Source organism: Crinia signifera, chromosome 6, assembly GCF_055691185.1.
Source record: "Crinia signifera chromosome 6, ASM5569118v1, whole genome shotgun sequence".
NCBI classification, from domain to species: domain Eukaryota; kingdom Metazoa; phylum Chordata; class Amphibia; order Anura; family Myobatrachidae; genus Crinia; species Crinia signifera.
Window position 1 is genome coordinate 175,867,328 of NC_139222.1, and position 1,057,491 is coordinate 176,924,818.

General features: G+C 43.6%; 5 protein-coding genes across 12 annotated transcripts; 3 read left to right on the forward strand and 2 right to left on the reverse strand.

Moving 5' to 3' along the window:
- Window positions 1-7,495: 7,495 nt before the first annotated feature.
- Window positions 7,496-326,349, reverse strand: PRKCA (protein kinase C alpha). Of its 2 annotated transcripts, XM_083148198.1 has the most exons (17): window positions 326,076-326,349; window positions 312,272-312,303; window positions 202,131-202,213; window positions 97,224-97,335; window positions 93,026-93,154; window positions 68,245-68,401; window positions 66,586-66,720; window positions 65,513-65,606; window positions 47,021-47,164; window positions 46,214-46,387; window positions 45,976-46,067; window positions 38,381-38,443; window positions 37,049-37,187; window positions 26,107-26,187; window positions 25,602-25,709; window positions 21,707-21,847; window positions 7,496-14,268 (listed from the first exon to the last, which is right to left on the reverse strand). In XM_083148198.1, exons 1-17 carry the CDS (start codon window positions 326,246-326,248, stop codon window positions 14,104-14,106), a joined length of 2,022 nt encoding a protein of 673 aa, XP_083004324.1. In that variant the 5' UTR covers window positions 326,249-326,349; the 3' UTR covers window positions 7,496-14,103. The 2 variants fall into 2 exon arrangements, with proteins under 2 accessions (XP_083004324.1, XP_083004325.1); XM_083148199.1 differs by lacking the exon at window positions 202,131-202,213 and having other exon boundaries at window positions 326,076-326,155.
- Window positions 326,350-367,410: 41,061 nt separating this feature from the next.
- APOH (apolipoprotein H) lies at window positions 367,411-422,625 on the forward strand. The gene is made up of 8 exons (XM_083148200.1): window positions 367,411-367,526; window positions 382,441-382,617; window positions 383,800-383,896; window positions 404,476-404,552; window positions 416,134-416,322; window positions 418,286-418,465; window positions 418,582-418,779; window positions 422,507-422,625. The coding sequence occupies exons 1-8, from the start codon at window positions 367,463-367,465 to the stop codon at window positions 422,572-422,574; spliced, it is 1,050 nt and encodes a 349-aa protein (XP_083004326.1). The 5' UTR covers window positions 367,411-367,462; the 3' UTR covers window positions 422,575-422,625.
- A 9,635-nt stretch (window positions 422,626-432,260) lies between these two features.
- Window positions 432,261-434,021, reverse strand: LOC146008672 (uncharacterized). The gene is made up of 2 exons (XM_083148201.1): window positions 433,362-434,021; window positions 432,261-433,277 (listed from the first exon to the last, which is right to left on the reverse strand). Exons 1-2 carry the CDS (start codon window positions 433,764-433,766, stop codon window positions 432,687-432,689), a joined length of 996 nt encoding a protein of 331 aa, XP_083004327.1. The 5' UTR covers window positions 433,767-434,021; the 3' UTR covers window positions 432,261-432,686.
- Window positions 434,022-441,991: 7,970 nt separating this feature from the next.
- Window positions 441,992-846,477, forward strand: CEP112 (centrosomal protein 112). Of its 5 annotated transcripts, XR_014444546.1 has the most exons (28): window positions 442,387-442,409; window positions 443,989-444,095; window positions 451,254-451,444; window positions 456,255-456,418; window positions 473,083-473,173; window positions 480,271-480,348; window positions 497,164-497,211; window positions 500,374-500,451; window positions 511,650-511,736; window positions 516,553-516,652; window positions 518,952-519,070; window positions 520,195-520,338; window positions 528,034-528,188; window positions 548,141-548,270; window positions 550,079-550,171; window positions 553,968-554,027; window positions 576,240-576,319; window positions 608,952-609,087; window positions 626,672-626,779; window positions 635,627-635,809; window positions 686,632-686,862; window positions 723,135-723,197; window positions 737,562-737,711; window positions 770,226-770,315; window positions 786,150-786,251; window positions 791,806-791,864; window positions 793,264-793,320; window positions 846,398-846,477. XR_014444546.1 is itself a non-coding variant. In XM_083148204.1 (27 exons), exons 2-27 carry the CDS (start codon window positions 443,996-443,998, stop codon window positions 793,268-793,270), a joined length of 2,847 nt encoding a protein of 948 aa, XP_083004330.1. In that variant the 5' UTR covers window positions 441,992-442,115; window positions 443,992-443,995; the 3' UTR covers window positions 793,271-793,591. The 5 variants fall into 5 exon arrangements, 4 of the variants coding, with proteins under 4 accessions (XP_083004330.1, XP_083004329.1, XP_083004328.1 ...); XM_083148204.1 differs by lacking the exons at window positions 442,387-442,409; window positions 846,398-846,477 and adding an exon at window positions 441,992-442,115 and having other exon boundaries at window positions 443,992-444,095; window positions 793,264-793,591; XM_083148203.1 differs by lacking the exons at window positions 442,387-442,409; window positions 846,398-846,477 and adding an exon at window positions 442,006-442,115 and having other exon boundaries at window positions 793,264-793,591.
- A 10-nt stretch (window positions 846,478-846,487) lies between these two features.
- AXIN2 (axin 2) lies at window positions 846,488-863,956 on the forward strand. Of its 3 annotated transcripts, none has more exons than XM_083148206.1 (10): window positions 846,488-847,296; window positions 850,859-850,999; window positions 852,667-852,769; window positions 854,952-855,092; window positions 855,716-856,194; window positions 856,519-856,632; window positions 857,208-857,441; window positions 858,600-858,674; window positions 859,588-859,737; window positions 861,720-863,956. In XM_083148206.1, exons 1-10 carry the CDS (start codon window positions 846,488-846,490, stop codon window positions 861,844-861,846), a joined length of 2,373 nt encoding a protein of 790 aa, XP_083004332.1. In that variant the 3' UTR covers window positions 861,847-863,956. The 3 variants fall into 3 exon arrangements, with proteins under 3 accessions (XP_083004332.1, XP_083004333.1, XP_083004334.1); XM_083148207.1 differs by having other exon boundaries at window positions 856,522-856,632; XM_083148208.1 differs by having other exon boundaries at window positions 859,588-859,783; window positions 861,720-861,856.
- The last annotated feature ends 193,535 nt before the right edge of the window (window positions 863,957-1,057,491 follow it).

The window sequence follows — 1,057,491 nt, forward strand, 5'->3', positions numbered from 1 at the left end:
GGAGCCAGGGCCCCATGTGCTCTGCAAACTCTGCACCCGTTATTGAGACCCCCATGGGTAAGGCTGAAGTTTGTTGTGACTTAAAAAAAGAATGAGCTAATGTATCCAAGGCAACGGGATTAAACGGAGATGCTTTGTCCCCTGAAAATGTTCTGCACTATAGAAATACCCAAATTAAGTGATTGCAAAATATGGGACCGAATGAGATTGAGAGATTCATTTTAAAATTCATGTTTCATCACCAATCAGCCCAGGAGTGTATGAAATCAGCAAGAAAAGCTTCCGACTGGCAGGAGTGCTCTGTAAATACAAATTGCTTGCTCGGCGCTATGCCTTGGAATAGAGATACGGTCTGTTAATTACCGGAGCAGCCAGAACTGTTATTACTTGATAAAATGAGTCATTTCAATTCTAATACAAAAGAGAAATCCACTTGCCGGACACCTCTGTGATGGAGCTGTAGAAATTCTTCAAATAACACTGATAGTGTACTGTAATTATAATATTCCGCAACATGAAGGTACAGCACTGTTTTCTATCATCAGACATTTTCTATAGTATATTCCTGGCTATAACATTAATGAATAGCCCTGGCTAAATTAAACAAATATGACGCTGCCTGGAAGCTTTGTTCTAAAAACAAAGCGAAGCATCAGAATGGTGCCAGAAACCACCAGCTATGGCTTCTCTCTCCCTATTCCTAATTTATTCTGACACCATTCCAAGAACAGTGGCCACATTCCCAGTGAGAGAACAAATTGGGACTTGATTAAGCAATAACATTAGAAAAATAGATGAGCAGGTACAGCCAAGCACTGAACCATACATAGTGCAGGCAGAAAACTGCCTTTAGTGGGATTGTAAATCCAACATTTCAAATATCACTGAGGGCCTTATTCTATATCACTCTTTCTGACAAAATCCTTCTTAGATGGACAAAACCATGTGCACTGCAGGTGGGGCAGATGTAACTTGTGCAGAGAGAATTAGATTTGGGTGGGGTTTTACTTCAAAGTGAGATCTATTTTGCAGTGTAAAAATAAAGCGGTCAGTATTTACCCTGCACAGAAACAAAATAACTCACCCAAATCTAATTTTTTTTTGCACATGTTACATCTTCCCCCCCCCCCCCCTGCAGTGCACATGGTTTTGTCCATCTAAGAAGGATTTTGTCAGAAAGAGTGAACTAGAATAAGGCCCTGAGACACAAAGGACCAATGGTATTTCCCAACAGTAGTAAGCAGGCAGCCTGGCCCTCCCTCTGCAATTGTGCTTATATTAAGTTAATGTCCATTTTTATCAGCAGATTTGCCTAACCAAGTATGGATGGAAGCCTAGCAATAAAATGGTCAGGGGAGACTAAATAAAGCAGTTAACAAGCTCAGGGACCACAATATATACTGTATGCTCTCCACAATAAAAGCTCTCTCTCAGCTGAAAGAGCTGGCTAAGCCATGCAGCAGGCAAAAGCCATCTGGCAAAAGAGAACTCCTGACCTGGCAAATTTTTATCCACCATGGCTATTATAATCACCAACTTTGGGTCACAGCAATGAAGATTTAAGTTAATCCAAGGACCCCTAAAGCAAATAGTGGGTTATGTGACTTGAAACAAATATTTAATCAACTCCAGTTCTCTATCTTAAGAGGCCTACACACGAGAAGATGCTGAGCGATCTGAGCAATGTAGATCATTCAGTACACAGCGATGTGTGCTGAGCAATCTGTCAGGGCCAGTGTTCTCCGGTGAGAACACTGGCCTTGATCAGCGATGAACTAGAATTATCCAGCATGCTGGATCTTAATTGCCAGGGGATAGGGATACACTTCGCTATGGCCCCACATACGGCACAATGCAGGGGTGTTTTCTAAGCAAACTAGTGAGAAAATGTCCTGAAAGTGGGAGCCAACTGATTTTGTCTCTATAATAAAAGATATAGCTGTATACACATCAATACATCAGGACCCAAATGGTGATAACAGAGGTTAATCTGGGTGAGTTAAACTGTGCTGCACATTTTTTTGCTTATTGTGTTCAATCAGATCACGGACTTCACACCCCATCAATGTGCTAGTTAATAGTAATTACTCAACATGTAACTGGAATGGATACATTCTGAAAAGAGGCCACAATTATCTACTGTATCTTTACAACATGAACCAGTATGGATTTTAGTCTCATTGTAATTTGTGTTCTGATTAATTGAATTGTTCATGAATATTTCAAAGGTCCTAGAAAAACTAATGTGAGTAATGCCCTACAACCAAACTAAAGGAGGGGACAGGTTTTTAAACAAATATAACCTTTAGCAAAGTTACATTGTTCAAAACACTTGCCATTCATTTCAGAACTGTGGGGCAGATGTACAGCGTTAAGCCTGGTGAAGTGATTAAGTGGAAGGGGATAACACAGCAGCCAATAAAGTTCCTAACTGTGAAGTTACTGGCTGGGTTTGAAAATGACAGTTAGGAGCTGATTAGCTGCTGCACTATTACGAGCCACTTTATCACTTTACCAGACTTATTATTACCCCTTTCACACTGCCTCCTTGACCTGGGTAATTGTTGGGTTGATGATGTATCAACGGCTCAAGGTGTGGTGTGAAAGCACCAACACTTATAACCCCGGTTGAGCAACCCAAATTTTTAACCTGGGTTATAAGAAGGGTTAAACCCAGGTCGCCCTATTTATAATGGGAGATCTGAGTTTAGTCTGAAAGCGACGAATCCCTGATCCGACCCAGCATTGCAATCTGAAAGGGGTATAAATGTGCCCCTATGTTCCTGATGAAAACTAAAGGAATATTTCTTATGTAGAATTAAAGTTCAAGCATGTTGATGGCAGATACAGATTAATTGGACAAATATTTTGGACATTACAGAATATTCATGACAGATCCCTTATTTATCCAGTGTATTTAACGTTCTTCACATTTGTCACTGAACTATTGTGACTGCATCTTTAATACCAAACCACAGATGGTGGTGTCTCCAGTCTTATCAGTGCTATATAAATAACAATCTCTTTGTCTGTGATCGCTGCAATTCCTTCTTTAAAGGTGCCATTAAAATAAATAATCCATGATTATAAGAAATATGGAAATAACAGCAATGGAAAAGAATTAAGTCTCAAATCCAAAACCATTAATCCATATCCATGTTTTTCTTTTGACTATAGATCACATGCAATGAAGAAATAAAAATAAATTTAAAAGGTAGAAAAGTGAGAAAAGTATCTTAAAAAATTTGCAATAAAAAGTTAGGGCATGTTTCCTTATTTCTTTTCAAGTTTAACTTATCTAAATAAGTATAATTGAACGATGTTTATGTGTGTGTGGATGGATGTTCAACGATAACTCTCGAACACTTTAACTTCAAACTTTATACACTACCTTATCTTAAGGGACGATCTAAGTTTGAAGATATGTTTAATCCGACGATCTCTTAAGGATCCATGCTATTTCTGTTGTTTTCATGCATTGTTATAGGACATTGGAAAGCTTATGACTTTCTGAATACAACACAATAGAACAGACTCCCTTAAGTGGGGATGCGGTCATTAGGTCTACAGCATGATGGTCGACAGTCATTAGGTCAACATGGGTCTAGGTTAAAAGGTCATTAGTTAGACAGTCAAAAGGTCGAAATGGGGTTTTCACTGTTTTTTGAGCCGACATGTGCTGACAGGCGGTATTTCATGCCCTACGATCCACTAGGGTGTGGTGGGAGAATAAAATAGTGCCCAACGCTTTGCGAGCGCAGCGAGGGGATGCGGTGCACTTTAAACTGTGTCCATGTCGACTGTGTTGACATTCAGGTAAAAAAAAAAGTGAAAAACCCCATGTCAACCTTTTGACTGTCCACCTAGACATTGTCGAACTAATGACCTTTCGACCTATAACCAGGTCGACCTAGACCCATGTCGACCTAATGACTGTCGACCTAATGATCCCAACCCCTTAAGTGGACCCTTAAAGGCCTATAAGGTTACATTACATGCAAAAATGTTCAATTTTTTGAGAAACTGAAATTAATAAGCAACTCATCGGCAGACTAAGAGGATGTGTGACCCTGGGGTCACCTAGGAGCGCTGGTAGGATAGAAGGAATAGGTACTTTTATCATCTTAATAGTAAACAATAAAAACCTGAAAGCTATTGCAGCTCCTTGGAAACAGAGGTTGTGTGCCTCTGTACAGATACAGCAATTCAAAGAGATTGCATGCTGCCTAAGCTGCATGCATAACCAAGGAGCGCAGTCGCACTCAGGAAAGGTGTGTGAGTGCGACTGCGCTCCTTGGTTATGCATGCAGCTCATCGGCAGACTGGTCTGTGAATCGAACACTTTAGATATTGTTGTGAAATCCATGTAAGATCGATCCTCAGTTATTTTTTCTCTTGTTTGCTTATTTATTGAGGGTTTCCGGGATCTTCTGTACCTGCTGCAGCAGCTCCTGTCCTGCTGTAGTTGGTAAGGGTAGGTGTATAGCTGGAGACTTGCTCTGGTGGCTGCAACAGCTTGTGCCAAGCTGTGGTTGGGAAGGAAAGGGGGAGAGTTGGAGACTTGCTCTGGCTGCTGCCATGCTGTGGTTGGAAAGGTGGAACAAGAGTTGCATACACATAAACTTTCGCCCGCCCATCAGATGGGCCTTAAGACTAGTTGAGAATAATATATGATCTCTATAGAGAGTACTCTCTTTTTCAAATTGCAATTGATGGGGAGCAACATGGGTCAATTGTATTTTTTCTCTGAAAAGGTACTCTTTACAAAGGACTAGGCTTTGGGTTATTTATCAAAGCTTGAAAAGAGATAACATTGCGAGAGACCAAGTACAAGCCAATCAGCTTCTGTCTGTATTTGAAAAATGACAGGAGCCGATTGGATGGTACTTTACCCAAGTTTTGATAAATACCCCTCTAAAAGTTGTAGAATTTTTCAAAATTTTTAAAAATAATTATGGAAAATCCTCAACCATTACCACAGAATTATCACACAATTAATGGTCATATAACATCTACTACTGCAAAGTTTCCAAAAATAACATACTGTAAGTTCTCTTAATCACTCTGGTAAGTTAGATGTTGCCCCCACCTCCTCTCTGCTTAACACCTGAAAACTTGTCTTCACTTTACATCTGACATGGTGGTCATTATATGTAGTTATGCTACAATAGGTATGAATAGCACAAGTGGTACCTCATGCAGATTCAAAGGGCAATTCCCCCATTAATAGTTTAACATACTAGTAAGAATAATGTTTATGACAGCTTTAAAATCATTTATTTCTTGACTGAACATTGCATGGTTCTTAGCAACTATTTGCCAGTAAATTATATGATTAAAATGGTTTAAAGAAATAATAATAAATAAACAAATAAGAAAGCGTAAAAAAAACACTGACAGAAAATCCAGTGTTTGTCCTGTGTTGGAGGTCCCAAGGGGGACTCAAAGTGAGATCAAGACGTTCTAATGCTATTTTTAAACATGTCCAGTCACATCTGCTGTGCTAAATCCTCACCTCTGCACTATATTATGAGAGCTGGTAAGAAAGGGGAGCGATGAGCAGAAACTGTTTGGAAGAAAATTTTGTTACCCTTAGCAACCAAGAGAAAAGATCTCCATCACTTACATCCTCATCGTCACTTGTTAAAATACTGCTTTTTTCATTCACAGCCCCTGCAGGGTGCAACAATGAAAGCTGTCAGTCCTGAAGCCGGAAGAGAACACCGCTCGATACAGCAGCATTACGGTCTGCAAACTAGCTTATCCAATGCCAGAAATGCCCCCTTCCATGCTTATTAAACAGGACTAGTTCATGCTGTGAGATTACACAGTGGAAGAAACAGACTAGACTCCTGTGATGTCCCCAGAATGCATTATTGATAAGCTTCCCAATCATACAGATGGAGCCTAGTTTATTGTAGTCAATGGTGCTCTACAGTAGGTGACACTTAGGGGTCAAATTAGTAAGATGGGAGTTTTCTTGGAGATGGGATCTTGTCCATAGCAACCAACACATTCCATCAAGCAAGGCATTTTAATTAAAACATCACATTGGGACAGGGCTGTTTTTTTATTTGTAAGTCTTTTTTTTTGGGGGGGGGGGGGGGGGGGGGGCGCGGACTACACACCCTAATGCTAAATCTAATGAAAGGTGCTATGAATAAATGTAGACATTTTGTCGGTATTAGGGAGGAGATCAGGGCATGGGGGCTCCTGGGTTGGTGTGGCCTGCCTGCTGTGGGGCATCAATATAACAACACAATCTAGCACTTTCTTCAGCATCTAATTGTTTTTCCTTTTTTTTTTATATGGATATATGAACAATACTGTACATTTGCTTTGTGCAATGTTGTCAGTTGAATAAATCAAGAATGTTTCCATGTATGTGAGATAGTTTATCCTAAGATGGATTGTTTACAAAAGATACGATTTCATGATAATGCAGCAAGCAAGAGTGATATTCTGTGGATTTTATAACGATCAGACATAATGGTGGAAAAAAGCATTCAGTACTAAAAGGGACCTTTAAAATGATACAGCTGTATTTGTTAGCGAGTTGGAAACCACAATCTTCAACATTACTTTGTGCAACTGGAGGACCATGCTCATTTTGTTGTCAACCAACTTCAAGGCTGCAGGTTCCAGTTCCTCCACCCCCCCTACTCACATTATGACACTGCCTTGTACTCATTTACACAAACAAACAAGTAGACTGCCGCTTGTGTCTGGCCTGTCCTCCTTGTGCAGCACCAGGGGGTATCCCTGTGTGTGGAGGGGGCGTGGCCCAAGGCAGTCACAGGTGCTGGGGGTCATCAGCATAAGAGGGTGCACTATAAAACTCCTTTCACTGCCTGATCAAATAAAAACTAAAAATAATGTAAATAAAATGAAGGGTCACATAAAATCAGCCCCTCCAAAACCATGAGGGAAAAAAACGGAAGTGAGTTGCCTTTGCCTGGGTTATAGAAGAGAGGAAGTGATGGGGCTCCTGGGAAATAAATATGAACTATTTGGTCCGCAGACTCTTTCCTCTCTAGGCTATACCCCAGCATTATCCCTGTTCTCCTAGTAAAGGAAGAAGAAATATACATGTGTTTTTATAAAAAAGTGAAACATTTTACATGGTCATCGTTCTTCTACATTTCACAGCCAGCTAAGCTCAATGAGATACAGAAAGTGCGCAGTTGCATGCCAGGAAATGGCCAGAGCATTCGCACACCACCTGCTGCATTGTATGATATTCGCACTGGTGAGGTCATAAGCCAAAGTGGAAGTAATGGTGTCAGCGTCCAAGGAGGAATATATAAACATTAGAGAGAGTTCATGACCGACTTAACATTTTTGGGGGTTTCAATATTTCTTGTACTGAATCACATCACGACTTGGTTAGTATGGCAGCACACCCATTATTTGCCACCCCATGAGCATTGCAAATAGTTTTAATGACCGATCCACAAAGGAGACATCTTACGGAACAGTGCACACTTCACACAAATACCAACAAAAGAATTTATTGAATAGAAATTGCTTGGGGTTACATGGATGTATTGGAAGCGAATGTAATAGGTGCAATTAACATTGTGGTAAAACAATTACAAAAATCCCCACCATCTAGCATACCACTGTATTATCATGCCAAAGCTGATCTACAGAGCTGTAAACGGAAAATGCAATGTATTGTGCTACAGAAATCATCAATTATCAACGTCTTCCATGTTTCCCTCTAAAATGACTCAAGTCAACATAAATGGTGGTATCTGTTTTATGGGTAGATTCAAAACTAAAGTCAATGAAGTGTATTGATTTCCAGTGAAATTAGGGAGGCTTGAGGCACACTGCTTTATGCCTCAGTGATAGCACTAGCCTCTAGTAAATGGATCTGTTCAATACTGATAAAATGGCTGCATCTACCATGAATAGTTTTGCTTCACCTGCCATGCAAATTCCATGTACAGTAGGGACAAAGTTGGCTCTGTATACTGACCATGTCTATACCCTTTGTTTTTCCTTCTAGTATAACAAATTATTAAAAACAAAAACATCATAAATTTATTAGCGAGTATGAATAACTGGAACATTGCAGAAAAGTGGGAATAGCAGAATTGTAAAAATAAATGCAGTCTCTAATTCTGCTTTACATTCACAGTAAACATTGTTAAAAGATTTACAACACAAACGTAATATTCTTTCTCCTCTTTAATTTAACACCCAGACAGGACAGGTTGACAATCTGCTAGACCAGCCCTTCATACAGTCGTCATGTGCATAGAACCATTAAACAATTAACAGAAAGAGAACACATTGGGGAAAAAAAAACACTTTAAATCTCCACAGACAACTGTCTGAACAGTGTTAATACATCAGTCACATATAATATATTATCCTGCTTTATAATTTAATGCAATGGCATTAGTTTGTGTTATATTTCATGATACAAATGTTTCTTCTAAGACTTTCAGTGCTGGACATGTAATGAGGGCCCCGTATGCAGTACAAAGATTAATAATGGTAAAAAGATTTTGAAAGCATTCGTATAAATAATGTGAGTCCTATAGTAAGTACACTTAGCACCGTGCGTGTATGTGTGTATATTTTATCATAGTTTATTTTGTAATTATTACCTTTATAATAAGTCCCAATCATAATTTTCTACACATAAAGCTGTTTTTTTTTTTTCTAATCAGTGGGAATTATTTCTGGCACCTTAAGTACCGTACATTTTAATGCATCTGTTCAGTGCCACATAACCAGAAAGTTTTACTGTAAAAGGAATATTTATATATTTAGCCCATAATAAAACACCACTTTACCTCAAAATTTAAATGTTCAGATTTGAAGCAAGAATATAGTGTTCAGTGGGGATGCGGTTGACCACAGCGCTGGAAAAATAGGTTAAGAAATTTTGTATGGGACGTGCAAGGTGGATTCTTCCAATCTGGATCACAAAAAAATATAACTGTCATGGATTTCTTTATAAATAACACAGTCTCTTTATTTTAAAAAACAAACCAATAAAAATAGAAAAAAAAGAATGAAAAAATGGATTCATATATATGTAAAAAAAAATGAATAAAACAGTTCCTTGTTTCACAGAAATAAAAAATAATTTATAAATGTATACATTTTTTTCATTCATTTTTTCTATTTTTATTGGTTTGTTTTTTTAGAATAAAGAGACTGTGGGGCAGATGTATTAAGCCTTAACAAGAGATAAATGCAAGGGTGATAAAGAGAGATAAATGTCCAGCCAATCACCTGCCAACTGCCATGTTACAGGCTGTGTTTGAAAAAAGTCAGTAAGGAGCTGATTGTCTGCCCCTGTGTTATTAATAAAGAAATCCGTGACCGTTATATATTTTTGTGATCCAGATTGGAAGAATCCACCTTGCACGTCCCATACAAAATTTCTTAACCTATTTTTCCAGCGCTGTGGTCAATCCTTAGGTGTACTTTGTAGATGATTTTTTTGTAAAAAAGATTGAATTTTTCCTATTATTATTAAACAGCAGCAGGAAGAAAGAGCGCTCGAGACAGTTTGGATTAATTGTTTGGTATATAGACACCTGAAATAGGTTGATATGGCTAAAGTTGACAGGGTTGGAAGGTCGACATATGCCAACAGGTGGTATTTCATACCCTACCATCCACTACGGTGTGGTGGGAGGGTAAAAAAAAGGTGCGCAGAGCACAGAAAGGCACCGCATCTGAAGCATGGTGAGTGCAGCGAGCCATGCAAGGGGACACTGTACACTTTGACGACATTTGAGGCAAAAAAAACAAAAACTAACATTGACCTTTTGACTGTCGACCTTGCCATTGTTGAACTAATTATTTTGTATCGACCTTTCATAGGCCCTTATTCTGATCGGTGCGGATATTCCCGCATTCTTACGGTGCGGTCCGCACGCCACGGTGTTTTGCCGCGTGCGGCCATCGTCCGTAGAAACGCCCACGTGTCCTCCGCATTCGGACGGACTCACTCTTTAAGAACAGGGCGTGTTTACGGACGACATACAAAGCATGCGTGTGCGGGAGAAACACTCCGATTCGGCACGGTATTACAGAGTATTACAGAGTATGCTCGGGAATACCGCATCCGAACGGGAGCCAAGCGGTGCTACCGCCCGTAAGCGGAGTATTTACGCCAAACAACCCACTATGAAGTATCTTCTGCTATACATCACATGACCCACTTATTCAATTACCTATCCTCATAAAAAACTGCTTATTTGGAACATGTCGAATACACATGTGTATTGCTAGTATTAATATTCTGTCATGTCCATTGTTAGCAGTTTTAAAGTGTCTGACAAGTACAGCATATGTGGGGGACTAGTAAGGTTTCCTTGAAGCAGCAATGGTTTCAATTAAAGCACTGACAAGCGTCCTATTAGTGAGTAATGAGTAAAGGAGTAGATTCTATTGGGTTCAGGTGTTAATGGTTGTAGTCATTAGGCGTACGTTCGCCTAGCGCATGAACGAGTGGTGTCCGCAAAGCAATAGTACACTTGTGGACACCGCACATTTCTGCCCTTTTTGATCGCGTGCATTCGGAGTGGTTTCCGAATGTACGCCCCCCCAACATAAGTGTACTCCCCCGTGTCCGCCCATGTTTCCGCCCCGTTTTGCCCACTTTGAAACTACGCCCATGTGTCATTCCGCATGACGCCCATAATACGCCCCTATTTCCCGAATGATAGCGGTGAACAGTTCTGGACGAGATCTGGCCGAACTGGTACCGAGTCAAAGCGTGGCACATGCGCGTTGCGTTCTCCACGCATGCGCAGACGCCGTAAACACGCGATCCGAAAGTATGCGGTAAAGTCCGCGTCAATCAGAATAAGGGCCATAGTCGTGTCGACCTATTTCAGGTGTCAACCTAAGCCCTATCAATGATCAGAGGTTGTCTCAATGCATGTCGACCTAAATTGCGTTGACCCAATGACCCATACCCGTTCAGTATTACCAGGACCATCCACTTTCAGCTCTACTTCCCTCTCCATTGCAGTGACCCATACCTATAGTCCAGTGTTTTGACTGGATCACTTTTAGGTTACTAAGTACAGACTGGCAGTGGCATTGACACCATTGTCCCTGCCGATAACATAAACCAAGAAATCCATGGTGTAAATTTCTGCTAAGTAAACTAGATGCCAGGCTGTCAGTCACACAGTGTCTGCTCTATTAGAGAAACTCCTATATCCCGATATGGCAATTGCTGCAGAGGAGCGCAAGGGCATTGGGACCGATTTATTCAAATGTAAATATGCAATTAGGCATAGTCATTTATAAATAGCAAATAAAGTACAAAATGTAGAAATTAAGAGAAAATACATAGTGGGTCTATACTTTGAGTTCAAGTCATCTCTGTACACTTAAGATACTAGGTGTATGTGCGAGGCATTCATATTTTATTTCTGCGTTCCTGCTTATCTTCATGGAGCTCAACATGGGTACATAGTCTGATGTCCCTGGTGAGTTACATTGCTGGCAGATGACTGTTATAGCTGCCACAAATAAAATGCTGTACCCTGTCACAGACTTCAATCTCTGTTGTGGTCCTCCTTTGCATGTGTATTTGCTTAGTAACCACAAGGTCTATCAACCACTAGAGGTACAATTAGGATAAGAGGAGCTAATGACAAAAGGAATTGTGTACCTATTAAACTGCTGAACCCCACCCCTGACAAAAAAAATCTCTGGTGGATATGCCCCTAAAACAATGAGGAGACGCTTTGACAGATACAAAGCGGGAGGGAAACCTTGCTAATTTCTGCCTGCTCCTCAAGGCCCTGTGAGCAAAAATACAAAAGGTTTCCTTTTTTGGAGTACCTTGTTTTATATCAACGAGCAAAGTTCAGACAAAATCTTGGGCTAATTAAATCTCTGGCCTTTTCTGTAGAATAATAGCAACAAAAAGATACAAAACTGATTTACTGTAATATTTTGCCTCCTTTTTCATCTGGTACGGTATGTGACATGGCCCAGTCATCTGACACAGAATTTGTGCTCCCCTAATACATTCTTTCTTTGCTCTGCAGGTCCATTGTTTTAAGAGGTTATATAACAAGAAGAAGCTCGTAGGAACATAGCTGTGTGATAGAGAGCCGTCATTTTGGAGATATGTCACATATTACTGTAATCTTGGCATATTTATACTAACACTAGATAAGGCAGATCATACCACTTCTATTTAATCTGAACAAAACTCCTACAGTTTGATACAATTTTGAGCTCTGCTAATTTATAGTCACATAGGGGGTGGGAGGTTGGGTGGCAAGGTCTTGAGGGGTACCAAAATATAAGAGAAAACATGACATCACATTAACAAAGAAAGATTATATTCAGGGTTAGCAAACCTATGGCATGTAAACATTTGAGCAAGTATCTACGTAAAGCTGGCCGGGTATGCTGGGACTTGTAATCACACTACAGCTGAAAGCCACAGATTGGCAACCTCGCTCTAAAATGTATTTTCTGGTCCAGAAGCTTTGAATACTATTGTGCCTTTTTGGCAGCCATTTTGTATAATGAACCAAGTGATGGCTTGATTAAGTAATATATTTACTAATATATCTAAAAATGAAACTGAAGGTGTTGGCAATAGCAACCAGATTTTAATTATAATAGTGTTTGGGGTTATGGGACATGTATGAAAAACTAATAAAGTTAGCTGTAAACTTCTTGTTAATATCAGTAATATGGTGTGTAGGGCTAAAACAGCATTTTCAAGCAATGCCAGATAAGAATTTCATTTTGGCACAAATCTCAACATATACATTTTTGTCAAACAAAATATTGTAAAATAAGTAACTAAAACACTTAATATATGAATTCTGTATCATATGGAATATAGCCAGAGTTTCCATGAGACTGTGTACATGCAAAGCCAAACCACAATCCGTTCTGCATGCATTAGCTAATCGCATGCACTCGACCTTACATGCATCTTCAGGAAAACGAATAGCAGATTTGAATCGACATGGAACAAGGCAAAAATAAAAACATTTTTTGTTAACCATTTTTGATGTTTACAGTGAAAAAGATCTTTATACAAATATATTCTTCTAGTACATTTGGAGTACAGGGACAAGATCTGTATTTGAATGTGGACAAAAACAGACAAAATGGAGACTGAGGTGCCAAGAGGGCTATACTCATTCAGAGCTAAAAGGCTCAGAATTCTTGAGAGATTAAGTGTAGAAAATACATAAATCCTATTCCACAAATAATATGACAAATTAAAATGCGATGAGCCTCATCCTAAAACTAAATTAACTGCTCAAAATGAGCAAAGACTAAAATAAAAACCTTCACAAATATAGCCTGATTCTTTACATTTTTATAAAAATTATCAGTAATACTCATAATGGAGATTCAGCTAATTCCTATCACAGAATCAATTGAGATTAAATACAGTATATAAACATGCAAAAAAATCATTGCATGATGCATATGCAAAAAAAAAAATAAAAAAAAAAAATAACAAATTCTGCGGTCAACAAATCGTTTTACTTTAAACCTCTTGGATTTAGTTGTTCTGTAAAATGTTGACACTAACAATTTTTTTTAACTACGAACTCTGTTGTATACATGTGTGATTTGAATGGCAACGGTTGATTTGGCCGCTCTATAAATTATGTAAAAAAATTATACTAGGGAGAGTTTAAGAACACATCAGGTACCTTCAACTGCGTACTCATAAAGCGTCAATACATATGTCACTTCTATGCATCTTTATAATATAACCCACTGCTCCAGGAATAGAAGGAAGACCACTGAGTAAATAACTATTTTTGGGGGGGTCTTACTCAACTTCCCTTTTCTACATCTTGACAGACTTGAAATTCTAACCTAGTGTTGTCTGTTTGTCCACTAATATGGTGGCACAGAAAGAGTGTTAGATTATTAAAAGACCGTACCCAGAAATGATGGTGGTTCTTATAATTTTCATTAAAAAGAACAATCGTTGTTATCCTTCAAGATATTTATTTTTAACCCTAGAATTTTCAGGTTATTTTTGTAATTATTTTTAACATTGCAGCCTTAAAATTGTAGGGTTAATATGTGCACTCCCAAATGTACTATACTCTGACTCTGTATTCATGCCACACTATATAAACTGGGATGTACAAACTGGTAGTTAATAAAAGAAAACCCTTCAAAGTCAGCTTGATCGATGTTGGCGATGACTAACTGGTCAGGAGGGGTCAGCACAGGTTGTCCTCTTGTGAAGAACTTGTCAAAGTTTTCGGCTCCCTTGCCACACTGCAAAAGTTTATAAGAGCAGAAATTAAAGTCTATTATTAAACAATCAATTTATAGATTTGGTTTATACAATAGTAAAAATTAGTTCAGAATAAAGACAAATAAAAGCTCTTCTACCTTGAATTGAGTGTGCAAGTATAGCTATTGTTTTCTTACCAGCTTCACTGACAGTGACACACAGTGGCGTAGCTAGCGTAAGGCAGCCCCCGCTGCCGCTTGGGGGAGCGGGCGGCAGCAGGGGCGCCGGGCTCTGGCACCCACTAATACCCCTTTTACACCGCCGAAAAATCCGGGTCAGCGGCGGGTCAGACCCGGATCCGCGGCGGTGTAAATGGGGGGTATCCGTTTCCATTTACACGGGTCCTCTACCCAGGTCCTGACCTGGGTAGAACACGGATAGGACCCGTGTAAATGTCGGTGTAAATGGTCCCGCTGCGGGTGCAGGCACCCGCAGCGGGTCCACAGCGTGCAGCGCTGGGGAAGATGTTCCCAGCTGCTGCGGGAGGAGGGGGGTCCCTGCGGCTGCTGAGGAGAGGGGGGTACCTGTCAGCCTGCTGTGCTGGGGGTACGGGGGTGCTAGGGGTGCTGGGGGTACCTGTCCTGCCTGCGGTCGGATCTCAGCGGAGAAGAAGATGTGCGCCGCTGCTGTATCACCCCCCCCCCCCCCCCCCCCCCCCGCATCCGGCAGCCGGTCCCTGCGGCGTATGGAGTGTCAGTATCGGCGGTCCCTCCAGCGCATAGGAACTAGTACTAGTTCCCATGCGCCAGAGGGACCCCCGCCACTGACACTCCATACGCCGCACGCCGCAGGGACCGTCTGCCGGGGAGGGGGGGGGGGTGGTACAGCAACGGCGCACATCATCTTCTCCGCTGAGATCCGACCGCAGACAGGACAGGTACCTTTAGCACCCCTTGCACCCCCCAGCACCCCCAGGTACACCAAGCACAGCAGGCAGGACAGGTACCCTCCGGCACCCCCAGCACCTTAAAAAAAAAAAAAAAAAAACACTTAACCTGGGTCAGCCCTGATATATATATATATATATATATATATATATATATATATTTCTATATATTATATATATTTCTATATATTATATATTTCTATATATTATATATTTCTATATATTATATATTTCTATATATATATATATATATATATATATATATATATATATAGATATATATATATATATATATATATATATATATATCTATATATATATATATATTTTTCTATAAATATATATATAAAATATTATTTAAGGCAGGGCTGACCCAGGTTCAGTGTAAATGGTGCAGACCCAGGTCCGACCCAGGTCAAAGTGCTGTGTAAATGGGGTATAAAGCAGGGTCAGACCCTGGATACTCCAGCATTCAAAGACCAGGGTCCGACCAGGGTTTTTGGTGTAAAAGGGGTATAACCCTGCGGGGTCTGCAGTATACAGGGACTAGGCAATGGCGCACTCAGGGTTTTTTTTTTAAGCAGGGTGGCTGCTGACCTACTGCCGCTGCTGCTTCTGAATGCCCGGCGGCTCCTCAGCGCTGAAGGCATTTGGAAGCAGCAGCAGCAAGAGGTCTGCAGCGGAGGGAGAGGTGGGAGAGAGCGATGCGCAGCGTGACAGCAGATCATGAGACCTGATGCTGCGGCCGGTGCTGGAGATCAATTGACCTGGAGTTTCCGGCGCCGGTCAGTGAGGGACACAGCGCGTCACGTGATTGATGCACCTGAAGATGCCAGCGCTGCGGGAGATCCGGATCTGCAGGGCTGATGAGACCCGACAGAAGTGCCGCTATTGCTAATGGGAGACTGGGTACTTACCCAGGATGGGGGGATAAGGAGGTACTTTACAAGTTATTTCTGTCGCCACCCTACTCTCTGTCCTCAGTCCCCTTTCTCTGTCTGCTTACCTTCCCGTCCTCGTCTCCCTAGCCCCCTCCGCAGTTCCCCTCCCTCACTCCCTGTCTCCTCAGCCCTCTCTTCCACTCCATCTCCTTTGCCCCCTCTTCCACTCCATCTCCTTTGCCCCCTCTTCCACTCCATCTCCTTTGCCCCCTCTTCCACTCCATCTCCTTTGCCCCCTCTCTCGCCACTCCGTCTCCACAGCCCCTTCTCTCCCCCCACCACAACTCCCATCTCCCCCTTCCCTGTCTCTCCAGCCCCCTCTCTCCCCACTCCATATGCCCAGCCCACTGTATATCCCCCATCACAGTCCCCTATCTCCACAACCCCCCTTCTTTCATACTCCTTGCCTCCGCAGCCCCCTCTTTTTCTCTTTCCCGTGCTGTCTTCCCCCACCCCTCTCTCTCCTTTCCCTACCTGGCAATGTCTCAGGGACACCCTCTTTTTCTCCCTGTCTATACAACTTTCTGTCCCTAACACTCACTCTTGCTCCCCTCTTTCTCTATCTCTCACTTCTGAGCAGTGTATATGTACAGTATCTAAAAATAGGGGAATAGCCCCAAGTGCATTATGGGGGGGGGCGCCAGATAGTTTTTTGGCAGGGGGGAGCTAAATTTGTAGTTACGCCCCTGGTGACACAAACATAATAACCAGTTTGCAATGCTTGTATTGCTAACTTCACTAATAAACAAACTCATGCATAGCAATGGGGAGTGCAGATTATTATACAGGAACAGAAGCAAATGGGATTACAAATACAGAAATGACGCTTGACTAATTCTGGTCTAGGTTTGGTCCATGCAAGACTTTTTTGGGGAAGTATATCAATATTTTTAAAACCTTAAAAAGGGAAAATTTATTAAAAATAATAATAATATAGCACAGTAGAATTGAGCATTCGAAAATGTAAGCGATAAAAATGTGTTGCCTAGTACCAAAACTAGCCTCCTGATTGTCCTGCTTTACATATGTTGGTCTACAAGCACCGTTATGCTGAAATACTGTTTTGGTAAGCGCTTTAAAACTGAACTACTGTAGAACGTTACCATTTGCAATATTTTGATAACAAGTACAGTACAACTTTCCACACCAGATTCGGGAACCTCCCAGCTGTTCCAGGAGATACAGTATGGAGTACTTTGTAAGATGCCAATCCATAATACAGTATTTAGCAATAGCCTGTGAATCATTTTCCAGTGTTGAGTATGCTGAAACAGTCCATTCTAACCATATAGTATTTATAGAAACTGGTACATGATGGATCAGTAATGTCCATTTGAAGTTGTATAAAGGTGGTGGCACAGTGTTATGTTTGGGCTATAAGGTATCTTAGCTAGTTTAGCTGCATACATATCTATGGTATATGAATACCCACCCAGGTGTGTACACATGCAGGTCAAAGAGTGGCATTTTTCTCTATTTCTCTCAGAGCATTTAAAGAGTATCTGTTTCCTACGGGCAGCAGAAGGTTTAAGGCAGGCATGTCTAAACTATGGCCCTCCAGCTTTTGTGTAACTACAAGCCCCAACATGCCTTGCCACTATTAGGGAATGCTTAAACTATGGCAAGGCATACTGAGATGTGTAGTTTCACAACAGCTGGAAGACTATAGTTTGGACATGCCTGGTTTAAGGCCTGGATGTAACTAGAGGTTGCCTATGGAGCCCAGAGGCAGAGGGGAGCCTGGACCAAGGATATAAATTGGCATACAATTTTACCAGATATGACTAAAAAGCAAATGGGTCTGATCCATTTCCCAGCCTGAAGTGTGTGACATTAAATTCTCAGAAAAGGGCCTCTGTAGTGGATATAATGGTAGCACTGTCATATGGCATCATTTGAATTGGAGGCCATTGTAAGGTGTCATAATCTAATCTGCTCATTATAATGTGGAGGACACTATAATGTTACATAATAGGAACTGGGGCATTCTAATGTGGTACAATATGAAATGGAGGCACTATAGTGTGGCATAATATAAATTGAGAGCATTGTATCTCAGAATGTGAATTGGGGATATGGTGTGGCATAATGTGTACTGGCAGTACTATTGTGACTTCATGTAAACTAAGGAACTACAATAATTAGGGCACTACTATGGGTCAAAATATGAACTAAGGCACTATTATGGGGCATAACATCACTAACTGCTGTAGAGATGTGTCTCTCAAGAATCATGGGGACCACAAAGTTCTAGTTACGCCCCTGCATGTACAGTAGGTTAGGAAAATGTTAAAATGATAGTGTGGTATGACTATTTGTTTTTCCATGTAATGCGTGGTAAGTGGCGAGATTTTAGGGGGTGTGTTATTGTTATTCCCTGTAGGGAACTGCCGAATCATATGTTTTTGTAAATGTGTGCTGGCAGGTTGTAGTCTAAGCCTTGCTGTGGCAGTACGAACGGCTGTGTTTGTTCTTTTTTTTTAGTCTTGCTAAAGGAGTGCACCTCCTTTGGTTTGGCAATTACTGTCTCTGTATATATGACCATTCGGTTATTTATACTTTATAGTTCCAAATTTGATTTGGTATCATATGGGCATGACTGGTGGCGAGTCACAGGCGATTAGGAAGTTTATTGCTTTGAAGGTCAACATTTTCTATTTGCTTTTATACAGTAAAGCAAGGACACTGTGAGATGAGATATATCTACCAATACTAGACGCTTTGGAAATTCTTAGAAAAGTGGCCTTGTATAGAGTATTATAGCCTATTATTCAACAGTATATAGACCCTGTTCTCTACAAGATCTACTGTATTTGTAACATCTTATTCCTGGAGAAATGTTGTTACAGAGTATAAATATACAGTTAGCTCTGATGCTAACTGACATAACAATTATCTAATCGCAAAGGACATGGCTGATGTCTCACACTATTAGCCTATTTTCACAACAATTTAAAACACAAGGTCAGAGTGCTGCTGCTGTAAATGAGGAATCTGGTCACAAATGTATATCTAACACAAAGCAGTGTAATCTTTCATTTAATTCATTTTATCCTGTTTTTCGAGCTGACATGTGCCGACAGGCAGTATTTCATGCCCTACCATCTACTAGGGCTTGGTGGGAGAATAAGTTAGTGTGCCGAGCGTACAGTGCCCAAAGCATGGAGAGCACAGCGAGCCATGCGAGGGTACACAGTGCTGCGCTTCAGTGTCCATGTCGACTGTGTCAACACTCAAGTAAAAAAACAGCAGAAAACACCATGTCCATGTTTTGACTGTCGACCTTGCCCATGTAGACCTAATGCTTGTGTCGACCTAATGGCATGTCAACCCAATGGCATGTCCACCTAATGGCATGTCGACCTAACTGGTGGAGACCTAATGATCCATACCCCTCTATATAGCTTCCAGAGTACATACTGTATGGGGAGGTACACTGAGCATGCTGTAACACACCAATGAGGTTTGGTGGTTTAGTCCCATCAAGAATAGGTCAAACTCATACCAAAAGCAATACTTATTGTATGTTCTCCCTGTATTTTTGTGTGGGTGCTCCAGCTTCCTACTTCAATCCAAAAACATACTGGCAGGTTAAACTGGTCCTGACAAATGAATCCTAGTTTATATTAATGTGCGTTCATGTGGTAGGGAACAGTGGCGTAACTAGATACATGTGGGCCCCATAGCAAAAGTTTGTAAGGGCCCCTATTTATCACCTAATGCTGAAAAATGTGTACAGCATATGATACTTTGACAGGCAAAGTGGGCCCCTCTCAGCTCTGGGCCCCATAGCAGCTGCAGCCCCTGCACCAATGGTAGTTACGCCCTTGGTAGGGAATATAGATAGTAAGGTCTACTGGCAAGCAACGGTTGTGAATGTTCTGTGTAAAGGGCTGTGGAATATGTGTAACCTATATAAATAACTGGTAATAATGCTGCAGAGTTGTTGCTTAAAATTATTTAGTGACAGGAAGGAACTAGATCTCCGCAGCATATAAGGCTATTCTTATTTAAGAATGTGTCACCAAGTTATGCTTGCATCATGGAACACATACTGACAGCGATGCAGATGACAATTTGTTGTGTTGTCAATGACTATTCCTCTGCATCAGGCTTTTTGGTACTTACTAGTTGCACAGAAAAAAAAAAAGATCTGCCAGCCTCTATGGTGTGCTTTGTGTAATTTTCATACCTCTATATAGAGCTGAGGTGTGATCACACCACTGTGAGATCAGCAAGATGTCTCTGCGCCACACAATGCACGGGACATCTTATTCCTGTTAGTTCATGGTAAACTTACTTATTTTTTTGAAGACTCCATTGAGAGTACTAGATAGATTTTTAAATACATCTCTATTCCTGAAAGACTTTAGGCAAAAGACATGGGCCATATGTATTATAGCCGTGCCATAACACTTCCTGCTTCGCCTCCTTAATGAGGCAGGTAGGGACATTGAAAAGATGTTTTAACATCTTGTCCACCGAAGTGGGGGAGCGCAAACTCCCCCCTCCGGTGATGTCCCCTTGAGGAGTCCCCTCACACAGAAGCGCTGTCTCCTTCCCCCCCGGCTGGCTGTACTGGGTATGAACGAGATCTCGCTACACATGCGAGATCTCCAGTACGGCCCAGGGAAGTGCTGTTAGCCTTGTGGGGATAGGGCTTTGCCACTCTGCAGCTGTCGAAGCCGATAGCGGCAGGGAGCGGAAAGGTCAATGCTGCTGTCCGTTCATACATTTGCCCTGCATATCATTTAGATAGCAGTACCGACATGGACAGGGGCGCATGGCGTCCCTGTCATTTGCTGAACGGCAGCTCCATCATACATGGGGGAGAAGTGGAATTAGAGCACATTACATGCGCTGATACCCTTTCTCCCCCCATAGCACACTTTCATACATCTGACCCACGGTTTTAATTTAAAAGACTTTTAGGGGTATATTAACTAAATTGCTGGTTTACAGAAGTGGAGATGTTGGCCACTGCAACCAATAAATCAGATTCTACTTATTTATCTAGCACTTTCTAGAACATAATAGCTAGAATGTGATTGGTTGCTATGGGCAACATATCCACTTCCTTAAACCCGAACTTTAGTAAATATACCAAGTAGTCTTTTGCTCAGAGAGAAGATGAACGAGAAAACTAAACATCTACATAAAGATGTGTCCTCATACACCTAGGGCCAAATGTAATAGGGTGTGAGAATATTAAAGCAAGAGATATTGGGGGAGTTTTCCCATTTTGTTTAAAGCTGCAATCAATTACATGGCAAAATGTATCTGTTTTCTTTTCAGTGTAAATGATTGCTGCAAAGTTCCCACAGTCTTCGCAGTTGGAACATTGTACAATGACATCCCTCTCTCACTTTACTTAAAAAGTTAAAATACATAAATACACTTATTAAGTACTTATTAGTCCAGTTCGCTTCATGATTTGAACTACAGTAGCTCTCCAATACTACATTTAATTTGCCTTCTCTGTGTACTGCATTAAATAGTACCATACGTAGATTAACTATGCTTATTAACACCACGGACTAGATCATGCAGACAGACAACCCAAAAACACAAAGCATAAGAGTAAGGGCTCACCCCTTTGGGCTTGAATGGCGGCTGGATCTCTCTGTTCTCTAGCTTCTCCCAGTCAATCCTTCGGAAGAAGGCATGTTCTCTCACGTCCCTTTCTCCCTCTGGCCCACACCCCAGCCGCTTGACTGGATGTTTTGTCATCAACTGTAAACCAAAAGTATTTTTTTTTTTTTTTTAAAAGAACACAATTAATGCATTAAAAAAATAAAGTTTGCAATTTAATAAAATACAGAGTTTGGATTCTATATATTGTATATACATCTCCCTGTGCAGTACCATCATTTGGCTGCAGCTGTCACCATAACAATTTCTGTCCACAGAAAATTCAGCACTTCATTTACAAACTTATGACATGATTTAGTAATGATTTCATTCAAAGAATCAAAGATTGATAAAGGCCCTTTAAATGAAATGGGTGGTAGAAAAGGACTTGGAAAATAAAATGAAGTAATTCAAAAGACCTGGAAGAAGCGCTTTTGGGAAACAGAACGCATCAGGTTACGTGTAATGGTGTGCTATATGAATGGCTGGTGTGATGCACCAAATGTAGATTGGGATGCCAATTATAAACCAACACACCAATAACAAATGTAACCTTTTAAATCATCATTAAAGATGCAGACATTCATTAATATCATGTATTTTATATATGACATCATTTTCATCATTTAGTAAGGTGTGAAAATAAAATGCTAGAATTTCCTAGGATTTTAAGTGTTATGGAGCCCACACACGCACCGATGCCGGCGTGCGTTGTGGGCTTAACTAGCACACATAGCATCGCATCGTATGCCTTGTGCATACGATGTGCATGCGATGCGATGCTGTGCTAGAAAAAGCTAGTACAAAAGTATGTGCAGCACATACATTTTGTACTGTACGATGAGGTGCCGCGGGAGCGCGCACCCCATCGTACAGCATCGCACCGCCCGCATCGGTGCGTGTGTGGCCTCCTTTACAGAGAAATGTTCCTAATGGATGCTTCAAGTCTGTGAATGTCTCCTTGTAGTCTGGGTATTTATGGGGGAGCCCTTCCCTTTCAGTGGAAGATAAATAAGGGTAATTAGCAGCAAGGCATTCACTCTGAGACTATAAAAGTGACACGTATTGGCTCAGTGTGAACAGGAGTCACATCATCGCCTCACATTATTTAAATCTTACATTATTTCCTTTTTTTTGTATGAGACAGATTTCTTCAGCATATTAATGAAAGGTGGTAATTTATAAGCCGGTGAACAGCACTTAATTAGCGCGCGAGTGTCGGGGTCACAAGCGTAACCTCTCACCAATGTACAACCTTGTCTTTACTGGCTGCAAATGAGGATATGCCAAAATAGATTCAGCATGAGAGGGGTTACATTTCTCTCTGAGGATGGAAGGTCTGTGCAAGAACATTGAGATGAAATGTAAATCATGTCCTGCATAGACATTCCCAGCCACTGTATGCTAATGCAATTCAATGGCAAATTGGGGTCTAAGGTCTGTCTGATTACTGAAAACTGGTATGGGTCATTAGGTCGACAGTGTATAGGTTGACAGTCTATATGTCGACAGACAATAGGTCAACAATTGGAAAAATGTCGACATGCTTTAGGTCGACATGGACAAAATGTCAACATGGGAAAGGTCGACAAATTTTCATATATAGTTTAGCTGTGTATGTCGACATATGTCAACACAGACACCGTATAAGTGAGCTGCACTTGCCATGCTTCAGACACTATTATATTCTCCCTCTATGCCCACTGGGATGGTGAATTATAAAAAAACTCATGTCAACCTTTTTCCATGTCGACGATTCACATGTTGAACTTTTACTTGTGTTGACCCTATATTTAGGTCTGTCAACCAGTATTGATTGACCTATGGACTGTTGACCTAGACCTAGTAGTGTGCACTGATCCATAGTGTGCTGCTGCTGTTGTTAGTGAGCTGTAAATTAAGGTCTCCACTACAATAGGCCTAAGAGCAAGTCGGACCTGATTTACCTGGCAGCTCCCCGGGAGGGTGCACATATGATTTGGCATTTGATGTGCCATTTTAACATGTGATTTATCGGATGTAAATCCAAGGGAGCTGCAGGCGGAGGAAGCCAGAAGCAGGGAGCCGAGAGCAAAGCAGAGGGAGATTGGATGCAGAAGAATAAAAAAAAAAACATACAAATAAATGCGCAGCCACCGATTGGTTGAGAGAGCTCTCTCAGACAATCAGCAGCCACCTAATTATTTGTACGATTTATTTTTAATTCACCTTTCACCCAGCTCACGGCTCCCCCCACCCAGCTCTTGGCAGCCCCCAGATTGGATGCGATACATCACAGGTACTAAAAAGCATCCGCGATGTGCCGCTGACGGTTGCACATAAGATTTCTCTATGTGCAGCACATATGATGTCATATACATGCCTTTTGGGATACTTTCACCCAATTTCTCGGCCTGATGCGCCGGAATCAGGTGAAATTGGGACAAAAGTGTATGGTGGGCTTTAAGATTACATTTGTTTGTTAGAAATTATTTTTAGAATACCAGGGGTGAAGTGTAATAGGGAGAGATTTGGTAAGAAATCTCCAGTTTTCACATGTAACATGTATAGTTTGCTCAGTGAGAATAAAATAAATATCAGTTAAATAAATATAAAGTTGCAAACAAGAAACCCCTTATTTGCAGATCGCAATGCTAGTATTAATACTTGAAAAACTTCCCAAAATATATTTAAACTAAGGTTATATAGCACACAAGCATTTAAGCATAGACAAGCCAATATGTGAAGCTAGACACGCCCTTTGGGCAGAGCGATATACCTCTACTCAGCACACAGGGGCATCTAACTTAAATCTCCCCGATGCTAGTTTTCAAATGTAGGCGTGTAGGCTTTCATTACCTTCGGGCCTCATCACTACTATCTGCTATCTTTTCCACTACTGCCAACCCAATCTCCTTCTGTTACCTTCACTAATGCCCCCCCATTTTTACTATCCCCTAGTTTGTGCCCCTTCTAATAAACCCTGCATTTGCCTCCTATATCCATCTCTCTCTATCCCCCTACTATCTCACATTTCTTGTGTGTCAATGTGTTTATGGTGTAGTACTACATGGTGAAAAGTGTATAAGGGACAGTACTGTGTGACCAAATGTGTATAGAGGGCTCTACTGTGCAGTGGAATGTGAACAAGCTTGCACTACTGTGTGATGGAATTGAGATTATATCAATATTATATTCCTTTGAGGTGCACCAATGCTTTTTCTGGCAAAGGGCACCAAAATATCTAGTTAAGGCTCTAGTCCAATGTTTTAAGGAGAAATGTGCTAAACACCATAACAAGTAAACATAACAACCACAACAACCAAGTCGCAACAGTCTGAGGGCTGCATTTTGGTTATTATGGGTAATAGCACAGACATGTGTTACATTTGATTAGTCAAGTATAAGGCAGACTAATACCGCTTTCACATCGCAAATGGCGGGTCGCACCTGCGATGTGAACACGGGTCCATCTCGGGAGCGACCTCACATTTGTGAGGTGAAGCTCCCCTCAGATAAGCCGAGTCACTCACGTCACACAGGGGCAGGGTGGAGCTGTAGCGTATCATCGGGGGAGGCACTTGGAGCTGCCGCTGTTTCTTTCCTATAGTGTAAACGGAATGCCGGGTTGCAGGACCCGGGTTTTTCCTGTTGGCACTTTCACACTGCACAGTGACCTGAGTCAACCCAGCAAGAACCTGGGTCGGACGCGGGTTATTTGTGTGGTGTGAAAGGGGTATTAGGGACATTGAAATCTGATAGATTGTTTTAGGTTACAGCTAAGTTATTCTGTATATATAGGTATGATGTATACATATACATATACATGATGTTCAGGCAATGTAATATGAACCAAATACAGTTTGTAACATCTTACTCCTTTGCATATTGATACTGCTTCCTTGGACATGGATTTTGGATAGGAGACATTATGTTCCATAATTGACTGGAAGAGCTCATCTTCATCCTCCCCATCAAATGGAGGCTACAACAAGAGACACATGATGGAGAATGTTATCAGTCCCAACAAAAAGGTTATTTCAAAAAAAGAAAAAGAAAAAAGATGCACTTCACTGTGTGGAATATTGGTACATTGACACTTAAAAGGCTTAAAGTGTCATGTGTATACATTAATATCCAATGATTCAATGGAACAATGCAATGTGTACGCTAGGCAAGGGTGTGTGGTACAACATGAAATATAGATTTCCTGAGACTATAATACACATAGAAAGACATGGCATGTCAGGACTAAGCTGTAATTATGTGGTCTGAAGTAGGCTGCACATATGTCCATGTTCACCAGCCACAGAGCTTTTACCCTTGGTGTACCCATGTGACCACGCTCTCTACTAACAGGTAGCTCTCATTAGGGTAATTACCTGTCCTGCCAGCATCTCATATAGCAGCACTCCATATGCCCACCAGTCCACAGATCTCCCATAAGGTTGATAAGCGATAATCTATTGTAGAAGGAGACAAGGTTTATATTCATGTATACATGCACATAACCTACATATATACTTAATACATATACATGATCAAGAGGAAGGCGGAGCTACACACATTTCTGATAACTGCCAGACAATAAAAACTCTTAATTTACAGAGATCTCATGGACGAGTATCATATCAGATTGTTATTATTTAACCGAAACTGAAATGAAGGCCTGATTCATAGTTGCATGCGATGCTGATGATTTTCTTCTGCGAATGTGCGACTATCCAATATGCAAATACATAAGAAGACCACTGCAAATCTCGTTGGAAACTGACAGGTAACCAAATTTCGACGCAATAAAAAGTTGTGTTGTAGGCATGCTATGGGAGTGTTGTGCATGCAGATTTCTCTCTCGCACTACCAAGCCACAGTTACCGTATATGTAGAAGTTACACAGGGGCAGATGTATTAAGCCTGGTGAAGAGATAATAAGTGGAGATAAAGTAGCAAGCGATACTGCACCAGCCAATCAACTTCTAACTGTCATTATTCAAACAAAGCTGATTGGCTGGTGCATTCTCACTTTCTACTTTATCTCCACTTATTATCTCTTCACCAGACTTACAGATTTTCTGTCTGATCTATCTGGTGGGAACAAAAACCTGGAAATTTATGGGAGCAAATGACAATCAAAAATTTCCACCCAAAAGCAGGAAAACAGAAAAAATATATATGCTTTGATAAATTTGATATATCAGGATGATTTAAACAATTTGTCTGACTGATTTCACTGTCTGTTTTCAAGTGTTTGGGAACAATTGTTTGATTGTCATTTGCTCCTATACATTTCCAGGTTTTTGTTCCCACCAGATAGATCAGACAGAAAATCTGTATGTGTGTACGCACCTTTACAGTAATACATCTGCCCAACAGTTCCATCTGCATGAACCAGGACTTACTATGTTGTACAGAAAAGTTATCTGGTGTTGGAAGCGATCACTTTCTTCTCTACACTGATCACTACTGTATAAGACAGCTAGGCAGTTGTGGTATTTCTGCAGTAGTCAATCCAACAGTTCAATAAATACTGCTCAAATAGAATCTCTCATTAAAAAAACATACTTTTTCTGTGAACAATAGCAGTAATAAGAATAATTTAAAAACAAAAATCAGAAAATGAATTGCTGAACTGATGGAAAAAATAATATAGAGTAGCTTCAGGGTGATTTCTGCCATCTAGATCAGCTAATGAGTCTTCTGGAAACAAAATTTTGTGAGGAGGGAACACATTACACCCAATGCATTCTCTGCATTTATCCTAGATAAAGCCAGAAAAATGTGGAATTGAGGAAATTAGGCATTAGAAAACAGAAGATTTGTCAGGTGCTTTTTAGATCTATAATGGTATCAATGTGCAAGAATGACTAATTATTCCCCTATGTGCGATGTGCTAAATTTAGAATCTGAAGTCAGGAGCTCAGCTCACCCAATCACATCATTACGGAAGACTGTAAGTAAGTGATGCATGTACATTTGCTGCTGACTTAGGTATTGTGCATGATTCCACCATATTATATAGTTGCTTTTTGTGCACCCCTGTGCAAAATGTGTAATTAGTCAATACCAAAGAATAATAGTATGACATTAATATGCAGACATTCTAGAAAGACATGCATGAGACTTTGTGGGCATCTCCTTAGTTATATAGTAAATACAGAATTGCCTTGGTCACTCTCCGTTATCCGAAATGTGTATCATAAGTTGCTACAGTATGAACACATAAAGAAGACTACACACAAACACATACACAAATATAGTTCTATACTGCCATATAAAATTCCTTATTATTAAGGTGATAAAACACACTTTAGCTCAAACCAAACTTCTAGGGACATTAAAATCTTATCAGATCTCTCACCTTTGACCATGGTTACAGAAAACCATTAACTAAGATCATCAAGCACAGTATTTCTTATGGATGGGAGATTCCCATGCAAACTTCTGGTCTAGTGCAACAGAGCAGATGTAATAACTCGAGAAGGCAGACTCTACAAAAGACTGGAATATAAGTAGAACATCTTCGCTTCTTCAGAATGGACCCCTCAATTCAAGCTAACTATATTTAAAATAACTATGTCCAACTGTTTGCGACTTTCTAAAACTGGGCCAAAATGGCCATGTTCTCATCCCACTCACATACCAACCCCCTATGTGACACAATACTGTTTATTCTCTTATGAGTTTCATTTAAGTTTGACCCACTTACTCTCTCCACTGGATGTCTTGTCCTAACTCCCCAACCTATTTTATACTATGTCAATTCTATTCTGAATACATATTTAATAATTTATGATCAGGGCTTCCATCAATTTAGATACTTAAATTTGTGACTTAATTCCCTTAAGAATTATTATTTTAGGCTACACATCCAACACTACTGTACAGTATATATACAGCATATACAGTACAGTATCCAGGAGGCATAGAATAAAAGATGCTAGAAACGAGATGAATGCACTTGGTGCTGGAGCATGTGTAGTGCTAAAAGCCACAAGATTCATCTGCAAAACAATGAGCTGCAAGTCATGTTAATGATGCAAGAGCTATCTGATAACACAATCTCTGCATACCCACAAATCGGCATACAGTAGGCTGTGATTTTGTCCACACCCCCTCACTAATCTACGCCTTTGAAGTATTTACTTTGTGCAGGTATCTTTTGCTTAATATACGTCCAATTTACTTTCTATTATGCATCTACACCCATTATTGGTGTTGACTGCTCTAGTTGTGAATGCATTGCCTTAACATCAGTACTGTTTGATAAGTCAGAAAGCAAACTGTAAGCTAAGGCCTATGCAGATATATGGTATTATAGGGCAGAATAAAGTACCTACTGATAATAATCATTAGTAGCAAATTAGACTGATATGTTACATACACAGTAGGTGGCACATATAGAGTTACTTACAGATCTGATTCTATGCATTTATTCAGAGTAGACATATTTTGAGCAATGTAATTCTGATTTACTTCCTTCTCTGCCTTCAACCCAGTGTCTGGCACATATGATCACAATTGTTGTTGACTGCTCCAGTTGTGAATGCATTGCCCTAACATCAGCACATTTATAAGTGTAACCCTTATATGACAAAGGTGTACACTAAAACATCAAATGCGTTTTGTTGATTCCATCAGTCGGATGCAGCAAATACAGCACCATTAATGCTGCTTTATGCCCAACCATCATTCCTGCAGATATTTATAGTTCTTAAAAAGTGAAAAACCAAGTAAACATATACAATAGCCTGGTCATATCAATAACTGCAAGGGTTCAAACCCTCCATTACTTAATTGACAGTGCTGGGCAGTCTGTAAAGTGACCAAGATGGTAGAAAAGATGAAAACAACCTGCTTTTTCTCCATAATTTCTTCAGCACATGGACCTGTCTGCCAGTTATTAGCAATCTTGATGTCTCATTACCAGTTTTATGCCGCATAGAAGACTCCTATGGGAGAGTCTCTTAGAAATGTAACACAGGAAACAGAACCATTGGAAAATAAGGGGGTTATTCAATCTGGGATTCACAGATCGGAATCCCAGGCTGCTTATGCTCTGTTCGACAGAAATTCAACAGGCGGAATTCAATCCTGTCGGAAATAGCGATCAAGATTGAATACCCCCTAATTTGTGAAGATGGGAGTTATATTGAAGATGGGATGTTGTCCATAGCAACCAATCAGTTTCTATCTATTATCTTCTAGAACTGGGGTTCTCAAACTCGGTCCTCAGGACCCCACACAGTTCACGTTTTACAGGTCACCCAGCAGCTGCATTCATTACTCATTGACACATTTAAAAAAAAATCCTCAGGTGGAGCTAATTATTTGCCGTGTGATTCTGTGAGGAGACCTGCAAAACATGCACTGTGTGGGGTCCTGAGGACAGAGTTTGAGAACCTGTGTTCTAGAAGGTGCTAAATGAATAAGATTAATCTGATTAGTTCCTATGGCAATATCCCATCTTTAATAGAACTTCCATCTTATTAAATGTACCCTTAATTGTTCAATAATAGACTATTTGGAGACTAAAAAATACATTCCACATTGGTAACCCAAGGCTCTGTCCACAATGATGTTTTTTTTATGATCCAGCAAATTACAAATCTACCAGTGCTACTTAGACCAGAGATTTCTACCACACCATTCTCGCTTACATTTGTAGATATATACAGTATCTACAGTACATGGGCACATCTATATACAGCCAAAGACGTTATTTACCAAGCCTGGAAAACTCCAGATCCCTATGGTGACTAAAATGAAAGCCAAAGGTTAGGGGATAACCAACAATTCATAAATCAAGTCCCCTCCTCCCCTTAATTAAAATGAACCAATGGCAGAGGTACAATTCTGAGAAATACTCTACCTACACCAATGTATCATGTATAATTCTTACCTTAATATGTTCCATCATTCATACTCATGCATGGTACTTGTTTTATATAGTACTTTAGTAGAAAGAAAAATGCCCTTCATTTTTCTTTCTACTAAAGTACCATTTCGAAAGGGTTGGTGATCCCTTTTCTGCTCATTATCACCTTATCCTAGCTGCTTGCGCTACAGAAACACCACCTATCCTTCTTTTTCATTGTATTTGTTTTATATAGTGTTTGCAAATATTACAAATATCTATTTTTGACCTGTTCCCTACCTCCTATCCTCCTATTTTTCCCTCAAAGTTATATATTTTCTGCCACCCTTTACCATGCAACAATAAAAATGTGAAAAGCACTGATACTGTATGTAAACCAGATTTGTGCTAGAAACACCACAGCAGACAGCGACACCCCAGACAGGGAAGATGAACTGCATGGATTTTCAAAGATAGCAGGTGCTAGAATGAACACTAAATGTAATTTACTCCAACCTATATTTATACGATTGTGATTGTGTAAAGGGAAAGCTATGTTCACAGCATTTAATTCATACAGTAACAGTAGCAAATACATGCATTGACCTGAAATGGTTATAACATAATGTAGCTATGACCTATTCTATCTCATAGCTGAAGGTACTTTTTAATACACTAAAACGAAGAAAAAAAAGGCTTCAAACGTATGTAAATGTTGTGGGAATTGTGCCTTCTGGACTATGAATGGGTGCCCTTTCAACAGTAAATTGCTCTGGGGCCCTGCTGTGAGAGGCACACAAAATGGTCCCTTAAGTCACAGCAATTTAGAGAAAGGTCACAAATTGATCTTCAGTTCGCCCACTGTGCTCCTGTGATCCGCTAACCTCTCTTCTGCCAGCAAAAGACTACTGCAGTTGCTCTTTACCTTGGCCTCACCTGTGTTCCTACTCCCTCTATATAAATAGCTGCACACCGCTTTCAGCTTTAAAGCTCAGTAGTTCTCTCACGCTGCCTAGGTGTTCCTGCTGTGTTGCTTTATACACAACAACCAAAGTGATTTTTACCCAGTGTAACATACAATTTCACACATCAGACTGAATATGAGTATTCGGTTTTTGTGTAGATATAAAGGTAGGAGCTGCATCAATAAAAAAAATGCTGTGTGACAGCCTAAGTGCAGAATTGCAGGTCCGAATCCATTGGCCATGGTTGAAAAATAAAAACGTCACTTCAAAGTATCACAAACTATCACTGTATTAGGGGCAAACCATATTTGTGTAGTTATATGCATGTTTGAAAGTGTATATTTTGCACATGGCATAGTGCAGATGCAAGGGCACATTGATAAAAGATGATTAGGTGCATACTCTATGATACATACACAGTAAAAGGGGTGTGGTATATTTCACCGACAGTCGGGATTCCGACAGTCATTACTCAGACATCGGAAATCCGACTGCACAGCGGGGGGAGCGCAATGAAGCCCCTTGCGGGCCTGCTGCGCTCACCACGCTGCGGGCACCTATTTTATTCTCCCTTTATGGGGGTCGTGGACCCCCACGAGAGAGCAGTCGGGATTCCGACGTCGGAGTAATGAATGTCGGAATCCCGACTGTCGGGGAGACGTCCGGCACCCCAGTAAGAGATATGAAAAAACAAAGTATGCAGCTTTGAACAGTACTGGTTGCTAGTAAATACGCTGTAAGAGGTGCATCTGGAGATGCGCACAGCTCTGCGTATGTGTAAATCTATCTGCATTGATTCTGTGGAGGCGTTTAAGAAGAAATGTGCATCCAATTTATGTCAAAGGTATTTTGTTGAATCCTTCGATCTCTTACAGCCGATACAATTAGCACTGCTTTATGCTAAACCTTCATTTATGCAGCTACTCTCAGTGCGTACAAAAGCAGTACACAGGCACAATAACAAGGTCATTTTAATAACTGCAGGAGTTCAGTACATTGCACTGCAAGAAATCATTTTCTTGTATAATACATGAAAAGCAGATTCCAAATGACCAATGTGTTACATGGGGAAACATGATAAGTAGGAACCATTATTTAGGGTTCACTTCATGCCACGAGGAAGAGATATCAGAAGGCCACAGCTAGTGGTTTCCTGGATTTGAGGTATAGATGTCTCCGGACCTGTAACTGGAGTAAGGCTTTGCTGGAAGCTTAAAGGTTTAATGTAGTTCCTCCTCATAAAAAATATGAATAATATATGGACTGGAAGACAGATTAGCCAGGTTCTAATGCTACTGTAGCATCAGGTAGTTGACTAGATCCAGAAAAGGGAAGTGGAGTATTACCCCAACGGTGGTCTTCTCAAGGGAATCCCACAAGGGCTTTGCTGCACCTGGCAGACCAGTTGTGGCCCCCTGACTAGGTCACCTGGGCTGATGCAAGAGACCGCGATTACTGATATCAGGAGGAGTGGTAGACTGGAACAGTTATAGAACTGGAACTGATAGTGTATTATTGGACTGGAACGGATGGTGAAGTATTATTCTACTGGAATGGGTGGCGAAGAATTATGGACTGGAACTGTTGGTAATCTGCAATGGGAAAGCAGTGCTAACTGAGCTGTAGCCGGAGTGATAACACTGTATTGCTGACCGGGCTGAATCCAGAATGATGACACTGGAGTGCTGACCGGACTGCATCTGGAATAATGACACTAAGGGGTAAATTTACTAAGATGAGAGTAATATCGATCAGGTTCTATCTATCATCTTCTACAAGGTGCTAAACAAATAAGAAGAAAAATGTGATTGGTTGATATGGGCAACATTCAGTCTTCAATAAAACTCCCAACTTAGTAAATTTACCCCTAAATGATACCCATGAAGTGTAGATTGTGTTGCAAGAAAAATGAGAGAACTCAAAGGACACAGTTTCAACCTGACACAGGGAGAGCTGGGAGCTTTATGCCCTCAGGTAACACATGATTGACTGGAGGCGTGAGCTGACACTCAGGCTGCATGGGATTGGTCTGAGATTGAGCAGCTGACACCAAGAAAAATGAAGAATGAAGATGCCCATGCTACCGGACCCAGGCCCAACCGTCGCAACCACGGGGTCTGTGAACATAGCATGCTGCCGTACCGTCACAAGCTGCTTAACAGGTAAAAAACAGAGCTTCTACTGAGCAGCAACCCCTGGGCCAATGACATCTGTCATGCTTTACAGTGACTGTGACTGGTGCATTATTCCATTTCTATGCTAGAACCACTCTAAAAATTTTTTGTAAAACATTAATCTAGTTGCTGCCTATGCCACAGTTCTTACCCAATAAATAAGGTGCATATTGGTTTTACTCACAAAATGCTCAGGATAAGCCCATTTTAACGGAGGGTAACATAACTGCTCCGCAAACCGGAAACTGGCATGCATTAAAAAGGGATATGGATTCAAGGGATGCCAATGTGATAGTGCCTCTTTACAAGGCGTTGCTGAGACCACACTTGGAATATTGTGTTCAGTTCTGGGCACCACACCTTAATCAGGACATAAATGAATTGGAACAGGTACAGAGAAGGGCAACTAAGCTAGTAAAAGGTATCGAATCACTAGAATATAAAGTTAGGTTAACCAGGATGAATATGTTTTTACTGGAGAAACAGAGGTTGAGAGGTGATATGATTAGTATGTTCAAATACAGGATTGGGAATCATATGGAACTGGGACATGATTTGTTCACTTATACCCCTTTCAGACTGAAGTCTGAAAATCCCGGCAAATACACAGCATTTCAAATGCCGGGTCATTTTGCAGAGCAGCAGCCTTTGTTGAAAATGTCTACCCGGTAATTTGCTGAAGAACACGGGTATTTCTTCTTTGTCAAAGGGTCAACCTCGGTCATAAATCCCGTGTCCTCGACCCTGGTCAATTCCAGGGTCGGAGACAAGGATTTATGACCCGGGTGTGCCCTTTCGCACTGAACTGATTTGCCCGGTAATTTAGTTTTCTGTTTGAAAGGGGTATAACAGGCCTCTACTTAGGACACTTGAGCATGTACTGAGCCTCGAGGAAAATAAATTCTGTACTGAATTAAGAGGATTCTTCACCATTAGAGCAGTAACATTTTGGAACTCATTGCTGGTGGGGGTGGTTACAGCAACTACTGTTAATGAATTTAAATCAAAACTGCATGCATTTTTGGCCACTAAGGGAATCCTATAGATATGACTTACTCAAGTCAGTAGTTACAAGTTAGATAGGTTGAACTCGATGGACTAATGTCTTTTTTCAGCCTTAATTACTATGTTACTATGTTACACTTCCTATTAATGGATTTAGTTCAAGCCATTCTAGACTAATGCTTTGTACACACAGTACAATTTGACATTAGATTTTGACTAAATAGTCAAAATTGAATTGGGATCGCACAGAGATAGAACATGTTTTAAGCTTTTTATCTAGATTCGATGCCGATGCGCACTCCTGTTCAGCTCAATTCAAAAAGACAGTGCAGCAATTACTATATATTGCAAATCGAATGTAGTATGAATTGTATGTAAATAGTACAGAGTTAGCAAAGAATGCATATCAATCGAATCTTAAGTCAAATAGCAAAGGAATCTTTCCGTGTGTAAACATCATTAAAGTCGTAGCTGCACATCACCTTGTGAGTGCTTTATTTTTATGTTAATTTTTTTATTGTACAGCCCAAAGTATCCAGTCTACAAAGCCACAAAAGAGATGTAATAACTCTACCCTGCTCTGCAGAATTTTGACTAGCGCCAAGTCCATAAACAAAAGATCCTAGACTGCATGGGTCACCAGGTTCTCCTCTACAAGTACATAATTTAACATTCTTCAGAGATCAAATTATATTTCTTCACCAGTGTTTCCTTACCACCAAGGGATCTATTATACTTTAAAATGACACATGATTAATTAACAGCCATGCAATTCTGCTCCTCAGAGGCAAAATAGTTTGTAAGGAAGAAAAAGAAAAAAGTAATTATGTACTAGTTATATCCATATCTTTTAGAGACGGAAAGTAGTCATAAAAGTTATTTACTACACAATTTGGAGAATACCCAGAATAAATTTGCACATTACATCAGAATATTTTACACAGAAATGCTTGAGACCTCCAGCACAAATAACCACTGCCTTGCAAAGGCACATTGCCATGCCTTATTGTATAAGTCTTGGTGAATTAATAAACACATTCGCCATAATAAAGCCAAATTAGAAATACAATAATAACTGCAGAAATGTTAGCTGTGCCACACTGCTGAAGCCACTTGTCACCCATACATTGAGTTCTCCTAAATTACAGTATGTCCATTCCCACACACAAGTCTATATTTATAACAATGTGTATGTAGGAGCTACATAAACCCCTTAATCTTACTGTATCATTGTAATAGGGGAACATTTCGAAACTCCAGGGAACACTGTTTCTTTCATTATCTTAGTGTTTATTCTAGCACCCGCCATCTTTGAAAACCCATGCAGTTCCTGTTCCCTGCCTGGGGTGTCGCCGGACGCTGTGGTGTTTCTAGCAAAGGACTGGTTTGCATATCAGTGCTGATATACAGACCACACTTCGCTAGAAGCATTACAGCAGACAGCAACACCACAGACAGGGAAGAGGAACTGCATGGTTTTTCAAAGATGGCGGGTGCTAGAATGAACATATCTAATAGTCATTCATTCTTCCCCACAGAAGACACTGCCTTCACCCCTTCCCTCCAAGAAAATACAGCCTACTCTAGTTAACACAGAGCTTGCAAACATACTTTGGGGTCTGCACGTGTGCACGATGGGTTCTGAGTGATCGCTCATATTCCAATCTTGTGAGCAGCATTATTGACATGCTGTGGCATTCGGGGAGGGGATGAGGACAGCGTCAGGAACAGTTCTACAGAATATAAGCGTGTGACCACACTCTGTAGGCATGCCATTGCAGGGTCTGCCCCATCATATGCAGACTTCCTGGTCATGGCTAAGTGACCATTGTGAGCAGGTGATTCAATGTTGCATGTCGGATCGCAGATGCAAGCAGGAGGGGTCAATTTCCTACATACGCCTTCTGCTGTGCTTTGATTTCATTTGCTTTTCAGTTGTTACCATTCTGCTAATCGGAGCAGCTGCAGGTTCAATTGGTGAGAAATGTAAAATGACCTGGAAAGGCAATGAACTGATGACTGAATACAAGGTCCTCTCCCCCTCATAGGAACAGTCATCTATAGGAAAACGAGCAGATACTGTAGATATTGGACAAAATAAAATGTTGTAGCAATTTGCCTGAGAAACCCTTCTGCACCTGGGCCTAAATGTAGTTTTTTAATTTGTGCTTGCATCATAAAAAAAGTAGTAATTAAGCGAATGCTTAATTGTCATCCAAAGTAATTTTTAACCATGATGACAGAGAAGTGTATGACCTGACAGCTCATGTGAAAACAACTATAAATAACTGTAGATAAATCACTGACAGGACAGATGAATTGTTACCTCTGGAGCAATGTAGTCAGGAGTCCCACAGAAAGTCCTGGTTGTAACTCCGTCCACCATATGCTCTTTACACATTCCAAAATCAGCAATCTTTATGTGACCTTCAGCATCTAACATGACATTGTCCAACTTTAAGTCTCTGTATGAAGAAAATAACAGATTAAACCAATTTCAAAAGTAACCCCTATTCCATCACTAGGAAGAGGGACATCAAAAAAGCATGACAAGTCCTACAGAATTTACAGTACATTGTACTGTTCCGAATATTATTTAATTCTACAAATGTCTGCCTCTGTGTGCACTGTAGATGGCAGGAATGTTTTATAAACTGGCCCCCCACACACCAGCAATCTATTGGGGCGTTTGGCAGATAATTGTGTCAATAAATCGCAAATGTACTGTATGGGGTTCACAGATAATAGATTCTGACTGAAAATTGATTGGGATTGGGCAATCAGGTACTTCAACATGTTTCATTTCATAGCTCAATTGGGGCTGTAGATTACTAGTGTACACTTGTTCAACAAGTTGGACCTGATTGACTCGAGATTTATCCTATGTGCAGGAGGATCAATCTTTTACAATCTCTTGGTTATACCCAATGGCACAGGATTGTGCATTGTGTCCTACGCATCAGGCACATAAGATTTTGTCAGATAAATTGACTCAATCCACCTGAATTGGGTCAAATCTCACAAGTGTAAGGGGCCCATTCAGCAATTTGTAAAATGATGAGTCATTCAGGATTGGCAGATTATCGGCAAATCACTGAAGAATATCTGTAATGTATGGACTGAGATTGGTGGATTGGGATATACAGAATATATGAATGGCACATACTGTAACTTGAATTTAACAGCCTGTGTATTCATATCATTATAAAGGATTAGGATATTAGTCTCACTTTACCCATCAATAACTATAATTAGAATAATGCTATCTCAGAGTCAGAATTACAAATGTTTCATTAATTTAGCTAAAGCTGGGTAAACACTAGGATGATGGAAGATTAACGACCCGTGGGAGCGCGTACACACTAGACGATATAGTCAATGATATCGTTATCGTGCATATCAGTAACTTTTATTGGGCAGATTGTACACGCCTTTAGAGTTCCAGTTTTTATTAAGAAAACCGAAAAATGCATACTGTGGTTGTGCTGAATATTAAGTTGTGGTTCTCTTGGATGCTAACAAGCCCCTACCTGCCCCCATCCCCCCATTAAATCTAGCGACCACTGTTTAAATGAAGTTTATACTGCAGGAAAAAGAATAGACATGTCTCCTGGACCATTTACAGGACCCCAGTTCTGCAAAGAAGAGTGGCTCTCACCTGTAAACTATTCCCTTCTTGTGTAAGAAGAACAGACCCACAGAAATCTCTGCTGCATAGAACCTGGGACACAGAATATATCATTAACACATCCTGTGCAGGGAAAATATAATTTCAAACGTGAATAAAAGGTGAAAATCTCTGAAGATTAGAATTTCCTAAATAAATGATTATTACTTTGGATGCGTCATTTATATACTATTCCATGAGTACAACACTGAATGGCTATGAAAGCAACTGTGTGCCGTGACACCCTGGGGTGCCCCAGGACAGTTGCAGGGGTACCTCAGGTTGGTGGTCCAGGACCAACTAAATAATTTATGTCCAGTGTAACAGACCAAATCTGTGCTGGTGGCTACCAATCATAAAATATGTGTACAAACAGAAGTAAATCATTTCCCTCACCACATTACTGAACCCAAGGATGACAGAAACACAACCTACTTAATTTAAAAAAATTGTCTATATTTATTTTGGCCTAGGGGTGCTGTGACAAATTTCTGATACTTTATGGTGCCATGATTCAAAAAAGTTTAGAAATCACTGCACTAGAGCCTAATATTTGGTGTTCACAGCAGCACCAATAAGATAAGACAGGAAAACATTTATGTGCCCTGTTTTTTTTTTTTTTTGGAACGGAAGCAAAATATATGCTTGTTTAATTATACTCATTACACTCCGAGTTTTAATCATGTATTAAAGTCACTTGGGATTGCATGTTCATTCCGGAGATAGTGAAATATGAATACAGCTGTTGAGATTGGTGCTTCAGCTCTTTTAACTGTTGTATTGTAAATTGCATGCAGTGGGTCCATAAGAGACTTATCGGAAGGGGACGGTGGACAGCATGACGACTATGGATTGGCCGTTGCAGGGGTGTGGCTTGAAAGGTCGACCGTGTTTAAGTTGGCAGTTGACATGAAAAGGGTGATGTGCACAAGTTCAACACTGACAAAAGGTTGACATGCAGTAGGGCAAAACGTCAACACAAGCAAAAGGTTTACGTTCGTTTTTCATGTGTTTTTGGTGTCAACATGTGGACACCCAATTAATTCGGCTAATTTCGACATGCTTCAGGCCAGGAGTCTGACTTCACTACCTCTGCGCTCGGCACACTTAACCATTCCCATTCAGAGTCCACGTGGATGTTAAAGTATAAAAAAATCCCCCCAAAATTTTTTCAAAATCATGTAAAACTTATTTCAACCTAGTGCGTGTTGAGCTTTTTCCAATGTTGACCTTGTGCATGGCGACTTTCTGATGTCGACATATCATCCAGATACCCAGTGCAAGATCAGATTGTATTAATTACATCCACTACAATGTTATCTTGGGTTGAAGTTGGGTTAATAAATATTAATGCACATTGCTTTACTATATATCGGTTCCCTTGGGTCAAGGCTCCTATTATCTCCCAATATCTTAAAACATTATCCTTCTCATACTGAAGAAAGAGTCCAACATGAATTTCAGAATGCATACACATAAACAGTGAGCAGAGTACATCTGTGTGACCTTTTGTAAGACAATGGGAAGGGAAAGACGTGTCTAACGCATGATAAATACACTTGACTGTAATGTTGTTCGTGAGAGTTCCTTCACAAAGCAGATTAGGTGCTCTAACTGCTGCATACTAGCCAGAGAACTATTGCTGCTCAGTGATGCCTCCCCCAATACAATCTACAAATCATTTAAACATTTTGAACACACTGTACAGTACAGTCTGTTTTTTATTTAACTGTTGCAGTGCTGCTGGGCAAGAAAATTCTCAACATCCTCACACTATATATGTAAAAACAAATATATATATATATATATATATATATATATATATATATATATATATATATATATATAAAAACCTGTTCCCCACAAAGTAAAGTAACGGAACGACCATCATATTCCAGGCCCAGTGGGCATTCCCATGCTAATGGAGCCATGAGGGACATACGGGCAGCTGACATCACCGGATGTCAGATGCCCGCCCACTTCCCACTTTGCTCAGAGCAACCTTACATATGCGTGCACCTTCCACATCTTTCGATGGTCGTCCTGCAAATGGATGTTTATGTAAAACATTAATTCGCAGTCAGTGCGAATTATTGGGCAGCATACCACCATTCGCAAGGCGGGATCTGGATCACTCGCAATGATGCAAGTTCGCATTCGAGCGAATGAACCAGAATACCCCACCATAAGTAATCATTCACATAAGTTTTTGTCCTATTGCTGCTGTGACCAGATCACTTGAATAGTGATGGAAGGTAGGTATGTTTGCCCAACATTTCTGAGCTATGTGTTTTAAAACCCAAGGAGAATTGAATTGGCTCTGCCGAAATCCTTTGGCTTTTTGCAAAGAGCCAAAAAGGGTCCTGGGGTTGGATGGTAGAAGAGAGTCAGAGTTCTCCATCCATTTAGGCCCAGTCCAGGTCTTTGAGCTATTAGCCTCACAGAACACCAATTAAGGACTTCAGCTGTTTGATCAGCCTGATCAATACTCTCTCACACTGCTTGGGAAGTAGAGACTATGAAATTCCGGAGATATTCCTGCTTGAAAATCCAGGGAGCTGCGCCTGGTAAAAACTGCTTTGAATTGTTGTCCTACAGTATACCGCTTTCACATTGCAAATGCCGTGTCGTACCCGGGATTTGGTCATTTTAAGCCCGCCCGCTGCTCGCACATGCCCTCCTTCGCAGGGCAAATTTGCCCGCACGGCTGCAAATAGATGTTTTGCATAAACATCCATTTGCAGCCTACGGGGCCAGACTGACATCATTCAATGGTTGCCGACCATCACATTATGTGGAAGGTAAACCCAAAACTCTCAGGTGTCTTAGCTTTGCATGTGTCCTGGAGGGAAAAATGGTGGGCAGCTGACTTCCGGTGATGTCAGCTGGCCACCCCCGGCACCCACGTCACTGGGTTATTACCATGGGAACACCCATAATTTTCATGGGAAAACCCATGGCTGATCTCACACTGCACATGCGCAATAAGGAAATGGTGGGCATGGGCCAGATAAAAGGTTTTATGTTACTGACTATACTCAAACAATGGGGAAAATTGAGCATCCTAAAGGGGTGTACACACAGGCTTGGACCAGGAGATTTTGACTAAGCAATTTGCAGCAAAGATGTTAATCAGATCAAGATATAGCTGGCTTCCATCCTCAGCCGCTAACCCATGTTTAGTGCCAAATAAACCAGCCGGGCATCACTATCGCCTGCAGTGTACATACGGGGCAATTCTGGCTAAATTTGTTGGAAATTTTGACTACCTAGTCAAAATCACCTGGCCAAATCGCCCCGTGTGGGCACAGCTTTAGAAAACCCACAAATACATGGAGCGAACATACAAACTCCATACAGGGTGGGCCCTGGTTGGAATGAGCTTACAGTGCTAACAACTGTACCACTGTCCTGCATGCATTTCTAAGGAAGTTACAATTACAGTTAAAAGCAAAATATATTAAACCTTTTATTTTCTACTTTCCAAGACTAGAGTAGTGGTTCTAATAAAAGGCAACTGCCTCTGCTATGAGTGAGCTACTAATGACTTTTTGCCCTTGTAGGTGGACAAGATTACTGCAAATCTACAGTAGTTTGAGATTCAAGCAATTTAAAAGCACTCAGGCCTAATTACATTTAATTGTATATTATTTGCATTTAATGATGCTTCAAAAACTTGACCCTTCATACACTCTGGGGTTGGTTTAATTTTCTGGTGCATTTTCTCCTTCCACCCGTAGATCAGCACAATGAAGTTGGTTACAGTACTTATGTTCTTGAACAAGAGTGATTGAAATCTAAACAACAATCTACAAGATACTGCAACTGTGAATTGTACATCAAGAAAAGACCAATCCATTTAGGTAGATAGTAATTAGGTTGATATGATTAATACTGTAGGTCGATATGAGTTTCTCAATTTTTCCTTAATGTTTAAAAAACTTTTTCACGTTTTAACATCCACATGGACCAAGTGCTGCAGTATTCAAAACGGCACCTTGCCAGAAGGTGTTCCGTGTGCCAAAAGATAAAAATTTACACCCAAAAAAATCCGTAAAAAAGCATATCAACCTTTTCATCCGATGACCATTTTAATGTTGACGGTTTGCTTGTCGGGACCTTTTTTTACATGTTAAGTGGGGCAGGACGGATGGTGTAATGGTTAGCACTACTGCCTCACAGCACTAAGGTCGTGGGTTAAATTCCCACCATGGCATTAACTGTACAGAGTCTGTATATTCTCCTCGTACTTGTGTGGGTTTCCTCCAACATGCCAAAAATATACTGGTAGGATATTTGGCTCCTAACAAAAATTAACCCTAGAATGTCTGTGTGTGCATGTACATGTGGTAGAGAATATAGATTGTGATCTCCACTGGGGCAGGGACTGATGTGGATGTTCAAATTTGCTCTGTAACATGCTGCGGTATATGTGTGCACTAAATAAATAACTGTTAATAAATAAATAATAAATAAAATGTCAACCTTGCGCAGGTTGATCTTTTTTCACTGTCAAACTATTGAACCAAACCCATAGACAGGTATTCAATGCTCTGGCGAGCGCAAGGTAGCGAATCCTGTTTTGGATTCACTGTGCGCTCGCCAGCAAATATCGCTGATCTTGAATTCGTGTGGCTCCCCCAGCCCACACTATTCAATGCGTCAGGGGCTCGCTGCCCCTGACTTCGAATACAGGCGAATGGTAGTGGGGAATGGTAGTGGGGAATGGTAGTGGGGAATGGTAGTGGGGAATGGTAGTGGCGATCCCCCCCCCACCCCCCCCAGCGCGCACAGCCCGCAGCAGCAGTCCTCCAGCTCCGGCAGCCCCAGCGCTGACATCACCGTGCTGTGGCTGCCGGAGCTAAAGGCCTGCTGCTGCTGCGTCCCTGTGGGGGCTCCCGGCATGAGTGAGGGGGGCAGGCGGACGAATCCCTGAGGCGAATCCCCCTTTCCTCCCCCCCCCCCCCCGCACAGCCTGCAGCAGCAGTCCTCCGGCAGCCCCAGCGCTGACATCAAGAGGTCTGCTACTGCTGGAGCCGCATATCTCTCCCCCCTCCCGTCCCCTCTCCTCCCTCCCCTCACCTCACCCCCAGCAGAAGGGCAGGGTGCTGCTGGGGTCGGAGCCGCTGCACTCACTGGTCCCGATTGTGCCTATGTAATGATCGGGACCAGTGTGCAGTGAATATATGAATATTAATGAGCGGCTCCGGCTCCCGGCCCCCTGCTGGCGAATGTGTAAAAAAAAAAAAAAAAAATATTGTTTAAAAAAAAAAAAAAAAAATTGAAAATATATTCATGTGCTGCAAGTATATGAATAAAAATAGCATGCCCTTTCATAGAAAAAATATTCTGATTTTTTAACACCAAAAAAATAAATAAAAACGCTTTAATTTAAAAGAACACATTACAGTTCACCTAAAAAAGATGACGAATGCTAAACGGAGACTCATGGCGAATTTCAATCGACAATGCAGCACTCGAATTGAGCATTGAATACACTGTCTGCGAATTCCACTGAAAACCCCATTGAAAATCACAGGCGAATTGTGGAGAATCATTTTCGGCGAATCGGCAGACATTCGTGGTTCATTTATGGCGAATTGCCTCCATAGAATATGGCGAATTGTTTTTTCTAACAGAAAATTCGCCATTCAACCAGGGAATTGCCAGATTCACTGAAAAAAACGGCGAATCTGAGGCATTGAATACTGGCCATAGTGTATATAGCTCAAACAACCAATGATGATGTCACCATTTTCAGTTTTGTCAGTATTTTCTGAGAATTAGAAATGTAACTGCTTTAGACAAATTACTGACACTAAATACGGAATAAGTATAACTGTAATAATGTACAGTACCATTTACTTCCCCACAGATATATTAAGCCTGTCCTGCACTTCTCTTGTTCCTGACCACGTCAGTGACATACTTGCATGGAGATAGCCTGCGTTACAGAGTATTCTGAGTATTTTGTGATTTTCCAAAAGAAGAAAAAAAAATGTAATTCGTGGAAAAAAGAAAGAATTCACAGAATACAGTACAGGGCTTTGCAATAGTGTTTATAAGTAGTAGGACTCTGTAAATTAGGTGCTTGGACATTGGAATATTGGACAAAATTATATAAATGAATTTTTCCTAAAAATACCTTTTCACAAAATAATACAGATTAATCGTAATCAGATGTAGTGAACATCTACTAATGTAATAATATGTGCTCTGTCACAAGTATCATAGTGAAAGGGTGTGAACTTCTAAATTAACCCTTTCAAACAGAGAGAACACTACAATGGACAGCTGTTCATAAGTCATGCAGGTACAAAAATACATTTAAGGAAAGTAATGTTTGGGGCATAATCATACACTCCCAGAATGGTCAAAAGGCTTCTGGAAAATGGATACCGCTCCCTGACGCCTTTAAAGATGTGCAATACCCCCACAATTCCCCCTCCGTAATGGGATCACATGATTGGTTTACATACAAATCCAGTATTTAGGGGTCTGCGCAGGATCCTGCTCTTGCGATATTAATCAGCACCTATCAGTCACAGCATGACTGACATGCTGCAGTGCTTGGAAGGTGGAACAATGTTAACCAACACAGTTGTTCAAAATGGGGACCTGTTGCCCCTGTTTTGCAGGCAGGTCAGGTCTCTGCAAACATTGCAAATAGTGACAGATGGACTGAATAATAAACATGTGACACAATTAATCACTTAGTCAAAACAAAGCTCTTAATTCAATTAGACGTTAGTCCCCCTAAGAGAAAATTGCCTAATTCATAGATTTTTGTTCAGAGCCTCATAGGGCTGTGTCCGAAATTCTATGAGACCGGGGTGGCGAGGATGGAGGGTTCAGCTGCCATATCCACGCTGTTGCAATTTCCCCCGATTGTGGCTAATTGAATTGAGTGCAAAGAATCAAGTTTTAAGAGATGTAAATATGAAGTTTTACTGTTAAAAATGAAAGAATTCTTATTCTATTTGTTTTTTTTTTAGGAATCCAAACTGCACATCTTCCAAGACCTTGGAAAAAAGATGTTAACTAGGGAATGTTATTTGCGTGTTCATGAACAGAGTTACAAAAGCTGGGGGTTCCCCTTCAAATTGTTGGTGGGTACTGCCGCTGTTTGGTCAACATAATTTCTATGGAGCAAAAATTGTGTCTCAAAGCATGGTGGTGTTTTACTAATTTGCCTTACATTTTCTTAATGTCTTTTTTCTTGCTTATCTGCTTTTCTATCAAGTTATATCAATATAAATTGTGTCCATTTTCTTGGCACCCTTAGAGCCTACAGAATTCACCACCAGAATTCCACTCCAGACATCAACTCCACACAGCACTCTATGAAGATGATAAGGTAAGTACTAATCTTTTCTTTATGAGGTGGACCACACTGTATGCTGTAATACAATAAAACACTGCTTATTTGCTAAGCAATTGTGATATGCAATGTTACAGCTATTTCAAAATATCACCAATGATGACAGGAAGCAGGAGGAGACATTTACAGAAGCTCACAGGACCTAAAGAAGCACACAAACGACAGACAGACTAGTGCACCTCACAGGAAGTAGGAAAATACTTACACTGCTTGAGGTTCTTTGAATTTCCCCACTTGCTGGATATGATACATCAGATCTCCTCCATTCACATACTCCATGACAAAATACAGGCGATCCTAGAATCAAGAATGAAGAAACTTGCTTTATAATGTTCCCCTTTTGTATGCCAACATGCAAATCCTCTTCATACACATCCTGTCAGGCTAGGACAAGCAAGACTCACACAGTTCCTATGGAAATACACAGATATATGGCTTCTTACCTCGGTCTGGAAGCAGGAGTGCAGCTGAGTAAGGAATGGAGGCTTCTCTGAAAGAGCTAGCACCCTCTTCTCCACCATAGTGCATTCTACATCGTCATCTTGGATGACCACATCCTTCTTCAGAATTTTGATGGCATAAAGTTCATCTGATGTTTTTCTTTCTGCTAACATCACCTAAAATGCCACAAATAAAATGTAATTATCACTTTAAATTTGTGCAGAAAGCATGAGCTCACCAGTGCAACATATCCACATGGTTGGTGAATACAGAAGCCGTTAGTTCTAAGGGGAAATGCCAGAAACAATGTCTGTTGTTTTTTTCCCAATGCTTTTAAAAGGACATTCCTTTTCAACTTCCAAAAACAATTACCTATTTTTCCCCAAATGCCAGACTTCTGTACCCCTTTCACAAAATCCAACAACGTTTAACTGGTTCCAGGATTTGTAGGCACTCAACATTTCCAAAACATGCTCATTAAAGTTCCCTGACGATTTTAACCACTCAAAATTGCTTAATGCCATTCACAAAAGAATTCCTTGTCTGTATTGGCACCCTCCGTCATTTTACCACTGCCTGTCATGCAACCTCCTCAACCTGACAAACCAACACCACCTGCCACATTAACATGATAGCCCAGCAACCCGTTCTCTCCTAATGTCATGTCAAAGCATCGAAACCCCAAAATTACTCCAAAGCACCAGACCTCTATAATGCTGGCCATTGTTAGAACTGCTCAACACCAAACCCCCTTCTACCACTGACCTATATGTCCGCAACATAATTTTTTATATTTTGGAGTCAAATACCTTTCCAAAGCTTCCTTTCCCTAAAACTGTGAGGAAGATGAAGTCTGTTAATTTGACACTGTCGATGTTGTTAGATGGGACATAGGCTCTCCGGTCATCTGCGGGGCTGATCACCTTGTTACCAGCAGGGCCCAGTCTGGCTTTCTGTAAAGATTAGCAAAACTTCAGTATACAATTATCATTATCATTATTATTAAACTAAATAAGACATTTTTTACCAGTCATGTGCAAAGTGCAGTCATTTATCATGATTCACTGAGCGGGAGACTTCACGTTTCACACTATTGTCAAAGAAAGGTAACTCCACTACAAAGTGCTGCTGACCTGAACGAAGACACTGCAAACCAGTACTCAGCAAGTGGGAAAGACAAACCTCACCATAGTAATTAGTGCAGAAAACATCAAAATATTTTATTATGCATTTGCGTTTTCCTCCTTTGAACAAAGAGGTCATGCACTGCGGAACCCTTCCATACACATGCAGTTTGCCAACAAGAATTCTGTGCTTAAAGTTGACCTTGCGGAAAAGTTGCTCATTTTTTCATATAAATCATAAGCTGCACTCCCCTGTAGACATTATTTAACCGTTTTACTTCCTGAGAAGATAAGTGTATCGCTGGTAATTGTAGCAGTGATAAAAGCAGAAGAAACAGGCAAAGATTCTCAGAATACGCAGCTCCCTCTAGTGTTGGCAAAATATCTGACAACAGCAGGCAGTGATAGAGTTAAGGCTGGTGGATGTGGATTGCTATGAAAATCCCTCATTATTTCAGAAAAGTAGGTTACGGCAGAGCAGAAGCGTGGATCGCCAGTGTGTTGGTTACTTAATGCTAAATCATGCCCTTGGGAAATACAAGCTTGTAAATTGAGGCAAAGTAATAACCGTACTTCTTCATTATATAAATAACATTCCCTCCTACTGCATTAGCAGACAAGCATATTCATAAGCATAATGTAATACTGTAAACTATGATGATCATGACACAAAGTCATTAATATCTCTCTTGATCAAAGTTATAACAACAATTTTACATATACCTGTATTCTAGCTCTCTGTTTTAGGTCTGATTTTCCCTTTACTTTGCCCACCATCGGTAAACAGATCATGGCTGTGTTTATATTTTGTGTGTATGTGTTTTGTGTGTGTGTGTGTGTGTTAGTATTACTTAACTGATGAGAAGTATGTGGCACTGTCTTAGAGTCATTAATTACTCTTTTTAATCGCACAACTAAATTGCTTTTGCTCTAAGAGTGTAAGATAAAAATCCCGAACAAAACATAGTCACCATTATAAACTCTGACCCTATAAACAACACCCAACCCCCCCCCCCCTTCTGTGTTAGAATACACCAAATACTATAATGCAACAAAATTGTGTAAGAGACATTATTTTCATACTTTTGGGAACCAGAATGACCCTGGTAGTTGACACTAGAAAAGCAATAACAGATCATACTGAGATTACTGGTCTGTCGAATGGTATGTAAAATGTGATTACTGAAACGTGCTTGTATTACTAATGTAGATTAAAAATGGCTATTTTATTGGAATTAAAGTTTCCTTTTTTGGAAGCTGTATAATAGAAGCATTTTAATGAATTGTAACATGATATCTTTCTGCTGCCACCTGGTGGAATAGTGATACATTACATTTTTACTGAAAGATACTTTACCAAATAAAACACAAAATACTGTAAAACACAACATAAAACAGCGCTTCTGAACCAAACCACAGTAAATATGTAAACTCCTTTTATTTTCAATTCACATACATATAGTCTATACTGGTCAATGCGTTGTAAAAACAGAGTAAAATAATAACTTTTGTTGGCCAGGTTGGCCAAACCAGTGAATTTGCGCTCGGTTTCCACTATTTTCTCTTACCGAATAAAAACCAGTGGATAACACAAAACACAATAGGGAACTCAATTCTTCCATATAAGTAAAACCAAAGCAGGCACCCTCAACTCAAAAAAAAAAAAAAAGAAAAAACATTTACCCATAAGTGTTTTCTCTAGAAACCTTGCCCAAAAGTACATCAGGTTTCCAGCATATATCCCACATCCTGGAATCATAGTCATCAAAGAAACCAACTAACTTCAAATAAGAGCATTCTCTATGTTAGAGACTATTCATTCACAAACTGGCAAGCCTTTGGATTCCCAACTACTGAAAACATTACCATCTTATTGGTTTTAAATAATGTATCTGAATCCTCTATAGAGAATGCGCATTCATTTTCTGTTTAAAATTATAAATTAAAATCAACTAGCAGCGGCTGGCTATGAAGCGGGAGCGTGCATCGCCCGCCAAAACACACTAGGCGATTTTGAGCTCAAAGCAGGAAAAGTGGGATACTTTGAGCTCAAAATCGGCTAGCGTGTATTGGCCTTAAATGTGTAATATTTATGAAGAATGGTCTTTAAAGTATATCAGATTTCTAAATACATTCTACGTTGCAGCTGATTTCCAAGTCAGAGGGACAGATTTTTTAAGCCTAAATGATAAAGTAATAGGTGATAACGCAGCAGTCATTCCACCCTAACTGACATTTTTAAACCTAGACTGTAACTTGGTAGTTAGTACTTAGAATATTTAAGGCATCTACAGTATCTAGTACAAACATAGTTAACAAACTAAAGGAAGCAAATGGAAAATGGGGTACATGTTGGAAAACGCAACTGCATGTGAACCGTTGCCATACATATCTATATCTAATGAAATATGACGTGGGATAAAGTTGGTGACATAAGAAGATACAAATTAAACATGGTGGTCTTGTTGGTGTAGTTTCCTATTATTTTCTTGACTTTAATGAAAAAAGAACCCCCATCTTCCATCAATGCATAGCTAATGAGGATGTTACTGTATGCATGATATCAATAGGTGGCACATGCCATGCCTAAGACTGGGAAACAGCAAAGGGGGAAGTTACAGCACAGCAAACTGCCTGCTAACACGCAGCAAAGGTGTTATTTGGAAGGCATGCAAACCATCTTACTTCCATCAGTACGGACGCACCTTATCTTGGGCTCGGCTTTTGCCCTGCAACCATAGGGAGAAAACTTTGAAATCAGCACTAAACTCATGTCTTACAGATGAACTGCAGCTTCCCAATACATTGCCTATACAGCGAAACTTACCGTAGAACAGAAATGTGGAAAGTGCGTAACGGTAATCCATCATTAACCCTTTGAGTGCCAAGTCAAACACTTTTATTCATCATACTGATCTGTAATGTTTACCTTATATAGGAATGAATCTCTTTTTACACATTTTTTATTTGAATGTATATAACAAAGTGAGCGACGCTGGCATTTTTAGCAGATATTTTGCGCTTCTCTCACAGAGATGTTGGCACTCAGAGGGTTAGTCAGTCATCCTTATGTATGGCTGTATAGGGGCCTGTCACACTTCTTGCTGTCTAACAGTGAGAGTCTTGCTGGAAGCTTCCCTCATTTTTACATGGCCAGCTAATACCAGAGAAGCTAGCTGGAAAGAATATTCATTAAAAAGTTATATACTGGTAAGTTCCTTTATAAAGTGCTGGTTTGTATAGTCAAATCCATTAGTTCAGTAAAAAAGAAAGTATACATTGAGATGAATTTAAGAGTTGGGACAAATCCAGACAAATGACTTTCTCCTGGAAACCAGTAATAAAAAATGATGCTGCCGAGGTGAAAATATAAAATAACCAACCTGGTTTAGAGAGGTGGGGCAGCCTAGGGAAGAGCAGACCAGTTATATGTACAGTATACAGTGAGCATTAGCAATAACTGCATGCCCATCATGTTCAGATCAGACTGCAAATGTCAAACAGCTGTAAGAAAACTGTGTAAAGGTCATGTAGAGTATACAGTATCCCCAGCATACACAATGATCAGACAGTACTATTACTGTACTTGCAGGAACACATTTCCACAACAACATGTAATGTGCCATTTCTCACACTCTGGGGGTTGCTAGGAAAATACACAGATGAATACAGTGCTAGCAAGGGTGTCCTCCTCGTGGGGTACTAGAGAACCAACAATAGCTGTGCAGTTACAGACACTGACCACTGCAATGCATGGCATATCTCAGTCCAATGGAGACTGGACTATGCACTTTGCAAAGTTAGTTACTATGGGGTCATGTGCTTTTAAAAGACTTTTAAAATAACCAGAAATATATATAAATTGAGAATTGTAAGGTCTTAAATATGAGTTTTCTTTTATTCTTTGGTTTCTTTAAAAGTCTCTATAATTGACAGATGATTGTAATAGTACTGTAATATAATGCACATAACCGTGTGGTTCTTTATCTCTGTGCATCCTCCAGGCCTGATTCATGGATGTCTATACACATTTTTAAGGAATTAAAAAAATGTGTAGTTTCATTGGCTTGTGCGATCATTCCACGTTCAACATATTACAATAATACTGTATGTACCTTGATATAATCTGGTGCACTCCGGAAACATGTATGAATAGCTACTATTTCATGATATTTAACTCAAAGGATAAAAAATTATTTGGGTAACCTAGAATGCATTCCCTGAAACACCACCTAATCGGAAGTGGTGGCTATGCCTGATAGGAAGCAGCCAGGCACTGAACAACATGATCTGTGTTAAGGAGGGGCAAGACACAGAGGTAGACTTTGTTGTACAGTACAAAACATGAAGTTTCAACACACACACACACACACACACACACACACACACACACACACAGAGATCTATAGATAGACAGATATATTGAAATACAAAATGGTTACGGGATACTATACAAAACAATAAGATATGTTTTTGATTTAAAATGAACAAAATATTAATTATTTCATCAGTAAAACTTGTAATTAGCAAAGTTAAAATCTGTTGCTTCTCATACAAGAATCTTAGGGCCTGATTCTGGTTAACTCGCAAAAGCAAGTTCTCTCTCTCATGCTATGTACACACTTGTACAATCTGCATGAGATCCAGATGATATTTTGACTATATAGTAGTCAAAATCTCATCTGGATCTCATGCAGATTGTATGGGTTTTATCCCTTGTGATCCAGATGCGATCTCGATGCGCGCTCCCGTATCGCAGCCAGAAAGTCTTGGCTGCATAGACTATATAGTGCAGATAAGTACTATATAGTCTAAATTGTATGCAGATAGTCTAAATTGTATATATTGTATGCAGATAGTCTAAATTGTATATATTGTATGCAGATAGTCTAAATTGTAATATAGTCAAATTGTACAAGTGTGTACACACCTTAATGAACAAAACCATGTGCACTGCAGGTGGGGCAGATGTAACTTGTGCAGAGAGCATTTGGGTGGAGTTTTTACTTCAAGCTAATTTCTATATTACAGTGTAAATATAAAGCACCCAGTATTTACTCTGCACAGAAACAAAATAACACCCAAATTTAACTCTTTCTGCACATGTTACATCTGCCCAACCTGCAGTGCACATGGTTTTGTCTATTAGCGAGAGAATTTGCTTTTACGAGTGAACCAGAATCAGGCCCTTAGAGATGAATTTCCTGAATGACATCACACATACAGTATATTTCATGCTGACTGAATCTATACTACACCTACTGCAATATCATTAAGTTCCACCAGAGGCGCTAATTCGTGATCATACAACGCATTTATAAAACAATATGTTGTTTAAAAGTGTGATTATAAATTCACCATAATCAGTCAGAAGAATATAGCAACTAACAGATAATGAGATAATATACATGCAAAATCACATTTTGCAAGACAGAACATGCAGAGATCCTGTTACTGTACTTCCAAATCTCAGAATTCTTAGGATCAGACACTACATATGTCTAAATCATCATGTAGCTGGTGGTACAATAATGTGCACTGTATAGCATGCTGCACTGAAGACCATATATACTCCACACTTCAGGATAATATACTGTACATGAAAGAGTATATATGCCATTTTCATGTATCAGGCAAGATACATAATTTGGGTGTGTCAATTGAAAAAAAAAAATTTTTTAACAATATACTATACAAAGTTGAAATGCCTGGTGTTTTTAAGGACACACCTAAGGAAACATGCAACTTGAAATTTATAAAAAAATACTAATAATAATTTCTTACATTTACACCAATATTTGCACCTATAAAACACACTCAGATTGGTATAGGAATTAAGGGCCTTATTCTAGTTCACTTTTTCTGACAAAATCCTTCTTAGATGGACAAAACCATTTGCACTGCAGGTGGGGCAGATGCTACTTGTGCAGAGAGAATTAGATTTGGGTGGGGTTTTACTTCAAAGTGAAATCTATATTGCAGTGTAAAAATAAAGCAGTCAGTATTTCCCCTGCACAGAAACAAAATAACTCACCCAAATCTAATTCTCTCTGCACATTTTACATCTGCCCCCTGCAGTGCACATGGTTTTGTCTATCTAAGAAGGATTTTTTCCGAAAGAGTGAATTAGAATAAGGCCCACAATGCAAGAAGAAAGAATAAAAATGGTTCACTTTATTATGTCTTCATTTACTTGTATACTTTGCCTAGGATTGGATAAGGTGTTCATATATGCCATTTGCGTATTACTGTAAATTATATTTAATTAAGCAACATTTTGCTATATAAACCATACCTAGTTTACTGAAGATCTCTAAACCACCAGAAGTGTTGCTTTAGTCCAGTGGTCAGGGAACTCGGTCCTCATTACCCCACACAGGGCATGTTTTGCTGGTAACCCAGCAGGTGCACAAATGTACTAATTACGCACAGACACATATTATAAGGTCCGCGGCTGGAGTTAATTATTTCACTTGTGATTCTGTGAGGAGACCTGCAAAACATGCCCTGCATGGGGTTATGAGGACAGAGTTCCCTGACCACTGCTTTAGTCAGTAAAAAGCTTTTGCTTTTAGGGTGTGACAATGTCCCACACATACTTATATCTATCTGTAGACAGACATGTTCAGAGAAATATTGTAGTCAATTTGTGTCTAGGATCAGAGCATGTTATCATAATTAGTCTAAAGCTCATCCATGTGTAATCAATCAGATTCCTAGAACAGTACAGATTATTTCAGGAAGTGCTGGCATAACTATCAACAGCTTTTTGGGGACTGTCCCATCTTCCTATTCACAAACTGGTGTCCCAGGGGAGTGCAGTCACCAAGCAGTGGTCCAATAGACACCTTGCAGTTTAGGGGAGTGCCTGGGAGCAACCCAGCATCTGCTGGACATGCCCTTAGTGTGATGAAAACAGGAGTGTAACACACAGCTATGCTCCCTTCTTTCAAGTTTAATCCTTTTTTGGGGGGCTTGTGCATCTGGCACACGCAAGGAGTCCCCCCTTACAAATCTGGTATATTGTGAAGCAAGTTTTGGCACCTAGTGATGTGTCCATTTGTGTGACTGTGGTGGAGAGTACAGGGCTCTCTGTAAAATGTGAAGGGAGAGAGAGGTTGGTAGAAGCTAAAGAGTGGAAGGCGCAGGTTCCCCAATAGCACTGTAGTAGTGAGGCTCCTGTTAAACAGATAGCAAGGCTACTTTCACATAGATGTGTACTGTAGGAAGAAACTACTGATGTCAAATAAACCTTTATGGGGGGTATTCAATCCCGACCAATATTTCTGCCAAAAACAGGTCCAACTTGACATTGTTCAATGTGGGATTCAAACTTCTAACTGTTGGAATAGATTCCAATGGTCGAGAAGTCCATGCATCGCCGACAACAGCTGCCGATAGTCAAAAACGGATTTGACAATCCAGAAGCCATTTCCGACAATGCAGATTTGCCTTCTTAAGGAGGTGTATTTGAAGCAGATGAATCCCTGCAATTTCTGGACAGGATTGAATACTGATGGCCGAGATTTCCATCTGGAGGAAATCTCGGCCCAGTTCTAATACCCCCCTAAATATGAAACAAAGTTAACACATCCATCTTATTTTAACCCAGCAATGCTTTGTGGCCACTGAGTGTTGATGACACACCAAGTGTTTCCTAAGAACTATTTAAACATGTCTGTTTACAGGATGTGAACTGTCTTTTTAGTATCCACTATAATAAAGCATATAGGTTATATTTCCCTTAATGGTAGAAGCCACGGTGCATACTTAATTTTGTCACAATGAACCTTCGTTCACATTGAAAAAAAAAAAAGAGTGAAAAGTACCACAAGGACAAAACACTTTGTGAGGTATGGTGCATGGGGTGTGAAGAAATAGCCAAGGAGAAAGGGGCTACCTTTAGAAAGTAGATATATTTTTTTTATAGGACAGCCCTGGAAGACAGAAAAACTGCATTGTTAGTTATTGACAAACAATGGTTATAATGTGTTCTCAAGCAAACCCCTTGACATAAAGGAACAAAACAGAACAGATAAAGAAGAACAATAAACGATGGTCCTCAATAACAAGTACATAAGTTGTTTTTAAAGATATTTGTGATATAAAACAAGAATTAATCAATGTGGAAATTACTTTTACTCAAACACTTGAACTGTAGTGTAGAAACACTTAATTTATGGTTTGTTTACACACCTGAAACAGAAAAATATTGATAGCTAATTAAAAAGCTTGGTCACTGGTCTGCCAACAGGTAGCTGGGCATAGGTTAAAACAGGGCTGGGCAACACCGGCCCTCCAGATGTTAATGAACTACACATCCCAGGATGCTTTGCATTAGTTTTGCTATGTGGCCATGCTGAAACTGATGCAAGGCATCCTGGGATGTGTAGTTCATTAACATCTGGAGGACCGGTGTTGCCCAGCCCTGGGTTAAAAGGACTAAAACTTTAGTTCTGGGTGCCATTAACTAAAGTAAGATTAAATAAACAGTTCCAATTAGGCTCAATCATAAGGCCCCCATACACCTGAAAGACATTGCACCCAATCATACAATCTGAAGGGATTGTATGCAGATTGTGTGCATATCATGTGCACACAATTGTGCAATGCCAGCCCCAGATGGTTGGAGGATTGGACCTCTGATCTGATTTCTTGCACATCAGATCAGTTGGTATTGGGAGCAGATTGGATGTGCTTTTAAGCATATGCAATCTGTCATTAGATGGCTCATACAACCTAGGTCTTTTGACACTCCCTCCCTGACTAGCAGAGAAGAGAGGTGCAGCTTCTGGGTGGCCTGTGGCAGTGAAGACGCTGGGAGCCGCAAAAGTTTCCAAGTGGCAGACGGGTGGGCAGCTGAGGTGGACATCCTTTTGCTCAGTTCTGTCACTACACTGAAAAAAGTTTTCAGAGGATTGCTGCATTAGGGCTATTTAATAATGGAGTAGCACAGCAGATATGGGCAGATTGATAGTTGCTGGCAACCTGTAAATTAAAAAAATTAATAACAAAACAGGATTTTTGGTGCTCCTATCATTTTTTCATCCTAGTAGCCAGACCCCTATTTAAATGAAGCTTCAATCATACAATCATCCAGCAGCTGTATTGTATGATGGATTGTATGACGGATTGTGAGAACATTGTGTGTCCAAACACCACCAAGAACTGCCGGGGAGTTGAAGGGAAAGTTGGACACATTCATGATTGTAAGCAGGTCTTTCTGATGTATGGCCACCTTTTTGTGGGGTACACACCACGACGACCCGCTCACAATGCACATTGTGAGCGGGTCGTCAGTGTTTCTTCAGACCCACTCACGATGATGCGGGGGGGCACGACCCGCTTACGATGTGCACCGTGAGCGGGTCCGATCCGATGGCAACCCGCACCCGGCTGTATGGTCATTCTTCAGATCCTACCTGCTGCAGGTAGGATCTGAATGACGACCGACCGACCTGCGGGACCGCGCATCGGATCGGTATCGGTCCACACCAGGACAGAAAAGGGCCCAATCACCACACAATCTACATCCAATTGGTCGGAATTGGATCTAGATTGATGGGATCGGGCCCTAGTCGTCCTGGTGTGTACCAGGCATTAGTTTCAAAATTTCCTTTCAGACTTTTCAAAAGATCAGCATTGCGCCCTACTAAGCAGTTTTATTATACATGTGGATTAGGAGTGGGACTCATCATATGCGGAAGAGGTTTTAAAAGTGCAAAAGAGATGTATTGATTTAGTCCCAATATATAAACAATAATACAGTGTTTCCAGTTTGTAACTATTAAAGAAGACCTGGGGATGGTTGGACACCATCTAGTGGTCATGTGAGTGCATTCTGGCTTTTCTGATAGGGATGTCAAAACTACATAAAAAAATAAATAAATAACTTTCAGGGATCACTACATGAAATGACAACTGGCTGTTTTGAAAACCTAATTACACCGGTACATTATGAGTGTACCCATACTAATAGTAGTATATGCTATACTCTTGGTTACACTATTTTCAACTACTGAAAAGCACCGTGGAGTTTTAGCATTTGGTATGAGCTGTGCAGATCATATTCACTATGCTAACTCCCTGAACAGTCTCTCCCACTTATGGAATTGTAAAGTAACTACCCATACCGACAAATCTGAACAGCACAAATCTAAATTACAAAATCACTACTGTGGACGATAGCAGAGATGAGGAGCAATGTCGAACTACAATTATATCTCAGCACTTCTGCATGTTGCAGTAATTATACAGTACCAAAGAATAACTGAAAGCCATATACACCCTTCACTCTAAGCCCAGAATGCAGAAACAAAATATGAAATTTTCCACTGACATGTTTAATGATCAGAATTGTATTGATTTTCTGCACCGCTTTTAAAAACCATTCTTCAACTCTCTCAAATCCTTTATCCCAGTGTTTCCCATAGTCGTTTCTCAAAGCCCCTATGATGTACTTGTTTTAAGATTAGCCATACTTGAACAAAGGTGGTTTAATTTTTTATATTCCTTTATTTTTACATTTTTCAAATACACTTAACAGTACGACTTCATTTTTGTTATCATAAAATACATGGTTAATTGTTTCTTTTTTTCTTTACTTTTGGGGCCTGTGGTGTGCTCCAATTTCCCATCATATCTATTTAATTATACATTATTTATTAATCTTCAACCCTACCCCAAAACTACACATTTCTTATCGGTCATCTCTTATCTCCTTAATTCTATATTTACTGGTGCTCTTTTGTAACTCAACAAGTCATTCGATTTATCTTCTATGCTCTCAGTGATATTTTTGTAGTGATAGTGCTTTTATCAATTCAACTATATTGATCTTCATTTTTATCCTTAATACTATTTAGTGACGTGAAATCTTTAATTTCTTATCTATCCCCTCTTATCTATATATTTCTATTTTTGTTAATACTCTATTGTGACTCGACAGATCAATTGATTTATCTTTTGTGCTGTCAGTGATATTCTGATAGTGGTAATACTTTTAAACAATTGAATTATCTTAATATTTTTACATATACTCTTATTTGCAGGGTACGGAGCTAACCACATGTCCCTCTCTTCTTCAATCCATATTTATAACTCAATATATAAAACCGAAATGAAAAAAAGATAAGCCGCATACATACAATAACCCCCCCACACCTGTACCCTACCCCTGTTAGGTTAGCATTCTTTACCCAATTTCATTTATCTTCTTTGTCTCGATTCTTTGGGTTATCCCATCCTTAATCGTACTACATGATCTACTTTTCACCCCCCTGGATATCTCCCCGCCTCTTAAAGCCCTGATAGGTTGCCTCAATTACTCCAGGTTTTGTAAAATTTCATATCTGTACCAGTGGCGCACGCAGGGGGGGTTTCTGAGTACCCAGAAACCCCCCAGCAGTCTAAGGGCCCTAGGCTGATAGCTGAGGGCCCCCTCTTTCCATGGGTACAAGAATTTAAAAAATCAGCCATTGGGAACCGGAGATATCTGACTTCAAAACAGTGGTCCCCATCCAAGACTGTTAATTGCTCTTCCCAGTCAGATATTTCAGGCTCTGTCGGACTTAGAGTTTTTCTGGGACTCTCCCCCTTTGATGGACACTAGTAGCTTGTCTTTACTGTTCCCAGAACCAGAGATATCAGCCTTCCAGCAGCTGGTTACTGCTCCAGCTCCACACAACTGGTATGTAGTTTTATATTCTCGTTGGCAGATTGCTCTGCCTCTTGAACTCTGACCCCCTAGTCCCCAATTCCATTTGGTAGGTGGGATTCTATAGTTTTTAATTCCATTAAAATCGAAGAAATCTATTTCCGGGAACTGGAGATATCTGCAGTCAAGCAAGCTGTCCTTCCCACCAGAAAATTATGAATAATAAGCCCACTCCACTATACACCCCTCCTCTGCATATTAAACATCCTCTACCACCCTGGAAGTTATGTATCAGGGCCCCTTCATTTAACCTAATGCCCCCTTCTCCCACACCATCTCCCTCCATCTGTGCAGTAAAGGGGTAATTTGTGGAAATTACTGATCCAGGCTCTACATGCTGAGCGGTTGATATAATACCCCCTACCACCTGTGGGACATCAAAGCTTCCCCTACCGCTGGAGGATCGGTAGGGGCCCCAATACATTGCTATGCCCAGGGGTCTACACTGCTGTTGACGCCCCTGTATGTATATATATATAGAGGAATGGAAGAGGCGGCACTCAAATGGGATTTTTCAAAAGTGTATTGTATACAATACACTTTTGAAAAATCCCATTTGAGTGCCGCCTCTTCCATTCCTCTACCTACCTGTCCTGGAAGGCACCGGGGTATTCGGACCCAGCTGCGGGAGTGCCAGGCCTTCTCCATTTTATATATATATATATATATATATATATATATATATATGGGGAAGAAAAAGATGTATGGCGCCACTTGTGTGTCCAAATGCTCTGATATGCAGTTAGTAAACACTGGTAACCCTTATTAAAAAACAAGGGGATGTCAGCTAACCTCTAAATATGGACACCTTGGTAAGGGGTGTCACGAAAAGGATTTACAAATGGTTGGAATAGAGGAAACAGCGACAATCAATACCTATGTACTACACGAGAAACTCTTTATAATAAAAAAGTTTTATTTTATACAAAAAAGTGCACAATAGCACTAAAAAAGGGGAGAACAGACAATAATACAATATATATAGAAAAAACAGTAGTAAAAAATGCGGTAATGTTACTAAAAAGGCCTACAGGTGATATCGCTAAAAAATGGGAGGAGGGAAATATATACTCTAAAAAATATATATATATTATATATATGCTCTAAAAAGTCTAAAAAGTGGATAACTTATCTCAATGGAGGAGTCAGCAGGCACTACCCAACGCGTTTCGTCTAGGAGACTTCTTCAAGGGTATATATACACACACAAACACACACACATATATATATATATACACGTGTGTGTGTGTGTGTTTGTATATATATATATATATATATATATATATATATATTATATTTATTATTATTATTTATATACATTTGGTCTATCTATAATACTTTAACTTACCCGGCATATACTGAGTCACCTAAGTGTCCATCTCCGTGCTTTGCTCCGGAAACCCCCTTCTGAAAATCCTGCGTTTGCCCCTGTGTACCTCTAGTTAGATGAACATATTTTTCATGTTCGATAGTTGCAACAACAGGGGCTTTCCATGTTTCTATATCTGTTTTTTTTCAATAGATATATTTTTCACCACAGACAAGACACATGCTAGAGGTGAACAGCAACCTCTGGGAATGCCCCTAGCCACCAGTTCCTTGATCACTGCAGACCAAAATGTCGACACCTTTGGGCACGCCCATATCAAATACCAAAATGTTCCTATGCCCGTAATGCTTTTAGGACAATTTATGTTCGCTCTACCTCCAAACCTGTACAAACGCTCTGATGTCATATATATTCTATGTACTATGTACAGTTGAACTTGCTGGAACTTGACCTGGTTCGTAGCCCTCCGAATATCTGCCAAAGCTCTCTTATGCCGTACATTGTCACTTAATACCATCTGAAGTGGTGTATGGAATGGGTATATATGGCCGACTATTTCATGGAGGAGACCATTCTCATTTCCCATTTGTATACAGGTTTTTACATGAGCCAGTTGCGCCGCTAGGTAATACAACCAGAAGTCTGGTAGTGCAAGCGCACCTTCATCCTTCCGTCTAGTTAGGATATCTAATCTCAGCCTAACCCTTTTATTACTCCAGATTAGAGATGAGATTAAACTCTCTATTACCCAGAATTAACTCCGGGGAATGTATACTGGTGAGTGTTATAATACAGTATGCAAAGTATTTTAGGGAGGATGATCATTTTAACCAAGTTAACTCGACCAGTCATTGTTAACGGGAGTCGTCTACCCCATGTAGCTATTTTAGATTTTATATAGTCTATTTGTTGAGTCAGATTAAGAGGTACAAATCTTGAGATATCCCTTGACACCCAGATATTGAAACCCCCTCCACCCATCTCAATCGAGAGGGGGCTGCATTCAAAAGGGGGACAGGGTCCTCTCAACGGAAGAATACAGGACTTGCCCCAGTTAATTCTGAGGCCCGAATATCTCCCAAAACCTTCTACCACCTCCATTACCCCTAGCAAGGCCTCCACGTATTATGTATAAATAGCAGAATATCGTCTGCATATAATGCTATGCTATCCTCCCATGCTCCTGCTCCTAGTCCTTTAATCACTGTGATTTTCCTTATTAGGCATGCCAGGGGCTCTATGGCTATGGCGAACAGTCCCGGGGACATTGGGACACCCTGCCGTGTACCCCTTTCTACTTCAAAAATGGATGATATATAATTGTTGACCGAGACCCTTGCCACAGGGGTCTCAAACAACAATTTTATCCAGCTAATAAATACAGGCCCTATTCCTATCCAATCCATTGCTTCCCATAGGCACCCCCAAAGCTTCAGCAGCATCCGGTGAGATTACCGCTGCCTCTTGTCTATCATCCTGGTGGTTTAATCTTTACCTCAGTCATTTGAGTTAACCATCTGTTAAGGTTATCCAATCATATAAAACCTTCACCAGGGCCAGATAAAGGGTCTCATGGTCCTGGAGCTGATAATATTCAAGGTCCTACTATGAGAAGTAGAGAAGGTGAGGCCAATGCCATGTAGAACCCATACACTGTAAGCCCCCAATGTCTCATTCATTCTAAAAGTACAAAAATTGCATAATGTTGTGTGAAAAATAGATATGCAATTTGAATACTTATTTATGGCCAACTGGTGATCATCATGTTGTCATGATAATGGGTCTATTTTTTGTGGAGACCTGGAGCTGCAGCTTTATCTGCCCCAATGTTAATCTGGCCAACCCCTTAACATCTGGACTGAAAGGAGTCTTTGAAGATCAAAACAGGGAAACACTTCTTTAACCAACTTGACTTGTCAATCAAAACACTGCCTCCCAAGACAAAGGTCCTTCATAAGAAGTATGTTTCTGCCTACTGTACTAACAGCATTTGAACTATACATAACACTATATTAATCTATTACACATTATTGGGCCGATGTAATGTGGAGTGTATTGTGCTTATGCAGTGTGCATGGCTAGGACAGGGGTATGCAAGAATGGGTGATCAAATCTCAACTTGAGCATGTTAGCAAAGCTCAGTGAGGATTTGTAAGTTTAACTACAGACTATTTAGAGTTGTATGAGAGCGTTCATACTGTACATCTAAAAACGTACTAAATGTATGATGGCAGCCCTGGGTAGTACTGTTCAGTATGAGGTTTAGGATATTGGTATAAAGTCATGGTTCTATGGTATACTGTAGGTATACACTCATGGTTCTATGGTATTGGTATACAGACATGGCTCTATGGTATTGGTATACAGACATAGCTCTATGGTATTGTTGCACAGTTACAGGTCTATTATGATTATGGTCAGTCCTGGGATATATGATCGACCATGTTAAGGTTAAAAATACCATGATCGACCATTAGTGGTCGAAGGCGTCTAGTTAGATGCCTAAACTGTATCGACCGTGTCTAGTTAGAAAGTGATGGGAGAGAGACGCCTATGAATGACTGAAGGGAACGTGGTCAACAGTAGCAAGTTTCACATTAGTTTTTCATGTTTTTCTGGTGCCGAATGTCACAGGGCTCCCCATGGATACTGTGTGTGCACAGTGTCCCCTCGCATGGCATTGCTATGCTCGGCACACTATTATAATCTAACTCTGTGTCCAATTGAATAGTAGAGTATGAACAAAGTGGACCTGCACCCAAAAAAAATAAAAACCTTGCTACTGTGGACCACGTACCCGTCGATCATTTACAGGCATTCATCTCCTGTCACTGTCTATCTAGACACCGTTGACCATGTTTAAGCATCTAACTAGATGGTCAATCATGGTATTGTTGACCTTAACATGATCGAACCGCCGTCCGGATACGGTCCTGGAGCACAAGCTGAGAACTGTTAAAATGTGATTCAGACAACTGTTCTACAGCTTTATTCTCCTTTGCACTCACTGTGACCATCATAGAGATCAATGGTTGGAAACTAACCTACAGTATGCCTTTGCTTTGCTGTAAAATAGCAATGCTAACTACACACCACCAAGCAATATCCCAAACTTCATGAGAAAGTATGTGTATAATGTATAATATTACATGGCATTGCAAAATAAATTATATTGTAATATGAGAATGGACTGCATGAGAAATGATGTTTGCAGTATATAAATGATGATCAAAGTGTCATATTACACATGACTGCATATAAAGCAAAGCTTATAGTGCAGATGTTCCCAAACTGGGTGATTTAAACAGGATCAGTACAAGGTTTTTCCGCAAACTAGGCAAAACTGCAGCTTACTGTTCCCACCGTTACCCACATACCAATAATGACTTTCCAGAACCTCAGGTGAAAGTGTGGAGCTGGCGTCTTAGAAGTTCAACACCTACCATTTGCATTTCATTTATAAGGATGCATCTCTGAGTCAGCCTTCAATTTGTAATAGTCAGACTCATTGGCGCCCCCAGAGTCTGCAGCCCCTAGGCAGCTGCCTCATGGTAGAGCCAGCCCTAGTTCCAAGGCACTTTCAAGTAAGACACGGGCTGGTGGACCAGGACCAAATCTAATCTTTATGGTCAATATGGCAGGCAAAAAATCAGTGAAAGTGGCTGCCAATTATAAAATGTATGGACAAACAGAAACACAACCCTGTCCACTATCACATAACAACCTAAGGATGACAGATAAGCACAATTTAATCAATATTATTAACTTTTTCTGTTATCAATAAGATACTTTTGGACGATGGGTGCAGTGAGAAAAAAATACTTTAGTGCACTAGAAATCAAAAAAGTCTGGAAAGCACTGTTATAGTGCAACATTAAATGGGACTTTCAGAGCAAATACCCTTCTAGTGCAGTCTGTGAAATGCGTAAGAACTTATACTTACATTGTAATATGAAATGGGATTGCACAGACATGTGTAAGAAATAACGCTTATGGGGATGATACTGGTTGACACGCAAAGCTGTGAAATTCGCAGCTTTGCATGTCATATATGCGCTGTCCGCACAAACACTTGCCCCACTCGCACGCAAATATCCCTGCATGCATGCAAATTAATGCAGGGACAAAATCATTCATTAACCCCTTCAGTGGCAATCCCGAGAATTTTCCGGCCTGTGCCTCAGTGCCCAGTCTGGCAAGCCCAGAAAAATCTTGGGATTGCCACTGTTTACAGCCGGGCAGCGCTGCTGAGTTCAATCACTGAACTCAGGCAGCTTCAGCGCTGCCAGACTCCCTCCACTCTGTGGCGCCTCCTCCTACCCCCTTCCCTCCGGGTTTTGTATTGTAGTCCCCAGCACCACGGGGCTCGCTGCACTCACCACGCTTCGGGCTCGGTGGCTCGCTGCGCTCGCCACACTATATAAAATCAACTCCACACTGACTTGGATAGTGGGGGTATGAAAACGTCGGGAGGACACGTAACACATACACTCGCCATGCTTCGGGATGCCGTGGATAGTGGGGATTTGAAAAGGAGCCATTTGGTAGTATGACACATGGAACACCCGCGTCTCAAACATATGGCGCGCCTCTCTGCCGGTGCCAGCATGATCACCTCTCCGCCAAAGAGAGGGGATCATGCTGGCACCGGAGGTGTCAGTGAGGCACTGACTAGGCTTGCCGGGGACAGAGATGAAGTTCCCGGCAAGAGTACGGTAGTTACTTGTGTAGTTCCACGGCGCCAAGCTACGCTGATAACGTAGCTTACGCTGCCGCCGTGAAAATACACAAGTAAGGCACATGTTGGCCTACGCTTATAACTTGCTTAGGCTGCCACTGGCAGTCGTTGGACTACGCTATTAGCATAGCTTCAAACACAGCGTAAGCTGGCGCCGTGAAACTACACAAGTACCATATTTCCTATAAACCCTACACTCTGAATTATTTGTTTTGCATCTTGTCCAAATGCTAGATATTAATTTCTCAGGAATTAATTGGACTCACTTTTACCTGATCACTGTAAAAAAAAAAAAAAGTTATAGCCCAAGGTCAATAAATTGTATAAATGCAAGATATATTGTGCTACTGTATAATTACTTATGGAGATTGTAACCGTTGTATGTTATCTCACCTCAAATTTCTGCCGAAGCTCCAGGTTTTCATCATCTTCCTCTGGGATGGGCACATTGTAATACTCTCCTTCCTCCTGATTCAGAAGTTTGTACCTCAAATGAAAAAGAAAAGTGTTAGAAAACCACTAAGTGTATTGTCAATAAATTAAGTTCAATTTACCACACCTAACATAGAATATAATCAAAGCAATAAAACAAACAACTTTGCTGGTTGGTATTTAACTAGTTACTATTGAATATTTCTGTGTTTTAAAAGAACACTAATGGTGTGTACACACGGTAAGATATGGCTTCCGATGTTGCCGATATGGCAGCGCGCTGGCAGCACTCACCAGGATTTTTTTGTACTTGTCTGAACAGATTCGGAACCCCCCCATAACCAGGGGGTTAAAAAAAAGTGCTGCGGAAATTAACACACAAATTAGCGTTTCGGATATGCTGTATGTTAATGCCCATTAACTCGTTTAATTATCTGAACTGAATTGAATTGCCTCAGGCGATAAAGCCACAGGCTACCACCCTTTTTCACACCCGTTAATTTAATAACTGAATTTGTCCCTTGGGGTGCGAAGTACTAGTGGGTCTTTCTAACCCCTATGTAAAGGGAACAAAAAAATGGTGCTTCAGATTAGATGGGAGGGGAAGGCACTATGGATATAAACATGACTGAGTATGTGTGATTAATGTATTGTGCTATCCTTGTATAAATGGGTGTGGTATAGGGTACCGACAGTCGGGATCCCGACAGTCATTAGCCCAACGTCGGGATCCCGATTGCCCGGACTCAGACAGCATGGTGAGCGCAACAAAGCCCCTTGTGGGCTCTCTGCGCTCTCCACGCTGTGGGCATGGTGGCTTGCTACGCTCGCAACCTATTCTGTTCTCCCTCTCCGGGGGTCGTGGACCCCCACCAGGGAGATTAGCCGGTGGCCGTCGGGCAACCGTCTGTCGTGATCCCGACGTCAGGTAAATTACTTTTGGGATACCAACTGTTGGGACCGCGTCCCGCACCCGTATAAATATGGTGGGAATGGAGGGTATAAAACAGTGCAACCCATTTAAAAACACTCACCACCCACATGCTGGCATTTTCATGAGTTCTGAAACCCCAAATGAAAAGGAGCCCATAAAATCATTCCTAGTGGTTCGATCCCAGTCCCAGATCTCTATGGAGAGCCGCCGATCTTTGTCTGAAGGTTTTAATTTGCTGTGACATAAAGATTGAGAAATCAAGGTTACAAGATAAAACATTACACTGCTGACAGCTATGGAAAATACTAAAAAGAATTTGGTGACATTATATGCAATACAACTGTTAGCTGCCTAACTTCTGTTTTTTTAACTATATCCTCAGTTTCCCATCTCTTCAACCATACAAATGCCTCTACCATCAACTGCCATATGTTTCCGTGGCACAGGGTACAGTTCTCTAGCACCTGTCAATTTTCTGTTTAAAGCAATCTCATTTGCTCTTCCTATGTAGTCCCCATGATCACCTGGATGCCCTCATCTTCCCTTCTGATTCATATGCACTCCATTATTTAAGGCACACATTTCATAATGATCTCAGACTTCCCATTCAGTAAGTACCTGACAGCAATATGGACGGTCATGGATTCGAATCCTGGGTATAAAAGAATTATAAAATCTGTGCGCTAAATAAAGGAGGATGTGACTTAAGGTCATGGGTATGACTGCTAAGAAATGTATGATTTAAAACTAAGGATAATGTAACTAGAGCTCTTAAACTAAGTGCATAAATGATAGTATAACAGGATTGGTGTAGAGATCCATTTTTAAGAAGTGTTCAGTAAGTGTTAGGTGTAGCATGTTTTTACTGGGTGCCATGAATTGCCTTGTGTCCCTGCTTAAAAAAAAAGTGTGTGTGTGTGTGGGGGGGGGGGGGGGGGGGGGGGGGGCCTGTCAAAATGTGCAGTTAAAGCTCTGCAAGTCACTCTCCGATATATATTCCCATCTTGCAGAGTAGGGGCCTAACTCAAGGGGGGGGGGGGGGGGGGCACTGTCAATGTCGGGTGCAGTGGAGTGTTTTTTTGTCACTTCACATGGACCAAAGATGCACTGTAAATGCAGAGTGAACTAATAGCGATAACGTACACACCAAGGGTTTATATGCAAAGTGAGTGACAAGTAGTCACGATTTGGGGGGAGGTAACAGGGGTGGGTAGAAAAACACAGGCATTGCCTAGTCAGCCACTGCAAATTTGTTTGCAGCTGGAGAGGCCCCAGCATCTTAGGAGGGGCACTCTGTCTGGGATAGGAGAGGGTTCTCAGAGGTCCGATGTTCCTGCTTATGTACATTAGTGGTGGATGTGAGATGCCAGCATTGTGTACCTCTGTGCACAAGTTAAAAACTGAGAAATATTTTTGAAAGCACACTTCGTATTAAAACTCAGTTGGATGTGTAACTGCGCATACCTCAGACACAATGATTCCAGCCTACCAATAAACATTTGCTATGACCACACCTCAGTCCACCACTAGATTTCCATGCTGCTCAAGTTAACTAGTGGACAACAATGTGCAGCCCTCAACAAGATATTAGTGAAACCTAATCTCCAACCCCATGGCAGATGTTTCTAAACAGCAGAATTACTAAACAGTTTCTAAGCCCAACTCTGAAGCCCACAATCAAGAGACCCTTAGGTTTCACTGTAAAATCCCACACCAGATGTTAATTTGTTCCAACAGTCTTATGAAGAATGGAACATACAAGGTGAATGACTCGTTCCAATGAGGGTTAAGTGAGGAGCGGATGGTTTTGGTTTTCTGCTTGCTTTCATTCTTAGGATCAGGAATTAATTTGAGCTTCACATAAGGGTCTGACAGTCCATTGGGGTCCATAGGGATCAAGTTCTTGGCTTCACGAACTAGAAATAAAACATTTAGTGTTAATGTAGATCATAATCTTTGTGACTAAAAAAAAAAAAAAACATTTATTTTACATCGTCTCGTTTCAGATTACAGAACTGTACATTTAAAGTGGCGGTTGTGATTCCAGGATCCATATATACTCTGTGTAGTGCTCCGGTGGATCTTTAATATATCTTTATACTGTAATGATTGTCTATCTTTGCGGTTTCATAGTACTGTACACCTGTAGGACTAGCCTTAATAATATACCCTCCTTCATTGCACAACACAAGTATTAATTTTTCAGCCATAGATTCTTCGTCATTGTTAGGTTAGTATGCTGTACATATGCATCCTGCGAAATGGATATTTGTATTATAATATACAGAAACTACAACTGTAATATAATTGCAACCAATTTTGCACACCCATTACAAAGATGAATCCTCTCTTCAGAGGCAATCTTGTTCTTCTAAAACTAATTTTTTTTTTTCACAAGATTCACTTGAATTGAATATCGATATCTTTCACTGGTCATAACTTCAGTGATTAAGGTCAGTCAAATAATGTTATTTTTTATTATTTTATCATAGGTGTTCATCTTTGACACCTCTGTACTTATATTTGAATACCAGGATTGAAGCTTCGAAAGCAGGATTTGGGGATTAGTCAGCGCAAGCACTTTTCTTAAACTACAGCAGCAAATTAAATCTTAGCCATCTGCTGCAGGTACCCAGCGCTGCCTGGCTGCCCCCAACGTGATGTCATGCTGCCCAGCCAGTCACAGTTGGCCACATAATGCTTAAGTCTAAACAGAGGACTGTGCTGCAGCCACGTGGCCCCTGTCCCCCAGCAAGCCCAGCCTACACAGCATCAAGATAGAGATAAGCACTGAGGGACAGGAGAAGGATGGTGTGCAGTCCTTCTTCTGTCTACTGCCACCAACTCAATCCCAGTGTCCTGGGAATCCTGCGTTTAAGGCCCGGGATTGTCCTTCCCTATCTTCATTGTTACAAAGCACACATAAGTATACCTCTTTTTCACACTCTAATCAAATCTCTAATGTGAAAAAAACATACAGAACTTGCAAAGCAGTCCCAAAAATGTAGCAAAAAGATGGAAAAATGAGAGAAAAAAAAGGTAGATCATTAGATAAGTAAGGTGCTGTACACTTATGCAGTTCAGAAACCAATACAGTATAGATTGGTTTGCGAAAAGAAGAGAGAAATGTCTGGGCAGGAATCCCATTTGGACCAGGCCATCCAATATGAGATAAAACACATTTTAAATAAAACAAAATGCAATCAGGATATTTTGTTATGCACAGGGATAATGAAGGGCAAGCCGATAATACCAGCAATAGAGAGAGCGCATATCCCTTTCATTCAGAAATTACACTCCACTCATCACCTAGGCTACACGTGTGCTTGTGTGACATGTAGAGAAAGGGCCATTGATACTAACTCTGTAAACAGTGAATATGACAGCACAACGTTACATTATTCTTATTGAGCCAGACATCATGTTACAGATCTCCAATATCTCAACAAAGTTCTGTAGTTAAAAAATGGCATTTATTACGTCTCTAGCACTATCCTGCATGATTTGGTAATAACACATTGCATGATTGCGTGGGAAAATATCATGGGTTTGAGTCCCACCATGGCCCTAACTGTGTGGAGTTTGTATACTCTTCCAGTGCTTGCGTGGGTTTAATATGGGTACTCCGGTTTCCTCCAACAATCCAAAAATATACTGGTACAGTAGGTCAATTGGCTTCCAACAAAATTAACCCTAGTATGTCTGTGTGTGGTGTACATGTGGTAGGGGATATAGATTGTAAACTCCACTGGGGCAGGGACTGATGTGATTGCTCTATATAAACTATACTCTGTAAATTGCCATGAATTATGTATGCGCTATATAAGAAACGGTACTTGTGTAGTTTCACGGCGCCAGCATGGCCGCGCGCTACTTCCGGGTTCTGCACTCGCCAAACTTTCTAAAATAAACTCCATGCCAACTTGGATAGTTCATACCCCTACTATCCACGTTGGCAGGGAGTTGATTTTAGATAGCGTAGCGAGCCACCAAGCCCATAGCGTGGGCGACCGCAGCGAGCCCCACAAGGGGACTCATACGCACGGCCATGCTGGCGCTATGAAACTACACAAGTACCTAAAAAACTGTTAATAAATAATAAAATAGGTGCAAATCTCCAGAGATAATTTTATGCTCTTCACAGTGCAGTGGGGGAATGTACTGAATGAGAGTATCCCGATCTCTTCCATGTGACAGTCTGTACATTACTAAGGAAAAACAAAAACTCTGTCTAACAGCAATGTGACATTTTAAAATAACTGTTATAGTTATAAACTGTCCAAATACATCCACAAAACCTGCATCATACTGCTCACTGTGTACAGTAGAATCAGCAGGAATGACATCTATTAATATTAAATAAAGACAATTTGGTAAAATAGTAGTAAACTGTAGGGTATACAAAGGCATAACTACAGACCCAGCAGCAGGGCAGGAATTCTGGTTAATGGTGGCTAAACTTAAACCGCACACAATTATATTAAATGTCTAAAAATAACTTTTTCACTGGGTTGAGGAAACGCAGGAAATCTACAAAAATAAGTGAAGTTAAATAAGCAGATAATGTATAATAATTTTTCGACTCTGGAGTTTTGTGATGTCCCAGGTGGTGTGCCAGCACATACAGTAGGGTGCTAATTCTGTGATGTCCCAAGTGGTTTTTGCAGGCACATAGGGTGCGATTTCTGTGATGTCCCAAGTGGTTTTTGCAGGCACATAGGGTACGATTTCTGTGATGTTGGAGATGGTGTGCAAGCACAGAGGGTGCAAGTTCTGTGATATCCCAGGTGGTGTGTGTGCCGGCACATAGGGGATAGTTCTGTGAGTTCTGAGGTGGTGTGTAGGCACAGAGGGTGCAAGTTTTGTGATGTCTGAGGTTGTGATAGGCATATAGGGTGCAAAGCATGTCATGTCCGAGGTGGTGTGCAGACACATAGGGTGCTAGTTCTGTGATGTCCCAAGTGGTTTACAGGCACATAGGGTGCGATTTCTGTGATGTCCCAAGTGGTTTGCAGGCACATAGGGTGCTATTTCTGTGAGGTCGGAGATGGTGTGCAAGCACAGAGGGTGCAAGTTCTGTGATATCCCAGGTGGTGTGTCTGCCGGCACATAGGGGATAGTTCTGTGAGTTCTGAGGTGGTGTGTAGGCACAGAGGGTGCAAGTTCTGTGATGTCTGAGGTTGTGATAGGTACATAGGGTGCAAAGCATGTCATGTCCGAGGTGGTGTGCAGACACATGGGGGGCTAGTTCTGTGATGTCAGAGTTAGTGTGTGGGCACAAAGAGTGCTAGTTCTGTGATGTCCTAGATGGTGTGTAGTCACATAGGGTGATAGTTCTGCGACATCTGAGGTCGTGATGGTCACATAGGGGGCTAGTTCTGTGATGTCCGAGATGGTGTGTACATACTTAGGGGGCTATTTCTTTGATGCAAAGGTGGTGTGAAGATACATAGGGGGCTAGAAATTATGTGGAGTATTGGGAGCGATATATGTCAAGAGCTCATAATCTGAAATTGTAGAACAGCAAGAAGACCTCCTCTATCCCCATTGTGGCTTGGACTGCATGGAATGCGTGTCAAGTAAGGACGTATACAGTAGCTTTATAATATTACAATAAAAATCATCTAGATAAAGTGTACTGAGAGGCTATTTGGCCATTTGGTGGCTCTAGTATGAGAGTTTCATAGGATCTAACAAGTGAACATAGTACCTCGACACTTCTTTCTGGATTGCGATAAGGGAAGAGAACATCACATCAGTTCCCTCTGGAATGTAATTACTGGATAACACTTGATGATACAGATAGTTTTTATTAAGAAAAGGTTTAATTTGGATGTTGACTTTGAGACTACATCAACATAAAACAAGTATACCACTATGTTATTGGGGATATGGGCCATAGGGTCTACAGTCAAAAGGTCAACATGTGAAAAATGTTGAGGTGGGGAAAGTTTAATATTACTTTTTTGTGTTTTTATGGTGTCTGTCGACATCGGCGATGGTAAAGCATGAACAACTAATTTTTTAAAACAAACGCCTGTCGACCTTTTGACCATGTGGACCTAAAGCCTGTCAACCATTTGACTGTCGATCAATAGTGGGCGACCTTTTCATTGTCGACCTAATGAATGAATACGGTTATTGGCGCCTCTTGGGAAATTCATGTTAATATATATGCAACACTATAACATGTAACAAACTACAAGTACAAAGTGTGCACAGTAGTTAATAATTATCACATTGTGGATGTTCATCGGCATTCCTAGACCGTACAATCCTGCCAAAAGTCTGCAATTATCGCACGGAACTTAAAGTGCAGCCCAAGGACATAAGGACTCAACACAAAATAATACTAAATAAACAAATATTCTACAATCATATACTGCATAACAAAAAGCTAAAACTGCTCCTAAACTGTACAGGGGGAATGCAAGTAGTTTTTTTTGTTATCGATGGCAGTCACTAAATGGCGTCAATTAAGCAATGTAAGTTTTGCTCCGTTCGAGTGCTGCTGGTGCTGACATAAAGGTTATGTTGTTCTATTAATTTGACAGGCTGGTAACTAGTATCTTATATAAAGTAAAAACTAATAGTGAGATTGGCTTTACGGTACAAAACAAAATGATATTATACATGGAGTTAGTGAAACAGTGCCAAACATGAAATAAGCAAAGCTGGCATCTGGGCAGGTAGGGCTACTGCTTTTGTATTTGTCAGGGTGCATCTCTCTTCTGGGCCCATTGTATAATAATCTATTCATTCCTGCTCACTGCCGATGTGTCATTCTGTCTACCAAACAGGGCAGACTGTCTTGTCTGGTTGTGTGTACACCTACAGATGTGTCCTCTGTTGCTCACACTTCATGCTAATGCATGTTTGCCAGCATGATTATCAGCAGGCTGTAATAAAATGTAAAGTATACTGGGAGGTTTCTTTATATAGTGTTCATGAGAATGACATTTCCATTATTACGTTTTTATGAGAGGCACGGACAATGGATTACCTCTAAACTGAACAATCCAGAAATAATTGTATAAAATGGAAACTGTAAGAACATATCCATTTAGCGCAACTGCACTAAACATTCAATTCTTAAACGGCCCTCAAAAGTGGAACAATCATTAGCTTAAGCCATGAACACTACAATGTATTGTTCCATCTGATTAGAGGTAAAAGAGGCCAAACAGCAATGCGAACATTACAATGCATAAAAGCGTGCAGCACTACACAACGACAAAAGAAATATCTTTAATGCAATTGGCAGCCACTTTCAAAAATATGGCATCAACTTTGCAAACTAGCCAAACTAAAACTTCACTTTCATTAAGGATTTGAGACAACGAGGTGTGAACCCTTTTACAAGTGAAGAAGCGGTGATATCGGAGATAAGGGAAAAGCCTAATCGAGCGAGAAATTTTAAACCCATCAAGTGATGTAACCCCTAACTAATGACAGCAGCCGTGTTGCATGCTTCTCAAGACTGACGTCTGGTTCCAGCTCTTATTTCACAGCAATTAATTTTATGCTTAAATGATAGCACTATAATTAAAAGCAATTAAGATGCAGCACAGAAATGACCTGCCCTGTCAAAGTCGATTTAATGAGACATTATTGAAGTGGTCCTCACAATCACTTCCCCCATCTATTTGGGCCCAACTTGCCTATGCTACATGGAAGTGACTCTCTGTATAAAGACACCATTTACATCAGCAACAGCTAATGCAGGAGCGCTAGCTCAGAGCATCACATATATATCTAATCACTGTTAACTTCAGTATTATGCTTTCATTAGCACTTTCTGGAAACAATTTACAGCCGGGGTGGCCAAACCAGTTCCCGAGATCTACCAACAGTTCATGTTTTTCAACAATTTATGTTTTCCAGACCCCTGTGGATCTATAGAATGCGTCAGTAGGAATGAATGCAGCATGTTTTGAATTGTGACAGTTACTGCAGTAATGACTACACCGGTCCACCAGCTAGGTGGTCTGAAAAACATGAACTGCTGGTAGATCCCGAGGGCCGATTTGGCCAGCCCTGGTTTAGAGTAAAGGCCCAGACACACTGCGCGATTTTGAGCTGAAAGTCGCTCAAAACAGCAGGTTTGAGTGGCTTTCAGCTCAAAGCCACCCAGCATGTATGCCCTGGCGATGAGCGATGACGCGCACTTCCATATCATCACAACGAAATTTGCTGGCTATACCAGCAGATGAGAGGCTTTGAGGATGGCTTTGCTTAGCACTGCGCTACGCAAAGCCATCCTCGCCCCTCTGTCATCGCAGGGCAGGGGGAAAGCCACTCAGTATGTATGCACTGAGTGGCTTCCCCCCAGCGATGAACGCTATCATCACTGTCCATACACGCTGGGCATAGTTGCCCAGTGTGTATAGACCTTAAAACAAATCAGAGAATAACTATGTAATTGTCAAAAAAGGCACAGTCTACTCTTAGGAACTGTAGGTCTTTTAAAGAATACATGTACAGATGTGTCTTCATAAAGCTTCTTGCAAGATGTCTGGTATGAGTGAGCTTCGCTGAGAATTTTAGTGTTTTTTGGGGTCAAATGTGCATCTCAGTTCTAGGTACTTATGTACTATCTGGGCGTCCGATTTAGAATCGGGCACATCGCATCACATCGCATGCGACCATCGGATGCGATGCGATGACCCGATTTTTCCATAGGAATCAATGTTAAAATGGACTGAGTCCATTTTAACATGGAATTCAATAGGAAAAAGGGGTCCTTTTCATACCCCTACTATCCAAGTGGGCATGGAGTTGGATATAAACCTGTGGCGAGCGTAGCGAGCCACCGAGCCCGAAGCGTGGCGAGCCCCGCGAGGGGACACAGAATACCGTCCCCTCGCGGGGCACGCTTCGGGCTCGTTGGCTCGCTACGGTCGCCACAGGTTTATATCCAACTCCATGCCCACTTGGATAGTAGGGGTATGAAAAGGACCCCTTTTTCCCATTGAATTCCATGTTAAAATGGACTCAGTCATTTTAACATTGATTCCCATGGAAAAATCGGGTCATCGCATCGCATCGCATCCGATGGTCGCATGCGATGCGATGCGATATCGCATCTGATTGTATGCCTTAACTTAAGGCATACAATCAAAAAATCGGACGCCCAGATACTACACAAGTACCTAGTTCTATTGGAGAAAGAGCTCTATGTAAATAACAGTATTATTATTATTATTAATAAAAAATATTATAATTATTTTTATTAATAGTGATTCGACTGCACTAATTCATGTTATATATCTGGGTGCAAGTGAAATGGGCAATCATTTAAAAGGCAAATCCCACTTGATTTGTCTTTTAAATGGCTGCCAATTAAAACTTTGGGCAAACTCGCTGGGATCTCGCAATTGCCTGCAAGTCAAAGATATTTACCGTTGCATTTACCCCTAAGGGGGTATTTAATGTGTCCTGATATTTCGAACAGTCGGAGTAGGTTGAATTAACATACATTACAACTTATTCAATCTTTCCGACTGTCGGAAATTTTCTGAAAGTGATGTTACACCACGCAGCAGTAGTGTATGGAAACACGTCTAACTGAATTATACAGCTGCAAAGAAAGTATCAATACCATAACACAGTAATGCAAATAATTTAATTTAGCATATCACACAAGAAAAGTGTTTGTGTGCAGTTGTGCAGTGAGATGCCTGGCACGAGTGAGCTGTAAGGTCCAACGCAACTCTTCATTGTCAGGTGTCTTTTATTTTTTTTTGCTTAAAATGTGTGTTAGGCGCAATGTGACTAGAACGCACCAGGAGACACTGCTGATCAATGTGATATGACACATATATCGTGTGTGACTGAGTGTGCACATGGAGCAGAACAGAACTGCAGCTGAACTGACTCAGTTGAACACAATATACAAGGGTATAGAATTAATCAGAAGAGTCTAACGATGTGACCAAGTCACTTTGCTTTGTGACCAAGATGCACTTTCTGCAAACAAAAGGAGAAAAAATATGTCCAGATGCTCGGAGATTCTCCCTGGACCTGGCGTGCCAAGAGGGCCGTTTGCCGTGACTACAGCAAATAAGTGTGATGACATATCTGTACATCTATTACCTAACATTATATGGTGCCAGTCTAGCACAGATGCAGAGACACCATACATGCATCAGCAAAAGCTCCCTTCCGACAGCGTCTGAAAAACTGCAGGAGACGAGAAGCGATAGGACTGGGTAGCCATGAGGCACAAAGTGTTCAAGGAAAGAGGCAAATTTGTGTTCATCATTGTGGTGAGAAACGAGGTGCAACAAAAGTTCCCTATCACCTATCATCACCTGCTCAGTGGAGGCCCGGGCCAGATTTGGACCTGACCGCTGATCTGCAAAGTTGCAGATGACTGTAAGTAGATAGCCGCTGCCCAGACAGAAAGAAAACCCACCCTGTGTAGATCTGCAAATTAATTGCAAAATTACTGCAGATCATTATCCACTTGCATATCCAAATGCAATTCCTGATTTATCAAATTATTTTTCCAGTATGTGCAAATGTCCAAAACTCTGCGACAAGGACAGGCTGATCGAGGCTATCACTGACGTCTTTGACGCTACCTTGGGCAAGCCTGCGTTTATTCAGACACATCCTGAAAATGAAGCAGCAGATGTCCACCCCCATAATGCCAGATTCCTTTCAGTCAATCTCTGGCCACATTGTGTTTACGATCCATACGCAATTTATGTCATTATTTGGGCCTATGCAATAGGATCTGTACATATGCGCAGTCAATCGATAATCGCTTGATGCGTGAATTCACTGATCAACAATCAGGCCCTCAAAGTGTTCAAGAAAGAACCAAACAGCAGAACAGCCAAGGAGGATACCATGCAGGCAGGAGATAAATGAAGAGTGCAGGTACTGTTCTCCTTCCAGGATCTTGAGGCCATTCACTAGCTTCTGTGCTCAGTGAACACCAGCCCTGCTTGCTCCATTACCCCAAGGAGCTTTCAGGGATGTTGTCTGTGCTCTGCATAGATAATAACCCCTCTGCCCCTGCTTCAGTCAGTGGCTTAACTATAAACTTTACCTACATGCTCATTGCCAGGGGGTTCATGTTCACCGGTGGAGACTGCATTCCAGGAATATCGGCAATTCTATATGCGTGTGCTTCCCTGACAGGCGCTAGACGTCCAGTAGGACCTTTACCATCTGTCTCCTTCTAGCTGGTTGAGATTTTTGGAGGGTCATTTTCTAGTGTTAATTATAGCCGTGCAGTTACTTTTTCCTGCCTGGTGTGTTACTCTCTCTTGTGGTGCTTCTAGTACAGTCTGGTCTGTATGTAAGTACTCTGTATGTCAGTACTGAAAGCAGCAATCAGAAGCAGCAACCGGAGAGTGACACCCCAGGCTGGAAAGATGAACTGCATGGAGTTTGAAATGTGCAGGGTGCTAGAATGAACACTAATTTTCAAAAGATTTCCATGCAGACAGCCAGCGAGCACAGAATCTGCATAACACAGGCGCCAGCGTCCCCCGAGCCACAGCTTTATCTGTGGGGACTATTGCTATGCCACTGGCTACTGTCCAGGGAAAAATGTATCAACCCTTCACAAGAGATAAATTGGAGAAGTTTTCAGAAGTTACCAATAATCTTATAACTGTGGCTTTATAGTTTGTACTAGATAAATAATAGCTACAGGTTGAGTCTCCCGTATCTGGAGATCTCTTATCCGAAATATTCCAAAAAACGTGTTTTCTTTTTAATATTCTGGATTTTTTTTTTACCTGCCCCTTTTTTACATATTTACCAAGTCCCCCGATTTCCAAGTGCATTGAAGTCTGCTGTGGAACCATCGGAGGGACTATAATAATACATCTCCCCTCCAGAGCTAAACAAAGGAGCAGTAGATGCAGTATGAGGGCTTATAAGACACTCTCAAAATGTTCAGATGTGCAGACTAGGGGTAAGGAAGAAAAAAAAAAAACCAGATAAATACATCAACTGCTTGTAAAAAATAAAGTTCCTGCACAGTTGGTATAAATTATATACTGTAGTAGGGAAATTGCTAGCAAATGTTTTGCCCATTTGACAGTTACTTAACTCTATTATGGTGCTAATAAATAAATGATCTATTTATAGAGAGGACTGCTGTATCCAGGATCCACAAGAATGTGCTATAGGATACATAGTATCACAAAAAAATATAAACAGGAAATAATGTCTATACTAACGCATTCCTTTTACATTGTTACCACGGAGACGGATTTTATGAACAAAACCAAGCCAAACCAATCCATAGTGGAAAAACAGATGCAAGCTAAGGAAAACTAGAGCTATTGCCTGCATATACAGCTATGTTTTACTAGTGATGTGCCAAGGATGTTATATATGGGGTGCTTAATCCAATTACTAGAGTTTGTGATGCCTTCCATATACTGTAATCCCAACTAATCTGTACAGTCCGCCACTGTGTGCTTAAAACATATATTTAAATATACACAGGGTGGCACAGCCAGATTTCTGCGCCACAGGCTTTTCATATTGCTTACTGCAGGTATTGGTGTGGTGTAAAATACTGTGTCTTAATGCCTGTCACTTAATATGGGTTTCTTAATTATAGTTTCCATCAATATGACAAAACAAAGCAAGCGCAGCTGCAATTTAAAATGCAGGGTACTTGCAAAAAACATGCTAATAGCTTAGGCATCATATTAGACACCCAAATCTACCTCTCCTCTCCTGATCTGTCCCCCACTGTTCTCTCTCAGGTTTCCAACTGCCTCTCTGTCATCTCCTCCTGGATGTCTGAGCGATTTCTTAAGGTGCCCATACACTAGTAAGATTTGGTCGATTTTCTGACAACCCAGTGGCCAGCTCACCTGCCCATTTCTCAATGGCTTTACTAACCCATGCTCCAGCCAAGGCTGGGCATAATAGAAAACCAGAGGTGGTATAAACAGATTCAAGTGTGGCCTACAATCTGAGATATGGAGTCACTTTTAATGAAATGTTTTATTAAAACACCATGTATTACAATTTGCAGTATAGATTCATGTAAATTATTTTTTGACGAGCAAATACAAAGCTAGAAATCTGACATCATTGCTCAATGTAATAACATTAATATACAGCGTCAATAAAAAAAGATGTATAATGACAAGAACAAAATAATTGTCTTTCATGCCTCTTATTAAATAAATTCATAAGTTCATTCATTATGACCCAGGGCTACCATGGTTCCAAAAAAAAAAAAAAAGAAGCAAGGCACAGAGGTGGAATGGGAAAGAAGGGTTGGGCTCCCTGCAGCTCTCTAATACCCCGTTCTCACTGCCGCAAAAAAACTGGTATTTGCCAGGGCAAGCGGTAATTTCCCATGTCACGTCTCTGTGTGAACAGTTCTTCGTGAAATTCCCATGTGTAATGCCCCGGGAATTACACACAGGTTTTTTGCAGGGTTTATCCTGGGAAATACATGGGTGTACGGCAGTCTGAACAGCACAGACACAGGTTTTTCACACAAGATGTAAAAAACCCAGCTCATTGGGGGATGAAGTCAGGTGACGTCCGTTTAATGCTGCGTAGAGGAGAGCAGAGATGGCGCACTGGAGGGATGAGCAGGTGTTGGAGCTGCTGGCTGTCCCTCTTCTCCACCAACGCATTTCGCCCATATAGTAGCTTTATCAAGGTGTGAACTGGTATAACATTTGCAATTCCCTCTCAGACGTCTAATCTAGCAGCACCTTACTATTTTTTATGATTTATTTTTTAGCAAAAAATTCTTGGTTGTTTTAAAGTTGCATGTTTTAATTTATATTGTCAATACTATTAAATACAATAATCGTTTAACTGAATTTAGATGGCACTTTATATTCATCAATATTGTGTTGAAATTGGTTTTAAGACTGCAGCGCGGTGTACACCCTTTTGTTTTTGCAGTATGAATGAGGTCTGTGAGCTGAGATGCTGTGTGCCCCGCCAAAAAGCAGGGGCGGCAATGAGAACATGGTATAAAACTAATTTTAAAGTTACGCCCCTGCTCTGACACGTGTCCATCCTGGGATACGGAAAACAGGTCAGAGTAGGGGCTTCGGTTATCCTTGACCCTTTCACATTGACACCGAGACCTGGGTCATCGCTGCTCATAAATGATGCTTGGAGATCATATTCAAGCACTCCTTTGCCAGCTAAGTGGTAGCCTTTTAGGAATGATTTGGATCTGCCTTTTACAATGCAGCTGACCTGGGTCTTGCCGTGTACAATCCAACACCAAAGACGTACACAATACGATGCCTGAGCTATTAGCATGTTTTTTTGCAAGTATCCTGCAGGTTAAGTTGCAGCTGCGCTTGCACAACCTGCCCCTCAGAATTCAGCCCTATTTGCCTTTTTCTACAACTATTTGCGTTATCTAGTTACATGTTTAGAGAAAAAGGAGATATGCACATAAATCCAGTTCAGCTGTATAAATATGTCAAGCCCCAGCAATAGGACATAAATAGAGGTTGTCCGTCTATGTGGATGAGGGATACGGTCGGTTAGTCAACCTAAAGATGGTCGACAGTCATTAGATCGACACCACTAGGTCAACATACTGCAAGGTCGACAGGGGTCTAGGTCGACATGGCACAGGTCCTTAGGTTGACACAAGCGTTGGGTCGGCATGGTATAGGTTGACAGTCACAAGGTCGACATGGGGTTTTTAACTGTTTTTTTAGCCGACAGGCAGTATTTCATGCCCAACCATCCACTAGGGCGTGGTCGGAGTACAAAATAGTGTGCCGAGCGCAGCGAGCCACCATGCCCGAAGCATGGCGAGCACAGCGAGCCAAGTGAGGGAATGCAGTGCACTTAAAACGGTGTCCATGTCGACTGTGTCGTCATTCGGGTAAAAAAAAACTGAGAAAAACCCCATGTCGACCTAATGCTTGTGTTGACCTAATGACCTGTCGACCTTGTGCCATGTCGTCCTAGACCGCTGTTGAAATTGCAGTATGTTGACCTAGTGGTGTCGATCATCTTTAGGTCGACCATACAATCCATACCCGCAGATTCACTTACTCCTACTTATGTCCCATCTTGACACATGGAACTTCTGACCCGTTAGTATCTTTACAGATAATACATAGAGTCCTACTGTAGGTATTTAACACTAGAAGTCTTATACCCCTTTCACACATGCCTAAATTCCGGGGTTGGGTCGCGTAACAACCCGGGACTAGAACTGGTGTGAAAGTTTCCCGGGCCAAATTCCGGGGTAAATTATCCAGGATTTCAACCCTGCTAGCCAGCAGGGTTGCTTCCGGGCCCTTCCTGGACTGCTGGCTGGTGTGAAAGGTGCAGGGACATGTCCCTCCTTCCCGTGTTGCCTCTGCTCATGTCTGCTGATATTGATTGGCTAGCAGGGCAGCTTCCTGTTGTTGTGTATGCTCAGACACCCCCAGCCTGGAAGCCTGCAATGTCTTGGACAAATGAGGAGGTGAGGGAGTTTTTATTCACTAAAGTCAGAGGCTGCATCACTTGCGGTGTCAAATAGCAGTAAAGCGCAAACAATCAGGAACACAGGCAAAGGAACACAATCCCCCCTCCCTCTCTCTAGTGACCTCATCTTTGTGTGCCTAAAAAAGTCCATTTGTAATGACATTCTGATAAAAATGCAGGGTAATCCCGGATTCAGTGTGAAAAGTACACTTTTTTTGAGACCATCTAGCTGTTGCACAGGTGTAGTAATTACTAACTGTCACATTTTCAAACATGTGCTGCATTCATTCATAACCGACATATTCTACAGCTCAACAGGTGGTTTCGAAAACATAGGGGCCCATTTATCAAACCATAGTGTTTTCGGGGTTTAGCCGCAAATATTAAGTATCTCCTAAATGTATCAAAGGGGGACCGCAGCAGGAATCTCTGATCCCTGTTGCGATCCTCCCTGCACCACCGCCGGCCGCATCCCCCATAGGTTTCTATGGGTGATGCCAAGCTGCAACAGGCAGCTTGGCTTCGCATCCCTGGGCTATCGCCATTCTGGGATGGCGATAGCCCATTGTAGCCTATGGATGTGGGATCGCACTGCCGAGCGGGGCAGTGCGGTCAGAGGGGTCGGCGGGGGTCAGCGCCCTGTCCCTGCGATGTAAACCACTCTCTGCGATATAAACCTGATCGCAGGGCTCTGCAAAGTAGCAGCCCAGCAATCAGGTCTTAAAAAACCCATAGTTGTGTTTTGTATCCTTAAATAAAAATGTAATTTATTAATTATAGGATGATTGTGGGATATAGGATGTTATTTATTAATTATAGGATGATTGTGATACATTTTCCATGCAACAGGAGGTACTTGCTATAAATGTATGATCATAATAAAATATGAATATACAATAAGTAAAATAATTTATTGCTGGCGGGACTGACGTGTAACATTAGTTATGACCATGGGATGGTAATTTATGAAAACAACACAGATTTACACCACAAAATCAGCACTTCCCAGCAAAGATACACTGTTGCACACTCTCTAATCTGACAACAAGATGCTGATCGATTACAAGCTCTCACCACCGGGCGGCAGTCTGGTTACAAGGCTCCGTTGTACTAGGCCCAGAATAATGACAGTAGTCAGGAAGGTTTTCTGTGTCTAAAAGGGCTGTTACTGCGCAAAATAAAGCTGGCACGAGGTGAAAGTTCAGCACAACTGCCAAGATCAAACATGATCTGTGCAAATAATTGCTAATTGGGATGTTGATTTTGGAACCACAGATAGAACCATCTGTAGACAGTTTGGTCTGATATGACTGAATTGGCTGTTCTCCTCTCTGCATGAACGGTCAGCTTTATTCTACCGATCTCTAGAGAGAGATGGAAACTAATTAAAGTGGAACCGACTTGCAGCTTTGAAAAAAAATCTACCATTTATATTACCGCCTGAGTAAATGGCTAATTGCAATATAGTCATTAAAGTTTCACTGCCACCTATAGTGTCATTAAAGTTTCACTGCCAGCTATAGGGTCATTAAAGTTTCACTGCCACCTACGTAAAATATTTTTACTATGGTACCCATGGGCTGCTACATGCCATCCCTTACTATAAAACAGAGCCTCCTAACCAATTTCATTGATTAACTTTAAATGGCAGTTAAGGGGAAGGGTGTGAGCTGGAGGACCTATCTTAATGGCTGATATCATTTGAAAATTATTTCAGATGACTGTTCCCGAGCCAATATCCCAGAAGCTGGCAGCCTGATGATGGCACAGGAGGTTTATAAGTACAGTAAACTGCTTCCGCTAGTTCATAGTGTGTTTACCTTCACATGAATACTTCTAAACATGCCCACATAATCAGAAGATAGCAGGAATATAAAGTGATAAAAACACAAAAAGTATACAGTTTTAACACAGTAAAGGCAAAAGATGGTAATAAATGTGTGGTCTGTTTAGTGTGCATTGTGCACACTGTCTAACTTAGGGGGCATGGCCAAGGATCACCACACTTCCAATAAAACCACGCCACCATTTTCCACCGCTGTGGGGGCATGGCCAGTGCTCTATGAGCACTGTCCATTTCTCCCACTGAAAAAATGTAAAGCAGCGTCTATTCACTGCTGCTCTGCTAACCAGAGCAGCGACTGACAGGGAGACTCCCAACTGCCCCCACCAGCAGAGGACACTGCTGCCCGTGAGTGGGATGTGGGACAGTTATGAAAATCAGGACAGTTGGCAAGTAGGTTAATGTGCATCTAGGTCATGTAAGTGCACACATTTGTGTACATGACCTTTTCAGTCACTTCACTAGTTAACTCGGAAGTGCAATGGAGTACATGAGGTGAGAAGACTAATATTTTCAAAGCAGCACTGCAACATAGGTAGAGGCTGCCAAGACCAGTTTAAACACTTAGGGTCCTACCTGGCATATGCCAGAACTGCCAGCCTGGGCACGCTCTTCCACATCACAATTCTAAAGGCTGTTTTCTTCCTGAATAAATATTTTGACATATCATTATAAATACTGTGAATTTCTAGTCATAATGCAGTGTACATAAGATGGATAAAGCACACACCCGTGTTCATTGTATCCAGCCTTTAGTAAATATACTCAGGCGACTGTATGCTACACTTAGAATTCTATTCATTCCATATGGCTACAGATAAAACATATTTATATTGTTCTAAACAAAGTGAAATAAAGAAACACCCATAGCCATGCTAAGCGTTATTACATGCAATAAATAAAACAAACACGAAGACGAATATGCTTTAGCTTAATGCAACATGGCTGGTCACGCATATTTCAAATGTTTTGCTAATGGCAACAAATATCTTCATGTGTAATGGTAATTTGATCAAGAGGTGGCACTGTTGTGTTGGCATCAGGAATTGTATTTCACATGCCAGCCAAAATTCATATCCAATCAAACGTGTAAAAGTACGTTCTAGGTAAATATTAGCTTCAAGAAATACTAATTAAAGCACATCCAATTACTGGTGACTGTGTAATCTTATGTTATCTTTCAAGAATGAATCTTTTACAAAACAAAAAATATCTCAGTTACAGTATCAATTAAAATATCTCAGTTATAGTATCAATTACACATTTATCTTCTATCCAACTGGGGGCTAATTCAGCTTGGATCGCTAATCTACAAAGTTGCAGTTGAAAATAGATAGCTGCCACCCAGAGGAAAAAAAAACCCACTCCATGCAAATTTGCGAGTGATTGCAAAGGTATTGTAACAATTCCTGAACCATTGAATGGGTTTTGGAGTCTGTTCAAATGTGAGTAGTTGTGACCCTTCCACTTATCTGGGATGGACACAGGCTGAATGTGGCTGGCGCTGATGTCACAGACCCTCCCTTAAAACACTTGGACACACCTGTGTTTTTTTTAGACACAGGGGAAATGGCAGGTTTCCACCCCCCAAACACCAGCTTACTGCCAGTCAAAGTCTGGCCACATTTTTTTTATGATACATGTTCTTTTGTCAATCGTCCTTGCTCATGCGCAATGCATACAGTTCGCAGTCATTTGATAAACGCTTGATTTGTGAATTAGCTGATTGGTGATGCAAACTGATTAAGCCCCTAGGTGTGATTAAACATTGAGAGTGAAAATCAAGTTTCCATGATTATTCCTTATGTTTCACCGGTATATTTTTACATTAAATCCAATTAGTTCACCCATAAAAACAAAACTTTTTTTTTTGTGCGAAAACACGTCAGCCACCGCTTTCAAGACTGTAGGGGATTTTGCATCCCCGGGCTAAGGCAGGTGAAACTAAATCCCCAATAAGCTGAAGCTCTTGTCGGCGTATTGGAGCTTATAAAATAGTCCCCGGTGAAGCACTCACCCATGATCAATGATCGTGCTTAATATGATACCCCCAAAATCTCACACATGTTAGAAGGAAACATATATGCATTATTTACATTACCAAGATGAAGCTATCTCCGGATCTTCTCAGAGTAATCAGCAAAAATACGGACATTAATTATGCTTTATAGAGAAAGTTCTTGAATTTCCATCAGTGGCTTAACAATGCCACCACAGTCCCAGCAGGGGGCGGCACAGGATATATGGAGATTCCTAATGGAATCTGCTGAATATGGCCCTCCATAAACCTCCGCCACCTTGGACCTCTAGCTTCTCTCAGCTGAGTGCAACGTGTACAGTGTTACCCAGATGTGCCAGATTCCGGGAACACCTGCACACAAGAAACCCATGGTAACAAGCAAGTAACACCTGGCAAGGAGCATGTCGGTAAAAAAAAATATTTAATGTATCGGGGGATGTGGGTCCAGAAACTTTTTGTCAGGGAGGCTCAGTTATGCCACTGATTTCCATGTATTCGACTGAGAGACTATGGTTTTCTGTTCCACTGCCTAAGGCATACTACCCAGAAAGATGGTCTTCACATTTATGTTTGGGTGAAAGGAATGCACCAAAAATGACACACATTTTGGGGGCATGAACCCATTCTTGGGGCAGTACCCAGCTTCTTCTGGCACAGTGCAAATGATAGGCACATCATCCAAAGAAAAGCAGTGGTCACATAGTGCCCTGTCACCGGCATGGGACACTGCAGGCTGCAAGAAAGAAAGCTGGACAGTGCAAAAAATCAGAACTGTCCCACTGAAATCAGGACATAGAGCAAGTTAGCAGAGCTCTTCTGCACTTGCTAGGATCACACAACCTGGCTGCCACCTGCAAATGATAGGTCAGGGCCAACAATAATGTTCTTATGAATTCCACTACACTTGTCAAGGAGGTAACAATGCATAAAGCACAATAATGGAGACCTGAAACAATACACTAGGTTGGAAGAAATAAGGGCTTCCACCCCAAGTTACAAATCATTATAAATAACATGGTAAATATGGAACAATAACTCAAGCTAGTTACAAATATAGGCAGTGGGGGTGCAGGCTGCACCGGGTGTCACCATAGCTTTGAGCTACTTTGCTACTTTGGCATCACCCCCTTTGGTGGTGCCACCGAGCAACAGAAAGACCAAGGAGAAGCTGGAGGCTTCTCCCTGGTCTTGATAACAGGTTGTTGCAAAAATGGACATGACAGGCAGCTATGTCCCCAAAAATGTGCACAAGTGGTATGTCTTTACAGACACAAGGACATGCCCTTTTCGTGGATACCAAAGAAACTCTTGTGACTGGAGCCTAGGAATGGGGGTGACAGGGTGAGTAAGTCACTGAATATAAGAAGCCTATACCCTCAAACTATCTAGTATGCACACAACTCTCATTTCAACAATAAATCAGCAAAGAGAATTTTAATCATTTGGATCAGAAAGACAAAATGTTCCCTGGCCAATCCAGATGATGAGGGATGCAATACCTAGTCAAGGGGTGAAATTGCTTGAAAATGTTAATTTGATGCCAGGTAAAAAGAAGCACAATGTGGGTTTCACCTAGGTGCCCTGGATTCTGCGCACATTGAGTACGTATGAGCTGGGTAGGGAATTTAGGGGGTAATTCGGACCTTCTTAGTAGGCTGCATATAATCGCAGCCAAGCGAGCAGGTTATCCTGCCACCACAGGAATCCCCTCGCTACGCTGCAAGCGGATGTGTACGCTTACACATCTGCTGGCATCCGCCCGCACAGCGGACAAATCCCCATGTAATAACTTTTCCTCTGTTTGCAGACAAATGATTACTTAAGCTGGGTACACATTAGGCGATATGCTCTATGAAAGATATCGTTAACGATTTCCCTTGAACCCGAAGCTCCAGGACAAAAGATATCTTTTGCAAAAACTGAAAGAATTTGCAAAATATATTTTCAAAGATATCTTTAATGGCCACATTAAGGAGTGGTGTAACTGTCGTTGACGATGTAGTCAGGATTACGCTGCACGATGATAGGCGGGTCGCTAACGACCCATTGTTAATGATACAGTGCATACACACTAAAGGATATGCACAAAAATATCTATATAACAATGGTTGTTATCATGCATATCGTTAAATTTGTCATAATGTATAATTAGAATAGCATCTTAATACACACATACAGATGTACCGGGTCTCATCGTTGCCGCCAGGCTCTGGCGCATCGATATTTTCCTGGCGCTGGCGTCCGCCAAGGGGTGTGGGAGCACGCCATGTAATACAATCCGCCACCACTGGGTGGCTAATGCTCCATCAAGCTACAGTCGGAGTGATGTGCCAGTGGTATCCCGCTATTTGCCGTAAAGAGCGCGCTTACAGTATGAGACGCTCGTGCACAATGAGCCGCTCATAGGATATGAGACGCTCGTGGCCGTAGGAGTGAGCAAAAGGGCTACAAGCTGTTCACGCAGCCGTAATGTGTAACAGTAATGTGTAATGTGTACAGTATGCAGCTGAAGGCAACCGCCTACTCCCCTTCCAGACTTGACCTACAGTACACAAAAGTACAATACATTATATTACAGCGCTAATCCATGTAAGGGATGCAGGGATTCGTGTTTCGCTGCTAGGGCTGCAGATGCCACTGATTGTATGAGCAGCACTCCACAGCCTGTACATATCAATGTGCTGCGTAGGTTAGTGGTTAGCTGCGCGGTTCTTCATGCTTGGAGACCAGGGTTTGATTACAGTGACATCCTTTTTTTCCCTTCCATTCCAATATTTTGTAGAGTGATATTTAATAAAACCAGACCATTTAACGTAAAAGTGTTATTATACATTTATAATGTGTCCCTATAGATTGTAAGCTTGCAGCAGGGCCCTCCTACCTCCAAGTCTGTCTGTTGCTACAGTACCCAGTTTGTTTTATCACTGTCTACAATTGTAAAGCGCAATGGAATCTGCTGCGCTATATAAGAAACTGTAAATAAATAAATAAATAAATAAATGTGTCAGTCAGTAACGAGTACACCAGTGTCCCAGCTACTGTACTGTGGGTGTTCATGAAGTGTTGGTATACTGTACAGTAAGAGGACTTGATTTGGCTACAGTACCATTGCACTAGTGTTGTCTCTTGCAAGGAGTGATGTCTATGCAACTGAAGTCAAGCGCCTCCTCCCCTCCCCCCCAGGGGTGTAGGGGGTCGGCTAATACAGGACATTACACCACAACATCTCCTGCAGAGCTAATCCACTGTATTGTGGGTAAAAGTGCAGTGAGTACGCACGTTCGCGACCGATATGCTGCCGTCCTTGCGATTATACTGCCAAAGCTGGAACGCCCATGTGGGCGTTCCATAGCTACATGATCTCTCCTAGCATTCACCTCCCCGCCCCCATGTTTATGGTTCAGCACAAGAAGCACTCACCTCCCCCCACCTCACCTGTTTATGGGGGGAGGTGAATTTATGGGCATATGGACATATACCACAAACTGCTATAAAGATGCGGAAAGTCACTACCCAGTCACTTTGCCGTATCTGTCCCTAGTCACCCTGCCGGCTGCTATAGAGATGCAGAAAGCGACTGGACTACCCAGTCACTTTCCTAGTTACCCTGCCGGCTGCTATAGAGATGCGGAAAGCGACTGGACTACCCAGGCACTTTCCTGCCGGCTGCTATAGAGATGCGGAAAGCGACTGGACTAGGGATGGGTAATCATATGATGTTTCATCGTTAACATCGGATTTATGGTTCCAATGTTCGATGTTTAACCCTGCAATGTTGAGGATCCAATGTTTCATCTACATCGCTAGATTTCTCCCCCGATGTTTTTCTCAATCTTTGTTTTTTCTTTTGTGTGTCAATGTGTGCTGCTTTCAATGCTTTGCAGCCAGCTCACTTCTCTCCTTGATTTATATTCATTAAAACTTAAGAGACTGATAAAAAAAAACATTAACAAACATGACAGTATCACTGCTGGCTGGGCTTTCATATGTGTGTGTGGCTTTGTGCTGCTGCTGTGGGTGGTAGCTGACAGTGAAAGACAGTCTGGCCAGCCATTCAGCAGTAGCACACAGGACAGCCCCATTCCTGCCTCACTGCAACTGGTGCTGTTAGTGAGTCACTGTCGCACAGGTCTGGTTTGCATATCAGTGCTGATATACAGACCACACTGTGCTAGAAGCACTACAGCAGACAGCGACACTCCAGGCAGGGAAGAGGAACCGCATGGGTTTTCAGAGATAGCGGATGCTAGAATGAACAGTATAATACGATAGTCACTAGTAGTGACCTAGTGGTGAACTCCCTTCATATTTATTTTATTTATTGGCACTGTGTTGGCTTTTTTGTTATCTTGCACTGTGGGGGCATATGTGGCTCTCAATATGTCGGGGAACTATACGTACCAGCATGCCCTGCCTCAGATTTGCTATAGTGGATTGCTGAAGCTGTGGCAGGGCATGCTGGGACCTGTAGTTCCACAACAGCTGGAGGGCCATGAGTTTGACACAGCTTGTCAATTATGCTGGCTGTGACATTCTCTGTGTCAGATTGTCAGCACATGATGAAAGTGGTAGAAAACAACGGAACGAATGAACGTACGTGTTCTCTGCACAGCCAGCACTGATGTAAAAAAGAAAATCACTTCTGTTTACGTTCTGTAATCACGCCCCTTTGTTTTGGTATGCCCTTAACCCAGCCCATTATGATAATTATGTTTATATATATCGTGTCAAAAGCCCAAATCCCACGCTCGTGCCGGCGGCATAAAGGCCCCCATACACTAGCCTATTTTGGTCAGATTTAGGCCAGATCAGTCGGATCTGGCCTAAATCAGACCAAAATCGGCTAGTTTTGATGTCCCCTCAGATCCGATGCGCGGTCCCGTGCGCATCGGATCTGCGTCGGGTGGTCGGACCTGCTGCACGTCCGACCACCCGACTTGGGACCTAGTGGGGCGGTGTGGCGGTGGAGGGAGCAGGGGGTGCTGGGGACGCTGCGAGGGACACAGGCGGCATAGAGCTGGGCGGGGGGAGCCGGGAGCTGTCAGCACTGAATAAAAAAAAAAAAGCCCATACAATGAATGGGCGGCCTGTGATTGGCTGAGCGCTCTCTCAGCCAGTCAGCAATTGGCTGAGAGAGCGCTCAGCCAATCACAGGCTGCCCATTCATTGTATACAGTAGGCTTTTTTTTCTAGCACTGACAGCTCCCGGCTCCCTCTGCCCGGCTCTATGCCGCCTGTGTTCCCTGCAGCGTCTGTGTCCCCCGCAGTGTCTGTGTCCCCGCAGTGTCCCCAGCCCCCCTGCTCCCACCAGCAGCCCCCCCCCCCCCCATCCCCTGCTCCCCGGGTTTTTTACTTGTGATAAATCGAGACGATTTATCACATGTATAAAATGGCACATCAAGTGCCAATCTAATCAAGCTCCCCCGGGGAGCAGCCGGGGAAGCTCAGGGGGAAGTCGGGGGCGACTTGTCCTAAGGACAAGTCGCCCTAGTGTATGGGGGCCTTAGAGAGGTAAAGACTAGGCTTGCAAGGGATAATAAAGTTCCTGTACAGTAGTTCCTGCACCTCATGCACGCGCTGCAGCACAAATTTTACGCATGCGCAAATGAGGTTTTCAAAAGTGACATCTGGTGGTTAATCTGTGGTATTGCACGCCACGGCGAATCGCCAAGCTTGTAAAAGATATTGCGAATGCCGAGCGCCACGGCCGCCATGGCGGAAAAATCGCCATAGGCTGCAAAGATGAGACCTGATACATCTGTACACAAGATGGCTGCCTCACCTCCTGCAATAAAGTAGTTTGAGTCGTATTTCGGCCAACCTCAGTGACATACAGTACCGAAACATCCACTCAATGTAATGTTTCAATCTTTGAAATCCTAATTAATAAAATGTCAGTTTCATACCTACAATATTTCACCTGAATCCTTAAAAGGCAGGATACAAGCTCAAGACCACCATTGGTCAGAGGTGAGCAGAAGAGTAGATTTCAGATGAAGCAATATGTAACATTAGAGAAAAGGTAATGCTTCATTGTCCCGTTTTGTGTCAGATGGAGGTTTCCTGGGAAGTCACAAAGGGACGTGAGGTACATTTGAGCCTGCACGTCACTGTTCTATTTAATATAGTAATAACTACCTTTCTGCAAATGCTGTGCGATAAGTCCCCTTGGAGGCTGCTAATATCTTCACAGTGATACAGAAACTCATTACAGTCAGTGCGTTTCCAGGGATTAGCATATTAATTCATCCTAGAGGAATGTTTAAAGGAAAAATGTGTACAAGACGGAGATGTGATTACACATTCACAGCATGCCAGTGGTGATCGGATAACACATGGCGACAAGATCTAGAGCAAGCAGGATTTCTGTGCATATGATAGGAAAGCTAAACCTACGGACAGGTTATTACATCCGTGTGTATCAAACTGTATACATTATAGTCGCATAAGCTTACCAATTAGTTTATGCAGCTTTCTGCTAGAGAGTAGGGAGTAATGTTAGCCAATATTTACATTACACAGCTTTATCTATACCAATGAAGGAAGATATAATGTAGATAAATTGAATAACTTTGGAGGTATTGTAAATCAGCAGTGTTATTCTCAATAAATGAATGTGGTATTCCTTGGAATATCACGCGAGGATCATTAAGACATGGACAGGATGCTTGACGCAAATGTAACCCCTAGATCAAGCTGTAATCACTTCTTACTTAATATTCAAATCCAAGACAGTGATTTATACAGACTACAATAAATTACAATCAACTATAAGGAGATTGCCTACTCTCATTATTAGAATGTATTGACTCTAGTGAAATCCTGACACTAAATGGTAATATCTACTGCATATACTGCCTAGCTTCGGACAATGGGAGAGCCTCCTCAAATTGACCAATGAATCTCATCTGATGAATAATGAAAAAGTCCAATATGCCATGGCTTGGCATGCTGGAAATAAGTAACTCCAGCCGAGGAAAAAAGCCACCGGTCACCTAAATTTGCTGTGTGGCCATATTTAAAATCAAAATCAACTTAAAGACAGCTCACTCACTTTGTGAATGGGTGGCACTTCTGGTAACATTATAAAGCACATGCATGGCTGAATCTGAATATGGCAACTATGATACAGTTTAGTGAGTGCACAGACTACAGTATATTGGTTATCGGCACTACTGTATATAACAGAATATATATGAGAAATCTGAGGAGAGAGGCCTTTCTTACCTGTAACACTTAGTTTATCTACAGTGACCTCCGCTTTCAGCAAAATTCTCCCTCTCTTTTCCGTATGGTCCATTCCACACAAACTGGGGACGTTAACGACACACACTTTATGTACATTCATGTCACATGCTGTGGAGAAAAAAAAAAAGATATAAAGAGTGTGTGTGTGTGTGTATTATAATATATATATATTAAATAAAAGAGTCCCGCAATGAGCAGCACATCCTTGACCCATCAGCATATAGGGGGTGCCATCCAATACCCACGAAGGGTCAATAGATGCGTCCAGTCCTTGGTATCGGCACTCACTCTCAGTCTTTGCAGAAAACAGCTCTGAGTGCCTTCCTAGTTATACTGTAGATTAGGATGTACGGGGGGTGGCAGCACTCACATAAAATTATGAATTGAAACGTTAAGCTCAGCAAGTGGCTCCTGTGCAGTTCTTTATCCATGAGTGCCACTACGCCCGTACATCATATATATATATATATATATATATACACACACACACAGTTGCATTTCTATATATGGGAGTTGGACTGTCATGATTAAGGGCCTGCATAGGTCCGAAACGTCGGCTTATTACCTTTGATTATGATGGAATAAAAAAGCATTTTTTGCTGCTGTCTAATGAGTGCCCTGAATGCATTTTGGACTGTGGATATGGACCGTACACAATGCGTGCCTGATGGGAGCACCACCTCAAAAAATCCTGTAACCGTGAGTGCATTTGACATATATATATATATATATATATATATATATATATACAGTATATGTAAACATAACAAAAGAATGACCCTACGTGCGCCCTTAAATATAAGCAGCTACTCTATAGATCCCCCCTGTTAGTGGGAGGCAAAAAAGGGAAATAGACACAAGAAATATAGAGAGCGCTATCACCACCTTGTACAATTCACACCAATATTACTGGTATATAATACAGTGACCCAATACAATTAAAACCAGAATGCTTTATTAGAAGATCGACATCTGGACATTGTTTTCATTTCGGAATACGACATCAATAACCCGACGCGTTTCATCTTGAAAAAGACTTCATCAGGGGTTTTACACTAAATATAATATAGGAACGTTTCAAATGCGTATGCAATGTCCAAGGCAGACCGCTCTCACCGCCGCACTTGCACGCTTGTATCCAGGGACGTTTCACCGCAGGACCTCGGGACCTCTCACTCGTTGCTGGAAGCAAATAGCCACAGACGTCAACCACGTCAGGAGTCTTAGCCACGCCCAACGCGTTTCGTCACCGTTGGACTTCGTCAGGGGGAGGTCCTGCGGTAAACATCCCTGGATACAAGCGTGCAAGTGCAGCGGTGAGAGCGGTCTGCCTTGGATGCTGGTTCCTGATATAATCTGGCGTTTCCCGACCTGATTCATCTTATCGGTTGATGTACCCCATATTGCTGGCAAGCTGATTGTCCTTTATCTCGATGTAAGTGAGCATATGTACTTGAGTAAATTTTATACCACTATTATATTCACTAGTGCGCTTTTTTCCTTTTTTCCATAAGTACTGTATTGGATCCTGTGGTGAGGATCCCCTAAAAATCTGCACACATCAAGAAATCACCTGATCCATTGATATTATCAGAGGACTTTTGCGCTGGTATTTCTCTGTATCATATAGTTATGGTGGCGGATCGGCACTCTGACGTTCCGATGCAAATACCTGGGTGCCCTCCGTATCAGATAGGTAGCAAGAAAGTGGCAGGCAGGCGGCGGCACTCCAATAGGAATTTTTTTATTTGTGCAAAAATATCCCTTGTAATACTTAAAATTTTCTTGAATTTTGTGTATTGTGATGTGCGATTTACATATATGTTTGATACATGTACCGGTTTGTGCTATTGAAAATATTATATATAAAGCTGGATAGATTACACTGATTATGTTTATACCTATAGCATGTGTGCATAGATCGCCTTTGCTTACGCCTGTCATCTTTGTTTTTATTGACATGTCAGCCGCGGTGACCACGTGGTTTGGTTCTCCATGGTCGGGCTGCGGCGTCATCAGGAGACGTCAGTTGCCATGGTGTGGGAGACGCAGTGTGGATACCTGACTATGGCAACGGACGGCACTGTGACGCGCGCTGATGATGTGAGTGGCCAGACACGGGAAACGTGCGACGGCGTGCACTTGGGTGTAGGGGATATAAGGTGAGCATTGTTTTATTTTTCTTTATGCCTGATGATGATTTGTAAATAAATCGAAATGTTGCAAAAAGATTCCTGTTGGATTTACTTCAATACTACTGTGTGCTTCCTTCGCTGCCGCGGCAGTGTGAGTATATATTTATATATATATATATATATATATATATATATATATACATACACACACAGTATATGTAAACATATGTCCAATGCACTCACGGTTACAGGATTTTTTTATATAATATACAAACAATATTTTCGTAAGCATGTCTGTAGTCATGGTATTTAAAATTACCGACAATATTTTCAGAGCGATCTAGAGTCATAATATTTAGAGGGTGCTAGTTTAGGATAGACAATCCCTAACAAATTCTCAGACGATATAAGATAAATAAAATGAAAATAAATGTAATTGCTAGTGAGTATCCTCTAGGGTTTGATCCAGCGCTGGGAGGTGTGCTCTTGGCACATAACCCATGTCCCAGAGCCATTATGATTGAATGAAACCATTCAGCGATGCCATTTATAAATATTGATGTTTTTTATCTGAAATAACTGTTTCTTCCCTGTATCCAGATTGTCCGGCAATTGCATTCCCTGCTAAAGAGTGCTGCAGCCAGGGCCGACGCCACCACTAGGCAGGTCTAGGCATTTGCCTAGGGCGACGGCCACTGGAGGGCGGTAATGAGCCGCCGAGGAGAGGTACCATAGAGGTACCATAGAAAGCTGGGAGCGAGGAGCAGGTAAGACAGGCTCCCCCCCCCCCATCCCGCCCATCAATCAACGCTGCCCTCCTCCCTCCTTGTACATGGTATAGCCAGCATTATCCACCTGCACCCCCCCCCCCCCGGAGCGCAGGTGCCCGCTGTGGTATCTCCCGCAAAACAGTAAACAGTCACGTCTGTCCGTCCGACCCCCCCCCCCCCCAGGGCGCCCGCCGCAGTATAGCCCGCAAACCCCCCCCCCCCCGGAGCGCGCGCGCGGGGGGTGCATCGGGCGGCGGGCAGAGGATTTGCCTGGGGCGGGGGGGAGGCTTGCACCGCCCTGGCTGCAGCTTTATCTTTCCACACTGCAAGGGATCCCCAGCTGTGCACCCCCTGATACACCGGTGAGTAGTGCACTAAGGAGACTGAACCGGAGGTCTCCGCGGCACACATACACTACATCAAACGATTGCCGCTTGCTGTGTAGCTGCTCGATACACACTGACGACTGGCTCCGGGCCTTATTTCTTTCAGGGGTTTTACACATGCTTCATTAACATCCCCAATAAGGTGCTCCCCCATTTCACAACTGACTACAATCTTTGCTGTATGGATCTTACATGGTAAGAGCAAGGGAACTAACCTTTGTGTGGTACCAAATAACCATCAATAATATCTGATGAGCTATTCTCTCAAATATACAGCCTATTGAATGTGAATGCCAGCAGGGAGACTGAAAATTTAGCACAATTTATAATTGGATATGTGTTGTTATTTTTTTAACAAACCTTAATACCTATATCTAGTGTCGCAGAAGTTAATTTAGAGTGAATATAATATATAAACCTTTCTGATTATTATTTTACTGTGTACGTATTTTCATTATTTGTATCTTTATTCTTATGTATTTGTTTTTATTAAATATATTTTCATATCGACACAGTGCGCTCTCTCAATTAATTTTTTTATCTTTTAATACACTATGCCACAGTTTTTTCAACTAGAATATATCTATCTATCTAGAAGGATAGACCGGCCCTCCGGATATTTCAAAAAAATTAATAGACCAGACTTTGCTGTTATGCCAACGTTTCAAATCTTTTACTCAGATTTTTCGTCAGGTATCCATGACGAAAAATCTGAGTAAAATATTTGAAACGTTGGCATAACAGCAAAGTCTGGTCTATTAATTATTTTGGAAAATCTGGAGAAGTGCCGCCATGCATGTGTATATCTATATCTATACATATATAAACACATACACACAAAAGTTAAAAGGTAGCATGAACAGAAATAGGAAACTTTTCTACTTACTCTCACACTTCATTCCCTGATGTATTAACCCATACAGTAGTGATCCACAGTGGTCACAGAATGTGGGGCTCCCATATGTGTGGATCTTAAACTTGTGCTTACTCCGAGGGTCCTGCAAAAAATAAAGTAATGGGCGTGAGGCAACATTGCTACAAGTACAGTGGATATAACTCATTGGATATTGGCATTGCTGGATTAGTTATAAGGGATCCATAGTATTAGAGGTGGAGTTTATTGTACAGAACTGTCTATATTATCTGCCAATCTCAAGGGTCACAGGAGCATGTGTAAGGTCCTCCGTGCATGGCATAGCACATTCTCCTCAGACTCCTCCTTCTCAGTAGCATGGGACTAAGGTAAGGATGGGAATCAGTGGGTTAACCCATCAATGGTTTCCTCGTGTCTGCAGTGCAATGACTAAAAACACTGGTAAAAATGCCCACAATTCGCCCAAAAGTGAAAATTGCCACTTTATTTAAATAGGTTGAATCAAATTTTAACATGAGAAGCAGTGCAAAGTGAAGATTTTTCCCCTAGGCAAAAAATCAGCAACAACAATTGAATACCCCCATATGTAGCAGTGCCAGAATAACAACATACACTAGGCAACAGTAAAACATTTATTTTGATGTGTGACACATGCAGTGGCCTGTTATATAATGGAGCAATGAAGACAGGAGAGTTGTCCCTTGTAACTCCACCAGGAGGTGGTCAATAATAATAATAATTATTATTAAAATATCGGTAAGACCTGTAAATACTGTAGGTATCAGTGTGTATCAGATGTATTATATCTGTGTGACCTCTGTATGAAGAAGAGTGTATCATCTGTGCAATATCAGTGTATCCCACATATAGTGCTCAAAGTAGATCAGTTGAAATCAGTGTGACTCTTATCGTTAACAGCGGGAATGGGCTTGCATAAGATATATCGTATGCAAAAGGGCCGCATGCAATCCTACTGCCTGCGACCTTCCCATGCATCTTAAAGGGGATCGGCTGCAACTTCTCCCCTCTGATAAGTCGAAGTAATGGCTGGGGGCCTTAAGTTTTGCCATCTTATTCCAGTCATCCAGTTAAAAATGTATACCCAATGACTTCCCCAGCTATATAATGCCCCCCTAGCCCCCTGTACGTACTTATGCTGCTGACAACAGTGGCATAGATGTTTGTGAGGGTTAAGTTTCTCTCCAGAGAAAGTAACACTGCTAAAGTCATGACAATTCCTCAAAGAAATGATGCAATTTTTCTGCTGTTACATATTTAGGGAGATATTAGGGCTGAGAGTGTAGTGTATTTTTGCCTACTCTCTAAAAGACAAGGGGGGTCTCTTGATTTTTTTGCGGAATGAGTGGGTTGATCTACCACTTGCTAGTGAAGTGGGCAGAATGGGGAGAGAATAGCAGGAATCTGGCAACCATAGAGAGGGTTACAGGGTGTGCAGTCTAGGGCCCCCCTCTAACCATAGAGAAGGGAAAGGTAAAAATACAGATCACATAATTTTAGCCGCAGAACCAAAGAAGGACAGCAGAAGAACCTTTATAATACTAGCCTCGTAACAGCTTGATGGCCACTATACGGAAGCAACCCCACAGCATCAGCCAAGTACTCTAGTAACAGAATAAACCTGCCAGACCCAGCATATTTATAGTCGAAGAATTAACACTGAGATGTCCTGAGACCCAGCCACGAATATCCTGATTAAATGACATCAGGCTTCAGCAAAACAAATCCATGTGGAACGAGCTTTGATTCTGCTCTGCTAGAAAATTCATTAGTTAATCAGCTTTCACTTTTTCTATCAAAGGCCTTTCAGAAAAGCCATTAACGAGCTGTGTTATTAGAAATTGCTCATCAAGATTTTCTGTGACATTTGAAGGAAATGAATTGCCTATAAATGCCTTTCTCCAAATTTAGATATTTCAATGCGACCAATGGAGAAGCTGGGGTATTGTATCCCAAACATAAACAGCCAGCTGCACCCACAAAATGCTGCACATTAACCGTCTGCACCAGAGTAACAATTCATAGGCATGTCACAATTATACATATTTCCAAATAATCAGCATCTTTAGTCATGTCTTTATAGCAGAAAGTATTCTGGAGCATAAATAATTAACATTATTGACACTGTTAAATGCGGTCATTCACACCTGTACGTTCTATAGAAATCATTTGTGTTTTAGCGGATATGGCCTTCCACATGTTCATGGAACACACATCTGGTAAGCTCATGGCTGTGCTGTTTGTTTTCACAGTGCTGGTGAGGAGAGGCATGGGTCATTAAGCGGACATTCAAAAAGTTGACTCATGAAAAAGGTTGACATTCATTAGGTTGAGATGGTCAAAAGTCAACATGGAACAGGTCGACACGAGCAAACGGTCAACATGTGCTTTCAATTTTATGAGTCTGTTGACATAGGTCATCATGGACACCGTATAAGTCTACCAAGTCTCCTCGGAAGGCTCACTGCCTTCGTCATGCTTTGGGCACGATGCCTTGGTGCACTCGGCACACTATTATATTCTCCCTCTATGCTCACTTACAAGTCAGTTTAAAAAAAAAATCATGAAAAACTCATGTCAACCTTTTGACCAATAGTGGTTGACCTTTTGACTTTCACTCTAGACACTGTCCACTTAAATGACCACATATCAGTGATGAGCATGTCAGAGTGAGAATCACATGTGTTGAAAACTTACATTTACACACATAGTAAACGCAATTACACAGTACTAAAACTATACAGATCTGGTTACAGCAATGTTACAAATTTCAAGTGACTAGTAAACCATACTCATTTGTAGGTATTCAAGTATATTTAAGTAAAATTACAAACTATTAGGCAACAGCGTAGTAAATCTGAATCAGTTTGCTGATAACTAATTTGGATCATAGCTGCATATCTTTATGTCTCCATTACAGAGTGCCATAAAATACAATACAATACTGCAATTTCTCACAGCAGTGTATGGCCATCCGATCCATTTTGAGCCTTCTTGGGCAGCAGTATCGCATGCAATACATTGCATGCAGTCCTTCTACATGTGATGTATAGCATGAAATCCCACTCTCCATTGCTGGGGGGGGCACCGCACGATGTGGTGGACAGACGTGCAGCAGGTCCGGCTCCGATGCTCACCGGACCACGCATCGGATTGGATGTCAAACACATACAATTTGGCAACTTTTGACCTTAATTCTTGGCCAAATCCATCTGAATAAGGTGAAAAGTGGCCTAATCAGACTAGTGTATGGGGGCCTTTAGATAATTAAAATAAAAACAATATTATGAATTGGATGTTATTGGCACTTGGTAAACATTTTTTTTCTTTTCTTGGAAGAACATGCCATTTCCATCAATCCAGGGATGGCAATGCTTATGTTCCAGCCGTGCCTTGGGGATTTGAATTCATGCTTTTAATCAGGTGTATATTGTGAGTGTATTTTAATATTAAATTAGTTTGTATCCCATTGATTTGCACTTTTGCTGCTTTCTTTGTTGTTGTTTTTTTTTAGGTCTATGAATTGGGCAGTAAGCAATTACCACCTGCAGAGCGATCTTGGATGCTAGCAGTATGGACTCAGATTTTGACTCATGCTTATACACTTAAGGGGTGTACACACGGGCCGATCTGGTGGTCATGGATATGGACGGCCACCACGGCCCAGCGGGGTGCCGGCATTGGCTAGGAGGGAGGGATGGTGCATGCCGGGGGATGCATGACACTGCTTGCTACTATACAGTACATATTGTAAGTGCAAACCTATTATTAATTTTTCATTTGTATCAATTGATCTGCACTATTATTTGCCTCTGATGGGATACTATATCAATATGGGATACTAAAATGGGATTCTATATCAACAGATTATTCTCTAGTACAATGGTCGACTGAAAGTGATGCACGCCACAATATAAAAAGGATAGTATCATTTATTTATATATTCTTCTCACCTATGGTGTAACTGGGAGTGTTGTAAAAGTTTTTGTTACCTATTGTGTTCATGTATTTGTTGGAGTGTATTGGAAGTCACTCTTTTACATAAGCTTGTTACCTGCACTGGATATTATTTTGCGCACTACACACTTAATATTCTTTTATATTGGAAGAACATTAAAAAAAACAGTGGAAACATAACATATCAGATCTTTCATCAGTTACATGAATGAAAGGGAACATATGAATTGCATTAATTCTCTATTAAATTAGCCATAGCAACCATTATTTCATAAAAGAAAATGGACTGCAGGTTAAGTGAAACTGTAATCTGAAATCATCTTTATTCATCAACATTATAAGGCAATAAAGGTATCCAATTAGAGGTCGTTTTTTATTAGAGGACCCACATGGGATCCGGCATAAGTTCCTGATCCTATTTGTTATCGCAAGTCCAATGGCTCAGGCGCACAAACCATAATAATCCAAAAATCCAAAAAAAGGGGGCTGCAATCAGGGGAGGAGTAGTGTTCATTCTAGCACCTGCTAACTTTGAAAACCACTGCAGTTCCTCTTCCCTGCCTGAGGTGTCGCTGTCTGCTGTTATCCTTCTAGCACAGTGGGTCTGTATATCAGCACTGATATGCAAACCAGACCTGTGCTAAAAACACCACAGCAGACAGCGACACCCCAGGCAGGTAACAGGAATTGCAGGGGTTTTGAAAGATAGCCGGTGCTAGAATGAACACTAAATGAGCCGCTATGGTGGTGGGGGAAGGTGTTATTCGTGCACACTATGTGCACTGATGTCACTCCTCTCCCATGTATTCAGTAAATTTAGGGCACTTGTCTATATCCAAAAGATAGCATGTGATAATGGAGCGCAAGGTGTCGAAAGCAGCTGCAGGTATCGATACCCTATATGCCTTGTGCTGAGTGAGGAGATCTAAGGCCTGCCCATTACAGCTGGCCGGGAGACATCAGAACACATTGATGCACTGTTTTCCTCTCAAGGGATATTACCAGAAAGGGGAGTTTTAACTTCCCCACTCCAGAGGACAAGATGTTCATACATCTTGTCGGTGTTCCATTCTGCTTCGCCTCGGTAATGAAATAAAAGCAGGAAGTGCTATAGTGGTCCAAGAAGTGCTGCTATAATCCATCTCTTCCTGTGTAACACACAAAGGAGTGTTTTTAGCTCTAAGCCAAGGAAGAGAATGTGTTATACCTTTATATCAGTGGTTCCCAAAGTGTGTGTCATGGTACTCTGGGGTGCCTCTTGACACTTGCAGAGGTACCTCGGGTTGGTGGTCCATGTAACAGGCAAAACCAGTGCTTGTAGTTGCCAATGTGGACATACAGAAGCAAATCTTGCCCCTTACTACATAAATAAACCTAAAGATGTGATATAAACACAATTTATTTTATTTCTCCATAATAAACTTTTGGCCTAGGGGTGCTGGGGATAAAATTCTGATACTGTCGGGTGCAGGGATTCTAAAATGTTTGGGGACCACTTCTTTACACAGCTGTCTTGGGTTACTAAAATGCAGAAGCATAAATTTCAATTATTTTTCTTAACTGGTGAATGTCACCAATGGATAAATAACTCTAGTGAGATGGAAAGTTATACACTGTTTCAGAGAGAATTTATTTTACAAACAAATAATAACAGATTATGTTCTGTTGAGAGCATAGGATAAACAATAAAATAATGAATCTCCCAACTGTTATTGGGATTATATTTAGTTTAGAATAATACTAACATTTCCAGGACATGAGGCCTTTGTGTACAATTGCTGTGGTTGTCTTGTTATAGAGGGTACACACTGTGAAATATGTATGCACTAGTTTTCTGTTCAATTTTGCTTATAGAAGCCAATGTCTCCAAAGGTGACCCTTGAAAAAGCTAAAGTAGGTAGCGAAACGCGTCAGTGTTTTTGCCTCACTACAAGGACCAGGTTTTTAATATAAAGATCGGATCCTTCTTCCACCATCATTTCGATGTATTGCACATTGGAGACCCCCTCTGCTGCTACTACCAGTTGGTCTTGATTGCTTGGCACCCCCCTCTTTGGATACCTCCGGCGGCCAAAGTTATTTGCAGCCACCCGTGTGAGATGATGTCTAATTCCAACACCAAGGTCACCAGCAAAATTTTCTCCAGCGGATTACAGTTGGATACCGTAACACTAGAGAGGACTCTGGTACCCATGTTGGGGGCTCCAATTACTTTCATCTACCTTCCTCCAGCGGTTATACAAAACGGACACCGTGTCACTAGAGAGGACTTTGTTACCTCCCTGGGGGCTCCAACCACATCATTCTTTAAGTGGAAGCAATTATAGCAAGACATGGTAACATGCACTTACCTATTCTCCTAATAATACTATCCTGCACCTGGATGCTTCCTGAAAATGACATTTGACAGTGAGGCCATATTTTAACGTTTTATTCATGCTATCGTTTATTCAACAATTTTTAATTGGCATGTTTTTTTATAACTCGCCCTGTGTAAATCTGCAATTGAATTGCTAAAATTACGAATTAAATTGCTAAAATATCACTATCCACTATCCTGTCACACATCCATGCACAATTCCTGAACCATCTAATGATTTGTAGAGTCTGTGCAAATGTATGAAAAATGGGGAAAGGGGATGGAGGGAAAACCTACGCACAAGTTGCACCTTACAGTTAAGAGATGGTATGATTATAAAAAATGCATCCAATTTTTGATCCACAATGCGAAAAATTACACAATAAATCACTCATGTGGTGGTGCACCCCTGAGAGTAAAAACGTACAATTCAGGAAAAAAGAAGAAAAAAGTACTTCCTTTGTTTGGGGGCACGCTTATAAAGAAAAAACTTTCTTAGTGATGATTGAAAATTTTAAAACGTAACTTTTAATAATTTTATTCTAAAAGGCTGTTATTGGACAAGAACATAGACAGACTACACAAAACATGAAAGATTTGTTAGAACTACTTAAGGCTCAATGGAGTCTAGCGATAAAACGCTGACGTGAAATTTTAAATTTCTTTGATTTTCAACAGTGTATAGCTGATAGACTACTATATAATTTTGTGTGGTATAAATCCACGATAGATAGGTCTATTACACTTCTTTAGTAATATTCTGCACTGGCAGCGAAATGGATAAATTAATCTGGAAGCACACAGGATGCTGGATACAAGGGCTAAGACCGTTTTCTTTTTTCTTTTTTTTTAAATGCTCTGTTCTCACATACCGCATCCGGTGCCGGCTGATTCTGACGCCGTTACACAGCGCCGACCGGGACACATGCTGAGAGCTCACGGAGGATACGGAGCTCTCCTGCAACAGGTAAGCGGTGATAGCCACGCTGACCTGTTAAGTCACACTGAGGATCACTACCATCTGGCAGAAGTGTCTCCTATCTTTCCTGCCTAGATTATATTTTGAACAATACTGCTTATAATGACACTGTCTAAATTGTATCTTGAACATAACCGTTTATAATTATACCAAGGAGGAGAGTCATAGATATAAGGGGCACACTTATTCCGTCTTCAGAGTGACAGCAATCCCCCTTACTCCATCAATGCTTACAGCAATGGAATGGGGTATCTACTGAGTCACCAGAACATAAAGACGTTTTATCACATAAACTTCTTTTGTCTGCTCTCCCACACAAACTCTGTTTAGGGATACTCTCATCACTTCAGGTGAGATTTGGCAGGACCCTGCACTGACATCTGCGCAACAGGGCACCATATACTCACACGAAGTGACAGCAGACATCCCGCTCTTTAATTTAACACCATCTTGTGGTGAGTACCGCTCACTTCCCACCAATGTCTGGACATATGGAAAGCAGCAGCCTACTAACCCACTTGATATAAGTCGTCTCTTTTATGCACCCTACCTTGGCACTCTCCTAACCTTTCATATTACTAGCACTCTCACCTCTACCTAAAGGATTTCGGCTAGACCCTGCACTGACTTACCATCAACAGGGAACCTTATCCTGGGGTAGGAGACAGCAGATGCTATATTATCTATAAACCTCTACTCCACACATCCAGGCTTTCAACACAGGTCTACTCACTGTCTCGACCCAGAACTAGGACAAGTTGGTCGAGACAGCAGTAGTGACTGTGTTCTCATGGCCTAATTAGTGTCTATTTTCACCCTTTATATATTGTTCATTGCTATCATCGGATCAAGTGGCTACCACCGCATCTCCTGTTTGCTTAGATTTAGTGGAATATTGTACTCAAATTTTCTGACACCAATTATATATTCCCAAATCATGCATGTGTATACACACCATACAAGTTATTGGTTGTGACCGGATATAATTATTAATTTATCCATTTCGCTGCCAGTGCAGTATATTACTAAAGAAGTGTAATAGACCTATCTATCGTGGATTTATACCACACAAAATTATATAGTAGTCTATCAGCTATACACTGTTGAAAATCAAAGAAATTTAAAATTTCACATCAGTGTTTTATCGCTAGACTCCATTGAGCCTTAAGTGGTTCTAACCAATCTTTCATGTTTTGTGTAGTCTGTCTATGTTCTTGTCCAATAACAGCCTTTTAGAATAAAATTATTAAAAGCTACGTTTTAAAATTTTCAATCATCACTAAGAAAAGTTTTTTCTTTATAAGCGTGCCCACAAAGGAGAGTACTTTTTTCTTCTTTTTTTTCCTGAAAAGAATCTGTGCAAATGTAGTCTGACCCTTTCACAATTTTTCGATTGATACAAACTGATCAAGGGCGGCTCTGACATCATATACTCACTTAAACTGCCTGGGCACGCCTGACTTTTTTTCAGAAACTCCCTGTAAACAGGTGTCCACCCCCAAATGCCTCTCAGTGAAATTTGGAGGGGATTGCGATTAGAAATTTTTGCAGCTATGTTGACCCGCGCATTCCAATTACTCACTAGCAGTCATTTAATAATCACACAAATTGTGAATTCGCACATTAGCGATAAACTCTGAATCAGGCCCATACTAATTTGGCAGCAAGAGAACACTCAGTTCTTGAATTTGATGTGTTGGAATCAGGAAAGATGGACAATGAAAAGGATCTGAATGACTTTGACAAGAGCCAAAAGATTGATGGCTTGGTGACAGGGGGCCTTATTCTGGTTCACTCCTTCTGGCAAATTCCTTCTTAGATGTGCACTGCAGGGGCAGATGTAAAATGTGCAGAGAGAATTAGATTTGGGTGAATTATTTTGTTTCTGTGCAGGGTAAATACTGACTGCTTTATTTTTACACTGCAATATAGATCTCACTTTGAAGTAAAACCCCACCCAAATCTAATTCTCTCTGCACAAGTAACATCTGCCCCACCTGCAGTGTACATGGTTTTGCCCAGCTAAGAGGGAATTTGCCAGAAGGAGTGAACCAGAATAAGGCCCAGGGTCAGAGCATCTCCAAAATGAAAGGTATTGCGTGGTATTCCCGGTATGCAGTGGTTAGTATAGTATCTAATAAAACAAATCCAATGGATTAGGTTGACCCGGCGCCAGAATCATTGGTTCTTGTGGAAATACAAAAGATTTACTTTGAGTAGTCACTCACAGTAAATCTTTCGTATTTTCACAAGACCGGGAGTGACATTTATTTTTTGATTGCTGCATATCAGAGGATTTATTCTCTTAAGCGGGCACCTGGGCAACATATAACGCTGACCCTGGGTAGTGCCGGACTTCCACACCTCATATTTATTTATTTTATTACCAGCTTGAATAACATGGAAGACAAATTCAGAGAAAGAGGCTATACACAGAAGATGATCCGGGAAGCCAGAGCCAGGGTAGACAGTACCACCAGAGAAGCCACTTTAAGATCAAAACAAACGAAAGAACAAAAAGAAGTGGTCAGATGGGTGCAGAATTACAACCTAGCACATGGTGCAATTGAACAGCGTACCCAAGAGCTCTGGCCGATAATTCAAAATGAGAAGAAGATGAGAAGCCTCAAAAACAGCAGGATCATGCCATGTTACAAACGTGGGAAAAACATCAGACACTGGGTAGTCAAATCGGACGTCACAGAGCACATGCAGTTAGCAAAGGGAATACAAACCAAAAAGAAAGGATGCTTTACCTGTGTTGGGTGCACAACCTGTAACCACATGCTTACGGGCAAATTTTTTACACACCCACACACAGGAAAGAGATTAGAGATCCGACATGCCTTGTCGTGGATGAGCACGCACGTTATATATTTGATAAAATGCCCCTGTGGTCTCTGCTATGTGGGGAAGACCATTAGAACGGTCAGAGAGAGGATGGCTCTGCATAGGGGGGCGATAAGGGTAGCACTCGGTGGTAAAACATCGGAGCAACCTGTTGCCCGCCATTTTTCAGAAGCCAAACATTCTATGGCAACGTTCAAGCATATGGTAATAGACCACATAGCAGATGACAATAGGGGTGGTGACAGAAATAAAAAACTGCTGATGTTGGAGGCAAAGTGGATCTATTTATTGGACACTGTAAAACCCAGGGGTCTCAATGACCAGTTGAATCTTAATGTGTGTCTATAAAAATAATGCTACAACACTCTATAGAGTACAGAACCTTTAACTATGGACACAGAGCTATGTGACAACCAGCTGCCTGTCATATTTTATACACTTGAGCCTGACAGCATTAATACTAGAGGAAATTGCCACTTTGTATGCTTTTAATATTTTTGTATGGCACTTTTGGTGACTTTATGTTTTTTCAGTATTGTAGACTCTCGCTCCAGGACCTGGACGCCGGGTTTCCATAGCAACCCTGAATAGCTGCACTGGGGAGGGAAGGACTTCCGGTATCTGGACAGGAAGTGCGTGGACGACCCGGCGCGAAGGAGGAATGGACGAGCACAGGGATATAAGGTTAGTTTTATGTATCATTTATTGTCTGTACGCTGCCTGAGGAAGAACTGAATTAAAGTTCGAAACATTGCAAAGCAAGTATGGGTATTTGCCTTTGATTCTAAGTCCGCCGAGTGCCGGTCCCATGTGGATATACTATATATATATATATATATATATATATATATATATATATATATATATATATATATACACACACATACATATACATATACACAAACACACATACATACAATAAATGACTAAAACTTATTGCCCTAGTCATCTCTTCCATATACCCATTACTCTCCTCACTATACTGTTACAGACAGACTGAACATGCATTTTGTAGCAGGTAAGGGTCTCACACTTCTCTTAAGCATGACAAGTTTTGCTTATCTCTCTCTATTACACAGATGATTCAGCCACATTATAAAGGCTGGTGCTGACGTGTGCCTGTGAGGTGGCTGCTGCATCCAGCTGCCTCCTTATATAAAATGAATGCCAATGATAAGAATAGATTAATGTTGCCAAAGTGAGTGACAGTATCGGAGGATTCCCATTGGTTTTACCCGTCTGCTGGATTCTAAAAATAACCTAAATTGGGCTATTTCCAGCTCCTATACATGTGCAGTGTCCGTTCTCTACAGAAAACACCCACTCACGAATCTAGGAGCTGATTGAAAACTACGTTATTTCCTCACACCTACCTACCAGGGGATTAGCTCGCACACACGACTGGCTGTACAAAGGACAAGGAATTCTTCCAGCAATACAGTGTTAATTAACAGTTTCTTATATAACGCAAACATATTCCGCAGCACTTTACAGAGAATATTTGAACATTCACATCAGTCCCGGCCCCAGTGAAGCTTACACTCTATATTCCCTACCACATGTACACGTACAAACATTCATTCTAGGGTTAATTTTGTTATGAGCCAAATAACCTATTTATCATCTACTGTAGTTGCTGTACTAGGAGAGATTTTGTGTTTGTTAGGAATGTTACAAAGTACTTTATAACTAAACATGGCTAACCCTCGGCCTAATTTATAATAGCACATATATTCTCATATACCGTACTGATGCCACTGGAAGAGTACAGAGTACATTGAACAGATGAGGAAGATTGCAATCAACATACAAACACAATACACAAGAAGCTTCACAATAGAAGGACAAGTTCTCAATAGCAGTAAGATACTCAGTGCAACTATTCATTCTCCAACTCTCAGTTCTACTATTATGAACAACTTCTCCCATGCCTGCAGCACTTGTTTCTATACTGTAATTCCTATACATTATTTCCTGATCTGATAGTAGCACATCTTAACCTACACCTTCAACAATGGTGTCAGGATTGGTTCATCTATGGACACTGCTGATAGTGACCACACTGATAACCATCTCTAGCGAAAGTACTGAATCCCATTTTCAGCTACACTATCAGCTACCACTGCTATCACAATATTCAAGACACTGCAAAATAATCGTACCCATGACCTCAGTGCTGTGAGGCAGTAATGCTAACCATTACACCATGCATATTACACCAAGGATAAGAAACTCCTCAATGTATTGTACAGTAGCAAACAAGGGATAAAGGTGACCAAAGTGCAGAAGCCACCAGTTGGGTCAGGGGTCAACCCGATCCTTAGCAGACATCGATTATGAGTGCAAGAAATATACAGGAGTCTGGGAAGTGGAGAGAGTATTAACCAAGTTCTGGAAAGGGTGTACAGCTTTTCAAAAGGTCAAAAGGATTTACAGTTTAGGCGACTGCTCCCCATTGGCCATAGTCAATAAAATGATAGAGTTAAAAATGCCTAATCATTGAAGATATGATGGTGAGCCAGTCCATGTCACTATCTCCCCTATAATTAAACCATGTAACTGCCCATGTAAAACAATAGCAGTAGGCATTTAAGGGGAAGCAGACAAGATTAGGAACACGGTCACCTCTCTTAATAATGAAAACTAACTTATTCCAACAGGAAGGTAGCTAATTTAATCAGAAGGAAACAGATAAGTGGCTTTGTGATGTCCAGACACTAAATGGCACTGTGGGACTTAGCTGCCCTAGAACCAGCTGGAGCCCAAAAATGTAGAAAGCATGTAGAAAGCACTCAATTAGAAATTAAAATGGGTACCTGTCTCTATACTGCAATGTAAAAGTTCAACATGGCAATAGATACTTGGCCAGGGGCCTAACCAGTTGGAGTTGCCTCAAGAGTGAAATCCAATGTACCACAGGGAACCAAAGCAAGTTGGCACGAGGTCACTAGAGCCCAGGACAGACCCTAAACACTAAAAATATAATCCCAAGAACAACAGATCTTCTGCAGACTGATGACTTTGGTTTGCAGTAGGGAGAACATACTGTAATAATATACAACACTGTATAAATGTAAATAATAAATTAAAGAAAAACATTAATAAACATACTTCTGCATTTTGGGTTCGATTTTATATCTGCAGAACCTTCTACAATCCTAATAAAGAATGACCTACAGTATGAAGCCTTGTTGACTATACACATACACCCATTAACATACGATATGTAGTTGGTACAGAGGTCATACGAACATGGCACTATTGTTCAGGAAATACATCCATCACTGGTGCTTCATTCCTTCAATCCTGCTTTTTGAGAATACAGGATTTTGATTTGCATATGGGGGGACACTTCTTTAACAATAGTAGGCCAATAGTCATATCAATAATAATATATGTCCAGTGTCCGTGAGTCTCTGAAACACTGCCATCTGCTGGCAGAGGGTGAAACTACATCTATCTCACACATGAACAAACATAGAAGGTAGCAGACTAGCTTTTGAAGCTTTGGCGGCTTCGAGCGGCTTACTAGTTTATAATAACCCTTTCTCTCCCTGCTTAGGAACAGACATGTGCCGTTTCTGTGATGTTACTGTACAGTAACCATAAGCTAGACCATGCGACATCATGTAAACCAGATTCAATGTACTTAATATCACAGCAGAGCTGCCTGCACAGTAACTTAAGGTCCATATACACTGGGAGACTATGCCCAGCATGTTTGGACAGCAACGATCGCATTCATCGCTGCGGGGAAAGCCGCTCAGTGCATACACACTGAGCGGCTTTCCCCTGACCGGCACCGATGGAGGACTGCGTTGCATGGCAGAGTGCTATGCAAAGCCATCCTGAAAGCCGCTCATCTGCTGGTATAAACAGATGAACGGCTTCCCCGGCGATGTTGCAGGAACGCGCACTAGCGTTCACCACTCCTCGCCAGGGCATACACATTGGGCGGCTTTGAGCTGAAAGCCGCTCAAACCTCCTGTTTTGAGCGACTTTCAGCTCAAAGTCGCCCAGTGTGTATGCCCTGGCGAGGAGTGGTGAATGCTAGTGCGCGCTCCTGCAACATCGCCGGGTAAGCCGTTCATCTGTTTATACCAGCAGATGAGCGGCTTTCAGGATGGCTTTGCATAGCACTCCGCCATGCAACGCAGTCCTCCCCCCCTCCATCGGTGCCGGTCAGGGAAAAGCCGCCCAGTGTGTAGGGCCTTTACATTGCATGTGGACCTTTTATCTTTTCCACTTTGTTTCCCATGTTCTGGTTCTCTACTAGATACACAGCAAACTGTAGTCACCAGAGGCTTGGCTGCTTTGAGTCTTTTAACTAACATGATCACATTATTGTATTTATAACAAGGATGGTTTACACACACGGGAAAAAAACCCAGCAATGCCAAGGTAAATAAATCATATTAATCAATGTAACCACGTTATTAATCAAATTTCAGAGATAAAAAACAATAAATAGAAAACTTTTTGCCAAGAAAGCAGGAATGCTGGAAGCGTCTGATGTTCACAGAACAAGCTTTTTTTGTTTTCTGAAATTTCTTTGAATTGTTTCTTGTGAATCATGAATGATTCAGGGAGTACTGGAAAAGAGCAGCTTTATACTGCTGCAGTGCTCTGCCTGCTGATAAGTACATCTGCAGGGAATGCCCCAGTATGTGTGCATGCCGCTTGACACAGCAACACACATTCCAACTTCCATCAGTTTGGCAGCTTCAAGCCGGCATCAGTAAAAGACAATAGACGCTATATACTGTTCAAATAAAACAATGGAATTTTGGATAAAGGGAATTATGAAATTATTCCCACATAGTAAACACAAGGAATAGAATCTGTACAGCAAACACTATGGGGTGCATTCAATGATTTTTGTGAGCTGTGACAGAGCATTGCTGACTGCTCGCAGGGTCAACTGACCCACCCCCCCCCCCGCACAAGCCATTTCCCCCTCGCTAGGTTTATATAGCGTCAGGGAAATGGCGTGTGCGGCCGTTAAAAACAGCGTGGCTCATGGCAAAATGCAGCGGGCTCCCTGCATTAGCTGCGAACCTCGCTGTTTGGGGGAATCCTCGCTGTCCTGTGACGAGGATTCCCCCCGAACATAGAATAGGGTGAGCCGCCGGCGCCGGGTTTAAACTGCGAAGATCGCTTGTTTTCGGTGATTCCCGGTTAACCCCCTTGCCGGCCACATTAAATACAGCCCTATCTATGTTATAAGCCCAGGGTATGCTTGCCTAGGCCGGTACTTGGTCTGTGTGATGTCACTAGATGGGATTAGTAATATTTTCTCTGCACTTAACCCTTTGATTGCCAACATCTCTGTGAGAGATGATCAAAATATCTGCAAATAAAAAATGTTGTGTAAAAAAAAAGATTATATTTCCTATATAAGGTAAACATTACAGGTCATTGTGGTGAATAAATAATGTTTGCTTGCCAATTTACACACTTATTTTGCCAAATTCACTTGGCAGGCAAAGGGTTACATTTCACATCACAAATAAACCCGTTACACGGTAGCCAGAACTGTAAAGCATACAATGTAAGAAAAGCTTTAACTACAACTATTTATACTATTTCACCAACATACAAAAATATTGGCAACTTCAGAACTGAAATATGGTACGCATTTTTTATAACACAAATGAAGCAAAATCGTCAACGATTTCCACTGAACTGGAGCTCCCTGAGAACCGATCGCTGCTATGCGATTCTGCAGAGACCTGCGATCGGACAGTCACCTCCCTGACAGAGTGAAATCCTGCGCTGAACAAGTCTGCGAATAGCTAGCAAAAATATCGCCGATCAGCTGCAAATCCATGCACATCCCAATTAAAAACAAATTTTCCCAGATTTTCACAGTGTGTGTAGTCTGTGCATAACCCTGACCATTCCGCAGGTGTGTTATAGAAACAGGCTGAACGAGGCCAGAGCTGACATCACACACATTCCCTGAAAACTCTTAAGCACGCCTGCATCTTTTTTAACACATCCAGGCGGCCCTTGTGAGAGGACTGCGATTACAATTTTTGTAGGTTTTTGTCATTGTTTGGCCTTGCATGCTATGATCTGAAAGCATGCACACTTAAAATCGATAATTGATTGGGGGAGTATAGAGGTATGCATGTTTGTAGCTCACCACTGTATACTACACGTGTCAGGCTTCCCACACAGCTCAGTGTCAGTATCTCCCAGCATCAGCCCCATGCTGATGAGCAGGAGGAGTCAGAGCAGAATGTGCTGAGCACTGACTGGAGTTGCTAAGCATGTGCTCCTGTGATTGGCTGAGAGTACAGAGCTCGCTGTGCAGGCAGCACTGCCACTACTAAACTGTAATTTTTGCACAGAACTGTTGGGCTTGCAGCCTGACAGTGCCCCAGTGCTGGCATGGCAAAATTCTGTAATCAAGTCCCAAGAATCTAGGCCCTCAAAGGCATTTTTTTAATAATATTTTTTGCTTAGACACCATGTGGGCCCCCTAAGGCCCATAGGGCCCTAGGCAGCAGCCTATGTTGTTGTTTTATGGAAAATCCATCCTTGCAGGTTATGTAACTTTTGAGAACACAACCACAGGCTGTATGCACCAAATTTCACCATGGGTTAATTTTCTATTCAGTCACTCATATCAGCATTGCAATGCCTAGAATTTGTTGTAGTCTGCCACATTAGCTCAGAAAGTACACTGACTATAGAGGGAACATCAAACATTTATGGTTCAACACCAGGGAAAGAATTGCAGGGGGTAGAAAATGCTTGTCATTTTTGATATAGCACAAGGGAAGAAAAGGGATTCCTGACATAAAAAAATAGCTGTTTTCACAAATGGTAAGTTTCACCTAAACACTGGTGCTCGGCCACACTAAACTAGATTAATATTTACTTTGGATGCAGAAAAGTACTTGAGATGTGGTCTAAACAAAGCTCTGACAGGGACAGGAGAACTGGAAATACAGACAACTGCATCATGCCTGGGACCCGGAATATTTATTCAATCACAGAATCCAAATGAGATTATGAGGATCCAAGAAGTTCAGAAAAATGATTATAAGAAAGTCACATTGGAGTAATGCAGGGGTCCGCAAACTATTTTGCTCTGGGACCCCATCAGACAATAAAAATAATGACAGGGCCCCAGCAAGTAACTGCAGAATGTCATCACATCACATGTGTAGTCAGCAGACAGCACATGTATGGAGCATTGTGGAGGCACAAAATGATGGGAGGAGTCTAAAACAGAGGTTCCCAACCTCGGTCCTCAAGAACCCCCAACAGTGCACGTTTTCCAAGTCTCCACACAGAATCACAGGGGAAATAATTACCTCCACCTGTGATCTTTTAAAATGTGCCAGTGAATAATGAGTGCAGCTGTGCACCTGCCGGGTGACCTGGAAAACATGCACTGTTGAGGATCCTTGAGGACCGAGGTTGAGAACCACTGGTCTAAAATAACAGACCATTCAACAGATTTTTCAGACTCCTTGAATCACTGACTGAAATTAGAAAAGTCATCAGCGCGATGGTCAGCAACATGGAGTAGCGACCCCATGCTGAGAAGGTCGGGACCCACTTTGGGGTCAGGACCCACAATTTGAGAACCGCTGGAGTAATGTATTAAAGCCAAATTCAACTTGTGACATGAGACTATTGATTGTTATGGATTGTCTACCCGTACATAATTGCACGTCAATTAATGTCTTTATACACAATTACAGGGATTGGCTGACAACATTGTATGGAGCACCAATTATTGCTCTGTTGGGCAGGTGGGATCTTTTAGTATGCCAGACAGATGTGATGTTGATGTTCATATAGATAGTAGATACTAAGAGAGACCAATTATCTGACAGTGTATGGCAATGTTAGATAATTGGTTTGTCTGCCTGATGGGGAGGGTTATCTCATAGTAGGGAAGCTTTATTGATGGACAGAGATAAAGGATAGTATTCAATGCGGCCAGCAAGGGGGTTAAACAGCGAGGATTGCAGAAAACCAGTGATCCTCGCTGTTTAACCCCCTCGCCCGATTCAACGTTCTGGGGAAATCCTCGCCGTCACGGGACGGCGAGAATTCACCAAAACAGCGAGACCCACGGCCAATGCAGAAAACCTGCTGTATTTTGCCGCGAGTCTCGCTGCTTCTGGAGCCGCATACGCCAATTCCCCCTCCCTCAAAAAACAGAGTGAGGGGGAATTGGCGTATGAGGGGGGGGTGTTGAACACTGACAGGGTGAGTGGTGACAGCGAGCAGGAAGCCCTGCTCGCTGCCGCTGCTCGCCCACGGCATTGTATACACCCCAAAGTGTAAAAGTTGCCCAAAGCAACCACTCCAATTCTGTCATTTCATAGACTGGTAGACAAAGTACAGAAGCCGGTTGGGTGATTTTTGTACAAGTTCTCCACTTTATCTCTCTCTTATGCTGTGTACACAAGGTGAGATTTGACATTAGATTTTGACTATATAGTCAAATTCGCATGCAGATCGCACAGGTTTTTTACCTTGAGATCCCGATGCATGCTCCGTGGACAGCACAATTCGAAACCCAGATATACAGGGCAGCAATGACTATATTGTGCAAATTGAATGTAGTTTGCATGAATTGTATGTAAATAGTACAGTTATCAAAGATTGCATAGCAATCAAATCTTAGGTTGAATAGCATGGGAATCTCACAGTGTGTACATACCATTATTAGAATCTATACAAGCTGAGGAAAAACATCCCAACACATATTCTGACATTTGGGTTGTAGAAAATTGTAGAAAAACAATTCTGTAAATGTGGCAGAGGGGTGAAAATGTGGGGTGAAAATGTGGAACAAGGGGAAATACAGGTAATAGACCCATAGAGGACTCAGGGGTAGATTTATTGAGCTCGGTGAAGTGATAAAACATCTGGTTTTTATCACCGACCAATCAGCTCCTACCTGTCATTGTTCAAACCAAGCCTGTAACTTCACAGTTAGGAGCTGATTGACCGGTGATAAAAACCAGACACTTTATCACTTCACCGAGCTTAATAAATCTGCCCCTCTATGTCCTAAGGATCTCTATCCCCATACATTACAGAGGGGCCCTGCTAACATGTAAGATAACACAGTGACATTTCTTACATGAAAGAGATTATCAGGATTTAGTGAAATCCAGATTTAGTGAAATCCATATAATGGGGACATTTATCAAATCATGGTGTTAGTTAAAAGCAGATTGGTTAGTACTTTATCTGTCATTTTACAGGTTGTGTTTGACAAATGTCAAATTTAGCTAGATCTTCCCCATTATCTGGATTTCACAAAGCATAGAAGCTTTATAAACGTAAGTAAGCATATGTGGACTCGTATCCGGGTGACCGGTCGATGGTGTCTAGATCGACCATATTATAGTCGACCACGCTTAGTCAAACCAGGCTAGTCAGATGCCTAAAGATAGTCCACCGTGTCTAGATCAACAGTAAGGAACGATAGATGCAAGCGTGGTCGGGGGGAATGTGGTAGACAGTCACAATGCATGTTCATTTGATTCATACTTTACTATCCAAGTGGGCATAGCATTAGATTATGTCAGTGTTCTGAGCATAGCGAGGCACCGTGCGTGAAGCATGAGAGCCATGCGAGGAGACACTGTGTGCTTATTCAGTGTCCATGTTCACCTATGTTGACATAGCCACAAAATATGAGAAACCCTCATGTCGACCGTACTCCCATCAACCTAACGATTGTGTCTTACTTTAAAATGGCCATATATACATATACACACAAATACACAGTATTAGCTATCTTTTTCATTTATATACACCATCGGAGGTGCGGCACTCAGGTATCCAAACACGACAGTACTCTGGTCTACCCGTGGTGTGTATATGTATATGTATATATATATATATACAGTGGTCGAAGTGGAAATTTTGAAGTGGGGGTATGGAAATTTTGAAGTGGGGGTATGGAAAAGTAAAGAGTGAATATAGTGCGCACCTTCGGACACCCCCCTGTCCATCAACGTCCCCTGCCAGACTGCCCCATTGTACAGGGGTATTACAAAAGCACAATATGTGCTGCTGAGTGATCAGAGATCACTGAGGGGGAAAAAAAACTTTTTTTTTTTTATCTTCAGATTAAAGTGGGGGTATGCCATACCCCCGTATACCGCCCCACTTCGACCACTGTATATATATATATATATATATAGATATATATACACATATATATACATATACATATACATATACACACACACACATATATATATATACACACACACAGTTCCTGGGCGGCACTCCAACTGTGGCTAACACTGCTCAATATTCGTGTATAGTGACGAAAGGGTGCCCTCAAATATGCAGCACTGCGTATTCTTCCTTAAACCTTGATAAAGAGGCTGCAATAGCCCAGAAACGTTTGTTTCCTACCTGAGTGTGGACATTTGTTATTTGGAGTGCCGCTATCCCCCAAGACTATATATATATATATATATATCTAGAGTAAAGAGAATAGAAGAGGGCGCTTCATGGTGCATTAAACGAGTAGATTTATTGGATCCAAATAGACAATAAAAATCCTTAGTAAAAGCAATTGCTCGTACCAAATGTTACAACACTGTGGGCTGGTTACCACAAGGCATGAGAATATCACACAAGGCAAAGCTGCTCACTTGTCCGATACACACGAATGGAGAACTCCGGGAGTCTGCTACTGACAGGCGCTGGCTTGCGCTGCTGGAGGCAGGAGAACTGGCGTTTCGTCACTGGGCGACCTCTGACGAAGTCCCAGTGACGAAACGCGTCAGGGCGTGGCTACGTGACGCTCTACCCGACTGTTTGGCTGTCTCCCTTTGATCCTGCCCGACGGTGGTGTCTCCCAGTTCTCCTGCCTCCAGCAGCGCAAGCCAGCGCCTGTCAGTAGCAGACTCCCGGAGTTCTCCATTCGTGTGTATCGGACAAGTGAGCAGCTTTGCCTTGTGTGATATTCTCTTGCCTTGTGGTAACCAGCCCACAGTGTTGTAACATTTGGTACGAGCAATTGCTTTTACTAAGGATTTTTATTGTCTATTTGGATCCAATAAATCTACTCGTTTAATGCACCATGAAGTGCCCTCTTCTATTCTCTTTACTCTAGATCTCTAATTGCCAGTTGGACCCTTGGCACCCGTGTCTTACACGAGTGGAGGAGCAGCAGTCCGATATTTGGGACTTTGGTGACTTTTTAAACCATTTTCATTTTGGTTATTCAGCTGGTTGCTTTATTTAATCAGCGCATTAAGGACAACGCCTCTTTCACCATATATATATATATATATATATATATATATATATATACTGTGACGCTAAAAGGAACACGTGCACAAAATATTTACTATGCCTTTAAACACACCATGCATAAATATAATTTGCCTGGCTTTACATATGGGAAGGAGGCATCTACTTATGTATAAGTGGTCGCTCATTCCCAGTGAGATGAATAGACTGCCTTAGTATGCTCGCAATTTATTTCTCGCAGGATAGTCCCTGCATTTTACATGTCCTCAGTACTCTCTAGCAGATTTATTTCTGTCTTAATCCCGCCAGCTGCTGACATCCTTATAAAGTCAAAATGTCTACTTCTTGTATTCACACCTCAAGCGCTCCAAACCACCACTGCTGAACAGAGCTAGAGCTGCAATAATATTTATACATACCTTTAACTCTTAACCATTTCCATGTTACCTATTTATAGGAAAACCTGAGAAACTGCAGAACTGTGATGGATAACATGTGAAACATACACAATAAATATAGAAGCTAATTTAACAGTGCTCATATTTACATATTCAGTAAAACACCCAGCCATAAGTAATTTTGCCTATTTAAGCTGTCCACACGTCATACTGTATAGATCACAACCTACTGTATAAGAGAACATTTAAAGCTCTGACTCCAATGGGTAAATGAGCAGTTATATATATATATATATCTGCTGGAGGATTCTGATGGCCGCTGTGGACTGCAGAGCACCAGGTAAGTATGACATTTTTTTCCGAAATCACAAAAAATCCCTTACCCAAAATGCACCCGTTTTGGCTGTAAATTTCAATTTGGGGAAGGGCCGATTCATTTCTATGAAGTGAATGGAAATGCCCTCTGCCATTCGAATAAGAGCAATTAGCAACATTTCTTTTTGTTTTGCCAAGTGTCAGTTGATGCCCTTTGAGAAAGGTAGAGGACTACCGAAACGTCCCGTCAGAGCTACTCTGTGCATGCTGCTATGCTGCTGCTGTCTTCAGCCTACTGCCTGTTATAGCTAAGTACTACGCTTCATGGACAGTATGGAATTTGGTCCAATGCTGCATTAAAGTTATGTATTGTTATGCAATTTAGAAGGTGTGCTGGTCTCGTCGTTCAGTTGTTGGTTGCTTAATCTGCATTTGATTGATCTGACTTATCTATTATCTGACATTTGCACCCTGGATGATTATTTAAAGAGGAAGTGTGCGTTTCCCCCTGCTATATGTATATATATATGTATTAAAGAGACTCAAAGGATGATGATAATAGCTGCAATGCATAAAAATGAAGAGATTTCTCCTAGAATGAGCAGATTTATTTTGTACAGCAGAATTGTGTGACTGGTATTTTCTCTGAATGGCAGGCAGCTAATGAGTGCTGAGAAAATCTCTTATACAGTGTACCCATCACTTATACACAGTGGAGGCAGCAATTTTGTAGGTGGCACCATTTGTTAACCTATCAATTTCCTATATCCAAGTGCCTCATGTCTGAGGAGGTCAAAAGTTCCAAACAAATAGATAGTCTGCTTTTTGACACACAGTGGTGAGCATTGCTACCTTACAGTGCCAAGGCCATAGGAACCACACTAGATCTGCACTGAAATTTGTGCTCGGGTGGGTTCCTTCCAGGTGCCTATCTCCTCAAAAGCACACTGCTACTTTATTTGGTTTCCAATGAATCTGGCCCTAGTTTCTTTCTTTTGTTAGCTCTACTTGGGAAGAAAACCATATGAATAATATCATTTTCAATACAGTAAAAACTCTTTTATCATTGATGCGGACATTTAAATTTTAAATTGCCACTGCAATTGTTAGGTCAAGTGAAATAACAGCAACAAACTAATATTAAACATTGGTCAGAAATATAATAGGCTATAACATGAGCTTCATATTGTTCTTTATTCACAGCAATAGAGCTACAACATAAATACTACTGAATAAAACATATTAACAGTAATGATTCTGGAAAAATAATTTTTTTATAAAATGGTAGGGTTAACAATTTAGCCAATACCTGGAAGGTACAGAGGTTCTAAATACCTGGTGAGCCATAAATCTAAAAAACAATGGATGTTAGAAACCTATGTTTGAACCTATTAATATTATTTGGGACATTTATAGCAAAATGCAGAACGGTGGTTTTTCACAATATGTAATGTATTCAAAGTACATCCCAGGTGAGTCAGTCTGCTTGGTGGTGGATTTCCATCTGATATGCAAACAGCGGTTGGTGAATCTGTGCTGCTACCATTCAGATGGAGATGACTCTCTGCAATTTATTTAAAGTCTATTGATCTTGAACGAAATCCAATTGTGCCCTGAACATAAAGCCAGACAGACGTGCAGAGATTTGTACAATGAAAAGGAAAGTGACAAAGAGTATGAGCTCTGGGTGAGAGAAAACCCATAATTTACTGTAGACAACCGTTTGTGGACCAAGTTCTATGCTGATGTACAGGATGTATGGGGAAAACCCACTTTACTGCACTGCCAATGGGCATATAGAAGAAACTGATTTTATTTCATTTATTTTTTTCAATCAACAGGCAGCACATTTACTGACTCTGAATAATAAGTTCAAATGTATATATACCAGGTAACCTTGGTCTGCCTGGTTATCCGCCCCTGCACTGCCCATGGATGTTGGAGACAGTACAGACCTGTAAGAGATTATATATACTACTGTATGTAATACTATACACAAGTGGTTCCCAAACTGTGCGCCGTGGCACCCTGGGGTGCCTTGGAGGACTTGCGGGGGGGGGGGGGGGGAATGATCCATGTCTCATTAAAATTATTTTATGACCAATGTACTTGTAATATGCAAATTGTGGACAAACAGAAGCGAATCCTGTCCCCCATCACATATCTGATGCTAAGGAATAGATATAAACACAATGGGCCAAATGTAATAGGGTGAGAGTTTCAGAAAGTGAGAGATTTTGGGAGAGTTTTCCCATGTTTTTTAAAGCAGCAATCAATGACATGGCAAAATCAACCTGGGTTTGCAGTGTAATTGATTGCTGCTTTAAAAAACATGGGGAAACTCTCCCAAAATCATTCACTTTCTGAAACTCTCACCCTATTACATTTGGCCCAATGTACTTGCTTTAATATTTATTTTTTATTTTCTCAATTAGAAACATTTGGGCTATGGGTGCCGTGAAAGATATTCTAATACTTAAGGGTGCCGTGATTGAAAAAGTTTGGGAACCACTGCTCTACACAGATCACCCATAACATTAAAACCATATGCTTTATATTGTGTAGGTCCTCCCTGGTGTTACTAAATCAGCCCTGAACTGTTAAGACCTGTGAAGGTGTCCTTTGGTATCTGTGATGGTGTCCTGTGGTATCTGTGATGGTGTCCTGTGGTATCTGTGAAGGTGTCCTGTGGTATCTGTGAAGGTGTCCTGTGGTATCTGTGAAGGTGTCCTGTGGTATCTGTGAAGGTGTCCTGTGGTATCTGTGAAGGTGTCCAGTGGTATCTGTGAAGGTGTCCTGTGGTATCTGTGAAGGTGTCCGGTGGTATCTGTGAAGGTGTCCTGTGGTATCTGTGATGGTGTCCTCTGGTATCTGTGATGGTGTCCTCTGGTATCTGTGATGGTGTCCTGTGGTATCTGTGATGGTGTCCTGTGGTATCTGTGATGGTGTCCTGTGGTATCAGGCACCAAGACATTAGAAGCAGACCATTTAAGTTGCAAGGCCGGGCTTCAATGGCTCGGATGTGTTAGTCCAGCACATCCCACAGATGGCGGTGAGGGAATTTGGAGGCCAAGTCATTATACTCTGTCATGCTTCTCAAACCATTCTTGAATGTTTTGCCATGTCGCCTTATCCTAGTGAAAGAGATCACTGCCATCAGAGAATACCACTGAAGTGTTATACTTAGTCTGCAACTAAGGTTGGTATTTGGTTGGTATGTTTAAAATGAACATCCACATGAATGCCAGTCCCCAAGGTATCCCAGCAGAATATTGCCCGGAGCATTACAATACCTCTGAAACCTGCCTTCCTGGTTCTAATCTCTTCTCCAGGTAAATGACGCACCTGGCCAACCAACATTCATTCAATGCTTCATTGGCCATGCTCTATGGTCAGTTCTGATGCTCACGTGCCCATTGTAAGCTATTTTTTGTGGTGGATAGGGGTCAATCAGGCAACATGAGCACGCTGTCACCTTTTTATCATAACCAGCACTAACTTTTGTAGCAATCTGTGCTTCAGTAGCTATTCTGTGGGACCAAACCATATAGACTTTTCTTTGCTCTGAATGTGCATGAATGCGCCCATGCCCCCTGTCAATGGTTCACCTGTGACCCTTCTTTGGATCACATTTGCTAGGTACTAAGCACTGCATTCCAGGAACAGTCCAAAAGACACACTGCTTTGGAGATGCTCTGACCCAGTTGTCTAGCTCCAGCTCATCCTTAACCCTCTGAGTGCCAACATCTCTAAGCAATGTTCAAAATATCCGCTAAGAATGCTAGCGTTGCTCACATTTGATATATAAACTAAAATAAAAAATGTGTAATACAATATATCCTATATAAGGTAACCATTACAGGTCATTATGATTAATAAAATAATCTTTGCTTGCATTTTTTTACACCTACTTTGACAAATTCACTTGGCAATCAAAAGGTTAATGACCCCTCCCTGATGGCTGAACATGCAATATCCCTCTATGGGATCCACGTCCCCCCTTGTCGGGATTTCGGCGGTCGGGATTTTGACCGCCGGGATTCCGACCGCCGGGCTTTAGTACCAATCCACACTGAACAATATTATTTATCAATAAAACTCAATTTGCCTGAATATGGACGAAAACGTTTACTACTGTGGATTGGACGTGGTGCGGGTCGTCTAGTGTGTATATGGCTTTAGGGTATAATGGTTAACTTTGAGGGTTATGGTGAGGTTTGGGGTTACACAGAAACATAGAATTTGACGGTAGATGAGAACCACATTATACCATTTTGTAAAAACAAACAAATAGTCCAGCCCGGCTCACAGTGTCTGGAAATCCTTTTTACACCGCAAGGCAGGAACCAAAGTACTGCCGAGACTTACCTCTGCCAGTGCTTCGAGAGGACATCACCTCCAAGCTACAGTGAACCTGCACTCCTTAGGCTACATGGGTTGAATTGCAAGATCAATCAACCAGGGTTTATTTATTTTTTGCAATGAGGACCTTATTCAAGTCCGTTCACACAGGGGAGCGATGTTTGGTGCGTTATACCAGCAGATGAGCCGCTTTCAGGGCGGCTTTGCATAGCGCTCCGCTATGCAACGCCGTCCTCCCCACTCCGTCGGCACCGGGCCAGGGGAAAGCCGCTCAGTGTGTATGCACTGAGCGGCTTTCATCACAGCGATGAATGCGATCATCGCTGTCCACACACACTGGGCATAGTCGCCCAGTGTGTATGGACCTTAAGACAAAATATGTCACAGTAGATATGGAGCTAATCATCCTCAACTGCTTCACATCAACTGTTCATTACACAACTCACTGGAACATGACAAGTAAAAATAATTGAAATAAATAAATGATAAATAACAAGAGAATGATTAACAGTTTACAGATAAGAGGCAGCATGGGACTGGAGTTTGCCTTTAATATAAGCCCATGTCTGCTTATCAGTGTTTAGACAAGAGGGGCGGTGGACATAGCAAGACCAACAAAAAACAAACACTAATTAAATATCATTAGTACTTGTGTGTCCTGATAAACCTTATCACGCCCCAGCAGCTGGCTTCTCCTGCTTGCCAGATGAATCCAAATAGAGGAAATTCAAAACTCGTCATACCATTAGATAGGAATAGAGAGTGGAGGAGCAGCGGAAGATGAAATTACCTTTGGGTCTATTATTGTTTCTATATAGCAGATATTCTGTGCAGTACATTATGGATCTGTCAGGGGACAAATGGAATTAAGCAATGTTCTGCAGATGTCTTAATAATAATCAGAATGTCAATATGTGCCAGTACGGGGAAGTTGTAAGAGACATAGGTTTAGTATGCTTCAAGATGTACTATAGCCATAGCATTATTTTATTTTAGGTGACAATACAATGGAGAGGCCAAGTTGTGCGCCTCCCAACCAATGAAAAAGAGGGCATGCAACTGACGCGAGCTTCCCGCCCCCAGCACTATTGGCAAATCACCATTGGAACCCCCAGCGTTTTAATTGGAATGCCCAAATAAATGCTGGACGTTCCCATGGGTGCGATGACGGCCTGCCGCCCAACGCTCCCCCACACGCAGTGCTGTGTGCAAGCAGCCGGGGAATAATCAATTCGCCATGGTCGCTCACACCAAGTGGCTGCACATGTGCATAATGTTTATGCGCAGTCTCGAAACATCGCTCACCATTGAAAATGTGCAACGGTGAGTGAGAACCTGAACCACCTTCCATGTGTGGTAGTGAAGCAAAGGTTTTATTCTGTGCTTCACTTGTAGCAGCTGCCTGGCTCTCTAGCAGAATTTTCAGACAGATTGGTTGAGGGCTCAGTGGCTCTCATCTCAGGCCCTGTGCTGATGTGCACGCCCCCTTTCCTCCAACCTGTTTTCCCATCAGGGGGATTGTAAAAGGACAAAGTTATTATGTATTACTGTAAATGTGGCAGACACATTTTGGATAAGCAAATGGGCAAAACTAAGGAGAAGTCTCTGTCGATGAGTGGTAATTCAATCAATTTAAAATCACAAGCAGTGGAGTATAAAGCCTCTAACCTGACATAATGGGGGAGATGAACTAAGCCTCGGAGAGTGTCACCCATAGTGGAGACATAAAGGGGTGAATGTATGAAGCAGTGATAAGAATGTAGAAGTGAGCCAGTGTCAAAGTGGCACATGGCAACCAATCAGCTGCTCTGTATAAATTCATACTATGCAAATTATACAAGTTACTTCAATTGGTTGCTGGGCCACTTATCCACTCTTATCCCTGCTTCATTCCTTTACGTAAATGTACCAGCCAATCTGCACCTGTCATGTTAATGGATGGGTTTGAAAAAATGACAGTTAGGAGCTGGTTGGCTGGTTGATCGTTTATTTCTCTACACACTCTCACCCTTCCAAGGCTCAGTACATCTGCCTCAATATCAATAATGATCAACAGGATATTTGACAAGAAGCAAGATCAGGAAATAGTTGACAATGATCACTAAACAAATTCTGCAACAAACACAATGAGCAGGATTATTAGAACTAAACTTCGTTAAAAAAGCTGAATCACTCACAATTTTCTACAAGAAGATACACCAATACATTTAGTTTAACACTGCACAAACAAATACATTTTCATATGAGGAGGAAAAACTCTCTTGCATCATCTAGAACAAAACTGCAGACATCATGTGCTATGCCATGACATGCAACAAACACGCCTCTATGTTCACTCCCTGTTGACAATATAAGCAGAAACCTTTTTCACGAAAGATGTTTTGGTACTGACCTTTCCCATTATTAAACATGTAAACCCACATATGGAAAATGGATCACCCCTTTGTAAATCGATACCAGGTGGACCAAGCTTCAAAAACTGATACAGTTGAGAGTGATCAACTACCAGACACCCAGCGCATAATAAGGCCAACACAAAGGGATCGAGGCATTTTCTAAGCGATCAAAATAGATTTTTCTGCCAAAAATGTACTCAACCAATGAAACAGAGGTGTAACAAACCATGTGTGGTAGTGAAGCAGGTTTTATACTGTGTTCAATCACACAGGATTGGGGACGACTTCCCATTCCCATGTGTTATCACGGCTCAGAGGGCTGCGTTTTAGGGTTTATGATTCAAGTGTCAGAGGCACCCCATGCATATTTCCCAATAAGTGCAGTGTATATGGGCTAAATATATAACCCCCAGTGAATCCATTAGCTGCTATATAATTGAATAACTATAAGCTTTGTCTTTATGTACTAGAAATAATAATCATAGTTTCCGAAAGCAAGGGATCACATATTGTACTGTAATTTCGGTTTTATATTATTCCTGGAGTCTGTGAGATGCAGAATATCACACTATGTACCTGACAATATTCTTTTAAGATGATAAACTGACATTTTAGAAAATGATTACAAAAATGTGGCTAGGCCTTTCTGTAACAGAGCACCAACCAGTTTCAGTATGATACAAGTTTAATGGCTAAATAAATGTGACTCGTGATGGTGGAAATACGTGAAGGCTTTAAAACAGGGAGAGTTGTTCTAACAATACCAGGCCAAAACATGACCTTACAAAAGAAAGCCAGTTTTAATAGAATGACATCACTGCTGTTGCTAAGCAACCAATACTCTGAGCTACACAGATAATACATAAGAATTACCTTGTTCACTAATTCTTCATTAAACTAGAATTTGCGTGCACAATACACATTATGTGACCGCTGCGATTACAAGACATGCACAGCATTCTGTACAAAATGTCACCTGATCAAACATAACTGTTTACAGACATTGAAATGTTAAAAGCTATGAGTAAGACTACAAACTGCAGCATTAGTGAATAAACACTAGGGGGCAGCAGTGTAAATCATTTAAATGACACACAAAATCATGACACTCCTAGGTTAATATTTTATATAAATCCATGTGATTTTTTATTTATGCACATCATGTCCTTATTTATTTTATTTACAGTTTCTTATATAGTGCAGCAGATTCCGTTGCGCTTTACAAATGTAGACAGTGATAAAACAAACTGGGTAACAACAGACAGACTTGGAGGTAGGAGAGCCCTGCTGCAAGCTTACAATCTATAGGGATATAGGAGGGAAACACAAGGACAGGCATCAGTAATAGCATAGCAGTCCCACCAAGTTACAAGTCCAGAAGGGAAGCTATATAATACATAAGTGCCTCAGAAGGTTATGCATGTAGAACTTAAATATGATAGGCTTGCCTGAAGAGGTGAGTTTTCAGGGAACGCTTGAAAGTTTGGAGACTAGCGGAAAGTCTTCTGTCCTTACACCATACATGACAGAGGGTGTATTGGGAGTGAGAAATTAATATTTTTTAATATATATATTCCCTGAGGACGGGCTTGGCCCAAAACAAGTTGGAGTCACAAGAAACAATTTTTTTATTATATACATATACATTTTTTTTTTTTCACATAATATATTCAAGTAGGTCTAAAAAAACGCATTAAAGGACACCACTGGTTGCTTGCCCCTCCAAAAAAAAAACATTTCTCTCTCTCACACACACACATACATTATATATATATATATATATATATATATATATATATATATATATATATATATATATATATATCCAAGGAGATAAAGAGCGCACTCACCAGACTTGAATTAAAACTTCAAACTTTTATTTGATCCATTAAAAATTCCACAAGGCAAGGTCGACGTTTCGGGTCATCGCATGACCCTTTTTCAAGACAACAGACGCCTTGATCCCTGAAGCAGTGTGACAGACACTATCCCCTCTCCAACTCATATACCATGGGACACCTCCCCCTAAGTTAACATCCACCAATCACAGTTAATAGTCATAAATCAGACTCACCTGTTGCTCATTATATAAGGTGTATTCATGTTATTCACAGCCTTGTTACCTGGCTGCGTTCCATATAGTCGGAAGAAGCTGTTATGCTTACTTCCTATCCTATATATATTTTGAGTTGACCCCACTTTTCTGCAGGTCCTAACACTATTGCTCAAAATGGTTACAATACACATAGCTATCACATTAATGTTTGATTCCAGGCATGCTAGGACCTGTACTTGCAATAAATTTGCACTTTTTTCACTTTGCTAAATCCAAGAGTGCTGCCTTCATTGCCAACAATCTCTATACATGAGGGCTAGTTCCTGGAAGGAGGACACCGGGTGCTAAATTGCGGCTACTGACATCGGGGGAGTGCTGGTCACTGTGGACTGTTTATATATATTAGTAAGCCCGCTCAAAGCAAATGCTTCAAAAGCTACTCAGTGTAGTTTCACTCACTTCCAACAGATGGCAGTGGTTCAGTGCCACTCAGACACATACACACAGATACATTTATACATCACAGAAGCAGTGGTGTAGTTAGGTGCCACGGCGCCCGGAGCAAGGGCATGTTTTGCACCCCCCCAATATGTCATAGGTGAGGCTCCTGCACAGTGAAAAGTTGGCACGGACCAACATTATACCACACACCGTAATACCCATTGCACATTTTTGTGAACTTTGTAGTTCCAATTACACATAAGCCCACACATGATGCCCATAACATACTATATAACACTCCGCAATGCCCATGACATACTATATAACACACCGCAATGCCCATGACATACTATATAACACTACGCAATTCCCATGACATACTAGATAACACTCCGCAATGCCCATGACATACTATATAACACTCCGTAATGCCCATGACATACTATATAACACTCCGCAATGCCCATGACATACTATATAACACTCCGCAATGCCCATGACATACAACAGTATATAACACTCTGCAATGCCCATGACATACTATATAACACACCATAATGCCCGTTACACATTTGACACATAAGTGCCACTTACCTAGATGCTCAATGCCAGAGGCTTCATGCTCAATGCCAAGGGGCTTCATGCTCGATGCGAAGGGGGACTGAATTTGCTCGTTGCCCAGGGGTGCAGAACTGTACAGCGGCCCGCTCCCGGCCGCTGTGCAGCAAGGTGGGAGGATGGGTGCAGCAGGGTGGTAGGGTCGGTGGGTGGGTGCAGCAGGCTGGGAGGGTTGGTGCCGCAGGGTGAGTGTGTGCAGCAGGGTGGAATGGTTGGTGGGTACAGCAGGGTGGGTGGGTGTGTGCTTGCAGCAGGGTGGGTGTGTTAGTGCAGCAGGTTGGGTGGGTACAACAGGGTGGGTGGGTGCAACAGGGTGGGCGGGTTGGTGGGTTGGTGCCGCAGGGTGGGTGGGTGCAGCAGGGTGGGACGGTTGGTGGGTGGGTGCAGCAGGGTGGGTGGGTGTGTGCTTACAGCAGGGTGGGTGGGTTTGTGCAGCAGGGTGGGTGGGTGGGTTTGTGCAGCAGGGTGGGTGGGTGGGTTTGTGCAGCAGGGTGGGTGGGTGGGTTTGTGCAGCATTTGGGTTTGTGCAGCAGGGTGGGTGGGTGGCTGCTTGCAGCAGGGTGGGTGAGTTTGTGCAGCAGGGTGGGGTTGTGCAGCTGGGTGGTTGCAGGTTGGGTGGGTGGGTTTGTGCAGCAGGGTGGGTGGGTGGGTGGGTTTGTGCAGCATTTGGGTTTGTGCAGCAGGGTGGGTGGGTGGTTGGGTTTGTGCAGCAGGGTGGGTTGGTGGCTGCTTTCAGCAGGGTGGGTGGGTTTGTGCAGCAGAGTGGGTTTGTGCGGGTGGGTGGGTGGTTGCAGCAGGGTGGGTGGGTTTGTGCAGCAGGGTGGGTGGGTGCGCGGGTGATGCAGGGTGGATGCAGCAGGGTGGGAGGGTGCACCTTACCTCCCCCCTCCCCCTGCTGTGCTGTGCTGCGTCGCGTCCACCCCTCCCTCCCCTCCTCCTGGCTCCCCGCTCCCCGCTGTGTCCGGGAGAAACTGCAGTGCTGCTATGTAAAATTCATATCTCCCGCTGGACCGCTAGCCAATAGGCGCTCGCGGTCCAGCAGCCACCAGTTGATTGGCTTCTGGACCACAAGCGCCCATTGGCTAGCGGTCCAGCGTGCGGGAGACGTGTTGTGAATTTTACATAGCCGCAGCAGCACGTCTCTCGCGGGGGAGCGGGCAGGGCAACAGCGGAGGCGGGCGAGCGAGCTCGTGGTGCTGGCACAGCTCCGGCGCCAGGCTAGCTTCCTGCGCCCGGAGCGTGTGCTTCGCCGGCTCCGGGCTCGCTACGCCTCTGCACAGAAGACTGGAAATAAGCAAAAATATGTAAATGGCTACTGTACATGTGCTGCATTTAAACACCTACCATTTGCAACTTGAAAACATCCATGTAATTTAGCCACTGTGTAATAACAGTATACATACTGGGCCTCATTCGGACCTGATCACTAATCTGCAAAGTTTCAGACGACTGCAAGTGGAGCTGCCCAGACAGAATGAAAACTCATATGCAGAATTGCGAAATGATCTCAGATCACTATGCACTTGCAAATCCATAAGCAATTCACAAGCATCAAATGATTTTTCCAGTCTATGCAAATGTAAGTCTACGACAAAGACAGGCTGATCAAGGCCGGCTGTGACGTCACAGTCCCTCCCTTAAAATGCCTGGGCGCATGCATTTTTTCAGACACTCCCTGAAAACGGCAGGTGTCCCCCTCCTAGCACCGGCTTCCTGTCACTCCATCTGCAAATTCTCCGATTAGCGATCAACGCTGAATCAGGCGCACGGTGTGGTCTGACTGTATCCAGCTGCTCTAGTGATCTTTCTTCATCTAAAACATATTTATAGTATGCTGCTGTTTGAGTACAAAATAAAAAAATACTGTATTTGATATATATCAGTTTTTGCTGTACCCGTCACAGGGCACTGCTGGACTTGACATGATTACATTATCTGAGCCAGTGTTCTAATTCAAATGAACCACATAAATACAGCCCTGAAGAACAGCTTAGCATCTCGGTGACATGGTAAACAGAGGCAGCCAGGCCTGAAAACATCTGATTTCCAGCATATCTGAAAGCTATACCAGGCCCTTCTCTATCCTGGTAAATTACACAGCAACAAAATAAACAGCCAATGTACTTTAAAAAAGCAGCAGGGACTTATGTTTAATAAATTCCAGCCATCCAATGAACCTTTAATAATTTCCCAAGTTTCCCACAAACCAGGCAAGGCAGAGGATGAACCCTGTGCAGAACTACAGGGTAAAACTGTGTTAGTAGCAGACTGCACTGTAACGCAAAGGTATATTTGATGTCCCATAAACAGGGTGAATATAATGGATTTGGCCATACAATATATACAATGAATTGCTGCGTATTCAAATTAACTGGAAAGAAAATATATTAATACAGATGTGTCCTCATACACTATTGCTGCAATCATGCCAAACCACACTCTTAGCGTGCCAGGCACTGTGCTACTACGCTAGAGTCAAGCATCTCTTTCATCAGAAAATGTGGCTCAATTGTAACGTGATGCAACAGAGACACAACAGCTGCACTGATTAATTTGATATCCAACATCTGTGTGCGACTGAAGTATAAGGGTGGGCTGCTCTAACCTCCACAGCCCCACTTGTCCGTCTACCACATCATCATCTATATGTATGTCTATTGTCCGTTTGTGTGTCTCCGAAACACTGCCATCTGTTGGCAGCGAGTGAAATTACATAGGTTTCAAACTCAATGGACTAACGCAGGGGTGGGCAATAAACGGCCATTCAGCTGTTGATGAACTACATATGCCTGCACGCTATGCCTTCGTATTGCTATATGGCCATGCCGAAACTGATGCAAGACATGCTGGGATGTGTAGTTCATCAACAGCTGGAGTTGCCTACCCCTGGACGAACGTCTTTTTTCAGCCTTAATTACTATGTTACATCTCTTTCTCACACATGCACAAACACAGAGGCAATCACAAGGTAGCAGACTAGCTTTCGAAACGAGCTTGCTATGCGGTGTTGGAGCCCATAGGCTATCACCATCTTTTCTGGTAATACGCTGCCCCCCGACCACCGCCCGTGGGCTTTAGTGCATACAAAAATGAGGTAAAACCCCTGATATCTGGGTACAGCTGTCCCGGGCCCTGTCAGCTCATTTTGCCCGAGCAATCATCTGTGCTGAATGCGCTGCCCTCGGTCCTCAGCAGTTCCTGAAGCACAGCCTGGCTTCTTCAATGCAGGAAGCCGGCGGCCAATTAAAATGCTGCCCCGGCTTTTGAGCCAATTAGAGCTTCTGTACCGTTAGCCAATCAGAACGGCTGCCGATACACAAGCTCTGATTGTGCTGCATATTAATTGGCCAACTACGTCCTGCATTGAAGAAGCTAGGCTGTGCTTTGGGACCTGCCGAGTCGGGCGGTAAGTGACGGGAGGGGGGATCCGCACACGGACAGCTCTTCCAGTGCCGGCAGCGGCGGGGGGGCCCGGACTGGAAATCAGATGTAATTTTTACTTGGAGGCTGTGCAATAATATGCAAATAGACAGGTATGGAAAATTTTTAAAGAGGCACCCACCAGAGCATTCACAGCTACCCACAGCTGTGTACACATTAACAGGCTTCAATGTATATAATGCAAACATTGCGGTTTATTTACCAAGATGGGAGTTCTATTGAAGATGGGCTGTTGCTATGGGCAAACATTTTCTATTTATGTTCTAGGTGCTAAATAAGAAGTTGATTCTGATTGGTTGCTATGGGCAACATCCAACCTTCAATAGAACTCGTATCTTAGTACATCAATCATATTGAATCTGAATAAGTCAATAGTCATTAAGATTGGCCGATGCTACTGAGACACGGAATACATGATTACTGCATACAAGAGCACAGTTGGTGGACGATGCATGCCTTGAAAACAATTCCAGCTCGCCTGCGTTCTTGCCACCACTCCCCATTACCTCCCACAAAATGGCCAATTCCTGCACGAGCAGCAGTGACACATGCACAGGTAAACAATAATGTTTAATTGAGAAAACAGATATTGTACCGTGACAATTTTTTGCCATAGCACATGTGTGGAAGGTGGTGTGAATTTATATCCAAAGAAATTGCCAGTCAGGGAGCATTTCTTGGAGGTAATGGGGCAGTGATGGTAAAAATGCAGGCGTCTTGCGACCGTCATCTTACTTCCTGCTACCTCAGGACTTCCATAAATCGACTGATGATAAATTCGGAAATATATACACCGTTCTAAGGTAGTAGAAATCCGGGATCGAATCAGTATAAGGTGTTGCATAGCATGGCGCGATTTGCACTATGTGCAATGCGATTTTGACTATATATTCAAAATCGACAGTGCAAATCGCACTGTGTGTACATAGCATAAGGGCATCATTCAGGTTTGTTAGCAATGCAAAAAACCACAACTGGGCAAAACCATCTGCACTGCAAGTATGAAGAGATATCTGATTTGGGTGGAGTGTGTTTCAAAATGAAATTTAAATTGCAGTGTAAAAATAAAACGGTATTTACCCTGCACAGAAACAAAATAACCCACCCAGATATAAATTTAGTTTAGATTAGTTGTGTGCTTTTTAGCTTTGCTAATAAAGTTGAATCCGGCACTTCATGTGTAGGAATTGCTGTGTATTCCCAAGAACATGGGTCTTAATTCAGAGTTGTATGCAAACCTGAAGGTCTGCAACCAACTCAGAAGGGGGGCGGACTACATGCACCGGACACATTTTGCATCATCGCGTGCAGCAACCCCTAAGCCACAGACGTTTTGGGGTAGGGATTGGGCGGTATTGAAAACAATGGTTGCGTCTTCCATCGCAGATTTATTGGCCTCCTTACGGTATATGAGACAGCCATTCTAAAAAGCCTAAGGCTGACCTGGACTGCTAGTGGCTTAACTGCTCTGCACATGCGGCTGTGATGCGTATGCTCATGAACTTGGGGTGGAGAAATGTTGGTGTTTTATTTGGAGAACCTACAGTAGTATGGAGGAATTATGTTGATTTTTTTTATAAACTCACATGCAGTAATTGCTATGTATTCTGATGGAACTTATATGGAGGTATTGCTGTATAACTGTAGAAAAGGAATAGGTGTACAATGTAATTAATTTGGGTTAATGGAATTGCTAGGCATTCTCATGCCCTTGGGGGGAAGAACAGATAACTATTAAAAAAACAAGCAATACAAATAAATAACCAAAGTTTAACATATTATCAGGGTTTACTGAAATTTAAAAACAAAGTGAAAGCTGCTCAAACTAGTAATGCCCCTCAGGTACTGAAATTTAGCAACAATCGCCTCATCATGCAAGCTAACCCATAAACTCATTTCTGGACACATTTTGTTGTCACACAGCTCTTCGGCTCCAACTTTAAAGTCACCAGTTATAGAGCGATGAGACAAGGGACTTCTGTGTTCCACTTGGATCTAGTCCAAAGATAGCAATTGAACAAGTGAGTAATCTTTATGCAGGATCTCAACAATGATCCCTTATAGTATGTAGGAACTCTGTGTAAATCACTGTGGTACCTGCCAACAAGTAAAGAAGACACCTCTCAGACGTGAGCCAAAATCAGAGGACCCACTTCTGCAATGTAGTAAAAATGTCCATGGAACAAATTACTAGCCTTTTCGGTACTTGTGTAGTTTCACGGCGCCGCCGCGCGCACACTCTGTCTCTGAAACTTGGCAGCCTGACAGAAGCTCTGTTTAACTGTGCGCGTGCCGCTCTAGCTGTAAGCTACATATTGTAAGCTACGTTATCAGCGTAGCGCCGGGCAGCAGCGTGCTGACAGGTCACTGTGGTACTTGTAGTTCCACAGTGAAATAGGCAGCCTTGCGCACCGCTGACAACGGGGGCATGTAAAAGTGGACACCCCGGGCACACCGCTGACGTGCCAGAGCTTCTAAACTACACACCCGGCACACCGCTATCAAAGGGGGAGTCCCCCATGCAGACGCTAAATTTAGACGCAAAAGCGTCTGAAACCCGGACTATCTGCAAGCCGCTAAGAAGGGGGAGTCAGGATTCAGACGATAAAGCATCTTCAACCCGACTACCTGCTAGCCGCTACGAAGGGGTCGTGTCCCCCATGCAGATGCTGAAACTTAGACGATTTAGCGTCTGAAACCCGGACTACCTGCCAGCCGCTAAGAAGCCGGGGTTTCTGGACTTAGGCACTAAAGCGTCTGATACCCGACTAACTGCTAGCCGCAAAGAAGCCGGGGTTTCTGGACTTAGACGCTAAAGCCTCTGAATTTAGTTGGGTCTAGGGGTACATCTAAATTTAGACGCTAAAGCATCTAAATTTAGTTGGGTCTAGGGGTACACTATTAAAACCGGTCCACAGTGGCACTAGTCGACACAACAGCTGTCGACCTAGTAAATTCCACTATCCACGTCAACCCGAAGCGTGGCGAGCGTAGTGAGCCCCGGGAGAGGCGGCGGTACACGTCCTACGACCTTTTCATACCCCCACTATCCACGTCGGCGTGGAGTTGATTTTATAAAGTGTGGCGAACGCAGCGAGCCACCGAGCCCCGCGAGGGGACGCGGACACCTTCACAGCTATCCGCGTCCCCTTGCGGGCTTCACAGGTGTCCGTGTCCCCTCGCCCCGCTTCGGGCTCGCCACATATTTATAAATAGTGGGGTGGGGGTATGAAAAGGTCGTAGGACGCGTACCGCCGCCCCTCGCCACGCTTCAGGTTGGCGTGGATAGTGGTGCTGTTTCAGAAACACATTCACACCTGCACACTCATACACCTGAGACAGTAATGACGAAATTTTTGGTAACTGTTAACTGGTTTTTAGTTAAAATTTAACTTGTGAGAACTGAGGATAAAAATGATTCAAAGAACATGTAGGTAATCAACGTAAAGAACAGTCCAATATTAGTTAAAAAGTCATGATTGGTGAGAGGAACAGGAAGGAGCTTGTGTGTCATCACCGCCACCACTTGCAGAGGAGTCGGCCGGCTCGGCGCTGTCATCATCCTTCTCAATCAGGGGGAGCAGGGTCAGAGCATGAAGGATGCGTTTCAAGGGGTCCTTGTCGCCTAAACTCTGCCTCCATATGAACTCCTGGAGCAGCTTACAGCTGCCCCACAGGCGCTCTATGTTTTGGGTGTGCACCCCAGTGTCCGGGTCAACGAAATTATACTTGTGGTTGACCTTCCCATGCAGGTAACCGGCCTGCTCGAGCTGCTGGGTGTTGTACGCCCTCCAACAGTCTGTGTAGACGGTGGTGCCCGGTTCAACATGGGCCTCAATGGCAGCCATCAGGGTGGCCGCATCCCGCCGCTCCACCGCAGTCATGAAGCACTGCCCGGTCTTCCTGGAGATGCCCCCGAACACCCACTGCTGGGGCAGGAGCCATACCACGTTACTCTTCCTCTTCACATAGAGGCTCTCGTCCACCTCCACGATGTGACCCGGGCCTCCGATGCGCCAGCAGGTCCACCGTGCAGGCCTCCCTCATGAGGTTGCTATACTGGACGGCAGTTTTTTGGGAGATGTTGAGCTGGCGATCTCAAAACTTCAGCTCTTCCGCCCAGCAATAGAGGAACCGGATCAGGGACCTCACGCTCACCTTCTTGCGGCAGCTGCGAATGTGGCAGCGCCACATGCGCTCTTTGACACTCATTGGGGCAGGTCTGGGTCTGCGGCAGGAACTGGCGGGCCTGCAGAAAAGCAACCGCCTCCTCTTCTGTCTGCGGCAGACTAAACAGCGTCAGACGCTCCATCGTCATAGTCAGGTTCGCCACTGCCATCATACACCTCCGTCTCTCTCACAGTGCTACTACTGACTGACTACGCTAACTGCGTAGCGCTCTGACTGACTACGTTACGCTGTCCGCGCGGGGCTAAGCAGCAGACTGTGCGCGCAAAGTGCCGGGAGTGTGAATTCAGACGCTAAAAGCGTCTAAAAGCGCCTAAAATGTTAGCGTCTACATTGGGGACACCCCCTTTGGTAGCGGTGTGCCGGGGTGTGTAGTTTAGAAGCCCCGTTTGTGTCCTGTTTACACGCTACATTTCATTACATTACAGCTAGAGTGGCACGCGCAGCTCTAGGTTACATTACATTATAGCTAGAGTGGCACGCGAGCCTCTGGCAGGCTGGCAAGTTTCAGAGACAGAGTGTGCGCGCGGCGGCGCCGTGAAACTACACAAGTACCACCTTTTCTTTCCTTCTCTCTTAATATGTGTGTCAAAAAAAAATACATAAACATAAGATTATATTTATATATATATATATATATATATTGACCTTTCCTTATCAGCCTTTATAAAGTCAGTAACCCAGTGCTTGCTAGTGTACTACAGCTACATAAAGTACTGCATGTGCCATTGTTCACATACAGATTTCACATCTGCCAGAGAACAGAACAGATCTGATTGCATCTCTGATACAGTACATGCGTATTTCTTTCAGGAACAAGGGAGGGGAAATTGTCCTGCAATCAGAAACCACCTTGCAGGGCAACTGTCAGACAGGCATTTTCACGGTCAGTTTATCATACTTGCTTACTTTTGAAAACTAGTTTCAGGGAGATTATAGTTGGAAACAGATATTGCACAGCGCCCCATTGAGGGGGCATCTCATGCTCCACTTAAAGGGTGTGTCTAGTTCCATATATGGAGAGATTGTAAAAGAGATTGTGAACGTGGCACCTATAAGGTGTGCACTGCTACATCTGAGAGTAATCGTTTAAAATGATTTGTATCAAAATGTAGATGAGCCCCAAAGCAGTTAGTAAGAGTTAGTATACTTTCTAAAGTGCTGGGAAATAGTGCTGATGATTCAATGTAAATGTATCTATTTCTCATCCCCCCCCCCCCCCCCCAATGCAGGAGGGGGGGGGGGGGGGACAAAACAAAAAAAAAAACGTTTTTAAAGCTTATAGCTGTGCAGAAAATACTGTTAAAGTATTACTGTTGCAGATGTTTTGGTGCTCCACCAGTGTATAAGGCCAGAAAAAAACCTACATTTGCTTTAAAAAGATATAAGCACCTAGAAACAAAACATGAAAGGGAAAACCACATGTTAAACTACATAGAGTATAAACACTTAACTGTTCAGACTGGATATGGTCATTAGGTCTACACCAACTAGGTCGACAAGCATTGGGTCGACATCACTAGGTTGACAGGCAGCAAAGTCGACATGGGTCATGGTAGACACAAGCATTAGGTCAACATGGGCTAGGTCGACAGTCAAAAGGTGGGAGAACAAAATAGTGTGCCCGAAGCATTGTGAGCGAATCGATACAATTCAAATGGTGTCCATGTCAACTGTGTCGACATGCGTGTAATACATAAAAAAAACGTGAAAACCCCCATGTCGACCTAATGTTTGTGTGGACCTAGACCCATGTCGACCTTGCTGCCTGTGGACCTAGTGGTGTCAACCCAATGCTTGTGGACCTAGTTGGTGTAGACCTAGCAACCCACACCCAATCAGACAATATGGTTTACTGGTAGTGTATATGCAGTGGCCTTTTGGTGTTTGTGACATGCAGATTTGTACCAATTAATGTTGCCGCATGGATCTAATCATGGATCTAATCAGGTACAATAACTTTCACAAGCAGGGTGCAACTGCATTTGAATTAATAGGTAGTAAGAATTATAATAAAATGCCCATATGTGGTGACGTCCGCCAATTGGCGGCTGCATTCTTTGCGGTAGTCCTGTAGACTTTGTACCACCACCGCCGGCCCTTATCCACCCCTCTCACTATTATATCCCTTCGGGATGAAAGGGATTTCAGGGCTTGACGTTCTTCTAAATTGAAATTATAATCCCTATGTGTTAAACCTTTAGTTCCATGGGTAAACAAATTTAGCCCTGAGAGTAAATACACGACCAAGAAGGTCAAACAGTGGTGGCCAATAGTATCCACTGATGGAGATTTACCTTTTTTACATGACGCCAGATTGCTTCCTAGTTATACTAGGTCAAGGAATATCAAAGACACCGTAGTGAAGTTGGATATCACAGAGTGGAATAGCCAAAAACCTGCCCACTTTGACTAAGAAAAATGGTTGTCACCGCTGTTCAGGCTGCACAACGTGCAGAACAATGACCATCGGTGACAAATTCAAACATTCACAGTTGGAAAAGTTTTTTTAAATAAATTTTCCATTAACCTGTTCTTCCACCTACATTATATATCTTCTCACGTGTCCCTGTGGGCTGTCCTATGTGGGGAAGATCCAGCGTCAATTCAAGGAACGCATGGCCCTACATAGGACAGCTATCACACAAGCATTCACCAAGGGGCATAGTGACCAGCCTATGGACAGACACTGCTTACAGAATAATCACGGTGTGGCCCACATTAGGTCCATGATCATTGACCACATACCCCCCTCTTTACGTGGGGGAAATAGGAATAAAATTTGTATGCAGTGAGAGTCTCGCTGGATCTATCACCTAAATACACTGTCCCCAGGCGGCCTTAATGAAACACTTGGCCTCCATTGTTACCTATAAACTACTTTTACAATTAAATTGGTATCCTTAGCTCCCCTTGGTAGATTGAGCCTGATTGTGTGGCTCTACCTATGTTTTGAATGAATGTTGATATATTTTTCGAGATTCAGATCTATTTTGTTTGGTATGAGGTATTTGTATGTCTGGTGGTTTTCCATCAGTGTCATACACCAATAGATAATTTAACTGTACTTGTTCGTCTTCCTCCAAAATCAATCCATATGTTTTGTATGTTATGTCTGTTTTTCATGTTTTTTTGCACTTTTGCAAAATCGTTTTTAATCATTGATTTTTTCATAGGCTGTAATGTTTTCCATGTATTATGTTAATCTTTGGCATTATAATATTGCAAGCTTTACTATTTTGTATCAAATCGGGTAATATAGCGGTGCAGTTTAAATAGCCATCACTAATGTGAAATTAGTTTAATTCCCTCAGTGCTATATAGCAAGGTACTTATTAAGTAACAATAATTTATTGACACACGCTATAACCCTTTTTGATTACAATCGCTGTTTTTATCTTTTGTTTTGTTTACTCATGGTTGCTATGAAGTGCAACCTCTGACTCAGCGTGCAGCTCCCCGGCCAGCGTGTGACCACTTCCGCCTTCGGTTGGCGGCGTGTGCATACCCGGCTGGCGGAAGTTATAGCAAACCTGGCTGACGCTTGTGTATACAGCCTGACCCGTAGCTCGGGAGACTTCCGGCAACGGCGTGGTAAGACATGGCGCTTTGGCAGGTGAGTCCTCTGTGCGTAATTAATGTGCTATGGGGGCGGGGGGGATTTGCGGAGGGTATTCAAATGTTTGTTTGTATGAGCACTGGTGTGCTACTGTCCCTGACGAAGGGGGGAACCCCGAAACTGTCAGACCATTAAAGGACTTATTTTACCAAAGCCTGTGTTAGTGCCGCCTACAGGTTGTTGCACTTTGAATTGTCTTCTGATCCTGACGAAGGGTTAATACCCGAAACGGCGTAGACCGTTAAGAAGCATTACACTTCACTTTTTCTTTATTCACAAGCCCCGGAGTGACACCTGTTATTTGGAGGCTGTATTGGTGGCATCAGTGCCCTACATACAAGCATTAAGCAGGGAGTGCCAGACATACAAAGGATCTATATATAAATCAGTCAGTAAAAATTATAAAATTTGCAGACGACAACGGTTATCGGCCTAATCATGGATGGAAACGAGTCAGCATACAGACGGGAGGTGGATCGGCTAACTAAATGGTGTAGCGGAAACAACCTTGACCTCAAACCCCTCAAAACGGTGGAGATGGTGGTGGACTTCAGAAGGAAACCAAATGCCATGCACCCACACATAATATCTGACAGAGTAGTGTCGAGGGTCGACTCCTTCAAATTCCTAGGAACAAAGATTTCCTGCGACCTCAAATGGGGTCCCAACATCATTACAACCGTCAAGAAGGCTCAGCAGCGGTTGTTCTTCCTGAGGCAACTCGAAATTCAACATCCCGCAGGAGCTGCTGCTCATCTTCTACACTGCCATAGTAGAGTCTGTCCTTTGCTCCTCGATCACAATCTGGTTCGGAGGAGCAAACGAGAATGACAGACGAAGGTTGCAAAGAGTGGTGAGGATGGCAGAAAAGATCATTGGGGCGGAGCTCCCCACTGTCCAAGAACTATACCTAGCCAGGGTCAATAAGCGTGCAGGAAAGATCTTGGCGGACAAGCTACACCCTGGCCACAACCTGTTTGAACCCCTTCCGTCAGGCAGACGTTTTAGGATCATCCCAGCAAAGACGACAAGAACTACAAAAGGCTTCTTCCCAATAGCTGTCTACCAACTAAACCGTATTGAACATACCAAATACTAACTCTAACTTTTCTAGATACATGTGAAATGTATGTGATGTATGTGATGTATGTTTATGCCTCTCTTCCCACACCCTTTGTGTTTCCTGATTGATGCTGCACTGTTACCACAAAAAATTCCAAGCATTCGCAAGTATACCTGGCCAATAAAGATATAAATATATATATGATTCTGATTTTTATATATATACATACATACATACATACATACATACATATATATATATATATATATATATATATATACATACATACATACATACATACATACATATATATACATACCTCCCAACTTTTGAAGTTCTGCATTCGGGACGATGCTCCTGCGTCGAAAATTAGGCGTGACCTAATTTGGGGGCGTGGCCTATACTTGCGGCTCTTCCGCGAGGCCACGCCCCCATTTTGCCGCTATGGGGGCATGACCCAGAGGCTCTGTGAGCCTCTAGCCATGCCCCCAGTCCCCTGGCTGCGGGAATAGACGCTGTGCGCATGCGCACAGCGTTTATTCCCCGCGGCTTAGCAGCTGACAGGGGGGACTCCCAACAGCCCCCCCCACACCGCAGGACACTGCCGCCCGCGGGTGGGACATCGGGACAGGCCCTGACAATCGGGACTGTCCCGATAAAATCGGGACTGGTGGGAGGTATGCATATATACACATACACACACACACACACACACACACACCTTTCAATACCAGTCTGCCAGGTCAGCATCGCTTATTTCAAGTTTTATAATGGGAAAGAGTGTAATATTTACATGGTTAGAGGTTTGTGGTATAAATTTCATAAGACTTTTACAGAAAAATTACGTTTACCAGGAAGTGATTAGATGGAAAAAAAAAACCCCCAGAAAAGTCTAAAATGTGTGGAAAGTATTACAAATGTGTGAATGTTATAAAGTGTTCCTTCATAGCAAAAGCTTTCCTCTTAAAGTTCAGTATAGGTACTGTAGTGACTCATACAGAGAAAAAAACCCCACACAATGAAGGCCATTTATCAAGGTTAAAATGAAAAAGTAAAAGGAAGAATTATTTGAAATGTCGGTACTTGTTTCCTAGCACGGTGCCCATCGTATGGCTTTGTGTACCTTATTTAGTGGTGTGTGATGCGTGCGATGCTTGTACACTTTAATATCGCATAGCATGCCAGCAAATGGGATGCGATTTTTAATTGTACAAGCACCCATGCCATGAGATGTGTGCTTACAATGAGATGTAACCCCCAGTATTCATGCCATCCCAAAGCGTGGCGGTACGTGTCCTCCGACCTTTTCATACCCCCACTATCCACGTCGGAGTGGAGTTCATTGTAGATAGTGTGGCGAGCGCAGCGAGCCATCGAGCCCAAAGCGTGGAGAGCGGACGCAGAATACGAGCCGTAGCGTGGCGACCGGACGCGGAATGCATGTAAAGTAATCCGTGTCCCCTCGTGGGGTGCGCTGCGCGCGCCATGCTTCGGGCTCAGTGGCTTGCCACACTCTCTAAAATCAACTCCACGCCGACGTGGATAGTGGTGGTATGAAAAGGTCGGAGGACGCGTACCGCTGCGCTCGCCACGCTTCGGGATGGCGTGGATACTAGGGGTTACATCTCATCGTAAGCACACATCACATCTCATGGCATGGGTGCTTGTACAATTAAAAATCGAATTTCATCGCATCGCATGCCGCAATATTCCAAGGGGATGTGATCCGATGCGATTTCTTGGAGCCCATACAATGGAAATCGTGGGCGCCGTTCTAGGAAACAAGTACCGAAATAGCTATGGCTATGACATTCCATATCGTTTCCATTTTTTAATACACAATATGAACACCCACTAGATTATCTTAATTTTCCAAGTTAATCTTCTGATTTGCATGGAAATTGAGGTTCTGTCGACAAAATAATAATTTCTGGACTGTATCACATTTTTGTAAGGTAATTTTGAATACATGCTAACCAGAAAACAACGACAATAATAATAATAATAATATGGAGCGGAACAAAAATTGCGCATGTGATTTGGTCTAGATTGCAGCGCAAGCAAATGGCATGCAATTTGAATGCGATTTGCATGCAATTTGCATGCAATGCGATGGGGACCTTGTTCAAAAAGTATGTGCAACACATACTTTTTGATCTGTGTGATAGGATGTGCATGGGAGCGCAAATCGCACCATGTATGGACACCTTTAAGGAATGGATGTCCTTATATTATTATTTTTGTATATCATATTACAGAAAGAAGCATACTGTATCAGTCAGAAACACAGAAATATACAAATAGTATATGTTTTTAAATAGCTCAAGTTAATGTGAGGCTGCAATGTTAAACTCTGTGCCACCATGCTGATCAGATATTGAGGAAGTAATACTATAAAGTGCTTTTTGGAGTTATTTCATATACATATGTCCGACATGCAGAATAGTAATGCTCAAGACAGCAGTACAAGGTAAATCTATGGGATTCGGGGCATTGTTTTCCCCACAATTTAGGGGCAGATTTATCAAGCTCGGTGAAGTGATAAAGTGTCTGTTTTTTTTATAACCGGCCAATCAGCTCCAAGCTGTGAAGCTACAGGATTGGTTTTCAAAATGACAGGTTGGAGCTGATTGGCCAGTGATAAAAACCAGACACTTTATCACTTCACCGAGCTTAATAATACTACCCCTTAATTTCTTAATGACATTATGGGGCAGCCACCAGTAATACAGTAATAGAGTGTAGAGATCATATGTTGTGGGAGAGGGAATAAGGGTAGCGTCGTACATTCCAAATGGGAGACTGGGAGTCATACATAAAGAGATCAGGTCCAAAATTCCCAAAAAGAGGACTCCTAAAAGAGAGACTGAAAGCTATCAAGAGAGAGCAGTGATAGAAGAAAGAATTATATTACCTTATAGAGAACTAGGCAAAACAATTTGATAGAACAGAAGCAAGAGTCTAAATCTGGATACATCACAACTAGGCAGGCAAATCTACACGCACCCACTAAATTGAGCTGACAATCACCGCAGACTGCTGCAGCGGTATCAGGAGTATCGCCTGTACACATAGCTTGATGCAATATGTCTGTGAACAAAGCCTTTCATTGACATATTTTGCTGGTACACACAGGCCGATGGTCTAGTGAGAGATTATATACAGGTTGAGTATCCCGTATCCAAAATGCTCGGGACCAGGAGAATTTTGGAAAACGGATTATTCCGTATTTCAGAATATTTTAATATTTCAATTATGTATTTTGAAGTATCTTGCATGTATGCTGTATAAACACATAAAATACACACAAATATATTTTATTACCACATAAAATACACACAAATATATTTTATTTGTTCAAAAAACAAGGTTTCAAAACATGAAACAAAATTTGTGTACTATCTCAGATATTGAATTTGAATGCCAAGCAATCATTTTCTTGCACATATATAGTGCCAGTTACATGTCATGTCCTCAGTAGTGCTGTTACAAATGTCCCCAGTGAGTTTTTAGCAAAAAAATATATTTTTTATTCACTTTCTGGAATGTATGGTTTTCGGAATAATTCGGAAAACGGATACTCGGATACGGGATACTCAACCTGTATATATAAAATCAATCAAAGTTGTAATCGGCACTCCAGGGATTACACTGAATAGTAATGGCCTGGGTGCCTTCATGTGTATAGTTAATGCTAGATATAGAAGAGGGAGACGGTGGCACTCGCAGGACTTACAGGAGAACAAATAAGAGCAGGAAACCGCAAGTCCGAGGCAACGTTTCATCCTTTATTGACCATTACGGTACTTGTGTAGTTTCACGGCGCCACTAGATAGGATACGATTTAGTATGCGATTTGACATAAGATATCGCATAAGATATAGGGCAGTATTCAATGAGGCTGATTCGCCATGTTTTTATGGCGATTTTGTGCTGTAAGGCGAATTTTTGACTAAGACGGTGAATCACCCAATTCAATGATCAGATGGCGAATACATTTCAAGGTTTTTTTCGCCATGATTCACCGAGTAGCAATCGCTATCTTTTTATGGTGAAGTGGAATGTGAACTTTTAAAATAAAGTGTTTTGTTTTTTACATTTGGTGTCAAAAAATCAGGAATTTTATTCTGAGGAGGGGCATGCTATTTTTATTCATGTGCTGTAAGCACATTAATATATATTTAATTTTAAAAAATATATATATATTTTTTTTATTATTTTTTTTACACAGACCAGCCAGCAGGGGGCCGGAGCCGAGCCGCTCATTAGATATTCATATATTCACTGCACCCGATCATTACATATGCATGATCGGGTGTAGTGAATATACCCAGTCCCCTGCTGGCACCCCCGGGGGGCAGCCTGTGCTGCCTGGCACCCGGGGAGCCCACCTCCCCCCCCACAAACGTTCTGGGGCAGGCAGGGAGACTTCCATCTCCATGCCTGCCGCCATCCTCGGGCTCCCTGCGGCATTGCCGCAGGAGTTAAAATTCGCCAGTCAGGGGCAGCGAGCCCCTGACTCGTTGAATACTGGAGCCGGCGAGGCTCTGGAACGCAGCGAGCAGTGGCAAATGTGCAGCGAATCCTAATCAGGATTCGCTGCACATCGCCAAAATGCTCATTGAATACTGCCCATAGTATAAGATTTACTATCTATTTCATTACCCCACTATCCACTAGGGCGTGGAGTTGATTTTATATAGCGTGGCGAGCGCAGCGAGCCACCGAGCCCGAAGCGTGGCGAGCGCAGCGAGCCCCGCGAGGGGACACGGCTGTTTTAAAGCAAGTCACCAATATCGCATGCAATTCCATAAAATACATTCCATGTACCCTCGCGGGGCTCGCCACGCTATATAAAATCAACTCCACGCCCTAGTGGATAGTGGGGTAATGAAATGGATAGTAAATCTTATACTAGATCTTATGCGATATCTTATGTCAAATCGCATACTAAATCGTATCCTATCTATCCTATCTAGTGGCGCCGTGAAACTACACAAGTACCACCATTTTTAAGCTTTAATATATGGTACTACTTTCCTAGCACGGCGCCCGTCTCATTGATTGTATGCCTTAAGTTTAAGGTACTTAAGGCATACAATAAATGCGATGGACCCGATTTTTTAATCTCTTGGATCTTATGCATCCATAAGATGCATGAGATCCATGAGATAAAAAATCGTGAGCCCCCATAACCCATTGTTAACGCCACCAGCACGATCAACGCCAACCCGAAGCGTGGCGAGCGCAGCGGTAAGCGTCCTCCAACCTTTTCATACCCCCACTATCCACGTTGGCGTGGAGTTGACTTTATATAGTGTGGCGAGCGCAGCGAGCCACCTAGCCCGAAGTGTGGCGAGCGCAGCGAGCCACCGAGCCTGAAGCGTGGCGAGCGCAATACTTTACATGTATTCTGCGTCCGCTCGCCACGCTTCGGGCTCGGTGGCTCGCCACACTATATAATTTCAACTCCACACCGACGTGGATAGTGGAGGTATGAAAAGGTCGGAGGACACGTACCACCGCCCCTCGTGGGCTCGCTGTGCTCGCCACGCTTCGGATTGGCCTCAATAGTGGTGTGGCGTTAACAATGGGGGGGCCATTTCACCCATGAGGGGGGGTAGCAATTAAAATTGGGGTTTTGGGGCCTTTTTACATTGATTACAATGTAAAAATCTCATCGATTACATCAATTGCATCATCTCATGCATCTTATGCCGCACAAACACATAAGATGCATGAGATGCTTTCAATGTAAAAATCTCGTCAATCTCGTCGATTGCATCATCTCATGCATGTTATGCCGCACAAACACATAAGATGCATGAGATGCTTGCAATGTAAAAATCTCATCAATCGCGTCGATTGCATCATCTCATGCATCTTATGCCGCACAAACACATAAGAATATATATATATATATATATATATATATATATATATATATATATATATATATATATATATATATATATATATATATATAGAGAGAGAGAGAGAGAGAGAGAGAGACACACACACACACACACACACACACACAAATATATATATATATATATATATATATATATTGAGAAAAATACACGGAGGGCGCGCCATAAGTGAATAGATATTTATATAAAAATATAGAAACATAAGCTCACATGCATAAAGGTAAAAATGTATTAGGTTGCCAGCATTGGGTATTGGGCCAGTCCGTCACCGGTGCAGCAACTTTCCAAATGAGATCAACAATCAGTGTGCTCTGTAGCCGGACAGGGCTCAAGCAGCAGGTGAACGATATGCAGTGCAGATCTATTCTGATGCACAAAGCAGCAAATGAAATTATGCCCTCATCATTTAAACATAATACCCATAAGAATTTATAACAGAAAAATAAAAATAAAGATTTGTTTAAGTATTTTCAGATCTACCAAGATCTAATGTTCTGCATCAAGAACAAATAATAATAAAACCTTTCAATTAATAAATACACTGTACTAAATCAACGATTCTGTTTTAATTTTTTTTTTTAAATCATCAGGAATATATAATACAAACATCACACAACTTAAATAGCCAACCTACTAATGCTGTGTACACACTTGTACAATCTGCATAAGATCCAGATGAGATTACAATTTAGACTGTCTGCATACAATTTACACTATCTGCATTCAATTTAGACTATATAGTGCAGATCTGCACTATATAGACAGGGCAGCCAAGACTTTCTGGTTAAGATATGGGAGCGCGCATCTTGAACACATCTGGATCGCTTGGGATAAAACCATACAATCTGCATGAGATCCAGATGAGATTTTGACTGTATAGTCAAAATCTCATCTGGATCTTATGTAGATTGTACAAGTGTGTACACAGCATAACACAACATGTCAATCAAGAGCCGCAGCCCATTTCTGGCATGATCATGACGCTTCATTCCAGGGTCCTCCCCTTTTTGTGAAGTCAACAGTCTGGAATTGGGCTTGCTTAGCAACCTATCACCAAGCAAATGAAGAACAGGAAATACATATTGTAATATAAATATATTTGTATTTTATTCAATAAAACTTCATATTAACGCAGTGAGGGGCTGTGAGACATTAATGTTAACCGCTATGCCAACTGTTGCTTCATTCCTTTATGTAATCACATAAATACTCTGAATACTGGCATTGTGAAAATGTGCAGCCTAAAAACCATTCCATAGAATGACAAGACAATGGTTGCGCCATGTATTTGAGCTGAGTTGGCAAGCACTTACTGTACGTGCCTTGGCGGAGAATGGCATCTGCTGAATTTTACCAAATTATTTTAAGCATAATTGTGCTTAATGACATTGTTTCCTGCCCAGAGGAATGTTGCATGTGTGAGTGGAGTATGCCTCCGTACTGTGTCTATTAACTACTTTAAAATAGTTGTGTTTTCTCACTGTCTTCCAAAAGATGGAAATCATTATACTGCCTGACTGTAAACCTCAATTCATGATGGTTAACTACTGCTGGTCTGTGCCAGTGTATAGAGCCTGTCATAGCATGTATATACCATAGAGCCTATTTCATGCTTATAAGTAGAGAAAGGATTATATGCAACAAAAAAAGCTTGAAATATGCATGCATATATGCATGAAAAATACTTACAATATGCATGAAAAGTGTTAAAATATGCTACATTAAATAATAAAAAAAGTAATTTTTAACTTATTTATTTAAAAATCAGCATACAATTAGTTGCAAATAAACCTCAAAAATAGACCCACAGCATCTGCAGATGTCTAGTGCTGTACACGGGATTTTTTTTCTTCCTGGCTGTTACAGCATACTCAGCATCCAATGCTCTTCTTGCATCAACTGCAGGGACCCTCATCTCCAGCGCCGATGGATCAAATGTCAGCATACAGTAGCGTGTGAGGGCGGCGCAGTGGAAGGCTGCCTCCCTGCACGCATACTCACTGTGACACAGCATTTTCTCCACACCGCGCAATGTCACAACCCTTCCGCCCGCCTCCTCTACTGCAGAAGTCTGTCTCTTGGTGTAAAGTCCCAGGCCAGGGGCAGGCAAAGGTTTAGGAGCTTCGTAATGGCATCCGCCCTGACTGACTTTTATCAACATGGATTGGCAGCCTAGAGCAGTGTCAGACATCGCGTACATCCAAGGTTCCCCACTCTGCGCACATATTGCCCCAGCCTGCACACTCTACCACTACCTGGCCAGCAGCAGCAGGGCAAAGCAGTGCTGTGACTCGTGGGTGGGAAGAGGGCGGGGCCTAAAATATGCACCATCACTAGGTTTTAGGTAAAATATGCAATATCTGGTGAGAATAGGCAAAATATGCAAATACATATGCAAAATATGCAAATGCTTATAATCCTGTCTCTACTTATAAGCAAAGCAAAAAAGGAACAACTGAGCAAAAACATGTTGCCTTGCAGGTGAGGCAGATGTAACATGTGCAGAGAGATGCAGATTTGGATGAGTTATTTTTTTTCTGTGCAGAGTAAAATTTGGCATGTAGCCCACAAATGCCACACCTTTACTTTTACACTGTGATTTAGATTTCAGTTTGAACAAACCCCGCCCAAACGTAAATCTCTCTGCACCTTGCATCTGCCCCTCCTGCAGTGCAGCATGGTTTTGCCCAGTTGCTTGCTTTTTTTTTTCTTTACTTACAAACATGAATCAGGCACATAGCATGCATATCCTGAACCCTTTTTTTTACTAGGGAACATTGAGTGAACTGCTGTATATGCACTTGAAGGAGTGTGAATCAAAAGGTGGACACCAAAGGGTCGACAGGCACAATGTCGACATGGCCAAAAGGACAATATAAAAAAGGTCAACACTGTCAAAAGGTCAACACAAGTCAATAGGAAAAAGGTCTCCACATGAATACGACATTAGTTTTCACACTTTTTGGTGTTTCAATCCACCGTTTCCAATAGTAATCCACAAGGATGGTAAAGATTGAAAAATTCCCAATAAATGAAGAAAAAAAGAAAAATAAAGAAAAATCTTTGGCAATCTTTCATGTGTCGAAGATTGCCATGGGGATATTTTGCTTTTGTCGACATTTTGGCAATGTTGTCCTAATGACTGTCCACCTATCAACCGGGTATTGGTTAAAGTTGGTCTAATTTAAAACCATCTTAAGTTAACATTTTCACAGAAAAAAAAAAATTATATATATCTATATGTTTAAAACTGCTGTCTTCTGAGACTTATGCCTGGCACATTTAGAAGTCTATAGAATTACTTGTAGAAAACGTATTTTACTGCGAGGGTGTATTGCTGCTCATTATGTCTGCACTGTAGGGTGTTCATTCTAAATATTCCCAAAGAGAAAAGGACTGATAGCTTCAATAATTAGCCTTATGTTATTACTACATATATCCCTGTCAGCCATTCAGTAATGAATTGTAGGAAGAACTGGAAAATATGACCAGTTAGTATAATTAAACCAGAAATGTTGTTTATAAATAAACCTCAGCGGCACAGTGCTGGGCTGCAGTATGATTTATTCATAGGGATAGTAATGAGTAAGAATAGTGGGCAGAGTAGACTCCGATCTGTGAGCAGCCTATGAGATTCTGTCACTTATTACTGAATGCTGCTGTACAAACACCACACCAGAGTTCATATGATTCCAGTCAGAAGGTGAAAATATGTGTTCTAAAGCTACCACCTATAATACCCCTTTCACATCTCACCCCCAGTTTATTGCCAGGTTGGTGACATATCAACCCAGCAATTAGAGTTATAAGAAGGGTTAAACCCAGGTTTCCTTCTGCATAATGGGCAACTCGGGTTTAATGCGACAGCGATGTATAAAGGCTATTCGCAGGGTGAGGGCATGACAACATTTTCCGTGAAGAAAGATTCATTAACATCTCTGCAGTTAATAGATAAAGTCGGGACAAAATAAGTGGCACGGCTCAGGGTAGGGCTTACTGCAATCTAAACAGCAGCCTCTAGCTATGAAATAACAGGAAAGTACTTTACAGGAACAATAATTTCCTTTATAGATTATGTTATGGTTGCGGCTAGAACCACTTCTGTTTTTTTTTTTTTCTTTACCCATCATGCACTGGGTCCATGTATACCTGGGGGGGGGGGGGGAGGATATAAATCTGTGATGAGTGAAGTGAGCGTGGCAAGCACAGCCAGCCCACAAGGGTACAATCCAGCTGAAATAAAAGAAAATAACCCACACCAACTTAAATTAGATAAAATAAAAAAAAATGCTGTGAAGTCATCTAACAACTTCTCCTGAAACTCTCACCTAGAGCCACGCGTATCAAGCTTTAAGAAGTGATAAAGTGAAGAGTGATAAGCAACCAGCCAATCATTTTGTTATTTTTTTTAGACACAGCCTATAACATGGATGTTACGAGCTGATTGGCTGGCTGTTTATCACTCTCTATTTTATCACTTTTTGAAGTGTGATACATCTGGCTCCTAATGTATCATCCTGGTCAAAAACCGGTAGTGGGCCTAGACACAACCATTATGTTACTACTAGGAAAGTGGCTAACTGATTTTGAAGTTGGCAAGCCAACTGCAACAGACTGCCTGTGACCCATTTTATGCCATGTGTATCATCCTCTGCTTTAGCTTGTCTCTTTGCTACCACTACAAGAGTATTCAACTCTAAACCAGTACTGTGCACACTCCTTAAAATCAGCAGCATGCTCTCATTCTCAGGTGCTGCCACTGAAACCAATCCGAACCATACAGAGCTGATCAGTGCTGAAGAGGACTAGTAAAGCTTTCTGGCTACCTAAAGTATGAGTGTCAGGACCTAGATGTATGGATCAGTGGGGATCAAGAGAGAAAGAAAAAAAACCTCTACAAGTTGTTATGTAGGGAAGATAATTTTTTTTAGATGTTTTTTTTTTTTTATTAATGTCATACACATAATAATTTTGCATATAATACTACATAGCATACTCTAGTAAAACATATCCAGACTAAAGGCCCATACACATCTTTTCTATGCAATCTATCTAGATTACTGAAATAGTTAACACAGATTGCTCCTTGTGTACAGGCCATACATTACATAGTCAAAATCTAGTCAGATCGCCAGTGTTCCCACCAGAGAACACTGGTCAGCACAGACCGCTCAATACAAATCGCTGATGCATTGCATTTGTGTCAGTGATGTGTGCACATCGCTCAGTACGGGGCTCCCGTCGCCGTGTGTACGGGGCTTTAGAGAAGAGATTTAAGAAAAATATATTGTTCAAAGTGTGAAAATTTTTTTCAAACATACTTCTGATTTAAACTACAGCAAACACTTTCAACATATTTTCCATCAATATATAAAATGTGTCCTTTGTGAATTGTCATCTTTCTGTTATGTTTTCATCTCACATACACTCCAGTGCCTCTGGTTATGAATTGGAGGAGCCATCAGATCAGAAGAATAATCACAGCAGCACATTTTGGTCCTCTTACAACACAATCTATGGCCTCATTGTGGTTGTATACAACGTGGATTATGTACACAATGGAGTCATTTTGATACTTGTGTAATATCTGGGCGCCCGATTTTGACATCGGGTCGGAAAAATCGGTCGCAACGCATGCGACCAAATTGCATGTGATGCGATCGATTCGACCCGATTTTTCATTGTACAGCCACACTGATGGCTGATTACAATGTTAAATGCCCCCCCCCAGACCCCGAATTTTAATTGTATACCCACCCTGATGGGTAATTACTAGGTCAAATGCCCCCCATTGTTAACGCCACCCCACAATCACACCCACGAGGGGGCGGTGGTACGCGTCCTCCGACCTTTTAATACCCCCACTATCCAAGTCGGCATGGAGTTGATTTTATATAGTGTGGCGAGCGCAGCGAGCCCCGCGAGGGGATGCGCATTACTTCACACGTATTACGCGTGTGCTCGCCACGCTTCGGGCTCGGTGGCTCGCCACACTATATAAAATTAAATCCACACCGACATGGATAGTGGGGGTATGAAAAGGTCAGAGCACATTGTGTACCGCTGCCCCTCACGGGCTCGCTGCGCTTGCCACGCTTCGGGTTGGTGTTGATCGTGGGGTGGCATTAACAATGGGGGGGCATTTGACCTCATAATTAACCATCAGGGTGGGTATACAATTAAAAATCGGGTCTGGGGGGCATTTAACATTGGGTCCAATGTAAAAATCGGGTCGGTCGCATCGCATTGCATGCCATTATAATGGCGTGCGATGTGACCGATTTTTACATTGTACCAGGAACGTCCAAAAAAACCCAAAATCGGGTCCAGTCGCGTTGCATCGCATGCGATAAAAAAAAATTGGGCGCCCAGATATTACACAAGTACCGTCATTTTTTTTATTTTGCAAGCGTCTAAGTCACAGTGCACATTTGCACTGATGGTTTTGCAACACTGGTCACAGAGAGAATGAATTTGTATAGTGAACGACAGTCGGGGGGAGTTTGGCGAAGGTAACAGGAAGGGGGGACTTGGGGCATGCTGTAATTGTTTTGTTGGAGTTACTGCTTGCAACCATAATGCAGTACACAGCCATGCTGTACTGCCATAGGACTAAGATGGTCAATGTTTGTCTTGTATCCATCTGATGGCAAATTTTAACACAGCTGCTGTTAGCATACATCTCAGATTCAGGCCCAAGTGATGTCAGGTTCCAGTGTGGGAAGACTGGGCTGTTTCTCACACTCTCTGCAGGCCCATCTCCTGGGATATACTATTATTTTGTAAAAAAAAGTATTATAAGCATCATTTGTTAGCTCTTAAATGCCAGTGGACTGTATTTTGCTTGGAACAAGGCCTGCTTATTATAATACAAGCGTATGAGTTTCCTTGGCACAGTAGACTATAGCTATTGGAATAGATGTTGAATAAACTAATAAGCTGTAAACTCCTCACTAAATCATGCCCTTTGGTGTGGTGCAATAAGGGCTCATTAGCCCTTAATCAAACAGCAACTATGTGTGGTATTTAGCTCCCATCATCTGCCCTTGCCCATAGCAGAACAAAAAGTACAGTATACCACCTTAAACAGGACCAAGTCAGCAGCCATCTAGAAAGGAACGGCATGAAACTAGACAGTTCATCATAACTGTCTCATTTATTTTTGAGAGCCAAATATATGTAGAATATTGAAAGGAAGAGCCAGCTGGAAAGAAGCTCCAACATAAAACATTTAGTAAGTAATAATAAGCAGTTATTTCCTTACCTAGCTCAAGTGCTTCGGGCAGCCTGCAAGCATGAAGATATTTTCAGCAGCAATTAGGTAAAGCAGAGAAAAAGCTGATTTTGGCCATTACAGCGTGCACACTACCTATGATACACTCCAAATTTCACTTTAGCACTTTGTCGCCATATGTCACACCCCAAATTTCTCTTCTCTCCTGCTAGGGTGACACCAGTAACTCCCACGCAGCCACTACAGGTTGAGTATCCCCTATCCGAAATGCTCGGGACCACGAGCATTCCAGATAGGGGAATATTTCGGTTTTTGGAATATTTTTTTTAAAGCATACTTACCTGTCCCCGGATGGTGTCCGGTGGTCCCTCGGCGTCCACAGCAGGCCTCCGGCATCTTCTCTGGGTCTCCAGCGGTCCCAGGAATGCATTGCGCGAGTGTGCGCGCGCACCGGTGACGTCACCGGCGCGCGCGCGCACACTCGCGCAATGCATTCCTGGGACCGCTGCAGACCCTGGAGAAGATGCCGGAGGCCTGCTGTGGACGCCCGGGGACTTGGTAAGTATGAAAAGAGGGTTAGGGGGGTTAAAAAAAAAAAAAAAAATTCGAATGATTCCAAAAACCACGGTTTTTGGAATAATTCGGATAAGGGATGTCCGGATACAGGATACTCAACCTTTATTAATGAAGCCATTCATTTTCATCAGATTACGGATGCCAACAGATCACACATTGTTAATATTTATTATAGCAGATTTAGGGTTAAATGTGCTTTTATTATCTACTTTTACATGGAGCAGTAAGTCACAAAACATTATTCAATCTTTGAATCTGTTATTACCTGTAGATGAATTGAATCCAGCCACTGAAATGGCATGCCCTCACTGGCAGGAATCTCTAAACTACGTGTATCATGCCTGCGCCCATCCCTACCTCAACCTATGCACAGGTAGCTCTAACTGCAGGTTAGCATGGTATATTGGAATATGAATGATTATAATCGGCTAGGAGAATTTATACAGGTCCTCTTAGCCATGTGAGAAAGAATACATATAATCAACTTGAAACAAGGAAGGGATGCAGTGGAGTAAAATAGATTTTGGAATTGCCTTAACCATGAACACAACAGTGGCTAAAGGTGTGGCAGTCACTAATTTGCATTTAAAGTATTTACATATTTACCACTAGACCATAAATAATACTAAAATAGTCTAGCAAATACTTTTGGGGCAACATACATTCTTACTGTAGAATCCTTGATAATCGCCCCCCCCCCCCCCCCCCCCCAACACACACACGTACACTTTACTAAGGGGTGTGAGAGCAAGTCTTTCAAAGACAATTTATGGTTCCTGGGGTCAACCATAATACCATTTATACAGTGTATGGGTTGATACAGAGCTCGGCTAGACAAATATTGGATATAGAAGAAGCAATGTGGGAATACCCTTGTCGCACACCATTCTTGATATAATATAAATTAGAGGTAAAGCCATTTGATATGACCAAAGCAGATGATTTAAAACAGGTTATATGGTAAGGGGGACATTGCACTGCAAACTCAAATTACAAACATAATAAGAGGTGCTGTCAGGCTGAGACGTGTAGTTTCACACACAAAAAAATGCAGATGCATACTATATATTACTAAACAATACTAATCCCAATAAAGTCCTATACACATTAAACGAGTCCCCACCGATATTGGCAGTGGTGGGGACTCCGCTTCAGCAAGTGCATACACACTTGCTGATGCCCAGGGGAAAAGAGGGGGAGCGACTGTCATGACCATCAATTACGAGGACTCCCTCGTGCGGGGGTCCTTAACGATGCAGTGTTGACGATATTGAGTGTACACACAAACAATATCATCTAGTGTGTATGGGGCTTAATTATTCTAAACTTTGCAATCTAACATAGAGCGCAGCATAAGATTTCCAAGCTGTGGTATTTGAAACACACATACAGGTCGAGTATCCCGTATCCGAATATCCGTTATCCGAATTATTCCGAAATACGGACATTCCAGAAAGTGAAAAAAAATTTTTTTTTTTGCTAAAAACTCACTGGGGACATATGTAACAGAATCACTGGGGACATGATATGTAACTGGCACTATATATGTGCAAGACAATGATTGCCTGGCATTCAAATTCAGTGCTGAGATATACACACATTTTGTTTCACGTTTTGAAACCTTGTTTTTTGAACAATTAAAATATGTTTGTGTGTATTTTATGTGGTAATAAAATATATTTGTGTGTATATTATGTGTTTATACAGCATAAATGCAAGATACTTCAAAATACATCATTGAAATATTAAAATATTCCGAAATACGGAATAATCCGTTATCCAAAATTCTCCTGGTCCCGAGCATTTTGGATACGGGATACTCAACCTGTATTAAGATCAGTTCATCCTGGTGTCCAAAGCCTCCTCCAGAGACAGAAAGAACAGTTTATTAGTTATATGAATCAGAACAATTGCTTAGTAATATTATCCACTGCCTAACAGGAGGGAACAAATGTGGTCTGTGTGGGCTAAGGTATGGATAGTGGCTAGACAAAAAAGACAAAATACTGTATATATTGCTGATGGAAAAGTGATGAAAAAACCTTAATCCAACATCGAGGTCTATCACTAACTCTCACTCTATTTTTTTAACTTACAATTATACTGGCAAGTTCTGGAAAAAAAGAATAGTTATTGAAATTGAATTTGCTCAAATTCTACACTCAGCAATCAGAGCAGTGGGAAACCCGGAGAGATTGTGTGGGCAATCAGGAATAACACAACTGAATAGAGAAAGTACTTTATACATGCTATGTAGAGCAATGGACGGGAATGGAAGATGGCATGAGGGGGCTGCTTCACTCTCTTATACAAAAGAAAACTAAAGTTTATCTTTTTAAAATAAAGACTTATATAATATGGGACCACACTCTGTTACCGACTGCTGCTGCAGAGTATCATCAGTCCATTTGCAGCCCCTGGTACAGCCATGAGGCAAACTAAAGCAGTGGAACAATAGGTTTCCTTGTGGTCACATAATGGGACGTAGTTGATTTTCCCTTGAATTCCTGGACAAACGGTATTGTGCATAAACAATGTGCCGTCTTGCAAAAGACATAGTCAGCAACCAAATCCTGGCGTTTGTGGGTGTTAACTGTACATACAACAGCATGTAGAACAGCAGTACATACAGTACAAGTGACCAGCAGGACCGCATATCGGCATTGTGATAGAGCATACAAGCTGGATGGTTTACATGATTTGTCAGTCAGAACCCATTGCTATCATCCATATGGTTTAACAAAAGTCATCTAATGTGTACTCAGCTTAACACCTATCAAGATGTATCGTGAAAACAGTAATAATTTCACATCAAAGTCCAATCTCTAGTAACATTGTGTTTATACTGTCACAGGCCCGTCAGAAGATACAGTATTTCAGATAATGATATGGATGCTGTTTACAATACTGCCATATACATTAATATTTTTTTTCCAAATGTCAGGTTATCATGCAACTTCATTTCTTTAAGGCAATTACCTTCTGTAGCTCCAGTCCAATAACTAAAAGTATTTGGTCTTCAAATACTGGTGGATCCAGGCTGGACACACCCCACAGTGGAAACCCTGGTGGGCCCAGCTGCCTGAGGGCCCATCGCCTCCACTAGGTACCAGGTTCCGTAGTGTGCAATTGAATTACAAACATATTATACTGTACAGGACTATGGTTTATTTTTAAACTGGTAATATATCATGTATGAAATATATTTATAAAGGCCATACACTTTATAATGGTTAGCAAAGCCCCTATGTTGGCTGTACACACCCCATCCAGAGGCTGGTCACGTTCCTAAGCGTGGGCCTCTACCACTGCCTTGTGCCCCAATCAGACATGATAGTGATCAAATGTGAAGTCACTGGAAAAGGTGAAACCAAAAGAAAACAGAGGGATGGGTTCCAGAGTTAGGTGATCTGAGTATCGTCAGGTGGTATGTGCTGTTGTATCAAATTGTGTATTGTTATAATGTGTGTTGTCCACTGTGTTTTATGACCTTGCAACTGATATAGGGGCATGTGCTGTAAAATGTATAGTTTGATCTCTACATTGTGGCCACCTATTTCTCAAACTTTGCTCCCCCTCATGTCAAAAGCTTAATTCATAACAACCACTTTCAGAACACTAACTAATCACAGGACTGAACATGCCTAACTGCAAATAAAAGTAATTCTATTAAAATATACAACAAAACCAAAGTTTGAATAAGGGGGATAGGAAGGTAGGTAAGCTCATGCTTGTAATGGGAGGGTGACACATCTTTAGGCTTGGAACTAATATCACAACACAAACATAACTGAGTACAGTATAGAATGTACAAAATTCCTAAATTATAAAATGGAAATGGTGTGGAAAGGTATCCAGGCATAAGCAGAAAGATGACGCGCCTAGGTCTAGAATAGGCTTTCCCCACTGGAATAGATGCACAATTAAGAGATACTGAATGTATAGTTTGCTAGACACATACTGTATGAGTTACATATAATACAACATGCCTATAATAATTGAAAGGCAAAGAGAAAAACAGTTTAGCTGATCAATCCTTGGGGACCCGGGCTTTCAAAATTCTACAGAAAGTCTCTTCATTAGGTAGAAGGAACATAAAAGCCGAGCATGGGAGTAACCGAATCTTTCCAGTTAATTATCCTCTGAGCGATCGGGTCTGAAACTTTTAATGATGACATTTTAAAAATTTATTTAGGAAAGTGCTTTGATGAAGAGAAATGGTCTCTGAATGTCATCTGGTGAGATAACTGCTCGTCGGCGTTGCCAGAACTAGGTTTCTGTCCATTTATTTTTCTGTACTTCTGAGAGCAATGCTATATTCCCGACTGATGAAGAAACCCCACGATTTCTCAACAAGATCAAAAAGACTGCACAAAAACTGCTGTGCCAGATTGTGCCGAATCAGATCTCTGAAAAATACTGTTGCAGGAATATAGCATCCCTTTTCTATGCGATCACTCCCTACAATCTCCCTTTCTAAGTTTTGAACTTTTAAAGTTTATCGAGGACCGTAAAGGCAAACTGATGAGGTGTTGCTGAACCATGTTTAAATACAAGTATTTTAAGCTCTACTTTTATAAAATTGCATTTATCCCTTCAGAAATAAAAAATGCTGCTCCAAGAGGACAGAGCTCTTCCGCCCAGACTTAATCTATGGTGTTAAAATAAGTAAGCCAAGGGAATGGCATAAAGGACTCTCCGCATGTATAGAAGCATTAAGAGATCCTGCCATATAAAGGGAAACGCATTATGACTAGGATGTGATACAATATAAAGAAGCATGTAGGATCTTGTCATGGCATATAAAGTGGCATTTGGGGTTACTGATGGCATAGAAGCTTTATTTTAAGCAGATGGCACATGAAGGAGCATGTGTAGGCTTTAAATTGTAAGAAAGTACAGATTATTACCTGTTAATAGGCTTTCCTCTACTCCACCATGGCAGCATACTTCTGGGTTTCCGCCCCCTTGGGTAGATATCTGAAAGGAACAAAAAAGACACTGCCCCCTATATAAGGGACCGCCCCCCTAGGCTCTGTGTCTTTCATTTTTCAAGCTTAACTCATACAATATTCATATTAAATAACACGCTCAACCCTTTAATTCAGGGCTGGGAAAACGGCTGCCATGGTGGAGTAGAGGAAAGCCTATTAACAGGTAATAATCTGTACTTTCCTCTACCTCCCCATGGCAGCATACTTCTGGGTCTACCCTAGCAGTTTTCTTCACTGGGAGGGCATAATACCATAATGTAAAACAGAAAAGGATACTGGTTTCTTTCACCATATCTAAAAGTGCGGCTTCAAGTCTTTCTTCTGACTATTACCTCTCTTCTCTTCCACTCCTTTTTTTTTTTTTTTTTAAATTACTGCACTAAGAATTCTTCTTCCTAGTTTTGTGTCTTCAGTAGCCGCCACGTCCACCCTATAGTGCTTAGTGAACGTGTGTGACGAGGACCAGCATGCTGCCTTACACACTTCTTCCAGTGACGCCGCCCCTTTTTCTGCCCATGATGCTGCTAGTGCTCTCGTAGAATGGGCTTTTAGTCCTACTGGGGGATCTAACTTCCTAACCTTGTAGGCTTCACATATGCATGCCCTAATCCATCTGGATATCGTCATCTTTGTCGCTCCTAGGCCCTTTTTTATTCCTTCTGTAAGTACAAACAATCTCTTTGACTTCCTCCAGGCTTCTGATCTTTTCAGATATATTTTTAATGCCCTACTTACGTCCAAATTATGCAGTCTTGCCTCTTTGGAGTTTGCTGGGTTCTTACAGAAGGACGGTAATATTATTTCTTGATTTATATGAAACTTTGAAACGACCTTCGGTAAAAAATGCGGGTTCGTCCTTAATACTGCTTTATCTTCGAAAAAGTTGAGGAACGGTTCCTCCACCCATAGCGCCTGCAACTCCGAGACTCTCCTAGCCGAGGTGATTGCGACAAGGAAGACCACCTTGATGGTGAGCATCTTCAAGGATACTTCTTCTAAAGGCTCAAAGGGTGCCTCCGTCAGTACGTTCAGGACCATGTTAAGGTCCCAGGGTGCCAGCGGGTTATGGAACACTGGTCGGATCCTTTTTATTGCCTGCACGAATCTTTGGATATATCTGTTGTCCGCAATTTTTAAATCTAGAATAGCACTTAGTGCCGATATCTGTACTCTCAGAGAGCTCGCTGATAGGTTCTTTTCCAATCCGGCTTGTAGGAACTCAAGAATTGTATTTATTCTCCTTTCATCTTTGCCCCCTGATTTGCAGAAGTATATATACTTCCTCCATGTCCTGTAATACACACTGGATGTTGAATATTTTCTTGCTTTTAAAAGTGTATTTACCACTTTCTCCGAAAATCCTTTCCTTCTCAATGTCCTGGTTTCAACAACCAGGCCGTTAGCCTCCAATTTTCTGGCTGTCTTTGATAATACCGGCCCTGCTGTATTAGGTCTTTGTAATCTGGCAGTATCCATGGTTCTTCTATCGCCATTTGAGTTAGTTTTGCAAACCATGATCTCCTCGGCCAATATGGTAGAATCGCGATCACCCTGGATTTTTCTCTGCTTATCTTGTTGATTAGTCTGTGAATAACCGGAAATGGTGGGAAGACATATGCTAGTTTCACTTCCCACCTTTCTGTCAGGGCATCTACTTTCCATGATCCTGGTTCCCAGTGTCTGGAAATGTAACAAGGCACCTTCGCATTCTTTTCTGTTGCCATAAGATCTACTTGTGGTAGGCCCCATTTCCTCACAATTGCATCGAACACCTTTGGTGACAGCTCCCATTCTCCTGGGGCTATCCTGCTTCTGCTTAGGGTATCGGCTAACCGGTTCTCCTTCCCTGCAATGAATACCGCCTTGAGGTTCACCACGTGACTTTCTGCCCATTGCAGTACCTTTGCTGCCTCCATCATCAGGGCTTTGCTCCTCGTTCCCCCCTGTCTGTTCAAATATGCCACAACAGACTGATTGTCCGATCTTATCACAACCTCCTTGTTGATCAGTAACCTCTGAAATTTTTTGCATGCCATCAGTACCGCCATCATCTCTCTTATATTGGAATGGTTCTGGCTTGCTTCCATATTCCATTCTCCCTGTGCCATATGTTGTTCGCACACGGCCCCCCAGCCTTGCTTGCTGGCATCCGTGGTTACTATGATCTGTGTCTGAGTTGCGAACGACTTCCCTAGATTTAATCTCTCCATGTTGTTCCACCATCTGAGGTCTGTCCTTGCCCCCTTTGATAGTAAGATTTTTTGCCTCTTGTCTTTTTCGTCTCCATTCCATTGTTCTAGGAAGCATCCTTGTAATGCCCGCATGTGGAACCTTGCCCATGGTATAGCCTCTATTGCTGCCGACATAAGGCCTAGCACCCGCATACACTCCTCTGTATGACTTATGTTTTCTTTTAACATTTTCCTTACTTCCTTGATCAGTTTCTGACGTCTGTCTTCTGTCAGCTTCACACGCATGGATTGCGTATCTAAAACCATTCCTAAGTATGTTACCTTTTGTGAGGGTTCCAGGTGGCTTTTTTGATAATTTATCAACCAGCCATGCTTTTTGAGATACTCTAGCACCAATTTTGTGTGCTGAGCTGACAGAACCTCTGATCTTGCCATAATGAGGAGATCGTCGAGGTATGGCCATATCGACACCCCCTGAATTCTTAGGTTGGCTACCAGCACCACTAATACCTTTGTGAAGGTTCTGGGTGACGTTGATAGGCCGAATGGCAGAGACGTGAACTGATAAGTTCTTCCTTTTAATCTGAATCTCAGGTATTTTTGGTGTCCCAGAAATATCGGAATATGCAAGTAAGCATCCTTTAGGTCTATCGTTGTTAGATAGGCTCCTTTTTCTATGTCTGGAAGAATGCTCCTGATCGATTCCATTTTGAATTTTCTTGTGTGGACAAAGGTGTTCAACCTTCTCAGGTCCAGTATTGTCCTGAAGCCCCCTGACGACTTCTTCACCACAAAAAACCTTGAGTGCCATCCCTGGTTTTCTAGATGTTTTGGTACTGTTTTTACCACACCTTGGTCTATCATGACCTGTAAACTGCTTAGTAACGCTGATCTTTCTTCCCAGTTTCTTGGGACAGGTGATTCTTCCATCCAGTCTCCCGGCAGTTTGATAAACTCTATTTTGTAGCCTGAAGAGACGACTTCTAATACCCACCTGTCCTGGGTTGATTGGCACCAGACTTGTTCGTAATGTATCAGTCTGCCGCCAACCCTTTCTCTGGCGTCATTGTGTCTGACGAAAGGCAAAGCGGCCTTCTCTGCCCCTTTGACCACGAAAAGTACCTCTATTCCCAAACCATGGCCTCCTGAAACTACGACCTGGTCTATACGTCTTGGCTTCTTTATAATCTGTTGTAGAGTACCGGAAGTTCTTGTTAAACTGCCCTCTTCTTACCGCCTTATCTTGGGGTAGCCATACGGACTTACCGCCGGATATTTTTGTAATTATTTCGTCCAATTGCTGCCCGAATAGGTATTTGCCTTGGAAGGGAATAGATAATAGTTTATTTTTTGATTGATTATCCGCCGCCCATGGCTTCAGCCAGAGCGCTCTCCTTGTTACTATGTTATTTGCACTGGACCTTGCTGCCAACCGTACTCCATCTAGGGAGGCATCGCACAGGAACTCTACCGCCATCTGAATGTTCTGCACCATTTTCATCAGTTCCGTCCTTTTAATTCCATCTAGCATATCCGACTCAAGGTCCTGGACCCATGACCTTAGGACCCTAGACGTAATGGCCATGGCTGATGATGCTTTGATTGCTGCACCAGACGTCACGTGCTGCTTCCTCAGGTTCATTTCTATTTTGCGTTCCATAGAATCCTTAAATACATTAGCGTCCTCTAACGGTAGTGTTGTCTTCCTTGATATGCGGGCAATTGCTGCATCCACTTTTGGTGGCTCCTCCCATGTCTTAACCTCCTCAGGGTTAAACGGGTACATTTTCTGTACTCCTATAGGTACAGGAACTTTCTTATCGGGATGAAGCCATTCTTCCTCCACTATCTCTTTCAGAGTTAATGATAAAGGAAACTGCTTCCCTTTCTTCTTTTTATCTTTGAACAGTAAATCTTGAAGTTTCCCTTCTTCCTGCGTATCCTCAATATTGAGGGATTTATTAATGAGACACAACAGACTTTCTAACAGATCTGGGTTGAAGTCAATTTCTTCCTTCTCTTGAAACACTTCCCCCTCTTCTGCTTCCTCCTCTGGTCTGGCTGCAGGCCCTTCCTCTGGGTCATCCGAATCAGAAAGCACTATTCTTCTTCTTTTTGTAGAAGCCTTAGTACTTTCCTTTTTTGCCATAAACGTATCAGCTAATGCTGTTTTTAACAGTGAGACCAGCTCCGTCATTTGGGGTAATCCCATCTGTTGTGTCCCCTCACATTTGCTACATGTAGAACCTGAACATTTCTCTGGTAGAATCCTTTTGCATAGTACACACTTTGCTGTATGTAATTTTTTAAACTTGGCTTTCCCTTCTGCTTTTTCTTTACTGGGTCCTGCCCTGTACAAGTAAACGCCAAGTCACTAACTATATGTCAACAATAAAGACAAACCAATTCTCCAATAATGCCTGGCTTACCCTGCATCCGCAGGCTGCTTCCTGTCCTCCTCCATAATAAACTGTCACAGTATGCTGTGCTCTAATAGAGAAATTAATACACCTTCAGTTTAGTAATAATTCCGTCATAACAGCCATTGCCCTAGCAGCGCTGCTGCTTCCACAGGGCCTTACCTCGTCTGCTGGTGTAGGAGTACGTCTGCAGCGACCTCCTGGGCTTGCAGACTGGTTTTTAAACTCCATGCCCGGCGTGCGTGTTTCGCTGTGACGTCAGACGCCACCTCCGCTTCCGGGCGCCGCCTGATGACGCGCCCCGTATACACGCCGCGCTTACCGGCTTCAGACGCCGAACACCTCGCCGGGCACTTTCTCCTCTGGACGCACTGGGCGGCAGAGTGCAATAGCAGATGGACGTCCCAGACCACACTCGGTGGCGGGGGTCCCATACACGATATGCTAAGTTCACAGCTGCACTGGGCAGAGGAACCAGCTCTCCTGATCCCTGCAGGGTAAGCCATCCATCTACCCTGAAAGGAAAAAAAAGACACAGAGCCTAGGGGGGCGGTCCCTTATATAGGGGGCAGTGTCTTTTTTGTTCCTTTCAGATATCTACCCAAGGGGGCGGAAACCCAGAAGTATGCTGCCATGGGGAGGTAGAGGAAATATAATTTTTCCTTTTTAGCTTTAGAATTATTCAGCTATTGGGAAAACTGAATGTAAATGGCATAGAAGCTTCATTTTAAGCAGATGTTTTAAGCATGCGCAATATCTTGGAGAAATGGTCCCATCCAGTGGTACTAGTAACCCCCTGGGGTTACTCTGCAGACAAGTTGGGAGTACTTGAAAATGATATTGTAATGGTATAGGGACACGCCTACCGCTCACTTCCACTCCACTCATAAGTAATGTGGATGTGTCAAATTAAGAGGAGAAAACGCTACAGCGCCAACAAAACTAAAAAAACTTTGGCAACTTTTTGAACCCTTTCTGCTGAGGTACTGGATGCATATTTTGCATGACTTCTTAAAAGGTCCTGCGGATTCCTAAAGTTCAAAAAATAGCTTCAAAATTCAACATTATTTGCCACCCAGGCATTACATTATCAATGTCACCAGGTCACCATTTGAAACACACAGGACGCATTACTCCTGACAATGATTTTAAGTACAGGGCTCTTAAGACAGAAACACTTTCGTTATGACGCAATGATCAATATGAATGCTGCCTATTTCTAGTGCAGAGTGCACAAATATACTAATTAGAAGTGTAAGACAGCAGAGTAAAACAAAGAGAGAGACAAGAATCGGCTGCCACTTATAGAACAAGGAACGCATACCTGCGTCACACATTTTTTTACCCCTCCATTATATAAACAAACATTGGTGGGAATTTAATGGAATGGTTTAATTTTCATTAAAGTAATCTTTTGAATTCAAAACAGTGTTTGGGTTCTTTCTTTCTATTTGTGCTTATTTCACTAAACATTTAAATGCAAGACTTAAATTCCATAGTTTTGAATTTAGCCTTAGCGCATGCAGTACACAAACATACATACATACAGTATGTATTAAGTAGGGAAGATAATCCCGAGGCCTTTTTTCCAATTCCGGGATTAAGGTTTGAAAAATCCTCAATCCTGGGATTCTTGGGATACCGGGATTGGCTTCCCTAATAAAAAAAAATGCCCTGGTTGCCCTGCATATTTACTTACAATATTATGGTGCGGCCGGGAGAAAGGCGGGTGCTGGAGTTGAGTGGACGGGAGCCAGTCAGGTGGTGCGGAGGCCAGGCGGGCAGTGCGGGACCCAGGCGACCAGTACGGGCAGAGCAGCTGGGATCCGAGCAGACGGAAGTGAGGTGTGCAGAGCGGGGGGTGATCTGCGCAGCATGATTTCTAACCGCATTACGCTGCGCACAGCCGGGAACTTTACATCTGTAAAAGGTAGCATCTGAGTGGGTGATGAGATGCTGCCCGGCATTAGACTGCGCATGTGTATTCTAATCCCAAAATCCTGGGATTGGAAACTCCAATCCCGTGAATGAAATCACAGCGTTTTTGTGGCCATATCCCGGGATCCCGCTGGTCCCGATCCCGGTATTGGCCACCCTAGTATTAAGGTGATCTATATTAGAAACAGCCACATACTGAATCTGACCAGTTCATTCATGCACAATAAACAAGCCATGAATATTGCAACAACCTGTGGGCATACTGTAAACTGAGTAAAAACACAGTTTAATTAGAACTGAAGACATTATACAAGCTTAATGTGAATGAATAATTAAGGTTTCTGCTGTTCTACAAGTGTTCGACAAAGCTGGGCAAGGGGGTGTTGTTAATACCAGGAGCTAACATTACATGGATTCCATTTGAGAGCTGTAAACTTTTTCATTGCAGCTGGTGATGGGCCTTCATAATAACACTTCTGCATTTCCTTGCAGGAACAGGAGGAAAACAAAGGAAATCACAGATAAAAATATGGAGCAGCCCACAAGATAGGGTAGGGTAAGCATGATAAATTCAAACATAAATACAAAGGGGAGGGGAGGGCAATGAGAGAGACTACATTATCCTTCTAAAGACAGAACAGCTGAAACAAAAATGGCTCTGGGTGAATATTGGGACAGTGTTGCACTGATGTGGATGATATATTTATTTATTTATTTACTTACAGTTTCTAATGTTGCTTTCCCACTGCCAAACCTGCTTTGACCCGTTTTTTTAAACGGGTCAAAGCAGGTTTAACCCCTTTCCCACTGCATGTAGTAAACGGTATATTACTGGTTAATTACCGTTTTTGTACCTTTCACATTGAACCCCTTGTGAATGCTACAAAACGGTAATTAACCAGTAATATCCCCCCCCCTTCCCTGGTACCTGCCCTGTGCCCACCCTCCCCTGATACTTACCTGCGTGGGGGATCCGGGCAGCGGGGTTCACGCACTGCTGAGGAGACAGCGGGGTCCAGCAAGGGCACAGTACTTTGGGTCCCTCTGCATGCTGGGTAGTGGGGACGCAGCGGGGTCCATCCCGCATGGGCACTGTGCTGGTGGTGCATTCGGGGTCCATTCAGCGTTGGGGCAGTCCCTGCAGCTGATGGGAACTAATAGTTCCCACTATGCGCATGTCTACTGAGAACAATGCATATATCAATGAGCCGCTCATTACATATGCGCATATGTAATGAGAGGCTCTAAAAATGCGAATGAGTGTCATTAGACATGCGCATAGTGGGAACTATTAGTTCCCATCAGCTGCAGGGACTGTCCCAACGCTGAATGGACCCCAAATTGACCCTGCTGCACCACCAGCACCCACAGCACAGTGCCCATGCGGGATGGACCCTGCTGCGTCCCCACTGCCCAGCATGCAGAGGGACCCAAAGTACTGTGCCCATGCCGGACCCCGCTGCCCGTATCCCCCATGCAGGTAAGTATCAGGGGAGGGTGTGCACAGGGCAGGTACCAGGGGAGGGGGAAGTAGTGTGGGATTTTAAATACTGTTTAAGAGGCATTCCCACTGCCTAAAAAACGGTATTTAAACGTGTAGGACTCTGCTTTTTAAACGGGTTGAAATACCGGTTAACTTTAACCGGTAAATCAACTCTGGCGCTTTCCCACTGCAGCCTTAAATGGTAAATAGTGGGGAAAAAATGGCAATTTACCATTTAAGAGCTGCAGTGGGAAAGGGGCATTATATAGCTCGGCAGATTCCGTTGCACTTTACAATTGTAAACAGAGATAAAACAAACTGGGTAACAACAGACAGACTTGGAGGTTAGAGGGCCCTGCTGCAAGCTGACATTTATAGGGATATAGGGGGGAAACAGAAGGACAGGCACCAGTAATAGCATAGTTTATAGGTCCAGAAGGGAAGCTACTGTATATAATACATAAGTGCCTCAGAGGGTTATGCGTATGGAACTTAAATATGATAGGCTTGCCTGAAGAGGAGAGTTTTCAGGGAACGCTTGAAAGTTTGGAGGCTAGTGGAGAGTCTTATTGTGCGTGGAAGGGCATCTCATAGGATGGGAGCAGCCCGATTAAAGTCCTGTAATTGTGAATGGGAGCTGGTGATCTGTGCAGAAGAGAGGCGCAGATCCGCCATTAACAAATATATAGAACCGGGGACGACTATATATTCTGATTGCTGGCGTGCATATACTGTAACACTTAACAGCTGGAGCAGGCAGGGTACCACCATGCACGGGTAAACCACTGGTATAATTTTGTTGATCCGGAGACTGGGGTTCATACCCAAAACATCGAACACCTGTAGGGATCTTGCAAGTGGCGTAACAAAAGGCAAAGGGGCACTGCAAGCCAAAATCTGGACTCCTATCTTCAGGAATTTATTTGGCGAAAAACTGTCGGCGCAGAAAACGCTTTCCAGCAGATTCTATATTCCCTAACTCTGCTCCCAAAGGCTGACAAAGCAGACGACACAGATGCAGACACAACTGCGCCAACTTCAGCTGCAGTTTCCGTGAATGCAGAATCAGAAGAATAACTGTTTTATTATTTTCCGTCTTGTTATTTCACATTATTCTACTTTAAGTGTTTTTTTCTTCTTTATTATTCACTAAAATCCAGTTACCACATGTCGTCATTACTGTCTCCGATACATGATATGGCAGGTGTGAATGTGTTCCTGAAACACCCCCACTACCCACGCCAGCCCAAAGCGTGGCAAGCGCAGTAGGCCCCACATGGGGACGCGTCTCCCCCCCCGACCTGTTCATACCCCCGCTATCCACCTTGGCATGGAGTTGATTTTATAAAGTGTGGCGAGCAGAGCGAGCCCGAAGCATGGCGAGTGCAGTGAGCCCCGCGAGGGGACATGGTTACTTTACATGTATTCCGCTTTATAATATCAACTCCACGCCAACGTGGATAGTGGGGGTATGAACAGGTCAGGGAGACGCATAACAAGTCTGCTCGCCACGCTTCGGGCTGGCGTGGATAGTGATGGTTTGAAAAGGAGGCATTTGCCAGTATGTAACATGGAGCACTGGCAAATGCCTCCTTTATTGTGCATAAGACGCACTTGCACCCATATACCCCCTTTGTGCACGAGACGCACGTGTTACCGAACCACCTAACCCTGTCTCCCTGAAGCGGACAGGGGCAGGGTTGCCGTACCCTGCCGCAATAATTACTGAGACGCAGGAGCGTCTGAGATGAATAGATGGAGTGCCTCTCCTACAGCACCTGCATGATCCCTCTCCGCCGGAATCTGCCACTGAGTCACTACACTATCTACACTAGGCAGCCGTTGGGCTGCCGCAGAGTCACTACGCTAACAAGCTAACAACGCTAAGTAGCGGTTGGGCTACGCTGACAGCGTAGCTTTGCCTAAGCTGAAAACGTAGATATCCGGGCGCCATGCTATTACACAAGTACCTAAACTGTATACAATAGATATTATCGGTTGTCTCCCAAGCGAGTACACCATGGGCGCATTTAAAAAAAAGTCATCAGACAGAGGAGCATTTCTATTTTTCCAATAATGTCTATAGCATGGGTCTTCAAACTGTGGCCATCCAGATGTTGTGAAACTACAAATCCCAGCATGCCTTGCCACAGTTTTAACACTGCCATATAGCAAAACTATGGCAAGGCATGCTGGGATTTGTAGTTTCACAACATCTGGAGGGCCGCAGTTTGAAGACCCATGATCTATAGTCTCACCCTATTACATTTGGCCTCATGAATGGCATGTATAGAACAATGTCTGTTTCCCAGTTAAGATTCTGAGTTAAACAGCACCCAATAATACTAAATTTGGCATGTCCTTTCCATGCATATCTTCTTTAAGTTCAATATGACCATATTAAAATCCACATTGTAAATTTGAAAAATGTTTAATTTTTATTTTTATTTCCTGTGTGATATTCTGAATGAATGATTGATGGATGTTTTGTTTCCCCCTCACCATTGAGAGGAAAGATCCAGTGGTCTCAGAATTACACAGCAAAATATTGTCAATTCTGCATAATCCGTTTCCATGGATACCTCATGGTTTCCATGGTAAACAGGTTTAAATTGTTCTCTTACAACCGAGTTAATCATCCTATTTTATGGCATTACAGTAGGACAGCGAGGGTCAGACTCATTAAATAGCAACTGGAAAGTGTTTGGGTATTATCTGCTGAATATGACAACAAAACATACTGTTGTGATCACTGTACACATACAGACATCTCTGTTACACAATCTGCCAATACACCTATTTTTAGATCGGTCAGACAGGAACAATACTTTTATTCATGCAAATGTACTGTTATATGTACAGTATTAACTATTGGAGTTTGCCATGTTGCTCAACTGTTTACAGGTGAGCTAGGGAATGGATTTTCTAATGGCTACAGTGCCACATAAGTGATCGCAACAGTGATAAACTGGAGCCTCCTTTTCCACATCGTTTTGATTTTTTTTTTTGTCTAAACCATAGAAACACAGAAACATAGAATTTGACGGCAGATAAGAACCACTTGGCCCATCTAGTCTGCTCCTTTTTAAACATGTTACCTCAAACCATATTTGATCCTTATTTTTTTGTAAGGATATCAATATGCCTATCCCAAGCAGGTTTAAATTGTACTACTGTATTTACCTCTACCACCTCTGATGGGAGGCTATTCCACTTATCTACTACTCTTTCTGTGAAGTAATTATTTCCCAAATTTCCCCTGAATCTTCCTCCCTCTAGTTTCAGTGCATGTCCTCTTTTTCTGCTGCTCCTCTTCCTGTGAAGAATGTCTCCCACCTGTACCTTGTTAAAGCCCTTGATATATTTGAAAGTTTCTATCATGTCCCCCTCTTTCCCTTCTCTGCTCCAAAGTATACATATTAAGATCTTTTAGTCTTTCCTGGTACGTTTTGTGATGTAGGCCATGCACCATTTTAGTTGCCCTTCTTTGTACAGTCTCTAATGTATTTATATCCTACTGGAGATATGGGCTCCAGGACTGAACACAATACTCTAGATGAGGTCGTACCAATGACCTATACAGTGGCATTATTACTTCTTCTTTCTACTGCTGATACCTTTCCCTATGCAACCAAGCATCTGACTTGCCTTCTTCATTGCTTTGTTACATTGTCTACCTGCCTTTAAGTCCCCTGAAATAGTGACACCTAGATCCCTCTCTTCCTCAGTAGTTTCCATTATAGTGCCATTTATACTATATTTAGTCTTTGGATTTTTGAGACCCAAGTGCATGATTTTGCATTTTTTGGCATTAAACTGTAGTTGCCATGCTCTTGACCATTCCTCTAATCTACCTAGATCATCAATCATTTATTTTACCCCTCCTGGTGTGTCTGCCATGTTGCATACCTTTGTGTCATCTGCAAAAAGGCACTTCTACCCTCACTTCCATTTGCAATATCACCAATAAAGATATTAAAAAGCACTGGTACAAGTACAGATCCCTGGGGTACCCCACTTGTAACCTTTCCCTCCTTTGACTGTACTCCGTTTACTACAACTATCTGGTTTCTGTCCTGCAATCACGCTCTTATCCATTCATCAATCCTAAAATCCAATCCCAAGCTTTCAAGTTTTTTTTTTAACAGTCTGCGATGTGGGACAGTGTCTTAGCGGGACAAAGCCTTACTAAAGTCTAGATAAGCTACATCTACAGCCCCACCTTGATCTATTACTTTAGTCAACCAGTCAAAAAAGCCAATAAGATTTGTTTGACATGATCTTCCCCCAGTCAAACCAAAGTATGACTGATGGATATCCTTTTATGTGCCAATACAGGACATATAAGGTATTCCAAATTAGCAGATAATCATCATTGTTAATATTCATTTCATACCCAAAAACTTTGATTAATAAAGGCTTCAGGAGAATGTTAAATTGTCAAATGGGTAAAACTTGTTACAACTGTTAGGCCAGACTATGAATTGCTGATGGGGATGGTCCTGGCCAAACACATTTCTTCTCAACTAGGCATTCATTTCTTTCGGTACTTATATGTTAGTTGGGTGCCCACTAAGCTATTTGCTTAGTTTTACGCGCCCGCTCGCCGCGCTTCGGGCTTGGTGGCTCGCTGCGCTCGCCACACTATGTAAACTCAACTCCATGCCGACATGGATAGTGGGGGTATGAGTGTACTTACTATGGTGGGCGCCCAACTAACATATAAGTACCTTTCTTTCTATATGACATAAGGGATATATTTTTTGTATAGTGCTCCCCACCTCTCCAGTCCCACACACTCTCTTCTAAAAAGAGCATGACTGGTGTCTTACAAGCTGCTCATGACAAATGGGATGCCCAGTCGCCTGTTTTTTAACCCTCTGTGCAGTAATAAACCAGATCTACTAAACAAAACAAATGTTGCTGTTTTTAGTGAGCTTTCCATCTGTAGATAAACAAAGTCTCACCTCTGTTATGCCCCTTTCAGACCGCACTTTTAAAACGGTAAATTGCCGTTTTTTTACCGTTTTAAAACGGTAATGTGTGCGGTCTGAAAGGTCCAGTCCCACTTAACCGGTTAGAAAATGCCGTTTTTTCTAACCGGTTAAAATGCAGGGTCCTACCCGTTTCTGAACCGGTATTTTAGCGCAAAAATCGGCTCAGAAACGGTATTTAGGACCCAGCCAATGAGCTGGGTCCTAAATTCAGCACAGTGAATACTTAATGAGCGCTCATTAAGTATTCACAGCACTGGAGCCCCCCCCACGCGTGTCGACGCCCCCCCGCGCGTGTCGACGCCCCCCCGCGTGTCGACCCCCCCCCCCGCGCGTGTCGGCGCCCCCCCCCGTGTCGACTTACCCCGTGCCGGTATCTCCGTTGTGGTTCCCGCACTGCAGCTCAGTATGCTCGGAAAGCACTTATGAAAAAAGTGTCTTTCAGAAAATGGCTGCCCCCTATACGGAAGACAGTTTTTTTAAACAGGGTTTCCTATGGGGCAGCCATTTTCTGGAAGACACTTTTTTCATAAGTGCTTTCCGAGCATACTGAGCTGCAGTCCACAACGGAGGTACCGGCACGGGGTAAGTCGACACGGGGGGGGGGCGCCGACACGCGGGGTGGGGTGGGGGGGGGCGTCGACACACGCGGGGGGCGTCGACATGCGCGGGGGGCGTCGACATGCGCGGGGGGCGTCGACATGCTCTCGGTCGACACGCGAGGGGGGGGGGGAGCTGCACGGAGGGGAGGGCTGAAGGCTGCACTGGCTTTGACCCTGTATTTGGAAAGTTTCCAAAAACGGGTCTGCCAGTGTCAAAAAATCGGCACTTAAACGGTAATATACCGTTTAAGTGCTGCGGTGTGAAAGGGGTTTTATCTGGCAGACCCGTTTTTGGAAACGTTTCCAAATACAGGGTCAAAGCCAGTTATGCGGTCTGAAAGCAGCATTAAACTTGCTAATATCAATGAAATGAATCAACGAGTGTGCATGGAGTGATTATATCTGCTGAGGACACAGTTTATGCTGTACTGAAAACATACTGTAGCATCCTCCCTTGTCCAGTTCTTTGTGACATTCACACTCTGCATGTATGGTCCTGAGCTCAGCTTTGAGGATCTTTTGATCTCCTGGACAATAAACAGACGCATGCATGACAAAGGAAATCATGGCTGTCACCCAGCTATTATGCTATACTCCTGTACATTTCAGTGGGTAGATGATAAAGTAAGAATTGCAGTGTGGTATTGCTGGAAGCAATCTCTTGATAAGCCAGCTCTTGTCAGTATCTCTCCACAGGGCGCACTTGTCCGCTGTGTCAATGCCTTTTACATTGCGTAGTCTGTATTTAGTGCCTATAACCTGCTGCTGTAGACAGCTCAGGGTGGATTCTCTCATATCCAGTAGAGGAACATTTGTGTAGAGAGTATGCAGCAACAATAAATGCTAAGTGATAAAACAATGATGATTGCCCCGTGCAAAAATGTTGACTTCTCAAAAAAAAAAAAAGCAAAAGCTCCTCTGTGTGATGACTTTTAAAATGCTCCCATGGTATACTCGCTTTGGAGGCAACCAACAATATACAGATTATAGTAAGTCGCACATGTAATAAGGTGTGTGCCAGAAAAAGGGTTTAACGTTGCCAAAAAATGACACATATAAACCGTATTCCAGGTGTTTTCCAATGGAAGCTGTAAAAACCGCACATGTAAAAAGGTGCAATTTTTAAAATCACACATGTCTAAACATAAAAAAGGGCCAAAAATAGACCAACCTCTAAAAAAAAAAAAAAACCACACCTTCTTTAAAAATCTACTAAAAAATGGCCACAATTTCTTGTCTACCCTTGTACAAGGCTTTCATACAAGTAGGGGATGGAGGAGGACAGGCAGGTGCCGGAGCAAAGGAACAACCAGTATTTAATGGGCATATAGATGCTGGGTGTTCCTTCTGGATCGCTGGTGGGCCAATGCCTGCCAGGGGTGGACAGCTGATGTATCATAATGTCAGCACCCACCTCCTCTTCGGTGGACACCGACAGAAAAGAAGAGTCAGTTTAGTTTTGAATGAGTTCAGATCCCTTTGGCATCATGCGAGGGGATGTGTTTGCATACATCCCCTCACATGGTACCGAGGGGAATTGGCGGCAGTGGGGGCGTTCGGCTGAACAGCGGGCAGTGTTAAGCTGCGAACGACTACTGCTTAGTGAGCTTTACAGAATCAGGCCTATTATACCTGGTTTTGTGTTTACAGAAAATACCATTTGTCTTTTTACTAATTATAAAAACGTAATCTAAAGCGCCTGCTGACGCTCAGGAATCCCCACCAGAGCGAAGAGTCAGTGTGGAGAATGTAACTTTGCGGTGGGTACATTGCTGCAGATTTCGAGTAGGAGTCATCTTCCACCATTTTAAAAGGTGTGTAAGAATGACTAGCCCCACTTGTGCTTCACAGTAAATTGAGCTCACCATTTTCCACATTGGAATCCCCGGCAGTCCTTGGTGGTTTTTGGACACACAATCTACTCACAATCCATCATACAATCAGTCATACAATCCATCTGCTGTATTATTGTGTGCACAAGATGTGCACACAATCTGCATACAATCCATCATACAATCAGTCATACAATTCATCTGCTGATTGATTGTATACACAATATGTGCACACAATCTGCATACAATCCATTTTACAATCAATTGAGATTGTATGATTGAGTACAATATCTTTCTGATGTATGGCCACCTTTAGGGCAGTAGTCACGGCTGTCGGTCTGGCCGTTTCTAATCACTGATTTCAGATATTAGCGCTGTTGACAGCGATATTACCACATCTTATAGTGATTCAGTGCTTCATTGTTATTAGAAATAGATTTCAGTCTTTAAATAATGTTACATCATGCCAGCAAGAACCATGAGAAGCGGCTGGGCAGGAAGCCATGACTTGGCGATGAACTTTCAAAAAATTACATTACAACAAGTCTTCCGGCTCGCTAATAGCTTCTAGACACACGAACACAAAAGCAACTTAATTACTTCACATAATATTTGATGCAGCCTTTCATACTGACGGGAATATTGACCATCTTCCTTTCTCAACATAACTTGATTTATCAGGCCTGGTTTTTTGATGAATATTAATGGTCTGTGAGTTGTCACGTTCATAGGCCCAGTGGTTAGTGATACGCATTTTTGTTAGCAAGATGCTCCAGGACTGCTTCGTGTAATGTAATAATTACCATCCATTAGTGTTTCTGGAAAAAATACATTTATCACGAACTACTAAAAAACAACCCAGTTACTTAAAGTACGAATAAGTAACCTCATAATATTATTCCTGGAAAAAGAGAATGTTGGTTATGGTCAATAAAAGCCACTCATTAATAAGAACTCTGCAATGATACTAATCTATTAGTTACTGCATATTATCTGTGCAGAAAACAAAATTAGCTCATGAGAGCGTCAACAATGGAAGTGGTCCCACATTTTGATACATGCTAGGTGACAAGTAGGTGCATTTATGCAAATTAAGAGGTAGCGCAAGTTCACAACTTATGTGGTGGTAAATGTAAATAATTTTAAAGGACACCATCAGGTAGATATAGACAGTATTATTAAACAGTATTATGGTGTGTACACACGGTGAGATTCCCTTACTATTAGACTTAAGATTCGAGTGCTACTGTATACAATCTTTGCTATCTCTGTACTTTTTACATACAATTCATACAATCTGCACTATATAATGCCCTGTCTATCTGGGTTTCAATTTGTGCTGTCATGGGAGCGCGCACCAGGATCGCAAGGTAAAAAACCTGTGTGATCTGCGTATGATTTTGACTATATAGTCAAAATCTCATGCTGGATTGTACCGTGTGTACACAGCATTACAGTTATAGTGGTGTTATAGAGTATATGTATGCTGCTAAAAGGACATAAAAACTATAAAATATAAAAATGTTGTGGTCTTATAACTAGAATGAACAATGGATCAAAATTGGCACATTTCTACGTATAAATACAAGTTATGTGGCCCATACATGGGGCAAACCCACACTTTGCGGATGCCTGAATTGAGCAATTAAAAAAAAAAAAAACAACATGAAGGAAATACTTGTTTTGCAGATTATGGGGGTTATCAATCTGGGCCACTATTTACGATGGAGGAAATAGCGGTGAACGCCTATTCAATGCTGCCTTTCCTGACAGCATTGAAGAGGCAGATCGACAGAATGGGCCCGACTTTAAAAGCAGAAGTTGGTCCGTTTTGTGGATTTCGGCAGTGAATTGTCACGATCGCGGCCGAATATCGACAATCCACAGCCGTTTACGCACACGCCCCCTTTTCGCCGATCACAAAGTGGGACATTGAATCGCACCTGGCGATCTGCGGTCGAAAAAAACGAAAACAGGACAGGGTCACGGCTGTCGGGACAGATCGACAGTCGTGACCCTGGATTGAATACCCCCCTATGTCCTAAAAATAATAGTGATCGGTGAGTGGTGGATTTTTACCATAGGATGTTGCCGATCATTGATGTCCCCAACCTAAATTTCTGTTAATGGAAATGTCATTTTTATAAGCTGAATTTCAATTATAACATTGATTATTGGCCAATTACCATTTAGTTTAAAAAAAGTAACAAAATAGCAGCTGTGCTTCATGAATATAGCTACAGTATAGATTGAAGTGCACCCAGGCCTGTATAAAATGCTCAGTGCAAAGATGCTTATGTTTATCTTTCACACAAAATGGACCTGAATTTTTTTCACCAACATTGGCAACCTTGAGATTAATATACAGTGCTATCCACCTGGTTGACTAGCTATTCAATAATTAAATGTGAGAAATTATTATTTAGTTTTTGACAAATCTAGACACCATTATATCAGATATTAAAGGATTCAATAAACTCAGGGATGGTACCAACGGACTGGCGCATAGTTAACGTAGTACCAATATGGAAGACAGGTAGCAACACTAACCCTGAAAATTATAGGCCGGTCAGCCTTACATCCATTGTGGGAAAAATATTAGTGGGAATAATAAGAGCAAGTATCCAATTTCTTAGAACAGGAAAAAGTGATAAGGCTCAACATGGGTTCGTCAAAAATAGATCATGTCAGACTAATTAAATTAGCTTCTATGGGGAAGTCAGTAGGGGGCTGGACTTAGGAAAATCTGTTGATGTAATACTGCTTGATTCCGATAAGCTTTTGATACGGTGCCTCATAAGAGGTTATTAATGAAACTAGGTCATTTAGGGTTAGAAGATAAAATTTGTAATTGGATTAAAAACTGGTTTCACAATCGGGGACAGAGAGTGGTGGTAAATGGCATACATTCAAGCTGGGGTAAGGTCCAAAGTGGAGTCCCGCAAGGTTCAATATTGAGACCCACCTTATTTAAAATATTCATTAATGATATCGGAAGTGAGTAAAAATGCAATGTTTGCAAATGACACAAAATTGAGTAAGGAAATTAACTCAGGAAAGGATGTGGATACACTACAAAGTGACTTAAACAAACTGGAAACGTGGGTGGAAAGGTGGAAAATGCAGTTTAACGTTGAAAAATGTAAAGTAATTCATTATGGGAACCAAAATGAACAAGCTACTTGTAGGCTAAATGGAGTTATTATAGGAAAATCTGTTGTAGAGAAGGACTTAGGGGTCACCATAGATGAAAAAATGGGTAATAGTGCACACTGCTCAAGTGTAGCAGCAAAAGCAAACCTGACCCTGGCTTGCATTAAAAGGGGTATGGATTCAAGAGATGCCAATGTGATATTGCCTCTTTACAAGGCATTGGTGAGACCAAACTTGGAATATTGTGTTCATTTCTGGGCACCGCACCTTAAAAAGGACATAAATGAATTGGAACAGGTACAGAGAAGGGCGACTAAGCTAGTAAAAGGTCTTGAATCACTAGAATACAAAGGCTGAATATGTTTTCACTGGAGAAACGGAGGTTGAGAGGCGACATGATTAGTATGTTCAAATACAGGATTGGGAATCATATGGAACTGGGAGATGATTTATTCCCTAACAGGCCTCTACTTAGGACACGCGGGCGGGTGATTACAGTAACTACTGTTAATGAATTTAAATCGATACTGGATGCATTTTTGGCCGCTAAGGGAATCCTATAGATATGACTTATTCAAGTCAGTAGTTACAAGTTAGATAGTTTGAAATTGATGGACTAACGTCTTTTTTCAGCCTTAATTACTATGTTACTATATTATGAGATGTTAACCTGGCTGTCGAGACACAACAAGCAACGCTTTGATTATCAGGCCTCACAGAAGTACAGAGAGTCATACAGGAAGCTGCATTTCCACCACAAATCACCCAAGACATGGGACAGATTCTTTGGGACAGACCAATGTCAGATGTCTATATGACCGAGTGTGTGATGTAGGATCTATGCCGGGAGCTATGATACGTCCTCTGTCTCACTTAACAAGATGCCAGCCCTACAGCTCCATTCCATAGTTACTCAAGCCATGTCTAAACTGTTCAGTTTAGTAAAACCCAGATAACAGTTGCGGCAGCACAAACAGTGCCTGGAGCCTGATGTTTTCTTAGAATGTGAGCCCAGTATTGTTGAATATTTCAGTCTATGGGAATTTTTTTTTTTTTTAAGAGGGTAAAACTGCAGTTTGCCTGTATTCAAATAGAAGCTTTGACCCAGTTACAATTCTCATGCCCAGGGGATTTTGGAGTACTTTGTAAAGGATTTTCAGCCTTCATAAAGCTGTCAGTATACACTAATGCAAGTAAACAGCATTGCCATGCCTGGAACTGATTATCTGCAGTTACACCAAATCCGACTACAATGGCACGTGTAATAGATCTTATGGAAGGGGGGGGGGGGGGGGGGGGGGGGGGGGAATCAAGAGTCAAAATGAGATACAAATGAAAAATTGTCTATTTTAAGCTGTTTGTAAATGTTAATCATTTACAGTGCAAATAAAACGTGAGTGTGTGTGAGTGTACAATAAATTTGTTTCAACAATTATACAGACTACCTATTTCTCAAATTTGCATATTGATCATTCAAATTTTACGGGAGTACATTAACACACAATTTGTGATTTATACAACGGTCTGAGGAAATAGTATATGAATGTTGGTCATTAGAAATGGTCACTGTGTAAATGGTCAAGGTGGAATAAGAGCAGTTTGACACCAACATGCACTCAGACATAAAGGACTAAAGTCAGAGATAGAGTAAGCAGCTAGAGGGGAAGAAAGCTCACACACTCATAACAAAATGTATTCACCATGAATGTGTAAAAAAAATCTTGTTTATCATCCTCCAGCCATGGGTCCAGAAACAACAAACATCAATCGTTTGATGTTTGTTGTTTCTGGACCCACGGCTGGAGGATGATATCCAAGAATTTTGAAATTGTCTATGCCCATGGAGTGAAAGTTATGGTCCATGGAGGCTGAGTTTGTGACTCTAAAGATACCATTATAGGAGTTATCCAAGTGTATGTTATGTGAGTACGGTACGTCCTTCTAATACCATCTGGTGGCGGGGACTGTTACTAACATCACCAAGTGACCCGGATCAAAGATACCTTTACACACAGGTTCTCACTTCTCTTTATGTGAGTGAGGGTACGCATCTTTCTGGGCTCACTATATAACACCCCCCCCCCCCCCCCCCCCCCGAGTATGATCTGAATTATAGACGTACTAGACATTGCATTGTTCTTCTTTTCTTTCATATATATGATTTTGGTATAAGAACAAACGCCATCGCCGCATGCCTGATTTGCTATGAATATGGCCCTCCAGCTGTTGTGAAACTACAAGTTCCATCATGCCTTGCAACAGTTTTGCTATTAGGGAATGCTAAAACTATGGCAAGGCATGCTGGGATGTTTCGTTTCCCAACAGCTGGGGGGCCACAGTTTGGACATGCCTGCCCTAGAGTATCAGAATTTTCTTCACAGCAGTACTAGGCCAAAAGTTTCTTATTGAGAAAATTAAAAAAAAGATATAATATTAAATTAATTGTGTTTGTAGGTCAGATATGTTAAGTGGGAAAAGATCAGCTTCTGTTTGTCGATATAGGTTATGACTAGAATACACAAGAATTTGCCTATTTCATGGACCATAAATAATTTGAATTGGTTCTGGAGCACCAACCCAGGGCACCCTTGCAAGTGTCCCAAGGTACCCCTGGGTTCCGCGGCACACAGTTTGGGAATTATTGATCTCACCTCTCCCTTATGCCTAGATACTGCTCTTGCAGCCTTACCTTACCCTAACCTCTTCCTTAACAATTACCTCCCTCCCAAAGCCTTACTCTAATCTCTACCCTAACACTACCCTCTCCTCCTGCAGCCTTATTCTAGCCTCTACCCTAAAAACAGCCCCCACTAGCATAGACTTACCCTAACCCAGGGGTAGCCTACTCCAGTCCTCAAGAGCTACCAACAGTTCATGTTTTCCAGACCACCTAGCAGGTGCACTCTGTACTCACTGCCAAATTACAAAAGATCCACAGGTACAGATAGGTAGTGAATTGTGATTCTGTGAGGAGACCTGCAAAATGTTAACTGTTGGTAGCTCTCGAGGACTGGAGTTGGCTATCCCTGCCCTAACCTTTCCCCTAACCTGTCCTCCCTCAAACTTACCATAACCTTTCCCCTAACCTGCCCTCCCACAGCCTTACCATAACCTTTCCCCTAACCTGCCCTCCCACAGCCTTACTATAACTTTTCCCCTAACCTGCCCTCCCACAGCCTTACTCTAACCGCAAACATAACCCTTGTGGTACCTGTGACGCTGGCATCCTTAAATACAAATATGAAGGGCGAAGAGATCAATAATCACTCTTCAATTTAGTTTCTGGCCAAGCATGGTATGCTGGGAGGAGTTCAGTTGCCTGGATGTGAGTGCTGCTTGAGTGATTGCTGTATTCTATCTATCTGCCTATCTATCACATATTTATCTATATCTATCTGTATCTATATCTATCTCTATATCTATCTATTGTGCAGGGCAGCAAGTTTTTTTCTTGCATCCGGCCAACTGGGACGAACTTACACCACTGCCAGGAATGTTATTAGTTTATACCCCGCTTTACTTTGAATTTACATTTCTCAATTCTCATAGAAACATCTCAGTGAAATAAAGATTAAATTAGAGAAGAAATACAATATTCTAAAAACGTATACACCACAATTAGATTTCATAAGACTGTTTAATACAGTAAGTAATCAAATAAATATATTCTCTCATTCACAATCAAGTAAAATCACATCCCGCAGCCCTAACAATGACAAAGCCACTTTGTCAAAAAGAGCTATTTATCAAGTGTTGTTTTCCAGTAGGATATAAAGCATTATAATTATTAATTACAGCAGAACATGCTACTGTACAAATGAACAGATTAATACATTAACCCCAAACTTGTGAATTCTATCCAGCACAACGTGCAACTACGATCTATGATTATGCACATTATGGGCAGTACGAACAGTGTAATGGTTAGCATTACTGCCTCATGGCACTGAGGTCATTGGTTCGATTCCCACCATGGCCCTAACTGTGCAGAGTTCGTATATTCTCCCCGTACTTGGGTGGGGTTCCTCCGGGTACTCCGGTTTCCACCCACAATCCAAAAATATACTGGTAGGTTAATTGGCTTCCAACAAAAAAAATAACCCCAGAATGTCTGTGTGTATGTGTGTGCGCGCGCGCGTGCGTGTGTATACACATGTGGTAGGGAACATAGATTGTAAGCTCCACTGTGGCAGGGACTGATGTGAATGTTCAAATAGTCTCTGTAAAGCGCTGCATAATATGTATGCGCTATATAAGACACTGTTAATAATAATTATAATAATTACTTTAGTAGTTTATTTTCCTGCTAACCTCTAAGAGAAGGGAAGGAAATGTAGTGCTATTACTTGTCCCAAGGCGGATGGACAGCAAAGGAAACCAGAAACAGTGAGCCAGTGGTACATACAAAATCCTTCTGTTTACTGCCCACCCATAAAGTGTGGCCATCCATGTAGCTCCACAAAATACTGTATGTCAATGCAAGTGTTTAACAGCATGCTATATCAGACAAATTATTAAGGTCACAAATATACTGTAGTTTCATTTCATATATAATATTGTTCAATACCAGAAGAACGTATTAATTAATATACAATAGAATTCAACATTCAACTTTTCTAAATGTAAAAAAAAAAAAAAAAAAAACAAGATTTAAAAAAATAGTTCTAGGATTACATAAATGGTGTACATATTATGAAAAGGCACAAATAAGTCATACATTATGGCTTTTAATCAAAGAACATGCCTGGTGGATAAACCTTTAACAAATTATTACCAAAAGCTCCATACCAGGCAAAGGCTCTGAAAACCTGTGAGAAGAATATCCCGTATTACCAGAGCATCTCTTAATTACTAAAACATTACACATCTGTTGCACGCCTGTCCCAGTGTGAACCTCTGCCGCTTTAATCAATGTAATAACTTGTATTTGAGGAAATGGTAGATTACGTGTGAGGCAAGTGATTATGATGTTATCTTCACACTACAATTATAATAATGTAACTACAGTATTTGGGCTGGATCATTAATGGACGAAAACTATTTATACTGTGACGTACAAGATGTACTTACATCTAAAAGATAATAAAACATCCACACAGAAAAAAAAACCCACATAAAACCAGTATTAGTTTTGTGTTAATTTTGTGCCAATTCTGTTATCTCTCTTAAGCTAGGTACATTATTAGTAAAATAATGACAATTGTAATAACCATAATAATACAGAGTTGAATGTGTGTAGCTTTATTAAAATCTGTTGAATGGATTACTTACTAATACTAAATACATATAATGACAAAGACAGTATGGCCAGAAAGGAAGCAATCCAACAATGCACAATAAACTAACAACATGCATTGTAGGCAGATACCATCCAGGGAGCACAAAATCACATCAAACCACACTCAATCCTGTCTACCCACCCGTTACAGTTATACTGCTGCCCCATCTGGATGGATGTGCCAACAAACCAGTCAACAAAGTCAGAAAACCAAAACGATGGTCTTAGACTGATGACCTGATGTTAATTTCCTCAGCAATAGCCAACACCAAAACCAGGAAACACAGAGCAGGGACAGCACAACCAGTGCCTTACATTACTTCACTCAAAAAAATCACATCTAGGGACACAATTAGCCGGAGACAATTGGCACAATTCAGACCCATTCACTTAGCTGTGAATTTGTAGGCCAAGCAATTCTGAAACAAATCGTGCATTTTATGTCGTGTTTTTACATACAATACTGTGCAAACATTTTTTCAAATGTGCGTAAAAAAAAATGCTCCAAAATAAGAATGCTTTTAAAAATACTAGTGATTATAGTTTATTTTTATCAATTAAAATGCAAAGTGAATGAACAGAAGATAAATATAAATCAAACCAATATTTGGTGTGCCAACCCTTCGCCTTCAAAAAGAGCATACATTATTCTAGGTACACTTGTACACAGGTTTTGAAAGAACTCGGCAGGGAGGTTGTTCCAAACATCTAGGCTCATATAACTTCATGTAATCCCAGACAGACACAATGATTTTGAGATGGAAAATGTGGAAGTCATATCATCACTTCCAGGACTCCTTTTCCTCTTTTACGCCAACGTTAGTTCTTAAAGACATTGGCTTTATGTTTGGTGTTGTTGTCCTGCTACAGAATAAATTTGCCAATCAAATGCCTCCCTGATGGTATTGCATGATGGATAAATCCCTGCCTGTATTTCTCAGCATTGAAGACACCATTATTCCTGACCAAATCCCCAACATAATTTGCAGTCCAAAACTTGCAAGGAACCTCAACCATTCTCCAGTGTTGCCTGTAGACACATATTATTGCCCCGCTCTCCAGGGCTTTGGCTGCATCCAATGGGCGTCCTAATGAGATTCCCCACTGGCTACATCATGGACACATCGGTCAACCATTGGATATTAAACTTGCTCTGACTGTCCATGGGTGCTCTTAGTGGAAGCAACTGTACTAACACAAACACACCCACACAGACTCTCTACCCAATTCCTATGCAGAAGTGCACATCGAAATTCCATGGATCATAATGGAATTTTAAACTGTGCCTCTACGAATGCCCAGAGGGAATACAGCAAATTTTTTTGCATACAATGTATGGGCAGTTGTACATTTATGGAATTCTAATAGATCTGTTTATCTTTTTGGGGCAGCAACAATGGTTAAGCACAAACACACCCTGTCTTGTGGGAGGATTATGGGAGTGTTGTATACACGTATCTAAGGCTCTATGTGTATGCAAGTCATGAATATGGGGAAGCAAAGCCGGTTTCTGATGGATCTCTAGCATGTAGCATGATATGGGTGCATGTGCAGATACTAGTATACATCGCTGCAAAAGCTGTAGCAACCTCAATGAGCAGCACGAATTTCTGCTTCCAGACACAAACATCCCTGCATTATCCCTACAGATTTTATCTCAAGATTGTAAATCTGACTTCCGTGGCTGCCCACAACTACAGCTTCTATATGTGCAGTTTAGAATCATCCCCTATATGCAAACATATGGTGAGGCAGCTTTGTTTCTCAAATTTGTAAGAATAGGCACCTTGCTATACATACACTAATAAAATGTAACATTTGTCACAAGATGGCTGTAGCTGCAAAGTGATTGACTAGTATTTTCTGTTAGCAGCATGGTGGCACAGTGGTAAACACTGACTGGGGTTCTATTCTAAATAGGTACTTATTATCCGTGTGTTTACATGTGTTCCCTGTAGAGTCACAGATACATAATTGGTCAGTGCCATAGAAAGGGTAATCATCTGAAAACTTAATTTTATGACATACAGTAAAGCTCATCAGTCTTTCATCCTGGAACAAAATGGTGCTGTAAATACTTTAATAACCAAATTGTGAATATGAATATTTCCAGATGCTGCAATATATGCCTCCACAAGGATAAACCTGCTCCCTGATTAATTAAATTTTATGTTTCAATATAGGGAGGTATGTCAATGCATGAAAGACGTAGCCATGTCTTTTAAGGCAAGACAGCAAACTGTATTTCACCCACGGACGAAGCAACACAATTCAATTTTACAATGTAATTGCTGAAAATATCAGCCAATCAGAAATTTGACGGTAGACACAATATATTTGCCTTCATAAATGATACATAAATATTTGCCTTCATAAATGATACATAAATATTTGGTGATTTTTATGAAAGAACTGTTAAATCTTATACAATGCAGTTCAACCCAACTCATACCCGTCCCTTTCACACCGCAAATGCCAGGTAGCAGCCGGTATTAGGATACAGGTTCATGCCAGGAGCGACACTGCTTTTACAGTCAACTAAGCGTGGTTTCTGATGCGTCTTTTAAAGCAAGACAACAAACTGTATTTGCCCATGGACAAAGCAACACAAGTCAATTTTACACTGTAATTGAACATATAAGCCAATCAGAAATTTGACGGTAGACTACACAATATATTTGCCTTCAGACATTATACAAAAATCTAAAAATACATTTGGTGACCTGGGTTGAAATCCTGGGTTGCTCAAACCGGGGTGGCACTTTCACACCGCACCTCAACCCGGGTTGGTGACATAATGAACCAGCAATAACCTAGGTTGAGAGTACTGTCTAAAAGGGGTATTAGAGAATAGGGGGAGATGTATCAAGCCTGCTAAAGAGTGAATGTATGAAGAAGTTGACCACAACAATCAGCTTCTACCTTCTATTTTATGCTTCTCCATTTCCACCTCCTAAGACTACTAGCACAACATGGTTTTCCTGGAAATTAGCTTCTGTAAACAACAATATAAGGGACCATCTTAAATAAATAATTTTAGGAAAGCTAATTTCAAATTGTTTAGGGACTCTTTCAAATAAATAAAGTGGGATGCTCTAAAGAAAACCACAAAGGAAATGTGGGAAACTTTCAAAAAGTTGCTGTATACGCTAACAAATGAACTAATCCCAAAGGGAAATGAGAGTTATATCAACAGAACAAACATCACGGTTGAAAAAAAAAAAAGTTAGAGAAGAAAAACAATAAAAGAGTAGAGCATTTAAAAATATACAAGGCAAACCGGGATGAGGAGGCAAAGAATTAAATACATTTTGTAAAAGGCATATTAAAGCAGCGAACAAGGTAAAATGAAAAGTTAATAGCCACTGAAAGCAAAACAAATCCCAAAGTTTTTTAAAATACATAAATAGAAAAAGAATAAGAAAAGAAAACATAGGCCCTTTAACCAACGGAAATAGTATTACTGAGGATAAAGTAAAAGTTGGCCCAAATGGGATTCATTCCAGGGTTCTAAAGGAACTGAGGAAGGAGTTAGTAAATCCTCTGTATTACATTTTTTACAAATCATTTTCATATGGTATGCTGCCAAATGACTGAAGAATAGCGTTAATAGTACCAATATTCACAAAAGTGAAAAGATGACCCTGCAAATTTTAGACCTTTGATCTTATCAATTGTGGAGAAATTATTTGAGGGAATTTTAAGGGATGGTTTCCTTAATTATTTAGAGGGGCATAGTATAATCAGTAGAGATCAGCATTGGTTTGCCACATAAGGGGTTGATCAACAAAATGGAGAATTTAGGTCTAAGGGTAAAAATTTGTAGCTGGGTAAGAAACTGGCTGCAGGTTAGAGAAAAGAGTGGTGGTAAACGGTGCATTTTCAAGTTGGATACCTGTCCTAATTGGAACACCACAGGGATCAGTGATCGTGTCTCTTCTAAAGGTGTGCCCAACTGAAAATGAGACTTTTGCTGTAGCAGCATTGTATCGAATTGCAGTGGGTTAATGTATTTGCTGATAGATGGCATGGCTTTTTTTTCCAGTTGTGTAGTGAATGGATTCAGCTCAGTTTCTTCATTCATGGAAAATTGTTTTGCACAGTCGAATGCGTGATAGATTTTGTGCACTAACTTTGCCATAACCGAGCATGTTGTGGATCATGCACAGTTCCTTTGCTTATCGAATCTGACAATGAGATCCTCCACAGCCGATATCGTGGGATAATAGATTACAATGTGAGCCTGCCCAGGCCTTGACAAGTCCTTGATGCTTTCACATCCCGCCTCATAACACTGATACCACCCGAATATGGTGCACCATGCGAGATTGCTCTCCATACACCACCTTCATCCTGCAATACATTTTTGAATCATGCCCGTCTTCTGCTCAAAGAAATTGGACAACAGCTCTTGGCGCTGATCTGGAGGAATGAAACATGTATCCAACCGCACAAAACAACTTTCCATGAATAAAAAACTGAAGCTAAGCCATTAACTACACATGTGCAACCTGTTAAAACACCACGCGATTAATCAGCAAGCACATTAACCCTCTGCAATTAAATACAATGGCGCTACAGCAAAAGTCTCCTTTTCATATTTAACATTTATAAAATTCCATGGAAGAGCTGAAACACAAGATACACAATGGTCAGAGAATGTATCACTCTGAGGGGTATGTTGTACAGACGTCAATGCTGGATGCATCTTGGCTCACTACTATTTCTCTCCATTACCCACAATTTGTCAAACTACCAACTGTGAACCAAGCACGCTTTCCTTCGCTTCGCACTGCTGTTTACATTTTTAATTAATAATTTATAAGTAACTGTGCCGAAGGCATACACCATGTAAGAAGTGAACAACACTAGAACAAAAGCTTCAGAAACAGCTACTCTTGCCAAAACTGCATATTTTTTTAACCTTTACAGTACTGCAAGTAAACTACAGAACAAACAAAAAAAGAAACCTATTCCAAAAACACTAGAATTATATACAAATGTATATATGTTTCCGGATTACCAAATACTTTAAATACACATTGCAATAAAATATATTCCAGCTAGTGTCCTAAGTGCAAGAAACCCTTCTGTGTAGGCATTACGGAGAGGTCTTTGGAGAAAAGAAACAAAATACGGTTCATAGAATAACGCAGAGAGCTGCAACAATCAGACAGGCTATACCAGTTTGTTAGGAAAAGATTGATTCATATAAATGGATAGACAATGGAATTAGAGGTCATTTTTAAGCTCTAATAATTTAGCTTTGTAAATATCGGTTTCTATTAAACGTACTATACGTGTATCACCTTAATCCACTTGCCTCTTCAATTAATTAGCGCAAAAGTGGTATTCCTTATAACCAATCATATAAAGATGCAATGATCTAGCTCAGGGTAGAAATCAAGGTTCATAGCAGGGTGTTAGGGGTTACCACAAATACACCGATCAGCCATAACATTAAATCCACAACAGGTAATGTGAATAACAAACTAATTCCTTACACTGGCACCTCTCATAGGTTGGTATGTTCTAGGCAACAAGTTAACAGAGTACTTGAAGCTAATATGTTAGTCGCATGAATAAGTTAGCAAGAATAACGATCTGCCAAATTGTGATGGATAAACTCTGGTTCAAGTACCTACAAAATGGCAGGTCTTGTGGGGTGTTACTGGTATACAGTGGTAAGTAACAGTCAAAAGTCATCCAAGGAAGGACTACTGTACTAGTGAAATGACAAAATCTCATTGATGCATGTGGAAAGCAAAGATCTGTCTGTGTGGTCCAATCCCACAGAAGAGATAGTGGGGGAAATTTACTAAAGGAAATTTGTAAAAAAAAATAGGTGTATTTGTATCCAGAAATACACTTATTTTTGACATTTACTATCCCGAAAATACGGCAATTCGTATTAGTCTTGATGTGCTATCAATACGAATTGCCGTATTTTCGGCATAGTAAATGTCAAAAATAAGTGTATTTCTGGATACAAATACACCTATTTTTTACAAATTTCCTTTAGTAAATTTCCCCCAATGTAGCAAAAATTTAATAGAAATTCTGCTTATGATAGAAAGGTGTCAGAACACACAGGCATTGCAGCTGTAGACCATTGAGAGTGCCCATGATGCACCCAAAAGTGCATACTATGAAAGTAAGCATCCAAACTGGATTATGAACCAATGGAACAAAGGTGGTCTATCTTGATGATCACCCATTTTTTTTTTACATCATGTGGAAAGCTGTGTGTTTGTGTGTGTCTCATTTACCTGGGGTAGAGATGACACTAGGATGCACTATTTTACGAAGCAAAAGATCTACCAGGAAAACTTTTGTCCTGGCATTTACGTGGATGTTACTTTGTCTGCAGCAATGTTTAGGCATGTGGTTTGTGTCAAAGTATGCTCCTTCTTGGCAAAAGTATTCCCTGATGGCAGTGGCCACTTTCAACAGGATATTGAACCCAGCTATACTGCAAAAATGGTAAAAAATGGTTTTAGGAACATGATAAATAGTTCAAGGTGTTGACTTGGCCTACAAATTTAATAGATCAAACCAATCAAGCATCTGCAGGATCTTCTGGAAAAATAAGTCAGAGCCACAGAGGCCTCACCTCGCAATTTACGTGTATTAAACAATTGGCTTGTAATATCTTGGTGCCAGATACCTCAGAATACCTTTAGAGGTCTTGTGAAAAACATTCCTCGATGGGTCAGAGCTGTTTTGGAGGCCTACACAAAATTAGGCAGGTGATTTTAATATTATGGCTAAATGTTGAATGTGTATGTAAAACAGTGTCCAATTTCAAAGGATAAAAAAATGTGCGGTAATTAAAAAACCACAACTGCTGGTATATCTCTGATCGTATACATCCAACATGTTCGACATGTACAATATAAAATCCCACAAAACAGCTTCTTCAAATACAAAAAACACAATGGATCAGTTATTTTCTTTTTGTACTTTCTATACATGTGTGACGTCTTCAGCAGGAGAGATTTCTCAAACTTCCTACTTAATTCATCTAACTGGATTATTCTGAGAGCTTTCTCAACACCCACGGCAGAACAAAACAGCTGCAGGATGAACGGGATGTTTGAGGAAACAAATAATTGTCACATTTAAGGAATGAGAAAAAGTTGGAAATCCCCAAGCAATAAACTTGTGCTTATAATCGTTTTAATAAGTCATTAATGCTGACATTAAGGAAATCCTATCATAGGTTTTCTGCAGAGGTCAGATGGAAGAACACATCTGCAGGACATGTTTTTTATAATAATAATAATAATGACATCATATGATAATATTACCAGACCACTTTAATCGTGGGACTGTGCACATTACTGGACTACAGCATTAAAAAGACACAGTACTGGGCCACTCAGAGTACACTGTCAGACTACACAGTAACCAGGACACATTACTGTGCCAATCAGAGGGGTTGGGATCATTTGGTCTACAGCATGATGTTCGACGATCATTAGGTCGACAACATTAGGTCGATATGGTAAAAGGTCGACATGGGAAAAGGTAGACATGGTTATAGGTCATTAGTTCGACAATGTCTAGGTCGACAGTGAAGGGGCTTTTCACTGGTTTTTGACCTGAATGTCAACACAGTCGACATAGACACAGTTTAAAATGCACCGCAGCGCTCGCGATGTGTCAGGCACGGTGCCTCGCTACGCTCGTCACACTATTTTATTCTCTCACCACGCCCTAGTGGATGGTAGGGAATGAAATACCACCTGTCGGCAGCACGTCGGCTAAAAAAACCCAGTGAAAAACCCCATATCGACCTAGACATTGTCAAACTAACGACCTGTCAAACTAGCAACCTGTCGACCTAGAACCATGCCGACCTAGAACCATGTCGACCTAAGGGTGTTGACCTAATGACTGTCTACCATCATGCTGTAGACCAAATTACCGCATCCCAATCAGAGTACACTGTCAGACTACACAGTACCCAGGACATATTACTGGATAAATGAATCTCATGATTGTGCACATTAAAAAACTACAGCACAACTAGGACACATTAGTAGACCACTCTAATGCTAGCACAGTGCACACTGCTAGAAAGCTCCATTCACAGGACACATTACAATGCGTCCAATCCAAACATTGGTTACATCCCTGAGTTACACAGCACTAGTGGAACATGTTAATGTATTACTCCAATCCCAAAACAAGCATATTACTGCTTTACTATATTACTCCAACCCCATATTGAGAAATGCAGATAACCAAATTATGAAAATCCCCAAAATGAGATTATTGGACCACTCTAATGCCAGGATTGTGCATATTAATGTATAAAACAATTACCAGACTAATCCAACAACAGGACTATGTATAATACCAAACTACACCATTCACAGCAACAACACTAAACCACTCCTACCCCATATCTGTATGTATTACTTGAGCAGTCTAAAAAACCAGGATAATGTACACTGCCAGACTACATCAGTTCCAGGACATATTACTGTACCACTTCAACCAGAGGTATGCATTAATGTACAGGTTCTCAAACTCACCCCTCAGGACCCTACACAGTGCATGTTTTGCATGTCTAAATGTGAAATAATTAAATTCAACTGTGGATCTTTTAAAATGTTTCAATGAGTAATGAGCGCACCTGTGCACCTGCCGGGTTACCTGGAAAATGTGAACTAGGTGGGGTCCTGAGGACCGAGTTTGAGAACCACTACACTATTGGATTACTCAAGACCTAGGCATACTTCCACTGCCTAACACCATCTGCAGTACATGCTAATAAACCACTCAAATTACACATAGGTCAATAGAAGTGTTTTTGGCGGAAACATTTTGATCTTAATGTAAATTAGAAGAACATGTGCTGTATTGCTAGATTTAAGTATAATAGGGCCTACACACATGCCAATATGAAGGCATTTTCTAAGTGACTTTGCTTAGCTCCGTGTGTGTGGAGGGGCTATAGTGACAGCAATGCACATCTGCGCGCGTCGATGTGCAGAGATTGATGAGCAGTGTCCATCAATATCGGTAACGCCAGTGTTCTCTCACCGGAGAACACTGGCGCAGTCAGCTAGCTCAGCACAGAGAGCTGACCACTCGCGCTGTGTGTGGGCTGTCAGCAATGTGTGCTGAGCGCAGAGCTGCCCGGCCTACAGTAGCACAGCTAGGAAGCCCTACACACATGTGTAGGGCTTCCTACACATGTTTACCTTTCCCCTTGCGCATGCTTTGCAAGTGTTGTTCAGCTATGTCAGATCAAACCTTTAATGCATGTGAAGGTTAAATAACAAATCATAAGAATATAAATCAATCTTATTGTAACAAGTATGTCTCAGTTATACTGTATATTAAAGTTCAGAAATGCACCTATTCATCTGGCACCAAAAAACATTGTAATCGAGACAGATTGTTGTAATCGTGTCTCTTTTCCTCACGAAAAGGAAAAACAACCTGTAGTCAAGGCTGGCATAGACCGGGTCTATTTCCACCTGGATGGCATCATTGATTTCCACAGAAAGCAGACACAGGGGAGAGGCACTCCCTAAAGATCCTTTCAGACCCAAGGACCAATATTTAGCAAATTCCTTGGTTTCTGCTTGGCAGTTGGTGAAAAAGTCTGATAAGAAGAAATGTTGGCATTGTATTCTCCACATTAAGTTTTCACACACAGATTCCTGATTCTGCATGGTGTAATTGGTGCATTTACAAGTACTTGTGGTGTGTGACTGGATAAAACAATGATTCGCTACAGTGAAAGCACAGGCCATATATGTTCAGCATAATAAAGGCTGGGTGAATAATATCTGATGTCTCAGTAATTGGTGGTCAGCTCCAACCACTGAGCCAGTCAGATCCACTGGACAACAAGAAGGAAGATCAACGAGAAACACTGATTCAAGAGGAATCACAGTATTTAAAAGGGGAAATATACTAGGTGTGCAAACAGGGATAATTGTTATTTTAGTATACAGTATTTATGCAAGAATGTTCACATAACTACTTAATTGTCTTAGTAAAATGAAATATGCACTAGTGTAGACTCAATTAGCACACAGTCATGGGACATCATAAAGCACTATCCCTTATGAGATAGAGAGCTGCCACTTACGCCTAAGGCGTGAGTGTTGTAAAGGCTGCTTCTTAATTAGAAGAGCTTTTCCTTTCCCCAATAGATCATCTCCCTGGCTGGCAAATCAACCTCTTGGCTCTCACCCTACAGAAATTCATATTTTTTTATTTTCCAGCTCCCACACAAGCAGCCCTGCCAACCACAAGTAAGTCAATGCAGCAAAGGCTTCAGCTCATTTGTTCCATTCTATGAGGTTTATGACACACAGATGGTATTTTGGATATTCTGGCAAAAAAAAAAAAACCTGTGTGTCTGAAACTCCCTGCTACTCCCTGAGACACATGCCCGGCCTTTACTATTGGCACGAGGTTCCTGAAATAAGGAATTTGGTACTCACCGATAATTCCCTTTCTCCAAGGCAGCAGGGGACACTGCAGTCATAACGTGTGGGATAGCATGGTGTACTGGAGGAGTCGGCACTTTAAGAAAATTTGAATGTGGCTGGCTCCTCCCCCCTTCTATCCCCCCCCAGACCTCAGTCTTAAAAAACTGTGTCCGCGAGAGGAGATGATAGGGCAAGCAACCGACAGGAGGAGGATACTGTCACTCAGAGAAAACAGAGATTAGGCCAACACACATTGAAAAAACAGCAAATATGTATCAACAGACACACTTGTACATATAGAAACATAGAAAAAGAAGAACTTTTAACAAACATACAATTGCATGTTCACCCTTTATGTTAAAGGTAAGTACAATTTCTGTATGGCAGGAAGACTAGCGCTGGGTGGGCGTGCAGTGTCCCCTGCTGCCTTGGAGAAAGGGAATTATCGGTGAGTACCAAATTCCTTATTTCTCCCTCGGCCAGCAGGGGACACTGCAGTCATAACGTGTGGGAATAATACCCAAGCACTACTCCCGGGTGGGAGAGCCCTGGGATTCCTGCAACACCGCCCTTCCAAAAGATGCCTCAGAAGTGGCAAAGGTGTCGAACCTGTAAAACCGAGCGAAGGTATTTGTACCAGCCCAAGTGGCCGCCCTACACACTTGTGCAAGGGAAACCCCCCTAGCCAGGGCCCAGGACGTACTTACCGACCTGGTGGAGTGGGCTGATATGGTAGCCGGTGCCTGTCTTTGAGCCTGCACATAGGCTTCCTTTATGGTCAGGCAAAGCCAGCGGGCCAGCGTTTGTTTCGAGGCTGGCCATCCTCTCTTTTCGGCTCCATACAGAATGAAAAGATTATCAGATTTTCGTACATCTGCCGTACGTTTCAGATAAATTCGTAAGGCCCGAACTACATCCAGCAACTTAGATTCTCCAGATAAGACTGGAATCACGATGGGTTCATTTACATGAAATGCCGAAACTACCTTTGGCAAAAAATCCTTTCGGGTCCTTAGCTCTGCTCTGTCTTTGTGGAAGATTAAGAAAGGAGCTCGGCAAGAAAGAGCCCCAAGCTCTGATACTCGGCGCGCCGAAGCTAAAGCCAGTAACATGACCGTCTTCCATGTGAGATATTTAATGTCTACCGAGGAAAGAGGTTCAAACAGGTCTGACTTAAGGAAGTTCAGTACCAGTGGGAGTTCCCATGGCTCTGTAGGTGATACAAACGGTGGTTGTATTCTCAGTACTCCTTTTAGGAATGTTTGCACCTCCGGGATAAGGGCTAACCTTCGATGGAAAAAGATAGAAAGGGCAGAGACCTGTACCTTTAACGAGCCCAACCGGAGACCGGAGTTTAAACCCACCTGTAGGAATTGTAGTAGTCTGGACAAATGAAATACAGCCCTTGGAAACTTCATGGACTCACACCAACGGATATAGGCCCGCCATATCCTATGATAGTGGGCCGATGTGACCCCCTTCCTGGCCTTTAACATGGTGGGAATAACCGAAGATGGGATTCCCCTCCTTTTTAGCAGATTGGCCTCAATAGCCAGGCCGTTAAATGCAGATGACCTAAGTTTTGGTAACCGAATGGTCCTTGTTGAAGTAGGTCTGGACGCATTGGGAGGCGCCAAGCGTCTACTGACAGGAGCTTGAGGTCGGAGTACCACGATCTCCTCGGCCAATCCGGTGCCACTAAGATGACGGTTGTGTCCTCCCTCTTTATCTTTTTGAGGACTCTTGGCAGAAGAGGAAACGGAGGGAAAATGTAGACAAGTTTGTATGGCCACCGAATGGACAAGGCGTCTACTGCCACCGCCGCTGGATCCAGTGACCTGGCGCAATAGAGAGGCAGCTGATGGTTCAGTCTGGAGGCCATCAGATCTATCTGTGGAGTCCCCCACCGGAGGGTGATCTGATGAAACACCTCCGGATGGAGGGCCCACTCCCCTGGGTGGAAATCTTGTCGACTGAGATAGTCCGCCTGCCAATTTTCCACCCCTGGGATGAAAACTGCCGAGAAATCTGTGGAATGAGCCTCTGCCCATTCTAAAATGGGTCGAACCTCTCTCATGGCGGCACGGCTCCTTGTGCCCCCTTGCCGATTTACATAGGCCACTGCTGTCATGTTGTCGGACTGAATCCTTATTGAACGTCCCCTGAGCAGGTCGTGTCCCTGCAACAGGGTGAGTCTGATGGCTCGCAACTCCAGGATGTTTATGGGGAGTTTGGATTCTTGGAGTGACCATCTTCCCTGAAACCTGTGGTTCAGGGCCACTGCTCCCCAGCCTCGGAGGCTGGCATCCGTCGTCACTATGGTCCACGTACAGGGTCTGAAACTGCGGCCCTGCAACAGATTCGGGGTATGGAGCCACCACCGAAGAGAGGTGCGGGCTTTTTGTGACAGGGTGATTCTCTTGTGGATCTGAAGGTGTGATCCCGACCACTGGGATAACAAATTCCCTTGGAACTCCCGTGAGTGGAAGCGGCCGTATGGGAGAGCCTCGAAGGAGGCCACCATCAACCCCAACAGGCGAGTACAAAGATGTGCAGAGACTCTGCGTAGAAGCAGGATCTGACGTACTCTCGACTGAAGGGTCCTGATTTTGTCCATTGGAAGGAATACCCTTTCCTGGACTGTGTCCAGTATCAGACCTAGGAACTGAAGTCTTTGAGACGGGTTTAGTTGTGACTTTCTGAAGTTTACTATCCACCCGTTTTGTGTTAGGAAATTGCAGGTCAGAAGGGCATCTGCCTCTAACTTCTGTTGACATGGCGACTTTAAGAGGAGATCGTCTAAGTAAGGTATGATGGTCACGCCCTGTAGACGAAGAGCGGTGACCATACAGGCCAGCACCTTTGTAAAAACCCGCGGGGCGGATGAGAGGCCAAAGGGTAAACCTCTGAACTGGTAGTGACTGTCTTGGATGGCGAACCTGAGGAATCTCTGATGTGGTTCCCAAATGGGGATATGTAAGTATGCGTCTTTTATATCCAGGGAAAGAAGATATTCCCCTTTTTCCAAAGATGTTACTACTGAACGAATTGACTCCATTTTGAACTTGTGATAAAACACAAATTCGTTTAGGTTCTTTAAGTTGAGAATAGGACGGACGGAGCCGTCTGGTTTTGGCACGACGAAGATGCTTGAGTAATACCCAGTTCCCCGTTGATGAGGTGGAACCGGGATGATTACTTTTGAGAGAATGAGAGACTGGATGGAGCCGCAGAGAGCTGAGGCTGTTTCCACACAAGATGGAAGGCCTATTGGAAAAAATAAGGTTGGAGGTGGGGCCGTGAACTCCAGTTTGTAACCCTGAGTCACTATCTGGAGTACCCAGGCGTCTTTGCAGTGGGACTTCCAAGTGTCTGCAAACAACAACAGCCTGGCGCCCACCTCGGGATCCCCCAGGTGAGCAGGGAGACCGTCATGCCACCGTTTTTTTAGTGGCCTTCTGGTCTCTAAGGGAGGAAGTGGCTGAGGGTTGTGCTGTTCTAGCACCACGTCCTCGGCGGCCTCTGTAGGATGAGAAACCTCCCCTGGACCTACCTCTAAACCCTGCGTTACCTCGAAAGGACCGAAAAGTAGGAGACACAAATGGCCTTTTTGCAGCCGGAGCAGAAGAAGGAAGGAAAGGCGACTTTCCCCCCCGTTGCCTGTGAGATCAGCCTATCTAGATCTGGACCAAAAAGCATGTCACCCGTGAAAGGAAGGCCTTCCACAGCCTTTTTGATCTCTGGTTCGGCCTGCCATGAACGCAGCCAAACAGAGCGTCTGGCCACCACTGCGGAGGCCGAGGCCTTAGCTCCTAAAACTGAAATATCAGAAGCCGCTTCACCTATGTATGAAGAGGCATCCCTGATGCACTCTGCCAAGGGAAGTAGTTCATCCCGCGGAGTGTTTTGTTCTAAACCAGAGACAAGGTCAGAGGCCCATTTTTCCATTGCTCTGGCTACCCAAGCAGATGCCAAAGCAGGGCGGAGCAGAACTCCTACATTTGAATAAATGTTCTTAAGAGAACTATCCAAGCGTCTATCCTGAGATTCTTTTAGGGACACTGCCCCAGGTATAGGGAGTGTGGTTTTCTTGGATAGGCGGGATAGAGACACATCCGGAGTGGGAGGGGTCTCCCATTTTTCTCTTGAGCTATCTGAGAAGGGGTAAAGGACCTTTAATCTCCTTGACATTTGAAATTTTCTGTCAGGAGATTTCCAGACTTTTAAAAGAGGGTCATCTAACTCCTCTGAGTCTGGGAAGGTTAGGGGGTGTTTTTGAACCCTACCAAAAATAGATACCTGAGGTGGTGCTGAGGTATCAGCAATCTGAAAAGTGTCCCGGATTTCTCTGATCAGGCCTTCCACTCCCTGCACCTCATCTTCTGGAAGGTCATCCCCAATAGGATCCTGAGCCAGATCTGGAGGAAATTCCCCCTCCTCTAAGGGGATACAGTTATCAGTGTCGTCTGCTAGGACTATAGCCGGCACTGCTCTTCTCTTCACTGGAGGTGAAGAGGGTCTAGTTTGGGAGTAGGAAGATACAGACTGTTTTAGGGAGTCAACCGACTGAATAAGGGATGAAGCCCATAGTGGCTCAGTAGTAGCAAGCTGCGACAGGTGAGAGTGAAAAACTTCCCTGTCCTTTCTGGAAGCCTCCATTTTAGCTGTGAAGTTAGAAAGGAGGGTCTGTAACACATCCCCAGAGTTCTGGGTGGTATCCTGAGGCCCAGGGGAACTAGGAGTAACAGCAACCTGCACCCTTGCAGCGGTCTGTATACGTGTATAGCAAGGGCCACAAAGGGAGACACCCTTAATGTGCTGCGTGTACTGCTGCTTGCAGTCCTTGCAAGTGTACACTTTTTGTGCAGCCTTAGAGGAGGTAGCCCTTCCTGCCATATTAGTGTAGACAGAAGACCCCCAAAGCAACTACCCCTGTTAATCAACACACACACACAGTCACAGGCGCTCTAAGCACAGGTAAGGCAGAGGCCTGAGAGAGAACAGGGAGAGAGGAGCCAAGCCTTCCCCCCGATTGTGTTGAACTGGGGATATTCCAGTGCAATTTATAAGATTGGATAGCATTGTAAAACTTTTTTCTCTTTGTTTGAACACTTCATTTGTGCCCCGAAAATAACACAAAATTGTTTCACTTCTAAAATAAAATGCTTATTACATTAGCAAGTAAAATAAGCTTGATAAAAAGCTAAGCCTTGTAGAAAATAGCTAGTTAAATATACATCTTAGAAAATAATAAATGGTTCTAATATAGCATCCACAATATAACCTATTCACCAGGTGGAATGAATCACCCTCTTGCCACAGCCATTGACTTGCTTACACCCCATGTCATCTGTCAATTTTCCAAAAACTTTAGATCCCCAAACCTGGAGTGCAATCCCCTAAAGGCCGGATTATCCTCCCCTCTTGTACGTCCTGAGACAGCCCTCACCAATGCACTGAACGTTTTCTGGCACTCCTCTTAATCGGCTAGTGTTGCCGCCGCTATTGGGAGAAGGTTCCTATGTTTGCCACTAACCTTGCTTACCAGGTTTATTGTGTAATAAGATCTGTGCTGTCAATTATTAGCTGTGTTCCGTTTAAGCTTTGGATACTGTAATGTTATGTTCTATCCAGTTCTCATTTACTGTGGCCCCATATAAAGTGTAGTAATAATAATAATAAAGCATAGGACAAAAAACCTTCCTGGACAAGGAAGACAAAGATATAGAAACAAAGTCAAGGGTAAAAAAAAAATAAAAAAAATAACACCCAACAATAACAAAAAACTATGTAATTGCAAGGTCACTACTATTTTTGTTAATATTATACAACATCTGATATAGCAGGTAAAATACAGGGGTATCCACTAGTTAACACACTTCCCAACGCTAGAACCCTACCTTTATAGTTCAAACTGAAAGGTCAGTAAGGAGCTAACAGCTAGTGAGTTTGTTAAATTATAAAAAAAATGGGTGATCAACATATCACTTCATATGTAACAAAGGGCATTATCCCCCTCAGACAGAATCTTTCACACATTTCCCTAACAGCCAAGTAGAAGCATTTCATTGGTGATGCAATAGAAGAGGACCTATTATTTCTGTACTAGAGGCTCCTTGTGTAAATTTGTTCCCTCTCCTTTACCCTAAAACTGGGCTAGCTCTACCATTAGTCAGCTGCCTAGGGCATCAGGATCTGAGAGGCCATCACAGAGTCTGCTTATCACAAAATTAAGCATGCAAATGAGGAACACATCCTTGTGCAGTGGCTGTGGAACTTCTAAGACGACACCTCTGCACTTTCACCTGAGGGGCAGGAAAGTGGGTACTGGTGTCAGTGTGGGGTTGTGGCATGGCTCTAGATTGAAGTTTCGCCTAGGGTGCTGAGAAGCCTTACACCGGCCCTGCCTAAAATACTGCAAGTTAAATAGGGAATAACAATACTTGTATTTTTGTTTACAAGAAAACAAATTGTTTAAAAACTTTTCTGAAATAATAAGCTGTTAAATGAACAATAACCTGCATTAGGTATTTCAAAGAAATGTTTTTAGCCAAATATTTTCACATTTTAAGGTAGTTTACAATCATGTGGCAACCCCTTCTTTATAATAATAGAAAGCCAGTGTAGGGGCTGGAAACTAAAAGGAGTTGTAAAACTAATCCGAGGAAAGGAAAAAAAACCTTAGGATATACAGTATTATAGCTAGAGCCACAACACTCGTGTAATGTTATTTTGTGTGGCCTCCTGTAAATAATATATACCTAGAAACCATAAATTCCAATGTCATTGTTTTTAATTAGAGCTTGGACATCATCACTTGTGTTATGTACATAAATGTGTATCAAATGGAATAGTACACTCCCTCTGTAAATCAATCTATCCACATTACATTTCTCTGGCCTGTAAAAAAAAAATATATTATAACTGTTTAATATCTTTATGATTGGGCAGCATGGATGGTGTAATGGTTACCATTACTGCCTCACAGCACTGAGGTCATGGGTTCGATCACCACCATGGCTCTAACTGTGCAGAGATTGTATATTCTCCCCGTGCTTGCATGGGTTTACTCTGGGTACTCCGGTTCCCTCCCACATTCCAAAAATATACTAGTAAGTAAATTGGCTTCCAACAAAAAATAATCCAAGAGTGAATGTGTGTCCATGTACATGTGGTAGGGAATATAGAGGGAATATATAAGAAACTGCTTCTAATATTGAAAAATAATAGTGCATGATCTCATATGTAAAACCACAGCAAGCTGGAAGGTCTAATCAGATGCGACAAATCCTGCATGCCACACTTTGTCCATCGCTACTCAGGACTGTTTTGATATGTCTAGTATGCAAGATCAAATCGGTGAAGACATCAAAGCAGAATTAGAGCATTAGTTATGATTGTTACAGTCTTCAGTCCCCATATGAACAGTTTGGTATATGGCAGTGTATACACAAACACATTAAATGAGAGAACACCTTTAACAAACATGACATTAGCAGCTGGACAGTACTTACATCTGTATCCGGCCCTTTGTCTGCCCCAGGGCAGGTAAATGTAACAAACTCATGGCATCGCTTGTGGACCACAAAACAGCAAACTGCAAACAGAAAACAAACAGAAGATGAAGATAATGTACAAGTCGAGGGCTTGCAAAGTATTACAATCTATTCAGGATCTGTCCTACTTTCCATATGAAAACCAAACAACGCAATGTACGAACCATGTAAAAAAATATTAAGCAAATTTGTAAAGCCAGAAGACTTTGCCTACACTAATATTATATTACATCTCATGAAAAGGGCAATCACTCAGGACACACAACTTCAGTCTTGGTGTGATTGATACAAGCAAATCATTATTTTAAACTGATCTGGATGCTAGTTAGGGAGCAACAAAATCCTGCTTTAACAAATGTTCCAAAACGGTTTATCTAGTGCTTCAAGAGAGTTTTAAGATATTGGGCCTGATCGCACAGCTGCGAATTCGCACAGAGGCTGAATAACGGTGGTGAGCAGCTTCTGATTTGGACATAATTGCTCGGATGCGAAAGAATGTGCAGCCATACACATTCATTCGCAAGGCAGGAGTTAACTGGAGTAGGACAAAGGCTAAACTGATCACTGGCTGTGTGAATTTGAGGCTGTGCATTCAGGTTTGAATCAGGCCCATTGAACGGACGCCTACAAAAGCAAGATTTCAGTAAGAAAAGTAAAAAAAAAAAATTGTAAACAAAAGACTTGGGGCCAAATGTAATAGGGTGAGAGTTTCAGAAAGTGAGAGATTTTGGGAGAGTTGTCCCATGTTTTTTAAAGCAGCAATCAATTACATGGCAAAACCAGGTTGATTTTGCCATGTAATTGATTGCTGCTTTAAAAAACATGGGAAATCTCTCCCAAAATCTCTCACTTTCTAAAAAACACTCACCCTATTACATTTGGCCCCTGGTGTAGAATGTAGAGGGTGTGCATGTAGGACAGTAGGTGTTCCAAAATCTCATGCATCATGCGACTGTAGTTGCTATGGTCATCACTGCAATTGTAAGTCATTAATAGCGGATTCAGTAAAAACACTAAGGGGAAAAAAAACTGTGGACTTGCATATTATACATACGGTATATTATATGTATATTTTTTTACTTAAATGCAGCACTGCTTGCCCAAGACATTTTATAAACTTTCTTCAAAAATTATCCATGAGCCAGCAATTTATAGACAGACAACGGATCCGTTTATCACAATATCTTTTGCCAGGGCAGAAAATATCATCTTAAAATATGTGACAGATGGCATTGAAAGGAGTCTAATGAAGAAAACGCCTCTTTCTGTCTGTGAATCATCACCTCCTTGTAGTGTTACTGCCAAATACACTGTAATTAATAAAAGTGACACAGCATTGCTTAAAGTCCCAATGCAAGAGACAGGCAGCCAGTCAGGCAGAAATTCTACATAATGTTGTGTTGAAGTGATGATTGTGTGTGCCAGGAGTGAGACCTTGTTAATAACTCCAGCCATGTAGAACAAACCTACTCTATGTGTATCACGTATCAAAAAATAACAGTATTACTTAGGAGGCTGCTGATATATAACAGAGTGGCTCCCGATGCTGTAAGAAACTGTGAGGAGACCGGTTCAGCCATATTTCAGTAGTGTAAAGGAGTGGAAGAAATATTTAGCGCACATTCTAGTAAAAAAAAAAAAATAGCTATTTTTTGGCCACTAGGGTGGTATTTAATTGTTAAATCGCACCCTATCTCCTTTCACTTTAAACACACATGGTTGGGTTTAGTCACGCATAGCAACAAAAATGTTACTATACTAATGGGTGCGCCACCAAAATTCCCATTTGAGTGATCAAATGGGTGACATTATTGCTAATTTTAGCTCGCCACCCCATCAGAAGCCAATTGCGTCTGAACGGAGTAACACATGAATAGCGCTGTTGGGCACCATCTAGTGGCTGTCTGCAGTGACAAACATAAAATGCCCTGAGAGGCTTTGGTAATAACTTGCGAGTAGCAAATTCATCAGAAATTCTGACTAGGTTGAGTGTATTTTTAAAGTGGCAAGCAGTTATAAACTGGATTTTCCTTTAAAATGATTGTCACGTTAAAAATATGGGCGGACCCGCGGTAAGCCTGTGAGCTGCAGAGCATGCAGCTCACAGGCTTCCATAATCCCCATTAGCTTTCTGGAAAGCATCTACAATGTGCGGAAACACTTGTATTTAAACCACCAGTAGGCACCGACAAGGAATGGCTTTGACATCATAGCTGATTTATACAATTCTCACCACCTTCTAATATCAAACTATAATAAAGGGACAGCTACCCTTTTACTTTAATGCTAGAAGTGAAGGCCTAAATGTATTCGATTAAACTCTAGTTTATTGCATTGTTATGAATGGCACTTCATTCTTATTCCAGACAGATAATGAGTTTCTCCATTCAGTGAAAAACTCTGCCTGGGGACAGCTGATAAAATCAATGCGTATATAAGCCATAAAGAAAAAAAAGTTAAGTTCTGCCACACCTCAGAGCACACCAATTCTCTCATTCCGGCGTACCGTAACAGATTAATGGAGGCGTTTACTGCTTACTGCAACTCCCATGATGAATTTAGATTACACTAAGGAAACCGTACCTAGTAATTATGCATATATCTATTTCTTTATATGTATCGCTCTAGTCTAATGGGACATACACACGTAGCTATGCCTGGGCATTTTCTAAGTGATCTCACTAGATTGCTTAGAAAATGCCCCAACATCACTCAAAGTGTAGGGGCATAGCGATGCACAGCCCTGTGAATTCCTATCGCCCCATTAATTAATATCTAGCATGCTGGATTAATTTATTGCTGGGATTTATTGCTGGGATCAGGGCCAGTGTTCTGGCCCTGGCAGATCGCTCAGCGGCACATCGCTGTATGCTGAGTGTTCTGAGCGATCTAGCATCACTCAGAATGCTCATCGCTACACGTGTAGGCCCCATAAGATTTCTATGTACTAAGCATTGGATAGACACAAAGTACTAGCCATCCATGGCATTTTTCAAATGCAGCCTGTATAATGGCAATTTGGAGCAGATAGGCTGGTACTTTATCTGTTCTCAAGGCTTAGTACATAGACCCCATACATACATATATACACACATACATAGCATGTGCATGAAAATGAATTTAATGAAAGAAAATGTAAACACATTGTAGTACATTAAAGTTTTGGAGGACTTTGCTTGTGAAACTGCTAAAACCGTAAATACATTGAAATTTGTAGTTGCAGGTTCGCAGAGACATGAAAGCTCAAAGGCTTTGGCGAATATGGTAATTATTAGCATGAAAAACTACGACTCAACCCTAACCTAAAGTTGCTGAGAGCCCCATGGCATTTGCACCAGGGGCGGATTGGCCTGCCGGGAAACCGGGTCATTTCCCGGTGGGCCGGTCCAGATTTCTACCTGGCTGGGCCGCCGTCAGTGCTAACCGGGCCGGTACTATCAGGGCTGGTGCTGGCATTGGTCATATTACTATAGTATGCGGCGGCTATATTTGTTTAGGGCTATACTGCCCTTCTTTCTGATCAGTCGCTGGTGGGTGACGTCACCCACGAGTGGACTTCAGCCTGGCTGTACGGCAGCGGCGGGTGACTGGTGCCTGGTAAGAAACCACCCCCCCCCCCCCTGGCAGTAGCATGCGCCCAACCCCCTCCCCTCTGGGCGCATGCTACTGGTAGTGCGCAAAGTTTAAAGACAACAATTAGGTAAAGAGTTCAAGAGTTATCGTGGAACACACACACTCACACAAACATGGTTCAATTATACTTCTGTAGATAGATAACTTTGAATTTATCGCTAGGGACTGCAATTTGATTAACTTTAAAATCCTGCTGTGCTCATTTGAGACACTGATAGGCGACTGGCTCTTACATTAAATCTCCTGGTTAGGTTGCATTGCAGCCTCCAAAATGCCATATACCCAGAATCACTCCTAAAGCTGGGTACAAATATATACAATTGTCGGGCCGTTCTTCCGTTCTGGGTCGGACAGCCGTTCAATTGTATATGTGTGTACGCTGTCCCGTACGAGCGATAAACGGCAAAAAACTGTCTTAACCGTCCATACTCGGTCGGTCGACGGTTCTTTGCTGTTTAATTTTCATCCGACAGGACGGCCCCATATCGGTACAAAAGTGCAGTGTGTAGGCACGTTCAACCGATATGCTGCCGTCCTTGCGACTACACTGCCAAAGCTGACTTTCTCGGCTCCTGATTGGCCAGAAATCATTCTGAGTAGAGACGCCGAGGAAGAAGGATCTCTGCGTCTCTATTGTACAGCGGAGGCGGAGCGGGTACCACTGCACCCGGGAGCAGCGCGACTTCAACAGAAGATGCTGGGGTGGTCGCCACAGGAGCAGGTGAGTAGGATTTCCATCCCTAGGTAACCCTTTGGATTACTACGGATCCAGGACCCCAGACTCTTCAGCCCTGGAGCCCCGGACCCGGACCAGCCCCGGAACCAAGCCACCGGACCGGACCCTGGGACCTACCTACGGGATCAAGATAGCTAAGTATCAGTGTGTTTGTGTAATGTATGTATTAAACTTTTATTTTTCTAATGTGTCAGTGTGTATTTAACTATTTTTTTTATTGTGGAACTACAAGACCCAGCGGGCCCTTTAATGCCCCGCAGGCTGGGACTTGTGGTTCTCCAAGTCCCAGCTTGCGGGGGAGGCTTGCTGGGACTCATAGTTCCACAGTTTAAAACAATAGTTTTTTCATCTATTTTTTTTACACAAAGATCAGCTCGATGCCCACCGCCCAGGGGCATCGAGGACAGCACCAGGCTTCAGCCTGGTCAGGTAAATCCTGGAGGGGGGGGCCCCTTAATTTGGGGAGGTCCCCACTCCCCCAGGACCCCTGGCCAGGCTAACCGGTCAGAGGGCTGAATGCTTTGGCCGGGGGGACTTGTATAAAAAGTCTCCCCCGGCTGTGGCATTACCCTGCTGGCTGGTTTGGCCTGGGGCTGGTTCTTAAAATATGGGGGACCCCTAGTCATTTTGTCCCCCGTATTTTGGGAACCAGCCCCGGACCTGGAGCCTTGGGCTTGTTTTAAAAAAATCAGCGAAGCCCTATCTGGTTGGTTTCCTGATTTTTTAATACCAGCCCCGGCTCTTCAGCCTGGTGCTGGTTACAGCCGTGGGGGGGACCCCACGTCTTTTTTTTTTTAATGAGTAAAAGGGTGACTAAAATGTAGACGCAGTAACCCGTCTATATAGAAGTTTAGTCAGCCGGCAAGGTGACTAAACTTCTATATAGACGGGTTACTGCGTCTACATTTTAGTCACCCTTTTACTCATTTAAAAAAAAAAACGACGTGGGGTCCCCCCCACGGCTGTAATCAGCACCAGGCTGAAGAGCCGGGGCTGGTATTAAAAAAATCAGGAAACCAACCAGATAGGGCTTCGCTGATTTTTTAAAACCAGCCCCAGGCTCCAGGTCCGGGGCTGGTTCCCAAAATATGGGGGACAAAATGACTAGGGGTCCCCTGTATTTTAAGAACCAGCCCCAGGCCAAACCAGACAGCAGCGTAATGCCACAGCCGGGGGGAAACTTTTTATACAAGTCCCCCCGGCCAAAGCATTCAGCCCTCTGACCGGTCAGCCTGGCCAGGGGTCCTGGGGGAGTGGGGACCCCCCCAATTAAGGGATCCCCCCCCCTCCTGGACTTACCTGACCAGGTGACTTTTTCAAGGTGATGGGGGGGCCGCAGGGGATGTTGGTGGACATTCAGTGTGACCACTACAGAGCCTACTATCAACACTGCCTATACCAAGTGACCGAACCAGCCTCTGAAATGGACCTCCTCTACCATTTGAGCACATCCAGTATGCTTTAAAGCGGATTCTACCTACCTACCTGCCAGGCTATACCCCCAGGAGTACCTATCTCAGTGAGGCACAAATAGGAACAGACACCTTCTGACATCAAGTCCGATTGGACCAGTGGGTGGATTAGATCATGATATAAATTGGACTGTAATTTGTCACCAATATCTCAACTGTATTTTATGGTCTTAATTCATATATATATTATTAAATTGTGTAATTTACTTAAAATAAATAAAGCTCTGTATATTTTATTGTACTTTTTCACAATGCAATACTTGTTACTTCACCATTGGGCATTTCTTATCTATAAGAATAGACACCAAACAACACCAGGGCTCTGCTCTGATACAGGACAACTACAAACATCTTACTTTCATAATTCATTTGTAGCAATGAATTATACAGAATAAATCTGTTCATATGTTGTATCCATGACAAAGAACAGCTGTATGCAGAATAGTAAGAGCACTAGTAGCTAGTAACTGCTAGCAAAACAATCCAGAAATCATACTGTGCAGAACATTCCTCCTTGTGATACCACATGACTGAAGACACACACACACACAAAAGCTTCAACTATTATCTGGATACAGAGGATTCTTGTGGACACAGACAAGTATAGGACCTAGAAAGCATTTGATGAGCCATGTTCCAGAGGCAGCTAGCAGGACATACCTTGTGCATGCAGTGCTGTACAATATGCAGGTCAGTACACACTTCTTTAAATCTAGGTCTAGCAGAAGCAATTTAGATAATCTCATGGGTGTCTTATGCGCAAACCTATAGAACTGTCCTGCAGGGACAGATGGCACCAACTGCTGAATGAAATGGCCTTGGATGGAAAAAAGGCAATACATAATGAATTAAAGGGAAATGAACTGAGCCGCATTTTCCTAATCAGCCGAGGCCTGACTAGATACAAATCTTATGATCATCCACATGTCATCAGATTTACAGCACGTGGAACATCTGCAAGTAGGCATGACCTGCCTTGTGCTCGGGACCCTGGAATACTCATTTATGCTAAGAAGTGCAAATCTGTCCCCTTGAGTGAGAAAACAAGCACTATGTTGGACTAGGCATTTTCCCTTACCTCTGGAACTAAAAACGAAAACCACACCAAGCATTAGTGGATCAATGATTAATTATATCTTGCACTGACACTAATTATTTTATATACATTTTTGTTCAATTAATTGTCCTTAATTGGTGCTACTGAGGTTTTTTTTTTTTTACCATAGTCTATATCAGTGGTAGCCAACCCTAGCCCTCGAGAGCTACCAACAGTTCACATTTTCCAGACAACCTAGCTGCTGCACAGCTGCACTCATCAATCACTGACACATTTTAAAAGATCCACAGATGGAGCTAATTAGCTCACTTGTGATTCTGTGAGGAGACCTGCAAAACATGCACTGTTGGTAGCTCTCGAGGACTAGGGTTGGCTACCCCAGGTCTATATAATACTTAAAAATCACAATTCTTGATTTAATACAACATTTATTAAAAACATGTAGTTTTCATCTGTGCAGTATAATTCATACAGAAACATGGAAATACACCCAACGCGTTTCGTCGATACGACTTCCTCAGGGGTAAAATTTCCGTATGTTGGTGGGTAGTGAGAATAATCACTCCCGGTATGTAAACCTTCTAAAAAATGGATCCTATGTGGATAATTAATAAATAGTGCTCAGCTGCATCAAATTCCAACTTTATTTTGGATAGTGGATCAAAAATGTAGAAATCCTTCTAGAGGGTCGAATCCTGTAGAGGATCTTAATATTTAAGATTTAAAGCACCACTGCATCCAAATTCAGTCTGACAACATTTGAGGGTCCTAGGAGGTGAAGAATGAGGACTCCTCTGGGCAAAGGACACAGCAAGCCAATGATGAACCAACTGCAGGTCTTGGCTTGCTGTGTCCTTTGCCCAGAGGAGTCCTCATTCTTCACCTCCTAGGACCCTCAAATGTTGTCAGACTGAATTTGGATGCAGTGGTGCTTTAAATCTTAAATATTAAGATCCTCTACAGGATTCGACCCTCTAGAAGGATTTCTACATTTTTGATCCACTATCCAAAATAAAGTTGGAATTTGATGCAGCTGAGCACTATTTATCAATTATCCACATAGGATCCATTTTTTAGAAGGTTTACATACCGGGAGTGATTATTCTCACTACCCACCAACATACGGAAATTTTACCCCTGAGGAAGTCGTATCGACGAAACGCGTTGGGTGTATTTCCATGTTCCATGTTTCTGTATGAATTATACTGCACAGATGAAAACTGCATGTTTTTAATAAATGTTGTATTAAATCAAGAATTGTGATTTTTATGCTGGAATTACCATTGATATTCTGGTTGTATTCTGGTGGTGGAATTTACATTAGGGGCGCACTCTGTTTTTTCTTTTTCTCCATTTCCTCCACTTCCCCCACTAACAGGGGGGACTAATAGAGCTGCTGCCCCGATAGATAACTTTTAGCGCATTAAAAGGGTATTACTTCTTTTCTATATAATACTTCTTAAACAGATGTAGTCAAATTATGACTACTGTAACTTACTGATCATGCCAAGAGAGTTTACTGCCAGCGAGAGGTTATCAGATGAGACTACACTACTGCACTAGATACTATAACTGGCACGAAGTGTACCCTAAATAGGTGAAACAGGACAACACTAACTTGACATTATGTAAGCTCCAACCTATACTAAAGAGTAAATGTAAAAATGTTGTCTGTACTGTATGCTTGGGTGACTGGATAAAGTCTTTCATTCTGCTTATCCCACTAATCATATACCCAATTGCACAAAGACATGTGCAGATAAAAATCAGCAGTGTGGAAAAGCAGTAATCTCCTTACAGCCAGCATGCTCAAGTGAGAGGTGACTATACAGTAATTATAACAGTATTATGGCATTGCTGATGAGAATTGGATTACACTCCAGACAGATTTACGTTACTAAGAAACAATTGGGTGTATGATCACAATTAAGATGTAATATGCCTACAGCATATAGTCTTAAACATAACAGTCTATCTGGCCCTGGTATTAGAGAGTGGCGCTAATGTATATATCTGCTGAGCATATTACTTGGAATCTCATGAAGCCAGTGAGAGGGAGTCATCGATTAGAACAACTTTATTATAAGGAGCTGGACTGTAGTATTACACCTCAAATTGAAGTAAAGATATCTTGTAGTAAATGCACTATTGCACTTGGGATCAGTGGTGCTGTAACAAATACTGCGGATTGGGTAGAACCCGTAACGGTCTAGATCTCGAAAGGCTGGTCCGGATTCATTCAGCAATCTTAACCAATATGAGGTTAGTAGAGGACTTCCCCCATCCGGGTAGGGGCCGGGGGTGTATGCAACAGTCACTGGGGAGACGAGATAGAGACTCCCTATATGGTCCAGATCATTCCATTTTTTTTTTATCACGTCACCATGTCATACATACACAGTAAGGCTGTAATCGCTGCTTCCCCACCTCGCCAGAGACTGCTATCTCACATTCACCCTTCTGGAAGGAACACTCTCGGAACAGGGAAGCCCTCTACTATCTCCACAGTGGCTATTATTGCTGCAGGACGCTGGTCCGGTTTTCCGGCATCCATACTGTTCCAGTTTTTACCCAATCCCCAAATACTGTTAATATGTCTCTAGATGGAACCAGAAAAAGAACTTCAGAATGATGCTTGTATTTCCCCTCTAACACCAACATTATTTCTGTAGTATAACAGAGTGGCTGCTGCACAGTTACATCAGCAGGAAGATAACTATCCCATAACCTCTTACATTTTAAATCCAATCTAAATTCACCACAGTCACCCGATTCAAAACAGAGATAAAGACAATACATACATAGTATGTAGTCCTGGGCCTGAGGGGTGTCATTGGATCAGTTTTGGAGAAGTCCCTGGGGTTCCCAGAAATCATTCCCATGGTACAAGATAAACCTATAGAAAGCAGAAGCACAACAATCTGCGGCTCTGCGATTTGTCTACTATCTGTTCAGAAGGGGAAATGTTGCCGCTCGCACTTATTTCATAAGGACACAGGACATTTCCAAATAAAACTATTTCTGTGTAGCTATTTCATCATAGGCAGAGCTGTTTGGTAATAAATGGCATGGATCCGGGCTCCTCTTGTGACTCCCATTATATAATCTTTCTACTTTATTTTCTTTCCTGTGTGTTCACTGACTTTATGTGGAATGCTATTGCACGGCGAAAATGTCACGTGTATTATTATTTTATCCTTTTTTTTTTTACCGTTGACAAACACCTTGTTTTAAGTGAACTGTGTTTTTACTTCTGTACACACTGTACCTCTATCATATTGATCTGTAATGCTTCAATAAAAGAAACTTGATTTAAAAAAAAAAAAAAAAAGCCAACTGGTTTTGGATGTTCGCTACAGTTCACTCCTTTGAAAAGATTTTTTGGAGCAATAAACATCTTACCCTTAAGATGACTACATCAGTATCCTGCAATGACAGAAACGCTATTCCATTCTCCAGCTGTTCAGTATTGAGCCTAGTGTCCCTATGCATACACAAAGGTAAGTGGTTCCAAGTGCTAATTGCAGGAGCATATAAAATGCAGCATCACTGCCCAGTGGGTGGAGTTAGAAACAGGCGGTTACTGAAGGCAACAGAGAATCCTCTAATAGCCCAAACCTAGTAGAATCAAATAAATTTGTGATCGTGTGGCGCAACCATTTAAAAAACCTATTAAAATAGTTCATTAAAGTATAATGGTACAAAAAAAAGGGGGGTTTTATTTTGACATTTTTGATTTGTTTGATGATTAAGTAGGGTACACTCAGGTCCGATAAGTCAGTAGACCCACCACTTATTTAAGGATACCATCTTATTGATTAGATGCTCGATATCTTTTTCCTGTAATCTAGCTGTGTCGATATTTAAATGTGCCCACTCAGCTGTCACATCAGCATGGTGACAGCCCATAAGTGCATGGGCAGTTTGTCACACACAGAATCAGGGAAATGGGGCATACATTTCCTGGGCTGTGTTTGTGATTCTGTATCAAATATGGAGAACAAACAATATAGCCATCATTTTAGTGGATCACTTGGTACATATATAGTATTTACAATAGACAGACTTGTGGATCAGGATTATGGAAAATTGGGGTATAGTACAAAATTATATCACGGAAAATCCTACAACATTGAAAGGAGATGGCAGCTACTATTGGCAACAAATACACACTAGGCAAAGTAAAAAAGAAAATAAAAATCTGTAAATTTGTTTTAGGTAATGTGGTGGAAAATAAGGTCCACCAGTAGGATTAGTTGCTGAGAAAGCGTAATTAATGCCATGTGAATGATTAAACTGTTGACGCAACAATTAAGAGCCACCTCTTTCTCAGGAGAACAAGTTGTACATAAACAAAATTTTGAGTGGAGTAAACAAAGAACCTTCCGCTTCATTTCACATCAAGCGTGAATGGTCTATACCACCATATGCCCATTGCCTGTTGCATCTTACCCATCTAGACTGTAAGCAGAAAAATAACTGATAAGGAAGTGCTGGACACACATAATAGAGGCTGAATGGCAGAAGGGAAGCTGGATTCTGCATAATGACATCCATAATGTTTGCATGGGTGTCCCAGGTTCAAAGTGAGAGAATCCAACCAGGGTAGAAAGTGCAGTATGAAAGGGTCTGACCCGAGTTTGCAATGTGAAAGTGGCATCACAGATAGAGCAATACACAAGAGACTATTGGGCCAATATAGACCCATTCGTAGCGGTACAAATTCAGCCCCGTCCCCGATGGCACATGCGCAGACCCAGGGAGCAAATGGCTTTGGGGAGTTTCACACTTGCCAGGACGTTTGCTCCGGGGGGGGGGGGGGGACAGGAAGTGGGTGGTCATGGTGCGGAAGCAGGGGAACATCCAGCATTTTATGGGCATGTCCATAAAAATGCTGGGCGTACCCCTGTATCACTGTTTGGGGTGAGCGGATGATGTCACTAGTCGTCAGCCCCTGATGTCGGATGGTGAGCGACCATTTAATGATTTCTCCTCCTTGCACACGTATGCATACACATCCCCTCGCATGCTGTTGGCGCGGGAGGGGGGATGGTGTTCGGCAGGGTGGCGTTTGCCTGTTTGCTAGCAAACATATCTGAATCAGGCCCTATGTATGTTAGCTTTACTACTCTTGCTGTTGGATTAGAACATATATAGGAAGTGAAACAATGGTAACGCTGCTATAATAAAGTGTAATTTAAAAAAAGTTACAAATGCTATTCTAATGGAAAGAAAGAAAAAATAATGTCAGGTATTACACTTTTTATATAAGTCTATTTAACAGATAAACATGCATTTTAGGACTTTCAACTTTCTCCCTCAGTCATACACCTTTATTTTAATTAACAAGCCCGACCATAGTTTACTGGAAAGTCTCAAGTTTCCTTTGAATGTACAGGAAGAATTAGTGATACAATCATCCTATCCACTACCGGTCTATGCTGTGTGCTGGCTGCCTGCCTACCTGCATGGCCAGTGGTCACCACAGTAAATATTGGGATTGGCTTTTTAGCACAGCAGCTGCTGCATAACTAGCTTTCATAAATGCAGCAAATACTTTTATGTAAAGTAGCATTGAAACCGTTTACAGTGTAAAATGATTATTTGTGTGGTTTAGTATTTTATTAATGTTTGTAATTTAGCTCACAGAATATATGTCCACACACACACACACACACACACACACAGTAGGATTAATACACGTGCAGAATGCAGCCACAGATATGTAGACTGCTAAAACTACAGTATTTTGAGAGATACATTTTAGGACTTTCGGCACAGGTTCTGTAAGCAGCCATCAAGTCCACTTCTCCATCATTGGAGCAGGGAATGAGCCATTTTAGATGTGTGAGAGTATTGTTATTGTCAGTGTTAATGGATGGAATGAGAGCCCCTGGGACACATCTTGTCTCTTCCATCCGGATCTAGTGAAATCAGCCCTTCACCACAAAATACAGAACAGATGAGAATTGACTTGGAAATAGTGATGGACAAACAACCTTTTTCCAAGCGTGAACATAAAAAAGAAATCTCCAGTAAGCACACATGTCAGCGACTCACTATGACAGATCACATGCTATGCGGGAAGAAAATTATCATATAAGGAATACTTTACTGCGGCAACATAAATATAATAGTGATTTACTGTATGAAATCAATGGGCAACACTAACCTGCAATTAAGTCACAGTGTAAATCATTACAATAGTCGAGGCTGGCACGGGTTGGCGCCATGGTAAGTGCCGCGCTTGGGAAGCAGTGTGACCGCGGGTTCGAAGCCCACCCCCACGCCTCATGCGGGAGGAAGCCAAACACAATAGTCGCACCATTCACTGGATCTCAGTGCTGGGCTTCATTGTACGGAATTTTCATTCACACAATGACATAACACTCTAACAACCCGACATCATTTTGATCTTATAATAATGTTCAATAATCAGTTCCTAGTTTTTTTTTATATTTTCTTACAGTAAATTATATATAATCCAATAGTTCCCAAACTGTGTGCCGTGGCACCCTAGGGTGCCTTGGGACACTTGCAGGGGTGCCAATGGTGGCTGGTCCAGGAACAATTCATATTATTTATTGCTAATGTATTATATAATATTAGTGTTTGTAGTTTTTAATCAAAAACTATGTGGACTAACAGAAGTGAATCCTGTATCTCGCCACACAACTGACCCTAAGGATGACAAACACAATTCCCTTAATTGCAGATTATTTAAAACAAAAGCTCAATAAGAAACTTTAGGACTAGGGGTGCCATAAATAAAATTCTGTTACTCTTGGGTGCCGTTATTAGAAAAAGTTTGGAAAACCCTGATAAAATCATCCAATCCAGTCCAGTATAAGACGGTTCAGTAGATTGAATCAATCATAGGAGAACTCAAGTTAATGACACAGGGCACTACACCCCCCTGTTCCCAAATAAACAAATATATATATATATATATAATCTTGCTAAAACAATGTATTACAGTCCTCCAAAAAGTGGCAAATAGTATAGGTCCTAATACCAGAGAATGGCAAGGCGGTTAATGTACAGTGCTTCTCCAGCTAAACAAATGGTGCTTCTGCTGTCTGGATATTACAGCACAGGGTATTCCCTGTTGGTCCCCAGACAGGTACTGACCCGGCCAACCACTGCTTAGCGTCTAAGTTCAGATGGAGTCAGGTGGCCCAGTGATGAATGGCAGTAACTCTCCTTATAGATGAGAGGGCATCAATGTTTTTAGGAGAGCTGAGGCATGCTTCTGTTTTTTGCTGTGGGTATTCTGACCATCCCTGTTACCTGTATGGCATTACAGGGAAGCCAGATACAAATCGGCAAATGAGAGAGCAACGGATGACAGGAACGGCAAATGAGAGAGGAACGGCAAATGAGTGAGGAACGGATGACAGTAAAGTGTGGTGGGTTAGCACAATGGGAACCACCTTCTGCTGTCCACCATTTTAAATGGTATCGAATGGTGGATAAGAGAATAAGGAACGAGTGACTGCCCCTCGAAAAATAGGTAGAGTGGAAGAAAGAATGGTAATAGGCACAACGTTCCTGATTCTGAAAATACCCCTAATGGGCCAAATTTCAATATTCATTTAACATTTGGTAAATGATTAAAAATGATAGGTGGTAGGTAATGGTTGGTAATAATCATGATAACAAATTATAAATAAATAAATGATAATAAATAAGGTGTAGCCAAGGTTCAGTTGTTAAAAAATGCCCACGGTGTCAGTACTGGAATAAACTGTACACCAATAAGCATCCAGGGGTTTGTATACTCAAGTTCTGATTGAATAGTCTCAAATAGAGAAATGGAGGTGTATGGTATATATTTGCCACCTGGGATGCACACCTGTCACACAATCAGTGTATAAACAGCAGCCTTGGGTTGTAAAGTAAGACTGAACTAAAGCAATGCAGGTGGTAATGCGGATGATAGTTATCCTTTAAGTCAGCTGGTTGCTATGCACAATGTTTAGAACAGCTAGCAGCCATACAAAATATAGTATGAGCTATTCACAGCAGGAATAACTGCTGATGCAGCGTGTCCCATATAAATGTAACTGCCTGTGTGGCTGAGCTGTGAACAGGGATGCATGCACAACAATTAGCATATGGCACGAATGGGTAAGCTGAAAGTGGGTATACAGCAGGAGCACAACAGTGGAGGGTGTCCTGGTACGTTACCAAATGATTGGCGCTGGCTGACAATTTTGCTTGGATGCCGCTGCATCCACAACCAGATGTGCGAGAGTAGCTGCTTGGAGGTGCTGGGACAGAGACAGGGTGTGCGTCAGCTGCGTCGCCCCTGACACGTGTTTCGCTGGATGCTTGATCACTGTAAACATTACTTGCTCTTGACTAATTGTGACCTTAAGTTTGCCATTATTTGGTTAAATTGTGTTGCTCAACAGTAATTGTATTTATTTGTGTTATGTCATGTCTTCCGTGTATTTTGTAATTAAATGCACACAAGTTGTTTTTTTAGCTATAAAAAAAGCGAATTCTTAATTCACTCATTGTTCGAATCAGTTTTTCAATTGTGCCCCAAACCCCACTTGTTCTTCCTTAGCCTTTCTTTGACGTATTTTCAGTTGTAGTACTGAACTTTTTTTTGGGAGCACCACCAACCTGGTACCGCAGAGGATTGCCACAAACGTGGCTTCATTTCGGTTTCTTCTGATGATTATTTATCAATCAGCATCTTGTCAGTACTAATCCTTACCCTTATTATACAAGTATAGTATATTTCTATCTTTGCTTCCATTGCTTTACAGTCTTATTTACATTTTCGCATGAGCTACAATGTGAGATAATGCTATTAAAAAAAAATTATGCTTCAGGTTGAATATCTCTGGGACCTTTTTTTTTCTTCCATTATATTTTATATTATTTTTTTAATATAAAGTTCAGGCAATAAATAGTGTAAAGATAAAGTAAAAAAGATGTGAGATGTTGAATGGGAAGAACAGGATAGATCACAAGAGATACACATGAAGGTGAAACAAATAAGTCAGTAACAAGATAGTCTGAAGCTGGGAACACGCTGAAGTGACGGAAATTTGTTCTGACATCGGAACGGATGCTCGTTAGCCGAGATTGTGTGTACCCACTAGAGCAATGTTAATGAAGGATGCGTTCACCATTAGCATACTACAAGACGCAAGCGATATCATCAAGTTTGATGTGCAGCACACCTGATAATGTTGCATGCAACCACAGATCACACATAATGAGCGTACAAAATGAGAGATGTTGGTGATATGCATACTGGCCCGACATGGCTCCAGTGTGTACAAGTCTATACTGAAATAAGCTTTAACAGCGTGGGGAGCGCAATGAAGCGTGGGGAGCGCAATGAAGCCCCTTGCGGGCTTGCTGCGCTCGCCACACTGTGGGCACGGTGGCGAGCTGCGCTCGCCACCTATTTTATTCTCCCTCTATGGGGGTCGTGGACTCTCACGAGGGAGCAGTTGTGATTCCGACGTCGGAGTAATGACTTTCGGAATCTCAACTGTCGGGGAGCTATCCTGCACCCATGCAGTCAATGGATAGCCAATGTCTAGGTCTACCGCTAATGGTCGACCGTGATTAGGTCTACACAAAAAGGGTCGACATACCATAGAGAGACAATCACAAAAGGTCAACATAAGCTTTGTTCAACATAGGCAAGATGCACAGTCAAAAGGTCAACATGATTTATTTTTTAAAGAAAGGTGGTTTTCCATACTATACTATCCAAGGGGGCATAGAGTGAGATTATAAGTGTGCCGAGCACAGTGAGGCACTGTGCCCAAAGCATGGTGAACGAACTACTACAAATATAACGCATCCTTGTTGATGTACCATTACATAGGCACCCAAAAAATCATGAAAAAACGTATGTTGACTGTTGGCCTTGCTTGTGTCGACCATTAGCAGTCCACCTATTGACTGATGATCTAGACATTGTCTATCATCTACACCTGGGGTAGACAACCCTAGTCCTCGAGAGCTACCAACAGTGCATGTTTTGCAGGTCTCCTTACAGAATCACAAGTGAGCTAATTAGCTCCATCTGTGGATCTTTTAAAATGTGTCAGTGATTAATGAGTGCAGCTGTGCAGCAGCTAGGTTGTCTGGAAAATGTGAACTGTTGGTAGCTTTTGAGGGCTAGGGTTGGCTACCACTGATCTTCACCATAACCTTAGGAAGGATGGGGAGGTTCATTAAGGAGTGGTAAAAGGTAATGAGCCTGACTACTCACAGAACACACTGAACATTACATTACAGGATTTGGAAGCAGATGTGATTGCTCATAATGGTTTCTTAATTGTGGATCTGCAATATCATGTTTTAGAGGCAGACAGAATAGGAGCAGCTGGATTTTTCCAACTAGTTGCAATCAGGTGAAGTGCTGTGTTGAGAATATGACCAATATGACTGAGCAATGTTGAGAGTAAGATCAGGGAAAATACAGGATAACAAGGAGTGGGCCAGATGTACTAAGCTAGAAAAGTGATAAAATGGAGAGTGATAAAGTACCAGCCAATCAGCTCCCAACTGCCAAGCCACATACTTTGAAAAATGGTACCTAGGAGCTGATTGGATGGTGGTTTTGCACTCTCCATTGTATCACTTTTCAAGGCTTAGTACATCTGGCCCAGTATGAGAAGTGAGCAAACACATACATGGATACCTGTTTTCGAAATGATGAATTACAAACCCCACATCAAAATTATAAAGAGATAATCCCATCATGATGGAACAAGATATCACAAATGAAAAAAAAAAGCTTGTAAGCCCCTTCTTTGGTCTTCGCACAAAATTGATTTTGAGAATATATGCAGATTTTATCCCACTTCCCTGCATCAAGAGACTCTGTGTTGTACTCCACAAGCTTAAGTTCATATTGGTCTTTTGACCAGTTGATTATAAACTTGTACACTGAGATATAGCATAGAGGTGAGTCTTGTGTGTTCACATTATGGAAGCATAGAAGCTCTAACATGGCATTATGGGACACCAAACAAACAGAATTGATAAAAGTATAGAATTGCCTAGACCTATTGTGTAAATACTGGTAAAAACAAGAAGTAACAAAACGAAAAGGCAGATATCCATTGAAATCTGAGAAATATTTGGTAGGAATTTGATGAAGGAGCTTAAATGCTCAAATACATTATGGGTAAGACCTTGAGGGAATAACATAACATTTCAGTGAGGAAACTGTGGCTACCCATGATATGCAAAGATCCATTTTCAGGCGATAAAACAGCCTCTAATTGGATACAGCGATAATTATCTCTGGTCATCAATCACAACTTCAGGTCGTTTTTATTAGACAAAAATGCATTGGGGCAAATAGGATACTGCCCTTTATCAGAAATGTCAAGTACATAACAATAGCAACAATCAATATGCATAACATGTACAAACAAATGTAGGAGCATATGAGAGCCATTAAGATAAAGAGAGAAGAAGATAAGCTAAACAAGAGCATTGGGAGAAAAGGTGGAGGCAACCCTGCTGGAAGGGTGCCCAAAGGCATTTGATATCAAGAAATCAATAAAAAGAGAGGCAGTGTGGCATAAAAGAGCAAGAATGGTACTCACTAGTATAGATACTCATTAATATGGAAAGAACTGAAGGTCCATAGGAAATTCAAATGTTGAAATTGGTACAACAGATCCCAAACCTGTAGGAATTTGGGAGATCTATTATTACTAAGATAGGCAGTAATTTTCTCCATACCCGTAAATTTATCTCTTTTGATGCGCTCTATGAGTTTTAAGAAATTATCTGCAAAGAAGTATTCATAGGAGGTATCAGTAAATTTCCCAAATATTTCAGGCTTATGTGTTGCCATTTGAATTAAAAAAGGAGAAGTGGGGACATTAAGTAGTAAAAGTACAGTCTTATCAGAGTTGGCATAAAAGTTGGAAAGGGAACCGTGGGATAGAATTTCCTGAAAGACTACAGGGAGTGAGGTGTGTGCAAAGAGCACAACATCCATATACTTTATAATACAAATTTGTGCTTCCTAGATAGAACGAGTGTGGTCCAGAATGATGACAACGAGGAATTGGGTGTAGAAACCGGCACTGAGATGATCAAAAATAAAGCTCCAATTGCACGAAGGGAGGGGATGGAAACAAAAACATACTGTATGATGTAAGGCTTGGCAAAGGAAAGGCTAGCTGACCGTATTTAAGAGCTTGGTCCGGAAGTAGTCATTTGCGAGCCCGGCGGCTGTGCGGAATTCCTGCCAAACTCAGATTTTTTTTAAAGAAGCAATAACTTACTAGGCTTGGTTTTGAATTATAAACGAATGCCCCTTCAAAAAAGAACAGCATCCCGCACGGCCGCTGGATTCGCATCCCATTACATCCGGGCCAGTGTCTGCATACAAGGCTATAACAGTGCTTTTTCCGAATTATTGTGGACTTCCAGGGTTAAATTAATACAGCATAATTTTAAAAGGAATAAAAGTAATTTCGAGGGATAGTCTATCTATTCAAAAGTATTTTGTCAATCAATTTGAGGTCCATATTCGGCAAAGAAATGGGTCTATAGCTATAACATAGAACAGGGTCAATGTTAGCTTTGATGGTGACCTCAGAAAACTGCTTATACTGCTCTCTAATTACAAGCACAGAGGGCCTGTGCTAGGAATTGAAAGCCAAAACAGCTTTACAATGTATGCCTATCCCACACAGCCAAGCTGCATTGGTATGCATCATATTTAAAGGGGACATCAAGAGCGAGAGGTCACTTCATTAGAAACTATTATGAACATTATGAATATAATATACTAATATTTATAGATTTTATTTTGTGGGCACATTTTGTGCTTTTATAAAAATGTTATTTGTATTTTATAATATTTTAATATTCATTGATTTTGGCCGATTCAATTGTTTTGGGGTGTCAACATGGCACCCCAAAACAATTGAATCGGCCAAAATCAATGAATATTAAAATATTATAAAATACAAATAACATTTTTATAAAAGCACAAAATCTAAATCATACAAAGTAGCACACATAAATGTTGTATTTATTGAAGGCAAAAAAAACCTTATAAACAGACACTTTAATTTCTTAATGGGATGCAGCAATATAGGATATTGTCCAATAGATTAAAGTGTTTATGTGTAAACAATGGTTTATACTATATTATAAAGTACAGTGAAAAGAATAAAATGTTCCTGGATGTCAAATCAGATCGATTCACTTTAGTGTCAAATAACAGATTACAGCAGATGCAATGTATGGAAACAGTTTGCAGAACAAACCACGAAACAATATATCTGACACATGATACGATCTTTTAAAGGCTGGATCCATATAGGTTATGAGGATTTCTGTGATTTAAAAAAAAAAAAAAAAAAAATTAAACATTTCTAACAAAAACAACTAACTTACGAAATAAATCCAAGCAATGCTTAAATATTATAGGCATCTCTGTTACCCTCATAATTACTTTGCCATTTCTAGTTCATTCCCTAAAGCAGTGGTTCAGGGGTGCCTCGGGTTGGTGGTCCAGTGGTAATTAAAGTTCAAATTGGTCACCATGCTTCGGGGTGGAATGGATAGAGGGGGGGTGCCTAAATCCCATTGTATATCATACAGGTATATACTACATTAAATGACATCGCACCCTATCAAATCACATGCGATTTTGCGGGAGGTGCGATGCGATCTCATCGCACCGCCCAAGGTCAGAGAGCAGTGAATAAATTACATAGGAAAATCGCATTGCATGCAAAAAAAAGCATGCAATGCGATTTTGTTACGCAGATTAGCTTAGTGGGCGCCCGGTTATTACATAAGTACCCATTTGCAATATGATTTACTTCAAAGCTTAATAGAAAGTCTGACTAGCTGCATGCGCCATGATTGTACAGACAGCCTTTAATCAGAAGTTGAACATTCCGGAGGCCCACACATTAAGCACAGGGTAACACAATAATTACATTGTGCTATAGGCTCCCCCAGGCTGAGTTATTTCACAATGTCTGTCAATGTATTGTTAGAGGTGCTCTGTACCTGACACAGACATACCAGAACCATAGCTCATTTGTAAAATCTATACACCAACGGGATTGAACACACAACGTTACATACAAGTATTCCGTAACTATTAATAAATAGCCAGAGCAAATATACTGTGAATTTACAGAATACAATAGGATATATCCAGTGGAGTACCTGTGAAGTAAGAGGTTCTCTTCTCCAGGACACTGTACACTAGTAACATAAGGGTAGGCAACATTAATTGCTTTGGGTGTCAGATGTACAACATTACAGTTGTGCCACCGCCACTGTAATGCCCGGTACACACCAGGGCGACCCGCTCACAATCACGCGATCACGACCCGCACCCGGTTGTATGGTCGTTTTCAGATCCTACCTGCTGCAGGTAGGATCTGCTAACGACCGACCGGCGGGGCCGCGCATCGTATAGGGATCGGATCAGATCAGAACAGGCAAAAAAGGGCCCCATTTACCTACAATCTACATCCAATCGGTCAGGACAGGATCTAGATTGATAGGGTTGGGCCTTTGTCGTTCTAGTGTGTACCCTGCATTAGACAAAATGTACAATAGTAATATAAAATATAAGTGGCTTCCCAGTATTTCTATTTTAAAGCTAGTTTGCTCATCTGCACTTTGATTTAAAAAAGCAATAGAATAAATAATAAAATGACACCCGAGGTTTTAAGTATATCCATGCCTGACCATAAGTGACTTCATTACCCCAGCCATTTGATTTAACAGTGCTGAGCCATGGATATATTGGGGTGCCTTGAGGACCGAGTTTGTGACCCTCTGATTTAGCTAATGAAGTTTTAAATCCATTGGTCAAAGCCACTAAATCTGTGACTCTCAGGGAGACAGCAAACCAGAACTGCACATAGGTCAGGGAGAGATACAGATTTCCCAAAATACTGCTTAATGTAGACTGTCTATGGCCTACGCAACATAGTTCCTATGCGACCTCTACCATATTTACATGTGGCACTTTGCAAGTGTTAAAGCTTTTTACATTGTGCAAAGGGCACTAGGAAGCCTCTAAAATGCAAGACCCAATTTCGTTTTCAACTTATTTTAGACAGCAAAGGTACACTGTGGGAGGCTCGTACAAAAACCGCTGCTAGAACATATGGAGCACTTAAATATGAAGCTTTAAGACTTCGTGGTGAGAAAAATGTTACCTGTCCTCTAAAATCATCAGATCATATTATAGAAACCAGTAAAAACATGGCTTCATATAGGTTTGTTTAATCAGCACTGTGCAGAGAAAATACCTCACAACACACATATATATAGTACAATACTCCAGATTCTAACAGATCACCATACATTGGTTGTCTAGGTGTTAATTATTTACACATACAATGTACCTAGCAGAAAATTCCCTTGTTGGCAATCTGTAACAGACGGTTAGCTGCAGAGCAAGCAGAACACAGCTGATCTGTAGACACATCTGGGAACTAGGAGAGGTCTCAGTGGGCATTCCCACTGGCACAAGCCATGGTGTCACACTGCAGTGAGTCATGCTCCTGGGACAGCAGGTGAAAGACGCAGGGAGATAAGTCCAAGTGTGCTTCTTACATTCCACAAATAGCTGCATTACTATGCAGAAACCTGCTTCTGCCCAGCGGGCATAATGTCACAGCTCCTGAAAAGCTATCCTCACACTGGTTCCTGATCTCACAACAGAATAGTAAGGACTTGTAGGTAAAGACTATGGACCTTATTCTGGTCCATATGCAAAGCGGCGAATTTCGCAGCTTTGCGTGTGGACTAAACACCTCCCACACTATAGACTGCACCCCCCTTGCACGCCAAATATCCCCGCACGCATGCAAATGGATGTTTTTAATATACATCCATTTGCATGCTTGCGTGCCTGGACAAAATCATTGAATGGTGGCCGACCATCGAGCACCTCTGTGGTCTACGGGCACCCCGTAAGGGAAGCAGGTGGGCAGCTGACACCCGCTAACATCAGCTGTCCACACCCGCGTTACCGGCGCATTTACACGCATTTAAATGTCGACCATTTATATGTGTCAACCTAGTCACTGTCGACCATTAGTGGTTGACCTAGTGACTGTTGTCCTAGACATTGTCGACCCACTATACCATAAATGAGGGTCTATATCATAAATGTAGTCACCTAAGGTGGGGGCTGTGGAGCTACTTGGTTTGATCAAAGAAATGCAATTTGTCACCAACTCTAAAGCTGCACAACTAATAATTCATTCAATAAGATTTATAAAATACATCTTTAATTTGAAGTTAAGAGCTATTACATTTACATTACCGTCAGTGTCAGGAGGCCACTAATCTAACACTTTTCAGAATCTACAGGTCTCCGGCTACATATATACTGTATATAGCAGATGATTCTTCTTTGACCGAGCAGGCCAGTACAGAAACATTAAAGTTGGGTATGTACCTACAGATTTACTGTATCTGTCTGGTGAGAACAAAAATCTGGTACTGTATAGAAGCATATGACAATCAACATTACCAGATTTTTTTCTCCCATCGGCAGACAAATCCTAAGGTGTGTACCCAACCTTATTGGCATCCAACTCAAAAATATTACAAAATTATTGTTTTGTTCTCCGAAATTCTCCTCTGTCCTCTGACACTGCGTGACTTTCCCTATTAACTCTGGAAATTGCCAACAATGCAAAAAAAAAAAGAACATCTGCAACACTTGTTGGTGTGTAAGGACTACTGTAAGACGTGTGCAATGAACAGTCCATATTATCATGTTTACGAATTCTTTTTCCATTCTCAGAAGTGGGAGAGTTAAATATTCTAGCCATTTAGCAATAGGAAAGTGCTTTTTTCTCTTTAGATTATCAGATGTGGTTTCAATCTGATGTCTGGAAAATGATCTAAGTGAAACTAAATTAGTTTTAATGCTAAAAGCACTGAGCTGGCACCCGGACACATCAAGAGGCGCAGAAGAGACATTTAAGACGTCAAGAATGGTTTTACCATAAAGTTCAAAACCTCAAGAGGATCAAATGGGAAAGAGAAACTATAACAACTTTAAACACAGTAAAGAATAAAAAAAAAAAAAAAAACAGTATAGTTTAGCTAAAATTTACAGATGTGAAGACTGAATATTCCATGCAACCCAAAATTGCAAACTTCAATTTGCCCAGCACTTGGGAGGTTAAAAGAAAATCCACTGCAACCAATGGATTTGCTTGTAGTGATGCAGGCCACTCTAGCGGGAAATGTTGATTTTAGGCCTTGCTTTCTCTGGCCACACAGTTCGGCAGTACATTGCAATAGCTTGCATTCAAAAAGCAATCAGAAGACACTCCTCTGTGATTGCAACTGTATATAATTAGAAGAATAAGGCAAGAGACTATCTTTACCTGAATACTGACTGGAAATATGGCATTCATCCTCAGTTAATGGGCCTGTTGTCATATTCATTATCACAGCTGCTAGCAAGCTGGTAAATGGTGCAGGGCAACCACTAATTAAAGTGTTAGGAGTTAGCCACACTCAAATAGGTGGCTAACCTAACTCCTAGGTGGATGGTAGGGCATGAAATACCGCCTGTCGTCACACGTCGGCTCAAAAACCAGTGAAAACCCCCATGTCGACCTTTTGACTGTTGACCTAGACACTGTCGAACTAATGACCTTTGACCTAGAACCATGTCAACCTAATGGTGTCGACCTAATAACTGTCAACCATCATGCTGTAGACCAAATGACCACATCCCATTCTAGGGTATCCAGAGTTGAACACTACTATACAATGTGCATAGGTCACCGGAATGATATATTTAACTACTGTGGAACTTTCCAGAGACAACTGTTCATTCTATTGGGGCCTACACACAAGGTGATTTCAGGTAATTTTCTAAACAATCTCACTAGATCGCTTAGAAAATGTCCCTACATCGCTCTGTGTGTAGATGCCATAGCAATAAGCGATGTGCGGCCCTGGCAATTGCCGGAGAACACTGGTCCTGACCGATCGCTCAGCACATAATCACTGACACATCGTTGTGTAGCACTGTGTGCTGAGCGATCTTGCATCACAGTCAGCAACATCTCCCCATGTGTAGGCCCCTTTAGGCTTCGATTATACAGAAAATGTAGAATTTCAGGTTTCCTCAGAGAAAAACATAGCAGCAAAGGAATTACACTAAAATTTACATGATGATATGTCACATCACTCACCTTCCAAAGACAGCAAGAGATTTAAAAAACACTTCTAACTTTCTGCCTAAGGCTGCAGGATTGTGGGGGGGGGGGGGGGGGGGGTGTCACATACTAACACTTTAACTACTTAGCCTACTCTAATTTGAAACAGAAAACCAAAATTGATACATTGCTGCCAACACCTCTGCCATCTGCAGCGCCTTAAGGCCCATCGAAATTATGTATTTATTTAATTAAAACAACAATGATTTTATTGTTATTAATCGCAGTAGCTTAATTTTAGAGAATTTTTACACCACATGCCAATTTACTACTATGAACACAATGTAATGAACGCAGGGTTTGCTTCCAACATGAAATGGACTGTGGTCAGTTTACTTTTGAGTTATTTAGTTACCCTATGTTCAAGGACATCAAAGTGTTTTATATGTTCAACTAAAAGTAAAACCAGCTGGAAACTTTAACCCAAACAACATTTGATAAGCACCAGTCAATGTACTGGGTGGTGGAGTGCAAAGAGACCACCATCCAGGGTTATTACCATGGGCACTCATTACCTCACCTGTGCTCCTGTCCTGTTCTTCCCTTCCTCTACTTCATCTTCGGTCTCCTTGACTATTTTGACACCTACTTCTGAACTGATGCTGATTTTAGTTCTACCAGCTATACCCCTATTTATACTGTATCTTTCTACACACCCTGTACGTTACCTTGTAATTTTTTTTTTTTTTTTGCTATGTACGGCGCTGCGGACACTTTGTGGCGCCTTATAAATAAACGTACTACTACTACTACTATGGGCAGTGTCAGGACAAAGATAATTACCTCTCTAGCTGATCCATCTCCTCCCTCTCCACAGCCCTCATCCACCTGCACATAGCTCCAGGCTTTAAGCGGCCTACACGCTAGACGATATGTCCCCCAATTCCACAGATTAGAACAACATATCAAGACCGTAGTCTAGGGAGCACTGAAACTGAGAATAGTTGACACTCACAAAGCAGGAGAAGGCTATAAGAAGATAGCTAAAGCTGGCCATACATCAGAAAGATCGATCTTAAGATCGATTGCGCTCATGATTGTGTACAATTTCCCTTGAAATCCCCGGCAGTCCTTGGTGGTTTTTGGACACACAATCTACACACAATCGATCATACAATCAATCATACAATCCATCTACTGCATGATTGTGTACACAAGATGTGCACACAATCTGCATACAATCCATCTTACAATCAGTCATACAATCCATCTTATGATTGATTGTATGATTATGTACATAAGATGTGCACACAATCTGCATACAATCCATCTTACAATCAGTTGAGATTGTATGATTGGGTACAATATCTTTCTGATGTATGGCCACCTTAAGCGTTATCAGATGCCCATATACTCTGTTGGGATGTAATTAAGAAATAGCAGTCATCAGGAACAGTGGAAGTTAAAGCAAGATTGTGAGAAAAGCAAGTCAAAATCCACGTTTGACTGCATGATCCCACCAGGAAGATCTGGCAGACACTGGAGTGTGGGTAAACTATTCCACTATAAAGAGATACTTGTACAAATATTACTTGTACACTATTCCACTATAAAGAGATAAATGGAAGAGTCATCAGAAGAAAACCTCTTCTACGTCCACACCACAAAAATCATCGTTTGAAGTTTGCAAATGAACATATAGACAAGCCTGATGTATTTTGGAATCAAGTTCTGTGGACCGATAGGTTAAAATGGAATGTTTTGGCCGGAATGAGCAAAGGTAAGTTTGGAGAAAGAAAGGCACAGAATTTAATGAAAAGAACCACTGTCCAACTGTTAAGCATGGGAGTGGATCACTCATGCTTTGGGGTTGTATAGCAGCCAGTGGCTCATGGAACATTTCACGAGTAGAAGGAAAAATGGATTCAATAAGATTCCAGCATATTTTGGACGCTAACTTGATGCCATCTGTGAAAAAGCTGAAGTTAAGGAGAGGCTGGCTTCTACAAATGGATAATGATCCTAAACATACCTCAAAGTTCTCTGTGGATTACATCAAGAGGCATAAACTGAAGGTTTTGCCATGGCCTTCACAATCTCCTGACCTCAACATAATTGAAAATCTATGGATAGACCTTAAAAGTGCAGTGCGTCACAGACAGCCCAGGAATCTCAAAGAACTGGAAGACTTCTGTAAGGAAGAATGGGCGAATATACCTCAAACAAGAATTGAAAGACTCTTGGCTGGCTACAAAAGCGTTTACAAGCTGTGATACTTGCCAAAGGGGGCTGTGCGTGCTAGAAACTCTGCAGGGTGCCCAAACTTTTGCAGACGCCATTTTTTGTTTTCTCTTATTTTGAAAGTGGAAATAAAATCAAACTTTTTTGACATGTTATAAGAATGTCTAACCTGTACGGGTGCCTTTTGGGGTTTTTTCCATCTTTCTTTGGCTTCTTTTTGCACATTAAAATGAATTTTTGCCTGGGGTGCCTGAGGGCACAGTGCTGGCTTCTGTTTACACCCCACCTGTTTTCTATGGGTGAAATGGGTTTAATGTGAAAGGTACAAAAATGGTAATTAAACTGTATTATACCGTTTACAACATGCTATGTGAAAGGGGTTTAACTTGCTCTGACCTGTTATAAGAAACATTTTAAATACAGGGTCTAAGCAGGTTTTGAGATGTGAAAGCAGCATTAATGGTCTTATTTGAAAAAATTCAGCGCAGGCCACAGATAACCTGGAAAACGGTAATGTTGGCATCCATGAGCAATACTTTGGCCACCCCATATGTATAGTATTCAGTAGGTATGCTCTGTAACTACCAACATCTAGCATAAGTTAAATGCTAGAACCTTTCAGAGGATGAGATAATACACTACTAGATTGTAAGTACCTTGTAAAATGGGTGTAATTCCTACATCACTAGACTGTAAGCTCCACAGCAAAATTTAATCATTAAAATAATAGATTGGAATAATGAGATCCTCTATCAATAAGCTTATACACAATGATAAGCTCCTTAGTGCAGGGTCTCTTACAATATTATATTGTTAGCTTCTTTGATGTGGCTCTAATGATTACAGCATTTTATTTTAATCACTTTTGGTATATACAGTAAGTTCCCAGACGCATGATCTGATCACTGCTACCTGGTGGCAGAATGATCCAATTCTGTGCCTAACCCTAGCCCTTTCATTCTGCATCCTAATGTAATGTGGATGTCAGGATTTCAGATGTTGACATGTTCCCCATCTACATTTCAACAATGTCAGTTATACAACTACGGACTGAACTATTTACCAGTAATATTCATTCTCAGGCAAGGTACCCACTCAACAAACTAAGATCACCAGTGTGCTAATATAATTACTTTTATGAGTCAAGAGCTACTATCGGTTAAGAAGAAATGAATACACTGATGCAGTGGCTCTCAAACGTTTTCAAATCACAGTACTGCAGAGCATCAAAAAATTTACACAGCACCCCTAGGCTTAATGTTTATTATTAAGAAATTAAGGAAAAAATATTAAATTAAGTAAATTGTGTTTAAATGTCATCCTTAGGGTCAGTTATGCGGTTTGGGACTGGATAGGCTGTTTTAGCGGGACGCTGCGCCCCCTGCCGTATTTTTAAAAGACAAATGTGCCCTGCCCCCCTAGCAGCGCCTCGCTGAAAGAGTCTGCCTCCGACCCTGCCGGGGTGACTGGTGAAGCCCGGCGCCACTGTAGATGGCACTTCCCCGGCAGTGCAGAGACTTCGGAGGGGTCAGGCCCACCCCCTTTAGTAACAGCAGCCCCTTTATGTGACGCCGCTGCCCGAGCATGCCCCTTTTGTGGCGTTGGCGGCCCGGGACCACCCACAATAGGGCCCCTAACCCGTACAGCAGCGTCCTGCCCGCCATGGTTCTTAGTAGGAACACTAAATTATAAATATTATTATCCTTTATTTATATGGTGCCACAAGGGATCCGCAGTGCCCAATTACAGAGTACATAAATGAATAAGCAAAACAGTGACTTACAGTTAAAGACAATAGTTGACACGTACAGGGTACATAACCATAGCTGCAGCAGCAGAGGACACTGGAATAAGTATCAGTGGCAGAAATCTATTTTAAGTTTAAATAAGAGAAGGAAAAGTACACGAGGAATAGTAAAGGGATGGACAGGAGTGACACAGATGGAGTAAATGGTGAGCATGGAACAGAGGGTTAGGATAAGATTTAGCTGGGTTTGGTGAAGAAGTGGGTTTTGAGAGCAATATCAAATGTTACATTCAAGGTAATGTTTTAAGAATACAAAACAATCTATTTTATGTACTGTATGAATGGCAATTTGTCATCATACCGGACTTCCTCTGCACAATGAAGCATACCAGAGATGTAGGAAGGTGTGCACTGTGCTCTCTATCGTTTTTCTCTGTGGAAGAAAGCCGTAGCTACTGTAGTACAATTTGAGGACAGATGTGAGACTCATGGAGAGGGAGGTGTGAGTCTGATGGAGCATGTGGGGAGGTATGAGGCAAGTGGAGACATTTGGAGAACTAGATAGCATATGTCAGAGTAGAATGCAACCAACAGCCAGCGGTGTCTTGCCACAGCCAGGGGACACTTATTATACAAGGTCCCCCGTCCGAACCATGAATATCGTGGCTGGTCAGCCCTGGACGGGGCTTATGCTTTCTAGAAGAAAACTGGATGCGAATTTGAATATGAAATATTTTCAACAAGTCAAAAAGGTGCAAATTTTACTGTAATTCGCACACAACGACATGTGCGATTTTCGAAAACCGTGATTTTGGCCATTTTTGTCCACAAATCACACTTCACCAAAAATTGCATTTTACTACATTCCCCATATTTGATTTCAACTGCATCAAGTCCAACATTGACTAAACCAGGAAATGTGCTTCTGTACCTCATGTCATGTAATCAGCACCTACTGTAAACATAATCCCAAAATCAAAGTTCACCAAGATCCTGCCTTCAATTTGTGCATCATGTAGACATTTGTTAAGAGCAGTTATAAAAATTAAGCACTTCTGCTTTTATGAATTGTGATTGGTCATGACAGCTTTTAAGATAAATAATTTAATTTGCACAAATAAAGCAGCAACATTTTGTAAATAACAAATTTTAAAAATACATGAGAAGCAGATACTTATTACAGCTATAACTAACCAAAGCTCAAACCTGAAATGGACAACTCTAAAATCATTATAAATAATCTATAACCTGAGAATTTGAATTGTTCTTTTAACTTTAACTGGGTGTCACAGTCCCATGAACCGATATATATAGATATAGATATATATATATATATATATATATATATATATATATATATATATATATATATATATATATATATATATATATATATATATATATATATATATATATATATATATATATATATATACATACATACACATACATACACACACACACACACACACACACAGAGTGAATACATCAGGCTTGTAAGATATTAAACACATTCCAGATTTACATTATGGCTGTGGAATATTGAGACAATGTATACATTAAAGCCTCACTAGATCACTTAAATCATGCCCCTACATCGCTCTGTGTTAGGCGAGAAATACTACATAAAGGTTATTGATGCAGATACTGAATGTATACAGGGTGTATATTTGCCAAGCACAATATTAATTTCCTGTATTGTATTTCCCCATTCACAATTATGGAACTAGCTGCAAATGTAATAAGGAACAGGAACCTGCCTATGAACCAGAGTTTACCAGCAATAGCTTCCTATATGAAGGACAATGAACATTGGGAGCATAGGAAAAAGAACATTCAGGTAGTGTATGGTAGATTATATTCTATTTAAAATCCATTATTAACCATATGTTCAAGTTCAGGTAAAAGACAGCACAGATAATTTGTGCTTTACAAAACTAAAAAATCATCATGGCCTAAAAAAATGATGATGCACATATGTAATTAGCGGCTCATTGATATGCACGGCACTCATTAGATATGCGCATAGTGGGAACTATTAGTTCCCATCAGCTGCAGGGACTGCCCCGACGCCGTATGGACCCCAAATGGACCCTGCTGCACCACCAGCACCCACAGCACAGTGCCCATGTGGGATGGACCCCGGGGCGTCCCCACTGCCCAGCATCCAGAGGGACCCAAAATACTGTGCCCATGCCGGACCCGATGCCTCCCCAGCAGTGCGTGAACCCCACTACCCGGATCCCCCACGCAGGTAAGTATAAGGGGAGGGTGGGCACAGGGCAGGTACCAGGGGAGGGGGAAGTAGTGTGGTATTTTAAATACCGTTTAAGAGGCATTCCCACTGCCTTAAAAACGGTATTTAAACGGGTAGGACTCTGCTTTTTAAACGGGTTGAAATACCGGTTAACTTTAACTGGTATTTCAACTCTGGCGCTTTCCCACTGCAGCCTTAAACTGTAAATTGTGGGGGGAAAACGGCAATTTACCGTTTAAGAGCTGCAGTGGGAAAGGGGTATTAGTCTTTTGGCCTTTATGCATAACTCTTTGCTGTTTATAGATGTAGTAAACAAACCTCTTTACAAACGGATGCATTCCCCATTGTTCAGAGTAAAAATTGGCCAGTTAATTATAGACTGGCCATTTGTCATACAGCTTGAAAACACATCCTACACCATGCACATGATACAACATTCAATTTGTTAATATACCCATTTCTATATGAAAGTTAGAAATGGGTACATTTAGCTTTTTTGTAAAAGGGGAACTGCTGGGAAAATATGAGATTTCACAAGTAACCCATTTTTTAAATGAGACCAAGCAGTCACAATTTCTATTACATTTCTGTAGAGTAAAACAACATCTACTGTACATTATATATACTGGATATATTATTATATATAACTAAATTCATAGTTTTGCTAACTAGATTCCATATAATGGAAGTCTCAATGTAACCTTTAGACCTATATTGCCCCCTTGAAATTAGCCAGAAGTTCTACATGACAAAAAATGCATAAAAAAAAAAATTACTTTAAGAGGCGACTGTGGAATTACTCCAGTCACCGACATCTGAAATCAGACCTCAGAAGCTCTCACAGAAACGAGGCGACAATAGGAATTTCTGTGTACTTGTGGTATGAGCTAGGAAGGTCTGTCATAGTGTGACAAAATAAGAGTGGAATATCTTTGTAACATTACCCAGGAGAGGGATGCTCACAAATATCGCTCTTAATGAAGTGCAAAGAACACAGGTCCCGCAAGGATGTACAAATGAGCCAATTCTTAAAGTATGATCGATGATCCATGGCATTGCTTTCCTTGGCAAGTCCCAATGTGACCACTTAGTTTCCTCAAACAGCTCTGCCAATGATTTTGACAACTCTCCACTTTTCCTCCAGCACAGTCTGAGTTAATAAAGTAAAAAATCTATATCTGTGACGGATGAAGCGGATATTCGAATCTTTAAGCACCAGGTGGCAAGCACACATACACCACTACACCCGAACAAGAAAAGGATGTATTGGCTGGGTGCAATGAAAATCTAATAATGACACATAACATATAACTCTTCACTGCACTTGGCCAATACTTACTTTTCTTGCTCGGGTGTTTAGGTCATCATTTAAGTTCTGGGTAACACCTCCATAATTTAATTTTAGAGTATTTTTTCCCTTTGTATTTCATTATGTCGAGATAAGAAAGTCTCTTATATAAAATGCTTCAGCCTGGTGCGGGAGTTCTTTATGTATATGACACACACACACACACACACACACACACACTGACTGTAAGGAAGGTCTCTAGAACTTAAAGTGGGACTTTAACATATGTGTTTTAAGAAAATGAATGATGTTAAAACAGGGATACTACAGTATTTGCCCCTCTATCCCACAAATCATCACCCATTTAATGACATTCACAACAGTAAATTAAAGAGCAGGTGGTAACCATTTTACTATTACTTCAGACATTTTTATACTAAAATTCATATTTTCACATTTATTTTTGGAACACCCCCCACTCATTTACAAAAGTTGTCTCATGCAAACATACAGCAGAAAATGGCGACCAGTGTACCTAGTAATGACAACAAAAATGGCTGGGTTGGATCCAATTCCTCATCTGTTTTACCAAGGATATTTTCATTGTTAAGAAAACATTTCACTATATACTAAGTGAAACCTGTTGTGCATTTGGCCGTAGGAGAGGTGTATTTCTACATGCTACCAGAAGTCAGGTTTTAGATGCACAAACTTCTGTTTTGGCCAATACTTTGTACGGTTTTGACAGCTGCATCTAAACCAGTGCAAAACTAAATGGGTACCATTGGCACTAGTAGAAAACTTGAACATGGCTCAATTACTTACACATGAGCAAAAACAATTAAATTCACCATGAATAATATGCTGGAATGTCTACCATTCCTATTAATTTTCAAGACTCTCCAGTGGAAAAGTAATAGGAGGAGAGATTCAGAGGGCAGTATTCAATGTGTATAAGTGATGTGCAGCGAATCCTGTTTAGGATTCGCTGCACTGTCGCCGTGTTCCGGAGGGCTGGAGCCTTCACTGCCAGCCCTCGCAGACACACTATTCAATGCCGCAGGGGCTCGCTGCCTCTGACGACAAATGTTAACCCCTGCGGCGTCCTGGGGGATGGCGGCAGGCAGGGAGACAGAAGTCACCCTGCCTGCCCCAGAATGTATGTGGAGGGTAGGAGAGCTCCCCGGGACCCAGGCAGCACAAGCTGCCCCCCAGGAGAGCCAGCAGGGGACCGGGTATGCACTGCTGTAAGCACATGAATAAGAATAGAATGCCCCTTCACAGAATAAAATTCCTGATTTTTTTACACCAAAAAAAAAAAACAAAAAAAACATTATTTTAAAAGATCACATTCCACTTCACCATGAAAAGATGGCGATTGCTACACTGTGACACACGGCGAAAATCACTTTCAGAAAGCAATTCGCCATCACATTGAAAAACCACAGCGAATTGCAGAGACTATCAGATGGCGAATTGTCCGTCATTCACTGTTCGCAGACGGTGAAAAGTGCACTTTAAATAGGGTGATTCACTTTCTGACACAAAAAATCACCTTCCAAAGTGAAAATAGCACAAATTCACCATGAAACATGGTGAATTGGCCTCATTGAAAACTGCCCAGAAAGTGAGAGATTTGGTAAGAAATCTCTATGTTTTTTTAAATCCGATCTCACTCTGCATCCCAAAGGTGGCAGCATGTCAACCATGCTGCAGCTGTAAGACCCATTCTGCGCATTGGCAGAATTGGTGTTGTGTCTGCACAGAAACCTAAATATCATATTTGTACTTAAACCATCGAGTTTGTGTATAAATAATGATAACAAGAACACATTACTTTCAAACAAAATCTTAACCTGCAAATTCCTGTAATGCTGAAAAATTAAAAAAAGATTTGTATAGCAGAAAGCAGTGTGGGTTATTGCATGTTAAATTAGAAGAGGGTTTTTCCTCCACAGCTAATTGCCAATGCTGCCAAATTCAATTAGCTGCAGGAACCCGGCATGATAATTACCAGGGACAGGCATTGCAAAGAAAAAAAATATCTGCTTTAAAAAGCAGATTCTTTACAGTTTTAGGGATACCCAATTTGGTTCATCCCAAGAAGAAAAAGGTAACTAAAAACAATAACATACTGTGTTATTTTGTGAGAGATTGCTCTGTGCACTAGTTTCCAAGCCCTGTAGTCAGTATACACTATCATCAATGGAGACAGCCTCTGCATGCCAACTACTGCTATAGCTTCAATATGCAAAACATAGGGAAAGATCATCGTGGTACATGTCCCATTACAACCCTCTGATCATAAACCACATCCTAAGGCTTGTGATATCAAGGTGAGACCCCCCCCCCCCAAAAAAAAAATGATATATATATATATATATATATATATATATATTTATATATTCAGTTCTTTATGAATAGCATCGGGAAACAGGTCTCGGAGCTATTCAATTGAGTGCATGGTTATGCCTGCCCAGAGGATTTCTGCTTTCACCCCTCCTGAAGTGCGAACAGAAATCAGACTAGACGTGTGCCACAATATGGCGTTCAACCTTTAGTGCTGCACAAACAGCATTGTGGCAGGCACTTAAATCAGAGAATGCAGGTTCTCGTGACTTAACACCCAGCTTAAGTTGTGAGTACCAGCATTCTCTGACATCGCAGTCAACTGAATATCTCTAGGAGCTGCTCTCGGCCTGTTACCCATACATGAATTAAATCAACCCACTAAAAAAAGATTAGACTATGCACTGTAAGTGAATGTAGTGGAGTCACACAGTGCAGTGGAACATTAATTAGCCAGTAAAATGGTAAGTCTATGCTTACCTATGCTAGGTTGGAACCGCCGGAGAGGGGAACACTGCTTAGTTTCATAATAATCGTTGGGAAGAAACTATTTTCTGTCAGAATGCAGCATCTTCTTTATACTGGTATTTGACAAACCCTACCCAGTGTCTTAAACACATGTTTAATTGCTCTGAAGAACATGGTGGCCCCTAACATTCAGTTGCTGAGGTCCTCTTACAAAAAAATGTGAAGATGTTGATCTTATTAAGTAGGCTACAATCTCATGGCCAAACCATTTTTTTTGTGCGGAAAATGTCAGATATGAAAGGAGTTTGGGCATATGGGCTGCAGTTAAATAGATATAGGGCGGATGGCGGCCTTTGCATACTACATTTCAGGACTTGCTTATCTCTCCCACCAGAAACAGGAAATTAAATGTTTCTAAAGCCAACACTGGTTGTTATTATAAAACCTTCATCTATGTCAGCTCTCACTGGCCCTGTACACTACATACGATAAAAATACAACCGATATGAGGAGAAAATATACAAAACCTCTAAATTTTGTTAGACACTGTCCACAATTATATAAGGGCAGCTTAAAAAGGAGTTCCGATTTTCCGAAATAACGCTGCTAAGCCTTCACTTTAGCCAAGATAAGTTCTCATCCAAGTCCCATATGAGTGCCTGCTTCTTTTCTTTTTCTACGTTAACAATTTTTTTGTTGTGAACCTGGGCCATTAAATTAAGGAGATATTGGGGTAGATGTATTAAGCCTTAACAAGAGATAAATGCAAGGGTGATAGAGAGATAAACGTCCAGCCAATCACATGATAACTGCCATGTTACAGGCTGTTTGAAAAAAGACAGTAAGGAGCGGATTGGCTGGATGTTTATCTCTCTTTATCACCCTTGCATTTATCTCTTATTAAGGCTCAATAAATCTGCCCCAATGTGCTGCGATACCATACACACCCTGTAAAGTGTAGGCCATTGCTGGCTAAATAGATGCTTATTGACAACTTCTGGAGGAGAGGGAGGGAGGGAGGGAGGGAGGGAGAGGGAGAGGCAGATATATGAGACTTGATTTGGCAGAAAGACCAATTCCAATATCAAGTCATCAAATCCAAATCAACCTTGCAAAATAATTACAGAGGAAAAGATCAATGTCTTAACACCCCCAAACAGTTTGGATCTTACCATAGTAAAATAATTTGTTTTTTTTATTTATTCTCTTAAAACTGCTCTGGACTCCTGTTTATTACTAGGAACCATGCATTGGTTTCTGATTGCACGGTTATTATTAGGTCTGAGAAACACACAGATAAGCCTTTATACTTATTGAAGTACACAGTAGTTATCCTGCATTTTGTATTCCATTTACCCTGAATATACTACACCATTAGTGCTCTCCTTTTGTGTTTTGTATCCAATCTTTTAGATTAATCCTTTGCTGGCTGAGGATTTACAAAAAGAAAAGCAGCTGTGATTCTTCTTTTAAGATACTTTACTTTGCATTTTAAAGCTGTGACAATTATATTTTAGTATACTTTACGCAACATTATTTGGTCATTCGTGTGGCAGGAGCACTTTATATAGTTCTATATACAGCAGATTCTACTGCCTGTAGTTGATAGGTACACTTTAGACACCAGCCAGACTTATATACTATAGGAATGGGATCATTCGTCAGACTGCATTTAGGTCTACAGTCATTAGGTCGACCCCACTAGGTCGACTGGCAGGAAGGTCGACCTGACTTAAGGTCGACATGGGCCAAGGTCGACATGACTTAAGGTCGAATTTGCATAAAGGTCGACATGAGGAAGGTCGACTGGTCATAAGGTCGACATGGGTTTTTCACTGTTTTTTATCCGAATGTCGACACAGTCGACATGGACACAGTTGGCAATGAGAATCGGACCCTCGCATCGCTCGCTTGTAATGCTTCGGGCACGGTGCCTCGCTGCGCTCGGCACACTATTTTATTCTCCCACCACGCCCTAGTGGATGGTAGGGCATGAAATACCGCCTGTCGGCACATGTCGGCTCAAAAAACAGTGAAAAACCCATGTCGACCTTATGACCAGTCGACCTTCCTCATGTCAACCTTTATGCAAATTCGACCTTAAGTCATGTCGACCTTGGCCCATGTCGACCTTAAGTCAGGTCGACCTTCCTGCCAGTCGACCTAGTGGGGTCGACCTAATGACTGTAGACCTAAGTTCATTCTAATAGATGACCGCATCCCATACTATACACTATGAAATCCTAACAGCAGAAAGAGCCACCCTGTCAAATCATCATGAAAGAAGACATGAAATCTACCTCTTCCTAGTAATAAACACAAACACATTGCAGTCTAGGTGCTCCCAATTCTCCTTAGCTGGGGCTCCAGATGTTTTCAGCACAGATTTTAGTAATTTATCAGTATCCAGTTACCCTCCATCTCCTAAATACAGACCAGTAAAATATTGTACATCCATTTGATTTCTCGAATATAGAGCAATGTAGAGTAGTGTATGATCTCATGTACCAGGAACCACATAACTTGCACTTCTGATGACAGTCTGCAGAGAAAAGTTGGCAGCTATTGAAATAATCACAAGAGTAGTGAGAAACTACAGGTGAATATAAATAAAAATCTGCTTTTATAGGACCATGCTTATGACATGATGTGCTCTATCTAGGGGTATCATCCTACTGTTATCCCGGCTGCTGTTACTAATGGGTGCCCAGATGGACCGATTCAATTGTTGCAGGTGTGAATGCTGCAGTCTCCTGAGGTGGTGTGTAAATACCCTAACCAGCCATTATCAACATCAGTATGAAGACTCTGAAGGTACTTTCCTTCATATATGGTGGTGAAGCCCCAAAATATTTAATCTATGGCAGGAAATTTTCAATATCATATTTTTCTTATTGCTGAAGTTTTCTCTTCCAATATCAACTCAGCATAAAACCAGACATTAATACACCACATTGCTACTACTTGTCAGATTGACACTGATTGGAAACAATTTGGTATACACGCTGCATGGAATATATCACCAGTTTAATTATTATAGTTAAGCTGCCTTCTCCACCCTTTAGTAAGTCATTTTCTGAGCTTTCTTTTCTTAAATCCTGGTATGGCAGACTTCCCTTTTCACGGCCTGCCACACTGCCCATTTTGTAAGCAATTTCCTCCTCCTTCCTCCACGTTATCCATTCATCCGGAACCACGTTGTAATCTGTGTTTTGATTATTGCTGGCTATGTCTAAAGGGGCATACACACAGGGTGATTTAAGCTCTATTTCTAAGCAATCGTACTAGACTGCTTAGAGATTAAGCACAGATCGCGCCATGTGTACACCTTATAGCGATGGCGACACACGGGACCCATCGCCCGCAAAGATAGACAGCGCACAGGCAAAACACTGCTCAGCACAGATCGCAGGTGTATCGCATGCATGCAGCAATGTGTGCTGAGCGATCTGTGTTTAATTACCTTGTTCAGCACGGGACTCAAGTCTACCCGTCTGTACGGGGTTTAAATACCTTTTGTGAAGATTTTCTATGTATCATTGCATTTTTTCATTGGGACCATTCAATACATTAAGTATAAACCCAAAAAAATAAAAAGGAGAACATGACCACCTACCAAGATAATTGGGGGGGGGGGGGGGGGGATGCAATAGCTAGGGATGAGCAGGAAAAGCAAGGCTTTGTGCAACGAATAATTTACACGGCAAAACAAAGTTGAAAAATTGTACAATATTGTAAATAGACAAAAAAGCTTTTTTTCATACTTTAATTAAAACTGTTTAAAAAAAAAATAAAGAATTAAGCGTGGATTCATAGATTGCACAGTTGCTCTCCATTACCAGAGTGAAACCGCATATCTGATGTCCAATAATATACAAAGAGAGTTAATCTCTGTGGGCAAATCACAAAAATATTTGTTTAGCCAGGGGATCAGTTTTGTAATTTCTCAGCGAAGGCTATGGACTTAACAAAATTAAAGAAACACATTAAAGGTTTAAATGATTAAATTACAATTCATTAACAAGATGTAATCAATGAAATGTATCCTGGGTTTAATTCTGTCCAGCCACCCGCGACTTTTGGCTCTTAAGGCTCATTGTCCCTGCCGTGTCGATTTAATGGAGCACCCAGCTGAAACTGCCTAAGCCGCCTCTAATCCTGAAGCCATGATACTGTGCATTTAGTCAACACGTGACGATTTCGGATTAGGGCCTGCTAACATCTCCTTGGAAGGTAAAATAGACACAGATATGCCATCCGGCTGCTACGCCCCTCACACTGCATCACACTGGGAATTCTGAGAGGTAAGAAGAAAGAGACATTTACTGGCTAGCAACTTCTAAGTATGTGCATGCTTTCACTTTTCTCTAAACACTTTATCCTTCCGGCTACCTTCCTTTTCCTCCAAATACTTAACAGAATAACCAAACACAACTGCTTTTGAAAAACAAAAACAAGTCTCCTATTCAAATAATACATGTGCACATCATATATGAAGAAAGGTACTATGCTGTCTGGTGACATAGAGCCATTAAAAATAAAAATAAAAAAAAGCACTGCCTAGTTTACATAAAGGCTTTGGAGAAACATACAGATAGAAGCTAGAATTATAATGAATATCTAGCAAATGTTGCAGGAGGGGAAACCAATACAGCTGTATTTCTCATTCATAATCCTCAAGGACTCTTCACAAAGCTGAAGAATCACAGCTGAAATAAATAGGGGGATCTGTAAAGCTGATGCCTTGAGTTAGGAAACCCTGTCGGAAGGCTACCTGAGGGGGAAAAAAAAAAAAAAACAGGCAACTTCCTGCTCTTAACAGTTTATGGCAGAGGATTTCAAGTTCGGGGCCTTATTTTAGTTAGCTCCTTCTGGCAAATGTCTTCTTAGATGGACAAAACCATATGCACTGCAGGGGGGGGGGGGGGGGCGCAGAAGTAAAATGTGCCGAGATAATTAGATTTGGGTGAGTTATTTTGTTTCTGTGCAGGGAAAATACTGGCTGCTTTATTTTTACACTGCATGTTAGATCTCAATTTGAAATAAAACCCCACCCAAATGTATTTCACTTTGAAATAAAACCCCACCACTGCACAAGTAACATCTACCCCACCTGCAGTGCACATGGTTTTGTCCATCTAAGAAGGAATTTGCCAGAAGGAGTGAAACAGAATAAGGTCCTCAATCCTCAAGTACAGATTTTTCAGGCGTTCTGTCTGTGGTAACAGATGGAAAAATAATGATCAAGTAAAACTGATCAACTCCTCTGGGCATGATCAATAAAATACAGAAATCATGAACTGATGGAGTACTTCAGGATTGGAGTTGAAAAGCCCTGGTTACAAAGTATATCCCAAGAGACCTAAAAAAACTGTTAATACAAGGCAATTCTGTCCATAGCACTGTTCTCAGTACTTAGAAATTCACCATCTCCCAAACTGGCAGAGAAGGATTAAAATGTACTTTTCAAAAACCTGTTTTATTAAGATGTTACAATATAAAATACACACACGCAAACACACACAAAAAACCTTTATCGCAGAAAATTCTGGAAATACAGTATATTGATTACGTAGCATAAGGCCAAATAGAGTCCTGGTAATAATCTTGACATAAGGTGCACAGTTATAATACAGAAACCAAAAACGACACAATATTGCAACTTGGTCAAGAAGAGTTCCGAGAGGTCACTCCCTGAAAGAGTGAAACAGTGCATGGAATGAGCAACAAATAAGACGCACAAAAGGAGGTGCAATAGCCACAGTGTTTAGACATAAAATGCGGCCACTGCTGTGTTTATTTGCATTGGTAAATGAATCACAGCTAATAGGATTGACTACAATGTGCAGAACAAACTGTTACCGGAATTCAGATTTGAATACTTCACGTCCGATTATACAGTCACCGGTGAGCACTTTCATTGCCAACAGAACAACAAGCTGCTTGGGTTCGTGGGTGAGGCCAAACTGGTGGTATTGTCCAATATTGCATTAGTAGCCAGCACCAAAACTTTAATCTTTCTTTGAAAGAGATCAACCATCAATGGTCAACAGATAGCCACTAACAAAAACTTGTATAGGTTGTTCCACAGATGCCTACTTTATTATAATGAGGAGACATGCATGGGTTAGGCATATTTATTGCATACAGGTAGGTTATTAAGAGAATTGCCATAAAAAAGTCACTGTGGTGGGTGGAGCCCTTTTATTGAGGTCAGAAAGAATTAGCAACCAAGCTTAACATGGGTAAAAGGTTGATGGTACCCACAGCAGAAGCTCCTTCAAATAAATAATATCCACGTTAGCAACAGGGTATGCTACAGCAGACATTATATATTCACTTAAGGATTCAGAGCAATGTATTGCTGTTATTACAGAATAATATTTAATCTCCATTTATACATGTAAAACAGAGTGGGTTAAGTGGATAGTCAATGCTATTATGTGAGAGGCCCTTGATTAGTTTATTTAAGAATTGCTCAGGATTTGTGCATTCAAATTGAAGAACATTATGTGCCAGTGCGAGTTGTTCACTGGAATAACCTCCATCTGTGCAAGCCCAGTACCGCCCACTTGCAGAAAGGTCATACTGGCACCTCCCACTGTGCAATGGATCAGATTGCAGAAAATATATTAGTCAAAATAATAACATTATGATTTTATATTTTGTGTTTTTTTGTTTCAAGTTTTTTTTTTAACAGAATGTGTCCAGATAATGCTGTAATAAAGATTTATGACAGACTGTTGGGTTAAATTTGTTATATTTTTTATATAACAGCTTGATTTCTAAACTCTATGACCTTCTAGATACCAACCTCTCCCCCGCTCAGGCCCCATGGGTTTGCTTGGGAAGGAGACCTTGGCTCTCCTTTGGATTTTGTGCCCTGGGACAGCATGAGACTGGGAATTGCCAAAATCTCTATCACAACCAAAATCATACCCTTGACCTAATCAAATGTTCCCATCCTCTTCTCATGACTGCTGGCAGGGTTGTGGCTACAGGGGCACTATGTTCCATATATGGCAGAGGGACCTGTATGATTATTGTCCCCTTTTGGGTCTCGGTTCATGGGCTACTGAACTCTGGAAGTTATTCAGGTTGATTCGCAAAGGCTGCAAATTCACAGCCTTGCGAGTCCACCAAACCCACTTTGCGAATGGTGACTGGCCTCCACCCATTCGCAAGGCAAATTTGCACGCAGAGCATGCAAATGAATGTTACATGTAACATCCATTTGCAGCCTGCTGGGATCCGCCCCCATCATTCAATGGTCACTGACCATAGAATGATAGTGAAGGCTCACGCATATGCAAGGTTGCCTCAGAGCAACCTTACAGATGCGTGACTGCTCAGGGGGGAACTAGGCGGGCAGCGGACATCCGGTTATGTCAGCTGCCGCCCCCGCCTGTCCGCCATTCCTCATTACCATGAGAACGCTGCGCCCAGGGTTCTCATGGGAACGCCCATTAAACGCTAGCCACTCCCATATCGTGATGGGGCAGGCCGACGCCACACACCCCTCTCCACCGCCCTGCCCGCAAGGTTGCTTGCGTGCGCCCGGAGAACAATCTGTTTGCCGTGGCTGCATGCACATACATGGAAATGTGCGCAAAACAGTGTGCTTTCACTTTCTATAGTATGGTCCTAAAATAATCATGTCCTCCGACCTTTTCATATCCCCACTATCCACGTCGACGTGGAGTTGATTTTAGATAGGCGAGATCAGCAAGCCCCTGAGCCCGAAGCGTGGCGTTCGCAGCGAGCCCTGCGAGGGGACGCGGAATACGAGCCTGAAGCGTGGCGAGCAGAGCGAGCCCCGCGAGGGGACACCGATTACTTTACATGCATTCCGCGTCCGCTCACCACTCTCCGGGCTCGTATTCCGCGTCCGCTCGCCACACTATCTGAAGACAACTCCACGCCAACGTGGATAGTGGGGGTATGAAAAGGTCGGAGGATGCGTAACGCCGCAGCTCACCACGCTTCGGGATGGCATGGATACTGGGGGTTACATCTCATTGTAAGCACCCATCACATCTCATGGCATGGGTGCTTGTACAATTAAAAAAATCGCATCACATCGCATCCCATTTGCTGGCATGCGATATTTAATTGTACAAGCATCGTATCGCACACCACTAAATAAGGTACACGATGCCATGCGATGGGCACCGTGATGATACACAAGTACCTCAATTGCTGTTGGAACTGCAGGCTTGTTGGAAAGACAGCAGTTTCTGACTTGAATAGCTTGGAAGGGGTTCTGACCCATTCAATAAGCTTTGTATTTTTTCAACAGGTAGGAATGCTCCAACTTGTCAAAAACTAGGTGGATTGGTGGAATAGCTGCCAATCCGCCTGCTTTTGTCTAAAATAGGGCCAGATCCAACAGGTTTTGACCCCATTTCGGACAATTTCAATCAGACTTAAAAAAAAAATAAAAAAAGACTGAGGCAGGGAGGATGGCGCTGAGTGAGCAGCAGCAGCAGCTCACCTCGTGCTGTTGCTCACCTGTCCCGCCAGGGTCGGTGAGTGCGCCATCCCATCTCTCACCTGCCAAATCTGAATAGTCGATTTGGCTGCTAATTGAATAGCCCAAGACGGCTCTATTCCGACAAAAGAGTGTCTGAGTGGATTTGACTTTAATTGAATATACACCTAAACATTTTACTTGTCTATTCATCAGATCGTAAAATAGATTGAGAATAGCAAGACAGGTCAGTAAGCATCCTTTTTAATTCCATTGTTTCACTCAGTTTCTTTGTATGATCCAATGTCGCTGAACATCTAAAATGTCACGACAACAATTCAACTTGTTGCACAGAAATAAAAATATGCACAGGGGACAGCAGTGCCAACAGAATGGTGTTACAGAAATTGGGATCCCACAAATGAAGGTCAGTGCACATGTATGGATACAGCTATACCCCAGGCAAAGTTTTCTGTAAACTTGCTCTCATCTTTCTTCATTGGATGACTTTAATTACCGTAAATACCAATGTCTTCACTTTTTCCTCCAAACTAAAAAAACATAATTTAGTTTTAAAAGAAATTCTGTTTATACCAGAAGCCACTGCATAAAATATTAATTTGAAAATAAATCAAACACCTGAAAGCAATCACACATCTCATTTGTAAAATTAAATCAATCCAGGATTGGATAGAAGTGAGATTTTCCATGCACAGCTCCATGTTATTCCCCTGAACAAGCTCTTTACCATTTAATTAGATGCCACAGCGTTCGGTAAGCTTCAGCTGCACTCTGGGATATGAAAATGAATGTCAACATTTACAACAAGAGCAGGTTAAGTTTAAGGACTCTTAGGAAACGGCAAACTGCTGGATCATTACAGCAAAAACCAAGGAGAAGCAGAGGCGCCTACACTTGTCATATGTGCTGCTAACTCATGTATCGTCAGATGGGAACGCAACATACTACCTAAAAATAAAACTACCAGCAGCCTCTTTAAAACGACAACTTAAGAGGGACTAAACCCAGAAAATACATTTCTCTTCAAAATAAAGATATCTTGGCCATATCATTTTAATTAACTTAATTTATTTTATCTTGTTGTATTATAATGGATGCAAGATGGCTAAACAGTGATTGTAATAATCATTCATTTTGTATAACGAAAAGATTATACAAACTCTTTTGTACAACAATAGTTCTTAAATGTATGTGTTCTTGGTTAAGAGCCACTAAACAAAGTTTTTTTCATACATAGTAGGGGACCTGCTAATAACGAGCATAATTACTTTACAGGAAACAATAAAAGTGGTTTTAAAATCAAATTGTGGGGAGCCATGCTGAGCTCAACGTGCAATCTGAGGACCACAGAAAAGATGCCTGGTGTTAAACAGTAACCCGCACAAGAGACGCAAGACCATAAGACACAAGAATATATACCATATGTGGGGGAAGTTGCTCTCGTTATACAAAAGATATTTAAACCCACGCAAAGCTAAATCCTGCAAGTGAAATCAACTTCAACCTGAGGTTTTGTTTAGCTAAAATTAACCTTCTGTACAGTACGTACTAATGTGCAGTCCTGGGGAATAAGCCCATTTTAGCATCACCTCATGAATGTCTCCCAGCAGCAGTACCTGTGTGGTACAGTTACACAATACTGTTATTAAAACAAGGAACCTCCAACCTCCTCAAGCAAATTGAAAGAAAGTAAATATGTAGTCACTTACCACCAGTGAAAATCTTTACATACCAAATTATATTAATCACAATATTTATTTATCTCACCAATGGCAAGTGTGGCCCTTAATTGGCTCAGAATTGCTCCATCCATTAAATCATCCTAAGAACAGCTTATAAGAGATAGTGTTCATTCTAGCACCAGCCATATTTGAAAACCCATGCAGTTCTTCTTCCCTGCCTGGGGTGTCGCTGTCTGCTGTGGTGTTTCTAGCACAGGTCTGGTTTGCATATCAGTGCTGATATACAGACCACACTGTGCTAGAACCTCTACAGCAGACAGTGACACCCCAGGCAGGGAAGAGAAACTGCATGGGTTTTCAAATATAGTGGGTGCTAGAATGGACACTAAGAGAAGGGACTAAAGGGTACTTGGCAATTGGATCATAGCACCACCATTTCAAAAAGGTATCCGGTCAATAGGTCGGCAGTGTCTAGGTCGAAAGTCAATAGGTCAGCATCATATGGTCTGCATGGACAAGGTCGAAACAAGCAAAAGTGAACATGCTTCTGTTTTTCTTTCATACCTTACCATCTACGTCAGTGGTTCCCAACCTGGGGTACTATGCAAATAGGCTGAGGGTACTTGAAAATAATATTGGTAACGGTGGGAGAAGAAGTCATTTGTCTCCCACTGACAACATTGCGTCACTCTCAGCTCTGTCTGCAGCATCATTAGCTTCACATCCCCTAGTGCTTTTTCTTGACCAGCAATCCAATGGGAGCTTCACAAGCTACCGTCAGACATCTGCGTTCATCTGCCCTGAGCTGACACGGGTGGAGGAAGCAGCAGCATTATTCCTACAGGCATTAGCAGGAACCCCAGAAGACAGTACACAATCAGCGGCCAGACACAGAGGGACCGGATTCCTGACTGCACACTACTGCCCCGCCACTCCTTAATATAAGGACATGCATACCACTCACTTCCACTCCACTCGTAAGTACTGTGGATATTTAAAATTGAGAGGAGGGGGTACTCATACATGGAAAGTCTAATCAAGGGGTATGTGAGAGAAAAGGTTGGGAAACTGCTGATTTATGTGGACACCAATTGGGAATGGCAATGCCTGAAGCATAGCGAGCAAAGCAAGCCATGCCTGGGGACGTGGTACACTGATCTGGGGTGCATGTGATGAAATATACAAACCGGCATAATAAAAAAAACATGTCGACCATTTGGTATTGACCTAGACCCTTTATACCATAACCCATTTCAAAGGGTTCCCAGACAAATTTTGCAAACAAAAAAGCACAGCTAATTCAGCAAAGCCTACAACAAACATTAGGATAAGTTAAATAGAAAGTTTTCAAAATTATAAAAAAAAAAAAAATCAATTATTCACATTCACTATTAACATTTTTACATATGTAAAATGTACACATGGATACTTTCATCTTTATACAGTGAAGATAATTGGCGTAAAGCAGAAATAAGAACATAAGAGAAACTGGACTTGCAGATCACCCATTCTCAACAGTATTTCCTGAACTTTGTGTAGATAAAAGGGAGAGGCTCCATCTACATGACTGACAGTGACAAAGTACAGAAGTCCGCACAGGCTGGGGAGACTCACGTCCACAGGATGGAGACAACACACAACTTTCAAAATACTTCTAAGAAAATGAAAAGTAAAAATGTCAGTACAAAAAAAAAGTGTAGATTGCTTAAATAGCTAAACTGGTTATGCTGGTTAAACGGGACACTTTACTGCTTTGATTTTTCTTGTATGAGCATACACTCACTTAAAAGGTGTAGCCTACACACAAAGTACACCAATGTTGCATGAAAACAATTGACATTTTACACACAAAAAACCACTGCATTCATTAACAGTACTCTTCCAATACTTAAAGTTCACTGCATCACGAAGGTGTTTATATTCTTCGGGCAGTATTCAATGACTATAATCGCGATGTGCAGCGAATCCTGTTTAGGATTCGCTGCACAGTCATCGTGTTCGGGAGGGTTGGAGCCTTCCCTGCCTGCCTTCGCTGATATACTATTCAATGACGCAGGCTCGCTGCCCCCGACGGCGAATGTTAACCCCTGCAGCGGACGCCACAGGGAGCCGGGAGACGGTGGCAGGCAGGGAGATGGAAGTCTCCCTGGCTGCCCCAGAATATATGTGGGGGGTAGGAGAGCTCCCCAGGACCCAGGCAGCAGGGGAGAGCTAGCAGGGGACCTGGTAGGAGCCGCTAACAATGCTCCCGATCGTGCATATGTAATGATCGGGAGCAGTGAATATATGAATATGTAATGAGCGGCTCTCGGCTCCCTGCTGGCTGTTATGTGTAAAAAAAATATATATATTTTTTAAATTAAATATATATTCATGTGCTGTAAGCACATGAATAAAAATAGCACGCCCCTTCACAGAATAAAATTCCTGATTTTTTTACACCAATTAAAAAACAAAAAAAACATTATTTTAAAAGTTCCCATTCCACTTCACCATGAATAGATTACGATTCGCCATCTTCTCATTGAATACACTCGCGGGGGAATCACATTGAAAAACCCATTGAAAAACCACAGCGAGTTGCAGAGACTATCAGACAGCGAATTGTCTGTCATTCACTGTTCGCAGACGGTGAAAAGTGCACGTTGAATAGGGTTATTCACTTTCTGACACATAAAATCACCTTCCAAAGAGAAAATAGCACAAATTTGCCATGAAACATGGCGAATTGGCCTCATTTAATACTGCCCTTCATATTAACTACATTCAGGGCAGAAAAAAAAAAACCAGGGAAGGACTTTGCTGCAACTTACAACCCAAGGGGGGGAGCGTGCACTGGAATGCTGTAACAGCTGAAGAAGATTTCTGACCCAAACCTGAGGGAGATCACAACCCACAGCAGGTGTGTACACAGTGTAAACCCATGGATTGTAAGCCCCCAATTGCCATGGATAGCAACAAGGATGACTGTGGACACATATGTAATGACTGGTTACATGAGTTCAGCCATTAGCACCAGGTAATGAGCGGTACATCTGTGAAATAAGTTGAAATTACAACAGTATCCATTAGTCGACTGATAAAAAGAAGACCATGTGTGGCCCTTCCATAGCTTTAATTGTATGTGTCTACCCTTATAACATTAAGTTTTAGTTACTTACTTTTTGCAAGGTTTTACCAAAGGCTCTCTCGCACACATATCTCGCTCTAGACCAGAGGCGCTTTAGGAGAGCCCCTTCCTCTCTCCCAGACTGCACCACCATAGTGCACAGCACAGTAGAGTGAGCTCTAGAGGGCCCCCTGGGACTCAAGGGCCTGTGTGCAAGGCACACATTGCAACCATTTTAAATATGCCATTGCCCTAGTCATAGGAAAGCAATTCAATCAATCAGAAAAGAAACAGCGCTTATTTTAGTTGATTATGCAGCAATTGTACGGTGCAATGTTTGCTTTTAGTGAAAGACGTTTTTGGTTTGTTGTACTAAATAAATAGGAGTTGCACAAATCTCTATATGGTAAAAAACCCACAACTTTTGCAGTCACAAGTCCAACTAATTTTATCGCCCTTACTGGGGCTGATGCACAGTTTTTATGGACATATTGTGTATTTCCACACTCTACAGGCTTAGTAGTTAATGTTTGCAATTACAGGTGACGGTAACAGTGCATTTGCATTGAGGCAAAGTTTAGCAAAGGAGTGTGGACAGAACTGCAGGTACAAGGCTAATACAAGTGTTCACTGATAATGGTGACTGCTATGAAACCAGATAGGGGAAGGCCGGATGCAGAGATGCATACCACTCAGCGTATGTGCACACAGTCCCGCTGTAATTACAGACTTAAGTTCAGCTCAACATGACACCAATATATTTAAACTGCACCTTAATGTTACTGTGACTTTAAATGTAATGTAGGCTATATGCTTCTGATCTTTATATAAAATTCACTGTATACTGAATACAGGAAAGTCTTTTTTCATACACGATCATCCATTCTTTGCGGGTTATTCCGTCATTCAAAATTAAAAGTTTATAGAGATCTCTAATGAGACTGATTATGCTGAGTACTTAAGGATTCAGGTACACACTAAAATAAGAAACGGGAATATAGCTTATAAATCCCACAAGTCAGATTTGTTAAAGTAATTAAATCCGTTTTCTGTGTCTTACTGTGCATCATGTATGTGGGAATGTACATACCACACACTATGAGGAAAGGCACGGCTTTATGGGTTCCACATTTTTGGCTGTTCTTGGACAAATTTCTGATGCTTAACAAACATGGGCACACCTGCAATGCAAACGCCCACATTCCATAGTGTGCGAGGTTTGTCATACCTCAACCATGTATTATCACACCTTAATTACATTGACAAAAGAGTAATCAGAAGAGATAAAGCGATTACAAGTCAACAACCCGTGCTCAGACTTTAGCAATGAGCACCAGCACTTCAGCAATGTATACTCCGACAGCAGCTGCTACCACAACTTTCATTTTTGCCTCCCCTGTGGCTCCTCATTCCAACCGTACCACCAGATGCTCTACAAAAATGCCAGTGCCCAATGGCTGCTTAATAAAATTGCTTCTGCCTTAAAGACACACACTATAACGGTTATTCTGTGCAAATGTGTGTGTGTGTGTGTGTGTGTGTGTGTGTGTGTGTGTATGCAAACCTTTTTGCCAGTTAAAACTGTTTATCACGCTAAATAAATAAATATCTTCAAGGTAGATACAGCCGGTCAGGTCTAAAGAGGTCACAGATTTGAAGGGATATAATCTCTGTGCATATTTTCTCTAAGACAGCAGTTAATCAGTACGTTTCGCTCAGCTCAGACCCTACTAAATTTAAGTTCATTATCTGTGTTTTCCACAGCTAGACAGAATTTTAAAAATATCCATGGACTCTATGTCCAGAAAATCTGATTAGTGAGATACCTGAATAGTAACATACAGCCAAAATATGTTCATTATGACAATGGCGCAGAGAGAGCTGGGAAAGCAGAGCCACTCGCTGCTCACTGTAAAACACATACAAAGATAGACTGCAGGGCTGTTGCAAGGTAATTGGCACAACTAAGATTCTGCCCACTCCCATGCCAGCAAGTAAAAACTCTATGTCAACACAGGCTGGCAAAGCAGTGCATGTATGTTTGTAGCACACTGCACTTAGCATCTGACAGATGGTGAGGATAGCACTTCAAAGTACTCCATTAGGTAAACAATTCAAAGTACCTTCTCTATGAAGTAGAACACATGGTATAGAATGCATGGAAAACAGGGAGTTGCACTAGAACATGAGCATTTTAGAAGAACACTCGTACTTATCTGTGATATATGTGGAAAGCAGATTTTACCACTGTGGCATTTAATTATATTTCTAAATCCTCTACATTACATGTCAATCCAGTAAAATTATTTGGGACCATGGGATATTCAGGGAGCAGAGTACATAGCGGTTGGGAAGGACCTACTGTGTAGCTGTGTAACCATCAGGAAAATAAAACTTAGCTGCAGAACAGGGACAAAATCATTTTGAGAGGTCTGCCAAGGGCTCCAAGGTTTATCAAATGACTTAGCAGAAACTTTGTGTTTTTGTTCTTTTTTTTATAAAATTTTATTAAATGGATTTAAAATTTGACATAACAATGACATCAGGAAAAAAAAAGACAATTGTCATTTACGAAAAATATAACAAAGAAGAATTGAAAGTATCTATTGACATGGGGTAGAAACCTCACCATATGAAATCCATTAAGTTATCTAACATATAATGAATTACCATAGTAAGAGAATTATTCTGCTATGGTGACAAATAAGAACACCCAAACCAAACTGGTATATAGAAATGACAATAAAAAAGGTAGGGGGGATATCACACTAACCAAGGGGGTATACTGAGCTTATGAGCTTGATAAATAATATTTCTAAAGGTTACATTGAGAGTAGGTGTGGCAAATGCATAAATCAGAATTATCACAATATCTTCAATGCATAAGATTAGTGATAGAACTAAAGAACTAAGACCATAGAGGGTCACTCAGCTGTTTAATCAGGTACCAAGCTGTATTTTCATAAAGTCGTAGAATTTGATATTGAGTGGTGGAGTCTAAACTTTCAATATACAAGCCTCATTTTTTGTAAAAGCGGAGTATACCTTTATCAATATCAGGGAGTGTGGCTTGTCTTTCCATATACAGTATTTTAAGAATCGTAGCCTTGATTTCTGTGACAGAGGGAGCTGAATGCCTAATGATTAAAAATGTATATCTTGACCACCCCTAAGATTACTTTCAATATAGGTAAAAGTACTTTTATTTCCAACCACCTAGGTCCCAACCCTTGAATTTTGACAAAAAAAACCACAGTTGGGTTTTTTGATACATTCAGCTTAAATAATAAATTGAGAACATTTACAATTCTATTCCAATAATTTTTACTGCCAAAAATTAGGAAAGTATGAAGTGGATTTTTTTCCGCATTTTATACTTTTACTCGTCTCTTCTGGGACCATACTGTATGTGCTCTTTGGGCAGGAGCCACATACGCCCTATACAAAACCCTCAAATGGACTTCCTGGAAAGAAGCGGAGTGCAAATGTTTTAACGTGGACTGACAGTGTTTCAGGATATCATCTAAGTTGGACATAGTCGATATATCAGATTTCCAAATACTGAGCTTTGTTTTTATGTCACAGCTTACCTGCTTATTGTTGCTGACCATGTGCTTCCATGTATGCCCAGTCTATCCATCTTCTCCAAGTAGCAAAATGCATCATGTCACAAAGTAAACATCATTGCAATTACACTGAATGAGTTCAGTGTACTCCAATGGCCTTCACAGTGCAAATACAATAGAGCACTTTGGGATGTTGTGGTGGAGCAGATTAGTATTTGTACTGTACTGTATGTCATTGTCTCGTAATTTCAGCATGAGACAATGACATATATACTGATCATTGTACATGGGAGCAGTAGCCATAGCAACCTCCTAAATCCTTTCATATATTGCTACATGACATTCTGATTCAGACTATTTTCCATATTCACTAGATGGATGAGCTTTAGGATTTTGGTGTATTTGGTGAGCAGTGAGAACATACATTGTACCATATTTATTATATGAAGCAGCAAGGGTTGTGCCATAGGGGATACGGTCATTAGGTCTACACCAATTAGGTCAACAAGCATTGGGTCGACACCACTAGGTTGACACGCAGTAAGGACCACATGGGTTTAGGTCAAAAGGTCATTAGGTTGACAGTCAAAAGGTCAACATGGGGTTTTTCACTGTTTTTTGAGCAGACATGTGGTATTTCATGCCCTACCATCCACTAGGGCGTGGTGGGAGAATAAAATAGTGTGCCAAGCATAGAGAAGCACCGTGCCCAAAGCATAGCGAGCAATGCGGTGCACTTCAACCTGTTTCCATGACGATTGTGTTGACATTCGGGTCCAAAAAACCCATGTCGACCTTTTGACTGTCGACCTAGACCCATGTCGACCTTGTTGGTGTAGACCTAACAACCCACACCCGTGCCATCTTGAATAATATGACTATTCGAAACACTGGCATTGCAGATCAGATTTATCATTGTCCAAGTAGAATCCACCCAATATTCTTAAGCAGTTATACTGTATATGCCTATGGTGAACCATTGCATTACAATGCATGTGTGTCACACAGGAGTATGCACAGGCCTTTTCTTCCCAGGAGCATAGCAACCTTTTCAAGCTGAACAAAATCATGGTCTTTCCATGCACAGATGACAGAGGGGTGTTAACGGCCCATGGGAGTGCACATCGTTAACTCCATTAGCCAATATGCATGATAATATCGTTCACATAATCCTGCATATTGGTAATGATTATCGCATAATGGACATTATTCTGGTTGACTCGCAAGGCTGCGAGTTTAACAGCCTTGTGAGTCCACCAGAAGCCGCCCACCACCCACAGTGCCGGCCACCCTCCCCCCCTCATATCCACCGCGAATGCCCGCACGGCTACGAATGGATGATGTGCATAATAATCCATTTGCAGCCGGGGAGAAATCATTAGATGGTCGGCTTGGCATTCCCATGGGCTGTGCCCCCCGCCACTGCCCTACTGCTAGGTGCGAGCAGGAAAGCAAACATGTATTTTCCATGCTCACTCGCACCCTGCATCTGCACATGCGCAGAAGCAAAAGATCGGTCGCACGGGGGGCCGAGGCAATCAGAATAACCCCCAACATGTACGCACCTTACCTCAAAACAAACCAAATCAATTGGCTTATTATGTATTTGTCTGCGCTCTCAGTATACACAGAACAGCCCACTTCCACAGACGCAATCATAGACCTTTTAGTCAAAAATAGAAGATTGTAGATCCGATTTAAGTCAGTACAAGAATCATTTATTACTGTTACATAGAGATTTCTCAAATTACTTTACATAATGCCAATTTCTTAAAAGCTTTAAGGGTTTGATCAAGGGGATCCTTTAGTCACTGCAGTCATATGCGTAGGAGGCATTAGAGAGAGGGAACAAATTACCCTGTAACTTTTTCTGCGTTTTTCCTGGAGAGATTACAGACTGATATTTTTAAAGGGGCAAAAATAGGTTTAAAAGGGTGTGATTTACAGGGAAGGATAGGATACCAAGGTGATTATCTTGGTGCATCCTAGTCACATTGCACTATCATATATATTATGATACACGCAGAGGTCCGTGCACATACTCCTATCTAGTGTTTTTATATATCCTTTTTCTCTATTTTTGACATATTATGGATTATGTACCATCCCAGAGCCCACATATACTGGTGTAGTATTTTTGGATAAAAATTTTATTCATGCATGGCCTGAACCCCAAACATTTTTCTAAAAGAAATTTTTAAAGAAAAGTTTTCTGAAAATATACAAATTTCTGTGCACCAATATAGCCGGAATGCTGTATGACAATCCCCCTGCTCCAATGACTGACTGCCACTAGCCCGATATAGGAGTATTTACCTATTACAGAAATAGGGTGTACAACCCCGGGTCTCAGATCCCGGGAACGGTACGCACCCGGTTAATAGATAAAAATAATATCATACACCCGCAAGTGTCTGCCCTGGGTGAAGCGGTATTATGCTGCTAGCCTCAGGGATTAGTGACTGGTGGGTCCAGCATGTTGAACTACTTGGTTTCTCAATATGCAGACCGGCACTTTGTCAGAGATGGGCGCTGGAGCGCAGCTGACCCGCATACTTCCAGTTCCGGCTGACATCACTACACAGCCGGGCGGTTGACACGGTGTGTAAAACTGTCAGCGGCTCTTATATACCTCACACACACTCCACCCACACCCCTTAAATACTCTAGAGGAATATATGCTTATCACCTCCTAACGGACTTTTATGCTTTATATCGGATCCCCCCCCCCACTCCCCACCCCCCAATCCCCTACCCCACCTCGCCCCCCTTTCTATGACCTAATTTCCCCCCACCCCCTACCTTCTTAAGCTTTCCTACGCTCATATATCCACGCCATTTTGTATACTGTTGGATTATTGTTAAGACTATCTTGCACTCTGTATTCCAGTTTATTGTACCCCCCCCCATAAATTCAATAAACATATTTTGCATTAAAACTGGCAGCGTCACTGGCTATTATTCTTCTATAATCTTAACGTCTTAAGCCGCATTACCAGATGGTAAGTCAGCGATTCCTTATTCACTATATTGGTGGCTCACATCTGCAGACAGATCACATGCACAAATACAGAAAGTAGAAGACTAGCTTTTTGAAGCTTTTGCTTCGAGAGGGCTTACTAATGATTAATATGATTTTTCAGGTAAAACAGACACAACAAAGAAAAAAAAAAAAGTATCTTACAGGACCTGGTGGCTGAATCGTGATGGTGTTTCACATGACATGAAGTATTGAGGCTAACTGTATTAGGACACATCTGTATGATAATATCCTCTGTTACATACTTCACAGTCATCAACACACATATATTCAATAGTGAAGAAGGCAAACAAGACAGGTAAGAGATTGAAAACAAACCTTACAACAATAAAAAGAGGGGGGGAAAACACGGTAGAGCAGAGAATTTAAAGCTCATCATAAACTAGAAGCCCCTATAACAGCATACAAGGCTTGTCAGACACACATCTTTTGAGAGGAGGGCTGATCACACACACACACACACACACACACACACACACACACACACAAAGACTGGCAAGACACAAACATTACAGCCTGCAGCGAAGGTTTGTGTGTATATAAATGTATTCTACTGATCCACACAACCACCTAAATGTTTTGATTAGGTTAATGTGAAGATGCTCTACACACAGCTGTTGCATTACATATTCTCTGAAAGCAGAAAATTAAATCAAATTCGCTCCGGCCAACCATTTTGGCACTAATGTCTGATCTTCTCCATCAAAGTAAGCCTTTTAGGCCGGGATTACAAGGCAATTGTTGAAATGCATCAGGCGGAGAGAGGGGCCGTAGAGCTCCTCTACTACACTGTATATTTTGTCCCTGTTCCAGAAATGGTATAAGGCAAATATTAAAGACCATTTGTATACAAGGATTCATTAATCTTTCACATTTCATCAGCATAGATAGAAATGGCATTTTTACTAAATCTATCATAAACCTGCATTTAGAGCGTGCATTAATTAATCTCCAAGGTAGAAAAAAAAAATTACTTTTGGCTACTGGCCATGATAAAACATGAAAATGTATCAGATGACATTAGATTGTCCAACATGTAACAAAACTCACTACAGCCATTAAAGCTTTTAGCTGAAGTTTAAAATTCTCAGCAATTTTAACCCTGTTCCACATGTTCCGCCCATAAGTATGAACAGCTAAAGCAAAGAATGATCACAATGGTTCCTTCCCAGATGGGAAATACACAATGGACGAATGTTTAAACGATATGCACGATAATGATATTGTTAGTGTGCATATAGAGTAGTGTACGCACTAGGAGTCTTTTTCTAGTTGGCTCGGTAGCTTAACAAGCTCCAGAGAGGCCAGGCCGCCGAACACCCCCCCAACCATCTAGTGATTTCTCCTGCCTTCGCGAATAAAATCCAGTTTTAACTGACTTTTATTTGCATGTGCTGGCCCCAAGATGGGGTGGGTAGCTGATGCCCTGTACTTCTGTGGACCCATGGGAACGCCAGCATTTGGGTACGCACATAAAACGCTGGGCGATCCTCGTCCACGCTGCCATCTGCCCCCGGCCATCCCTACGTGCTGCAAATGAATATGTATCTTGCCGCAGCCTTTAGCTGTTGGAGTTTGGCATGCGCAAAACCCGACCATAGGGGCAGGGGCTCACTGCGTGTAATCCAGAATCAGCCCCTATATAATTAAAGATGCACGTTACCAAGAAGCTTTCTTAGTGATGTCCTCCACTGTCTGTACATGCAGGACAAGAGAGGTACTCGCTAGCAAGAGTCCTGCTGCAGAATGGAATCATCGCCTGCCCCCCTCCAACACACACACACACACACACACACTGGGTCTCATCTCCCCCAACATCCCTGGCTGCACATACTGTATCATGTAATGTGTACCCAGCTTAGAAAGTTTAGCTTCTCAACACAGGAAAATAGGAATTGTCGCTTCCCTAAAAAGAGTACAAATTAAAACTACAAATCCATATGGGAGCCCTTTAAAGTTTTGTTCACTTTTTTTTTTTTTTTTAAGGGTTTTAGCCCTGTACTGAAAAATTACATATTTACTAGGAAGTCACTTGTGTCAATAAAGTCTGGGAAGGCAGCGTAGTAAAGAGTAGTTGAGGACACAAAGCTAAATATAGTTTTCCCAACAAAATAAACGTCCTCCTCCACTCAGTTGCTATAAGGGGATGCGGTCATTTGGTCTACTGCATTATGGTAGAAAGTCATTAGGTCGAATCCATTATGTCGACATGCTAAAAGGTCGACATGACTCTAGGTCGACATGGGAAAAGGTCGACATGATTCTAGGTCGAAAGGTCATTAGTTCGACAGGTCATTAGTTCGACAAGGTCATTAGTTCGACATTGTCTATGTCGACATTCACAAGGTCGACATGGAGTTTTTCACTGTTTTTTGAGCCAACATGTGCCGACAGGCGGTATTTCATGCCCTACCATCCACTAGGGCGTGGTGGGAGAATAAAATAGTGTGCCGAGCGTAGCGAGGCACCGTGCCCGACGCATTGCGAGCGCAGCGAGCGATGCGAGGGGATGCAGTGCACTTTAAACTGTGTCCATGTCGACTGTGTTGACATTCAGGTAAAAAAACAGTGAAAAACCCCATGTCGACCTTGTGAATGTCGACATAGACAATGTCGAACTAATGACCTTGTCGAACTAATGACCTGTCGAACTAATGACCTTTCGACCTAGAATCATGTCGACCTTTTCCCATGTCGACCTAGAATCATGTCGACCTTTTAGCATGTCGACCTAATGGATTCGACCTAATGACTTTCTACCATAATGCAATAGACCAAATGATCCCAACCCGCTATAAGAGTGATGCAAGAAAACTACTCACTTTACATTGATTCAGTTGGGAGCTCACACTCCTTCAGCAGACTAAAAGTCTGACTGCCTGCAGTGTTGGGTTGGGCATATCAGCTAGCATCCCTGGGATTTACTCTCTGCTTGGCTTAGGTCTCATTGCAAAAACCCTTGTAAGCCTTGTTTTCACACGTAGGATTAATTATATGTTGTAAGAGGTTGCATAATAACTTATGTGTGATAATATGCTTCTGATTAACTTGCGGAATCATATTATTTATTTCTAAGTGTCTTATATAGCGCAGCGCTTTACAGAGAATATTAGACCATTCACATCAGCCCCTGCCCCAGCGGAGCTTACAATCTATATTCCCTACCATATATATGGGAGGAAACCAGAATACCTTGAGGAAACCCTCACAAGTACGGGGAGAATATACAAACTCTGCACAGTTAGGGCAGTAATGCTAATATAAAACTATAAAATAGTTTTATTTTCTCCAGAGTAATGTAATGGTGACAAGCACACCATGAGACCTCTGTGCCCTCTCAAACAAGACTATTCCCCCTCTTGCTCTGATCATAACTGCAGTGTCAAAGTGTACTGAGGTCATTGCAGGGCTCGACAAACCCCGGGCGCCAGGTCACCATGGCGACCAGATTCTGATTCCTAGCGACTAGATTTTGAGGGGGAGGAAGCTGAATCTGGTCTTGGCCGGGTTGGGGGTGTGGGGCAGTCCGGTCCTCAACTACCCCCCTCCCGTTAGTATTCACGCTAAAAACTTCCTTAGCAGGGCACCGTGCCTTGCTCCTCCGCTCTGACATGCCGCTGATTAGAGGGGCCTGTGTGTAGTGCAGCAGAGGCGCAGCCGAATATAAGGTGCGCTGGGGACAGTTACTGATGCTATGCTCTGCCGTACTGACAGGCAGCAGCAGCAGCGCTAGGAGTAGGATACCGCTGCCTGCCTGCTCCTCTCCGCCCACATATAACGCTGAGCAGAGTATGCAGTGCAGGGAGGCTCCGAGTTAAAGAGGAGCTCTCCCTGCACTGCTAGGTTGCTGCTGCCATCTGTAATGGCTGTCACACTAGCAACAGCATCATGAGTGCGAAGCAGAGCTTCAACTTAGTAGACCCAGCACTGTCCCAGGCAGGTGGGGATCGGGGCCCTACAGTTTATCGATGGGTCAGCACCCCTTTGGCGTTCAGTGGCTGCACTCCCCCCACACTGGGCTAATTCATTTATATGCAAGCAGAGCAGTGAGGGACCTGTCACACTGCGGCTGCAGAGAGAGCAGAGTGACAGAGAGCCCGCACTCTGCTTTCCTACTTCTATGATGCTCAGTCTGTCCCAGCCAGGTCTGGGGAGCAAGCACCACCCCCTTCCTCCCCTCAGACAGCCTAATCACAACTTTCTTTGTACCCTGTCCTAGCCATATCAGGGTAGCAAGCCCAGCCCTCTTCTTCCCTTCAGGCAGCTCAGTACCCCCCCGCCCCCCCCCCCCCCATTTCCCCACTGGCAGCCCAGTCCCAACTTTCCCTGTACCCTGCTCTGTCCCAGCCAGGTCAGGGTAGCAAGCCTCACCCCTTTCTTCCCCTCAGTCAGCCCAGTCCCAGCTTTCCCTGTACCCTGCCAGGTCAGAGGAGCAAGCCCCACCCCCTTCTGCTCATCCAGTCCCCATTTCCCTTGATAATTAGCACGTGGCAGAGCATGTTAACACCATAGCAACAAGCATATTAACCCCTGGTAGAGCATGTTAACCCCTGGCATCATGCATGGAACCCATTCAACGAAAATGTAGGTAAGCAGAACTTATGTGGCATAATATGTAATAACGGCATGTGGTTTTATATGTATTGAGCATTTTGGCATGTGGTATATGTAATGGACATTACGGCGTGTGGTATATGTAATGGACATTACTGCGTGTGGTATATGTAATGGACATTACTGCGTGTGGTATATGTAATGGACATTACGCTGTGTGGTACTGTATATGTAATGGACATTACGCTGTGTGGTATATGTAATGGACATTATGGCGTGTGTACATTTTTGGGGCGTGCCTTCGACTCACACTGTTTCTATTATTTTATCTGGCTCCTACATTTTCATCCTGGCTCCTAGATTTTAAGAAATTTGTCGAGCCCTGGGTTATTGTGTCAAAGAAATGCAACTGTTCTAAAACAAGGAGGAGGTGATAATAAATGTGTTCAACAAATGTTACGATGGCAAACATATTCTTAATAGTGGATACAAATATTACGTTAATATCCTACTTTGTTTGCCTTATTAAATAAACAAAGGTACACCCATATATGAATGGATAAAAGGCAAGATTTGAAAAGGTCCCCACTAGAAGCACTACTGCACGAAACATACTGACTGAAAACAAACAAAAAAAAGGTTTAAAATAACAGATGTAAATATTTTATTTCTAAAGATAAGCAAACAATGTTAACACTAAAAACTTGCATGGGAACCCAAAGATAATGATATTTCAATAGAAATCAATAGCATACAGGTGAACAGAAAGTGGGATGAGAGCAGAAAAGAAACAAATGGCTGTCCACAATTATATATCATGACACATTTAAGAACCACGTCCAGCATATGTGTTAAAAGCAGTAGGTTTGCACAGCCACTGCACAGGAAATATCAGGTCTTCCACAATAGTAGGTCACAAATATTTTTCTTACAATAAAGCAATCACAGCTGTGGGGTTTCACCTTCAGCCACAACCAATGTACACAGGAATAATTCACCCTCCAGGCCCTGGCACCCCAACACTAAAACCCACTCACACCAGAACGACTTGAACTTTGTTCCAAGCTCTCAGGTACGGATATCAGCCAACTACAAAACCAGGACAAGACCTGCCATATACCAGACACACAGGTAATCAGGAAGTTGGTTTGTCCCAACTCACCCTGAACCTAAAAATAATTTTGGGTCTACATACTCCTGCCACATAATGTACCTCAAACATAGAAAATAGGATTTTGGGTACCTACCGGTAAATCCTTTTCTCGTAGTCCATATGGGATACTGGGCTTCACTACTATGGGGATTGAGACCTCCGCAGGAGAGACAGGCACATAAAAGAACTTTCAGTGTGGGTGCACTGGCTCCTCCCCTCAATCTCCCTCCACTAGTCAGTTAATGCAAAAACTGTGCCGAAGGAGAGCATGTGAGGAGTATGTGATAATGTATTGTGGTGAGATTCATCCAGCACACCCAAACGAACAAAAAACATATAAAAGAGGTGAATCCTAACAACTTAAGAGGACACCTGTAACTAGAACAAATCTATAGTCATATTTATCCTATAGAAAACAAGGCAATAAGCCTAACAATAAAGTAGGTCTGACAGCAGAAAAAGCCGCACTGAGGCGGGCTCCCAGTATCCCATATGGACTACGAGAAAAGGATTTACCGGTAGGTACCCAAAATCCTATTTTCTCTACCGTCCAATGGGATACTGGGCTTCACTACTATGGGGAGGTCCCAAAGCTACCAGAACGGGTGGGAACGTGCGGATTCTGCTGTAGAACCGCATTCCCGAACTGGGAATCCTCCCTGGCCAGGGTGTCAAACTTGTAGAACTTCACAAATGTGTGTTGCCCTGACCAAGTTGCGGCCCTGCATAGCTGCATTGCCGACACCCCTCGAGCAGCCGCCCAAGAGGTACCTACAGACCTGGTTGAATGAGCCTTTACTGAAAAAGGAAGCGACAAACCAGCTGATGCATAAGCCTGCTGGATAGTACATCTTATCCACCTGGCAATGGTACGCGTTGAAGCAGGTAAACCCTTCTTCTGCGCATCATAAAGCACAAACAGGCTGTCCGTCTTACGGATCCTAGCTGTGCGCTTGACATACCCCTTAAGGGTGAGGACCACATCCAAGGTATCTGGTATATCTGGGTGTGTCGCGCTAGAAGGAACCACAATAGGTTGGTTTAGGTGGAACCCTGACACCACCTTTGGAAGGAATTGTGGTCTAGTCCTGAGTTCCGCCCTATCGTTGTGGAACACAAGGTAAGGGCTCCGACAAGATAAGGCCCCGAGCTCGGACACCCTCCTGGCCGAAGCTAGAGCCAGCAAAACAACAGTCTTCCAAGTGAGGTGTCGCAGCTCAGACTCTTCCAATGGAACAAACCGGGCTGATTTTAAGAAAGTAAGAACTACTTCCAAATCCCATGGTGCAGTGGGAGGCACAAAGGGGGGCTGAATCCTCAGCACCCCCTGTAAGAAGGTTTGCACTTCCGGCAAGGCCGCAATCTTTTTCTGAAAAAAACACAGATAGTGCGGAGATTTGGACCTTTAAGGAACCCAATCTGAGTCCCTTATCCAGGCCAGCCTGAAGGAAACGTAGCAGACTGTTTAATCGAAAACTGGCCGGAGGCAAGTCATTCTTCTCACACCCGGCAATATATCTGCTCCATATTACATGATAATGAGCAGCCGTCACCGGCTTCCTGGCTTTTATCATTGTAGTGACGACAGAGGGATGGAGACCCTTGTGGACTAAGATCTGCCGCTCAACCTCCAGGCCGTTAAACGTAGCCGCTGTAAGTCCTGGAAGACGAACGGGCCCTGGAGGAGCAGGTCTTCTCTTAGGGGCAGACGCCACGGGTCTTCCACTAGCATGGCCTGAATGTCCCCGTACCAGGCCCTTCTTGGCCAGTCTGGTGCCACAAGTATGGCCTCCGTCCCCTGATGCCGGAGCCGCTTTAGCACCCGAGCCAACAATGGGAGAGGTAGGAAGAGGTACACCAATTGGAAATCCCAGGTCCAGGTGAGAGCGTCCACTGCTATCGCCCCTGGGTCTCTGGTCCGTGCACAGTACATTGCTACCTTGTGGTTCAATCGTGAAGCCATCAGGTCGATCTGAGGGAGCCCCCACAGATCCACTATGGCATTGAACACTTGAGTGTGAAGGCCCCACTCTCCCGGGTGAAGATCGTGACGACTCAGGAAGTCCGCCTCCCAATTGTCGACCCCCGGGATAAAAATGGCAGACAGGGCCTGGACATTCTGTTCCGCCCAGGACAGAATTTTTGACGCTTCTCTCATGCAAGGCATGCTCTTGGTACCACCCTGCCGATTTATATAGGCCACAGTGGTGGCATTGTCCGACTGGACCTGGATCGCCTTTCCCTGTAACAATGGAGCTGCCTGTAACAGGGCATAGTAGACCGCCCTCAACTCCAGCTTGTTGATATGAAGGCCTGACTCCAGTGGAGACCATCGACCCTGTAGGCGGACTCCCTGTGTCACAGCTCCCCAGCCCCTCAGGCTGGCGTCCGTGGTTACCAGAATCCAGTCCTGGATCTGGAACCGTCTGCCTGCCAACAAATTGGATGAATCTAGCCACCACTGTAGCGAGATCCTGGTTCTTGTTGCAAGGCCAATCCTTCTGCGCATCTGCAGGGGGGAGCCGGACCATTTTGTCAGAATATCCAATTGAAAGGTCCTGGAATGGAAGCGGCCAAATTGTATTGCTTCGAATGAAGCCACCATCTTGCCTAGAAGCCGGAGGCAAAGATGGATCTGTACCAGAGGTGACTGTAGGACCTCCCTGACCAGCTGTTGTATTGCAGTGACCTTTTCCATCGGCAGAAAGACTTTTTGTTCTGATGTATCCAGGATCATGCCCAAGAAAACCATCCTCTGGGTTGGAACCAGCGATGATTTGGGCATGTTTAGGATCCACCCGTGGTCTCTTAGAACCTGTATGGACAGATTGAGAGCACTGCTTAAAGCCTCCGCCGACCCTGCTTTTATTAGCAGGTCGTCCAGGTATGGCACTACATTCACCCTTCGGAGCCTGAGTAGTGACATCATTTCCGCCATTACCTTTGTGAAAACCCGCGGGGCTGTCGACAGGCCGAAAGGTAACGCCCGGAATTGGTAATGGTCGTTCCCCAAGGCAAACCTGAGATAGATTTGGTGTGGGGGCCAGATAGGAATGTGTAGATAGGCGTCTTTAACGTCTATAGAGGCCAGGAACTCCCCTCTTTCTAGGCTGGCGATCACAGAGCGCAAGGACTCCATCCTGAACTTGAACACGCGCAGGAAGGGGTTCAGTGACTTTAGATTCAGGATGGGTCTTACTGAGCCGTCTGGCTTCGGTACCAGGAATAAGTTGGAATAATATCCCTGGCCCTGCTCCGTGTCTGGCACCGGTACAATTACCTGAGACTGAAGCAGCCTGGTAATGGCCCCCTGAAGGAGCACCTGATCTTCCTGGGATGCTGGAAGTGCCGACCTGAAGTATCGTCTGGGAGGGGGTTTGTCGAATTCCAGCTTGTAACCTAGAGAAATGAGACCTCTGGCCCAGGTATCCAGACCCGAGGCGTCCCACACATGGCTGAAATGCAACAATCGCGCTCCCACCGCGAGAGAGTCTCGTGGCGGGAAAACCCCGTCATGCTGCAGGCTTAGAGGAAGTCGCGGCATTTGGACGGTCCTGGGTGTTGGAGGTGTTAAGCTTCCTAAACTTGCCTCTCGTGCCCCTGCTGGCATTGGAGGCGCCCCTAGCCTTGGGGCGAAACCTGTTCCCACGAAAGGACTGCTGGGAAGCACCTGTGAAGGTACGCTTTGCAACCGTGGGGGCTGATGGAAGGAAGGTAGATTTTCCTGCCGTGGCTTTGGAAATCCAACCGTCTAATTCACTGCCAAACAGCCATTCTCCTGTAAAGGGAATACCCTCCACACTCTTCTTTGAGTCTACATCTGCAGACCACTGCCGCAGCCACAAGGCCCGTCTGGCTGAAACCGCCATGGCTGAATTGCGCGCGTTAATTGCGCCCAATTCCTTTTGTGCCTCGCACAGGATTTTTGCGGTATCCTGAATGTGACGCAGGCTGTCCCCTATCTGGGCCACAGTCATGTCACCCAACAACCCTTCCTGAATCTGGGTTGACCAGGTATGAATAGCCTTGGCCATCCAGCAGCTGGCTAAAACTGGACGCTGGGATGCCCCACTAGCCGTATATATGGACTTGAGGGTAGCTTCCAGCCTTCTGTCCGCCCCGTCCTTAAGGGTGGATACCCCTGGGACTGGTAACAACACCTTCTTAGAGAGGCGGGAAACAGAGGAGTCCACTACCGGTGGCTCCTCCCATTTCTTTTTGCCCAAAGGTTCAAAAGGATATGCATTTGTGAACCTTTTTGAAAGAGTAAACCTCTTATCAGGGTTTTGCCATGCAGCCCTGAAAGCAGTTTCTAACTCTGCCTGCTCAGGGAAGTACACTGGCTGTTTCTTCTGAGTCATGAAGAAAGGATCTCCTTCTGTGGATGCCTCTACTGGGAGATCTAAAACATCCCTAATGGCCCTGATAAGGGGCTCGGGACCATGTACTGCCGTCTCAGGAGCTGGTTCCTGCAGACCCTGCTCCTCACCCTCCTCCAATATGTCCTCATCGTCCTCATCTGTGTCAGGATCCATAGCAGTAGCCTGCCTCTTTTGAGGCTGTGCGGGCGGAGGAGGTACATTTTGGGTATGAAGAATATCCACCCTGGCAGCTAACATGGACAATTCCCTCTGAACCCTCTGCGTTTGCTGAGTGTTAGTGGAAAGCTGTGAAGCCACAGAATCCAACAAGGTCTTTATGTTGGAGGCCCACGCAGGCTCCTGCTCGTCTGCCTGCGATTGCCCCGCAAGCTGTGGGGGAACCCCACTGATCTGGGTGTCAGCACTACTGGGCTGTGGTGACATACAAGCCTCACAAGTAACCTGGGACTGTGACTTGGGCACAAACTTGGTGCTACACACCATACAAGTGAACTTTTTCACCATGATGAGATAGTACTACAATGTCTGTAGTAACAAACACAACCCCCACGCAGTCACACACGTGCACACACTGTTGGATGTGTTTCCTCTGAGTGAAAACAGACTATGTGCTTGCTTTATGCTGTGTCTGTAACTAAACAGTGGGGAGAAAACAGAGCAATTGGGGAGCCAAGTGCACCCTTAACCTGAACTCACAGATCTGGGTGAGCTGGTAACGCTAAACACAGTGATATAAACAACACAGTGTCTGACTAAGCTAGATAGCGCAGCAGCGCTAAATCGCTATAAAAACCTGCTGTCTCTGCCGTGCTGCAAGTACCCGGATCCACCACGCCAGTGAGGAGCCCTGTAATGGAGTCTGGCAGCGTGTGAAGAAGCAGGAAGTGACAGCGCGCGCCCAGCAGAGCTTGGTCCCGCTCTGAGTGAAGCCCCGCCCCCTTACACGGAGCTGGCGCTTACATATAATTATACTGACATTATTAAAGGTGTAAAATATATATCATACATTATACCCTGAGGGGTGTCCCTGGTGGTCCAGCGGCAGCACCCCTATGCCAGTTATCAGACGCGGTGTTCACGCGGTCCCTGCTGGAGAGCCGCCATTACTAGCCGTCGTCTTGCCGCACCAGAAATGGCTGCGGGGACCCCTTGTGGGACCCCCAGCCTGTACTCACCACCGATGTCTTCAGACCTGTCAGGGGTGTGCGGCGGCTAGGGGACTTGCTCGCTACAGCGCAATGCTGTGCGGTGACAAGTCCCACGCAGGACTGGATTGTCCTGTAGCAGGGTCAGCTCTGCACCTGAAGAGGTCGGGGACTGACCCTTCCCCTGACACCCACGAAGCAGGACAGCTGTGTGGTCACCACAGCGCCCCAAAATAACAAACTTGAAAATAAATGTGGAAAAAACTCTGGAGCATCCAGAAGCACTGCCTCTCCTGAGGCACATTTTTCAAAACTGACTAGTGGAGGGAGATTGAGGGGAGGAGCCAGTGCACCCACACTGAAAGTTCTTTTATGTGCCTGTCTCTCCTGCGGAGGTCTCAATCCCCATAGTAGTGAAGCCCAGTATCCCATTGGACGGTAGAGAAATATACATGCTCACAGCTTTGTGGGGAGCATGGTCATTAAGGAGAGCAAGGGGGCCGGCTAACCAGCACACAATCCCAGAGGGCCAATCTGCCCCTGCCTTTTACACAGTTTGCCACACTGTAATACCCCTTATACACAGTAGTACACCTTATACACAGTATGCCACACAGTAGTACACTTTATTGTAAGCTACACAGTAGTTTTGACACTAGTCCCGCTTCTAGATGAGACTTAAACAGAGGGGTAGAGGATAGGGCAATAGCAAGTCTCATCTAGCAGCACTGTAGGAGTTTTTGTGTGTAGTGTGTCATTTGTGACAGAGCACCTCCACCACCACAGACTCAGCCCCCAGGGCCGTAACTAGGTGTGTGCCAGTGGTGCCTTGCCCACAGTACAATTGCACTGGGGGCAAACCATCTAGCAGCACCACCCGCGCTGCCGCCCACCACCAATCACCCACCACTAGCTCCCTGATGCTCCTCACAGTTCAGAACCGGATGACAAAAATGTCAAATGTGGTGCCAGCCTCAGAACTTGCAGACTGGAAGCTGCAGATAGCAATTGGCTACTGGACCATGAGCTCGGATTGGCTCACGAGCCTGTGCCATATTGGAAGTATCAACTCAGTTTCTCTTTATGCTCCACTTTTCTCTCCATCTTCTCTCGCTTTCTCTTCCATCTTTAGTAGAAGCGGCGGCGGCGGGATGGACTGGATTACATGGTGAGCAGTACTGGGGGAATACTGCAATAGGCACTACTCTGGGCATTGTGTAAGGGGCACTACTGGTGGCATTGTGTGCAAGGGGCACTACTGGTGGCATTATGTGTAATAGGCACTACTGGTGGCATTATGTGTAATAGGCACTACTGGGGTCCCTGTGTAAGTTGCAATACTGGTGGCATTAGGTGTAAGGGGCACTGTGTATAAGCAGGAGAACTACGGGCATTATGTGTAGCATAATGAAATATGATTATGTGTGGCATTATGTGTAATTGGCATTACAGTGTGTGATGTAAGATGTAATATTCATTATGGTGTGTGGCATAATGTGTAATTGTCATTACAATGTGTGGCATAATGAGTAATATGCATTATGGTATGTGGCATAATACAGTATGTAATAGACAATACATTGTGTGGCCTAATGTGTAATTGCCATTACGGTGTGGCATAATGTGTAATGGACACTGCGGTGTGTGGCATAATGTGTAACTGGCATTAGGGTGTGTAGTAGAATATCTTATAGACATTATGGTGTGTGGTATACTATGTAATGCACATTACGTTGCATTGCATAAAGTGTAATTGATATTACACTGTGTGGCTTTATGGTGTGTGGCATTACAGTGTGTGGTGGAATTGCCAGCACTCAGGAAGCCACTGCCCCACTCCTACAGACCAAGCACCAGGGAGGCACTAACCCTTTTGCTCACATAACCAGCACCCAGTGCAGAATTCCCCACAGCTCCAGCACCTATAGTAGCGGGTGCCGGACGGGTTCCCGACAGTCGGGATTCCGACAGTCATTTACCCGACGTCAGGATCCCAACTGTCAAAATGCCGACAGCCGGGTGCCCGATGGACACCCGCTATTTTCCCTCGTGGGGTCCACGACCCCCATAGTGGGAGAATAGAATAGGTGGCTCGCATAGCGAGCCACCGTGCCCGCAGCGTGGCGAGCGCAGCGTGCCCGCAAGGGGCTTTTTTGCGCTCGCCATGCTGTCTGACTCCGGGCAGTCAGGATCCCGATGTCGGGATAAGGACTGTAGGGATCCCGACTGTCGGAGTCCCATACCACACCCATAGTAGCATCCCCACCACAGGATACGTCACACACACAGATCTGGTACACAGGAGAGACCATCACAAACCCAGCACCCAGGAGAGCACTTCCCCACATACAGAAAGAGCACCTACAGATAGGGCAGGCCTTATGCTTGCTGGCGAATCGCCAGCAGCATGCTGCTGGCGATCCGCCAGCAACACGGCGCGCCATCTGACTGAGACGCGCGTGCGTCCCCCACGCACGTGCGTCTCAGTATCCGGGCGGCCGGCGGGCGAGGCGGACGCAATACTGTCCGCCTCCCGCTCGAGGGGGGCTGGGGGGACCCGAGGAGGCTGTGGGGGGGTGCGGGCGCCCGGTGTGGGCACCGGGCGACCGTCGGAAGGGGACGGCAGCACCGTCGGAAGGGGACGTGCGCGCGCGTCCCCTTCCGACACACAGATGGCGCGGGAGCAGGGAATGGCGATGGCGTCGCCATCGCCATCCCCTGCAAAGATGAGCCCGGCCCCATCTGTATGAGAGCACCCCCCCCCCCCCCTGTTCCCAGCAGCAAGAATAGTACCCACCAGATCCATAAAGGCACCCCTTAACGCGTCGGTGTTGAGGAGGACTACCTGGCATCACTTTTCCTACAAGCTCCTTTTCCATCTTGGGGCAACCATCTTCCCTTAGTAACCCGGGTGAGCGGAGGCATTGTGGATGTAGTGCTGTCTAGGGACCACTCCCTCTTTTCTTCTTTTTATTGATTGTTTTTGCCTAAATAACATTTTTTTTTATGTGCGGTGATTGTTCTTGGAATAAACCTTTCTGTATGACAAAGCCTGGATACATATATCTTACTGATGGTCTGTGGAAATCCAAAAAAAGAAACCTTTCAGTGAAAATAGGGCACCAATTAAAGGTGAGTTTAGAATTCATGGGAACAGGAGTATGTTATGACCTGAAAGATTACTTTATATGCACATAGGGATATTCTCTATTTTTCCTTCGTATGGGTACTTACCTGTGGAGGGACATCCATCTGAAGAAAGTGGAATAGACGTCACTTTTAGAGACAGCGCAACAGCGTCCACTTCTTTGGTTTTGTGTTGGAATGCACCCAGGCATTCCAAACGCTCTAGGGCAGTGGTTCCCAACCTGGGGTACTAGTACCCCTGGGGGTACTCTGCAAACCAGTTGGGGGTACTTGAAAATAATATTGGTAATGGTGGAAGATGACAAAAAGTATTTTGATGACAGAAGAAGACCCATTGCTATGGAGAAGAACCATGTTATGTCACTTATGGTTTGGTTTCCAGCATCATCAGCGGCTCATTGTGCTTTTGCCTGACCAGCAATCCAATGGGAGCTACCCATGCTGCCCTCAGACATCAGCGATCATCTGCCCTGCACTGACACAGGTGGAAGAAGCAGCGGCATTAATCCTACAGGTGTAAGTGGGAACCCTGGAGACATTACACAACCAGCGAGCAGACACGGAAGGGCACGATTCCTGTCTGCTACTCCTTAATATAAGGACATACATAAGGATAGGCATACCGCTTACTTCCACTCCACTCATAAGTACTGTCTATATTTTAAATTGAGAGGAGGGGTACTCATCAATGAAAAGCCTAATCAAGGGGTACGGGAGAGAAAAAAGGTTGGGAACCACTGCTCTAGGCAATAGCCTAGGCTGCTGAAGTCTAGGATCGGCACTGCATAGATTGGTTTGCATAACAAATTAGAGATGTGCTGGTTCGGATTTACTCTGTTCTCAAATCAGCATCGTATTGGCTATCAGCTGTCACATGTTTTGGATAGCCAATACGATCCAGATTTGAGAACGGATTAAAACCTAACCAGCACATCTCTATAATAAAGTCCACCTCATAAATGCTTAGTGGACCAAACAGTCCCAGGTGTAATTCTATCAGTACGAGGTGTTTAAAACAGTCCACTAATATCAGACTGTCCCTACTCTAAACCCTTCTCTCCTGAGTCTGGCATCTTCCCTTTTTCCTCATGAAACCACTACAGATTAACAAGTCTGCAATCTAAAGAACAGGATGCGCCCCATAGTGCAGGAGACTTCTGCCTGACTTTTGGCACCTTTTAGGAGACTCATTTTAGTATGTGCACAAACAATGCAACCTATATATAGGGAATATTCTAATTTCATTAGAACTGCAACTGGACTTTCCACTTTAAACCTACACTGCCCTTATTTAGAGGACTTTTCAGCTTCAAACGGCTTTTATACCACTAAGTATCTCTTTGGATGACACAAATTGCGCTCTGTTGCGAAACCGCATTGCCCATCGAGTGTCACTGACAGAGCCCTGTTTTTGGATGTTAACAAGTAACACAAGCCTCATTTTTTGCTTAAGCTAAGCAAGAATCCATACTTCTTCTGGCCAGCTCTGCCCAAGCCATCCATACACTTCTTCCTCCCTAGTTGTTCTTAGAGAAGCCTCTCTAGAAATCTGCATAACTTTGCTCTAATCCATCTGCCCATTGGCAGATATATAGCAACTAGCAAATGCTTCAAAAGCTAGTAGATGTAGTAACACTTTCTGACAACAGATGGTGACGTAAGCCCACTCTAAGCAAATGCTTTCAAAGCTAGTAGATGTAGTTTCAGTCACTGCCAACAGATGGCAGTGTTTCAGAGCCACGCTGACACTAGACACAATATATATATATATAGACTTCCAGTGGGGTGATGGCACTCTCGGAAATAAGACACACAGACGCAAGTAGTAGTACTACTACTTGCGTCTGTGTGTCTTATTTCCGAGAGTGCCATCACCCCACTGGAAGTCTGCATTTGTGTATATTCGAGTGGCACCCGGAGTTTGTGTATATTTTGGAGAGAAAGCCGATACTCTTTGGACATACATACATATATACACATTATATATATATATATATATATATATATATATATATATATATATATATATATATATATATATATATATATATATATATATATATATATATATATATATATATATATATATTCCTATTGTGGCTGGCGAATCAGCTCCAATAGGCAGGCGGCACTCCAACGGCAGACAGGTACAAAAGTGCAATTTTATTTTCAGTTAGCCATTGCCTACGTTTCAAGACCGAAGTATTTTCATCAGGGCGTGTAGCTGGACACACAGAATGTGCAGTGCAGAAGACTCTTAGTAGGCAATGGCTAACTGAAATTAAAATTGCACTTTTGTACCTGTCTGCCGTTAGAGTGCCGCCTGCTTATTGGAGCTGATTCGCCAGCCACAATAGGACCGTCTACATATTGAAATTGTTCTGGAGGGCACCACGGACTATTATATCCTTCAGCAGCAGTGCCGATCTATACAAGGTCTATATATATATATATATATATATATATATATATATATATATATATATATATATATATATATATATATATATATATATATATATATATATATATATATATATATATATATATATATATATAGATATATATAGAGATAGATAATCTGGCATTAGCATACAGGCATTACATCAGGCTTCTGCCACTCCACAACTACAGCCATTTAGTACGCCACTCAGAATCAGGCTCACAATCTACAGTAGCCAACATTGGTTCCAGAATACCTTAAAAAGGGGGCAGACTAGATGGGCCAAAAGGTTCTTATCTGCCGTCAAATTCTATGTTTCTAAACAGCGAGGATCGCTTGTTTTCTGTGATCCCACCGATTAACCCCTTCGCCGGACGCATTGAATATGGGCCAATATGTCAACAGCAGATATAGCCATGCAAATCTTTGCTACGATACAGCGTGCTGCATCGGGTTGTGACTATTCCCATCCATATGTTGTGACTAATCGCAGCCAGCAATTGATTCCATTAGGAATTAATGTAGCAGTTGCCAAGTCCGAATAGTCACAACCCTGCATGACATGGATTGCAGCAAAGGGGAGCACAGATACAGCTATACTATTCATATATCTGTTTATCCATCTATTTATTCATTTTAAATATCCACATTTTCAATTATGTACTTAAGAGTTAAAATAAAAGGATATACAAATTAATTAAGACTCGGAACTACAATATATGAATGGAGTTAGACATTAGACGTGTTTAATAACTTCGTCCATTCCTTTAGAACATGTTTATAAGGGGGATATAAAAGTATCTCCTTATTAGGGAACACATTGCAGTTTTGTTTGGATTTCTACTTGTTTTACACACACAGTCCTTCCTATAACTGGGGGAATAATATGATAAAGCCACAACATACAACAGCACGAACAGGGCCATCGTCAGGTGCCATGAAACAGGTGCTGTATATGAAATACATGACAAGACTAAAATTCTGCACAGCCTGAAGAAATAAGGAACACTGTGCTCTGCAGCTGAGAGAAGCAAACTTATCTCGTTATCCAGAACTTTGAAACATCAAGCGTACATTCAGGCTGAATATCTTCTGTGTAGATCTGTAAGGTTTACAGTATTCAAACATTCAAGGTTTAATTGGAAAGAGCCAAGATTCTGAAATCTGGCCTGTCATCAAGGAGGAGGCGTGTACCAGTCTTAGCTCATGTCTAGAAATTCTCCATTACCTCAGTTGACTCATTTCCCCCTATAACTGCTACATGAATTGACAGTAACATGATGGACACGGAAGCTCATGAAAAGCCATCTGTTTTATTACAAGCTCCCAAACAGCATTTTCAAGGGGTCCAGAATTTAAAATGTAGATTGTCTAATATGGAGCAGACACGCATACATTACTTCCCCTAATACCACTTTTACACCAGAACTGCCGAGTCACACCCGGGTGTTTAGACCCGGATACGACCAAGCAGTTGTTCCCATTTACACTGATATACCACGCCATTATGCAGGGTTGGCGAAGCTGGGCCCTGAGCCAGCGCTTGGAGATGACATCATCTGACGTATGGCTCCCTTATTGGCGGAAATGGGTCCCCAGGTCGGATGACATGGGTTACCCATTTACACGGCCCCTTACTCTGGTGAAGTCCCGTGTCCGACCGTGAACATTTGCTGGGTCAGACACCTGTTACCCCTTTTACGCCAAGCCCCAGCTCGGAGTGGAGCTGCAATAAACCTGGGTTGAGGCTCTTGTTTATGTGTGTGTCGGACTTGCAACTAGTGGCAGTCTAAATACAGTTTTGGTGAGATTGGTGTGGGTGTGCAATAGCAAACATAGGTGTTTAGGGGGGGTATCTCACTTACGGTTGCTATAACCCTGATGTAAGTTACACACGTTTGCATTGAACACTTGTTTACACAACAACTCATACTGTATAGATTCTAACTTCTGGTTTGCTTCACTACTTCGATGTGCCAGGCCACACTGGGTACTGTCGATGTTCACTATCCGCATAACTGACAGGAAAGCACACATCCAACCGGATTCCAGTAGCATCTGACAAGAGCGCAAAGGGGACAAAGCCGCTGTTGCAGACTTGCATTTCCATTATACTGTGAATAGATTTCACTAAAATGTAACTATCTAAAAAGTAGCATTTTGGAATTGTGTTTACAACTAACTGAAGGCCCAATGTCAACAACATATGGAGACTAAAGATAGTATGCGCTCCAAGTCTATAGAAAAAGCCTACATTTTATGTATTCAGAGCATGCTGTACAAATGTCATAACCTGACCTTGAGACTATATTTTGTGTGTAACTGAGGTGAGGGACTACTTTCCAATTATAGGTACTGGCTGCCAGTGTCGTGTTTCTGTACCACTGCCAGAGAGGGGCTACAAGTGATAGATCCATACAGCTCTGCTTAACCAACGCATCAGAGGTACAATGTAATCACTCCTACACAAATAGCCTACATTTACATGTTCCAAGTACTCCACCACTGCACCACTGAGAGTTTCAAAAGCAAATCAAAATATTCAAACAATTATGGGATACAATTAAACAATTATGGGATGCAGAATTTTGACTACAATAATGGTTAAAATGAATGCAAAATTCTCGAAGCGGACATCAATTGTGGACTAAAGATATTTAACAAATCATGGGTCATCCCAACGTGACATTTAAGGATTAACCCTTTAAGTGCTAATGTTGCTCTGAGAGTCTCAAAATATCCATTAAAAATGCCAGCGACTGTTCTTTTTTTGTGCACAATATTTAAGTAAACTTCAATGAACCGAATTGGCTGTATTTGTATTTATTTATACTAAAAGAACAGTCACTGAGAGCGGCGCTGGCATTTTTAGCAGATAATTTGAGGATCACTCACAGCAATATTGGCACTCAAAGGGTTAAAAAAAACATGTGTAAATGGAAGAAAAGTAGAGCAGTCAGTTTTCCAGGAGGATTTATGTTATCTGAACCTTCTGATATCCTCGCTTCTGAAGCCAAGAAGCCTTATTTATCTATTGGTCAAAAAATATTTGATCTAACCATGTTGTGGTTCTTTTGTTTACTCAGATGGATACGTTTTAGTCTACAGCTCTCTTGGGACAGCTTGTTGACATAGTAATACTGGCTGATTCCAATCAAAACGCTTTGCAAAGCAAATGATCAGCTGGTCCAAATGTTTGCAATGCAGCTCACCCCCACATAACTAGAGATTGGTATAATCTGGATTTGCCAAATTATGGTGCTAGGATTGCTCATATCTGATGTGGTAGAATATATTACCATGAGACTTTGTAGTCCAGTTCATCAGGGTGCTGCCACTTGTCTGTTCTGCTGCAGTTTTCAACAGGGCACAAACATTAAGATGCATCCAGGGTATTAATATAACTTTTCCATGTGTTGAAACATTTCCCAGTAGCTATATCTTTCCTCAGGGATGCTTCTAACCACTCCATTTTAAATACATAATGTAATTTGTTAAGAAAAAGAATAAACGTGAGAGCTATAGGCTGCACCCAATTTTATGAGATGCATTTCTTAGCAATAGCTGATATAATGTTCAAGAGTTTACATACTTTAAAAAATAAATCAGATTTGGAAATGCTTTCGGAATACACTGTGGTACGAAACACTTACGAATGCACAAGACCCACCGATTCTTTTTGGGTGAATATTAAATAATACCAATAGATTAGAATTTAATTTGGGATTATGAAATAATTGAGATATTGATTGGAAATGTATAACCGGACCCCCCATGCCATACAGTGATACTTTATATTCTATTTTAGTTTTGTGTATGAATTTTGTACTGTATGTATAAATTTATTGTAAGGAACTTTTTTCAATGCGCTTCAATAAAAGATTATAAAAAAAAAAAAAAAGAGGATGCATCCAGGGGGATAGTGCAATCAAGTAAATTTGTGCTGTGCCTGTGTGCATGACATCACTATGTTGCACCGCTGGATAGAATTTGAGCAGGCAGTAGAAGGTAAAAAGTGGGCTGGAAATGGAGAGACAAAGGGCAGGAGAGAGGCTGGAGGTGAAGGGACACAGAGGTTGTGCTGGTGTAATGGGGAAGAGCGAGACAGATGCTGGAGAGGCAAAACAGGAACAGTGCATGGCTGGGTGGCAGGAGCAGACAGACATAGGGGTGGGGAGAGGCAGGGGAATGTGGCAGAGAGCCACGAGGAGATGGGTCTGAGGCAGAGAGCCACCAAGGGGATGGGTCTGAGGCAGAGAGCCACCGGAACTTTGCAACACTTATCTTTAACATGGGCGAAGGACAGTTTCACCTACAGTATTTGGGAGTTGAGATTCCTCGCCACTTGTTTGACCTATATTCTTTGAATTATACTCCTGTGGTTGGAAAGAAAATCGGATGAGCTGAATGGCTAGAAAGATTTATCCCTTTCATATCTCTAATGTTTTCCTTTCCCAGATGTATTGGGGGAAATTTACTAAGATGTGAAAAACACTTCACAGGTCATGTTGCTATGGGCAACCAATCACATCCTGTCTACTATCTTCTAGAGGGTGGTAAATAAATAAGAAGTAGCGGTACTTGTGAGTTATACGGGCTGCCGATTTTTTCATCGCGCCCGAAATCGTGGGCATTGCGTCGGTCGTGGCCGTTATAAGGAGCCGCGACGCGATGCCCGCGATTTCCCATAGACAGTAATGTTAAAAGACACGATGGACCCGATTTCCCATAGACAGTAATGTTAAAAGACGCGATGGACCCGATTTCCCATAGACAGCAATGTTAAAATAAAATGACAATGTGAAATTGGCCAATATGGCCATTTCATATTGGATATGTTTGAAAAAAAAATGTTTCATGGCCCCCCACCACCGTTAACGCCACCCCGCTATTGACGCCAACCCGAAGGGTGGCGAGCGCAGCGAGCCCGCGAGGGACGGCGGTACGCGTCCTCCGACCTTTTCATACCCCTACTATCCACGTCGGCGTGGAGTTGAGAATAGAATAGTGTGGCGAGCGCAGCGAGCCACCGAGCCCGAAGCGTGGCGAGCGCAGCGCGCCCCGCGAGGGGACGCGGACACCTGTGAAGCCCGCAAGGGCACGCGGATACCTGTGAAGGTATCCGCTGCGCTCGCCACGCTTCGGGCTCGGTGGCTCGCTGCGCTCGCCACACTATTCTATTCTCAACTCCACGCCGACGTGGATAGTAGGGGTATGAAAAGGTCGGAGGACGCGTACCGCCACGCTTCGGGTTTGCGCCAATAGCGGGGTGGCGTTAACGGTGGTGGGGGGCCATGAAACATTTTTTTTTCAAACATATTGGCCAATTTCACATTGTCATTTTATTTTAACATTGCTGTCTATGGGAAATCGGGTCCATCGTGTCTTTTAACATTACTGTCTATGGGAAATCGCGGGCATCGCGTCGCGGCCCCTTATAACGGCCACGACCGACGCGATGCCCCCGATTCGGGGCTAAATCGCGGGCATCGCGTCGGTCGGGTGTCCTTAAGTTAACTAAACTTAAGGACAAAATCGGCAGCCCGGATAATTCACAAGTACCGAAGTAGCTTCTGATTGGTTGCTTATAGCAACATAACCTGTGAAGTGTATTTCACATCTTAGTAAATTTCACCCATTATCTCATCCAAGCCCTTCCTTTATTTAGAACATTGAGAGATATACAAAATTTGAACAGAATTTTTAGAAAATAAATCCCAAAGTGACGAGACAGAATTAAGCCCCGTACACATGGGGGAGCTGGTGCGGAGAGACGTGCTCAAGCACGGAAAGCTCACCACACATCGCTGCACACGTACGACGCACCCACAAAGTGCACTGAGTGATCTGTGCTAATAGGCAAAATGCTGTGAACTTAACAGGAAAGAGTGTACAAGTACAGTCTTTCCCTGTGGAAACATGCGGGACCGCGCATCACCATCTCTGGTCGGCATACACACAGAGCGATCTAGTCAGATTGCTTAGAAATGGGGCTGAAATCACCCGTATGTATGCCCCTTAAGACTTTTTAAATTGCACCAGCATAGATGGAATGGCTTTCTTGACAAACTCTACAAAAAAGTAGTTATGTTTAGCTATCAGTCTGATTGGATTCATGACCGTGCTAATTGTGCTAGTTTTTGGGATACTCCCACCTGAATTCAAGTAAGTTAGATAGGAAAATGAAAAGCCAGATTCATGATTTTCTGAAAGACGTCTTGGTATCTACAATGTCCAATAGCCATCGATACATCGATTGTGAAGGATGTGGTTTGAGCTAGTTCTGTTTATCAACTAGATCAGACACGGCCAAACTCCAGCTGTTATAAACCAAAAGTCCCATTATGCCTTGCCACAGGTTTGCTATTACTATGCAAGGCATGCTGGGATGTGTAGTTTCACAACAGTTTGGCCATGCCTGAACTAGATGGAAGGGTGGAGGCTGTGAGGGCCCACATTTTATTTTACTTTGGGGGGTGTTCTGTTCAAGATCTAACATTGTGTCTATATTACTGACAATATACAGTACTGTTCTAAATATTAAATATAGTTTGAAATATTATATGTACAAAGTAATCCGTGCACTTCTTATCCACTTTTCAATTGGTGAAATGTACTAGATACTCTGTTGGTTACTTGGATGTCTTTGTATGCAGATATGTATACACTGAATGCTTCAATAAAGCAAAAAAAAAAAAAAACACAGGAACACTGGAAGATCTAAAAATGCCAGCAAGTGTAGTTTTTTACATAGTATTTTGTGAAGTAGGGTGAGAAAATCCACAGTACAGAACATGATCAATGCTCCAGCCATAAACTGAAGAAGGAATGTTGTCCTCTGGAACCAAGTCCAACTACAATTACTTTGTACAATGGATTACAAACTGTAGCCCTCTGTCCTTTATTGTGAAATACATCACACGCTAAGCAGAGACAGGACAAGATGTGATAAGAAAGATGAACTTTCATCCTTAATCTATAAATTGTGTAAATTCTTGGAGAAACCCTGCAAGCTGAACATTGGCACCCAATATATGGCTCTCCCTTACACAAACAAAACCTACATTCTACAGCAAGATTCCTCGATCTGGACAAACGAGATTAAGGGCCCAACCTGATCACAAAGCGGACAAAACCATGTGCGCTGCAGGTGGGGCAAATGTAATATGTGCGGAGAGTTGGATTTGGGTGAGTTATTTTGTTTCTGTGCAGGGTAAATACTGTCTGCTTTAATTTTACACTGCAATTTAGATTTCAGTTTAGACACACCCCACCCAAATATAACACTCTCTGCAAGCTACATCTGCCCCACCTGCTGAGCAACGTGGTATTGTCCATTTTGAGAACAAATTTGTCCTCCACTCAATTAGATCCCAATTACCATTTTTTTTTTTAAATCAGTTTTCCTTGGAGTTAATTCTCCTTAATGTGTACAATTATCTGGAAAATTATGAAAGCGAAAGACTGGCTGATCTTTATCGGTAGCACTACTGTATATGGAGCCTGCATAACACCAACATATCCTGTACTGCAGTACTTAAAAGAGGAACAAAGCAATACAAACTAGTTTAGACATCTGTTACACCAATCCTATAGTTACATTTTGAAAATACATATATGGTTTAGCAAGTACATGGTTGCTGTATGACTCAACATGGTACTAGATATAGAAAGAAATGTGTGTCTTCTAAACAATTGGCATTTTGGACTTTTCCTCCACATCAGCATTTGTGTGTGGTAGGAGGTAGCCAATCACGTAGTACATTTGACACAGTAAATCGCCTGGCCCCAGCAGTAACGAGCCAGTCTTTTGAACAATGAGCCAGTCATTTAAAGAGATTATAATATGGCTCCCCCATGAGCCCCACAATACATCTTTGTGAGCAGAGACTTGTTTTTCTACCGTTTTGTCAAAATGTCCCAGTTTACAACTATACAAAGAAAAAACACACTTCATTTTTAGAACAGTTGCCTGCAAGACTTTAGTAATTCCAATGCTATCTGTGTCCCAAGACATCCCAGCATGGAGAATTAGATTCACAGTAGTAAAAAGCATTATAGGCATATGTATAATGGGGGGTCATTCACATTAAATTTAGTCCCTGGAGAATTTGCAATGTTTATAATAACTTACAGTATGTGCCTGTGCAGGGTCTCTGTGCGAATGGCTAAGGCGACTTGCATAGTAGCCGAGGTGTTTGGTCGGAGCAGTGTGTGCCGGGGGCATGTGGTGACGGAGTCATGAAAACCCATGGGAATGCGGGTGGGCCGATGTTTGCCGGGGGCGGGCGGCTAACCTCATATCACATCTGCTGCCCGCCCTGTCTTTGTCCCGGCACACTGACTTAGTTGCGAGCCCAGAAGAAATCATTCGATGGTCGCCGACCTCGCAGCTACCCAAGTACACCAGAATTAGCCCCAAAATGCACACATACTACTTGTAACAGAGTAAGGGGTCATATGGCGATTTTCTAAGCGATCTGTCTAGATCTCTTATAAATTAAGCACAAATTGCCCCGTGTGTACATCCCATAACGCTGAGGATGCACGGTCCTGCGCATCACCGGCTCAGATATTTATTGTACGCAGGCAAAATCTAGTTAGATTGCCTAGCAAATGCATACAAAACATCAGTTTGCACAGATGGCTTAGCACACATTGCAACGTGTGTGCATAGAATCTAAACAGGAAGTTCAAGGGAAATCGCCTACCCTAGATAGTTCAGCACAAAAGGATAGCATACACCTCAGCGTGTATATGCACTATGAAATGTGCAGACATTACACAGTGCCTATATTCCCTTGTAGAAACAGACAGAGCAAAATATATATGGTTAGCAAAATTATATAGCACTGAAAACACAATACATGTAATTACACAGATACTGTCTGAATGTTAATGCTGGGGGAAAAAAAGAAACAGACAGAAAAGAAATGCGAGAACTAACATGGTTTATACAAGCAAAACAAAATATCTAGCTGCACTGATTGATCTAGTCTGTTATTTATCAGTCTACACTCTGAGTCGCCATAAGCTCAAGTGTTCAAATGTGTCTAATGACACAGCTCTGCAAACATAGATATATTTTATAGAGCCATGTTTTCATCTAGAGACCATCCCCAGCCCCAACCCATACAGTATATGTGACTGGGTCACAGAGTTCTCCACACAATCTAGGTAATGACAATGACAGGTGTATTTTTATAAACAGGGCTAAACATGATGGAATTAGCCTTAAAACTCTCCAAGACAAGAGTGTTCTATGACCGTCACCTGCAATAGTCTGACACACATGTAAACTTGCTGTTAGACATTATACTGCAACTTATTCTGGAAAAAAAAAAAATATATATATATATATATATATATATATATATATATATATATATATATATATATATATATATATATATATATATATATATATACACACACACACACACACACACACACACACACACACACACACACACCATGGAAAAATTAGTTAGCAATGGTTTCCCAAGCCACACTGGTCATATTCTCAGAAGTGCAGTGTGAAGTATCTGAACAGAAGGGCAATTACACAATATAGAAGAGGAGGTGTGATTGCCCAGAAGTCAGGAAAAGCCAGGCATAACAAAACAGGGCCGTAAACTCCAGCGGTTTGTGTTAGGGAACATGTAAGCACAGGCATAACCAGTGATCCGATCACATACACAAAAGTAACCACTTGAAATGTAACATATGCAAAGCAGTGCACAATAGCTGGACATTCACAAAATACACCGGCTAAGAGAAGAACTGACCAATAAGTGTAAATATTACATCTCATTTTGGTTTAGATACATTTTGATAACATACTACTATAGTATGTAGGTAATAACTAGATTATTAGATTGTAAACTCCTCAGAGCAGGGTCTTCTTCCCTCCTGTTGTCAAAGCCTTCTTCTCTTCACATTTCACTCACAGCTCTCCTATACTCAAACACTCAGTGACCATCTTCGTCCGCATACTCATCTCCATCATTGGCCTCAAGCCTCTAGTTGTATGTTGATTGAGTCCTCACTTCTTATATTTAAGCTGTAATGTGTATTGAACTGTGGCGCTCTTTATTTGTACTCTATTTTTGTTATTTATTCAATGTTATGCCAAGTTTTGTCTCCCTGTACTGTTCCTTTGTACGGCGCTGCGAAACACTTGTGGCGCCTTATAAATAAAATAATAATAATAATAATAATAATAATAAATGTGGTCCAGAAATGAGCAGAGTAGCAGTGAGTTTAGAACGATGCTTCTTGTCACACAATACTCACCTCCTACAGTGCAGCTTCCTATTATAAACTTAATACCACTAAAACAGACGCTCTACAGATAAACCTCACCAGATCCCTACACCACCTACAAGCATCCTACAAATATAATTGGCAGACTGATTCTATAAAATACTTGGGCATTCATATTCCCCTGAACACAGCTAACGTATTCAACGTCAATCTCTCCCCTCTACTTAATACTTTGGCCACCCTTTCCAAATCCTGGTTATCATACGACATCTTCTGGATGGGACGTATGGCTGCATTTAAAATGTCCCTGCTCCCTAAGCTGATGTATTTATTTCGCACCATCCCCTACACTTTCCCCAAGAGATCTTTACAACTCGCCACTTCCATCTTGACAAGATATGTCTGGTCAGCCAAACCTCCGACCATGGCCCGCTCCAGGATGTCGCTCCCTAGAGCCTATGGCGGACTGGATCTCCCCAACTTATTTCACTATCAATCAGCATGCCTCCTGGCTCCGATTAAATATTATACTAAGTCTTCCACCCCTATAGCCTGGGTAACAATAGAACAAACTTACTCCCCCTGTATCCCACTATCGGATCTAACCAATGTCCCGAAACATGTCAGACCTCTGCAACTAAACATGTTACCATCCACTAAAGCAACTTTACAAGCTTGGGACTACTTAGTGTCCACCTTACCCGCTCAGACAACTAATATCCCTAGCATATCCATTGATACATTGGCAAAACTAATACCTAACCTCAACTTAAAACTCTGGAGGTCCCGAGGTGTGTCCCACCTAAGAGACATTCTAGATGCCCACTCCTTGCTTCCGTTTGCTACCTTACAATGCCAATTCTGACTGCCCCCATCTGAATGCTTCCACTACCTCCAAATAGCACACTGGTGGAGAGCCTACTTTGCTATGTATTCTCCCTCAGATGCCACATCCCAGATAGTCTTCTCTAGACCACTCTCGAAAAACGAGATATTTCCTTCTGGTATAAAAATTTGATAACTCCCACTGTCTTCTCTAAAGTCGTATCCCCCCCCCCCCATGTGAAATGGGAGGTGGATTTGGGTAGAACATTCACTCTCGCCCAGTGATGTCGGATCTTCCTAACCTCCTACACAATGTCCCGGTGCCTGAACCACACAGAGATGCACATCAAGCTCATAAATAGACTGTATCTAACTCCAGACCGCCTCCACACCTTCTGGTCTTCTTGCTCCAACCAATGCTGGAGGCTGTGCGGCTGCATAGGCAATATATTCCATATTTTCTGGTCTTGCCCTTAACTTCAGAACTACTGATCGGATGTGTTTAACTTAATCTCTATGGTTCTTAAAACCACTACCGGTATAACCCCCGACCCAGCCACAGCTCTATTTCATTTATACCCCCAGGAGGTTTCACCAGAGAACAGATTTGTCTTGGGCCATATACTAATTGCTGCCCGGGCGAATTTAGCCCAGCAATGGAAACAAACTGTCCCCCCTTCAGTCCTTCAGGTTATCCTGAAAACAAATCATCACTTTCTCATGGAATCTGGCTATGCCCCATCTTCATCCTTGCCCTCCTCCCCTCATGTACGCTGGCTGCCTTGGCACATCTATGTTACAGAAGGGGGAAGGTGCTAAATTTTTCCCTCCTGCTTCACTCAACGATCTGCCGCAGTTCAGTCTGAATGAACCCCCCTGAAGCCCAACAATAATAGGCCCTCTCATGTGCTTATATGTGACTAGGTAAACTCTTGCAAATATTAAAGTTTATACTGAACCTTGTACACTGTATATGTTTCTTGTGTACAACAAATTGTTCTGCTATTAATTACTTCATATAATGATCATTCTATGTCCTATATGGATAGGTTTTTCTCTGTTTTTTTTTTTTTTTTGGCTAAATCTGTAATTGGTATTATCTCCCCCCCACCTGTCCCTTCTTTCTTTTTGTACCCCATATTATAAAGCTGTCATAATACAAATTTATTGATAGGAAAAAAAAAGAACTATGCTTCTGCAAAGCTAATAAATCCATAACATTGGGGTAGATGTATGAAGCATAAGGGTGGAGAAGTGAGCCAGAGGAGAAGGGGTCCAAGACAACCAATCAGCTACTCTAATTTTATATTTAGCAAATTATAAGATGGTACTTCAGTGCTGATTGGTTGCCATTAGCAACTTCTTCATTGGCTTACTTCTCCTTCCTTATCACTGCTTCATACAGTACATCTGCCCCCTTATTCATTACTTCTCTTGAGACTCACATACACTAGTATGATTTCACCCAATCCCGAGGGATCTGATCAAGAAATCAGCACAAATGGAATGTGTGGGACATCCCATACAACCCAATGCGTGGTCCCGTGTGCATCAGGTTGAACCCGACAGATTGACCCTGCTGCACATAAAATCTATTGGATCGGGCCCATCAGCAGAACATCTATGCACCTATGTGCAGAGGCGAGCAGCAGCGGATGCCACAAGGCGGGCAGCGGCAGGTGCTGAGCATCGGTGAGTGGCAGCAAAATGTAAAAAATATTTTTTTTTTTTAAATTCTGCTGCCGCTTCCCACCCCGCTGTCAGCTGCCCGGAACTCGCTCCACGGCTCTCCTGCCCCCCGCCGCTTTTGCAGCTTCCCGGGGGTTTTAAATGCAATTTATTGCATGTAAAAATGGCACATCAAGTGGTAAAACTAAAGTGAGCCTCAAGGGGAGCTGCCGGGGGAGCTCAAGGGCAATTTGGTATGGCTTGTCTTTAGTCGGACTAGTGCAGAGGTTCTCAAACTGTGGGTCCTGACCCCAGAGTGGGTCCAGACCTTTTCAGAATGGGGTCGCGACTCCATGTTGATGACCATCAGTTGACTTTTCTAATCTCAGTCAGTGATTGTGGAGTCTAAAATATCTTTTGGGAGAGGCGGGGTCACGCTGGCGTGCACGTGAGGGAGGAAGGCTTGTCCCTCCGGAGGAATGGCGCAGAGATGAGAGCCTGAATTCTCTCCCCTGATCTACCCCCCACGGAGTACTGGCGGGCCAAACACAGAGTGGCTGGGATAACTTATTGAGAGAGTTGGTGCGGCGTGGAGCGCCTGAGGAAGGAGACGCAAGGCCCTGCTGACGAGCGTGTGACATCATCTCCCGGTGACGGGGATACAGCGGCGAGGTCTCGTGGACATAGCGGGTGTGCCGGGAGCGTGCAGCTGGGGAGACGCGGTGGTATCCTGAGCGGGAGTTAAGCCGGGATTGATCCTGGTGTTCGCTGCTACCCAGCGACTGTATGGGACTTCAACTCCCGGAGACCGGGATATAGCGGTGGGATCGTGTGCAAGCTGTGGCTGAACCGGGTGCTGGCAGCCGGGTGGACGCGGCAGTGTCCCGCACGAAAACTAAGTTGGATCAGCCCAGACGTTATTAACTAACCCAGCGAGTGTGAATTACAGAGGAAAGCGCAGAGCACCCGGACAGTAAGATATAACTGCCATATTACGCTTCACAAGACTCTGTAAGTAAGATTGCTTTGATATACCACACTATTTGTTCTGATGCCCGCTGCGAAGTCATAGAGCAGGACTTCAGTGCCGACCGTTGTTTGGTCTGCTTACTTAAGACTCTCTAAGTTTATTTGATTATAAATCTAAGATCGCTCCCAGCGTTTGGTCGACATCAGTCCTTAAAACATGGGGAAGTCGACACAGAGTGCAGCGGCCGCCAAATTAGAGAAATTCGCCCGGTCACAGACCAATGCTCCTTCATCCTCTAGAGAAAACACCCCTTTGAGTACTCCTACTAAAACCAGCACAAATCCTCAACCCCAAGAGGTGACGTTGTCACAAGTGTTAGAAGCTATTAATGCATGCGAATCCAGATTGTCGGAGCAAATCCATAGCTTGCAATCAGATGTTATGCTTCTAAGAGACGATGCGCAAAAGACCCGCGATAGAGTCTCAGAAGCTGAAGCCAGGATTTCAAATACGGAAGATGCTATTCTTCCTATGCAAAATCAAATTAAAAGTCTAACGGCCCAAATATCCGAGTTAAACTCAAAAGTAGTAGATATGGAAGGGCGTTCTCGTCGGAATAACATCAGATTTGTGGGATTCGAGGAGAAGATTGAAGGAAATCACCCTGAAAAATTTATTGAGGACTGGGTAACTAAATGTGTTGGCAGAGAAGCGCTGTCCCCATTATTCTCTATTGAAAGAGCCCACCGGGTCCCTGCCAGGCCCCCAATACCAGGTGGTCCCCCGCGAATCTTGATAGTGAGGGTGTTGCTGTCGAAAGATAGAGATACCATTCTGCGTCTCGACAGAAATAATGGGGTACTTTCCTATAATGAAAAAAAGATATCTGCCTTCCCTGATCTCCCACTTGATGTCAGAAAGGAGAGAGCAGAATTCCGTGATGTGAAAGAAAGGCTAAGAATGTTAAACATCAAGTACTCAATGTTATATCCAGCTAAATTGCGGGTGGTGGATAAGGATACCACCAGATTCTTTTCAACCTCCAACGATGCGGCAATATGGATCGACAAATGTTATCCAGGCCCCAGACAACTGGCAAAAAGTTAATATACCTTTAAACAGCTCCTGGCATTATATTTATCAAAAAGGATAACCTGGAAGTAATTGGAAGAGAAGGGGATTTTTTTTTTTTTTTTTTTTTTTTTTTACCTGTATGGTATATACAACGGAAGTTCCTTATATATGACCTGTAAAAGATCGGAGGACTTGTTTATTGTATATCTTCCTTTTATAATGTACATTAATATCCAAATGGATGCATAACTGTGGGACAGGATACACAGGTGATATAAGATCTAAATACTTGATTGGAAATGACTGTGGTACAGAAGCCATACCAGTGAATTTAGTTGACTTTAAATGCTAAGATGATATGTTGGGCTTCTTTTTTTTTTTTTTTTTTTTTTTTTTTTTTTTTTTCTCTCCCCCTCTTTTCCGTCAGATGGGATACCGAAGGGGCAATATCTCTCATATATTCTCTGGAAAATGATAGGAATTATGTTAGATATTATGTGTCTGTATATGTAAATGGATGGTGAGTCAGAAACTTCGCTTTCGGATTCACACAGATATATATATATGATTTTGTTTCCTTCCGAGAAGATTTCTAGAAAGACCAATAATGTGAACATAATCATAGATTGTTCTTAATTCTGTACTGGAATATTATCCGTTTAGATACTATGGCCTAGCCGGGGGTTGGGGGTGGAGAGGAGGGGAGGATTGGGTGGAGGGGTACGACTATACTGAAATCTTGTTTATTCTTTTTTTTTTTTTTTTTTTTTTTTTTTCTTCATTTGGGTTGTACCCCCCCCCCCTTTTCCAACGAGTGCGCTGATGGGTTATTGTTCCGGAGGGACGGGCACGCCGTGATTGTGATTGTAATAATTCGCCTCGGGATAGGTTACTAGATAGGTTATTAGGTGGGATGGGGAGTAAGGTCGGCCTACAGGGGCGGGTCAGACAGGGAGGGTTAGGGAGGGCGGGTATATGTGTGTCTTTATGTGTTGTCTTTTGTGTAGTGCACAGTCAAATGGTGTCACAAAAATGGCCCCCTTAGGTGGCAACACACTAAGGTAGGAAATGTATACTTGTAACCACTATGGTGAAAGTAATATCTTGGAACACACGTGGGCTAAATGATAAGCTAAAGCGTTCCCTAGTTCTTAAACAATGCCAGAATTTGAAGGCGGAGATTATATGCTTACAAGAAACTCACTTAACTCATGAGAAAACACTATCTCTCAAACGACCTTGGGTCGGTTGGTCATACCATTCGGTCTTTACATCTGCATCACGCGGGGTGTCGATATTAATTAAAAAGAGTGTTGCTTTCGAATGTATTTCGATTGAGATTGATGCGTTGGGGCGATATATATTTCTTGACGGAATTTTTAATTCCTTCAGATTGTCTATATTAGTTGTATATGTCCCCCCACCGTTCTCATATGCCACTCTTAATAAAGCGGTGGACTTTGTCTCCTCACGCCCAGACAATATGGTTCTATGTGTGGGGGACTATAATGCTGTTATGGATCCGGCTATAGATAGATGGAGATCAGATCCAGGGGCTTGTAGTAATGAAAGGGGAATGGCAGCCTTTATAACAGAAATTGGATGGTGTGACGTGTGGAGGAATCGAAATCCACATAAACAACAATTCTCATGTTATTCAGCTTCCCATAATACATTCTCACGAATAGATATGGCATTTGCTTCCCTAAACCTTCTAAGATATATATCCCATATAGACTATAAAGCACGAGGGATCTCCGATCACTCCCCGGTTGTTCTACAAATGGATTTTGAGATGGACAAAGGCTTTACATACTGGCGATTGCATCCATCATGGCTGCAGGTGTTTAACCAGAATGATGATCTTACTCTGCAGATAAAGGGTTTTTTTGGGGATAATATAGGATCTGCAAAATCGGCTTGTGTTTGGGAAACCTTTAAGTCTTTCCTTAGAGGCTTACTAATTAAAAAAATATCGGTAGCTAAAAGGAAATGTCACCAAAAAGAGTTGACCCTAGAGGCCCATATGTTAGAACAGGAAGGAATTTATCTTCGGGATAAGGACACCCTTTCAAGATCGAATTGGCTAGAGGCCCAGAAAAAATGGATAGAGCACCTGCAAACCATGGCTATGCTAAGGTTAATAAAACAATCCCATCAGATATATCTTAATCACGATCGAGCAGGCAAATATTTAGCATATCTATCCAAAGTTAATGAATCATCAAAATCAATAACGGCCATTCGGTCTCGCTCGGGTGAGATAGTCACTAAAACGCAGGATATGGTAGCAATTTTCGTGGAACATTTTTCTGAGGTTTACGAAACAAGAACCAAATTTAATGAGGAGGAAATTAATAAATATCTTAATAACATCAATATCCCCAGACTTTCACAGGAAAGTAGTGATTACCTTGAAGCACCTTTTACAATAGAAGAAGTGCAGACAGTGATCAAAGAGCTTCCCTTTGGGAAAGCCACTGGAATAGATGGCTTACCATCAGAAATCTACAAATATTGTACTGAGATTATGTCTCAGAATTTATTACTATCTATACAAGGCATGGAAGAAGACGGTAGCTTATCGGATTCTATGACAGAATCAGTTATCTCTCTTATACTAAAGCCAGATAAAGATCCCACGGCGGTTGATTCCTACCGTCCAATATCGCTAATAACAACTGATGCTAAAATATATGCTAAAATATTGGTGACAAGATTGGGTAAGGTAATAAGAGAAGTTGTTCACAACGATCAAACGGGATTTATGGAAAGATGTTCCACTGCCATAAATATCAGAAGAGTTTTTTCATATATTCAATTGGAAAATTACCTGGGGAGTGAATTCGGGATCGCCTCCTTTGACGCAAACAAAGCGTTTGATTCAATCGAATGGGGATATCTTAGGTGTGTAATGGAAAAAATGGGGTTTGGTCCCAGATATATACGGTGGGTCTTTATGTTATACCGGAACCCCAAAGCGCGGATTCTAGTCAATGGATATGTCTCAGATTCCCTCTATTTGAAACGTGGGACCAGGCAGGGCTGTCCGCTGTCCCCCCTGCTATTTGCATTGGCCATTGAGCCAATTGCCTCTAAATTAAGAACAGAAATGGCAGCGGATGGCGGGGTGGGCGGACTTCAGCCCTGCCTGGTCTCCTTATATGCAGATGATCTTCTGGTAGGGTCGAATAATTGTCAAGAAAAGATACCAGAAGTAATTAAATGCCTGCGGGAGTTTGGTGGTGTATCAGGTCTCACGATTAATTGTAACAAATCCCATTTACTTGTATCTCAAAAGCAGGGGGCTGCAGGGGTTAACCTGGATGTGGGGATTCCGGTTACAGAAAGATTTAAATACTTAGGAATAATAATCTCCAATAAACCAGAAGACTTTATAAGGGACAATATTGAGCCATTAATTGCACAACTAAAAATGAAATGTAAAAATTGGTTGAAATTGTCAATTTCTATGATGGGACGTGTAAACCTCATTAAAATGATAATGCTACCCAAATTCCTATATGTTTTGCAAAGGGCCCCTGTCTATATTCCCAATGAAGTTTTTAATCGGATCGCGTCTGTGATATCTTCATTTATATGGAAAAATAAGGCTCCCCGAATCAAATATAAAACTTTGACTAGAGACAAAAAAGAGGGTGGAGTTTCACTGCCAGATTTTAAACTCTATTATCTGGCTGCCCAAATGACCCAACTGCGATCTTGGATATATACAGAGGATGCCGAGGTAGAACTGTTGGCATTAATCCATAAGACTACACATGGTTTATCACCGCTTCAAGCGGTGTTAACAAGGGGTAGGATTGTTAAAGAACCCCCCATTTTGAAACAAGCTAGGAAAATATGGCAGTTGGGTAATAGGTGTAGGGGGTATGTAGGTATAGATCCCGATACATATATATTCTCCTTAGACTCCTTACAACAAATAGCCAAATCCCAAGGGCAGCGGATATGGGCCCATTATGGCATTAAAACAATAGGGCAGGTTTATTTAGATACCAGGGTTAAACAGTTCGAACAATTACAGTTAGAAAATCAATTACCTCAAACTATGTTTTATAGGTATCTACAATTGAGGAGTGCATTGAATTATTTTTTCCAACAAAACAAGCTAGATCTTGTTGATTCTCCAATAAAAATCTTTTTGAGACAATTGAGTAGAGCGAAAGCCATCTCAAAATCCTATAAGTTTTATCATGACTCAGAGCATGGGGAGTGCTTGGAGGGACTTCGTCTTAAATGGGCGAATAATATTATTGAGTTGACACCTCAATTATGGACGAAGGCACTGTCAATTAGTTGTCTTGCTACCCAATCTATTAAAGTACAACAAATACAATTCAACATAATCCATCGTATATATTTGACGCCAGTTAAACTAAGTAAATTTTCATCGGATCATAGTACGATATGTCCAAAGTGTAGGCTCCCAGGGGAAAACAATTTAGGTGACTTTTGGCATCTGTTATGGCAATGCTGTAACCTGCAGAAATTCTGGCGGGAGGTTATTGAGGTATTGGAAGTATTGGGAACACCTAAGCGGAACATGAATGAACTGGGCCTCTTGTTGGGAGTTTGGCCGGAACAGTTTTTGACCTTAGCACAGAGACAACTTCTAATTAATTTATGTGGACTTGCAAAAGTCATAATCGCACGTTCATGGATGGCCAAAGAGGGCCCAAACACTCAAGAATGGATAAGTTTAATTAAAAGCACGGTTCAACACGAAAAGAATATATATATTGCTAGAAAACAAGTTTCGAAATTTTATGATATTTGGGGGGGATGGTTAGTTTCACGATATAACACTTAGGATTCTTCAACTTTAAACCTTATTTGAAAGAAAAAAGAAAGGAAAAAAAAAAAAAAAGGGAAAAAAAAAAGGGAAAAAAAAAAAAAAAAAAAAAATGCTAACACTGACACGTACACAAGTAGGTTGAAATAATGATCTATATGGTGATGGCATAACGGTTAAACAGAAATAGTAAAGTTTGGCATTAGAGTCACGTTTTAAAGCACTCTCTCTGAGCTGGGGTCAAAGGGTTCCCAATTAGGAGTAATATAGATAGTAAAATAACTATTTCAATACTGAAAACACTCGAAAGCTCAAATGTATAACAGAACAGAACATAGTAGAAATTTAAGAATTAGGGGGTACTTAAAGTACATAGATCATGGGTAGATTAGATTATATGATAGCGTTTGATGTGCACTTGTAATGTCTTTGTTAAGGATGTCCTAGGAATACAGTGAATATAATGGATAACCTATATTGAAATGTGGGACAATGTCTGTATTGTCATTTGTTGGTGAATTTGTTGTAATGTCGTTTTTATAATAAGAAAAATCTCAATAAAGATAAATTAAAAAAAAAAATAAAATATCTTTTGAGTTTTCTGTTACTTCAGACTCCTCACATCATTCACTGCTGCCATGTACAGTATGTGCTGTCTGCTAACTACACATGTGATGACCTTTTGCAGTAACTTTCTGGGGTCCTGTAATTATTTTTATTGCTTGATGGGGTCCCAGAGCAAAATAGTTTGAGGACCGCTGGACTAGTGCATGGATGATTTCCATGCACAGATCTCAAGATGCTTTTTCCCTCATTTCTTAAAATCAGTAAAGGGATAAATATCAGTAAACAACAGCTAAGTGAGACATTTATGCATTTAAATGCTCTACAACCGGAGGGGCGGGATCACGGACGTCTCCACGTAGGACGGGAGTCTGAGATCTCCCTGACATGTAGTTGCACAGGAGAACGCTGCGTGCAAATGTGAAGCGGTATCGATAAGGCAAGGGAAAGAAAAGGAATCCCCAGAATATTGCAAAAACCCCGTGAAGAGCAGACCTGAGGTCCGGAGGTCGTGCAGGCGGTCCCGAGACTGGGAGGATCCGGCTGGTTCGACTCGAGGAAACAGGCAGAGACACGGCGGCGCGGACCTGTGACGTGCACGGGTGCCTCGGCGTCAGAGGAGGAAAAGCCGGAGGTGACTGGGGAAGCCGGCGGCGCAGTGTGAGAGGCTGTGTCCGGCGCCGGTTTAACCCCCCCTCCCTTCCATAGTAGAAGGAAGCCGTCCGGTGTGGGTGGCATGCGACGCAGCGTGGAGGTCGGAGACACAGTGTGAGAGGCTGTGTCCCGCTGTGCCCGGCTGCGAACCGTAAATCTCCTCTGAAACAGCCTGGGGATATAGATCAAAGGACTGGTGTGGGGGACACACGATGCAGCGTGGAAGCCGGAGACACAGTGTGAGAGGCTGTGTCCCGCTGTGCTCCGCTGCACTGCAAACCTTTCCCCTGAAGCAAAGTGGGGTGTTTGTCTAAAAGGACTGGTGTGGGGCGCTAAGGAGACGCAGAGTGTACCGAATATAACCGAATATACAGTGCGAGAAGTGGTGTTTGGTTCTCTTTCAAACTTTCCCTGTGAGGTGGGGGACGCAGGCGGGTGAGGACTTTTGCAGCGTGAGAGACTGTATGGTCTATGTCCCAGCCCCCCACGCAGCTGACCGGGAACTGTGGGGACACTGCAAGCGCTGCCAGTTGGCCGGGTATCGTGAGGGCACTCCAACATATTGCCAAGCTGAAGAGACGGCCTAAAGTCAGCAGGAACCTGTGAAACCTGATACAGAGGGACCCCAGTCCGGGGAGGTAGGCTGGAAGAACGGGCTGTGAAATCAAGGCCTCCAAGGTAATACAGCAAGAATCCAGTGGAGAAACAGGTGGACACCAGGTACCGGGGTCAGGGGCAAAGTGGGTATAGTGTACTGAACACTGTAACGATTTATATATCTGTGTACAAGGTTGAATATAGTTGTCCCTGCAACGTCCCCCTATAAAAACATAAGTAGAAACAGTGGATGAGGCAAGTGTGTTGTGTACACCAAAGAATAAATATAATGGGGAAAACAGGGCAAACAGCTACGGCTGCAAAGCTGGAGAAATTTTCAAGGACAACTGGCCAGACAAGGTCTGCAAGTAATGAGCCCCGTGAATCTGTGTCGCCCAATAAATCCATTAATGTAAAGAGTGCCACACCTGAACCAGTGCCAGAGGCCACACTCCAAAAACTTCTGGAAGCAATCAGTGGCAGCGAAGCCAGGCTGGGGGAGAAAATTGAGCAGACTCAAACTGAGATTGTGCTAATGAGACAAGTAGTTGAAAAAATACAAGACCGTGTGACAGAAGCTGAGACAAGAATCTCGCAAATAGAGGATAAGCAAATTCCACTGGCCAAACAAGTTAAAGAGCTAACTGAAGCCGTCTCTAATGTTAAAAATCAGCTTGCAGAAATGGAAGGGCGCCTTCGCCGAAACAACATTAGGCTAATAGGTATACCCGAAAGAACAGAGGGGGAGCACCCCGAAAAATGGCTGGAGAAGTGGTTACTGACCCAGGTTGGAAAAGAGTCATTGACGGCACAATTCAGTGTGGAGAGAGCCCACAGAGTACCAGCAAGACCTCAGGCCCCAGGTACCCCACCAAGGACTATGATAGCCAAAATATTAAACTTTAGGGACCGGGACACTATAATAAGAGCATCCAGAAGCCAGAACCAAATGAAGGTAGATGGCACAAATATCATGATCTTCCCAGACTATGCCAGGGATGTTCAAAAGGAGAGACTCAAGTTTGTTAGTGTGAAAAGAAGGCTAAGGGAGAAGAATTTGCAGTATTCGATGATGTTCCCAGCTAAGTTAAGAATCATTGCCAACGGACAGACAAAGTTCTTTACCAACCCTGAGGAAGCGTCCGAATGGATAGATGGATACAAAGACCTCGGGACATGAAGGACTAATCCTTAAATTGAAGAATACCGCTGAACCCCTTTTTCGCTTTTTTTTTTTTTTTCTCATTACTATTCTTGTGTTTGGGTGGGTCACCCTCCCCCGGGTGCCAAACCCATACCCGACTCCAGTACAAGTGGTTAAAGATACTGTAGAAGTGGTTAAGAGACTGGGAGTATGGTTTGGGTGGGGGGCACGGTGGGAATAGGTGGGGAATGTCTCTGTTGATATGTGGTTGTTATTTCTTGGGTTCAATTTTTTTTTTTTTTTTTTTTTTTTTTTTTATGAAAAAATATATAATGCACGTGAAGATAAATTGTTCGAGTATGTCAGGGAGATCACATGTGAGAAGTGATCTTTACAAAGGTTTCCTTTGTGTTCTTTTCGCCCCTAGAAAAGTAGGAACGGAGGTGAAGGAGTTCAGAGGGAGGTAATTTTAATTTTAGGGAAACAAGGTATGCTGCAATGGGGGTGGTATACAGGGAGGGGGAGGGACGGGAACAAATGGAGACTGCGAAAAAAGGTAGGGGGACTTAATCTCTGTGGAAAGAAGGAAGTGAGTGCTCAGAGTAAAATTAAATAAAATTATATTTATATGGTAAAAATATTATATTGGAACACACGTGGTTTAAATGATAAAATAAAACGGGCTACTGTAATGAACCAAGTAAAGCACTATGGGGCACAGGTGGTGTGTCTGGGGGAAACCCATCTGATAGGGGAGAGAACAAATGCTCTGAAACGGGCGTGGGTTGGGAAGATGTTCCATTCTAGTTTTACAAATGGATCTAGAGGTGTGTCAATCCTAATACACAAGAATCTACCATTTACCTGTAATCGGCAGGAAATAGATGATCGGGGTAGATATATCTTTTTGCAATGCCAAATACAAAATATACAGGTCTGTCTGATGGCTGTGTATATTCCTCCTCCCTTCCAGTACGAGGTTTTGCAAAAGGCGGTTGAGTTCGTTGCCGGATCCAATGGAACGGCAGTACTGTGTATGGGCGATTTTAATAATGTCCTGGAACCCGGGTTAGATAGGTGGTCCAGAGGTGGGAATACAAGACCAGTGGGGAACAGAGGATTTGATAAATTTATCGGTGATATAGGATGGAAAGATTGGTGGAGGGATACCCATCCTGGGACACATACATATTCGTGCTATTCCCACTCCCACCAATCTCTGTCACGGATAGACATGGCCCTTATGGATGAAAAGCTTGTACCCCAGGTGGAAGGGGTAGAATATCTCCCCAGGGGTATCTCAGATCACGCCCCTATATTGGTCTGTATCAAACAGGAAATAGAGAAGGGATGTAAAATGTGGAAGTGTCACCCGGCATGGTTGGAGCAGATGGGGGATGGATTAGATGTACAAACAGAGTGGGAGATGTACTTTATTAAGAATAGGGGGTCTGCCCCACAGGAGGTGGTATGGGATGCGGGAAAGGCAAACATCAGGGGGTTGCTAATTAAAAGAATCGCCCAAATAAAAAAGTACACTAGAAAGAAAAGGGTAGAGTTAGAAAGGGAAAATAAAAATCTAGAACTGAAGTACTGGCAAGATAGGACGGAACAAAGTAGAGCTGACTGGTTAAAAACTAACGAAGCATGGGTAGATGAGTTACAGGAAGGGGCCATTAGACAAGAGGAATTTTTGTCCCATAATAAGTACATATTATATGATAGGCCGGGTAGTTTCCTTGCCAATCTAGCCAGAGGTGATAGAACAACGTATAATATAACACAAATAGAAGATGGACAGGGTAAGATGGTGATGACAACGCCAGAAATTGCACAGGTATTCCTACAATATTTTAAAAACTTATACTCCTCCACGGCAGAGAGCGAACATACAGGAACGGAGAAATATCTAAATGATATAGACATGCCATCACTGACTAAGGTGCAAAAAGAAAGCTTAGAAACACCTATAGAACTGGAAGAAGTAAAACAAGTTATAAATGCATCCCCAAATGGTAAAGCACCAGGAGGTGACGGATTACCACTGGAATTGTACAAAAAATTCATTGAGATGATTGCCCCTAGCTTAACAGAAACCTTCAACAGGAGTATACAGGAAGGTAGACTTCCTGACTCAATGAATGAGGCAATATTAGTGGTAATCCCCAAGGAGGGAAAGGACCCCAGCAAGCCAGATTCATATAGGCCAATCTCGCTTATGAACACGGATGCCAAAATCCTGGCCAGAATTCTTGCAAATAGGTTAGAGAAGGTATCCCAAAGTATTATTCATGTGGACCAAACTGGCTTCCGGAAAAATAGTAGTACAGCACTTAACATCAGGCGGTTCCAGGTGAATGTTCAAATAGAACAACAGCATGGGGAGAGGGCGGCCATTCTATCTCTGGACGCAGCCAAAGCTTACGACAGCCTGGAATGGGAATATCTATGGCGGGTCCTTAAAAAATTTGGCATAGGAAATAAATTTATAGATTGCATAAAATTACTATACCAAGCCCCCAGAGCAAGGGTTCAGACCAATGGGTATATTACAGAAGTGTTTGAGTTAAAAAGGGGGACAAGACAGGGGTGTCCACTGTCACCGGTGCTATTTAACCTGGCGATGGAACCCCTGGCATGGGATTTAAGACAAACCCCAGAACTGAAGGGTATATGTGAAAGAGTGGCTGGAAACAAACAGCTAATTTCATTATACGCGGATGACATGTTGGTTTATCTCGCAAACTACCAAATCGAGATCCCAGTAGTCCTGAGAAAATTAGAGCATTTCGGGAAACCGTCAGGAATAAGAATAAATTGGTCCAAATCAAACATTATACCCTATAGGGGGGAGTGCCCAGATGATAGAGCAGAACCAATAGCAGTAAAATGGAGAGATAACATGAAGTACCTAGGGATCCACGTTTCAAATAGTCCAGCTGAATTCGAGAAACTGAATCTGGAGCCATGGATAAAGTGGTACCAGAGTAAGATAATATCTTGGGGAAGATTGCCACTAACAATAACAGGGAGAGTAAACCTGGTTAAGATGGTTGTCCTCCCCAAGATATTATATATCCTTCTACAATCCCCCACATACATACCTAACCGAGTGTTCAAAGCCATAGATAGTATTACATCCTCATTTATATGGGGGAAGAAGAGGGCTAGGATAGGAGTAGGGACTCTAATAAGGAACAAAAAGCAAGGCGGATTAGGACTCCCTCATTTCAAACTATATTACGTGGCCGCACAGCTATGGCAAGTAAGGGGATGGATAAAGGGGGATTGTGAGGACAATATTAAAAGTATGGTGAACCAAGAAAAAAAAGGGTACACTCCCAAACAAATACTCGTAGAACCAGGAGGTAGTAGGATTAAGGTCCCATTAATAAAACAAGCTAAAAAATGCTGGGATTATGGTAACAAAATAATGGAGTACAAGGGCGTGGATCCAGAAGTCCCAATATGGGCAAGTAAAAACAGGAGGGAATGTGGTATGAGAAACACCGAGATTGGGGCATGTTGGGGAAAATTTGGCATAATAAATATAGGGCAGATGTACGAAGGGGGATTTATTAAATCATTTGAGCAAATCATAGCAGAATTTCATGTAGATAATAAAATGTTTTTTCGATACCTCCAATTAAGACATAGCCTAATCGCAACATATGGGAAGGAGGAAATTAATATACAGGACTCCCCAATTAAACAAGTGCTGGGTAAAGAAAGAGAAGTAAGGGTATCAACTATTTATAAGGTATTAGTAAATCAATTGGAGAATAAACAAGTAGGAAAAAGTATGCATGAGTGGGGGCTAGATATAGGGGAATTATCGGAAGAGGAATGGTCTAGAGCGCTGTCAGCGCCATCCAGGGCAACGGCATCTATAAGGTACCAACAAATACAACTGTTCATACTGCATAGGGTATACGTGACGCCGGTAAAATTAAAACAGTACGATGCAACAAAAAGTGACGTGTGCCCGAAGTGCAGGGGTGCAACCGGTACATTTATCCACATGATATGGCTATGCCCCAGGGTACAACAGCTATGGGAGAAGGCGGGACAAGTGATAGAGCAGCTGGGGGTCTTGAATATTGAAGTAAATGGGAAAATTGGCCTACTGAATATAATGCCCCAACAGGGAATAAGTAAAGACGACCGGTTACTCGTGGAAAAATTATTGACGTTAGTGAAAGTCTTAATAGCTCAAAAATGGATGGCAAAGGAGAGCCCCAGCTTTAAACAATGGGTGAACCTAGTAAACAAAACAATAAGCCATGAAAGATACATGTACTGTAAACGGAACAATATAGGAAAGTTTCATTTAGTATGGGATAGGTGGGTGACCTCAAAGCACTATCAGATTGGAAAATAGCACCCAAAAGTATAATTAGCACACAAATAGTAAGGATGGTACGAAATATAAGGACCCAACAAACCCTCAGTAAAGGAGGGATAGAAGGGGGACCTGTATGAAAGGAAAACAAATATGGTGGGGAGTAACACACAAAAAAAAAAGCCACATATACACTGTAAATAAAGTAGTGAGTAGTTGTAATAGCTAACAAAAGAATTTGTAAGGCCGGGTTGCCTCTTAAACAAATAAAGAAAGCACATACACAAAAATAGTAACACTTGTAAAACGAGGAAACCAGCACAGGGTAATATACTGAGCATAAGAGATATAGAAGGAAGAAGAACAAGGACGGAGAACAATAAGTAAAAGAGTGATATCGCAGAATAAAATCCATTTGGGGGGGGGAAGAGGGGAGGGGGAGGGATCGGTAAACAAGTAAGGCAGATAGTATACGTAGATGAAATGCATAGTAGAGAAGAAGGGAGATATTGGTGTTGATGAAAAATGATGTATATGGAATATGAAATGGTGTCTTTTCTTTTATATATGTATAATGTTTACCGTTTTATAAAGCACTGGGTGTAAAATTGATATAAACAAATAAAATAAAAACTTTATTAAAAAAAAAATGCTCTACAACCACTAGTGTCAGTTTCAAAAGTTCAAAATTGCATTATACCATTTACTTGACCCAATACCCATTTACAAAGTCACTCCCTTTCTGGATCATTGCATTTTTCCTAAACTATTTAATGTAATCTAAATGCATTAAGATCAATGGAGAGACCTCCCAAAGGAAAGCAAAAAAAAATCTTAATAACTACAGGTCAAAAGCATTTGAACCTCCATTTGTAAACACAAATTGAATGCATGTGGATGTTTGTATTAAGGCAGAGAATAAAGGCAAGCAGGCAAACATCTGAGGCACATACTTTATACAAGAAAGAAATTATTTTTGTGGGAAACATATCTGTGTTTGGGGGTGGAATTCTGTTGGCACTACAGCAATGCTATACAAGTAGACCCCATTGCCCACACACTTCTCTTCAACACTGCATAAAGCATCCTCTATGAGGACTGGAGCCGAGACATTTTCAAATGCCAAAATACAAGCGCTGCAAAGTCACCCAGACAAGTTTGGGGGCAAATTCATAGTTTCACTTTTATAGGACTACACATATACACCCCATCCTCCCCATGTGGGAGAGTCTGAAGTTTTCTAAACTTCTCAAAGCCAGGCTAAATATAAAGAACGTGGAAAGGCAAATAGTTGTTAAAGGTCAGAATTTACACAAATCTGCACTGCTGCCAAGCAGAAAAAATGATTCCAGGATTCCAGGAGCTTGATGTGCACAACACGTGGGCCGATGACATAGTAATGTGAGACACAGGACTGCTCAGTAGAACAGTACCATGCACTCCTGTATATACAGTAACTAGGGGGGTTTCCTGTCATGCCTATGTGCCAGTTTATGATGGTTCTAATGGCCCAAGCTAGCCCGGCACATGAAAGGAAGAGTACAATACAAACACATAATACAGTGCTCCCTCTTTACAACACAAGTCTAATAAAAAAAAAAGGAATTCTAGGGAGTGTGGCATTATAAACAGTGACATATTTTACACACTTTTATGCAGAGAAAATACCTAGTGTGAGTGATGTTATACAGAGGTTACAGTGTCATAATACCTGCAAGTTAAAAGACAAATAAACATACAGTATTTGAGCTTTGTATTACAAGTCAGGATGCAGTCACTTATTACTGTAAATGGTAAATAACCGGCCTCGCTCGAGACATTTTATTTAGAGTCACACAAAGCTTCTTTTGATTTTTTTTCCCATTCTTTAAGATGTATAAAGAAGCAGGTGTAGCTTACCATACTATCCCTTTAAAGCAGGACATCTGAATTACACAGGTTCTGTGCCTGAAATTCAGACATGAAGTCAGCCAGCCACAGAACCCGTGTTATACAGGAGCATTCCAGTTTAAAGATAATATGGTAAGCCTAAGTATGTGGTACTAAGGAACCCTATCATTATTCACACTTGCATTTACTAAATGGGAATTTCACTAAAACATTATACAATCACAGCCTTCTCTACAGGCAGAACAGATCAGTAAAATGAAGGCACTGAAAATCCATTAGTGTAGGTAATCAGACAAGCTGCTACACTCCTACCTTGGTATTACACCAACAATAATAAATACTGCACAGTGTAATGTGGGAATATGCACAAAGACAGGTAATGAAGCTGCCCACAACAAGCATTTAGCTTTTATAGAAGGTGTTAGATATGTGTGATACCGATTGGTTTTCAAAAAAAAATGTATCCACTTATCCTCCTTTTTAGATAGGTTTATAAAGAAAAATTCTTGGTCATTTAAAATTGCTATTTTTCTAAATCAAGGCACTTTGGGGGGTATCCATTTATCCCCAAAGCAATTCTAATGGTTTAAAAAAAATATCAAAGGGTAGATATTGCAATTTATGTCCAATGGTCATTATCGCAGTGCCCAATTAGAGGCCATTTTAAACAATCCAAAATGGACCAGCAATTGCGTGAAAAGACATGGGATGAGGGAGAAGTCTCCGATACAAAGTGTTATTGCAGGGCTGGTGGCTGCTTTTCGGTGATTATGCTTTGTGTGCCTGAAGAACATGAAGCATAATCATTGATAAGTGCAGGTATCAGGAGATAGACGGCGGTGCTGGGGCTAATTGGATAGCCCCTTTAAGTGTTTATTGTGCTCCACATTGATAATATCAATTTTAAAAGAATTCTAGAAACTCACTTTTTCCTTAAAATCTACATCTCCTTTTTAAAGGGGCATTTCTTTTGTTTTTCGGTGGCGATAATTTATGAGTGCACGACTGAGCTATATAAACCATTTTTGGCATTCATTAATTATCGTAAGGTTATAAGGTTCTGCGCTAACCCAGTTCAGCTGCTCTTATAATAGGGATTAGTATAGGTCAAGAAAAAGATAGCTAATGGTACAGTATACGTATTATATAAATAATGAAAAGAATGCCACTAATATGTAAATAATAGCTTGCTTAAAAAATTTGGTGCTAATGGTTATTTGTGAATTATTTGTAAAAAAAGGAACTTTGTTAAAATAATGTTTACACCCTTTTGGGTAAAAGATATATATATTTTTTTCCATCAATAAGTTTTTATTGGTGCAGAAAGTTTATATGGGGTACAAAAGGAAAGAGGGGACATTCAAGGGGGGGGGGGCACGGATAGCAAACACAAGGGGGATACAAATTTGTAAGTAACCCGTAACACGTCACTACGCAGAGTGACCAATTAAGGCAGCATAAACATGAACAATGTAAAACTTCATGAAATACAATAATTCCGACGTGCAAAAAAGTCTCTAAAGCCCCATTTTGGTGGCACTTAATAGTCATACGAGGTGGAAGGACCTGCGACATTGAGCTTGGGGTGGGGAGGCATCGGGAGGTTCATTCAGACTGAACTGTGGTGAACGTGGAGTAGCTCTGAAGGGGAGGAATTTGGCACCGTCTCCTTCTGTGGTGTATATGTGCCAAGGCAACCAACGAGGGTGTGGGGGGGGGGGGGGGAGGGTCTAGGTGAGAAAGGCAGGACATTGGTTTCCATAAGGTAGTGGTGGTTAGTTTTTCAGAAAAACCTTAAGGAGGGATGGGGGGGGGGGGGGTTGTTTCCATTGCTGAGCCAAATTAGCTTGTGCAGCGATGAGAATATGTCCGAGGACATATGTCTTCTGTGTTGGGACATCCTGGGGGTATATATGGAACAAAGCTATGCTCGGCGAGGGGGTGATAGCAATCTGGAGGACCGTAGAGATTAAGTTAAAGACCCCCTCCCAGTACTCCTGGAGTTTTGGGCAGGACCAAAAGATGTGGTATATGTTATCCACACATCCACACTGCCTCCAGCACTGGTTAGAGCATGACGGCCAAAAGGTGTGGAGGCGGTCAGGGGTTAAGTAGAGTCTGTTAATGAGTTTGATGTGCATCTCAGTGTGGTTTAGGCAGCGGGACATTGTGTAGGAAGATAAAAATATCTGGTGCCACTGGGCAGATGACAATGGTCCGCCCAGGTCCGACTCCCATTTTCTATGGGCTGAGGTCTTGAAAAACTCAGGGGGGGGGGGGGGGGGGTCACCAAGGTTTTGTACAGAATCGAGATGTCCCTTTAGAGTGCACCATGTTGGGTCTAGCGAGAACTACCTGAGAGGGGGCATTTGGGGAGGAGTAATTATGGAAATGGGTTTTCCACCAGTGAGCGAGTTGCAGATAATGGAAGTGTTCCGATTTGGGGAGTTAGTATTGATGTTGGAGGGAGATGAAGGGGATCATGGAGTGGGCGTCCAGAACGTCGCCTAGGGAGATAATCCCGCAGGCTCTCCACGTCGTCAGTCGGAGGTTGGGTATTAAGTTCACCACTGTGGTGATAGGCAGGGTGGTAATGAGGGAGTTCGGAGGAGGGAGCATAGTAGTAAGTTGGTCCCATATGTGGAGAGATGCTTTAGTGGATGGGAGTAGATTTGGGAGGGTGGGCCTAACCTGTTTCGGGATCTTGAGGAGGTCCGAAAATGGGATGTGGGGAGAGCGGGTTTGTTCGATGGTAAAATATATTTTTAAGAACAATTTGCAGCCACTGCACTGAGCAAATGAACAGCTTTATATGATTTATCTCATAAAGACACTCTATGGTACAATTAATTAATGATACGATTAAAACTAATTTTCTTTAAACAGTGACTGTTCCAGAAGTATCAAACATTTCTAAACACTCATTAAAATTCTATGATGAAGACCCACTTTCAATCATACATTCCTGGAGGAGTATTCAGTACTTGCCATAAAATCCAGCTTAGCCACTCATACACAGCTCATGTGAACAGATCTCTTTAAATTCTTTAGTGACTCAGACACAGAGCTTCTTAAGAATTACCAAGTAGTGAGTCCCACAATGTCTTTTACCCTAAGTAAAGGACTATCATTAAAATAATCCAATTGTAAAGTGCAATATTCTGTAACTTACTGGTGCTATACAAGTAAATGTTAATAAAAGTAACACTTCTACATATACATATCTCTTTAGGCCTGAGAGATCACTGGCTATATGACAACACCCACAGCGGCAATTATTTATAAGGCATTATATAGGTCGCAGAGTTTCTATACTTGGCTAACAAGTGTTTGCATGTGAGTACTTGGGGTGTAGCATCCAAGTGTAAAAACAAAAAACCACACCAGCAAAATCATAGTGAGATCCATCTTGTGGCTGCCACATAGATCATAAAAAGCTATCAAGGACTGAGGGGATGCAGACAAATACTGAGGGGGATATTTAATGCCGCAGCGAGCGGCCGGCGAGGGGGTTAAACAGCGAGGATTGATGAAAACCAGCGATCCTCGCTGTTTAACCCCCGCGCTGGCCGCTCGCTCTATTCAACGTTCTGGGGAAATCCTCGCCGTCACAGGACCGCAAGAATTCTCCAAAACAGTGATACCCGCGGCTGCTGCAGAAAACTCGCAGTTTTTAGCCCCGGTTTTCGCTGCTTCTGGAGCCGCATCCGCCAATTACCCCTCGCTCAAAAAACGGAGCGAGGGTGTGTTGAATACTGTCAGGGTGAGTGGTGACAGCGAGCAGGAAGCTCTGCTCGCTGTCACCACTCGCAAACAGCATTGAATACCTGCCTGAGAGTCAGAAATCCAACAGCAGGATGGCCGGAATCCTGACACATTTCGGAGGTACTGTAAGTCCAAACATTAGGGTCCGGCTGTGGGAAGGGAGAGGGCGGTTAGGATGATGGGTAGGAGTTGGGTAAAAATGCTTAATTGAATGTGTCGGGATTCTGCAATCAGTAATATTACAGGAATTACACCTGCAAGTATTTTGTACCTACCCCAGACTCAGGGATACAGGACCTTATTTTGGTATGCATAATCATCCATTAGAAGCTTGGGTGTGGGGGAGAAATCATTTGACGGTCGGCGACCATCGAAATGATCTCTCCAGCACTTGCAGATCAGAGACATCTCTATGGTGACAGCTGACATCAGCTACCCGCACAACCGGGTGAATTGCATGGGAATGCCCATCGCTTGGCGTTCCTATGGGCTGTTCTCCCCCCCGTCAACCCACGCCCCCCTGCCCACACTGCTAGTTGCGAGAGGGACGCCGAACATGAAGTTCACCGCGTCCACTCGCACCCTGCATATACACATGCACATAGGATAAAAAGACTTATGCCATATACACACTACACATTGTTGGCCACAGGTGATATAGTTAACAATATCAGTCACGTGTGCCACACTGAACGATATTGGTAAACTACTTCGTTCAGTGACATCACCAGGACCTGTTGAACAGGCAGATCTTTGGCTATATAGCCAAAATCACCTGCAGGTTCAGAAGACAGCAGGGGTCGTTAACAATGCGTGGGAGCGCAGAATGTTAATAACATGTGTACACACTAGAAAATATTGTACAAGATAGAAAGCTCTTCCTGAGTGATATCTTTTACTATATCCTCTAGTGTATTGGGGCTTAATTCAGTACATTTATTTGCAGAGATTGAGGGTAACACAGCTCCTTTGACGTTTAGAGGAACAACCATTTCATCCCCTTATACCTGTTGAAGTCCTTTAGAAGCTCCAGTCAGGACTTCAAAAGGGATCTGTGCACTTGAACTCTAGATTTGAGTGAACAAGCTAAAATGTACGACACGTTACTGAATACAGCACTTCTCCATTGCTCTATCATGAATATTCTAATGGAAAGGTGTCTTGAATATGTCAATTAAATGCTTTAATTAATGTTTAAGAAGTTCTGAGATAGCCATTTCAGTCATGGTTTTGATCAAATTAGTTTTAAGGATATCATTTATTCAGTCAGTTCTGTCAGAGTGTTTTCATACATAAGGGAAACCAGATAGCGCTGTGCAAATAGTGGTACTTCTTTTGTTTAGAACTGTCCTCCAGTAGTGAAATCCAGGCTGGTCTGGTTCCCACAGCTCTTCTGAAAAATGGGAAATGATTATAGCAGCACATAGCGGATGGGATGAAGGAACAATCTTATTCTGCAGTCATGAGTATCTAAATGTTTTCCATAATGTGTGGGAGCAGAGAAAGGGTTCCATCATGGACCTTCTGTTATCAAGTGTTATGATGATACAGTGACACCACAATACTAATCCAGCATAACAGGGTACAATGCTGCAGCTTATATCTAGTACCATGCTGTATCCTATGGAAGGCTGCATAGTAGTCACAAGCCCAAATACTGTATGTTGCTATGTATTGCATGAAAAGCAAAATGCTAATCTGTGAAACCATGTGCTTACTATTTTTGGAGTCCAAAATGTGGCCCTTGATGGTCCGTTAAAGGTCAGGTATAGTTTATCATCTATCTATGTCTGGTGTCCGTGTGACTCCGAAACACTGCTATCTGTTGGCAGCAAGTGAAACTACATCTACTAGCTTTTGAATCATTAGCTTTGAGCGGGCTTACTACTTCTAAAATTAGATTTAATTAACCACTTAAGAAACTTTACTAACAGAGCTTTTATTAGCTCTGTCCGTAAAGTTACTTAAGTGGTTAATTAAACCTTAGTTTTGCATAATATAAATTTGTAAGTTTAATAGGTGTCATAAATGTTTCCACAGGGAAACATTACATTGCACTTCCAGTAACTTTCCTCACATAAACCCTTCGATAATTAAGGCTCCACTTATTACAACATATAAGAAATAAAATATTTTTATTTAGATACAGTGGCGAAAAGCGCCTTGCTGCGAGGCCAAACCCCCAAAATGTATCCAGCGCGCAAAGTGTCCCTCTTCACTCCCGTTTAATGTTGGGAGGTAAGAACTACTATGTAACCATGTTAAAAAGCCTTTTGATGCCACTTTTACCATCTGTCACACACACACACACACACACACACACACACACACACACACACATTAGAACTTACACCACACTTCTAGATCCTCGTCTGAGTCTCTATCAGACAGAAGTGAGGACACCTACAGATTCTTGTAACATGTGATTAAGGAGGAAATGCAGGGACAGGCCCCAACACTACTCTGTCTAACTGAAACTCCAAATGAAGGTTTCAGGTAAGTTTTGAAAGAATGATACTCAAATTAAGGAGCTAGAGAACACCCTAACAGTATTATCTATTTTAAAACATTTGTAGAGTGCACAGTATAAGGGCCATTGGTTCATACATTTATAGAAATGGAAAGCCTGGCCCAAAATGAAAGCCTCACATCTACTAATAATGTTTGGGAAGGCAGCCAGCTCTGGCACGATTCGCTGTTTGATATGGTAAGCATTCATATTTATGTACACATTGATATACATTTGGGAAAGCCCAGATCAAATGAATATACATTTTAATCAATATACAGCTTGGACACAGGAAGCAGAGTAACCCATTCACTGTCTGAAATGACTGCAACACTATATTAAAAAAGTGTGCAGGCAAATATAGTGTGCACTGGAATATAAACCTCTGGCCTGTGCTTTATTTTTTTGAGGGCATTATTAGACATTTTTTGCCCATGAGTCAAATTCTTTTTTTCTGTTAAATGCACTAATTAGAATGAATGCATCATCATCATTATATATACCAATGAGATGCTTAAAATTAGGGGAAGTGTGTGGGTGGAATATATTTCATTCTTTGCAAAATCTAAACTGCCTGAACAATTAGGCTAATCTACTCAGTTTTAAGGATCGTACTGCACACAAAGCGCCATGCATGAAATAGAAACTGGTTACAGGGAGTGGGCTTCACAGGTAGCTCAACTGCTGCAACCCAGAATTATGTCACATGTCCGGGAAGGGAAACACTATTCAAAGTCTACAGTTCTCCATGTGCACAACTCAGGGGCAGATTTATTAAGCTTGGTAAAGTGATATAACACTTCAATAATAATGTCTGTTTTTTTTATCACCGACCAATCAGCTCCTACCTGTGAAGTTACAGGCTTGGTTTGAAAAATGACAGGTAGGAGCTGATTGGCCGGTGATAAAAAAAAAAAAAAAAAACAGACACTTTATCACTTCACGAGCTTAATAAATCTGCCCCACAGAACATACTCCAATCCACTTTCTGGTGAGTTACTACATGGATCTTCTGGATACTCTGCATATGAGATGTCATTCCCTAGCTAAAGGCCCCCATACACCAGTCAAATATGTGAAGATTTGGCCCAATCTGATGAGAAATTGCTCCAAATCAGATGTGTTTGACATCTGCTCCGATCCCATGCGCATCAAATGGAATCGGGAGGTCAGACCTGCACGGAAAAATGTGTGGAAATGCTGTTTAAAATTATAGTGTCGTATGTGCACTCTCTAAACAGGTTGTTGGAGTGACAGGAAATGTATACTCCTCAGGGCAGTCACTCACATCAAGCTACACTGGAAGTTTCCCATTTTCCAGAAAAAAAAACACCTAAATAGATTTGTGCATTACAGAAATATTTGAATTCATAAATGTATCATATCTGTCAGAACAGCAGATTTGGTAGTGAAGCTGTTTGACAGGACAAGCCATGTTACACTGCATGCGGAGCAGATTTTTTTGTACACAGGGTAAATACTGTCTGCTTTTGCCTGTAGCCACAAATCACTAGCATTCTCACTCCCTCAAGGTTCTAGCAATCTACCTGATAGTACCCGGTTTCTATTATTTAGCAGTTTCGTACTAAAACCGAAAGAGATAGATAGATATTTATTCAATGTCATCTTGTTTGCTTTGATTAGAAGGTACAATGATCCGTAAAATGAGAATTCAATTAGCTACAAATATTGAACAGGTGAAAAGGGAGATAGCCTTGAGCTTTAATTTTCAGGGCTATTCAATTACAGACCCCTTTAAACTAATTTATTTTCTGACATTTGCACACAGAATCCAGGATAAGTTTGTGGACCCATTTGTTTTATTGCACTTGGCTAATTGAATTCCTCCTTATGGCTGCATGCATTTTCAAATAAGGTTCCTCATGTCCAATATATGTGCCAAATTCTGTAACTGCTGCAGAGCTTGTTTACATTTCTATACAAGTCAATTTTCGGACACATCTCTCAGACAGAGCAGTACACATCTACTTTAAAACTGCACTCAGGTGCTTTCACAATTTGACCAAAATGTTTTTTTCCATAAGTAGGCATGTATGCAACAAATGCTGGAAAGCGCAACTTAACACAGCAATTTACATTGGAGTTTGGACACGTCCCTTCCACATTGAAGGGGTTAATTTACAAAGATTCATTTAGTTAAACCCGACACTTGTGAGCATGTTTATGATGGAATTTTAAAAGGGCAATGTTTTTACTAGTTGCATGTTGCTAATAAAAGCATTGCACTTTTAAAATTTGTTCATAAACACGCTTGGTTTTGCCTAAGTGCAGTTACTTTCTCGTTTGTTTTACTCCCACCTCAAAATCAGGCTTATTTTATTTCTAAAGAACAAAAAGTGATTAAAAATACTTTAAATCACCAGAATGGAACTTGGGTCATAGCTGGATACAAACAGCAGCCTCAACCCAACATATGGATAAATTATGAACTCAGGGGGAACACAAAGCGACCGCAAAGCAAAGTCCTTATAAAAATAGAATAATTTACAGTCATTCTCTCTCTGCCCACTTACAGTCAGCAGAAGTCAGTAAAGAGTACAGTAGAACATTACACAATAAATCAATACAGATTTACCCTTACTGGGTAGGGTTACCACCTAGCTCCTTTAATTCCGGACACATATTAATTACACAGGTTCTGTGGCTGGCTGACTTCAAGACTCCATTTCACCTGATTTTAAACTGCCACAAAACCTGTATAATTAACATGTGTCCGGAATTAAAGGGACTAGGTGGTAACCCTATTACTGGGTCATGTTAGACAACAGCCTTTACATGAATGCCAGACAAATTTCTCACGCAAGTGGGTTAAAATAAATAAAATTAAATGAACAGATGTTTTTAAATGATCTTACCTTGACACTGAAAGCCTTGTTTGCCAAAACCCCTGCAAAGAAAATGAGATACTGTTAGTTTGATGACAAATATTTGATTCACAAATCATCACACAACCATTACACAGTGGAAACCAATTTTGGCCATTCACCTTAATCTTCACCAGAGCTCACCGTTTCTCGGGAAGCAGACGTTTCCTTAGGTGAGGATTCAGAGTGAGTTAGGATATTGCCAGGAAAACTTACAAATGGGTCTAAAAACATTACATACATTTATGGAGAAAGATCAGCAAAATTATATAGATGGGTAGAAAGTGTGCATATTTAGAAGTGTTGCTGACTGTGTTGAAAGGCACAACACTATTTCAACTTTGCAAAAGGATTATATTTTAATCATCCTATACTTTAAATGAGCAATTGGCAAAAAAGTGCAATTCTAAAGCAGGGTACACACTGACCACTGTTCAAATGAGCAAATCAATTGCATCGACTTACAGCCTTGTAGATAGATTGGCACAGCATGCTTTGCTTGCAGGTGGTCTCCCACCTGTATTCTTGCTACAGTGACCTCCGGTGACTCCCCTGCACAACTGGGCGATCACATGTAAATGCCCACCCACTTGTGACATCATGAAGGGACAATCAGTAAAGCTGGCCATACATTACAAAGATATCAGAACCGAACGCAGTTTCAATGGGTTGTGTGGTCGACTGTGTGCACATCGTGAGGTATATCGGTGGAATGCCCGGCCCCATGGGTCAAGAGGTTGCTCACCTGATCATCGTATGATCAGTCGGAATGGCTTGCAGACGTTAGCAGATCATCGCTTGTTCGATCGATTATACGACCTATATCATATGCAGGTTGTTCTAAAGCAGTGGTAGCCAACCCTAGCCCTCGAGAGCTACCAACAGTTCACATTTTCCAGACAACCTAGCTGCTGCACAGCTGCACTCATTAATCACTGACACATTTTAAAAGATCCACAGGTGGAGTTAATTAGCTCACTTGTGATTCTGTGAGGAGACCTGCAAAACATGCACTGTTGGTAGCTCTCGAGGACTAGGGTTGGCTACCCCAGTTCTAAAGTATGGTCAGCTTAAGTGTGTATGAACTTACTGAACTTCAGATAGGTCTGCAGATCTGCATAGTGTGTTCGCAGCAAATGAGTAACCTTTGTAATGTAATACATAAAAGTGCAGCCCTTCTACACAAAGACATCCCTGCACTTACTCAAGTTAAACTATAAATAAACTAAGCAATATGCTACAACAAAAACAAAAATATTGAATACAAAAAGTACTTTTAAAGTGGTAGGGGTAGGGTAGGTACAGTATATTCTCCCCATATTTGTGAATTTTTTAGGTGAACTCCATTGTATACTAGGTGTAATGGTATAAAGGGTGGACAGTGCCGTGGCAACGATTTGTAGATTTTATCAAATGGAATTCAAGTTAGTGTACCGCTTCACTCGCTATGCTTTGGGCAAGATGCCTTGCTCCGCTACTACTGTGCTCTACTGTTCCCCCCAAAAAAGTCACGTCAACTTTTTACATTTGTTTAGCATTGTCATGTCGACCTTTTGCAGGTGTCAACATTTTGTCTACATAGACTATGTTCATGTCAACACAGACACTGTCGACTATCATAATAAGTTGGTATCAAGTTAGCAGCCGCAAGTATCTAACGTCAGATGAAAAATGATGATTTTTGTAAAATGACAGCAATACTATTATTTACTGCTTACTGTCAGGGCTGCAAATGTTTCCCACGCAATAGCATCTTAAACATCTGGTAGATTTTTATGTCCCAGATTCACAGAAAACATTCAGAAAGCAGCTGGATACGGAGAGGCATTAGCACAGACAGAGTAATCAGCTGGCTCAGGGCATGTGGCTCCACTGATTAACAAGCTGGGTAATATACTGTAGATTGTTCATGCTACAAACAACTTATGTTTTGTTGCTAGCTATGAGTTACATTGGTGGTTTATTAGCCTTGTACCACTTTAAATGCCTGTAAAACTTATCTTTGCCTGCAGGGGGCATTGGATCAGACACAGAGGGGCAGATGTACTAAGCCTTGGAGAGTAATAAAGTGCAGATCAAGTAGCAAATAATAAGCTCCTGTCATATTTCAAACGCAACCTATGACATGGCAGTTTGAAGCCAATTGGCTGGTACTGTACTTTGGGCCTAACTCATCGGATTGGAAGGGGCCATATTTGGTCACAATGATTGTGACCAGCTCTTGACAATGGCCTGTGATTGGCTGTTCGGGAATGCAAAACTGCTACTTTATTTTCTATTGCTTGGGAACATACAATATTATACTTGACTGTGTGTATTGTAGCAAATGTTTGATTTGTTTTTATTTAATTTTTTCTTGGACATGAAACAGGGAACTTTAATGTATAAAAAGGTACTTAAAGTATTTAAAAAGTTTTATTTTGTAGACAAAACAAATGGCCGTAAACATGGGTGTAATAGTAAAGCTGGCCATACACATACATTTGGTATACATGACATGCGCCACATGCAAACCAGAGGTTTGCACCTGAAACCGATCGGTACACGTCTTGCAATAGCTGTATACATGCTTATATAGTTACTAATGAACAGTTATTACGCCCAAGTGCGACCAATGCTGCACCAGTCCCACCATAAATGCAGAATAACCAGTCTTTACAGTAGTGGAATAAAAAATGTTTAAAAAGTTGAACTGTATGCAAATGAGAGAGAGGAGTGTAGCCTTAAGCTACATTCCAGTACAGTAATGACAGATTGCTCCTGCCAGTGGACATTGGTGGCAAAATAGTGACATATGGTGATTACAGATGTATATGTATGACAGGTCTCCCAGACAAATATTTAAGGTATTTAAAACAGCATAATAATTTAGTTTAAGTATGCCTCAGCAATTCATACAGATGCAAGCAAATGTAATTGTCTCCCTTTAAGAAACATCTGCATAAAAATATTGAGATTCAAGATCAGTGGTGAGTTCTTGGACTATCAGCAAGAAGTTGAAGTCGCCAGCCAGGAAAGCCAGTCAAACAACCTAAAGGGACGGATTCAATAGTTGTTTCCCAGAGCTAAAAGTAAAGGGGAGGGGAGAAGAAATGTCTGAAAAGTCTCTAACCAGAACTTTACTATAGATGGGAGACAGGGAGCAATTCAATTGTTTTTACGTGCCCGAAGAGTGAAATATCTGAGTGTTGTCAACATGGACTATGTGTGCGTACTGTTTTCTGGGTGTGTTTGAAAAAATGCAGGCATGCCCTGGAATTTTTGAAGAGTGTCTCTCTGGAGCCAGCACTGACCACTTCCAGCCGGTCTCAGTCACAGATTACTGGAAGCCCTCATGTTTGCACAAACATTCTCTTCAATGTTTTGAGAATTGCATATGGATAGTGGTCAGCAATTCAGTTGTCAGTTTGCAAGGGGAATGTTTTCTCTATACCTGGGCTGCGGCTTTTTGCTCGCAGTCCACTGCAAATTATCTGATTAGCGATCTATGCTGAATTAGGCCCCAAATCACACACAACATAACATTGTTAAACAAGCAACATATGATGTGGGACAAAATCAAAAGTTACAAAAGAACTAACCTTTAAGAAAAAACAACATTAGGCCTTAATATTACCGGAGTTTATATCCAATATAAAATATTAAGTAATTGTACACATGACAGTGTACAAAATTCAACACTATGTTTAATGTAATTTTCGGACATGTGACACGGGAATTTGCTGAGTCTCGCAAACTAGCAATTTCCTGGGTCATGGCTCCATGATTTCCTTTCAAGCATGCAGAAAACCCGTGTTAATGCGCATCAACGTGCAAAAACTAGGGGTACAGCTGCATGTGTGAGAGGAATAAGAACTCTCCTAAATAAGGGTGTTCCAAGTGTTTGCTTTAAGAATGTTGTAAGGAAAGCTACACTGTAATGGCAACAAAGCTGTCAGTCAGACTTCCTCTACACAAAACCGTTTATATACAAGTTTATGTAACAAGCATTTCAGATACTCTCCAAAATACCTTCCTCCCTAAATAAAAAATAGCACTGTGCAAAGAATATCTCAGTGGCAGAGTTCTCAGAATGCCTGCTGGCACTTGCATGGTTAAAGAAACAAACAACTGCCAACTTCCTACAGGAACTAATCAAGCAGCAATAAAGTAGGAAATGTAAAACACACCCGCTGCTCACTAGAACGCACGCTTTCACCGAGCACCCACCGCAAGCAGCATGCTTCTGTTCTACTTCAAAACAAAGCGCCTATTGCTGAGCAGAGCTCTTTACACAGGAACATGTATAACAGTACACAGGAGGTAGCGTCTACTCACAAGTCTGACCCATCTGGATTAAGTAGAAACTTTCCTTATTAACCCCGTCTTTTACCAACATCCCTTACTACTCGGCAGGGAAACCGCAAACTGTTTAACAAGAAGGAGAAGAAAAATAAACAGTTCCCAAGAAGAAATGATATAAACCTGGTATTAATGGAGATTACACTGTGCTTACAATGCTGCCTGCTGGACAGAAGGGAGGGGGATGAGAAATCATAGGTAAACCCCAAAATACTGTCAATGACAGCTTTGCGGTTTTCTTCCTGTTGAGGAAAGTCCACAGTTCTAAAAACTCCCCCTACTGGCCAGGTACATGGCAGGCCAAATATACTTAAGCTGGCCATACATCAGAATGATTTCAGGCCTGAATGCACGATTTTGTCGGTTTGCACGGTGCATTGCGTGTGTTTTTGTGCACATTGGGAGGTGTATTGGTAAGTCTGCGATCCGTTGTGTGGGCCCGCGGGTCGTGAGGTGAATCTTATGATCTTATGTACTGCACACGTGATCGGAAGATGCTGCTAGCGATCAGTATGCTGGGAGGTACGCAGGTGTGATATGCGGAGAAGTGTCACATCCTTTCCTAGTCACAAACATATGAACCAGCTATTTAGGGTGCATAAGTAAAACAAATAATTGTGCTACCTATATTTTAGTCATGTTGGAGGGAGGGAAAGTTGTGGCCGGAACACACCATACATTAATATTGCTAGCTATATCGGCGGTGCCGTGAAATGAATAACCCGCCTGGTAAACACTGAACGATATTCAGTTGACGTCACCGGGACTCCTGCCGTACATGAAGAGCCAGATTTCACTGCATATTAAGGCAGTAGGGATTATCGTTAACAATCCACGGGAGTGCATATCGTTTACTATATAGTGGGCTCACACTGTATAATTTGCATGATTATATCATTAACATTACCATGCATATAGTTATTGAAAATCGGATAGCATGTACCCACCTTTAAGCTGCATACACGCCTATTTTCCAGTGTTTGGGAATGATTGTCATTTTCACTTTTTTATTTTTTAATTCAGAGAGGCATTATAGAAAAATGCATCAAAAATCATTGAATACAGCCGCAATTTCGCCAAAAAACACTTGGTTCTGCAACTTTGGTGTTTTTTGACACTAAAGAATTTTGCGCCTAAGCAAAAATTATCCGTCAAATAGAATCAGTCAAACCGACATTTCACCTAGGCGAGAAACCGTCACTAACGGAATACCCCCATAGTCATTGGCATTTTACCTGCATTCTTCAATGTTAGTAATATTACAAGCCTACATTCCCATTGGCTTTGAGGTTTTACTAAGAAAGAGAACCTACAGTATATAACTGGAACAAGCTGTATTCTGAACAAGACAACCGCAGCATAATTCATACATCAATAGTTGTTACATGATCATAGCATTTCTAATGTACGATCATGTACATGTGTTACAAACATTAAAATATGCATGTAAAACATAGTTACACCACACCAGTGGTTCTGTGACCTTATCACATTAATTGTTAGTAGCACAGAGCAAACAAGTAAATGAGTCACAGATATAAAAAATGTCCAACCTGTTAATCTTGTAATCAATACACTTGCTATGTGGGCTAACACAAAACAAACACATACAACACAAGATGAACACATGCTATTATAAAGTCACTGAAAAATGCAGAGTAAAAATATAGCAATGTTATGGTTACTTACGCTACAGACATGTAGGAAAGAATGGACCTTATGTAATCCACAGAGAAATCCCCTTTTAAACATACACACAGATGACTAACAAAAACAACACTCATTGAGCAACAAGACCATGTGTATATAAGGGCTGGGGAAACACTTCCCAAGTACAAGTCATTAATCACTGACACCATGAGGAGTTATACATGCCAGGTAATTTCATACACAGAATCAAAGTGAAACAGGAGAAAACTATATAATATACATGAACTTTCCAAAGCAGAGGAAGACCACACACAAACGTTGTAGAAGCTGTGAGTTAGGGTGCCCATATACGTACCAATTACCTGGTACTTTTTGTGCTAAAATAGCATCGTTTTGCATGTGTTGTGCATGCGATTTGATGCTATGTTAGCACAAAAAGTACCGGATAATTGGTACGTGTATGGGGCACCTTAGACCTGCATGCGTTATACTGTATACACATGTTGCTCAGTAGTCAGACTCCTGCTGACAGGACATTGCATGCTTTTCGAAGACAAGTTGCAGAAAAGGTTACATTAATGTTATGGTCCCCAACACATTCATTTACATGTATCTTGGAATCCTATACAGGCTTCCTGGCCTACACTGCTCCTCGACTCTATGGGGGGGGATTCAATTGTGTTGTGCGCCGGCAGCCAATAGAGAACACCAAGTGCTTCTCCGTACAGACGCACACAGCCGCTAGTGCTGAGATTACTGTTCTGTCATTTTGACCAGCCAGTAACTAGTACAGTAGATAATAAAACAAGTATCTACAACTGAACATACCTTAAGCTGGGTACATATTATGCTGGCCACACAGACCAACTTTCCTCAAAATATCCAACTAGTTGCTTGGATGGAATAAAAATATGGTACTGGATGGAAGCAAAGGACAATCAGAAATGTGCTCACAAACCCAGGAAAACAGACAAAAACATTCAGTAAAATGGTTTAAATCAAACAGGTTCAACTACAGGACCGTGTCTGAGCGGCAGTTTTGGTCCTTTTCCAAATTGTTGAAGTAAATATTACATTTGCTCCCATCCAGTACCATATTTTTATTCCATCCAAGCAACTAGTTGGATGGTTGGAGGAAAGTTGGTCTGATGTGTGGCCAGCATACAGTTGTAGCGCTGCTCAACATTGCAGGGGCTGGCGGTGGATTCGCCACGCGCCAGCCGCCGGAAGGGGACGCGCATGCATGAGACGTGGGGCACCCCCTGGGTCCCCTCCACCTCACCGCAAGTCGTCGCCGCTTTCCCCCACCTCCCTGCTCCCCCCCTAACCCTGCCCATCTCACTGAAACGGGCAGGGTTCCGGTCCCCCCGACGGGAAACTGGGACACGGGTGCGTGTGGAACGCTCATGCGTCCCAGTCAGATGTAGTGCCGCTCGCCAGTGGGGGTGGTCTGGCGTGCCCCGGCACTGGGTGAGCGGTGCTACAACTGATTCACTTTTGCCCCAGACATCATATGGTAGTGTGTACAAATTAGACAATTTAGTGAATGGTGACTGTCATTTGTACTTTCATTAATATGCTGACTATGTTGTCAGATTGAGCGACATCTAAAGCCAATCTAACGATGGTATTAGCAACCCACAGAAGACCTCAATAGTGCGTACAGGATAGACTATTAGAATGATATCATCTGGTGGGTACCCAGCTTTACTGTCAGTATAGTATATATGTATGTCACATATGACATGTAACATGAAGATGCCCGATGAATTTGTGGAATGGAACAACATGTTGCATAAATTGTATTATACATGCTGGATGTGTTAAGGAGCCCATACACGCTCCGTTGTGTCAGGCTCCGTTCTATACTATGTGATGCGTGCTCCTGCGCATCACATAGTACGGTACAAAAAGTATGTGCTGCACATACGATGTGTAGCTAGTACAAAAAGTATCGGATCGCAGTGCATGCACAATGCATGCACAAGGCACTCGTCATCAAGAAAGTTTGGGAAGGACTGCTCTAGGACATAAAACAAATGGAGACAAAAGACACATGTGTGGTACATGTAGCATTACACAACACATATTGTTGGTGAAGTGGAAACAGTAGATAGATAGATAGATAGATAGATCAGTGGTCAGGGAACTCGGTCCTCATTACCCCACACAGTGCATGTGTTTGCTGGTAACCCAGCAGGTGCACAGGTGTACTAATTACTCAGACATATTTTATAAGGTCCGCAGGTGGAGTAAATTATTTCACTTGTGATTCTGGGGTGAATTTATGAAGCTTGGAGAAGTGTTATCTATCCCCATAAAGAACGTTATGAGCAAGGTGATAATGGTTCAGCCAATCAGCTCTTGCCTGTCAATTTACATATTGTAGCTGATTGGCTGAACCATTATCACCTTGCTCATAACGTTCTTTATGGGGATAGATAACACTTCTCCAAGCTTCATAAATTCACCCCTCTGTGAGGAGACCTGCAAAACATGCACTGCGTGGGGTAATGAGGACAGAGTTCCCTGACCACTGGTATAGATGGTGAAAACATGCATAAAGCAATACCTCGTATGTAGTATGCCACATATCAGATGCAGTGTGAGAAAAAGGTCTATGTGGGTTATATGTGGCATGCAGTAAAGCATATACCAGATGAACTCAGTGGGAATCAAAATTAATGTGTTTCATGTTCTATTACAGAAACCAGACCAGACTAAAGGTCCGTACACACTGGGTGGTATTCAATTGTTTTTCACCAGCATTTCACACCGGGGGTGGTGAGCTAAAATTAGCAAATGCATTTCTAAACCTGACCATAATGATTGCTATATGCGCCAAAAAATGGATCAATTGAAAATTGCCCTACGACCTCCCGTGATCTTAGATGGGTGATAAGGTGCAATATAACAATTGAATATCACATACTATGTAATATCGGCAGTAGCAGGGTGCTGGCACCGGAAAGTGTGCAGACACTTGTTGATGGTGGTATGCACTGAGTGATGGCGGGAGGGAGCATGGCTGTTGACATCAATCTGAACCTTCTTCTGTACATGCAAAGACAATGGTGGGAGTCTATAAAGACCCACGGAAGCACATCGACTGTCGATGGAGGCATACACCCTGGGCAATAGAATGAGCATTATTGCTCAGGACTAAAATGAGTGATGTCGCTTATTAAAGTGCCCAGTGTGTATGGGGCTTTAGATGGTTCAAAGGGAACAGAACATAAGTGTGTGTTACATGACACTCCAGATGAAATCTCAGCAGTGGCAATGCAAAGTGCTGGTATGTTACATGAGTCAGTACAATGGAAACAGAATGTTAGATTAAGTATTTGAAGTCCATGCAGTGGGAGCAAAAAGTGCATCCAAGTTGCATGTAGTATGACACACACAATATTACATCATTGCAGTGCGCACAATAGGTGTATGTTACAGGATATAATACAGTAACAAAACACATACCAGATAACATGGATGAAAGTTGGAACAGAAGGTGCATATATGTTACCTATATAACATTAGGTATGACTCATACCAGATGAAGAAAGTGAAGGGGGTAACAGAAGGTGCATGCATGGTACATATAGCATGTAGTATGACACATACCAGACAAAGTTAGCACAGTGGGAACAGAAGGTGCATGCATGGTACATATAGTATGATGCATACAGTATCAGATGAAGTTGTTGCAGTTGGGGAAGATGGTGCATGTATGGTACATATAGCATGTAACCTGACACATACCAGATGAAGTAAGTGAAGGGGGTAACAGAAGGTGCTTGCATGGTACATATAGCATGTAGTATGACACATACCAGACAAAGTTAGCACAGTTGGGGAAGATGGTGCATGTATGGTACATATAGCATGTAACCGGACACATACCAGCCGCCGGAAGGGGACGCGCATGCATGAGACGTGGGGCACCCCCTGGGTCCCCTCCACCTCACCGCAAGTCGTCGCCGCTTTCCCCCACCTCCCTGCTCCCCCCCTAACCCTGCCCATCTCACTGAAACGGGCAGGGTTCCGGTCCCCCCGACGGGAAACTGGGACACGGGTGCGTGTGGAACGCTCATGCGTCCCAGTCAGATGTAGTGCCGCTCGCCAGTGGGGGTGGTCTGGCGTGCCCCGGCACTGGGTGAGCGGTGCTACAACTGATTCACTTTTGCCCCAGACATCATATGGTAGTGTGTACAAATTAGACAATTTAGTGAATGGTGACTGTCATTTGTACTTTCATTAATATGCTGACTATGTTGTCAGATTGAGCGACATCTAAAGCCAATCTAACGATGGTATTAGCAACCCACAGAAGACCTCAATAGTGCGTACAGGATAGACTATTAGAATGATATCATCTGGTGGGTACCCAGCTTTACTGTCAGTATAGTATATATGTATGTCACATATGACATGTAACATGAAGATGCCCGATGAATTTGTGGAATGGAACAACATGTTGCATAAATTGTATTATACATGCTGGATGTGTTAAGGAGCCCATACACGCTCCGTTGTGTCAGGCTCCGTTCTATACTATGTGATGCGTGCTCCTGCGCATCACATAGTACGGTACAAAAAGTATGTGCTGCACATACGATGTGTAGCTAGTACAAAAAGTATCGGATCGCAGTGCATGCACAATGCATGCACAAGGCATGCGATCCGATACGATGTGTACTAATTAAGTCCCGAACGGATCCGTTAAACGGACCGTGTATGGGCACCTTTAGTGTGGTCAAAATGAGTATATGTAGTATATATTAGGACATGCTACATTTAAAACCAACTTGTTACTGTGGGAACAACAACCATTTACATTGCTGCCTGACTACATAGGAAGTAGATATACTGAGAAAAGATGATGTATTTGGTACAGTACATGTAGCATGTGAAATATACAAGGTTAAAATGGTGACATGACAGGCAGATCTGCAGGTTTGTTACATGTACAGTAGTATACTCTAGGACAGTGGTTCCCAAACTGTGTGCCTCGGGATGCTTGCAGGGGTGCCTCAGGTTGGGTCTATGACCAAAACAAATTATTATGCTCAAAGTGATAGGCAAAACCAGAGCTGGTGGCTGCATAGCATAAAAGGTATGGGCAATTAGAACCACAGCTACTGTAAGTTCCCCACCACATAATTGAACCTGGGGGGTGACAGTTAAGCACAATTTACTTTATCTTTTTATTTATCCACAAGAAACTTTTTGACTAGGGGTGTCTGGAACAAATGCTGATATTCTAGGGCGCACTCGTCATCAAGAAAGTTTGGGAAGGACTGCTCTAGGACATAAAACAAATGGAGACAAAAGACACATGTGTGGTACATGTAGCATTACACAACACATATTGTTGGTGAAGTGGAAACAGTAGATAGATAGATAGATAGATCAGTGGTCAGGGAACTCGGTCCTCATTACCCCACACAGTGCATGTGTTTGCTGGTAACCCAGCAGGTGCACAGGTGTACTAATTACTCAGACATATTTTATAAGGTCCGCAGGTGGAGTAAATTATTTCACTTGTGATTCTGGGGTGAATTTATGAAGCTTGGAGAAGTGTTATCTATCCCCATAAAGAACGTTATGAGCAAGGTGATAATGGTTCAGCCAATCAGCTCTTGCCTGTCAATTTACATATTGTAGCTGATTGGCTGAACCATTATCACCTTGCTCATAACGTTCTTTATGGGGATAGATAACACTTCTCCAAGCTTCATAAATTCACCCCTCTGTGAGGAGACCTGCAAAACATGCACTGCGTGGGGTAATGAGGACAGAGTTCCCTGACCACTGGTATAGATGGTGAAAACATGCATAAAGCAATACCTCGTATGTAGTATGCCACATATCAGATGCAGTGTGAGAAAAAGGTCTATGTGGGTTATATGTGGCATGCAGTAAAGCATATACCAGATGAACTCAGTGGGAATCAAAATTAATGTGTTTCATGTTCTATTACAGAAACCAGACCAGACTAAAGGTCCGTACACACTGGGTGGTATTCAATTGTTTTTCACCAGCATTTCACACCGGGGGTGGTGAGCTAAAATTAGCAAATGCATTTCTAAACCTGACCATAATGATTGCTATATGCGCCAAAAAATGGATCAATTGAAAATTGCCCTACGACCTCCCGTGATCTTAGATGGGTGATAAGGTGCAATATAACAATTGAATATCACATACTATGTAATATCGGCAGTAGCAGGGTGCTGGCACCGGAAAGTGTGCAGACACTTGTTGATGGTGGTATGCACTGAGTGATGGCGGGAGGGAGCATGGCTGTTGACATCAATCTGAACCTTCTTCTGTACATGCAAAGACAATGGTGGGAGTCTATAAAGACCCACGGAAGCACATCGACTGTCGATGGAGGCATACACCCTGGGCAATAGAATGAGCATTATTGCTCAGGACTAAAATGAGTGATGTCGCTTATTAAAGTGCCCAGTGTGTATGGGGCTTTAGATGGTTCAAAGGGAACAGAACATAAGTGTGTGTTACATGACACTCCAGATGAAATCTCAGCAGTGGCAATGCAAAGTGCTGGTATGTTACATGAGTCAGTACAATGGAAACAGAATGTTAGATTAAGTATTTGAAGTCCATGCAGTGGGAGCAAAAAGTGCATCCAAGTTGCATGTAGTATGACACACACAATATTACATCATTGCAGTGCGCACAATAGGTGTATGTTACAGGATATAATACAGTAACAAAACACATACCAGATAACATGGATGAAAGTTGGAACAGAAGGTGCATATATGTTACCTATATAACATTAGGTATGACTCATACCAGATGAAGAAAGTGAAGGGGGTAACAGAAGGTGCATGCATGGTACATATAGCATGTAGTATGACACATACCAGACAAAGTTAGCACAGTGGGAACAGAAGGTGCATGCATGGTACATATAGTATGATGCATACAGTATCAGATGAAGTTGTTGCAGTTGGGGAAGATGGTGCATGTATGGTACATATAGCATGTAACCTGACACATACCAGATGAAGTAAGTGAAGGGGGTAACAGAAGGTGCTTGCATGGTACATATAGCATGTAGTATGACACATACCAGACAAAGTTAGCACAGTTGGGGAAGATGGTGCATGTATGGTACATATAGCATGTAACCGGACACATACCAGATGAAGTTGGTGCAGTGGGAGCAGAAGGTGCATGCATCATGGTACATATAGCATGTAGTATGACTCAGTACCAGATGAAGTTGAGGCAGTGGAAGCAGGTGTATACATGGTACATATATTGTGGCATGTAGTATAACACATGCCAGAAGAAGTCTATGCAGTGGGAGCAGAAGATGCCTGCATGTTACATATAACATGTACTGTAGTATGACACATACCAGATGAAGTTGGCACAGTGGGAGCAGAAGGTGCATGCATGGTACATATAGTATGGTGTGACACATACCAGATGAAGTCGATACAGTGGGAGCAGAAGGTGCATGCATGGTACATAGATCATGTAGTACAGTATGACACATACCAAATAAAGTGGGAGAAGGAGATGCATGCATTGTATATAAAGCATGTATCGTGACACAAACCAGAAGTCAGTGCTGTTGGAGCAGAAGGTGCATGCACGGTACATACAGTATAGCATGTAGTATTACACATACCAGATGAAGTCAGTGCAGTGGGAGCATAAGGTGCATGCATCATGGTACATATATCATGTAGTATGACACATACAGATGAAGTGGGAGCAGAAGATGCATGCATGGTACAAATACAGTAGCATGTAGTGTGACACATACCAGATGAAGTCGGTGCAGTGGGAGCAGAAGGTAGGTTGTTTGAAGAACCGGGCGATGAATTTGTGGTTCTTCACCTCATGGACGTTCTTCTGTCTCAGGGCGCCTTTCCGGGCGAAGCGGTTGGCCACGTCCTGGGACGAGGTGGAGTCGTTGTGCTGGAAGACGTCGGCCATGTCCGGGCTGTGTGCTTGAACTGTGCTGCCCGGAGAGCTCTCACTGACAGCGGCGACTCCACCAGCTCCGCTCCGAGCGAACCGCCCCTCCCCTGTTAAACGTCACCGGGATCCCCCACCCAGCCTGAGCCGCCCCCTCACACACGTCTACCTGGGAGGGACCTCTGCCGGACAGACCTGGAACTGCCGCACGTCTACACAAAGGCTGAAGGACTGGGAATGAAAACGCCCTCTGCCGGCAGAGACCGTTATTGATGCATATTAATATAGGCATCGTTTGAGAGTGAGAGCGCCACCTGCCGGGCTGAGCCCTGTACTGCTACACCTTACACCTGTGCAGCTGCCCTCTTTCGTCCAAATGTGCTACCCAGCGGTGTAGCTAGGTGCCATGGTGCCCGGAGCAAGGGCATATTTCGTATGAGGGCGTGGCTAACATGTGTTGGCATGTTACATTTGAAAAGAAAAAAGTAAAAAATAAGACACTATATAAGACACTGTGACGGAATCTGCTGCACTATATAAGACACTATGACGGAATCTGCTGCACTATATAAGACACTGTAACGGAATCTGCTGCGCTATATAAGACACTGTAACGGAATCTGCTGCGCTATATAAGACACTGTAACGGAATCTGCTGCGCTATATAAGACACTGTAACGGAATCTGCTGCATTATATAAGACGCTGTAACGGAATCTGCTGCGCTATATAAGACACTGTAACGGAATCTGCTGCGCTATATAAGACACTAACGGAATCTGCTGCGCTATATAGGACGCTGTAAAGGAATCTGCTGCACTGTATAACATGCTGTAAAGGAATCTGCTGAGCTATAGAAGACGCTGTAACGTAATCTGCTGCGCTTTATAAGACACTGTAACGGAATCTGCGGTGCTATATCAGACACTGTAACGGAATCTGCGGCGCTATATAAGACACTGTAACGGAATCTGTAGCGCTATATAAAACACTGTGACGTAATCGCTGCGCTATATAAGACACTGTGACGTAATCTGCTGTGCTATATAAGACACTGTAACGGAATCTGCGGCGCTATATAAGACACTAACGGAATCTGCGGCGCTATATAAGACACTGTAACGGAATCTGCTGTGCTATATAAGACGCTGTAACGGAATCTGCTGCGCTATATAAGACGCTATGACGGAATCTGCTGCACTATATAAGACGCTATAACGGAATCTGCTGCGCTATATAAGACACTGTAATGGAATCTGCTGCGCTATATAAGACACTGTAACATAATCTGGTGCACTATATAACATGCTGACAGCTGTAAATATATATATATATATATATATATATATAAATATACATATAAAGATATATACAGCACAGCAGGCCAGGGCAGCAGCAGAAAACATTCTTTAGCTGTAAAAAAAAATAATAATCAATCCACCTTGAATAATGGGATAAGTTACAGGGTGGCACGGGCAGCAGCAAAACACCTTCTCCTCCAGGCTACAGCCAGCACTTGGGAAGGCTGATGACGCTGCTGTAGCCAGGGAGGAGGGAGGGAGTCAGAGACAGGTGACTCTGGCTGGGAGGAGTCAAAACAGTGTCACTGCTGCTACGCTGCGCTGCCCGGAAGCTGGACCGGGCAGCAGCAGCACTTCAGAGAGAGGAGGAGGACATAGGTCAGCGTGACTGTCAGCCCGCCGCCCATGACGCTTGGCGGCAGGGACCGGGCGAGCAGGGCAGGCGCCAGACAGGGAAGCCGCCAGCGCTGAGCACGCTGATGCTTGTTTCAGACACGCTGCGTGTGATGATTGTGTTATTTGCGGAGGGGGGGCAGGCCGGCGGCGCCATTCGACCAATCGCCGCCGCTCCGCCCTCCCTACGCCTCTGAGGTCAGCGTGACTGTCAGCCTGCCGCCCGGCCTCACCGCCCATGACGCTTGGCGGCAGGGACCGGGCGAGCAGGGCAGGCGCCGGACAAGGAAGCCGCCGGCGCTGAGCACGCTGATGCTTGTTTCAGACACGCTGCGTGTGATGATTGTGTCATTTGCGGAGGGGGGGCGGGCCGGCGGCGCCATTCGACCAATCGCCGCCCGGAGCATGAGCTCCGGTGGCTCCGCCCTCCCTACGCCTCTGGTGCTACCTACCGTTACACACGATTCCGTCCTAAATCCCGGCGGTCAGAATCCCGGCGTTCAAAATACCAACGCATGTGGCCACGGCACCCAAGATTGTGGGTGCGGGGCAGCGGCGGATAGTCACACCCATGGGAATGCCCTGTGTTTCATGGGCATTACCATGGAAATCTCCCGGTGATGTCAGCTGCCCACCCACTTCCTTCCAAATGTCCACGCAGATCTAAGGTTACCTCAGAGAATCCTTAGATGTGCATGAGCCTTCCACATCATTCGATTGTCGGCAACCATCAAATAATGTGGGTATTCCCCTTACAGTCTGCAAATGGATGTCTATGTTCAACATCCATTCGTAGCCCATGCATACGAACATGGCGTGTGAGGGGAGCGTGCATATTGGCATTCACAGGGTGGCATCTGGTGGACTTGCAAGGCTGCGAGAACCATCTTCATCTGCATACCCATCTCCATCATTGGCCTCAAGCCTCTAGTTGTATGTTGATGGAGCCCTCACTACTTACATTTAAGCTGTAATGTGTATTGATCTGTGGTGCTCTTTATTTGTACTCTACTTTTATTATTTATTCAATGTTACGCCAAGTTTTGTCTCCCTGTATTGTTCCTTTGTACGGCGCTGCGAAACACTTGTGGCACTTATAAATAAAATTATAATAATAACCAGAATGAACCCCATAAACCAACTCATTCCTCATCATCTGGTATATTAACTCCTATTATACTGATATATCTATTCCATTACATCTGTTCCATTACATTCACTCATCATTTTTTTTAAATAATAAAATCTAATAATAATGCTGGCACTTTGTTGTTCTCTTGTTATAGTGACCAGGGTCCATTGGGGAATATTTACTAAAATGGGAGTTCTATTAACAATGAGATTTTTCTATGGACAGCCAATCAGATTCTATCATTTATGTTCTAACAAAATCTGATTGGTTGCTATGGACAACATCCCATCTTCAATAGAAGTCCCATCTGAGGGGCAGATTTTTTAAGCTTGGAGAAGAGATAAACTGGAGATAAACTGGAGATAAGGCAAAAGGAGATAAAGTGCCAGCCAATGAACTGTGTTTGAAAATGACAGTTGGGAGTTGATTGGCTGGTGCTTTTTCTCCTTTTACCTTATCTCCAGTTTATCTGTACTTCAGGCTTAATAAATCTGTCCCGATAGTTATTTAACTTTTATAAAACAAGGCCTAAGTACAAATAATTATTTTAATTACAGTATTTCTGTGTTATTCATGTAATCATATAATTGTATTATAAGACTATAAGACTATAAAAGTGTCAGAGCTCTTATGTCAAATATTTGTGAATGTCAGAACTCGGTGGTTAATTTAAATATGAGGTATAATTTGGAAGGATTTTAATCTTTTTTTAGTCAGACCAAATGACTTTGTTTTGAATATCCCTTTCACACTCACATTTCACAAATGCTCAGATGGAACTTTCCATGATGAAGCCTAAAACGCTTAAGTTTAAAACTTTGAAGCAGTGGCGTAAGTTCGTTCCAGGTGCCCGGAGGCAAGATATTTATTGGTGCACCCCCCCCCCCCCCCCCCCCACATACACACACACACACACACACAACCCTATATAACCTTGTATAAAATATATATTTCTGTTCAGAAATATAGATAGATAACAATATATATATATATATATAACCTCCAAGAAAGCAGGCGTCACTCCGGGGCTTGGTGAGACCAAGCCCCGGAGTGACGCCTGCTTTCTTGGAGGTTGTATTGGTGGCAGCATAGCCACAGGGGAAGGCACCCGGGCCCCTACCATCTCCTAGCGAGGAGTGCCGGACATACCACACGCATTATATATATATATATATATATTTCAGAACTCAGCCACAGAAGCAATATCTTTGGCTTTTAAATACCTGATTTAAACTTCAAGGGGGAGGAGAGGTACCCCCTCGGGAGCAGGAGCCTGGCAGCAGAAAACTCCATTGCCCCCCAGAGTTCTGCCCCTGAGCACACTGCAGTAGCCAGCACACTTCAGTATAAAGGGTTGGGATCATTTGGTCTATTGCATTATGGTCGAAAGTCATTAGGTCGAATCCATTAGGTCGACATGCTAAAAGGTCGACATGACTCTAGGTCGACATGGGAAAAGGTCGACATGATTCTAGGTCGAAAGGTCATTAGTTCGACAGGTCATTAGTTCGACAAGGTCATTAGTTCGACATTGTCTATGTCGACATTCACAAGGTCGACATGGGGTTTTTCACTGTTTTTTTACCTGAATGTCAACACAGTCGACATGGACACAGTTTAAAGTGCACTGCATCCCCTCGCATCGCTCGCTATGCGTCGGGCACGGTGCCTCGCTACGCTCGGCACACTATTTTATTCTCCCACCACGCCCTAGTGGATAGTAGGGCATGAAATACCGCCTGTCGGCACATGTTGGCTCAAAAAACAGTGAAAAACTCCATGTCGACCTTGTGAATGTCGACATAGACAATGTCGAACTAATGACCTTGTCGAACTAATGACCTGTCGAACGAATGACCTTTCGAACTAGAATCATGTCGACCTTTTCCCATGTCGACCTAGAGTCATGTCGACCTTTTAGCATGTCGACCTAATGGATTCGACCTAATGACTGTCGACCATAATGCAGTAGACCAAATGACCGCATCCCATATATATATATATATATATATATATATATATATATGGCACAATATTTTGCGGCACTCATCAACGTAACAGCTGGACAACGCAAATAAATAAGCCAACAGGCAATGCAGTAAGTCGACGTTTCGGGTACTGAAACCCTTTATCAAGACTTGTCTTGATAAAGGGTTTCAGTACCCGAAACGTCGACTTACTGCATTGCCTGTTGGCTTATTTATTTGAGCCATATGTGCCATATGTGTTTCTCTATCTGAGATTGCGGGCACCATACAAGCTGCATCAGGTCCGGGAGAGTGCTGGGCGTATTGGCTATATATATATATATATATATATATATATATATATATATATAAATATATATATATATATATATATATATGTACTTTGGATGAGTGGAGCCACCTGTGCTAGTATGAGATTTGGGTGGCCACAGCAATCTTCCCTTATTATATAGAGGGTGTCAGCCAGTTCTTTAAAGATGAGTGATGGTATATCACTTAAAAAATGTGGGTAGATAGATAAAGATATCGGCGACTAATTACTGGGCTAGGTAAATTGATTAATAAATAAAAATATATTTATTTAGATGACAAAAAAGTATATCTATAAAGATGGACAATTAAAAATACAAGGATAAAAAATGCAAATGGCTATACACATTTGCATTTTTTATCCTTGTATTTTTAATTGTCCATCTTTATATATATACTTTTTTGTCATCTAAATAAATATATTTTTATTTATTAATCAATTTACCTAGCCCAGTAATTAGTCGCCGATATCTTTATCTATCTACCCATATATATATATATATATATATATATATATATATATATATAATATAAATATAAAATCTCTTTTCCAACAGTATATTTATACTGAAGTGTGTTGGCTACTGCAATGTGCTGGCCAGGCTTTCTCACCCATTTCTTACCCTCACAGGGCCAGCGTCTACTAGCCAGCTTCTTCTTCAGGTACTGCTGTCACTCACCAGACGGCAGCGGATCCGTCTCTTCAGTGAGTCTCCCTCCCGGCTGTTCGTACTGGGACTGCTGCTGGCTTGCTCACTCACAGGTCGCCGGCGGATGTCAGGCGATTTCGGCAGAGAAGTGAGCAGCCAGCAGCCAGGTGACAGGGGGGAGCGGTGCCGTGGTCGTCGCGCACCGAGTGTGTGTGTGTGTGTGGGGGGGGGGGGGGGGGAACTGTGGCCCAATTAAGCATCGGAACACCGGAGGCAATGGAGCCAGAGCCCCCTTTAAGCCTGGCGCCTGGCGGCAGATTACTCCATTGCCTCCAGGAGTTCCGCCACTGCTTTGAAGAGAGACCAAGGGCCAGATATAGTAAGCTTGAAAAGTGATAAAATGGAGAGTGATAAACCAACAGCCAATCAGCCCCCAAATGCTGTGTTTGAAAAATGGCAGGCAGGAGCTGATTGGCTGGTGGTTTATCGCTCTCCATTTGATCACTTTTTAAGCTTAGTACATCTGGACCAAAGAGAGAATTCTTGCCCAAAGAAGCCAATCAGCAGTGGCGTAACTACCGTGTGTGCAGGGGGTGCAGCTGCTATGGGGCCCGAGCTGTTTCCAGGGCCCGCAGCTCCCCTGCACACACTGTAGTCTGCCCTCAAAGCTTAACACTTGGTCCTCCCTGCCGGAGCAGAGCCAGCACCTCCCGGCTACTGTAAGCAGCAGCAGCCGTGGAGGATGTAGCAGCGGCGCCCTACCCTGACCCCCCACAAAGTTTTCACTAGCCTGTCACTGTCAGGTGGCAGGCCTCGCTTCGGGCTTCTGTCCGAGATGCAATTCGCGGACATTTAGGGGGCGGGGCTTAATGCCGGGAACTAGGCCCCGCCCCCATCGGAGACCTCTCTGGCTGACTTGCTCAGGGCTGCTGTTATAAGGTAACTTTCTCTCAACTCCCTTCCTAGTTCTTCCTTCTCTCTAGTCTACACCTTCACTTAATTAATCTCTCTCAATCCAAGTGAAGCAAGCAGTGTGTTCATGTCACTGACACTAATAGGATTTTTAAATGTTTATAATCTGGACATACTTTAGCACCTTGATTTTATCTGAGCTAGGATAGAGGGGCTTCCTGTGTGTGTACTTTCCCCACAAGTAATAGCTGACTGCCCCTACTACTGTAAGCATGCTGGTGGTCTGCCAAATGACTATAGGTGTATAACTGCTACCTCATTTGTGTGTGTGTGTGTGTGTGTGTGTGTGTGTGTGTGTGTGTGTGTGTGTGACACCCAGAAACCACCTCCCAGCTGTGTAACCCCTTCCCTTTTGTGTGACACCCTGTGCTTCCCCCCTGTCCCCACCTTGTGTGACACTGTACACCCCCTATCCATGTGTGTGTTACACCCTATAACCTCCTCCTCACTGTATGTGACACTGTACACCCCCTTCCCCGTGTGTGTGTGTGTGTGTGTGTGTGACACCCTATAACCCCCTCCTCACTGTATGTGACACTGTACACCCCCTACCCGTGTGTGTGACACCATGTACCCTCTTATCCCTATGTTTTGTGATGCCTTGTGCCCCCAATCAACCTGTGCATGTGTCACCCTATACCCGCACTATACCTGTGTACCTCCGCTCCCTGTAGAAGGGGGGCCCCTTCAAAATTTTGCTATGGGGCCCACCAAGTCCTAGTTCCGCCCCTGCCAATCAGTCTATGTCATTAATAACCCTTTAAAATCATAACTGCCTGGTTGTACCCGGGATTTGGACACCGGTCCATCCCGGGAGCGACCTGGCATTTGCAAGGTGACACTCCCCACAGCGACTCAGCATTTACCGGGTCACTGACATCATGGAGGGTGGAGGTGTGGAGGGGCAGGGTAGGTGGCAGCATTTGGAGCTGACGCTGTATCCTTCTTATAGTGTGAATGTGATTAACACTTCTTTTAACCAGGGTCGGAATGCCAGGTTGCTGGACCCAGTAAACATGAAAAGGCTCATTCACACAACATAAAGACTTGGGTTAACTCAGCAACAACCCGGGATAGACTTGGGTTATTTTTGCGATGTGTAAGGGGTATTATGCATCACAGGACTTACAGGGACCTAAACACTGAAAAGCAGATTTGGTATTGAAACCTAAAAGTCATCAATAGCCCAGCTACTAGATACAGTTACCTAGGGGTAAATTTACTAAGTTCAAATGGGTACAAATGCATCCATTCTTACCCATTTGTTCTACAATATGGCCGGGACCCGGGAACGAATTTGGCTGTATGAATAAGGACACCATCAGATCAGTTAAATCTATTATGACTTCTCTGTGTAAAAAAAAAACAGGTGTTCCCCTCCCCAAACCCCACCCACACACACACATGCATAACCAGCCCTGGGCTCTTTGAGCTGGTCTTGGTTTCCCAAAATAACGGGGGAAATCAAAGAGGGTATAACATAGGGCTCTTGAACCGGACCTGGTTACAAAATTACAGGGGACAAAAAAATAGGGTTCCACATATCATGCCATGGGAAGCGGTCAATATGCCAGCAGTCGGAATCCCGGCGGTCGAAATACTGACGCTGAAATCTCGACTGCCGCAATGCCGGCACTTTGTCTCTCTATGGGTGTCCATAAAATAGTGTGCCGAGCGTAGCGATCCATGCCCCCCCCTTGTCGGCATTGCAGTGTTCGGGATTCCAGCATCGGTATTTCGACCGCCGGGATTCCAACCGCCAGCATATCATACTGGACCCCATAGCCGAGAGAAAATTTGGGTAACTTTGAAAAAAAAATTATACTTAACATCTCTCTGTCATCCCGGGGTTAAAAAATAACAAATCGTCAAAAAACGATATCAAGTGAACTGAGGAGCTTTAAGCATGTTGAGATTTATAAAAGAAAAGGTAGGAACCCGTGCTTCCTATTGGGGTGGATAATGATTGAACTAAATAGGTCTTTTCAATATTGAACAGTCCTTCTTTGAATTTGCTCCTCCAAATTTATACCTCAAAGAATAGTACTGTTCAATATTGAAAAGACATATTTAGTTCAATCATTATATACCCCAATAGAAAGCGCAGGTTCCTACCTTTTCTTTTATCCTTTTGACCTATCTTTTAGTAAGTGGTACTACTAGTTATCCAGCAGCATCTGAGTGGGAGCACAGATTTTTATTTTATTTTTTTACATGTTGACATTTATACCTGCTTCCTGAGAATGGAGGAAAACCTGTGACATCACTCACGGGGATTCCCTTAGCCTATCCGGAGCGGGCTCTAGGGGAGCTCCGCACCTGATTGGCTGTGCGCTGCTCCATTGATGCACGTTATCCTTTGTCCTATAGATTGTAAGCTTTTGAGCAGGACCCTCCAGACTGTTACTACCCAGTTTGTTTTATCACCGCAATGGAATCTGCTGCGCTATATAAGAAACTGTAAATAAATAAATAAATAAATAATGTTATAAATTAATGTGCGTCTATGGCCGGTGGTATGATTCTCTCTGGGTCTAAGTGTGCAGAAGACAGAAAGAGAGACTCCAGAGAAGAACTGAATCCCATTGGCCACGGGTAGTGAGGTAGAAGCCGGCTAGGGCTGCATGGAGAGGTAGAGAGCAGCTTCCTACAGAAACCCAGCTCTCTGCCTGTCGCAGCCCGGACTGGCAGTATCCGAGGGAGGGGACACAATCTGAGGAAGCCGCTGAGAAGTTAGGTGGAGAAATGCATAAATGAACCTTGTAAAAGTGGAGTACTCCATTCCCATGTGGCCTATTATATCATGAGCAGATCTACCAACTGAAGTAAGAGAGTGCATTTCCGGACATTCTGCTAAACCACAAGGAAGCAACCAGCAACTGGAAGTGGTATGCAACAACAAATCCAGCAGGTGATAATTATTTATTTATTAACAGTTTCTTATATAGCACATACATATTCCACAGCACTTTACAGAGGATATTTGAACATTCACATCAGTCCCTGTCCCAGGGGAGCTTACAATTTATATTCCCTACCACATGTACACGCACACACATATACAAACTCCGCACAGTTAGGGCCATGGTAGGAATCGAACCCATAACCTCAGCTCTGTGAGGCAGTAATGCTAACCATTAAACCATCCGTACTGCCCATGTACTATCATAAGGTCTGTCTGCTCCCTATGAGAACAGCTTGGAGCATCAATACTGTTCATTAAATTCTTTACAAGGCCATATTTTCAGGATTGTGTCATAAAAGCCTCATAATAATGAAAGGGATATGGTCGAATGTTCGAAAACGTTGACACGTTTGGGTCGACATACAGGAAGGTTGACAGGGGTCTAGTTCTACAAGGGACTAGGTTGACATGGGTCTAGGTCGACAAGTTACTAGGATTGACATGGGTCTAGGTCGACACATGTGTTAGGTCGAAAGTCAAGTCAGTTACTGTTTTTTTGAGCCGACATGTGCCGACAGGTGGTATTTCATGCCCTACCATCCATTAGGGTGTGGTGGGAGAATAAAATAGTGCCCGGAGCATCGCGAGCACAGTGAGCGATGCGAGGGGATTCGGTACACTTAAAATTGTGTCCACGATGACTGTGTGCACATGTGGGTCCAAAAAAACTGTCAAAAAAAGAGATGTGCGGACTCGGATTCCGGAGATCCGAGCCCCCATGAACGTCATCAATTTAAGCCCGGTTCCGAGCAGCGCTCGGAGATTCCCGCCTGACTCGGATCCGGGCGCGCGGGCAAAACGTCATCGCCTGGCGATGGATTTCGCAAAGCTTTAAATAGCGGCTTCCGTGCCATCTTCACTCCAGTCTAGGAGCGGGTTGGGAGAGAGTGTGTTGGTGCTGCTGCTGGGGCTTGAACTGAATTTGTCGCTGGGGCTGTCTGCTGGGGCCTGTCTCCCTAAGTGCTGCTGTGTACTCTCTGCTTAGGGTGGGATCACCCCAGCAAGGACAGTCAGCTTTGTAACAGGGATAATAACTGATTCTGCTGTGTGTGGAACTGTGTACTTGTAGTACTACTGTCTCCTCTGTGCTGGGGCCTACCTCTGGTTCTGTGCTGTACATAATAATATTTTATATATATATTATACTTGTGCCTTTGTGTCCTGACGACGGGGGCTTGACCCCCGAAACGTAGACAGGCTATGGAATAAAAATTCCTCCAGTTTCTTCACCAGCATCAAGCCTCTGAGTGCCTTTGTCCATTTGGAGTATTGTGTAGGGATATCTGTGTGTCGACACAGGTCATCGACTCATGGCAACAGAGCAAGCCAACGGAAATGCAGCTTATTTCAGTCCTGAGTGACAGGTCCTTCTCTTGGTATATATATATATATATATATATATATATATATATATATATATATATATATATATATATATAGTCCACTGGTGCTGCCTGCTAGTGCCTGCACTAAATAGAGGCTGCCAGTCCACTAGTGCCACTACCAGTGCTACTGCCTACCTAGTAGTACCTACGTAGGCTATTATATTTAATTAATAAATAATACCTGTCCTGCAGTGCTGTAACTGTAATAAATTACAGGCTGCTGGTGCCCTGCCAACCAGTACCTACTGCAATAGGTGCCTAGTATTGCCGTATCTACCGGCTGGTGCCTATTACTGCTGTATCTACCTGTCTGGTGTCTAGTACTGCCGTATCTCATTCTCTATATATACTACCTCTCTTCTGGTGCCTAGTAGTGCCGTATCAGTCCAAGGGTGCCCCCATGTGTGCTGTATCAGTCCAGGGGTGCCTCCATGTGTATCAGACCAGGGGAGCTGCCCTTTTTTTTAATGAACAAGAAAAAAAGTGGGTTTTTTTTTTACATTTTTACTGCAAGGGCTATTAAATGTGCTGTATCAGTCCACGGGTGAGCCAAGAGTGCTGTATAATTCAAGGGGTGTTGCTAAGTCTGATGTATAATTCCAGGTGTGCTGCTCTTTTTTTTTAATTAAAAGGAATGTTGCCATGTCTGCTGTAAAATTCCATATCTTCCGCCATATGTGCCGTATCAATCCAGGGGTGGATGCATGTGTGCGGTGTAATTCCATGGGTGCCCCCATGTGTCCCGTATCAGTCCAAAGGTGCCCGCATGTGTGCCATTTAATTCCAGGGGTGAGCCTAGTCTGCCGTATAAATCATGGGGCGCTGTCAAGTGTGCTGTATTAGTCCAGGGGTGATGCTAAGAGTTCCGTATCAGTCCAGCGGTGACGCTAAGTGTTCCGTATCTGTCCAGGGGTGATCCCAAGTGTTCAGTATCAGACCAGGGGTGATGCTAAGTGTGCCATATCAGTCTAGTGTTTGTGTGGTACTTGTGTGGCTTAGCATAGTTATCCAGCTACCTTGGTGCAACCTGTTGGCCTAAAAATAATATTGAGAGGTGTGAGGTGTTCAGAATAGACGGGAAATGAGTGGAAATTAATGTTATTGAGGTTAATAATAGCGTAGGAGCAACCCCCCCCCCCCCCAAATTATGCGATTTTAGCAGTTTTTAGGTATTTAAAAAAAAAATCAGAACCCAAAACGTTTAGGTTTTTTTTTGGCAAAACCCATTAGAACCCAAAACCTGAAGCTAATCAGAACCCAAAACGTGAAAAGTCGCCGATGCACATCCCTAAAAAAAAACATTTCGCCCTTTGACTATCGACCTAACCCATGTCGACCTAATGCTTGTGTCGACCTAGACCCATGCCGACCTAGTCCCTTGCCGACCTAGACCCCTGTCGACCTCGACCCATTTCGACCTAGACCACTGTCGACCTACCTGGATGTCGATCCAACGGTGTTGACCTAATGACTGTCGACCATCTTATGGTCGACCAAACAATCCCATTCCTAATGGACATATAGTTAATATCAAGCCTTAGCCTCATTTTAGTCCCTTAAACCGATACATTAAAATGGGACTGATAACCTAAACAATTTTTTTGCATTATAAATTGTTCTGTGGATTATCTACAGTATACAAGTTATTTTTTATATATATAACACTGACTTGGCACCTGTACACCTCACCTTGCAGCCCACATCCTGACGAAATGGCCGGGATGGCCATGAAACGTTGATAACGCTGGAGCACCTTGTAATGTAACTTTTTATTGAATACAAATCTTTTTCATCTTCGTGGAGTGCAGACTCACTTTGTTATTTGGACAAAGAACTGTTTAAGGGTGAGATTTAATAGGATGAGAGATTCAGAAAGTGAGAGATTTGGGAAGAAATCTCCAGTTTTTTTAAAGCGGCAATCATTTACACAGAAAAATCAAACTGGTTTTGCAGTGTAAATGATTGCAGCTTTAAAAAACCTGGAGATTTCTTCCCAAATCTCTCACTTTCTGAATCTCTCATCCTATTAAATCTCACCCTTTGTATTTATTGTGCCAGTAAGTTGCCTTTATTTCTCCAGAGAGCCAAAGTATTACATTATATATATATATATATATATATATATATATATATATATATATATATATATATATATATATATATATATATATATATATATATATATATATATATAGACACACACACACATTTTTGTTTTAATGTAATTTTATATAGTATAATATGTTTTGGAGGATAGCTATGACATAAATAATATATGTTTAATGATTAAAATCATTTTATTTATTTCAATTATACAGTGCTTTCTATAAAATATTTCTTTCAGGCCTCATTTGTTCTGTTTAAGAGACCCCTCTTTTTCTGTTTTCTTGTTTTTCATACAGTATATGAGAAGGTACACTCACTTCTTTTAGAAAGTAGCAGTCTGGTCAAATTGTTAGTACACATCATCCTTAGTAGTAGAGACCAGCGCTTAATCGAATTGGTTTGGGTTGTTTTTATCCCAATGGGACTGCCGGTCATGCCTTCCAATAGGAAGCCACTGGCAGTCACAGAGAAGCCACTGGCTTCACTAACCTACACTAACCCCTGACTCTGCTGGTTCCCAGAGTTCCACTAGGCACCTGGGATACTAGGCAGTTACGTTTGAAGGGTCAAATTGGGTCCACTCCAACTCTGGTGCTGCCAGGTCTCAAGAGGTGAGAGAGTACCCGTGGAACTAAAGGGAAAACCTAAGTAAACCTAACTAAGGCTAATAAACAAAAGCTAAAGTGACAAAAGAAGAATAATAAAAGATACCAGTGTTCATGTCCCTAATAATACCAAACTTATGCGACCTAGTGGGTGACTTAGTCGGCAGGACCAAGTGACAATTTCTGCTAGGCCGGATACAGCTTAAATAGTGTTGGTACAACCTACAAATGACACACCTGCAACCTTAACTAATTGCACATGACACCATATAAAGACTTATAGCTAAAACCCTAGACATGGCAAGATTCATAATTATAACCATGGAAATCCTGCTTGGTCATGTAGGGGCCACATGTCAGAGAGAATCCACCATCCATCATTCTACATGTTCCTGACCTCCACATGACCATTCTATTCAAAGATACATTTGTTAAAGCACATGCAGCTGGGAAAGATAATACTTTTAACCTAGGGGAAAGCATATATGCTGGGCTATAGTTAATTCTAACAAACATTGTTAACCCTTAATACATTCAGCTCCATGTGAGGGATCCATATTTCTATGACATTTCTCCCTCTGACAATTCCATTGTCACAACTTACAGATGGGGCCAGGCTCTTCTTTGGGGCCAGAACGTCACCGCTGGCGATCCGCCAGCAGCCCGGCTCGCCACCTGACTGAGACGCGCATGCATCTTACGTGCACGCGCGTCTCAATCTCCGTCAGCAGGATGATGGGAACCCTGTCCGTCTCCGCTTCAGGGAGATGGACAGGGTTAGGGGGGGTGCGGGCAGGCGGTGTGGACCCCGGGTGACCGCTGACAAGCCGGTGGTGACCCGGGGGAAGCGCTGGAAGCGGGACGCATGCGCCTCTCGTGCGCGCGCGTCCCCTTCTCGCTATACAGATGGTGGCTGGTGGGGGATGGCGGCTGGCATCGCCATTGCCATCCCCTGCAAAGATGAGCTATGCCCCATCTGTACAACCCACTTTATCATACATTTCTGCTGGGTTGGTATCAGTGATGGGCTTAAAGGTTACCGCAGAGAGGGCAAACATTGTTGGAGGGTCCTGCGGTAGGAAACTATGATGGGGGCTATTACTCCTCGATACATTGGAACATAGTCAGAGGGCGGAAAAGTCAAAGAAGAAGGGAGCTCCTCGCTTCTAACCTTTGTCTGACATATTGCATCAATTACTTTCGGTATGCACTTCATTCCTATATATATAAACAATAATATCATGCCTAAAAACACACTGTACTGTATTATCCCTCCTATCAAGGTGGATACTTGTCTTCCTAGGAATCCAAAGGGATCCCATCCTTCTCCTCCTATCTTCGATATCTCCGTCTGCATATTCTCTACCTCTTTAATGTGTCCTTCTATCATATCCTCATTATCTGAGATAAAGGTGCAACATTCCTGTCCTATCAGAGCACAGGTTCCTCCCTCTGAGGCTAACACCTGATCTAAAGCAAATCTGTTCTGCAGAGGTACCTTCCATACCTGGGCTAATTCCTCATTTATGTCTCGCATGGCATGGCTTGTCTCATTCACTATCTTGTCCATGTATTGCGTGTATTCTTCCAATCTTTCTGATAATATGCCTACTCCTACTTGTGGGAAAAGAGAGCAAAAGAACTGTTTCCATCTATTCTTGTACACTAGACCTCGGACTACTCTGTAAAACACCTGTCTCTCATCGATGTTTCGTGGGATCCCGTGGAGATCCTGAGTAATTCTCACCATGGGGGCTATTTTTGCTAAAACACAATTACCTAGTCCCCCTATTGCCAACCAGGAATATGCATTGTTCCCACAGAACCAGTAATAGCCTCTAGGTAGGGCCATTCCTCCCGATCTTATGTTCATCAGTAGTGTGGATAGGAATGAATGTGTATTGTTACTGTCCTCACTATATGGATTGCGACCATGGACGTCTAAATTATTTTCCATAATTCTTAACATTGAACCATTTACTTTCCCATAGTGATCTTGAAAGGAAAACAACATTCCCAGTTTCCCATTTAGTATTAGGAACCCTTGTGGGCAGTCAGTATTACCCATCTGTTGTCTGTAAGATGTTCGGATAGCTTTTCCCCTCTTATCATGGCTAACGTCTACAAATGGGGTGTCATTGTGTACTACGCATATGGTTGGTGTCCCTACTCGGGCCACTACTGCTAATGGGGGTGAGTTGAGTGCTCCATCTTTGCTAATTTTGTCATACTTCTGGTACTTCTTTACTTTCACGGTGCCATGCTGGCGAAAGTAAAGAAGTACCATACTTCTCAGCTAGATAGATGTTATGTTCCCAGTTCCTCCAATCATATCTCATCGCTTCTTCCCAAGTTACTGGAATGGCCACTAAGGGTATCCCTGATTCCGCTGTCATATTCAAATGCGTACACACCCAACAATCAGTTTTGTTATTGACCCTAGCAACAGCTTTATGTATAGTCAGTATGGCATTTCTTTCCTTAATTTTATTTCCATAGTCTGTAATTTGTGTGTCCAATATGACTGGGGCAATCAGCATCCACAGTATACAAATCTTCTCCATTTCTTCATGGGTAGAGGAGAGTTTTACTCCTTTCCGACTTGGGGGGCAACACACCGCAGGCTTTATTATGTCCTACCTGGTGGTCCTGTAAGCAAAACAGGTGAGGTGGTCAGCAGGATGTCCTCAGGCTGATCTTTGGGCAGGTCCGAGCGAACCTTTTTACAATGGAAAGCGTGTATCCAAGTGGACTTTTTCTCCAACTTTTACTGCTGTAAGAGTCATCAGCAACACCCGGCAAGGTCCTTCCCACTGATCTGTCAAGGAGCTGGAACGCAAAAAGTTTTTAATCATCACAAACTCAGCAGGCTCTATATCATGGCATGTCTCAGGGTGACTGGGCTGTTGGGAAATAACAGCATTGTGTATTTGCTTGATCTGTTTACTCATGTTGATTAAGTACTTGACAGTCACATCATGAGCTGTGGAGAGGTCGGGGGCAGGGGTCATCATCAGATTTGGCAGTCTTCCAAACAGGATTTCATAGGGGGAAAGGCGTAAAAGTCCAGTTGGGGTGGTGCGGATTGATTGCAAAACAAGGGGCAGGGCTTCGGGCCATGCAAGTCCAGTTTGTTTAATACATTTTTGTAATTTATTTTTTATAGTCTGATTAACTCTTTCAATACGGCCACTAGATTAGGGATGATACAGCACATGAAGGTTTTGTTTACTGCCAATCATTTCACACATTTCTCGAAATACCCTTCCAGTGAAGTGAGTACCTTGGTCAGAGGAGATTACCTGGGGAAGCCCATACTTACAAACTAACTCCTGCACTATCTTCTTAGCAGTTATGCTAGCAGTTGCCGTGGCAACAGGCCATGCCTCTACCTATCCACTAAATAAGCATACACATGTCAGAATGTATTGCACTTGTCTTACCTTAGGGAGCTGAATCAATTTGTACCACCTGAAATGGTCCTTCTGTGGCAGGAAGTTGTGATGGAATCGTGGGCACTGCTCTTCCTGGATTGTTTTGGAGACAAATTAGACAGTTTTGACAAAATTTGGAAGCCAATGTGGAGAATCCAGGGGCATACCAGTAGGTTCTGACCAAATTGGTCATGGCAGTTTTAGATGCATGAGTCAGACCATGAGTGACCTGAGCCAATGCAGGTAAAAGGGATTTGGGTGCTACTGGCTTGCCTTCTTTATCGCGCCACAAACCATCAACATCTGGCTGACAGCCTTCCCGCTCCCAGGTGGAGATTTCCTGTGGACAAGAAGCTAATTGCATAGAAATTAGTGCTGGTGCATCAGGTATACATGTTACAGACATCAAATGCATTTCTTTATTTGACATTGCAGCTTGTTTAGCCATTTTGTCTGTTCTGGCATTGCCTCTGGAAATCTCATCTTTTCCAGTAGTGTGTGCTTTGCATTTCATGACAGCAATTTGTTTTGGTTTCAATATTGCCTCTAACAATTCTTGTACAAGTTTAGCATGTGCAATAGGTGTACCATTGGATGTTAGGAAATTTCTCATTTTCCACAGTATGCCAAAGTCTTGTGCCACTCCGTACGCGTAGCGCGAGTCAGTGTAGATGTTTACAGTTTTGTCTTGTGCCAGTACACAGGCTCTTATCAAAGCTATAAGTTCAGCAGCTTAGGCTGAGTGTGGGGATGGCAGAGCTTTGGCTTCTAAAGTGTCAGTCAGTGTACAGACAGCATAAGCAGACCCAAGGCGGCCGTCCTCTCGTCTTAAGCAACTTCCATCTAAAAACAGAGTCAAGTCAGGGTTTATTATTGGCTCATCAGTGAGGTCAGGGCGGGGGGAGAAGTTTTGTGATACTATTGTAAGACAGTCGTGTGTGTCCTCCTCCTGCCTCTGAGTCTGTAAAGACTCATCCCCTAATGGCAAAAGGGTTGCTGGGTTTAGGATATTACAGCACTGGATGATGAGATTGCTGGGGGCAAGCAAGGCCAATTCCCACTTGGTGAGTCGTTGCCCGCAATGACCAGGAGCTGCAGTGTCCTTCTCCCAACAGCCAGTTCACAATAGTCATAGACACACAGGTTAATTCATAACACGCGCAACAATGGAGCCGCACACAGGTGCAGAGCTCCTGCAGCGCCCACTCCTCATAGGCTGAGGGAATCCCCATGACATCCACCATTCCTGGGGAGGTGGCGCAAGTGTCAACACACTTGCTGCTCCTCAGTTTGCTTGGTATCTGGTTTTTCCTGTTTGTTATTTTTTAAACCCCTGAATGCCTACTACAGAACATAGAACACTGATCTATGCCAGAGGGTTGTAAGTAAAAAAAATGTTCACAGATACCCATTTGAATTTTCTACTGGAGAAGAGGACTGAAGCTATGGGATCAAGATAGGTAAGTATGGACGGCGCGTATAATAAAGTTTTACTTTATTTTGTGTGGGTCACTTCCTTCAGTATTAGTTCTGTAGTGGGACTACAAGTTCCAGCAGGCCCATTTATGCCTCACATCTAGGACTTGTGGTTCTCCAAGTTCCAGCATGTGGGGGAGGCTTGGGTTCTTGTAGTTCTACTACAAAACCCAATATCTTAGTTTTAACACTTTTTAAAACTATTTTATTACCATATTTGGGGGTCCCCATTCCCCCTGGTATCCAGCCAGGGTATCATGATTTGGCCAGGGGAACGTATGTAAAATATTCCACTGGCTGTGGCATGGCACAGCTAGCTGTTGGAGCCTGGTGCTGGTTATAAAAAATACAGGAAAACCACCATAATTTTTTGTCCCTTGTATTTTTGTAACCAGGGATCACTGGAAAACAAGGCCTGGCTTATGCTCCTGTGGGGGATTCCACGCAGTTTTTTCAAATGATTTATTGTATTTATTTCGTTTTTACACAGAGAAGCCTGCAAGGATCTCACTGATCCATGCAAGCTTCATGCTTATCTGTATTTGGCTGCCAGGGAAGCCTGGCAAGCAAACACGAATTACTTCACCATCAGAAAATTTGAATCCGGAAAAATCATCAGCTTTGTAAATTAGCCATATTCTTAGTTCTTAGTTTCGGCCTGGTCACGGACGATGTTGGTCCTACCCATTCGTAAATGGGATTGGCTGTAATCGGGGATATTAGTAAATTTTCCCCTTACAGTCAAAGACCAATTACCTGTAGCCAATGTTATGCTAGCAGGAAGTATGGATACTTGTGGTCATAGGTGTGCGCAGCCCATTTTATTAGTGGGTGCACAATTGGAGGGGTGTGTCTATCACCACCAGGGTACAATTTTCTTTTGAGATGCCGGTGTAAAAGGGGACAAATGGTACCAGTTAGTGACTGCTGCAGCATTTATTCTACTTTAATATTTTATTACAATTTTTTTGCTCACCAAGCAATCTTTCTTGCTTTCTCCAGGGCTGGCTGCAGCTCAGGCTGGCTCCTGCTTGGTGTGGCATAGTGGCTGGCTGCCTGTCACTATGTGACCGAGTTGAGGAGGTCCCAGCGCGGTGACAGGCGTGCTGGCTGGCTCTGAAGTGCAGGTGAGAACTGGAAGGGTGGGAATGGTGCTGGTGGATGACCATAGTGCAAGCAGGAGCCGGAGGGCAGGCGGGCGCAAGGACAGGGGTGCGCACTGTGGCCGCATCACTGTGTGCAGTGACGTTTACAGGGGTGGGGGCTAACATTAACGGAGCTAGCTCTACCGCAGGTCCGCCGCAGCAGCACCTGGTCTGAACCCAGCTGCCGCGGCGATATGTATCGTTGGCGTGTGGGCTGGAAGTCAGCGGCAGCAGGCAGTTAATGCAGTCCTGTCTGCCGCTGGCCGGTAACTGGGTGCTGCGCTGCTGCGGGCCGGGTATTAACATTTTAGCATGCAATCATGTGGGGGTGTCGGCAGTGATAAGGAGGTGCCTGGACACCCCCGTGCGCACGCCTATGCTTGTGGTACTCAAAAGGTAAATGTTTGGTGAGAACTGAACACTGGCTGAGAACAGATACAGATGGTAACAGAGAATACTTGCTGGAGTCAAGATGACAGGATTAGACTGGGCCACAGGTGTACAGGGTAAACCCCTGGTAGGCCCCACTGTCTGGGGGCCCTCCTGCACTTGAATTATACATTATACATAGGGGTATATTCAATGCTGATCAGGTGAGCTATGGCAGCGAGCAGTGCCTATTGCTCATCATCATAGCTCACCCTCAGTATTCAACTGACCCCCTACACTCGCTGTTTCCACCTCGCTATTTCTAAAAAGGGAGGTGGAAAGGACGTGTGCAGCCACCAAAACGGCTGGATGCTACTGGAGAAGAGGTCAGAACTACTATCAAGATAGGTAAGTATCTGGATGAGTGGACTCCATATGTAATAAACTTATTTTTCGTGTGTGTGTGTGTGTGTGTGTGTGTAGTTATTTCACTATTGGTTCTGCTGTGGAACTACAAGTCCCAGCATGGCCATTAATGCCCCACATGCTGGGACTTGTGGATCTCCAAGTCCCAGCATGCTGGGCATTAATGGCCATGCTGGGACTCATAGTTCCACAGCAGAACCCAATGGTTTATTCAATTTTTATACAAAGATCAGCCCAGTACCCACAGTCCAGGGGTACCGGGACAGCCCCGGGCTTCAGCACTGGCTGGGTTAATCCTGTATGGGGGAGGCCCCTTCATGGGGGGTCCCCACTTCCCCAGGGCTGCTGCTGACCAGTCAGGGGGGTAATGTTTTGGCCAGGGGGACTTGTATAAAACCCCTAGTCATTTTGTCCCCTGTATTGTGGGAACCATTACCAACCCTCAAGCCTGATGATGGCTAAAAAAAATACAGGAAACCTCTACACAGTTTGTTCCCTGATTTTTTAAAACCAGGACTGGCTCTTTAAACCTGGGGCTGGTTACGGCCTGGGGGGGACCCCACGCCGTATTTTTTAATTATATATTTATTTTACTCTTCTTTTTACACTGAAGCTTGCACGGATCTAACTGATTTGTGCAGGCTAAAGGCAAATACGCCTGGAAAATAATGTGTATTTTCCAGGCGTATTTTACAGGCAATTAGCGGCCGAATCCCGCTAATTACCAGCTGTATTTTCAATACGGCCGCTTAGTGAATTATTTTGATTTCTTTTGAATGGTGATTCCTATTCATATTCGCTGGCATATGCATTCGTAAATACGAATAGGAATGTGCCATCAATACGAATATGAATTGGTATATTTTTGACATAGTACATGCCAAAAATACGAATCCGCCTAAAAAATTTGTATTTACTCATACAAATACGTTTTTTTAGGCATATATGCCTTAGTAAATTCCCGCCTATATCTTTATATTCCATTATTAATATTGTTATTGTCATGTAATCAGATCTCAGTTTTTCATTTGCACTGCCATTGTTTGAAATGTATTATTAATTCTGGTACTGTTATGCTTTTATTTTGTTATTGTTTTTATACAGTAGGTTGGCATGGTAATGGTCAAGGTATTGTGATGTCAACCATGGGTTCTCCTTCTCTGTTCCCGCTGGCTGAACATGTTCAGGTGAGGAATATAAGGTGAGCAGTTGTTTGTGTTTCTTGTGTTTGCCTGATGACAATGTAATATAAATTAATACATCGAAATGTTGCCATCTTCACTGCTTCCTGATTTATTTCCTCTGAGTGCCACCAGGATATATATATATATATATATATATATATATACACGCAGTATATATCTTAGAGGTGCGCTAGCTATATCGCCTATTTAAAGGGACATTTTACACATTCAGTCCTTCCAAATAAAAATACTCCAATAGTACAAAAATACTCCAACAGCTTCCAACTGATAGGGGAATCCAGGGATCCAAACGGGATTAAAGTACATCTGTAAATGGAAACAGAGGGAAGCGCTTCATGGTGCAATATCGTTTTTAATAAAAAAAAATACTTTTTGCCAATAAAAAGTATCAAAATAATTGAATAGGTCTCGTACCCCACTGTTCATCAGTGTGGGCTTGAGTACCACATGATTTTAAAATACATAAGTTCACCAGCAATCTCCAAGCGTGTGTCCACACGCTTGGAGAAATGGTGCATTGTGTATGCATCTGTGGCTTAGTGGCCAGGAGGGGTAAAGTACACTCAGAGCTAACTATCATTCTTTTTCTGTTAAGACTTTCTTGCCAACTCTGCTAAGTTCATCAACAAAATGGAACCCCAGCACAAAAAGAAGGTGGTCTGGAAAATACTTGCGGAAATGGCCACGGGGCAGCAGATATTGGGCCAGCAAAGACAAATCCAGTTGCTGGGGGAAAAATTGGGGGACTGAGAAAGGTGTACAGGAGCATGAAGTGTTGCATAATTTGACTGCTATGATTGATATAGAAGCATTCTCGTTTACCTTTAAATGAACTGCTTCCAGGCTAAAAAATTCAGAAGGGCAGTGGGTGGCAAAGTTAGATCCCTGACTTACAGGGGTTTTCTATCAGCACCTGAAAGAGGCTATCATTGCCAGGGTTGGTGTAGAGCCCAGAAATGTTGTGATTGGTAAATTAACCCATCGGAAGCTCCAATGATTCAGCTGGCGGGACTGGGCAGACTAGGCAGAGCATTTAATAGAATGTGCCAGCGCTGACTGTAAGTAAATTGCGAATCGGTATTAAAATATATCAAATATTTTTAATAACTAGTCATATATCATTTAAACATATACATTATTTAAAAATATATCATAGTGTGCATACAACTATTGACATTATAGGCAGAGCCTCGTTGTAGCCAGATACAACCTTTCAGCACATAATGGAGATTGTGGCTCTAGACCATGCAATAAGGATGTTCATCAATTTGTTCAACAGTGGGCCGTTAAGATTGACCCCCAAAACTTTGAGGTGTTAGCAGATGGTGGTTGAATGATACCTAATCCTTTGAAAACTGATTAAAACCTGCAGAAGTAAGGATTATGCCCAGGTTCTGTCTCCCAGAGCTGATAAACTGCCACAATGGTATAGTTTGAATGCACTGAGCCCTGTTATTTATGCTGGGACTGTTCAAACCGAAATGAGCCAATGGACTGTAGCATTGGTACAGCAGCACGGCCAGTTATCAGCCTTTTTGCAGGTAATACTTTCCAGGCAGACACCCCATTGTTCTATTTGAAAGTATAAGTGGAAGGTTGAAAGGTTAGGGCTTTGGTTGATACCAATAGCCCACTCTCCCTTATTTCAGCTAAATTGATGCCTAACAGAATTAACTAATGGGCCCCAAACATCAGCAATTAATTGTGACAGTCCTGGTGTGGTGGGTCAGTGGGCTGGTTGCATGGTTCCCTGTACACAGTGATGTTGAGGTTCCTGGTTTGAGTCCCATGACCAGCGTTAATAAAAAAAAAAACATGTTTAATAGTCTGTTATTATCTGCGGTTGTTTTTTATATGTGTGGGCATTCCAGATGGATTTTATGACTGATTGTATGATGGATTGTATGCAGATTGTGCACACATCTTGTGTACACAATCATACAGCAGATGGATTGTATGACTGATTGTATGATGGATTGTGAGTATATTGTGTGTCCAAAAACCAGGGTATATGGGTTTTGGGAGTTCTGCACACAAAAATCGATTAACACCCTAAAATGTATGGGCGATATTCCACTAGGTATTTGTGAACACCAGTGGGGGTGCTATCCCAATTATAAAGAGCTAAGTCAAAAACAACAAGAGAAAATAATTGGTGTTGGATGCACTCCTTCAAAGACAATCAAGAAATTTTGGGAATATTCCTTTTCTATATTTTAAAAAAGGTGGAAGTTCCTCTTATCTTTATTAATATGGATTAATTTACAACCCCCCCCCCTTTCTTTTCAACTCTAAAATCCCTAATTTAGGGTAATTCAGCCTCTCTCACTCTCAGGAACTGGCAGCATCAAGACACTGCAATATTCAATTGAATAACAGTGAGTGAGCAGCCTGATCCAACTGAGCAGCAGAAGGCATTTTGGCCACTCTCTTACTATATTTCTATTGCATAGGCTCTCCCCAACACTCTCATCCACCATCCTCCAAATTTGTGATGGTAGTATAGTAGAAATTGGGTGAGATATAGACACTGCCAATCTATCTGATTTCACTACTTTATCTCTCTCTTTTTCTAAAAACACTCTCAAAATTCCCTACTAAAGGACAACTAATCCTCTCTCACTCGCAAAATCGCCCGTATATCTGCACTGCAATGCTGATTTTAGCAACAGTGAGTGTACGGCTCGACTGAACGAGCAGCAGAAGGTACTACGGCCAATCTCCTATCTTTCATTTGCGGAGGCTCTCCCCATTGTTTCTTTACCACCATCCTCTAAATGTATGATGGTGAATTATAGAAATCTGGGTGAGATAAAGACACCAGCAAACTATTTTCTCAGCTTACTTTATCTCTCTCCAAAGAGCTACATCACACACCAAGTCCTGTTAGCCGACGCAATTTAGGACAACAGGTAATGCGTGATTATATGCAGTAGGCTGTACCTGCTACATTTTCGCCCAAATTCTGAAACAAAATTAAGCGGTTTCCTAGACATGACTATTGAGTCACAGTGCATCTTTTAATTGTCATAATTTGTGTGTATTACCACCTATATTAAAAAATTAAGAATATTAAAAGCTAAGTTTTAAAAGTAATAATACATACACCAATAATCTCTTTCCACATATTTTGGTAGTTTACAGGTATATTTATATTTGCATACATATATTTGCAAATAAATGTTTAAGAGTGCCCCCAAAAAAGAGTCTTCTTTTTCTCCATGTTACTAGAGATTAATATGGATTGGATAAGGAGACAGCCACTTATTAGCGAAATAAGGGGTTAAAAATTACATTGACGTACATACATTTAGTGACAATGAGAGAAAGAAATTTGTGATTTTAGAATTTAAAAATGTAGGCAGGGATGACTGTCAGTTATAGTGCTTGATTGTATACCGGGGTATATTCCCCACCAGGGTGTTAATGTGTACTCCTTTTAGTCTCCAAGAAGGAAGTATAGTTACCACTTTGATACACTCTTTAGAAAAAATACATACATATATATATGTATGTATTTTTTCTAAAGAGTGTATCAAAGTGGTAACTATACTTCCTTCTTGGAGACTAAAAGGAGTACACATTAACACCCTGGTGGGGAATATACCCCGGTATACAATCAAGCACTATAACTGACAGTCATCCCTGCCTACATTTTTAAATTCTAAAATCACAAATTTCTTTCTCTCATTGTCACTAAATGTATGTACGTCAATGTAATTTTTAACCCCTTATTTCGCTAATAAGTGGCTTTCTCCTTATCCAATCCATATTAATAAATATAAGAGGAACTTCCACCTTTTTTAAAATATAGAAAAGGAATATTCCCAAAATTTCTTGATTGTCTTTCCAACACCAATTCTTTTCTCTTGTTGATTTTGTCTGTGTCCAAAAACCACCAAGGACTGCCGGGGATTTCAAGGGAAATTGTACACAATCATGAGCGCAATTGATGTTAAGATCGATCTTTCTGATGTATGACCAGCTTCAGTCTCAACTGACTTCTATTTGCGGCTACTGGGATGAAGACAGGGCAGGCGGCTGAAGTCATGTGATGTCAGCTGCCTGCCCCTGGCAGGCATCAGCCCACCCACATATCCATGGGAATGCCCAGCATTTTCGCCAATAAAACACTGGGCATTCCCATGGCCCTGCGCCACCACTGCCCTTGTCTGCCCTGTCTCAGTTTTAAAGTAATTCTGAAGTTCCTGACTATTGGGTATTGAGTTGCCGATGGGGTAGGATTCAGTCCTCTGAGGATACACTATCTGCAAATGATCCTACTGCAGGATCGGTAATATGAAGTGTCAATTCAATTTTTCCTAACCACCTATCTAAGTGGAGCAAGATGTTCTGAGTTACGGCTTCCGCCAGCTCAGTGTCAAACCCAGAATTGAGCAAGAGCATTAATAAAGCTGCCTTAATGATGTGCTAAGGTGTCCCAAGACTAAACAGTATGCGAAAACAGCAATAAGTTATACCACTAGATGTCTCCCCTATGGTGTTAATCATTCTCAATAATGAAATTGAACACTGGCTAAATAATTAAATTATTAAATCAGCAATAAAGCAGTACAGTATGTATATACAGTATGCTTTACATTTTTATCGGATAGTCTGATCAAAGTTGTTATTATCCTAGTACCTCCAGCCAATGTCTTGTCCAGCGGGGGAGAAAGGAGTCCTTTAGAACAATAATACGTATTGAATAAAATAATCTCTATTCTAAATGTCAATAGTCCCTCAAGAGTAACAAGACAGTGTTATGCACCAGTAGAAATGCTATTTTGACTCTATGTAAATTAAAATAAAGTGATAATGCCATAGACGCCCATGTTAAGAGTTTAACATGGGCTCCTATGGTGAGAACCGGCAAATGTATTTATTTAGTTACAGTTTCTTATATAGTGCAGCAGATTCTGTTGCACTTTACAATTGTAAACAGAGATAAAACAACTGGGTAACAACAGACAGACTTGGCAAATCACCAGGGTGGAGCTCCAGGAGACAACGGAGGCTCCAACCGCCGGGCTCTAAGCCCTGAAGAGGCACATCGCTCTGTCACAATTCCAGCCGGCTCAGGTAGCAAATATCACTGGGCTTTCCTCCCGTCACTCGCCGCCAGAGCCAGAATAAGGTCTAAATGGGCCTGGAGCTGAATGATCAAGGGCCTATTATGTGCAATAATAGGGGTTGTGGCCAGCACCTAATAATGTGGGTGGCGTAACCAGTGTTCTGTTTGGGTGGTCTGCTCATGGGTGTGTCTGTATTTGTGTAAATACTTTCAACTAATTATATATGCCTGGAAAAGGCAGGGGACTGGCATAGGAAAAATACAGGGCGATATTGGTGGGTGCACTCCAAAGGTGTACCCGCGGAACGTCAATGTCTTAAGATACTTGTGGGGTGAGGCGGCACTGCAGTTATAAAAAAAATACTGAAAGCCGAAACTTGGTAGACAACATTTCAGCACCTTTTATGTGGTCACCTAAATTTACCTAACTTTTATGGCACACAGATTGAGTCACAATTCACGTTATTCCACACAGATTAAGGCAAAATTAACATTGTGCCACATGGATTGAGCCAAAATAAACACTACACCAAGCATATCCAAACAAATGGCCCTCCAACTGTTGTGAAACTACACATCCCAGCATGCCTTGACATAGATTTAGCATTCCCTAATAGCAAAACTGTGGCAATGCATGATGGGACTTGTAGTTTCACAAAAGCTGGAGGGCCATAGTTTGGACATGCCTGCACTATACCAAACAGATTAAGCAATAATGCACAATATGCTTCATAAATAGGGGCATTGGCGCACATTAAAAATTTGAACCATAATGCCCATTACATGTTAAGACACACACCATAATCTCCATTACATATTATGCCAAACACCATAATGCCTATTAAAATTTATGCTACATAAGTGTTGCTTACCTACATGTTCATTGCCAGGGGTTCCATGTTCATTGCCAGGGGTTCCATGCTCATTGCCAGGGGTTCCATGCTTGTTGCCAAGGGGGAATACATGCTCATGGTAACTGGGAAACAGCCGCCGGGCAGAAATGACAGAGAGCAGGGGGCTACCCAGCTGTATTCAGAGCACTGCTATTTGATATAATACCCCTTTCACACCAGAAAATGCAGGGATTTACCCAGGAATATGGTCCCAGGATCATGCAGGGACATTTCCGGACTGGCCACTTTTACACCAGCCTAGTCCCTGCATTTTCTGGTGTGAGGGGGGAGAGAAAACAACCCCACCCCCCTTTAAACAACCAGATATATCTTCGGGACCAACTGACCCATTTACATGTAGGCTTTGAATGATTTTGGTCCCGTGAAACTGGGCCATTTGGTTCCAGAGAAATTTGTCCTCAAACAACATGAACAGCCATGAAATTACATTTCAGAAATGAAAAAAAAAATTAGTTTACCCGCAATATCTCTAGAACCAATGAACCCATATGGACCAGGTTTCAGATTGAAGGCCCAGCAATTTGAGTTTGACTGAGATCAACCTTGAGCTTCTGTGATGCCGGAGGGGGAACTGGCAGCCGTTGGAACCGGGTGGAGGTTGGAATTAGCGGGTCCCGTGTTATCCTATGGGGAAAACGTTCCAGGTTTGCCTGGCAGTATCTCCGGTTCCTGGGGGCTAGCGACGTGGGGCTGGGCTCGTTGGAAAGCCCTGGCCCTCAGCTACAAAACCATCTCTCTGCCTGACTCCCCTCTCTCTGCCTGATACCCCTCTCTCTCTGCCTAACACCCCCCCTCTCTCTCTGCTTGACCCCCTCTTACCCCTCTCTCTCCCTTTTGCCAACCCCCTCTCACCCTCTGGCCGACCCCCTCTCACTATCTTTCTCTGCCTGATGCCACTCTAATGAGTGGATGCAGCGTATAATTAGCGGGTGCCTTTTTTGTTGGGTCCCGGGGCACTTAGGCTCACCCACATGTGCTACAGAGTCTCTTGCCCGACTCCTGGCTCTGAAAACAGAACATCAGGAGAAAATGGAGCCAGTGCCCCCTTTAAGGCTGGCGCCCGATGGCAGGTGACTCCATTGCCTCCAGGAGTTCCGCCACTGTGACTGACTGATCCGTGCTATGCTTCAGGGTCATTTTGCTGGATGATTTGTCACAAACATCTCCATTTACAGAAGTTGATTGTCCAATTAATACAGCAATTTTTCTTGTGTCCAGTCTTATTCAGGTAATCTTTATTAAACGTGTATAAAAAAGCAGGACGCCCCCTGGAGTGTCTCAGCAAAAAGCCTTTAAACACAATAAGTAGCTAATTCAATTTAGAACCTGCCAAGGTAATGAACAGGAATTTGGCTCTCTTAAAAAGACTGTTGTTAAGAAGCTCTGTGTTCTCTTTGCTGTGTGTTTTGTAGCCACTCAGAAAACAAACCCCTTCATTGTGATTGATGGCACAGCATGTTTTTCTGCTGCCTGCAGTATATATTGTTATTCTGCAGACTCCAGATGCTGCAGAAAACTACACAAACCTCTGACTCATACATCAGGCAGTGATGTGGTATCTGTTCTATTGGACGTCCACTCTATCTTATGCCAGACAAACACTAAACAGTTTGCTCCTGTCGTTGCGTCATTGCATCCCATTGCAATGTAAAACAGAGCTTCTGAAGATAACACATTGGAAATAACTACATAACTATCCTTATGCCTTACAAGGAAAGGAAAATGTTGATTCTGTCCCTTTTTAATCATGTTTAGTGTATATTTTATATAAATATATATATATACTCTCGGCGTTGCGGCCTGGCACTCCCCCCAATTTTCGTCTGCCCCGATGCCCTCCGGACAATATTTGTATTTGTTACGATGCAAAGCAAACTTGTAAAAGTATCAAAAAGGCATTTATTGAGCAAATGCAAACTCAGACGTTTTAGGGATCAAGCCCCCGTTTTCAAGGTGTAGGTGAGACAACAATAATAAGGTGCAGTGCTTACCTATATAAGGTGTCCCTCACGCCATCACTCCCCCTCCTCCCGGTCCACTGAGACGCCGGGAGCTGCTAAACCGGAAGTTGCGTATGGCCGGAAGTGGTCATTGCTGGGTCCGCTTCCTGGCTTGGTTTGAAACGCAAGCTCAGGTGTCACAGGTGATGGGCTGGATGAAATCGTGTGGTGCACAGGAGCCGGAGGCGGACCAGAAGGAGAAGGGTTGAAACGTGCAGGTTTAATAATAGATTTCATAAATGATAAACAACTTCACTCAAATACTTTCTTTAAGTGGCAGTTAGGGGTAAACCATAATAGAGTCCAGCACGGTACTTGAAAAAGGGGCAGGCAGTTCTGTGAAACGTACACTTGAATGGCCAGAGGACATAGAAGAAGATAATGATCCAGAAAGAGACTGATATTGATGGCAGAAGAAATGGATCCTGAAGACTGAAAGATGATGGAGATGAATCACTGGATGGAGAGAGCCAGAGGAAGGCTGTGCTGGGTAGCTCAGGGATACGAGCAGGTACTGGAGCTAGGCAGGACTTGCAGCATTGGTGTCAGGAGGGTGACTTTCCCAGTAGCAGAGCGCAGAGAGCAAGGCACCAGAGTCAGGAGAGAAGAGTCAGGATTCGGGAGTCAGTTGGGAGCTGTGAACAACTCTAAAGACTCATTGTACTGACACTGAACAGCCCTAGACAGATCCCCTATATCACAAGAGGGCGGCTGCCATTGGCTGTCAGAGCAGTATGGGCGGAGACCTCGGACCTGGGCCAATCTGCTGCTGCCCTGAAGCAAGATGGCGACGCTGGCCTCCCGGCGCCGCCAATGACACAAGCCGTCTGTGCCTCCCGGGATTCCCCTGCTGCCGTCCCCACACTAGGCCGCCGCTGCCCGCTACCCAGACGCCGGAGCCCGCAACACGCTAGCTGGCGGTGGATGCGGACGGGTGAGTAATGTGTCCGCCGCGCTCTGCCGCGGCTGCGTGTGACAGTACCCCCCCTTTTCAGGGTGACCCCAGGGCACCTACGCACCTTGTGTGGATTTCTTTGGAGAAATTGCTTTACCACGCTTGGAGCATGCAGATCTACAGATTCCACCCAGGAATTCTCTTCGGGTCCAAATCCAACCCACTCCACCAAATACTGGATATGAGAATTGCGGCAACGGGAGTCTATGATGCGTCTCACCTCGAATTCAGTCTCTCTTTCGGAGTTAATCTTGGGCGGTTTGGGTACCTTCTTTTGATACATGTTCAATCTTAGAGGCTTGAGAAGAGAAACATGGAAAGAGTTTGAGATCCTTAGGGAAGAAGGGAGTTGGAGTCTATAGGCGACTGGATTAATGACTTGGGTGATCGGGAATAGCCCAATGAACCGGGGGGCCAGCTTCATAGATGGCAAGCGAAGGCGTATGCGGCGGGTGGACAGCCATACCCGGTCTCCGACTTTCAAATTGGGAGCTGCCCTTTTTTTCTGTCTGCCATCTTTTTGTATCGGGCGGATGCTTTAAGGAGAGCGGTGTGGACATCCGACCAGATTTTAGCAAACCGCTGTAGTGAGGAGACTGCTGCGGGAACTTCGGAAGAGGATAAGTCTGAGAAGTCTGGGAATCGTGGATGTTTGCCGAATACAGTAAAGAAAGGAGTGGTGCCGGAGGAGGAGTGATAGGAGTTGTTATGAGCATACTCTGCCCAAGGCAGAAGATCCACTCAGTCATCTTGGGAAGAGGAGACAAACAATCGGATGAAGGCTTCCAAGTCCTGGTTGACCCGTTCTGTCTGGCCGTTGGTCTGGGGGTGAAAAGCGGTGGAAAACTTGAGTTTAACTTGTACAGCGGCACAGAGAGCTCTCCAGAACTTCGCAACAAACTGTACTCGGACACAATCTCTTTGGGCAACCCGTGAAGTTTAAAGATACTCGAGATGAAGAGTTGAGCCAATACTGGAGCAGATGGAAGGCTTTTCAATGGGAAGAAATGAACCATCTTTGAGAACCGGTCACTACCCAGATTACTGTATGGCCTTTTGAAGGAGGAAGTCCATTGACACATGGGTCCACGGTTCAGTTGGTATGGCTAGAGGAAAAAGAGGACCAGCGGGGGACGTTCTGGGCGTCTTATGTTGAGCACACCTCACACAAGAGGCGACAAAGCTGGCTACATTGTGTCGAATGGTTGGCCACCAGTAGGAACGTAGCAGGAACATTAAGGTCTTTTGTGCTCCAGCGTGCCCTGCGAAGCGGGAAGAGTGTGCCCAGGACAATACCTTCTTGCGGAGTTTGAGAGGAACGAAAGTCTTGCCTGGAGGAGGAGAAGGCTGAAAGGTTACCTGAGCAAAGACCACTGGGTCTAGGATTGGGCGAGGAGGTGTCTCCAGATCTGAAGAAGCTTCAAAAGAACGGGACAGGCATTCATGGTTCCGGGTCGGAATTTGATTTGAAAATTAAAACGTTCAAAAAACATGGCCCAGCGGGCTTGACGGGCAGTGAGGCACTGGGCATGTTTGAGAAATGAAAGATTTTTATGGTCAGAGTACACGGTGATCTTATGTCGTGCCCCTTCCAGCAGGTATCACCACTCCTCCAATGCAGATTTGACCGCTAACAACTCCTGCTCCCCTATGGGGTAATTCTTCTCTGCCGGGAGAAACTTCTTGGAGAGAAAGGCACAAGGGTGCAGTTCAGATCCTCTCCTCTTTGAGACAAGATGGCTCCTATCCCCTCTGAGGATGCGTCCACCTCGAGAATGAAGGGTCTGTCGAGATCCGGTTGGAGGAGGATTGGTGCAGTAACGAAAGCATCTTTAAGTTGCTGGAAGGCAGAGGACGCTTCTGGAGACCATAGGCTTGGATCTGCCCCCTTGCGAGTGAGAGCAGTGAGAGGGGCAGCGATGGTAGAGAAATTCCGGATAAATCGACGGTAATAGTTTGAGAAGCCTAGGAAGCCTCCCGGCGCCGCCAATGACACAAGCCGTCTGTGCCTCCCGGGATTCCCCTGCTGCCGTCCCCACACTAGGCCACCGCTGCCCGCTACCAAGACGCCGGAGCCTGCAACACGCTAGCCGGTGGCGGACGCGGACGGGTGAATAATGTGCCCGCCGCTCTCTGCCGCGGCTGCGTGTGACACTCAGGGTTGCCATGGTGCCGGGGAGCCTCACTCCCTCTCAAGCCTGCGTCCAAATGGCTCCGGGGATCGGGTTCATGTGACGGTATGAAGTCACTGTAAAACAAAAGTGTACGTTAATTGTGTATATTAAACTTGTGTACAATATATATTGCTGTTGGAACAGTAACTTGTGTGTTACAAATATATGATCAGCCTGCAAAACAAAACGGTGTGAAAAAAAAGTGACATTCAAAACGCTGTGCTGTGAGCATAAACAAATTAGGGCAGGCTAAACAATTAGATGAAAAAAAGAAAAGAATGTGCAGCACATTGAATGGAAGTCTAAGGAAACGAACAGGGGCATTTGGATTTGTATTAAGTCCCCTCTCTTACTCCCTGTTATGGGGCTGGGGACATGTTACACTAAGGATGAAATTGCACAGGCTTTCATTAGGGCAGATGTATTAAGCTTTAACAAGAGATAGATCCAAGGGTGATAAGGAGAGATAAACGCCCAGCCAATCACCTGCTAACTGCCATGTTACAGGCTGTGTTTGAAAAAAGTCAGTAAGGAGGTGATTGGCTGGACATTTATCTCTCCTTATCACCCTTGCATTTATCTCTTGTTAAGGCTTAATACATTTGCCCCATTCTGAGCTATGTCAGCATGTTCTGAAACTGCTGGATTCTCAGTGGATCATAGGAGTTATATCTAAAGGGGGCTACTGTTTTATCTCCAGCCCTGCCAGCGGCCGGCTACCGCCAGGGGCATGCGCGCACGAGATGCTCGTGCGCCCCTTGGCAAACAGAGCCCGCCACCGGTCCCCGCCGCCTTCCTCCGCTGGTCCCCCTCGTCGCCACATACGCCCCCCCCCCGAACTGGCCAGCGTCTCCCTGAAGTGGAGACGGGCAGGGAGACGCTGCCCAGCCACTGTGATACTGGGACGTGCGTCCCAGTCTCTATCACCGTCGCTTGCCAGAGCATGGGATCTGGTGAGCGCCGGCCAAAGATGGCTGACGCTCCATCTGTAGCTTCTTCATACGTTTCTTTATTTTCATCTAAAAAGCGAAACTTTAGGTGTCTTGCCGGATCAGAAGATATTGACTTAGAGCAAAACGTTTTTGCATGTTTCTTATTCAGGTCAAGTCACAACTTTTCCACACTAGCCGATTTTCAATATCTCAATTTCAACTTTTTCACTCCGCCCTTATATATATATATATATATATATATATTGGGCGAGCAGCCGGCACTTGCTTTCAGGGTCTGTCTGGAGCGGTGCGCATAGAAGTCAGGATACATACAGAAGAAGGTCGGCACTCGCTCACGCTGAATTATACTCAGAGACTTGGAAGGTGCATTTGCAACGTTTCAGATCTTTTTATTAGACCCGTCGTCAGGCAGTACAATATAATTAGTTGAAAGTATTTACACAAATAGAGACACATCCATGAGCAGAACATCCAACCAGAACACTGGTCACACCCCCCAACATTATTAGGTGCTGGCCAAACCCCTATTATTGTGCATAATAGGCCTTTCAGTTCCAGGCCCATTTAGACCTTAATCTGGCACTGGCAGGGTGGACAAAGTACGTGAACCCTTAGATTTTAATAACTGGTTACCCTCCTTTGGCAGCAATAACCTCAACCAAATGTTTCCTATAATTGCATATCAGATATGTGGAGTCACAACTGAGTCACTGAGATCTGAGGAATGTGACAATAAGACAGATGATGTTCAATTTTAGTATCAAGTTTAGTTGTGACTCACACGCTTTGTACTCGGTATAGCGGAATAGCATTCTTGAAACCGTTCTGCAATTTTGCATAATTTTATTATTTAATTCTCTCATTTAGATTATCATGTCTTGTGTTTATTTTGGCTCTAGGCTTTCTAGCCAGTAAAGGAACCACCTTGTCTCCTTACTGTAGGTGTGATAAATGGATGTTTTTCACAATTTTTCCCTGTGTTTCACCAATTTTATTAGGCTATCCAATTTGGACACCAAAAAAGAAATACATTTTCACCCCAAAAAACCACAGGAACAGCCCCTTTTTAATCCGAAAAATAGGCTGTTTTTGGAGATTTTGCTTCATCTACTGGTGGCAGGACATATAGTGCAGACATATAATTCGGATTTATATCACTATTTTTGGCTCTGTCCATTGGTTATGCGATTATGGCTTCAGGTCAAGCAATTTGATAAAGAGCACTTCACCCAATTTTATTGCAGAATTGTCAGTGTTGGTCCTATTGCCAGCCATGGGTAAAGGGGCTAATGTTTCTTCATAATTTTTCCATTAGTGCAGCTGCCTACAAAACAATACTGCATGAATGGATCTCTCTCATCATTATTCTTATTTAGAACATAACTTTTCTATTTGTTTGGAATTGGTGGAGGTAGCCCTACCTAAATGGCCTTGTGTTTGTACACCTATTTTGAGTATCTATTTGTTTGCACATTTTGATATCCTTGCACTACCATCTATATATATATATGTCTAGTTTCTGTGAGTCTCCGAAACACTGCCATCTGCTGGCAGAGAGTGAAACTTCATCTCTTTCTCACATATGCACAAACACAGAAGGTAGCAGACCAGCTTTCGAAGCTTTTGCTTTGAGCGTGCTTACTAGTAGCTATATAACAACTTCTTTACATATGTGATTTTATTTGTTATTTATACTGCTTAATTTTATAACTCTAAATCTTTGGTTTATCTATGATTTATGTATGCTATTTGGACGGATGCCTTATGTTACTTTCATGTATAAGACTGAAGGGGTATACACCAGTGCCAGATTAAGCCTTCGGGGGGCCCGGGGCACTTTAGACAGGGGGGCCCCCTTGCACTTGTCATTACTGGCCGCAAACTGCATGGGAGAATATTACACTGTCAAAACACAGAGTAAAGGCAGATAACTGCAGGGGATATATGGATATATATAAACCGTGTGCACTGAAGGTGAGGCAGGTGTAAAACCCCACCCAAATCTAATTATCTCTGCACAAGTAACACCTGCCTCACCTGCAGTGCACATGGTTTTGTCCATCTGAGGAATATTTTGTCAGAAACAGTGAACTAGAATAAGGGCCTCAGTTCCTGCTGGAGCCTGCACAAAAATAGCCCTGTATATACACATATATACAGGTCGAGTATCCCGTATCCGAATATCCGTTATCCAAATTATTCCGAAATACGGACATTCCAGAAAGTGAAAAAAATTATATTTTTTTTGCTAAAAACTCACTGGGGACATTTGTAACAGCATCACTGGGGAAATGATATGTAACTGGCACTATATATGTGCAAGACAATGATTGCTTGGCATTCAAATTCAGTGCTGAGAGAGTACACACATTTTGTTGCACGTTTTTGAAACCTTGTTTTTTGAACAATTAAAATATATTTGTGTGTATTTTATGTGCTAATAAAATATATTTGTGTGTATATTATGTGTTTATACAGCATAAATGCAAGTTACTTCAAAATACATCATTGAAATATTAAAATATTCCGAAATACGGAATAATCCGTTATCCAAAATTCTCCTGGTCCCGAGCATTTTGGATAAGGGATACTCAACCTGTATATATATATATATATATATATATATATATATATATATATATATATATATATATATATATATATATATATATATATATAAATATATATATATATATATATATAATGTCCAAAATCAATGGCACTCCGGAGGCAGGTATAAACAAGAAAAACGTGTATTTAAGAAGCAAGCTTTCGGGGTTTGATCCCCTTCATCAGGATACACTAGTGTATCCTGATGAAGGGGATCAAACCCCGAAAGCTTGCTTCTTAAATACACGTTTTTCTTGTTTATACCTGCCTCCGGAGTGCCATTGATTTTGGACATTGTATTATTTTTACTATTGGGCACCGGGGCCCGCTGTACTTGCTAAACCTACATTGAGTGCCGGCAGACTTGGAGTTGTTATATATATATATATATATAAAATAAAGAAAATAATGGGGCACTCACCGGATTTTGCTTGCAGAAGCAATTTTATCACATACCGATAACAACACCATTGTGTGACAGTGGGTACAGGTCAACGTTTCGGTCCTTCCTTGGACCTTCTTCAAGACCCCCTTTGCTGCCTCCTCTGCATGCAACTACCCATCTGTTCCAATGGTCCTTAAATATCCAAATCCAGTGTCACATAGCCACTCCCATTGCATTATACAGGAAGTAATCCAATCGCATTATAAAACCAGGCTTGCCATAGCCCTAAATGTGCTATGTTAATTTTACATGCTATCTGCCATCAAAACATTGTGGTCACACCTAAATCACGCACAGAAAGCATTCACCATTATCATTATACCTACATAGTTGCGGTAGCCCTGCGTGTCATGGACGCTGGCGTGCGCTCCAAGCCTCACTTTGAGCCACCACCAGGAAGTTAACACTAACAACCTTGTATAGTGGTATTGCAGACTTCCGCTTCCGCATTGCGGTTCATCTGCGTTCCAGTGGCCGGATATCCCGTCTAAACAGACGGACGGGAACTAATAATCGGCAGTCAGCATAGGCGGGGAGGTTAATGGAGTTTGCGCAATACCCTGATGAGCTCCATTAGCCGGAAGGAAGGGTTGCTAAGTGCACATATGCGTTCCAAACACGCAAGTGATGATCATAATAACCTAAAACAATGCCAAATATGACAAGGCGCATGTTTAAAGGCTCCTACGGATATTTATCATTATTAGCAATATATATATATAACAATGTTTAAATCATAGCGCCACCCTGTATTATTCTAATACACCTATTGGGCATAATACTGTTGAAATGGATTAAAATAAATCTGTGCATAGCATTGTGCGAAAAGACAATGTCATCTATGGCAAAGCATTACTGTTTTCATTTGCAAAGGACACTGGATCTGAATTATTCAACTGACCATAAATGGAACATTTACTATACAACTATACAAGTGCCCCCATATTAACACTAAATGAAATAAATAAATATATACAAAATACACTAAACATAAATATAACACACGGATAACGTAATGTGCAAAAGTATTGCCAGGCGCAGTAATTTTTCAGGAAAAATTTTTTTGGGGGAAAAAATTCACAAAAAAACACTCAAGGTGTTAGACTCATTCAGGCCCTTTGGGGCAATAGTGTCCAACCTCATGATCCATTTTGCTTCTTTTCTTAGAAGCAAGAGGCCACGGTCACCTCCTCGTTCAAGAGGTGGTACCCAGTCTATTATCATATAGGACATAGCTGATATTTGATGTTTAAGTTTGAGGAAATGGGCTGCGACCGGTTTATCTGTTCCGGATGTCGCATACGCCAGTCGAATTGAAGACCGGTGCTGGTTCATCCTCTCCCTGAAAGTCCGTATGGTCTTGCCCACATATATGAGCCCACACGGGCATTTGAGGATATAAACCACATGGTCCATTGTGCATACAAGATGATGTTTAATTTGTATCTTTAGACCAGAATGCGGATGGCAGAAGGTACTCCCCGTGATGAGTGCCCTGCATGTGGTGCATTTCAGGCATTTAAAGCAATGCGGAAGCGGAAGTCTGCAATACCACTATACAAGGTTGTTAGTGTTAACTTCCTGGTGGTGGCTCAAAGTGAGGCTTGGAGCGCACGCCAGCGTCCATGACACGCAGGGCTACCGCAACTATGCAGGTATATTGATAATGGTGAATGCTTTCTGTGCGTGATTAAGGTGTGACCACAATGTTTTGATGGCAGATAGCATGTAAAATTAACATAGCACATTTAGGGCTATGGCAAGCCTGGTTTTATAATTCGATTGGATTACTTCCTGTATAATGCAATGGGAGTGGCTATGTGACACTGGATTTGGATATTTAAGGACCATTGGAACAGATGGGTAGTTGCATGCAGAGGAGGCAGCAAAGGGGGTCTTGAAGAAGGTCCAAGGAAGGACCGAAACGTTGACCTGTACCCACTGTCACACAATGGTGTTGTTATCGGTATGTAAAAATTGCTTTTGCAAGCAAAATCCGGTGAGTGCCCCATTATTTTCTTTATTTTGAATACTGAAGATACCTGGATCTCTGGGACTCTTTTTGGGTTGGCACCCTGGTTGTTGGTCCATATTGGGAGAGTGCTGTCCACACGGATTGGATTATATGTATATATATATATATATATATATATATATATATTCACACACATCTTCCATGGACCTGAGAAGCATGTAATGAGCTCCACCAATCAGAGTTCAGCACAAACCTCTCAGCCTCTGCCCTCTTGTGCAAAGTGTCATGGGACTTAGTCAACTCCCAGTAATGCACTGCACACTTGTGCAGTCAGTGTGCCATGGCACCCCATGCTCAGCACCATTAATCATTGTCACATTGGCAGATAGGTGAAGCTGCAGCACTACCCAACTCCCATGCACAAAACCTTTAGCTAAAATAAATAAATAAATGTTAAAAAAAAAATACATGCCATCCACAGGGGGCCCTTAGCTAGAGAGGGCCCCCAGTGGTACTGACCCCTTTTGCCCCTGCTTTAATCCGGCCCTGGTATACACACTTTGAGATGTTTGCTTGCTGTAGCTACAGATGGGGCCGGGCTCATCTTTGCAGGGGATGGCGATGGCGACGCCATCGCCATTCCCTGCTCCCGCGCCATCTGTGTGTCGGAAGGGGACGCGCGCGCACGAGGTGCGCGCGCGTCCCCTTCCGACGGTGCTGCCGTCCCCTTCCGACGGTCGCCCGATGCCCACACCGGGCGCCCGCACCCCCCCACAGCCTCCTCGGGTCCCCCCAGCCCCCCTCGAGCGGGAGGCGGACAGTATTGCGTCCGCCTCGCCCGCCGGCCGCCCGGATACTGAGACGCACGTGCGTGGGGGACGCACGCGCGTCTCAGTCAGATGGCGCACCGTGTTGCTGGCGGATCGCCAGCAGCATGCTGCTGGCGATTCGCCAGCAAGCATAAGGCCTGCCCTATCTGTATGTGTGCTAAGTGATTTTGGCTAGTCGATTTCCCTTGAACTTCTCAGTGTTTCGATCGCCCATAGATTTGTGCTAAGCCATTTGTGCTAAGCTAAAAAATAAAAAATCCCTACTGCTAGACGTTTTCAGTGATTTTAGGTTAAGTAATCGCAGAGAATGGGGCATATTTATCTGGATATGTAATGTTATTGTGAATGTGAAATTTCTACTCCACACTGCAATGTAAATAAATATTTTTAGTTTCATTTACAATTGTTGGAGTGATGGGACAGCGCATCCAAGAAATCCCTGTGACGGAGAAGGGTTAAAGCAGGGGTGGGGAACCTCAGGCCCGGGGGCCTTATGCGGCGCCCGTAGCCAGTCTGAGTAGCCCGCCCACCCTCCCGGCGGCTTTGCTGGGAGTCAAGTACAGGGGAATTCTCGTGAGAGGTTGGTAATTCTTGCGAGATTCCTCTTAATCAACAGCAGCCGGGGACTGTCAGTCCTATTCAGTGGCAGCCGCCGGAGCGTGGGACGGCTGCAGCAGGACAATTTACAAACGGCCCTAGGCACAAAAAAGGTTCCCCACCCCTGGGTTAAAGTAACCCATAGCTTCTGTTATTACATTTATTCCTAGTGCAGCCTGTGGACTACAAGCCCTGTTCCCATGAAAAGCATAGTATAAAATCTGTGTATTCCAAGTGGCAGAGGAGTGTTTGTGTTTTAGTGTAGAGGGACTGGACAGAAAGGAAGACTTTGTTGGAGTTAAACAAATAAAAAATGCAATGCAATACAATACAATATTTTGGTCCCAATATTTCCTGAACGCCTGCGTTTTTTCCGGAAACTCCCATAAAACAACATATGCTTACCACCACCAAAATGCCGGCTTTCTGTCAATTAACTTGAGAATGGCCAGCAATTTAAAAAAGTATAAGGACGGCATGGCACATGCGTACTACGAGCCTTTTGCATGTGCACTCTATCGATAATCGTCAGCCAGCTAATTCGTAGCTATGCAATCAGTCCAAAATCAGGCCCTTAGTCCAGATATTGGCATGCAAATTACAACAATGTAGCTTTGTTTTATTTCTTCATTCTACAGGAAGATTTACTTATATTTAGATTTTTGTTATTTCTGTTTTGGGACAGTTTTTTTCTGTATAATTTATGCCAAGCAGCTTAATAATTAAATTGTTATTGAAATGTGACCTTTTTTGTCAAGGAATCTAGTTAATATTTAAAGAAAACCATTTGAAAAGTCAGTGACCATACTACAGGTCAGAGCTCTTGTCGCTCAGCTCCTGGAACCATGTTACGATCATCAATCCTGATCGGAGTGTTCTGTCTACTTAATTATGTTGCAGCAGGAAAAGGTAGGGCCTACCCACAATGCTCTGTATGGTCTACTTTGTGGTGTACAGTCTTGTTTCTTCAATTGCAAGGTACTTCTTCAAGAAACCTTAAGCAGCAAATGGAATCCCCTCACAAATACTATAAATAGGTGTATTGTTTATTATGTGTTAAATTAGGTATTAGAGCCTGTTGTACTCATTTTGAGGTAAATTATGTTCATACTAGTTAAAAGCCTGTAAAAATGATGACATTTGCAATATACTTTCACTTTGAGCTGTGACAGTTTTAAACTCACAAACTCTCCACACTATCTGCAGTCCCTATCTGATCCTCCATCCAATCTCTGTCTTCACAGCTCCCTCTCTCCATATACAGCAAGTTTGAAACAGATCAGTGTCCCTGCAAAAATTGCTTTCACTTTCTATTATGAAATTGTTTAGCACACAAAGAAGTAATTTTGTCCATTGAGTGGCCTCTAGTGGCCATGGGCGGTACTTCATCTTATAGAAGTGAGGAGTAGTTAACCTTTTATGTATATATTAGTAAGCCTGCTTGAAGCTAATGCTTTGAAATAGTTACACTTGCTGCCAACAGATGGCAGTGATTCACAGTCACATGGACACTAGACATATATATAGATGATAGATGTCCTGATTTTTGAAGTGTTCATGCATTGCATAGGACTTCACCAATTCAGAAACTGATCCTGAATCGTATGCAAAGTGGTTATATTTGCAGTAGCCCCAGAAGCCAGATTTACTATCTTATGATAAAACAAGATTCTGTAAAGCTGATGTGAGGATTCATGCACCTGCACTGCACATTGTTTTTACACCAACTATCGGAATCACCCTTCCATTCTCCATACACATGAATTATAAAGCGCTTTAGCTACATATCCACAACACTCCCATGGCAGTCCCATGATTCTTCTACAAGTCATAACAGTGCAGTATCAACTATATTGTCCAGTTCCGCCCCAAAAATGCACAAATTAGTATCTGCGCATCATGCTTTATGGCCCTTATTCAGATCTGATCGTACTCAGGGCCGGTGTAAGGGTTCTCAGCACCCTAGGCAAAACCTTACCAGTGTGGTGAAAAGGGGCGTGGCCTCGTGGAAAGTTGGAATGACATAACAAAAAGGTGGAGTGGTATTACACATTATACCACACACTTGATGCCCATTACACATTTTAGTAAACTCCGTAATACCCATTACAAATAAAGGCAGATGCCATAATGCCAATTACACATAAGGCCACACACTGCAATGCCCATTACAAATGATGCCACACACCGTGATGCCAATTAGACATCATGCCACACACTGTGATGCCCATTACACGTTATGCCAGTACTCAACAATAAAAAAAGGGATAATATGGACAGTGCCATAGGCGCATGCCAATAAATGTACACCGTAATGCCTATTACACGTCACATACCCATTACCACTTGTCATAATGGCCATTACACGTTATGCCACACACCGTAATGCCCATTACACGTTATACCAAACACCATAATGCCCATTACACGTTATCCCAAACACTGTAATGCCCATTACACATTATGCCACACACTGTAACCACACACCGTAATGCATATTACATATTATACTATATATGTGCCGCTTACCTATATGTTAATTGATAGGCGTTTATTGCTCGATGCCAGGCCTTCATGCTCATGCCACTGGGGAGTACAAATGCCTGTTACCAAGGGGGTGTGCAAATACCTATTGCCAAGGATTGAGAGCAAATGCCTATTGCCATTGGGGAGTGCAAATACCTGTTGCCAAGAGGGATAGCAAATGCCTGTTGCCCAGGTGAGGAGAGGCTGGTTGAGATGAGGCTGGGCTGGGCGTAGTGAGCAAAGACATGGGGCAGGTGCGCACTGTGGCAGCCGCGCTGTGGACTGCGGGAGCGGCAGATCCCGGTCCGGGCTGGGGCTGCCTATCTATAAAGTACTCACTCTGTCACTGCTTGGTGGTCGCGGGATTACTGACAGCGCCACAATCCTTCCAGTTATTGCAGTGCAATGGCCTGGCCGCGGGGCATTCTGGGAGAGATCACCAGCGTTGTGGTAAGAAGCCCATAAGCTTCTATAGGGATTTGCCAGCAAAAGCTGGGGATTCCCTCTTTAGCAGTGCCCTAACGGAGGAGCATTACAGAATATGGAAATGCAGTAAAAACCTGATAATGGGGTTTTTACCGCATTTCTATTTTAGAGCATCCTGCTTATTAAAGGCAAAGCAGAGTCACTGTCACCAGATGTGTCATAGAAGTGGGCGGATGGAAACACGGCTCAGCATAGAATTCCTGGAGTATAGTAGCCCGGAGCAGCCACCCGTCCAGACTCCGGACGTATGTCTCAATTACCGGACTGTAATCCCTTGCCGGCGGTCTAATGGGTGGTCCGGTGCACCCTCGGACCACCCCTTAGATTCGCCTATGTTCCAGGGCAAAGTAAATTCACCGGGTACATCGTACTTGAATGCCACCAGGACTTGATACAAGGAAAGAGTGGGACTAGGTGAGCACCTGAGTGGGCTGAAGTGGAATAACTACACCCTGGCTAATGCAGAGAGCAAGTTGAGGACCAGGATCAGGAGAGAGGCAAAGTAAAACACAGGTCCTGGATAAAACAAACCCATGATGAACAATCGCAGGTAAATGGATACAGCATTTTGAATAAAACATTTTTACTTTTTAAATACATTTAATTAATCAAAATATATTAAGTAACAGGGACCAAGACAATAGAATCATATTATGGGGGAAATTTACTAAAGGAAATTTGTAAAAAATAGGTGTATTTGTATCCAGAAATACACTTATTTTTTACATTTACTATCCTGAAAATACGGCAATTCGTATTCGTATTGATGTGTTATCAATACGAATACGAATTGCCGTATTTTCGGAATGGTAAATGTCAAAAATAAGTGTATTTCTGGATACAAATACACCTATTTTCTACAAATTTCCTTTAGTAAATTTCCCCCGCAATGACCAAAAATAATGTACAGATTCATCTACAAACATCTACCATGTATTGGGACAATCCTCCGATCTCCTAACAGTCATGTTGGGGGATCAGGGATATTAAACATGTATAATTTCCCTGATCCCCAGACAGAAGCTCTGATAATCACTGGCAGCTGATCGGCGCATCCGGCTGGCGGAATGATGGTACCAGCGGGTCGGCGGATCGGGAGATAAAACCCGCAGATGTATTGACACCTTAAAATATTTTTAAATGCCAATATTCTTCAAACAATTAAATTCTTGGTATGGGGGATGGCAAAGAACTCAGGCATAGTCAAGATGCTGTAAGTTAGCGCCTCAGCTCTGACTGAGGTAAAAGACGCAGCTGTGGAACCATCAGCATCCAACTCAGAATCAGGCCCAAAGGGATCTGTGTACTGCACTTTGGAGAGTGATAAAGTGCACAGAGATAAAGTATCAACCAACCAGCTCCTAACTGTCAAAACACCCCATGCCATGCCATTTAGAAGCTTATTGGTTGCGACTTATTCTCTTCCACTTTATCTCTCTCTAATGCTTAGTAAATAGACCCATTTGTGTCTTTCCTGAGAAACCTTCTTTGATGTTTGAATATCAGACACTATCCCTATTAATGCGGATTAATTTGGTACTCACTCCCTCTGTGGATCCTTGAAGCTGTTAGACGGTATGATGACACTGGACAAATATTGGATAAACAGCACCAATGACGTGCAGAGTTGGATTGTGAAACACATTGGGGCCTGTTATTTGTAGGAAAATGAATGACAAACAGAGCTAAAAGTACTTTGATCATTTTGTTTTATTCCCAACAACATTTTTTTTTTTTTTTTTTAACTTATGTCTTTATTTATACATTTTATAATCAAAAAAGACAAACATATAGAATGGTACAATACTTATAAAAAAACAATGTTTACAGCAGCAAAAAAGAGTTCAATTCCTTTGTACCATCCACATTAACATAAATCAACAACCACAAGAGACAAACACAGACACACAAATTCACAGCCCCCTATTTTTTTTTTTTTTTCCACTCCAACTAGATCCCCATATCTAACCACACCCTATTGCACAGTCCCCCTACTCAGGCCTCTCCCCTGGCTTATCTTGCAGATGTCGCATTATACCCCAGTTCTCCTAAATTACTACAGTCCCCCCTTGATTTAGTTTATACGCTAATATCTATGCCCCCCAGGACTTTTACGTACCCTACACTATAATGGTTCTACTGCTTACTTCGACCACAGACCCCAGAGATTCCGCACAAACACCGTGGCTAATATATGAAAAAACAGACAACACACAAAAAAAAGAAAAAGAAAAAAAAAGAGTTATATAGTGAATCTATTAAAGATCAAGTACCAAACCTGAATTAAACAATTTTTTTTTTTTTTTTTTCCCTTTATATCTTGTGACTAACAACTCGTAATACTTATGTGAGGTACGATCCCTTCTATCTAGGGAAATAATATATGGCCTCTCTAAATGAGGTCTCATTTTACTCATCGTGTGCTAGCTGCCCCCAACACGTGGCCTGAATGTGCAACATTGGCCTATATGTAGCCATAAAAAAAAAAGAGAAAAAAAAATATAAAAAAAAAATAAAAATAAAATGAAATAAAATGGGGGGGTCTGAGCTTCAGTGCTCTTTTTACATTCCTACTTTAAAATTCTAATAACCCATACTTAGCTATTCAACCTTTCTCCATTTATAACTCTGTGGTTGACTGACCTATTCCAATGTCCCCATATAGCTTGGTACTTTATTGACATCCCCCGAGAGGCATATACAAATTTCTCATGTTCGCTGGTCTGATTTACCAGATTTACCCAGTCACTGTGAAACGGGACAAGGGGAGACATCCACCGACGGGCTACTATTACCTTTGCTAAGGCCGTTAGGCTCTTAGCCAGTTGCTTCAGCTCCCAGTTCACTTCCCGACCCTCCCATATCCCCAAGACTAGATTTATTTTAATAAGGGCAACTCGTGGGAGACCTATCTGGGCTAGGGAGTTTACTACTTCATCCCAAAACCTACTCACCGCTTGACAGCTCCACAACAAATGATCAAATGTGGCCCCCCCCTCTCCGCACTTTGGGCAATTATCCCCCACTGCCCCAGCATATTTTTTCATTTTTACCGGCGTTATATAGGTCCTATGTAAGATGTTAAATTGGACCTGCTGCGTCCTCATTAGGTTCGTAGCATGTCGGGGACCTGCCAGGGCCACCGTCCAGCTATTTTCCTCCAGCTGGGGGATATCCTCCACCCACTTTGCCCGTAAAGCCCCAAGATCATCGGCTTGGGTAAATGAGTGCAGGAAGTGGTACAATTTGGCCAAGCGTTTACCCTTTACAAGTTGTTTAAGAAATTTTTTACAGGGAGCCTCCTCCACCAGCCACGAAGCAATCTTCCCAGATTGGGTCATAGCGCTTCTTGCTTGTAGGTATCTAAAGAAGGATTCCTTCCGTATTCCAAACTCCACTTGGAGCTGGGAAAATGACTTCAGAACCCCATCTTGGCACCATTGGCCTATTGTACTAATTCCATAGGAATTCCACACAGTCCCCCCTGTTGTTCTTTAAGGGCTCGCATACCAGGCAGAGAGAAAATAGGGGTGTCTGGATCCAGACCAACAGTTTTTGTGAGTTTGCAAGACCATCTCCACACTTTAACGGCCTGGGTAACTATTGGAGGTAAATCCCTCCGAAGCCCCCCTACAAACAATCTCTGGAGAGGGGTATAGTCTGGATCCACACACTCCACAAGATCTCGCAGCTCTGGCGATTCTTCCCCCGGCCTAACCCATGTGCATATATGTACCATCTGTGCGGCCATGTAATATGTTTTAAAATCTGGAAGCGCCAGACCTCCTCTTTCTCTATCCCGACTCAAAATGTCCATTCTGACCCTGGGCTGTTTGTCCCTCCAGATAAAAGAGGAGACAATGCTCTTTATTTTCCTGAAAAACTCATCCTTAATAAAGACTGGGGAGTGTTGCACTATATATAGAAACTTGGGCAGAATAGCCATCTTGACCAGATTGACCCGGCCTATTTGTGATAACTGGAGTTTGGACCAGCTTCGACATCTGGACTTTAGTTCTTTGATAAACGGGCTTAAATTCTCACAAATAAAATCTGATGAGTTCCTCGTGAACCAGATACCCAAGTACCTAAATTTTTCCACCCTGTTAAGTTGTACCTCGATCCCTTGGCCATACCTCTCTTCTTTACCTAGCTGGATATAATTGGACTTATCCCAATTCATTATAAGTCCGGAGTATCCCCCGAACTCCTGAATAAGCTTTAAAACCCCAGATAACTCATCAGGTTCCTCTAGTCCCACCAACAGATCGTCCGCGTACAGTGCTACTAAATTTCTACTAGGGCCCACGCCCCCCCTCGCTCCCCCCAAGGCTGTTCTCAACACACAAGCCAGGGGCTCCACCACCAATGCAAACAGCAAGGGGGATAGAGGACATCCCTGGCGAGTCCCTCTGGAGAGAGAGAAAGAGGGGGATGTGAACCCATTAATTGTCAATCTAGCCCTTGGTTTTTGGTAGAGTACTGAAACCCGTTTAATAAACCTCTCCCCAAACCCAAAGGCCTGAAGAACCCTCCAAAGGAACGGCCATTCAACCGAGTCGAATGCCTTGCTCGCGTCAAAAGACGCGAGCACTGCATCCGACCCCCTCAACTCAGCCCCCTGTAGGAAGGTATACGCCCTACGTAAGTTAATCATAGTGGATTTCCCCACCATGAACCCCGTTTGGTCGGGGTGAACCACCTGATCTATTACACTCTGCAGTCTAGTTGCTAATATTTTAGCATATATCTTGGCATCAGATGTTATTAAAGATATAGGCCTATAAGAATCGACACGGGTTGGGTCTTTACCGCTCTTGGGGATCATAATAATTGCCGCCTCAGTCATTGACTGGGGTATACAATCCTCTACCTCCATATTCTGAAAAACCCTCAGCAGCTGCGGGCCCAATTTATTGATGTATTTTTGGAAAACCTCGCCTGGGATACCGTCAAGGCCAGGGGCTTTGCCCCCTGGAAAGGAGTTAATAGCAGCTGTCACTTCCTCCATTGTCAGGGGGTCCTCCAGAATATCCCTTGAGGTAGGCAACAGTCTTGGAAGCTCCACCCCTGCCAAGTAATCCCCAATTAGCGCATCACTGCAAGACAATTTAGATTTATACACCTCTTCAAAGTGCGTGGAGAAAAGCTCAATTATCTCGGGGGTTTTAGTCACCACTGCACCTGAATCCGGCTTAATCATAGGGATGATGTTGGACGGACTCTCCTGTTTCATTATGTGAGCCAAAAATTTCCCGGTTCGGTCAGAGTTAGCATACCACCTATGCGACCCTGAGGCCAACCTCCGACAGGTAACCTCCTGAAGGTACTCTACCCATTCTTTTTGGGCGGCCTCCCATGTTGACCTGTCTAGGTCTGTTTTATTGGCCAAAAATATATTTTCATAGTGGACCATCCTTGCTTCGAGTTCACTCGCCCTCTTACGATTTGAGAGCTTCAGGTAAGCTATCCTCTTAATAAATACCCCTCGCATATAGGCCTTAAAGGCATCCCACACAACAATATTTGGGGAGGACCCAGCATTCTCCTCAAAAAATGTATCTATCCAACCCCCCGTTTCCTCCTGCTCCCCCATTTGTGGTAGCCAATATGCTTGCAATTTCCAATATTTAAACCCTGTTTGGGGCACTAGGTCTATCTCCATGGTGACAGGGGAATGGTCAGAGATCCCTCGCGCCCTGTATTGTACATTTTTAATATTACTAAGGAGCTTTTCGGTTACAAGGATCAAATCTATCCTAGAAAACGCTTTGTGGGAGGAAGAATAACAAGAGAACTGCTGGAGGTCCGGGTTTCTCATTCGCCAGGGATCTTTCCACCCTATCTCTTCAATAAACTCTGCAAACTTATTCCCCTCCCTTATATTTTCCTTCTCCACCCTCCTCCATCTATCAACATGGGGCTGCAATACCTTGTTAAAATCTCCCAGGCAGATTATCATATTGTCTGGGTATGAAGCTGCAAATTCCACCGCCAATCTCACCACATCGTATGAGAACGGAGGAGGGACATACACTGTGAGGATACAGAATCTTACGTGATCAATAGCACACTCCACAAATATATATCTACCCCCTGTATCAACCTTCACCACCCCAACTTCAAAAACCACTGTTTTCTTAACCAACATTGCGACCCCACGGGAAGAAGTAGAGAATGGAGCATGAAAACTGTGACCAATCCATGGCCGTTTTAGCGAACCCAGACGGTCAGCGGACAAATGGGTCTCTTGCAGGCATATAATGTCAGAGTCCATACTCCTGCAATGTTTCATAACCAAAGCTCTTTTTATCCTGCAATTCAGGCCTCTGACATTCCAGGTAACAAACTTAACCATTTAGGCTAGACATAGAAGAAAGAGTTAGGTTTTTACCTCTGTCCCACACTCTTTGGGATAGATACAGGGGGTGGGTCATGCCTACCACATATTCATGGCCCTTCATGTGCTGCCCAGAAGGAGCTCTCAACTTGTTGCTGTGAACACACATAGACAAATAGACAAACATATAAACACAGATACACACTCCCCCCCTCCCTCCTCCCCCACCCTGTATAGCCAAGTCCCCTGGCATACCTATAACCAATCCCCCTACCCTATGTATCCCTACCCTTCACGGTAGTACTACCAATAGTATCTTCTAGAGCAATTAACTAATGGCCACCAAAGAGGCCTACCCCCTCCCTCCCCCATGCCCCCCCCGCCACCTAGCAGATGATCTCGAGAAAGACGAGACGGAGAAATTACCGCTCGCTTCCCCCCACCAATATATTTAAGTTATCCATCACCCCGGCCTGTTCAATCAGCTTATGCCTATTTAAGGTACCCAACCATATTTCAGCAAAAAAAAAAAAACCACAGGCATAAGAAGTAAATGAATACGACAGCCATTGCTCTGTCGCATAGTCCTCTCAATTTACAGTGATTTGTTTCCTTCCGGGATATGTGGCATCCAGCCAGCTCGCTGCCTCTCCGGGAGTGAAAAAAAACTTCGTAGTCCCATCCGCCACAATTCTCAATTTTGACGGATAGAGCATGGAATATTTTAATTCCAACTCCCTGAGGCGCACTTTAACCTCCCTGAACCTGGCCCGGTCCTTCTGAACCTCTAAGGAGAAGTCCGGGAAGGCAGAGATCCTCCTTCCATTAAAGGCAAAATCTACCTTGTCCCTGGCCAGTCTTAACACACTGTCCCGATCCTTAAAATTCAAAAATTTAGCTATCAGTGTGCGGGATGGACCACCCGGAGGGGGAGCACGACCAGGGACACGATGAGCTCTTTCAATTGAAAATTGGGCTGAGAAGGCCGTGTTGCCAAACATCTGTATTAGCCAGTCCTCCAGAAATTTTTCCGGGGCAGCGCCTTCTATCCGCTCCTCAAACCCAATGAATCGAATATTGTTCCGTCTAAGCCTTCCTACCATGTCAGACATCTTATGGCGGATATCAGTCATTTGACCATTCAGAGATTTAACCTGGGTTTGTAAAGGGCCTATTATATCTTCCACAGCCGCAATTCGAGTCTCAGCCTCTGTAACTCTCTCGCGTATTATTTGGGCATCATTCCTTAGTAATGTAATGTCGGACTGGACTTTGTTTATTTGTTCGAGGAGGCGTGTTTCACATGTGTTTATTGCCTCAAGGACTTGTTGCAACGTTACCTCTGGATGAGGCGGATTTTTATTCTCCTTGGTCGGGGTGGATAAGGGGGTACTTGTCTGGGAGCTACTGCCCGCTTGGGACCTGGCGTATTTCTCCAGTCTAGCCGCGGCCGTGCTCTGGCCTGTTTTGCCCATGATTGTGACCCCTTGTACCGCCACTATTAGACAAGGAGATCAATAAATTCACCGGCCCCAAGTGTCACACATAAGCCCCACTCGGCCTTACTTATAATTACTCTCAGCCTTCTCCCAGGGCCCCTATGCAAATGTTACACAGGTGATACACAGATTTATGGTCAGTCCAGAGCATCCAGGCCCGTCTCACACCCGGGTCCTGGCTATGTTTCACAGTCTGTCCCCCGCCTTATTGCTTGACACCAGCCCTGGCTTAGACTGGATGTTTAAGAGGGTGTCACAGTGCAGGCCAAATGTTCTGAGCATAAAAGTAGCTCCTCTGTTTTATATAAACCCAGCAGGTTATTTAAGCAAGATACACTGTTTTCTTTTTTTTCTTTTTTTTCCTCTACCCCTTGACTGGGATAAAGTGCAAAAATTCAAAAAAAAAAAAAAAAAAAACGGGCCTTGCCCAGCTGGACTCACCCGCCGACCTCAGGGCTAGCTGTGTGACGCAGGCTGTTCACCAATGCCACCGGTCAGGCCCCCTCTTGGATCTTATTGCCGACTTGCAGCTTGGTTGAAATGAATAAAGGTCTTATGACCTATAGCCCAGTCTGTCTCTCACACAGATCCTGGCCAATATTGCAGCTGCTGGAAGCCGACACTGTAATAGAAGCCCAGCCGGCATGTGCCTGGGACCGTCTCCTCCACGGCTGCCCGACACTCCTGCTCAGCCTGGCAGGAGCTCCACACTCCGTATGTGTAACAGCGCTGGGGCGCCCTGACAGCGGCCGCTCACACCCGCCGCACGCAGGGACTGTATGCCGGCGTCTCGCTGAGGTCGCGTCTTCTGGACAGGCACTGCCGGAGGCACTCTGCAGAAGGACCCTTGAAGCTGTGTCCCGTCTCCGGATGCCGGATACCGCCTCTCACACGGCCCGGACGTGCTCCTTCGCCTCCTCCACCAGGGTACAGATGGTCACAGCGAGTCCGCTCACAGTAAGCCAGGGAACGCCAGCAGAGGGATGTTCAGGGACAAATCATGCCGTGGATACTTGTCAGTACTCGGGGGATTATTCCATCAGCATCGGTGGCGGCGTGCACGGGGGAGTTTGGACGCACACCCTCACTCACGTCCTGCCGTGGCCACCCCCAACAACATTTTAGATCAAAGTGCGTTTAGATAAAAAATCTGTGAGCCCATTTCATGTTTTAAAAACTATTTATAAGATATAAATGAACATTCAACAGAATATAAAAGGAAATTATTTGCAGTCTCCATCCAAGAAAAATTGCCGTCTCTGCATCAAAATGTTGCAGCTGCTATTGTTGGCATAAAGCTGGCATTACACTAGACCAATTTTTATCAAAACCATCCAAGTTGTCTGTCCAGCTAAAACAGTGCCCCTTACAACTTACTAACTATGGACATTATACTGGTTGACTCGCAAGGCTGCGAATTTCGCAGCCTTGTGAGTCCACCAAACGCCGCCAATCCTTTCACAGCTTGCGTGTGGGGAGGAAATCATTTCATGGACACCAACCATCGAATGATTTCTACAGTGCTCGCAGACCTAAGACACCTCTGTGGTGTGATAGGTCTGCGGGCGCCCTATGCGGAAAGCGGGAGGGGAGCTGACATCCGCTGACATCAGGTGCCCGCCCCCACACCCGTATCATCTCTGAATTTCCATGGGAAAGTCCAGCATTTTCATGGGAATGCCCATGAAACGCTGGGTGTTCCCATGAGAGCTACCGCTTTTCACCACCGCCCCAACCCGCAGTGCTGTACGGGAGCGGCTGTGAATATTCAATTCACTGTGGCTGCTCACACCAAGTGGCTGCACATGCGCATAATGGTCTATACCCAGTCGCACACCATCGCTCCCCTGCGCGAACATGCAGGAGAGCGAATGGACCAGAATAGGGTCCCATGTCAGCAGACAAGCCAACGTCTCTCCAAGTGATGTCATAAATTTACTAAGATGGGAATTATTTTGAAGATGGGATGTTGCCCATTGTAACCCATCAGATTATATCTATTATCTTCTAATTTATCATTCTGTAGAATGTGATTGGTTGCAATGGGCAACATCCAATCATTAATAGTAAATTTACCCCATAGTGCCTACCTACTTCTGCATTTTTTAAATATATATATATATATATCTTTCAAAACATTTGTATGTCTTTTTGTTTTCAATAAAGCAAGTTTTGTTTTTATCTTTGTAAGGAAAACTACAGGTAGTGCAGCTGCCAATGCAAGCTGGCCCTTGGAGAGCCACAAGTCTAACTTGCTGTGGCACCAAAACCAATAGTCTACACAAAAATAGTTTCTAATTGGAATTAAAATCTTTAAGCATACCTCCCAACTGTCCTGATTTTTGCAGGACTCCCTCATCTTGTTGGGGGGGATTAGTCCCGCATCCCGCCCGGGGCTGGCAGTGTCCCATGGGGAGGGGGGCCACAGTTCAATCAACTATTATTAACCTAGTCCTAATAAAGGTAGGGCCCATAGTCTGAATGATTACTGCCTGATTGCTTTGACATCCCTCATGAAGGCATTTGAAAGATTGGTATTAGGGTATATCAAGAAATGTATACCACTTGGTTTGGACCCCTTTCAGTTTACCTAGAAGGCAAACAGATCAACAGATGATTCAGCACTCAATTTACTTCACCAAGTTCTTGTGCCTCTGGAATCAAAGGCACAAATGTTATACGTAGATTATAGTTTTGTCTTTAAACCATCATCATTTGTGAGCAAACTTTCTAATTTAGGGTTGAGTAAGTGCATCTGCAGATGCATTATGGATTTTCTATCAGCTAAGCCGCAGGTTGTGAGGATCAAGTATCTGGTGAACTGTCAGTAAGCACTGGAATACCTCAGGGGTGCGTTTTGAGCCCTCTGTTGTACTCGCTGTTATGATTTCTCTCTGAGCTCTGAATATGTTAAAATTATTACATTTGCAGATGATATTGCTATAGTGGCAGTGGCGTAGCTACCGTACGGCAGCCACTGCAGCTGCTTGGGGAAGCAAGTGCCAGGGGGGCGCCACTGGTGCTCAGCACACTGCTCAGAGCCACCGCCTTATCGCTCCGCATGCCGCCACCGCGGCCGCATTCCTGCCTGATCCGGCACCGAAGATATCCTCCTGTCGTGTAATTAAAAATGACACGGCAAAATGGCGGCTGCCTCCTCTAGCATCCTTAAAAACTGTCTGCTATTAGGGGGCAGCCATTTTGCCATGTAATTTTTCATAACTGCAGGAAACGGAGCCAGGAGGATTTCTGCGGTGCCGGACCAGGAATGCGGCGGCGAGGGGGGTCTTAACTTTACTTGGGTGGGCGGGGGCTATGTTGCGGGGGAGGGCGGCGATGTCAATGTCGATGGGGGGGGGGGCGCAAAAAATATTAGATACGTCACTGTATAGTGGGCCTTATTCTTAATTATAATAATGAGACTGAGTATAGGGCCTTATTCTGATCGGTGCGGCTGGAACCGAATATGCGGCCAGGACCGTGCGTGCGAAACCCCGCCTTCCATACGGATCGCCAACTCCGTCCGTACGCGGTAAGAAGCTGGCCGAACGGACCGCACGTGTATTTTTCACGGAATACGCCTCCTCCATCTCAGGGAACCTCCCCCATCATTCGATGGTCGCAGACCATCGAATGCAGGACCGAGTGTTCCACCAGCTCCCGCAACCTCAGACCACACGGACATTTTTCGGTGCAAAAGCGGGCAGCTGACATCCGGCGATGTCATATGTCCGCCCCCTACACGTGCGTCATGACTGCATTACCATACGCACGCCCAGCGTTTGTATGGGAACGCCCATGAAACGTGGGGCGTATGCATATGGTAATGAGCCCAAATAGCCCTTCACACTCCTCTCCACTCCCTGTTCGGAGTGTTCACATTTCATGCGGGATTTGGCCGTACGCCCCGCTCGCACACGCGCAGAGACGCCTCTGCACATGCGCAGACACAAAACATCGGCGGCAAGAACACACGCGGATATTACCGCACCAACCAGAATAAGGGCCATAGTTTGGAAGTGTCCAGATTGGAGTCCTGGAGTAGGAACAATTGCCTGGTCATAAATGTGGATAACACCAAGGAAATGATCATGGACTTTAGGAGATGCCACCGAGATATATATTGTCCATTAGTTCTGAATGGCTAAGAAGTTGAGGTAATTGAGGGCCTGATTTTAGTTAGCAAACTCACCCACATGTGCTTATTCGCTTATGCTCATGTGCAGGGCTTCTATATGGGTGCCTTTAAAGGCTTGAATAGTCTCTGAGGTGCTCGCAAAGGGGGAGGGGCCGTGTTGGAGGCAGGTGGTTTTCGCATGCGAATGCCCTTCGTTTCCTTGGCGTACCCACAAAAATTCTGGGTGCCCCCAGAAAACGCTGGGTGTCCACATGTGAACGGAGGTGGCCACCTGCCTTCCACGGGTGGGGGGGGGGCAGATGACGTAACCGGACATCAGCTGCCCGCCCTGTTCTTGGAGCAGGATGCCACAGATCTAAGTCAGCAGACACTGACTTAGCTTTGTGAGCACTACAAAAATTTGAAGGTCGGCGGCCATCGAATGATTTCTGGCCTGCACACAAGCCTGCGAATGGATGTTTATGCAAAACATCCATTCGCAGTTTGGTGGGGACATTAGGCTTGTAGCGGGGTGCGGGCATTTACATGGTGTTACATGGCTCGCAAAGCAGCAAAATACTGCTGTGTTGTCAGCCAACCAGAGTCCTTCAAATTCTTCGGCATAAACATGTCAAAAGATCTTTCATGAAGCATACACACAAATACTGTCATAAAGAATGCTCACCATTTTCTTTTCACCTATTGCACACTGTTAAATGTTTTTACAAATACCCTATACTGTATACAGTTGATAAGAGGATACATTGAATCTTCATGCATGGAGTAGTAATGGAGATTCGGAGCTAGAATCTGTCCTTTTCCAACATGGTTTGATTAATCTTTAAAATGTTCTAGTGTGTGCCAGGCCGAGAGAGCTGCAATATGCTGTGTTCAGACCAGGCAAGGTGCTGTATGAACCACGAGATACAGTCACATATTCGTGTATCCCCGGGTATGTCAAGGATTCTGGAAATGACAAAGCTGTGTGCTCAACCCTTGGAAACTGGGAACATGCCACATTAAAATGCAAACGTGAGTAAAAATGTGCCATCAACCCTATAATACATATTCAACATTGTGGTTCATAGCCTGGAACTGGACAGCACCGCGGAATGCCGAACCAGACAGGCTCCATTCATCAATATCTGTCATTCTGGAGCTTGTAGTGTCTGGTCTGGGGTTGCAGTGCCGGGGGTGTCACGTCCGGTGGGGCTGCTGTGACACCTGTCGCCAGGGAGAGAAAAAGGGGGAGAATACAGGCCTCCTTGCATGGTGTGGGAATGTAATAAAAATGTAAATGGTCTGGACTACAAGGAGACTGTAATTAGACCCTTCCCCATGTCCCCGATGAAAGCTATCACAGGCATCCCCCCAGACAGGCACCCTACAGACCGGACATCACAACCATACAGAGGCCGAGGGCTATTTCACACGCTCCGGCTCCAGCCGGACAGCGAAATCCCGCACGGCCAGGAAGCCGTGCCGAACACAGCAGTTAATAATGGACACAAATGTCCCATTCACACGGGACTGCCGGGTTGCAGCCGGATCCCACCACTGGAAGGGACGGCTGCTGGGCTGTGGCATTCCCTTCCATTGTAAACTACTGTGTGCGGCACGGCTTCCTGGCCGTGTGGGATTTCGCCATCCGGCAGGAGCCGGAGGGTGTGAAATAGCCCTGATGGTCCAGACCAGCATTCCGGGGTCCAGTTCCTGTGTTCACTTATATTTGCATACAGTACCAGATTCCATATTAATTTTTACGCTACTCAAAGCCTTCTGGATCGACCTCCTCCTCCTGCTGCTAACTTAGTCTCCTCCCTCTCATTTACATACAGTGCCAGACAGAAGCTATCCTTATCTCCATTCTGCCAAAAAGGTTCAATAATCAGTTCATAGCACTCTCTAGCAAATTATAAACTACTGTATGGGTTGAAAACACCCTTTGGTGGAAGTAAGCTGTTTAGGCACTGGAAGAATCAAAAACTATTTAAAAAATGTATTAGATGGAATGAAAAACATATTACACCATATTCTTTAAATCACTGTCAGGTTATTTATATAAAATAGCACCTGTTTTGATTGTTTTAAATATTTTTTCCAGATTTTTCTCTCTATCATTAGAGAAGATAACTGAACCTCTGTGATGTATTTACTGTATTGATCTTAAGAGTGCAGTAAAAGGTAATAACTGTTGGTTTCATGTTTACATAGTGAGGCAGTGTCCAACGCCTGGCCCTCTAGCCAATGGGAAGATAAACTTCACAGACCTGACTTACCAAAGTATTATATATTTTTCTTGCAACAAAGGGTAAGTCTGTTAAGGAAAAATAACAATATTAAAAGCAGATAATTCGACATTCAAAGATAATATTGATTTACTACTGTTTGTCTATTTAGAAGGTCAAGATAATAAGGGCCATTGGCCCTTATTCACATTGGCGCGTACGCATGCGAATTCGCACGTTTCACCGTGCAACCTCCATTGCGCATGTGCAGCAAGCGCACTGCGCATGTGCAGCAAGCGCACTGCGCATGTGCAATGTCATTAAAAAATACAGACAATTACCTCAGCACAACTTCTGATTGCATACCACCAGCAACCAAGTGTTAGCAGATACAAACTTCTTCTGTTGCTAAAGTTATTTTGACCAAACCAATGCGCTAAAACCAAACAAATCCCACCATTATAAATTGATGTGTGCGTGGATGTTTGCTGCGTGCATACTAGTATTTGGTTTGCTAACATTTGGGGAGTAGAGCATGTTCGTTAGCAGCTTGAGGTGAGTGTGCGTGCGCAAATGTGTGGGCGCCAGTGTTCCCTCTAAGCTGTGCGCATGTGCGCGCGCACACAACTCGCAGAGCATGCGCACAGACATTACAACAGAGCGCACAAAGCAGAAGTGGTCAACTTTTTGCTGTTGCGGACTAAATTAATGTGTGTTTCACCCATTAACTACATCATGTGCTGTGTTTTGAATGTTTAAATTTTTTGAATGTTTAATATAATTTTGAAGAAAAGTTAACACAAATGCTGAACGTCGTTTTCCAGTTATATATAGAAGTAACGCACAAAAATAAAAATTTCCTTCAAAAGTTGCACAGCCAAAATCTTTTGCCGCACACAGCCTTTGTAAAATTAAAGGGAACATTGGTGGGCGCGTGCGACCAGTTACACGTACGCACAGTGATAGACCACCCCCCTTCTTTGTATGGTTGCGTGCGAATGATTTCGCAAGCACTGTAGGCGTGCCTTCGCCCATTGCGTGCGTGTGTTTTTTTCCCGTAAGAGTGCTTGCGAATGTGCATGCGAGCGCATGAACCTGAATGAGGGCCATTATCCATTATTGTGCCTGTCAATCATCTCAGGATGCTGTTTCTCCAGAAGGCCTGGACAAAATAATTAATTGACAAATATGTTATTCTCTTTTGCAAATAAGTTTTTTTTTTAAATTAATAAAGCTACTGTTCTAATCCTAGAAAATACATTTTACATTTAGGGGAATTATATTTTGTCCATGATTCTGGTTGACCCGGTAAGCTGCAAAGCTCGCAGCATATCGAGTCCCAGAGGGCCTGCCCTGCCGCCGACTGAATCACCACCGCCGTATCCCCTCGCAACCATGGGAGGGGATCTGTCAATAAGACACATCTCCTCGCATGTCCCGCAGGCGTAGAAATCATTTGATGGCCCCCGACCATTGAATGATTTCTTCAGGCCATGCAAATATGTCAGTGGAGACTGACTTATATTTGCAGGCAGCGGGTCGTAGACAGGGCGGACGGCTGATGTCATGTGACTTCTCGTCCCACTCACAATCCCATGGGAACACCCAGAGGTTTCATGGGGATGTCCATGAAACACTGGGCATTCCCTTGGGAGCAACCCGGGCCCGCCACCCCACAACCCTTGCCCCATGCCCGCACTGCTCCGTGCGAACAGGCCTGCGACTATGCAAGTCATCAAGTCCGTTCTCCAAGAGAGCCTCCACATGTGCATAAATCATTATGCAAATGCACAGAAACAAAACGCTATTCCGTGCGAATGGGCGAGGGGCCGAATAAAGCAGAATGACCCCTTTTATGTATACCATATTTTATTGGCAAAGGAATGTAGTGGGTTGAACCTCAGAGACTGTGGAGGGGGAGGGGGGGGCTCTGTGTAGGGCATCAGGTGATAAGATCATCCTATGAGAAGGAACGGTGTGAGTTTAGTTTTATTTCAAGCTCCGTACACACAGAGCAATATATTGTTCAGCAATATATTGCTGAACAATATATTGATCAGTGTCCGTTTTTATCAGCAACCAGAGATGGTCGCTAAAGAAAGGAGACACTGCCGGGGGAAGCCGCATGGGGAAAGAGCCGATTGCTGGGGGAAGCCGCTGGTCCCAGGAGCGCGCTCCAAGCTCATCGTCTGTACGGGGCTTTAGAGTTTGTTTGGGGTTGTATTAGCCTCTTTTGTCTTCGCACCCTCCCTCTTCTTTTGTCTGTCTTGTTTTATTATTATTATGGCTTCATTGACTATGTGTAGGCTGGAAAGAATGTCAGGTTATCTGTTTTTAGAATGGATCTCAGTTGGAGTTTGATTAGTTCTGAGTTTTTAAGTGGGCTCACGTTTGTTGGCTGTTTATATTTGGTGGACCACAGAGTCAGCGCCATCACCCTTCCAGGTGAGTAGTCAAAGTAGAAGGTTGAGTGGATACCTTTGTGGTTTTTAGTTGGTTTTGTATTGTTTTAATTAACTGGTGTTAGGGGTTTGGGCTGATGTGCCATAACACTTTACTTTTATTTCTATTGTTATTAATTATATAATTCATTCAAATAAATAGCTAACAATTTCTGCCAAATATACGTTTCTGCGTCTTTATTTTATTAAGGTATGGTTTTGAGTACTGTGATGCACAGGGCAATTATCAGTAAGAGGTTTAAGTAAACCACAAATATAACGGGCTTGTATATATCATCAGAAGAGCAGAACTCCAGAGTGATAAGTAACCCTCATCATCACCATCATAATCACTTATTCATGTGGTGTTACAGAGCAAACCAAAAATAGATTAAATTACATTGAAGTGCACCAGTCGTGACATAAACAAATGACATACAAGGACATGAACAGAAGGTAAAGATTGCCCTGCCAAAATGAGTTTACAATCTAAGGTGTAGTAAACACTTGATGCATAAAGTAATGGAATTACAGTTGTAGCTACTAGTGGGGAAAGAGTAAGTTGCTACTGTAATGCAACCAAATTATCACCCACCAATAATAAAGCTGGTATTAGTGTCTGACTTTTCTGTGCAGTTACTGGTGCCACCAGGGGCGGATTCGCTATGCAATCCGGCCAGGGAGGAATCGCGAACCAGCCGGGGGTGGGGGGGGGTGGGGGCGCTCGCAACTGCCCGGGGTAAGGGGGGCGGCGGGGTGCGCGCATTACTGAATGGGGGGTGCGCTGCTGCCCGGGGGGGGGCTGTTACTTACCAGGCTGAAGGCGGCTCGTGGTTGACGTCAGCAAGCGGCCGCAGGCTCGTCATAAAGAAGGGCAGGATAGCCCAAAACAAATATGGCCAGCGCACCACAGGGCTGATAGCACCGGCCCTGGTCGGCGGCCCAGTCAGATGGAAATCTGGACTGACCCACCGGGAAATGGCCCGGTTTCCCGGCCGGCCAATCCGCCCCTGGGTGCCGCATTAAAAGCATGAACCACTCACTGTACAAATCTAAATCTAAAACATTCTTAGCTGATGTCAACCATAGTTGTCCTTCTCTATTTATTCTAACTGGATGTCCTATATCTGCTTGTATAGAAAAGACTTTGGGCCACATGCAGTAAGCTTCAAAAGTGATAAAATGAAGAGTGATAAACAACCAACCAGCTTCTGATTTTGGTTGGTTGTTTATCACTCTCAATATTATTGAAGCTTAGTGCATCTGTCCCTTTTATTTTATTCTACAAGGGTACTAAAGATATCCTCAAATGTATAGTACAGTAGCTGTGTGTCTGTTGTTTGTATTTACCATCAGATAAACTTAAATAGTGAAATATAGACCATGGTCCCCAACCACTAACATGGTTCCATGAGACTTATGTACCACAGATGTGTAAAGATAAGCTGTGACAGGATGTGAGATAAGAGTTTTAAGTGTCGTAGGTTTGTCCAATGTGCCCGGAGGCAAGATAAATATTGGTGTGTATCCCCCCCCCCCCCCCCCCCCCACACACACAGCATCATTTATACATGTATGTATATATGCAAGTATGTGTGTGTTATACATATTATGTTTAAAATAAAGAGACTGTGACGTCTATGGTCCTGCTAGGAGAGGGTGTCAGCCACAGAAGCCAAATCTACAGCTTTTAATTAGCTGATTCAAACATTCAGGGAAGGAGAGGTCCCCCCCCGGAGAGCAGGAGCCTGGAGTTACACCTCTGAGAGTGTTTATTTTAATGTGACAGAACAAAAACACAGTAAATTAAAAACTAGTGCAATATAATATGAATATATAAAAAATAACTGCAATGAAATAAAAAAAGATATAAGATAACTGAATCTGATATGACAGTTATGTTATGATGGCCTGGAACAGAAGAAGGAAAGGTGCTGCATTGCAAGGATTCTAAAGCAAATTGTAAGACATCCAACAATCTTCCAAAGCCAGCAGAGGTCACAAGGCAGGCACCAGTCCAGAGTCCAGTACACATAAGGTACATGATCAGGGAATTCACCAGTAGGACAGAAATTATCCTGGGCCTGGACCAGGGGATAAATATGGATACATACTGTTCACTATGTAAACAGTGAGGCCAAGAGCAGGCCCATGTGCAGCCTTTTTCTGTGCATCCTCTCTAGATGGAAGCGCTCTTGACTAGGCACTAGGGTCATTAGTGCTGTTCCAGACTTTAGTGTGCATGTGCAGGTATCTGGAAAATGGCGTTATAGCCATTTCCACAGTGATTTTCCTCACAGGGAAAATGGCCTCCACAATATTTTCACAGTTATTTATGCTTTTAATGCAAATAAATGCATTTAGCCTTGCAGGCATTATACATTTAAACATAGTGGTTAAGTTAGATTTTCAAAAGTAGTACATTCTGCAGTAGATTTGACAGAGTCACTGTTGACAAAGCGACTATTAAACTCCTGCATGGATAGTTTCTGCCAACAGAGTCAGTGTAGACTAAATGACTACATAGTATACCCTGTGCCAGTGTAGAACCAAGAACTGCATTCTAGAAACGGGCAAATAAAAATGGACTAATAGAGGCTTCAACCTTAGTAGAATTATACAGTGTATTCGATCATAAAAACAGCTGCAAAAAAACTTTAATCTATGATGTGCTGTAAATAGATCCAAAATAACCACAAAAGGAAATACTAGAATTAAAGGGCAAACTGAAAGAAAGATCTTCCAACTGTATCTTTTAGTTTGGTTTGAATTATTAGACTAATAAGGTTTATGTTTTTGACATATTTTCTCTTCCACTTTGTTTATAGTACCCAACACCAAATTTACATTATTGCATATTAACCTAGAACTGTTTCCCAGAGTTGCGCCCCTCAATCCCACTTCCATTATTGCATCTGGTCCCACCTGTATTAAAAAGTAAAAAGGTAATAAAAATGCAGATAATGGTAATCATTTCATTACAAATTATATTAACTAATGATTGATCACTGTAAGTTAAGGCACCCTTAACATGCAAGCATTATATTAGACCCCTCTGGTCTAATATAAAGAGAACACACCGTGCAGCCCAGCGAACAGGTAAGCCCCCACTAGCATGCGAGGGGATGTGTACTCAAACACATCTCCTCGCATGCAGCCGAAGGGGAGAGAAATTATTTGACGGTCGCTGACCATCGAATGATGTATCTCCCCATCGGTAATAAGTAAGTCAAAACTGACTTTATTTGCACTGCTGATCGCAGAATATGGGCCTGCCCTCCCCGAGCAGGCAATGCCACGCCTGCATTCCCAGGGGAACCCCCAGTGTTTTTACGGGGATGCCCATAAAACACTGGGCGTTCCCCTGCTCCAGCCCCCTGTCCGCCCTCACACCCTCTGGAGCGAACGGCCGGCAAGTGTGAAACTTGCCGAAGCCGGTCACTCCTGGGATTTGCACATGCACATAAACATGCGTGCGCAAACCCCAAACATCGGGGAAGAATCCAATTTCGGCCCGCTACGTGCAGGTCTGAATAGGGCCCAGTATTCCGTGACCTGTCATTGTATGCAATCAGTGAACAGAACCACGTCCAGTTGTATCAAAATGACTGAACTTAAAAATGATTAGGACATTAGCATATATCATAATTATTATAATAATAATAATTTTCTCAGTTGGAAAATGTGCTAAATCTCACAGCTGGCACCAGCTTTCTCCAATCCAATCCATCTCTTGGAGACTATCTTTGAAATATATCACTATCCACTTCTCTCTTTACTGAGAATGTACAGAGCATTTATTTTCTGACATCCAGCCACAGATGCTCACAGCATCTGAATGCTTTACCTCAAACTGCTGGCAGACATACCCATCCCGAACAACACAAGATACTAGCTGTCATCTGCAGCCCCCTGGTCCTGGCCTGGTACCAAGTTCAGTCGTCTCAGCGTTTACATGTCACATTACAAGATCTGTCTTCTCCTAGAGATGATTTGTCTATGACAGAACAATTCTGTGTCCACTCATCTTGAAACTTGTGTTGAATGTAAGATATTTTTCTGGAAACCACTTTGGTGAAATGATTGAGATGGTGAGCGAGTTCGTGGATGTTGGCATAGACTCGAGTAAGACAGATGTTTTATGTCAGGAAGCTGTTCAAGCTTACTAAAGATATTTTGTTCCAGATGGAGCAACACTTTCTATATTTACTGTAAGCAGCAAGTATAAAAGTCTTTCCTTCTACTGGATAGCTGGTAAACATTTTGGGATAGATACTTGATAAGTATCAATAACTATTAATCACTTAATAAGCTATTAAAATGATATGTGCTTTATAATATAATGTATGGCATTAGTGACTCATGAAATGGATCTGACAAACAGAAGATCAGTAATTAAAAGATATATCCACTTTCATATATGTGGTGTCCATAAAATACACTACATTTGAACATACATATTTTGAAGGACAATAACAGTTTTAATTTAGTCTTAAGCTGGGTACACATCTATACAATCCCTGTTTTCTTGCGACCGTTCAATCGAGTGTAGACACGACCGACCATCCAGAAACACCAGCCGATACTCGTGTACACACCTGTACAATTTTACTTGCGACGTCCGATGGACTCCCGTCAAAACAGTCGCAAGAAAAAGATTGTACCACCGTACACACTCTCTCGATTTGGGCTATTTACAAGATATATAAAAACAAAATTATCATAATGGGTTGGGTTAAGGGCATACCAAAACAGAGGTGTGAGTACAGAACCTAAACAAAAGTCGGGGTACGCAGCCGGCAGGGTGACTATGGACAGATACGGCAAACTGCTATAAAGGGGTCCCCCCCCCTATAGGACTTACCTGACCAGGCTGAAGCCTGGTGCTGTCCCCGGTGACCATGGAGCGGTGGTCACCGGGCTGATTCAGTGTAAAAAATAGATGAAAAACTATTGTATTATACTGTGGAACAATGAGTCCCAGCAAGCCTCCCCCGCATGCTTATATGGAAAAGCCTGTGCTTGTCCCTCTGTACATTACTCTTAGGAGACCTCACAGGCTCAGTGCTGCCTCTGATTATAAACCCTCCCATGACGAGGCCGCTGCTGCTGCTATCTTCCATGGGCCTGAGAAGCATGTGATGAGCACCATCAATCAGAGCTCAGCACAATCTTCTCAGCCTCTGAACTCTTGTGCAGAGGGCCTTAGTCCATGTGCACTGCAGGTGGGACCGATGTAACTTGTGCAGAGAGAATTAGATTTGGGTGGGGTTTTACTTCAAAGTGAGATCTATATTGCAGTGTAAAAATAAAGCAGCCAGTATTTACCCTGCACAGAAACAAAATAACTCAAACCAAATCTAATTCTCTCTGCACATTTTAAATCTGCCCCCCTGCAGTGCACATGGTTTTGTCCATCTAAGAAGGATTTTGTCAGAAACAGTGAACTAGAATAAGGCCCAAAGTCTCTTGGGTCAACTCCCAGTAATGCACTGCACACTTGTGCAGTCAGTGTGCCTTGGCTCCCGATGCTCAACACCATTAATCATTGTCACATGACAGATAGGTGAAGCTGCAGCACTACCCCACTCCCATGCACAAAACCTTTAGCTTAAAAAAATGTTCACAGCAGGGGGCCCTAGATAGAGGGGGGGCCACCTGACCACCAGAGCCCCCCCTTAATCTGCCCTGCCCACCACCTTATGCATATTGATGATCTGGACCCTCTAAGGTCAGAGGCTTTCATCGGACCCGACTATATAACAATAATAAATATTGTAAATTAAGCTTGTGATAATAGGCAACAGTCACAGTAGGGATTGCAGATTGAATCACACATTCTGACACTACAGCCCTACTAAAAATGTCATATCTAGCCTGACTGCATACTTAAAAAAAATGTTTACATATGTAGACTTTTCCTCATGCATTCTTCTAAACCACACACTTTCCATTTGATTAGATAGTTCAAATGTTTCTTCATTTGGGAGTCCAGAATCTTCGCTGCAATAAATTTTTTTGCCCTTGAAATTTGTAGGAAGAAACAGTTCTAGATGTGGCAGAGGAAGATGACGCTAGTACCCAACACTGACAACATTTTTCTCATGACTTCTTGTGATAGCTGATGTTCATGGTTGCCTACCTGACCCTCTACTTCAGGGAGAAAATGCTCTGTTCCTGGACTTCCCTGGTAATGTATGAATACATCTCCTGTGGGGAGCTAGGTAATTGATAAGAAAGGTGTTTCACCACAGGTGATGGCAATCATACATTACCAGGGAATTCCAGGAGCAGAGCATTTTCTCCCTGAAGGAGAGGGTCAGGTAGGCCACCATGCTGAAGTTATCTACAGTAAGACATGGCAAAAAATAATGCAGACAACGTTTGGATGAAGGCTGTGCTGAGCCTCTCCTGCTGTATTCAATCATGTTGAGGATTGCCTTTAGTGGGCTTGTGTCTTGGGGTATGGCTGAAAACCGGAACAGGACAAAACCCCCGGACCGCCGGACCGGACATCAATCTCTGCATTTTGTAGCTTGTAGCCTCCGGTCCGGGGGGTGTCCTGTCTGGGGGCGTCTTGTCTGGGGGGCTGCCTGTGACACCTTTCACCAGGTAGAGGACGAGGGGTAGAATAAAGTCTCCCTGTATGGTCCGGGCATGTAGCAAAAACTGGACAGTCCGGGCCACATGGGGAGGCTGTAGTCTCCCCTCTCCCCATGTCCCTGGTGATAGCTATCACAGGGACCCCCCCCCCCGTACAAGACACCCCCCGGACAGGACACCCCCGGACCGGACCGTACAAGCTCCGGACTGCAGATTTTGATGTCCTGTCCGGCGGTCCGGAGTATAGTCCGGGTCTGGTTTTTACATAGTCCCTGTGTCTTGAACTGGTCTTTCTGCAGATTTTTCACATACTTTTAGGTTTTTATGTAGCTCCTGTGCCGTGGGAACTTCACTACTATTGGTGGGAACAGGAAATGGCTGATGATGGTATCCATAATACATAAAAAATTAACTATATAATGTGGTAGCATTTTAACAGTTATATGCTAACTCAGACAGTGAAATATATTCTCATTATGTTGTTGATATTTGCTTAATATTGGCAAATATTGCTCTAAACATTGGCTGACTCTTTCTGTTTGCTATTTGTCTGTGGATGTTACCAAGATGATATTGTTAATTGAAGTTGAAGCACTTCATAGAAAACTTTCCAAAAGTGCGAAGTAAACTGTGACCTTCCATCAGATAGAAAAGACTCTGGGAACTTGTGCAGTCTATAGAGATGTTTAATACACAAGTGGTCAGTCTGCGGTGCTGCAGGCAGTTTCGTCAGAGGTACTGTACATAATGTGCCATTTCAGAAAATGTATCAACAACCGGGATACGGTCATTTAGTCTACAGTATGTTAGTCGACAAGCATTGGGTCGACACCATTAGGTCGACGTGGTTCTATCATCTCTTTTTTTAATATTTTCGCCACTTCAATCCCTGATACAGGGAAACATATTACCGGGTCACACATAATTAATAAAAATGTATAATTGTGATGATGAAAATGATGGCCTGTTATTAATACATATGACTTACACACTAATTAAAGATATGACACATTGTTGTTTTTAGTCATTTGAGACGTTGTGGGTGAGGAGTGCGTCCTAGGAAACTGATTTCTTTCTCTTTTCTTATATGTTAACTACAAACCCCTAAACACATCTGCACTCTATACAAGTATTTCATTTACAGGCTTTATAATGTGGCAGGTGGCACTAGTAGTACTATTTCTCAGACTTTAATGGAAGTGCTGTGAGTGACGCTGGCATTTTTAATGGATATTTTGAAGATCTGTCATAGCAACGTTGGCACTCAAAGGGTTAATAAAAAATGTTTGCTTGGCAATTTTCACATCCTATTTTGATAAATTACCTTGGCACTCAAAGGGTTCACCATTGTGTGTCTCAGTGATATCACAGATTCCTTGCTACAGTGTGTGATAAGCTGCATCTACACAAATATTGTGTTAGCTGTTGCAATCACTGCTGTTTCTGTGTGACAGGTGAGGTATAATGATAACCTGCAAGAGGCGGGTTTAGAGCTAGGACTTTTGCGCAGTTATAGAGTCTGGTCAGTGACATATAAGTCCATTTTAGTCAAATTCATCATCGAATGCTGTGATATAGCAACTAAAGCAACTAAATAATGACTAAATAATAACAAGTGAACTTGTTGACCTTGATAAAGGGACATACTTGGCCTGGAAACGTTGGTCCGTTTTCTTTTTCCCATTATATTTTTTATGGAAATCCTCTGAGTGCCTCCTTTTCTTCTACTATATCCATCAATACTTTGGACAGGCACCGGGGTAATAGACCCAGAAGGGAGAGTGCTAGGCCACAAGGACTCTCTCTCTCTCTCTCTCTCTCTCTCTCTCTCTCTCTCTCTCTCTATCTATCTATATATGTCAGCTTCTCATATATATAAACAAAAAGAAGGAGCGTAGAGGGCGCTATTGTAAGTACCACCACCTTCAAGTAATTTGTTAAGGTGAACAATGATGCAAAGATATACAATTTAATAACATTTATTAAAAATGAAACATCTGTTTGATTCCAATTTGATTCAATTGATGTATAACTGCAAGGACAGAAGGCAACGCGTTTCGTCTCCGGGGAGACTTCCTCAGGGGTAAACAAGTTGAGCGGTATGTCAATCTAATGGAATCTTTAAAAATTCATAAAAAAATTGATGTCTCTATAGAGATCCGTTATGAAAGAGCATTGATAGTAGCACTTGAAAAGAGTGGGGGATATGAACCCGATATGAAAGGGCATCAATAGCAGCACTTGAAAAGAGTGGGGGGATATGAACCCGATATGACAGAGCAGTGGCGGATTCAGGGGGGGGGCACCCGGGCACGTGCCCCCCCTGCCATTCATTTTGTAGATGAGGACCAGAGCTTTCCAACGAGCCCAGCCCCATGTTTCTAGTCCCCCGTGAACCAGAGATATCGCCTGGCAAAGCTGTAACATTTTTTCCCCATAGGATAATATGGGACCCGTCAATTCCGACCCCCACCCAGTTCCGACAGCTGCCAGTTCCCCCCCCTGGCATCACAGGAGCTTGTGATTGATGTTATTCAATTCCAAATCGCTGGGCCTTCAATATGATACCAGGATGGTCCATATCTGTCAATCGGTTCCAGAAATATAGCGTGTAAATCGATTTTTTTTATTTTTGAAATGTTATTTCATGGCTGTTCATGTTCTTTGAGGGCAGATTACTCTGGAACCAAACGTTCCAGTTTTACTGGACCAAAATCATTCAAAGCCCACTCAAAAGTTCTTTAATATGATACTTGTCTCATGTAAATGGGTCAGTTAGTTCCGAAGATATAGCCGGTTAAATGAGAAAACTGGTTAAAGGGGGGGAGGGGTGGTTTTCTCTCCCCCTCACACCAGAAAATGCAGGGACTAGGCTGGTGTAAAAGGGGCCAACCTGGGAATGCATTTTCTGGTGTGAAATGGGTATTATTTCAAATAGCTGGGACCTGCAGTGCTCGGAATACAGCCAGGCTCTGCCACTGTCAGTGGCTATCACTTCTGCCTGGCGGCGGCTGTCCCCCATTTACCACAAGCATGTATTCCCCATTGGCAATGAGCATGTAATCCCACATGGCAACGAGCATGGAACCTCTGGCAATGAGCATGGAACCCTTGGCAATGAGCCTGTAGATAAGTAGCACTTACTGTATGTAGCATAATTTTTAATAGGCATTATGGTGTTTGGCATAATACATAATGGCCATCATGCCGTGTAACTTAACGTGCAATGGACATTATGGTGTAAATGTTTAATGCGCGCCTTTGGTGGACAATGTCCCTGTTTATAAAGCGTATTGTGAATTTTGGCTTAATCTGTGTGGCATTATGTGAATTTTGGCTTAATCCGTGTGGCATTATGTGAATTTTGGCTTAATCCATGTGGCATTATGTGAATTTTGTCTCAATCCGTGTGGCATTATGTGAATTTTGGCTCAATCCATATGGCATTTTATGAATTTGGCTCAATCCGTGTGGCATTATGTGAATTTTGGCTCAATCCATGTGGCATTATGTGAATTTTGGCTCAATCCATGTGGCATTATGTGAATTTGGCTCAATCCGTGTGGCATTATGTGAATTTTGTCTCAATCCATATGGCATCTTATGAATTTGGCTCAATCCGTGTGGCATTATGTGAATTTTGGCTCAATCCATATGGCATTTTATGAATTTGGCTCAATCCGTGTGGCATTATGTGAATTTTGGCTCAATCCATATGGCATCTTATGAATTTGGCTCAATCCGTGAGGCATTATGTGAATTTTGGCTCAATCCATTTGGCATTATGTGTTACCAGGACAGGCAGGTCCAACGCTCATCCGGAGCACCGACAGGAAACTTTCAGCCCACGCTGCTTTCCCCTCACGGAGTAACAGCGCGCCGAGATCCTCTTCGGGAACAGACAGCTGGTGGATTCCTGGACTCAGACAGCGAGCGTCACCGTACGGACGCTCACTGACAGTCTAAATGGCCCAGTGCGTCCAATAGGAGCGCACTGTTCTCTGACAAGCAGGAGAACAAGCCTATCACAGCGGTCTTACCCACTGTGACTCATCCAACCTCTAACAGGTTGGTTTGTCTGCGCGTCACTATGACAGACCATTCCTAATCCCTATCAGGATACATCGCGTCCAGCCGGACGGATTATATACACTTATAAACTTTGGTATAGTTTCCTAAGGCTTTACATAAAGAATATCACTTGTTTCCAGACAATAATATATTGCACAGAAAAAACATCTTTGCCGTTTAGCAATACAAATGCATTTTTGCTAAAAAATCATTAAATGTACACAAAACAATTCATATATAAAAAACATATTCATACTTACATTTTAAGAAACTTTTTTTTTTATAAAAATCATTTCCATAGGGTTATAAAAAGAACGATAAAAAGGGAGATGTACCATTTATATTACCGCAGAAAAGGTGTAATTTCATACCCCTTTTTCATACCTTGTGGGGCAAGGGTGTTCAGGTTCAGGATCCAGAAAGATTTTCTTTTTATCAGGTCCTAATCCCTATACCCCCCCCCCCTTCTATTGGGATACACAATTTCGATACCCTTTCACCTAAGACTGGATAGGTCTCCATTATGAAATTGTTTAAAATGTCTAGGGATGCTATTTATTTATTTATTTACAGTTTCTTATATAGCGCAGCATATTCCGTTGTGCTTTACATAGGGGACAGTGATACAACAAAACAGGGTATTTACAGACAGTCAAAATGTAGGAGGGCCCTGCTCGCAAGCTTACAATCTATAGGGAAATAGGCATTGATACATAAGGATAGATACTGTATTCTTTATTGCATGCTATGGTTTAGAACCCCATTCTTTATATTTCGGATGTGTTCTAGAATCCTAATTTTCAAGTTATGTTTAGTTTTTCCTACGTAAGCTTTGCCACATCCACATGTCAGAAGATAAACCACAAAAGTTGAGTTACAGTTAATAAACTGTTTCACTCGCATTTTGTCTCTAATTTTGTCTCCTTTATCCATATGTGGACATATTTTACAACGCCCACACGGAAAGCAACCTTTTATATCTAACATATTTCTGGAACCTATGTTGTTCTCTGAGTTCACAAGTTGGCTTTTTGTTACCATGGATTTAACTGTATTGGCTCTCTTGAAAATAACCTTTGGTTTATCCTCAATGTGCTCCCTCAGAACTGGGTCCAACTTTAAGTTGTGCCAATTCTTTTCCATAATCTTTCTAATCTCCTTCTGCTTATCACTATATTTGGTGACAAACAAGCAGTTTACTTTATCATTATCTACCAGGGTGTTTCTTTCCTTATATTTTAGAGTGTCCTCTCTATTAGTTTTTTTAGATTTCAAGAGGGCCGACTCCACCAAGCTGGTCGGGTATCCCCGTTCACGGAATCTTGTTTTGTAAATCTCTGCTTGCTTGTCAAAAACCTCTATATTTGTGCAGTTTCGTCTCAAACGTAAAAACTGTGAAAAGGGTATGTTGTTTTTCCAGGAGTCTAGATGACAACTAGAGTACTCCAGGTAACTCAGAGTTGCAGAGTTAAAACCACGTGCCCAATTTATCTTCTCCCTTTGGTCAGACGTGTCATTAGGTACTCTTTTCTTCAGGGTATCTTCTCTAGGAATCATCTCCAATTTGGCCATGGATTGATCAATGATGTCCTGGGTGTATCCTCTGGCCAAAAACTTGTCACCCATTTTCTTCAAGTTAGTAGGCAGTTTGTCTGTTTCACTGGTGATACATTTGACACGTAAGAGCTGTGAATAAGGGAGACTCTTTTTTGTCGATATTGGATGGTGACTATCTGCTGCAAGTAATGTATTGCGGTCGGGTTTGTAGAAGATGTCTGTTTCAATTTTGCCAGATTTTTTGTAAATATTGACATCCAAATAATTGATTGAGTCTTGATTTGATATGTACATTTTATAGGGCAGTCCAGCTTGTTGATATCCTCCATGTGTGACTGAAAAACGGTTTCTCAACATCCCCATAACAGAAAGACATCTTCTATATACCGACCATAGAAAAAAATGTGTGCTTTCAATTCGGGTGAAAAAAATAGTTTTTGTTCAAGGTCGTACATATATATACGTTAGCGTATGAGGGTGTGACGGGCGAACCCATTGCACACCCCGTACACTGTTGAAAAAGTTCCCCATTGAACATGAAAAAGTTACGGTATAAACTGAGTTTCAAAAGCTCAATCATAAATTCTGGTTGGGGCCCTTGATACAACACATCATTTTCCATTGCAATTTTCATGGCTTCTATGCCACCATTATGAGGTATGCTCGTATATAGGCATGAAATATCCAAAGAGCATAACCAAAGGTCCTCTGGGATGTTTTCCAATCTTCTCAGTTTTAGTAAGAGATCTGTGGTGTCTCAAAGATAGGTGGATTGTGCTTGGACACACGGTTGGATAAAGTAATCCGGCACCAGAGCCACTTTGCTGTAAATAGATTCACGAGCTGAGATAATTGGGCACCCGGGTGGATGGCATGGATTCTTATGGACCTTAGGTAGGCAGTAGATAATGGGTGCCCTAGGGAAGTTTTTAAGTAGCTGCCCAATTCTGCTGGGATAACACAGTCCTTACCTGCTTGGTCCAGTATGTGATCCAATTCCTCTTTATACTGTACAGTGGGATCTGCTGGAAGACGGTCATAAGTTTCTGTATTATTCAATTGTGAATAGACTTCTGTCTTATAATTGGATAGTGTTTGTAGGACTATCCCCCCACCCTTATCGGCTGGGAGTATCATCACATCGTCCTTTTTGCAGAGCTCTTTGATGGCTTTCCATTAGTCCGCAGACAAGTTGGAGAATTTGGGTTTGGTAGTTTTTTGCTTCTCATTTACTTGAAACTCTAAAGTTTTGATAAAGCTCTGGATGGCTGTGTTGGAGGAGAAGGGCTCAAACTTGGATTTGTTTATAAATTTCGAATATTTATTATCAACCGTGGTTGTATCAACATGATCTTTAAAATAATCTTGTATCTTTAATTGGAGATGTAAGCGAGAGGTCTCCAGTTTCCATTGGAAATCATCATAACTATTTGTGAGTACGAATGAGAGTCCACAATTCAATACTTTAATTTCTGCAGGGGACAAGGGTGGAGATTCTCTAAACTAAAAATGCGGTAAAAACCCCGTTATCAGGGTTTTCATGGTTACCGCGACGGGGGGCATCGCCAGAAAAATCTATGGGCTTCTACCGCGACCCGCACCGGACCTGTGACCTCCTCCCCCTACACTATGATTCTCTTCTGGGTGCAGGGAGGAGGAGAGCCCGGTGCAGCAGCGCCGGATAAGGGAGGGAGGGGGGAGCCACTGGGACCCGATGGGACCTGTCGGGACCCGATGGGACCCGCTGACTCACCGCAAAGGACAGCTGTCCTTTACCATAATTATCGCATATATTAGAGCATATGCGATAATTATGTATGCAAAGGGGGCGGAGCTGGGCTGCCGATGTTAGAACATCCCGCCCAAGGTCTGATCTGTCAAGTTAAATATCGCATTTATTTCTTGCAGTTTTTGGGAACTGCGCCGCCTCTTCTGGTAGGTCTAGATCTGCCCCGCACGCAGCATGGGTCCTTATCCCTAAAGTGGGCTTCCCTGTGATTTTAGATTTGTTTTTATGTTTATTTCTATCCTTAGAGGTCGATTCTGGAATCTCCCACGCTGAAGATTGGGAGTCTCTGGTGGAGTGTTTTAGAACTAAGCAGTCTGTCATTCCTACAGACAAATACCAATTTATTGTATTCCTGCAAACATAGGAAGATTTACTGTATTTTCTGTTAATATAAAAATCATTTTTGTCTACAATATGTTCCCGTCAGGTCTGAAATGCATACGCCAGGGATGCTTAGAAGCGGGAGTTGTTTGGCTGTCATAGGGTACCACAGCCAGTTACTCACTCAGAGATGAACTGAAACCGTGAAATTCTAGGAATGGGAATTGGCCAAGTGACAGAATAGGCTGAGTACACAGTGTTACAATGCAGAACCTTTCTTGAGGCTCTAGTGAGGTCTGGGACATTTTTGGACAAAATGCTGAGACCGAGAGCGCTTAAAATAAACTGAAAAACAAGATTATAGAAGCATGTGGAGTATGTATGTCACAGTCCAGCTGCTGTGAATAATTCCTTCGGTACTTATGTAGTATCTGGGCTGCCGATTTTTTGATTGTATGCCTTAAGTTAAGGCATACAATCAGATGCGATGCGATGCGATATCGCATCGCATCGCATCGCATCGCATCCGATATCGGATGCGATGACCCGATTTTTCCATAGGAATCAATGTTAAAATGATTCCTATGGAAAAATGGGTCCTTTTCATACCCCTACTATCCAAGTGGGCATGGAGTTGGATATAAACCTGTGGCGAGCGTAGCGAGCCACCGAGCCCGAAGCGTGGCGAGCGAAGCGAGCCCCGCGAGGGGACGGTATTCGGCCCCTCGCGGGGCTCGCTTCGCTCGCCACGCTTCGGGCTCGGTGGCTCGCTACGCTCGCCACAGGTTTATATCCAACTCCATGCCCACTTGGATAGTAGGGGTATGAAAAGGACCCATTTTTCCCATTGAATTCCATGTTAAAATGGACTCAGTCCATTTTAACATTGATTCCTATGGAAAAATCGGGTCATCGCATCGCATCGCATCGCATCGAATCGCATGGTCGCATGCGATGCGATGCGATCTCCCGATCCGACCCGATTTAGAAATCGGCAGCCCAGATACTACATAAGTACCATTCCTTCAAATTCTTTTTCCAGAAACACACTGGTAGTAGGTTAGATCTATGTTAGCATTACTGCATTATTTTAAATTCAATTATTAATGATTTGGACAGCAGAACCTTTCCTTCTGTTATGCTGTACATTTATTTTGTATCTTACAAAAACAATCGGGTTTATTTACATTTGGAGGCATGGCCCTATAGCTTTCAATAAATGCTATTTTGTTCTGCATTTGTGCATAAAAATTGTATTCTTGCATCCATATAGTTTATGCATATTCCTGTTTTGGCCTATGAAAGCTACTCTGCAGTCAGAAACGAAGGGCCTATTGCATAGTTGAAACTGAAGTCTGGGGGCTGAGCAGATACACCAGGGAGACACTAATTGCTGTGTCCCAGTAAGCTAACACTACGTTCCAGCAGACCAGTGGCATATCTATAATGTGGTGCACACGGGCCCTGAGTCCCAGGGGGGCCCACACCGCGCACACTGTACCCATTTGGGAAATATTTACCCTACAAGAAGCACTATAGAAATCACTGTAAAAATGGCGCAGCAGGGAATTTTATGGCAATTTGCTCATGCATAGTGGAGCCTTTGCGATCTAGTGCTCAGACTCCAAAGCACAGCGGAGGTTCACACAAGTGCAGTAAGGTCTGAGCACTGGACCACTCAGACCTTACTGCTCCTCGCAGAAAGGTAGAGGCCAGACCGAGGAGGCTGCACACAGGCCTCCTCCTCTCTAAAAGATGCCCCTGCCGCAGACATCTGCCAATATTAACGAAAAAAGACTCAGTCGTATTCATATTCTTAATACGAATCAATACGACTGGCTACAGACATATTTTTCAAGAAATACGATTGGTAAATAGGGCAGATTTACTAAGCTGCCCTATTTACAAACTCGTAATTGGACAATGGTGTAGCCAATCATATTGTGTCTGATATAAATTCGTATTTAGCGGCCGTATATACAAATTCGTATTGACAGTCTGCACGGATCAGTCTGCAGGCTGCAGTGTAAAAATATAGAAAAATAAATAATTTAAAAAAAATGGCGTGGGGTCCCCCCCATGGCTGTACCCAGCCCCAGGGTCAAAGAGCCAGTCCTGGTTTTAAAAATGAGAGAAACAAACATTGCTCAGTTTTATCTCATATTTATTTATAAATATAAATAAGTAAGAGTGAAATGACTATCGGTGTGTACACACGGGTACAATCAGCATAAGAGTTTGACTATGTAGTCAAAATCGAATGCAGATCGCAAAGGTTTATAGCCTTGCGATCCCAATGCGCGCTCCCGTGGCAGCACAAATCGAAACCCAGATAGACAGGGCTGCAATGACTATACAGTGCAGATCTGCACTATATCGTCCAAATCTCATGCATGTTGGGTGGCTTGCCGTGCAATTCGGTCCAGATTGCAAGCCTAATCGTCCGTGTGTAAGCACCATATCACTGTAATAAAGCTGTCACTGTGTTTGAATGCATCTATTTCATTGATTGGAAAATACCTTCCCAAAACAATGGGTTTATTTTGTAAACATCTAAACATGGAAAATCAAGAAATACCATTTGCCCTGCGAGTTAGCACTTTTGTAACTAAACATCAGTATACAAAATGTACATGCATATTTACTCAGTGCTATTTTCAGCAGGAACCAGCATATTAAGCTTGGAGAAGAGATAAACTGGAGATAAAGCGGAGAAAAGGTAAAAGGAGATAAAGCACCAGCTGTGCTTGAAAAAGACAGTTGGGAGTTGATTGGCTGTGCTTTATCTCCTTTTACCTTTTCTCCGCTTTATCTCCAGTTTATCTCTTTTCCAAGCTTAATAAATCTGCCCCTCAGTTCCTGAACCTCTAATTAAATATGACATCATCTGGAACTGGGTTCCTGAACCTATTCTGGGCCAAAATGTACTTTCCAAAAGATAAGTTTTATTTTCAAGTCCCCTGTGAGTGCCTTTGTTTCTAAATACAATCTTTCTTTTTCTCTCTCTTTCTTGTTCTCTCTCTCTTTTTCCCTCTCTCTCTTTCTTCCTCTCTCTCTCTCTCTCTCTGGCCCTTATTCTGATCGGATCGGTACGGCCCGCGTGCGGCCGTACCGCCGATGTTTTTACTCTGCACATGCGCAGAGGTGAATCTGCGCATGTGCAGCCCCCTTCGCCGCAGACGTATTTCGTCCGCCGCAAAGGGGGCGTATAGGGGCGTGAGAGGCATCATGCCCTCATTTCCCTATGTGTACGCCCCGCGTTTCATGGGCGTTCCCATGCAAACGCGGGGCGTACGCATGGTAATGAGGCCATGACGCAACTCATGGGGGCGGAAAGCTGACGTCGCCGGATGTCAGCTTTCAGCCCCCATACAAGCTACCACACGGACGATTGTCCGTGTGGTCTCAGCTTGCGGGAGCTGCCGCGGCGTGCGGACCTGCCTTCGATGGTCGACGACCATCGAATGCAGGGGGCAGCTCCCACCATGGTGGAGGCGTAGCCTCCACCATTTTTATGCGGATCGCCAGCCGTCCGTGTACGGACGGCCGTGGCGATCCGTAGGGTGGGCGGGGATTCGTCTGGTGCGGTCGGAGCCGCATATGCGGCTCGACCGCACCAACCAGAATAAGGGCCTCTGTCTCTCTCTCTCTCTTTTTTTTCTCTCTCTCTCTTTCTTTCTTTCTTTCTTTCTTTCTTTCTTTCTTTCTTTCTCTCTCTCTCTCTCTCTCTCTCTCTTCATTTAATTGATCCACCCCCAGACCCAGAGTTCCTGGACCTATTTTTCCAGAAAAATAGTACTGCACATACTTAATATGAAGCACATACTGTATGTTTCAATTATATTGTATTTATATAGTAGTTTGTTGTTCTGTCTTCCAGGTATAGATTACGTGGCGCTAATGAGAGCTTGTGCATGGAGACTGGAACATGGAGTGCATTGCTCCCCACCTGTGAACGTAAGTTTCATCACCGCTCAACAATTATCAATATGCAAATGCAATTTGTTAATAAAAGCAGTTACACAGTATGTGTTCTCTCTAACTTCTACCAGGAATTATACTATAGTTTAGGTATATAAAAATGGTATTTTAAATATACTTGACTATATACTAATAAAACCATTACATTTGGCAAATACATTTTTTAAGAGTTTTTATTCTGTTCCTCGTTAAGAAAATATTTTTTAATCTTTGCGCATTCATTTCTTATTTTACTAAAAAGGAGAGATAAAAGCTAAACAACTTTGTAAAAGGACAAACCATGCTGCAATTCAAAGGGTGTATATATAATATATATCCCAGTGGTATGTATATATATATATATATATATATATATATATATATATACCCAGATGACCGGCACTCCTATAGTAAAACAACAGTACAGGTGCCCCTCCAAACCAATAAATATATATGTCCAGCAAGCGGGTGGCACTCTGATACAAAAATAACGTAGGCGACACGGTGGTCTTAGGTCAACGTTTCAGGGATCTGGTCGACCAGATCCCTGAAACGTTGACCTAATACCACCGTGTCGCCTACGTTATTTTTGTATCAGAGGGCCACCCGCTTGCTGGACATATATGTGTGTGTGTGTGTGTGTGTATATATATATATAGATGCAAGGCCAGGATGACATTTGACACCCACTTATTTCAGTGTCCACCCGACCGTTGTGTCTAACTACTACTCTGCCCTGCACAGCTCATTTCTTACTGTGTATTTGTACTATTTATTTCGATACTGTGTTTTGTTTATGGCCGCTGCATCCTGACCTTGCATCTCATGCTGTATGGTCCCGGCTTATGGCATTCTGGACGGGTTGCCGGGGACACGCTCTATCTCGCAGCGTTGCTATGCTGTGACGATGGGGTGACGTCAGTAGTGTGCGCCTCGACCCAGCCGAGGGGAGAGACGCACTCTGCACCCGGCGCCCGTCCAGTCTACACGTAGCCGGTAAGTATTAGCCTATTTATATGTGGGTCCTGCCGCCGTGCGGGCATTCTGTATGCTGCTTGTTAATGTTACATTCTGTCTTGATGACGATACTTGCGAGTATCGAAACGTCGACCTTTTGATCATGTAACTTGTTCTATTTGCTACATAAAAACTTTCTTGAATCAAGTCCCCTGGAGTGACAATTATTCCATACCACTTCTATATATACATATATATACATATATATATACATATATATATATATATATATATATATAGAGAGAGAGAGAGAGAGAGAGAGAGAGACAGGAGAGTCCGGCACTCGTAAGTGACTGAGTGCAAATGAAGCACAAAATGACAAGTGCTGAGGTGCCTTCCTCGAATAATCAACAAAGATGATAATCCAAACAGTACTCCAACGAAAGCGGCACTCACTCAGGCTTAGTTAAAAGGTCCTTTATTGGTCCAACGGTTTCGAGGTTTCCCCCGTCGTCAGGGACAGCAGCACACAGACTGCACAGTTACAAACAACATTTATATACCCCCACAAGACACCCCCCCAGAAAACAATTAAAAACACCTGCACATACGATTTGCAATGAGAGAACTCACCTGCTCAGCATCATGCGCCCGGCGTCTGAAACCGGAAGCTGTCATTGTCCCGGGCCAGACGGCGTCACAATGTGCAGCAGGCTAACCAGCACTTCCGCCAACCAAGCATTCACCGCCACGCCAGTCATGGCCGGAAGCGGGAACCCAAAGCTGACGGAGGCTGGAGCAGAGTCTCAGATAGCGGTTGCCTAGCAACCCGAAACAAATATACAAATGGACGGCAGCGTATGGTGGAAACAGGCAAACGCGCTGCATAGCCTCCTTACAAGCAAACGTTTTTATGCATATATGAAAAAGGCTTGCCCTAATTAGGGAAAGCATAATGAATATAGGAAAACTCTTTAATAAATAGAAAGAGAAGCATATGAGGCTCGGCTGCGTTGCGTGTATCCACCACATACTAATTTCTTAAATAAAAAACAGTACCAATGTGACAATGTGTCACAGTGAAAATGCAGACAAACAAATGGAATAAACCCTGTTATGACATCAGAACAAAGGAAAATTCAACTATAACATGAAACATGGCAATAATGATCAAATGGTATAGCAATAGTGTTATAGTGTACATACATCACATTACAGCATAAATAAACCAAAGTAGGAAAATTTTTAATCAATAAGGATCGTGGCAGTCATTATACTCAAATGTATACATAAAAAGAAAGATAACGATAAAGCATAAAAAAGGGGATCACAGAACCCCATACAGTATGTCACAGGTAACATTGGAGGCCCAAAGTCTCGTTGAGCCCCCCCCCCCGGGGACAGTGTGTTTAATTGATAAATCCAGCGGGACTCGCGTTGCATGAGGATCTTATTTCTGTTACCACCCCGCAAAGGGCGGGGAATATGATCAATAATAATAGATTTTATTTGGCTGACATTATGGTTTTTCAACAGGCAGTGTCGTGCCATAGGCTGGTCACTATATCCCTTAGTGAAGGCCTGTGAAATCGCTGTCCTATGTAGGGCCATGCGTTCTTTAAATTGACGCTGGGTTTTCCCCACATAGGACAGCATGCATGGGCATGTGAGAAGGTATATCACGTACGTAGAGGAGCAAGTGAGAGGAAAGTTTATTGAAAACAACTTATCACAATGAGGATGTTTAAATGTATCCCCCACTGTCATGGTCTTACATGTAGTGCAACCCAGACAGCGGTGGCATCCATTTTTTCTGGATAAAAAATGTGTCGGTTTCTGATTGCTCCACCCTGTGATATCCAACTTCCCAATCGAATCTTTGATGTTGCTTGACCTAGTGTAGCTAGGTAACAGTCTGGCATTATGTAGTAACGGTAAGTCTCTATCAGAGGATACAACGGGCCACCATTGTTTAGCTTTTTTAGTGGTATACTTGCTGGCTGGGCTAAATTTGTTGACCCAGGGTATTAAAGTTTTAGGGTCTGCAATTTTAGTTTTAGTTTTCAGGGTTTTGTCTCTGGAAATGCTTAAGACTTTTTGTTTAGATCTATTTATTAAGGCACGTGGATACCCCCTCTCTATAAATTTATTCGCCATTACATCTAGAGCAGGCTCCACTTGTGAAGGCTCAGATGTAATGTGTCTAGTGCGTAGAAGTTGGGAATAGGGTAAACCTTTGCGAAGGGGTAGTGGATGCACACTGTTGTGCCTTAGAATTGTATTTCTATCAGTTTTTTTTTTAAATAAAGCCGTAATAATTTTGCCCTGGTCAATAGTTATATCCACATCTAAAAACTGAACATTTGTCTGATTAATAGAAAAGGTAAGTTTCACCGGGATGCGGTCATTTGGTCTACTGCATTATGGTCGACAGTCATTAGGTCGAATCCATTAGGTCGACATGCTAAAAGGTCGACATGACTCTAGGTCGACATGGGAAAAGGTCAACATGATTCTAGTTCGAAAGGTCATTAGTTCGACAGGTCATTAGTTCGACAAGGTCATTAGTTCGACATTGTCTATGTCGACATTCACAAGGTCGACATGGAGTTTTTCACTGTTTTTTGAGCCAACATGTGCCGACAGGCGGTATTTCATGCCCTACCATCCACTAGGGTGTGGTGGGAGAATAAAATAGTGTGCCGAGCGTAGCGAGGCACCGTGCCCGACGCATTGCGAGCGCAGCGAGCGATGCGAGGGGATGCAGTGCACTTTAAACTGTGTCCATGTCGACTGTGTTGACATTCAGGTAAAAAAACAGTGAAAAACCCCATGTCGACCTTGTGAATGTCGACATAGACAATGTCGAACTAATGACATTGTCGAACTAATGACCTGTCGAACTAATGACCTTTCGACCTAGAATCATGTCGACCTTTTCCCATGTCGACCTAGAGTCATGTCGACCTTTTAGCATGTCGACCTAATGGATTCGACCTAATGACTTTCGACCATAATGCAATAGACCAAATGATCCCAACCCGTTTCACCACATGGTTGGTTTCATTGTGCTTAGTTAATAACTCAGCCAATGATTTTTCTGTACCCGACCAAAAAATGTATAAATCGTCTATGTAACGATAATACAAACAGACCTGATCCTTGAGGTGGCCATGTTGGAAAAACAGCTGTTGTTCCACTTCATGCATAAATGTGTTTGCATAAGCCGGGGCCACTGCAGACCCCATGGCTACGCCAGACTGCTGCAAGAAAAAAGAGCCATCATGCAAAAAATAATTTCTTGTTAGTACCAGCAATAATAATTTGATAAACAAATCAACAGGTGGGCCACAGTACAACGGATTGCCCAAAATTAAATGCCTCACAGCCTCCACACCTGCCTCATGTGGGATACAAGTGTAGAGGCTGGAGACATCCGCCGTACATATACACGCAATATTGGATACATCCTGTGTTAGCTCCAGATCCCTGAGGATAATTAACAGGGAAGTAGTGTCCTTTAAGTATGATGGAAGCGCTTGGACACATGGAATTAACAAACTGTCCAGATAAATGGAGACTGGCTGGTATAAGGACCCCCTGGCCGAAATGATAGGTCGACCAGGGGGGTCCTTCAGGCCCTTGTGGACCTTTGGGATGGAATAAAATAAAGGCACAATCGGATAGTCCACTGTTAGAGCGGTCTTCAGATCCGCTGAGATCTCTCCCATTCTAACAGCCTCACATAGCACTGCGACAAGTTCCGCCTTATAGGTCCAAGTCGGATCCTTCTTGAGGTGTAAATAGGTGACAGAGTCCTCCAACTGGCGGTTACACTCTTTGCGGTAATCATGTATGCTCTGTACCACGACTGCTCCGCCCTTATCTGCCCCTCTTATAACAATGTCCCTTTGGGATGATAGGGACTTAAGGGCTGTTCTTTCCTCTGTAGTTAGATTGTCCTCCCTGGGACCACTTATAGGTCTCTCTTGTAATGTTTCAACTTGTTGATCCATTAAACGGGAAAATGTTCGAATAGAGGGATTCATAGTCATAGGGTCAAATTTTGACCTTTTTGCAATCTTTTTTAATTGAGGTGGTATCTCTTCATGAGCTGTATCCGATTGATTTGGCTGTTTTTTGCCAAAGTAGTCCTTCAGGCGTAATGTACGGTTCAGTTTAAAAGTATCTACTTTCCATTGGAAAGGATCAAGTTGTTTTGTAGGGACAAATGAAAGTCCTTTTGCCAACACTTGTATCTCGGCTGCGGACAATACGGTATTAGACAGGTTGAAAACTAGGTCCTGGTTTTGGCAGCCCTGCCTTTTCTGGTCCCTCTTTTGGTCGCGGCTGTTTTGCCCCACCCTCCTTGTTCTCCGACGGTGGGCTTTTTGAGCATTGCTCTTGTCTGTGCACCTAAAGGGCCACTCTCATCATTGGAGGTGGTCGTATCTCCAGCAGAGGCACCTGAGCTGTCGATGTTGTCCCTTTGGCCACGTTGTGCTCTTTTGCGATATGGCTTTGGTCTGCCCATAGGCTTGTTGTTCCCCAACCAGTCATATACCCGTTTTTGTTCATAGTCCATCTGAACCTTTTTAAGTTTTTCTCGCTTGAAGGCAATTAGGTTTTTTTTGTATACGTCCATTTGGGTCTGTAATTTTGACAGCCATTGGTTATCGGTGTCCTGTGACATTATGGGTAAGTGAACCTTCTCAAACTCCTCGATTTTGAGCTGGCACGCCTTTTCCTCTCTGGATGCCTCCTCTATCACAAGGAGCAGCAAATCCATAGAACATTTGTTCAGAACTCCTAACCATCGGCGACAGAAGTTGATGTTGTTACGCCCGATGGTGGGGGTATTTTTTATTCTAAACCCGTAGGGATGAGCTTACTTTTGTAATAGTCTGAGAGGCTTATGCTGTGGTACTTGTAGTCACACTCTTTTTGTTTTAGACGTAGTAAATATTTATAAGAGTCCTCTGGACTTTGTACCACTGGATCATCATCCATGTGTAGTTTGGATAGAATTGCTTCAGCTTCTATATCGGATAAGCTTACTGTTTCTCGCATATCCAACTGTAAGAATTCCAGGGCCTGTTCCATTTCTTGGCTGGCTGCTAGCATGATGGAAATAATGCCAGGAAATTAATCGATGTTGATAAGAAATACTGCTGCTGAAACCCCACCGGGGTATGAAACCGCACAGTTCTGCAAAGTTCAATGTGTCTTCAGGTATGGGTGGATACTTGATGCAGAAGATCTGTTTTGCAGAATCACGGTGCCATGACTAGAGATGGTGCCTCAGTCAAATGAATGAAAGAGTCCATAACTAATGCAGAGACAGGAGAGTCCGGCACTCGTAAGTGACTGAGTGCAAATGAAGCACAAAATGACAAGTGCTAAGGTGCCTTCCTCGAATAATCAACAAAGATGATAATCCAAACAGTACTCCAACGAAAGCGGCACTCACTCAGGGTTAGTTAAAAGGTCCTTTATTGGTCCAACGGTTTCGAGGTTTCCCCCGTCGTCAGGGACAGCAGCACACAGACTGCACAGTTACAAACAACATTTATATACCCCCACAAGACACCCCCCCAGAAAACAATTAAAAACACCTGCACATACGATTTGCAATGAGAGAACTCACCTGCTCAGCATCATGAGCCCGGCGTCTGAAACCGGAAGCTGTCATTGTCCCAGGCCAGACGGCGTCACAATGTGCAGCAGGCTAACCAGCACTTCCACCAACCAAGCATTCATATATAACCAACCAAGCATATATAAATAATCGGGGGTTGACTCTGTATTGTGCTATTTCTTAAATGCAGCACCTTCAAATCCCTTCTGTTAGTAAGGGACAACAGATAAAAACACAGCAAGAATATTTTTGGAGTGCGCAAACCAATATACATATGGTACCACCCAAATCAATAATTAATACAATCAGAAAAAAATTGTGGAGAGAATCTTCATATATCCATCATTGGATGTATTCGCAATAAAATGCACAATCCGTTAAAATTAATATTCTTTTATTTCAAAAGATAACTGACGGGTTTCATCAAACCGACTTCATCTGTGGTAGCACCGATCAAAAGATCGTGAAACAATGATCCAGATTTCAGAACATGCTCTTATCGCTGTATATTAAGAGTCTAGAAAATCTACATGTAACAGTAGATGTACTCAATTTTTTAGGTTGTTTTGATTGTATATAATAGGGTAAACTCTTCTAAGGTGAGACACAGTATCCCAAATTGATCTGGACACTCTGAGAATAGCAGCCTTCTCATCCACTAACTAACTTTCAGTTAGTGGATGATAAGAGCGATAAGAGCATGTTCTGAATTCTGGATCATTGTTTCACGATCTTTTGATCGGTGCTACCCCTGATGAAGTCGGTTTGACGAAACCCGTTGGTTATCTTCCTGATTGTATTAATTATTGATTTGAGTGGTACCATATGTATATTGGTTTGCGCACTCCAAAAGTATTCTTGATATATATATACATATACTCACAAACAACTGGCACTCAGAAGACTAGTAACATAAAAGTAATGGTAAATTGCGCAGATTAAAAATGCAGCCAGTGAATAAAAATGTGATGACTAATTGTTTATATTCCCCCTGGTTGCTTCTAAAAAATGACTGGTGCAATAATTACTGATATATCAATAAGTATACATAGCTATAAAACAAGTAAAAAGACTTCTAGGGACAGATGCAATAAAATCAGTATTCAAATGTCTAAAAATAGATATACTAAGTTATTAAATAAATGGTCATTAAAATATTAAAATAGAAAAACATAGAAATAAAAGGACAAGGATAGCAAGTATTGATTATCTTAGTTTTTCTGGAGGCGAGGGTGATCCTCGCCGCCAGCTAAGTTTGGCAGGGCGGCGCTGACCTGTTTGCTAGGCTGCAGATATACACAGCTTAGCGAACAGGTCTGAATCAGGCCCTTGGTTTGACTTTTTGCTCTGACACCAATCTTCAGTAGCACCCTTGTCATCCCTTCTCCGCAACACAACAGAGATGCAGGGATTCTCAGATGAAACACAGTAAATATACACAGGTGTAAATACAACAGGTTTTCTCTTTTCTTTTAAGCTCTGTACACAGGGAGCAATATGATTGCTGAGATATTGCTCGGTGTCCCGTTTTCATCAGCGACCAGAGATGGTCGCTGATAAAAAGGAGACTCTCTGCAGGGGGAAACAGCTGATTGCAGGAGCATGCTCCTCCGACCAGTGACCACCCTAGGGCTGGTCGCAGGAGCGCGATCCTGGTGACAGTCGCCCCGTACACACGGGTATATGGTCGCTTAGCGACCATATCCCCAGCAATCTAGGCTAGAATCCACCTTTTTAGGTTTAAGAGAGAGGACACAAAAAAATTAATAATAAAATTGAATAACTGGGCTTCTGCCACATACATTTGGTAGAACAATACACTGAAGTTAGCTTTATAATTGTGACTAAATGTAGTAATACATTGACTTGATGCAATTAAGCAATTATATTGATATATTGATAATTATTACGTGTGATAACCCTTTTCTTTGAACTCTATAACTATATGATCCTTCATGACTTCCAGTTGCTATTGAAACAGTGATGTCCCTTTAATCCAACAGTCCTAATTGCATTATGATCAACAAATGTTCCAGTAATCAATATCAGCAAACCCTGCAGCCCTATCACACTGTCCATAAAAATAGTTGCTAACCTCTAACCTAACAGTTCTGGGCAGTGGCGTAACTATAGTAGGTGCAGGGGGTGCAGTTGCTATGGGGCCCGGCCGTTTCGGGGGCCCGCAGACCCAGCAAGCACACCTGCACCCTGTACTCTGTTATTTATTTAATTTATTGGTCGGGCTTTGGGAGGCAACATCCTTCCCTCGCCAGCACGATAGAGGAGCCTGGCTGCCCTGCAGCAGAAACAGGAAGCCGGACCCTCTCCCCCCTACACCGCCTGCACCATAGAGGAGCCTGCGGCAGAAACAGGAAGCCGCCTCCTGTCCCCTCCCTTTCCCCCCTACACAGCCAGCCAGCACCCGCGCAGCAAAACGAGGAAGCTCAGCTGTCTCCCTTCCAGCGCTAGCGCCAGAGGAGCAGCAACTGGAAGCCGTTCTCCCCTCCATCGCCAGCAGAACGAAGTGCCCCGCCGCTGGCATCATGAGCCACTGTTGCCACCGAGGCGCCCCTCCTGCCCCAAGACTATAAGCGCTCCGCCTGGCCCCCGCAGCCAGCACATCAGGAGTTTGCAGAATTGCAAACCTCCAACACAACTTGGCCTGCAGTAAGTTCTGTGGCACGGGGTGGTGAGAATATGGAAAAAGTACATATGTATGTATGTATGTATGTATGTATGTATGTATGTATGTATGTATGTATGTATGTGAGTTGCACAGTATGTATGTATGTATGTATGTATGCATGCATGAGCAGCACAGTATACATGTACTGTATGCATGTATGTATGTATGTGTGTATGTATGTATGAGAGCTGCACTGTATGTATGAATGTATGAATGTGAGCTGCACAGTTTGCATGTATGTATGTATGTATGTATGAGAGCTGCACTGTATGTATGTATGTATGCATGTATGTATGTATGTATGTATGTATGTATGCATGAGCAGCACAGTATACATGTACTGTATGTATGTATGTATGTATGTATGTATGTATGTATGTGTGTATGTATGTATGAGAGCTGCACTGTATTTATGAATGTGAGCTGCACAGTATGCATGTATGTATGTATGTATGTATGTATGTATGTATGTATGAGAGCTGCACTGTATGCATGCACATATGTATGTATGAGAGCAGCACAGTATGTATGCATGAGAGCTGCACTGTATGTATGCATGTATGAGAGCTGCAATGTATGAATGAGCAGCATAGTATGTGTGCATGTATGTATGTATGTATGTATGAGAACAGCACAGTATGTATGTATGTATGTATGTATGTATGTATGTATGAGAGCTGTATTGCATGTATGAGGGAGATACAATAAATAAATAGAGTCCTGCCGCTATGTGGTGGGCTGAAGCACCTACCGTCCTCAACCCCACCTCTGCCAGCCCCTGCCTGGAACCCACAGAGTAATACAAGGTAACGGCGGCGCAGAGTGTGGTTTTGTGGGCTGGTGTCAAAACAATAGCCACCCTGGAATCCTGAGTTGGGGGGGGGGGGGGCTTCAATTTTTTTTGCTATGTGGCCCACAAAGTTCTAGTTACGCCTCTGGTTCTGGGTACAATTATATAAAAACCTTTAATTGATTCCCTTGAACATCTGTTGCCTGGGACAAATGTGTGATATTTACATAAGTGCACTGGTGCACTCTTTTGCATTGAAGCAAACTCAGTCTTTTTGATGGAACAATAAAAGCGGAGTGTTTACAGTCACTTTTAGGGATTGCAATATGTGTTTAAATAAAGAACACAATAATTGCAATATTGGTCATGAATATGTTGAAAATGCAATTGTTTAGCAATAAAGGAACACATAAAAATAGTAGATGTTTCTTCTTTACTGTTGCAATAGATCAGATAATTGCTATGGGTAGAATGGTAATAGCACTAGCAATATTATATACTTTGGTTTATTGTCATTGGTGAACACAAGTAGAATAAGATTGTGACAAACCAAATGGCAAATGACTCCTTGATATATATAAAAGAACACATAATAAAAATAGGTAAATGGAGGAAGGGGGAGGGGGCGGACACAGAGACAAAAAGCAACCATACAAACACAATATATTATTGGTGAAGACAGAATAGTGAGTCAGATGACATCCAGTAATTCCTCTAGGAAAATAGGCAATACATTAAAGATTCCAATGGAAGACAAAAGTTAGACAGAAGCGATTAGCTAAAAATTTGGCATAAAAGAAACCATGTAGTTGTTTAACACAATGCAAACCCAGGGTGAAATATAATAGGGTGAGAGAATCAGAAGGTGAAAGACTTGATAAAGGGCTACCCGCCCGAAACGTCGATTTGCACCTTACCAGTGTCATCTCATTTATTGTATATAATGCCGCCGTGCAGTTTTGAAAAGCTTAGAGTGACTTCATGTTTGTTGGCTATACATTTCCCAATTAGGATTGAAGCACACCTAAGTCTCTGCAGCTCCACTGCTAGAGTGCCGGGATTTATTTTTATATATACACATATATATATATATATATATATATATATATATATATATATATATATATATATATATAATTATTATTACTATTATTTTTCATAACACTGATTTGTCATGTGTTCTTTATATAAGTCTATATTGCAGATAATGAGATTAAACTTGCATCTGTCACATTAATATTTTACCTTCCTATCATTCATTTTATTTAAGGGTTATGAAAGATTTTACTTGGTAAACCTTGATGACTACTTAGCACGTTTTGTTTATTTATGCTAAATAACTAGATCTTGTGACCATTCAAAATGTTGGTCAGGCTGCAATTTAGATTACAGTTAATTCCCATAAGTAAGGCCACAGTCACTAGTTTCTATACCATGTAGTACTGTACCCCCCCCCCCCATAAACTGAAACCCCAAACCATTCATAAATGTTCTTTCCCCCTTCAAGAGATGACATGCCCATATCCTGTGATACCAACATTTGGGCAACTTATTCACTACAGACCAAGAGAAGGAAATATTTCTGCCTACCTAGATATGGTGAGATACAGCTGCTTGCCAAACTACGCCTTATTCGGAAATGAGAATGCCACCTGTAGAGAAAATGGAACCTGGAGTGAATTACCAGAATGCCGTGGTAAGGAAAGAAGCCATGTGTCATGTGACATCCAAGCATGCTGTATAAGAATTTGGTTACCCTAACAATCCAATACACACATAGCTTAGACCAGGCATGCCCAAAGTCAGGCACGGGGGCCAATTGCGGCCCGGGCTGTCATTTCAAGTGGCCCGCAGTCTCCAGCTGGAAGCGGGCAGAACATCAGATGTGGTAAGCACAGCACAGGACACTAAAGGTGGGACCCCAGCAAGCACGCCTTTACCTTGCTGTCTCCTGCAGTGAGGAGGTGCCGGCCACCACAGTCAGATGTGTTGCAATTGTATATCACCCTACTCCACAATCACAGTGACAGCAGTGTTTGGGGAGGAGGGCAGCAAGGGGAAAGCTTGCTCCCGTAACATGCAGAGCGGAGGAGGGCAGCAGTGGGAGCCCAAGCATCTACTGTCCTTGCAGTGCCTGCTTTGCCTCTCCTTCCTCTGGCTCACACAAGGGGCTGTGAAACATATAGTGAATGGGGGCAGAGTGGGGTAAATAGTGAATGGGAGTCATACAGTGAAGGAGGGTCAGGCTTGGGGACATACAATGAATGGAGGCACTGATGGACATTAAGAGAAGGGAGACACAGTGAATGGGTGCAGAGTGGGGAACATACAGTGAATAGGGGACATACAGTGAAGGAGGGGCAGGCTGGGAGACATAAAGTGAATTGGGGCAGGCTGGGGGAAATACAGTGAAGGGGCAGGCTGGGGGACATAGAGTGAATGGGGGCAGAGTGGGGGACCATTCTGATGTGATTAATGATTCAAAGAATGTCAGGCTGAATGGTCGGCCCCCACACATTTACACTTGACTAAATCTGGCCCTCGTCGCAAAAAGTTTGGACACCCCGGCTTAGACAAACTCTTCTAGTTCATGTAAATGGTCAAGTACTCTTCCTCTTTGATATATTCCACAAAATTGCTTATTGTACAGACAGCAACTGATTGATGAACCTAGTTATGCTAAAACATTTTAATAAATATCAAAGAAAACAAAAACAACTTTTGTCAGTAATACAAATACTTTAATCGTCTTTTAAGAACATTACAGTAGCATTTTCCTTGGGGTGCATCTAGAACCACAGAAATAATTCTCCTATAATAATTAACTGTTATTAGAATGCATTTAAACATTAGTAAATCATTTTTCAATTATATTAAAAGCATCTACATAGAAGCAGGAGTATTTTCAGACAGATTGCAGTGGAACACTATTCCATGATATCTTTAAAAAAAAAAAATTAGACTACACTCCCATGATGATCTGCCACACGGCCCCCACCCAAGATCTTCCCACAGCTCCACCCCCAATGCAACTCCTCTCCGGCTTTCCTAGAAAAATAGCACTAAGCAGATAAAGTAAAACATTAGAAAAGTCTATTATTCCTTAATTCGTGGTTTGTAAAATATAAAATATGTAGTATACAATAATTAAATTCCTGATGGGTTTTTATTACTCCATCTAAATATTAGATTATCACTTGAGATTCCTAAGAATCGAGATGCTATCCTATACTGACTAGTTTACATCATATAACCAATATATATCAATTTCAATTGTATATATTTAAATGGGTAAAGCGAAATGTATATTCATCTTATGTAGAAGTATATTTCTGTCTCTAATTTGTTTGTGAATGAGGTAGTACTTGTTAGTACCCCTTCAATTGTTTTTAGTCTGCTTTGCGGAGATTGATAATCCACCAAATTCTTTATACTATAGTCAGATGATTTCTCTTGTTAGTGCATCCTACAGTCATTGTTAAATCTGTGGTCTGAATCACTTCTGTACAGTGTGCCACAGGAGAGTATTGTTACTTTGTGTAATATATCATATTCATGGCAAACGCAACAATCCAACTGTAACTGTTCCTTTGTAACCTTGGATTGTATAACTTAGTACATAAATCTTTATGTCAACTATATGTTCTGTATTCACACAGATGTAAAATGCCAACGCCCAACAGAAATACTCAACGGGTACATGAGCTTTTCCCCATACCGGAAGTACAATTATAAAGAAGTAGTTACTTATGGCTGTAACCCACCTTATTCTTTGGATGGCCCCAGGAGTTCATACTGTGACAAGGATGAAAAATGGACCCAAAAACCAGTCTGCCGGGGTAGGACCTTCATACAAGACATGTCTCTGTAGCTCTGTATTAATTCTGAATAAAAAGATAAACCTGGGACAGATTTTTAGTTCAATAACGTGGTTTTTCACTGTGATAACTTACAGCTCCATGTCATGTTACAACACCAAAGGCCACAGTGTTGCATAATGGGAGAAAGACTCGGGTAGATGAAATTGCCCAGCAACAGATACAGCATGGGGACATCCTGACCTATTACTGCAAGAACAAGGAAGATAAATGTGCATACACCGTGGAAAGCCACTGCCAAGATGGAAATTTCACAGTGCCCACTTGCTACAAGAGTAAGTTTTGCCTGCTGAACAATACTCAGTGTTGTAAGAACAGTTTCTAGGTCTAGTGAACATTGATCTATCTTTGTTAGTGGGGTAAAGAGCATATGCCCATTGCATATATTACCTAGGAGAGGGAACATACACAACCATGTAAGCTGACTAGATGAATTGCAGTACAGGACAAATGGTGTGCATAGCTAAATAATACAAAATTGATGGCTTGACAGTTGGCTGATTCCCAGATTCCTTTCACATCCCTCCACTTCTGTTCAATTGCCTTCTCTGTGAACCTACATTCTCACATGCACGCTAGGACTGTTGAGTTTCACCTTTACCCTGTTACTATTAGGGATTGCAGAGACAGTGGACAGGATGATTGCATCATCGTGGACCCAGTCTCTACTACAGAATGCAGCAATTACCAGCACTGTGAAGTGGAGGATGGGGCCATGATGATGCAATTGAGCGTGAATCATATGATTTGCTGCCTAGGTCGCCCACCATCACTCTGTATGTGTGCAGCTATGGGTGAGTTGTAGTACTATAATTTACACTGAAAAACCAGGTTGATTTTGCCATGTAGTTGATTGCCACTTAAAAAAAAGTGAAAATCTGAACAAAATACCTCACAATTGTCCCGATCTCTGTGGGACCATCCAATTTTTGTTGGCTGGCTGGCATTGTCCCACGGTGGGGTGGAGGCATAAGCACAGTGTCTATTCAAGGGAGGTAGAGGTACAGGCAGGGCTCAAGGCGGTCATGCAGAGGTGGGGGAACTCATTTCTCTATGCCACCTAATTACCCCCCCCTCCCCTACCCCCATTGGGCAGAGACAGGGCGAATGGTAGGGTTTTTGGCATCCCCCTGCAAACTAAAATGCTTTTCTGTGAGAATTACTGTGCAGGACCAAGCTGGAGGTTCTAATGTTCCACCTCACCATTAGAGGTAGTGGAACTCAGTTCCACCCCGTTCCCCCCCACTTTAACCCCTGGACAGGGGACATGGCCAGCAGCTCTCACAGCGCTGGTCATGTCCCACAGTGGAGAAACAGGGCATGGCTTAGTAACAGCAGACATTCTGTGAAGCCATGACCATATCTCAGAAGCCACTCCCCATTTTAGACACACGCATGGCAGGCCGCACATGAGTTCCGACTGGGCACATAAGAAAATTGAAAGGTATGCAAGTGGGTGCACAGAATGAAATGTGTCAATTCACCTCCATGCACAGTTGTATACATGCTGGCCACAGCTCTGTCCCAAACCATATGTTTGTGAAAATAAACACTGGCACTAGTCAATGTGAATGGTGGCTTCGTGTAAACCTGCCATATTACAGATGCCTGGTACCTTTCTTCTCCTGTAGGCTGGAACTAGGCTGAGTCATCACCACAGTGAACTCTTTCGCAAAGGCCACTGTTGTACTGCTTTTGGTATTTTTACTGACTCCTCCTCAAGCATTGGGTCTTTGTTCTTCACTTATTGGGTGGTGGCCTGGTAATAGTTATTTTGTAATTGCTGCTGCTCCCTATGACATCTAGAATCTTCTATAATTTTTTTTTTAAAAAGCGATAAGAAAAAAACTGCACAGTATGCCTGATTCAGACATGTTGGTACTTGTTTCCTAGAACGGCACCCACGATATTGATCTTAGGCATCGCAGGGAAAAAAATTGCGTCGGTCGCATCACATGTGGCCAAAAAATCGCATGCGATGCGACCAATGCGATTACCGCGATTTTACATAGGGAACAATGTTAAATGGCCCACAAACCCCAAATAGCCACCCTGAAGGGTGAAATGGCCCCCCCAATTATTAACGCCACCCCACGATCAACGTCAACCCGAAGCGTGGCGAGCGCAGCGAGCCTGCGAGGGGCGGCGGTACGCGTCCTCTGACCTTTTCATACCCCCACTATCCACGTCGGCGTGGAGTTGAGAATAGAAAGTGTGGCGAGCGCAGCGAGCCACCGAGCCCGAAGCGTGGCGAGCGGACGCGGATACCTTCACAGCTATACACTTCCCCACGCGGGCTTCACAGGTATCCGCGTCCCCTCGCGGGGCTCGCTGCGCTCGCCACACTTTCTATTCTCAACTCCACGCCGACGTGGATAGTGGGGGTATGAAAAGGTCGGAGGATGCGTACCGCCACCCCTCGCGGGCTCGCTGCACTCGCCACGCTTCGGGTTGACGTTGATCGTGGGGTGGTGTTAACAATTGGAGGGGCCATTTCACACTTCAGGGTGGCTATTTGGGGTCTGTGGGCCATTTAACATGGTTCCCTATGTGAAATCGGGTCAATTGGGCCATTTAACATTGTTCCCTATGTAAAATCGGTAATCGCGTCGGTCGCATCGCATGCGATGCGACCGACGCAATTTACATTTTACCATGCATTTCTATGTAAAATCGCGGGCATCGCATCGGTCGCATCGCATGCCATTATAATGGCATGCGATGTACATGCGATGCCCACGATGGGTGCCGTTCAAGGAAACAAGTACCGACATGTTCACTCTGCTGCGGACTCGTAGCACGAGCAATTATCAGATGGCCGTGCATGTGCGTGGAACGTTGTGTGCAAGCCTTCCATATGAAGACATGCAGCGAAGGCTAGCCTTTGCTGGATGCCTGCAGGGTGATTGACACCCTGCGGTCATTTGGGGGCAGTGACCATGCATTTTCTGGGAGGGCCGCTGACCTCATCAGTGGCCTCCTTCCCCATGGCCCTTGCAGAGCTGAGTAAGTCTAGGCTTACGAACAGACAGGAAAACCATTAGATCGCGAGTGCTTCCGAATGGCTTTCCCATCATGTGCATAGCTGTAAATGCATTTGCAGCCATGCACATCGGTGAGATTTCACTCAGATGGGGCATCGCTTACCTGCTTGCTGGGTTACGAAAACTCACAGTCTAGCAAGCAAGTCTGAATTGGGCCCAATAACAGTGAGAGCATTAAAAAAATTGAATAAAATTATGATAAAGGAATAAAATAAAATAAAATATGCAAAAAATTATAATAAATATAAAAATAACTAATACTAAATAATACATATTAAAAGTAAAGATAATCCAAGTACAACAAGTTTACGTTGGGTAAAATAAAGAATAAGTCATACATGAACAAAAGTCTCCCTTAGACTGCATGGAATGTTCCAAATACTATTTTTTTTTTCAAATTACGAACAATAAGAGACAGTTTGGAAAGAAAGATGGAGAGTACAAATGGGAACCTTAAGTAGGACAGTTGGTGGGGAAGAAGATTATTATGGTCATTATTTCCGTCTCTTACCAGAATACAAAGAAGCTGACAGATTAAATGTACACCGCTGATCTGCAGCATAAAGCAGAATAATGAACTGCAAGCACTAGTGTATAAACATATCCATCAATCACACGCAGGCGAACAATATTCCCAGCCAGAAGTCAATTACAGATGATTGGACGATGGATCCGAGCACTCAACACTGAAATATTTACATTTACTTTTGGGAAGCTGACTCTAAAATGGTCAGAATTTAAAAATGTGGTTGTATAAATAATGGATGCAGAAGATAATTAACTACAATGTGTATCTGACTTATGTGTGTGTCAAATAGTCACTAATGGGCCATTATTTCAGAAAGCTCCATTATTAAGGCACAAACTCACTGTTTTCTCACTTTAATGAAAATTAATGGATTCTTACTGTAGCTTCTGTATATTAACTGCATCTGAACTTTCTCTCTCTGTCTTACAGAACCTGGGGTCTTCTCAGTATTTTCCACTGATCCATCCAAGATGACTCCCTGCACACAGCAAACTTAATGTTAACTATATGTTTTAAAATTGCTTGGAATTAAACACTGAACATTTTAATCATTGTCACTAAATTATTTTGAATTTGTATTTTAAATTATTGATAATTAAAATAATGAAGAAAATAAATGTAACTGTGGCTCACAGATCCTGACATTTATCTGTAAAGAGATGGTTGGACCGCATATGATGTATCGTATGCGAGCCCAGCAAGTTCTGCCGGATTCGATAAATCTTACGTGCAGTCAGGGCCATAGGCAAACGCAGAGGGGGTTTCCGAACAAACAGAACCCTCCTCTTGACAAGTGGCCTCAAATTATGACACCAATGGCAATGATTACTATAGCTTCCGGGTTACCTAATTAAGTTTAAGACAGAGCAGAGCTGCTGCACATGCCAAGTGGCAGCAGCTTCTTCTGCAAAGTTTGCAGTATGTGTGGACCAATGTTTACATTAGTGCCCAGGATCGCTACTAGGTTCTTCTAATGCTCCCACAGACTCCTGCACTTGCTCCAATGTTTTGCAGAGTGAGAGCTTGTGGTCTGCATTTGGACACACAATCAGACACTAGACATATTGGGGGAAATTTACTAACAATACAAATACAACTTAGTTGTATTCATATTCTTAATACGAATGAATATGACCACCATCGGTCGAATTTTTGCTGAAATAAGAATTGTAAATAGGGCAGATTTACTTATCTGATGTATTTGCGGATTCATATTTGGCCAATGGCGTAGGCATGCCAAGTATGAGTTTTAAAAATACACAGGGCAAACAAAATAGGGTTCCCCTAGATTTTTTAAAACCAGCGCCAGGCTCGAAAGGCTAGTCCTGTTTCCCAAAATAGGGGGACAAAAGGAGTAGGGGTCCCCCAGTATTTCTAGAACCAGTACCAGGCCCAACCAGGTGTCCCCCTCCAGAATTTACCTGCCCAGGCTGAAGCCTGGGGCTGTCCCCAGTGCCCCTGGTCTGTGGGCACCCGGGCTGATGGTGCCTGCACCGCCTGCAGGAACTTGGAGAACCACAAATCCTGGCAAGCAAGGCATTAAAGGGCCCGCTGGAACTTGTAGTTCCACAACAGTACAAATAGTTAAATAAATACACACACCAGTAAACTACTGTATAACTTTATTACATACATCACATACATACTAATACTCACCTACCTTAACACATATCTACAAAACCGTCCGTCTGCTGATCCAGAAGATAATCCAATTGGGCACCTGTGGAAGGAAACCATACTCACCAGGGTCCTCTGGTATAGATCATGTCCTCTTCCATCCATGGAGGCATCCACGTACTTGGCAAAACAAAAAACTGCAATGTACTCGATCCCTGCAAGCACTGAAGTCTAGCTGCCAGTCAGGAGCCGCTAGGCGTCCAATAGCACTATTCAGGAGGCTGAGCCATAGAAAGCAAACTAACATGCTGCGGGTTCTCTCCAGTGTGTGCAGGGATCATGTACATGACATTTTTTTTGTTTTGCCAAGTATGTAGATGCCTACATGAATTGAAGAGGACGCGATCTACGCTGGAGGACCCTGGTGAGGCTGACCGGTCAGGGGGTAAATGACTTGGCCGGGGGGGACTTGTATAAAAAGTCTCCCCCGGATGTGTCATTACCCTGATGGCTGGTTGGGCCTGATGCTGGTTCTCGAAATAAAGGGGTCCCCTACTTGTTTTGTCCCTCATATTTTGGGAACCAGGAACTGCCCAGGAGCCTGGATTAAAAAAAATCCAGGGGACCTTTTTGATCCTGGGGTTGGTTACGGCTGTACGGGGACACCCCACGCCATTTTTTTATAGTTATTTATTCATTTCATCTATTTTTTTACACTAAAGCCTGCACGGATATAACTGATCTGTGCAGGCTAAAGCCAAGACAAAAAGCCTAAAATAGGCGTATTTAGCTTAGTAAATTTCCCCCATAGTATTGTGACTGTGGTACTGGCTCCTAAAACCCAAGCACAACATAATTGGTTATGCTAGTTTGGAAACTGTTATAAACATAAATCTTTGCAGTAATGTGGGGTTCAGAAATATTGTTTCAGACAAATTATACCTTTCTCCCTGTGAGCTCTATTTGCATACAGACCAGTACCGTCTTTCCCATTGGGCACGATGGGCAGTTGCCCGGGGGCCCTAGGACCTAGGGGCCCCCGGCCCAGCCCAATGGGAAAGATGGTGGCCGGGGTCCGGGAATCCGCTCACCCTCGCTGGGGGATCCGGGCAGGGGGATCAGGGCGGTGGCGGTAGCTAGAAGCCTGATTCGGCGAAGCTCTATTTGCCGGCGGGGCGGGAAGCGCTGTTGCATTTGAATAGACTGGCCGGACGCTGATTTGCTGAATTCAGAAAATCAGCATCCGGCCAGTCTTTGAAAAGGCAACAGCGCTTCCCACCCCGCCGGCAAATAGCGCTTCACCTCCTAGCTAGCAGTGAATTTAATTTCGGGGGTCCGTGTGCCGGGGTTCTGATCACCCTCACTGGGTGATCCGGCAGGGGGATCAGGGCATCGGTGGCGGTAGGCGGTAGCTAGGAGCCCGAAGCGGCGAAGCGCTATTTGCCGGCAGGGGGGGCGAGAAGCGCTGCTGCATTTGAAAAGACTGGCTGAATGCTGATTGGCTGAATTCAGACAATCAGCATCCGGCCAGTCTTTTCAAATTCAACAGCGCTTCCCGCCCCCGCCGACAAATAGTGCTTCGCCGCTTCGGGCTCCTAGCTACCGCCACCGCCGCCCTGATCCCCTTCCCCAGCGAGGATGGTCGGATCCCCGCCACCCGGCCACCATCTTTCCCATTAGCGCTATTTGCCGTTGGGGCGGGAAGCGCTGCTGCATTTGAAAAGACTGGCCGAACGCTGATTGGCTGAATTCAGCCAATCAGCGTCTGGCCAGTCTTTTCAAATGCAACAGCGCTTCCCGCCCCGCCAGTTAATAGCGCTTTGCCACTTCAGGGCAGGCTCCTAGCTACCGCCGCTGCCCTGATCCCGCTGCCCGGATCCCCCAGCGAAGATGATCGGATCCCCGGCCGCCGGAAGCTGACTGGCTGCCGCACGGAGCCAGAGAGGTGAGGGTTGGGGAGGTGACTGTGGGCTCCTGGGCAAACTAATTTGGGGCGGGGGGGGTCCAGTGAACTAGGTTGCCCAGGGGCCCTTCCTAATGTTAAGACGGCCCTGATACAGACAGCCTATAATGCCCACATGCACTCTCCTTTTTTACTTTTATTTCCTGGTAATAGCTGTCTTGGCCATCTCGTCCCCTCCATTTCCTTAGCATCTGCATGGGTAATCACTGTGGACATCATTCTTTCCACCAGCAGCAGAGGGACTGGAGCGAATGATGTCCCAAATCAATCATTCCCCTTTAGCTCTGCCCACCCACTACATCAGGCATTCCCAACCACGGTCCTCAAGGCACACCAACAGTGCAGGTTTTAGTGATATCTAGGCTTCAGCACAGATGGTTTAATCAGATTCACTCAGATACTAATTAAGTCACCTGTGCTCAAGCCTGGATATCTACAAAACCTGCACTGTTGGTGTGCCTTGATGACCGTGGTTGGGAATGCCTGCACTACATTATTGATAAAAGTGGACACGGTGCCGGTGGGTGGGACAACCAGAAGACTGCCTGGAAGACTCCCTCTGCCTCCTCATCTACTGTCCCCTATTCCTACGGTGGCGGCGCAGCATGCAAGGTGGGTTTGCAGGCAGCAGCAAGGGCAGACAGCTTCTTCTTTTATTGTCGCTCTTGGCTTGGAGATCATGTTGTCGGTGGGCAGGAATCGGAGGCGGGGCAGTGCCTGGCTGCAATGCTAAATGCAGCCTGAGCCTGCACGTAATCAGGCTGCCGCTGCCTGTGTTGTTTACAGTTGAGGTCAAGGTGGGTGGACAGAGGCGAAATTGGTTCCACCTCCAGTAACAACTGACAGAACTCAGTTCCAGCCCACTTTAGCCCCTCCCTGGGCCCCATTTCTGTCTGGGCCCGGGACTCAAGTACCCCCAGACCCCCCTGATGGCGGCCCTGCATGCAGAACTTGCGGATTTGATCAGATGCACACAGGATTGCACAAGGGATCAGAATTGGAAGTTAGGCATACACGATTTTTGAGCCGCTAGGCCGCTAGGTGGCCAATAGCGGTATTCTTGGGGAGGAGCCGCAGGATGTAATCAAACTGCGGTTTCTCCCCAGTTCCCCAATTGGAAGTCATGCATACACGATTTTTGAGCTGCTAGGTGGCCAATAGCGGTATTCTTGGGGAGGAGCCGCAGGATGTAATCAAACTGCGGTTTCTCCCCACTTCCTCCATGTATGTGTCGGGTTTTCGTTTTTTTGTTTTGCCAAGACCGTGGATACCTACATGGACGAAGAGGATGCGATCTACGCCTAGGAGGATGTAAGTATGGTTTCCCTCCACAGTGGATTTCTACTGGAGGAGGGGACTGATCTACTATCAAGATAGGTAAGTATGTGTGGGCTCTAAGTGTAATGCTGCTGGCTGGTTGGGCCTGGTGCTGGTTCTTAAAATACAAGGATCCCTAATCGTTTTGTCCCCCGTATTTTGGAAACCAGGAACGGCCCTTGGGCCTGGTGCTGGTTTTAAAAAATACAGGGAACCCCCATTTGGCTTGTTCCCTGATTTTTTTTAAACTAGGACCGGCTCTTTGAGTCTGGGGCTGGTAACGGCCTTGGGGGGACCACATGACTTTTTTTAAATTATTTATTTTGTCTTTTTTATTTTTTTTACACTGCAGCCTGCACGGATATGACTGATCTGTGCAGGCTAAACCCTTTGACAACCAATTATCCAACACAAACTGTCATATGTATTAAGAGTTGATGCTGGCTCTGCTGAACTGAAAAAATGGTGCAGGGAGAAGTCTGGAGAAGAGACTGTCATCACCACTTCGGGGGGTGGGGCCTGATGTAGACATCATCAAGCGGGTCTTTGAGGACGGGGCGGGGCTAAATGACACAATTTGCACCTTTAGCCCCGCCTCTACCTGAAAAGCCACGAATCACGATAAATGAATGCTGCCGTGGGGGAGAGGCAGGGCGACCCGCCGATATCCAGGAGTGTTGCTCACCTTTCGGGGGGGCCAGGCGGGGGACCTGAATTTCGGGAGCCTCCCAGCAATTTCAGGAGGGTAGGCAACCCTGGAAATGAACAAAGATATAGTTTCCAGGAATGACTGTTGAATCTTGCTGAAGACAGAATGTTGCAGCAGGACAGGGTTTCATCAAAATAATACTTGGAAGGTACCAGGTCGAGACAGGAGACTGACTAGCATGCAGTGGGAATGTAAGCAACTAGGCATGGCAGGTTTTCTGGAAAGGACAGGACACAGATGCAGGACTGGTTCAGACAAAGAAAGGCAGGTTTTCTGGATAAGACACACTCTAGAGAGCTCATTCTAATTTGATTTCATCTGCGTTCGCATGAGAGAGCAATGTTTAGCTTCTGCACATAAGCATTTATGCACATATGCAGCCGTATGGTGCAAGCGGGCATGGCAAATTGCTTATTCGCCATCCCGTTGGCACCTAGCAGAGAATGGGGAAAATTTAATAGGATGAAAGATTCAGAAAGTGAGAGATTTGGTAAGAAATATCTAGTTTTTTTTAACGCGGCAATCATTTACACTGCAAAACCAGTTTGATTTTGAAATGTAAATGATTGCCGCTTTAAAAAAAGCTAGAGAAGTGCAGGTTCTGAAATATTCTGATTTCAAAGCAGGATCTTATCGGCTATCCCAAATCACATGACAGTTGTTGACAGGTGATAGCCAATAGGATCCTGCTTTGAAATCAGAGTAAATCAGAGCCTGCACATCTCTAAAAAAAAACCTGGAGGTTTCTTACCAAATCTTATACTTTCTGAATCTCTCATCCTATTAAATTCCACCCAGTGTCGTAGATTTGAGAGTGCCTTAGATTTGCGTGCCCCTAAGAAATCCTAAGTTCATGGTCGGCGACCATCGGATGCTTTCTTACCCACACGCAAGCTGCGAATGGATGTTTATTCAAAATATCCATTTGCAAGTATGTGGGGACTTTTGCAATGTGTGCGGCGGGCGTTCATGTAGGCGGCAGGTGGCACATATATGACACGCAAATCTGCGATACTCGCAGCTTTGTGCGGCAACCAGGCTCAGAGGCTATGAGCGGCATGGGGGTGCTGTGGGTACAGCTGTCTCAGGCCCCAGCCTCTGGAAGGACCCGGGCAGCTCATTTTGCCCATCACAACCTCCCCCCCCCCCGACTACCTCTGCTGTGCTGCCTGCTTCTTCAATGCAGGACGCCGGCGGCTAATTTAAATGCTGCAACAGCTTTTGAGCCGATCATAGCTTGTGTACCGTTACCCAATCAGAGTGGCTGCCGGTACACGAGCTCTGATTGGCTCACCAGCTGGTGCTGCATTTTAATTGGCCATCAGCATCCTGCATTGAATAAGCCTGTGCTACGGGACCTGGCAGGAGTTGGGAGGGGATGGAGATGGGGGTAGATGAGGGGAGGGCACCAAGGGGCCCAGACTGGAAATCAGTCCCTGCCCCAAAATTCCCAGTGGCAGTCCTGGCTGGGCTGACTCCAATATAAAGAGGAAGGAATACAGCCAAGAACAATCACCAGAAAGCAGCCTAAGCTCAGGTAACAAGTTAGTTCACACCACAGGAAGCAACAGTGCTAGAGCAGGCACAGATTTGATTACTCCAGCTGGTCAGAGTAGACACACTGAGGATTTATTACAGCAGGATTGGCTACTCTCCCGCATCGGCTGGGAGGGTCCCCCTCCCCAACCCCCGAAAAGGTGGGTAATCCTCCTGGATTCCGCAGGACCCTCCACATATCCTCGGGCCACAGCATTAAATTACCGTGATTCTTGGCTTTTTTGGGGGAGGGGTCTAAATATCCAAATAGCACAATGATGTCTACAATAGGCCCCGCCCACAGATGTGCTGGTGACAGTCTCCTCTCTGGGCTTCTCTCAGAGTGGAGGCTTTGAAAGTAGGCAAATATGGATTACAGCAGCTGTAACTGTTGCCTAACAACAGCCAGAACTTAGAATCCTGACAGTAGACATAACACTCAGTGGAGCCGTATCAGTCAAGGAGAAAGTACTAGGTAAAAGCAGAGCTGTAGCATTCCCAAAGAAGCACCAGGTTTCAGCAGAGCCTGACTGTGAAGCATAAGAAGATGCTGGAGTCTAAAGGTGCGTACCCACGGTACGATTCATGTTTCGTCCGATATCGTATGCGATGTCACGGGAACGCACTATAGGCTAAAAACCATCAGATTTGGACTGAAAATAATGTACGATCTGCAAACGATATGGTATACGATCTGACGTCACAGCTACTTGGCTAGATCCTGGACGATCACAGTGTTTGCATAATGGGCAGGGATTTCAAAAAAATAACAAACCCCTCATTGGCAGGCTGTAGAAGTGGGTGTTTGCAGGGTTGTATAAAGGCTCAGCAGCCATTTTAAAATTATTGCATTTGTGCAGAGTGACTAGTTTGTATTCCCTCATCAGGTTATTGCAGCTAGTGTGCTAATCAACCTTTTCCAAGATCAATAATGGATACTTTTCATTGCAATATGCTGGCAGCATATGCAGGAGCTGCTGTGATAGCAGAAAGGGAGAGCTCTAATGATGAGAGAGGAAAAGGCCCCAATAGGGCAAGGCGATCCTGCTGGACCAAGCATTGGCTTTTACAGAGGGAAACTCTCTCTCATGTGCCACTACTTGTCCAGATTCGTGAAAACAACCCAGTAGACTACCGTAACTACCTGCGGATGGATGACAGTACATTCCAGGAACTGCTGGGACTGGTGAGGCCCTATATCCAAAGACAGGATACCACCATGCGGAGGGCAATACCTGCAGAGGACAGGCTGATCGTCACTCTGCGTTTCCTGGCAACAGGTAGATCCCTAGCGGATCTGAAGTTTGGGTCCTTGATTTCACCTCAGGCTTTGGGCCGTATAATTCCTGAAACCTGCAGGGCCCTATATGCTGTCCTCAAGCCACAATACTTGAAGGTAAGGACAATTTAAAAGTCACATTAGTTGTAAATATGTATTCACAGCATCCTCCGTAGAGTATATATGCTAATGCACATGGTCCCATTGTGTTCCCACTTAATTGCTTTATTTGAAGTGTCCTTTGTTCTCTATGTGTGCTCCCCGCATGCTCTGAAAGCAGCAGCAGACATATACCTAGAGAAATGAGCACACACCAAATACATTGTTTAATGTTGTAAAATCTGAATTAAACCAGACACCGCTTAAGATTGCTGACCACCCCAGCGGCAAGGCTTACGGAGACGAGGAGGGGGAGAGTTGGGGTGGGGTGGCCCGTAACTGTGTGGTGGCTTTTTTATGGGGCAGGAGAAATCTGCCCAGGTTGGTTTGTTGTAACCCAGTAAAACACAACAAGCATGGGCTTAATACAGGCCTGGCCAACCGCTGCCTCTCAAGATGTTGTGCAAGTACAAATCACATCATGCCTTGCCACAGTTCAGCAATAAAGAAAGGTAGTGTTTAAACTGTGGCAAGGCATGGTCGCATTTCTAGTTTGGCAACATCTGTCCATCCGTAATATATATCATACATGGTTTGCAAAGTATAATTATGTGTAGAAGTGTGTACTGCCAATCAATTGTCCTCCTTGGGAAGGCTCAATTGTGAGCATCAACAATGAAATATGCTATAAAGTGATGTAAATATAAACCTCAAATGAAAATCATTTTTCTTCAACCTTTTTTTCTAGTTTCCTACTACCCGTGAGGAATGGCAGGGTATTGCGGCCGATTTTGAGACCAGATGGAACTTTCCAAACTGCGGAGGGGCCATCGATGGGAAGCATGTCCGCATTACACAGCCACCCAAATCTGGTTCCTTGTACTATAACTATAAAGGGTTTTTTAGTGTAGTACTGCTGGCGATAGTGGACGCCAATTATGAATTTGTTTATGTGGATGTGGGTAAAAATGGCAGGGCATCAGATGGAGGTTCACTGAAAGACACTCTTTTTTACCAGCACCTTGCCACAAAGCGCCTCAACCTCCCTTCTAGTGATGATTGCCAAAATGGACTAAATTTTGTTTTCCTAGCTGACGAGGCATTCGCACTCCATGAGCACATCATGCGTCCCTATCCTCAGAGAGTGCTTAATCAGGAGCGTCGTATTTTTAATTACAGGCTTTGCAGGGCGCGACGCACTGTGGAAAATGCCTTCGGCATAATGAGCAACAAGTTCAGGATTTTCCACAGTGCAATCAATATGCGCATCGACAAAATCCAATGGATAGTGCTTGCATGTTGTGCGCTGCATAATTTTTTGAGGCGCAAATCAAGACACGAATTACCTGTAGTGTCAGAACCGGAACCAGCACAGCAGTCTCAGGACATCGATGGGTGGACCTCCCTTAATGCAAACCCACTGGCACATGGGTCATCACAGCGTGCAAAGCAGGTCAGAGACCAATACCTGGCCTACTTCAATGGAGAGGGTGCATTGGACTGGCAGCTTCAAGCAATTGCCTGATACTGAACCTGCTATTTGTACATATTTGTTTAAGATACATTACTTTGACTGCAATGTCCAAAAGATTTGCATGTGTTGTATTTTTGGAACAAATGCTATGTTTCAAGTATTAAATAAGTTTATTGTATGTTACCCAAATGTATATTGTTTTTATTGAAAACCCAACTGTGATAGCTGAATGGTAGTGTACACAGATTGTGACGTACTTATCAATACCTTTGGGGAAAGCAGTAATTTATGAGAACAACAAAGTTTTGCAGTAAACAATATTTATTGCCCTTTCCACAAAAAATTGCAACCAGGCAATGTAGATTTTTTCTTTACAAAATAAAATGTGGTCCTTTCCACAAAAAATTGCAACCAGGCAATGTAGATTTTTTCTTTACCAAAAAAAATGAGGTATGATTTGTTTGCGGATCATAAAAACTATACTTCAAAGTAATGTGTTACAACAACTTTCCATCAAGCCACATATCACTACTTCCTAACGGCTCAGCATTAACTTCTAGATATCAGGAACAGAGATATCTTAACTACCCAAAGGGACTGCATATATTATAACATTTACAACTTGAACAGATCAGGCTCACAAAGGAGAGTGGCCTGTGCACCCACCCATACAGAGGGGGTACCACTCGGGCCGGGAGTGGAAGTTTGATATTGGGGCTGTGATGAGGTAGCACTTGGGCTACAATACAAGGGTGGGCTTGTATGTTCAGTAAAACTTTGTGGTGGGTATGATGTGCGAGATGGGTATTGGTTAGGGGGAGGACGTTGGCCTTGCTGCGTTGTATATGATGCAGATGATGCAAGGTGAATATCACGCCTTAATTCGCCACTGCGACCCCGTATCATCAGATCATATACAATCCTCTTGAAATGGATGCGCTGGTCTGGTACCATTGCCTCCAATTCCTGTGCAACATGTGTACCAAAAGCATTGAATTCATTGGGTAACTTATGCAGAACCTCCTCTGCACTTTGGAGAAACCGCTCGGCACGGTTTGGTGCTGAACTTGAGGAAGCTCTAGACTTGATTGTGGTGAGGGTCCTCTTGGGTCTTGACGGAGGTGTGCTTTCCACCACCACAGCAGTCTGCTCGGCTTCGGTTTGTTGGGTGTTGGGTGGCTCTGTCTCCGCATCCGAAAGAGTGACCTTAAATGTGCACAAAAATAAACTGTCAATAACAAATTACATGAAGCTAAATAACACAGTAAATAATATTATGTATACACTCACCACGTTGCTATTATCTGTTTCCTCCTCTGGCAATAGCCCTGGAGAGACTTCCATCATTGAACACTGTGACTGACTTAGGGGGTCTTGATCCTGTAGGAAATGGAGCTGATCATAGTACCATAAAGATGGTTTTTCAATCTCCTCTACCCCGGCTCCAGAGCGTTTGGAATCCTCATATTTCTTGCGTTCTTTTAAGTATACTGTACGGAAATTTTGAATCTTCTTTTTCACAAACTTTATGTCGGCAGAAGCATTTATGCCTTTGACGTATGTCAGCATTTCCTGCAGTGCCTTGTTGCGTTTCTCCTTATTAGCATAATTTTTGTCCTTGACCCGCCACAGACACTCATTCGACTCATACATGTCCAGAAATCCTGTCCAAAATTCCTGGTTTGGGGTTGCCATTTCTTAAAAAAAAAAAAAATAATAATTTAATATCAACACAACACTGACATCACATATACTGTAATAAAGCACTTTCTTCACGCAGCTCTCCATCCCCTGTGATAATGCAGCCTCACCCTCCATCCCCTGTGATAATGCAGCCTCAGCCTCCATCCCCTGTGATAATGCAGCCTCCCCCTCCATCCCCTGTGATAATGCAGCGTCACCCTCCATCCCCTTCATGCAGCCAGGTCTCCCATCCCCAACCAAGCACCATTTTCATGCAGGCTCCCCCACCTACCCCTTGATGTATGCAGGCGACCCCTCCCAACCAAGCACCATTTTCATGCAGGCACCCCCACCTACCCCTTGATGTATGCAGGCGACCCCTCCCAACCAAGCACCATTTTCATGCAGGCACCCCCACCTACCCCTTGATGTATGCAGGCGACCCCTCCCAACCAAGCACCATTTTCATGCAGGCACCCCCACCTACCCCTTGATGTATGCAGGCGACCCCTCCCAACCAAGCACCATTTTCATGCAGGCACCCCCACCTACCCCTTGATGTATGCAGGCGACCCCTCCCAACCAAGCACCATTTTCATGCAGGCTCCCCCACCTACCCCTTGATGTATGCAGGCGACCCCTCCCAACCAAGCACCATTTTCTTGCACGCACCCACACCGCAGCTGAAACACCCATGACAAAATGTACTTGCTTTTTGTGCCTGTCTCCAGCTCCTCGTGCCTCCTCTGGGTGTGTGCGTGCGTCGTGGTTTTTTTCCCTTGCTCCAGCTCCTCGGGCCTCCTCTGGGTGCGTGTGCGCCGCGGAATGGCTGATGGGGAGTGTCTGGGCAGTGTCCAGGAAGTGGCCAGGGCGTGCCGCTGATGACGCGCATTGTTTGCTAGAAAGCATACGATACAGTGTGCCGTACGATATGCACTGTATCTTATGCTTTCTAGCCAAAATTCAGTTGCATGTTCACCCGACCAGCTCCCTCCCAGACGACCGGCGGGAGCGCGCATCGTACGTCGGATAGTGCGTACACACGGTAAGATATAGTGCACTATCTAGCATGCTATTCGAAACCAGCTAGATAGTGTGCTAGATTTTGCACTATATCTTACCGTGGGTACGCACCTTAACTTGTCAGCAAGGAGACTCCTGACTGAGTGGACTTCCAATTTAAAGTACCCACTTTTCCAGGACTGGATGGAAGAATCATGTGATCATGGAGCCATGAAGTTTGGCATAGAATTGTTCATGTGAGGAAAAGCAAGATGGTGGCTCCCATGGCCGGTGCCGGACTTCAGCAATACTCAGGCAGTATGAGAAGATACCTTGTACTTCAGCCATCTGCGCACTGGTGAGGTACAGATGCAGCCTGTCCCTCACAGTACAGATGCAGCCTGTAAGGGGCATTAGGTGTATAAGCTTCAATATTACTGTGTGGCTTTATGTGTATAAGGTGCATAAAGGTGTGGCATAACGTGTATGCTGTGTTGTGCAGTATGAATAAGGAGCCATACAGTGTGGTGTACTGTGAATAAGAAGCAATACCGTGTGGTGTACTGTGAATAAGAAGCAATACTGTGTGGTGTGGTGTAATGTGAATAAGGAGCAATGGGTCAGAACTAGTGACAGTGCTAAGGGGCACCAACCAAAATGCTAGGGCATCAAATTATCTAGGGCCTGCTCTGAGCACCATGCATCTTAATGTGCAAAGACTGAGATGTCCATTATCAATGTCCATAGGTGCTAAATTACTGCTAGGTGTGTCTTTAGATGATGGGTTAAGAGGGGAGATAAATCAAGGGACCTGATTCAAACCTGATTGCTGGGCTGTGAATCTTTGGAGTCCAGTTATCAGGTAAACGACGCACCACCAAAGATTCCCCCCCCCCGGCCCTGTGCATGGCTGTGAATAAGTTAAGAGCTGTGCACACAGTGGGAAAACCATTCACAATCACTCACCATCAAATGTTTTTTCCCCCTGAGTAAGTCTAGACTTACTTGGCACTGCGATGTCCGGGTGCCGCCTGCATTTTCCAGGGCAGAAAACGCCAGTGTACTGGCCACAAATGGATGTCGTCACTGTTTCCTCACTGGTTTCCTTCTCAGGGAGTCCCCACACATGAGCTTCTTGCTTCTTGCTATGATTTCCCAGCACAGTGATCAGGTCTGAATCAGGCCAAAAGCTTTTGCAGTGTAAATGATTGCTGGTGTCCAAAGGCAAATGCTCAGTAGCTCTCTGAGCTATGTGTGTGTGTAATGTATCCAGTGCAGGTAGCTCTGATCAGAGCTCTCTGTGAGGATCAGATGTGCATGCACTGTAGTATGTGGTGGATTCAGGGGGGGGGGGGGGGGGGGGGGGACCTGGGCACGTGCTCTCTGTAATTTCTGACAATTTTTTTTGCCCGCCACCCGCCGGACCTCCTGTTGAGCTGCCACCGGGAAAAAAGCATTGACAGCCGGGCAGAGAGCCGTGAGCTGCCCAGCTGTATTCAGAGCTCTGCTCAGCAGGTTCCGTCGATGTGAAATGTTGCGCTGCCGGGTTTGCAAGCCAATCGGACCTCGCTCGCGGTCAAGCAGCCAATCAGGAGCGACCACTCCTGATTGGCTTCTGGATTGCGAGCTCCAATTGGCTCGCGGATCCAACAGACGGCAGTGCGAGATTTCAAATCACCGGGACCTGCTGAGTAGTGCTCTGAATACAGCTTTCCACTCTCTGCCTGGCTGTCAATTCTTTTTTCCTGGTGGCAGCTCAACGGTGGCTCAAATGTGCTACAATAAAAAAAATACACAAATCAAGTGCAATGGTTTAGGAATGTATTCATGTCTGAAAGCTTTTGACTAATGCATTCCCTTATAAACTTGCACTTTTAGGTTTAACTGCTTACTTTGACAGACATGCCTGGCATCCAAGGCAATGGGGCAAATATATTAAGCCTGGTGAAGAGATAATGTGGAGAAAAAGTGGAAGGAGATAACGCATCAGCCTATCAACTGTGTGTGTGTAATAGAGCGCAGGCCACGGGCTGAGGAAGCGTTTCAGTGTGATTTAGCGCAGGCCACAGATTGAGGTGAGTTCATCAGTGTGATAGAGCGCAAGCCACAGTGTGAGTGAGTGTGTCAGTGTGATATAACGCAGACCGCAGGGTTAGAGAGTGCGTTTGTGTGATAGAGAGCACAAGCCTTGGGGTGGAGGAGTGTCAGTGTGATAGAATGCAGGCCGCAGGGTGAAGGATTGTGTCAGTGTGATAAAGCGCAGGGTAAGGGAGCACATTGTTGTTACAGTAAAGAGCGCAGGCCGCGGAGTAAGGGAGTGCACCAGTGTGATAGAGCCCAAGCCATGGGGAGCGGGAACAGGTCAGTGGGAAAGAATGTAGGCCAGTCTATGTTCCAACAAAGGGGGGGGGGGTCATAGCGTTTGAGGGGGTGGGGGGCTCCCAGAGACCCTACTGCCCTGCCTGTAGTGGGCAGTAGGGTCATCATTTATTAAGCTTTTTTTGCAGAAAATTATTTTAAAACATCTGTAGTTTTTTTTTTTTTAACAGGATTTCGGCAACTAGTCCCTGTGTCTCATGTGTGATTTTCTTGCTACTGCACTTGTGAAGAAATCCTAAACACTCATAGGGCACATGCATTACACTGTGTGAACACAGAGAGGCGCTACTGCAAATGAGATGCACCTTATCAGAAATGTGCAGTGACTGGGAGGTGGCTATTCAGATACATGCATGTGATCCATCTTATGGGTGTATTATGGGAGTGTGGCTGAAGTGTTTGCATTCACACGCATAGGGGAATCTAGAATTATGGTAGTGGGTGGTCCCAGATCTAGACATAACAGCAGAGGGACTTTTGCGTGGCGTAGTAGCGCGGCAAAAAGGGGGCATGGTCTCATGGGAAGGAGGCGTGACATTACAAAAAGGGGTGTGGTATTACACTTTAGACCATACACAGTAATGCCCATTACACATTTTAGCAAACTCTGTTATACCCATTACACATAAAGCCACACGCCGTAATGCCAATTACACATAAGGCCATACACCATAATGCCCATTACACATTGTGCCACACATCATGCCGATTACATACTATATAACAAACCGTAATGCCCATTACCTATTTGCCACATAAGTGCTGCTTACCTTCATGCTCATTGCTAGGGGGTTCTTGCTTGATGGCACCATAGTACCCATTACACATGATGCTGCACACCATAGTACCCATTACACATGATGTCGCACACCCATAGTACCCATTACACATGATGCCGCACACCATAGTACCCATTACACATGATGCCGCGCACCATAGTACCCATTACACATGATGCTGCACAAATAATGTCTCTTACACATGATGCTGCAGACATAATGCCCCTTACACATGATGCCGCACACCATAGTACCCATTACACATGATGCCGCACACCATAGTACTCATTACACATGATGCTGCACACATAATGTCCCTTACACATGATGCTGCAGACATAATGCCCCTTACACATGATGCTGCACAAATAATGCCCCTTACACATGATGCTGCACACCGTAATGCCCCATACACATTAAGCCACACATTATGCGTAATGCCCCCACATACCGCCACTTGTAGCGTCCCTTAAGCAAAAGTGCCACTTACTGTAAATTTTTATATGAGCCTTCGCTGCTGCTGCAGGGAGAGATGGAGAGCGGTGCAGCTGCTTCTATGGGGAGAGGAGCAGAGCGCAGCGCAGAGCACGCTCCCACTCACCTCCTGGTGTCCCCTCTAGCCGAGTGGACAGTTGAAATATTGTGTGCGCTGTTGTTGTGCGTGACGTCGGGGGAGCACGCCGGGCGCCGGCACCACATGATTAAAGTGGGGGGTGGGCTGAAAGTGGGGTCAAGAATTGGAGCGGAAGCTGCAGGGGTGACAGTCATTGACAGCTGGGCAGAGAGCAGGGGGCTGCCCGGCTGTATTTAGAGCACTGCAGGTCACGGCTGTTTGAAATAATACCCCTTTCACAACAGAAAATGCAGGGATTTACCCGGGAATATGGTCCCAGGATCATGCAGGGACATTCCCAGGCTGACCCCTTATACACCAGCCTAGTCCCTGCATTTTCTGGTGTGAGGGGGAGAGACAACCACTCCCCTCTCCCTACCCCCCTTTAACCAACCAGCTATATCTTCGGAACCAACTGACCCATTTACATGAGACCAGTATCATATTGTAGAACTTTTGAGTTGGCTTCCAATGATTTTGGTCCCGTGAAACTGGGCTGTTTGGTTCCAGAGAAATCTGCCCTCAAAGAACATAAACAGTCATGAAATTACATTTAAGAAATGAAAAAAAAAAAAAAAAAAAAGGTTTAACCTCAATATGATCCCTGGAACCAATTAACCCATATGGATCCAGCCTGATATCAGATTGAAGGCCCAGCGATTTGGGTTCGACTGAGATCAACCTCGAGCTTTAGTGATGCCGAAGGGGGAACTGGCAGCCGTTGAACTGGGTGGGGGTCGGAATTAGCGGGTCCCATGTTATCCTATAGGGAAAACGTTCCATCTTTGCCTGGCAGTATCTCTGGTTCACAGGGGGCTAGAGAAACGGGGCTAGGCTCGTTGGAAAGCCCCATCCCTCAGCTACAAAATGCTAATGGGTGGTCCGGTGCACCCCCGGACCACCCCCTAGATTCGCCTATGGTCACATGCCATTCATCATTCACATTAAAGGCCATACAATCACAAATATATGCTCCGCCTCACATGGGGCTCACAGTGTTGGTGCAAGTTTCTATGGTGCGACTGATGGTGACATCTAAAGACTCAGGGATATTTCCTCATGAGCTGCGAAGAAACATTTGTTGTAAATGCTGTTGAAGATGGAAAGCTTGAATGTGCAGACTCTATATTGCTCCTCCAGAGAGGCTTCATTCCCTGTTTAAAAAAAAGGGGAGCCGAGGCTACTACTGCACATCCTTTTCACTTTGTTACAGCCCCATTTTGGAAAACCAAAGAGTTCCACTTGGCTTATTAAAACATGAGAGATAACCTGGGATATCTACTCTTCCAAGTGATCCTCCACCATTACCAGGTACACACACACACAGTGACTGTTGAGCTATATGACATCCAACTCTGCTCAAGCGACACTCCTACAGCCAGTGTATCCAACAGTGAGTATGACTGTACCTCATTCAACTTTAATAATGATGGTTAACTGTTAAGCAACTAGGCTTTTGTTGTCCCTGGACATTGGCATTGGCAACTATACACACATACTGTATTTCCAACAAATGCATCCTCTGGGATATGATGCAGAATGAATGAGTTAATGCGTGTTTCAATATAATATAATAGCAGAATAATAGCTAAAGGCATTAAACCTGGCGCTTTCTCTGCGCTGTACACCCAGCGGCTAATTGGATCTCAGTCCATGTACATTCATGCACTTTTTTGGTGTCCATGTGGACTATTTTGACATTTGGGGGAAAAAACTGAAAAATCCATGTCAACATTTTGCCTGTCAACCTAATGCATGTGTGGACCTTTTGACCCTGTGGACCTTAGGCATGTCAACCTTTTTCATGTGTCGACCCAATGTATCATGTTGACCTTAATTTGGTAGATCCAATGACCCATACCTGTCTCAGAAGCAATCGAAAATATTGCTTGTACAGCCGGTGCAACTTGCAGGCAGGGCCACCGAGAGGGGGGTGGAGCGGGTACTAATTACCTGGGCCCGGGCTTGCTTGAGGGGCCCCAGTTCCGAGCCCCTGTCCCTTACATACAACATGTTCTGTGCTGTCAGCAGGCTCAGCATGAGCCTCTCACGGACAGAGTGAGAGCTCATGCTGAGCCTGCTGTAAGCACAGCACATGCTGTAGGTGTGTGCTGAATGGTTGGGGGGATAATAACACTCTCCCCATAATAATTTTGGGGACGTGACCTAATTGCGGGAGGTTGCCACGCCTCCCATGATTAGACCACGCCTCCAATTTTACCGGGGCCCGGCATTCCTCTCGGCTGCCCTGCTTGCAGGCTCTGATGTGATGTGCACAGGACTGCGCATCGCATCGGACCTGCAGTCATTGACCTGCAAATTGGACTGTTCCTGTGAATACTAATATTTCAGACTCCTTCAGGAGGGTAGGCACAAGGGCGTAACTACCATAGGTGCAAGTGGTGCAGCTGCACCGGGTCGCACCTGGGTTTTTGATCCCCGCTTCAAGCCGGGTGTTTGCTCCCTTTTACACCACCGCATCCCCCAGCCTGTCGCTTGGAGATGACGTCATCTCCAAGCGCCGATCGCCGCTGCTGGGACCTGGAACGCTGCGCTGGGGACAAGCCCAGCACTAAGGTAATTTTCCCTCAGCCCCCGTGCACCCCCCCCCCCCAGCCCTCGTCCGGGAGGTGAATGGATGCCGCACACAGGCATCTATTCACCTCCTCCACTACTGTCTGCAGATTATAGCAGACAGCAGCAGAGGCTGTGTGCGCCCCCCCGGGCCATCCAACTTGCGGACCCATTCATGTGAATGGGAGCCGTACCCATTTACACCGCCCTCTACCCAGGTCCTAGCCGTGTTCTACCCAGGTCAGGACCTGGGTAGAAGTCCCGTGTAAAGGGACACGGCGTGACCCTTTTACACCGCCGCTGACCCGGGTCTGACCCGCCGATGATCCGGGTTTTTGCGGCGGTGTAAAAGGAGTATTACATACATTTATCCCCATCAGTTGCTAAATAGGGGGCCCTTACAAACTTTTGCTATGGGGCCTACAAATATCAAGTTACGCCCCTGGGTAGGCAACTCTGATATAGAATGATACTGTATATGTCTATAGATATACATCCTTCGTGCGTCCCGCAGCGTCTTCAGGCATGACGTCACTGTTAGGCACCTTGACGGGAGACGGTGGGCAGCACGAACGCCCTGAACAGGTATTTAATGTGTGTATTTTGTATGTAACAATTGTTCTTCCTACACCTTGATAAAAAAAGCCAGGGTGCTCAGAAACGTTGGTAACCCAGTGTGTGGTCTTATTCTTTTTATATAAATATATAATTACATATACGTATATTATATACATATAATTTTACAGATTTTCAATAGAATACGAATTATATCAATGAAATGCATATTGCACTAATGATATCACCATCACTGCTACTGTAATAATTTGCTGCTCCGTCAGGTTTAGACAGTACACAGCAGCGGCCTCTGGATGGCAGCAGAGTAATCGGTCTTCCCTTCCGTTTAATGGGCTGTCCCTCCGTCTCCATAGTGACTCTACCGGCAGTTGCCGGAAGTAGTTCCTGCGTCACCCTAGAGTGGGCACTTTAAAATTTGCGGCTGTGACACCTGTGCTGGTATGTACCGATAGGACTGTACAAGACCTCCTCCTATGTATGTGCGCTGTCTTATCTGTCCCTGGCATAAACGCTGCGCAATGTTTAGCAGAACAGTCATTAGGCACTATATACTGGTGTGTGCAGAGCTATGCTCCGTGCGCTATATGTGTGCCTCACCATCACTGTGCGTTGCCCCCCTTAACCAACCACTGTGTAGTTCACTGCCGGCTGCTAGAATGCTGGCGACTGTGAGGAGTACTGTATGTATCACATCTGTTGCTGTGTAAACTGCATCTCTGTTAACATGTCCAGGTAGTACATTGCTCTGCTCGAATAGTGGTCACTATGAGGATTATATCTGTGTGGCTGTCCACTGCCTCCCTATTACAGTGCCCTTGTACAGTACATCAACAGAGCTGATCGAATACTGGTTTAAGTGGCGTGCATTGCTTACATTTTGACTATAGTAGCACTAGCAGCTTGTTCCCAGACTGGGAGTGTAGGTTGGACCACATAACCAATGGAACATACCATTTGACCCACTACAGCAGTGGCAGTAGCAAGATCCGTGGAACACTAATTTCAATATCCCTGCCACCACCGGTTGCCTTTAGTAACCTGTTGGTGAGCTTACACTTGTGTGTCCAGTGGTCTACTTTTGTGCTCCCCCTGCCCTCCTGGGTCATGTGGTATGTCCCACCAGCTGGAACATTTACTAAAGAGGATGTATAGGCAACATTTTGACTAGATATTAGCAGTTCCCAACCTTTTTCTCTACCGTAACCCTTCGTTAAGGTTTTGAAAATGAGTATTCTCTCTTCCCCACACATCCCTCCACACAAATATAGCTTGTTTTTATAATAAAGAAGGTGGTGTGAGTAGATATTTGTTAATTAGATGGAAATTAATGCATTAAGGTATCTTATTATAAAGTGAGCAGATATAAACAATACTTCCCTTCTATTGTATCTTCACCCTCGTTATATGTGGACCCAAAGCACCCTGCTATGTGAGTACGGTATGCATCTTAGGACATTTTTTATGCCTGGTACTACACAATTGGCTTCCTTACAAGGTGATCCCTGGTTTGTGATTTCTCCTGTCAGTTCAGCTCTGCTCTATAGCTTGTTTTTGGTAGGTAGTAATGTTCTTCGGTTAGTAGCTAGCTAGCTAAATAATCAAATGACTCTTTAATTGCAATTATAGGCTTGAGAAAATCCAAAGTACTTATTACTGGAAGTGAGCAGTATGTGTGTCCTTAGGAGTAGCGGAGAAGTGTGTGGTCATGAATAGGCCCCTCTGTGTGTGGCTGCTCCCTGAAGGATTAATCGCATGGGTCTTCAACCTGTGGCCCTCCAGATGTTGGGAAACTACATGTTCCAACATGCATTGCCACATGAGAGCATGCCAAAACTGTCAGGGCATGCTGGGACATGTAGTTTTACAACATCTGGAGGGCCACAGGTTGAAGACATGTGGATTAATGCTTCCTCCAGCCGTGTCAGCGCGGGGGGCAGATAATGCTGATGTGGCTGAGGGCAGCTTGTGGTTATCCGTCTGATTGCAGCACGGGTAGCTCCAAGTGGTTTGCTGGGAGTGCACTGGTGATTCTGCAGACGGAACCGGAAGTGATGCAACGCAGGTTACCTCCACAGCAATCAGAGACTTCTTCTGCCATTGCAAGACTTCCTTTTCTTCTGCCATTACCAATATTATTTTCAAATACCCCCAGGGGCATGCATACTGTTTCATGAGTCCAATTTTGATGTGCAAAGGAGGAAGTTACACTTTATCAGCGTGAAGAACATTTTTCTTGCATTTACCAATTGAGGCCTATTCTTTTGAATCCAGTGGGTTTCCCTGTGACCAATCATATATATTGTTTTTCTAGGAGGACCATGAGCAATCAAGAGAAGACCTGGGAAAGTCTGGATGCAGAATTTGATCATTACTTGGTGGATATGAAGCCATATGTCCTCAAACTACCTCAGAAACTGGGTAAGACCAGTGGCGTAACTATAGAGGGTGCAGGGGATGCAGCTGCTATGGGGCCCGGGGCCTTTGGGGGGCCCGAGTACCAAGCAGGCAATCCCCTGCACTCTTTTACATTTATTTCTTCACAAAATAGTGCCACTGTGTGCAGGTTCTGGGCATTTTTTGACCTGAGCGGGAGGGAGGTAGGCAGGCGATGCACATTGCTGCTGCGGCTGCTCCAAAGGTCGACTATAGTGAACGCGGAGGGGAGGGAGGAGCTGCCGCAGGGAGGAAGAAGGTGCTGCTGTGGGTGGCCGGAGTCTCCGGAACCTGCCCTCAAGACGCTCCATGGAGGTGCCGCTGCTGCTGCTGACCGGACCCTGCCCTGGAGACACACCATAGAGTGGAGGGAGGAGGTGCTGCTGCTGGCCTGCAACGGATCCTGCCCTGGATCCGCTCTGCTCCATGGAGGGAGGACGCTGCTGCTGCCCTGACCCTGCAGGTGCTCCGTGGAGGGGAAGGAGGAGGTGCTGCTGCTGGCTGGCAACGGATCCTGCCCTGGATCCGGTCTGCTCCATGGAGGGAGGACGGACGCTGCTGCTGCTCTGACCCTGCCCTGCAGGTGCTCCATGGAGGGGAGGGAGGAGGTGCTGCTGCTGGCCGGCAATGGATTCTGCCCTGGATCCGCTCTGCTATATGGACGGAGGACGCTGCTGCTGCTGCCCAAACCCTGCCCTGCAGGTGCTCTGTGGATGGGAGGGAGGAGGTGCCGCTGTCCGGAGCCTACCTAAAGACAACAGACCCAGTGATGGTAAGCAAACCCCATCCCACCACTCATCACCACAAACACACACACACACGCACTTTAGTCTGTCACACCCCTGCATTCCCATCTGTCTATATCGCTCCCCCATCTATCTGTACCCCCATTATGGTGCCCTGTCCCTCTCTATGCCTCTCCATCTGTCTGTCAGTCTGTCTTCCCATAAGTTGATCCATCTGAATATAACTGTTGTCCACCTGTCCCCCCATATCCTTCTATATGCCCCCCACACCCATCTTTCAGTCTTTGCCCTCATACAGTATGCTGCTCTATCCATTCGTCTATGCCCCACTTCCTTCCATCTTTCTGTGCCCCTCCATCCATTTATGCCTGCCCCCCCATCTGTCTTTCCATCTATGCCCCATTATAGGGGTCATGCCTGTCTATATGTCTGTCTTTGTCCCACCATATGGTGTTTTGTCCGTCTATCCGTCAGTCACCCCATCTATGCCCCCATATGGCACACTGTCAGTGCATACTTGACCCCTCATCAGCCAAGCCCTCCCCATCCATTGTCTGTCTGTCTCTCACTGACACACTGTCATGCCCTAACACACTCTCTTTTTTCCATGATGCCCCTGACCACCCATTTCTCTCTCTCTTCCTCTTGCTCCTCACTCTGTTTTTATCTGTTTTTCCCCTGACGCCCTCTTTGTCTCTCGTTTCCTTCTTCACCCCCCCCCCCCCCCATAAGAGGCACTGTAGTAACAGCGGTAGGGGGGCCCTTTCCAAAATTCTGCTATGGGGCCCTCAAACTTCTAGTTACGCCTCTGGGTAAGACACAGGGACACATACATGGGGGAACTTTACTAAGATGTGAGTTAGAAACATAATTTGACCACATTCCACTAGGCATTGCACTTTAATTTCTAATACGCCTCCAGTTGGTAATAATGCCCCTAATTCATAATATGCCACACATTAGATGGGTCACAGTACTGGTGCCTCTCATCTAAGCTCAGCATGGCATGAAGTGCCCTGTCTGCAAATTCTGGAACATTGGGGCTGGTTGCATTAGATGGCAAATCTTTGTCACCCCAGGGTTATTATTTAATTAGCCTCACCTGGTGATTCAGTTTGCACTGTTAAGGTGAGTACACACGGGTGCAATTTCATGTAAAATCGCTGGGAATATGGTCGCTGAGCAACCATATTGCCAGTGATTTGGAGCGCAGCTGTCGATAAATCGCCAGCTGCGCGCTCCCGTGTGCACTGCCTAATGTTCCTGCGACCAGCGGCTTTCCCCGGCGATCGCTGTGCCGGGAGATCAGCGTTGATCTCCCCAGCCCTGTGCCGCTGCTCCCTCCCTCCTCCCATCAAAGTGACAGCAGCAGCGTCTGCTGCTGCTGCGCTCCCCCTCCACCCCGTAGCAGTGTCTCCTTTTCATCAGCGACAAAGGAGACCCTGAGCAATATGATTGCTGGGGATATATTGCTAGCAATATATCCCCAGCAATCATATTACCCCGTGTGTACACAGCATTACTCTAAAGGTGCATACACATGGGGCAATATGACTGCTGGCAATATATTGCTAGCAATATATTGCTCAGCAATCATATTGCCCCGTGTCACGTTTTCATCTGCGACCAGAGATGGTCGCAGATGAAAATGTCACACTGGCGGGAGAAGAGGCAGGGGATGTCGCTGGTCGGAGGAGCATGTTCCTCTGACCAGCGACCATTCAGGGGCTGAAAACGGGAGCGCGACCATATTCCCAGCGATTTCAGCCCCTATCGCCCCCGTGTGTACACAGCATTAATGTTAATCTAAAGGGACGTACTTTCTCTTGCAGCTTCAGGAGCTGTAAGAAAAGACACCATCAGGGCTTTATGACAAGGGGAAAACCCATTGATTCTGCAGTTTATGTGGAATTTGTGGTTTAGCATGTGTTAACCCTTGATTTACAGTACATGAAAAGGCTATTTATCTGAATAGCTTTCTCCGCTCTTTTGCTTCTAATTGATTATGCTCCTGAGAGTCAATGGGGTGATTCAATTGTTTGTGTGCTTGATCTGTCATTTAAAGTGACAGGCGATCGGGTGCGTTATTCAGTTGTTTTATCTCTATCATGCTTATTGCACCCTGCAGTGCCGGGTTTAGTTGTGTGAAATGGTTAAACCCCAGTCAAGTTCTGGGCGTGATGCGAAATGTGCCACTTTTTAACCATATTTCTGCTAACCACATCAGGGGGCAACAATTGAATTCTGACACCCGCTGTCTCAAACTACTGAATTCCCCCACTAATGTATAAATATGACATCTTCCGTAGCTTTTTTTTGTGTGATTCCTGTTGCCTTGTATACCCTGGAGATTTCCGTAATTTTATGATTGATATCAGACAATGGATACAAAAACAATTTAAGGTACTCTTTACCTAGAAGGGCGGGCATCGCATGTACATTATAATGGCATGCGATGCGACCGATGCGTTGCCCGCGATTTTACATAGAAATACATGTTAAAATGTAAATCGCGTTGGTCGCATTGCATGCGACCAAAAAATCGCATGCGATGCGATTACCGCGATTTCCCATAGGGAACAATGTTAAATGTCCCAATTGACCCGATTTTCCATAGGGAACAATGTTAAATGGCCCACAGAGGCCAAATAGGCACCCTGAAGTGTGAAATGGTCAATTGTTAACGCCACCCCACGATCAACGTCAACCCGAAGCGTGGCAAGCGCAGCGAGCCCGTGAGGGGCGGCGGTACGCGTCCTACGACCTTTTCATACCCCCACTATCCACGTCGGCGTGGAGTTGAGAATAGAAAGTGTGGCGAGCCCGAAGCGTGGCGAGCGGACACCTTCACATGTATCCGCGTCCCCTCGCGGGCTTCACCGGTGTCCGCGTCCCCTCGCTGCGCTCGCCACGCTTCGGGCTTGCTGCGCTCGCCACACTTTCTATTCTCAACTCCACGCCGACGTGTATAGTGGGGTATGAAAAGGTCATAGGACGCGTACCGCCGCCCCTCGCGGGCTCGCTGCGCTCGCCACGCTTCGGATTCACGTTGATCGTGGGGTGGCGTTAACAATTGGGGGGACCATTTCACAGGTTAGGGTGCCTATTTGGCCTCTGTGGGCCATTTAACATTGTTCCCTATGGAAAATCGGGTCAATTGAGACATTTAACATTGTTCCCTATGGGAAATCGCGTCTGTCGCATCACTTGCGATTTTTTTGGTCGCATGCGATGCGACCGACGTGATTTTTTACCTTGCGATGCCCAAGATCAAAATCGTGGGCGCCCTTCTAGGTAAAGAGTACCCAATTTAACCCTTGGTGTGCCAACATCTCTGTGAGATGCGCAAAATATCTACTAAAAATTTCAGCATCGCTAACATTTGTTACATAATTACAAATAAAAATGTTTTGTAAAAAATATTATCTTCTATATAAAGTAAAGTTTACAGGGTCATTATGAATAAAACTGCTTGCCAAATTTCACACCTGTTTTCACAAATTCAATTGGCACTCATAGGGCCCTATTCAATGCTGTCTTCCCTGACAGCATTGAACAGGGGTTCTCGGCAGAACGAGCCTGACATCGCAAGCTGTCGGGCTCGTTCTGCCGAGAAAAGCCGGAAATAGGCGAGCTCCCGGCCGGAGCTCGTCTATTTCCGTCCTCAGCTCGCGGCCACGCCCATTTCTCGACGCTCTGCAGTTGCTTGCTCCTGCAACCAGCTGATTACCTCTGCGGCACCACCTCTGCTGATTACCTCTGCGGCAATATATTGCTCAGCAGTATATCTCCCCTGTGTTTACGGGGCTTAACTGAATGAAACAGATATTCAATGAGAATACCTGCGAGGTGCAGCGAATCCTTTTTAGGATTCGCTGCACATTCGCCACGTTCCGGAGCCAGCGGGCTCCGGTATTCAACGTGTCAGGGGCTCGCTGCCCCTGACTGGCGAATATGAGCTCCTGCGGCGATTGCCGCAGGGAGCCTGAGGACGGTGGCAGGCAAAGAGATGGAAGTCTCTCTGCCTGCCCCAGAACTTTGTGGGGGGTAGGTGGGCTCCCCGGGTGCCAGGCAGCACAGGCTGCCCCCCGGGGGTGCCAGCAGGGGAGCGTATATTCACTACACCCGATCGTAACGATCGGGTGCAGTGAATATATGAATATGTAATGAGCGGCTCGGCTCCGGCGCCCCCTGCTGGCTGCTGTGTAAAAAAAAAATATATATATATATATATTTTTTTTTTAAATTAAATATATATTCATGTGCTTACAGCACATGAATAAAAATAGCATGCCCCTCCTCAGAATAAAATTCCTGATTTTTTTACACCAAATGTAAAAAACAAAACACTTCACATTCCACTTCACCATAAAAGATAGCGATTGCTACTCGGTGAATCATGGTGAAAAAAACCTTGAAATGTATTCGCCGTGTAGTCATTGAATAGGGTGATTCACCGTTTTTGTCAGAAATTCGCCAAACAGCACAAATTCGCCATAAAAACATGGCGAATCAGGCTCATTGAATACCGCCCATAGTCTGACCCTCACTAATAGGGCCCAAGACAGGTATGATGTACATAACAGCTTATTTTCCCAGAAAACTCAAACTGAACACCTTTGACATCAAGGGGGAAATTTACTAAAGGAAATTTGTAAAAAAATAGGTGTATTTGTATCCAGAAATACATTTATTTTTTACATTTACTATCCCGAAAATACGGCAATTCGTATTCGTACTGATAGCACATCAATACGACTACGGATTGCCGTATTTTTGGGATAGTAAATGTCAAAAATAAGTGTGTTTCTGGATACAAATACACCTATTTTTTTTACAAATTTCCTTTAGTAAATTTCCCCCCAAATGTCTGGCATTTTATGATGGTTACATGTGTTTTTTTTTTTTCTTTTTTTAGACATTTTTTTATTTGAATTTATAGAACAAATGTGGGCGATGCTGGCATTTTTAGCAGATATTTTGCCCATCACATGTTTGAACTCAAAAAAGTAAGAGTTTGCTGATGTCAAAAGAGACCAAGCAAATATAGATTCTGTTTACGGTTTTCAACTAGAGTGCACTAAAACGTCGTCAGCATAATAATATGTAATACAGAATCAGGTAAGCTCTCTGACCTGAAAAATCATATTATTCTATAGGCAGGAGGTTGTAAGTAACAGCCACCAGAGGGCAGTCTCTGCTCACTAATTGAGATGTCCGTAATACTTGTAAAAACACTCATTCTGGGTCGCGCATTGGATTATTATTATTATTGTTGTTCATTTATATCGCACCACAAGGGTTCAGGAGAATACATAAATGAGCACAAATAAGAAAATGATTTACGGTTCCCACACACGGTGAGATGTGTTATAAGTGCGATGTGTGCCTACACAATGTATGCTATGCAATTTGGACTGTAAACTGTGAGATTTGTACTACACCAGATGACTACACTTCAATAGTATGTAGTACAATAGCATGTGATATAGTACAAAATACCTGCATGCACACACTATAAATAAACACAGTGCTACTTGAACTAGACACAATGGTATTTGAACTTAATAGATCAAATCACATGCAATAATTGCTCCGTGTGTGGGCACTGTTACAGTACAAGGCAATTTAGTATAAGTACATGGTAAATAAAGAGTAGCATCAGGTGACAGGACACCTGTTACATATTCGAGTTCCAGAGACTTAGGTTATGTGCCATTGAAAGTAAAAGTAAAAAATATACATATACATTCTAGGAGAGGAAAAAGCACATGAGAGGGCTGTGCTCGTAAGAGCTTACATTTATAACGTCATTATTGAATGCTCTGTTATGTGAATGCTAGAACTGAAGCCTGTCTCTCCTAGATTGCACTCACAATGTAAAGGTGGCCATACACACGCAGATTTATCTGCAGATCTGTGTGGTTGGAACAAAAACATGGTTATGGATGACAGCAAATGACAGTTGACCATTTGCTGGAAAACTGACACTGTCACTCATCCATAACCATGTTTTTGTTCCAACCAGGCAGATCTGAAGATAAATCTTACTAGTGTATGGGCACCTTAATGGGGATATTGTATTATACTGTATTGCTCTACAGCAGTGGTAGCCAACCCTAGCCCTCGAGAGCTACCAACAGTTCACATTTTCCAGACAACCTAGCTGCTGCACAGCTGCACTCATTAATCACTGACACATTTTAAAAGATACACAGATAGAGCTAATTAGCTCACTTGTGATTCTGTGAGGAGACCTGCAAAGCATGCACTGTTGGTAGCTCTCGAGGACTAGGGTTGGCTACCCCAGCTCTACAGGAATAGTGTCATTGTGAGATATACACACATATTAGTAAGATACCTCAGTAACTAAAATAATGTGTTTTCTGTTAATCAGAACGCCAGCGATGTGCCTTGTGGATTAAAAAGCTATGTGATCCGTCAGGAGCAGGTGCTGGAGTTACTGGCAGGAAGAACCGGAACTTGTATGCCAAGCTTCTCCTTCATATGCTGAAAAGTGGGGTGCTAGAAGGACCCTTCGCCCGCAAACCTGAAGAGGGCATGCTGAAAACCCTACCCACATATATGGTATTTAATAAAGTACAGCTCCATCTGCCAGCACTTCTGGTTTTCTTGCTTCATGTTGACATTTGCCTGTTTTAGTTGCCAGACAGCATATCCTTGTAGCCTGACGCGTCCAAATGGAGCTACATTTTAATAGCTCTGGTGGGCTCTAGTGGTGGCTGGCGGTGTAAACCATTGAATCTGTCTCTTTATCTGCTGTATATATAAAAGGCTAAATACTCCTCACCTCTGAGGTGAAGTACAGCCAGTAACCACTATAGGCCATACGATGGACCACATTACTCCTTAACAGAAAGGAAAAGCAAAGTGATCTATTTCAAACTTGCTGGATATGGGGAGAGAGGGAGCTGTAAAGACAGAGATTGCAGGTAGGTTCAGACTGGGACCAGGCCATCCCTACCTGAAAGCTAGATGTAGAATCACTGTCTGCCAACAGAGGGCAGTGTTTTGTTGACACATGGACACCACTAGACACACACACACACACACACACACACACACACACAGATATAGATATAGTGATTGATGGCTGGCACTCAGAGACTTACATCCAAAATGAACCGGAAACAAAGGTCTGATGTGTCAATGTTTCGGACTGTTAAGCCCCTTAGACAATCAATTGCAGCAAGTTGATTACAAATAGTTCCGAGTCCAGAGTGCTGGTCATCTGCAAAGTTTTAATTATATAGATGTGTGTGTGTATATACATATATATGTAATGGTTAGCATTACTGCCTCACAGTGCTGAGGTCATGGGTTCGATCCCCACCATGGCTCTAACTGTGCGGAGTTTGTATATTCTCACTGTACTTGGGTGGGTTACCTCCGGGTACTCCGGTTTCCTCCCACAATCCAAAAATATACTGGTAGTCTAATTGGCTCCCAACAAAAATTAAACCTATAATGTCTGTGTGTGCCTGTACATGTGGTAGGGAATATAGATTGTAAGCTCTACTGGGGCAGGGACTGATGTGAATGTTCAACTATACTCTGTAAAGCGCTGCGGAATATGTATGCGCTATATAAGAAACTGTTAATAAATATATATATATATATATATATTTTAAAAAATAGTGTTCATTCTAGCACCCGCTATCTTTGAAAACCCACACAGTTCCTATTTCCTGCCTGGGGTGTCGCTGTCTGTTTTGGTTTTTAGCACAGGTCTGGTTTGCATATTAGTGCTGATATACAGACCACACTGTGCTAGAAGCTCTACAGCAGACAGCGACACCCTAGGCAGGGAAGAGGAACTGCATGGGTTTTTAAAGAAATTGTGTGCTAGACTGAACACTAGATAATGTATTTATTAGTGGTATTTACTGATAGAAAAGCCAAATGAATAAAGGCATTTTTGCTTAGGTTCTGCTTGCTGTGAAGCAATGTCCTATAATAAGCTCTCTCATACTGAATGGTCAGAATAAATAATTTGTTACAAGTCAGAGACACTTTTTTTTTGGAACAAGAGATTCTTTTTTGGATATGATACAGGGTCTTAACAGAGTGCCAGAGCCTATTCGATTTACGCATACCATCGACCACCAAGAGATCACATTTTTGGATGTAACAATCTTGAAGGATGGGAACTCATTAGGATTTACTATGTTTAGAAAAACAACAGATAGAAACACCTTATTGCAGGCATCAAGCCAACACCCAGTGCAGCTTAAAGAAAGCCTGCCTATTTCTCAATTTCTAAAAGTATATTATTATTATAATTTTATTTATAAGGCGCCACAAGTGTTTTGCAGCGCCGTACAAAGGAACAATACAGGGAGACTAAACTTGGCATAACATTGAATAAATAACAAAAATACAGTACAAATAAAGAGCGCCACAGATCAATACACATTACAGCTTAAATGTAAGTAGTGAGGACTCAATCAACATACAACTAGAGGTTATATCCTACTAACTCAACTGAAGAGTTAACTACCTGACAGCCGACAGAAATGAGGACACGTTTCCTCAAACTTGGGTACTCACCACAGACAGATGCCTAATTAAGGCCAGAACGCGCTATGAGAACCCCAAACCTAGGGGACAACTAGCATCTAGTGATACTAGAATGGTTCATGTAAACACCTTTAACCACACAGCACAAAATGGATATATTGGCTTATAGGGAAGAGTAATCCAACCTTGAAGCTGCAGAAATCCTCTCCACCCATGATGGCCTACCAAAAAAATCCTAGTTTACAACAAATGCTGATGCGCCCTACACTTTGACCAAGTCAGAAGGGCACACAATGGCTCCGGTCGGGTAAACCCGGATGTGTTCGCTGTAAGGGTTGCACAACATGCAACGCAATGCTGGTTGGAGACACCGTTGCACACTCTCATAGTGGGAAACGTATAAAAATTAAACATCGACTAACATGTATGTCTTCATTCGTCATTTACATTCTGGTATGTCCTTGTGGATACTATTATGTAGGTATGACAACAGACCATTTCGTGAATGGATGGGAAACCATCGATGTACCATACGACTTGCCCTGGAGACCGGCAAAACAGACAAACCGGTGGCGAAACATTGTATGGATTTTGGACATCAAGTGGCCTCCATCAAATCGATGTTGATTGACCATATACCACTACCGATAAGAGGAGGAGATTAAACAGCGTGAAACACTGTGGCCCCGAGAGGGCTTAATAAAAATAATCCTCTAAATTGCTTTTTATGACGCTACCATATTGTGAGGAAGTGGTGGTTGATGGTGTGTTAGTGAAAATAGAAGGCACTAACCCACTATATTCTCGCCAGGTTTTTTTGTATGTATTCTTGTTTTGTTTCCTTTCTTTTTTTTTATTTTGTGTGTATAATATTTCTCTATTTTGTATCGTACCTACGACTCATATATTGACTAATAATATATAATATTGAGAATTTGATATCCCTATCTGATTCTTGTAAACTGATCACTGTGTCCAATTTCCACTTATTTATAAGACTATTTTTAGCATCTATAAATACCCGATTGTAATGCCAGCATGTGTATTGCTGGAATGCATTGCTATTTTTTCAAACTATATTGATCTAAATAGACGTTCCCTTTTTAGTGCAACTGTGACCCTCTTCGATTGCAGCTGTACCTTTTTAATGCCATAGATAAGGATAGGCATATATACTTGAAATGTGCTGTTATAAATATGTAATCCAACAGGTAGACCCGGTGGAATGCCCAGCCATCTTGGCTGTGCATGCTAATTTCTTTAAAGCACTTTTTTTGTAGGTTTGATGATACCAAATATCTGGATACAGGCTCAGATGAATAGCGCTATGTAGACAAAACAGCCTAGAGTATTAGTGTCAGAATGCCAGTGCAAATGCCGTGCGGACCCGCTTGAACGCACCACCACCACCTGGCTGGAACACACAGCCATCCGGGTTCCAGCCAGCAGGAGCCTATTAGAATACAGCTTGAGGTCACATGCTACAATGATAATGTACTGGCTGGGCACCCGTACATTAGCTAACCAGCTAACATTACTAAGTGCTATTTAAGTGGAGACTGGAGACAAGGTCAGTGTATACAGGTTTGGTATCCCATATCCGGGCATCCGAATTATTCCAAAAACGGTGTTTTTTTTGGGATTAATTGGATTTTTTTTTTACACCTCCCTTCCCCCCCAACCCTTTTTTAAACTTACCAAGTCCCCCCGCGTCCACGGCAGGCCTTCAGCATCCTCTCCGTCGTCTCCAGTGGTCCCAGGAGTGCATTGTGCGAGTGTGTGCGCGCGCCGGTGATGTCACCGCCGCCCCTGGGAACTCGCACAATGCACTCCTGGGACAGCTGGAGATGTCAGAGACGGGGGACAAAGTGGACGCCGAGGGACCATCGGGACACCACCAGGGGACAGGTAAGTATGTTTAAAAACAAATATTCCAAAATCCGGTAATATCCCTTATCCAAAATACTTGTTGTCCCGATCAATTTGGATAAGGGATACTCAACCTGTACTGACTCTGTGACTGACTCTGTGACTGACTGAGCTGTGAGGACGTCTATTGATGACTGGTCTTGAGAAAGGCCACCTAGTGGCCGAAATGTAGACTACAATACATGTGATGGTGATGTACCCTAATTAAATTATTTCATTACAAGACTGTGGTGAGTGCCCTCATTGGATAATGATATCCTACACTGCTATATAATTGGGACACATGGTTGTCACCTTAGAGGTGCACCCCAGCAAGTGATCAAAGCTGGCCCTGAGTGTGGAGTTTTCAAAAATTATATATATACACAAGTAGATTCTGATTGGTTACCCATAGTGACATGCCATGTGAAACAGAACTCTCATCTTAGTAAATTTCCCCCTGGTTGAAAAAAATCCCTGGTAATGGAAAAGCATTTCGAAGCAAATGGTCAACTGTGATTTGCTCTGATCCATTACCAGGTATTTGTTTCAACCAGCCAGATCAGACAATAAATCTGTAGATGTATGGCCAGCTTCAAATGGAGAAATTTACTAAGATGGGAGTTCAGTTTCACATGGCATGTTGCTATAAGGAACCAATCAGAATCTACTTATTTATTTAGCACCTTCTAGACGATAAAAGAAAGTATCTGATTGGTTGCCCATAGCAACATCCTATCTTGGGACACTTCCCCCTATGCCTCCATGGTTTCATTACTGTGTTTTGATTAGAGAAAGTTGAAACACTACAGTAAAATTGAATCTTGTGTCTTTTATAAAGTTTCTTTTTTATAAAATCATCTGCGCTGTTGGACTGGCTCTGGATCACGGAGTCTGTCAGATACTCTAGCTATATACTGTCTTTCTGATTTCTTGTTTCCTTTTATAGTCCATCTATTTTGATGAGCCCAATTCTGGGAGATTTCAAAGCATAGACACTGGAGGATTACCAGACTGGGTGTTAGGAGAGCTGGAGTCCAGGGAACCAAATGCCAGCGAGTCCTGGAAATTCAGTCTAAAGGATGATTCAGAGTTTGTCACTTCCCCAACCAGGTAAGAGGAGTAAAAAGTACTTTTATCTCCTTTTGCAAAAGTTTAACTCTATCCATTCTTGATTATAGCATTCAAATGGTTTTAAAGGCCCCCCATCCACTAGTGCGGTATTGCCACTTTTCACGTGGTTCTGATGGATAAAAAGTGACACATCCCCTGTCATTTTCTTATGATTGCGTTGTGAGGCCTGTTCCAGCACGCCTCGCATCGCATTCGCAGATCCTACGGGCTAAAATGGATATTCATGGCAGCCAGTAGCATTTTCTATGGTCGTATACCATAGGGTACCAAAAGGACTGCATACAATATATCGTATGCTATCCTGCTGCCCGGCAGCTGCAGGGTGAGTTGGCGGGGTATTACATGCCGATACCTCGCCCTAGTGGATGGACATAGCTAGTGAATCATTGTTACTCTCCTGTACAGTTGTGGCGTAAGGAGGCTCCGTCAGATTGTAGATATGAATAAAATTATGCAGCATTGTGTATGGATAGAATCAGTATTCCATGGCAATATTTCCCTTGGCGGTATATGCAATAGATATATATTCTGTCTGTTGTATACTGGTTCCATACACCAGGGATGGGCAACCTTCGGCCCTCCAGCTATTGATGAACTACACATCCCATCATGCCCTGCAACAGTTGTAGCATGGACACATAGGAAAACTGTAACAAGGCATGCTGGGATATGTAGTTCCACAACAGCTGGAGGGCCTAAGGTTCCCCATCCCTGCCATACATTGATGCTCCTGGTCCTGTATGTTAACGGAGGCCCCTGACTTGTGGTCTGTTTTCGCTGTTTTGTTGTTGGCAATTAAAGGATGAGTAAGGACATCTCACTATAACATACCTGATGCATTTATTATCATCCTCTGTGTAACACGCTGTTAGCTGTGGGATTCCTGGTTTGGACTTGGAATAATGATTATGGTAAGAAAAAGATGTGCTGCAGGGAGGGTTCTCCAACATAGATGACACATAGCCTGCAATATAATTGATGTAATTATGGAGATTATTATAGCCTTGCAGTGACCTTTAGTGACTACCGTAGCATTTATTGGTTATTGGCTGTGCTCAATAACCAGATTTATGGGCAGCAGTAAGCTGCGGGGGATGCTGAAAAATTCCATTTCCCTGTCTAAAATCATATGGGAGCTGCAATCTGTGCTCATGGTGCAGCTGGTGTGTCTGAAACCGCCATTTATCACTGGGGTTTCTACAGAGCAGAGTATTTCAGTCTCTTTGCTACTGGTGCTTGCGGATGCATTTCCAGGTTGTAGCTTAATATACAGTATGGTGATTATTTAGCCTATTTTACAGTATTTCATCATCTGCGCATCTAGGTTCAGACCTGCTCGTTAGGCTGCGTATATATTCAATGCCTAGAGAGCAGCTAAACGCCGCCTCGCTGAATGCATGCCCCTCCCCCTGCCGAGCGAATCCCCACACATGATTATGCTCACACATCCGCTCGCAAGCGCCTGCACAGAAGGAAAAGCATTAGATGGTCGCTCACCATCTAATGATTCTTCCTCTCTTCGCAGATACAAGTCTGGACTTTTATCCTGCACGGTGGTGGCCGAAATGGGGGTGGGCACTGATGTCATCCGCCTGCCCTGAGTAGGCATAGGCATGCCCAGCATTTTCATTTGCATGCCCACCATTATTGCTGGCACGGCCATGAAACGCTGGGCGGATCCCAGCGACTGACACCTTTCAGTCATAGCCAGCATTACCTTTTCTTTTGAACCAATGTGTGCTACAGCAGCTGTTTGATGGGATAGGACCAGATTGGCTAGATTTTGATTACCATGAGCATCAGTGAGCATTGGACCCCATTGCCCTATAGCAAATTATTATTGTATTAACCATTTCTGGTAGGTACTGATAACTGGATTCTGTTAATACCCCATATGACATTCTGTTCTGAAGTCACACTGATGCAAATGTATTGGCATCACAATTTGGCCCCTGTCAAGGTCACTCAAATACTTACAATTTCTTATTTTTATTTTTCCAACCCAACTGTGCAAGTATAAAGTGTTCATTTTTGCTGTCTAGTATATCGCATCCCTTGACAGATGTGCCACTGTAACGACATAATCATTGCAATGACTATCCAATCTCAATATACTGGTGTTTGTTGTTTTTTTTTACTGCACAAATTGAAAATTTGGCAGTACCCATTGTTCTCTTCTGTGAAAGGACAGAACTGCAATATGTACTTTTCCTAATATTGCTACACTTTATAAGGTGTGCCACAAGTGGACCGCAGTGCTATACATACGGCAACAGTAGGAAAGCACAAGGTAAACAGAACATTTCATTACATTACAGTAACCAAAACATAAACAGGTAACAACGAGCACCACAATATTCCGTACACAATATAGCCAGGAAAGCTAAGTGAGGGAGGAAATAATTGGTGAAGGGTGGAACCTGTCTCTAATAATAGTGATGGAATGACTAGCAGGAGTAGAGCCTCAGGAACAGACAAATGATTGTGGCTGAGAGGAATTCCGTGCTAAATGGCCACTAGTAGGTGAAGGCTCTGAGTGCAGATCTTACCATCTAAAGGCCCACACACACTGGGCGATTTTGAACTTAAAGCAGCTCCGTTTGTTGTTTAAGCTGCTTTTTAGCTCAAAAGCTGCCCAATGTGTACAGACGAGCGATGAGCTCTGATTATACTCCCAGATCATCACTGTCTGCTGCCGCTCATCAGCTGCTATTGCCAACAGATGAGTGGATGGTGGTGGGGTCACCCATGGGAATGCCTAGCATTTTATGGAGGGCCTAGCATTTTATGGGCGTACCCATGCAAACACTGGGCATTACCATGGCTACATGGGCAGGCAGATGTTTGCCGGGAGTGGGTGGTTGACGGCAGCTGCCCGCATCGTCTTCAGGCACGCACACACAAATACAAGTCAGTTCAGACTGACTTTTATTTGCAAAGGCAAGGGAAAAATTAATAAAAATTATATAAAATAGTGGCACAAATATATACAGCTCTTTTACTTACTTTAACCTATTCTTACCCTAACACTGTGCGAATCAGTGGCAGGTGTTGTAAACCGCTGGGGGTTACTCACTGGCAGGCATAGGGAGTGCAGTCTTGTCAATGTTGCGGAGCTTGCAGGATGAACAAAATCCGCTGGCGTTCTCTCCCACTCAGTGGGCACTGCCGCCGCTTCTCCTGTGGTGTCACCTGGCAGCGTCTCCCCAGCGTTCTGAAGCAGATGATATGCCGCTGGTAGTTTCTCCTGAGCTGCGGCCGCTTCTTTTGTAGCGTTACCCGGCAGTGTCTCCCTGGCGCTCTGCAGCAGTGGATTAGTGGGTGGACAAAATTTATTTCATTCCTTGTGTTTTCTTTCCATTAATATTCATATCTAGCGCTCTTTCCTCGTCTTATAAATCTATACAGGTTGAGTATCCGTTATCCAAATTATTCCGAAAAATATTCCATATATTCCAAAGAATTCAGTATTGAATCCCGGCGGTCGGGATCCCGGCGTTCAGAATCCCGACGCCGGAATCCCGACAGCCGAAATGCCGACAAGGGGGGGACGTGGCTCGCTGCCCTCGCCACGCAGCGGGCTCGGTGCCTCGCTACGCTCGGCACACTAATTTATTCTCCCTCCAGGGGTGTCGTGGACACCCACGGAGGGAAAATGAGTCGGTATTTCGGCGGTCGGGATTCCGGCGTCGGGATCCCGACCGCCGGGATTGTAACTGCATCCCATTCCAGAAAGTGGAAATTTTGTAATTTTGCTAAAAGCACTACTGGGGACATCTGTAACAGCACTACTGAGGACATGATATGTAACTGGCACTACTGGGGACATCTGTCACAGCACTACTGAGGACGTGATATGTACTGGCACTACTGGGGACATCTGTAACAGCACTACTGATGACATGATATGTAACTGTCACTACTGGGGACATCTGTAACAGCACTACTGAGGACATGATATGTAACTGGCACTACTGGGGACATCTGTCACAGCACTACTGAGGACATGATATGTACTGGCACTACTGGGGACATCTGTAACAGCACTACTGCGGACATGATATGTAACTGGCACTACTGGGGACATCTGTCACAACACTACTGAGGACATGATATGTAACTGGCACTACTGGGGACATCTGTAACAGCACTACTGAGGACATGATATGTACCTGGCACTACTGGGGACATCTGTAACAGCACTACTGAGGACATGATATGTAACTGGCCCTACTGGGGAAATCTGTAACAGCACTACTGATGACATGATATGTAACTGTCACTACTGGGGACATCTGTAACAGCACTACTGAGGACATGATATGTAACTGGCACTACTGAGGACATCTGTAACCGCACTACTGAGGACATGATATGTAACTGGCACTACTGAGGACATCTGTAACAGCACTGCTGAGGACATGATATGTAACTGGCACTAAATATGTGCAAGAAAATGATTGCTTGGCATTCAAATTCAGTATCAGAGGTTGTTCACAAACTTTGTTTCATGTTTTGAAACCTTGTTTTATGCACAAACGAAATATATTTGTGTGTATTTCATGTGTTTGATGTGTTTGTACAACATAAATGCAAGATACCTAAAGATACATCATTGAAATATAAAAATATTCTGAAATACGGAATAATCCATTATCCAAAATTCTTTGGATAAAAGATACTTAACCTGTATATTTATATAAAGAACAGCTTTTCATTATTATTGGAGCACGATGACTATCTACCCTGAGTGTAAAACATTCGTTGGTCAGCTGATGTTTGCGTACGCAGCCATCTTACTGCATACAGCAGCTTTCTAGGGTATGTTTCTTCGCACATCCCCTCGCATGTTTCCGGGGATTCGGCATCAGGGGGGTTTCAGTGGGGCGGCATCACAGGTGCTTGGTAAACTTCAAGCTTCGCAGCTTACCGAGCTAATCAGAATCACCCCCTATGTCTCATATTATTAAAAGAGATGTTTTACTACCTTGCAGCGGGTCCAGCGGAGCTGGCGGGTGCTTTCAGAGGTGCAGGAGGGTGCGCGGGTGCATTCAGCGGAGTGTGTGTGGGGGGGGGGCTGACACAGCGCGTGACGCAGTCACTTGCTTGCTCCATGTACACTACGAGCTGCGGACGTCCGCAATGTGTGTCACCTGACGTCTGCCCGCAGTGGGAACAGAGCCCAGATAAAGCTTGTCAGTTGCCCCCTCTGCTTCCAGCTTGTTGCCTCCTCTGCCGGGTCATTCATCATGGAATGCTATTGACTAGCTGGCGGCGTTAATACTAATGATAAATAGCGTCGCCCCCCCCCCCCCTTAAAAGTGAGCGGGGTTATAAATCACTGGGGCCCACTGGAGCCCGTATATGAGCCAGATGTACAGTATCAAGCTTCAAAAAGTGAAAAAGTGGAGAGTGATATACAACCAGCCTCTACAGCTCCTACCTGTCATTTTTTTAAACCCAGACTGTAACATGGCAGTTAGCCAGCCAATCAGCTCTTGTAATCACTCTCCATTTCATCACTTGTTGAAGCTTGATACATCTGGCCCTATGCACATGCTATATACAGAAGGAGGGATGGCCCTTTTGCACATTTGTTCCCTCTCTAAATATGCTGCCTCTCTATGTGATATTTAGCCAGGCCATCTGAAATGTTAAATCAGCTCCCTTTTACATGAGAACGCATTGTGTACCAAAATAGAAATATTACTAGTAATATGACCATTTTAAATCTCAGAAACACTATTCAGCTCATTGAATAGTTCCAGCACTAACCCTGGTGCCTGTATATCTGCCTCCATTTGCAAAGGTTAGGGAGCTTAGTAACTTTCTGCTCCCATCTTCCCTTGCATTTCCTGATCTCATTATATTACATTTACAGTGCTGGATAAGCACTGTCTGGTCTTCATGGCAACAGGAAAGCTTTGAAGCTGTAGTGGAGAAAAAGTACCTACATTTCACAGCTATTTTTCACATTAGTGGACAGGTCTACAAAGACTATAAAGCTGTTCAGAAAAAGTTTGGGAGAACTCTTAGGTGCATTCAACTGTTATTTATCCCAATAGAGAATCATACTCTAAAAAAAATCTTTAGCTGAGCTGATCGGTACTGTTCTGTACATTCTAAAGGTATTGGAATGTTATCACCCAGACCTAGGTCTCAATCTAATAGCCTGCTAGCTGCGGGACTATGTACAAGTCTGTCTTTGTTTTTTATAAATTGGCAATCATTTACTAGGCAAAACCAGTTTGTTGTGCCTTGTCTATGATTGGCACTTTAATAATAGGGCAGACATGCACAAAGTCCTGCACCTCTGGTAGCTCTCAGGCTTATTATATTTAGCCCCAGGTCTGGATCAAGGTTGCCCACTGTATGCTGCATTCCGGCTACTCTTATTTCATAGAAGCAAGGTACTCTGGCTTCTATTAAGTAACAACAAATGATCTGAATTTGGGCCCTTATTCAGGTTCACTCGCAAAGGCAAATTCCTTCTCAAATGGACAAAACCATATGCACCATACTTGCCTACTATTGAAAACTAGTTTCAGGGAGATTTTAAATGCTCAAACATTGCGCCGTGCCACTGACAGGGTATGTCATGATCTGCCCAGTGGGCGTGTCTAACCTAACCTATGGACGTACCTATTGCCACTAAGAGGTGTGTCCTGCAGTGGCAGAAGAAATCTGTGGAACACTCTGGGCCTGGTTCAGGCGTGAATGTTGCTGACTGTAGCACTGCACTAAACATTTCTGCCTATATGTGCATTTGTGCGTGTGTGAGTGCGCGAGAGATCGAAAAATAAGAGAGTGCTCTGAGTGTGTGAGAGACATGAGGAGTGTGTGTGTGAGAGAGGGAGAGTGAGAAGGTTAGAGGAGAATGAGTGTGAGATAGAGGGAGAGTGTGACAGGGATAGTGGATAATCTATCAGAGAATAGACCAGGGAGGAACCTAGACAGCTGCTGTATGCAGTAAGATGGCTGCTTACCTTGGAGGGACCAGTCTCACCCTGTACATACCAATAACAGGGAGGATCCAGGAGATGTGTGCTGCACCAATTTAGATTCTTCAGCTAATATTTCTATACCTATATAAAAGTAGAAAGGTGGTACAGTTGGCAGAGCTGGCTTGCGGAGGGTAGCTCATGGGCACGGAACCCCCACTCTGAGAGGCCCCCTCCTGTTGCTGCAGGTTGAGTAACTGCTACAGGCATAGTGATACAGTAAGAGTACGGATTCCAGGAGCGGCCTTCGCCGACGTCGGCGGCAGGCTCGGGTATTTTCGGGGGGACTCGGGAGCTCTCAGGCACACGAGCCCCCCCGAGCCTGCCGCCGACATCAATGCGCAATGTGACAGGCCGTTAGGCTGAAGAAAGCGCTGAAGTGAAATACTGCTATCTTTTATTATTAAGGTACCATATGAATAAGAAGGGGGGGGGGCGAGGCCGAGGAGAGGTACCCTTTAATGAATCTATGCTCAATACTTTATGCCTGGGGGGAGGACAGCGGCATCACTGCAGGGAAGCTGCAGATGAGGGGGTCTTAAAACTTTATGTGGTGGGTTTTGCTGGGGCAGGACAAACCTGCCTTGATACTGTAGGTTTGTCCTGCCCCAGCAAAACCCACCACTTAAGGGGTTAATACTGGTATTACAGGTATCCATAATATGGATTCAAGGGAGGACCAGACAGCTGCTAGTGACATGGAGTGTGGAAGATGTGCAGAAGAGGGGGTAGTCTTATATGGCGAGTATATAACAAACTCTATATTTTGAGTGGAAATGTTGGGGCTCGTCTTAAACGCCAAGTCGTCTTATACGCCGGCAAATACGGTAATATAAAATTACTTTAAATTCACCTACTGCTTTATGCCCAGTGTCTATCATGAAACTCTTTAGTTGATTTGATAAATATGACAAACAAAATATTTTGTACAGATGGAGCCGGCCTCTTTCTTGCAGGGGCTGGTGATTCTATCGCCAGCCCCGCCAGCGGCCGGCTCTCACCAGGGGCGCGTGCACAAGATGCTCGCGCGCGCCCCATGGCTACGGAGCTCTCTCCGCCGCCTTCTCCAGTGCTCCTCGCCGCCCCGCCGTCCCCCCTATACCTGCCCGTCTCCCTGAAGTGGAGACAGGCAGGAACCCGCAGCAGCGCCGTGAGAGGGCGTGTGAGAGGTACGCGCGTCCCAGTCAGATGGAGCGCCGGGCAAGAACCAAGGGTGCTCCATCTATATGTGGACTGTGAGCAGCATATAAGAAAGGGATTATAATGCTGCTTTCACACTGCAGAAATGGGTAAAGACCCGGTATTCTTAAACAAGACTTTAAAACGGGTCTGAGCCTTAAAGGCGCCCATACATTAGTCCGACTTGTCCTAGGGACAAGTCGGACCTGATTTCCCCTGCAGCTCCCCGGGAGGGGGACACACGATTAGGCACTTGATGTGCCAAGTTTTGCATATGATAAATCGCATGGATTTATCATATGCAGTCCCCGAAGAGCTGCAGGAAGAGGGAGCCGTGCGGGTGACTTCAGCGGGCGGGGGATGCAGCCTCCCCCTGCTCCCTCTGTCTGGCTCTCTATTAGCCGGCATACCCCGCCCGCTGCCATCCCCCGCATGTTTGAGCCCTTAATGTGCCAGGATATAGTGGAGAGGCTGCTGGGCTAGCATTCATTGAAGTGGATGGGTCATGGAAGGTGTACTGTAGATGGGGCAAAGATGCCCGTTTACAACAAAGCTTTAAAACTGAAGATATTGGGGTGTGGGGGCAGATGGGGAGGTAGCAACCACAGCTGGAGGGGAAACCTGAAATCACATCATAAAGGGGTAAGGTTGTAAGGGTAGCAGGGCTAAGGTGTATTGTGTAAAAATATGTAGAGGCTTCAGTTGTGATCAGCACCTGCTCCCCCCATGAACAGCACCCATTCCCCTCAAAAGTTCCACCTTTGGTCGACATCAGCATCCCCTCCCTGTCATTACCAGCAGCAGAGCCCTCAAAACCCCCCAAGTGTGTCACTGTGTGTGTATCAGTGAATGTGTTAGCGTCTATTTTTATGTGACAGTATCTCTGCCATTGTGTCAATAGGTCAGTCGCCGTTTGTGTTTGGAAATCTGTTTGACACATGCAGAAGTTTTTTTTATTTTTTTTATTTTTTTTATTTAAAGCATGCGAGAGTAGACAGACACTGTCTGCATTTCAACCCGTGTAGTGAGCAGGGTCAAACACAGATGTAACCCAGCATGCAGTGAAGTGAAAACGGGTAACCCGGGTCAATGCAACCCTGGACTCATTCACAGCTATGAAATATCTTGCAATGATCTCATCTCCAAACATCTGCTCAGGACCCGCCTCCGCTGATCGCAGTGCAAAAGGGTCACAAGCCAGGTCGCACCTGGGTTGGAGCTGGATACAAAATTCCTTGTGCGACCCGGCTCAGCAGTATAAAAGCGCTATAAGAGTCTCCTCTAGTGACACATTCAATCGTTCCCTGAAATCTCATCTCTTCAGGCAATTTTATCAAATTCTAGAACTGTCCCATAGCCTTCATAAGCTTTCCTGCATAATTACATAATTACATTTATTCACTTTAACATCAACATTGGTTTGTGGCTATATCATGCAGCTAGTTAAGAACCTTTGCAATCTTGCAGAACCATTTATTTGCTATTTAAAGATTTTGCATGGTCTTGGACTACAAATGGTTATTGAATGCACCTAATTTGCCTTGCATATACCGATGTGTCCACATACATCTATCCTCTGTGTGCAACAAGTTGTGTTATACATGATGCATGAGCATTGTGTGATTCCCTAGCGCCACACTTTTCATGTAGCTTTTTTTAATTAAGATGTCTCTTAGTTGCAGATACAGCCAAGGTCATACACAGAATATATGCATTCTGCATATAATTTTAATCAGCAGAATCTGCTTGTGTGTGCACACACACCCTGTTTCATATAACAGGGCATACCTGAAAGCTGTTAGGAAAAAGGGACATTAGCTAGACCAATGCCTCCTTACTTTTAAGTTGCTGGATTCTGTGGGTTGAACTGAGGATGTTTAAAGTATTTTCATTCTGATTAATAGACTGTCTTTTGTGGGAAGGAATGATAGTGGTCCCTGGCTTATAGATACAGAGGACGGGACAGGCCAGGGTGTCAGCGACTAGCTCGCATTTTGAGACTGCATTTCATTCATTCTAAGAAAGTGTGATGGACTCTTTAAATAGGAGAACCCCCCCTTCGCCCAAAGCTGGGAATAGTTTATAATATGTGACATATGTATGTTTTTCTAGTGAATAATTTATTGCTGCTTGGAAATGAAGTTTATCGCTGTCTCATAAATTGTACAGCCACTTTAAGTCATCCTTTGAAAAATTCCTTTGATGTTAAAATATGCCCCCCCCCCCCCCCCCCTCTTCTCTCTCTCGGTTTCATTTTTGATCACTGTGTAAAATTAGTTTATATTGATCGTATTATGTGGTTTACTTGTGTACTAACTCTTCACATCTTTTAGAACGGTTCTCTTGTGTTCACACAACTTGCGTTTTCGTGTGCTGCGTTGGGCTTGCTTTCGGGCACAGTATTCAGTATTTATATGGGGACCAGGCTTGGATGTATAAGGCTATTTTACACCATAAACACTCGTATGTGCTGTGTATCTGTTTTTATACCATATCAGATGTATGACTTTCTGCTGCCTGGTAAACCTTCAGTCATTTACTTAATTTGCCGCAATGAAGGTTAACACATACTTTCTAATTTTGTTAATACTGTAGATACAAATACAGTACAACTTGTCCTATATTTGAGGAGGAAAAACAAGTATTGATTAATGCAAAAATGAATATTACTATTCTTGTTTATTTATATGGTGCATAAACGAGCAACAACAACAAAAAGCATAAAATAATGAATTACGGTGCAAGGCAATTAAGGAAAAGTACATGGTAAATAAAGATCGTTGCATCAGAGGACAGAACACTGAAGCAATTACTAATATATGTATCCTGTTGGAGAAAGTGCGCTATATAAATTAAACTTACTAGAATGGAAAGACTATGGCACTCTGAGGATTTTTCAACGTTTCGGGGCTGGTGCGCCCCTTTGTCTAGGTGAATAAAGTGAATCAACATAAGAATATAAGCGCCCAGCACCCCTCTTCAAGCCTTCCTCCAATTACATTGTGGATTACAAAGTACCATTTCCAACTTTATGGATATCTGAACCAGGACTCAAAGTTGGACTCTGCCCTACCTGGGCTGGACTGAAGCCTTTACAATAAGGACATCATCATCATCACACTCCTATAAGGGGACGATTCCATTGTATTGTATCTAGGTTAACTGTATCACTGTTCTCAGGTACTCTAACCTTATGGTTCTGTATTCAGCTTAGGTCTAATATAGATAGGTCACGTATAACCTAAAGAAAAGCGGCATACTGGAAATTGCTGAAAAATACTTCAATACATCAGTCTAGTCTAGAGTTTAGAATCTAGATAAAAATATAAAATGTATTTTATTTATATAATCCTTTATCCTGCTTTATCTGCATATTTAATTTTTTCCTGAAATTTAATTTTTTCCACAAAAGCTTTTAATGTACTTTTGTGTCCACTAGATGGAGGACTTCTCCTACTTGATGCACTTAAATAATGCTTGAGGCCATCCCTACAGTGCTACTGCTGTGGGGCCTACACACGGGGAGATGTTGCTGAGCAATGTAGATTGCTCAGCAAGATCACTCGGCACACAGCAGTGTGCTAGCTCTGTGTGCTAAGCAATCTGTCAGGGACCGTGTTCTCAGCTGAGACCATTGGCCATTACCAGTGATTAAACTAAATTTATCCAGCATGCTGGATCGTAATCGCCGGGTGTTAGGGGCATTTTCTAGGCAATCTACTGAGAAAATCAACTCACACGATTAATCAATCAGTGTGACCTATTCATATCACATTCACACTGTGACACATCTGATTGAGTCTCTCATTTGTATACATTATTCCTTACACAGACTGCACACACTTGAGAAGGGAGTTAAAGGAACAGAGTATATAGCAAATTAAAACTGTCACAGATTTTTTCAGGGCGCCAATTGGGGACATTTCTTATGGGGTATGGGTCATTAGGTGGACCAAATGAAGGTTCTAATACATTGGGTCGACCACTGAAGGTCGACAGGCCTTATGCTGACACAGACAAAATATTTGACATGCCTAAGGTCAACAGGGTCATAAGTTAGGTCATTAGGTTGACATTGGGAAGGTCGACTGTCAAAAGGTCGACATTGGCTTTTCACGTTTTCCTGAATGTTGACATAGTCAACATGGACACTGCATTGAAGCAGCGCGTCCCCTCAGTACCTCGCTGCGCTTAGCACACTATTCTGTTCTCCCTACACGCCCTAGTGGATGGTAGGACATGAAATACTACCTGTTGGTTAAATAAAAAAGGTGAAAAACCCATGTCAGCATCTTGACTGTCGACCTTCCCAATGTCTACTTAATGCATGTGTCGACCTTATGACCCAGTCAACCTGAGGCATGTCAATCTTTTGTCTGTGTCATCGTAAGACCTGTCGACTTTCAGGGGTCGGCCCAATGTATGTCAACCTTAGTTGTGTCGACCTAACGACCGTTTCCCTTCCTAAAGTAGAACATTAACTAAAGTTGTTTCATATGTTGTTTAAATCGGCTTATTCCCAGTATGTCTGCAGATAGGGCGGGTCACAGAATATTCAGCCTTGTTCATATGTGTGTTTTCCACACTGACCTGGCACCACTGATAAGCCATAAGCCTTGGACACTGATGTGACATGTTGAAGTAATAATTAAATTTCCATGAATGTCTAGACTTCTAGTGGATTGCAGGTCACACAACTGAACATTTACACCACGTGGCAATTATTTAGGAAATAAAAACAAGGTTTTTTTTTTATGTACAGCAGAAGCACTGTTTTAGTCAGTGTCAATCACAGGTAGGAAAGCTGATGCTCTAGCTTTTGTGGAACCATATGTCCCAGCATAAGGGGATTGTGGGTCTTACTTGTTTCTTGTGCAAACAGAAAAACAGACATGTCCAAATTAAATGAGTCTCCTATTGTTTCAATGGCACTAAGGCATGCAAAATGAAGATGGGCGTGTTACCTTTAGCTTATTTTTAAAATAGAAGTGGTCATATTTGAGTGGTCACACCCTGCTCCCGAAAAAATAATAATCTGCCTAATATTTTCCAAGAAATATCTTATTTTACTCCGACTGCTATTAGAAGGTATAGAAAATATTGTAGCATGGTATTTATCATTAATGGCTGGTGGGAATATTGTTAAAAAATCTCAGTTTTTGAAAGGATGTAGTATGAGGTAGATGTAGAACTTGCAAAATGATAGAAAGCCACGCAGTAACGGGTCAACACAGATGGCGAGAGATTTGGAGAATATACCATCACTTTTATATGATGGTGTGGTGATGGTATCTTATCGGGGCTGGGAATACCAACTGCCCAATAACTGCTAGCATCGGGTCTAATAGTGATAGTGGTAATACTGTAGATTTGCTTTTCCCAGAGAAGAAGAGCATAGGGCAGTGGTTCCCAAACTGTGTGCCTAGGCACCCTGGGGTGCCTCGGAATGTTTGCAAGGTTGCCTCACGTTGGGGGGTCCACGACTAAAACAAATAATGTATGCTCAAAGTGATAGGCAAAACCAGTGCTGGTGGCTGCATAGCATACAACGTATGGACAATTAGAACCACAGCTATGTTCCCCACCAAGTAACTGAACAATAGGGGGTGACAGTTAAGCACAATTTACTATATATTTTTTTTATTTATCCATAAAAAAACTTTTTGGATAGGGGTGTCTTGAACAAATGCTGATATTCTACAGCGCCCTCGTCAAGAAAGTTTGGGAACCACTTGCATAGGGTATTGGAGGAACCTTATAATAATCCAACTCCGAGAGATAGAAAATGAAGAGGAGGTGGTTCAAAAGTAATGAACACTGAAGGAAAGCTGGTTTCAGAAGTTGGACAACTATTTAGACGTAAAAGGCATCAAGATTCTGTCCTTTCCTGAGATACCAGTTTCTGTAATAGTATGGGTCATAAATGTACTATCATCAAATTATTGCTGCAAAGTCACCTACTTGCCTCGCCTGCTGTGCCCTTGCTGTGCTGCCCTACTACAACCTGAGCATTTAGTATAAAAGTAACATTTCTATAATACACAAAGCCATTCATAGTTCTGCCACACCTTGTGTAACCTCATTTCTGTGTGCATCAGGAATCTCTTGTAGTCATCTCCCACACATCTGCCAAGTTTATAGAGAACTGACACTTTTCAGTAGTAAACTCTGGTGTCCGCATCATAGGTCAAAAGTGCAGTCAGCAGTGACAAGGCTGACATAAGCAAGAGGTTGAAGCATGAAATTGTTTTCATGAGTTTTTTTTTTATACTACAACATCCACATAGACTCTGATTGGGAAAGGTACAGTGTGCCGAGCACAGTGGAACGCGGAGCTGGGTACTGTGCCCAAATCTTGGCGAGAGAAGCAGTTACAAACTACAAATTGACACTATCAATTTCTAACATTCATTTTCCATTTAAAATGTTTAAACACTGCCATCAATATATGTTTCCCAGTCATATAAGTAATTTCTCAAATTGCTAATTGTTTAGCTCTACTTGTACGAGTGTAAAATTACAATTCTGACTCAATGAGACCATCTCTAGTTGATGCTACTATGGGGGTATTCAGTCTGTGCCGATATTTTCTGAGAGGGGAAATTTAAGCACTTTCTTAAGTCGGACCTGTTTTGTCAAAAATGCCCGTTGATTGTCAAATTCATGGCCGTATTTTGACAATCCGCGGCCATTTTTGACAATCCACTGACTTTCCGACACTTGGAACATTGAATTCTGACTGTTCAGTAACTGTCGGATCAAATGAAAATGGCCTTGGATTTCGACTATCAGGATGTTCCGACAGTCGGAATCCTGGATTAAATACCCCCTATGTCTACTGAAATAGTTTCCTTCATCTCATTTGCATTAAGTCAGGAGCCATCTCTATCTCATATTCAATTACCTGTGTGAGGTTTACCATACCGATTCAATTAGTGGGTATTACCCCACATATAAAATGCACAAGCAGAGGTTAGTGCGCAGGGACAGTCCATTGATTCCGCAATTTATGTTGAATCAGTGAGGTTTGCTCTTGTTAATCCATGCTTTTCCTATTCGGGAAAAGGCTATTAAATTGAATTGCTTTTCTTTTTCCACACAACATACTAAAGGTGCCCTTACACTGCCTGCGATGTCTTGCAGCAGTGTACGGACACCCGACAACCTGCGAGCCGCCGGGACCTTCCCAGTGGCAGGGACGCATGTGATCCGTTGTCCATGCGTCCCTGCTTCCCGCCCGCCTCGCCACCAGGAGGAACGGGTGGTCAGACGACCGGCCCGTCCGACCACCTGGCTGGGTCCAATGCGCATGAAAATTCACATGTACAATGTGTTCTGTGGCCAAATAGATGTATTTGTCATTATTTACAATTGTGCTTATGCAGAGATCCATCTGGTTTCTGGTGAATCTCATGAGCCAGGTATAGAGCCTAGTGGAAGTCCACACTGATAATGGCTACTTAAGAATACAGACTATTTATTTGCAAAAATGCAATGAAGCCTCAAATGCGTATAAATTGCATGCAATTCCAAAACCGGCTTTAATAGAAAAGCATAGTACTCAAAATTATTGATTGTAAAATAAACAGTAACTGATATAATAAACACAACAAGGACCCTGGTCACCAACAATGGCATACCTCCCAACTTCTGTGCTGATGAAATAGGGACAATCGTGCGTCCGGAAAGGGGGCGGGGCGTATGCAAATGAGGGCGGGACTTATGCTAATTAGCCGCAACCTCATTTTCATACGAGAATAGACGCTGTGCGCATGCGCACAGCGTCTATTCTATTAGATTGGGGGGTCTCCCAACTGCCACCCCCCACAGCGGGACAATGCCTGCCACGGGCGGGACAGGACCCAAAAATCGGGTAACCCGCTGTAATCGTGACAGTTGGGAGGTATGCAGTGGCTTTTGTTCAAGGTCATGCAGCCTGGACGAATAACTTGGTTTTGTCTGGCCTGTTTTGGCCGTAGTAAATTACAGTACAGCGAATGTTTGAAGAAAGTCGTCTCTTTTATGTGAGATAATCATAAAAGCTTTATTATCAATTTGGCGCTACGCTCTTGTACAAACATAGATGTACAGGCCTCGTGTAGTGAATAGTCCCATGATGTGCGGAGAGCTCGCTCCCACCACAGCTTGTGGCCTGGCCAAGAATATGCCTCATGTCTTGTTTATGTAAGAGATACTGGCCTTGTATCAGCATCTCTCTTCTTCCCTACTGGCTTTACATGAATCACAAGCAATATACTCTTCAGGAAACACACTGAAAAATTAATGTTCTTTTCTAAAGAGTAGTGAACATATGGAATGGAATCTGTGGGGAGGTGTGAAGAGTTAGTTATCTAAGTACATACATAGGAAACTCTTTTATGTTCTTTAATCACTGCTTACAGAGATAATGAAGTATTTCTGAAAACATTACCCTCTATCTAATATATTGAACTTGTTTCCTAGGCCCAAATACTCATACAGCCAGAAACTGGCCTCACGGTCCCTGAGTCCTGCGCACAGGTCTGGCGAGGACGCCCGGATGATGCTACACAATGTAAGAACTCCCAGTTGTTTTCTTCTTTAATACATACTCAAGTGGTGCTTTTTGTATTTTGTCATTATTATTATTATTATTATTATTATTATTATTATTAATAACAGTTTCTTATATAGCGCACACAGATTCCAATGAAACCCTTTTTTAAAAGCTGATTAATAAACTCTGTTGCATATGTCTCTTGATTTTAAGGTTTTGTTTCTTTAGAATTGAAAGTGATTGTCTAAATACATAAATGAACAGGGCTTTATTTGACGTATACTTCAGTGCTCACCAGTCTGATACGGTTTTGTTGACGTTGTTGAAGGTATGGGACAACCAAAAAACAATAGTAAGCCGCAGCTCGCAATCCTGAATACAAGTATCCAAAGAGCACACGTTGATTAAAAATAGTGGTTGCAGCAATTTTCTGGACTGAATCAATAGTCACGGCATTGCACAAGGGTCTCCTGAGTTTTTTTGTGCTAGTGGTTTGATTGGTTGCGTCATGATTAACCCTTTGAGTGCCAAGTGAATTTGTCATAGGTGTGAAAATTGGCAAGCAAGTATTTTTATACATCATAATGACCTGTAATGTTTACCTTTTATATAGAAAATATAATCTTTTTTTTTTTTACATAACATTGTTTATTTGAATTAATATAACAAATATGAGCGATTTTGGCATTTTTTGCGGATATTTTTGCACATCTCTCACAGATGTTGGCACTCAAAGGGTTAAGGGGCAGATGTACTATACCTTGATTGAAAGTCTAGAGAGAAACTAACAACCAATCTGCTACTGTAATTTTTAAGCACAGCCTGTGACATGACAGTTATGAGTGGGTTAGATTGTACCTTACTGTATCTCTCTCCACTTTATCACTTAGTACAGGGGTACTCAAACTATTTTGCTTTGGGACCCCATTAGACAATAAAAATTATTACAGGGCCCCAGCAACTGGATGCAGAAGGTCATCACATTGCATGTGTAGTCAGCAGACAGCACATACTGTACATGGCAGCATTGTGGAGGCACAAAATGATGGGAGGAGTCTAACATAACAGACAATTCAACAGATCTTTCATGCTCCTTGAATCACTGATTGAGATTAGAAAACTCATTAGCCTAATGGTCCGCAACATGTAGTTGCGACCTGATGCTGACAAGGTTGGGGCCCACTTTGGGGTCACGACCCACAGTTTGAGAACCACTGACTTAGTACATCTGGCCCTAAATTTACAAAATGGGCGTCTTCATTGTGTATGTGACCTGCACACTTTAAACTCAAAATGCAACTTGCTGCTTCTGTACCCGGAAGGTAACAGGTTTCTTGAAATGAATAGTTGTGATAATTAGATGACAACAGAACAAACTGCAGGTGCTACAAAAGGTATGCAGACGAGAGGTCGACCACTATTGGTTGACACTTGAAAAAGTTTGATGTATAAAAAAGGATGACACAAATTAGGTCAGCATGGTCAAAAGGTCGACGCAGGCAATACATTGACATAGGGAATATCAAAATAGAGAAAGGTCGACATGAGTTTTTCACGTGTGTTTTTTTATTTTTTAAAGGCGGTTTTCATACTTAACTCTCCATGTGGACATAGAGGTAGAAAATAATAGTGTGTCGAGAGCAGTGGGTCAATATGCGTGAAGCATGGCAAGTGAACGTGGTACACTTATACGGTGTCCATTTTGACTTAAGTCGAAATAGATACCAAAAAATTATCAAAAACACATGGTGACCGTTTTTTTCACGTTGACCCTTCCCATGTAGACATTTTGACCTAATATATGTCGATCTTCTCATGTGTCGACATTTTACCTATTGACCAATAGTGGTCAACTTATTGACTGTAACACTATGACCCCTACCCCTACAACAATGTTCAGTATTTCAGCTCCGCAAATCCTTGCAAAAAATTGTTCAAGTAGTACCACTCTAAGGGATCTTTTATGTAGTGGCTATTCTATCTTTTATTTAAAGATTTCATATATTTATTTATTAACAGTTTCTTATATAGCGCACACATATTCCGCAGCGCTTTACAGAGAATATTTGAACATTCACATCAGTCCCTGCCCCAGTGTGGAGCTTACAATCTATATTATATAGACCAGTCTTATTTACTATTCCTCCTTCTGACCCGTCATGGATGATCTTTTTTCATGGAAAATTTTGGTAACATCATCTGCGAAGAATATTCTCCTCAGGTAGGGTGACGTTGCATAGGGGAAAATCTGTGCTATAGCTAGGCAATGTAAGCTTAACATTTCTGCAATGTAATTAAACATTGACCATCGTTTAGTGACTGGTTCACAGACTGGCCCGAATGGAGACGCAGCCTATCACCACCCTTACGCTATCTACCACATGTTCCGTGTTCCTGTAAGTGCTTTCAACGCGATATAAAAACACCGCAATAACCACATGCAATAGGAGAGGACGAACAGCTGAGTGGGCCAGTTATCAGAGGCATAAAAATAATACTTTTCACAGCAGAATCCAAAATACTCCCCATGCCAGAGAATTCCTGGAAAAAGAAGATTAAAGAGAAGTTCTAGCAGAGGAATATTTTTCCTTTAAATAGATCAGACAAGCTCGCACATTAGCCTGACCCCTGACCCTACTTTTATCAGTCTCTGGCAGCTTTTGTTTTCCCAAGTACGCCAGGAATTTAAGTCGGAACCACAAGCCAGCATCGGTTAACACACTACAACGGGGAGATCATAAATCTTTAGAAATGAGAACATAAACACAATACATATTCCTAGTTACAGTTATGCAGAGTTTAAGACAAAGGGGCATACTTTATAACAAATTGCATTTTTAATGCGGATATGATAAATACTTTTCACGCAAATAGACAACTTGAAAATACTTTCCGCAATTGTACAAATAAGCTTTTTCCAAGAGATAAGCTCCGATAAGAGCCCTTCCTGGTGGAGAGCTGAAAGCAGAGTTATTAGCTTACTCTAATAGAAAGCTACACTGCTTCCTAATTAGGATCCCACGCAGCCAATAACAACTATCGGCTGGTGAATGTGGCTGTCACGGTCTCGATTGACTGGACCTGATGCAGTGGTGCGGAATCTTACCGTGTCATAGGTTTTCGCCAGTGAACCCTCCAATTGGCATATGGGCTTTGCTGCTATGAACATGGCGGTCGCTGTACCATGTTCATGTTCCCCACATGGAGCTAGTAACTGCTGGTAGTCCGACAGGGTGAACTCAGGCATACTCATGGTCATCATAGCTGGTTCAACACTAGGAGTCAGGAACTGGTACACAGGAGCAAACAGGGAAGAGTCAGGTACAAGCCGGGTCATGCACAAGATGTCACAGGAAGTGGTACAAGGGAGCAGGCAGGAGAGTGGTCACTGGACTAGCCAAGGTCATACACGAGATATCATGGTTGCAGTACATAGGGAGCTGACAGTAGAATAGTCACCAGGATAGCCGAGGTCGTACACTGGAAATCACTAGACACGGTACTGGAGGATCAGGCAGGAAAATAGCCGGAATCCAACACTGGAAAGCACTTGGAACGCTGGAGCTGGTTAGTGAACCTATACTCTGGCAGGAAATACCTGCCAGGAAGTGCCTTTTATAAGGGTCTAATGAGCTCTGCTGTCAGACACTGGGCTATTACCTCACAGGTTGCTAATCAAGGAGACTGTGCAAGATCTCACCCTGGTGCTGCAAACAGCCTGCAGTGTTCACACTTACACAGAACTGTTTAGCAGCATGGAGCAGAGGAAGGCAGAGCAGAACCAGCAGGATTTCACAAGCATGTAACACTAAAATACTGAATATTGTGACAGTGGCAAATGGTGCAGAAGGAGAAGTATCCAGAAAATTTGCAGATGGTGTTCTCTACCAGGGCCAAGCTTGGTAGGTCATAGAAATCCAATAGGGGCATGTGTATCCATTATCGGATTTCAGACTTAATAATAAGTAATAGTAATCAATTCTTGACGCTATTTGTTAATTTCCACAAGCAGGGACAAGGGGTTCTGTGATGTGTTAGTAGTAAAATAATTGGTACTTGTTTCCTAGCAAGACGCCCGTCGTAGGTGATTGCATACCTTAAGTTAAGGTATGCGATGGACGTGACCGACGCAATTTCAGGGCTATTTTTAGCCTTTTCCCCGACAATTAAAAAATCACGTCCATCGCATGCCTTAAGTTAAGGCATGCGATGCGACCGATGCGATGGACGCGATTTTACATAGGGAACAATGTTAAATGGGCCAATGGACCCGATTTTTCATTGTATAACCACCCTTATGGGTATTTTACATGACAAATCGCCCCCCCCCATTTAAACGCCACCCCACAATGAACGCCAACCCAAAGCGTGGCGAGCGGCGGCGGTACGCATCCTCCGACCTTTTCATACCCCCACTATCCACGTCGGCGTGGAGCTGATATTATATAGTGTGGAGAGCGCAGCGATCCACCGAGCCCGAAGCGTGGCGAGCGGACGCGTAATACCTGTGAAGTAATGTGCGTTCCCTCGCGGGGCTCGCCGCGCTTTAGGTTGGCGTAGATCATGGGGTGGCTTTAACAATGGGGGGGGGGGGCATTTGACCCATCAGGGTTGGGAAACAATAAAAATTGGGGTCTGGGAGCCATTTAACATTGGGGCCAATGTAAAATCGGGTCTCAGGGACCATTTTACATTGATTCCAATGTAAAAATCGCATCGATCGCATCGCATGCGATTTGGTTGCATGCGATGCGATCAACGCGATTTCAGGCGGTCCCGATGGATACAATTTTTATCGCTGGTGCGGTGCTAGGAAACAGGTACCAAATAATCACATCAGTAGTCTTTTTACTACTGTATCAGGATCCCCAGGCACACAAGCGTGATCTGCTGAACACTCAAGCAAGGCATCCATTACCAGGAATGAATTTAGAACAAGCCTCTCCCATTAGTTTTATTGTATCCCATAGGTTACAGAAGCTAACATCTATGGGGATTGTGGCTGCTGCAGAAATGCAAACCGTTCCCACACAGTATATTTGTTGTCCCACGAAAATTTGTGTTTTTGGGTGGTATGCATTTGTGTTAGGAAATGGAGTGCTACATTGGGTACTAACTCATTATACATATATAGGCTATACTTATAATATCACCATGTGATCAAAGCAGCAATACTATTCACCCTTATAGGTGGGGGAGAGTAGTCTGCACAGTACCAAAGAACTTCCAATTTCAGATGGATGAATTCCACACTTGTAATTCATTGGAAGAACTTCATATATTTCACGACCACCTGAAAAAGAGGCATGTTTCCTTGTTTTCCAAACCTCATGCTAAAGGGAATACAGCTAAACAAATTGCTATTGCAGAGACCTTTGGATAAAAGTTATTTGTAATAAAATAAATGCACTCAAATTATGATAAATCATACAAGCATATAATACTGTTATCCTCAGTCTGGCTTCAATGGGCTGTAGGCACACCTATCCAAATTCCAAATGGAATAAGACATGGTTGCACATACAGGGGAATTGTGTTTACCACCAGAAGGCTACCAAGAAAGTCCCAGTATATTTTGGTTAAGGTGCCCAGTGTGCATGCAGAGCAATAGTTGGGAAAATCGCTTGGCTGAAAATCCCTCAGTGCATATACACTGAAGCCATTTTTGCCCATCCAAGGGATTTTCCTGGGGGTGGATGGCTTTACGTAGCAAGACGCTATATAAAGCCGTCCACCCCGTCGCTCAACTGCTGGTAATACCAGCAGATGAGCAGCGGCAGCACGCATCAGCGCTCATCACCGGGCCATACACACTGGGTGGCTTTTCAGCTGAAAGTTAGTGTACACGCAATAAGCTTAACACGTATTGAGCATTAGTATATACTTCCTCAATCTGCGGAAGAACATACTAATGTCTAGAACTGGTTAAGCTTAAAGTGTGGACTCTACACATCGGGATACGTTTTGGTTGAGGGTGTTATCTATCAGAACCAAGCTTGGTAGATCCAGCAGCACTACAGCTCCCATAGAACTCCATAGTGGTATGTGTATCCATTATCGGGTTTCAGACTCAGGGTGTTCCAAGTTCCAATGTATGTTTTGCAGTCGATGAGTTCGCACTCATTGTACCTGGACAGTTTAAAGTGTATTATTTAACAAGTCTTAAAATATGCAAAGCAAGGCTTGAAAGCTGGACAATGGTAGGAAAACTGCATCCATTCAGTAACAAAAATAAGTATTTGTATTTGCAGTGTGTACAAGAAAAGCTGGTGAATCCCTGACACGGCATGATGACCAGGCACCTTGCACCACACCTCGTTGGGGGTCCTCCTCTCACAGAATGTCCCCATATGGGCAACCAAAAATGTGACCACTAGAAAGAACATGTTCATCAGTTATGTTTGAAGCAGTAGGTTTTACTCAATAACGACTTCACAGCAAGAGTGTCAGAAAACAGAGCAGTGAATTACCATGTTTAGTCACAGCAAAGTACATCAGTTTAGTGGGCTGCCCTTAGTCTCAGCACCTTGGCACTAATCTCCACCCCAGCCTATTGCTGGCTGCTTTATTTTTACTCTACAATTTAGATTTTAGTTTCAACACACCTCACCAAAATTGAACTTTCTCTGCACATGTTACATTTGCCCAACCTGTAGTGCAACATGGTTTTACCCATTTGAGAAAGATATAGCTTTTGCAATAGACTCTGAATATTTTTTTTTATTCCATAAATATTAGTGTTGCAGAAAAGATTGTGCCACATGTTTTGTAGAAAAATGTAATGAAACTAAATATATTTCTATGTAAATGAGTTCACGGAGGCAGATTTTACAGACATTCTTGTGGTATAATAATGAAGATGGCCCTGGACATTTTGTGTAAATAAATGGCAGCAATCCCATTTCAGCAATAATTAGAGTTGGATTCTGCCTCTAAATATACATGAGAGGAAGGAGACAGATTTAGAGGCATCCTTTTCTCTTTTCTCCTTCTTCCTCCCTTTCTTTTACTTGTATTATAATGGAAGTGCAAATGAATACATGCATTTGTAAATGTGACAAGTCATGGTGTCCCTCTGATGATGTACCATTTATGTACTTATGTATCTTGTTTAGGGGGATCACACCAAAAAAACCTTAGCCAGCTTTGATGACAGCGACTTAGAAGCACGTTTGAACAGCTGGAATCTTGGGGTAATGTATACCCATAATAATTTATTACTAGCTGATGTGCCTGGTTTCAACACTGCAAAGGTTTGCTGGCCGGAACATTTTATCCCTTTTCACTGCCATAGGAGTCCAATTTTTTTTTCTTTTATTTATTTTTTTTAATATAAAAATCCCTACTTATTGGGTGACTATAAAGGTGGCCATACACATGCAGATTTATCTTCAGATCTGGCTGGTTGGAACAAAAACATGGTTATGGATGAGAGCAAAGGACAGTTGACCATTTGCTTGGAAATGCTGGAAAACTGACAAACTGTCACTCATCCATAACCATGTTTTTGTTCCAACCACCCAGATCCTTATATTGCTGTCTCTGTTCTTTTCCAGTGTAAATGGTGACTGTCCATATTCTCACCAATCATATCATGCGTAGCACTATCTACACTAAGTACTATGAATCTGTATTGCCTGCGTTTGCATGTGGCCGTTGTTGGAGCATGTGCTTTGCAAATTCAGGCAAGATACACTCCACACATGGGCATATGCTCAACTCTGCATTAGCCCCTTAATAGTCATATCAATGCAACTGGGACCTATCTCAATGATAATGCTATTATGTTTTGATTTAATACATGATACTCTTTTTTTAAATTATTTTTTTATATGATTTAAGCCCATAATATAGCTATCTCCACCATCCAGGGCATAGAGACCCAAGGTGAGTGGCTGTCTCAGTAGACTGAGTGACTGGATGGAATTTGTAGCACTCTCTAAGGCATGTTCAATTATCACCGGGTAATGAATGTGTGGTGTAGGGAAAGGCTATTCAATTAAATAACCTTTTCCCCACACCTAAAATCATGAATTTCCACATGGGAATTCATCAGTTCTATATAAGCTCTGGAACCGATGGGTTTTCCCAGCATGTGAACACCTGATTATGGGCTTTTTGTGCAGCTTCTCAACCAGTGAGGAACTGTGGAACCTTGTGGTTAAATCAACGGTAATTGTATTGCACTGCCCCTTTTGTTGAATATGCCTACTTTGACCAATAACGTAAAGACTGCGCAATGGCCCTTATTCTGGTTCACTCGCAAAGGCAAATTCCTTCTCAAATGGACAGAACCATGTGCACTGCAAGGATGGCAGATGTAGCTTGTGCTGAGGGCCAATGTTTCCACAACAATCTAAATCCCTACTCCTAGATATACATATAGAGTGCTGATAAAGACCAACAACCAAATGTAATGGCTTCCAAGCAAATAAAAACAATCACTGAGCGGTTCATATAGGTGCTATATATGAGATTAGCTGATCTATTCATGACTTAATTCCTCTTCAAGTGTTGACAGGGTCACTCAATTAAAAAAAAAAAAAAAAGATTCCATAGTGCAGTGGTTACCAAACTTGTTTGAATCACGTTGCCATAAAGTATCAGAATTCAATCCAAGGCACCTCTGCAAGTGCCCTGAGGCACCCCACAGTGCCACGGCACAGTTTAGGAATCACTGCCATAGTTTAATACTGTCCTATGCATTTCTTAACCATCAATAGCCCATGATAAACGTTTTGTACTTCAGAATATAGACTACCGGCCAGAGTAGACTATGGTAGTTTAGGGAAAGATTGAACCCTGATTTCCTTTAAATTCCACCATCTCCAATCCTTCTTCCTCATGTTTGAGTATAGTGATATATGAAAGAAGCTTCTGATTATGTATTACCGTTAAATCCAATTAAATAATAAAACACAATAAACATCCAAAGATACAGAAAGTTGTTTGGACTCTCAGCATATGTTAATGTCCCCAAGTATGTGAGTTCAATAGCACACAGACAGATGAAAAATAGCTAGATGTTCTTAGCAGATGTCATGTGCGGGTCTGGTACAAATGTCACTTGTAATGTTCCTCCTACTTTTCAGCGTTTTTTGATACTGTAGTATCTTCTTCCAGGCTTAAGAAGTAAATGTGCCAAAACCCCTATAAATACCCCCAGATCTCAATTGATAATTGGTTGGGTCTAACCTATTGCCAGACATGGATTTCCTATCTGCTAAACCTTCCTATCAAGCCCATTCTCAATCCTTCTCTTAAAAATCCAGTTCGGGTAGTCCATTGTATACCCAGGTGTAAAATAATTGCAGACATACCATTTATGCTGGGTTCCAAAACCCAGGTCTTAAGCATATCATTTGCCGAAACTACCGGTCTGCAGATTCGATGGGATAATTATACAGGGCGGAATTCCATATATTAAAGTGTGTACGGATGGAATACAGTGTGTCCATTTCTAGACCATCTAAGTTTTATTCCCAATTTATAGCATCCTTTTTAAATGAGGCACTTCTGCTTCTCGTATACGGCAGCCTTAAAAGGCTTACATGCTCTATATTCTAATCCCTCAGCGAGAGCATCAGTGCTGTCTCGGAGCCATTCTTTCCTGTGGAACTTGACTGGAGTGCCCACTGTCGCCCTTAATGTGCTAGTTATAGAGCACCAGGCTGCTAGAATATGTATTTTCTGAGACATTGCTGGTGTCCTTAGGGCCTGTGGAATTTAAAATTCCTCCATGTGCGGACAATGTTTTACTTACTCTTACGTCCCCTTTCTCTTCCAAATTCCCTCCCATTTAGATGAGCTCAAATTTCATTTTCTTTAATACAATACAAGTTCTTTAATACAATACAAGTTTAAATAAACACAGGTAGTCCATATAAAAACAACTTATCAGAGTCAAATAAGACTTTGTGGTCTTTCAAAATATGACAATCAAAGGGAGGTGCAGGGCAAACGCAATTCTTAAGTTGGGGTGGAGAATGAGACCTAGGAGTATTTCATTCATATAGATGTCACATCTGTGACTTATTTATTTATTTAGAGTTTATTATATAGCACAGCATATTCTGTTGCACTTCACAATTGGAAACAACAGTGATACAATAAACTGGGTAGAAACAAACAGACAGAGGGCCATATTCAATGAGAAAAATTCGCAGTGCATGGCGAGAGATTTTTTCTCTCGCCACGCACTCGCCCTGTTCCGTAGGGCTCGCTGCCACTCCTGCTCCCACTATTCAATGTGGTTAAGACTCGCTGCCACTCGCGGCGAGTCTTAACCCCTGCAGCGGACGAGCATCCGTGGCAGGGAGCTGGCAAGGAGCCGGGGGACGGTGGCAGCCAGGGAGATTAAAGTCTCCCTGGCTGCCCCAGAACATATGTGGAGGGGAGGAGGGCTCCCCGGGACCCAGGCAGCACAATCTGCCCCCCCGTATAGCCAGCGGGGGACCCTGTATTCACTGCACCCGATCGGGCATATGTAATGATCGGGTGCAGCTCCGGCCCCCTGCTGGCTGCTCTGTGTAAAAAAAATAAAAATAAAAAAATATTTTTTTTTAAATTAAATATATATTTATGTGCTATAAGCACATTAATAAAAATAACATGCCCCTTCACATAAAAAAAATCCTGATTTTTTTTTTTGACACCAAAATTAAAAAAATCTTTTAGTTTAAAAGTTCACATTCCAGTTCTCCATGAAAAGATGGAGAATTGCTACACGGAGAGACACGGCGAAAATCACTTAGAAAGACGGCGAAAATATCACATTGAATAGGGTGGTTCATTTTTGGAGAGCAAAATGCTCCTTCCAACGCGAAAATAGCACAAACTCGCCATAAAACACGGCAAATTTTTCTCATTGAATATGGCCCATAGAGGTGGGAAGGCCCTCCCTGCAAGCTTGTGACTTTCATAGGGACATTTATGCCTGCCTGTTTAAAAGTTAAAGAGCCATGCATGCCACAAAGTCATATGCGGTCTATAAAAGGAAGTCCCTGAGCATTCACTTGTGCTAGTATATAGGCTCGCAAACCATACTTCAGTGTAATAACCTTAGTGCTTTCCAGTGTTCTACCTCTGTATCCTGTTCCAGGTTCCTGCCTTCCCTATGCATCATTCATGGTTCCTGCCATCCTAGTGTCTGCTCCCTGTTCCTGACCCACCATTTAGCTCCAACCCAGTCTGGGACCCAAACAGACGCCATTCCTTTGTTCTGGATCTCTGCCAATCCTAAGGGTAGTATTCAATGATAATGTTCACAATGTTCACTGCACATTCGCCTTCCGCTGCCAGCCCTCCCTCTCCCCCTATTCAACGCTTCAGGGGCTCGCTGCCACTGATGGCGAATTTTAACAACATTCGATGGAAGATGGAAGCCTCCCTGCCTGCGCCGGACGCTGCACACAACAGCAGCAGGGGGAGAAGGAGGGCTGGTGGGGACACAGGCAGCAGAAGCTGCCGCCCCGAGGACTCAGGAGACTTGGGAAAGCTGGGCAGGCAGGGAGGTGGAGGGAGCGATGCGCTGGTCCCATTCCTGCATATGTAATGAGCGTGACCCAGCGCAGTGAATATCCCCGCCCCCCTGATGACATCATGTAAAAAAATAAATTTAAAATTAAATATATATTCATGTGCTGCAAAAGTACATGAAACCAAATAGCAAGACCCTTCAAATAATAAAATTAATGATTTTTTGCCCCTGAAAAAAACAAACAAACAAAAAAAAAACTTTATTTTAAAAGAACACATTCCAGTTCACATTAAAAAGATGGCAAATGCAAAACGGTGAAACACGGCGAAAATCACGGTGAAAGCAGTTCTTTATCCTAGCATTGAATACACTCTTGGCGAATTAAATCAAAGCGCCATTGAAATACACCAGCGAATTGAATGCAGAGCATTAAATACTGCCCTAAGGTGTGGGTTCGCTTCTATTATCCAAGCGTGAGTTGCTACACTAGATATGATTTTTTACCTGTTACTCCCTTTGCAAAAAAATCCTAGCTGCACGTACACAATATGCTTTTGGGCATGTGCAATAGCAAAAACACAGCTCTGCTGCAACCAGAAAGTACATTGTGTCCATCTCTGAATCAGACAAAGTGTCCTAGCTTAGGTCCATACATGGTTTAGGTAATATGGGGTGCTACAGCTCCAAGAACTAGCTTTCATATCTTACTTCGTGGCACAACAAATGGCAGATGTGGACTCCCATCTCGGGGGCATGCTTAGCTTCTGCTCAGAAGCCTTGTTGGATAGATCTGAAGATCTTATTTTGTAAAGTAGTTAGTCTGCGTTTTCTAATGGGCATTCTCTCTATACTGTGGCCTTCTTTATGTGCGGCCCATATGGCGTAATCCTTTCACCTGCCAAGTTTGTGACTATTGCACCAAATGCTTTAAACCGACTACCCACCCTTACCCTCTCTACCCCTCTATGGTGCAACATTAGTTTCCCATCTATTTTATCTTTGTCTTGTTAGAGACATGGGAAGTCAAAAGTTGTCATATTTGTGGTCGACGAACATCTAATTTGGTGATTTAGAGGAGTATGTAATCCAGGATCACGGCTGTCAATCCCTCCCGACAGCCGTGATCAAGGCCCGTTTGTGGATTGACCAACAGCAGATCGGCAGACGGGATTCAATGTCCTGCCAACCGATCTACAAAAAGGGCTGTGGCCGTGGATTGGCGATCTGCGACCGGGATCGCGACAATCCACGGCTGTTATCGCCAGAACGGACCCGACAGCTTCTAAAGTCAGGCTCATTCTACCGTGATCCCTATTCAATGCTGTCACTAAAGACAGCAATGAATAGGGTCTTGTCGCTATTTCCTCCATTGGGGAAACCCCCCACATTGCATACCCCCCATAAAGGCTATATTTTTCATTATGGGGTGAAAACGTTTGTGTTACTCACTGCTATTCAGAATGTCACCATGACCTTTAAATTGGTTTGAGTTATTTTGCTGTTGCAGGCCCCTAAAGTCCTCCTGTTCTTTGTTGAGTCCTATATACTGTACCTAGATTTACAATGAGTGGCGGATCAGGGCGTTCCACTAGTGGAGGATATCTGATCCTCTTTGGGAGAGGATAGATAAATCCTCTATCTCTATGCTTATTAAAGAAAGCTCAAATAAAATCTAGTATTTAGGGAGGCCAGCGGGGATTGGAAAACTGTCAATCCTGTGATTGGCCGCCTGATGCTGCTTTGGGAACTGCTATGAAGAAGTCCTTAAGCAAGCAGATGTGGGGGAGTGGACGGGTCAGTGCGTGGCCTCACAATCTATTTGCAGTGAATGACTCAAGTACTGTTGGTGCTCAGTGCTGCCCAGTAGAAATGTATCAAATGTGCATGCACATTTAACTCCCAAGGTTGGAGACCTAAATCGCAGCTAAAAATGTCCTAAATCCTGGGATCCTGCCAATCTCGGGATGGGCATCCCTACTACTATCGGTAGTAAATTGTTTCCTCTACATTGCACAAGATATATTGCTTAACCCATTGTTTCCCCCAGCACACTAAATGATCTCTGTAACCAGATTTAAAAACCACATGATCTGACTTCTTAGCTACATATATCTATAGTGGAGGTATATTGCCCGTCCTCTAGTCCCACCCTTTTTCCCCTCTGTATCTCTCCCAGCCCCCCACTACCCTTACCACCACCACTACCACCACTCCTTTTTGCGTTTTCTGACCAGGTTTATTTTGGTACACTATTTCTTAAAAAAATAAAACTTTTTCAAAATTGAACGGATTGTTTTCATAAGTACTGTGATTATAAAGCAATTAATGATGATGATATTAATGATTATGATTACCTACAATACACTTAAAGAATGAGTCACATTCAAAGTCTCTGATTTCAGTCATAACGGCAATATCTGAAAAAAGAACAATCTTCCAAAAAAATGTTGGAACTCCTTAATATGTCCTTTAGATTAGAGATAAACCTTGAAGATTTAAGCCGATGGCAGTGTTGTGTGTAAGAAGCTACATTACTGTGATCACAAAGTAAAGTCAGATAAGAGAGAGCAGTTCAGAGACGGATATCTCTGGGAAGAATTAATGAAGTCATAACACTTGTGCCCTGGCATTTGCTAATCCCGCTCTTTGAACCAGGATGACTGTCTGCTTTTCTTGAGACTTTCTAATGACGGTACTTTGAATTGTGTCCATTGCTTAGTTAAACTGCTAAACAATTCCCTTGGTCTTCTTTGTGATGCTTTGAATCACGTATCTGATGTTTCTTTGTTTGGCAAATTTACTGTTTATTGTCTGAAGGGGAAAAAGAGGTTTGTCCGATGCAGAAAGTGGGCCCAATGGTTGTCACACTACATACATTTTATATAATTCACAAAGGGAATATTGTAGGGAAGTGCGTCTTTACTGTCACGCAGACATAGTCATTTCCAGTAATGACCGAATGTTTTCTCAGTAGATATTGGGATGAAACAAATACATTCAGATACATTGTCAGATTAGCAAATATAATGCAGCAAAATGATCAGGTTATCCCTCTGCTAATGATGTTTAATATCACACATCAGGTGTGTAACTAGAGTATTGTGGGCCCTGTAGACAAATTTTGAAAGCGCCCCTTTACCCTCTGTAAAATTGACTAGGAACGTGGGGGGGCGTGTCGGACATGGGAAGTGAGTAGAGCTGAGGAGCATTGGCTGGTGCTTGGTGAAGAGGGGAAAGAGAGGACCTCAAGGCAGGCAGGCACTTACCACACATACTTCAGGAAGGAGGCTGGCATCACATACACCAGGGGCAAGGTGGCACCACATATGCCAAAGGGAGACTGTCAACAAACACACACTAAGAGGTAGGCATGCACCAAACACACCAGAGGGAAGGCAGGCACCCCCCCCCCCCCCCCCCCCCCCACACACACACACATAAATGCAGGCACCAGACATGTACAAGGAGGGGGCTGGCATCATATACACCAGGGGGAGACTGGCACCACACGCACACATCTGGGGACTGCTGGAAACAACACACAGCAAAGGCAGAGGCTAGAAGCACACACAGTAGCTTCTAGCACCCTGCATTTCCAAAACTCATGCAGCTTCTCTTCCCTGCTCCATGTGTCACTTTCTGCTGTGGTTCTTTTAGCACAGTATGGTCTGTATTTCAGGTCTGATATGCACTACAGCAGGGAGCAACACTCCAAGCAGGGAAAAGACACTGCACAGGTTCTGGAATGAAAACAAATTATGGCAAGGCCCATATAGACAGAAAACCTTATGACTTAGCAATGTATTCTACTTTTAAAAAGTGAGATATGGGGCCTTATTCTATTCTAGTTCACTCTTTCTGACAAAATCCTTCTTAGATGGACAAAACCATGTGCACCGCAGGTGGGGCAGATGTAACTTGTGCAGAGAGAATTAGATTTGGGTGGGGTTTCACTTCAAAGTGAGATCTATATTGCAGTGTAAAAATCAAGCAGCCAGTATTTACCCTGCACAGAAACAAAATAACTCACTCAAATCTAATTCTCTCTGCACATTTTACATCTGCCCCCCCCCCTGCAGTGCCCATGGTTTTGTCCATCTAAGAAGGATTTTGTCAGAGTGAACTAGAATAAGGCCCATGGTGTTTTTAGCCACTATAACATTTTTTTATGTTTTCAATTGCTAAATATTTCCTTTAGGCTGATCTATCTATGTGATCTTACACTGTGGCATTAGAACTGACTACATGGCTACAATGAACTGAAAGCTTGAATTTAGTAGAAGTGGTAGTATGGCATGCTCCAAGGACTTGTAAATCTTAAAAGAATAATTAAAGTAGTTGATCCACTTTTAGGATTAATACTGTGCACACATGCTGCCAGATCCTGCCCTTAAGATTCTATGTCCAGTCCAATGTGGGTTCAAACATCCTGACTAAATGTTGTCCTTAAGGAAGATACCTGCACACACAATAGTGGTCCTTATACATAGACCTAATAGTGATCTCATATGTTTGATCAGAATATTTTGCAGCTATATCACAGGGCAGTTCCAATAGTGTGTGTGTGCAGTGACTTCTTATAATAAGTAGATGGTGCTGTGTGCATGTCCTCTTAGCCTAGAACAGTGATTCCCAATTTTTTGAATCATGACACCCCTAGGCCAAAAGTTTCTTATTGAGAATTTTTTTTAATATAATCTTAAATTAAGTAAATTGTGTTTTATATGTCTTAACTAGTGTATGGGGGATACACTAGTCCGAATTGTCCTGAAGACAATTCGGATCCGATTACCCCTGAGCTCCCCGGTAAAGCTCACTAACTATTTGGCACTTGATGTGCCATTTTTTTTTATTCCCGGGGAGCTACAGGGGCAGGATAGTAATTAAAAAAAACTAAAACCTGGGCAGTCCGCAGTGCTGACTGGACCTGCGGCGGCAGAATTGAATCAGCTGCCTCAGTTCCTGGACACTGCAGACAGCCTGCGCCGCTGCTGCACCCATACCCACCCGGGCGTGCAGCATTGCCTGGTCCCCGCCTCTGCCTGCCCCATAACATAGGTGTGTGCCATGATAAGCCGCTGATGGGTGAGATCTGACAGATTCAAACCTACAGCAGGTTCAATCTCTAGAGTCCAACCCGATGCACACGGGACTGCAAGGGGCTTTGTTGCGCTCGCCATGCTGTCTGGGTCCGGCCAGTCGGGATCCCGACGTCGGGCTAAGGACTGTCAGGTCTCCACTGTCGGACCCCTGTTCCACACCCCAGTAGTATATGGTGGACTTAACCTATAACTCCACACAGATTTATCAATAAGTCATTGTTAACACATTGCCTGTTCTGCGTTGTTTGTGCTACCTGTATCAGTCTCCACTTCCGTTTAGAGCTGTAGAGATTGGAGCTTGCTGGGGTTACTCTCTATTAGTTTCCATGTGCAGCTATTGAGCCTTTACCCCTATGTATTTGGCCTGTGAACAGGGAAAGGAAATCTTCAATTTGCAGTTAGGAAATGTTTTCACTGACACACAAGCCCCTGTATCCAGTCTCCTGCCAGGGGAGAGAGATTGAAGGATCTGCACAGACTGCTGGAGACAGGAGGTCTGGACTCTCCCAGCCCATGTGTCAGGAGTGTTCTGCAGTCCTGGGGGGATTAAACTGCTCTGCAGATCACCTTGCTACTGAGTATACATCAGTCTGTAAGAAACCCAATAGCAGGCTCTTAATGTCTGCATAAATCACTGGCTTACACGTGTCAGCGACCTATGATGTCGCCCCTTTCGTGCCTGTGGACCCATCACAGTCATGCCATTCCCTCATGTGATACAGCTAGTGATTTCAAGACTCAGTTTGGCGTATAGTACAGTATAATCACAATAACCGAAAATTAGATGCAAGTTGTAAGTTTCCTTACTTTAAAAATTGGTCACCTGTTTTGTTTGGTTGGCGATCCCTGTGAGATCATAATACAGAAGATGTAAGAGACTGTAATCACCAAAAAAATAATACTCCCCCCCCCCTTATGTATGTCATAAAATAGAAATAGATTTCTCATTACTGCACAGTAAAGCAGATAAGTGAACAGCATGTTTCATGTGTATTAGTAATGGGAGTTGTACACTGCTTAGCCTGAGAATTTTGGTGGTCATCGACACAGCAATATTGGCTTTGATGGTCATGTTGTTATATAACAAATTATACTTATAGTAATAGAGTACATTTGTGGTTGGAAGTAATACAATCCAGGTTCAGATGTTTTTTTTTTTTTTTTTTTTTTAAAGTGGCAATCATATACAAGACGTATGATTGCCTCTTTAAAAAAAAACAAAAACGTATGAGTTCATCCTACTTTACGCACCTCTGGCAAATTTGGGATTGTATTTACATCCCGCCACTGGAACCCTTTCAGTCAGGCTTGTGCAATTTGTTCTTTTTCATGACTGAGGAATGATATTTCTCTGTTTAAGTTAGGCCATATTAGGTCTGTGAGTCACTGACCCATAAGGAAGCAAAAATTATGTGATGTCATAGATCTGGTTGTCGAACATTGCTTAACATTGAACAAACCGTGTGCTACATAAAAAAAAAAAAAAGTTTGAGCTTTCCAGTGGACAATACTGTACAATAAATTGTATCTCTCCCATATGATGACATTTTAATGATAATGACTTTCCTTTCCAAGATCTAAAGCTCTGCTGGTAGGGCCTCCATTGTATCTGACAGTACAGGATGAGTTGATGTGTTGACGACTGAAAATTGCTCCCTGCTTTATTAATTTAGAAATTTGTATTTACCCTATTTATTTATTTTATGTTGTGCCTCCCTGTAAACTCTCGCTCCTCGGCTCCAGTCCTCATGATTTATGTCAATACAATGTTGGTGGGCCAGACTTTCCTGGGAAACGAAGGAATATTTTATATACCACAATGCCAAAAAAGAAGAGCCTCCTGGCCAGATTAAAAGAAGAAAGGGTTTAATAAAGTATGTCAAATTGTAGCTTGTTGTAATGGAATATTTTTTACCCAGCACAGTTCAGCGTTAGTTCAGCTCTGTACGTTTTCATCCAACAGCCCCCTTAGTCATTTGATTCATGGCTGCTCTGTTGGCACGCCCCGATCCCATACATCTGTTTTTTGATTGCCTCCTCCTGTCACTGCTGTTAAATATTGCTAAATTTGCATGTTGCTCTCATCACACAGCTAAAGTAATTTCTCAGCGACTTTGTGTTTTGTTTTTTGTTTTTTTACATTTCCCCCCCTTTTCTGTTCCTTACTTTTTTGAGGGATGAAGGGGAGATTGGCAACGAAAAAAATTAAAAAATATTCCCTACTTTTTATTTTTTTCATGCGGTCATGCTGTAAGAGCAAACGTTTTCAAAATGACAATCTTGAAAGAAAAAATGTTAAGACCGTTTTAAATGTTTACAGACCAGAGGAGGGAAAAAGTGGATATTTTGTTATTGTGGATTACAAAGTGGGAACATCAGACTTCAAAGACCATCTGGGCTCTGTAAGCGAGCAGGCGAACACATGACTAAGTCCTTATAAAATATTGCACACATTCTCCAGCCCTTCCTCTCTCTCTGTCTCTCTCTCTTTATCCCATTTGCTTTGTTTTTAAGATGCAGATTCTATTCGGTCTTGAAATAGAGTTGGTAATTAAATCCTTGCTTGTATTTTGTCTTAAGAAAAGTATTTCAGTTCATTTTGTGTAAACAGTTTTTTCCCCCAGAACACATATTGCTATGCAGGGATGTGCTCTACTTGACATCTTTGAGAAAAAAAAAAAAAAGTTATGTTTGCTTGCCATCTTGTTAATTGTAAGATCTTCTGGTCATTCTCAGAGTTCTCAAATCCAATCTGATTAAAGTACTAAATAATGAAAATTGACTGTGTAAAATGACCTTTCATATTACTAACATAAGACACAGCATTCTATTTTACAGCAACTAAGAAGATCTCTGTGTAGACCAGTCTAGTAAAATGTAGATTATTAAAAGTTTACTTCTGATTGGTTGCATTAGTAATGTAATACAAGTCGAGTATCCCTTATCCGAAATGGTCCAGACCAGGATTATTCCGGATTTTTGGACTTTTTTTTATACATACTCACCTGGTACCCGACATCCACAGCGCCTGTCGGGTTCATCTTCAGAGATATAGCTGGTCCCAAGGATGCTTTTTGTGGGTGACATCATGATATCAGCCACACAAAGCTGACAGTGCATACTTCTGACAGGGATGCTTCTAAAGGTGAACCCGGTAGACATTGGGGTACTGCCAGGGGGCACGTTGAGTATGTAAAACCCCTGAGATAATAAAAATCCCCGAGAGATTCTGAAAACCTACGGTTTTCGGAATATTTCGGCTATCCGTATAATGGATAATTGACCTGCAATAATAATAACTGCTTTAAATTTGGCATAAATATGATGAGATGCACTTAAACTTCATCAGTGGGGTAGTGAGATTTTGAACTGAGGGGGAAAAAGGTAAGGTACTTGTGTAATATGACGACGCCCATCGCATCGCATGCCACTAATTAAGGTATGTGATGAGACCCGATTTGAGCCTTTCCCCGGGCATGAGCATACAATTTTAATATCGCGTTGCATCGCATGGCATTATAATGGCATGCGATGCGATCATGCCCGATTTGGGCTTATTCCCATGTTAAATGCCCCCCCAGACCCGATTTTTAATTGTATACCCACCCTGATGGGTAATGACTATGTTAAATGCCCCCCATTGTTAACGCCACCCCACTATCAACGCCAACCCGAAGCGTGGCGAGCACAGCAGTATGCGTCCTCCGACCTTTTCATACCCCCACTATCCACGTCGGCGTAGAGTTGATTTTATGTAGTGTGGCAAGGGGACGCGGAATATATGTGAAGTCATCTGCCTGAGCCCGAAGTGTGGCAAGGAGACGCGGAATATATGTGAAGTCATCTGCGTCCCTTCGCGGGGCTTGCTGCGCTCTCCACGCTTCGGGCTCGGTGGAATCAGGCATCTGGGTTCTGTGTTTCCGGCTGTGACCTGGGTGGGACAGTGGAGGGCGCTGGAAACTAGAGACTTGATGATTTGTTGAAGTATGAATACATACACTGGTACACTAAGGAGCAGCTGGATCAGAGGGTTGGTGGAGACCAGGAACAGGGCCACGGATTCTAACTCGCCAGTGGTTTTCACCAGGGAGCCCCGCAAGGAGCTTTGGACTTAGCTGCGCCCGAAGAGCATTTTGCAGCCCCCTCCCCTGGTCCTCTGGGCTTTGCTGGCTGGTAAGAGCATGCACTAGGGAATGTATACTGGAGACTCTGAGAAATTACAAGACTACTATATATGCAAAGTTCAGTGGGTGTCAGTCTGAGAACTGAGGGTGACAGTAATCGGCCTGGGAGCAGGTGATGATAGTCGACAGCCTGGGAGCCGGAGGGTAGATGCTGACCTGAGAGCCGTAGACGAGTAGTTGATGGCCTGAGAGCCGGAGGGTAGATGCAGACTTGGGACCTGGGAGCTAAAAGTGAGTAGTTGACGGCCTGAGAGCCGGAGGGTAGATGCTAATTTGGGAGCCAGTGATGGGTAGGTTGGCCTGAGAGCCACTGGAGAGTGTGTATTGCATGGGAGCCAGGAGGTTACGTTGGCCTAGGAGCCAATGGAGGGCACTTTCGGTCAGGGAACCAATAGTGTATTCTTCGGCCTGGGAGCCGGTGACGGTTGTCAACGGCATGGTAGCTGGAGAGGAGTGTCGACTATCAGGACACAGATGTGTTAGTCTCTAACTTGGCACAATGGTGGGTACTTGGCCTAAGAGCCAATGGTGGGTAACATGTAGCTGGCCTGGGAGCCAGGGGGGACCTCAGCTGGTAATGGCTGGAAGCGACTCAACCGCTGAGATATGATTAGCTGGGAAGCAATCTGGCAGATGATGAGTTAACCAACAACAGGTCTAGAGCAGCAGGTCACAGTTAGAGACAACGCTGGAAGGCTGGATAGCCTGGAGCTTAGGAACTTTGACACTGGAGACAAGCACATAGGGAACTGAACAGTTGATAAAGGTTGATTAATGGCGATTTGATAGTGCTGGGTGCTTGATTTATATCCTCCATGCTTGTCTGTGATTGGCTACAAGTCGCAGCTTCAATTATCTCAGGAAGCACCTGTGCATACCTTGATCATGTTATCAAGTGCGAAGGTCAGAATGTCAAAGTTTGCAGGTAACCTATTTGAGCAGACATGTCAGCTGATGGTCTTCAACATGGAGCCTAGAATACAGTCAAAATTAATTGAGAAAACGCACTGTGGTGATCAAATATGTAATTATAAAAAATCAGAAAACATAAATTAATAGACACATAAATCTCGCAGTTTATACAATAAAAAATCACTTGAAATTAAATTAAATCTAAAATAAAACCACATTGGTAATGTCCAGTACTGACCCCACAAGTGGTAGATCCCGATACCTCAGAAGTGGTTATTCCCGATACCGAAATCCCGACCGCCGAATTGCCGACAAGGGAGGGGCGTGGATCGTCCCCCTTTGCAGGTTCGCTGCGCTTGCCACGCTCGGCACACTATTTTATTATCCCTCTATGGGTGTCATGGACACCCACAGAGTGACAAAGTGCCAGCATTGTAGCGGGCGGGATTCTTGTGTCTGTATGTCATCCATCGGGATTCCGACTGCCGGCATATTGACCGCATCCCACATAATCATAGCTGCATTAGCAGATATCACTGATATAAGTATGGCAAATAACCACAGGCTTTTGTGCCATAGAAGATTATTTATTTTAGAGAAGGAAAGGCACATGAAGGAAGAGGGCCCTGCTTGTGAGAGCTTACATTTTAAAGGGGAGGTGCAGACAGGGATGACAGATGGGGTAGACAGATTTGCAGTGACTGTCCTTTAAACGGTTTTATAGCTGCATTGAAATCCATGACTTAAAGTCCCCTGTTTAGTGGTAATTACATTATTTACTCCCTACTGCCCTGTGAACGTTAGTAGTTTTCTAGGAAAGACGTAGGAGATTGGGTTTGGCTCTGATCTTCCTTTTTTTTTTTTTTTGTACAATCTTCTATTTAGCAATGTGCTTGATAAAGACTTGGATAGATTGTAAGATCACTCCCCACTGACAAGTCGGAGTAATGAAGGATATTTGAAGAGCAGGGAATCTGCAGATAATTCAAGTACTTGTGCATCTCCTACATATCTCTTTCGCCAGGATAGACATGGTCCTACAATTTAGCACCAATGATACATTTATTAAAAAAACCTAAGGATATTTCAGACAGAATTCATATAGATGAACAGTGGTGGGGATGTTAGCAATCAGAATACTAACATCGGCATCTCATAGGAGTGACTCCCAATAGGGTCCAGATAAGTATATTTACCTCTTCCCTAACCCTATCCCTCCCTTACTCTTCCTCTTAAACCCTAACACCCAAAGCCCACACAACCCTAACACCCCAAACTTTAAGCCAAAATCTGAACCCAGGGGGTAGATTTACTACAGCTTTTAGAAGTGAAAAGTGGGGATTTAGCCCATAGCAACCAATCAGATTATGCCTATGATGCAATGATACTGTTGCTAGAATATGATTTTCTGATCTGCCATCAAATTCTACATTTCTATGAGTTTATTATTTATTTATTAACAGTTTCTTATATAGCGCACACATATTCCGCAGTGCTTTACAGAGAATATTTGAACATTCACATCAGTCCCTGCCCCAGTGGAGCTTACAATCTATGTTCCCTACCACATGCACACAGACATTGTAGGGTTAATTTTGTTGGGAGCCAATTAGCCTACCAGTATATTTTTGGATTGCGGGAGGAAACCGGAGTACCGGAGGAAACCCACGCAAGTACGGGGAGAATATACAAACTCTGCACAGTTAGGGCCATGGTGGGAATCGAACCCATAACCTCAGTGCTGTGAGGCAGTAATGCTAACCATTACACGTCCGTACTACCCCATGAGTTCGGGAATCTGTGACTTTTTGAACTTCAAAATGCATACCGATAATCCCAATATTATCAGTAGAGTTGATCCTATAAAGGTTTTTTACATAATGCTTATATGAAAGTGTTTAAACAATTTATTGCACGGTAAATAATATATATTAATATACAAATATCTGTAGTGCTGTTGGGAGGGCAGCAATAGCTTAGGACAAGGGTGACCCAAAACTAACAGTAGTGCAAAAAAGGCATGCCTTGATAAATAGATTTCATCTCAAAACACGTTGAAAAACAGAAATGGTTGGACTAAAACAGGGGTAGCCAACTCCAGTCCACGAGAGACACCAACAGTTCACGTTTTCCTGCTTACCTCACAGATACACAGGTGCACTCATTATTGGCGAACACATTTTAAAAAGATCCACAGGTGAAGCTAAATACTTTACTTGTTTCTGTGAGGAGATCTGGAAAATTGAAACTTATTGGGAGAAAAAACGTATTGGCAGGCAGTATAGAGAATTATGCTTCTGGTTAATCATTGCATGTGTGTTTTCTCAATAGATAGAGAAACCAAGATATCTGAGGGAAAAGCCATTGCCTCTATCTCCGGTATGTATTAATCTTCAGTATTGAATTTTTTTTTTACTTGTTTCTGTAACATAATTTTCAGAGATTATTTTTAGATTTAAATTATACACAGACATATAAAGATATTATTTGATTTATTTATTTATTTACCGTTTCTTCTATAGCGCAGCAGATTCCGTTGCGCTTCACAATTGTAGACAGTGATAAAACAAACCTAGTAACAACAGATGGACTTGGAGGTAGGAGAGCCCTGCTGCAATCTTACAATCTATAGGGACATAGGAGGGAAACATAAGGACAGGCATCAGTAATAGCATAGCAGTCCCACCAAGTTGCAGATCCAGAAGGGAAGCTATATAATACATAAGTGCCTCAGAGGGTTATGCGTGTGGTACTTAAAAAGGATTGCCTGAAGTGGTGAGTTTTTAGGGAACGCTTGAAAGTTTGGAGGCTAGTAGAGAGTCTTATTGTGCGTGGAAGGGCATTCCATAGGGTGGGAGCAGCCCTAGGAAAGTCCTGTAAAAGTGAATGGGAGCTAGTGATTCGTGCAGAAGACAGGCACAGATCTTGTGCAGAGCAGAGTGGTCGAGATGGGAGATATTTTGTGATAAGTAAAGAGATGTATGCTGGTGCAGTATGGTTAATAGCTTTATATGTAAGTAGAAGTATTTTATATTGAATACAGTAAAATACAGGCAACCAATGAAGGGATTGGGAGAGCGGATCAACAGATGATGAGCATCTTGCTAGGAAGATCAGCCTAGCAGCAGCATTTAAAATGGATTGCAGTGGCTAGAGTCTGTTCTTGGGAATACCAGTTAGAAGACTATTGCAATAATCAATACAGGATATAATGAGTGCATGGATAAGAGATTTAGGGGGGTTTTCAATGTGAGGGTCACGGCAGTCGAGCTTGCTTGACCGATGTGACCCAATCCCGTTCTCGGTCTGCTTGACCGAGAACATGCAGGCGGGATTCAATGTCCCGCCTGCCGGGGAGCGAGAAGAGGGCGTGGCCACAAGTTGTGGCCGGGAAGAGGCGAGCTGCATCCGGCAGCTCGCCACTTCCCGGCCGTTCTTGGCAGAACGAGCCCGACAGCTTATGCTGTCGGGCTCGTTCTGCCGAGATACTTTGCTCAATGCTGTTGGGGAAGACAGCATTGAATAGGGCCCTGATGGGAGATGCTCGCCGGTGATCGAATGTCCCCCTTCGTAGTGTCTTGTGTGAGATAGGGTCGTATTTTGGAGAGGTTTTTTAGATGTATGTAACATGATTTGGAGACCGATTGAACATGGGGAACAAAGGACAGTTGAGAGTCGAGGATGGCCTCTAGGCAACTAGCTTGTCGGGTAGGGTAGATTGACGAGCTTTCAGCCATTATGGAGATATCAGGATGGTAACTGTTCTTGGCCGGTGGGAATATAAATAATTCCACTTTGGAAGTATTTAGTTTGAGGTGGCGAGAAGACATCCAGGATGAGATGGCAGAGAGGCATTCAGAGACTCGGCCCAAGACCACTGGTGACAACTCTGGGGTTGATAGCTAGATTCGAGTATCGTCCGCATACAAGAGATACTGAAATCTGAAAGAGCTGATTAGTTTGCCAAGAGATGAAGTATAGATTGAGAAAAGCAGAGGACCTAAAACTGAGCCTTGCTGAACGCCGACTGACAGAGGTAGTGAAAAGGAGGTAGAGTCAGAGAAGCGAACACTGAAAGAGCGATCAGATAGGTAAAATGAGAACCAGGAAAGGGCTGTATCATTAAGACCTAGGGAGTGCAGTGTTTGTATGAGAAGAGTGTGATCAACAATATCAAACACAGCAGATAGATCTAGAAGAATAAGTAGTGAGTAATGGCCTTTAGACTTTGCAGTTACCAGATCATTCACCACTTTAGTCAGTGCTTTCTCAGTGGAGTGTTGGGAACGAAAGTGTGTGAGGCGAGAGTAGACAAGTCTTTCCAGTAGCTTGAAGAGGCATGGGAGCTGAGAGATAGGACGGTAATTAGAAAGAGAGTTAGGTTCAGAATTGTGTTTTTTCAGAATGTAATCATTACATGTTTGAACAGAGATGGAAAAGTACCAGTAGCAAGAGAAAGATTGCAGATTTTAGTTAAGGTTGGGATAACTACAGTGTATAGAGTTTTAATGACTTGAGCAGATATAGGATAGAGTGGAGAGGTAGTGGAGTAGGAGAATAAGAAGTGTGGATACTTCCTTTTCATTTGAGTGCTCAGTGCGTTAGGGGTTGTGGAAGAGCATACCATTTCATCTCGGATGTTATCAATGTTGTCCTTAAAGTAGGAGGCATTGATACGCCTGTGTTTGCTGGAGTATGCCCGGCGTTTCTATGCGCGCCCATAAAACACTCAATGTTTCCCTGCTTCCACCTCCTACCCACCCATTCTGGGGGCGAACATGTTATGATTCCTTTAATGCAATATTATATTTTTTTTACTTTAAAATAGTTAAAGGATGGTACATCTGTACATAAATGCATGCAAATGTATGCTTAGAAATATGAATAATGTTACAATGTTAATTTAAGCTGGGCATATAATAGGGTGACTTTTTCCCCTCTGAGTCGCCCGCAACCCCCCCTGGTGCCACTTGGGATCTTCCCAGGCAGCAGGATGGCATATATCAGAAGCAATCCAACAGATTTTGCAGTCAATGTGACTCGCAGACTCTGGATTGATGCCGTCATGACAACTACAGACTTGCTGTTGGTCACATCAATTTAGACACTTTTCATGGGATTGTTTGCTGCAATTTCATGAAATAGCCCAAACTGCATGTGAATTACCCTAGTGCATGGGTCTTCAATCTGTGGCCCTCCAGATGTTGTGAAACTACATGTTCCAACATGCATTGCCACACTTTTTGCTATAAGAGCATGCCAAAACTGTCAGGGCATGCTGGGACATGTAGTTCTACAACATCTGGAGGGCCACAGGTTAAAGACATGTACCCTAGTGTATGGGGCTTTTATACACTTGGAAATATGTATCTGTGGGTTGATGATCAGGTGTAGCCTATCATTTATAACACAAAGAAAACCCATTTGCACGCTGGGACATAAGATCATTTGTGAGATCTATAAAACTTTTGCTCATGGTAGATCCTGTAAACATAGGAAATAAGTTTGATTGCATGTGGAATATAACTTTTGTTTCCACAGACTTCTCCAGAAGCACGCCTGGGAAGAAGCGCCGATTATCCTGATGAAAGAGCTCTGTTTCGCTTACATAAGAAAGAGGTACATTTCCTGACTTCCCAGTTGCATTCTCCTATCCTCCTTTAGAAAGATGGATATTTTTGGGGGTTTAAAATACAGTAGCTGGATTTAGACATTTAAATGTGGAAGTTATGGATTTTTTTTAAAAGTCTAAAATGTTTTCAGTGACCGTTTTACTGTCATTTGTTCCAATTTTTTTTATTGATAGTTTACGTCACCTGCACACAAGTATTATTTTAAACACTTGCCTGACACTTCTGTATTTGATGCGACCGCAGCCATAAGTTCATTACCTGGCATGGTTGCCTCACATACAGCCGGCAAGTCCGACTGTCCCCCCCCATCTGTATGGAAAAAAATCAGTTCTGCACTTCCTTTTTCTGCAGTGCCACACTGGGACCTTCCACATCACTCAAGAAATTGGCATCCAAAATGTCTAGTGAGCAGCATTCCATTGCGCATGTGGAACTAAAAGTGCTGGATGGGGAACGTAGTTGCACTCTCCAGCACATCTATGCTGAAAGATCAGCTGCAGCAAGGGGAGCCCCGCTGCCCCATGCTTTCTTATTCTTTGCAATAAGATGAGAGGCACGGTATACGAAGGGGGGTGTTTGATCAATTTACACCAAGTTGGGTAGAGGAGGCACCTTAAAAATCTATTTTATTAGCTGGGGGAGGATTTTATATTAAAAATAAGAATGACTTAAGAGGTACCCGGGAGTACCTGATTCATGTTGGAGATGAAACTTGGCTGTAAGCTCCCCACTCCATATCTGGTGGGACAGTACCGCACCAGATATTGGGCCAGATTCTCTAAGCTTCAAAAGTGATAAAATGGAGAGTGATAAACAGCCAGCCAATCAGCTCCTGTCTGACATCTTTCAAACACAGTCTGTGACATGGTAGGTAAGAGCTGATTGACTGGCTATTTATCACTCTCCATTTTATCACTTTTGAAGCTTAGAGAATTCAGCCCATTCTCTGCTAGAACTCCGTTGTTTCTCTCTCCAGAAGAAATAATAGGTCAGGACGTGAGCACAGAACCATTGCATGTGCATAAATGCTTATGTGCATGTGCAGTCTCAAAAGATCGCTCCCCTGTGTGAACGTGCAGGAGAGCGACTCAATTAGAATGAGGCCTAAGTGTGACTTCAATTGATATCTGGCATTCTGGAACATTGTTTTGCTACCAAAAAAGGGTGGCTGGCATTTTCCAGGTTTTATGGTAGATTTGTACTTCCCTCCTTCTACCCTCCCATCAATTCTTGTAATTGACCGGTCCCACCTCCTCTATAATCTCGTAAGGGCAATCGCCATTGAGCCTAGTTTTTACTTCATGTAGTAGGCACTAGCACCTTGTCTCCCGGTGTAAAGGACCTGTTGACTGCCGTGACGTCATAACTATGTTTTTTGATGTTGTTGAGCCCTTTCCATGTGTTTGTTCAGGAGTATCACATTCTACCTTAGATGGCCGTAAAATTGGGAAACAAACTGAACAACCTTAGGATCCTGAAGATTTTATGAAGACTGAGACCGAACATTGGTTAGATCAGTGATTTTCAACCTTTTTACCTTGCGGCACACTAAATAAGATTTTAAAATTGCCAAGGCACACCATGAGATCCCCACAGGGCAGAACACATTGGCCCCCACAGGAAAAAAAACAAACCTATTTTCCCCCATATAAAAAAACAATCACACTGGTCCCCACATGTACCGTATTTGCCAGTGTATAAGACGACCCCCCAACATTTCCACTCAAAATATAGAGTTTGTTATATACTCGCCGTATAAGACTACCCCCTCATCCGCACACCTTCCACACACCAAATAAAACGTAAAACAACATCAGATTTGATTTCAACATGTTAATTTATATTATACTGTATTATACCTAGGGTGGCCAATCCCGGGATCGGGATTGGCGGGATCCCGGGATTTGGCCCCCAAAACGCCGGGATTTCAATCCCGGGATTGGAGTTTCCAATCCCGGGATTTTCGGGATTAGACTGCGCATGCGCAGTCTAATGCCGGGCAGCGTCTGAGCACTCGCTCAGCCGCTGCCCGGATACTCCCATACCCGGCAGAGCAACCCTGCGCAGCGTGACCTCTCAGCGTGACGAGAGGTCACGCTGCGCAGGCAGGCAGGCAGAGATGAAGCCGCCCGTCCACCTAGCCAGCCCACCCAGCAAGCAAGCAAGCAACTCCGCATTATGAAGTCGCCCGCCCGCCCACCTAGCCAGCTAGCCAGCCGACCCAGCAACCCGGCTCCCGAAGTAGGAAGCGGCCCACCCGGTATCCCGGCTCCCACCCTGCCGCCGGCCGGATGAAGCTGCCCACCCGGCATCCCGGCTCCCACCCATCAACCCGGCCGCCGGCCGCCCCTGCAAATGTAAGTAAATGCGGGGCGGCCAGGGCGTTTTTTTATTAGGAAAGCCAATCCCGGGATCCCGGGAATCCCGGGATTGAGCATTTTTTAATCCCGAATCCCGGGATTGAAAAAATGCCCCGGGATTGGCTTCCCTAATTATACCGGTATTACATTAGTGCCATTCGTATTAGTGCCATTACAGTACCTGTCACTGTCACCATTGTACGACAGCAGCGCCTCTGGCCCGCCCCTGCATCTTCCTGTGACCGGCGCAAGTGCGCATGTGCGAGCTCTGCGTAGACAAGGGGCGGGCAGGAGCACCGCTGCTTCCCGCCGAGCAGAATGGGGCGGTCACGCCGAAAAGGCTGGCACCCCTGTCTCACTGCTGATGCCCTCCGCAGCCACGCTGATGACCCACCGCGGCGGATACCGGATGGTATGTAGAATGAGGTGGGCGGGCATTGGGAGGCCACTATGGGCAGCTATGTTTATCCCAACTGAAGTATAAGACGACCCTCCCACTTGGAGGCATGTTTTTCAGGGGAAAAAAGTTGTCTTATACGCCGGCAAATACGGTAACACAAATAAAATACATTGGCCCTTTAAATGAAAAGAAGAGACCAGTAAAAAACTATGGAACTGGAAACCGAAATAGTCTCTTAAAACTAAGCTTGAACCCCTTAGTCAATCAAGAGAATATAAAGAAAGAGACACCCAGGTTATGGAGAGACTTATCAATTTTTTTTTTTTATTGAAGCAAAGTGATGTTCAAAGCATATGCATATAAAATTTAACAAAGAAAAATATTAATGTTGAAAACCAATGTTTCAGTAGTCATAATTTTACATAGTATAGCTTAATACAATAAAATAAAGTCGGTCTAAAATATTGACCGTTACAAAATGATAAAGACAATCAATTTTTCCACACCTGGCTCTCCTCCTTTCTCTACCAAGTTTAGAAGATAAGATTTTATAGGACAATAGGTGGGTCTCCTCCTAATGTTTGTGTCATGTAGACTTCTCAAATTTGAACAAGATACAATTGATAATAAATGCAAAAAAATTCATAGATATCTAATGGACTATAAATCTGGTAAAGTGAGGACTTGCCGACTTAAGAACAAACACAGCTTTTCCAAATATTGCCATAACAGATCTGTCGTCTGAGAGAATTTCTGAGCTAATAAGAATAGCAGATATTGGATCTCATTCAACTAGAAAAGGAACATGGGATAATAGACAGAGATCTACCTCTAACCTACAATTAAGAAAGGTGTTACATGCTCCCACCTTTCAGGACCACCACTATATATCATTGTACCAGCTTTGGCAAACTCTGCCTTATTTTACCAAAAAATGGAGATACTGCACCAGTATCTCCATTTTTTGGTAAAATATAGTCTGAGGGGCACATTTATCATGATCGCATTTACAATGCGATCTGGGCGGAATATTACCGCCCAGGATCGCATTGCAAATTGCGATCATATCGGGGCAATGTAGCAATTTTAAGGGGACAGGGCTCCGAAAGGAGCCCGTCCCTGATGTGACCGTCCTCAGCAATGCGGTCATTAGATGGGAAGGAGCAATGTGACAGCATATTAGACATTGCTGCTTCCCTTCTAATGACCGCGTTGCTGAGGACGGTCACATCGTTCTGAAAGCCGGACACTGCTCCAGCCACACTCTGTCTGTACTACGAGTGTGACATACGACAATACGGGCTAAACAGCACAAACAGCAGGAGGAGACCAATCCCACAGGTGTAAGTCTGAAGATTCTCATCTAATAACACTACACTAACATCGGGACCCGGTAAGCTCCGGGGCTGCTGCCTCCTGCATTTTTCGCTTAAAAACTGCAAAAGTCCCTTGGACAAAATGTTAGTTCTACTACAGTGCGACACCTGATTAAAATATATATACAGCAATTGTTTGTGTCATCTGGAAATTTAAACTGACTTTGAGTTATACCAGGCAGTTATAACATCTCTGGTGAACTGGAAACATAAATTATCCAATTATTGATACAACCATTGCTACAATTGGTTTGTTCAATACACACTATTCAATTATCATCCGTGTGGTACAGAGAGAAATTTGAGACCTGGACACCACTACCTAGTGCTATCAGTGGACATTTGATTATATGAGGTGCAAATTCTGCATTGCCTAGGCACCAGAAATTCAATTTAAATTGAGATTGTATTGTCCCTATGGTATCATATTATTTTATGTATTTTTAATGTTTTTGATTGTGAGCACCAATTTGCAGTACATATAAATAAAACTGTTATTTTAGCACAAATTAGTGTGGCTAGTGCGCTCTCTTAAATATCTTGTTGATATTCTGTAAAGCTTCCTTACAAATTATACTGGTAAGTTTATTGCGCCCCCCCCCCCCCCCCCCCTCAAAAAAAGAAATACATTATCTGTAAAGAACTGCATAATATGTGCATAATAACTGGCTATAAATAGTAATCTCACCTATTAACAGAAGCTGCCTTCCTGTTGTCTCTCTGTCTGTGGACAACACTAAAAGACAACCAACTTTTTAATATTTCTGCCTAGGTGTCATCCTTGGTACAGAACTCGCATCCGTTCTTTAGTGTTCATTCTAGCACCCGCCATATTTGAAAACTCATGCAGTTCCTCTTGCCTGCCTGGGGTGTCGCTGTCTGCTGTAGTGCTTCTAACACAGTTTGGTCTTTATATCAGCACTGATATGCAAACCAGACCTGTGCTAGAAAAACCACAGCAGACAGTGACACCCCAGGCAGGGAAGAGGAACTGCATTGGTTTTCAAATATGGCGGGTGCTAGAATGAACACTAGTTCTTTATCAAATTTGTGTTACATTACATATATTTAGTAAAGGTTTCCAAATGATACGTGTCACATATAGTATGTTGCAGTAGAAACTCTAATACATTCAGTACTTACCTCCCCTTTTTACTATTGCAGTTTGTCTTCTTATTGGCTTTCCACTCACCAGAATTTGGGGCAGATTATTAAGCCTTAAAAATAGATAAAAGCAAGGGTGATAAAGAGAGATAAACGCCCAGACAATCACCTCCTAACTGCCATATTATAGCCCCATTACTCCTATCTGTTTTAAATACAGTGGTTAGATTAATCTTCCTCCTCCTACTACTGTTTCGCTTTGTCAACTTTGAAGAATCTGAGGTTACTCTGATGGTTACTCTGATGACCGTTTCTGTAGATGAATTGATGCTGCATCTGCAGGCGCAGCAGCGGATCAAAGTCAGCAGAAAATATCTTTTTTTCATAGAACTCCTAATTAATATTTTTGCGCAGCAACTGCGTTTGCTGTATGAACTGTGTTCATCACTAAACCCAGTTCATTCACCATTTAATTCCTGATCAACAATCTTAAACACTTCATTGTATTCTGCCCTATTACCACGCATCCAGAAGGTCTCTGTTAATACCCAGTCCAATTTTGTTACAGTTTCTTAGAGCTGTTTATTATGCTACCGTTATATAAATAAATGTTGATCAATAAATGTTGATAAAGCACAAGCTACTGTATATTTTGTAATACCAACTTGACGTGCTATGTCTGCTTATTTAAATGTAGAAGTTCAATGATGCGAAGGTGAAATCCATCATTACAGTCTAGAAAGCTGTATGAAAATGGCACAGCAGTTATTTGAAGACATTTTATTTATTATTTTTTACCAACTGAGGTTAGCATTTAGGGATATTATACTAGCAAGTGTGTGAAGCCCTTACCCCTTTATCACAAAATGTGAGCTACTGTTTAGGCTTTGGAGCATTAAAGCACATATTTCTAAATAGAGCATCCTCCATGGCTATGAAATCCCCTACATCCTGCTCCTTGGTTCGCTGCTTGAAAAATGAGTGGGTTTGCGAAAAGGTGCCTTTGAAGTGGTTATCTGTGTCCCTGCAATGTATTGACTCAGGCATTCTGGAAATATTTAAACCGCTATAAATTTCACAAAGAAATCTGCACGTCAGCTGTTCTGTTCATTCTTCTTTAGACATGGGAGCTGTAGAGAGGACGCTTGGACCTTGCACTCTTCTGCCTGGACCCTGTGATGTAATTGTCCCAAGTAATAATAAATACATTTGTATCGCTGCTCTGTAATAGACAGGCATGTCTCTGATACAGACGCAGGGAGGGTCTTTATATTACCACTGCTCTCACACAATGTTTTATTTACTCCTTTATGAATGTTTAGTATTCCAGTGACATGGATAATTTCCAGTAAATGATGATGTATTGTGTTTACGCATATGGTTTTACTGTAGCCATGCCAATTTCCCTGTTTTGTTTCAGATAGAACTTCCGATTGGTAACCTAGTAGAATAAATACATTTTATTTATAATGCAATAGATATGGTAAAATGAGCAATATTAGGAAAACTTATTTTCTAAACATGCTAGCATAAACCTAATAGCTATTACCTTATACCATACGTTAATGTATTCAATGGTCTATCCTTTCAGTTTTTGTATATCTGTCCCTCTCCATATAATGCAGGAGCACCAGCCTGCCACTAGTGGTATCTGACATTATGGTTGGGGCAGAAAACGAGAGTTTCCATCTCAAGAATGAAAATTAAGACTTTTTATTATTTTAAATGACAAAAGGGTCCCTCACATTCAATCCTGAAATAGCTTGTTACTCCCCCCCTCCCCACCCCCCATATTACTATATCAGCTTTTACTGCCCTAGCCCAAAACTGAAAGGACTCACAGCACCTTGCATTGGCCAATGTGCAGGCTAAAGTACTGTTCAACTTTAATTGGGAAAACAGCAAATTCTACTAACCCAACCCCCTTTACCTCACCTATGAAATAGCATAGCTGGCACAAATATATCACCAATGGACAGGGTTTCTCTATTCACCCTGACAGGACAGATGACCCTATGCTGTTAGGCTAAAGTGGGTAGGCTTCTTATGGAATTTATTGCAGTTGCACTGTATGGAGGTGCCAGATGTTTCTCTGACCCATCGCTGCACTTCCTTGGCCAGGGAGAAGCTATGCTCTAAATTTTCTGTGGCAATGTAATTAAAGTGAATCCCTCTCCCTTTATAAGGGCTAATATTCTGTATTTATCATCATTTATATATATGGTGCCACAAGGGTTCCACAGCGCCAAACAATACATAAATGAGCAAAACGCAAATTAAGTACATACACACTGTACAATTTATTTGACCATTTTCATTGAAAGACATTTACCTTGAACCCAGTGTCCTGGACTAAAGATGTTGACGAAAGACGAAAGATCTAGCTACAGTTTATAGGCTCTTTTTGAAAGATATCCAAATTGAGCTGCATGCACAGTTGATGAACAATCTTGATGAGCAACTTGCGGGTATGCGCATCATCATTTGTCGTTCGTTCCAGTCACACTGAAAGATATTATGACCAATTTCTTCAGAATGGCTGAAATGAACGAAATTAGTCAACACAATTGTACAGTGTGTATGTACCTTAACAGTAAAAGACGATTTAGGACAAGTAAATAGTAAATAAAGACAATTGCATCATGGGACAGGGCACTGAAGCAATTATTAAATATAGAAACGTCCTTATTTTTCAAAGAAAAGCACTGTTTTTTTTTCAATGAAGATAGCATTAAATTAGTCAGAAATAGACTTTATACATTGTTAATGTGGTAAATGACTACACTAGCTGCAAAAGTCTGGTTTCTAAAAGTTACACACTCGCCGGGCCATTTGCAGTGGGGAGGGAGGGGTGTTTACGGTGCTGGGCCATGGGGACGCACAATGTTTAATGGGCATCCCCATAAAAATGCTAGGTGTTCCCATGGGTATGCGGGCGGGCGGCTGTTGTCACATGACGTCAGCCTCCCACCCTGTCTTATTTACAGCGCCCGCAAATAACAGTCAGTTCAGACTGACTTTTATTTGTGAAGGCAAGAGAAAAGATTTCTCCTGCAGCGGTGGCATGCAAGGGGATGTGTCTTCGTTACATGAGTTGCAAATTTCATTAGTTGCAAAATTATTAGAAGTTGGCTTTCATGTTAAACATTAAATTGTCTGGGTGACCCCAAACTTTTGAACGGTAATATATATACTAAAATAAGCACATGAGGAAAGAGGGCCCTGCTCATGAGACCTTCTTACATTCTAAAGGGGACGGGAAGACAGACAGGAGTGACACAGAAGGGGTAGGAGGACTCTATGTATTTGTTTTGCATACAATATATGGTTGATAGGTCCGGCTGTCTAGTGCTGGTGTTGATCTGTATGGGCACAATGTCGTTAGAGATCCTAGAGATGTGACAATGTTGTTAATAATATTTTTTTATGGAAATTATTGGGACATTTTATATGGATACTAAATGGTAATGTCTGAAGTAGGTGCATAATTTTTTGTACAGGCATTCATCTTTAAAATGGTTCCTTACCAGGAAAAACCTTGAATTTGCTAGTTCTTAAGAGCAGACTAGATTTCAAACAAAATAGCTTAAAATTGTAGTTGAAGATATAAGTCAACATATTCATGATAGTATGGAAGACACAACATCATATCTATTAAGATTATGGTATATATTCAACTGATGCCGGGTCCACTGAGATTCTTTTGATGAAATGGATCTGGCATCCATTATTTAATGCAGCGGCCAAATCTGGATGTCGGATTTGGATGCTGATTGATGCTCACCCGGCTAGACCATCGACCGGGTAAGCGCAGCGGTGGGAGGCAAGCACGATTGCCCGGGAGGTAGCGGGACAGGTGAGTGCGGCAGGTGGGTACGGGAGGCAACGGACAGTAGGATAGCGCTGTGTAAGCTGCTGCTGCTCACCCCGCGCCGCCTTTTCTGCCTCAATCCAATATCTTTTCATGTTGGATTGAGTTTGCCGGAAACATGGCCAAAACTTTTTGGTTTTGGCTCTGTTTCCGTCAAAAGCAGGTGGATTAGTGGGTATTCCATCAATCCACCTGGAACATTTTGACCTGCCGAAAAAAAAAGCTAGCATTGAATAGATCGGAACTCCTTCCGATCTATTCATGACGAAAACTGCTTTCTTTTTGGCAAGACGGCAGTTTTGACATCAATTGACGGGGTGTTTCGGGATTCAAGCTTTTTTCTATGTTGAATTTAATTGTGAGAACAGTACTGCAGTATTCTCTGCTTTTTGGCAAATAAAGCTATATACTCCAAATACTATGTACTAAAGTAATAACAATATATTTGTATTTGAACATTTCTTTTGCTTGGGAAATTATTTGTATCATATTTACAATCACAAATAATTACATGACTGTTCCACATGTGCAGAAAAATTAAGTTTGTATGGTATTTGTACAATACAGATTTTTTTATAGCCCTTAATAATTTTTAATTAATAATAACTTTGCAGACTCTATCCAGTTCCAACATCTTATTTCAAAATGTTTTTTTATTAAAAGGAAAATCATCAATACAAGACAAAGATAATGCGATCAATGTTTACAATAAGATTATAATAACAATTGATGGTATAGTATAGACAATGACAAAGCAGGTAGGGCTTAAACAAAACAAACAATAGTATTTAAGTATTAGAAAGGAGGGTCATTGCTTAGCGATTCTAGAAGTTACCAAGAGGTGCTTGAGAGAGAGTTTTGAAGGGCGACCTTTAAAGGGCGTGACAGGGTTTGGACATACGGCATCCGTGTATCACAAAACTTTGCAGTTAGTTTCTCCTTTTGGAGTGATGTTTTCATCCAGTCCATCATGAATCGATGGGATATTCTAAGGCTAAGGACTCCAACATCCTATTTAAGGGAGCATATAATCACTGCATTATCTAAATAATGTATGCTAAATATTTTAAATATTTTATAATATTGTTCTTTTATTATTATTTATTGTTTATTCGCAACACAAACGGGTATTGTGAACAACTTGATACATTAGTCAGAGGAATAACAATTTAGCTACTGTTCCATTGGTTACTGCCATTGTTTTTGTCGTTTCCATTACAGTATATTGGGCAAAGGTGGAGACCTGAACCAGTCAGTTGTTGAAATCCATAATGATCCTTCAGATTCTTAACTGACCGTCCTCCTTCTGGTTCCAGAATACAGACATGTCCTCATAAATCTAACCTCAATACACTATGCAATGCACAATGCCTGAAGTGAGGGAGCATCCAGGTCCCGTGCAAGTCAGCTATCCTCAAGCATTACTTTTTTTTTTTTACCAGGAAATGTGACTAGGACGCACAAGAGGACTGTGTTGATTAATTTGATATGACACATTTATAGTGTGCCTGATTGAGGTCCAGATGCACAAAGCTTTAACAGTGATAAAATGGAGAATGATCAAGAGCCAGGCAATCAGCTCCTAACTGCCATGTTACAGGCTGTGTTTGAAAAAATGTCAGACAGGAGCTGATTGGTTGGTTATCACTCTCCATTTTATCACTTTTAAAGATTAGTTCACCTGGCCCTGAGTCTTATTGCTGTGCATGCTGCACAAGCACACCTGTGGTGATTTGTCACTTTGGAGTGATTCGGCATAGATAAGTTCCATAATAATTCCCAGATGCTGAAAGGTAGGGGTATTCCCTAGCATTAACACGACAGGATATGTAATACTGTAGATAGATATCCTTGTTATCAGATAGTTGGTGTGGTGGGTAAGTCCAGCTGCCAATCAGGAGTTACGTTAAGCAATTTAGGGGTGGCCAAATTAATGAATCAATGATATCCTGACCTCCATAACCAAAAAAGTTGTGGCACACCTGGTGGTCCTCTAGTAGATCTTCCAAACAATGCTGTCCTCGGTGTGGTTACCCTGTGGTGCCACCTTGTAACTGTTCTCTGCTTTTGTAGATGGACATGAAAATCAAGGGCATGGAGGCAAGATTTCACGAAGAGAAGCTGAAGATGCAGCAGAAACATGATGCTGATGTACAGAAGGTGGGAGAGGTGTATTAGAGCTGGATTGTGACTGTAAAATAGATATTCACAATGTTATAGTGCAGTGGTTCCCAACCCTGGTCCTCAAGTACCCCAACAGTGCACGTTTTTCAGGTCTCCACGCAGAATCACAAGTGACATAATTAGCTCCACCTGTAGATCTTTTAAAAGGTGCCTGAATAATCTGTGCACCTGCTGGGTGACCTGGAAAAGTGCACTGTTGGGGGTACTTGAGGACCAGGGTTGGGAACCACTGTTATAGTGTATACAGTGATGTAGTATGACTGAGTAGCTTACATTTTACAGCTGTAATGCATATATGTACACAATGTTGTAATGTGACAGTAATGGGCGTACATAATGGTGTAGTGTAACTGCATGAGAACTGTACACAGGGTTTTAATATGGCAGCGAGAAGTATATACAGTACTCTTTTTTTTTTTCTTTTTTCAACCAAGGCCATGATCTATCCAATGTTGGGGGCACATGGCTCTTCATTTAAATATGGATAATATCATTATTGTGTATGGTTACTAACTGCTAAACACAACGCCATCTGACAAACATAAGCTTCATAGGATAATGCATTGAGATTCCATAGATTTTCACGGTTATGAATGATAGTGTGGGCGGTACGGATGGTGTAATTGTTATCAACTGTGCAGAGTTTGTATATTCTCCCTGTACTTGGGTTTCCTCCGGTTACTCTGGTCTCCTCCCACAATTCAAAAATATACTGGTAGGCTAATTGGCTCCCCACAAAATTAACCCTAGAATATCTGTGTGCGTGTACATGTGGTAGGGAATATAGACTGTAAGCTCCACTGGGGCAGGGAATGATGTGAATGTTCAAAATAATCCCTGTAAAGCGCCGTGGAATATGTGTGCGCTATATAAGAAACTGTTAATAATAAAAGTGTCAAAAAGATACTTTATATAGTTTATTTTAGTTTTAACCCAGCCCCCACATTTCCTGTATACAAATTTCAATTATGTCTTTGTAACCTATTAAAGTAGATATTAATACCATTAGTATCTTGCAGTAACAGATGAGTGAGCTTAATATAGGCCTGGCTGCCTCCACACAGTTGACACCACGTAGTGACACATCAAAGGCTCTGCTAGCGGATGTTAATATTTGGTCAGGTGGGTAGAAGCCTCTGAGCTTGAAAGTGATTCTTCTATGAATGCAGAGTCATGGGATGCTACCTGCAGAGAGTTATATGAGAACTTCTGTCTTATCCCAGGCAAGGGTTTTAAAGACAAGAATATCTAGATAAACTTTTGTGTACATACTGTATATTTGTAGCCATATGGCTCTACAGTTTACTTTAATAAAAAATAAATTGGTTGCCTGCAAATGAACCTTATGCATATAAAATGATAAATATAAATACATCTGCAATTCTTTCTGTCACCAGCTACAGTATACTCCAGCTCTGTGGATAGTAGTGACATGTCCCTGTGATACATCATGAGTATAATTAACATTCAATAACGTAGGCTGCATATTCCATTTACACTTTGTGACAAATACCATGATAACAAGACTGGGTATTAACAGATACCGCAGTCTCGGATACATGCATCAAGCTTACAGTCAATAGCAGTGGTTCTCAAACTAGGTCCTCAGGACCCCACACAGTTCATGTTTTCCAGGTCACCCGACAGGTGCACTCATTACTGACTGACACACTTTAAAAGATCCACAGGTGGAGCTATTTATTTCACTTCAATTTATGTACTATGTGGGGTCCTGAGGACCAACTTGGTCTATAGGAGCAGTTCCCAAACTGGGTCCTGACACTAAAGTAGGTCTAGGATCTTCTCAGCATGGAGTCACGACTCCATGTTGCTGACCATCAGGCTGATGACTTTTGTAATTTCAGTCAGTAATTCAAGGAGTCTGGAAAATCTGTTGAATTGTCTGTTATTTTGGACTCCATGTTGGACTCCATGAATGTGCCATCTGCTGACTACACATGTGATGTGATGACCTTCTGCAGTAAATTGCTGGGGTCCTGTAATTATTTTTATCGTATGATGTGGTCCCAGAGCAAAATTGTTTGAGGACCCCTGGTCTATAGGATTCATTCAGCTCACAAAAAAGTTGACTCTAGATGCTATGATTTGTAATTTTGTTATTGTGACTATCCAGCAATTGCGAGCAATGTGGTGCCTTACAAAGAAACAATACTGTTGATTGACTTGTATGATTATTCCAGAATCCCTTTGGAGGGTATTCAGTTCTAATTGTGACGATGTAGCTGCGGGGTAAATTGCATCAGGCTTTTCAGTTGACTACATTAAGCCCGGGGGCTTAACCAGGAATGTACCTTACCACAATTAATGCCAGGGCCTAGATGTGATGCTTTTGCCACATGCCGCAGAACCATGACTAGTCCTGTGGTTAGTCCTACGGATTTCTACTTGCACCCTCTGGAGCAGTAGTCAGGGTTATATATATATATATATACTGTATAACTTGTAACACAAAATTTACAATATATCAGATTGTGTGCCCTTGTGGCTTAACTTACATCGGTAAAACTGAACGCGCCTTTAAAGAGCGCATGGCGGCACATCGCTCGGCGATTAAGGCCGCTATTAATACGGCAAAAGTGAGCAACCGGTGGCGCGACACTTTGCACTGGCTCGACACAGTGTCGCGTCAATCCGATATCGCATGATAGATCATGTACCGGCCCCACTTCGTGGGGGTGATAGGAGTCTTCGTTTATTACAGAGGGAAGCCTATTGGATTATGAGGCTAGATACAGTTAGCCCTAAAGGCCTAAATGAGGCTACTGGTCTAAATATGCTGATATAATTGTCAATGTGTTTATGTGATTACTGATAGCGTGATAGGCATGTGGTATTGGGACGATGCACTACTATTATCTTATTGGAGTGTTTTGATATACATTAGTTGCTAGGCGTAATAATATCTGAGCACTATGTATTGCAAAGCAGGTTATGTATTGAGCAAAGGGGTGATAACTTCCTTATGAGTAGTGTGCCTTGATTATTATTATACCATGGCCATTGTATTTTATCTCTGTGGTGTTATGTATTATAATTATGCGCTTGTTCACATGTTATGGTTTGCTTTTTTTAATGTACATTTTTTTGTTTTGCTATAATGCGGGTTGCCATATATATATATATATATATATATAAATATATATATATATAGTTATAATGCATTATCAAACTTTATTCACAAAAGGTTGTTCACAATGTAAAAACACTGGGTCACATACCCTTGCTGGCGGTTAACACAACCGCAATGATATCCAGCGTGAATCTCTACACTAGGCCACACCCCTTATGCATTTCGTCATCAGAGGGCTCACTGACAGTCCTTGAGGACGAAACGCGCAAGGGGTGTGGCCTAGCGTCGTCTTGCTGTCTGGAGTGTAACCGTTTCGTCGTTCTGTGAGGTTCACAGAGATTCACACTGGATATCATTGCGGTTGTGTTAACCGCCACCAAGGATACATGACCCATTGTTTTTACATCTTGAACAACCTTTTGTGAATAAAGAGTTTTACATTTGATAATGCACTATGGAGCACCCCTGTTGTTTCTTCTTCTAGAGTAATCTCACCCACGAATCCGGGTGTTTCAGAAGGGAGCTGCCAGTTTAAAAGAAGGACCACAGTTCTGCTAATAAGACATTGGGACTGCATGTTCCTTTATTGGGCTGGTCTGCAGATGTTTCCCCCTTCATTTGAAAAGAAGGAAATCAAATAAATGTAATACACACTGTACCCCCCGAAATTGATGATGTATCCTGCTAGTATGGTACACAGCCTGGCAGCCATTGATGATGATGATGATGATTACCGTGTATAGGTTTGTGTAAAATTTGTACCTCTCACAGCCATACATGTTAGTAATAATAATCATCATCATCATCAATGGCTGCCAGGCTGTCTGTGGCAACTATTAGTGTCAGTTTTTCAATATGATATAGTGACAGTCTGTGGGTATACCTTGACAGGAGCCTATAACCAGGCAACGAAACTTGGTGCCGCAGACTGCGCGCTGCCGATGTGGCTAGTCAACCCTACCGAAGAAGCGGGCGGACTTAGAGGCGGGGCTCGGGGCATCACACAGGGAAGCGTGTTATACACAAGGGCTTGATGCACTCTACTTCGTCAGGTCCTTGTACACTACAGTTCTGTAAAACAAACAGCCAGTCATGCATGTAGAATCTATATATATATATATATATATATATATAGATAGATAAAGATAGATTCTATATGCATTGTAATGAAATTCCTGGAGGTAATGGACGGTCGTGCTGCCGAGACTCAGCCGGAAATGCATATAGAATCATATGCATGCCCAGCTGTGTCTCGGTAGTGCGATTGTCCATTACTCCCAGGAATTTCATTTTTACCCCATTTGGGGTGATTTACCCCACTTCCTTGACCACTGCTCTGGAGAATGCGAGCAGAAATCCTTTAGGTGTCAACCACACCACGCAAGTGATTAAATAGCTTCAGACACTTAATCCTAATCCTACATTCAATGGATGAGAATTTAATTACCCCCTTGGTTCGAAATGTTGCCATATTGAACGATTGATCGTCATACATGTGCACTATACTTACGTGTCCATCTTTAGCGTTGTGTGTTAGCAATTCCTCTGCTATCTATAAACTGTCTATGCATCCATGTTCTTATCTCTGTAATTTATTACATGGAGTACAGTATATTAATCATTCTCCCTCCTAAATTTGGCGATTTTGCCAACTTTTTGGTGTTTTATAGTACAGGAGGTAAATGCAATGTTTTTCTTCAGATTCTGGACCGAAAGAACAATGAAATCGAGGAATTAAAGGCTCTGTACAGAAACAAACAGGAGGAATCTGAGGAGACAATTAGGAAGCTTGAAAAAAAAGGTATGACTTGCATTATAGATGATTTTAAAGGTGCATCGGTGCTTATCAGCAAAAAAGTGAATACTTAAAGCAAATGGAATGGCTAAAAGGAAAATAGAGGAGTGAGTATAACCATACCACCCAAATGTCCTGATTTTCACGAGACAGTCCCATCATTTGGGACTGTCCTGCTTTCCCACCCGCAAGCAGCAGTGTCCCACTTTGGGTGGTGGTGGGGTACAGTTTGGTGGCCCCCTATCACTCGGTGAATAGATGTTGAGCGCATGCACGCTTCGTCTCTTCGTGCCTACACAAGGGCTGGAAACATGCCAGCAGCTCACGAAGCACTGGCCATGCCCCCACAGTGTTAAAAACAGGTGTGGGGAACGCAAGCACACCATTGCGGCAAAACCACATCCCTGATTGCAACGCCACGTCCTCTTTTTGGTCTCGACCTGTGAAGTTTTAAAGTTGTGAAGTATGGTATGACCTACAGTGAGGATATGAGATACCTATGATCTATTTAAAGGGTTGAGTTTTCAGAGGAAGTATAAACTGTAGAGGTTTGATTTGGAAGTGTGATGATGTAGAACATAAAAATATTGTTGGACTACAGCCCTCACAATGAAATTGTTACAGAACTCCATGATATAATGCTGTATCCCTAATTTATCTGTACAGATACAACCTGGGACTATAACATTAATGTTCGGGATACGGTCATTGGGTCACTAGCATGTTGGCCAACAGTCAGTAGGTCAACATGCAGGAAGGTTAACATGAGTCTAGGTTGACATGGGTTAGGTCGACAGGGTCATTAGGTCGACATGGTTTTTTTTTGTCCCTTTTTTTTGGAGCCAACATGTGCCAACATGCAGTATTTCATGCCCTACCATCCACTAGGGCGTGGCGGGGAATAAATGTGTGCTGAGCGTAGCAAGGCACTGTGCCGAATCATGGTGAGTGTAGCGAGCCATTCCCTGGAGACACGTTGCTACATTTCAGTGTCCATATCGACTGTGTAACAAAAAAAAAATGTGAATACCCCCATGTCAACATTTTGACTGTCCCCTTACCCATGTCGGCCTAATGACGCTGTCGGACTAGACTCATGTCGATCCAATGACTGTCGACCAACATGCTGGTGACCTAATGATCCATACTGTAATGTTCATATGTTGATTTTAACTAAATATTCTAGTGCTCATATTTTATTCCCAAGTGTCTGCATTTACAGGTATCTTCACTTTACTAAGAAGAAACAGAAACTGACTTATGGAAAGTCAGTTTATGGAGCGCTAATGATGAGTGTGCTTAATCAAAAGCAGCTGCTTTAAGGGAGTAGTCAGCTCCCTGATAGAATATAAAACAACAGAAACAAGTACAAAGCAGTGCAAAAAATAAAATAAATAATACTTCACCGAGTGAATCAATTAGCATATAATTTTAATTGCACAAAAAAGTAATAGAGGTAAAATAATAAAATAAAAATGAATAATGGATATAAAATCACAGAATTCAGGACCTGATGCAATAATAATTGATCAGAACTGTATTGGATTATACCCTGCACTGAACTTGATTGAACGTCTCCTTGTAGAGGTAGTCCTGTGTATAATTTTGTCATCCTGGGGTCTGCTGGAGGTATTGTCCTGTGGCTGGAGATGTATTTAATACCAAGTCCACACTTCCTCAACTAGTAGGCGGGCTAACATCCAGGTTGTATCGACAGGGAAGTCTTCAATATTGGGTCGATTTGTTCAGAAGAATCAGCAGGTGGAATGGATGGCAAAGTTCTTGTAGCAAAAAAGTCCTAAAACACACCACGCGTTTCACTTATCTCAGTCGGCTTTTTCAAGGTGTCTAGGTGTTGTGCTGGTCCACCTATTTATACCCAGAATGCTAGTGGGTTCATTTGCATGTTAAATTGATTCACTCCTTCAAATTCAATAAAAAAACTAAAAAAATCACCATAGACCCGGAGACAGAGTCATAAACAATATCATATAATAAAATCATAGTAAAATTCATAATATAGATATATAACAACCCAGAAATATATTAGAGTAGTTCATCATATTATCATTTCATTTCCGGGTCATTAGGGATTTTATGGGAAATGTAAACCGGCTTGTACCTGGTAATTATTTGCAATATGAAAGGGGTTTAATTGTTTAATAGCAAATTCTTTGCATTCACGATATTATGTCTCTGCCTGCCATTACTTGCATGTTTCTCCAGTTGGTCTCTGACTTGATCCTGCTTTTTCTCTTGTGTCTTTTTACTGAATGCTGCTTTGTATGAATTAATTTGACAACAGTTCAAACCCTTCTGCGAGAGTCCCAGCTTATCCGTGAGACCAAGGAAGCCCAGATCCTGGAGCTTAAGAAGTTGTGTGACCAGAGTTCAGACACACTAAAGAATGAGTGGGAGAAAAAGGTAATGTGCAATAACGAATATCTTCTGTCATGATGGAGGATGGAGAGAAAGTGGAGATTGATAAAGTACCAGCCAGTCAGCTCCTAACTGACATGTTACAGGCTGAGTTTTAAAAAGGACAGGAGCTAGTTGGATGGAGGTTTATAACTCTCCATTTGATCACTTGTTTTTAAGGCTTAGAACATCTGTTCCAATATGTGACTTTCTCACCTCAAGAAGAGGTACCTTTCAATAATCTGCCAAAAATGTACAGACTGTGTTATGCAGATGTGTCCACATATATCTAGCTTCCTTGAACAGCCTTTCTAGTCGTGCCATGCCATGTCGTGACTCTTTAGAGCCAAGCGCCTTTTTGTGTAGCTTTGTGACAAAGGGATAGATGTATGAAGCAGTGATAAGGGAGGAGTGGTGACCTATGGCAACCAATCAGCTGCTCTGTATAATTTTATATTCTGCAATATATAGATGTTACTTCATTGCTGATTGGTTGCCATGGGCAACTTCTCCTCTGGCTCACTTCTCTCTTATCACTGCTTTATACATCTTATATACAAACTGATATAAATAGAATGCACAGGTCGCTTCTGCTGATTAAAATAGTATGCAGCGTGCCTACAGTATATTCTGTGTGGAAATGTCACTGTATCTGCTTATGAAATGCTACTTTACAAAGCTTTCCAGTAAAACACTGTGACGTAGCATTCCGTATTCAGTCGTAGAGGGAATAAATTATACAAAGTTGCAGACAGACAGCAGAAGCTGCTTGTGTGTTCTATTTGTATCACTTTACGAATAAGGCGCACTTAAACAGAAAAAGTTGCATGAACAGATGCTCTGCTCTGCCGAGTCACGTGACACTGTGTAACACAACTTGCAGCGCACAGGATAGCTTTATATAGACACATCTCTATATATGATGCATTTGTTCAATTGTGCCCCACATTAGATCTTATATTTTTGGTAGAGAATCTTCCTTGAAATCTGCAAACTTTAAAAACATAAGGGGTTATAATTTTTGGCACTGTTTGGGACAGTTTGGTTTTTAAATATAATGAATGCCTACACAATTTTGTTGGACAATTGTAAATGAAAGTTTTATAAATGCTAATTTTATAATCTCTTAGCTCCATAATGCAGTGGCAGACATGGAACAGGAGAAGTTTGAGCTCCAGAAGAAACACACAGAGAACATCCAGGAGCTACTCGATGATACAAATTCACGACTCCTCAAAATGGATGCTGATTATGTGTTGCAGACAAATGTTACTGTGAGTGTTTACCTTTTGCTGCGCTGAAAATTTTATAATCAACCTTAAGTAGCAGTATAGGGGGTAGTGCAATACATATTTGCCAGGGGTGTGGTATAGGGTGCCGACACTCGGGATCGCGACAGTCATTAGCCCGACGTCGGGATCCTGACTTGCTGAACTCAGACAGCATGGCGAGCACAACAAAGCCCCTTGCGGGCACGGTGGCTTGCTACACTCGCCACCTATTCTATTCTCCCTCTATGGGGGTTGTGAACCCCCACGAGGGAGAATAGCCGGTGGCCGCCGGGAACCCGTCTGTCGGTGTTTTAACAGTCGGGATCCCGACGTTGGGTAAATGACTGTCGGGATCCCGACTGACGGGACCCCATCCGGCACCCATTTGCCAGAGGAGTCTATGCAAAGTTGAATGCACTCAAACCACTTGGTGAAGCCGCTGGACCAGTCTGAAGCAGGTATGTTCTCTTTATGCTGGATGAATGTCTCCACTGCATCTTCTGGTGACATAATCAATCATAGTCTTGATAGAGACAGATGAGTTTTAGTAGTGCGGCTGTAAAGGCCTTCCAGTAACTTGCAGCAAGCATTAGTTGGTGTATCAGTCCCCAGTTATGGTGTGCTGCTGCACGAGTGGTACAGTAGCTACATGACTATTCTTGGAGACAAAAGCATCCACCATATGCTTGGCCATGCTGTGCTCATGTCCATAATTCTGTTGCATCTCACTGGGGTCCGGTGGGCTGACTGTGTGGTCTTGTGGTCAAAACTGTTTATCCCGGATTCATCGCCACTGATGCTCTCCCAAAAAATATTGAGCTGCTGCCATCAAACCTGGCCAACATGTTGTGGAACAGCCACTGGAGCCTCCTTCTGCTCTCGAGTCAGCTGAAACCTCAGGCCTAGTTTTTTTTGAATTATCAAGCGGAATGGGTTCCAGTAAGAAGCCTATTCTTCTTCTCTAACTGGGCCACAGTTATATTTGTGTCATGGCAGCAGCGTTGTCCTCAGTAATAGTGGATTCCAGTGACCATCTCATCTGCTATAATTCCACAGACTATTCAAATGCAGTGGTTCTGGTCGTTGCTTACTCCCCAAAAGCAGCTTGCAGTTGGTCAAAACTCTCCTGCTATCGTAGTTCACTCTTGTAGTTATAGAAGATCATGGCTCTCCAGTGGCCTCTGTTGAGCTCCAAAACACATTTGTGAAGGAATTGCTGCTTATATATAGTTCTGTGTCTTCACAAGAACTTGAGTCTGATTACAGTTCACAAATAGACAATGAGATTGTGTCTACTGTACCTAAGCACTGCACATTCAGAAACGTAGTGCACACACCTAATGCAGATGTGTCCTCATAAATAATTGCTGCAGTCATGTCAAACATCCTCCCTCTGCCAGCTTCTGTGAGGCTATACTAACATCTATGTCTTTTTTTTATTTTTTTTCTGTTCCACCACAATTTGACTAGGATGCACAAGGAAACTAATGATTAATTTGATATGACATTTGAATATCTGTGTACAACTGAGTCTCTGAATCTGTACATGAAGTGATGCAGTATATTAACCAAATTTTTTCAATACAAGCTCCGTTAGGCTCTGTGTACAGACTCAGTCACTCAGGCTATACAACTGTCACATATCAAATTAATCTGCTAGTGCATCCTAGTCACACCACATTGCAGTAGGCAGATGCACAATCCGCTCCTAACTGCCATGTAACAGGCATGTTACAACCTTATGCAGGTTGGATTGTAAAGCTGCTTGCCACATATGTGATCCTTAGCAATGCAAATGCAGGAAACGGTCCCCTCCACTTTCTGGCATTTGCTAAAACTGTGATCGCAGCCTGAGTAAAACTGGGTTGCAGACACAGTACTTGGCCTTTGCCATGCCTGGAAACGAGGTGACTAGACCCCCTGATTTCCCCAACACCAGCCGCCACCAATCCCTGTCTCTCTCCCCAAACACTTATGCCTATCAGGCAGAGGCATTCGCGATACAGTGATGCGATCACAGAGCGGATCCTGCCCATGTGCAGTTTCCTGATAATAGGAAAATTGCGGGTTGGATCGTTTATGCCTGTGTTTGGACAATGACAGGAGCTGGCTTGTAATCTCTCTTTTTCTTTCTCCAACGTTTGCGCCCCTTCAACTGTAGACTCCATTAGGAAAGGGAAGTTTAATTGTTTGGAAAGGGATACGCAACCACACTATAAACTACTGAATGTGGGCACACCTATTTAACATACTGGTGCTGCGCATAGATATATTTTTGGTAACAAATAGAATATGTACGTATCATAGATGAATGTAGAAATTGCTGGTCTTCCGTTTACAGATGTTGTCATGTATTGTAATCCCTCATTTATTTGTAATTTTGTGTTTTGTCTCTTTGACTCCTCTTTGCTCTCTTCCAGTTGTGATTGCTAATCTTCCTGTCCTATTGTGCCATCGCTTCTGTCCCTACTTATATCAATTATGTGATGGTAGCAGGCAGTGGCCTGTCAGGATCTAATCTCCCTTTAGTAATCTAATCTCCCTAAAGAATCTAATCTCCCTGTAGTAACAGGTGCAGTGGAACAGCATGTGGATTTTAATAAAGAGCTGTTAAACGGGACATATCTGTTGCCAAGGTAGCCAGGAAACACTTGGCTCCTCTGCCTATGGGTCGGTTTGTAAAGGAGGAGTATGTTCTATAAAAGAAATTACAGGCCAACAGCCCAGCGATCCATTTCTTTGGTTAATGAATGCAACATTGAGAAATTAGCATTCATACTGTGTCATTGGCAACGGCAAACAGAAGCAAAACTGGACACACACTGTCAACGGGATTGAATTTAGGAACCATCAGAGGCAGACAGGCCTTGCTGAGCAGCTCCTGATTTAATAATTAAACAAGGTAGAGTTCAAGGCATGGATGGAGATGAAAGCACAGCCTGTCACTCGAAATTACTTTCCGTCTTCTGTTGTTGTTTCAGACAATCCACCCCCTTCTCCTCCTGCTGCTGCTGTGCTATTTATTGTGAGCACTGCAGACAAGGATTTGCCTTTCAGGTTCACGTATTGACAATAACTTTATTTTTATTCTCTGTGCGAGCCGTTATCTCTTCAGCGACTAGGAATCGTTGCGTACTTCCAGATAGCTGTGATAATGCTTGTGCCTCAATTTATCTGTTGGCCTCACAAAGGAAGCACACAGCAGACAGATAGGATTGCCACAAGGGAGCTCTATGAAGATCACAGAGCTAAACAGCATTTACAAATCTGCCATATATGCAGCGCAGAACTAGTGCTAATCATTCCATCCTAATAATTATGATTACAATGTTTTTTACTGTTCCGTCACTCGTTCTAAAACGCAAATATTCATTTTTTTAGTGATGCTTTTCAACAGTCCAAAAAACATTTTATGAAATCCTTTTCCAGTGGACTGTGTTATTGTGTTGATTATAATTTTTTATTGAGCGATCCTTTTGGATTGTCTGGTTAAAAACACTTTTCGCTGCAAAAGCACACAGATCTAGTGATGCCTGTGTGTCTGTAGCTGCCGCGGGATACGGTCATATTGTCTACAGCATTTAGGTCTACAAGCATTAGGTCTACACCACTAGGTCGACCTGCATTAAGGTCGACCTGCATTTAGGTAGACATGCATTTAGGTCGACATGACTTAGGTCGACAGGGTCATTATGTCGACTTTTATGAGGTCGACAGGGTCATTAGGTCGACATGGGGAAGGTCGAAAGGCAAAAGGTCGACATGGGGTCATTTGACTGTTTTATGAGTCGACATGTGCCGACAGGCGGTATATCATGCCCTACCATCCACTCTAGCGTGGTGGGAGAATAAAATAGTGTGCCGAGCGTACACGGTGCTATGTTGACTGTGTCGACGCTTGAAAAAATGAAAAAAATTTTTTAGAAAAAAAAACATGTTGACTTTTTCACTGTCGACCTTATACCTGTCGACCTTATACCTGTCGACCTAATGACCCTGTCGACCTAATGACCCTGTCGACCTAACCCATGTCGACCTTCAGTCAGGTCGACCTAATGGTGTAGACCTAATGCTTGTAGACCTAAATGCAGTCTGACGAATGATCCCTGTTTTCACTGCAAAACTAGGCTTTTTCAGGGACTTTTAAGTGACTTTCGTGCAAACAATTCCCAGATAAGCTGAGGCTTGTGCCAGTTTATTGGGGCTAATTGGATAGCCCCCGACCAGTGTATTACCTGCAATCGGTGATGCGGGTTATAGGATATCCCCCATATTGTGAAAAAATCCATGAACCTATTCATAACTACATATGAATTAAGATAAATATAATCCTTTACTGTAGTGCATTATAATGCACTTCATCGTTAACTTTTTAAGGGCCTGATTCAGAGTTATACGTAAACCCGATAGTTTGCATACATACATTGTATATTGTGATCAGCCTGGTCCTGGAGCCTGGTGCTGCCTTTACAAATCCTGGGGATCCCCTATGATTTTTGTCCTCTGAATTTCTAAAACAAGGACCGGTTCAATGAGACTGGGGCTGGTTATGATCAGGAGGCGGGACCCACAGCGTTGTTTTCCTCAAATGTTTTCTTTTACACATTTTTTGGGACAGAACCATGCACATATCTCACTGATCTGAGCATAGTTCAGTCTGAACCTGGTCTATATGTTTTGCGATTTTTGTAAAGTCGGCTCCTGATTGGCCAGAAATCATTTTGAGCAGAGACGCCGAGGAAGAAGGATCTCTGCGTCTCTAGTATACAGCGGAGGCAGAGCGGGTACCACAGCAGCCGGGAGCAGCACGTCTTGAAGTGAAGATGCCGGGGTGGGCGCCAGAGGACAGGTGAGTAGGATTTGCTTCCCCAGGTACCCCTTTGGATTACTACGGATCCAGGACTCTGGACTCTTCAGCCCTGGAGCCCCGGACCCGGACCAGCCCCGGAACCAAGCCACCGGACCGGACCCTGGGATCTACCTACAGGCTCAAGATAGGTAAGTATCAGTGTGTTTGTGTAATGTATGTATTAAACTTTTATTTTTCTAAAGTGTCAGTGTGTATTTATTTAACTATTTTTTTTTTCTGTGGAACTACAAGTGCCAGCGGGCCCTTTAATGCCCCGCATGCTGGGACTTGTGGTTCTCCAAGTCCCAGCATGCGGGGGAGGCTTGCTGGGACTCATAGTTCCACAGGAAAAAACAATAGTTTTTATTCTATTTTTTTTACACAACGATCAGCCCGGTGGCCACCGCACAGGGCCACCGGGGACAGCACCAGGCTTCAGCCTGGTCAGGTAAGTCCTGGAGGGGGGGGACCCCTTTATTGGGGGGGGGACCCCAGGACCCCTGGCCAGGCTGACCGGTCAGAGAGCTGAATGCTTTGGCCGTGGGACCTTATATAATAAGTGTCCCCCGGCTGTGGCATTACCCTGCTGGCTGGTTTGGCCTGGGGCTGGTTCTTAAAATTCGGCGGACCCCTGGTCATTTTGTCCCCCCGTATTTTGGGAACCAGCCCCGGACCTGGAGCCTGGGGCTGGTTTTAAAAAATCAGCGAAGCCCTATTTGTCGGGTTTCCTGATTTTTTAATACCAGCCCCGGCTCTTTCAGCCTGGTGCTGGTTACGGCTGTGGGGGGGACCCTACGCCGTTTTTTTTTTTTTAGTCAAAGCTGGAACGCCCACATTGGGCGTTCCAGCTTTGGCAGTATAGTCGCAAGGACGGCAGCATATCGGTCGAACGTGCTTACACACTGCACTTTTGTACCAATATGAGGCCGTCCTGTCGGATGAAAATTAAACAGCAAAGAACCGTCGACCGACCAAGTATGGACGGTCAAGACAGTTTTTTGCCATTTATCGCTCGTACGGGACAGCGTACACACATATACAATTGAACGGCTGTCTGACCCAGAACGAAAGAACGGCCCGACAATTGTATATATGTGTACCCAGCTTAACTAGTAAAACAAATATAACAATACACTATTCACATACTGTGAAAGTACAACTTTGTAGTGAAACTCTTGTGCACTCCATTACACGTACCATATATACTTGAGTATAAGCCTACTTTTTCAGAACATTTTTTATGCTGAAAAAGCCCCCCCTCGGCTTATATTTGAGTGAGGGTCCCACTCGAGTCAATAAGTTTTCCCAGTTTTTTTGTGGTAAAATTAGGTGCCTTGGCTTATATTTAGGTCGACTTATACTCGAGTATATACGGTACTTACCTACATCCCCCATAGCCGTTCACGTCCTCTTCTCAAGTAGAAATCGGGAGGCGGCCATTTGGTCTACATCATGATGGTCGACAGTCATTAGGTCGGCATGGGTCTAGGTCGACATAGGAAAAGGTTGACATGGTTCTAGGTCGACAGGTCATTAGTTCGACATTGTGTAGGTCGACAGTCAAAAGGTTGACATGGGGTTTTTCAGAGTTTCTTTGAGCCGACATGTGCCGACAGGCGGTATTTCATGCCCTACCATCCACTAGGGCATGGTGGGAGAATACAATAGTGTGCCGAGCGATGCGGTGCACTTTAAACTGTGTCCATGTCGACTGTGTTGACATTCAGGTAAGAAAAGTGAAAAACCCCATGTCGACCTTTTGACTATCGACCTAAACATTGTCAAACTAATGTCCTGTCGACATAGAAACATGTCAACCTTTTCCCATGTCGGCATAGACCCATGTCGGCATTTTCCCATGTTGACCTAATGACTGTCGACCATCAAGCTGTAGACCAAATGATCCCAATCCTAGAAATCAATAGATAACCTGTAGAAAAATAAGTTATTCTCCTAATCCAGTGTAGATCGGTCCATGTAGGCATCCCAGGGGTTAAAAAAAAACTTGCCACATACAGCCCAGGGGTGGTGGACATAGCCCTGGCCCATGGGCACATTGCCCACCCAACCCTCCCATTGGCCACACATTTTTGTTTTCTCTTTTAATTAATAGTAGATGTGTAGTGAAATGGATACATGCTGCAATAGGCTGTACATAATGAGATGCGTTTTGTTAGCTTTGGGGAGCATGGGATGCATCTGAGTGCACCTAGTCTGTGTTTAGACTAGGAACAGATACATTTTCCCAAGGTAGGACATCAGAACAGTCTGTAGTATATCCCACATAGGCAGTATGTGTCAACATCGACATTTCAGATGGTAAAGGACTGTAATGGGTTGGTTATTGATTTACCCAAACAGTGTTTATAAAGAGTCTGAGAGAAATTCTAAACTCCATTTTTAATTGTCAGGGAAATGTGTTTAATTTATCTGTTACCTGCACACACTGACAGCAGATATATTTTTTGAGGGGGTCAATAAATAAGATAATGTAGCCAATGCATCTATTGCAAACCAATTACATAATTAAAGCTGTTCACGTGGATATCCATTCAACAACAGAAAAGTCTGCATCCACTATGTTTTTCACCAGAGTAGTTTGTCATAGCAGCTGATCAAACCTAATGAAACTTTTTGCTACTTATATGTTAGTTGGGCGCCCACTATAGTTAGTACGCTCATACCCCCACTATCCATGTCGGCATGGAGTTGATTTTATATAGTGTGGCGAGCGGACGCGGAGAACTAAGCAAATAGCTTAGTGGGCGCCCAACTAACATATAAGTACCAATTTTTTTTTGCTAGCACTCTTTATGAATGACATCTTATCATGCTATTCTGTCCTAAAGGCACAGACTGTGAAGGAGTTGGAAGCCCGCGTTCAGCAACTGACTGTGGAAGCAGAAAGCAGCAATCTACAGCGTCAGAAGTTGTCTCAGGAGAAGACCGAAGTGGAGGCATCCTACCATACAGCTTGCAGTGAGCTACAGCAATTACATTCCAGGTGTGTAAAATGGCACAATAGGTAGTTCTTAGTTACAAATTACCATTTTCATCCAGGAGAAAGCATGTGTTATACATGTAGCATGTTTTCTATGCACTTTTTCTGAAGGACCATGTCCCTCTAGATCTCTCAGCAGCAGAATAGAAGAGGTTTGAGGTATGGAGGAAGCAATAAATTAATACTTAATACAGAATGTCCTTTTATGTGCTTTGCTTTTCCTGTACCATCTTTCTCCAAACTTCATTTAAGGTAAGGAGGAAGCCAGTGCAGGGTTGATCTTGTAATATACAGATACAGTCACGCTCATTGTTGCGGTGCCACGGCCGCTTGTGCATTTTTGGCGCACCAATGTCACACCCAACCATTGTCACTCAATGCGTTTCTATGAGCAGTAGGAGCGATTTACACACACACACACACACACACACCTCTGGCAAAGGAATCGTGCAATCAGGATTGTAGAGAGATTGAGACCCGTTTCCAGGGAGGCCCACTGACTTCATCCCCGTCCACGATCTGCCTGTGTAATCACGGCCACCATCCAGAGCTATTCCAAGCCTGCACACAGTGAGGAAATCATTCCATGGTGAGTGTGCTGCGAATGGATTTTCCTATTTTCTCACAGCTCCAATATGTGCGAAGCCCAGGCTTGCAAAAGGGCGGGTTTTCACTCTGGCGGGTGGCGGCTATGTGAACGCTGGTCTTTGCTTTTTAACAGCCCTGCGATCAGGTTTGAATCAGGCCCTATGCAGCCAAGGATGAGTATTTAGCACAAGAATGTCCTGTGAAACTACACATCCCAACATGCCTTGCCATAATTTTAGCATTCTGTAATAGCAAAACTGTAGCAAGGCATGATGGTACTTGTAGTTTCACAAGAGCTGGTGGGCCATAGTTTGGACATGCCTGATTTAGCGCAACTGATTCACCTGTACCCTGTGCTCATCTTTTCACAGTGATACAGTGTTCATTATACAACTACACCACTAATGTTTTTTTTTTTTTTTTTAACAACTTTTTATTGTGTCAAAGCATCATATCAAATCAAAACATTACTGTTAATACAATTGTATATTCAAACATCACATGGTACTACAATTCTATGAAGAACAAGTATCACATTAGATATCGTCTTAATACATTGCTGTCATATGATAACTAAGCTTGGATAGGAGAAACCTACTATTCTAGAGTTAATGGGGGGTCCCTAAGCAGCATCTGTTCCTCATACCATCGCGTGTTTTTAAAGCATTGATAAATAGTTTGTCTGGTTGATGATGGTAACGATTCCATGTAACTGGTCCAGGTAGTAAAGAAGCGTTGGGTGCGCGTCTCTTTTTGGAGGGATGCCTCCAACCAGTCCATATGGAATATAAAGAACAGCTTATCTTTGAACATCGCCAAGGTCGGAGGGGAGGGCTGAGTCCATACCTGAAGGATTGTTTTACGGGCAGCCGATGAGATCGCCAGCATTAATTTCCTGACCGGTCTGGGTATTCTACACTCCTCTGGAAGGATACCAAAAATCGCCCATTCAGGAGTAAGTGGTGCATAATTCACAAGGTGCTCAGTGGCGAAGTCCCGGACATCAGTCCAAAACTTCAGTACCAGTGGGCAGCCCCAGAAACAATGATAAAGATCTGCTCGTGGATTTCCACATTTTGAGCATTCTGGGGTATTTAGTATTGTCATTTGGTATCCCCGTGAGGGAGAGATATATGACCTATGAAAGATATTTAAGTACATTTCTGTAAATCTGGCCATCGGGAAGGTGGTTATCGAGGTCTGTAAGGTTTTTATTAAAGTGTCCGTACTGAGGGAGGGAAAGTGGTCTAACCACTGATGTAGTCCTGTACGTTGTGCTGAGTAGTCAAATGGTTTATGAAGAAATTTGTAGTAAGTGGAAATCGCCTTCTTAGGTAAGGGGGGGGCCAGGAGGACATTATCTAAATCATTATCCCAGTTATTGTCAGGAATGAGTTTACATATTTTGTCGATGTATGATTGGGCCTGAATGAAGTTCAGGTTAAGTGTGGTTATGACTGGATAGTCTCTAGAAGCTTCAAGAAAGGTAAGTGGCTTGTGAGTTCCTTTATTTATTAGCTGTCCTACCCTATATAGTCCCGCATTTTTCCAAGTTGAGAATATATTTGAAGCATTCCCATTTTGGAAGTGTGGGTTACGCAGGAAAGGAAGATGTATTGAATGATTTGGGTTTAGCTGGTAGGAATGTCGTAGAACTAGCCACAATTTCCTAGTTGACATTAATAGGGGGTTGGTATATATGTCCGGGGGTATATCTTTGTCTTCGAGATGTAGAAAAGCCGTCAGGGAAATATGGGGTAAGAAGTTTTGTTCTAGGGAGGTATTTGCGTATGTGGAGTTCGTGAGTAACCAGTCTTTCAGATATCTGAAGACTGCTGCTTGATTGTATATCTTGATATTTGGGAAATTGATACCGCCGTTCCATTTAGGTTGCATCAGCTTGACCATCCCAATCCTAGCTCTCCCTCCATTCCAAATGAAACTGCGGAATAGTTTTGTGATATTAAGAGTGTCAGTGTTAGTTAATAGAAAGGGCAAGACCTGGAGCTGGTATAGGATTTTAGGAAAATAAACCATACGCAGTAGATTAGCCCTGCCTAAGTAGGATAGCTGTAGATGCTTCATCTTGTTTAAGTCTCTAGTGAGAGTTTTGATAGTTCTGGTTAAATTGTAAGAGTATAGGTTTTGTGTGTTTTTAGGCAGGAGTATGCCCAAGTAAGTCAATTTGCCCTTAGCCCATCTCATAGGCAACTGGGATGCCCATTTAGGTCGTATGTAGCCTTGTTTTAAGTAGAGAATTTCTGATTTGTCCCAGTTAATTTGAAATCCAGATAGGCCCCCAGCATCACCAAGGAGATCCAGCAATGGGCGCAGGGAAGTTTTGGGATTTGATATGTAGATTAAAACATCGTCTGCAAAGGCAGTTGATCTGACCTCCTCAGCGCCCACCTGTATTCCCCTGAGCGTAGGCCAGGACTCAATTAGTCTGAGGATAGGGTCTAAAGACAAGTTAAATAATATTGGGGAGAGTGGGCAGCCTTGGCGGGTCCCTCGATGCATTTGTATGGGAGCACTTTTAGAGCCATTAAGTAATAGAGAGGTATCTGGAGTATTATAAAGGAATTTGATCAAATTTATAAATCGGGGTCCAAAAGAGTAAGCCGATAATGTCGAGAATAGGAAAGGCCAGGAGACTGTGTCAAATGCCTTGTGGGCGTCCAAACTTAGGAGCATGTGTGGGGCAGTAGGGTTAAGGTTAGAGGCGATTACTGAGGCTATGGCCGTTCGGATGCCCTTCACTGACTGTCGCCCAGCCACAAATCCCATTTGAGTATGCAATATAATTTCTGAGAAAAAAGACTGTATTCTAGTCGCCATTATTTTTGACAAGAGTTTACAGTCCACGTTGAGGAGGGTAATGGGGCGGTATGAGTCTATTTTTGTTGGGTCCCGTCCAGGTTTGGGGATTAAAGTTGTGTAGGCATCATTAAACGTGGGGTATGGAGGGTGGGTCTGATGTATGCCCTGAAAGAGCTCTAGTAGCGTAGGGGTGATCTCTGACTGTAACATTTTATAGAATTCCCCAGAAAAGCCATCAGGCCCCGGAGATTTGTTCGAATTAAGAGATGAGATGGCTTGAGTGATTTCCTCCGCTGTGATATCTTTATCCAGCATTTCTAATTGTGTTTGAGAGAGAGTTGGTAGATTAGAGTCTTTGAGCAATTGGTCTATTCGTGGGTGATCTGGGGGGGTGCTTTTGTATAAGTTAGTGTAGAAAGAATGAAATGCTTCTATGATGTCCTCTGTCCTTGTTAGCAGTGGGGAGTTGGCCGATTGTTTTATGGATGTGATATGGCTCCTTCGGTAAAAAGGCTTAGTCAGATTTGCCAAAAGGCGTCCAGTGCGGTTGCCCCATCTATAGTACCTGTTTTTGGTAAAATCTAGGTGTTTTTGGGCCTGCAATAACAGAAAATCTTCAAGGAGGTGTTTTGCCTGTTTGTAAGCAGTATGGTTAGCATCTGAGGGGTCGGAGATAAAGAGGTTAAGGCAAGAAGTCATGTTGGAATGGAGGGAGTTATACTGCAGTCTGGAAGTTTTGTTCTTTTTTGCCACATATGCTATAATATGTCCCCTCATTACTGTTTTAGCAGTTTCCCAAAACAAAACTGGCGAGTCCCAATGTTCAATGTTGTTGTCAACATAATCTAGCCAGTGGTGTTTCAGGTATTGGCGAAAGTTCTCTGAGTGGAAGAGGTATGAGGGGAATCTCCACGTCCTATGCAACGGGTTTGTAGCAGGGGCGTTAAAAGATATAGTTATTGGGGCATGGTCTGATATCAGTATATCTCCTATATTAGCCGATGTGACCGAGGATACCAGCGTATCTGCCACCAGAACATAGTCAATACGTGAGAATGAGTGATAAACTCCTGAGTGAAAGGTGTATGTTTTGTCACTAGGGTGAAACAGTCTCCATACGTCAGTTGTGTGCGTCTGTGCGAGAAAAGTATTAAAGGCTGTCCACGTATTCGAGGTAGTAGCTCGTGGGGGGGGTAGTTTGTCGAGAGCAGGGTCTTTTACAGTATTAAAGTCCCCTCCAATAATCAAAGGATTATTTGCCCGTTCTGCTAATAATTGAGAAATATGTGAAAGGAAGTTTGAAGTCTGTGCATTTGGGGCATATACATTTAAGATTGTTAATGTTGAGTCTCCTACCTGTACGTCCAGGAGTAAGAATCTGCCCTCAGGGTCCAGTATAGAGTTAGTGACTGAGTATATCAGTTTTTTCGAGAAAAGGATAGCTACACCTCTAGATTTGGTAACATATGGGGCAGAGATACATTCCGCGATCCATGTCGCTCTGAGTGTTGAGTCCTCACCAGCTTTCCAGTGGGTCTCCTGTAATAAAATTATGTCAGGACAATAGCTTTTTATGTGGGTTAGAACTCTCCTTCTTTTAATTGGGGAATTCAAGCCACAAACATTCCAGGACAGCACATTAATAGAATGGGGTGGGGGTGAGTACGGTAGAGTCATTTGGGCCTGTGTCGTCATCCTATTCCAACCCTGGCGATGCTCACATACAAGGGACAAAATGTATTCAACGGGCCCTCATCCCAGCGAGTGAGGGGCCGTATTGTGGTCATCTGTATAAGCAACCATGAATTCTGAACAGCAATGATGATGCAGTTATAACAAACATAAATTAGATAAAGCTTTGACAACATTTTCCAATTTTTTCCAACCAAAACATGTTGGTGAGCCCTGACCAGGTCGTCAGAGCTGACCAGGTAAGTATAGAATAACAATAACAAAGAATTTAAAAATAAAATGAAGATTAACATTTTTAACATTTGCAATATTCTAGCCTAGAGAAAGAATATTCAATTGCAATATAACAAAGAAAGTGAGGAGGACCAATTGTCTAGGTATTCGCTAGTGCGTTTGGAGAACCACCAGATGGTATGAAGTGTGCTTTTGCAGCTTCTGGGTCATCGAACAGCAAAGTGCGTCCGTTATCCGTTACCCGCAACTTAGCTGGGTAGAGTAGGGCAAATCTCCTATGGGAGTCTACCAAAAATTTGCACACAGTGGAGAATGCTTTCCGTTTTTGAGCTACTGCAACGGAAAAGTCCTGGAAGATTAGTATGCTTACGCCATCTATTATGAGTTGCTCCATTTTTTTGTATGCCCTTAGTATCGCCTCTTTTGTTCTAAAATCAAGGTAGCGTGCTATTACTGGTCTGGGGCGCGAGTTAGGGTCTGTTTTTTCTTGACCTATTCTGTGTGCTCTCTCGATATGGGGCAGATCTACAGAATCCAGCAACTCTAGGGCTAGCAGTAGTTTAGAGGATAGATAGTCAGATAACATATTGGGTTTGATATTTTCGGGTATGCCTATAAACCGGAGGTTATTCCTCCGGTTTCTATTTTCCAGGTCCTCAACTTTATCCTGGAGTTCTTGGATCATCATGGAGGTGTTATCAGAGGAGGATTGTATATTGTTGACAGTATCTTCTGCATCGCTTACCCTCTGCTCGAGGTCCGCTATGCGAGACGTATTAGAGGCAACCTCCCTAATCGTAGATTGAAAAGAGGCCTTGAATTCCTCCATTTTTTTGTCAATGTGTGGCATCAGGACCGCTAAGATTTCCTGAGCTGTAGAGGAAGGACCCGATTGGCTATCTGAGAAAATATCCCCATCTGGAGGAGGGGTCGTGTTTGAGGAAGATTGTGACGATTGGGGTGTCGAAGGTGGCTGTTTTGTAGTTCTGTTGCGTCTCATTGTCTCCTCACCAAGCGATGTGGTTGGGCGTGAACGTGATGGGGACAGAAACCTGTCCATTAACCAAATCTATTAGGAGATGAGTGAAAAGCGTGTGGAGTCGTGTAAGATTCAGGACTGAATGTTGCGGTCTGAGTCAGTTATGACTATAATAATCTTTGTGCTCCGAATCTCACACTTTACTATCTATGTCGAGTGTAGACAATTCTAAAGTAATAGTAGCTGGATTCTTCAGTTGCTAGAGTAGGTGTATAGGTTTGCCCGTGCAATTTAAAGGAGAGAATAGGAATATAAAGGTAGAGTGTATATCTCACATCTTTAGATTAGGGTCCATGAGCGCTTTCTCCTGCCTAGAATTATGTAGTTCTTACATATCACATCCTATATCTATGTAGGTATTTTATCTACGTTTGTTCCCAAGGTTACTGTAAGTAAAGTAAAGCTAGATTCAGTAAAAGAATTATGATAAGATATCTCGGTCTGTTAGGTATAACAATTACCAATATTACAGTCTTTTCTACCAGGTATATGAAACAAATTATTGGATTTAAAATAGTACTGTCAGATGCCACAAGGTGGCGGTATGCATCTTATATACCAAGCATGTAACCTATGTATTCCTTAGAAACAATACAAAACAGTGCAGAACAATCGCCTATTTGTCCAGAGAGTGTGGCCCAGGCTGTGAATTTCCAGGTATCGGCTTAATGTGTCCTAGGCTGTCAGCGTGTACCACACTCACATATAATTGAGCACAAGAATTTGCAAAACACAGACTACAGGAATGCTAAAAGAGAGTAGTCAAGAGGCATATATAGCAAGAACCATTAGAGCTATTAGTTACTGTAAATCCTCCCAATAGCCAGGAGTAGGGCCACCAATATCGTATCTTCTTTGGGGGTTAGTTGCTGCAGCCAAGTTCCAAGTAGGAGGGGGGTCCTTGGTAAGGTTACCTAGGATGGGTATTGGGCGTAGTGGGGGGCAAGAAGCTGGTTCGAATTGGGGAGCAGAGTTTGGTGCAACAGATGGAATATTAGTCACAAAGAGCACGTCCTGTCCCCTGCCGAGTATCCAATACTGGGAGTGAGTCTTGGAGGAATAGAGCACAGGGGGTATTGAGGGCTGTTTGTTTGTAATGCAGGTTCACTGCTCTCCCATTCAGGTGCAGGAGGAGGGGGGTCAGAAAGTAGTATGAGGGCCCACGTGTGGGCAGTAGATATGTTGTCTGTGTCCAAACCCAGGAAGATTGGTTTAATTGGAGGGGTTACCAGGGGGGGTCAGGGGCACAGTTCGTTCCTCCAGCCGTGGTAATGCAGGGCCGTCGCAGAAATCTATATAGGAGGGGGAGCCGGGGGGGTCCTTGCGGACTTTATCTAAACAATTGTTCAGCAAGGTTCAGTGGGGTATTGCGGGAGTTAGGTGCCGCTCCGGTGATGGTGGGGCAAAGACAAGGATGTTACCTGTCAGGGGGTGTGCAAGCACAGCCCCTGATCTGCCAGTCCGGTCACTCGCTGCGTCCCAGAGCCTCCGGCATGTGTTTGCGGACTCCCCAGTGCTCTCTTCTGATGGCCGCGTCACCCGTCAGCGCGGCGCGGTTCGTGGGCGTCGATCGTGACCCGCCGGTTTCAGTCCCCCGCCGGCTAGAGTTCCAGGCCGCTTCTCCTGTCTCTGGGTGTCGGGTAAGGCGGGCGGGTGGGCAGACCTCAGCAGCACAGGTCGGTCTCCCTGTCACGAGGCGGCCTGAACACAGGCCGGACTCCGGCGCTGGGTGGGGGTTTTCCAGGCCCCTCCGCGTCCCAAGATCCGGATCGATCGGTTCCCCGAGTTCCAGGGATCTCTGGGTTGGTGTTTGGTGTCCAGCAGTGTAGCGTGGAGGCTCGGATGGGGCCGGATTGCTCCCTGATGAGCGGAGCTCTATTAAGATGCGGCCATCTTAGATACGCCGCGCGCCGGAAGTCTACACCACTAATGTTAACAAATCATCATAAGCCAAAAGCCTGCAATAATTAACCCCATGTAATAGCGTAAGTGCCATTTTGTGTAGCAGCCTTGATAAATCAGCCTACTTTAAAAATCAGTAACAAAATTGTCATTGATGTTACTGTGTGGGCACAAAAGTGCTTCATTCAGTTTCAGAATTAACTCCTTTTTATTGCAATATGGGAACATCATAGGGTTATAGCTACATAAATTTGGTGAAAGCGTGAAAATGGGCAGTATTCAATGCCGCCAGCAAGGGGGGTTGTGCAGTGAGGATCACCGAAAACAAGCCATACTCGTCGTCAAACCCCCTCGCCGGCTCCTCACTGTATTCAGTGTTCTGGGGAAAATCTCGCAGTCCGAGGACGGCGAGGATACCTTTAAACGGCGAGGTTTGCCACAAATGCAGCAAGCCTGCTGCACTTTGTGGCAAGCCTTGCTTTTTAGATGGTTGGACTTGCCGTTTCCACCTCGCTGAAAAGAACCAGCAAGGTGTAAACAGCGAGTAATGGGCGGTGGGTTGAATACTGAGGGCAGCAATCAGCACTGCTCGCCGTCATAGCTCTCTGAGCATGGAAGTATGTGTGTAATCTGACCACATTTTATAAGGTTAAGGAATCGCCATGCTGTGGTTATGGTATCACGAAGTTGGAAATAAAAATATTAAAACTTTTAAAAAAACTGAAATTTGAGGTAATAAGTTAAAATCTGAATCAACAAACTCTTTTTTTATTATATATATATATATATATATATATATATATATATATATATATATATATATATATATATATATATAGACAGAAAAGTAGAAATGGCACTCACCAGGGCTTTTCTTTATATAATCCAAAAAGGAAATTTATTCCATCACTTTAGCAGACACATACAGATCAGGTCGACGTTTCGGCCACAGAACGTGGCCTTACTCATGACCACATCACACAGACAGACAAACAGGTCCCTATCCACAAGAACACCTCTTATTCCCACCTGGGCACCACCCATCAATCACCCGACCAATCAGGACTCAAAAACAAATGTGCACTGCAAAGCTATAATTACCTAATGTCATATACATAGCTGGTGTGACATCGCTGCCGCGATGTAGCTTACCAGCCCACCGCCATCCACGAGGCCCGGGCGTCTCTTCCGGGTTCCTCACTTCCTGGATGCGGTCCACAGGGCGGAAACGCGGCATCCTGCGTTCCACCCGCCGGCGCTATCATGTAAACAGACCTGGCTTGCTCAGCAAGCTCCGGTCACATGACTCCGGAAAAACACACTTCCTGGAGCACATCTATGCGCTCCACTTGCCGTAAGGGAGGTGTGTCTATGCGTTCCAACTGTTTATAATATTAATATAGCCAATTACCTACAAATTAACTGATCGTTCAAGTAACTTTATGGTGGTCTCCCACCAGGAACCAGAGGTGCTCCTGTCAACATTAAAAAACACAAAACATAAATATATAAACCCACAAGAAAGATGTATATACAGTGTTATCATCGATGGCCAACCGATAGTACAACCATCGGGGCCACACTGCAAAACGTGCTTAAATCACATGCAAAAGATATAGCCACTAGACCTCCAGCTTTTGTAACTCCTCCTATCATAGGAACCTAAGGAGAATTAAACCCTGTCCGAAGTATACAGGGAAAAATATGAAAAATATGAAAAAATGTGAAAAAATGTGAAAAAATGAAAAATTGAAAAAAATTATATTTTTGATTAACTCTCACATAAAAACTTATGAGGGTAAGAACCTGAGGATATTGAATTTGCACGTCCAGCAGCCATCAGTGGCATAGTCCACTTATAATATGTTCATTTTTTTCAAAGGAATATGTTTAAGTGGTTATACTCATTTAACCCCTTTGGGGCAACACTGTCCAACATGTGGATCCAGCGGGACTCCTTCTTCAGGAGCAACAGATCAATTGGTAGATTTTTACCTTCAGGATTGTGTTGTACGTACGGACAGTTATCTGCGTGACACAGGCCATTTTCTGGAAGGTCTGAAAGAATTAGATGACCTACCTGACCATTGCTTTCTGGCCACTATGGATGTTTCCTCCCTCTACACCGTCATCCCACATGAAGGCGGTGTAGAGGCGGTCAGAAAATGTCTGGTCAAGGGTCCATACTCTGGACCACCAATTGAATTTGTGTTGTCATTGCTTAGGGTTGTACTGGAATGTAATCATTTTCTTTATGATAAGGAATTCTTTTACCAACGCTCAGGCACGGCCATGGGCTCAAATTTAGCGCCAGGGTATGCGAACATTTATATGGACGAATATGAGAGACTCCACATCTTGCCCGCCTTTGGAGAACACATTAGATATTATCGTAGATTTATAGATGATATCTTTATTGTGTGGCAGGGCAGTAAAGATGCGTTCCTGGCGATGATTGAAACCTTGAATTCCCTAAGCAGCCCAATAAGATTCACAGCAGCAATTGACCCGCAAGAGATGAGTTTCCTGGATGTCCTTATCTTTAAGAAGGACAACAGGTTGGCACACACGCTTTACCGTAAACCTACGGACAGAAATACGCTCTTATCTGCTACAAGCCATCACCCAGAGGCCCTGAAGAATGGGCTACCCATATCGCAGTTCATGCGTGTTTTTAGAAACAACTCGGAGGAGGACCTGGCTAGTGTACAGATTGAAGAGGTCAAGCAGAGATTTCTGGAACGCGGCTACACAAAGTTGTCGATTGACAAGTGCCTCACCAGGGCAAGAGCCTTATTTAATAAAGAAGCTGTAAGAGAATCAAAGGCTACATCTGACAGACTGCTGTTTAGCATTAAATGTGACACTAGACTACAGACGGTGCAACGATCCATAAGGAATAAATGGGACATTGTTAAAACAGACCCAGACTTGAACAGAGCTAAAAATGGACCCCCGTTGTTTGGTATACGGAGAGGCTCGAACCTCAAGGACCTACTGTACCGTACCAGTGCGAACTCCGATGATATCAAGGAGAGTGAGAGAAGCAAGAACTGGTTGGTACGAAAAAATGGTTGTTACCGATGCACGGGGTGCACGACCTGTAGGTCACTAATGACTGGTGGCTCCTTTCCTCACCCCCAGACGGGTAGGAGAATCCAGTTACAGTACAGACTTCACTGCCAATTGGATTTTGTCGTCTATATTCTACAATGTCCCTGCAGTCTCATTTATGTAGGGAAGACGAAAAGGACCTTCCGCGAGAGGATGAACCAGCACCGCTCGGACATCCGATTGGCCTTTGAGAGGGGGACAACGGATAAACCGGTGGCTGCACACTTTACGGCTAGAGGGCATCAACTCTCCATGCTCAAATATATGATTATTGACTGGGTCCCCCCATTACGAAGAGGTGGCAACAGGGATCTGTTGCTCCTAAAGAAGGAGTCCCGCTGGATCCACATGTTGGACAGTGTTGCCCCAAAGGGGTTAAATGAGTATAACCACTTAAACATATTCCTTTGAAAAAAATGAACATATTATAAGTGGACTGTGCCACTGATGGCTGCTGGACGTGCAAATTCAATATCCTCAGGTTCTTACCCTCATAAGTTTTTATGTGAGAGTTAATCAAAAATATAATTTTTTTCAATTTTTCATTTTTTCACATTTTTTCACATTTTTTCATATTTTTCATATTTTTCCCTGTATACTTCGGACAGGGTTTAATTCTCCTTAGGTTCCTATGATAGGAGGAGTTACAAAAGCTGGAGGTCTAGTGGCTATATCTTTTGCATGTGATTTAAGCACGTTTTGCAGTGTGGCCCCGATGGTTGTACTATCGGTTGGCCATCGATGATAACACTGTATATACATCTTTCTTGTGGGTTTATATATTTATGTTTTGTGTTTTTTAATGTTGACAGGAGCACCTCTGGTTCCTGGTGGGAGACCACCATAAAGTTACTTGAACGATCAGTTAATTTGTAGGTAATTGGCTATATTAATATTATAAACAGTTGGAACGCATAGACACACCTCCCTTACGGCAAGTGGAGCGCATAGATGTGCTCCAGGAAGTGTGTTTTTCCGGAGTCATGTGACCGGAGCTTGCTGAGCAAGCCAGGTCTGTTTACATGATAGCGCCGGCGGGTGGAACGCAGGATGACGCGTTTCCGCCCTGTGGACCGCATCCAGGAAGTGAGGAACCCGGAAGAGACGCCCGGGCCTCGTGGATGGCGGTGGGCTGGTAAGCTACATCGCGGCAGCGATGTCACACCAGCTATGTATATGACATTAGGTAATTATAGCTTTGCAGTGCACATTTGTTTTTGAGTCCTGATTGGTCGGGTGATTGATGGGTGGTGCCCAGGTGGGAATAAGAGGTGTTCTTGTGGATAGGGACCTGTTTGTCTGTCTGTGTGATGTGGTCATGAGTAAGGCCACGTTCTGTGGCCGAAACGTCGACCTGATCTGTATGTGTCTGCTAAAGTGATGGAATAAATTTCCTTTTTGGATTATATAAAGAAAAGCCCTGGTGAGTGCCATTTCTACTTTTCTGTCTGTCTATGTGACCTCTTCGTGGGACCACTGAAAGGCGACCCCAGGCATTTGGACTGTTTGTAAGTGTGTGCCAACCTGCTCCAAAATATATATATATATATATATATATATATATATATATATAAAATGGTAGAGGAATGGAAGAGGCGGCACTCAAATGGGATTTTTCAAAAGTGTATTGTGGCAAAAGAAAGGACCAACGTTTCGGGGTCTTAATCACCCCTTTGTCAAGGTGCAAGTGGAAATCAAACAAACATAGTGCTGTGCTTACCTTAAATAACAAGGAGATTGTCAGTGAGCCAGTCACAGCATGCAGTTAGTGGGTGGGAGCCGGGAAACCGGAAGTGAGTGTCTAAAGGCCCCCATACACTAGCCGATTTTGGTCAGATTTCGGCCAGATCAGTCGGATCTGGCCGAAATCGGACCAAAATCTGCTAGTTTTGATGTCCCCTCAGATCCGATGCGCGGTCCCGTGCGCATCGGATCTGCGTCGGGTGGTCGGACCTGCTGCACGTCCGACCACCCGACTTGGGACCTAGTGGGGCGGCGCGGCGGTGCAGGGAGCAGGGGGGGCTGGGGACGCTGCGGGGGACACAGGCGGCATAGAGCCGGGCAGGGGGAGCCGGGAGCTGTCAGTACTGAATAAAAAAAAAGCCCATACAATGAATGGGCGGCCTGTGATTGGCTGAGCGCTCTCTCAGCCAGTCAGCAATTGGCTGAGAGAGCGCTCAGCCAATCACAGGCTGCCCATTCATTGTATAGGCTTTTTTTTCTAGCACTGACAGCTCCCGCCTCCCTCTGCCGGGCTCTATGCCGCCTGTGTCCCTCGCAGCGTCCCCAGCTCCCCCTGCTCCCCGGGTTTTTTACATGTGATAAATCGAGACGATTTATCACATGTAAAAAATGGCACATCAAGTGCCAATCTAATCAAGCTCCCCCGGGGAGCAGCCGGGGAAGCTCAGGGGGAAGTCGGGGGCGACTTGTCCTAAGGACAAGTCGCCCTAGTGTATGGGGGCCTTTAGAGAAGCCAGGTGTGTAAAACTGACCAGTTTCCTGTCTGTGGAACTCTCAATGGAACTCAAGCCAGCTGGTTGTTATGGCAACCCCTCTGCAACGTCTACCTCGGCTATGTCTCAGGCTACTAACACACCTGCTGTTAGCTGATTTCTGGCAAAAAAAATTTAAACAACAAAATCAGTGCTCAGTACACATATATCAACAGTACAATAACATATCAGGTTAAAAATGTGTGTATTAAGATGCGCAAACACGCAATATTAGACCACCTATCTGATGGATTAGAAGTGTTTGTGACTAAGAATATGAGTAAAAAGTTCAATGTGTCTGTGAACTAGATAAAAGGAGGTGGAAGTCAAGTATATACTGGCCACTGCTCACAGGAGTCCCTATTATGGGAATACTATCGGTGTGAGTGTGTTCACATATGTGAAAAATGCATCAGAGACCAACGGAATGAGGGCTATGTCGTCATTACTGCATGTCGACCTTTGTGTTGACTAGTGTCAGAAATGCATAGCTAATGTGTATTTGGGTCAGATATGGAATAGCCAAAGGGTCTCTGTGGCATAATGTGTTCACATGCATCAAAACTCAAAACATAACTAGGAAATTAAGGCAAGAATGAAAAAGTTTTAAAGGGACAGTAATGCTGGGTACACACCAGGACGACTAGGGCCCGATCTCCACAATCTAGATCCAATTCCGATCAATTGGATGTAGATTGTGTGCTAATTGGGCCCTTTTCTGACCTGGTGTGGACCGATACCGATCCGATGCGCGGTCCCGCGGGTCGGTCGTTATTGAGATCCTACCTGCTGCAGGTAGGATCTCAATGACGACCATACAGCCGGGTGCGGGTCGCCATCGGATCGGACCCGCTCACGGTGCACATCGTGAGCGGGTCGTGCCCCCCCGCGTCACCGTGAGCGGGTCGGACGAGACACTGACGACCCGCTCACGATGTGCATCGTGAGCGGGTCGTCCTGGTGTGTACCCTACATAAGATCAAGTCAGAGAGGAAGCAAAAAGCACACGAGCCCTATCCACAAATAGGGTGAGTCTACTTTGGGTCATACAGACTCAAGAATGGAAATTATATAAAATGCTGGAACTCAAACATAATGAAAAATTTAAAGGGACAGTAAGAGTAGCCGGAGAAGAAGCAAAAAGCACACTGGATCCCTGCTCGGTGAAATTAGGCTGCGATGCCAGCCTGATTGGATCTAATTCGGAAAAGCACACAATATGGGAATATTCCCAACAGGGAGACCCCCAAGGATGCACTATAACTATATGACTATTCAGAAGAAATGTTTTAAAGGGACAGTAAGAAAGAGCGGAGAGTAAGAAAAATCACACAATATATATATATATATATATATATATATATATATATATATATATATATATATATATATATATATATATATATATATATATGACTATAAGTCCATCACTCAGAGGAAAATCCCCAGGGACAGTTTGTCATTCAGTCCATTTGGTTTAGTACTGTTGAGTTTGTGGATCCAAGTGGATTCTCTCCTCAAGAGGATCCCTCCTCTGTCGCCTCTCCTCAGGGAATCCGGAATGTGGTCGATGACCATATGTCTCAAATCGGATAGTCTATGCTGTTTCAGGGCAAAATGTTTTGCCACTGGTTGGTCGTTGTCTGCACCTGAGATGGCTTTGCCGATGGCAGACCTATGTAAAGCCATCCTCGTGCGTAGGGACCTCACCGTCTTACCCACATATAATAAATTGCACGGGCACGTTATCACATAGACCACATGTGTGGTGGTGCATGTGACAACGTGTTTGATGGGGAACTTCCTTCCGTAAACTGGGTGGATAATGTCTGTGCCGGTTATCATGTGTTGACAGTTTGTGCAATTCACACATTTGTAACATCCATTAGGACGTTTGAGGAAGTTGCTCTTGCTGGTTTTCAACTCATTGGCAAAGCCGGTGATGTCATTGTGTACAATTCTGTCACTGATATTTCTCCCTCTCGTGTGGCAAATGAGTGGATTTTTGTCCTTGAGGCCTGGTAGGCTTGGGTCTGTCTTGATGATTAGCCACAATGCTCGGGAAGCCCTGGGAAGTACATGTATCGGGTGACAAACGGTAGAGCTGTATCCAATCTCTTTGTTTTCTCCGGAGTCATAGATTTTACTTGTAAAAGTTGTTCCCTTGGGACTTTTAGGATCTTTTCTTTTTGCGTGTGTAGCAAGTCATTTCTGTAACCCCTGTCTTCAAACCTCGTGATCATTTTGTCCAATACCTCAGGTAATTGTGAACGGTCACTTACGATGCGTGCTGCCCTCAGCATTTGTGATTTCGGGAGGGCTTTTTTTAAAGCCATTGGGTGGAAACTATTGGCCTTTAACACGTTGTTCTTGTCGGTTGGTTTGACATACAACCCTGTGTGTATTTTGCCTTCTCTGAGGTGTATCTGGACATCCAAATAGCTTATTGTCTGTTCAGAAGATTGAAAGGTGAACTTGATGGGTGAGTTTCTCAAGTTGATGCAATTCATGGAAGCCACAAATTCTTCCTCACTCCCGTGCCAGAGCATGAATAAATCACCTATGTAGCGTGTTAGCATGATGATCTTATCGTTTACGTCAGCATTATCGAAAAACATCGCTTGGGTCTCTTTAAACATGTACCGTGTTTCCCCGATAATAAGACACTGTCTTATTTTTTTTTTCGCTCAAAAAAGACAATAGGTCTTATTTTCGGGGGAGGGCTTATTTTAATAGACCTTGACAGCCCCACTGCTCCTTTAAAAATATGCCCCAATGCTCCTTTAAAAAAACGCCCCAGTCCACAATTCCCATCCCAGTCAACCAATCTTCCACATGCCCCCACCTGTTTGTGTTTGCGTACCGGATCTCAACCCCACCGGCGCTGTGTGCACTGATCAGCAGCCGCGTGATGTGCGCGGTGTGACGTCACGCCGTGCCTACCGCAATGCATCCCTGGGAACGGGAGCCGCGGTATTACTGAACAGGCGGGGGTGAGCGGGGCTGAGCAGGGCTACACTTTGACAAATGCAAAAAAATACATGGGAAATTTCATAGGTCTTGATTTCGGGGGAGGGCTTATTTTGGACAAATGGTCCAAATCTGGGGTAGGGCTTATTATCGGGGTAGGTCTAATTATCGGGGAAACACGGTAGATGTTTGCAAACGATGGTGATACATTGATACCTATTGAGCAGCCGGAAAGCTGTTTGAAGAACTTTCCGTCGAAGAGGAAATAGTTATTAGTGAGGGTCAGTCTCAGCAAGTCCATAAATAAATCATGGTTGAGCGTATCCATCCCTGTAGCTGCCAGAAAATCTTTCATGGTGTTTAGCCCCTCTTCGTGCAGGATGCACGTATATAGGCTGTTCACATCCATCACACACAGCCGTGCATTTGATAGTACATCCTGGACTTGTGCCAACCTGTTCAAGAAATCGGTAGTATCTTGGATGTAAGTGGGTTGCACTTTAATGATGGGTTGTAATATGCTGTCCAAGAATTGGGATACAGGTTGGAAAATAGAATTTTGGGCTGAAATGATGGTGCGTCCTGGGGGGTCTGTGATGTTTTTATGAATTTTGGGCAGTGTGAAAAATATTGGTACTGATGGATATTTCTGTGTTAAAGCTTGCTGTACTTTCTCCGAGATCTGTCCCTGCTGGTGTGCTCATAGTAAAACATGGTCCCGTTCGGATTTGTATGTATCTGTGGGATCGCTTGCAAGACGCTCATAGACAGATGAATCCTCAAGTTGTCTATTACACTCTGTTGTATATGCTACTAGGTCTTGAATTACAAGGCCACCGCCCTTATCTGCAGCCCTGAACACTACATCGCGATATTGGCTCAATTGTTGTAGGGCTTGTTGTTCTTTTCTGCTCATATTGTTATGGATGGGCTGTGCTGCATTGGCGAACTTCGAGACAGACGTGTCTAGCAATCGGGAGTAGGTAGCAATGGAGGAATTGGTCGACTGTGGGTCGAAGGTAGACTTAGTTCTTGATTTGATAAATAGATTGTGCTGTTCCACCTCAGCGGTGGCGACCTTGTTCTGAAAGAACTCTTTGAGCTTAAGATTCCTGGTGTGGCGGTGCATATCTACTTTCCATGTGAGTTCATCAAACTGAGTGGTGGGAATAAATGTAAGGCCATGTTCAAGTACTTTGAGTTCATCAGCATTAAATTGTCGTTGAGATAAATTATATACTAACGATTCTGCTGGTTTGTGGGCTTTCTTGTGGATGCGCGTATTTTGCCCGCCCCTGCTGGTGGTCGTCCTGTGCCTCTTCCCTTGGAGGTGGTTGGAGTGGGTGCCTCCTCGGAGGTCCCCAAAGGGGCCGGATGATCAGGAGTATCTGACTCGACATTAAACTCACTGTCACTATTAGATGATACATCTGTCTTCCTCGGTGTGGCCTGTGCTCGTTTAAAGGGTCGTTGTCTTTGAGGTCGGCTTCGCCTGGTGCGGTTCAGAATCGTCGCCGGCGAGCCATCTATACACCTGGTTGTGATCGTAGTCGCTATAATATAGCAGAGAGATCCGCACTCCAAATCAGGACAACATCAGTGGGGTGCTCCACTTAAAGTACCACTAGTGTACCAGAATATAGTTCCGGGGGCTGATCCATAGAAATCAACCAAGCGTGCACACTCCAAAATTCCAGCAGTGACAATTTATTGTATTTAATACATCACCAATGTGATAGGTCAAGCAGTTAACGTTTCGGACCAGTAATAGTCCTTTTTCAAGACGGCATCTGGGACAGCCAAACAACGCCACAGCAATGCAAAAGACAATTGTCACTGCTGGAATTTATCAACTTTACTGTTGCACTTTTTTTAATTGAACCTTATCATGAAGAGAGATAAGGCCCTCCTACAGTACCGCTGTGGGTTTGTTACTACCCAGTTTGTTTTATCACTGTTTCCAATTGTAAAGTTCAAAGGAATATGCTGCGCTGGATAAGATCCTGTAAATAAATAATATATGATAATTTAATCAAACACATATTTTCATTGCTGTATATAAAAATTAAATATATTAACCATAACAATCAATTATTCTATCTGTCTTTGATTTTCTTCTATTAGCAGTTAGAACAATTCAATTGATTAATAATGCCAACATCTTGTACCTGTGTTTTAGGCTCTTTGTCCATATTTTTATGGAATTGTCCTAGAATTTGACAGTGGATAAGAACCAATTGTCTGCTTGAAACACATGTACATGTAAACACATACATGCTTTGGTTCATTTTTTGGTCTGGAGCCAATTACCTCCCAATGTATTTTTGGATTCTGGGTACCTGTAGGAAACCTACGCAAGCATGGTTATAATATAAAAACTCCATACAGTTAGGGCCTCTCCTTTGTGCACAATATGGGAAGGTGGGCAGATGGCAAAGCATCCTCTCCAGCGGCAGCTCGTAGCTTATTGTCGCCGCCGCTGCTGCCTCCTCTTCAGTCCCGGTCCCGGCGCCTGTGCTGTGATGAGTGACAGGCGCTGGGACTGGTGCATGCGCAGTACACACGTGTACCGTGCATGCAGCCAACTTCTATGGGCTGCTTGGGCAACAGCCCATAGAAGCAATCTTGGTCCCGGCGCCTGTACAATGTAAGTTACAGGCACTGGGACCAGAGCGTGTGCAGTACCTATATAGGTACTACGCATGCGCATCTGCCGTTTTTGCACGGCAGCCCACACAAAGGTGTCCCGGAGGGAGGAAACACCTCCCAATAGGACTGACTTTGTGACTGGCAGGTCGGACTTCCAATTGGAAGTTACTGCCAGTCACAGTGAAGCCAGTGCAATCTCACAGACTGCATCTAGCTTCACTACAGGGTCGGATTTTACCTGGGGGAGCTGCAGCCCTGCAGCCCATAGGTAAAAACCGCCACTGATCCTCTGCGTTTTGCTCAGGGTTACAGTGTACTCTGTATGCAGGGGTGCAGAGCAATTTTCATAGAAAGTATTTCCACTTTTATGTTCAGTTTTAATATAATTGTTAATAATTGAGATTCAGAAATAGCCATATTGGGTAAATATGATCTAATACGGTTTCTTCCAGATTCTCCTCTTTACAGAAGGATAGAGACAGCCTAATTCTGGACTATGAAAAGCAGATTCAGAAACTGCAGAGCAAGTATGATTCTGACATCAGCTTCATTACTCAGCAGAATGCTCTCTCTGCAGCCAAGGTATGTACCCTAAGGAGAGGTTTGTGGGGTTTACATGTACTTTCTGATTTGCCTACTTTTTTTTTTATCTAATATATCTTAACCCCTGCCAGTAACCTGGTGCATGTACATGAGAGTGAGGAGATGGATTCAGAAACCTATAATATATGTAACTAGTAAGCCCGCTCGAAGCAAATACTTCAAAGCTAGTAAGGTAGCTTATGACAGAGATGTAGTTTCACTCGCTGCCAACAGATGGCAGTGTTTTGTTGACACACAGACACAAGACATATATATAGATGATCATTGGCCTTTTATGTTAACATGACAGGAGACCAATAATGCCATTTTTCTGTATCTTCTTATTGTACATCACTGTAAGGTTATGTAAACAGATTATAGCTGATTTTGTTTTATATTCAGCTAGGCTTTTGCACATGTAAATTGGGGAAAAATGGTTTGTGAGAAAACCTGGATACAGTTAGTGCTTCTCTATCACTCAGGATCTGCAAATGTGTTAGTAATAAATTGGGGCTTTTTAGCATGTTCCAGGTGAGAATTCTTACTATTGGCCTTAAATTAGGAATGAGCACGGACAAGGCAAAGCCTAGGGGGAGTCTAGAGAGTGATATATCAACTGTCACAGATGTGTTCTGACTGTAGGCAGAGTTTTCCGGTAGCTGTCTCGTTTCCAGGGATAAAATTCCGGAGTAGAAAGCACTGTGGCGGCAGAATGATGGCTCAGTCATTCTAGAGGGCTGGCTGGTGTTCATATTGCCAAGGCACAGGATTTGCCTGTGCCTGGTAGTGTATTGTTCTGTGCAACTAGCAGTGATGAAACATATGGAACTTAAATATTATCCTTCTGTGACCAGATTTAACCATTTATTCAAACTGCACTGATACTGATATTTTGCATGGTCTTTCTCTTCCCAGTTATTTACATAGTATCAGCGGCCACCTTTGTTTTCATGCCCTCCTACATTTTGACTGTCTGTAAATACCCTGTTTTGTTGTATCACTGTCCCCTTTGTAAAGCGCAAAGGAATATGCTGCGCTATATAAGAAACTGTTGTGTAGTCAGTCTTCTCTCTGTGTGTTGGCTCTGCCTTCTCCATCTCATTTGTATACTATACAATGGGCTTGATTCAGAGGTAAGTTCTATTTGCAAGATGCTGCAGCGATGTTCTAGTGCCCCAGGAAGTATCTGAAGAAACCCACAGATCCGAGTGCGGTGTATCAAGATGCAGCGTCATATCACCATTGCAACCTAAGCTTACCCAGAATGACTGGCGAAAACAGAAAATCTGCATCTTTTGGCCTTGGCATGTCTATTAAAACAGAGACATCATGCCCCCATTTTTCTAAATGGCCCCTGTTGCCCACACCAAAACAACCACAGTACATCAATCATGCTACAGCTTGGGAGCACTGCTTGTAGTCTTACATACTGAGATCTGCCCATATGCAAGGTACATAATCTGTGTATGTGCAGATCTCTAAATATCGGCGTTTTATGCAAACCATCCGGTATACATACAACTCTGAATCATGCCCAATGTCGAGTCATCTTTCTTTCTTTACTAGAGGAAAGCTGAGTGTATTTTCTTATCCCTTTCATTTACATATAGTGGTAGAAGCAATACTTTGTCACACTAATGGAATTCTGTTTTCTTTTAGTAGGATCATAAAATATTATTTCTTACAGAACAAAGTCATTTTTGTTAAGAATGACACCAGATAAACTCTGTAAAATGCAAAAAAAATATAATAATATGAAAGGTCAGTATATTGAGAATATACAATTACCTCATCTCTGGTCTCTACAGGCCTCTGCACTAATAGAAGAGCTTGAAGATACACTCTCCAGAGTTAAGCAACAAGGAAAAGAGCGGGAGCATCAGTTGCAACACGATATAAGGGTGAGTTGATGCCCATTGATCTCTTTGAAGACCAAGCTGGGGAGATTTCTACCTGAATAATTGTAGAGAGCGCACTGAATTAAGCACATGATAGTATTTATTAAAACAGCAATTAAAAAGATTCAACTACAAAATAATATTAATTAATTAATAAATCTATTGAATAGATTCAATAGATTTATTAATTAATTAATATTATTCAGTGCGCTCTCTACAATTATTCTTGAATAATACCAGTCCTTTTTCTTTATTGGGATCTGCCAGTGATCCTATTGGGAGCCGCCATATAGATACTTTGTTTGTTAATATTTATTAATTTAATTTTGCACCTGATTCACATATAGAGATTTATACCTACATCATAAGGTATTTTATCACACAAAATGTTACTGACAATTCATAGCCAGTGGACAGCAAGTAGTATCGTAAAACATACAGTGGTGTATTCAATGCTTTCTGCATTCTGTGACAGTAAGCAGTGCTGCCTCCTCGCAGTCACAGCTCACAGGGGGGGAGATTCTCTAAACTAAAATTGCGGAAAAAAAAACGTTTTCGGGGATTTTACGGCATTTTGGGATGCTCTAAGCATCCCCCGCCGAGTTACGGCGATGCCCCATAGAAGCCTATGGGTTTCTAACGCGATCCCCCGCCGCCCCGCACTGTTGTGTTGAGGGTGGAGCATTTGGGAAATAAATGTTAGTTTTATTAGTTAATGTGTATAAAGCTCCTCCTCTAACCAACCCTCACTGAGTCAGTAATTTGTTTAAGGGTTGTGCAGGTATAGAGCAGTTTATATAGTACAATTCTATTTTGTTTTTGTTTTCTTGGTTAATGTTTTGTTTTTATAGGCAGCTATCTCTCTGGTGGAGGTGGATATTTCCATTTGGTGGCATGTTTGCAGGTTCTGTGGTAGTTAAAAGGTTGTACAGAGCCACATTGAGCCCCGATAATGAATGTAGGCATGTCATCAAAGGGCCAGTGTGTCCCCACTCCCCAAAAATAATAGAATGTAAAAAAATCAGAAATAAGGAAATAAAGCTTCATAGCAGCACGTTCGTGTGAATCAGCCATGAAAAAAATAGGTTGAAAACGATTGAACAACGCGTTAAAATTTTTTTACTGGAGTCAAATGCTACCTTTACCCGCTACAGTACTTCTGACTCAAAAGGGTTCCACAAACATTTACCTAGTGGCGAGCCCGAAGCGTGGCGAGCGCAGCGAGCCGCACGAGGGGACGCTGGCTACTTTACATGTATTCTGCGTCCCCTCGCGGGGCTCGCTGCGCTCGCCACGCTTCAGGCTCGGTATATAAAATCAGCTCCACGTCGACGTGGATAGTGGGGGTATGAAAAGGTCGGAGGACGCGTACCACCGCCCCTCGCGGGTTCGCTGCGCTCGCCACGCTTCGGATTGGTGTCAATAGTGGGGTGGCGTTAACAATGTTGGGGCCATTTCACCCATGAGGGGGGGGTTAGCAATTAAAATTGGGGTTTTGGGACCTTTTTACATTGATTCCAATGTAAAAATCTCGTCGATTGCATCATCTCATGCATCTTATACCACACATAAGATGCATGAGATGCTTGCAATGTAAAAATCTCGTCAATCTCGTCGATCACGTCGATTGCATCATCTCAAGCATCTTATGCCGCACAAACACATAAGATGCATGAGATGCTTGAGATATCAGCCCCACACATACAATCTAGATCGTGGGCGCCGTGCTAGGAAAGCAGTACCATATATATATATAACCAAAGTCTTACTGTGAGGTAAGACAAAAGCACTCTCCACAATGTCATTATATGGGTAAAGAACAGGAAAAAACACCTGATCCTGTGGAAATTACCCTGTTGTCTCAACATGTATTCTGGCGACCACCTTTGATTGCTGCTGGACTTTAAAAGACTCCTTGACAAAGGTCACGGTTAGTGACCGAAACGTTGGAGCTAAGGATTTTGTTTTACATTGTTGCTTTGGTATATCAGGTGTTTTTCCTGTTCTTTACCCATATAATAACATTGTGGAGAGTGCTTTTGTCTTACCTCACAGTAAGACCTTGGTTTTATTTTTGGACACAGGTCACACCTGTGTTCCATTGAGGCACCCCACCAATTGTCCATAGTTGAAAGTGCGAGTGCAGGCTTTGTGAATCTGTATATATATATATATATATATATATATATATATATATATATATATATATATATATATACTCTGTGTGTATGTGTATATATATATATATATATATATATATATAAATATGTATATATATTTATATATTTTTTTTCTTCGTTCCATTTTTCAAAATTGGTCGGAGTAATAGTGGTTACAGCGGGGTAGAACATTGTTCCTTATACCACATCTTTTTCCTTTCGTTCATCCTTTACTATGTAGTAAATGAAAAATAAGGAACGCACACCACAGGTGACTGTTCATGTGGAGCTTCATTCTGAGGCTACTTTTTTTACAATTCCAATGGTAGTCTCTTTTCAATGTGCCACCGCTATTCCCGACGGGGGAAATAGCAGAGGGTCCCTATTCAATGCTGCCTTTACCGACAGCATTGAAGAGGGGTCACGGCAGAACGAGCCTGATTTCAGAAGCTGACGGCCCGTTCTGCCGATAACGGCCATGGATTGACGCGATCCCGGGCGCAGATCAACAATCCATGGGCGTTTTTGCAGCCACACCCCCTTTGCACCGATTGGCAGACGGGACATCTAATCCCGCCTGCCGATCTGCTGTTGATCAAGATGCAAACGGGCCAGGATCACACCTGTCTGGAGGGATCGACAGCCGTGATCCTAGATTGAATACCCCCAAAGTTGGAACACAATGGTATGTGAGAGCATTCCCAAGACTATGCTTAACCTTACATATAAGTGAACTTTCAGGGCCATGGGTAAATAGTCAGAGCATCTTGTACAAGTTTAACCTTTTATAGGGCCAAATCTCTGGCTTAGCAGAGCTAATTAGAGTGGTATCTGTCCCAGTAAGTGCAAACAAGGGACCTAGATTCTGTCCTTCACACACCTTTCAACAACAGGTTGTGATGACAAGTAGGATTTCAAGCAGATCAAGAAGTTGCAGTCAGGCCTTTGTCTAATGGCAGAGCACTTAATCCTTCATACCGATCGCTTCTGTGGAGGACGTCTCTTGTGGTTTACAGATTGCTAGTTTCTTGTTCAGATCTGTGGACTACAAGAAGGTAAGAGATAAACAGGCCAGGTCCTTGGTCACAGGGTACCTCCACCCATAGAGTTTTTTTTCCCACAGGTTCTGAATTGGGACCAGGAACACAAGGGGTTTACTTCTGCACATTTCGGGTTGTGTTTCCAAGGAATTATGTGAGACAGCAACTTGGTCCCACACAGTTATCTCATTTTCATGATTTCACCTCTGAAAATGCTGGCTTTGGGTGTAACATTTAGCCATGTTTCTGCGCACCTTTCATGAGGGGCAAGAGTTTATTGTCCTTATGGTAGCAATGTCTCTCCAGATTGAATGAGGAAAAATACTGTTTTTTTTATACCTTTATTAAGCCTGTTTTTTTCCTGTACAACTGTGGTATCCTTCCATTCTTCTGCTACACTAGTTATTATTCTTTTTAGAGTGTTTTTTTGTTCTATATTTTCTTCCTTTCACCCTATTTTTGTGAGCTGTATACTTAAAGAAACTAATCTTTTAGGTGACTAGCCATGTCTTCAATATCATTATGATTTGTTATTGGGTTTTTAATAATGTAATTATTTATGGTATTAATGGTTTAGCTAATGCAACTGCTCTCTTTCAGGAAGAAGAAAACAAATTTCAGAAGGAGAAACTTAATCTGGAGCGATGCTGGGAGAGGAAGGTATATAGCTAAGTCTGCCTCCAACTTTTGAGAAATTGGGGTGGTTGTACAAGGTGGAATTTTTGGTAAAAATTAAGTAAAAACTCCCTAAGATGGTAGAGTAGAAGACATGGTGGCAACCTGATTTGTTGCACCTTGTAATGTATTTCTACCACCACTCTGGTAAGACCCCAGAAGATGTGCTCGTAGAACCAAGAAGGTAACTTTATGATTTAAGAGCAGTGCGGTTATGTGGACAGTATATATAGTAAGTAAATATTATTGTAAGTGAAATCCACTTTAATATATCATGATATATGGTGCTTTATAAGAGAATACAAAGGAATTATAAAGTTTACACATAATGTTACCTGTATGATGCGAGATGAGATTCGTTTTTAGACCATAATGTTATAGCAGTTATATAAATAAGTTCCATAATAAAGTGTGGAACTTTTATTTTCTAGGTGAGAAATTATACTGTGTATACATTATCAATGATGAGTAATACTCCCCATTCCTTCTATGGATGCACACAAGGGAAATGTGCAGAGATAAGAGCTTCTCTGCTAAATTTACCATTATTGGCTGTTATAGAGTTTTGCTTTTTTAATTGGCTGCCAGGGCTGAGGATACAGCAGCGATCTTGGAGTCTGCCAGAAACAGCTTGGGTCTCTAAAGCAGCGGAGGGATAGTATAGAAGCAAGATTCAGTAATCTGACAGCTCACTTCCTCTGAGCTTTTGGGGTAAAAAGCTATTGATATAGGGATCCTGAGGGTTTGGATTTCAGACTCAGAAGGTACCAACTGGCTTTGAACTTGAGAGCCTGCACAGAGTTTCAGAGGACTCTGTAATCTCTTGTTTGGATACCTGTTGTTGTAAAGGAAGCCTTTTAGTGTCTGATTTCATCTGTAACATAAAAAATGATTCACAATTCTTTGTGGAGTATAAAACGAATAGTCATTTCAATCCTATTTTTACTCTGGGATCCCTAAGCATCTAGATGGATGGGTTCAAGACCGAGTTAATGCTTTCAGTTATTAACAGAATGAACAGGAGTTTACAGACCTCTTGCTTATGTACTTACAAATTAAGCTTAGTACACACCTGCTGATTTGAGTGACATATTGCGCACATCATCCAGTGTGTACCCATGATCTAAAGATGTGGCCACGCTCATCGCTGCCCCAATTGCCACATGTGAGTCCAGTGGCAATTGGTGCAATTCCATTGCATAGGATGTGCGCTTCCGAGGCTCATAGAAATGCATTGAGCAGCGATATTGCAGCATGGCAATTCTGCACTACAATGATGATGAGCACGTCTACATCTGAAGGGGTTCATGTAAGTCACTGGTGAAATTCCCCAACAACCCTGCAGCAGGGCCGACAGGGGATCTCTCTTGCAATGGCATCCTGCAGAATTTAGCATTTAACGTACCTCCCTCTTTCCTTGTCCCACTTAGCATCGGTAAGTGTCTATGCACTTGCCGCATGCACGGGACCCTGGCATTTTACCTGACCCTGTATGCCAAGCATAATAGGTATCCAGCATTTACAATCTGCAACAGACAACATTGTCCCCTCAGGTTTCCTTTTTCTGTCCCTGTATATTCAAATTGTATCCCTACATTCCAACTTGGCTTCCAGCATGAGGATGGTCAAAAATATGGCAGATCCTGGGTGACAATCATGAAATTCTTGTTTGATTGCCAACTTTCAGTTTACCATTCCATGGATGTCTTGGTACAGGTGGCTTTCGATTTGCCACAAATTCCAGATTAAACTGATTTTTAAATTAAATGATTCTCACCATTACTTGACCCGCCAGCTCTTCCCTCGGTCTCTAAGGGTGCAAAACAAAATGACAGTTGTCAGCACATGTCCTCACTTCTGCAAATCTGTATATACAGTAGGAGCAAGTTTCATCTTTGCTCCTTTGGTCATGGCCAGCCATGGCTATTCTATTGTTCTCAGCTGCAATACAATACGTATTGCAGCTGAGAACAATAGAATAGCCATGGCCAAAGGAGCAAAGATGAAACTTGCTCCTACTGTACTTAGCAAAAGGAAAGTTATTCGCTCTTACTTTGATAAAAATAGTTAAATTACATAGTAGCCCACATCACTGGTCCTTAAACTTCTATAGGAACATCATGATTAATAATAAATTGTACTTTAAATCAACTGCACAAGGCAACACACAATATATCCCATATTATACCTCATACCAGCTGCACTGCAATATACTGTATATACTGTAGATGCCTTATAAGGATATAAAATAAAGACCATTCTTGTCATTGCTTTTTTTCATGCTTTTATTTTGCTAGATATAATATAATTATTATCCTTTATTTATATGGCACTACAAGGGAACAATACATAAATAAACAAAAAAGTAACAAATTACTGTACAAGGCAAGTTAGGACAAGTACATGGTAAATAAAGACCGTTGTATCAGGGGACAGAACACTGAAGAGGTTATATATATTCTAAGAAAAGCACTAGGAGAGAGGGCCCTGCTCGTGAGATCTTACATTCTAAAGTATATGCAGTTTTACAAATAAGTACAAGTTCATAACAACTGTCTGTAGTGTCCCCATCTAAGCCATTTAAATAGCTGTGCAACTGTGTCAAAGGATGCAACGATTTCTCACTTGGTGGCTGAAAAGCTACAACCTGAAGAAAGAGTTGCCCATTGTCCAGCTGGGTTTGTTTGGTAGTGACTTAGGACACATTGAGCTTCAAGGATAGGGGTTCCTCCTCATTTGTGATAAATGGGTCTTCAGGCTCCAGATCCCACAGTGGTTTTTAACGCTCGGGTCAGTGAAAGAAAAGTTCTTGAGAGAAAGGTTCATTGTAATTCAGTCAGACAAGATTCAGTAAAATAATGCCTCATAAATAAATAACCCGGGGGAACCAAGAATTCCCTGGCCATATGAGTACCAGCAGAATCATGTAGTAGGCAGGGAAAAAAAAACATTTCAGCCATTATCCTATGGGTTGAAAACTGGAAAGCAGCTGAATAGTACCTTGATCTGGATTTCTTCTAATGAGTATTGGACAGGTGGTGCAACATAATGGCAGCTCAGATAAATCAGTGTAGTTTTTTTCTCCATAATGAGTCAAGTGTTTCCATAAATACCATTGTAGGTGATGCTTCTGCAAGTACTCAAGAAGAAAGGGGGATGGGAAGGAGCATTCAGGGGCTTATAGTCATTTCTAAACATCTGTACTTTGCAGCGTGATTTACATCTACATTGGGTCCTAAATCAGGGACCTTATGTGATTAAAAGGCAAGTATACGTTTACTTATGTAGTTGCATTTCTTACCCCACCAGCTCTGGGATTAAGGAAGAATTCTGATCTGAACATATGCAAAACTGATTGCTTCTTCCTGTACCGTTCAGAGCTCCTGGTCCTGTCCTGGAATTTTATTTACAAACCTACTGAAGCCCTTGACAGCCAATGGTGGTATAGAAGGGAAGTAGCCTAAATTGTCAAAACATCATCCCCTGCAGTCTGTACACCAGTGTATCCACTGTCCCCATAGAACTCAGAGAAAATGATCCCAGTTTGATGCACCATATCTGGCACTGATTAACTTCTGGAGTTTCATTTTCTTCCAATTGGGGGAACAAATCCTTTTATGTCGCTTACATTTCAAATATTATTTACATGTAATGGAATAAACCAAATGAGTCAGTAGATTAGAACAGGCTGAAAGGCGCAACAAATTACAGGTTGATTGGACCACTTTCATGAGAGAAACCGAAATAGGTTTACATTAAACTGTTCATGTAATTAGAATATGTATGTAGTGGCACCTTCCACTTGATGTGTGTTTGTGACTATTGGCAGTAGAGGGGTTAAGGCATTATATCAGTGGCTTAGAAATATTTGACGCACTCCCCGCCCCTTCCTTTCCTCCTTCTTTGCAGCTGTAACAGCTGTGGTGGAGAGGGTCAGTTCTTATAAACAACATTGTATATTTGGCCTGTGCTCCTCTTGCTCTGCCAGAAATCTATACAAGTTGGAATACAGCTCTTAACATGGACATCAAAGGCCCGCAGCGAGGAGAACTGTCTGACTGTATTGTCGTAAAACATATCAGAAAAGTTTATCCTTAAAACTTCATCCAGTTTACAATCCTGGAGCTGTGAAGTTCTTGTGCAGTGCCAGACTAATGGATTCTTACTGGGTGAAGGCGAATGAGATATCTTGTGCCTGTCAACTCAGCTACCTTTAGGATGACTGTACACTCACAGATTTCATTTACTAGCACTTTTTGAAACAAATTCAACCAGGCCTAACGTTAATGTGGCCTTAAATTTGCAGCTCCCCAGTTAATAATAATACATATAAAAAAAGAAGGGGCAACCCTGTTATGTTGGCAATGTAAACAAATGGACAGTACATTCCTTCATAGCTGGTGGGATTGCCCAAATTTAGCTCCTCTGTGGCACGAAGTCATGACTCTAGCTAGCTCCGTACTATATCTACATTTCCCTCTTACTGACAAATGTTTTCTCTTATCACTGTCCTTGCCAGAAGCATCTTCCCTCCAACTTAAATTGTTTATTCATCTTGATCTTGTGGCAAGATGTTGTATAGTGACTTGATGGAGAACCCTCCAACGTTAGCTGAAATTATTGCAAAAGTATGGCACATCCACTCGATGGAGTATATTACAAGTACTCTTAGAGGTTCCAGGTGGAAATTTAGTCTTGAACTTCTTATTTCAATGTTCCCCCTGCTTTTACATGATTGTTCCCAATCCCTCTTCCTCCTCCTATAATTATTTTTCTCCTCCGCCCAATAGGTGTCAATGGAGTTACAGTGGGGAATAGAAGGGCAACTATAGGAAGCATGGGTACTTTAAATTTAAATGAGTTTGGCCAACTCCTCCCCTTCTACTCTCCCTCCCAGGCAATCTTAGATAGTCCCCTGCTGGAGCTGATCACACTTTGGGTTGCTCCTTAGGGCAAACGTTTTAGTTAGTTGAAAGCAGCAAGTTTTCATTTGAGGACAGGCAGATAGCATCTGCCACCACCTGCCTGCATAGTGGTAGCTATGGGGGGGGGGGGGGACCTGGACACAGCTGCGTTCGGCTTGCACCAGGGGCCCCGGCTGCAGCTGCATGCTCTGGCATTTCCTCAGCGCTAAATGCGGTTCTAGTGGCCATTTTACACATACTTGGCACGCTGCTGGAGGCTCCCAATAGCTGCTGACAGTCTCCATGTCTCTTAGTACAGCAAGTCTTGTCTCCTGGTGACCAATCCTGCTACAGGCTTCCCCAAGATCTGTGAGTTCAGACATTGGGGTTTAGAGCAAGTGTTGGGCTGTATGCAAATTAGTGAAAGACAAAGCCTGTTTACAGGTGAAACGCGTTGAGGCGCAGAACTACATCGACACCCCCCCCCCCCCCCCCCAGGCTGAGCTTACTATACAGCAACGCACAGCAGGAGGAAGAGTGGAGGAATCGATGCCTGAAAGGAGCTACTGAAATACGGTAACGCCCCTTGTTTACAGTGGTCCATTGGTTCCCCCTTTTTTGCTCAAAGACTTTTCCATAACAGCTAATCTGGTTTTAAAGTATCACCATACGTCGATATTCATAAGCATAAACCTGGACTTATCAGACCTTAGTATTTTTATTATTTTTGGGTCTGCAACTATCTGCGGCAGAAGTTCCACAGCACGTCCCTGTTACCAACGTACATCTGGATTCATTTAGACCTTATAATGGCCCTTTTTTTTTACTCATATTTTTATATTGTACATGTTATGTGTGTATGTCTTGTCCATGTATACGGGTATTAGATTTACCCACTTGAGCAACATTGCTAACCCTCTATTCCCCATTTTATTATTTAATGAAATATGCTTTTTACATAATTTGTGTCAGAATACATTTTTGAGCGGTGGAGTTTTGCGCAATAACATCCTTCTTGTCTTTCTCTTATGCTCAATCAAGGGTGGTTGTTCTGTAGTACACCCTAGGGTCCATTGCAGCAACCCCAGTTATACCGCATACTCAGCGCAGTCTTTCTCCCCGTTTTTCATGTATACAAATTAGGCCATAGTGCTCCTGTATAAACATAGAAACACAGAATTTGAGGGCAGATAAGATCCACTTGGCCCATCTAGTCTGCCCCTTTTTTAAACATGTTACCTCAAACCATATTTGATCCTTATTGCTTTATAAGGATATCAATATGCCTATCCCAAGCATGTTTAAATTGCTCTACTGTATTTGCCTCTACAATGGGAGTATATTCCACTTATCCACTACCCTTTCTGTGAAGACCTTTTTCCTCAAATTTCCCCAGAATCTTCCTCCCTCTAGTTTTCAATGTCCTCGTGTTCTGTTGCTCCTCTTCCTGTGAACAATGTATGTTTCCTGTACATTGTTAAAACCTTTGATATATTTGAAAGTTTCTATCATTTCCCCCTTTCCCTTCTCTGCGCTAAACTATACATATTAAGATCTTTTAGTCTTTCCAGGTAAGTTTTGTGATGTAGGCCATGCACCATTTTAGTTGCCATTCTTTGTATAGTCTTTAATGTGTTTATATCCTTCTGGAGATATGGCCTCCAGAACTGAACACTGTACTCTAGATAAGATCGTACCAATGACCTATACAGTGTCATTTATTTATTTATTTACAGTTTCTTATATAGCGCAGCAGATTCCGTTGCGCTTTACAATAGTAGACAGTGATAAAAAAACTGGGTAACAACAGACAGACTTGTTTGCTGCAAGCTTACAATCTATAGGGATATAGGAGGGAAACACAATGACAGGCACCAGTAATAGCATAGCAGTCCCACCGAGTTACAAGTCCAGAAGGGAAGCTATATAATACATAAGTGCCTCAGAGGGTTATGCGTGTAGAACTTAAATATCATAGGCTTGCCTGAAGTGGTGAGTTTTCAGGGAACACTTGAAAGTTTGGAGGCTAGTGGAGAGTCTTATTGTGCGTGGAGGGGTATTCCATAGTGTCATTATTACTTCTTTCTTTCTACTGCTGATTCCTCTCCCTATGCAACTGAGCATCTGACTTGCCTTCTTCATTGCTTTGTTACATTGCCTACCTGCCTTTAAGTCACCTGAATAGTGACACCAGCATCCATTCGGTGATCCTCGCCAAAAACAAGCCATCCTCACCGCACAAACCCCCCGCCGGTGGCATTGAATACCGCCCATAATGTTGAGACCTCTGTATAGGTCTATTTCTTTATTGATGTTTTTGCAAATCATCTCTCCAATAAACATTGTCTATTGTAGGTCAATACATTTCTTACAGAAACTCTCAGTACTGTATGTATGGTCGTCAGCTAACCTCTAAGGCCAGTATTCAATGGCTGGGCTGGCGGCTGGCAGCGAATCCTGTGTAGGATTCGCTGCACTTTCGCCACAATTCTCCCTTCAGAGAGATTCGCCCAGCAGCCTCCCGTCCTCCCTATTCAACGCGTCAGGGGCTCTCTGCCCCTGACGGCGATAATCACTCTCTGGGGCGAATAGTCCAGGGCTCTCTCCCCTGCTGCTGCGGCTACACTGCCACTGCAGGGGATTGAGCAGAGTCCCGGCGGGGGAGCGCGCTGATACTGCCAGGAGCCCCCGCACAGCATGAGGATGGGGACGGACGGCTCCAGCAGCAGTGGCAGACCTCCGGCTCCAGCAGCCCCAGCGCTGACATCTGCTATCACCGCGCTGGGGCTGCCAGAGCCAGAGGTCTGTTGCTGCTGGAGCCGTCCCCGTCCTCTTGCCTGTCAGCTCATGTCCCCCGCATCCCCTCCCCCCCACCACCACAACCAGCGCAGCAACACACATGTGTCCCACCTGTGGGGGTGTCCAGTCACTTTGTGGGGGTGAAGAAGGGCTCGCAGGGTGCTGGCAGGGTGCTGGGATCGGAGCCGCTGCACTCACTGGTCCCGATCAGTGCAGTGAATATATGAATATTAATGAGCGGCTCCGGCTCCCGGCCCCCTGCTGGCGAATGTGTAAAAAAAAAAAAAATTGTTTAAAAAAAATAAATATATATAAAAAATATATTCATGTGCTGCAAGTATATGAATAAAAATAGCCTGCCCTTTCATAGGAAAAATATTCTGATTTTTTAACACAAAAAAAAAAAATTAAAAACGCTTTAATTTAAAAGATCACATTACAGTTCACCTAAAAAAGATGACGAATGCTAAACGGAGAATCATGGCGAAAATTAATGGAGAAAGCAGTTCTCCATTTGAGCATTGAATACACTGTCGGCGAATTCCACTAAAAACCCCATTGAAAATCACAGGCGAATTGTGGAGAATCATTTACGGCGAATCGGCAGACATTCGCTGTTCATTTGTGGCGAATTGCCTCCATTGAATATGGCGAATTGTTTTTTGTGACAGAAAATTCGCCGTTAACCCAGCGAATTGCCAGATTCACTGAAAAAAAACGGCGAATCTGAGGCATTGAATACTGGCCTAAGTATTAAGTAATTGGTCAGAAAGGGTGAATAGAGGTATGAAGCGACCTATGGTATCAGGACTGATACATTCATAAACTATATATGGTTAAAAAATTGGATCACAAATAATAAAATAATAAAAGGCTCTGGTGAGCAATAAAGTTTCTTTAAAAAATGTATTTCAATATAATTAACATAAATATAAATGACAAATGCAAAGTTATAAAAACAATTTCCAAGAACAATTGTAAATAATAATAAAATGTTATTTTTTAGTATGGGAGGTCAGTAGGGAAAGACCCCCACTGACCTCCAATACTAAAAGATGTATTATTAATTGTTCTTAGAAATTGTTTTTCATTTGTCATTTATGTTAATTAAATTTAAATCATTTTTTTAAAGAAACTTTATTGCTCACGAGACCTTTTGTTATTTTTTTTTTTACTATAGATAGTTTATGAATGTACCAGTCCTGATACCATAGGTCACTTCATACCTCTATTCGCCCTTTCTAAAAAAATATTATATGTTAAGGTATTAAGGAGGTTATTCTGATCGGAGCGGCCAAACGTGCGTACGTTCGCAATTAACGTACGCTAGCCGTACGCGGCCGTTGGGGTTAAGTCCACCCACAACTCTGCCGCATACGTACGGCCATAAACAACGTAGAAGGGGAGTGGCGTACTAATGAGCATACGCCAACGTACACGGACGTCTCTCGTCCGTCTTCCCACCGCCTTCTTGCGGAGATCTGAGCGTACGCCAGCTTGCACGGACGGGTCCCTATTGTTTTCAATAGAAAACTCAGCTTATGTCACCGCTCGTGAGAGTGAGCGTACGTCCGTGTACGCTGACATACCCTTCATATATATGGACCTGCAAATGTTGCCTTTCAACTATAATTATGAAAATTAATTAATTGATTGAATTAATTAATGTGCAAAATAGTGGCCATGGGATTAAAACATTGCTGAAACATCCTTTGTAGGTGTTAGATGTGGTTTATGTTATTGTATCATAAATACAAAACCTATGTTTGTATTAGAGTGAACACGTCGACACATGTCGACTTGTGTCGATTGAGTGTGCTACTGTGTAAAGTCTATGAAAGCACGTAGTGAATGTGTATAACTGTTTAACAAATACCTACCTTAGCATATATAAGCAGGTCTTACAAAGATTCTTACCTCAATTTAAACAAACCTTTAAATGTAGAGAAGTATAGAAAGATAAGCTTCCAATGTGTTAGAGTGATGTGTGTGGCTTGCAGGTAGTGAAATCATGGTTTGGACTTAATAGACTGCAGCATTGCTTATTACATTCAGGTGTATGTGTTTGGTAGTAATCCGCGTAAATTAGCTAACCCAGGCGCACGCTGACATGCGGTATCTGTAGGGGTGGTTTGAGATGGCGGTTGGCGGCCGCCTGTTTTGTGTCCGAAATGAACGGTGCTTTAGTCGATCGTGCGGTAGTAGCACCGCTCATTTTTGGTGCACACCCCCGTGTACGCCCATATTTACGCCCATTTTCCCTCATTATTTCGGCCGCACCCCTCATCACGCCCCTATGCCGCCCCCAATGCCCGTACACTCGCGTACAGGTTTTTTCGCACGTAGAGACCCGGCCGTAAGCGTTGTGGAGTGTTCGCGCCTGCGCATTAGCGAATGTACGCATGCGCAGATCATTAAAAACCCCGGGACGTGCGCGTACGGCCCGGCCGCTCCAACCAGAATAAGGCCCTAAGTGTAGCATAATTTGGGCAATAATAATAGTTAAGTTTTTAGGGGATTTTCTGTAAAATACTCAAAGTTTGAATTCTATGCAAAATCACATTACATAGATCACAAACATTTTTCCGTATTCCACTTTGGCATTAATTTAGTGAAAAACTCTTGCCTATTATAATTTTTTCTCAGTGAAAGAAAATTAGGTAAATATCAGCCATTTGACACCAAATTCTTACCTTATGGGCACAATTAGCCTTCCACACCTACTCTCCAACATCTGAAGTGCAGAAACTGGTTTAAATTCAGAAATGGGCGTGGCCATGGGTAGAGGGGGTGTGGTCATGACCCCTTTCCTAAATTTTCAATGGATAGTTGGAGACCCAGAAAACCGGTACTGTACCAGCCAAATAGGTACAGTACTGGTACAAAAGAAGGGTATGCTACACTGATATTCAGTCTAATGCTGGGTACACACCAAAACTATTTGGGCACAGTCCCATCAATCTGGATCCAATTCCGACCGATCGGATGCAGATTAGGTCAAAATCGTTTGGTTGGATCCGATTCCGATCCTACCTGCTGCAGGTAGGATCTGTATAAGATCCATTCATCTGAATACAGATAAGTTCGGATTGGGATCGGATCGTATGCCAATCGGATTCAAATCGGATCGCACGATTTGCATACGAGTTGCATCCAATCCAAATCGTTTTGGTGTGTACCCAGCATTAGTTGCCAATTTTCTGGGGCACAGGTTGACTACATGTTTTCATGATCTTCCCCTGGTCTTGCCATATATTGGGTTATGCAAGTACCCATGATCATTGATTGCTTTCAATTATTCCTAATAAACAGTCACGGGCCACAGTTTATTGGGATTTATGTTTCTTCTTCAACAAAAAAACAGCCTAGTTTTTGTGCGAAATTTGGTCTGTTGAAAAAAAACACACAATGGTTTCACTGAACCAGTGTGTTTTTCATGATAATTTTTTTTTTTCGCGGGAACCTGATAGGCTATGTATAGTGGATTTTTGTGATATGTAGGAGTGTGCTTGAGGAGGATATTCCATAAAGTGCACAGTAATGTCCGCTAATGAATTTGGCTTCCAGGTATATACTGAAACTAACCTGTTTGTCATTAGACTAAACCTTACAGCACATAAACACCTGTTAGTGTTATTGATGAAACTATATGTGCCCATTTGTCATGGCTCAGTTCATGATGTTTCTTATGCTTTTTGTTCTTTTGTTCTGGCCCTATCCAACCAGCTTAATGGCCTTTTACAGGAATAATGACACACGCATCATTTGTCGTTTTTTTTTAACCAACGTGTTTGGCAATAACATAACTTATATGTCGATGATAAGATCTCCTCGTAATTGTGAATATCTTACACAGTGGAGGTAAATGTGGTAGTGCAGCGCAAGTCTGTACATTTGTGAGATTAGTCACATCCTCCCTTATGGTTCTCGAGGACAATATCACCCGTGCTGAGTCAATGTGTTGTAAGGCAGATCAAAGGACAAGGAAGGAGCCTTTCATTTATATCTTTATTACCTAGTGACTTCCCATATTTGTGTCCTTTCCTTCCTCCCATCACATCAAGGAGGTACTGAGTGTGTATTGTGTGGTGCTCCTGAAGCTGTGTAGTGGCATGTACACCCACAATTTAGGGTATTTGTATCTGATTGTCTCACTTGCTTTTCATCTGAACTGGTCAAATGATTGAGTTGTCCCCTCTCCGTGCCTCTGTCGTCTTATAATTATTAGTAAGTTATTTATATGCTTTTCTGATGATGCAGAGTTTAACAAAAAGAGGCATCGTAGTATGCTATTCAAAATGTAAGTACATAATCTAAAAATGCATGGAATACAGTTAATGATGTCTTCCAGATGGTAGCCTTCATTCGTGATACACATTTGTATTTGATTTCTGAAGTTGTGCATCACTCGGTGGGTCGTTTCCAGCATGATCGCTGCAATTTCTTGGTGAAGCTCACGTTTATTTGCCTGGCTGTGTTAACAAGCAGAAATTTCTGAGCAGAAAACAATCCTCATCAGCTTCACAAAAGGCCTCTACACAGCCATCGGAGTGCTGAGGTCTACGAGCATCTACGGAGCAGCCATTAATAAACTGAAGGTTGCTTTACGCCAAGAAATGACTATATCATATGCAAAACCAATTGAAAAATTGTATTTCATGCACTTTTACATTATGTGCCAACATTTATAGCATTTACCATGCCTTTTTTGTTACCCTTCAAAATCTAGGTGGTTTGTTTGCCTATCCTTGTATTACACAGCACTTTATGGAACATATTTACGTCTATATACACACAAACACATTTCTACTTTATTTGTATTGTTATCTTTTAATTAAGTCCATTTCCCATGAAATAATCCTTTAATATCATGATCTCTGCTCTAGGGTTTACCCCTGACTCCCCTTACTGCTATGGGGTGTGGTATATGGTCCCGACAGTCGGAATCCCAGCAGTCATTAGCCCGACGTCGGGATCCTGACTGGCCGGACTCAGACAGCAGGGCAAGCTCAACAAAGCCCCTTGCGGGCTTGCTGCGCATGCCACGCTGCGGTCACGGTGGCTTGCTACGCTTGCCACCTATTCTATGCTCCCTCTATGGGGTTCGTGGACCCCCACGAGGGAGCATAACCGGTGGCCGTCGGGACCCCGAGTGTCAGGGTTTTGATTGACAGGATCCTGATGTCAGGGTAATGACTGTCAGGAAACTGTCCGGCACCCACTGCTATGTACAGGAGTGTGTCACATGATAGCGTTCTCATTGAGCACAATATTCTCTGATTTTAACCGAGTTCATAGACCTTTCTGTTACTGGAGAACCATCTACTTTGTATTATCTTCTGATGTGATTTTAAGGCAAATATGTAGCAGGTGCGTGACAGGTTAGACAGATTTTGCTGCCCCTATATCCAGCTCCTGATTTTTCATTTTCTATCTCTTTAATATGCCAAATGTTGTGTTGGTACATTCCATCAACTAGCAGTGAAAATGAAGCGTTCAAGTTATTAAACCTCTTCAGTGTATGTTAATCCTAAGGGTCAGATGTATCATGCTTCAGAAAGTGATAAAGTGGAGAGTGATAAACAACCAGCCAATCAGCTCCTACCTGTCATTTTTCAAACCCAGCCTGTGACATGGCAGTTAGGATCTGATTGGATGGTTGTTTCTCCTCTCCATTTTATCACTTTTTGAAGCTTGATACATCTGACCCTAAATGATAAATCTGTCATGACTCATACACTAGTGTTTTATCGCACCAAGAAATTGCAATATTTTAAAGGCTGTTCACCCAGAATTAATTAATGAATACATCTATGCCCCTTTCAGACCGCACTTTAAAAACGGTATATTGCCGTTTTTTTACCGTTTTAAAACGGTAATGTGTGCGGTCTGAAAGGTGCAGGACCACTTAACCGGTTAGAAAAAAACGTTTTTTCTAACCGGTTAAAATGCAGGGTCCTACCCGTTTCAGAACCGGTATTTTAGGCTCAAAATCGGTCCTGAAACGGTATTTAGGACCCAGCCAATGAGCTGGGTCCTAAATTCAGCACAGTGAATACTTAATGAGCGCTCATTAAGTATTCACAGCACTGGAGCCCCCCCCGCGCGCGCGCGTCGACACCCCCGCGCGCGTGTCGACGCCCCCCCGCGCGTGTCGGCGCCCCCCCCCCCCCCCCCCCCCCCGTGTCGACTTACCCCGTGCCGTTATCTACGTTGTGGTTCCCGGCACTGCAGCTCAGTATGCTCGGAAAGCACTTATGAAAAAAGTGTCTTTCAGAAAATGGCTGCCCCCATACGAAAGACAGTTTTTTTAAACAGGGTTTCCTATGGGGCAGCCATTTTCTGGAAGACACTTTTTTCATAAGTGCTTTCCGAGCATACTGAGCTGCAGTGCCGGGATCCACAACGGAGGTACCGGCACGGGGTAAGTCGACACGCGCGAGGGGGGGGGGGAGGGGGGGAGGGGGGGAGCTGCACGGAGGGGAGGGCTCAAGGCTGCACTGGCTTTGACCCTGTATTTGGAAAGTTTCCAAAAACGGGTCTGCCAGTGTCAAAAAATCGGCACTTAAACGGTAATATACCGTTTAAGTGCTGCGGTGTGAAAGGGGTTTTATCTGGCAGACCCGTTTTTGGAAACGTTTCCAAATACAGGGTCAAAGCCAGAGATGCGGTCTGAAAGCAGCTCTACTTAATGCATTGCTTTATCTTTCTAGTTCTTATGTCATTTTCCTTAGGCTCTGCACCTATAAATATATTATTTGGGCCTTCTGCGACTTTGAAGCCTCCAGCTCCTTGCTTTGTTGCAAGGCTAATGTTAATTTCTATCTGATATTCAATACAGATTTCTGTTTTATTGGTAAATGATTTGCTACAACTTAATACTGATATAACATGTATGTGTAGCCCATCTGAAAGTTATAACACCAGCTAATGCAGTCCCCAAAGTGCATCACAGAAATAAATAATGTTATATATGGTTGCACTTAGCAAAAATCTCCTACTTTGTGGCCCCCCTACAATCTGGTGGTTTTGTGATACCTTCTGTACAAATGTTACCTCTATGTGGGCAGGGTTCAAATACTAGCTGCTCCTACTAGGTGGCAGGCTGCTTTATACTTGCAGTGCAGTATGGTAGATGTAGTTTTTCACCACAAAAATGTTGTTGTGCTTTGATGTTGCTGTAGTTCTTTGATGTTAGTGCAGTCCCACCAGGGCTGCTTTGTTTGAAAAGATACAATGCCAGAAAACTCGAGTTCACCAAAGATCCTAAAACATAAAATGTGGAATCACATTTCTTAGGCTAACTAAAGATATTATTTTTTCAATTTAAAAATATTATTGAATACTTTGTTTCACAGCCTACACAACTTTCTTATTAGTAGTAGCAAGAATTTGTAAGGTGCCACAGCGGAGAAGCGTTCAGCATCCCGTTGGTTGGGATGCCACTGTTAATAATACCGATGCCAACATCCTGGTTACTACCAGGAGACCGGTACCGAAATTTTGACGTCAATGAGGATGCTGGTGCGGAATCCTGACTGCTGGGATGGGGTGAGTAACCGGGGAGAGCTTGTATTAGTCCGGGGAACAGGGTTAGTTTTAAGCAATATGGGGGGGGGGGGGGTGATTGGGGGGAATTAGGGTTAGACTTTGGGGAAGGGGGGATTAGGGTTAGACTTTGTGGTAGAAGGGTTAGGAAATGGCGGGGAGGGTTAGGGTTAGGCTTTGTAACAAACAATACCAATATGAATGGAAGCAGTGCTGGTTCTATTTAACACAATTATTGATTAAAAAAAACAACAGTATGATTGTCTATAAATTATTAAGCATAATTATTCAAAAACATAATATGGTAACAAATATAAACATATAAAAGGTAAATTGTTGCTTGTTAATAGCAGGACAATATCACATGTGGGGTAATCAGTTTTTTTATGTAGCACTTTGTAGTCCCTCTAATTCACGGGTGTCAAACACAAGGCCCGCGGGCCAAATCCGGCCCGCCAGACCTCGTCATGTGGCCCGCGCAGCCGCCACCCACCCCCCCCACATGACGACTCGAGACTGAGAGACATACCTAACAACGTGAGGAAGCCAGGTGACACAGTCACTCCACCGCGGCGCTCGCTGGGAGGAGGAGGGAGGCAGGACAGTGGACACAGACTTGTTAGTGTCACGGTGTGATGTGCCCGACTCCTCCCCGGCTCCTCCTGCGGGCAGCGGCTACGGCGCTGCCATGTGTGACACACGCCCGCCTGACAGCAGTGCCAGTGACACCGTGACGTGCATGCTGCTGTGGCTGCCTGTCTGACTTGGACGCGGGCCCGGCGGTGAGCTGCTTCCTGCCTGTGGTGCCGTGCTGCGCAGCAGTGGCATCAGTTGGTTCAGTATATTTACTGTAAGTTCGGCAGTGGGGTGGGCACAGTTGTGTTGTCTCTTGTTGTCCAGACCAGTCTGTCCAGTCCAGAGTCCGTGGCCGGGCAGGCAGGCAGAGAGCCAGGCCAGCAGCACACAGCTGCAGCCTGAGCCCACAAATCTGCAGTGCGGCTGCCTGTGTCCAGGGTCATTATCATTATCTGTCCCACTGTCACCACCAGTCCAGAACTCTAGCGAGAGTCCTGCGAACCCAGAGGCCCAGGTCACCTGCTGGGCAATCTGACGTCACGTCACTGTGCCCTGTCCCAGGCCCCCAGCCAATCTCCCTGCTAGTTATTACAGGTTGAGTATCCCTTATCCAAAATGCTCGGGACCAGGAGAATTTTGGATAACGGATTATTCCGTATTTCGGAATATTTTAATATTTCAATGATGTATTTTGAAGTATCTTGCATTTATGCTGTATAAACACATAATATACACACAAATATATTTTATTACCACATAAAATACACACAAATATATTTTAATTGTTCAAAAAACAAGGTTTCAAAACGTGAAACAAAATGTGTGTACTATCTCAGCATTGAATTTGAATGCCAAGCAATCATTGTCTTGCACATATATAGTGCCAGTTACATATCATGTCCCCAGTGATGCTGTTACAAATGTCCCCAGTGAGTTTTTAGCAAAAAAAATATTTTTTTTCACTTTCTGGAATGTCCGTATTTCGGAATAATTCGGATAACGGATATTCGGATACGGGATACTCGACCTGTACTTACATTATTACAAAAAACAGTAATAATTGAATGCAGTGACAATAATTTATGATAATAAAGAGTGGACACATAGTCCTACAGATACAACCGGCCCTTTGAGGGTGACCAAACTGCTGATGCGGCCCCCGATGAATTTGAGTTTGACACCCCTGTTCTAATTGATGACAATCTTTGAAATAATTTTCAAATACTGTACATGGTGTATTAAATAGGGCACTTGATAATATGTGGATCTCACTGCTGGAGGAGTTATTTTATGCGCTGTTGAGGCATGTCCTCACGATGGTACGAATACTTTAGATAGTATTAGGGTGATCCGCTGGAGTGGATCTCTTATGGCAATTCAGGTGACCTCACAATGATGTGGCTTGAAGCATATTGCAGATGAATGCCGCTGGAGAAATCAGCCTGAACCTGGATGCTGCCCGTGGGGGAAGTCCTCACTAGGGTGCAGTGTTTGATGAAATAGGGATCCCGTGCCGTTTGAAGGATGTTCGAATTGACCACCTGTATCCGAATGCTAGCAGAAATGGTGAACATCGACAAAGAAACAATTAGACAAGTTTTGCTTCAAGATCTTAACGCGACCACAGTAAAATCCAAAGCAAATTTGTAAAGACATTTTGGAGCAAATTCAAGCAGATTCACATTTTTTTTATATAAAGTTATTAACTATGATGAAACCTGGATCTTCCAGTAGAATGCTGAGACAAAATGCCAGTCCATTCACCAGAAAATGCCATCATCACCAAGACTGAAGAAAGCATGTCAAAGCAAATACAAATTCACAGCTATGTCAGTTGTTGTCAGTTGTCAGTTGTTGTCTTTGGTGGTAAAGGTGGTTGACTGGGCAACAGAAGGTGCAACAGTGAATCAACCTTGCAGCAAAATGTTCTAGAGACTTTGGAGGGTGTTCAATTTAGTGTCATCTTTTTTTCACAATCAAATAAATGCACTCTTCACCATTTTTATGTTGAATTTACATTCCACCTATTCAGTTAAAGTGCTGTTTTTTCGACTGTCATAAAATCAGGCACGGTCGGAAAGCACATGGATTGGTGAATTACTCGAGTTTTTGTGTAAATTGCAGATGTTTTCAACTTTTTTAGTCATGTTTTGCTGACTTCTTTCTTATACTCAAAGTCAACTCTGTACCCAAGGAAACCTGTTTTGCATCAGTTATAAAAAATTACATAGCTGTTGAAACAGCTGAATATGCAAATAGGTCACCAATGATTCCACGGGTGCTTATCAAAGCCAATTGAACAGAAGTCCTAAGTATATATTATATGTACTTCTTATTCCTCCAGTATATCCCTGGGAAAAAAAGAAAACATGCAATAGTGTAATACGGTTTGATAACAGTTATCAGATAATAAGTAGTTGGTATTCTGTTGTAATGAAGCTTAGAGGCAAACAGGAGGGGCTTAAAAAAAATACATACCAACACCGGCATACTGACTACTGCTAGGACACCAGCATTAATTGGAATATCAGCTCTGGAATCCCAACTGCTGGGGTGGGTTAGCTGGGGGATTTAAGCAATAGGGAGTGATATAGGGTCAGGCTGCATGTGAGAGGGGGGAGCATTAGTATTGGGCACCTAGAAGGTGGGGGAGTTAGGTTTAGGTGGCGTGGTACAGGGGTACTAGCGGAGAGGGTTAGGGTCAGGCTCTGGGGGGGGGGGGTTAGACAGCATGAGGGGGGAGGGTTTGGGTTGGAGCGTCAAGAGTGGGTAATCATACTTACCCAACCCCTGTTGGCATTCTCTCCTTTGCAATGCCAGTACCAGTATTCTGACTGCTGGTTATTTGTACGGGCAGCTGAAACCAGGAAGTAGGGTGAGCATACCTACAAAATGGGGGAAGCACACCTAATTTGAAAAGCTATCGAGTTTGATTCCAAATCCAAATCAGGCCCCTGGTCTCCTTTGCCACTTTTGTACTTTATCAGGAAATTATATTCAGATTTAACTGCATCATAAGTATGTTTGTCTGCATGTTCCAACCATTATGAGAGATCCCGCATGTTTACAGCTGTAAGGAAAGAGTCCCCACACATTGTTTGGTCAGGAACAGACTGATTAGAGAATCAGATGCATGTGTCCTATTATCTAATATACCTGATTGATTTACAGTGGCTCTCAGACATCAAACAAAGAATAGGCCATAAAAGTAGACATTGGCGTTTGATGAAGTGTTCTAATCTTTTCAATCAGGAACTGCTGGACTAAATGACTTTACAGGCACAGGAAGCACCTGTATAGGGCTGATAACTGTTATGCCCTAACAAGCAAACAGCCAGGGCAGTGAGCTGCACCAATTATTTTTTTTATTAATACCTCTTGAGATATATGCCCTTTAATTTTTTATTTATTTTTTCATTATTTGCTAACCCCAAAATGTATGTTAGTTATCTATGAATTTAATATGTTACAATTAGTAAAAAATCTGTATAGTCAATGTTGAAGAAAAAGCCCACTCAGAACATCTGATCCAATGAGTAATGTGCATAATTCTTAATATACTGTAGCAAATAAACACTAACCCCAGCAACCAGGGAGGAAGGCATCAGCACCTAAACAATCTTTCTGTATAAAGCTTCAACTTTATTAAAGTTAATCATAATGCCTAATGTAATAAATGTAATTGAAGCCCAGATAATGGTCTGTTGTTCACTCAAAGCAATCATGGGGGAATACTGAGATTTTTTACCAATAAGATGAAAAAGCGAAATTGTCCACCAAAATCAATTGTACAGTATGGGCTTCTTTTCTGACAGTGGGGGGTGGGCAGCTGACGTCACGGAATGCCAGCTGCCCGCTTACTCCCCCCCTCCCCAGCAGACATGCATCTGTAAGGTTGCTCTGAGGCAGTGTAACATCCATTCGCATGCCCTGTGTGGGAATTTGCCTTTCGAATGGGTGGGGGCCAGCAACCAATCACAAGGTGGGGTTAGGTGGACTCGCAAGGCTGCAAATTCACAGCCTTGTGAATCAACCAGAATACGCCCCTATGTTCAAACTTTATAGACATTCTGAAAAACAAACTTAAATAATGTTGTACAGTATACTCACCTTGTTGTGCAGAACTAATCACCCCAGCTGTCTATTATCCTATATAATAAAAGCCTTTTAGTCTGCTTCTCACAGTTATGGTGCACTGTCAGCCACTAGATGGCGCCCAACAGAGCTCCTTTCTGGCACATGCGCACGCACGCACCCACACCCACCCACCCACCCCTACCTACCTCAGAATGACAGAGCCCTGAATCCCAGCAGCTCTTTACTTTTGATGGGCTGGTACTGTAACTAGTTTCTAATATGTATTGATTAAGCCAAGTGATCTCTGATAATAACAAAGACACATCTGAATATTTATAGGGCTTTCTTCTATTTTCTGCATCTCTCTGTAAAGAATTTCTCCTTCCAACTCAAACGAGGCGTTATTGAGGGACCTTGGAAGTTGCTGTGAGATGAATACTTCAACGAGTGCCTGTTGTTTGATGGCATCCTCTGTAACTTGTTGTCGATCCAGAACGATAACCATCCAGGCTGCTTTCATCCTTTCTCTTTCTGTAAATATTTCATGTGCAGCCTGCATTTCAGCATTGTTTTAACAGATTTTCTTCGGATTCATGCCTGAGCTCATTAAGAAGATCCGTTGAATCATGACAGGGTGTCCACATAAGGCTGAACTTTATAAACCATACAAAACCCAATGTCCTTTAGGGCATTTGTGACTTTTCTAAGGTATATAGGGATCATTCCAAGTACAAAAGGACTTGTTTATGTGATGTGTTGCTTTTACCTACCAAGATTGTAACTTAAATAAGTACAAAATCTATGGTACAAGTTGCTTTATATAGAAGAACCAAACATAATTTATTTAGTATAATCTTCATATTTTGAATCTGGGGGGAAAGGCATTATCTTGAGGAGATTATTTTTTATTTTCCTTTTACATACCAGTCTTTCTATCAGTAACCCTGATAATCCTGTTAGCACCATTCTGAGCATGAAATTCCTGATTATATACAATCATTTGTCAGTGTGTATGTGTGGCAAGGTTCATTTACAAACCTGAGGGGTGCTGACATGATTGTGGAGGTAAAGGGCAGAGGGATGTGTGACCTACGGTGCATCGTACAATAGGACACACGTATGAGACAAGGATATTTTTATATGATGATAATGTGTGATCTGCCAGCTAACAATGCATATGATTGAGGTGACCTGTTATCGTTGGGACTCTTCCGCCTGGGAGTTTTGGTGCTTAGCCCAGCGCACAGTAACGTTAATAGATAGCCAGGATCTTCTGGTGAAGCCAGTAAAAGTGCATAGTAATGTTACCTGTCTTTCCAGCATAAACATTGTGCTTTGTATTGTACAGTGTGGCCATGAGGGTGTAAACACCCTTATGAAATGAGTAGGGAAATATTCATCCAGTATCTACACACATGATATGGGAGTGGGGGTAAAGTTTTAGGGTATGTCACCAGTATGGCAGCCATTTTGAATGCAACTCTCGTTTTTTGTTGTTTTTTTACTTGGGAAGGTAGCCATGTGACATCAGACTGATGTAGAATTTCATAAGAAAACACGATTGTTTGTTTTAATGTATTTGTTGTTCATTATCAAGTTCTAATGGAGTTTTCTTTTGAAGGATTTGACATGACAATGGCACCAACACAAACACAACTTATTGAGTTTGTCTTGATATCAGGAGAATGAACCTCATAGGCTATTGCAAATGATTTAAATAAATGCCACCCAAATGGGCCATTTTTTCTGTAGGAACAATTTCCAAAATGGGTATATGACTAAACCCACATTCTGAAGAAAGACGATGGCTGCTATATTGTGTCTTTCAAAATCATGCCAGCGCATGATTTTGTAGAAGTTTTCTGTTGTTCACTTTTTGGTTTATCTGTAACTGACCTGGTTTTTCATTTTCCAAGGAATTTGGCAACTGCATTGGGAGTAACGGGTATTTGGATAACGGCTGAAATAATTTGCAATAGCATGTGTGTTCTCCAGGCATCAAGAATATCACAACATGTTCTGTCTATCTTAGTGCCATTGGTCGCCATACTGGAGAGATACCCTAAAAATAATTCCCCCACTCCCATCATTAGACACTTAATAAATATTTCCTATTTATAAGGGTGTTTTCACCCTTTTTTCCTCTGATCACCCATATTCAAGTGATCAGAGGATCTGGCCCAGCACTTACATGCAAGTTTGAAGCATCCGGGATGGATTTTCTACCCATAAAAATCTGAAGAGAATTGCTGCAATGTAAGAATTTTTTTTTCTTGTCTTTGTATTTGGCTAGGTACATGACCTTCAGAAACAACTAGATGATCAAAGGGACATTGCCCAAAAGAAAATCTCCAAAATAAACGAGTTGTTAAAGTAAGTACCGGTGAGCAGTTGTTGGTACTTTCACTGTAGGCATGCAGTGGCAGGTAAGGCCTCCTGTAAGAGGTAAAATGTTGCGATTTTTATATGGATTGTAATTTCCAAAAACGGTACTTACAGTATATGTTAGTTGGGCGCCCACTATAGTAAGTACGCTCATACCCCCACTATCCATGTCGGCATGGAGTTGATTTTATATAGTGTGGCGAGCCACCGAGCCCAAAGCGTGGCGAGCGTAGGGAACCCAGAGAGGGGACGCGTAAAACTAAGCAAATGGCTAAGTGGGTGCCCAACTAACAGTACTAAAAGTACCCCAAAAACAAACACACAGAGGTGTCTTTGTAAGGCAGCTATGCAAAACCCTCAAGTCCGCTGGCTTGTGTCCGAATATGCAGCTTTATATCAACAGCGCTAACATTGTCCAGTGCATCCGACATCTGAGTAACTCTCAGGTTATTCAATATGTCCACAAAACTATGCGGCTGGGACCATGTAACTGCATCCAAGAACTGGCTTCAACAACCCCAAAAAATGGGATCAACGCACCAGTTTTCTAGAATGCTCAACCTGTCTGTCCCCAAGCAGCTGCAGACTGTCACTCAACTGCCGGCTACTGCGAATGCACAGATCAATCATCAGTTCTCTTTCACAGAATGAAATAGGTCCCCTCCTCCAGCCAGGTCATTTACACAGTAAAGATAGCGGTGCATAATGAATTGCCCTGTATTTCATAGTATACATATGCTCAGCAAGTTCAGAGAGAGCTTTTTTTTTTTACAACAAAATTTGCACCCTCCATGGGTGTCTCATCTAGCCCTCCTTCCATATTTATTTATTTATTTAAAGTTTCTTATATACCATATCTCCTCGATTGCCCCAGGGGCCTCCACCACAGCAGTCTCAATGCTCGTTCACTCCATATTAAAACAAACTGCTCTCATTGACCCTCAAACTGTATACTCCACAAATAAACACAAAGCACATACTGCCACCTTCACTACCCTCATCACAGCATGTCTTTCATCCCTCACCAGTGCAGGGCCGGAATATACAGTAATGGGGGCACAAGGGGTCAGTGCCCCTGGGCCCACCTCTAGCTAGGGGCCCCCTGTGGTTGGCATGTATTTTTCCCCCAAAAAATATATATATATATATATATATTTTTTTTTAGCTAAAGGTTTTGTTCATGGGAGTGGGGTAGTGCTGCAGCTTCACCTATCTGCCAATTTGACAATGATTAATGGTGCTGAGCATTGGGAGCCAAGTGTGCAGTGCATTACTCGGCGTTGACTAAGTCCCATGACACTTTGCATCAGAGGGCAGAGGCTGAGACGTTTGTGCTGAGCTCTGATTGGTGGAGCTCATTACATGCTTCAGGCCCATGGAGGACAGCAGCAGCAGCCTAGTCATGGGAGGGTTTTTAATCAAAGGCAGCACTGGGACTGTGAGGTCTCCTACAGAGTAAGGTGCAGAGGGACAAACACAAGCTTTTCATGTGGTGTGTATGTGTGTGTGTATATCTATATAGATATATCCCCTGAAGTTACCCATTGACCAAGTTTATACTGCCTTTACTCTGTGTTTTGACAGTGTAATATTCCCCCATGCAGTTTGCGGCCAGTAATGACAAGTGAAAGGGGGCCCCCCTGTCTAAAGTGCCCCAGGCCCCCCAAAGTCTTAATCTGGCACTGCACCAGTGGCAAGTGCAGGATTTTTAGAGGGGGGGGGGTTCCAAATGTAATCCAAAATCTCCCACTCTGCAGTGCATTGGAGTAAGTACATGAGTCTGGGGGAGTGGTAACAGCCCCGAAAACTGGTCTTTTTATACACTCGATACTGTATGGAATACAGTATTAATATTTAAAAGTACAGATGGTATAGTATATAGCAGTAGTCGTCCACCTGTCGCACGCCAGCTACCGGTAGCTCGCGGCAGTGATCGGGGTGGCTCGACCACTCTGCCGCCGCCCGCCCCTCTATAATCCGCAGTCTCCCGCCGTCCACCCCTCAATTATCTGCCACCGCTGCTTCCCTTTTCCCCGAGGGGAGGAGAGCGCATTGCACATCTCTCTTACCCCTCACTGTGCGTTCCTGTGACTGCGGCGTCCACCAGTCAGAGCTCGCGGGCCGGCAGCCAATCAGGAGCCGGTCTGCGAGCTTTGATTGGCGGATGGTGCAGTCACAAGGAAGTTAGGGGAAGGAGAGATGTGCGATGCGCCGTGCTCTCCTCCCCTAAAAAGGGAAGCAGCGGCGCCGACACAAGACACCGACAGACACAGACCGCACCAGCGTCAGCAACACTACAGGGGGACCGGATGACCGAATAGTTCTCTCCCCGGCAGCAGCAGCAACAATGGTGACTGTGCTGCTGCTGGGAAACCCTGTTACTGTGGGGGCATACTTGCTGGCACTGTGGGGGCATACTTATTGCTGGCACTGTGGTGGCATACTTATTGCTGGCACTGTGGGGGCATACTTGCTGGCACTGTAGGGGCATACTTGCTGGCACTGTGGGGGCATACATGGCACTGTGGGGGCATACCTAAATTAGTGTGCCGAGCGTAGCGAGGCACCGGGCCCGCTGCGTGGCGAGTGCAGCGAGGCACTGGGCCCGCTGCGTGGCGAGCGCAGCAAGCCCGCAAGGGGGGGCGATCCACGTCCCCCCCTTGTCAGGATTTTGGCGTTGGGATTTTGAATGCCGGGATCCCGACCGCCGGCTTTTCATGCCGAATCCAGTACAGTATAGGCCGAATCCAGTACAGTATAGGCTGTTTTAAACATTTAAATAAGATAATAGTCAGGAAATGTTTAAACATATCATAATATATAAATGCACAAATATAACAGAACCAGTACTGCACTTTTAAGCTCACAATCCTCCACTTCATGGTAATGCTGCTGTCTCTTCCTCCTGCCAGCTTCTCTCTGGTCCATTGCGATGTTTGAGGGCAGTAAATGTGGTAGAAGAAACTGGTACACTAGGCATGTGCAGCAGCTCTGCTCTGTCCCTTACACTGCATGATGAGGTGATAGTTCTACTGATTATATTATATACCAGTGCTATTGTTGTCATAATTAAATGCACTTGCCAAGAGGAGGGGGGATTCCGGGCAACCAGAAACCTCCCCTGCTCACTGCCCACCTCACAGCACATCTCTTACACACTTGAGACACCTTCTCTCCCCTTATGTGAGCCTTTTTTACCCATTCACATTTTAGCCTCCTCACACACTCCTCTCATTACAGCAGCCTCCTCCGTTCCCCTCGTGCGATCTTCCACACCCACTCATCTTGTACCTGCTTTAGCCTCCTTAACCTTTTTTTAGCAGCATACAGCCTCCTCCCCCCTCATGCCAGTCTCCTCTCCTACTTCCCTTATGCCAGCCTGCTCACACAATCTCATTAAGCCAGCTTCCTCCCCACTACCAGATTTCAGTATGCTGCCTCATCCCCCCCTCCTGCCACCATCTCCCCCCCCGACCTCCTGCCTCCCCCCTCCTCCTGCCACCCTCCCATTTCCCTCATGCCAGCCTCCTCTTCTACTTCCTTTATGCCAGCCTCCTCACACACTCCCATTAAGCAAGCCTCCTCTTCCACCTCCATATTGCAGTAGTATGCAGCCTCCTCCTCTTCTCCCCTCCTGCCAGCCTCTTCTCCCATTCCCCTCATGCCAGCTTACTCACCTATAACCCTTATGATAACAGCATTATTCCTACTTTTCTTTTATGCTGGCCTTCTTCTCTACCCCCTCATGCCAACCTTCTAACCCAGCTCATGCCAAACATTGCCTCAATCTAGTCAGTCATCAACTCCCTTCAGCAAGATCCAGTGAAGGGGAGTTTGAAGGAGAGTCACTCACTCACACTCCTCTTCAAACCTTCTGGCCCCTCTTTAATGAAACAGGTCAGGGTTACACAGGGTGAGTCTGTGGAGTTGTGCCACTAAATTAAGCGGCTGCTAAACTCAAGCGTACAGATTCATTGTGAATATTTACCTCACTGAAGAAAATGCAAAGTCCTCCTTTTGCATGGCCAGCGGGGTGTCTGGAAAAGGGCACTGGCATCCTCATGCATATGGCTGGATGACCTGGTGGGGAGTCCAAAGACTGCAGTTTTTGCTGACCAGCATTTGTCTGAATGCTGGGCTGTGCATCTCATGAGCATAGTACCACCTCCCATGCTGGCAGTAGAAGGTGTCAGGATAGTTGCTCCTGGGCTCCTCTTCACTTCACTGTCACATATGTGTAGGGAGCCATTGATCAGGTCAGAAGAAAAATGTGAGGCTGGGCTGCATACAGAGCTCCTCAGGGGGATGACTGACAGCTCGCAGAGGAGCAGCCTTAACATGGTGGAAGACAGGCAGCTGTAGTGAAATGTAAATAAAATATTAATTTTAAAAAAGACACCAAGGGAGCCACATTTGAAGCCTAAAAAAAATATATTTGTACACAGGAGTACTGGGGCTGTTTATTCAGTTTTTTCCTCATGTTCTTTGTTTGTTAACAATTTTTATGATTAAAAGGTTGTTAATTTCCTTTTTATTCTGAAAATTAGAGGTTGATGGAGAAAAAGCGGGATGGTTGGTGCTCTAACTTACACAGACCCCCTGGTGGAATCCAACTGTTAAATGAATGTCTTTCAAGTAGTTGAATGTTATTACTGGGTTGACTGATTTATTAATTGGTCGAAAAAGCAGCTTCTCATATTCAGTGGGTCTTGGAGAAAAACACCCTCTGTGTTTCCAACAACAGCTGGCGCACGCACCCCTCACAAGGGACCAGGGTTAGTGCAGCCAGAATGTGCTGATTCAGTTAGGAGATACACTACACGGCCACATACAACTGAAAATAAAGATTATTTCCACTAATCACACGCTATTTTGTTTTTCATATCCGATCCAATATCTCCGACTCTTTCCACCAGATTCTCAGCCGGCTTTATTTAGTCTGGAAGCTTGGAGAAAGAATCTGCAGCTCACAGCCTGTCTCATGCCAGCATTTGTATCGTGCTACAGACTGCTCATTTTCGCCTATAACGGTCTCAGATTTGGTGGTAGATAGCCTGAACAGTTTCTTACACTAGTGGATCTGAGCATGTTCCTAGAGAACATTACACAGCATGGCAAAACATGGCTTACTGATCAGTGTTTATCTTGTGGCAAGCTGATGTTTGAAATGCCGTCATTCCAGTGTAATCATCAACCGTCAGCAATCCTGACCTGCTTATTTTCTAAGTACAGTTTACTTTGGACTTGAGTGGTATAATCCTTCTAGTGTTCTCTTGGGATTCGAATGCTCTAGTCGCCTACAGTGGATGTAGCCATTTTGTGGATTGACCCAATACTGTGAATTGAGTCTACCAGCCGTGGTCGTATTGATGCAGTGCGAGAAGTACTAGGCAGAAATATGTTTAGTATTTCTAGTTTGTATGATCATTTCATTAGTGGAACAGGGCTATTTTTACACAAAGAACACTGCAAATGAATATAGTTTTAGAGAATAGCTGTCATGTTGCTGGCCATTCCACTATTTTCATTGCCTTGGTTTTCAATAAATCCAGCGTTTAGTGCAGTGGATCGTAACACTGAAGAGCAAAGGTGACTTACTGTAAAACAGTGTAGATGTAGATTACGGGACCCTCCCCCACATTCTATCGCTTAGGTTTATTAAAGTTTTCTCACTTATTAGTGCACTAACTGCATAAGAAATTGTTTCATATTTTTTTTATTGAAGCACCAAATGCAACAGATACAGAATAAGAAGATACATTCAAATTCAAAAGTGACAAATGATGTGAAATACACCGAACATTGTCTTACAATTATTATTATTATTAACAGTTTCTCTTATAGCGCATACATATTCCGCAGCGCTTTACAGAGAATATTTGAACATTCACATCAGTCCCTGCCCCAGTGGAGCTTATAATATATATTCCCTACCACATGTACACACTTACACAGACATTTTAGGGTTAATTTTGTTGGGAACCAATTAACCTACCAGTATATTTTTGGAATGTGGGAGGAAACCGGAGTACCCGGAGGAAACCCCCGCATGTACGGGGAGAATATACAAACTCCGCACAGTTAGAGCCATGGTGGGAATCGAACCCATGACCTCAGTGCTGTGAGGCAGTAATTCTAACCATTACACAATCCGTACTGCCCAATTGAACAATTGAAACATATCATACAAGGTCTACATTTTCAGGAAATATTAACAATATCCAGTATGCATACCTTTTTTTTTGCCGATTTTACTAGCAAAATTATTTGTTAGACGTTATAATAAACCAAAGAAAAATCGTGCCCCCCAGCCATACCCCGCCCAAGGACAGTGTGTCTATATATTAACATTGTCTAATGTTATGGGTGGATCCTGACCTATTAGTCGCAAAAGGTACCATGATGTATTTTTGAGACCCTAATGGACTTGATTTCTCGTTTCCAAGGAGAGAGTTGCGATATAAGTTTCCCACATGAAAAAAAAAATGTCACCTTCATTTCTTTCTCCAAAGAAACCTCTACCCAATCCATACGAAATAGGTTAAAGAGTTTGGATTTAAACAAGGATCAAGGATAGGGATGGTATTTAATTTCATGTTTTTATTAAAGCAACCTTTCGTTCTGCATATGGAATTTACAATTGTCAGAATACCCTGACATCCTGTGTTTCATTGCACCCTTTCAGTTGTATACCCCAAGGTGCAGCAGCAGCAATCACAAAAATAAAACAATTCCCAGATTCTGTGATTCATCCCCGCCTCCCCTCTAATTCGAACATTTTCCAATCCACCAATCTGCACCCATACAGATTGCAGCAGCAATTACCTGTACCCTGCCATGAGTAGCTGCAGTGTGGTACGCAGAAGTAGTTTTAGCCTTTTTTACTCTGTGTATATGATCAGCTTCGCCCCCCTCCCTTAAACTGCTTCATTGGCTCCCTATTTCACACAGAGAGACTGATTCAGTGTTGGTCACATATCAGAAAATTAGCAGATCGAAGGATTATCAAACGACTGTGTATACATACAGTATGCATGGTCCATAAACGCAATGTGTCTGAAGGTTGACTGACAGGAATCCAAGGTTTGAGGATGGAAAGTCAGTGTCTAGTCTTCATTCTAGCACCCTGCTCCCTGAGAATTCCTTGCAGTTCCTTCGTCCTGCCTGGGGTGTCACTCTCTGCTGTGGCGTTTCTACAACATTGAGATACAAACAGATAGATACAGATAGTGGTAGATGCTCAAAACCAGACTGTTCTTCAAGCACCAGAGCAGACAGCGTCACCCCATGCAGGAAGGAGGAACTGCAAGGATTTTACCAGGAGCAGGGTGCTAGAAGGAACACTAAGGGCCAAATGTAATGGGGTGAGAGTTTCAGAAAGTGAGAGATTTTGGGAGAGTTTTCCCATGTTTTTAAAGCAGCAATCAATTACACTGCAAAACCAGGTTGATTTTGCCATGTAAATGATTGCTGCTTTAAAAACATGGGAAAACTCTCCCAACATCTCTCACTTTCTGAAACTCTCACCCTGTTACATTTGGCCCTAAGTGTCTGTGGCATCAGTGCTGGCCTCGATCAGCCTGTCTCCACCGCAGATTTGTGGAATGGTCAGAGCTACTCAAATTTGCATAGACTCTTCTAGTCTTCTAATCATTTGATGGTTCGCGAATTTGCGAGTGGATAATGAATAGCAATTCCTTTCTATATTTACACGGAGTGGGTTTTCTTTTTGCCTGGGCGGTGACTTTCTACTCGCAGTCATATGCAACTTTGCAAGTCATCAAGCATCTCTGAATCAGGCCCAGAATTCACTTAAAATTCCTCATTCTCTTGAGGGCCCTACACACATAGCGATGTGTGTAGGGCTTCGTAGCTGTGCTAGGTCGGGCAGTTCTGCGCCTCTGTCGCTCAGCACACAGAGCTGACAGCCCACACACAGAGCGAGCTGTCCAGTCTGTGTGCCGAGCGAATTGACAGCGCCAGTGTTCTCCGGTGAGAGAGAACACTGACGATGCCGATATTGATGGACACTGCTCATCAATCTCGGCCAGCGAAAGGGACATGCATTGCTGTCACTATAGCCCTCACACACACACACCGATAAAGGGGCATTTTCTAAGCGACTTCGCCAAACTAAGCAAAGTCACTTAGAAAATGCCTTTAATATCAGCATGTATGTAGCCCCTATTACACTGTATTTCACAGGGTCATTGACTGCAAAACTGCCTTAACCTTCCTGTAACACCACTGATTGCCCTACATGTGTAGTTTGTTGCCCTTCTCTCTTTCCTTGTACTTGACCTACCTAGTATTTCATTTTTATATATTTTTTGTATATTATTCCTAAGGTATGTTAGTTTACATTGTATTGTACTTATTTATTCTGCTTATACATTGCTGAGCACACTTTAGGACCCTTAAAAATAAAAGTTAATAATTATGTTTCTAATATAGAGTCTGCTCATTTTATATTATTCAGTATTGACCTCAGTAAGGCGCTGTGGAGCTACACAAGGTTGGAGATCTCTATGCTGTATGCCTGGTAAATGTAGTTATGGAAATTCCTTTAAAGCCAATGTCTTGTCAGTAGTTAATAGGCTTAGTGCAATACCAGTCATTCACCAGCATGGCTACTTTTTTGGGGTAGCACATTTCCAGTATAGCCCTGTCTTGAGGAGATCGTCTTCAATACCGGCTCTGGGTTGCTGCATTATTGTACAATTTATAAATGCTCATATTATGACCAATCCATATCACAATTGACTTACTGGGAACTATATGAAATGACAGTTTTGTTTGGTATCTGGACTCATGATGGATTGACTCTAGGTCGACAGTCATAAGGTCGAGCACTATTGATGGATGGGGTCCAAAGGTTGACAGGGCAAAAGGTTGACATGCATTTGACAAAAACTGAGCCGACATGTGCCAACAGGCGGTATGTCATACAGTACCATCCACTACGGCGTGGAGGGAGAATATAATAGTGTGCCGAACTCGAAGCATTGCGAGCGGATGCGGCACACTTAGATGGTGTCCATGACGACCTATAGACACCAAAAAAAACATTTCGACCATTTGACCATGTTGACCTTTTCACTGCCGATCTTTTGACCGGCGACCTTTTGATCCTGTGGACCTTTTTGAAGGTTGACCTTTTTGACTGTCGACCATATGACTGTAAACCAAGACATTGTAGATCTAAAATACCATAACCTTTAGTTTAGTGTATTTACACTTTACTTACATTTTTTCAGAGCTTTAGTGAAATAATTGGTGTACATGGGGCTGATCGTTTACTTCTCATGAGGGTGTTTGTCTCTCTTTCTATGTGTTCTTTTGTGATATAATGGTATCTGAAGTGAGAACAGTATAACTGACCATAGAACACTCCTCACATTTATAAATATATTCGGTACTTGTTTCCTAGCACGGCACCCATCGCATCGCATACCATAAGCCCAGGGGCGGATCCAGGATAAAATAACAGGGGGGGGCACCATGATAAAAGAAGGTTTAGGTGGGGGAGGGGGCAGTGTTAGTGGTGCCAGTGTACATGCTAAGAGAGCGGCAGAGAGAAAGTGGGAATGGGATTAAAAATAGGCCCTGGCATTTAAAGTATGCAGGCCCACCATGGTGACAAAAGTGAAGGATGTAGTTGTGCATGCGCCGAAGGCGCGCTCCGGAAAAGGGGGTGTGTCCTTGAGTGTAGTGTACAACACCATATACAACTTCTACACATTATGCATCAAAATACTAGACTCCATTATACTTGCCCCTTACACATGATGCCAAATGGAATGAGCCAAAATTCACATAATGCCACATGGATTGAGCCAAAATCGACATAATAACACACGGATTGAGCCAAAATTCACATAATGCCACACGGATTGAGACAAAATTCACATAATGCCACACGGATTGAGACAAAATTCATATACTGCCACACAGATTGAGCCAAAATTCACATAATGCCACACGGATTGAGCCAAAATTCACATAATGCCACATGGATTGAGCCAAAGTTCACATAATGCCACACGGATTGTGTCAAAATTCACATAATGCCACATGGATTGTGTCAAAATTCACATAATGCCACACGGATTGAGCCAAAATTCACATAATGCCACACGGATTGAGCCAAAATTCACATAATGCCACACGGATTGAGCCAAAATTCACATAATGCCACACGGATTGAGCCAAAATTCACATAATGCCACACAGATTAAGCCAAAATTCACAATACGCTTCATAAACAGGGACATTGTCCACCAAAGGCGCGCATTAAACATTTACACCATAATGTCCATTACACGTTAAGTTACACGCCATTATGTCCATTAAGTATTATGCCAAACACCATAATGCCTATTAAAAATTATGCTACATAAGTGTTGCTTATCTACATGCTCATTGCCAAGGCTTCCATCCTCATTGCCACAGGTTCCATGCTCATTGCCATGTGGGATTACATGCTCATTGCCATGGGGGAATACATGCTCGGGGTAAATGGGGGACAGCCGCAGCCGGGCAGAAGAGATAGCCACTGACAGTGGCAGAGCCTGGCTGTATTCAGAGCACTGCAGGTCCCGGCTATTTGAAATAATATGTCTTTCACACCAGAAAATGCATTCCCAGGTTGGCCCCTTTTACACCAGCCTAGTCCCTGCATTTTCTGGTGTGAGGGGAGAGAAAACCACCCCTCCCCCCCTTTAACCAGTTTTCTCATTTAACCGGCTATATCTTTGGAACCAACTGACCCATTTACATAACACAAGTATCATATTGAAGAACTTTTGAGTGGACTTAGAATGATTTTGGCTCAGTGAAACTGGAACATTTGGTTCCAGAGTAATCTGCCCTCAAAGAACATGAACAGCCATGAAATTACATTTCAAAAATAAAAAAATCGGTTTACACACAATATCTCTGGAACCGATTGACCGATATGGACCAGCCTGGTATCATATTGAAGGCCCAGCAATTTGGAATTGAATGAGATCAACCATAAGCTTCTGTGATGCTAGGGTGGGAACTAGCAGCCGTCGAAACCAGGTGGGGGTCGGAATTGACAGGTCCCATATTATCCTATGTGGAAAAACGTTACAGCTTTGCCAGGCGATATCTCCGGTTCCCGGGGGGCTAAAGACATGGGGCTGGGCTCATAAGAAAGAAATGACAGGGGGGGGCACGTGCCCAGGTGCCCCCCCCCCCTGAATCCGCCACTGCATAAGCCATACGATGGTATGCGATGCAATGCGATATTACGCGATGGCAGCCGATGTTATACAATTTTAAATCGTATACCATCACATTGTATGCCATATACAATGGTATACGATTTCAAATTGTATAAGCACCCTAATGGGTGTTTTCAATGTTAAATGGGCCCCCTATAAGATTATTAATTGTATAAGCACCGTAATGCTGCGCTCGCCACACTATGTAAAATCAACTCCACACCGACGTGGATAGTGGGGGTATGAAAAGGTCGGAGGACGCGTACCGCCGCCCCTTGCGGGCGCGCTGCGCTCGCCACGCTTTGGGTTGGCATTGATAGTGGGGGTGGTGTGGGGGTGCATTTAACATTGTAACCCATTAGGGTGCCTATACAATTAAAAATCATATAGGGGGTCATTTAACATTGAAAAAACCCATTAGGGTGCTTATACAATTTAAAATCTCATCGCATGCGGGTATATGGCGTGCGATGCTATACAATGCATAAGATGCCATACGACTGAATATCGTGGGCGCCGTGCTAGGAAACAAGTACCATATATTCTGTTTTCTTTTTTGTTCAAATTTTAAAGTGGATTTTAGTAAAAAACAGTATTAACAATTGTTATAAAACACATTAAGTAGAATAGTACAGAAGTTCAACAAAAACCTAGATTATACATTGTACTTTTTATTGAAGTTTCTCTGTTTATCCTGCACATTACCCGAGGTGATGGCTGCAAGCTTGTTGTGACCATTTTTAAATGATGACAATACCGCCACATACCCAACAGGTGTAACCTCTATGCTCACACGTCTCGCACCCACCCAGCAGGCAATGTTTCCATCACATTTGTTTGCACTATTACCTGTCTCTGCAGCCAAGCTGCATAATTCCTGAGCGCTAAGTGATAAGGAACAAATGCTTCCCAGCTGCTGTTTAGAGACAATGCCAGTAACACCGTTCTCTCTGCTCCCTAACCCACACTGCTGACTCCGACACACAACCTCACTAATATAAACCTCTCCCTGGGAAGCCACCGGTTAACCATAGGTGTCCTGCCAGCCTGAAAGAACTTCAGTTTAAAATACTCGGTCCTCATTCAAGTGAGTTTTTAATAACAGTAAGTGTTAAAACCACCAAACAACACACAGACTGTTTTCAGTGGCTTTTTCGATAAAATCCATCTTTTGTTTATTTAACTTAACAAAGACCCTTCCATCAGCTTGTAATATAAAAAGCCTGGTTTAGAAATAAGGATGGGCATGTATACTTTTATTTAATGCTTATGGATGCCTTCTAGCTTTGTTTATCACTTTTGGTTTCTTTAAACTGGGGTTTTGCAGCTCTATGGTTATAGAAAGTAAAAACCAAACTGTGCTTAAAAACGCTCAACATTTCCCAAACATGTACAAAATATACTGTAGATCTTCATACAGCATATTAGCCATACCTATCCGTTATTACCAAGTGCTATTCATTTCATTCAATGATGACTAGTGATTATTCCTTTTTATTCAATGATACAGATTTTTTCTTTCCCATTATTTTAGTTCACTTGTATGTCTTAAGATCTTCTGTCATAAAAATACAATTATTATATTTTTATTGTTTACCAGTTCATTCTTCAAATACCTAAATGTAAACACCATTACAGGTCAGATGCATCAAGGTTCAAAAATTGATAAAGTGAAGAGTGATAAACAACCGGCCAGATTCTTAGACTGGGTTTTATTTTTTTATTTATTTACAGTTTCTTATATAGCGCAGCAGATTCCACTTTACAATTGTAGACCGTGATAAAACAAACTGGGCAACAACAGACAGAGTTGGAGGTTAGAGAGCCCTGCTGCAAGCTTACAATCTGTAGGGATATAGGAGGGAAACACAAGGACAGGCACCAGTAATAGCATAGCAGTCCCATCACGTTGCAAGTCCAGAAGAAAAGCTATATAATACGGAAGTGCCACAAAGGGTTGTGCATGTGGTACTTAAATATGATAGGCTTGTCTGAAGAGGTGAGTTTTCAGGGAACACTTGAAAGTTTGGAGGCTAGTGGAGAGTCTTATTGTGCATGGAAGGGCATTCCATAGGATGGGAGCAGCCCAATGAAATTCCTGTAATAGTGAATGCGAGCTAGTGATCCGTGCAGAAGAGAGACGCAAATCTTGTGCAAAGCGGAGTGGCCAAAATGGGAGATATTTTGTGATAAGTAAAGAGATATATATGCTGGTGCAGTATGGTTAATAGCTTTATATGTGAGTATAAGTGTTTTATATTGAATACGGTAAAATACAGGCAACAAATGAAGGGACTGGCAGAGCGGATCAGCAAATGATTAGCGTCTTGCTAGGAAGATCAGCCTAGCAGCAGCATTTAAGCACTCTGTTCTTGGGAAGACCAGTTAGGAGACTATTGCAATTATCAATGCGGGATATAATGAGTGCATGGATAAGAGATTTAGTGGTGTCTTGTGTGAGATAGGGCCGTATTTTGGATATGTTTTTAGATGCATGTAACATGATTTGGAGACCGATTTGAATGTGGGGAACAAAGAACAGTTCAGAGTCCAGGATGACCCCTAGGCAATGAGCTTGTGGAGTAGGGTAGATTGTCGAGTTGTCAACCGTTATGGAGATATCAAGATGGTAACTGTTCTTGGCTGGTGGGAATATAAGTAATTCTGTTTTGGAAGCATTGAGTTTGAGGTGGCGAGAAAACATCCAGGTTGAGATGGCAGAGAGACATTCAGAGACTCGGCCCAAGACCACTGGTGACAACTCTGGGGTTGATAGATTTAAGTATCGTCTGCATACAAGTGATACTGAAATCTGAAAGAGCTGATTAGTTTGCCAAGAGAGGAAGTATAGATTGAGAAAAGCAGGACCTAAGACTGAGCCTTGCGGAACTCCAACTGACAGAGGTAGTGAAGAGGAGTAGAGTCAGAGAAGCGAACACTGAAAGAGCAATCAGATAGGTAAGATAAGAACCAAGTAAGGGCTGTATCATTAAGACCTAGGGAGTGCAGTGTTTGTATGAGTTGAGTATGATCAACAGTCAAACGCAGCAGAAAGATTAATAATAATAATAATGATATTTATATAGCACTTTTCTTCCAATAGGACTCAAAGTGCTTTACCATTGTCTTTACAGCTCAAAATACAAAACAAGCTTAACAGTAGATGTCAGTGAAATGCTTGAGTAAATAGGTATGTCTTTAGTCTATTTTTAAAGGATTCTACAGAGGGGACTTCTCGCACTGTGTGAGGAAGAGCGTTCCATAAGGTTGGAGCAACAAAGTTGAAAGCTCGACCCCCAGATTAATTCAGGGAGATTCTGGGTACTGTTAGTAGTCCTCCTTCAACGGATCGAAGTAATCGCATAGGACAGTAGGAAATCGGAGGCTGCTGCAGGTACCTTGGGCCCTGGTCATGTAGGGCCTTGAAAGTGATAACAGGTAGCCAGTGAAGGGCGTAGAGAATGGGAGTTATGTGGCTGGAGCGGGGCTGGTTAGTTAATAGTCTGGCAGCTGCATTTTGTACCAGCTGCAAGCGGTGCAATTCTTTTGCTGGGAGACCCAGGTAGAGAGCATTTCAGTAGTATAGTCGTGATGATATCAATGCATGGATTCGGTATGTAATCCCGACGGTCAAAATCCTGACATTTAAAATCCCGACAGGGTCAAAATCCTGACATTTAAACTTTCTGTCGACAGGTGCGAGGTCGACATGGGTTTTTTCCACTGTTTTTTTACCCGAATGTCGACACAGTCGACATTGACACAGTTGGAAGTGAACCGCAGCCCCTCGCTTCGCTCTCAATGCTTCGGGCACGGTGCCTCGCTGCGCTCGGCACACTATTTTATTCTCCCACCACATCCTAGTGGATGGTAGGGCATGAAATACCGCCTGTCAGCACATGTCGGTTAAAACAACAGTGAAAAAACCCATGTCGACCTCGCACCTGTCGACTGAAAGTCATGTAGACTGTTTCACCTGTACATTCTATATGTCGGGATTTTGACCCTGTCGGGATTTTAAATGTCGGGATTTTGTCCTTGTCGGGATTTTGACCCATTCGGAATTTTGACCCTATCGGGATTTTGACCGTCGGGATTTTGACTGCATCCCCAATGCATGTATGACTTTAGGCAGGTCTTCTGAGGGAATTAAGTGCTTGATTCTGGCTATGTTTCTCAGATGAAAGAATGAGGAATTGATTGTGGCTGATACCTGATGTTTAAGTGTCAGGCCACTATCCAGGACAACACCAAAATTATGCACACGATCAGAGTTTTTTAGTGCTGTGCCCCCCAGCGTAAGACCTGTCAGTTGGCTATGTTGCCATCTTGTCCTGTGATTTATCATCAGGACTTCTGTTTTATCTGGGTTCAGTCTCAGCCAACTGGCACTCATCCACTCCTGGAGCTCAGCTAGGCAGCCATTTAAGGTTGTTATTGTGTTATTGGTGCCTGGAGCAAAGGACAGGTACAGTTGGGTATCATCTGCATAGCAGTGGTAGACCAGGCCATGACGTCTGATTATGTCACCCAGTGGAAGAATGTATACTGCAAAAAGCATGGGAGATAGTATAGAACCCTGTGGGACACCACAAGACAACAGCACTGGTGGCAAAGAGTATACTAGAAGAATACAGTATGTACTGAGTAATGGCCTTTAGACTTAGCAGCTACCAAATCATTCACCACTTTAGTCAGTGAAGTGTTGGGACTGGGTTTGAAAAAAAAATGGCAGGCTGAAGCTGATTGTTTATCTCTCTCCATTGTATCACTTTTTGAAGCTTATTACAAATGGCCCTATTTATTTTTATTTATTAACAGTTTCTTATATAGCGCACACATATTTCGCAGCGCTTTATGGTTCTTAAAACAGTCATCAGCTGATACTGATATGAGAGAGACCCCCATTGAACTGACTATGTTAAAAGATCTCGGTGTGCAGGTCCACACCATTGTCATTAAAGGACTGGCCTTGCACATTTTTTATTGTCATTCTAAAATGTATCCTTATAAGATAAGTAGATTCTGATGGGAGGGGACGCCAAGGCATGCGTGTACATACCCCCTGTCATTTAGGAAGAAAGAGATTTCTAGATTCAAGTGCAACCACACAGTATGCAAATGTCTGCTGGTATGTGGGAGCAAGGGAGTTTAATGTGCTAAGGGAACAAGACCATTTGCCTATTGCCTGCATGTCCCCAATGTCAGTGCTGCTGATTCGAGTGTATGGCGGCTACCCTGCAGCTTCTGACTGGCTGCAACAGGTCCCCATTAATATGTGCCACCATACGTGGCTCTTATCATCATGTTACTGTACCTGCTATATGGCACAACAGAAACCATTTGATTTACTAATGATTTTGTTCACTAATTATCTTGTTTACATGACAGCGAGATGATTTAAAGCCTGTGTTACTAAGAGGATCTCACAAATCATCTTTGTGACAAAAGAAATAAGGCAGATGTGGGAATAATGCTGAATAGTTCCAAAAAATAGAAGTAATATTATTTTATTATCAATAATTAGCAAAATGCAAAGTAAATGAACAGAAGAGAAATCTAAATAAAATCAATATTTGGTGCGACCACCCTTCAAAACCGTACAAATGGTTCTAGGTACACTTTTACACAGTTTTTGAAGGAACTCGCCAGGGAGGTTTTTCCAAACCACTTGGAGAACTAACCACAGATCTTCTGTGAATGTAGCATTCTCAAATCCTTCTGTTTCTTAATGTAATCCCAGACAGACTCAATGATGATGTTGAGATCAGGGCTCTGTAGAGACCATATCATCACTTCCATGCTGTAGATAGTTCTTAATGACAATGGCTGTGCAAATACCCAATTTAGGGTGCCTACACGGGGTATGGTCATATTGTCGACAGTCATTAGGTCAACACCGTTGGATCGACAGGCAACAAGGTTGACAGGCGGTATTTCATGCCCTACCATCCATTAGAGCGTGGTGGGAGAATAAAATAGCGTGCCGATCACAGCGAGGCATCGTTAGTGATGTGAGGGGCTGCGGTTGACTTCCAACTGTGTCCATGTCGACTGTTAAAAAAAAAAAACAGTGAACAAACCTATGTCGACTTCGCCCATGTCGACCTAACGCATTTGTCTACCTAAACCCATGTCGACCTAGACACCCGTCGACCTTCACCCATGTCAACCTAGAACCCTGTCGACCCAATGGTGTCGACCTAATGACTGTTGACATAAGTCGGGTCGACAATACGATCCACACCCGCCTACACATGGTAAGATTTTTATTTAACAATATGGCTGTTTCCGACTGATTGAATTGAACAATCGTTTAAAAACTTACTATGTGTGGGCTTGATGATGATTTGATGCGGGTACCCACAGCTCTTTCATCGAGCCTGCTATACCCTTCAACAGATGGAAGGAAGAACAACCCATTGTGCACGATCTTGGCCACATCATTCCATGTGTACAGTTGGCACGATGAACAATGTGGCCATGTCCCGGCATCGCAACCTCCACCACTGGTAGACAGGCCGCACTGAACGATTCAGTAAACACTCAATCGTTATGTGTGTGTAACGATTTACTCAATCGTTATGTGTGTGACCATGGTCAGGAGTGCTCCGGGTTTGTAAGGAAATTGGATATATATTTGATTGGATACGATATGTATCTGTGTGTGGGCACCTTTTAGTTTGCCACCCAAACTTCAAGGAACCTCCACCAGGCAGGCACTTATTTTTGTACCACTCTCCAGCAAACAAACTGCCTTCTGTTACAACAGTACACATGAGTAAATGCTGAGCACTGGACAGATCATAAATGCCCAAATACAGAATGCGTTGAACACATCTCAGGTATAGAGTAGCAGGGGCCTTATATGATGGATAAAATATTATGGAAAGTTATTGATCCTGTACAAGGGAAAGTGGTGCTCTGTTTTATAACCAGACTGTCATTTTTTAAGTACATTCAACAAACAAAGCATTTTCACCATTCTCTCACTGGAGATATCCCTGAATATTTTTTTTTACATGTCGTCAGAACTATGCATTATATATTTCACAATAAACAGTTTTTATTGAATTAATAATAAAAGGTATATTTTACTAGAATACTCACATATTCATAAACTCTCTATTAGTGCGCCAGCAAGAGAGACAATCCCTTTCTTTCTTTTCTTGCAATAAATAATTTATCCATAAAGGGGTCAATTCAATTCCGTGCAGTATGAATAGCACGGAGCTATTCAATTGATCTCACTGTTATATTGGAGAAAGCTGGGTGTTATGTCACAAGTATTTGTAGTCTCTGTATTAAGCGCCTGTTGCTATTGTGGTTGTGCCATGCTAAAAGCAGAAAACAGCATTCGGGCACAATTTCTGTTGGATTTCTGCTAACACCCCAGGAGGGGTGTTAGAATATATCCATTGGTGGGGCATAACCGTTTTCTCAATTAAATAGCTCTGGGACTTCCTTCCCGGTGCTATTCATACTGAGCTGAATTAAATTGACCACAAATATCTGCTTTGTACCTGAGCACCTCAGTGAACTCATGCTGTGCTGACAACCATCACTAGATGGCTCAAACAGTTTTCATTCATATTTTATTAAACCTCTACAAAAATGAAGATATTAGAGAGAAAGTAGTAACACTGAGGATAGATGCTTTGGCTTTTTTCATGTTTTCAAAAGTTGTCTTGTTTTATAAGCTTTTTTTTTTTTTAAATTACAATAATACTTTCTTGGTTTCTCAAGTACTGCCTGGTATAGGATGGGACTATATATAGTAGGCCTCAATCCTTTGTTTTGAATGTTCCTTTTGGTTAAAGAACCACTTAACACAGTTATATGTTCAAGCTGTTTATTTGTATATCTGTAATAACTGACAGACTTTAAGAAATGTCATATTGCATTAATGTATTACTTAACATTGATCTTGCTATTGTCCACTGTTATCAGCTATTGCATGCTGCTGAGAGGCTGACTGCAGTCTCCAGTTGTAGGGGTAGGGGTCGGGGTCATTGGGTCAACGTAGTTTAGGTCAGAACATGAAATAGTTCGACATGGCGAAGGTCGACCCAAGAATTGGACAGTCAAAACATTGACATGACTGTTGACCTAGCCATTGCTCGTGTGGACGTCGACATTAGTCATGTCGACCTATTTCATGTGTCGACCTACACGATGTCGCCCTTCAGTGGTCTGCCCAGTGCATGTCATCCTTATATGTGTCAACATAAAGACTGTATACAATTGCAGTGGGTAAGAATATCCCACCATACTCGCAGCTTTATCTCCTATACTGTATCTTCTACTCTAAAGCGCTCTAATACTTCTGTGTGTGAAATTTTCTCTTTTATGTAAGTTGTGTTTTTTACGTTTTGTTACTCTTTTATCCTGAGTGATTGTAGTCACTGAAAACCTTTTAAAATCCATCATTCATCTAGTAAATTAGTAACGGTTTGTAAAAAAAAAAGTAATTTCTCTACCAGGCACCATTATTCTTTTGTCTGTTGAGTTTATAACTCAGCTTCCTTTAACTATGGTGTCTGTGGCCATCCCTATTCTGGGCAATCTCAGTCATTTGGATTTAGTTGCGCGATTTCAGCTATGGACATCCTGTGAACTTGGAGCATTCTCAATGATAAAAATCCCAGCTTCCAAGTAAAACAACTTATTGAATGCAGATCCATCCATTGAGACAGAAGTGGCTTATAGTTTGGAGCTGTGTCCCTTTGGAGCTGATACAATAAATCTGTTTATTACTTGAGGGCAGGTGGACAGAGAATTCATGCATTGCCGCTACAGAACAAAGGTCTGCTTGTGGCTGGAACATCAAAGGCCAGATGATGTTAGCACGTGCCCCTGGGACTGAGAGCTGGCCACTCCTCTTCAATTTGTACTTTGCCAAGGCTCTGTCGCATAGTGCTTGCCTTTCAGATTTATAGTCACTTGACAGGTTGTATAACTACAGGTCCCATAGTCCTGCATGCTGGCACTCCCTTTGGATAAGCAGCTTGCATTGCAGAATAGGTGGAATTCAATGGATGTGTCTTTCTTTCCAACTTTAGTCATGTTGTAGTTATGTGGAACTCATATCTCAAACTTTATCAATAAAGGAAAATTGTGATCTCTTTCCTTTCTATAAGGTAACTTGAATAAAACAAATATTTATTGTACACTATAACGTGAGAGCAATGCGATATTAGTAAGTGAACCAGAAGGTCCGACATGATTCTCCTCTTAGATAACACTGTATTCACATAAATGTATTTATTTGGACTAAATTTTACAAAATAAGTCATTTATGAAGCGTCATTCCCCCCCCCCCCCCCCCAATCTACTGCAACCGTGTTGCAGTGCATATATTTTGTATTGAGTGGAATAACCAGTGACTATAAATTGGACAGTGTTTAGCATTGCGATCTCACAATACTGGCACTATGGGTCCTGTTCCTCCCAGGACACTGTGTAGTTGTTCTGTCCTCTCTGTGTTTATGATGGTCTCCTCTCTTTGTCTAATGTAGTAAATTCATTGTGTGGTAGAGAATTTGAACTATGAGCTATTGAGTTCTAATGGGTAAAATACTGATAGGAAGTAGGAACAATTATATATGCAGTATATAGCCTCCATAAAAGGCTTTATAATACATCTTTATAAACTTTATATAGTTTCATAGTGTTTTGTGTACATTAATTTCCTATGTAACAGACACTTTAGCATAGCCTTATGTTCTGTACAAAGCTGTGGGATGATTTTTCGGTTTTGCCACACATCGCTGCTTCCTAAGTACAAAAAGAGATTATCTCTTAATCTACAAATGTGTGTATCTTGCAATGAAAATTTATTTTTAGATACACGCTAACCCAAAGATGTGCCCACTCATTTTGGTCTTATATATATATATATATTTTTTAATTCATTTTTATTGAACATTTTATAGGAAAATACACAATACTAATACATACAAAAAACATATGACATACAAGACATACATACATGTACATTAATGCAGCAACCAATATACAATTATGGACTTGTCTACTGTTCAGCTTTCCGATCTAATCATTATCAACCATGACACCAATTTCTTATCAATTCCATCTGTACTAAATAAGGGGAGTGGGCTACTCAACGTGCTTTACTGGGTGCTAAGTCAACATTTTTATCATTGTTGATATTCATGTACAAAAGACTACTACTAATCCTGCGCGTCTTTCAATTAAACGCATCGTGAAATTTGGTGAAATCAAATATAGATGAATATTATGCATGTGAGTATTAGTACATTATAATTACCTTCTAGTGATTAGTCTTCTCTAGGAAGTGCAAAAAACTGAGCTAGTTCTAAACTTTATACTTTACTAATTATCACTGTGCCCAAAAAATAAATCAAAATAACGGAAGACTAAAAAAAAAGAAAACCAACACGTGAATAAAAGAAGAAAGAAAAAAGAGAAACACATTTTCTACAACAACCAATTCATAAATATTGAATCAGAATACACATACTGTACACATTTTTAAAGTGCTATAGTGCATTATTATATTTTGAATAGTACCATTTCCCCAACATCCCATAGAATTTGATGATTCATTTCCTAGATAGAAACATGTTCTTCTCATGCTCCATGGTGCTATTTACTAAACTAAGCCAGTCTTTGATACTGGGGCCACTTTGCGCCATCCATGAACGGGCAATCATCACTTTAGCAATTGCACAAAGATTAGTTGCAAACTGTCTGAGTTCTAGAGTCATTGTATTGATGGGCCAGACCCCCAAAATAAACCCTAAGGGTTGCATGCAGTGGCTTGGAATCCCCAGATTGATCATTATTTTCCCTATTTCTTGCCAGTATAGTTGCAATTTTTGACAATCCCATAGATAGAAGGTGCCAGAAATTGCAACCCATGTTCTTGCATTTTGGGCATCTATTACAAGTATTTTGGGAGAATTTTCTCATCCTTTCAGGTTTTAAATATGTTCTATATAGAATATTTAGTTGTATCTGCTGGATTCTCACAGAGCTAGTAGCCCGCCCAGGAGCCGACCATTCTAAGCTCCAGTTTAATACATTGATTTTGGGAATATCATTGCTCCATTTCTGGATTAAGCCCCCAGATCTTCACTTTGGGTATTTACTAACAGGTTTTGTGATAACCATTTATTACGACTCATTTTTTAATCCATTTTTTAATTGGGGTCTCAATTATGATAATTTTGAGCTACTGCACTCCACAGGTGCAGGTACTTGTAAAACATCTTTTTAGGAAGATCAAATTCACTTTGCAATTGAGAGAAAGATTTCAGATAGTTATTTACAAATATCTGTCCAACAGAGGTGATCCCATATTGACCCCATATTTTGCCCCCCTGTTGTGAATTTAATTTATTAAGCTGAGGGAGGGAAAATAGATACATATCGGGGTCCGTTTCATCATAATCCATTTTCCTACAAACCCATTTCCATATATATTCCTAGCTTGTTTACGAAGTGGAGGAGATCATCGATTTCCATCCTTCATCAGGACTGCCTGTAGGATTGACCAGAAGCCGCCTTGTATATGAATTTAGAAAGATCATCTGAGTACTCGTCCTCATTAACCCAACTCACTAAGTGGGTCATTTGGGCAGCATAGTAATATAGTTTAAAATTGGGCATTGCGATGCCACCCCTATGCCGCTCTCTACTCAGTGACGACATTTTAATTCTGGGAGTTTTATTTCTCCAAATGAAGGACGAGATAACACAGTTGATCCTCCTAAAAACATTGTCCCCAATTGGGATAGGTGACTGCAAAAATACATAGAGAAGCTTTGGCAAGATCAACATTTTTACTAGGTTTACCCATCCAATTACTGTTAATCGGAGTCTCTGCCAACTTTTACACCTAATTTTAATTTAGTCTATTATGGGATCAAGGTTTTCCTTAATAAAGTCGTTAGATTCTTTAGATATAGTGTTCCCCAAGTACTTGACTTTATCAACCCTGGAAAGGCCAGATGTAGTTACCCTTACACTGCTCCCTACTTCCTTGGTTATAAGGAGATGTGATTTATTATAATTTATTGTTAGGCCAGAATACTGCCTGAATACTATCGATAGCATTGGGAAGTTGATTTACATAATCGACCATGCCTATCAACAAATCATCCACGTAGAGAGAAATGATATTGCCACTAATTCCCACATCCCCTAATGTTGCTCTCAGTTTACAAGCAATTGGTTCTATAGCGACCGCAAACAGTAGGGGTGAAAGGGGGCACACTTGACGGGTACCCCGTAACAGGGGAAATGAGTCAGAGATGTAACCATTAACAAGTATTCTTGCCATTTATACAAAATAAATACCCTATCAATAAACCTAGGACCCAACCATAATTTGGAGGTGTTCCACCCACCCTCGTTGTGCCGCCAGCCATTCTAGTCTTATTGGTTCTGTTTTTTTCGATAAGTGTATTTTGGTCTTTTATTACTAATTATTTATATACTGTAGCACACACACATTCACTAGCGCTTTACAGAGAATATTTGGTTTATCACATCAGTACCTGTCCCAGTGGAGCTTACATTCTATATTCCCTACTACATTTTTGTTCACACACATTAACACTAGGGTTAATTTTGTTGAGAGCCAAATAACCTATCAGTATTTGTTTTAGTTTGCGGGGGGAACCAACAGAAGCAAAGGGAGAATATGCAAACTCCACACAGGGCCATGGTGGGAATCAAACTCATCCTTATAGCCACTGCAGCTGCCAGGAGTCCCTGTTACCTGGCAAACTTCAGGGCTATTGGCCTATGCAGGTGTTATGATATGGCACACCTGTTACTTTGCAATGGCCGGGACCCGCCAGTTGTATGAGCGGGTGTGGTATGTGACTCCCACAGTCGGGATCCCGACAGTCATTATCCCGACGTCGGGATCCCGACTGCACGGAGTCAGACAGCATGGCGAGCGCAGAAAAGCCCCTTGCGGGCACGGTGGCTCGCTACGTGAGCCACCTATTCTATTCTCCCTCTATGGGGGTCGTGGACCCCCACGAGGGAAAATAGCGGGTGGCCGTCGGGCACCCGTCTGTCAGCGTTTTGACAGTCGGGATCCTTACGTCGGGTAAATGACTGTCGGGAACCCGTCCGGCACCCGAATGAGCTACAGCAGTGATGGGTAAGCTTGACACTCCAGCTGTTGTTGAACTACACATCCCAGCATGCTCTGCATCAGTTTGACTATTTGGCCATGCTAAAATTGATGCGGGGCATGCTGGGATGTGTAGTTCAACAACAGCTGGAGTGTCAAGGTTCGCCATCACTGAGCTACAGCATTGGTTCATAACACTGAAGCAGGCCTAAAGCGTCCAAATAGATAAGAAACAGATTTTAGAACAGCTGAAGTTCTCACATCATGTTCCCTTTTTAAGTGATTTAATTTATTACTCCGTAAATCACAGAGGAACGACCTTACAATTCAACAGCTGGTTTTCTGTTCCAGTCCCCAAGTACCCCAACAGGTTGACAATGACAACCTGTCGCTTACCTGCGGCTACACACACTGCTGTTGCACCGCTCATCTGCCGTTATCCTGCTTGGCCAGCTCCGAGACTGCTTTGGTATCCGAATTGTAGGTCAACCGTCAATAGTTCAACATTGACAAAAGTTTGACATGCACTAAGTTTAAATTGACAAAAGTTCAGTGCAAGCAAAATGTCGCCATGACAATGGTTGACTAATTCAAAATGTGTAAGTTTTACCACATTATCTTTTTTTTTTTCATGCTTTATGATACACATGGACTCTGATTGGCTGATCGGACAGGCTTGAAAGCATGGCAAGCAAAGCGCTACATTAATGCGAAGGTGTCTCCATTGACAGCAAGAAAAGTGAAAAACATTTTTAGAAAATCACAGTAATCGCATAACTGGTGTTGTAGTCCTTATATTAAAAGAACAATTGATTCTCAACAACCTATGTATCGGGATCTCTTTGGTCCATGAGGCAGTCAAAAAGTAGTTTAAAAAAAAATACAAAAAGCATTACCTGATCCCACATGGAGAGTATTGTGCCCTCTGTACAGTACTTGCACACAATGAGTTTATTCCCAGTCACTGAATTAGAATGAATGGGCTGGGAGCATGAGAACCAGAGATCTCCATATAAATGTCTTCCCACATTCATGCAAATTGCATGTAAGGGGCCATGACATTGTGTCTACAAATCTATGCCCCCTAGTATATGATGTTTCTGGGTCATGGTTAGCGTGTCATACCCTGTTTTCATCACTGTGGAGACTTATATCCAATGTTTCCCTGGTCTTACTGCTGTTTGGTAACAGCATAGGAAGGGGTGACCTCAACATAGCAGCTCTACTATTTAGATTTCACCCCTATTGGCATTGTCCCCTGTTGCAGCCTGCACCCCCTTATTGACCTCACTGATGATACTATATTACATAGTGTTTACCAGGAAGTTTTAAAAAGTCCCTGGCACATGTAAATTTGTAGCACGCAACCAGAAGAAAGCCCATTGAAACAGGTTGCCGTCAGCATCCCAGCGGTCAGGATGATGGCGTTTAGTATACCAACACTGGCATTCCCACTGCCTTTAGAAGACAAGCGCTGCAACATCAGGATACCGACAGCCAGCAACCGGATCTGTTAATATGCAGGATGGGTTAGGTTTAGGCACTAGTGGGGGACATAGTGTGGGGAGGGGCTAAGGTTAGGTACCCATAGCAAGGGCAACCTGCCTGTATTTTGTTATATGAGCATTGCATTTCCTGACCCACCTCTATGCCAACAACAATGAAACTGACTTATTTATCCCTGTCTCCTCCTGTTATTATTATTGTCATTGATTTAGAGTATATGGCACCACAAGGGATCCTCTGCGCCCATTTACAGTGTACATAACTGAATAAACACAACAGTGACTTATAGTTCAATACAATAGAGGACAAGTACAGGGCAGATAAACATAGCTGCATCAGTAGAGGACACTGGAATAAGTATCAGTGTGGCAGAAAACCACAGATTTGGTGCCATCAAAGATGGTTTATGTTAGAGAAGGAAAAGCACATGAGGGAAGAGGGCCCTGCTTGTGAGAACTTACATTCTAAGGTCCATCCCCTTTCTCCCGCTGCCAACCTCTCTCGATCCTCTGGTGTATAATTCTCATTGATCACATCTACAGATAGATTTCTCTATAATGTTTCAATAGTTTTAATGTTTGTTGTTTATTAAGGTATTTGTGTACCACCTATATACAGTATTTTGCATTTCTAGTGTTTGACCTCTGAGGTGCTTATAGTCTATATTACCTGCCACATGGAAACACTAAATTCTGGCAAAATCCATTTAATTTATTATCACGTAAGTGCTATGAGACACCAATACTAACCACTATAGAACTGTAATGCCTGTTCAGTGAACTGATTAGCTTACACCTAAAATTAGGCCTTTTTTTAGCTACCAAGAGCAAGTAGCAGAGAGTAATTAAAAGAACAAAGTAGAGCTGCATGATGGTATAGGGAACTCTGCGTTCAGCTGGTAACTGAATAGTCAATGATTAGGTGAGGTACGTCTCCAGGTAGGAATGACTACAGGTTATGATCTCATACCCCTGTGTGGTGTGCAGACACTTTCAGTTTGTGGTCAGTACCAGACACTGTGGTCATTATAGACTGACCTCCCTCTGCCTCCTTATAAAGTGCAGCTGAGGCAATCGCATGTGTTAGTATTTTTTGTTTAACGATGGTGTAAAATGTTTTACAGCTTGAAATTGCCTTGGAATTTCCATTAGAGCTTCATTATTATCCTGTAATTGCAGAGACTTCCTGAGCTCCCAAGATCTCTTTGCAGACCAAAGTGGAGTGGTACATGTACTTAGCTGTGTTCCCATACAGTAGTGCAAGACCGCGAACTGTACATAGCTGTTTGGATTATAAAGTGTTCTCTACTCCATTATGTCACTGCTAGATTCATTCATTCCTCACCAGTGTATCATAAATGATGCGAGTCAGGCAGCTGCCCATTCACATTGCCAGCCTCTCAAGTAATGTGTAATGATCACTTGGTCACACAAACCTTCAGACCACCCTGGTCCTTTTAATACATGATTGCCTAGCATATGTTATCAAAACAAATGATGTCGCAATGCAGAATATGGCGAGTTTGCAAGGAAAAGCCACGGCAACTGAGAGTTTACTGGGCACTGTGTGTGTGTGTGTGTGTGTGTGTGTGTGTGTGTGTGTGTGTGTATATATATATATATATATATATATATATATATATGTGACTCCAAAAGACCGGCACTCACCTTATGCAGGTATACTGTATCGGGTGTGAGTGTAAAGATAGACCAGGTCAGATATTTAATGGGAGAAGAATGGGTGATGGCTTTGTAAGTGAGTGTGAGGAGCTTGAATTGTATTCTGATGGGAAAGGGGAAGTGGGCATAGTATGTTGGGATGAGGTTTGGCACTGCTGAATCTAGGTACCATACCTCCTATTGGAAATTCATAAATTGTGGATAAAGTGCTGCACTGAGGTTGTTGGAGTGGCAAGAAAAAATGGGAATAGGATGGGGCAGGTGGGTGTGTATGTGTGCGGATCAGTTGGTCACCAGCAAGTTGTTAGACATTCATTAGGTCTACATCATTAGGTCGACATGGGTTAGGACAACAGGGTCATTAGGACAACATGGGTTTTTTCACTGTTATTTTAAGTTATCACTGCTATTTTATTTTATTATGTCGACACGGTGAACATGGACACAGGTTAAAGTGCATGGCGTACCCTCACATGGCTTGCTGCACTTATGTCAACCTAGACTCATGTTGACCTTCCTGCTTGCTAACAACTTGCTGGTGACCCAATGACCGTATCCCGTGTAGATGTTGCTGGTATGCCTGCAGCCTAGGTATTTTTCATGTCTTAAAAAACATCGGCTACAGGTATACCAATAATATTTACACACACCTAACTTGTCCTGTTCCCATTTTAGTCCTCCCATCCCACCACCTCCATTACAGGGCTGCATCACAAATTATGAAATTTGCATGGTCACCTGCATCAATTTCAAGGGCGGTGTACCGTAACTACATAACATCCGGGAAGACATTCACCACGTGCCACCATTGTGGCTGACGTAAAACTGCGATTGTAGAAAGCTTTGTCTGGCATACATTGTAATATCCCACCAGCGTGTGACATACTCGTGCACACAAAATGTATAGTTTTTGCTTTAGCCGTATTACTAAATAGAAAATGGCACAAATTACATACTAAATAGACATGGGCAAATACAGCATAATGCAATTCTAAGAGAGTGAGTATTGGAGTCATTTTCTAATTTATCTAATCCTTTTTAGAGTATCTGGTTCTGTAAAAGCCTAATACGAAACATACTAATCACAAAAATAAATATAGATAGTGTGACACCACTTTTCCATAGCATATGTTTTTTATATTGATTTTCTCGGTACTTGTTTCCTATCTGGGCGCCCGCTAAGTTAATTGCGCACCATGCTATTCTCCGTAGAGAAATCTGATCGCATCGCATCGTACACATACACGATATTGAACGATGCGATGCGATCCGATTCGATTTCCCATAGGAAACAATGTTAAATGGATCAATTTACCCAAATCAGCATAGGGAAGAATGGTAAATGGGCCAGAAACCCCAAAAAAAACCACAGAGCAGTGGAATGTCCCCCCAAAACTAGTTGACGCCACCCCGCCATCAACGTGAACCCGAAGCGTGGCTAGCGCAGTGAGCCCGCGAGGGGCGGCGGTACGCGTCCTCCGACCTTTTCATGCCCTACTATCCACTAGGGCGTGAAGTGAGAATAGAATAGTGTGGCGAGCGCAGCGAGCCACCGAGCCCGAAGCGTGGCGAGCGCAGCGGATACCTTCACAGGTAAACGCGTCCCTTCGCGGGCTTCCCAGGTGTCCGCGTCGCCATGGACACCTGGGAAGCCCGCGAGGGGACGCGTATAACTGTGAAGGTATCCGCGTCCCCTCGCGGGGCTCGCTGCGCTCGCCACGCTTCGGGCTCGGTGGCTCGCTTCGCTCGCCACACTATTCTATTCTCACTCCACGCCCTAGTGGATAGTAGGGCATGAAAAGGTCGGAGGACGCGTACCGCCGCCCCTCGCGGGCTCGCTGCGCTCGCCACGCTTCGGGTTCACGTTGATGGCGGGGTGGCGTCAACTACTTTTGGGGGGACATTTCAATGTTCAGGGGTGTTTTTGGCCCATTTACTATTGTTCCTATGATAATTTGGCTAAATTGAGCCATTTAACAGTGTTTCCTATGGGAAATCGAATCGGATCGCATCGCATCGTTCAATATCGTGTATGTGTACGATGCGATGCGATCCGATTTCATTACGGTGCCGTACGTAGAAAACCTGGGCGCCCAGATAGGAAACAAGTACCATTTTCTCTAATACGGTGTCAGATTGTGTTTTTTTGGCGCACCAAGTATTCTTCTTGATAATTTCAGAGTAGCACACAATTTGCACAGGATGAAGGTTGAAGGTGGGAACTTGTTACAGCTATACCCTATTGTTTACCTGGTTATGTCTGAGCTTTTATGTCAGCTAGTTTGCTGCTGCTTCCCAAGTGTCCGAGGTGTGTTTGAAACAATTGATGAATTCAGTAGGGACTAGCCTGTAAAGTACTAAGTCGTTGCAGGCTCCCTGTAGACAACACAAGGCAGGGATGGCAATAAATATTTCAGCTACCCATTCCATGTTTTTTCATGCTTCCTTTGAGCTGCCTCTATTTTCTTCTTCATCTCCAGTGGTTTAACACCACAAATATAGACTAGAGAAAATTAGGTCCAAATAGAGCTTACTTTCTTCTTACAGTATCCCTTATTTAATGCTGCTGGCAAATGGGCTTTAGTCTGTGCTTATATAGGTGTTCTATTATTTTGTTTTGGGCTTTTAACTTGGTTTTTGACAGCAGTTTTTTTTAAATAAAATATGGATTCTGCAGAATCTATTACCGTTGTACAAATGCATTCTAGTTAAATCTGCCACCACTACTGCATTTAGTACAAAATTAGATTCCGATGTTGAGTATGTGAACATTTCAGAATTAATCAATCACTCATTTACACACTATTCTGATACAGGTGCACTAAAATGGTCTGTAGATTAATACACCAAGGTACAGTAAATCAGGACTGTTTTAACTTTGAAAGGATCCATGTTAGTCTTCCACTAGATACATGTGAGCTCCTGTTAGGAATTCTGGAAATCATACATTTTTGTCAGTAACTGATTAACCCTTCGAGTGCCAACATTGCTGTGAGAGAAGTGCAAGATATCCGCTAAAAATGCCAGAGTCGAAGTCGAGGAATACAAATCACTAATACCCCTTTCACACAGAAAATAAAAAATACCCAGGTGAAGCAGTTCCAATGGGGAATTTCATTAAATACACATGTCCTTTTTTCTGTGTGAAAGGGCACACCTGTGTAGTAAATCCTGTGTCTCCAACCCTGGAATTGACCAGGGTCGAGGACACGGGATGTATGACCCGTGTTGACCCTTTCACACAGAAGAAATACCCGTGTTATTCAGCAAATTACCGGGTAGAAATTTTCAACCCGGTAATTTGTTCTTCTGTGTGAATTGGGGTCAGGCTGCTCCCGGCAAAATGACACGGCATTTGAAAGGGGTATTATTTGTTATTGTCATCAAATGATCTTAAATCAATTAAATGAAGTTTAGTAAATTATTGCGCCCGTCCAAAAAAAACGTTATGAGTGAGGCTGGCATTTTTTATGGATTTTTTGCACATCTTTCACAGCAACGTTCGGGTTAATACACGGTTGTTTCTTGTATTTGTTCTCTAAAATGCTGCCACCCATTTTACACTGGGGAAGAAAGAAATATCTTGCTGTTCCCAATGATGAGACTTTTTTTTTAAATAGAGGAGTGGAGTCTACCATGCATCTATTGCAAACGAGATGCAGGTCGCAGCCCTCTGCTCTGGTTAACTACGTGCAAGACAGGAGGCACCACGGTAGGAGGTATATTATTTATTAACAGTTTCTCATATAGCGCATACATATTCCACAGCGCTTTACAGAGAATATTTTAACCTTCACATAAGTCCCCAGTGGAGCTTACAATCTATATTCCCTACCACATGTACACACACACACACACACATTAATTCTTGGGTTTATTTTGTTGGAAGCCAATTATCCTACCAGTATATTTTTGGATTGTGGGAGGAAACCGGAGTAAACCCGCGCAAGCACGGGGAGAATATACAAACTCTGCATGACCTCAGTGCTGTGAGGCACTAATGCTAACCATTACACCGTCTGTGGTGCCCCAAATATATACGATTGCTGATGCAATCAGTAGACACAAGGAAGTGTCATAACAAACCGGGTCTGTAATCCGCTACAGGAATTGAAGAACATGAATGACAGGCAAAACAGTAATCAAAGCCCAAGAACAAGCCAGAGAACTGGTACACAGAAGAGTATAACCCAAGGGGAGGTGGCACAAAGGCGACCATATTCTCTGGTGCCAAGCGCCATACAGCAATTTAATTAAAGCAGGTCAAAAAAGTAAAGGTTGCGATGCTAGCATCCAGCTGATGGGAGTTTTAAGATTATGATAATTATATGCTCCCACCATATAGGTGACCGGTGCCACTGCTGGTTACCAAACTGCAGATCCCAGAAGTGGAAAAATCGCAGGATCGGCTATGTGATAGGTCACCTCTACCTTTTAATCACGTACTACTCAAATCAAGGGGAATATATACTATAATACACTGAAGAGATACTCTGTTAGTACTCGCCAGTTGCATTTTTTTTTTCATTGTTTTTACGGAAGATATGTAAATCTGTATGTGTATTTGCAGTTCATTTAAGGCCTCACAGTTTGCGTTCATTTTCTAGATTGTTTGCGTTCAAATATATGTTATTTCTCCAAAGTGTTCCAGATGTGACTCTTTAGTGCCTAGGAAGGTGGCGAAAATCATTTAAAGAACAAGTGTGACCTCAATTAGCACATACACGCTATACAAATATTTCTGTAAGTTCTACATAGCTGTTGTGTGAATTCACCAAACCATGAACAGTGGAACTAGCCACATTTACACATTGGAGATATGTGCGGCAGGTCTGAGATGTGTCAGAATAGTTTGGTGAAATATTGGAATGTATTCTTTGCTTCGCACATACTAATTAACACCACTCTCCCATTTGGTAAACTACTCTAACCCTGTCAGGTTTAAAGACGTATTTCTTGTGTTAACTGCATTTAAAATGACTCAACAATTTACGGTAGTAAAGTAGTTTCTTGCAGTCTGTAAGAAATTGTGCTTTATTGTCTGTTTCCAGGGAGAGGGAAGAGCAGCTATGCCGGGTGACGGAGACACAAAAATTGCGCGCACAGCAAGCTGACGCAGCTCTGGAAGAGTTCAAGCGGCAAGTGGAGTTAAATACAGAGAAAGTGTACTCAGAAATGAAAGAGCAGGTAAGAACAAAACCTAAATAGAACAGCACACATTCGTTAGCCACAAACTGAAGTGCTCACAACTAAGTTCTTCTAAACTGAAAGTGCACTTTAAAGACTAAGGGCTAGATGCACCAAGCTTCAAAAGTGATAAAATGTTGAGTGATAGCCAGCCAATAAGCGGTACTTGTTTCCTAGCACGGCCACAAATCTTGGCCATCGGGGGTAATTTTAGTGGCCTGCGACGCGACCGACGCGATGCCCCCGATTTTTTCATTGAAATGCATTGAAAACAGTGAAAAATCGGGTCGGTCGCGTCGTGTGCGCCTAAAAATGCTTAAATGGTCCACCCGCGATGGCCGCGATTTCCCCATAGGGAACAATGTTAAATGCCTCAATTTACCCGCGATGACCCCGATTTCCCATAGGAAAAAATGTTAAATGGGTCAATTTACCCAAATCATCATAGGGAAGAATGGTAAATGGGCCAGAAAGCCCAAAAAACCCCCCTGACCAGTGAAATGTCCCCCCAAAAGTAGTTCACGCCACCCCGCGATGAACGTGAACCCGAAGCGTGGCGAGCGCGGCGGTACGCGTCCTCCGACCTTTTCATACCCCTACTATCCACTAGGGCGTGGAGTGAGAATAGAATAGTGTGGCGAGCGCAGCGGATACCTTCACAGGTAAACGCGTCCCTTCGCGGGCTTCACAGGTATCCGCGTCCCCTCGCAGGGCTCGCTGCGCTCGCCACACTATTCTATTCTCACTCCACGCCCTAGTGGATAGTAGGGGTATGAAAAGGTCGGAGGACGCGTACCGCCGCCCCTCGCGGGCTCGCTGCGCTCGCCACGCTTCGGGTTCACGTTGATCACGTGGTGGCGTAAACTACTTTTGGGGGGACATTTCAATGTTCAGGGGTGTTTTTGGCCCATTTACCATTGTTCCTATGATAATTTGGGTAAATTGAGCCATTTCACATTGTTTCCTATGGGAAATCGTGGGCATCGCGGGTAAATTGAGGCATTTAACATTGTTCTCTATGGGGAAATCGCGGGCATCGCGTCTGGTCCATCGCACCCGATTTTTTTGCGCATGCGATGCCCGCGATGGCCCCGATTTTACCCCCGATGATCGCGATTATGATCGTTGTGGCCGTGCTAGGAAACAAGTACCCAATAAGCTCCTACCTGTCTTGTCACAGACTGTGTTTGAAAAATGTCAGACAGGAGCTGATTGGTTGGTTGTTTATCACTCGCCATTTTATCACTTTTGAAGCTTAGTGCATCTGGCCCTAAGGGGGGATATTCTATAGGAATATTCGAGCGGAGTAATTTTTGTTTTGCTCGAAGGCAAAATCCAGCTCACCAATCCTTTTGCCTGCCTATTCAAAGTATCATACTGCGGAAACACCTCCTGGTGGGCTGTAGGCATTGCAATCTCTCTTTGCCACCTCGACAGATAATATATAAACCTCAGCACCGCGCGAGTCTGTGGCATTTTGCCCGATTGCATAGTGTGGGTTTTGGTTTGGCAGCGAAGCAGAGCATCTTTGTGATGCACTTATATTTTTGGCATGGAGCTGAAGCTGAGGAACTATGTGAGCGGCACCAGGGACAGGACCCTAATCAAGTTGAGGAGCGCAATCTTTTCCAAATCCTGCAAAATGCTGTTATCTCCCTAGTCTCAAAACAGGAGTAAAGGCCCCCATACACTATTTGATTTGGGCACGATTTCACCCGATTCGGATGAATCGGGCCGTGAAATCGGCCCAAATCGCACTTGCAGACACCCCGTCCGGGTGTGGTATGACTCACCGACAGTCGGGATCCCGACAGTCATTATCCCGACGTGGGGATCCCGACTGCCTGGCCTCAGACAGCGTGGCCAGTGCAACAAAGCCCCTTGCGGGCTCGCTGCGCTCGCCACGCTGCGGGCACGGTGGCGAGCTACGCTTGCCACCTATTCTATTCTCCCTCTATGGGGGTCGTGGACCCCCACGAGGGAAAATAGCTGCCGGCCATCGGTGTTTTAACAGTCGGGATCCCGACGTCGGGTTAATGACTGTCGGGATTTGCTAAATCTTATGTGCAGCCCAGCCACGGAGCCATGCGGGGGATGACAGCGGGCGGGGTATGCCGGCTATTGAGAGCTGAGCAGGGGGAGGCTGCATAGGGAGCCAGGCAGGAGGCACTTGAAGCTGTTGTGGTGGGGTGACAGTGGGAGTAGAGCACCGGGCAGGGAGGATGACGCTGGCTGCGGCGGGAGCCGGGAGGAACAGATAACTTGGGGAAAAAAAAAAGCCCATACAGATGACTAGCAAGCCATTGATTGGCTGTGTCCTCTCTCAGCCAATCGCTGATTGGCTGAGAGAGGTCTCAGCCAATCAATGGCTTGCTAGTCATCTGTATGTTTTTTTTTTTTTTTTTCAAGTTATCTGTTCCTCCCGGGCCGGCTCCTGCCGCTGCCCGGCAGCCAGCGTCATCCTCCCTGCCGTTCTGCTCCCACTGTCACCCCACCGCAACAGCCTCCTCCTGCCCGACTCCCTATGCAGCCTCCCCCTGCTCGGCTCTCTATTAGCCGGCATCCCCCGCCCGCTGATGTCCCCCGCATGGCTCCCTCCTCCTGCAGCTCCCCGGGGACTGCATATGATAAATCCATGCGATTTATCATATGCAAACCTTGGCACATCAAGTGCCTAATCGTGTGTCCCCCTCCCGGGGGAGCTGCAGGGTGAAATCAGGTCCGACTTGTCCCTAGGACAAGTCGGACTAATGTATGGGGGCCTTTAGAGTTCTGTGGTAAACAGAGCATTCTGGGAGAAGTATACAAAATATGGCAACAACAAACAATGAATCATTGGTAAATCTGCCCCAGCGTGGATACAAGGAACATATTAATAGATTATTGGTATATTCTAGAAACACACACAAATAGGGAATAGTGAAAAAAATAGGCATTTAAGTTATATTCACACTCATGGGCATCCTTTATACACTTGCATTCAGCACACTACAAAATGATTTTTGTATAAATGCAATTTCTGCCTGTTCTTGTCACAAATTAAGTTCAGGTCTACATTTGTCACACTACACTGTTCTACAGACAGAAGAAGTAATTTTTCATCAAGCCTTTGGCGGCATCTATGACACTGTGACTAGACACTTTTTTATAGTAACAGTTTTTGTTTTTTATTGGAGCAGGTGTTCAACTAAATTCAGTTCAATAAGACCATGTTGCAGTATAAATGCCACAGTATACAGCTGTGTGTCACAATGATGATGTTTATTATTGCACCATCTATGTGACATCAGAGGATGAGCTCTGGTTGTCATAGTAACCAGCACAGCTTCCATATGTCTGCAGTACAGTAAGCAGCAGAACTTGCAGTCCTCTTTATGAAAGGGGGATGGAGTGGACAATATTCTTTCCAAAAGTTTGTGCAGTACAGGTAAAACACATTGTTTCACCTTATCATTCAGTTGCTTGCTAAGATATAAAGCTGGCCAACGGAAGAAGTGGCTCTGAAGTAATTGGTGATGTCTGTTGCATGGATCATATGTCTGGTAACTGTAATTCATAGTTCAAAATAAGTGCTGGGGGACCTCAGGGGAATATGTACTAAGCCTCTGGAAGTGATAAAGTGGAAGGTGGTAACAAAGCAACCGGTCTGCTTCTAACTGCCATTTTCAAGCCCAGTCTGTAACTTGCCAATTAGAAGCATAATGGCTGCTGCGTTATCACCTTCCTCGGGCATTTCTGATTGGTGGCAGATTATTAGAGATCAATTGAGGATCCGTGCTTTTTAATCTGTTACTCATTGCTGCAAATGTAGTATGGTGCTGGTTCCCAAGGTAGAGGGGAGGGTGTAGTCCACAAGGGAGCTGCCAAGGTTTCACACATGCACTATACACATACAGTAAATATATAAATATAGATTTTAATAAGCACATGCTTCGCTATATAGGCCCGTATTCAATGCGGCCGGCGAGGGGGTTAAACGGTGGGTATCGCAGAAAAAAAAGGGATCCTCGCTGTTTAACCCCCTATGCCGGCCGCTCACTCTATTCAGCGTTCCAGGGAAATCCTTGCTGTCACAGGACGGGGAGGATTCCCCCAAACAGCGAGGCTCGCAGCTAATGTTTTAGTGGCCGCATACGCCGATTCCCTCACTTCAAAAACGTTGAATACTGACCCTGCGAGCTGTGACAGCGAGCAGGCAACCCTGTTCACTACTGGGTGACTACATATTTTGTGCCATTGGCTCTTGGTCGCCTGACTAACACCAGACACATCTCCCTAATAGCAGTCTCTTTTTTTAGCTGTGTGTGTGTCACATGTGAAAGTACCACCATCTTGTCATCTATATTGGCAAAACGTCCCTAATTCCCAAGATACTGTATGTGTTCTGCTGTACATGTAGTTATACAACACCAACAGTTATAGTGTGTACACACGGTAAGATTTGGCTTCCGATGTTCCGATGCTTATTTAGGGCTTGCGAGCCCGATGCGCTGCCGATGCGTGCTCCCATGTGAGCGCGTATCGGCAGCCAGATAGAGAGGGCAGGCAACACGGTACTTATGTAGTATCTGGGCTGCCGATTTTTTGATTGTATGCCTTAAGTTAAGGCATACAATCAGATGCGATGCGATGCGATATCGCATCGCATCGCATACGATGCGATACGATGCGATGCGATGCGATGACCCGATTTTTCCATAGGATTCAATGTTAAAATGGACTGAGTCCATTTTAACATGGAATTCAATGGGAAAAAGGGGTCCTTTTCATACCCCTACTATATCCAAGTGGGCATGGAGTTGGATATAAACCTGTGGCGAGCGTAGCGAGCCACCGAGCCCGAAGCGTGGCGAGCGAACGGTATTCTGTGTCCCCTCGCGGGGCTCGCTACGCTCGCCACGCTTCGGGCTCGGTGGCTCGCTACGCTCGCCACAGGTTTATATCCAACTCCATGCCCACTTGGATAGTAGGGGTATGAAAAGGACCCCTTTTCCCATTGAATTCCATGTTGAAATGGACTCAGTCCATTTTAACATTGAATCCTATGGAAAAATCGGGTCCATCGCATCGCATCGCATGCGATTTGGTCGGGTGCGATGCGATGCGATGGACCCGTTTTCAAAATCGGCAGCCCAGTTACTACATAAGTACCGGCAACACTATATAGTGCAGATCTGCACTATATAGTGTAAATTGTGCCCCTCTAGCATGCCGTGAGATGCGAGTCCCGATGCAATCTGATCGCGTCGGGACTCGCATCTCACGGCATATCCTGCCGTGTGTACACACCTTTACACTTTTATATTTTGTTGCCATTTTGCAAAAATGTATACTTCAGTGTTTCCTCAAATGTCAATATTTTTGCATCCCCACTTGGACATTATGGAGAGAGAGAACATTACATGATATATACTTAATCTGAATACATTTTTAAAGGATATTTTTGTAAGAAGTTTAAATCACATAGGTGTGGTATGCTATGTGGACATTCATAGTGCTGACACTGCTGAAATGTCATATCAGAATGGAGTGCCAACTGTCACTAAATTGGTCTCAGTGGTAACAATTGGTTCTGGTGGCTACATGATGTGCCCACATTGTAGTAAGTACAGACCCAATCTCTTATATATTTAGCCAGATCTGTCACTCAACCCCTGTGGAGAACGTTCCTGTGTAGAACAGTTTCACTTTCATGTGTCTGACGTTCCACCCCCTTGACATCACCTCCCCCCGCCCAGCCAGGGCTACAGTACACGCCCACCATCCACCATTACTCCACAGCCACCATTCACCATTACTCCTGCACATCCCTACCCTCTGCCAGGACCCCCGCGACCCCCCTCCCGCGATTTGCGGAACCCCCGTGACCCCCCCTCCCGCCATTCGCGGGACCCCCGCTTTCCCCCCTCCCGCGATTCGCGGGACCCCCGCTTTCCCCCCTCCCGCGAATCGCGGGACCCCCGCTTTCCCCCCTCCCGCGAATCGCAGGACCCCCGCGACCCCCCCTCCCGCGATTTGCGGAACCCCCGTGACCCCCCCTCCCGCCATTCGCGGGACCCTCGCGACCCCCCCTCCCGCGATTTGCGGAACCCCCGCTTTCCCCCCTCCCGCGAATCGCGGGACCCCCGCTTTCCCCCCTCCCGCGAATCGCGGGACTCCCGCGAATCGCGGGACCCCCGCGACCCCCCTCCCGCGATTCGCGGGACCCCCGCGACCCCCCTCCCGCGATTCGCGGGACTTCCGCGACCCCCCCTCCCGCCATTCGCTGGACCCCGCACCCCCCTCCCGCGATTCGTGGGACCCCCGCTTTCCCCCCTCCCGCAAGTCGCGGGACCCCCGCGACCCCCCCTCCTGTGATTCGCGGGACCCCCGCGAACCCCCCCTCCCGCGATTCGCGGGACCCTCGCGACCCCCCTCCCGCGATTCGCGGGACCCCCGCGACCACCCCGGTATCCGGACTATTGTTAGACAGCACTTACATCGACAGCCATTACATCGACACCATTAGTTCGACAGCTCAATAGGTCGACATGGTTTTAGGTCGACATACCATTAGGTCGACATGTCATTATGTGGACAGCTCATTAGGTCGACATGTTTTTAGGTCGGCACTGCCATTAGGTCGACAGTGTCTATGTCGACAGTCAAAAGGTCGACATGGGTTTTTTCACTGTTTATTGAGCCAACATGTGCCGACAGGCGGTATTTCATGCCCTACTATCCACACTAGGGCGTGGTGGGAGAATAAAATAGTGTGCCGAGCGCAGCGAGGCACCGTGCCCGAAGCATAGCGAGCGGCTGCGGTACACTTCAAACTGTGTCCATGTCGACTGTGTCGACATTTCGGCCAAAAAACAGTGAAAAAACCCATGTCGACCTTTTGACTGTCGACATAGACTCTGTCGACCTAATGGCAGTGTCGACCTAAAAACATGTCGACCTAATGAGCTGTCGACCTAATAAGCTGTCGACATAATGACATGTCGACCTAATGGTATGTCGACCTAAAACCATGTCGACCTATTGAGCTGTCGAACTAATGGTGTCGATGTAATGGCTGTCGATGTAAGTGCTGTCTAATATCCGTCCCAGACCCGACCACCCCCTCCCGCGATTCGCTGGACCTCCGCGACCACCCCCTCCCGCGAAACGCGGGACCCCTGCGACCCTCCCGCAAATCGCGGGACCCCAGCGACCCCTCCCTCCCGCGAGCCCCCTCCCGTGATTCGCAGGACCCCTGCATCCTCCCCTCCCGCGATTTGCGGGACCCCCCCTCCCGGCATTAAAAGGGCCCCCCACGACCCCCCCTCCCGCGATTCACGGCACCCCCCCCCCTACTGTGATTTGCGACCCCCCTCCCGCAATTCGCGCCGCCCCCTCCCGCGATTCACGGAACCCCCCCCCCCGTCGTGCCCCCCTCCCGCGATTTGCGGGCCCCCTCGGCACTTCTCGCGATTTGCGACCGCCCCCTAACTCACACATTCGGGGACCCCACCTCCCGCGATTCATGCCCCCCTCACGCAATTCACGGCACCCCCCACACCCCCCTTCCTGCGATTCGCAACCCCCCACAACCCCCCCTCCCGCGATTCACGAAACCCCCCGTAGCGCCCCCCTCCCGCGATTTGCGGGCCCCCTCGGCACCTCTCGCGATTTGCGACCGCCCCGTAATTCACACATTCGGGGACCCCCCCTCCCGCGATTCATGCCCCCCTCACGCAATTCACGGCACCCCCCATACCCCCCTTCCTGCGATTCGGAACCCCCCACGACCCCCCCTCCCGCGATTCATGCCCCCTCCCGCGATTCACGGACCCCCGCACCACCCCCCTGTGCCCACCCTCCCTTGATTCACGCCCCCCTCATGCAATTCACGGCAACCCCCCACACCCCCCCTCCTGCAATTCGCAGCCCCCCCACGACCCCCGCCTCCTGCGATTCATGACCCCTCCCGTGATTCACGGACCCCCGCACCACCCCCCCTTGACTCACGGCAGCCCACGCGCCCCTCCCGCAATTCACGGACCTCCGCAACCCCCCCTCCCGCAATTCACTAACCCCGACAACCCCCCTCCCGCAATTTGCGGACCCCCCTTCCCACGATTCAAGCCCCCCCGCGCCCCCGCCCACGATTTGCGGACCCCCGCTCCCTCCCGCTAACCGCGGATCCCCACACACCACCCCCCCTCCCGCAATTTGCAGACCCCCCAGACCCCCTTCCGGCAATTCCACCCCCCAGCCGACCATCGCGCCCCCCGCTCCCGCATTTCACGTACCCCCGTGACAATGGGGGATCCTGTACCACCACAAGCAGGTACCGCCCCTAGGTGGGAAATCCGGCCCTGGCTGCCGCACTGCAGGTTTCCCCACTGCCCTCTGCACCAGCGCCACAACTTTTATCAATGTCTTGCCCACATACCACTATTATACAGCCTCCTGCTCTCATGCACGCTCACTCCCTCCCAGTGGGAGGAGACGCTCACCCACTGCCGGGAGCCCCCACCCTCCTCCAGTTCTAGGGATGCCCATCGACCATCAATGATTTTCAAATAATCGATGGTTTATGGCCGATGTTGAATACTTTTGCCATCAATGTGGGAGGACACTGCCCTGCCTCCTGTTCTCCTGCCCCGTAACTTCCGCCAGTGGAGACCCGCTCACCCTGTGTTGCCCACATTCCCCTATCATGCTTTACCGCCCAGCCTCCTGCTCTCATGCACCCTAACTCCCACCCAGTCAGAGGAGACACTGACTCCTGTATTTCTGTGCTGCCACGCTGGACCCTCACCCACTGGCAGAAGCTGCACAGTGTCCACCACCCTCTTTAGTCCCCCGTATGCCCACACACCCCTATCACTACCCAGCTTCCTGCTCTCCTGAACCGTAACTTCCACCACTGGGTAATCGCTGACGCTGTGTTGCCCACATACCCCTATCATGCCTCATATCCCAGCCTCCTGCTCTCATGCACCCTAACTCCCACCCAGTAGGAGGAGACACTGACTCAGGGCCACCGTCCGGTACTCCTGTGCTGCCACGCTGGACCCTCACCCACTGCCAGAAGCTGCAATACAGGGCATCTTTCATACAATTCTAACCATATTTCTCACAATACAAATGTTCACAATTTAAGGGGCGTAGCCCCTTACGCCGATGTGAAGAGCGCCCGTAGGGCGCGATGAATCACCTAGTAATCATTATTCAGAACCAACCCTTCCCCTAGTGCTCCCCCCCTCCCCCCAGCCTAAACCTAACAGGAGTGGATCCTTAGGTCGATAGTAATTGGGTCAACTGTCGATATGTCAACCATTATTGGTTGTCAGTCAATAGGTTGACATTTGGGAAAAGATTGACATACTTTAGGTTGACATTGACTAAAAAGTCTACACACACAAAATGTCGACATGAAAATGGTCATCATAGGAAAAGGTTGACATGGATTTTTCACTTTTTGTGGTGTCGAAATCGAACAAAATAGACACTGTATTGTACTGTGTCTGCTTGCTGCGCTAGCCATACTTCAGGCACTGTGTCATTCAGTGTGTCATACTGCGGAAACACCTCCTGGCGAGCTGTAGGCATTGCAATCTCTATTTCGCCACAAAATTTACGACGCTGCGGACAATACTCCTCGCGGCCAGGCCCCCTTCTTGCCCCGCGGCAGGCGGGACATTGAATCCCGCCTGCTTGTTCTCGGTCGAGCTGACCGAGAACGGGACTGTGTCACAATTTCAAGCCAGCTCGACAGCCATGACCCGCAGATTGAATACCCCCCACAGTCTATCTAACACAGGGGCCAGGGAACTTTTTTTTACCATTACCAATATATATACAGATACACCGACGTTACCCTCTTGATTTGAAAGGAAGCAAATTGTATATTATTAACTAATTATCCCACAGCAAAATAAATATAGTTTGTGTGTGTGTGTATATATATATATATATATATATATATATATATATATAAATAGACCAGGGTACGGCACTCCAATCAACCACGGTAGAATGAGTCGGTGCCTTCACAGCAATAGTAATTGCAATACAAAGTCTCGGAGGTGCGGCACTCTTAACTGCTGATCAAGAACACGATGCAGGAACCGGTGGCTTTACATCAACGTTTCAAATTTTATTTCATTTGTCATCAGATGTTGGTAGGCCTTAAATAAGGGCCCGTGAGTAAAACTGGGCGCTTGAAAAAGGGGGAGTATACCAGAATTGTGTGGACACAAGTGAGCCCTCCTGCACCTTTTCCAGAATTGTGTCCACACAATTCTGGTGTACTCCCCCTTTTTCAAGCGCCCAGTTTTACTCACGGGCCCTTATCTAAGGCCTACCAACATCGGATTTTTTCTGAGATTCTTTCTGAGATTTTCAAAGAAATTGTAAAGATTGGTTTTAGACCTAACATACCGCACATTCCTGTGTACCCCTGAGGAAGCCTCTTCGGAGACGAAACGCGTCGGGTTGTTTCCATGCGGTTCAAAAGAATCTGAATTTGCGAATGTTACACATATGTATTTTAAATAAATGTCATTGAAATGTTATTCTGTCGATTTGCTTGAAACCTGAGCACATAATAAGGTGGTGGGAATTTCTACAGCGCCCTCTACATCTCTTCTTGTGTCTTTGCCTTCATCTCCCACTAACAAGGGGGATTTTGTAGAGGTAGTCGCTATCTATTATTGGAAGCGCATTTAGGGTCAAATCCCCACGTGCACACATATATATATATACACTAAACATCGGCACTCACCTTTCCTAGATTTGGGGTGCCCTATGGCTTGTGACTACATTGTTTAAACAGACATTGTAGGGGCTCTGCACACACTAAATTAACTGATAATAAATAGTGGAGATTTGGTTCATGAATTGATCAATGCATTTAAGCCTGCAGCCCCCTTTACGGGACCCCACTGTTCTGCAGGTCCTGACACTATCGCTCAAAATTACTACAATACACATAGCTATCACATCAATGTTTGATTCCAGGCATGCTATCTGGTCTAAAGCTCACAGCAGACTGTGCTTTTATAGGTGAGCAGCTACCAACACACCTGTCACTAATCATCTAGGGAACTGGTTAACATAAGCTATGTACTATGGGTTAAAACAGGGTGCATGAGAGAATGTGACCACAATAAGACTAATTAAAAAAATTAATCTAATAAACAATATATACACTAAACATCGGCACTCACCTTTTCTAGATTTGGGGTGCCCTGTGGCTTGTGACTACATTGTTTAAACAGACATTGTAGGGGCTCTGCACACACTAAATTAACTGATAATAAAAAGTGGAGATTTGGTTCATATATATATATATATATATATATATATATATATATACACACACACACATTCACAAGAACCAGCACTCACAGGGTTAACCAATGTTTAAATGTTACCTTGCTCCGGTGCCTTCCCCTTGCAAGCTGGGCTGCGGTCCACTTGTATATATGAAGTCCGGTAATGGGAGGCACGCGGAGACTGAATATAAATCCCAAACTTAGGTGTCTTTAACAGGCAACGTTTTGGGGCCTTACCCCCTTTCTCAAGGCACACACAAGTGAAATACATAGTCAAACTTTGTATTTCACTTGTGTGTGGCTTGAGAAAGGGGGTAAGGCCCTGAAACTTTGCCTATTAAAGACACCTAAGTTTGGGATATATATTCAGTCTCCGAGTGCCGCCCATTACCGGACTATATATAAATATATGTATATATATATATATATATGTGTGTGTGTGTATATGTATATATATGTATATATACACACACACACATTTTATTGTACATACATTAAATATAACTCACGATTGCAGGCGTAGCCTGCCACTGATTATGAAATGGCCCCGAAGATGCTGCTAGCGTGACTGTGCAAGCCCCTGGTCACTGCTTATGCGGGTGAGGCCACGTCCCGGTGGTGCTGTGTATGCCGGAGTTGGAAGCTTCCTGAGGGTAATGGACGGTCGCGCTGCCTAGACACAGCCGGACATGCATATAGATTCATGTGCATTACCCCCAGGAATTTTGTCCATTACCCCCAGGAATTAAATTTTTACCCCATTTGGGGTAATTTCCCCCGGTTACCGGCCACTGATCTAACAAGTTGGTCTAAAAAAAAATTCTTGAAAACCAAATATTGGTTCTCTTTCCCTGTGTCAACCATTTGCATGGCGACCTTTTAGGCCTGTTGACCTGCTTCATGTATCGACCTATTGACTGTAGATCTAATTACTGTTGACAAATCGATCCTAACCTTCCCTTAGTGCCTCACTCTCCCATCCAACAGCTTAACTCCAATGTTTTCAATTTGAAAATATTAAGATTTCACATCAACATTTCCGACGTCTACATTTGTGAGAATGTCAACATTCTAAAAATACATTATGTTTACATTATGATTGTCCACATTGTGAATGTTGACCTTATGATACTATCGCGAGTCACGTATTTAGAGTAACTTTACTAAAGCTTCTAAAAATGAAACGGTGACGTTGCCCATAGCAACCAGCTTCTCTATTGTACCTTAGAATATTTAATCCTGGAAAGAGGGGATGTTGCTTTGTGCATCATCACCTCTTTCCCTTTTTAGAAGCTGTAGTAAATTTACCCCTTAGTATTTAAACAACATCATCCAGATATCTCTGTGGTGTCACATATGAAGAAAAGCTTGTCGCTTTGTAGTGCACCACAAAGAATTCTACCATTCCTAAAATATAACCTTTATTTGAGTTTAACTACAATTGCGGAGTATAAGAACACACATACAAACATATAAGTGGAGACAAACACCAAAAATTTGGCCAGCGTCTTTTATTGGTATCCAAAACTTTTTCTCATTTAATGCTTCTCAGCTATTATGTTGGATACACATGTAAGTTAATCTCTGCCCTTATATCTCTACTGATAGTTGCTCTAAACGCAAACTGATACTTTGTTGTTTGATACTTTATGCAACGTTCATACAATAAATTGGATACATTTCCTGTTTGTCATTTGACACACAATAAAGCACAGTGCTGTTAATACCTTGCTGATATCGCCTTGTCACTTATCAAATAAATAGGAATGGCCAGGTCAGTGTGATTGGTGCATTCATATAATATTCCGGCAACCATGTGCCTGGGGAGTGCTATTATATGCTATTATATGCAGATCTGTTTGATGACCTGATCATCATGTGGGAAGGTGATAAGGAAACCTTTACAGAGTTCATGAACATCTTGAATAACAACAATCTTAATCTTAGATTAACCCACGAAATGAGTCAAGAAAAAGTCACCTTCCTGGATTTGACCATATATGTGGAAGAAGACGGACACATTGCAACCGATATATATCGCAAGAAAACATCAACAAATACCCTGCTACACCATCAGAGCTCCCACTTTCCCCCCGTAATAAAACGATTACCCAAAGGAGAATTCCTCCGAACCAAAAGAAACTGCTCCAAGAAAGAGACCTATGAGAAAAGAGCAGAACAATTGAAAAGCAGATTGAAAAACAGAGGTTACAGTAACCGTAAAATCAAGAGAGCTGCAAAAGACACTGAGAAATACAGTAGGGAACGATTGCTCACTCCCAACACCACAAAAATGGATGATACTCAGAAAACAGTACAATTTATTGGCAATTTCTGCCAGGAATGGCGAGAAATTCAAGCTATCCTCAATAAACATATCGATATACTTAAAACTGACGAGGATCTAGCCGGAGTTGTCAAAAATCGCATACAAATGAGTTGGCGGAGAAGCAACAACCTAAAAGACCTATTAGTACACAGCCATCTAGAAAAAAATCCACACCCCAAAAATTCAAACAAAAGGCTCCTACAGATGTAGAACATGCAAAACATGCTCAGTTATGATTACAACTACCTCCTTTACAGATAAATTCAATAGAATCTGGAAAATCCAAGACTACATCAACTGTGACACCATAGGTGTAATCTACAATCTAAAGTGTCCCTGCAATCTACACTATATAGGGAAGACTAAGAGACCCCTCAAGAAACGACTTCTGGAACACATATCCAGCATTAAAAATGCAAAAAAGGACCATCTCAACATAAAGACCCTGACACCGGTTGCCAAGCATTTTCTCAAAAGACATCAAGGAAACCCGAATGGACTACAAGCTTTTGGCATGCTGAAACTGGATCTAGGCATAAGAAGGGGCAACTTGGACAAAGAATTATTGAAACAAGAGAGTAAATTTATCTTCTTCATGGACACAATGGCCCCCAAAGGCCTGAATGAGGAGAATAGCTATGCAGCCTTCCTCTGAACTCCCTGAAAATGACAATATCAGACTCCAGTTAAATACCTCCTGCCTAATAATGATACTGGGGCAGATGTATTAAGCCTGGTGAAGAGATAAAGTGGAAGGAGATAACGCACCAGCCAATCAGATCCCAACTGTCATATTTCAAACACAGCTGATTGGCTGGTGCGTTATCTCTTCCATGTTATCTCCACTTTATCTCCACTTTATCTCTTCTCCAGGCTTAATACATCTGCCCCACAGTGTGTAACAAATATACCACCACTTTTAGAATACACGGACCAAACCAACATCATGAGGTCGTGTGTATATATAGCTGTCTCTATAAACACACACCAATTTGAATATATAAAGCATAAAACCATATAGAATGTCTCTATACAGATGCATACATATGACAAAAATAACCCTACTGTATACCCAAAAAGATATATACAAGGATAAAGGAGAGTTATATATATATATACATATGTATGCGTATATATGGATGTATGTACATATGCATATATGACACGCATTGTCACATTTAATTAAAAAATTAAAAATTAAAAATACATATGAGGTCACAACAAACACAAGACACCAAATGTCACACACCAACAACTATATTCCTGACAAATTGCAACACCATCGCAAGAAATAAATATCACAAACCTCCCCTATTCTTATTCATATTTAATTCTTTTATTTTCTTATTTTATTGTATAATTTTTATTTACTTATTTTTTTCACTAATTGATGATATACAAGTCTCAATAGGATAGTTAGAGATTGATGTAGAATATTTGCAATTTTAAGATCCGACTACCATGTATATGCATATAAACTCTCACCAGCATGAAATACAAAAGAGAGGGTACTGTTGTGACAGCTACGTGACTGACATACACATGCTCGCGCGTATATATATGAGATCGTGGACCTGCTAACAGTTCCCACTCAACGAACAATACCCACCTCTATATATCTTTATCACCCTGTAAAAGGATATATTCTCAGTGATTTGGCGAGAAGTATATGGGACCGATGAACCGGACGGTCTAATTAGCACTGTAACTCCACCGTGGCGCGACATATATTACAATGCCCGAGAATTATCATGTCTCGATTGTGACACGTATTAAAATGCCCTAATGCCACCTAGAGACACATGACACAGAAATCGTGCGCATCTATCAGAATAATAGCGAAGATATATAGCGTGTGTAAATTATACAGTTTAATGCACGGGCACCTATTAAAACAAAGTGACATACAATAGGGTCAAATTTACACTGTACGTATTTGAAAAGAAGGAGGGGAGGGAAGAATAATGCCCATCCTCTCCTCATTGGAGGAGAGGAAGAGAAGGAGGTGGCAATACGTAACAACGAGAGCTCATTGGAGAAGATTGCTAATGAACCAGTACTTATCCTGTCCATGGACGTCCGGACGGGTTGCCCTGATGAAGCGATAGCGGAACGTACGTCGGCGCACAGTCTGCGTGTGCGGCGCCTTCCACAGCACTCCCTCCGTGTGAGGGCAGAGATCACTAATATTTCCAGCGTCTAAATACAAATGCTCTTATAAGAGCAGTTTGCCTTTATCTCAAAGCCTAACGTGATATTTATTGTATATACTGCTGATAGTCTGACTATTCATAACGACTGTGCCACGCTGTGTCATTGGTAAAAGAGCAGTGCGTACTGCAGATTGACACCAATCAATAGCCTGCAACCATTGAGAATGAATGCAGGATGGTAATGCCGTTTATAGAGCAAGTTTCAACAGATAAATTGTGTATAATGGCCACTTCCTTATAAGATATAAGTGCACAGTGCAGACCTGTGTAGGAGTGCCAATTTGCAGTTAATTGTAACTAACACTGGTTGAGTTTCAATATCTGCCACAAGATTCTGACACTGTATGAATAACTTGACTAACTACCAATCAGATCTGCATATAATAGCACTCCCCAGGCACACGGTTGCCGGAATATTATATGAATGCACCAATCACACTGACCTGGCCATTCCTATTTATTTGATAAGTGACAAGGCGATATCAGCAAGGTATTAACAGCACTGTGCTTTTTTGTGTGTCAAATGACAAACAGAAAATGTATCCAATTTATTGTATGAATGTTGCATAAAGTATCCAACAACAAAGTATCAGTTTGTGTTTAGAGCAACTATCAGTAGAGATATAAGGGCAGAGATTAACTTACATGTGTATCCAACATAATAGCTGAGAAGCATTAAATGAGAAAAAGTTTTGGATACCAATAAAAGACGCTGGCCACTCAGAATTTAAGATTGGCAGATTGAGTGCAGGAAGCGCACACACACAGCTTTTTAACAAATTTTTGGTGTTTGTCTCCACTTATATGTTTGTATGTGTGTTCTTATACTCCGCAATTTTAGTTAAACTCAAATAAAGGTTATATTTTAGGATTGGTAGAATTCTTTGTGGTGCACTACAAAGCGACAAGCTTTTCTTTTCTTCATATGTGTCTTCTAATTTTGTCCAGTAGTAGCACACCCCTATAATCTTTAAATATAAGAAACAAAGACTTAAAATATAAACAAAGAGTGGGCCAGCATACGAATATAAAAATTAAATAACTTAAGTGTTCTTGTGCGACCAACCTACCACCCCCAGAAAGTATCTCTGTGGTGTCACTTGTTCTTGGTTAATGATTAGGCTGGATTTGCGTGATGCCATTGGGTCCTAGTGGAGAGGTTGTATTGACAATTATACCACTAGTTCTTTAGATCCATATACACTGGTCGTTTTTATCGTTTATGGATAACGAGTATGGGGAAAATCGCTGGGCTAATAAACGCGCAGTGCAGACACACTGAGCGTTTTTCGATTTCCTTAGCGATTTTCCCGGGGGGTGGACGGCTTTCCATAGCGGAATGCTATAGAAAGCTGTCCACTCACTCGCTCATCTTCTAGTAATATCAGCAGATGAGCGGCAGGGCCAGCAATGATGCAGGAGCGCGAATCTGTGCTCACCGCCCAATGCTGCACTGTACATACCGGGCAGCTTTCAAGCTGAAAACCAATGAAATGATTAACCTGAGTGGCTTTCAGCTGAAAGTTGCAGAGTGTCTATGGGCCTTTAGTGAATGAAAACATTTGTCTTAGCAATAATTTCATTGGTTTCTACTAAAATCGTAGACTGTATTCTCATATGTCCAACCCACAAAATAGTTGCATATAGGTAAACAATTTTGTGCTGTATCGTCTCTAAGTCCCCAACGTTTCACTAATGTGTCTTGAATCATTCTTTTCTTTGTTTCTCTGTAGATGGAGAAAGTGGAGGTTGACCTGAGCCAATCCAAAGCTCTCCGTGAAAAGCAAAGCATGGAGTTCAGCCGACAGCTAGAGGAATTAAAACAGAGATATGAACAACAGGTAACAGATGAATGTGGGTGGGAACCAAAGGAGTATGACATTAGTAATGATGGGAAATTGGTCATAGCGGTATTAGTGCTGGGAGGTTAGTGAATGGTTTCTTTTTTCTAGCACATCATCTACTCGATAATTCAGGTGTGTAGAGTGTTCTCCAGTATTCACACAGACAGACTTACCTTATTTTCCTGTACATTCTTATACAGACAAAACCCCAAAATACCAGTGAGCCAGCTCACAATAGGCTTTAAACGGACCACCCGTTTATACTACGTTGTTACCAATGTTCTTATCAAGTCTGCCCCTGGTTGCTGCAGGGAATGGGGTCCTAATTCAGACCTGTACGCTGGGCTGCGAAATCGCAGCCCAATCAAGTATCGAATATCTGCGCAAATGCAATGATCGTAGCTCAAGGCCATCCTGCAATGAAAGCCAGCCTTTGATGGTGAGCTTGATGATCGAGAATGGATTTGCAAGGTTTCGCACGCTGCAATTCCATTCGCAGCCATGCAGAGGGGTGGATCTTCATTCTGCCAGAGCGGCGGCTAACTGGGATCTGAAAAGTTGCAGCCCAGCGATCAGGTGTGAATTACTTCCTGGATTCCCAGATAATTTGGGTTATTGAGGCAGTGGGAAAGGCTGTAATAGTCTGTTTCCCTTATCTGTAAGGTCTCATGAGTAGGGCCCTCACCCTCTTCTTCTCTATAAGCAATATCCCAGTCTCTTGCTCAGTCAGTAACTTCAATCCTCTATTACTGCTTTTAGATTGCTATCCTAAGTCAGACCCAGGATATTGATCTCAGGTTTGACCATATCTTCTGCATACCACCGATAAATAGGTGTGCGCCAGGGGTGTCTCCAGCTGTGCAACACTGGTGCACCCCCTCTAAGGGCACACCCTAAGCCCACTTACACACCCCCCCCCCTCACATTTCTTACTTCCCCGCCAGTCACCTCCCTGGCGTATTCCTGGGCACTGGACCTGGTCCCAGCACTCTTGTCCGCCCACTGTTGAGAGCCGCTGGCTGGCCTGACGTCATTACACTGCGGCGGCGCCCACATGTTTGTAGGGGGGGGAAGCCGAGCAGTCTGGCCGCTCTGGCGGTCAGATTTTGCCTGGAGCAAATTGACTCACTGGGTGGGACAAACTGTGGGAGCCAGGACACAGCAGGATGCCACCCTGGCAGGCACCTATATGATGTGAGATCCACCATCTGTACTAACACTGAGGTGGCAGTGGAATTCACAGAATTAATTAGAATTAGTTGAGATAGGGAAGTGTCTCTGAGTGTTTATTCATATGCTCAATTATGTGCGTGCCACTGCCACCTCTAAGGCAGTACATTAGCTTTGAAGGGCACCCAACAAACTGTACTGATATAGGAAATTGCCAGGGACTTGCTTTTTGCATATGTGTAATGGTGTGTTTATATACAATATATATATATATATATATATATATACACAAGAGCAAAGAAATGACGGGCGGCACTCACGGGTTTAAATCCAAAAAGCAAACTTTAGTGCAGGTGTCACATAGACATGCTCTTGTATAGATCTCACATTGGGAAGGCAACACGGTCCCTCGCAGCCAGACAACCAGAGTGACGACCAACCTCTGCATCTATCTATCTATCTATATATATATATATATATATATATATATATATATATATGTATGTTGAGGAAGAGGTGTCACTCCTTGACTTGTGCAAAAAAACAACCCATTACTGTGGTCTACCCAGTTTCGGGCTTTTACCCATCTTCAGGACCAGTCTAAGGCCTGAAACTGCATAGACCGCAGTAAAAGGTTGTTTATTGCACAACGCAAAGCTCTTTACTGTGGGCATTAAGCGCAAATGACACTGCTATGTGTATTTTGTGTAAGTGTCGCTAGTCTGATCATTAAGCAAAAGGAATGCTACTGTGTGCAATATGTGTAAAGGGTGCTGCTGTGTGCATTATACGTAAGGGGCGCTGCTGTGTGCATTATGCGTAAGGGACGCTGCTGCGTGCATTATGCGTAAGGGGCGTTGCTGTTTGCACTATGCATAAGGGGTGTTGATGTGTGCATTATGCGTAAGGGGCGCTGCTGTGTGCACTATGCATAAGGGGTGTTGATGTGTGCATTATGTTGTCATTATGTGTAAGCAGCACTACTCTTGACATTATGTGAAAGGGTACTATTGTGGGCATTACGTGTAAGTTGCTTACTGTGTGCCTTTTGTGTATGGGGCACTTCTCTGGGCATTATGTGTAAGCAGCATTCCTTTAGTGTACTCATTATGTGTAAGCAACTGTACTGTGGGCATTAGATGTAACATGCATTACTCTGGGCATTATATGTAGGCGGCACTAATGTGGGCATTAGGTTTAGGCAGCACTGCATTACTCTGAAAATTATGTATAAGTGGCATTACTATGGGCATTATGTGTAAGATGTATTACTTTGTGCATTATGTGTAAAAAGCACTACTAGTATTAGAATTTTATATAAGGGCACTACTGTGTGGCATAATGCGTGTAAAGAGTACAAATGCCTGAAGTAACATAAATAACTTTCGGAACGGTAATAAGGGAAACTGATGTGTGGTATAATGTGAATCAGTGGCAAATGCAATACATGCGAGTACTGCTACTGTGTGGTGTCATTTTATAACACATTCCTTTTGAGAACACAACTTTTTTTGTGGCGTTTGCCTCTAGCATGTGCTCTTTTATAATGTATGGGGGGAGGGCATAAATTTAGAGTTTGTAGGGTGGCGCAGAACACCCTAGCACCGGCCCTGTACACACTGGACGATATGAACGATTTTAAATTTCCAATCTGTCTGGATCGCCCACATTGTTCAACATATTGTCTAATGTGTGGCCAGCTTTACACTATAGAATCACCCTGTGCAATAAAATGAGGTTTCTCTTAAAATACTGCAAAATTGTGTGAACATTTAAGACTCAAATTAATTCTAATGCGGTGAAATCTGTTTTTTTTTTTTACATATTGTGCTTTGTTTGTTTTTTATTATTAAACTTTTTTTTTTATGTTGTTGAAATTTCACCTAGAATTGTATTTCTACACAATTAGGAGTAGGTAGGTGTAGGACAAGACTTGATATCTGCCAGTGAATTGCTGATAACAATGAGTGAATATGCCTGTGCACTTTTCTGCAAAGCAAGGAGCACCCATAAAATGTACCCTTCCCATCCTTTATCTCATTTTAGTAATATCCCTCTGAATATTATGTTTTGTTTTGTGCTGAAGTTAAGTGTTCCACATAGTTTGCAGACAACGTCCTCACTCCACCCAACCAACAGTGTGTTCCTCTGTAACATCGTCCATTGGGCCTAATTTAGACCTGTTTGCAGAGCCACAATTTTTGCTAATGGACAAAACCATGCTGCACTGTTGGTGAGGCAGATGTAATGTGCAGAGAGAGTTAGATTTGGGTGAGGTGTGTTGAAATCTGAATTGCAGTGTAAGAATAAAGTAGCCCGAATTTACCCTGCACTGAAACAAAATAACTCCCCCAAATTGATCTCTCTGCAGTGCAGCACGGTTTTGTGCATCTGCAAAAATTGCAGCCTTGCTACCAGGTCTGAATCAGGCCCATTGCCTTGTAAACCTATGTGCATTTGCACGCACAGGCAAATGTAAAAATATATTTTAACTGAGCCTACTGTATGTATTTTTTGCATTTGGAAATGAGGGCTACTTTGACTCCATTCCCCATTATGGAGCATGTGATGGTCACTCCAATGCATATGTCCCATCAGCCAGAAACTCATCTTCTTATCTTAGAACAGTCTCAGAGCTGATGTCACTTATTATTTTCTCTTTTCACATGAGTGCTTATATAAACTTGTCTGTCACTCAGCATGCTGCCAGCAGACCACACACCACCTTTTAACACATGTGTGTGTCTTTCAGAAGTCTGCTGAGGATATGTTACATACATAACCCTGCTCATACCCTACTTAGCAGCAGGAGAGTTGCTCGCAATATATAAAGGATATAAACTTTTTATCTTCTAAAAACAATAGTCCATTTTATTATAAGAACTATTATAAACTTTAATGACCTATTAACTGTTACTTTACTGGTGTCTTAAGGTCCATACACACTGGGCAACTATGCCCAGTGTGTATGGACAGCGATGATCACTGTCATCGCCGCGGGGAAAGCCGCTCAGTGCATACACACTTTCCCCCTGCCCGGCTCCGATGGAGGGGGGGGGGGGGGGGGCGTTGCATAGCGGAGCGCTATGAAAAAACATCCTGAAAGCCCCTCATCTGCTGGTATAACCAGCAGATGAGCGGCTTTCCCGGCGATGTTGCGGGAGTGTGCAGCAGTGCTCACCGCTCATCGCTGGGCCATACACACTGGGCGGGTTTGAGCTGAAAGCTGCTCAAACCTGCTGTTTTGAGCGACTTTCAGCTCAAAGTCGCCTGGTGTGTATGGGCCTTTAGAGATCTGCAGAACACGCTGACATATACATATATGTAATTGGTTGGATAGAGGTGTAAGCGACAGCAGATACCTATATACTAAAAGAAGTACTCTTTATAGCAAAAAAAGAGTTTATTTTATATATATAAAAAATGCACAATAGCACTATTTAGTAGAACAAACAGTTAATTTATACAGAAAAAACATAATAATAAAAAATGCGAGATTTTTCTAAAAAATGCGTACAGGTGGTATCGCTAAAAATGGGGAGGGGATTAAAAGGTAGTATAAAAGTGAAAGACTTAGCTAGGTGGAGGAGTCAGCAGGCAGTACCCAACGCGTTTCGTCTAGGAGACTTCTTCAAGGGGTGAGGGAGCTCATTTGTTTTTGTGACACCCCTCACCAAGGTGTCCGTCTTTAGAGGCTAGCTGACACCCCTTTTTCTTAAAAGGGTTACCGGTATATACATTTTTCTCACCAGAATACTAAACCGTCTGGGACACAAGTGGCGCCATACGTCTTTTTCTTCTCTATATACATATATGTGTGAACATTTGATTACTGATGTTTACAAGAGAGATCTAATCTGATCTTTGGGGTTGATTTACTAAAATGGGAATTCTTTTTAAAATGGGATGTTGCCCATGGCAGCCTATCATAGTCTGTTTATTTAGCACCTTCTAGAATATAATCGAATGTGATTGGTTGCCCATAGCAACATCCCAGCTGAAATAGAACTCCTGTCTTAGTAAGTAAACACCTATAACTGATAACTATTGATATTTTCTACAATTTTGCCATTTTCTGACCTACGGATTATATTCATGTCAAACATTGCTCTACTGCAGGGGTTCTCCAACTCAATCCTCAGGGCCCCTCACAGTTCACGTTTTCCAGGTCACCCGGCAGGTGCATAGATGCACTCATTACTCATTGACACATTTTCAAAGATACACAGGTGGAGCTAATTATTTAATGTGAATCTGTGAGGAGAGCTGGAAAACGTGCACTGTATGGGCTCCTGAGGACCAAGTTTGAGAACCTGTGATCTACTGTATTGTTCCAAACATCTGCCATTCTGCCTACCTCATACTGAATCCTGCCCATTCATAAGTTTGTCCTGCAACTTGGAGACAAATGGCCAAAAATGTATAAACATCATTTATTCATAAAAAGTTGTAACCCCATATACTTTTTAATTGATTTAGGTTGAAAATATCTCAAATAATTTTATAATGTTTTAATATAGTGCGTGAATATAGAAATTGCCCTTAAAAATAAAAACAATACCACTGTTCATCAGATTAACGAGTTAAAACAAATATTTTTTTTTAATTTGTGAATGTTTATGGGAAAATATCCATGGTAACCAGAGCCCTAATTTTCAATGGTAGAATATTTTTTAACTATAATCTTAAAAGAGACAAAACTCTTTTTTTTGGCAATGCCCATTTGTTAATGTGACTTTTAAAACAAAAATATTAGAATTTTTGTACCTCTTCCATCAGTGATTTTCTCCTGAGTTGATAAGGCCACATTCTCATAATTATAGGCACAGCCCTCAGAATGATTTATCACTGATGAAATCATCATTGTATATCACTGAATAGATTGAACTCTGGAACATTCCAAAAAAACCTGCTCCATATTAGAAATTAATGATTCAAAACAATGGGTTAGAGTTTAGTGTCACAAGGTTCTATGTACTGAGGGGGTCTGCGTTTGCCTTGTGCGAATGCCTTTGGCAAGTATCACACTCTCTGAGGCATTTGCCATGAGTAGGGGTGGGGGGAGGGTGGCGGGCAGCTGGAGGGACACTCCCAGCGTTTTATGGGTGTCCCTATGAAAATGCTGGACATTCCCCTGGGGGATGCAAGCGTGATGTTCCCTGCTCTGGGTGGGCAGGTGACATCACATGACGTCAGTGCCCGCGCCATCTTTGACGGGTAGTAGCGGGGAAAAAAAGTGAGTTTAGAATTACTTTTATTTCCGATGGGATAAGAAATCATTTGATGGTCTGCAACCTTTGGCCGCATGATTTTGGACATGTGGGGATGCGGGTAGCGCTGGCGGGGGGCATGCGTTTAGCCGCTCACTAAGCAGTGAAAGAATGCTGCTTATTGAGTGATCCTGAATCAGGCCCTAAGTCCTGTAGAGAGATACCAGCTAATTAGCTCCTAACTATCACGTTACATGCTGTATTTAAAATAAAACAGGTAGGAGCTGATTGCTTGGTACGTTATCTCTGTCCACTTTATCTCTCTCCAAGGCTTTGTACATAGACCCCTTAGTTTTATACATCTCAGTCTATCTATCTACAGAACCTTGGCACTCCAGCTGTTGTTGAACTATACATCCCACCATGCCCTGCAGCCATTTTAGCATGGCCAAATAGAGAAATTGTTGCTGGGCATGCTGCGATGTGTAGTTCAACAACAGCTGAAGTGCCATGGTTCTCCATCACTGGTCTATCTGTTTTATTCTTGACCACACCATTAAAGCCAGAATGGACTCTCACTTTTCAAATCATTAATATATATATATATATATATATATATATAATGACAAAGTATTAATTTCTCTTAGAAGTTTAATGCGTATTACTAAATCATTAATATGTAAACATCTTCTCCGTGATAGGACACACAAATAATATTTAATTTCCTTAAATTTAAAGCAAACATGACATTTCAATAAGACAAATAAGCCAATTCCTCATCATGGCCAAATTGATTCACAGACATGGGCCCTTCACCAGACATCATTTTACATATCTCTACCCTAAACCATGCAAAAGGGTGCTGATCAACTACTAAACAGCAGCATCCACCATAGACAGTCTACTGTCCCAGTTAATTGATTTTTTTGTCATTTTATTGTTCCAGAGATTATACTAATTGAGAGCAAGCATTGCAGTAACAGGAGACATGATTGAGAATGCGATTCATGTAAATCTTAGCTGGAGCATCATAGCATGTTGATGTCGGAGGCCCACACTGATACTTAGACATCCGTCTTGTTTTATCTCCCCCATATCAACATAACATTAAATGCGAGAATAGTAAGACCGAGCGCCCGGTATCATTTCCATATCCTTTCCCGGTGAAAACGCCTCTTTAACCCCCTCCCTTTAAGCGCTTTAATATCCAGAGCTGCTGATAAACGTATCCCAATGCAAGCATTGCACTCTTGGTTCCCGTCTCTTTGCTCAAATGAAGACGTCCCCTGGCTCCATGAGATGCTCCTCGGAATATGCCTCTAGGAAGCGGCAGCACAGCTGTGGCATACGGTCCAGGCTTTTCCGTCTCTTAAACAGGATCAAGTTATGAACAGGCTTATGTTGCAAGGCTTTTTCTGTCCCTGGATTCTCACGCTTAAGATTGAGAAAAGATATGGTGTTGATAATTGGCCTCCCCTGTTCTCTCTCTTTTTTTTCTTCCTCTCTTCCCAAAATCCACCAAAACTGAAGAGAAGTCTAAGTGACTGCTGCAAGCAGCTGTGTGGCCTAGAAATTGCTGGGGAGGCTGGCTTCCTGCCGTCTCTGCTTCAAAGACAGCCTGGATGCTTGTAGACTGCAGGCCAGGTAGGGTGTCTTTATACCCAGTCTGTGAGGATTAGTATCAAAGCAGGAGCAGCCTGGGCCACCGTCTCGTCTTGCCATTCACACCCGGCTGTGAGAGGCAGCGACTGGCTGGGGTCACAGTATCCATGGTAAGGAGGACTGGGAAAATATCCTGAGAATAGGAGGCTTTACGAGAAACCATGGCGCATCCATGAAAACAGCAGGTGTCCCCTGCAAACACATTCATCTCTTTATGTCACTATACAGTAGTTGACAACAAGATAATAGGGCTTTGTTTTGTTAATTATCTTTGCTGAAAAAAATGACAACTGTACTTCTTCCAAAAGAAGCGCACTGATCTGAAGGTCTTCTTTACCTAAAAAAAACCTGCAAAAATGTAATTATAAAACCATGCGATTAATTTTTTTCCACCCATTTCTTTTTCCAAAGAGCTGATTCCACATTGAAGTTGTTTATAATTCACAGGACTTTATGGGTTAAGCAGAAGCACGCAAATCTTTAAATTCCACTCTGTGTCAACTTGCATTATTTCACCACTGTTCCTTTTTCTGCCTTTGATTTTTACTAGTTTTATTTATTTATATTGTATATTTGTGTGAATATTTTGCGGGTATAGGACTGTCAAACGGGGAAGGGCATATGGTAAGTTTGATGACTCATTCATAAGGGGATGTTTTGGAATTATTTTTATGGGATAGGCAGAATGAGGTGGTGGTTGGAGGGTAGCAGTGGGGGGGGGGGCAGAGAAGAGGCACTGCATGAGTTGTCATGGTGACAAGGATGTTCCAGTGATGAACTGTACTCTCTATTGTCCAATCAGATTGTGGAGTTGAAGCTGGAGCAAGAACAGAAGAAAACATACCTTATCCAGCAGCATAGCACCGAGAAAGACAACATCATCCAGGACCATGATCAGGAAATCAGTCGGTTGGAGAAACAGTTCAAGAATAGCATGTTAGAGCACGAGAAAAATGCACAGGCGTGGAGAGAGCGAAACGCACAGGTAACCACATCTGCACTGCATGGCATGGCGCTGGTTTGCCTCTACATCTGCTACTTTGTCAGAAATGATTGCTGCGCCTTGCTGGGTTCCCCCAACAGGATGCAGGTTAATAAATACATCCCTTTTTTTTATTTTATTTTTAATTGGTAATGTCATCCATATGCATCCGCCTGCATGTCTGGCATTTAAGATTTCCTATCTGCCTCATCCGCTTTTAGGTGGAGGCAGTTTTATCTTCTCGCTCCCATACTGTGTGTGAAACCACAGGTAGCCAGATTAAGAGTCCCGTGGTGCCTTGATACTCAGCCTCATTTTCTTTTATAATGGATTGGCTTAGTGTTTGAGGGTGTACTACAGTGCCTGCTTTCCCTAATAAACCATCTGCCTCAGCATCTCAGCCCTGGAATGAGTGTGGAATAGAACATTATTTTCCATACACCTCTTATCACTTGGCAGGTAACCGAAACATGCACAAAGACAGCTCTGTCTGTTATTATGTTTGTCCATCTCATGTGTGGATCTTTTTATTCCTAGCTGACAAGCTGTCTTGTATGATACTAATAGTAGATGCATGGTATCACTTACACCCGCTTCCCTAACAATATCGATCTGCGCGCTCCCTGTTGGAAGCCATATTGCAGAATAACCCCCAGCTGTGGTCTGATTTGATGCTTTGGATGTGCAGCAGTAACTAGAGCTGTCAGCTAGGACAATAACCTTTGCCGTTTTAAAACCTTCAATATATTGTCGTCCCCCCTACCTTATGTGTTAGGCTAATTACGAGATTCACACTGAAGGCCTGTGGTAAATTTGTTTCACTTGGCGATGTTTGGAACTATCTGGATTGCTTATAATGGCAGTTTCCATTAAGGCTTCTTTATTTAATAGTTGGTCTGCAAAGTTTGTTCTCAAAAATGGAGGGTTTTAAATGTACTTCTATGCTTCAATATAATTCTTTAATACGTTTATTGGATGTCCAAAAAAACAAATATAGTTGTATTCAATTTTATTTCACAATTTGTTCACAAATTGACAAAAAAATGTATACTTTAACCATATTTCAGACATCCGTTTCTGTGAGATTTTATATATACTTCAAAATGTTTAGATAATTAATATGAAAGATTCACTTGGAGCTCTATGAATAAATCCTCCCTTAATGGCTGACATTTATTTCCTGAATCTGTCCGTCTTCACACTAATAGCTGATGTTTACCCATTATTGTCATTGACATACCCACTCTTTCAAGGAACTTAAATCAAGGAGATTCTCTTGTTTGAGTTTATTAGAATGGCTTCAAAACAGGAAATATACAGTACCGTTTCTGTATATGGACCACTCCATTATAAACCTTCCCATAGTAATCATGTCTATGGTGCCTGTGGGATCAAGGCCAGCATATTTTCACATTACTATGTGTATTGGTTAGTTAGACCTGCCCCATTAGCCACATCTGCTAAAACTTTGTTATAGTAATATCTCTTTTGTACATCTGTAGAACCACCCTCTCCCTCAAGAGCCTCCTCACATTAATATCTCTATGCCAGACCTATAGATCCGCCCACTCTCACATGAACATTTTACTTTATCTTACATTAATATCCCTTTATTCACTCTATAGACTCTGACTTAAGAACATTATACATTGTGCAATAGTCCTTCTATATCTGTAGACCCACCTACTCCCACAAGACTCTTATATCATATTAGTATTTCCTTATTCTATCCATATTCTATAAAGCCTTGCAAGAACATTATAAATATTAATTGTTCTTCACCTGGCTCACCAGCAGCTTGTTATATATTCTCTCTATAGACAGACACAGTATTGTAAGGAAATAATTTTGCATTAGCATATACTGTAGGTTCATACGATCAGATACTTTTATTTAGTTCGCTAGCATGTCCGTATTCAAAATCCATTGCCCATGTATCCCATAATGTGGGTTCATATTCTTTCTTTCAAATGCAACATCTTAGATCATAATCTCTTAAGTAGTATTTTTCCTTTGACCGGCACCAAACTTCGGTACTAGATCACTTCATTAATTTACCTGACTTATTGATTCCCGTAAAAACATTATATTATGTTGCATTCTCTACACTGGAATCATCAGCTTAGCAACCCTTTAATAAACTCAGATCTTAAATACTATGCCATTACAATGTTAAACCACGTGTTGAAGAAAATATACTTTCATGTCTTGACTTAAATTTTATATCTTTATATAATAGTATTAGTATTGTTGACTTATATAATCAATAATAGTACAAAGTACTATAAAGGTAATATGAAGTCATTCATATTGGTGCCTGGCCCATTGCAGCTTATATGCTTACACCTTTCATCTCCTCAACCCAATTCAATTTAATTAACGCTCCCTCTATTCACCAGAAATTATCATTTTTCTCCATCCTTTTTTGCACCTTCCCCCTTTCCCCCTCAATTTGTCATTAATACAAATGGCTGTCTTGTTTTCCTCTTTTGCTGCTTTTCATATGCGGCCCTTCTCTGGATCACTGGCTCCCCATCCACCACATAATACTGTTTAGAGTGACTCCTCCCCCTACACTGCACATATAGGCCAGTATTCAATGCCTCTGATTCGCCATATTTTCTGGGGAATCAGTCAATTCGCCGGGTTTACAGGGAATTTTCTCACAGAAAAAACAATTCACCCTATTCAATGGACACAATTCTCTGCAAATGAAAAGCGAATGTCTGGCGATAATCTGTTTGTGATTCTCAGGGATTCCCCAGTGGTTTTCCATGGGGTTTTTAGTGGAAGGAGCAGGGGAGAGAGCCAGGAGCACAATTCGACATAGGGGGTAATTTTCGCCGTCAGGGGCTGAGAGCCCCTGACGCATTGAATACTGCGGATGGGTGGCTGCCGGCGAATCTCCCAGCAGGGAAAATCACGGCGAAAGTGCAGCGAATCCTACACAGGATTCGCTGCCGCCCGCCACCCCAGGCTATTGAATACTGGCCATAGTGTTTTCAGTCTCTCTACTCTTCCTTGCTTCTCTAACCTCATTTTGACTACACTCTTCCTCACTCCATCACTATCTGCTGCCTCATCTCCTCTCACTGCCACATCCAAGATTTCTTCCATTCTGCCAAACTAACCTGTAACCTAGATGATACTCACCCACTCTACCAGACTTTTGCAGTCTAGAGTATACTGTATAACAGCATAACAGTTTCCGTTTAAGGATCCAGAGTGTTTTTGGCAGGTTAAATCAACAATTAATTTTAGGCCAAAATCATCCTTATAACCAAGTGTAGTCCTAAATGTATACACAAATTTGAAGAAAACACATCTACACCTTAAATGCAGAAGCTATTATATAAGCACCATAGTTGTAAAAATCTATATTACAAAATGTATTTATACATTAAGCTACTATAACACAAGCTGGAATAAGTTTAGGTTTTTACAACTTTAGATATTAAACTCCTAAATAGCCCATCATTTCAAAAACAAACAAAATGCAATATGCAAATTCAATATGCTTTCCAACTAGAACACGTCCTTACTTTATAACCATTCCAACTACAACATGTTACTACTTCATAACCATTCCAACTAAGACACGTCCTTATTTCATAACCATTCCAACTAGAACACGTTCTTATTTCATAACCATTCCAGCTAGAACACAACCTTACTTCATAACCATCCCAAATAGAACACATCCTTACTTCATAACCATTCCAACTAGAACACGTCCTTACTTAATAACCATTAAAGCTAGAACACGTCCTTACTTAATAACCATTCCAAATAGAACACATCCATACTTCATAACCATTCCAACTAGAACACGTCCTTACTTCATAACCATTAAAGCTAGAACACGTCCTTACTAAGTATGTCTTTCGACCAGTCAAAGAACTATCATCTAGAAATTGTGCATAGGAATCTAGATCAGCGCAATCAACCATTGTTTCGGTTATAGTATCAGCTGTTACAAAAATCATTGTTGTGTGTATGCAATCTGGGGGTTATTCAAATGTAAACATTTCCCAGCGCATTTGCACAGGGAACCGTTTTTTCCACCTGCACAGTCGCATTTCTGTGTATGTGCAAACACAGGGTGTTAGCGGGCACGGTGAACTACATGTTCGCCGTCTTGCTCACACCTAGCAGTGCAGACGTGGTGTGGCGGCGGAGGGCACAGCCCATGGGAACGCCCAGCGTTTCAGGGCTGTTCCCATGCAAATCACCCAGTGATGTGGGTGCGGAGGGCATGTCAGCTGCCCTCCCGCTTTCTGCACAGGGCACTCACAGATCAGAGAAACCATAGAGGTGTCTTAGGTCTGCGAGCACTGGAGAAATCATTTGATGGTTGCCAAGGTGGGGGCGGCCATCCCGGCGGGCAGTGTTTAGTCCTCAGGCAATGCTTCAAAATTCGCAGTGTTACGTGTGGACCAGAATAAAGTCCTATATCCTTACAGAGTAAATTTTTGACCATCTCATCAGGGACAGCATACTCCTGGATGTGGCCACTGAACGTTCAGTATGTATGCACCATATTGTTTGTCCAGGAGCATAGGCAGTGCAAAGGCAAAATCATTAACAAAATTGTTTGTTAATGATACCGTATAGTGTGTACACTCCTTTACACATACTTGAATACAAATTCTAAAGCTGTAACGGTAGTTGTTTCCTAGAAGGGCGCCCATCGCATGTACATCGCATGCGATGGCCGCGATTTTACATAGAAATGCATGGTAAAATGTAAATCGCGTCGGTCGCATCGCATGCGGCTAAAAAATCGCATGCAGTGCCACCGACGCGATTACCGATTTTACATAGGGAACAATGTTAAATGGTCCAATTGACCCGATTTTACATAGGGAACAATGTTAAATGGCCAACAGACCCCAAATAGCCACCCTGAAGTGTGAAATGGCCCCCCAATTGTTAACGCCACCCCACGATCAACGTCAACCCGAAGCGCGGCGAGCCCGCGAGGGTCGGCGGTACGCGTCCTCCGACCTTTTCATACCCCCACTATCCACGTCAGCGTGGAGTTGAGAATAGAAACTGTGGCGAGCGCAGCGAGCCACCGAGCCCGGAGCGTGGCGAGCGGACGCGGAATACAAGCCCGAAGCGTGGCGAGCGGACGCGGAATACATGATAAGTAATCCGTGTCCCCTCGCGGGGCTTGCCACGCTTCGGGAGCGTGTTCCGCGTCCCTTCGCGGGGCGCGCTACGCTCACCACGCTTCGGGCTCGGTGGCTTGATGCGCTCGCCACACTTTCTATTCTCAACTCTACGCCGACGTGGATAGTGGGTGTATGAAAAGGTCGGAGGACGCGTACCGCCGCCCCTCGCGGGCTCGCTGTGCTCGCCACGCTTCGGGTTGACGTTGATCGTGGGGTGGCGTTAACAATTGGGGGGCCATTTCACACTTTAGGGTGGGTATTTGGGGTCTGTGGGCCATTTAACATTGTTCCCTATGTGAAATCGGGGCAATTGGGCCATTTAACATTGTTCCCTATGTAAGATCGCGGTAATCGCGTCGGTCGCATCGCATGCGATTTTTTGGCCGCATGCGATGCGACTGACGTGATTTTTTCCCTTGCGATGCCTAAGATCAAAATCGTGGGCGCCCTTCTAGGAAACAAGTACCGCTGTAACAGATGATAAGGTTAGAAGGAAAATGATAACATGGGGCAGAAGGTAAGTATTTGGGATAAGGATGCTAAACATACCTTTATGAAACATATTAGTACTTATATTATAGTAATTATGGAGAGTACTAAACACATTATGAAATATTTCGGTACAGTTCCAAACTAAGAACATTTTTCTCCACTTATATATTGTACTTTTCTGTACACACACCATTCTATTCTTATTCTCCATTGTTCAGAGCAGTGCTATAGCTCATTATCTGTCAGTGTCATCTCAGCAGCTCTGTTGCCTTCTTCTTTACCTCTGTAACTGATGCAAAACGGGTTCCCTTGAGTACAAATTTGACTTTAGGAAAAAGGGAAAAGTTACACGGTGTTAGATCTGGCGAGTATGCAGGGTTATAGCACTGCAGTTTTATTTCTTGACCAAAAATTGTTTCCCAGAGAGAGTTTTGGGGCCTGTTGCATTGTCCTGATGGAGGATAAAATAATTTATCCACAACTCTGGCCTTTTCCTTGTGAATTGGCATTGCTTTGATTTGGATTTGGTTTTGCATGCTTGGTGTTGGTGTTTTTCAGTGCATGGACTGGTGTTGTGACTCAGGATTGTACTGTTTCATTACCGGTAATAACTTTATCTAAAAAAATTGAATCCACTTGATTTTTTTCCAAAATGCTTGTACAAATTTGCTTTCAATTTTCTTTAGGCTTGGCAATGAGAAGACTTGGAATCATCTTAGAATAAACTTTTGTCATGGTAAGATCGTGAGGCAAAACTTCCAGTTTCTCTTTCAGGGCCAGATGTATCAAGTTTCAAATAGTTATATAATAGAGAGTGATACACAAACAAACAACCAATCAATCAGCTGCTGCCTGTCATTTTTCAAACCAAGCCTGTAACATTGCAGTTAGGAGCTGATTGGCTGGCTGCTTATAACTCTCCATTTTATCACTTTTTGAAGCTTGATACATCTGGCCCTTAAAGTTTAGCACTTCACATTTGGCAGTAGACACATAGTGGATATTTCAGCTCTGGTGTGTACCCACGTATATCTGACAGATTGGCACAATTTATTTTATCAACGTATGATTCCTTGTGGATCCTTTCCATGTGAAGGAACTTCCTAATGATTATACCCCTGACAATGTCATAGCGACGAAACGCATTGGGATTGGGATCTCTATTGGATTAAAATACATTGGAAACTTACATCGGGATGCGGTCAGAATCCCGATGGTCGAATTACCGACCCCGGAATCTTGACCGCCGCAATGCTGGCACTTTGTCCCTCTATGGGTGTCCACGACACAGCCCCCCCTTGTCGGCATTGCGGCCGACGGGATTCAGGCGTCGGTATTTCGACCATCGGGATTATGACCGCCGGGATTTCATACTGATCCCCTTACATCTATGATTGTCAAAATGTCTTTGAATCAACTACTACAGTTTTAAAGCTATAACAATTCAGTGAATTAAATTTAGTATATTTTATACTATTGAAATTTTACTAAAATATTTCTTCTATCTTTCTCCTCCACTAACAGGGAGGATTACTAGATGTGCAGCAATAGGTTTTGTGGTGCCCGAATGATGAAAACTAATAATAGATCAAATACAAAGTGCACTCAGACACCACTTACATATTTGTCATCTATTATTTGTCTGTTTGTCCAGTATGTATTCGGACACTGTTGGACCGATTTGGATGAAACCAATGCAAGGTGGTTTGTTTGGGTCCAGAATAGGTACACAGCCACTAAAATCCCCAAGCCCGACCCTGTGGGGGTCCCGCTGGCCTAAAAAAGGTTTTCGGCCACAACACAAAGGTCAGGGAAGCGAGATATGGCAAAGTTGAATAACATATAGAACTTAGAGGACATGGGGTTTAAGAAAATAAGTGTGGTGAAATCCAGGACCAGACTGAGTGGTGTATGCCGTGCACACCATGGGCATGTGGGAGCATGTTGAGGGCCTTCCGCTGGACTGATGTGGATGAGAAATTCAGATTACATATAACTTTTAGGCAGCCACCTCCTGGGTCTTTTAGGAGAGCTGTCAAGCTTAAAAAAGAGAAGAATACAATTCAAGTAATGGTAATTGCACAACCAAAACCGAAAAGCGCTGGGAACCTCAGCCTACTGTATGTTTGTATGTATGTATGTATGTATGTATGTATGTAGATTATATATATATATACACACGTTGTATGACGGGAGTGCTGCCATCTGGCGCACCCACCGTGGAAATGCATGGTAGTTAGGGCACAGTGAGAGTGGGAATGAAACTTGCAAGCTTGTTTTGGGATGGGCTAAGCTTAATGAGTCCTCCCTTTTACCTCACACAGTGGGGCAGATGTACAGTATTAAGTCTTAAAATGAGATAAACGCGAGGGTGATAAAGAGTGCTAAACGTGCAACCAGTCGGCCTCTAACTATTATGATATAGACTGGGCTTGAAAATGTCAGTTAGGAGCTGATTGGCTGGACATTTATCACTCTTTATCACTTTTGCATTTATCTATTTTTAAGGCTTAATACATCTACCCCAGTATGTTTTTTATTTTTTACAAGTACAATCTCGTTATTTAATAGCCCCACCTTGCCACATAGAATATTGTAGAGCATGCAATCAATTACTTTAGATTGCTGTAAACTATCCTTTTCCCATCTCACACATATAGGGATATTTAAAGATAAAAGGATCTCTGAAAAATGTGATTTTGGGCCTCTGCTGTAACTTTAGTGATGGATTCTCACTAATGAGCATCCGTCTCATATCATCCTTTGGTCCTGAAGACATGCTGATGCTATTTAATTATTTCTGGTTTTACCTATTAAACAAGGCCTGTTATTAAATGATAAAAAGGCAGTTCACTCTGCTCCATCACCAGGCTCTAATTTTCCTTGACTGAGCAAAATCAAACACGGATTTAGAAATATGCTAAGGTTGTAAATTTGCTTAAAACTTAACTAAATGAGGCCCCCCAGTAATTGCGAGGTCATTATATCTTAATTGTTGAGATGGTGGAAAAGTGCATTTCAAAAGTTGAAAAAGTTTAGGGACTGAAATTAGTAAATGATTTTCCACTGTCACAGCAAATGTCATCCAAGGATAGAAAGATGGTGAAACCTGTGAGAAAACACATTAATACAAGTAGTTATGTGGCAGAGCTGTTGTATAAATGGCATACAGTAGATAAAACTTTTTTAATTTTTGTATCTGAAAGCTGGCAAACTATCTCATGTCATAAAGCTTGGTTTCTGAACAGTCAAGTGTATCTGTCTATAAAGACCCATACACACTGGGCGACTTTTAGCTGAAAGTGTTTATGGCCCGGCGATGAGTGGCAAGCGCTGATGCGCGCTCCCGCATCATCGACCGGAAAGCCGCTCATCTGCTGGTATTATGCACTGAGCAGCTTTCCCCCGCTGTCCATACACGCTCGCCCAGTGTGTATGGACCTTCAGTCTCGATAAATCTTACATCAATCATACAGTGTGAATAACAAAATGAATTCCAATGTACAGTTATTTACATATTAACACACATACTGTTATTAATGTGTTGGGATGAGCTCTGTGTCTGTGATCGTTCAGTGTCAATGTGCGATGAGTTAAACTATGATGTCACAAGCAGTTTTTTTTTAATTAGACACTGAGGGGATATTTAATCTGGGTTTTCGACTGTCGAAATGTCCTGACATTTGGAATCCTGGGATGTTTCCGTCCGATCCAACAGTAACTCGACAGTCGGAATTCAATGTTCGGACTCTCCGTGGATTGTTGGAAACGGTTGAACAACGGCCGTGAATTCGACAATCTGCGGCCGTTTCCAACAAAACAGATCCGACTTTAAGAAATTTCAAATCTGACTGCCTTCAATGCTGTTGGAAACTACAAAAGTTTTACAAAAAATGCTGCACATTCTTTGTCCAGACTCCTATCTGGACAAAGAGAGAAAGATATATTATTATATAAAAATGTATATATGTGTGTACAGTATGTTCCAGCATAACTCTTGAATGCCTGGAGCACCAGTGGGGGACCGATGGGACCAAGAAGTGGTCCGGCCACTACACAGAGTGGGTCAGGGATGCAGGATATGGCAGAGTTGCATAACATAAAGGGGGTAGAGGACATGGGGTGTAAGGGAAAAAAAACTGTGGTCCAATCCGGGAGCCCACCACATATAGGTGTATGCCGGTCACATCATGGGCATGGCGGTTAAGCTTAAAACAAAAGAAAGATAAAGTATTTCTAACTGCACAACCAAACCCGAGCAATACCAGGTACCTCAGCTAGTCCTGTCTGAACAGGATAATGCTGCTTATCACCTCTGTGTGGAGAATGAAAAAGTTCTGAACACTGGTGGGCACTAGATGGAGCACGATGGAGCCACCAGCGCTGACATTACTGTTGGGTGGTTGTTCCTCCATCATTTTGACTGGCTGGTATCTGTACTGTTTAGTGTTCATTCTAGCACCCACTATCTTTGAAAACCCATGCAGTTCCTCTTCCCTGCCTGGGGTGTCGCTGTCTGCTGCAGTGCTTCTAGCACAGTGTGGTCTGTATATCAGCACTGATATGCATTCCAGAACGGTGCTAGAAGCACCACAGCAGACCTTGACACCTCAGGAAGGGAAGAGGAACTGCATGGGTTTTCAAAGATATTGGGTGCTAGAATGAACACTACTGTGTGTATATAGTAAATACTGCTAGTGTATATACTGTATGATAATGCACCAGATTGAGAACAACAATACACCAGATTACTGTGCAGTGTAAAGCACCATATGATACTTGTCTGGAAATTGATCCCTAGAGGAGGAGGCAAGGACAGCCCACATATATATGTCATATATATATACTGTATGCACCGTTTTAGAAATTATTTAAAAGCTGATATAAGCGGTCATTCATGTATTGTGCATACTAAGTAATTACAGTATACCACTAGACTTTATATTCCTGGCACAGCTGATCCATTGGGGATCCAGATGGTTTCCATTATGCCATGTTTTGACAGATAAATAATCACTTTTTTAATGTACTTGTCACTTATGTGCAGTTTTTAGTAATTATACTGTACAGTTCAGTATAAAATGTGTCACTTCGCCCAGCACCTGTAGCCTCTCAATCCTGCCAGCAAAGGGAATTTATTCCCTGATAGAGCTTCATAAGCTTAATGGTTGTGAATGCTGTAGTTTAACATCAAAACTTAGCCTAACTTCAACCGTATAGCCATCTATCATCTTTATGTCTTATTACAAAGCGCAGAGAAGCTTTGATGTGCTAAGAGAAGACAGCAGCTTTGAGGATATAGGGAATCAATGTAAATCGCTCTTGTGTGAAATTTGTTTTCATCTCTGTGTACTGTACAAGTAAGTGTATTTGCCGGGCTCTGATATGGTGTGGTCAGTGTTGGTGTGCAGTTGGACAACTTGCAATAACAATTCTATGTTCCGGTGTGTAATGATATAAATATTGCAGGATAGGATGAATAGTGGTAGAAACAGTGTTGTGTTATTATTTGTATTAATACTATTTTTATTATAATTTATTTGAAAGAAAGACACAGAGCAATAAATCTGCAAGTTAATAGGATGTGGTCTAGAGCTGGGGGGTTGGGAAAGGCACCGTTTATTGGCGAATTGTGTTAGGGATGAACATGAGCAAGGAGAGTCCTGGTCCTGCCTATGAGAACTTATACTAAGAGGTGGCGTTCCGTGCTCTGGGGGGGAAGTAAAGGATAGGTGTACAAAAGAGTAGAGATCTGCGAAGAATGTTTGGCTGTAGGGAATTTTGAGAAAATATTTCAAGCTGTCAAGAGTCGCACACAGGGCCAGATGCACCAAGCTTTAAAAATTGATAGAGTAGAGACTGATAAACAACTAGCCAACTGGATCCTTACGGTCATGTTACAGACAGAGTTCAAAAAATGACAGTTAGTGGCTGCTTGCCTGGTTTGTCTCTTTCCACTTTATTGAGAGATGGGGTGACAAAAATGTGTTTTGTTTTGTTCTGGGAATACTTCGTTTTCATAAGCAGGCAGTGGCACATCTGAGACCTAAGCAAGGACTGAGGGAGTCAGTTCAGGGACTGATAGGTAAATGTGGTGCCATCAGCATACCGGTTGTGCTGGAGATCGATGAGGGGGGGTCGACGGACAGGTCCTAGTGGCATGTCTGCAGGTAGAAAAAGAGATAAGTTCAAAGTCCTAAAAGGAATTGAGAGGTACTAGGTAAAACCATAAAAGGCTGAAGTCATGAAAATCATTGGACTGAAGAGTTTGAAGAAATGTGACTTAAGGGGTGTACACACGGTGCAATGTACTTTCTATTCAATCCTGCTCGCATGTGCTGTGTACTCATTCAGTTTAGACTATATAGTACAGATCTGTACAATATAGTCTTGTCTGCACAGCCTATTTTTCTATTTCGATGCCACGGGGGCGAGCATAGGGGTCGAATCAAATGCATTCGGTTTCCATTAGACAAAATTGAACCATGTGTATGCCCTATAACAATGTCAAAGGCAGCCAATAGATCTAGGCTTGACCATTGGCTTAGGCAGTGAAAATAATTGGTGATGTTAGAGAGGTTTCTTCGGACTGTTATCATCACCAATTATAGAAGCAGTGCTGAGCAGAATACATAGTTTATAGAAGCCATGCTGAGCAGGATGCATAGCGATGGAAACAGAGTTTAGTAGCAGTGACATGCCAGATGTTCACCCCATGGTCACTTTATAACTATATACTTACAATGGGGCAAAAAATTATTTGGACAGCCACCGATTGTGCAAGTTTTATTATTAAATATTTGGCAATTTCAGAGGTCAAACGTTTCCTCTATTTGTTGACCAGGTTTGCACACACTGTAGCAGGTATTTTGGCCCACTCTTCCACTCTTCCATGCAGGTCTTCTCTAGATCTGTCAAGTTTTGGGGCTGTCACCGGTCAACACGGACTTTCAACTCAGTCCACAGATTTTTGATAGGATTGAGGTCTGGATACTGGCTAGGCCACTCCAGGACCTTGAAATGCTTCTTATGGAGCCACTCCTTATTTGCCCAGGCGGTGAGTTTGAAGTCATTGTAATGCTGGAAGACCCAGTCACGTTCCATCTTCAGTGCTCTTACTGAGGGAAGGAGGTTTTTGGCGAAAGTCTCAAGATACATGGCCCCATTCATCCTCTCCTTAATACGGGTCAGTCATCCTGTCCCCGTTGCAGAAAAGCAGCCCCAAAGCATGATATTTCCACCCCCAATGCTTCACAGTGGGTATGGTGTTTTTGGGATGCCACTCATCATTCTTCTCCCTCCAAACACGGCAAGTAAAGTTTATACCAAAAAGTTTTTGCTCTCATCCGACCACATGACATTCTCCCAATCCTCCTCTGTATCATCCAGATGGTCACTGGAAAAATTAAGAAGGGCCTGGATATGTGCTGGCTTAAGCAGGAGGACATATTGGGCGCTGTAGGATTTGAATCCATGATGACATAATGTGTTACTAAAGGTAACCTTTGTGACTGAGGTCCCAGCTCTCTTGAGGTCATTAACCAGGTCCCCCTGTGTAGTTCTGGGCTGATTCCTCACTGTTCTCAAGATCGTTGATACCCCACAAGGTGAGATCTTGCGTGGAGCCCCAGGTCGAGGGAGATTGTCAGTGATCTTGTATTTCTTCCATTTTTTAATAATTGCACCAACAGTTAATCTCTTCTCACCAAGCTGCTAGCATATTGTCGAGTAGCTTATCCCAGCCTTGTGCAGTTCTACAGTTTTGTCTCTGGTGTCCATAGACAGCTCTCTGGTCTTGGTCATGGTGGATAGGTTGCAGTCTGACTGTTTGAGCGTGTGGACAGGTGTGTTTTATACAGATAATCAGATCAAACAGGTGCCATTAATGCAGGTACCTAGTGGAGGATAGAAGAGCTTCTTAAAGAAGAAGTAATTGGTCTGGGAGAGACAGAAATTTTGCTGGTTGTTAGGTGTCCAAATATTTATTTCCCCTAAGAATAAACAAATACATTGTTTAAAAATCATACAATGTGATATCCTGGGTTTTATTCCCACATTCTGTATCTCACAGTTGAAGTGCACCTATGATGGAAATTATAGACCTCTCTCATCTTTTTAAGTGGGTCACCTTGCACAATTGGTGGCTGTCCAAATACTTTTTTTTGTATACACCTGTTCATTTATATAAATATCTACTCATCCTATCATGTGGGTGGAGCTCAGTGCATAATAGCATGCACAGATAGTCAAGAGGTATAGCTGTTGTTCAGGCAAAATACCAGCATGTGGAAAAAATGCCCATAAGGGACTTTGGATGTAGAATAATTGTTGGTGCCAGGTTAGTTTGACAAAAACTGTTGATCTGTAATTTTTATGCACCACAGTCTCTAGTGATATCACTCAGTGAATCCATTCAGCAGCAGTTCAGTGGGCAAAAATGCAAGAGAGGTCAGAGAAGAATGACCTGTTGACAGTAACTCAAACTCTTGTTTACCACAGTGGTAATCAGAAGAGTTTCTCTAAACACATTGAACCATGCAGTGGGCAGGCTAGATCAACAGAAAACCACAGAGGGTTACACTTCTTTGAACTGTGAACAGTAAACTAATATTACAGTAGGGACTGACTGGGCAGTTAAAGATAGTAAAAACATTGCTTGGTATGGTAAATATTGATGATGAACCCATAAATATTGATGATGAACCTGAACCCATAAATCCAGCCTTCCTTGTGTAGATCATGTAGTCCTGGCTGGTAATAATGGGGTATTGTTGTTGCTGTCTTGCTTCCAGTCCCATCAATTTTGTGGCAAAGTTGCAATGTACCATTGTTTGGAATTGGGAAACGCCCATGGGAGCAGAAAAATTGCAAGGGGTACATAACATGAAAATAAAAGCGTAAAAAATAGTACAGTACATATAGATCAGAACCGTACAATCACGTTTTTAAATCACAATTTCTTAGCTTGAATGCGATTCTTTACATTTTGTCTTGGAGAGGAGATGTAATACTTTTCTTGTGAGTGTATTTTATTTTATTAAATTAATTGGTACTTGTTTCCTAGCACGGCCACAATCGCGGGCATCGTGTACCTTAGAGTTAAGGTATACAATGCCCACGATGGACCCGATTTCCTTTGAAATCAGGTCCATTTTGCCGGCAAAGGCAAAATCGGGGGCATCGCGTCGGTCGCGGCCATTAACATTGCCCCCGACGCGATGCCCGCGATTTTGCCATAGGCTTCAATGTTAAAATATTTTTTAACATTGAAATCGGAAGCATCGCGTCAAGATGGACTTGATTAAGTCCATCTCACATAGGAAACAATGTGAAATGGGCCAATCTCACCCATTTCACATTGTATATGGCCCCGTCGTCACCCCACGATTGACGCCAACCCGAAGCGTGGCGAGTGCATCGGTGCGCGTCCTCCGACCTTTTCATACCCCTACTATCCACGTCGGCGTGGAGTTGAGAATATAAAGTGTGGCGAGCGCAGCGAGCCACCGAGCCCGAAGCGTGGCGAGCGCACGCGTATACCTGTGAAGTTATACGCGTCCTCTCGCGGGGCTCGCTGCGCTCGCCACGCTTCGGGCTCGGTCTTTATATTCTCAACTCCACGCTGACGTGGATAGTAGGGGTATGAAAAGGTCGGAGGACGCGCCCCGCCGCCATTCGCGGGCTCGCTGCGCTCGCCACGCTTCGGGTTGGCGTCAATCGTGGGGTGGCATTGGGGGTCTGGGGAATATTTTACATTGAAGCCAATGTAAAATAGGGTCCCAGGGACCCTATTCACATTTCATTCAATGTAAAAACGCGTCGGTCGCATCGCATGCGATTTGGTCGCATGCGATGCGACCGACGCAAATTTTCCGACACGACCCCCCCGATGCAAATCGGTGTGGCCGTGCTAGGAAACAAGTACCAATTAATTTATTTTGTTTAAATGATCTGCACTATAGCTTGTCATTCTGGTCTCCCACTTGTATGAAAGGGGAGCCCATCTTTTTCAGATCCTTGCTATAGGACTGGTTTGGAATCATCTCATTGGACTTTTTGTTCCTAATTAAAAGGACAGTATTGTTTTAATTTCTCTTGTGTGTTTTTCATGGGCACCTCTTAGCGCTGTGGTGGAATTGTATCTTTTTGTATATTAAGAATGGTAGTGGTTATAGATAGAACTTTCACAGATAGCAGCATTGGGATCATTAGTGGCTTGGGACATGTTATGTTAAGCGGCTGGTTTTTACATAATGGGTGGAGTAGTGGAGCTGTGAGATGACTAGTGAGTGGATGATAAGTTTAGTTGCACTCTGGGATATAAAAGGCCTGATGCGAGCAATGTTGCGTAACTGGAATCAACCAGAATGGTCCAGAGCTTGAATGTGGGGTGCAAAGGAGAGGTAGGAATCAAGAATGACACCCAGACAGCGAAGTTGGGGAATGGTGGGGGGGGCATGACGGTGTTGTTAAGTGACAGTGTTAACATTCTACATGATGCCATATGTAAGCAGCGGCGTAACTAATAATTCTGCGCCCCCCTGCCAAAATTGCAGGGGGGCGCCCCCCTAGGGTAAACAACCAAAGCCCACCCCCGTGCGGCCATTACCTTTAATGAGTGTGTGCACTCCTGTGCCCTGGTGCGGACCGCAGCGCAGCCGCGTGGTGGGACAGTCAGCCGCGGCCCTGATTGTGCTGCAAGCGGAGGGGGGAGACGGGGTGCGGCGGAAGGGAGCAGGGGTGCGGCGGGCGGGGGGTGTTTGCGCCGGGTCCCGGCTCTCCCGGCTACCGCTGATAATGAAAAGTAACACTTTGAAAATGGCTGCCCCCATACAGCAGACGAAAAACTGTCTGCAGTATGGGGGCAGCCATTTTCCGTGTGTCACTTTTTGTATTAGCAGCGCTGCAGCAGTAGCCGGGAGAGCTGGGACCCGGTGCAGACGAAAGCGCCGGCGGCAGAAGGCAGTGAGTTTTAATAGTCCCGCAGCCCCCCTGGCGCCCACACCCTCTTAGCGCCTCCCCGCCGCTGCGGGACTATAGTTACGCCACTGTATGCAAGGGTTAAAAGAGGGGAGACGGGGTGAAATTGAGTTCCACCACCTGTAATGATGAGGTTCAACCTCCACCTTGGCCCTGCACAGTAATTTGAAAAGAAAAACAATGGCCTTGTTTCTGCCTATTGTGGGGATTAGGTGACAGAGGGAAATGATTTCCACTACCTCTTCAGGACCACTTTAAGCCCTGCCAGTATGCCACTACTGTAGATCTATGAACCTATTGTATTGTCCTAACTGTGCTAGTTGTCCACTGTAAAAATTGTACTTCTTGGAGTGATGGGATGTGCAGCAAATTCAAACACACACAATGAAAGAATTACTCTTTGAGATGCTGCTTTTCTAGCAGCCATTGAATTTAGCAATACATTGGTGGCTTGGAAAAGTGCTACAAAAATAGTGCAGTGCTTGGAATGAAAAGATTTATAGCTTTGTTATATTTGTACCTTATAAACCTGAGACATCTGCTCCTGCATCAGATACATCCCTAGCATGACATATAGATATATATAGACACCTATTGTTGCAAACATTTGTAGTCACTGGCCCCCTTTTCACAGCAGTGTCTAGTAATCAGGCTCAAATGCAAAATATTTACCAAACCAAACAGACCATTTCTCATGTGTAAATGTGAAAAAACAGGATCCTGTCACCGTGTTGCCTGAATTTGTAGTTGCCATGGAAACTGCAACATCACAGCGGCTACCGTTAACTTTTAAGATCAAAACTTGCTTTTTTCAAAGATCCTCTGTCTCGCTGCCTGTCATGTGAACTGTCACCGAGATTAAAATCTGCATTTTTGCAGGAGTATTTTAATGGATGTTTAATGGTGCTTTTTTTTTTTTTCTTCAATTTTTCGTATTTGTTCTCCAACCCCCATCCCCCCCCCCTTTTTTTAGGGGGAATATTTTTAACTGCCTCTGCATCAGTGTGTTACTTTGTGTGGGGCTACAGTACCAATGTCCCGTTAGACATACATTAGTAATTATATGGAGACGAGACCGTGTGAGGCTTTGTTTACTTGTGACGATGAAGCACATTTAACTGTGTATGCAGTCTATTGCTTCTGGTTCCAAACTGAATTCATTGTGTATATTAAAGTGTGTTATATTGTTGTCAGCATCTCTGTGACTTAATAAGTGATGCCCATAGCAACCATTTTCTGGAATGCAGAATTGATAGCTAGAATAAGATTGGTTGCTATGGGCAACACTATCACTTTTCATTTATTATAAACCTGTACTAAGGGTTTGACACGTGCTCTAGACTTATGACACATAAGAAAACCATGTACTATACCTACATTCAGATTTTTAAAAATGTGTCGTCCTTCAAAACAGTGATACAGTTATATACATACACACTGTGTGTGTGTGTGTATATATATATATATATATATATATATATATATATATGTATGTACGTACGTATGTGTATATATATATATATATATATATATATATATATATATATATATATATATATATTAGGGATGTGCAGTGGCCACTTTTCGCGTTTTGGGTTCTACTGGGTTTTGCCAAAACACCCCCTCAACGTTTTGGGTTTTGATTTTTTGTTTTAAACACTAAAATCACAGAATTTAGGTGTTTTTTTTGCTCCTACACCATTATTAACCTCAATAGCATTCATCTCCACTCATTTCCAGTCTATTCTGAACACAATATTATACAATATTGTTTTTAGGCCAAAAGGTTGCACCAAAGTAGTTGGAACTATGATAAGCGACACAAGTGGGCGGCCCAAACACTAGACTGACACGGTATACTTAATAGCACCCCTAGACTGATATGGCACACTTAGCATCACCCCTGGACTAATACAGCACACTTGGCAGCACCCCATGAATTATATGGCAAACTTGGCTCACCCCAGGAATAATTTGGCAGACATGGCTCACCCTTGGACTGATATGGCACACTTAGCATCACCACTGGACTGATACGGCACACTTAGCATCACCCCTGTACTAATACAGCCCACTTGGCAGCACCCCATGAATTATACGGCAGACTTGGCTTACCCCAGGAATTATATGGCACAGATGGTGGCACCCCTGACCTGATACAGCACACATGACGGCATACATGGTATTATACGGCACAGATGTCGGAACCTCTGGACTGACACAGCACACATGGAATTATAGGACAGTAAAAATAGTTATTTTAATAAAAAATGGCAGCACCCCTGGATTGATACAGCAGACTTAGCAGCACCCCTTGAATTATACGGCACTCTTGACTCACCCCTGAACTGATACAGCACATTTAGCAGCCCTTGCAGTAACAAGAAAAAAAAAACACCTTTTTTTCCATTAAACAAAAGGGCAGCTCCCCTGGTCTGATACAGGACACATGGGGGCACCCCAGGACTGATATGGGACACATGAGGGCACCCCAGGACTGATATGGGACACATGCGGGCACCCCATGACTGATTTGAGACACATATGGGCACCCCTGGTCTGATATGGGACACATGGGGGCACCCCTGGAATTATACGGCACACATGGGGGCACCACTGGAATTATACGGCACATACGGCACACATGCGGGCACCCCTGGTCTGATATGGGACATATAGGGCACCCCTGGAATTATATGGCACACATGCGGGCACCCCTGGACTAATAAGGGACACATGGGGGCACCCATGGAATTATACGGGACACATGCGGGCACCCCGGGACACTGGGCAGGGCAGCTGGACTGATATGGCACACTTAGGGGGATATTCAATCACCGGCAAGCATCTCCCGTTGGGGAGATGCCCACCGGGCCCTATACAATGCTGGGTACTCTTTACCTAGCACGGCGCCCACGATTTTGATCGTGGGCATCGCAGGTAAAAAAATCGTGGGCATCGCGGGCATTGAATGCACTAAAAATCGGGTGTGACGCGATGCCCGCGATTTCCCATAGGGAACAATGTTAAATGTCTCAATTGACCCGATTTTCATGTTCAATGCCTCAATTGACCCGATGTTAAATGGCCCACAGAGGCCAAATAGCCACCCTGAAGTGTGAAATGGCCCCCACAATTGTTAACGCCACCCCACGATCAACGTCAACCCGAAGCATGGCGAGCGGCGGCGGTACGCGTCCTACGACCTTTTCATACCCCCACTATCCACGTCGGCGTGGAGTTGAGAATAGAATAGTGTGGCGAGCGCAGCGAGCCACCGAGCCCGAAGCGTGGCGAGCGGCCGCGGATACCTTCACAGGTATCCTGTCGGGCTCGTTCTGCCGAAAATGGCCGGGAAGGGACGAGCTGCTGGCTGCAACTCGCGGCCACACCCCCTTCTCGCTTCCTGGCAAGCGGGACATTGAATCCTGTCTGCATGTTCTAGGTCAAGCTGACCGAGAACAGGACTGGGTCACGGCAGTCGAGCAAGCTCGACTGTCGTGACCCTCACATTGAATACATTGAATACCCCCCTTAACACCCCTTGCAGGTTAAAGAAAAACACCTTTTTTTATTTAAATTAAAACATGGGGGCAGCTCCAGTGGACTGATACGGGACACTGGGCAGCACAGCTGTTCTAATCCGAGGCATCCCTGTAGTTATTTTTCAGAGAGCCACTTAGATGTCCCCCACAGTAGTCCCATATAACAGCCCCCTTTAGTAGTAGCCTTAGTAATGCCCTCTTAGTTTTAAGCTGAATAGTTTCACACTCATTAGTTCCCCCTTAGTAGATGTACAAAAGTTCCTGCACCATTAGTTCCCCCTTAGTAAATGTACCTTTTAGATTCCCGATGTATAATTGTCCCCCTTGAGCAGCCCCCATTAAGTTAGGCAGCCTCTATTAGTTTCCCCATGAGTTTGTCCCCCCTTGATTTGTCCCCCTTTAGTCTTAGTTTGTCCCCCATAGCTTTTTCTTTTCTGAAGACAGCACGGACACATTTTGAGAATCCAATGCAGGATGATGGCGTCTTGGCCTCATTTTGGATTTTTAAAGATGGCGGTTCCTTGCGAACTCCTCTTAACTCTTATTGGATGAAAGTCTATTTGAGTGCCAGCCAGCAACAAATATATATATATATATATATATATATATATATATATATATATATAATCGCACACCAATCAGAACTAGAAATACTCCTATTTTGTGCCACATATGTGTGTGTAAAAAGATCAGGTAATTTCAGTGTATATGGCTTGATCCAGAGTTGTTCGCTCATCTGCATAGTTTCCGAGGCATGCAAGTAGATAGCCGCCACCCAGACAGAAAATCTTTCCCATGTAAATCTACGAGAGAGTTGCGAATGGATCTCTATTCGCTATGATATGCAACTCACTATCTAATGATTTTCCCAGTCTGTGCAAGTGTGCATACGCCGACCCTATTACAACTCTGCAATAGAATCAGGCTGTTCGAGGCCGGCGCGGACTTCAGACATTTCCTGAAAACGCCTGGGCACAACTGCATTTTTTCTAACAATCCCATCAAATGGCCGGTTACCACCCACAAACACAACTTCTTGTCTGTCAAATTGAGTGGGGATTGCGATTAGATATTTTCCCAATTTCTGTTGCATGCAAACAACAGCTTAATTCCTTTAGTGTAGTGCTGCTTTCCTAAAAGGCCCCTTCCAAGAAGGAAGATTACTGTCCACACAAAAGAAAGATAGAAGTTGCACAAATGCTTAAGATTCCAAATTCTTTACTCAAAAATACATAGAACCACTCACATAACTTTGCTACTTTTTCCTTAATTTTGAGTTTCAGTTTTCTTATCACGTACTACTAGGTACTCCGGATTAGTGCATACTTGCCTACTTTCGAAACATAGTTTCAGGGAGATTACAGTTGGTAGTAGAATTTTGCACATCGCCCCATTGAGGGGGCGTGTCATGCTCCACTTAAAGGGCGTGTTTCTTTCTCCATATATGGAGAGATTGTGAACGTGGCACCTAGAAGCGTGGGTGTGTACTGCTACATCTGAGAGGAATCTTTTTAAATGATTTGTATCCAAATGTATTATTATTTATTTATTTATTAACAGTTTCTTATATAGCGCAGAATATTCCGTTGCGCTTTACAAAGGGGACAGTGATACAACAAAACAGGGTATTTACAGACAGTCAAAATGTAGGAGGGCCCTGCTCACAAGCTTACAATCTATAGGGAAATAGGCATTGATACATAAGGATAGATACTGTATTCTTTATTGCATCGATTCCACCAGAATGTAAGGTTCTATGACTGGTTCTGGAATTTGATAAGCTTGCCTGAAGAGATGAGTTTTTAGGGAACGCTTATAGGTTTGGAGACTGGAAGAGAGTCTTATTGTGCTTGGGAGGGCATTCCACAGAGTGGGTGCAGCCCGTAGAAAGTCCTGCAGTCGGGAATGGGAGCGAGTAATGAGTGTGGATGAGAGACGCAGATCTTGGGAGGAGCGTAGAGGTCGTGTTGGATATTTTGAGATAAGAGAAGATATGTATGTTGGTGTAGTTTGGTTTATGGCTTTGTGTGTAAGTAAAAGAATTTTGGATTGAATACGGTAGAATACAGGTAACCAATGAAGTGACGGACAGAGTAGCTTTGCAGACGATGAACGTCTGGCTAGGAAGATTAGCCTCACAGCTGCATTCATGATGGACTGTAGTGGTGAGAGTCTGTATTGGGGAAGGCCAATAAGGAGACTATTGCAATAATCAAAGCGTGAGATGATGAGAGCCTGGATTAGAGTTTTTGCAGTGTCTTGTGTAAGGTAAGGGCGAATTTTAAATATGTTTTTTAGGTGCATGTGGCATGATTTTGAGACAGATTGAATGTGGGGTACAAAGGAAAGTTCTGAGTCAAGGATAACACCTAGTCAGCGAGCTTGAGAGGTAGGAGTGATTGTCATCTTCTCAACAGCGATAGAGATATCAGGTTGGTAACTACTATTTATTGGCGGAAATATAATTAATTCTGTTTTTGAGATATTAAGTTTGAGGTGGCGAGATGACATCCAGGATGGAACAGCAGAAAGGCATTCAGAGACACGGCTCAATACAGATGGGGACAGGTCCGGGGAGGATAGGTAGAGCTGAGTATCATCCGCATACAGATGATACTGAAATCCAAAGGAGCCGATTAGTTTGCCAAGAGATGAGGTATAGATTGAGAAAAGCAGGGGACCTAAAACTGAACCCTGAGGTACTCCAACTGAAAGAGGTAGCGAAGAGGAGGTAGAATCAGAGAAACGAACACTAAAGGAGCGGTTAGATAGGTAGGATGAGAACCAAGAGAGGGCTGTGTCTTTAAGACCTATGGATTGTAGTGTTTGTATGATAAGTGTGTGGTCAACAGTGTCAAAAGCAGATGAGCCCCAAAGCAGTTAGTAAGAGCTACTATACTTGGTAAAGTGCTGGAAAATGGTAATAATGATTCAATGTAAATGTATATGTATCTCATTCCTTTTTTTCCCAAAAATGTACCAGTGTAATGTGGGCTAGGTGACATGAGGGAGATTGCTAGACTAATGAGGGAGAGAGGGATATTTCAGAGAGTCTCCTGCAGAATGCAGGAGGGTAGGCAGCTATGGATTAGTGTTTTGACATAGCGAAGTAGCAAAATACGTGGCACCGTACATATAGCTATTTGGCACGATTTGAGTACAGGTGTTTTGCAGACACAAAGAGGCACCGTGGGCTCTCCACGTTACACAACAAGGTATGGAGGCACTGACGATTGCCAGGTAACATAGCGAGGAGAGTGTTGAGCAATACATTGCTTACCACATAACACTGCTAGCTATGGATTAGGGATGCCAATCCTGGGCATTGCTGCCCCGCAGATTTACTTACATAGGTGGGCAGGAGCAGGGCAGACAGCAGCGCTGTTGTGGTGCTTGCCTGGTGCCTCTGGGCAGGTAGCGGCAGCACCAGCTGGGCAGGAGGGGAGGCTAGGTGTTCAACGCAACCAGAAGCGGTCATCTGTAGCAGGACGCTGCGGCCTGTGCAGCGTGACGGTCAGAGGTCACGCTGCGCAGGCCGCACGCCGGGGTCGGGAACAGCTTCTGAGTGGGTGCTCAGAAGCTGCCTGGCATTAGACTGCACATGCGCAGTCTAATCCCGAAATCCCGGACATTTTGGGGCCAAATCCCGGGATCCCACCCTACTATGGATGTGCATAGTGCTTAGCACTATTCTGGTAACACAGTTAATGGGGGTATTCTAATAACCATGTGGTGTTGCTTCATGACCAATTGGCAGCAAAAATCTCTGGGGCACAGGGAAAGGTTATTTAAGGAAATAGCCTTTCTCCTGCACTGAAATATTCAGCTGTGGAGACGTTTGTTTGTTTGTTTTTGTGGGTTTTTTTTAGTGGAGGGGAGGGTTCTGCACGCAAACCGTTTCCCCCATGACTGTATCTCACAGGTTCATGACTGCCTGTACTTTTACATAGAGTAATACCCGATAATTGAATAGCTTTGGTGCAGCAGTTAGCATTAGGGTAAACCTCATTGGCTAATTTAATACCTATTTATGAGTGGAAGCACTCTGTACTCACCAATATACAAAACTTTATATGGAGGTACTCAGCAAAGTATAAAAGCCCTTACTCCTCATGACACAACCAAAGCCCAGTATACAGCTGACAACAGTGTGATCCAGGGATGCGATGATACATCACACCATCTTACACACTGCACAATTCACTGTATGAGGGCTCAGTGTATTATTACATGCTACATGTAATAACACAGCGTCACCTCTTAATCATCCCATTGGAAGTGTTACACATCCAATGGGACCACCCAATTAATCAAACATTGAATTGGGTAGATTGCAGGGTACACACTACTGTATATTGTGCTTTTTCGTGATCTGTCACGGATCACATCATCCAATATAAAATTTAGTGTCTATCCAGCTTAGGTCTGGAGTCCCTCAACACTCACTTGGCAACACAAGTATGGAGGCACTCAGAGCTTACAAGATAAAATAGATAGGTATGGAGTTACTCAGCACTCACCATGTGACACAGCTATGAAGTCCCGCCTACGTGTGCAATCAGCACTCACCAAGATAACACAGTCATACAGTACAGTATGTGGAGATATTCCGCTTTTACCAGATGAACAAACAAGTATCTGGTGCACCACAGCTAAGTTTTAAGACACCAAGCACTCACCGGGTAGCACGTAGGTTACTGACTTTATAATCTACATGTGCTATTAAAACAGCATCTGATGTTTCTCAAGTCCCCAAATGTCTGGTGACTGCAAAACAAAGTACTGTAGATATAACTTTCCCTGCTATGCAAGCAATTAGTAAATATTACCGCTTTATCGTGCTCACAAGTGACATAATTGATATTCTCACAGCAGTGTTTAAAACAATGATTGTGACAGGAAGTTTACAGCACAGTAAGAAATCGCATGCGTTACTGTAAATAGGTATAAATTGGTGATCTCATCAGAGATTCAAAGTGAGAGAGAATTGAAGTATTAGCGCAGTGTTCAGACTGGTAATTGGAAGCCCGCTCAGTATTCTGACTGCAGCTTATAGTGACAAAGTGACAGAAACTCTTTTAATGGGATGAAGAATCCTCGCACGGTTTCCAGCTCTGTTTAATACATTATGGGTGAGATTTAATAGGATGAGAGATTCAGAAAGTGAGAGATTTGGTAAGAAATCTCAGGTTTTTTTTAAAGCGGCAATCATTTACACTGCAAAACCAGTTTGATTTTGCAGTGTAAATGATTGCCGCTTAAAAAAAAAAAAACTGGAGATTTCTTAACAAATCTCTCACTTTCTGATTCTCTCATCCTATTAAATCTCACCCTACATGTCTAAAAGAATAGAGGAAACTTCTAAAAGAACTACTGTGTACCTTATATATGTGTATCTGACTCACCTGGAGAGACCTAATAGTTTTCTGACCCGTTATATTTGCAAACTACCCCTAGTACCTCCAACATATTGTAAGCTGTTCCAACTAGTATCTGATCACAACACACTGATAATAAGCTTTTTCATACTGGATCTGATATTTTACCTTGTAACATGTTAATATCTTTGGGATATTATCCATTTAATACACAGCTAAATACAAAGGGGGGAATTTACTAAGAATTGTATTCTACTTCACATGTGATGTTGCTATGGGCAACCAATCAGAATATACTTCTTATTTATTTAGCACACTCTAGAAGATAGTAGACAGGATTGGTTGCCCATAGCAACATCACATGTGAAGTAGAATACACATGTTAGTAAATTTCCCCGAAAGTATCTTTAGTGAGCTGAGGCACCGCACACTATTTGACTGTGAACTACTATGTACTTTTTGCCACATTATTACTGTTCTTATTATGATTATTATTAACTGTTACTTATATAGTACTAGCATATTCCATTGTGCTTTAAAACTGGGAACAATATAGTAATAAAGGGTATGGTATAATTTACCAAAGTCGGGATTTTGGCGGTCGTTTCTCCAACATAGGATTCTGAACTGTAAGGAGGCCGACAGAGGGTCAAGTGCATTTAATCCCCTTGCGGGCTCGGTTGCGAGCTGAGCTGTGCTTGCCACCTATTCTATTCCCCCTCTATGGGGGTCGTGGACGAAGTGGGAGCAAATGCTTGATTGTCAATTGCTCCCATACAATACGTTACCAGATTGGACAGATAAATAAGTTTAAAAATTGCTCCCATACATTACCGGCTTTTTTTTCCCATAGACAGATTGGAAAGATAAATCAATAGTTATGTACCCAGCTTGAGATAGGATCTGAACACTGGATTGGAGACTATTTGGGAGTCTGATCATTACCCCAATAGATTGCAAGTACCTTGAAACAGAGGCCTAATTCAGATATCTACACAGCGCATTAAGAGGATTGACATACATCCTATGCTCTTCCGCTCCCCTGAGCACCCAGCATCATGACATCTCATGCATGATGTCATTATATCGCACAGAGAGAGCAGTGAGGACACGCCAATCACCTGTACAGGCTTCATGGTGTCTGTATGGGGAAGCCAAAGGTTATTCTGTTGGTGCTGCAGCAATGTTCCTAGCTGCAGGGTGCATTTCCAGGGACCCTACTTTCCAGAAGCAAGGGCTGTTGGTTGTCGACGGTGCCACACCCATAGTTATGGCCCAGGATATACACAAACCCAATGTTTATGTACATCTCTGATGGTGTGAGGTCTGCAGATCCCACAATGCCACACAAGTGTACACTTTTTTTCTCCAACACTGCTTGCAGTGCCCTGGATGTGGCCAATCCCGGTATAGGCAGGATCCCACGATTTGGCCCTGGAATTTCTGGGAATGGAATCCTGGTATTGGAACTGCCAATCCTGGGATAAGACTGCGTATGGTCAGTCTAATGTGGAGTGGGTGTTGTGGCCGGATTGGGGGGGGGGGGAGAGATGGTTTATTAGGGAGGCCAATCCCGCATTTTTAATCCTGAATCCAGGGATTCAAAAAAATGCCTCGGGATTGGCATCCCTAGATGCTGCATCCTGATTGAAAGACTGCCATGTGTGGTCAGCATTACAAAAATGGGCATGTTGACCCTTTTTTTCTGGGCATGCTAAAGCCATTCAGCTGCACTCTTCACTCTCTTCAGCAATATGGATTTCCCAGCCATTCTGAGTACAATGAGCGGTATGTTTAGCCGCATATTAGGCAAAACGTCTCCACATTAGCATACCATAGCACAACTGCTGTGTAAAAAGTTAATAACATATGGTCGACATTGTAAGGGTCAACACCTGAAAGGTCAACATGAGTTTTTGAGGGATTTAAAAAAAAAAATTCAACTTTATCATACTCTACCATCTACGTGGACTGTGTTGGGAATGGTAAAGTTTGCATAGCACAGCGGTACCGAACTGAGGCACCTGGCTCAAAGCATGGCAAGCAAAGCGGTACACTAGTTGGGGTCCATGTACTCAGGTGTTTGTTGACAAAGACACCAAAAAAATTGAAAAACTAATTTCAACCTTTTCATGTGTCTGCATTTTCTGTGTCCAAATTTTCACGTATCAGTCTTGTGCATGTCGATCTTTTGGTGTCGACCTAATCTACCACAGAGAATATATTTGTAAACTGCATCAGTGCAGAAAAACAAGAAAATGATTGTGTATTACTGGGAAATATGTTGCTGAAACAGAGGATCATTACTGTACCAGTAATCCATTACAGATTTTTATGTGGGTTTTCTTTGTTTGACACTTACATTTATATTTAGTTTGTATACTAGCCAACTATTGTATCCTGTGTACAGTGCAACATTCCTATATCATGCAGCCCCAGGAAACACAGGTGATCTGTGACCGTAACTGGAGGCAGCCTAGGCACACATGTACTCAGCAGCCCTACTGAGCAGCTGTCTGCTGCTCCCCGCGGCCCAGGCAGGACACTACTTAGATAACACGTCACTAAAATGCCTGGAGACTGAAATCTCATCCAGTAAGATGCACTTCAAAGACTTTTCTTTTTGACCCTGCAGCTTACTGTCCCTAATTCTGTATATCTAGAGCCCCGTTCAGGTGACTATGGCCAGCCCAGGCAGGATAGAGCTTTCCTCTACCTTTGCAACAAGACTGAACATTCCACACAAAGAGAACTGGCGACTTGACACAAGGAAGATGGGAGCTTTGAAGCCTGACAGCGCTAACGCTTTGTACTGTTCCCTGTCAGCTGCCTGGGAAAAAGCAAAGAATATCCACAAATGTGTAGCTGAGAAAAGAGCAGAATAAGACTCCACAATGTGCCACTCTCCTCCCTGATCCCCCTCCCCACCACCTTGCTTGGCAATCATTAGGAAGATGTTTGTGTTCCATGTGTACAGCATTCACAGAAAAATAAAGCCAGGCTCTCTGTGTCTCAGAGAATGCAGTTTACAAACAGCCTGTTTGTTTACTGAGAGTACATGGCTCTGTGACTGGAGAACACCACACCATCTCTGTATATGCAGGTGTTTTATTGTGCACAACGTGCTCCCCTGAAAGTATGAAGTGCCTACCAACAATCGTATACAGATATGGGAGCTAATAACACTATAGATGCTTATCAATAGGTTATAACACTATAGATGCTTATCAATGCTTATCAATAGGCACACACTATCCACCTCTTCTACCCTATTCACCTCCTTGTGGCTGTAATCTACTGGCCCCTGCTCCCCTTTCCTTGATAACTTTGCTGCGTGGCTTCCACACTTTCTTGCCTCTGACCTCCCCTCTATCATCCTCGGTGACTTTAACATTCCTATTGACATCAATAATGCTGCCTCCTCTAATCTGCTTGACCTTACCACCTCCTTTGGACTTTCTCAATAGACCTCCACCCCCACTCATAATCTTGGACACTTCCTTGACCTAGTCTTCACCCACCATTGTAATCTCTCTGATTTCTCTAATTCTTCCTTCCCACTCTCTGACCACAATCTGCTCTCTTTCACCCTCTCATCCTCCCCTCTCCCCTCATTGCCCAGACCCACAGTCACCAGACGTAACCTCGGGTCTCTTGACCCTACTGTCCTGTCTTCCCTGGAGACTTTCCTCTCTCCTCTTTCAACCATGACTTGCCCCAACCAGGCTGCCTCTTTCTATTACTCTTCTCTCACCTCTGCTCTCGACTCTGTAGCCCCCCTCCACACTGTCCCCCTCCGACGCTTTAAACCCCAACCCTGGCACAACAAAATAACACGATTCTTGCAAAAATGTGCACGCTCTGCTGAATGCCTCTGGAGGAAATCTCACTCTCTCGCAGACTTCCTCCATTTCAAGTTTATTCTCTCCTTCTACAGCGCTGCTCTCTCCTCTGCCAAACAATCTTTCTTCAACTCTCTCATCTCTTCCCATTCCTCCAATCACCGACGTCTCTTTGAAACTTTCAACACTCTACTTCGCCCTGCACCACCCCTCCTCCCTTCATCCCTCACTGCCACTGACTTTGCCTCCTTCTTTCTCTCTAAAATTGAGATAATCCGACATGATATCTCCTCCCATACCCCCTCTGCTGCCCACCCACCCCAATCATCCTCCCCTCCCAACTACCCCACTCTGTCATCCTTCTGCCCTACTACAGCTGAGGAAGTCCGCTCCCTCATCTCATCCTCTCCCCCATCTACCTGTCCCTTGGACAGAAAATGGAGAGGAGGCAAGGTTTGTCTCAGTCGTGGTGCACCTTGGATAAATTGTAAGACTTAAAATATACCTTTTATTGGGTCAATGTTAAAAAAAGAAAGGCTGCGAAATATGACAGACTACATGAAACATGAAATAAGGACAATTGAGAATAAGTGAAATTAAAAACTTGGGCTCATGCGGCGTCCCTTAGCACTATTATTCTTTATTAAACTTGTATTATTGTTGGAAGGTCTCTCCCCATGTGCTGGCTGTGTTGCCTATAATGCACCTGGGGGGACGTTTTATTCTTGTATTATAATACAGTTGACTACCTGTCAGTGTCCCGTTTAAGTGTATACACCATATCTGATTGGCTCACGTACAGAAGAAAAACTCTATCGATTTGATTTTATACTAATACACGTTGATAGCGAGCCAGTTGTTACAAAGTAGCTGGGATGTACTTATGACAGTCTCTATGCTGCGATATTCCTCGTGGTGTATACTGTGCAGCGTATAGATCCTATTGCTGGACCAGCACAGTGGCGAGGTAGGATTCAGGGCAGTAGGCAAAATCGCCAGGTGTGTACTGCTCAACTGATCTTAATATATAGAGAACTCGCTTATCTATATATGTAGCATCCCAGTGTACAGGAAATCATGAGTTTTAACCATATGCCCAGCATCGACGGGTAGTGGCAGTGGTATAAGCAGTGGTATAAAGGGTCTGGCGGTTTGGTCCCGTCTCTATCAGATCGTGGGGTCAGTGATATGTATCACCCAGTACTGATAGGCGGAATGACCGTCAGTCCGCTCCGATCACCTAAGACTGCTGCATATGGCGGTACACAATAAACAAGGACAATTTTAAATAAACATTAGAGTCCTTAAAAGGACTAGAAATAAGGCAATCAGACAGGAGTAAAGAGCTAAGGGAGCGACCGCACGGCTTGTGGAGGCCGGCGTACGCTTCGCAGTTCTTCTTCAGGGCGCTCTCTCCTCTGCCAAACAATCTTTCTTCAACTCTCTCATCTCTTCCCATTCCTCCAATCCCCGACGTCTCTTTGAAACTTTCAACACTCTACTTCGCCCTGCACCACCCCTCCTCCCTTCATCCCTCACTGCCACTGACTTTGCCTCCTTCTTCCTCTCTAAAATTGAGATAATCCAACATGATATCTCCTCCCATACCCCCTCTGCTGCCCACCTAGCCCAATCATCCTCCCCTCCCAACTACCCCACTCTGTCATCCTTCTGCCCTACTACAGCTGAGGAAGTCCGCTCCCTCATCTCATCCTCTCCCCCCTCTACCTGTCCCTTGGACCCTCTCCCCTCCCGTCTCCTCAGTTCCCTCTCCCCCACTGGCTGCTCCCACCTTGCTCACCTCTTTAACCTATCTCTTTCTACTGGCATCTTTCCCTCACCCTTCAAACATGCTCTGGTCTCTCCTATTCTTAAAAAAACAAACCTGGACCCTTTATCTCCCACAAGCTACCGCCCTATCTCTCTTCTCCCATTTGCCTCTAAAATACTAGAACGGCTGGTTTACAGGCGTCTCACCAGCTACTTCTCTGACCACTCCATTCTTGATCCCCTTCAATCTGGCTTTCGCCCACTTCATTCCACTGAGACTGCCCTAGTGAAAGTCACCAATGACCTGCTGTCAGCCAAATCCAAGGGTCACTTCTCCCTGCTTATCCTTTTGGACCTATCTGCTGCCTTTGGTACTGTGGATCACCCTCTCCTCCTCCACACACTCCAAAAGATTGGCCTCTCTGGCACAGTCTTCAACTGGTTTTCCTCTTACCTATTCAACCGTTCCTTCTCAGTCTCTGCCTCTGGCTCTAATTCACCACCTTCTATCCTTCCTGTCGGGGTCCTTCAGGGTTTCGTCCTTGGCCCCCTTCTGTTCTCTCTGTACACCTCCTCTCTGGGTGCACTCATTAACTCCTTTGGCTTCCAATATCACCTCTATGCGGATGACACCCAAATCTACCTCTCCTCTCCTGATCTGTCCCCCACTGTTTTCTCTCAAGTTTCCTACTGCCTCTCTGCCATCTCCACCTGGATGTCTGAGCGATTTCTGAAGCTGAATATGGACAAAACCGAACTTATTATCTTCCCCCCACCCAGAGCTATGCCCCCTACTAATATCTCTATCACTGTTAACAACACCATCATCTCCCCCGTTAGCCAACTCCGCTGCCTGGGTGTCACTCTTGACTCCTCCCTCTCCTTTGCACCCCACATCCAAGCCCTGGTTGCCGGTTCCAGTTACACAACATTGCTCGCATCTGGCCCTTTCTCTCACAGAGTGCAACTAAGCTGATCATCCACTCATTGGTCATCTCACGGCTCGACTACTGCAATGTTCTCCTCACCAGCCTCGCTCAATCCCAACTGGCTCCTCTCCAATCTGTCCTCAATGCTGCAGCCAGGCTTATCTTCCTCTCCCGCCGCTCTAATTCGGCCACTCCCCTTCAACAAAATCTGCACTGGCTTCCATTCCCCTACAGAATCCTCTTCAAACACCTCACACTCACATACAGGGCCATCTCTAATTCCATTGCTCCATATATCTCTAACCTCATCTCCATTCATACACCCTCTCGCCTTCTACGGTCGGCTGACGACTGTCGTCTCTCCTCCACCCTGATCACTGCTTCCCATGCTAGAGTACAGGACTTTGCCCGTGCTGCACCCCTTCAGTGGAACGCACTCCCTCGCTCCATTAGACTCTCCCCGACCTTGCAAAGCTTCAAACGGGCACTGAAAACTCACCTATTCATCAAAGCATACCCTTCCACTGCATAAACCAGATGGTTCTCCGACCCCTTGCCTGTTTACATCCTGCTATCTAATCACCACCCACTTGCTTGCACCTCTTGTAATCTGTCTGTCTCCCCTTCCTACTAGATTGTAAGTTCCTCCGAGTAGGGCCCTCTTCCCTCCTGTTGTCAAAGCCCTCTTCTCTTCACATTTCACTCACAGCTCTCCAACACTCAGTGACCATCTTTGTCCGCATACTCATCTCCATCATTGGCATCTAGCCTCTAGTTGTATGTTGATTGATTCCTCACTACTTATATCCAAGCTGTAATGTGTATTGAACTGTGGCGCTCTTTATTTGTACTGTATTTTTGTTATTTATTCAGTGTTATGCCAAGCTTTGTCTCCCTGTATTGTTCCTTTGTACGGCATGGCAAAACACTTGTGGCGCCTTATAAATAAAATTATAATAATAATAATAATATAGATGCTTATCAATAGGTTGTATTCTCTTGTAGTCTTTTATTGTTAGCCTCAATTACTGTGATTATATGAAGAAAATTTTGCTTTTGTTACAGAGGCTATATATTAAGGTTAGACAAACACTACTGGTTTTTCCCTCATGCATACCCTCCAACTGTACCGATTTAGCTGGTACAGTACCATTTTTTAACGGTCTGTACCAGCTTAAAATAAATGTACCGATTACCGTCGATTCCAGCAGCCACTCCACCAGTTTGCGGTGGCTGCACTGGTCGGATCGGGCCCCATGGCGGTGTAAAAAGGCAATTTTTGGCAGCACCTGTTCCCAGGGGTGCCTTGCATCTCCCGGCAGCCAGCGCGCTTGGAGCCGTGTCATTAGGACCTGGTTCCGCAGGGCTGTCTATGTCCATGATTCGGAATAGGACGCCTGGCGCATGCGCCATTGATATAAATCATCCGGAAGCAAGAGGCTGTGCAATGCAGTGCAGCAGCAGCAGGGACGTGCCTGTGGCAGGATTCAAAGCCGCCAGATGAAGTGCAGCAGTGTCAGGCTCAACTGAGCACAAACTGGGGTACACAAGTTATTTATATATTAAAAATTATTGTTAACCTTTTGTTTCCAATGCCCAGGACACATTTGGAAAGTGGATGTGATCACGCCCCGTTTGCCCATGGCCACGCCCTTTCCCAATGAGTACCGATTTCTGCCCTTCCAATGTTGGAGGGTATGCTCATGCACAGATGCGCTTCGGTCTGTGGTCTTCACAGATATAAACAGCTTCCATATACTGATGTGAGACCCTGCTGACTGGGTGATACTGGAATCTTGTGGATGGACCACATTGGAGGTTAATAGAAGAGGTTGTCAAAAAAGTGGAATACCATTTCTAGGTTCTGTATGAGCTTTCCTTGTTTTGTGAGTTCATATCAACACACTGTGGCCTACATCATCGAGAAGCTAAGTGTGTAGATTCCACACATGCTTAATTGTGCACAGTGTTTTGAGTTTTATTCTTTATTTATTTACAGTTCCTTATATAGCGCAGCAGATTCCGTTGCGCTGTACAATAGTAGACAGTGATAAAACAAACTGGGTAACAACAGACAGACTTGGAGGTAGGAGAGCCCTGCTGGAAGCTTACAATCTTTAGGGATATAGGAGGAAACACAAGGACAGGCACCAGTAATAGCATAGCAGTTCCACCAAGTTGCAAGTCCAGAAGGGAAGCTATATAATACATAAGTGCCCCAGAGGGTTATGCGTATGGAACTTAAATATGATAGGCTTGCCCGAAGAGGTGAGTTTTCAGGGAGCACTTGAAAGTTTGGAGGCTAGTGGAGAGTCTTATTGTGCGTGACAGGGCATTCCATAGGATGGGAGCAGCCCGATGAAAGTCCTGTAATAGTGAATGGGAGCTAGTGATCCGTGCAGAAGAGAGACACAGATCTTGTACAGAGCGGAGTGGTCGAGATGGGAGATATTTTGTGATAAGTAGAGAGATATATGCTGGTGCAGTATGGTTAATAGCTTTATATGCGAGTAGAAGTGTTTTATATTGAATACGGTACGATACAGGCAACCAATGGAGGGACTGGCAGAGCAGATCAGCAGACAATGAGCGTCTTGCAAGGAAGATCAGCCTAGCAGCAGCATTTAAAATGGATTGCAGTGGTGAGAGTCTGTTCTTGGGAAGACCAGATTGGGCACCACCTTACTGCAATCAAACTAATTGTTTCAAACAGGTCAAATGTCCATTAACAAGTGTGTTACAATACAAAAGACATATCTCCTTGCCCCATTAATACTGCAAAAACTTGGGCAAATCGAAAACAGAGTGGAGTCTGCTGAATTTTTTTTTTTTTTTGGTCATCATTAAAACTGCTTCACCTCTTGAGCAAACTATTTAATGGTGTAGCCTTGCCCAGACTTCTAATTTCTTCAAAGTCACTGACATCTGTGGCCCTTTGAACGACCATTAAAAAATATTATCCCATTCTCATTCTTTTATGCCCATTTTTTTAATTATAGCCTTCCTTTCAAGTCGGAAACATGTTTGCTTTAAAAGATGCTGTCCTTTACTTCTCAGCCACCCAGCTGCGGTCTGCATAAATTGATGTTGGAATCAAAGACGAGACTTTAAAGAGAAAAGGTTTGATGGAGCCGGGCTCAAACCAGATGAGGTTTTATGATGAAAAGGGACTAATCTCTGCACAGACATCGCCTCTATCAGCCACACAGTACAAAGTACTTCACATGCGTACCTATAGGATCTCCACAAAATGACTATTTCATATATATATATATTTATTTATTTTTTCTCTGCCATAAGTCAGTTCTCTTCTCGACTTGCAAATGTGGCATTAGCTAATATTGCAGGAGCAGAAGAACCCTTTTATCCATCAGAAGCCTAGTTCTCAAATTAAAAATGAGAGCCGCCACACATTTGTATGCATTCGGAATGTCAACACATTGCAGATACAGCTTATTGCAATAGAAAATGAAGAGTGGAATGTGTTGTATTATAGTAACCCTTATGCTAAGCAGGGCAGATACAATACATTTTACACTAAAAACAAGCTGGCCTGTATTTACTACGTGCCTTTAACTTGTTTGTGTACGTAACTTTATTCGGTATTCCTTCAACTTCCAAACGCATATCCTTGTTCCTGGAGAGAATTAACTATTATATTGATAGGCCATGTAATATCACTACATCTCTGATATACATCTAAGCTGTTATTGCTGATACAGGGAAGCAGTAGCGATAGTTCTTATATACCGTAAGGTCATCTGTGACTCCATTGGCCTGCTATGTGACCCATGAGATCGCACAAGCCAACAGCCACAGATCCAACAAAGATGCTGGGAAATCTCAGTCTCCTGTCAAAGATCCTGGCCACGTTACTCCCCCACAAAGGCAATGCCATACCTCCCTATTGGGAATGGAGTCTGTCACCACTCCCTCCCCACAGACACCTGCGGCACACTGTACTGACATCTGAATTAGGCCTACAATGCTCCAGGTGATATCTTACTAGTTATGTGTAAAGTGATGTCACGGCCTGCATCTGGAGATCTGTTATAGTAGTAGTATATAGGACCTGATTACAGAGATGTGCATAAATGCCGCCACAGCTGCAGATTTATACTGGTGTCTTCTCTGAACCGCCGCTTGTGTGCACAGTTGCTACAATTGGGTGGACATTGCCCGTCAGAGAAATCACGCAGTCGCACAACATGGCTTCTAGCATTAAGACACTGGAGGTATTGTTACTGCTTATGAGGTCGCAGTCGCAAACTGACACCCAGAAACAGTTGCGACACACCTGCATTTTATTCGCCACTCCTCAGTTACCTTCGACAGATGATCTGTAAATCTGGGTACACATTAGACTACATTTTAAACCATTTGGTCGATTCAGTCGGTTCGGAATGACAGATAATTATAATTGTCCAGTGTGTATGCTCTATCACGATGCCGTTGCGCGTTCCCACTGGTCGTTGGTCGCTTCTTTTGATCTTTTGATGATTTTTAAATACTGTTACCAGAAAACTCCTGGATTTGGCCACGGACTATATATTTTTTAAGATTGCACAATGTGTTTGCAATATACTGTATATGTTATTTGTCGTGGGGTACAAGGGCGTTCTTCAGAACTCATTGACAACATTTCCTCATATGCTGCTGTACTTCATGGGCCTGAGAATCATATGATGAGCTCCACCAAGCAGAGCTCAGCACAAGCCTCTCAGCCTCTGACCTCTTGTGCAAAGTCTCATGGGACTTAGTTAACTCCCAGTAATGCACTGCACAAGTGTGCAGTCAGTGTGCCTTGGCTCCCGATGGCCTGCACCATTAATCATTGGCAGATAGGTGAAGCTGCTTTTTAAATACATGCCAACCTCAGGGGTCCCCTAGATAGATGGGGACACAGGGGGTCAGTACTTAATCCGGCATTGACTGTAGGTCATATCTAACCAGTTAAAAATATATACATGAGTTATATCACTACCTGTATTTCAGTAAGGTTTAGTATATAGATCTGTGCATTATACTCTATATGATATCATTCTAGGTATGTAAAAGTGATATCACTACCTCTTTGTGTCTCCCATGAGATCTGTTATAGTACACATACATTTGTCCTCCTTGCGCTACAAGTTGTAGTGCTACTTGGTAGCGCTGAACATCTTTTCGTGCAACTTTTTTCCATTAAGATGCATCTTATTCACAAAACAATACAAATAAGACACACACGCTTATGGTGATTAAATGATATGCAGCTTGTATATTTCCTGTGTACGACTGTGACTACATCTGTATACAAACTGCTACACTACATACAGTCTTCTTGTGTAGCTTACAATTTTGCATGCAGATACAGCTGCGGTCTTACACAGAAAATAGGCATATACCATTTTAATGCTTGTCCCATTTGCATTGCGTTGTAAATAAGACTCATTTTAATTGAAACAGTCATGCCGCGGCAATGATGCATTACATCTCTTTGCGAATAAGACACATTTGAACAGAAACAGTTTCACAAAGAGAAACTCTGTGCTACCACGTCTCTCCACAGCTTGGCATGAATAGAAGAGCGGCTTAATGAGCAAGAGCCTAGATATATGTGGACCCATATGTATATACAGTAGATACATATGGGATTATACTGTAGATGATATCTTGTCAATGATCTATTAAGTGATATTACTACCATTCTGTGTGGCCTAATCACTAGTAGTACCCTTTTTGAAGTTGTCTCTGTTCTGCTAATATGCCTTAAATTACGCTGTAAAGTATATAACAAAAATAGCTATATCAGCATTTGAAGCAACCATGTTGCTGGAAATCTTAAGTTGCATACACGCTGGACATATTTGCAGATCGTGCGTGCAGACCGATGATGTGGAAAATCGCTGGGCTGAAAATCTACACACAGCGATTTTCACCCGATCAAGCAGTTTTCCTGGGGGGTGGATGACTTTCCATAACAGGATGCTATGGAAAACCATCCATCCTGACGCTCATCTGCTGGTAATATCAGCAGATGAGTGGCGTAGCCAGCAACAGGGCCGCCGACGGGGCTGCTGTGGGTACAGCTGTCCCGGGCGCCGGCCTCTGGAAGGGCCTGGGCAGCTCATTTTGCCCACTGCAAACACTAGCCCCCCTGACTATCTCCGCTATGCTGCCTGCTTCTTCAATGCAGGACGCCGGCGACCAATTAAAATGCTGCATCGGCTTTTGAGCCAATCAGAGCTTGTGCACCGTAAGCCAATCAGAGCAGCTGCAGGTACACAAGCTCTGATTGGCTCACCAGCTGGTCCTGCAGCAGGAGTCGGGCGGTACGTGGGGTTCGGATCGTTTGGTCTACAGCAAGTTGGTCGACATGGGTTTAGGTTGACAGGTCAATAGGTCGACACAAGCAATAGGTCAACAGTCAAAGGGTCGACATGGGGTTTTTCACTTCTTTTTTTTTTACCCGAATGTCGACACGTTCAACATGGACACAGTTTCCGCTCGCGATGCTTCGGGCACCGTGCCTCAATGTGCTCGGCACACTATTTTATTCTCCCACCATGCCCTAGTGCAGGGGTGGGGAACCTTTTTTGTGCCAAGGGCCATTTGTATGGGGAAAAAATCATTCGGGGGCCATAAGTAAAAATGTCTCTTATAAATTGTCCTGCTGCAGCCTTCCCACGCTTCGGCGGCTGCCGCTGAATAGGACTGACAGTCTCCAGTTGCTGTTGATTAAGAGGAATCTTGCAAGAAATACCGAACTCTCGTGAGAATTCCCCTCTACTTGACTCCTGGCAAAGCCGCCTGGTGGGTGGGAGGGCCACTCAAACGGCTACGGGGGGCGCATACGGCCCCAAAGCCTGAGGTTCCCCACCCCTGCCCTAGTGAATGGTAGTGCATGAAATACTGCCTGACTGCACATGTCGGCTCAAAAAACTGTGAAAAATCACATGTCAACCTTTTGACTGTTGACCTAGACCCTGTCAACCTAATGACCTGTTGACCTAAACCTATGTCAACCTTGACCCATGTTGACCTAGAACCATGTCAATCTATATCCCATGTCGACCTAACGGTGTCGACCCAACGCTTGCTTTTAACCCAAGTGAAGGGAGGGGGGGAATGGGAACTGGAAATCAAAACCCAGGCCCCAAAATTCCTAGTGGCAGCCCTGCATACCTCCCAACATGACCCTCTCCAGGAGGGACACAATGCTCTGTTTCTAGACTTCCCTGGTAATGTATGAATACAATCACCTGTTTAAGAAAGGCGTTTCACCAAAGAGGTCAGCAATCCTAAATTGAGAGGAAAGTCCAGAAACAGAGCATTGTGTCCCTCCTGGAGAGGGTCATGTTGGGAGATATGGCCCTGGCCGGAGATGATGCGGGAGCGCGCACTGGTACTCACCGCTCATCACTGGCCCATACACACTGGGCGGCTTTTGAGCTGAAAGCAGCTCAAACGACAAAACTGAGCTGCTTTCAGCTCCAAATTGCCCAGTGTGTATGGGCCTTTAGTGTGATGGGTGTGATATGCTAGTAAATAAAATCTGTTAAGTTATGCATCACATTAGATGGATCCATATAAATCTTGTAAGACTATGGGTGAAATGTAATAGAATGAGAGAATCAAAAAGTGAGAGATTTGGTAAGAAATCTCTCACTTAAAGCGGCAATCATTTACACTGCAAAACTAGTTTAAATTTTGCAGTGTAAATGATTGCCTTTTTTTTTTTTTAAACTGGAGATTTCTTCCCAAATCTCTCACTTTTTGATTTTCTCATCCTATTACATTTCACCCTATTTGGCACAGGCTATCTATAATGTATCATTGCTCCTCAAAGTGATAATTTAAACAAATAATAATGTAATAACTTCTTAACCTGTAATTAGTGCAACATTTGATGGATTTCATTATAATTGCAGTGAAGATTCATTAGTGCTTTTGTGGTTGTGTAAGTGATGCAGTTTTGATATTTATAGGTAATATAGAGAGATGGCTTATTGAGATGATTAGAATGGATGTTTCCAGTCTTGCAATTTAGAAACCGATTAAAGATTTTAAACAAATTAGCAAATTTGGTTGGGTTTGCATGGAGCAAAGATTGTTTTTTTTTTCCATAAAAAAATAATAATAATAATAATTGTTGTATTTATAAGTAGTGAACCTAACATAGTGGATGCAGCATTTTGAAAGCAGAACCAATGCTCACTGCCTATCATTTCACATGGAACTTTTTAATTAATTGAGACATGTGTCAGGTGGGTATGCATCATAGGATAGCAAATAGGAAGGTCGACCACAGAAGGTTGACATGGAGCTAGGTTGACAGGATCATTAGGTCGACACAAGCATTAGGTCGACATGGGAAAGGTCAACATGGGGTTTTTCACCCAAATGTCAACACAGTTGAAATGGACACTAACAAAGTGCACCTTGTCTCCTTGTATGGCTCGCTGCGCTCGGGACACTATTTTATTCTCCCTCCACACCCTAGTGCAGGCATTCCCAACCACGGTCCTCAAGGCACACCAACAGTGCAGGTTTTCTAGATATCCAGGCTTGAGCACAGGTGACTTAATTAGTATCTGAGGGATTCTGATTAAACCATCTGTGCTGAAGCCTGGATATGACTAAAACCTGCACTGTTGGTGTGCCTTGAGGACAATGGTTGGGAATGCCTGCCCTAGTGGATGGTAGGGCATGAAATACCACCTGTCAGAACAAAAACTTGTGCAAAAAAACCATGTTGTCCTAATTACCCTGTCAAGCTAGCCACATGTCGACCTAATGACTGCCGACCTAGTGACCATATACCATTTAAGGCCTTTCCTATGTAGAGACAACCGCTACACTCAAGTCAAATTTTTAAACAGTTTAATCTTGCCTCTTCCGTGAGGTTAGTATACTTTGTATTGATACACATTTTAAATAAAATATTGTTACGAGGCTGATTGGGATGTGACCTGTGTCCTGGTCATCTCTTCTGTTTATATTTAGGTTGCATTTGGAAAACCGATATCCTAGACCGTGTCAAAGAGAACTTTCTGGTACAGTGGACTATTAAGTAACATCAGGAAAAAATCACTGCCAATAGTTTAATCAAATAAATAAAATAGTTTTTTTTTTTTGTTAAAATCTGCTATGTTTTTTATTTTATCCATGGGTGTTATATGTCCTGAATGGAAGCGGTTAACACTGGTGTGATCTGCAATAACACTGTAATGTAATGAAAGCATGTTATTGTTTCTGGCTAGGTGTTTTTTCTCTCCAGCATTCTTGGGATAGTATTCCTGCAGCTATGAATTCTCTTTGATGTTTGCTATCTTAAGGAAATTTTATGACTTTAAATGAGTAGCTAAGAAGAAGCCTGTGGAGGGTAGTGTGTGATCTGCATAAATGCCCATTTTCCTAAAAATGCCCACATGCAGGCCATCATACCAACTCTGTACCCATCCTGACTCGCTTGTATTTACACTAGACACCAGTAGGATCACTTCTTGAAAAATTCTATGTGTAGGAAAGATGATATGATATTTTCCTCACAATGATTTGGGTTATTCATAGGATATAATTAGTTAAAGGAGTTGAGGTATTTCTACATCTTTACGGTAGCTGTCTGAGTTCTACCTCAAGGAATGGGTATAGAAAACCAAAATGGTTTTTGAGTTTCAATGACTTTTATTTCAATAAAATGATAAAGGTTACAACAGACCATTTAATTGAGGAGAGATGATTTTCTGTATTTTTATTTCTTTTATACGGGTGCAATAAAACAGATCTGGTTGTCTTGTGTTGTGTGAACCTTGATGCTTACTGCTCAACCCTTTGAAGTTACAGTTTTTCCCCCCCTACCTGTTTATTGCACTATGTTTGGTTTAGGTTGAACCCAAAAGGGTTGGCTCGGAGGCATGCATCCACTCTTCAGCAGCTCTCGGAGATGGGCGCCACCATCTTGGTTATGTCACATGACCAGTGCTGTGCATATGTAAATTAGTGGCAGTCTCATCTGACCTGTAGAGCTATTTGTTGGCTTCCCACAGGCATATTTAGGTTGTATAGGAAATCCTCTGGGCTGTAACAACTTCCTACATACCAAGCGAGTTTGCTGTGTGTCACCAGTGGTCTAGACATGCTGTGACTTATGGTTCTTCACAGCTAGTCTGAACCTTTTGGCATTTAGGTGTTGCGAGAGTCCTTGGTTCCAGTATTATCTGTTTGTGAGGTTCCTGAATTCAAGCCTCAGTCATTACCTGAGTCCCCAGTTCTAATTCTTTTTAAATCCGGATTTCTCGGATTTAAGCCTCAATTTATTACAGGAGTCCCTGGTCCGCGTTCTTTTTTAAAGCCGGGGTTCCAAGATTCAAGCCCCAGTTTATTACTGGAGTCCCCAGCCACAGCTCTGTTTAATTCTGGAATTCCTGGATTCAAGTTTATCACCAGAGTCCGAGGTCCAAGTTCTGGTAATACACGGAGTTCCCGAATTCAAGCTTCAGTTTGTTACCGGACTTCCCGGTTCTAGTTCTGTTTACTTCCAGAGTTCCCAGATTTAAGTCCCAGTTAATCACTGTAATTTCAAGATCTAGCAATCATTCATCTTCACCTACTCTACCGTAATGTTTATTTGCTGACATGATTGTGGGTGTCCCATACAGGGGGCCATGAGCTACTGGGGAGGACCGCTGGTCAGTTAGACTCTGCTCCCCTGCTTAGGGATCCAATCTGCATCTTTTCGCATCTAGTTTTACACCAGAGTCAGATCTACATTCTTCACCAAGCATGACAAAAACTCATGTTGACCATTTCGCCCTATGTCGACCTGTAGCAGTCTGGGCACCTTTTAATATCGGGTGAATTATTGACTGCACCAATTTGTAAATGCCAACCCTGTAGCATTTACTTCAGTTAAATGGATAAGGGCAACACAAAGACACAGCTGTGTTTGTTTCTCATTTCATACTGATTATGATAGAACATGTGAAGTGATCTTAGCTCGCAGAGAATGTACAAGTGTTGTGCACAGATCACCCTCAGGCTGTTTATGTGAAGGCATTGATTGAGGCTCTCATTATGAATGCAGATGAGCTGTGTGGACACTGGCTCTGCAGGGTTTGTGGCTTGGTAAGATGGCAGTGTGCATACAAACGGTTTTGTATGTTCTTGTGCAGTTTTCGAAGCGATCATATATATATTATACATCATCCTGTGCAAAGAATGAGAACCACAGATGTATTTAGTGATGTTTTTGCCCCGTTCATTATGCAAAAATTCCTGCACTGAATAAAGGCTGTAATATCTGGTAAATGAAATGATTAATAACCACAACTATTTAGTTGTATTGTCTCCTGGTATTTCCCAACTCTAGTGTTCACTATATGTGCAATTGTGGTGGTCAGCGCAGTAGGCATATTTTCAGTTATCAGCCTATGTAGCAATATATGTATCACGTCTAAAAGTTTGCCCTTAGAAATTTAAAAATGCCAACCTCACTGACCAACACCATTGCACCTACAGTATAAACACTACAGCTCTGCCATACAGCAAATGCCTGAACTTAACAATAAGGAACATCATTTGATAAAGTAGAACATTTCTGGCATTAAGCAAGACTTTACTGGCTGTTTTGTATTCTTGATAAGCTAAGTATCGCACCTAGGGCATTTTATATATATTGCCTACTCTTAAAATCAGGAGAGATGTTCTTCTCCTGAGAGTGCAGGCAATTTACCTACCAGAGGTCCTTCAAGAGAGGAGGGGCAGGCGGGCCCCCTCCTCTCCGTTGGTGAAGAGACTGGTATTGTGCTAGTCTACTGCGCATGAGTGGGTCTCTGGGAAAATGGTGGCGGTGGCCATACTTTGCTTTTGTGCTGCTCAGCCGGCACTGGACTCTCAGAGAGGTGAGTATCGTTAAATTGGTGCAGGGAGTGTAGTGTGTGGGCCCCACATTTGTGCACTGCACATTTAGCAACCATTATAGGTACAGTGGTGTTGGCTTCCTGCAATATGAGCAGGGATTTGCATTGATGGTGCAAATTGTATCAAAATGCAATTTTCAATTCAGCGACCACTGGTGGACAGAGTACAATGCTGTATGTAGTGTCATTATGCACTTTGCACTGCTCCCAGTGGATGCCATTGGCATCACCAAGTGACACGCAACAGGCCATCACATCTTCTCAAGCCTGGATTTGAAAAATTTGCCGTATTTATCTGAAAGGCCTTGTTTTACTGAGCTGCTAGAAGAAATACCAATTTGCTGTATTTATTGTTAACAAGTATATTTTTATTTATTTATTAAGAGTTTTTTATATATGGGGTAAGGTGCTTCTCTAAAAGTAAGCAGGCAGTATATGCATGGCAGCGCGGTGAAATGTATTGTGTAGATCAGTTATTTTAATAAGGGGGCATCAATAGTGCCATAATAACTTGAATCCCTTACAGCATTAACATAATGAAAAACAAATATGCAGATGACTATGCATCAGAAAAAGGTGAGAACAGATTGCCGTGTCAACCAGCAGAATGACACATATCAATGAACTTTTTGTTGTTTTTGAATCAGTCTTTTATACTGGAATATGCTTCACTTACTAAAGACTTGTTGATTGCCTAAAGGTGAGTACACACGGGTGCAATTTCATGTAAAATCGCTGGGAATATGGTCGCTGAGCGACCATATTCCCAGTGATTTGCGCGCTCCCGTGTGCACTGGCTAATGGTCGCTGGTCGCAGGAGCATGCTCCTGCGACCAGCGGCTTTCCCCGGCGATCGCTGTGCCGGGAGGTCAGCGCCGGGGAGATCAGCGTTGATCTCCCCAGCCCCATGCCGCTGCTCCCTCCCTCCTCCCATCAAAGTGACAGCAGCAGCGTCTGCTGCTGCTGCGCTCCCCCTCTGCCCCGTAGCAGTGTCTCCCTTTCATCGCTGATGAAAAGGAGACACTGAGCAATATGATTGCTGGGGATATATTGCTAGCAATATATCCCCAGCAATCATATTACCCCGTGTGTACACAGCATTATGAAGTTAGACTGAATTGTCATTGTATGGACATTTTTAAATAGCCCCGTTACAGACATTAATTGTGTACCATTGATTTACTCTTAAGTATGGGCATCTACTGAACAGTGGCCCTATTACAATGTCCACTTGTGTGCATGTGTATATTCCGTTTGGATGTAGTTAATATGCCGACAGTTGGGATCCCAGCGGTCAGGATGCTGATGCCAAAATCCAGACTGCCGACATTTTACCGCCAGCCGGAATGTTCTCCCTTGTTTAGGTCTTTGACAACCCCCACAGAGAGGAATAGAACCTTGTGGCGAGCCACCATGCAACAGTATGGCTAGTGCATCGAGCCCAATAATAAAGTGTAACACCACATGTACCCAAAGGCACCATTCAGGCTAGCTTAATCACAAATAATCTAGGGTGCACATATAAATATTATGGTTTCGTGTGTGCACCCCTAGCCGGGACTGCTGTTCAGGACAGCCACGGCGGAATCCTACACTACCTCTGTTTACCCCCGGGTAGGGTGACCAGCTCCTGCAAGAACTAGGCCCGCCCTAACTGCGGTGCAGGAAGGTGTTAGATACATACAAGGAACCGGGGATCCCCCCAGGGTACAGTCAAAAGGATAATCTAACTAAAAAGCCTGACTGAGACTAAAAGAAAAAAGGCAGCTTGCCATAACTATCTAACACAACAAAAAGCGCCAGCGACCTAGTCGCCCACCAACTGCGACCACGTTGCATACACAATAAGAAATACACCACACCAAAAAGCACACAACAAACGATACGCACAAACACTAAACAGCAGGTGGACAGCACTGGAACAGAAGCTGAAGCTGACAGACAGGGTTCTGTAACTGAGTGAACGCAGGCTGGAACTGCCAAAGGCCAGGAAGGGTGCACTGGGCTAAGTGCAGGGAGCAATGGACAATTGCCAGCAAACGGCTGGTGAACTCGAACAGAAAAGTACCCAAACAGGTGGCCAGCTGTGGATCGGGAATAGCAGCTACTTGCACAGGAAACAGGAAGCTGGAAGCTATCGCTGGCAGAGTATTGAAGGAGAGCTTGCCCTATGAAGGGCTCAAGTGATTAATTACACCTGGTAGAGATCCAGGCAGCTCCCAAGCTGTACTTAACGAGCTAATTTACCTCGCAGACTTATGAATGAATTAAGCTCACAGAATATTGAGCTGATATGGCTCAAACCTACCACTGGAGGCCACCAGTGAGTCAAATGTCAAACACAAACTGAACAGAACCATAAATCCTGGTTCCTAACAATACTGTATCTATATTCTGGAAATATACGATATGTAATGCCATAAAGCAGACTTAAATAGTAAAATAATAATCTAACCCATCCACCATGTATAGATGCCCCAAATAAACCTTCCCCAAAACCCGCCACCCTGTATAACCTATCCCCAATTCAGGTATACTTGGATCCCTAAACATGTTACCCCTATCCCTCTAATCCTATCCCCACTAACTACACTAATTAACTAGACCCACCCAAAAGGAGGGATAATAAACTAATGACCCAAGACCAGGATGACACTGGATCTCCTACACAGAAACAAAAACAAGTCGCTATTGTAGAATATACATAGTAATTCCTATATAGGTTCTACAGAAATACCCGAAAGCGTTATTCGGGTAGGTGTTTGGTATAAAAAAGTATGAATGTATTCGTAATGGTCTTGCAATGAGTGAAACGTGTTATCCCACCTAGCACATAGTATTAACAGGATATCTATTTATCCATTCAAGCTGTAATCAGAATTTTCTGGTGATAGTGACTTGTCAAGCAAAAACTAAAATAAAACCCCTTACAAAAGCAAACCTCCCATTAACCCCCCACCCTGTATCACCTAACCCCAACCCAGGTATACTTCGATCCATTAAGCACTATTACCCCCCCCCCCCTTACTTAACTATCTACTTAACTATCTTATTTATGTCCCCCCACCCATATATATATATATACAGGGCCGTTTCTAGAGGCGGACAAGCCGTGCAGCAGCCCGGGGCGCCGTGTTTGACAGCCGGGGCGCCCTGCAGCTCCCCCAACGCCGCGGCCGCCGCAGCCTCCTCCCCGGCGTCCACACACAACAAGCAGAGGGAGGGGAACGCATCGTGCGTCTCTCCTTCCCCCTCGCTCAGTGTCTCACTGGGCTGTCAGCCTATCAGAGCTCGCGGGCTGGCAGCCAATAAGGAGCCAGCCCGCGGGGTATGAATGGCTGATGGGCGACGGCTCAGGACAGACAGGTACACAATACACAGTGAAGGGGAAGGAAAGAAGCGCGATGCACTCCGCTCCCCTACTCAAGGAAGCAGCGCTGCAGCAGCACTCCCCAAGGAAGCAGAGGCGATGGCACAGGGGGAGACACAGACACAGTGAGTTTGGCACTGTGGGGGCATAGATCTATGGCACTGTGGGGGCATATTTGGCACTGTGGGGGCATATGTTTTACACTATGGGGGCATAAGTGTGGCACTATGGGGGCATATGTGGCGCTGTGGGGGCATATGTGGCGCTGTGGGGGCATATCTGGCACTGTGGGGGCATATATGTGTGGCACTGTGGGGGTATATATTTGTGGCGCTGTAGGGGCATATCTGGCACTGTGGGGGCATATTTGGCACTGTTGGCATATGTGTGGCACTGTGGGGGCATAGCTGTCACTGTGGGGGCATATATGTGTGGCGCTGTGGGGGCATATCTGGCACTGTGGGGGCATATTAGTAAACGGCATCAGTTGTGCGTCAGCGGCGCGTGGGGCATAATTTGTAAAGGCCATTACGGTGTGGGGTCTAATGGGCATCACGGTGTGCGATATAATGTGTAATTGTCATCACGGTGTGTGCGACATAATGTGTAAATGTCATCACGGTGTGTGACATAATGTGTAATTGTCATCACGGTGTGCGGCGTAATGTGTAATTTTCATCACGGATAAATATTGTATAATGATTTAAGTAGCCTGTCATTGTTTGGCCTTGATCTGTGAGGTATACTAAGTCCCTGTGTGGCCTTCAGCCGGCCAACTTAAGTGCGGGAGGACAATGACAATTCCTGCGGTAACCAATGTCTGGTCATGTAGGATGCAAATGTGTGATGTAAGGTAATTGTTTTCCTGCTAGACCACGCCCTTATATTAAGACACACCCTTTTTAAAATTAAGCCACACCCTCCGGCGCGCGCAATTTCCGCAGTGCCATGTTATATATATATATATATATATATATATATATATATATATATATATATATATATATATATATATATATATATATATATATATATATATATATAGGCAAAAAACTAATGACCTTGAAATAAGTTTAAGTTTATACTGGCTCTCCCACCGTAAACTTGAATAGCAGAGTTAACTCATATGACATAATCAAGGACATATACTGTAATTTAGCAGGATATGTAGCTATGCACATCAATAGACAAAATCAATCACAGAAAATTAGATAACATGTAGCACGATCAGCAATGTAAAGAATTCACATTTGGAAATAACTCGGAAAATGGAAATGTATCTTCAATTGGGCCATCTACATATCTCTTATATATTTAGCCAGATCTGTCACTCATCCCCTGTGTAGCTAACGTTCCCGCCCAGCGGCATACACAAACCCGCCCCCCCCCCAGGGAAAAGACCAGTGTTTTATGTGTATAACATTTTCATGTGTATAACGTTCCACGCCCTTGACATCACCTCCCCCCACCCAGCCAGGGCTACAGTACACGCCCATTATCCACCATTACTCCACAGCCACCATCCACCATTATTCCTGCACACCCCACACCCCCCCCGCGATTCACGGGACCCCCGCAACCCCCCCTCCTGCGATTTGCGGACCACCGCCCCCTCCCGTGATTCATGGCACCCCCCCTGCGATTTCCGACCCCCCCTCCCGCAATTCGCGCCCTGTGCGATTTGCGTACCCCCTCCCGCGATTCGTGTGACCCCCGCGACCCCTCCCGTGATTCGCGGGACCCCTTCCCGCCATTCGTGGGTGCCCAACACTCCACAGAGACAGCACTGACTAAAGTTGTGAATGATCTGGTCACTTCTAAGTCTAAAGGCCACTATTCACTACTAATTCTTCTAGATCTCTCTGCTGCTTTTGACACTGTTGACCACACACTTCTCATACAAATCTACAATCCCTAGGTCTTAAAGACACAGCCCTCTCTTGGTTCTCATCCTACCTATCTAACCGCTCCTTTAGTTTTCGTTTCTCTGATTCTACCTCCTCTTCGCTACTTCTTTCAGTTGGAGTACCTCAGGGTTCTGTTTTAGGTCCTCTGCTTTTCTCAATCTATACCTCATCTCTTGGTAAACTAATTGGCTCCTTTGGATTTCAGTATTATCTGTATGCGGATGATACTCAGCTCTACCTATCCTCCTTGGACCTGTCCCCATCTGTATTGAGCCGTGTCTCTGAATGCCTTTCTGCTGTTTCATCCTGGATGTCCTCTTGCCACCTCAAACTTAATATTTCAAAAACAAAATTAATTATATTTCCGCCAATAAATAGTAGTTACCAACCTGATATCTCTATTGCTGTTGAGAAGATGACAATCACTCCTAGCTCTCAAACTCGCTGCCTAGGTGTTATCCTTGACTCTGAGCTTTCCTTTGTACCACACATTCAATCTGTCTCAAAATCATGCCACGTGCACCTAAAAAACATATTTAAAATTCACCTTTACCTTACACAAGACACTGCAAAAACTCTAATCCATGCTCTCATCATCTCACGCATTGATTATTGCAATGGTCTCCTTATTGGCCTTCCCCAATACAGACTCTCACCACTACAGTCCATCATGAATGCAGCTGTGAGGCTAATCTTCCTAGCCAGGCGTACATCGTCTGCAAAAGCTACTCTGTCCGTCACTTCATTGGTTACCTGTATTCTACCTTACTCAATACAAATTATTTTACTTACATTCAAAGCCATAAACCAAACTACACCAACATGCATATCTTCTCTTATCTCAAAATATCATCCAACGCGACCTCTACGCTCCTCCCAAGATCTGCGTCTCTCATCCACACTCATTACTCGCTCCCATTCCCGACTGCAGGACTTTCTTCGGGCTGCACCCACTCTGTGGAATGCCCTCCTAAGCACAATAAGACTCTCCCCCAGTCTCCAAACCTATAAGCGTTCCCTAAAAACTTATCTCTTCAGTCAAGGTTATCAAATTCTAGAACCAGTCACAGAACCTTGCATTCTGGTGGAATTGATGCAATAAAGAATACAGTATCTATCCTTATGTATCAATGCCTATTTCACTATAGATTGTGAGCAGGGCCCTCCTACCTTTTGACTGTCTGTAAATACCCTGTTTGTTGTATAACTGTCTCCTTTGTAAAGCACAATGGAATATGCTGCGCTATATAAGAAATTGTCAATAAATAAAGTAGATGCTTAAAAATATACATTATTATATATTGTTCTATATAATTAACTGGTAGTAAATAAATAGTTTGTAAATCTTAAACTTCCAAATTATTGTCCTAATTGAATGTCATTGCATCTTCTGAACATTGCAGTATGTTCATTCCTTATTAACATCTGTAAAGGGATACAAATATGTCTTTCAAGAGTGCATAAGACAAGTCTGCATTGTTGTCCATCTTGTACTTTTCTGATACCGATTTTAAATATTTCTCTTCCTTCAGACCATCTCTGAACTGCAGGCCCAGGTTTACACTTTGAAAGAAGAGCTGATTCAAGTCAACTCTCAACGCAAGCAGCAGTTGGTGGAGCTGGGACATCTGAGGGATGAGGAGAAACAGAAAACTGCCCAAGAACATCAAATCGCAATGAGCAAACTGAGAGCAGAGTCAGAAGCAATGCGGTCAGAGATGCACAGAACACATACTTCTGAAACCCAGCAAGCTCTAGAGAAGGTAAGTCATCAACCTATTTCCTTGTATTGGTAACAGTGCACCCGCTCAGCTGCTTATAGGTGGGTGGGAAGCAACAACATGGAAAACTATGTATAAATGGTTTCTGACCTGCACACACTTAGTAATACACATTGATTTGCAAATGAATATTAAAAGATCACATCCTCTAACCATAGGAATTTGCCTAAACTTATGTAAGAACCAGCTGTCCTACTGTGATTAGCCTACACCTGCCAGTGCTGCCCTTTTATATTGATATCTCTCTTTCTGGATATTTTTTTTTATCAATAACTTTTTTCCCCCGAGCAGATATATATAATCAGAATATTCCATTTTCCATTCCTAATGCTTTTACCATAGCAACTCTTTCTTGTCATTTCAATTCCTTTCCATCTTTATCACTAAAGCGTAGCGAGCCCCGCGAGGGGACACAGAATACTTTTTTAAAAATCTGCATTCGCTCGCCACGCTTCGGGCTCGGTGGCTCGCTACGCTCGCCACAGATTTATATCCAACTCCATGCCCACTTGGATAGTGGGGAAATGAACAGGACCTTGTTAACATTGAATCCTATGCAAAATCGCATGCGATATCGGATGCAATTCGATGCGATTTTGCCGAAAATCGCGTCGAATCGCATCTGATTGTATGCCTTAAGGTAGTAGTACGTTTATTTATAAGGCGCTGCAAAGTGTCCGCAGCGCCGTACATAGCAAACAAAAAACAAATGACAAGGTAACGTACAGGGTGTGTTGAAAAATACAGTATAAATAGGGGTATAGCTGGTAGAAATAAAATCAGATTCAGTTCAGTAGTAGGTGTCAAAATTGTCGAGGAGACTGAAGATGAATTAGAGGAAGGGAAGAACAGGACAGGAGGACAGGTGAGGTAAAGAGGTAGGGTGAGTACGTGAGGATGGAGGACCCTACTCATAAGAGTTAACATACTAAAAATAGGTGGGTGGACGAACGATAAACAACAGGATAAGTAGGAATGGAGGGGAACGGAGGCAGGATAGGAGGATCAAAAGAGGTTAGGAAGAGGGAGAGGCTAGTCGAAAAAAGTGGGTTTTGAGGGAGCGCTTGAAGGAGGTAAGGGAATCAGAGAGCCTGATGGGTGGCGGGAGGTTCTTCCAGTGCAGGGGGCAGCAATCAGAGGCATACAATCAGAAAATCGGGCGCCCAGATACTACATAAGTACCTTCTATGCTTGCACACTGTGTATATGGTTTGCCTCACCAACAGCACTTATCCTAATTTTTCTGTATTCTGGAACATTTGTATTCCATAATGAGATATCTTAGGGATGTGACCCAAGTCTATACATGAAATGCATTTCATGTGTTTGTTATACACTTATCCTGAAGATAATTTTAGCTAATAGTTTTAATAATTTTGTATATGAAATAAAGTTTGTGGACAACGAACCATCAGAAAGCAAACGTCTTACTATCTCAGTTGCGCTTACATTTTTTAGGGATTTTGGGTTATTTTAGATAGCATATGTTTGGCTATGGAACACTCAACCCATATTGTAGAAATGAATGCTTAAATACCTAGTTGGTATAAAATATGTTTAATGTGTTTGGAAAGATTTAAGCTGGATACACGCACATGATTTTCATAAACAATATTAACAATATAGTTAACGAAATAATTTGTGCATATCTTGTGCACTATATTGTTAAAAATGTGCAATCCCACATATCGTTAATGATAACAGTGAAAATGCCGTGAATATATCATCAGTGACTCATGTATGTTCGGTGGGGTCACCAGTGAAGTCACCAAAGGATATTGGTGACTTCACTGGGGCCCCCGGTCATTCGTTTCTTGGCACAGTCGATTTCGCTAACAATATTGTGTGTACGGGGCATTAGAAAGGTACCCACGCAAAGAAGGATAATGATTGTTACTGTATGGGGAGTACATTTTTCTGTTAAAATGTAAATTATTTGGATGCAGAAAGTCTTTAATGTTTAGCAACCTTTGTCACAGTAATATAACCACATATTTGTTTTACTCTGTTTAATTCCTGATATGATGCTAAGAACAGTCATTGCTGCATTCTCACACATATCCTGATGTTGGTGGGTGGTTTCTATTGTAACAGAATGGTTTTTCAGTTTATGCTAAGGTGAACAAAATAAGATTTGTTTCTTTCACATTTTGTTTTACTATGGCCAGTGGACAGACTCAATTAGAATGCAAATACAACTCTGTTCTCTTTCCAAAGTAAGTGACTGACATTAGCAGAGTTTAAATATCATTGATTTCTTCATAATATTGTTGGTCCGTTCCACTGATTCGATAGTCCAGCGTTTGGGGCATTTTGTAGCAGTTCCCCAGTTTATTGCTTTCTCAAATCAGATTTCCATATAAAAGAGGCATAAAGTATGTTCTCCACAGCTCTTATCAGTGAGCAGCCAGATGGAGCCATATTAACCTCTCTATGAAGCCAGAACTGGCCTCTCAATTCAGAGGTCACCTGCAGGAAGCTTTATTAACAACTCGACGGCTTGCTTTCACAGGTGCTTGATCTGAATATTAAACTGGACTGATACACCTACACACAGCTATGTGTATCCCTGTAATAAGTGCACCAGCTGGGAAATATTGTGCAGTGGAGAAAATGTTTTTGCTTCGGAAAAAAAAAACCCACACAAAACTTATGTCTCGGGTACATTACTTTTGAACACACGGGGAAATTTACTAAGATGTGTATTCTACTTCACATGTGATGTTGCTATGGGCAACCAATCAGAATCTACTTCTTATTTATTTAGCACCCTCTAGAAGATAGTAGACAGGATCTGATTGGTTGCCCATAGCAACATCACATGTGAAGTAGAATACCATACCTCCCAACTTGTAGTTCCACCGAGGAGGGGGTGTGGCTTGTCTGAGAGGGCGTGGTCCAAAATAAGGGGTGTGGCTTGCAGCGAGAGTGGACGTGGCCTATGATCACGATGTGACACGAGGCCACGCCCCGTTTTACGCTGTGGGGGCATGGCCCTGAGGCTCTGCGAGCCTCTAGCCAAGCCCCCAGCCCCTCTGGATGCGGGGGATAGACGCTGTGCACATGCGCACAGCGTCTATTTTCCGGTCGCGGCTCGCCAGCAACTAACGGGGGGACTCCGAACTCTCCCCCCCCCGCGCCGCGGGACACTGCCGGTGGCGGGAAAGACGTGGGAACGTCCCCGAAAACCGGGACGTTCCCGCAATTATCGGGATGGTTGGGAGGTATGAGAATACACATCTTAATATATTTCCACTACTGTTACACACACACACACATACACCGCAGCTTCTCTACTCTTGTTCTCGTCCACATAACATATGTCCATCACTGAACTCCACTCATTGTACACACATCCACACCATCAGCAGTATGTAATACAGTCCAAGGTTGCCAGAGGTGTGGTATGCTGGCAGAACCTGGAAGCTTTTTTTTTTAATGCGGCAAAACCATGCCTTGTTAATGTTTGGCACTTTAAAAAAAAATTCCAAGTTCATCCATGCTCCCACATACTGTTGATGCTGCAACGGCCAATTTATTTAAACTGGCTACACACTAGGTCATTTGGAACGACATAACGTTCACATCTGCACACAGTTTATGCCCAATATGGTGTGCCCTCGCAGTTGTTAGCGGTCTTTTGGTTGGTCCTGCTGCAGGACCGTCAGAAGACCTCTCTAGTGTTGCAGTATCCTACATACAGTAGCCAAGGAATTGTACTCCTCCACAAGGAAGGAGTGTGGGGTGGGTGGCGCTATGACCTGTGTTGGATCACTAGCAGCTGCTGATTTATGGCGGGGTTGTCAGGCCCGAAATATACAGTACACAAAAAGAAGAAGGGTAGCGGCGCTGGCTAAAATGGAAAAATTTAGTTAAAATAACATAAAATAAATGGTAGGGATTGGACTGATTGTACAGTTTAAAAACAATACTTTTTATTCATTAATAAGACCAAAGATTACCCCAACTACGTGTCTACAGGTGGACGGTAACCCAATTTATTGTATTGCATTTGCACTTTACATGGTCCTGACCCCAGGCTTAATAGGAATGGACAGTCCCACACTGCAATTGATTCCCCCGGAATAGCCCTTTGCATTTATACCAGCAATCTTTGGTCTTATTAATGAATAAAATGTATTGTTTTTAAACTGTACAATCAGTCCAATCCCTACCATTTATTTTATGTTATTTTAACTCAATTTTTCCATTTTAGCCAGTGCTGCTACCCTTCTTCTTTTTGTATCCTACATAGCCCCCTGCATCAGCAAGTTTGTATGTACTTGCCAATGCAGGGTTACATCACATGGCGGATAAGTTGGGTACCCACGTCATCCAATGTGTAACTAGCTGTACACACCCACATACCATAACTACACCATTCTACATGGTGCAATGTGCTCCATACGTTTTGAACTACTGTAGATCGCATCTCATATAGTTCAAAACGCCTATGATGTGCTACAGCAGTGTGTATTTTGTGCTATATGCAATGCGATCTAGTACAAAAAGTACGTATTGCACATACTTTTTGTGCTATGTGATGTGCTTCGGAAAACGCAAAACACACCATGTATGGGCACCATAACACTTATTTTACAGCTTATATAGTGGTCCATAAATCCAGTGGAAATCAAATGAAAAATCAACTTTTGAAATAACCTGCTATTTATAAACTAATTCTATGAAGACATTCATAAATGTATTTAGGAACATCTTTGAACCAGAAATACAGTATGTCAGTTTAAACTGTGATATTGGGGGGGGGGCCAGACGGACGGACGGACACCTTGTCTGTTGGCTAATAACAGTCCCAGGTGACAATCCTGTCTCTTGACCAGAAGCAACATGATTACTGTCCAGTATGGACGCACATTTATTTGGCTGCTAGGTTAGTTGGGGTCCAGTACTAGGTCAACGGAGATAAATTTCTTCTAGCTTCACTGAAGTCTGTTAATGAGGTTGGAAAATGGCCAGGCACGCAGACTTTGCTATAACCTTTGTTACAGTGATTTGGTCAACTTTGCTCATATTATTTTCTCTATGTAGGGACCAGAGGTCATGCAATATAGCACTATTGCCTGCGTTACTCACTGTACAGTGATCATCATCTTTAGCTCTAATGGCAATTATGGGTTTGCTAAACGGTATTAGCAGTCACCTTGCAGGTTAATTAAGACAGCGCTCTACTTGCTTTTTATGGTATATAATCATTCTGTCAACAGTGAGCATGTCAGCATTCACATTGTTGACATTACAGAGTTGTAATATCAACAATGTGACATTAAGCCGAGTACACGCTAACCGATGTATGTGCCCAGCGATATTAGTAGCAGCGGGTCCCGGCACAGCACCAGGTGGGTGGGAGAGTGACGGCAGGGAGAGCTGGGTCCTTACTGAGGTCCTCCCTCGCCTGTACTGAACAGATGAGGGAGGGGGTCAATAACGATGTGTGGGAGCATAATGTACACACAAGGTGGCCCATTTATTTAATATTTGCAGCTAATTCCCCCAAAACACCAGTTAAGTGTACCGTGTCCCCTTGCTTGGCTCGCTGTGCACACCATGCTTCGGGGCACGGTGCTTTAATGCATATGGCACACTATTATAATCTAACTCTATGCCCACTTGGATAGTCAAGTATGAACCAAGTTGGACTAAACAAAAACAGCAACTTGTGTTGACTTTTCACTGTGGACCTAGGGTATGTCGACCATTATTAGGTGTCAACCTAGTTTGACCTAGTCATTGTCGACCCAGGGGACGAATACCATTTTAACTTGTAATGTTCATATCTTATTTTCTATGAGAAGTGGCTTTCTCCTGGCTTTTATTCTCTCAGTCTAAGCTGTACTGGCACATTCCAGCTTTCCAAGGGTTAAGGCTGGAGAGGGTCTGGCTTCCAGGAATGGATACATGGCATCTAGAGAACAGTGTCCTGCCAAGTCCTTACGTCCCCCTCCTCACATGCAGGATGAGATCAGATTCCTCCATACAATTGTAACCCAATCGTCAGATCTCACAATGTCCCAGTCAGGGAAATCTTTACTTCCAACAACATTGTCTGCCCTGAGCTCTTCAGCAGCTGAGATGCAAACAGGACGTACTATATTAACCTCTTTTATACTATTCTGTGTGCCTGTGTGACTTGTGGAAGATGTAATGACAGTCCTAATCACTGCACAGTAATAGATGAATGGAGGCACATCAAGTGAACGTTCATTGTTAAGGTGACCACACACAAGCTAATATAATGGTCAAACTGGTCAGGTTCAGCTGTTAAGAGCACAGAACGACTGACCCAGATCCCACTGGTCTCACCCACTATTATGTCGGAAGGTAGTATCCGAACTCACTTATTTCTTGGGGGGGGGCTGATTGGGTGCAGTGGCAAACGCAGGATTTTCAGAAGGGGGTTTCCAGAGTAGCGGAGCAAAGCACGGAGATGGACACTTAGGTGACCCAGTATATGCCGGGTCAGTTAAAGTACACACACACACACATATATATATATATATATATATATATATACATACATACATATATATATATATACACACACAGTGGCGTCAACAGCAGTGTAGACCCTGGGCATAGCAATGTATTGGGGCCCCTACCGATCCTCCAGCGTTAGGGGTGGGGGAAGCTTTGATGTCCTGCGGGTGGTAAGGGGTATTATATCAACCGCTCAGCATGTAGGGCCTGGATCAGTAATTTCCACTAATTACCCCTTTACTGCACAGATGGTGGGAGATGGGGTGGGAGAAGGGGGTATTCTGCTGAATGAAGGGGCCCTGATACATAACTTCCAGGGTTATACAGGATGTTTAATATGCAGAGGAGGGGTGTATAGTGGAGTGGGCTTATTATTCATAATTTTCAGGTGGGAGGACAGCTTGCTTGACTGCAGATATCTCCAGTTCCCAGAAATAGATTTCTTAGATTTTAATGGAATTAACTAGAGAATCCCACCTACCAAATGGTATTGGGGACTAGGGAATCAGAGTTCAGGAGGCAGAGCAATCTGCCAACGAGAATATAAAACTACATACCAGGTGTGTGGAGCTGGGCAGTAACCAGCTGCTGGAAGAATGATATCTCTGGTTCTTGGAAGAGAAGAGACAAGCTACTAGTGTCCATCAAAGGGGAAGAGTCTCAGCTTTTGGAATATACCCTCAGAACAACTCTCAGTCAGACAAAACCTGAAATATCTGACTGGGAAGAGCAATTAACAGGCTTGGATGGGGACCACTGCTTTGAAGTCAGATATCTCCGGTTCCCAAGGGCCGATTTTTAAAATTCTTGTACCCATGGAAAGAGGGGATCCTCAGCTTTCAGCCTGGGGCTCTTAGTCTCCTAGGGGGGTTTCCGGGTACTCAGAAACCCCCCCTGCGTGCGCTACTGGGGTGGACATTGTAGAGGTGTAAATATATAACTGATTCAGACTCCTAATACTGTACACTATGAAAATAAAAGAGAGGAGACACATTTAACAAAATAACAGAATAGCGATTTTGTAGCTTTTGGGGCTGCATGGACAGTGTAATGGGTATCATTACTGCCCCAAAGCACTGAGGTCATGGGTTACATTCCACCACGGCCCTAATGTGTGGAGTTTGTATATAGTGCATGCGTGGGATTGTTCCGGGTTCTCCAATTTGCTCTCACAATCCAAAAATATACTGGTAGGTTAATTGGCGCCCAACAAAAAGAACTGTAGTGTGAATGTGTGCTGCCACCTCTGTAGCAAACTGCTCGACGAATGCGAAACTTGCCAAAGCCGTTCGCTCCCCGGGTCTGCACGTGCGCAAATATACGTGCATTCCCAGACCCACCACCATCAGAACGGCAGCATTCAGCCCTGTCTGATCAAATCTGAATCACCCCCATAGAGTGTAAGCTCCACTGGAGCAGGGGCTAATGTGAATCGCCAAATATTCTCTGTAAAGCGCTGTGGAATATGTGAGTACTATATAATTAAATGGTAATAATAGAGATATATGTTAATATATACATGTCTCTGAGATGGATACACATTTCCTATAGGGTCAGGGATAATACATGAGATGGATGTAATTGCTCTGTACGTTGCTGGGTTATATGTGTGCAACCTACAAGTGCTTTGCTTTTAGAATGCATTTTGGTCCCGATTCGGGTTGGTTTGCAAAAGCAAACTCCTTTAATGGACAAAACCATGTGCACAGCAGGGGGGGCAGATGTAAGATGTGCAGACAGAGTTAGATTTGGGTGAGTTATTTTGTTTCTGTGCAGAGTAAATACTGGCTGCATTATTTTTACACTGCAATATAGATATCGGTTTGAAGTACATACCCTGCCCAAATCTAACTCTCTCTGCTCTGCACACGTTACATCTGCCCCACCTACAGTGCATATGGTTTTGTCCATTAAAGAAGGCATTTGCTTTTGAAAACCAACCAGAATCAGGCCCTTTGTGCAATGCTGTAAATGTTTCCTGCTAGTCTATGTGCAGGCAGTAATAGGCCAATTGTGTGTTGTGGTGGCTACCATCTTCCTGCGCTGTATGCACAGTGTGTTCTTTGCAGTGATTGGACCCAGATGGTAAATCTCACTGACTAGGAGCAGTAACACATGTTGTATGTTGCAGCGCCAGGTGTAACGTGTTGTGTGAGTATACATTCCTTGCTCGGGCCCAGCACTGGAGAGAAGAGCAGGGATATAAGTGTGTACAGATGTGGATTCTGGCTTACACAGACTCTTCTCAAAGTCATTTCTGGTATTTTCTTGGCAACGATTTCTCATATTCAGATACATAAGCCGAAGTGATCAGAAGACTGCAAACAATACTCTGAGGAATCCACCCTCAAACGCTACAAATTCCACGCAAACCATAATTACCTTTCAACCTCACTGAAGTGTACACAAATACTACATCGCTTCCTAATCCTTTAAACAGATAACCACTGGCCTGTAACATTGTGGGTGTTTCTGCTGTGTGTATGGTATACGGCCGCCCTATACCTAATATTAACCCCTTCAGCACTGTACAAACATGCTCACACATTAGCAATCTCCTCCAAGCAGCTCATCCATAAGAATTGAAGGTATCAGCCATAAGTGTGATAAATGCTGTGGCAGAAAAGAACTGTCCAGCATGTAGTTGATTTGGTGGACACTTGCTTTATATCACTGCATCAGAAATGACTGCACAGCTGGCATCACTGTATGCAGGAGGTTGTAGTTCAATGTCATGTTCAGCTGTACTAAGTCGCATCAGGCTTCTAGTTTTATGCAATACATCTCCTAAAACATACTGTATGCCCTACTTAGTCTTTGAGTAGTTGTGTACAGCCTAACCCTAACTGTCCCATTCGGCATCCTATCGCTACCCTCCTCCCTCCACACCTAACCCTAATTGTCCCCCCTTAGGATCCCAACTCCTGTGCATGTGTATATCAGTGATGTGCAGTATGTGCATGTGCATACCAGTGATGTGCAGTATGTGCACGTGTATATCAGTGATGTGCAGTTATGTGCATGTGTATAACAGTGATGTACAGTGTGTGCATGTGTATATCAGTGATGTGCAGTATGTGCATGTGTATAAAAGTGATGTACAGTGTGTGCATGTGCATACCAGTGATGTGCAGTATGTGCACGTGTATATCAGTGATGTGCAGTTATGTGCATGTGTATAAAAGTGATGTACAGTGTGTGCATGTGTATATCAGTGATGTGCAGTATGTGCATGTGCATATCAGTGATGTGCAGTATGTGCATGTGCATATCAGTGATGTGCAGTATGTGCGTGGGTAGATCAGTGATGTGCAGTATGTTCATGTGTATATCAGTGATGTGCAGTTATGTGCATGTGTATATTAGTAATGAGCAGTGTGTGCATGTGTATATCAGTGATGTGCAGTATGTGCATGTGTATATTAGTAATGAGCAGTGTGTGCATGTGTATATCAGTGATGTGCAGTATGTGCATGTGCATACCAGTGATGTGCATGTGCATACCAGTGATGTGAAGTATGTGCATGTACATATCAGTGATGTGCAGTTATGTGCATGTGTATATTAGTAATGAGCAGTGTGCATGTGTATATCAGTGAGGTGCAGTATGTGCACGTGTATATCAGTGATGTGCAGTATGTGCACGTGTATATCAGTGATGTGCAGTATGTGCACGTGTATATCAGTGATGTGCAGTATGTGTTCGTGTATATCAGTGATGTGCAGTATGTGCACGTGTATATCAGTGATGTGCAGTATGCACGTGTATATCAGTGATGTGCAGTATGCACGTGTATATCAGTGATGTGCAGTATGTGCACGGGTATATCAGTGATGTGCAGTATGTGCATGGGTATATCAGTGATGTGCAGTATGTGCATGGGTATATCAGTGATGTGCAGTATGTGCATGGGTATATCAGTGATGTGCAGTATGTGCATGGGTATATCAGTGATGTGCATGGGTATATCAGTGATGTGCAGTATGTGCACGTGTATATCAGTGATGTGCAGTATGTGCATGTGTATATCAGTGATGTGCAGTATGTGCACGTGTATATCAGTGATGTGCAGTATGTGCACGTGTATATCAGTGATGTGCAGTATGTGCATGTGTATATCAGTGATGTGCAGTATGTGCACGTGTATATCAGTGATGTGCAGTATGTGCACGTGTATATCAGTGATGTGCAGTATGTGCACGTGTATATCAGTGATGTGCAGTATGCACGTGTATATCAGTGATGTGCAGTATGTGCACGGGTATATCAGTGATGTGCAGTATGTGCATGGGTATATCAGGGATGTGCAGTATGTGCATGGGTATATCAGTGATGTGCAGTATGTGCATGTGTGCATCCGTTATGTGCAGTATGTGCATGAGTATATCAGTGATGTGCAGTATGTGTATATCAGTGATGGGCCGTATGTGCGTGGGTTTATCAGTGATGTTCAATTATGTGCAGGTGTATATCAGTGATGTGCATGTCAGTCAGTGATATGCAGTATGTACAATGTGTGTATGTGTATATCAGTGATGTGCAGTATGTGCACGTGTATATCAGTGATGTGCAGTATGTGCACGTGTATATCAGTGATGTGCAGTATGCACGTGTATATCAGTGATGTGCAGTATGTGCACGGGTATATTAGTGATGTGCAGTATGTGCGTGGGTATATCAGTGATGTGCAGTATGTGCGTGGGTATATCAGTGATGTGCAGTATGTGCGTGGGTATATCAGTGATGTGCAGTATGTGCGTGGGTATATCAGCGATGTGCAGTATGTGCGGGGGTATATCAGTGATGTGCAGTATGTGCGTGGGTATATCAGTGATGTGCAGTATGTGCATGGGTTTATCAATGATGGGCAGTATGTGTGTGGGTTTATCAATGATGTTCAATTATGTGCATGTGTATATCATTGATGTGCATGTCAGTCAGTGATGTGCAGTGTATGCATTTGTATAAAAGTGATGTGTAGTATGTGCATATGCATATCAGTGATGTGCAGTGTGTGCACGTGTATATCAGTGATGTACAGTGTGTGCACATGTGCAGTATGTGCATGTGTATATTAGTGATGTGCAGTATGTGCACGTGTATATCAGTGATGTGCAGTATGTGCACATATGTGGGTATCAGCAATGTACAATATGGTTGCACCGTTCATTGATCGCAAATACGTGCATATTTTCCCCTAATCTACAGACTGAGGACTCAGTTTTACAAACAGAGCAGGTCCTCGGGACGCTCTATACTGCAAGAAATCCTGTGGAAACGGGGGAATGGAGCAGCAGCAGCCGGGAGCCCATCGTCGGGGAGTCGCACAGTCAGAAGGACTGTGCTGACCTGTCTCCTCTTCCACCCCACTCACCTCCCATCGCTCTTCCTGTCACCTTAGCTACCTTTAGTCTCATCCCGTCACCTGTCCTCAACCCTATGCATCACCCCCCTCTTTCTTCATCCCACATCACGTAACCCACAGTTACTGTACCCTGTCACTTCACCTCCTCTCACCTCAACCCTCTGCATCACCCCACTCTTACCGTCTTACCTCAGCCCCCTTTCTCTTCACTCTACCTTGTCATCACTTAACCTCACCTGGCCGTCATCTATCCCCCAGTTGCCTCACCCAACCGCACAGACACTTTTATATCTTGTTGCTGAGTCCGTCCAGCAGAGTTGCCCACTTAATAGTAATAGCTTACATTTTCTGCCAGCAGGGTAGGTACCTACACACTTGCCGATGCCAGGTCAGACAGGGGGATTGCCATGTGACATGTTATATTTAGCAACATGACATCCATAGCAACATCCCCCATCAACCCTGCTGCAGTGTACACACTAGACAATGTACTCAATATGTCATATCGTTTAGCGTGTACGTACCGTATCTGAAGTATGAGACCATTCTGTATTTAGCAATACAGAATTCTTATTAATAACCTGTTGGTGTCTCTATTTACATTGCTGTTCAACTAGAGATCTAACCACTTCCATCATGTATGACATGAAGTTTCCTTTGATCGTTGTTCCATATACTGTAGCAACAGGAGAAACTTTAGACAAATCATTGTTCATTTTGCTTTTCAGAGGTTCATGTACCATTTTTTGACCCTTACTGTATTTGTGGATTTAATGTCTTCAGTTCAGCACTCTTTGGAAATACCAGAACACCATTTCTGTCAGGGACTAGCTAGCTACTATTCAAGTTCTTTCATTGATGGAACAGTAGGACAAATGTTGGCACTGCCATCACTAGCTCTATATAAACCTGCTTATAACAAAACAAAGCATGGGTTTTTTGGTTCATTTTTTGATTAAAAATTTCATCAAGGGACCTCACATGTCTCCAAGTCCCTACACCAGCTGGGTACACACTGGCCAAAATATTGTCAGTTCAATTTCATTGACCAGTGTGTACCAGCAATATGTATGAATGATATAATTCCCAGACATATAACCTCTGCAGTGTATCACAGCAAATGGTCGATACGGTATATCTAAATATATACTGGCTTCTCACATACAAAGCCCTCACCCACACCTCTCCCATTTACCTCTCTGCCCTTATCTCCTCTTACACTCCCACCCATCCTCTTCGCTCCATTAATGCATGCTGCCTCTTCTGCCTACTGATTACTTCCTCTCACTCGTACCTCCAAGATTTTTCACATGCTGCTCCCTGTCTCTAGAATTCTCTACCTCCCTCCCTCAGACTCTCCACGTCTCCATAAAACTTCAAACGGGCTCTCAAGAACCACTTTTTTCACCAAACCCAGCCAAATGTCACTTGGGAAACGGTCGACATGGGTCTAGGTCCACATGCAGGCAGGTCAACATGAGTCTATGTCGACATGGGTTAGGTTGACAGTCAAAAGGTCGACACTTTTTTTTTTAACCGACATGTGCCGACAGGTGGTATGTCATACGCTACCATCCACTAGGGCATAGTGGGAGAATAAAATAGTGTGCCCGAAGCATGGCGAGCATAGTCAATGTCGACATTCGGGACAAAAAAATTGTCGATCTTTTGACTGTCGACCTAACCCATGTCGACCTAATGACCCTGTCGACTTCCATCATGTCGACCTAATGGTGTCGACCCAATGACTGTCAACCAACATGCTGGTGACCTAATGATCCATACCCTGTTACTATAACCCTTTGTTCCATGCTCTTTGTCTACCCCATCTGTGTCACCCATGTTTGTGTGCCTTTTCCTTTTAGAACGTCCCTCATGTACTTTTCCTTCTATTACTTAAACCATCTTCGGTGGCACAAAACCATCTGGTTTTCTGCCACCCTGATACTTATTTCCATCAACTGCCCATACAGTTTCTGCACAAACAGGCAGTGCTTGACAGCACATGTATGCCTGCCCAGTTGTGTATGCAGAACACGCTGCCATATCTGTCTGCAGATCAATTGATCTGCAGATATATCTTCAGGTGTGTATCCAGCTTAAAGCCCCACTTAACCGGTCCCTGCTAACGCCGATATTGGTGTGGGCAGGGTGCCAGCATCGGCAAGCAATGCCGGGCTTGAGGGGGCCGAAGGTCGGGGGAGCACGGCAGCATGACCGTTGTTAACTAGAGCTTACGCATCCAAACGTGTTTTGGCAAGAGAAGGGGGTCGCTACCGACACGCAGGTGTGTGCATCATTAACGATTAAGGAGTGCACACACTAGGCGATGTGTAAACACTATTGCTCATAGTCCTTTTTGGGTGATATTGTGAACAGTATTGCCTAGTGTGTATGGGGCTTCACATCCAGGCAAGGGCCGTCTTGTGAGCCACACCCAAGTGCAGCCTTGTGCAATATTTTCAAACCAATGTGAAAGATATATGTAAGCCTGAGACCAAATGGCCCTCATGCCAAAATAAATATATTTAATTATTTAAACCCGATTACTCGTAAACAACATATATAGGGGCCGATTCAGTCATGCTAGCAGCAGGTCCGAATTCTTACCCTCCGGCAATGTTTGGGGTCTGCGCATTGTTGCAAATGCAGGCCCTGGCTGTGAGCACTTTTGGCTAAGTTTGCCGATGCGCTCGCAGCCTGAGTTTTAGGCAGGGGGCATTACTTGGTGGACCCCCAGCGTTTCATGGGCAGGCCAACAAAGGCGCATACGCTTACACATCCATTCGCAACACTGCAAACGGGATTCAGGCAGCGTGTTTTCCCAACCGTTGCTGTACTCGATAAAACAATAATGTTATATTATTTATAGGAAAAATGACACAGGGTTGCTGACTATCAGTCTCCTCTCCGTGAGAAGCTGGGAGATGAGACCTCCAGCTGCAGTTCTGGGGCGTGGCTTGAGCGTGATGTCATTAGGCCCCGCCCCCAGGATGTAAAATACCCTAATTCACGGATCTCCGTGGAGGTGGCGGGGATAAAATGACGCAATTGTGGACATTTTAGCTCCGCCCCCTCCTCTGAGACCCGCGTATTGCTGCATTTAAATGCAGAGGTCAGAGGGAAGACGCCACAATCGGGGGGTGGCGTGGGGGTCCACCAGAATCCGGAAGCGCTGCCCACCTTTCCGGGGGGCCGGGAGGAGGACCCGATTTTCAGGATCCTCACGGCCATTCCGGGAGAGTATTCAACCCTGTTTTAACATCTGTCACAGAGGGTAGTTATCCCAACAAAGACTATGTGCTGTTGGATATTTTGGCCTTTAATTGGAGTTTCACATAAAGCTGCCACAATTACATCCTTGGAATTAAATATAGATTTCTATGTAATCACAATGGGCCGCATTCATTTTCTGGTGAAAGCATCTGCCATCATCATCAGCTGCAGCTGTATTTGCACCAGCCCTATCTTTGCAGCTTCTGAAAAACCCACAGAATTTTAATGCTGCGTGCAAATGCCTCATTGCCACTCAATTGTAAATGGAGATAGATATGACTGAATCGATAGGGAGGGGCCCTAGACTGCACACCCTAACTACATGTAATGAGATGTTCTATTTTGTAGTGCCACACACAACAAGAATGTAAGTGCACTATTTTGGCTTTTAGAACCTCAAAAGATCTAATTCTGTTACATACATTGAAACTGTATAAATGTACTGTGGAAATGTGTGGAATGAGTACTTCATATGTAATTCATATACAGTATACAGCCTTGCTGTGTTGTGTACACAGCAAGATAGCATGAAATGCATGTGCTAATATAGGAAAGCCACAGCTGCAAAAGGTTTACTGCCTCGTGTGGTGTAGCTCTCCCACAATGCTTGCAAACACTGCAAGGCAGTAGCTGGACACATCTGCAGTGGTATTACCAGAAGGTGCCCCAAAGTGCCTGCTTCTGCTCGGTGACATGAGAAGTGTGCTGCACATGGCTCCTGTCACAGGATTTCCCTGGAATATTGAATACAGTGAGCGGCCTGCGAGGGGGTTTGTGTGTCGAGGATGGCTTGTTTTTGGCGATCCTCACCGAAAACAAGCCATCCTCGACACACAAACCCCCTAGTCGGCGGCATTGAATACCACCCATTATGTTCCTTTATACCCAGAGACATTGTGTTTTTGTTTGTTTATCTTTGCTTTCTCATTTTACTTGTAAAAGATGATTGCTAGAAAACATGTACTGCAAATGGTGCAGGAGCAGTCTCTGACTCCTGCCTCTGGTTCAAACTAAATACTTAGTTCCAGATGAACTGGTAGAGTTCTCCGTGCATAAGTTAAAGCAGGTCCAGGTCTTTTTGAAGTGTGGGAGAGTTGCCTCATAGCTCTTGCACATTCTCTAAAATCCAGAATTTACATTTTCTTCAAATATACCACGTAGTATAAAAATAGTGTGCTGGTGGTGGATCCACCTTTTCTATAGATCTCTACACCCTACAGGGCACGGTGTACCTGAACTCTTGGCTGATACAGTACATGCCTGGGGCTTTATGATATTTCTTTGACCTCATCCAAAGTTCATGGTCACCTGTGCAGTCATTCTAGTGCTTATACACTTCTTGTTAATAGATGCTCAGAAAGCCTTGTATTTTAATTACCATAGAAACAGTTTTCCCTTTTTTTCTTCAGTTCTACTGAGGCTGATTCCATTATCACTCCCACCCTCTTACCCATTTCATTTTTTTTCTTTCAATTCTTAGTCAGTATACAGTAGTATTGTGGTTTCAAACATCCCTGGGTATTGGGACTTTTATTACTACACCTAGGCCAAATGTTTCTTATTGCTAAAATCATAAAACAATATTACTTTAAGTAAATTGTGTTTATATCTCACCCTTAGAGTCAGTTATGTGGTAATAGAAAGTATTCACTTTTGTTTGTGCACAGTTTGCCTATTACATTGGTCAGAATTTTGAATTGGTCATTGACCAACAATCCAAGGCACCCCAAGATTTGGGAACCACTGCAGTAGTACCACTAAATGTTATCTCATTGAAGTGTCTATATATTTATATCATTTGGGGTTTTTGCATTACAAAATGCGTTTACAGTTTTAATTCTGTTATCAGTGTTGCTTTTCTAAGGATTTGGGGAACATACATTTTTGTTCTCCCACCTCTATTTTCGTTATGTTAGTTAATTGAATGATGGTTATTTCAGGTCATTGAATTATGGTTATTTCAATCATTTAATACAGTTCTTAAAGTTTCACTCCAAATCCTTCCAGTGGATTGCACCGAACAGGCTCCCTTTGTCAAAGTTCTGTCCAATGTACATCAACAGGAGGTCCGACCCCAACCGCCTAGTATGGGATCCAATGTTACAATTTTTTTTATCCCCAAGACGACTGTATTTTTATTGCAAAAAAGAAAAATTACAATACAGTATATTGTGAAACAGTAGGAAAATCATCTAAAAAATGTAATACAAATACAAGCCGAAGGGCAGTATTCAATGACAATATTCTCCGTGCATGGCGAGCGTTTTTTTTCACTCGCCGTGTTTTTGCAGAGATTCTCCATGTTTGGAGACTCTCCGTCACGGCACTTTATACACTATTCAATGTGACTGAGACTCGCCGTCCCTCGCGGCGAGTCTCAGCCAATCCAGCGTATGAGGTGACGCTGCAGGGAGCCTGAGGACGGCGGCAGGCAGGGAGATGGAAGTCTCCCTGTCTGCCCCAGAACGTATGTGGGGGGGAGGTGGGCTCCCCGGGAGCCAGGCAGCACAGGCTGCCCCCCGGGAGGTGCCAGCAGGGGACCGTGAATTCACTGCTCCCGATCATGCATATGTAATGATCAGGTGCAGTGAATATATGAATATCTAATGAGCGGCTCGGCTCCCGTCCCCCTGCTGGCTGCTCTGTGTAAAAAAAAAATATATATATATTTTTTTTTTAAATTAAATATATATTGATGTGCTATAAGCATATGAATAAAAATAGCATGCCCTTTCACAGAATAAAATTCCTGATTTTTTGACACCAATATTTTGAAAGTTCACATTCCACTTCTCCATGAAAAGATGGAGAATTGCTACATGGAGAGACACTGCGAAAATCACTCAGAAAGACGTCTAGAAGTGCACGTTGAATAGGGTTGCTCGCTTTTTGAGAGCAAAAGTCTCCGTCCAACGCGAGAAAAGCACAAACTCGCCATAAAACACGGAGAATTTTTCTCATTGAATACTGCCCGGAAGCAGGCACTGTGTTACCACTCTATTAAGTTTTCTTCCCAATCCACCCAAAACAGAATCCCTGGGTCACAGTTCTGTCCAGTTTATTCCGCTGTAAAATCCAACCGAACACAGCCCCCCAAGTATATCTTCTGGTATTCAATGTTTCCACTCTGTTTTCTTCCAAATCCATCCAGTGGTGGGCCAAGAACTAGCTCCACAAGTCAAAGTTCTGGGCAGCATTCACTAATGGAAGGCTTCTACTGGGACTCCCAACCCTCTAGTACAGGGGTGGGCAATAATTTCAGCTGGGGGGCCGCTTAACACTTCCAGCAAATGTTTGAGGGCCGCGCTCAGGAAAAGTGGGTGTGGCCATGCAGAAGAGGGTGTGGTCACATAAATGGGGGGTCTCCTTGAGTGTAGTGCACCACACGATATACCCCTTATACACATTATGCAACACAATAGTAGACCCCTTTATACTTGCCCCTTACACATTACGCCAGGGCTCGACAAATTTTGTGCTTGCCAATGGGGTTACATGCTCTGCCAGGGGTTTACATGCTCTGCCAAGGGTAAAAGCTTGTTTCTATGGGGCCAACTTGCTCTGCCAGGGGTTAACATGATCTGCCAGGGAGACTGGGAAGGGATGCGGAGACACTTTAATACTGCTGCCGCCGTTTATGCCTGACGTGCACAGAATGTCTTTGAGCCTGGGAGGGGACGCGGTGACACTGTTACTGCTGCCGTCGCCGCCGCTGTTAATGCCTGTCTCCATCTGTGTCTGCCTCGCACAGCATTTCTGGGAGTGTGGGAGGGGACGCAGTGACGTGGCAGCGCCAACCAATGGTGGGGAGGCGGCTGCCGCATCATCGCGTCCCCTCCCACGCTCCCAGTAATGCTGTGCGCGGCAGGCACAGACGGACATTAACAGCGGCGGCAGCAATAACACAGTAATCATTATGCAATGTAAATGTTATTTATGTCATGGCGCTCAAGGTCACATCTTATAATGACAAGCGGCTATAGTCAGTAATATATGTCAGTGCGGTGGGCCAGACCAAAGTGTTCCGCGGCCGCATCCGGCCCGTGGGTCGCCTGTTGCCCACCTCTTCTCTAGTATGTCTTCTGGGATCCATTGTTACCACTCAGTAAAGTTTTTTTCCATTCCATCTAGAGGAAGTCTAAGAACAGGCTCTCTGAGTCAAAGTGCTACAGATGCATTCCTTATTAAGTCCAACTGGAACCCCAACCCCTTAAAACCTGTCCACGATCCAACTGGACCACCTTGCATTACTTTCCTCCCAATCGGAGCAGGGGTGTTCGAATGCGAATAGACAGACAAACAAACAGACCAATGAATTTTATTTATAAGACATATGGCCCTGGCCCATTAAGAGGTTGATATTTTATTTCAAGAGGTTTTTTTATTAAAGCAGTGTGGGGCAGATGTATAATAGCTGCGCTTATCGCGCAGCTATAATACTTCCTGCTTCGCCTCATTAGCGAGGCGCAGGAAGGGACATCGACAAGATGTATTAACATCTTGTCTGCCGAAGCGGGGGAGCGTTAAATACCCCCAAAAGCAATGTCCCCTCCTGGAGATAGCGCATCAGTTTACACTGATGCGCTGTCTCATGTCCCCCAGCCGGCTCTATGGCGCATGCGCGGGATCTCGCTGCTCACGCAAAATCCCCTACACAGCCCACAGCTGACAGCGAAGCTGACCGTTCATACATCCGGCCTTCTATCATTTAGATAGCAGCGCCGATATGGACAGGGGCCCCTGTCCTTTACCGCATCCCGGCTCCATCGTACATGGGGGCGAAGCGGTATCAGTGCACATAACGTGCGCTGATACCCCTTCTCCCCCATAACAACACTTAATACATCTGCCCCTGTGTGATATACAATAAAACACACATTATATAATGATGTTTGCACAGTGGTGTCATTTCCAACAATAAAGACGCTCAGAATAGTAATATATATATATTAAATTTGTGGACAGTTATGCAAAAAACAGTCTGGCAGTCAACCAATAAACATCATAACATATCAGTTTAGCATAACAGTTTATCATAATAGTAAATGTTAGGTGAATGACACGGTAATTCACTATTGCAAACTAGTACACATCACACGATAACGTACATCAATGAACTGTGCTTATGAATAAATGATAACAAAGATAATACAAAAACATAATGCAGTAAAAAGAAAATAAAGAAAGAAATGGAAAACAAAATTGATATTTTTAGATTAAACCATGCCAGTATTTTAAATTGGATACTTACGGGCATGTGTACCAAGTTAGGTCCAAATCCATCAAGCCATATACAGTAGGAGCCTACGAAGAAAAAAAAAATTAATTATATATATATATATATATATATATATATATAGGTTAAGCAAACCGTCTCAAGAGTTGCCTTTTTTCAAGTCACCGCGAGTGCCACGTCAACTGCCACATACAGTATATATATATATATATATATATATTCACCTACCACATATCTTACTCCCAAACAAATATTTAGTAATATGTAGCTTCCTGAAATGTGTTTTTTTCATTGTGTTGTGCCTGTAACCCCCTACCACACCCAGCATAACTTCTGCAATAGCCGTAGTATATAATATGATTTACAGCCACAACATGCAGTATAAGGGATGGAACATAACCTGTGCGCATACCTAGGGGAAGCAGTTTTTCCTACCAAGTATTCAGTGTGTAGGGGTCTGTGCACTCAGTTAGGGCAGCTGCCAGCAAGAAGAGACAGGCGTCTTAACAAGACCTGGGATAATGTGTGCCTAGAAAGCTACTCATTTCTCCTTCCAGTTATATTATCTGTATGTTTTTATAAGGTTTGTTAACCTGACCACTTAAGTTATTTTTATGAAATAAATACTGTCTACGCAGGTAATCATACATGGTTGGAAATTTGTGGGCCTTGTCCATGTTTTTGTCTCCAGCAAATGGTTAGCCATTTGTATTGTCCTCACAGATAGTTGACTGCTTGTGTTCTTTCTCACGCTTCCTCAGAAACTTACATGGTAATGGTTATACACAAAAAGAAGTTTAGGAGGGCAGCGCTCTACTGTGGGTATTGATCACCAATAATACTCAAATAGGATGTATTTTACCCAGTGTCGATCTCGGACAACTTCTCTTCCACCGTTATTTCATACGATCACATGCACATAAAAATGGAAAACAAAAAACAAATATAGTGTAGTAGTCCCAAACACACACAGTCTCTGTAAATATGGGAATCCCACGGGACCGCAAAGACTGGACACTTCTTCTATGTTACAAGTGTGGGGTTAATGGGTCTTCGTTATGGGGTCACCTTGTGTTTTTTTGTTTTCCATTTTTATGTGCATGTGATCGTATGAAATAACTGTGGAAGAGAAGTTGTCCGAGATCGACACTGGGTAAAATATATCCTATTTGAGTATTATTGGTGATCAATACCCACAGTAGAGCGGTGCCCTCCTAAACTTCTTTTTGTGTATATTTGTGTTCTGACCAGGTCGATAACTCCTGGTAAAGGAGGTTAGCTGCAATTTTAATTGTGCACCAGAAATTCAATCTATATTGATATTACATAGTAACTGTATTACATAGTAATGGGTTGGGTTCATTGGGTCGACCAAAGGTAGGTCGACATTCATGAGGTCAATCACTGAAGGTTGACAGGCCTTAGTTTAGTGGTAGCCAACTCCAGTCCTCGAGAGCTACCAACAGTTCACATTTTTCAGACAACCTAGCTGCTGCACAGGTGCACTCATTACTCACTGACACATTTTAAATGATCCACAGGTGGAGCTAATTACTTCACTTGTGATTCTGTGAGGAGATCTGGAAAACATTAACTGTTAGTAGCTCTCAAGGACTGGAGTTGGCTACATTGGCTTAGATCAACACCCTCAAAAAGTTGACATGGGTCTAGGTCTAAAGTGCCATTAGGTCAACAATGAACAGGTCAACATAGATTTTTTTTAAAAATAAAAATTTTATCCCACACGTCAACACGGTCCACATGGGTACCGCGTCCTCTCGCATGGCTCGCTGCACTCTCTATGCTTTGGGCATGGTGCCTCGCTGCACTCGGCACACTATTTAGTATGTTAGCTCTTATGAGTAGGGTCCTCCTTCCTCACGTACTCACCCTAACACATTACCTCACCTGTGCTCCTGTCCTGTTCTTCCCTTCCTCTACTTCATCTTCAGTCTCCTCGACAATTTTGACACCTACCTCTGAACTGATGCTGAATTTAGTTCTAGCAGCTATACCCCTATTCATACTGTATTTTTCAACACACCCTGTACGTTACCTTGTCATTTGTTTTTTGTTTGCTATGTACGGCGCTGCGGACACTTTGCGGCACCTTATAAATAAACGTACTACTACTATTTTATTCTCCCTCCACGCCATAGTGGATGGTAGGAAATGAAATACTGCCTGTTGGCATATGACTGTCAACCTGTCGAACTAATGCTTGTGTTGACCTAAATACCATGTTGACCTTTTGAGGGTGTCGACCTAATGAATGTCAACCTTCCTCTGATCAATCTTGTGACCATATACCATAATAATCTATATTATTTAGCATAGATGAATCGTAAAAATCTAGGGCAGTAGTGTTCAGAATCTGTCCCAAGATGCATCCAACATCGTGTCCTAAGAAGCTTGCAGTCTAGTTTAATGGAAAAACCAGTGCAAACTAAATTTCAAATATTTGTTTTAAAGTCTCGTGCATTATATAACAAATAAGCAGCTTTTCTCCAGCTGTTCTTCTCTGAGCAGCCTGCGGTTAGCATACAAGGAAGCTCACTCTCTTACACTCGTTACCACATATGTTTTTTTAATAGATCTTGATTTTAATGGATTAGTTGCATTTTCTCACTCCCTTGTTCTCATTCCAAATCGCAGTGTCATAAATGAAGCCCATATTTTCTCCATGCAAACCAGTCTTCCAAAAGTGAATATGTGCTTTAATAAAAATGTGTTGCCTGTTATTCGGCTTTAGAAGTTTCCAGTACTTTTTTATTTTTTTTTAATTTGCTTTTGTATTGTTGGATGCACAACGCATTTACGTTGTATGTTATTTATATACATTTATCTCCATCCCTTTCTGCAATCAACAATAAAAAAAACTCTGAATATACAGTACTGATGAGAAATAATGTTAATCATCCAAATAGAAAGGAAAATTAATTTTTTTACATGTATTAGCAAGGAGGGCTGACACAAAGGGGTATATTTAATGGATGCCGGATCCATTCAGAAATTCTTTTGACGTGAATCCATTATTCAATGCAACGGACAAATTTGTATGTCAGATTTGGCCGCTGATTGAGGCACGCCCGGCCGGCGCGTGGACCAGGTGAGCGCGGCGGCGGAAGCCGGAACGGGGCCAGGTGAGCTGTTCTGAGCCGGGACGGGGCTGGGTGAGCTCCTTGTCTCAATCCAACATCTTTTCATGTCGGATTGAGATTGCCGGAAACATGGCCAAAACTTTTCGTTTTGGCTGTGTTTCTGTCAAAGCAGGTGGATTAGCGGCTATTTCGTCAATCCACCTGGTTTTCGGCAGGTCGGAACATTCTTACTTGCCAAAAAAACCAGTTAGCATTGAATAGATCTGAACCCCTACAGACCTATACATGTCGAAAACTGCCATCTTTTTGACATCAGTTGAATATACCCCACCGGGTACGTGCTTACTTTAGTAAGTGAAAATTATATATGAAATTCAACATTTTACATTTCGTATTTTATGTTATTGAAGCTTGTGAACAAGTCCAATGTGCAGTTCTAATAGATGGTAGTTCTGCAGGGCCCTAGGTCATTAATCAGAATAGCTGCACATACTGTATTGCCAGGATTGTGCAATGGGGCTGCTGGTGACATATATTTTGTGTTTGTGTGATCAGAATCAAGTGCTATAAATTGTGATTTTATTTTCTGCTTGTATAATTTGCTTCATAAAATGATGAAAAAGAAAATTGCCCCACCTGCGATGAGCTCTGTCCTTTTAGTGCATCATATAGGGGCAGTAGCCTGCATGGTTATCGGCACCTATGGGGCAAGAAGAGTACATGCACAGAAATATCTCATATATTATTGAGTTTGATAGGACCCCAAGGTATTGTTTGGATGCACTGGTGGTGCTGCCCATGACAGTATAGAACATTTAAATATACAACATGAAATAAAAAGGAACTGTATTGAAGAGCCCACTGTATAATTTAATAAAATGTAATCCCTATCTGTTCGTACCTGCAATCTTTGTCTTTACAGCTCCCTCTCTCCATATCCAGCAAACTTAAAACATATCATTTTGCTTTCACTTTCTGTTAAGGAGTAATTTGGTCCATCGAGTGACCTGGTGGTACTTCACCTTAGAGGCGAGGTGTATATCGTCGATATATATGTCTAGTGTCCGTGAGTCAGTCAAGCTCCACTTGGGTGAAGTGTTTAAAGTTCGAAAAGGAGGGCCGGCCGGCTATTCCTTACAGGCAGAGAAGAGGTTTATAGATCAACGCGTTTCCCGGCCTACTTATCACGGTGGCTTTTTGAGCCCCTGGTGGTGTCAGCAATGGGGGTCTAAGTGGCCGTGAACCTAATATGAACCCAATAAATGTCCTCTACCCCCTGTATGTTATGCAACTGACCAACTTTGCTTTCTTATATAGCGCACACATATTCCGCAGCGCTTTACAGAGAATATTTGAACATTCACATCAATCCCTGCCCCAGTGGAGCTTACAATCTATATTCCCTTCCACATGTACACGCGCACACAGACATTCTAGGGTTAATTTGTTGGGAGCCAATTAGCCTACCAGTAAATTTTTGGATTGTGGGAGGAAGTACTCGGAAGAAACCCACGTAAGTACGTTGAGAATATACAAACTCCTCACAGTTAGGGCCATGTTGGGAATCAAACCCATGACCTCAGTGCTGTGAGGCAGTAATGCTAACCATTACACCATCTGTACTACGCCAATGAGTAATTTTTTACCCCTTTTTGGGGGCCAGATTGTAAGTCGTATGTGTAAAAAAGTTTGGTGTTAATTGCTCCATGCATTCCAAAGTTATGTTGGAACACACACGCACACACACACACACACACACACACACGTATTGTATTGCAGCTGAGAACAATAGAATAGCCATGGACAAAGGAGCAAAGATTAAACTTGCTCCTACTGTACATATATATATATATATATATATATATATATATATATATATATATATATATAGTAATAGATGTTGTGGGTGGCACTCCAGGAGAAATAAATTCAGCAGCCAAGCAGCATAGACCAGCGCTGATGAAAATGGAGTCAGGTTCTCATCTCCTGGGAGGGCACCCAGGCCTGTTTACATCATCAGTGGAGTGCCGGCCAATTCCTACAACTATTATTTATTTATTTATATATATATATATATATATATATATATATATATATACACACACACACACACACACAGTATAATGTGTGTTTATCGCTCATGAACAGGTCTACTTGTATTGCTTCTATTTTCTGTCTGAATCCTGCTCCCTCTGTGTCAGTTCCTACTTGTACTGTACCTATATTCTGTTTTTATTTGATTTAAGTGGTTGTTATTCTGCTGCATTAACCCTTTTGAGTGCCAGTGTTGCTGTGAGAGATACTCAAAATATCCGCTAAAAATGCCAGCGCCTCTCACAGGGGTATATTCAATGGATGCCAATTCCATTCCAAAATTCTTTTGATGGAATGGATCCGTCATCCATTAAGGATTTGGCCACTGATTGATGCTCACCCGGCCCGGCGGCAGGACAGGTGAGTGCGATGGGAGGATACGGAGGTGGCGGACAGGTGGACGGCGCCATGTAAACTGCTGCTGCTAACCTGGCGTCATCCGCCCTGCCTCAATCCAAAATCTTTTCATGTCGGATTGAGATTGCCGGAAACATGGCAAAAACTTTTATTTTGGCTGTGTTTCTGTCAAAACCAGGTGGATTAGCTAGCAGCTATTTCATCAATCCACCTGGTTTTCGACAGGTCGGAACATTCCGACCTGCTGAAAAAATAACAGCTAGCATTGAATAGATTGAAACCCCTTTTCGGCAAGACGGCAGTTTCGACATCAATTGAATATACCCCACAGCGACATATGTGTATATATACACATAGAGTTAATTCAATTAATTGAAGTTTAGTTAAATATTGTACCCAAAAAAGAACAGTCACTGTGGGTGACACTGGCATTTTTAATGGATATTTTGAGGCACTCTCACAGCAACGTTGGCACTGAAAGGGTTAAACTTGCATGTCCAGAACTTGTACGTGTTTTGTGCTGTTATATTGTACCTGCACATTTATGCTTGTGCCATACATCTTGTTATGCTTAATTTGTACTTTGTTGACTCTGATGAAGAACTATAACTAAACATATACACAAATAAATAAATAGACATGTATACATACAGTATTTGGACTGAATGCCTGATACTAAATTGCCTGGTGCTGCTGAGAGTGTAGAACATCTTCATTAGGATGCACTAGCACTGATTTAACCTCATGCGATTATGTCTGTGTATGGCAAAATAATTGATGCATAAAAAAGTAAATACTAATGATAGTGCACTAAATAGGGCTTTGGACCAACATTTGTGGCCAGGACAGTCTATGTGCCCTAGATTGAGTCTTTCTGATATTAGGAAGGATTCAGCACCACAATAATGTCCCTGAATTCTGCATGAATTGTTTTGGTGTGTTATTCCATAATTCCATGTAAATGCTTTATTGGGTGCTGAACTGGTGACAGAAAAGTCCATTGCACTAGGATAATATCACTGTCCTGCTCCTCTAATCATTTGACCACAAATGTTTTGCGAGTGGTGGCATTGTCTTCTTGGATGATACCTTTCTTGTCCAGAAAATAATGCTGCAACCTGGGTTGAACAGTTCTCCGTACCATTCATTCATAACTAGGTATAAACCCGTCACAATGACATCTTCTACAATGTACAAATGTACTTTCACTTTGAGCTGTGACAGTTTCTAGCCCACATACTCTCCACCCCAGTCCCTATCTGCTCCTACCTCCAAATACTGACTTCACAGACCCCTCTCTCCATATCCAGCAAGTTTGAAACCGGTCCGTGTCCCTTAAAATGTTGCTTTCACTTTCTGTTATGACACCTTTTAGCACACAAAGGAATCATTTGGTCTGTTGAGTGGCCTCTAGTGGTCATTGGTGGTACATCACCTAATAGAGATGAGTAGTTTTAGATAGATAGATAGATAGATAGATAGATAGATAGATAGATAGATAGATAGATAGATAGATAGAGTGAGTAGCCTTGACCTTACTTTCCAAGGGAATTATTGCACTCAGACCATGCCAGGAAACTGTGCTGAACTATATTATGGAATTTCCACACTCATTTAGTGTTGGAAATAAGCCCTGTGGATCTCACCATACTTATCTACTACTGTTTCGTACTGTAATATGGAGTTCCATGAAATCCTCATAAGTGTCTATATTGTTCCTGTGGAACCCCTACACTGACTGGTGAGCAACAATGTCCCAACAGTAAATCTGCTGGCTGTTGCACCTACATGTCCATGTTGGATTGTGAGTACAATGCTGGCTCTGATGGTACAACTTCTAGTCTGACAGAAAAGTGGGTGCTGAAATGGGTGGACCCTGCCCTGACTCCCAAGAAACCCCTGCTGGTGCTGGATATGTTTGCTTCACAACAGCTCAAGCAAGAGTTTGGAGGATTGTTAGGAGTGATTACCAGTGTGGGGCATTTTCCTGATCAGTTGTTTTTGTTGGGCTATAAAGCTAATGGTAGCACTATATGGTTATATGAATGCTGTGCACGACTGCAAGCCTGTGGTTGCCATAGGATGAATACATTTAAACTCAGCAGTGATACACTATTATCATCATGCTGCTGATGCCAATGATGGATGCAGCCACTGGTTTCAGCCTACCCATTTATATACATCTCTAATACCCCTTTTACACCAAAAATCCCAGATCCGACCCGGCATTTGGAAGAAGGATCCAAGCCGGGTCGGATCCGGGATTTACACCATTTACACTGCGGTGCCCACCCGCAGTGTAGACGGAGGCGGCACTTGGAGATGACATCATCTCCAAGGGCCGGGACCATGGTCATCCCCGCTGGGACCACCGATCACCGTGCTGGGGGCAGCCCAGCACCAAGGCAAGCTGTTGGGCTGCCCCCAGATCCTGTGCACCCCCCCAGCTGTCGTCCGGGAGGTGAATGGATGCCACACACAGGCAATCCATTCACCTCCTCCACTGCCGCCACTGCTGTCTGTGTAAAATGGGTTTACACCCATATCATGTAAACAGAGGAGGGTTCAGCACGTAAGAGCTTACAATTCAGATGTGCCTTTTTTTTAAACTGTATCTTTAAAAACTGGATTTTCCATCTTTTTTTTTGGATTTTCCATCCCCTTTCTAAAACCCTACATTTGTCACTTGAGATCACCTGATACTTTTTATTTTTTCAATCTGAGGTATTAAATGATGTAGTAGTAGGTAGGTAAGACTCTGAGGCAAACGCATAGGTCATTGCTTATTCCTTCTTCACTTCAATGAGCAGTATTTCTCCCATCCAGTGGAGGTCTAGCAGTGTGGTTCCTGCAGCACATCTGCTGAATTCCTGATATCTGTCAGCTGCCGGGCTCCTAAATCACATTAGATTTTGTCATGCATTACACACCGCACTAAACATGAGCAAACACATCAAAGGCATTTCACAATCACAGCTGAATGTGGGAGGAATCTTTTTTGCTGAGAGAAAATCTGATTTAGGTGAAACTGTCTCATTCTTCATGCACTTTGCCAGTTCATGCAGAAAACTGAACCAAAGCGCATATCACATAAACAGTAATAAAACTTCCCATACACGTGACATTTTGGATATGATTATTTACATTACTGTGTATGACATTGTGCTAATGATTGACAAATTGTTGGAGAGAAAGTGTTTTCTTAATGTATATATGTAGTGATTTGATCCTCGCCTATCATGTCAGTGACTTCCAGGAAATACAATTTCACAAGTAAAGTAAAATTGCAGAAGATTTTGGAGGGTTTTTTTTTTTTTTGCTAGATGTAATAAAGAATTGTCAAGTTCAGGCATGTCCAATCTGCAGCCCTTCAGCTGTTTTGAAACTACAAGTCCCATCATGCCTTGCCACAGTTTTGCTATTCGGGAATGCTAAAACTATGACAAGGCATGCTGGGATGTGTAGTTTCCCAACAACTGGAGGGCCGCCGGTTGTACACGCCAGGTCTAGTTGGTTGTGAGCGTAAAACAGTAAATTCTCAAACCAAAACTTCAATGTCAGCAGCCTACTTACTTTTTATTCTAGCAGAATATATACTGAATTTGTCTCCTCTCTCTCAATTTCATGCTGGGTCTGATTTAGAACTATGCCTGAAGCCTTTGCAGTTGCTTTCCATGTTTTAGAAATAAATGAAGATGTACCCCATTGTTGTCAGGATCAATGCAACCACATCAACACCACCCATTAGCTGATGAAAGTAGCTAGCGTCATCAGCATTTACTTGCAAGTCCTATTCTTGGTGCAGGAAATCCTACTGCAGTTATGGGGCCACACATAGCGATGTGTGTAGGTGAGCGTTCTGAACGATGCTAGAACACTCAGATTGTACAGCACTGAGCAATTTGTCAGGGCCAGTGTTCTCCCGTGAGAACATATGCCCCGATCGACTAATAACCAGCGTGCAGGTTATTAATCGCAAGATGATAGCGAAGCATGGGGCCGCGCATCGCTATCGCTATGGCCCTTACGACCACAGCATCACACTACCCCCTCCCACCCCCCACAGCAAGCTCCGCCCGTTTTACACCCTGCAGAGCTTCATATTGCTGCTGCAAAAAAAATGTGGTATGGACCAAATCTCACTTAGTGAGATTGGACCAGGGGCGCTTGACAGGAGTGGTTAATACCCAGCTGCTGCTTTGTAACAGGATGGTCAGTCCTGTATAATACAACAAGGAAAAGATTAAAAAGATAAGCAGCGCTGAACACTAAAACTGAAACAGATTGGTCTATCACAATAATTTATTAATAATAAGCTAAAAATATGTTGTATAGCCAGCATATATAAAAACAAGAAGATCTGCGGTAGGAGTTGGTTGTTTGTGCCATCTTGGGCCACTCCTGGCAAAACCTGCAATATATCCGTTTTCCCTCTGGATGACCACTTGGGGACTCATGCCATCATCGATGGTCCTATAAAATCAGGACTCTCCAAGACCCCAACCGTATTGGTTGGTGGGAATCACACAAAATCCTGAATTCAGTGTTTAAGTGCTATCCATTTACTTTTTCTTGTTTTTATATATGCTGGCTATACAACATATTTTTAGCTTATTATTAATAAATTATTGTGATAGACCAACCACTCTTTAATTTTTAGTGTTTAGCGCTGCTTATCTTTTTAATCTTTTCCATATTGCTGCTGCAGTTGGCTATGCTGTGCCTCTCCACAGCTGGCATAAAGCCCACACAGTCCCACAGCTGCAGACATTGGCGCACAAGAGGAAATGTGCACTCCTGTCCCCCAGCTGTAAAAGGCGCTATCATGGGGGGGGGGGGTTTAGCGGAAACGGAAATCACTGTGATGCACTTTTCCCAGCCCCCGTGTTCTTTCACTCCATTACACCTACCTCTGTGTTCTGTCACTATTACATCCCCCTCTGTGTCCTTTCACCCCACCCCCATGTTTTGTCACTCACCCCTGTCAATCTACCACTCTTCTCTGTGTTCTGTCACAACCCTCCCTCTTGTATTCTAGGTACTCAGAACCATCCTTCCTGCATAACTAATGATCATTTTGTATGATGCTTAGGGTACGCAGTAGTGCACACTGTTTTGTACAATTACAGTGTGTATTTACAACTATCAATATTTTTAAAGGTTTTGAAGCACTATGACTCTGTTAATAAACATTTACAATTATACATTTGTAGTCCAGTCACTAGGGATTACAAATATTCAAGCACAGATGCCCTCATGCTAATTAATTTCCTGTAGAAAAGTTTCAACATTGGCTACCCCCACAGGGTCTGCTGCTCTTTCCTTGCATCTCTGAGTATTGTAGCACTTAGTCTTAATATGCTTATTCCATTGGATTTGGTGCCCATCCAGTGGTGTAGCTAGGTGCCATGGTGCCCAGAGCAAGGGCATGTTTTGTGCCCCCCCCCCCCCCCGGTAATGATTTGGGGGCGTGGCTAACATGTGTTGGCATGTTACATTTGAAAAGAAAAAACGTAAAAAATTCTAAATGGATGAAAAGGTCCATACTGTATATTAATAATAAATAAATAAGCCCTCAACACCCTCTCCCCACACCCAGTTTCCCATTATTACATATATTTGATTTATTTAGATAGACTCCACCCCCACCAATCCCCCAAACCTCATGATCCATGATTATGGTTATTCCCCATGATCCATGATTTGCTATTTACTTAATCTTCACTTAAAAAACTAAAATCCACCTTAATGACAGACTGAGGCACAGCAGGGTGGCAGCCAGCAGCCTTCTCCTCCAGGCTACAGCCAGCGCTTGGGATGGAGTGATGATGACGCTGCTGCAGCCATGGAGGAGGGAGTATAGCATGGGTAGGGGAGGAGTGTCCTCCTGATTTCTGTGGCATATTGCTGCCCGGCCAGCTCGTCATCACAGCCGACTGTGCCGGCCCAAGCAGCAGCAGCTTCGCCAGGGAGGAGTCGAACATGGGGGAAGAAGCCCGTGACATGTGTGATGTCATCAGTTTGCAGGCTGCAGCGGCAGGATGAGCAGGCAGGCGCCGGGCAGGGCAGCCGCAGGCGTAGCGGCTGGGCTGAGAGCCTGAGACTAAGCGAGTCCCAGCTCATTTGCGGAGGGGAGGGCGGCACCCTGCTGCCCTCCGTCGGCCGGATCGTGTGCTCCACTGGCTCCGCCCTCCATATGCCTCTGTGCCCAACCACCAGTTGATTACAGCTGATACAGTACATCAGCATTACATCACTTTTGTTGGTTAGCTGCTCAATCACAGGTGTGTCACTCAGGTGCCAAAAGGGAGGGGTAATTCTGTCTAGGAAAAAAAAACATTTTGTATCCCAATTGCACACTGAGTGAAAAATAACTACATAATAATCAGATAACACAGAGATCTTGGTTGCATATATCTGCAGATATAGGGCTAAGCCTCCAGGCCGTACGTCAAGGCATCTCTGTCACTGGGGGTCCCTAATACTGGGTATGGGTATGGGGTGTGGGCATAAGTGCTATGTAGGGAAGTGAAGGTGTGATTAAAATACAAAATATATACAATGTGATAGGAAAAAATAAGTGTTAATAAAGTGTTAGGGTGTGCTAACCTGGAGCAGACCAGCCCTACCAACACAGGGGGCACCACACTCCCAAACCCATCCCATTAGCAGTAACATATATGTCTGGTCTTAATAGCCCAGTGTAAGGCCACATGATAATGGCATATAACATCTGAGAGCCAGCTTACCTGGAGATACCCCTGGCTTCTCCAATGGCACTCAGGAGTCAGCAATCCCTCCTAATGCTGACCCATCTATGCTTCTCTCAACTGCACAACACTTTTGTTGGTAAGCTGCTCAATCAGAGGTGTGTCACTCAGGTGCCAAAAGGGAGGGGTAATTCTGTCTAGGAAAAAAAAATTTTGTATCCCAATTGCACACTGAGTGAAAAATAACTACATAATAATCAGATAATACAGAGATCTTGGTTGCATATATCTGCAGATATAGGGCTAAGCCCCCAGGCCGTACGTCAAGGCATCTCTGTCACTGGTGGTCCCTAATACTGGGTATGGGTCTGGGGTGTGGGCCCCCAACATGCCGACACAGGCTCCAGGGCAGCACACAAATGAAAATTAGTAGGGGTTAATAAGAAGCACAGCCCTACCAACACAGGGGGCACCACACTCCCAAACCCATCCCATTAGCAGAAACATATACTGTATGTCTGGGCTTAATAGCCCAGTGTAAGGCCACATCAGCATTACAAACAAGTAACCACGCTACCAGCATTTTCAATCTAATGCAGGCAGTGAGCATATCAGAGCTTGTCAGGAGTGGCCGCAGCGGGTCACAAACAGTGCCAGATGTGGCATAATGTTTAAGGGCATTACTGTGTGAAACATAAGGTGTAAAGGAAATTACTTTGTGGCATAATGGGTAAAAATGGGGTATTACTGTGTAGCATAATGTATAAGAAGCAGTACTACTATGTGACATATGGGGTATTACTGTGTGGCATAATGGAATAAAAGGCTGTAATGTGTGGCGTAACAAGTCCATGAGTCGCTACTGTGTGATATAATGCGACAAAGGCGCACTGCTGTGTGGCATAATTTGATTAGAGGTACTATTCTGTGTACACACCCCCTTCCTTTTGAGATCACACCCCTTTGGCACATGCGGTCCCTTTATGAAATATGGTAGGTAGGGCACAAATTTATATTTTGCAAGGGGGCACCGAACACCCTAACACCGGCCCTAGATGGATCGCTTTATATGCAGATGTAATGTCTCCTTATTTACATGGGGCAGTATTCAATGAGGCTGATTCACCGCTTTTCATGGCAAATGTGTCCTATTTTCATGCTCTCTGGTGAATTTTTTGAGTGAGTGAGTGTATTCAGTGTTAGGATGGTGAATTGCTTTCAGCATGATTTTAGCTGTGCCTCACCGTGTAGCAATCGCCATCTTTTTAAGGTGAACTGGAATGTTATCTTTTAAAATATAGGTTTTTTTTTTTTTAAATTTGCTGTAAAAAAAAAAATCAGTAATTTTTTTTCGGTGAAGGGGCATGCTATTTTTATTCATGAATATATATTAATTTTTTTTTTTCTTACACATAACAGCCAGCAAGGGGCCGAGAGCTGCTCATTACATATTCATATATTCACTGCTCCCGCTCATTACATATGCACGAGTGGAAGCAGTGCAGCGGCTCCCTACCCGCATCCCCTGCCAGCTCTCCGGGGGGGGGGCAGCTTGTGCTGCCTGTGTCTCGGGGAGCCCTTACCCCCCCCCACACACACACACACACACACACACACATTCCGGTGCAGTCAGGGAGACTTCCATCTCCCTGCCTGGCACTGTCCCCCGGCTCCCTGCAGCAGGTTAAAATTCGCTGTCAGGGGCAGCGAGCCTCTGCGGCATTGAATAGGGCGACAGGGAGGGCTGGCAGCGAATGCTCCAGCCCTCCGGAAGGTGGCGAATGTGCAGCAAATCCTAAACAGGATTCGCTGCACATGCCGAAAATCTTCATTGAATACTGCCCATAGTGTATTGAGTCTTAAAAGTAATCTATCTCCCATCTCATTTACATCTGGGCCAGTGACCTTTTTTTTCTTTCCAGCCTAATGTCTGCTGTATTAGTCTTCTTCCAGATAGATTCAATTTTAGATACATATTAACACAGTTTACTCAATTGATTTTTTTTTTTACATTTCTCAATGAGACATTTTTAGGCTAGGGGTGCCGTGAAACAATTCCGATACTGTAGGGTGTTGTGATCCTAATAAGTTTGGGAAATGCTGGCCTATTGGTTAATCAGGCCCTGCTGTGTTGTATGCTAAGTTCGCCCTAACCCAGTCTAATCCAGTCTTCTCACAGTGGGAGCCATGTAATGGGCGTCACAGTGCAGACATTAAGGAGACGGGACAAACTTTAAGAAATGATTCTTATTATATATGAGATGATATATATGTGTGCATTAGTTGCATGTGTACAGAGTGTGTGGGATCCCATGTTTTCCCAGCAATTTTCAGTGAACATGTGTTTTTCATTTTTCTTGTCTCCTATTAAATAGAAATAATGATGTATAGCAGACAGTTTCTTATTAAAATATGTTTGTTTGGTTGATCTTATTAAAATATTTTTGTTTGCCTCTAATAATTAAGTTTAAGGCCTCAATTTTGCCATCCGCATATATGCTGTACCCTCCAAGCACCTTGCACATTGTCAAAGTCCCACCTGTTGTTCTTCACTAATCGGTGCTATATTATACCTTGATTGAAAATGTGGCATAATATAGCACAGTGTAGAAAAACGTTATAACAACTGCCTGCACTGAAAATCAGTATGCATCCCTGGTTACAGGCATTGCTAGGGTTCATTTAGTCAACATATTGTATTTAAACAAGGCTAGTCATATTGGCTGAAGAAGACAGGAAGTTACAGTAAATACAAGGTGCTGGGGACCACGCATGGAAGCTTCCTTGAGTTTTCTTGTGTTGGTGGCAAGTAAGATGGATGATAAAGGTTAAGGTGATATCTTACTTCCTTGTGTCATTTTGTGAGGAATTGTCACCTTTTTTTGTTCCTCTCTTCTTTTCCTGTGGTGGTTTGCTTAGTTAATGTTATTTAACATGGCCAAAATTGCAGCAGAATGCACTGGTCACTGACAGTGCTGTGACTAACAGCAAAATATACCCTTGTGTGAAACATGGGGTTTACAGTCACTATATTTTATTTATTATGCTGATAAGTGGAAGCAGCAAGCCCATACGTTTTCCTTTTCAAAGATTAAATAAAATGTCAGCTTTGAAATACTCTGCCTGCCAAACTATTATAAAAAAAAAAAGAAAGAAATGTTTTACCAAGTCATTCTGTAGCTGCAAAATGTTTCTCAGAACTAGGGTTTCCCTTGTTTTACTCAGTATGAAGAGATTTACCAAGCCTGATTAGTTAATGTGTCAGTATAATGCCCCTTTTACAGATGGCGCTGTTGCAGCAGATGAAGTCATCCTGAGCTCTTCTCGCCCAGCCAGTTTCCCCCTTCTCTCGGCACAGCTCTTTGTTTTTTCTAATAATTGGCACCAGACCCAGATTTTTTTCCCTCTCTCTCCCCTCCTTTCAAGTAATGAATAGTTGTAAGCAGATCAAAGGCGAACCGTTCTGCTTTTCTGGCTGCTATAAAAGGGCGTTGGAATTGGCTCCATGCCCGGTGACTTCGGCATGCAGATGAGGTGCCAAACACAGAGGTCAGTTGCAAAGTGTCTCTCCCTGTTCTTCATCTCCACTAATCTATTTTTTTCTCCCCTTGCCATGCAGGCCGGCAGCAGGTTGATGCAGATTGAAAAGGAATATGGAGAAAAGCTTGCCAAATCAAAACAGGTACGTTAAAGATGGGTTAGTACATTCTGATTACCAAACACAGCCCCAGCACACAATTAGTCAGAAGCAATAAAGTCATTAATCACTTCACTGACAATTTTCTTTAAAAAAAAAACCTGTCAGAATCTTTTTGTTTGTTTTGTTGCTTTATATATATATAAAACATTTTAAGAAAGTATTTTTAAGAATATACTTAAATATTTTATTTAAAAAAAAAAGTCTTGCACCCACTCATATTCATAGCCCCCCAATGGTAAACTTATTTCCTACCCTCCACCCCATTGGCAATATACTTCCCAGTGGTCATAGATCCTATTAGCAGCCCCCTTCCTTCTTAGTAGAAATATAGACCCTTTTATATAACCTACTGTCCCCAATATACAACACCCCTGTTTTGTGCACCTGCTGCTCCCCTAATGTAATCATTTCAAAATACCCCAGCCATCACCTTAGCGGTAAAATTACTATAATGGGGCATTACCACACATCCCCCACCCCCAGTGATAATAGATCCCTCACAGAGGTATTACACCCCACCCGCATGGGACATTACCCCTCCCCCTCCATACGTGCAGCGAAGAGCAGAGTTCAGTGATCAGGCTTCCCGCTGCAGCTGATATCTGCACTTGTGCAGACCAACCAGATTGTTCCCAGTACATGTGCTCCAGAATTTATTTATTTATTTATTAACAGTTTCTTATATAGCGCACACATATTCCGCAACACTTTACAGAGAATATTTGAAAATTCACATCAGTCCCTACCGCATTTACACACACACAAACACAGACATTCTAGTGTTTATTTGTTGGGAGCCAATTAGCCTTCTAGTATATTTTTTGGAGTACCTGGAAGAAACCCACGCAAGTACGGGGAGAATATACAAACTCCGCACAGTTAGGGCCATAGTGGGAATCGAACCCATGACCTTAGTGCTGTGAGGCAGTAATGCTAACCATTACACCGTCCGTAGTGCCCAGAATGCCTTCCGCATAGTGATCTGGGGCACAATTCTAGCAAGGAGTGGGATTCAGAGAACTTAGAGGTGATCTCTTTAAAAGCTGGGTGACGTAGCAAGGTGGCTTGATCATGTGGGATGTGACCAATTGCTATAACCCATTGCGTTGCCTTCCATGTGATTATGCCAATTAAAATGGTTTGGCACTATGGGCATTGCTGAATTTTTTAAATATATAGAAAAAAATTCCATGACCTGAAGAGCTTGCAGTGTACATTACAAATTAAATACATAATACTTATGTGGATGTACACACACATATATATATATATATATATATATATATATATACATATATATATATATATATATATATATATATATATATATACATTAAAGGAAGCTCCACCAAAAGCTAAAAATGCTGTTATGGGGGTTTTAAGTACAATGTTAACACCCCCAAAACAGCATTTTTATCCAACCAGTTAGCTGGTTGGAATGAAAATCTGGTAATACAGGTTGAGTATCCCTTATCCAAAATGCTCGGGACCACGAGCATTCCGGCGGATAAGGGAATTTTTTTTCGGTTTTTGGAATAATTTTTTTTTTAGGCATGCTTACCTGTCCCCTGGTTGTGCCCGGTGGTCCTTCGGCGTCCACATTTTCCCCCAGAGTCCACAGCAGGCCTTCAGCACCATCTCCGGAGCACTGTCCCAGGACTGTCCCAGGAGTGCTTTGCGCGAGTTACAAGGCGCGCCGGTGACGTCACCGGCGCGCCTTGGAACTCGCGCAAAGCACTCCTGGGACCACTGGAGACGCGGGAGAGGATGCTGAAGGCCTGTCATGGACGCCGGGGGACTTGGTAAGTATTAAAAAAAGGGTTAGGGGGGGGGATTCGAATTGTTCCAAAAAAACATGGTTTTTGGAATAATTTGGATAAGGGATCTACGGATACGGGATACTCAACCTGTATATGTCAGCAAAAGACAACTCGTTTGCTCTCAAGCCCCAGATAATGGATGAAATTGATATTTAGACAGATTTAACCTAGTTGTCCGAACAACAATTTTTGTCTGTTTTCAGCATTTAGAGGCAAATTGCTGATTGTCACTTGATTTCATACATTACTAGATTTTCATTCCAACTAACTAGTTGGTTGAGAATTTGTTTAGTGTATGGCCGGTTTAAGGAGAGACGGGCTCTAACAATCTAGAGTAAAGCAATAAAGTCTGCCTAGGAAACTGGATCTCTTACACAAATTGGTTTAGACCACACAGGTCTCCGCAGAATTGAGTAAAACATTCTTGCCCTTAACTTTGCCCAAACCAAAATGTTCGATCTAAACCAAACATATAAAACATGAAAAACAAAATTGTGCTTTATATTTATGATTCAGACAAATGTATTTATGATTCAGACAGTTAAGCATCGTTTGATGCAAATAACTTTATTTTAACCTTGTTATATTGAAGTATGATCATGTGTGCATTTTAATAAAACTTTTACCCAAACATTTCCAATTATCATTTTAACCTGCAGATTTGTCTGGGATTAGGTTATATACATGTATGTCTCATACATGTCAGTAATATATATTTATAATGACCATTATATTTTCTAAAGCATGCAAATAAATGCATTTCAATTTTTAGTCAAAGAATTTGTTTAATGCACCCGTTGACTACACTCAGTGGAAGCAGATATTTTGTGGGTCAAAACAATATTCATGAGATTATGTCCTATAAATTCACTACAGACAGTACTGATAATAATGCTTAGGCATGGAAATGGAAATGTAAGGAGCTTTGTCCAATATTTTACGTGTGTTGATGCCACTGATACCGCATGTTGTTAGTAAAGAAAAACCTGACCCTTTCAGAATTTTATATTTTGCTCTGAGATCCTCCACTTGTTTTAAAGGACAATACTAAAATATACATAACAACCAATTAGTTTATCATTTGAATGAATGCAAAAAAATAAAAAAAAAATTCTTGTATACCATTTGGATAAAATTCACATGTCTGCAATATTCTTAAGTAATCCAAAATCACTCTTAACGTCCATACACACTGGGTGACTATGCCCAGCATGTACGGACAGCGATGATGTCAATCACCGCTTCGGGGAAAGCCGCTCAGTGTATACCCCTGCCAGAGCTATGCAAAGCCGCCCTCAACACCGCTCATCTGCTGGTTTAACCAGCAGATGAGCGGCTTTCCCGGCGATGAACGCACAATAAGACTCTCCGCTAGCCTCCAAACTTTCAAGTGATCCCTGAAAACTCACCTCTTCAGGCAAGCCTATCATATTTAAGTTCTACACGCATAACCCTCTGAGGCACTTATGTATTATATAGATTCCCTTCCGAACTTGTAACTTGGTGGGACTGCTATACTATTACTGGTGCCTGTCCTTGTGTTTCCCTCCTATATCCCTATAGATTGTAAGCTTGCAGCAGGGCTCTCCTACCTCCAAGTCTGTCTGTTGTTACCCAGTTTGTTTTATCACTGTCTACTATTGTAAAGCTCAACGGAATCTGCTGCGATATATAAGAACCTCTAAATAAATAAATAAATATGCCACAGGTGGCGGAACATTCTGGGGTAGCAAAAACCAAATGTACATAAAGTTTGTGACTTAAGTGCCCTAACCAAGAATTTAGGCACAGCTAAACCTGGTTGTGACAAGCAGTTATGCTGTTTGGTGCTCAAAACTATTTAATTCCTTGTTAGACTTTTCCACATCAAAATCACAACACCTACAGTGGATGGAGGCAGCTCCACCATGGTGGAAATCTGACAAACTCTTATGTTACAAAGAAAGCCTCTTATAGCAATTCCATATTACAGTTCACTGAGCTCCTCAATATGACCCAGTGTAGTACCAATGTTTGGCTATTCAGATTGCATGGCCATACATACAGTATATGTAATATTTCATAAATACAGCCCACTTTACCTGTACAGAGGACACAAGCTGGCAAGTAGTCAGCAGAGTCTTTTGGTGTGTCTTAGTTTAGTCACATCAATTTGTGACTGACACATTTTTGACCAAAAAAATGCCCTACGCTAGAAGTTACACTGGACCTCGCGGCTCATTTGCATCAGACTTTTTGTCGCTAGATACAGTATATAAGGAGACATGTAGTGTCTCATGTCAAACCTAATGATGGTACATATTTACTGGGGTTAAAAAATGGATCACAAAAGAAGAGCAAAATCTTAGGGATGGAATTACTTGATGTTACGAGATGATACTCTGCATATTTCTTCTTGTTATTTTTGTTTTCAACCTGGTAGAGTAAAGTCAACTTAGTCACAAGTTGGCATGGCTCCCATTATTTGGATACTCTAAGTAGGCATCACTTATTTAGATGTGTACCGTATAACTTTATTATAACTTTATTATACCTTATTAGTAAGGGCTCTTCCTGCATTATACTGAGCTAATCTGTCATGGAGACACACTACCAAAATATGGGATGCATAAAACTAAGAGGATTTTCAGAACAAGGGGACTTTAAAACTGGAATTATGAAGAGTGAGAAGTAACATAAGGAAGAACTTATATGGGACGGGGGATAGATCCAGACACTAGGCTCCCAGCAGTTGTGGTGGTGACTCATACAATAAAAAAAAAAATCAAGAATGCATGAAACAAACATATGTCTATTATTAAAACAGCTTGAAAATGTAAATCCTTCTGTGGGAATGGTCAGGAACACCCCCAAAAATTAGTTCATAAATGTAGTAATTAAAAAGCATGGCCACTTGGCAAGTTACAGTGCAGCACATTGTCACATAAGGGTATATTTACCAAAATGCGGATTTGTAGGAGTAGACATGCTGCCCATAACAACCAATCAGATTCTGACTATCATTTACAGGTATCTAGCAACTTCTAGAAATAACTGTTTACTATATCTTCACTTACTAGAAACCTACACTTCAGCAAATATAACTCATATAGAGCAATCTCATGACAATTCTTCATCACCATTTTATCTTAATGAAACATTACTTAAGGACTACATTTGCCGATGTAGATACTCGCACCTACTGTACATAGAACTGCCTCTGACCTATGCCTTATCTCCTCTTTCATAACCATCTCTTATGGCCCATACACACTTGGAGACTTTGAGCCGAAAGCCGTTCACAACAGCATGTTTGAGCAGATTTCAGCTCAAAGCTGCCCAGTGTGTATGGTATTACCAGTAGATGAGCGGTTTTTAGGACGGCTTTGCATAGCGTTGTACTATGCAAAGCCGTCCTCTCCCCGCTGATGGCGCCGAGAAGGGGGAAAGCTGCTCAGTGTGTATGCACTGAGCGGCTTTCCCCCAAGCAATGATAGCGATCATCGCTGTCCATACATGCTGGGCATAGTCGCCTAGTGTGTATGGACCTTTACTCGTGCTTCCAAGATTTGTTATGGAACTACCTACTGTGCCTAACTACACTTTCCCCCAACATTACATGTCTCACATTCTCTCTTGCAACATGATTCTACACCACAGGTTTTCAAACTTGGTCCTCAGGACCCCACACAGTGCATGTTTTGAAGGTCTCCTCACAGAATCACAAGTGAAATAATTAGCTCCACCTGTGTATCGTTTAAAATGTGTGAATGAGTAATGAATGCACCTGTGCACCTGCCGGGTGACCTGGAAAACATGAACTGTGTAGGATCCTGAAGGCTGAGTTTGAGAACCCCTGTTCTACACTATAGCCAACCCCCCACCACCAGCACCACCACCTCCGAATCCCAATGACTGACAGCATTGCCCTCTCCTTGTAGTCTGTACACTCTCATGAGCATTGCCCTCTCTCTCCTAAGATGAGGAAGTACCTAATAATAATGCTAGAAGGTGGGCATGTTCTTATTAGTGTGTTCAGGAACAGTAATTACTAAAATATTTTGTATTGCTAGGTAATAAATCATAGTTTTCTGATGTTCTAGTTATTTGTTCAGGCCCATGTTTACCCAGTGTTATACAAATGTAGGACAGTGTATAAATGTATTAATTGAACTAAAAACATACATCATGAGGCAGATTTATTAAGCTAATCAGCTCCCAACTGTCAAGTTACAGGCTGGGTTTGAAAAAAGAATGTTAGGAGCTGTGTTATCACCGGCCACATTATCACTTCACGAGGCTTAATACATCTGCCTTTGTTCCTTTTTAAACATATTTTTGCTATAAGCTCTGAATTCATTTTTTTACATTTTCAACCAAATAATTGCATTCCACCATTATCACATTGTTTGCCCTAAACCATGGGTCTTCAAACTGTGGCCCTCCAGATGTTGTGAAACTACAAATCCCAGCATGCCTTGCCACAGTTTTAACACTCCCTTATAGCAAAACTGTGGCAAGGCATGCTGGGATTTGTAGTTTCACAACATCTGGAGGGCCACAGTTTGAAGACCCATGCCCTAAACAGTTCAAGTGGAGTAGTGATTGACTGGGTCCTCCAGATCTGCAGGCTGGAGATGTCAGGGTGAATTTACTGAAGGTTCTAAAATTAAAAAGAAGTAATGTTGCCCATAGCCAATAACCAATCAGATTCTATAATTTCTCTGTTGCATCCTAGAAAATTATAAGGGGTGTACAGACGGTTCAATGGGGCGGCCGTCAATAACGGTTCGATATCAATGGCCGCCGGGACGTGGTGGTTGCCGGCATTGAAGAGGAAGGAGGTAGAGAGGGACGGCGCTAGGACAGCGTGCAGGGGGAGGGAGGGGGGATGCTTCATATAGCAGCATTACTTTGCCTTCGATCCGAAGAAATAGACTTGCCAGGCAAGTCTATTTCTGCGTCGATACCGGGGGCCGCTCATCGGGATAGAATCTAGATCAAAGGTAGTGAACACTGTTCAATTTCGATTTGATTTTGCTTCTAAAACTAGATCCAGTCGAAAACATGTCCAAATAGAACCGTGTATGCCCCTATAGACAGAATCTGATTGGTTGATATGGGCAACATTACTTTGCTTCATTTTATAAGCTTTACTAAATTCTTCCTGTTATTTCAAGCTAAGTTTAATCAATACATAATACAATGTGGACACTGGCTCATTGCTCAATCCCAAAGGCTTTATCTTCTGGGACTGTGTCAGATCATTAACTGTCCTCTCATTTATTCATTTCTTTTTTGTTTGAAATGTTACTTTTTTGTTTAGTTCCAGGAAATCTCTAATGTTTACATATTTTCCCATCCAAATGGTATTGACGCTGAGGAAAAATACTTTCTAAAAGGGTATAGTTGCTGTTTTAGTATGGTCTAATTACATAGTACTGTATTTTTGTATAGCGTTTTCTTTTGCTTGGAATCGTTCATTATATCCTTACAATAGCCATATGTTAGTCATATTCTTTATTGTATGCTGAGATTCTCAACCTGTGGTGCCTAGTATAGTTTCAAGAGGTACTTATGCCTGTAAAATATAACTCAAAATAGAAAACTAATGTATTAGTATAAAATGACATCTTAGTTATGGTATAACTCTCCGACAGTCAGGATTCTAACGGTCATTTCTCCAACATTGGAATACCGACTGTCAGGAGCAGGTGGGACAGGAGTGCATTCAAGCTCCTTTTATGGCTCGCCACTCGCCACTCACCACCTATCCTGTTCTCCCTCTATGGGGGTTGTGGACTGCTACGAGGGAAAATAGCCCATGCAAATCAGGATTCTGACTGTCGAGCTCCTGACAGTCGGGACTGTAATGTCGGAGAAATGACCATTCATGAGTCATCTGGCACCCGGTAAAACCATTGTCTATTTGTCAAGTAGTTTTTTGTACAGGCATTATGGCCACTATATGTTGTAATAGAAGTGTAAATACTTTTTGTGCAAGATTTCAGTGGCGCACTCCATCTCCCTGATATATACATTTTGATCGAACTTTGTTCTCCAATGTCCGGCTGAAGGTCTTTTTGTACACTTTTGCATTGTGTCTTATATATGAAATTCTTTATGTACTCCACTTACTGTATATATACTGATGTATTAAATACTTGTAAACACAGAGTCCTACCCCAAACAGGAAGAGGAAGTATCCTCTGGGGTCTAAATATGGGCCATTGCAGATTGTGCTACACACCCTGAGGAAGGCCTAGCAATTGGTTGAAACGCGTAGGTGTTTTTGTCTGTGGTGGGTCCTGTTACCGAATTGGGGTCTTGTCTCTTTGGACGGTTTGGAGTTCCTGCTGAGGTGTTCCTGAGATAACATCTATCTCTACATATGCTTGCAGACCAGCCTTATGTATAAGGCCACAAATGGTACATGGCTCACTGTTCTTTTTTATTATTATTATTAATTTAATAAATTGTATCAGTATTACACTATGTGGTGTTTTTATCTGTGTATTTGAGGAATTGGAGAAACAATATCGGTGGAGTATGCTGAGGAGGAGAGATATCCAGTGAACCATTTGGTTTATATACGCGAGGCCTATAGACCGTACGGTTAATATCTGGTTGGGGCTTTTTGTCAATATTTGAAGATTTAAGAATATACTGCGCCATAAGATTTTCCTCTTGTTTTTGAGGTGAACAGACAGTTCTTGGACACAAGAAGATAAAGTTGTGGACATTATTGTAACCTGATAAATATTTAACTGCCTCTTTTTCACCAAATAGGAAGCGCATTTCCATTTTTGTCTGTTTATATTGTACTTAGGCAGGTGTGATACTGCAGGAATATAGCTGCTCCGAGTGAAGACCACCAAACCTTTTTACACACTTTTGCTTGTTCCCAAATATGTTTCAGTTCTCAATGTGCAGTATATATTTCTATTCAGGTTATATGTACCCTGTTGTATTGCCCTACTCCCTTATTCCCCTCGTCCCCTGCTCCTATTTGATTTGGGGTTTTTTTGGTGGATTCTGAGCCTGTGCTACTGTCATTACTATGTGATTCCACCATTGGTGCTCAATAAATAAAAACTTTCTTGTGCAAGTTACTGTACATAAACTCTTGAGAAAATGTTTCAGTGGCTCCTATTTTATATATGTCAATGACAAGCTTGTGGTTTATTTTAAACATGAGCATTGTTATCCCCTTCATCCAGATGTGTTGGATGAGCCGTGTCACATAATATGCATTAGAGTTCATTTATTAAAAGTGCACACTACCTGTAATAACAGTACTGCCACTTTAGTAGTAGTCTGCCTTTTTTAAATGTACATTTGAAATAGGTAATATTTCCTCTTTATGTGCTTTGTATATGTTTCTAGGTATGAAAGTCAAGTCATCCCTAACATTTTGGCTGTCTGTTGTTGGACTGCTGAGGGGTAATGAGCAAAACATAGCTGTGGGATGGAAGGAGGACATATATATTTAGGACTAAAAGAAATGGTCAGTATAACAACAAGTGCCAAATTGGTGGTAATAGGGAGTTTAAAGTCAAAATGAGAAAACTCCTCCCTCATTTGCATCAGATGGCTTGCAGGAGAAGACTTCTCAGAAGGTCAGGGTGAGGAATCCCCATCACTCAATTGTGTACCCAGCTTTAGCTCTGAGGGAAAGTAGAAAGAGACTTAGCTCAGAGTACAGTGAAAAAAGACTTAGCTCAGAGGGGACAGGGAAAATAGACTTCACTTAGGTTGACAGGAAAAAGAGTCAAGGCTTAGGGGGACAGGGAAAAGAGGCAAGGCTTAGGGGGACAGGAAAAAGAGGCAATGCTTAGGGGGACAGGGAAAAGAGGCTTAGCTCAGAGGAACATGGGAAAAAAATCTTCGTTTAGGGGGACTGGGAAAAGTGGCTTAGCTCAGAGGGTCAGGGAAAATAAACTTAGTTCATAGGAACAGTGGAAAAAGACTAAGCACAGAGGGTCAGGGAAAAGAGATTTAGCTCAGAGGGACTAGAAAAAGAAACTCAGGTTGACAGGTTAAAGACACAACTCAGAGGGACATGGGAAAGAGACTGGGTCTAGTGGGACAGGGTAAACATACTCTGCTCAGTGGAACATAGAAAATAGCCATAGCTCAGATACACAGGATAAGGAGTGTTATTATAGTTAGAGGAACTGGGCTCAAATGAGAGTGGGAAGAGACGAAGCTTAGATGCCCAGGAAGGTGGGGGGGGGGGGGGATTAGGGACTTTACATATTGGGGAGACAAGGTAAATCGACAATGCACTGGGACAGGGGAAAGGTCAGCCTTTGAAGGGACAGGAGATTGAAACTAGATATCACTGTTTGCTTTTCTCCTCAACCTTAGATAATGAAGCAGATTTATATTATAGCAGGGCACTAGGACCAAGTAGCTTCCTGGAAGAGAGATCCGGCTTCAACCTGCACTGGCTCTATCAAACATTACTGTTCAATAGGACTGTGCAATGTGGCTGTGAGAGAGTGTACAATATAGTGTGGTGTAATGTAAATAACGGATACTCCTACACAATGTACCATGAATAGGGGACACTGTGATATAGGCCCTTTTTCTGGTTCACTCGCAAAGGCAGATTTCTTCTCAAATGGACAAAACCATATGCACTGCAGGTGGGGCAGATGTAGCTTGTGCAGAGAGAATTAGATTTGGGTGGGGTTTTACTGCAAATTGAGATCCATATTGCGGTGTAAAAATAAAGCAGTCAGTATTTAATCTGCACAGAAACAAAATAACGCACCCAAATTTAAATCTCTTTGCACATGTTACATCTGCGCCCCCCCCCCCTGCAGTGCACATAGTTTCATTTGAGAAGGAATTTGCCTTTGTGAGTGAACCAGAATAACCCCCTACGTGTGAATAAGGTTGCATTACTGTGATACATAATATGAATTTGAGGCAGTATTGTGTGGACATGCCCCTTTCCAGTAAGAGTGGTGCACACTTTACCTACTTGAAATAAAGAAGGTGAAAATACCAAATCTCTGGCTGGCAACAAATGAGGAATACTATGGATGATGGATGTTGTTGGCTGGTGATGGGTGTTGTGCTGGTCAGGAGCAGAACTAGTGGCAGCGCTAAGGGGCATCAACAAATGTGGTACTTCTATGTTAGTTGGGCACCCACTATAGTAAGTACGCTCATACCCCCACTATTCATGTCAGTACGGAGTCGATTTTATATAGTGTGGCGAGTGCAGCGAGCCACCGAGCCCAAAGCGTAGCGAGCCCCGCGAGGGGACGCGGAAAACTAAGCAAATAGCTTAGTGGGCGCCCAACTAACATATAAGTACCACACATTTTAATGCCCCCATACACTGAGATTTGGCAGATCGGGCCGAGAAATTGAGTGAAATAGGCCCAATTAGCATGTGTGTGACATCCAATCCGATGCGCGGTCCCATGCGCATTGAATTGGAGCCGTAGAACATACGTACTACACGTAAGATCTACAGATCGGACCTCCTCCCAGCGGCGGGTAAAGGGGATTGCATGCAGAAGTACCACATATGAACTATCGCATGCGATCCTGCCACCCAGGAGGGTTCCAGGCGTCTAAAGGGGGATTGGATGTGACTTCTCTGAGGGGAGAAGTCACATAGTGTATGGGCACCTTAGAACATACTTAATTCATTGTAGTATGAATTCAGTAAGGTGTTGAAAATATTCAACATTCTAGTCCATGTGAATATGATAGCATTACTTAATTGTTGTAGATGTGTTCACTGCACAATCATGCTGAGTTCAATGGAGTATACCAAACTCATTGTTTTAATTTTTTTTGCACACCATTCTTTTGAAACGCTTAATGTTTGCGAAATTACATATAGACAGAAGTTTCTATACTAAAGTATGTGTGTGTGTGTATATGTATGTGTGTGTGTAAATATATATATATATATATATATATATGTATAAACCCTCAACCTACTGTATGAGCCTGTTGTGATATTTTTTTGGGGGGTATTGCTACCCTTCCCTGCTCTGGAGGCTCCACTTTATCTATCCCTTGTGCTGTTTGTTTCCCCAGTAACGAGGAATCGTGTTGTAATGAGAGTTTACACATTTTTGTTTTCCACATAAAAGGGGGAACATTCCTTTTCCAGAGCAATTCATTTGTTGGCAGTCTGTTCTCGCATCCCATAATCCCCTACTTCATACAGCTGGAAGAATTAGTGATGGCTTCCCTAACCAGGCCCATATGGTCTCCTGGTTATTCTGTGTGCCCTTAACTCTTTCCCTAAGCAGGGGGAATAAAATGTTATGCTTGACTGCCTAATATCACATTGCGTGGGCTGCTGTTCTTCAAGTCTCATCACTGCAATCTGTCCAGCTCCCATCTAACCTTTTTCCTAAGAAAATAACAAATGTTCCACATCAGAATATCAAATGCAGCATAATCGTTATGTTATTTGAAAAATCCAACTGTTCCCACAGCCGGGAGCTTGAAAGCCCAGAAAAAGTCTTTTAGAAGAGTCAGCCCCACCTGGACTCGCTGAAAGGTCCAGAGAAAGTGCAGCTCTGGGAGATACAATACCTTCAAAGCCTCTCAGTAAATTGATCTTCTAAGAAGAGTGTCAGGTCACGAGGTTGTCTCATTCATAGGAAGTTTGTCTCTGATCAGTATTAAATCATTTTACTAAATATTGCCTTTTTCTCGACATATACCTGCAAGATCACCCATTTTTATTTCCAGACTTTACACGTCTCCCAAAAATTGTTAGCTGCATATTTGAGAGCTGCAGGTACATCCCCTTATCTCTAAAGGACTTATTTAGCAACAGTATTCTGTGGCTCACATTCACCCCAATTTTTGTCATTGAGATCTGTAACTTAAAAAAAAAAAAATAGTACAATCTTGTCACTCAACCAGAGTGCAAAATAGCAGAATACATTTCCAATGTCATGCACGTGGGTGGCTACATTGCACACATCCATATCCTCCAGCTGCAGGTTCACTCGGAGGCCATGTGCAAATCAAATGTTACTATAAATGTGGCACTTAAAATATATTGTAGGTAAAAGATAGGTAACTTTTTTAAATAAGCTGGAACTCTTTGCCCTAATTTATTTATATGGCTTTCAAAAACTATTATTATTGACAAATCTTTATGCAGCCAAAGCTATGTTACCTAAACACATTTTATTAATATTTTATTTTTCCAGCAGCAAAGCACATACTATGCTATACGTGGAGTGTGTTTGATTTTGTTAGTTTTTCTTTTTTTTACTCAAGCTGTGTACAAACGGTGCAATTTTGGCAATTGATTTTGATTCTATAGTCAAAATCGCATGGCAAGTTAGTAAAAATCACACAGCCGCATGCGATCCCGATGCCCGCCCCCACGGGGTTGGTATCACATGGCTAAATAGACTGTGCAGGCAAGTGTATCTTGACTATGTTGCCTATAGAATGTATTTGGCCCTAAGATCGTGTAAATAAGTAAATCTTAAGGCCAGTTAGCCAAAATCGGATAGTCAAAATTGTCCATTAGCGTGAATTGCACCATTAATCTTCTAAAAATAGAAATATTTTTAAAATCTCTTCTTGTTGCCCGATACAATAGCTTACAAAAAAGAATTTGGGAAGGTTTAACAATGGTAGGTAAGGCTTTTGAGATATAAATATGTGGCTATAGATAGAGTAATCATTTTGGGAATGTACAAGGGCATGCCTATATGTTCTTTGACTAATGTAGGACAGGTTGTGTTAGAGTTATGTCTTAAGTCCCAGTTCCTGTTGTGTCTGCTCCACAGTGCTATCCGCCAGGAGCTGGCTTTTTCCACTGCACAGCATTTGTCGCTGTCACAATAGTAGCTCCTTTATAAGCGTTTATTCCAGACATAGCCATGTTTACAGAGCATTGTATTGAGGACAGCGCTGGCAGGAAGATGGTTTGCTCCTGGCACCCAATTGCTGACATATACCATAAGGCGCACACAGGGTACATATCCCATGCCAGACCACTGGAATGTCTGCAAACAGTACATGCGTAAGATGCAAGCTGAGTCGGCTCGCTGCCACGAGCATGGAAAGTCTGAGGCATCTTCACAAACAAACTTTTATGTCTTTCAGAAGAGCAATGACAACGTCAGGTGCTCATACAACAATACAAGGGTTTCAGTAATGGGGGAATGTAGAAACCCTGCATTTTAATTCACCCCTGTAGGGTTAACTTGAGACTAAGGACACATTGCGCTAAGTTCCACTTGAGTTGTCTTCTTGTCACCTTGTTTAAATGTTATGGTGGGTTAGCATTGAACTCAGTAGCTAAATATTTAGGAATCATTTTCTTTTTTTGTCACAATAATCCTTATGTTTATGTGTATTTGATGATAATATGGCTTTTTCTTGGAACACCTTCCTTTCCAGTCTTTATTTGTACTCTATTGCTCGCTGGCTAAGTATAGGGGTCACACATGTTAGAAAAACAGGCTTTAGTTTTCACCTTTTGGAAAATTCCAGATTTTCCCAATAATCTGACATGTCCAATTTCCTTTTCGTGTAGGTGGTGTGTGAGCTCCAGGAAACTATAGCTGCTATGCGAGAAGAGAGCAGCAGTCAGAAGATTACCATGGAGAAGAGACTTCAGGATGCAGCTCAGAACTATGACAGTGACAAGCGACAGCTAATTAAAGAGAATGAGAAAGTACTAAAGGTAATTACACATACTGATTAATTAGGTAGTAATCATATGTGTAACAATAAGGCCATTTAGAAACGAAGCTGGTCATTTGCCAACAGTTTAAAAATAATCTTTAAAAGATACTTTAATGCTCTTCAGAATGTGTTTATATGGCATTATATGGTGCCAGGCATTGGTGCTGTCTATTGTGAATCCCCCTGTAATTGTCTGATATGTCTTGTTGGTTCATGTGTTACATAAGCACAGAAGATGTATGTGGTCCTGGGGGTATTGGTGACCCAACCTTGATATGAAACTGTTTTAAGAAGCAAGTTGCCAAATCAAACCACATAAGGCTGAACCAGTCTATTAAATATAATAAGGGAAAAACAAATCCATGGGCTTCAACAAAACCTCTAGTAGTGGCTTACTCACCAGCTATAACCTGACTCAACAGAAACCTCTATTTACAGTTATTGATGCTACAAGTGTAGGCATAAATAACCAATTTAACATGAAAATCAGTTTTATTAACTGGGAGCATAGAATTAAACACAAATGGAAAATATTTGTGAAGGTAAAAAGATGTAATTATCCAACATTATCCAAACCTAATTAGCTGGTCCATAGTGATTGTGTCAAGTCCGCAGGTGAAAGTGTGTGTGTATGTGTGTGTGAATTAAGTATGTCTGTAGCTTGTGAAATGGAGACGAATCATATTTATACAATATGTTGCCCATTTCTTGCTACATGTTCTTCCAATTTGATTGTGATATAATTGGTCATAATCTTTTTACCCCTAAGTGCAAAGTATCAGGTCTTTGAGAAGTGGTGGTTTTCTAATACCCCACAACTTTCATTTCCTTGGCTGCCAAATGAATAGACTAGACTAGAATCATGTATTGCCAATGACATAAACTTCATATAGTATGTCAAGCACAGTGTCACGTTTCCAGCTATACAGAAAGTGTTGCTGATTCCACTTGTAGGTTTTACTTTTTACTGCATCATTTTGAGTTAGTAAATGAAGGCGATAAATAAATTGTCTCCAGCTCAGTCATATCATGTACATATTGCTGGGCGTGTAATACGCTTTGTATATAATGGCTGTACACTGTGCGTTGTTTTGTTAAATTAATGGATCGGGTGCCAACTTCAACATGACTGTAAAGATCTGTGGAACTATCCATTCCATCTTGCAAATCCCATTCAGTGCGTCCGTCTGCAGGGAAATATTTTAAAGGCCGGCAAATGTCTTTCAACTTGTTTATAAGAGAAAGCATTTGTGAAATGTACCTCCAGGGTTTTCCGGGAAACAAATCTGTGCAATTAAATACAGGCATCTGCAGTCATCTATCGTAACCTCCACAGAGCATAGAACAGGGTATCTGTGACACAGCAGGATTCTTCAAACATGACATGCCACAGTTCTACAGAATGACTGCTCACATCCGTTGTAATGGCTAACTTCCATGGACATGTCCTATAGTCTTGTCCATGACATTGTGTTCATTCATCAGACAAATTACGCTTCCCTCTGTGCCATTGTGCTTACATATGAAGCTATGTTGACATATGAGTTACCTGGTAGCATGTCAGAAATATAGGCAAGATGACAATATCGGAGGCTGATGCTTGTACCTTTTTTGCCGGATCATGCATATTGTGGTATGACTGGAACTGGCGTACATTACATTTACTTGGCTTTGACCTAGATCTATACCTACTTTATCACTTTGTTGCTGACCTGTTTTACATGTTAAGCTGTTTCAAAAAAAAGATCCATAAATGAGCAAAACAGTGCATTAATACAAGCATGGACTAAACAAATAAATCTCTGAATGCTGCAGCTGATGGTGAGTGCCTTCCTTTGGAATTATATATACACATTGTCGTGATGAAAGAGGATTTAAAGGTCCTCAGAAACGTTGACTACATTGACATGCAGACTTAACCTATTGAAGTCTGATTTGAGTGCCAGCCATTGGTTGGAGGTACAACCTACAAATAAACATACAGTAAATCACATCAGAATGGTAGCACTCTCTGGTCTTCTTAAAGAAAAACTTAACACATAGTGCCCCCCCTCCCCCCGCAGGGCTGCAAATGGACGATTTACATAATCATCCATTCGCAGGCAGGGAGAAATCATTCGGTGGTCGTCCATGGAACACTGGGCGTTCCCATATGCTAATGGGGCTGCCCGGCACCCCCCACCCTTCTCCACCCCCTCGACATGTAGGGTGCGTGCACCTGACGAACCGAAAGTTCGCCGTGGGTGCACGCACCCTCTATCTGCACATGCTCAGAAATATGTCTGCGCAGACACTAGACATCGGTCCTCCGTGCGAACGCACGGAGAACCGAATGAATCAAAATAAGACCCATAGGTCAAGCTTTCAACGTTTCACATTTATTTAGACCTCTCATCAGAATATACATTTTAAACAAACCATTTCTTTCCTTAAATAAGGCTTCTGTGATTAAGACGCCGGCTTACCTGCAGGCTCCATCAGTAGTACCAGCATGCCTTTCAATCACGTCTTAGAACCAAATGGGATATCCCTTGTGCCCTCCACATGCATCAGTGAGCCTTGGGAACCCATGTTCTTTTTTGCCAGTGAATTGCTTGTCCTTCCTTGAGCTGCTTTTGGTAGGTACTAGGCCCTGCCTACCAGGAAAACCCCACAAGACCTGATGTTTCTAGATGTTATGACCCAGTGGCAGGGCCACCAGCTTTGACAGCGCTACCTGCTGCATCCTAAGGACACAGCAAGCAGCTTTGCAGTAATGCTAGTGGCTGCAGTGTGCCATTTGAGTAACCCTGAGCTATGTCCAGTGGCAGCGCTCGTACACCCCTGCTTACATCCCTGTGTAAGCAGGGTGTACAAGCAATGCTCTTTTTCAGACAGGTTACTGTGTACTCTGTGAGGACCAGAAGTACTGTATTGTGGCTTGTGTAACAACATTTATGATCCAAGGATGCTTTTTATCTTTGGGACAACACAAAGATAATGACCTTCACATCCCTTTTAGTTGTCCCTTTTTTCGGTTTTTGATGTACAGTACTATACAGTATATACACACAGAGATCAATTACATATGTGCTGGTGCTGGAAATCTGTGTGTTTTGCCATTTCACTCTCTTAAAGTTTTGGAACCTTTGTATTGTTATCTGTGAAACAGAAGAAATGACATCTATAAAAGAGAGTCAAGAATCTCTGAAGCACTGCAATCTTCACCTACTTTATCTGACGCGCTGACTGCGGAGGTCACAAACCGCTATGAGTAGCTAGTTCAATAAGGCATCATATGCTGAATCATACTATTGTGACATGCTGTGAGTGGACATTCAAGGGATAGTAAATGTTTTTACAGGAGCATTGCTAAAACAGAATCTAAATAAAGCAGGGGTCTTTCTGTATGTCAAACAGTACAAATACTTTCTGTTATATGAAAGGCTACAAACCAAGCAGTCAGTGTTATATATGGCAGATTTCTGTTCACTGCCCCCTACTTCCCTTTTCCTTATGTCTTTAGCACCAAACAGGGAAGTTACAAATATAAACACGTCAATACTATATACGTAAAAAGCTTCAAACAGTCAGCGCAAGGGAAAAAATACAGCATTGCGATATTAATACAACTGAGTGTGTTATCGTTATTAACAGTAGCCGTCAATAAAACAGTGCCCAGTGATGGGTGAACAGAAAGAATCAAAGTCACTGACTATGGGCTATATTCAATGTGGTAGGAGAGGGGGATTTGTGTGACGAGGATGGCTTTTTTTGGCGAGGAAAAGTCATCCTTGCCATCCAACCCCCTTCGCCGTATTCAGTGGTTTGCAATAATCCGTCAGAGGACAGCAAGGATTCCATTAAACGGCGAGATTCGCTGCGAACCTGCTGCATTTTGTGGCGAGCCCCACCGTTTTCATGGCCGCTTTCACTGTTTCAACCTTGCCTCAGGGAACAGGTGAGGTGGAAATGTTGAGTGAAGGGGAGGCTGTTGAATACTCTAATGGTGAGCTATCGGCACAGCTTGCCATAAAGCTCGTCATCAGGGGCTCGTCCAGTGGCGTAAGTTCGTTCCAGTTACCCGGAGGCAAGATATATATTGGTGACCCCCCCCCCCCCCCCACACACACACATACACGCACACATACGTACACACACAACCCTATATAACCTTATATAAAATATATATATTCTGTTCAGATTATAGATAGATAGATAGATAGGTCGAACATATAAATTTCAGAACTCAGCCACAGAAGCAATATCGTTGGCTTTTAAATAACTGATTTAAACATCCAGGGAGAGGTGCCCCTTTGGGAGCAGGAGCCCGGCGGCAGATGACTCCATTGCCTCCCAGAGTTCTGCCTCTGGGCTCGTCGCCCGCAATGAATATACTCCCTATGGATATACATATTGGAGACATTACTTAATAACCTGGAATGGCCAGTAGGCTCCCAAAAATCACATACCCAATATTCCCAACCCCAGAACAATGGGCCAGTCGCTTCAGTTGAGCCTCTGACCGCTGCCCATTCAGTAAGTAAAGTGGGCAGGCGGCGACGACATTCTCGAGATGTCATTGTTGCTGTACAGGAGTACCCCCACTTTATTATTGGCATTTAGCTAGAAAGAAGAACTTACCAGCTCACTTGTAATGTACAGCCCAATCCTTCTTCAAAAATGTATGCCACCTTGCCAATAATTGCTGAGGTACTTGAACTTCCTAGACTGTTCTACTATAAGAGGAACTTAATACTGGAATTTGTGTTATGACATCTTTTTCAATAACAACAGGTTATTTTTTTTATTTTATTTAACTGCACATAATATCGGTCATCATATTTAATTTTATGCACTCTATTATTGTTTATTAAATTTGCATATTGAAATCCATATGCATATAATCATTCGTTCAGTGCACTAATCCCCACCTTTCCTTCTTTATGTACTACAGGACCCTTACCTTTTGATGCAGCTTGTCAAAGCAACCCACTCTTCAGCCACCCCACATGATAACTTGTTATCTATCTGCTTGCATACACACTGCTGTGTGACATATTGTGAACTTGGGTTGGCGTGAAGGAGGGGGCTCAAATTATATTTTAGCAACTAGGCCCATAACCCACAAGTTCCCCCACTAATACCAGTAGATATAAGCCAGCTTTAAATTTGAGGAAGTTAGAGAGGGACTCCACTATTTCTGTTTCTTAATTAATTTGCAGCTTGTTGTGATGATAGGAGGTGGTGCTACTTTTTCCTTCATCATTGAGAAGCAGAACATATCTGCTTTTATCATACTTTCCTACTTTTGAAAACTAGTTTCAGGGAGATTATAGCTAGTGATAGAATTTTGTACAGCGCCTCATTGAGGGGGCGTGTCATGCTCCACCCAAAGGGCGTGTCTAGTTCCATATATGGAGAAATTGTGAAACGAAATTGTAACATGGCACCTGGATGCATGAGTGTGTACTGCTATGTCTGAGGAGAATCTTTTAAAATGACTTATATCCTAATGTAGATGAGCCCCAAATCAGTTAGTTAGAGCTACTATACTTGCTAAAGTGCTGTAAGATGGTGCTGATGATTCAATGTAAATGTATCTGTCTCTCATTCATTTTTTCCCCAAAAATGTAACTGTGTAATGTGGGCTAGGTAACATGAGGGAGATTAGTAGACTAATGAGGGTGAGAGGGAGATTGCTGCTATTTCAGGAAGGTTCCTGCAGAATGCAGGAGGGTAGGCAACTATGCTTTTATTTGTGTATACATAAATAAGAGGGGATTTTACATAAAGCAAACTGACATGTGCTTTAAAGCTTGAACTTTTTGCCTTGTATTGAATCCACCTTTGACATTTTTTTTTATAACTGTTAGGTGCTTTCAGCGGCTACAAATTTTGAAGACTGTGATACTGCATCACACCTTATTATGTAAGTGATCTACAGTAAAATGTCAAGTAAAGCCTGAAGAACATTTGTAACCTTCATGCTTTACATATGAAAGCTGACATTTTGTAGGATTTGTGGTTATTTAAGTAAAGGGTTGTATGTGCCTAGGGTAACCACTCAGCAACAAAAGGAAGTAGTTGAGCATTTTGCATAATTTATCTCAGCCATCCTATGTATCCGTCACAGCACCAGATTTCTGGGGGAAATAGCTGGATCAAACTTAAGTTTCTCTGTTGCTTATATTTTTGTGATTTTCCCCTAGAATAATAAATACTGTATCACATCTTTAAAGCAATATGTAGAAAGTCCAAACTAGAGACCCATCCGCTATTAATATGTCTGAGAGAACAGCAGCAAAGTTTCTTGTTAGAAATATATATATATAGAGAGAGAGAGAGAGAGAAAGAAAGAAATATAGTTACACTAATTCCAATTAATGATATACATTGTTATAGTATAAAGTATAGGGTGATTATACCACTGGCGTAACTATAGCTCCGCAGACCCCGCGGTGGCTTGGAAGCGCTAGGCATGTTTGGGAAGCTATTGTTATGGCTGCCACCTCCGCATCTGGTGCTGCCGTGCTGCCTGCCCGCCTCACAGCAGCTGGTTATTAAGGATGCTAGAGGTGGCGGCGATCTCCTCTTGCATCCTAAATAATGGTCTGCTTTAAGGCGGTGGCCATTTTGCATGTGACATTTTATCAGGAGGAGCGTCGGGACTGCAGTCAGGAGGATCTGCTGTAGTGGCGGGGGGGGGGGGGGCACTCAAATTGAAGTTACACCACTGGATAATACTTCCTGGTAACAGTAGAATATACGTCCATAGGCACAATCTGGATGGTGCTGTAATCCTACTCAGCGTCTTGATGAACAGTAGCTTACGTGACTGCCATTACCACCAGCAGGAGTATACAGTGTTATTTCCTTAATATAGTATGCTAGCTTCTACCATAATTTCGTCTGTAAACCCTTGGTCCCGCTGTGGGGTTTCCAACCACTGTCATCAGATAAGCTGTGAGCGGCTCCTTTCTTATAGAACAACAGCTTTGTATAATCATTTACCTCTACCTCCCCCATGGCAGCCATTACATATGGGTTTTTCCCTGATTGGGTAGCTTTGGAAAGGAAAAAAAGACTCCTCCTGTATAAAAGGCTCCTCCTCCTTCCTGCTTGTGTCTTTTTTTCCTTTCCCTAAAAGCATGGGTAGCAGAAAGGTGGTGGCTTACCCTGCGAAGTTTTGGCTGGAAACCTCCCCTCATTCCCTTCGGGGCTATGGAGGGGAGGGAAGGTACCTGAAGAGTGCCTGAGTCTCACAGGCCGCATGCCGTCCTCAGGTATGGGCGGCTACAGGCGGTGGCGTCCTAGGTGGCCATGGGAGCGGTCATCTGTCCGGGTCCATCAGTTGTGAAGCCGGGCGGGCGTCTGGGACACTCGCAGCAGCATGGAGCTGCGAGTGAGAAGGCGTGCGCGCGCGGGAGGCGCCGGAAGATGACGACGGGCGCTGCAGCGTCAGCTGCGTGAGAGCGCACGCCCGGGAAAGCCGGACACGTGCACGCGAGGCGCGGCTGGATGACGCGACCGGCCCCGATTGGAGGAGGGCCGGCGCGCGGGTATATGAGCCGCAGCACTAGACACTATGTCACCAACGGAGCTCCCAGCTGTGTGTGCAAGCGGCGGCAAGCAGAGATCGCGTTGGAGACGGAAAGTTACCACTGGGTGGTAAGTGGGCTCACAATGTGAGTAATTATGCCGTATTTGCCGCTTGACACTGAGGTATCATGTCTTTTTAGACTAGAGTGCCTAAAAATGGAGGAAGAAAAGAGACAAGCCATGCAAAAGTCGGGGTAAGCCATCATGAAATAGAGCAGGAGATGTAATTGTGTTCATGGATAGTAACTAAGGGCTTGTATTATGCAGGTCAGACAGCAGTAAGGATAAAGCAGGAAAAGCCAGGCACAAGAAACAGCATGTTGACAAATGCCTGATGTGTGACAAAAACTTGCCAGATAAACACGTGGGCAGTGTATGTGAGACATGTAAAGTCCCAAGGATCCCATTGTCACAAATGTCCGGATTGGTGGACATGATTAAAACAGCCCTAACCGGGACTTTCGTGACCCAGGAAGACCTGGTGAAAGCAACCGGAAAAAGAGGGCGCTCCCGCATGAGTGAGGGAGAGTCTGGGGAGGAACCAGGAATCTCTACAGCTGAGGCTATAGAGGATACAGATGATACACCAGTGGATAAAACTGAGAGTGACTTCAGTGTGGATATGGTGGAAAATCTGTTGGCTTTGATAAACAAAGCACTCAATATAGAAGAGGCACCAGAGGAGCTTAAGTTACAAGAATTATTGTTTAGAGACAAGAAAAAGAGGAATAAAATTTTCCCATTGTCTCAGCCACTGACAGATATAGTGCTGGATGAATGGAAGCATCCGGATAAAAGGACTGTGGTCCCGGCTAAAATGGGGAAGATGTATCCTTTTCAGGCAGATCTCACTGCGGCGTGGGATGAGCTGCCGAAAGTAGACGCAGCAATTGCGAGGCTCTCCAAAAAGACAACCCTCCCCTTGGAGGACGCGAATAATTTCAAAGACCCGATGGAGCGTCGAATGGAGCTGGGGCTAAGGAAGCAACATCTGGTTGCGGGAGCAGCACTAAGACCGGCAGCAGCCATGGCCATCACTTCTAGAGTGACGCGAGAATGGTGTAATCAGTTGGAGGCGGACATGCTGGACGGCATAAAGAGGTCGGAGCTGCTCAAAACGGTGCAAAATGTACAGTTGGCAATCGAGTTCATGTGCGAAGCATCACTGGACGCAATGAGGCTGGCAGCTAGAGCGGGTGCGGCAGCAGCAGTGACCAGGCGGGCACTATGGCTCAAACCCTGGGCAGCTGATGTACAGTCAAAGAATAAACTACTGACTTTACCTTTCCAAGGAGACTACCTGTTTGGCACCCAGCTAGACCAGATTATCACAAAAATTTCTGGAGGCAAATCAGTGGGGCTGCCCCAAGAAAAACAAAGTAGGAAAACGCCGGCAAATAGAAATTTCAAGTTCCAGAGTCAAGAGTATAGAGAGGCGAGAAGCTATAGACCGGGCAGAGGGTACAGAAGAGGTACCTGGCTGTCAAGGGCGAATTTTCGGGCCCAAAGGGGCAGAGACAGCAAATTCGCCGCAAAACAAAATACACAATGACGCCGAACCCCAGGCGGTTGGGGCCAGGCTTCTCGAATTCCTGAGCGCCTGGGAAGCGTCCACTTCGGACAAGTGGGTGCTGGAGATTATAGGACAAGGCTACAAAGTAGAGTTCAAAGAACGTCCAGGGTCATTCTTCACGGAATCTCCAATACCAAGGGATCCAGTGGAGAAGGAAGCCTTACTGTCCAGCGTGAGAGAGATGGTACAGCAGAAGGTGGTGGTAGAAACGCCACAATCGCAAATAGGAGAAGGCTGGTATTCACGGTTTTTCGTGGTCCAAAAACCGTCGGGGGGATTCAGGACGATACTGGATCTAAGAAAATTGAACCAGCTAGTAGAAGTAAGAACGTTCAAAATGGAGTCGGTAAGAGGGATATTACCAGATCTCAAGAAGGACGCTTACATGACCTCTATAGACCTCAAAGACGCGTATCTTCACGTGCCCATTTGTGTCAGCCATCAGAGGTACCTGAGGTTTTCTATCCAGGGGATAAGCTACCAATTCAGGGCACTACCGTTTGGCCTAGCGACGTCACCAAGGACGTTTACCAAAATACTAATTGTTTTAGTGGCGAACCTCAGACAAAGGGGCATAGTGATATGGCCGTACTTAGACGACTTGCTAATTATGGCAGAAACAAGAGAACTGGCAGGGAAACACACCGAGGAGGTCTTACAGTTTTTGACAATGCACGGTTGGTTGATAAACAAAAGCAAAAGTCAATTAGAACCATCAAAAAAGATAAAGTACTTAGGAGTGATCTTGGATACTCAGGCGCTCCGGGTAACCTTGACGCCAGAAAGACAGGAGAAGTTGATCCAGTCAATAAAGCCCTTATTAGGGAAATCAGTGACAACTGCGGAAACATGTATGAAGGTGTTAGGACTGATGGCCTCGGCGTTGGAAACCTTACAGTGGGCAAGGTTCCATACGAGAAAATTGCAGAGGTGCTATCTGACGCAGTGGAACGGCAACAGCAAGGATCTGACCCAGCGAATTCGGTTATCACAAAGGGCGAAAGAAGATCTGAGGTGGTTGTCAGACAGAAGCAGGTTGCAGGCAGGAAGACTGTTCCATCTACTCGACCAGGTAGTGATAACAACAGACGCAAGTGGAACTGGATGGGGGGCGGTCTGCGAGAGTCAGTCGTCCCAAGGAGTCTGGTCAGCAGACGAGAAGAAAATGCACTCGAATCTCAAAGAGATGAGGGCAGTAGTGTGTGCGTGCAGAGTCTTTCAGAAAAGGGTGAAGAACAAGGAGCTGGTAGTCAGGTCGGACAACCAGGTAGTTGTGTCATACATAAACAGGCAAGGAGGAACACGGAGCTTAGGCATGATGCAGGAGGCCGAGAGGCTGCTGGCCTGGGCAGAGGTACAAGTACAAAGTTTAAAAGCAGTTTACTTGGCAGGCAAGGACAACCAAGTGGCGGACGGCCTAAGCAGGACCCTGTGTGTATCAGGAGAATGGGGACTGAACAGAGAAGTCTTTGCAATGCTGGTGGAAAAATGTGGCAACCCGGGGGTGGACCTCATGGCATCAAGGCAAAACAGGAAAGTGGAGAGGTACTTTTCAAGGTTCCAGGACCCACATGCTGAGCAGTGGGACGCACTAACAGCAACGTGGCCAAAGCAACTTCTCTATGCATTCCCACCGTTCCCTATAATCCCACGGTTTCTAAGAAAGGTGCAGAGGGAGAAGGCGACAGTGATCGCAATCTTGCCAAGCTGGCCCAGAAGGCCGTGGTTTCCCCAATTACTCCGTATGACAATAGAGGGACCAATGCAACTCCCAAGGAGGACGGATCTGCTGATACAGGGCAGAGTGCAGCAACCTCAACCGTCAGCCTGGAATCTGAAGGCGTGGTTGTTGAAACCAGGACACTGCTAAAGAAGGGGTTCTCTAGTCAGGTGGTGGAGACCTTACTTAAAGCAAGGAAGCAGAACACATCGAAAGTGTATTACAAGACTTGGTTAAAGTATACATCATGGTGCAGGGAGAAAAACAGAAGCCCAGAACGGATTCCAGTAATATTAGACTTCCTGCAAGAAGGCCTAGATAGAAGATTGGCAGTTAGCACTCTAAAAGTGCAAGTGTCGGCACTGGCAGCTATGCTGGATAAAAATATAGCAGAGGATAGATATATCCAGAGGTTTTTTCAAGCAGCGAAAAAGATAAGGCCAAGGTTTCACCAGCCGTTAGCACCATGGGACTTGAATTTAGTGCTCAATGCACTCACTAAAGAACCTTTTGAGCCGTTACAAGAAGTCTCGCTTAAAATGCTTACTTGGAAAGTGGCTTTTCTTGTGGCCATAACATCGGCCCGAAGAGTATCGGAAATACAGGCTTTGTGGTCGGAGGAACCCTTCATGAATGAGTATGAAGATAAAATAGTATTACGAACAAATCCGCAGTTCTTACCCAAAGTAGTATCGAACTTTCATGTGAATCAGGAGATTGTTCTCCCCTCGTTCTGCGGGAACCCCAAAAATGAGAAGGAAGTCCGACTGAACAAACTGGATGTAGTTAGGGCCCTGACCATATATAAACAAAGAACGGGAGAAATCAGAAAGGATAAGAACCTATTTGTACTTACAGAGGGTAAGAATAAAGGACAGAAAGCGTCAAAGATGACGATTGCCCGATGGATTCGGAGTTGTATCTTGGAAGCATATAAAGCAATGGGAGAAGAGCCACCCAAAGGGTTGAAGGCGCATTCAACCCGAGCGATGGCAGCCTCATGGGCAGAAAAGGGCGAAGCATCCATACTAGAGCTGTGTAAAGCCGCGGGATGGGCTTCGGTGCACACCTTTGCCAGATATTATAGGCTAGATGTGATGGCGTCAGCAGACGCAAAGTTTGGACGTAAGGTATTGTCTGCAGTGATATAAAAAAAAAAAAAATATATATATATATATATATATATATAAAAAAAAATATATATAAAAAAAAAAAAAAAAATCATGTGAAAGTTATGTTGAAATATGATTTACCCAGCCCGAGAATGTGGAACTGCTTGGGTACTACCCATATGTAATGGCTGCCATGGGGGAGGTAGAGGAAATATCAGATTCTTACCTGATAATATGTTTTCCTCTACTCCACCATGGCAGCATAGTTCCCGACCCTGTATTTTTTGTGCAACTAACTGTTTGTGTTTAAGAGCTAGGAACAAAGACACAAGCAGGAAGGAGGAGGAGCCTTTTATACAGGAGGAGTCTTTTTTTCCTTTCCAAAGCTACCCAATCAGGGAAAAACCCATATGTAATGGCTGCCATGGTGGAGTAGAGGAAAACATATTATCAGGTAAGAATCTGATATTTCCATTGCTCATCTCACCCTCACATGTATGCTATTAACTGAATACCTGAGTTTAAATCTATAAGCAGTAAGTTCCGAAGGTCATATATCAATACCGTCTATCCATTCCCATTGTAGCAGAACTTTGTCTGTCTGCTTTATAACGTACAATCATATATGTCAGGCTATATTATACTCTTTCTGATCATTTATTTTACATCCAGATCACATCATTGTGGACACCATTGCTCATTAGTGTATCCATATCTATTATACCAGGAATTAGAATTTAATCATAGTTTTTATCAGTATCATTTGTGTTTTATGATATGTTTTTAAATAATTACACATTTTATATATGTTTGTTATTCTTTACTATCACTGCCTATGCAGCAGTATGTTTATCTATTTATTTACAGTTTCTTATATAGCGCAGCATATTCCGTTGAGCTTTACAATTGGAAACAACAGTGATTAAACTTACTGGGTAGATACTGTATAAACCAACATGGATGTAGGGTCCCTGCTCGCAAGCTTACAATTTATATGGATAATAGGAGAGATACATAAGGATAGAATTCCATAGCATGGCAGTCCCATCAGATTACAAGATGGTCCTGATAGGATGTTATTAGATATAAATGCTACTGGAGTTTGTGTGGGGGACCTGAATATGATAAGCTAGCCTGAAGAGGTGAGTTTTTAGGGAACGCTTGAAATTTTGGAGGCTAGAGGAGAGTCTTAGTGTGCGTGGAAGGTCGTAGCTTTAGTTTACATTTTGCTTTAGTTTTTAACTTATATTGGATAAAATCTCCCTTTCCTAGTGGGTTGAGAAACTTATCCTGTGCTTATAATAGTGACTAATTGGATGTATGTATTGAGAAATATTCAATTTAATGTCTCATTCGATTCTGAAATTGAAACATAGGGAAATAAACAATTGAATATAAAAATAAATCATAGAATTACTTTGTGCAACAAAATGTTATCAAACTATTTAATTCTTCAAAGTAGCCATTTTATTCAGAAATAACCGCCTCACACACTCGTGGCACTATTTCTACAATGAAAGTCAAATGATGTTTGGAAAGTTTTCCTTAACACTGTTACAGAAGTTCCCACAAAGTGATGCATGTGTAGGTTGTTTTGCTTTCACCCTTCTGTCCAGTTCTCATACCAGCTCACTGAGATTTAATTATTAAGACTGTGCTGACTAATCCATGATTTAAAGCCAACTGCCTTTTTCTTTATGATAGTTCTGACATAGCCTGGACGTACAGTAATTTTAAGTCATCTGATTGTAGGATGAACTCATGACAAATCTGGGAGGGTGTTGCATGTACTGTAAAATGTACTTTAAAATGGTAGCCCTTTAGTTCAGAATGCCAGCCAGCCAACCATTCTTTGGAAGTCGCCATATCAGGATCCAACAAAAGTACCCCAAACATTACACTTCCTGCTCCGTCTTGTGACATTGTGACAACATTGCCTACGTGATGGCATACAAAAACCGTGCCTGATGAACCAAAGATTTTACATTTGTATTCATCAGTCTATAAGACCTTTTTGTCTTCTGCTGACACTCGACATGCCAAACCTGTAATTGAAGTCTTCACGTTTGAACTTGCCTGCGTGCCACTTATCACTAAAGCTATGGACTCCCGGAAACTTATCTTCTGATTCTACTGTGGCTTGGGTCTGCCAGACCTCTTACTGTCAAAGTTTCCTACAGTTTGCCAGTTCCTTTTGATGGTGTAGGAAACTGTACTGAATGATACTTGGGTTTCTTTGAAATATCTCTAAAAGTTAGTCCTACACTTTCAGTAGTTATAATGGTTTGTCTATCTTCCTTTTGTTATATGCCTTTTTCTTGCCATTTTTAATATAGTAGTAATATAATACCTTCCTACAGTGCAATATTGTCCAAATAATGCTTTAGATTGTGTAATAACAGAATTTATTAATGCTGCTTTAAATCAGACAGAGGGGATGTCATCAATAGAATGTAGTGGGGACAGGGCCACCGTTTGGCTCTTGTAGACACAGAAGACAGATAGCATTAATAAATGGGCATGCTTTCAATTGATTCGTAGTGGAGGTGTGACCTGCACAAGTATCTACCACCACCTGCCTTTCCATTGCCAGCCACCTGCACTAAACTCCGACAAACGCCCATACAGTAATACGGTTTATTTATCTATTGGCTATCCTGCATTATTTTACTACAACCAGCCTTAATGATAGAGAACACATTCTGTGACTGGTGCTAGAATATGTGGCGGAGTGTGTGCAGATGTGTATGTATATCAGTGGAATTATCTTTATTAATAGTGAAAATTCCTAATTTGTAGAACAAAAAGAAAAAAGACAGTATTGTTATTTAGACGGAAGCTATTATGGGTCATAGGGTCGAGAGTATGAAGGTTGACCAGTAAAGATCAACAGGGCTTAAGTGGACACATGAAATAGGTCGACATGCCTGAGGTCAGAAGGTCGACACAAGAATTAGGTAGAAAATGGTAAGGTTGATAGTCAGAAGGGTGACATGTTTTTTTTTCTAATTTTTCTGTGTCTATGTCAACATTAGTGGACACCATTTCAATGTACTGCGTCCCCTTGCATGGCTCTCTGCTCTCGGCACACTATTACATCCTCCCTCCATGCCCTAGTGCAGGGGTAGGCAAGTAATTTGTAACGGAGTCCACATATATATATATATATATATATATATATATATATATATATAATTATATATATATATATATATATATATATATATATAATTATGTTGCTCGAGGTCCAGAAAAAAAAAATTGTATATATTTTATATTTGAAAAAAAGAGCACTCACCAGAAGTCATCCTCCTTCCCCTTATTAACATCAGCCATCTTGTGTGCTGCCCCTACACATATTAACCTAGTAATACAATTATAGTTAGCCAAGGAGATAATGTGGGAGAAAATATTAAAAAAAGCAATAAGACAACGGAACCAGGGGATTGGTCTGCGTATGAATTTTATTTACATAATGTATGTCACCCACTGCCCACATATTCTCCTTGGCTAACTATACAGTAATTGTATTACTACTAGTCTACATTACTTTAAATAAGGATTCAGTAGAGCCCCGAACAGTCACTTACTGGACAGTGACAGACTCAGACTGTGCCAGTGTCACTCACTCAGTGTGGCAGTCGAGCTGCTCCTGGGTGCGCTGCGCGCACTGGGCAGGCTGTGCAGTGCTGTGCTGCCGGGACCTCTCCTCCCCTGCGCCTTAGTGGGAAACTGAGGCACGCCATCACGCTGCGCAGGAAGAGGGAACATCATGATGACACTTCCCCTCCCTGCAGGTGCCGCGGCGGAGTGTCAGTCATCCAGAATTGGGCCGGGCCACGGCCGGGCAGAAGAGACTCACAGGCAGGTCAAGTTTAGACAGTCCGCTTTTATATCCCTTGCGGTCCGGAGATGGAGCGCGGTCCGCCAGTTGCCGGTCCCTGCCCTAGTGGATGTTAGGATATAAAATACCCCGTTTTTAAAATAAAATGTGAAAAATTCATCATGTTGACTGTCTGACTGTTGACCTTTCCATTGTTGACCTAAGGCTTGGGTCAACCTTCCAACCCTGTTGGCCTATGCCCTGTGGACATTTAGTGGTCAACTTACCAACCATATCCCACTGAAATTTAAAGGATGATCTGGTTAAATACATTACTTTAAAACGGCCATGCATTACTATAGAATCAATATAAATTAATTCATAAGTCCCAAGACAGTAAGTTCCATCATGGTCAGGCTTTTTTAACACTTCACAAGTTTCTGACCAGTCTGTCTCCAAGTACAGGCTGCCCTCATCGCTGCGTGGAAGAAGCTTTTTTGACGAAATCTCAGCACCAATAGAAGCATTTTAACGTTTCATTCAGCTCTTATAAAGAGCTGCGGGTTTACTAGGACTGTCACTGGCAGCTGACAATTCCCTCTCATTCTCACGGACACTCGGCCTGTTTCCGCCTGCAGAGGAAGCGTCTTATAATTTCAGCGAGCAGCTGTCAGATGTTTTTACCTTGTGAGCTGGAGTGACATCACCAGAAGCTGCATTCCTGCGTTACTAAATCTACGGCTTGTAGCACAGGCAAACCCTGCTGTCTCCGGATTCTCAGAAACCCCATACTTTTTTTATAAACTAAGCCTAGTGTTAAAGACAGATGATCACAGAACATCACTTCCTCTCTTGATTGTTTAGCTTTTTGTAGATTAAGATAAGATGGCTCTCCCACAACTGTGCTATTATTGTATATGTAAAGTGACCTCAAATGGCACAAGGTGATTGTTCTTCTGGAGTGCTGTAAGCAACTTAGCCTTAAGCCAGGTACACACTAAGCGATATGCTGTCAGGTTGGACGGATCAGTCAAGCATACCGCCTAGTGTGTGAGTGTACTCCCGCAGTCGCTTACAGCGATGCCAGGTTTAATATCTTGCACATCTAACCTAGGAGTAGATGTATGTAGCAGTGATAAGGTGGGAGAAGTGAGCTAGAGGAGAAGTGGCCTATGGCAACCAATAAGCACTGAAGTAACATCTATAATACGCATAATATAACATATCTGGCTCACTTCTCCCTTATCACTGCTTCATAAGTCTACTTCCTAGTGACATCACTAGCAAAACCATTAATGTTAATGAAGGATGGAACAGTGATCATTCAGTCCTTCATTGCCATTGCTCACCATGTACCCATGTTCTGATACGTCGGCCTGTCAGACCAATGTATCAGCTGAGTATACATTGCTTCAGTGTATCTGTTTGGATATCAATTGGAACTGAATTAAATAATTCATAGTAAATATGTGAATTTGATATTCTCATAGACATTTCTAGAAAATTAAATAAAAGAATCAAGTATACCTTTGATAAATTTTGATGAAACCCGTACAAAAGATTTGTATAAGCTCCGAACCTGGCTCACTACCACTAAAAACATAGTTGTATATCCCTTGCACCGCGCGTAAAGTTTGAAGTTTCTAAAACCTGGCCTTTGCATACTTGCAATGTTTCTGCTGTGATGCTACAACTCCTGAAGACAGCCATTATCCTGACCATAGGAAGAGCCAATGACATAAACAAGTATGTCTATGACTGGCAGGAAGATGTTCCATAAATACTTTGGTTTTCGTCCTCAGCTGACCCATCCCTGAGGTTTCTTCTGTTTATGTTTTCAGAAGTCAAAGAAACAAGCTTTGCCAATCAAACTCTACAATTATAGTGAGCTCTCTATCAATTTGATGTTTATCAGCAGGTTGTAATTGCTGTCTTACCTTAAAAGAACCATTGTAACCATTATGAGGGCACCAAGCCTCCATTCACAAGTGTCCAGGGTCAGCAGCCGCTCCCCTCAATGTGCCAGTTACTTGCTTGGCTGTACACTGTATATTCCAGTATAGAGATGAGAAAAGCAGTGGAGATTAAAGACTAGCAATGTCTGTGGTATGAGCCGTAGACTCCAAATGTTGTGTCTACATTCTGCTGCGTGCACATATACTTGTATTATCCCACCCTGACAGTGAGATTTTGTCTGCATCCTCTACTAAATATCTGCCCCTTTTTTAACCTATATAGTCCTGTTATTTGATTGAGTGTTTTCTGATACGCAAAAATATCAGTACTGGCATGTCTATTTCAGTTTCCTTGCCCTTTCTGTATACGTTTTTTAAACACTGAAGTATTCATTGTTTCTAGGTTTGCTGCATACTCCATCTTCTTTGCGACAGTCCTCTTATTCCATCTATTGCACTTTATGAGAATGTTTAACCCTTGTTTATTTCAGTAAAAGAATCAGATCTAAAATACACAGTTCAGAGAGCAGACTCGGCAGTATTGCTAAGGTGTACACTTTAGACTTAAATAGACTCAACTGGTGGTCAAATGAAATTAGAAAATGAAGCAATCTGACATTAGTTATTTTCTTATTTTCTTTTAGCCAGCAGCCAATTCATCTGCTTTTATACACTTATATGATTTGGGCCCTTTTCACCCGATTCCGACAGATCAGAAAAGAGCCCAAATTGTATGAGCCTAACCTCCGATTCCATTCCAATGCATGAGCTTGTGCGCATTGGATTGGATTCGGAGATTGTAAATGCTCTTGCTGGGGGTCACATACAATACACTGTACGCTAATGGACCGCATACATTATATGATATGTGGTCCAGCCGCCGGGAATTTGCCGAGGTATCTCATGTGAAGCTGCATGCAATACATTCAGATAAGTGTATGGGGGCCTTTAGGAACAAACATTAGTGAGACATGCATAATCAATATGTGTACATGAACAACGTAAAAGTGTACCATGGCATGGCTCTCTGCACTCGGCATGATACGGGCACGGTGCCTCGCTACGCTATGCACACTATTCTATTCTCTCTCAGTGCCCACTGGGATGGTAAAGTATGAACACGTTGGTTTAAAATAGTTGGTTGTCGTGATATTGAATGCGTTGGTATGTCTAATGCATGTCTAACTTTTTTCAAGGTCTAACTAATGCATGTCTAACTTTTTTTCAATGTCTAACTATTGCATGTCCAACTTTTGGATTCAATCTTATTGACTGTCTGACTACACATGGTTTGCCAGCTGTCTGGAACCCGTTTCACCATCTTTCCCTTCATAGAACAGTTTTTTTGTTGTTGTATTTTCTAAGTTGGAGATCTCACGCCTTAGCTGCTGAGACACAGGTTTTGGTAGACATCCTTTTATCATAGTTTTATAAGACTAAAATTGCAGATTCTGATTGGAAATTGAGAATAACACACCTTTAGAGTAACATCCTCAGCCACAAATTAATTAGAGTGATTCTTGTAAACAATTGTAAATTTATTAATTTTTTTGTGAAAAATTTCTGGTCCTCATGTTTTCTGAGCACCATCCTGACAAGCGACCACAGTGTCAGTTATCACATTCCTCCTTTGCTATTTTGATTGCACCTTCAGAAAAAGTGGTTGTCTGCAGAACAAAAGGGGAAACCTCTAACTTGCCAAGCTTGTGAAATGGGCCGTTCTACACTTGCACTGTGAAAGATATATACCCTCAGGGCACTACAAAGAATAGGTGTCAATCGCTTTTCATTATCAAATTCATCAGCTGAAGCATACTATTAGTTTGCTCTGTAATATGTCGTGGCTTACTATCATTTTATTTCAATATTAATACAGTATGCCACACTAGCAGCTTTTCACAACATTAAAAAGGTTACTACACCTATACAACATTAGGAAGCCTTCTACATTACAGTGACATAATGGTCATCAGTACTTTAGAATGAAGGTTACCCAAATGCTTCACAAAGTTAAAATGAGTCAAACCACATTTCACAAGAAAATGATGCTCAACCTTACATGGCTTTGGAACCCTACTAGTTGTTATGGATTGTAGATGTTAGGAAATGAGCAATATTAAACATGTTTAAAATTCAGATTGGTGGTGTGGTTGTATCCAGGTAACGGGGCTGCTCAGGTGAGGTTACACCCAATCCATGAGGAAGCCAAGCCATTCCTCTCTGCACAAAGAAGGCAAGTTCACGCTGCTTGAGGAAGCTTGGGATGCCAAAGAGAGTAACGGATTTCACTACTACTCCACTCCATTTTTCTCCTAAAAACATTAACTTTAATTAGACATTGACATTGTTAACAATTTTAATGGATGTTACTCAATGTCTTCATACGTAAAAAAAATGTGTAAAAACCACCAGGATGATATATAGTTTCAGATACTGTAAGTCACTTGTTTACCAATCGGTGTAAACATCCCAAACACATGAAACACCCCTTTTTCTTTCCTTCAGCAAGGAAATACTAGATCTATTTGATTATTTTCCCTCTAGCACAGATCACAGGTATGTTATACATAGCTATCTGGACACTTCCCCATTTGCTGACATCAAAGCATGATTTCTGGAATATATATGGTGTGTTGCAACAACAAGTTTAGAAGAAACAGAAAATTCCCACCAGAAAGGAATGTTGCCATATGTGAAGAGCTGGCATATGGATCCGTTTAAAACCAGAAGACAGTCCGCTCTCACATTGCAGCATAATGACGAAAAGGAATCTGAAGTCATTGCAACCAACCGTTCTCCTATAGCTTATCCTCTATTGCTATCACTAACATGCACATTACTGTACGTAACAATCAAGTTCACACTATAATCCTTACAGCCATGGAATATAGCAGACATAACGTTTCCTTGGGATTTTAAGAGATACATTTTTGTATGTCCATAAAATGAATGTTTTTGTATGTTTTTTTGTTTATATTTTAAAATATTCTTACCATATATATGCTAAGCGATACCTACTGGTAGATACAGTATGTGTTTGTCCATTGAAAATTAGGTAAGTGAGGCCTATCTGTGCAGTGATGAGAGGTAAGTGATGACTATGTATTTGTGCAGTGATAGGTAAGTGATCATCCAAGAAATCGGCCCAAATCGAATGTGTGTTACATCCCATCGGACTCAATGCGCGGTCCTGTGCGCTGCAGGTTGGAACCTACAGATTGACACTGCTGCACATAAAATTTATAGGATTAAACCCATCAGCGGCACATTGCAGGTGCTTTTTAGCACCCACAATGTATTGGGTCCAATCCGTAGGTGTGTGCCAGTGGTGGAACAATATCACATAATGACAACATGAAAAAGTTTTCGGGAGATTTTTGCAAATGTATTAAAAATAAAAAAACTATGAAATCACATGTACGTAAGTACAGGTTGAGTATCCCTTATCTGTATATCCCATATCCGTAGGTTTTCAGATTTTTTTGGGATTTTTTTTGTTGCTCTCCCTCCGCACCTTTTTTTATACTCACCTTGTCCCCCAAGGTCCATGGCGGCCACCAGAATCCTCTTCAGCAGCATCCCTGGTCCCAAGATGTGACGTCTCCGGCACACCCGCACAATGCATTCTTGGGACCATTCTTGGAAATGTATTAAAAATAAAAAAACTATGAAATCACATGTACGTAAGTACAGGTTGAGTATCCCTTATCTGTATATCCCATATCCGTAGGTTTTCAGATTTTTTGGGGATTTTTTTTGTTGCTCTCCCTCCGCACCTTTTTTTATACTCACCTTGTCCCCCGGAGTCCATGGCGGCCACCAGAATCCTCTTCAGCAGCATCCCTGGTCCCAAGATGTGACGTCTCCGGCACACCCGCACAATGCATTCTTGGGACCGGGGATGCGACTGAAGATAGATCTGATGGTCACCGGGGATGTCTGGGGGGATAATCCCTTATCCAAAAGGTCCCGAGCATTTCGGATAAGGGATACTCAACCTGTATTCACAGCCTCTGCTGAATACTTTGTTGATGCACCTTTCTGAATATGATGCCACAAGCTTGGCATGCCTATCTTTTGGCAGTTTTGCCCATTTCTCTTTGCAGCACTTCTTAAGCTCAAGGTTGAGAATCAGATTGGATGCGAATAATTGGTGCACAGCCATTTTCAGATCTCTTCAGAGATATTCAATTGGATTCAAGTCTGGGCTCTGGCTGGGTCGCTCAAGGACATTCACAGAGTTGTCCTGAAGCCACTACTTTGATATCTTGACCATGTACCTGAAGTTGTTGGTCTGCTGAAAGATGAACAGTCACCCCAGTCTAAGGTCAAGCATGCTCTGGAGCAGGTTTTTATCCTTGATGCCTCTATACATTGCTGCATTCATCTATCCTCCATCCTGACTAGTCTCCCAGTTCTTGACACTGAAAAACATTTTCACAGCATGATGCTGCCACCACCATGCTTTACTGTAGGAATGTATTGCCCTGGTGATGAGTGGTGCCTGGTTTCCTCCACAAAATGAGGCCTAGCATTCAAACTAGAGAGTTCAATCTTTTTCTCATCAGACCAGCGAATTTTGTTTCTTCAGGTGCATTTTGCAAACTCCAGAAGGGCTGCCATGTGCTTTTTACTAAGAAGTGGCTTCTGTCACTCTATCATATAGGCCTGATTGGTGGATTGCTGCCGAGATGGTTGTCCTTCTAGCAGGTTTGCCTCTCTCCACAGAGGAATGCTGTACTATAGCTCTGACAAAGTGACCATCGGGTTCCTGGTCACCTCCCTGACTGGGGCTCTTCTTCCCTGATCACTTAGTTTAGACTGTCGGCCAGCTCTAGGAAGAGTTCTGTTGGTTCCGAACTACTTCCTTTTATGGATGATGGATGCCACTGTGCTCATTGGGCCCTTCAAAGTAGCAGATATTTTTCTGTAACCTTCCCCAGATTTGTGCATCGTGACAATCCTGTCTTAGAGGTCTATAGACCGTTCCATTGACTTCATGCTTGTTTGTGCTCTGATGTGCACTGTCAAGTTTGGTACCTTATATAGACAGGTGTGTGCCTTTCCAAATTTTGTCCAATCAACTAAATTGTAGCAGAGGTGTACTCCAATTAAGCTGTAGGAACATCTCAAGGATTATCAGTTGAAACAGGATGCACTTGAGCTCAATTTTGTGCTTCATTGCTAATGCTGTGAATACTTATGTACTTGTGACTCACTGCATTTTTTGCGAACCTCGCCTTTTAAGGGGATCCGATTTCTCCCAAACATTGAATATGGCAAAATAAGCCAAACCCCCCTTTGTCACCGCATTGGCTACACCCCAATGTCCCCAACATAAAACAAGGGTGTGGCAACCTGTGGCAGCTGATTTGGGACTACAAATTTCAGCATGCACTGTCATCGCTTAACCGATCTTACAGCAAATTTTGTCAGGGATTTCTTGCATTTTGTAGTTTCACAGCAACTGGAATACCACAGATTGCTTTTGCCTGCCATAAAAAAAGACATTGTATAATAAACATACAGTACCCAACAGGTTATCAACAGATATTTAAATCTGTGTCTGAAGTTATGGTTTACTTCATTGGTTTATTCTTTATTTGTTTTATATGTTTCACATTGTGATATGGGATATTTTGGAGGGACTTTACCACAGAAAATGATCTGTTGTAAACCAAGCAAATACAACTTATGTATGCAAGCACTCTCTTCTCAAGTTCCGCTTTCATCTAGACCTATAGATTGAAGTGGAAACTTAAGTTTACTTTACATTTTCATGAAGAAGATTAAAAGGATCATTACGATGTAGTAATTACAGCTCTTTCTATGGCTTCATCATAATTAGTCTTGTTATTTTACTCCTGATTATAAAGACTAATTACAGTTCTGGCCAGCTCTGTAGGTTCAGGGAATTGTTGATGCAGCACGGAGAGGTCCATATCTCCTTAAATGCGTTGGACTCCCGGGAAAATGGCATCATTTCATTCTACAGCTAGGAGAGACTAAAGTAATATCCATTCCCACCAAAAGTTTTCCAGTGTATTATATGACTGGCTACAATAATCCAATAATATCATGGCCAGGAATGCCAGCTTCGTGCATCAAGTATATTATAGCCAACATGATTAAGTAATGCGACTGGTATGTAGTTGTTTATTCCTCTTTATCATAGGATATGTTTTTTTTTCCTATTTTTAAAATTAATTAAAATTATATTTATTTGTTACTTTACTATTATTTGTTACTTTCCTAAAATAAAACACCATATGGGTCATGTGTTCATACATATAACTGGTGTTTTATATGGAGTTCCATTAGTTTTACTGACCAGGAACGACTTTGATGACATTCAGTAGAAAATGAGTGCAAACAAAAATCTCTAATATCTAAATTCTGAGTTCTTAACATGTAAAGTTCTAAGACAACAGCACTTCAGTGTAGAATCCTCATCCTTCTGGACTTCACTGCTGCCTTCTCCACTGTAAACCAACACTTCCACCTAATTTCCTTCGAATTACACATTATCTATCTCCATGTCTAAGTTCCCTTCTATTCTCATTCTATGGAGGGATTTCAATTGCCAGTGAAGCGGTCAAATTGCTGTCGCTAAGGCATTTATAGGACCGGCAACAGCAGTCTGATTTGCAATATAGGCTCAACCCAATTAGCACCCTTTGCTCAAACACTTTTGAGAAAGATCACATTGCCGTAAAGTGTGGCGGTGCTGCATTAATGTGGCTGGGGTGAATTGGTTTGCCTACTACAGTATCTCTTAACTCAGAGTGCTTATAACTTGCTTCTGTCCAATGTACCTCCTTTATGCTGAGGACACCAATTTTATATCGCCTGACCTCTCGCCCTTTGTTCTCTTCTGCATCTTCAACTGTCTATTGACCATGTATAATTAGATATCTTTTATAATTAGCTCTTAGACATGTTTAGGGTAAGGAAGAGATGGGGAGGAAAGGTAGATCTGAGTAACATCAGCATAGAGAGGATATTGGAGGACAAAAGACATGATGAGCTCACCTATACATATAGAGGGAGAATAAGATAATAGAGGTACAAGAACAGCACCTAAGGTGACACTAAGTTTTAGTGGTAGTGTGTGTTGAAGAAGGGATCATGAGAGGAAACAGAGAAGGAAAGATCAGAGTGGTAGTACAGCCGGGAAAGGACAGCATCACATAGTATAAGTATACTTACCTAGCCCCACTCCCTCCTTTGGGATGCCAGCATCCTGGCCGCCAGTCATCTGCATGTCTCAAGTCCCATCAGTGCTCATTACTCCTGGTATCATCAAGTTTGTATGCACTTGCCAATGTAGATCACCCGCCTGGTACCATCACTTACGATGTCTCTGGGTACGAACACATTGTGTAGTGTGTACCCAGCATCCAATGTGCTATTCAATTCTCAATAATGTTTACAAAACTGTAGTGTATTCTAAGTTGTGTATGGAAAATGTCAATGTACTAGTAATATCATGTCTGTTTGTTCAAAAGGAAAGAACATCCATCTAATATAAATTATTGTACAAAGTTCAAAACACTCGTACCTGTAGTTCATCAAATTTTTTAAAACAACATCGTTTTTGTCTATAATGGGTTATGCATTATGATGATTATGTCACATGTTTATTCATCCTAGTAACTGCAGTAGTTCAAGTTTTTTTTCTCAGTTTAATGATTTGTTTGTCAGTTAAATGTTTACAAGACAATGAACGACATTTGCAAAGCCTGAACTGTTAGGAAATAATGCAAAAATAGGTTTTTATCTGATTCTAATTTCTCATTTATGAGTCTAATTTAGCTGTTTCTCTTTTCAAATTGATTTGAGCTTGTCAGAAGGGTGCCAACAATTGTCAGGGCAAGCTGTCACTTGTATTTCCTTGTTATTGGTTTATCCTTAGTGTTCTGTGCCAAACACGAGTGTCTATAGACCAGAGCTGTTTCACTACATTCCTTTTCTTTCTGAAGATAATTGTACATGATGTACAGATATAGCCACGCTTATCAAGTGTCCGAAATGACGCAGGTGGGAAAAGGTGCAATGTGTGTCAGTCTAACCATTTTTACTCATTAAAAAACATTAGCTGACACATGGCACAGCGCTGCTTATCTGAGGCGCGGGTGCAACTTGCTCACACTAGCGGCCATTTTACAGCTCCAATGAGTGTGGCTATATCTGTACTTAAAATGTAAGGGTGTCGATAAAGTTGCCCATAATTGCATATGTCAAGAATAACATACAGAGTATTACTTTGTACAAAAACTATTGTAAAGAGCCTTGTCTAGAACCAAGACTAATGTGCAGACTTTTATAGATCCATTCCTAGAGCCAAGACCATGGTCAGAACCTTGGGCTTGATTCTGGTTCACTTGCAAAAGCAAATTCTTTCTCAAAAGGACAAAGCCATGTGCACTGCATGTGGGGAAAATGAAACGTGCAGAGTGTGTTAGATATGGGTGGGGTTTGTACTACAAACTGATATCTACAGTATATTGCAGTGTAAAAATAAAGCAGCTAGTATGTACCCTGCACAGAAACAAAATAATATCCCAGTGTCAAAACTGTGTACAGATCAGTATTCCGGAATGACAGGTCGACACCATATGGTTGACATAGTCAAAAGGTGATCATGGCAGTGATCGACACATTTTTTTTTTTTTCAGTACTTTACTATCCACATGGCCTCTGATCGGGGACAGTAAAGTGTGCCAAGCACAGAGGTAGTAGAGCAAGTCACCTTGCCCGAATCATGATGCTTGTGTTGACATTTTGACTACGTCGACCTTGTGCCTGTCTACCTTTTGGGTTCGACCCAGACACTGTCGACCCTATGATCCACACATTTGTACAGATCCTATCTGGTACCCAGAGTAAAATATAGAGCCAGTCCTAGAGCCAAGACTATGAGCAGTTTAATGACCAAGACTAATGTGCAGATCATATCTGGTTCCCAGACTAACATACAGAGCCAAAACTAATGTTTAAAGTCATATCTGATGCCCATACTACTGCACTGAGCCACAGCCAGCGCCAAAGTTAATGTACAGACCATATATGTTGCTGTATAATCTGCTACAATGAACACACCCACTCTCTTCTAGCGGTGGCTCCATCTGCTCCAAGATGGTCCCACTTACAGCAGCTATATCAGCAGATAAGCCTTATTCTGTCCTCCACAGCTCTCACAGGCAGTGCGGATAGTGGTCTACTGGGAATAAAGGATCAGGGACTATTAAATAAGAAGTCATTTGTCCTTCATTTGAAGCATCCACAGCTATGTTTTTTAGGGATTTACTGTGCAGGTGTATTGTTGGAAATTGCAGTTCATCTGTCATTCATTTGAGTAAAAGGAGCGATGTTTATGGCTACAGCTGTTTGTGGTTAATGCTGGGGTTGTGAATGGACAATGCTGATATATCTTCTATTATTAACAGTGTTTTGGGGTCCTGTATATATTGCCCCTTTTGATCATGTCATTGAGCATGTTGATATTTAGTATGTCAACGCTGATGAAATGATATGGTCAAAATGTTCACATTACAGTTTTTAGGTTAGTCTAACCCTAATGCTAACCCCTAACCCTAATGGTAATATCAACATTTTGACAATGTTCCAGGTGTCAACATGTATTATGTCAACATCTTAAATGACTACATTATGAATGTCGAGATTATGAATATCAGTGTCAGCAATCTGACTGCATACCGTGATTTGGTGTCATTCTTCTTTAGGTTGTGCAGAGCTTTAGCGTCCAGCCATTCTATGTGTGTGTCAGTCAGTAGTCACCCTCTGCTTTTTCCAGGCTGCCAAAGTTCAGGGCACATTGGCATCCATCTATAATCTGTTTACTCACTGTGCAGCGTTAATGTAAGTGGCAGTCATTTCCCCGAGCATTGTCAGAGCTGATCTCATTTACATGTTTAACACCTTTTCAAAGTGTTTGGTATCTGTAAAATTCCCACTGCTATTTCTGCAGCCAAAAGCCGTGCTGCCAAGGTCAGATGTTCTCTATAATTTCAACAGCGCAACCATATATGCCTGTAGCCAGATACACTCACATGTAAGTCACAGCCACAGCATTTTTATTGGTCCACTGTACTGAAGGCTTCACGATAGGAATTGGCATATGTCTGCTGCGATGAACAACATTATTATTGCTTATGTCATAATGCTGAAGACTATAAAAAATATGATATTTGTCTCCTCTGTAGCTTACATATGCAATACAACAGTAAATCGCACTCTCAACCCGGGTTATTGCCAGGGCGGTATGTCACAACCTGGTTGAGGTGCGGTGTGAATGCTCCACCCCGGATCAAGCAACCAGGGTTAAACATGGCTCTGACTCAGGTCAAGGTGCAGTGTGAATAAGTAACCCGGGTCACTTTCACAGTATGGAGGAGGCAATGATGTCAGCTCCAAGTGCTGCCTCCTCCCTCGCTGGCTGTTGGCACTCCACCCCTGTATGACATCAGTGACCCGGCAATAAGCCGGGCCGGACTCAGAGCTTACAAACTGCTAATGCCGGGTCACACCTGGGACATACCTGTGTCCTAATTCCGGGTGTGACCTGGCATTTGCGGTCTGAAAAGGGGAATCTTCTGTGGTTTATACGAGGCATAATATATCCAAATATGTGTAAACTGGCAAGCAGGGCCCTCTTATCCGAGAAGTACCAAAAGCTTCTATGGGGGTTTTCACCATTTGAACTTCTTTATGAGTGGAAAACTTAAGGCAGACATGTCCAAACTATGGCCATCCAGCTGTTGTGAAACTACAAGTCCTATCATGCCTTGCTACAGTTTTGCTATTAGGGAATATATGGAAAGGAACTATGAAGGGAACTATGGCAAGGCATGCTGGGATGTGTAGTTTCACAACAGCTGGAGGGCCACAGTTTGGACAGGCCCGACTTAAGGTGTTCAGGATCTCTTGTGAGTAACAGCAGGTAGAAAGGCAGAACGTCTTATAGTATGTAACATACTATACATTTGAAGTAGATTCTATCAGGACTTAAGCTCCTTTCTCATTGTGTGTTGCAGTTAGGGAAGCCAATCCCGGGCATTTTTTCAATCCCGGAATTCGGGATTGAAAAATGCCCATTCCCGAGATTGTCTTCCCTAATGCAAAATCCGCCCCGGCCACCCGCATATTTACTTACAGGTGCGGCGCGGCCGGGCGGATGCAGCTTGGGTGGGTGGGTAGCTTGGGCGGGTGGACGTCGGGCGATGCTACGGGGGTCAGCCTCGGTGGGTGGGTGGGCGGTCTCGGAGGCGGCGGGAGGTCAGCTCGGCGGGAGGTCAGACTGTCAGGCTGTTGTGTGGCCTGTGCAGCGTGACCTCTGACATTGTCACGCTGCGCAGAGCCGCGTTGCCCGGGATGGGAGAAGCCTGGCAGCGTCTGAGCACTAGCTCAGACGCTGCCCGGCATTAGACTGCGCATGTGTAGTCTAATCCCGAAATCCCGGGATTGGAAACTCCAATCCCGGGATTTAAATGCCGGCGTTTTAGAGGCCAAATCCCGGGATCCCGCCAATCCCGGGATTGGCCACCCAAGTTGCAGCTATCTATCGCCCACTTGGGCAACCCATACAATTTCTGGAAGATTTTTCGGCCTGGCTCCTTCACTTTCTATACCCTGATGTCTCCACCATGATCATGGGTGACTTTGATATCGCTCCATTCTAAACAAACTCTCTCTCAAACTACTGTCCCATCTGTCAGCTTCCCTCCAAGCTACTTGAGACACTCACCTTACACACGTTCTTAACCCACATCATTTTTTGGAGCCGATAAACAAAAAAGAAAAAAAGTCTAGCGCTCTATATCAGATAGAATTTGGCCTAAACTTTGCCCACAATTTTTTTTTTAAATGTATTATTGGACCCACCTCAGTCAGGCTTTTGTTCCCAATACCCCCTAAGGGGGGATCCAATTGTGGGCCAAGGAACCGCATCGCACCATTATCTCACAACCCACTCTCCTCCTGAATTGGCACAGTTCTGTACACAGTACTATGAGGCTGCAAGAAAAATTGTCTGAAGTGCCAAAAGTGCAACTTTTGCCACAGTAACTAGTGTTCTTGAGAACTTCGTCCACAGTTGGATTTTCTGTCTAAAGGTGCCCACACATTAGAAAGATCGGTACTTATGAGTTATCTGGGCGCCCGATTTTTTGATTGTATGCCTTAAGTTAAGGCATACAATCAGATGCGATATCGCATCGCATGCGACCATCCGATGCGATGACCCGATTTTTCCATAGGAATCAATGTTAAAATGGACTGAGTCCATTTTAACATGGAATTCAATGGGAAAAGGGGTCCTTTTCATACCTCTACTATCCAAGTGGGCATGGAGTTGGATATAAACCTGTGGCGAGCGTAGCGAGCCACCGAGCCCGAAGCGTGGCGAGCGAAGCGTGGCGAGCGAAGCGAGCCCCGCGAGGGGACGGTATTCTGTGTCCCCTCGCGGGGCTCGCTACGCTTCGGGCTCGGTGGCTCGCTACGCTCGCCACAGGTTTATATCCAACTCCATGCCCACTTGGATAGTAGGGGTATGAAAAGGACCCCTTTTCCCATTGAATTCCATGTTAAAATGGACTCAGTCCATTTTAACATTGATTCCTATGGAAAAATCGGGTCATCGCATCGCATCCGATGGTCGCATGCGATGCGATGCGATGTGCCCGATCCGACCCGATTTAGAAATCGGGCGCCCAGTTAACTCACAAGTACCGAAAGATCTATGATCGTAAGATGTGCGCATAAATTAGCCTTGATATCTTTTGCCCGTCCTGGACAAAAGATTTCAGGCAAGCGCACATCTTTACCAAAGATTTTTCTTAAGATCCCGTGTGGGTTCCTATGGATCTTTAGTTAAATCTTCTGATCTTTCGTGCAGCACGTAAGATCAGAAGATTCAGCTAAAGATCCACGGAAGCGCGCATCGGACTGATATCGGCCGATTTTCGACCGATTACCGGTAAACATCGGACAATATATCGGCCGATTTATCGGGAATCAGCCCAAAAATCGTTCTAGTGTGTGGGCACCTTAAGACACGCAGCTTGCATAGCAAACTAAATTTGTCACAAAAAATAGCATCTAGACTGAATAATGAAAGTGACAGTTACGGTGGCTACACCACATTTAAGCATATACCCAGGGCCTCCATCAGGGGGGTACTATGGGTGACAACTCTCCCAGGCCTGGACACTCTGACAGAGGTTAGGGCCCAGGCAGCTCTATTCATAGCACCCCCTTCACTTACCAGCTCACCGCCGTGAGTTTTCTCTGGCCGCCACACCCCCATCTCAACAGTGGTAGATAAATAGATAGAGAGTGTGTGTGTGGGGGGGGGGGGGGGCACCATGCAGGGATCAGTGTGTGGCTGCGGCCCCCACCAGGTAAATAAATAGGGGGGCTGGGACTGCCTATTTTGTCAGTCCCAGGTCCTGCATATCCCACAATACGTACTTGAGAATTGGGAATAAGTAGAATAATAAAAAGATTCACTTTAATTTTCCTAATCAGAGTCCACTTGGATTGTAAAGTACGAACAAAAAAAGAGGAACCGCCCAGATATTTTCTTGTGTCGACCATACCCATGTTGACCTATTGCTTGTGTCGACCTATTTGCCATGTTTACTGTATATATGTTGACCATACAGTATGTTGTCAACCTATTGACAGTAAACCTAGACATTGTCTGTCTGATATCTGCTTCCTGATATGGCCTCCTTCCCCACATCTGAAAGCATTTAATAATGCTCCTCAGCACAGCTCCTCACCCAGAATGCATCTCTACTCAGTGAATGTCATTTAAATAATCTTTCCAACAAAACAGAAACTTGCGCACCTCAGTGCTCATCGCTAGGTCATACACACTGGGAGACTTTGAGCTGAAAGCCGCTCAAAACAGCAAGTTTTATATAGAAGTCTTGGATGAAAGTTGAGGAGGTCAGAGTATCATTATCAATCCTTTTTGGAAGGTACCGTTGTTAGAGTTAATTCTGTCCCGTGTGGCTTGGAATGAGGAACACTGTTAGCTTGTCCCCTCCCTCAGTAATCCACTGGCTCTTTGGATGGTAGGTTTTATCATCCTGAACCAATTGCTCATATCCTGATGTTGCAATAGCTTTATGGACTCAATTGAGGGCTGGTCCAAACACTGGTCGGATAAATGTTCTATGGGTGAAAGTTTGGATGCAGAAATCTAGAAACATGTCAGAATTGTGCACAAAAAACATTGAAATGTGAATGTTCAACTATACTCTGTAAAGCACTGTGGAATATGTGTGTGCTATATAAGGAACTGTTCATAAATACATAAATAAATTGAAATACAAATTAGAATACTTGATTTATGGCAGGCTGGTCAGGAAAGCAGCTAGCCATCATGTTGTCATGAGGATGGGCCTATTTTTATGTGGAGACCTGGATCTACTGTATACTGTACATCCATTGTTAATCTGGTCCTGAAAACATGTCTTGTCGCAGTTGTGCTTATTTTCAGGTGTCAACGAAGCATGCAACACTTTCCTTTATAATGTAATGCAGCTTTTATTCATTACTCATCTATAGAGGGATGTTCTGCCCCAAAGTCCTCATAGCGTGTATAGTTATAGCTGTCTGTGGTGTCCACCAATACCAGAAACCATGACCGTCACATTCTATCTGTATAACTTGGAAATAATTTTGTAGAGTGAATATCCTTTTGTATTTATTTTTTAGCTACTCAAAAATGAAGCAGAAAACTATTGCAATCAACTGCGTTTGTCAGAGAGAAAATTTCAGGAGAAGCAGCTGGAAATGCAGGAACAGGTAACTTCTACATCTCCCTTTTGGGTCATCTTTAAGACTCAATATTAATATAACAATGAAAGGCCCCGCTTCTAGAAATACAATCCTCTAAACCCCTTTATGTTCACTTAATAAAAAGGATTTAAAATGTCTGCACCCCACAGGCATCTTTATCTGTCCACTGTCCTTGATGTGAGAAAGGTATTTCAGTTATGTGGAGTTAGACGGTGGTGGAATGGTCGATGGGGACATTCTGGATTTCATGAACTATTAGTGATCATTCTTCTCTAAGTTCACATTTAGTCAACGAAAACGTTTCTTAAAGTTACACAGTCATGTACACTATCAGATGATCAGCAAACACTTGACAGCCAGTTCCTCTATAGCAGGGATGGGGAACCTTCGGCCCTCCAGCTGTTGTTGAACTACACATCCCAGAATGCTTTGCTACAGTTTTAGCATGGCCAAATAGCAAAAATGTAGCAGGTGCATGCTGGGATGTGTAGTTCAGCAACAGCTGGAGGGCCAAAGGTTCCCCATCCCTGCTCTATAGAGAGGCACCTTGTTTCTCTGTGCCAAAAAGTAATGGCACGGAGAGTGCCATTACTATAAATTTTCGTAACTGAGATGGGGCATGGCAAAAATAAAAGGGGCAATGACTTTGTGGGGAAGGGGCGTGGTCACAGAATAATAGCAATTCACAGGGTGAAATATTATAAGTAAGTGAAGTTATAAATTTAGAGAAAAGTGAGTCATACGGTAGGTATTTTGAGAGATTTATAATAACGATACTTGCCCATTAATAACTTTCACCCCAAACCCTTACCCTGTACTCTATACAGTGATTCCCATGCACTGCATTTAGAATTAGCTGTCCTGTTTTTATATAATTGTCAAAGATGTGAACCAAGATTTCATTTTTTATTAGGAAAGAATGACAAAATCATTACTCAGTGACCATATTCAGAAATCAGATAACTTATATTATAATCATGTATGCTGCGTGGGTCTGGTGACCGATCCTACTTTCACACCAAACTTGTAACTCAGGTGGTTGCCGAAATCAAACCTAATAGATACCAGGATTGAACCCAGCACCAAGGTAGTCTGCAGTGTGACTCGGGTCATCCAACACTGGTCAAATAAAAGCATGCAGAGATCCAGAGTACTGGCGATTTCAGATGATGTCATCTCCAAGTGCCAGCAGAGGGAAGACCTGCCAATAACCCATGTCCAGCCTGCAGTGTGACCTGCGTTTCAAGCTAGGTTGAAACATTGTTCAGTAACCCAGGCTGGACCCAGGTGGTTTGCTGTGAAAGGAGTATCTGTGTAACCTTCCATGCTTTTATTGGTCCAAAATGCAGATATCTCTCACACCTTTGATTCATTGTGGACCCAGTGAATTACTGGATCCAGTGAACAACAGGGTAATCTAATTAAGTAATCTAAATTTTTGATGGATTGCCTTTACGGAATCATGCTGATCCTAGTGTTTTATATTATTTTAAGTCTCAAAATACATTATTCTCTACTCCACAATATAATGCTTTCTGTATATTGGTCAGTCTTACAACATGCCCTGTATTTAGGTTGGATTGTTGACAGATAGATGTGATTGCTGCTGGTCTGTTTCAGTGTAGGGTTAATGTGTCACATCATTTCCCCTCATCTCTCTGGGTGGGGCTCTACCACAAACATCTCTCATTTCTGTTTTACATTTTTACAACATTTGGTTTTAGCGAATGAAGACAGTCGTGTTTTTGTGTCAACAAATGAGACAAAGGCTGAATGTCATCAAGACTTGGGTGGTACAATGTTGGCTCCCCCTTCGACATCGTCATCCTCTGAGACACATCTTGTAAACTGTGTAAAGTACATTTATGTGCAGCAAGACATCTAATCTGGGTACCAAAGCATCCAGATGTGTGATATTAATACCACATGTTTCTCCCACCAAATAGAAACAGCCCCTGCTGAGTGACACTGCACAGTGGCCATGTCACTACAGTTGTCCTAGAGGTGGAATTGTAGATCGGCTTTGTAGGAATTTCCACCATTTCTAGCTTCACGGAGGGGATGTAACACAGGGCCGTACTCTAGTTCACTCTTTCTGACAAAATCCTTCTCAGATGGACAAAACCATGTGCAATGCATGGGGGCAGATGTAAAATGTGCAGAGAGAATTCGATTTGGGTGAGTTATTTTGTTTCTGTGCAGGGCAAATACTGGCTGCTTTTTTTTACACTGCAATATATGATCTCACTTTGAAGTAAAACCCCACCCAAATCTAATTCTCTCTGCACAAGTAATAGATTAGTGTGGCGAGCGCAAAATACACAAGTACCGTGAAGTATTCCGTGTCCCCTCGCGGGGCTCGCCACGCTTCAGGCTCGGTGGCCCGCTGCGCTCACCACACTATATAAAGTCAACTCCACGCCGACGTGGATAGTGGGCGTCAGAGGACGCGTACCGCCGCCCCTCAGGAGGACCGCTGCGCTCGCCACGCTTCGGGTTGACGTTTATCGTGGCATTGCGTTAACAAAGGGGGGGCATTTGACATAATAATTAACCATCATGTGGGTATACAATTAAAAATCGGGTCGGGGGGGCATTTAACATTGGGTACAATGTAAAATCGGGTCGGTCGCGTCGCGATTTTTAAATTGTATGGGAAGGTCTTTAAAACCTGAAAATCGGGTCTGATCGGGTCCCATCGCATACCTTAAGTAATGGTATGCGATGGGACCCGACGGGCGCCGTGCTAGGAAACAAGTACCCATGTAACCACTGCACCCATACTGTATTACAGGAATGATATCATGTAACCACTGCACCCATATTACAGGAATGATATCATGTAACCACTGCACACATATTACAGTGAATTATATCATGTAACCACTGCACCCATATTACAGGAATGATATCATGTAACCACTGCACCCATATTACAGGGAATGATATATTACCACAGAACTATTATAAGAAATAAATTTATTGACCAGTATAGTTTTTATCTTTTACATATATGTTTCATATGAGTTAAAACACAGTTTTAGTACAAAAGAGTAAACAGATTCTAAAAATCACACCCTGGCTTCCCCTTTAAAGTCTAATTGGCCTTGTGCCTCATCTATGGAGACATAAATATATCACTTTATAATGACATCTATTGACATATCGATGCCATAGATGAGCTGTTTCCTCTAACAAGCTGTATATTCTTTAGAAAACTGTAATTTTGCTGTGCCAGATAAGGCAGCAGACAAAGGTCACGTTTTTAGAGACAGACTGTCTGAGTCATATTCCTGTATATTAGCCCCAAATTGCCCTTTGTCTGTGCAGGTCTTCCATGTACGTGACACATATTACCTGTCATTATCACTGCTATTTTCTGATAAAATAAAGCAAATTGCGGCCAAATCAGTGATACTGTATGTATGGAAGCAATTGTTCCTGTCTACTCGCTTTCTGTGCCTGGAACTTTGCTGTTATAAAGCAGGAATCACAATTATTTATCTGTATTATCATTTAGCACCAGCATGTTATATTGCATTTTACAATTGTGAAAACAGTAGTAAAACAAGACTGGGTATTAACAGTTCACAATACCCTTGTCCACTGCCTTTAAAGAAGCCATTGTTTTTGCAAGTGAAGCAGGTAACCCAGGTCCTGCTGGTTGTTGGCAGATTGGCAGACACACTGCGTGCTATCTGATGTCTGCCCTATGTAGCTCGGTAAAGGGGAATAGATGCCTTGTGAGTCCATACTGTGCACAAAGATGCACGCCCCCAGCGCAACATATTGGTGACATCTATAAGTGGCCCGAGGCCACTCCCAGAGTCCCCCGTTCTGCCGGATTTCCGGATGATTGGAGATGATGTCATCAACAATCACCGGCTAAAAAGAGATTGCATCTGTGTGTGTGGTGTGAATGGGGGAAACCCAGGAATATCCCAGGTTCGTGCCACAGTGGGAAATGAGGCAAGTCCTGGGTCTGATCTGGAAAGGGGTATAAGATAACAAGGTCCAGTCTACAACATAGGGAAGTAGGATTTCACCCATGAGCCTAATTGCTACATATGCATGCTGGGAAGACATGTTATGTTGGCGTGGTGTTTCTGCCATATCACAAGTATTTTATACTTAATTTGGTAATGAACCTCTAATTATTTACACAATTTTTAACTTAATTTTTTAATGCAGAGCAACAGATGAAAGTCATATTGCAGATACAATACAATTGTAGGCGCCTCTGAGAGCGGATTCTCTAATGAGCTGCTGCTTGGGTGAATTGTACAGTCAAACACCTCAGGGTACATACAATGTAAAAATGGGAGGAGAAGCAGCGCTAAATACTTAACAATTTAAAACATATAGACCAGCGGGACTGTCTACACATTAATGAATTATTTATTATTAAAATACATTCATATCAATTAAAACGTAACAGGAACAAATGGTTACTATGTAAAGCATTACGTCTGAAATGAATAGCACATTGGCATGGCACAATTTATCTGGCGTTATTCTTCCTCAGTTGTTGGCAAATATTGTAAAAAAACGTCTTTAGACTGAAGTAGTATGTATCTCACCGCTGGAGGATTTGGTATGTGGCAGTTTAAATCAGAGTCCTCTCAATTTCGCAGATAGTGATGTTTTTACCGCTGTTTGGTAATATATTTCATGATGTCATCTGTGGGAGCAGCCACCCTGCTTCCTGTACAGCAACACACTGAAATATCAGCCATAAATGCCATTGAAAAAGTTCCCTTGTGGCTGTATCAATAAAATTGGAGAATATTGACAGCCAATAACTCTCAAACAGTCACCATGTCAGACACTGACATTTAATGCACAGCTCATATTGGATGTAGTACATTCTGCCTTCTATACAATGAGTCGGCATCACGCTTCTCCCACCTTGGGGACCCAAAAACATACGTGGGTCTTAGTTCTGTGTATTCCCCCCTAACTCCCCCCTTGATCGGACGCATTTCTCTGTCTCGTGGCACCGCAGATTATGTGTCATCAGCACTTTTAAATGCTTTGAAATTATATCCTCCTTAAGGTCATCTGTGTTTAAAGGAAACACAACTTGACCTGGGATTGACCCTGCAAGTCTAACTGGAGGCAGCCTTTCCCTTCTTTCTTTAAATGCAGAATATTAGCTGCCAAGTGACAAAGACTATCAGCACCAAACCGCCAGTCCTGTCTCTAGACAAACATATTATTGTTATGTTTCAGTGATAAGCATACTTTTCTACTGTTGTGCGCACAAAATAATCTGACTCTATTACCCTTTAAAGATCAGATACAGGTTGAGTATCCCTTATCCAAAAATGTTCTGTACCAGAAGCATTTTAAATAATGGATTATTCTGTATTTCGAGACATTTTTATATATCAATGCGGTATCTTGAGGGGTGCTGGATGACTGACCGGCAGTCGGGATTCCGACAGTCATTTCATTGATGTCTGAATCCTGACTGCTAAAAGCCAGACAGACGGGCAGCGGCTATTCTCCCTTTTGGGGGTCCACGACCCCCATAGAGGGAGAATGAAATAGGTGGTGAGCGCAGTGAGCCACTGTGCCTGCAGCGTGGCAAGTGCAGCAAGCCCACAATGGGGCTTCGTTGCGCTACCCCTGCTGTCTGAGTCCCTGCGGTCGGGATTCCAACGTCAGGCTAATGACTGTCGGAATTCCGACTGACAGTGTGTTATACCACACCGATCTTGAGGATGGACCCATGCGTGAAAACCAAATGCATTAATGTTGTATAAACACATCAAACCCATGAAATCCACACAAATATATTTTATTTGTGCATGAAAAGAGGTTTCAAACCATGAAACAAAGTTTGTGTACAATCTCAGGCCAAGCAATAATTTTCCAGCTACGTATCCTGTCCCTAGTAGTGTCAGTTACAGATTTCCCCAGTATTGCTTTTAGCCAAAAAAAAAAAACGACATTTCGTAAAGTATGGAGATGGAAATGTAGGAAGATCCATCCGGGTGTCGGCAGGGCTGGAGGCCGCTTCTGAAGAGCAAAAGGATGTACAGTATTAAGAGCAGTTAATGCTGAGTTCATATGTTGCTTTTAGGGAATGGTCAATCCCCTATTGTATGCAAATGAGAAAAAGGAAAAAGAAAGCAGCGCTCTCAATGATAAACTGAAACAAGTGAATCAAATAATCTGAATAATTTTAATATGCAAATAAATTGAAATAAATACAAATAATGATAAAAAGGTTAGGATCATGTGCAATTAATAAGGAATTTGACCTGCACTGTACCAAAAGCAGCAGTCCCAATATGGTGGAGTCCACACAGCAATGGAAGTCCTGGGTGTCGCTGGAGGTATCGGTCCTTAATGGTTCATATTGGACCAATCTGAAACCTCACGAGTTGTACGACCATATTATCCAGTTGTAGAGAGCTTAAAAACATCCCATTTCTGAAGAGCCCCAAGCTGAGTGGGCACCATAGTCGCCAAGGGAGGCCGGGAGGGAGCTGCAGTTGAAGCCCAGGAGTCAGCCGCCGCACCGCCGGAAAGAGAGACCCCGGCAGAAGCACTAAGCCATGGGGGGGGGGGGGGGGGGGGGGTGTGTGAATACATGCTCTCTGGCTCTGTGACCTGCACCACTGGACACCAGAGGGTGTGCACAAGAGGCACAGAGGGGAGAAGGGAGGCCAGGAGGGGAGGGAAAGCCCCGGTTTATCTCCGTGAAGCAGGAGCCCTGTAGAAATGCTGAAAGGTCACCAAGCTACGCCCTTCTTTACTTACCCTTTATAAGGTTGTTCAAAATAGTATTCAATGGTATACATTTTTACACATTTTATGTTCTTCTTTGAAGACGCAAACAAGAATGCGCTGTTCACCACTCCTACACTATTCACATGTAAGTATTTATCCATAAATAAATAGCTACGGGTGACACACAGTTTGTCTCTCATCACCGTTTCTGAAAGCAACAGAACTTGTTTTCCATTTTATTTTCTCTGTTTTGGTAATTATTTTGCCTGTGACTGCCCAGGGGCAGCTGGAACATAATCGTTCTAGCAGAAAAGCAATTTAACAATGTTCTGAGATTCCACTCTCAATTTAATTCTGGGTTCCAGAGATAAGGTGGTACAATAACACTCCTGTCATTAGACATCAAAAATCTTTACAGAAACTATTTTCAGTGCACGGTACATGTAATTACTGGAGAGTGACCAATGAGGATGCTGTGCACAATCTCCGTAAATTAAGAGATATCCCTGGTCTCCATGGGACAGACACTTGGTTTTAGACATCCCATAACGCTGATTACAGCCCTCCCATTTCTTTGTTTTGAATGTTAATAGGCCATGTGTATAAGGTTCTTCTTTGAGAATTGGACAATAATATTTTTTTTTATATAGCGCTCTTTCTCCAGTAGAACTCAAGGTGCTTAACAGAATAAGTGTAATACAGTACGGGAACAATGAAGTACAGAAAAGCTTTTCAGAAATGATTGAGTAAATAGGAAAGTCTTGAGGGTGTTTCTGAAGAATTTTAGAGTGGGGGCCTCCCGAACTGTGCGGGGAAGTAAGTTTCATAAAGCAGAGCCGCATGGCTAAAAGTTCCATCCCCCAGATGAATTACAGAAGTTTCTAGATACTGTTAATCGTCCTTCATCTACAGATTGCAGTACTTGGGGACAGTATGGAATAAGGTACTGTGGGCCTTGGTCATGTAGGGCTTTGAAACTCAGTAATTTAATCTTGAATATGATTTGCCATTTTATGGGCAGCCAATGAAGGAAGTAGAGAATGGAGTTATGTGGCTAGAAAGGGTCTGGTTGGTTAACAGCCTGGCAGCTGTGTTCTGTACCAGCTGTAATCGGTGCAATTATTTAGCTGGGAGACCAAGGTAGAGAACATTGCAGCAGTTTAATTGATTATACAAATGCATGTATAACCGCACCACCACCACCTGTATGCAGCCTATCAAAAACCTTTTTTCCAGCATACTTAGTCAGGGTTCCAGCTGGCGAGATTCCAGCATCTGCATTCTGACATGTGTCAGGGATCCCAGTATTCTGACCACCCAGATCCTGTCCATTAGGATTCCAACTACATGCCCACCACAACCGTTCACAGCCTAACCCTAACCTCCAACTGCTGGCTAATCCTCCCTCACGCAGACTAGCTTTGCCTATAAAAGATAGGTAGAGCCTTGCTCAGCACAATCACTCAGCACACAGCATAACTGGGTACATTGCGAGTTTCCGTAGATGTGTGCTGAGTGAGTGTGTTGAAGCACGACACTCAGCAAGACAGCCGGGTCGCCTCATCTGTACGCCCCTTTACATGGCGTTAGTTAGCCATTATTTCTGTTTAGAATTACAGGGATAAGTTGGTGACACCCTGGGGGAGGCATGTAGTAATTTAAGAACTACTTCCCAATTTAACTCCAATCTAATTGTACACCATACTGTATTACACAACTCTTATTTATGTGTATTTCCTAATACTGTGCTCTGTTAAATTTCACCAAAAGGGTAGATACAGTCAATTATACCCAGAAATGCAAGTAGTTCTGTTTGCAGATGTGTCCCCATATCCCCAGCCTCAATATGCCACCTGGTGCGAGACCCCCTAGTGCACCATTTGCATAATTTGTTGCCCAAGTGTGCATTATAGTCACAATACAATGCAACAAACCTGCGCAGATTAATTTGACTCGACATTTGTATGTGTGTGTGTGTCTCTGAATCTGGATACAAAGCACAACTGAATTTGGCATGAAAAAAAGACGTGGTCGCTGCTTTGCAGCACTTTGTATACAGAATCAGGCCCACATCACTTTAGAATTATATATACAGTATATATATTCTCATAGATAAGGAATTATGAATGGGGGGCTGTGTTCATAAGAAAGGAATAGGCAGGACACAGTCTAGAATAAAAAAAAAATCTGCTTTCAGTACACTATTGGTTACTGCTATCTAGAGTCCAGAAGAAGTTATATGCCACCGCAAAGGCATGAAGACATGTATCGGTAAATATATACATCAAGGTATGTCCCATGCTGTGTTTCACATCTGTACATTACATTACCTGGGGTGTAACAAATATGACTAGCATGTAGTGGAATAAAGTAAAACATTTCCACAGCAGCTGAAGCTGTTTCTGCATGAGAATTAGTCTAAGTTTGTTCTGGATTAGAAGGTTAAGTTAATTTCCAAACACACGGCCAGGTTCATATAGACATCAATGAAAATAAGCACATAAATAGCCGCTGTATAGATTACCTTGCAGGCAGCCAATGCTGCTCAGTGGGGAATCTTATCTGGCCTACATACAAAAGCATCATTTGCCGAGCTGCCTGCCAATGTACCTTTGCGGTATCCCAAAGACCTCTCAGGTTTGTATTTCCAGACCCCTGCATACTATTTTGGGATGCCATTATCCCAGCGATGCAGAATTTCCCTTCAGCCAGAATTCTGGCTCTCCTCCCAGCTTGCAGCCCTATGCTCCAGGGGTATGTTTACAAGTATATGGGCAATTCATTTTCCGCAGACATTTAATCCTCAGCTACTTCAGGGGGTGCGCTCTTATCCTCCCGCCTGGTCTTATTTTAGGAACAGTCCCACTAAGAGAACGCTCACCTTACTACCAATGTCAATAAAAAGTAGCTTCCGTCTCAGACATTTGTCTGCTACTACATCAAAAGTCTCCAAATGTTGATTCACGTATTTTAATTGAGATATTGTTTAAGACAGAAGGTATAGCCCTGAGGAACAGTAGGGATTGTGCACCAGGTGAGTAAAAATAAAATGTGTAATCTTTTCCACATGCAGCAAATGGCCCTGTTTTCTTTGTGTCCAGTTTAATAGGTCATTTGGTTTGAACCTGGCTGTGATATATACAGTACTCTGCCCCTGTGTTGACCGTGGCGCACACAAATTGTATATAACTGTATAGAGACATGGCATTGTGTCAGTGAAAATCGGCAAATACCATTTGTTTGACTTTGGTTAAATAACCTGCCCTGTCAGCAGTAGGGAGGCCAATCCCGGGATCGGGATCGGCGGGATCCCGGGATTTTGGCCTAAAATAGGCGGGATTTCAATCCTGGGATTGAAGCGCTCAATCCCGGGATTCGGGAATTACTGCAGGCATGCAGAATACACTTCTTCTTTAAAAGCCGGGCAGCGCTGAGCACCTTACATGGCTCAGATGTGCTTGCCCGGCTGCTAGTACTGACCCCCAAGGTGCTGCTGCTGCGGCGGCTGTGCACGGCGCAGCGCAGCGTGACGTGATGTCAAGGGTCACGCTGCGCAGCCCAGCCGCCGGCATGACGCTTATTCTTCTGTCTATTGTATTCGGTCGCCCAGCCACCCGGTTGCTGTGCCTGTGCCGCTCCCAGATACCCGCTCGCTGTCGCATGCTGTGAGGACCGGAGAAGGTCATGCTGCCTGTCACTGGTGCTGTGTAAGTGACAGTGCAGGGCAGGGGTGATGGGAAGGATTGGGGGGAGGAATTAGTTGGGAACAGTGGCATTTTTTTATTAGGGAGGCCGATCCCGGGAATCCCGGGATTGAGCATTTTTCAATCCCTAATCCCGGGATTGAAAAAATGCCCTGGGATTGGCTTCCCTAGTCAGCAGTAACACTGTTTGACATTGTAGAAGATGTATTACAGTACTGCGGCACTTATCGTGCCACTCAAGCTCTTATCGATGCTAAGAAGGAAGCTATAATGCTCAGATACACTAACCTCTTTCCCGCTAGAAATGAGAAAAAAAGTACTGTAGTGCATCATCCAAGTGCTGATGCAGCAACTTGTTTCATTTAGGGACCATACACATTCATGCGCCACAATTAGCCACAGATGTGTGCCTATTTTTTTTTTTTTTTAACAGGTGCACAATGTGTCACCATACAACAGTATGTAGATGGCAAAAATGTTACATGTTTGCAGATCCCATGGAGAAACAGTTTTTCTCTACAGTAAGTGCTTTAATACATGTGGGTGTTCACTGTAAGTGTCAGATTGCGCTGGATCACTTATCTATTGATAATCTATGTCCCCAGAGGCAGGGCAGTAGAGAACCCGGCCAGGCCCAGGTACTTTTCATCACAGGAGACATGGGGGTTTATTCTAGTTCATTCTTTCTGACAAAATCCTTCTTAGATGGACAAAACCATGTGCACTGCAGGGGGGCAGATGTAACATGTGCAGAGAGAATTAGATTTGGGTGAGTTTTTTTGTTTCTGTGCAGGGAAAATACTGACTGCATGATTTTACACTGCAATATAGATCTCACTTTGAAGAAAAACCCCACCAAATCTAATTCTCTCTGCACAAGTTACATCTGCCCCCCTGCAGTGCACATGGTTTTGTCCATCTAAGAAGGATTTTGTCAGAAAGAATGAACTAGAATAACCCCCATGGTCATGCACCCTTAAAGTACTATTTTAGGTACTTGTGTATTAGCAGGGAGCCCATTACATAGTTTGCGTAGTGGTGTATTGAGAATACCAATACACCACTATGCTTGCTATGTAAACTACGTAATTTACGTAAACTACATAACTTACGTAACTTGTTCAGGAGCTGTGCTAATACACAAAGTATCCACGTGGGCGCGGAGTAAATTTTATAAAGTGTGGTGAGTGCAGCAAGCCACCGAGCCCGAAGCATAGCGAGACCCTCGAGGGGACGCGTGTCCGCGTCCCCTCGCGAGGCTCGCTGCGCTCGCCACACTTTATAAAATTAACTCCACGCCCATGTGGATACTGGGGGTATGACGTGGATAATGGGGATATGATTGTGTTAGTGGGGGAAATATGTGTTGATAGTGTGTGTGTGTGTAGTGCTTTATACTTAAGGCCCCCATACATTAGGCCGACTTGTCCTAGGGACAAGTTGGACCCAATTTACCTGCGAGCCGCCCGGCAGCTCCCCGGCAGGCTCACATACAATTTGGCACTTGATGTGCCATTTTTTACATGGGATAAATCGCATGCGATTTATCCCATGTAATAAAAAAACCCGGGGAGCTGCAGGGCGGTGAGGAGTAGTGGGGGCGGGCAGCGGCGGCGGTGGTGGGGGCGGGCAGCGGCGGCCAGCGGTGGTGGGGGCGGGCGGCGGGTGCGGTGAGCGCTGCTGACCTGGCCGGGCAGTGTACTTACACATAGCAGCAGCAGGGACAAGACGCGTAGTGGCGGCTATTAGATTTTTAAAATATTTGTCAAATGACCGGCCGCTCTCTGATTGGCCGGAGAGCTCTCAGCCAATCAGAGAGCGGCCGGTCATTTGACAAGTATTTTAAAAATATAATAGCCGCCACTGCGCTGCCCGTCCCTGCTGCTGCTATGTGTAAGTACACTGCCCGGCCAGGTCAGTCAGCAGCACTCGCCGGCGCTCAGGGACCCGCTGCCCGCCCCACTGCTCCCCCGGTGTCTGCATGCATATGCCTGTCAGGTGGCAGGCATATGCATACAGGGAGGTCGGACGTGATCGTATGTACAGACCGTCCGACCTCCCTGATCCGGTCCGATGCGCACGGGACCGCGCATCGGATCAGACATCACACACCTACGATTTTGGGCCGATTTCACCCGATTATCGGCACAAAGTGCCGAAATCGGATGAAATCGTCCCAAAATCGCATAGTGTATGGGGGCCTTTACTCTCCTACGGGCCGGCAAACGTCGATCACGATCCCCGCACTGATGTCCGCGGCGCCAGCATTCCCCTCCTCAGGCACTCGCCTCCTCCATGACACTCCCAGTTAACGGTATCCCTGGCGCCAGCGTTCCCCTCCTCCGGCACTCGCAGCGGACAATGGCCTCATTCACTCTTTCTGACAAAATCCTTCTTAGATGGACAAAACCATGTGCTCTGCAGGTGGGGCAGATGTGCAGAGAGAATTAGATTTGGGTGGGGTTTTACTTCAAATTGAGATCTAAATTGCAGTGTAAATATAAAGCTGTCAGTATTTACCCTGCACAGAAACAAAATAACTCAACCAAATGTAATTCTCTCTGCACATTTTACATCTGCCCCCCTGCAATGCACATGGTTTTGTCCATATAAGAAGGATTTGGTCAGAAAGAGTGAACTAGAATAAAGCCCCATGTACGCAATTAGCGTAGTGCCGCTGGGGGAGCAGGGAAACCCTGTGATGCTCCCCCAGCGGCAGTACGCTGAATTACATTGCTGGCACCGGGGACACCGTTAACTGGGAGTGTCATGGAGGAGGTGAGTGCCGGAGGAGGGGAACGCTGGCGCCAGGGACACCATTAACTGGGAGTGTCATGGAGGAGGCGAGTGCTGGAGGAGGGGGACGCTGGCGCCGGGGACATTGGTGCGGGGATCGTGATGGACATTTGTATAAAGCACTACACACATATTAGCAGGGCGCCCGGCTATGCTATGCTGACAAGGTAGCCTAAGGTACGTTGTCAGTGTAGCGTAGCCGGGCGCCCTGCTAATACACAAGTACCCTATTTTATTCTGTATTTTCTTTTAAGTGCCTCCCTGGCCACACTGCAGCCCATCACACATCAGCAGGTACTGAGTTAAGGAGCTCTTTCTCCCAGGTGATGGTGGAAGGTCCAGGGGCCCCCACTGGGCCCCTCTGTCAGAGCTGGGCCTGGGTAATTGGTACCCCCCATCCTCCTCTTGGCACCCCTGCCCAGAGGTAACGTAACCTGCTGCTTCATATAATAATGGTTACTCATTAATTCATACCTGTGTTTAACCTGTTGTTGTTCCGAAGACTTATTTAGAGATCACATTAGAAAAAAAATGAATAGACTATCAGAGCAAGAAGCATAGAATGTAACTGCAGATAAGTACCACATGGCCCATCTAGGCTGCCCCTTTGGGGTTAGGGTATTAGGAAGGTTAAGATGTTCCTTGCTCCTGAAGCTGTGCCTATAAGCACGCCGATTACAGAGGACCAGGAACACTGTAATGCTCATAATGTCATGTTTACAGAATGTGTAATAATAATCAATAAATATGTACAGCACTTCTAAAGCTCCAGATAGATAGAGGGTAAGAGTTGCATTAAAGCCAGAATAAAACAAATGATTGTCTAGGTGGTCAATGTCTAAAAGAAAATAGCATCATTGACAAGGACACACTTGTCTATGGGTACATTTCTAATCTTGCAATAGAGGCTGGGACAGTTGGTGCCCCTCAGTATTTGCATTGTCTGTAGTAGGGAGAATCATTTATACACATAGCAGTGGCAGTGTTAACAAAGACATGGGAGCATGCCTATCTATCTATCTATATATATATATCTATATATATATATATATATATATAGATATATATATATATATATATATATATCTATATATATATAGATATATATATATAGATATATATATATCTATATATATATAAAAAGAATTACATGCCCCATCAATGACAACAAGGCTCCAGAGACCTGTTTCCGCCCCAGCTTGTCAGTGCGCTGTAAGTAATCTTTGAAGGTGTTTTTGGCTCTGTAGATAGGAAGTTTTCCTACAGGCCACACATTTCTGTTTTCCTGTAAGCAGAGACAGAGCTGGCGCATCACACAGATCACTCGGACGTACGACATCCACAAACCCCACCTTAACCAAACATCTTGGCACTGCAGATATTTGTCCTGGCACAGCGGCTGAGCTCTTCCATGCTCTGAGCAGTTGTAGAAGCAATAACTTCAATTTGCTTATGTCATGTTTGAAATAAATATCTACCGTATGCCAGATACTACATTGCTGAGGACCATCACATTCTGGCCAATAATCACTAGACTACAAGTCCCAGCATGCTTTGCTACCTGTGCAAAAGAGATGAATCACAGGGGGCAACTATAATTTATGTTATATACAGTATAGTATACATTTAGTTTTTCTATATGCTCATATATATATAAAAACCCATGTCGATTTAATGACCCTGTTAACCTAACCCCATGTCAACCTTCAGGTGTGTCAACATTGATGCATGTCAACCTTTAGTGGTCGGCCCAATGCATGTCCACCTTCCTAATGTCGAACTAGTGACCGTATCCCAGCTAAAACTATATAGTATATATCTAAAACAAAGGCCATTATTGATGTTGCAGCTAGATTTCATAGTGGTCTTAGCCTACTGTCCGTCATATGCACCAGGACCGTTACACATGTTTGTAAGCTAAAAGTAATGTTTCCCTTTCCCTGGCCAGCAAGCTTGCAGTGCAGATGCATTAATGTCCAGGTCCATTCATTTCTCATGCAGGACACTGCCTAGAGGCAAACAAGGGATTTTTAATGGAGAATAGCTATAAAAGTTAGATTTTGGATTATGGCAAGAAAAAAACAACAACTATAAGTGGCCACTTTTTCAGTGATTTTGCCTATAAGGGTGATTCATTGACACAGTTCACAGTTGACACAGTTCACATTGCTGCTGCACCTTTGGACGTAGCTTTACTGGGAGGGATTGGAGACAGCAGGGGATGTGTGCACCTGGCTGCATCACAGTCACATGTCGGGTATATGTGGCAGGAGTTCAGGGGAAAAGTGTAGGGCTACTCAGGCTTTACAAGTCGACGCCAACATGTTTTTCACAGACAGCCTTTTTGTTTGTGATTTCCCAAGTTTCCGATGCCCTAAGCAACTGCCTAAAGGTGGTGCCAACCCTGATCATATACAGGAGAGTTTGAATTAAGGTATTAAATGTTGATGTACGTTTGTGGTGAGAACATACCTATTGGTGAGGTTATTAAAATCTTCCAGATATAAACTTCACTTTTAATAGATATGCTCTGTGGTAGACTTTGATAGCATTGTTTTTGATATGGTTATGAAGCATTGACCACTATGTTTCCTTCCAGATCATGCACATCCGTCAGGAATATGAACTAAAGATCAAAGGACTGATGCCAGCCACCGTGAAACACGAACTTGAAAATACGATCGCATCCCTAAAATCCCAGGTAATCCCTAATCAGTCTCATTTCATGGTGCCATCCACTGTGCAACAATAAAGCTCCTTGTAGGCGCAAATACAATATAATGCAATATTAATTTAAAAAAAAAAAGTGTTTTGGCCTCCTATTTAGACATATTTATATTGACATCCTATAAAATAAAATGCGAACGTTGCTCCTCACCTCTATGAGGAAATGCAAGTGTTGTTCATGCCGTTGGCCACTAGATGGCTCCCAATGGAGCAATTCAAGTGCTGCTCCTTGTGGTGGCACATATTACTGCTGTGGTGTTTCTTCATTTTGATGGCCTGGGAACTTTGTTGCTACTGCACATGTGTGGAAATACCTAACAATTTCTATGTAGCAAACATTACACAGAGCATACGCACAAACGTGCTGCTGCATTGCAGATGGTGGTATCAGTAATGTCTTGTTCTGTGATAGGCAGAATGTATGGTAGTGTGGCTGCAACCGTTGGTTGGCATGTAAAGATGCACCAGACAGTAACCGCATCTACACATAATGAACGTGGGTGTCTCAGGCATTGTGCATTCATATGCAGGTGTGTACACCAGGGTTGGGACATGTGGCATTATTTGCATAGGCAAGCAAAAGGCTGCCATGCCTGCATCCACCAGCCTGGGTAGCTTTTGACCTCAAACCTCAGGCTTTCAGCATTTTCTTAGAACACTTTAATTAAAGTCTGTAGTCCTATCAGAACTAGTACAGGGGCGTGCAATCTTATTTTACCTGGATTCCCAAGTGTCAATTTGCCATTGTTCCATAACCCCAAAGATGTGGTTCATGTCAGCTATTCAAAAGCCAATTCTTGTAGAAGTCCTGTCCCAAAGCAAAGGGTTGTAGGAACATAGTCTTATATAGTCTATATCTTGGTGATCTGCAGTGTTATGTTGCAGCAGTAGCATGCTACTACCCCCAGAGAAAAGCATAAGCCACTCCACAGCTGTAAGGATAGTATTGATATCCCAGCATCTAAAATCCAGATGGTTAGAATGCAGACAGCGGCATCCCAACATTCAATATTCTAACAGATGATGGTGAGTCTCTTATATATATTGGGTGTGTGTATAACGCTGGGTGGAGTCGTGGGAGGAGTTATACACACACTCACAGACTCAACACACTATTGCTACCGCAGGCTACCAAAAAAGTTACCCATTCCCCCTGCACACATCTCCCAAACAGTTTATGGGTCACCCACCCCGACACACAACTGCTATTTAGTATGAATCCACTGACCTCGCCACTGGAGGCGCACCCTTGGTACCGTTAGGGATGTGCCTCATGTAGCGCACACGCCAACAGATGCTGCCGCCGATACATGTGGGAGGAGCCGCTGAAATCTCAGCAGACGCTCACTGATGCCTCTGACACGCTCTCCTGCGTGTGTAGAGTGCAGTGCAGGACCCCGCAGCCGCTCAGCGCTCAGAGCCTTAGTCAGCTGTCTCGTCTCTGCCCTGGCACTCGCACGGACAGCACTTACTGCACATGCGCAGCAACCCTCCTGGTGATCTCCGTGCTCTGCGGCTGACTTCTCGCCGCAGGCCCGCAGCAGCAGGAGAATTGTCAGAAGGAGAATTGTCATGCTACCAAATGCTCCTGGTCTCCTGCCCAGCCGCTGACTCACATTGCTACCAAGAGCACACACTTCTGTCCTCCTACCCAGCTGACCTCTCCCCTGCAAACACACCCTCTATTCCCGCACCACCCACCACACCTTCCACCACCCACCCAATCTTGCTCCCCACCTGCAACACCAATACACATGCACCTACACCATTCACACCAACACCCCATCCACATCTGTACTGACATAATCTTTTGAGGGGCAACCTCAGTCAACCTTTCACACTCTACTCTGTTGCATGTGCACCCTCCCATCACCACAAAGCCCACCACACCTTCCCCCATCCATCCCACCACCACCTGCAACTCACCCACCTGTATCCCCACACCCCCCCCTACTCACCCACCTACCCCACCCCCAAGCACATTACACCAGCCATCCCCCTTGCACCCAACCCTCACTCACCTAACATACCCCAGTTCAAAAAAATGTATTATCTGTTGAATGATCAAAGATTTATTGTATTCATAAGTATCATTTGATTTATATGTTTGTATGTGTCCTGTGTACTGTATGTCATATATGTGTTTCTGCAATTATCTAATTATTACATGTTTTAAAAATGAATAATTAATTGTATGTACTTACATACATTCTCTTCAGGGGCAACTTCTTTGCAACATGCACCGTGTACACTGCTGCATGTGCTCCCAACCCTCCCCCGCCCACTCCAAAACCAAATACCTATCCCACCCTTACACCCCTCCCTCACCCAACCAACGCTACTCCCCCACCCCATATATATAACACACACCACACCCCCCAATCTCCTTTCACCATCCATCACACCCTTGCACCCAACCCTTACCCACCCAATGCAACATAACATGCAACACAACCGCACCTCCACTCTCTATAGCACACACCCCTCCACTCTCTATAGCACACACCCCTCCAATCTCTATATCACACACCACCTCTCTAATAACATATATTCTCTTTAGGCCCAACTTCACTACTACTTCTCTTACACAATAAAGACCTTCACAGGTTAAGGGGTGGAGACAGTTACGATGGTGTGAAGAGCACCCGTCTCCTCCATATTCCCGTACCAGGGTCCCATGCCACACCCCCAATTTCTAGCCAGTGTCCCCAGCACCTCCTCAATCCCCTGCCAGCATCCCCAGCCAAAACATCCCCCCCACCACCCCCTGCCCCTATAATCTCCTGCCAGTGTACCCAGCACCTCCACAATCCCTCAGCAGATTCCCCACTCGCACCCCCCAATCTCCCGCCAGTGTCCCCAGCACCTCTTCAATCCCCTGGCAGCATCCTCAGCCCCCCCTGCGAACTCCCAGCAGTGTCTCCAGCGCACCTCCACAATCCCCCGGCAGGGTCCCTAACCGCGCGGCCACCCACGATCACCCTGCATATTCCCTAGCACCACCTTAATTCCCCTGGCACCATCCCCAGCTGCATTGCCAAATACACGCCTCCCCCGCTCCTCAATGAATCCCTGCACTACCATGCGAGCGGATGTGAACACTTACGCATCTACTCATGTGCGGCTGCAATGAGTAAAAATTATTTGCTGGAAGCTCAGCATCAAATGATTTCTGTAGCCTTCACTCTGAAAAGTATGTCTACAGTATTCTTACATTTCAGATGCCTGCTATCTGCTGCCGAATATAACGTCAGCCACCCACACTATGGATGAATGCCCATGCCTACATTCACAGGGGTATGCCCAGCATCTCCATAATCGTCCCCGTATATCCCCCAGCCTGCAGTACCCATCCCTCGCCCACCCACGCCACCAACGCATTGCCCGTCACTCAACCAGTGCACCCCCGCACCTTACCAACCCACATGGAAAGCTCCCGCACATGTCACTCCAACACCTGCAGAATCCCCACACCTGCCACTACCCCACTCACACTTCCCCCAAACACCATCCCACACCCACATCCCCCGGGCACCCCAACCACACCCTCCCACAACACCACCACACCCTACCTTCCATCACCCCAGCATCCACTTGCAAATCACCACAACCGCACCTCCACCACCCACAGTACATCCACACCTGCACCTCCCCCATCCACAGCACGCACAAACCACATCCCTCACCCACGCCAACCCCATGACCGCCGTCCATCCCAACCCAACTATAGCACCCCCCGCACCTCCACCACATGCGGCCCTGCACCAAACCACACCACCCACACGGGCCAACCCCACACCTGCAACTCCACCAGCCATAGTATCCGCCCACCCACACCACCCCCAAGCACCTACCCCCACCCTTGCACCCGATCCTCACCCACGCAATAAATGCCTTCACAGGTTAAAGGGGTGCAGCCCCTTACGACGGTGTAAAGAGTGCGCGTAGCGTGCGATGAATCACCTAGTATTTTAATCTAAAACAACAACTCCCATACACTACTGCAACTTCTCCAAGCGGAGAAGTCACAGCCCATCTTCCTTGAACCGCCTGGCAGCATCGAATACTATACACTGTACGCGGTCTAGGGTGGCCAATCCCGGGATCAGGATTGGCGGGACCCCAGGATTTGGCCCCAAAATCATCGGGATTTCAATCCTGTGATTGGAGTCACTTGCTGAAATGCTGCCCATCTGTTCCTTACCCACACGCTCCTCTGCATGGCGTGACCTCATGTTAAAGGTCTCTCTGCCTGCCCCGCTGCCGTTTGCATGGCAGCTCAGTGGGGGCTACCCTGTACTCCCTACCCAGCTCACCAGCTGCAGTGTCTGTCCCACTCCCGAGCCGCACCGACTACGTAAGTAAATGTGCACGGCAGTCACTTGGGGGGGGGCATGGGAGGTATTTTTTTTTAAATTAGGGGTGCCAACCCTGGGAATCCAGGGATTGAGCATTTTTCAATCCCAAATCCCGGGATTGAAAAAATGCCCTGGGATTTGCATTCCTAATGTGGTCCTTTTGCATACAATGTATCAAATGCTATCCCAGCATGTGCTGCTAGAGGCTGTCTTGATCCAACAGATCCTTAGTGCAGCACTTTTGATGTAGGGGCTCCGATCCAATGCGCATGGGACCGCACACAGGATCGGATCTAAAACGCATACAATTTACTTTTTTTCCAGGCAAAATCACATAAGCGTATAGCCAGTTTAACCGTAACAATTCCCCTAGTGCCTAACATTAACCTCAATATTTGCAGTAGGGATCCGTGAGTATCCTATTGGGGAGGATTTCATATGTCAGTATACTGGCACCTATATCCCCTGTAAGGGGATATTATGCACTGAATTACTGACATTTGTTTCCACTGTGTAAATTCACATCCTATAACTGTTACACCAAATGTAGATTTACTGGATACTAGAGATGCCAATTTCGGGGTATTTTTTCAATCCTGGAATTCAGGATTGAACAATGCCCAATCCTGCGATACCTGGGATTGGCTTCCCTAATAAAAAAAACCTGCCCAAGCCACCTCACATATTTGCTTACATGTGCGGTGCAGCCGGGAGGGTTGGCGGTGAAGCCGGGAGCTGGGTGGGTTGATGCAGTCAGGGTGGGAGGGCGGGCAGCATTCCCAGGACAGAGGCTGTGCGACTGTGTAACCTGCGCAGCATGACCTCTGACCTCGTCACACTGCACAGAGCTGCACTGTCATGTATGGGAGAAGCCGGGCAGCTTCTGAGTACCTCCTCAGACGCTGACCAGCACAGCACAGTCTAATCCTGAAATACCAAGATTTTAGGGGCCAAATCCTGTGATCCTGGGATTGGCCACCCTACTGGATACACAATATAACCAAATAGTGGTTATGATAACAAAATACTGTAGAAATAAATGTACTTTAGCTGAATTCTGCGTTCTTAGCCCTACCAAGCGATACTCCTCACTCATCAATACTAAGATAATTGCATCTTATGTTGTCCACTTTAGAGGCTCATAAACTACTGTATGTGTTTTGCTGACAGGTGAACTCTCTACAGAAAAGAACTCAGGTGCTACAGGAAGACCTCACTTTTTATCAAAGGTAAGGTTGTGGTGGTGGGGGGTGTGACAAGTCTTTTTATGTCCTAAATCTGTCTTGTTTCCCCAGGGGAGGGTTGAAGGATTAAATTAGTTTTTCAAAGTTGGTTTCACTTGTGAAAAAAGCACCTTGTATTGTGTGAACAGGACTTTTTTGGGAGCCTGCCCGCCTGTCTCTCAACCGCATTGCTTAGTCAGGCTTTTCAAGAAGAGGACAAGTGCTTCACAAGTCCAGGCCTTCTTTCATGATGAGACACAAACTCCAAAACACAGCTGGGAGGTCGAGCGAGTGACTCACAATTACCAGCGTGATCATGAAATTATTACTCACTTCAAAGTGGAAAATAATAATTTTGTCACGGGTGGGAGCACAGGCTTGTGGCTAGAGTAAAGGTGTTGGATTTTCCTATCCCGGCTACCACCAAACCCTTTGTTCTGGACATCATTTTAACACAATAAATCCATGACCAAATTCATAAAATATTCTTGCTGCTTTACAAGTATACATCAGAATACAAGTGAATTAATGTGTAAAGCTGTGTAACAGTACGCTGAAAGAGTATAATGTGTGTGTGTGTGTGTGTGTGTGTGTGTGTATATATGTATATATATATATATATATATATATATATATATATACACACATGTATGTGTATATATATAAAGTTTTTGAAGAGGCACTCACCAGGGCTTATATCAAAGCAGTATTTATTCAGACATCAGCAATGTTGTTACAACGTTTCGGTCCTATTAAGGACCTTCTTCAGGTATATGCATCGCACAACAAGACACAGGACCAGTAGGATCAGCAGCCTAAAGCACACTGAACCGTGGAGCCTTTTTATACCCCCGTTTGATACCCATATTGGCGCCAAAATCATCTGGGCCAATCAGGTAATAGGGGGTGTGTCACAAAACTGAATATCTTACAGCTTAAATATATACTTAGCCAGAGTACCTGCCTGGAGGTGACGCCGATCATATAACACACACTTACTTAATTTCAACAATCACCTCAGCTTCTGCCGTTCTGGATGTTCTGTTACCCGATTGGCCCAGATGCTTTTGGCGCCAATATGGGTATCAAACAGGGGTTAAAAAGGCTCCAAGGTTCAGTGTGCTTTAGGCTGCTGATCCTACTGGTCTTGTGTCTTGTTGTGCGATGCATATACCTGAAGAAGGTCCTTAATAGGACCGAAACGTTGTAACACCATTGCTGATGTCTGAATAAATACTGCTTTGATATAAGCCCTTCTACCACAGAAAGTAGCAGACTAGCTTTCAAAGCTTTTGCTTTGAACGGGCGTACTAGTATATATATATATATATATATATATATATATATATATATATACATATCTGAAAACATTGGCAGTACAGTAATGGCTATCATCACTTTCCAGGTTATGAATGTCGTATGTACGAAGGATGACCGAAAAAGAGCAGGATCCCACCAAACAGTGAGCGCTATTTAGAAATTTTAAATAAAATCCACCTGAAAGCCCAAATATTTCATGCAACATGTTTTTTTTATTTATTAAGTGCATGACTATTTAATTGACCCTTTTCTGCAAGTCAGGGTTAACATACTACCTTTATTCACTTATTTAACCTTATTTTATATTAATCAATTTTATCAAACTCTGTGTACATCATGTGTATTTTATTGTTTGTTTGTTTTTTATTATCCAAAGTTTACATAACATAACATTAAAGATTTATTTTGTAACATTTCTGTTTCTCATTTCAAATCACGTGTAGTTTTTTACTCACAGTTACAATGTATTGAGCAGGTAGGTGAACGTGCATTCTTCATTATAGACAAAGGTCAGTCCAATTGGTGCAGGTTTTTTAATGAAACTTGCAGACATTTGCACAAACGCGCTTGTGAAGAAATGTGTCCAATCCAATTAAACATTCCTATTTGCAATACTCACAGTGGTATGGGATGTAAATTGTCAGCCATATGTGGTGTGACAGAAGTGCATAAAAAATGGGGTGACCTTTAAAAAGTGACCAATCCATTAGCAGAATCATATAGAAGGATGTTAGTAGGGGAAAATGATACATGGCTGATTTGTGCCTTTTTTTTATTCTGCATCATGTAAAAAGCTTTGCGAATTCCTGCTACATTGGAGGTTTCTGTGCTCACCTTAGAACACCTGCATTACTGTTTGACAGGTGTACCACCCCAGTCAAACTCCCCAGCTGAAGGAATTAAACGAAAAATGGCAAAACATTAGAAGCAAAGGTGCTTGGGGGTAATTTGCAGCCATTTTAAAGGGTACTTGTGTATTATCACGGTGCCCGTTACGTAGTTAGCGTAGTGTCCTTGTCAGAATCAGCGTAGTGTTCCCGCGGCCAGCGTAGTCAGCGTCCCTGTCAGTATCAGCATTGTGTTCCTGCAGCCAGCGTAGTCAACTTCCCTGTCAGTATCAGTGTCGTGTTCCCGCAGCCAGTGTAGTCAGTACGTTCGTGGCTAGCCGGAGCTTACATAGTTAGCGTAGTCAGTCAGCTCTTACTACATTGTGTGGGAACCATTGACCATTTTAACGTACCTGACATGACAGGTGTGAATGTGTTCATGAAACACCCCCACTATCCACGTCGGCATGGAGTTGATCTTATAAAGGATTCAGTATTGAATCCCGGCGTTCAGAATCCCGACGCCGGAATCCCGACAGCCGAAATGCCGACAAGGGGGGGACGTGGATCGCCCCCCCTTGCGGGCTCGCCACGCAGCGGGCCCGGTGCCTCGCTACGCTCGGCACACTAATTTATTCTCCCTCCAGGGGTGTCGTGGACACCCCAGGAGGGAGAATGTGTCGGCATTTCGGCGGTCGGGATTCCGGCGTCGGGATTCTAAACGCCGGGATCCCGACCGCCGGGATTTTAACTGCATCCCCTTATAAAGTGTGGCGAGCGAGCCCGAAACGTGGTGAGCACAGTGAGCCCCATGAGGGAATGCGGATAACTTGATGTGTATTCCACATCCCCTCGCGGGGCTCGCTGCGCTCGCCATGATTCGGGCTCATTTTAAGCCACGCTTCAGACTTGGGGGCTCGCTGTGCTCGCCACACTTTATACAGTCATCTCCATGCCGATGCGGAGTGGGGGTATGAACAGGTCGGGAGTACGCGGAGCTCATTGTGCTCGCCACACTTCAGGCTGGCGTGGATAGTGGGGGTTTGAAAAGGAGGCATTTGCCAGTATGTTACACGGAGCACTGGCAAATGCGTCCTTTATTGTGTATGAGACACACTTGCGCCCGCACCCCCCTTTGTGCACGAGATGCATGTGTTACCGAACCCCTAACCCCGTCTCCCTGAAGCGGACATGGGCAGTGTTACCGTACCCTGCCGCAAGAACTACTGAGATGCACAAGCACCTGAGACGCTTGTGCGTCTCAGGCAGATGGAGCGCCTCTCCGCCGGCGCCCGCATGATCGCCTCTCCACTGGGGACAGAGCTGCAGCTCACAGGGACAGTACAGTGACTGCTGCCTGATGGGGACACTACGCGGACTATACAGGGCTGCTATGGGGACACTACGATGACTACGCTAGGTAGCCGTTGGCCTAGTAGCGTTGGCTGGCGCTGTGATAATACAAAAGTACCTTTTAAAGTTAAAAAGAAAAATGCACAAAAATGGTCAAAAGTGCTTTTTTTTAACATAATGTAATGGAAAATGTTGGTGTAATTGGGGTTAGGCTGAGGGGAGGAGGGTTAGAGGTGTTAGGGTTAGGTTTAAGTGGCAGGATATGGGGGATAGGATTAGGCAATAGTGGGGAGGGAGGGGTTAGGGTCAGGCTGCAGGGGGGGGGGGGGAGAATTAGGGTTAGGGGGGTAAATATACTTACCTGACCCCTCTTGGGATTTCCTCCATTGGGATGCCGGCATCTGTATTTCGAACGCTGGTTTCCCCACCGCCGGTCATCCGCATGTATGCCCTCTTCTCTGCAGAGTCATGGAACTTCAAGGGGAAGCTGCAGATAGAGCCAGGCTCACCTTGACTAAGTTTCTGCACCTAGGTAGAGAAAATGCTTCCTTTCATCTATTGTTCTCAGCTGCAATACAATAGAGAGAACAATACAGCAAGGGGATTAACAGGGAATTAGTGTGACTGGTCTTTCTCAGTTAAAACGGATTGTGATTGGGGGTCCGTCGCACAAGACCATAAGAGTCTTAATATTTACATCAGAGTGGCCCCCTGCCAAGTATAGATGGTAGTTAGAATTGTGTATTGCAGTACAGGGGTGTGCTACCGCGGACAAAGATAGATGATATTTGATTTAGGACAGAGGGCCTTATTCTAGTTCACTCTTTCTGACAAAATCCTTCTTAGATGGACAAAACCATGTGCACTGCAGGGGGGCAGATGTAAAATGTGCAGAGAGAATTAAATTTAGGTGAGTTATTTTGTTTCTGTGCAGGGTACATACTGGCTACTTTATTTCTACACTGCAATATAGATCTCACTTTGAAGTAAAACCCCACCCAAATCTAATTCTCTCTGCACAAGTTACATCTGCAGTGCACATGGTTTTGTCCATCTAAGAAGGATTTTGTCAGAAAGAGTGAACTAGAATAAGGCCCAGAGAGTAGTTTGTCACTATGTGGTGCACCACATAGTGGCAAACTACTCTCTGCTCTAAATCGAATATCTTTCTCAGTTAATCCTATTAAAGGCCAAGAAGAAAAATGCTACATCTGTATGTACGACATAACATCGATTGTGATACTGTGGGATCATTCATGTGTTACAATAATTCCGGCAATGCCAAGGTTGTATGGTTACAGTGGTGTTTTTAACAGACTCAACTTTTTGCTGATCTTTAATACTATACACTCCTGCATTCAATTGGAGGCTCCCTTCGTACTTCGTTATATAAGTGCCGGCCATCACAGGGTTGTGGGTAGCAGTGGCCGGCCTGAGAGCAGAGGGGTTATGAGAGGAGGGGACCCGTGTGCAGGTTCCAATTGGGCCCCTCTTCCCCGGCGGTGCAGAGACTCTGGAATTGTGCCAGAGTCAATTGCACATACATGGGTCTCTGGGATAATTTTACTAGTGCAATTCACCAGACAATGGTCGCTGGAGCCATTTTTCCAGTGATTTTTGCATTGTGCAACCAGTACTGGACCGACGGAGAGGTGAGTTTCATTAAAGGCAGCACCCACCCTATGGAATGCCCTTCCACGCACATGAAGACTCTCCTCTAGCTTCCAAACTTACAAGCGTTCCCTGAAAACTCACCTCGTCAGGCAAGCTTATCATATCCAGAACCTCCACATAACCTCCAGTAGCTTTCATATCAAATTGCATCCCAGTCTTGTAATCTGGTTAGACCACCATGCTATGAAATCGTCCCAAATGGGATGTGTATAGCATCCCCTCTGACCTGACGCGTGGTCCCGTGCGCATTGGGTTGGACCCTACAGATTGAACCTGCTGCAGGTTCAATCTATCGAATCAGACCCATCAGCGACACATTGCAGGTACTTTTTAGCACCCACAATTTGTTTGTCCGATATGTAGGTGTGTGCCAGCGGTGAAGCACCACTGGCATACACCTATGTGCAGGGGCTGGCAGCGGTGGGGTCCAGGCAGCTGATATCGGCAGGCAGCTTGTTAGCTTCCATGGCTGCAGGTATTTTTAGTGGACACCTGGATAGAGCATCATCCCCTTGGTTTCGGCATCAAAAGCCGGCGGTCGGGATCCCGGCGTTCAAAATCCCGACGCCGGAATCCCGAACACCGAAATCCCGACAAGGGGGGGACGTGGATCGCCCCCCCCCCCCCTTGCGGGCTCGCTACACTCGGCACACTAATTTATTCTCCGTCGGGGGGGAGAAAGTGTCGGGATTTCGGCGTTCGGGATTCCGGCGTCGGGATTTTGAACGCCGGGATCCCGACCGCCGGGATTTAAACTGCATCCCATCCCCTTGTATGCCATTGTATGTTAGCAGGAATGGTGACTTTCTTATAAAAGCAATGGGAAAACTACTTATCTATTCATACAATAAAACTGTATGGGTTGTGTCTGTACTTAGAAATGTATTTGGGAAATATACATATAAAGGACTATGTGGGAGATTCTCTAAGCTAAAAATGCGGTAAAGACCCCGTTATCGGGTTTTTACCGCATTTTGGCATGCGGTGGGGGGCATCCCCAGAAAAATCTGGCGATGCCCCATAGAAGCCAATGGGCTTCTACTGCAACCCTCCTCCGCCCCGCACGGACCCCCGCCACCCCGCATGGCCCCCCTCTCACCTGTGTCCAGGCAGCACAGAGCTGTGCTGCCCGGACCTGTGACCTCCTCCCTGCACTGATCCTCTTCCGGGTGCAGAGAGGAGGAGAGCCCGGCGCAGCAACAGCAGCGCCGGGTGTGGGAGGGAGGGGGGACCTGCTGGGACCCGGCGACTCTCACCGCAAAGGACAGCTCTTAACGCAAGAGCTTTCCTTTGCTATAATTATCGCATATGTTAGAACATATGCGATAATTATAATTGCGATGGGCTGTGAAGGGGGGGCGGAGATTTTTAGAGAATCTCCCCCTATATATGATCAATGGTATAGGAAACAACTGGATCAATTTCAGTTGTCACTAATGTATAGTATACTGACCAAGAAAGAAACTGAGGTATGTATTATCCCAATGTGGCATTAGGGAGATGAGCAATAAAGGAAAAGGAAGACGCTTTACACTTGTTGTGAGTTCGCTCCGCTGAGCAATAACAGACACATGAGCGATGCTGTTGGCACTCATTTGTCTGGGTAATAAAAATAAGGATGCAAAAGGACATTTTTACATCCAAGACATTTTTATAGTGTAGGTTGTAAAATGGTAGTATTATTTTTTAGTGATATTAACAAAGCATTAAGAGATTCCTCCTCATTAGAATCTAAATTTGTAGTTGCTGACTTCGACTTTCTCGTCTGTACTTTTTTTTTTTTCCATGTGTGGCCCTTTTTCTATTTTCTTATTATTCCTGAGAGAACAGCCAGGGGTTTAAACTTCCTGTAAGCATCCTGGGAGTTGTGGCCCTTTTACAGCAGTACAGCTATACTCTCATGTCTGTGTCCGGACAGCTAAAGTATAAATGCTGACAGTAGAATAGATTTGACAAGTGGAGGAATTATCCCTGCAATCACAATGGTTCTGAGGGGATTTTTCCTATTACTGACTTGAAACATGCATAACAATATCCAGGTAAGGGCTTCAATTGTGCAGACAGCAACAGACAGCTCTATAATTCAGAACGGCAAAAAAAAACATCAAATATTGCATTCGGGGGAAAAGTTTCAGCCTACAAGGTCAGCAACGCTTGAAAAGAAGACTCTCTTCTGTACTTTGATATCTTCCACAAAAAGGTCACTTCTTTTAAATCTTGCCATTAGGGAAAGGCTGCTCTTTAAAGCTCCCTATCAAAGGAATCTCTTCCTTTTTTTTTTACAAAATTGCAAGTTGCAGAAACCTGAATGAGTGGATCAATTTTAAGTCGGCTTGCAAGAACTTACTTAAAATTAGGCATGCTATTGTGCCGGAAGAACTAAAGACATATAGTCGTGCTATTCAGTCCAAGGTAAAAAGAGGCCTAATGAGATAACTTTGTTCTTGCTGTTGAATTTTTTTTTAAGTATTAAAGGTGCATTTTTTTTCTTATTTCACAATCCAGAATAATGATAATATAATTAACACTATGAGGGAAATTTACGGAGATGGGAGTTCTAATTCAAATGGGATGTTGCTACAGGCAACCAATCAGATATTGTCTATTATCTATTAAAAGATCGTAATAAATAAGTCGATTCTAATTGGTTACACAGAGAAACATCCCATGTGAAATAGAACGCTCATCTTGACAAATGTCCCCTATGTTTCTCTAGGATTTAGTAGTTGTATCTTAGCAAATGGGTTTTGGCAATGGATGATCTGTGCATGGGTGGGGTATATCACTAAACCATTCATAAGGATTTATATACACAGGACTAAGTTATATTGTATTTTACTGACCTATTACCTCAACAGCAGTGCATAATGTGTGTTTTCATGTAAGTATAATGTCAAATACTGGTAATATTGTATTGAATTTTTATTGACCATTACTTACTGAAGCTAAGAGCAGCCATTTTGTTATCTGAGACAGTATTCATTCTGTCAACTCACTAGGATCTGCAGATATCACTAAATTATATATTATCATATCTTACCCTTATATTTAGACTTTTTATCATTTGATGGATGTTTATTGAGAAACTACCCATTTTTTTAAAACGAGTGTGTTTTACGCACACTTGTGACGCGAGACTGCATTCCAGCTTTGCAACACGATTGTCCATTGTGTGGCAAGCATAAGATAAATAAGAGTGCATAAAAAAACCCATCAAATATTGTCAACATTACATGCTAATGTTCTGGAGGCTCTAACAACGTTATTGTTAGCCACCTCTATGGGCATATTTCTTAACATTTTCAGGAAGATATCCATATCCATTTCCAACAGCAAAAGTAGCTGCCATAGGTTTCTGTTGGGGCTTCTATGCAAGTCGGGTTTACTAAGCTCCAAAATGCTCCAACACCTAACACAATCTGATTATGGCAGGATAGGATACTTTTCTCTTGGTCCCATTGATGCGTGTGCAGTATGTCATCTTACACAATTACACAAACATGGGCTACATTCATCTACCTCTGGAATCCCCAGATTGGCCTCTATAGTTGTATGTAGGCGGCAGCAGCCAACTTAAGCAAATAGACTTTAACATTGATGTCAAAAGCACAGATAAAACAAAAATTCTTATTTCAAATATCTCAAATACTTGCACTTCGCTATCTCTGCAATAATATACCTTTTAAAGATTTAAGCATATGATGTGGCTGTATACTCAAGATACCAGTCATCATCAGCAACTTGATTGTGAATGGCATGTTAAGTTGTATTTAAGAAATAAACAAATAAGTAGCAATAACTCCCAAAAGTGATGTGAGAAGCATCACTTATAGTATGGCCTGTTTATCAAAAAGTTACAGTTTTCATAGGTTTTGCTGCAGTCCGCATATGCACTAATACTGGAATGCGATACATTCCGGGGCTTGGATGTGGTGGGCAGTGCCATCTTCAGATTGGCCTTGCCCAATATAAACCTGTGGGCTTCTTTCGTGGATTCCAGCTTTGACAGCTCCAATCCTGGCATTCCCAACGGCACCAGGATGTACTTTCCGGCATGGTTATTGTTCCCCCCTCAGCAGCAGCAGCAGCACACACCTACAGCATGTGCTGTGCTGACAGCAGGCTCAGCATGAGCTTTTGCGCTGTCAGTGAAACGCTCATGCTGAGCCTGCTGTCAACACAGCCCATGCTGTAGAGGTCTCTGCTGCTACTGCTGCCCTGGAGGGGCGGAGGGGGAAGGGGGGTCAGACTAGGACCCCGCCAGGCCCCTCCAGCAAGCCCAGGCCCAGGTAATTAGTACCCGCCCCACTCTCAGCATCCCTGGAGGCAGGTATACATGCAGAATGGCGACAAGCTTCTCTCAATGCTTGCTGCATTCCGCCCAATAAGACTGGCAAACTTTTCCTTACAGAATCCTGATTGGCCCAGTAGCCTGTCCACCACAAATAACCAGCCTAGATATGCTTCACTCTGAATGTTCAGAGCACCAGAACGCCATTCTTTTTAGATAGTTACAGATAACTAATCTGGAGTGTCTTGGCATGTTAAAACCCACTTGGCATCTTAATAAAGTTCAATATTGCATACTTGCATCAAAATCAATCCTATTGTGTTCACTGTTATTTTCTCTCATTTCTAATATCTGTATCCCATTTTCCCACATTTTCTTTGATAAACTTTTTTTCAAATGCAAGTGTCTGATTTATGGCAGGGGTTCTCAAACTCGGGCCTCAGGACCCAAAGTAGCTCCCGTTTTCCAGATCACATTAGAGGTGCAGATCCACAGGTAGAACTAATTATTTCAATTGTCATTCTGTAAGGAAAACATGCACTGTGTGGGTTCCTGAAGACCTAATTTGAGAACCTGTGATTTATGGTGTCAGAACCGCACAAGCGCAGTGCAACAGCCGGCTCTTGCACACCCCCTGCTGACAGCTCACTGCGACTGCCAGTCTAACAGAGGGAAACACTGTAGAGGAAAGTAAGCAGAGGTTTGGGCAGGAACACAGTGCCAGGCAGCAATAGGCAGCTCTACATTTGTGAATGATCATATGCTTAAAGGTTGTGCAAGGTCCTTTTTCATCCTACAGAAATTCCATCCCTAAATCTTAAACGGCCCTGTCACTTCATGCTTGACCATTGGCCTACCAGGAAAACTGTGGAAATGAGGGTGTGCCCCTCTACAGGGAAAGGATATATTATATTTTTAATCCCATTTATCTGTTTACGCATTGCAAAAGCACCTGCATTTGTGCTGCATAAAATCTAGAACACCTGTCTAATCAAGGTGTCTTATTTATGTTGTGTCACAAGTGAAAAGGAATTTATATAAATCATTAAATAAAATATTTTTGGGAATTATTTAATATCTGGTTGTTAGAAGTTGCAGCAATCTCAATAGAACAGGATAAACAGAGTCCAAATTATATGGAAACCAAAAAAAGAACCTCTTGTTGCCAGACTATTAGTTTGTCATATACAGTACCAACACATTTGCTACAAACTCTGTTAAAGGCCCCCATACATTAGAGCAATTCACATGCAATTTGGGCTTTTTTATGCGATTGCGGTGATCAGTCGAATGAAAAGTGTAAAAAATTGCATTTGATTGACCACAGGTCCGAAGCAATGCCCTATCCTGTGCGCATCACACCGCAGCCTGCGAGTCGCACCGGCTGTAAAAGCATTCTCTTGGGTTGAGTCTGAGCCGGTCAGGCTCGGCTGGGATCGCATGCAATAAGAGATATTGCATGCGATCTTGCCATCCGGGAAGGTCTTGGGCTGCACATGGGGAGATTGCGTGGGACTTATCAGAGGGGGAGAAGTGTATGCCCAGCATTATTTATATATATTAAAACTTTACACTAGATATGGCTCTCCAGCTGTTATCTTTTGCAGACCTTTGAGTCTGTGACTTAGCCCCCTTATTGATCTCATAAAGAACAGTGCCACCTGCAGTCTGTGTAGTAAAGGCATGTTAACAAAAGATCAAATGTAATCAAAACTTCAATTTATTTTGTCACACTAAATTTTATCCAGTGCTGTATATCTAAACATTTTTCCCAGAAGGTTTTAAGCCCCAAATTCTCCATGGTGAGTCAGGGAATGGCGGTGGTTGACGGGACAAGACGATGCTCTGATCTCATGAAAGGCTGTTGGGAGGGCACTAGCCTGCTGCTCGGAGCGTGGGATACAGTGGTCTCTGTCAGATCGTGCAGCAGCAGGGTACAAGAAATCCCTTTAACATTTCTCTTTTTTCTGCTTTTAAAATCTATATCTGAAGTCTGCATGGTGTTAGCTCTGTCTTATCCCAGAGTTCACAAGCATTGTGCGGGTACCCTGGTAACTGATGGACCACTGTACTCACACCTTATGTCCTGGGATTAAATCCCACAGTTGGTGTCCTCCATGAATCAGTTTCTATTAGCATATAATCCAAAAAGAAAAAGCGTTCCTCAAACAATTGGTGTCATTGCAAGTATTCCACTGATTTATAAGCATTTAACCCTTAAGCACACTGAACAGGAAATCTCGACATTCTGAGCTACATTTTTCTAAGATGGAAGTTCTATTGATGATGGGACGTTTCCCACAGAAACCAATCTGATTCTATCTATCATCTTATAGAAGGTGCTAAATAAATAAGAATTAGAATCTGATCGGTTTCTATGGGCAACATCCCATCTTCAATCTCCCATCTTCGTAAATGTACCCCTCTGTCATTGGTTTGATGCTGCATTTTGCGTAACAGACTTTCAGCGTTGGCCGAAGTCAAAGTGCTAAAAGATTCAATTACAATTAGAGTCAAACCACAAGTTTGGGAATCTTCCTGTGTGAACCAAACCTAATTAAACTACTGTAGGTACAGTATTTATTCTAGAAAGGGCTTAAATACTGTAGAAACTACTGTGTATTATATGGCATTTTGCCTGTGCTATATTGAACAGTGTGAATGAATAAACATTCTTTGGTTGTACTTACAGCACTGCGGAAATGTTGGTGCTATATACATAAACTAGTTAAAAGCTTGTCAAAACGACTGCTTCTGCAATGTACTTTCACTTTGAGCTGTGACAGTTTTTAGTCCACAAGCTCTTCACCCTAGACCCTATCTGCTCCTAGCTCCAAACTGTCTTCACAGCTCGCTCTCTTAATATCCAGCAAGTTTGAAACAGATCATTGTCTCTGCAAATATTGCTGTCACTTTCTGTTATGACATATTTTAGCATACAAAGGAGTAATTTAGTCTGAGTGGCCTCTAGTGGCCAGTGGAAGTACTTCACCTCTTATAGGTGAGGAGTAGTTGGCCTTTTCTATTTATAGAGGATAGTGGTATTAATTTCAGTTTGTAATGACATCAGTAGACTTCCTGATAGTCAGGTTCAAAGAACATTGGTTGGTATAAATTAAAAAAAAAGTGATTTTATAATGATACGTTCATTATCGTACTCTGTGTTACACCTTCTAGTATACATAAAAAGAAAACCAGTATAGACTGGCAACAAAGTAGACTAAGCAGAAGTCACATCTCTGCAGCCAGGTGCTAAATATTGATATGCGATACAAAATCACAGAAAACCATAGTTTGGGATATTAGAACAGGTGGTGTATGCCGTTGTGACATCACTAAGCCCCTTGCCTTTATTGTCTCCTACATTGGTGAAAAGTTCATTTAAAACTATTTGTTACAATGTTTAAACCCTGTTGTGCACTGGACCCTCCAGGGGATGACTTCTAGAGTTAAGTAAATCACAGCACCCTGACAAAAGTAACGCAATAACACAAACTAACAATTTAGGTGTTAGGTTGCAGATAATTGCAGCAGTCCACATGTCACTCCTGCAATGGCCTAGGCTATTGGGGGTCACAGTGAGTGACCTTGGGCTCGACCTCTCTTGATAACATGAAAGGCTTTAATAGGTGGGGTTGTTTGGCTCTCAATCACTGTTAAACCGAGAACCTGAAAACATTTGAAGTTGTGTTTACATTATTCTATTTGATTGCTACTGTTATGTAGATACTGCCTGGTCCTTGGGGCTGTTTGTTAAGTGCACAGCATCCAACACCTCTAACCCCTCTATCTATCTCTAATGAAGAGGGGAAAAAAGACACCTTTATGTTGACAGGAATATAATTAAATATAACAAATATTATCATTAATAATTACATTAATCAAATATTAAAATAGATACCCACTCATTTCTTCTAATATCAAAGTATAGAATTGTTAAGATTACCTGACACATTGTATTTATTTTTATTAAATAAAAATGCTTTTACATTTCTCAGCATCCCTGAAGCACTAAAAGCATGACAAATGGTCCTAAAAGCATGTAAACCATGACAGGGATGGGAATCGTATTGGTTTCATAGTCTTTTATACGCTTGCACTTGTGGATGCACACTATAAGAATATCTGAAAATTATCTGTCCAATCCTGCTGGTTGGAATGAAAAGTTGATAATATCTGTAAGCAGATGACAGTCAACCAATTGCTCCCAAAAGCCAAAACACAGATTTAACTGATTTGTCTGAATTACAATTTTTGCCTGTGTTCCAATGTTTGTGAGTAAATAGTCAATTGTCATTTGCTCCCATACCAAATTTTGATCTAGATAGAGCAGGGGTTCTCAAACTCAGTCCTTAGGACCCCACACAGTTCACGTTTTCCAGGTCCACCCCAGCAGGTGCACAGGTGCATTCATTACACAATTGACACATTTTAAAAGATCCACAGGTGGAGCTAAGTATTTCACTTGTGATTCTGCAAGGAGGCCTGCAGAACATCCACTGTGTGGGGTCCTGAGGACCGAGTTTGAGAACCTGTGAGCTAGAGTCTACTAATATGCAGCTTTTTGTGAACCACCTAGCCAAAATTGAGCTGCATATACTGTTAACTGAAACCCTCATTAATGACCCGTGGGAGTGTTCATTGTTCATTGCTTACACACGGGCCGATATTTTGAACAATAACGTTCAGAAGGGCCAAAATGTGCACTGCAGGGGGGCAGATGTAACTTGTGCAGATTAGATTTGGGCAGGGTTTTACTTCAAAGTGAGATCTATATTGCAGTGTAAAAATAAAGCAGTCAGTATTTTCCCTGGACAGAAACAAAATAACTCACCCAAATCTAAATCTGTACATGTTACATCTGCCCCCCCCCCCCCCCCTCTAGTGCACATGGTTTTGTCCATTTGAGAAGGAATTTGCCTTTGCGAGTGAACAAGAATAAGGGCCCTTGCGTGGCGGATGTGGAAGCATAGCGGCTAGTTATTTGAAGTGGTTTATTATATTGGAATTAAGAATAAGGGGGGCATTTACTAATGGAAATTTGTAATAAATAGGTGTATTTGTATCCAGAAATACATTTATTTTTGACATTTACTATCGCAAAAATACAGCAATTCGTATTCGTATTGATAGCACATCAATATGAATACGAATTGCCGTATTTTCGGGATAGTAAATGTCAAAAATAAGTGTTTTTCTGGATACAAATACGCCTATTTTTTACAAATTTCCTTTAGTAAATTTCCCCCTAAATGTCTTAGGGGGGTATTCAATGTGTGCCGTGCTCCCACAGCCATCTTCCGACGGAGGAGATGGCTGCGGGGCCCTATTTAATGCTGTCTTACCCGACAGCATTGAACAGGGGTTCTCGGCAGAACAAGCCCGACATCACAAGCTGTCTATTTCCGTCCTCAGCTTCGCGGCCACGCCCCTTTCTCGACGCTCGGTGGCCGGGACATTGAATCCCGACCGCCGAGCTCAAGTCGAGCAAAGCGAGAACGGGACAGGGGCACGGCTGTCGAGCTTGCTCGACAGCCGTACCCCTGACATTGGATAACCCCCCCCTTAATGTGCCTACACACTGGGCGATAATATGAACAATATCATTCATTTTGGCGAGTGAACCAGAATAAGGGCCTATGTGTGGTGGACACCACCAAGATGAGATTACCAGGGCTCAGGAAATCGATATTCTGGAGTCAGTATATACCTGGACTGTCAAATAGTGTAAAGGGCAATACAGAGAGTGCAGAAGAGACAGCTGGCATAATAGATGTAGCACCAGGAGTGGGAGGGCCAGATGGACCAGATAATAACGTTCTCTGATATCAACATCAGACTGGAAGGAAACTGATAAAACAGGGAAATAGGTTTGCAGAATGTGCTGAGGAACCTATAGAAAACAGGCATAAAACAAGTCAATAAGATCAATCTTGGAAGAACATACTGCAGACAGCAGTGTCTTTTCTCTTGATCTAACAGAACACCTTATTGATCTAAGGATAACACCACCCCAAGCAAGGCTCTTTTAACATCAATACCATATGTAAAATGTTACGTTTTCTTTGAATATATTTTAGGTTTATTACTATTCTAGCATATGGACACACTTATACACAAGCAGTCATATGAAAGCTCTATTTTCTGAATTTATTTCAAATAGAACCTCATTGGGTACAGAATCACAGATGACGCATGTCCTGTGATATGAAGTCACACACAGGGATTACATACTCTGGACATATGTAGGAGTTTTTAACAAGAAAATAAGTTTTTTTTGCTGATTCTTGGCCCTCTGTATGATCGGCAGGACCTTAGCAGACCAGTCTGCCATCTGAAGTGATGTCCTAAAAGAGGTCAAATCCTGGGCTCTTGCTTGTTTCTACCTAAGTGGATTAGTATGTAGGACAAACAGCCTGTTGAAGGAGAGGAAGACTTTCAGAAACACCTGGCACAACAGAGCTTTTAATCCCGATGAAAAGGGTCTTTTCTCCACACAGAAAGCTCCCTGATCAAAGCTGTGTAAATGGGGGCATTCTATCAAAATGAGCAGAGCAAACATACAGTGACAAGTGTGGTGTCCCAGACACCTGCTGCTGTGCATGATGCAAACTAGCCATCCCAGAAACCTGCTGTACTGATCTCATGTATTTCCAATGTACTGTATTATTCATTTCTCACCATTTCTTATAAACAGATACAAACTTTTGAACACAACACAATTTTTAGGATATATCCAGAGCGCTATCTGTATACGGTTCTCCTCCTCCAGTTCTCGCAGATGATGTTTATGTGGAACAAAGAGAAGAATTAAATGTGTAGGATTATTACTTTTCTTTAGAAGGAAGATAAAGTACGACTTGAATAAAACGTACCACACTCCCAAAAAGTGTGTGCGTTAAAAACTCATAAAGGTATCTTTGTAATGGTGTTGATAGCCTTCACCAAAATACACCATGTGTTCGAGGAGTTTTTTAAACGTACATTTTCACTCACTCGAAAACAGAAGATGCACCCATATAATGGTTTCTTTTGAGTAAGCGTACCAATAACTCACAATTCACAAGGAAGTTTTCAAACATATCTGGGTTTCTTTTACTTGAAAAAAAAATTCTCAGATAAATGTCCAGCAGTGACAAAGAAGTAGTGGGACCTGCTGTGCGGCACCTGAGTGACGGGACAAAGCTCCCTCGCTGTATGCCGGCGGCACGGAGATCGTCTGCTTACTCGGATCGGAGCGGCCCTGCAGACACAGGACCTGCATGCTCGCTGGCAGGGGGGGTGCTGAGAAGGGGAAGAGTATGGTGCCCGCTTGAGGAGAGGCCGGCCAGAGGAGGGCAGTGCTGCAGCCCCGGCATCGCCATCGGACCTGTGGGACCACTGGAGGAGGAAGATCACCTCCAGCTCCCCCTCTACATGGACGTGAATGTCGTGGAGAGTCAGGTGAGGAGGACCCAGAGCACTCCCTTCCCCACAGGCCCACCCCTGCTCCCCTGCCTTACCTGGAAGGCCCCTGCCCTGGATGTCTCACCAGCAGTAGCCCTCCTTCCCTGCAGGCTTAGCCTTGGGCTCCCTGTCCCACACTCTGGCCTACTGCAGGCCCAGCCTTGACCCCCTTGTGTCACACCCTGGCCTACTGCTCAGCCGTGGCCCCCAACAAAGGCCCCCGGACACATTAGAAGTGTTCAGGCTCCAGCCACTGACCCCATCACCAGCAGATGCGGGTGCCCTCTACTCTGTGGCGGTGGCGGTGCTCCCCACCCACCCAGGGAGGAGGTTTGATAAGACTATCCGGGGCAGCGGCGTGGAATTCTGCCCAGGGAGGGCCCAACTCCAGCCTCAGGCCTCTCTGTCTCTCCCCAGACCTCAGTGACTCTCTCTCACCCCAGCCCCCCACCACCATCACCACCACAAATGGCGCCGCAAATGGCTGCCTAAGATCCGTGCACTCAGGCATATGTAACCCCATGTCCCCTGTGTGATAACTGTACTGTCTCTGCAATCTCTGCTATAACTGCAATGTCTTTGCTCATACTGTTACCTACCTGGTTGCTGCAGCGACCAGTGGCGCAGCTGATGGCTGGCAGGCCCTGTGCAGCACGGAGGGTATGTGTTCCCTATGTGATAACTATATTGTTCTTGCTTATGCTGTTACCTACCTGGCTGCTGCAGCAACCAGTGGCACTGCTGATGGCTGCCTAGGCGCTGTGCTGCTTGGCAGGTATGTGTTTCCCGGCTGCGTAATGTCTCAATTTAATGTATGTAATGCCTCGGCCCCCCCCCCCCCCTTTATCCCTGCTGATGCTGCACTGTAAATCCACAAGAAAAACCTAGTGTGCGCAAGCACACATGGCCAATATAGTTGATTCTGATTCTAAACATACTCGACAGCATCTACATTGACAGGAACAGAAGATCGAAGGGACTGACTGACTGGGACGTGCGTGCGTGTGAAATGCTCATGCAGGGTCGGTGCTAGGGTGTCCGGCACCCTCCTGCAAACCATAAATTTTGCGCCCTTTCACATTGCCATTGCAACAAGCTGCAGCCCGATTGTGGGAGCATATGCAACATGCAAAATGTTGCAGGCACTAAAGGTGCCCATACATGCTGCGAAATGTTATGGGCTAGATCGCATTGCACGGTATGCATGCAATGTGTGTGCGATGTGATCCAAAAGCAGTACAAAAAGTATGTGCAGCACATACTTTTTGTACTGTGCGATGCGATGCCCACAGGAGTGCACATCGCCATGCACGCTGCTACTGCAGAGTGTATGGCCACCCCTCTCGTGACTGAGGGGAAAGAAGGGGAGAGATGGAAGAAGAGGGGAGGAGATAGAGGGGGCGGAGTATTGAGGACTGGCAGTGGCACTGGCACAGCACACTGAAAAGAGGGAAGGAAGGGGAGGCGGCGCTGCTGCTGCCTGTTCGTCATTTGACTGACAGCTGACAGGCGCAGGGAGCAATGGGTAGGGGGTGGATTCGGACATGACATGTCATCCAGGCATTCACAGACAGCGCTACATGCCTCAACGCAAGTGTCCGTGAGGAAGAGGGGGCAGGAGGAGGACAGTGTGTGCGTGGTGCAGGGAGCTGCTCAGCCTCTCTAAACTGCCGCCCGCTGTCAGACAGGCACTGCAGGCTGTGTGCACTCACGGTGCAGGGAGCCGCCTGCCCACTCTCAGACAGGCACTGCGTGCGGCATGCAGGTTGCAGTGACAATGAGGGCTGAGGCAGCTGAGGCAGAGCAGGGAGGGAGACAGCGCCTTTTCAGCATGGCGCCTCCCTGTTTTGCAGGAGCTGCTGAGTGGGTAGCGCCGGCCCTGTGCTCACGCATCCCAGTCTAATGGAGTCCCTTTCTACCAGCGCTTACCAGCGGGGACAACCTTGACACTGACGACCAAGTTCCCGTCCACCTTTTGTTTGCATCCATCTTTTTTATGTTTAGGTTTCTAACTAGACGTGTTTGACCATTAGTGGTCAATCACGTGATTACTGATCTAGACATGGTTGATCCACAACACCATAACCTTTGACAGGATCTACCTTTCTACGAAATTGCATGTTCAGGCTCTGTGGGAGTCTGAGTTTTGAGGAAGAGAAGCCAGTTTCTTGTAATTTTCTTGCAGATACTAATAATGGTTGCAGTGGCTGGTGTAAAATTAGTGGACGGCACGGCTTTCTTTCCAGACACACGGACTCCCGCACTCCTTTTAAAATAAAGCAGTAAATCAGGCTTCTGAAGCTCCTAGCACTGTGCATAGGACTTCGAATCAGCTTCACGTACTCCAAAACAACAGGAAGGAAGGTTTTTTTTTCTTGTTATGAAAAAAAAAATGAAAACGGTATTAATCTGAAACTCTGATATAACTTTTGACATAAGACATTTGTTCCTGGAGGCAAATAAAACATGGATGTCACAAATGAAAATAATTATTGCCTTGCACATAGTTTAGTTTCAGTGGAGATTGTTGTATTGCCATTTACATCCTGTTCCATCTCTTGGGATAGCTTGTGCTCTATATAGACAATCGTCCACTCACCAAAAACATGGCTGACAGATGCCTCTGAAGAGCTAATGACCAACATAACGTGACAAAGTAATCAGGGGAGAATGGTGGACTCTGCTGACCTCCAGGCCATACTCCTCTCACAACAACTGAGGACAATTAAAAGTCCACTTTATCTGCACTCTGGGGTTCTTTAGCCCTAAGCTGAGGAAACAACTTCACTTAGCTTTACCACTTCTTTTGAAGTAATAAAAAAGAAACATTCTTGGGGGAATTTGGTGCTTTGAGAAGGAACATTGAAGTCATTGACGTAAAATAATGTTCAACCTCTTGCGTCTACTGCTCAGTTTCACGCTGACGATTATCCTGCCCAATTGGTGTGCTCTAAAGATAATTGGCCTTATGTTTTAATTCTGCGCAGGCATCCCCACAGGCCCAAATTGGAATTACATGGAGATCCATGTAATTTACAGATGCATTTCTGGGTGGAAACTGAAGGCGGCCCTAACATATTGAGGGCAGGTGGGTGTCGGAGACTGCTTCATAAGATGCATGTCTACTGGCACCAGTAGCCATATTCTGACAGACATTCTGAGCAACCCATGCTCAAATGTTCAATGGTGCAGCCAATGTCTGATCAACCTTTGTATGCACATCTATACATGTTCATAGGAGTTGGTGAGTGTCTCAATAGGATGTCAATTGGCTGCAAAATTGGCATAAAGTAGAAACCTAGATTGTGGCCACAGATAACAACTACCATAATATTTGTGGGTTTTGTGAGGAAGTTGGAGGAACCAGAGGAAACCCACATAAGCACAGGTAGAATATACAAACTCCACACCGTTAGGGCCATGGTGGGAATCGAACCCATGATCAGCACAATGTTGTTCTCAAAATGGGCAAAACCATGCGGCACTGCAGGTGAGGCAGATGTACCACCTGCAAAGAGATTTAGATTTGGGTGAGTTATTTTGTTTCTGTGCTTGTTTTCGATTTCAGTTTGAACACATTCCACCCAAATCTAACTCTCTCTGCACATGTTACATCTGCAGTGCACATGGTTTTGCCCATTCGAGAACAAATTCGTCCTGCGATCAAGTCTGATATAGGCCCCTGGTGGTAATAAAATCCTGACCTCAGTGCTGTGAGGCAGTAATGCTAACCATTACACCATCCGTACTGCCCAGTACATTACACCATCCGTAAAGCATAGTTATAAGTCTCAACTTCTACTGCAAATCTGTCCACCTCCGAATAACCCCAATATGTTCTATTTGTGTGGTAATACATACTAGATTTAACTCTCTCTCAGCAAATGTATTGCTGGGAATACAGTAAATGGTCTTTTCAGAATGTAAACTATTCTTATTTTGAAAGACTGAGTACATAACTTATAATAGCCGTACAATTTACAGAATAAAATAATTCTTTTTTAATCTTCACTTTATATCCTTTCATTGGGAGGTGTGTATGTATGTATATGTGTATATATATATATATATATATATATATATATATATATATATATATATATATATATATATATATATATAGCTTTATTTTTTTTCCCAGCTAACCCTCAACAACCAGGGTACTCATCTCCATCCCTTTCTCATATAAAACATTGTATACATGTATATACTAGGTGATTCATCGCGCCCTACGGGCGCTCTTCACACCGTCGGTAAGGGGCTGCGCCCCCTTAATTTGTGAACGTTTGTATTGTGAGAAATATGGTTAGAATTGTATTCAGTTGGCAATCATTAATTAAGGGAGAAGTCCAGAAACAGAGCAATGTGTCCCTCCTGTTATACACACACTCACACACTTTGAGTGACAGATGTAGCCAAATATATAAGAGATAATATATATATATATTTTTTATTAATTGTTTATTGCCCGTGGGAATGTGGAACTTTAGGACAAAATATCCTTTTGTTGTTGTGAGAACATCTGAACCTCCAGTCCCAGAACTCCTAGAAAGCAATTACAGGGCGCAGATATTGAGTAGATTTCCCTTCTGACACAGGATCTCCATGGAGGCCTCTCATGTATTCCCATCAAGGATTCTGCCCACTGTGCTATTCAGACATTTATATGAGAAAGGGAGGGGGAAGAGTGCCCTGGTTGTGTGGGGTTAGAGGTAATACTTATCTGGGAAATAATAAAGGTAAATAATATACCTCCCAATGAAAGGATATAACGTGAAGATAATAAAGGGAATACTTTATCTTGTAAATTGTTTGTAAGGCTTTTACAAGTGTTGTACTCTATATAATACATTTACACAGTAGAGATTTAGGGATCATCTACTAAGCCTTGAAGAGAGATAAAGTGGACAGAGATAAAGTACCCAAAACCAACCATCTTCTAATACATGTTTCAAACACAGCCTGTTACATGACGTGGTGGGAAATTGCTGATTGTTGGCACTTTGGACCTTATTCTGGTCAACACACACAACGCTGTGAATTTTGCAGCGTTGCATGTGGACTAAACACCGCCCGCAGGGATGGCCGCCCCCATCGCACACTGCAAATGGATGATTTTGCATCCATTCACAGCCTTGGGTGTGGGGAAGAAATCATTCGACGGTGACCATCGAATGATCTCTCCAGCGCTCACAGATCACAGACACTCCTGTGGTGTCTCAGATCTGCAAGCACGTCAGCTGCCCGCCCCCCGCACCTGCGTTTTCATGGGAATGCCCATAAAACACTGGGCGTTCCCATGAGCTATGCCTCCCGCCGCTATCCCACGCCCACTGCCCATACTGCCAGGTGGCAGCGGGATGTAAAACATGTAGTTCCCCGTGCCCGCTCGCACCCAGCATCTGCACACGCTCAGAAATGCGCATATGCAAAAAAAATCTGTCCCTTGTGCGAACACGTAGGGGACCGATTAAATTCGAATAACCCCTTTTATATCTCCAATGCTTAGTGTATAGAGCCCTTATCATTTACATGAGTGGTCAATAGTCCATTTATAATTCCACTATGTGCATAGGTGCTGGAGATTTGTCCCAAATTACTGTCAGGGATGGTGTTGCCATGAAGGACATGTTTAGGATGTTAAAGGTCAGGGAAAAAAACCATTTGCACTACAGTATTTTTAATTTTTTTTTATAATTAAATTGTTAATAATATCAATATTTATTTTTTACTGGATAGTGAGAGTAATTTGACTAGCCAGACAAGTACTTTGCATATTAGTAATTATGCAAGGAAATAGGCATATTTGGGTGTATATCAGCAGTGTGTATCACTGGTTGGTCCTGAGTTTTATGTCACCACCATTAATACCAGCTCATCTGAGAAAGGTTTCCTAAGCGGCATCACTAACATACTAGTCTTGGAGACCAGAAGGTATATTTTAGAAGGTACTAGGTAAAGATGGTTAGAATCTGTTTGGTTGCTATTGGTAACATCTCTACTTCTAAAAGCTGCACTTTAGTAGAATGCCCTCAGATGCACAACATGTCAACATATTATATCAAGTCTAAACATTAACCTTTTTGATGGTAGATTATAGTGTCAGTAGTTACCACCAGCATGCCAATATGGCGGACCGACATAACAGTAATGTCATTGAGGGAAGCAACACTTGAATCGCTCCGTTGGGCGCCATCTAGTGGCCGCCAGTGTGCACAATACTTTAATTCCTTCCAAAGAGGTGAGGATCTGTGTTAGCCATTTACTATATAGGAGAGAGTGTAGTGTGATATCACTTCCATTTGATATATACCGGTGGTTATGCCATAAAGCATGTTGCAGAGGCAACAGTCATTACAGAAAATCTGATAGAGCTTACCTGTGCTTCTCATCCCTGATTCCTCACCCTCTCTTCTCCTCACCTCTACAGTTCTGCAGAACCAGAGAGACACCTCTCTGCATCTGACTGGCTCCCTCCCAAAAAATCAGGCTCCCTCTGTTGATGACATTACATTACACAATAGTACTGACATAGATTTTTCACTCTGCAGCTGCTGTTGTCTCTATGGCCCTTATTCTGGTTGGTGCGGCTGGTTCCGAATATGCGGCCAGGACCGTGCGTGCGAAACCCCGCCTTCCATACGGATCGCCAACTCCGTCCGTATGCGGTAAGAAGCTGTCCGAACGGACCGCACGTGTATTTTTCACGGAATACGCCTCCTCCATCTCAGGGAACCTCCCTCATCATTCGATGGTCGCAGACCATCGAATGCAGGACCGAGTGCTCCACCAGCTCCCGCAACCTCAGACCACAAGGACATTTTTCCGTGCAAAAGCAGGGATCTGGGCGGGCAGCTGACATCCAGCGATGTCATATGTCCGCCCCCTACACGTGCGTCACGGCCGCATTACCATACGTACGCCCAGCGTTTTCATGGGAACGCCCATGAAACGCGGGGCGTATGCATATGGTAATGAGCCCAAATAGCCCTTCACGCCCCTCTCCACCCCCTGTTCGGAGTGTTAACATATCATGCGGGATTTGGCCGTACGTCCCGCTCGCACATGCGCAGAGACGCCTCTGCACATGCGCAGACACAAAACATCGGCGGGCCGAACGCACGCGGACATTACCGCACCGATCAGAATAAGGGCCTATGTCCTTCTTCCATATTGTACATGTGTACAAAACATACTGGGACTTTATGTTAAACCAAATGTTTAGACTCAAATGCTCAGGTGATGTAGAATTTGAATAGCTCAAATAACGGGTTATTTCTGGTCCTAGAAGTCATATTGGAAATTAACTACTCTTAAGGCCCCCATCCACTAGTCAGATTTGGCCTGTTATTGGCAGATTTAGATGGGTCTGACAGACCGATCTGATCTAACAGGCCAAATCTGAGCTCCCTCAGATCAGATGTGCAGCTAAAGGCCCCCATAAATCGCATGCGATTTATCAAATGCAGTCTCCGGGGAGCTGCATTTCGGGGGCACGGAGGCTGAGCAAAGCGGGGCGGGGGGGGGGGGGTCTGCAAGCACAGAGCCAGGCAGGAGACGCAAAGAGGCAGTTTGCGCACTGGGCGGCGAGGGGACCAGATAGACAGGTAGTGTAGGGGAAGCTGGGCAGCAGCGTGCGCACATAGAAAAAAACCATAGAAATGAATGGACAGCCAGTGATTGGTTGAGAGCTCTCTGACTGAGAGAGCTCTCAGCCAATCACTCACTGTCCATTAATTTCTATGTGCGACTTTGCTGTCCGTCTTCCCCTTCGCTACAGGGTCTCTGGTACCCATTGCTGCGTTCACTCCCCGGACCACTTCCTCCACTGCCCGGCTCTTTGCTTGCGGTGATCACCGCCCCCAGCTCAGTGCGCCCACTGCCTCTCCTACCCGGCTCAGCTCCCTGCCTCCTATATGCCCGTCCCCTGCCCGCCTCCAGGCTGCACATAAGATTTACTAAATCTTATGTGCAGCCCGTCCGACCTCCCGACCCCAACCCGATGCTCACGAGACGGCGCATTGGGTCGGATGGGACGTCTGCACATAGGATTTGGCCCGATTTCACTGCCCGATACATCTGAAATCGGACCCAAATCGCACAGTGTATGGAGGCCTTTAGTCTCTGATCCATCTGACAGAATAATCTTTGTGCTGCACCAAAGATCCATCTGATCTAAAGCTGTGAGGACCATCATAGATCTGAAGTGAATAGAATGAAAAATCTAGCCAGACAAGTACTGTTTGGTTGCTATTGGTAACATCTCTACTTCTAAAAGCTGCACTTTAGTAGAATGCCCTCAGATGCACAACATGTCAACATATTATATCAAGTCTAAACATTAACCTTTTTGATGGTAGATTATAGTGTCAGTAGTTACCACCAGCATGCCAATATGGCGGACCGACATAACAGTAATGTCAGTGAGGGAAGCAACACTTGAATCGCTTCATTGGGCGCCATCTAGTGGCCGCCAGTGTGCACAATACTCTTTAATTCCTTCCAAAGAGGTGAGGATCTGTGTTAGCCATTTACTATATAGGAGAGAGTGTAGTGTGATATCACTTCCATTTGATATATACCGGTGGTTATGCCATAAAGCATGTTGCAGAGGCAACAGTCATTACAGAAAATCTGATAGAGCTTACCTGTGCTTCTCATCCCTGATTCCTCACCCTCTCTTCTCCTCACCTCTACAGTTCTGCAGAACCAGAGAGACACCTCTCTGCATCTGACTGGCTCCCTCCCAAAAAATCAGGCTCCCTCTGTTGATGACATTACACAATAGTACTGACATAGATTTTTGACTCTGCAGCTGCTGTTGTCTCTATGTCCTTCGTCCATATTGTACATGTGTACAAAACATACTGGGACTTTATGTTAAACCAAATGTTTAGACTCAAATGCTCAGGTGATGTAGAATTTGAATAGCTCAAATGAGGGGTGATTTTTGGTCCTAGAAGTCATATTGGAAATTAACTACTCTTAAGGCCCCCATCCACTAGTCAGATTTGGCCTGTTATTGGCAGATTTAGATGGGTCTGACAGACCGATCTGATGTAAAAGGCCAAATCTGAGCTCCCTCAGATCAGATGTGCAGCTAAAGGCCCTAATAAATCGCATGCGATTTATCAAATGCAGTCCCCGGGGAGCTGCATTTTGGGGGCACGGAGGCTGAGCAAAGCGGGGCGGGGGGGGGGGGTCTGCAAGCACAGAGCCAGGCAGGAAACGCAAAGAGGCAGTTTGCGCACTGGGCGGCGAGGGGACCAGATTGACAGATAGTATAGGGGAAGCTGGGCAGCAGCGTGCGCACATAGAAAAAAAACATAGAAATGAATGGACAGCCAGTGATTGGTTGAGAGCTCTCTGACTGAGAGAGCTCTCAGCCAATCACTGACTGTCCATTCATTTCTAAGTGCGACTTTGCTGTCCGTCTTCCCCTTCGCTACAGGGTCTCTGGTACCCATTGCTGCGTTCACTCCCCGGACCACTGCCTCCACTGCCCGGCTCTTTGCTTGCGGTGATCACCGCCCCCAGCTCAGTGCGCCCACTGCCTCTCCTACCCGGCTCAGCTCCCTGCCTCCTATATGCCCGTCCCCTGCCCGCCTCCAGGCTGCACATAAGATTTACTAAATCTTATGTGCAGCCCGTCCGACCTCCCGACCCCAACCCGATGCTCACGAGACGGCGCATTGGGTCAGATGGAACGTCTGCACATAGGATTTGGGCCGATTTCACTGCCCGATACATCTGAAATTTGACCCAAATCGCACAGTGTATGGAGGCCTTTAGTCTCTGATCCATCTGACAGAATAATCTTTGTGCTGCACCAAAGATCCATCTGATCTAAAGCTGTGAGGACCATCATAGATCTGAAGTGAATAGAATGAAAAATTGGCCCAGGGTTAGATCAGATATCTGGGAGAGTTTGAGGAAAATCTAAAGTGATTTGTAGCTTCAGATATGTCTGCATAATGGATGGGGGGCTTTAACCTGACAAGAGAAGGTTTCATTCATATCACATCCATCTTAAGGGTGGGTTACAAACTAAATGCCATTTTGGAAACCAGTATAAACTTTAATGGCATCAACATACAGAGTGACTGAGAAGAAGATGCTGGCACATAGGATAATTGGAAAAACTCTATACAAGGCCTAAACCTGAAGCCCCACTGCATGGAGTACTAGACCGGTGTCAGCTGCACTTTATGACACCATCTATGCAGAACAGAATTCTGAAACGAACCAACTTTTCATTTTATATTTGCTATATGTCAGTTGTCATGTGTGTTCGCTGCATATTATTAATAGGGTATTTATTTCATACTCACAATTGAGTAACCACTGTATTGCTGAATCAATATAAATGAGAATGTTGCTTATAAATTACTACAACACCAGTGACCTTTATCAGATCAGTGCCTCAAGCTTCTATCTATGATGTCACTAGTTATTAGCAAATCTAATGTCAGATTACAACACAGTAACAACACTGGTACTCTACGTGGATACATTGTGGGTACTTGACCAGGGCCCAAGGTACCTGCAGCAGCTGCTGATCCGTTACTGTCCCACTCGATTACTACGATCCACTGAAGAAGGACTACTGACAGTACCCAGAATCTCCCTGAATTCATCTGGGGGTCGAGCTTTCAACTTTCAACTCTGTGGAACTCTCTTCTCGCACAGTGCGAGAAGCCCCCACTGTAGAATCCTTTAAAAATAGACTAAAGACGTACCTATTTACTCAGCATTTCACTGACATCTACTGTTAAGCTTGTTTTGTATTTCGAGCTGTAAAGACAATGGTGAAGCACTTTGAGTCCTATTGGGAGAAAAGCGCTATATAAATATCATTATTATTATTACTTTCATTTGGGTTGCATTTTTGTGTGATGCTGTATTTTATGCATTCTGAGCATGAGCATACTCTGAAAACCAGTGAATACATAAGAAATAATGCAGAGTCCTGTGATTCTTACAACCAAACAAGTATAAATAGGTGGGAAGAGGAGCTCACACTAATACCACTTTTTGACTGACATAAAAATCCCGGGGTTTTGCAAAAGAATGGTCTAGGGACCTGGGATTCTTACCCAGGAATCAAGCAGTGTTTTTAGCGTGTTTTTTCCGGGTAGATTGTAGTGGAAACAGCTCTTACCTGGGATTTTAGACCCAGGATTTGTCGAAAGCCGCTGATTGGTTCCTCCTGGGTGGTGGCTGCTGATGTCATCGCCCAGTGTGCCTGCTTAAAGGCAAATCTTTTGTACCTGCTATAGGGAGGTACAACAAACTGCTGCTGCTGCTGATGACGAACTGTCGGGTAATGACCCCCATATGCTGCTCTAAGGTGTACGCAACTCTTTTGCAATGTTCCTTTTAAGTAATTTACATAGATTTTACTTCCAGCTCATCATGAGTCCCTTTGAGTGTATTCATAAGTGAGTCTTTGTGGTAGAGGCCACAGTTAGTATTTTAAATATTTTGTTTGCCCAGTCTGCAATCCAGCTGCCTCCTGCATAGATAATAAAATACATCACACATTAATAATCAATAATATCTCATTCTAGACATCATTTAAAAAGTTTTCTCTTACAGTCTGTCCCTTATCTGCTAACGTCTAGCTCTATGTTTTCTCCCATGATTGGGGGAATTTTCATAATGTCCCCACGATTATTTAATGTGTGCAGTATACCCCTCGGTCCTTTCTTTTCATCTCAGGGCACCGCTTTCCAGAATTCATTGTCTAGAATTCCTCAGGCCACTAACAGATAAAAGGATAATCACTTCAAAGGGACGCGTGACGAGTTTAGCCCCCCCCCCCCCCCCAGCTAAAACGAGTGGACATTGAGGTAATTGGCAACAATAAGTGATCACAGGTTGTCTTTCAAAGCAGTACCATTTGCACACAACTTTTATTTTATTATCCCAATTTCTAAACCACTAAATCTTCAAAGACAGGTAAGACATAGAAGTGAGGTCCTGATAACACGGTCATCATACTAACGTGGGCTATCTGTAACCATGGTTTTTATTTATGCGGAAAATATTCAATACTCAGAAATGGCGCAAACATGTTTATAAGAAATTGTTGACAATTTGCTCTTCTGTTACATTTCATTACCTGTAAATATGGTTAACAATTGCTGCTTTTTTTTTTTTTACTTTTTTTTATTACAATATATTCTGCCAAATTCAGGAACACTTAATTTCCGTCCAGATTACAATGCTTATATAAAGCAACATGTCTTCTTCTGAGGCACAGAGCTCTACAGCAATGCACATGCACAAAGTCAACACTGAGAAGGTCGACATATAAAAAGGTTGAGGTGAGCTTTTCTCTTTGGGCAGTATTCAATGAGGCTAATTCGCCATGTTTCATGGCGAATTTGTGCTATTTTCAATTTGGAAGGTGATTTTTTGTGTCAGAAAGTATATCACCCTATTCAACGTGCACTTTTCGCCGACGGTGAACAGTGAATGAGGGACAATTCACCGTCTGATACTCTCCGCAACTCGCTGGGGTTTTTCAATGTGATTCGCCATGAGTGTATTCAATGAGAAGATGGCGAATCGCTTTTTAAGTGATTTTCGCCGTGTAGCAATCGCCATCTTTTCATGGTGAAGTGGAAAGTGAACTTTTAAAATAATGTTTTTTTTTTTTTTTAATTTGGTGTAAAAAAATCAGGAATTTTATTCTATTGAAGGGGCATGCTATTTTTATTTATGTGCTTACAGCACATGATTATATATTTAATTTAAAAAATATATATATTTTTTTACACATAGCAGCCAGCAGGGGGCCGAGAGCCGCTCATTAGATATTCATATATTCACTGCTCCCGATCATTACATATGCACGATCGGGTGCAGTGAATACCTGGTCCCCCGCTGGCTCTCCCGGGGGGCAACCTGTGCTGCCTGGCTCCCGGGGAGCCCACCTCCCCCACACATACGTTCTGGGGCAGGGAGACTTCCATCTCCCTGCCTGCTGCTGTCCTCCGGCTCAGGGGTTCACATTTGCCGTCAGGGGCAGCGAGCCCCTGCCTCATTGAATAGTGTGTCTGCGAGGGCTGGCAGTGAAGGCTCCAGCCCTCCAGAACACGGCGAATGTGCAGCGAATCCTAAACAGGATTCGCTACACATCGCGATTAGGGACATTGAATACTGCCCTTTGTGTCAATGGTGACACCTAAGCCTGTAGACCCCCAATTAGGGTGCTGTGTCCCCTTTCATGGCTTGCTTTGCTCACCTTGTTTCAGGACACTTTTGCTGTGCTTGGCACACTTTACCGTCCGATTGGGAACAGTAAAGTATGAAAAAGCACAAAAATGTTTAAATATTGTGTGAAACTCATAATAAACTTTTCACGTGTTCACCATTCACCATCCAGTAAAAAACACCCATTTAGCCCAAATGTTAATTACCCCCTGTATGTATGCAGCAAGAAGACGGTAGCCCAGTGGCTAGGTAAGTGTCTATAAACTAGTGATCGGACAAAGGTTGTATAAGTTCTAGTCAGTGGTGATCAAAGAAAAACTTTCTGTTTCTGGAACAAAAAAGTTCAGTACTGTTAAGTACATGAGAAAAAAGGGAATAGCCTCCTCTCCAGTTTTCTCTTCCCCTCGTCTCAATTTCAGGATTAAATACTGTTGCACAAAATCCTCTGTGGAGGCCAATAGCTCTCCACCCCATACACACTAGATGAGTATTTAAAATATATCCCTCCGAAGGGCCCTTCTGAGCAATATAGTTGAAAAAAATAAAAGTTTACAGTGTATGCTCGGTATAGTTAACAACCAGCCCCTGCCCCCCCCCCCCCCCCCACGTCATCTGTACAAGCAGCTCCATGTTGAATATATAGTCAGCGATGAATGTACAGAGTGAGGGTCCTGGTGACATCACTGACCAATATTGTTAATCGCCCCAAGATGACTACTCCAAATGTAAGGGCTATCCGCTTTGTTATGGTATGATTTATTTGGAGCAGATGTGTATGTGAGGAGGTCTGGGTAGCATGTTGAGGTCTTGTATCATCTATCACTCCCATCTCTCTCTACCTTTCATTATCTTTTGCTTCCACACTTCTTCCCCATTCCTAATTTCTATTCTCACTCTCTGCCTCACTTTTGCCCTCTATCTCTCACCATCTCCACCTCATCCTTTTGTCTCTCTCACTCTCTCTTTCTTTTGGCTAGATGTACACGCGGGGCTCAGGGCAGATTAATTAAGCTCGGTGAGTGATAAAGTTACTGGTATCACCTGTCAATCAGCTCCTAACTGTCAAGTCACAGACTGAGTTAAACAATGACAGTTGTGAGCTGATTGGTCGGTGATAAAGTAGCTGCCACATTATCACTTCACAGAGCTTAATAAATTTGCCCCACAGCCTGTAACATGGCAGTTAATAGTTGATTAGCTGGTACTTAATCACTTTTTGAAGCTTAGTGCACAAACTGATAAAATAAAGTTACCCTAACTTAAGGCCCCTATACACTATGCGATTTGGGCCCGATTCTGGAGTATTGGGCAGAGAAATCGGGTGAAATTGCCCAAATCGTGTAGGGTATGTCATCCGATCTGATCCGTGGTCCCATGCGCATCGGATCAGATCGTAATGTCGGACGGTCTGCACATAAGATTAATCTTATGTGCAGCCGGCAGGAAGCAGGTCCGAGGGAGCAGGGGACCAGAGACCAGAGAGCAGGGTCCGGTTCTGTCCATGGGAGCTGCGCTAGTGGGGTAGTGAGCTAGCGGCAGGAGAGGTGGCAGAGAGCGGGGTCCGGTCCAGCTGCAGGGGTAGTGGGCTAGCAGCAGGACTGGAGAGGTAGTGGCAGGCGGGTAGCGGGGACAGTGAGCGATGTTATGGCCAGACATCGCACAGTGGAACGAGGTAGGAACGCTTAAAGAAATTGGCCATGTATTCGAAAGTAAAGTGGCCAAGGTCACGCCCCTTTACCCATGGCCACGCCCATCTATCATTGGCCACACCCCTGTACCGGTTTTTAAGTTGGGAATGTTGGAGGGTATGCATACATCTGAGGGCCCTATACCGATCAGAGATCAGATTAATGTACTCTAATGACCAGCAATTTAGGTCAGCGGCAAAATATGTTTTGTTCAAAATCTTCGACTAGCAGGTTCATTAATTTGTGAATCATTGAATGGAGGATTTTGACGCATGTTGAATTTTGCTGATCCCCATACACAGTCATCAAGAGAACAGCAAATTAGCTTTATAAATGTCTGCTGTATTGGCTACTTTAAGTTGACCATGTGGTGAGATGATATCAAGTTTAACGTGACAACCTTATAATGCAATAATAAAACAAAATTGACATATTCATTATTGACCATGCTTGGAGATGTCATCTCTTAAATAAAGTAAGTAAATTTCACCCTCAGACACAATTTAATCCTGTACCAGGGTTCTTCTGGTGTCACTGGGTCCTCTGGAATGATGCACACTCATAGAGATGACATCTCCATGGATCATTCAGATCCATGCAGGCTTCTTAGTGTAAAAAAAAAAAGAAAAAATAAATAATTATAAAAAAAGGGCACCCCCCCAGCTATAATCAGGGCCGGCAACAGGGGGGGGGGGGGGACAAGTGTGAAGGGCCCCAGTGATCTGTAGGGTCCCAGAGCTTCCATGCCCTGGGATAGCCACTGCCTGTACTAGCTGGCCTATATAATTGAATATAACAAAGAGTGCGCCCAAAAAGATACATTTGTCTTACTGTTTGCTTCTTGCAAACAACCCCCCCTTCTATTCAGTGACAAATACTGAATGTGTTGGGCGCACCGCCAATCCATGACTACAATAATTCACACAGGTAGTCTTTCATATTGGTCCAACAAATGATTGTTTACGGATGTTATAACTAATGACCAAGTCTGTGCGGATCCACAACCCCTATTTCTTGTACTAGCTGGCCTGTCAGTGACCATTGTGGCCCTGTCGTCTACTGTGCACCATTTGTGTGTGGCTGAGTCTGACTGACTCATTGTGTGCCACTGCCATCTACTGTGTGTTCACCCTGCCAATTGACGCTCAGAGCCACCTACTCTGTGTGTGCGCACGGCCTGGAGCCGCAGGCGCACAGCCATACCTGCCACTAGGACTGTTGCCTCAGTCTCTGGCTCCTGCACTTTTACTGCGCATGCGCGGGTCGTCTATTCCGAGCTCTGCAAATGACCTGCCCTGCCTGCTCATAGTGCTCAGCATTCTTTTGTGAAGGTGACAGGCCAGCAGCAGCCGGGAGCCAGGCCAGCAGGACTGAGAATGAGAGAAGTTCACACCTGAAAGCAGGATTTGGAGCAGCAAAAGGTTAAATGAGGCTGATGCAGAAGAGGGTTGTGTGGATTTGGGATTCAATGAGAGGCCCCAGAAATATCATTGTACAGGACCCCAAGATTTATTTTGCTGGCCCTTGCTGGACATGAGGGTTCTCTGGTATATAAGGGTGAATTGGGGGCTCTGAAGGCTCTGGCTGGGCTTAAGGACTATACAAAACTGGTATAATGGGGTTCTGAGAGGATAAGGTCATTCTGTTCTGGAATATATGGGTGATGCTCTTAAGGTAGCAGCTGATTCCCCTTCATGTAGAGGACCTTTCCCATGATGCTCTGGGCTCATATCTACCTGGAGGGGATATAAAATTGTGGGGGCCCAGAAATATCAGTGTACAGGGCCCCAAGATTTCTGTTGCCAGCCCTGGCTATAACCAGCTCCGGGCTCAAAGAACCGTTCCTGGTTTTTGAAATTCAAGGGGCCAAAAAGTTGGGGTTCCCTGTTATTTCTAAAACCAGCACCAGGCTCAAGGGCCAGTCCTGGTTTCCAAAATACAGGGATTTGGTGTAAAAAATAGAATTAAAACTATTGTGTTTTGCTGTAGAACTACAAGTCCCAGCAAGCCTGCCACACATGCACAGACTTGGAGAACTACAAGTCCCAGCATGTGGGGCATTAAAGGGCAGCCCAGTGGTACTTGTAGTTCTACAACAGAACAAATAGTTAAATAAAAGACACAGACACATAAGAAGAATCAAACTTTAATACACGCTACAATGAATCCTACTATACTTACCTATGGATTCCAACTTTGACCCATCCTCTTCTCCAGTAGGAATCCAATCGGCACCTGTGGAATGAAATTACACTTTCCGAGGCTTCTGGCTTCATTCCTGTCCTCTTGGTTTAGTAGTCATCCCGGGGGGATTTAAAAAAAAAAATGCAGCACGCGTACCCATCTTATGTGAGAAACCGTGAATGTTTGTTTACATTCGTGGCTCCTCTCCCAAACTGGCTGTTTGGGCCCGGAGCTGGTTGTCAAAATGCGAGGGACCCCTATTCATTTTGTCCCCCATATTTTGGGAACCAGAACCAGCCCTTGAGCCTGGTGCTGGTTTTACAAATAACAGGGAACCCCAACTTTTTTCGGCCCCTTGAATTTCTAAAACCAGGACCGGTTCTTTGAGCCCGGGGCTGGTTAAAGCCGCGGGGGAGAGACCCCACGCATTTTTAAAAATGATTTATTTATTCTTTCTTGTTTTACCCTGGGCAGCATTGCACAGATTAGACTGATCCGTGCGATGCTGCCACATTGTACATATTTGGTGGCTGTACATGCGGCCGCCAAATACATATACAACCCGGTACGCATGCGAACGGCTACGACTTTGGATAATACAAATGAGAAGAATACAAAAACTTTGTAAATGTGTCGTATTCTTCATTCGCATTTTTGGGTCATATACGGCTGATCCCGTTTGTACGGGGAGCGGCCGTATACAGACGATCTTAGTAAATATCCCCCTGAGTGATAAACAATGCAGGGTATTCTATATAGGTGGCGGAGAACTGATTTCTGAAACCAGATGAAAAGTGTCTAAATTACATGTATTCTGTAAACGTAATGTTTCATTGAGGAGTTCAGAAAACCATGCCCACTTAATACTAATTAGCTAAATAAGATACAGAAAAAGAGGTGATACGAAGAATACAGTTTACAAAGATAGATAATCATTATGACAAGACAGAGCTCCCATTCTTTCTCTTTTATAGAATATCCCCATTAGTAAGGTTATTTATAACAAAGATGGTCTTATTCAATAATTCCTAAGTGACTGTAATCAGATGTTAATCGTATCAGCTGGTATTTAAGCTGCTAGATGTGGCATTTTGTGTTCAGTTCGGTTACATGTATCAACAACATTAAGCTGCTCACAAAAAAGTGCTATTACGATTGGCCAATTCATTCAATAACAAAGATATGCACAACATGTGGGCTCATTATAAATATGTAAAATCCGATTAGATCTGACATGATAGGATATGATGGAAAAGTGTATCTATAGAATACATAGCTAAAGAAATACAGAAACTATTGTCATGGTAGATAGCAATCATTTAAAAACGGAGGAGAACCTTTTGTCAGTGTCGACATATTATATCATGTAGTTAATTGGACCGTTTTGCAAAAAATATCTTTAGTAATGTTTGGTTAATAAATAATATAAGGGAGCACCCCCCCCCCCTTCAGTAAAGTTAAGGACCCCCCCAGCGCTGCCTCACCCCCTCCGTTTGCCGCCACCGCGTCTGCAGCCGGGAGTCGGACCCACAGATCTACTTGGCTCCTGCTAAAGAAAATTGACCCTCACAAAATTGCTGCCCCTACTAGCAGACCGTTTGTAAGGATGCTAGAGGAAGCCGCTGCATCCATACATCCTTCGATGGCGTCTAATCCCTCAAGAAATGTTTATGGTACTTGTGTAATAGCACAGCGCCCTTTGCATATTTAGCATAGCGTCCCTGTCAGAATCAGCGTAGTGTTCGCGCGGCCAGCGTAGTCAGTCAGAAGTAGCGTAGTGTTCCCGCGGCCGCTTATCGTCCCTGTCAGAAGTAGTGTACTGTTCCCACAGCCAGCGTGCTCAGCATCCCTGTCAGAATCAGCATAGTGTTCGCGCGGCCAGCGTAGTTAGCATAGTCATTCAGAAGTAGCGTAGTGTTCCCATGGCTGCTTATCGTCCCTGTCAGAAGTAGCGTAGTGTTCCCGCGGCCAGCATACTCAGCGTCCCTGTCAGATTCAGCGTAGTGTTCCCGCGGCCAGCATACTCAGCGTCCCTGTCAGATTCAGCGTAGTGTTCCCGCGGCCAGCATACTCAGCGTCCCTGTCAGATTCAGCGTAGTGTTCCCGCAGCCAGCGTAGTCAGTCAGCATTACGCAGTAACCGTAGTCAGTCAGAGGTGACGTTGAAGTGACTGCGTCTGTATTATTTATGACGCTCGTATAAGCTCCTTGTTAATTAGGAATGGCTGCATAGAAGTCGGTGGCATTTTTTTGACACAAACCTGTCTTAATGGCTACCCAATGTGCTTGAGTATGAAGGAGTTAATGTCACATTAAAAGGTGCCGAAAGAATGTCAGTCTCTGTGCGGCACATTGTTTTCCGGGCTGTCGTATCCCATTTCTTACCCTCATTCGTTTTATATTTTCATTTGCAGAGGAGCTCACAAGCATATCTTTTTGTGATCGACAACTAAAGTTGTCGAACAAAACCACCGTGCTGTATAATAACCTTATGCATGTTTTGTAACGCCTGTGGAAAGACCTGACGCCAGCACCCTGATGGCCGCCATCAACAAATATATACAACCAGGGACAACTATATATTCTGATTGCTGGCGTGCATATAACACTCACCAGCTGGAGCAGGCAGGGTACCACCATGCACGGATAAATTACCGGTATCATTTTGTTGATCCGGAGACTGGGGTTCATACCCAAAACATTGAAAACCTTTGGGGATATTGTAAGTGGCGTAACAAAAGGCAAAGGGGGCACTGCACGCCAAAATCTGGACTCCTATCTTCAGAATTTTTTTGTGTCGAAAAATTGTTGGTGCAAAAAAATGCTTTCCAGCAGATTCTATATGCCCTAACTCTGCTCCCAAAGGCTGACAAAGCAGACGACACAGATGCAGACACAACTGCGCCAACTTCAGCTGCAGTTTCCGTAAATGCAGAAACTGAACAATAACTGTTTTATTATTTTCTTTGTCTTGTTATTTCATATTATTGTACTTTGTTAAGTGGTTTTTCTTCTTTATTATTCACTAAAATCCAGTTATCAGTTATCACATGCCGCCATTACTGTCTCAGATGTATGATATGGCAGGTGTGAATGAGTTCCTGAAACACCGCCACTATCCACGCCAGCCTGAAGCGTGGCGAGCGGATGCGTTACGCGTCCCCCCGACCTGTTCATACCCCACTATCCATATCGGCATGGAGTTGACTTTATAAAGTGTGGCGAGCCACTGAGCCCGAAGCGTGGCGAGTGCAGCGAACCCCGCTCACCACGCTTCAGGCTGGCGTGCATAGTGGGGGTTTGAAAAGGAGGCATTTGCCAGTATGTAGCAAATGCCTCCTTTATTGTGCATAAGACGCACTTGCGCCCCCATACCCCCTTTGTGCATGAGTCGCACATGCTACTGAACCCCCTAACCTTGTCTCCCTGAAGCGGACATGGGCAATAATTACTGAGATGCACCTGCGTCTCAGACAGATGGAGCACCTCTCTGCCGGCACCTGCATAATCCCCTCTCCGTTGCCGTCCCCCACCGCAGGGGATCTGGTGGTTACCGGTGCTGTGTGAGAGGTGCTCACTAGGCTTGACATGGACACCGGGGACAAAGCCGGGCTGCCATGGAGTCACTACACTAACTACGCTAGGCAGCCATTGGGCTGTCACTGCGCTAAATACGCTATGCTAAATATGCGGACAGCGTAGCTTAGCCTACACTGAAAACGTAGCGTAGCCGGGCGCTGTGCTATTACACAAGTACCATGTTTATATATCCTGTCCTCGACCTATACTGTCCTGAACAGTAATGGGCCCTACACACGTAGGCATTTTCTGAGCACTGTTACTTAATGTAACTACATCACTCAGAAAATGCTGCTACATCGCTGTGTGTGTAAGGCCATAGTGATGGTGACGTGGGGCCCCGCCTGTCGCTATCTCCTGGCGATTAATAACCAGCATGCTGGTTATTAATTGGTCGGGCCAGAGTTCTCCAGATCGCTCAGCACACAGCGCTGGCACTGCGAAGTGTTATATAGTATGTCGTGGGCATCATGTGTAGGCTTATGTAGGCACTAATGTGCAATGGGCATTATGGTGTGTGGTATAATGTCGGTCCGTGCCCACTTTTCACTGCGCAGGAGCCTCACCTACTACAAATTGGGGGGGGGGGGGCGTGCGCGCGCAAAACATGCCCTTGCTCCGGGCGCCGTGGCACCTAGCTACACCACTGGAAATAAGTGTAACATTGATAACATATTATAACATGTAACTTACATCAAATAAAATTGTAAGAAAAAGAAACAAACGGAATGAAGAGCAATAGGGCTTGCGAAGAGAACACATGAAAGGGAAACACATAAGGGAAGGAGAAGGTGAAAAAGCAGAGGGAGGAAACAATATATCATTTCAAAATCAAATCATAGGTCTAACAAAAACATTGACAGCCTCCTCCTCTTTAAAGACACCCCCCTAACACCAGTACAGTACACCACCTCACTAGTTCCCATCAAAATGATGGATCATCATAACAGTAATGTCAGTGTCTTCTGTGCGCACCTGAATGGAGCAGCACTTCAATTTCTCCATTGCACTTTGTTATTAATACTTCATCTAAAAAGTAAAAAAAAAAAAAAAAAAAATGTTGTCAGTTGCCCATAGCAGCCAATTGCTAACTATATATATTTTTTTACCTTGTGCTAAATAATACCCCTTTTACACTGCCGCAAAACCCCGGGTCTTCAGCGGGTCAGACCTGGGTCAGCGTCAGTGTAAATGGGTCCTGACCTGGGTAGAACACGGCTAGGACCTGGGTAGAAGGCGGTGTAAATGGGTAAGCCGAGTCATCTAACCCGGCTCCCATTTACATCAATGGGGACGTGCAACAGGTTGGACGGGGGGCACAGATAGCATGCGCTGCTGTCTGCTATACTATGCAGACAGCAGCAGAGTAGGTGAATGGATGCCTGTGTGCAGCATCCATTCACCTCCCAGAGAACGGCTGGGGGGTGTACGGGGGCTGGTGGAAGCCCAGCAGCTTACCTTGGTGCTGGGAGTCCCCCAGCAAGGCGATTGGTGTTTCCGGTGATCACCGCTATCCTGGTGCCTGGAGATGATGTCATCTCCAAGCACCGCCTCCGTCTACACTGCGGGTGGGCACACAGTGTCAATCCCGGATCTGACCCGGCTTGAATCCTTCTTCCAAATGCCGGGTCAGATTCGGGATTTTTGGTGTAAAAGTGGTATTTATAATAGCTGGACTCTAATTGTGTGGGCAACTTTTCCACTTTTACTTTTTAAATGTTTTAATAAGGCTGACCCCCCGACCCCCCCCCCCCCCCCCAGCCTACAGGTATGTCATTTGGGGTGCTCTGGGTAAGCAGCGGGACATTTCAGCTCACAGCACTTTATCCCCTGCTCTGTAAACAGTGGTGATGTAACCCTGTGCGGCAGAGTATCCACAGCAGGAGTGACAACAAATGCAGTATACAAGAACAATGGGGATAATTCAGACCTGCTCGCTAGGCTGCACAGATTAGTTGCCTAGCAAGCAGGTAAGCGCCACCCCGCTAAACGTAAGCCCCCTCCTGCCCAAATCTGCGCACTACCATGCGAACTGATGTGTACGCTTACACCTGCGCTTGCAGTCGTCTGCACAGAGGAAAAATCATTCGATGGTTACTCACCTCTCGCTTCCTCATGAATTCAGGGCAGGGCGCTGACGTCCTGTAACGTACTCCCGCCCCAAGCAGGCAGGGACATGCCACCGTTCACAGGTGTCCGCCCAGTGTTTCTTAGGACGCGCCCACCTTTTTTTGTGGGAACACCCATAAAATGCAGGACAGGCCTGTCGGGATGCCCCCTGTCTGTCACTCAGGCAGCGAGCTCCCTGATGAATGGAAATTTTGCCACAGGCGCTCGGTGCTGGGGTTGGCATAATCATGCATGTGCAGACTCCCGCCATCGGGGCCGAATTCTGACGTGTGCAAGTCTGAATCGCCCCAATGTGTACTGAGCTATATGGTATGTACAATATATGGAATAATGAGCTTTCCTCTTCAGGTGAGAGAACACACGTTGCACAGAGAAGACCTGGGGAATGTTTCCTGCAAGCCCCCAAATGAAAACCTGCTGCAGGGGAACTGAGCAGAATTCCTGCAGCCGTTTAATCATTCACATGTGGATTAAACACCCCTCTTTGAAGCTGCTCACAAATGGAAGACCTGACATTTGAATAATGTTTTAAAGATGAGCAGGAGGATTCCTTACAGGTTGTGGGAAACCAGCAGACGTGGGGGATGTTATGGAGACACGGTTTAAAATGTCAGAATTTCTGGGTGACGCAGTTTTAGGGGATCTTTGCCACTTTAACATGAACCAACTTTAATTAGCTTTATATTATGTGAAAAGTCTTTTCTGTGTTGGACCTTGATGGCTAACTCCAGCTGTTGTTAAACTACAAATCCCAGCATGCTCTGCATCAGATTTAGCATGGCCAAATAGCAAAACTGAAGCAGAGCATGCTGGGATGTGTAGGTCAACAACAATTGGAGTGTCAAGGTTAGCCATCAAGGGTGTAGGAAGTCCTAAACAGTCGTGAATGTTTGCCATTTAAGGGACTCATGTAGATGTAGGCATAGCTGCACCCCAAAACTGAGCAAGAATAGAAGCATGCATGATAAAGCACATTTATGTGCATGTGCTCAGCTGGATACAGTCACGTGTACACTGCCAGCATATGCACCAGGTCTTCCTAAGAAGAAACAAGTGCTAATGCACCATCACAATAACACAGGCCCTTATTCAGATCTGATCGCAGTACAAATTTGTTCTTAAAATGGGCAAAACCATGTGCACTGCAGGTGGGGCAGATGTTACATATGCAGAGATAAATTTAGGTGGGGTGTGTTGAAACTGAAATCTAAATTGCAGTGTAAAAATAATGCAGACAGTATTTGCCCTGCGCAGAAACAAAATAACTCCCACAAATCTAACTCCCTCTGCACATGCTCTTACATCTGCCCCACCTGCAGTGCACATGGTTTTGCCCATTTTGAGAAAAAATTTGTACTGTGATCAGATCTGAATAAGGACCATAGAGATGTGGCTTGGCATCGGAATGGGGCTGAATTCGCCACGTTCCGAATGAATAAGATCAGGCCCCAAATGTGCCTTGTGAGCCAACTTAAATCACACCCACTGTCTTCACAGTCTTATTAATATAAAATACATATTTATCATGCAAAATCAAATTAAAGTATAGAGACAAATAAATAGCTATTAAAAACTAAACTAAATTCAAACAAGTAACTAGAAATTGTACATTTGGTGAATGCAGACCTTAACAGGCAGCTTTGTACCAGGAGGCTGTGGCCAAATTTAGGGGGCCATTCTAATTGCTTTGATCCGCCACGCGTTCGCACGGGGGACCAATTTTTTTTACTGGTTTATATGCATGTGCAGGGTCCCTGTGCAAACGGCTATGGCGACTTGCATAGTCGCGTGCCATTCGCACGGAGTGGTGCAGGCTGGGTGTTCCCATGGGAATGCGGGCAATACGAGTTGTGCCAGGGGCGGGCGGCTGACGTCATGCGACGTCAACCTCCCTGTCTTTGGCCAGACTATTTGCAAGCCCTGGAGATGGTCGGAATCCCATAGATACCTTGTTACAGTACCCCCTCTGTTCAATAAAGGCGATCTCTGTATGCTAAAGCTTTATTCGTGGGATGCTAAATGATACACTTTCCACACAGGGACTATCTATGTGTGGCTACTTAACTTCCCACATTTATCTCCAGTTCAGTTGCTAAAAGCCCATGTGCACACCTGACAACTACTACAGTCTACTCTGCATAATGAGATGTCTGAATGTTTTCCATAGAACTTACTTATTGGAAAAACTTCCCCATTTCTGAAAACGCCAGCCGCCTCCACCCCTGGCAATCAGGCATTGGGCATAATTGCTTATGTAATCCAACCTGAATTAGCTTCATAGTGCAGACACACAGGCCCTTATTGAGATCTGATCGCAGTACAAATTTGTTCTCAAAATGGGCAATACCATGTGTTCTGCAGGTGGGGCAGATGTAACACAGGGTTGCCGACTTTCAAAAAATCCTCTCCGGGAGAAGCCTGGAGAGGAAGCTTGCATTACGAGTTTTGGGGGCGGGGCTTAACGGTGACATCATTAAGCCCTGCCCCCATTACGGCAAATAGCCAAAATATCTAATATCCATGGAGGGGGCGGGGCTAAAACGACACGATTGTGCCGTTTTAGCTCCGCCCCCTCCCCTGAGACCCGCGGATTGCGGCATATAAATGCCGCGATCGGGGGCCTCAGTGGGGGTCCCTCTGATTCCGGGAGGGCTGCCCACCCTTCCGGGGGCCGGGAGGAAGGACCCGATTTTCGGGAGACTCCCGCAAATTCCGGGAGGGTCGGCAACCCTGATGTAACATGTATAGAGAGAGTTAGATTTGTGTGTGTTATTTTGTTTCTGTGCAGGGTAAATACTGGCTGCATTATTTTTATACTGCAATTTAGATTTCAGTTTAAACATACCCCACCCAAATTTAACTCTCTCTGCACATGTTACTGTACATCTAAATCTCTCTGCAGGTGGTACATCTGCCCCACCTGCAGTGCACATGGTTTTGCCCATTTTGAGAACAAATTTGTACTGCAATCAGATCTGAATAAGGGCCACTGTGCAATGTTACAATCAACATTATGATTTATTGTGCACTGTTCCAGCTTTTGATATATTAGTTATGTATATATATGTAGGTAGTCAGTACACACTGCACAATGTGCTCAAAATCGCTGGTGATATCATCATATCTGCTTATTTTATTTTGAGTTGGAGAGCTAGCTTTTAATACCAGAAAGCCTACCTTGAAGGTTTTCAGGGGCAAATGCAGGATTTTCAGAAGGGGGATTCCAGGGGGGCGGAGCAAAGCCGGGTCAGTTAAAGTATTATAGATAGACCAAATGTATATAAATAATAATAAATATATATAGTGCAGTGGGCTTATTATTCATAATTTTCTGGTGGGAGGACAGCTTGCTTGACTGCAGATATCTCTAGTTCTTGGAACTAGATTTCTTAGCTTTAATGGAATTAAACACTAGAGAATCCCACCAGGGCCGCCGAGAGGCAGAGGGGGCGGGTACATTTTATCTGGGCCCGGGCCTGCCAGGGGGGCCCGGGTCCGGACACACACTTTAAAAAAAATATTTATCGTGATGACAAGGACCTGTCCGCCCCGCTCGCCCATGTGTCTGGCTGCCCGCCCGCCTATGTGTCCGGCCACCCGCCCGCCCATGTATCCTGCCACCCGCCCGTCACCTACGGCTTCCCCTGTCTCTCCTTCCCCTGCACACAGAGAGACAGACGCTAGAAGTCATAGTTCACCTCTAGCGTCTGACAGGAAGCACAGCTCTGCACTTCCTGGTAACGCGGCAGAGCTGTGCTCCCTGTCAGAGACGCTGGAAGTGAAAAATGACTTCTAGCGTCTGTCTCTCTGTGCGCAGGGGAAGGCAGGGTAAAGCAGGGGCAGCTGATGGGTGGGTGGCCGAACACACGGGCACATATTAACCCCTTGGCAACGAGCTAGAACCCCTGGCAACGGAAATCCCCCTTGGCAATGAGCATTAACCCCTGGCAAAAAATATTAACCCCTTGTCAACATCCAATAACCCCTGGCAACGCATATTAACCCCTTGGCAATGAGCAATAACCCCTGGCAATGGACAATAAACCCCCTTGGCAACGAGCAAGAACCACTGGAAATGGACATTAACACCCCTTGACAATGAGCATTAACCCCTGGGACCAAATATAAACCCATTGGCAACAAGCAATAACCCCTGGCAATGCATATTAATCCCTTGGCAACGAGCAAGAATCCCATGGCAATGCACATTAACCCCCCCTTGGCAACGAGCAAGAACCCCTGGCAACGAACATTAACCCCCCTTGGCAACGGACATTAACCACCTTGGCAATGGACATTAACCCCCTTGGCAACAAGCAGGTAATTTATAATTTATTAGAAGCCTTACTGTGGGGGGCAATGTGGTGTGGCATAGTCAGTGTGTATCGACTTTTGTGTGACATCCCATTTTTTTGGGACGGTCCTGCAGGAATTAGACACTGCATTCGTCTAATTAAGCAGGCAGGCTGAGGGCATGGCCAGAAGTTCACACAGCACTGGCCATGCCCTCACAGCGACAAAACGGCGCCCAAAATTTTTTCCATATATTCCTTTCTCTACTGCCAAAGTTGGGAGGTATGCATTAGGTGTGAGGGGCATTGCAATGTGTGGCATAATGTGTCAGGGGCATTACAGTGTGCAGCATAGTATTATAGGCATTGTGGTGAGCTGATTCATGTTTAAGAGAAATGGCGGTGTGTGGCATAATGTATCACTTGCTCAGACACTGCCCGGCTGTTCCCGACCCGGCGTGCAGCCTGCGCTGCGTGTCTCAATCATAGGTCACGCTGCGCAGGCCGCAGCGCTGACCACCGGCGCCGGAACCTGCTTGCCGCCGGGCCTCCCACATCCTCCCACATCATACCCGACGCCGAAACCTGCTCGCCACCGGGCCTCCCACGTCCTCCCACATCATACCCTACGCCGGAACCTGCTCGCCGCCGGGCCTCCCACGTCGCACATGTCTACCCGACACCTGCCTCTGCACTGCGGCTGCCTGCCCCCCTCCGCAGCTCAAAAAAAGTAAGTCAGTGTGGGGTAGGGTGACCAACTCATCCCTTTAATCTGGGACACATAACAATTACACAGGTTCTGTGGCAGTTTAAAACCAGGTGAAATGGAGCCTTGAGGTGTGGCAGTTTAAAACCAGGTGAAAGCCAGCCACAGAACCTGTGTAATTAATATGTGTCCCGGATTAAAGGGATGAGTTGGTCACCCTAGTGTGGGGGCACAGGGGGCAATTTTCTTTTAGGGATGCCAATCCCGGGATCCTGGGATTGAGCATTTTTCAATCCCAGTGATATTGGTGTACCGGCCCCAAGATTTCTGTTGCCATCCCTTACATAGAAATGACCTTCTAGACCTAATTTGTCTCTGTCCCTGCGTCCCCACCATTTCTGTCCCCACCCTCTGGCCCTTCGTCACCACCGATCTGTCCCTGCATCCTGCCATCCCGCTCTATGCACCTTTGTCCCCGCCATCTCTCTCCCTCCATCCCCACCATTCCTCTCACCGTCCCTGAATTTTGCCTCAATCTGTGTGGCATAATGTGAATTTTGGCACAATCCATGTGGAATAATTTGAATTTTGTGTCATTCCATGTAGCATAATGTGAATTTTACGACATTCCATGTGAATTTTGGCTCATTCTGTGTAGCATAATGTGTAAGGGGCAAGTATAAGGAGTCTACTATTGTGTTGCATAAAGGGTATATGGTGTGGTACACACCCCTATATCATTTAATGGCCACACCTCTTTTCTGTAGCTTGCCACTCCAGGGGAGCCCCGTGACACTGTTGTACCGGGGCCCAGGATTTCTCTTGGCAGCCCTGAATCCCACCTACCAAATGGTATTGGGGACTAGGGGATCAGAGTTCAGGAGGCAGAGTATATAAAACTACATACCAGGTGTGTGGAGCAGGAGCAGTAACCAGCTGCTGGAAGGCTGATTAAAGGGGAGAATCCCAGATTTTGGAATATACCCTCAGAAAAACTCTAAGTCAGACAGAACCTGAAATATCTGACTGGGAAGAGCAATTAACAGGCTTAGATGGGGACCGCGCCTTTGAAGTCAGATATCTCCGGTTCCCAAGGGCCGATTTTTAAAATTCTTGTACCCATGGAAAGAGGGGAGCCTCAGCTTTCAGCCTAGGGCCCTTAGACTCCTGGGGGGGGGGGGTTTCTGGGTACTCAGAAAACCTCCCCCCCCCTGCGTGCGCTACTGCTTTTAGAGCAGGGGTGGCCAAATGGTCGATTGCGATCTACAGGTCGATCACAGACCTTCCATCGGTAGATCGCAATCATTTTCTGAAGTGTGAAGCCCTGTTACCTCAAATTTTCTTCTGAAGCCTTGTCTGGCTTCAGCGTTCCCAGGAGTGCATTGCGCGGGTGCATGGATGATGTCACCGCGCACCCTCACACTAGTGCAGTACAGGAGTGAGGAGGGAAGGAGGCGCTGAAGGACGAGCGGCGGCAGCTGAACTATGAAAGGCGGCTAACGGCAGAGCAGCGGCAGCCAGAATCTTCAAAAAAGTGAGCTTTTTTTTTCCTAAGGTGCTTTATAGTGGGTTTTTTTGTGTTTCAAGGTTATGGTGGGGTGAGATGGGATGTTTGGGGGGGGGGGGGGAGTGGGAACAGGGTCTCTTGATCCCAGTTAAATGGGATGTTTTATGGCCCCCATATTTTCTTTGAAAAGTAAAAAATAGGTAACACTACTGTTATTTTTTGGGTGGGATGGGCAGCCGTCCTGAGGGTGCACTGTCCCATGAACTGGGGTGTAATATAAGTTTTATTTAACATAGTAGTTTTATTTTTGTCACAAGAAGGTTAGGCAGTAGGTTGGTTGAGCACAGCATACGTGACCCTTGGTGTAAGATTGGTGGGCATAGTTTGATTATTTGGTGATTTGTTTGATGTGCTCAGCCCCATATGTTTATAATTGATGATCATTAATAACTCTCTGCACAGCTTGATGTTGATGTCATTTATAATGGTGTGTCCTGATGTCAATTTTGGCCATAACCTTGTGTCCTGATGTCAATTTTGGTCCATACCCTGTGTCCTGATGTGAATTCTGGCCCATTCCCTGTGTCCTGATGTGAATTTTGGCCCATACCCTGTGTCCTGATGTGAATTTTGGCCAATACCCTGTGTCCGGATGTGAATTTTGGCCAATACTCTGTGTCCTGATGTGATTTTTTTGCTCATACCCTGTGTCCTGATGTGAATTTTGGCCCATTCTGTGTGGCATAATGTGTAAGAGGTGTATTGCACTGGGAGGGGAAAATTTTTTGCACATGGGGAGATGCCGGTAGATCATCGGTAAGTAAGTGTACAAAAAGTAGATCGTGAGTGACAAAAGTCCAGCCACACCTGTTTTAGAGGGATAACAGGCAAATTTGTAATTAAAATAATATATATGAGAGTATTTTGAAATGTGTACATTAAATAAATGAGTGTGTGATCAACAGTGCAGGTGCTTAGGGACCTGGTGGGTAAATGGGGACAGGCGAGTGGTGCTAGGGGTGAAAGAGGTGGCAGTTGCAAGTGAGATTGTTCAAAACAAAAACAGCATCTCCTGCCTTGTAGCGCCCTCTTTTTTGGCACATGCCGCACTACCCTGGTTATGGCCCTGCCCTTTGCCCTTCAGATCTTTCTGATTGTCAATAGCACATAGCTGTGCAAACAGTACATGCCCCAGATATCTAGGATGCAGTGACATAACTATGCCACCGCAGTTTAAGCGGTGGTGGAGGGGAACCGGCGCTGCGGGGTTGCAGGGTCTCTGCAGATTCTATGCAGTCTGGCTTTGCTCATGAAATCTACTGCAAACTGCCCTGCAAAAATAGATACCGCCTTGGAGGAGACAGATGCTAGGGGTCCTACTGGAGTGCAGTGCATACAGCGCTACCTGAAAGTGCCGGATTCCAGGAGCCCTGGCATGATGTGACCACTAAATCCCTGGCAATGAGCTTGGAACATGTGCAAAGAGTATGTAACCCCTGGCAATGAGCATGTAACTCCTGGCAATGAGCATGTAACTCCTGGCAATGAGCATGTAACCCTTGGCAATGAACATGTAACCCTTGGCAATGAACATGTAACCCCTGGCAATGAATATGTAACCCCTGGCAATGAGCATGTAGGTAAAAAAAATATAAAAGTATAATTAATGTATGGAAGGACACCAGGAACTTATTTGGCAGGGGGGGGGGGGATGTGTGTGTGTGCAAAATTTCTAGTTACCCACTACAAGGATGTCAGATGCACTGCCGGGGCTTCGCTGTGGGGGGTTACGCTAGCTCTAGTTGGCGTAACTCCATAGAAATATTTAGGTTTTGTAGTGCTGCGCTCTGCCTAAGTATTAAGGTGTGTGTGTTCTGAATAACAGTCTGTTATTGAATTGAAAAAACACACTTTACTGGTAAATCAAGTTGCGAATGACATAGACATGCAAGATTTAAAGATAAAAATACAAATAAAAATAAAAAGTGAAAGGTAAATAACAAACTTAAGTATAAACATAGACTGCAAACAATGTTGCAGGACAAATGGATATATAAGCAACAGTTGCCGATGTGTGCACAAACTCCCAAGGAGTCAGATTGGTTGTCTGTCCTGGTTGGGCAGTGTGTACGCTCTTACGGAGCTGTTGTTTTGAATGGTAAATTTCACGTCAGAGATGAGATATATCCTTATGTTATTATTAACAACGGGGGATGGTGGGTTGCAGATGGTAAATGAGCAGTCTTGGATTGGTGCTGAGCGCGGCGTCCCGCTAACTCAGATGTACTTGAACAAATCTTCAGGTACCCCTTTAGATGTTATGAGCGTGTTAGTAATGGTTTTCGGAGGAGCTGTGGATGGTGCATGTAGGTATGCCAGGTGAGCTAGTGCACCCACCGATGTTTGCTGTGCGTTTGTGGAGACACAACGCACAGCACCTCGGTCCTTTGGTGACTGCCTGTTTCAAGGATATGGACCGCGCCGCCTGAGTCACCTTTGGTCACTCGTGCGCTGCGTACCGACCTCCTTGCCTGGGAGTCCTCCTGCCTCTCGTCACACTGGACTGCCTCCTACTTACCCGTCCTCACAGTAACTGCGTCCGGCTGTCTTTGCTTCCGCTCCATCTCCGTTCTGTTTGCAGCTTGCCAGTTTGCGCTTCTGGTTTGTTACAGCACCGTGGGGAATTGCGGGATGGATTAACGTACACCTCTCTGGTGTGGAATAGTTCAAATGTCTAATGGATATCACTCCAATGCGTTTCGGCCTTATTAGCCTTCTTCTAGGGAGATAGAAGAAGGCTAATAAGGCCGAAAACCATACTTAGGCAGAGCGCAGCACTACAAAACCTAAATATTTCTGTACAATCGAAGGACTAGTCATCCTTAAGTGCAGCTGCTAGCCGAACACGATTCAGTGCGCTGATAACAAACCCATTTCTCTCTGTAACTCCATAGAAGCCTATAGGCTTTTTTTCGTGACCCCAGCCGCCCTGCACGACCCCCGCTACTGTGCCCTCTCTCATCTGATGCCTGGCAGCCTCCTGCTGTGCTTTAGATTGACATGGACATGGCTGACATACGTGTTTCACATTTGTTGTCTATGTTGACATGGACACTGTATAATTGTCCCGTGTCGCCTCGCTTCAGGCACACTATTATATTCTCATTCTGTGCCATCTTGGATAGTAAAATATGAAACCCAAAAATCATGTCGACCATATCAAATGTAAGCTCAGTGGCGTAGCTACGTTTTGGGCGCCCCCCGCCGTTAGGGGGGGGGGCGCCCCCCCCCTTGCCGCCCCGCCGAGCACCCCTTCCCCGCCGCCCCGCCGAGCACCCCTACCCTGCCGCCCATGCAAACCCCCCCTCAATCCCCCACATCCTTACCTATCGCGCTGGTCCCGGCGGCTCCGTTCTTCTGCTGAGGACCACCAGAAAATGGCCGTCCCCATACAGCAGACAGTTTCAGAGAACTGTGTGCTATATGGGTGTGGCCATTTTGTGGGGGGATTGAGGGGGGGTTTAACTATAGCACCGCAGCCCCCGGCGCCCCCACATGCACAGCGCCCCCCCCACAGTGGCGGGGGCTGCGGTGCTATAGTTACGCCCCTGTGTAAGCTTGTGTCAACATCAATGTTGACCTACTGTAGGGTATGTCGACCATTCTTAGATGCCAATGTTGACCAATAGTGGTCGACCTAGAGACCGTCGATCTAGACATTGACGACACAGGGGCCACATAGCAGTTTGGACGGCACACCATAATTTTAAACATAATAAGAGGTGCTGCTATGTTAAAATATGTAGCCTTTATTCACAACATTTGTATATTGGGTAGTGGGGCCCACCAGCGCTCCTGCAAAGGGCCTCCACACAGGGGGAGTGGCTGCACAATTGAGAGCAATGCCCCATTTTTTGTCACTGTGGAGGCATGGCCAGCGCCAGCGGCTGATTGGAAAAGAAAAGTTGCCTTACATGAGCAGCACCAAATTCAACGGCTTCAACTTCCCCATCAGAAATGATTAAGTTCAAGCAGTGATGGACAGCTGGATGTACCACCGCTGCTTAGTGCATCCTGTCCTGTGTGTGGGAGAGAGAAGGAGACGAGGCCACTATGCGGGGAAGGGCCAGATCACAGAAAAAAGTGACTGGCTGCAGGGCTGGCAACAGAAATCTTGTGGCCCAGTACACTGATATTTTGGCGGGCCCCCCTAGCCCCGCCCCATTGAGCAGAACATTTTTAGTACACTTCATATTGAACGTGTTTTTTTATTGTTACAAAGGAAACATATTTAATAATCACTAATACTGGAGGGGGGGGGGGGGGTTCCAAGCAAGTACCCTTACAGGAATCTAGGCGGGTGCCTTTATAAACCATTGCTAGGCACTGCACTGCCGCAGCCATGCTTACAGCCCCTCAGAACCTTGGGGCCCCTCAGAAGCTTGGGGCCCAGTACAGGTGTCCCCCTAGAACCCCCCTGTTGCCTGCCCTGACTGGCTGATAAATGGCCTCACAGGAGTATCAGCCTACTGGGAATCTCCCCTGTACGGTCTATGGCCAGCGCTTGTGCTGCTGGCCAAGCCCTCAGCCCCCCCGTCTTTGTGAATATACATGCACAGCATCTATTCACCGCTGCTGAGTAACAGGAGGTCTCCCATTCGCCTAACCCACCGTGGGACACTGCTGCCTATCCTTTGAAATCGGGAAAATTAGAGGGTATGCGTATAGTACCATGCATGAAACAGATAAACACAAAAATGCAAGTGCACACTATCGGCCTAATTCATGTTTGTATGAAGGTGTCTACAGAGCTGCACATCTTTATGCTATGGAAATAAGATAGAGGTTCATGGGAGGCAATGCCAACTCATCCGCAATAATCCAAATCTAATGGGCCCCACAAACGGGCCGACATTCAGACATTTTCTAGTAAATTGCTCAGAAAATGCCTGAAAATGCAAGTAAATCACTGTGCGTGTGTAGACCACACAGAGATTTAAATGCGCTGCCCTACCGGTCTCAGTGCAGCAGTGATTAATAACCTGCACACAGGTTACTGATCAGTCGGGCCAGTGTTCTCAATGGAGAACACAACCCTGACATCTTGCTCAGCACAGCGCGCTGTAGTGCTCTGTGCTGAGAGAGACCAATTGCTCTGAGCGAATTAGCTTAGCTCATAACGCTCAACGCCACGTGTGTAGGGCCCATTACGCTCTCTGCACATGTAACATTTGCCCCACCTGCAGTGCATCATGGTCTTGCCCATTTGAGAAAGATTTTGCATTTGCGATCAATTCGGCGTGCAGCCTAAATATTTTTTTTTAATGTACCAATGAGATAATTAACTAATAATTGCTGTATTTATTTAAATGTAGAAACTTGGTTGATTGAATCTGTCAAAACTAAAAATTGTGATGTGATTTGATGTAGCATTGTGATGTATTGCACAGTAATACTGTCCTCCAGTGACACAGCACCTACTAGCGTATTTCTGGTGTGTTCTCATGTATCTGTAGAGTCTGGAAACTGTACATGGGATGTGTGTGTGTGTATGGAACTCCCCTCACTTTAATAATTCACTTCTATATAGTGCAAGTCCCCAAAGCAGCCATTGCAATGTATGTGAGTGCCTTGAGATAAAGCTGCGTTTGTCACAGCTAATCTGTTTGATCATAACCATACCAATAGAAGCTAATAGTACCTGCTCCTTAAATAAATATATAATGCATACTGCAATTGTAGATTGCAAACTGTGATAGGCCGACACAATATTATGTGTCATTGTACGGCACTGTATTCCTATAGTAATGTGTCTCTCCTTTTGTGCAGAGATAAGGAATGCTGTTGCTGGTGGATGATAATAATAGCAGGGCATATATATTGTAATTTATAGGCTATACTTGTAGATGTTTTATATAGGATCATTTCCACAGATGGCATGCTCCGGTGGACAGACATTCCCAGGCCCGGCTGCATCAGCAGCAGTGGCTCATCCGCAGGACTCAGAGGCTCTGCCTCTTTAAGAACAGCCAGGGAGGGGGAGGCACGGGGCGGCAGATCAGTGGGTTCTGACGTCCCGGAGCCTCGGGGACTTGGCTGAGACTGCCAGGCTTTGATAAGGTCCTTGCCACTGAGTACAAGTCCCGAGCACTGAGCGCCTCTCACCCACGCTGGAAATGCACCATTGCTGGGAGGGGAACACTCGGGAGTACTGGCTGGGGTAGCTCTAGCACTGAGTGTGGGGGAGGGGGCAGCAATGCACATTTGGGATGGATCATGCACGCAGCCCTGCCAGGACAGACACCCTTTGATGTTCAGTTTGTGTTGGAAAGAACCCACAGGAAATTTGCTGCAAGAGCTGATGACTGCTGGAAGCAGGAGGAGAGAGGAGAAGGAGGAGGAGGAATTCCAGCTTTGTACACAGCACAAGAGGAGTCATCTCATTCTCTAGCTGCTGCTGTTACTCTCTCTGTGTGTGTACCTGCCTTCTAATGCCGGGGAGCAAGAGCACCCCAACACCCTCCTGGATGAGTGGTAAGATGGACAATCCTCACATAATCTTTTATGTTGCTGGTCTTTGAAGTTGTGCCGTGTGTGATCCATCCAGTGCTTGCATTATAGCAAGGTGGGGGAATGGATAGTGTGACAGATCTGTTTCATTGCATGCCCCCTCCTCTGTACCCACCCTCCCTGTTCTTCAATCAACTCCTGCCTACTCCTCCTGAGCCCTCCCATCCCCATCAACACCCCTGTGATGTCTAAAGAAGCTTTGCATGCTTACTAGGGGTCAGTACTACTCACGCAGGACTGTGAGAGGCAGCAAGTGACACGCAGGGTGGCTTCTCTGTCTTGCTGGAAGGATGTTGGGATGAAAGGGTCACTTCTGTTCTGCCCATGAGCGGGATGGGTGTCCCTGCAAGCAGGTAATGCACAGCCAGCTTTCCCCAAAGCGCTCTCATGGAAGGAGCTGGATTTAATATCTAATGCTGTATCCTCTGCCTCCCCGGCGTGGGGCTGAACTTCTACTCAGGCAAGCGCTGCTGAGATACCTAGGGTCCTGCCTGCGCTGCTGGGACTCGGGACTCGGGTCCCTGCGCTGCTGCTGGAATGGGGTCCCGGTGTTCTTACTGGGGTCCCTGCGCTGCTGGTGTGGCTGGGACTAGCGTGGGGTCCCTGCGCTGCTGGTGTGGGGAGTTGCAGATTTGGCAGTTGTTGGTGGAAATATTGTATTCAGTATTTTGCTGTATTGTTGCTGGCTGAGGTTCTGAAGATGATAAAATCTGGGACTTTGATTTTTGCTTATTCTTTTTGTGCTACTTTGTTTAATGTGAGTGTGTATTTGCCTCTTTCTGTTGTTGGAATCAGTTATTACATGAATGTTTTTAAGCTTTGCAAAACATTTTATGTGGTTGTTTTGCAACATAATCATTATTAGAAGTTGCTGCCTTTGAGGTTGTATTTATGTGATGCGAATAAGTTTTGTGAGAAATCATCTTATTTCCTGTGCATTGAGTCTTATTGCTGCCCATGTCTATACTGGACCATATAGCAGCAAGCTGGTACTTTCAGGGTGATATTTTACCATGTGATGGATTTTATGTGATCTTCAGCTATAGATAGGAGTCTTGTCTCACTGAAAAACAAGACTCTGACGTCCCATTTCCAGTGAATATTTAGCAATTTGCTGGGGAGTGCAGTCTATATTCTGCTAGAGGGGGTTTCCTTCTGATATTAATCTAAGTAAGAATGGGAACCAGATGCCTTGGAGAGAGGCACATTGCCTCTTTGGGGAGGAGATTTCTGTAAAATGAGTATCACCTGCAGGATTCCCAGTACATCCAAAAACCAACTTAATTCTTGTACTTTTATATTCCAGCCAATGCCTGTCTGACATGTGTTTTATCAAAACAATATGGACACAATTCTAACATTAGCAGTTTAACTCTATGGTAGATTTCTGCCTAGGCTTTAGTGATGGCTAGGAGGTAGGATGAAATTGTTCTATATTTTTAGTACATTAGATGGAGTTTACTGTACTTCTAGTAATGTTTTTCAGTACCATATTTATCACCTATGCATCTGTCTGCTATATATTTCGGTCCAATTGCTCCTTTCAATGTTGATAAAAGAGAGCCCCCAGCGCTTGCTCTGTACAAGTAACCAGTGAGGGGTTTGCCTCTCTGTTCACATGGCATCTTTTGATTTGTATTGTATATATCTCTGCTTTCCGTGGCAGTAAGGAGTTGAAAAGCCTGTTTACTTTTTCTTTTGATGTTGGGCGGATCTGGTTTTGATTAGATCAATACTTTCTTTCATTTACAGAGAGAAGAAGACTCGCAGGATCCCCTGCTGACTTGAGAGGGAGAGCAGATTACAGTGGAATTTAAAACATACAATACGCATTAAAGAGCCATGAGCAGTGCCTTGCTGATGACTCACCTTTCGGATGAGAACAGTAGCTTCAGGGAAGACGCCCCACGTCCGCCGGTGCCAGGAGAGGAAGGGCAGACATCATGCCAATTTACGACAAAAAGCCAAAGATCAAAGTCTATGTCACTTTCAGACAATCTTAGGAGAAACGAAGATGGTTTGGGGGAGCCGGAAGGCAGTGCCTCCCCAGATTCACCACTGGTCAGATGGACTAAGTCCTTGCATTCCTTACTGGGCGATCAGGATGGTGCCCATCTTTTTAGGACCTTCTTGGAGAGGGAAAAATGTGTGGATACCTTAGACTTCTGGTTTGCCTGCAATGGTTTCAGGCAGATGGACCTCAAGGATACCAAAACACTGAGGGTAGCCAAGGCTATCCACAAACGATATATTGAGAACTACAGTATTGTCTCAAAACAACTGAAACCCCCAACCAAAGTTTTCATAAGGGATTGCATTAAGAAGCAGCTGATTGACTCAACCATGTTTGACCAAGCTCAGGCTGAGATACAAGCAGTAATGGAGGACAATGCTTACCAGATGTTTTTGACCTCAGACATATACCTCGAGTACGTAAGGACTGGTGGAGAGAACACCATTTATTTCAACAATATTGGGCCAGGGAGCTTAAAACTGGTCAGTGGCTATCTACCGACCTTAAATGAAGAAGAGGAATTGAACTGTGTGGACCTAAAACACAAAAGTTTACCCTCTGTGGTGGGTCTATCTAGCAAATCCCTGAGGGCTACTGCAAATTCAAGAGCCAAGGAAACTGTGGATAACTGCTACAGGTAGGACTCAAGTGTTGTGTGTGTGTGTGTGTGTGTGTTTGTTTTGTGTTTCTTTCAACTTGTATCTACTGCTGTTTAGTGGAACTTCTGGAGATGGTCTGTAAATATGTAGGTGACACAGGGTAATTGGAAGTATACAATAGGTTTTAATTCCTTTTAGTGAACCATGTCTCTGTTATGAAATCTACACGTACATTTAAAAAGTCACAAACCAAGTAATATAACTTTAATATATGTATAGAACTTCATATTGAGATAAAATCAGCCAGTAGCCTTGGTGATCGGAACTCGACACTAATTCTCTTCCTGCCCAGATGTATCCCATCACCTGTCATGTGTCGTGTGTCTTCTTGAATTAATTTGTTCTGTGGTTTATGGGACTAAAGAGTTCTGAAGTCATCGCCATGCTTAATACCACTGTATAAAAAGGCAGGAGATGAGGACAATAAACACTAGTGAACAGATTACAAGCTTTGTTTACTTTGGTGATGACCAGAAGTTATTAATGTTGCTAATCCCTGTATAGTAATTTACTTTGCATTAGGAGCAGGCCATACTTATGACACACATTGAGACCAGTGTCCATTGCTCAGCACTGCAGTAGTAGGGTAACCTGAAATCTCCAGTCTCATCAGGTCCACACAGATGATACCCTGATGACCCCAGTTGAACCTTTCCTTGATACACAGTTGAGTGTAGGAGGTTGCCCTCTACTGGGAGCACAAAACTATCACTGACAGCGCCAGATATCACAGCGCTTCACTACACTCACCGGTGCACAGGACTTCACAATGTGTGTTGTCCAAAGAGCTTACATTCTATTAGACCATCAATCGAATTAATTGCTTTGTTATTGGATTAATCTCCACAATATCTCCCTTTGTATTTATTTACTTACAAAAAATGAATTTATTACAGCTACATTTCACTGATATTAAGAAGTCACATGCTGGCACATTACTCTGATGACATATTTACCCCTTTGCACTGTGGGTTCTGTTCTTGCCATGTTTCCCTTTATGAGCTACCTGTAAATCCACATTAACCCCTTTTGAGAGCGCGGATGTGTTCTAAACACATGGTTCACTAGTAATTGGAGACCTGGATCACATGTTGCCTTCCGCTATGTGGTCTGATGGCACTTCCACTTCAGTAGACCAGCATTGGCTGTAGATAGAATTATTTCTATGTTGTAGGTATTATCAACAGCTTCACTACAACTTTAACATTACATGGTCCACCTTGAATAAGGTCTCTGGCTTAAAAACAGCATTTTAACACTCACTCACTCACTCACTCACTCAAATCCTACGGATCTTAAGGAACTCTTTCCTGCTTGCCTAAAGGACAACATCCCATATGAACATTGTAGTGTCAACTATTTCCATAGAAACAACATATGACTTCATGTAATGAAAGTGACTTCTACAACATGTGACTTCATGTGATGAAAGTGACTTTTATGACTATGAATGGGTTAATGCATCAAAGCAAGAGGTTAATTCAAAGGAATGTCTTGTCTTTGAAGTGGGATGACTTGGAAGCCTATCATCCTTCTGATCTACATTTTAGATGCAACCATATAATAGATACAGTACAGTATGTAGTACTGCTCTATTACAATGCATGGGGTGGAGGGTGGGGGGAGCGCATAGATTTAAATGTTTAATCCTAACATCAAAGCTGTTCTTTTTAATCAGGTCAGAAGTGTAAAGTCCAGTTTCTGATTCTAATATAATGCAATATATCCCAACAATAGCATATAGTGTGTTCCTGTCACAAGCAGAGAAGAGAGGGTCTACTAGTGTTTACAGATCCTGTTCCCTAAATTGCTGTGAAGTCTGTCCTTATGCTGTAATCTACACTAAGTACTTGAATCACATTAACAATGGCTCTCTGCTGAAGCCAGGGATGAGGCCTAATATGCTGCCCTATTGACGTTCTTATTTTCCCGCTACACTAAGCTGGATCTGACAGGGCAATACTATTATATCATTTATCTAGTCAGTAAGTGGGAGCACATCATAGATTAGGATTGTATTCATTGAGACAAGTAACTTTGTAGTATATTTGTTTTCTATGGGTTTACATGTAATAACATTTCGACCAAAAATAACAGATGGATTGTATCTTCACTACTTCCTTATCATAATGACTTAGTCTAGAATTAGGTAATAAAGAGCCATGGAATTTCTCCTTAATTGTTTCTTAGAGGGAAATGAATCAAACCTGCGAGAGAGAGAGAGAAAGTGGCGAAGTTTCCCAATGCAACCAAGCAGCTTGTGACTTATTTTAAAACTGTTCTATGTAAATGACAATTACAAGCTGATTAATTGCTTTGCAAAACTTCGCTACGAGGCTTGATATATTCCCACGGGGTTCTATTTACTAAGCTTTGTAAAGAGATAAAGTGGACAGCGATAAAAGTACCAGCCAATCAGCTTCTAACAGGCTTGTTTGAAAAATGACAGTTATGAGTGTCTGTTTATCTCTCCCCAATGCTTAGTGAATACCTTGGTCACAAGAATTAACTCCAGTACTGTGTGAGTGCAGTAAGATTTAGGTATCTTTATGGAACAATAAAGTGTACATTTCTGAAAGCTTCTGTATCACAATGTGGCATTTAAACAATAAGCCCTATATTTCTATAATGTGTCTCTATGTAATACTCTATGATTTGCTTTCTTACATTGAATTTGTTTGAAGAAATAGAGCAAAGTGTTGTAAATGTTGGTTTGTCAATGAGCATACTAGATAACAAGCGGATATCATCTGTGAACGATCTTATTTAGGAATTGCATACTCCAGTCCAATGGAGCTGGAAACGTATTAGGGACATCCCCCTAAGAGATCTGATGGCACAATTACTAAACCAGTCACATAGATCACTACCTACACACAGGGTCAGGTTGGGAATCCTGAAAACATGAGCTTACAGGATATAGAATGTGTTGGGAAACAGAAGAGGTCTGGTTGCTTTGGGTTACAGCACATTTATCTGTAACAACCTGTGTAACCACTGGCAATGGATAATAGTGGTCTATTATATTATGCTGACTTAATGAAATATGTGCAAATGATGCTCCTGGTGGGTTTGATAGAATTTCTTTGTGAGAGTATTGATTGTAAACCTGAGACATTTAGACTGATTTAGTTATGGCTGATAAGGTGACCCGGATATATGATCTACACAGTAATATTAGCTGATGCCGACTTTGTAGGGCGATGTGTGACATTGTAAGGCGATCTGAATGCAATAAAAAAGTTTATTTATTTGTATCACCAGATACAAGCTCCAAAAAGTGATCAAGCGGAGAGTGATAAACAACCAGCCAATCAGCTCCTAACTGTCATGCTACAGGATGGGTTTGAAAAATTACAGGTTGGAGCTGATTGGCTGGTTGTTTACCACTCTCCACTTCATCACTTTTTAAAGCTTGATACGTCTGGCCCATGGAATGCTCTAGTGATTATTTCCTTGTATTTCGATTAACACCCACTTAGAAACAGACTGATATATGTGATGTATTCATTGATGTAGACTATACACTTCTTTTTCCAGGACGTACAAGAGGAACAATCCCATTAATCCGTACCATGTGAATTCTGGATACGTGTTTGCACCAGCCACCAGCGCCAATGAAAGCGAGATATCCAGTGATGCTATGACGGATGACTCCATGTCCATGACGGATAGCAGTGTGTAAGTAGTCACTGGGCTATTCTACATTAGTAAAAGCTAGTGTATTTAATATGCTGGATGCATGGCTGTGCAGCCCAGTTGCTGTGCTCACGAATGTTACAAATGTTTTGAAATAGTTGGAAGTTTATCCCAGATCTTTCCTTGACGTTGCTCAGCTAGTCGCAGTTCCTAGCTTAATCCTCCCAAACACGATCCTTTCCCCCACATTTTACACTTCAAAGAGTATCTATGTAAGGAGAAAACTCTGAGATCTGTCCTAAGTTACAGCGAATATAGAAATAAAACACAACATTATAGAGATGGATTATAGGGTCCAATTTTCAAGTTGGTTTATTCTTGATGGGAAAAGAAATTAAAATCTTATTTTTGTTTAAGAAGCTCTAGATTTCCCCCTCTAAACTACTAATTGCCTATATTTCAAAAGACTGTCAGTAGGTCACAGTCTCCTGATTAAACCAGCAGGGGGCGATACTGCGGCGCATCTACAAATCGGTGGTTTTGCATTTATTGCATCTTTAAGTAAAGTTGTGATTCCCATAGGCACCTTGCTATGCCATAATGTGCCGGGGCTGAGTAACGAGAGGTGAAACCATCATTGCATGTAAGGAAACACCTCGGTCTGGTAGAGATTTGCTGTATGAAGTTACAGTTTATTCAAGTCGGTTCTAAAGTTATATAGTCCATATTTGTCCACTGCTCCTGCAGTAAAGTACAGTAACTAGTCGCCATTCTGTAGTATTCTCTGTTCTTATATTCCCTACGTGCTCGAGTGTGAAGTGGAGAAATGGGAGAAATATGCTGTCCCTTTACTCCGATCCTTTATTTATGGGTGAAAGCCGGACACCAAGGAAACAGCACAGTGACATCAAACATTACCTTATCTTACAAACCAGGCTTTTGATGTTAACAAGATCACAGAGTGGTTGTGAAGCGCTTGCCAAATGAAGAAGGGACTGAATACATATGCAACTGAATCTGATTTCAAAGCTGCTGGAAAACTATTTTCAGTTTGAGTCACGGACTTGTGAGCTTCTGCTAATTGGCTTCCTCTCACCCTTCTGCAGCCAAAGTGTCCTGCAAAGGCATTCTGTAATCCTTTTTAACTTTAAAAGGGGTTACATATGTAGCGCTAGACTTTGGCCTACATAACCAATCACATCTTTATTTCTGTGGTCAAGTGCTACAGCCTGATGAGGACATGGTGATACTGTATTTTTTTATTTGCCATTCATATTTTCCCATAGTCATGTTGTTAATGAAAATGGCTTGGTCTTAAAGGTCAGAGCAAAGCATTGTCCGGCACACTCTGCCTGTGGAAAGTATCATCTGACTGTGAAAATGTGGATGTTTTGTAATTGCATTTTTATTATTCTGTCAATGTTGCTTGACTTAAAAGTATTGCAATTGCGCCCTCTAGCGGTGCCAGCAGCACATCTGTTGTCACACAATTCTGCACTAGGATTCCTATAGATCCAGTAACATTTATAGGCAAACACAGGGACAAAACCGATTTGATGCAAATTGATATTGTTTTGTATAATGATTTCATGCTATTATGCACTGCAGTATCATCATTAGGAACATATCTATGATTAATATACATTACCAGACTTGTATAGCGATTACTGCTGCTTGTCATTAATTTGTTCCGTGTCTTATTATGGCAGGGATGGCGTTCCTCCTTATCGTACTGGCAGCAAGAAACAACAGCAAAGGGATATGCATCGGAGTGTTAAAGCCAATGGGCTGGTCACTTTACCTCATTTTCCAGTAAGTTCTATTTTACTGCACATTGCTGATTATAGTGTCATGTATTCTGATGATAAGGGACGCCAGCATTCTAATGCATTCCACTTTGTTGGATAGAAGTTATCAAGAAATACATGTGGTACGGTTTTAGTTGAGACATCTGTAAAGTGGCGCAAATTGTCTGCATCCACTGTGTGTAATTGAAAGGAAGAGCCAACAGAATATTTTCTATGGTTTTCTGACCACTAGGTGGCACTGTTCTATTGTCGTTATGGTACATCTAAGCATGGTATAACACAAATAACCCCATAATGAGAATATGTTGTGCTGAGTATTTCTAGAAAAATAAAATGTCTCAAAAAGGCTGCTTTATCCGTAGTACTATAAATGGTAAATTAATCTGCCTTTTGGGATTGAGACCCTTATTCAGATCTGATCGCAGTACAAATTTGTTCTCAACATGGGCTAAACCATGTGCTCTGCAGGTGGGGCAGATGTAACATGTGCAGAGTGAGTTAAATTTGGGTGGGGTATGTTGAAACTGAAATCTAAATTGCAGTGTAAAAATAGTGCAGCCAGTATTTACCCTGCACAGACACAAAATAACTCACCCAAATCTAACTCTCTCTATACATGTTACATCTGCCCCACCTGCAGTGCACATGGTCACAGTAGTAATTAGCACAGCTACATCTTTGTGTATTGGTGTATTTAGTTGACATATATACCGGTCTCAATTGAAAAACGATGAATTGTCTATAGATTTAAGCTTTCAGCAGCACCCTCGTTACCTTTCTGTCTGTAATACCAGTCTAATTGCTGTGCACTCAAATGTAAAGTGCAATGACATACGCCAACACTATATTAATAAATGTAGGAAACTTCTGTAGTATTGCAGTGTTTGGTTATGAAAGCTGTTTCTGTGCTATTTATTGGACCTACTAATTAGTAGCTATATTATTCCTCCAGTGATAATTAGCTGGGTGATCGGTTATAGTGCATTGTTGGGTCGGTATGTTGCAGGCTTGTTTATTTGAGATGGATTGTTCCTCGGCGGAAGCTGATACTAAGTGGTGTTTTATAGATTGGTACAGTCAGTAGTAACCCCAAAAGTTGCACTATATGCAAATCCTGTAGAGGATACAAATACCTCAGCTGTCTTACGCCTTGTGTTTTTTGTTTTGGGGGTTTTCGTTTTGCAGCACAACACTTTAGTAAAACATAGCTCCACCTGAGTGTTGTGCTAAAAACCCTAAATTAAGTACTGTAACAAAGTTCAACTGCTTGCTATCTGCCAAGAGATCTGGGTAAGTGGTAAAGAGGGAACATTGTAGGGAGCCCACATTTTTTCCTTCTGTGATGGAAGAGAAATTGTTGGTGAAGCGTTTATATGATTTATGGCCATTGGTACCAGAAACATCTTATTTAATTAACCTACAATAGATCATACATTATTATCTATCTGAGGCACTAATTATTTGCCAACCCTTTCCAAGTCCAGCTTTGCTCTAAGTTTTGGCCTCTGATATAGTATTGGTTGCCTAATTGCCTGCCTCAGTCTGACTCTCTCTGTACCTGGGGTCCATTTACTGACTATCTCCTTATGCGTTTCATTCTTTATGGTGTATGTATGTTGGTAGCTCTCTTTGCCTGCATATTTGCCCCTTTCTTGAATGTCTCTTATATTTGGGTGCCTCTAGCTTTTAGAGCACCTCTCTCCTCACGTTTTGTACATCTTTCCCTTTATGCTCATTTGTCTCTCTGGCTGTAGCTCTCACTTTTTTCCTCTTCATTTATCTATTGGCCTTATTGTGGTCCTGTCTCCCCGCCTGTCTCTTCCTCTCGCTGTCTCTATCTCAGTCTCATCCGCCTCTCTTTTCTCAGCCGTCCCCTCCCCTCTCCCGGATTTTTTTTGATGTTTGACAAGTGTCTTTGAAGATTTGCAACTACAGAGCAGCTCCTGATAGGCTGGTTGTAGTACAGAGGGAACAAGCGGGGTTCCTCAGAGTGTAACCAACTGCTAGTGCCGTAGGCAAGGGCTGCCGGGCAGGATGCCTCTCCGTGAAGCCACCGCTCCGGCTGATAAATATCCAGAGCAGTCACAGAACTGCTATGCTTTTCTCTACCTCTCTTGGAGATGCAACGGAACGGACACAGCTCCTACTAAACCATGGCTCTCTTCTCTTCCTCCTGGTCTCCGTAGAGAACGCACCGGCTTCCCAGAGAGATGACCCCCATAGAACCGTCAGTGTTCGCGGCTGAGCTCATTTCCCGGCTAGAGAAGGTTAAACAGGAACAAGAGACTATGCATACATTGGAAGCAAGACTGCAGCAGATCAAAGAGGTATGAGACGCCAGTCCGACCCTCCTGCTCCGCAGGTTCTCTCTGCTTGCAGGGACTTGTGTTCTCTTCCAGAACCTGCATTAGCTAATCATTCCCAGTATTTGGCACACTGTTTGCCAAATATACAGATTACCGTAAATGTTACTGTACCTTCCTCTGCAAAATAGTAAATGCTATATTCTGTTAGCTGCAAGATTGGATTGTACACTAGATACATAGTCTATCCACCCAGTCCATAGCCTTATGTAGCCATTATCCAGCCCAGTCTATAGCCTAATGTAGCCATTATCCTCCCACTTCGTCATACACCTGAATGCTTTGGAATATGTTAATGATATTATCATTTAACTTTGTATCATATATGAAGAAAATATTATATAATGATATAATCTGTGTATAGCGTGAGCTTAATTTTTGTGCCTTTTTATGTTAGTAGTTTGATAACAAATGCCAATGTGAACTGTTTCTTTTCTGGATCTAGAGAATGAATGATTAAGTGTTTAATGGTTAATTAGACCACATTAAGAAAGGGGTTAGTGTCTTTATAGCTCTGTGTTTTGCCTATCAAGCCCTTGTCATGAGTCCAGGGAGCAGTTTTGAGATGTTATTTTATCTACTTTTAGGAAGAAGAAAAAGAGGAATGTGAGGTTCCAGCTTGCTTTCAGCCAACCCATGATCTCTCAGCCCCCCCTCATCAGCCGCCTGTTCAAGCATCATCAGGGTCTTGTGAAGATGACCCTCAAGCCATCTTAGATGACCATTTATCCAGAGTTCTCAAGACACCTGGTTGTCAGTCTCCCGGTGTAGGAAGAGCGCGTTCCCCTGACCGTTCTCGTGTTCTGAGGCCTGCATTGCTGCCAGTTGCGCCTACAGCCTGCCCTATGTTCACCAAGAGTTTTGTCACAAAACAGACCACCAAACACGTCCACCACCATTATATCCATCACCATACTGTGCCAAAGACTAAAGAAGAGATCGAGGCAGAGGCTGCTCGCAGGGTGCAGTGTTTATGTACCGGTTCTGCAGATTATTGCTGCTATCTGAAAACCAGGACACATTGCAAGGGCATGGACCTGTCACTATTACATATGGACAACGCAGGGTAAGTAGTCTTGTATGTCCATTGCTTGTGACATGTATATGGCTTGGGAAGAAACGGTATTGAACCGTAGAGAGAGATAAACTACCAGCCAACAAAGTTCATGTTACGGTCTGTGTTTGAATAATGGCAGTTATGAGCTGATTGGTTGGTTCTTTATCTCTCCAAAGTTTGAACCATCTCTTATTGTATAATGGTCCCCTGGGTTTATTGATAATTATATGCCTAGCTTCCCCATGAACTATTGCCCTATTAGCACTTTCTGTTTCTCTTTTGGTTAGAATTCACATTTATTCTGACATTTTTTTTTGTTTTCTTTTAATGAAGCAGTCGGGCAGGAACCATTGTATACCAGCTCCCAGCAGAAGAACACTTACAGGCAACCTGGCAGAAGGTGGTAGAGAGTGAGAGTGAGAGACAGAGCAAGCACAGATCTCACAGGTATAACATACAGTTAATATGAGCTGGTCTTTGGAGTGATTGTATTATAAAAGTTCCAGTTCCACTAGAAACCACAGCAATATTGTCATATGGTCAGGCCTAAAGCCTGGTTAGCAGTATCCAGACAGAAATGCCACCACCCTATTAGTGTTATCGAAGATGACTAATTGGTGAATTGTTTAACAGATATATGGATTTAATTGATGGGGTTAAATCAGGTATGGCCAAACTATGGCCCTCTAGCCCCATCATGCCTTGCCACAGTTTTGCTATTATGGAATGCTAAAACTATGGCAAGGCATGCTGGGATATTTAGTTTCACAACAGCTGTAGGGCCACAGTTTGGCCATGCCTGGGTTAAATAAATTCTATTGTAGAGCTCAGCCTTATTTCACATATAAAGATCTATTCCGATTAAAGTACCAGAAACGGTTTGCAGAAAGTCACATGACAGAGACTGCTCTCCCACCTAACACTGATGTGCTTTGTATTTTGTTGTGTGCGTATGTGTATAATAGCATATATATATTAGCACATGTGTATGCCATCTAACCCTTGTGGATCCATGTATTTAGTGCCCAGAACACAAAGAGGAATGTGTCTTGTGAAACCACTCGAGCCTCGTCGGCAGAGCGCCCTGTTCGTCATCATCAATGGATTGCTCCCAATGGTCACCTTCGGAACCAGCAACTCTCCCATCCACTTGCACAGGAAGCATCGGTGGCCACAATGGCACCCTCCAGCACTCTCGCACAACTAGAGGAAGCCTGCAGAAGGCTGGCAGAGGTTTCTAGACCTCCAAAGCAAAGGTAAATACCTACCTTAATGAGATTGCACCAGAAATTGTGGCTCTGGCTGTAATTTTCTATGGTGCCTCAACATTGTAAATAGCACTGTTGGGTCTAATCACAGGCCTGTGCTTGTGTTGGCATCCATCCTTATGCTTCATCCTTAGACTGTCCAAGAATGACTATACTTTCATGTTGATAGGCTTTACTGTGTCAGGGACTATTGTGAATATACATTCTTGTGTTACAAAGCAACATGTTTCATGTTGGTGCTGCATCCCCATGTAGACAGGAGTCCTGCAGTTCTGTTAGTCTCACAAGCATGTGTGACAACCTCTGTTGAACAAAGGGATTTGGGAGTAAAGATGATCAATTGAATATCTTTGAATAAAAAGGATGTAAGTTTATGATTACTTGTCCTATAAGCTATGTATTGACATGCAGACGATTAAGCCCCCTACAGTCAGTAACACCCACCTTCTTCCTGTGAGGGATAGTGCTATGGTTTATGGAAATCCTCCATGCTGCATGTATGTGGACGGCATAAGCAGCGCAGTGTTCTAATAGCGGTGGTGGGCATATAAAAATCTTACAGCGTCCTTGGGCATTTCTGTAGAAGGTGAGAAATGCAGGTAATGCGCCCACTTCAGGGGCTCACCACCCATCCCCCGATCTATTTGCCCACTATAGTGTTCTGCCCCCTACAGCTCTTTCCTCTGCTCCTGTCTACGCCAGGCCTGAGCTATAGAGGTATCCAGCTGTCCGCACTACCTGCTGCTAGAAAAATTCAAGACATGAAACACACAGCTTGAGGTTCTTCTTTCACTTTGTGTGTTTTCCCATCTGCTCAGCAACTTTTTATTTGTTTAATTAATTACTGTTTTTGCAGAGACTGCTTACATGAAAACAGTGTTTGATATATCATTTCCTTAGCAATAGTTAACCCCTTCCATGCTGCAAATTGTAACATCCTCCCATATTCGCTGGAGTGGATTAAACGTAGTTTGTGTCCACTGGTTCCAATTCCATGCTGATTGGCCCCACATAATCCTGTTGTACCCCTACTCTTGTTTGCCAGCCTGGCACTTGGGTGCTGAAGCTGCTTTCATGTTTGCATACCCTGTGTTTATACTTCCAATTTGTGTTAAATGATTTTTGTATCCTCCTTGTGTATTCCAGGTGCCCATCATCAAGCCACCAGCGGAGTCACTCGGTGCCCTGCCAGTCTGGGTCTGTCACCCCCATATCGGAAGAGTAAGTACCACTGTATGACAGCTGACAGCCAGCAAACATGAACTGTACAAATACCCTGTGACAAATAGCATGACTCAGTCCTCACAGGAGTTATTTCCCTGTTACTTGCACCACTGACCATAAAGCCGAAGTAGTTTTCTCCAACTATAGTAGCACCACAAGCACCAGCATATGCTGCTAGCCTGCTACCTTCACTTTATAGCTTATAATAATAAGCAGGCTATAATGTTGGGAGGACCCAGAAAGACTTATGCATGCAGAGAAAGAGTTAAACCTCGGCTCCCGGATGAGTCTAATTACAGGGCCCCGGTTTCTTTTAACAAGGATTTCAGCTACAGAGGGGCCTAAAAGTGACCTGAATAATTAAAGCCGGCTCTTCACTGCCCTCTTCATCTTAAGGAAGCCGTTAGCTTTGAAGTCCAGCCATAAGGCACCTGTCTGCAGCCTTTCATTTTTAATTGGCTGACCCCTAGACCCCCAGCTGTCTTGCAAAGCAGATTTTTTTTTTTTTTTTTAATTCTATGTTTGTAGAGCTGAAAATAGGGTGTACTGTAGCCCGTCCATTGATAACCAGAATACATTCTCCAGCAGGAATCCTATCATGATATCATACAACATTTCTTACTACCAACAAGAGCTAGTTCTAGTCATCATGGTACATGTCATTTACATATTCCTAGATTTATGTTTTCTTTTCATGACAGGAGTTTCGATGTTTACTATTGTATACAACAGTATTATATAGCTCCCATAGGCTTTGTGCACTGTCTTATCAACATGGAGACCCCACAGCTTGCTACCCAGGCTAGGTGGGAATTTGGGGTTGTAGATTAAACATAGACAAGGACTATATGTTTTAGTTTGTACCCCAAATGTTTAAATAATACATTTCCTTTTTTTTATTTTGGTCCAGCCTTAAGGAACCAAAGAGGCTGCAAAGTGGCGAACTGACAGTCACGTACTTTTTCTGTGGTGAAGAAATTCCATACAGGAGAATGCTGAAATCGCACAGCCTGACACTGGGGCACTTCAAAGAGCAGCTGAGCAAAAAAGGCAATTATAGGTACGAGGCAAGAACTATACCGGTATAAGGATTTCTCCCTGACAGTGTGAGTCCAATATTCCCAACGGTGCTGTATGTCAATCACCCACCCACCATTAATAGGTTATGCCTCCATATCCATTACCAGATTTACAGGTTTCTAGGAAGCTTGATGATGTGTCGCCTCCTGTGTGTTTATAGAGTAGCAAAACATTTTTAGATCTGGACAGAAATTGCTTTAAAAAACTTGTCGTTCTCCCTGTTGCCTACTGTGTATGTGTGCGTATTATTTTTATATATATAATCTTTCTGTTTATATGCTCACCAGCCTCTATTGCAGGGCTGGGCAACACCGGCCCTCCAGATGTTAGTGAACTACAGATCCCAGGATGCTTTGCATTAGTTTTGCTATGTGGCCATGCTGAAACTGATGCAAGGCATGTTGGGATGTGTAGTTCATCAACATCTGGAGGGCCGGTGTTGCCCAGCCCTGCTCTATAGGGTAAATGTAATTGCCTGTGAGTTGTAAGCACTAGTGAGCTTTCATTTGTTTTATAGGCTAGATCATTGGTTCCCAAACTTTTTTGAAAAACGGCACCCTGAAGTATCAGAATTTCACTCGACCCCTAGTCCAAAAGTTTCTTATAGAGAAATGTATATTTCTACAAAAAAATATTTAATGAAGTAAATTGTGTTGAGATGTCATCCTTAGGTTTAATGTGGGGGTGAGTGATATGATTCAATTCTGTGCGCCCACATATTTTATGTTCGGCAGCCATCAGCACTGTAAGTGTGCCAAGGGCACCCCAGGGTGCCACGGCAGACAGTTTGGGAACCACTGGGCTAGACTTAAAGCAGAAATAATACAAGAAGTACAGTAATGCTGGCCACACATCAGACCATCCTCCAACCATCCAACTAGTTGTTTGGATGGAATAAAAATATGGTACTAGTTGGGAGCAAAAGACAATCAGAAATGTGCTCACAAACCCAGGAAATGGACAAAAACATCCAGTCAAATTGTTTAAATCAAACAGGTTCAACTATAGTACCGTGTCTGAGAGACAGTTTTTGTCCATTTCCAGATTTTGGGAGCAAATTTCTGAAGTAAATATCACATTTGCTCCCATCCAGTACCATATTAGTTGGATAGTTGGAGGAAAGTTTGTCTGATGTGTGGCCAGCATGAGGCAAAGTTGGTTTTGTCCTTTACATGATTGCCGCTCTCTGTCTAGTTGCTGTTACCAACAACTCACAGGTGTCTGCATTGTGTAGGCTATTGCAGTCCCCTTATACTGTACCTCACTTTCTCTAGATCTCCTCTCCTTGGTCTTCTATTCGTGTTCATATTGCGTCAATCTATGCAGGGAAATCTGCTTTTGGGAAAGGACACTGTCCCCACTACTGTCAGTATATGACATTCAGTTGTCCTTTGTAGCATATAACATGCCTCTTCTGGCCACATCTGCTTTCAGCTCATTTTGCCTTTTAATGCTCAACGCAGTAAAAAATGTCTCTGATCATAGTTCACATTTTTCATTCCCTACAAGCACAGAATGTCCTTATCCTCGCTAATTAGTAATTATTTTTAAAAAGGGAAAGCTACCTGGTGCAGCATATCTCCAAGTATTACAGATTGTGACTACCAACCCCAGGGTTGTCCTATGTGTCGCTGCATAAACCTAATGTGATGCCACGCTGGCATACTAACTTTGTATCGTGTGATTGGTCCCTTTAGAAAACCAGACAAACCCAGAACATGTCATGTCCAAGATCTTCATTTTTTTAGTCTCTTTTTATTTTTCACCCAAATTTTCCATTGAGAAGAAAACGTTGCTGCACTTGTTGGTTTCTGTGCTCAGAGTGAATATTTCTGTCAGGAATGTACAAGGTTTTGCAGAATGGCTATAATTATACTATGCATCATAATAAATTCTGTAGATTAATTCGATTTCAAATGAATTACTTCTTTTCCCCTCATTGTAGTTTACTTTTAATTACAGATATTACTTCAAGAAATCCAGCCATGAATTTGATTGTGGTGCAGTATTTGAGGAGATCTGCGATGATGAAACTATTCTGCCTACTTATGAGGGGAGAGTACTTGGTAAAGTGGAGCGTATTGACTGAACCGTTACCAAGGACCCAAATCATGTTTCTTATGTTAATATACAGAATCTCTGGCCTGACATAAGCTTCACCTCACAGGCTCACGAAGACACTAGGCATTGGCTACCTGCCCTGTGAGAGGATGAGACTATGGCACCAGTGATCTCTGAAACCTTATGAACATTTGCACTCCACTTGTGTCCCAGCATGAGGAAGTCAAGCCTACTAAATTGCCAATTCAGGCCCGTCCTATAAGAAAACACTTTTTTGAATAAAGGAAGTGAGTGGAGACTGTGGAGAAAAGATATTCCGCCAATGTACGAGATAATATGTACTTTCGGGCTATTTATTATAAAGGAAGTGAGTACCACTATTGACTGCAGATTGTATCAGCCTTCAATACATAATATATGACCTCCTGGAGAACCAACACGTCTAGACTCGGAAGACTAGCATAATGTACCTTTTGATATTTATTGAACTGTAGGTGCTTGCTCTGGTCTGTGCTGCTTTATTGATTAGGGGAAGAGACTGATGTGTTTGTATGTTCTGAATTAAGCTAACCAGTGTACTCTGCTACTTCATATTGATCGGCAAAGTGATTGGACTTTTGCAGGACTCAGAAGTGAAAAATGGTCCGACCGCACCGAAGCATACTGCGGGGATCTTCATGCTGCTTGTACAACTTTGGCAAATTGTTTCTGCACTTGCCATGGTGTTGTGGTGCCTTTTTGTTTGATTGTTGTACGGATGTTTTCAATATTTATTTTTGTAGAGTTACTACCCCCTCCCTCTCCCCCCCCCCCCCCCATCTTAAGTGTATTTGAATATTAAAATATTCTAATTTATTCATATGCCATTTTCCATATACCATGCGGAAAGCATTAGGAGATATCACTAATTAGATTTGTTTAAATAAGAGAAATCTTATTGCAGAACCATTTGCTAACTACTGTGATCCCTGACATTCTAAATATTGATTTGTAACGTGTTCTGAATGTTTTAGTATATTTGTTAGCCATGCGGTCTGGCCACAGGCCGGTTTCATGGAATATCCTGTTTAATCGCTATATTTGTGCTGTCAGCGATATTGCTGCCATGCCCGTGGTTACGGATATCCTGAAACTCTGACCTGCTGGGACATGACATGGCTCGCTGCAGACACCTAACATTGGAGGCCTGGTTTTCCTTTATTATAAAGGGCAAGCTTATAAACCACAAGTCTAAGTCTATAAAGCGAAGCATCTGCATATATTTAATTTCTAATCATCCCATTTTATAGGATTGTAGTATAGAATACAATATCCACTGGTAAAGCTCTGTATTCTGCCATACTTCCACAATGCGATTTGCCTCGGTACATGTAATCACCACCTGGAAGTATTTGTGTATTCCTATAAAATGGGATGACTGCGTATTAAGAAATTTAAATCCAAATATTATGCAATGAATGAAATCAAATCCCTTTTTTTTTACAACAGATGTCATAATATTCTGATTGCTGTTCAAATCTTTAGGTTTTAATCCCACAAAGCGCATTATTACATATGCCTCAAATCTCCTCCTTGTAACTTCTATGGTAGTATAGGAGCTACGCGCATCTTCCAGAATAGACTATGCGTTCTACAGCGCTGTGACGCCAATAGGCTGATCGGTATCGCTGGCATATTTCACAGCACTTCATTGAGAAGGAAACAATGTCTGTTTATTGTCACATGTCTGACCCTGTCTAAATATTTGCATTTTTGGGTTATAAATTAATCCATTGTTAGTTTGTCTTGTAATTACTCTGTATGATATCGGTGTACATATTGTAAGTAATGTATGGTAAAATTACACTATATATAGTGTTAAATTAAGTACAGTACCTGTGCCTATATGGTGAGAAATCACTTATATCACCCTAATATATAGGGTCCAAGCCTTCCCTTGTGTTTAAGGGGTCAGTGTATATCTTTATGCCTTTTTAATATGTAATTGTACTTATGACTTTTTGGCATCTTGATCAACTTATACTTCTGTAAATTATGCATTATAAAGAGTTTCATTTAAAGAAAAGATTACATGGTACAATAATTATTGTAATTAAGAGATGTAGCATTTATTAAAATTTTTATATTTTTCAAATGAATCTGTGTAACAGCTGCTTGATTTGTAGATTTCCTTTGTATTTGCTTTTTAGATATTTGCAAATGAATGTGATTTACAGGTTTGGTCTCCCATAACCCATAATGCTTGGGACCGGAAGCATTTTGGATATCTAATTTTTGCTTCCCTTATCTTGGAGACGGAACCCAAGTTTACGTACAGAATGCATTTAGGTTTCATATAATCACCTTATCCACCTAGCCTGCAGGTCATTTTATACAATATTTTTAATAATTTTGTTCATTTAGCAAAGTTTGTGGACATTGAGCCAACAAAGAGCAAAGGTTTCACAATCAAAACATGTTGGCTCTTGGAATATTTAAAATATGGTATTTTTTGATATGGGATACTCAACCTATAATATAAAGAGCGACACCATGTTTCACTTCTCTTATAGACTCTGGCACAGATTTACTAAGCTTCAAAAAGTGATAAAGTGGAGAGTAAGAAACTACAAGCCAACCAGCTCCTATTACTTTTAAAATACTTTTAATATAACAAAATTAATATTCCAGAGCTACAAATGGTCCTAATGTTAGAACTTTTTATCAGTACCCTACATCCTGTGCTTGTTTGACGGCTCTTTTCTGATGACTAGAGCTAGATTTGACTGCATTGTAGGAGGCTTGTATACAGCAGTAATAAGATTTGACTTGTTTCACATTACCAATATTTGACTTGGTTCACATCTAGATTAACAATTGCATATAATAATTACACAACCACTAGCCAATAGTGTAGAGATAGCACAGATATGTAACAGTGTTAGTAGTAAATGCTAAAGTTGTATTCAGTATTTCTACACAGTGAAAATGGGTAATGAAGTGTTTCCTACATGAGGGTATAGGTATAGGACCTCATTTAATAACAATGCTTATTACCAGCAGCACATTTTGTTTAGTATCACAGTCTTTGGTATTTGGCATTACTTACCCCTCCGGCGAGATCCAGCGAATTCCCCCACCTCAACGCGTCCTTTGCTTTGTCGTCGGTAGAATACCGCTGGCAGCCATAGGCTTTTATGTCTTGCGCATGAGCAATGACCAGTAACTTTTTGCCCATTGGGGACCTGGAAGGCTTTCTTAAAGCCGGTAGCAAATACGGAAAGAAGGACAGGATAAAGCAAATGATAAAGGGGATATGTTTTGTTTTCAAATGGGGACCGTAGTGTCGTGCAAAATTAGCATTTTCTAAATAAATAAAATATAATGAAATAAATACAGCAGCATTAGCAGAGTATATGGACCATGTAGTTCTTATCTACCTTCAAAATGATATGTTTCTAAATTTAAAATCTACTTTTATAGAGGCATCCTTCCTCATCTAGCCTCCGTAATTAATGAGTATCATCACTTTGGGACATATTCGGACCTGTTGGCAAGGCTGCAATTTTGGGTTGGGTTTGTAATTCACACTGATATCTATATTGCAGTGTAAAAATAAAGCAGCCATTATTTACCCGGCACAGAAACAAAATACCACCCAAATGTAACTCTCTCTGCACATGTTACATCAGCCCCACCTGCAGTGCTGCATGGTTTTATCCATTTGAGAGAGAACTTGCTTTTGCGAGTGAACCAGAATCAGGCCCTGATTCTTACTCTTCCTGTGTAGTTAGTTTTGTTTGTTGTCCATGTCGGGGGAATTTATCAATTTTAAGGGCGCAGGGACAGGGCTCTGAAAGGAGCCCGTCCCTGCGAAGCCCTAACCCGGAAGCCGGGGGGTCAGCGCATGTGCGGTTATGCGCTGACCCCCGCCGACCCCTCTTACTGCACTGCCCTGCTCGGGCAGTGCGATGTGTAGCCATAGGCTACAATGGGCTATCGCCATCGGGCAGCTTCGCATCCCCCATAGAAACCTATGGGGGATGCGGCCGGCGGCGCTGCAGGGGGGATCGTAGCAGGGATGATACTTAGGTGATACTTAATATTTGCGGCTAAACCCCAAAAACATGTGTTTTCGGGGATTTAGATGCAAATATGGTTTGATAAATGGCCCCCTTACACTTTAAATATAGCTCTCTCCTACTCAGCAATTGTCTATACCAGCAGCTCTTCTCAATCATAATATTATGAACCTCTTCCCGCCTGCCCATAGTAGTATACTGTCCTTACATATCGGCTGTATTGTGTACTGAGAATTGTGCTGCTGTTATCTGTGCTCTGATGTATTATTACTGTAATGTCGTTTTGTGTACCTTGTATTATTCGGTACTTGTTTCCTAGCAGGGCGCCCACTAAGCTATTTGCTTATAGGGCTATTCTGCGTAGTGAAATGGCATCGCACATCACATCGCTTTTTGTGCCTTGCGATGCGATCACAGTAGTTAATTTAGTTAATTTATTCACTGCACCCTGAGTGAAATCTCATCGTACATCGCATTGCATGGCCCTTTTTTGAGGCGTGAGATGTGAGATGTGATCTCACTAGTTCATATGGTAAAACACCTAAAACACCACCACTCTCCATGTCACCCCGAAGCGTGGCGAGCGGCGGCAGAACGCGTCATCCGACCTTTTCATACCCTCACTATCCACGTCGGCGTGGAGTTGATTTTATATAGTGTGGCGAGCCCCGCGAGGGTACGCAGATTACTTTACATGTATTCCGCGTCCGCTCGCCACACTATATAAAATCAACTCCTTGCCAACGTGGATAGTGAGGGTATGAAAAGGTCGGAGGACGCGTTCTGCTGCCGCTCGCCACGCTTCGGGGTGACGTGGAGAGTGGTGGTGTTTTACCATATTAACTACTGAGATCGCATCTCACATCTCACGCCACAAAAGTCCATGCGATGTGCGTTGCGATTTCACTACGTTAGTGTACGAAGGAAATCTGGGTGCCCTGCTAGGAAACAAGTACCTATTATTCTAATGTGTGCCATATGTATGGCACTGACAACCACTTGGGGTGCCTTATAAATAAGGTGACCAACTGCCCTCCTTTAGGGAGGACAGTCCTTCGTTTGTAAGTTTTGTCTTCCCTTTGAAAAGTGTCCTCCTTTATTGCCCTTAATAACATTGCTGCGGCTGTGGCTTCCGCGATCAGACCGCTCTGATTGTGCAGTGCTGTTCCTTTCTCTGGCTCAAACAGTAGCTTCTGCACATGCGCTTCTGCGCATACTATATATTATATTATATTATATTATAGCTGCATACAGTGCTTCTGCGCATGTGAGGTTTGAAACACTAGTTTCTGCACATGCACAGAAGCACTGTACGTGGCGCACACCCGCCATCAGCATCACCATACTCCAGCTAGCTGCCCAGCATGCCCTGGTCAGGCCCTGTCTCAGAGGAGGAGGTAAGATACAGCTCAGGGCACAGTGAATATATTGGAGATGGGGGCAGCAGAGAATGGGAAAGGTGGTGGTGGGGGGGAGATGTCAGTGCTGATATGTGTAAAAATGTTTTAAATGGGAATGTACAAAATTGGGTTGGCTTTTACTTTTCACTGACTGGATTTGTAGGCCACGTCCCTACCACAAGGCCATGCCACCAAATTTTGGGCACTCGCCTGCATTGATGTTCCTCCTGCCATGGATTAGAATTTGGGAGGTATGGGTTGCTGGGGGCCCAAAGAATATGCTTGCACCTGGGCCTACGCGTCGCTAGTTCTGCCACTGCCCACCCTGCCAGTCTATTTAGGTTTGTTTCTTGTTTCTTTTATTTACGATCTTTTATTTATTTGTGTCCTCTTCATAGTAAAAAAGTGGGTCACCTTATAAATAAAATGTAATAATAACAATAATATGCTTGATATAAGTATAAGAATATCCTTACAAAGACCCAAGGAACAGATAGGTTTGAAGCATACTTGCCTACCTGACCCTCTCCATTCAGGAGAAAATGCTCTGCTCCTAAATCTCCCTGTTAATGTATGATTGCCAGCACCTGTGGTGAAACACCTTTACCTAGCTCCCCACAGGTGATGGCAATCATACATTACCAGGGAAGTCCAGAAACAGAGCATTTTCTCCCGCATGGAGAGGGTCAGGTAGGCAACTATGGTTTGAAATTTTAAAAAGTGCACAAGAAAAAGGGGCGAATTAGATAGGCGGTGAAAAGAGAAGAAAAGTAGGCCAGTGGAGAACTCTCCCCGCAAGGTAGTATTCACAGTATTAAGAAGATTTTATAACATGATTGCCAGAAGCTAATTGGTTGCTATAGGCCAGGGGTAGCCAACTCCAGTCCTCAAGAGCTACCAACAGTTAACGTTTTTGATGTCTCCTCACAGAATCACAAATTAAGTATTTAGCTCCAGCTGTGGATCTTTTAAAATGTGTCAGTGAGTAATGAGTGCACCGGTGTAGCTGCAAGGTGAGCGGGAAAATGTGAACTGTTGGTAGTTGGCTACCACTGCTATAGGCAAATTCTCCACTTGTCCACCTCTCCAGTCTTTTCGGTACATTGATCATTTTCACATTTATTTCCAATATGAAAAGAGCACAGCAGATATTGGAGATACCCTTTTAATACAAAGCTGTGATGCATAATCAATGTGGCAATTCTCTAAAACTGCCCCGGTACTTATACATAGTATACAATACAGAACTAAATAACGTGCACTGTGTAGCTGTCTAAAGCTGTTCTGATTTTGAGTGTTCTTTCATGAAACCTTTTTCCCATGGCTCCAGAAAGCAGGAACATTCCATGAGTAGGAGATGCATTTATGTAGTACAGTGGTTCTCAACCTCGGTCCTCAGGGACCCCCAACAGTGCATGTTTTCCAGGTCTCCACACAGAATCACAGGTGAAATAATTAGCTCCATCTGTGATCTTTTAAAATGTGCCAGTGAATAACTAGTGCACCTGTGTATCTGTGCGGTGACCTGGAAAACGTGTACCATGGGGGACCCTGAGGACCAAGGTTGAGAACCACTGATGTAGTACACAACCCAAAGTGAAGCAACTATTTTGAGGTACTGTATCTAACCAAATTTTACCCAGACATCCCTAGCCATCACTCTACAGATTAGTCTGAGAGGCCGATTTATTCATTTGGTTTTTAAATACACTCAGTCATTTGAAAGGTTTGTTTTCAGAGGGTTGCTGCACTTTGCAGTATTTGGATCTCTTAACAGGGGATATCTTCAGAGAAGAGGTCTGCTGTGGATCCCCTAGCTTCCATTAAGAACTGTACAAACACAACATTTACCATACTCCAAAACATTACATTTCATAGAGTGGCATTAGCCACAGTATAAGCGTTTTACCAGCTCTGAAAAGCTTAACATTTTGGAGCTTGTCCCTGATAGCTTATGCTATCTCCTGATTAATTTAGCCACTATAAGATACAAGATCCCTTTTTCTTGGAGAGGGATCTCCAGCAGCCTATAATGTATGCATGTGTGGCCTGATTGTAGCATATGACCTGTAAGCTGTTTCCAACCGGACAGTAAAGTGACGACTTCACTATTCGCTCTTTGATGCTAGGGGCTGTTCTCACAGGTTTTACTTATCTTCCCCCCAAAAGACATCTGCTGAATCTGCTGAGATTAGCACTGATTATGGATGAAACTTCAAATTCGATGACATATAAGAGCCATATGGCCCTTCCAGTCTACAATTCATGGTCATGGGTTAAAGTATTAGGATTAAATTAGGCATTTAGTTTAAGGTATTAGGGTTCATTTTCTGGATTGGGTTTGGGTTTAGGGTATTAGGGATAAGATATTAGTGTTGCTTTATCAGTTTGGGTTAAGGTATTAGGATTAAGAGTTATGATCAGAACAGGTTTTAGATAAATTCAGAATTTAGGATGTTTGGGCCAGGGATAGGGTATTCAGCTTAATGTATAGGGTGATGTTTAAATTAGGGATGCTCTGCATCCTGGATTTAGCCATTGTTCCAGGTGTGTGGTATATGCACCAGATACTGGGAAAAGCAGTGCAAAGAGAGTGGTTTAGATGTCCGGAGGTCAAAATATTTTTCCATTAGATTAAGGTAAAGAAACTGATATATTTCATAGCATACATTTAAACTTTTACAATTTTCCTCAAAATACTTCTCACTTGACCAATAGGTCTTTATCAAGGAACCAATCTCCACCACCTCCACAAAGGTGCCATCTTCTGGTCATGTTGTACTAGTAATAAGCTCTGTGGAAACAGAGAAAACAGAAATGCTGACAAATATATTCCCAGTCTTGTTCATGATCATTTGAATATGTTGAATTTGTATTTGTTGAATGTCATGAGCTTCTTTGGGCGGAAGCGGTCATCTGTCAGAACAGACTTAGGTCTACAGTCATTAGGTCGACCCCGGAAGGTCGACTGTCCCCAAGGTCGACAGGGTTAAAGGTCGACATGGGTCAAGGTCGACATGACTTAAGGTCGACATGTGCCAAGGTCGACATGGGCCAATGTCGACATGGGTTTAGGTCGACCATCATTAGGTCGACATGAGTTTTTCACTGTTTTTTACCCGAATGTCGACACAGTCGACATGGACACAGTTGGAGTTGAACCGCAGCCCCTCGCATCGCTTGCTTTGCTTGCAATGCTTTGGGCTCGGCACACTATTTTATTCTCCCACCACACCCTAGTGGATGGTAGGGCATGAAATACCGCCTGTCGGCACATGTCGGCTCAAAAAAAGTGAAGAACTCATGTCGACCTTGACCCATGTCTACCTTTAACCCTGTCAACCTTGGGGCCAGTCGACCTTCCGGGGTCGACCTAATGACTGTCGACCTAAGTCTGATCTGACAGATGACCGTTTCCCCTTTGGGCATACTCTATTACAATAACCACCTATCCAATCTTAATCCACACACTGCTATTCTGCAGCTGCAACGATCACCTATCCAGCATCAGAATTGGCCAGCTAGCCACACTCTCTTAGCCCACATCTACAATGGCTTTTAATCCTCACTCTCTTAGCCAATATCTACAATAACCTCCTAGAGTAGGAGCCCGCTTCATCCAGCGGGGGTCTGGGGTCAGATCGCCAACCCGCCAGCCCCTGCCAGCCACTGGAAGGGGATGCACGTGTGTCCCTTCCAATGGAACACCCTGTCGGTCCCCGCAGCCTCGCTGCCGGTCCCCGATGCACAATCTCACCTCCTCGCTTCCCCCCTAACCCTGCCTGTCTCAATGAAGTGGAGATGGGCAGGGTGCACGTCCCCCGCCGCCCGGGAACTGGGACGCACGTGCGTATGGTATGCTTGCGCGTCCCAGTCAGATGTAGCACCATCTCGCCAGGGGGGGCAATCTGGTGAGCCCTAGTGCTCTATCTGTATATACACTATTCATACTATCTTAAGGCCCCCATACACTATGCGATTTGGGCACGATTTCACCTGATTCGGATGAATCGGGCAGTGAAATCGGCCCAAATCGCACTTGCAGACACCCCCTCCGATCCGATGCGCGGTCCCGTGCGCATTGGATCGGGGTCGGGAGGTCGGACGGGCTGCACATAAGATTTGCTAAATATTATGTGCAGCCCAGCCCCGGAGCCGTGCGGGGGATGACAGTGAGCGGGGGATGCCGGCTAAAGAGAGCCGAGCAGGGGGAGGCTGCATAGGGATCCGGGCAGGAGGCACTTGAAGCTGTTGCGGTGGGGTGACAGCGGGAGCAGGGTGCTGGGCAGGGAGGATGATGCTGGCTGCCGGGCTGTGGTGGGAGCCAGGAGTAACAGATAACTTGGAAAAAAAAAAGCCCATACAGATGACTAGCAAGCCATTGATTGGCTGAGACCTCTCTCAGCCAATCGCTGATTGGCTGAGAGAGTTCTCAGCCAATCAATGGCTTGCTAGTCATCTGTATGGGCTTTTTTTTTTTTTCAAGTTATCTGTTCCTCCCGGGCCGGCTCCCGCCGCTGCCCGGCAGCCAGCGTCATCCTCCCTGCCCGGCGTCCTGCTCCCGCTGTCACCCCACCACAACAGCCTCCTCCTGCCTGGCTCCCTATGCAGCCTCCCCCTGCTCGGCTTTCTATTAGCCGGCATCCCCCGCCCGCTGATGTCCTCCGCATGGCTCCCTCCTCCTGCAGCTTCCCGGGCTCTGCATATGATAAATCCATGCGATTTATCATATGCAAACCTTGGCACGTCAAGTGCCTAATCGTGTGTCCCCCATCCGGGGAGCTGCAGGGTGAAATCAGGTCCGACTTGTCCCTAGGACAAGTCGGACCAATGTATGGGGGCCTTTAGCCTGCATCTTCAATGCCCACTTATCCACTCTTTCTTAGTCAGATTCTACAATAGCCTTCTATCTCTCAGCTCCCATGCCTCTCCAAGCTACTGGAGAGACTTGTCTACTCTCACCTCACACACTTTCTTAACTCTCACACCCTATTAGACCCACGTCAGTCAGGCTTTCGTTCCCAACACTCCACTGAGACAGCACTGACTAAAGTGGTGAATGAACTGGTCACTTTACTGGCCATTACTCGCTACTCCTTCTTCTAGATCTTTCTGCTGCGTTTAACACTGTGGATCATACTCTTCTCATACAAACACTACACTCCCTAGGTCTTAATGATACAGCCCTTTTCTGGTTCTCATCTTACCTACCTGACCACTCTTTCAGTGTTCGCTTTTCTGAATCTACCTCCTCTTTACTGCCTCTGTCAGTTGGAGTTCTGCAAGGCTTAGTTTTAGGTCCTCTGCTTTTCTCAATCTATACTTCATTAGCTCCTTCCTACCACCTAGCTATACTCTAGCCTGCATCTGCAATGACTACCTAGCTATACTCCAGCCATCATCTGCAGTGACCACCTAACTATACTCTAGCTAGCATCTGCAATGATTACCTAGCTATACTCTAGCCAGCATCTGCAATGATTACCTAGCTATACTCTAGCCAGCATCTGCAATGATCACCAAGCTATACTCTAGGCAGCATCTGCAATGACCACCTATCTATACTTTAGCCACCATCTTCAATGACCACCTACCTATACTCTAGCTATCATCTGAAATGATCACCTAGCTATACCCTAGCTAGCATCTGAAATGACCGCCTAGCTAAACTCTAGCTAGTATCTACAATGGTCATCTAGCTATATTCTCTAGCCAGCATCTGCAAAGACCACCTATCTATACACTAGCCAGCATCTTCAATGACCACCTAGCTATACTCTAGCTAGCATCTGCAATGACCATCTAGCTATACTCTTGCCAGCATCTGCAATGACCACCTAGCTATACTCTAGCCAGCATCTGCAATGACCACATAGTTATACCGTAGCTAGCATCTGAAATGACCACCTAGCTATACTCTCTAGTCAGCATCTGCAATGACCACCTAGCAATACTCTAGCCAGCATCTGTAATGACCACCTAGCTATACTTTCTAGCCAGTATCTACAATGGTCACCAAGCTATATTCTCTAGCCTGCATCTGCAAAGACCACCTAGCTATACACTAGCCAGCATCTGCAATGACCACCTAGCTTTACTCTAGCCAGCATCTGAAATGACCACCTACTGTAGCTATACCCTAGCTAGCATCTGAAATGACTGCCTAGCTATACTCTAGCCAGCATCTACAATGAACACCTAGCTATACTTTCTAGCCAGTATCTACAATGGTCACCTAGCTATATTCTCTAGCCAGCATCTGCAAAGACCACCTATCTATACACTAGCCAGCATCTTCAATGACCACCTAGCTATACTCTAGCCAGCATCTGCAATGACCATCTAGCTATACTCTAGCCAGCATCTGCAATGACCACCTAGCTATACTCTAGCCAGCATCTGCAATGACCACCTAGCTATACTGTAGCTAGCATCTGAAATGACCACCTAGCTATACCCTAGCTAGCATCTGAAATGACCACCTAGCTATACTCTCTAGCTAGTATCTACAAAGGTCATCTAGCTATATTCTCTATCCAGCATCTGCAAAGACCACCTGTCTATACACTAGCCAGCATCTGCAATGACCACCTAGCTATACTCTAGACAGCATCTGCAATGACCACCTAGCTATACTCTACCCAGCATCTGCAATGACCACCTAACTATACTTTCTAGACAGTATCTACAATGGTCACCTAGCTATATTCTCTAGCCAGCATATGCAATGACCACCTAGCTATACAATAGCCAGCATCTGCAAAGACCACCTAGCTATACACTAGCCAGCATCTGCAGTGACCACCTAGCTATTCTCTAGCCAGCATCTGCAATGACCACCTAGCTATACACTAGGCAGCATCTGCAATGACCACTTAGCTATTCTCTAGCCAGAATCTGCAATGACCAACTACCCCAACCATTTTGTTACACAATGCTTGTTTTAAAATCTGTTTATTAAAATTTTCAACAACAATACATATTTTGAATCCTTAACCAGGATCTCAAACATTACTACAAAACAAAACATTAGGAGTACATCTATATTTCTGTTTCAATCAAAGAAAATCATTTTTGCCATACGATGTATTTTTGATTAAGATATGACATCTCTATTTCATCTTACAGAAATATAAATTCGGAAATATCCTTTACTAAGCTTTTTACTCCTAGAACTGTGGCCTCCTATAAAGGGGGGAACATTACAAACATACAACTTAGGAAAGAAGGGGAGGGAAGGAGGGAGGGGGGCGATCTTTCGTTTTGAAATATTTTCCTTGGTTTTTCAAGTATACCTCATACTATTCTTTATTGTATACAATCATATTTTGATTAATTAAACTCCTCTTACAACATTTTCATTATAAGATAGTGATGGGTAGGTTTGAAGAGTTCTTTTACTTACATTTTAATCTCTATTGGGAGTTGTTCTATAAACCATCCCCATCGTGAATAGAAGTGAGCTACTCCTTTTTCCACTTCTGGAAATAATCCCCTTCTATCATAATACATCATTTTTAATAAATTAGTAAACAGAGGTTAGGGAAGGAGGAGATGATTTTGTCCACTGAATTAAAATAAGCTTTCAAGCTGCTGTTAATATAACAGATAATAAGGGAATGATTGCCTTATAGTTTGGTCCCAGATCCCAATGCGCATACTGAAGGCATAGCATGGCTAATGGATCAGGCTTTATTGATAGTGCAAAAATGTCATTAATATATACAGCTATTTTATTCCAAAATCTCCTAATTTTGCTGCATTCCCAAAAACTGTGAAAAAATGATGCGTTCGATGCGTGACATTTTGGACAACATCCCATTTCTTCCCTTACGTTTTCTCTGCGCTTTATGCTTGCATATGCACTGTCTGTTTTGAAAATGCACACCTCTCCTGCTCTTCCATTGATAATAGGTGTCCCCCAACATTTTATTCTTGGCCCTCTTCTTCTCTATCTCTACATGTCCTCTCTGGGTGAGCTTATTTGCTCACTTAACTTCCACTATCACCTCTATGCTGATAATACTAAAATCTACCTCTCCTTTCCTGATCTCTCTCCCTATATCCTCACTCATATCTCCAACTGTCTCTATGCTGTCTACTCTTGGATGACCCAGCGCTTTTTTAGACTTAAAATATTAGACTAAGCTGACCTCTTCCCACCCTCCTGCATAAAACCTGACAATCTCTCAACCTAACCTGCAGGGGCGTAACTATAGCACCGCAGCCCCCGCCACCGCGGGGGGGCGCTGTGCATGTGGGGGCGCCGGGGGCTGCGGTGCTATAGTTACCCCCCCCCAATCCCCCGCAGACTTACGTATCTCGCTGGTCCCGGCGGCTCCGTTCTTCTGATGAGGACCACCACAAAATGGCCGTCCCCATATAGCACACTGTTCTCTGAAACTGTCTGCTGTATGGGGGCGGCCATTTTGTGGTGGTCCTCAGCAGAAGAACGGAGCCGCCGGGACCAGCGCAGCGCGATAGGTAAGACTGCGGGGGAGGGGGTTAGCATAGGCGGTGGGGCGGCGGGGGGGGGGTGCTTGACGGGGCGGCGGCGGCGGGGGGTGGGTATGGGCGCCCCTCCCCCTAACGGCGGGGGGGCACCCAAAACGTAGCTACGCCACTGTTAACCTGTTTAAGCTCACTTCTTCGCCTTCTGTGTCACCCCAGTCTGTCTAACCCTCCCCTTTTAGAATGTAAGCTCTCACGAGCAGGGCCCTCTCTCCTTATGTGCCTTTCTTAGACTATATAAACCACTGCCACCCTGATGATTGCTTCAGTGTCCTGTCCCCTGGTGCAACTATCCATATTAACCATGTACTTGTCCTAAACTGTCTTGTACTGTAATTTGTTATGTGTTTTGATTATAACTTTGCTCTGTAAAGCGCTGCGGAATCTGTGTGCGCTATATAAGAAACTGTTAATAAATAAATAAATAAATATATGCCCTATTCAGAACTCTAGTGTGTCTCCTGTAACATTGCAGTTCGGAGATATCTCATTGTATTATCAAAGTTTTTAAAAAGGGTTTCAGGTCCAGGAAAGTTGCTAATCTCCCTCCACCAACTTGCAATAACCAACTACCCCAACCATTTTGTCAGGCAATGCTTGATTGTCTTTATTACGACAATTTATCATTTAGAATGTCTCAATGGCATCGTGGGCAGTGTGGTGCATATTGGCATTGGAAATGTCCCTTTATGATACCATATATACCAATCTAGGGAAATAAAAGGACATCTGGGAGTGCTTCACTTGCAAATAAAAATAAACTAAATAATTTTACTTTTAAAACATGTATTATCTGTTAACTAAATGGAATTTAGTTAATAGATAATACATGTTTTAAAATAATACCATTAGATTTGATTATAAATTGTTGCAGATTTATCTGGTAACAAAAGTCCCCCACAGCCTGGGATGCTCCCTAGAAATGGCTGCATGTAAAGTTTCATTGTAAGCCAGCAATATTTAAAACAAAGTTACTCTCTACAGTCTCCGCAAACAGTCATGGCGTCAGGAGCCCGTTCTTCAATCTCTCCTTCCATTTTTTCCCTCCTGTGCTTCATGTCCATTGATTTTGAGTAAAGTAGCTGCTTTCTGTGCAGATTTCATAAGTAGATCAGTAAAACTTTCACTTTCCACCAAAGGGAGTCAACGTCACGCAGAGTTCACAAAAACCAGAGCTGAATTTTTGAGTCAGGGAAAGCCGCAGGCGACTTGTGCTTCTCAAGAGAAGTTTTAAAATCGATAGATTCATTTAGATTTTTTTTTCTTCTTCTTGTAAATCGGTTCGTCTGATATTGTGATTTTAGTTTTTAATTGAGTTTGATTAGGTCAGATTGTAATAGGTCAGTAAATGGACATCAACCGTTAGGCGGAATAAAAGACTGTTTTGAAGTTTCACCATCAAAGGATTTAAACCTAACGTGATATTGCATATTATTTTCCAGCTATTAAAATGAATCACACTGTGCTTAGTATCTCTTCCTGGCAAGATTAATGTTTCAGAGGCAGCTTGAGTCCGTTCCCTGTTCCACAATTCTTTGCATCGTTATGAGGCAAGAGTACCCACCCACCTATGTTTGCCCGTCTGTTACAGACAAGAAAGTAGCTTCAAGTGTATGACAGCCTGTTGTTTAACTTGAGATGAAAGAGTGTTTGGATCTTCTGTTAAAAGTGAACGAGAAGCAAATATTTCCACTCCATTTATAACAAGCTTGACAGTGTGATCATTAACCAACACCCAGAAAGGATGATTTTTAAATGGATTAAGAAAAATAGGGGGTTTTGGAGAAATCACCCAATCGTGTATATATTTCATTAAGATAAGTTGAGCGCTGGTAGTGAATTATGCCCTTTTGGTTCCTTAGCATTTCCTGGTTATAATATAATGACCATTGCAGTGCTAGACATTAACGGTCACCATCTTGTAATGGCTGCAAATCAGTGGGTGTGAGTGGGATGGCCAATCAAAATCCAGAATGTTGTGATTGTGTCTTTTTTTTGGTCTTCTTGCTGGTACTTTGTATATCCCAAAAATCCTACATAATATATGTCAAAAAAGCCTGGTTTTGAACCAGTTCAAGGGAAATGGCTGCCTAAAGCTGGCATTTTATTTTGTAATATAGAAATGTGCATAATTGTTACAGTGATAGATTGGTTTACAATGGAAATTTGCATATTTCTCACGACAAATGTTGTGAATCATGAGGACCACGAGTCCCAGTATTATTCTACCCATTCTACTCACTCTACTAGGAAGTGAGCGGTATATGGGAGGAATACCCACTCCAGGAATACAGGGGACTACCCTAGCTTCCATGAGAGTAGGTAAGTACAGTATCCATACATATCGATGGGCCATTACATTCAGTTTCTTTTTGTCTTCTCATGTCTTCCTATGTGATCATAAACAAGCATTGTGATAAGAACTTTGTGGGCTCCATAGCAACACACATCGATGTAACCCCAACACTGCCCTTTCCTTAGCTATTGAGGCAATATATCCATGGCTAAGGAGACGCTTATTAACCGCCTTACTGCTGAATCGCCCAGGAAGGCTACAGCCAATTATTGTTAATGAGTCCCTAATAAAAGCGATACCCCTAGGAGCAGTGGTCCTGCACTCTTTATAATGGGAAAAGCACAATAAGAAAAATCCTCGCAGTCCAATCATAGTATGATTGGGGACAGACAGGAGCTATGTGGCTCTGGGACTATCCCCTTCCCCATTGTATCAAGTAATGATGAAGCACTATACCCTCAGATCAGGATATAGGCCCTTATTCAGGTTCATTCGTTCGCATGCACACACGCACGCAGTGTTACACTTGATAACAGCACGTACGCATCTTGAAGAGTCACGCCTATAGGGCTTGCGAACTCATGCCTTCGCACCCATACTAAAAAGGGTGTGGCCTTTCATTGCGTGCAATTAAAACTGCTCGCACGCGCCAACACATTTTCACACGCACCACAGTGTGCGTGCGAACATGCTCTTGTCCCTAATGTGAGTTGACACATGTCGACTAATGTTGACAGTGCAAGCATGCTACACATGGCAGAGTGAAAATGTACATAAAGGTATGTTATATAAGGGAAAGTAATAAATGTGTTAAGTGCATTTGCATTTGTGGCCTACAATTCACCTTACCATAATAATTTAAATGTGTCTGCTAACACTTGTTTGGTTTTGTGATGCAAACTGAAGTGGAGCAGAGTTACACAATTACACGATTTGAGTTACACAGTTACACGATTGTCACAATCAACCAATAATTGGTCACAATGGTGTTCAGGTGCTATTGATTTCCCCATTTCGCTACTGTGTTTTAAGCGTACGAATGAGCAGTTCACAAGAAGTATGGTGTGCGAAACTGAAAACCTGCTTTGAGCTTGTGAAAGTTTTGGAGTTTGTGTGGGAACAATCCCTGTTGCAGTCATGCGAAAGCAAACCCACCACTCGAAGTGAACACCCACGTGTACGCCCATGTGTACGCCCAGTTTTGCTCATTATACTGGACGCGCCCATACAAACGCCCACATCATGCCTACTGGCTAAACCTTCGCTCGGACGACAGAAACCGCTTGGAAGATTGCTTGCGAATAGGGAAACATGCGCAATGGGAGCAGTTGGGTGATACATGCGAATTCGCATGCGAACGTGTCAATGTGAATAAGGGCCATAGTCACTAGGTCGACCCTATTTAGGTTGACATGCATTGGGTCACCACTGAAGGTTGACAGTGCTTAGGTCAACACATGAAATGGGTCAAAGTGGATAAGGTCAACAAGTTTGGAAGGTTGACACAAGCATTATGTCGGCAGCCAAAAGGTCAACATGAGTTTTTCATGTCTTTTTGAGCCGACATGTGCCAACAGGTTGTATTTCATACCCTACCATCCACTACAGCGTGGTGGGAAAATAAAATAGTGTGCTGAGCCCAAAGCATGGCTAGCATAATGAAGGGCCGTGGTATACTTTGACGGTGTGCATCCTGACTATGTCAACATTCGGGATTAAAAAAAAAAGTCAAACATGTCGACCTTTTGACTTTCCCATTGTCAAACCTATGCCTCTGTCAGTCTTCCAACCCTCGCTCCCTTAGCCATGTTGACCTATTTAATGTGTCGACCTAAGCCCTGTCGACCTTCAGTGGTCAACCCAATGCATGTCGACAAAAATTGGGTTGATCCAATGACCCATACCCCTCGATCATGGGCCAACATTCCTGAATTCACCAGATACACTCACATTGACATTTATTGATTGATGCTCACCTGTGCGGCAGGTGACATACGCACGCCCCATGCCTCTTTTCTGGGCATTTGTTTTGAATCTCTAGTTTGGGGTTCAGTGGAGGGGAGCCAAAAATATTTTTTTTAATATTATCTACTAATTCTATATAATAGAATGCTAATGCTGCTCTTCACCTCTATGGGGAAATTCAAGTGTTGTGCGTGCCGGTGGCCACTAGATGGCAAACAACGGAGCTACTCAAGTGTTGCTGATATTACGGTCACGTTGTTGCGTCATTTTGGTACAAACTGGTAAACAGTTACCGGATAAAGTAAAAGACAATGGGGGTATTCAATCCTGAATCCGACTGTCGGGACGTTTGGGAAATTACACTTTCTGGAGCTTGCTGTTTTTGGGCAGATTCCATAGAATCCCATGGGGCTTGGTGTGCTGCGGGTCCACAGAAGAACTTTTTAGTTTAAATCAGATCATTTTTATTAAGCGGTAACATTTTAAATAACAAACACAAATATGAACATAAAATCCAAAATGGGGCTTGCAGAAGCTTTTGTTAATAAAAAGGGGGGTCAATATGAATTGTGCAAAATGATGTACTAATGTTGCAAGCCCTGAGGCTTTGTTTATAGTGCCAGCATATTATGTTGTGCTATACAATTGTCATTGGGTAATGACAAGATGAAGATGTAAGAGGGCCCTGCTTGCCAGCTTGCATGCATGGAGAACAGTTACCTTCCTAGAGAATATTACTTAGAGAATTTACCCATTGTCCATGGCCCTGCAGTCATACCACCCATCTGTCTGCTTCTATGTGCCTACTGTCTATAGAGCTGGGGAAACATTCCCACCTCCCGCTGGTCGGCATTTACACTTTGAAAGAAACTCTTAAAGTCTGCTGTGTGCAACTTGCTTTATGCAAAGGATGCTTCAAGGAGAAAGGGCTTGGGATGAACTTAGACTCAAGCTGGGACACAGAATGCGAAAGAGCAATGCTTTTTATTTTCCCATAGATTAAACATTGAATATATTAAGACTTAGATGTAGACTAGCTCTCGTCTGCTATTTTCTTGGCAGTCCAAAGTGTCTACTCAGTGATAACAGGACAGTGATGTGAGAGAAGAGGGAGCAAGTATTCCCGAAAGAAGTGTCCACATATAAGTATGGCTAATTGTCACTATATATTGCTGTATAGATAAATGATGGATTAGGTGTACAGAATATCTATTTTGGGATTTGGTCTTCCATTTTTTAAATGAGTTGGTTGAACTCTACCCCACCCCCATATCATTATATGTGTATGAATCTGCATACATAATTTGTTAATAGCCATTAAACAGGATACATCCAGCATCCCCTTGGTCAGAATACTAGCATTCACTGTAATGACGCCAGTACCCCAACTACTGCCGGGAGGCTGTTGCCAGAGCTCTGACTACTGAGATTCCTAATGGTGCCAAAGCATTATGCCAGGGCGGGTTAGGTTTAGGCAGTAGGGGGGGACTTAAGCCATGTGTGGGGGTTAAGGTTAGGTTGCAGGGAAGGAGGGTTAAGGTTAGGCACATAGAAGTGTGTGTGTGGGGGGTTAAGGTTTGGCTTTGGGGGTAGGTTTAGGCAGCGGGGTAAGGGGGTTAGGCACTAGCGGAGAGGGTTAGGGTCAGACTACGGGGGGGGGGGGGGTTTAGTTAGGATGCATGAAGGGAAAGTTAGGGTTGGTGACTCCTGTCAGTATTCCCTTCTTTGGATGCCGGATGACTTCCCGACAGTCGGGAACCTGACTTACAGAGGCTATTCTCCCTCGTGACGCTACTCAGCCCCCATTGATGGAGAATGGAACCTGTGATGAGTCACCGAGCCCCTGAGTTCGCAACATACGAGCGTAGCGAGCCCGTAAGGGTCTTCAAAAATACATTGATATAACCATATCCCTGCATTGTCACTCTGCATCCTAAAATTTTAGTTACAATAAATTCTTAACAGTATCAAAAATAGTATGTGCAAATTGCTATCTATAACAGTGGCAAACTAGGATGCCAATCCCTTTCACCATTACAATACGCCATGGAGAGAATTCTGGTCTGGTAACTGTGGAGATAAGAGATAAACTGGAGATAAAGTGAAAGGAGATAAAGCACCAACCAATCAACTCCCAACTGTCATTTTCAAACACAGGGGCAGATGTATTAAGCCTTAACAAGAGATAAATGCAAGGGTGATAAAGAGAGATAAACGTCCAGCCAATCAGCTCCTTACTGACTTTTTTCAAACACAGCCTGTAACATGGCAGTTAGCAGGTGATTGGCTGGATGTTTATCTCTCTTTATCACCCTTGCATTTATCTCTTGTTTAGGCTTAATACATCTGCCCCACTCAGTGGCGTAACTAGGTTTTGGGCGCCCCCCCCCCCCCCGCCGTTAAAGGGAGGGCATCCGCACACCCACCCCGTCGCACCAACCCCACCGCACCAACCCCCGCCCCGCCGCCCATGCAAACCCCCCCCATCCCCCGCAGTCTTTCCTACGTTCAGTACGCGCTGGTCCCGGCTCCCTTCTTCTGCTATGAGGACCACCACAAAATGTCCGCCCCCATGCAGCAGACAGTTTCAGAGAACTGTCTGCTAAATGGGGGCGGACATTTTGTGGTGGTCCTCATAGCAGAAGAAGGGAGCCGGGACCAGCGCGTACTACTGAAGACAGGTAAAAACTGCGGGGGATTGTGGTGGGGCGCCGGGGTGTAACTATAGCACTGCAGCCCCCCGGCGCCCGCACATGCACAGCCCCCCCCCCCCCGCAGTCGCGGGGGCTGCGGTGCTATAGTTACGCCACTGGCCCCACTGTTCATTGGCTGGTGCTTTATCTCCTTTCACTTTATCTCCAGTTTATCTCTTCTCCAGGCTCAATACATCTGCCCCAATATTTGTTACACTTTTCTCCAAGTCTGCAAAACACATTTCCCTGCCATTGAAACACATGGAAAGCGCAATTCCTTATAGTTACCAGTCTTATTAAGTCTTCTGTATTCTGTGTCATGGACTCCTCTATCTAGTTTATTAATTCATCATTTCTGAAGCAACGTCATGTTGGCTCCTAACCCCGTGGCCTCGGCCTCACCACAAACACCCAAGGCCTGTTGACCGGCCCCTTTCATTAGCTTGTCATGCTAATAACCTGACAAAGCATTAAGCAGCTCATTACTCACAAATGCCTGTCAAGCTCAGCTCCTCCTTATTGATGTTCTGACATGGCTCGAAATTCCTGAATCGTTACACTTGTTCTATCCCACAAAAGGGACTATTTCATGTGAGTAGAGTAAAAAGAACAGTCTTGTGTAAGCAATGGGGCAGCCTCAAATGGTGGCATCACTCTCTCTCTGGATTTTCAGCATTGCAAAACCACACAAACTGGACCATTCATTATGAGACAATAGAGTAAAACTATTTTTATATCAGTACAAATACCTTACTTGCTCCATTCATAATATGCGGTTTATTTACTAAGATGGGAGTTCCATTGAAAAAGTGGTTGCTATAGGCAACCAATCAGATTCTATCTACAGAATCTAGATTCTGATTGGTTGTTATGGACACATAGCAACCAATGAGTCCACACCACTATGCAAGCCCATACTGCACACCCTGCATCAATCAATTTACTTCTCCACCAGCGGGTACAGAAATCAGGAAAATGTTATGGCAACATTGAGGTCTGCCAATGTTCAGTTGCTGCCGCATTGCTGGAGTCTACTCATGCATGTACCGGTGAGAGCGGGTGGAAGCCACACCAAGACTGCAAATGGGCCCCCTTTCCACTTAATCCACCCCCAAACTCCACATTCTGAGCGAGATGCACTAAATATAAAATGCGGTAAAACCCCAATTTTTGGGGTTTTAACTGCAGTAAAGCCCCACCGCCAGGGCTTTGCCACAGAGGGTTACTTTAGTTGGCGTAACTCCATAGATACCTATGGGCATACTTTCGCATCGGGCTCTGCCTGTGCTGCCTGGACCAGTAACCTTGGTATTTGTTTAGTTTCACGGCGGCAGCATGGCCGCGCGCTACTTCCGGGTTGGCATCCCCTTGCACTCGCCACACTTTCTAAAATAAACTCCATGCCAACGTGTATAGTTCATACCCCCACTATCCACGTTGGCATGGAGTTGATTTTAGATAGTGTGGTGATTGTAGCGAGCCACTGAGCACGAAGCGTGGGCGAGCGCAGCAAGCCCCGCAAGGAGACACAGACCCGGAAGTAGCGCACGGCCATGCTGCCGCCGTGAAACTAAACAAGTACTGTAACCTTCTCCTCCCTGCACCTCTTCCGGGTGCAGGGAGGAGGAGGAGGAGCCCGGAAACCCCTGCAGAATTCTGAGCAGGGGGCTGCTGGGCACAGCAGGAGGGGGAGAGCCACGGAGACCCCCTCATCCCCTGCTTGCTGCTTCACAAAGGGCAGTTCTTATTGCAAGATTAATTCATATGTGATTAGTATGATTGCAATGTGTGGCGGGATGTACCGCAACTGCTTGGTACATCCTGCCCTATATCAGGGCACTTACTCAAGAAAACATTGGTAGGTCAACATTTCTGCATATAAATAGAGATTGCTTGGTTCAAGGTCCAAGGTGGTCCTTGATTTAGAGGTGGATACATGTAACACTACAGCTGCATAGGCTGTACAATAATATCATAGCTAGATAAGGAGGGCGGGGGGGGGGGGGTGCAGGGGATACTGTACCCCAGGCCCCCCACTGTCAGGTGGCCCCCCCAGCCAGAGCACAGTAAAATCACTATCTCTTCTTATTCCTGCCCCAGTGTGTAAGTAGTACAGAGGCTGCTGCATTTTTGCATGTGACAAAATAGATAATACAGTAGATTTTATTTTTCTATGTGTATTTTAAGGTTGTTTATATTGTCTTTATTCCACTATAAGAAAACTTAAAAATTGATGGTCTTTTAATTAGGTGGAGTTATAAACAGTACCCATACATTATTAATCTGCCCCAGTATAGGTGGCACTGTGTACCATGCATTGTTGTGTCTCTTGCTTAGAGTGATGGGTCTGCCTATCACAGCACCGGGTCTCTCTCTGCACATGTTACATCTGCCCCACCTGCAGTGCACATGGTTTTGCCCTTTTGAGAACAAATTTATACTGCGATCAGATCTGAATAAGGGCCACAGTGCAGTGTGTCCTTGTCAGCACTGGGTCTCCTGCTCACAGCAACGGCGGCAGAGCAGGTCTTCTTTTAGTTTTCACGACAAGGCTGCTGTCACGGCTAAAGGGCTGGATGGAGTCGTGCGGTGCACAGGAACCGGAGACGGACCAGGAGGAGTAGGATTGAAACGTGCAGGTTTAATAACTGATTTCATAAATGATAAACTTCACTCAAATACTTCTTTAAGTGACAGTTGGAATAAATTAAATAGAGTCCAGCACAATACTAATAACGGGCAGGGAAATCTGGAAACGTATACTTGGTGAGCCAGAGTACATAGATGAGGATCCGGAAGGAGGTTGATTTGATGACAGAAGAAATGGATCCGGATGACTGAAAGATGATGGAATGAATGAGTTGTATGAAGGAGGACAGCGGAAAGCTGTGCAGGGTAATTCTGGGACACAAGCAGGAACAAGCACTAGGTAGGACTTGCAGCATTGGTGTCAGGAGAAAACTTCCTTGTAGCAAGATGCAGGGAGCAAGGCACCAGAGTCAGGAGAGAAAGAGCCAGGATCCGGGAATCAGCTAGGAGTTGTGAATGACTCCAAAGACTCATTGCACTGACACTGAACAGCCTAGGCAGATCCCCTATATCCCCAGGGGATGGCTGCCATTGGCTGTCAGCACAGGATGAGGAGGGAACCTCCACTCTGGGCCAATCTGTCTCCTGCCCTCAACCAAGATGGCGACGCCGGCCTCCCGGCACCACTACTGCTGCCATCCCTACCCAGAGCTGCCGCTACTCGCACACCGCAGACCGGAGCCTGCACACGCTAGCCGGCGGCGGGCGCGGACGGGTGAGTACTGTACCCGCCGCGCTCCGTCGCGGCTACGTGTGACAGTACCCCCCCTTTTCAGGGTGACCCCAGGGCGCCTATGGGCCTTGTGCGGATTTCTCTGGAGAAATTGCTTTACCAGTTTTCGAGCGTGCAAATCAATGGAATCCACCCAAGAGTTCTCTTCGGGACCAAACCCAACCCATTCCACCAGATACTGGGTACGAGAATTGCGGCAACGAGAGTCTATAATGCGTCTTACCTCGAATTCAGACCCACTTTCGGAGTTAATCTTGGGCGGTTTGGGAATCTTCTTTTGATAAGAGTTCAACCTTAAAGGCTTGAGGAGGGACACATGGAAGGAATTCGAAATCCTTAGGGAAGGAGGAAGTTGAAGTCTATAAGCGACAGGATTAATGACTTGGATGATAGGGTATGGCCCAATGAACCGGGGAGCCAGCTTCATAGAGGGCAGACGGAGGCGTATATGGCGGGTAGACAGCCATACCCGGTCTCCGACTTTCAATCGGGGGGCGGCCCTTCTTTTTCTGTCTGCCATCCTCTTGTATCGGGCTGAAGATTTAAGAAGAGCGGTGTGGACATCCGACCAGATTTTAGCAAAGCGTTGTAATGAAGTGGTTGCTGCAGGAACTTCGGAAGAGGATAATTCTGAGAAATCCGGAGATCGTGGATGTTTGCCGAATACTGTAAAGAAGGGGGTGGTTCCGGAGGAAGAGTGATAGGAGTTGTTATGCATATATTCTGCCCACGGGAGAAGATCCACCCAGTCATCTTGGGACGACGAGACAAACAGTCGGATAAAGGCCTCCAAGTCTTGATTCACCCGTTCTGTCTGGCCATTGGTCTGGGGATGAAAGGCAGTGGAAAACTTGAGTTTGACCTGTACCGCGGCACAGAGAGCTCTCCAGAACTTTGCAACGAACTGTACTCCGCGGTCGGATACAATCTCTTTGGGCAGTCCGTGAAGTTTAAAAATGGTTGAGATAAATAGCTGAGCCAGTACTGGAGCAGAGGGGAGACCTTTTAATGGGAAAAAATGGACCATTTTCGAGAATCGGTCGACCACTACCCAGATTGCGGTATGACCTTTTGAGGGAGGTAGTTCGCAAATGAAGTCCATTGACAGATGGGTCCATGGTTCTGTGGGAATGGTTAGAGGGCGGAGAGGACCAGCGGGAGTTGTTCTGGGCACCTTATGCTGAGCACATCTTACACAAGAAGCGACGAAGTTGGTTACGTCGTGGCGGATGGTTGGCCACCAATAAGAACGTGACAGGAACATCAAGGTCTTTTGTGCTCCTGCGTGCCCTGCGAAGCGGGAAGAATGTGCCCATGACAATATTTTCTTGCGGAGTTCGGGGGGAACGAACGTTTTACCTGGAGGAGGAGATGGCTGTACGGTTACTTGGGCGAAGACCAGCGGATCGAGGATTGGACGAGGAGGTGTCTCTAGGTCAGAGGTCGTCTCAAAGGAGCGGGATAGAGCGTCTGCCTTAGTATTCGTGGTTCCAGGTCGGAATTTAATTTGGAAGTCAAAGCGTTCAAAAAACATGGCCCAACGGGCTTGGCGGGCAGTAAGGCACTGAGCCTGTTTAAGAAAGGACAGATTTTTGTGGTCTGAATACACGGTGATCTTATGCCGTGCCCCCTCCAGAAGGTATCGCCACTCCTCTAACGCAGTTTTGACTGCAAGCAACTCCTGTTCCCCGATGGGGTAATTCTTCTCTGCCGGGAGGAATTTTTTGGAGAGGAAGGCACAAGGGTGTAATTCTTGATCCTCACCTTTTTGTGACAAGATGGCCCCGATCCCTTCCGAGGATGCGTCCACCTCGAGAATGAAGGGCCTGTCGAGGTCTGGTTGGAGGAGGATTGGTGCCGTTATGAATGCTCTCTTTAACTGCTGGAAGGCAGAGGATGCTTCTGGCGACCATCGGCTTGGATCAGCTCCCTTGCAAGTGAGAGCAGTGAGGGGAGCAGCGATAGTAGAGAAGTTCCGGATAAATCGCCGGTAATAGTTTGAGAACCCTAGGAATCTCTGAATTCCTTTGAGTGTTGTGGGGGCTGCCCAGTCTTGGATGGCTCTCACCTTCTCTGGGTCCATTTCTATCCCAGTGGCGGAGAGAATGTGACCCAAGAATGGAATGGACGTGACCTCAAAAACGCACTTCTCCAACTTGCAGAACAGTTGATTTTGGCGAAGACGTCGTAGGACTTCGGACACTGTCTGTCTGTGAAGTTGAAGATTTGGAGAGAAGATGAGTATATCGTCTAGATAGACTACGATGGAGTGGTACAGCAAGTCCCGAAAGATATCATTTACAAACTGTTGGAAGACGGCGGGGGCGTTACAAAGGCCGAAGGGCATCACCAGGTATTCATAGTGGCCGTCGCGCGTGTTAAAAGCCGTCTTCCACTCGTCACCTGGACGGATCCGGATCAAATTGTAGGCCCCTCGCAGGTCCAATTTAGTAAAGATTGCTGCCCCTCTGATCTTGTCGAATAGTTCTGCGATAAGGGGTAAGGGATAGCGGTTTTTAATGGTGATGTCGTTCAGGCCCCTATAGTCGATACATGGCCGAAGACCGCCATCCTTCTTTTTCACAAAGAAAAACCCGGCCCCGGCCGGAGAAGTAGATGGTCGAATGAAACCTTTGTTTAAGTTCTCTTGAATGTACGAGGACATGGCCTCAGTCTCAGGTAGCGACAGGGGATAGATGCGGCCACGAGGAGGGAATTTCCCGGCCACCAGCTCTATCGGGCAGTCCCAAGGACGGTGAGGAGGCAGGGTGTCGGCACCACCTTTACTGAATACATCTGTAAATGAACGATATGGTGCGGGTATCGACAAGGGTGGAGCTGAAGAGGATGAAGGATAGTTACCCTCACGTTGTGGATGGGTCTGGTAGACCGGAAGGATCTGAGGAATGCAAGTAGACTGGCAATCTGTTCCCCAGGCCTTGACCTCCATATTGGTCCAATCGATGTGTGGGTTATGTTTGGAGAGCCAGGGAAGGCCCAGGACCATTTGGTGTGAGGACTGTGGAAGAATGAAGAATTCGAGGGTCTCTTGATGTAGAGCTCCTATGAGCAGTGTCACCGGGGTGGTCTGATGGGTGATTTGTCCACTACGAATTCGACTCCCATCCACTGCAGTGAGGACCAGCGAGTGATCCAGGGGTTGCACAGGCAGGGCATGTTGGGTGACAAAAGAAGAAGAAAGGAAGTTTCCCGCTGCTCCAGAGTCCAATAGGGCCTGAACTCTTTTTCTCCCTTGGGGACACACAAGGGTAACCGGAATGGTGGAATCAGAAGAAGAGGGAGATGGAAGCAAGACTCCTAATCGGACCTCCCTCGGGGAGATTAGGAGCGGTCGTTTCCCGGCCGCAGCGGGCAGGAAGCCAATAAGTGAGCTGAGGAGCCACAGTACATGCATAGATTCTCTCGCCGTCTTCGGGACTTCTCTTCGAGAGAGAGACGGGAGCGGTTGATTTGCATGGGCTCATCTGTTGACACCGCAGGAGGCGGGGTTGGTTTGGAGGCTGGTGCGACATTGGAAGGAACTCGAGGGCGAAGGCGATCAGAGCGATTCCTCTCAAGTTGGCGTTCTTGGAGTCGCAGATCGACTTTGTTACATAATGAAATGAGTTCAGCCAGGGTGGAAGGAGAATCGCGAGTTGCTAACTCGTCCTTGATGCGCCCGGCTAGGCCGTTCCAGAAGGCAGAAACGAGAGCCTTTTCGTTCCATCTGAGTTCGGAAGCCAGGGTTTGAAATTGTACGACATATTGTCCCACTGGGCGACTGCCCTGACGAATCCTTAGGATCTCTGTGGCTGCGGAGGACACTCTGCCAGGCTCGTCGAAGATGCGACGGAAGGAGGCCACAAACTCTTCATAGTTATTGAGGATGGGATCCGCACGCTCCCAAAGGGGGGACACCCACTCCAGGGCTGGACCCGCCAGTAGGGACACGATGTAAGCCACCCGAGTCTTGGGAGAGGGGAAATTGGAAGGCTGGAGGGTAAAATGGACGTCACATTGATTCAGGAATCCTCGACACCCCCTCGGGGACCCGTCATATTTACTGGGGGTTGACAGGTGTAGATGGTGAGGAGCAGCTGGCCCAGGGGGAGCAGCAGAGGCCGAAGCTCCGGAGGTTGGTGCTGCTGAAACTGAGGGAGCCACCTGAGGTGATGACAAGGTCTGGAGAAATTGAGCCACTTGACGCTGGGTAGTCTCTACTTGTTCCAATCGAGCCATGATGCCTTGAAGAACATCCGTCATGGAGGCCTGTGCTTCACCCGATTCCATCGGGTCAGTGCAAACTGTCACGGCTAAAGGGCTGGATGGAGTCGTGCGGTGCACAGGAACCGGAGACGGACCAGGAGGAGTAGGATTGAAACGTGCAGGTTTAATAACTGATTTCATAAATGATAAACTTCACTCAAATACTTCTTTAAGTGACAGTTGGAATAAATTAAATAGAGTCCAGCACAATACTAATAACGGGCAGGGAAATCTGGAAACGTATACTTGGTGAGCCAGAGTACATAGATGAGGATCCGGAAGGAGGTTGATTTGATGACAGAAGAAATGGATCCGGATGACTGAAAGATGATGGAATGAATGAGTTGTATGAAGGAGGACAGCGGAAAGCTGTGCAGGGTAATTCTGGGACACAAGCAGGAACAAGCACTAGGTAGGACTTGCAGCATTGGTGTCAGGAGAAAACTTCCTTGTAGCAAGATGCAGGGAGCAAGGCACCAGAGTCAGGAGAGAAAGAGCCAGGATCCGGGAATCAGCTAGGAGTTGTGAATGACTCCAAAGACTCATTGCACTGACACTGAACAGCCTAGGCAGATCCCCTATATCCCCAGGGGATGGCTGCCATTGGCTGTCAGCACAGGATGAGGAGGGAACCTCCACTCTGGGCCAATCTGTCTCCTGCCCTCAACCAAGATGGCGACGCCGGCCTCCCGGCACCACTACTGCTGCCATCCCTACCCAGAGCTGCCGCTACTCGCACACCGCAGACCGGAGCCTGCACACGCTAGCCGGCGGCGGGCGCGGACGGGTGAGTACTGTACCCGCCGCGCTCCGTCGCGGCTACGTGTGACAGCTGCTCAGTAGATCATAACAATCGTGCCTTGGCAACAGAGGGAGCGGGAAAGGGGAGTACATGGATCAGCTGCAACCCAAAGCCGCCAATGAGGGTACACTACTTAAAAGAAAATTAAAAAGGGTACTAGGGATTGTGAGATGGGCCTTGGGGCCCACCAAATGGCCAGGAACCATAGCAGTTGCACTCTGTAATTACTTCACTGGTTGGCCGCATTTTTCCTATCTATCTGCTATTAAATATAGATATAGCCATCTGCAGCAGCACATAATTACACCAGACCCTTCCTTGGTGCACAAAATTATACTGGAGTCTGAATAAACCGCAGCCCATGACTCCTTTGTGCAAACACTGTGTTGCTTTCTTTGGAAGTGTCTCACATTTTAATTTGAAGAGTAATGTAGCCTAATCCTAATGTAACATTCTGTGACATTCATGTAGCTTATTGTTTACCTGGCAGGTTATGATGCAAGGGTGTAACTACCATATATGCATTAGGTACAGCTATGGGGCCAGTTACCTGTTTAAGGTGGAGACAAAGGCGTAACTACCATAGGTGCAAGGGGTGCAGCTGCTATGGGGCCCAGAGCTTAAGGGGGCCCATCTTTGCTGTGTAATTAATATGTTTTACATACATTTATCACCATCAGTTGCTAATTAGGGGGCCCTTACAAACTTTTGCAATGGGGCCTATGAATCTCTAGGTACGCCTCTGGGTGGAGAGTAGCACACAGTTACTTGCACTAGATGGAGAGCGGCGCACAGTTACAGGCACTCGATGGAGAGCAGCATATGGTTACCAGCGCAAGGTGGAGAGAAGCGCACAGTTACCAGTGTTAGGTGGAGAGCAGTGCATACTTACCAGTCAGGTGGAGAGCAGCGCACAGGTACCTGCGTTATGTGGAGAGCAGTGCATAGTTACCAGTCAGGTGGAGAGCAGCGCACAGGTACCTGCGTTATGTGGAGAGCAGCGCACAGTTACCAGCATTATGTGGAGAGCAGTGCACAGTAGCCAGTCAGGTGGAGAGCAGCACACAGTTACCAGTGTTATATGGAGAGCAGTTCACAGTTACCAGTCAGGTGGAGAGCAGTGCACGGTTACCAGCGTTATTTGGTGAGCAGCGCACAGTTACCAGTGTTAGGTCAAGAGCAGTGCACAGTTACCAGTCAGGTGGAGAGCAGTGCACAGTTATCAGCATTAGATGGAGACCAGCGCTTAGCGTTATGTGGGAGAGCAGTGCACAGTTATCAGTCAGGTGGAGAGCAGCGCACAGTTACCAGCATTAGGTGGAGAGCAGCGCACAGTTACCAGTCAGGTGGAGAGCAGTGCACAGTTATCAGTCAGGAGGAGAGCAGCGCACAGTTACCAGCATTAGGTGGAGAGCAGCGCACAGCGTTATGTGGGAGAGCAGTGCACAGCTACCAGTCAGGTGGAGAGCAGCGCACAGTTATCAGTCAGGTGGAGAGCAGCGCACAGTTACAGCATTAGGTGGAGAGCAGCGCACAGCGTTATGTGGGAGAGCAGTGCACGGTTATCAGTCAGGTGGAGAGCAGCGCACAGCGTTATGTGGGAGAGCAGTGCACAGTTATCAGTCAGGTGGAGAGCAGCGCACAGTTACCAGCATTAGGTGGAGAGCAGCGCACAGCGTTATGTGGGAGAGCAGTGCACAGTTATCAGTCAGGTGGAGAGCAGCGCACAGTTACCAGCATTAGGTGGAGAGCAGTGCACAGTTACCAGAGTTATGTGGGAGAGCAGCACACACTTGCCAACATTGGGGTGAATGTATTAAAATGTATTTTCCATTTTGCATTTATTGGGTATTGCTTCTGCATAACGTGGAGAAGTGGGAACCCATCCCCCTTGTTGATAAGGACAGCCACTATGTTCGCAGTTACCAGTGTTAGGTGGAGAGCAGCACGCATTTACCAGTTTAGGTGGAGAGCATACCTAAGGTATGTTGACCTTTTTGATGTGGCGACCTATGGCCTGTCAACCAATAGTGGTCGACCTATTGACTGTTGACCTTATTATTGGCAACCCTATCACCCATACCCCCCATGACCACAGTGCCCTCTCCTATTTAGTAAATCATGCCTGTGACATTTCATTTAGGTTGTCACAACCTGCTTTATGGCATGCATAGACTTGGAATGCACCAGTTTGCAACCTCTGGTGTAAAATTAAACAAGACTAAAAGTCTAACGATCCAACAAAGGCTGATATATTACAGCAACAAAGTGTGAACATACCGGATTTGCCTTTCAACTCTGCACAGTACTGTCTATTCACGGGGCCTCATCTGCATGACTAAGCCCAGCCTAGAGAGCAGCTATGGCTGAATAGAGCACCCAGCATGCTGCATTGTTAGACTAGATGAAAGCGACAACAGGTAAAACTGTAATCTGCATGTCTCCCTGCCTTGGACATGTGGCTGTTAAGAGATTAGCACAATAGTTGCGACATTTCATGATAGTTGGGTTTAGCATTGGAACAGTCCATTTTGCAGTAGAGGTGTCACATTGTAGTAGTGTGGTATTCATATTGGCCTGACTTGGTAAACGCCTCCCCGCCATCCTGTCGCCTGCCTCTGTGCACGGCTGCGAATGCGTTCGCAGCAGTGCAAACAGGGGGAAATCCATTTGGAAATATTCACCATTAAATGGATTCCCCCCTGCTAGCAGCTGCCGAGTTAGTCTAGACTGACTTGGTGGCTGCGAAGGTCGTGGGGAGAAGGAGGCCACTGCTGATGTCAGCAGCCCTCCCTTCCAACGGCCAGGCAATGACTGTGTTTTCCGGGACATTCCAAGAAAATGAAGGAGTTAATTCCCAAACGCCCCAGCGCCTGTCAATCACCTTGCCCATGGCCAGCAAAGACTAGCCTTCACATGGTCCTTCACAAGGGTGCCCCGTGTACTGTGCACATGCACGGATGTGCCATAATCACCAGTGCTGTATTTGCAAATGTGCCCTGTCAAACTCTAGGGTATGAAGAGCTGTGTGGTGGCGGCTACTCGCCACTCAGTGTAGGATGGAGAACATTTAAGACACAATTCTGCCAGTGGTAAATGCACAATGTTGGGGTGAAATATTCAGGCGACTATTGGGCCTTACTTAGACCTGTTTGAGGGACTGTGAATTTGCAGCCCGAGCGATTATTTTAGCATGCACATGCATCATACTGTACATATTGGACTCCCTGCGATGAAAGCCACCACCTTCTTTATTCGCTGGCTGTATGCATGGTGATTGACAGACGGCTGATGTTTGGGGGTGGCACCCAGACGTATAATGGGAGTGTCAGGAAAAAACGTTCTATCGCAGCCGCACTGCACGAAAGTGGGGAAATCATTTGATGATGAGTCCGTTTTTGATCGGATTTCCCCTATCTGCACAGGAGTGGGGAGCCAGTCTGGCGGGATGCAGTCAAAATCCCGACAGGGTCAAAATCCCAACAGGGTCAAAATCCCGAATGGGTCTTAATACCGACATGGCCAAAATCCCGACACGGTCAAAATACCGACATTTAAAATACCGACATGGACAAAATACCAACATTTAAAATCCCGAAAAGGTCAAAATACCGACATATAGAAAGTACAGGTAAAACAGTCAACATGACTGTGTCGACAGGTCGCGAGGTCGACATGGGTTTTTTCACAGTTTTTTTGACTCGACATGTGCCGACAAGCGGTATTTAATGCTCTACCATCCACTAGGGTGTGGTGGGAGAATAAAATAGTGAACCGAGCGCAGCGAGGCACCATGCCTAAAGCATCGCGAGCGAAGCGACCGATGCGAGGGGCTGCGGTTCACTTCCAACTGTGTCCATGTCGAATGTGTCGACATTCGGGTCAAAACAGTGAAAAACCCCATGTCGACCTCGCGACCTGTCGACACAAAGTCATGTTGACTGTTTCACCTGCACTTTTTTATATGTCGGTATTTTGACCTTGTTGGGATTTTAAATGTCGGGATTTTGTCCTTGTCGGTATTTTAAATGTCGGGATTTTGACCTTGTCGGGATTTTGTCCATGTCGGTATTATGACCCATTCGGGATTTTGACCGTCGGGATTTCATACCGAATTCAGTCTGGCAGGCCAGGGTTTACCTGGTCACTAGGCTCCGAAGATTTGCAGCCCAGCAATCAGGTCTAAAGTACTTCACTGTCTAATGTATGAAGGCTAACACATACTCATATGGCTTGTACACCCAACCTATGGTCATCAGCAGATTATCCTTTCAATCAGTAATGGTCTCTTGTGCATATCAAACACTCTAAAATACAAAGCTGTCAGACTGGCCCAGCAGCCCGCCAGACCACAGCCAGGGCTCCTTATCAGCTGTCAAAAAGGAACTCCATTGATGTCATTGTCTCCGCTGCCTTCTGTGGCCACAATCACTAACCAGCTGTGCTGGGCACAACCTGCTGTATACAGTGTGATGAGTTCTGAGAGATGTGGCTAGCCAGCTATGTCATGTATGTAAGGTCTGTCACATGACTAAGATTCTGTAGCGCTTTCTCAGACCTGCCAGGACACATTGCCAGTGTAAACAGCATTATGTGATTTGCGAATATAGAATCTACCTTTCATTGATAGGACTCGAGATATAAATGTCTATGTACTTTTGGCAACTAACAAACTATTTACAAACTAATATATCATTATGAGAATACTGCAAAAATCAATTTTGATTGGACTTTTTCTTGCTTTCGTCATTGCTCGGTCATTATATTATAAGGTTATATTTGCGCAAGTGTATGTAATAATTATTGTCATACATACTTATAAGATACCATATTTGTGTAGATGAAATAATGTTTATATCAGGGCTGTGTGCAGTGCCGCCACCCAGGGCACAGTTCACAGTTTATTATTGGTTAGGTTCACCTCTGAGAATATCACTGTATAAACCACGTACATAGCTAACCTCCTGACATTTGTTACTAAATACAATTATTTTCTATCTTTCACTTTGATGCCATTATTATTTATTTGCAGTGGCACTTTACAGTAGAGATGTGCAGGCTCGGATTTACTCTGATTTACTCTGATTTCAAAGCAGGATCTTATTGGCTATCAATTGTCAACAACTGTCATGTGATTTGGGATAGCCAAAAGGATCCTGCTTTGAAATCAGAGTAAATGCACTAAGTCCAAAATGTGATACACTGGGGCAAGGGCGTAACTACCATAGGTGCAGGGGGTGCAGCTGCTATTGGGCCCAGAGCTGAGAGGGGCCCACTTTGCCTATCAAAGTATCACATGCTATATACATTTTCAGCATTAGGTGATAAATAGGGGCCCTTACAAACTTTTGCTATGGGGCCCACATGTATCTAGTTACACCACTGCACTGGGGCTTGTATGCAGTGGGCTTCTATCATGGCTCCTTGCTGTGAGGGATCCAACTGGATTGCCTCCCAACACCCCCTGCAATGCGCGAGTCACTTGACGCATGTGCAGATAACAAGCTGGGACCCAAACCTGGAAGTTGTATCATCACAAAGGATGGCTCTTACTGCGAGCTGTCCTTTGCCAAAGTCTTCATGCAAACGGTGTTAATAAATGGCAATATGCATGCAGGGAGTGGGAAATTGTGGTGCTTGCTGCATCCCGCCCTTTCTGTTGAGGGACATCAGAAATAACCAATTTGTCCCATGCTTAATGCAAGTGGGTTGTCCCCCCAAAATGGGCTGTCAGAAATATTATTTGATATATTGGCCCTTACCGACCTCATGAAAAACACATTGGGAAGACAGTGTATTTAGTAAAAGCTGCATAAGGGAAACATGCCTTTTAGAATATCCCTGTCTTGTACACACACGAGGCTGCCATTTTGTGGGCTAAACTAATATCACATGCCCCTCATTCCTCACTAGTGTCTCTAATTTCTCATTAACTGATTCAATGGCTGCCACCACAGTAGGTAGATAATGCACCTATTAACAGATTGCCTAATTTTTCACAAATGCCATATGTTATAAACCAATTTATTCCCTCAACTTACAGCCTTGCAAGTGTCACCCTGCAACGCACTAAACCCAATTTCCATCTCTTCAAATCACTGTCTCCCCCCCTCTCTCTCGACCATAAAGTTCTAAAAGGCTTCCAATTACAGTGTAGCTTCCCTGTTAGGGCAGATATCATTGTCCACGTCTAATTTCTAAACGGTAACGCTGTACGAATTGTAACGCGCTGTCGTAATGAATATGAGAGATTTGTGTCGTCTCTTATTGATATTTTAGTGCGAGAATAACCATCCTTTTCATGTTTTGCCTCATAATGTTATTAGTTACAGTACAGGCTAATCCTTGAGAATTCAAGGCATTTTCATTCAGTAAACCCCTCTGCCTAACAAAGAGGAAAAAAGAGAAAAAAGTTCAACTCGGATTTGCCTCACAGTGTTTGCAAATGAGCTGGTCACCCCAGCCTAGCTCTGCTGTCATTTTATCGGAATGAAAACCATTCGCTTTGATCAGAGATGCCTCTTAAAGCCGCCAGTTGTATAGTCTAACATCAATGAGATGCGCTTTTTAAGCTTTTCCTCTTTCATTATCTTAAAGATAAAAAAAAGCAAGAAAGGGACAGGGGAAAACTGTTCTAAGCTTCAGAGCGGAGATGATATTTAATAGTAATTTTTATTATTAGATTCCATCCTGTTTACAGAAGCAGAATGTACTTGGATGGTGGGGGTGGTATTTGTGTAGGCTAGAGGGGAAGAGGGGGGTTCCGGAATATGTTTGTTTGTTCTGCCCTCTGGCTTTTTAACCTTTTAGCTGCTGGAAAAGACAGCAGGGTGTCCCTTCTTAGCTAGGTGATGTGTGCCAGTTTCAAAGCATGGCGACCGGCCAGGAAAGAATCGTACATCCCTTGCTTTGAAGGATGTGGTGTGAGCACAACGAGATATTATCTGTTGGAGATATTTCTTTTTTTGGTGTTATAAATACCTGCCATCCTTCTTTCGACAATTATCCTAAATGTGACATGGTCTCAGAGCAGAGTAAATGGTGGCATGGCAGTTATTGGCAGCATATAGCATAACAGGACTGTAATGAACGGTGCTACAGTATATACAGTATAAAAAAAATATAACAAAGAACAGGGCACCACTGATGAATATAGCACTGATCTAACCATCCATTGCAGTATTTACGCTGAAGCACCAGGTAATCTACCTCATACGTAACTGCACTGTATGTTCCCCCCATGTTACTAATTTAAGCCTAAATTCACCTCAGGAGGGGTGGATCTTATTGCAGCAGACATGGGGGCCTGAGGCAGCTTAGACTATTTATCGTGGTATGGTACCAGACTCTGGCCCTCTATGGTTGACCCCTGCCACACTATGCCAATTGTAGGTGTACGGTCATGTCCTCCTATTAATGTATACAAGGAACCCACATGACATTGTTCCACTATGCTGGACAGTCACACAGTGCTGAAAGTTATTGGTGGTGACATTATACATTAACCTAATTATTGTAGAAGGCCATTATCCATTAAATAATATGACATTTCCCATAAAGGAACATTTCAGCCAAAATAAAAGGCAGGAAAATAAAGGCCAGGGGTTTAGTTTTAATTCTGTTTAGATGGATATAATTCAATGCTTCTAGGCCTCTACCTCCTCTGCGGTGCACTTTGGTGCCTGTAACCATTGTCAGTTACTGACCAATTACTGCACATCTTCTCTTGTATCACTATATCATTATACCTACTGATAACATGAATCAGGAAATGGTGGGAAAGTGTTGGGTAAAGACAACAGTGCCCAATCAACAACCGGATCATTGCACGTATTGCTGTATTTGTTCTAAGTGAACTATGGTGTCACAGAGCCAAATTATGTGTTTATGCCTAATGACGCGAAGGTAGAAATAATAAAAAAGAAAAAATAAAGATCTTCAATAGTTCACTAACTGTTTCTGCAAATAATGAATAACAGCGCACTTTCCTCCTGACCATCTTGCATGAATATCTATAACACGGCATCCACTTCATTGCACCCCTCCCAGAATCCTCACTGATACTCATACATATAATACATGCAAACAAGCACATAAAAATTGAGCAGCCGGTTTTTTTAAAAATATAAGGGACACAAATAAGAATTGGGGGCTGTAAGGGTTAACCATGCCACGCATGAAGAATTAATGAGGTTGTGCCATGTGAAACATCTGCTCTCTCCTTTGCACTCCTCGCCCCCTTCAGCCTCTGATCCTATTTTATGCCGTCCTTAATTTAAAGCAAAGAAATCCCTTTTAGATTTTTTTTTCTGATCTCTCATCCAACCTCAAATATTTCCGAAACATCAAAAACAAGTTTACAACCAATAAACCCAGTGACTTTGAAAACAGAGGAAAAAGGGACAGATCCTTCACTCGGCGAGACTGTATTACAACCTCTTTGATCAGCTGTGCGCTCTTAATGAAAAGCACTTAATGAAAATGATCAGATGGCTATTTAAAAAAAAAAAATCTTTTTTTTTTTGGGGTTGTTTTGTATGTGATTAGTCTTTATGGTGATAACCTTTATAAAATGTGATCTAAAATTACACCCTAGCTTTGGTGCCCCTTTGATGCCCCCCTGCTTGGCTCTTTTAGTTGGGCTTCTCACTAAAGACATACGCTGCACCCAGATAAAGCACTTCACAGCAATATCAAGGCTTGAAAATCCCGTGGCTATTTTCTGCCTTTTGTTTTGATGTCTTCAAGTTCCTTTGAAATTAGCATATCCTTTTTATAGGCTGCATCTGATGAGAGTAACCCTTTTGGCATAATGTATTTACAGAAAGTCCTAAATACTGGGATATAGTACACGGGAAGATTTCGAAACAATAAAATGCAGCCTTGTCCTCTTTTTGTTTTCGGAATCTCAGAGCTTCTACATTAATTAAGGAAGAACAAAACATGTTGGGTATAGCTGTGTGACTTTATCATACTCAAACAGTTTTACAGACAGTATGATGCACCTGGCTCTTTTTGTGCAGTTTGCATCCGTTTGTGATTGGTTACTTGCTAAATGCTACAATTATATAACCCTTTATGATTGGTCACGGAGATCATGAGGCCATCTGAATGTTCAATAAGTCTATAGCTGTAGTTTGTGTTGATTGAAATGGGAAAAGCCATCCACCTGTGCTAATTTTGTCACCAGGTATTGGGTTTTTTTTTAGACCTCATTGCTGGGCTGCGAATTTTCAGGCTGAGAAATAATCAAACGACTGCCTTGCGTATGGTTCACAGTACGCAAGCACTTGTGGTTGTCACCTGGACATTTTTTGTGAGTGTCAGGGAAAACGCAGGCATGCCGAGGGAAGTCATGTGACGTCAGCTCATGCTCCAAACAGCTTGTTTCTATCGCACTGTACAAGTAAGTCCTGGGTTAAGCACGGACTGCAAACATCACTCGATAATGAGTGAGTTGCAAATAGATTTGCAGCTATTAAACTGCAATATTTTCACAAGCCATTTACAACCTTGAACAGGGCGGGATTTCACTGTGGTAGAGTGGTGGCTATCTGATCGCAGGGCGCTGCAAATTAGCAGAGAACCGATCAGGGGCAAGATGTAATAGAGTGCAATTTTTTGACTTGTATGATTTTTTGGGGTAAAAAACGTACATGTAGTAACGTGCGAATTGCGGTAAAATTTGCACATTTTGACCTTCTTCTCATAGAAATGTAATAGGGTGCAAATTAATTTGCAACCTTAAAATTACCAAAAATTGCAAAACAAATAGACCAGATCCAGCCTGGCGAGTATGACAGAACCATGCACAGATCAGTGAGATCTGTGCATGGTTCTGTCAATAAAAGCGTTCTAAAGTTAAATAAAAAACACAGCATAACCAGACCCAAATACAGGAGGGGAAAATTTTTGGGGATCCCCTGTTTTAAAGAAACTAGCACTGGGCTCATGGACCGGTCCTGATTCCACAAATACTGGGGACAAAAAAAGTGGGGTCCCCCTGTATTTTGGAACCAACACAGGGAACCAATTAGCATGTATTAAAAGGGGCATGGAAACTAGGGGCTCAAAAGTAATTATGCCTCTGCCTCTGTACAAATCATTGGTTAGCCCGCACCTCGAATACGGAGTACAATTCTGGGCCCCACACTATAAAAAGGACATCATAGAATTAGAATAAATTCAAAGAAGAGCAACAAAGCTTATTAGGGGAATGGAGAATTTAAGCTATGAGGAAATATTAAACAATTTGGGACTATTTACACTAGAGAGGAGACGTTTAAGGGGGGACATGCTCAACATGTATAAATATATTAGGGACCAATATAAGAAACTGTCAAACACCATTTTTTCTGCTAGAAAGGAATCTAGGACGCGAGGGCACGAGTTTAGATTAGAAGAAAAAAGATTTTATTCATCTAGAAGAAAAAATTTCTTTACAGTCAGAGCAGTCAAACTTTGGAACTCTCTTCCCGGAGAGGTGATGTCGGCAGACACTATGAATGCGCTTAACATCCATGGGTACGAATAAGTAACATAATCTGTCTATAAAATATCAGAACATATTATACAACAAGGGATAAACTATTATAAACATAGGTTGAACTAGATGGACACAAGTCTTTATTCAGCCTCACATACTATGTAACTATGTAACAGCCAGCGGTGTCATGCCACACCTGGTAGACACTTTTTATACACGTAGTCCACTTGATGCATTCACAGCCATGCACAGGGACAGGATGGGAACATTTTCAGCAAAGTGAGCAGGTCTCAATGGGGCCCTTAGTGTCTAGTCAGTGGTCACCTGACTGCAAGCTAGAACTGAAGACTAGAGCCACAGACCCACCTAGATATGGCAAGCTAGGAATAGTCAGGACAGGAGTACTTTATACTCCTAGTCTGGTATGTGACTCTGGGTCCCTCAATATACCGAAATCAACATTCTCCTGCCCCTGTCCAGCATGCAGCTCTTCCTTCATATATAGCTTATGGTCAGATGACTGATGACTTCATACTGTAGGTGCACCAAATTTAAACCAGGCACACCTATGAAGTCATTGGGAGAAAGCCAAGTCTGGTATGATGAGAGTAGCCCCCTTATTATGTGTAGACATTCTATGCATGTGAAACATCTTGAGAAGATGGGGAGCAGAAATCAGGAATTTAATCATTCCATAGTCCTCATGTTTTTGTACCATGATGGTGGAATACTGCAGGATGAAAAGCAGTTAATTAGAATCAACTTCAAGAAAGAAACGTTAAACTCATTAGGGATACTAAAAGCAGTAGAACTTTCAAGTTTAAAACTATGGAAGATTAACAACTTCCAAGAGTTTGCATGGACCACAAAACCAAGAGGAAAATTTCATATTAAGAATCCAGAGATGGAGATTCCATGTAGAAAGGCAAACTGTATCACTAGAAATCAAAGAAAGATTTTCCCATTGGCAGTGACCATTAGACATGATAGAACATGGAACAGCCAACAGAGTAAGAAATTGAGAATGACATTCATGTGCAGCAGTGACAGAACTTGTGAGTGTTATGCCCAGATGTAAATATATGTTTTGAATCCCCTCCTGTGCCCCACTGGGAGACACAGAAGGTGATATGTAGAGGAAGTTGGTGATAGGGAGAGGCAGAGGGTGGTATGGAGTGGCAGTGGATGACAGAGAGAGCAGTGGGTGGCAGTGGGAAATAGAGGGGACAGTGGGTAACTGAGGCATTGGGTGACAGAAAGGCTTTGGGTGATAGTAGAACATAGTGGGTGACAGGAAGAGGCAGTAGATGACTGGGAGAGGCAGAGTCCGACAAGGGATTATGCAGAGTGTCAAGGAGAGGCAGAGGGTTACAAGTAGAGGCAGCATAGGAGAAGCATAGGATGACAGCAGGAAACAATTGGTAACAGATAAATGCAGTGGAGACAGGGGGAAGCTGAGACCTGGACCAGGCAGTGGGGGACTGAAGAGGGCAGTGTATGGAAGAGGGAGGCTTTGGGTAGCAAGGGGAGGCAGTTGGTGACATATTGAAGCAGTGGAAGACATAGAGGTATTTACAGAAATTGACAGTGAGAGGCAATGGGTGGCAGATAGTTACACAAAGAGACAGTGTAGTTACTGAAGGAGGCAGATTGGTGTTAGAGAGAAGCAACGGGTGACAGTAGGAGGCAAACACACTGTTCAGCGCAGTGCGGCCACCATATCTTTTGAAGGAGTGGAACTAGTATGCAATAGTTGTTCTACAAGAGTTCAGCAGTTGGTTGGCAATTGTACAGGTGGGAATTCAAACCTGGTGTCTATATACCCCACCCCTGCCCTTGGCTGACGGTGCCACCAAAACTAGCAGCCCAAGCCTTAGCCTCTCAGCAAGTCACCAAGACATGCCCTTGTATTACCTACTGGAACACAGCATATTTCAGCAGCCCAGGGGCTGCAATCTTCCATTTACTTCATCCACATCACAACCCGACCCCCCAAACACACATACACCTGTCACGTCTACACATAGGACTATCACTTATCAAGAGCGCGTGCAGTATGTGTGGCACTGTGGGGGCATATCTGGCACTTTGGGGGCATATCTGTGGCACTGTGGGGCCCATATTTGGCACTGTGGGGACATATCTGTGGCACTGTGGGGGCATATTTGGCACTGTGGGGGCATATGTGTGGCACTGTGGGGGCATATATGTGTGGCACTGTGGGGGCATATGTGTGGCACTATGGAGGCATATCTGCCACTGTGTGGGGGCATATATATATATATGGCACTGTGGGGGCATATCTGGCACTGTGGGGGCATATGTGTGGCACTGTGGGGGCATATATACATGGCACTGTCGGGGCATATCTGGCAATGTGGGGGCATATGTGTGGCACTGTGGGGGCATATCTGGCACTTTGGGGGCATATCTGTGGCAGTGTGGCGCCCATATTTGGCACTGTGGGGGGCTTCTGTGTGGCCATGTGGGGGTATATCTGTGTCACTGTGAGGGCATATTTAGCACTGTGGGGGCATATGTGTGGCACTGTGGGGGCATATATGTGTGGCACTGTGGGGGCATATGTGTGGCACTATGGGGGCATATTTGCCACTGTGGGGGCATATATATATATGGCACTGTGGGGGCATATCTGACACTGTGGGGGCATATTAGTTAGTTGTGCGGCAGCAGCGCGTGGGGCATAGGGCCTTATTCTAGTTCACTCTTTCTGACAAAATCCTTCTTAGATGGACAAAACCATGTGCACTGCAGGGGGGCAGATGTAAAATGTGCAGAGAGAATTAGATTTGAGTGAGTTATTTTGTTTCTGTGCAGGGTAAATACTGATTGCTTTATTTTTACACTGCAATATAGATCTCACTTTGAAGTAAAACCCCACCCAAATCTAACTCTCTCTGCACAAGTAACATCTGCCCCACCTGCAGTGCACATGGTTTTGTCCATCTAAGAAGGATTTTGTCTGAAAAAGTGAACTAGAATAAGGCTAATAATGTGTAATAGGCATTACGGTGTGGGGAGTATTGTGTAATTACCATCACAGTGTGGGGTGTAATGGGCATCACAGTGTGGTGTCTAATGGGCATCACGGTGTGCGACATAATGTGTAATTGTCATCACGGTGTGCAGTGTAATGTGTAATTGGCATCACGGATAAATAGTGTATAATGATTTAAGTAGCCTGTCATTGTTTAGCCTTGATCTGTGAGGCGTACTAGGTCACTGTGTGGGCCTTTATATTTTTATGTCACTGTGTGGCCTTCAGCCCGCCAACTTAAGTGTGGCCGGACAATGACAATTCCTGCGGTAACCAATGTCTGGACATGCAGGTTTCAAAAGTGAGATGTCAGGTAAATTTTTTCCTGCTAGACCATGCCCCTTATAGTAAGCCACACCCCTTCTAAAAATAAACCACGCCCCCCTACTTCGGCGCACGCAATTTCTTCTATACCTTGTTATGTATTTTTTTTGGGGGGGCATTTTTATTTCTTTGCCCTGGGAGCTAAATTGTCTAGAAACGGCCCTGACTATATGGGACTAAGTGGTCCCTATCTGCCTTGAAATTCTATGTTTCTAGCCTACATTTTGCAGGAACCGATCTATTAACAGAATTGTATCCATTACTTTTACCACGTTGATTTTGTGCTTTCAATTATTGCCAGTTAAAATGCTGGAAACCCACATATAAGAGTATACAAAAGTGCTATTCCCCAATAGAACAGTGCAAGATAAAAAAATCTGTATAAAATCTGTTATTCATGTTTTATCTAGGAGTAAGAGTTTGTTGCTAAGTTATATGTTGAACAAATGTATAGGCCTGTGGGTGAATTCCAAGGCAGGGGCATGAGAACAGTAAAAAAGTCTCAGGAGGACATACAGTACATCGTGATGGAATTTATTTATATGATCCATGAAATGAATTAAGAATATCAAGACAATAGAGCATGCTTAATAAAGAACAAGGTGGGGATAAAAAGTATGAGAAAGATAGTCCCTTTAATGTAGTGTAATAATATCTTGCAGGATATATAAAACATAACCTTTGTTGATATGCATTAAAAACCACATTTTCAGTATCGGTATAACATTAAAATCAAGTGACATAAAGTGGAGAGAAACTTTTAAATAAAGGGGGAGATTCTCTAAGAATCTCCGCCCCCCTTCGCGGCCCATCGCGTGTATAATTATTGCATATGTTGTAACATATGCGATAATTAAGGCAAAGGACAGCTCCTTACTCACTTTTCATGTTACGCTGCACAGTAGTACTCTTTATACATATATGCAACACAGTAGCTTTGCTTATACACAATGCCCATAGTAGTACAGCTCCTTACACATAATGCCCACAGCAATAGTACCATGTGACAGCTTGAAATCTCATCTGCTGTGCCAGAGAAGAAAGCTGCTGGGACAGTCTTTTCTGTTGGAATTACTGTGCAGGTCTGTGCTGGAGGTGGAAGTAGTTGCCCCTACCATTAGAGGTGGTGGAACTCAGTCCCCCCTACCATTAGAGGTGGTGGAACTCAGTTCCCCCCAGTTCCCCCTCACTTTAACCCCTGCTTATTACATATTATCCAAATTTCATTGGGATTAAAGGAATGCTGTCTGTAACCACAATCCTTGTTGACAATGTATCAGCTCAATTCTCCTGGGGGAATTGATAGGGGAATTAAATAAGATATCGTCATTCAGATATTACCAGATTTTTGGAAGCCTTGAGATGTTTCAGGGGACTAAGAGCATATGCTAATCTCCTGGCTAAGGAATTTATATGCTCCTCTAAATAATGATAACCTTTAACAAACTTGAAATTGCAACCGGAAAATATCAGACAGCATTTATTCTTGTTTTGGATCCATTTAAAGACCAGCCCCAGAAATAATGTAGGTAACAAGCGAAAGGTAGCTGATTTACTCAACATTTTTACAAATGACAGTAGAGCTGAAGATGTCTAAGATGATTAAGGACCTTTTTGACATGCTCTCTACAAAATTTCAATATATTGGGAGAAAATCAGCATGCCCTGCTTTGATAAATGTGCAGACCATGTGTTATTGTTGACAATAAAGCAGTCTGCTCCTACCAAGATAAGATTTGAATGATGACTAAAGCATTGTTTCCCAACCACAGTCATCAAGGCAAAATAACAGTCCAGGCTTTAAGTATTGCCATACTTGGGCACATATGACTTGACTAGTAAGCCCACTTGAAGCTAATGCTTTGAAAGCTAGTCTGCTACCTTGTACAAACATGCACAAACTCTTTTACTCACTTCCACCAGATGCTAGTGTTTCCTAGACACACAGACACTAGACAAATATATAGAGATGATTGGTAACTCACTTATTTTGATTTAACCATCTGTGCTCAAGCATACACTACTCCTGAGGAAGCCGCTGATCGTGTTAGGCGGAGAAACGCGTTGAGGGGACCACCAGGCTGCTATTGAACCCAGCAGATTGCAATCATCTCAGATATGACCACAGCGCAAACGGTCGGAGAAAGCCATCGCTGAGACTGCAAGCCACAGACACCCCCGGAATACAATTAAGTATCAAACCACATTATATGTGCACATTTTGTGGGGACTTGAACTCTCTAATACTTGCTAACTGGCTCATATATAGAGCAAAAAGTATATGCAATTGCTGAAAACTAACAACCACTAACCAGTTCCAACTCTAAAAGGAGATTGTATGTTTAATGTTTGTGTGTCTTGTGTGTAATATGAAATGTATTAATGTATTTTATCATGATTAATTTTTATTAAATATTTCTTATTTATTCAGTGCAGCGCTGTACTTCCCATTTTTTTCTTGTCCTCAAGCATAGACACCTCTAAAACCTGGACTGTTAGTGTGCCATGAGGGTCGAGGTTGGGAATCACTGCTCAAGAGCCATGGGTGGAAGTAAGTGTTCTACTTCCTGAAGTGGATATCGACCTGGTTGCACATAGTAATAACAATATTCAAAGAAGATGAAAATCCACGGGATGCTAATATTTGCATTAGCCTTGATCCTGATAGAGAAACCTAGCCAGAAGCTAGCCACTAAAGCTTAATTGTTCATTTAAAGCTCATAACTGAGGGCATCGAATTAAAGAACACAGGGCCTTATTCTAGTTCACTCTTTCTGACAAAATCCTTCTTAGATGGACAAAACCATGTGCACTGCAGGGGGGCAGATGTAAAATGTGAGAGAATTAGATTTGGGTGGGTTATTTTGTTTCTGTGCAGGGTAAATACTGAATGCTTTATTTTTAAACTGCAATATAGATCTCACTTTGAAGTAAAACCCGACCCAAATCTAATTCTCTCTGCACACGTTACATCTGCCCCACCTGCAGTGCACATGGTTTTGTCCATCTAAGAAGGATTTTGTCAGAAAGAGTAAACTAGAATAAGGCCCACAGTGACAAAAACCATGTCGACCTCGCGACCTGTCGACCCAGTCATGTTGACTGTTTCACCTGTACATTCTATATGTCGGTATTTTGACCTTGTCGGGATTTTGTCCTTGCCGGGATTTTAAATGTCGGTATTTTGACCCTGTCGGCATTTTGACCCTGTCGGTATTTTGACCCTATCAGGATTTTGACCGTCGGGATTTCATACCGAATCCCTGCCAGTGACCCTTACTACAGTGTGCACCATACTTGCGTACCATCCCAGAAAAGCTGTGAGGCTCCTTAATATCGGGTCATCCTCCTGGCCATCCTCCTGGCCCCTGGAATCCCCCACACCCCCATGCAGCATCTGCATCCACCGGCAAATTTGTTTTAGCAAAACAAATTGCATTATTTTAGCCCCACCACTCCCTGAAGAACCGCATATCGCATCATTTACTGTAATGATTTAGGGCTTGATGACGTCAAGCTCTGTCCCCATCCCTGGAAGTCTCTGCACATAGGTAGAGTCTCTGCACATAGGTAGGAGGAAGAAGTGAAGTTGCCCCATGCGGTTACAATTGTCAATGAGAGTTCTGCGGATACAGTTACATGCCAAGAATGTCTGGAATGCCTTTGCCCCCTTTGAGGGAATCTTTACATAACAATACATAACAATCGACTTGTCCATTTTAGAGCCCTAGATGAAGTGGAAACTGGCCCGTGTGATGGCCTTGCAGATCATGGCCAGATGTGGCCAGGCCTTGGCGGTGTACTGAATAACGGGAATAATGTCATTCCGCAGCACAAGTGTTTTCCCTTTGATGGTAAGGTCTCTGAGACTCCACAGACCAAGTGTCTGATGCATCGTCACCAATATTTCATCCCAGCACTTAAGGGCCGCTCCATCTTCACCGAGCCAGACACCCAGGATTTTGATGAGGTTTGGTTTATCAGCAAACGGTGAATGGAGCTGTGGACAAAAGGTGCTACTTTCCAAAGAGCATAGCCTCTAACTTCCCAACATTGACCTTTGCTCCTGAAGCACGGCCAAAGTCTTCACAGGTCTGGACGAGAGCCGTCACCAATCTCTGGGCTGCACAGAAAATAGTGACGTGGTCCATGTACAGCGAACACTTGTCCTCTGGGTGGTATGGACCTGGTGCAGTGATCCCTCTAATCTCTGGATTTTACCAGCAAAGAGTTAAATAACGCAAATAAACAGAAGAGGTGAAAGAGGGCACCCTTGTCTTACCTTGGACAAAGCAGGAAAGGGGTCAGTCTTCCAGCTGTTCACCAACACCGAGCTGTGAATGTCAATGTACACCAGGTTAACATACGAACAGAACAGTTCACCAAAACCAAATTTGCACAGTACCTTACCCATCAGCTTATAGGAGACACGGTCAAAGGCCTTTTCCTGATCAAGACTGCACATTACGATCTTTCACGTAATGGGCCCTGGCTCTGAGGAGGGCAAGGCTGTCTGCGATTTTGTGGCCAGGAATGCCACAGGTTTGGTCTGGATGAATGATCTGCCCAATGACAGCCTTCATCTGGTTGGCAAGTACCTTGGTGAGGATCTTGTAGTCCACGTTCAGGAGAGCGAAGGGGCGCAAATTTTTCAGGTCACATCTTTCCCCCTTCCACTTATACAAGATTGTGATAATTCTTTCCCTCAGTGAAGGGGGCATATTGCCCTGCACCACCATCTCAGCATACAGCTCAAGCAGGTCAGTGAGGTCCCACAGCGCAAAATAAAGCTCTGCTGGGAGACCATCACTGCCCGGGGTCCTGTCCTGCCTAAAGGATTTAGCGGCAGAGAGCACCTCCCCCAATGCCAAGGGAGCATCCATGGCTGATTTACCTGCAGGATAAGTAGTGTTAGTGATACCTGACATGAACTTATTCACCTTGTATTGACTATAGTCTTAGGGGAGTAGAGGTCAAGCTCTTTTTGGTCTCATCCAGGTCATCCTTCACATCCTAGCCGCACCACTGGAGGCAGTGCCAGATTAAGCCTTCGGGGGGCCCGGGGTACTTTAGACAGGGGGGCCCCCTTGCACTTGTCATTACTGGTTGCAAACTGCATCGGAGAATATTACACTGTCAAAACACAGAGTAAAGGCAGAATAAACTTGGTCAATGGGTAACTGCAGGGGATATATATACAAGTGGATGGATTCTGAAAATTGTTTGCAGCAGTAGAATTTGTATAAAGTAATAGATGGAAATTTTTAGAAAAATCACAAAGTGTGACTTTTGCAGAGTCCAAAGTGTGCCAAATTGTGCCATACATGCGCAATAAAACCAAGATGTATGTGGACACATCTGTGTGTATATATATATATATATATATATATATATATATATATATATATATATACATATATATATATAATATATATCACACACACACACACACACACACACACACACATACACACATACATACTTGCCACATGAAAAGCCTGTGTTTGTCCCTCTGCACCTTACTCTGTAGGAGACCTCACAGTCCTAGTGCTGCCTCTGATTAAAAACCCTCCCATGACTAAGCTGCTGCTGCTGTTCTCCATGGGCCTGAGAAGCATGTAATGAGCTCCATCAATAAGAGCTCAGCACAAACCTCTCAGCCTCTGCCCTCTTGTGCAAAGTGTCATGGGACTTAGTCAACTACCAGTAATGCACAGCACACTTGTGTGCCTTGGCTCCTGATGATCAGTGAAAGTAATAGAGTGTGCCTTGGCTCCTGAATTTTTTTTTTTAAATGCATGCCAACACAGGGGGCCCCTAGCTAGAGGGGGGCCCAGGGGCACTGACCCCCTGTGCCTCCATTATAATCCGGCCCTGACTGGAGGTCCACCAGGGAGCTCATGCTCTCACATGTCTGGATACGCCCTTTGACCTGAAAGAAACTGCAAATGTTAGATTTGGAATATTTCCACCAGTCAGACATACAGCCAAAATAAAATGTATCGTTCCATAACTTTATAACTTCCAGGAGCCTGGGCCAGATGACCCAGAACCCCTAGGAAGAGAATGGCCCTATGGACAGAAAAGAAGCAGGGAACCATAGAATGCCTTACCTGCTGCACTGCTCGGGAGGTGAATACAAAGTCAATGCAGGAATGCACAGAGCCATCGGATCAGTTCCATGTGAAATTCACGGAGCCAGCCCCCATGGAGCACACAGCATGCTTCAGCCACCATTTCCCTGAGCAGGTTGGGCATGATGTCCAGCTTTGCAAAGTTGCAGGTGCTTAGAACATCCCCTTCAATCGGGCAGTTAAAGTCCCTGGCCATCACTACAGCCCTGGTGGTGGCGAACTGGGTCCACAGGGTCTGGAACAGTTCCAACTGCTCATTCTTAATAGGTGAAGCATACACGCAGATTAGCCTGATAGGCTCACCTGCCCAGGAGCCATCTACGACAAGTAACCTGCCACAGACAAAATGAACAGAATCTAATGTGAAAAGATTACCCCTAATCAGAATGGCTACTCCTGCAGACTTACACTCACCTCCACTGGACCAGTAGTAACAGAACATGGGACCACTGCCAGGCCAGGTGCTTGTAGGACCTGGAGAAAGGGAAAGAGCATTCCTGCAACATATACACATCACATTTCTGAATGTCAAAAAAGTAGAAACAGACTGTCTCCTACACTTATCCTTATACTTCTCACATTAATGGTAAAAAGATTAAACGCTACCATCTGTTAAGAGAAACGGGTAGGGTTAGGTTACAGCACATTTATGTTACCACTCCCATTGGGAGACACTTCTTCGGGATCGGCACCGGATCTCCCTGTTGGGGTGCTTCAATGTTGTCGAGCAGATGGTCGATGTTGCACAGGCTGTTAAGCTTAGGTACCCCACTCTCTTCATAGACCTCCGCATAGGCCTCCATCTCCTCCTCAAGGCTGAGGGAGTCCTGGACTGCCTCAAATGATTCAACTGCTGCTTTCTTGGAAGATTCTGGGTCAGCAGCTGGTTGCCCAACTCCTTCCTCTTCCTTCTAGTTTGTACATTTCCTACAGGGGCAAGAGGTGGAGAGGAGAGGGACAGGGAGAGAGACAGAGGGGGTGGTGGGAGAAAGGGTGGATTGAATCACAGGTCGGGAGGGTGAGGGAGGAGGGGCGAGTAGCAAGGGTGGAGGTTGCTGTCACAGAGGGAGGGAGGGAGGGGAGGAGGGTTAGGAATGGTGGGGGAACCTTGCTTTTGCGGGCTCTTTTCTTTGGTATGAGCCACAGTGGTGCCTTGGAGGTCATGTCCATGCCCATTACTGCTGCGACATAGGATTTTGCTCTGCTGGGACAGTTCCTGTAGATGGGATACACTATGCTGCACAGGTTGCAGGTCTTCTTTGTGGGGCAGTCCTTTGTCTCATGTCCAGCCATGTGACAATGCTTGCAGGCCCAAGACCTTGCAGTCATTCACCATGTAGTCCTTCCTGACGCACTTCCTGTACTTGCATGGCTGGTCGGCATAATGGAGAAGTCCTGTTGTTTCCCCCAGGGAGAAGCACTGTGGAAGGTGCTTGACTCCTTCTGGGCATGAAGAGTCCTTCTGCATCCGTACGATCAATGACCACTTCGTGTTCCAGAATCCACAATCCACCATCAGAAAGGATCCTTGTGGGTTCCTCAGGACCATGCAGAATCGGCCCAGAAAGGTGGGTGAGGTCTGCACATTGAAACCGTCACCTGCCTTTTATCCCTTTGGATAGGGCAGTTGCCAACAAAGGAAGAGAAAAAGGATTTGGGTCTTGCCACTTTCACTGCCTCCCCTTACAGATGGCAACAGATACGAAGATGATGTAGAAGATCCCCTTCAGGTAGTTCTGGATGAGTGTTTCAGCCCTCATGAATCCCTTCTTACCAAAGGTATCAATAGTCATGTCCGGCACCTGTCCAGCTGCCTCCTTTAGCTTCATCACCACAGTCTGCCTCATCTAGGGCTGGAAGGCCCTTGGAGTGGTCCTGGACAGGCACAGAAAGGGCAGAGGAGCTGGGGCTGGCTGATGCAGTCAGACCTTTAGTCGGGTACTTACCTTTCTATCCAGGCTTCTTCTTCCCAGTAAGGTGGTCGGAGTGGAGGCTGAGGCCATCACCGGGGCTGGAGCAGCTGTGTTCGGGTGAAGGGTTTTCATCAGCATCAAGTGAAGGAGAGGTCGCTTCAGAGGGCAGAGCAACACAGGTGTAACCCTACAAGGAAGTTAGAGAGTGATGCATGGCTTCAGAGGGCAGAGAAAAGCATGTCTAACCCTTCAAGGAGGCTGGAGAGCGTTGCAGAACTTCAGAGGGCAGAGCAAACAAGTCTTACCCTCCAAAGTGGCTCGGGAGTGGTGCAAGGCTTTGAGAGGGCAGAGCCAGATAGTCTGCCTCTCCCAGGTGGCTAGGGTGCACTGCAGTGTTGTCCCTCTTCAGACAAAGTCCTTTTCTCCTCGAAGTCTCGGTGGCGGCTTCAGTCTTCGCACTTCTTGGCCAGGTGGTACAGCGGTAACCCTGAGAAGGACTGTTGTTGGTCCAAGAAACAAGGCACAGAGCTGTCTCTCAGAATGAACTGATAAGAACAGATACTACACTTGATCTTGAAGCTCCATCCATCAGAGCTCAGCACAACCTTCTCAGTGTCACGACCACCATCTCAGCTACCCTGGCTCCCTGTGCTGACCCGGTCCTACAGACCTCTGATATGCTACCCTCTGTCTTGGTGCTCACCTCCGCTGCTGATACCCATGCTGGCTGTCTGCGTTCTGACACTCTGTCACCACCAAGTGACAGCTGTGGTGTGCAGTCTCCTGCTCTGCAGGCTCTGGGTGGCGTGAGGCATGGGCCGCCATGATGGTGTCCGTGTCATGTTAGGCCTCTGGCTGGGAAGCGCCGGCTGCAGCGGCTCCACGTATATTCTCCGCCCGCTGGTTTCTGTCGCCGTGTCTGGCGGTGGCCATCTTCTTGGTTGCTACAGCCTATGCTACGTGGCTCCAAAGAGTGAGGTCACATGCGCAGCCAATCACCGTTCAGCTCTACCCTTAAAGTCTGACTAGCCGGGCCAGACCGGCAGTCAATACAATGATGTCTACCCGCTAACATCATTGGTCACTCCTGGCTATCCCTGTAGTATCCACTACAGCTCTCCTTCGCATCCTGGTGAAAGTCTTCGCTGATCTCCCTGCTGATCGTCCACTGCTCCACCATATCATCACGGAACCCTCTGCCGCCTATTAGGATAGGACAAGGTTAACCCCCCAAAGGGTGTCATCTTTTTCCTTCATTCCTGATGTTATTATCCGTGGTCGCATCCCTGGTCCTGCAGCTATGATCTCACTCAGCACAGATTCAACTGAACTCAGGGCCGGCGCCACCACTAGGCAAATCTAGGCATTTGCCTAGGGTGCCGGCCACTGGAGGGCGGCATTTCACCCCCCCCCCCATGCCGCGGGGGTACCCGTCCTGCGGCTGTGTATATAAAGCTTGCGGCGGCAGCGGGGGGTCCCTGCAGTCAGGAAATAACGAGCGCTATCCGCCTGGCTACGCGGAATAACGCATCAATAATTATATACTTTTGTTATACTCTGTTTTCTCAAATATTGCTATTATTGCTGCAGATGACTTTAGCTTGTTGCACAATGTACTATTCACTGCGTATGAGGCCTTCCCTTTGCGCTAAGCAGCAGGTGTTTGTTAGAAGCAGCAGCCATTTTGTTGAATCATGACTTGCATAATAATATTATTAAAATGGCCGATCATTCAGAACAGTGCTATAAAAGTGATTTCTTATAGAATATTGTTTTTGGTTTTAGAAGCTTAAGAATGTGATGTTGACAGTATAATGTAGCAAGGACAGGAATCTAGTCTCCACAAACTGAATAAGATTGGAACAAGGCCACACATGCGTAGACCCACAAGGCCACTGAAGTTGGGTGTTTGGTTAATTATGACATCATGATTGAAAGCAGAGCTTTCTAATAAGACTCAATGCTTATGAGTAATTAATTAATTAATGTGATAAAGGTTTAAATATCAGAGTGATAGAAGGAGGGGGAAGGCAGTTGAGAAAGAACAAGGAAGCACAGGGGGCTGGAGGTAATTATGAAGGAGGTTTAATCATGGCTGATCACTGTCCTTGAAAGGTGTCCATTTTGATTTGATTTAGAATTACTGTTTAAGTATTAGCTAATCAATTTTATGTTTCTTGTGTTAGTCTGCATTTGCAAATATCTGTAATGAAGCTATTCTTTAAGTAAAGCATTGTCATACCTTTTATAACAAGGTTGTGTGGGTGTGCAATCATTTCAGCGTTGACGTTATATTTAAAGGTAATAAAGTAAATAAATTTGGTTTGGGTTATTTATCATATCTAATCTTATCAGATAATTGTCTGGTTTATCAGTTGGAGGCCCCAGCGAGATTCAATGATGTTGGTTTTCACATTTTATCAGTTTAGAAAATCAAAGTTTGAAAAAAAAAAAAAAAATTTTTTGCTATTTAAAAAAAAAAAAAAAAAAATAAAAAAATGTGTCGAAAAAATTGTAAAGTCGGTGCATTTATTTGTACCCTTATCTTTCTCAACATCTGTTAAAGTGTGCTAATCCAATATCACTTGAAACAACTTCGATCTTTAATTATAAAACCAATAGATCGTAATTTAAGGCATGGAAAGACAACGCTGCATTTTGCAGACTGTCAGCTTGCTAAACCCCCCCCGCATCGCCCATTTCTTCTCTGTGTCAGAGAATAGATAAGGAGAGCAGCGAGAAACTTGGCAAGAAGTTGTAAACAACATTGTTTGAATTAGGAAGAGTATTTCTTTAGTTTATTTGCAAAGCATGCAGACTATAGCAAGCATATTGGTATAAAGGTTATGCTGGCAATAGATTTTCTACTTTAAAAAAAAAAAAATATATATTCTTTAAATGACAGTATTTTTTTGTTTGTTTTTATTTTTTGACCGCGGTTGGATTGTTTGGTGTATATTGTCTGCTGAGGATATTGCTGAAGTAACTAATCTGTAGCGGTTGTTTTGATAATTAGAGTTTCTTTGTTTGTCCAATCTATAAATTTTAAAGAAGTTGCATATATTTGTTGTAGGTTTTCCCGTGCTTATAATTTGGTGATTAGAGATAGGAGATTGTGTATTTACATTCTTTCTGGTTGTCTGGCCAGCAACATGTGGAAAAAATGGAATGCATGATTTATCCATAATCTGTATTGTTTGGAAACCCTCGGATTTTCTACTGTATATGGTTTATATAAGAAAATGTTAATAAATAATTAAGTATACGTTGCATTGTTAGAGCTAGCAAGCAGTCTGATTACAATAACAGTTTGAGCTAATTTCTTTATATCCATAGACAGAGGTCCGTTAAAATACAGAGTTTAAAGGAGTAGACGCTAACATTGTAAGCCAAGTAACAGTTCATTTTTACCACCAGAATAAATAAAGTTAATTGGAATATTGTTTATAACAAAGAAAGTAAGATCGAGTTTATCTCATTGTAAAGTTTTTTCTCTTGTCTTGTGGAGATGAAGTACGTAATGTAGGACTGATGTTTTTCTGCTATGGGTTTTTGATTTAATTTTTTTTGGTTTATTAAACAAAGCAGCTGTGAGTTGGAAACTCTAAAGTGATGGATTCAGTTGATGTAATGCGAGATAAGGAGTTGTCCATGTTAGGTGAAGAAACAGGAAATGATCATGTGAATTCAATGTTTTTTCATCTAATGAGTAATACATTTTGGATAAGAAAAGTGATATATATATCGATGAGATATAAGTCCAATATAACATCTATTCTTAAAGGTTCATATTGATATATTAGACCATGTTTTCTGTTGGCAATTTCTACTGCCTATTTGCTTAATCTGGATACATATATTGAATCAGATATACCTTGAGTAATGCGCAGATAAGTCCTGGGTTTATTTTTATTCTTATGAATGGAAGGTAATCAGTGATAACTGACTTAAGGCTGTGGGGTTTTCTTTAAGCCAATTTTTGTTTTGTTTTTGATTTGTGTTAATTTAATTTTGTTTGTTTTGAAAGGGGGAGGGTACTAAATTGATAGAGTATCTTAAGGGGTTAATACTGTGGCCACAGTTAGCTAGATAACCAGGGGAGATAGTGATCTAATCGTGTAATGATCACTTAGACAATGTGCAGATATGGTAACAAAGAATGACATATTGCATATAATTTTTTTTCTGATTTGATGAGTCGATTTTTTTTCCTGTGAGCGTGCTGACCGGTAGCGAGATTCACAGGGGGTATCTGCCACCTACGTACAAGGTAGAATATATGGGGAAACATAATAAAAGAAGACAGGGTGGGGGTGGGACACGTGGAAGCGTAGGTGTGATAACATTGGGTGACATATAACGCAGCGTAGGTATGATAACATTTGGGTGACATATAACGCTAGGTTAGGTTTTTTTGGGAAATTTTTCATTTATTTTATTTACATTTTTGTCTTTGAAAGAGGTAACACCTTTTTAAGCATTTGTATGGGATCACAGAAAGTTCTGAGTATGTGACTAGTGTGAGCAAGTGAGAAGGAATAGAAAATACTATGCTGGTCATAGTTAAGTTGGAATTGGCGATGATGATGCACCTGTGAAGTAATGATTATTTGATGAGAGTGAACGCGCAATGGTCTGGTGACAGGTGGTGAAAGCTTCAAGAATTGAGATAGTATATCCCACTAACCCACATATGTTTGGAAAGATTGTACTGTCCCACTGAGGTGTTAATTCTGTTCAGTGAGAAGTGAGGAGAGGTGATATGTCTTTTAGAGCCTTAGGGAGAAAAAGAAAAAAAATGGGGAAAAAAAAGAATAATTTTGAAATTTTTGTTTATTTTTGAAAAAGCAGAAGGGAAGAAGTTTTATTCAGTGATGAGGTGAGAGTAATATCAGAAATAACTCTGTAGGAGATTAAAGGCAGGAAATGGTTAATGAGATTGATAAGAGAGTAAAGTTGTATTCCTAAATGATGTGAAATATCCAAGGAGTGTTACAGAACTGTTTTCCATAACAAGGACATATAAACAATTATGTGTTGAAAGATCTTAGAATTGAAGATATTGTTTACCCTTTTGAAAAAGCACAATGAATAGATTAAAGTTATTGCAATGTTCTGTATGGGACAGTGATCAGCCATACCCAAGGATGACCTCCAGCCCCCTCCCCTCTGCTTCCCTCATGTGATAATGTTGTTTTGTTAACATCTGTTTAAAAACTGCCATTTTTTTTTCCAAATACAAATGCTAATATGATGTCTGAGCTTAATAATGCAATTGCTTTTGCTTGTTTTATTTAAATAAAAACCCAGCCAATAGAGGTGTGACCATTCCAGAGAAAAGATTAATTTGCAAATTGATGCATTTCATTTTGCACAGAAAAAGCAAGTGTTTAAAAAAAAAATATATAATATTATTATTATTATTATTACTACTGAGCCACTAGAAATTATTTAGAAAAAATATTGAGTCTGCAGGTACCTCTGCAGAATCCTTATCAAAGCCCTTATTGAAAAATGCAGATTTTATAGGGATTATTATAAGATGCATATTGAGTTGCATTTTTATGCTTACTGATTTATCTGATTGCATGTTGCCACTTTACTAGATCCATTGGTCATGCATATGAGCCCACAAATAAGGAATGGAGGTCACAATTAGGTGCAGCACTACTGGGTTCTGCTACTAGTAAATCGCATTTGCTGCACAACTAATCATGATATTCTCTCAAATATTTGTAATGATTTAATGATTGTTTTTTCTCAGAGTGGTTTGGAAGAAATTGTGTATTATTAACAGGAATCCATGAGAGACTGCTGTCAGAAGGCACTAACCGATATGAGGACCCTCACGGGGTTAGAGGATACGAGTGATGCTCATAGGGCATTAGCAATTAGTATTTTGATGAGTTTTTCATTACTAATCATGTCACAAGTTTCTAAACATCTATGGACCACAAGAAATAGTTTTCTTCCAGATTTTACAACAACGCATACTATTTAATACCCATAGTATTTGCAACACTCTGTTATTGCAGGTTATCTACCCAATGCGATTATTCTTATTATTTTTTTAGTGTAAATCAATTAATTTTACAGTTATGGAAGTATTACAGTCATCTAGTCATTGGTTTATGATCTGCATATCTTTTACTATCAAATAGCAGATAGTCAGTACTTACTACATTTATTTACAGCACAGTCCAATATACGTGGACTCAATTAAGCCAAAGTTTTATGGACAGCCCCACTATGTCCCACAATGAGTTGCATGATTCCTACCACAATGCTGATTCAATATGTTTATGATCTAATGATGTGTTTAAATTCTTTACAGGATTCTCTTACTGACACCTTTTCTATTACTACTACTAAATCTAACTGACACAGAGCTGACAAAGTACAATATACTGACATAATTGCTTCATTTGAGGCTCTGATACACGCACTGACAGAAACCACAGTACTGGATATATCAGATTTATCATATACCTGTCTTTACTGTAATGAACAACAAGCAGCGGCTTTGGGAGTTTGAACACATATACATGGGGGTTCACATAGACCCATCAGGTGCAACAGTTGCACACTTGACCGAGTGGCATCTGCTTTACCAATATGTTTAAGGACTGTGGCGGCTGCTGCAGCCTTTGTATAGAAATTACAGAACACCGCACACTATGTGTCTCTAATGCTACATCTTTTCTACTGAATTCCTCACGGACAAGACACATTTCCAGTGCATGGTTCTCTCGTTGGGAACTTTTGCTCCCAGCGCCACATGACCTGACCATTGTCAGGTGTGGTACGCTAAATCCTGCTACTCTGCTACCTGGTGGGACCCGGGAGTCCCAGAGGATGGATGAGAGGCAGGATTTAGAACATGATTGTGAGGAATATTTAAAGCAAAATTTCTCCAATTAGACCTGATATCTCTGACACGCCACTACCATCTACAAAGATTGTAGTTGTCACCAACAAGGAGACTCAGGATGGCCATATACGGGATATGCGGTAGTATTGGATTTAGAGATCCTCATTTTCCATCGTGATTTTGCTATGATATAATACGCTAATATCACAGCAAGTAAAGGAGCTAATTGAGGCTGTGCAACTCCCTGCAAAGGCAGTAGTTGTTAAGTGTCAAGCTCACATGTTAGAAAGTGATCTTGTTGCACTTGGTAACAAATAAGATGGCCACTGTTGTGAATCACACCACTATACAATTTAATGTTTTTACAATTGACCAGCAGAATCTCATAAAACATCAAGAGTTGTGTATTTAAAAGGAATGTGCCAATGGATGATGAATGGATGCAGTCAAAAGGCTAATGGCCTATGTAAAGATGGTGGGGGCAGACCAGTAGCTCCCCAAACCCCTCCTCCTGGCATATACAGAAGCTGCCCATGGGATGACCCATGTAAGGAGAGAGAGGGCATGTATTTTGATTTCATCTTATGCAGAAAAGTCCCAAACTCATCTGCAAGTGAATGAACTCAGGAAAATTATTCCTATAGAACCATCAAACATTTCTTCTACCACTGGTCCATTCCTAAGGTTAAAAAAAAATATTTTTTTTGGAATTTACATGCATATAAAATTGTCATTATATTTAAATGGTATCTGATATGTTATCTTGATTCTAAGGAATATCCCAGCTGTCCCATGTACAGCATCCTTTACAGCAAAGAAATATTTTTTAGAAGTTTGTGTTCAGATATGTTACCCCATAAGGTATATGGTATTAAAAAAAAAAATTATTGAGGTATTTGACAGGAAATGTATTCTAAGGAATAAATCAATGTATGGTTATTGAAGGTTGGTTGCACTCACCACACACTAAAAGGTTTTAGTCAAAATTTAACATGTTAACAAATGCACATTGAGAACACATAATTTAGGGTGGGTGTGGAAATTACCATGAGTTGACTTGAAGTTTTGTCTTCACTTTTGTATAACATACACACTGCTCCTCAGCAGCCACTGAACCTGTCCCCTTATAAGATCATTATTTTAATTGATATATACATTTTTTTATTTTTGGGAGACCAGCAAACTCTATTCAACATTCAGCAGCAGACTTGTCACTCTAATTCTCACATCATCTAAATACTTTACCAGAAAAGCAAACAAGCTTATGAAGGGATGTTGTTATAAGGTCCAGCCTGGAGACTATGCAATGGTGAGAAAATTCTTACAATTAAATGTCTCATAGATCAAAGGCAAGACCCGTCCCTGTGAAACAAACCAATTGAATTAATGCGTCTCACTGCAAGAAGGTTTCCGACCTGGTGGTGATATCAGTTGAAAGAAATAGAAACTGATGCAGATAAATATTGTGACTGTGATTCTAAATAAACTTATTTGATGATGGGCCTGTCCAGGGCCCCCACACAGACCAAGACAAGATCCACGGAATCGGGGGGCATCCTTAGTGGTGTCCCTGCGGGTTGTGGGCAAGAAGAGGTCCACGGAATCGGGGGATACCCTTAGTGGTGTCCCTGCGGGTTGTGGACAAGGTGTAAAACAATGATCCCCATGAGTGACCAAGTCTCCCATACACTCACTAACTGAAGAAGTCATTTTTTAAGTTTTCATTTTTTTTATATAGTGAATGAGGGTTACCAGGGATTGGTTGCTGGCAAGGACAGTGTGTATAGTTATCAAAGAGGTATTACTAGAGTCATGATGGTGTATTCTACTTCTGCTTTTAATTTTAATCCCACAAGTATAGTATAATCATAACAGACACACATATACATCATACTACTGATGCTCCCAGGTTTCGGTATGCATCAGAGGATGGTAATAAAATACTGATAGCCAATATGTTAAACTAATTAGAAGGTTTAAAATAAATATATGAGTAATAATATAAAAGTAACTGAGAACGCCCACACCAGAACCATTGATAGAATACATCTAGTTGAGGTACCAGTAAAGAAGAGGCATTCTAAATAAGGATGGTAACAATGGTGCAAATATAATATCTAAATGCAAAATGACATTTCTTCTTTAAGACGCTCATCATGAGCTGATAAAAAGAACAATAAGGTAAACTGATTGTTGGTTATATTGTCATCTATGGTATCACTCCGGTAATGTTGGGTTAATGGCTACTTATATTTGCAGTCAAATCAAACAACACTTAATTTTCTATGTAGGATTTACACAAGTGAATCTTATAAGGTTACTGACTCTCCCTAGGTTTAAAATTGGTAAAGAGTGTAATAACAGGAGATATTTTGGAGTACAACAAAACATGTAGTTATGTGACAGAGTTGGGTGTGCTAGTATAAAATCTAGATAAAAAGGGTACTCATTGAATTGTTTCTTAAGATGTTTTCTCAAACATACTGTCTCATAAGCCATGGACATTACCACAAGGATTATAAAGTTTCTAAATGGTTACAAACAAGATCTATTGTAATAAAATTTTACTTTTACTAATTAATACAGTGGTGATTCAACATGAATATTTGAAAGTAACACATGGTATATTAAAGAAACACACTTATTTACATTATCCCAAGTTTATAAAATTGTATTTGAATTTGTGAATATAATTAAAATATGGTACAAGCATCACAAATACTAAACTGATGGTGACGTTAAAAGGAAAGTTGAATGAAATTATTTGGGTTAAAAATTAGTTTATTGAACAGGTGTGAGTGATGTGATTCCCTACAGTTGGTTTATTTGGTTGAACCCCAATAACTGGTTCGCATAAGTCAATGTTATATATGCTTTAAGAAGTTTAATGTTTTTGCCAAGATAATATTATTGATTTTTCTGTATACTAGTGAAATGCTTCAAGAAGGTTTTCCGATGTATTAAGAGAGAAACAAATGATGCGTTTTGCAAGAGATATGAACTTTCTTTGGAGAAGTTCAGAGGATGGACTGTTAAAACTGAAATAACGCATCAATAATTATATACTTTTGTTATACTCTGTTTTCTCAAATATTGCTATTATTGCTGCAGATGACTTTAGCTTGTTGCACAATGTACTATTCACTGCGTATGAGGCCTTCCCTTTGCGCTAAGCAGCAGGTGTTTGTTAGAAGCAGCAGCCATTTTGTTGAATCATGACTTGCATAATAATATTATTAAAATGGCCGATCATTCAGAACAGTGCTATAAAAGTGATTTCTTATAGAATATTGTTTTTGGTTTTAGAAGCTTAAGAATGTGATGTTGACAGTATAATGTAGCAAGGACAGGAATCTAGTATCCACAAACTGAATAAGATTGGAACAAGGCCACACATGCGTAGACCCACAAGGCCACTGAAGTTGGGTGTTGGGTTAATTATGACATCATGATTGAAAGCAGAGCTTTCCAATAAGACTCAATGCTTATGAGTAATTAATTAATTAATGTGATAAAGGTTTAAATATCAGAGTGATAGAAGGAGGGGGAAGGCAGTTGAGAAAGAACAAGGAAGCACAGGGGGCTGGAGGTAATTATGAAGGAGGTTTAATCATGGCTGATCACTGTCCTTGAAAGGTGTCCATTTTGATTTGATTTAGAATTACTGTTTAAGTATTAGCTAATCAATTTTATGTTTCTTGTGTTAGTCTGCATTTGCAAATATCTGTAATGAAGCTATTCTTTAAGTAAAGCATTGTCATACCTTTTATAACAAGGTTGTGTGGGTGTGCAATCATTTCAGCGTTGACGTTATATTTAAAGGTAATAAAGTAAATAAATTTGGTTTGGGTTATTTATCATATCTAATCTTATCAGATAATTGTCTGGTTTATCAGTTTCTGTTGTGGAAACACTGGCCGCACGCTGATTGGCTGAGATTCAGCCAATCAGCGTGCGCCGTGCGGCCAGTGTTTCCACAACAGAAGCGCTTCTGTGTAGCTAGGCGGATAGCGCTCGTTATTTTTTGACTGCAGGGACCCCCCGCTGCCGCCGCCGCAAGCTTTATATACACAGCCGCAGGACAGGTACACACCCCCCCCCGGCACCGGGGCGCCCCCACCCCGACTCGCCTGGGGCGCTCCGGTGCCTTGCACCGGCCCTGACTGGACTTCATCTTCTTCTCTTTCATCCAATCATCCAATCCTTCATCCAATAATCCAATCCTTCACCCAATCATCCAATCCTTCATTCAATCATCCAATCCTTCATCCAATCATTCAACCATCCGATTCTTCATCCAATCATCCAATCTTTCTTCAATCATCCAATCCTGCAATCATCCAATCATTCAACTTCCCAATCATCTTCAAGTTCTCCAATATGTACTGGTCATTATTGCCTTCTTTCAGTTTGTCAATATCTACAGTTATTTTTTATGCCATCATTCATATCTTGTACCACAGTATCTTTATTAAAAAAAGTTTAATTTTATCCAATTGCTTCACTCCAATCTGTCGTTCATGCAACAGCCCTACATTAAAGCACCCAGCCTCCGTTACACTCCAGCTGGTGCTTCACAAGTTTTCCCCAGCTGAACAGAATTATACTATTGGGGATCAAGAACTGCTAGCTATCAAAATGGCCTTAGAAGAGTGGCTGTATCCCATATAATTAACATTATCACTGATCATAAGAACTTGCTATACTTGAAAAATGCTCAGTGTCTCAATCCCCGACAAGCCAGATGGGTGTTATTCTTTTCCAGATTTAATTTTAAATTGTCTTTTTCTCCTGGAGCAAAAAATCGCAAGGCAGATGCTCTGTCTAGGTAGTGGGAGACTGAAGAGGAGTCCAAGTCATATGAGGGAAGTCCAATTATGAAGTTCGTATGAGGGAAGATCCTCTCGCTTTTGCTGCTACAACTGTACAAGCGTCAATTCCCAAAGTAAAACCTTTGTTAAACCATGCTCAAGGAAGGAAATTCTGCGTTGGGCTCATGATTCCAAATTCTCTGGTCATCCGGGAATTCAGAAGACCTACGAATTCCTTTCTCGGAGATACTGGTGGCCTGCCCTGAAAAAAGATGTTAAGGAATATATTGCTTCCTGCCCTCATTGTGCCCAACATAAGTCCTCCCATTTAGCTCCAGTTGGTCCATTGATGCCACTCTCCATTCCTCAGGGTCCGTGGACTCATTTGTCAATGGACTTCATTACCGACCTTCCATGATCTGATGGTTATACCCCCATATGTGTGGTCATAGATCGTTTTTTTAAAATGGCTCATTTCATACCGCTTCGTGGGTTACCATCAGCTCCAAAATTAGAAAATCTTTTCATCAAGGAGATCTTCAGAACCCACGGGCTACCGAAATAAATAGTTTCAGATCGAGGTGTACAGTTCATCGCAAAATTCTGGCGAGCTCTGTGTAAAGTCCTCAAGATTCAACTTAACTTCAGCACAGCCTACCATCCACAATCTAACGGCCAAACGGAGAGAGTCAATCAAGATGTAGAGACTTTTTTACGTTTACATGTTTTATCTTCCCAGAATGACTGGGTCGAGGTGTTACCATGGGCCGAGTTTGGTCATAACAATCAGTACCACTCATCTTCTTCTTCTACACCTTTCTTTGTTAATTATGGCTTCCATCCTAGGGTTCCTGACTTCCAGCAGCTACCATCAACATCTGTTCCAGCGGTAGCATTAACTCTCCATCAGCTTCGTCAGCATTGGAAGAAAGTCAGGAAATCATTGTTGAAAGCTTCACAGAAATATAAGAAATGTGCTGATATAAGAAGAAGAGCTATTCCCACATTGAGAGTGGGTGACAAGGTATGGCTGTCCACTCGTACCATTCGTCTTCGTGTACCATCGATGAAATTTGCACCACGTTTTATCGGTCCTTTCCTGATAATACAGATCATCAATCCAGTTGCCTATAAGTTAAAATTACCAATTTACTTAAGGATTACGAATTCATTTCATATTTCGTTGCTTAAACCTTTAGTATTAAACAAATTCCATGCTGCTCTTCCCAGGTCTCCCAAAGTTTTTACACACAGGGGCATTGAATATGAGGTGGCCCGAATTCTGGAATCTCTTGTTAGGTACATGCGCTTAAAGTACTTGATTGATTGGAAAGGCTATGGGCCTGAAGAGAGATCCTGGACCAATGCGTTTGAAGTACACGCCCCCAGAATGATACGGGACTTCCACAAGAAATTTCCAACTAAACCCAAAGAGTGTCCTGGGGCCACTCGTAAAGGAGGGCGTGCTGATCTCCCTGCTGATCGTCCACTGCTCCACCATATCATCACGGAACCCTCTGCCACCTATTAGGATAGGACAAGGTTAACCCCCCAAAGGGTGTCATCTTTTTCCTTCATTCCTGACGGTTATTATCCGTGGTCGCATCCCTGGTCCCGCAGCTACGATCTCACTCAGCACAGATTCAACTGGACTTCATCTTCTTCTCTTTCATCCAATCATCCAATCCTTCATCCAATCATCCAATCCTTCATCCAATCATTCAACCATCCAATTCTTCATCCAATCATCCAATCTTTCTTCAATCATCCATTCATCCAATCCTGCAATCATCCAATCATTCAACTTCCCAATCATCTTCAAGCTCTCCAATAAGTACTGTTTATTATTGCCTTCTTTCAGTTTATCAATATCTACAGTTATTTTTTATGCCATCATTCATATCTTGTACCGCAGTATCTTTATTAAAAAAAGTTTAATTTTATCTAATTGCTTCACTCGAATCTGTCGTTCATGCAACAGCCCTACATTAAAGCACCCAGCCTCCGTTACACTCCAGCTGGTGCTTCACGAAACGTGACACTCAGCTGCTGACCCCTTGTGCAAAGTCTCATGGGTCAACTCCCAGTAATGCATTGCACACTTGTGCAGTCAGTGTGCCTTGGCTCACAATGCTCAGCACTATTAATCACTGCCACATTGGCAGATAGGTGAAGCTGCTTACTACCCCACTCACATGCACAGAACCTTTAGCTAAAAAAAAAAAAAAGTTTTAGAATACACGCTGACCTCAGGGGTCCCTAGATAGAGGGGGGCCCAGGGGTACTGACCCCCTGAGCCTCCCCCTTAATCCGGCCCTGCCCACCTTGCATCTCAATTCTAGTGTTATCCCTGGTCTGGCTGCAGCCAATAATTGCCAACTTTAGTTATCCAGTCTCCAGCAGATCCTGATGGACAACACTGTCTCTGCAACTAGCTAGCAAGTTGCCTGGAACACCACCCTACAGTCAATACTCACACCATGCAGCCTATACTGCTATGCTGGAGCCTGTAGAGTCATCCAGAGCACCCTAAAATGGTCCAGGTAGTGGAAAATTACTCCAAAAAAACATGAACAAATGGACAGGTCAGGTAGGAAAAATTTGTTGGAATATATAATTTATTCCTTTATTTCCAGTTAGCAGTCCTCCTGTAGTTTATGAAAAATATAATAAAACCCTATCCTTATTAAACATGGTAAAATGCATGATAAACCAAAAACTGTGTTTTTTATTCTAAAACTGCCAGTAGAGGGCTTAACAATAATCCTGCACTGGGTCCCATCACTCAGAAAGGGCTATGCAGAAATCTATTGACATAAACATGCACTGACCTCAAAAAGCATAGTAAAACAAACCTCCAAACAATAGTTCATTCAATAGCCATACTAAAACTTAGTGACTGATAATGGAACCAAAGAAAAAAGTTTACAAATTAACAACGGGGAAATGAGCAAGACAGGAAAAGGCGAAAAATATAAATATTCTGCAGTTTTTCTCAGATTAAGATAAGAGAAATGACCTTTTTTGTAAGCTCATTCCCCAGCATGATCTGTTGATGAATGGAATACATTTCGCTTTATAATAGAACGCATCTCTTTGAAATGACACAGAGAAATGAGGAACATATGGGCATCGGATCTGAGGGACACAAGCAGAGGGAAGAAAGGCTGGAAGGAGTTTCAGATGTCTTTGTGATCCTGGCGGTGAAATATTTTAATGTATATGTCTTCCTATAGCTGATATAAAGGGTCAGAACTCCCTGGGACGTCCCGTTTTACATTCTAATCACTCTTTATTCATGCAATGCAAAGCGGAATTACCAGCACACAAATCCCTCGTCCGGTTCTTCATATGGGAAGGACAATTCTTAATAAATAGATGTCTGTTCTGATATTACTGCAATAGCTATTTTAAAACCAGGGTTGCAAGTATGAGGTTAAAAATGGAAATTATGTTTCTGTAATAATAAAGTAAAGGCAGGGCAGACTTTCAAAAAGTGCTGCAGAGGTTCAGGAAGGTTTTGAGGCTTATCCCAGTATTGAAGTATGAGGTTTTCTTATCTATTGGTATCTACATAGGGAGCAATGTTCTGCATATGTCAGGAGACGTCAGTAATTATTTATCTGAAACATATATTCACATGCAGGTATCATAGAGCAGATGGATCAGAGAAATGTTCTGCAGACTTATAGAGAGGTCAGAAACATGCTATAGTATGTATCAAGTATCTGCAATGGGGTAGAGGAAATAGAGCAGGATTCTGTAGACCTCTCCGGTATCACTGATATAGCTGTGGCAGCGTCACTCTGCTATTACCTGTACTTACACTACTAAAATCAAGGCTTGTCTACTTCTGAAAGTACAGACTCATACTTGGAAACTAGACTTTTTCCACAGAAAGATTTTCGGAACCTGATTTCCTGAACTTCTACACTTCACCACTTTAGCCATTTTTTTTATGGACTGGTCTCAAAACTTAATTTTTTTAAACATATAATTAAAAAACATGATTTTTAAATTAATTAAAATGATTTATTGAAGAAAAAAAATACTCACATTACACCGTGTTCATAGGCCCCATTACAAACTTACCGCAAACTCCCATGGACAGTAGACCCCGCCCCAAATAGCAACTGTCCTCCATTACATTACTTCACCACCCGCTAGTGGTAATAGATCGCAATTTGTGTGATCCCCTCACCCCAAGTGCAATAAATATTTATTATTGATTACACAGCCCTCCACCCCCATTGACCGGTGTCATTTTTTCACTTTTTAAAAACCACCATCAATTATTTTATGGAGCATAACACCCATGCAGGTGCCAATAGAACCCTCCATTTTGTATTTCTCCCTCACCTTCATAAGTCATTACACATCCCCACATGCAGAGTGCAGTCAGGGGGGACTGAAGACAGGGGCAGGTCCAGGGCAATTGTACCCATAGCACTTCTCCCCTGTCCACTACCACTGGTAGCATTATAGCAGCACAGTGGCACATCAGGCAGGAAGAAGCAGGGAATGAATGTAACCTCACCTCTGGATTTGTCACTGGCTGATGATCATCTCTGTAGGAGGATGGACAAGTAGGAGGAAATCGGTTCTTTACTTGTGCAGAACTGATTTGCTCTTTAAAAGCCGGGGGATGGCACATTTGCATGGGATGTAACCAAGTCAACTAAAGCCCAGCTGGCCAGTTATGTGGTTAAGAAACTCACATTCTAAACAACAACAACAACAACAAAAAAAGCACTGCAACAACAACAACTCTCTACTGTTGATAAAGGATTCACTAGAATGTACTTCCAACATCTTGTCAAGGATATTCAGTCAGTGGTGACAAGGTGGGAGGAATACTGCAGGTCTTAAGGTGCCCATACACGGTGCATATTTGCTGTGCGATGCGTGCTCCTACAGGCATCCCATCACACAGTTCAAAACGCATGTGCTGCACATACCTTTTGAACTAGCTACGGATCGCATCGCACACAAATAGCATGTGATGCGATATAGCCCAAAAAGCATGCGATAATCGCAGCGTGTATGGGCACCTTTAGAGAAGCCCGGAGGAGGCCTTGTCCAGCTGCTGAGGGGCAAAAAGTCCCCCTTTTGCAGCATGCGGTTCGCACCTTCAGACATGGTATTTCTATATATTGTGGGATTATTAGGCAATGTCCCCTCAGTTTCAGAGCCCCATGGATGTGTCAACAGCAGAGGAAGATTTCACTAGGCAAGATACTGGTTTGGGGCCCAACTCCCTCCAGCTATCCATAACACTATATTCTTGCTGCTTATTGCAGGTGTCATCAGGGGCTTAACTAGAACGATGAGGGCCCCATAGCAATATCTTGTTGGAAGGGGCCCCCCATCCCCTCCATTGTCACTATAATGCTCATTGGGGGGGGGGGGGGGGGGGCGACACAGAAGAGTGAGAGACAGAGGGAGTCATGGAGAAAGAAAAAGAGGGAGAGAGAATGAGAAAGATAGAGAGGGATCGAGAGAGAAAGGGAGGGGGCTAGTAGGAGTGAAAGATTGTCATGGAGTGAGAAAAATGGGAGCAAGGGAGAGAGTGTCAGCAATACAGGGGCGGAGAGTGTCAGGAATGTACCTTTTAGTTACCTTCCCCCCTCCGATAAAGGTACAACTGTGTACAAACACCCCAGCCCACCCCATACACACCAGTAAAGGTGCCACTGTGTACAGACACCCCCCACGCCAGTAGAAGTGCCGCTATATACACCCCAGTCCACCAGTAAAGGTGCCGCTGTGTACATCCCCCACCACCAGTAAAGGTGCCGCTGTGTACCTCTTGTGGATGTCCAGTCCGCCCGCACCTCCCGATCTGCTGTGCTGGGTCTCCACAGTTCACCGTCGGATCTCCCGAGTCCCCACCGATCCACCTCCTGTCATCAGCGCCGGAAGCTGCACAGTGCAGGCGCTATTGTATTGCGCGCCAGGGCAGGTCACTAGAGAGTGACCTTGAGCATTAAGAGAGAGGGGGAGGAGAGATTGAGGCAGGAAGAGCTGGACGGACCACATTCTGCATCAGTGCTGCGCTGTCACTGGGACACAGGACAGTGGTGCTGCCATCCTACCACTGCCAGCAGCATTATTTAAAAAAACTAAAAGGGTACAGGGGATTTCTAGCTTGTCCTCGGGCCCCCTGACCCGCTGGGCCCCATAGCAACTGCACCCGTTGCACCCACCATTGTTACACCACTGGGTGTCATTGATAGAGCACCTTGGTGCATCTCCTGATAAATGCTCAGCTGCGTGAACCGGCGGGTGCCTAGGTTGCCTTGTGGAAAATCCACCTCTGCTTAATGGCCCTGCAAACATTGGGGTCTTATCAACAAGAAATAACACTTACTGTGGGCCAGATGTATCAAGCTTCAAAAGCGATAAAGTGGAGAGTGATAAACAACCAGCCAATCAGCTACTACCTGTAAATTTTAAACCCAGCCTGTAACATGGCAGTTATGTTGTGTATGATAAATGGTGCTCCAGCTGAACACGTGACAGGAGCTGAATGAGTGGAGCACCAATTATCACACGCAACAAGTTTTATCACGTTCATAAATGAGTCTCATTATCTCTCAAAAGCATGAGGAAAGTAATTCATTAAATTATTTAAATATGGCTTTAAATGATCAAGACAATTACCGTACAATGCTTAACTATTTCTTAGGTCTCGACTCTGGCAGAAGCCAAGATAGCTTTTAATAGGTTTTCAAATACTGTAGTATAGTGACTGATTTGAATGAATAAATACTCTGTGATCATGTATAAAATCTATTTTAGTGTTGGTTGCCCAAAAAATATATTAGTATTAATTAAAGTGGTATTTCCCTAGAATCCCCGCAGGTAGACAGGAACTGATACGTCACTACAACTCTTAACCCTTTGCCTGGAAAGTGAATTTTTTTAAAATAGGTGTGAAAATTGGCAAGCAAACATTTCTATTTCTCATAATGACCTGTGATGTTTACTTTATATAGGTAATATAATCTTTTTTTTATACAACCTTTTTTATTTGAATTTATATAACAAATGTGAGGGACGCTGGCATTTTAGCGGATATTTTGAACATCTCTCATAGAGATGTTTGCACTGAATGGGATAAACAAATTCACCCTAAAACATTGAGGCCAATAAAGTGATTTTGTTTAAGTGCTGCAGTGACTTTCCAGTTCCTGTCTACCTGCAGGGATTCCTGGGACATAGGGATTCCTGGGACATAGGGATTCCTGGGACATAGGGATTCCTGGGACATAGGGCTTTATTCTAGTTCACTCTTTCTGACAAAATACTTCTTAGATGGACAAAACCATGTGCACTGCAGGGGGGGGGGCAGATGTAAAATGTGCAGAGAGAATTAGATTTGAGTGAGTTATTTTGTTTCTGTGCAGGGTAAATACTGTCTGCTTTATTTTTACACTGCAATATAGATCTCACTTTGAAGTAAAACCCAACCCAAATCTAATTCTCTCTGCACAAGTAACATCTGCCCCACCTGCAGTGCACATGGGGCCTTATTCTGGTCTGTGCGTACTTTCCCGAACTCTTTCGGATGGCGTTTTTTAGCCGTCTGCGCATGCGTGGGCAACGCTATGCGCATGTGCTACGCATGGTCTCCGTACTTGTTCGCACTAATACCGTACAGAAATGTGCACCGCATTCACTCGGGAAATATGGGCGTATTATGGGCGTCATTCAGAAATACACAGGGGCATAGTTTCAAAGTGGGCTAAACTGGGCGTAAACATGGGCGTACACGAGGGAGTGCACTAATTCTGGTATGCGTGCATTCGGACAGCACACCGAATGCACACGAACAAAAAGGCAGGAAACATGCGGTATTCACAAGCAAGTATTGCTTTGCGGACACCACTCGGTCATGCGCTAGGCATTCGGAACGCCCAATCAGTACGGGCGCACCTCAACCAATGTCAGCTGAACACAATACAATCCACTCCTTTACTCATTACTCATTAATTACACTCTTGTCATTGCTTCAATTGGAACCATTGCAGCTTAAATGGACCATTACTAAACACACCAATATATGCTGCATTTTTGATACACATTTACACTGCAAGCAATGGACAGAACTTCCTATCACTAATATAAATATACATGTCACTTGTACATTTACCAATAAAACCACACATTTGGGGATAAAAATAAAAATTTATTACACTAAGGTCAAACACAAAATTGAAAAAGCATGTTTTTGGACACATGCAACAAATTAAAGGTACCATACCAGGAATGTCGAAAAATAAATAAAAATAAAACAATGTATTATTGACATACATAGCCACAGCAGAATCATTAGGAACACATCAGGTGGCTTCACAACAAAAGTATAGCACCAACACTTCAAGTACAGCAGACGGTAATGGTAGCCGAAAGAGAAGAACCAAACAAGACATTCGAACCGAGGGCAAATGTGGGTACCCTGTGCACGGGATTGTACACAGGAAGCTGACACACACAGCTAAATTAAAGATTTGAGAAGACATAAGGGTGGAGATTAATGCGGACACAAGTTCATTTGCGGAACTTTTTGGCAATGGTAGGGCCCTTGCCACGTGCAGCAGCTCCTCGGCCACGGCCACGTTGGGATGTGGCCTAGGTGGAGCAGATGCTGGTGAAGGGGGGGATGGTGTTCCCCCTCTGCCAGCAGGGAGTGCTGGTGTTGGAAATGCACCAGAAACGAATGACAATAGGGCCCTATTGGTGCTAACTAGCTCCACCATAAGCTCATTATGGTGGAGGAGGAGGTCATTTTGGCGCAGGGCTTGATCTGCCAGCACCTGCAGGCTGGCAGCTATGGACTGCTGGGTGTCAGCAATAGCCTGCTGGCTCCCAGCTATTGCCTGCTGGGTGCTGACAATACCCTGCATGACCTCCTCGGCATCCGCTCTGATGCTAACTCTCCCTGCTGGTGAATCTGGCCAAGCATCTGCACCCACCTGTCATAATCCGTTGTGGCTGCTGCTGCTGCACATGGCTGCCACTTGTGGCAGGTGGCACTGACTCCTCCACCTCCTCAAGAGATTCTCGACCAAACGGTGGGGATGCTTCTGAAAGAAAGAGAAACGTACAATTACAACACATTCCTGGAAAATTAGTACAAACCACTTATGCCATGCAAACAAATTACCTTCTAAAAGAGAAACAAAAACTTCCACTGGGGCCTCACTATCCATGGTGCTCACCCCCCGGACCTCCTCAATTGCTATACAGCACTCAGCCATCTCCTCCAGGGGGGTGAGCTTCAGGCGGCCTGGCATGGGGCCAGCCCCAGAGGTGTGGCTGTGTTCCCACCGTTTGGTCAGTTTCTTCTTGAGGTTGGTTTTGAAGTCGTGCCACCTGCAATCAAAGTTTACATATTACTACATGTCACTCCTGATGTTTGCTGTAGCAGCCATTGCAATCTGCAACAGATTACAACATGTGCTTCATTCCACATAACTTACATTATATTAAACTATAAAACCAACCCTTAGAAGATACATTCACACTCACCCTACAATAACTATCGACTAAGTGACATGGCAATCATGTCTGTTGCTCCTAGCAACGTGACCGACCATTTACCAACTCCATCTAACATCTAATAAAAACAGTACTGGTCTTGTTCTGCTCAAATGTAACACACTTGAACTTGCCTCTTCTTCACGTGCTCCGCCTCACGAACTTGTGGAGCTACCGCATTAGTCTCCACAATTATGTCCTCCCAAATCTTCCATCTCCTTGTGTGTATCAACCTTTCCTGTGGACACTCTATCCAATCCCGTGCACGGGGTACCAGTATGGCAAGCTCCTGCGGTTCGAATGCCATGTTCCTGCTGCTTGGTTCCTCTGTTGGCCTCTTTCGGCCACGCCCACGGCCACCTTTCGCTGTACTTGAAGTGCTGGCCAGGCTACTCTGTTGGGAAGCCACCTGCTGTGTTCCCAATGATTCTGCTGAGGCAGAAGATGGCCCAGCTGCAGATTGGGCATCTGTACATTGGCCTGATGTTGCAGGTCCAGCTGCCTGCTCTTCTCCCACTGGCTGGTCTGTGGTGAGGGGCACATAGGAGGTGCTGGAGTCCAGGCGAGCAATGAGTTCCTGGTACTCTTGGTCTCCCTCAGATTGAGATCCAGCCATGTTTGCAACAACATTTTGTTTTTCTAGCACACCTTTATATACTATTTCTGTCATTGGCGTACATCAGCCACACCCTGCGTTCCGTACGGCAGCGTTCCGTACGTACACCGTGCGGCGCTTAGGCCACGCCCATACCAGCGGACCAAAAAAAGTTCAAAACCAGGCATACTTTCTAAGTCTGATTTTGTACTTATTGGCAGATTTGAACAACAATAAACACCTACAACTTTGGCCAGACATAAAATCTATATGTGAATGTTCATTTGTACTGTGAACTTGTTTGGTATGTACAACAAATGACACTAACCCATTCCATATGTTAATCCACTCCACAACTCAGGCAATAGTAATCAGTGCTTGCATCCAAATCACAAGTGATAGGTCTCTCAATACTTCCTTGATGCTAGGTACATTTGAATCCACATCTCTAGTGTGGGCAGGTATAAGGTAAGTGTTTACATGGCACCATGGCCTAATATTGGGAAAAAGTCTTGCACTATTTGCTATGTTTCTGGTGTATAGCTTTCACACTAATAAAGCTGTCTATTTTAGTACCTTGTAGAGTTATGTGTAACTGGATAGTGTTGCACACTATTTCACATGTTGTTTTCAGCCATGTTTGGTGAGTATAATGGTTTCCCAACTTCTTTCACCCTGTCTGTTTTGTAGATACTAAGTAATGCCAAGGTCAGCTCAGCGATGCAAAGCTACAGCAAGTGTTGTTTTGCGATGCAATGTTTTAGCCGTCTGTTGTGGCGCATACACGCTTTTAATGTAAAAATGAACAATAAAGTTAATACCAAATATCACTGTGAACAACCAATTACAGGACATGATTGCTTGTATTGCGCCATTGCTAAGATGGCGGCCTATGGGAGAGCAGCCCCATTCTCACCTGTGGAGCTCAGGGCACTGGTCTCCGTTATGGAGACTAGGCTGGGCCGTGCGGGCCCATTCATCACTAATAGGCAGAAGCGTAGTGCCTATGCTGCGGCCCGCCGCCGAATCTATGCCCGCACCCAGGTGCGGAGGACCATCGCTCAGCTAATTTTACCCCCTTTAACATGCCCACAGATGAGCCTACCCAAGCAGAGGAGGGTGTACGTGGGGCCCTCCTCAGACTGCGGCATCACGTGCAGCTGGTCCATGCAAACCTCCAGGATCTGACAGATCTACTGTTGTAAATGGTTTTATTTTTTGATTAAATTATTTAATTATTATTGTTGTTAATAAAACGTTTATCCCAGTTTGAAGTTGTATGTGTGTTTTTTACACAATAAACAGTTAGGGGGACATTTACCAAAATGGATTCGTAGAAAAAAGGTGTATTCGTAGGGAGAAATACACCTTTTTTTTACGAATTTGTATTTTCGGAATTTACAATTCCAAAAATACAACAATTCGTAGTCCTAAAGATGGAACATTCGTATTTGTAGTTACAAATACAAATGTCTACACCATCGATAGAATACGACAGAAATCACCATTCAAAAGAATGGTGGTTTCTGATTTACTAAGCAGCCGTATGGATAATACGGCTGCTTAGTGGTGTAAAACACCCACGCAAATACGACAGGAAAATAGAACACCATTTTCATGTCGTATTTGCGTTTTTGCCTGCACGGATCAGTCAGATCCGTGCAGGCTTCGGTGTAAAAAAATAGAAAAAAAAATAAATTAAAAAAAAAAACGGCGTGGGGTCCCCCCCACAGCCGAAACCAGCACCAGGCTGACAGAGCCTGGAGCCGGTAATTAAAAATCAGGGAACCCGACAAATAGGGGTTCCCCGATTTTTAACAACCAGCCCCAGGCTCCTGCTCTGGGGCTGGTTCCCAAAATACGGGGGACAAAATGACTAGGGGTCCCCCGTATTTCAAGAACCAGCCCCAGGCAAAACCAGCCAGCGGGTAATGCCACAGCCGGGGGGAGACTTTTTATGCAAGTCCCCCCGGCCAAAGCATTAACCCTACCGACCAGTCAGCCTGGCCAGGGGCCCTGGGGGAGTGGGGACCCCCCCAATAAAGGGGTCCCCCCCCTCCAGGACTTACCTGACCAGGCTGAAGCCTGGTGCTGTCCTCGATGCCCCTGGGCGGTGGGCATCGAGCTGATGGTTTTGTGTAAAAAATAGAATAAAAACCATTGTTTTTTACTGTGGCACTACAAGTGCCAGCAAGCCTCCCCAGCAAGCTGGGACTTGGAGAACCACAAGTCCCAGCCTGCTGGGCATTAAAGGGCCCGCTGGGTCTTGTAGTGCCACCGTAAAAAAAATAGTTAAATAAAACACACTGACACCCGTTTTAAATAAAAGTTTAATACACACATTACATACATACTGATACTTACCTTTCTTGATCCCGTAGGTAGCCCTGGTCCTGATGTCCTGTGTCGTCCTCCAGGTCCATGTCGGCTGTCTGCGTCGTCCTCCAGGTCCATGTCGACGGTCCGTGTCGTCCTCCAGGTCCATGGCGGTGTCCGGGTCCGAAGAAATCCATGTTGGAGCTGTGGAAGGAAATCCTACTCACCTGTTCCTGCGCTGAAGAAGTCTTCTCTTGATCCGACGTAGTCCAGGTAATCTTCCTGCTGTCGCCGGTCCCCGCTGTCTGCGCTGTCCGTGCATCGCGCTGAGGAGAGATGCTGAAGTTTCATATTCGGCGCCTCTCCTCAGACTGAATTCTATTGGCCGCCTAGCAGGCCAATCAGGAGCCGAGAAAGTCGGCTCCTGATTGGCCTGCTAGGCGGCCAATAGAATTCAGTCTGAGGAGAGGCGCCGAATATGAAACTTCAGCATCTCTCCTCAGCGCGATGCACGGACAGCGCAGACAGCGGGGACCGGCGACAGCTTGAAGATTACCTGGACTACGTCGGATCAAGAGAAGACTTCTTCAGCGCAGGAACAGGTGAGTAGGATTTCCTTCCACAGCTCCAACATGGATTTCTTCGGACCCGGACACCGCCATGGACCTGGAGGACGACACGGACCGTCGACATGGACCTGGAGGACGACGCAGACAGCCGACATGGACCTGGAGGACGACACAGGACATCAGGACCAGGGCTACCTACGGGATCAAGAAAGGTAAGTATCAGTATGTATGTAATGTGTGTATTAAACTTTTATTTAAAACGGGTGTCAGTGTGTTTTATTTAACTATTTTTTTTACGGTGGCACTACAAGACCCAGCGGGCCCTTTAATGCCCAGCAGGCTGGGACTTGTGGTTCTCCAAGTCCCAGCTTGCTGGGGAGGCTTGCTGGCACTTGTAGTGCCACAGTAAAAAACAATGGTTTTTATTCTATTTTTTACACAAAACCATCAGCTCGATGCCCACCGCCCAGGGGCATCGAGGACAGCACCAGGCTTCAGCCTGGTCAGGTAAGTCCTGGAGGGGGGGGACCCCTTTATTGGGGGGGTCCCCACTCCCCCAGGGCCCCTGGCCAGGCTGACTGGTCGGTAGGGATGAATGCTTTGGCCGGGGGGACTTGTATAAAAAGTCTCCCCCCGGCTGTGGCATTACCCTGCTGGCTGGTTTTGCCTGGGGCTGGTTCTTAAAATACGGGGGACCCCTAGTCATTTTGTCCCCCGTATTTTGGGAACCAGCCCCAGAGCAGGAGCCTGGGGCTGGTTGTTAAAAATCGGGGAAACCCTATTTGTCGGGTTCCCTGATTTTTAATTACCGGCTCCAGGCTCCGTCAGCCTGGTGCTGGTTTCGGCTGTGGGGGGGACCCCACGCCGTTTTTTTTTTAAATTTATTTTTTTTTCTATTTTTTTTACACCATGCAGCCTGCACGGATCTGACTGATCCGTGCAGACTGCTAGAAATAATTCGTATTAGCAGCCGTATATACGGCCGCTAATACGAATCATTACACCATCGGAGGGTTACAAAGCAGTCGTATATGACTGCTTTGTAACTGATCCTCCGGAACACGACTTTGCATACGACTTAAACAGTCGTATGCAGTCGTAGGGAAAATACCAATACGAAAAACTAGGTTTTTCATATTGGTAAATTTCCCCCTATATGTGTAAATTGTTTAGAAATATTTTATGATACGAAAGGTACATACTGTCTATAGACAGTGTATACATCCTTGCAAGACACAAAGGTACGATAATTGTAGATCTATTTACATTATCCAAACAACAAAATACACACACACTCTGTTAATAACTGTTGTTAAGTTTGCTTTATTATGTGTTACTAATCATTAGCACATTGTAGAATATTGCATTTGACGTGCAATTCTGATATCATATGCATACATAAAAGCTACATAAAGGGGTGACAATGATTAAAATATCACTTCACATGATGTAAGAGTTAATGTGTGTAATGGATGTGGTAGTAATGTGGGTACTTGTTTCCTAGCACGGCCACCACGATTTCTATCGTGGTGGTCGTGTCGGAAAAAATCGTGTCGGTCGCGTCGGGTGCATACCAAAATGCACACGACGCGACCGACGCAATGTACCCGATTTCTCCATAGGCTTCAATGTTAAAATTATTTAACATTGAAGCCTATGGAGAAATCGGGTCCATCGTGTCCATAGGCTTCAATGTTAAATTATTTTAACATTGAAGCCTATGGAGAAATCGGGTCCATCGTGTTCATAGGCTTCAATGTTAAATTATTTTAACATTGAAACTGAGTCCATTTAACATATAAAAAAATGGTAAAAGGGCCTATAGGGGCCATTTCTCATTGGGTATGGCCCCGTCATGTGTGTAAAAAATAATGGCCCCCCATTGTGGCCGCCACCCCCACGATTGACGCGAACCCGAAGCGTGGCGAGCGCAGCGAGCCCGCGAGGGGCGGCGGTGCGCGTCCTCCGACCTTTTCATTCCCCTCCTATCCACGTCGGCGTGGATTTGAGAATAGATTATTGTGGCGAGCGCAGCGAGCCACCGAGCCCGAAGCGTGGTGAGCGCAGCGAGCCCCGCGAGGGGACGCTGATACCTTCACAGATCCCTGCGTCCCCTCGCGGGCTTTACAGGTATCAGCATCCGCTCGCCACGCTTCGGGCTCGGTGGCTCGCTGCGCTCGCCACACTAATCTATTCTCAACTCCACGCCGACGTGGATAGTAGGGGAATGAAAAGGTCGGAGGACGCGCACCGCCGCCCCTCGTGGGCTCGCTGCGCTCGCCACGCTTCGGGTTCGCGTCAATCGTGGGGGTGGCGGCCACAATGGGGGGCTATTATTTTTTACACACATGACGGGGCCATACCCAATGAGAAATGGCCCTTATTCGGCCTTTTCCCATTTTTTCCTATGTTAAATGGACTCAGTTTCAATGTTAAAATAATTTAACATTGAAGACTATGGACAAATCGGGTCCATCGCATAGGCTTCAATGTTAAATATTTTAACATTGAAGCCTATGGAGAAATCGGAGGCATCGCGTCGGGTGCGCATAGGCTTTAATGTTAAAATATTTTAACATTGAAGCCTATGGGGAAATCGTGGGCATCGCATCGGTCGCGTCGTGTGCCTTCTTAAGGCACACGACCGACGCGATGTACCCGAGTACTGCTTTTTTCAAAGGAAATCGCGGGCATCGTGTGCCTTAAAGTTAAGGCACACGATGCCCGCGATTGTGGCCGTGCTAGGAAACAAGTACCGTAATGTGTTTAAGTATGTATTAGGATTTACAGATGGGTCTGGTCCCATCTTGGCAGGGGATGGCGCTGGCGTCACCAGCCGCCATCCCCCGCCAGCGCCATGGCGATGGTGAGAAGGGGACGCGCGCGCACGAGAGGCGCGCGCGTCCCCTTCCGACGGCGCTTCCATCCGTTCCCCCGGGTCCCCGCCGGTTTGCCGGCGGTAACCCGGGGTCTCCGCCGCCTGCCCGCACCCCCCCTAACCCCCCCTAACCCTGTCCGTCTCCCTGAGGCGGAGACGGACAGGGTTTCCATCGCGCTGGCGACGGAGACTGAGACGCGCATGCGCGTGAGACGCACGCGCGTCTCAGTATATTCGCTGGCGAGGCTGCTGGCGGGTCGCCAGAGGGGACGTCCTGGCGACCCGCCAGCAAGGATGGGACCTGACCCATCTGTAATTGATTCCAATTCCAAACAAACACTTTTTAATGAGGTAACCTAATTGCATAAGTGTGTCATGTGATCGATTTCGGAGGTCAGATAAGAGTGGTGAATTTTGCGAAAATACACCGCATCGGTGCGTACGGCCAGGTTCCCGTCCGTTCTGATGCGGTAAGACCGTGCAAACGCTGTAAGACCGTGCAGAATATGTGTGTGTCCACCGCACACGCAAGGTTTGGATGTCGTCCGTAAACACGCCCTGTTCTTCCAGTGTGAGTCCGTCTGTATGCGGAGGTCCGGTGGGCGTTTCTTCGGACGATGTCCGCACAGCGTGGCGTGCGGGCCGCTCCGAAAGATTTCGGAAATGTACGCACCAACCAGAATAACCTCCATGGTTTTGTCCATCTAAGAAGGATTTTGGCAGAAAGAGTGAACTAGAATAAGGCCCATAGCTCCTAATACATTAATGCAACGGCACGCAGCAAGGTGACTATATTGTGGAGAGTGCTGGTCCTAGTCCACTGTATCAGTTATAATCAATGTATAAACTTTTCTTTCAAACAAAAAACAAACACATAACAAACATGTATTCAAAATTAAGAATCAATAAGAATTCAGTTATAATGATATTAAAGAACAAACAAAAACTACTACGACAGAATTACTACTTGACATTCTAATAACTAAGAAGCAAAGTGAAATAACAGTGAAAATAGATATAAACTATAAACTAAACATCACTAAATCATTTATTTTATTGGATTAAAATACTTCTCTCGTATGCAATGATTAACGAATTGTGATGCCTTTAATGTTTAGGAATAACAAGTTATGGTGTATGATCATACAGTACATCAAGAGGACACCTCATTTTCACTGACTATAATGTATACATCATGGTTTAATATGGCTTTATTAGGAAATAAAAATAATTCTGTGACTATAAATATACAGTTAAATTGAGTCAATCTGCTTTACAGTGCAGATGATCAGGAGGTTTCTCAGAGTCTACAGTATATATTGAGGGGAAAACTGGGGAGAAATATTATAATTTAGGCTATACAGTAGAACACTAACAGGAGTTTTTAACCATTGCCTACATATTGAAGATTAGTAAAAGTAAAAAATTATTTTATATTCATTCAGTGACATATAAAAAGCTGTTTACAGGCTGGCCAAGGCTGGTGCAGTCTGCTGTAAGCCTCATTGTGTACATAAACCCAGTGTCCTACAGGGAGGAGTCCACTACTGGCCAAACATCTTATTAAAAATGCTAATGGCCCCCATGATTTGACGTGTGCAGGGGAAAAGAGATTTATTTGACTAGAGGGGTACTGCCGTTTTTTGTTTGCCACCAACTTAGAACACCCAGCGGTGCCATGTGTCAAAACTATATCAATCATCCCTCTTCGCGCCGTGGGTTCAACAGCCACCTGCAGCGAGCTTGCACTTAAATTAGTTTTTTTTCTTGTATATGCTGGTATAATGTACATCTGCAACTTCAGCAAGAGGGAAGAAATTCTATGAAGGGAAGTTTAAAGAGACTGAGCAGAGAAATGGAAAGTGTTTCCGATAATAACTAGTTACCCATCTTTTCTGTTCAGGGTTGTCAGGAACATTGAGGGTCATCTTGGAACTGGAAAATGACTGCTGATGTAGTACATATCGCCTAGTATATCCATTGCAGGACTTTCCACCATTGCTCTTTATCATAGGGCCCGATTCAGACCTGATCGCATGGCTGCAAATTCACACAGTGGATGATTATCAATCAACTATGCATGCGTACGACCCATAGTATGCATGCCCGAGGCCATCCTGCGAAGAAGTCCTGCATCTTTTTTTAATACACATACCGATCACAAGGGGATTGGCAGGTAGTAGGCCTCTGGGGGTGCAAACCAGCCATTTAGTAGGAGTATTAAGAAAAACACAAGCGTGCCTAGGAAAATGCTGGGTGTGTCCGGGACACATGCTAGGCGTACCTGAGCGTTTTAGAGGAGGGTGTGTGACATCAGTTTCAGGCCAGATATGCCTTTTCCCATCCCACCATCGAGTAAATCTAGGTCTAGGTTTAAATTGGGACCTAGCACTGAAGTCACGTCCAACCCGAAAGGGGGCAGGCCTAAGGAAAGAGAGGAGAGCACCTTGGGAAAAGGGGGCGTACCCTACATTTTTAAATCAAAAATCTCACCTAGTGCATATCTTACCAGATGTATGCACCCTTGTAGTAGTGGTTGAAGAGTGCATATCTCTGTGTGAGATGTGAGCAATTGCTCTTTTTGGAAGCCCAGATAAGTGATCTAAAACAGCCATTGCAACATTGAGGGAGATTGCCAATCTTGTGCAATGTTTTCAGCTCACCATTGATGCAATAGGGGAGCCGGTGGAACAGTGATAGAGGAGGATACTCAGGTAGGCAGTTAGGTAGCAGATGGAGAAAGTGGCAGGCCAGCTCTGAGCTGAGCAGTGGCGTATTTATAATGGGTGTATTGTGTGCAGTGCACACGGGCCCCTTCATTTTTTTAATAACCTCCGGAATCTCACAATGAAGACAGCAGCACTGCCAAAATAACCGGGAAAATGGCCACCGCACCATTTTTTCAGGGCTCTGTGCATTCACAGTAGAGCTCTAGTGCTCTAGAGGAGGGGGACCAAAAATGTGGAGGCTGCACACAGGCCTCCTCCTCTCTTAAAGCACTCCTGAAGCTGCACAGTCCCTCCGGTATGGAGGGGACCAAAGTTAGTCAGGCACCTAGACAGATTGTGGTGGCGGATTCGATAATTATGTAGGCAGAGAGTCCAATTTTCTACCAGGATCAGGAATGCCATATGGTATGTTTTCTTCCGGGAACTTGGGTGCAACATATTGTGGATCGGGCAGAAAGATTGTTGGGAGGGGCTGGAAAGGACCAGGCAGTTTTGGTGCATGTTTATACCAACATCTGAGTTAGAGGAAGATGGGGTGTCCTTAAAAATGATTTCTGGGATCTAGGTAAAAAACTTAGCACAAGGACATTCAAGGTAATATTTTCAAAAATATTACCTGTGCCACGCGCTAGTCCGGGGAGGCAGTGTGAGATTAGGGAGGTTGATGTGTGGCTGCGATGGATTGTACCTGAACGAGGAGGGAGCTTCTGTGCCAGGAGACAGGATGGTTAGAATGTTGGAGGAGATTTTAAACTAGGTTCCAGGGGAACAAATATCGTGAAGAATGGCAATAGGCTAAAATGTATGCTTGCACATTCAGGAAGCCTACCAGGTAAAATGAGGGAATTAGAACTGGTAGCAATGAATGAGCAATATGATATTATAGGTATAACTGAGGCATGGGGAGGAGTATGCTTTTTGTTAAGTCGATGTTAAAACCATGCATAAAGGAAATAATTTACAAGAATATTAGTGATACTATAGAGGAATTATGGGTGGAATTAACCAGTGGAAGTAAATGTCCAAAGAAGTTACTGATAGGGACATGCTATAAACTGGCTGATATTAGTGAGATACTAGGAAGCTCAAATCCTACTGCAAATAGAAAAGGCTGCAGAACTTGGTCAAGTTCTAATTATTGGGGATTTTAATTATAAGACATTGATTGGAGTAATGAGATGCAGGGCCGCCATCAGGGGGTGCTATGGAAACAACTCTGACAGAAGGTAGGGTCCATGTCACTCTATCTCCGCAGCCCACACAGCCACTAGTACCCCCTTTCACTACAGCCGCCTGTGCCTGCGTGTCATCTGGTCAGCATTCACCCTCAACAGTGGTGGTCCCCTGGCCCATTTAGAGCCTCGGACATTGGTGATGTTCACAGGCAGTGCAGTGGGCAGCAGGAACACCAGGAGTCCCCACAGAAAGCCCCCACCACGCGACATAATGTAATGTTGTCATGTCATGCACCAGACGAATGAGGACGAGTCTGAGGAGCCGGTGCCGCAATCCTGAGTGAGGCCGTGCAGGGATCGCGTGTGGCCGCCCATCTTCCCAGTAAAGCCTTTAAAGATAATTAACTATTTAATGTCATTGTAATACACCAAGGAGGGGGGAGGGAGAGGGGAAGGGGGGGCCCGGCCCTGTCTATTTTGTCAGTCCTGGGCCCCACAATTTCTGATGGCAGCCCTGATTAGTTGTGTGGTACAGCTAGGGTCAACAGGTTTCTGAGATCAGAAACAAGCAGGCAATCCATAAATTAAAAGGGGTAAATCATTAATGGAGAAGGATTTGGGGGTGCTCATTCAAAGTAGCTTTAACTACATGTTCAATGTCAAGGAGCATCAGCAAAGGACAATAAGGTATTAGCATGCATAAAAAGGGGAAGAGAAAGGAGTTCGGGTAGAATTTGTTTTCTTGGTGGTACTGATAACCTCCACCAAAAATGGGCGTGGCCATGTGTCATGAGTGGGCGTGGTCGCACAAAGCTAGAGGAGTGACTAAATAACAATAGTGGCGTGGCATCAGGAGACAGAGAATGAAAAACAGGGAATGACTGGGGGGTGGATTGGCTTTTGCTTGGGGGAGAGCCGGGCAGCTTGTGCTTACAATTGTAACCTGCTCTTCATGCTGTCAGTGTGACAGGCTAAATCAGCAGTAGCCGTTAGCTGTATACAGCACCAATCATAATGCTGGGTAGGTGGGCTGCGGATGCATTATATTTAGACTTAAAATAAAAATAGAATTGACAGTGGGTCAGGGGGCAAGTGGTACTGTGTACCTGCAACATATTTCTTACAGGTACTCCATACCACGCTGTACCCCCTTACTTGCAACACTGCATAGAGGCAAGGGATGACAGTGTAATCTTGTCACTGTATAAATCTTTCGTACAGCCTAAAATACAGTGTACAGTTCTGGGTAAGAAGCATCTTGAACTTGAAAAGGTTCAGAGAAGAGCAATAAAAATGATTACGGTCTAGACTCACTGGGTCTAACCAGGTTAGGTATGTTTATGTTAGAAAATAGGGGATGTGATTAATATAATATATACAAATACATCAAGGGTCAATACAGACTGTTAGGTCAACTGTTTACCAGGACACATGGTCTCTCGCTAAGGTTAGAGGAGAGGAAGTTTCACATCCAGTGAAGGAAGGATTTCTTTACAGTAAGGGCAGTTAAGATTTCGAATAATCTGCCAGAGACGGTTGTGACGGCAGACTCAATTAAAAAGGGTAAGACATATTTTTAGCTAAAACAAGTATCTACTATTATCAGGGCCGGTGCTAGGGTGCCTGGCACCCCACTGCAAACTGAAATTTTGGACCTTCCCCTTCCATAGCCCATAAAGGGACAACTCGTGCTACAAAAAAGGTTTTGTTAAGACTACCTTTTCCCCTGTTTGATTTTTTTTGTCACAGTACTCCTTCCCTATATATCCAGCACCACTCAGCACTCAGCACACAGTGATGTATCAGCGATGTGTGCTGAGCATTCTTTCAGGGCCAGTGTACTCCGGTGGGAAAACTGGCCCTGCATGCTGGACATTAAACCCCGCCCCATCTCATACTGTACACTTCTCAGCCGCCTGTGAGACCAAATGCAAAAAGGAAGGGAAGATGCAGATAGGCAGCTGGAAAGCATACAGTATAAGATGGGGGGGGGGGCATTAGGCAGAATTTTGGGAGCCAGTAAACCTTGGACCGGCCCTGCCTATATCATATCCATACACTGCTAAATTTTATTATTATATATATATATCAAAACAATATCACTAGGTATTTGCGCTAGATATGGGGTGGTCGCTATTAACACTAAATTCCCTAGTAGAGAGATCCACACAATCCAATACACAACCCAGTAGTGTTATTCAGTGCCCATGTATAATTTACCAATACAATGAATTCAGTCTTTCCACTTTTTGTAAAATTATTATAAACCAAGTCTCCTTCCTAGATATAAAACATTTATTCTAAAACATATAAAAAGCTAATACACTTGGAATAGAAGTATTCTCTTGGGATTGGGATCATACCAAGTACCCAACGCGTTTCGTCTCTTTATGAGACTTCATCAGGGGTTTGATACTTATAGTATGAATCTATAAAAGTAGAACATGATTGTGAGTATAAACAATAGGAAAGACATCAATATGAATGGCTGCCTGGGTACTGCACAGCTCGGTAAATATGTTCCCCATGTTCGTGTCCCTTATTAGAATGCATCTTGTGCATATCTGTATGTGTGATGTACATCTCTACTGCCATTGTTGCCTGTTCCTTGTACTGATAACCCTTTCTATTGCAGTATGTGCATTGTTATTTTTAATGTCTGTAAAGCGCCTTGAGTCCTGTTGGAGAAAGTGCGCTATATAAATAAAACTTACTTACTTACTTACTAATATAAATTTATAGTCATCTTTTTTACAGCTTGACATATACAACATTGGGTGAGACAGAGGTGGTGAACAGAAGGGATTCAGAACAGATGGATGAAAGAAGAAAAGTCTGTCATATTTGACTACCATTATATTAATGGAATCTTCAATAATGTCAAAGAAAATATATTGATATATAGGTTATCAGGAAATGGAATTATATATATATATATATATATATATATATATATATATATATATGCTGGCATACCTTTAAGAAAGTAAAGATGTTTTTAACTTGTAAGGAAGTTTGAATGATTAATTCACACTGGATGTTCCAAATGTAACGAGAGTTATTACTGTGAATAAAATGTATTGATTATTATAACTCATGTATACTTATTTGTAGCTAATAGTAGCTTACAGTATTTATTATTTCAAGGTTAAATATACCTGTAATTATTATTCCTTAATTAGGGAATTTTTTATTCTTTGTTTCAATAGTAAAGCTGAACCTAAAGAATATAATTAAATAACTTGTCAATTCTTTGAGGATGATCATAACGGTTACATTAAATGTGTACCCCAATATATACATACCGTTTGTGAGTAAAATGTAATCCCATTCACTAATGGACTTTCATAGGAGAATAGCTTATGTGAATAAGGGTAGCCAATTGTGGCAAGGTCCCTTATTTCCTAACCTATAGGTGGATACATAATTTAATTAACTGCTGATTTATTAGTTAATTGATTATATATCATAGTATTATAGTTAGTACATACCTCCAACAAATGATCCCTTAATTAACTTTTAGGTTTGCATCAAGGGTGCTTCTGGGCTTTAATTTTCCAGCCTATAAGTGGATATAAGTATTTATTGTCCATTTAAATCCATTGGTAGATGTATTTCCAATAGACATTCTAATTGGTACATACTTCCAGATAGATGATGTAGTCACTTTCTAGGTTTTGGGGTAAAGTTGAAAATCCCCTAACCAAATGAAGAGTATTTGCAATATTAGAATAAAGGAATATGGTTTCTATTAATGGGAAAGTATACAAGTTCTCCTTCCTCTTACCTCAGTGTCGCCTGTGCATGGGTACTCTCCAATAGCCAAAGGGCAAGTGATAGATGTGAGCCCTGATGAGGGTATTTATAGGGAAGGTCTGTGACATCACTTCCCGTGGTGTGCTATTAATTTTAATTTAGGTTTATATTAATTGTATAATTTGCAAATATACTATAATGTGAAACTATTATTGTGAGATATCCTTATTAGAATTTTCTATAATTTTTTGGAATTTTTTAATGATTTTTTTTTTATTTTTTAATAATAATGGGGAGTGCTCAGGGTATAAGTGTACCAATTATGTAAGGTGTAGGAATCCATATATTACTTAATAACTAAATCTAATAGTAAAATAGTGCAAAAGTACTTAATTATATGGCTTGTGTTCCACCTATCCACTGGTGGAATGCACAGCCATTTTCCAGGAAGTTTCTAAATGACTGATCCAGCCTGCATTCCACCTGGCCGCTGGTGGAACGCACTGCAATATTTGATGTCATAATGGGCGGTATGCGATCCATCTAGTTTGAAGTGGAATGCACAGCCCTATTCCCTCATAGGTGGTGGGCGGTATGCGATCCGCCTAGTTAGAGGTGGAATGCACAGCCATCTTTCCTCATAGCTCAGGCTAGTGTATCGCCAGTCATCCTATGGACCGCACCGCCATATTGGGGGGTGAATGATTTGCGTTCCACCTAACTGAGAGTGGAACGCACAGTCTATGGCTATCTTTAATTGTATTAAATTTATGCTGCAGTAATCTTTTTATTTAAGCGCATAGTAAATCTGCATATTACAGGTATATTTTAACCATTTTTATTATTATTTGATCTTAAACCAATTGCATTTAGCTATTACTATTAATTGGCTGATTATCTCTAATATTGATTAGCTATCAATTAATTAGACCATGAATGAAATATGGATAGGGTACTATATTAAATTATTTTATTTAATATGTAGATAATATATTATATTATCGTAAGGCAAAAAAATAATAAGGATGGCATTAAAGCATAATTATAAGTTCAATATTTAATGATATAATATAAGGAACTTAATTAATATTAATTATCAATTAGTAAGATTTTTGTCAGATTATTGACAGATTTTTGACAGTCTCTTACAAGTCATCACAAGACAGTATGAAAAGTACATAATGAATATTGATTCTTACATATTATAACTTCATATACATCCATATATAATGCAATTGATATATGTAACAATCGGTACTTGCATATTAGCAGGGTACGCTAATGAATATAATCACAGCCACTGAATAAATCATTTATTAATAACAATAAAAAATGCCCTTTGGTCAAAAAATTGACATCACAGAGTGGGAATCATTCACTTCATAAAACAGATGAATAATATCATTGAAGTAGAGACTTCCAAAGTCAAATAGAATTTCAAACGCGTTTCGTCATATATAATGACTTCCTCAGGGGCGATGGAAGTTACAATTCATACTGTAAATTACAATATACATAAATAAGTAACACATACAAAAACATCATATACAATAAAACATTATGTTCATAAAAAAGAAGAAGACAAAATTCCGGACAAAGAGCATAGTTGGAGAGAAGGACAATCGGAAAGAGAAAAAACTCAAAAAGGTAAGAATACCATAGTGGATGGTACTCCAGAGAAGAATTGAGACTACACCTGAAACAATGCAGATGAGTGAAGGAGAGAAGACCAACACCAAATAGGATTAACACCCAATTAAATTTATACAGGTGTCTATAAAGCCAGGAAGACTAAAAAATACTAATCATACCATCAGGGTAAACTGGAAATGGTCTTCAAAAATGAGGAAAATCTTAACATAGATTTCGAAAAGAGGTGATAATTCTGAAACTGCTGAAAGAGACGAAATCTGTATCCCATATCTATATGCAAAGTGTGTAAGTGACCGAAGAATATTTAAAATAAATAACATACCACCAGGTTGTTCTAACAAGCCACAGATGTCAGGGTTACAAACACTTCTTAATGTCAGAGAGATCCAGGTCACAAATTAGATAATGATACAATATTCACTGGCCAATCTATGGACAGAGGATTAATGGCCAAGTTCACATCAGACATATAAAAAATTTACAATTTCATAAAACAATGATCAGAAAATCCATAAAACATGTAAGGGTAATCACGGGATATTTAGGAAAATTACGTACCACTGGGCAGAATTAGCAAACCACAGAAGATAGCGCAACAGGCATCTTAATATCAGAGAGATCAGGTCACAATAACAGTGATGACTTAATAATCGCAGGCCATCTACGAACAAGAGATCAATAACCTGGTTCACATTAAACATACAATGATTTGTAATAATATACAGCAGTGATCAAAATAAATCTGAAGGGGTACCAATGATACTTACAAATGGTCCACAGAAACAGGATGTATACAGCAAGGGTCCACCAGCTAGAATGAACCACTGCTGGCTGTGTGGGCTTATATAAGAACCAGGGGATGACATCACTTCCTGTGTGCAAATTCAGATGGGGATGTGACAAACTAACAGTGTATAGTTTTCAACATAAACACTAAAAGTTTGGGGTAAGAATGGCACAGATTAATACAATACATACACTATAATCCCACCTATAAAAAAAATTTATGACACTTTCAGGCTAATTGATACAGGAATCCCGCCCTATGTTCCAATAGGCGGCCATATTGAGGAAGTGAAAACAAATGCATATAACTTCACTAAACACAAAAATTAAGCACACTTATTAGTGTATCCCTTCCAACGTGAGGTGCCCGCTCTATATAGGGAGGGTGAGCGGCCAATCGGACCTCACCTGATTTGTGGGACGCTGTATGTGCACCCTCAAGTTCCAGGTAGGGAATCCGAGGGGTGAAACGCAAAATGCGTTACACAGTCAGGCTCGTCAACTTCCTGCATATTCTGGGTAGGGAATTAGAGCGGTGGAACGCAAAATGCGTTCCACAGCCCGGCTAATCGACTTCCTGCATAAACAATGATGGCTAGTACACTGATTGTATATTCATTGATGGGCAATGTAAGTGGTGGAACGCATATTGCAGCAGACCAACTTTATGGGTATTCTTTATATAAATGTGTAATTCATAAAAAATAAAAACTGAAGGGGGATTATGCCCTTAGGGGCACAGAAATATAAGTACACTACACTTTGATAAAAATATAGATATATATAGTGAAAAAAAAATATATATAGGTGTGTCGCGGTAGAAGCCCATAGGCTTCTCTAGGGCATCCTCAGCTTTTGCGGCGATGCCCTTCGTCGCGGTAACCCGGCTGGTGATGTTTAAAGCATCCCAAAATGCGGTAAAAACCCTGATAACAGGGTTTTACCGCATTTTTAGTTTAGTTTAGTTTTAGTTTTTAGTTTAGAGAATCTCCCCATACATAAGAATCAAAAGCGTATTTATGAAAAAAAACAACAGATAAGATCAGTGAGGCATAAGCAGACTGTGCCAACAAATACACAGATATACAGATGGGGCTGCTCTCAGTGTTGCCGCCATATGGCGATCCAGCAGACGGGCACATGGATGCTCGTGTCCATTGCTGAGAATGGGGGGCGCAAGCGTCTCAACGTGTGCGCGCACCATTCTGGCACAGGGTGGTGGACAGCGTAATGGGACCTGCTCTGATGAGAGCAGCTCCATCTGTACCAAACAACAAGATGTGATAGATATGGCTCCTAGTGGCAAAGAGCCGCATTTATCAAGTAATATTTGTGGCTAAATCCCTGAAAACACCGGTTTTCGGGGGTTAACCGCAAATATTAAGTATCCCCCAAATGTATTAGGGGGATATTAGGGATCTCCGATCCCTGCTGCGATCCCCCTGCAGCGCCGCCGGCCGCATCCCCCATAGGTTTCTATGGGGTATGCGAAGCTGCCCAATGTATCAACATCGGGCAGCCCGGCTTCGCACCCCAGGGCTATCGCCTTTCTGATATGGCGATAGCCCATTGTAGCCTATGGCTACACATCACACTGCCCGAGGGGTCAGCGGGGCTGCGGGTGGGTCAGCACATAACCGCGCATGCGCAGACCCCACGGCTTCCGTGTCAGGGCTTCGCAGGGACGGGCTCCTTTCGGAGCCCTGTCCGTACGCCCTTTCATTTGATAAATCCTGGCGGTATTGCACGATACCGCAATGCGATGTCACTGCGAAAGCTACTGTAGCCCTGGTAACAGCAGCACATTCCTGCCTTAATACCAGCAGAGTCCCACCTTGTAGACAGTAGCACATCACTGCCTCACTGACAACAGCACACCACCGACTCGCTGACTGTAGGGTTACCACCCATCCAGGATTACTTCGGACAGTCTGGTAATTGAGACTGGCGTCCGGAGTCCGGACTGGGTCCGGACAGGTGACGGGTGGCTGCCCCGGACTATACAATGTCTGGGAATTCAGTGCTCACTGAGCGCCCAGCGGAAGCTTCCGCCCGCGGCCTGGCTCTGACCTTCCATGTCAGTCCCGCCCCACCACCTCTGACTCCATCGATGCAGGCACAACACATCGCTGTGCAGTGCGCACTGCACATCCATGGTGACTCGCCTGAGATGCGTGCTCTCTCACCCCCGCCTGCCTGACCTGACAGAATAATTACACTGGCACTGACCTCCGCACTCCACAGGCACATTCAGTGCTGTTAGTGGAAGTTGAAAGTCTGAAAACTTTGATAAACAGAGGCTGAGCTGGGAAAGAGGTGCTGCTTGAAGTTCAAGGTACTGGCACTGCTGTGCCATATGTATAATGGGCATCTGTGTGTGGCATAGCTAATGAGCATCTCTGTGTGGCATTTGTATAATGAGTATCTCTGTGTGTGGCATATGTGTAATAAGCATCACAGAGTGTGGCATATGTATAATGGGCAACACAGTGTGTGGCATATCTAGAATGAGCATCACGGTGTGTGGCATATGTTTAATGGGCATCACGATGTGTGGCATATGTAAAATGGGCATCACGGGATGTGGCATAGGTATGATGGGGATCTCTGTGTGTGGCATATGTATAATATATGTATAATAGGCATCACGGTGTGTGGCACATGTTTAATGGGCATCATGGTGTGTGGCATATGTATAACGGGCATCAGGGTGTGTGGCATATGTATAATGGAGCATCATGGTGTGTGGCATATGTATAATGGGCATCACTGTGGCATACCGGTGTGGCATATGTATAATGTGCATCACGTTTTGTGGCATATCTATAATGGACATCAAGGTGTGTGGCATATGTATAGTGGGCATTATGGTGTGTGGCATATGTATAATGGGTATCACGGTGTGTGGCATATCTGTAATGGGCATCATGGTGTGTGGCATATGTATAATGGGCATAACAGTGTGTGGCATATGTTTAATGGGCATAATGGTGTGTGGCATATCTGTAATGGGCATCACGGTGTGTGGTATATGTATAATGGGCATCAGGGTGTGTGGCATATGTATAATGGAGCATCACGGTGTGTGGTATATTTATAATGGGCATCTGTGTGTGGCATATCTATAATGGGCATCTATTTGTGTGGCATATCTATAATGAGCATCATGGTGTGCGGCATATATTTCATGGGCATCACGGTGTATGGCTTATGTATAATGGGTATCACGGCGTGTGGCATATGTGTAATGGGCATCACGGTGTGTGGCATATGTATAATGGGCATACCGGTGTGGCATATGTTTAATGGGCATAACGGTGTGTGGCATATGTTTAATGGGCATAACGGTGTGTGGCATATCTGTAATTGGCATCACGGTATGTGGCATATGTATATTGGGCATAACAGTGGGTAGCATATGTTTAATGGGCATCATGGTGTGTGGTATATCTGTATCAATACTGATTTTAATGTAACCAGAAGGAGAATAAGTGAAATGCGCAGTTGCGTACTCTTTCCGTAACTTGCATACACTTTTAACCTAGCTACGTGCGAACAAAGCGTAGCGCAGTGTAGCGGACCTTTTCCGTGTAATGTACATGCTGGATCGACACCAGTTATTGAGTATCCCTTCGCAGTACTTAGTACCTAAACTGCGAATACCTTTTATGGACAATGTCCGTAATATACCTTATCGCTAGATGCGAATAATAGACGAGACAAAGATATAACAAAGTGAGGAGATAGATTCTCCAAATAGTGTATATAGTCCCTAGCGGACGACAGGGGGTTACAGAAAGAAGAAATACAGGATAACACGTGATACAATTCTCTTAACAATACTAAATACAAGTCAAATACTACTAGGGGAAAGAAAAACAGGTACAGAATACAATCAGCCAATAAACAATATATGTAAGCACAAGGAATGCAACCGTTTACCGTCTCATCAGATATGCGCAGCGCAGTCCGGTCGGAGCTCGCTATGTTCAAATAGAACTTTAGCCCGGTCAATGGTGAAGGGATAGATGCAGGGCCGAAGTGACCGAACCAGCTCAGGGATAGCTATTTTATAGGGTCCAAGAAGGGGGGTCAAAGGCCGTTGCAATTGGTCAAGGGTTCAAATGTCCAGTCCTCAGTGATTGGAGCAAAGTATTACACTTGATTTGGATTGGTGCAGGGGGAGTGTACTTCGGTGTCCTTTGTGTGTTGGCATCGTCGTCGGGGTCGTAAAAAGCAACAAGAACCGGTTATAACTTGATTATTTTGTCTCACACAGTTTTAACTAATAAAAATAGTACAGGGAATATGGATTTTGTCCGTAATTATCGGACCATATGATTTGCGAAGTTTTAGCTACGACTGGAGTGCTGCGCATGAGAAACGGAACATAACGATACTAAACATTATACAGACATAATTGTGTATTGCTGATTAACCTATGTGTGGTGCACTAAACCTTTAATAAACTATATTTTATTTGGTGTAAGTTTGGTATTATGAATTTATGTGTTTTAGTATGGCTGCGCTTATGGTCCACTTAAGCGGGTTTAATACTTTATTTGCGCAACTCTGCGAACCAAGATGGCGGCCATACTATCCTAAAATGGCGTGAGTGCAACTCGACTTTAACAGTCCACCCTTTGACAGTAAATACAACACTGTCACAGTACAAAATATTTCCTAAAAACACTCCAGAAATTCGTAATCCTAACAAAACAATTTGGGATCTTTGAATTTTACATAAAAGGGGAGTAAACCACCTGCGCTAGGCCAATCCAGGATTATGGATAAATGAGGGGCCACATTTATCGAACAATCTACTCAGGGTGACGAAGGATAATATACAATTTTTGGGATAAAAATAAAAACAAGGGAGGTTACAATATATACAATTTTTCAGATATGGTATCTTTTAGTGGGTGATGGTTTAAATTCTAGGGTCATATACCAAACCCTGGTCTTCCTCTGCATCCCTCGTTCTTACACTCATGATTTCAGTACGTTTGGTCTTTCCCCGGGTCACCATTTTAACACATTTAAACAATAACACAAAGATTATGATGGCACCACCGATGTAAAGGAGTAGTTTTCCGATATTCGCTATGATTCCTTGCGCCCATTCTCCTAGCCCGGAGAACCAATGCATTAGGTTCAACCAGGAGGTCCATTCGCTGACCTTATCACCTACTTCTGCCAGGCTGATATTTTGTTACCTTCTAAATTCCCATTTAAGCTGAAGAATCTCATCCATCCGATGATCGATGATTTCTTCTGGGTCTTCAGTATTGTTAGTAATGTAAGTACAACACTTTACCCCAAACTGTGTAGAGAGGGTGACACAATATCCTCCTGTCATGGCTGCCAGATAGTTCAACACCAGCCGATGTTGAACTAGCTCTCTTTTATATGCTTGTAACTCCCTCCCAGTGTATCTAAAGGTGTCATCATAAATCTCAGTAATATTGTCTACCAAGCTTGCTAGTGCTTGAATATACTTAAAATTAATGACTCCCCTGGCCGTATGGGTAATGTCTAACGCAATGAGGAGTTGGATACCGAATGATTTGTGTATCAATTCAGAGGCTAGGGGTTCCTTTTTGACTGTTAAATCCCCTTTGTGGATTTGGTCATAATGGGTATGAGTGTAAGGAGGAGGTATACCTTTGTGTATGCTTACCATTTCATAATGTGTAAGGGTCATTACTTCGGGTAACACTCTACCTAAATAACAAATTCCAACGTAGTTCATGGAGAGCCATTTGTACGCCCTTCTACCACAAATATAATAAACATCGTCAGGGAGAAAATAAGGGACAGAATATTTCATGATTTTATCACACACTATCCATAAGAACATTCCCTTCCCCTGCTCCCTGACCTGCTCTTCACAGGTTTCTGGTTGTAAGGTCATATTACAATAACCAGCAGATACTCTGCCAGCCATCATTTTATTTTTCATTACAGTGTAAACATATTTATAGTGTCTTCCACTGGTGCGGATCTTTAATAACAATTCCTTATCAATAGGCTCTCCATCTGGACGCTGGGAGTAAGTTATCGTCTGGTTGTACCATGTCACTTCCCAAGTACCAATCTGTCTGGAACTAGAGAAGTTCATACACACCAGGGACTTGTCCACTTGGTATGGATGTAATCTAAGACTAGGGGACCTGGTATACAGGTATTTCTTATCCAGTGGCCTCCCCTTATTTAAGACACTTATCTCAGGTATATTTAAAGGATATGGAACTAGGCCTACACTACTCCTTTTATGTAATACTTGTGAACACACCCAGCACTCTGTTTGGTTTAAGACCTTACCCACTAATGAGTGGTAATCACTCAAAGGATGTCGGCTCGTAGTTGCCTTACCCATCGACTGACATCGCTGGATGCATTCTTCTTCCATCTTTGGTTGACAATATCTACAAACACAGTATTCACCAGACAATAACTCATCACATTGCCCTTGAACTACGTTCTCCTCATACCTCTTACCATCTCCTGTTATGGGTAAAGTATCAGGCTTACTTAGGGATTCTACTTCACCCTGATCTGGGTCGATTATTACACTGTCAGAACTCTGCTCCGATCGCTCTAGGGTGTGGCAGCCACCGAGTATCTTTGGGTGAAGAAGGGGAAATAAAAGGAAAACAAGGGAATAGAAATAGAACCATGAACCTGTTGCCTGTAGTCCTTCCATCCTCTTTTCCAGGGGTCTTTTATTGCTCTGTCCTTTAACTTTGCTCGTACAGGTTCCTCGACCTTGGCTGCCTTTCAATCCTCCCGGAACAATGCCTCTAACGATATTTCCTCGCTTTCGCTCTCTACACAAGGGGATTCCGGGTTACTGGCTTTCTTGCAGTGGGACGAATGTATCCAAGTCTCTCTCTCTGCGACTTTAATTGAGGTAGTGCTGGTCAACAAAACTTGGTACGGTCCTTCCCAACGGTCTATCAAACAACCTGAGTGTAAAAAATTGCGGATCATAACAAAGTCTCCTGGTTTAAGGTTATGACAGTTCTCAACAGGCATGTCAGGTGTCAACAAGTTCAGTTCCTTTTGCTGTTTCCTCAGCTATTTGTTTAGCTTTAGGATATATTGCACAGTCAGTTCATTGTTACATTTTAGATCATCCTGTGGGTCTATCATGACGTGTGGCTGCCGGCCAAACAATATCTCAAAGGGGGACAAGTTAAGCGGAGCTCTGGGAGTGGTCCTAATGCTATGCAGCACAATGGGCAGTGCCTCTGGCCATAACAACCCTGTTTCGGCCATAACTTTACCCAATTTGTTCTTAATAGTACCATTCATTCTCTCAACTTTGGCGCTCGCTTGGAGTCGATATGGAGTATGAAGTTTACTATTAATTCCCAGGAGTTTACACATGATTTGGAAGACTTCTCCTGTGAAATGAGTGCCTCTGTCACTCTCGATAACCTTTGGGATACCATATCTACAGACAAACTCTTGACATATTTTCTTAGCTGTAAAGGTAGCAGTGTTGGAGGCAGCGGGGAAAGCCTCCACCCAGCTGGAAAACATGTCAACACATACTAACACGTACTTCAAATTTCTTCAGGGTGGTAACTGTATGAAGTCGATTTGTATTACCTGGAAAGGGCCTTCTGTAGGAGGGATGTGGGATGGCTCTGTTGGGATGGCTTTTCCAATGTTCTTCCTCAAACAGGTGAGGCATGACATTGCCACTTTACCTGCTTGAGAAGCGAACCCTGGTGCACACCAGTAGGCCTTTACCAGCTTGCACATACCTTCCTTCCCAAGATGTGTCAGCCCATGGGCCGCCTTGGCTAGACTAGGAAGGTATGCCCTGGGGGCCACTGGTTTCCCGTGTCCATCTCTCCAAAGTCCAGTGGACTCTTGGCCACATCCCTTCGACTTCCATACTGCTCTTTCCTGTGGGGAACACAAATTCTGCATGTCTATCAGTTTTGATGTGGATACCATGTTTAGTGTACATAGGTTTGTAGGGGAAATAGAAATATTTACAGGGCATGCGGCCCTTTTCGCTGCCTCATCAGCGCGGCTGTTACCAAGGGACACCGGGTCCTTCTCTGATGTGTGTGCTTTGCACTTGATAACAGCCACTCTGGATAGCTCCCAGAAGTCTTCTGATATATGTCGCATGCGCCACTGGTCTGCCAGCCGCCGTCATGAAATTTCTGAGGTGCCATAGAGCCCCAAAATCATGCACTACTCCAAAAGCATATCTGGAGTTGGTATATATGTTGACTGATTTCCCTTTGGCCAGTTCACATGCTATGGTCAATGCCACCAGTTCCGCTACCTGTGCCGAGTGAGGTGGTCCTAGGGGTTCAGCTTCCACAATACCTTCTCCATCTACTACCGCGTAGCCTGTGCACAGATCTCCCGTCTCCGTTTGTCTATGACAGCTACCATCAGTGAATAAGGTTATGTCTACCTCACTTAATGTGCTGTCGCTTATGTCAGGACGTGCTGTAAAGATCTGATTCAGGTAGGTCATGCAATCATGTTTGTCCTCACTTTCACTAAACTCTGCCTTACCATTTTCAGCAACATTCCCATCAACCCCCACCCTTTGTGCCTTGGAGGGCACATGAGGTAGGAATGTGGCTGGGTTTAGTGTGTTGCATCTCTTTATGGTAATATTTATTGGGGCCATCAGCGCTAGTTCCCACTTAGTGAACCACGCTGAGGACACATGTCGAGTTTGGGCAGAGTTTAGAAGGGCAGAGACAGCATGGGGAGCATGAACAGTTAAATGGTGTCCTAACACCACATCCTCACTCTTGCTCACTAGTTGTGCTATTGCAGCTACGCTTCGTAAGCAAGTTGGGAGTGAGCGTGCTACTGTGTCCAATTGCCCACTGTAGTACGCTACTGGTTGGTTGGCATCACCATGTTTTTGGACAAGTACACCTGCCGCACACCCAGCTGATTCTGTTCCGTACAGTTCAAAGGGTTTCCCGTAATCTGGCATTCCCAGTGCTGGGGCCTTTGTTAGGCTCACCTTTAATTCCTCGAAAGCCAGCTCAGATTCCTCAGTATGAGAAACCCGATCTGGCTTAGTTGAGGAAACCATTGTAGTGGTAATGCCAGAATAGAGAATCCTGGGATCCAATTGCGACAGTATCCACACATGCCTAGGAACGTACGGATCTGTTGCTGGGTCTGTGGCAGTACCATGTTTTGAATCGCTTGGATTCGGTCGTCAGTAAGGTGTCCTAACCCTTGGGTAAGACAGTGGCCCAGGTACTTAACCCTGGTCTATCATAATTGTAATTTATCCTTTCATACTTTATATCCTGTCTCTGAGAGGTGCATCAGCAGCTGCCGAGTGTCATCCACTGATGACGCCAGTGACTCAGAACACAACAATAAGTCATCAACATATTGTATTAGTATCAAACCACTCAAAGGTTGAAAGGATTGTAAACAATTATGCAAGGCCTGGGAGAAAATGCTAGGGCTGTCTATGAATCCCTGGGGGAGTCGGGTCCAGGTATACTGTACTCCTCTGTAATTAAAAGCAAAAAGGTATTGGCTGTCAGGGTGCAAAGGGACAGAGAAGAAAGCAGAACACAAATCAATGACTGTAAAATGTGTACAGTGAGGTGGGATTTGCATCAGGATGACAGCTACGGGGAATTGGCTCTCAACTACTTTGTTTACCCCTCTTAGATCCTGCACTAGCCTGTAGCCCCTCCCCCACTCTTTTTCACAGGAAAGATGGGACTATTGGCTGTGCTAGAGGTTCGAACTAGGATTTCTTGTTGGAGCAATCGTTGGATCACAGGGTACACACCTAGTTCGACTTCAGGTTTTAAAGGGTATTGTGGTATTTTTGGGGCTATCCTGCCTTCTTTTAAACGAATCTCTACTGGAGCTACGTTTGCCATCAACCCAGCATCCTGTCCATCTTTAGTCCAAAGGGAACTCGGTATTTGTGCTGTAATTTCAGCTACCCTAGATGGTTTTGAATCTACAACAGTTGAATGCAACATTAGCCTCTGAGGACTGTCCAGCAAATCTTGCACTTCCTGTGCAAGATTTCTAGGAGTATCCAGAAATACCCCATCGGGGTGCAATAGATGACACATCCCATCTTATATAGTAAGTCAGGAGGTTAGTTGGAGCCGCTGCAGCCAACAGGAAAGAATGTTTGGTATGCAGAGGCCCGATTGTAACTTCTGCTGGTTTCATCAGTGGGTAATGTTGCACTTTTCCTGTTACCCCAATTGCCAGGGGCGGATTGGCCCACCGGGAAACCGGGCCACTTCCCGGTGGGCCGACCCCCAAAACATAAAAAACGGCCGCTCTCACCCACTGGTTGGGCAAGCGCGATCTCAGCGGTTTGCCCAAATCCAAAATGACCACTGGAGGGCTGCTGCGCGCAGCTCCTCCCATGGTCCTTTGCGGAGTGAGTGATGGCTCACATGACTTCGCGACTCCTTCCTCCTCCTGGCTCCCTTTGATACGCGGCAGGCAGTGCAGCAGTGGTCACGTGCTGCTGTCAGTGATAAACACTGACAGGCTGGTGACTATAAGATCAGCAGCGGCGGGGACTAGGGAGAGCAGCAGCAGCAGCATCCGGGGACGAGCAGAGCAGCAGCAACTGGGACCCAGGGAGCAGGAGATCCGTGAGGGCGGCGCACCTGCAACTGGGAGCCAGGGAGCAGGAAAGCCAGCACCAGGGAATGGAGGCCTGATGTCCGATCATGGTGAGAATGGTGAGAATGAGACTTGCCTCCTCTCCCTGTACTCTGCTTTTCCACCTGTCATCTCACCTTACATCAGCTCACCCCATCTCAGCTTGCCCCCCCACCTTCTCACCCTCTCTCACTCCAGTCACCTCACCCCCTGACAGCTTGCCCCCATCACCTCACCCCCACTTATCCCCCCATCACCTCACCCCCTCTCTTTCCCATCAACTCCAGCCCTCTTGCCCCCCATCACCTCACCACCTCTTACTCCCATCAGCTCCGGCCCTCTCGCCCCCCATCACCTCATCCCCTCTCACTCCCATGAGCTCCATCCCTCTTGCCCCCCCATCACCTCACACCCTCTTACTCCCATCAGCTCCAGCCCTACCGTCCCCCCATCACCTCACATCCTGTCAACTCACCCCTTCTGTCCCCCCCATCACCTCACTTCTCCCCGGCCCCCCATCACCTCACCCCCTGCCAGCTCACCATCTCTCTCCTCACCCCCTGTCACCTCCCACCCTCTTGCCTCACCCCCATCACCTCACCCCCTCTCTCTCCCATCAGCTCCAGCCCTCTCGTTCCTCATCACCTCACCCCCTCTTACTCCCATCAGCTCCGGCCCTCTTGTCCCCCCATCACCTCACCCCCTCTTACTCCCATGAGCTCCATCCCTCTCGCCCCCCATCTTACTCCCATCAGCTCCAGCCCTACCGTCCCCCCATCACCTCACATCCTGTCAGCTCACTTCCCTGTAAACTCACCCCCTCTGTACCCCCCGTCACCTCACTCCCCCCCCCGGCCACCCATCACCTTACCCCCTGCTAGCTCACCACCTCTCTCCTCACCCCCTGTCACCTCCCACCCTCTTGCCTCACCCCCATCACCTCATCCCCTCTCTCTCCCATCAGCTCCAGCCCTCTCATTCCCCATCACCTCACCCCCTCTTTCTCTCATCGGTTCCGGCCTTCACGCCCCCATCACCTCACCCCCTCTTACTCCCATCAGCTCAAGCCCTCTTGTCCCCCATCACCTCACCCCTCTCACTCCCTTCAACTCCAGCCCTCTCGTCCCCCCATCACCTCACCCCCTGTCAGCTCACTTCCCTGTCAACTCACCACCTCTGTCCGCCCCGTCACCTCGCTCCTCCACTGGCCCCCATCAACTTACCCCCTGCCAGCTCACCACCTCTCTCCTCACACCCTCTTGCCTCACCCCCATCACCTCACCCCATCACCTCGCCACATCAGCTCGCTCCCTGTCATCTCACTACCTCTTTCCTCATTCTCTCACAGCATCTTCTGTCACCCCTCTTCAACCCTACACCCCCCCCCCCCCCCCAGTTCTGCAGTCTCTCACTGGCAGTTAGCATTCATGTTTTTTTCCCCTTTAAATGAAGAAACGTATTGGAGTTCCGCTGCCAGAAAGCTTTTCCTCCTGTATGATGATGATGATGAATGCACCATGAAACCATGCAACACTGGAATAAGGTAATTAATGTTTTTTCACAGTAATACAGTATTTCAGCTGCCACCAACCCCCCTCAGTCAAAAACTGCCCAGGGCCTCACCACTAACACTGTTTACTGTTCTGTCAATCCTATGACAGAACAGGGAACTTGCCCGCCATACAAGATACCACTTACTATCTCTCCCCGTTTGCTCTCCCCTCTCTAGTTCTCTCTTCCATGATCTCCCTCCTGTCACCCATTCTCCCCTGCTGTCTCCTCTTTTTCTCTCTCCTCTTGTCCCCCTCTCTTCTCACTCTACCTCCTCTCTTACCCCTATCCCTCTCTCAACCCTCTCTCACTCCCCCTCCATCTCACTTCTCTCTCTCCCCCCCCCCAGTTCCCTTTCTTCTCTATCTCTATTCTCTCCACTTCTTTCCCCACGCATCCCCTCTCACTCTCTTTCCTCCCTCTCTGACAGTCTCTCCCTCCTGCTCTCTCTCTCTTCCTGGCACTGGGTGGGATGCTCTAACATCTGCGCCCACCGCCGGGTACTGCTGACATAATTATCGCATATGCTGTAACATATGCGATAATTATGGCAAAGGACAGCTCTTGCGTTAAGAGCTGTCCTTTGCGGTGAGCCAGCGAGTTCCGGCGGCTCCCCCCTTCCTCCCTTACTCGGGCGGCTTACACTGACTGTGCTGCTGCTGTGGCGGGCTCTCCTCTTCCCTGCACCCCCGGAAGAGGATTTTCCATGCAGAGGAGGTTACAGGTCCAGTCAGCACAGCGCTGTGCTGCCCGGACACAGGTGAGGGGGGAGGGGGGTTCGGCGCGAGGCGGCGGGGGTCCATTCAGGGTGGCGCTGGACTGAGTTAAGAAGCCCATAGGTTCTATGGGGTATCACCAGCTTTTGCTGGTGATACCCTAAGCAGCGAAAACATGCTTTGCGGGTTTTGCTGCATATCAAATGCGGTAAGAACCCAGATAACAGGGATTTTTACCGCATTTTTAGTTTAGAAAATCCCGCCCACTGTCTCTCTCGCTCTGTCCCTGACTCTCATTCTGTTTCTAAAACCTTTCTCTCCCTGACACTCATTCTCTCTCTTTCACTCTCCCCCTTTCTCACCCTGGCACTCTCACTGTCTCTTGCTGCCATCTCTCTTCCTCTCCCCCTCCCTCTCCCCCTCCCTCCCTGCCATTTTCTCTAACTCCTGCTCCAACCCCTCCCTCACAGTTGGACACACACACACCTGTAGCCAGGGCTGGATTTCCCACTAGGCCCATGAGGCACGGGCCTATGGGGGGCACCTGCTGGGGGCGGCAAGCAGCAGCGTGATTTTTTTTTCTTTTACAAATTTTGTTAATGTGCAAAAAGTGCCCCCTTTATCTGTGCCTGTGGCATTGTGAACCTGCGCCGGGGAGAGGTAGCCTTTAGCCCTGTGTGCTAGTGACTAGCAAGTTAGTGACAGCAGCTTTGCTCTTCTGGTGCAGCACTGCTGACCTGGCAGGGGACAGGTTCCGGGGACCAGGATAGAGGGGAGCAGCAGGGGCTGCAGGTGCTGGGGACTACACAAGAGGTGCAGTGGCAGCAGATACCGGAGATGAGGAAAGAGAGGAGCAGCGGTAGATAGGCCAGTGATGCATGTGGCATCGGGGATCGACTGCTGTGAAGATCCAGCGTAGGGGGGATAACGCCCTGCTATGGTGGGGAGCAGGAGCGTATTGCTGCCAGGGATCAGAAGCTGAAGACCTGGGATCGGCAGCCCTGCTGTCCAGCTGAAGTTACCTACACTGCTAAAGATACTTGCGCTGCTTTGGAGTGGGCAGAGACCTCTCTCTCGCTCCCCTCTCTCTTCTCCCACTCAACTCTCTCTCCCTATAATGGGGGGGGAGCAAAAAAAATTGTGCCTAGGGGCGGTCTGTAGCTTAAATCCGGCCCTGCCTGTAGCCTAACCCTATCCACACACACATGTAGCCTAACCCTATCCACACACACACACACCTGTAACCTAACCCTACCAATACACACACCTGTAGTCTAACCTTATCCATAAACACACACCCCCACCAAGTTTAACCCTCATTTTTCATACACCCTGGCATGCAGTATAACAGTGGTGGGGAAATCTCAAGGGGGCGTAGTCAGCCGGGAGGGGGGAAGTCATATATAATGTGGGAGTATCCCCTCCCCCTTAGCTGACCACGCCCCCTCACGAGATCCCACCCCCTTTAGGGCTGCTTTGAAAAATTTCCCGGGCTGGTTTAAAATCCCAATCCGCCCCTGCCAATTGCTGCTACTGATTGATCAGTGAAACCCAAGTTTAGAGGAGTATTGAGAACAGATCTGGCTGCCCCTGTATCAACCAAAAAGCTTTGCCTTACTCCAGCTATATCAACCTTTACCTGAGGTTCCTCTCTAAGGTGTTGTGTTAATCTAACTGGCTGTAGGATACAGGTATGACCTGTTTCCTATTGTCGCACCTGTGTTGCTCTTAGCACTGAGTCAGCCATCAAATGGGGAGGAGGCATGTTGCGTGACCTGTCTGTCTCCTCCCATTGTCTATGGGTTGGGTATCTCCGTGTCTCACCCTGGTGAGGCTCCCAGTCTCGTCTATGTGCATTGTATCTCTTGGGGTTTCCTGACCTGCAGTTTTTGGAGTAATGTCCTTCCTTATTGCAGTTGTAGCATACTATTGGCCTTCTACCTGCGTCTCTGGTGCTCTGGTGGTGTGTGGCCTTGTTAGGGGCATTACTGAGAGCTTGGATGCTAACCATCATCAATTTATCGATTTGCAGCTCTCTGTGTTTCTTTATATTCCGGTTGTGTTCAACAGCAGATTCCCGTAGGGCATCTACTGTCATTCCACGCCAATTTGGGAAGGATGTCTGAACTCTAACTCTCAGGTTTTCTCTAAGCCCTTCCACTAGCACAGAGACAATCATCTCCCTCAGGTGTGGGTTGTCCTTAGGTTCGAAGACACCAGTGTGTTTTGATACCGTTTGCAAGGCCCTGGTGAAATAATCGCCAGCGGGTTCACCATCCTTTTGTTTGATGGTGAATATCTTGCTATATTCCACTGCCGCAGGAAAATATACTCCCAATTGTAAGTTGATTAGGCATATATTTTCCTGGTTGATCTCATCATTTATCTCCCTGTCCACTTTCAACATACTATCCTGAATGAATTTCAGGATGTCTATGTGGGTAGGCAGACAGGCCCTCAACATGATTCTCCAATCCTTGTTGGTGGGTTCATCAGAGTTTCCCAGATCCCTTACAAATTTCTGGCACAATGCCAGATCTTTCCTAGGATCAGGGAAATCTGAAATGATGGACCGCAGTTCTAACCGTGTCCATGGATTTAACATGGTCATCTTCCTGGTAGTTATCACACCCTCTCTGTCTGCCTTACCATAGGGAACCTCCAGTGTGCGTACTGGGTATGTTTGCACGGAATGGGATCATTCGTCAGACTGCATTTAGGTCTACAGTCATTATGTCGACCCCACTAGGTCGACTGGCAGGAAGGTCGACCTGACTTAAGGTCGACATGGGCCAAGGTCGACATGACTTAAGGTCGAATTTGCATAAAGGTCGACATGAGGAAGGTCGACTGGTCATAAGGTCGACATGGGTTTTTCACTGTTTTTTGATCCGAATGTCGACACAGTCGGCATGGACACAGTTGGCAATGAGAATCTGACCCTCGCATCGCTCGCTTCGCTCGCAATGCTTCGGGCACGGTGCCTCGCTGCGCTCGGCACACTATTTTATTCTCCAACCACGCCCTAGTGGATGGTAGGGCATGAAATACCGCCTGTCAGCACATGTCGACTCAAAAAACAGTGAAAAACCCATGTCGACCTTATGACCAGTCGACCTTCCTCATGTCGACCTTTATGCAAATTCGACCTTAAGTCATGTCGACCTTGGCCCATGTCGACCTTAAGTCAGGTCGACTTTCCTGCCAGTCGACCTAGTGGGGTCGACCTAATGACTGTAGACCTAAATGCAGTCTGACGAATGACCGCATCCCGTTTGCACCACTTCCGCATTACTGGGTCCTGGTGTGGGGTCGATTGTGTCTGTGCTGTGTGGTGCTTTCTTACCTGGGTCTACAACTACGCGGTTGGCATCAGCCATCTCCTCTTCCTGTGCTGGAGCCCCAGCGGCAGGTTTTGCTGGTTCAGCCTTCCCATCATGCATGTTAATTGCATGGGAGACGGCCGATACCAACAGCAGATCATTTTCCTCTGTGATGTCCTTGTAAGGGGATAAAACAGGGTACAAGTTAGTAACAGTTACATTTTTGCTCATATTCTGTTTAGCGGTTATTAACCCCTCCGGCACATATGGGGGGGGGGAGCGGTTGCATTCCTACGGCTGATTGTATCTGCAATAGCTGGGCATCCCTTTCCCCTTTGTTCCTGACCTTCCTTCTGCCACAAGTTAAGAATTTCAATGTGTTTCACTCTTTTCTTATGTGAGAAGAGTAAACATATTTCATCTTTGACCGCTGATAAGATTTCTGGATCAAAACTACCAACACTGGGAAATTCTAGCTTGCTGCCCTGTGTCATCTTCTTCCATTTATCTTGGTAAACAACTGCTCGTTCACCGTGCTTCCTGCACATTATGAATGCCGCCGATCCTTGTGGTCGGCGTAATTCTTCCCTGGTGTGAGCTACGGTTCCCCATTATGGGAATGATAGGTTCACTCTAAGAGAGGCCGGTGGGTTATTTATCAGTGAGCAATACCCAAAACACTCCTTCTCAATAGCCTGAAACGTTTCCGCACTTAAGCGTGACACTCAGTCTATGAGGATATAATACTCAATCACCACAGTCTTTCAGCCAGCGACGAATCACTAGCACGTCTCGCAGTGCTGCGGCCAAATTTTGCAGAACACAAAAAACTTGTTTTTCCTGTATCCTCAAAACTGGTTTTCTAAAGGGGCTAATCAGATCACTGGGTTCCGATTTAGCTTCTTGTCCCCTTCCGGAGGATCCAAATAGGCGGGTCCACGAAAGGGGCAGTTCTTATGGGCACGTCGTCATGCACACCTATATGTCTTATTTCAACACACAAATACTATCCTGATCTGGACTGCGCTTTGGGTTGCATCGTCACACGCCCGTTCACCCAATGATTTTCACACTGGATGCTATTTACACCTTGGCCTTACGCTTAAAACTTGAAATATTTCTGTACAGAAAACTTTCCCTGGTTGGTAGTTTCTCACTAGATGCTTATGCGAGTATAAACCCCTTAAATGGCTATAGGAATCTATTAAAATAATGCTTGAATTTACTTTTATTAATTACCGCTTTATCCAAAGTATGTTAATATACTGTTTAAATAGAGCTTGTGATTAATACTAGCCACCTCTGGGCTCCTATGTGTGCTGCATGTGCAGTGCCCGCAAACAGCCACGTGTGCACGTGTGTTTGTTAAAACCTGTTCACAGGTCGCCGATGAATCGGCCACCCACGTGTTCTACAGTGTATTTGTAAGATTGCGATCGGGTTCCGCTAAAACACAGCAATTTCGCAGAAATGCGAAAATAATCCCGAAACAAGTATGCAAGTTACGTACAAAGATTCAAAATAAATCCCGCACTAAATCCGTAAATTACGTACAAAGATGCGAAAATATACCTAACGTAACCACGTGTGTGCGTACCTTACGTAATAAACTGCAGACGCTTTACGTTACTGTAAAAGGCCTAGAACTTATCGCCACGCGGCGGAGTCCCTGACCCTGCAGTAATTTACAAAAAGAGATTATAGTTTTGCACAGAAAGGATCCTCTATGTACTATAATAAACACAGGCCTTTGCCTCCACGTGTGCGAAACTTTATCGCACGCGGCACATATACTATAATAAACAAGCAATTCAAGACACTATACCCCGTTAAACTACTTGTGGCAGGCAGAAGTACAGCTTACTAAACACTTTATATACTTTAAACACGTAACGTAATTTCTCTTTGGATTTCACTTATTATGCTTCGGGTTCATACGTTAGCACCTCTCAAACCCTGTACCGCCGCGGACTTGACCTCTCCAGCAATGGTTAAATGATCACTTCCACCCTTTTGCTGGTATAGGCTCAAGTTGTGTGCTTGGTACAGTGTTTTAGAGAATGAAACGCTCGGACAAAGCCCCCAATTATCAATACTGATATTAATGTAACCAGAAGGACAATAAGTGAAATGCGCAGTTGCATACTCTTTCCGTAACTTGCGTACACTTTTAACCTAGCTACGTGCGAACAAAGCGTAGTGGACCTTTTCTGTGTAATGTACACGCTGGATCGACACCAGTTATTGAGTATCCCTTTGCAGTACTTAGTACCTAAACTGCGAATACCTTTTATGGACAATGTCCGTAATATACCTTATCGCTAGATGCGAATAATAGACGAGACAAAGATATAACAAAGTGAGGAGATAGATTCTCCAAATAGTGTATTTAGTCCCTAGCGGACGACAGGGGGTTACAGAAAGAAGAAATACAGGATAACACGTGATACAATTCTCTTAACAATACTAAATACAAGTCAAATACTACTAGGGGAAAGAAAAACAGGTACAGAATACAATCAGCCAATAAACAATATATAAGTAAGCACAAGGAATGCAACCGTTTACCGTCTCATCAGATATGCGCAGTGCAGTCCGGTCGGAGCTCGCTATGTTCAAATAGAACTTTAGCCCGGTCAATGGTGAAGGGATAGACGCAGTGCCGAAGTGACCGAGCCAGCTCAGGGATAGCTATTTTATAGGGTCCAAGAAGGGGGGTCAAAGGCCGTTGCAATTGGTCAAGGGTTCAAATGTCCAGTCCTCAGTGATTGGAGCAAAGTATTACACTTGATTTGGATTGGTGCAGGGGGAGTGTACTTCGGTGTCCTTTGTGTGTTGGCATCGTCGTCGGGGTCGGAAAAAGCAACAAGAACCGGTTATAACTTGATTCTTTTGTCTCACACAGTTTTAACAGAAATAGTACAGGGAATATGGATTTTGTATAAATAGTTTATTTGCGCAACTCTGTGAACCAAGATGGCGGCCATACTATCCTAAAATGGCGTGTGTGCAACTCGACTTTAACATCTGTAATTGGCATCATGGTGTGTGGCACATGTATAATGGGCATAACGGTGTGTGGCATATATTTAATGGGCATAACGGTGCGTTGCATATCTGTAATTGGCATCATGGTGTGTGGCATATGTATAATGGGCATCATGGTGTGTGGCATATGTATAATGGGCATCATGGTGTGGCATGTGTATATTGGGCATAACGATGTGTGGCATATCTGTAATTGGCATCACGGTGTATGGCATATGTATAATGGGCATAACGGTGTGTGGAATATGTTTAATGGGCATAACGGTGCGTGGCATATCTGTAATTGGCATCATGGTGTGTGGCATATGTATAATGGGCATAACGGTGTGTGGCATATGTATAATGGGCATAACGGTGTGTGGCATATGTATAATGAGCATCACGTGTGTGGCATATGTTAAATGGACATCACAGTGTGTAGCATATTTATAATGGGCAGCTGTGTGTGGCATATCTATAATGGGCATCTATTTGTGTGTCATATCTATAATGAGCATCATGGTGTGTGGCATATATTTAATGGGCATCACGGTGTATGGCTTATGTATAATGGGTATCACGGTGTGTGGCATATGTGTAATGGGCATCACGGTGTGTGGCATATGTATAATGTGCATAATGGTGTGTGGCATATGTTTAATGGGCATAATGGTGTGTGGCATATCTGTAATTGGCATCACGGTGTTTGGCAAATGTATAATGGGCATAACGGTGTGTGGCATATGTTTAGTGGGCATAATGGTGTGTGGCATATGTTTAAAGGGCATAACGGTGTGTGGCAAATCTGTTATGGGCATCACGGGGTGTGGCATATGTATAATGGGCATAACGGTGTGTGGCATATGTTTAATGGGCATAATGGTTTGTGGCATATGTTTAATGGGCATCATGGTGTGTGGCATATGTATAATGGGCATCACGGTGTGTGGCATATGTATAATGGGTATCACAGTGTGTGGCATATGTATGATGTGCATCAAGGTGTGTGGCATATCTATAATGGGCATCAAGGTGTGTGGCATATGTATAATGGGCATAACGGTGTGTGGCAAATGTATAATGGGTATCACGGTGTGTGGCATATGTATAATGGGTATCACGGTGTGTGGCATATGTATAATGGGAATCACAGTGTGTGATATGTAATAGGCATTATGGTGTTGATTTTTGTCGCGTGCCTACGGTGCACACTGTACCGGGTTTCCCTGTATAGCATGTAATGGGCATCATGGTGTGTGGCATAACATGTAATGGGCATCACGGTGTGCAAAATCAAGAACTCAATTGAAGCAAAAAAAACGGTACTTGTTTCCTATCTGGGCGCCCACGATTTTAATCGCGGGCATCGGGGGTAAAATCGGGGCCATCGCGGGCATCGCGGCCGATAAAAAATGGGGTGCGATGTGCCAGACGCGATGCCCGCGATTTTCCCATAGAGAACAATGTTAAATGCCTCAATTTACCCGCGATGACCGCGATTTACCATAGGAAACAATGTTAAATGGATTAATTTCCCCAAATTATCATAGGGAACAATGGGAAATGGGGCAAAAACACCCCTGAACATAAAAATGTCCCCCCAAAAGTAGTTGACGCCACCCCGCCATCAACGTGAACCCGAAGCGTGGCGAGCGCAGCGAGCCCGCGAGGGGCGGCGGTACGCGTCCTCCGACCTTTTCATGCCCTACTATCCACTAGGGCGTGGAGTGAGAATAGAATAGTGTGGCGAGCGCAGCGAGCCACCGAGCCCGAAGCGTGGCGAGCACAGCGAGCCCCGCGAGGGGACGCGGATACCTTCACAGGTAAACGCGTCCCTTCGCGGGCTTCCCAGGTGTCCGCGTCGCCATGGACACCTGGGAAGCCCGCAAGGGGACGCGTATAACTGTGAAGGTATCCGCGTCCCCTCGCGGGGCTCGCTGCGCTCGCCACGCTTCGGGCTCGGTGGCTCGCTGCGCTCGCCACACTATTCTATTCTCACTCCACGCCCTAGTGGATAGTAGGGCATGAAAAGGTCGGAGGACGCGTACCGCCACCCCTCGCGGGCTCGCTGCGCTCGCCACGCTTCGGGTTCACGTTGATGGCGGGGTGGCGTCAACTACTTTTGGGGGGACATTTTTATGTTCAGGGGTGTTTTTGCCCCATTTCCCATTGTTCCCTATGATAATTTGGGGAAATTGATCCATTTAACATTGTTTCCTATGGTAAATCGCGGTCATCGCGGGTAAATTGAGGCATTTAACATTGTTCTCTATGGGAAAATCGCGGGCATCGCGTCGGTCGCATCGCATGTCATTATAATGACATGCGATGTACCCGCGATGCCCGCGATGGGCGCCCAGATAGGAAACAAGTACCAAAAAAACATGATAAGGAGGGTCAAGGGGCGGGACTGGGGTGGTTCAGTGGGTGGGCTGTGGGTGTGTCAAGGAGTGGGCCACTGCTCGGGAATCTCTCAACACAAAGGTGGAAACCCTAGCTGACTGCAGTACTTCCCTGCCACATTGACAGCAGCACACCCCTGCTCCTCTGACAGCAGCACACCCTTGCCTCATAGGCAGCAGGACATCCATCCCTTGCTGACGGCACATCACTGCCTCACTGACAGCAGCACATCCCTGTCTCAGTGAAAGCAGTACATCCTTGTCTCACTGACAGCAGCACATGCCTGCAAAGCTGGCTGCAGCACATTCCCATCTCATTAGTAGCAGCACGCCCCCGCCTTGCTTGCAGCAGCACGTCCCTGCATCGCTGTCAGTAGCACTTCATTCCCTCACAGCAGCACATCACCACCTAGCTGATACACATTCCTTTCTGATAACAGCACATCACCACCTTGCCAACAGCAGAAAGAAACTCAGAATGCTGATTAAGCAATAAGGTGAACATAAGCCACCGATGGGTTCCTGCAGGCTGCACTTTGGTAGATAGTCATGTGTTATGGTAATGAGGTGGGCATAAGGCCTATCAGTGCTGGGGAGAGGGAGTAGAAAGGGTAGGAAGGATCACGTGCTAGAAGTGATCTCCCTCTGTCCTGAGAAGCCCCACCCACCCTTCCCTAATTCTCTTCTTCGGCGGCGGTAAAGAAGTTCATTCTTTAAGAACTCTGTGTGTGTGGGCCATGCTTCTGCACGGGGGATGGCCACACCACCTGCCTGGGTGGTTTGACCAGGGAGAGTGATCACCAGCGATGTGTGTTTGCATAGTGATCTTTAACCCCACCTTCCTCTAGTGACCGTTCTTTAGTGCTGCCACCATCTATAGTCATAGTTAATTTGTCAAAATAAATTTTGACATTCATTTGAAATACCAGCACTTTGTGTCTGTGTCTTTATTTTAGATTAAGTTAGTTAAGTTAAGGTTAAGTCATGGTTAAGTGTGTTCCGTTTTTAAAGTGTGGGCCTGGGGATACCCGATGGTGAGTTTATATCACTGCCCTACTGACAGCAGTAAATCCATGGCTCACTGACAGCAACACATCCCTGCCTCACAGGCAGCAGTGCATTCCTGCCTCACATCCCTGCTTACTGCAGCACATCACCCTCTCTTTGACTGCAGCACATTCCTGGCTCATTGAGAGAAGCACATCCCTGCCTTGCTGACAACAGCATATCACTGCCCTACTGAAAGCAGCACATCCCTGCCTTGCTTCCACCAATGATGAATTTGGATGATCTGTAACCTGGGAGCTGTTTACAGTTTGTAGCTGTTGCACAGGCACTAGGTCAGCAAACTGCCTGCATTTTAAACAGACAGCATTGTGCACCCTGGCGAGAAGCATGAACAGATTATAGGTTACTGATATGAAATGGTAACTAGCCCCTAACCATTTTATTTTGAATTATGAACTCAGGTTTACAGACAGTGCCTCACAATGAAAGTGCCAATGGGTTGTGGATTTACAGGCAAATACAGCGTGTACGTGCTACGTTCCCAAGACTAACCATGTTTGTACATAAAGCGCCTTTCTGAAACATGTCTTTCAGAGAGAAACCTGTTCAGGTGCCACTCTGCATCATATAGAGCAGTGATGGGGAACCTTCGGCCCTCCAGCTGTTGTTGAACTACACATCCCAGCATGCCCTACTACAGTTTTGCTATTTGGCCATTCTAAAACTGTTGCAGGGCATGCTGAGATGTGTAGTTCAACACCAACTGGAGGGTTGAAAGTTCCCCATCCCTGATATAGATAGTAAATACTGTGAGTAAACACACATGAAATAAATAATTGTACCCACCTGGACACTGATCAGAAACCATTGCTAAGTACCATTTTTGGAATGCTATAATTTCCAGGACTACAAAGGACATGCAATTAATTATGAAAGCACTGAAGTAAAAATATATTAGTAATAAACACTTTGCAAATGAAAACAATTACAGAAATAGTTATGTATAATAAACAATTTTAATCTCCATCAACTTGCAACATCATTCCGCAGCATTCAGACCTGACTGATGAGTTATTACTGTCAGATCTAGACAATTTGGTCCTTATTCTGAGAGAGAACAATACCAGTACTTCAGTCACATACTTGGGTTTATTTTTATATGTACATTAAAAAAATCCTCATAATTACAAACTGTTCTTCCTTCACACATCAAAGGCTCCGCATTAGGGACACAAGAAGATCCCTTCAAAAGGATTCACACAACTGGGGGTCCCACTTCAAAGATGATATTTTCCTGGGGGCAAGTCCCCCTTCTGTGCTGTATTTTTGCTTGGGGACAATTTTCTTCTTTAAAGAATTTCACAGCGGCAAGGGCTCGTCTTTTAACCCCATCGCTGCTGGGAGCCCGCAGTTAAGCGCAGGATTCTATTCCTATCGCTACCAAAAAGTGTTATCTCTGGTGAAGGTTATCTTTGTTTTGAAGTTTAAACTCCTAGATCCAATTAAATAAGACCCTAGGTCCTGTTAAAATCTGATAAAAATCTGCACAGCCAGTTTTGTGGTGTATACGAGTATAAAGCTTCAGGGGGATTAACTATGTCTCTGGTATACTTTGGATGATATCAGTTGACCCATCGCCTCCAGAACTTCCCATCTTGCTCTTGATTACTTGCCAAAAATCCTCACTTTGGCACAAGGTAGTAAATCTGTCCTGTGAACTATGTTCTACACCAACAGAGATGACAGTTTATTATGTACAGTACCTACTGTATAACAGCAGCATTGCATTACTTACTTTCACATGTCTAGCAGCAAAATAGTTAATAAAAATAGTTTGTTTTTTAAACAAAATATTAGTAATCATTAATCGCCTTCTTCAGAAAAGCTTGGCATGTTCCATAGAGATTCTTTGAATATGATAATACCATTTCTTTGTAAACGATGATGGACATGTCTCTGTAAAAGTAATTTGATGATTTTAGTGTAGGAAATCCTATTATTTGGTTTCTACAGACCGTTGCAGAGTTTGTTTATAACTAAACGTCAAAGAGTTCCCGCTGTCCTACCTCTGCTGTGTTCACAGGGAGAGGCCGACATTGAAGGCTGATTATATCCTAACATCATTTCATCCCAGACCAACATTAAAGGCCAGCGTATGATAGGAGCGCAGTGGTTGTTAGTTTGCTGTTGAGCTGCGTTCTCACAGATGTATCTGCAGTCTGGAGACGTCATGTTCGATGTGAACTGCAGGGGGATATTATTTTTTTTTCCGAGGTGTGTGTAGATAGCGAGTGTGTGGATAAAGAGACAAATACATAACATAATTAACTTGCTTAACTCTTTGCTTATTTTGTTAGAAGGAAATCGAAGTAGAGAAGACATATATCATCCCTGTATGGTGCTGGCCTGCATTTAGGTTCACATGAAACGGTACAAATTGTAGTAATGCCCATGTTCAGCATGAATATAAAATAATTGTATTATATTAATTATTTAGAAATGATTATGGCAGAAATGCGCATATTACAAACTACCATTTTCAACTTAACTTTGGTTGCTAAACTCTCCCATAATGTCTGGGAGAATCACAGAATTCTTATGCCCTTCTCTGTCTGGACCCTCTCTAGTTCCATAATATATTTTTGTATGGTGAGGTGCCCAGAACTGGACATTGAATTCTATTTGGGGCCTTACTAATGCTTTATACAGGGGTAATATCACCGTGTCATCCCTAGCCTCTATACCTCTATTTATGCATGCAAGAATCCAGTTTGCTTTTGTTGCTGCTACTTGACAGTGAGTACTACAGATAGAATACATACTGTACAGATAGTGGTTGTATTAGGCAGAGATGCAGGTCCTGATATGCCACATGGAGTAGTCTGGGGTTGCTCCAAGGTAGGTAGCTCTTAGTTCAGATATATCAAGTAAGGAGCCATTATCATGTGGCTCCTTGCTGGTTAATTGTAGACCCAATTTAGGGTAACAGTGGTGTGGGGTGTGGAGCCCCTGGACTGGTTGGGCTGGGTGGCTTTTAGTGCGGCACGCCCTTACATTCTATTAACACTTTTCCCTCACTAACACTATCTTTCTCTTATTTTAATTGCATTCCATTTTTTATTTTATCTCTCTCTTTATATATAGCTTCGGCTTCCTATCACTAATTGTTAACACTATAGTATTTCACTGGCATGCCGCACTGGGCTTCCTAGCTTATGATAGTTTTTAGGGTGCCACACCCTGCACCTAGATATAGCGCTAGGGACCCCCAATATACAGAGAAGCCTTGACGCGGCTTGGGGGCATGTCATACACCTGCGCAGGTATATGTAACCAATATCTCTGAATTCTATTATCATGTAGTGTTCAAGATTGGTTACTAATACTATTCAGTGTGCTGGGGGAACCAATGTCTTGTTACTACAGATAGAACCAGAACGATTGTGAGAAGATCGAGAGACGATCGTACAATGATCGCATGATCTGTATGGAGCACATGGTCTGCACATGGTCTGCTCACGGTCTGTATCCAGCAGAAGGGATCTTTGACAAATCCTGACTGCAGCCGGTAGGAACCACAAAATGACCAAATGACCAGCGGATACGTGCATTGGATCTAAAACATGTAAAAAAATGCCCAATTTACATACGATCGGCAAAATTGCATTGAAATTGATGGGATTGAGGCCAGTGTATGTGCCCAGCATTAGTCTTTCTCCCTTAGTGATTAAACTAACTCTACCCCATTTAGTTTATATGTATTGCAATGGTTTCTGTTCCCGAAGTGCATGACCTTACATTTGTCTACATTGAATCTTATATTTTATTTATCAGCCCAAGTCTCGAGTTTGTGTAAGTCCCTCTGTAAAGTGGTGACATCCTGGTTGTTATAACCTTACACAGTTTGGTGTCATCTGCAAAAAAAAATGACACATTGCTTGCTAAGTCATCCCCAAGATCATTAATAAATGTGTTGAAGAGACTCTGAGGTACACCGCTTAGGACTGTGGCCCAGTTTGAAAATGAACCGTTAACCACTACTCGCTCTTCCCTATTATGGAGCCAATTTGTTACCCAATTACAGATGTTAGCTCCTATACCCAACCCATTTTATGGAGCAGCCTATAATATGGCACTGTATCAAATGCTTTGGCAAACTCCAAATAAACCACATCTACTGCATTACCTTTGTCCAAATTTACACTTACTTCCCCATAGAAGCAAATTCCTTCTCAAATGGACAAAACCATGTGCACTGCTGATGGGACAGATATAACATGTGCAGATTGAAGAAAAACCCCACCCAAATCTAATTCTATCTGCACATGTTATATCTGCCCCACCTGCAGTGCACATGGGGCCTTATTCTGGTTGGTTCTTTGGGAAGCGCGTTCTTTCGGAAATGACCGAATGCCACGCACGGCGGACATTCTAAGAACACACGCCCACAGCTCGTCCGCATCCGTTCGGACGGACTCGCTAAGAAGAGGGAGTGTCTTCAGACTGCATCCAAACGTGTGTGTGCGGTGGGAACTCAAAGAATCTGCACGGTCTTATGCGTCCGAACGGACGGGAATCTGACCGTACGCACCGAGTTGGTGTATTTGCGCAAACCTCAGTAATCTATTCGGAAGTCATGCTTCAGCAACATGACACACTTATCCAATTAGGCTACCTCGTAACATATATAGTATTTTTAAATGTAATCAATTACTTCCTAATTGACAATTAAACAAATTACTTGCACTTTAGATTAACCCTTACATCATGTTAAGTTTTATTACTTCATTACTTTACCTGTGTTTTATGTATGCATACTCTATATTAATTGCAAGTGAAATGCAATCATTCAAACTGTTCAAATTGTGATTAACACATAATAAATGTCAAATACCTATAGTTTAAAACACAGTACGTGTGTGTGTGTGTGTGTGTGTGTGTGTACATATATTCAAGTATTTTGTAATGGCCCATTTAGCCAGCAATGCTTCCAATTGAACCTGTGAAAAGAGTTTAATTAATCACTAATGACTAGAGGAGTGGATTGTATTGTGGTCAGCTGCGAGTGTTTAAGATGCGGGCGTACTAATTGGGCGATCCGAATGACTAGCGCATGAATCATTGCCTTCCGAGAACTGAAACTTGCTTATTGACACTGCAGATTTCTGCCGTGTTGGTTCGCTTGCACTGGGTGTCCGGTCCGAATGCACGCCGACCACTGTTCGTGCACTCCCACGTGTACGGCCAGATTTATGCCCAGTTTTGCCCACTTTGAAACCGCGCCCTTGTGTATGCCCACATGACGCCCATATTACGCCCATATTTCCCAAGGGAGTTCGGTGCACATTTGTAGACGTATTGGTGAGAACGAGTGCGAAGACACTGCGTTGCACATGCGCATTGCATTGCGTACGCATGCGCAGGTAGCTACAAATCGCCCTCCGAAAGAATTCGGAACAGACCGCACCAACCAGAATAAGGCCCATGGTTTTGTCCATTTGAGAAGGAATTTGCCTATGAGAGTGAACCAGAATAAGGCCCTAAGTTAGTTTGACATGACCTATCCCTCACAAAACCATGTTGGTTCCCAGTAATAGTCTTGTTTCTCATTAGGGGCGGGATGTTCTAACATCCGCAGCCCTGTATTGCAGGCCACCGCATTCTTAATGATCGCATATGCACTAACATATGCGATCATTAACACAAGCTACAGCTCTTCCGATAACTAATGCATGACTAATGCGTGTGACATCTTCATGCCACACGCCTAATGGGGGGAAGCCAAAATGTTGTACAACCTGACCCCTAAATCCAACCCTGCTGCCGCCTGTTCGGCCATCTCCGGATCAGATAAAAGTGAGGTCAGACTGACTTTTATCTGTGAGCTGGAGAAAAATCATTTTCAGCAAATACATGCATTCGCATGCAGCTGCGGGCATTTGCTCGGAGCAGGGGGGTGGCGTTTAACCTCTGTAAGCTGCGGATTTACGCTGCTTACTGAACCAACCTGAATAACCCCCTTTATACAGTAAATTGCTGCAGGTCTTGCCCTTTTGTTCTTTATTCTCCAGTGGCAGGAAGAATTTAGCCCTGATTTTAGTGAGATGGACTGGCTGAAGGTCTAGCTGTACACATTTGTATGCTGCCAATTGTTTCTGTTCTTATATAAATTCCTGCCTAGGTGGTACTGGTTCCATGGTATATACATGTGCCCTGGTTTATCAAATCTCTTTTGGAGATGTGGGTCCAAATGTAATAGGAGAATCAGAAATTAGAGTTCTCCCATTTTTTTAAGCGGCAATCACGTACACTGAAAACCCAGTTGGTTTTGCCATGTAATTGATTGTCGTTTTAAAAAAAATGGTAAAACTCTCCCAAAAGCTCTCACTTTCTGATTGTCACACCCTATTACTTTTGGCCCATGGCTCTTACTTTCCTATTTGGTGGGAGTGCCTTGGCATTAATTTCCTTCAGGGAATAATTCGCTTCTGAGTACTTCTCATGTAAAAAGTGGGAAGTTTGCGACATACAGCATGTGAACCATATTTTGCCTATGACCCACTAAATATTACATCTCACAATGCATCACACCCAAAAATGCAACAGTTGGAAACCACTGTAATTAAGACTGAACCAATCAGAATGCTAATACAAGCCCACCGAGTTACCTGCAGTACTTACTTTTAGCTCTCAACCGTTGCTGAGACAGGTTTTGGTGTAGCCTGTATCTGTCAAGGCCTGGACTGTCTGTGTTCCCGGCACTGACCTGGGTGCGCCAGTGGAGGGCGCAGGGAACTGGAAGCGAGGAGGCTTGAGGTAGCTGGAGCTCATGCACGGAGGCTGGAGAGAGATGACCTGCCGGGGACACAGAGGATTGGCTGAAACCTAAAGCAGAGGCGCGGGGTCTAAGCCGACAGTGGTATTCACCAGGGACCCCCGCAAGGGGATATGGACTTCGCTGCAACTGCCGACCAGGTCGTGGCCCTCTGCCCAGGTTCCCCTGTGGCTTTGGCAGAGTTTGGACAACAAGAGTCTTTAGAGGGGTACTTAAACCATCGATGGTGATCGATGGCACTGAATGCTATACAGCAACACGGAGGGTACCTGAGGAATGTGAGATGCGGCCTGGAAGCCGGGGATGACACGAAGGTAACACAGGGAGACGCTGGAGACACTGGGAAACACTGGAGCGGCTAGGGAGCCGATACTTGAGATCACTGGGGATCGCTGGAGCGGCTAGGGAGCCGATACTGGAGATCACTGGGGATCGCTGGAGCGGCTAGAGAGCCGATACTGGAGATCACTGGGGATCACTGGAGCGGCCTGGGAGCCGAGGGGAGACGGGCACGGAACCCACTGCTAACCGGACACTGAGTGAATAACCTGGGCTGCACAAGAAGACAGGATCACACGGCAGATGGAAACACGTGGAGACTTCTGGCAGGAGTGGAATGACCAGGACGCTGAGAGTAACACAGGTGACAGCGGACTCAGGAAACCGGACCTCTGGAGCACGTGGGGAGTCTTGACAGGAGCTTAACGCTGGAGAACTCACAGGTAAACTGACGAGTTGTTCAAGACAAGGAGAAGTCTGTGAGCTAGGCTTTTATCCCTCCAGGTGATTAGGGAATCAGACGCAGGTGATGGGTTTAGCCGCAGCAGCAGCAGCACACAGACCAGGAAGTAAGTTGGAGCTTTACCTGGATCATGTGACCCGCAGCTTGATCAGGGAATACACCTGGAGCTCACAGTGACGCAGGGGCGACTTGGAAACAAAAGACATCACGCCAGGGATTGCCGACTGTGCCGGCAGCTGATCTACGGAGGACACTACCCCAGCGTGCCGGTAAGGGGCGCATGCGAGCAGTGCGAGAACCGGGGTTCATGACAGTACCCCCCCCTTTTAGGGTGGGCACCGAACACCCTTTGGGCTTACTCGGGTTGTCTTTATGAAAAGCTGCAATCAAACGGGGAGCATGCACATCTGCAGCATTGATCCAGCTTCTTTCTTCTGGGCCATAGCCCTTCCAATCGATGAGATATTGGATATGGATTTCCATATCTTCTGCGAGAATCCACCACCTTATCGACCTCGAATTCAACCCCTCGATGGGAATAAACTCTGGGGAGCTCAGGAGTAGCACTTTGGAACCGGTTGAGAACAAGAGGTCGCAATAAGGATATGTGGAAGGAATTTGGGATTTTCAGGTATGGTGGTAGCTTCAGCTTATAAGCTACAGGATTGATCCTTTGGATCACAGGGAATGGCCCGATGAATCGTGGGGCGAACTTCATGGACGGGACTCGTAAGCGAAGATTTCGAGTGGAGAGCCATACCTTGTCGCCAAGTTTTAACTGAGGAACTGCCCTCCTTTTACGGTCAGCAAAGAACTTATATCTTTTTGAGGCTTTCTTGAGAGAAACATGCACATTTTTCCAAACTTGTGAGAAATGCTTGAGTGTGGAAGATGCAGCAGGCACTTCCAAGGCTGGTAAAGGCTCAAAGATCGGTGGTCGAGGGTGTTGACCGTACACTACGTAGAAAGGAGAGTAGCCAGTAGCTGTGTGGTATCTGAAATTGTGGGCAAATTCTGCCCAAGGCAGCAGACTGACCCAGTTATCTTGTGACGAGGAGACATACAGGCGAAGGAATGCTTCCAGATCTTGGTTAACCCTCTCTGTTTGCCCATTAGACTGCGGGTGGTATGCTGTGGAAAAGTTCAATTTTACCTTAAGGGCAGAACAGAGAGCTCTCCAAAAGCGGGCTATAAATTGCACTCCACGATCGGAGACAATATCTGCAGGGAGTCCATGAATCCGAAAGATATGTTGGATGAAGATCTGAGCGAGCTTGGGAGCAGAGGGCAGACCAGTCAACGGGATGAAATGTGCCATTTTGGAGAACCGGTCTACCACCACCCAGATGGTATTACATTCTTGAGACTTTGGGAGCTCGGAAATAAAGTCCATGGAAATGTGCGTCCAGGGACGCATGGGAGTGGGCAACGGAAGGAGAGCACCAGCAGGGGATTGACGATGGACTTTATGCTGGGCACAAGTAGGACATGAGGCCACGAAATCCTGGACATCCTTTTTCATGTGAGGCCACCAATATGACCGGCGAAGAATCTCCAGGGTATTGTGAACGCCTGGGTGACCGGAGAAGGACGAGGCATGAGCCCAGGATAAGATTTTGGGCTGGAGCTCTGGTAGAACCAGCATCTTTCCTCGAGGTGGCACAGGTGACACATGGGTGGCGGCAAAAGCCGTAGGACTGATGATGGGACGCTGTTCTTGCAGCACTGTGTCATCTTCCATAGAACGGGATAGTGCATCGGCTTTTGCATTCTGGGACCCAGGACGGTAGAAAATTTTAAAACTGAATCGTGAGAAAAATAAGGACCAACGAGCTTGACTGGAATTTAAACACTGGGCAGTCTGGACGTACAGTAAGTTTTTGTGATCTGTGAAGATGGACACAGGAAACTTGGCCCCTTCTAACAGATATCGCCATTCTTCCAGTGCAAGTTTAATTGCCAACAACTCTTGATCGCCAATGGAGTCGTTTTTCTCGGCAGGGAGGAATTTTCGAGAGAAAAACCCACAGGGGTGCTGTTTGCCATCGTCTGTAACTTGAGAGAGCACAGCTCCAACACCCACATTCGAGGCATCGACTTCCAAGAGGAAGGGTTTATCTGTATCTGGCTGCCGGAGGATGGGGGCAGATATGAAGGCTTGCTTTAGCAGGTGGAATGCGGACAAGGCTTCTTCGGACCAGACAGCTGGGTTGGCACCTTTTTGGGTGAGAGCTGTGATGGGAGAGATGAGGGTAGAGAATCCTTTGACAAATTTTCTGTAATAGTTGGCAAAGCCAATAAAACGTTGGACTGCTTTGAGAGTGGTTGGTTGGGACCAACTATTGATGGCTTCAAGTTTTGCGGGATCCATTCGCAACTCTGAGCCAGACACGATATACCCTAGGAAGGGTATCTGGGAAACTTCGAACGTGCACTTAGAGAGTTTACCGTACAATTTATTAGCACGTAAACGGGATAGCACTTCTTTGACTTGAGATCGATGAGACTGGAGATCTGAAGAAAAAATCAAAATATCGTCGAGGTACACAACAAGATATTTATATAGGACATCTCTGAAAATTTCATTGACGAATTCTTGAAAGACGGCCGGTGCATTACTGAGACCGAAGGGCATCACTAGATACTCGTAATGCCCATCTCTAGTGTTGAAGGCAGTCTTCCATTCGTCGCCTTTGCGAATTCTGATTAGATTGTACGCCCCTCTGAGGTCAAGCTTGGTAAAAAATTTTGCACCTTTGATACGATCAAATAACTCAGTGATCAAGGGAAGAGGATAACTGTTCTTGATGGTTATCTCATTGAGACCTCTATAATCTATACATGGGCGTAACCCTCCATCTTTTTTTTTACAAAAAAGAATCCTGCACCAGCAGGGGAGGTCGAGGGTCGGATAAAACCTTTCTGGAGATTTTCTTGGATATACTCAGACATCGCTTTGGTCTCAGGGATTGACAGAGGATAGGTACGCCCCTTAGGAGGGGACTTCCCAGGGAGGAGATCGATGGGACAATCCCATCGGCGGTGTGGAGGCAGCACATCAGCGGCTTGTTCACTGAAAACATCGCTGAATTCATGATACACAGAGGGAAGACCCGGAAGGCTTTTAACTGCAGAAGATCGAACCGGAGTTACTTCAGTCAAGCAATGTTTCTGGCAATATTCGCTCCATTCCACAATTTGGAGAGATCTCCAATCGATACGGGGGTTGTGGAGTTGTAGCCACGGCAACCCTAACACAAGGTCATAGGAGGATTTAGGAATGACTAGGAAATCCATACATTCTTGATGAAGTACCCCTACGTGGAATGAGACAGGAACTGTCCGATGTACAATATCGCTTCCGGGAATCCTGCTTCCATCCACCGCTGTTAAGTAATGAGGCTGGGAAAGAGGCAGAATCGGAATTTTGCACTTTTTTACCAGCTCGGCTGAGATAAAGTTCCCTGCAGCCCCGGAGTCTGCCAGGGCTGAGACTTGCAGGGTACCCACAGGGGACACAAGGGCAACAGGTAGAATCAAGTCAGTGGTGGGAGGAGTTTTACTGAGACAACCTAACCTGACTCCCCCACTGCAGGTTAGGGATTGGCGTTTCCCGGACGCTCGGGACAGGACCCAATGAAGTGGCCGGGGGCGGCACAGTAAATACATAATTTTTCCTTTTGCCTCCTGGACCGTTCCTCTGTAGATAACCTGGATCTACCTATTTGCATAGGTTCTTCTGTAGCGGTTGTCGCAGGACGGTGCTGAGGCGGAGGCGGAACTCGGGGAACTACTTTCTTTAATCTTTCTAAACCTCGCTCTCTTAGGCGCAGGTCTATTTTGACACACAAGGAAATTAATTCTTCAAGCTGCTCAGGGAGATCTCGGGTGGCAAGTTCATCTTTGATGCGTTCTGAGACGCCCAGCCAGAAGGCGGCTGTTAACGCCTCATTGTTCCATTTGAGCTCGGAGGCAAGAGTCTGAAATTGAACCACGAATTGACCCATGGAACGAGAGCCCTGTTTAAGGCGGAGAATTTCTGTAGAGGCTGATGCAGGTCTTCCTGGCTCATCGAATATCCGTCGGAAGGTAGAGACGAATCTGTCATAATCGGTGAGAATTGGATCAGATCTTTCCCAGAGGGGTGATATCCAATCTAGGGCAGAACCAGTCAGCAAGGAGACAATATATGCTATCTTGGTTCTGGCAGTCGGGAAGTTCTGCGATAGAAGTTCAAATTGGATGTCACATTGGTTTAGAAAGCCTCTACAACCTTTGGGATTGCCATCATATTTATTAGGAGTAGGCAGCTGAAGACGAGGAATATATGCTGGGGCATGAGTGGCAGGCTGATTAGATACCGGTGGCGGAGGTGGTCGGAGAGACTGCTGGAGGGAATCCAGACGAGTGGACACATCCTGGAGGTATGTAATCACCTGCTGCTGCGTCGCTTCTTGTGTTTCTATACGCGAGGTGACATCTTGGAGAGCCGCTGGCCCCACACTATGGTCGCGTGCAGAGTCCATCGGTCTTGAACAATCTGTCACGGCCTGGACTGTCTGTGATCCCGGCACTGACCTGGGTGCGCCAGTGGAGGGTGCAGGGAACTGGAAGCGAGGAGGCTTGAGGTAGCTGGAGCTCATGCACGGAGGCTGGAGAGAGATGACCTGCCGGGGACACAGAGGATTGGCTGAGACCTAAAGCAGAGGCGCGGGGTCTAAGCCGACAGTGGTATTCACCAGGGACCCCCGCAAGGGGATATGGACTTCGCTGCAACTGCCGACCAGGTCGTGGCCCTCTGCCCAGGTTCCCCTGTGGCTTTGGCAGAGTTTGGACAACAAGAGTCTTTAGAGGGGTACTTAAACCATCGATGGTGATCGATGGCACTGAATGCTATACAGCAACACGGAGGGTACTTGAGGAATGTGAGATGCGGCCTGGAAGCCGGGGATGACACGAAGGTAACACAGGGAGACGCTGGAGACACTGGGAAACACTGGAGCGGCTAGGGAGCCGATACTTGAGATCATTGGGGATCGCTGGAGCGGCTAGGGAGCCGATACTGGAGATCACTGGGGATCGCTGGAGCGGCTAGAGAGCCGATACTGGAGATCACTGGGGATCACTGGAGCGGCCTGGGAGCCGAGGGGAGACGGGCATGGAACCCACTGCTAACCGGACACTGAGTGAATAACCTAGGCTGCACAAGAAGACAGGATCACACGGCAGATGGAAACACGTGGAGACTTCTGGCAGGAGTGGAATGACCAGGACGCGGAGAGTAACACAGGTGACAGCGGACTCAGGAAACCGGACTTCTGGAGCACGTGGGGAGTCTTGACAGGAGCTTAACGCTGGAGAACTCACAGGTAAACTGACGAGTTGTTCAAGACAAGGAGGAGTCTGTGAGCTAGGCTTTTATCCCTCCAGGTGATTAGGGATTCAGACGCAGGTGATGGGTTTAGCCGCAGCAGCAGCACACAGACCAGGAAGTAAGTTGGAGCTTTACCTGGATCATGTGACCCGCAGCTTGATCAGGGAATACACCTGGAGCTCACAGTGACGCAGGGGCGACTTGGAAACAAAAGACATCACACCAGGGATTGCCGACTGTGCCGGCAGCTGATCTACGGAGGACACTACCCCAGCGTGCCGGTAAGGGGCGCATGCGAGCAGTGCGAGAACCGGGGTTCATGACAGTACCAAGGTAGTGATTTCCTGTGGCCTGCACAGCTGACTGCTTAGGGATTTTGACGAGGGGGAAATTTACTAAAGGAAATTTGTAAAAAATAGGTGTATTTGTATCCAGAAATACACTTATTTTTGACATTTACTATCCCGAAAATACATCAATTCGTATTCGTATTGCTAGCACATCAATACGACTACGAATTGCCGTATTTTCGGGATAGTAAATGTCAAAAATAAGTGTATTTCTGGATACAAATACACCTATTTTTTTACAAATTTCCTTTAGTAAATTTCCCCTAATGGCCACTTGTGGTGAAAATTGATTTTTTAACTCTATGCCATTCTGGGGCTTGGTGCATACGTAGTAAGTGGCCAAACATTTGAAAACTTAATATTTTGGGGAAGTTTGGCCACATTTTAAAGCGTTTGTATCCATTATGGTCTATGCTCTCACAATTTTATTCTAACTTTATATGCTCATTGATCTATGTTAAATTGCTGCTATATCTTTTCACTATGGTCAATTGATGCATTTAAGTTTTTTTATTTAGGTGGTATCTGGTCGATAGTCAATAGTTCAACGCCATATAGTTTACATGGTCATAAATACTGATGTGAATAGTCAAATATTCTCTGTAAAGCGCTGCAGAATATGTGTGCGCTATATTAATAACTGGTAATTAATAAATAAGTCAACACAGCAATAATCAACACAACATATGGTCAACGAGAGGTGGGTTTTTTTTACATTTATTAAAGTTTTTAATACTTTACCATCCACATGGGCGCTGATTGGTAGTGGTAAAGTGTGCCAAGCATAGTGATAGGGGAGTGAAGCATTGCCCAAAGCCAGGGCTGGCAACAGAAATCTTGGGGCCCGGTACACTGATGTCTCTGGGGCCCCCTCAACGACACACCCAGATTTTAATAACATTGAATATGTTTTTATTATTAGAAAAAAATGATAATTAATATTCACTATGCAATATAATAGGACAGGTCAGATGAGAAGGCGCAGCATTGGTTCATCCTATGGTTCGCTGTGTTGTGTGATGTCACTGGTAACCGAACAGGTGACCAGACTGAGGGGGGTTACTGGATTGGGGTCCATGTAAATTTCCTTCCAGGAAGCCAGGTGAGCAGACAGCACCTTTATAAAATATTGCTAGGGCAGCACTGCCGCAGCCATGCTTACATCCCCTGAGCCCCTCAGAGCCTTGGGGCCCCTCACAAGCTTGGGGCCCGGTACGAGTGTCCCCTTTGACCCCCCTGTCGCCTGCCCTGCCCAAAGCCTGACTGGAACTAGGCGCTGCATGGTAATGTTACAGTGCAGCAACCTGTCATTGTGGAGGAGCCAACATTTTGATGTCACCCCTGGAAGGGCTGACACCCGGGTGAGATATGCACCACCTTGTGACACCTCTACATGCGACTCTTGAGTCCCCCCTAATAACGAAAGTGTTAAAAAAGCATTCCATTTACCCAGCCCGGTTTGTGGATCAGTATACCATTGGCACTAAAAGTACCAATATCATGTAGCCAAATAATTCCTGTCAGAGATACAGGGTAACATCATGGCTGTTTTGCGCCAAAAAAGTGATTAAAAATGTCGATGTCTGCCTTTGAAACAATAAAGAAATCTTTAAAGTCTTCTAATGAGCAGCTATCAGACATGAAGCTCCCGCAACTTCTGAACATCGCTTTGTCAGAGCCACTGGGCTTTTGATGCTTTCAAATAACTGCAGGGGTGGTTTGATTTCAAGCCCTCTGTCTACCAGACCGGTGGCTGCAAATTACTGGCATCTATCATTTTTTGCAATGTGTGTTTATAACAATATACATTTGTCAATGTCACTTATCATCTGTGTCACAGGAGCTGGCGATGCCGAACCTGTGCTGTGCCAATGAAACCTGTGATCTATCGCCAATGTTTTAGCAAAATAACATATTGTTTATTGGTGCATCATTTACAGTAATACATTCCTTCGTCCGGAAGAGTCACAGGTATGCTTAAGTCATAGCACTCACATATTTGCAGTCATTGTAGCCCAAGTAGTATAACGTATAATGCACTGCTTACGTTACCCTTATCCTTACCCTGTAGCACCCCAGCATCCACTGGAAAATACAGATTCTGCATAACTTCAGGTTTACAGAGATCTGCTTATTTGTCAAAAAGCTGAAATAGAAAAGCGTTCCTCTTCAGACTTACATCTGCCCCACATTCCCTGTGTGCCCCCAGTCTGTAATACCCCTTTTCCCCCAACATTATATACTGGGATATTTTGTAAGGACAACTCGGGTTGAGGTTTGGTGAGAAAGGGTCAGATCAAAATGAACCTGTTTTCCTTATCCTATTGGAATCTAATCCAGGTTAAATCTGAAACCAACTCAGCCAGCCTGCTGTGTGAACACGTGACCCAGGCCATGCTAAAAGTATAGAAAGACCCATAGACGATGACATCCCCAAGCATTGATATTGAGAAGACGCATTGTTAACAATATAGTGAGTACACACTGAGTGATTTGCACTCTCTCTCTCTCTCTCTCTCTCTCTCTCTCTCTCTATATATATATATATATATATATATATAGATAGATAGATAGATAGATAGATATATAGTTAACATTATCAATGTAATCTGTATCATTAGAAATATAGGTACTTGTTTCCTATCTGGGCGCCCGCTAAGTTAATTGCGCACCATGCTATTCTCCGTAGAGAAATCTGATCGCATCGCATCGTACACATACACGATATTGAACGATGCGATGCGATCCGATTCGATTTCCCATAGGAAACAATGTTAAATGGATGAATTTACCCAAATCAGCATAGGGAAGAATGGTAAATGGGCCAGAAACCCCAAAAAAAACCACAGAGCAGTGGAATGTCCCCTCAAAAGTAGTTGACGCCACCCCGCCATCAACGTGAACCCGAAGCGTGGCGAGCGCAGCGAGCCCGCTAGGGGCGGCGGTACGCGTCCTCCGACCTTTTCATGCCCTACTATCCACTAGGGCGTGGAGTGAGAATAGAATAGTGTGGCGAGCGCAGCGAGCCACCGAGCCCGAAGCGTGGCAAGCGCAGCGAGCCCCGCGAGGGGACGCGGATACCTTCACAGGTAAACGCGTCCCTTCGCGGGCTTCCCAGGTGTCCGCGTCGCCATGGACACCTGGGAAGCCCGCGAGGGGACGCGTATAACTGTGAAGGTATTCGCGTCCCCTCGCCACGCTTCGGGCTCGGTGGCTCGCTGCGCTCGCCACACTATTCTATTCTCACTCCACGCCCTAGTGGATAGTAGGGCATGAAAAGGTCGGAGGACGCGTACCGCCGCCCCTCGCGGGCTCGCTGCGCTCGCCACGCTTCGGGTTCACGTTGATGGCGGGGTGGCGCCAACTACTTTTGGGGGGACATTTCAATGTTCAGGGGTGTTTTTGGCCCATTTACTATTGTTCCTATGATAATTTGGCTAAATTGAGCCATTTCACATTGTTTCCTATGGGAAATCGAATCGGATCGCATCGCATCGCATCGTTCAATATCGTGTATGTGTACAATGCGATGCGATCCGATTTCATTACGGTGCCGTACGTAGAAAACCTGGGCGCCCAGATAGGAAACAAGTACCGAAATATATTACCCAGTGTGTATCAGCTTTAGGGTTAGATTGCGTTGGGGGATGGACCAGGTTTAGGCTTCCATGAGGAGGGTTAGGGTTAGACATTTAGAAGGTTGGGGTTAGGATTAGCCAGCATGGTATGGGGTTAGGTAGGGTTACTACCTTTGTGTTGAGAGATTCCCAGATAGCGACCCGCATCTGACCCACCCACAGCCCAGAGTCAGTATTCTGAATGCTGCCATCCACACCGCCGGTCATCCGTATGTGTCCCTTAAGTAGTAGTTAGCTAGCTAGGGTCTACAGAGTTAAGGCCCATACACACTGTGCGACTTTGAGCTGAAAGTCGCTAAAAACAGCAGGTTTGAGCAGCTTTCAGCTCAAAGCTGCCCAGTGTGTATGGCCCGGCGATGAGTGGCGAGTTCTGCTGAGCGCTCCCGCAACATCGTCGGGAAAGCCGTCGATCTGCTGGTTATACCAGCAGATGAGCGGCTTTCAGGACGGCTTTGCATAGCGCTCCACTATGCAACGCTGTCCTCCCTCCCTCAGTCGGTGCCGGGCAGGGGGAAAGCCGCGCAGTGTGTATGCACTGAGCGGCTTTCCCCGCAGCGATGACAGCGGTCATCGCTGTCCATACACACTGGTCGCCCAGTGTGTATGGACCTTTAGAATCAGACCAGAAGTCACACAGAAGGTGGTCACGGGAAAACCACAGGGCACTATTAATGCAGATAAGAGTCAAAAGTAGACAAGAATTTTTATACTAACAAAATCTTGGATCGACAGCTGAGATTATGCAGGAAAGTAGTCAAGGCCATATGCAGGAAAGTAGTCAAGGCCAAGCCTAGATTCATACATACATAGTGCAGCTGGATACAGCATAATAGTAACTCTGCAGTGTGGTTGCAAGTTTAAATGCCTGTACATACGGGGCGATTTGTGTCTATTTTCTAAGCGATCTGAGTAGATCGTTTAGAAAGGAAGTTAGGGTGTGTGACATCAGCTCCAGCCATGAACACCCTGTTTCCATGGCAGCGGCTGAGTAAGTCCTGGGCTGTTCAGAGCCTGCACATGCCTGCATACACTGGAAGATCATTCGATGGTGAGTGGCTTGAGAATAGATTTGGAAATATTTACTGCAAATAGATTTGCAAGCTATGCACACCTATCCGCAGTGTGGGAGATAACTCTGGCGGGGCGGAATCCATGCAGTAAGGTCTAAGGGGTTATTCTGGTTCACTCCTTCTGTCAAATTCCTTCTTAAATGGACAATACCATGTGTACTGTCGGGGGGGCAGATGTATTATGTGCAGAGAGAGTTAGATTTGGGAGAGTTATTTTGTTTCTGTGCAGGGTAAATACTGACTGCTTTATTTTTACACTGCAATATAGATCTCACTTTGAAGTAAAACCCCACCCAAATCTAACTCTCTCTGCACAAGTAACATCTACCCCACCTGCAGTGCACATGGTTTTGTCCATTTATTAAGGAATTTACCAGAAGGAGTGAACCAGAATAACCCCCTAAATCAGGCTCCATGTGCCTTTTGTGTGTGGGAGGAATTTGGAGGGTAAAGAGGTTAATTGGGCAAATACAGGTACAACATTCTAACGTCTAATAGTGAGATTATTGTACTTACTATAACCAGAGAAGGGTCTAGGCATAGGCCAACTAGGCAAATGCTTAGAGCATTTATAAAGCCAAGGGGGCATGCATTCCAAACCAAGAGCCGGCTCACCTTGATACCTGGCAGTGTATCAAGGGATCAAGGTGAGCCTAAGGGGCAGATGTATTAAGCCTTGACAAGAGATAAATGCAAGGGTGACAAAGAGAGATGCAATTTAAATAAAAGGTATAGCAGCGCTAGTTTTACAATGTAGAAAGTTTATTACACAATAAAAACAAGAGTAAAAATGCATTAAATGAACCAATTGGTAAAAAACAATGACAAAGTATATAGTGAGACTGGACCCAGTTATATTCACCGGTACTTAAAGATGTTGAAACCTGCTCTGATCCAAAGAGGTTGGGGGGGGGCGAGTCCTTTACGGCCACTTGAATGGTATCCTGTAGCGGAGATGTTGGAGTAGACTACAACCGATGGCAAGTGTGGAATTAGCCTGATCGGGAGTCCCGCTGATGTAAAGATCAGGTGTCCAGACAAGGAATGTTGGCTTGAGACTCTCGTGAAGGTCAGCTGTTGATCAGAGATTTTTAGCAGGTGGAGCAGTCCTTGGTGCAAATGGTGGTTTTTGAAGGTGAAGTGGGTCCAGGCAGGGGGTATCACCAACGCGTTTCGCAGTTCTCAGACTGCTTTGTCAAGGTGTCTGTTTGGTCAATGGGAGCCATTTTTATACCTGACTTCCCATTCTGTTCATTTGCATACCATATTGGTTCAAAGGTACAGAAATAAGTAAAAACACTAAATAGAACTTACTCGGAGACAAGAAACATTAAACTTAATATATATTGGTAATCTGATAATCATTTTGATTAGAAAATAAGCCAGAAAACGTAATAATAGGACAAATTGTATGAGAAGCACTTCCGGATTATGGTTCAATCAATAATAACATTATGACTTCCGGTTTCGTGCTGTTCGTTTTAGGAGACCCATTATTAGGATCTACCGTAGATCCTAATAATGGGTCTCCTAAAACGAACAGCACGAAACCGGAAGTCATAATGTTATTATTGATTGAACCATAATCCGGAAGTGCTTCTCATACAATTTGTCCTATTATTACGTTTTCTGGCTTATTTTCTAATCAAAATGATTATCAGATTACCAATATATATTAAGTTTAATGTTTCTTGTCTCCGAGTAAGTTCTATTTAGTGTTTTTACTTATTTCTGTACCTTTGAACCAATATGGTATGCAAATGAACACATGGGAAGTCAGGTATAAAAATGGCTCCCATTGACCAAACAGACACCTTGACAAAGCAGTCTGAGAACTGCGAAACGCGTTGGTGATACCCCCTGCCTGGACCCACTTCACCTTCAAAAACCACCATTTGCACCAAGGACTGCTCCACCTGCTAAAAATCTCTGATCAACAGCTGACCTTCACGAGAGTCTCAAGCCAACATTCCTTGTCTGGACACCTGATCTTTACATCAGCGGGACTCCCGATCAGGCTAATTCCACACTTGCCATCGGTTGTAGTCTACTCCAACATCTCCGCTACAGGATACCATTCAAATGGCCGTAAAGGACTCGCCCCCCCCCCCCCCCAACCTCTTTGGATCAGAGCAGGTTTCAACATCTTTAAGTACCGGTGAATATAACTGGGTCCAGTCTCACTATATACTTTGTCATTGTTTTTTACCAATTGGTTCAATTAATGCATTTTTACTCTTGTTTTTATTGTGTAATAAACTTTCTACATTGTAAAACTAGCGCTGCTATACCTTTTATTTAAATTGCTTTTCTCTATTTGGGAGCTGACTACTCCCTTAAGCAGCAGCTACTTGACTAAAACCACCCCTGGTAAGCGCTCCACACCAACTCCGGTTGGTCCCTTTTCTTTGATAAAGAGAGATAAATGTCCAGCCAATCAGCTCCTTACTGACTTTTTCCACACACAGCCTGTAACATGGCAGCTAGCAGGTGATTGGCTGGATGTTTATATCTCTTTATCACCCTTGCATTTTTCTCTTGCTAAGGCGTAATATATCTGCCACAATGTGTATAAGGGAAAGGGGTACTACTGTATGGCACAACATGAATAAGGGACACTACATGTCATGTAATGTGAATAAGGGACACTACTGTGTGGCATAACATGATCATGTGATGTAATGTGAATATGGTTGCACTACTATATGACATAATTTGATGTGGTACTATTGTGTGACCATTCCTCTTCCTAGTAAGACCACACACCTTTCTGGAGCATGCCCCTTTGGCTCACGCTATCCCTGTCTTGCTGGCACAGGGCACCAAAATGTATAGTTACAGCTTTGTGGATGACGATTGTTATGGATGAGGTGTGATGGGTGTTTCTGCCTTCTGCTTTGATCTGTGCTGCTGGGAAATGAATGCTGTCCTGGGAGTGGGGTCCTGAGTCAGAGGCAGAATTGGTGCCGGTGTTAGGGTGCATCATCCAAAATCTTGCCTAGGGCATCAAATTGGTTAGGGACGGCTCTGATTATAAGGAGTAAAGACAGATGAACTCGTTTATTCACAGTTGGTTTAATAGTCATTGTAGTCTTTCGCTAGAGACTATAAACAATATTGCTTCGTTTATCAAACAGTAGGAGCTGTGATACCTCAGAACTGTCTCAACATTAAATGTTTCCGAACAGAGAAAATCATTTATTTTCTACATAAGCTGATGATTTTGGATGTAAATTTGTTATTTTCTCACCCTTTGAAATATGTTATATTCACTTCTAATTTAACGCGCCTGTAAAATTCTTTTCTTTTCCAAAATGCCTTTTTTTTATTATTATTCCCGTCTTTGACAGTTCCAATCCATTTTCATGTTGGAAGCTATTGTTATACCTAATGTATTCTGAAAGAGATTTCAATGTTGAAGGTTACTTCATTCCCCTTAATCGAGGCGTATAATTGTTGCGTGCTTCAAATGACATCGACTGCCTTTTATTTTATTAGTGTTTGAAAAGTCCCCTTTGATTCTCCACAGTAAATTAAGTGAAAATGTCTTATCATAATTAAAATCAAATGCTTCTCTCCTTTTATATGTGGACTAGTGGTGTCCTTTTGCCAAGTGGACTTATGGGGAGATGTATCAAACCTAGGAGAGAAAAAACATAAGGAGAGATAAAAGGACCAATTCAGATCTGTTCGTTCGGGTCCGAATTCGGGCCCCTTGTCCGATGTTGGGGTGTTTGCGCATGCGCATTTATGCACACGTGCAAACCTCTGGGAGCGAACGGCTTTGTCGGGTTTCACCAAACCGTTTGCTCCAGAGAGGGCGGGCAGGGGTGGACAGGGGCTGGAGCAGGGGAACACCCAGTGTTTTATAGGCATCGCCATGAAAACGTTGTGCGTTCCCCTGGGAACGCAGGTGGGCCAATGTCTGCTCAGGGAGGCGGCCCTCTCTGCATATGTTACATCTGACCCCCCTGCAGTGCACATGGTTTTGTCCATTAAAGAGAGAATTGGCTTTGCAAGTGAACCAGAATCAGGCTCTATATCACATAATGCCTATTACACATAAGGCCATGCGCCATAATGCACATTAAACATTGTGCCACATAATGTGATGCCCATTACACATTATGCCACACACCATGATGCCCTTTGCATATTATACCACACACCATGATGTCAATGACATATTATGCCACATAAGTGCTGCTTAGCTACATGCTCAATGCCAGGGGTTACATGCTTGACGCCAATGGCTAAATGCTCGATGCCAGGGGCTTCATGATTTTTGCCAAGAGGGTTTCATGCTCGTTGCCAAGGGGGTTTCATGCTCGTTGCCAAGGGGGATTACATGCTCATTGCCACTGGTAGTTAAATACTAGTTGGCACATCTCCTGCCTGGCACTTCCCTGCTCTGCACCTGTCACACCATCTGACAGGCAGTAGCAGTGCTGGCAGCTAAAGGGGCATCCCACCCTCCTGTGTCATCATTGGAGCAGATCTTGAAAGTGGCTTGGACTACCTGCAGCTGAAGGGCCGCTTTGCAGCTTACGGAACTAAACAGAATCACCTCCTTTTGTTTATACACAATTTTACTACTGAGGATGTTATGTGTATAAGCCGCATTACTACTGCAGGCATTATGGAGGTCATTCTTTTCTGTTCTTACTGTTGTGAATTTGCATGTGCAGCCCATTTGTGCGAGTGGACACAGGGACTTGCATAGTCACTGGCTCGTTCACACAGATCAATGCGGGTGGGAGGAGTGGGGCACCGGACATGTGTTGTGCCCATGGGAACGCCCAGCTGGGCATTGCCTTGGTAATTCGCTGATGACGCGGGTGCCAGGGGTGGGCAGCTGAAGTCACTAGATGTCAGCTTCCCGCCCTCTTCCCATACTAGGTAGCTGCAAATCTGAGATGCCAGAGAGTGTCTTAGATTTGGGAGCACCTTAGAAATCATTCGATGGTTGGCGACCATGAAATGATTTTGTACCCGCACGCAATCTGCGAATGGATGTTTATGCGAAACATCCATTCGCATGCGCGCTGGTGAAATGTAGGTGCGTGCATCGTTTACTTGACTCGCAAAGCTGCGAATTTCACAGCTTTATGAGTCAATCAGAATGACCTCCTATGTGTACAAGTGACATCACTACTGTGGGCATTATGTGTATAAGCGATGCTACTATTACAGGTACTATGTGTAAACCGATGCTACGAGTGTGGAAATTACAGTATAGAGATTACTCTAATTGATTTGCTCCCCTGCGCATTTATACAGGGGACCAGAAAGGTGTCTTAGATTTGCGAGCGCTTGCAAAATCATTCGATGGTCATGTTAAACATCCATTTGCATACATGCAGGGAAATCGGCATGTGAGGGTAAGTGGCAGAGCCGGCCCTAGCCAATTTGATGCCCTAGGTAAGATTGGGGCTGGTGCCCTCTTGCACCGCCTCCTACATAGCAAGCACCAGGGAGGTACTATCCCTTGTTCTCACATACCCAGAACCCAGAGCAGAATCCGGCACCTAGGGTAGCATCCCCACCATAGGATCTGACAACCAAAGTAACATCCCTCACACATAGATCTGGCACCCAGGAGAGACCCCCCACAAACCCAGCAGCCAGTTGAACACACTGCAGACTCAGCATTCAGACAAGCTCTTCCCCACATGCAGAAATAGTACCAATCCCAGAAGCAAGCAAAGTACCCACCAGACCATAAAGGCACCCCTTCAATCCCCCCAGGACCTTCCTATCCCCACAGATCCCCATTTTCTTAAAAGTACAAAGGCCAGTGGCCTGCTCGTGGGTTGGTAGCTTACCTTCACCCCGGTTGGTGTGAGAATACTGGTCACCACACTGAGCTCAGCTGTCCCCGCAGTGCAGTTGCCACCGCATTCACCTCCACGGGCATGCTGCTGCTGCCTCTGCACAGCCAACCTGGGGGACTTCGGCCCATTAACTGCCATTCACCTGCCTGGAGTCAGACAGACTCTTCAAAGGACCATGGGAGGAGGGCTGCTGCTGGGCATGTGCATCAGCCCTCCTTTTGAAAAGTGGCCAGTTTTCATGGGTGCAGCCGTGGGCAATTCTAATACACAGTGCCGCGGCCACATACTAAGGCAGCCGCAGCACCGAGCACCGGGCGTACGGGGCATGTGGGTGTTCACCAGACAGGCTGGGCGGGTGTTCACCTGGCAGGCATTCACCGGGCGGGCAATGTAATTTTCAGCAGCAGCGACAATCGGCGGCCCCCACTGATCACCAATGGCATGGGAGGCTGCCGCCCCTAGGCATAGGCCGCCACCCTAGGCAATTGCCTAGGGCCGGCTCTGGGAAGTGGGCGTTTGTGTGAGCGGCGTTAAGATGACCCGTTACTACTGGCACATTATGGGGGTTATTCTGGTTCACTTGCAAAGGCAAATTCACTCTGTAATGGACAAAACCATGTGCCCTGCAGGAGGGGGGGGGGGTGTTAACATGTGTAGAGAGTTAGATTTGGGTGATTTATTTCGTTTCTGTACAGGGTACTGTCTGCTTTATTTTTACACTGCATATAGATATCAGTTTGAAGTGCAAACCCCACTCAAATCTAACTCTCTCTGCACCTGCAGTGCAGCATGGTTTTGTCCATAAGAGAGTGAAATTGCCTTTGTGAGTGAACCAGAATAATCCCCTATGTGTATAAGGGCTACTAGTGCTGGCATTTTTATGTGTATAAGGGACACTACTACTGGGAACATTACGAGGTACTAATTCTGTGGGCTTTATGTGTCTAAGGGGGTGCTACTACTAAGGGGTTTATTATCTGTATAAGCATTGCTACTATTGCAGGCATTATTATGTGCATTAAGTGGTGCTACTGTGTCACTGGCATATCTATAATTGGTTCACAGGCCCACACACCACACACCCTGCACCCATGTAAGCATACTCACCTCTCTGTCGGCCCGGCAAGTAGTCCTGTAATACTGTAGATCCCATAGACATCAGACAGAACCCGGCATGTACACAATTCAGAAAAGTGTGGTGTGCTCCCTCGGGTGCACAGACAGGCGCTACAAGGGGTGTTCTATCAAGAGCTGCCACTTAGTGTTGAGGTTGTCAGCCCCAATAAACCCAGGTGAAAAAGAATAAATTGAAGTGGCGCTGATTTGATGAAAGGTCATACAATATTTAATAACAATTAAAAAATGTACACAATTCTGCATAGCCCACAATTCCACCTACATGACCTCACTAAAAATTAATCTATATGATAAAAAAGACCTATTGCCACATAGTTAAGCCAACTGGAGTTGCACATTAGATATGTATAATTCTGAATTGCCCCTAGATGTATACAGTTATCTAAAGAACATGTACAGTGGAAAAATGTCCACAAAAAGACCTTGCATGCAAGTCTGTCAGACCCGATATCACCCCAAAATGAATGCTCTAGTATTCATATAAAAAACAACTCTTTTGATTGCAAGCTCTTTGGGGCAGTGATCTGTGTGCTGTAAATGCAATAGTAAGGCAGCTGTGTCTTGTTGCAGCCCATCCTGTTTACATTCCTTGCTATCTGTGCCATGCAAGGAATGTTAATTATAAGAAAAATTCAATAAATGGTCTTTTCTCTCTCTCTGTATTTTTGGCTGGAGTTTAAAGCATTTTGGAGTGAGTGAGTGGGGGCTGCCGTGTCCTCATATCAGTCACAAATTAGACACGACACGCAGTGGATCTGCTTGTGTAATTGCTGTCAGATTCGCTGCTGGGAAGGACGTGGATGCTGAACAACGTGGCACATCAAGTCACAAGTACACAAAAAAGGGGGGCTTAAGGTTCTAAGTCCCATTTCTCATGTTCTATTGTGGGGATGTCCAGCTTAGATGGGCAGTTCTCACTGCTGAAAAGAATATCAACATAGTGGCGACTTTTATTTATTTTCATGTTCATTCTCTATACTACAGAACCATTTTCTAAATACACCAGGGTTTCCTACCCTCCTGGAATGGCCGGGAGGGTCCCGAAAATCGGGTCCCCCTCCCGGGAAAGGTGGGCAACCCTCCCAGTTTCTGGGTAACCCCCCACTCCCCCCCCCCTGTTCCTGGCTATCTCACCCCCGACCGTGCCGTTTAAATAACCGGATTGGGGGATCTCCGCTGAGGGGGCGGGACTAAAGTGTTAGAATCGCATAATTTTAGCCCCACCCCCTCGGTGACGATCGGCAAACCTTGTCTTTTTCATCATGGGGTGGGGTTTAATGACATCACGCTCAAGCCCCGTCCCCGGACTCCTGCTGAAAGTCTCCTCTTCGGACTTCTCCCGGAGAGGAGATTTAAAAAGTATGCAACCCTGAAATACACTGATATTCTTTCCTCTACACTTTTCAGTTATGTCTTTACATTGCCAGGTAGGAAGGGGAGTAACTAGAACTGTGTGGGCCCCATAGCAAAATTTGTCACTACAATGCCCTTTAAGGGCGCACAAGGAAGAGTTATGGGAGTGAGAGACAAATAGGGTGTCAGAGAATGAGAGAAACAGAGAAGAGTGAGAGAGGGGTAGTCAGGGAGAGAGAGCTTCATGAATAAAGAGTGAATGAGAGAAAGTGAGGTGCAAGAGAGAGAAAGGGATGGTGCGATCAGGAGAGAGGATGTCAGGGGGAGAGTGAGAGAGCGGAACAAGAGCGACTTTGTCAGGAGGAAGAAGGACAAAGGAGGTGTCAGGGAAATAAATACAATGAGAGAGAGAGAGAGTGTGAGAGACAGGGACAAGATTATGTCAGGGAGAGATGGGAAGTAAGAGGGAGAGGATGCAAGGTAGGGAGAGAAAGAGGGAGAGACTGTGAGAGAGTGGGAGTGGGAGGAAAGAGAGATGATGGATAGAAAGCAAAATAAAGGAACAAGATGGTATAGGTGAGCAATATATATTTTTAACAGGTACCCTATGGCTTCTACAGCAGGGCGGGATTAAGGGGGGGAACAGGGGCCTCTAGATAGGGGCCACTTGTGGTCAGCATGTATTTAACAAAAAATTGTAGGCTGTAACTCTGCACAGCTGTTCTGGACTACTTTACCCCGGGTGCCTTCCAGGTTGTTTTGAAGAACCGTGGATATCGAGGTAGTGTCGGCGGCACTCGCAGGACATATAATAAAGAAATCACTCCCACACAGGGTAATCTTGTTCAACGTTTCAGTCTTCAATTGCTTTTTTTTCAAGAACTTTTTTATGCCACTGTTCTTGAAAAAAGTAATTGAAGACTGAAACGTTGAACAAGATACCCTGTGTGGGAGTGATTTCTTTATTATATGTCCTGCAAGTGTCGCCGACACTACATATATATATATATATATATATATATATATATATATATACCATACATACATACATATATATATATATATATATACTGTATATATAGTCAGGGCTATTGTCACAACTGAAGGGCTGGATGAAGTCGTGTGGTGTGTAGCAAACGGAGGCGGACCAGAGGAGGAAGGATTAAATCGTGCAGGTTTAATAATAGAATTCATAAATGGAAAACAATACACACTTGAATACTTTCTTTAAGTGGCAGTTAGTGGTAATAATACTTGAGCCAGCACGGTACTTTGGAAGAAGAAAGTTCATTTAAATAATGACAGTTCAAGGCACAGAGGACGGCAGGCTGGGGTCTTGAAGAATGAGAGGATCTGGAAAGAGAATGTACTTGATGGTATGGAGGATCCTTGAAGACTGAAAGAAGGTGAATGATGACTGGAGAATGAGGAATTGCTTGGAAGCAGAAGAATTTGAAGAGCTAGGCCAGGAAGCTCAGGGATACAGGCAGGGGCCAGACTGTGGAGAGGACTGGCAGCGATGGGGTTAAGCAGTAACCTAGACCAGCCACAGAGCACAGGAAGCAAGGCACCAAGTCAGGAGAGGTGAGTCAGAGAGCCGGAGTCAGCTGGGAGCTGTGTACGCCTCTGGAGACTCTTTGTACTGACACTGAACAGGCCTAGGCAGATCCCCTATATCCCTAGAGGGCGGCTGCCATTGGCTGTCAGGTCAGTATGGGCGGAAACCTCAGACATGGGCCAATCTGCTATTTGCCCTTAACCAAGAAGGCGGCGCCGGCCTCCCGGCGCCACTACAGCACACACTGCTACACCCGCCGGTGTCCCACGCTGCCTGCTGCCCACCAGACTGCCACTGCCTGCTGCCGCTGACCCGGAGACCACTACACGCTAGCCGACGGCGGGCGCGAACGGGTGAGTAATATGCCCGCCGCGCACCGCCGCAGCTGCGTGTGACAGTACCCCCCCCCTTTCTGGGTGACCCCAGGGCACCTACGCACCTTGTGTGGATTCCTTTGAAGGAATTGTCTCACCAGTCGGGGGGCATGGAGATCTGCAGCATCAACCCAGGAATTCTCTTCAGGACCGAATCCAAGCCACTCTACAAGATACTGAAGATGGGTATTGCGACAACGTGAGTCGATAATGCGCCTCACCTCAAACTCTGTCTCTCTCTCTGAGCCAATTTTGGGCGGCTTGGGCACCTTCTTCTGATATAAGTTCAATCTCAAGGGCTTTAGAAGGGACACATGGAAAGAATTTGATATCTTCAGGGAAGAAGGGAGCTGTAGTCTGTAGGCCACCGGATTAATCACCTGAGTGATTGGGTACGGCCCGATGAACCGGGGAGCCAGCTTCATGGATGGTATTCGAAGGCGTATATGGCGGGTAGACAGCCACACACGATCTCCAACCTTCAATTTAGGAGCCGCTCTTCTTTTCCTGTCCGCCATCCTTTTATATCGAGCGGATGCTTTGAGGAGAGCGGTATGAACGTCTGACCAGATTTTTGCAAACCGTTGTAGGGAAGAAGCAGCTGCAGGGACATCGGACGGAGATAAGTCTGAGAATTCTGGAGATCGGGGATGTTTGCCAAAGACAGTAAAAAAGGGAGTGGTGCCGGAGGATGAATGATAGGAGTTATTGTGCGCAAATTCCGCCCAAGGCAGGAGGTCTACCCAGTCGTCTTGAGAGGAAGAGATGAATAAACGGATGAAGGCTTCCAAGTCCTGTTTGACACGTTCCGTCTGCCCGTTGGTTTGTGGGTGGAAAGCAGTGGAAAACTTGAGCTTGACTTGTACAGCGGAACAGAGGGCCCTCCAAAACTTTGCAACGAACTGCACTCCACGGTCAGAAATGATCTCTTTGGGTAACCCATGGAGTTTGAAGATGGTGGAAATGAAGAGCTGAGCCAAAACTGGAGCGGATGGGAGACCTTTCAATGGGAAGAAGTGCACCATCTTTGAGAACCGGTCCACTACCACCCAGATTACCGTATGCCCTTTGGAGGGAGGAAGTTCCCAGATAAAGTCCATAGACAAGTGGGACCATGGTTCTGTTGGTATGGCTAGAGGTAGAAGAGGACCGGCAGGAGATGTTCTGGAGGACTTATGCTGGGCGCACTTTACACAGGAGGCGACAAAGCTGATTACATCGCGACGAATGGTAGGCCACCAGTATGAACGCAACAGGAACATTAAGGTCTTCTGTGCCCCAGTATGTCCTGCGAAACAGGAAGCCTGTGCCCAGGACAGCACTCTCTTGCGGAGATTGAGAGGAACGAAGGTCTTGCCTGGTGGGGGCGAAGGCTGGACCGTTACTTGAGCAAAGACCAGAGGGTCGAGGATTGGTCGAGGAGGAGTCTCAAGGTCTGCCGGGGTCTCAAAAGAGCGTGAAAGAGCATCGGCCTTGGCATTCATCGTCCCGGGTCTGAATCTGATTTGGAAATCGAAACGTTCGAAGAACATGGCCCAGCGGGCTTGACGAGCTGTAAGACATTGGGCGTGCTTGAGGAATGAGAGATTCTTATGGTCAGAATACACAGTGATTTTATGTCGTGCCCCCTCCAGGAGGTACCGCCACTCCTCCAACGCTGATTTGACTGCCAGTAACTCCTGCTCCCCAATGGGGTAATTCTTCTCCGCTGGAAGAAACTTCTTGGAGAAGAAGGCACATGGGTGAAGTTCCTGGTCCTCCCCTCTCTGCGACAAGATTGCCCCTACCCCCTCTGAGGATGCGTCCACCTCGAGAATGAAGAGTTTGTCGAGGTTTGGCTGGAGAAGGATTGGGGCGGAGACAAAAGCATTCTTTAGTTGTTGGAAGGCTTGAGAGGCCTCAGGTGACCACTGACTTGGGTCTGATCCCTTACGAGTTAGAGCAGTAAGGGGTGCAGCAAGGGTAGAGAAGTTCCGGATGAAGCGACGATAGTAAATTGAAAAGCCCAGGAACCTCTGGATGCCTTTGAGCGTGGTGGGCGCTGTCCAGTCTAAGATGGCTCTTACTTTTTCTGGGTCCATCTCTATTCCAGTGCTGGAGAGGATGTGGCCAAGGAACGGAATGGAAGTGACCTCGAAGACGCATTTGTCTAGCTTGCAAAACAGTTGATTCTGGTGAAGGCACCGCAGGACTTCAGATACTGTTTGACGATGGAGATGGACGTTAGACGAGAAGATGAGGATATCATCGAGATACACCACGATGGAATGATACAGTAAATCTCGAAATATGTCGTTTACAAATTGTTGGAAGATGGCCGGGGCATTGCAAAGACCAAATAGCATCACCAGGTATTCGTAGTGGCCGTCTCGGGTGTTGAAAGCCGTCTTCCACTCGTCTCCAGCACGGATTCGGATCAAGTTCTACGCCCCTCTTAGATCCAGTTTAGTAAAAATAGAAGCCCCTCTGATCTTATCAAATAATTCGGTGATAAGGGGTAAAGAGTAGCGGTTCTTGATCGTGATATCGTTCAGGCCCCTATAGTCGATACATGGCCGGAGAGTTCCATCTTTTTTTTTACGAAGAAAAACCCCGCTCCGGCTGGCGAAGTAGATGGGCGAATGAACCCTTTATTCAAGTTCTCACGAATGTATTCAGACATAGCCTTGGTCTCAGGTAGAGACAAGGGGTAGATGCGACCCCGAGGTGGAAATTTCCCAGGCATCAACTCTATCGGACAGTCCCAGGGTCGATGAGGCGGCAGGGTATCGGCACCTCCCTTGCTGAAGACGTCAGAAAAAGAATAATATGCTGTGGGTAACGACAAGGGTGAAGCTGGTGAAGATGGAAGACTGGAACCTCCCTCTTCTTGAGGATTAGTTTGATGGAGTGGAAGGACACGAGGCATGCAAGTGGTTAGGCAATTCATACCCCAGGCTTTGATCTCCATACTGGTCCAATCAATATGAGGATTGTGTTTAGCAAGCCATGGTAGGCCCAGGACTATCTGGTGTGACGACTGCGGAAGGACCAAAAACTCTAGAGTCTCTTGATGTAAAGCACCCACGAGAACTGTCACTGGATTGGTTTGAAGGGTGATTTGCCCACTGCTGATGCCACTCCCATCCACTGCAGTGAGAACCAAGGGATGGGCCAAAGGTTGTACCGCCAAGGTATGTTGAAAGACGAAAGAAGAAGAAAGAAAGTTTCCAGCCGCTCCGGAATCTAGTAAGGCCTGGATCTTGATTTTCCCCTGAGGGCACACAAGGGTAACAGGAATGGTGGAAATAGTTGAGGAGGGAGATGAAAGCAAGACTCCTAACCTGGCCTCCCTCGGGGAGGTTAGGAGCGGTCGTTTCCCGGACGCAATGGACAGGAAGACAGCAAATGAGCGGAAGAACCGCAGTACATGCAAAGATTCTCTCGACGTCTACGGGATTTTTCTTCCAAGGAGAGCCGAGAGCGGTTGATCTGCATGGGTTCGTCTGGTGGTGTAGTTGTGGAAGGACCCGGTCTGGGAATAGGAACAGCGTTGGTGGTGAAACGAGGGCGGAGACGATCGGAGCGATTTCTCTCTAGTTGGCGCTCCTGCATCCGTAGATCTACTTTGTTGCACAAGGAGATGAGTTCGACCAAAGTGGCAGGAGAGTCACGGGTAGCTAATTCGTCCTTGATACGACCTGCCAGCCCATTCCAGAAGGCGGAGACGAGAGCCTATTCGTTCCATTTTAATTCTGAAGCCAGGGTCTGGAACTGCACAACATATTGTCCCACTGATCGGCTACCCTGGCGAATCCTCAAGATCTCAGTGGCGGCAGAAGACACTCTGCCAGGTTCGTCGAAGATGCGACGGAAAGAGGTAATGAAGGCTTCATAGTCATTGAGTAGGGGGTCAGAGCATTCACAGAGAGGAGACACCCAGTCCAGAGCTGGCCCTGCCAGGAGAGACACAATATATGCCACCTTTGCCTTGGAGGTAGGAAAGTGAGATGACTGTAAGGGAAAATGAACATCGCATTGGTTCAGGAACCCACGGCATCCCTTCGGTGAACCATCATATTTGCTGGGGGTTGGTAATTGCATCTGATGAGGAACTATGGGTCCAGGTGTAGGAACAGGGACTGGAACCTCTGGTGCTATAGCCACAGAAACTGAGGGAGCCGCCTGGGGCGGAGACAAGGCCTGAAGAAATTGAGCCACTTGGCGTTGGGTAGTCTCCACTTGCTCTAGACGAGCCACGATGCTTTGAAATGCGTCTGCCATGGAACCCTGTTCTTCACCCGACTCCATCGGGTCAGTACAAACTGTCACAACTGAAGGGCTGGATGAAGTCGTGTGGTGTGTAGCAACCGGAGGCGGACCAGAGGAGGAAGGATTAAATCGTGCAGGTTTAATAATAGAATTCATAAATGGAAAACAATACACACTTGAATACTTTCTTTAAGTGGCAGATAGTGGTAATAATACTTGAGCCAGCACGGTACTTTGGAAGAAGAAAGTTCATTTAAATAATGACAGTTCAAGGCACAGAGGACGGCAGGCTGGGGTCTTGAAGAATGAGAGGATCTGGAAAGAGAATGTACTTGATGGTATGGAGGATCCTTGAAGACTGAAAGAAGGTGAATGATGACTGGAGAATGAGGAATTGCTTGGAAGCAGAAGAATTTGAAGAGCTAGGCCAGGAAGCTCAGGGATACAGGCAGGGGCCAGACTGTGGAGAGGACTGGCAGCGATGGGGTTAAGCAGTAACCTAGACCAGCCACAGAGCACAGGAAGCAAGGCACCAAGTCAGGAGAGGTGAGTCAGAGAGCCGGAGTCAGCTGGGAGCTGTGTACGCCTCTGGAGACTCTTTGTACTGACACTGAACAGGCCTAGGCAGATCCCCTATATCCTTAGAGGGCGGCTGCCATTGGCTGCCAGGTCAGTATGGGCATAAACCTCAGACATGGGCCAATCTGCTATTTGCCCTTAACCAAGATGGTGGCGCCGGCCTCCCGGCGCCACTACAGCACACACTGCTACACCCGCCGGCGTCCCACACTGCCTGCTGCCCACCAGACTGCCACTGCCTGCTGCCGCTGACCCGGAGACCACTACACGCTAGCCGACGGCGGGCGCGAACGGGTGAGTAATATGCCCGCCGCGCACCGCCGCGGCTGCGTGTGACAGCTTTTTTTGTGCAGGCTCCAGCAGGAACTGAGGCCCTTATTCTAGTTCTCTTTCTGACAAAATATTTCTTAGATGGACAAAACCATGTGTACTTCAGGTGAGGCAGGTGTTACTTTTGCAGAGATAATTAGATTTGGGTGGGGTTTTACACCTGCCTCACCTGCAGTGCACATGGTTTTGTCCATCTAAGAAATATTTTGTCAGAAAGAGAACTAGAATAAGGGCCTCAGTTCCTGCTGGAGCCTGCACAAAAATAGCCCTGTATATAGTATATGTCAAAGGCAGATGTCACTCAGAGATTAATAAAGAAAAAATGCAATAGCACTGATGTGATCAATGTTTAAGGGACTGAACCCTTTTAGAGAGAGGCATGGAGAGCTGGGGAGCAGAGAAGTGGGCAGGGAGGAAAAACGGAGCTGAGCCGGAGGGTGAAGAGGCGCGCCGGGAGTGACAGCCGGGCGCCTGTGATAGCAGTGAGAAGAGACGAGACACTGCGGAGTCGGTGAGCACAGCCGCAGCACCAAGGAGAGGGGCGCGCTGGTTAGATACATAGCAAATCATTGAACCACTATAGTGCATTGATTACTGTTAAAGAAAGCATTGGTCATTCTGTATGCTGCAAATAAAGTGTTAACCTTTTTAACCACACTGAGTTTCCTTCCTCCAATTCTCTATGACACGGAACAAGCAGCATCATCCCAGCGGCAACACCGGTAAGAGAGCATCACCAACCTACACCTGTGGTTATCACAATTGGCATCACAAACAGGATACGTACACTAGAAGAGGATAAAAACCCAACCCAGTGTCCTTCAAGATGTCTCAAGAAGAAGCTCAAGGAAACCCGCAAGCCATACGGGGTCACGGACCTAGGCGATGCACCTGGAGGTAGCAGCTCCACTACATGGATACCGGCGATGATTAACATGCCATACTACTTTGGAGCACCGTGGCTCCCCACCTTTTCTGGAGAGAGCAGATCGTCAGAATCCAGCGAATTCCATGACTTCAGGGATCAGATTGAGATCCTGTTTATGGTACACGGACTGAAGGAAATGCAGAAGGTCGAAGTTCTAATAACGCAGGGGGAAGTCAAGTCATGGCCGGCAGATCACAAAGAATCAGCGACGGGGATATTGAATAAATTAGCAACAATCTTCGATGCTAAGAAGCTATCATAACTCAAGACACAATTCTACGCTTGGAAGCAACAACCACATGAAACGTTACAGGAATTCGCTGTCGAACTGCAAGAGTCACTACAAGCCATAAAGGAGTGTGCCCCTACCGAAGAGATAGAAGAGAATGAGGCACTTACGAACCAGTTCCTGGATGGGATATATGATGAAAACAACTGAAGATGCTACACCGACAGGAAGCACCCATTGGCTTTGCCAAGTTTAAGAAATTGGTTATCAAGGTTTTTGGTAACAAACCTAGAAAAGGTTGTCTCTATTTTGTATCAAAATAGAGACAAGCAAAGTTGCATGAGGACATGCAAAATTTCAGAAGGGAAGAATGTGATATGCATATATATATATATATATATATATATATATATATATATATATATATATATTCAAATGTTAATTTAAAATATACAGGACTCTGTTAAAAGAAAAAGGGCAGAACAAAAGCCCCCTCCAGGACGGAGGAATGGACTGTTCCACCCACTGACACGTTGGGCGTTTTGTCCATGTTCAATAAAGTAAAAGAAAGCGAGGGGTCAAGGTGCAGGGGAGGCATGAGGAAAGGTGCGAAAAGGGTGACGTAGAGAGAGAAAGAGAGGAGAGAGGCGTGGAGAGCTAGGGAGCAGAGAAGAGTGCAACGAGGAAGAACAGAGCTGAGCCGGAGTGTGAAGAGGCGAGCTGGGAGTGACAGCCGAGTGCCTGTGATAGCAGTGAGAGGAGACGGTATGCTGTGGAGTCAGGGAGGGCAGCCGCAGCACCAAAGAGAGGGGCGTGCTGGGAAGAGAGAGATGGGCACCTGGAGCAGCAGCATCGGCGGGCCGTGACTCGGCCATAGAGACTGGGAGGATGTCGGAAATGTCAGGCAGAGAGCAAGGTGCCAGGAGTGCCCTGCAGAGCAGATGACAGACAGAAGCAGGAGGCAGAGGAGACCACTGGCTCAGAGCGGCAACATCACAGCTCCGGCAGCACGCCAGCGGGGCCAGAGAGAGGGAGTTGCAGTGACCAGGGCCGGCTCTACCATTAGGCAGCTTTAGGCAGCTGCCTAGGGCACCAGGATCTGGGGGGCACCATCAAATCTGCCTATCAAAAAAATCAAGGATATCTGTGAGGATCCTTGTTGTACTTAGTGCAGGTGGCGTCTGAGGAACTTCTAAGACCTCACCTCCATACTTTCCCTTGAGCCATACTTCCCTACTTATCTGCCCCCTCTTCCTTGAACTCTGTTGTGGGTGGTAAAGGGGAGGGTTCTGGGGGCCTCAAGGGAAAGCAGAGGACCTGCCCACCTTCCTATGGGGCTGGAAGAACCACCCGGTTTTTGGAAGCCTTCCAGCCTTTCCAGAAAATTAGGCAAGTACACCTTAAGGGGTTGGAAAGTTGTTAATGGTGGCAGCATGGGGGGGGGGGTAGGATGAAGTTTTGCCTAGGGTGCTGAAAAGCCTTACACCGGCCTTGGCATTGACGTTGTGGCGGGTGAGCAGCTGAGTTAACCCCTGTGACCTGCCAGTGAGTCCCTAATAACCCCCCCACGCTGGTGACACAAAAGGGGCACCCACTATACCCCCGCCTTGAAGAGCAGGCAAATGCCCAGACCCTTAACCCCAGCAGAAATCACTGCTAAGTTCCCTCATTCCTGAGGCAACTCAATTAATGGATTCTACAGCCAGACCCCTGTTAATCCCTGGGATATAGAAAGTGTGGGAGAGGGTCAGGAGAGAGAGACTGTGAGTAATTAACCCCTCTATTACACCCTCTTATGTAACTGGAAGTACAAGGGGGAACCCACGATAAGGTTATTGGCAAGCAGCACTCTACTTGATGGTAGAATTACTGACATTGGGTCTCCATAACCACTAGGACTTGCAGAGGGAGCACCTTTAACTGAGCTTTTCAGCCAGATCATTACTTGATTAAACCTGTGGATTACAAATATTCAGTACAAGTTTATAGTCCAAACCAGGAACTGACCCTTTGGGATCTCTGTGATAGACTCTAGACTTTGAAGGGGTGATTGAACGTTCCTCTCCAAGGATTCTATAAGGACAATATCTACGGTGACTATAATCCTGGGTCAGTCAGGTACTAAAAGTGCACTATATATTTGTCTGTTTACTGTGGTCTAGGCGGAAGCAGTAATCACTTGTTTATCGTTATCTATAGAGATGAGCGGGTCCGGATCCCCGAGATCCTTCAGACCCGAATCTCGGGATCCAGGTCAGGATCTGAGGCGGCTCGGGAGTTCCTGCCTCAATTCCGGACCGAAAACGAGGCAAAACGTAATCATCGCGCAGTCGGATTCTCGCGGGAGCGGGATCTTATAAAAGACGCACGCATGCCCCGCCATCTTCACTCCAATCTTGGAGAGGGAAGAGGGTGGTTGGGAAGCTCCGTGTGCCCTGTGCTGTGCTCCGTGCCATGCTGTGCTGTGCTCCGTGACCTGCCCTGTGCCCTCACTGCCCTGTGCTCCGTGCACTGTGTTGTAGACTTGTATTGAGTGAGAGTCAGTGACTGTTTATAGGCCTGAGCCCTGTAGTGTGATTTAACTAACTAGGTGCTGCAGTGCTCACACGCAGGGGCTGCAGTGTCCACTGTCCAGGGGCTGTCGTGCCCTGTTGTGATTTATTTAGACCTAAGCCCTGTGTTGTGATTTATTTAGCCCTGAGCCCTGTGTTGTGTGATTTAACTAACTCAGTGCTGCAGTGCTCACACGCAGGGGCTGCAGTGCTGCTGAGTAGTACACTGTGTACAGGGGCTGCAGTAATACAAGGGGCTGTGTCCAGTGTGACGGCCTATATCCATTGTCCAGTGTCACGAGTTACGACATATATCCTGTGTCCAGTGTGACGACATATATCCTGTGTCCAGTGTGAGGACGTATATCCAGAGTCCAGTGTGACAGATATATCCATTGTCCAGTGCGATGACATATATCCTGTGTCCAGTGTGACGACATATATCCAGTGTCCAGCGTGACATATATCCATTGTCCAGTGTCACGAGTTACGACATATATCCTGTGTCCAGTGTGACGACATATATCCTGTGGCCAGTGTGAGGGCATATATCCAGTGTCCAGTGTGACAGATATATCCATTGTCCAGTGCAACGACATATATCCTGTGTCCAGTGTGACGACATATATCCAGTGTCCAGCGTGACATATATCCATTGTCCAGTGTGACGACATATATCCATTGTCCAGTGTGACGACATATATCCAGTGTGACATCTAACCATTGTGTGACGGCATATATACAGTGTCCAGTGTGACGACATATATCCTGTGTCCAGCGTGACATATATCCATTGTCCAGTGTGACGACATATATCCAGTGTCCAGTGTGACGACATATATCCAGTGTCCAGTGTGACGACATATATCCAGTGTCCAGTGTGACGACATATATCCTTTGTCCAGTGTGACGACATATATCCAGTGTCCAGTGTGACTACATATATCCAGTGTCCAGTGTGACGACATATATCCAGTGTCCAGTGTGGCATATATCCTGTGTCCAGTGTGACGACATATATCCTGTGTCCAGTGTGACTACATACATCCAGTGTCCAGTGTGACGACATATATCCAGTGTTCAGTGTGACGACATATATCCAGTGTTCAGTGTGACGACATATATCCAGTGTCCAGTGTGACGACATATATCCATTGTCCAGTGTGACTACATATATCCAGTGTCCAGTGTGACGACATATATCCAGTGTCCAGTGTGACGACATATATCCAGTGTCCAGTGTGACGACATATATCCAGTGTCCAGTGTGACGACATATATCCAGTGTCCAGTGTGACGACATATATCCAGTGTCACATATATCCATTGTCCAGTGTGACAACATATATCCAGTGTCCAGTGTGACATGTAACCATTGTGTGACGGCATATATCCAGTGTCCAGCGTGACATATATCCATTGTCCAGTGTGACGACATATATCCTGTGTCCAGTGTGACATATATCCATTGTCCAGTGTGACGACATATATCCTGTGTCCAGTGTGACATGTAACCATTATGTGACGGCATATATCCTGTTTCCAGCGTGACATATATCCATTGTTTAGTGTGACGACATATATCCTGTGTCCAGTGTGACGACTTATATCCAGTGTCCAGTGTGACATATATCCTGTGTCCAGTGTGACGACCTATATCCTGTGTCCAGTGTGATGACATATATCCAGTGGTGAGGGAGGTAAGGGAACACACGCCTAGCCAGTCATATCAAACAAATTAACCTTAGCGATAAATTGGGTGACAGATGTTGCAGACTGATAGACCTCACAACCTAGATAGGGGTCTATAAGGGTAGACTATATAGGGATCTCCAAGGGTCCTAGAGAGGTGGAGGAACTCGGTTATCTGCCACCAATTACCCCCCCAATTACCCCCCTCCCCTCCACCCATTAGGTGATGGATAAGGAGGCAGCTGGTAATGTTTCCAGAGTTCATCAACCTGATCACGACAGATAGGGGTCTTATTAGATTTCAAACTGATCAGAACAGATAAACACTTGCCGCAGATTAGAAGTCAGTCTCAGCACAGACCGACGCCTGCACTTGAAACTCATACAGGGGAAATTGGGCCAACTACAGTAAATGAAAACAATTTTGTGAGCTGTGAAGTGATCAAAATTGACTAGAAATGAGTGAAAACTAATGTTATTGAGCTTAATAACACTTTAGGGGCAAAAACAGGCCCAAATTCTGTTATTTTAGCAATTTTTAGCATTTTTCCAAAAAAATCCAGATCCAAAACCAAAACCCGCAAGGGTGGTTTTGCCAAAACCAATCCAGATCCAAAACACGAAGGGAGATCCAGATCCAAAACCAAAACCCGAAAAAGTGCCCGCCGCTCATCTCTAGTTATCTATGCAATAACCATTATACAGGAGTGCAAATGTGATAATAGGAGATAGTCCCTTGAATGTGAAGTTTAGACCGACTAGTAGTATAAGTGATAAGAAGTGAGTTGTACTGATCAGCTGGGTAAAGTTATCGGTTAGAACTGTAAAGCATAGTGACTCTCTGTAGTCGTAGTCTGTTAGACACATAGCGAATTATTGAACTGCTATAGTGCTTTGATTACTGTTAAAAAAAGCATTGGTCATTCTGTATGCTGAAAATAAAGTGTTAACCCTTTTTTAACCACACTGAGTTTCCTGCCTCCAATTCTCTACGACACAGAAGAAGCAGCATCATCCCAGCGGCAACAGAGGTAAGAGAGAATCGCCAACCGTTATCACACTAACATGACCCTCTCCAGGAGTGATACAATGCTCTGTTTCTGGACTCCTCTCTTAATGTATGATTACTATCACCTGTGTTGAAGCACCTTTCTTATCAATTATTCTATTTAAAACACGTGGTGGTAATCATAAATTAAGAGAGAAGTCCAGGACCAGAGCATTGTGTCCCTCCTGGAGAGGGTCATGTTGGGAGGTATGGCACTGTGTGCGCTCAGGCCGGAGTGCAGGGATCCAGCACACACAGGGTGTCCTGTCACATGCCGCCATGCGGCAACACGGTGGGCAGAGTACTCACCCGTCCATGTCCGCCACCGGCTGTCATATGTCTGGGGGAGTCCTTGGTCGGGCTGGCGGCAGCAGGTCATGGCGGCTCAGGATGCTGGCTCTGAAAGGCTTATTGGAGGCGTGGCAGTCTGACTGTGTGTTGGTAGGTGCTGGGAGGCCGGCGCCACCATCTTGGAAAAGGGCAAAACAGTGATTTGCCAGGTCTGGGTCTTTCCCTCCTCCTCTGTCCCGGTGGCCAATGGCAGCAACCCCCTTGCCATAAAGGGGATCTGTCTAGGCTATCCTGAGTCAGTGCAAAGAGTCTCTTGGGCAGTTCACAGCTCTGGGAAGATCCTGACTCCTGCTAGTGCCTCTGCTCACTGTGTCCTGCCAGTCAGTAGTTCCTGCTGGCCTCTGACCTCTTCTCAGCCTCTTCCTGGTAGCTGGTCCATTGATCCACCTCCATTCCCGGGGAGCCACTGGACCGTCATGATACCCTCCAGTTCTATTCCCTGATCCGGATTCCATCTCCAATCTTCAATTTTCCATTTGTCCAATCTTCAATCATCCAATCGTCCAATCATCTAATCGTTCAATCTTCCAATCGTTCAATCTATCTTCAAACACCAATTCCCATGTTTATGCAAAGACTTGTTTCTCAGTTCTTTCCAAGGTTATTGCAAAGACTTATTATTTAGGATTTGTGACTGCTTATCAAAGAAGTGGTACTTGTTTCCTAGCACGGCCACACCGATTTACATCGGGGTGGTCGTGTCGGAAAAATCGAGTCGATCGCATCGCATGCGATTTGGTCGCATGCGATGCGATCGACGCGACCGACCCGATTTTTTGATTGAATGAAATGTAAATCGGGTCCCTGGGACCCGATTTTACATTGGATTCAATGTAAAATATTCCCTAGACCCCCAAATTTAACGAAGTAAACCCCACCCCACGATAGACGCCAACCCGAAGCGTGGCGAGCGCAGCGGTGCGCGTCCTCCGACCTTTTCATTCCCCTACTATCCACGTCGGCGTGGAGTTGAGAATAGAATAGTGTGGCGAGCGCAGCGAGCCACCGAGCCCGAAGCATGGCGAGCGCAGCGAGCCCCGCGAGGGGACGCGTATACCTGTGAAGTTATACGCGTGCGCTCGCCACGCTTCGGGCTCGGTGGCTCGCTGCGCTCGCCACACTATTCTTTTCTCAACTCCACGCCGACGTGGATAGTAGGGGAATGAAAAGGTCGGAGGACGCGCACCGCCGCCCCTCGTGGGCGCGCTGCGCTCGCCACGCTTCGGGTTGGCGTCTATCGTGGGGTGACGACGGGGACATCTATAATGTGAAATGGGTGATATTGGCCCATTTCACATTTTTCACATTTTTTTAAAGGTGAGATGGACTTAATCAAGTCCATCTCATCTTGTGCCATTATAATGGCACAAGACCGACGCGATCCTCCCGATTTCAATGTTAAAAAATATTTTAACATTGAAGCCTATGGCAAAATCGGGGGCATCGCGTCGGTCGCGTCGGGACCAATGTTAATGGTCCCGACCGACGCGATGCCCCCGATTTTGAACCTTTGCCGGCAAAATGGACCTGATTTCAAAGGAAATCGGGTCCATCGTGTGGATCGTGTACCTTAACTTAAAGGTATACGATCCACACGATTGTGGCCGTGCTAGGAAACAAGTACCAAAGAAGTTTTTGATTCAAGTTCATGTCATTTATATATGAGTTCTTTCATTAAACCTGCTCGTTTTAAACTTATATCTTCTGGTCAATCATCCATTCCTGTGCACCACACGATACCATGTAATCCACCACCTGTGACAGTGTCCACAGCGATCCAGCAGTCTCCCGACACGGCAGCTGTCACAGATAAACACCAACCCATACCTATCTGTCAGGACCTGTCTCCTGCGGCATCCACCCCATCGCCATTGCCATAGCCATGCTCCATGTGCTGTACAAACAACATTTCCCGGCTTTCCTGTGCATGGGAGCAGCGATGTTCTCCCGAGTCACATGGTATTTCTCAGCCTGTGAGTCTCTCAGCAGAGCTAATTGCCAAGCCAATCACCACGCCTCTGCTGCTATATAGGTGCTGGGTAAGTAAAGCCGGCACTTGTGTAGTTTGACAGCGGCACTGGGATCGCGTAAAATGAGCCCGAAGTGTGGCAAGCGCAACGAGACCCGCAAGGGGATGCGGATTACTTGACGTGTGTTCCGCGTCCCCTCACCACGCTTTGGGCTCGTATTTCGCGTCCCCTCGCGGGGCTTGCAATGCTTCGGGCTTGGTGGCTCGCTGCGCTTGCCACACTTTATAGGATCGACTACACGCCGATATGGATAGTGGGGGTATGATCAGGTCGGTAGGACGTGTACTGTGTCCCCTCGCTGGGGTCACTGCGCTCGCCACACTTCGGGTTGACATGGATAGCGGGGGTGTGCTAAACATGGATAGTGGGGTGTACAGAACCACATTGCATGCCAATCGCATGGGATCACATGCGATTGGCATGCAATGCGATCCCAGTGCCTCCATGAATTTACACAAGTAACGTAAAGCCAGTTGCCAGAGCTACTGATCAGATTGTGCTACCTGTATGGTGTTTTCTCTGGTTCCCAGAGCTTTCCATCCATTTTTTTGCTCTGTCGCAAAAAGAAGAACTTTAAAGCTATGTATTCATGGAGGAGTATATCCGGAATATCTCGTCTAGCCCATACAAACTTTACAGTAAAAAAAAAAAATCAACTTTTTACCAGTTTAGGGGTACCAGATACTGGGTGGCAGCCATATTATGTGACGTAATGTAAATTAAGGAACTACAGGTACAATTTTGAAAGCATTTAATACTGCTTTGGGGCTCAGTCAAGGCCGGCACTACCCACTCAGGAGAGGATACAAAGCAGGGTGGTGCCATACAGGAGACACGCTCTCCCTGCTCTGCAATCCCTACTCATGTGCACTGTGGCTGCCAGCTGCTTCTGTGCTTGTCATACTGTCTGATGGGCAGCTCAAAGCTTCAGACAGGTCACAAAAATGGGGCGGGGTTACTGGTGACGGAAGGGTGGCGCTACCCACAGCTGTGGTTCAGAGCTACCTGCAGTTGAGGGGACGGAGCTGCCAGGGTTGTTATTTCCAGTCTGTCAGGAAAGGATGAAATACAGCAAGCCTTTGTTAGGTGAGTGAAAGTACAGGGACAGTGAATGAGTGTGAAAAAGTGTGTGTGTGTTATGTGTGTAAGTGAAGCTAACAGGAGTACTGGGGGGCATTACATGTAGCATAATGTGTGGCATATTGTGAAATGAACATTACGGTATGTGGCCGAATGTGTAATGGACATATTGGTGTGTGGCATAATGTGTAATGGGCATAATGATGTGTGGCATAATGTGTCATTTGCATTACGTTTTGGCACAATGTGCAATGGGCATCACAATGTCCCTCTTTTCAGTTTAAAGGGGGCACAAAAGTTGTATCTGTACAGATGCACAAAAGTTGCATCTATAGTTCACCTAAATATATTTAGTGAGGGACTAAGCTTCAGCGGGCACAGGGCACTTAAGGGTGGGTGGTTACACACTACGCTGCTATTGGCACTATTTGTTTGTTTCCGGCCAAATAGGAACAACATATCATACATATTGAGCAGTCTATACGCTCAGCTATACGTTCCCATGGGTCACATGTCATATCTTCGGGTTAGCCATGCTGCACAGGCAACCAAATGATACAGTGTATGATGCCAACCCACACTGTACCTGCACTGTATCTAACCTGCACTGTAGCCACAGTAATTGCATTCTATCCCTCACTGCATCCAACTCTCATTCATACCTCCCAACATGACCCATTCCAATGGGGATAAAATGCTCTGCTCCTGGACATCATTGCCAGTTGCAGTTGCAGAGGTGGGACTGCACCACTGTCGCAAACTCAAATAGGGGAGCTACACCTGCCAGTGAGTCTGGACTGGGCTGTTTAGGGTGGCAGTTGGTGGGGCTCCCCTATCTGAATTTTGGACTGTGCTGCAGCCCTGCAACTGCCACTGACATGGATGTCCAGAAACAGAGCATCTTGTCATGGGTCATGTTGGGAGGTAGTTGTATCCCAGACTGTATCCAACCTGCACTGTATCCAATTGCATTCTATTTTGTGCTTTATCCAACAGAACCTGGAGGTCATTCTGATCTGTTTGCTCTCCAGCATGTTTGCACGAATGGACGCAGCGACTTTTTTAATTATGGGCATTCCCATGCAAATGCTAGGCACTCCCATGCTAATGGCGCCATGACGTGTGTGCCGGGGGCGGGCAGCTGACAACACTGACATCATGGTATGTCAGCTGCCCATCCTGTCCACATAGCAGGGTGAGGCAAATCTGAGTCACCAGAGTGTGCTTAATCCTGGTGCAACCCCCAGTGGTTGCCTGGTAACTGGGAGGCGGCACAGGATATGCGCAGGGGCAATGGTTCCTTCCTGCTGCTGGTCAACAGGGACACCTGAAGGCAGCCACATCCCTGGTTGCCTAGCAACCCCAGGAAGTGTTGCTACATGCAGCCCTTCACCTGTTAGTGCTTATGTAATGAATTACTTGTCCCCTCTAATGCTCCTGTTAATTGGTGGGGCTGGTGATGGCAAATCAGAGCCAAATCCAAACCCAATGAAAATGGTCCAACCATCTGAGAAAGAGCATGTTGGGGCTGTAGGAATCTGTAGAAATTGGTGATAGGCAGACCAAATTTAAGCTGCTGTTTACAAAACAATTTGAGTACCCCAGAAATGTGTAACTGACAAAGAGTGTCCACTTCCGTCCTGTCCTAGATGTCCCGAAGCTGCAGTACGGAGAGTACAGGCAACACCCAAAACAGATCTGTACAGCTTGAACTCTAATAGGAATGATCTCTAACTGGCATTCAGCCAGTTAATGCCTGTAGCAGGGAATGGGCCAGGTTCATCTGAGCCACCAAAAGTATGTGAAGTGGGGATCGGGTTCCCTGAGCCAGTCCACAGATGAGCGAGTTGGGAAGCAAATTAATGCAAATTACAGTACAAATCAAAAGTGGTGTAATGCAAGCCCACCCAACCTATGTGACCTGTCGAGCACATTAAGTTGAATACTGTATGGCAGTCAACTCAGACCAGAGAGGAAAAAATAAAGTAAAATTATACAGTCATCGTTGATGGCGCAAAATGCTGCCCGAAATGTATATCTCCCAAGGTGACACCTACACCTTAAACAGAATAGAACTGGAGGAGGAGAATACTTCTCAAAGCCGCATAGGTCTAGAGTTCATGGAGAGAAACTTTTCTTAATATGATATGTTCCTGTTTTGATACATTTTCATATATACATTGGTGATCAAAGGTGATGATATCTCGAAATAAAGTACAAAACAGTGTTAGTGTTTAATACAGTATGTGAAGATCCTGATAAAAAATTTGAGCAGAGGTGGAGAGAAACGATAGGCGTACCCCTACTAGGTAATGGTGTCTTCAAGTTTGTAAAGTCAGGAGAAGACGTACAATCCTCCAGTATCAGGTTCCATCAAAGTTGATGATACTCCCAATGTGATGAGGTGTAAAAAATAAGGGAAACAAGCATCCAACGTTCATCGCTGTGTGCTGAGCGATCTGTGCTAATCGTTCTGAGCGAAACTGAATTGCTCAGCATTGAGGTTCACTTACTCCATGTGCACGGGGCATTAGACTGGGAGGAGTGGGTTAATGTTAGGATTAACGTTTGAGTTAAAAAAACTTAACTGGATCCATCAGGATTTTGCACATTGGGATACCGCTGTCGGCATCCTGAACCTCTGGACTTCAACTGCCAGGATTTCGTACCCAACCTATCTATAATATGCTCCAATAAATCATTAAACCATCATTTTTCTAGTGGGAGTTTATACAGTCCTTTTAAGAACTTTGCAGTGAGCAGTGTGCTGCTTCCAGTTTTAAAAAATATAATCAGGACTAGATCAGAATAAGGTTTCTGTGAAACTAAGCAAAAATCTGCACTAGCAAAACTGATTGTGTGCAATTAAAAAGTTATGTTTAGATTTCGGCTGCCAGAAGTTGGATGACTGTGTGCCAACAGCAAAAATGTGAAACTTATATTGGAGTTTGTGTAGGGAGGGCTGACTCGTCCGTCTCTGCACAATGCACAAAGAATCAAAGCCAGGCTGCCAGAATATTAACTGGGTGCAGGTGTGTGTGTCCATACTATACCTACTTTGTGTTCTAAGAAACATTCTCCAAGTTCAAAGCTAATGATAAATCCATCTAACTTAGTACAGAGCTAATGGAGACAAGCAGCCGTCAGGCCCTATAGAGCCAGCTTTTCAACACATGTTCATAAGAGTATTCCTCCAATATACTATCTTTTATCTATTTCAAGGTGACCTTGGCTGACATTGAACACATTTCTGACTTAATGGTAGGCCTTACTAAGCAAGTGCTAAGTACTGGTCAGGTGTTAGCATTGGACCAAGGTAAAGTGTTCTAAAATGTGATACTATTTACAAAAAAAATTATTTCTAAAATATAAATAGGTTTTATATTTCTGCGTAATATAAACATATTGTTTATAGATATGAAATTACTTCAGATGGGTTATTGCTATTTTCTTTATTAACTGTTTCTTATATAGCGCAGCATATTCCGTTGCGCTTTACAAAAGGAGACAGTGATACAACAAACGTATTTGCAGACAGTCAAAGGTATGAGGGCCCTGCTCGCAATCTTATCTATAGCTATGGTCAACCAATCAGATACTATGTATTATCTTCTAGAAGGTGCTAAATAAATAAGTAGATTCTGATTGGTTGCCCATAGCAACATCCCATGTGAAATGGAACTCCCATCTTAGTAAATATCCCTCTCAGATTCAGTACTCTGCACAAGCCAAATATAATGTTTTGTTTTGCATTGGGACCCTCGTGAAAATAGGTGTGGTCTATGCAGGAGGGGTCATGGCTTTGCAGGGAAGCCAAGTCCCAATTTTCTGTCACTGTGGGGGCATGGCCAGCACTGTAAGAAGCTGCTGGCCTTGTCCCCAGCCCCTCTGAGTCATCTGATTCCCTGAATAAATGCTGTGGGGGACTCCCATCTACCTCCCCCCCATCACCACCAGCTTTGCGGGACACTGTGGTCCCAAAATAACGGGACTGTCCTGTGAAACATGAGACAATTGGGAGGTATCTTTTTCGTCAAACATATGAGCAGGCACAGATTTGCAGAAAGGTCACATACAATATGCAGGAATATCTGTACTGTGCTCAGCAGATCATTTGTTTTATTTTCTTATATCTTATGATAAAAGTCTAATGCTGCTCCTCATCTTTATGGGGGAAATTCAAGTGTTGGTGCTTACAATGTTAACCCTTGGAATCAATTAGGGTTCAATTGTTTACATATATTTATGTTGCACAGACAGAATTCAGACTGGTAATAGCTTGCACTGTGCTTGCAAAGAACACAGAGCCAAGGCAGGATACCACAACACATTAGTCACTCCCACAGTGCTGTGTGGCTGCTGCATCATCAATGTTTTGATGTGATGCTGTGAGGTTCAGTACTGTGGCAGTGACTCCCAGTCTTCCACCACTGTGCCCTCCCCCCATTAAACAGTGAGAGTCTGAGGTGGAAATCTAATAAGCCCAAATGCTTTTTTTGCCTGATGGTCATTATTGGGTAAATTTTTTGGGGGTAGAAAAGGACCTGATTTATGGCAATAATACATTGAAATAGGGATGGATGTGGGTCATTAGGCCGACCAAAATAAGGTTGACAAGCATTAGGTCAACCACTGAAGGTGGAAAGGCCTTAGGTTGACACGTGAAAAAAGCTAGACATGGTTTTAGGTCGACAGAGTCATTAGGTCGACACAATCCTTAGATCGACATTGGGAAGGTCGGCAGTCAAAAGGTCCACATGGGTTTTTCCTGTTTTTTTATTCCAAATATTGACACAGTCAATATGGACACCGATAAGTGCACAGGGCTCTCTATGCTATGGACACCGATAAGTGCACAGGGCTCTCTATGCTTGACAAGCTAATATGTTCACCCTCCATGCCCCAGTGGATGGTAGGGCATGAAATACCGCCTGCCGGTTAAAAAACAATGTAAAAACCCATGTCAACCTTCCCAATGTCGACCTAATGCTTGTGGCAACCGAATCACCCTGTCGACCTAAAGCCATGTCGACCTTCATGTGTCGACCTAATGCTTGTCGACTGTATACCACAGGGATAACTTCTCGGATCCATGTGTTATTGTAGATCAGTGAGATGCTTATTAGGGATTTTGCTTTGGGTGCCTAAGGCATCTGAAACATAACCCTCGATAAGTGCTTGTTTATAGGTACTAATTGGATAGCCCCCGAAAAATGCATTAGCTTTGAGAATTTTCTGCAGGTAATTGGATACTGCCCTGTGACTGCCTACCTATCCAGATTACAGTCCCACTAAATGCACACTGTCTCAGTGTCCCACCCACGGGTCGCAGTGTCCTGTGGGTGGGGAGTTGGGGGGGCTGGTGCACGCACGCAAGATATAACTGCAGGGAGGGTAACTGGGTGCTATGCTGCTCAAGAAGCACTGTAATGCCCCAGAAATGACAAAAACAGTGGATTGCAGTGGTAGAACAGGCCCCTGTGGTGGCGCCCACCACTCCATGGCTCTGCATTCTTTTTGGGCCTGATGTAATTGACTTGCTGCAGGTGTCGATTAGGAGATGTCTATATTGGAGCCGGATGATGCTCCGACAGTCGGGATTCCAGCGGTCAGGATAGAAACCTCGGAATCCATCTGTTAAATGTCCGACAGCCAGGATCCTGACTGACAGAGGCTATTCTCCCACGTGGGGGTCCACAACCCCCAAAGAGGGAGAACAGAACCGGTGACGAGCAAAGAGAGCCCCCGAGAGCGCAGCGAGTCGGCAAGGTTACTTGATGCAGACAGTCAGACCTAGAACTGAATGGCACCCCTTCCTGCAATGGTAACTGATGCAAAGCACCCTGCCTCTGCAGTAGTACAACATAGCGGATGCATTAGATAGCATGCTTGCACATTTGGGACACAATGAAAATGCTGCTCTGTTTTAAGAAAAGTAAAGTGCTTGTATTGCATTTCCTCTATATACCCCATCTAAAGAATTTCAAGTAAGAGCAATGAAAATAATGACATATCTGTAGATCAGTGGTTCCCAAATGTTATTAAATCAGGGCACCCTAGACTTTCAGAACTTTATTTTACCCCATAGTCACAAGGGATGAAATTGAGGGGAATGTAATGCTGCCCGAGTTCAGGCATGGTTTCGCCTTGTAAGTTAATTACCCTTAAAAAAAAATGTCCAAGTTCGTCGCACATCTCTCACTGCTGCTGAACTCGGGCGCCATTAAATTCCGCCCAACATGTTTATATGGGATCTTTAGGTTGTTATTTTATGAGGGACAGGATTTGCTTCTGGCTGTTCATATATGATGTGATTGACCCTAAATAACTGTAATTGTTCCTGGACCACTTACCCAGGGCACCCCTTTAAATATCCAGAGGCAGCCAGTTTGGGAACTACTGCCACAGACAATGGAATTATCTGATATTGCAATTTTTAAATAAGCCTACCAATGGATTGTATTGTTTGCAGTGCAGGCTCAATCACTTTATCATTTTGTTATATTGTACAATAATCTAATTTATGTAGTTAAAAAAATATGGGTTACAGGGCCACCCTGCTTCCTTCATGTGTTCCATGTCCAGTGGATCCCAGCAACCCATTGTCAGGAAATAACACCACACAGAAATCCCCCTCCCTTTCTACCAGCTCACAGGTTCTCAAACTCGGTCCGCGGGACCCCACACAGTGCATGTTTTCCAGGTCTGCTCACAGAATCACAAGTGCAATAATTAGCTCCCCCTGTGGATTTTTTAAAATGTGTCAGTCAAGTTAAATGTGTGGGGTCCTGAGGACTGAGTTTGAGAACCCCTGTACCAGCTTGTAGAGAGACACCTCCCAACATGACCCATTCCAAGAGGGACACAATGTTCTGCTCCTAGACTTCCCTCTAAATGATGATTGCTATAATCTGTGTTGAACACATACCTGACCCTCTCCGTGCGGGAGAAAATGCTCTGTTCCTGGACTTCCCTGGTAATGTAGGATTGCCATCACCTGTGGGGAGCTAGGTAAAGGTGTTTCACCAGGTAGAGGGTCAGGTAGGCAAGTATGGTTGAACAGTTTAATTGATAAGAAAGGTATTTCACTACAGGTGATGGTAATCATACATTAGGAGGAAAGTCCAGGAGCAGAGCAATGTGTCCCTCCTGGAGAGGGTCATGTTGGGAGGTATGGAGAGAGGTCATTGCAGGGGTGGTCTACACCTGCAAGCAGGGCCAGCGCCACCACTAGGCAGGTCTTGGCATTTGCCACTGGAGGGCGGCAGTTCGCCCCTCGCTCCCCGTGCAAAGGGGGTACCTGCTGCGCCATCTGTGGAGCGGGCAGGGGGGTCCATGCTGGCATCTGACAGGAGCCTGCAGGGGTGTCCTTGCCTGTGGCAATGTGGCGCTGTGTATAAAGCTGGCGGCGGTGGGGGGTCCCTGCAGTGAATAAGAAATAACTAGCGCTATACGGTGGTGCAGGAAGCGCTGCCGGGTTTGAAAACACTGGCCACACGCTGATCGGCTTAGATTCAGACAATAAGCGTGCGGCCAGTGTTTTCAAAACAGAAGCGCTTCCCGCACTGCTGCATAGCGCTAGTGATTACTTATTCACTGCAGGGACCCCCCGCCGCCGCCAGCTTTATACACAGCGCCACAGGTACCCGCGCGGCAAGGACACCACTGCAGGCTCCTGTCAGACGCCAGCATGGACCACCCTGCCGGCTCCCCAGATGGCGCAACAGGTACCCCACCCCCCAGCACCGGGGCGCCCCCACCCCGACTCGCCTGGGGTGCTCCGGTGCCTTGCACTGGCCCTGCCTGCAAGTCGATATCAGGACACCAGCATCTCTATAAATATAACACTCTCCCCCTTAATTTTTTTTTTTTTGGTGTGGGTCAAATGAAGGCTATAAATAATATGTTTCACTGTTCGGAAGTCCAGAAGAACAATGGCTTCATGTGTGTACCTGTGAGCTGGATTAACTGGAGAAACAGGTTTTAATTAAATGAGCCAGGTGATCAGTAGGAATTTGATTCGATTTGAGAAAGTGATACAAAAGTGTTCTGAATACAGGTAAATATCCTCTAAGGCAGTGGTCGGGAACTTTTATACCTTTTACCCCCAAAAAATATTTAGATACGCCGACATTAACCCCTTGGTTTGTACCACACACAGTCATTAAACATATGCCACACCCTATGAGACCCATTATAGATATACCACACTGTGAGGCCCATTATACATATGCCACACACCATGATGCTCATTATACATATGCCACACACTGAGATGCCCATTACATATAATGGCACATAAGTGCCACTTACCTACATGCTCATTTTTAGGGGCTTCTTTCTCAATGCAGAGTTACATGCTTGATTTCAAAGGCTTCCTGCTTGATGCCAGGTGCATCATACTCGATGCCAAGGAAGTTTTATGCTTTTATGCGCCGCTATAATAAATCTACCTCATTTGCTAATATATCCCACTACTTGATGGAGCCAGAAAATTAATTTGTGTCAATGTCACCAAATATCAAGAAAGATGCCATCGGGGTGACATTCTCCAGCAGGGTTGAGGCAACTGGGAAAAGTTTATCTGAATGTATCGGCACATACACATACAGCTTGTATGTCAGGAAATGTGGTACTGGCACTCGTGTCTTACCTGCACTTTGGTAAGATACAAGTCTTAGCCCAATGTAGTTTGGCGTGCAGCCTGGCCCCCACATTGGCATGCGGCTGCATAGGCGCCATCATGTTGCCCCCAGGAAGCTAACCCATGTGCTCCAAACCCCAATGCCCAGTGTTTTTCATGTGAGGAAAGTTGTACAATGTAATCTGTGTGAACCTTGATCTCCAATTGTGGACCAATCTACAGTCACATGACAGCCCTCCAATCAGCTGTCAATGAGGGAGATATTAGCTTAGAACAGCTCAGGGCCTTGAACAATTGTCTACCTCCTGAGAGAGATCCCAGAGGCTGATTTCTAGGCTTCTGGTTACTGGTTTCCAAAGTTATCTAGTCCTACTGCTACTGCCTATCCCTGGTTTCTTACCACCTACCTGATTTTCTGCGATTACCACTGACCCAGTCCATCGGTTCCCAGACTGACCCAGACCATTGGTTCCCAGACTGACCCTGATCCATGGATACAAACCAAGCAGCACAGTTAGGTGTGAGGGCTCTGACAGAGCCCTCTTCTCCAGGGATCCCCTTATGGAGGATCTCTGGAGAAGACCATCGGTGGGGTTAGACTCCTCGCCTCTGGCCAGAGTTACGTCAACTCTCTCCCAAGCTGTGCCTACAGTTCCCAGTGTTGCATGCACTGTCATTATATCAAGCTCCCCAGATTCAAGTTCCCAGAACCCTCCACTGCTGCCACAGCCATGGACACTAGTTACCCGAGCTCTGACATTGTACAGTATCTGTTTTCATATGTTGTAAGTAAACTATATATGGAAATACAATAATTAGCCCTTTGTTGGTATCAATCTCTTTTGACATATTGCTTAACTCTTTTGTTACTTGTGAGGGAAATCTTTGTACTTAGTGGAGAAGCAGTTGTCATTACTGTAAATGTTCTGGTCAACGCTGAATGGCCACTATAGGTCATGTAGCTGGAAAACAGTGCCATTGCATATATTATTTTTCTGTCTACTGAGCTTGTTTTAGACCTAGTTGATACAACTTTCTTGGAGTTGTCCCCGAAAACACTACTGCTATGGAGTAACATCTGTTTGGGATTATAAAGTTGACATCCCGTTGCATGATGACTGTGCTAAACATGCATGCAGTTGACGTCCAACTGTTCTAACTGCTGGATCTTTTATCATCTCACAGAGATCTAACCACCATTAATGTAATTTAGTGAGTGGAACCACAGATAACATTGGCTGAGACTGATCACTGTTCAGAATTGTTGTAGACATACACAGTGATTCCAAAGCCTTTAACAAGGATGAAAAATTGACACTTTCATGTAATAAACATACAAGGGTCATGGTAGATCTGCAGCCACCGTTATTAGATATCTGACTGCACCTGGGTCAAATGAGAACAACTGTTGACAGATAATCATTTAAAGGCCTCCTAAAATGTATTTATTTTTTATGCATGCAATACTCAGAGTTCGCCTGCAGGTGGCACTGGTCATACAGTTGCCATCCTCTGAAGCACAGGTTCTGTTCAGACTACACACACAGCATAAAAATCTTTACATATCAATTGTAGCTACTATAAATATTGTTTATTCAATGGGTGATTTGGCCTTTTGAGTTTTATTGTTTTCTCTATGAATAACATTCTTATATTCTTCTTGAAGAAAGTCAGCCAAATGTATGATAAATGTAACTTATTTCATAAAACTGAAATAGTTATCATGTTCCGAGTATCTTTGAAAAGAAGCAAAATAACTAAATCATTACCAGTGTGTTTTAGATGCAGTGGTTTGCATGTTCTCACAGTTGTTTTTAGCATAATGGGTCAGAGAAAATTCTATAAATCATTGTATTTAGTCAAGGCAGGTTAACCAAGCTCACAAGAAAAAGTTTGAATAAACTGGCTCTCAGTCCTGGGTAATGATCCAAACCTAAGATCACCCCTGCTCCAACATTGTATAAATCAAAAACATGGGAGGGCTACCAAGTGCTATTTTTTGGTTGTAGTTGTCCTTGGGATACATTTAATAAGCTGTGATCTTTAAGTCATTCTGAAAAAGGATTGGTTTCTATGTCTCACTGATAGTAGTTATCAAGCAGTGATTTGTTGTCTTCCCTAAGACAAAAACTAAAACAAAAGAGAGCGCACTGTGTTGATCTAATTGACATTTATTCACTTTAAACCCAATTCTTAAAATAATTTGTGCTCAAAACGTACATAAAATCAGCATTTACTAAACCAGATCATTATGCAATAACAAGAAAATATCAATCAATTAAATAATGTCCAACGATATTCACTTAACTCCTGATATTACTGAAAATCTTCTGGACCTTCCGGGAGGCTCCCAAAAATCAGGTGGCGCTCCTGGACACCTGGGCTGTATGTAGTAGTGTGATCTGTGAGGAAGGAGGCTGTGTGGTGGTAGTGCAATCTGTGAGGAGGGTGGCTGTATGGAGGCAGTGTGATCTGTGAGGAGGGAGACTGTGTGTAGGCAGTGTGCACCAGATTGCACTGTCACCGTCCTCATATAGAGCAAATTGGTACTTGTGTAGTTTCACGGCGCCGTGCTACTTCCGGGTTCTACGCTCGCCACAAACTATGTTAAAAAAAGTAACTTAACTACATGCCAACATGGATAGTTCATACCCCCACTATCCATGTTGGCATGGAGTTGATTTTAAATAGCGTAGCGAGCGTAGCGAGCCACTGAGCCCGCATCGTGGGCGAGCGAAGCGAGCCCCGCAAGGGGACTCAGACGCACGACGCCATACTGGCGCCGTGAAACTACACAAGTACCAGCAAATTGGTTGTCAACTAACCCAGGAGTGTACATATGAATAGAATAAGTTAACTTCCCCTTTTTCCTTACTGGTAACATCTTTACTCATCCTGTTACTCCTGCCAAAATCCCATTTAATTTAAACTTACTTGTGACAATAGATTTCTGGTGTGTGTTGTGGTGTACTGTATGTGCTTTTTTGTCCATTTAACCACATGGCAAACTTAATGGCTCTTTCTGTTATTTTTCTATATTGGTTGACTGCATATTGGTCTGTATCTATGCTGTTCTTATTGGCAGCTCTGCTTGCCAATTTTAAATGTATTATCAAAGTGTATTATCTAAAGATTAATGAAATTGATACACTGGTTTCCAAACTAGTGTGCTGAATGCTTATTGTCACACTTGTGCAGGGCCGGACTGGGACCAAAAATCAGCCCTGGCATTTTGAGCACACAGACCCACTTGCTTGTGACGCCCATTCATAATATTGTGGCAGGCTGAGGGGGCAGTGTGGGAACTGGCAAATCTAGAAATATGGTATTGGGTAGTCCCAGACCTAAATGCTGTAGCAGATGTGACCCTTGCATGGCAAAGCCATGTGGGAAAAGGGTGTGTGGCCTCATGGAAAGAAGGCGTGGCATCACAAAAAGGAGGTGTTACCCATTATACATTATGGAACACACCATAAGGCCCGTTACACATTATGGCACACACCGTAATGCCCATTACACATTATGGAACACACTGTAATAATGCCCATTACAGAGTGATTGTCATCCATTATGCCCATTACATGTAAGACTACACAGCATAAAGCATTACATGCCCATTAAACATTATGCCTTTGTGCATCTACTTAGGGTAATAATTCCAGGTTTATGAAAATATGCTTAATACATGATCTGCTTCGGGTCCTCCTGAATAACACATTAGGAGACCACCTCAGTCACTGTCACTTTATAGAATGTAACTCTTTTTCCACTACAGAACTACAAGTGATCCCTATTACATGCAAGCAGTGGTTTAAGTTTACTAAATTAACTAATGGGCCATGGGAATTATTCCTGTTGGCTGGGTGCAAATTAGGCTTCACTGTGTGAAGTGAAGTCTGTCTCCCAGAGTCTCACTGCAGTGCAGGCTGCAGCAGCCCCAGCAGAGAAAAGATAGATGTGCGTAGGGGAGACAGGACACTCACAAGCACTCTTGCAGCAGGCAGGCCAGGACGGATCCGACCACACCACGCGTGTCACGGCTAAAGGGCTGGATGGAGTCGTGTGGTGCACAGGAACCGGAGACGGACCAGGAGGAGTAGGATTGAAACGTGCAGGTTTAATAACTGATTTCATAAATGATAAACTTCACTCAAATACTTCTTTAAGTGACAGTTGGAATAAATTAAATAGAGTCCAGCACAATACTAATAACGGGCAGGGAAATCTGGAAACGTATACTTGGTGAGCCAGAGTACATAGATGAGGATCCGGAAGGAGGTTGATTTGATGACAGAAGAAATGGATCCGGATGACTGAAAGATGATGGAATGAATGAGTTGTATGAAGGAGGGCAGCGGAAAGCTGTGCAGGGTAATTCTGGGACACAAGCAGGAACAAGCACTAGGTAGGACTTGCAGCATTGGTGTCAGGAGAAAACTTCCTTGTAGCAAGATGCAGGGAGCAAGGCACCAGAGTCAGGAGAGAAAGAGCCAGGATCCGGGAATCAGCTAGGAGTTGTGAATGACTCCAAAGACTCATTGCACTGACACTGAACAGCCTAGGCAGATCCCCTATATCCCCAGGGGATGGCTGCCATTGGCTGTCAGCACAGGATGAGGAGGGAACCTCCACTCTGGGCCAATCTGTCTCCTGCCCTCAACCAAGATGGCGACGCCGGCCTCCCGGCACCACTACTGCTGCCATCCCTACCCAGAGCTGCCGCTACCCGCACACCGCAGACCGGAGCCTGCACACGCTAGCCGGCGGCGGGCGCGGACGGGTGAGTACTGTACCCGCCGCGCTCCGTCGCGGCTACGTGTGACAGTACCCCCCCTTTTCAGGGTGACCCCAGGGCGCCTATGGGCCTTGTGCGGATTTCTCTGGAGAAATTGCTTTACCAGTTTTGGAGCGTGCAAATCAATGGAATCCACCCAAGAGTTCTCTTCGGGACCAAACCCAACCCATTCCACCAGATACTGGGTACGAGAATTGCGGCAACGAGAGTCTATAATGCGTCTTACCTCGAATTCAGACCCACTTTCGGAGTTAATCTTGGGCGGTTTGGGAATCTTCTTTTGATAAGAGTTCAACCTTAAAGGCTTGAGGAGGGACACATGGAAGGAATTCGAAATCCTTAGGGAAGGAGGAAGTTGAAGTCTATAAGCGACAGGATTAATGACTTGGATGATAGGGTATGGCCCAATGAACCGGGGAGCCAGCTTCATAGAGGGCAGACGGAGGCGTATATGGCGGGTAGACAGCCATACCCGGTCTCCGACTTTCAATCTGGGCGCTGCCCTTCTTTTCCTGTCTGCCATCCTCTTGTATCGGGCGGAAGATTTAAGAAGAGCGGTGTGGACATCCGACCAGATTTTAGCAAAGCGTTGTAATGAAGTGGTTGCTGCAGGAACTTCGGAAGAGGATAATTCTGAGAAATCCGGAGATCGTGGATGTTTGCCGAATACTGTAAAGAAGGGGGTGGTTCCGGAGGAAGAGTGATAGGAGTTGTTATGCATATATTCTGCCCACGGGAGAAGATCCACCCAGTCATCTTGGGACGACGAGACAAACAGTCGGATAAAGGCCTCCAAGTCTTGATTCACCCGTTCTGTCTGGCCATTGGTCTGGGGATGAAAGGCAGTGGAAAACTTGAGTTTGACCTGTACCGCGGCACAGAGAGCTCTCCAGAACTTTGCAACGAACTGTACTCCGCGGTCGGATACAATCTCTTTGGGCAGTCCGTGAAGTTTAAAAATGGTTGAGATAAATAGCTGAGCCAGTACTGGAGCAGAGGGGAGACCTTTTAGTGGGAAAAAATGGACCATTTTCGAGAATCGGTCGACCACTACCCAGATTGCGGTATGACCTTTTGAGGGAGGTAGTTCGCAAATGAAGTCCATTGACAGATGGGTCCATGGTTCTGTGGGAATGGTTAGAGGGCGGAGAGGACCAGCGGGAGTTGTTCTGGGCACCTTATGCTGAGCACATCTTACACAAGAAGCGACGAAGTTGGTTACGTCGTGGCGGATGGTTGGCCACCAATAAGAACGTGACAGGAACATCAAGGTCTTTTGTGCTCCTGCGTGCCCTGCGAAGCGGGAAGAATGTGCCCATGACAATATTTTCTTGCGGAGTTCGGGGGGAACGAACGTTTTACCTGGAGGAGGAGATGGCTGTACGGTTACTTGGGCGAAGACCAGCGGATCGAGGATTGGACGAGGAGGTGTCTCTAGGTCTGAGGTCGTCTCAAAGGAGCGGGATAGAGCGTCTGCCTTAGTATTCGTGGTTCCAGGTCGGAATTTAATTTGGAAGTCAAAGCGTTCAAAAAACATGGCCCAACGGGCTTGGCGGGCAGTAAGGCACTGAGCCTGTTTAAGAAAGGACAGATTTTTGTGGTCTGAATACACGGTGATCTTATGCCGTGCCCCCTCCAGAAGGTATCGCCACTCCTCTAACGCAGTTTTGACTGCAAGCAACTCCTGTTCCCCGATGGGGTAATTCTTCTCTGCCGGGAGGAATTTTTTGGAGAGGAAGGCACAAGGGTGTAATTCTTGATCCTCACCTTTTTGTGACAAGATGGCCCCGATCCCTTCCGAGGATGCGTCCACCTCGAGAATGAAGGGCCTGTCGAGGTCTGGTTGGAGGAGGATTGGTGCCGTCACGAATGCTCTTTTTAACTGCTGGAAGGCAGAGGATGCTTCTGGCGACCATCGGCTTGGATCAGCTCCCTTGCAAGTGAGAGCAGTGAGGGGAGCAGCGATAGTAGAGAAGTTCCGGATAAATCGCCGGTAATAGTTTGAGAACCCTAGGAATCTCTGAATTCCTTTGAGTGTTGTGGGGGCTGCCCAGTCTTGGATGGCTCTCACCTTCTCTGGGTCCATTTCTATCCCAGTGGCGGAGAGAATGTGACCCAAGAATGGAATGGACGTGACCTCAAAAACGCACTTCTCCAACTTGCAGAACAGTTGATTTTGGCGAAGACGTCGTAGGACTTCGGACACTGTCTGTCTGTGAAGTTGAAGATTTGGAGAGAAGATGAGTATATCGTCTAGATAGACTACGATGGAGTGGTACAGCAAGTCCCGAAAGATATCATTTACAAACTGTTGGAAGACGGCGGGGGCGTTACAAAGGCCGAAGGGCATCACCAGGTATTCATAGTGGCCGTCGCGCGTGTTAAAAGCCGTCTTCCACTCGTCACCTGGACGGATCCGGATCAAATTGTAGGCCCCTCGCAGGTCCAATTTAGTAAAGATTGCTGCCCCTCTGATCTTGTCGAATAGTTCTGCGATAAGGGGTAAGGGATAGCGGTTTTTAATGGTGATGTCGTTCAGGCCCCTATAGTCGATACATGGCCGAAGATCGCCATCCTTCTTTTTCACAAAGAAAAACCCGGCCCCGGCCGGAGAAGTAGATGGTCGAATGAAACCTTTGTTTAAGTTCTCTTGAATGTACGAGGACATGGCCTCAGTCTCAGGTAGCGACAGGGGATAGATGCGGCCACGAGGAGGGAATTTCCCGGCCACCAGCTCTATCGGGCAGTCCCAAGGACGGTGAGGAGGCAGGGTGTCGGCACCACCTTTACTGAATACATCTGTAAATGAACGATATGGTGCGGGTATCGACAAGGGTGGAGCTGAAGAGGATGAAGGATAGTTACCCTCACGTTGTGGATGGGTCTGGTAGACCGGAAGGATCTGAGGAATGCAAGTAGACTGGCAATCTGTTCCCCAGGCCTTGACCTCCATATTGGTCCAATCGATGTGTGGGTTATGTTTGGAGAGCCAGGGAAGGCCCAGGACCATTTGGTGTGAGGACTGTGGAAGAATGAAGAATTCGAGGGTCTCTTGATGTAGAGCTCCTATGAGCAGTGTCACCGGGGTGGTCTGATGGGTGATTTGTCCACTACGAATTCGACTCCCATCCACTGCAGTGAGGACCAGCGAGTGATCCAGGGGTTGCACAGGCAGGGCATGTTGGGTGACAAAAGAAGAAGAAAGGAAGTTTCCCGCTGCTCCAGAGTCCAATAGGGCCTGAACTCTTTTTCTCCCTTGGGGACACACAAGGGTAACCGGAATGGTGGAATCAGAAGAAGAGGGAGATGGAAGCAAGACTCCTAATCGGACCTCCCTCGGGGAGATTAGGAGCGGTCGTTTCCCGGCCGCAGCGGGCAGGAAGCCAATAAGTGAGCTGAGGAGCCACAGTACATGCATAGATTCTCTCGCCGTCTTCGGGACTTCTCTTCGAGAGAGAGACGGGAGCGGTTGATTTGCATGGGCTCATCTGTTGACACCGCAGGAGGCGGGGTTGGTTTGGAGGCTGGTGCGACATTGGAAGGAAATCGAGGGCGAAGGCGATCAGAGCGATTCCTCTCAAGTTGGCGTTCTTGGAGTCGCAGATCGACTTTGTTACATAATGAAATGAGTTCAGCCAGGGTGGAAGGAGAATCGCGAGTTGCTAACTCGTCCTTGATGCGCCCGGCTAGGCCGTTCCAGAAGGCAGAAACGAGAGCCTCTTCGTTCCATCTGAGTTCGGAAGCCAGGGTTTGAAATTGTACGACATATTGTCCCACTGGGCGACTGCCCTGACGAATCCTTAGGATCTCTGTGGCTGCGGAGGACACTCTGCCAGGCTCGTCGAAGATGCGACGGAAGGAGGCCACAAACTCTTCATAGTTATTGAGGATGGGATCCGCACGCTCCCAAAGGGGGGACACCCACTCCAGGGCTGGACCCGCCAGTAGGGACACGATGTAAGCCACCCGAGTCTTGGGAGAGGGGAAATTGGAAGGCTGGAGGGTAAAATGGACGTCACATTGATTCAGGAATCCTCGACACCCCCTCGGGGACCCGTCATATTTACTGGGGGTTGACAGGTGTAGATGGTGAGGAGCAGCTGGCCCAGGGGGAGCAGCAGAGGCCGAAGCTCCGGAGGTTGGTGCTGCTGAAACTGAGGGAGCCACCTGAGGTGATGACAAGGTCTGGAGAAATTGAGCCACTTGACGCTGGGTAGTCTCTACTTGTTCCAATCGAGCCATGATGCCTTGAAGAACATCCGTCATGGAGGCCTGTGCTTCACCCGATTCCATCGGGTCAGTGCAAACTGTCACGGCTAAAGGGCTGGATGGAGTCGTGTGGTGCACAGGAACCGGAGACGGACCAGGAGGAGTAGGATTGAAACGTGCAGGTTTAATAACTGATTTCATAAATGATAAACTTCACTCAAATACTTCTTTAAGTGACAGTTGGAATAAATTAAATAGAGTCCAGCACAATACTAATAACGGGCAGGGAAATCTGGAAACGTATACTTGGTGAGCCAGAGTACATAGATGAGGATCCGGAAGGAGGTTGATTTGATGACAGAAGAAATGGATCCGGATGACTGAAAGATGATGGAATGAATGAGTTGTATGAAGGAGGGCAGCGGAAAGCTGTGCAGGGTAATTCTGGGACACAAGCAGGAACAAGCACTAGGTAGGACTTGCAGCATTGGTGTCAGGAGAAAACTTCCTTGTAGCAAGATGCAGGGAGCAAGGCACCAGAGTCAGGAGAGAAAGAGCCAGGATCCGGGAATCAGCTAGGAGTTGTGAATGACTCCAAAGACTCATTGCACTGACACTGAACAGCCTAGGCAGATCCCCTATATCCCCAGGGGATGGCTGCCATTGGCTGTCAGCACAGGATGAGGAGGGAACCTCCACTCTGGGCCAATCTGTCTCCTGCCCTCAACCAAGATGGCGACGCCGGCCTCCCGGCACCACTACTGCTGCCATCCCTACCCAGAGCTGCCGCTACCCGCACACCGCAGACCGGAGCCTGCACACGCTAGCCGGCGGCGGGCGCGGACGGGTGAGTACTGTACCCGCCGCGCTCCGTCGCGGCTACGTGTGACAACGCGTGATGACATTGTCTGCAACTGGCCATTCAGCTTCTCCCGCCTGCTGGTCTAGTCACGTGGTCATATGGCCGGCCCCTCAGCTCGGCCAAACATTGCTGCTCAGACTGGAGGAGGGTGGCGGCGGGCAGATCAGATGTGCGGCAGTCACGTTATGATATCATGACACTGCTGTGTCATGACGTCAATATGCAAAATGAAAGCTTGAGGAATGCGACCTTCCTTTCAAGAGCACGCAGATATCTCAGAGCCTTAGAAATGACTGCAGACGGTCTCTTTCAAACAGGTTTATTCACCGTACCTTCCTTAGCTCGTTGGTCATATACTTATACCATGAAACACAAATAATTCCTCCCCCTTTTGGGAGGGGATATTACCAAATACATACATGTTCACATGCTACACTCCCCTAGTGTGGAGTTACAAAGTCTATAACTGGTTTGACGTAACTTTACTATGCCATCTCCGATGACATAGAAGAGTGTATTTCCTCATATGGGTATCATTAGTAACCTTGAGTTATCTACAGAATCTGAAACTCAGAAGGAATATATCTTTTAACCCATTCAGCTTCCTGTACACAAGATAAGTATATATAATGCTAGTACATATGGGTCTTTATAATACTCTATACTGACAAGAATTATGCTATGGTATAAGTAATATAATGTTGAGTAAGATAAACTTTATCACAAATGACGTGGCCGTCCGGCACTCAGCACAGGAGGCGGTGCTGGAAGCACTGAAAAATGGATGCAAAAAATCGGCCCACAAGGCCATGGGCCCTTCTGGCATTTACATTGTCCGGCCCTGCACTTGTGTACAGTCTACCAATGTGTGCTGACAGAGTTTGTGTCCATTGTTTTTAACCTTGTGCATTACGCCACTGAGCCAGCTTCTATTCCTTTAACTTCCAAAACGGGTGCCGGACGGGTTCCCGACAGTCGGGATCCCGACAGTCATTTACCCGACGTCGGGATCCCAACTGTCAAAATGCCGACAGCCGTGTGCCCAACGAACACCCGCTATTTTCCCTCGTGGGGGTCCACGACCCCCATAGAGGGAGAAAAGAATAGGTGGCTCGCGTAGCCACCGTACCCGCAAGGGGCTTTTTTGCGCTCGCCATGCTGTCTGACTCCGGGCAGTCGGGATCCCGACGTCGGGATAATGACTGTCGGGATCCCGACTGTCGGAGTCCCATACCACACCCTCCAAAACTACTGACATTTATTTTCTTTTGCTGTATTTTGGTCTGTTTGTGTGGAGCAGCTATTCAGAATATCCCTGTTTTGGCATCTGACATTGTTTTCCATTTTCCATGTCTCTTTTGTTTTATTTTTACACTGCAATGTAACTGTTTCTCACTCATAAGTTTCAAAATACAGTATTACAGTGTTGTGGTGTGTATATTTGAAGTAACTTCTTTAATAATGCCGATGCCTTATTCAGTAAGCCTTGGCGATTCCCGAAAATTGCAGATAGAAATTTTCATGAATGTGCGCATGCCTGGGCGCTTAAACTGGAGGGAGAGGGGTCAACACTTGGCGGCAATCGACATTTGGGGGGGGACAGTGATGCAGAGTTTTGGGGCAGAATCCAGACAATAGGGACATTGCATGCTGCCAACTAAGGCGCAGCACACGCCGGGCTTATTGGGGCTACTTATATAGCCACCAGGACCCCGATTAGCCGCGATCAGCAAAGTGACTCCAGACAAAAAACCTCAATGGTTTCTGCTGCTCTTTTATATTACACAACGGTTCTGGCAGTGTGCTTTGGTGTCCCTGATGATCGCCTTGCTGAAACGGACGCCGACAATATACATCTCTATGTTAGATTAAACTTTCCTCTATTTTCTTAATCAAAACAGAGAGTGGTGTTCCTTCATTTCTATCGGTATTTCATGATTAAATTGTGTGAGTATAGGTGGCATGTTGAAAGATCTGGTGGTGTTTGAGAAGATCTGAAGGGTATATTAGGGGTAGATGGTAGGCAGGGGGCTTTAAGAGAGTGTGCAAGCTCTAATTGGACCCACTCCCCTCTGGTGGTGCAGTAGACTCTGGCATGGTGTCAGAGTCTCCTGTGTATGCGTAGCTTGGCCAGGAGCATGGCGCATGGAGCAGCCATTTCCTCTCTTGCTAATCTGGATCACAATGTCATGGATCTTGTCCTCTTGCATTCCATGTAATAAATCCCAATCTACTCTCTTCCTCATTTACAGCTCGCATTGTTCAAATTACCCCTCACTCAGGTGTGCAAGGGTCTGAGGGATCCTCCTCCCACCATCTGAGGTCCATGAACCTGTAATACACTTGCCTGTAGGTGAATCATGGGTATGTCCATAGGCGAAAGGAAAATGGGGGGATCCAGGGCTATGTCTCTGGCGTACTTGCTGTATACAGGATGGGGGAGGGGGCGGGGTGCAATATTATTGCCCTGGGTGATACCAACTCTAGTGATGCCTCTGAGTAAGTGATCTATTTTAGGGTGCAAATCCATATATCTGGATTTTCCACGATAAGTAAAAATCACGGCTGTATTTGCATGATTTTGGGGGGATATTACGTTAATAAATAAGCCCCAGCCCCACAGAAGGTTAATAAATAAGCCTCATACAACTATGCTCATGGCCTAAAAATGCACGACAAGTTAACTTAAGTGAAATTATTATTGTTCTAAAATACTATATACAGTATATATTTTTCTTTGTTAAACATTCATGCTGCCTCGTATGCTGCTAGTTTGCAAAGGGTTATTAATGATAGGATGTTATTCTATTTTCTGTTGAATATGTTATCTTACAAAGAACACCTAGAGGTCACATCGAATTCAACTTAAAAGCCAGCTGTGGCTCTTTGGTCTTCCCAAAAAGTGCATATTTTGAATTTTTTTCCATGCAAATTCTTAGGAGAAGGAATGATTTACTTGCGGGTGAGTACAGACAAACCGGTTTTTAGAAGATAACATTTTGATGAGACAGACGGCTTCACAAAGGATGGAATGAAAGGCAGAGAATCAACTCCTTTTCTTTCTTTTTTAGTTTAAGGGGACAAAAATCTGTCAGGTAAATTGGAAAGAAGAAGCATATAGTTAAAAGTGAAGGAGAGAGTTTGATATTTTTCTTTTATTTCCTCCTTAGAAATTATTTAATCTTATATCTTTATCTTCAGCAATATTTAGCTGGGTGCTAAAAAATGGCTACTATTATGGCCAAATAGACCATAAAGAGAAATGTGACCTAATACAAGAGAGCCAATTGCTGTGATCAGGAAAGGCAACCTTGGAGGGCTGCGTCTATACTGGACAGATGTTAACACTTTTTGTTTCACGGAGCAATTACTGATTACAGTATCAAGCAGTGAAAAGAGCGTAGTAGTGGTCCAGTGGAGAAGATGCTCAGAGCAACCAATCAGCTTTGTAGCAGCATTTACAAAGTACATTCTATAAACTAATAGGTAAAAGCTGATTGGTTGCTGCATCTTGATACATTAACCTCTTAATCCTGTATACGTTACACAACCTAATATACCAATTTATCCCAAAGTCAGAATTAATTTGGAATTTAGGAGGAAACCATTGCAAAATGGAGAAAACATACTCCAAACTTCACACACAATGCTTAAGGCCAGCAGCCTTCTTATCCAAAGTCAAATCCAGCCAATTGTACCATACTGTAATAGACAATGTTATGAAAGACAAGCTTTCAGTATAATGACTGATTTACAATCTAGTATTGTGATGATCAGACCTTTTCCACCATGAACTTACAGTAACTAAATTTGAACCCAAAACCATGGTGTTGCGCATCAGGATCGAATCGGTATCGGGTGCTGCATATCACAGTGCGATTTGCACTAGGGTCCTGATTAGTTGCAGAGTGCCTGCGCCACCGCCCCGCTGAAAACACGTGTCCCGGCCCCCGCATCACCTTGCATGATTGAGAAATATAAAAACACCTTCCCTTGCATGTGCCCACAACAGGAGAAATCATTTTGGTGGACCATCGAATGATTTCTCCTGGGCTCGCAAATATAAGTCAATGGAGACTGACTTCTATTTGTGGGCACTGGGTCACAGACAGGCACACTTCATGCCGTCCGCATTTGCATGAGAATATGCGCATGCGCAGCACTTTACCATTGGTCCCCCCATGTAAACACATGGAGAACAGGTGGAATTTATAGGGGATTATTCTAGTTGACTCGCAAGGATTCAATTTCGCAGATTTGCGAGTGCACCAAACCCCACCTTGCAAATGGTAGCCTGGCCGCTACCCATTCACAGTGGACGCACTGGCTGCAAATGGATTTTTGACACAAACATCCATTTGCAGCCTGTGGTGGGGAACACCCACATCATTCAATGGTTGCCGACCATTGAATGATGTGGAAGGCACACGCACATCTAAGGTTGCTCAGAGCAACTTTAGATGTGCGTGCAAATTCTGAAGGGAGTGGGTGGGCAGCTGACATCTGGTGATGTCAGCTACCCACCCCTGGCGCCCACGTCACTGGGCAATTTCAATGAGAACGCCCAGCATTTTCATGGGAACGCCCATGAAGCACTGGGCATTCCCATGGGCGAGTCCCCCGGGCCGCCGCCCTCCAGAAAGTTGGGTGCAAACAAACTGTTTGCCGTGGACACACGCACCTGGCACATGCAAAGAAATGCGCATTTCAAAAACATCATGTTTGCATGGGAGCGTACTGACATGAATAAGAATAAGATTCTGAATAAGAATCAGGGCCTATGTCACAGGTCTTCAACCTGTGGCCCTCAAGATGTTGTGGAACTACATGTCCCAGCATGCCCTGACAGTTTTGGCATGCTCTTATAGGATAAAATGTGGCTATGCATGCTGGAACATGTAGTTTCACAACATCTGGAGGGCCACAGGTTGAAGACCCATGGCCTATGTGCTATGCGTTTTGGACTATATAGTCAAAATCGCTAGTGCAAATGACACCGTGTGTACACAGAATTAGATGACACACCAGCATATTGGTCAGTATGTATGCAGGTATATGATACGCCGCTGTACCTGCAGACACATACATTAGATTTTTCTGATGTGTACCCAGCATGCAATATGCCAACCCATATGTATTAATATGTATCCATATTTAAGATTATTTAATTCCATTGAGCTATATTTTGTGACAAAATAATTTTGTAGAATTTTTTTCTTTAAAGATGATTATGAAGCAAAGGTAGTTAACCTGGTACACTACAGGTGGTAAAACTAAAGTTCCCAATATACCGTTCATCCATTCAGCAATCAGTAGAACAAGTTGTTACTCTATCACCGAATTTGGTTTTCCAATTGGCTGCTGTCTCCAGTCTCTTTGCCGTAGAGCCTATACTTAGCCTAGTATATATTTTTCTCCAGTCTTGAAAAAAGTTTAGCCAACCTCATTGTAACAGAGTTTTCTGTCCTCGTCGTTACCTTGGTCCGATAACGGCTGCTACATCTAGTTAACTAATCAAGAAGAAAAACAGTCAGAACATCAAAATAATTTCAGACAGGCGATATGAATAGCAAGGTCTAGCTGCAAAAATGGAAGCGGCCTGAAATAAAATAATCCTTTAAATCAGTGTCTGCATATTACAGCTTTGAAACAGGCCATTAGCGAGCGCCTCTTTTATATGGTACAGAGAGATCTGGGTGAGCAAAGACAGAATGTTAGATAGGACAAATTGGAGAAGTTTAAGGATTCGGGGGCAAGAGTATGATCTTTAATAGTGTATGAAAGAATCTTGGCATAAGTGCAAGTTCTCATTGCATTTGCATGGAATATAAATGTACATGCACATTATATAAGTACAATCTCCCTTAGTTTATTGCTCTGCTTTTGTCCAGCAATGTAATAAAATGTATTTTATTGCAGAAAAATTGTCATGTATCTTAATGTATCAGAAGCTGTGTGATAAGAATGTAAGTATATATTTTTGTGTGTTTTTCTAATATTTCCCTAATTACCTTATGGTCAGGAGCCGTTTGGGCTACAATTCAACCCCTTCCCTGATGTTCGGGGTTTGCGCACTGGAGGGGTGGAGTGGGCTGGGCAGGGGGCGGTAGCAGTGGAACGTTCAGCGTTTTGTGGCCATCACCATAAAAATGCTGGGCATTCAACTGCTAACGCAGGTGTGGCGATGCCTGCTTGGGGTGGGCAGCTGACATCAAATGACATCAGCGCCCACCCAGAATTCGGAAGACTGCAGCCAACTTACTTTGATTTACTTTTCAGACCAAATACTGGAGAGATCAATGGACGGTGAGCAACCATCAAATTATATCTCCTCCTTGTGTAGCTCCAGCCCACTCTCACTATGGGGGGGATTCAATCCCCTGCCGCTATATCCGACGGGGGAAATAGCGGTGGCCGCCTATTCAATGTTGTCTTTCCCAACGGCATTGAACTGGCATCTCGGCAAAACAAGCCGAGAACAGGTGTGGATTGCCGAGCTCACGGCCGGATCTCGACGATCCATGGCCGTTTCTCATGGCCACGACAGCCGGGACATTGAATCCCGTCTTTTGAGATGCAGTCGAACCAAGAATGGGACCAGGGCACGACTGTCGGGCCGGCCCGACAGTCGTGACCTGAGATTGATTACCCCCCTTTGTCTTCAGCATGCACTTGTCCTGAACCTCTCAGCGGTGGTGATGGCATGACATCACATATGCATGTCGGAAAAGGAAGCTGATGGAACCTGTGAAAGGGGGAGGTAGCTGCAGCTCGTCAGTGTCACCAGTGCCACCTACATCATCTATTGAGGTGGGTGGTGGGGCATGCTTTTCTGTTGGAATTACTGCGCAGGACCATGTTGAAGGCAGAACTAATTCCACATACCATTACAGATGTGTTTTCATGGAAGTTGTAATAAATTAAACAGACCTGTAAGTAAGGTTTTTTCACATTTTGGGTACTGGACCGCAGCCAATGACATCTGGGCGCTTAATATCATTATACAGATTTCTACATTCTGGGAAAGATATGTAACATGTATATTCAGTAATTGACACCCAGCTTCCCTGCATGTATTAATGCAGGGAAGTGATTAGAGTGACAGGAGTGCTATGTAACCCCATCATTGTCAGTGCTGTTATACATAGATAAGAACCAGTCTGGTTTGGTAAGTTAAGAGCAGTCAGTGGAATTGACTGTTCCAATAACTGCAGCTATTGATTTTTCAGTTGACGTTGCCGCACTCATGCAGTACATACTTGCCTACTTGAAAACTTGTTTCAGGGAGATTATAGTTGGTATTAGAATTGTGCAAATCGCCCCATAGATAGGGCATGTCATGTTCCACCCACAGGGCATGCCAAGTTCCATGTATGAAGAGATTGTGAATGTGGCACCTAGAAGCGTGGGTGTGCACTGCTACTTCTGACGGCTCCCCGACAGTCGGGATTCCTACAGTCATTCCTCCGACGTCGGAATCCCGACTGCTCCCTCGTGGGGGTCCACGACCCCCATAGAGGGAGAATAAAATAGGTGGCGAGCGCAGCGAGCCCGCAAGGGGCTTCATTGCGCTCCCCACGCTATGCAGTCGGGATTCCGACATCTGACTAATGACTGTCGGAATCCCGACTGTCGGGGAAATATACCACACACCAAATGTAGATGAGCCCCAAAGCAGTTAGTAAGAGCTACTATACTTGTTAAAGTGCTGGGAAATGGTGCTGATGTTTTAATGTAAATGTATCTGTCTCTTACTCCTTTTTTTCCTAAAAATGTAACAGTGTAATGTGGGCTAGGTGAAATGGGGAAGATTGCTAGACTAATGAGGGAGAATCAGGGCTAAAGAGGCGCTCAAGCCTCTCCCTGCACTACCACTCTGCTTCTGCCAGGACACGGTGCCTCCTGTACTGCGCCTGTCATACAGACAGCGATGCCAGAAGCACAGCAACAATGCAGAGCTGACTACCGCATTGGCTATCGCTTAATCGGGTCTTCCCCAGCACAAGTGTCCCAGTTACCAGTATTTTCAGCAATAGTCTGGACACCGCTGGGGCAGCTGCAATGTTGCTGTGCTTTGTGCTGCCTGTGTGACATGTGCAGGAAACGCCTGGAGCTGCAGCTACAGCATGGACCAGCCCTGCTTTCTCTTTACTGCCTGGGGCAGGTGTACTGGGCTGGCTGCAACCAACCCCAAAACTGCTGGGAAAGGGGGGAAACACTTGCTGAGTGCTTCCACCCTAGACCCCCAGGGAAATCAGAGTTACAATAGATAAGCTGCTTATTTTAAAAGGAATTAAATATGGTTATCTAAAACCACACAAATTAAATGTAGGAGATATATATATATATATATATATATATATATATATATATATATATATATATATATACATACTTCAAACACCAGTATTTCTCAGGAACAGAATGTCCCAGCTTTAATGGTCCAAAAGTGGAGCCTGCCAACGTTTCGGTCCTACAGGACCATTCTCAAGGCAGAAGGTATCCAACAGTCAGCATAACATCAGAAGCAACATAAGGTAACAGGGGGCCAGATTCTCTAAGCTTCAAAAGTGATAAAATGGAGAGTTGTAAACAGACGGCCAATCAGCTCCTGTCTGACATTTCTCAAACACAGTCTGTGACATGTCAGACAGGAGCTGATTGGCTGGCTGTTTATCACTCTCCATTTTATCACTTTTGAAGCTTAGAGAATCTAAGGGACTGTTACCCTATGTTGCCTTATGTTGCTTCTGATGTTATGCTGACTGTTGGATACCTTGAGAATGGTCCTGTAGGACCGAAACGTCGGCAGGCTCCACTTTTGGACCATTAAAGCTGGGACATTCTGTTCCTGAGAAATACTGGTGTTTGAAGTCTGGTGAGTGCTGTTTTCCCTCACGGGAGATACTGTATCTATATAGCACTGCCTACCAGTAGGCACTGCTATTTATACAGCACCCTAGTGGCTAGCGGCTAATCTAACTCTCTCTATACATGTTACATCTGCCCCACCTGCAGTGCACATGGTTTTGCCCATTTTGAGAACAAATTAGTACTGCGATCAGATCTAAATGGGCCATAGGCTGCAGGGTGTGTGTATGGTTAGGGTTATAGGCTGCAGAGTGTGTGTGTGTGTGTGTGTGTGTATGGTTAGGGTTATAGGCTGCAGGGTGTGTGTATGGTTAGGGTTATAGGCTGCAGGGTGTGTGTATGGTTAGGGTTATAGGCTGCAGAGTGTGTGTGTATGGTTAGGGTTATAGGCTGCAGAGTGTGTGTATGTTTAGGGTTATAGGCTGCAGAGTGTGTGTATGGTTAGGGTTATAGGCTGCAGAGTGTGTGTGTATGGTTAGGGTTATAGGATGCAGTGTGTGTGTGTATGGTTAGGGTTATAGGATGCAGAGTGTGTGTGTGTGTGTGTGTGTGTGTATGGTTAGGGTTATAGGCTGTGGCATGTGTGTGTATGGTTAGGGTTATAGGCTGTGGCGTGTGTGTATGGTTAGGGTTATAGGCTGCAGAGTGTGTGTGTGTATGGTTAGGGTTATAGGCTGCAGAGTGTGTGTGTGTATGGTTAGGGTTATAGGCTGCAGGGTGTATGTATGGTTAGGGTTATAGGCTGCAGAGTGTGTGTGTATGGTTAGGGTTATAGGATGCAGTGTGTGTGTTTGTATGGTTAGGGTTATAGGATGCAGAGTGTGTGTGTGTGTGTGTGTGTGTATGGTTAGGGTTATAGGCTGTGGCATGTGTGTGTATGGTTAGGGTTATAGGCTGTGGCGTGTGTGTATGGTTAGGGTTATAGGCTGCAGAGTGTGTGTATGGTTAGGGTTATAGGCTGTGGCATGTGTGTGTGTGTGTGTGTGTGTGTGTATGGTTAGGGTTATAGGTTGCGGGTGTGTGTGTGTATGGTTAGGGTTATAGGCTGTGGCGTGTGTGTATGGTTAGGGTTATAGGCTGCAGAGTGTGTGTGTATGGTTAGGGTTATAGGCTGCAGAGTGAGTGTGTGTGTGTATGGTTAGGGTTATAGGCTGCAGGGTGTGTATGGTTAGGGTTATAGGCTGCAGAGTGTGTGTGTATGGTTAGGGTTATAGGATGCAGTGTGTGTGTGTATGGTTAGGGTTATAGGATGCAGAGTGTGTGTGTGTGTGTGTATGGTTAGGGTTATAGGCTGTGGCATGTGTGTGTATGGTTAGGGTTATAGGCTGTGGCGTGTGTGTATGGTTAGGGTTATAGGCTGCAGAGTGTGTGTGTATGGTTAGGGTTATAGGCTGCAGAGTGAGTGTGTGTGTGTATGGTTAGGGTTATAGGCTGCAGGGTGTGTATGGTTAGGGTTATAGGCTGCAGAGTGTGTGTGTATGGTTAGGGTTATAGGATGCAGTGTGTGTGTGTATGGTTAGGGTTATAGGATGCAGAGTGTGTGTGTGTGTGTGTGTATGGTTAGGGTTATAGGCTGTGGCATGTGTGTGTATGGTTAGGGTTATAGGCTGTGGCGTGTGTGTATGGTTAGGGTTATAGGCTCCAGAGTGTGTGTATGGTTAGGGTTATAGGCTGTGGCATGTGTGTGTGTGTGTATGGTTAGGGTTATAGGCTGCGGGGTGTGTGTGTATGGGTAGGGTTATAGGCTGCAGAGTGTGTGTGTGTGTATGGTTAGGGTTATAGGCTGCAGAGTGTGTGTGTGTGTATGGTTAGGGTTATAGGCTGCAGGGTGTGTGTATGGTTAGGGTTATAGGCTGCAGGGTGTGTGTATGGTTAGGGTTATAGGCTGCAGAGTGTGTGTGTGTATGGTTAGGGTTATAGGATGCAGAGTGTGTGTGTGTGTGTGTGTGTGTGTGTGTGTGTGTGTATGGTTAGGGCTATAGGCTGTGGCATGTGTGTGTATGGTTAGGGTTATAGGCTGTGGCGTGTGTGTATGGTTAGGGTTATAGGCTGCAGAGTGTGTGTATGGTTAGGGTTATAGGCTGTGGCATGTGTGTGTGTGTATGGTTAGGGTTATAGGCTGCGGGGTGTGTGTGTATGGTTAGGGTTATAGGCCACTGATTGGGGGTTATTCCAACAAACTGCCACCCCCCCCCCTGCAGCTCAGGTTTGCCTGCACTGGCTGCGAATGGATGTTTAAATAAACATCCATTCACAGGCTTTGGGGACCCACCCCCATCATTCGATGGTCGCCGACCATCGAATGACGGCGAAGGCCTGCCCATATGTAAGGTTGCTCTGAGCAACCTTACATATGAGTGTCCGCTCAGGGGTAAGTAGACGGGCAGCTGACATCCGGTGATGTCAGCTGCCCGTCCCCCGTCTGTCCGTTATGCCCTCATTACCATGAGAACACCCAGCGAGGGTCTGGTGCCCCATGCCCCTCTCCGCCTCCTACCCGCTGTTTCCTGTGGGTGCACGCACCCTTTGTATGTGCAGAAATACACACAGCTCGACCTCCCATCTTAGTGACTATCAGAAGTAAGCTGATGGAGCCATGTTTACTATGTATGTACAAGATCACAGATTTCACGCCACTGAGGTGGTTGCGATAGGCCTGTGTTTCACCACTCCCTCTTTACTTCCCACAGATGGTTAATGGTGGTTATTCAGACCCGATCGCACAACTGCAAATTCGCAAGGCCATCCTGCAATAAAAAAACTGCAATTTCTGCATTGTTACCGGATGTTCTCTGGAAGAGGAACTGCTAGTGGTCAGAAAATATCCCGAATGACCTTGCATATGTGTGCTATGATCTGTACACAAACGTAGTTGAACAATAATCGCCTCCCTGCATAATCACAGGCCTGCGATCAGGGACAAAATCTAATAGGGTGCGATGTTTCAGAACAAGCCAGAAATCACTTACAATGTCTAGCGATTTCGTAGTAATGGGAATGTGCAATTTTTTACTAAAAATGCGGGTTTTTTTAAGTAACTTTTTTTGGTAGTATTTAAAAAAGAAAACCGTTGTGGGGTCTCCCCAGAATATAAGGTCCTGGGTTCCCAAATACAGGGGGGGAATTATATCTCCCCCCCCCCCCCCCCCACACTGTATTTAGGAAACCAGCTCTTGGACCGGTCCTGGTTCCAAAAAAAAATATGGGGGACAAAAAGAATAGGGGTCCTCTGTATTTTGGAGCAGCACGAGCTCCAACAGCCAGTGGCGTAATGCCACAGCCAGGTGGACACTATTTATGCAAGGTCGCCCGGCCGTCACATTCTCACTGGGGCCCCTATTCTGGTTGGTTTGGGTGGACGCGTGTGCGTATGGACGGACCGAACGGATCATGCACTCTTTCGGTTAGCGCGAGTCTGCCCACAGACGGTGGGATAAGCCAACAATGGGGAGTGGCGTGCATATGAGTGTGCGCTACCGTGCTCTGATGGTTCTCAGCCTTTTCGCTCGGAGACTTAGCGTGTTTTCCTGATCGTGAGAGGAAGCGTAAGTCCGAGCACGGTGGTATCCGCTTCACATATATGGTCCTGCATGAAGGGTGTAGATGTTTAAAAGAGAACTAATTCCACATATTCCAACATGTGCATTTGTCCTACAAAACAATACAAAGAATCCTACCATGGAATGGTGTAATGTGTAGAAAGTGAACCTTCCACTGTGTTTCAGTGCTGTGGATGGCGTGCAGGTACTCAAATGACCTAATTAACTAAATTGGTTGCAGCATTTCTTATTATTGCGTTCAGGTGTCAGTATTGTAGGTGTTTTGCGCGTTCATTAGCCGACCAATTGCGGCCGGACTCAGGCGGATGGTCTAAGAGTGCTATGGAGCATAGGTGCCGATTCTTTGGGTGCTCAAGGGCCCGAGCACCCACAGGAATTAATGAGCACCCATGTGCCCGAAACTCCAGAGTCCCAATGCCGGGCCACTGTATTTGCTTGTTGAGCCTTTCAGGCTTGAGCACCCACCAGCAAAAACATAAATCGGCACCTCTGCTATGGCGCACTCTTTGGCGGTCCGATGGTTTTGGGGCATAAGCGTCCCGACCACTCTCCGAGTGAGGCGGATGCACCTCCGTGCAGTTTGAGTACACAACCCCATGTACACCCAGTTTTGCCCTATTTTCTGGCTTCTCCCCTAAACACCCCCACATTACGCCCACTTTGTCCTTCTCAGATCGGACAGGACTTTTTGATCGGAGAGTTGTGTCCACGAGCGGGGTACTGTCGTCGCACATGCCCATTGCGGGCGGTATGCATGTGCAGAATAAAAAACCATGTTCTGTCTGAACGCGGACAGAACCTATCCAACCAGAATAACCCCCTTTGACTGGTCAGCCATGGACGGAGTCCCTGGGTGAGTGGGGATCCACCAGGCTTTACCCATCAACGCCTGTCAACTTTAGCCATGTCTACCTATTTCATGTGTCCCTGTCGACCTTTAGTGGTTAACCTAATGTATGTCGAACTTCATACAGTCGGCCCTATGGCCCATAGTCCCATATTTTGTAGAGCTATTGCTTTGTATATTATGTACCAAAAGTTTTCAGGCTAGAATCCTTTGTTTACATTCACTGTCATATATTTGCCAAATTATAATTGAAAATGGGGCGGACAGTCTTAGAATAAATCAGGTGGTCTAGTGACTCAATGGGTACAAGATTGGCTAAAAGGCAAGTGAAACAGCTGGTACAGAGTGTGATCACATAGGCCAGTGTGCTTAATCTGTGCCGCCCTTTGCCATGGCATACTGGCAATATTGCGATCAATCTTTGATGTCCCCCTCATTCAACAGAATGCTGACTAGTTCAAAGAACCAATACAGAGAGGGCGCCTGTGCTTTTAAATGATTAGTTTCCTAAGTCTCTCATAATGATCTAGTTTGACTGAAGTGTGCAGTTTATTAACGACATAAAGACGATATTATTAAAGCAGGGATGGCTGGCTCGGGAGGCTTCATTCAGCGAAGCAGCGGGGGGCTTTCCCTGACACTTTGATCTCAATCAATGCTAAATGTCTTTGTGCCAGTAGTGGAACAGCTGAAATTACCTTTGGCACGCTGGCTGCATCAATTATTGAATGCCGCTTTCTTTTAAATTAAAGTGTTCTTCAACTGTTGCCTTGTCTGTATCTCATTTTATCTGCCTGGCAGATACTTCTGAATAGCTGTTGAACTTTTGCACTGATAATGTTTACTTTTCCTGTGACCTTTCTAGGAATTAATAGGGTTAGTGGATCTCTCCTTTTGTGAAATGAATGGCCTCTGTGCTCCAAATCCAACAACAAAAAACAGAGCTGAGAACTTGGCACAGATCCTGAGATTGCTTGAAATCCTGTTAATGTGGTGACCCTGTATTGCACAAGACAACGTTAGTAGTAATACAGGCATAGTAATGTGCTTTTAGTAACACAGGGGTGCAAGTATCAAGCAGTGAAAAGAGTGGAAAAGTGGAGAAATTGCCGCTAGCAACCAATCAGTTTCTATAATTTTATAGAATGTACACAATAATTGCTACCTTGAAGTTGATTGGATGCTAGAGGCAACTTCTCCACTGACCCATGTCTCGGCTCTTTTCACTGCATGATAGTCCACAGTCTGTAGACCAAGATAGATTCAGAGATACATTGTACTGATTAACCAAACTTACCTATCTTACATGAATATACTATACAAATAAATATAACTGAAAACTGACGTTTAATGTCTCCAAATCACGTCTGTCTGAATGCAGTAATCTCGAGAACTGCTAGATTAATTCTTCAGCAGTATTATGTGCTTCAGTTTCCCAATAAGGTTTATATACATTCACCATTTCCCTTGCCAGTATGGGCGCCCAACAAAATTAAGTTTATAAACATAGTCAAGAATGCCACGCTACACCATGTAACCCTGCCCTGTAGGCAGCATGTGCAAATATAGCTTACTGGTAGCAGTTCAATTCACATATGAATTCAGGTTCTCCACACGCAGCCTTTGCTAAATCCTGTAATCTGATTTTCCATATACCGTACCCGCAGCGCCACAATAAACTGTGGCATAACTCAGGTTCTGAGGCCGTCCACAACAGTTCCGCTCACTACTGTGGATCCTCCTAGCTCTTACAAGGAGCACATGGACACTTTGCAGCCCATGTGCTCCCGCCGCGTGGGAAACCTGCCCCTGCACATACGTGTGGATCCAACACACCGTGGGTGCTAAAAAGCACCAGTTTGTGCCGCTGAAGTCCGATCCGATAGATTGAAATTGCAGCAGGTTCAATCTGTAGGGTTTGACTGGATGTGCAAGGGACCGTGCATCAGGTCGGAGGGGATGTCAAACACATCCGATTCGGCCCAATCTGTCGGGATTGGGTGAAATTGGCTCAAATCTTAATAGTGTACGGGGGCCCATAGGGAGCAGGAGGCATGGAGCTGATTGACTGGGGCAGGGGGTGGATGGAAAAAAAAAGTTACCTGTGCAAAGCATGGGCAGATTGCTTATATATATATATATATATATATATATATATATATATATAGAGAGAGAGAGAGAGAGAGAGATAGATAGAGAGAGAGAGAGAGAGAGAGAGAGAGAGAGAGAGAGAGAGAGAGAGAGAAATTGCAGGAGCACTGCACTCACTAAATTAACTAATTTTAATAAACTGGAGATTTAGTTAATGCATTGATCAATGCATTTAAGCCTGCTATTGCTCAAAATTATTACAATACACATAACTATCACATTAATGCTAGATTCCAGGCATGCTATCTGGTCTAATGCTCACAGCAGACTATGCTTTTAAAGGTGAGCAATTACCACACTCCAGTTGCAAAGCATCTAGGGAAATAGTTAACATAGGCTATGAAAAATAGGTTAAAACAGGGTGCATGAGAGAATGTGACCACAACAGGGAGAGCCAATGGATTGCACTGCGGGCAAAGCAACTTGGCCGATGGTCAGCATGGGTGCTGCAGGGGTATCCCAAGCAGAGTCCACCATGTTCCGGGTGCTGGTGCATTTTGAAGGTGAGAAGATCTGGGCACTGTTGAATACTGGTAGTGAGCTCACCATTGTCACTGCCAACGTGGTTCCTCCAGGAGCTGACAATGTTCTGCCTCCTGGGTGTTGTTTATCCATGGCGCTGTAGAGGAGTGTCCACGGGTGTACTTACCCCTGACCACACAGGGTCAACCATTAAAGGTGGTAGCTGTGGTGACCACCTTATCCATCAATCCTGAGTTGTGACTTCCTGTTGCTGCAGGAGCAGATTACCTGGCATGACTCTGGCAGACAGCCACCAAGGCAAGTCAGGACCAAAAGACCAGCGACTACCAAGGATTGGCATCCAGGAGAGGTACCGATAGACACTGAGCCACCCCAAGAGACCATGGGCGGGATGTTCTAACATCCGCACCCCAGCTCCGTCCCCCTTCGCCGCCCATCGCATACATAATTATCACATATGCTCTAACATATGCGATCATTATGGCAAAGGACAACTCTTGCGTTAAGAGCTGTCTTTTGGGGTTGAATCAGCGGGTCCCATTGGGTCTCACTGGCTCCCCCCTCCCTCCCTTACCCAGCGCTACTGCTGCTGTGCCAGGCTCTGCTCCTCCCTGCACCTGGAAGAGGATCATAGTGCAGGGAGGAGAAGGTTACAGGTTCGGGCAGCACAACTCTGTGCTGCCCGAACACAGGTGAGGGGGGTCAGTGCGGGGCGTCGGGGGCCGGTGCGGAGCGTCGGTGGGTCGCGGTAGAAGCCCATAGGCTTCTATGGGGCATCCCCAAATTTTTCTGGCGATGCCCCTCATGATGCCCCTCATGCGGTAACCCAGCGGGGGATGTTTAGAGCATCCCAAAACCGCATTTTCAGTTTAGAGAATCTCTCCCCCAAGTCTGAGGCCCAATGGAACCCTGTTGGTGAAAGGATATCATTACAGGACTTTGGATGAGACCAACACAATGATAGCAATCTGGTACATGCCTTTGAGACTGTTGAAGTGCCATATTTTGTGCTAAAGAATGATCTGCTATATTGTGGTACTACTTTATAGGGGAACAGAGCGCATCAGCTATTAGTTCCCAAAAAACTTGTGTGGTTGGTATTGGAAGTTGCAATTACATATTTGTGGGGAGGCCGTTTAAGGGAGTAGAAAACTCTCCAACATATATATATATTTAAGGTTATTTTGGCCAGGCATCTATGCCTCAGTCAAGAGGTATTGTCAGGAAAGCAGTGTGTGCCAGAAGACAGCCTCTCAGCCAGTTTAGGGCTCCACTGGTACCCCTCCCTATCATATCTGTGCCTTTTGAGAGGATTTAATGGATCTGATAGGGCCAGTGGAAAAATCTACTTGAGGGCACCAATCCATACTAGTGGTGGGTGATTATGCCACCCAGTACCCGTAAGCTATACCCCAGCGTAATATGAAATCTGGCACTATTGCCAGAGAGTTACTAACCATGTATACCTGCTTGGGATTACCGAAGGAGGTCTTAATAGACCAAGGTACCCCGTTTGCTTCCAAGTTGATGAAGGATTTATGCCGATTGTTAAAGGTAGACAGGATTACCATCTCAGTTTACTACTCATAAACAGATGGCCTGGTAGAATGGTTTAACCAGACCCTTTAACAAATGATAAAGAGGGCAGTGTCTCAAGAAAAACAAGACTGGGATCTACTATTACCTTATTTAATGATTGCAGTCAGAAAGGTAGCCTAATCCTTTACCGGGTTTAGTCTCTTTGAGCTCCTCTACTGGAGACAGCCCAGGGGGTTTCTGGATATATTGAAAGAGGGGTGGGAAGAACAACCTTGTCAGGAGCTTAACATTGTTCAGTTTGTGTACCAATTGTATGCCCATTTAAGGGAGATTGCGCCACTCCTGAACAAACATATGGAAAGAGTTCAGCAGCGTCAGAAGCAAAGTTATGACGACACTGCAGTCAACTGGTCCTTTAAACCGGAAGACAAGTTGCTAATGCTCGTGCCCACTACAGAAAGTGTAATGAATGCTCAGTGTCAGGGCCTTTATGAGATGATAGAAGCAAGAGGACTTCACTTTGCGAATTCCTGTGCTCCTGGATAAGTGACTGTGGCTTCTCAACAAGGGCAGTAGGTGGTAAGGTCTGGTAGGTGATAGGGTAAGTGTGTGGGGACAGGTTTGGTAGGTGAGGGTGAGTGTCTGTAGGGTGATGTTTTAGGCAGTGGTGCAACTAGATTTAATGTCTTATTGGTACTTTAGGCAAGCATGCAAAAAAAAAAAAGACATGGCCTTTAAAAAGGGGTGTGTGATAAAACACCCAATAGTGGGTAATAATAAAACATTGGACTATTCTCAATTGGCCATCTAATGACCCAGATCTAAAACCTATTGGCCATCTATAAAAAGAGCTGAAACATGCAGTCAGGAGAAGGCACTTATCAAATCTGAGACAGCTGGAGCAGTTTGCTCAGGAAGAGTGGATAAGCAACAGTACCTGTTGACAGGTGCAGAAGTCTTATTGAGATTAAGGGTACTATCATTTTTGTCTATTTACATTACTTTTCTTATTTAAAACAGTCGGTTGAATAAAAAATCAAATGCAGTCTGATTTACATTAAATATGGATAAACAATGACGGATGCCAAGTACTTTTGTCACTTTCCAGTTATTTCAGAGAAAAATGTGTTCTTTTTTTTGTGGAAGTGTCCCAACAAATTTGTCCACGTCTGTATCTGATTTCCCTCGAAGACCAGAGTTGGGTAGTGTGGGCTGTAACCGAATGGGGAGTTTTTTTTTTTTTTCCTGTGTTTTTTTTTTTTTTAGTTGTAAGATAATGCTAGCAGAATGCAGTTTGACCTATCTTGCCTCTCACACCTGCATGCTTCTGGGGCAACAATACTAGACACTATGAGTGACATTTAATAGAGTCCGATTTTGTTTTTTTTGCGATAATTAGTAAACAAAATGGCGTTATCACATTTTTATCTCAAATCGTCCATTTAATAGGGTGCGCAAAGGGCCGTATATCGCATTTTTTGTGCGAAAAATTGCACTTTCTAAATGTGCATCCAGATGTTTTTGCACAGAAAAGTATACAAATCGCTTATTTAATGGCATGCACAAACGGGAATCGCACTTTTGAGGTGTCTATAAATCACACTTTTTTTCAGACCAGGTTCTGATGGGCAAATTAGTCAGAGACATGCACAGATCATTGCGATCTGTGCATGGTTCTGGTGTAAAAAAAAAGTGAAAAAAAAAAACCCGGCGTGGGGTCCCCCCTCCCGAGCATAACCAGCCCGGGGCTCAAAGAGCCGGTCCTTGTTTCATAAAATCACGGGGCAAAACAAATAGGGATCCCCAATCCCGGACCATGATTGGCTGGTGGGCGGCCCTAAGTCCCGGTCGGGGGGGCGGAGCCCCAGAAGTAAACAGAAGACCGGAGCGTGGTGGCAGCAGTGCAAGGGTCCTGGAGAAGCGCTGAAGACGTCCAGTGAGTATGTTTACTCTCCACAGGTACCCGAGTGGATACTACTGGCAGGGCAGGCGCCGGCCACTGGAGGGTGGCAGTTCGCCCCTCGTGCAAAGGGGGTACCTGCTGCGCCGTCTGGGGAGCCTGCAGTGGTATCCTTGCCGCGCGGGTACCTGTGGCGCTGTGTATAAAGCTGGCGGGGGGTCCCTGCAGTGAATAAGAAATAACTAGCGCTATCAGCCGGGCTATGCAGCGGCGCGGGAAGCGCTGCCGGGTTTGAAAACACTGGCCGCACACTGATTGGCTGAGACCCCTGGGACCCCCCTGGGACCCCCCTGCCCACTCCCCAGATGGCGCAACAGGTACCCCCTGCCCCCACCGGGGCGCCCCCACCCCGACTCGCCTGGGGTGCTCCGGTGCCTTGCACCGGCCCTGACTACTGGACAAGGGGACCAATGCTTCGAGGCAACATAGGTGAATATTGGATGAATGGGCTCCCTATGTAATAAAGTTTTACTTTCAGTGTGTAAGTGTATTTATTTAACTATTTGTTCTACTGTGGGACTACAAGTCTCAGCGGGCCCTTTATTGCCCTGAAAGCTGGTACTTGTGGTTCTCCAAGTCTGTGCAAGCGGTGCAGGCTTGCTGGGACTCATAGTTCCACAGCAAAACACAATAGTTCTTCTATTTTTTTTTACACAAAAATCAGCTTGATGCCCACCACCCAGGGGCATCGAGGACAGCACTGGGCTTCAGCATGGGCAGGTAAGTTCTGGAGAGGGGGGGGCCTTCTTTGGGGGGGGGTTCCCCACTTCCCCAGGACCCCTGCCCATGCTGACCGGTCAGAGGGTTGAATGCTTTGGCCGGGGGGACTTGTATAAAAAGTCTCCCCCCGACTGTGGCATTACCCTGCTGGCTGGTTGGGCCCGGGGCTGGTACTTGAAATACGGGGGACCCCTACTCATTTTGTCCCCCTTATTTTGGGAACCAGGACCGGCCCTTGAGCCTGGTGCTGGTTTTATAAAATCCTGGGGACCCCTATTTGTTTTGCCCTGTGATTTTATGAAACCAGGACCAGCTCTTTGAGCCCGGGGCTGGTTATGCTCGGGAGGGGGACCCCACGCCGTTTTTCTTTATTCATGTCTGAAAATGTGCAGATTTTCATGACTGAAAATCGCACATTTTTCATGACTAAAAATTGCACTATAGCGCACTTTATTGCGCTTTTTGCCGAGAATTCGCATCTCATTAAATATGCGGTTTACAAGAGAAAAATGCGAATGAAAAAAGTGCGATGTGCGGCGATATGGTGCGATTTTGAAAAGTGCGATAAAATCGCATCCTATTAAATGTCACCCTACGGGCCTTATTCTAGTTCACTCTTTCTGACAAAATCATGTGTACTGCTGGTGGGGCAGAGAGAATTAGATTTGGGTGGGGTTTTACTTCAAAGTGAGATCTATATTGCAGTGTAAAAATAAAGCAGACAGTATTTGCCCTGCACAGAAACAAAATAACTCACCCTCATCTAATTCTCTCTGCACATTTTACATCTGCCCCACCTGCAGTGCACATGGTTTTGTCCATCTAAGAAGGAATTTGTCAGAAAGAGTGAACTAGAATTAGGCCCTGTGCCACTGTGTTAGCTCAATTGGATTGTGTCGCCCTCTGTTGATGAACAGGACTATCTGCAGTAAGGGGGGCAATGCTTCATTTAGTCTGCATTATACTAAGATTCCCAAACACAAAGAAAGTAAATGTATTCAGCCCTTGCAATCCCCTGCCGATGTTCCAGACATTGTATTTTAAATAACTTTGCCATAAAGATCAAGGCTTTGTAGGAAATAGGAACTGAGGAAGAAGCTGTATCCACCTATTAGGCCTCTGTGTATTTTACATTGTAAAACACATTCAAATGAGATTTTTCCTTCCAGCCACACATAATGTATTCCATTACACTTTTAGACGTAAAACTAATGTGATAAAAAGCTGTAACAGCTGATAAAAGGCAGCCGATGTTGGTCGGAGTTCCTCAGATGTCTTATACTTTTAACAAGGAAACATTCTCGCAGTGACAAGTATCTGCGCGCCTCCAATGTCTGGAGCCAGGAAAGGGGATGAGCTCAGCAGATATTTATAATGAGTGTCAGATATATGGGTCTTAAAGGGCAAGTGCACACAGGTACTATATGTGGAAATACAGTGCATTCAATGGACATTATTGTGAAAACAATGTTTTACATTTTATATATATATATATATATATATATATATATATCTATATATATAACTTTATTTATTACATATGAAATGTTTGCATTTTTTAATGCGATCTAAAGTTTTTCATAAGAAATTGATCTGAAGATGGCAATGTTCTATCTATACATGACATTTCTTGTTGGAAGCAATGCAGCTATATAAGGCATTCCTGCCACTTTTGTTAAAAAAGACTGACCCAGGGTGGTCCGATCCATGTTATTTCTGCACCAGTAATTCCATGGTCTCACGCTGTGCAGAGGGTGAATAGTGTGAACCAATCACCATGCTTGCCTTGTATGGAGTATAGCTGTGTTTTGTGGCTGTTGTAACTGATATTCCATGTCACACGGGTCTCCAGACGTAGCATAACAACTCATTTAGATGAAGAAATGCAAGTATGTAAGCGTATATAATCACAGTTACATATTATGTATCACATAAACCCTTCAAAAGGAGCGGAACAATTTATCATTGGTGCATTTTACCACATTTCTAAGTAGTTATGTAAAAGCTAAAAGTCTCTAGCCAAAATAAATAGGGGAGAAGTAAAGATAAATCTACTGTAGTTTACTTTTTTGTCACCCGGGATAGAGATGAAGATCAGAGG

Bases quoted from the DNA above. Each gene is read 5' to 3' on its own strand.
- PRKCA (XM_083148198.1), bottom strand. From the start codon at position 326,248: ATGGCCGACGTCTTCCAGCACAACGACTCCACCTCGTCCCAGGACGTG. The intron at 26,188-37,048 runs GTAACAATTCAT...CTTCTACAATAG, and splicing joins CTGACTACATTGCTCCAGAG to ATTATCGCTTATCAACCTTA. The intron at 25,710-26,106 runs GTAATTACCCTA...CTCTTGTTGTAG, and splicing joins ATGAGATGCTGGCAGGACAG to CCTCCATTTGATGGGGAGGA.
- APOH (XM_083148200.1), top strand. From the start codon at position 367,463: ATGTTACGATCATCAATCCTGATCGGAGTGTTCTGTCTACTTAATTAT. The intron at 404,553-416,133 runs GTAAGTTTCATC...TCCCCCTTCAAG, and splicing joins ATTGCTCCCCACCTGTGAAC to AGATGACATGCCCATATCCT. The intron at 418,466-418,581 runs GTAGGACCTTCA...GATAACTTACAG, and splicing joins CCAAAAACCAGTCTGCCGGG to CTCCATGTCATGTTACAACA.
- LOC146008672 (XM_083148201.1), bottom strand. From the start codon at position 433,766: ATGGCAACCCCAAACCAGGAATTTTGGACAGGATTTCTGGACATGTAT. The intron at 433,278-433,361 runs GTGAGTGTATAC...TGCACATTTAAG, and splicing joins AAACAGATAATAGCAACGTG to GTCACTCTTTCGGATGCGGA.
- CEP112 (XM_083148202.1), top strand. The intron at 528,189-548,140 runs GTGTGTAAAATG...GGTTTCTTCCAG, and splicing joins CTACAGCAATTACATTCCAG to ATTCTCCTCTTTACAGAAGG. The intron at 686,863-723,134 runs GTAAGTCATCAA...CTTGCCATGCAG, and splicing joins CCCAGCAAGCTCTAGAGAAG to GCCGGCAGCAGGTTGATGCA.
- AXIN2 (XM_083148206.1), top strand. From the start codon at position 846,488: ATGAGCAGTGCCTTGCTGATGACTCACCTTTCGGATGAGAACAGTAGC. The intron at 847,297-850,858 runs GTAGGACTCAAG...TTCTTTTTCCAG, and splicing joins ACTGTGGATAACTGCTACAG to GACGTACAAGAGGAACAATC. The intron at 856,633-857,207 runs GTATAACATACA...CCATGTATTTAG, and splicing joins AGCAAGCACAGATCTCACAG to TGCCCAGAACACAAAGAGGA.